The sequence below is a fragment of the Arvicola amphibius genome, chromosome 4 (genome assembly GCF_903992535.2).
Source record: "Arvicola amphibius chromosome 4, mArvAmp1.2, whole genome shotgun sequence".
Lineage (NCBI taxonomy): Eukaryota > Metazoa > Chordata > Mammalia > Rodentia > Cricetidae > Arvicola > Arvicola amphibius.
Window position 1 is genome coordinate 142081404 of NC_052050.1, and position 1153433 is coordinate 143234836.

The following is a 1153433-nucleotide window of genomic DNA, read 5'->3' on the forward strand; positions in this document are numbered from 1 at the left end:
TTCATTATTATTATTATTATTATTATTAGTGTGTGCAGTACTGGGAATTAAACCAGGGCTTTCCACTAATAAGGTAAACACTCTTCCACTTACCCACACTCCAGCCCTATTTATTATCACTTTGATGATGAAATATTTTAAATATGCCTGTTTTACTCATATATTCTTATATATAGTTAATATATATTTGATATGACTTTTCCTTTAATGTTCCCAAATGAAGGTAAAATTTTTTTCTATAATTCAAATGTGATTTGCTATTCCCCTGACAGCAGTTCAGAGAAAATATTGTAAAGTCTGTTTCATAATTCACTTTTGCATGCTCTTCTACTCATCTTTCAGCTACACATCTACACCACATGCTTTCTATGCTTGTGGAAGCAGTGTTCTTTATCATGAAATTCAAATACATTTCCAAACTCTACCGATATATCCATACCGGGCATTATAAGATAAATGCACCAAGTCTTCTTAAGTCTAAATCTCATTGTATGTGTTTTAATTGATTAGAGTAACCTAAAGTGATGGGCAGAGACAGAGTCTTCCTGTGTAATGGTACCAATAAAAGAAAGTAGTCATTTCTAGGATATATGGAATGACACCATGTGAGGAAAAAGCACCTCCAAACTCCAGGGGTTTATGGCTAAACACTCAGGGAATTGGGCAATGAGTCCAAAGTAAACACAAACATTCTCAAGTCAACTCCCAAAATGAAGACGATTCCACTCTAACCAGATATGAGTAGGAAGATGAGCTACATTTGTTTTCATTTTCTTGTCTGAATAATGAGGATCCTAACAGCCCTATTGTTAATGATCAGATGTGCTAATCCACATGAAACTAATAGAAAGAAGCTGGACCATAGCATATCTTAATTAATATAGGTTAATATTACATTACCCATTACCCAGGTGGAGAGAAGAGAAAAGTTGGATCCACATGAGCAAGCTGGTCTGACAATACTCAGAACTTAGCAAAAAAAGAAGGAAAGTGTGCAGAAATCTTTTGGAGAACAACACAATTTCCAAGATAACAGGATATAAATATTGTTATATTATTATTATTGTTATTATTGATGTTATTATTATTATAAAATGGGATGGAAAATTCAAGATAATCCACCAAAATGGAAGCTTTTGGAGTTATTCAGAAAAGCTAAAATGTAGGTCTGGGGATGTAGCTCAAGGACAGAGCATTTGCCAAGCATGCACGAGGTTCTGAGTTTGACCTCAAATACTGAACATATAAAAGACAACTAAATAGATAATGTTTAGAAAAGATGAAAGATTTTTACTTATGTATTCATGGTACAATGATAATAAATTAAATTTATAAGGACAATGGATTTGCCCTCAGCCTTCAAAGAAAACAAGCTTCAAGATAAACATCAAAGTTCCAAATGGATGGGTGGATAAAAATAGGAAAAATATTGTTAGGCATAAATTAGAATCATAAGGGACATATAAATATAAGATAAAAATCTGTTTTCTAGGAGATTGAGGTGTGAAAACTCCTGAATTAAATATAAGGAATTCGGGAAGTGTATGGAGATTGGGGAAGGTACCACACACACTTTTCAAGAAATAATGCATTCTATCTGAGCCAGGAACATCTAGAGAGTGAGATACTGTTTCAAAAGAAGAAAAAATGGAAAGAACTTACACATACCCCATCCCATTGTTATATTCATGAAAGATAACAAAAGAAAATGGAGGAGAGCAGGACAGGAACTCAAGCAGGAACAAAGGCAAGAACCATGGGAGAATGGTGCTTACTGGTTTGTTCTCCAAAACTTGCTCAGTCTGCTTTCTTATATAATTCAGGACCACCTACCCTGGGCAACACCATGGAAAGCAGTCAGATGTTCCACCTAAATCATCAATCAGGAAAATGATACACACACATGTCTACCGGCCAATCTGTTGGGAACAATTCCCAAGTGCTTAAAGTACCCGTGCCTGTGTGTAACATTGGATTCAACACCACTACTTCAGAAGGGAAAGCCATCCCTAGATATGATGTTGGATGCTCAATAGTGGCTTTCAGAGTTCTGCACAAATCGATTGAATCTGTAAGCAACAACAACAACTGGCATGCCTACCAAAAATGAGAGTTTAGGGCTCAAATGTAAAACTACATGGTACAACATTATAAAGTATACTGTGGTATGAAAACTAATCCCTGAATTTTAGAGAATAGGACACAGATAAGCAAGACGTTCTGTACCCATAAGCAGAACCGGTACAGCATACTTTGTCAGTGCTAAGTGGCTACAAAAATCCAAAAGAAATTAAACTGGACAAGAGCAGCAATAATAATATATTTGAAACTGTTTCCCCCTTTTATAATCTAGGAGGAACACCAGGGGGTCAATATCAAAAGACCAGTGTGACTTACAGACAGGGCAACACAATGACCTCAGGTTGGAAACCTTCAGATCCCTGTGTTCAAGTCTCAGGGGTACTAAATCCCTCAGCGTTCCTCTGTGTTCCCAATGAGGTACATAGCAACGAGGTCATGTCTGTCCTGTGACTTTGGGCTTTTCCCCCCTCCTCTCCCGTCTTAGTGGCATTTCAGTTGCCATGTCCAAGTCTCCAGAGACCTAACAAACAGCAGTCACAGCTGGCATGCGTGATTCTTTTTCTTTTACAGGGTTTCTGAGGAAAAGGTGCTTCATCTGCCCAGAGTGCTATCGTTATCAGTCACATCAGTCAAATCAGCACTGAGCCTCCTTCCAGGCTGACAGCAGCTGCACACTGTTGATATCCTCTTGATATGGATTTCTTGATTGTTAACCTAGAATCAAGTGTGCATTGCTTTGATTTAAAAACTGCAGGCACAAAAGCTTCTTATTTGAAGGATTAAAGGTAAAATCTGGTCTCATTATAATTTCTTTGTGTTCCATTTGAACAGCGGGAATGCATACTTACGTTTCCTGTACTCTTCGCTTAGAGCAATGTGATTTTGATATTAAACTAAAGAAGAGATTTACTTCTAATATTCATGGGCCCGTCGCATGAGAGTTGGAATTTGTCACATGACATGCAGTCCTAGATATTGTTTTCCTTAATTGACTCCATGACGGCAGAAAAGTTCATGTACTGTAATCAATATGACTTTACATTATGCCTCCATCAGAAAGTACTTTTCCGAGTTCAATAGCAATTAGACAGATGGACAGAAATCACAGCACCAATGGTGGAAGAACTTAAAATGTACACCTGATGCTCTTCTCAAAACAAAATAGGAGAAACAAGCAATTACATCATATTGCATTTGCAACATTGCAGGGAAGACACAAGACAACCCTGGAAATCACAGAAACAACAGATCTGAGGCGAAAACTCTCTTTTAAACTTTCTATCCCACATGGTCCTCTTAATCTCATGAATATTGGAAACGGAATCATGAAGGGCACAAATAGAATGCAAATTCCTGGTAGGAAATGAAACAAAATAATTCTATCTTGGGAAGATGGTTATTGACAGATGTAATTGAAGTTTCATCAAGCACTGTGGCCAGCGCCTAATGTAAAGATAAGAATAGGAAGAGCCAGATAGAGCAGGACGTAGCAGTAGCAAGAGAATGCGGGCAACAAGATACGCACGAGTGCCGGTGTGAAGAGAAAAGTGATTCACCAGCACAAACAACAAAGCTACCCTCAGCTGTGCTGCATGCTGCCTCAGCTAGCACTCCGGTGTCCCACCTCAGGTAAAGGCAGCTTTGGAACAAGTGTTCTTGCTTTTCTCTTTGATGCATTTGAAAATGAATATTGAATGGTGGGAGAAAGTATTTCTAATTGCAATGACAGGAGAGGAAAGCTAATTAAGTATTGTTAGACACAAGATGAGTGAGTTCAGTAACTCAAGGGCCAGGGTTGGCTGTGGAAGCCACCGGAGCAGGAGTGGCCATAGTGGCCCTCTGATGCAGAAAGAGATGCCAAATGAGGAGAGGGCTGCATTCGCATAAAAACATCAATGTTGGTCAAAGCAAAGGATCTATTGATGTTATCTGAACAAATTTAAAATGCACATAGACAACAAGGTCCCAGAATTAAGAACTATAAGATCCTTAAAACCCCAAGTGCTACAGGAACACAGTTCTTGGCAAATGTCAAAATGATGAAAGGATGTCCTAGCCTGAGCCAGCATCTTGACTTTCTTAAAGATATTAAGTCTCTGTCCAGCACCCTATTTCAGCTAAGGACAAGTGACTTAGAGATTCTGACCTCATATTATTGTCTGGAAAAACTGAAGAATTTTTCAAGATTTGTTAGACTTTCACAAATGCTCATATAATACTCCTGAACATTTTTTGATTGTTCTATCAATAAAATCTTTAATTTTCCCTTGATCGTCTGCCTTTTTGTCATCTCCTCCCATCCACTGCACTTACAAAGTTTTTTTTTTTTTTTTTTTTTTTTTTTTTGATTTTTCGAGACAGGGTTTCTCTGTAGCTTTGGAGCCTGTCCTGGAACTAGCTCTTGTAGACCAGGCTGGCCTCGAACTCACAGAGATCTGCCTGCCTCTGCCTCCCGAGTGCTGGGATTAAAGGCGTGCTCCACCACCGCCCTGCGCACTTACAAAGTTTTACAAGAATGCTAGGGATCCTAACTCAGGTACCCACGAAATCCTCTCTAGCCTTGGAAGACTTTCATACCAGTTTATCCAAGTAGATCCATCCTGGACAAAGGAAGAATAATTCAGGATTTCTGCTACTTTCCCCAAACTTCATTTGACATTATGGCCTTCATAGCATGCTTAGTCTTGTGCATAACAAATTCAGTTTTCAATTATGAGTGCCAAGCTGAAAAGGCAATGGTAGGAATCTACTTCAAGTGTGTGGAAAACTTTAAGATCTCCAGACAGAAATAATAAATTTGAAAGGTTAAAGAAAGAGACCATTGTCTATAGCATGAGAAAAATACAAAACAAAACAAAATATCGAACTATGAAATTCCAAAATTAGAGTAATCATGGATTTAAAAAGTCAGAGAAAGTATTATATTATTGTGTTACATATTCATCATGGAGAGCATGAATAGATGCAAAGGAACAAGAAGGTCAATGCAAGGGTTGTTTTTTGACCATTTTGAATTGACTTACTTATATAACAAAAATACAGGAGAAGGAGAATGCTGCCTTTGAATCCTATGAAGAACTTTAATTCCTAAAATTTTAGTTGCTTAAAGCACGAGTGTACAGACCAGCCTCTTGTCTGGAATAACACTCTTCTTCAGTACTTCAGTACTTCAGGCAAGTCTGCTTTCTTTAGACTGTGCTATTTTCTTTCTGACATGCTGCACCTTTCATAAGTGAACTTTTGTTAAATAAAAACACTGCTACATGTACGATGCACACACATACCAGTGAAAACAGGACAGGGCTGTCACTGTCCTGGCTCCATTCAAGCATTTGCTACAAGTTGCTTCTTATCTTAAGCTATATTGTGTCCCCACCTTCTCACTTAACAATGACTCAGGGACCCAGTTTATAAGTGTCCAGTTGAATGCAGGGACATTTATCTCTTGTGAGGACTTCCGCCAGTGTAGGAGGCACAGATGGCTTTACAGTGCTTGTCACAGTTCACTGGAACTCAAAGATGAATCAACAAGAAAGAGGACATTTGAAATTGTCGTTTTGATTTCAATTTACTCCTGCACCTATCAGTCTCTCTACGTAATCAGTCCCAAACAGGAAATACTCTGTCCTTTATGCAAACAAAAGGTGCTCTAAGAAATGGGGACTTCAATGGGACTGAATTTGAATTAAAAACTCAAACAAGCAGCACAAAGGCAGAGTTCACAACTGAATTTGTGGGGTTTTCATTTTATTTGACTTTATTTTTAGCTTTTCTACTGATCCATGAACCAAACCAAAGTTTGTTCTCTGTGTTCAACATCTTAGTGAAACCCCATGAGCAGTATGTAATCTGTAGTTTCTAAAGTAAATACTTGGAACAAAATTAGAAAGTGAAACCTTACTATAAAACAGCACTTCTTCATTCTAGTACTTTTCTGTATTTAAACCACTTAAAGGAAACACAATACTGTATGTACTGTCTCTCAAATGGCTGGTACATAGTGTAGCTGTAAACTAACCAATGTTATTGCCTTTGCTTTTCCATAATGATAAAGAAAACAGGGTTTATGCCAATTGTGGTGGCACTTCCCTTTAGTCCCAGCAGGGAATTAGGAAGCAAAGGCCGATAGAGCGCCATAACTTCAAGGTCATCCAAGGTCAAACCCAGTGGAAATTTGTGTTAAGAATGAGAAAACATTTGGGACCCTAGTCTATTTGGATGCAAAGCTTCCTAATCCTGAATGTAAGGCAGGGAGGGCCTTGGACTCTCCACAGGGCAGGGTTCCCTGCCTCTATTAAGGAGGGAGGGGGAGGGAGGAGGGTTAGTGGGAGAGCAGGAGGGGAATGGGAGGAGGGGAGGAACTGTAAATTTTTGAATGGAAAAAATAAAAAAAGGAAAAAATATGTAAAAAATAAAAAAAAAAAAAAGAATGAGAAAACAAGAAAAAATACAAGAAAAAATAATTTACAGAATATTTACTTGTGTTTACTAAATGTCTCAGTGGGTGAAAATGTTTGCAGTTCAAACCTGAAGGCTTTAGGTCAACCTCGTTATTCTATGGTGGAAAGAGAAGAGAACCTAACCCTGAAGCTGGTCTTCTGACTCTCACATATACACAATAAAAACAAATTAAATAATTTGAAGGGAGGTAATACTATGTAGATACTGAGGGACGACTTTAAAAAATCACTTGTTCTCAGTCTTGAGTTATTTGCCATTTTAGAATATGCTAGATAACAAATGACAGACAAATAATTGGATTCATTGGTGCTGTATAACAAACTTGTTAAATAATCATTGTAACCCTCAGTTTTAGAAGGAAGGATACTTCAATTAAAATGATCAGTTTGAGCAAGAGTTGGATGATGATGAGTGTGGTAGAGACCTAAATCTGTTCCCAAGCATTAACTTCTGCTCTGGTTGTATTTTGTTTCATCATAAAAAAATGATATATTGATGTCTCAGCCTGTACTACCAAAGAACATGTCATAGAAATAAGTGATTCTTCTAGATTAGGGCACATAAATGGGCTCATTCTGGATCTGGCTGAACCCCTGATTCAACATGAGCAAGGTCCTTCCAGAAAGATGGCGGAAGTAAAGGTACAAAGATAACAAGGTAATGAAAGAAGTGGTTCTGTTGTTTGAGGATGCTGGTGTCTCCCAAGCAACCATGAACCTTGCTAAAAAGAGGAGACCAGAGGAACTAGGAAGCACTGAAAATGAACTTCAAAATAAAGTTTTCTATGGCTTTCAAATGTTCGTCCTTACTCACATCTTCTCTTTGACTTTTGATCTCTTCTTGTTGCACTGCCAATATCCATTCAGTTTTAATCATGACCAGGCACTGATCTATATAATTTGCCAGAATTATTCCATTCCATTTTATCAGCAACATGAGGAAAGCTGAAGTTTTTACAATTTTCACTCTAGTGGTGAGAAAGCTCAAAGTCAGGCAAATTCTAACTTGACAAAGACAGCAAATAAAATAAGGTATAAGTCCAGGATTCATATCTGACTGACCATGAAACCCAAGCTTCAAAACTGTCGTGTACCATATTATTCTAGTCTAGCAGTGTGCGGATAACAAATTATTTACTCTTTGCACATAGAAAAAGATAAACAAGAGCAAATAAAAGATACATCTATAAGGAATGGCTAAGAAAAAACTATCCATAGTCAGCTTTATAGAATATCACAAAGAGAGAAAAAATGTTTCAGTGGTAGTTATACTGTCTTAGGCATAAGAGTACATCAAAATACATGTTTTAAAATTAAACTTTCAAATTATGTGTTGACCTTATTTTAAAGACAAAAAATTATGGTTCAAAGAGATTATGATTTCCTGAACTTACAGATTGTACTTAGGATTCAAGTTCAGAATATCTTATCTCTTATTTTCAGTTTTCACTCTGTTAAAAGTTAAAAAGAACTTAATCTTCATCCACATACCAGCTTTTTATCAAGAGCATTCCTATAGTTAAAATAATTGGCTATTATGGTTTGGGTATAAAATATTCACATAAGGTCAAGTACGAATGATCCCTTAGCCATCCAATAAAATTTCTGGAAGTGATTAATTAGATCATGAGAGCCGGGCGGTGGTGGCGCATGCCTTTAATCCCAGCACTCAGGAGGCAGAGGCAGGCGGATCTCTGAGTTCGAGGCCAGCGTGGTCTACAAGAGCTAGTTCCAGGACAGGCTCTAGAAACTACAGGGAAACCTTGTCTCGAAAAAACCAAAAAAAAAAAAAAAAATAGATCATGAGAACTCTTGCTTTGTCATTGGTTGAATCGTCCTTTGATGATTAGTTACTTGATGGCACTATTTGGAAGAGACAGCAACTAAGAGATATAGCCTTGGTTAGAGCAAGTATGTTACTGAGGGTGTTCTCTACAAGGGTTTGTCATGTCTCTGGTCCCTTTCTGGATCATCGTATACTTCCTGGAAGCCACTGAAAGCCTTTCTCTACAACAGCCTTGTGCTATGACATTTGTGCCTTGTCCCAGGCCTAAAAGCAATGAAGGAAGTAGACCATGGTTTAACCATGAGATTTTTGTTATGGTGACAAAAATATAAACTAATCCATTGCCATTTGAAAAGTTACTTTTATGTCTTCCTTAAGAACTTTCTTTTTTTTTTTTTTTTTGGGTTTTTTTTCGAGACAGGGTTTCCCTGTAGTTTCTAGAGCCTGTCCTGGAGCTAGCTCTTGTAGACCAGGCTGGCCTCGAACTCAGAGATCCGCCTGCCTCTGCCTCCCGAGTGCTGGGATTAAAGGCGTGTGCCACCACCACCCGGCCCTTAAGAACTTTCTAAAACTCCATCGAAAAGAGTCGAAGAGGATGTCCATAAGACTGAAAGCCGATCCGGAACAAAATTTCCAATGAAGGAAGAAGGCATGTTTGCACAAGACCAAGTCACAGACATTAGGATTCTTTCTCAAAATTCCAGTGTGAGACTCATAGCACTGTTTGCTTGATGAACTAATGATGTACTGGTTATAAATTCTGTGATTTTTTTTTCTTCTACCATAATTTCCTTTTGCAGGGAAAATGAATATTAAACCCATTTACTTATAAGGCATATTTGCATATCTCCTCTACAGCAAGATAACTAGTGCTATTTAATCAAGCATGTAATTATTCAGAGCATAAGAGATAATCCATAAAGGAAGCAACCAATGAATGTAGCCATAGTCTGGTTTAAATTGAGCTAGATTGAAAAGCTAGCCTTTAAGAATTCATTTCTCTTGTATCCAGGCATTGCCACTGTCTCCTGTAGAGTGTATGGTATCCTCCTTTATGACAATGCATTATACTGAAAATATCTTTTACATCTTAAGAGACTGAACATTATGCTAGCTCTCACAGCCAAAGTTAATAATGCAACCTAAAGTCACTTAAGACTTAAGACTGCTATCCTGCTGGGTCCTCAAACTGTTTGTTTTACATGTCTTTAAGAGAACAAATGAAAGAATCAACCTTACTTGCCTTGAATTTCCCAAGTAATCAGTTTTCCAACCTAAGCTAATGCATAGTTTTAAACATAAAATATGTACTCTTCTATGCCCTTGACCCAGAATAATGACTGTATCATTTGCTGAAAGCAGCAAATACAAAAGTTGAAAGCAACTTCCTAAAATCTACCATAAAGGTTAAAAACATGCATTCGCAGATATTGGTTGATAAACAATGCTGTTTGTTATCTGGGTCAGTTGGAATCAGTTGGAGCCAGTGACTTAATCCCTTATAAAACTCTGTTAAATGTTTCTGTAAAGTATCTCATTATTTCTCCATATGATGCTTTCTGTGCTGTTCAATAAATAGAGAGTAAAACCCTTTGTTGAGGACAAGCACACAAGCAAAAATCTTCCTTAGCAAAAGACACACAGATTGAGAGACACCGCCTACAGACAGACAGGCAGTCACACAACAGACAAACATCACTCTCACAAAAGCAGGCACAGCTCAAAGAACAGGCAGACATAGAGACTCGCAGAAAAAAAAGATAGACAAAGAAACAGGGCAGACAGATTTACAAGACAGCCTGCAGACAGGTACGGATTCAGACACAACTGACAGACAAAGCAGAAGACGCAGCGAGCATGAAGTAGAGAATTTAGATCTGGACTCCTCTTGCTTAAACAACTCCGTAGGGAAAGGAAAATGCTTTTACTTCTTTCTGTGCTTAATATGACACAAATGCATTATTGGTGACTTGGAGTTAATCACTAAGGCGTTATAATTCACGCACTTCTCACTAAAATTCATCTTAAAGCACTAGCAACCAATGTGAGAATGTTGAGATGGGACCTTCAGGAGGTAATTATGTTCATACGAGGTTAAGGGGGTAGGGCTCTAATGGTGTGCCTGCAAGAAGTTCCCCTTGCTCCGTGTAAAGTAAAAAAGACACTGTTTGCAAAAACAAAGCAAATTCTCAAAAATAACAGAAAGAAACCACTCTACCACCACTCCCCTTTCCTGAGACAGCGTTTCAGAGGCTTGTCTAGAACTCACAGCACAGTACAGGCTGACCTTGAACTCCCATTCCTTCCTTGTCAACCTGCCAGCATTCTGGAGTCGGCCAGACTGGGTTTTGCTGACCTCTTGAACTTAGGTTCTCCAAACGATTAAACTGTGAAAAATAATGTCATATTGTGCAGTTCCAAAGCGGCATTTTGCTATGATGCCCTAAGAAGATTAAGATGCTTATTGGTAGACATTTCTGTGATTATACGCATGTTCGAAAGTTTATGTTCAAGACGAAATGTAGTTGTTTTGCATGAAGTAGTGTGGCACTCAGAGGAATGCTTGACTTAGTAATACCTTGCCCTCAGCTATATTTGATTTTTTAAAAATCCTTTTACTTAATCTGCATAGACACATTCTTCTCTGATAGATCATAGTAATATGTATTTTATTTGTTGTTTGCTTGCTTGTTGAGACAAAACACTTCAGATGTGCCTCAAAATCATGATATTCCTGTCGTAGTTTCCTAAATGCTGGAATCACAGGTATATGCTCCAAAGCCAGGTCGTCGGTAACTAAACTGTTTTTCATATGTTTGGTTATGAGGCTCTAATAGAACAAGTTTTTCTTTTTCAAAAAATTGTGGGTTTGCCAGGCGGTGGTGGCGCACGTCTTTAATCCCAACACTCGGGAGGCAGAGGCAGGCAGATCTCTGAGTTTGAGGCCAGCCTGGTCTACAAGAGCTAGTTCCAGGACAGGCTCTAGAAACTACAGGGAAACCCTGTCTCGAAAAACCAAAAAATAATAATAATAATAATAATAATAATAATTGTGGGTTTTTTGTTTGTTTGTTCCTGGGATCTGACAGTGCCAGTCTTTTGATTTATGAAATATGTCTCTCCATAACACCACTGAATGTTTACTGCTAATTTAAGTTTATCCTCCAAAGCAAGCATTTATGGCACATATTATAAGGGCAAGGTGGTGCAGATGTCCCTCCATCTCATATTCCTGTGATGTCACTTCAGGTTTAATTAGAATTTGATTTGCTTGATGAAGAATTCCAATGAAATTTACCCAACTGTATTCTAGAAACCTGAGGTAAGATGCCCCGTCTAATATAGCTTCTGTTACACTACCTGCTTGTGTAGAAACCCCTCCAGCTAACCAGTTAACTGCTGGTGAACAGCTTACTGCTGTAACACACCGGAAACAGACACGCACACACACAGAGAGAGACAGACAGACAGACAACTGACAAGTGAGATGTTAGGATATGCTTTTTGCCTTTTAAAAAACCCTTGATCTGGACACTCAAGGGCTAGAGCTGGATGCCCAGAAGGCCTGAGGGTAGCCTCAGCTGGATGGAATAAAGATTTTCATTTGGCCAAAGACTGTATCTGAATGGTCATCTCTGGTGGACTTTCAATAACAATATAGAAAAAAATAAAGAAAAGAAATAAAAAAGAGAGAAAGAAAAAAAGTTCTGTTTTGTTTCTATAACTATTTTTAACCATCAAAACCAACACAGGATGCTCTCTGGCTGAGATTAAACACTGATCAAAACCAACCTGATGAAGGAAACGGTTTACTTCAGTTTATAGGTCACAATCAATCATCGAGTCGTGGCAGCAACTCAAGACAGGAACCTGGAAATGGGAACTGAAACCCAAACCGTGGAGGAATGCTGATTACTGGCTTGCTTCCCAGGGCTGCTCAGCTACCTTGCTAATACAACCCAGGGGTGGCACTTCTCACAGGGCTGTAGGTCTTCCCATATCAACTATTAATCAAGCAAATTCTCCCATAGGCCAGGGTTATGGACCTAATTCCTCACCTGAGGCTCCCTCTTTGCTGATGACTCCAGTTTGTGTCAATTAACAAGAACTAACTGGCATGATTCTCAACACCATTAGCTGTCAGGGAAACCAAAACGACGGTGAGATATTATCTCATTCTGGTCACAACGGATACTATAAAAACAACAACAAGAAAGCAACTACTGGTGACAATGCCCAGAAAAAGTAACTAATATGCTTTGGGTGTAACTATAAATTATACACCATTATAGAGTGTACTGACTAGTTTTGTCTGTACACAAGTTGGAGTCATCAGAGAAGAAGGAGCCTCAGTTGTGAAAATGCCTCCATGAGATTCGGCAGTAAGGTGTTTTCTCAATTAGTGATCAATGGGGAGAGGGCCAAGCCCACTGTGCTTATTTAGTGCCTTCCCTTGGCTGGTGGCCCTAGGTTCTATAAGAAAGCAGGCTGAGCAAGCCAAGAGGAGCAAGTCGTAAGCAGCCTCCATGGGCTCTACATCAGTCCTTTCCTCCAGGACCCTGCCTTGTCTGAGTTTTTGTCCTGACTTCCTTCGGTGATGAACAGCAACGGGGAAGTGTAAGCTGAATTAAGCACTTTCCCCCTCGACTTGCTTCTGGTCAATTGCAGCAATAGAAACCCTAAGATGTGGGGATTCCTCCAAAAAGTAAAAGCAGATCTCCCACATGATCAGCTATCCCACAGTTGGGTACGTATACAGGAGAAGTTTAACCAGGAAAGCAAAATTGAAGAGGTGCTTACTGACACACATTTATTTCAATGCTGCTTTTTAGAGTTAAGATTCAGGGTCAATCTAGGCCTCTCAGCAGTATGTAAAGAAAACATTGTCTATAGAAACAGTAGTATAGCTTTCAGTCCTGAGGAAGAATGGAAGCTTGTCACAGGCAACCGGAGATGAAGCTAAAAGCCTTTGTGTTAAGTGACTTAAGACAGACAGGGAGAGACAAGAACAACATTTTCATATGTGGAAAGTTAAAAATTGTTGATCAGAACGTAGAATATTGGTGATTAGAGTTTATGAGCTCTGATGGGTTTGTGTATGGTAGCTAGGGGAAGGCTGGACTTGTATAGTGAAAGCTAAAAACATACAGAGAAACATCATTAATATGTACAACTCAAGTAAATTAATAAAGAATTTTAGCACAAGCCCCCTGATGGCGATGGATACAGAAGTAAATAGATAAAACTTCAAATTCTTACTTTTTTTTTTTTTACCCACTATTCTGGCCAGTTTTGTATCAGCTTGACTCAAGTTGGAGTCCCTTGGAAAGCAGAAACTTTCATTAGGTAAATGCACCAACCAGATTGGACTGTGGGATAGTCTGTGGTGTGTTTTCTTAATCAGTGATTGATGTGAAAGGGCTAATCCCAATGTGGATGATGCTGTCCCTGGGCTGGTAGACCTGAGTTTGTTCGATAAGAAAACAGACTGAGTAACCAATGAGGAGCAAGCCAGTAAGCAATCTTCCTTCATAGCCTCTACTTCTGTTCCTGACTCCAGGCTCCTGCCTAGAGTTCCTGCCCTGTCTCCACCTCAGCGATGGGCTGTGCCCAGAGGATTTAACACTGAAACAAAGCCTTTCCTTTCCAAGTCGCTTTTGGTCATGGTGTTTTATCACAGAAACCCAATCTAAGATACCCATCGCTCATGCCTTGGAGATTTGATACAGAAAGCTATACAGTGGATCCCACAAACACATTTCCTGGGCCTCTCTGCCCTAAACTCGGCTGTTAGTCAGTGGTCCTCAGCACTCCTTCATCAACAGAAAGCAGGAGGTGGTAACATCGGGCTCAGTCGGGTGATACTCTGTGCCTCTGCAGCAGAGGTAAATCAACCCCAAATCCGGTCTTTCAACCTATGGCTCTCTCAGCTTGAGTTATAGAAATATAAATGTATTTTGCCACAGAAAGGCAAAGCATTAACCTCCACAATGGCTTTGGAATAAAGATTAAGAGAGCAAATCCATTCGGCCTTCGGCATTAAAGTACAAGAGAGCAGCACCTCTTTATTACTGTAGCAAAGCCTCCTGCTCTGCATTCGCTTTCTCTCCAATTAAGAGACAGCTTTGTTTTCATATTCCAAGTGTCATAATCATGTCACTCTCCAACCTTTCTAGAAAGAGAGGGAGACCTGGCAGGAGTCAATCGCAACAGCCTGTGCACGCTCAGTGGGCTCTATGCTGAGGACAACAGCCAGTAGCACTGGAATCTTTTCCAGCTTCTGCTCCAAACTGTCATTTTAAGGAAAAACATTACCTAGCAATAGTACGAGCAAAGTAGGTTGCTGGGATCTTGATTTTTGTGTTTTTTTATTTTTAAAAAATATCTACAGCATGGACGGGCTCACTGTGAGCCTTGTCAGTTTGGTTGCTCACCTTCCTGGACTTAGGGGGAGCTGGGAGGACCTTGGACTTAACATAGTGAAGGGAACCCTGATGGCTCTTTGGCTTGGAGAGGGAGGTAGTGGGGGTATGGGTGGAAGGGAGGGGAGGGAAGGGGGAGGAGATGGAAATTTTTAATAAAAAAATGAGGAAAAAAAAAACCAGAACACCAAAAAAAAAAAATGTTTGTTCTGCTTTCCATTGCTAAATGAATTCCTTCCTACTGCCTTTGACAGGAAACATATGTTTTCGGCTTCTAATCAAAAATCACTAAAAACCAGGCAGTCCACCCTCCTTTACCTGTATCTTCTCTCACCGCTGCCCCAGGAGATATTTATTTCTCCCTCAAAGGATATCAGTCAAGGCCACGACTAAGCGGGTGATATTTTATAATGAGTAATTGCAACATGTTCATTTCATTAACCCTATATTGCCCTCCAATCTGATTTCACTTTCCCCAAAAGAAAGCAAATGAAAATATAGGAAATCCATAGCAACAAATAACAGTCCTGGCAGAGAGAAGCTGGCGTGGCATGTGATGGAAAACGTACCTTAAAGGCCTTGATGTGACCTTTTCAAAAAAAAAAGCCAGCAGTCATAATTACGTACCAGAAGCACTCAGAGTTTCTACAGAGAGCGGGAGAAGAGGAGAGGACAGAATGTAACCATCCACTGCACTTAGCCTTCATCTACACAGGGCACTTTGTATAGTTGGTATAGACGCGGGATCGCCATCAGAGAAAAAGCCTACATTCAAAATCTGTCATTGAGCAGCTTCTTAGACTCCCATCTCTCTCTCTGTCTCTGTCTCTCTGTCTCTGTCTCTCTCTCTCTCTCTCTCTCTCTCACACACAATAAAGGCTGTGCTGGTTGCTAATCATAGAGAGCCATGGCAATGTTGTTTAGAAAGCTCTTGGCACAGACTCCGTCATGGAGCAGATATCTCAGACGTTAGATGTGCAAAATGAGCTTGACAAGCCATTGCCCTGCACTGGGGAACTGCCAGGCCGAAGGATGTCAGGATGTCACTCCAGTGAATTTGCTTAACTGATTTTGATCCTGGATAAATTTTAAGTGTCAGTTTCCTCAGTCTGTGTCTAATTTGTTGTGGTAGCACGCAACTGCTCTCTCCTCCACTGGCCCTATGGTGGGACTATTTCTGCTATAAAAAGCAGAGATGATGCAGCCTACCTAGTTTCAGAATTTCTAAAACTCGTGAAAGATATAGTAGTTCTCCAAAATTGGAAAACCATATCCGCAGTGGTTATATAGATGTGGATCTAATATCTCATTTGATTTGTGTACTGGCTAGTTTTATGTCAACTTAACACAAGCTAGAATAATCACAAAGAGCCTCAATTGAGAAAATGCCTCCATAAGATCTAGCTGTAAGGCATTTTCTTAATTAGTAATTAATGGGTGTGGGCCCAGTCCCTTCTGGGTGGTGCCACCCCTGAGTCCTGGGTTCTAAAGAAAGTAGGTTGAGCAAGCCATGTGTGTAAACCAGTAAGCAGCACCCCTTCATGGCCTCTGCATCAGCTCCTGCCTCTGGGTTCCTGCCCTGCTTGAGTTCTTCTCCTGACTTCCTTAGATGATGAACAGAAATACGGAAGTGTAAGCCAAATAAACCCTTTTCTCCTGTTTGATTATTGTAACAATAGGAACCCTAACTAAGGCAACTTGGAATCTAAATTTTGTATATTTTTTCCTTTTGAGTCTCAAAGGAGTAAATCTATATTTAATGTTTTAGAATAGTAGATTGTAAAATGGATGCAGGTTGTCTTCACTAACCTTCGCCTCCAGTTTACAGCTTCCATAGTCCATGTATCAATACCCAGAAACTCCCATGGGGTATATTCCGGTTCCAACACTATGGACTTACGCACATTTTATAGATATTTCTACTAGATTATTTCTCTGGTTGAGGATCCAGTCTTGGATTTAGCATTACCTAGGTTTTGAGTTTATTTAGTAATGTATAGTCTGTGGTGGTTTGGGGATTTTTTTCTCATTGATGTCTTTGAGAGTATTGAATAGCACTGACCAGTTTTGCTTAAAGACCCTTCATGTTTTCTCAGGATAAGACTGAGGTCACACATCTTTGGCAATAATACACCATGAGATGCATTCATCCAAATTCATTGAGGCATAAAATACGAGATTTGAGGTATCTCTTAATTTTCAGTTTTAAAATTCTTGATTTTTAATTTTTTATGGAATTGGATCTCAATCAAACTCAGGGCCTTCAACATGGTAAGCAAAGCACTCTACCACTGAACTACAACCTCACCCAAAGGACCCCGTATGGGTGATATTAATCAGATCACTTAATGTAGATGGGTCTGCCAGACTGTGTTATTGGAAAGTCAGCGGGTTCTCTTTACAGTGAATATCTTACAGCTATACATATTCTGTTTCAGTGTAAATCTTCTTCTTACCATACACATATAAATGTGTTCATTAATTATATTACCTACCAAAGAATCCAGCCTGCATAGTTTTTTACTGTGCTAGAAAATGGTGATTTTATGACAGCAATATAGATTATTAACTAAATTTCTACTATAAAATAGCTATCCTCTACTATTTATTATTTATTCAATTATTTACTTATATTATTACATATATATATTATTGCATGCTCATATAATATTATATTCCATGGCATTAAACTCACTCTTTTTTTCTCAAATTTTCTAGATGATGTCATGGAGAGTTATATCATGCAGTCCTCTGAGCTATTTGAGCTTAAGTACTTCTGGGGTACTTTCTTTTTCCCTAATACCTCAGGGTATTACTGTCTCAATTTTGTTACTTCTCCTTCAGCCCCAGGAGTGCTTACTCCTATTCTCCTGCTTACTTTCTTGGAGAATTATGTTTAACAAGTTTAACAACAGAGATATGGATGGTACATATGCTTCCTTTCCAAGTGATCATTACGTCCAGGTGCCTTCCACAGTCAGGCCCAGGAACTATGTATGCATGCACATGAATATATTTCAGCATTTTGTGTTGATTCTGCTTGTTCTCTACAGAAGGAATTACAGTCCAACCCCACATATTTCAATGCAACCTGTCTTTCCCTCATTGGATAGAATCACAGTACACTTTAGCTGTTGACTTTTTCTTAGTTCACAGGGAAAAAAAAAAAAACTCAGAATAGCTAATCCATACTCTTTGAAAATTAAATTCCCTAATGAGAGGATGATAGTATTTGCATCTGGCACATTTTTTTTGCAGTAGCCTGGTAGAACACATAATCAAATGGTTGTTTGTCAAAGCTTTTAAATTATCTATTTTTCCCTCTGACGTTCTAAATGCACTCCCATCGCTTATGTCTACTACAATTGCATGCATTTGTTACTGTTCCCATTCCATTTGGAATTTCCTTGGCAATTTGTTGTTGTTATATACTTCTTTATCCATTCATTTTGTGGCATCCTCGAGTCAGAACAAACAATCCTTGTTTTATGCAGGGAATCATTTTCATCCTGTCAACCCATTCTCATTCCCCATTTTATAGCCCCCAACTCTACCTCTCCCTTTAAGTAACAAATCTTTACTTCCTTCTCATATTTATGTCTTACACTAATTATATATTTTATATGGATCATTTTCATAAGATAATGAGAAACCTTATAGATATTTACATGCTTAGATTATTTAACAATTTTTTTTTTTTGCTTAGTCCTGATGAAAATATCTGAAAGAACTGTTACAAATGGACAATTATCTTTTGGACTCAGAGTTTCAAAGGGTCCTTGGTCACTTGATCCCATGCTCTTGAGCAGAAAGCATCATGGTGGTAGGGAGAGTGGAACCAAAACTGCTCTTCATTTCCTGGAGGACAGGAAGTAGAGGAAGGGATCACAAGATGGAGCCAGTGCAAGATACAGTCCCAAGGATATGATCCCAAGTGGCCTTCAGAGGTTTGAAAGAAGAAAAGAAGTGAGATGACAGAGCCAGAGGCCACAATGAGTGCCACCCTATTCCGTACCTAAAGAGAGCAAAGGAGCAAAATTCTTGCAGAGGAGACTACTGCCTTTCACTGCAGAAAGCCTTGTGAAAGAACTTCCTTTTTAATAAATGAAAAATTCTAGAAAACTATCATGGATAGAAATATAAAAAGTTTAGGCTCTAGGAAGTAAAATGATAGCTTATCCTTTCTGACCCTTTTCCCAAATATACCCAGGGCTTCCTGATTCACATCCTTCTATTTGATAATTCTTCAGCAAGATGACAACTGTCCAAAATGTTTAACATCAAATAGGCATACATTAAAAGAATAATTTCTGATTGTGTGAATATCCCTCTTACTTTTATCATGGTTTGCCATAAATCAAAATCAAAAAGTTATTGAGTCCATTAACATAACAAAAGGAAGGATAGAAAGAGAGAAAGAAAGAAAGAAAGAAAGAAAGAAAGAAAGAAAGAAAGAAAGAAAGAAAGAAAGGAAGGAAGGAAGGAAGCATTTAAAATCTGCATGTGTTGTAATGGCTGACCCAATGATCTGGTTAATGCATCATTGTCTCCACAAAAGAATCATAAACTTCCCTATGTCTGTCTACAAGAAAATAGAACCCGCCTGTGTACAAGATCAATGTACAAGAAGAGAGTGAAGGAGATGGACCAGAGCACTGATGGATACTCTACAAACTCCTCAGGCAGTGTTTGACTTCTTTTCCATGAGCAGGAATGATTGAAGACAGGGTAAGAGGCAGGGACAGTAAAATAGAAAAGCCCTTTCTGTGACATCATTACTTCCTCCAGGCACAGTCCCAAAACAGATTCAGGAGATCGACTTAAAAGCTCTGAGTGCACTGTTTGTTCTTCAAGACACATATTAAAGCCCCTGATATGGCACTATATATTTTGGTGGGACCTCAGAAAGCAGACTTGGTGACAACACTCCTAAGGCTCCTCACTCCTAACAATTCAACGCCTCTGATACCTACTGCTTCATTCGCTCTTGGTGTTCAGTGGTTGTTGTTTGGCTTGTTTTAGTGATTGGTTTTGTTCTTTTCCTTTAAAAAAATCTGAGGCTTCTTTTCCATTTGAATTAATTATTCTTCTAAAGCTCCTTGATTTGTTTGTCTCATGCAGGGGAGACAGGTATGAGCGTTAATTAAATATCTTCCTGTCAAACGCTGATGAGATCTTCAGTGCCACTGGGCTCTGTGTGTGTGTGTGTGTGTGTGTGTGTGTGTGTGTGTGTGTGTGTGTGTGTGTGTGTGTTTATGTGCTTAACTTGTTCTTTAGTATAGACACAAAAGGCAGTAATAGTCCCTTTATTTTAATAGCTGGGTGGACTTTGCTTTGGAAAAGATCACACTGAAGCAATACAGAAACAAAGGGGGAGTAGGAGGTCTAATGGCAGGACTCATCTAACAGAGCACATGAGTAAGTAGGGGTTTGCAACAGCCCACATTGCTGGACCTGCACTGACACTCTACTTCGGATCGTTTCCATTGCATCCCTTTGTGCTGATGGAGACGGACACAGCCCATTGCCTGCAAGGATATAGGAGGCTATTGGAGAGAATTGTGTTGCTACAAGAAGAACAAGATTATTACAGAAGCAAATAGCCGGGTGAGGGACAGGGAGTGAATGATTGAGATGCCAGCAGGGGCTAAATATCAACTGAGAGGAGGAAGTAAGTTTGTTTCTTGTAACTTTATGTGAAACAAAGAATAATTTCCAGGCCTTTTGTGTCTACAGTCAAAGTAAATGCTTGCTGATTTTGTTTAGTTATACAAACATATATACATATATTTTAAATATACATGGTATTGTTGGGGAGACAATATACAAAGAAGAAAAGTTTGATTTAAGATTCTTTGTGCCTATATCTAATATTCTTTAACAGTCCTTGTTCTGTCCTTGAAATGGTACCTGAACAATATTTTTCATAAGACATATGTAGCTATTTGAATTTATCCTTACACAGAAAAATATAGTTTAAGTTATTTCATGTTTTAAATCCCGGAGTAAGATAAACTGAATTTTTTCCTTTGAAAAATGAAGAGGAAGATTTTTGTCATTTTATGGAAAAGAAATGGAGTCCCTGAGAAGATATTGCTTCTTTCCCTGGTGTCTTTTTCTTCCTTCTGTGATTCTAGTTTCAGATTCATTGTCTCCACGTCCTGAAAAACATTTGCTTGAGGACAATTTTCTTCTAAAATTATACCTCAAATCTCTGACCTTTTATTAATTAACCAAAAGATTATCCTACCCACAGGTGATTTTTTTTCTTGAACTCATATAATCAATACTGTCATTTATACTTTTCACACATGGCCTTTGATAGTTATTTTGGTGGCCAGGTGTGCTAATGAACACTTGTAATCCAATCACTAAGAAATTAAAACACACTAGGGAATAATATCCCTGAACTACACAGAGAGATTCTGTCTCAAAACAGATAATTCTTGTTTCTTAATTTATTCATATTGCTCTTGTAGGATGGGACTGAATTAAAAGTGCACTATCACATAAGGACCAAGCTTGCCTCAAAAATTTGCCTCAAAAATTGTGGTAATAGTCATAATCACACCCGGTGAGATTAACAATAGATAATTTAGAAGGCGAGGGAGTTATTTTGCCTGCCGCTTCTTGAGATGTTACGCCAGAATTGGATGGCCTTGTTGCTTTGTACAACATATATACCATGGTATCCACACATAGAAGAAAAACCTCTTCCCTATGGCAAGGACAGGAAAGAGAGGGTGGGGAAGAGGCCTGGGTTCCAATGTCGCCGCCAATGTTACACCTGTTGTTCGTCACAGAGTTGCCTTGAAATGGTCTTTGTGTACCCTCACATACAGATTGAAGACTGGATGAAGACATCTTGACTAGAAAACCTCCAACTCTTTCTGTCAAGTGTGTAGCCCACTCTGCAGTATCATGGCAAATGCCCGGCCCTCCCCAATTCTCATACTGGCCTATTGATCTTATTTACATTGAGCTTTTTTGACATGACTTACCCAAGGGCACCAGCAGGTAGATATGCGAATAGCTGCCTCCTTCCTGTGTTTTCACGTTTCTTCATTGCTCAGAAGAAAGATGCCATGTCAGGGAAATGCATTTTTACATCTCCTGCATTATACGGTGAGAAAAGACGAGCCAAGCCACTTAACTGCCTCAAAGCTGAAATGCTCAGTGGCCCTGATTGCTCCTTCTGCCTGGGCTGAATGTGAACGGAGACCCTGAAGTGAATATTTTCATTGGCCCTTCCTAAATGCCTAACCCTCAATTCCCTGGGCTCTTCAGTGTTTTGCTTTGCAAATAGAAATGGTGAAAGGTTCATCACTAAATTTATATGTAGATATCTAGAAGAAATTTGAGGGTAAGAGTTTATTTACTTTCGGGAGCTTTGACTCAGCAGGTGAAGTTGTGAATATCTAAATAAAAGATGGCCTCATTTCCTAAAAGGCAGTGGCCTTTGCCCTCTGCCTCACCTTATTTAAGTGAGCTGAGCAGCATTGTGAGCTACAGCTGGTGCAGGCAGCCTCATGTACGCTGGGACAACAGGATGAGATCAGCCCAGAGACAGAGATTTTTTTTTTAAAAGATGTTTTATTAATGTGTCCCTTGACTGTTCATTTGCTAAGGGTTTACAAATGCTTTGTCAATTATTAATGGTCTTGATACCTAGCTTAAAAAAATACTTAAAGTTGGGAAGGATCTGGGCATTAAATAATTTACACTCAACTGTGGCTTCTCCTAAATGGATACCTTTTAACAGATAAAGCCGAGGTAATCTGGCTTAAATTTGTTTATCTCTGGTTTGTTTCCTTTTTATTCCTTTAAGAGTAGGGCTGCACACTGAAGTACAAGAAATATCCTCTTGTGAAAATTGGAAACAAAGAGCCAGAACTTGCCTGGTTTCAAACTAATGTTTCTCCTGACCTTGGGTAATGGTTGGAAAGTCATTTAACAGGGCTCTCTGCTTGACATTTTCAGATTCCTCTGGCTCTATTCTGCAACTCATTTCTAAATGAATTATTGGAGATGAATTTAACCAGCCATCCATTAGTTTGTACTTTCCTTGCTCTCAGTATATCACTTCTAGACGTTCTTTTCCCTTACACAGACTGAAAACTGACTCGATATTTCTACACTCAGATTGCTAGATACCACCACATTAATTGTGTTGCTGCTTAGCCAGATGCAGTTGGCTATTCTCTCTCTCTCTCTCTCTCTCTCTCTCTCTCTCTCTCTCTCTCTCTCTCTCTCTCTCTCTCTCTCTCCAAATGTTGTGTATATGTGTTTGTTGTTTTACAAGGCCACATACAGTACATTTTCAGATAAACCAATTTCAAAATAGAAAGTCAGGGGCACCTTTAGCATTGGCTGCATCCAGGGAGAAATCTGTCAATCAAAGCCCTTTATCTGCATTGTAATATATAATTCTAGGACAACTAGGCTGGCAGGAGAGGTTAGTCCAGGCAACCAGAGCCTAGAGGCAGTGGACTACTTGAAATGTCCTATAGCGTGGATTTGTTTCAAGAGGGCTCATTTGGGTGAAAGGGCATAGCAGTAATAGACCACAAGTAGAAATCATACTTTTGCAAGAGAAAATATGGTGGTAAATTCTAGGCTAATTCAATGGGACCATGGTGTGTCTGAATTAAGTATCATTTCTAATACTGTCCTCCTCAGAATTGGTGGTTCCCATTGATTCCCTTGAGGACTTGAAAAGAACAAAAGGCAGAAAAGGAGAAAACCGTTTCCTTTGATTCCCTCTTCTCTGTTTTGCCTGAGTCTTTTTCTGCCCTTTTAGAATTAACACCATTTGTATCTCTGCGCTGTGGGCTTCTGAGCTTAGAATAAAATTAAGCTGTATTTCCTGGTTTTCCAGATTGTCCAGGACAGTCTGCAGCATCCATTGCCTATTCATAGACATACTTAGAAATGATACTTAATTCAGACACACCATGGTCCCATTGAATTAGCCTAGAATTTACCACCATATTTTCTCTTGCAAAAAATATGTTTTCTACTTGTGGTCTATTACTGACCATAATGTAATGAGACTTTTTGCCCTGCTAATCACGTAAGTCAATTCCCTTTAGTTCTGAGAAACTGACCAGCAACATATGATAGTTACTGTCTACTCTTAAGCATTGGGATATGACAGCACTCCGGTGAACAGTTGAAAATATGAAGAATTACAATTTAGTATTGTAGATCAGATGTTCCAAAAGGGCTAGAAGAGTATATGATGGTATACATGATGATTTCAATATGGAATGTACCCAGAGGCCCACATTTATCTCTTGGTTCCCAGGTGCTAGTATTGTTTGGGGACATTTAGGAGATGGTACTTAGCTAATGAGTATAGGCTAGCAGATTTGACTTTAGAAAAGGGACCTAGTAGCAAGATGTGCCAACTTTCCAAAGTTCATTTGAAAGACTTTAATTTGAAAAGAGAATGCAGCTAAAGTGCTTCCTGCCTGAACAGGAGCAGGTAGGGGAATGTTTCCCCAATTCAGCAACGTGGGCACTCAGTCTACTGTAATTCTCGTTCAAAAGGTCCATCTACTTCTTGTTTGTTTGTTTATTTATTTATTTATTTATTTATTATTCATTTATGCTTGAGAAAGGATACCCTGTAATCTAGGTTGGTCTTGAACTTGCTATATATCCAATGAAGACCTTGAACAGCTTGTTTGGCTTACGCTTGTAACAGTTTATACCCTAAGGATGTCAAGGTAAGAACTCAAGGCAGAAACCTAGAGGCAGGAACTGAAGCAGTGGTCTTATACAACTCAGGACCACCTCTCCAGGCATGTTACCATCTACGGTGGACTGGACTTTCCTATGCCAATCTTAAGTCAAGAAAATGTCCTATAGACTTATTTATAGGCACTCTGATGGAGTCATTTTCTCAATTGAGATTCCTTTTGCCATATAACTCTAGGTTGTGTTAAGTTAGCACACACACACACACACACACAAATTTAATTATGACAGTGGCTAACAATATTAAGTACTAGCTCTTGAATAGCCTACCTCAAAAGAAGGGGTTCAGAATCATAGACTGAAGTTTAATCTACAGCCCAAATGTTTGAGGCAAACAAGAAGTTTCTGGAGCTAAAAGGAAAGAAGGCCAGAGTATTGCTGCCCATTTTGAATAAAATAGCACCTCTGTGTACAAACATAGCTTCCTTGGAGAATTTCAGACAGAATTAGTTGATGTAACTAGAAGATACACTGAACTCTAAGTCTTTTCTCCATTTATCTCTATCTCTGGCAATTTCATTGAAAAAAAAATACCCCCCCCCAAAATTCAGAGGATATAAGAATTCAGTCATATAATCCCCATAGGCAGCAATATCCAGGAGTCACCATTACTGTCACAATGCTAACGGACCAGATGAATAAAGCTATGGGGAATGGAGCAAGAGGGACAAAAGGAGAGAAGCCACAGAGGTCAGGCTTGGAGCACATGAATCAGATCCTGGACACACAGCCAAGAAATTGGAATCATGAAAAAGAAGAGTTTGATGCCAGTGTCTGGATAATTTGAGATAAGCCAAAATAAGTGCAGTGCTCAGGCTGGTGAGAATGGACTCGATACTAGCTATATGCCAGGAGCCCCTAAATTTGTCCAACATAACCCATAGGCCAATCACACCTTGCCTTTCCATTCCCACTGTTTATTCAGTGCTGGGATGGAGTCCAACGTTCCGGAAAGGTTAGGTCAACACTCTACCACAGAGCTACATCCCTTTTACATTTATACAAACAAAATTCATTGAAAAAAATACCACCCCTTTCAAAACTTATTTTTAGGGCTGCTTTTAGGATACATTGCCAACAAAGCTGAACACATAAATCCGATATTTTACATAAAATTCATGCTGACCTTTGCTATCAATTGATCTAAAAGGCAGAAAAGGAGAAGTTTCCTTCTTTGTCTGTAGAGATGCTGAGAAAACAACTGGTTCCAGCCCCTAGCATGGTCCAGTGAGGGAAAGCACATGCCACCAAGCCTGACAACCTGGATTTCAGGACCCACAGGGTGGATGGAGGAAGCTGATTGCTGCAAGCTGTCCTCTGATCTTCACGTGCTCGCGTCTCACTCACTCAAACATCAACCCACGGAAATAACTGATTCATATTTCTTCTCCCTGCATGTACTTCTAACATGAACAATCCATGGCCTAAAGATATGACTGTTTTATTTTCAGATAAACACAACACACTGTGCAGTGCCAGATCTAAGTGTGATTATTTTTACTCTGGTTCTCCGCTCTCTGTCTGAGGATTCTGTATGAATCTATAATAACAACAACATAAAAATAATACCAATAACAGAGGACACGTGCAGTTTCCTGCTAACTGAGCTTTAGTCTGAGAGCATGAAGTGCTCTGTTAAAGCCTTGAGATAATCTAACAGGCTAGCACTGTTATTATTGCTACTGCTGTGCACAGATGAGGACACAGTGATCCAATGAAACAGTGGGCCCAAGCTCAAGAAGCTAGTAATTCACCGAGCTGGGGTTCAAGGTCAGGTGACAGGATCCACTATATACACTGATAGCATCCATATACACTGCTATTTAGCTTGGGATGTACCCATCATCAAATGTTTTCAGAGATAGACATGCTTAATCAATGGAAAGAAAAATATACCAGCTGAACAGAACATTGTAATACAATATATCCTTCTAATGGATTTCCCACCAAAACGAGACCCAGTTATATTGGTATCTTCAGAGTTTATAGTACTGTATTATAAACCTCATGGACACATTTGAGCACATGGAATGTTAATGGAGATTCATGGAATGAAAAATTAGGGTCTTAAAAGAGAGAACGTGCTGAAAGTGATTATATTGCTCTAATGACAGTGTACCTGGGGTAGAAAAGGCAAAGGTCAAGTGTGTGGATAGTGATTACGTATGAAAAGGGAATGCAGAAATTTCCTCTGCAGCTTTGGGGCTCTTTCTCAAACGACAGCGCCGGGGCAGGGGAATGCCTCTGTTTATGCAACATTTTTGTCAGATGTCTTTTTCTCCCTCTTCAGTGTGAAACAAATGATTCCTCTATGCACGACGTTACCTGCATCCTCTCAGAAATGTCTGTCCGGACGCAATAGCTCAACGCTTCTTCCCAGTACCTGATTTTAGTTGGTTTACCTCTTGTCATTGAGGAATCACTTTGTTTGGAATTTCAAGATGTCTTTTATTCCTGCTCACATGATTATAATTAATGTGTTTTCTGCTAAGGCAGCTACATAAATTGTAACTTTTTTCTCACCATTCTGAAATTACAAGCTTGGGGCTCAGAATAGATGATGCACATTTAGTTTAAAAAGAAGATGTTTTCCAGATAAATTGAATTTTTATTTGTTTATACTCGGCTGATCTGGAATATTCCTCATTCCGATTTCAACACTAAACTATAAAACAGAGGTAGAGATGAATCCCCAAGTCATGTTCCAGGACCTGTCTCTGAATTTGGAAACTCCTTCACCTAAGTAATCTTAGAGAGCCTTTTTTCTTTTATTTTCTCAATAAACATTTATTGGGTGTTCACCATAAGCCAAGTCCCTTGTTCTGCCCGAGTGACACATTGAAAGGACATTGTTCCTTCTCTTGATGAACTCACCCTATAGAAGGAAAGACAGACAAAGCAAAAATATGAATTATGTAATAAATATTTGTGCAGATAGCTAAGATAACTCAAGAGCCAGGAGCTGACCATTGCCCTATGAAGAAACAACTGAATCCATCAGAGAACTCACGGAATAGATATTTCAAGATGTGTAAATAATGTCATTATATAACTTGATCTGAGTTTTAACTTTATATATATATATATATAAAGTTTTATATCTATAAAGTTATATATATATAATACATATAAAGTTATATATACAAATATATATTCAAATAAAGAAATAATTAAACATTTTAAAATTTAATTGAAATAGATATTGGCTAATTAAATGACATGTGTCCATGAAAAACAGGAGAATATAATTCCATCTGAACCAAGTCCAGTTTTCCCAGCCAAGTACTACCAAATTCTTTCAAATCTCATGTTTATTTTTTTTAATTATTTATTTTATTTTTTCACTCTAGGCTCCTCTCAGCCTCTCAACGTGGCTCCTCCCATCTGCCCCCATTCTAAACTTCTCCAGTCCAAGGACTTCTTCCCTCCCCAGTTCCTCATTTCAACCATGCTGTGCTGTTCTGATCCTCTCTCGCTTGACTCCCTCTTTGCCCTCCTGGCTCGCTCTCTCTCTCTCTCTCTCTCTCTCTCTCTCTCTCTCTCTCTCTCTCTCTCTCTCTCTCTCTCCCTCTCTCTCCTCCCTCTTGGCTTGGTCTTGGCTTCTTTTCTCTCTCTTCTTTTCCTCTCGCTCTTCACAACTCTCTCTCCTTTCATGGCCCAGTTCAATCTAGGCTCTTCCAGAAGTCTCGGTGTTCTCCCTCATCCACAATAAAATCCTTTTTTTTTCAGCCACACCTTATAGCCATCACAGCCTCGTTTTCATTCAGGTTCCACCTCCTAATGGTCAGCTCTGTGACAATACCCTAGTGGGCCACCAACTGGGGAAACAAGTCTTCAAATACCGGAGCTTATGCGAGGCTTTTCTTATTCAAACCACCACATTCCAGTCCCTGGCTGTCCATTGAGCTCGTAGGCGTATTACTACGTAAAATATTTAGTTCAACTTCAAAAGTCCCAGTACCCTTTAACAGTTCCAATGAATCAAAAGTCCAAAGTCTTTTCTGAGATTCAGTTGTCTGTCAACCCTTATGAAGTCAAAGAGCAAATGACAACAAACTTCCCAAGTGTCATAGCAGTGAACATACAGCCCTAGTCCAAAAAGAGCCAATGTGGGTATAGTGAAGTAATGCTAGACCCAAAGCAAGACCTAAATCCAGCAGAGTGAATACCCAATCCTGTAACTCCATGTCTAGTGTCTGGGACTTCAGTTTCAAGGCAGCTAAATTTGGCAGTGTCATCAACCTGCCACTCACTGACTTTGGAAAAATTAAAGAAAGAGGAAGTCATAAATTTTCCACCATGGAGTGGAAGCAGTCAACGGAGAGGCATATGTAGCAGACAGCAGTGCTGGAGGGGTAGAGTCATCCAAGCCCTTGAAAATCTGATGTTTAAAATCAAGATTTTTATTCCAAACTAGTCTTACATTCACCCTTCTAAGTGATCACAGAAAAATATGGATGAGTTCGCAACTGTTTGGTTTATCTTTACCATGTTTTCTCTGTTGTTGTCTGTGTGTTTTTATGCGTGTGATAGGCACTCATTGCCACACCAGAGGATGTTTTTGTGGAGAAACTGCTTCTCTCTTTTCATATCTAGATCAGTTCCTAGAATCAAACTCAGGTCACCAGATCCTCACCAGTCAATGGGACAATTTTTGTACCTCTATCTGGTTTGTCAAGGGACCTCCACCTTTTCCTCATCACATTCCAAAAATGTGCCAAGGTCTGCAGATAAGGAACCTTCTCCTCCTGCTTCAGTAAACATTGCTTATTCTTTTCCCTTGGCTATTCTAAATAAATCTTATAATCATATTATCAAATCTTTAAAGAAGAAAATGAAAGGGAAGCTGTTTGATTACACAAATATATTTGGGAACCATAGATTTCATATGGAGTGAATAGCCAAACGCATACAGCACTCATATGACGTATTAGTCAAAAAGTAATTGTAAACAGCCTGACAGGGTTGGTAATCTTTTCACAGCTCCAATGAGAAACCAGAGGCAATTAACTTGAAAAGAGAATCACTGTGTTGACTTGTAGCTCTGATTTTGAAGGTTCTAGTCCCAGATGTGGTGACCTCAACTTAGGTCCCTGTTGAGGACAGACACCTGAGTTAAGCATTCATCTGCTGGTACTAGAATCAGAACCAGAATGTGACAGGGTTGCAATCCACTTGAAGGTACATCCCAATTGACCTAAGGATCTACCCCAGCACTCACCAGTATTTTCTGAGATTTTTCTCATCTAATTTCACTTTCTTTGGGCTTTTTTTTTTTAAAAAAAAAAAAAAAAGAAAGAAAGAAAGAAAGAAAGAAAGAAAAAAACTCTTACTTAATTTTTACTTATATATTATTTTCTTTCTCTCCCTCTATCTCTCTCTGTCTGTCTCTCTCTCTCTCTCTCTGTGTGCATTTAATTATTTTAAATTATTATTCTGTGTTTCTTTTGTCCTCTGTTTGTTTTCTAGAGAGAGGGAGAGAGAGACAAAACATGGATTTGGACAGGTAGGAAGGACCTGTTATGAGATGGGAGAAGAGAAACTGTGATCAGAATATATCGTCCGAAAAACATTACTTTCAATAAGAATGAAAAGTCATGAAATATATATCATTTTTTTTATCTTTTTATTTGTTTGTTTATTTTACATCTGGACCACATTTTCCCCCAATCCTCTCTTCCCATTCCCCCCCTTCTTTCTGCCCTCCCTCAATCCACTCCTCTTCTGTTTCTATTCAGAAAGGGCCAGGACTCCTATGGTTATCAACAAAGCATGATATACGAAGCTGTAGTAAGACTAAGCACCTCCTCTTGTATTCAGGCTGGGAAAGGCAATCCAGTAGGAGGAACTAGTTCCCAAGAGCCAACAAAGAGTTAGGGACAACCTCTGCTCCCATTGTTAGGAGTTCCACAATTAGATCAAGCTACACAACTGTCACATATATATTGAGTGCCTAGGTCAGTCTCATGCAGTCTCCCTGGTTGTTGGTTCAGACTCTATGAGTTCCTATGAGCTGGGTTAGTTGTTTCTGTGAGTTTTCTTGTGATGTCCTTGACCCCTCTGGCTCCAACAATCCTTCCCCACTCTCTTCAGCAGGATTCCAGAGTTCAGCCTAATGTTTGGCTGTGGGTCTCTGCATCTATTTCTATCAATTAATGGATGAAAGTCCTCTGATGACATTTGGGGTAGTTATCAAGTCAGACAAAAAATAAAAAACAGTTTGGAATCTCACATCAATGGGCAAGCCCACAACTTTAAAACTCAAATATACAAAGAGAACAAAATTTTCATTTTCATTTACTCCAGGGATGATATATTGGAAGAAATGGGGAGAAGCAGATCATAGAAGAGAATGTAGCAAGTTTATAAGATGAAGAGGAATTCATGAATAGTAAGGTACAGAATGAGAGGCACAGGCAATATTCCTTATCCTGTACATGATCAACAAGTCTCAGGTATTTTCTCAATAGATGATTGATGTGGGAAGTCCAGCTCACTATGATTGTTGCCACCTTGGGCATGTGTCTTCCTGTAATATAAGAAAACAAACCAATGTGCACCGTTCTTTCCTCAGTGGTCTCTGTTTGAGGTTCCTGCCTGAGTCTTATGCTAAAGTTAAGTCAAATAAAGCCATCCCTCCCCAGTTCTTTTCCTTATGGTATTGATCACAGCAATAGAAAGTCCACTAGGAAAGCAGGTTAAATTCTGACCTTCTCATTCACAGTGGCTTAACATTAGTGCCCATTCATTAGGAGGCCTTTCTCTGCTCTTTAGTCATTTCCTGTAAGACACACCGTATTCTCAAAAGCACATAGAACCAGTTTCTACTGTTCTATTTTTTTCTACTGACTTTAGTAAAAGATTTGACATTAGATTAAGATGGCATGTAAACTGTTACTTCTAAAATGAATAAAAAGCTTCCAGGAAAGGATATTTTTTATTTTTCTTTTTACCTAAAAAATAAAATTCACTATTTTTTGAGTCAGTTTTGCTTCCGGTTAGGTCATAAGAACGAAATGTCCCTCGGCTGTTCATATGTCTTTCAGGCTAGCCAGCATGGTTTTCTTCATATAAAAGCAAAATAATCTATCATTGAATATCAATCTGTTTGCCTTTCAAAATGGATATATCAGAATAATAAATCATAAAGGAAAGGCCATGCATCAAAAAAAAAAATGCCATCCAAACACATCCTGTGTTGTTTTTCTCTCCGACATCTCCAAATGAGGACTGCATTCAAATGACTCACCAGATAATCATACAAAAGGCCTCATTTGAGTTCATTATTCATAGTGAAAGTCTGGCTGTGTGCCTTGATACACTTCAGGACTTTGCTTTATAGAGATAATAAAAACATCCAAAGACATGTCACTCTAACCTCAGTGTTCCCACTGTACAAAGAGAGGAGCCCCCCTTGAGCTGGCTTCAGCCTCCTGCTCAACATGTATCCACTAAACAGGCCACTCCCCTGGAGGGTGCTTGTTCTGTGTGATGGTTATGTGGCCCTCCTCCTCCACACTTACGTAATTTTATGAACCACTCTTGTCATGACAAACAACAAATTTTTTAAAATAGATTCTAATCTCACCGCATCCGAGGAAAAGGAATGATATATTTGCTGTATGCTTCTCCAGCAATGAATACAGAAGGTAGAAAGAATTCAGGGATAAACCAGACTAGATACAGGGCTCTAGAGGTTTCCGTGGCAGTGATCTGTAATACACGGGCATGATTAAATGGAGGTGTACCATCACAAAATTAACCAGAATGCTGTTCCTTTCCTGCTTTCAACAGACCTGTCTTAGGGTGACAGGAAATTCTGTGTATACTAGGGATGCTCACTGGACTTTCAGATTGGATATCTCTAACACAGCTTAGCTCCATTATTGATGGAAGGGCCCTACTCTGCTTCACACTTAGGCTTTCCCTCCAGAAACAGACTGTAAGTAAAGGTTCCTAACTTTATCTTCAGTTTTAACCACTCCTGGTTCTGAGAGATCATCAAAGTGTGAAAACCGGCAATGAGGGTACACTTGGATTATGTGTCACAACCATTGGTTTGTACTGTATTGTTCTATTAAGACTATCTCTCTGTGTAGATTAAGATGACCTCAAATTTGCAACAATCCTCCTGTCTCTGTCTCTTGATTGCTGGAATTATAGAAGTGTGTGTCCACAGATCCTGCTATCATTAACTTCATATTAAATAAATGTTTGTGAGATTGATGTGTGAGTATAAGACATACCCATGTGCTACAAAAAATTGAATAAATAACCAAAATTATAATGCAAAAAACCCTTAGATTAATTTTTGTCTTAAACAAAAATGCATTCTTTTTCACATATGTAATACAAATTATATAATGTTGTTCTGTTCTTTAAAAAGAAGAGCTCATTTAAAAATGAAAAAACAGTGATTCACAATTTTGTTTTATGCATGTTTGTATTTTATATCATAATTTTAGTTACCTTTTATGAGTGATGAGACACTGTAAGTTTGATTAATTTTTTTCGAATGAGTGTTTTGATACCTTGTCTAATGTACCAGTGAACTGATAGAAAGTGATGCCATCTAGCTCCCGGTAAGCAACCCGAGAGACTTCAGTGTACTTTACTTCCTCTTGTCTCTGAAAAATGTGGAATCTTTGACTTTGGTCCTCCGGCTCTGTCATCACCTCACCATGGTTACAATCCCACTGACCTCCAGAGTTCAGAGCACTTCTAAGTCAAGATGACAGTAGAAGAGCATGCACTGTATCCCCTTCCTGTAAGTACTCTCGCTCCTCCCATCAAACCTCTGCCAAGCCCATATTCATGTACGTCTTTTAAATCCACTTCATCCTGGCCTCTGCTCCCATCCTCCTCCCACAGATACCCCTCTCTGTAAAACTACCGCTCAGTATACCACACTTTTCTGTTTTTCATTTCTTGTTATCTTAGGTAGCACCCGGCCATCTTTTCAAGGCACTAATTCTCTTATATTCTGAAACCTAGGGCAGTTTGCTTTATCAAATCCCAGCTCTTCATACTAGACATGGTACAGAATCATCATTCATTCTCATTCCTGCATTCAGATTAACCCAGCAGTATCACTTTTTAAGCCCATTCATTAAAGGCTCTTGGTATTCACTAGTAGCGGCCTATTCCATTCCCTGCTGTAGTCATTTTAATGCTTCTGATAATCTTTCCAGTTCATCAAGAGCTTTGGTACCTGAAACAAGTTTCTTCCCTACTCCAAGCCCTACTGTCCTTAGGAACAACAGTAAGACCTATTTACCATATTTACCTCCGTTCTTAACTCATATCCAAAGACATTATCGCCCACACCTTGGTTACTTTATACTTTATAGTTGCTCTGCCTCCTGATGTCCAATGTAAACTTCCCCTAAAACCTTCGTTTTCATCCAGTTTGTATTTGTAACAACTACAAGCATGACCCATTATCAAATTTGTTCTTCCCCAGTTATCCTATGACCTCCATTATGATCTAATCTGGCATTCTTACTCAAACAACAGAGAATATGAATTACATATTTTTGTGTGACCACTGGAATAAGCAAATTTCTCAACATATTGGTCAGGTAATGGTGGCTGTACACTTGGTGTAGAGGAAAGTTACTTTGGAGAAAGAGGACATGTTATGCTTAGTCTCTCTCATTTTAGTCAATCAAATTGTGGACTAATGACTGGAATGCAGGGGAGGTCTTGTCTCAGGCAGTACATGAGGGAAGAAAGCAACACACAGAAGAGGAACAAGATGGGACTGAAAGCAAAGGCAAGCTGCACCCAAACCTTTGGATCATCACTGAGATTTGCTGATCTCAATTTTATTCATGGCTCGTGTTTGTTGTTTCTCGGGTTTTTTTATTATTTGTGATTGATTCTGATTATAGACAATATATCAATTATCCATATCCCTCAAGCCATCTCTGAACATCTCTGAAGTTATTCGGGCAAGAGTCAAGCAATGCAGAAGATGCCATCCACAGTAAATGTATGATACAAATACAGATCACTCTGCACTATCTGCCACGTCTCTCCTTAACTCAATGGGTTATTCTGTGGCTGCCTTTCCTGCATGGCCACTTTCAAGGTATTCTTGGGTATGAATGAAATGTAACACATTACAGAAGAATTAAGCATACTTGCTGATAGGTCATTTTTCTCCATCAAGGGAATCCATGCAATGCTCTTCTCAAGAGTGATTTCATTGTCAATTATTGCTTTTCTGTTGGGCACTGAATGTCTCCATCTCTGAGGGATTCTCTCCAGCATTCTGGGGTTTTTTATATGACTAATGTTGTTATTTTATACATTTAAAATCCTTCCCCTTTAAATAAAGAAAACATGCTTACTAAAATTCTCATCCCCATAACCACTTTCCTGTCTTCTCTTCTGTCTGTCTGCCTTTACCTTTGAATCATGTCTCAAATTAGCTGTCTAGTCCTCTATTCTCTTGTTTGTTTCTTTTCTTTCACATCTCTACACACTAAGATATAACCTAACAGAGCATACTTCTCAAAGAGTCCTTACTATTGTATTGACTCCATAGTGCTTCATTTGCTACAGCTTGGCTCTGAAATATCCCTCCAAGGCCCATGGTTCAGTGTTTGGTCTTCAGCTCAAGGTGCTATTTGGAGGTGGTAAAATCTTTAGAACTGGGGCAAAGGAAGAGAGGGATGAGGTCATCAGTGGCAGGCCACTTGAATGATCTGAACCCAGATCACTTGCTTTCTTTATTTTAGCTCCGTGGTTGCCATGAAGTAATCTTTTTCCTCTGCTGCATGCTCCCACTAGGATATAAAGTACTGCCACATTAGCCGAAATAATAGAGCAGAATGACTATGGCCAGAAACCTCAGCACCTGTGAATGAAAGCAAGCCTTTCTGCTTAAGGTTTATTATCGGGCAGGGGAGATAGGTTCTCCTTGTGTCAGTATGAGGAGATGAGTTACGTCAGCTAAGAAATCAGTACAACCAGATGTGGCAACACCTGTATCCTGGTTTGTTTTTTATATCAACGTGACACAAACTAGAATTAACTAGGAAGAAGAACCTCAATTAAACAAATGTGCCTGGATTAGATGGATCTGTTTATGAGTCTCCGAAGTACTTACTGCTTAATGATTGGTGTGGAGTGACCAGCCCATTGAGGGACATGCTACCTCTAGGCAGGTGGGCCTGAGTCCTATAAGAAAGCAATCTAAACAAGCTAAGAAAAGTAAATGTCACTCCCCCATGGCGTCCTCTGTGGCCTCTTCTTTAGTTCCTACTTTCACGTTCCAGCCTGAGTTCTTACGTTGGCTTCCCTTACTGATGGACGGTGACACATAGGGTAAACCAAATAAACCCTTCTCTCCCCGGGTAGCTTTAGCTGTGGTGTTTTGTTACAGCAATGGAAAAACACACTAACACAATGTGTTTCTATAATGCCAGGGCTCTTACCGCAAAATGCTGAGACAGGAGACTTCCTAGGAAGCCCCTATGCCAGCTATCCTCGCTATTGTAGTGGAAACCAAGAGATTCTCTCAGCAAAGACAACCAACACCTGACCTAGTCATCTGAAGGATTGTCATAAGTGCACACAAACACACGCACAGGGGTGGGGAGAGATTTTTAAAAGCCATTAAAGTATCAGGTATGTTGTCACAGTAGCATAACACTAACAAGATCATCTGAAACATTTCAATCCTGTTCTCAGTTACTGACGCCATTAACTATTCGCTTTGCCCTCAGTAATACATTAGTGCTATGTGATTTTACCAACAAGCATTATCCTGTTTTTTCCTCTACATTTTTAACACTTCCTTTTCTCTCCCTTTCCTTGTATCTACACAACACTGAATGCTAGAATTCCTCTAGAAGCATCCATAATTTGATTGCCTGTAAGAGAACACATTCTTTCTTAAGTAAATTCTCTCTTTGCATTTCTAGAATACCCTCAAGCTCAGATATTCACAACCCTAGGAAAATCCTGGACCATGTAAATACACCTAACATGTCTATTAAATGTCAAAGCTGTATTTGATTCTTCCCTGGAATGTGTCAGTTTTGTTTCAAATTCTCTATGTTCAAAACAAAATGCATAGGTTTCTCTTTAAACACAAATAGGCCTCCTCTTAAAAAAATGTACTTTTAGTGAGAGCTACAACCTACTATCTAACTCTATAATTGGAAACATGCACATCTTTTTTTATCACAATTTCTGCTTATAAAATTTTCCACCCAAAGATTCAAGTCCCTCTATTTATTACTTCATTAATCTTCACCATCTTCCCTGTCACTATCTTTTCCTGCCTCAACTGTGGAAATGGTGTGTTAATAATTCTTCCCTACTATGCTTGCTCATCTTGCAAGTGGAGAAAGAGTTTAAAAACAAAATTATACTGTGTCATTCTTGTCTATGGTTTATACTAATACAGATAACTCTGTGATCTGAAGACAGAGCATACCCCCTCTCAACAAGCAAGGCTTCTGATAGCACTGACTCTTCCTGTCCTGTGGGATGTCCTTCTGTATATGTGTTGCTTTATTGATTAATGAATAAAGCTGCTTTGGCCTGTAGCAGGGCAGAATAGAGGTAGGTGGAGAAAACGAAACTGAATGCTGGGAGAAAGAAGGCAGAGCTGGAGAGATACCATGTAGCTGCCAGAGGAGAAGGACACATGCTCCTGCACAGGTAAACTATGAGCTTCGTGGTAAAATATAAATAATCGAAATGACCTAATTTAAGATGAAAGAGTTAGTTAGAAACATGTTTAAGCTATTGGCCAAACAATTTTGCAATTAATACAGTTTCTGTGTGATTATTTCAGGTCTGGGAGGCTAGGAAATGGCGCCCATGCCTTACCTTCTGTCCACATTACTTCTTTCTCATGATAAATCACTGATCAAAGGCAGCCTGAAGAGGAAACTTCATTTGGCCTACATCTCCCTGTCCCAGTTCATCATCGAGGAAGTCAGGGCAGGAACTCAAGCAGGAGCAGAGGGAGGGACTATGGAAGAAAGCTCCTTACTGGCTTCAGTCCCCTGGCTTGCTCAGCTGATTTTCATATGCAACCCAGGCCTACCTGTCCAAGAGTGGCAATGCCTACAGTGGCCTGGGACGGCTCGCCTAAATAATTAATTATAATAACAATCAAGAAATTGATCCACAGACATGCCCACAGCCCAACCTGAAAGAGTTATTTTGCAACTAAGTTTTTCTCTTCCAAAGTGACTCTGGTTTGTGTTAAGTTGACAAAAGTTAAATAACAAAAGCAAAATGCTCATCCAAAGACACTTACCTTAGAATTTATAAGTTTTCATGTTCTGCTTGACCAGGATCCCATACAAAATCCATTTCTTCTGCCTGAAATATCTATTCTTGATCTTCTTGGTCATTTCTGCTTTCCATCTACCTGATGGAAAGCAACATTCTCTGTGCCCTTTTACAGTACAAAGTTCTGCCATTTGGGCCACCACAGCTTTATGTGCCTACTTTCCATAGATCTTGTTATCTCAATATCACATTAGAAAACAGCATGATCAATATGAATCTTTCCAAATATCCATAAGTAATAGTTTACTTATCTTTGCTCCTAGGTTAATGCAAATATATTTAGTACCTAGTAGCACTCCATCAATTTATTTTGAACATGCAAATGAATAAATACCTGAAATAACTCATCCTAAGGAAGATTATGAGGGAAATTGCAATGTTCTTCGGGTTTTTACTTGATTGTTTGTTTTGCTTTTGTTTGTATCCCATCATTAAATTTGCTATAGCAATCAGTTTTCAAAATCATTTTGTTTACCTAAGAGAGTTTAATATAGCATTCTTCATAATTTTTGTACAATATTTTTTAAATACTAAAATATTGGAATATGAAAATTGTGTTAGACAATAAATGAGAGATTCTCTTTTTTTCTTTCCTTCTCCTCTGTACCAAGAACACTTTCTTGAGGTATAGAATGATTTTCAAGGGTAGAATTGTAATGAAGAAAGTGAGAAAGGCCATCAGAACTCTTTATATATGGCTTGTCAGGTTATCTGACATGTGTGGAACTCTGTGAATATTTGATACATAAAACAAATACATGAAGTGCAGAAACTGCTGGATGCCTGTCCACACTCTTATCCAGAATTACCATAAGACTGCACAGCAGGGAGGGAAGTCCAACATAGTAAGTCAGAATTCCTACATATGTATTCCTAGAAGAACCAATAAATGGAAATAAAGGATTAACTACAAATATCACTAGACATCAAGCAAGTAGTCAAACATTAAAAGAAAATTTTGGAGGAGAAATATCCAAAGGAACTACAATTTCAAAACTCTGGTTTTGGGCCTAAAGGTACTTTGGCTGTTCCTTGAGAAATGGAGGGTTTTTTTTTTTTTTTTGATTGAGAAATTTGGGCATCTGAAGCAGGGGGAACAGAGGGGAACATGGGGAGAAGAACATTTTAAGGGACAATGAATAGATAGGATGACTGGCCCTGAGAATTTTTATGGAGTATGTTTAGATTTTAGTTCTAATATGTCTTATTAATAAAGGGGTCTAGCTCTCTCTCTCTCTCTCTCTCTCTCTCTCTCTATATATATATATATATATATATATATACATATATATGAATATTTGAAGAAATAAGCTCACCTAACCATACTAGAGAGAATGAAGGAGACAAAGGATATAGATGAAAACAGGGACATTTCACCATCTATTCCACTAATCAAGGCAGAATGCGTTTGAAAGAATTACCATTCATGGAGTCTCAGGGAAGGATTAGCCTACTCTGGATATTTTATACACATTATGAACCTCAAAGTAAAATACAAAATAATAGAAATGGGTTAATTTAAGATATAAGAGCTAGGCAGAAATTTCCTGAGTTGTCGGCCAAGCAGTGTTGTAATTAGTATAATTTCTGTGTGATTACTTGGGTCTGAGCAGCCAGAAAGCAAATGAGCAGTCTCCATTTACAGAATTTTTGTTAGATGATCTATGACTTTTGGAGCTAGTATTATCGTCCTAGAAGAGAAAATTTCATTTCAACTAGATATGTATATTTATACAGACTTAAGTATAATATAAGCTGTTTATTTTTTAGGTAATTAGCAGTACAGTTACTTATGCCTTTTTCAGGCATCCTTACTGGTACTTTACTCTTGGGTAGGCCCAAGTCTTTTTCTTTTAAATTGGAGAGTGAGCATAGCATTTACGTGGGATTGGAAGATTAAATTTAAATGCTTAGACACAATTAAATTTATAGTGCTTGACCATGAAAAAAAACTTTAGAGATTATAATATAATTACATCATTTCCCCTTCTTTTTCTTCCCTCCCAAATCTACCATGTGCCCTTGTTATCTTTTTAAATTTATAGTCTCTTTTACTTTGATTGGTGTGTGTGTGTGTGTGTGTGTGTGTGTGTGTAAGGTGTACAGAGTATATTAAGCAAACAATATATAATATATCATGTGGATTAAATTTAATACATATTCATCTATATAGGGTCTATATATGTGTGTGCACATATATATGCCTACACACACAAAATAACCTGCTTAGTCTGTATATGTTTCATCAAAGGACAATTTTAATCAGTCTGCTATTAGGTGACATACCAATCATTGCACATGCCCTGTAACTCTAGGCAGCCACGGGATCCAGAACAATACTTGTCAATATTTGAACAAGCATGGATCCTTGCTACTTGGAGACAAATTTCTGCCAGCACTTGGATGAATATGGATCAAAGAGCCCAACTCTTCAAACTACCAACATGAGAGTTGCAGTGGTCATTTCATTAACCTTAAAATCACAGCACTTCCCATTTTCTACAATTGAAGTCTTTGGACTCGGTGCATTGGATTACAGTTGAGTTTCCTGAATCCAGGCTGTTTCTATTACTCTCTGACCCTCTGTAATGTAGTTTTATTCTCTCCCACTTCAGCAGAACTGCTTCTGTCAAGGTCGCCTATGGTAACCATAGTGCTAAATCGAATGTACAAATTATTTGTCTTTATTTTACTTGACCCGCATTTGGTATACTTGACCATATCCTCTTTTTTTGCAACACAGCCCTGTCTTGGCTTTCATTCAACAGTTTACTTGTCTGCTTCTTACCTTTAGAGCTACTCTGTCTTAAATTTCTTTATTTTCTCAGGTTCTTTTATTTGGACTTTGGATAGAGGAAGCCTTCAGTAATCCATCCTAAATCCTAAATGTATAAGGATCTCATTCATCCCCATAAATATAAATAAAACACTTATGCTACATGTTACCAAATGTATATCTTTATTTTAGAATATTATTTCACATCTACATATCCATGAACCACCTGTACTTTACAGTCTTATAAGAACCTCAAGATTGACTAAAAGAGTTCTTTAATAGTTGTGTATTACCATTCTTGCCCCAGAAAGAAGCTCTATCTCTTAATTTTCCATCCAGCAGTTTCATGTATGTTAAATGGATTCTTTCCCTTTGCTTTCTTTTCATTTCACATTTATATTGCAATAATCCTGATAATTATATGTATTATATCAGTCATGTGTTTGTACTATTCATTCAGAATACCTCTCTCTCTCTCTCTCTCTCTCTATCTCTCTCTCTCTCTCTTCTCTCTCTCTCTCTGTGTGTGTGTGTGTGTGTGTGCTTAAAACAGAGAATGTAGCCCTAGCTGATCCAGAGTTCACGATGTAGATCCAGCTGGCCTAGAACTCATAGAGATCCACTCTCTCTGCCATAAGGGTACTGGAATTCAAGGAGTTCACTGCCCTGCTGCACCAGGATCATCTGTTATCTGGACACCACAGTTGCCTACTGGCTGCTGCGTCAGTAACCCTAATCCATCTCTTCATATATTGGCAAGTTGGTTTCTCCTAAGGTGGATTTTAATTAGTGTTACCATCCTGCACAAAACATTTAAATGACTAGTCTGTTAACTCAGAAACCATCAGAATTCTCTTTATCCTTTCAGACAGAAAGCTTTCTCAGGGCTGGCTTGTTCCTCCCTGAATACCAGCTCCTTGAGTCTTTTCTAAAGTTGTTTATGTGCAAAGTTTTTGCCATCTCAGAAACCTTGACCTGCTTTTCTTTCTCCATAGGGTTTCTTTTATACTCGCTTTCTGTAAGTCTCAGCATAAATGCCACCTCCCTAATGACAACTTCTCTGATCATACTAATTAAACTTGGTCATTCTGTGATTTCTTTTACAAAATCCCAAATCCTTGCATTTTCTTCTTAATATGTGGTATCATATGGCTGTCTTTCAACCGCTGTTTATTTTGAAGGCAGATGTGTAAATGCTGCCCCTGATTATTCCAGTAACATTATTGTTATAGTCGATGGTACCTACCAGATAGTTAATGAACATTTCCTGTGAATTTCTAAAAGCAACCTTCATCAAATGGAAAAATTAGAGAGGTGTGTCACAGCTGACAATAAAAAAGTAAGTGAAAGACAGCAAATTTCACTTACTTTTTTCTTTATAGCACATAAAAATCAGAGCTAAAGTTAATATATGATCTAAAAAAAGGCAGTTTTCAATGGATTATTGGATTACCTCCTCCTTCAGAAGGTTGCGCTATTTCCTCATTTGACTTACAAGGTCATAGATTGTACAGTCATGAGGCATGACCATAGACATAATTTTTCCTTTTTACTCATAAAATGTATTACAACAAATGAATCGATGGTCTTGTGAGTGAGAGTACAGTTGTTTTGTGACTTTATCTGTTAATTAACAACTTCAACCTTGAGAGTGTCCTTATTCATTGAGTAAGGTTGGCAAGGGTACTTGTATCGAATATCATAAAGAAAAGTGAAATAACATGCAAGAATACATTTAATGCAATGTACTGCAGATGTTAAAGTACTCAGTAAGTGCTGGCTGCAAGCCACAATTACTATATTTGTAATATAAGGCTCAATTATGAGTTCATCTGACTTTCTCTGGTTACTAACTAAATCTGGCTATGTCTACTTGCTCAGTCTCAACCCATAGCACCCTCAAGTGAAGGAAAGCCTCAGAGCACATGCTGATGTGCCTGAAGATGTTTTTTCATAAGCTGGTGCAGAACCTAGGAATATGTGCTAATAGTGAACACCCTGCAATTAATTGACAAAGAAAGGCTTCCACTCTCTCATTGGATGTAAAGGTGCATGCATGAAATTAATTAATCCCTTTAGATGCCTAGAATTGTGGCATTAAGGGAAAAAAGATACTATTTTGATGGTCATAGTTGAGAAAAATACAGAGGGTTTTTATTAAAGTCAATATTTGAATAAGTGTATTAAAAGACAGTTCCAGAGGGCCAAGAGATAGGGAAATCCACTTAGGAAAGCAGAAGAGCAGTGCTTTTAGGACTTTTAGAGTAAATATTAGTACTCTTTCTCTCTACCAAATTAGTTTATTAGTTATTTTTGCTCATTTTTGTGTAAGAAGTAACTGTATCAGTAGTGGCCTCATTGAGCACCAAGAATGATCCCTGGGTGTCCTAGAGGCATCTGACATTCTTTTGTTAATATCAAAGACCGAGCACATCTGTGGGTTTTTAACTATAGAACAGAAAGCAGTTTCTGAGTCATGAATATTCCATGTGCATGTGGACTTCTGTAACACTTAGATACCTGTTTGTTTCATTGGTTTATCTATATGTTCCCATTCCTTTTTCTATGATTTTTTCCTAGAGTCAGTGAGTAACAATGGAGGTTGTGTGGCAATCATGATGCTATACCTTACATTTTGTTAAAATGTGAAACATAACATCTTTTATAGGAGATGTGCTTAAAGCACCCATTGGTGCATTAAATCATCCAGGCCACTGACTGATATTAATCCATAGGAAGTTAGTTTTACCTCAAGCATTGTATGTCATCTAAGAGGACAAACTTTACTAAAATTATTTGATTTTGATAGCATTTATCCATATGTATTCAAGTGGCCAGTTTTCACATGCTCCATTTGAAACAAAATGATAAGGACCCATCTCTATTCACCAGATTTTCCTTAAGGATACACATGCTGACAGTCCTTTAGTAATCCATCAAATCCACATCTTCTGTTTCCAGTGTGAGATCTCTGCCATTTCTTGGGAGTTTGGCAGGAACAAATGCTTTCATTTTCAGTGCAATCAAATATGTATCTACAGTGCTTGTTTCCATCAATCTTTTCTCAAGTTTTGCTATTTAGGGGGCAATGTAATAGCAAATGATAAGCTATATCTGGGTGCCACCGATCAAAACAATTTCACTAAAGCAATCACTAGTTCCCTTTCTTAGCTTTCTAGGAGGCTGACCATGAACTAAAAGGGAGCAGTCTGCAGGAGTCTCTTGATTTCTCGGCTGTGTCTTCTCTATTGTTGATAGAAACTACCGTATGAGGCAAGATTCTTTAGTGTGCATGCCCAGATCATCTTCCCAACTTTCCTACAACACAGCCTACTGATTTTATGAGTTGAAATAAATCAATATGACCTCTCTGACACTTTACTGACTTCCATGTCCATTGCCACAAAAGTGATCAAACTTATTTTCATGTGATTGTTTACTTGCTGATTATGTCTTCCATTGAGTTCAAAATGTCAACCTATATACTAGAGATATAACATGATAGAGAAAACTTAACTACAATACCATGAATCTTGACGATTATGAGCATGGCAATTATTCATAAAGGTGTAATAAGTGGCACTAACCTTGGTAGCAACCAGCATCTAATTGAAGTTAAGTACTACTCAATAGGACATAAATCATGCCTTGAACTAGAAATCTAAGCAAGTTTCTGGGGCCAGTAAGGTCATGAACCTTTGAAAAGAGAGCAATAGATTGTAGGGACCCCAGCTCTAAAAGATACATATACATTTCTAAATCAGAGCCTACATCTATGGATTCGGAGAATGGTATGGAAGAAGGAGCAGAAAATTTGAAAGAGCCAAAATACCGCGGAGTCTGTTGTGAAGCAGTCTTTCATAGAAATGGCTACATAAATAAGACCAGAACAATAACAATAACATGCTAGTGTTGAAGTGGGAGGTTTTCATGGGACCCTACCTCTAGACAAAGAACTACAGACAGCTATGAACTGGTGGAAGGAGAATTGGCCTTCGCAGGAATGAGCCCTTCCAATGAAGTTTTCCAATGAAATCTGATCATCTTTAAGACCATATATACTCAAACAACAAGAATGGACTCAGTGTATTTCATTTCTATATCTCTATCATCTATCTATCTATCTATCCATCTATCTATCTGTATCTATAGATCTATCATCATTTATCTAAATTTGTGCATACTCATATGTGTGTATAACAAATATAATCAAAGAAGAAAGAGGTTATCAACTTATAGAGGGCATGGCAGGGGGTTGAAAAAGGATAGCTGGAAGGGGCAGTGGAGAAGAAAGGAAGGCTCAATATTGTATTTCAGTTTTAAAAAGAAAAGGTATGTACCTTAATGCATTCAATTTTATATTGCATAAATGAGACATAATTAACCAATTATACTGGTTCTTGATACATGTTATTTTAAATTATATACACAGCTATGGCAGGTAAAAAGATCACTTCCTTTATCTGCTAGATAAAAGATGTTTTGAAGTCATTGAGACTTAGATTGATGCTCACTTAAAGATTTGAGAAAAGGGCAGAGGATCAGAATTTCAAAAAGACTAAAATACAAGCCTTCAGATGACAGTATATAACATCTCTGAAAAATCAGAGAACTAAAACCAAGGTTAAGAAGAGAGTGCCAGACCATTTGGCTTTGAAAGAGATAATAAATGCAAGATAGGGGGCTTGAAGGGACAAAGAAAGGAGTCTTGGTTGTGTCCTGTGTACAAAGAAAAACTGTAAAAATCCTTTCTTCAAGAAGAGTAAAATCATCCTATTCTTAATGTTACCCTATAACAGCAACAGGAAAGACAGACTAGGAAGAGAACAAGGTTTAGTTTGGGAGTTTACTAAAAGGAAGTTGGCAACATCCTAACCAAGAGATCAGAGCAGCTTTACAAAGGACCTCTATAGGAAGCACCAGAGCAAATGAATGGATTTGAATATTATTTTTTATTTATGTCTTATTGAAGACAATAAAATGACAATTTCATGTGGGGGATTGTGCTGTATGTCTCATATATGAATGACTTAGTCAACCAAGTGCAAGTGATAATAGAATTCTTCTCAAACAATATGTGCTGGTGTCTGCAAGATGTACAACACCCCTAACACCTCCCTTATATCCACTAGTCAACCCTTCCCCATTATTACTAACTCACCTCTCTAGAATGATGCATGTACCATCTGCAGGAAGATATGTATATTAGTGATATTCAGTCCTGAAACCAATTCACAAGAAAAAGGGTTGAATTTAGGATACTTTAAATAGAGATGTTAAATAAACTTGAACCTGAACTAAACATCTAAAGAAGAAATAAGAGAAAAGATTGATAGGCAGTAAGAATTTGGTGAATTTGGAAATCCACTTTGGTTAAAAAAAAAAAAAATAAGTAGTCTATTGAGAAGAGTAACCTTAAGCAAGACTCATGCCTGTCTAAGGCTCAAGAACATTGAAGAAGGTGAGGTTAAAAGGTCCTAAGAACTAGAATACTGGGAGAATGGCAGCTCATCTTTGGAGCGAGACACAGTCATTTCATTATGAGCTCATAGCAGCTGAGACTCTCTTCAATGTGTCTTAGTAAGAATGGGCCCGTCAACAGTCAAGCATAGATAGAAAAATGGTTCAGGTGGCCTTTGCTTCTGAATTACTCACTACTGATGAATTTATGGAAAAGAAAAATCATTGCTTTTAGTTGTATACCCATTAATTACCTAAGTAGGTTGCAGGAGATGTATGCAATCTTATGATCATACATATGGCATTATTACAGTGAATTAAATGGATCACAGAGAAAAACAAAAGTCATCATTCTGGGGAATGGACAGTAGTGATAGGTGTAGGTTGATAAAGATCAAAGAAAAATAAGAGAGGGTAAAAGTTATCAGAATAGTTACACAATTATATAAAAAGACAGGCAGGCTGTAGAAAAGGAAGGAAGAGAGGGAAGAAAGGAGGGAGAGAGGAAGGGAGGGAGTAGAGGGAGGGAGGGAGGAAAAAGGAAGAAATGAAGGAAAGAAGAAAAGAAAGAACAAAGGAAGATAATCTACTGCTTCAGAGATTAGTTCTTCCTAGTCCCACAAGACCTTGAGGTCTAAATTACCTTTACAATGTTGAGGTATGTTGCTTGTATCCCTAATTTCTCTAGGACATTTATCATAAAGGGGTGGTGGATTTTGTCAAAAGGCTTTTCTGCATTTAGTAAGGTGATCATGTGGGTTTTGTGTGTGTGTGTGTGTGTGTGTGTGTGTGTGTGTGTGTGTGTGTGTGTCTTTAAGTCTGTTTATATAGTGGATTGCATTTATTGATTTACAGGAGTTGAACCATCCATGCATCTCTGGGATGAAGCCTATTTGATCATGGTGAATGATTTTTTTGGTGTGTTCTTGGATTGAGTTTTTAAGTATTTTATTGAGAAATTTTACATCTCTGCTCAAAAGCAACATTACTTCTATTGTAAGTCTCTCTTTGTTGGGTCCTTATGTGGTTTATGTATCAGGGTAATTGTGGCCTCATACAAAGAATTAGATAAATTCCTTGTGTTTCTATTTTATGAAATACTTTGAGGAATAGTTGAATTAATTCTTCTTTGAAAGTTTGGTAGAATTCTGCATTGAATCCATTTCTCCCTGAGCTTCTTGTATGCTTGTTTAGGCAAGTTTTAATTACTGTTTCTATCTCATTAGTGATTATAGGTCTATTTAGATTGCTTATCTGATCTTGGTATGACTTTGGTGTATGGTACATAGCAATAAATTTGTCCATTTCTTTTAGGTTTTCCAATTTGATGGAATACAGGTTTTTAAGTTTCTCCTTATGACTTCCTGGATTTCTTTGGTGTCTGTCATTATGTCCCCCTTTTCATCTTTAATTTTATTAATTTGAATCTTCTCTATTTGGCTTACTTAGTTTAGCTAAGGCTTTATCAATGTTATCGATTTTTCTTGAAACACTAACTCTTTGTTTCGTTGATTAATTTATTGTATTTTTGTTTGTTTCTATTTTATTGATTTCAGCCCTGATTTTGAGTGTTTCTTACAGTCTCTACTTTTTGGGTGTAATTTGTTGGTTTCCTTCTAGAGTTTTTTTTGTGTTATTAAGTTACAAATATAAAATCTCTCTGATATTTTTAGCATATCCAATTAGTGCTATGATCTTGCCTCGTAGAACCACCTTCATTGTGTCCCTTAGGTTGGGATATGCTATGTTTTCATTTTTATTCCATTTTAAAAGTTTTTAATTTCTTGCTTAATATCAGTCCTGATCCATTTATTACTCATTAGTGAGCTGTTCAGTTTTCCTGAGTTTCTAAACCTTCTGTTGCTTTTGTTGTTAATGGTATTCAGCTTTATCTGTGATTGTCAGATGCGATGCAGGGTGTTATTTCCCTTTTTTTTGTCTGTTGAGACTTGCTTTGTGTCCAAGTATGTGATCAATACCGGAGAAAGTTCCATGGCCTGCTGAGAAGAAGATATCCTCTTTTGTGCTACATTCTGTAAATATTCGCTAGGTCCATTTGATTTAGGATACCGTCTAACTACAGCATTTCTTTGTCTAGTTTTGGTCTGGATGACTAGCCGGTTCATGAGAAAAAGGTATTGAAGCCACCCAGGATTGCTGTGTGAAGTTCAAATTCTTATTTTAGCTGTAATAATGTTTCTTTTATGAACTTGAGTGCCTTGTGCTTTGGGTATAAATGTTTTAGAATTGCAATATCTGCTTGGTAGACTTCTTTCCTCGATACATATGGAGTGTCCTTCTCTAGTGGGGGCCAGCCCTGGCAGTGACCAGGTCCCAGACAGGAGGTTAGGAGTTGATGAGGGTAGGACAATACAGAACAAAAGGCAGAAACACCGAACCGCATCAGGAGGGGCATCCAGTGAACACTGAACTGCCCATGTTTATTTTCCACGTGCTTATATACTTCACTCCAAAATGGGGGGGGGGGAGCAACAGACTTCATTAACATGATAAAAGGAACAGACTTGAATTTTCTGACCCTTGGTCCAGGTGGAACTGATTCACCTCTACACCCAAAATACTATTTAACCACACCCTAGGTCAGGATTGCTTGTTTGTAGCCACACCTTAGCCACACGTGTTGTCAACAACTTTGAAATTAAGCTCCAACTCTCTGACCTCCAGTCAAGGTTGAGCAGGCTCACAACTGTGGGCCCTCCTACAAAATACTACAAACGTAAGAGGGGAATGTAAGAGAAGAGTAACAAAGGTAATGACAGCAGCAACAGCAATGAAAATTAAAGCAGAAGAAAGCAGTATAACTCAGTAATGGAGGGAAAGTATCAACAAAATGAGATGAAGGCATGATAGAGAATTAAAACTCAAAACACAAACTATACATATGATGGAGTAAATCCAAACCACTAAACGTGTTGAAAAGGAAGAGAGATGAACGGCAAGGATACAAAATGAAAACAAAGAAGGAAAGACAATGATGAGGTAATGGACAGTTTCTCTCTAGGTCTTTAAAATTTGAAAACTGAAATGAAATGCCTGGAGTCAATGGGTGTCAACTGATCTTCTGGACTCCTGTCTGTCTCTCCTATTTATGTTTATTAAGCCTATTTCAGATAAGTGCCTATTGCCTATTACAACTGCTTCCTGGAAGAAAATGTCCTTTTTATTACCAGAGGCTTCTGCTAGCCATACATGCTTTGTAATCTGAAGGCTGGGAATATTATCTCACCCTATTCCTCACAGATTGTCTCTACTGGAGGGGGGTGGTACCTGATTCTTTAGCCAAGGTGAAGGTATGTCTTTGAAGTATGTTGGGAGTGTGGGAAGCAACCATCACAGTGGCAGTACAGGCAAGCTGGCAGTAGGAAAGATGGCCGTTCTCAGGGAGGAACACACCAATAGGTTCCTCCCTGAGAACTCAGGATCTCAGATGATCTCAACAGGTTATATTGATATTTATATTCATATGCATGTATATATGCATGCATGCAATAACAATCGATGAAAATAAGCTATGAATTTGAAGAAGACTGAGTTGAGGTTTGGGGGAGGAAAAACAAGGAGAAATATTTTAGTTAAAACATGACCTCAGAAATATAAGCAAAGACAAAGAATGTAAGCTCTCAGCTACTGCTCTACTTCCAAAGCTATGCCTGCTTGCTGCCATGCTCCTTACTTACCTTCTGAAAGGAGCTTATTTTTCCTCTTTTCTGCCAGAACATTACAAGCTGATGTTTTGTTGGTCTTATTTCCTATCTGTACATAGTCTGTCTTTTTTCTCGGCAATATGCAAGTGCCTATCCTTTCATTTCCTTTATACATTACTGAAGTTCTTTCAATTTGTATTTGACATAAAGTCTTTTTTTTTCTCATATGCTGACTCTCTTTTACTGGATCATATAGAGAGACAGCTTCTAGTCCACTATCTTACATGGAAGTACCAATATCACTTTTCTCTTCTATTTATTTTTACAGGGACTCATAGTCAAGAATATTACTTGAGCTTTATAGGAGAATTTGAACTTGTGGTTTTGAACAACTCTAGAGATGTGGGGACCCTTGGAGATATATTAAATGCATTTGCTTTATGACACGAACACCAGGACGTGATGTTATGGTATGGTTCTTAGACTTAATTTCAAGAGATATATTGAATCCTTTCCAAGGGATATATTGAAGATTTGGTCACCAACCTGTGCTGAAAGCGGTGAGAAGTGATGCCTAAAGGAAGGAACAAAATTAGGTTATTAGGGAAATGTCACCAAAGTAATGTTAGGACCTCTGTCCTAATTTTTTTTCCTTCCTGTCTGCCTTCAAGTGGGCATCTTTGCTCTAAAGATGTGGTCCTTCCTTTGACCGTCTACATTGCCACAAGTCCCAAATCCATAGAACTTAAGTGATCTTGGCTAAAATATTTCAAATCATTAGCCAAAATAAATATATTTTCTTCATAAATTGGTCAAGTATTTTGTGGCATTACTTAAAATTGGACAAACATACTATAATAAATTTCAACTGATAAGTTGGCCTCAAGAAGAGTTTAACAACAGCTAATAATAAAACAAAGCAATTATAACAATACACTGTCATTAAAGTTATATGATTTAGGTCATTCTTTAAGTATCTTGCCTTCATCCTATTCTTCTTATGTTAACATGAGAGTGTACTATGTCTATATAAAGAAATGAAGTGAAGAGAATGGTATAAGCCTTGTGGCATAGTGTCCCACTATAAGGATCCTTCTAAACACACATGAAAAAGGATCATCAAAAAAAAAAAAAAAAAAAAAAAAAAAAAAAAAAAAAAAAAAAAGGATCATCAATTCACAACAATACCAGTTGACTTTGGGTAACCAAAGCCCAGAGAAAAAAATTTGCAAGTTAGAGTGTATTGATTTCCTTGGTGGTTTCCTTTTAAGAATGACCACCAAATGTGAGTTAAGTAAACTGTGACCCTTTGAAACTTCTCAAAGACATCTCATTTCTTTGCTTTCCTTACCAACTGATTGCATGAGAATTTTAAAAAATTTACTGTTTGATAACTTTGTATTTAAGTATACTCTGTTGTAATCAAATCCATCCCCATGCCCTGCCCTGAATTCCTCCTATACTCCCCATGAACATAGGGTGATCCACTGAAACACAGAAAACTTTTCAGGGACTACATCCCAAAACCCTGATTTTCTTTACTTACCAGAGTGCTAGAGTGTCCATGTATCCGTGTGTGTGTGTGTGTGTGTGTGTGTGTGTGTGTTGTGTGTGTGTCTGTGTGTGTGTGTGTGTTGTGTGTGTGTCTGTGTGTGTGTGTGTGAGAGAGAGAGAAAGAAACGGGGGTATGATACCGTGTAAAGCACAGATTTTTCTCCGATTTTGAGCAAATAAAAAAATAAATAAGGAGATGCTTATTGCTTGGCTTCATAGTTATTGTACTCTTCAATCACTGTGTTGTGGATGCATGGATTATGAGTGTGTGTGTGTGGGAGTATGCATGAGAGCGTGTGTTTATGAGTATAGGAGCGACACAATTCATATATGGTGGTCATAGGACAACTGCAATTGTCAGGCCTTCCCTATAGTTTGAGAAATGATTTCTTGTTATTTTCCATATGTCAAACTAGCTGGTCTACAAGCATTTATAATCCTGCCATCTCTGACTCCTACCTATCTATACTAGTACTGCTATTATAGACACATACTTCCATCGTATTTGCCTTTATATGGGTTCTGGGATATGAGCTCAGGTGGTCATGATTTGCATGACAAGTGGTTTAGCCACCAAGTCACCTCATCGTCTGGTTATTACTTTTTTAAGTGACTTCTCAGCTTGTGGACTTAAAGATATTATGAGTTTCTTTCTTTATTTATTTTGATTTCTTTTCTCTTTGTGGCCTAGAGAGGATTATTAATACTTCATGAGAGCTTATTTATATTTATAAAGTCTCAAACAGAATATAGCTTCAAAGCCAAAGAATTTGAGTTTTGGACTCTTGAACAATACAATTGATGCCAGAAATGCTGAAAAGTTAATTGTAGTCCCATCATTCATTAGAAATCAGATTTTATTTAAAATCAACAGATTACAAATTTAACAGGAGACATTTCCCATATAGTTCCTGACATCAGATTGAAAGCTAAATTCTGGAAAAGCTTTTGGATATTATAGAGCCCCTGGATATCCTCTGATACTACTCAGTCTGAGATCTGTACATTAACTGACAGGTAAAAGAAAAGGAAGCATTTCTGAATTGGTATAGGGTCACAGTGGTGTGTTACAGCCTGAAATAGATAAACTCTAGAAATACTGGCTGAATCAAAGCTGAGTGGCTCACTAAATTCCAATAGAGAACTACATGCCATACACACTGTGAAGGCAGAAAAATAGTAGGATCATTTAACAAACATTTGCTGATGGATGCTAAGTATTTTGTGGATATCAGATTGTACCTGGCCCAAGGTCACCCCAGAGTGTACCACAAAGTTCTTGTCTAGACTGTGTTGTACCCCAAGAGACTCCTTTTCATAACATTTTTATATCCCATGTTGAAGATTTCTGGTCTTTTCTGTCTAACAATACCCATACAATACAGATAGATCAATGGCTTGCTCCTGAGCATAGAAGGTTTCCACTCTATAAATTTATCAGGGGGAGTTTGGACTGTAGAGTGTGTTCAACTCCAATCAGGTAAAATAGGCCTGAGAATTTGTTGGTCATTCTATACCAAGGAAAAGGGGTAACCTGGACTCCATAGAGACAGGTATCTAACATTGTGATAGCAATGACTACAGAGAATTTTCAATTGACCACTCAGTATATGTAGAGTTTTATGTTTTATTTAAGACCTTTTATTTTATAGATTCTTCCTCTAGATATTGGGATCCAATGAAATTATGATTCCTTTCCCTGTGCCTAGAAGTTTCAGAATTTTTCTCAACACAGTCCTCCAGGGAATTAGAGACAAGTGATTGGAGTTGGCACCTGTTTAAATCTATACACATCTTTCATCTTGGTGGATGATGCCTGTCTAAAGCACTGGTTTTCAACCTGTGGTGCATGACCCCTTTGGGTTGCATATCAGATATTTTCGTTACAGGCGTCAATAGCCAGATGTAGCATTTTTTGCAACATTCCGCGCTTACATATACATGAACATGTCTCTGTTTTCTTTACTCTTTCTTCTATAAAATATCATCAAAGAGAATCTATTTCTCTCTTAAGAGTTTCAATTCCTGGTGGTCATTCATGATTTATTTGAAAATTTCAAGACTCTTGAGGGTTTTCACTCTGTGGAGTCATTAATTTTAGAAAAAAAAAACCGCATGCTTGGAATTTTGTGTTTGTTTTATAAAACCTAGAAAAGATAAATATTTTTTCACTGACCTTTTGTGTTTTTCACACCCTCCTCGGTATTTATATTTAATTGTTTTTGTCACAGACAAATCACTGCTCACATTAATCTGTTGCTTTCCCCCTCTTCACAGGCTCTTCTGTTTGGCTTACATTTCACACATTAAGAAGTCATACTGTTATCACCTGCATTTTGCTTGTGGGGTCACAGAAGCATACAGAAGGTAAGACACTGCAGTCCTCAAGCTGCTGGAATCAGTAACTGGGATTAAAGCGCAGGATCCCAATGTGTGTTTATAACTGTTCTGTTGCCAAGCCAATTCATAATTCATTCACACTTCTTTTAGAAGGCAGAGTAACATGCTGACTAAGAGCATGAATTTTAGGCACACACCTGTGATTCAGAATCTTAAGAAGCTAAGACAGAAAGATGGTGAGCCTGAGAAAGAACTACCTAGTTATGGGCCAGCCAGGAATATGTAAAGACCAGCAGGACAAATCCAAATAAACAAACAGAAAACCCATTTTTAGAATGAACACACCTCAATTAAAATTCCATTTCTGCTTTTTATTAACTCTATAAGCCTGGGTACTTTTCTTGACATCTTTAAAGCTCAATTCTTCCCTGGGTCAATGGGAGTTTATTTATTTGGAAGGGCTATTAATAATTAGAAACTAGACTTAGTAATGTATCGGCATAAAGAAAACTGAAATTATTAATACTGTTTAACCTATGCATCTAGGGAAATCAAATGCTTTGGTCACATCACTGGTAATGGAAAATCTAAGACTAGTTGATGGATTTCTTGATTCCAAGACCAAGACTGGATAATTTCACCCTGAAGGGGTTTCTTGCATTACATAGACAAATGAGTCCATACAGGAAGGAAACACAGCGTGGTTAGACGCCATAAAGTGAGCGACACTTCAGTAGTCTTGTCTGCTGTTGTTATTAGCACACCAGAACCACAAGTAAAATGACACACATAGCAAAGTCAGTTCTCTTTCGAAAAGAATCCAGCAGTGGAGTTCAGTTAGAATTGGAGAGCTCAGTTAAGTTTATATTAGCAATATTGACATCTTTTGGTAAATTTTCTTTAGTTTCCAACTCCAGTAACAGACATCTGTCATCAACCAAAATTGTGTGCCCTGACAGATGTCTGTACCTCAGCTTTTATCTGCCAGTTTTTTACTGAATATAATTTTTGCTGGGCATTTAAGCTACCTGTTTTCAAAGTTTTAAGTTAGATTTTCTTTTCTTAAGTTTAGCTGAGGTAAATATATGTGTAAAGGGCATAATCTAAAGCATTTGGGATACTTTACAAATAATGTGTAGGTTTTAGAGTACAAAAGCTATATCTTGCTTTTAAACATATATAGGTGTGTGCATACAAATATATACATATATTATCAATAAAATTACTCAATTTAATCTAATTTCTAGGACTCGAAGGCAATAACACTGAAAACACTGGAAGTAGTGTAAAAAATTCCCTATGGTCTCCCTGGGATAATTCCAGAAACACTACTCTTTTAAGTGACATTTTAGATGACCCTTTGAAGCTTGCTGCAAATATTTTTTTCTATATTCTCTAGGTTTGATTTGATTTAGCTTCAGCAGCTTTTATAAATGTCCCTGAAACAAGAGGGGTATAACTATAGTTCATGATTCAGCACATCTCCATCACAGAAAAATCCAATTTCCAGGGGCACCACTTACCTTTATTGTGCCGAGATCAATAGATTGAAGAACTCTTAACCCAGATGCATCCCCAGCTCACCAACATCCCCAACAGGTATTCATAATATCCATCCATAAATTCAATAGAAATATTAGGTTCTGGGGACATTCATGCTCAGAATAGCAAGATTTCTTCAGCTGTTACATGGTTTTCTCTTCTGACTATTTTAACACTTCCTGAGACACATGTAGGCTGTGATGCTCTACAGGCTAGATGTACTTGAAAAACCCTGAAACTCCACAGTTGTGAATATTAATGTTTCCTTTCTAGTTAGTTGAACATAATAACCAACATCTTCAGATACATCAACACCATCTATTTTATTCCAACCTTTTCCAATAACTTATTAATGACTCTCTTTTTTCTGGTTAGAATAAGATCCTCTGTCTGCCTTACAGAGAGCTATTCCTTGATGATAAACATGTAGACCTACCTACTCCTCACCTGGCTCTGCTTTCCCTATTGTATACTCAATTCTTATGGATCTTTCAGGGAATATTCTTCAGGTAACACATAAACTGTCCTTAACTGTAAGAAAATATTTAATTTCACAAAATATATTTAACACAATCTTTCAAAAATACAAATACTATAACATTGAATTGTTTGTTCTTAAAGCAAGAGCAAAGTACTTTTAGATACATTTCTCCAATAAATTATCTTGCTTCTGATTTGCACAGTTTAAAAAAAAACAAAACTAAACCCATGGATTGTTTGGCACATCTTTTATTTAGAGTAGCTTGCTCAAGTCTGATTTACGTCTAACTTGATGCCCTCCTCCCCATAAACTATGAATGTTGAAATTTGAAAGCAAACCAAAACAGCATTGTTATCTTTAGAACAGGAAATAGATTTTTTTATTTTTTTGTGTTGTTTTGTTTTACAAAAAAGATTTGGTGAACTATTTTGGCAATAGTGTGTGTGTGTGTGTGTGTGTGTGTGTGTGTATTACTTCAGAATTTGGCAAACAGAGGGAGTGATATGAACAGAAAGATGGTTTGTTTAATAAAATAAAGGGAAAATGGATTTCTAAATATGGCTTAGAAAAAATAGAATGGTAAAGCTCATGTCTTGGGTAGGGACCGGGGAATTAGGAAGACAATGTTAGAGGCAGCTATATGAGACAATGCATGTAGGAGCCGGAGGTGATGACGCCTGAGGTTGTAAGAAAAGTCATAGCAATACTCAATTGCATATCATTGACTCATGGAATCCCACTCACTACTCATGATCATCCAAATGTCTGTTACACAACTGTCTTTCATGCTTGAAAACTGTGTGGAGTTCCGAAATTTGAAACATCTATAAGCTTTGATAAGAACTGGTAGATTGTAAAAGAGACAACACATAAAATGCAATAATTTAACTAATGTAGGAAATGCAAAGAAACAAAAACAAGCAAAGGTATTATAAATCCCAAAGAAAACACCTGAATTCCCAAAGGCAATGAGGACTTCAACTTTCCCACCATAAACAGTAGAGGCCAAATCGACTCATCTGAATAGCTAAGCCCAGCCTATATCAGGGAAGAGTGCCCTCAGAACCCTGAGCTGACTGCTGAGTACACACAGCCTACTTAGAATGTGAGCCACAAAATGGTCCTTTCTTTTGTCTTTGCGTCTTCTTTCCCCACCCCACCAAATGGAAAAAGAGGAACTTTTCCCTCTTTTTTGGAGAAGGAACTGACCAGAGTGGATGAAACACTTCCACATTCACTCATCCTCATTTCCAAGTTGGACTTCTCCCACTGTGCACTTCTCCCATCATGCCCTTCTCTCATTGTGTACTTCTCTGTGATTTTTTACATACTACTATAGTCTCTTTCACAAAACTTCTTCTCTATTGAGAGAAAATAAAGCTATTGACTTTCTTGAGTTGAAAAAAGAGCCATGATTAAATAGCGTATAGTATCTATGCTGTGACCATCTCCCTATACATACATTTTAATAAACTCTCTGCAGCAAAATGGGTGATTGAGAAAAGACTATGATGCTGTTATACTTCAGTGGATGATACTATGACTTTCTGTCACCTCAAATTTGTGAAGTGATCAGTTTGCTAGCATATTGCCATAGAAAAGACAAAACGGCAGCTTACCGAATGGGAAAAGATCTTTACCAACCACACACCTGACAGAGGGCTAATCTTTAATTTAGATAAAAAACTCAAGAAACTAGACACCAAAATACCAAATAATACAACGAAAAAATGGGGTATAGATGTAAACAGAGAATTCTCAATAGCAGAAACTTAAATAGCCAAAAGACATTTAAGGAATTGCTCAACATCCTTAGTCATCAAAAAATGCAAATCAAAATGGCTGTGAAATACCATTTTACACCTATCACAATGGCTAAGATTAAAAACACTGATGATAGTTTATGCTGGAGAGGATGCTTATGCTGGAGAGGATGTGGAGTAAGGGGAACACTCCTCCATTGGTGGTGGGAGTGCCAACTTGTACAGCCATGTTGGAAATCATTATGGCAGTTTCTCAGAAAATCTACCTCAAGACACAATAATACCACCACAGCAAAACTGGAAAAAGAGATTAAAATTTCATTGATAGTATCTACTCTGGAGTCAGGTAGACTGAGAAGTGCTTATGGCCTTGGGAATGCTGCCAAAATTCTTTGTGTCTGTAAGTTAAAGAAACAGTCAATAAAGTCACAGCATTGACACCAGAACCTAACCCAGGTGCATGAACTGGCTTTTTGGAGCCTGTTCCCTATGATGGAATACCTTGCTCAGCATTGGTATGAGGAGGAGGGGCTTGGTCCTGCATCAAGTTGTTATGCCAGACCTTGTTGACTCTCCAAGGAGGGGATGGGGGATGCGAAGGAGGATGTGGGGAAGCAGGAGAAAAGGAGGGATGGAGATCTGGAATTGGTATGTAAATATGTAAAAGCAAATTTTTTAATAAAAAATATTTTTTAAAAAACATGAAAATATATACATCAGCTAAAAGATGTTCCCATACGGGCTTCTAAAACTGGCTCGAGAGAACAGTTTAAGTGAACAACATGCATTTTGGTTGATACATATCAGCTTGAAACTGATATTAAGTCTTCTTAAGCTGAGACTACACCTCCTCCTGTCATCTCAATAATCAACACCTAATGTAGCATGCAGTAGGGTATATGAGAGCATGAGCTGGATTGCACACAATCCAGTCAGTCTCTACTATCATTTTGCATTATTTATGAAACTTAGGCAAATTAGTTAAAGTGTTGAAGATTTTCCCTCACATCTGAAAACAATAGGATAATAATATGCACAAAGAGTAAACAAGATATCACCCACGTGAGTAAATGGCTGAGGGTAACGTTTCTTTTCCCAGATTTCCCTCTGGCTGGGTCCCTCATTCTGTTACATCATCCGCACTAGCTCACCACAGACTCTGCTATTTGAAATAAGCTTCTCTGCTAAGAAGCTTCAAGGGCTAAATGCATTTTTAATGGTCAGAGTCAGAAGTCTTGCTTCCAGCAGCACACAGAGAGATTTGGGCCTCTGGCTGATTTTAGAAATTACATTTAGGATAATGGAAAAACCGGAAGTGTGTGAGGCTGCCAATACAATACCTCTGAATACCTGTCTTTAAAAAATAGAAGCTTCTAGAGGTTCCATTTTCCACGCACAAACCTCCACCATCTAAGCACTACTCACAACCTTCTCAAAGCCAGGTGAAATATCCACATGCAATTCTTACTTCTTTTGTTTAGGGACAAGAAGTAAATACAAAACCTTTGTTTTCTTACTCCATACTGTTGCCCTCACATTCATAGTGGACCTCGTTATGGAGTGGGCTAAACTGCATGTTTTGCATCTCTCCATCCCCAAAGCTTTATTTACGTTAAAGACTTTATTGACTGTTTCTTTAACTTACAGACACAGAGAATTTAGGCAGCATTCCCAAGGCCATAAGCACTTCTCAGCCTGCCTGACTCCAGAGTAGATACTGTCAATGAAATTTTAATCTTGTTTCCCAATTTTGCTGTGGTGTGGACAGTGACCGTTAAAGGTCTACATCTTAACATACTTAACCATAAGCATGGCAGAATGGGTGGTCCTGCGGCTTCCGTTAGGTGGGATCTAAGGGAAGTTCTTGGGTCACTGGAAGTGAATTTTCAAATGTGATAATGGGACACCTGCACATACTTTATCTCTCTGATTCCCAGTTCTACATGTACTTGATAAGTCTATCATGCCTTCCTACCAAGATATGATGCCCCAACAAAGGTCCAGGTGATAGTACTTTCAACGTCTCATAAGGAGTAGCACTATTAGGTGGTGTGGCCTTATTGGAGGAAGTATGGTCTCGTTGGAGGAGGCTGGATGACACATGTCTTTTATCCAGACCTTGAGGCTAGAGGGAATACCTTTAATCTGGGCCACTTTTTATGTTGGAAGTCCGTCACTGGGAGGGGGGCAGGCTTTGAGGTCTTTCCTCCAGCTTCACTGACTGTGATGCTTGGCCAACTTCCTGTTGCCTCTGAGTCAAAATGTAGGGCTCTCAGCTCCAGTACCAAGTCTGCCTGCACAATGCCATGCTCCCCTTCATGATCTTATTGGACTGCACCTTTGAAACTGTAAGTAAGCCACTCTTAATTAAATGTTTTCTTATAATAGTTGTGGTTCTAGTGTCTCTTCACAGCAATAGGAAACCCTAAGCAAGACAGTCACCAAAACTTAAGTTGAAATTTTTTCTTCCTCCTAAAGAAAGTTGAGTAAGTTAGCATAATGTCTTTACCAACCATATTCTTAAACTGATGAGCCTGTCATTTAGTGGAAAGTACCACCTGCAGCAGACTTTTTTTTATAGTGAAGGCATTGAAAGAAATAGACTTTCTAACACAAAATCAGAACTCAGGAAAGAGATAAATAGGGCTATGAATTTACAATTGATGAAGAATGTGTGTCTTGAAATATTTGCGATTTTGTAATTGCAGCCAGACTTGAGAATTCTTGCCAGGTGTCTTCAAAGCCACAGTCATTGAAATAGTGTTGTGTTGGCAAAAATCAAGAACAGAACAGACCATTAACAAAATGGATAGACTGAGAAGTGGAGTGGACTGGGGCAAGGATGATGTATTCCACCTGCTTCTAGGGGCAGATTTTCACCATGTTATCAGTAGGGAGTTTTACCTTAGTGGACCATGATAGTTTTTTCTTACTGCTCATGCTTATTGAGTCACTCAATGTTTTCTTTCTCTGCGATCCTCTCCTCTCCTGCAGATTTCCTCTCTCTCCTCGTTCCTATTTTCTTCTCTTCCTTCTTTTATTGCCTTCTCTATCCTCTGAGCCCTGTCATAGACACCAGAGTTACATGCACAGTGTACTTTGCTTCTTTCCTTCATTCTCCTTCCTCACTTATGAAACACAAACCAGAAGGAGCCTTCTTGGGATGTTTCTGGCCAGAGCTCAGTATTTCCATGTGGAGATGAACCTCTCATCATTGAGATGATGGTCCATCCTCTTGAATGAGTTGGACACACACAGCAGCACTAAGATAACAGGAACCTAAGGCAGTGCTGTCTGGTGAACAGGCGTGAGGAGGCTGCAAAGGAGAAAGTTGAAAGGATTTTAAGGATCTACTGGAGTTGGGGAGGAAAGACTGACCACAGTGAGCTCCTGGGCAGGTCCCCGAGCCCATAGGTTTCTGGCGCTTAGAAATTAAAACCTAGCTGTGTTTGGGCTGAATGGGAGTTGATTGCATGGGGATTCTATACTAAGTACTTATGACTGAACTGTCTATAAATAGTAGTTAATACTGAAACCTTATATGATTGATTGTTTTTTTCCTTGAGGTAGAATGCTTTCCTATTGTTAAGCTCTACAAGCATAACTGGATCATGATTAAGTAGTTTCAAGCATAAAATGAAAAGTATTTTGTAAAGTAGCTAAAAAGAAAATTTCTACATTCGTTAATATTCTAAAATAAATGCACGCACCCAGGGCTTTGGAAGCATCAAGGCATTTCCTCGGACTAAAAAGTTCTTTAATTCCATTTCTAATTTGTCAGGTAAGATATTCTTGATACACCTGACCTTTGAACTTCACACACACAGAGACACAAATACACATACACACACACACACAAACACACCCCTACGCTGACCGACACACACATACTGTGCTCCAAGTGAAGATCAAAAATAGAAGAGCAGAATTTGTGATCAAGTATATTGTGAAATGCAGACAGAATGAGGCACTTCCTAAGCAATATGGAGTAGCAACTTTAGAGCAGGCCATTGTACAAAGAAAAAGAAAAAAAGGCCATCGGATATGCTGGCTCTAAGTGATGGCGACACAGAGTCTAGCCATTAGTTCTCAACAGTGGCCCATTTTCCATCCTAAAAATGCTGCAGCTGAAGGAACCACTTTAGAGAAGGGAAAAGCGATACATTGGAAGTCAAGATCATTACCACTGCACATTAATTTTTTATATAAATTCATTTCTTCAAGACTTTAAGAATTCAGTTTTCATAATGATTCAATAAATATAAACTGAAAGAAAAAAATTCAGAGAATCCTAGAAGGAGAAATAACATTACAATGCTAATACAGTCAGTAGGAGGCCGCAGTAATACAGATTATCATACATAACTGTCTCGTGGAAGCTAATTTGACTTTTATTGTGCTCCTAAATGAAATTATTACATGATCTATAGATTATTGAGCCCTGTGGCAATGCTGGAAAGTGAGGCACTGAGTTGCATCTTTTACTTTGATGGTTGCAAGGTTTTTAAAGCACTTTACACATTAGGAGTGAGTAAAGAAGACCATAGTCCTATCAAGCAACACAGCAGCTAAATAAATTACTTGCCAGAAACCATAACCATGGCAGGAGAAGCACAGCAAGCACAGCATTTCCTCATTAGCCATGTGCATGCAACAAAGACAAGGCATGGGAAAGCACTCACATGTGCTGGCTATACAATGATGGAGACAGGATTTTCTTCTGACAGTGTGTCCTGGATAGTGTCACCAGTTTCTATGCCAACCCAAATGGACTTGGATTATTTTTAGAACTTTGACATTTTTCATCAAGGTGTTGTGAATAGTACATGACCATTAAATGGTGAGATCTGCTCAAACACAGGCTAAAGAATGAGAGAAAGTATGTGTTTATAGACAATAAGGTCCTTTTGATATAAAACTTACATTTGAACAGTGTATGTGACATACTTATTGTGATGAGAATAGGTATTTGATTCTTTATTGATTTAACAGAAATGGCTCAAGTTTGTACCTGTAGCTAAGATCTGGCACTCATTTCCAGCTTCTGCTTAGACTTACCAACTAGCTCCCTTTGTCATATTCTAACGTGAAGTTTGCTTAAACTATCACTGGAGGATTGTCTCATTACAGACAAGACTCAATGTGCATACTATCAACTGTAATCAAATGCATCCACCATGGCCTCCCAAACACATCCCCCTCGTTCCAAATTCTTCACCTTTTTAAATCCGCTGTTCCATTAGTAATGCCCATGCGTGCATGGTTGTAGGGCAGGTCACTGAAACATATGAAACCTACTACTAATATTCACATCCTCCAAAAGTATGAAACTTTCTTCTTAAGCAACTATCAGCTACCAATAACCACTTAATAAGGGCAGAGGCTAGAGATCACTCACTCCATACTATTTCCGAGTATTCATTGGCTTGGTTGTGTGCTGGTCTTGTGTAGGTAACCATACTGCTATGAGTTGCATGTATAATAATGAGTTCGTGAACAACCCCAGAGTATACACCTCTCCTGGGGCTCCACATTAGGGCCCACAAGTGTACTCAGACTTTCCTTTGTGTTGCCAGCTCACAAAAGAAGATATGGAGACTTATTATTAATTATGAAAACTTGGTCTTAACTTAGGCATCTTCCAAACTGCTTCTTATAACTTAAATTAACCCGTATCTTTTAATCTAAATTTTGTGTGTGGCTTGGTTACTTTTACTCTGTACTCCCCCATGCTGGTTCCTGTCTGGCTGTCTGGTGACTCTGCCTTTCTTCTTCTCAGAGTCCTCTCTGTCTAGAAGTACCTGCTATAGCTTCTGCGTAGATATTTACCATTCATTTTTTAAAAAATTAAACCAATCACAGTGACATATCCTTACAGAGTTTAATTAAATATCTTACAATTCACAAACCCAGCAGCTTTACCAGAGGCAAAGTAGTCCTAGGGACCCCAGGGAAGACATCACCCACCACCTGCTTAAAACTCATCCAACAACAACAAAAAAAAAACCTCACCCAACAACCCAGACTGTCAAACCTCCTCTGGGCTCCCTATCCCAGACTACAACTTCAGAAGCTGACTTTGGATTTACTGTAGCAAAGCCTGGATCTAAGAATCCAAGCCCCAACAGCTGTACTGGAGGCCAACCTGGAAGTAGGGACCCCAGGCAAGATACCACCCACGGTCCATTCAACCCCTTTAAGCTTGTCCATCAAACCCAAACTGCAATAAGCCCCTGACTGCAACCTCCCAGCATCCTCCAACAATCCCCATATCCTGGTCTACAACTTCAGAAAACTTTTGCTCTACCAGAGGCCAAGTTGGATCTAGGCACTCCAAGTTGCTAAAACCCCAGAAGGAACACATTGCTGGAAAAAAAAAATACTCATCCAAGAAAGATAAGTTCAGTAAGTTTAGGAATCAACACCTAGACCTATAATCATTCCAAATTCATCTGAAAACTGAATCCCAGAACACATAAAAAAGATCATCCACCATGATCAAAGAGGCTTCACCCTACAAATGAAGGGACGGTTCAACATATGAAAATCTGTCAATGTAATCAACCGTATAAACAAATTTAAAAAAAACCACATGATCCTCTCATTAACGGTTGAAAACACCTACAAGGAAAAAAAACAGCCCTTCATGATAAAGGCCTTTGAGAGATTAGGGATACAAGGGACACACCTAAACATAATAAAAGCAATATACACCAAGCTGATTGCTAACCTAACATCAAATTAAATGGTGAGAAACTCAAAGTGATTCCTCTAAAATCAGGAACAAGTCAAGGTTATTCTCTTTCTTCATACCTGTACAATATAGTACTTAAAGTTCTAGCTAGAGCAATAAGACAATCAAAGGAAATCAGAGGACTACAAGTTGGTAAGAATGAAGTCAAAGTATTATTTTTCTCAGACTGCATGAACGTATACCTAAGCAACCCCAAAAGCTCTACCAGGAAACTCGTACCAGCTGATAAACATCTTTAGTCAAGTGGCTGGATACAAGATTAACTCAATCAGCAGCCTCTATATACAAATGATACATGGACTGAGAAAGAAACAGGGAATCAACACCCTTTACAATAGTTGTCATCACAGAGGGTTCTTCCAGAAACTCATAGAAACAGCTGCAGAATCCCAGCAAAACACTAGGCAGAGCTCAGGGAGTCCTGAAGAAGAAGGGGTAAAAAGATTGTACTAAACAGAGTGGGTCAAGGACACCAAAAGAAAACACACAGAATCAACTCACCTGGGCTCTTAGGGACTCACAATCAGGGAGCCTGCATGTGAACGACCTAAGCCCTAGGCATATATATTACAGTTTTGTAACTTGATCCTCTTGTGGGGCTCCTAACAGGGGGAAGAGGTAGTGTATATGACTCTTTTACTGGCTTTTGGAATCCTATTCCTCATATTGGGTCACCTTGCCCAGCATTCATAAATGGCAAGGTAACTTAGTCTTACTGCAACTTTTTTTTTTGGAAGGGGGGAACATATTTAATTGTCTTTTTCATCCCCAGAGAGAAAGAATAAGCATTCTGCAATAAGGACTTAGCCCAGGAACTTCCTGAATAAACAAACAACCTTGATTTAAAAGGTTGATGAACTTCTCAAGATCAGAAGTAAATTGTCAGAGAGAGTCTAGGTTGAGGTACATTTGCTGATGAGGACTGTTTTGGATTGTTCCATCTGGCCTTCACTTTTGTGGGATTTGTATCTTTGAAGTGGAGAACCTATGTCACAGTGCTCCTTAATTTAGGCCAATGCTGAAAAACAAAAGATTCATACTTCTTGTTTTCTGTAAACAAAATAGATTTTAAAAGAAGTTTGCCACAAATATTAGTAAATCAGAGTCTTAAAGTTCACATTGCAATTTTCTTATAAAGCATTTAGATTCTTTAAGGTATATATAAGGCCATCAGAACTCTTCAAGCATGCTACTCTATAATAGCAAAGGAATGCCATGTTTTGTTGATATGTATGTCCTTTTCTAAACAAAAATAGAGGGGGCATAGACTAGGGGTAGGAAGAGAAAAGGTTTGTGGGGAGGGATGGGGAAGTGCATCCAGGATGGAAAAATAAATATAGAGTTAAAGAAAACTAAATAAAAACCATCAGTTCATGACCAGAAGACAGAATTTCACAGCCCTGCTCCCCGAGCTTTGGCACTTATGCTCTTTCTGAGAATCTTCTGTGATATTCTATGAGCCTCAGCAGAAATGGGAGGATATTGATAAAAGTTTTCCACTTAGGGCTGAGTCCTCGCGGTCTATTTCTCTAAGCACTGTGAACAATTATGAATTTCTGCACTGGCTGTCAAAGAAAGAACCTTCTCCATCCAAACATGATGCCAGTCCAGGTATATTGGCATAGACATACATATTTAGAAGGCAGTTTAACAACATAACCATCTCACAAAGTAATAAGGGCAGGCTCTATCCTAGGGCCTAGGATCTTCCCAATCATCAGTTTTTGATCAGAATTATAGTGCTAAGCCCTTCGGTGAGGCATGCTTCAAATGTAGTCAAAATCAGCTAGCTACATCAAAGCAGTAAGCCTCTACTGCACCGGTGGACACATCTTGCTTGGAACAGTCCAGCACGGGATGAGACAATTGATGTCCTTCCTCCCCAGGAGGTTTTCTGTACCATACAGTGCTATGAAAGCTAGCCAGAGGGGAAGAATTTCCCAAAACAGTGTGAGGTTAATTTTTTTTTTGTTCTATAGCTTAAGGAGCTTCCTATAAAGATATGGTTGGTGGGTTCCCACGGACAAAGGAAATAGCCTAGGTGCTATTTCTCTGAGACAGCATCCCATGTGTCACAGGTAACTTTGAACTTGCTGTGAACCTGAGGATGACTCTGAATTTCTGACTGCCTGGCTTCATACAATTATTGAATTCTAGCTCTTAAACTTTGTGTAGATAAAAAATAGATTTTTTGTCTCTATAGACTATATTTTTATATTAATATAAGACCATAAATCATTTTTTTCAAGACAAATTATAATAAAAGGAAATGTGATATCCCAAAACATATAAGGTACTTTAATATTTAGTCTAATGGGAACAGTTTCCTTTTACTCAAATATCTAGTTGTCAATTATTTCCATCCTCTGAAAAGTAGAACTGAATTTTTTTCATTTAAATTTCCTTCAAGTAATATTTATTATACACCAGCCATTTGCCACAGTGTTTATTGAAAAAACTTGAAAGGAAGAAGAAAAAATAAAAGTTTTTACTCCATGAAGAGATTAACAGCAGTGGTAGTCTAAAACAGTAGCATTTGAGCTCATGATAATAATTAGAACACTTAATTAAGGTGTTACTTGAGTATCCAGGCTGTTTTAAAACAGTTAACACAGTACTTGATAGAAAGCAAAAGTGTCCTTTCAATGTGATTGTCTGCACTCAAAATAGTGACTTTAATAAGTCAGGGTGTATTCAATCAAAATAAACAACTAATCATATACCACTAGCGAAAGATAAACATGATTTTACTGAATATTTATAAAAGTTATTTTTCTTTACAATGAGTTTTAATTTAAGACATATATTAGAGATACAGAATAACATTAGAAAATAATATTAACAATAAAATAGAAATTAAAAATATTATTAATAATTGCACACAGGAAACTCATTGGGGACTGCAGACCCTTGGCCCCTTGACTTTCTTTGCCTGCCTCAGACCCTTTGCCTGCTGGAGTGAACTGAGCAAAACAACTTGTTTTCCTGTGCCTGCAGCTGCTATGAGTACGAGACCCTCATGAGTTCCTGATGGCAGGGGAGAGGTTTCTGGTGGGTTTCACAACTGAAAATCCCAAGAGCTGGAGAGTGGCTATCAGTTAAGGTTCCCTATATAAGCTTCCCCAGAGCACAATAAAGTTGGCATTCTTGTTTCAAGGATGACCTCTCTCTCTCTCTCTCTCTCTCTCTCTCTCTCTCTCTCTCTGTGTGTGTGTGTGTGTGTGTGTGTGTTTAAATCTCCAGCTTAGTTCCTGGCTCATGCCCTGTCCTGTAGTGCAGTGTTTTCCAGAGTCTGAGGTATGATGATCATAAATTCCAAGCTAGCCTGTACTATACTAGTTAGATCTTGTCTCAAAAATATGTAATAATAATAATAATAATAATAATATCATATTATTATTATTATTGCTCTGGGATAATGTAAAGATTTATCACTATAAAGTTTTATTACTCATATTGGTTTAATAAAATGCTAGTTTGTCAATAGCCAGGCAAGAAGTATAGGTGGGAAACCAAACTAGGAGAATTCTGGGAAGAGGAGAGGCTCAGTCTACAGTCATCACCTAGATGCATAGGAAGCAAGATGAGAATGCCTCACTGATAAAAGGTATCAAGAAAAACGTACATGGCTGAACATAGATAAGACTTATGGGTCAATTTAGATTATAGGAGCTAGTTAGTAATAAGGTTGAGCTAATAGTCCAAACAGTTTATAATTAATATAAGCCTCTGTGTGTTTATGTGGGACTGAACAGCTGAGTGACCAGCTAGACAGAACAGTTGAGGGACCAGGTGGGAAAGAAACTTCTGTTTACAAATAGTAATAAATCTAGGGAAGAAAACCAACAAAAAAGTACTCATGATATTATAGAGATACTAAATCAAGCTGCTTTCTAGAAAATATCTGGTTTTATTATTTTGGTGACCCCAGAGGAACCAACAGAAATATGTTTTAATGACTATCCATCCCGTATGTCCCAACTCTTTATCTTCCCCCATGTTACTACACCTATAGACTCAAAGTCTTTACCTGCTGCCTGACTAAAACTTTTCTATTCTTTAACTGAAGAATATATGTAAGGTCTTCAGTTACATAAGGTGGAATTCGTTTTGTGAACTACTCTTTATATAAAGTACTCACTTTAATCAGCATGCTTTTGGTTATTATGTTAGAGACTAAAAGTCCTTTCCAGTTGCCTGTTTTTTTTCCACAAAATTCTTCTATTGTTTACTGAAGATTTTATATAAGCTGTGTTAAAACTTTAAGCTTTGTGAACTACTCTATGTATAAAATATCCACTTTAATGATATTAAATGATTTTTTCACTTGCCAATCAGCTTTTTAAATATCACTACTTTTTTAGATATCACTAAGACCCTATGGGATTTTCACTTCTTCTATATACAGATACTCCACAACTCTAGAAGATTCCAGCTTTTGATCCTAGAGAGTTATTTGAGTTTTCACACTTATTAGAATATATCAATAGTCATACTAATTGTACTGAAGCATGACTGTGGGGTACCGTAGAGTATTTTCTTTTATATCTTATAAATGTTAATTGATTTCTGGTGTGTGTGTGTGTGTGTGTGTGTGTGTGTGTGTGTTCTGAACATGTTTGAATATGTTGTATTCGTGCCTTAGCATGCATATGGAGTGCAGAGGACAAATTCTGGAAGGCATTTTTCCTTCCACATTGTTTTGAAGCCATGGACTTTCTTGTTGTTTTTGCCCCACTGTTGTGTACTTCAAAGAGTTGGCCTTGTGACTTCAATGCAATTCTCCTGTCTCAATCTCCTATCTTACTATAACTTGCAGGGATTTAAGCAGGCACCATGACAACCAGCATTTTACATGGGTTCCAGAGATCAACTCAGGTTGTCAGCCTTGTACAGTGAGCTTTTATACCCAATGAGCTATCTCTCTGATCCCTCAGGGGACAAAACAATAAATTGGTATGTTGGAACATTTTTCACAGATGTGCACATAAGTAAAAGAAACTTAAAACTATTATTAAAAATAGAGCAGAGCAAAGATAAAAGAAGATAAGGGTTTTCATGGACCATAGCAGTCATATAGTTTTTAGAATTGACTATTTGCTATGGGATAGTCAATCAGTATGCTCTTCCCTAGAAAGGATGATATCTCCCACTTTCAGCATTCCTTAGTCGCCTGTAGCTCTTCACATAGGGATGATCCCTCATTGGCTCTACCCTCACATCCGCATTATGTCATCTATGGTCATTCTTGTTCAACTCATTTTAAGCAGCCATGCTATTGATACTTTCAGAAGGAAGTTTTAATATGTAAGACTTACTCATGGGAAGGTATGGACTGCACAAACTCCCAGGATCTCAGGCTGAGGGCAAGAGCAGGGAATGGGAACTGGCAAGTAGTTGGTAGCATCAGGAAAAACATTATTGAGGAATGATCAAAGAATTCTTGTCGATTGAACTCATGATGGCCCTTTAAGGCAAGTTCTCCTCTCTTACTACTAGTGCTAAGGCCAAATATTTCAGCAGGAGTAAGTACCACTCCCAAGAACACTGAGTCTAGTTTAGAAATTCCATGTGAGGAGAGAGGACACACAGCAACAATTTTCAAGAACCTTCATAATTCAGGTCCTAATGTTCAGCGAGAGTGCCCTAGTGCTGCATCAAGAAAGGTTTATCTTTCTATGGTTGGTCTTCAATTTTGCATATTTTAACATTGAATGTTAGATGTTTGAATCAAAATGTGAGCTTCAGACCCAACTCTGTGCCTCCAAGGACAGTGTTATCTACAAGCAATAAGCAAGGATGCAGCAGCCATCACTACAGAGTCAAGTCTACCTCAAGCTTATTTCAAAAGATGTGGTGCAGTACAGTTATTGGTACCTGCCTTTTTTTCCCCCCTGACAGATGTAAAGGTATAAAATAATGAGTAGATCATCAACCTTGCCTCAGAGAAACTACTTAGAAAATACTGAAATTATTTTTTTCGATTAAGATAAAAATAAATCAGGCGGCGGTGGCGCACGCCTTTAATCCCAGCACTCGGGAGGCAGAGGCAGGCGGATCTCTGTGAGTTCGAGGCCAACCTGGGCTACAAGAGCTAGTTCCGGGACAGTCTCCAAAAGCTACAGAAGAAACCCTGTCTCGAAAACAAAACAAAACAAAAAACAAAAAACAAAAAACAAAAAAAAAATAAAACGTTAGGGAATGAAAGGGCAAAAAAATATCTTTCAACTGGCAAGCTGTGTTTGTGTGGGGGTAAAGGAGAAGATGTTCTGTTGAGTGGCACAAGAGGGACTTTATTGGCATTTCACTCTACTCCACAGAAGGTGGCGTCAAGGCAGAGTGACTCAAGCAGATCCTAGACGCTTACCACTTTCTGCTGCCCCGCTAGCTTCCCAAAACTCAGCAAATTTCCTCAATTACCTCCATCTTCAACCCCAAAAAGTAAGCAGATGGTGAAATTGACTGACCGGGCTCTCCCCGACATATGGGAAAGAAATGCTACATGTCATTTTTGTTTTATGAAAGAGAGAAAAGGAAAAGGTAGCAAGAGAGTATTTTCTAGGCCTGGGTACTCACAGGGACAGGGAGAAGGTGATGAGTCAATAGTTTTCAACTTGCATTAGGAATTTGCAGTGGGCTCCTTGACTCCCTAGTGACATCATTCCCAAACCTACCTGAAACTTCAGATAATGCTTAATTAAATCACTTCCTGCAGCTTCCACCTTAAGTCTTGTATACCATGGACATGACTTTAATAGGACTACCCCCAAGCATAGATTTCTTATCCTTCTTCTCAATATCTACAACAAATTTTCCTTGCAGTAGACCTCAGAAACACCAGAATACCTTTCTTCATTTTCATTTTTCAGAAAACTTTCTTCCTTTTCTTTCAAAGAAGCGCTTCACAAATGACAACACTTCAGCAAGCACCAGAACTCCACGGCAAATTCCATCATTGTCTGAACAACTCAAGGCAACCCTACAATAGACACAGGTGTGCATAAATCGGTAGAACATACTGTTGTTTGCATTAGCTATGCCATGCCGTTTAATCCTTCATCTGCTCAATACTTACACACAGACACAATGCAATCAGATCTTACCCAGTAACTGGGTACACAGCAGCAAGCAGAACAGGCATCGTAATCTCTTTCTGAAGGTGCCTTAGGTCCAGTGTCAGAGCCCTAGGATAAAAACATGAGACAAGATGTTTTCAGATAAAATATCTGCAGCAAGTAAAACAAAGCAAAATAGTTATCTCGACATTGTGCACAGAGGCTCGGGCCCATAATCACAGCATGTGGGAAGTGGGGGACAGATGGTCATCATAAGCTCAAGGTAATCTTGAACTAGAGAGTGAAACAGCTTTAATAACAAAGAGAATAATTGTCTAGAAAACACTGGAAAGTGACTGGAGAGTACTGGATGCCACCAAAGACACTGCTCTTGATCCAATTTTAATCAAGACCTCAAAGGCCTCTTCATGACTAGGCCTTGACCTGGGCCATCTTTGTGAGGTAGCTCCCCACACTTGCTGATTACATTTTATATTGGATAGAATTCTGTATCCACTTGCATTATATCTGTATACCCTGGCATACATTTTGTAAAAAAAAAAAAAATCCATTAAGAAAGTTTAGTAAGAATCCCTACTACCATTGATGACCACTGAATAAAGTTCCTCCCAGTTGTCCTTTGGGATGCTCACTGATGGCAATCCCTTGTCTTGGGATTTCTCTTGCTACAAAGAAATGACATGACCATAAAGCAAGTTGGGGATGAAGGGTTTATTTGACTTATTTGGTTGTTCATCACCCAATCAAGTCTGCACAGGAACTCAAACAGGGCAGGATCCTGGCGGCAGGAGCAGAGACAGAGGCTATGGAGGGGAACAGCTTACAGGCTTGCTTCTTATGGCCTGCTCAGCCCAACTTCTATAGAAGCCAGGACCAGCAGCCCAGGGTTAGCAACACCCAACATGGGCTGGGTCCTTTCCTGTTAATCATTAATTGAGAAAATGCCTCGCGGCTGGATCTTATGGACGCATTTCTTCCACCGAGGCTCCTTTGTCTCTGATGACTCTAGCTTGTTTCAAGTTGACACACAAAACCAACCATATAGCCCTCACCTCTCTTTGTTGGCTATAGAGTAAGATTCATTCTTTCACCTCAATTATAATCTCAACACTTATCATAACACCTAGGAGTAGAGCTGTTTTGAACAAATATCTGAAATTTTTAACATTCTTTTAATGCCACGAGAAAAATCGTAACATAAGTTTGGGTCTTTTATTTATCACATTAAGTATGAATACTTGACATGATCATAGCTGTCATGAGTCCTAACTTTCACAGCTGCCCAGATGTAATTTTTTGTCCTGCAGTTTCCCAGACTATAAATAGGCAGAATCATTGTGGAACTTAAAGCTTTCAAGTCTATGCCTGTTCCAGGAATGCCCCATATTTAGGCAGGGCCTTAAAAGAAACATAAGCTGCTACTTGCCAGTTAATATGAAATCAGTCATTGTTGTCCTAACCTAACTCATAGATAGACCCTTCTTTCTGACCTCTACTGTGGGAATTCAACATGACTTGGTGCTTCCCAGGGCCAAATTTCTGTGTGTAAGTCCCCTACAGAACTGTATCCTGTACAAGCCTATGCCTAGTTTTTATTCTTTGAACTCAGGGCGTATATGGCTAGTCCTGTCACAAGAACTCGCAGAGCTACCGCTCCAAGAGTTTGGTTGTTTTAGGGGATGAAAAGTCATATCTATTACGTTGAAATATCAGAGTTTGGTTGTGGGCCGGTAACAAAAAGTGAAATGGCTCTTGGCCTTTCATCAGCTAAAGCAGACTGTACAAGCTGGTTGACCTTCCATGAAATAATAATTAGACCCTCAATCAAAGTGATTTCCCCTTTAAAACAATAAGGAAAGAACATGTCTCAGAAGACACAGAGACACGGAAGAAAATCTGAACAGATAACCTTAAGTACCCCAACTTCCAGTTTACTACTATTGGGTAATACTCTTTTTATAGTTAGTTATTTACAACTATCCTCTGGTTTATCAGCACTAACAGAAAATGTACACAGATTTGGATTCTCCTATTTATTTGGATATTCTTTTCACTATAAATATTTCTATATCATAAAATTTATTAAATAAATAATTTTTCTCTCATTTTTTGTGTCATTTTCTCTTCAACCCCCTACCCAACCCTCAGGAGTGTTAAGGAAAACTTCCATCCCTGTGTACCATGAAGAAACAAGCTGAGGTTCTGGGATTTTTTTAATGATGTTAAATTTTATTAAGAGGCGAAAATAAATCATCAGGTCTTTACACTAAGAGGTCGAATATAAGTAATTAATTAGACAAAAATCAACTGACCCAACCAGTACTCCAAGTGATAAGTAAGATCACAGAAAATATACCAAACAAAACTGGAGCCAGAGGGCCTTTGAGAAAGATGTGTTTCTCAGGCAAAAGGTCCAGCTTCACCTTCCCTGTTCCTTTCCACACACTAAACTTTGATTTATATGAACGGAGATCTAATACAGAGCTGCTGAATATTTATAAACCTTGAAAGGTTAATCATATAAGCTTCTGCATGTGCCTTCTCAGAACCATTGAGCTAATTATCAAAGAACCTTGGAGGTTTGTGGGGAGGCTAAGAAGTAGGAAGACAGAGAGTCTCTTGGTTGCATTAGAGATAAAAGTCTTGCAAATATGTATGATACAGGAGAAGGGAGTGATACCATTTAAGACTTGACATCCCAACATATCCATTCAGGATCTACTCAAGGACAGTTTGGGACTAGGTTTTCAAGCAAGGGCTAATGCAAGAGAGCTTAACATGCCTGGTTCACAACCTTTTGACAGAGCTAAAGTAACTCCCCCCAAAAGAAACATGTGATATGCACTGATGTCTATCTTGCACTTATACAAAATGATGCTGAATCTACCCTTTCTTGCCATTCAATCAACAAGCAACCCCTTCCTGTCTCCATCCTGAAAATCATACAAGTACCAATATTTGGAAAAGCAAAATTTTAATGCCATAGCTCTATCTTCTGTGTTTACTGAGCATGGAACCCTAGCTCCATACCAGCAGAAATAGAATAGAAAGTGGAATAACTTAATCTCAACCACATTGAGATGCCCAGCATCATCTTTTTATACAATAAATATTCAGTGACCGATTTTTTTCAATTAGGACATAAAAACAAGAGCAAGCAGAGAGTAACTTCAGAGGTTTTACAGAAAAAGTTATGTCTGCTGATTCCTTATTCAACCCCATATATTTTCTTTTTTTTTTTTTTGTTTTGTTTTTTGTTTTTTCGAGACAGGGTTTCTCTGTAGCTTTGGAGCCTGTCCTGGAACAAGCTCTTGTAGACCAGGCTGGTCTCGAACTCACAGAGATCCGCCTGTCTCTGCCTCCCGAGTGCTGGGATTAAAGGCGTGCGCCACCACCGCCCGGCTCTCAACCCCATATATTTTCACCCAGTCTTGCTTTCTGATTCTCACCCCTTTCCTCATTGGACCTTATCAGGTCTTGTTATATAGTCCCCTTCTAGATGGAAGACTAAAACCTACGTATATCTTTATTTCTGGGACTGTTGAGTTAGTGTCCATAAAATGTACCATTTCTATTTAAAGGAAGTTTAAAAACAAGATTATTGGGGGTGGAAATGAGTAAACGTGGCTCAGGAACACAGATTCAACTTTAAGTGATGAGCATGAACTTTTATAGCCAACAGAAAAAGAAGTCATGAATCAATGGATTCAACAACTCATCACTGGGGATAATATATAAGTGGGCCAGAGCAAAGGGAAATTCACAAGGTGAGTATTAGAAGCCAGCCATTTGCTCAGCTTACAGCACATTCCACAAGGTTCTAGAGAATGTTAGGTCACATACAAAGGTGACGAGTAAATAGCTAATTATTTTTCTATTTTTTGATCTGGACACACAGCATTGAATCTCTCTACCACCATGAAGGTCTACTGGCTTGAGGTCAGAATCTTCAGCCTCTTTAATAAAGATGAGATTTCTTTAAAGAACTTGAGTTTTGTAGTGAAATTAGGCCATTTATTTTTATAAAGACTGATAGAACAAGGAAAAGGGGAATGCGGTGATTTTACTGCTCATTGTTTAGCTGTCCTACTCCAGATATATAATTTCAAGGTGGTCTAAGTAATATTATTCCAAAAGAGCAAATTTATTTAAATTATGCCATCTATTTCAAGCTGAGTTAAACTTCATTCCATGAGTATCTAGTTGCTATATAGAGGCAAATCCTTTGTTGTTACTTAATCTTTTTGCTATATCTTCATGCAGTTGAAGAGATAGTTTATCATCTAATGGAATAATAGCATTGAAAAATAGATCCAGAGAAGTTTTGTCTTGTATTTAAGGAAAAGTAGAGCAGCATGTTAATGTTTTTCAACATTTTCAGCACCTGTCCTTTCTTGGAAATGTAGCCAATGTCCTAACTAGAGTTCTCACCCTGCCGTTTTGCCCTCCTCTAGAGCCCTTTGCCAAGTTCATTCTTTTTTTTTTTTAACATTCTTTTAGTTTGCTTTGTTTTCTAATATGGGGTTTCTCTCTGTCATCGTGGCTGTCCTGGAATAAGCTTGTTTTGACCTCAGAGAGAATGTGCTGCCTCTGTCTCTCAAGTGTTGTGATTAAAGGCATAGACCCCTCTGCTCATCCTCCAGCCCAGGAAGCAGCAGTTTTCTTTACCAGATTATTAAGAAAGCTGCATTGTCGTTTGGAAGCTGATTTCATTATATGCCTCAATATATTCAGAGACTGTCAGATTTATTTCTCTGGAAGTTGGCAAGCTGAAAGGACGCTCACCTTTGGGGAGTTTGCATATGTCATTTCTTTTTCTTGATCTCAGCAGCAATAATTGGTTCTGTTTTTGTTGTTGTTGTTGTTGTTGTTGGGTGTCCATAAAAGTATCCCCTCCAGTGGTAGCTATAAATAGCACTGACCCGAGAAGTCAAGAAAATGAAATTGTAATTAAAATGTAGATAGATTCACCAAGAGCCCTGTCACAGCACACATTTGCAGACTAATTTCTTAGTGGTGATACACTGAGAATTGTTAAGAAGTTTGAGTTCGTGGAGTCGAGTGGTTTAGATCTTTGATACTCTTATTGTAAGTATAACTGATCAGTAAAATGACATATGATAAATGTTATATGTGTATAATGAAATAAGTACACATGTGTAATAGCATATATCATGTATATATACATATACTACAGAAGATGTGAATATCTGTAATGTTGAAATTTTATAGAGTACAGTTGTGGGAAAATTGCCTAAAAGAAAATACCGCTTGTTGAGAAAACAGATTAAACAGATGTGGGGCACATACCCTTATTATGAAAAATTAGTAGAGGAGGTTGAGGAACAAGGATCTCAAGTTCTAAATCATCCTATACTTTAAAACAACACTGCTTAAAAATGAATGAAAGGAAACAAAAGAAGAACTTCTCTAGATAGAAGGCAAAGACAACCTATTCAAAATTTATAGAAGCAAACTCAAACTGGCAGAGGATAGAACTCACTACAGACAAATGAAGAACTAGTATTAGGTGAGGAAAATGCAAGACTCACTTACTTTGCAGGCATAGATGAGTATTAAATGATTAACTTCAAAAAGTGTGGTTAATGATGGACCCCACAATAGGCAGAAATAGAAGAAGGCTCATTTGTCAATGCAAGAACACAGATCTCTATGAGTACATTTGTGTAGCAGTCCACTGTATCTGGAAAACACTATTTCCTTGAAGTCGATGACCACCTCTGACTCATCATCTACTTGTATCCTCTTCCACATAGATCCCTATGTAGGGTAGGATTTTGATAAAGACTTCCCGCTTATGTCTTCGTACTCCAAAGCCTTCACTGTATGCACATTGTCTAGTTGTGAATCTCTGTGCTGATACCTATCTACAGCAAGAAGTTTTCCTGATGCGGGTTGAGTCACGTTCTATTACATAGAGAAATTAATACGTCATCAGTAGTCAATTTATTGCTGTGTTTCCTTAGCAGAATATTAGCAGGATGTTTCCCCCTAGACCCATGACGTATCCAGTCTCAGGTTCTTGTCTAATTCAGCAGTGCTATGTATGAATTCCACATAATGTAGTGGGCCTTAAATCCAGTAAAAGAGTGGGTGATTACTCCCATAACATTCTTGTCACCACTGTAAATTGTAACTTGCAAAGAGAGGGGTTTGTACCCAGATGCAATTGATGATTAATTTTCTCCTATGGTAATATGGAAAGTATCTTATAACACCATGAATTCTATTTAGTAAGTGCTGAAGGTTTTAATAGGCTTCCAACTTGATTTCGCCATGTTCAATAACTAAATAAGTAGTGTCTTCAGCAATAAGGCCTTAGTATTAATTTATGACATGTACCATAAGCCTTTCTTTTTTGGGGGGGAGCAAGGTAGATATGGGTATGTATCAACACCTCACTAGATGTAACCCATTTTACCACTGGGAGATTTTACTTGGTGTCCCAAGATGTGTACTCAAGTTATTGTCTCCCCCAATATATGGTGGCTCCATTTAAATTGCTTTCATGTTTGTATATATTTTCAGAATCTTTTATAGTAGTTTTCTTTGTGACTTTCAAAAGGTCTTTAGAGTGTATGTGTGTGTGTGTGTGTGTGTGTGTGTGTGTGTGTGTGTATAAATTCACAGAGGCTGTGACAACAAGCAATATACCTACACAGGTTCCAGACAAGAACCCCACTGTGGAGAAAGGACAATGGATACAAAGTCCTACCCCTAACCATGAAATTTTTACAATTGATCTGCTAAAGGTCGGAGAATCTGTTTTCTCCAACAGAATGATAAGGGGAATATCAGCCATATGCCAGTCAACACATAGTCAGTCAACACAAAGCCAGCTTCATATATTTTGTGTGTACTTTTGTTTTGTTTTGTCCTTTTTTCACTTGATTATTTTCTTTCTTTAGTTTGTTTCAAATTTCAATTTTTGTTTCTGCTTTTTGTTGCTTTCCCTATTTCTTTTAAGAGAGAAAGAACAAGAATTTGGTGGGTAGGGAGATAAGTTAGAGCTAGGAGTAGCTAGAGGGGGCAAGAGTATGATTGAAATTTATAAAATTATTAAGTAAAAATTAACACAAATAAACATACACCTCTCATGTCAAAGATAATAAGAAGGAGTTTATTCTGGAACTAAATTTGAGTGAGCATGGTCTAGATTAGCACAGATTTGGGTCACCCAAAGTTCCATTTTGCATAGTCTGTGTGAAAGCAATTTTATGAAGTCTTTATTATAAAGGAACCAAGATAACTACAAATCAAAGTATTTTAAAGTACATCAGTAGGAATACTGAGTTTGTAACTAGCACAGTGGAATAATCTTAGCTATGGGTCTTTGATAGATTTTTAACCCTCTAAATTGTTAAGAATAGGGGTTTGCTCAATGAATACATCCCAGAGGTTTTTATCTGTTTATCAGCATGTTAGACTCTGTTTTATCTCTGAGTTACAGGTCCCATACAGAGGTTCATGAGAAATGGCTCTTTAAAGATAGTTCAAGATAACTGTCATTAGGCTCTGGAAATACCATATTCTAATTTCTCCATGTCCCTGAAATTCTAATTAGGTAATCTGCCTTCTCAGATACACTCCCTTTCCAGGAATACTCCCTCAAAAGTTAATGAATTATGCCATTCTGAATAATCTGGATAACACAAAATTTTCTTACCAGGTTATGTTAGTTCTGGTAACCATGATGGCACATGCTTGTGATACCAGTACTAGGAAGCTGAGGCAGGAGAATTTTGAGTTCCAGATCTTGTCTAAAACCAATGTTTAAAAGAAGTAAAAATAAAATCAAAACATTTCTAAGAGATCTCTTTCTATTTATGAAAGAATATTGCCTATTTCAATGGACTGGAAGTGCAGACCTTCAGAGGATGTTGGGAAAGGGGATGGTGCTTAAAGAAATAGAGAGATCATATATTAAATCAAACAACATGCTAATCAACATTAATTTTGACATTTTAAAATTTCAAATGGCTGCACTTTTTTGATCAGAAGCAAATTCCATGAAAGTGGGCTATTCTCACAGTCACTCCTATCAGTTCTAAAATTATTTTGCAGGGCAGAGCAGGGGATGGATGGCTGTAATGGGTTTGCTTCAGCAAATGGGGGTGCTACATAGGAAGGGTGTGCTTTGATACTTCTCCTGCAAAGCTTTGAAAGCTGCAAGTTCAAGCTGGAGTAGCTAAGCTCCCTTCAGCTCGGGTGTTATAGCTAAGGAGCATTGACTGCTAAAAGTCTGGATGTGGCAATGCCAACAACAACTGCTCACAGAAAACGGTCCCTTCCAGGAGAACAAGACCCAGGGTCAAGACATCAGTCATTGGGTAGGAAGTCAGGAAAGAGTCACTCAGCAAGGATGGCTAACTCTCTGCAGGAGCAGTCACAGCTCCCAGGGATTAGTGAGAAGGTGTGATGCTTGCATTTAGTGAAAACCCTTCAAAGTTGGCATCTGGTTCTGAAAGACAAACTCTGCCAGGATTTCCCCTGGTGTTCGGTGTCTGGTTGGGTCATGAGGCTTCCTGTTCTCTTTTCCCATGAAATGACCATGAATAAATGGTTCAGTTCCACTCACCCAGAAGCAAGAAAGCCTGAGGGAGGAACCCACTGAAGGGCAAGAGACTCTTGACTGCTGGCTTCTACCATGCACAGCCTGTACCCTCTAATCAGGGAGCTATTCAATCAATCTGGTGAATCCTAACTGACCAGTTTAAAAACGAAAACAAAAACACACCAAAAATAAAGACTCCTGGAGAATTGCATTGCTGGAAATATTGATAAATTTAACTGTGCTTGTCACTCAAAATACAATATAAACTGTTCAAATGTTACTCTAGAATTGTTGCTTATTGGACCTTCAAAGAAAGCTCACCTTTCTTAAAATGAAGAACAGAAAACTGACACTCACAGGGCAGGGGTGAGAAGTGGCTTTCTCAGTCATTCCTAGGTCTTCCTCTGATTTCTGCTCTTGGGAAAGATTTCATGTTTCTAGTGGGGATGGAAGGGTTCATTGGAGGTGCTGTAGTCAGATATTTCCCCTCAAAACTCCATTGTGTACACACACACACACACACACACACACACACACACACACACACACACATACACACATAAATGTAAATATATACATAGGGGTTGCTTTGGTTCCAGAACTAATACAATGAAGAATGCTTCTTTGGTCATTGGCTATCTAATCTACATTGGTTTTCCTCTCTCCTTTTCTGTTTGATCCCTATCTACTTCACTGACCCCAAGACTTTCTAAAACAAGGGGATCAAATAAAAACATACAAGTAGGATACATACAGAAAGAACCTTGAGCTTAACACCTCTTGATTGAGGGAATGGCTGTGTGTGTTGAAATTGTGGCAGATGTTTGGGAAGAACTTCCTCTGGGGGTGCAGCCTGTAGCAGTTCCATTTGTATTTTCAAAAACTGTTGCTTTATATTTCATAAAAATCTTAAGTAAGCTAGTAAACTTTGATGTAAGAGATTCAAGAATAAATCTGTATTCCTGGGAGAGAACTAAAGATATGTATAATGATATTACTTCTTGAAAATTTACCAGTGACTTGAGCAAATTTAAAAAAAATAAAGAAAATGTATATGACCTAAGCCTTAAATTGTAAAACTGACTAAATCAAACAGGCATAGTGACAAGCATCTGTAGCTCCACTACTCCACAAGCTGAGGCAATATGACCACTAAACCCACAAGTTCAAGAACAGATGGTCAACATTACATTGCTCAATAAAGGAAGTCATCATTAGGGACATCTCCTATACATCTACACAATTAGATGGATGATTGTCAATCAGTAGAGTTTCTAGACCATAACCTCAACAAGATCATGAAAGAAGACTTTCCAGCAAGTGGCTCTTGAAATAAACTGAAATGTAAAAAAAAAAAAAAAAAAAAAAAATGCCCATGTATTAAATACTCCTTCATAGAGAAAATGAACACAAGTAAAAGATCCCCGCAATAACTGAACATAGCCATTTAATACTTAAAGATTCACTGGAGCGGTGTGGTGTGGGCAACATTGGTTTTGCCCTCCTCTGGCAAGCCTAGGACCAGAGTCTTGAGAAAGGCATCCATCACATGGAAAAGGATTCCACATGGCTTTACCATCAGCTCCATTATTTCCCAGCCCATTGCCAGGCCAGCCACTGTGCCCTGAAGCCCAAGGCTAGCACCCATAGACCCAGCCTCAAGGTCAGTTACCACAACAGCACACTCAACATACCCAAACACAACGTCACTCTACAAGAGCTGATCTTGTGGGATCAATCTTCAGGACTGTGTTAGTTATTTTTCCATCTCTGTCATCAAAATATCCCCACAGAGTAGCTAGAGAAAAGACATATTTGGGCTTAGAGAAATTAATTTTGGTTTTGGAGTATTTCATTCTCTCCTTGCGGGAAAGCATGTTGGAGTGGCCCAACCCATAGCAGTGGATTTGTGAGGCAATGGTTATTCACATGCCATGGACCAGGAAGCAAAGAAACCTGGCCAGGACCCCAGGTGGGTACAACCCATTCCTAGTGATCTACTTCTACCCAGCAGACCCCTTATCCTTAAGGTCGTCCAGATTTCCAGAGTAGTTCCATGAGCCAGGAAGTAAACTTCAAAACATTAACCAGTTGCGGGTGGGGCATTTTCAGTTCAAACCAAGTATCAATTTTCTGACTGAGACTCAAGAACAACCCGTTGCAGACTCAGATCTTAGTCACACTCAGAGATAGGTCAGCTCTGGGATCTACGTAGATTCCCCAATTGACTCAATGTTAATGAACCTAAACTGAGAACTCTTTCATCAGAACCAGTTTCTAGAGGCAACCTATTAGACCACAATTCTAAGCCAGCCCTCATGGATACAGTATATTGAGTTACTACTGACAAGTTTTAGCCTGGCACCTAAAGACTGAGAATATTGCCCAGCTTCGTGGACTCAGACACCAGGTCACTCTAATTCTAGACCAACATTCACACTATCAAGCTCCAGGATCCATATTCATGAATATATAAAATCCATCCCAGAACCAGGAACAATCTCATAGACACAGATTGTAGTCTGGTTTCTTCCACCACTAGGTAGATGTCCCTCAGAAAGTCAACTGTTTGCACATAAACCAAGTGAAGTGTTCCACTACCATGAACTCTAGCATCATGTTAGGGACCATGGATCCAAACTAGAGACCCACTGTAAAAGATTCATGATTTAGGCATGTATCAATGAATCAGACTCTAGAATTAAACATACAGACCCAGGAACCAGGTTACAGTCTGTGGAAATAGCCTTGAACATTGTGTCTCATCTGCTGACCTTGACAACCTCAAGGATTCATGTAGAAAGCTCATTTATGAACACTACCAGAAAACCTGCTCTGGATACCTCAAGGTATAGTTGAAACAGTATAGGAAATGATTTATCTTATTAACACCCCTACCACACACACACTAAAAGATCTACAAACTTCTTGATGAAGAACTCAATGCTTTAAGATAGATACAGTAGTAGTATGTGACAATATGTCTCAAAATCCAGAGATGAGCCAGGTAATCATGAGCTCTAGACAAACAGAGCTATATATGAAAATCATGTCTCAAGACATATTAATAATAATTATAGTAAATTTAAAGAAATTCAGTGGGCTAGACATCAGATTACTGAGTGGTATTAGAAATATACCACAAAGCTGAAAACATCAGCAAAAGTGTAGAAAAAAATGAACAATATCCTGCTGCTAAAGGATATAATTGCTAAACTGAAAAATTCTAGATGTAACCTTTGAGGCAAGTTCAATCAGCAGGAGGAAGATAGGTGATATGAAATTCTTCTGAGGAACAGAAATAAAAGGGGATGGAATAGCATAAAGAAACCCATGTAATCTATAAAAATATCAAGCGAGATAATCCCTGCATTATGGGGCAGGACACAGAAAATGAGAAAATGGTGAAAAAGTTTCTATAGAGGAATACAGAAAACCATAAATGTGGAAAATGAAAGAACCCAACACAAAGTTTGCCATAGAGGAATGTTCAAGAAAGGTCTTCCAGGAAAAGAGAAAGAATATTATCATCATGAAAACAGATGAAACATAAACCTCCATATAGAGGTGAGAATTTAGTCAAATTCAGACACTCTAACACTCCAAAGGTGTTACCTAAATACCTGAATTGCAGCAAGAGTAAAAAGAGTGTTATCCCAGCTGCAACCCAAAAGTTGTCAATGAATAACTGAGCTGTGTAAATGGGACATAGCATCAATAGCACACGGATGGCTGAGATGGCAAAGGACAGCATTTTATTGAAGATCGATACTAGTTGAGCATCAACAATATATATGTATACCAGGCTTTATGGGAGTCCTCGTGGTAACTAAAATGAAAAGAAAATAATCAGTGAACAAAGAAAAAAATCAAAGCCTGCTGTGGAAGAAAATCATCAAAACATAAAGGAAGATAACAAAGGGGAGAGTAAAGTGAAAAAGGCAACAAATAACAATAAAGGAGTCAACAAAATGAGCACCACGTTCTTTTCTACCAGTAGTTATTCAGTATTGAATTTAAATATACAAGAAAACAAAATCCTACTCTATGCTGCCCACAAGATAGTCCATCAGGACTTTTATTGCTGTTGCTTTTTGGGTTTTAGGTGATTATTATTTTTTTCATTTTTTATACATTTTTAATTAAAATGGAATTATATCAAGTGATTTTTCTTACCTTTCCTCTTTCTAACCCTTCCCTAGGACTCTCCCTCCAACATCATCCATGCCTTTCCTCATTCACAAATTGATAACTTCTTTTTCTTTGATTAGTATTGTTACACACACACACACATATACTGAAATATCTTGCTTCCTTCATCTATCCTGATGGATGTTTTTATTGATTCACTAGTCTGATCTGGCATCTACAGTTCTTTAGAGTCTGTAAGACATCAGTTCAAGTTCTTCTGTATTTTAGGGTCTCCATTGAGAAGTAGGGTATGATTCTGATATTTCTGCCTTTATGTGTTACTTGGCCCTTTTCTCTTGCCACTTTTAATATATGTATGTTCTGTAGGTTGAGTGTTTTGATTATTATGTGATGATTTTCTTTTCTGACCCAATCTATTTGGTGTTCTGTGTCCTTACTTAGGTTGGGAAATATTTTCTTTATGATTTTGTTAAATATATTTTCTGGGTTTCTTCTTCATCTTGTGTTCTTATTATTCTTATGCTTGATCTTATTTATGATATCTCAGATTTCCTGGATGTTTTGTGTTAGGAAATTGTTTAATTTAACATTTTCTTTGACTGATAAATTTATTTCCTCTATTGAGTCTTCAATGTCTGATATCTGTCTTCCATCTTTTATATTCTATTGGTGGTGCTTGCATCTGTAGTTCCTGTTTGCTTACCCAGATATTCCTTTTCCAGGAATACCCCATTTGTGTGTGTGTGTGTGTGTGTGTGTGTGTGTGTGTGTGTGTGTGTGTGTTTGAGGACAGGTTATAATCTCCTACTTATCTAGATACATTTCCTTCTATCTTCTTTCAGATATTTACTTTTGCCTGGAAGCCAAGAAGGATGAGGCTTAGTTAAGTTCTGAATGCTGAACATCATTACAGATACAATAACAAACACTTGCTTTAATTGTGGTGTGATTAAAAGAGATAGGCTCATACTTAACAAACTGTAACATTATGAATGGTTTTGTTTACTATAACATCATGTTTTAATTATTTTTTCAAAAGTGTGTGTGTGTGTGCATGCATCTGCATATATGTCTCTGTGTGTAAATATACGCTATCTTATTTAGGTTGCTTTTGCTGTGATAACACGCCATTACTCAAAAGCAGTTTGGTAACGAAAAGGTTCATTACATCTTTCAGCTTGTAGTCTATCATCTGAGAAAGTCACGGTGAGAACATAAGGCTGGAACCTGGAGGTAAGAACTGATGCAGAGGCCATGGAGGAGTGCTGCTTACTGACCTGCTCCTCATTATTTGCTCAGTCTGCTTTTTTATACCATCCAGAACCACCTGCCGAGGTGTGGCTCTGCCCAAATTGGGCTGGGCCCTCCTATGTCAATCAGTAATTAAGGAAACCCTCCACAGACTTGCCTATAGTTGAGTTATATGGAGGCATTTTCTCAATTGTGATTCTTTCTTTCAAATTGACTATTGCTTGTGTCAAGTTGACAAAACACTATCCAACACTTATGCCATGTGTGGACAGTTGCCCAGAGAGAACAGAAGATGGGTCAGAACTTGTGAAACTGGAGTTACAGGCAATTGTGAGCCACCAAACACAAATTCTGGAAACACTTTCATGTCTTCTGGAAGGGCAGGAAGTGCTCATAATTTCTGAGTTCTCTCTCTAGCCCCAGTTTCTAAATATTACGATTATACTGCTCCTTTCTTTCTGTGGAAGTGAGTGGGTTTCTGTTGATGGTCATGTCACAAGGATTGTTCCAGGCACGCATTTTTGTGTTATCCTCATTCTGGAGCACTTGTCCCACCAAACAATATGATGACCCATTCCACTGTAAAACACAGCATTAGTGTGGATAACAAAAAGGCAATGTGCCTAGAAGCTAATCACACTCAGTTTCTAAGAACAATTGTAATTATTACATTGTGTCTACTGAGTGCACTCTAAATGTTTAGAAAATGTGTGGGAGGTATATTGCCATAACTCCCACCTTCATGGGAAGTATAGCAGCCAATATAGTTATGGCAAAATTCTTTAGAAAGAAAAAAAACCAGCCCTGTAAGGATTAATGTGCACTGTTAGCCAGAATGGCTGTAATGTTCCTAATAACCAGACATAGTCAATGATATAGACTTATTCTTTCCATTAACTCCTTTATAATAAGGAAACGTAGGTACATTGCCATTAGGCTGAATTATCAGCTGTGAGCCTTGGTCATGAGTATGTGAAGCTGAGTGAGGTGAAAGACTTCAGATGAGAATGTCCACTTTCTGGACTGTCGAGCCAGGCCCTTCACTTGGATATCTCCACAACAAATGCTGTTTTCTACATGATTGTTTATTGGCGTAATAACAGTTTTGGTGATCTACGGTGCTGCCACAGAAAAACTAGGCATTTGGTTTTCTTCCTGATTTAGACACATACTCAAAAATGGGTCTGGGTAGGATATATGGTATGGATGCCAAGGAATCTGGTCTCTTCCACACAAATTCAATGTCCTCAATCCTCACATGCCATGTCATGTTCCCTAGATTGTTTAAGAAGATACTTCCCAATTTCAAATCACTTTGCAGTTGAGTCAGACGTCCCTTCTCAATCTGCCAACTGTCATTTTGCCTCTTTTTTTAATCATTTAAATAAATGACTTTTCTATTTCCCCTTTTCTGACAGTAAACTCTTTAGTCTCACCATAATAATTATTGTTATAACTGCTACTACATATATTACATGTGTATGTTTGTGTGTACACATATAAATTCCAAAAGCGATACACCCAAATGCCAGGCCATGGAATGTTCTATAATTTCATACAACTGAATTTTGTACCCTGTATTCCTTACTTCTGCCTTACTATGATGACTAAAATGCCCCCAATGAAAACACTCAGGGAGAAAAGATTTCCTTTGACTTTATAATTTTATAAAGTTTCAGTTCATAATGGTGAAGACATTGTGGAACAGTTCCTATCATGGTAACAAAAGATCATGGAGCACAATATTGCAGGAACCAGGCTCTAGGAATAGTTTTAAAATTCCCAATTATAGTTACCTACCTCTATCAGCTAGCCTCCACCTGCTAACGATTCCGCAGTCTCCCAACATAGTAACACTTCCGGGAGAACAAGTTTTCAAAATGTGTGCCTGTGGAGAATACTTAAAATTTAAACCATAACACTCTCACACCAACTTAGATTCACACTCAAAACTGTATATAAGGGAGATAAAAAAAATCTTGCAGTCAAACCTGATAATTTTTAACACAACACAGTCTGTTCATGTATTTAGTTAATATCACATAGAACTAATGTGAAAGTACATTTAAAAAAATATCACTACCATAGAGCAAATAAAAATGAATCACAAGCGCTTAAGTTCTGAAACAGTGCCTAAGGGGAAAACCGTATATGTAAAAACATATTGAACAATAGGCTTGGCTGAGGCAAGGTAGTATCAGTAACTTATAAGTTACTCAGTAAATTATAAGTCAAAGGAAATCTTTTCTCCCTGAGCGTTTTCTATGAGGCAAGATAATATCATAACTAATGGGAATAGGGAGGTCATTCTTCAGTGATCTCAATTATCATCTTCACCTGTTATTTTATGATCAAGTACATACACTTGATGTTAAACCCATTCAATTTACATATGGTGTAACTTCATGCTAGTTACTTTGAGAGTCAACATTGTGTCCTTACCTAGACATACAGAAAATCATAGAAATCACAATGTAGCCTTCAATGCATGTTTTAAAACCTGTCTTTGGCAGTACTGTAGGATTGAGAAATATCTTTATTTTAGAGTAGAGACCCTTTATTCTCATTGCAAGGGGTTTCTTTGGACGACTCTGAATTATTGTAGCTATAACTTCCCACTTGCATGAAGTTGAACAAGGCTTATAAAGCCTTCTTTAGTTTCAACTTCAAAGTAGAAAAATTGCTTTTTCCTACTTCTGAGGATGGTTATGAATGAATGAAATTTATAAGAAACATTCATTGTGAATGCCCAAGGTCCATATAAATGACCTTATACTCAGAAAAAAAAAAAAAACTTGAGCTAATTAGAAATCCACTACATTCCCTAAGCAAAATCTAATGCCTAGGTGGTTACCCAGTTAGATAATACTGTTTTACCTACCTCCTGCAATCTCAGATTCCTTCTGCTGCCTACTGAAAGTTACATAAAAGAGAAATAAGTTGACAAAACAGTGTATACCTATATTTCATGTATGGGTAATTGTGTAATGGGATGAAATATTCTTTCAAATTGATTGCTTTTAGGAAGCATGCAATGCATGATGGTAAAATTTGATGTAAGAGGGGAGGGGGTTGCATCTAAAGAATATTTCAAAATAGTCCTTCATGCTTTCCTTAAATCATTCCCCTAAATACATCTATTCCACACAGCACACTGAGTACAAAAATCATACTTGGGCCTTCCATCCAGGGTATGCACTGCCTGTTAGTATAGGACATCATACTCTAACCCTGGTTTAGCTAAAGAATCCAAGCTCTCAGTTATAAAACATTTTTCTCATTAAAATATTTTTATTTTGAGCAGTGCTATGAAAATGAATGAGATATGTTTCTTTTTTTAGTTAAATTTTGTCCACAGGTTTCATCTACTTCTGGCAGATTGAACACATCATGGAATTCTGTGGACTGACTTGAATGCTTCCTTCTTGCTTTTCTTGAAGGAGACATATCCTGAGACTTCATTCATGATACCTACATATACAAAAGGAAGAAGGTACTTGCAACACACCATTTGAATAGTTTCTCTTTGAAATTCTGAAGGCCTGAGTATTTATTAAATAATTCACAAGGCAAACTAGTAGAATGATGCCCATCTACTGACTTTTGCTTGGGACATTTCCATTATCAGGAAAACCTTCCTCCAAATGATTCTGCCTTTTCAATGGATTTGAAATGTCAGATTACTCAGACACACAGATGGCAGAGATGGGAATCTGAGAGAAAACACTGGTAAACTTGCTACTATTTCCAATTCTCCAAATATGCACCTATCTAATGACTTTTTCTTAACTTATCTAATGACATTTGATAATGACTTATCAAATGGCTATTTGTCTTTAGAAAGAGGGAAAGAAAGCTTTCTGTTTTGATTTAATCTGTGTTATCTTGCATTAAGTCAGCATGCCTATGTGAGGCCAAGAGAAGTAATCCTTTAATCCTTCATTAGAATCTTAATTCTCATCCTATTCTGCTTTTGCATCATAGTAAGGGAGATTGTAGGTGGAAGCTGCTTGTTCTTCCCAGCCACACTGACACCCAAAATCACACAGAAACTATATTAATTACAACACTCATTTGTCCTATTAGCTCAGGCTTTTTATTAACTAACACTTACATTTTAAATTAACCCATTCCTTTTCTTTTGTATTTTGCCACAAGGCTCATGGTTTATCAGTAAGGTTCTGGGGCATCCGTCTCCTTCGCCAGCTACATGAAATCCCACATCAGAAGATACTCTAGAAAAATGCATTGCTTCTTCTATTCCTGAGAGACCAGGTAGAATCATCTCCCTGTAATACTTTTCTGTGACCATTTTGTTTTCTTTCCAATTTTTATTTGCTTTTTTATGTTGTTTCACTCTATGAAACAAACATGTCTCTTTTTTAAACACTTAAACCATTTGATCAAAACTAAACTATCCTTACAAAGTGATAGAGTTGTTTACTTTTTAATATTCAGGAAGTCTATGTTGATAGGTTCATTCCTCATTACATGAATGAGAAGTCTGTTGTGGAATAATAGCTTAAGATATGTTACATCCATTTATGCTGTGGAATATTTATTTAATGGTGCAAAGATGCATTGCATTCATGCTGTGGGATGATGCTCTTGTACACTGTAAGGATTTGTCACTCATATTAGTCTAATAAAATGCTAATTGGCCAGTAGCCAAGTAGGAAGTATAGATAGGGAGAGCAGACTATGAGAATTCTGGGAATGGCAGAGACACAGTCACCAGCCAGAGGCAAAGGAAGCAAGATTGAATGCCTTATTGAGAAAAGGTACCAAGCCACATGGCTAAACATAGATAAGAACTATGGGTTAATTTAAGTTGTAAGAACTAGTTAGTAATAAGGCTGAGGAATCAGTCAAACAGCTTATAATTAATATAAGCCTTTGTGTGTATATTTGGGACTGAGTCGCTGCGGGACTAGGCGGGACAGAAACTTCTGTCTACACATTCTTTTATGTTGCATTTGTTTAACTCTGTAAAGCTTTGTTAATTTGCCTGCCTAAATCACCTAATTGTTCTCATGAAGAGCTAAATGATCAGTTGGGAGATAAATAGGCAAGGTTACCAGGCAGAGAGAATAAATAGAGAGGAGAAAGAAGCAGGAGAAGCAAGAAAAGGAGGAGAGGAGAATGCCAGGGCCTAGCCACCCAACCACACATCCAGGCACAGAGTAACAAGGAAAGCAAGCTATGTAGAATAAAGAAAGGGAAGGAGATGGAAATTTTTAAATATAAAAAAAAATAAACCATGAGAAAAAAAAAGAAAGGTAAAAAAAATAGAGGCAAAATGTAGAAGAAAAAAGGATAATTTAAGTAAGAAAAGATGGCTAGAAACAAGCCAAGCTAAAGCCAGGTGTTCATAAGTAAGAATAAGTCTCAGTGTACTTATTTGGGAGTTGGGTGGTAGGCCCCCAAATAGTAAAATTAACCAACTACAGACGTCCTCACTGTTTACTCAATTTTTGTCTGTGGCCCTGAGAGTAAAGCTTATTTAAGTTAGAAAACTCTAAGAAAGTACTATATACATTGATACAACTATAAAGAGATTGTGTGTCAAGTTTATATTTGAAATAAATTTATTATCCATGCGGAAATGCTACAACCAGGCACAGAAAGTATTTGTCAAAATCTCTTCTCCTCTTAAAATTATAGGTTAAAAGTAGAATTATCATATGAACAGCGCTCCATCTCTTGGTCATATATTCAAATAGAAAAAATGGAACTGTTCTCTGTAGTCAAGATGTGGAGTCACCTCTCAGTCATAAACTAATAAAGTGTGGTGTGTATATATACAAAATTGGCTGGAGCTGGAGACCTGTCTCAGTGTTTAAGAGAATAGCCTGTTCTTCCAAAGGTCCTGAGTTTAATTCCCAGCAACCACAACCATCTATATTAAGATCTGCTACCCTCTTAAGGAAGAGACCTGGTCAATAGCACTCATCAACTTGGACCATGAAACTCAATATGGGCAACTTCAACAGAACCACCATATATGGGCTGCCTATGAATGCTTCAGCATTGTCAGGGCACACATTTCATTCATCCATTTTCTTTTTTTTTCATGGTTTATTTTTTTATATTAAAAAATTTCCATCTCCTCCCTTCCTCCTCCCCCTTCCCTCCCCTTCCCTTCACCCATACCCCCCTTCCTCCCTCTCCAGGCCAAGGAGCCATCAGGGTTCCCTACTCTATGTTAAGACCTAGGTCCTCCCAACTCCCCCCAGGTCCAGGAAGGTGATCAAACAAGCTGAGAAGGCTCCCACAGAGCCCGTCCATGCAGAAGAATCAAAGCCCAGCATCATTGTCCTTGGCTTCTCAGTCAGCCCCCACCGTCGGCCATATTCAGAGAGTCCGGTTTGGTCGCATGTTTCATCAGTCCCATTCCAACTGGAGTTGGTGATCTCCCGTTAGTTCTGTCCCACCATCTCCACCGGGCCAAGGGAAGATGGGGAGAGAAAAGCGTGAAGGGGAGAATGGGAGGCGCTCGGAGGAATGGGATGCTTGGGATACAGGAAAGGTGGATATGGGAGCAGGGAAGCATATATCTTAATTAAGGGAGCCATCTGAGGGTTGTCAAGAGACTTGACTCTAGAGGGGTTCCCGGGCTTCCAGAGAGATGCCCCCAGCTAGTTCCTTGGGCAGCTGAGGAGAGGGAGCCTGAAAAGGCCAGTTCCTATAGCCATACTGATGAATTTCTTGCATATCACCATAGAACCTCCACCAGGCGATAGATGAAGAAAATGACTGAGCCCCACATTGGAGCACTGGACTGAGCTCCCAAGGTCCTAATGAGGAGCAGAAGAAGGGAGAACATGAGAAAGAAAGTCAGGACCGTGAGGGGTGTGTTCACCCATGGAGACGGTGGATCATTCATCCATTTTCATATATACACAACAGCACAGTATTAAGTACTTTAGAAAATGAACCCCTGTTTACTGTGGAAATAATACAATAAGTGAGATGATAAAGCTCAGAAAACTAAATACCTCATAATCTTGCAAATATGTAGAGGCATAGGAAGTCAAATAAAAGAAGTAGAGAGAACTATAAGAGGAATCAGAGCTAATAATGGCCAGGGGAACAAAAACATGTTAGTAATATGATACAAATTAAATAGGATAAGAAGTCCTACCCTTGATAAACATACATTTACTGATCTGAAAGGCAGATGCCAATGAATAGCCAATAAAAGCTAAGTAAATACATACACAGTATGAAATATAAACTCTAATGTTTAATATTGCTCAAGTAGGATATGTTGGCTACAAACTAATGGATTTGTCAAAAAATTATTTTTATTTGTGTTCAAAACAATAACTCCAAAATTCGTTCCTTCAGACATTAGACTGTATTTTTGTTGACAGAGGTTTCTGCCCTGCCCTGTTCTTCAGCTGGTCAGTCCCATAGTGTTGACCGAGCTTTCTATCCCACCCAGTCCTGCCCAGTCAAGCAACTGTTCAATCACAAAGAAATCACACAGAGGTCTACATTACTTATAAACTGATTGGCCTAGTATCTCAGCCTTCTTATTGATTAATTCTTACATTTTAAACTAACTCATTATTCTTGTCTATGTTGGCCATGTGGCTTGGTATCTTTTTGGTGAGGCAGTCATATCTTGCTTGCTCTGTATCTGGATCATGACTCCAGAATGAAACTTTCCTCTTCCCAGAATTCTTGTTGTTCTGCCTATACATCCTGTCTGGCTATGGGCCAATCAGTGTTTTATTAAAAATAATACAAGCAACAGGATAAAAGACCATTGTCCCACAGCACCAAAGAAACACACAAAGGTCTACATTAATTATAAACTTTTTGGTCTAGTAGCTCAGGCTTCTTATTAACTCTTATAATTTGTATTAGCCCATAATTCTTTTCCATGTTAGCCACATGTCTTGGTACCATTTATCAGTGAGACAGTCTCATCTTGCTTCCTCTATGTCTGGATGACAACTGTAGACTGAACCTTTGCTCTCCCCAGAATTCTCCTGTTCTGGTTGGCCTGCCTGTATTTCCTATCTGGCTACCAGCTAATCAGTGTTTCATTAAAGCAATATAATACCACTGTCACACAGCATATGTTTAATCATCACATGTAACAACATTCCACAACTTATAAAATACTAATTAAGAGTTACAATTGCCGGACCACTGTGTAATTCAAATTGTGATGTTTGATCTAGAGACATTATGCCTTATATGAGAGAATTTTGAGAAAATCTACACTCATATTCCTACATATGTACACTAACATATATGCAAATATGTCTATGAAATTGCACCGTATGCTGCATTAGGTACATATGGCAATGCAAAATATTGGCCCTTTTAAGGTAAATTGCCTGTGATTTGATCCGGAGCTCCACCTGCCTTCAACAAAATCTTTTCATCTCTATGACACTTCAGCTCAGCCTCAATTCCATTTTGTTGTTAGCTGAAAAATTTGTTTCCTTTCTCGTGATTATTTCCCACTTACAATGTTGCTTTTGTATTGGATTTTTGTTTGTTCTGTTCTGTTTGAGTTATGGTCTCCTGTAACCCAAACTGCTTTCGCACTCCTTATCCTCCTGCTCTGAGTCCCCAAGGACTGTGATTTCAGGTAGACGTTACCATGTCTTCCTCCCACTTCTCATCTTGTCCACTGAGTTTCTTGAAACTGAGAAAGAATGATTTCCCCTCCCATGTGTGGTTTGTGCACATTTTTGCTCATCAAGATATTTGTAATATAACTGAATTGTGATGAGCACCCAAGCAATGATCTTCCTTATTATTTAAAAGTTTTGTTTTTCATTTTACATATCAACCACAGCTCCCCCTCCCTCTTCCCTTCCCCCTCCCATGTCCTCTTTTCCTGACTCAACCCTCCATCCACTCCCCAGAAAGGGTAAGGCCTCCCATGGTGAGTTAACAAAGTCTGGCTCATCAATTTTAGGCAGGTTCAAGCTCCTCCCCCTCTATCAAGGCTGAGCTGCACAGCTAAGCACTGGGCCAACCTCCCAGAAAAAGGAGGGATTTTTATGAACAAAGGGGTCAAGAACATGATGGGAAAACACACAGAGACAACTGACCTGAGCTAGTGGGAGCTCACTGACTCTGGATCAAGCAATATTTAAAGGAGAGATGTGGTCATAATAAACATCAAATTGCTTTGTGACCCTTATTAGTACCTTCATTAATTTTATAAGTTCAAACTTATGTGATATTCTTTACATGAAGAAGAATGTGTTCTGTTGAAGGCGGTGCCCATGGCTTTCTTGAGCATCATCTCTGTGCTTTCCCTGTCCTGGCGTACTTGTCCTTTAGTCATTAAAATTATATGATAATTTTGACTAAGATAACAATTCAAAAAGCTCTTTGAACCCATTTTCCCATATGCCTTAACTTCAATTTATTGATCATAATGTTTTCTTAGAGTTCTAAATATCAGTATGCATCCTGACTTTAGAATAGTCTATGTATTATGACTTCAAATGGCCATAGAAAACTGTCAATAGTGAGTAAACTAATTCAGGATTCAGGGTGTTTTTGTTTCCATTTGAACAAGACCCAAGAGGTAATTGGTAAAAATAGAGAAATGACTGGCATCATTTGCTTTGGTGTATTATTATCTTGGTACATGGCTGTAATGAATGTCATTCAAGGAGGCCAGATGCATCAGCCTGGGAAAGAGCCTGAAGAGGTGCATTGTTATCATTGATATTCATTGCTGCTGTTGATGCGATCATTATGAGGAATAAGGATATCTGCCAAGTGTGTGGGGAAATCGCACACTGCCATCTACCACAATAGAAAATGTCTTAACAAAGAAAGAAATTAGGACATGTTCTTTGGTAGAGAACAGAATCTCATCCAAGAGCAGAACTAATAACAAAGAGTCAGTGTAGAAGAAACGAAAACATTGGTCACAGGCTCACTGACATGCTTGGAAAATGATGTACCCTAGGATTATAGAATAACAATGACTACTTAGAATATACATTTTTCTCTTGCTATGAATAATATCCAGACCCTCAGAGTCCAAACATACAGTTCAAAGAAGTTTTTACAATTATGAAAGAGGATCATCATTTGGATTAAATAAAAAATTCCAATTAAAACACTGAAAATAACTAAGATTTTCTGGCATGTGCGACTGGAAGGAATCTTTACTGTAATGAAGAAAATATTTTCATACTTCAATTTCTATTATTGTCTATATTAAAGGATATAGCATACATTTTCTGGAACATAGACAGTAATTTAAAAATAGTTATCTATGTAAAATTTAACCCTTGCTGATCTGTTTTCCCCTAACTACTTGGGTGTCCCTGAGATTTGAAATTGTTTTTGTTTTTTCTTCACAACTTCATGTCTTTTTGGAGATTCTTCTAATTTTCTCTATACTCAAGGACAAGTGCTAGGTCTTATGTTGACTTTGTTAGAGTCACCCAGTGAATTGAAAACTGGGGGACAGGATGAGAAGAACAAGAGAGCACTATTCGCTAATGAAGCACTTTTACGTGAAGAATTTTTTTCCCTAATCAGGCTGGAAAAACAAAGACATGTTCAGAAAGGTGTTGATACAGGGGAGAAGAGAGTCATCAATTTTGAAAGTGAGGAATAATCTAGTCTTCAGCCTGCTCAGTGGGGTACTTCTATTTGTTTAGATGTCTTTTTTTACCTTTAATTTAGTGTTTATTTGTCTTTTCTCCAACTTATTAAATTATGGACATAGATCATTTTTAAATAATAAAGTCACTACTTTGGAAAGTCTTTGGAGTGGTTGGTAGACTCGAACATGGCTATTGTCAGCCTGTAAGCAGGATGCTCAGGCCACTTATCCAGAGTGTTATGTAGAATCTTACCCAACCTGGATTTTGAAAAATCAACAGTTTAGAATCATGAAAAAAAAAAAAAGAAGAAAATTAAGGATTGGAACAGCCACCTGAATCTTAGGTCAGGTTTCCCCAAATTTTACCTTCAATAGTGTTAGCCATCTAACGGATGTCTGACATTCTGCCTCCCGGCCGCAGGCTTCCACTCAATCAGACTTCAAGCCCTTGGAGTAATTGTCCTGTAAGCTAAGTCTAATTCTGTCACCCATCTGTGGGAAACCCTTCACAGGCTACCATCTCTTTATGCTAAAGATGGCATAGACACAAGTGAGACAGAGAAGTCAGGGTTCATCCAGGATGGCATTGTGCTGCTCTTCGCCTTCTGCAAACCCTGCCCTTGGCCACACTGATCCTTTCTATCTGAGAATTCACTGCATTACGTTAGGTACCAGGCTGAAGCACACGCCATCTCCTTTCTGTAATGACCATGACTCCCTTGCTTCTCTACTGATGATCAATTACCATTCCTTCAAGATTTAGCCACACCTGTGTGTGGTAATGCACACCTCAAATCTCATCACTAGGGAGACTGAGGCAGGAGGATGATAAGCTTAGGAGCACATTAAAAAAATAAAAGAAGAGGCAGCTCCCATAGCACCTGCCCTCTTGATGTAAACATATGCACACAAGAAGCAATCCTCATTTTGTGCAGTAATCTAAAACCATAATCAGACAAACAAAGACCAAGCTCACTGATTTCTATCACCAATAGGAAAAGTTGTAATTGTTTTGTGACTTTAAAAAAAATTTCTATAAACACTGGAAACTCTGTTAGTACCAGTTACAATTGCCAAGGGAATATATAACCAAAATGATATCTGGATTGTTATAATTAAAACATTAGAAGCACCAAGAATGTGGGGTTTCTTGTAAAAATGGCTAAGAAATATCTTTTAAAGATCAGCATCCTTAGTAATTAGAGAACTGAATGTTTAAAATGACTTTTAGATTTCATCTTATCCCCACAAGCATTGCAAAACTCGAGAAAAAGATGGTCAACAAATGCTGTTGAAGATACAGGGAAAATGCCCACCAACAAATGAAGGGATATTGGATGTATAGTGCATATACACAATAGAATAATATTCAGCTGTAAAAAAATGAAATTAATAAATTTGCAGGTAAATGGATGGGATTAGAAAATATTATACCGAGGTAGCCTAGCCAAAAAAGAGAATTACCACATGTTCTCTAATTCTAGATCCTTGTTCTAAATCTTTATATATGAGTGTATAAATCACTACAAAAACAAGAAGAATAAAGTGGGACTTGGGAGGGCATGTGGAAGGTTTCTAGAGATGGGAACACAGGTGTTAGAGGAAATGACGAAAACAGGTAGGGATATAATTGGGAGGCAAAAGGGAGGGCAAAATACAGCAAAAGGGAAGACACACAACACCAAGGGTGTGTGGAAAAAGCCCATTAGGAAACACATTTATTAGTGTTTACTTAAGACACATGCATTCTGTATCTTATGTGTTTGTATATGAGTATATACTTATGTATATAGTTAATATGAAATTATGCCACTTGAGATGGATGATAATACCCTTTTTGAGAACTGCAAACAATCTAACAAAAATCCCAATCCAAAGCATAGGAAACCTCCTGTTGAGATGTTGGTTAGTTAAGGCTTAAGATTTAAGAACTTAAGGCTCACTCAATAGGAAAGAATTCATGCCTGTTATTTTAAATATAACCAACTACCTGTGGATGGTGAGGTCTGGGACCCTAGAGTGGAATCTACTACTTTAATATTCCTAAAACAGTAGAATTGCTAACTGCAAACTAAATATTTGTCTTTGTGCTCACAGATATTTGTAGCTCTCAATACTCATCAAAGAAGCTTTATATAACATATGGATTGCTACAACAACTCATTATTGGCCAAAATGTAGAGACTGACTGGCTGTGAGACACCCAACCCCAAATATTAAATTTGCAAGACAACCTCTCTGCTTGAGACTCAGAGAACATCATGGATAAGAACGTGGAAAGATCCAAGAACCAGATCACCAGAAAGCCAGCTTCAAGGTGTCTTCTACCTATAACAGGAGAGCAGCATCCAGAAAATCTCAACAATACAGTCACATAAACAAGATATGCACAATGACAAAACCAGTTGACATGCCATTGTGGATGAGGGAAATCTCACAGTCCCTACTAGAGGTGAAAAATCAGTCTTCTTTAGTAAGAACCTAAATAGGTTATCTCATCACAAGTATTCAGCCAGAAAACATGTTCATATGAGCACCTAAATGGACTCAGGAAGTTGTATGTATTTATGTGTGTGTATGTGTGTGCGCGCACGCACAATAGTATGCATGTATGTACATGTGTGTATACATACATGTGTGTACACATGCACACACATATATGTAAAACAGTAACAAAGAAGTCTTGAATTTGGGAGGAGTTGGGGGACATAGCAAGAGATGATTGGACGAGATATCAGGGTGGAAATGATATAAATACAGAATACAGTATTCATGTATGAAATTCTGAAAAATAGTTTTTGAATTGTAAAATTATACACACATACTCAGTGTTATGAACAAGACTGATTCTGAATTATGGGAAAGAGGAGAAAGGAGAATTTACATAGGATGATTTCATCTTTCTAGACTTAACAATGAATTATCAAATTCTCAAAATGAGCTTAATTTTTATAGCCTCAAATCTATCAGCAGAGTGTCTAGCACACAGCTGATACTTGTTCATTTCTAATCTTCTAAAATTAATATACACAGTTTGAGATATCTTTGTGGAATTTTAGAACAAAATATTTAGTAGATTCTTCTTTCCTTCTTATCTCCCTGAACAATGCTGACCTTAAACTCCCGTAGTAAACTCTCTCTCCAAATTTTTTTCATCTTGCATATCTCCAGTGTGTCTGTTTGCCTACCCTCTTCTTTCTCAGTTTCTAATCACCCATTTATACCTGCTCTTAGTCTCTTGTATAATTTTTAAGTTTATCAAACATTTCATGAATAAGTGTATATGTACACACATACACACACACACACACACACACCAAACATGCAAGGCAGAAATTGCATATGAGAGTCAATATTTTGTTTTAATTTTTTGTATTTGTGTTTGTGCATATGCAACACATACATTATCCCTTCATTCATGAGTATCTTGGTCCCATTGACAATGGCAAGAATACTTGTTCATTTTAAATTTTTCTAAGCTACTTAATTTTCTCTAGTATTGGTGTAGGAGGTCCTTCTGTCTTTGTGTTGCTTTCATTGGTTAATAAAAAAAAAACTGCTTTGGGCCCTTGATAGGGCAGAAGTTAGGTAGGTGGGGAAAATTAAAAAGAATGCTGGGAAGAAGAAGGCAGAATCAGAGAGACACCATGGAACCGCCAACAGAGATAGACGTGCTGAGACTTTGCTGGTAGGCCACAACCTCGTGGTGTTATACAAATTAATAGAAATGGGTTAAACTAAGATGTAATAGTTAGCCAATAGGAAGTTAGAGCCAATGGGCCAAGCAGTGATTTAATTAATACAGTTTCTATGTGATTATTTTGGGCTTAAGCTAGCCGGGCGGCTGGGATAAACAAGCCCCTCCTTGGAACATGGTATTTTTGCATACAGATTAACATTGAAAAAGCCTAGGATAGCCAAAACATGTGGGCTACGTAATTCACACAGCCATAGAAAGCATCATTTTGAGTGAGGTAACCCAGACACAGAAAGACAATTATCATATGTATTCACTCATAAGTGGTTTTTAACCATAAGGCAAAGAAAATAAGCCCCAAAATCACAATCTCAGAGAACCTAGATGACAATGAGGATCCTAAGAGAGACATATATAGATCTAAACTACATGGGAAGTAGAAAAAGACAGAATCTCCTGAGTAAATTGTGAGCATGGGGTCCTTGGGAGAGGGTTGAAGGAGAGGGGAGGAGACAGGCAGGGAGGGAAGCAGAAAAACATGTATCACTCAATAATAATCAATAAAAAACAAAACAAACAAACAAAAAGTCAGCATGAACTAGAATGGTTTTAAGGGATGAGCTGAATCTTTCTTTCTTGCCCGTGAGTAATAAAAATGCTTATCAGAGATTTGGTGATATACTCAGAATGCTGATGCAGGCATATTTGTATTCCTTGCCTCTAGATAAATAAATAAACCAATAAACATTCAGAAACAAATAAAATATCTTGTCTGATTTCAAGCCTTAGAATTTACTTGGCTATTGATATGAGTAGGCTGGTCAGTCCTGTGAAAAAGAATCCACTTGAGAATGAAGCTCCAATGGTGTTTCCCTCCAGATTAACTTGTTCAGTGGCCGAATAACAGATTTCTTTCCACTCCTCTATCCTGACAGCTTACTCTTTGCAGTTCACCTTTGCACATATTGGAGGAGAAATGTATCTTTCAGTGTGATTCCTGACAGCTGTATTATTTAAGATTCAAAGGGTTTTTCCCCTTGAGAAAATTCTGACTTAAATCCAACATTTGGTACTCCACTCATGAGTCTCACTTAACACACTTATTGAAACTCGGTTCTCAGCACCCAGGATGTAGAAAGAAAATGGTATTTCCAGCTACTTGGTGAGGGAATCACCACAGTGAATGTTTGGATCCCAACAGAGAGCAGAATGAATGACAGTAGGATGTCCTAGGATCTGGAAGAATCATAGTTCCAATTTCAGTAGATCATGTGCTCAAGTAGGAACTATGTTACAGATTTCTTGTATGTATCTAGGGATCAGTATATTATAATTATACAGTTTAAAAATCCATACCAAGGAACCAACATGTGCTAAAATCTTAGATCTCCAAACATTAAAGAAGTATTTAAATTAATGAAGTATCTTTTGTGTGATGAAGAAAAAGATGTTTTCAGTATATTGGCTAGGAAAATGCCTATTTTTCACCAGGTTAAGGTAAGAACCAAAGTGAAAAGGAATGAGATGTTTTAATTTCTCTGATAAGAATTGTAGAAGCATGAGGAGACAAGACTTCTATTACAAAGAAGGCAATGTTAGGAAGGTGGGCTTAACGCCAATTTGCAATGGACAGTCTAGTTTTTAACCACAGGGAAAAGGACAAGCAACGAGGAGGTAAACAAGAGCCAAAGTTTGAAATATAGAAATTGAATCTCATGCAGAAAAGGCTCAGAATTTCTCATCAGACATAGCTGCTAACATCACATGTCACTAAGAAGTTATTAGAATTCAATAGAAAATTTAAGATAAAGCCAATCAGCTTGACCCAGGACAACGCTCCCTTAGCCCTGAATGGAGTCCTAGCCACATGTTTAAAGAATTCAAAATCATATTTTATGAGCAGTTGATATAGATTTCTGTACACTGATTCATTTTCTCCACACTCTACTTGTATGACTATGGGTATTTGGACAATCTAAGTGGAATTAATTTAGGAAAATATATATATATATATATATGTATCATATAATTTTAGTCAATCACTAAGTAATTGACCATCATTTTTGAGTAGAAATAGCTCACTATCCACCTGTGTATACACCTGAACTCATGGTGTACAAACCACAGACTCATGTAGACCAACAGTAGGAAGCCATTTGTGTATCTGCCGTAAAATCTGTGAAATGTCTGAAGTCAAAAGCCTACTGGAATAGTTGGAAAATATTCTTTAAATTATATTTTTGATATATGAAAAACACTTTTAAATGGTCTCTAAATTTGATAATATTATTAAATTTTCTGACTTTATCAGTGTTGTAATACCAGGTGATTCCTTTTCAAAGTAGCAATCGTTACAAAATCTTATTTTATCATAACCAGTTCAGTTATCTGTGCTTCTATAGAGAATCATATCTATAATCTCTAAGATCATTTGTAATAAAAAAAAACCTAGGATGAAAAGAGGCTAAGAGATGTCTGACAGTTAATGGAAATTAGGCTGTTTTCTTGAAATATCTAGTGGTTGTGCTATTTATTACATTTAAAATACATGGTGCATTGTAGTTCCCTTAACTTTATGAACATCTCCTTTCATACTGAATCTTTGCTAGTGATTCTGTAGTGTTTATATCAAAACAGGCCCTCTGGATATTGTATATTAGATCCCACAGAACTTTGTATATGAAGTGCTAACCTGTAGGTATAACATGCCAATTGCTGTCTTGGACTCCCAGTATCTATGATTCCCAACAAGAGATTTTCATAAGATTGAGTTCACTGGCATTTTCTCATGGGGGAGAAAATGATTCCCCAACCCCCACTAGAGAATATATAGACAGCAGTTGGGGTGGGGAGGCCATGAGATCCTACTACCCACTGTAGATATGTAATAATTAATGATTTCTGTGAAGATTTTCTCTTCTTTGGTTTAGTCACCTATAAGTTCTCCACACTTCTGTAATTAGTCCCTCATCCAGGCCTCTGCAAGTAAAGCCAACTAAAATTACCGGTTCACTAGATTAGAGTTGGGAGAGGTATTTTGTTTTGTCTGTGGTCTAAACCATATCTAGGGTAAATAGACATTTTGCCTCACCAAGAAAGGTTCACCAAACACCAGGGCTAACATACTGTGCAGGTGAGTTTCTAGAAATAGTCAGTAGACTTCAACTTTGGTAAATGGAGTGATGAACGACAGGGAACCTGTATCTTCCATAAAGAAAATGCAACTTGCTGAATGCCCAAACTCAGAGAAACAGAACTGGGAAGGAAGACCTTGTGCATTGCAGTGAAGTCAGGAGAAGTTAATATTTAAAGCTCATATTAGCATCCCAGAAAATATGGCAGTACCCTGAGTAAGTTCAGTCATACAATGCTCCATGATCCACAGTTTTAGCCTTTGCTCTCTTACCACATGGCAAATAACTCTTCCAAACATTTTATAAACTTCAACTCATTAAATGTTCTAACAACTCTATAAATACTAGCAACATTGCCTACTTTACTGAAGGGGAACTGTGGAAGACATATAATTGGATAATAGAACCATGATTCACACAGATGTGTGAGCTTACCCCCAACTGATGGTTTGCCTGTGCCTCATTACATCATTAGTACATTCATTTTCTTTTGACAGATATTGGACCATCTAGATAATGTCTTCAGGATCTAATTCTTTCAGGAGAAGCTGACATTTCAAGCTTTGCTAAATGTCTAAAACCTGTGCCTTTTTCTGCTTTGTCAAACCACCAGTCATTGAGGCTGGTTACTGTCTTGATCTCATTGAGCCCACCCCCATATGGAAATGGAAGCTACCATACAACAGTTTCATAAAATGCATAAATGGAGACATTTTCTTGTCTATTAGTCTGTCCTTGACTTAAGCTCTAGATAAGCAGAGCATCCCAAGAGGCTTGGCTTCTGCCCAGCAAGGGTATGCTCTTGGCAAGTCACTGAAGACAGAGTCCTCAAGTCAAAAGACACACTGGAATGAGAAACACTGGGGCAAGTAGTCACTGCAGGTTATAGCTTCATGCTCCTGTGCTTTCCAAAATATTGTAATGCTTCAACTGTCAGAAAATAGAAAGAAAATGTTCTTGCCTCCTCTCTTCTCAAAATCAGTTTGTGTTTTGTTGTTGTTCAGCATGGTCCCTTTCATTATGCTTGTGCCAGGAATCACTTTGTAAATCATTAAATGCATATGACATGGCATAAAATGCAAAGTCACTCCTGGTTCATCACAAGTGGTTGTGCCACATAAGACAGGCAGCTACAGAAAAGGGGAGAAAGATCTTAAAGTCTCCTCAGTATTTGCATGCGTTTTTCTCTCCAGGTTTTACTTACCTACAATTGAGCATACTGAAAAGATTAAAAGAAAAATTCCAGAAATAAACAAGTCATGAGTTCTAAACTGCCCACCACTCTGAGCAGTGTGATAAAATATTACACTGTCCCGGTTTATCCTGCCTAGGACATGGACCTTCCTTTTGTTTATGATAGCCACAGTGTGTGCATTACCCACCCAGAAGTCATTTAGAAGTTGTCTGGGTTATCAAATCACTTGCTATAATGTGACCAGGTTTGTGTTCAAGAAATTTGTGCTTAAAAATGGTACCATACCAGGTTGGTAACTTGAAAATGCCAGAGAGAAGCCATGAGATGCCTGTAAGGGAAAAAGGGAGAGTACAACACTATGCTTTTAGAGCCAGTAAGCACAGCGCTACGTTATATTTGTTACAGTATATGGTGACTACTGTTCTGTTTCTAATCTTTTGTTCCCATGAGTAGCTTTCTCTGTCTTGGTTATAAGAGTTTTACTGTATGGGACTGGAGGAATGGCTCAGCAATTTAGACTACTGGCTCCTCTTCTAGAGGAACCAGGTTTGATTCCCAGCACCCACACAGTGAGTAAACGAGTTTGTCACTCCAGTTCCAGGGGATCCGATGCTTTCTTCTGGCTTCTATGGGCGCCAAGTGCTTACATGGTGCACAGACATCTATGCAGACTAAAGACTTACACAAAGAAAAGAAAAATGTAAAATCCCATCCTCAGTGTGTGTACAGTGTAATAGTGAAATTATATATATATGTGTGTGTGTATGTATGTGTGTGTGTGTGTGTGTGTGTGTGTGTGTGTATAAATAGTTTGTTACTATCTACACTTCATTTTTCTCCACTGATAAAGAAGGAAGCTGCAGTTCCAGTTCATGGGAAAAATAACTACCTCTTTATACAAGGTATATAAAAGACCATGGCTGTATAAATTATGTATCCTTCTTGTCTTCAGATTCCCAACTCTCTAAACCATCATTATCTCTCTTCTTCTGAACCAAAGTCACCAATCAAATTTCTGAGTATTTTGTTTCATCTGTGTTCATATATTTCACCCTGCTGGTCTTAAAACACATTCTCTTTTGTAAAGACAGGCTTTCCTACTAAGATCTAAGATTAGAAACTGTATTCCAGCTTATACCAGACATTCATAAATGCAAGTTAAGAATAAGTCTAAGGCCCAGAATACTGTATGCAGAGGTAAGAAAATTAAGCTATTGTGAGACTCATCCTATAGAAAGAGGAGAAGTAGGAAACAGATTGGTAAGGAAGCAGGTTTAATGGATGGAGCTTAATTTGAAGTGGAGAAGCTGAACGATATTTTCAATAGATAGGCTGCTTAGAGGTCATGCCATGCATCCTGAAAAGTTTGAACACTAAAACATGAAAAGCTTTTTAAAATCGAATGACGTCAGCCATGAGGTGAAGTCTACTGTTTTAGGAGGACTGATCAGGTATTGATATGTGGGGTCATTTGGTGGGTGTTAGAGGTCCATAAGAGAGATCAAAGTCAGGGAAATGCTTTAGGGTATAAAAATAAAGAAGGCATTATGTGTCAGGAAGGAGTTAGAGTATAAGTACTAGAGTCATATTGTGCAATAAAGGTACAAAACCCGTGACTGTGCCATCGTCACTGCCTGAAGATGTGTGAACTCACAACTGAGTAGTCACTGGCAAAATGAGATGCAGCTGATGGACGTGAGAGAAAGGCTTGCACTCAAACTGAAGAAGGGAGGTGCAGATGGAGACAATCCCCTTAGATTTAATGTGGTAAATTCCAGGTCCGCGGAAGACACCAACACTTTACAAAAGAAAACTGAGAGACTATGGCCATGTGAATTATGTAGCCCACATGTTTGGGGAGTTTCAGTTCTGCAAAACATTACCTCTCTGTTCTCTGATTCTAAATTCACTAATTAAATCTCTAAGTATTTTGCTTCATTTATATTCAGAATTTATATTCATACATATGATAATTCATCTATATTATGGCTATAATCTTAGGAAAGTTATTAGCTAGAAATCATAGATGGTATTAACTCCAGAATGTATCCCCCCTTTTGTAGATGAATACTTGGCATTCTTAGTAACACATATGCTCTCTGTAAATTTGATGAGCTCACTATGTCTCACTGGGTCCAATTAACTCTGGGGCTTGGATGTGTTAGAAGCTTTGAGACCATAACTGCACTGTGGCCAGTTAACCAAGTTAATGTTCTTGCTAGGCACTGTCTGGGTGCTGATTATGCTGGCTGTGCAGTCCTGTGTGGGCTGTATACTTCACAACATAGGCCATTCAAACAGTAATCCTCTGCGGAGAGGTACTGTCTCAGTGCTAAGATGTAACTTAACTCGTTTATCTTTGAAGGCTCGAACACAATAATAATTCAACCATTTTGGGAGATATAAAGGTACTACACTGATATATGCTCATACTTCAATTATGATACTAGATTCATGAAGAGATGTGACCTGTTCAAGTGAAGGTTCAAGAAATTTGTTGTGAAAATGTCTCTCATATCAGTCAAGTTAGACACACAGAGGCAACATGTTACCTTCATCTCCCATAGTATAAAATAGTGGTGAGAACCAATCACTGTGCTCCAGTTCTGCTTCCCATATGAAAGGTACTAGAAATACGGAAGTAAGTACTATAGATAGCAGCATATGACAGGGCAGGAAGATGACCAATTAATAAAGTACTCGACAGGCAAGTATGCGCAGCAGAGTTTAGATCCTAAGTAGCTACATTAAAAGCGGTGGCCCACCTGTGATCCCAGCTCATGAGAGGAACCCTAACTAGCTACTCCTGAGAAATCTGTGAGATCCAGCTTCATCAAGAGACCTAGCCTCACTCAATAAAGTGAAGTGGAATTCAAGAAGACACTTGATGCCAGCTTCTTGCCTCCATGTGAGCATCTACACACAAACACATATGTGTAGGCACACCATACTACAAGTACAAACTCACACAAGTAGTATATGAGTTCGGAGTTATAGTTGAGTGGCCTATAAGTTGAGAAATTACAGTATCCACCCTCCCTTTCTGTAGGATATACAATCTGAAATCCAGAGCAGATGTGTAAAACTTCAGATTGAACCAAAACCAATATTATTTTTATATACTCAAAGCTGTTCTAAAATTTATTTTATGTCTGAAATATCATAATGGGTTAGCAAAAAGTAATTATTAAATAAAACAGATACATTAACATACTGTAATGAAATACATGTAAATGTATTGAGATTCAAAATATCTTATTGTGCCTGCAACTGTTAATTTTCTTAAATTTATTTATTTTATTTTATTATGTGTATGAATATTTTGCCTGGAAGTATGTCTCTGCACTATATATTTGCCTGGTGCCCAAAAGAGGTTAGAAAAGGACATCAGATCCCCTGGAACTAACAGTATGGACTGTTGCAAGCCATCTCATGAGTGCTGAGAGTTGAACCTGAGTCCTCTATAAGAAGTAGCATGTGTTCATCTGTCACCCTGCCCTCACTTCTTTAATTAAAAGAAACATTTGACAATTCTCTTTGACATGTTTAGATTGCCAATATCAATGGTCTTATAGTTTGTGGTCACAATTAAGTAAAATAAGAATTTCTTGAACACAGGCCCTGTGGTGCTGCAATAGTCAATCTGATAGCAGAGATTACCAACAGGAGGGTAGCATATACAGTATAGTCATGCAAATTGATAACTTATTTGCCTCTTTGAGACAGAGAGCCAGGTGGCACACAATTTAAAGTTTATAATTTGAGCTGAGTGTGATGACATGCCTTTAATCCAGACATCTGGGATGCTGAAGCAGAAATAACTCCACCTCAAGATTAGCCTGGTGAACAAATCGATGCAGTCTCACCCCATTCAAAAAGAAAGTACTTTAAACAATCTGTAAACCGTTTATTTCTAAATTTCCCTATGCATTAGTCCTAGACCTTGAGTAAGCAAGTAACTAAAATTTGAAAAGAGAGACTGCAGGGAAAATGGAATGACTATAAAAAGCAAATGTGCAACCTATAGACTTTCATCCTATGTACAGCCAACCCTCACTCTATCTGCACATCGAAGAGACTCTGTCTTTCTCTTCATTTCTTCCTGTCTCCCTTTCTTTTCCTTCCATTTTCTCCTTTCTTTCTGTTGCGTTCTTCCTTTCTACCAGAACCCACAGAATACTGATTCATCATTGATACATCTTGCCTAGGTTTTAAAATGAGAGTTAGGACTGCAGTACACCGAGACATACTAAGAAATAGAAGATGGAATAGTCGGGGGTGTGAATGTGCACACATATCTGTGAGATTAAAAAGAAAACAAAATGTGTGTCTTAGGAAAGGAGGCAATATCTCAAAACCCTAAATGCAGATGTAATCAGATTTCAATTCAATCAAGCATCTTTTCAAATACTTTGCATCTAATAACAGCAGAAATGGAAGCACATTCTATCAAAATGACATATAGAAGGGGCTCATCCAGCCGGCAGACAGACTCTGAATGCTTGGGATGGTATTATTTAATATGTTTATGACTATTGCTTACGCATGTTCAGAATTTTATAACAGTAGCATAAATAGCTACTGTATCTCAGTGCAGGCACATCTCCATATGAGGCATATGGAAAATGATTTCCCCCACAGACCTCACCCCAAAAATGCAAGTGTTAATGGATACCTAGAAATTTTACTGGAATAAAAGATAAAGAAAAACAAATGTTAAAATGATAGGCAAGTTGTACTTGCGATGAAGGAAGTACAGTTGTCGGATTTATTAGTGAGCTCCTTGTCAATTTTGAAATGATAGGTTCATTATGAACTATGCTTTTAACATAACATTATTTTCCCCAAGCATCAAAGAGGTATAATTGTTCTCCCCCATGACATAAGGTATTGTAGGTCCTTTCGAAGAAGATATGGAAATCGTGTATTCTTTCTGTTCAATTTAGACAACAAAGACAGAAAGGTACCCATGTTGAGGATGAATTCTAGAGAAAGCCAGATGCTTATATACTTAATGCAGTAGCTCAGATATCGTCTGAGGTACATTATGAATGCAAATAAGACCTTCCCTCTGTAAATGGCTATGAAGGTTCTCTGCCTACAACCTTCCTGGAATACGTGGAATGCTTTTCATTTCTTCATCTTTCTTGACTTCTTGAATTTAGGAGGTTCCCTGTTTTGTTATGTCTTTTTTATGGCAGCAATTTTCATGTTTTTATAGCATTTTTATGACCCATTGAGAGGCCTCTTGGTGCAATATTTGGCAGTGTTTCACCTCAGAGGCTGTCACACAAGAATTCACAGCAATAGAGAGCAAAGATTCATCAGGAAATCCAACCTATAACAACCAGGTCAGACAGATGCCAGCCCACAAGTCTCCCAGATAATCCTACTCCTACCTTGGCTCTGCAGTTTTCAAAATACCTAGACCTGTACAGAATTCAGGAGGACCCTTCTTCAGTGGGTGAGCCTATAATTTTGAGCTTTTTATCTCTGGGAAATCATATGAAAACCAAATGTCTTCAGTTTGATTATTTCCAGTCTTCTGGGTCTGTATTACCTCATTCAGGATGACTTCTTACTAGTTCTATCCATTTGCCTTCAAATTTCCTGATGTCATTGTTTTTAACAGCTGGATAATACTTCATTGTATAAATGTATCACATTTTCTTTATCCATTCTTCAGTTGAGGGGCCAGAGGGTTAAAGGAAACCACCAGTAAACACAAAGGAAGCACTTTTCTGACTCATGGGTGCTCACAGAGTCTGAATCAACAACTGAGGAGCCTGCATGGTACTGATCTAGGACCTCTACTTGTATATGAGAGTCATGCAGCTTGGTCTCACTGTGGGACTCCCGACAGTAGGAGCAGGGGCTGTCCCTAACACTTTGGCTGGCACTTGGGAACCCAATACTCATACTGGATTGCCTTACTCAGCCCGAATACAGAGGTAGGTGCTTAGTCTCATGACGACTTGAATTTTGAAGTGAGATCCCACAAAATTCTACGTAGTAATTAATTAAGGGTGCAAGGAGAAACAGACTTATGACACAGAGCACGACAGATGCGTCTTCTCGTTCAGCTGCTGCAGTTCCGTCATTCTCCCAAGGATGATAAGGACCAACCCCAGAGTTCTCTGGCTCCGGCCACCCAAGAGAGAGCACACACAACCCTTCTCTTCCATTTTATCTGGTCACACCTCCAGAAAAAAACAAACAAACAAACAAACAAAAAAAAACCCAAAAAACAAAAAACAAACAAACAAAAAAAAAAAAAAAACATGCCCATGGCAAGTCACCACAAAAATCACTGGCTAAACAAATCAAGCTACCACAACAGATATGCCATGCTTTGCTGGTATCCATGGAAGGCATGTCCCTTCTGAAAAGAAACAGAAGAGGAGTGGATTGGGAGGAGAGGGAGATGGAAGGAAGAGGGGAGGGAGAGGAGAAAGGGGAAACTTCAGTCAGGATGTAAATTTAATAAATAATTTTTAAAAGAATAAAAGTAAATATAATTGAAGATTTATCATGTCCTTGCCATAGATCCAAAGGTTTAAATGAGAAGCGGTAGCTATGTCCTGCTGCGTTTACAGCTGTAGAAACAACATGCTGTCTGCTGTAGCTTGTAGACTTTCCAACAGAACACTTCAAATGGGCATGTCAGCCAAGGAAAAGCAAACTCATTCATAAAGAAACATAATTTAAGAAAATGGAGCACATGTGAGAAAAATTGGTAAGTATTTTGGGATTGAAATGTATTTAGCAATTTTTCAAACTGGCCAACTAAACAAAAACAGAAATAAAATAAACCCGTATTTGTTTCCTGTTTCCCAAAAGATGTTCAGCTTTTCAGTCATCAAAGCTTCTTGATTTTATCATTTTTTTTATTTTACCTTCTTTACAGTTGTCTAACCACATTCAAATAATGTTTAGGGCCTAGAAGAAAAATGAAAGGAACAACAACAACAATCTTTAATGTAAATTCCCGGTCTCCACTTTCAAATAGTGTCATCCACGAATATAAAACACACTTTCAACTCCACAGAGCCCTAGCATTAAGATTATTGCACATTTTATTGGCCTTTCCTAGGCTCTGATACTCGAAATTCATCTGCCTCTAACCTTTCCACCCAAGTCGACTTCATACATAAGTAAAGAGTAAGTTGAAATTACAGGGAGCTGTAAAGAAAGCGAAGTTCCTCAATTTCTTCTTTCAAAACCAATATTAAAATATATCAGCTGCAATTGTCAAACTAAAAAATGGCCAGATGATTCATATGGATGAGTAGCCGACAGGCTGGCCAGGGCGCTCCCTTGCATTACTGATTTTTCACGGGTCCTTGGGAAGGAAGAAGGCTATTTCCCAGCAGAGACAGGCGGCAGGGGAGGTGGGGGATTACTGAAGACAGGGGACGGTGAATGCTCAGGTGCTAAACACACAAGAGAATATAATCATCAGCTAAGCATAGAAGTTAGGTAAATAGCTTGTAAAAGCAACCCCACGGGACTCAGCTTCTTATCCCCTGCATCATGCTTCCCTCATCTCCCCAAGGAGGTACAGGCTTACCTGTCAAGCATCTTTTAAACTTGTCAGGGACTTAACTCTAGCTAAGGCAGCAAGAAATCACAGATAAATGGATTTAAAGTGAAATGAGGGTGAATATCTTCTTCTGTTCACGGAGCCCTGGCACTGATGACTAATTTGCCGTTCGCATGTCATGGCAACATTGATTCCTGCAGCCGGCCTGCAGAGGAGGTAGGGCCCTGCAGCAGTCACCTGCTCCTCCTCCTCCTCATTAGGTCATTCTAGCATCTCAGCATGTGTGACAACCTGACTAGCAGCTTTTCGCCTTAGGTGATTAGCAGTGTGGTACTGAGTGACCTTGAAAAGACAGCTGGGAGATAGAATATTGTTCCTGTCCTTTCACAATGATTGGCTTATGCTGGGCATTGTTCTCAGCTTTCATTCATTCATGAAAGATTCATTGGAATTTATGAAGGTCTGACTATTGTCCTTTTTAGTTTGATTCACAAGAACATGAAAACTTAAATGGACATATTCATGTTTTCTCCTGTAAATTCTCTGGAGAGGAGAAAGGATGCTATTCCACCGCAAGTGAGAAGGCCAGAGAAGACGGTTGAAAAGTATCCTCGTAAATCTAATCCAAAGGCAGCATTGTAATGGTCTGTGGTACATATAATGCCATCCTGGGAACAATGGAATCAGAAACAATGCAGATAGCAAAGGTTCCTTAAATGCTTGAGAAACAAATTGATAAATAAATTTACTTCCGGGAAAAGATAAAATTCATGTGATTGTTGTTATAGAAACATTCTTTGGGTGTCAGAATGATAGTTGATTGGAGAAGAGAGTTACATGCCACTAATAAAAAAATTATGTGACCTAGTCCTAAAGGGAAAACATGTCAACTGTAATCTAACAGATGAGACAAGTCACATTTCACAATGCAGCAACAATACCAAGAGCGATAAAAACACAAAAAAAGAATACTAAGCCCCCAATACTTGTGATTTCATAAGTTACCCTACTGCTGAATGAAAGAGCCCTTGTTCTGTCTTTGTTAACATTGTAGTCAGGCAAAATCAGAAACTTAGCTGCTCATGAAACAGTATCAACAAACCCAACAGAAAACAGGAATGGGCTTAAAGAGTTTTGATTTCCAAGAAATAGCCCCACTGAAGGGCCCAGCAAGGGGTTGATCAGCAGTAAAGTACTGTTGGCTGGAAGAAGAAGGTTTAAGACATGAAGTCAAACAAGAGGTTTTAAAGTCGTGGGTGGTTATGTCTAGGAAGCTCCTTCTCTTATGTACCCTTGATGTATTTATCTAATTATTCTTTATCAATAAAAAGTCGGGAGTCAGATATCAGTATAAGAACCCGAAAGACTAAAAAAGCAGCAAAAAAGCCATCCAGTGACTTTCTACCTCTTCTGTTCATCCATCTAAAAGGAGCCAAGGTCCTCTCTAAGACCCTCTTTACTACTTCCTCAGTCCTCCAAATCCTCTATGGTTGATTTTGGTCAGCTAATGGCTATCTCCACCTTATGATTCAAAACAAACTTTATTGTCAGAATTTAATCAAAATATAGATCTAGGGGAGTCGTTTACTCTACCCCACAGTCCCTTCATGATGGGCTACTGCTCCACAGGTCCAAAGCAGCAGGTCCAAATAAATCTGTTTTCTCTAAAACTTATCTCAAGTCTATATTATAAGTGAAAGAAATCTGACTAATGTGTAAGGATGCAGAGAATGGAAACCGTGGGCAGGGCAAGCCTCAGAACCAAGCATAAATGACCACAATAAACAGTATCAACTCTTTTGAAGGTTATTGGTACTGGATACACCATACAATCACGCCAAAGACCTTTTACAAACACCATTAGCACCACTTGATATCAGATTCGCCTAGCCTGATATCAACGATCTCAGCATGGTCCAAACCCTCAGGTGTGCCAATGAGCAATCCAGTTTGAGAAATACCCATTCAAATAAAAGGGGATATTGGAAACAGCCATTCATCCAGACAAGCCAAATGGCACAGAGTTCATTCAAGCTGTGGCTGCGCTCACACCTGTTGAAAGCATGCTTTGTCATTGTAGGGTTCGAAAGACACAGCACACAGAACAGACGTAACAGGCACAGGGCTATTTTTTTCTAGCCAAGGTATCAGTTAAAATCAAAGACTGAGTTCCAGGACAGGCTCCAAAGCTACAGAGAAACCCTGTCTCGAAAAACCAGAAAAAAAAAAATCAAAGACTGAATTGTCCTATGTTCTAAAGCAGATCTTGTTGTGCATGTCTTGCTTTGAGCATGAAAAGGGCACTGATATGTCTTGAGTAAATTGATCAAGAAATTACCTGAATGCTTCCAAGAAAATACATTCATGGTCAAGAAGGACTTTCAGACAACTATTGAAGAGAATTGGGGGAACTGTAAGGACAGGGCAGAAAGTTTAACAAAGAGAATTTGGATGAATAAATGGAATATTTAATAAGTGGCAGGAGCAGTAGTGTGCACCATTTGTGTGCAGGCACCCACAGAGACCACAAAAGGGTGACATATCTTTTGAAACTGGAGTTACATGGCAGCAATAAGCTTCTGGGTTGGTGTTGGGAACAGCAGAACCCAGGTCCTTTGTAAGAGCAACCAGTGCTCTTACCCACTGAGCCATTTCTTCAGCACCAATAGTATCATGTTCTACATTCTCTTGTTTGGGGGTTACCTGTTTTCTAGGGAAATTGTTTCCACTGTTTTCTTAGAGTCACTTGTCTTTTAAGGAGATGCCTTAACTATAAAGTGAAGACTTCATAACCATGAGCAAGTATGTTTGCGGATTTCCCTGCAAGATCAACCTGATCCTTTGTCTTTGTTTCCGCATTAGCTTGCTTTTTTAAAATTATTTTCACTTATAATTGAACTTAAAAAAAAGTATTATAGGATTACCCAAAAATATTTTGTGCTGTCTCTTTCCCATCAGTTTCCTCTCTAAATGTTTAAAATAGCATGGAATAATGGTGGCAGTCTACTATTGTTCAAGCTGAAGAGCAATGTGGTCACAAGGAATGCTAGAGAGAGAGAATCGGATTGCAATAAAGGAAATTAGAAAGTCCCCATCAGAGTCTGCTGAAGTCAAGTTTGTCCTTCATGTAAGACATTGTATCTTTTCTATGCCATTTCAGGAAGCTGAATATGAAAAGAGTCGAGTATGAAAACTTAATAACTGAGAATTTTTATTCATATTAATTATATATTTGACATTGGAAGTCTCCAATTTATGTCCAAATAGACTCCTGAGGCAGGAGAACCCAGCATCATTAAAGGTCAGCAAAAGAATTAAGCTCTGTAAAGGTAGTTACTGCAATTTTTGTTCTGAATGATAAATTCTATTGTAACATGTTACCACAATAATTCTTTCAATTCACATGCAAACTCTCCTGAGAGTTGAAATATGGGAGACAAATCTTCCTAAATTCTCTTTCTCGATTATTATGTCTGTGCCCTACAAATAAATAGAATGCATTGTGGAGTGGAATCACAGAGGTTCAGGCTAAAAAGATTCAGTACAAATATTTTTTAAACAAATGAATACTGTGATTATGCGCCAAAGGATGTACCATTGGTATTTCACACCACTGTTATTTCATAATGGAGAAGAGCCTGCAAGACAGATGCCTAGCTTCTCTGCCCTCCCAAATATTCTTGTATTGGACATTTTATGATAAAATCACAAAACTAAAGTTAATGAATACACTCTGTGTGCCTTACACTCAAAAACCATATAATTGCCTTTTGGACTTCTAGTTAGCATCAAGTCCAAAAGTGTGTACTTTGTCTGTCCTGTGAGAATTTGGAATTTCTTTGTGGAGGATGGCACAGGGAAGTCAACCAGTCACCAGAAAGTGCTCCAAGATAGAAAGCCAGCTTCACTGGAATTGTGACAGCTGACAGAAAAAAGAGAGAATCTCCAGTTGCTATGTGAGTCACAAATTGCAATGAAATTATATTATATCATTGTTGCAGAAAATAAACTTTAGAAAATAACTAGACAGGATATATATATATATATAATCATGTCTAATTATATATATACATATATATATATGTATATATATGTTATATATAGGTTTCAATACATGTTGTCACTGCCTGATATGAAGGCTATGAAAGAGTCATCTTATTATAAATATGTGAAGTAGGAGATGTGGGATTATATTTTGGGGGCTGAAGAGATGGCTCAGTGGTTAAGAGCGCTGCCTGCTCTTCCAAAGGTCCTGAGTTCAATTCCCAGCAACCACATGGCGGCTCACAACCATCTGTAATGGGGTCTGGTGCCCTCTTCTGGCCTGCAGGCACACGCACAGACAGAATATTGTATACATAATAATAAATAAATAAATATAAAAAAGAAACAATACATTTTAATATTGTTGATAGCTTACAAATTAATGTCCCACATCCTGGATTATATGTTTCGTGTATTATCTGTGATGGGAAATAATGTTTTAAACAGAGAAGTTCAGCAATTAATCTGGTTATCTGCTCCACATAAGTAATCCAGAAACAGATTCCCCCCTAAATTAACAGAAGACTAGCTATGACTCTCTCATCATTCCAAATGTCTTGAATTACTTAGCTGTCTGAGCCAGACCAAAAAAAAAATTTAAACTTAAGTATATGGAGGGCCTTGAAGTTTTATAGCAAAGAAAAGTTCTGTAATAAGTTCAACATAAACTACATAGACAAAATGCAGAAAGGAAACCGAAACAGGAGAGAGAATTTTGAAAGGTCAACTGGCTTTAGAGGGTAGTCAGGGAAAGCAGTCTCATGTTTTGTATGTTCTTGATAGATGGATCTAAACATGATTTCAAAAGACTTCCCTAATATCTTTCTGACCCAGCTTTGACCCAAATTCAGTTTAAATTTGGGAAAGAAGAAAATCTGAAGTTAAAGCTGTAGGGTTCTCAATTTTGTAGCCTATTTTAGGTGGAAACCATCAGCAAGGTATCCAGAGGAAGAATTAATGACCAAAAGTGATGTAAAACGCTACACAGGAATGTAAAAAAAAATGGTTGACTCTGTACAGATTATTTATGTTGAAAAAAAATCTGCATTTATTACTCACTTATGTGCATACATATGTATGGTCAACATACAAAGCCATTTTCCATTACTTCTTTTTATTTTTTTACATGTGTGATTGTTGGAGGATGCTTGTGAGTGTGGTGTGTGCGTGTGTGTGTTCATGTGAGTGTGTGTTAGCCTGAGGTGCATGTATGTGTATGTGAGTATACATTCACATTTGGACAACTGCATGTGAAGACCAGAGGACAATCTAAAGTGTCATTCCTCCGAAAGAAGCCATCTTTTATTGAAAGATGGACTCTCATTGGCCTGGAGATAATCAAGTAGGTGGGCTGGAACCACCTAACTCTGTCCCTTCAGCATAGAATTACAAGTGTGTAATTGCCTGACTTGTTTATTTGACATGGGCTCTGGAAGAAGGAGAGACTCGGACTCATGACTTTGAGCTTGTGAGGTAAGGGCTTTACAGACAGCTTACTCCACAGCCTTCTTCATTTCTTCTCATTCTCGTTCTTCTGTTTCTGCTCCCTCTTCTCCATGATATGCCAGAATTTATCTAGAGTTTAATTTAAACAATTACTAGAGTTTAATAAATGGATAGTGAAGAATGTTTGATATAAGTAAGATAACAACATGAAATATAACTACTGTTAGAATTCTTTCAAGGAAATCAACATATTTTCTTGTTATTTCCAAAAAAATCAGAAACAACAGATTTATTTTAAGAAATCAACTCATGCAGTGATGAATACTATAAAGTTCCTAGGCCTGCAGGGTGAATCAACCAACTGATACTCAGGAGAGCTACTTACTGTCTTGATCCAGAACTGTGTCTGAAGGCCTGAGAAAAGACATTCTTGGTGATAGCATTCTAATGTGAATGCTGGTAATATTTTTTGGAATATTTCTTCAATAAACACTCAGACAAGAGGAAAATGGGGGATATGTCACCAGTAGACCTAAGCTCCTAAAAGGCATTGCTGTTGGATTTAGTTTGTATTCTCATTTTGTACTCTAAAACTTTAAGGTAGGGAAGGACAAGCACACAAGATTTTCACAAGTGTACATGGACGTCAGAAGGTTGTAAGGGCGACAACCCATTGTTTCAGCTATTCTTTCAGGCCTTTCTCTTCCAGGTAGCAAGTGAAATCACAATTGGCAAACAGGCAGTATGAGCAATGATTTAAGTAAATCACTAAATCAATCACTATCTAATAGTTGGTCCTTTCTACCTTATTCTACTTCAGTAGTAAACCTTATTCTAAAGAAGAAACAGTATTGCACATGGCATACCAAAGGCAGGAGAAAGTCTATCATCTTATTGGAAGGAAATCAAGAGGATGTACAGAACAAAACATATATGAATTTCCAATGGCATTTTTAAAATCTGCTACATGTGTAGAAAATATGGTGAAAATATGAAAAGGACTTCCTTATTTAGATACAGGGAACAAAAAGATCTAGGAGGTGAACTAAAAACTGGATTAAATGTTATTGGCCATCAGATGCTCATCCAGCTCTTCTGACAAAGATTAAATGACAACCATCAAGTATGTGTGTGCATCCAGTTCTTCTAACCAAGAAAAGTACATTTTATCAATCATCAACTGGCTGTGTATCCATTTCTTCTGATCAAGAAGAAACTACAAGGAGCCTTCAAAATTGATAGGGCCTATAATAAACATGAGGGATATTTAAACAAGATAGTATAATGGATTATACAGAACTATTGCCTGAAAGATCATGTGTTAATCCCTGTTCTCTCAGAGCACTGTTTGGGGGAGGTTCTGGAGAGATTGGAGGTGAAGCCTAGTTGGGTTCTTGTGGGTATCTTGTCTCTTGCCCTTTTTGGTCTCAGTTGTTTTGGGCTAGCAATGAAGGTAAGAAGGTTTTTTTTTTTTCTGTATACTCCACCAATGTAGTGTTCTGCCCAAGTGTGTGAAATAAAAGAAATATAAGCCAAAATGAATATTTCTTCATTTAACTTTTTTCTAGTATTATGGGGAGAGCAAGAAAACTGCACTAGTACGCACAGAAATACAGGTGTGAATAAGGACCAACTTATTTCTTCTTGATGTTTCTCTCATTAGCAGGTGAGAAAACATATCTACTTTTAAGGGTTTTTTTTTTTTTTTTGTCAATTTCCACTTTCCTGGAGAAGGCTCCAAATTTTAAAACACCGGTAGACAAACTGTCTGATTTTCTGAAATATCATGTCCATAATTAACACTTTTTAAGAGAAGCTGCATACATAAAAATCAAAACAAACAAAACTGTGATGTGGATTTGAAAGTAGTTAGAAAAATGTGATTTCTGAGATTATTATTTTATCTTTTAAAAATATTAAACATAGCATACTAAATGATAGGCTGCTCTATGGCACATTCATAATACTTCATTCTTGCCCAATGCCCTTCTCGCCTCCTTGTATCTTCTTGCTCATCTTCTCCCTCAAGTCATACACTTTTTTATCTCCATGCCGCACATTTTCCATCAGTCTTTCTTTCTCCTCTCATTTGCCAACTTAGAGTTTTGCCTTCACCTCTCATAGACCCTTTCTAATGTTTAATCATCCCCTCCAGACATGCACATACATGAACATACCTAGAAATTAAACTTTACGTTCTTTGTATGAAGGAAAATACATTTTTATATGACTATAAGCTTAATTTCATTGGCAAAACTGTCTCCACTTGTAGGCATCTTTCTACCAAGGCTACAACTTCATTTTCCCTTATTACTGAAGAAAACTATGACATGTACATGTGCTACATTTTGTCTTTTAATGGGCATGCAGGTAGTTTCCATTTCTTAGCAACAGTGAATAGTATGGGAAGAAACATGGGTATGCAAATACTTCTGTGTAGAGCATGCAGTCATTGGGTTGCATACTCAGGGTTGGCATAACAGATAATGTGGTGGTTCTATTTTTAGGTGTGTTTAAAAACTCCTAAATTGATTTCAACAGTCTGCACAAGTTTATGTTCTTACAAATGATGTACAATGTTTCCTCTTACCAATCATTTTCACCAGCATCTGATTTCATTTTCTTTCTTTCTTCTTTTCAAAGTTTATTTCCATATACACATTTTACTCTCTCATTCCATAAAAACATTTTTAAAGTTTTGATTATATTTTTAGAATGTCATACATGAATACTAGAGTTGCATCATGAACATTTTATCCCACCCTCTTCCATCTCCAGCTCTTTTTATGTACCCCCCACTTCTCAAATGTGTGACCTCTTTTATACTTTGTTTTACACACATACACAAACACACACATACACACATGTACACAACACACACAATCTTATGAGTCCATTTAGTGTTGGCAATATGTATATTTGTTTAGAGTTATAAACTTATGGCTGGATAACCTATCTGGGAGCTCATCCCCAGGAAGATTGGTTCTCTCTCTCTCTCTCTCTCTCTCTCTCTCTCTCTCTCTCTCTCTCTCTCTCTCTCTCTCTCCCTCTCCCTCTCCCTCTCCCTCTCCCTCTCCCTCTCCCTCTCCCTCTCCCTCTCTCTCTCTCTCTCTCTCACTCTCTTCAAAATTTAATTAATTGCCTGTCGCTCTTCATGTAGAGGTGGCATCTAGTGAGATTTCCTTCGTCCATGTTGTGATGTCAATTGGTGGTATCATTGTGCTTGTTTTATGTGTCTTATTTAGGGAACCATTATGTTGAATTCTCACAGGTACAACTCCCTACTATATGCAAAGGAAACAATCCCACAGTAGATGCCCTGGTTCACTGTCTCTTAAATTTTTTCTTCCCACATTTCCATGATGTTCTATGTGTCTTAGGTGTACGGATTATATCATAGATGTATCAGTTAGGAGTGGGCATCTTGGGGTCATTTGTTTTCTGAATCCTGACCAGTTGTGGAATTCTTTACTGGTTTCTGATTGCTGGAGAAAAATGTATTTTGATGAGAAGTGAAAGCTATGCTTCTCTGTCAAAATAAGGATAAGTAGAATACAGCTGGGAATCATAATGGTTGGGAAAATTGGCAGAAGTGGATTATTTTCTAGGTTCTATGATCTGATCAGCCCAAGGTGGTTGTCTAGGTTTATAATACTCGGCATATATTCCCTCCTTTTGAGTGGGCCTTAAATCCAATTAAACATATGTAGGTTACCCTCAAAATATAAGTACTAAAGCCAACAAAGGAAAAAGATAACGATCAACCAATCGACAAGCCTATCATCCACAACTGTGGTTTTACAGCATGATATGCTGGTGCAAAAGAGGCATAAACATTATGAAAGAAAACAACCACTCTCTGATAGGATTTAAGGAACCCAAGTCCCAACACAGCTCTGATGGCCAGGAACCTCAGACTTGATAAACCATAGGCCTCTATTACTCTAATACTATTGTCTACTAAAGAACCTGGCAATAAAGTTACTCTTAACAACATTCTTCTATACCCATAGATCAGTGTCTTGCTTGACCATCATTAGGGGTGTCTTCTAGCAGTAGATGGGAACTAAAACAGAGACCCACAGATAGGCAATGTGCTGAGAATGAGAGACTTTGAAACTCACAGTCCTAAATGGGATGTCTTCATCAAACCCTTTGCAAGACTTAAGGAGCTATGCAAAGCAGAAGTCAGAAAGATTCTAAGAGTTGCATGAGTAGATAACATAAAGGAAATTGTGCCTTCCAGACACAACAGGACTAATGCACATATAAACTCTCAGAGATTATGGCTACATGTACAGGGCCTATACAAGGTCAAGTCATATAAGGTCCCAGTGTTGAAACCAGGAAGGGGACATGAGCTCCCATTACTAACCAAGAAGCTATCTCTAATTGACAACTACTTCCTAAGGAATAAACAGTTTCTTCCTTAGCCATGGAGTCTTACTGGGGACAATAACCACACTTAAGGGTAGACCTTATACCCAGTACTAGACGGCCAACACAATGAACTCAATAAAATTTTTGTAGACGTTTTGCCTCATATTGCTTTGCTTGGGAATTTTTTGTCTTATTTGTCTTTACTAGTATATAATGACTTCCAATTCTGTATTGTGATAGATTGTTTTCTTTTTTATTTTGGGGTGTGTGTGTGTGTGTGTGTGTGTTTCTTGTGCTTTCTCTTTGTTATCTTTCATTTTATTCTTGTTAGTTTTCCTTTTTGTTTGTTTTCCAAAAAAAGAAAGAAAAGACAAGGTGGTGGTGGTGCACACCTTTAATTCCAGCACTCATGAGGCAGAAGTAGGAAAATCATTGTGAGTTCAAGACCCTCCTGGTCTACAGAGTGAGTTCCAGGACAGCCAAGACTACATATAAAAATCCTGTCCCCAAAAAACAAAAATGAAAGAAAAGAAGGAAGAAAGGAAGGAAAATGACATGGAGATGGGTAGATGGGGAAGTTGGAAAGAGCTGGAAGAAATTGGGAGAAGTGAAATCATGATTAGAATATAATGCACAAAATATTATTTTCAGTGAAATATAATGTATTTCATAAGCTAAAAAATGATATAAGTGTCACTATCACGCCCTTGGATATGTAGCTTGCTGTGCTGGCCAGTGTGGTGGGCCACAGTCTTTACAACTGGATGTTTACTTACATGATTATTACTATTTTGTTGGTAGGGAGATGGAATCTCAAAGTTGTTTTAATTTATATTTCCCAGTTGTCAGGAGATGATGAGATTTGTCCTTTCTTTTTTTTACAAATATTTACTGTCCTTTGTAGTTTTTGTTTGTTTGTTTGAGAGTTTACTCTTAATTTTAAATTCCTAATGAGACAGAATTCGGGGCTACTTTTGTGCCTCCTCCGTACTTGTTATTTCTGCCATCAGATGCTGAATATGCCTCACTGGCAAACACGATCATCAATAGTCACATTTTACACATCTTCAGATCTGTGGGAGACTATACGTTTTACAAAATACCTATGCTGTTGATAACCTGGGTAGCTTCCCTTTGGTTTATTGATGGAAAACAGAGGCGCACTTCAGCGCAAAATCTTCCCTGATCTCACACGGAGTCATGTCAGACCAGGGAGGAGTCATGTCAGACCAGGGAAATGGCATGACTTCCTTTAAACTCCAACGCCATAAGTATCTCCTGTGCTTTCCTTATGATTTCTGTGCTCACTAAAGTTCTGAGATTTTAGAAAAACATTTTTTGGGGGAGATGAGGTAAATGTTATTTCCCCCTTTCTCTTTTCCCTAGATTAAATAACTCATTTAAATCTGGAGAGGGGAGGTGCCATTTAGTAGCTCTCCAGCATCATCCTGTCTCACCAGGCCTGAGATGAAAGCAGAATACATTTGCCTAGCTCCCCCTTTCTATCGCTTAAGCAATGAAGAAGCATTACCTTAATCACACGCGAAGTGTGCTATCTGCAGGCACAGCTGTTGTGCAGTCCCTTCCAAACCCAGTCGCTAAGGAGCCTTACCCATGGTGGAGTGAAAAGAGAGCCAGACATTTGCTTCCTAATAATATTTAATTTTGCTTTTCTAGCTAATTCCAGGAGAGATAGCCTGTCAACCAGGTTGTTCCAGTCTATAATTCTTCCTTTATTGTCACTTTCTTTCCTCCCTGGGAAGGCCAGCTTGTGAGCCAACTCCCAAACATAGTCCACAGAGCAAAACATGAACCATAACTTGAAATTATCCACCTTATCAAATGAGTCCACGGAGTTTGGACAAAAGCAATCCGCAAAAGTGACAGATCTGCTTTGGCAACTAGTCCACCAGGGAAGATGCCTGCAGGAAAAGCTGCTGCATCAGAGACTAGCAGTGGCTGAATGGTCTGGATGCTCCATGATGTGGTAGTTTAATGTTGTCTCCTATTTCTTAGTGTAGAAATCACAATTGCTTGTTATTAGGCTTTTGAAGTCAATGGCTCTGTGTGCATCAGCAGGGCTGGAATATTCTGGATTTTGGAATGGATAGTAAAAATGCCTGGTATTTATTATAAACAACCCTCACTCCTGTTAATGCAAAAATGGAAAGATACAGGGGTTTAGCTAAAGACCAGGCCCTGGTTCAAGCCACTTTTTTCTTTTTTTGGTAATATTGTGATCTATCACAAATTGTAATAGCCTCAAAAATCAAAATTATTTATGAACTTTGGGATAATCATGCATACCTCCCTTCATCATTGTTTATATTATAAACTATACTAGGGTTTAAAAGTCATAAATACATACATGCACACTGTAGAATATATAGCATTACTCGATAATTATTGGTTATCATGAGACATCATGACAGCTGTGTAACTTAAGTTAGCCATTATTGTATAAGGAGGGAAACTGAGGCTCAGATTTCATTGACTTGCCCAAGGTCACAGGACTGAAAGCAGAGCCAATACCCATGTATATCATGCCAACCTCAAAAGAGTTGTTCTTTCCACTCTAGACAAAGAACCTTGTCGCCTCCACTGTTTTTATTGTTTGTTTTTGTTTTTCTTCTCTGAATTGCATCAGTTTCTGCTCCTGGTTGTGTATGCTTAAAACTGAGAAAGAATGTACGACAAACAAGTGTGAGGTGGAGAAGCCTGGGCAACACATATGCCCTCATTCACGTGAATTACTTCATAGCATAAGACAGATAAATGAAGAGACCATTGTTAGCTGGAACGGAGATAACATAAAGAGACCAAGCACATCTGTTAACCAAGAGGAAATGGGCATGGTGGGAAGTTCACTTGTGCTATCAGCAGAAGGGAGGTGTCAGGCAAAGAAGAATTAAAATATGTAAATAGCTATATATTTGTATCTGCCCCTTAGACCAGGTATGCTTACAAATGACCTTTTTTTAAATCATCATTGACATGCCGATACAACAGACCATACACAACTATAAAACCCTGCCACTTCCTGGAGACTCGGATTCCTTCTGTATAGGAGACTTTCTAAGGAGGTTCACTGTGGGCCAAGGGAAACAGCTCCTTGGACTTTGCCATCCTGCACTGACACTAAGATTCTTCATCTGTGGACTTAGACCTGTATGGTCAAAAATAACAAAAGCCCTCACCTCATTCCAGCCTATGAGCCCTCGATGTATACTGCCACAATCATCAGACACTGATCTTAGTGCTGCCCATCCTGGAGAGTAGAACATAAAACATTTCATCTGTTTGCCCAGCATCCTACAGCTGGGAAGGCATGGTTCTGACACCTGCAGCCAGAAGTTCCTAGGCACAGCCTTACACCCGAAATGGTATATTCCTTGCCAATGACTTTCAAATCACTTGTTTCCCAAACATGTTGTGTTTTATATTTTGTTTTATATGTTGTGAGTAAATACTTCTGTAAAATACACTGGAAGTCAGTTAGGAGAAAGTTGAAATTAAAAAGCTATCTAATATACAACTCCAATCATTGAATTATTAGGCAAAATATACAGAATCTTGACCTGCAAAGCATTACAAAGTTTGTAAATGCTTTGTCTCACTTTCCTCTGTGTCTAGTTGCTCACAGTGACCCCCAGAGTTATGTTTAGAATTGCACTGTTCTAAGTATAGTACCTATTAACCAGCTTGGCCCCAGCTCGGTCACAAGGTTTGTCCTAGGGTCATGACCTTGACCAACTGAGGCAGTACCTTAACTAGGACATTTAACAGATAGAGAGGAAGTTTAACCAGTTTAGTCTGGCTTTATGCCATACCATGCTGTGAGGAATGGAATATGCACCAAGTCACAGAACTGATTTTGTGAAACTTCATTTTCTTCCTTCCCCCACTTATCTTTTACTTTTCTCTAATTACTAGTTTTTAATTAGCAGAAGATAATCCAATTGGCCTTTTATTGCTTTCCTCCTGGTTTTCTTGTGACTTGAAGATTTTGACACATTTCATAACACACACACACACATACACACACACACACACACACACACACACACACACACACTAAAGACTAGTTAACTTCATATATGCTTATGAAAGGCTTCTTGCATCTGTTATAGCAATTGCTTCCTGTTTTTCTTCTTCAGGTATGAACAATACAAATGGAAACTGCGTGAGCTCAAAACAACAATGGGATACATATCAGGAGGTTGGACCAGAGGAAAAATGTTGCAGGCAAAGAAGTTAAAAATACACCACTCTGGCATATTGATTACGTTAAAAGCACTTTAAAAAAATAACATGTGCAAAAAGATCCATCTGCCCTTCATGCCATTTCCTAAAAGCTGAAGATAAAATTCCCACATGAAGGATGCAGCATTGTTACTGTCAAGGACAGAAAACTGAGACAGAAGGATTGTGCACCAGTCTTACCCAGCTAGATTTTCTCTTTGTGGGCCAGTCTCTGCCGATTAAGTACCTACCTAGCCCAAGACCCTTCACCTTGTTGCAGATCTATAGTCTAGTACATTTTATTCAACACAGCATTTAAATAGTGGACACTTTGGGTCTTCATTTCCTTGTCTAGAATACTTGGCCATGCAAATCTTGTACTTAATCCATTTTCATGTGTTTCTTCTTTCAGTCTTTGCATTATCAATTTAATTATCAAATCCTACAGGACCGTAAGAGGACAGAAATAGAGTTTTGTCCCACCTATGCAGACAAACAAAGTGATAGCTTCTTCAGGTAAGGTAGAGAGATGGAGAAAGAAAAGAGTTAAGCTCAAAAGTATTTGCTACTTTGCTTTATTAAAAAAATTCAAATATTTTAATATCCTTGCTGTAAACTTGATGTTCTTGCTATTGTGACTTGGAGGCTTTTAGCAGTGCGTGACTGCTCCCACAGTAAAGGCTGTCTTCATAATAAAACTCTGTAGAAATATCTTTAAATCAAGAGTGCCAATAACTTTCACGTTATTTCTAAAAAATACAATTAGTCATTATTTTCCTAACAATTCACAAATACGAGACGTGAATAATGGGAGAGCACCATTTGTCCCATATGGAGATCAGGAAATCAATCTCAGCGCCTTTCAAATGCTGAGAGCTTTACTGGGTAAATGTGGGGAGGAATGGAAGGTATTAAAATAAATGTAAAATTGAGCTCTACACACTAACAGACTGTTCAGCTTGGAACATATGCAATAATGAAAGGGGAGAGAACCCCTTGTCTTTGTGTACCTGGGCTCTGCCCTCAGATCTGGATCAGCCGAGTCCATACACCTAAGGAAAGCTGGCCAGTGAGGAGAGATACCTCGACTTCACTAAAGCTGCATTGGATGCCCCACAGCTAATTTTTGTCTTCAAAGTTTTAGCCAAGAGTCTCATCATCAAACACCACCACCTCTTTATATTCCTCATATCTACATTACATTCCCTTTGCTCCCCATTTACAGTCATCTCACCATGCGTCCATCACCAGTAAAACAATGGTAAAGATTTACGATCTCTTGGAATCCCGCTTCTCAGTGACGAGTTCAGGCATCTTTCACTGGGTTTTTTCTTTCCCAGCCTTTTGGCCTACCTTTTGCTACCTGAAACAGATTTCCTCTCGTATTGTTTTTGTAGATTCTCTCTCCTTCAAGCCAGACTAAGAAATCCTGTCCTCCTATAGGATGATGAGCCGGTAAAGGAGCAGAGACAAAGAAAGTGTGTCTTCCTGTCGTGACACAGAACAAGACAGCTGTGGAGCATTTTATTTCACAGTATGCAGATTTTCAGGTGGCTGTCACTTAAGCAAGAGAGAAATGTTCTTTCTGGAAGACGTGGGGTACTAACTAGGATAGCCCAAGCTAAATGTACTAATAAACAAACTCTTAAACTGGAAACGTTCAGCCCTGTGGTAACTTGGGTATCCAGGTCCTTTCAAGGTTATAGAAAGAGTGCTTCCTACGGTGGTCTTGGAGGAATGCGGGAGAAACAAAAGTCCTAAGTAAGTGGAAGAAATATGCATCTTCCTTATGCACCTAGATACATCTGCTTGCTTTTAATGAGCTGTTCTTGGAAGACCTGAGCAGATGTCCCATAAGTCAATTGTTTTGGTCTTCCCTCAATCATAAAATCATACCTGTGGAAATGCTGTTTGGGATTCTCCTTGAAGCTTCCTAACACATCCATCTTCTGCATCCTTCCATACAAGCTGGAAATGGGGTGAAATTCTTCACTTGGCATCCATTGAGTAGGAACCTCTCACCTACTTTCAAGAAGACCAGAAAATATAAACTATCTATGTGTTCAGGAAGGAGAAATGGTCTTTTTTGAGAATTCATCCAATGCTATAGATGAAAATCTAAAGACTTTATCAAACATACTACTTCTTCCTGGCAGATCATCTAATCTAATTTATGTAATTCCTGGACAGAGTAAGCGGTATGAGCACCTTTGGTTTTTTTTTATTATCATGTTATTATGAATATTAGCATATCACCCTCAGCATTATAGCCAATACTTGCCATGGAGGATGCACTTAGAAAGGTTGTTCAGACGCCTTATTCTATGAAGAAAGGAAGTATTCCTTGGAATACCATGAAGCTGTCTTCAGTTAGCCTGTTGTTCAGCACTTTTCACCAGCTCTTCTTATCCTCAACCAGGAGCACGGAGAAGACCCATCTTTAGGTGAAGAGCATCATCCCGCCAAGAAAGATGCTGTGACAACATGTATATTGTTCCTCGGGTGACCCAATTCTGGCCCTTTAAATTGAACTCTGGCCTACTAGGGCAGGAGAAAGACAATCTCTCTCATAAGCAAACCGGAGTGAGACTTGCACTGACTAGAATAATTTCCCCATATCTTGATTTTTCACTTCTGTTACGACTCCCTAGGGCCTTTGCTTAAGTTTTTGGGTTTTTTTTTTTATTTTTTAAGTATTATTATTTTGTTTATCCCTCTCAGTCAATGAAATTTCATTGTCCCACTAAAATTTCTAATTCCCCAAGGGAGCCTTTTCTGTAAGCTTTAATGCATACTGGTTAACTCCCAACCTCTCAATCTCAAGTGTCACTCATGTGCTTCTAACTACTGAGCAGGGAGCTCCCAAGGTAACACAGAATAAGGTCTCATGGTTTATGGCTCTCAACAACTCCTGGTACTTCATCAAGAAACATACCAAAATTCACTTTTCCTGACACCTTTATTTTGCAAAGGTTAGTAAGGTTAGTCAGGGTAAGCATGAGAAAAGGAAGATCATCATAGAAGTGTGTGTGTGTGTGTGTGTGTGTGTGTTCACCAGTTGTTCCATAGCCAGGGGTTTGTTAACTCTTAAAGTTCATTCACTTGATTGGGAAAGGAAATGACTAAGAAAGGATGGCTAATAATCCTCCTTCCAAGGGGAAAAGGATTTGGGGAAGCAGTCACCCTTTGAGCAGCTAAGGTATGCTTCTGGAAGTAACTTTCATGTCTCAGTTCCTACTACATTAACGTTTTCTTCCACGCATTCTTCTCTCTCATAGCCTTTAAAATTTTTAACTCTGCTTCAGGTACCAAGAGAGAAGCCTCCTCCAACATTATCCTTCAGATCTCCTGCAAATTTTATGATGCCCACCTCTTTCCCAATACATTTCAACTCAATAACAGCATTAGGGAAGTCTTGAGAGCAAAATCTGGCCAAGCAGTCTTGGCCCATGCCTTTAATCCCATTGCTCGGGAGGCAGAGACAGATGGATCTCTGTGAGTTTGAGGCCAGCCTAGTCTATAAGAGCTAGTTCCAGGAAAGACTCCAAAACCTACAGAGAAATCTTGTCTTGAGAATAAATAAACAAACAAATAAGAGTAAAATCTAAGGTCAGTTTACGACTTTATTTATTTTTTTGAGCAGCAAAATTAACAGCTTAATAAATACTTTGGAATGAGTAAGAGTTCTCCCCTGAGAACACTATTGCCTAGAACAAGACTGAGCAATAAGGTTCACATACAGATGTATCACACAGTAAGAGGGGAACTTGTGGAAAAAATCCAGGACGCACCTGAAACATGGTGGAATTACATATATAACCTCATCTGTGCTACTGCGTTACCTCTCAAACAGCAAAGCTACACATTTCTATAGTAAATATTTACTTAAGTCTCAAAATGTATACAGGGGTGCTTATCTTATGTATAAGGTCTCCCTGTGTATAAGTTACCCAAAGAATTTTAGTGATCCATTTTTATCATTAGTGATAGCTGAAAGCCTTCACTACACCAAAAATTGACAAACATGGTTGTAGATAGATTGGAATACAGAAGTTGCAGGTATAGAACAAAACCTAATATGTTCATCTATATTCATAAATCTCACAACAAAACTGCACTTCTGTCTGACTGGAGAAGTTCTGTGTGCCAAACATTTCAGGAGAAGCGATAATGAGTAAGTTCCACCTGGAACAAACTCCTCTTCCCCTTCTGTGAAATGAGACAAATACTAAAACACCAAGTGAGCAGCATGGCCAGATAACTTTCGTAGAAACCATCTTAACACAGTGTGCAAGGTTTCAGGGAGTTTGCATCTATTTGAATGAATCAGACAAGATACGATATTACAGACACAGGCATGTTGAAAGAACCTTTGCGAAAAAGAGGCTGCAAGGGGGGGGGGGAGGGGAGTGATACACAGAGGGGAAAGATTATCCAAGGCAGAGACAGCAAAGATATCAGTCGAATGGGACAAGAGCTTCCTTCATCTGAGAGAGGTGATGTTTGTTTTGTTGACTTACTAGTTTTGGTTATGTACCTAGGAACTTTTGCATGCTAGAAAATGCTGTACTTTTGAGACATATTTTCAACCATTTTAAAAGCATTTTTTCCTGAAATTTATGTGAACTCAGTCTGCAGTCCAGGCTTTTCTTGAATATACAATCCTCCTGCCAGAGTCTCCTCTGAATACCTGGGATTACAAGTCTATACCACCAACCAGCGTCATTTTAAGAGGTTTTGATATAAAAATAAACTTATACCATGTTGTCTCATTTACTGGGACCTGTAGGAAGAGATTGCTCATTCATTTCCCATCCACCCAGGCCCGAAATAATCACACAGAAACTATATCAGTTATAACACTGTTTGATAAATAATTTATGCATATTTCTAGCTAACTCTTGCATCTTAAATTAACCAATTTCTATTAATCTGTGAATCACCATGAGGCTGTGACCTACCAGTAATATTTTGGTTGATGGCTGGTATTTTTCTCCTTTGGCAGTTACATGGTATCTCCCTGACTCTGCCTACTCTCTCTATATATCTCTGTTTGGATTTCATGCCTGCCTCTACTCTACTAAACATTTAACAAAACAGCTTCTTTATTAACCAATGGTAACAAAACTCATTTACAGCATACATAGGGGAATCCCACATCAATGATGTATATTGAAGAGGCTTCTTATGAAGTTTGCTAGCCATTTGGGCAAGAAACTGCTCTTGAGTGAATTGGTTGATATTACGCTATATAAGCTGGACATGCAGGACCCACCAAAAACGTGAGTTCTGGACATTCCAAAAGATGGGATGGTGCTTCAGGGTTCCAGCTTCACAGAAATAGAAATTCTGCAGGATACAGAATAAAGTGACTGACAAACTGCCAATATAGGCAGAACTGTCTTTGAAATTTCCTGCTTAATGGAAAAGTCTACCAGATACTATGGGCCTGTAGGCTGAAGATGGATGCTCCAATGATACAGAAGAACTCTGGGTGACTGACAAGGTAGAATGCAGCAAGGCAGAAATTCCAAGCAGAGATAGAAAAAAAGTACATGGAGCCGAAGAGATGCCATGTAGCTTCCAAAGGAGAAAGACGCCTGCCCCGGAACCTTACCAGTAAACCACAAGCCTTGAGATAAAATACAAAATAATAGGAATGAGTTAATTTAAGATGTAAGAGTTAGTCAATAAGAAGCCTGAGCTAATAGGCCAAGAAATGTTTTAATTAATACAATTTCTATGTGATTATTTCAGGTCTGGGTGACCCAGAAACAAGCAAGCAGCCTCTGTACATCATCCTATTGAAGTAGATTGGTGCTGCCAAGAGCAGATGTGTCTCATTGTCATGAAAAGTCTTAAGTTCTTAAAATATTTTAAATGCCATATTCTGTTAGTCTTTGAAAGGTTTGATAAATACCTATTCATCTGAAATATATCTCTGTACATCTAGAAAATGTAACTAACAGGAGTACAAGCTTGAATACTATAGATGACTGTATATTAACCTGTATTTCTTAATTATACATTACATTTTTAAATGGGCTGTACAAACACAATGCTCTAATCAAGAGCAAAAATATACACATAACAAAATTGATCTTAAATTTTTATTACTAAACCAAGATCCATACCCATGCAAAGTTTTCATCTCTATAGAATATCCCTTTAAATGTAAACAAACATTTATAAACAATTATTGAGGGACCTTACATCAATCCTTTGTCTTATATAGATATTATTTACTTAGAGTCATGTAGGTACATCTATTGTGTGAGTACATGTGTGTGCACGTGTTCATGTTTGTACTTGTGTGTACACAACTGTGTGTAGGTGTGTAGTTATGCATGTGTATGTATGCAGATGCTTTTAGCTTTGTTCTACATATGCTCGTGTCTCTATCTCCTCGCTTCTGAAATAGCAGTATCTTTGGCCCCATGGCCCATTTTCACCAACTCTGTGCTGATTGCACCATTACTGTAATTCTTGCTTTTGAATTAAGTGTAGCTTTAAAGATTAACACCCATTAGGCTTGATCTCAAAATGTATTTTCAGTTTTCCCTTTGGATTTTGCTTTTATAGCTATAATCCTTAGTCCATAGTCAGCCTAACCTATAATATGATTAGCATATGATTGTGCTATAGATATAAATAAATACAAGGAAGGATAGCCTTTGTGATATTGAGGACTACAATCCTGTGCTAAATTTAAACGTTCATTTAATACAAGTGGATGTGACTTCCACAAATAACCTAATCTTCCTATGCTAACCCTTTTGTATTCAGTATCTGGGATGAAAATGAACAGCAACATTCATTTGACATTATAAGTACAAAGAGAACTACACTTTATAATTATTTCCCAGCTTATTCCCAGTACCCCAGTGTCTGGCAGTATGAATACGGATGCCTCATGAATCCCTTCCTAATAAATTGTGTTAGGGTTTGAAATTCATGCCAAGCCTGCCTCTATCCCAGCTGTGTTTTGTAGCATGTCCAAATGAGAGGAAGTCAGTGTGGCCTTTGTGGCCCCCCCTTCACGACTTGAACTTAAATATTAATTAATCACGATGTAGAAGGTACTTTATAATTATTGCAAAACCTAGAAACATAGCAACCACTTAAAGAACTTTGTTTTTTTTTTCCCCACAAGCACTCCTTCCCTCCCGCTCTATAGCAAGCACCACGCCATCTGTTATCATCCTTTTTCTCTGTTGTCTCATCTCCTTGTCCCTTTTCCAGGTTTCTGTGCCTTCATTCTTTGCCAGACATGTAACGTGAGGCCCTCACAAAGAAAACAAGTTCAGAGAAGAAGATGATAAATCCTGTCATTTCATAAAGGTACTTGTTTTCCACAGTTAGCTAAAAAAAAAAAATTAATTTTCTCTTCGCACCCATGTCAGTGCTGTCTGTACTCGCAGATAAGCTCTTTGGGAGCAGGGCCTATGCTTTTCTTAATTAGGTACAGGCTTTGTAAAATGGTTTCATGCCGGACCAACGTCTCAAGGGCCCTATGGGCACTCAATAAATATTAACCACAGGCGATCATTGTCCAGTAGCATTTAGTAAGCATCTCCTTGCGCATACTGCTATTCCATGAAGAGTTCGCCCGTCGGTGTCTTGCTTGCCAGACGTGGACCCAGAAGGACACAGAGCACCGCTGCAGCATGGTGGCAGTGTGATGGCAGCGCCGTGGCCAAGTGACGAAATAGATGAAACACTTTGATTTGTGTTCAGAGATTTTACACAGTGCTCCTAAATTATTATTCACATTATTTATTGCCTTTCACCCATGCCAGGTATCATTGCTGAAGCCTCATGATGGGTCTGTGGAATCATGAAGATGCCCCTTACATAAGGGACATCTCAGACTACGTGTGTTCACCTACGTTCCTAATTTTACAGATAAGTTCATCCTTACAGTAATCAAGGTTTACATGAAGGAATGGTTTGAATGCAGTTGGTTTCTGAATGGCCCCGAGCAAACGATGAACAGAACCACGGCTTACTAAGTATATTTTAAAAACAATTTGTATTATCTGTAGCTGAAAAGATTAATGAGATCCCCGCTACCTGTTCTGCGCACTGTTAGTAGCACCATCTTAAGCTACAACTGCCAAATAAAATAATTGATCACTTTCTTTCAAAACAGAAAAGATAGTGCTACTGGATATGTAGGATGTCTTTCACAATTGCAGTGTGAAAAAAAATATTCTCACAGAATTTTAATCATAACACAATCATAAGGCTAGTAACTCGCAATTGACATCCAAGAACAGGTATTTCCTTTTGTAATATGATGATAATGACATGGATATGCTCATGTGTTCACATATAAGGTAAATGGGGGCACTTTATGTATTTCCAAAAGACTTTACTATGCTGGAGTATTTCTAGAAATTAACAAAAAGTATTCATTCCCTCATTCAATAATTATATTTTTTTATGGAAACAGAATAAGTGGCATGTAATTTCCTTAGTACTGTTTATCAGAAGGTAGAGATATATTCATTGAGAAAGTGGTATCCGAGCATTGATCAGAAGACAGGATAGCAGCCGATCACGTGGACAGTCAATAGAACAATGCTAAAGGGTTAGAAAGTTGTCTGTAGAAGGGAAGCTGATCTGAAAGGAAGCGATGACACCAGAGCAAAGCATACAAAATTAAAGTCAGAAGTTTAAAATATGTTAGGAAAAAGACTGGGTGGGGCTGAATGTGGAGAGAAAAAAACCAAAAGGAAATGCATGTGTGGGTTCTAAAGCCTATGAGCTCTTACTCTGAGTGCAAGTGAGGACCTATTCACTGAAGATTGGATAGTGCTGTGTCTAAAGTCTCCTTGGTCATAAAGACTCAGGAAAGCAAAATAAGATGTGGGAGACCTTAGAGGCTGTGAAAAGGTTTCTAAGACTGTATGCATAGCTGAAAGATGATGTCGACATGGACCAAAAAAAGGTAGAATCCGAGAAGGTGAGAAAAGTCGCAATTTTATGTATTATTTTGAAATTGAAGCCAACAGTATTAGAGAGAGACAGAGATTGATTGTAAACCATCAAAGATGATGCGAAGCCTTTGGTCCAAGAGGCTGGAAGAATCAATTGAATTCACTAAAATGAGCAAGACCGAAAGGAACAGGCTTTGGTGAAGATTTTATTAGATATAATCACCTGACATGCCTATTATATAACAGAAAAGATGCTAGGAAGTCAAGTAGGTAGTTGAGGCTGGAGCTGAAGGAAGAGATATGTGCTGCCAGTAGCAGAGTTGATAGTTAAAACTAAGTCACAAAGCAAATGACCTAAGGTGTGTCAGTGGAGCATGCAGACGCCAACATTAAGAACATATAGAACATACAGTATTCAATAACAAATTGTCTAGACTCTCTGAGCCACAATTTTCTCAGTGGAAAAAGACATTGATCAAGATAATTTATAAAAGTTAAATAAAATTCTATTTGACATGACTTTTTAAGAATTGATCATTTACTATCATTTTAAGGTATTTTCTTTGTGGAGAATATGAATTTTAAGGATTTTTTTAAAAAAGTGAAGTGTATCAGTGTTTTGCTTGCATTCTAGTCTTATACCATATGCATGTAGATGTTCAAGGAGGCCAGAAAAGGGCCTCAGATTCCCTTGACCTGGAGTTGTAGGTGGTTGTGAGCCATCATATAGGTTCTGGGAAGTAAATGTAGGTCCTCTGCAAGAGCAATATGTACTCTAAAGTGCTGAGCAAGCTCTACAGCCCATGTGTTTTTAGATAATAAAGGTAAGAGGCAGCTTTCAGATATAGTTTTATTCTATTCACAAGAGGAGAAATCACAATACCATTTCAGAAAGAGCAGAAACATTCCAAAGGGCCTGTGCTGCATCTGGAAGATTGGAGGAATTAACAGAAAAAAATTATAGCCCGAAAAATCACCCTGAATGGCTAAGATGACCCTGTGGAATTTTGTCTTTATTTAAATGAGGAAAGTCCCCATGTAGAGAGTCCCCCTAATTAAACTCTACTTTATGGAAGTGGCTGCTGAAAGATCCTGGGAATGAGCAGTACAATTCGAATTCTTTCACTACATGTGTGTTTCCACAGGCAAGGGCCTCTGCATCTCGACCTGCCTCATTTGCATATGCAGCCTCTTTTTCAGGCGCCATAGGAACCAGCATTGGTGAGTCACTCAAAGAAACGGAGCCTCACTGGCAAAATCCATGTTTCGGGTTGATTTTTCGAGGTTATTTAGATAAAAGTGTTTGCTTTCCAGAAACCCCACGTGCTTCGCTCACAGCAATCACTGCGTCGTGTTTCTCCTGGCTGTGTTTTCTGAAGCCAGGGCTGGGGTGGCATTTCTAGGGGAAGGTGCGAAGTGTCTGCGAGCACAGAATGTGAGAGTATTACGTTGATGATCGAGCTGTCTCTCTCAGGTTCCTCGCCCTTCTCCATTTCCAGGCTGAACACACACAAGATGTTTTTCTCAAGCCGGTACTGCTTTTCTAGGAAGGCAGCACAATCAGTACTATTATTGAGAAGTGGTACTGTATGGTATAATGAGTGTCATACTGGGGAAAGAAAAAAATCAATAAAAATCTTACTTGGCGGCTGTGGGAATGAGTGAGCTGCTTAGTTCCTGAGGATCAGGGGTCCTATCTGACCCAAAAGATATTGTCAGACTGGAACAAAGCAGTATGAAATCTCTCCTTACAGAATACTCAGCATAACATTTCCTTAATGCATAAGGTACTTCATTTTAAGTCCTGTAATGAAAATATCTTTAAATCTGTGTTGAAAAGTTGGTGATGATCTTTCTTATTTTCTAATCCAGAGACTCCTGTTCCAAAAAGGGCTCTATACCCCCAAAAAGAGACGTAAGGCTCTGAGAGCCTCAATGACATTGGTGTTCAGTGCAAAGAAAGGGAATCAGTTTCCTCTGCCTGAATCTCAGCAGCAAGGAAGGCTCTGTGTGTCACTAGCTGTGGTGCAGCAACTAGGCTAAGTTGCCTTCTGTCAAGACAGCCCAGGCATCTGCTCCTTGTCTGTGGAGTCCTCTTCCTCCCCAACACTCGACAGGTTTGGATTGTGGAATCAATACAATATGAACAAAATGATAGACTGCCACTTCTGTGCTTAGAAGCGATGCCATGAGCAGGTCCTTGGTTTGTTTTTTTGTTTGCCTCATCACTGAATCTAGAGGAATCTATAATATGCACAGTGCCATAGAAATACCTGTGTTTGGTTGAACTCAAAACTTTCTTCTCTGACAGGAAGGTGTGTAAAGATAAGCCATGTTTGTCGTGAGCTAACACAACTGTCCTGGTCACAGCAGGGCAGACAGATACACATACACAACATATGTATTGAGCCCTTTATTCAGACAGTTGAGAGTTCATCACCGGAAGCTAAAAGATCTTGAGTTATTTTATTTTATTTTTTGACCTCTACTTTTTATGTGTTTGTTTGTATTAGCTGACAATCCTTTACATCAAGTGTGAAAAACTCACCTATAGTTTCCCTGAAGTAATTCACACCATGCAAGGCTCTATATGTACAAGAAAGCCAGATGAGGTTCAGAATGTTTCAGCAAGTGTGCAGTGCTAGCATATGGATAACAAATGGCTCATCTTCCAGAATGGAGGCAAAGATGCCCAAGACAACATCATAGAACTATGTGCATGAAAGACGCTTGCTATGTGGGTTGGCAGAAGTCCATTGCTAGCTTATGATTTTATTAGCTCCGAGCCATAACACCCAGGAAAAATTTCTGGTGGACAGTTTCCTAATCAGAGAAGAAGCTGTCAGAATAATATGAATATCTATAACTTGGAGAAAGAGGTACCAGAAGTATTTGCTATTGGAAAAAAAAGAAGCAGTGTATTTATAGGGTTCTTAATGGCATGGAGTTTAAAGCCAGAAAGAAATTCTGCTCCTCTAAACCGCAGGGCTCCCTGGAGACTGTCTTTCTGGCTCCTGCTCCTCCTGGCGTATCTTTGCCTCCATTTTCTCAGAATCAATTTTCCAAGGATATATCATTTATATCTTAAATTATTTCACCACTTTTCCGAGGCAACAGAAGCACACCAGTGTGCTCACAGGGAGGTAGTGCCCATTATGTTGGGCTAGAATTGGTCTCATCAACTGCACCAAGTCACTTGGGCTTGGAGTATCTCACTGAGAAACCTCTTTGCTGGCATCCTGTGCAGATGAGATTATTAGTGGGCCCTTACATCCCCTGAACAACATGTGCATTCTACCAGTAGGGTTATTTTTTTAGTGTTATCTGCCCCTACCCCAATGGATATACCACTATAGAAATAATTAAATACCATCACACAAACAATATGTTTCCACAGATAATTAACAAAGCTCCTTATGGTTGTGTATTTAAATATCATGGGGTTAAATAGAGTCTAATCAAAATTGCCTAGCTAGTGTCAGATTTGATACACAATAACTTCCGGAGTTTCATTTTTTTAGGTCAAGAATCAGGACACCTTCACCCAGACTTCTAATCTTTGATGTGGGAGAGTCTTCTGTTTGAGTTGATTTCATTGGCTAATAAAGAAACTGCCTGGCCCATTTGATAGACTGCCCCTTAGGTGGGTGGAGTAGACAGAACAGGAAGAGGAAGTGAGGTAGAAGGATCAGTAAGATGCCACGCCTCTCCTAAGTTAGGCAGACTACCGTGCCTCTCCTCAGAGAGAGATGCCAGATGCGATGAAGCTCCAGCCCAAGATGGACGTATGCTAGAAACTAAACGGTAAGGCACCACTTCGTGGTGCTACACAGATTATTAGATATGGGTTAATCAAGATGTGAGTAAGAGGCTGAAAATAATGGGCCAGGCAGTCTTTAAAAGAATACAATCTGTGTGTTGTTATTTCGGGGCATAAGCTAGCCAGGCAGCCAGGAGCTGGGCAGGATGAAAAGCAGGCCTGCCCACATCTCATCACTACAAATCTTAGGTGCTACTTATTTATTCCTATGTGAAATGGCCCACCAATGGGATAGAAAGCAAAAGTTTCATTTCCTGTGAGTAACTCTGGCCCATTCTGTTTAGTGTGAGTTTCAGAACAGCACTGCTATTCTGGTTTTTGTCTGTTTGTTTGCTGTTTGCTGTTGCTGTTCTTGTTTCTTTTTGTCTTTCAAAAATTGAGTATCTATGATGGTTAATATTTGTAAGACTTATTTGATTTTTTTGATTGTCATTGGGGTGTGCACGCATGTGCACACATTTGTGTGAGTATCTTAGGAGACCAGATCAGGGTATTAGATCCCCTGGAGCTAGAACTACAGGTGTTTGCATGCTCTCTAATGTGGGAGCTGTGAACCCAACCCAGATTGTAAGCATGAACAATAATCACTTTAACCATTGAACCATTTCTCCAGCTTCAAATTTGATTGTCAAATAGACATATTTTTGAATAATAAGGGAGACACACCCTAGGAGGGCAAGTGAGTTTCCAAAGAGCTTTGACTGAAAAGGAAAGATCTAGTCTGAATATGGCCAGTATCGTCCCATGGGCTCTAATCCAGAATTGAATAAAAAGAACAAATCGAAAGGAGAAGCAGGATTCATAATTAATTGCTTCCTATCTGAGGTCACCATGTGATCACTTGTCTCGCTTGCCTAAAGCCACAGCTGTAGCTTATCTTGCTGCCCATCATGATGGACTACATCCTCAAACTGTAAACCAAGATGAATCCTTCCTGCCTTACCTCGCTTTTATCTGTATTTTGACACAGGAATGAGAAGTAACTAATCAGGTCTCATGGTCACTTCATATTCCCAAAGAGACGTAGACATGCTTTTAGTGCAAGTTGTGAGTACATTTGTCAATAACTTTGTTTTTCATTTTTGTTTATTTTTTATATTTTATTCTACCACTTCCATTGATATGGCTTTGAGCTTTTTGAGCGCATGAGGAAACAGCCTCTTAAGAGTCATCCTGGTCAGGTGAAATCATAAGACAGATTAATGCAATCAGAAGAGAAGATACCACGCCTGGTTTTATGCTGGTACAGTCCTTTTCCCGAGGTCACCCTTACATTAAAGTTATTAGGTGTTTCTTCCTCAAAGATATTCTTAAATTTATCTTTGGTTAGCAAGGAAGTGGGAAGGCATTATTAAACTCTGATTGCCAACATTCATGGATTGTTTCGTCCCCTTCATCCTTATTTTTAACATAAAATAATATTATCTTTTCTTCCCTGGGTTACTATTTTACCCTTATGAAATATTCCCTCACATACTCAAGAGCAATTAACTCGGCTACCACCCCCTTTCTTTCTATTGTGCTAAGCACATATCCTGAAGTAATAAAGGAATCAATTTGATCAGCTGTTGACGTGCTATCTACTGTCATACCCTAAAGGTGATGGCCTACGCCCTAGGTTAGGGTGCTGTTTTGTAGCATTATGAACATCACTGCTCCATTTCTAACAACAAATGTTGTATTGTTCAGCCTTGCTCCAGCAACAAATGTCAAAGCCTCAGTGCTTCCAAGAAGGTGCATTTACATAATATTTCCCAATTTGCAGCTGCTCTACTCTGGTCTTTTATAAATACTTATTTCTAGAGTATAAGCCAGGACGAAACCATTATGTGGGGCAGGCTATTATAAGCAAATGAAGATAAGCATGAGGCAGAAGTACATTTCCAAGGTCTCTTTCTACATGCACTATGTGTCTCCACAATGGCTAAGACTTACCGCCAAGTGCAGCATCATTGGGGTAGGAATAATCCTGACACAAACAGGGGTAAAGCAGGAATGATTGCATGATAAATAGTAAGGCAACTTGCCATGCCAAGGTAGTAATTAATAATTGCTCCTGAAAATTGGTGCCTCCTGCATTTTCATATCGGTAGGCAGCAGTATTTGCCCTCAGGACAAATCTACAAATCAAGTTTACTTCTCAAAAAATAATTAGGAATTCTGACTCAGGGGACATTCAAAGCAGGTCCCACTGCTGCAAAAGCAGGGCAGTGTCCTACATAAAGAGTTTCAGCCGGAGGGAAATTGCTAACATCAAGATAACCTCCACACACGCACATCATGAAAGAACATTCATTAATTGGACAAGTAGAGGCAGGATCACGCCTCATTAAGGCAGAAGATTTATTTGCTAAACATAAAAAAATAGACATGGTTCAACCTCCAGTTTTGTAGTAGCCAACAGTCCTTTCTGTTTTAAACATAAGCCTTAAATATTTTGTTTCATCTACTTGGACTCTAAAGAGAAGGCAGTTTTTGCAATTTTTGCATGATACCCTGCCTGGCCAGAGACCACCTAACACCACTCCTTGCTTGGTCAGGGTCCAAAATTTAAAATCCTTGTTTCTTGTCAGGCAAACAAAAATTTTCTTCAAAGCTTAAGAAACATCCATGTCTAAAAATTTGAACAAATTGTAGTTCCTTACAGAGAAACTGAGAAAACCTGAAAATAAAACCTAGAAGACAACATAGAAAGATCATTATGGAACCAGGGTTAGTACCAGAAACATGCATACCTTTAGTATGGCTGCAATTTTTACTATGAAATACTGTAGAAGGATGGATGATGAAGAATAGAAATTAAAAAGGAAGGGGGATGGGATGAGAAAGGAAGGATAAGGATGAAGGATAGAGCATTAAGAAAGGTTTTAGAAATTATGGTTCCAAAAATAAATCAAAGGAACAAAAAAGCAGAGTGTTTATAGATTATATATTAAATATGGAAATTTAGATTAGTATGCAGGAAGATCAAATGAAAATATTCTTCCCGTTAGATTGTCAAGATAAAAGCAAAAATGATAAAAAAAATTCTGAGATTAAATAAAAACCCCAAAATGTTGTAAAAAAAAAAAAGTGTTGTGTTGAACATTTAGTCACTCACTGAGCAGGGTGATAGACTGAATATTTACCCAAGTTCTCTGGGAATGGTGCCAGGCTTTGGTAATTGATTAATTGATTCAGGCCAATCAGAGCAGGTGCCTCCTTGTACCTCATACAACCATCAATACGTATATGATGGTGACTCTAGAGTGGAAAACCAGAAGAGCAGAGCGAGGCAGAGAGAAATGGGGGGAGTGGGAGAAAGAGAGAGAGAGAGAGAGAGAGAGAGAGAGAGAGAGAGAACTGTTGGAAAAGTAAGACCAATTTAGTGAGTCATTTTTTGCTCCATAAGTACAATATTCCTCATCTCCAGTGAAGGCTTTACCTCTGTCATGTTCCTCATCTTCAATGAAGGCCTTACCCTCAGTCTTTGAAGAAAAGAAATTTCCTTCTCCTGTGGCTACTCTTCCTAGTAGATTCTTCCAAACCCATGCAAATCTCCCTGCTTTTGGATCATCCACCACACCCAAATCTCTTACTCTTCAATTTGTCTGTACTTAACCCCCACAGAAAATGCTTAGAGAAATGAGAACGAGGGGGCAAAAACTCCTGAAGCTTTTTCAAGGCAGTGCTGATATCTCTCTTTCTCTCTCTCCTCTCTCTCTCTCTCTCTCTCTCTCTCTCTCTCTCTCTCTCTCTCTCTCTCTCTCTCTCTCTCTCCTCTCCTCTCCTCTCCTCTCCTCTCCCTTCCAACAGCAGTTTCCTATTGCTATCACAACACACTGTGGTTTCCTGGCTTTCTCTTCCTTGCTCTGTGGTTCTGTCTGTGCTTCCAGCTCTACCTTACACCTAATCTCTTCCTATTCCCAGCTCTGCCCACTGAAGGTTCTCAGTTTGTTAAAGAACTGAAAAGTGAATTACAGATATACCTAAGCTGAAACAATAAGAATTTGCTGAGCTTCTTTGAGCTCAGAGTGTTAAGACATGTTTTTCTTTGAGACGCAGTGTCAAGTGATCAGATAATTCATGTTCATAAAAACAGAAATTAAATAAACCATTAAACAAGTCCTCCCATCGTAGAATCCAGCAGTAGGGTTTATTAAAATTCAAGGTTTTCCTAACTTTGCTCTCACACCAGAACATAAAGGACCACATACCTCAGAAATGAAGCTAGAGTTTTATACAACAAAGAAATAAAAAATCTAAAAGACTCACATAAACCTGAACACAGCTTTATCTACTTATTTATTAGCACACAAAATGGTGTGTTTCATTATGACGCCCACATTTGCATATCTTGTAATTTCTTATTCCCATTATCCTCTCTGGCCCTTCCCCCACTCCCTTTAAATTGAATATAGCTTTCTTAATTGATCACTAGTGTAACTGGGAAACTGTATTAACGTCTCAGAAGTCCATTCCATTTCATACATAATGGGAGTAGCTTCCCCTAACAAGCCCAATTGTTAGAAGACAGACACTCTATAAAAAAAATGCCTTGTGTTTGGAAATCCCCCTCATACATTTATTATCTTCATTATTTTATTCTCACGGGGAACTGGGTTTTCCTTGCCAGTAACATGGTTGAGAGGAAAATTTGCAAAAGGAAGCAGTCTTCTTGTGCTGGCATCCTGCTCAACAGAGATTGGTGAGCTGAGTGATGAGCCAATTTGTTGCCTGGATGAATTATTTCCAAGTAACTTCACCTCCTTGCTCCAGAGAACAGTTCACAGTGTTACTAACCCATCAAGATCCCTTGCTGTGGGACAGAAGCTGATTGGTTTACAAGCATGACATTTTGAAGCAACATCCAGACTGCCAAGAATCTTGCAGGGCTGATTGGAGTGGCCTAAGGACCTTTGTTTTGACAACTCAGGGTAGTAGAGAATATGCCGGATCAGCATATTCTCTACTGTGAGTTTTTTTTTTTATCAAAAAAAAACCTGTGAGTTTTTTTTTTTTTTTTATCAATTCTAAAAAGAAAAAAGCAACAATAACAAAAAGAGACAAATTTCTCAACGGACAAGTTCCTCTACCTTCCTTGCTCCTGTGTCCTCCCCCAACACCATTTCAGATATTCACCAAAAGGTCACATCATTTTGTGATGTTCCTAAACTTGGGTTTCAACATAGAAGTTGAGTAAGATACATAATATAATAATTGCTCATTGTGTTCGTAAGTGAATGCACGTTAATAAAATATCGCTGAGAAAATAATGTATTACAGTAAACAAATATATAAAGTTTCGTAAATACTTCCTCTTAAGCTGCTTAGCAGTGAGTGATGCTATTTGAACATATTAGGAGGTATGGCCTTGTGGGTGGAAGTGTGTCACCGGGGGTGGGCTTTAAGGATTCAGAAGCCCAAGCCAGCCCCTGTGGCTCTCTCTTTCCTGCTGCCTGTGGACCCTGATATAGAACTCTCAGATCCCTCTCCAGCAACTTGTCTACCTGCATGTCACCATGTTTCCCACCATAATGATAATGAACTTAATCTCTAAAACTCTAAGTCAGCACCAATTAAATGTTTTACTGCCATTGTGTCTCTTCACAGCAACAGAGCACTAAGACAGAGTCTGTACATTTCTTCTTGCTCTTTGTCACTCTCTCCACATGGGCCATCTCCTCTTTGACAGGAATCTCTGGTCTGCCTTCCTACACTACGTTAAGCAGAACAAAGATAGATTCTAGACATTTTCACCATGCAGGATTTGTCTCATTCAGCTTTGATATTCCAAAGAATTGTTCTCCTATTCACATCTATCTTCAGTAAAGGCTCTAATCAGCTCTTAATCTCTCTTCTTCCTCTGACAGAGGACCTCACATTCCACACAAGAGAAGGCCATCCTTAGGAAGTCTGCAGTATGGGATTCTGGGGAAACCAGAGCCCTTGGGACATAGTTAGTGGGCCCAACACCAGGCTGGATTGCTTGTACTGACACTGGTACCTAGCTTGTTCCATCTGTAGATGATGATGTGCATAAGTTCTTTCTTGCAGTTTATGGAGATTGGTAAGAAGCAGACAAAGGCTGCCAATTATTCTTGGTCATAAGAACAAGCTGCAAACAATCATAGGTGTCCCCAACCTGAAGGACTTAATGTCACCCACTTTGTCCACAGGCTGTGCATACAGTGGACTCCTCTGAACTTTCTTCTATGGAGAATGATGTCTTTGCCTAATAACCTAGTTATACCTTTATTAATTTTCTTCTTTATACTATTTGTTAATTTTACATAATTCTTCAATATTTTTTGTTTGGTTTTTTTGTTTTTTGTTTTTCAAGTTAGGGTTTCTCTGTAGCTTTGGAGTTTGTCCTGGAACTAGCTCTTGTAAACCAGGCTGATCTTGAACTCACAGAAATCCACTTTGTTATGGTTTAAGTAAAATGGCGTTGTTCTCCAAGTGGCAGCAGTGGGCATTGGGCCAAAAGGAGCTGTGAGTCCCAGGCAGGGAGCCACGTGGCAGGTAAGAGACAGACGAATAGGCATGCCATGCAGAGTGAGGTTGGATATTTATTGAGTCAGTCGGTAATGGAAGGAAAATGGGAGAAGGAGAGGAGGGGAAAGAGCAGAGAGAGGTAGAGAGAGTGGGAAGGAGAATGTGGGGGGAGAAGAGAATGAGGCAGAAGTTGCCTCTTTGGGAGAAAGATGAAAAGGAAGAGACTTGCAGGCTGGAAGCAGAAGGATATCTGTTTGCCTCAGCAGATGGGAGAGGGAGTGGGTGGGGCTTGTCTCTTAAAGGGACAAGACCATTACATTCCTTTTTTTTTATAATAAAATGGTGGGAGGTTAGGCACAACAGGTTAAAGGAATTGCGATGGTAGATTCTCAAGACTGCTTTCTGCTTATTTGTGGGCATCATCTTGAAGAGGGGGCACCTGAGAAAACTGGGTACTGGTTGCATCCTGGCTTAGCTGGTCTCTTTGCTCCTGTCTGGGTATTTGTGGTATGGAAATGTCTGGTGTTTCTTACACCTGTTCAAGGTATTGGCAGAACAGAGAACAAAGTTAAGTTTAGGGAAAAAAATTAGGGCCAGGGAATTGAGAGGGGTGTATCTGACCTGTTTAAGGTGGATCCTTCAATTCAGCTCCCTGGAACTCACAAGAATTTTTTTGGTTTGTAAAAGCATAAGTTTTAAACAGCAGTATATTTTTTATCAGAATGACTGTGACAGATATTTTTGAATATTGAAAAGTATTTTTAAGACTATGGAAGGCAGCATGAGAGAAAGATTTAATTAACTTGTATGTCCTTACACTTTTATAACTTGCAGGTATACACGTTAACAAGTTGTATTTGTATTTTACTGAAATTTGTTTTGTGAGGCTGTTCCTTTAAACTGACAGAACCTCTCAGCTGTCAAACTGTATCAGAAATCTTTGAGAAGAATTCAATTTTACTTAGGTTATTGATTAAAAAAATGTCAGAGAACTTACTTGGTTGGCACCTAAAGCTACTCCTCAGGGTCCACCATGGTTACTGGGGGTCATATTTGCCTTTTGCTGTTTAATGCATTCCCAATCAGGCTCCAGAAGATCCTTTGGGCCAAGAAATCTGTAGGAAGACAGCTTACTTTGACCTGAGCAGCTAGGCTGTAGATTCTAGCTATTCTTTCCACTGTCTGGAGATCTTTAGTTTAGATGAAAAGCAGTTTTGCCCAGTGGTCAGTGATTGGCAGTTGAAATGAAGTGTGGATGGATGTAGTTTTGTGCCCATTTATCTTCTGTCTTCTTGGGAGGAAATAGAGTGCTGCTGCTAGGAGCGAGCCTGTCTCTTCTTGTTATGAAAAGTTTTTAATAATTAAGTATTTAAATGCCATATTCCCCAGATCTCTGAGCAGTTGAGGGCTGCTTATCAGGTAAAACTACAGTACAGAATCTGCCTGGAGAGCTGGGTCTGAGCTTGACTGTACTGGCTTTCAACAGGTAAAACTTATACTCATAAAAAGACAGAAAGAAGAAAAAACTGCTTGCAATAGAAGGTTAAAGGCAGAATTAACAATAGTAGAGAACAGCTTAATATATTTTAAATCAGGGCTGGATTAAATATACCATATTTTTGTAAGAGACTTAAAAATACATACCAGTTTAAAACATGAGACATTGTTTTGTTAGTCTAGAATGAGAATGAACAGACAATTATAGCATTTAACAGTAAGCATAGGTGTACTTAAGTTACATGTATGCACAGACACAGTAAACAAAAATTGGGTAAAGTGGATGCTCTTGGTGGGCCCTAACAAACGCATGCCACAGCACAAAGCACACATGTAACAGAGTCAACACTGGGGAACCAGGCAGGGAATACCTCAGTAAAGGTGGCAGAACTTGGTCACCTGATATGGCTCTCAGTTAAGATGTCAGTGAAGTCATTTGATCTCAGTTAAGATGGTGGTAAGGTCACCTGACCTCAGTCAAAATGGCAGCAGTCACATGCTATGTGGAGAAGACACAGTTTTTGAGCCATGAAAGCTTTACCTAGAAGCATGATCTGCCCTGTTGCTGAGCCCCCATGCCACAAGCTGTGGCATGGGGAACAAAGGCTAGAATTGAAAACAGTTGCCTTGTGGATCTGACCAATCTTGTCAGCAGCAGTGGCAGGGACAGTCTGAGGAAAAAGGAAGCTGGCAGGACACCAGTAGAGCATAGTTTGAGGGTGTATACCACAGCTGAAAACGTGAATACCCACAAAAACAGCAAATGAACACCACAGGGCCTAGAGAAGGATGTCTCCTCTCTTCAGGTAGGGTATTAAAGCCTGACTGACTCTGATTTGGGCAATTTGGAAGCCAGAGAGGCTGGAGGCTGATCTGAGTGGTCTCTCATGGCAGGGGCTACTGATGAGTGGTCCAAAAGAAAAGAAAAAGAAAAGAGAGAGAAAAGTTCAAGGGTCCCTAGGCCCTCAGTCAAATGCACTTCACAGCATGTGCAGTGCTAGCATGGGGGGATTGACCCTAGGTCGTCCAGTCACATTTTTAGCTATGAGAAGCAGTTCAGAAATGAATGTCAGCAAAGGATTCAACTGTAGTCATGAAAGTCATGGTTGGGGTTGCTCCCTCATTTCTAGGAACACCAGAATATCTCTGGCATCTCAATGTCAAATCTTCGGGTTAGGAGAAATGGTTAAACTGACCAGAATGGGGAAACTCACCTACTAAAGCTGGTGGTATGCTTAGAGGTAACACTCAGGCAGATGGAACACGTAGTTGTTGTGGAAAAAATACCTGGTTCTGGATCCTGACCCCGGGAGAAGAACAGAAGAGCTTCCCGTACCTCAGGCACCAATGTTATGGTTTAAGTAAAATGCTGCAGGTTCCCTGAGGGGCACAGCAGCAGAAACGCTGCAGGTTCCCAAGTGGCAGCAGTGAGCAGCAGGCCATGAGATCATGCTGCATGTCCCTGAGCAGCAGCAGTGGGCAGTGAGTCCCAAGACCACAGTGGGCCTTGAAGGCAGCCAATCCCAGGCAGGGAGCCACACGGTTGGTAAGAGACCAAGACAGGTAGACACGCCATGCAGAGTGAGGTTGGATATTTATTTGGTGGGTTATGGAAAAGAAAGGGGAAAGGGGGAAAGAACAGAGAGAGGCAGAGAGAGAGAGAGAGAGAGAGAGAGAGAGAGAGAGAGAGAGAGAGAGAGAGAGAGAGAGAGAGAGAGAGAGGGAGGGAGGGAGGGAGAACTGGGGGTGGGGGAAGAAGTGGGGAGAAGGTGGGGAGAAGGGAGTGAGGCAAAAGCTGTCTTTTTGAGAGAGAGGGACACAGAAAAGGAAGAGACTTGCAGGCTGGAAGCAAAAGGAAGTCAGCTTGCCTAAGTGGATGAGGGAGGGCGTGAGTAGGGCTTGTCTCTTAAAGGGACAGGACGGACCATTACGCCCCTCCCTCTCCGAGTGTTGGGATTAAACACATGTGCCACCACCACCTGGCTAATTCTTCAAGAATTTTTATAGGTTGAATTTCCCCCCAAAACAAACAAAAACATGGCTTGTTAATTCTGATAAGAATGTATCAGCTGTGTTTATTCTTTCAAAAAGCATCTCCCATGTCCTAGGCAGTAAGGACTCATAGGAAAGATCTTGTTCACTGAGCTTGTACCTCACAATGAAAAAGACAGAACTCTTGTCTACGGACATGGACTGTATCTGCCCTAGTCCATTAAGATAGCCACTAATTCACGTGGCCTTTGAACATTTGTTGGATAGTTGGCATGACTGGAGAATAAAATGCCTAATTTTACCTTAATTAGTTTTAGTAGTGCATTATTCCCTAACAGTTTCAAATACTCCCATTAGTCTCCAAAGTTAAAGTGTTACAAAGTACAGTCTAATTTGCAAATAAAAAAGAGGTCTCTGTTTTTCTGTTTGTTATTGTTATCTATAATGTGAACAGCAAGGCTTCCTGAAGACAAGAGCTCTGCTGCCAGAGGAGCCGCCGCGCTTGCTGGCAGAAGAGAACCTGAGAGCCAGCCGAAGAGCTGAGCCAGGAAACTAATGTCGGAGAGAAGGGAAGATACAAGTTCACTGACTGAACTCTCAGTGATGTGGAGGATCTGTCTAAAAGTAATTTAACCTTTGATAACTCACTGTGAGGAGTAGCAAAGGAACGTTGTCTTCTAATGAATCCCCACGTAGAAATAGAAAAACTAGCTGGTACCTTTTAGCTAGATTGCAGATATATGGAAATGATTATAGAAAGCCAATCAAAAGAGGCAGTAACTGTGGCATCCCAACTCCCCACAGACACCTCAAGAAAGGCGTCAGGCAACTGTCATTACAGCCATATTGCTTGTGTTCTTTTCTTCTTAATGATGTCACACGGGATGCTCATAGTAAAACATAGGAGGCAAGCCCGCAAGGAGAAGTGTTCCATTTTGAGTGTGAATTTATTAGTGACCAAAACTTGCACTCGGGTGCACTTTCGCAAGCTGTTGAATCACCTTACACTCACATTGTCTCTGTTTACCTAACTTCATGTGAAGACATAATTTGAAATCAATGTGGTTAAATGCTGCATGCTAACCATTAGGAAAAGAAAAGTCAAACAGACACATTAAAGTACCGAAAACCCCTCTATAATCGCCTCTGGCATTAATAGGTCATGAGAAAGCTTCCGGGGGTCACAGAAGCGCTTCCGGGAAAGTAAGCCAGGGCATCTGATCTCCAAATACTGGCAGACTGTTCTGTGTTGAGCACCTAAAGGCATCGCAGCATAATTAGAGCTCTTTAGAGCTTAGGGAACAGCTAGTCTCTCAATTCTTCCCGATTTCATGTTTAATTTGACTCAGGAGCCAAAGAGCTTCCTCAGAGCCTATGTAAATAGAGGCAGCCATACCCATGGAGGAGTGTAAATATCCCTGCAAGGTAAAGTAAGGCTGCATCAAGCTGCTGAGATATTTACCACCTGGTTTAAGCTCCCGTGTTTGAGGAAGGGTACTCTGTGGGGAGATCATTTTGCATCTCGTAATCATCTAATAATATCTCTCTGTTCCTGAACATGTTCTCAGTTCTGTTACTTCTAAACTTAAATAACTTGGGTGTTTATGAATGAACATTATAAACTTGTATTTTCCCTGTATGCATTTTCATGTAAGCATCATCTCAGTCCAGCCCAAATATAAGCCAGCAGTGAAACCGATTAACAAAGTGCTTCTCATTGATGCAATAAAATATTATACAATTATGAGTGTGAAGCATTACTAGACACTAGCTAATGAATAGTCCTAATAGAATGTATATCAAATAAATATAAAATTATATATAAAATACCTATATTTCATAAAGTTCAAAACAAAGAAATTTTCAAAGCTGCTAGTTAGAATTATGATAACAGTAAAATGAGGCACAAGGAGCTGTTCCAAGTCCTGGGAGTGTTTTATATCATGGTCCAGATTTATATTGGTGTGTGCAGCTTAGAACAATAACTGGAACCACTTTCTGTTGGCGTTTGCAGTGCAAGGCTTGCTATCACACCAGATGTAAAGTGCCCACTGAAGCAAAGCTGCTCTACACTTCCTTTTATTACCAAAGGAAAAAATAAAATAAAATTTCATGTTTCTGTAGTTTTACTAAAGGTTAAACTAAACCAAATAAGAAAGAGTTGTTTTGCAATGTTTTTGTTTATTTTATTAATATGTAATATAAACTTAAACAAATCATAAGCCTATTGGTTGATGGCTAATTTAATAATTCAATTATTCAAGCATGGAACCAGAATTTAAATTTAAAATGGATCCAAAACAACTATGTGCCTTCAACAATCAAAAGGACCACTGAGAGATCTGCTCTTCTCAGATGTTTCCAGTGATAACCCAATCAAAGGTCATACACAGTACTTATAATGCACACGGCCTCTGCTCTTGCATTTGGGTGATAAAACTGATTTCTATAGGAAAGGGTATTCGGAATCCTAAAAAAGTAAAGTATAAAGTTAGCATTGCTTTTTGTAGTTTAGTGCACATGGATGACTACCTTAGTGATATGGATCAGTTACCCCTCAACTGAAATGTGTGGTACTGTGTTTCAGATGTCAGATGTTTCCCAGCCTATGAAGTTTTGCACATACGTAATTAGATACCTTTGAGAAAGGCTCAGTGTCTTAACATCAGAGTCACCTATTTCATATGCACCTTGTCAAACAGCCCAAAGGCATTTTTATACAATACTTTCAGTGCAATTTCATTTTGATCATGACCCATTGAATGTCAAGTGGGCACATCTCTGCTGAGGTCCTGGAATACCAACACCCAAGAAGTTTCAGACTTTGGAGGTCTCCAGATTTCAGATTGCCAGGGAAGAAGGATTCTCATGCAACATTTAATTCAAATTAATGATTAAAAATCATAACGCGTCAAAACGAGAAACTGCTCTTATGTTAACTTTGACATAGACATTTAAGTGAGCTTGGTCATTTTAGTTTTCTATGACAAGGACTTCCACTTATGTTTATTTCTTAATATACTGATGCTGCTGTGAGCTTCTGGACACTGCCGTTTATTTCCTAGATACAGGATTTAGCAAACAGTCTTTTCCAGGTGGTGGTGGGGCTGGGAAATCACTGACTTTGAACACTGAGTCTCGTTAATGTTTCCTACCTTTGTTTAAGTGGTAAGCACTGTTTTTGCCTCCTTCTCGATGTGGTCCCGCTGATTGATTCATATGATGTCTTTATTCCCAATACAATGACAATGTAAAGAAATAAAAACCATGAGAGTTTCTCACCCAGAGATTAAATGAGGGGGAAAATAGATGAGGCAAATATTAATAACTAAATTCACGGCAGAATTCACAAGGGACAAATGAACGAGTTTTGCTGTCACAGTGTTAAAGCAAAGATCAGCGTCCTCCATGAACTTAAGATCCTCCATTTCCTTTGATATGATGAACTTGGGTTTTTCAGTATAGAAATTATTTTAAAATAAAATTCTCGACCCAAGCAATTACAAATGAAGCCAACTTTAATTGTTCTTTTCTTAACCGTGTTTCTTATGCTCTTGCCCTTAGTTTCTTGATTTAGTTGTTGTGTTTACAGTAGAAATCAAATAGTAGAAATAGTAGAAAAATATTAGAAATATATCGAAATAATATAGAAATTAGAAATATATAGAAATAATAGAAATCAAATAGTAGAAAAAGAGTTTTCTGAGAGATAATAAATGGTTCAGAGAAACTTCTCCAGGCTACTTATTGGCTTGAAAGTTCAAGGAGGATGAAAAGGAAAGAAAGAGAAAGAGAGTGTGCTTTATGAACTCAGATCTGCAGGCGTAACTCTCATCTTTAGCAGGGCTCTCCCATTGCCTGCATGCTGGTGGCACTGGAGGGAGCTCTATAATGCCATGGCAGAACCTCTGCTGTCCGTAGTGTGCTGCGCCACCAAGTCCATTAACGTTTACCCTGCTTGCTGGAGGCTCAGAGTCCTGGATGGAGTATCAGATCAGAGTTCAACTACCCAGTGTTTGATGATAGAGAGAAAGAAAGAGCATTGTTCCTTGTGCACTCATAAGAACACTGTCTGCCACCAAATTAATTCAGAAAGGTGAGAGACATACTAACACTAACTTGGAAAGACATGATATACACTTGAAAGTAAAATGTGCCATTTTGATAATTGCTTTTTTTCTTTCTTTTCCTTTCTGTCTTTCTTTTTATATTTTCTTTTTATTTGTTCTTTCATTTTTTTTGATCCGTTATTGGTCTGAGATCTACTGGACAGTAGAAGCAGCATCTCACCACTGACGTTTCTAGCACATCCATGAATGTTTAAATTTGTCCACCAATGAAGCTAGTGAGTTTTTGAGGAGTTAAGATCCTGAGCCAGTAGAAATCAGGACCAACACTCACAGTAGCTTGTCAAGCCATTAAAAAGTATCCCCTCCTCCTGTGGGAGTGGGGGAGAGCTGTGGATGGAATGTAAAATAAAATTACAAAAAAATGAATTAAAATGAAAAAAAAGAACTTCTGTACTTGAATCTGGACCAAAACAGCATTTGATTTGGCCTTAGGGATCAATAAAAAAGACAAACATTTCAAAATATGACCAAATAAAATAAACAGAAACTTCACAAAAGAAAATAGAAATGATTAGTCCACATGTGAAAATTAACTGTTCTTAAAATATAAAATAAAGCCATACATTGTTGAACTTTTCTAGAGCCCATGTGGAAACTTTGTTTATGATGTCTGTTCACTTATCTATTATTTATTTTTTGACTGACAGTTAATGGAAGGTATCATTCTATTCTCAACCATGAATTATAGAAATTGAATTAATTACAATAGGTCATAATTTCTATCATGTTTAGGAAAGTAAATATGTATTTTTTTCTGGAATACCATTTGGAAAAATTGCTAAAATCATTGAAGGAACTTCACTCTTTCTACAACTACCTTCTCTATGAAATGTATGATTAAAAATATATGCAGATGTTCCTCAAGTTTTATAGATGGGATTTATATTTTAGTGTTCATGGCTAAAGTTATAAATCAATTAATTTAAGAGCTGAAAATACTAATATTATACAATTCCTTAAATACACCCAGAGTGGAATGCCATCATACATGATGACATGGTATTTTTCACAATGTAACACTTTATATAATGTTTTGAGTAAAAAGTCCACCGGAATACAACTTTAATATACAGTATTAATGTTGTATGATAACATGCATATGGCCACGTACTCAAAAGTTACGAGAAAATATAGAAATATTGAATGCTGGTCATTTACAGATAGGGAGACATAGCTGCTGGTTATCTTCCAGTTTGCTGTTTTGTATGTTTCCCATGATTTCAACAATAAGCCCTTGTCAAATAAAAGTGAATGTCCTGCGTCTTTTCACTCCGTCTCTCAAACACGGCATCTCAAGAGGATTTCCTAATGTTTTCTGCATCCCAACCTTTTCCTGCTGGAGGAGTGGCCTCTTCTGCTCTGTCTTTCATAGAGAGATGGTGCTGAAGTGCTCTCATTCCAAGACACAAAGCAAGCCAGGTTTACGTCTGTCCCATTCTGTCTCTGCTCTTTCCCATGCCTGAACTGTGCCTTGGACCACTCACTGACTTTTCTAGTGGCAAATGCCTGCCTCACCTGGTCTCAATGGCTTGGCAGTTGAACTGTGTGACACTTTGGCCTTCCCTTCATCACTAACACAGCCTCATCCTGCTGATGACAAGAAGTGCTCTCATCCATTTAGAGCCCCCCTGAGGCCATCTGAAACCATGCCTGAGACCAACTCTTGTGCATATGACACATTTTTTCAGGTTGTCCCATCCTGCTGTGAGACCAAAACAATAGGTGAAGGTGTTTTAAAATATGAAAAGGCTCCTAAAAGTCACAATTGCTATTATGAAATTCAAGAATAAGAGACATCTTTCTCTCTGGGTAAGTTATCATTAACTAAATCAATGTGTTCCATGAGCCTTTTAAGGGTAGTGGAAGAACTCGACCTCGGGATTCAGAACACTTAGGTTAGTATCTGAGCTCTGCCATTTGCTATTTAAATACTCTGTTTTCAATTAACTTAATCGGGTGTCTCCATTTCCCCACTCTTAATATGAATATAATTATCATTTAATCTTCAGTTTGCTATGAAGATAACAGGAATTTTTACAGCAAAGAGCTAGAACAATACCTGGGATACAACGAGGACTATATATGTCTCCTCTGGAGACAGAATCACACAGCATGGTTCCATGAGATTATCTTCTGAGGAACCGGGGAATACAGGATCTTTCTGTATAACCTCAGGTATAGGGTACAAGAGACAAGCGAGATGCTTAGGACAGCCTGGATCCTTTGGATAAGGTAGTCCGGAAGCAGCTTTCGGAAAGAGTAGACAGCCATCCAGGTGGACTACATAGTCAATGAGCATATTTTCCTGATCCACAACACAGTCTCAACTCTGATGAAACAGACGCCTTCTTTATAATTGCTCTTTCAAGCCAGGATGCGGGAGATGGGCAGATTTGGAGCTGTAGCTCCAGGATGAGAAAGGAGAACATCGAAAATGATGAATCACTTCTGTTTGTCTTTCAAGTATTGCTTCTTTAAGACAAAGAGTTATTATCAAGACTAATTCCTTCTTCCTCTGGAGGTCCTCTTTCCCACTGCCTGTCCCATTACCTATGAGTGATTCGCTTCTCCATTGCTGCCTTTCATTAGCTCTGTCAACCTTTCATTCCATTTGTTTTGCTCAGCACCCACTGCAACACCCTGAAGACTCGTTGATAATTTAAAGAGATGTCACATCATTCCTGGTGCATGTTTGATGGAGGACTCTCATTGGCTAATAAAGAAACTGCCTGGCCCATTTGATTGGCCAGCCCTTAGGTGGGCGGAGTAGACAGAACAGGAAGAAGGAAGTGAGGTAGATGGCTCAGTCAGATGCCACGCCTCTCCTAAGTTAGTCAGACTGCCTTGCCTCTCCTCAGAGAGAGAGATGCGATGAAGCCAGCCACCAGGTCAAACATGCTGGATCTTTCCCGGTAAGACACCACTTTGTGGTGTTGCACAGATTATTCGATATGGTTTAGTCAAGATGTAAGAGGCTGAAAATAATGGGCCAGGCAGTATTTAAAAGAATATAGTTTGTGTGTTGTTATTTCGGGGCATAAGCTAACCATGTGGGATCCAGGCAGGACGAAAAGCCCCCGCAGCTCCACACTACAGAATGGTGCCCACGTGGATAACTGAATCCACAGAAAGCTTGAGAAAGCTTGGGAAAGAATAGAGTATAGCATGTTTTCTCGGTAGCAGCAATTTCTCGGGTCTGGCTCTGCTTGCTAGAGGCTAGCAAGCGCTCTCATCTAAGAGAGGCTTCCTGACTCAGCTTTAGCTGCAAAACCCTGCAGCTCTTTTAAGAGGTCCTGCCACAAAACACTTAAACGGTGTTGATGAAAAGTCGACCGCATGCTTTTCAGTTTTCAGCTGTAGCAGGAAAAAAGTTGTGCTGTTTTAAAATGCCAGCTTTCTGGGCCATCCTGCCAGGGCAAACTCTGACTCTTTCAAGCAGGCAGTCCTGACTATGGAGCTTTTGATTGTTGTTTAACACTGTTGCAGCTTGCTTGCTGGCAGGGACCTTGAACCTCCACAGAGTTGTGGTGATAAACACGGCTACGGCCGGTACCTCCGCCACGAGGCTGGAAAGCTAAGGAATGGGCTGGATCTAGCTGAGAAAGCCACGGCTTTAGTCCTACCGATATTGTTTGGTAAATTAAAGACTCATGTGGTCAGAAAGAGAGAGATATACAGTAAAAGAAAGATTCAAGGTAGAAGAAAACGTCTAAATTGTTTACACTGTGTTAAAAATTTATGCTGGCTAAAGGTTAAAGTTCTTAAAAGTAAAAAAGAAAAAGAGAAAGAGAGTAGTTTGGGTGTGGTGGTACACACCTTTAATCCCAACGCTTGGGAGGCAGAGGTAGATTGACCTCTGTGACTTCAAGGTGTGGCAGATATTCTAGACCTCAGTTCCTGACACTGTCTTTCAACCCCAATAAATTTCCATAACCTTTACTTTGTAGTAAAGAGATTTATTTCGTTTCTGCCTACACATTTTTTTAAAAACTAATATGTTGGCTTCTGATTTGAATATCTCTTTTTCCTACATTTTATTCTCAGTCCCTGGCAAGGTAACAAAAATGCCAGCAGCTAGTACTATATACTTGCCAGCAAATGGCTTTAAAAATATTTTTCTTATAAAAGTTGTCTGTGATTCTGGGATTAAATCAACACCTCTTTTTCCTTTATTTAGAATATAGATGTTCAAGAATATGGAAAATTATATTAAAAATAAAAAGCAGTTTTGTGCTGCTGATAACATGTTATAACTGAAATACAGTCACACCTACAAGGACACTGGGGAAAAATTCTCACACACCATTCTTGAAAGCATTTTGAATAGTGGCTTTACTTGTAACGTTTAATTCTCTTTCAATATGCAGATACTCTTTCGATATGCATTTGAAGTTGCATCCCAGTGGTAGGGTGTTTGCCTAGCTTATAAAAGGGTCAGTCCAGTAGTAGGGTATTTATTTATCCAGCATGTATAAGGATAAGTCTTGTGGTAGAATATCTGCCTAGCATGTATAAGGTTCAGTCCAGTGGTAGAGTATTTGCCTAACATATATAAGGGTCAGGGTTTCATCTACAGTACCAGAAAAAAATTATAAAACTGCCCATTTGAATAAAGAGACAGGAGAACCGAAAGCTCTCAGACACACAAGAGGTCGAGGACTCTCACTGTAGACGTGAACTGTCATGGCCACAGAAGATGAAAATGAAGAATAGAAATGACCTGGTCACTGTACCACAGTGTCCTTATTGGAAGATGGTTTGGTCAGTTCCTAGCCTGTGATTGGATGAAGTCCAACTGCTGTTACAAAATACACTGTTAATTTAAACTTCTCTTTCATATATCTGTGAGTTTCTGTTTGTTCTATAGATATCAGGCAAAATCAGCATATATTTAAATAGACATAGAGAAACTTTCTCTCACACACACACACAGACATATTGTATAATCAACCTTTTCACATATGACTGTATATGTGGCGTGCATATGGCATATGTGTGTGCATGCAGGTATGCATGCACAAATAAGAACATATATTTGTGGGGTCATACATTGACTGCAGAATTATCATGTGTTACTATCCACTCTATGTATTGAATTAGGGTCACTCAGTTGACCCCCCCAAATTTACTAATTGAGCTATTCTAGCCAACTAGCTTACGCCATGCCATCCTTATCTCCATATTGCATGCACTAGAATTACAGCTGCTCTACTAAGCCCATTTGGCATGTACATGGGTGCTGAGGATCCAAATTCCAGACTGAGCCATCTCCCCACCCCTATAATTGACTTATTCTTTGTAGATTGAAAAATGCAGTTTTCCTCTCCTTTTGTTTAGCCTCCATAGGATAATTAGCAAGTTAGAAAGCACTTTTTCACAATTTCCCTCAATCTTTACAATAGTCCTTTGAATGAATATCATTATCTTTGTTTGGAGAGTTCTTAAATTTACACTGAATTTTATGGCATACGCAGTTGGATGTTTTGACACATGTGTGCATTGTAGAAAGAGTAAATTGAGCAATGGAACACTCCTGTTCCCTTACGGATGTCTTTGGACTTGGATTTTTTGATACTTCTACATTGGGGCCTTTGTCATAAATTTTAGTCTGATATTCTTCTGTATAAATAAAATGATTGATATTCAGAAATACCCACCATAAAATGTGAAGAAGACAAGACAAGTCTAACCCTAGACCGCTGGTAACTCCTCCCCACAGGCTTGCTCTTTCTTCCAGAAGCTGCAGTTCCTTGCTTTTTTTCAATGTATTTCCTGCCAGTCCCTTCTGAGATTGTCACTTTGTCCAAAGTGACATCTCAGTACCATTGCTGTCCTTCCATCTTATACCAGAACCCAGGCCCACCCATGAGTCCCATAGCTCTGAATTTCAGCTGCATTCCACAGTAGATAAGAGCAGAATACAAAAAGCTGGCTCCAGTGCCTTAAAAAAAAGTGTCTGAAACTTCCAGAATTGGAGGTATACTACTTGTCAGATAAGAATTATGGACCTACTCCCATTATTTTTGTGAGGCTTTATAGGCACTTTACTAGAAAACCCTAAATAATTGAGGAACACCTTGTTAATTCTATATTAAAGGAGCTATGAAAAAAATAACTTTAAGTATATATTATCTTATATTTTATTTAAGAGCAATAAGACATTTAAGTCAACTAGGGAGAAATAGCTACTTCAAATTCATGCTGTTTTGAATAAAACTATATCAATTTAACAAGAGTTCATTGCACAAAGAAATGCAGTTATTACATTGTTGCATGCATTATGGGAAAGTGTATGAAATTATGATTGCACCGGCCAAATTTTCATCTTTGTGTCAAGGGTTCTAAGCAATTTCCATCCTCATTTGATCAGTTTGGAGAGTGTTTTCTCTACTAACTACACGTTTCCACTTTCTCTGTAGGCCATTAGCCCTATGACTCTTAAACCAGTCCAATTCATGCACAGACTGAATGGTTTGAATCCCACAGCCCATAAAGCAAGCTAAAAACACCTGCAAGTACTCATTGCAATTTCCTTGCCAATAGCAGTGTTTGGGAGCCCCCCCCCAACCTGAGCCTCTGTACTCCCTGTCTTCATCTGCTATCTCAAATCAGAGCGGTGACTGGTTTGACCTTCTCCTCGACTTTAAGTGGCATATATCCCTAATTCCATCTTGTCCTGCACTGTCACAGAGTGGATCTTCCCACTCAAATTTCACTCAGTGTTCATTCCTCTCTCCCTAAGTGATCAGCACTCCCTCCGTATCCAGTCCACCTCCAGGAACAGAGATATCTGTGTTTTAGATTAGGGCAATAGAGTCAAATATTGAAATTCTACAAGAAGTTCTTCTGCAAATGCCTCATGTTTTCCTACTGTTTTACATTGGTAGCAAGAGAACAACAGATCAATTGTTGGTACTTTGGGGACCTTTTAGAAGACTCCACAGCCCTGTGTGTTCTGTAGATTTAGATATTTGCCTCCATCTAAACACAGAATGTAGGAAACTGTTGTTGTTTTTTTTTTCCCACAAGGCAAAGGAACAGCATTTTTTAAATCTAGGGTCTGGGTGTATGTGAACATCCTACCTGCTTATCTTCTGGTGAAGGTATGAGCAGTCATATCCAGTGGTTGATGGAAAATTGGAATGAGAAGTTTAATTTAAAAAGGCTGTGAAAAATGGAGAGTTGATTAAGTTCACATCACTAAAAGATGTGAAATAAAGTCCACTCATCTGGATGCACACTTCTCATGATTTTAGACAATATCCCACAAAGAGCAGGCACAGTGTTTGCTCTTTCTTCCCCTTTTGGGTCACTGTGGTCCATGGCTTGGGTGGTTCTTATCACAGCCATGTGTACTCAAGTGTCCACTGATGTGTCTACAGCTCTGATGTTTGCTTCACCTTACCCTTTGCTATGGAAACCTCCCAAAGGTGCTGCAGGGATTAGGTTTTCTCTTTCTCACCTTTTGTTTCTTTACTTTGCCCACTATGTTCAGTCGAGTTGGAGCTGGCAGCTGCTTTGCCCATTCCCAGGAGGAAATCCTGCAAAGCTAATGATGCTGGTAGGGGTTCCATTCATTGCAGGAAAATGTCAAACAAAGTACTTAGGAAGTGCAATTGGCTGGAGAATGAGGCTGCACATTATTATTTATGGGGGAGGGGGAAGGTAGGCCTTTCCGTTCCATGCATTTAAATGTCATTTTTGTCTGTTTCATGGAGTTTTATGTCAGGTTCAATATGACAGATTCCGCTAGTATGAGTTAATACAGCTACTTCTGTTGCTAAACATGTATTCACTTATTTATTTTTCCATACACATATTTCCAGAGGCAATCTGAGAAACTGGGCAGTCTAGCAAGAAATGAGAGTGTGTTTGTGACTTAGACACACAACATGTATACAACACACATCACACACACATCACACACACACACACACACACACACACACTCCTGTATATTCTTACTATTGATATTGCATTCAAACTAAGACTCCTTAGGTAAAAGCTTGCATTTTTCTTCCATGGCACACAGTGGTCTCTGCTTCCCTGTGCTCTTCCTATGCTCCTGGGTCCTCTTCTATAGGAAATTTACTGCACTATTTACTGCCCATTAACATATGAACAAAAGGAATATAGTTGGTGTGTTTGTTACATTTGCATTATTGCAACCAAACACCTGACGAAAAACAAATGAAGAGATTTTGACTTGTAGTTTCAAGTGATTTAAAGTCCTCACTGTGAAAGAACCAAAGCAGCTGCTGTTCAAGAGCCATCAAGAGAAAGCAGAGGAGTCAGGATAGGGATATACACCAAAAGACCTGCCTTTAGAGACCTACTTTGTTCCGAAAGTTCCTTCTTCTTTGTAAAAAGAGCCACAAACTGGAGACTGCATTCGAAGTATGAACCTGTGGGGGGACATTTCAGTTTCAAACCATAACAGTTGGTGATTGTCATAGATTGAATTGTTTTCTCTTGAAATATATAAATTAGAGATCTAAATCACTACAAGATTTTTTTTATTGAGTCTTTGAAAGGTATAATTAAAATAAGTCATGCCATTGGGGTGGAGCCCTGTTCTGTCTAATAGGACTCTTCAGAAGAATACTCTCTCTCTCTCTCTCTCTCTCTCTCTCTCTCTCTCTCTCTCTCTCTCCTTATTTACACAAGAAAACCCACCTGCAAACACAAGTAAAAGCAGCCATTTGCAAACCTAAGAGGGCTCTCATCAGAATTCAAGTATTCTGTACCCAGACACAGACTTCAGTCCTCCCAAAGTAAAACCCCACGGTCTACTGAAGCAATGACATCCCACTGTTTCAATGACTTCATAGGCCCTTCTGTGGAGAGAATCTAAGTAAACAAATCCAGTGCCCAGTGAACGCATCTTGTGGAAACTTATTTCATTCTCTTCATGCTCTTCGGATTATTTTCCTGTTTTTTTTTTTTTTTTATATTTTTCAATCTTCTTTTCAAAACAGTGGATTTGCAAAAAATTTTAGAAGTGGACACCGAGTTCACAACCTCTTTGAATTCGTCTGTCTCTGATATTCACACTGGTCATGGTCTTAGTAACATCTCTGAAAACAGAAAATAACGGTTGATCTCTTCTATGACATCATCTACTGACTGGGCTTCATGGTCAGCGGTGTCAGCAATGATGCTTTTTGAAGAAGCAAGTCATGTAGCAGATGCTAAGGTAAGCCTTTAGCTGGAGTGGGTTCTGCTCAAGCAGGCAGTTTACCAGAAGCTAAGTTAGCTGGGGCATCTTGACCTCAGTTTCCTAGAATTCGGCTGGGTAATTTTCCATAAGATTCTCCATCAAGGAAATCAAAAGCTACTTAAAACTGAAATGGCCTCAGCATAAAAACAAGAGGAGAAACCACTGCACTGTCTTGCCATGCCACACCAGGAACTGTGTGATTGGTAACAGAATTGTGTTTTCTGTAGCTCTAAAAACTGGGAGACCAATGCTATCATGCTCAAGTATTTGTTTTCTAATAAAGGCATTTCCTGGACCTTAGAGAACATCTTCTCTCTCATATGGTATAAGATGCAAGAGAGCCCTCTGGGGTCTTCCGTAAGGACACTAATCCCTGTTGTGGATTTGGTACATATGGTTTAACCACATCCTGAGAAATCTTGCCTCTTGAAACCATCAATCAGGAGTTAAGATATCAGTATGAAAATTGAGATGGGTACATTCATACTGAGAACCAGGGTCTCATTATTTCTATATATACTCTTATTTTCTCAATTCTAAGTTCAGAATTCCTAACTAGATCCTTGGGAAAGCCTTTTTTTTTGTAATCAAATGCTGTATCTGTATACTATCCAAGAGTTTAGGTGTGAATATACAAGTCTGTATGCACATACATGGTGTATATGTTTGGTGTGTTTACAGGAGCATTTAGGTACATGTTCATGAGTATATTACACGTCAGAGATGGACTCAGATGTCTCCTTTAGTTGCTCTGTGACACAGCTTTAGAAACAATGCCTCTCATTGAACCTAAAGCTCATCAATTAGCTAGATTGGCTGGCCAGCTGCTGCACTGACTTTTATATGGGTACTAAAGATGCAAACTCAGGTCTTGAAGCTCCTGTGTCACTTTACCCACTTGCCATCTGACCAGACACTAATGCTATTTCCTGCCATCCTTATGCTACGATATCAAAGTCATTCTTTTTCTCCACTCCCCTTGTCTATTCAACTTACATAAATCCTAGAGTCAAAATTATTTCTTATGGTTCTATTTGCATTAGTCCTGAGCATGTAAAATTTTAGTAGCACCAAGCACAAAGGCCACTAAATATCTTTTGCTCTAATAATGATATTTAGTTTTATTTTACTTTTGTTTTCAGTACTCAAAGCCAATGCCTTACCCTTGCTAAGCAACTGCTATATTTTGAAACTACTTTGCCAGCCAAAGGAGCGTATCAGGACCGGTCTCAGTCTTACCTGGACCTTTCTCCATTTCAGCATGTTCCTAGTTTTCCAACCCACTCCTGTTTAGAAGCCAACGCATTCATTTCTGCCTCATGTTTCTCACAATTTCTCTGTAGGAATGAAATATTTGTATCCTTTCTTATTCCTACAAGGAATAGCATGCACTAAATAATTTTTTATTGTTGACTTGTAGGTATTTTGATTAAAAGACAAAAACAAATATCTAACTTCCCCATGTCATAGTCATTATTCCATTGCTGAAAAAAACAATCAAACAAAACAAAACAACAACAACAACAAAATAAAACATGATGACCACAGTGACTCTTCTAAAGAAAAGCATTCAGTTGGGGCATTTCTTAGAGTTTTGGAAATTTGGTCCATGATTATCACAGCAGGAAGCATGGCAGAAGGCACGGCAGGCAGACATAATGTGGAAGAAGTAGCTGAAAGTTACATCCTTATCAACAGGCACAGGGGCAGCCTATGACTGGTATAAGTTTATAAAGCCTCGAAGCCCACCTGCAGAGATGCACTCCCTCGAACAAGGCCACACCTCCTAATTTTTTTCAAATAGTGCCATTCCCTGGTGGCTAAGTATTCAAATATAAGAGCCTATCAGAACCATTGAAACCACTACACCTTAAAACAAATGATTGCTCCGTGAACTGGAGATGACTGCGTAGAGTGGGAAACCAGAAGGACTCAAATCTGAATCTAGATTTAGCCAAGGGGAAACTTTGCTGTCTTAGGAAACTAACATTTCTAAAGTTGTGGTTTCTTGTCTATAAACTAGAAATATTAGTGTCCATGTTTCCTCCAGGATTAAGGGAAGCTTACATTGAAAGTGCTCAAGGTAGTGTGCACCATTTGGGTAAGTTCTCAAGAAGTCTCCAAAGCCATGGTGACATTGAGGGTATTAGCACGACAGCTATGACTTTGCAGTTCACTAAGTGAAGATGCCACCATTTTTTTTCTATTATGATAGTAAGATTGACTGGCCAGAGAATTGTATGAAAGCTGCAACTCTCCTTACTGTTAATTTGGAAGGAAGCCTCTGTCTCTGTCAGACAGAGATTGCAATAAAAATGCATGTGACTGAAAAGTCTCAAATATTCTTTTATTCATCTTAGACTTTTCTAGTTTCTTCACAAGATTTCTAAAGCCTCCCTTTGCACGGCTCATTTGATAGCGGTGGCAAGTGAGGCTGTACAAGGCCAGATCACTGGGAGTTAATAAAACTTTTATACCAGAAAAGTTATTGGAGAAACATGTTTGTTCCTCTAACAGCAGAATTTTTTTCCAATAAGTTTGGATAGCTAAATATGAATTTAAAGTGGGTAAATCATATGCAAACTGATCATAATTGCTTTGATACATTTTAGCTTGGTAGTTTTTGACATTTATTAAAATGGTTATGCATATGACAGATGATGGGAGAAAAAAACACAAAAGAGAAATGGCTTTCTGCAAGAATATTTCAGTCTAGTCATAGCCTAGAAATCACTTGAGTCAGTGAAACACAGTATGAAAACAAAATTTCATGGCTTGGATCTTCTGAAACACAGCCAGAGTCGGCCTGGACCATTCATAATTCATTGTGGACATTCAGAATACATTTAAACCTCATTGTAATACATTAGCATATTTCTCCATTCCCCCTTCACTCTGTGTATTGATTGACTGTAAGATAGCAGGTAGTGCCATAAATGGAGACAACGACAGTGAGCATCCTCACTTGAGTGAGTCTACATCGAAAGTAGGCCAAAATTTATTAATCAATAAAATCAAATAATTTGGCTGGTGGTAAATGTTATGAGCAAAGTTAATGGATTGAAGAAATGGAGACGTTTGATATACTGTTAAGACTAGGTTAAGAAGTCCTTTCAAAAAGTGGAATATCTAAAAACTTAATTGAAAAATTAAGGGCAAGAACTATATGGAAATCTGGAGAAAAAGGAATTTTGGCGGAAAATTCAGAAGAACAGAACGGAGGTAACAGAGACCAACAGATGGGTAGAGAGGATGGTGAAGGTTAATTTCCTAGCTATAGTGTTTGGGGTGATTTCGGGAAGATAAATGTCAGGCCTGGTCCAGAATGTAGATGGGTCTCTTTGGCCACAGCGCTGACTCAGGTGATAAGGAATCAGGAAGACATCAAGCAATAGGTAATGCATTCTTACATGGGGACAGATGTAGAAAAGCACTGAGCTGGCAATTTTGTGGAGATGTTTTGAATGCAGAACCTACTGAAAAGATGTATGGGTGCACAGAAAGAGGAGGGGTGGAAACTTCCATAAAAATCATGTTTCAGGTTTCTAATATCATTAACAGTCCCAATAAGGAAGTTAAACTCACATTCTAAATGAAGAAGCTGCATTCCATTTCTGGAGAAAAATCACAGAAATGCAATGGATGAAACAGGATGTTCTCCCACCACCAGGATTTCCGTTGCTTAGATTTATCCAGTTTCCAAGAAAATTATTAAGCCTGACTTGGTGAAAAAATTTATGTTGGCTTGGCCCCTGCTTCACTGCCATATACATTTTAAATGACTCAAAGGAATTATCTGTATTAATAAAAATGAATTATTAATCGTATCTTAACGTTTAATAGTTGAAGGCTGATTTCTTATGGTTTATTTTTAGAAAGAGGAGCCTCATTATAATTATAATGGACACACTGGATACTCCATTCCCTGTTTCCAAGCCTCCTTTTGATGGAAGCCTTACCACAGAAGCAAAAGAAGGGGCAATAGATTCAGCAGAGAAGGGGTCCATGCATCTGAACAAGATATTTAGATTCTTGAAGTAAAAAGCAAGTCAGATTTTGACTCACAGACACTGGCAACACACACAAGCCTGTAAAGATTGCCAAGGCTGGTGCTTGTTTATATATGGGCCCCATCTATTCACTGAAATTTATAGAGAAGCATGCATCCATGAGGCCTTGGGGCAAGAATCACTAGAGATTTGTCAGTGTCAGTTTTCCAGGCATGATTTTAGGTAATTCAACACAGTTGAACCCAGCAATGTTTCAGGAAAATGCAATAGAAAAAGCGTTGGCCCTGGCGTGAGGGATAATAAGCCAAATGGTCTGAGAAGTGGCAAGGCACAAAAGCTTTCTGAGCTGATGAGAGACACCAATGAGGTTCAGTCAGGTAAATATCTTCAACTTGCAAATCTGAAGTTGACTTTTAACATCATTGTGCTCAGCAATGCTGAGTGAGATCTTTTGATGGCAAAAAGCAGTCATCTGTGAAGCAATGATTCTATGTATACCCATGACCACTTGCTCCCTTCAGCATCAAGCCAGGAAGATACTGTACAGTATTCAGGACCAACATGAAATGCCAGCCACATCTGACTTTGCAGTTGTGGTCTTTGCCATTTAGATTGCAAAGGACTTGGACATTTGTTTCTTTAATCCCTATACTGTCTAAGATATTCAGAGGTATTATTTACTTACTTACTCACTCGCTTATTTACTTATCAAGTGATTTTCTGCATATCTAAAAGATGGAGTCTTGCTATGTTGCCCAGGCTGGGCTCTGTTCCAGCTTTCCAGGTATTGTTCTTTCTAACTCCTTTTCAAGGACTATAGGCACACACCATTGTATCTAGCTCAATCTGGTTTTAAGATGAGAAAACTAATTATAAACATTAAGTAACTTATATAAGGCTCCATGAACAGTCAGTAGCTCTGGCAGCTCTACTATATAAAAAATATTGAATAAGATAAATTGTTTGTATTTATCCCCAAAATTTGATAGCTCTGATTCCAGGACATGCCATTCTAAATACAGTTTCAGAGAGGAGCTAAATTAAAGTGATAAAATTCTTAGCCAGTAAAACACAGCATAAAAATGAGAAATTTCAAGATCTGCAGAGATTCTTAACTGATTCTAATCCAGGACCAAAAGTCAAATAGATTTTCTATGGGCTATCAGGCTAACCACTTACTAGACGTTCCAATTTGTTCCACCTTCAATTATCTTTACAATTTAAGTGCTAGAAGCCACTCAGCACCTATACTCACTAAGTGCATCAGCCATTTTTTCAAATATTTAATTCGATTTTTATGTAATTATTTATTTTGTGTGTACCTCTGGGGAGGGTGCTAAAGTTGTATGTGGAGGTCAGAGGTTGTGTGAGCCAGAGTTGGTTCTCTCCTTCCACCATGTGGGTAATGTCAACAGGCTTAGTGGTAAGCATCTACCTTCTGAGTCATCTAGCTGGCCTATGAAAAACTATTTGAGTTTTGATTCTGGACAGTAAGTTGAGAAGGTCTTCTGATTCTGAGGTTATTTATAGTTGGCCAAGTTAGTATTTCTGGAACCCAGAAAACCGACCTCAATTTATGAGAATAAGAAGACAAAGTAAGGGGTTTGCCTTTAATTCATATGAGAAAATCTGGTAACACAGCTTGAGTAAAAATGGGAAAGAATCTAGTTGACTACAGATCTGAGCCATCTTGGGATTTTACCTCCCATGAATCATGTCTGGCACTGAGAACATCGGATGTTCCTCCGATGCGTTCAAGATTGACCATGCTCTGAAAAGGGAAGGGCACAACTTTGAGAAATAGGAGACTATGGAGAGAACCTCTTGTCAAGTGCTATAGAAAAGAGGAAGATGTGGGTCGATTAGCTTTTGAGTGATGAGCAGGAACACTAGACTTCATGGTTTCCTTCTCAGCTTGCCAAGACATTTTCCAGATTTGAAAACTAAGATTGGTAAATGCCTCCCAATTTTCTGTCATGAAAAGGACTGATTTTTTTTCATAATTCTCCTCAAAAGCCTTCATCATCTTAAGAACCATCTAACTGCTGGCTATGCATATGTTTTCTCACCGGGATGTATTTTCAAATTCTGTAACCAGATTAGTTAAGGTTGGTGTCAATCACAAAACAATGCACTAGTTATAGCCCTGCTTTTACTGTGAAGTTACTTTGAAGACCTATTATTTTAATTCAGCTAAAATCCTCAACTCCCTGAAAGTTCTATATAAACATTGGTGAAGCTAGGTCAACACGAACAACAAAGAAGAGCTAATTCTCATTATTAACACATTTAGAATATGTCATAATGTCCAGGAAAAATAACAACTTCATCAATAAATAACAAATCTATATTCAATCTATAATCAGAATCTATAAAAAAAATCCATAACCAAATCACTGGTTAGAAAAGGGAAGTGTCCCACTAGAGAATGTGTTCATAACTGAAGGCTCCAAACTCAAGGCTGAAGAAGGTAAGTTTTCTCCTTTCCTAACTTCCTCTAAGAAGGAAAAGGCCAATTGTGATTGTCCAAGAGAGATCACGCCACTAAACATATAGCCATCGCTCTTTTTCTATTCTCCTCTGAAGTTTTAGTGCTACTTGCCCAAAGCATGTAGAACGAAATGCAGGTGCATGCCCGTCACGTTACCACACATGAGGCATGTAGAAACTTGGGGAGAACCGCTCACCCACACAGCACGAGAGCTAGAGTGCGCAGAAGCAATGAGACTCAACCGGATCCACTGTTTACTGGGAACAGAGGCCGACTCGACGTGAGTGCAACGTAGATTAACATAGTCAGTGTTGCGGGTTAATTAAATTCTTCCACATCACATGTAAGTATAATGTGTTAATAAAAAAGTAATCGCACCTCCATTGTTTCTGCAGGTTCAGCTTAATTACATGGCAGTTAGAACCCTCTCTCTCTCTTTATTCATACTCAGCAAGGACTCCCTTTACCATCTGCTGATATTTAATTAATGTACATTAAACGCCCCACTCTATTATTAAATGTAATTTAACAACTTACTCTGTGCTCTAAATTCAGGGCAACATGAATGGGAGCAGTAATGAAGGGAAACAGAATATAGTCGCCTTATTAAAATATTACATACACACGTATCTGCATGTCACTCCATTCAACGCTGATCTGGAAAGTTATTTCTCACCTCTTAAGTGTGGAGCGATTCCTGGAAGCTTCGTGATTTACTGAAAGCCAAGAAAGAATTTTGGTTAGTTAAATTAGCTGAATAGAATGAATTTCCCTGCTGAACCTTTTTAAAAAGCCTGGTACCTTGAAAAATTAATAAATGATTAGAAGAAAAACAGTATAAATTTTTTTTTCTCATTTGCCATTTTCAAGAAATTCCTAGTACTTAAAAGTTTTCATATATAAATCTCAAAAGTAAAGGAGAATGGGATAAAAGGAACAAAGATCCCTGGTTATGGAATTCAGGTGGCATCAATTTTTCCAGTTTAATTTGTGTGGACTTAGCTTTGCCAACTGATAATTGTTGAATCTGCAGGGCTAGGCATTTGTGAGTGAGAAAGCAGACTCAGATGCCCAGGGACTGGCATGCCCAGGGGCTCTATTCTAGTGAGTTATCCTTGTGACAAAATACCCAAGAAATCCAACTTAAAAGAGGGAGATTAGCTTTGGCTTGTAGACTGTCCCATCATCATTTGGCTCTGTGGTTTCTGGAGCTGGAGGGAAGCAGAAAATTGAAGCCAGAAGGTATCTTGAGGAAAGCCACTCACCTTGTGGCAGTCAGAGAGATTAGAGGAATCAGAAAGAAGAATTCCTAATTATACAGCATGAAGAGAACTACAAATTAGTTCCCGGTAGCCTATTCCACCAACTAAGCCCCACCTCCTGGTTTCTATCACCTCCCACACACCATTCTTATGAATCTGTTCATAGATAAACACATTGATGCAGTTAGAGCCCTAGATATATACGGGTTTCCTTAAAGTCCCAGCTCCGAACAGCCTTTCACACACTGGAAAGAAAGACCCAGTCAATTAACATTTAGAGGAAATTTGATATTTCAATCATAACAATTACATTGCTAGTTATGGAATGACCAAAAACAACTTTATGCCAATGGCTAAAGTAAGGTTGGTTAACCAGATTGCTTTGCTCCCTTTCCGAGTTCAAACAATAAAGAAGTAATGTGATATCTAAAGAGAAATTTTAAAACAATTATAAGACAAATTAACAATCTTCCCTCATTACTATGAAAGAACAACTACCATGATTGAATACTTCTCCCCAAGGGGTAAATTGTTTCTCTCAAAGATCCCAGAATTTGTCATTTAATATTATTATCACGTTTTATAATACCACACCATTGAATCTCAACTCTTTTCTACCCATCACTTTCTCTGTCTCTGCATAGAAAAGATATAGATAGATATATAACATATATTTATACATACATATGAGTTTAGTTGTTTCTATGTTATATAATATATTTGTATGTATGCATATATGTTATAAATGTTTGAATAGTATACCTCTATATAGATTTATAAAATCTGTAGCATATCTGAGACAGTGAATGTCATATAGATTCCTGAGATTTTGAATATCTTCAGTGTGATAAGCCATGAGATTGGAAGTTTGGAGAAGGGACTGTCTCAGAAATCCTCCACTGTCAACTTTATGTTTGTCGAAACTTGTGGAACAAAACACCAACTTTGTCTGACTACAACATCCATTCTGAACCAATATATGGAAGAGTGTAAATTATGAATTATGAACATTGCTCCAAAATTCCAGTGTTGGCTAGGCAAACCACAACAGGTTTTTGATTGTCCAGCATTAAGTAGCAAAAAATTCTACAAAATACTGGAGGCAGGCATATATCAGAGATTTCCCTGTGAGTCAGAGAAAACCTTCTAAGATTAGATTACAGAATGCCATTGGGGAATGAGCCCAGAGGCACTAACCTCCACTCCATTACACTAGTAGGAGGAAGCTGGATCTGGTGACCCATCCCTTTGCCTCCTGAGTTTCTTGTACTTTCTCTCCTGGGTTGCTGTGTTGGAAAGTGGTGTAGCACAGAGAACAGCAATGCGTATTTCACATGTGAAAAGGCTGTTTCCTTGCATCTATGTGTTTAACTTAGGTTGATAAACAGGGGGTGAACTGTGAATCTGAGACTGGCCTCAGGTAGCACAACCCAGTGTCCTTTCTATGTTTTTCAGCTCAGATTTCTGTTTCTGAATGACATATTAATCATATTCCTTCTCCATCTAAATTACCCATATCAACTCTGTTCTATCTGTTGAAGTTTCTTTAAGCAAAGAGCTGTGTGTGTGTGTGTGTGTGTGTGTGTGTGTATGCGTGTGTGTATGTCTGTGTACATGTGGTTATGCAGGTTGAATATCTTTTGTCCAACATAATTAGGACCAGAAGTACTGTAGACTTTGCTTCGTGATTATTAGTGGAGTTTGATAATATTTGTATATACATACTGGTAAATTCAAGACAAGATGCAAAATTATTTATGATTCATGTGCATCATACATATGTAGTCTAAAGATAATTTTCATAGCATTTTCATAATGTTTTTGTGTTAGATAAGTTCCTTTTAGTAGAACCTTTCTGCATGACATCCTGTCCTCTTCAGAATTTTTGGACCATTTTCAGAGTCAAAATTTTGAATTTTAAGATTAAGGGCATTCAAGATCTCTCTCTCTCTCTTCCTCTCTCTCTCCCTCTCTCTCTCCCTCCCTCCCTCCCCCTCTCTCTGTCGTGTGTGTGTGTGTGTGTGTGTGTATGTGTGTATGTATGTGTGTGTGTGTGTGTGTGTGTGTGTGTGTGTGTATTCAAGCATCTTGTTGATGTCAGAGAATGTAGTAGTAAACTCACAAAAACTCATAAAAGATGTGGCTGGGGAAATCATTAAACTCAAAATTAATTTTACGGTGAGTGTACTGAGGGGGAGATTGGAGTACAGATACTTCATTAACACATAGCCTAAAACTAAATTAAATCTCAGGTCAAAAACTAACCGCTCTTAGAAAGCAGATGTAAACTAAGAACTTGTGGAGGAGTAGAAGCCGTTCAAGTCAAGAGTTGAGAAAAATAAACCAACTAACTAATGAACAAAAATTTGTATGGTTGTCCTTGAGCCAAAATATGTGGTCTACTTTAAGAACTAAAATGAAAAACAATTGGAGCCTGGAGCTAGAGTCCATGAGAGATGTTGATGATTCCCTGCCAAGGTTTTGTGGCTGTGGAGATTAGAAGGTTGCTTTGTACGAGTCACAGTAAGATACAGTCCCTGTCAACATTAGGTGGGAAAGAAGGCTATGGGTGAGCCCGGGGGTTGGCCTGGTCTTCAGTCCAGGTCAATATTCCTCATTGATCCCACTCTCTTCAGTGGTAGCAATGACCTCTAAAATGTCTTGTGTCAAAGGTGGGAAGAAGCCTGGTATTCTGCCTCCTTTTAGGCCTCCTCTTCGTTTTGTGTCAGTAAATATAAATTAATGTTTATTAACCTGAAATTACTTACTAGAGTCTGTGTTTTATAGATATCACAGGAAAAGTTAATTGTCATTAGATTGTTTGGTTATGGTCAAAAGAAACAATAGTTATCTTAATTTCTACCTCTGCAAGCTTCAAATAGTGTCTCACTATCTACTTAGGAGGAATTAAAAGTTCACCTTCAGTTTTTCAGGGCCTGTTTCTCTAACCACTCCTTTCTCTCATCCTCAGTAAAATCAAAAGTCCTTTAGGATAAGTAATTTAAAATGCATGAATGCCTGAAAGTTTCAGTTGCCATTGCAGAAACGGCAAGAAGAAAATGTTCTCATCATCGTAGCTGAAGTAGCCTGTCAATCATTACTGACAGAAAGAGCTAGCAAAAGTCATCCATAGAAGCAACCCTCCCCCACTGTCACTGCTGAGTGCTCCCTAGGAAATATCCAGGAAACTCTCAGTGCCTGACATAGTACTCATTCCCAGAAGCTGTAAAAATACATCAGTTCATGCTACCTCTGCCATTCAGGGTTGGGTGTGTTATTTTTAATTCAATTATTTTGTAGGATAGGCGAGAAATATATAAAAGGAGAGAAACACCAAGGGAAGCATTATCCTGTCATTTCTGATGGTAGATAACATCCCTGGGCTGGCCCACTTCAGTGTTTGATTTTGCAAGTGTGAAATGGAATGCATTAGCTTGTCTCTTTCCCAAGACCCATCATCAGATTCGTCTTGCAAACGGCACTGTGTGGGGCTGTGCAGCCAGATGGAAAGTAGGCACCACTGATGTGGTCCAGCTCTAAGATGTTCTCCCTGTGATAAAGCAAGGGCATCAAGCTAATCTGGGTAGAACTACTGTGCATTTCTCATATCTAAAGAGAGTGCCTCACTGACTTCTGATTGTTTTCTTTTTAACATTTGGTTTTTCTGATTTTCTTATTGTTTTAATTTGATGATGTCACACATGAATGCAGTACATTTTTGTTATATTTATATATAACATATATGTTTATAATATAGCTTATTAATATATACAAACTAATATATGCAAGTTGTGTTATCATATATAATTGTTATATATTAGCGGAATATCTATACTATCCATACACACACACATATATATACACATACACACACACACAAACACACACACACAAATGCACACACACACATACACACACACACATGCAGGCCAGAGAGCTGCTTGTTCGTCCTGGCCACCCAGAACTGAAATAACCACACAGAAACTGTATTGCTTGGCCCATCCCATTAGCTCTAGCTTCTTATTGGCTAATTCTTACATCTTAATTTAACCCATTTCTATTAATCTCTATATCACCATGAGGTCGTGGCCTACCAGCAAAGTTTTAGCATGTCTATCTCCGGTGGCAGCTCCATGGTACCCCTCTGACTCTGCCTTCTTCCTCCCAGCATTCTATTTAGTTTTTCCCACCTACCCAAGTTCTGCCCTACCAACAGACCAAGGCAGCTTGTTTATTCATTAACCAAGAAAAACAACACAGACAGAAGGACCTCCACACCAATGTGTGATTATTAAATGTAAACAAACATTTATAAACAATATTTGGAAATATGGGCATAGTTTTGTCCATACTGTTTCCTGCTGATTTGGGGTGCTGTTAATCAGGTCTTTTATGGGGTATCCTGTGTGAAAGTTTCATCTCAGTCAGCAGATGAGGGGTGTTCAAGGTGACCTTTCGGGGGTCTAATTCTATCAAATCACACCACTCTAGAAGCAATCCACAGGTTCTCATCCTCTGTGGAAACAAGAGAAGAACCTCCTTTCCAAAGAAACATATCATTAGACCCAAATTTAGAAGTCCTGAACCTTTATAATACACATGCTGGTTTAGCTTAGCAGCCCATACAATGAAATGTCTCTCTGTATTTAGCTCATTTACAGTCAAAAATTTCAAAGAAAACACAATAATATACATAATCCAGACTCTGTAATTTTCGATTTTTCCATTGTTTATTTTTCTTTACTCCTTTTATTCTATGACTATCTGTACTCTTGTCTCTTTTAAGACTTTACCCCCTTTTTAAAAAGCATTATATGTATGGATCCAAATCTTAACTGCATTCTGGTCATATTACCCTCCAAATATTCCCCAACAGAAATTTTAATGCATAGGAAAGATATTATCTTAGAATTGATCTCATAAACAGCAAAAATTAAAAACTTATGTGAAAAATGTCTGAGTTAATTTTAAAAGGAAAATTGAGACTTTGTCAATTAGCAGAAATAAACCCAGCAGAAATTATAGTACCTTTTAATAATGATGAAATTGACAAATTATGGGAAGAAAGTAAAACCTGGCAAAGAGCTTTAGTTATTTTGGGGGGGAAAGGTTAACAGCAGCTATTCCAAGATACAAGATACAAGCATACAAGAGCATTATCCCACAGCATTTATATTTGCACATGTGCACACGCGCACGTGTGTGTGTGTGTGTGTGTATGTGTGTGTGTGGTGTCATTTTGTGCTGAACTGTTATTGTCCTAAATATTTGCATGTGTTTAGGCTGACACTTAGAATTGAGGCTTTAATCTTAAACAAAAACAAACAAACAAAAACAAAAACGGTTCTCTACCTCAGCAGCCACTGGATGCCCATAGCACCTTTGAAGGTTTCCTCTAAGTTAGACTTGTTGACTAAAACTGTTTTCCTGGTTTTTTCTTTTTTTATAACTTTAAGCATAACTCAGGGAAGGAAAATCATTGTACATCATAATCCTGTAAGCATGAAACATATTCTGTGCTTTTATCTAAATATAGTTACAATAAATATTTTAAAGAATTCTGGACCATATTGTGATAACCACTCAGTTCTCATTTGTTTTCTGTTTCTTTTATTTTCTACTATTTTCTTAACTATTAGGTTCTTTGTCTGTTTGTTTTAATAACATAAGGGGATAGAAAAATGCTTTGTGGTTAAAAGTATTTGTTGCTTTTACAGAGGAACTTGGTTCAGTTCTAAGCACCTACACAGTATCTCACAACAATCTACAACTAGTTTCAGTGGATCCAATGTGTGCTTCTGAACTCTGTGGACATAGGTCACCTTTGAGGTATAGATAGATACACACAGGCAAAATATTCATACCTACAAAATTTAAATAGTATTTAAAAATTTAAATATATAACATAATTGACTTTTGAGTGGCCTTTCTCAGTTTGTAAACTACCAGTTTATGTCATATCAGCAAATTTTATTACCTGATATAAAAATCTGTCTTATAATCAAGACCCATCATCTTTTCTATAAAGAAAATAAATGTAGGCATCATTTTAGATAGCTTCCTGGTGACTCTGGTTAAATATCCACTGTGTCCAAATTATAGGGGGTCTTTAAGGTTTTTGCCTTTATGACTCCCTTTCAGGGTTCAGTTAAAGACACAGATACTAAAGGGGGCTTAGAAATCTGAGGGTAAAAATCTGAAAGGTAAGAAATCGACTCACAACAGGAATCATTCTTCTTCCTTCTCTTTTTTCTCATTTCTATCAATTCTCCCTTGCTCTTTCTTCTACATCATTCTACACAGTTCTTCATTCTCAGCCATATATACTCTTAAAACCAGTAATTCCCCAGCCCTAGCAGGTTTCAGGGTCAGAATCCTTTAACCCCATAGAAAATCAGATAAGGGTTTTTACACACACACAAACATACACACACACAGAGAGAGAGAGACAGAGAGAGAGAGAGATCTATGAGAATGGCTATTACACATCTGTTGTTCTCCTTGATGTAGAAGGTTAGTTGATAAAGAGAATTAAATCATTAGGAAATTCTAGAGGGAAGGTTAGTGTGCTATGCTACATTTTTAGGTGGTTAGTAAAGAGCTAAGGAGTTTATTTTCAGTAAAATCATGAATAGGTCACAGATTGTATTTTAAATCGGTGTGCCATTTCTTTTCTCCCAGTATGCATAGAGACTGCGAGATAACTGGGCAACCTAGGGGAAGCTGATGGCTCTTGATCAGATAGCACATACACTGGATTCTGCAGTTTCTACGGCCCTAGGTCTGGAGCTAGACTTGTTGATCTAGGCTATAGAAACCAGGAAAGGACCCAGGTTTCTAAATTGTTAATTCCAGCTCTTGCTGTTATCAGCCATTTTGGCCGTGGGGTAAAACTAGAGCAGCCGCTTGGGCAGGTAATAATTCTATGCCCTTGGAGATGTGTGAATATCTTAGATGGGATGCTCTTTGCCTGGACCCTAAATTCTGACCAAATACCTGCTGATAAAGATAATTGTAAGAAGGCAGATCTATGTGCTTACCTAGGAGAGAGGTATAAGGCCTAGCAGTGAAAGACTGTTTCTACACATAGCCCAAAGGCATAGGAAACAGTTCTGAAATAGGGAATTCATTCCCAAATTTGTAACTTTTAGCTACAGCAAAAAATCTACAGCAAAGGCCAGGCACTTTATTCATAAAGCAATAATGCCAAGAAGCCTTGCCTTTTGGTTTAGCCTTGACCAAATCTCTTGGTTTTGATAAGTCACTAGTGAAAAGATGGCTGAGCAATTACTGTATAATGTTGTGACTTGCAACAATAAATCAAGAATAAAATATTTATACAAAGTACTAGTTTGTTAACCCAATGCCACTGTGTGGGATTCTAGTGAATTCGTGCCAAGAAAGAGAAAATAAATGGGAGAGACAGCCCAGAGCTCACAGCCTGTCCTGAAGTCACCTTGAATTCAGGGAATGGAAGTGTGAGGACATGGGGTCCCAGTTGCATGTGCCTCGTGATTCCAACATACTTTTCTCTTCTCTTTTCATCCTGCAGTGAGTCTCAAGTTCTTCTAATTGGATTTCCTGAGATGGACATCAGAGACCTCATTTGGAAATGAGTGAGTTTACTTTAGCGTTTGCCTAAGTGTTATAAGCGTATGTCTTCACTGTACCAAAAACGATGATAACGATGACTGGTGTTTCTGAGCAACAAACCCTGTGTCAATCAGCAAAGTTCTGGATAAGGGTCAAGGGCATTGAGGTCAAGGACCAAGACTCTTCTCAATAGTTTTGCTGGGGAATACTGTTCTTTGGCTTGCTGTCACGAGTGAACCAGCCTCATACAGAGGTGTGTTCCATGTTTTATTAATGAAACACCTTAATTTCCTTGGGAGGAAGGCAAAAGCAGATCTGTTCTTTAGAAATACTATTTCTAAGCCATTGGCAACTTTGGAGGTAACTAACCCTTTTATTTTCTGTGATGTACTTTGGTGTGCCGACTAAATCAGGTCAAGAGTGAAACTCAAGTTCAGTTTGGCTGATAGGTAAACTCATTTGGTTTTTATTTAATTTCAGTTGTATTTTATATTACATTACTGTACCTGAAAGCTCAGCCGTAATAATGGGATTTATTTAAGGGGAATACTCTCATAGTTTTAACTATCACTGGGAGAGGAGAATAAGTCGTCTCATTCTCCACAGACTGTTTTCGTTGCTTTGCCTCTTTCTATACGCTAAGGGTAATCAGTAGAGCCAGCCTTCAGCAAATGACACACCCACGTTATAGAACCAGCCCCCTATGTCACTGCTCCACACAGACAGACATAGTAACTCAGGAAGAGATTTTATCTGAGATCTTTTGTCATCTACTATTGGCATAATAATTCCAGGCCAGAGCAATTATTTGCATCAAGGTAATTGCCTGGAGAATTTATTAATTGCACTGGCTAATGGCTAATTATCAGATCACACCCAGATATTTTCACCTTTCTCTTTCTTCCCAATGGTACACATAATACTGCAACAAATTTTCCATTTAATATACTAGTAGATTGGCCTTATCTTGTGCTCTGCTGGGAATTTGTTTAACTGAGACTTCACTGATAGGAGCAGTTGTTTAAATTGAAAAACTGCCTTGCCTTCCCCAGCAACCTTGATACTAGTCTTATCTGGGTGTGAAAGTGACAAGAACACGTCTTTTAGTTGGGACATTTCCTGATCAGTGAAGCTCCATAGGGGTGTTATTTTATATCTAGGGTTAGAAATAAAAGAAAAGTGTTTGCTGGTTCTTGGGGTCTCCTTAGTCATTTACACAAGCCTGGCACACATGTGTTGACTCTGTCAGGACCTGAGGGGGTTCTATAGCAGGAAGGTCCTTGCATTTGTGTGGGGAAAGGTGTGAGTTTTGGTAGTCAGGCTTAAAATAGGAGGGAATAATAGAATTTGGTCATCAAAACTTTACAAGGGCATCTCTCAGATATTTGGGGGGGGCATAGTTATGTATTAACATAAGGAATGATGTATGTCAAACATCTAAGTGCTCAAATAAATAGAAATGTTAAGCATCAGCCTTCTTAGTAGTAACCAACAAAGTATTTTAGGCCAAAGCATACCACAGGCTGACTATGTTATCCTCAGCATGAGACAATTACTTAAGTTTAAGGTACAGTCTGGACATAGAACAACACGTTATGGTCTTATATAACTTTTGGGTTGCTTTGGTTTGGGGTTTTTTGTTTGTTTGTTTCGAGACAGGGTTTCTCTGTGTAACAATCCTGGCTTTCCTGGAACTAGTTCTGTAAACCAGGCTGACCTCACAATCACTAAGATCTAGCTGCCTCTGCCTCCCTAGTGCTGGGATTAAAGGTGCATCACCGAGGCCCAGATTTTGCATAACATTTATAATTCATGACAATTTAGAAATGTGAGGACCCAAAGCTCAGGGGAAGAAAAAATGGTTTTACATGTGGATACTCATACGCAAGCGTGTCTGCACATTGTGGCGGGGGGAATTAGGACAGAGGAAGGTTACAGTTAGAGAAGAAGGATAAAACAATCAGATTCCTCCACCTTGGGCTATTTAAAGTTGATGAGAGAAGCACTGCTCAGGGTTTTACACCTGAGGCACCAGGTGATTCTTGCTTCTCTGCTGCAGAAGCGCGTTCTACAGATGGACTTAGACGGGACAGTTACTAGGTTAGAAAAGCAAAGAACCATGGAGCAATTGTACCATTATGTGCTCGTGTCTCTTAAAGAGTACCTAAACCTCAGAGAGATTTCAAAATAACATTTCATCTCTCTAACTGGCACAATATATGGAAACCTCAAATATTTTTCTATATTTACAAGCCCATACTCTGGCCAAGTAGGAATAAATTCATTACTAGGACACACATTGAGATATCTTTAATCTAGCTTGATAGATGATAGACAGATGGATAGATATAAATATGTTTACTCATACATACATATAAACTCTTTATATGCATATATATGCATAAAATCGGTGTTTGATAATATTAATTTTAGAAGGCAAAGCTGGCCCCAAAGAGTTGGTTCTCTATTGATTTCTGTGTAGGTAAACTGAATTGATCTAGGTAGAAGAAATCCTAGTCACTGAACTTTAATGAATGAGGAACAACTTCCAGATTCTCCCTTCCTAACCATTCTGTACAAATCTTTGACCAGCAAGGCACCTAGAAGCAGCTGATGCAAGAGCATGGGGCATTTAAGAACCTGGGAAGGGAATGCCTATAGATGAAGCTGAGGAATTTCTCATGGTGGTCTGAGTCTCTCATGGAGGCTGGAACTCTCTGACTTTTAAATCCCTGTCTTTGCTCAATGTCCTACTTTTTGTACGCTGGAGTTCCATTCATAACCTGCCAGCACATTATTGTCTTTCTGTTATATTGAGAAATGCGTATGCTCCTTTGAAGGGCTGAGTGAGTATGTAAAAAGAAAATTCTGATGTGGGATGCCCCTCTGCGTGCTGTGAATATGTTTTATTACCACTGGTTAATAAAGAATCTGCTTTGGTCTATGGCAGGGCGGAATATAACTAGGCAGGAAGGCCAAACTGAACACAGGGAGGAATAAATAAGGCTATTGATTGAGGTTTCTGTCCTGCCCAGTTCCTTAATCGTGAAGTCCCAAAGAAATCACACAGAGATCTACATTTGTTATAAACTGATTGGCCTATTAGCTCAGGCTTCTTATTAACTCTTATAACTTATATTACCTCATTATTCTTGTCTATGTTAGCCATGTGGCTCGGTACCTTATTCAGCAAGGCAGTCACATCTTGCTTCTTCCGTGGCAGGGTAACAACTGCAGAGGAGTGGGCTTCGTTTTTCCCAAAATTCTCCTCATTGACCGGCTTCTATTTCCTGTCTGGTTGTTCTGCTTATACTTCCTGACTGGCTACTGGCCAATCAGCGTTTATTTAGAATATAATTAACAGAATACAGACCATTTTTCCACACCAGATGTCAGAGTTACAAAATCCTGCTTCAGATGTGAAGAAGAAGGGTGTGTAGATTGTACACCTCTCCGGGACAGGCTTCAAGCAGATGGGAGGTGATACTCAGTGCTAGAGAATCTCCCAGTCTTAGCAGCAGGGAGAAAGAGGAAGGAATGCAGCTGCACAGAGCCAGCATGTAATTCTCACTTCACCCACACTGTCTTCTGTTCTTAGAATATTCTCAAGAGGTCAGTGTGCTACTCATTTGTCAGCTTACCAAACTGAGGTTTCAAGGTCATTTTTTAAAGGTTACCTCACTCATTTAATGGGAATATTGGTATTTGGTAACTGACTTACTCATGGCCTACTTTTGAATAACTTCCCAAGGCCTCTCAAGTGTCCGTTTTGATGGAGAATACTATTTTATTCTATATCAGTATTAGTACCGGTACTAATTAGTACCGGTACTAATACTGGTACAATCACTCAGTTTAAGAATATCGGATGAGAATTATGATGTGTATGGAGCCACATAGGCGAGCATCCTGCTAAAGAAACAAGAGGAACAGAAACAAAGAAAATTATGAACAAACTCATAATCAACATGCACACACACATACACACACACACACAAATGATCTTATATAGGTAGGCTCAGAAAGAAACTAACTGATAGGGTGCTCAAGAAAACAGAAAGATTTTGTTATGCCTTGAGTAATAACTATAGAGGTATGAAAAATGGCAACAGGCCTGCTAAGATAGAAGGATGCCCTTAGGTCTGTACCAAATCCTTGTGCCAGAATTTTGTAGTTTCAGGACTGAGCGGGATTAAAAGCACTTGTGAGTCGAAGTAGAACTAGAAAACCCAGGTTTGGTTTGGTTTGAAATAAAGGAGACATTGAAGCTTTCTGAAAATGGGAGTGTAATTTGTTTTACACACTTTGGTTTTTTTTCTCATTTTTTTTTATTAAAGATTTCCATCTCCTCCCCCTTCCCTCCCCTCCCTTCCATCCATACCCCCACTCCACCCCTCTCCAAGACAAAGAGCCATCAGGGTTCCTTTCACTATGTTAAGTCCAAGGTCCTCCCAGCTCCCCCTAAGTCCAGGAAGGTGAGCAACCAAACTGACAAGGCTCACAGTGAGCCCGTCCATGCTGTAGAGTTCATGTTCATTGCCGTTGTCCTTGGTTTCTCAGTCCTCCTCCACCGTCAGCCACATTCAGAGAGTCCGGTTTGGTCCCCTGTTCCATCAGTTCCATTCCAACTAGACTTGGTGGTCTCCCATTAGATCTGTCCCACCATCTCAATGGGTACACGCACTCCTCATGGTCCTGACTTCCTTGCTCATGATCTCCCTCCTTTTGCTCCTCATCGGGACCTTGGGATCTCAGTCCGGTGCTCCTATGTGGGGCTCTGTCATTTTCTCCATCCAATGCCAGGTGAAGGTTCTATGGTGATATGCAAGATATTCATAAGTATGGCAATAGGATCTGTACATTTCTGGCACCCTCTCCTCAGCTGCCCAAGGACCTAGCTGGGAGAGTCTTCCTGGACACCTGGGAACCCCTCTAGAGTCAAGTCTCTGCCAACCCTAGAATGGCTCCCTTAATTAAGATATATAATTCCGTGTTCCCATATCCACTTTTCCTATATCCCAACCATCCTATTCCCCCAAGCTCTTCCCATCCTCCACTTCACACTTTTCTCTCCCCATCCCCCCATCCCCCCATCCCACCCCACCCCCATGTTCCCATTTTTTGTCCAGCAATCTTGTCTACTTCCAGTATTCAGGAGGATAACTATATGTTTTTCTTTGGGTTCACCTTCTTATATAGCTTCTCTAGGATTTTTTTTTACGAGCAAAAGGAGGGAGATCATGAGCAAGGAAGCCAGGACCGCGAGGAGTGCGTTTACCCATTGAGATGGTGGGACAGATCTAACGGGAGACCACCAAGTCCAGTTGGAATGGAACTGATGGAACAGGGGACCAAACCGGACTCTCTGAATGTGGCTGACGGTGGAGGAGGACTGAGAAACCAAGGACAACGGCAATGAACATGAACTCTACAGCATGGACGGGCTCACTGTGAGCCTTGTCAGTTTGGTTGCTCACCTTCCTGGACTTAGGGGGAGCTGGGAGGACCTTGGACTTAACATAGTGAAGGGAACACTGATGGCTCTTTGTCTTGGAGAGGGGTGGAGTGGGGGTATGGGTGGAAGGGAGGGGAGGGAAGGGAGAGGAGGAAGGGAGGAGATGGAAATCTTTAATAAAAAAATGAGAAAAAAAACAAAAACAAAACAAACAAACAAACAAAAAAAAAACCCAAAAAACTGCAGGCACAAGTGTGAATGTCTATTTACCTGAGAAGAAAATATCACTACAAACTTCAAATCAGACTTGCAAGCCAACAGGCATCAGACTCGAGGAATTTTCTAATTTTTATTTTTGATCCTTTTTGTAACCTTATTAGGACTCTACATATCAGCAATGCTGAGTGGATGCCTCACTGGGACTCATGGAAAGGCTACTTTGGTGTCCTCAGGAGCTTTCCTGATAACTAGTGATGACAATGAACAGAGAGCTCCGATCTGCCTCTTTAAATGTTCCTATGTTTAAATGACTGTAGTCACAAGATCCAGAGGCCATGTGTGATTTGGTATTTGATTGCAGCAAATGAACATTACATTTCTAAGGTGTTCTGACCTTTATACCTTGTATAGTCAGGCTACCTCTGTAGGGAAAGAGAGATGAGAGAGTGAGGGGGGAAGAAGTAGAAGGGAGGGAAATGGAGAGAGAGAGAGAGAGAGAGAGAGAGAGAGAGAGAGAGAGAGAGAGAGAGAGAGAGAGAGAGAGAGAGAGAGAGCCTTAGTGCACAAATGTGTCCTTTCCAGATTGTCAAGTTTTATAAAAGGATGTCACCCGGAGATTACCTTAGCTTGCAACAAAGAGATAAGGCTGCACACTCAACTGCTCTTAGACACTTGTCAGAGAGTGTGTGGTTTTAAACTCACTGCCCTTGACACTTATCCAAAGCTTGGCTGGTGGACAGTGTTTACTGCTCATTCTGGAGAATGCTTGCTCAAGCCATTTCTTTGGAAACAAGTGTCATTTTGGTACTACTAACGGTTCCCAGACACGATGATAATCATTGATTTGATTGAATCTGGTGTTATTATCATCAGGACCTTGAGAGCTCAGTCCGGTGCTCCTATGTGGGGCTCTGGCATTTTCTCCATCCAATGCCAGAGGTAACCCAGGCCCAAAAAGATGAACATGGGATGTACTCACTCATAATTGGTTTCTAGCCATAAATAAAGGACACAGAGCCTATAATTCATAAAAAATCCTAGAGAAGCTATATAAGAAGGTTAACCCAAAGAAAAACATATAGTTATCCTCCTGGATATTGGAAGTAGACAAGATTGCCGGACAAAAAATGGGAACATGGGGGTGGGATGGGGGGTGGGGAGATGGGGAGAGAAAAGTACCTGCGGTTTTTATTTTATTTTGATTATTTATTTACTGCGGGTGGTGGGTGGATCCCAGGCCTCTTCTATGCTGGCTAAGTGTCTACCGTTGAACTACACCCTTAGCACTGTTCTGTTTTAAAAACGGGCTCTTCTGAGTCTTTTGTGTTTCCTTTCTGTGATGCTTTGATTTGGGCCCCTTTATATTTCTTATGTACTGTCTTAGGCAAATTCATAGAGAGAGGGAGAAAAAGAAACTCAATTAACTAAATGAGCTGCCTGAATATATTTATAGCTCTTAAATATCAGGGCTCACAAGCCAATCATTTATGTAGGCTGAATAGCCATAGCCATACATGTTGTCAGCTGGTAAAATAGCTTCTTTTCTCTTCAAGCCCAGTCCTTTCCCACAATACTTGTGCAATCTTCATTTCATTGAAGGCATCATCTTGTAGCTTCCTCTGACAGAAGACGTAAGGTTTTCTTTGTCCAAGCATGATTTCAAGCTAGCAACGAACAAATTACAGAGGGGAAACATTGGATAGAGCTCAATTTTGAGTTGCTGATATTACAAATGTTATTTGAAACATTGTCCCTAATGTTATGATGGAAGTTGTACATGGCAGCCCAGCAACCAGAGGTTCTATTGCACTATAGCCCTTATCTTTTAATTCACTCATGTCTGCAAAATAAGAGCGTGGCAGTGGCAAGGTCAATAATGGCTTCTATATTTAACTAAGTTTGGCGTAAGAATGCTTCTGTGTTAGAATAGTTTATAACAAAATGTTGTCTAGCTTGTCTTGCAGATTAACTGAAGGTCTAACCCAGAGGAATGTATTTGTCACAGACAAATAAATCACAATCAACCAGCGTAGTTAGTGTCTGCCAGTCATAGGTGGCCACATAATAAAGCTATGTTCAAATGAACAAAATACCAGATTATGGGAAGTTCTTCCTATGCAGAACTTGCGTCACTGAAGCCATAATTACCATTGGCCTCTGTTATGAGCAGGGCTCTCCAGACTCATGAGAGTCACTAGGCTTCCATACACAAACATTATTGTCAAACATGTTGAACAGTTTGACATTAGGCATGGGATCTAAGACAGAAAGCAACTGAACCCCAGAAACACTAATTGGCAATCTGAAGTACCCTGCCTAGAAGACTGTGCCTAAAGTCTCTCAATGAAATAAGGTGAGACCTCTGCTTAAGTCAAATTCCTCTTAGAATTTGCAGTCTATTCAACGTTTTTTTTTTTCTTGAGCAATTTTGGATTGCTATAGGTTTAAATTTGTATCTAAGCCATTAATTAATTAGGTTGGACCCAATTACAGGTCATGGGTATCTGACTGCATCATTAGAAACTGGACTGATTTTAATAAAGAGAAATGAAGTTCCCTGGAAGAACCACATGTGAGTTAGTTTCTTTGAATGGATGAATAATTAGAACTTTGTAATCGTAGACAGTTGGAATGCTGCAAATTGCCAATCAAGGCAACATTGGGCTATATTTTTGCTTCTCATAATACACAATTATCACCCACTTATATGAGGCCTAGCATCCTTCTTTCTTTCAGGGGAAATTTTTATAATATATTAGCTCAAAAGACCACTATCTGCCACTAGTCCCCAAACTAAGAATATTATATATAAAACACATATAAGTGAATTTCTAACTTTTGGCATAATTCAACTATTTCCTATTCTTATAAGTGAAATGTGCAAATTCATTGATTTATGACTTTTTTGTAATCTGGCTATAAAAGTTTTTTCAACCACTTTGGGACAAATTGAGTCTCCCATCTGTGATCCTGATCACTCATAATTGGTTGAAAATATTTGGCTCATCCTTTGGGAAGAAGGTCTGTATTTTGTTCAGACAGTAAGTAGGCAAGATTACAGGAAGCTGAGGAATCTTTCTTCTTAGAAAGTATGAATTTCTACAGAAATGGTTGAACATTAGCAAAAACAGCCTGAGAGGAACATTGATGACAGTAGACAATAATTAACCTCAATAAAATTGCTCATCTGTAGACACTTTGGTAGGAAATGTGACTTTGAATGTGTGTGTGTGTGTGTGTATGTTTATGTGTCTGCGTGTGTTTGTGTACACATGTGTGTGGGCACATGTGCAAGTGTGCTTGTGTTTACATGCATCAGGCACACACATACACATGCTTGTGGAGAAGAGAGTTATCATAAATGCCTCATAGATGATGGTGTATTTTAAGATACTTTCATAAGTTTCCAAAAATCTATAAACTTGAGCAACTAATTATTAAGAGAAAATATTTTATGTTTACTGACAAATCAGACTGTATTGTTCTAGTCCTCCTCAGTCTAAAATGAACTGATAAATTTTGCTTATTCTTTTACCTTGATTATGAAGAAGCAGGTATTCATTGAGTTGAGGGTCCTTTTAACAATGGGGTCTGTTACTTTAGCTACCTTTGTACCATGATCAAAATCTTAAGCACAAAATGGTTGACAAAAGAAGAATTACCATCTAGAAAGGTTCTTCCTACTCTTTCATTAGCAGATTCCACTCAGTACTCAGCAATCTACTTAAAAAAATAAGTTGAAGACTAGAAGCTGTCTACTTTTTGTAAAATGAATTTACACATATAAAGGATACCTCCATTCAAGACTGTGTCCATGGCCTCAAACCTAAGTCACTAGAAATATGTATAGTGGAGAAGGCAAAGACAAAGTCACTCAGTAAGCCTTGGCTCTGGCAATTCTCTCAACTAAGTTTTCTTTCTTACACATTGGTAATATTACATTGTCCTGATATCAGAGTGTTGTGCCCTTTGTTTGTACATTTTCTGCTATGTCTTCTCCATCGCACTTTAACTATAAGAAATATCAGTTTAGGATAAAATAATCAGGTGGTTGTTGAAATTGTAATAAATCAACTGACCTTGGTGGGGTTAAAATAAGGTCTTGTGCAAAAGTTGTATTGAGTCAGGTGGACAGAACACAGCCCAAGTGGTCCTGGAACACCAGAAGATCTGAAACCACTTTTTTAAAGAAATGTATATGAACCTACAGAAAAGTTAAAAACAAAAAAACCCCTGAGATTACAAGGAACACTTTAGTGAAAAATGAAGTCAATAATTAGATCGATACAAAATAGGATACGGCTCTTCACTACCTGCTAGAATGATGAAAAAGAGAAAAAGCCAGAGGCTTAAGAAGAGCTACTTCAATGTGAAGCATTTGTTAGAAAGATAAATAGGCCCTTTACAGGAACACATGACGATCTCTGAGCAGTTTTCTCTGGGTGCAGTGACTCCAGATTAACTCCTGAAATAAACATTGATGTTGATTTCTTTCTGTTGGCTCTTGGCTTATACCAACGGAGGAGAATTCTGAAAGCTGGGCTCTGCATTATACATATTTTTTCAGGTGCCTTCATCAGTATGAAGATGCCATGTTTCAGGGTGAATTAGTCCAAGAATAATTTTTATGAATGAGCAAATTGGATGAATGTCAATGGCATAAAAGTTTGTTCATAGATGCATCATAACTTTTAAAAATCTTTTTCAGTGTTTTGAGATCTTGATAATTATGTTCCACAAAGTAGTAGATCATCATAAATGTTATGAACAATCTGTAAGTTACATTGCTGAAGCCCTGTCGCTGAACAGAAGTTTATAGTACTTTTTTTTTTAATATGGTGTGGAGAAGCTAAATATAATTTAGTCTGTTAGTAAACACATACACACACACACACAAAACCTGTACTCCAAGCGAGCATATGCTTCCAGAAATTATGAAATGTATATTCATGAGATCATAGTTCCTGGCAGACAGCTCAGCATTGCTTATCTCCTGAGCTTTTGGTAGAAATCAGGCTTCTAAGAGCGAAAACTCTAATTAATATGTATTAATTAAAACTTGAAGTAAAATAGTAACAACTCCATATGCAAGACCTGTTCATCATAAGTAAAGTTACAAATTATGGAAGATAAATTTCCAAGGGAAATTGTAAAGATGTTTTTGTAGTGAAGTTAAATGGTTATTTATTCTGATTGAATATGAAGCAAAGATTAACACATATCACAAGAGAGATAAGGAAATTGATTTAAACTTCTACAAGAAGAATCTTGTAAAGGGAGCCTTATGTCTGGTCAGGCTGGTTAAAGATTAAATATGAAATATTTATGTGTGGTTTTCTAAAAGTTGAGCATTCATATCAAAACTGCACTGCTGGCCGGGCGGCGGTGGCGCACGCCTTTAATCCCAGCACTCGGGAGGCAGAGGCAGGCGGATCTCTGTGAGTTCGAGACCAGCCTGGTCTACAAGAGCTAGTTCCAGGACAGGCTCCAAAGCTACAGAGAAACCCTGTCTCGAAAAACCAAAAAAAAAAAAAAAAAAAAAAAAAAAAAAAAAAAAAAAAACAAAACTGCACTGCTGCAAAACTAGAATTTAGCCTCTTCCATTAAAACCACATTTTGTTTAGTGTTGATCTTCTCTTAATGAGAATTCTTTGGTTTTTCTTCATAGTTTATAAAGGTGTCTGCCCTAGGAACCAAAGTCTGTGTGCCACCAAGATGAACCCCTTCACTGGGTCTTTGGGGTCTTAGGACTGAGTGGCAACTTTGGAACTTTCCGTTTTCACCTTTGTTAACAGACCACTTACCACTTGGTAGCCAATGATATTAAAAGGTTTATTCAGGGGTGAGAACTTGGAGACAATGGCAGAATTACAAGACCCATCCCCACCCGCAAGAGCCTTGAGTAAATCAACACACAGCAGAGCTTTTCCTGAGACGAAAAGGGATTCTGGCTGAGAGGGAGCATGGAGGCTGTAGGCTAAGCCAACATTTGACTTTTTTTTCTTGAGGCAGAGCTTCATCAGCAACATTGGCCACATAAGGCTATACCCTCTACTTCTTTAGACAAGTTCCTTTCTGCGAGATAAGCACTTTCTTAGAACTTGAGGTTTAATGTGAAGATCGACAGATGTTCTAGGATCTAAAACTACGGGGACAGAGTATTTGGCAGTTAGCATCCTAATCATTTAGGTGTTGTTTTTTGTTGTTTTTTATTGTTTTTGTTTGTTTGTCTGTTTTGTTTTGTTTTACAACTTCAAATGCTTGACAATGGGAGGGGAGAGTAACATCATAAAGATCAACTCGAAACAGCAGGTTCATCTGGTTACATGAAGATCTAAAATTTCACCTATGACAAATATGGCATATGATCTCATTTCAATCAGGTATTTAAAACTTTGGAATCTTTGATCAGCTTCCTGAAGTTGTCTTTTTTTTTTTTTTTTTTTTTTTTGAGTATTATTGTATAACTCAGGCTGGCTTCAAAATCAATGGTCTTCCTGCTCCCACCTCCCAAGGGCTGGGACAGTAGGCATTTGTTACCTGCCTCTACCTCCCAGGTGTGGGATTCTGGGTAATTGTCACCACACAGGCAAAGTCTTTTCTGTGATCTTTAATGAATTGATATTTCTAGGTCTAATCATGGAAATTTTCATAGATACACATCTCTTTATAAAACATAGGTACTAATAGTTGGTTTTGATATGCTGTTATATGAGAAGCATTGGCAAATAAAGAATTACTAAATCTTCTTTGAGTTAGATTTGTATGGATATGTTATTAATATGAGCCCCTGAAAATATATGAAATTCTTAGAAATCTAATCTGGGTAAGAAGTGTTGGAACTTTAGTTAGAAACTGACTGGTTTTATGTCGGTGCTATATAAATAACAAACACAGCAAGAACACTGAGGAAATGCTTTGGCAGGTTTCTGGACAAAGTCAGTCAGTGGTGCATAAACCGCCAGTACACCCATTTTGGTTCTTCATTGCTGTACTCCAGAGAAAACAATTGAAACCTCAGGTGATATATTTCTTTACCTAATGTGCCGCTGCAATCTTTAAAGAAGAATTGTATTCAATCTCCTTCACTGAGATATGAAGTATATACACATGCCATTGCATTTCTTGCCACTGCTATAGGATTAATTCAGAAGGACTAATATTGCAACAGTAGATGAAAGCATATTTAATCATGTTTTTTTCTGTTTCTTTTTACATCTGTGTGTATGGTGTATATACATGTTCACTTTGCTATATACTCATGTGAATGCAGGTTCCTTTGCAGGTGGGAGCCAGAGACCAATGTCAAGAGTCTTCCTTGATCGCTCTTCATCTTATTATTTTGAGACACTCTCTCACTTAACCTGGAATTTGTTGGTTCTCATGGAGTCACGGGCCAAGCAGCTTCATGAATCTGACTGTCACCACCCTCACATAACAGGGACAAAATATGGAAAGTGCCACACCCAGCTATGAACACTGTGGCCTTACCATCAGCCTTATCAACGTCATAGCTTTTCTAGAGAAAGGATCATTGACATTTAAAGAAATTAATTTTGGCAAAAGCAGTTTAATCAGTTTGATGTTCATACCTAAAGGCCTCATCCCTGACCTTGACTATGTATGGATGAAAAGCCCTCCTTCAACCCTCTGATATTTTGATAACTGGATCTATGAAATCAGCAGGAGAAAGATTTACAGTTAGATTACATGTGCAAAGATGTTGTATAAAAGAATAGCGATTATCTATAAATCCAGTGAGCTTTAGCTTTTATTCCCTTTTAATGGAAGGTAGGCGATGAGGTATGGTGGCAAATGAGAACAGAGTCAATGATTTGAGGAAAAAATTTAAAAGATTAATGGGACCTCAAAGCATAGGTGATAGCCTGCGACTGTTGTCACCACGCGTCATCTTCTTCCAGTTTCTTCCCTGTGATCTTAGCTAATCTTTCCTGTTAGCTAAGATTCCTGGGGAGATGACTCATGGCAGCTGAGTTCCTTTGGGAGCAGCTATCTTCCAGTAACTAATGAGAGATCAGAGAGAGCTCTGTTCCCACTGTGTTGCACATACCCAAATCTGTAGCTCCTTAACTTGGGCTTATTTTTTTTAGCTACCGTCTCTGCTTGTTGGGGTTTCCATCCTTTGGTAAGCTCCTAATACCAGTACTTCCAGTGTACCATTTTCTCCTGTTTTCAATACATGTGGGTGGGCCGTCATTGAACATCAAATACTCTCATTTTAACTTTCCAGCAAGAACTCAAGGCATAACTCATAATGGCTGTAACATTTGACTTGCTAATTTTAGTGAGGAGGCTGCTTAACCCCAAAATAATCACACAAAAATTATATTAATTACATCACTGCTTGACCCATTAGCTCTAAGTTCTCACTGGCTTACTCTTATGTATTAATTTAACCCATTTCTATTAATCTGTGTATCACTATGTGGAGGTGGCTTACTGGTATCTGGTAAACTTTACTGGTAAAGTTCAGGTATCTGTCTCTGGCAGGGCTATATGGCATCTCTTTGCCTCTGCCTCCTTTCTTCCAGCATTCCATTTAGATTTACCTGCCTAGATCTGTTCCCTTATAGCTCTTCTATAGGCCCAAATCAGTTTCTTTATTCATTAATAGTAATCACAGCATACAGAGGGAAATCCCACATCAGCTAATTCAACCAGGCATAAGAGCTTGTTATGATAGTGATGGAGATGGGCATCAGTGTCCAAGGTTTGGGTCAATCTCAAGTTCCAAAGACCACAAGTTGGCAACTTCTAAATATATCTAAACTTGCCCAGTGATTTCTTTGCAATTCCAGTCAATGACATAAAACACAGCTTGATGCAAAAGAAGCTGAAGACCTATTTTTCATAGTTATTTTTACTTATTTTTTTCATATGATGTACTTTGATCACAGTCTTTTCCTTCCCTAGCTCCTCCCAGAACCTTCCCACCTTCCTACCAACCCACCTTCATGTTCTTTCTCTCTACTCTGCCTCCCTGTTCTTCTTTTTTAAAAAAAGAAAACTTATCACTGGATCTCAGTCAAATATTACAGCCAATCTGTAGTCAACCACAGGCAGTCGACCTAGCAGGTTATATTTTAATACCAAACCCTAACTGATCAAATTGTGTTTGTGCCTCACTTCTATGTTCTGTCCAGAAAAGCTCTCTGAGCACCTGCTGCTTCTCCTGTATGCTTGTTTCTCATGTCACTCCTTGATCACTTGAACTCTGTTAAATTTACTGGACCTAAAGTTTTACTTTGGCACAGTCATAAACTTCTATTCTTCCTGATGCATTCTCTACACGGTAACAAATGCCGCAGTTTGATAGGATAAAAAGCAAAGCAAATACAATTCTTAGTTTGTTTTTTCTCACATAAAATATCAGCCTTAGAGTAAACAGCATTATTATCAATAAGACAACCATCAAAGATTTTATTTGGAATAATTAAAGAATTAATAGCAACTAATGAAGAACAAAGATTTTTTTAAAACATAGACTCTTTAATGGATTGTGCAAAGATTAGCATTTTCATTGGCTTAATAAAGGTAAAAAAGTGAGGATGTATGTTGGCAAAGACTGCTTGTTTGTTTCCCAGCTGTTCAGATGCAAAATAATCACACAGAAACTATATTATTACATCACTGCTTGACCTTATGCATATTTCTAGCTAACTCTTACATCTTAAATCAACCCATTTCTATTCATCTGTGCATGACCATAAGGTCATGACCTACCAGCAAGTTTCTGGCTGGGAGCTCGCATCTTTCTCCTCTGGCAACTTCATGGCGTCTCACTGACTCTGCCTACTTTCTCCCAGCATTCAGTTTAGTTTTACTGCCTAGCTTTATTCTGCCCTATCACAGGCCAAAGTAGCTTCTTCATTCATTAACTAATAAAAGCAACACATATACAGAAGGACTTCCCACACCAGATGTATGCCCAATCACCCATAAAGACTGGTATTTGGAACTATAAAAGAGCAGAAAATAAACCTAATTCTTTATTCGTCTTGGTCTCCTGCCACCTATGTAAATAAAAAACATCAACAGTCAATCAGACTCTATGAACTCTATAGCAGGAAGCAGTCTTTATAAGCTCTGAAAACCAGCTCTTCATGTGCCATGTGATCTTTGCTTTCATGTCTTGCTCCCCTCCCGGATGTCTCAGCCAACCAGGTTTCTGTTGTTTCTGTTTGTTTGTTTCCTAAATATTAGTCTTAAGTTTGAGATTTTCTTTTTGAGATTTCTAGAAGATTTAAGTAGAATAAAATTCCTAGAGGAATTCTTCGTAATTTTGTCAATGGTATTTTATACTTGTTACATGCCGCCCTTATTATACTTTCTTCTGTCTTAAAGTGAATCTTCTTTGACGTGGCCTGAGACATGGATGATGTCAGAGTAACTGTAATCTGTTGACGCAGAATAGAGGAAGGATAAGCCTTAGCCTTGAGACAATTTAACAACCAGTATTTCAATTTCCTTAATTATGAAAGCTAAATAACCCCTTGAAAGAAAACATAATTTTTAAGTATAATTGGGCATATTTCAACTTTAGATGTCACTTCATATTTTGACTCAACAGATCAATGATAGGACCATGACAACTGTAATATTAAGAAAATCCACAGGTGATCTGAGTTACAATAATATCGTGTATGGATTTTAAATTATATATTAAATAATATCCACTTTCTTGTTATAGATTTTATAATAAACGACAAAAGCAGGAATGAAATGAAAAAGCACCACAACATAAAGCCTATCCATGAAAAACCTATAGCAAACATTATACTGAATAAGGAAAACTCAAAGCAATTCCACTAAACTCAGGAACAAGACAAGAGTCCACTTTCTCTGCTCTTGGTCATGATAATTCTTGGTCTTAGCCTTGAAATTGTGGAACTACTTCAGGACTCAATACTTCATTGCTGGGGTCACCTACAGTCTACCAGACTTTTTTCTATTAACTCTTACTCTAATCATGAGGACCTGTGTTTCTTTCAATAGCATCAATTGTGAAGCTTCCTAGGCTTCACTTTTCATACAGTTCATTTCTCTTCCAATAACATTTCTCTAGCCCTATCCATAGCTACTTTTTAGAATTGTCTTTAATATTAACTTTTTATCAATAATCATACTCCTTTTGTATCCTGTTTCCATATCATTTTCTAGTTTTCTTTCATGTGGTATAGAGAAGGCCAGTGAAACAAGCATTAAAAAATTAATTCATTAGGTCTTAAAAAGACAAAATAGAACTTATTGAAATACCCTGCAAAGAGCAGCTGGCAAGCCCACAGAATGGACTGTGAAGCTAAGGGCAGGTAGGAAGTATTCATAGCTGCTAAAATCGAAATTTTTTTTATCACATCTCATGGACAAATTGTGCAAGGTCCATAACTGGATAGATATGCAAACATCCCATTATTTTGTTATGTTGTAAATTTGATAATACATGTTGTTTATTTAGAAACTGATCATTTATGTAGGATGATATGGGTCATTAGAAATGAAGCTCCCATGGCATATAAAAGGTACCAGAAGTCTTAAAGGGGCCAGACTCCAAGTAAGCATTGGTCTGCTTAGGATTTATTGATTGTTTTTTCTTTTTGTCTGTACAACTTCCACCATTAATCTTCCTACCTTTCCCCAAGAACATCCTGACTATAATCATTTTTACCTTACTGAACTTTATAACCTATATAAACTATTGCAACTTTACAGGAATGTGTAATCCCTTGATGTCATTGCTCCCATCATTACTCAGCATGATAGTATGTATGTTCAACAATGAAAGCTGTGTGTACTTCCAGGACAACTGTATAAATAGTTCTCATCAATACCAATCCCAGAAATAAAATTTGATTACTTTATACACAGCATTATTATGTCTGTGGTCCCCTGATACCATACATACCCCATTTATACACATACTCTGTCTTCCAATAACACCTTTATATTAACAGCTGTCAACCAGGATTTTATTAACAATAGAATCATTTACATGATTGACTTGTGGTTTTATACTTTATATTATTTGGGTTTTTGTAGCACTAGAGAACAACCCCAGGCTTATGTTATGCTAAGAACACACCTTTGTATACAACCATCAATAGAAGCTCCTGGTCTCAGACACGGGTAGAGATGTGATGTTCAGAGTCATAGATTCTACCTTTCACCTATTGTTAATATAGCTTGTCATTGTAATTTACATGGCTCCAGCTAATGAACCTAAGACTGTACAGAGCTCATCCATTAGATTTTACTTCAACCCTACCTAGCTACCTTTTTAAATTGCCTTGTACTCCTTCCCTCATCCCATCTACTTTGAATGTTCTAATGCTCAGAATCTGATCTGCTTCTATAATCTCATCTACAGAACATATAATATATATTCTATATTCTTTTGTAAGCATAAAAACAATATAAAATGAAGATACATACTAGAAACTGTAACATTTTGCTTTTCATTATTTAAAAATACACTATGGCGAACAGTTAACTATAAAACACTGAGAGTAGAAAGTGGAGAGGAAAACTTAGATTTAAATAAAAGTTTAAAATAAAATATTAGAAAGCCAGTAAAATTAAAAGGTTAGGAGTTAAAATTGAAAAGATGAGAGAAACGAGATTTAAAGTAAGAGATAAAGAGCATGAAGCCAATGAGATAAAAAGGTTAAGCACATTAAAGATGAGAAAATACAAAATTAAGATAAAAGGCTAAAGCTCATGCACGAAAAAAAGTTAAATATGCAAAAGAAAAATGGATTAAGGATTAAAAATAGAAGAAGAAACTTAAAATGTAAGGTTGAAAAATGTTCAACTCCAAAGGTAAAGAACATTAGGAGAAAAACGTTTTCCAGTCAAAGCAAAGGTCTAAGCCTTGAGCACCAAAGCAAGTAGTCCTGAAGACACAGGGTCCCTCATGGCCATCCGGGAAGAGGGAGTTTGCTGTGATGCCTACTGCCTGACCTGAGCGTCTAAGTGCTCCTAAGGGTTGTATCCCTCCTCGCTGGCAATAGTAGTTACATTTTAAAGGGCCAGCTTCATCGGGAGACTGGAAATCTTCCCCACAGGCAGCATTTACCTCAAATTTTCAAAGTCACAGTGGGGATGAGTTCTGAGTCCTCACAGGCAGCATGCAGTGTGACTTCTGCAACTCTAGCAGGAAAAGAAAACTAATATATAGAGTCAATATTCATAACATACATTCGCCTCTGTGTTAGCGTGGAAATCCCGTTCCCGCTGTTTTCATTTGACCTTTCTTTATATTCAAGGAAGGCAAAGAAAATTTGCACCTTAGAGAGGACAGAGGCTCCCAGGCCTCAGAGGCTGTTATCCCTAGAAAGTATTGACTCTGGGAGCAACACCGTGATGAGAGAGAACTAATTGAGAGCCTTGTCCTTGTGAAGCCGAGACGCACGAAGACGTGTGCTAACATTCCTGAGAGAGCAGGCAGAGCGCAGCATGGATAAGAGGAAGGCTTTTCAAATTTTTACAGCAAAGCCCGTGTGTACCACCTGTAAGGGAAGATGAAAAACCGAATTGCCTTAGAAAAGGAGGAAGTCAGTAAGGACCTCCGTGCCATGGCAGTGCAATCCCTTCCCTATTTTCTGCTTGCCCTGCCATATGCAATCTGTCCCATAGCCATTTGTGCAGCCACCTGCTGACCTTGCCACTGCAAGTAAGAAATGAGAAATTTTGAGGGCGACCGCCCTCTCTGGATTTTCATGGCCTTGGCATAAAAATATTTAGTGCAGGTGCTTTGTGAGCAGTGAACTAGTGAGGAAGGTTCATGAGCGCTGCGCGCCACAAAATCACCCTTCTGCCTACAAGAGGCTGTTCTAGCCTCGGGGCCACTGTGCACTGTAAATACCAAGGCCAGCTTTCGCTAGGAAATAATGGCTTCCCGTGGCCTCATTAAAGAATTACCCCTCTAGGTTTTCTCGGCACTTGCAATAGAAAAAAAAAATCTCTTGTTGACTACTACCCTATGAAAGGTGTATTCTTGAGCAAGGATTAATTAGGAAAGCCCTGTGAGTTTGAATGGAGTATCGGTGTTAATTGTCAAACTGGAGAATTTGGTGTTCAAAGGATTCTGGGGAGAGTGAATGAGCTCATCACCCAGGCTTCAGCCTCTCCTTTTTGCAATATCAAATTTCCATAGTATCGAGACTGATTTTCCTTGCTCTGAAAGTATCCTAAGAGAGAAGGTGCTGGGCACATGGGAAGAGGTGAAAGCAAGCACCAAGAAGGTAAAGTTCTGTCAGTAAAACAGAGACGCATGAGGCATCACTATAGAGTTAAAAAAGAAAACAGAATAACAGGCAAGATTTGAATGTCACAGAAGATTCTAGAATGGCTCCTCTTTATCTCCTAGATGATGGGCTTCTCTTCCTTCTAACCTACACTTCTATTTCTATCCATTATTTTCCTCTAGCATCTTTACCTCCAGGCAGAAGCCATGTAAGTAATTTTTAAATTTTATTTATTTCTTCATCTTTTGGCAATACTGGGGATTGAAACCAGAGCCTCACATATGATACCTATCATACTATCTAAACAAACTCTATCTTTCAACTTGTTTTTTACTTTTATTTTCTTAATGCTGAGACTCACTAAATTGCCCAAGCTATACTTGAACCTGATCTTCAGCATAGGGTGACCATGACCTATAATTCCCTGTACCCATCTCCCAAGTAAATGTATGATTTGTACATGTCACATGTCAGAGACTGCTCTAAATATGAAGGTTGATAATTATCACAAATATTTCTATTGAAAGTATATTGTGTAACAAATTTAGCGGTCATAGAGAATAGTGTAGAATTTTTAGTATGTCACACAGTCTATGGTAACTTCATGCACTAAGATACTCGAACATTCATTTGCTGGTACATTCTCTTGTCTACCACTAGTCTGATCTCTGTAGGACAAAAAATGTAGGCAATGGTTCCTGTCCAGCATTCTTTGTTGAGTTCTAATCCACCTAATTATTAGTTTGTTTGGAAGGAAAGATTGAACCAGAATTCTTCATATATCCAATATCAACATTTGAATAACCCCACAAGTAAAGAAGAAGGCAACATAAACGAAATAGCTGCCATACAGATATCAGAAAGTGTGTGTGTGTGTGTGTGTGTGTGTGTGTGTGTGTGTGTTGACATTCTTTTTTTTTTCTTTCTGAGACTTGGGAACTGAGCTTAGATGTCACATATGCTTGATGAGGACTCTAGAACTAATCTATGCCTCAGTGCCCTCCACATTTTTGAAAGATAAAATTCATCCTACTTTGCAGACTTAGTAGAGAGGTTTGGGTTGCCAACTAGACGTTGTTAGAGACTTTTATGCCAAAATAGTACCATGGATGTTTGATCCTTATAATTGGAGACAAAGTGTTGGTTTCCCAGCCACCTGGACCCAGATAATCACACAAAATACATTAATTGCAGCATTCAGGCATATTTTAGCTAGCTTTTAGATCTTAAATTAACCCATTTCTATTAATGTATGTATCACCACGAGGCTGTGGCCTACCAGTAAGTTTCTGACATCTTTTTCCCTTGGCAGTTACATGGTATCTCTCTGACTCCACCTTCTTTTTCCCTGAACTAAGTTTAGATTTTCTACCTAGCTGTATTCTGCTCTGCCATAGGACAAAGCTGTTTCTTTACTAACCAACTGTAATAAAACATATTCATAGCATCCAGAGGGGAATCCCACCATCAGGTGCTAGAGGAAGCATCAGATCCTATCAAGAACCCCCAGTGAAAGAGACTGAACCATCATCCCAGAACATATCGGCACAGAATGCTGAGATACAGAAACATTAAAGATGAAGGGAGAAAAAAGTATGTGTAGTCAGAAGAGTCAGAAGACAGCAGACGGCTCTCTCCATGACATCCCCAATATCTACACATCTCCAATCTATAGATAAACCATCCTGGTGGGAAATCAGAACTCCACTTGTCTCTCAGGAACCTCAACTGCTAAGTTCCAGAATTAGATGAGATCAGCAAATTACACAGGATGTTTCAAAACTATTTGAACATAAAAGTTATGCTGTAAATGACTCTATGATGTAGGTATGGATATAGTTGGCTAGAAGTAAAATCTATGTTTAGAAAAGGAAGTTAAAGAGAAGTGATCAACATCAATAGAAGCCCGATTTTGTCCTTTAGTAGGATGTACAGCCCATGACTTCTTGTTGAGAACTTGGGTACTTGGACTGGTAAACATGCAAAACAAAAGCCAGTCTCAAGAGATAAGATATTTGGTTTTTCACCGTTATCCAAGGCAAACCACTATTTGATCAAACATTTTCAAATGCCTAATATACTTTGTCATCTGCTACCAACCTCAGCAAATCAAGAAGTAAAGAACCAATCAAGTAAGCAAATTAGTTCTAATGAGTCTACCACCTCATTTACACCCTACTTTGATGCAAAAGTAACTGACATGTCACACAAGAATTAAAAGGAAAGAGAAAGGTTCATAACAGTATTTGGCTTTTTGCTGATTTTATGTATTTTTGTAATGACATTGGAAACAGAGGCTGTCCTAATCAAGAGACTCTTGTTCCTTTGTGGTCTTTATCGGAACATTATGAGGACAGGTTTTAGATGTTTAATTAGAGGAGGGACACAGCATGACATATTTGCGTCTTGGTTGGATGCAAAGTCTCACCTAATTTTCAGCATTGTTCCATGATAAATATTTAACAGGAAGCCATGCAGAGATGGAAAGTACTCAACGTGGAGGAAGATGTAGCATGCCAGGGCAACAGTGAGCCAAATGACTGCATTTTGCAACTGGAAGCAACAGATGCATAAACGAACTGACAGAAACACTGGAACTACCACACAAAGAGCACTGTGGCTGAGAAATGGCCATCTGCAGGCTCATTTTCATTCAAACAAATGTGCCATAGATTTTCCCCTAGTGACACAGTTTCATTTAAACATGCATAAATGCATTGATTTAAGCATATCTCATACTCGAACACATATATGAGATTAAAAGAGAGAATTGCAGGCAATGGAGATCAGAGTCTATAAATGGATTGGAGACTGGAGACTTTAATCAGTGATTAAGAACACTTTTTCTTCTTGCAGAAGAGCCAGGTTTGGTTCCTAGCACCCATATGGTGACTTACAACCAACCATAACTCCAGTTCTAGGGAATCCAACCCCTTCTTCTGAGTTATGTGGCTATTTTCGTGGTGTATATGAATCCCACTGAAACACTGATACACATAAAATAAATAAATCTGAAGTATATTTTTTAAGTAAAATAAAAGGTGTTCCTGTCACATTCTACTACAGGTGAAATGTCCTGAAATTTGCCCATCTATGCTGTCACAGAAGATGAACCCCTATTGGCGACTCTAATCCTCCTGTTGTTCATAATCTTCTCAACTGTGGGCCTCATCCGTCTCTGTCTTATTACTATGGTTCATTCAGAAATTTAAAGGCACTGAGCTAGCATTCTATAAAAGTTTCAGAAGTTCTATTTACCATTAGTCAAAAGATAAATGTTAAAGTAAAATAACATATCAGAGAACTCTTTAAAAAAAAAAAAAAACTATCCTCACCAACATGGCTACCTAAAGAGGATCCAAAGAAGGGCAAAATTAATAGGTATCCTGATGTGGACTTGGGAAAGCTCAAGAGGCCTTAACATTCCACAAAGAACTGCCGGTAGCTAAGGATCGCTGAGAGTGGGGAAGTCTTCTCCAGGGAAAACATACCAATTGGTTACCCAATACCAAATGGTAATACATACATATGTAGAACGTATGGCCATGTACATTGTATTAATGTACTCAGGTGTTTGTGTGTAATACAAAGGTTAGAGAAAAGGGTTTTGAATTTAAAAGAGACAATAGGTAGTGGTGCATGGAATGATTAGAAAAAGAAAAGGAAATGGTGCAATGAGGAAGTTGTATTATAATTCAAAAAACAAATTTTAAAATAGCTATTGCTATGTGATTTTTCTTTCATTTGGAAATCCCTTTGGTATACCCCAAAAGAGATTCAAGCTTCTAGGCAGCCTTGTCTACAATCTTTAAAAAGCAGTGAGAGTCTTATATTTGTTTGATATGTGAGTTTTCCAGCCAGTGAAAAGCAAGGAAATAAACTGGAACTCTAGGAGCATCACAAGGTATTCAGCAATCTGAGTTGCTCTGGTTCCTTCTGGCTTGCTTATTCAACCCTTTGCCATTTTTCCTTTTTGCCTTTCTCATAAAAGCAGGAGTCAGATACCTTGTTTCATTATCTTTTTTAATAAAAAAGGCAGTGGAGATCTATCCAGTCTCCTTCTCCCCTCTCTGCTACCTTCTTTATGTTTCGTCCCCACAAGGGACATAATTGTTTCATATTGGTGGACTATGAAAATAGGAGGGATGATTTTTGGATAGGTTTCCCTTGTAAATAAAATTCCCAAGCATCACACACTTGCTGTTAGAACAGAAAGAGAAAAGCTCTAGTTCATGGTCAACTCTCTCTCCCTCCCTTCCTACCTACCTATCTACCTACCTTCCTCCCTCCCTCCCTCTCTCTCTCATAAAAAGAGTCGCTTAATACAAGCACTGTTTATCTAATATTTATGCCTTCTAGAATATAGTACCTTTTGTGAGCTTCTTGCATTATACTTTGTAGTGAAAACCAGTTTACTGAGCAGTTTGAACATCCAATTTACCCTTTAAATGACTTAATAATTTTGGAAGCACCTAAATAAAAAGAAAGAATAACAATAATAATAGGAACAAACTTTTTTTTTTGAAAGAACACGAGGTCAGGTGTTTTTTGTCTGTAATTAACTTATACACATCCAGTCTGTTTCCTGAGTCACTTTAACCACATATAACAGAGGAGAAAATGGATAAAAGTTTATACACTTGCCTTGATACCCACAAACTGAATATGATGGGCCCAGAATCTGAAATCTGGGAAGTTTATCTCAGAGGCTCTTTCCTTTATGAAATGAGGAAATGAAGAAAGAGAAAACACTTTTGAGGAAACAGGAAATTTATGTAACAGCTGGGGAAGTCATTGAACAATTGGGAAATATAGTTTCCTGGATTTGATTACTAGAGAAGAGGCACAGTGACATGAATATCACTCAAGATGCAGGTTCTTTCCGTTCATATGCGTTGGTGTGGGGAGAAGACTCTCTGATGCTAGGATGGGAAAACCCAGCACTCAAAGATGTATAAAGAAAAGAAGGCATGAAATAGGAATCTTCTTTTTTTTTAACTGAATTTTATTGAGCTCTACATTTTTCTCTTTGTTCCCCTCCCTGCCTCTCCCCTCCCCCCTTCTTGGGGTAGAGGAGAGCTAAAAAAAAAAAAAAAAAAAAAAAAAAAAAAAAAAAAAGTAGAGTATAAATAGAGTATAATCCAACAGGAGAGTCAAATCCAAAGACAGTCTAGAAAAACAAAAGAAAAGAAAGATTTGGGGAGCTGGAGAGATGGCTCAGAGGTTAAGAGCACTGGCTGTTCTCCCGGAGGTCCTGAGTTCAATTCGCAGCAACCACATGGTGGCTCACAACCATCTGGACTGAGATCTGGCACCCTCCTCTGGCGTGCGGGCATATATCGGGGCAGAATGCTGTATACATACTACATAAATAAATCTTTAAAGAAAAGAAAAGAAAGATTTGGTACTTAGAAGAGTCTAGAAATAAAAATAAAACACCAAGTCTGTAGATTTCCTCAATAAGACTTATTCTGTTGGGAATTTGTGCCTGAACTAGGGAGTGTGAGAAAGGCAAAAATGGCCAGGATGGTTCCAGCTGTGTTCACAGTTGCTCACTGCCGAAACTCTACTTTCTTCTCCAGGTGTCCCTACTCCCTAGCATCTCTACTATCCACTTTCAACAGAAGTTAGCATAATGCTATTCTATAATCCAGTTAGTTCATAGTCATCCAATGGTATCCACTTTGGTCTCCATTCATGTGATCCTGGGTACTCTAAAAAATATACAAAGTGGTTGAACCTTGGGGCCTTTATACCTCTGTAGTACTTGCCCTGAATTCTATTCTCAAAATTCCACCAATACTCATTTTTATTCTTTATATGGTCTGTGCTTCAATCTTTCTTATTTTAAAAACATCCCTAACTGATTCATTTGTTGCTGTCCATAATCATATCACCACCTGGTATGTCATTTCTGTGTGTCTTCCCACCTGATTACAAGCACCATAATTAGGCAATACTGTGCTCTCCGTTGTTATAGTTTAAACAGATTAGCAACAAAAGCACAGTAAGCACCCTATACCAACTGAAGAATGAGCAAACACATTCTAAATTGCTGGACTGTTTGAACAGGGGAGCAAACCAACTGAACAGATGTAAGGGACTGAGAGCGATTGGACTGAATTCAGCCCTTAACAATGTTTGTTTGGTTTTAAATCTGCATATCAATTTATCAACAATGAAAACCAATATTTAAATATCAGGGAAGTTCACATTAAAAACTCGAAATCCAGGCATTCTTTTGGAAACTTAAAAAAAAATTGGCATCCACTTGGTGCATATTCCCATGCTTCAATAGTTGTCTGAATATGAGTATCAGCTGTCTCTCCCAAGCAGCCCTGTCCTCTCCAGCTGGCGTGCTCGCCACAGCTCCTTTCCAAACTTCAAGGCCAAGTGTCAGTTGCCTTGCATCATTGCTGTTACATTGTTGTATAAATTAAGGCAGAGAGCTCTCCCTCTGCAGTGATGGCTCTAAAAACAGCAAGAAAACAAAGACTCAGGCGCCACATGATTAAGGAGCAACACGAGAGACTGTATTGCTTTGTGCAAGTGAAGACAAGTCGTTCATCTAAAATGCCAACATCAGGGCACTTGTGGCATATATAATATCTACCTGGCCTCCGAAATCATTTCAGTTTGCCACATGTATGCCCTCCCAACCCAAGCTAGGAGAAATGGTGAGCCTTCTCGGGCTTACCCCACAAAGACTGAACTTAGACAGCAGCCTTAAGACAAAGGTAGTGGTTCTATCCCGTGTCTTTTATTTCGAATTACATATTATTTATTTTGTCCCTTTGAGTTTTCTGGAAAAACAGCTTTGGAAAGAGCTCTGTATTGCTGATCTTATTTGTAAATTATTATAAAACACTTTGTCTGCCAGACAGGAAAATTACACCTGACTGTAGTCTTCGGGTTTATTTTAAGACCCACCAACAAAGGATATTGCTTGTACTGCCCTGGACTAAGATTTATAAGAATTGTGTAATGTAAATTCTCTCCAACAAACAAACAAAAAAAAAACCAACCAGTTGTCTATGACAGCCAAAAATTCAGAGAACTCTTTTCTCTCTTTCTGTAATAATAATTGACAATAATAAAAAACAAAACTGGAACAACAACAAAAAGAAGGTGGGACACTCTTAAACCATGTGCCAAATATCCACCTTTGCTATTGCTTTTCTGTGTTTGGCTCAAGTCTTCATTTGTGACAAAAAAGAAGGTAGACACTTAGACATTGTATTGCAAGATCTCTAAGACCTCCCCCAGTATCAGCTGAAGGAAAGCTAAATCATTTAGTGTACCAGCCACAGTCAATCTGTGAAGCATGCCTACACAATAATGACAGCTGTTGCTCCCCTTAATAGATAGGAATATTGAAGGACCAACAGAAGAAATAGCTCACCAACATCATCAGTGCTTAGTAAGTGACAGAGGCAGATAAATTCAGGATAGTTCAGCTTCAAACAGGATTCATAAAACCATCTCCTTGAATTGCCTTCTCAGCAACATTACAGCAGTTTTCTGTATTGATGCCTATGGGACTTGGATAGAGGATGGGGTGGTTGACCTGTGGTGGGTGGGTGGATTAGGAATGGCCCACCAAGAGTAAAAAGTTAAGTCCCAGTCTTGTCCCTACCCACTGGATTCCAATAGCCTCCATCTTACATCTGAATGATGCAATCAAAATTTCTCCAGACATGGACAAATGTTGCCTAGAAGAAGAGGTGGCTCTTGGTAGAAAACTATTGTACTAAGAGAAAACTCAGGCAGTTAGCCTGCCGCTGCAGACGATACACAGAATCGGAGGCCTGAAAATAAAGGTGCCAGAATCATTTTGAAAAAAAATTTGTACATAAAGAAACAAATACTTCAGAAGAGGAGAATTAGATCTGCCCAACCATGAGCTGAAAAAGAATTGGAAGAGGGGACAGTGGAGATGATCAATCCACATCAAGTAGTGACTCTTTCTGAACAGTCATGATATGCTTTAACACATAGGCACTCACGGTACTAATATTGGATGATTTCAGCATAAACTACCAGGAAATATGACAGTTAAATATGAAAGTTAATAAAACAACAAAGGCAAAAAAGTGTTGGAAATATGAAAATAGCCTAGCAAAGCTCCAGCCACCTCATTGACCACCAAATAATAATAGTAAAAGTGTTAATTAGGGAAATAGTTAGTTTGGTCCTTAAATAGAGTTAAAACATGCTTTAAAAACTTTTTTCTTTACATGGTAAACATGTTTTTCTGACTTCAAAACACTCATAAGCAAGAGAGTACAGAAGCAGAATTTCAACTGTTCCTTCCTGCCTCCCTTCGGTATTATTGCTACTCCAACTAAGTGCTTCTGCTAGCAGCCATAATTATGATGGCCTGTGCTCTGAAGTAAGTGCATCCTGTTGGGGAAGGCTTGACTCAGTACGACGTCAAGGTAATAAGTGTTATTTCAGTTTGATCGATCACTGCTGAGTTCCAGATTTAGGATTAGTCATATGATTTAGATTCAGCAGTATATTTCACAAGATAAATATTTACTGAAATACTGAAAGTAGATTTCTAGCTATACAAGGTGCAAATGATCATAAGAACACAGTGACAGTAGCTAGAGAGCCCTGTGTGTATATTTGAGTACGTTTTGCTTTTCCTGAGGAAAGAATTATGGCATATATGTGATTTAGCAAAATAATATTTATTATTTCATAGCTGTTAGACAGGTCGCTTGTGTGCAATGGTGCTAATGGGAGACGCGACGGCTTAGATAGAATGCTTGCCTACAAATAATAGAGAACATCCCAAACTGCCTTAGTCATAAAGGAAATTGATCAGAACACTTCTTAGATGCTGCACAAAATCCAAGGGAATTATTAATAATCAGGCTAGGAATGATGCATGGCAAATCTTGCAAGCAGGACCAAATATCTGTCTCTCTCTCTCTGGAAGCTCTCAGTTTTCACATCTGATAATCCAGTTGGTCCTTTCAGAATCAGATCCAAATACTTGGGAAATCAACTGTGTCGATTAGGTCAGGATCTCTGTAGAGAGGTCATCTACCTGAGCTTGATGTTCGGTAGAGAGAGGCACAATTGCACATGCATGAAGTCCAAGCTATCACATCCATTTCTGGGTTATGATTTTGAAAAAAAGAAAAATATAAATGCAATATTCTTTTAAAAATAGGATTTCAAAAACCATGGCAGTACAGCCAGTGTGGTAAGAGTGCCATCTCGAAAATACACCTGCTGCATTCAAATTCTAACTCCGCTACAGTCTATGTGTGACCGAAAGTGAGTCTCTATACTTCAGTTTACCCCATTTGCAAAAGTAAGTCATGTCTATGACCCTACTACCCTGAACACCTGATCTTGTCTGCGAAAGTTAGTCAGTAAGATTGATCAGTGGCCGTTATGAGACCTTACATTGTTAGTATATCAAAAATACTTATTTTAAACACAGTGTTTGCTAGTGCTTAGATGTTGGAGAGATAACCTTGTGGCTTCATGCCTGTTCTATTTTGTCTTTTGTTGTGATAAAATACTGTTGTAGCTAGACAACATGTTAAAGAAGGATTTACTTGGCTTACCCTTCCACTTATCAGTCATGGAAGTTTGTACAAAAACTTAAGCAGAACCTGGAGGTCATACAAGAATGCTAATAATTATTTCTTCAACTTGCTCTTTTATACAGTGTAGACTGCCTGCTGAAGAGCGGCACTACACACAGTGGCTGCTCTCTTATATGTCAGTCAGCAGTCAGCAAAATCCCCCCACAGGGTAATCTGATAGAGGGGAATCTTCAATAAAGTTTCCCTCTTCCCAGGTGAGTCCAGTTTGTATTAAACAAACAAAAAAGTGGGCCAGCGCACCACCAACATCTATACTTAGATCGCAACCCTTGCCAGGCTTTACCTCATACTGAGCACAGATTTTCAGTGTCCTCCCCAAGTCTGAGTGTATTAGCAAGAGGATGGATGGACAGATGGCTCCACAAATCCATGGTAGTGAGTGGTAGATAGATGGAATAAAAACTAGATAAATAGATGCATAGATATAGATAGGTAGGAAAATCAATAGATAGATAGATAGATAGATAGATAGATAGATAGATGATGATAGATAGATAGATAGATGATAGATAGATAGATAGATAGATAGATAGATAGATAGATAGATAGATAATAGATTTTTCTTAGTATTGAATTTATATTTTCCTCTTTTCAAAATTGTAGCCCAGATATGGATGTGACAGAATGGACTTCATTCATGTACAATTGTGTGTGCTTGTGTATGCACATATGTGCATGTGCATGTGTTCATATGTGTATGCCATCTATTACATTCCTCAGTTTCTTTACAGGCAGTAACTTTATCTTTCCTTCCTTTTCAGTTTTCAAACACTTTCTCCTTCCTTCTTTTTTTCTTCCTTTCCTGTCTTTTTTTCTTCCTTTTTCAGATTTTCAAGAATGGGTTTCTCTGTGTAGTCCAGGCTGTCCTAGAACTCTCTTTGTAGACCAGGCTGGCTTCAGACTCACAGAGATCCACTTTCTAATGGCTCTAGCAATTCAAGTTGAGTCCACATTTTGACTTTGTTAAGACACTTTCAAAACCAAACAAAAGGAGCGGTTACAAAATCACACACCTCCCACTCCAGTCCTGTGCAAGTATCCAGACATCAATCAAACAGGTTCCAGGCATGTTCTGGGTGCAAAGAATGACATGGGCACAAGGCAGGGGAGGTGGAGAAGAGAATTTGTCATTAGAGATCTAAATATATCTCAATATTATTTTAGTTTAGTGAATATATATAAACCTGCATAGGGAACCTTAGTGGACTTGTTTGAGAATCTAGGTTAGCATTAGGGTGAGGGTTAGTGTCAGGGAAGTCTTTTATGACATGATCCCCCATGCTGACTGAAGGGCAGAATATAAAAGATTACTCAGCCCCTTTCAACACCAGTTTCATCTGTAGAGCCCAGATAATGTGCACCCCCATAGCAAGGCTTAGACACTAAATAATGACATACACGGTGATTACAAAAAATTGTACACATCCTCAAACAAGCAATTATTATAATAATTATGGTCCGTTATGATTGTGCTCACTGAAATTAGAATGTGTAAGAAATGCTGGGTATGGGTAATGGGAAACTTGGATTGAAGGCATGCTTAAATTCTAAACTAGTCCAAGCAGTAGACCTTTTTATCTGCTGTGTACAGTTATTAAATTGTAAGCCTATATATAGTTTCTTGTGATTGCAATAAGCTGTAACAAGGTAATTTTCTCGTTCTAATGAAATAGATCACAGTCTTGTGAATGTGTTTTTAGAATGGCCCCAGCATTTTTCTTCCTAATGGTCTCACAGTGTTGGGACTCAGGGCCTGAGATTCTGCTCACAAATCTGATTGAAAACCTGAGACAGGGAGTAATAAGTTAAAGCAGTACATGATGCTCTCAAGATGCCTCCAGTCTCATCTTCATCATCATCTTGTCCATCTGCCAATTAAGTCTTCAATGTATGCTGAGTATTGCCTTGTGCATTAATTCAATAAAGCCAGAGGCTGGGGCTAGCATTTTCTCTTCTCGGCCCTCTGAGGGATGGGTGACTATCCACATGTACTTATAATAGAACTGAATCTCCAAGAGGCACTGTGATCCTCCAAGACCTCTCAAGTACCAAAAAAATCACAATTTGAATTCTAATCTGTTTCATCATAATAATTTGATATATGTTTGAAATAAAAGCAAACAATACAGCATACTATCTATGCTTCAGTTAAAGAATTACTTATTTAATGATAAAATAAAAAATATGGAAATTGTATTTGCTTCTAAGCTTTCGTAGGAAAAAAAATTAAATCTTATACATTTACCCAATGCTTAAAGCATACGGTTCTAAGAGGTATGAATAGAGGACCAGTCAGTTTCCACTGACTGCAAGAATACGTATAGGTCATTTTCAGAGGCTGTCTAACAGAAGAGTGGAAGGCATTTCTGAAAACTAAATCAGGTTGGAATGCACTCACAAGATAGGGGATGTGCTTCAGTAGTACAACACGGAACTGAGTCTCTGGGGACTTCTCAATACCTCATTTCTCACAGAAAGTGCTAGATAGCAACTATAACATAACATGCAAGCAAAACCAGAACACAGACTTGTAGTAGAAGGAGCAGTGGGCTGTAGATGAGGCAATCAGGCCGAGTCCCACCGCCCAACTAGCTTAACCTGAAATAATTACGTTGAGCGCCACTCTGTTGTAATGAGAAGGGGCTGCATTCCTGGCACCCGGCTAGCTTAACCCCCGAAATAACCACACGGAAATTGTATTAATTAAACACTGCCTCGTCCATTATCTCCAGCCCCTTTTTGGCTAACTCTCACATATTAGTTTAACCCATCTGCATTAATGTGTATTGCCACTTGACTGTGACTTACAGGCATGTGTCTAACCAGCATCCATCTCAGAGAGGAGAGCCATGGCATCTGCCACACTTCCCTTCTCCCCAGCATTCTGTTCTGTCTACTCCGCCCACCTAAGGGTTACCCTATCAAAAGGCCAAGGCAGTCTCTTTATTAAACCAATGAAAGCAACAGAAATATAGAAAGACACTACAGACTCACAGGGCAAGGGTGTGTGTGTGTGTGTGTGTGTGTGTGTGTGTGTGTGTGTGTGTGTTGCTGTCAAAGGTGCTGACTGAGATTCAGGGAATGAGATGGACAAAGGATGAAGAAATGCTAAGCTGCAGTTATCCATTCCAGAGAAGTTGGGAAAATGAGACCTGGATTACTTAATCATATTAATTTGAATCTCTATGTATAATGTATGTGCACAGATATTTCATTTTCATTCTCCAACTCAGTTCCCATATGAAGTAGATTTATTCGCCATAGATAACTCTACAACTCAGATTTACATTGAAGGATATGAAAACTTGTAAATAAAAAATTTGTAAGTGGCAAGTAAGTGGAAATGTGTAAGTGACAAACATAAAAACATCACACAAATCGAACACAATACATACACAGCATGGTGTCTCCACTTTATTAGAAGAAAAGATATGTGTGATTGTATTTGGGACAGCGGCATCTTATTAGACACATGTTGTTCTAAAACGAAACAAATTATGCTTTAAAGAGTGGGATGTATGCTGAATTAACAAAAGAGAAGACTTGTTGATTGCTGGATGAAAATCTTTCACTAGATCCTTGCACTGTAGCTGTGAGAATGTGCCCTAGAGACCTACAACTACAGGGTGAAAGCCATCACCACATTGGCTGAGCTCCCACAGGAGGCCTCTAGACACTGTCTCAATCGGAACAAGAAGCAGAGGTCATTCTGAGATAATTGAATCCTGTTGTTACCAACTTTGCCTTGAAGACTCCTGGCAAACTTTCTCTGGGTAGAAAGGTGACCCACCTTGCTTCCTCTAATCTTGCTTCCATTTTCCTACAAAATTGGTTAGAACAGTGATAGATCAACCAGTTCTCTCAGTTTTCTTTGATCACCTTCTATTTTTCTTTTCTTTTTTTTGAGTTTTTTTTATTAAAACAATCTTTTTATCTTACATACCAATTCCAGCGCCCTCTCTCCCCTTCTACCATTCCCTCAGCTCCACTCCTCATTGATTCCTTGGAAAAGGTGAGGCCTCCCCTGGGGAAATTTTATCTTGCAATTAATTTCTTCCCAGTTTCTTCCCATTCTAAGATTCCTATAATGCTGGATGGAAGCCACTAGCTGTATATCTGAGATGTGACCTAACCTTTTTGGCCCTGGATTTGAGTTCACTTATCGAGGATAAATGGCATTCCAATAGCTGCAAAGATAAGACATCACTGTACACTGGAGGTCATAATAAACAAAGGATTCACAGATTTCTCTGTGAACTGTTTTAGTAAACTGGGAAGTGGTGAACTATCACTCAAACACTTACAATTTATAGTGGCTTTCCAGGTGGTTCTTGAAAACCAGCTAATTCTATGTTCCCAAGATTATAAAGAGAGGTTTCAAATACCTCATTTTCATTTTTCCAGGAAAGGTAATAACTTATTGACATATGAAGAGTAGAGATCATGTGGCGTGCTAAGGGAAGGAATGACAAGGAAAATTAAACATGTTCAGAGCCTTAGGGAATTTAAACTCATGTTACATAAAAGAAAATAAAAACACACCCATGAAAGCAAATAAAGTTTAAAGTTTAAAGGGAAAAACCTGTAGTCTGCTTAGAACTGGTCACAGAATGTCAGAAAAACTGTGTATACCCTGGTGGAATAATTAACCCAGATCAATGTGTCTTGGAGCAGCAGGTAGAACAATTGGACAAAGGAAGCTGACCCTGTCCATACAGCTTTTCATATGCCCCCTGCCTCTTTTCAAAGATTTGTAAATTAAATCCAACATGCCCATCCTTTCATGTGAAATTCTTATACTTAACATTTTGAAATGAATCATTTTGTTCAATGCTGAAGAAAAGTACAATGTCTACTCCATTACTATTTTCAGAAACAGACATGTACTTAAGAAAAGAACAATACTTTCATCTGTGCTGAAAACCTGCACAAGCAAAATGTCACCTTTGGAAAACTTCTTTGCTGGGAAAGTTACTATATTCATGTTCTGTGATTTATTGTTTTTCTCCTAGGTGAAACTTTTTTAAAAGTTTCCAAAATAGTCTGCCCTATTTGTCTAACACGCTAATGGTTTATATGCCATTATTTGGACAATGATCTCACATAAATATTTCCCTTTTTCCCCTTCAATGTTTTACTTCACAATGTACAAATATCACCACAAACAAATCCAGTCAAACTTTAAAAGTTAACATTCAACAAACATAGTCAACCTTTCTAAATACATTCTTATTTATTATTATTATTATTATTAAAAATTTCTGCCTCCTCCCCACCTCCCCCTCCCTCCACTCCCCTCCCCCTCCCTCTACAGGCAAAGGAGCAGTCTGGGTTCTCTGCCCTGCGGGAAGTCCAAGGTCCTCCCCGCTCCATCCAGGTCCACACTTAAGTAAATGAGCAGATAAAAGAAGTTGTATGTGTGTGTGTATGAGAGAGAGAGAGAGAGAGAGAGAGAGAGAGAGAGAGAGAGAGAGAGAAAGAGAGAGAGAGAGAGAGAGTTTGCAATTGACTAAAAAGTTTATTTCAGGAGCATTACTGGGGTATCCAAAGAATAAAGGGTCAAATGTTGATTGTAAATCTTTCCTGTGCTTAGTGTCAGAAATAAAATCAGAAGAAAAGATGCTTCAGAAAGGAAGTTATTATGATGAAGGAGGAGGAGAGGAAGAAGAAGAAGAAAAAAGACAACATTCAAACTAGTAACCAAGCTGCTCTTATGAGATAAGCAAAAACTCTTGTAAGACCCTGGGTGAAAGTAACAAAGAGCAAGGCTGGACAATCCAAGGTCACAGTTAATAGGGTGGTGCTTGGGCCTGTGGTAAGGCACCTGAACACATGACTTAAGAAGAATGAGGGAGAAGGGGACTGGATGGTATATATAGTGCAAGCCATTTTTCTCTTTGCTTCAAAGAAACACCAGCAGCTAAAATGTGGGGACACAATTGACAAGAAGGAATTGAGTGTGCTGCTCTGCCTTCAGAAGGTTCTGTGAGTACCAGTGTGTGACAATCACTACTAAGGTCTCCTGCTGAAAACGTTCAACCTCAGGCTGTGGGCAGAAAAGGACTCTTGGTGCAGACATTGACAAATGGATCCCATGTGGTCTGCTCTGCTACACTTCTTAGAGCCTCTGCTCGAGTACTGAAAAGGACTTCTCACAAGGAGTTAGAAGTTAGAAACTCAGTGTTGAAGGGAATGAGAAAGATGGATTGGATACTCTTTGGTGCCATTGTAGTTAGAAACTCCAGCTTGCCTTTGGAGGCAGGACTGCCAGATAAAGAAGAGGTGGAGCTGACTCTTTTAATCTGAGTCTATTCCCTTACTGGAGTTTTCATTGGAAAATAGCAAGATGTGTTGAAATACTGCTGATATTTAGCCTGAACTTCTCTTCTTTAATCTGCTCATTTACTTAAGTGTGGAAGAGTTCAAACATAAAAGACCATAAGACAGTCACCAAGTTTACCTACATAAAGACACAAGTAGGAATTGGTTAAACTTTGGGGAAATCTTGGAGGCATTTGTAGAGACTCAAATGGTCATTGTCACCCAAAGACATGGCATTTCATATCTTTCTCTCCATGTCTCCTTACCTCTCCTGGGCTGTTTAAGGAAGCCTCTAGCATGGCATCATTTTGTCATAAGTAAGTCTGTCTTTGTAAAGATTAACTAACTTTAGTTCTTAAAGTTAGGGTGCACATAGATGACATGCGTAACTTATCTGCTGTTTTGGAGGTGCATATGTTGTATTCTCAGACAAAACACTCTCTTCTGTGTGCACAGAATTCTGTACTCTGTTCATGCAAACATGTCTAGGGGCTTCTGATTGGTAAGTTCAACAACACAGTTAAATACAGGAGTATAGAACAAGTGATCCCCTACCCGCTCCACCCCTGCCCCGCGAATCTTTGGACTTAGCTGATATTTCCTTGGTTTTAGTAAGAGAAGGAAGTTGTTAGGACCATCTTCATATCCCATTCTGTCTTCATATGGAATTGAGATCAGTGGCCAGAGCAGTTGTTCTGGGCATAGTAAGAACACTGGTCAAGAGCACTACACTCATCCCATGGTATCATCTCTACCTGACTTATAATAGCATGATATAAGTATGATATGTGATATGATAATAGCACAAAAATAGTCATCATACTGTTCAGTTAGGAGATAATGATAAGAAATGCATGTTCATCACAGACAAATTTTTCTGATATTTTTAAAATCTGTGATTGGTTGAGTCTATGGACAGAGGACTTAAAGATACAGAGAACCAAACTTTTCTGTTCAGCGGTGAATTAGGATATGAAGCTTGGTAACGCTTTATGCTTCATACTTCTGCACGCAACTTTTAAAAAACGACACTGAGATTTACACGTTGCCAAGAAATAACTTCAGTGGCATGTTTTAGGAACTTCAGCATGTTCTTTCAGCTCAAGCAAAGGCAAATGTCTGCCACTTGTTAGCTAGCATTTTTCAATCTATAAGGAACTCCGTCAAGCCCTACTATGTACCATCTCCTACTCCCATTATTGGTATCATTGCAGAGATCAAGTATAACAAAATTTTGCTATTACTGTAGGAGGAAAAAGAGACAATAAGCCATAAACATGTAGAATGAAGTTAGGAAGATAAAGGTTAAAAAAAAAAAGCAAGACAAATAGCAAAGAACAAATTACAGGTTTTTGTTCGGCGCATGCACGGAAGACCTCTGTAAAGAAATAACTCTTGAGAAAAGGCCTGCATTTAGTGCTAGGAGACTCATGAACCTTTGAGTAAGGAACAGCTGGATTAAGGAGTAACAAATGTGAACACCCAGAGATTCCATTGGAGGTATGCCCTTAAGTGGACTGTACGACCCTGGATTCTTTCTCTTTTTTCTTCTGGTCATGAGGTGAGCACTTTGCTTCACATCGCTGCTGCCGTTGGCATTTAGTGTCTCCACCAGAGGACTAAGCAGTGAGTTCCCTTGACTCTTAAGAGCCCCAAAATAGCGTGTTACAATAAACCTTTATTCCTTATATGTTAATTGTCTTAAGGATTTCATTTTAATGATGAAACAATGACTAGCACAGTATAAATCATCTCACAATTTTTCAAAATGCTAGTGCTCAGATGATTGCCTCTAATTATATTATCATTAATAAAAATGAGAAGTACAATATTTTAAAAAGTTACCAAAAAAGTACAGGCAGGTTTGAGAAGAATGGCTCAAAATATTTGCATTGTAAAACAATAGTATATTCCTCTCACATACCCTCCTGGACTGCTTGAACCCAGAACTAAGATATCTATCATAACAACAAATGGTGAAAGAAAGCCCCAAGCCTGCCAACCATACTGGATTAATTTCTGTAATGAATTAGGCTTCCTGCAAGTTCTTTCCCTTTAATTCTGTCTTGAGGTTATGAAAGCAAAAAAATAAAAAATGAAAAACCTGGAAGCAAGAGACTGTGTTTCCTTTCACTGAAAATGGAGTAATTAAGTGGTACAGTTAGTCACATGGCATTCAGGGCATGTTTTCTAGAATGCTGTAATGATGACTGACCAAAGCAGAGGAACTGCATGCTGGGTGCTAGGGTGAAGGATTGCATTCAATCACTTTCCAAACCATTGAAAAATCTCCCGGAGTAGCTCCTGCCTGCTCTTCTCTAGTTGAGACTGAACTGTGCACCTCATAATTAGAGATTGTCCCTTTCTTAGAGCCTGAAACATTTGTCACTTTTAGGGAATCAGAATTCTGAGTCTGTGGATCAGAAGTAAGCTTCTGGTCTTTCTCCGAGAATCCTGCATTTCAGTTAAGTAATTTCTCAAAGCAGCTGGGATTTAGTCAGTGTTCTTAGTTATAATTAAATGATAAATCTTCATGTGGAAGGCATCCAACACCAAATATGTCAGTTCCACAGAAGCAGAATAGAGCACAAGATACATTTATCTAGGAAAACGATTCCACTTTGGAAAACTATATTCTCCTGTCAAAAGCCAGATGACAAGATTTACTCTACCAACATTCAATGAAAAAAAAAAAAAAAGCAAAGCTTTTTAGTAGCTTATCATGCATCTTCACACCCAAATCAAAATCGTGTAGTTCTCTGGGAATATGATTGGTTCTACGCCTAACATCTCTTACTGACATCCGCATCTCTGATGTCCAAGTAGGCTCAGCCCCCAACATTCAGTTAGGGACAACTTTCCCACAGTGGCAAGCAGAAAGGAGAAAACACTTCCTATAAAACATTCTGCCAGTCATGACTAACACTCCTGGTGGTACCAAACACTTACTAAACATCTAGTATGGGCTGGATAACCTGGGAATCACAATACTGACTGTGACCCTCTCGTTTCATGTGTCTCACAGGGTGCTCAATGCCAGTGAACTGCCTTCTCAATACCTTTAAATAGACCCATGAACAAAAGCAGGTCCCACCCTTAATCAGAGCAGCCTCTTCTTGAATGAAGTAAACCATAATGAGAGATTGTTGCTGCCAAAGATGCAGAGAAATAAATGAATGGAAGCTCACCTGACCCTAAACAAATCTCCTATACTATCCCTTCTAAGGCTTAAAAATCCACTGGGGAAGAGAGGGTGGAAAGTGTGTAAGAGCCAGATATATATAATACAGGGTGAAAATCTGCAAAATGTCGCTCCTAGACTGGATACATCTACAGTCATCAATAACTCGCATTGGCTGCAGTGAGCGCACACAAGTTCTTCCATATCAACAATCCATCAAGGATGTGGAAGGAGCTCATGGGGCCTAGCCTTTGCCTCCTAATGATCAGCTGTACATAGACTTGGGAAGATCAGGAATCATTGTCTTTAATTATGCACCATCTGCTGGGCCCACAAGGCTGCAACAGATTGCTCGGAACACAGGATCACACAATCACACGAATGGCCCTGGTTAATCCTGATGGGTCTCAAAACAGAAAGATTGGATGAGAATACATATGAGAGATTTGTGGGGAGGAGGGAAAATAGACAGGGGTAGTAGGAAGGCAGGAGGTGAGAGTTCTTAGGATTGGAAGTACGTATATGTGAAAATGCAAAATAAAAGTCTATTTTCTCTTTAGAGAATACAAATACATCATTTCTTCCTTCTCTTTTCTCCCTTCTCCCAATTTCTCCCATAAACCCATACATAATTTTTTTAATGACAGGGGAGTGGAAAAGTTGAGGTTAATATTTAAAGGTTCTTTCTAGTTGGAAAACAATATGATTGTTCTGTTCTGTTTGGCCTACCTCTGTTACCCCATGTGTCCTAGAATGAGGTACTAGGATTATATATGTTTCTCATTGTGATAGGTTTACAACATGAGAAACCCATCAAACAGTGAAAATCCTTTATTCTGAAAATGTATTTCACATACCTAGCCTGTGAATCATCCTAACAACTTAACCTACGCAAGTCACCCTCAAATGCATATAAGGGGATTACTGGAGACTAGGCTTTCTGCTGATACCCAGCAACATGGGAGTGGCTCGTGACATAATACTAAAAAAGAAATAAAAGTTCAAACTTTGAAATTGCTTTTAACCCATTAACTATCATAAGGTAGGAAAGTCTCAAGTTTAAATACTGTAAGCAGAACATTTTTGTAGGAGGACTCGCCAATCCTCTGGAAATGCATCCTATCAATGTAACAACTGCTGAATTAGAACCATTATAAATACATGACCAAAAGATTTTTTTAAGAAATGCTAACACATGATCTTTTTACTATGCTCAGAGCACGACTATGCATAATTTAATCTCCCCAAATAGCTGGAAGTAGTCTTATTTCCATTTTTCAAATAAAAAATTAAAGGCGCATAGAGATCAAGAAACTCACTGACGTACTCAGAGCTAATAAGAAACAGATCTTCCTAATTCAGTATTATTCCAAAGAAAACTCTCTGTCTAGATGGATATGATAAACACATTGTGATATGTTCTGCTGTCGTTCTTATAATTAATGCAGCATAAGTCCCTGAAAATACATTTGCCTTTGTGGTCAGTATATCAAGTTTTTCTTTCATTTGGTTTGGTTTTGGTCTGGTTTGGTTTTATCTAATTTAATAACGTTACTTATTTTCGGATCTTCCTATATGAATACTGTATCTACATCCAATTAGACAAATATTAGGTGCTCCCAAGTTCAAGTACCATCACTGCACCATTGTGAATATCTTGCCTGTCCAGTTATTGTGGCTCACAGGTTTTACATCTGCGCTGGACTACTGATTTCCTCTCCTTTGCACAGGACCTGATGATATGATAAATGAGGAAACTTCCAGACCAGTTACAGCTTTATTTCTCCAAGTCTTATGGCCCAGTTTCACAGTGTCTTTAGCAATAGAGTCTTCCCGTCAAGTTCTTGGAGGAAACCAATGGCAAGGGCAATAACCTATATTGTTTTGCAGAGTCTCTTGGACTCCCCTGACCAGGAACCTGGATGGACATTCCCAAACTTGTTATCAGGTTTTCTTTTAATTAGTCCATGACCCTGTATGGGTGCATTATCACCAAATATGCCTAAACATGTACATGTCGTGTATTTTAAAGGAAATATAAAATAATGTTTACTTTGTGGCTTTCTCAAACATTTTTGATATTCTTTATGTCTCCTTTCTCTCTCTTCTTCAGTGTTTCCCACCCATTCTGTCTGGTGTAAGATGAAATCTCAAAGTATTTTTAATTTTTATTTCCCTAACGGCTGAGAATGTTGAACATCTTTAAAATAATATAAAACTATGTATTGATCACTGTTTACCATTATGAACATTTTTGAGGCATTTATTACCCATTTTATTTCTTCTTTTGAAAAATCTATATTCAGAACCATTATCCATTTTTCTCAGTCGTGTCATTTTTTTGTGTGTCATTTGTTTAGATGTTCAGAATATTAATTCTCTAGTTTGTACAAAGCTGGAAAAAAGATTCTCTCCCATTCTGCAGGCTTACTCTTTGCTCATTAATGTTTCCATTGATATAATAAATATTTTAGTTTTAAGATGTCCATTTTTTTCATATTGACCTAAAGTCCTGAGAAAATGAAATACCCTTCAGAAAGCCCTTTCCTACACTAAAATACAATAAGGTACTGCCTGTATTTTCTTCTAGCTTTTGAGGTCTCTGATATATTTAGAGTTGATTTTTTTTTACAGGCTGATAAATATAAGTAATGTGGGATTCTCCTTGTATGCTGTGAATACCATTGGATAATACAGAAGCTGCTTCAGCCAGTAGTTTAGCAGATTAGAGCTAGGCAGGGAAAACTAAACTGAATGCTTGGAGAAAGAAGGTGGAGTAATGGAGAAGCCATGTATCCCCTCTGGAGACAAGATACCATAACTTTACCTGGTAAGCTACAGCCCCATGGTGACACACAGATTAATAGAATTGGGTTAAATTAATATGTAAGAGTTAGTCAAAAAGAAGCTAGAGCTAATGGGTGAAGCAGTGGTTCAATTGATATGGCTGCTTTAAGAGAGGTGCAGTAAAAATGTGCAGCTTCTTTCAAAACAGCAGCTTTCTGATTTGCCAGCACAAACAGCTCTGAATCATTCAGAAGGTCTGGCTGTGGAGCATTTAAATGGGGTTTGTCAGCAGAGTGCTTCAAATTGCTTAATGTCAACACACACATGCTGTGTGCCTGAAAATGGGGCTATAAGCATGGCTCATGCTAAAAAGACCTCTGCCCCAACATGTTGGCCTGGGCCGAGCCAAAAGACAAAGCAGCCTTAGTTTATGCTTAGCATTTTAATAAGTGCTTATGGACAGAAAAGAATTACAGATACACAAAATCTTCGTGGTTACCATAAGGGTTACAGTTCATATGCAAAAGTTGCAATGATCTGATTGTTATTTTTATTAACTTAACTCCAACTCTACTTGATGAGCCCTGTCCTCAATCATTTCAATAACAAATGTCAGAAAATTACAGCTTTATTCATTATGAAACAACTGTAAATTAATCATTATTTTTATATACTATTAATCTCTTCACTAGTAAAAATGTACATTTATAAGCCAATATTGCAATAATACTTACTATGGGGCTAATTTTTTCAGTATATCAATTTTTAGATAAATAGAAAAAATGGCTTTGTAAATATTATAGTATAAATATTACAGTAAACCTAGCTTTAAATACTACTGTCATTATTATCTTTTCTGAGACTTATTTCCTTGTATCTCTTTGAATCTAGTATAATTTTCAGTTTACACCCCCAGGAATCTTTTTAAATTCTAGACCATACCTCAGCTTTTATTATCTAGAATTTAATTTCTCTCTCAATTTTGAAGGAAGGATTTTATTAGATACAGAATTTACAGCTGACTTGTTTGTTTGTGCCTAGTTTATTTATTTATTTTACTTATTGTAACTATCTTGAATGTGCAGTTCATTGCCTTATAGCCTCAAAAGTTTCTGATGCTAAGTATTGGCCCATCTTATCACCTTGTTTTTACAGAGACAAATCACTCCAACAGTTTGAATATCATGTGACTGACTAAGTTTATCCTATAAAATTTCTTGGACTTGATGAATATTTACATTCATGCCTTTCATCAAATCTTTAATGAGACAATATTTTTTCAAATAATATCTCTACCCCCTAGTATTTAACTCACACTGTGTTACTGTGGCTTTTTATAACAGTCCTGTGATCTCTACTCATTTCTCTTCAACCTTTTTTCTTTCTTTTCCCCAGACTCAATAATTTCCAATGCCTTGGGATTGGCACTAACTTTTCTACTTAGGCCTGTCTTTGTGTCCATCTGCTGAAACTGTTATTTCACTTATTGTAATTTTGATCTCAAGAATGTCCTCTTGGGCTCTTTCTTAGTGGTTGTTTTCCATCTGTTCATTCAGTTTTGTTCAGCACATTATTTTCTTGAATTTCTTTAAGTCTTCCCTCAGTTCTTTGAGCATCTCACAGTCAATTATTTGGAAGTGCTTTTCTAGTGAACAAGTTTTTCTCAGGGAAATATTTTATTGATTTAATCTGTTCCTTTGGATGAATTGTGGTTTATTTTTCCTTTGTATACCTGTTATTTTGTTGTTGAAAACTGAACAATTTAGAGATCCCTGGTTATTTTTCTCTTACTGAGGGTGCTTTGCTTTTTCTTTTGTTTTCTACCTTCTATGACCTTGATCCATCTCCAAACCAAATACAATACTCATGTAAGACTTAGGAATCCTTCAGTATTTTCTGTGCCATTCCTTGAACATAGGGATCAACTTACTAAATAAATATAACCACACTGATGTTTTGGAATATTTCACTCTTTTTATCTAATTCCTAGAAAAAAATGTTTTAGCAGCTGACAAAAGCAGAGCTCCTGAAGTCCCCTGGCTTGGTCACACTACTTTAAAAGGAAAGTCTTATTATTATAAGAGAGAGTGTACCAGTGTCTTCTGTCTACATGTCTAAATTCCAATCGAAATGTATATTCCAATTGTTAGGAGAGCCAATGATTTCTACTATAACTACTTACAAGCATCTCCAGTTACATATGGACAACTACCACCATTCAGCGGGTGATGAGGAAAAGAAGCTTTAAAGAACATAGGAAAGAATGAAAGAAACAAAGCAACTGAAGAGTTCCAGATGCCCCTTCACCTGCAAGGGCAAAGTATTCAGTAGACCCATGGTTTGAAAACCATACACATTCTGCTGGGGCCACTTTTGCCTCCATTTGTTCCATTAAAAAGTAGGCTCATTTTTTTTTTTTTAGCAATTTTCTACTGTGAGTTGAAAAATTCAAAAACTTTAACACACACCTCATTGCAAAAACCAACATGGAAGGGCATTTTGCCAGCCCGAAAGTTCCATGGGTAGTTATAGTCAGTGTTCATGCTAGTTCCTGATCCTACAGAAACTCTGAACATTTATGAGCCCTATTAATTTTATCTTCTTTAATAAAACTTTTGTCTGATTTCTTCTACTTAAAATAATAATACAAGATTGCCAGTTAATTACATACTATAATAACCTATAAGAAAGTGGCACATGTTGATCCATTTACTAATAAATATTTGGATTGTTTTATCTTGAAACAATTAAGAGTAATGCCACAAATATCTCTGATCCCAGTGATATTATGTGGACAGGAGATCTAACTCTCTCTCTCTCTCTCTCTCTCTCTCTCGCTCGCTCGCTCGCTCTCTCTCTTTCTCTCTTACTCTCTCTCTCTCTCATGATTAGACTTGGGTTTGGTGAGTAACAAGCTAAGTATTTTATGAATATTATAGGACACTGTAAATTTTCTTCACTCGGGTGCTGTTCTATACTGTAAATCCAACTAGGATGCATAAAGGTGACAGTTACTTTATGAAAAAATCTATTTTAAGATGAAAGAAACATAATTATCTTGTGCTTTAAATATATATTTCTTGGTGATTAAATATATGAAGCATCTTTCATGTGTTTATTTTCCTTTCACATATTTATTAAAGTAAAATGTCCATTCCAATCCTTTGCTCATTTCTCATTGGACTATCAGTTCCTTGTTAAACTGAGAGGCAAAGTACTTCTTGTTGTTGTTTTGTTGTTGTTGTCGTTTGTGGTGGTGGTGTTTTTCTGGGTGAGAAGGTACTATGAACTTACAGCAATTAGGACATAGAATAAATTCTCTGTTTTCTTCAAGAATATTTTTGTGTTAAAACTGTATGCTTAAAACAATGATACATCTACAGTTGAGTAGCTTCGTGTCACTCTAAAATTATACCTTCTAGTACCTTTCTCAGAATGTAGCTATAAGTTTGAGTAAACTTTTGAATCTATTGTGTTCCAATAATTTATGTCTGTATGCTTTAGCCAAATGCATACCAAGTATTGAGACATTCTTACTATCAAGTAGCATGTTAGCTCTCCAGATGCTTTCTTTAAAAAAAAATGTTGTTTCAACCCAAGAGTACTCGGAAAACACAAATTCAGATCAGATCAATATATTTAAAAAAAAAATGGTCCCGCTGCCAGTGGCCCCACAGATTGCCCAAGCCACAAAAAGTCAATGACATTCAGAGGGCCTAGTTTGATCCTGTACAGGTTCCCCAGCTATCATACCAGAGTTAGTAAAGTTCCACTAACTCGGATAAGCTCTTTCTGTGCATTTCCCCATCATCATCTTGACCCATTTGCTCATATAATCCCTCTTCCTTCTCTTTGACTGACCTCCCAGAGCTTGGCTCAGTGATTAGCTGTGGATCTCTGCATCTGCTTTCATCAGTTACTGGATAAAGGTTTATGGTGACACTTAGGGTGGTCATCAATCTGATTATCGCTAGTGCATGAACTTGCTTTTTGGGGCCCATTCCCTGTAGAAGGATACCTTGCTCAGCTGTGATACAGTGGGGAGAGATTTGGTCCTGTCTCAATTTGATATGTCAGACTTTGCAAACTCCCCATGGGAGGCCTTCCCTTCCCCTTTCTGAGGAATGGATGAGAGGTTGGGCAAGGAGAACGTGTAGGGGAAGAGTGGGAGAAGAGGAAGGAAAGGGAACTGTGGTTGGTATGTAAAAATGATTAAAAAAACGCTTTTAAATAAAAACAAACAAAGCAGGTAGAATATAAAGTTGGACTGGTAGGATGGGTGATGGCAGAGGGAACTGGAAGGGAAGGAGTTAGTACAATAAAAATAGATTGCATGAAATTCTTATATAAATAATAAAATATTAGTATTTATCTGGAACCATGCTCAGGAGTATTTGACCAGCACAGAACATATTCTGTTTTGTTTTCGCATATGCTGTTTTGTTTTGGTATTTGTTTGTTGGTTTGTTTTTTTTCTTTTAGTTTGTTTGTTCTGATTTTCTTTAGGCTTTGTGTTGTTGTTGTGGCTCCTGCTGCTGCTGCTGCTGCTGCTGCTGTTTGTTGGGGTATATGTATAAAGCAAGAAGGAAATCCAGATCAACAGAAACTAGTTAGCCAATGTTGATTCAAACGTCTGGAATCTGACCCTGGGCAGTTTGATGTATGCATGTTTAGGCACAGGAAAATTTGGGGGGATAAGTTTCCTGGTATAACACAATCCTCTGTGCATAAGGAGGCATAATTATATCAAAACTTTTCTCAAAGTACTTGTCACTTCTTCCACTTATGAGATTTAGAGATAGGATAAACATGTTATCTTAAGGGTCTAGGGAAGGATATGATGTGGTCTTAGTCGTAGAGGCAGTGTAGAGTTCATCCTGTCCTGGTTATGGGAGCTTGGAGACCCCCTAGCCATATAGATAATGCAAATGTCACCTGTATTATCAGCTATTTCTGCTCCTGCTTCTGGAAACTTTGTATGGACTGGTGCTGCAGGTAATGCAGACCCCTGGGCTATATTAGTCACCTCCAGTCCCAATTTCAAGGTGTAAAAATATGTTGTACATCTTTTTCTCTGGAAAGACAACGCTGTGTGTTTAACATTCCTGGTTTCCCTAATGTCACCTGTGAGCTAAAGGTCCTTTATGCCCAAACTATTATTTGGGGGATTAAGAGTACGTAGTTACCATGAAGTTGGGAAGTAGTGAGAAGATAGACATTGAGAGGGACTGTGGGAGTATAAAATTATGATCAAAATACATGCTAGGAAAAAAAATTAAATAAAAAAGGTTGTGTAGGTATACACATTAATTTTGGGATGCTGACATGCTAATGCTATTGATTTTTCCAAACCATTATCTCTGCATTGGTTTAGCTCTCATTGATTTTCTCTCAACAATTTTGTAGTTTCCAGTATGCATGTCCAGATTTTATTTGAGGTGTTCTATAACTCTAGTGGGCTTTTGTAGCATCGTGAAAGACATCTCTGAAACTTCTAATTTTATGGGTAATATATGAGATGGCAAACAACATGGAATCCTACAAAAGAGTAAAACTCATTGTTCTGCCTCAGGTGGGTTCTTGTCCTTTCTGTGCAATTTCTTACATAGACAATGGTGTATCTTGAACAGATATTGTTTTATATTTTTCATTTGCTGTCAGGATGTCCTTATTTCTTTTTCCTGGTAGTATTTCACTGTAAATACCCACTTGTGTTGAGGCAGAATAGTGTTGCTAAAGACACACATTCTTTTATTATGTACAAAGTTAAATACAAGGCATTAAACCTGACATCTACAGATTTTAATAAGAAATTTTTGTAAATTCAAAATTTCATGAGAGTTTTTGTCATGAATAAATGTTAGTTTTGCTACAATTTTTGTTACTTTTGCATGAGTTGACATTGAATAGGTTCATTTTTTTCCCATCAGGATTTGAAAAGACAACAATCTTTGTTTTTATTATTAAAATAAACACATGACTGTAGATGCTCAACTCTCAATGCATTTTAATCCTGACAATCTTATCAAACACTGAAAATAAACCTAAATCAAAAGCACATTTAATTCACCCACTCTACTAAGCAACATAGTAAATGATACAACATACCACAGTGGTTTGTTCTCTTGACTTGTAAGGGTGCAGTGTCCTGCAACTCCCCAGTATCAGTAGAGCATAGTGTATCACATCTCCCACATAGTGCCAGCCCAGGATAAAACAAAAATTGGACCATTTACTCCAGAGAAATGAAAATGTATACAGACCCAGAAAGTCTGTACAAAATGATTCAAGAAGTTTGATTCAGGATATACAGACTTTGAAGTCTCCCATTTTCCATCAACAGAGAATAATACACTAGTCAGCTGGTGGCTCATATAAGATGGGCTACCATCTACACATGAGAAGAAATAAGCTACTTCTACACACCCCATAGATTAGTTTCAGAACATTATGCTGAAAGAAGGAAGTATTTCAGTAAAAAGCCAGATCAGATCAGATTCAATTTCTAAAGGTTCTCTCAAGCAAAACTAATTCCTAGCATGAAAAAAAATCAAACCAGGGTTTGCAAGTGGAGGGAGATACGTAGACATTGGTTATGAAAAGACATTTCAGTGGGATGGGAATAGTTGTGTTTCAGAGACATATGCAGTTGCTAACTCCATTAAATAATTCCTTCAATTTTATACATTCTATTATATAAATGGTTTACTTTAAAAATTGCACACAAATATCAAACATTTGAGCACAATAACTATGCCAACTATTCAGAAGTACCTAAGTATTGCAGTCAGCTTTATGACTAGAGTTTACTACTTGTTAGTGGTATATAACCAACAGCAAGAAATTTAGATAGATGTGCAAATAAACAATGGGACAGTGGATGGATGGCTATATTAACAAGCAAATATATGCAGTTAATTATGGAAATTACGTAATGGGTATGTAGGCATTTGCTGTGCACTTCTACATTTTGTTACTCTTAAAGTTTTTTATAATAAAATGGGTAAAGAAAATATAAATAACACAATTACCTTTAAAAGCTTCTCCCCATGCATTCAGCTTATTGGTAAAACTGGGAGTTTATTTTTATTCTTAATTTATATTAAAATGGGTAAAATCTACAAGGAACTATTGCAATAATAGTTCACATATAACTTTTGCTTAGCGTTCCTTCTATAAAGTGGAACCACACCATAAAATATATCCAGCAATTATTCCCTTCATCTGGGCATGAACACAACCATCATAAAAGAGTCCACACAAGGCTCTTATGTGGTGTTATTGTTTCTTTCTCTATTAGGACTCTAGACCTAGAAGCCAGGGAACCTTGTATAGAAATGCTGATAACGAAGGAGCATTCATAGCCTGGAATTCTCCAGTTAAAGCCATCTGTGTTCTTCAAATAGAAGGGGGTGATGCCAATCAACATTCTAGCCTGATCCCTGATTGCAAAATGAAGGGCTGACTTTGTACAACAAGACTGATTGCAATTTGTACAAAGTGATCAGTGATTTTTTTTCTTACTAAGTAAGTCCTAAGAGAAAAAAAAATGGCAAAATTTCTTTTAACTTTCCAGAAATGAAATGAAAACATCACCTATGTCAGGGTGACTTTTGCGAATGACTACTGTGCTAATTATGAACTTAACAATGGCTACACACTATTATCGTCTAAGAAGGCATCATGACTTGTTGCAATCAGAAACACTATAGAATCTTTTCTCTCTTTTTATACCTGAATATCCTACGGTATGTCTAATTTACACTTAGTGTGTATGTTGTTGGGCAGGCAGTTTGGTTCTACTTTTTGATTTCTTGAAACATTTTTTAAAAGATTATTTATTTATTTATTTACTTATTTATTTATTCTGTTTACAATGTTCTGCCTGCATGCATGCCTGCAGGCCAGAAGAGGGCAACAGATCTCATTACAGATGGTTGTGTGCCATCACATGGTTGCTGGGAATATGAACTCAGAACCTTTGGAAGAACAGCCAGAGCTCTTAACTGCTGAGCCATCTCTCTAACCCCTCTTCCCACTTTCAATGTGTTCATTACTCCACTGTAAAAATGTCCTTTGTGCAATATTCATAGAGAGGAATGTATACATACATGGACTAGTAATATGAAAAGGTTTTTTTCCCAAAAATAATATATAAAAGCCCCATCATTTGCATGAAGCCTTAACATTCCATGTGCATTTGAAATATGCAGCTGGCTAAAACTTGGTGAAGGGACCCTGCTTATAATGATAGTTCTCTAGTTATTCAAGTACACATGTATGGAAATAACTCACTTCATATTTTAAATGTACACTTGATCTATGCACCTATGGTCAAAATAAACCTGCAAAATGGAGTTCTGAATCAATTATCAATCAGTCGATTTGCATGTCATAACCAGAAATACCTAAAGACAGATTACATACAAACACATACATACACACATATGCATGCATTTTGCAGTTATCTCCCTCAGTAAAGTTAGGATCTACAGGATTGTCATTCTCACTATTCTTTTTTTTTTTAGGTTATAAACTGATTGGCCCATTAGCTCAGGCTTTGTATTAGCTCTTATAACATATTATTACCCCATTATCCTTAACTATGATAGCCACATGGCTCAGTACCTTTCTCAGCCGGGCAGGTTACATCTTGCTTCTCGGTGGTCTGGGCAGGAATGGGCAAGGGAGCTTCCTGCTTCCCAGAATTCTCCTATTCTTATTGTTCCACCTGTCTGGTTTTCCCGCCAATACTTCCTGCCTGGCTATCAGCCAATCAGCGTTTATTTAAAATACGATTGACAGAATACAGACAATTCTCCTGCACCAAGCTCACAAATGGCAGCCTTTGTTTACCCGCTGCCGGCTGTGTTCAGACTTGATCTCCAGCTAATGTTGTTCATGTGTGCTTTGATAGCGTCTTGCTGGCCACAGCTCTGCTGGTTCTTGAACATATTTAATATTTTTATTCTCTGAGAAATTCATATATGCATATGATATATTTTGATCATATTCATCCCTCACCCCTAATTCTTACCACCCCCTCCTCCCTCCCACCTTTATCTCCTCTTTTAAATAAGCCACTAGGTCCAGTTTGTGCTACCCTATACCCCTGGTTATGGAGCCATCCACTGGAATGTGGTCTCCCTTCCAGAAGCCACATCCTTAAATAAAACTGACTCTCCCTCGTCCAGAAGCTGCCACGTGTTGGTGGCATCTCAGTTAGGGGCTGTCTCACTATTCTTGACATGGAAATCTTGATGGCACTTGTCACTCAGGATTCATCCTTTTGAATCTGCTACTTATAATTGCAGGAAAATTTGAGACTTGGAATTGATAAGAAGCAACATGGATGACATCTTAAGACCATGATACGATACGATGTGTCTGTTAGAGTATGTGCATATGAAAGGAGAGAGAACAGAAACCTAAGAGATAGATAGACAATAACTAGAGTACCATCTAGCAAGTTTCTGCTTGTTTACAAGCTCAAAAGTCTTCCTAGAAATTGGTAACAACACTAACCACATGATGCTAAAATAGATATGGTTTGATCAGGTGCTTCCTGGCTGTCTTTGTCACTAGTCACTGTTATCACAGATGCTCCATAGAATAAGGATTTGCTGTGTCTGAAACTACACATTGGGAGGCAGATCTGCAGTTACCCAGTGTGTCTATAATCCTTACAGCAGGACCAGTTTTTTGTTTCTAAGAACTTCTTGTAAGAAGGAGCCTTTGACACAATGATCTTAAAAGACAGAGACTGTCTTCTTCAAGAGCAAAAAGTAGGGTTGTATGTTCTCTGAATGAAAGATTTTGGTTTTCAAGCATAAGGTCTATGTCCAGTAAGATGACCTTAAGGGGTCTAGATAAGTGTCACCTGGTCTTCCTCATATCCCCTCTAAGAATGGGGGATAAGTTTCTCAATAAGGCTGCCTCTGTCTACATCTAGCACTGTGAGTAATCAACTGCCTTCATAGCTGGCCCAGGTCACATGTTTCCAGGCAACAAACTTGACTATGTGGCTGGGTAACATACGGCTCAAAGGGTGGGTGAAATCTTAGATGCCTTGCACTTCGGGGAGTCAATTGCAAAACATTCCAAAGATTCCTTCTACCTATAAAATGTTCAAGAACAAGTAGAAAATCCTTAAGAACTTGATTATAAAATGCAGTTATCATTGTTGGTAATGTGGAATTGCTGGAGCGAACTTGGTGCAAAACAGCAGCAGCATGCTGAGCATCCCTTCCCATGTAATTTGGAATATCCGGACTGGCACCTCTCTAATCACGGGGTCTACACAGTCGCGCGAGAATGGGTGCTGAGCGGAACAGCACTTCATTTCAAAATAGGCAGCAGCTTCCAGACAGAGTCTGAGCTACAGCATAAAGTCCCCTTGATTTTTGGACTGGATTCCTCACTGTCTAGTAAGTCAGAATAGTATTTAGTTGGAGTAGATAGAGGAAGTGGGGGTTCTTTCAGGATTTCACTGGAGGTCTCTGCTTAGAAATTCCAGATACATTGTACACCTATTTACATCATTGCCCTCCTTGTCCTATTTAAGTCTAGTATTATCTACTTCTCAGCAAGTTTAACATCATAAAACATTTTATAAGTCACTTCTTCAACCTGCCACACAAAGCAAACATTTGTGTTACATAACTGTGAAAAACCCTCAGTCAAGAGCCTAGAGCAATGGGAGCTTGTGCAGATCACACTAAAGGGTACTGAATCCAGCCGGACTTTAAGATGTTAAACAATATCCGCTCATGATAAGCATGAACCAAGTATCCAAAGCATCTTTGGCCATTAGTCTCAAGTTTGTCCTCAAAGTCCAGCCTAAATTCACTCCCTTTTGGATCATTTAAGTAATGACTCCTTGCACTGAACATATGTTTCAAATGGCATAGCTTCAAAATGTTTGGCTATTCTGGCAAATCCTTACTCAGGTGCACATTATAAGTGATCAGCCCACAGTTACCCAAACAGCGCAGCTTACTGCTGCATTGGCCTTTTCGTGCAGGTGTGTCATAGAGTTGATTTGTATTGTGTTCACAGCCAGCTGGAAATGTCAACTCTTTTCCACATGAATTTCTAACAGCCAGGCTCATTACATTCTAAATTCATGCAATTGATTTTTGTCTCTTATCCAAAGCAATCTAAACGCATTGTGCTGAGTTTGTTGATGCAGTTTAATCCTTTTTGCTACCTTCTTGAATTTTGTGAAAGTTCCTTCTGCAGTCAAATCTAACGATACATTTTTCCAAGTTTTATCATTTAAAGATCTGAAACAAATGGCTTTACCCAGTTATTGATTAAAAAATCACAAAGTACAAAGCAAGTAAAAACATTCCTTTGATGGTCACCTTTTACCTTCTCTCACATTTGATGGTACAGTGAAGAGTCTGTCATCTACATATGATTATTTTAAAGGCTTCAAATATCATTTACTATGTTGCCAGCTTGGATCCATTTATTTACCTCTTTGGGGAAGCTGCAATGCCTTGGGATAATTTAATCAGAGTATTTCTAAGGTTTGTAATAATATTTTTTAAATTGTATTATAAAATTTGCAAATGTGTATTATAGAAAATTCTAAATATGAACAGTACATAGCTCCAGTAGGCAATGGCACAAAGGTGGCTAATTAAGAATTAGCACAGTCTACACAATACCCTGAAGTGAAAGAAGGGCAGATAAAGCCACACAAAACACACAGTTTCTGTTTTGTCATAGACAACAACGAAGCTCCTAATCCATAAAGGAATCAATCTTGAATGCAAACAAGGCGGCTACTAGCTGCCGCATGACTTCCAGCACGTTGTATGTGGTATGCGAACGTGGCTCCGTTGGCGAGATGATCACCACACAGGCATTAGGATCCGAGTTCAGATCCCAAGGCCCCACCTAAAAGCTGGGCACAGAAGCACATGCTTCTAACCCCAGAAGTGGGGAAGGGGAAGAGAAAGGCAGACTTCAAGAACTCACTGGTCGGCCCATCTAGCAGAATCAGTCTCTGTTCTGTCTCAAACATAAAATGGATAGAGGCAAAGGAAGACACCAAAATTGACCTTTAACCTCCACACTCGCAAACACATACATATGGAAATATACACATACAACATTGATTGGGAAGAGCAGGGACAACTATACAAAGATTACATGTGGGGAAAAGATGAAAAATAAAAGACAAATGCTATCAGTACAGAAAGAAAATTCTAGCCTCGAACCCAGATCTGAAATCTGAGAGTAGAAGGACCCAGGTGGGTATAAAGGGTGGTACTCATGGTACTGACTGGTACAGCCTTTGCTTGACATATATATGTAAGCCACTGGGTTTGACCTTCAGACCCATGTAAAAAGTTATTATATCACTAAATGGGAAATTAGAGCAGGGTACTTATGGAGGAGGAAGGGAGGTAAATTCAGAAGAAAGGATAAGGGAAGAATAATATTATATTAAGGATGCATAAAAATTTACAAAGAATCATATTATTAATACCTACTTGAAATGCTATAATACATGTAATTTTATATATGCATATGTATAATGTGCATATATAGTTTAAATAAAATTATCCCAGCTTGGCTCCTTTATAATCAGAATAAAATACCCTAAAAGCAAACACTTAAATGATAATGCTTATATAACACATCCAACATTTAAAAACGAAAATCAATCAAACAGCACGAAAAGAAACAAATTAATTGAAATCAATGATGAAATTAATGAAAAAGGCATACTTGAAAATTAAGTAAGATAATTAAGCAAGAATGGAATTAAATGGAAATTTCACAAGGAAATTAAATAGGAACAGGTTACAAAGAAAATAAAAGGAGTCAGAAAGAAAGTGATTCAAATGAAGTACAGGTAAAGCTCTAACACAAACATTGTTGAATTCCCTGAAGGAGATGATTTCACAGTACGATATCCAGAGAGTTCCAATCCAGAGTCCTACTTAAGGCCATATTGCAGTAAGAAAGGCCAGACGTACAATCCTGCTGTGCCAACCAGAAAACTGGAGAAAATGGATACAGCAGCTGGTCAAAGAATCCTAAGATGCTCTTCATGCTGCTCAGCAACCTTCTCCATCTAGTAGGTTCACCTGGAGAGAGCACGTACCTACTTTCCCAGCAAACACTACGGGTGATAAGAAAACCTGACTTGAAAGCATGAGATGAAAATCTTAACAGAAAAAAAAAATACCACTTTTGGTTCCAGATCTAGAGTCTAGGCTGACTTCGGCAAATAGGCCAGGATGACCTTGAACTTATGCCCTTCTTGTTACAGTTTCTTGAGTACTAGAATTACAGGCACATGCTACCATATGCCCAGTAAGAGATCAGTATTATATAATTTGAGCGAGACATTATTTTCAGCTTGAGTTCAGGTATAATAACTGATTTTGAGTAGAAAATATATAATTCCTTTGAAGAAAACAATGGAGCTCATCATCATTATAACATGTTATCTACAATGTCCATTTACTGTTGACAATTGGGAGGCACACAAGAATAAATTTGAAAGGAAGCATAACCCACACATCTGGAAAGGGCAGTCAGTTAAAACGTTCTGAATAGATGCAGATGCTGAAAACAGGAGAGACTTCAAAGCTTCTATTTAAATGCATTCAAAGAATTAAAACAAGACATTCAAATAATCAGAGGGAAATGATGAACGTGGGTAAACTAAGAAATACGAGCAAATGACTTGTAACACAATACAAGGCATATAATTACAAAACCCAGTGACAGGAAGTTAAAACCCATTAAATGGCTGCTAATAGCGGATTGGCAGACTGACACCCCCTTGATTGTGAGATAGAAATAAACAGCAAGGTTTCGCTAAAGTTAATGCATCCAGGTCACTGAAACAAAGATGAAAGCAGTAACTTCCACACTGCTGTATGGTTAGCAAAGCTGGTCTGATCGAGAAGGTAGCAATGTAGCTCGAAAATAGTGCTTGCCTAACAAGTAGGAGGGCCTGGGTTCAACTCACAAATCTGCAAGACACAGCACATGGGTTTGCTGAGCTGATTCAAATGTTAGTCCACAAAAGGACCAGATCCTGTGGCAAAGCATAGGAGCTGCCAGTGGCAGGGCTGGGGACAGTGAACATCATGTTTGACAGCTCTGAGAAACAAGAGCATTTATAGAACACGATTGTGCAGATGAATACATATTCGTAAGTTGATGTTGGTTGTAGATGAGGGATTGGGTAAAATGAGGTGAAGTTTTTAACCTTAGACACTCCCAGGAGCAAGACTTGTTATGTTACTTCTGCATTGGTTGACACAAAGTGTGAAAAAAAAAATATTTCGCAAACCAGTTTTTAGTAAAATGGAACTAGAGGCCAAATTTTAACACATATTGGTAGAGAGGAGCAATAATTGTATTTTGTCTTGTTTTGTTTCGTCTTGCCTTCTTTCATTTCAGGTCATACTGTTTGTGATGCTTAGTCTTCCTTGTCATACTGACTGACTTTAGAATTAACAAGGACCACACCTCTGGGTGTTTCCACCAAACTTAATAGAGGAGGAAAAACTCACACTGGATGTGGGCGGTACCATCCGCTGAGCTAACGTTCTCAACTGAATAAAAAGCAGAAAGTGTACTGAGCACCAGTCTTCAACTCTCTAAACCCTTCTTCCTTTAGGGGCTTTTGTTAGGTAGCTAACACAGTGCTTTACTGGTTACCTCTTCCTATTGACTGCTCTGACACACCAGGGCAATTTGAAAGAGAAAGAATGAACTCAGTCAAGAGTGTGTGGCTAACTGGATAGTCATCTGAAAAATATAGAGACCTCAGTTTCGTATCCTGAACAAAGTTAATTCAAAATAATTCTCAAACTGCTTTCAAAAACAAAAATCAAGAGCATGAAACTACTATAAGCTAACACAGGATATAACCTCGGTAGCCTTGAAGCCAACTTCACTCTGATTCCTCAGACACAACCTAGAACACAGAAGGATAATATTAAAAATGCATGAAGGGGATTTCATCAAACTTTAAAATGCCCACTTTTCACCTAAGAAAATTAATAGGTTATCACAGTAGGGAAAATTCACAGTACATTTACCTGAGAGAGAATTTGCATTAAGATTTCTTTTAATTTTACAGCTCAATACTAGAAAGATAATAACTACACTAAAATTTGACAACAGATTTGAATAAAGACGGCAGGGTGGGAGAAAGCTGCATCAAAGGTGTTCAACATCATCAGTCATCAGAGAAATTCCGAACCGAATCACAGCTGATACCACCACACAAGCACTATGATTGCAAAAGCAAAGACAGCTGGAAAGGCAAGTGTTTGCAGGCTCCACACCCAGTTGGAGATAGCATAAAATTCAAGACCTTTGTAACATGAGAGGGTTTCTTATACAATCAAATGTAAACTCACCACGTGATCCAGTAATTTGCCTCTAGCACCCCAATTATCCTAATGATCTCATTCTAATATCTCGACACAGAAACATGTCAATGGATATTGATAGAAGATATACTAAGTTAAAATATGAACCAACATAAATGTCTACCATTTAATTCTCAAGCACAAAAATATACATACAGTAAAATAGTACTTTTTCAATGAGAAGGAATAAACTGTTGACTCATGAAACAGCCTGGATAAATTTCAAATCCACACCGACAAAGAAAGTCAAATTACGCTAACGAGAAGCCGGACACGATGTTGTCCATTTATCATTACTTATTGCTGCTATTATTATTGTGTGTGCATGTGTATGCTTGTGATGCGCGAGCAGAGATGAATGTACACCACGGCACACATCTGGCGATCAGCAGATAGCTTTGTGGAGTCAGTTCTCTCCTTCTGTTGTTGGTTCCAGAGGTTGAAAGCAGGTCACTGGCTTTGTCCAGCAAGTGATTTTGCCCTCTGAGCCATCTCTCTCACCCCATACACACAATGCGGTTCATGTTGTATCACTTAGTTTATATGAGCTCCCACGTTTAAACTATAATGATAGAAATCAAATCAGTGATTGGCTAGAGGTAGAGGTAGGGAGTAGGACTAGTGGGTGTTGAAAGCGAATAAAAGAAGGGAGACTGATAATTTAAGAATGAATGTTCTGGAGTCCTATGTCATGATAGTGGCTGTTAACACCTGAGTTAGACACTATATCACTTTATCAACAACCATCATTTAACTCTAGTGTTTATTTATTTTTTAACTAAATGACCTGTCTATTGGTGAGAGTCAGGTATCAAAGTCAACCACTATCACTGGCTGTCGATACCCTGGCTTCACACCTACTACTACTTGTTTTAACAAACTGAGCATGCCTGTATTTAGTGCATACATGTTTAAAATTATGACCTCTTCTTGGTGGTTTGTTTAATGGGAGAGAATGAACTAGCCTTCTTTACTTCTTATGTCTGTTTTTGGTTTATTCCATTTTTCTCAGATATTTGTAAGATATCTATATTGTCATATTTGCTTGGTTCTCAGTTCCATTTACCTGGGTGACTTCCTAAAGGCAGAACAAAGATGGAACCAGTTTTCTGATCAACGCTGCTAGCTTGTATTCTTTTATTGAGAAATTAAGAGAGTGAATATTCAGGTCATTACTGTCATTTTTGCTTTTTAAAATTTGTCATGTTTTCTTAGACCTCTTTTGAATTGTTGTTTTGGTATTGTTTATTTATTCCTAAGGCTTCCTTGATGTGTGTTCCCCCTCAGGCCAAGTATTCCTTCTAGTAATCTCCCCTCTGCGGGTTAACTTGATAATCATAAATTTCTTTAATTTATTTTTTCTTTATTGTGAAGAGTTACTTTCCTTACAATTTATTTTATTATATGTTTCTAGGTATTTGACCTTCATATATGTCTTTGTGCCATTTGTATGTCTGGTACCCTCACAGGTCAGAGGGGTCATCAGATTCCCTTGAACTGAATGATCGTAAGCTACCATGTGGGCCTTGGGAATCACCTCTGAATCCTCTGGAAGAGCAGCCAGTGCTTTTAACTACTGAGCCATCTGACCCTTCTTCAAATTAAGTAACAGGACTATTGTACAATGGTCTAGGAAGGTAGTTATGATCTTTCTGATCTGGGATACTAGGCAATTCTAGATTTCAATTTTTTTCATGAAACAATCAGGAGTTGTCCTGATAGGTCTGCTTTTATCAATGAATTCACCTTTCTCACTTACTTCCTTCTATATCATCCATTTGTCTGTGCTTTGGTGTTTTCACAAATATATCAAGGAAAGTTCCTTTTCCCTTCCCACTCGCTGTTCTTTGAGCTTCTCGTACCAAGTGAGACATCTTTTTCTCTACAGTTGGGAAATCATCCCCTACAACTTTTTGGAAAATATTTTCCATGCCTTTAGTGGAGTGTTCTTCCCCATCTTCTCTACCCATTGTTATGTTTGTTTGTTTGTTTCCCAGCTTGACACAAGCTAGAATCATTTAGGAAAACAGAACCATTATTGAAGATTTGTTTTCATAAGATTGGCCTGTGGTCTTGTCATGGGGCATTTTCTTGATTGATGACTGAAGGGGAAGGGCACAGCCCACTGCGGACAGGTAAGTCATATAAATATACAAATGAAAATAGCCCATATCAGGCAATAGGTCAAGCAAGTCATGGAGAAAAAGCTAGTAAGCAGTTTTCCCTCTATGGCTTCTGATTCAGTTCCTATCTTCAGGTTCCTTCAGAAGCTCCAGTCAGGAGTTCCTGATCTGACGTCCATCAGTTATGGACTTCTGTATACTGTAAGCTGAAATAAACCCTTGTTATCTCATGGTACTTTTGGTCATGGTGTATTGTCCCAGCAACAGAAAGCCACTGAGGACACTCATGACTTGACGTTTTTGCCTTTTCATGGTGTCCCAGAGCTCTCCCATTCGTTACTGCTTTATTTGTAATAGCTAAGAAATTGAATCAACCTAGATGTCACCAACAGGTAATGGATAAGAAAAATGTGATACAGACACAAAGCAAAACATTGCTCAGCTACAGAGAAAATGATATCATTAAATTTGCCAGTAAACAGATGGAACAGAAGAAATTGTTTTGAGTACGGTAACTCAGACCTGAAAAGACAAATGCTGTATGCTGTGTCTTACATGGAGATCTCTGCTTCAATCTTTTCTTTTGTTTGTTCAACATGGAGCACAATTTGAAGTCAAAAAGTTAGAAAAGGAATTTTAAGGATGAAGGGTAGTGGATTGTATAGAAGAGAAAGGAGGAGAGGTGGAATAGCAGGACATGTGAAATTAAGAGAGAGGAATAGCGAAAGTTAAACATTTAAGTGAGGACCAGGGGAAGGAAACCAAGAAGAAGAGAAGTTAGTTGGGTAGTTAGCCTAAACCAAGGACTACTAAAAAAATGCATTATGAAAATCCCATAGGTAGTAAATTAATTACAAAACAGCATTTTAAAATAAAACAAAAGACTTTCAATGGAAGAACTCTACATGGGTTGACAAAATCACTCCCAGAATGGGTTAGAGTATTAAGTAAGAATTAATTAAATTAATATATAAAGCCAACCAGGAAACTTCCGTCCTGCTGGCCAGCTTTCCTACTTCCATAAAGTCATGTGGATTCAGCTAGAGAAGAAAGGACATCAGTGGTCTTACCCAGCTGTCTTAGTTAGGGTTTCTATTGATGTGAAGAGACACCATGACCACAGAAACTCATAAATATGAAAAAATTAATTGAGGTGGAGGCTTACAGTTTCAGAATTTTAGTGCGTTAATTGAGGTGGAGGCTTACAGTTTCAGAGGTTTAGTGCATTACGACCATGGTAAGGAACACTGCGGCATGCAGGCAGACATGGTGCTGGAGAATTCTACATCTTGATCTAAAGGCAACAGGAAAATGAACTGGAGCACTGGCAGGGCTTGAGCACACATGAGACCTCAAAGCCTGCCTCCTCAATGACACTTTTCCTCCAACAAGGCCACAGCTTCTAACAGTGTCACTCCCTTTGGGGCCTATTCTCCTTCAAATCATATCACCAGCTCTGAACTACATATGTCTCATTGTCAGCCTGCCAGGTATGTCCACTAGTATAATCATGGCTTGACTATTGTGGGGAAACTAACCACTTTCTGAGTAGATTGGAATCTCGGTCCAGAGAAAGGAATTTAATGACTCAAACTAAAATCCTGGTCAAAAGCCCTTAACTAATGAAGTCATAGACTTTGTAGGAAACCCTGATTTTGTTATTTTTGCTAAGCAGTCATGCCATCAAACTGTCTTCTGAATATTTATGTTTATACCCATGGACTTGAGCTGCTTTCCCTCTTGGTCAAAGCAGCTTCTTTTATGTAATCACCAGAGAGACACACAACCAGCCAAAGTACTAAGAATAACAGACTGAATGGTTAACCCTAAATGAGACCCCTATGCAAACTCCTTACCCCTATATGATTGAGAGAACATCTTAGAACAGAAGGTAGAAAGAATGTAAGAACCAGAGGATTTGGAGGAGAACTGTGACATGCTGTCTTCCAAACAATGCATCAGTACTACACGCATGAACTCACTGCATTTATGGGTACCAACACAAGGTGAAACTAGCAAAAATTCCTGCATAGACGGGGTCAATGATCCCTAGACCCTACCCTCTACCTCTCTACCTTCCGTTTACTGAGGCACTATTAGAAGTTAATACTTTCTCAGAAAGGGTAAGTCTTTATTTCTTGAGAATTTGGCCACAGATATGTTCCAGTGTATGGCCCCACACCCATACACACATAGATAGGACTAATTGGATTTAGTGACTTATTAAAAAAATAGAATGAAGTCAGGAGGAAACATGTCATGGGGATTATTGGAAGGATTTGGAGTTAGTTAAAGGGAAATGAGAGTAGATATCATATTTCATAGTATGCATATATAAAATTCTCAAAATAAGGAATTTTTAAAAATATCAAATTATAAAATTTTAATGGTTGAGTCATAACATATGTAAATTATACTTCAGTGCATTTAAGTTCTGTAAAAAATCACCCATAATCAAAATAATGCCTTCTTTAAGTTAAAGTTTTACACATTCGTGTTGACAGAGCTCATAACATCTTTACAATAACCAACTCTGAATTTTCTAAACTCCATACTCTGGTAATGTTAGTACAGTATAAAAACAGATAAAGAATTCTCAGAGTTTACACACTAAACAATCCAAAGAGAAAATAATATAAAATCGGACTTCTACGAATCAATATAAAGAAGAAGGCAATAGTGGGACAACTCTTTCAGAATATTAGACAAGAGTGAACCAATGATGCTAGAACCAACTAAGCCACTGTGTACATGCCAAGGCCACATGAAGAAGTTTATTCGAGGGAAAAAAATCAAGATGTTTTAGGGCCTGCCTGGAGGAAACCACCAGGTAATGGTCTTCAGTAATCTGATAAACAACAGAAAGTTTTGTCGAAAGAATTGATGCCAACAATCTTATGGGTCAAATCATAGATGCCTGAAAAGCAAGGTCCAGCAAAAGGACGAAAGAAGAGCACAGAAAGATGGTTTTACAAAGAATAAATAGCTCAGCTCAAAAGATAGAAAAAGGTAGTAAAACTGGACAAAGTAACAAGACTTCACTCACAATTAAGGTGGGTATCAAAACATAATCACTTAAAACTGATAACTGAGTTATTAAAAAAGCAGAGTAAGGTTAAGATTAAAGGGGGGAAAGTAATTACAAAAACATACAGTTGGAAAAAAAGCAATTTATACTATAAACAATAACCTCGAATATAATAAAGAATATTTTTAAAAAAATTGTACAAATTAGCACTTAGGACGTGACTTTCCCAAAATAAGCTGTGGATTGATTAGGAGTCTTTCTGTCCTCTTTCTCTCTCTCACTCCTCTTCCCTTACCTCCTGCATCTCATCTCCCACATTTACTCTTCTGTCAGTTCACTCCCTCTATGGCCCTCATCACTGTATATGTGGATTGTTTGATTGTATTCTAATCTGAATTCATCTAGATACAATCCGTGCCGCCCAATGTTCACTAAGAATTTGAATTTTAATAATAGCTTTCCTTTGTAATGAGTCCAAAGCACAAGCTGATGTATTGATACAGAAACCCTGCTGGCTCACACTGCTTGCAGCTTTTATTCACTATCAAGTCTTTATAAGATGCCGATTGCCAACAATCTACCTATAAGCAGAGATCTATTCCTGCTGGGGAATAGGTAAGCTAATAATTGCATGTTTGCATTTTAAGATATATATTAGTTTTTAGGTAAAGTCTGGGCATGGTTTGAGTAACCCTAAAGAAGTTAGTCAAGTGTGTAATGAAGCATGAATAGACTGAGCTACTCCTGAGAACAGGAAATGGGAACCACACAGTTACCCTTCTGAAGTCTACCTTTTCTACCACTTCTCAAGGTATTCTTTTTCATCACCTTTTTTTTCTTCCTCTACGTGAGACTTTGTAGTTAGTTTTAATTTTATGGATTTTGGAGCTTTTAAAGTAGCACGCCAAGCCATTTTTCCCTGGGAGGGTTAATCGTAGTTTCTCACATATTTTTTATGGTAAGGTAAGATGTTCTCTTGTTTTAAGCTTGACTGCCCATCTTTATTATTGTGTGTGTGTGTGTGTGCGTGCGTGCGTGCGTGCGTGTGTGTGTGTGTGTGTGTGTGTGTGTGTGTGAATTGAAGATGTAGAGTTGTTCCTTATCAAATAAAATTTAGTTTTGGTCACACAAGTCCTTTAAAGTATTGTTGCAGTCATTTCCTTCCTGACAAATAATAACTGTACCATTAGCATTGCTCATGCCTCAGATGCTTTTGCTAGTTTGCCACTTTTGAGTTTTGTATATTGGCAAAAGGTTTTATTTATCTAGAGTTCTTTATTTCCCAAAAATTCATATCCTTGCACGTATATTATTATAACATACAATTTATTCTAAATAACATTTTAAAGAGATATTGTTGTAATTTAAGCAACAAAAAAGTCACTGTGTGCGAGAAGAAAGTCACTTTATTTAAGAATCCTCTTAACTTTCTGTTATTATGCTATGCCCCAACAGGCTAATTTAACCAGGTGGTAGTGATCCTTTAATCCCAACACTTGGGAGGCAGAGGCAGGAGAATTCCTGTATGTTTGAGGCCAGCCTGGTCTACAGAATGAGTTCCAGGACATCCAGGGCTGTTACAAAGAGAAAGTCTTCCTCTAAACTGCCTCCCTGCAAAAAAAAAGAAAAAAGAAAAAAAGAAAAGAAAAAAAACAAGAAAAACAGAATTAGTGGTCTCCTGCAGCCTCGGCACTAAAGTGATGAGGGGTGGGATCAAGAGAGATGGTACCAGCTTTCTTCCTGAGATGATGGATGCACTGAGGTGGTCCTGAACCTATATAGATAAACAAGAAGCCACTGCAGTATATATTTTGAGTGAATTGTGTGGCTTGCAATATTATCACATAATGCACTAAAGGAAGAATCTGTTCATCACGTTCACTGTTCGGTAATCAATTTGCCAAAATTGTCCTTTCCCAGAAGCCTGGAATGTCTTTTCCCTTCTCTCCAGGATTTGGCATTATTTTATTTTCATCATAGTTTCCAACTCAAAGTATAACCTAAATCAAAATCACATCACTAGTAATCATTTCACTCATTTGCAGCTGGATATAACAATATGGTTTTTAAAAATCTTCTCTGGTGTTTACTCTAACCTGCATTTCTGCTGTCTAATGTTAGGTTCTTCCCCACACTTTCATCCCTCAGCCAAACAAGATCTTTAGGATGTAGCTGATCCACTGACTCCTGTATTTTGTAAAGGTCCACACACACTGGGGCCCATAGAAAAAGCCACAGTCCACAGAAACTTAACAACTATTGCCAAAGCTTTCAATCAGTCAAACAAATGAAAACATTCAATGGAATTTAAGAAAGAAAGGGGCTGGAGGAGGAGAAGGATTCACTGGGGACTACAAACAGATTTTCAAATGTCCTGAAATCAAGACACACTGGTGACTGCTAGGCTTGCCTCTTGCTTGTTCTGGCTCTCGTGTGCCCTGGTTTGTACTTTCCCCCATCTGCATTCTGATTCCGGAGGCTGGTATTTCTTCACAGTGCTCCTCTGACCAAATCTCAGTAGCTAAATGGCACCTTTGTATTGAGTTTGTTTTTTCTTCTCTTCCCCATGGCCCGCTCTGCTGCGAATTACACATGAATGTTGTTGAAGGCCAGCGGTAAAAGGAATATATGTTCAAATAATTCCTTTTTTCATTGCTATTACATTGGAACCTTTTATGAACTTTGGTATTTTACTTCTCTTTGTCTAAAAGAATGCTAAAAATACTTAAAATTTCAGACAAGGCAGAAGACTTAGAAAGAAAAATAAACTAGAACCGAAGGAAACTTGCTGTCAAAATCCAATCATCTGTATTCTTCTGGAGAATCTACAACCGAAGGACACTTGCTTTAACAAATTTCATCTTCCATATTCTTCTGGGAAATATTAGTGGTATTTGTAAGACTTATTTTTATTTATGCATGCACATGTGTATGTACATGTGAGCACAGTTGTCCACAAAAGCCAGAAAGATATATCAGATCCCATGAAAGCTGACTGTTTCTGAGCTCCCCAAGTGGGTGTTCTTTGGGCTTCTGCATCATCAGTAGCCCCTCTGATGGGCTAAGCCATTATTCCAACCCCATTTGGAGCTTTTCTTAATACGCAAGAGAAAACAATACATACCAAACATATGTGAGGATACCTTTAAGTGAACCCATCATCAGCACTCATCAGAAGTCTGTGGGAATGAAATTAATGGGACGACACCTACAGTCAGCAACAACCACGACATTAAGCTCCACCTCTATGGGAGCTGATAAAAGTGAAAAGGGGGCCTGATGCGTTGAAGGAGTTTCTAGAGGCAATGCCACTTAACTGCCCACTTTCCCCAAATCCAGCATTAGGGCCCTAGGGCTGTAGCAGAAAAAGCCCCACAAGGGATAGTGTAATCATCCTTTGGGGGGAAGAAATGGTACTACCCAGAAATCTGTTGATGTGTGACAAACCAGTTTTTAATCTACACCTATATTTGGCCTGTGTGAATACTCATTTGCCTCCAAATGGATGCCATTCTGTTTTTCTGGTTAGAGTAGAAATGAGTGGATAGCATCATTGTAGGTATCAAGCCTGTTTGCTCTGATATCTCAAGTTCAGTGGTAATCTTCCTCCTCTTTCATCATTCTTTGTTATTTTTAGATGAGTCATCAGCAAATTCTCTAAAAATCTTCAGCCCCCAAATCCAGCCCTGAAGTCAAGAACCGAGCATCCTGTCCTAGTGCAGAATACCCGTCATGGGCCCTGTCCCCCTACCTGCTATGATGCCATAGCACCCAGTCACGCTTTTGTGTGGACTTTGGGTTAGCTTGTGGCCAACATGCCCTGCGTCTTGCTCAGTTTCGTTTGAACATAACTTTTTATGCATGTACAAACTTTAGCTTGACTTCTTAAGAATGACCTCAGCTGCCCTTCTGCAGCTTTTCGGTGAGGCACAAGTGTCAGCTGTTTAGGTGATTTTTAATCACTGACCGATCAGGCTTGTCCTTCCCTGGGGAAAGAAAGTTTGCCTTTTCATGTTTGTACTACTAAGGACGATGTCTAAGAGATGATAAATAAGTAACAGCCCATGATGAATGTCTGATCCTGTCTGGGGCACAGGAAACAACCTCGGTCAAAGCAACTGTCTCTTCTAACAAGACATTGTCCCTACAGAGATTACGTGGAGCAATAAGCAAGGACTTGAACACCCATTTTTTTTCTACTTTTGAAAGAAGATTGTGGCAGGCTTAATAAATCGTACATTGTGGGGCATGTCTGCTTCCATCCATTTTCTGGTCTGTTTTAATGATGAGAGCAAAAGTGAGAATTCCTCTTGGGAGCCCTAGATGCCTGATCTTGCTTTGTCATTGCAGGGCTCCTGGCAACCCCTGCCCCTCTGTTCTTCCAGTCTCTTTAACTTTACAATAGATATTTTCAGGATAGATATACTGTCTTTTCTATATCACATTATTCTAGCTAAGAGCTCAAAGCATTTGAAAGGTAAAAAAGTAAACATTGGTTACTATTCTTTAAATAGATACTTTAACTGCTTTAACTGTTGTTTGTCTGTGTGGTGTTATTAACTGCTAAGAGAGCTGGGAACATTTGGGAGCAAAGTATTATATAACATTCCTTGAGTGTGTTCTTTCCTTGTGTCGTGAAACTTTATGACCTTGAGAAAGCTGGGCATGCCCAGCGTTGGTGTTGTTACAGATTTCAGCTTTCAACCATGTGCTCTGTAATTTTGAGTTCAATGAACCCAAATATCTCTCTCTCTCTCTCTCTCTCTCTCTCTCTCTCTCTCTCTCTCTCTCTCTCTCTCTCTCTCTCTTTCTCTTTCCCTCTCTTTCTCTCTCTTTCTCTCTCCTCTCTCTCTTTCTCTCTCCTTCCTTCCTTCCTTTACATGAAACTTTAAACTCACTAACATCCTCCCTAATTTAGCACATTCAAATAAACACTACACCTCAGGGTATTTTCTTATATAAATACAAAGAAACTCAGTTCAATTACTGTCTTTGCTTCCTTTATTCACAGAGCATTTTATCAGAAATAATCCTATCCGAAATAATTCCTGGAATCCCCCCACTTGTTACAAGTAAAGTCTTCCCTCCTCTATGCCTAAATTATGTTTGTTTTGGCCTTGCACTAACCCAGAAGCAAACCCACTGCATCTGGTTATAATGCTACAATAATTGACCAGAATTCTCGATTAGAGGGTGCATGCCCACTAAAATGAATCCTCTTCTTTTATTTGATCTTTATTTCATGCTTTATAAATGCTGAAACTCCATTCTGCTCACTTCCTTACACCTCCAACATCAAAACAATGTCTGTGCCATAGTAAATAATTACAAAATGCTTAAGGAACAAATGATGAAGAACCATCAGCCCTGACGTTGCTGTGGTTTAAACTGAGTAACATACAAATGAATAATCTAGGCCTACCTACTGTGATTCACAGTTTCTTCAGAAATATAGACTATGTTGAGCACAGATACGAAGTTACTCTAATGTGAGACAGAATAAGAAGACACAGAGAAGAAGGAAGGAAACCAACACAACCACTATTCGAAACAAAGTTTGCACCCTTTGGGTTTCAGCATCCCTCCTCTCCAAAGCCTCATCCTCCCCCTGCTTTTTATCTACAGTTGCCCATCACTGGACCCAATGGCCACTTCTAATTTTTTTTCCTATTTATAAACTCGGGAATACATTGGTGATTAGTGAGTATCTCAGGCTTGCCTTCTGTGAGATGTCAGTGTATTTTTCAAGGAAAGCAGACTTTTTTGGTGTTTTGTAAGGTTACAAAACACTCTGATTAATATTAAATTACGTGACATGTAATATTGAATGATGATACCATTTCCATGAATATAGACCTCCACTTACTTTAGATTTCTTAATTTTACCCAGTAATATTTGTAGTTTTAAACTCAATTTGATATCTCATTGGCTAAAGATTTAAGTATATATTTTATGCCCTTAAAACATTATAATTTACATTTTAACAGTTTGTTAACCATATATAGAAACATCATTCATTTTGTGTATTATCATAATTAGTTCTGCATTTTAACAAATTCAGTTATTAATTATTGCCAAGAAATTTACTCTGTAGAAGATTATGGCATATGAAAATGAAAGAAATTTAATTCATTCTTTCTAATAAATGTCTCTTCATTTCTGTTTTTTTTTTTCTGATTTTATTGGCTCAAGCACCAGTACAATGGATTCCTTTGATTTTTACAGGTTAGGGAGTTTTCTCTGAAAGTATACTACACTGTGATAATGTCTGTCCTGCCTATAATGAAGCAAATATATGCTTTGTCATATTGTTTTAATATGTGGAACTTTCTCTTTTTTCCACAACATTCCAATTGCTGAAATTACAGACATGCGTCATTACATCTGTCCCAATAAGTTCCTAATTACAAGGAATTCTGTTATTCAAATTACCAGATTATCTGGCATATGTTCATAATAATTTCCTCATGATATCCATACATCTATTCTGATTGATCATATGCCAGGAAAATACAATAATCATCATTTGTGTTTCTTCTCTCTCCCTCATCCTCATCAGCTGAGCTCAGGATATTTCAGTTCTGTAAACATTTTCAGGATTTTGATTTCCTCTTTTGTTTTCATTTCGCCGGTGCCTACTCTGACCTTTATTACATCCATGCTTCATATTACTTTATATTTACTTGGTCTTTTTCCAGATCCCTGGTAAGATTTTATTGGTCTTGACATCAAACTTTTTTATATTTTCAGATACACACATTTGGTGCTTCAAAAATTTATCTAAACTTCTTCATTTATTTGGATGTTTTATCTTTGCATTGTAATACAGTAAAACTAATTCTCTTGTGACTTATTCTTTGGTCTATTGTGAATTTTCAGGAAGTTTGGTATTTCTAATTTGTAATCCAACTGCCATTTCGGGACAGAGACTATCAAACTTCCAACTTTCAGTCATTTTAAATACCCAATACTCTTGTTATTTCGAAATGTCATGTTTTTAACAAAATGAAACTTCTTGTGTAATCCAAAATATAATTTATGCTGGTTAATATAAGGATCGAGCATATACTTTTCTACCATCCTCTAAGCAAGCAATTCAAGCAACACATGACATTGTTCAGAGCATTTGATGGTTTGCTAATTCTTTTTTTTTTTAATTGATTTTGTTAGCTCTACATTTTTCTCCTCTCCCCTCCCTGCTGTTCTTGGGGTTTCTGTCCTGGCTGGTTCCTGCAGTTGTTAGGTCCCAAAGAAATCACACAGAGGTCTACATTAGTTATAAACTGATTGGCCCATTAGCTCAGGCTTCTTATTAACTCTTATAACTTATATTAGCCCATTATTCTTGTCTATGTTAGCCACATGTCTCGGTACCTTATTCAGTGAGGCAGTCACATCTTTCATCTTTTGTGGCTGGGTCAGGACTGCAGAAAGCTGAATCCTCTTCTCAAAATTCTCCTGTTCTTATCACCCTGCCCCTACTTCCTGCCTGGTTGTCCCGACTATACTTCCTGCCTGGCTTCTGGCCAAACAGCCTTTATTTAAAATATAATTGACAGAATACAGACAATTGTCCCACACCACCCTGCCTCTCCCCTTCCCCCTTCAATCCTCCTACAAGGACCCATGCTCTCAAGTTACTCGGGAGATCTTGTCTTTTTCTATTCCCCATGTAGATTAGATCTATGTAAATCTCTCTTAGTATCCGTTTTGTTGTCTAAATTCTCTGGGATTATGGTTTGTAGGCTGTTTTTTTTGTCTGTTTGCTTTTTAACCAATTATAACAGCTAAAGTGATATAGGAACTAAAATTTCTTACTAACTAAATAAGTAACTACGTTTGTTTCTTTCTGTAAATTCTGTCAGCATTCAGAGTATATTTCAAGTCTCCATTAATTAGCTCTATACATATTTATGATTGGTTTGTCTTTCTGGAGAACTGGTATACTCGTCATAAGGAAACATCCTTTTCTCCTCTTGAAATCATCTTTTTCTTAACCTAGATGATTTGATGTTTAGACAGCCTCTCCAACTTCTTTCTGTTTACTAGTCTGGTGAGCTTTGGATTTAACATAGCCTCTGCCCCATCCTTTACTTAGGATTATTCCTGATACTGCAGAGATTTTCCTATCTTTGTGTTAACCACTCATTTTCCTCAATTCTAAGTGTGATGGGTATTGCTGGTAGGTTAGAGCAGAGACATGATTACTTCTCAGGTTTGACAATATCCTTGAAGTGGAAATATACTCTATCTCTTCGCAGTTTAATCACACACTCTATGGAGTTGTGGGTGCCATTTCCTCATTCTCCTCTCTTCAGTTTGTCTACTTGCTGGCCCTAATTCCCACTTCTTTAGTTAATTTATTATATTTTAGAATTCCCCTTTAATATTCCTACTCCTTTTAATTCTATATTTTTCACTCATTTTCTTAATAATTATGTCTTAGATATCAGAATCCAAACCCTCAAATTTTTTTAGGCTGCTCAAAGTATAACTTTCGCTTTGTCAATTAATTACATGAAAACTGGGCAAAAACTGTCCGATATTTACATATATATTTTAAGGTCATTCTTCATTTTTGTATTAAGCTTGCTTTGATTTATAATAATGTCCATCAATCTAAGTACTTGTTTGACATGACTGTTTTCCTTTATTTTTAATTTTGGGAGTTGGCATTATAGTTGCATTCATTTTTAAAGTTGAACTTTACATTTAGATATGTGTTCATAATATATATAATAAAACAAGCAATTAACATGTCCTTCCAATCAGGGGTTATCATTTCTATATACTGGAAACTTTCCAATTATCTTTATGCTCTAACTAGCAGTGGGACCTAGCAGACTGAAGCATAAAAAATGAGGCAGATTAAAGTTTCATGCAGCAGACAATTTTATTCAGAACTTGAGACAATTGATACTCTGAGAATTAAGAGAAATCACATGAGTAAAGTGTACAATTATAAGAACAAGTCACATATTTTCCATAAAGGCATATAAGCAAATAAGAATAGCTACTTGGAATAAATAATCTAGGTAGCTCACATTCCAAGAACAATTCTCTACCTTTGGAGGAACTGAAGTCACATAATTCTTGTTTTTTAGGATTACTCTTTCAAGCACTCAGAATTTCCATTGCATGAATTCCTTCTTGGACTGTGTTCTGACAAAACCATTCTTTTCTAGTTATACAAAAACTTTTAATTAATAGCCATAAAATATACTGTGTAACTTATTCCTCCTAGCTAATGGTTTTTGTACACATTATCAATTCTCCATTTAATCTCACCTAGCCCATTAATGAAGTTAATCTACTTCTATGGGATCAACCCTTTTAGTTTCTGAAAGTAGAGAGAATATGAAGTGTTTATCTTTTTGTTCCTGATTTATCTGGCTAACATAATGCCTTCCACATCCAACCAAGGTATCTCAGGTGACAGTATTTTATCCTTATTCAAATGGATTATATTCCACTGTACGTACTATATTTGTAAATAATATAATTCTGTAAAATATCCAGAAATATTCTATCAGAAAAATCTGGTACTCATACTCACATTTAATAAAGTGTTAAATTACAAAATTAACACCCAAAACTTAGCAGCCTCTGATATACAGATGAAACATTCTGAGAAAGAAATCACATAGCAAGGAAACAAAACATGTTTTGGAATAAATATAACCAACAATTTGAAAGATATGTACAATTAGAACCTTAATACACTGAAAACAGTCATTGAAGAAGACACTAGAATACAGAAAGTCCCACCCCCCCCCCCATGTTAATGGACTGGTAGAATTACTGTTTTGATAATAGCCCTGTCACAAAAAGTGTTCTATAGATTCAACATACTAGCCATGAAAATCTCAATGCAATTCTTCACAGGAGTTTTTTAACAACAAAATAAAGCTTCTTGTAAAAATATAAAACACCCATCCAGGATAGCCAAAATATTCCTGAATAATAACAGAAATTAATGGTAGTATTGTCTTACCAGAAATGAAGAGCAATATATATAGGCCCTAATTCCTACTGCTACCTGATTTTTGACAAAGGGGATAACAATACAAATTAAGGAAAAGAACACATTTTCAATAAAAAAGGGCTAGTTAAACTGGATTGATAAATATAGAAGAATGAAACCTTTTTTTTATCCTGCACCCTGTAGAAAACCTCACTCCTTCTCTTCAAGTAGATCAAAGACTTCAACATTAGATTTGATGTCCTTATTCTAGCAAAAGACAGTGTGGGAAATACTGAAGAGGATCATAGTAGCATAGGCACTGAGATCAACAAACAGTAAATGAGACCCTGTGAAACAAGAAAAGTTTCCATACAGCAAAGGATGCTATAATTTGAGAGAAGAGACATCCAACAGAATGGAAGAAAATCTCGAGAATCTAAACATCAAGAGAAAGAACGGTTTAAATTGGAGCGTGAAAATAAACAATTTCTCAAAAGATTAAATATTTTCAAAAAATTGAAAAATATTAAAATGTTCGACATCTCTAGCTATCAGGGAAATGCAAATTAAAACAAACTTAAGATTTTACATTACCCAAGTAAGAAGATTTTTAAAAACTGACAATATCTATCACAGAAACTGATGAGAGTACAAATTGGTGCAGCCACTAGAGAAATTAGTGTAGAGGCTCCTCATAAAGCTAGAAATGTATCTACCACATGAGCCATTTCTGGAGACATATCCCTATGACCTCTATAATCCAGTATCCATGTTGACTGCTCCCATATAAACTTCTTTAAATATATATTTACATATATAGATAGATTACATATATTTAAACATTTTTACCTTTATATGTACATATTTTAAGTATATGTATGTGTGTGTGTGTGTGTCTGTGTGTACTGTTTAAATGAAGTTACCCTAAGAATGGAATGGCAAATGCCTCTTCTAGACACCGCAAGATCACAAACAAAAAGGCAAAAGTCTGGAATAGATTACTTCTTTTAGAGTTGTTGGCCAGTTAAACCTCCAAAATCACAGCTATTGCCAGAGCTCTTGATATTCCTTCAGAACTTGATGGCACCCAATTGCTGAAGAAACAAACACCTTAGAGTAGAGTCATAAGATGTAGTGAAATCAATGTTATTGTTTTTAAATACTTACAATCTAATTGCATTAAGTAGGTGGCCTCAAGATAATTTATTATTAATTATTTTTTTCTCTTGATCATGGCTCAAAACAATGCTAATAAGTCAAAATGTAGTCTTATACTTAACTTTGGAGAAAATGCTTTGCAGAAACTCTCCATTTGCTCATCACCCTCTGAGCAGCAGTAAAATTTATTCTAGAAGATGTTGAGATTACTGGTGTATCGCCTGCTTCTGGAAGCTTGGTTTGTATCTTGGATCAGGGATTTATTTCAACTTTGCATTTCATCTTAGGTATATTCGAAGCCCTGTGATATAATGTTCCCTCTTAAGGCATACCTATAATAGGTAGCTATAAAACTAGAAGATCATTATCAAAGTACTTCAAGTGGACAAGTGTTCTGCAAGGATATCAGCGGAATATCTCTGTTTTCCAGCTGTGGAACTCCTGAGAGCCTCACACATCTTTAAAGGTCAAGTAAATATTTGAGGAGAGTTTAGGTAAAATTTGGAGATTCACTGATCTGTGGATCCCCTTTCTCAGAGATCCCCATACTCAATTTTCAGCCTCTTTGACACCTCTAAAGTCAGTTCTATCACATCCCATGGTGATAACACTAAAGCTACCAGCTTAGGGTCTAGTGTAGGGCAATCCTACTGCAGGGTAAGCAATAAACTTAGGTGGAAAACAGCATAGAACCACTGTGGTTCGCTTTTGTCAAGGGTTGAACACTTTCTATTTCATATATAAAAAAATACATGAGTGTAAGTATAGGAACATGGGTGTGAATACATGTTTGTGTAGTAGCAGCTGGTGTCATATTCTTTCTAAAAGACTTGATGATTTCTGAGATTAGAATTTGGACATGGTATTTCTTGAAACTTTGCTCTGTCTTCTTTAGATACCCTCTCCCTAGCATCTCCATCTCTTCAGAAAGCACTTCAACCTTGCTATCACAACAACAGCCTATACTCATTTTACACTTTGAAAATGTACAATTTGGTATGGTAAAGGGATATTTATTAGGATAATGAATTCAGCAAATATGTCTTAAAATTATGGCTGAATATAGAACTATTTGGTTAGCCTCTAATATAAAACATGAGCATATATAAATATGAATATAAAGTAGAAATAATTGTATTCTTTATATTTTTAGTAGTACATGGAATTTGTAGAATTTACTTACCAAATATTATCATCACAAGTATTAAAATATAGTCATGTGGTGATCTCCTCTCCCATGCACTTTCATATTTTCTTCTTATAAAAAGATATTATTCAATAAACATTTACTCAATTCATACATCTACTTATTAGATATTAAATATTTTTGTTAGAAGTCCATTAGAAGTTATAAAGTAAGTCAGAAAGGAAAGCATTCTGTCTTACCTGTATTATGCCTCATAACATCTGCCTAATTTTTCTCTTGCCAAATAAAATATTCCAGAATGGCTTGGGGGCCAGCTGGAATGATTTGTACAGAGACTGCTTAATTATCACACAGCACAAGTACATGATTCAGTTCAGTTATGGCCTCTTAATATAAGGCACTTGAAATCGGTAAAACGGGGCGAAGGCACCATATTGGGAAGAGTAGAGTGAAGCAACAGTTGGAAGCAATCTCCTGCCCCCGAATCAAGTACAATTATATCACAGCGTCGACATCTTATGAAGTATGGAGCGTAGAGCAGATGGGTTTCAGATGGTTTGGGCATGTTCAGAGGCTGCGTCTTCAAAGCGGCTTTTCAGCAGGAAGCAATTGATGGAAATAATTTGTTCCAATATGTAACTTTTATTGTTTTGCAACAATGATCCTGCAAGCATCCCCCCCCCCCCACAACAGCTATTCTCTGTTAAAGGCACACTGGGTGTTTTCCTCTACAATACCTAAAAATGGATTCGTATTCTCACTGACTTTTGCCCTTGGAAATGAGAACTAAAATCATACTAAGAATTAAGTATGCTTGAGGGATCGAATTATTTTTCTCGGGATAAATCTATTTAATCAGTAGGAATTTACTCTCAGAATGAACAACATACCATTTGATATACCTGTTGATTCCAATAAAAAATTCATTGAGATATATTAGTATATTCTGTTATCATCAAGGTTAAAATAGTAAACAATATTTGATATCAATATTTGATATCAATTTATATTATATCAATATACAATGATAAATTATATCACAGTTTTTAGAGTTTATTAATCATATGAAACAATCTTGGGTTATGGTAGACTTACAATAGTAACTAAAAACATAAATTCTAATAAATAATAAAATTCCATGTTTTATTAATTCCATATTAAAATAGGGAAATAATTATATTGTTAACAAAGTGATAAACATTAACCAAAATAATTTTTCTGTATGTCTTTTTTAAAATGCCATAGCACCTTTCTGAGAGTTTTATAAAGGAGAGGTTCTAGGTTCATGATGAATCTCATGCTATAGGACCTATTCTCAAAAGGAGATACACTTCCTTTCTGTTGGAGATACATTTGAGGAGGAGGGGTCAAAGGAAGATGGTGGTAAAGTACTTCTGATGATCATCAGCTCACAGACATTCTAGCTGGACAGCTGCTCATGGACCAAAATACCTTAAAAGGAGTTAGCCAAACCAGATGAGATTCCAGAAAGCTAGTAGTGTCCATGTGTCCATGTTTATATAACAAAATTAAAAAATGACACATTAAAGAAGAGAAAGAAATGTTGTTAAATCTCCCTTTCTCTGACTGTAACCAGTCCAACCAAGAAAGAGAAACATTCTTCAAAATGAGGAATGAGACACCGGAAAGAAGAAAATGCAGAATGGTTTAAAACTCACTAGTAAAGGTGATTTGCAAGGAAACACTGAATGTTCTAATTTTGCAACCGTGATGCATAAGCCATTCATATGTCTGTCATGAAGACTGAAATTACAACTACTAAAACCAGTAGTTTTTATTATATTAACACAGAGTAAATATTGTAGATGAAATATAGAATATTAAAAATTCAAAATATGGAGACAAATCAGTGCATTGGAGAATTTTCTGAGGGTACTTTCTTGTTCTTTTGTGTCCTTCATATTTTTATGGCTAATATTCCAAAATAACATTTTATAAAAAACAGAGATGCATTTGCAAGGATCATGTTAACCAGAAAGCAAAAATAAAACTAATTAAACAAAGTCAATCAAAGAATCAAAACAAACTACTAAAGTAATTTGTTTAATCACAAAAGAATGCTGTAAGAGAAAGAAAGAGAAAAGAAAGACAGAGAGAGAGAAAGAGAGAGAGAGAGAGAGAGAGAGAGAGAGAGAGAGAGAGAGAGAGAAATTGTAAGACTGTGTTCAATAGTTGCCTTGGATCTTAATAGATTTAATTCTGTAATTCAAAGACAAAAACTAACTGAGTGGATAACCATGCTCTACCCAACGACATATTGCTTACAAGAAATTCACATTACCTCTAAAGATTCATGTGGGACCAAAATAAAGTGATATAATTAGACAGTTCATGCATATAATAATGGTCATAAAGATAGTCTTTGTATATATTAGATAAAATATTCTTTAAATAGCAGTGCAAAGAAACATTATATAACACAGAAAAGTCATAAGAAGTGAATTACAGCAAACAATTGTAAATCATTAGTAACAACTAGATGCCCACTAATTTGATAACCTAGAGAAAATAGACAAACTCCTTGTCATCTTCATATTATAAACACTCATCAAGAAGCAGAAGATTTGATACACCATTAACAATTAATGATTTTGAATCCATAATTCAACCTACACTGGTCAGATTTCCATTACTGCAACAAACTACATGGTATGAATAACTTAAGGAAAATAATTTGTTGGGTTTGGTTTTTGTTTGTTTGATTTTTTTTCCCTTTTGGATCATCATTTCAGAGATTTCAACATATCTTTTAGGAGTCACAACAAAATATAATAATTCACATTACGGTGGGCAGGGAGCATTGTTTACTTTTGTTCTTTTTCGCCGTGTGTTTCATCCGGACTCCCGGGATTGTGCCATCCATATTCAAGGAATATCTTCCAGTTTACTTTATCCTCTGTGGTATGGGAAAATTCCTCACAGACACACTTGCGGTGTACTTTGCTGATTTAGGCTTTCCTAAATCCAACCAAGCTGATAAAAACTATCACACATCTCATTTTTAGAAAGCCCAAATCTACACATATTAGCTGTCTACTTCTACAAAACATTTAAAGAGGAACTATGACCAGTTTTCTGAAGTTACTTTAAAAAGAGAACAGGATGTGATCTTTGAATCATGTTCTGTGAAGTAAGCTTTACTATAATAACTATCCAAAATAAGATACAGCACTACAAGAAGTTATGCTGATAACCATGCATGCAAAGTCCTCAAGTGGTAGTAAAACATGCAACCCCACAGCATATGAAGAAGCAGATTTATCTAGTGATAAAAGGATGGGTCAAATATTCTTATCAGTAAATATATGACATATTAAAAGAATGAAGAACAAATACAATCATCAAAATTCATACAAAAATATTCAGTGAATTTTATATTCCTGTATGATAAAATGTTGGACAAAGAACAAATCAGACATACAAAGAACATATCTCAACATAATAAAGGCGACATATAGTAAACCTAAGTTAGCATTATACCACATAGATCCAAACAGAAAGCTCTCTAAGATCTGGAGCAGCATGGGGATGCCCATTCCTACTTTTATTCAGCATAACTCTGGAAGCCTTGAAAAGAGCAATCAGGCAAAACGAAGAAATAAGGGCATCCAAATTTGAAAAAGAGTTCAGATTGTCCACATTTGCAGATGACCCAATGTTGCAAGGAGGGGGGCCTGCTTGTTCATCTCAGCCACCCGGCTAGCTTAACCCCGAAATAATCACACAGAAACTGCATTAATTAAATTACTGCTTGACCTATTAGCTCTAACATGTTATTGACGAACTCTTACACCTTGATTTAACCCATTTCTATTAATCTGTATATCGCCACATGTCAGTGGATTACTGGGAAAGATTCAGCATGTCTTACTCTGGCAGCTCCATGGAGGCTCTCCTCACTCTGCTTTTTTCCTCCCAGAATTCAGTTCTGTCTTCTCTGCCTACCTACATTCTGCCCTATCAAGGACCCAAAGCAGTTTCTTTTTTTTTTCTTTTTTGTGACTATTTGTTTATTTATTTATTAAAAATTTCCACCTCCTCCCATCCTCCCATTTCCCTCCAACTCCTCCAACTGCCCCTCCCCCTCACTCTCCAGTCCTAAGAGAAGTCAGGGTGCCATGCCCTGTGGGAAGTCCAAGACTCTCCCCCCTCCATCCAGGTCTAGGAAGGTGTGCATCCAAACAGACTAGGCTCCCAATAAGCCAGTACATGCAGTAGAATCAAAATCCGGTGTTATTATTATTAGCTTCTCAGTCAGCCCCCATTGTCAGCCATGTTCAGAGAGTCCGGTTTCTCTATGGAAACCATGAAAGCCAGAAGGTCCTGGATAGATGTACTGCAGAAACTAAGAGACAATGGATGCAAGCCCATATTACTATACCCAGCCAAGCTTTCATTCACTATAAATGGAGAAAACAAAATATTCCAAGATAAAAACAAATTTAAACAATACGTAGCCACAAATCCAGCCTTACAGAAAGTAATAGAAGGAAATTCACAAACAAAGGAGTCCAGCATTGCCCAAAATAACTCAGACATCTAGCGACCCTTCACCAGCACATCTCAAAGAAGGGAAACACACAATCTCTACTACCAAATAAAAAATGACAACCGGAGTTAACAACCACTGGTCATTAATATCACTTACTATCAATGGACTCAATTCACCTATAAAAAGGCACAGGCTAAGAGATTGGATACCAAAGCAGTTTCTTTATTAACCAATGAAAGACAGAAGGACCTCCTACACCAACCCAATTTTACATATGTAAAACACAAAAATAATTCCTTTAAAACACTGGAATCTGAGGGCATCTCTGGAATGAGCTAGAAACTTAGTGCAATGGAAACTTCCAGCATCTATGAGGATTACCAAGGCTGAGACTCCTAGCAATGGGTGATACACAGCCTGAACCTATCATCTCCATTAACCAGGCAAGACCTTGAGTGAAGGAATTGGGAAAACAATCAGTCATAAAACTTTCAACCTACAATTTGTCCTGCCTACAAGATGTGCTGGGGCAGAGGAAGGATAGGCCAGATACCTGGGATAGAACAAACAAGACTAACAAAAAAAAAGAAAGAAAAAGTCAATATCATGTAATGACACCTAACGATATTCTCCTACACTAATAGAATGGTTCCTAGCCCAACGACATCAGAGAGCCTTTACCCAGCAACTGATGGAAACAGATGCCAAAACCCACAGCCAAACATTAGGCAGAGCTCAGAGAATCCTGTGGAAGAAAGGAAGGAAGAATTGTAAGACACAGTAAAGTCAGGAACCACAAGAAAACCCACAGAATCAACTAACCTGGGATCATGGGAGCTCACAGAGACTGAATCAACAACCTGGGAGCCTTCATGGGATTGATCTAGGTCTGTTGCATATATGTTACAGTTATATAACTTGGTCATCTCGTGAGGCTCCTAACAGTAGGAGCAGGGGCTTTCTTTGACTCTGTTGCCTGGTTTTGGGACCTTTCCTCCTACCAGGTTGTCTCTTCCAGCCTTAACAAGAGAGGAGGTGCCTAGTCACTCCTAAACTTGATATTCCATGACTGGCTAATATACATGGGAGGCCTGCCCTTTTCTGAAAAGAAACAGAGGAGTGGATGGTGGGGTGTGGGAAAAACCTGGGAGGAGAAGAGGGAGGGGAAACTGACACTGGGATGTAAAATCATAGATAAATAGAAAGATAGATGAGAGAGAGAGAGAGAGAGAGAGAGAGAGAGAGAGGATAGAAGATAGATAGATAGATAGATAGATAGATAGATAGATAGATAGATAGATGATAGATGGATGGATAGATAGATAGATAGATAGATAGATAGATAGATAGATAGATTATGGATGGATAGATAGATGATAGATAGATATATAGAAGATAGATGATAGATAGATAGATAGATAGATAGATAGATAGATAGATAGATAGATAGATAGATAGATAGATAGATAGATGATAGATAGATAGATAGATGGATGGATGGATGGATGGATAGATAGATAGATAGATGATGGATAGATAGATAGATAGATGATAGATGGATGGATGGATAGATAGATAGATAGATAGATAGATAGATAGATAGATAGATAGATAGATAGATGCAGGAAGGAGCCCATGTGTGACTCATTTTCCATTTGGAGTCATTTTGACTTAAAGAAGTCCTTTGAGTCTAAGCTTGCCTGCTCTGCTTTTTTAAATAACCTTGAGGGCTGTGAGAGACCTTTGATTTAGCCCATGAGAAAACATTCTATCTAGTAGACAGTATACTGCTGACAACAAACCCCAGGAACATTGAGACAGAAAGTAGGGCTGCTTCCGAGCAGCAAGCACATGTTGGAGAGGAGGCTGCTCACTAAAGGACAGGAATGGACTTATGGTTAGATACTGACTGAATGTCTGTGCTGTGCTTTGTTTTGCTTTTGTATATAAGCAAGTTCTGAAATAAACTCTGGGCTGTTTGGCTGCTTCGGCATAACCATACAGAACTCCCAATTCTATTCTGTCTTCTGTTTCTTTTATCTGAGGATCCCCTATCCAGGAACCCTTGATGGCTTTGTAGAAGCAGACTCCTACATATAGGTAGATAGATATACAGACAGACAGACAGACAGACAAAAAACAACAAAAACAATAGTAGAATCAATAAATGAATTTAGCAATTTCATGATTTAAAAAAATCAATATATAAAACTCAGTTGTGTTGATATCTGCCAATTGTAAATTATTTGAAGTTTTTTTTCAATAAAGCAACTATAAATTAATCTATGGCAGCCATACAAAATTCATATAAGTTTAGCTCATAAAAAATCCCTACAATTAAATTGCAACACATCAATGAAATAAATTAAACAGAAAACACAAATTGTCAAAAGATGTTTCATGTCATAGATTGGAATAATAATAATAGTTAAAATGTCTATGCATTAACAGGCATGAACTCCCTCTCATGAAATGGGTCTCAAGTTGAAACAGTAATAAACTGTTAACAACAGTAATGACCTTGAAGAATCCTGCAGAAGACTGCGAGGAGGGATTGGAGGAGTCACAGGAATCAAGAATACCACAAGAAAACAGCTCACAGAATCAGATAACCAGGGTTTATAGGTGTTTACAAAGACCGAACCAACAATCAAGGACTCTGTATGGATCTGATCTAGATCCTCTGCATATATGCTATGGTTGTATAATTTGGTATTCTTGTGGGACTCCTAAAGGTGGGAGAAGGACTGTCTCTGACTCTTTTGCCTGCTTTTGGAACTCTTTTATTCCTACTTCGTTGCCTTAGCATGAGGGGTAGTGCCTCGTCTTATTCCAACTTGATAAGTCATGTTTAGTTGATATCCCTGAGAGCTTGCCCTTTTCTGAAGAGAAGGGAAGAGGAGTTGATTTCAGTGAGAGGAGAGATGGAAAGGGTTTGGGAGGTGAAACTGTATTCAGGATGTAATATATGCGCAAAGAATCAATTTTTAAAATTTAAACATCTATGCATATTGAAGCATTTATAGATTCAATGTCATCTCCACCAAACTACCACTGATAGTCTTCACAAAATTACATAAGCAATCAAAAAACTTATATGGAACCCAACACACACACACACACACACACACACACACACCAACACACACACAGTGAGTGAGTGAGAGAGACAGAGACAAAGAGAACTATTCTGAAGAATCAAGCAATCTTGAGCAAGAACTAGGCAGGAGGCTTTAAATTCATTGGAGTCAACAAAACCACATCATATTGTCATAAAAATAGATTCATAGACCAATGATCATAGAATGGAGACTATACATAAGCCCACAAATCTACAGCAAAGTGAGTTTCAACAACACTCATGGGAGAACATGCATGGAAGGAAGGGCAATATGTTCTAAGTGATGCTGGAGAAATCAGATACCCACAATGGAGGAATGAAACAAGACCTCTCTCACACCATCAACAAAAGGGAAACTAAAAACTATGTTAAAGACTTAAATTTCATATTTGAAACTATGAGACTACTGAAATATAGTACAGGGACTATACATCAAATCCCTGAAATTGACAAAGATAGTTTGGAAAAGATCTTAAGACCTCAGAGAAGAAACAATAACAAATACCCCGATGTTATTTTCATCAAAAAGCTTCAAGGAAGGACTATGAAAGTTTTCGTGACATATACATATTGAGTGTTAAAGGAGATAAGTATATTTAACATATTTAAACATGCAAATACGCATAATAATTTGTGTGTACAAATTAGTATGTGAAACAAATTATTATGGGTATTTGCATGTTTGAATATGTTAATTAAACTTATCTCCTTTATTACATAGTGCAAAGTGCCATATTGATATGTGGTTTATTGTGCATAATGTACTAATTGAAGAACAGGTTTAAAAACATTGAGGATAACCTAAAATGGTTTTGAAATGTTGATAAACTTGCCAAGTAAGGAAGGACAGGAAGAGAAGATCAATTAGAACACAGTTTGAGTCCAAAGGGCACATGGTAAAAAAAAGCAAAGGTGGTATTTATTTCAATCAAAACAAAACCACTGATACAGGTAAACATCCAGACTCCTGGTCCTGATGATCACTGGAAAGGTCCTGACTCCTTTAGTAAGCAGAACTTAAACTGGCAAAGCATGTTATGATTTTGATTCCAGTTTTGTAGCCAGGAAGCAGCCATCCTTCAACTCCCTTTTTAGACAGGATCTCACTGGTCCGTTTTCCAAGACGTTGACACATGTTTAAACACCCTTTAACTCATTCCACTTCATTAGGCATCCAAGGCAATCAGAAGGTTAAATTACACAGAACAAACACCAATAACTGATGCACATGCAACCAGGGACAAGGGAGGGATCTCTGGAGGGCAGAGAGTGGCAGGACTGGTAATTTTGTGAATTGTATCATTAATAAAATATATTTTATTCTTTTTGATGCTGACTTTAGGAAGGTTCCTCCGTGATGATTACATTTTTAAGCAGGTCATTTTTTTTTATGGCTTTACCCAAGGCTAAAGGAAAATCTAATGCAAAATTCAAAAAGACTTTGCTGAATTACACATTAAATTTTCAGTTGTGTCCTTTTAGGGGTTTTTAAGATCTGTGTAAACTCAAAGCTGCCTGGGGGGTGGGTGAGAGTGGAACAAACTATGGTGTAATCTACAACGGGAAACTGAGCAAAGCAAGTATGAAGGCTCTCTTCATATTTATGCAAAAATAATTTCTAGAAACCCTGTTTTCCTAATTGACAAAATATTAAGTTTGTGTTTTGAAAGACAACCACTCTATTATTAGTAACTAGAATTTTTAAGTTAACTGGCAAAGGTTTATATTATCTTTTTATGTAAACATACACAAGGGCTTTGCCATAAATTAATTACAAAACACTAATCTACATAATTATAGATTTGTTAACATCAGTACCTTCTATTTTGAGAGGGATTCAGAAAACTGTATACTATAAACATTTGGAAGAAGGTAAACTTGACATCATTCTGAAGAATATTGTCTCTAACTCCAAGCAAGCAATGGAGTCTAGAGATGCACTGAGAGGAACGGGGTAGAATTTGGAAAGCCATTCTGCTCTCCTAGAACAAGCCTTCTAAAATGCAAAAATGATATTTTAATTCCAGTTACCAAACTATGACAATTTTTTCATAGTTCATAATCCAGCATTTACTGAGCTCCTTCCATGTACAAGGTCCCATTGTAGACTTAAAGTATTATATATTCAAAGATAATGAAGCCAGACTCTGTCCCTGTGCTTTAATATATGGGGTAAACGAATAATATTGATGCACAAGTGTTGTCTAACATTGCATGGAGTGGAATGTGATTCACTCAAAAGGCAGAATTGAGACCTATGATAAACATGAATGCAGTAGTAAGAAAATGCCCTGTGAAGACTGAGCTGGAGAAAAGGTCCAGTCAGTAAAGTAACTCATATATAAGTATGGGGAACTGAGGTGAGATCACTGACAATATATATATATATATATATATATATATATATATATACACATACATATATATATGTGTGTGTATATATATATGGTTTTCTTTTGTGACGTGTGTGTGTGTGTGTGTGTGTGTGTGTGTGTGTGTGACCCTACAGAGTGGACTCTCAGGGATCCCCAAATCTCACTGACAAGCCTGTCCAACAACCTGAGAGCTCCAGGTTTATTGAGAGAACCTGACTCAAAGAAATAAGGCCAGCTGGCTGTGGTGGTGATGCACACCTTTAATCCTAGGACTCAGGAGGCAGAGGCAAGCAGATCTCTGTGAGGTCAAGGCCCATTTGGTTTACAGACTGAGTTCCAAGACAATCAGCATTACATAGTGAGATCCTGTCTCAAAAGGAAAAAAATGATAAGGTAGAAAACATTCAAAGAAGACATTCAGTGTTTACATTTGAGTTTTACATGCATATCACACACAAACAAACATGTATACATGAACACATACATGTACAAATATTTTTTTAAAAAGTTTGGATAAAAAATCTCTTGTCTTTTGGATAACATAATTGTTTTGGCTTCAGTGTAAAAATAATTTAAAAGATATGGATTGTAATAAGGATTAAAGAAAACATATAAATGAAATATATATGGTCTCAACCATGACTTATTTTAAATATTTAATAAGCAATGGATATTTTAATTATCAAATGAAAATTATATCATTGTTCACAATTCAGACTCATTTTCCTGTGGGTTAAAAAATTGACATCGATAATATGTATTTACACTATGAAATTCTAAAAGAAGCGTGTTAAGAAGAGGTAGAAGATTCCAATTATAAAAATCGTCGAGGAGCTCCCTCTGTTGATGTGGTAAAATAAAGATCTGGAAGGAGGAAAAGAGGTGGCCTGGACAACTGTGTGGGAAAGCAGCAAGAAGTTGGGGAGAATTTATCCAATAAAAAAAATCACCAAGAAAGCAAGTGAAACTAGAGGATATGAGAATAAGAGGTTTAGGTTACTTGTCTGGGCGTCCCCCGCCCCCCCCCCCAAGCTTCTGAGTTAGATGAGAAGCCACTTCAGGAGCAGCAATTTGACAGGGTATGAACTGCGTCATAGTGAGATCACTGTGGTTGCAGGTTGAGAATAGAATCAGGTTTGTCTCAAGCAGAAACCGAAAAGCAAGTTGTAAGAATCAAGATATAGGATGAGATGATAGACGGAGTCTTACTTCTGAATTCTACTGAGGCTGCTGGAATCTCCAGGGAATCAATCTTCAGTAGTTGGAGTGAAGTCTCTTTCCATGTGGGTGATAGCAGAGAGAATATGCAATTTCAGTAGAAAGGAAAATTTCTTAGACTGTGAAAGGGATTGAGAGAATCCGTTGGGGAGGACAAGGAGAGCTCAGCTCCAAGTGCCGAGTTAATGTTATTGCCGAAAATGGAAACTTCTGGAAAGACTCACTATGCTTTCAGTACCAGATTCTCTGGAGTTCAGAAATGGGAGTGGGATGTAACCTAAGAGACAAAAGCCATTCAGCAGATGAAAGGGTAAAGACCAGAGTGGGAAGAAGTCAAACAAACTGCAAAGCTCAATTGTCAAAGGAACCATGATTGAGTAGAAGGGCATTCAAAACAGGCCTGAAGGAAGTGGGGAAAGTCCTCTACCCACAACTGATCCAGAACTGTGTGGCATGATATAAAGACAAAAATCACATGATCATCTAAGATGTAGAAAACAATATTTGTCAAAGTTTAACATTCTTCGTGATAAAAAAAAAAAGTCCCGTAGAATTTAGAAATATAAAAACAAGGAAAACATACTAAACACATCCATTCCTTGCCACTATACTAAGTAGAGAAAAGTTAAGCAAATTTGCTCTAAAATTGGGGAAATATAAATGAAAGACTTCTATTCACTCTACTATAACTCAATACAGTGTGTTGTGCTAGCTAGAGCAATACAAAATGAAGAACTGGAAAGAGATCTAGGGAGATACTTCAGTCATTAGGAACACTTCCTGCTCTTCCAGAGTATCTGAGTTCTGTTCCCAAACCCTCATGGGGAGACTTACAACCAACCATAACTCCAGTTTTAGGGATCCAGGCCCCTCTTCTTGCCTTGGCAAGCATCTGCACTCACCCGCATAAGCCCACACATAAACACTCACACATACACAATTAAAATAAAATGAAATTAAAAGCTAAAAGGAACACGAATGGGGAATGAAGAAGTCCCATGATCCTATGTACAGATGACATGATTTTATACTTGAGTCCATCAGTGTTCTGTCAGAAAACTCATTGAACTGATATTGTTTCAGCAATTTATTAGAATCTACATGTACAATAATGAAACTAGCTCATTATATCCCACACTGTACATATCAACTCAAAATTAATTAATGACATCAATGTAAGACCTGAAATTATTAAGGAAAGACTTCACAATATAAACATAGGGAAGAAATTTCTGAAAAGAACCCTGTTTGCTCATGAAATAACAGCAAGAATTCCCAAATGATATTTCATAAAATTAAATGATTTCTATACAACCAAAGATATCATTAAACAAAGAGATGGCTATAAATTGGGAGGTTATATAATCAAAATACCATAAACCTTAAAAACTAATCACTAAGTGAGTAAATCAACTAACAGTTCTCAAAATATGACACAAAAATTGTCATACACAGAGACATAAAATATGTCCAACCTCAGCTATCAGGGAAGTGCAAAGTAAAACTCTATAGAAATTCCACTGCACTACAACCAGAGTAGCTTTCAGGAAGGAAACAAATAACTACTAATACTGGAGAGGATGCAGGAAAAACGAACATTTACACAGTGCTGGCAAGAATGTCAAGTAGTAAATCCACTAGAGAATAATTATGTCAGTTCCTCAAAAGTCTGAACATAGACTATAGCACAATGCAGTGTGACACCCCTGGGGACATTCCCAAAGGAATCTAATCAATGTTCTACTGCATATCATGTTTGTTACTGTACTGTCCAAAACAGATGTTACAGAATAAGACTTAGTGAACATCATCAGATGAATAGATAATGAAAACAATGCACACACACACACACACCACACACACACACACACAAAGAGAGAGAGAGAGAGAGAGAGAGAGAGAGAGAGAGAGAGTGGATTTTCTCATTCATAAAATTAAAATGGAATTGTGTCATTTGCAGGAAAATAGATGCAACTGGAGGTCATTATAGAAAGATAAATAAACTGGACATAGACAAAAATATCATATGTTCTCTCACATACAGACCCACTAATATATGTGTAGGCAGAAATTAATATTGGGGTATTGTGTATGTGCACATACATATATATGCAACATGAAAATAAAAAATGTTATTATCTGGGAAAAGGAAGAGAACCAGCAGTTTGGTAGGGAAATGGGAACATAAGTATGGTTAATATGCTGGAGTACTTTCTAGTTGGACTAAAATGTCTTCATGAAGGCTAGCACTGTATACATGCCAATATAAAAATAAGAATATGGTACTAGCTCAGGAAAGAGAAATGGTGTAATGGAGGAACTTGTAGTAGGGACTCAATGACTTCTTGGATAGGAGATTTTAATGAGGATTCTAATAGTTAAAGATCTTGAATACATTCTACAGCAGAGCCACTAAGCTTTCCAATAAAAGATTTTCATAAGCAAATGGATGCATGCTGTTCTCATTGACGAGAAGACCGTGGAGAAAGCATGTCTGCTTTGAGGCGGGTCAGGATGCCTACTACTTCTTACCAAATAGAGATCTTGAGGTTAACAGAATAAGAAGTTAGATATAGAAGGCTAGTGTTCATAGACATATATCATCTTGATATACAGGTTTGGAAGTCATCTGCTTTAAGATCTTACTTAAAGTCAAGCCACTAGATAAGAACGTTAAATAATAAGGGTGGGTGCAAGAGAACAGATGTCCAAAAGACAAGAAGAAAGGAGCATAACTGCCTGGAAGAAAAAGAAAGGAAACGTTTTCTACAGCAAAGAGTGAGCAAGAGTTTACATAGCGCTGTTATACCAAGTTAGAACACTGAGAAGTATCTAAAAATGCAGCATTAGATACAACCGTGAAGGAATCTGATAGAGGCAACTCGAATTAAGTACTACAGGCAATCAGCCACTGGATTAGATCTGCAGACACAGGGGACATTGACTCAAAGGCAGAAAACAGGCCTCATTCAACCAGTTCTTTCTCACAAAAAGAGACAGAGCACAATTGAAATCGTTTTTTTTTGGGGGGGGGGGAAGGCTGAGTCAAGAAAATGAAAACTTATGCATGTGGATAGAAAGGGAACCTTAAAAAATATTCATGATGGAGGTGAGGGCAGACTTCTTTAGTAGTGTTCTTTAGGTAGAAACAGTGAGTTCTAATTCTAGGAGCACAGAGTGAGGTGGAGGAGTTCGCAGTACACAGTGGAAGTCTTATTCCGATTATGTCTCTTTTCCCAAATAAGAAAATAAGCTATAATCCGAGAGTATTTAAGGGATTGGAAAGGCTATAAGGCCTCTTCGAGAAGAGGACCACTTTGTCCTAATCTTTAGCTATAATGAGCTGTCTAGTCTTTGGAGCCGCCTGCAACGCTAGCTTGTTATCTAGTTATCTCGGGCTGACATTTTCTCTGCTCAGATAGCTCCAAATCTGTTTCACAATTTCACTGCTTGCTGAGAACAAGGGCCATGGCCCTGCATCCCTAGTTCCTATCTCTGTCACTGGTCCACAATGGACATTTAATCAATATTTAATAAATTAACCAATGCTTGAGGGCTTTGTGGTTTTTAAGAATTTTTACAATGTGTGTGTTGGGGCTCTGTGTGTAATTCAAGTTCTTAGCTCCTCCCAACATTGATTTGTCAGTTCTATCCAAACACTCAGCTTTACTCCTAAATTTATAAAAATAAGCATGCTGCCCTTCAGGGATATTTTAACAACCCAGACTCTGACTGTTTACATTCAGCAATCGTTTCCATTGCTCTGTAATCCAGGCCAGGGATTTCAGCAGCTCCTTGTCTACCATTAGTGTGAAGCCTTCTGAGTCAAAAAAAGATAAAATGAAAAAAAAGAAAGAAAGAATAAAAGACCAGGCTGTTAAGTAGGTGAGGTTGTACTTGGGAACTCCAGTGTAGTATAGGGTGTTTTCCTATTTACCTAGCCTGTGTCTACAGACTTGGACTGCACATTAAATAAGATGCACAGTCCAATCTGGGTTAAGATGTGGAAAGAATGCAATCAGTTGCAGCTAAGTGTCCCAGAGTTTTGAAATTACAGTCCTGTGTTGAAGATAAGATGTCATTAAAAGCTGTCAAATTGGAGACCCCAAGTTGCTAGATAAACTGTGTTTTGAACAGGGAGGTAGGACAAGGGTAGACGTGGAAGTCCACTTCTATAAGGCAGATAAGCAACCAGTGACCCATAAGAAAAGTTTGTTACCAGCTTGGTCTGCACATACTAGCTGAACAAGGCTAATCACCTTCCACTGGATAACTGTGGAGGAGAAGGCTTCACAGGCACATTAATTTTCACTTTGGTCAAATACCTGGCAGGAATACTTAAAGTGGAAACATTTATTCCAGCTTATGGTTTCACAGGGTTCTGCCTTGGCTGCTTGACTTCATGTCCTTAGGGTTTGTGTTATGGCAATGGGAGCCTGGATAGAAATCTGTTCTGCCCTTCCTGGCAGACAGGAGCAGAGGTAGCAGGAAAAGGGACTCTCTAACCTCTGCAGACTCATCCTTTAATGACTTAACCTCTTTTTTACAGCTAGGCTCCACCTTCTAAAGTTTCCATACCCCCCACCCACGCCTCACACACACACACACAAACACACACACACACACACACTATAGTGCAGGGCAATGCATGGGAGGGTGGCCTTTCATGCTCAAGTCATGCAGAAACAAACTAAAGAATCTCAGTAAGGGATGGATCTTCACGATCAAACACCACAGAAACTTCTGTATGTCAATGAAAAAGGAGACAGCCATAGACCGTATGAGCCAATGTTTGGCTGATTGGCAACAGGACAAAAAGCAACAGGACCAACTGTCTACCGACAGAATCATTTCTCTCCTTTAGAGATTGTATCTTAGAGCAGAATGAGCTACCTTGGTTTCTCAGTCTATTTGCCAATTGTCAAGTAAAGACTTAACGTTAGGTTTAACTTTAAAACTATGTAAAGATGCAGCTTTAGTTAATGTAGATGGCAAATTACATCAAGAAAAATATATAGGGTTACCCATGTTCACAGAGTAAGGGTAAGAGAACAGCACATGGACTGATTCTGAAGCTCTTTCATCTTGGGCTGCCAGGGCAGATCAAGCTCCTGAAGCAAATCCTTACTAGTCAGTTACCAGTTAGCTTTTCTACCATGCTCTCAAAGCATGGCCCATGCAGGATAATAATGGTTTTTCCCATCTTGGGAGAAATTGCAGATACTAACTTCTTAGCTTCCACACCAACTCTTTGGAAAAGACTTGAACCTTTGGAGGTAAGGGCGAAGTATTCCGATTTCTGTTGTTCTATTTTTTTGGGGAAAAAAAAAAAGATCGTACAATATATTTTTATGTTTTTACTTACCCATTTCCTTCCAGATTCTCCCTACCGCCAATGTGGGATTCCCCTCTGTATGCTGTGAATATCATTGATTAATAAGGGAACTGCTTTGGGCCTACAGCTGAGCTATACAGAAACAGAGCTAGGTAGGGAAAACTAAACTCAGTGCTGGGAGAAAGGAGGCAGAGTCAGGGAGAAGCCATGGAGCTGCCACCGGAGACAGACGCCCTGAAACTTTGCTGGTAGGCCACGACCTTGTGGTGATGCACAGATTAATGGAGATGGGTTAAAATAAATTGTAAGAGCTAGCCAATAAGAAGCTAGAGCTAATGGGCCAAGGAGTGATTTAATTAATACAGTTTCTGTACGATTATTTCGGGGTAAGCGGCAGGAAACCAGCAGCAGCCTTACTTCAACAACCACCTCATCCCCCATTTCTGTTTCTTTCTCTCTCCCCTCTCTCTCTTTCTCCCAATCTCTCTCTCTCTCTCTCTCTCTCTCTCTCTCTCTCTCTCTCTCTCTCTCTCTCTCTCTCTCTCTCTCTCCTTCTCTGACCTCTTTAACACACAACACAGTGAGCAGATTTATTATGGAAGGATAGATTTGTTGAAAAAGTCAGTTTTTATGGTGAGTACGGAAGCAAAGAATGAATTCCCAGGCTTGCTGTAGTACAGAGCTCCACTGTCCTATTTCTTTACTCATTTATTAAAAAATAAATGTTTATTTCTCAACAGCTGTTATAGAGTCTTTCTGTGCATGTTTCATTATCTTGGATACAGAATTTCTTTTCCCTGTTCTCTTCCAAGAAACACTGAGAATAGTTTTAATTTTAACTTTTATAGAAATGCCAAAACTGAACTTTTGAAATTGAAGTGCTTACCAAAAAAAAAAAAAAAAAAGAGGGTGACATTAAAATCTTCTTTCTTTCATTAGCTCCACCTCTTTGAGTCCTTTGGTCTCATTTCTTTAACTCTGTTCTCTGACAGCAACTCTACTTAAGACTTAGGAGTCCCTTTTTTTAAAAGGGAAGAATATGTTAATTGTGTCAAAGGTTAAGAATCATTTAATTATACTTTTAAAGAAAAGCTGTAGGAATCGGAAATATTTAACTGTCAGGTAAACTTCAGGCGAGCAGCAAGATTACACGGCACAGTGTTCCAGTTCAATGAGCAGCAGCCTGCATTTAAAGAACGTAAGTGAATAGAAGAGAAAATGTGATTAAAATGTCAGCCCTGCCAATGGTCAATTACTTCTCCCAAAAATATACTAATAGAGTTCCTCCGGCAGTTTATTGTGTCTTTTATCTCCGCCATCAGCCACCTTTTAGGACTCGTATGGTCTTCAATACAGTTTCCCAAATAGCTATTACTACTGAAGCAGAGGTAAGCCTGCAAAAATAATGTAATTATTATTTAATAACCAACAGCTTGAATCTGCTTCTCTGGTTTTTATCCCTAATGGGAATTTAAGTCCATTTAAGTCCTAACCCTTTCCACATGCAACTCTCTGCCTTCGACACTTCTATGACTGAAATAAGAAAATACAATGGTACTCTAATATGTATATATTCCACACTTTCTTCATCCATTCTTCCACTGAAGGGCATCTAGGTTGTTTCCAGGTTCTGGCTATTAGAAATAATGCTGCTATAAACATAGTTGAACAGATGCTTTTGTAATATGATTGGGCATCTCTTGGGTAAATTCCCAATAGTGGGATTGCTGGGTCCTGGGGTAGGTGGATCCCAAATTTCCTGAGAAACCTCCACACTGCTTTCCAAAGCAGTTGCACAAGTTTGCATTCCCACCAGCAATGGATGAGTGTACCCCTTACTCCACATCCTCTCCAGCAAAGGCTATCATTGGTGTTTTAGATTTTAGCCATTCTGACAGGTGTAAGATGGTATCTCAACGTTGTTTTGATTTGCATTTCCCTGATTGTTAAGGAGGTTGAGCATGCCCTTAAGTGTCTTTTGGCCATTCGAACTTCTTTTGTTGAGAATTCTCTGTTCAGTTAAGTGCCCCATTTTTTAATTGGGTTCATTAGCATTTTAAAGTCTAGTTTCTTGAGTTCCTTATATATTTTGGAGATCAGACCTTTGTCTGTTGCGGGGTTGGTGAAGATCTTTTCCCAGTCAGTAGGCTGCCTTTTTGTCTTAGTGACAGTGTCCTTTGCTTTACAGAAGCTGCTCAGCTTCAGGAGGTCCTATTTATTCGATGTTGCCCTTAATGTCTGTGCTGCTGGGGCTATACGTAGGAAGCGGTCTCCTGTGCCCAAATGTTGTAGAGTACTTCCCACTTTCTCCTCTAACAGGTTCAGTGTGTTCAGATTGATATTGAGGTCTTTAATCCATTTGGACTTAAGTTTTGTGCATGGTGATAGACACGGATCTACTTTCATTCTTCTACAGGTTGACATCCAGTTATGCCAGCACCATTTGTTGAAGATGCTTTCTTTCTTCCATTGTGTGCTTTTAGCTCCTTTATCAAAAATCAGGTGTCCATAGGTTTGTGGGTTAAGATCTGGGTCTTCTATTCAATTCCATTGGTCGACTTCTCTATTTTTATGCCAATACCAAGCTGTTTTCAATACTGTAGCTCTGTAATAGAGCTTGAAGTCAGGGATGGTAATGCCTCCAGAAGTTCCTTTATTGTATAAGATTGTTTTGGCTATCCTGGGTTTCTTGTTCTTCCATATAAAGTTGATTATTGTCCTCTCAAGATCTGTGAAGAATTTTGATGGGATCTTTAAGGGGATTGCATTAAATCTATAGATTGCCTTTGGTAGTATTGCCATTTTTACTATGTTGATCCTCCCAATCCAAGAGCAAGGGAGATCCTTCCATTTTCTGGTATCCTCTTCAATTTCTTTCTTCAAAGACTTAAAGTTCTTGTCAAATAGGTCTTTCACTTCCTTGGTTAGAGTTACCCCAAGATATTTTATGCTATTTGTGGCTATCGTGAAAGGTGAAGCTTCTCTGATTTCTTTCTCTGCTTCCTTATCCTTTGTATATAGGAGGGCGACTGATTTTTTGGAGTTGATCTTGTATCCTGCCATGATACTAAAGGAGTTTATCAGCTGTAGGAGTTCTTTGGTGGAATTTTTCGGGTCGCTTATGTACACTATCATATCATCTGCAAATAACGAAAGTTTAACTTCTTCCTTTCCAATATACATATTAGAGTACTACTCGGCGGTAAAAAACAATGACATCTTGAATTTTGCATACAAATGGAGGGAAATAGAAAACACCATCCTGAGTGAGGTAACCCAGGCCCAAAAAGATGAACATGGGATGTACTCACTCATAATTGGGTTCTAGCCATAAATAAAGGACATCGAGCCTATAATTCGTAAAAAAATCCTAGAGAAGCTATATAAGAAGGTGAACCCAAAGAAAAACATATAGTTATCCTCCTGGATACTGGAAGTAGGCAAGATTGCCGGACAAAAAATGGGAACATGAGGGTGGGGTGGGATGGGGGGAGGGGGGGTTGGAGAGAGAAAAGTGTGAAGTGGAGGATGGGAAGAGCCTGGGGGAATAGGATGGTTGGGATATAGGAAGGGTGGATATGGGAACAAGGAATTATATATCTTACTTAAGGGAGCCATTCTAGGGTTGGCAGAGACTTGACTCTAGAGGGGTTCCCAGGTGTCCAGGAAGACGCCCCCAGCTAGGTCCTTGGGCAGCTGAGGAGAGGGTGCCAGAAATGTCCAGATCCTATTGCCATACTCATGAATATCTTGCATATCACCATAGAACCTTCACCTGGCATTGGATGGAGAAAATGACAGAGCCCCACATAGGTGCACCGGACTGAGCTCCCAAGGTCCCGATGAGGAGCAAAAGGAGGGAGATCATGAGCAAGGAAGTCAGGACCGTGAGGAGTGCATTTACCCATTGAGACGGTGGGACAGATCTAATGGGAGACCACCAAGTCCAGTTGGAATGGGACTGATGGAACAGGGGACCAAACCAGACTCTCTGAATGTGGCTGACAGTGGAGGAGGACTAAGAAACCAAGGACAACGGCAATGAACGTGAACTCTACAGCATGGACGGGCTCACTGTGAGCCTTGTCAGTTTGGTTGCTCACCTTCCTGGACTTAGGGGGAGCTGGGAGGACCTTGAACTTAACATAGTGAAGGGAACCCTGATGGCTCTTTGTCTTGGAGAGGGGTGGAGTGGGGGTATGGGTGGAAGGGAGGGGAGGGAAGGGGGAGGAGGAGAGAAGGAGATGGAAATCTTTAATAAAAAGAAAAAAAGAAAAAAGAAGAAAATACAATGGAAAATTGGACTATTGGGTAGAAATGATTTAAGTCTGTTGCAATTTTATCTTGAGTGAGATAAAATTTTATGTACAAATTAATTCTCAGCTCTGAAGAACAGATGCTGGAGGCTACATTCTTCCATTGGGTAAATATTTTTGACACCAGACTCCCCATCACTACCTTACCCACTGCCATGGTCCACCTCCAAGTAGGAAAGTTTTAAGACTTTGGTTTTGTTAACTGCAAATATTCAGAATTTAAAAATACATATCCTTCCCACTGCCTGTTGCTCAGGTGTTAGGGGAAACAAACAGAGAAATGGAAAAACCTGTGCTACCTTTCCAAAAGGAATCAATAAGATTTCCTGGGGCATCTTTGTATAAATAGATAAAGCCCTATACCAAGGGCAATGGGGCTTTGAAGAAAGACCAGAAATGTCCTCAGAGAAGCCAACAAAAGGTATCACAGGTGAAGAGGCTCTAGCTGCTACATGACAGGTCAGGGAGGCCAGACCATTAAAAGCAACACGTGCAACCCTTGAAAGAAATATCCTATGTGCACAGAAAGGTTTTTGTTTGGAGGGCAACAGTATAGAATCACAGAGGAATATCAGAGATTATAGCATTTAAGAAGTGTGAGGTGGGCACTACCAGGAAAAAATGTTATAAGTGCATGGGGAGAAATTAGAGAAGAATTTGTGGGGGAAACATGAATATTTAGTTGAAGGGCAAATATAAGGAAGAGTCATGTCAAGGAATGAGAAGGCCATTGCTGTTTCTGAGTAGAAAGGTAAAAACTGGGATGGGCAAAGATACTGAGATAGGAGTAAAAATTACAGAAAGGAATTTACTGGAATAATCTAAAAGACAGCAAAGAGAAAATTACAGGAATCCACCTTCTTTCTTAGAATCAGGTGAAATTACCACTAATAAAATCAAGAAAATAGGAGGAAGAAAAAAGTTGACTGCAAAGACTATTACTGAAATCGAACTGCGATTATTTTGAGTTGTTCCTATGATCTCTCAGGCATTAACATCCCACAGGTACCTAAATCCTAGTACCTGTCATTCAAGGAAAAATGGGTCTAAAAACCCGAATAGGAAGCAATTGCTCTCAGGTACTGATAGAAGCTAGGTGGAGATTTTCTGTTGCTTTTGTTTTTGCTGTTCTTGTTGTAGCAGTTTGTTTTGTGAGAGGCGTTTAAGGCCTGCTATCCTCTGGACCCTGAATGTCTCCCCATGACCCTTCCTGTAAAAGGCTTGGTTACCCTCAGGGTGGTGACTTTGGGAGGTGGTGAACTTAGTACCACCTGGAAGTCCCACAGGATTCCAACACCTTCTCCACTCTCAGTTGCGATTTTGCTCTACCATCTTTTTTCCAGCCAAGGTGTACTTCTTCATCACGTGCATGCCAGTCACAGTTGGGACCTCTAAAGCTATGAGACAAAATGTACATTTTCCACCAATAGGTTCATCACATCAGTTTTGTAATTTTGACAAAAAGCTAACACAAGGTCATTACCAATGCTCTCCAGTCTATAGAATTCTAGCACGATCTAGAATCCCTGCTCACTGCTTCAATCGATTTCTTTGCTATAAAGCACAGTCTTTTTGCCGTATCAGAGCCAAAATGTTTGCATTTACCCCATGTTCTTGTCCATAGTACTGTTGGCTCTTAAAAGTACCCTTCCTTCAGGAATCACCAGCAAAAGGATAATGAGTTTGAGAACAATCTTGGCCAGCCTAGCCACATAATGAGACTGTCTCAAAAAACAAAATGAAACAAAAGACAAACAAAAAGACATAACTTTCCTCTTTTGTGGTACTCAACACAATATTGTTCTCCATGAAATAATTCTTAGCGAAACTTAGTTTGTAGAGTCTTTTTGAGGCAACGTAAGCACCAAACACTTGTCATTTGTTTTATATATGAAATATATGTTATTATCTCAACATTCTTTACTAGTATCAATTTACTTATATCAAATTACATTGTAACAATTTTTACTTATATCAATTTACATTGTAACAATTCTTTACTAGTAAATAACAACTAGTTTATATGGATAAATGATTTTACTTAATGCCATTTTTAATGATTTAATACACAAGTACTGTGTTTTCAGTATTCCCACCACCTCTCTTTCCATTACCAACTGCTTCTAGTGCCTCTCTCAAATCCATAGCTCTTCTTTATTTATTGTTGTTACACATATATATACATATATATATTACTTGAGTCCATCAGTATATAATTTTAATGCCTATTTCAACAGGTATTTTATTGTCTTTATTTCTATTGTTACTATTCTTATAGTTCTCCTATATATAATACATTAATTATAATACCATACTCAATAACTATAGTTATAGTTATATATAGTTATATTCAACATATACATGAATAGGTTTGAGAAAATATGTGCTGCCTATTTGTAAATGCACATTATAAAAATTATAATACTAATGGCACTTCTGTGTGCTATCTAAAAGCTATTGTGGGGTTCACATTAAATTATTTATGATACAAAAATGCTTAATCAGTATCTAAAAAATTATTATATTATTAATTGTATGATAGCTGTATGATAATTGTGTGTTATCAAGTTTATTAAAACGTGTTGTATCACCAGATATAACAGCAGGAGACAGGTCCTGTGAGACATTTCTTTACAGGTGGCACATTGCTTGGTAAGAGCAGGGTGGCAATTTTCTGAAGTGATGGAAACCTTTTTGTACTGAACTATCAAATTAGGGGAAAAATGTCAGGACCACAGTCATTGTAGAGAATGTCATGTCAATTATTTCTTCTTTAGAATTATGTTTTTGAAAAATATGTATCTACTTTCAGACAGGTTTTACACTATTAAAATGTCTGTAGAAAATAACTTGGAAATTACCAAGACAATTGTCTGTACTTCTTGGCATCTAGATAAATTATATAATTTTAGCAATGAGTTTATTGATGGTATTTCCATGTCATAGTAATAGATAGAACAATGAAATTTAATAAAATGTCCAAAAATATACTTCTGTGGTCTCTTCATTTTTATTAATTTGTAGCACAGATTTTTGGAAATAGTTTTCCATAACTGTTTTACATCAGAGATATGCATCATGTGAGAAATCCTTACATCCCAGGTATTCAAAAGTTAGATACAAATTAGTCCATGACAAGTTGATATGTTACATTAAATTCTGAACTTTTACAAGAAACAGATGAGAAAAATCATAGTAATTCCAAGCATGAAGCCATTTTAAGTGAGGTAAAAAATATTGTCAGCTATAGATGCAAAAAATCAAAAAAGTTGCAAATATTCAAATGCAGGAAAATTAAAACAAATTTTGACAAAGCACGAAGAGAAATAACCACGGTCAGAGCGAGTATGTGAAAAACACAGATCTGACATAAAATGATTAATTCTTTAAAATTATTAAGAACATAACAATAGACCATGTTAATGTGGATGGGTTAAAGACCAAAAGACCTCAACCCTACAAAAGAGCTACAGACAATTAAGGGATTCTGAGAGTGGGAGAAATAATCTTCCTCAGGGAAGAGCACAGCAATTTGTTATAATACCAGAGTCAGCCCTGGTAGCACACATATGGGTAACATTATACCGACTGGAGAGGTTGTGTTTAGGAATATACAAGAATACATATATACACATACAGCATTAGTGAAAAAAAGAGGCCATGAGTTTGTAAGAGAGCAAGGAGAGATATATGGGAGGGTTTGGAGAGACAAAAGGGAATGGAAAAGTGATGTAATTACACTACACTCTCAAAATTAACCTTATTCAGAACACAGAATGCAGAGCCTGCAAAGTTGGTTCATCAGTTAAAAGCCCACACTGATCTTTGAGAGAATGAATCTATAGAGATGTGTCATATACGCCATAATAAGTCTGGCAGTATGTTACAAAAATACAGTTGTTTCCAGTATCTCAATTCAATTGAGGATGGAAGCTTCTATATCTAAGGATAAAGAATCCAGTCTTCTGAGGAGGCAAATGGGAGTGTACTTTGCCCTCCCACCTTCAACGGAAGATCTTGTCCTGAGCATTGCGGGATTCACCTGCATCCTCAGCGAGTGTCAATCCTGGCCACAAACAGCAGTGTATTAAGAGACACCTCACCAGGAGGGAACTGTTCATCTTAGACTTTCCTTTCAAATTTGAGCTAGATGCCTATATTAGGTACCTGGGCTCAAGCTCCACCATTGTGGATTATCTGGTTTTATTTAGATCCCCAACAGGGAGCAGACACTAAACTTTACTCTATGCCTTAATGATCAAAGGATTAGCACACATTGAACATTTTCAAGTCATGTAAACAACCACATAAAAAACACATGTGGCTTTGGCCTCAAAAAATGCATTTCTAAAGTGGAGCACTGATCACCATTTTCTTACTAACAATGGCCACACCCCTAGTCCACTGCATGCTCCAGGCAACTCCTTCAGGGACTGATTTCGCTCACTGTTCTCAGTCTTCTATCACACTAAAGAATGGTTTCTCATCCCTCTTATCCTCCCTCTCGGATTGCTACCAATAATTCATATACCTTTGCATCTAATCACTGATAGCATTTAATCGTTATTACCTATAAAATGTTTTGGACGTAAAGTTTTGAGAAAATTAAATATATGTTTGCACACTGGCACAGAGAAGATATTATAGAAAGGGAACGTTAAACGATGCTAAAGACAGAGGCAGGGTTCTAAGAGAGTGCATAGGGAGAAAGAAGACACAGATGGGAGATACTGTGACTCTGGTACAAACAGAATATACCAGGAAGAACGTTTGAACACTCTGAAATGTTAAAGAAAGGCAGACTCAGGAAGAGCTGGTATGATGTCACTCTAAGTACATTTAGAACCCTCAGTGACCTGTGTGGGAGTGGAGAGCTGAGTAAAATGATAATAAGGAGCAGTACATTCCAGGTGCCATGGGAGATGTTTCCCCATCCCTCATAGACACATATACACACACATAAACACACACACACATACACACACACACACAGAGAGAGAGAGAGAGAGAGAGAAAGAGAGAGAGAGAGAGATTGTCTGTTTAAACCCAACGTCACTTTGAAGGTTCAGATAGTCACAGCTAATCCTTCTTTAAAGCTATTAATGAAAAATCCCAGAAACATATAATGCACAGGTTTTCATGTGGATGTGTGTTTCTCTACATCTATGTCTCTTTTTATCATGTGTGTGTCTGGAGCCCGTAGAGTCCAAAAGAAACTATCAAACCCCCTGAGATTGGAATTAAGAATGGTTGTGAGCTACCATGTGGGAGCAGGGAATAAGATTTGGGTTCTCTTTCTCTGGGCCATTTACACAGCCCTTGGGCATAAGCTGTAAATGGCATACAACTCTAAGCAGCATGGTGAAATCACCGCCACCTTCCCCCTTTGCCCAGAGTATCCTTGGTGTACACAATATCGGCCCCTTATCCACGTGGTAAGCATCTTGGTTATCAGAGTGGCTATAGCAGCATGTCAGCTCTGAGCACAAATAACCTTTCCTGCAATTGCTAATACTCTCAAGGTTCAAGAAAAGTGATGCTGGCAATTCAGATATGCTTCCTTTAAGTACGAAGGTCAGCATAGCTCAGTGGAAAATGCAAAAAAAAAAAAAAATGCCTGCTGAGGTTAGTAAGATCTACAGTATCATATTTTTAAATCGAGAGACCATATTTATGTGCCTTATAATGATATGTTATTATAATTATTGTTATTATTAGTCTCTTACTGTGGTTAATTTAAAAATTAAACTTTCTCTTAGGTACCTTTGAATAGGAAAAGCACCGTCTATACAGGACTCACTACTATCTGAAGTTTCGGGCATTCACTGGGGGGCTTGGATTGTATCATCCAGGCACAAAGGGGGACTACGGCAAATAGATAAATCAAAGGATTGCTGCGCAGCAGGGAAGATCTGTCTGTGTTTGCTTAGCATGAAATTGCAGTGGACCCAATTATCTTGGCTTTGCGACTTTCTTTAGTTACTGCTGACAGCCCAGTTGGAGGAAAGGAGACAGGGCTTGATGGGGTTATCCAAGGTTGGGGGTCTATAGTGGAGACTTGGCTGAAGGTTGAGAGTGGTAGTGGGGCATTCTCAGATGCTAATGAGATGTTACTGAATTGCTAGGCCAAGGTTGCCATGTTTTGTCGTAAGACAAGTGACTTTAGTAAGAGTTCAGAATATAACTAATGAGAGAATATTAGGGATTCAAATTTATGAAGACAGTGAGAGCTGTCAGCAAAAGTAAGAGCCTAGAATATGGACATAGTAAGAAGGTAGTAGAAAAATTTTAAAAGGGACTTCTAAGACCCCAGCCTAAAGGATAAGAAGGTTCTTTGGAAACTGTTATATTTTTTTGACTAAAATGCAAGAAATTAAAAAAATTACAAAAGCCAAAATGGTGCAGTGTAGATTCTGTTTGTTTTGCAGTTTGAGACAGTCTCGCTATATAGTGGAGGCTGGACTCAAGGTTGCTGTGTATCCTTATTCTTCCCACTAATCCCTTCTGAATGCTAAAATTACAGGCGTGCATCGGTGTGTCTTGATAAACTCTTGAGGTATTACAATCATTTAAGAAAATGGAGAAATGCCTTTCCCCATGGAGATAAGCAAAGTCAGCCACCTAAAGATACCAAAGCTCCTGGAATAAGCCTCAAAAGACAAACAAGCCCTACGAAATCATAGCCTAGAAGCAGCCGTAGTATGACACACTTGTTCCATTTTGCTTTGTGTTTTTAAATTTTGATCCCCTCAGCTTGCCTGAGGAGTTGTCAAGCAGAAAGTTCAAACATGTCTTTCACAGAAGAGAATTTGGGGTGGGGGCAGGGCCGGATGTCACTGGAGAAGGCTGTTTTGCAATTAAAGGAAAACAAAGGAGCCATAGTGGGAAAGCTCCCAGCCAAGATGAAATCTTTGCCTCAAACACAGCAGTTTCCACACAACGCCCATTAAAGAGCTGATAGACGACACGAAAAAGGTCAAAGGAACTAACGCTGGAAGAATATAACTTGCAAATAATGAGAACATGGAAGGCAGGAGGAGAAGATTTGCTTCAAGAACAATAGGTGGGTGGTAGGTGACATGAAAGATCTGGAGAACAAAAGAGTCTGTAGGACAATATAGGCTTCAGGTAGAAGAATAAGAGTTTAGCCAAGCTGCTTGGTGGTAAGTACCTATTGTCAGCTACCAGAGAAGCTGAGGCAAGAGAATTCTTTGGTCTGGGTGTTCATGTCAACAAGCCAAGACCCCACCTGTTGGGGAGAGGGGCAGAAATACTTAAAGTCTGCTTAATGTTCATTCACTAATTTTATGACTGGAATTAGTAATGACAGATAAGATCAAGGGATTGAAAATTCAAAGAAATCCTTGTGGTTAGTAGAAAAAGAAGAGGTTTAACCTTCTATCAAAGAAAGAAAGTGAGAATCAAATTTAGAACCCAATCACTTTTTGCAGTAAGGTCACCGAATCTAATGAAATCAAGTAGCATGGTCAAGATGTCTTGGACTTAGAAATGGAATTCATGCCACTTAGCTACATTTCTCTTAGTTAACTATCAATCAGATGACTCACTTTTAAACCATTCTCTGCTTGGAGCTGTCTTTATCACCATTTGCTTGCCTTCATTCAATAATATATCATCTACCAGCCACAAGGCAGGATGTGTGCACCACTTGGAGAAAGGCAAACTTGGAACTGGGTGCTGGCGATATTCCATGAGTCTTCATTCCCCTTTCACCAAGAAGAACAGCATGTGAAACTTGAACTTGAATTGAGAACTCCCACATCTCCACTGGCACCTTAGATCAAAGTATTATTTTATGATAATGGCAAATAAACGTGCAGTCCCTTTCTCCGCTGCTCTTTTATTTTTTTCGTACCAATTATGGCAATGACAACATGTCTGAACTTGATTCAACCAGCTTTTCCCTGCTGGGTTGTTAAGTCCTTTACATGTGCAACTCTTCATCTTTCCTATTCTTTTTCCCCCACAGGTTCAACGTTTAAGAATTACATAGCCAGTGTGAGTCCAGAAGTCTGTGTCTTCTGCAATTTGTTGCCTATAGAATCTCCTCTAAAGTCATGACCCTAAATCCCAGTTTTATCTGACAAGTGTCAGTTTGGGCTATTCTCTGTTTCAATGGCCTTAAGTGCTGTCTTACTTAGTGTTCTCTTGCTGTGAAGAGACATCATGACCATGCCAACTCTTATAAAAGAACGCATTTAACTGGAACTGGCTTACAGTTTCAGAGATTCAGTCCATTCCCATCATAGCAGGAGCACTGTAGCAGGCACGCAGGCAGACATAGTACTGGGAAAGCAGTTGAGAGTTCCACATCTGGGTCTGCAGGCAGCAGAGAGAACAAGACACTGGGATTGGCTTACAGTTCTGAAACCCCAAAGCCCAACTCTAGTGATACACTTCTTCCAAGAAGGCCACCCCGACTCCAACAAAGCCAAACCTCCTAATTCATTCCAAGAGAAATGCTACTCCCTAAGCATTGAAATATATGAGCCTATAGGGGCCATTCTTATACAAACCAGCACAAGTGCCTTCCTCCATAGGAAAGCTCAGCAGCATTCTAGGCTTTTCTGGTACTCATCTATCTTTACACCAGTAAGGGGGATCAAAATCTGGACAGACTGGGGGTAAGCCACTGGAAATGAAATATGTCACAGAAAGTGGCATACAGTATTTCCATTTGGATCATGTATAATAAATACATTTCCCAGACCTGTAGACTTTAAGGGGGTGGAAAAGTGGCATCCCACTACATTTCCTGATGAGAGAATGAGTTAATGGCACTAGTTGGAACACTCATGATGAATGGAAATATAACATATTCTACTTTTTCCATGTTGAGTGCTTATAATAGGTGGTAATAATTCAATCAGCCAGCCATTCTTATATTAATGTGCTATTAAAGTGTTTACAGTAATATATAGTTGCTCTTAAATGTACTACGTTTGTGAATAGTTGTAAACAAGGAATATGTAAAATTCATGAATGCTAATATATGCCCATAGATTTAATTCTCTCTCTCTCTCTCTCTCTCTCTATATATATATATATATATATATATATATGTCTATATCTATATATATATATAGATATATATATTGCAAATTCTGAACATTGTACTCTTTGCAAGGCTGAATTTTCCAGTTTATACTATTGAATTGATTATTATTGTTTATAAACATATGGAGTATCTAAAGTCAACTATCCAATATGGAAATTATTATGTTAAGCTATACATTATACTAATATACACATGTAGTGTTTATCTGGCCTGTTGCTCCATCTATATTTAGTAAAGGCTCTTAGCAGTGTTATTTCAAAACAGAAACCAGAAAAGTACTTGGAAAATAAAAATCATATGCTAAATATTTTGATTTTTCATCATGTATTTGACAAAAATTACCCAAAATTAGTAAGGCTGAGATCGGATGTTGACATTAGTGTTTTGGGATTTCGCTGAAGAGATAACTTCTTCTTGCCTCTTGATTTTTTTCTTTATTTACATTTTTATCTTTCGGAAGATTGATACAGTAGATATACCAGTAACTTGCCAAGCAATTTGGAGGGCTTTCAAAAAGCTTCAGGCTAACGTTAGCAGGTAAATCATCACTCTGTATATGCTACCAGCCCTTTATCATGCAGCACACCCCTGAATAAATGGACAAGGGGGACCTTTGGTTACAGCTGATGAGATCAGGAATAGGGGCCAAGAGAACTTGAAGAAAGCAAGAGATGTGTATTTTCTGTCCTAGAAATCCAGAGGGTTTTCCAAGTTCTGGTTCAAAGCATTCTGAAGATCACCTGTGAAACTCGTCTTTATTAATTATGGTAGTTTAACTATTTATTAACTCTTTTGAAAGTTAAAGCTTCCCAATTTTAACTTTCAAAACAAACAATAAATTTTTCATATGGTTATTTTGCTTATAGTATTTATATTCTCTAGAGTCTTTTATAATCAACTATCCCTGATAGAGACTCTAGGATAAATTTGCATAAAACCATAATTGCAATAGTAAGTAATGATTATGAACACTAGTCATAGTCTAGACTATTTTAAGCACTCTTTATGTACTTCTATACATACTTTTTCAATTGTTATCCCTCCTTAATATAACTGAATATCACCACCAATTTTCAAATAAGTAAACCAAGGCACAGAAAGATTCAAACGCCCACCAAAACATTCAAAGCTTATAGGTAGTGCAAACAAACATCAAAGCTATGAAGGCTGACTGTGGAGAGAGCATTGGAGCCTCTGTAGTTGAATTCTTAGGCAGCAGTGGTACATAGAACCCCTCTGCTTCAATTTATTCATGAAGGTGAAACAATGAAAATGGTAAGTTAGAGAAATTCTCAAATGAAAAACAACCCCAATAGTAATACTGTTAAAGTGGTGTTATGGGATGAATATGAAGTGTGTCCTCTCTGGAGTATAGATTAAAATGAGGACCTCAGATTGTGGCACTATTTGAAGAGAGGGATTCTGAAGACTTCAGAAGACTGCCTGAAAGTAATAAGACCCTGTAAGTGGATTCTTTAGTATATCCTGTCCCTAGCCATTTTCTATTGCCCTCTCTGCTTCCTATACAATATGAAGTGAATGACTTCTTCCACCACATACTTCTATTACCATGACTTTCTGGCCATGCAAAAGGTGCCAGTTAGTAATTACTAACTGATGTGTGAGCCAAAGCCAATTTTTCCTTGCCAACCTTGTTCTCTCTGCTATTGTGTTAGTATCAGTGCAAAAGCAGCTAATATTATTGGAAAATAAAAGTAGCATCAAGGTCTGGAGATGCTAGACTCTGTAGGCTGGAATAACATTTTCCATGTAGGGCCTGTGGAGGTTATCAAAATCCTTTTTGAATGGTAAAGAAATATGGGAAATATTTAAAGGGCAGTCAGTGGAATGGTTTTACTCCTACCTTTTTTTTCTTTAGCTTTTTGCATTAAGGCATTTACTGAGTAACCCCAACTCAGTAAGCTTCCTAGTAGATGCAAACATTCAGAACTATGTCCTTCATACTGTTGGAACTCTTAACTGTCAGACTAGCAAACACTGAAGGAATGAATTAATGAGTGAGAAGACTCCTATAATCTTATCATAAATAGAGTCTGGCAATTAAATTAGATGCTAGCCATTCATTACGGAACCTGACACAGGTAGGATCTTTTTACTTGAACAATATCTACCAAGATGGTGCCACAAGTTATGCTCCTAATTCTTCCTCTTTGTCCGGAGACATCCAGCAGACAGACTGTGCTGCGTGTTGATCTCTCTCGGCTGAGATAAACACAGCACCTTATATTACCTTTTGTTACCTAGATTGTTTGCAAACCTCAGTTATCACAGTTTTCTCCTTTTAGAGAAATATTTGGCGTGGTTCATGGTACCAGATAGTGCTTATTCCCTTGGACTGTAGAGGAGGTAAAACTGAAATAGTCAGATTTATAGGGTCGGAAGGAATAGGAATGCAGGAAGATGATCATCTGGAATAAATGATGATACAACACCATGGAAAGTATCTCGTGACAACATGGTAGGTTTTGGCTGCACGTACAGGGCAGCATAACCTGTGAAAGTAAAAGACAATGTCAGAGACTTGAAGCATTAGAGAACACATGAGTGAGCTATAGGAGCCATAATCATGACTGGTGCCTGATAAGCCACATTCATTGTATGTGCATACAGTCTAGTATCCAGGTTGGAGTGAAAGAGATGGTGTTGTCAACATCAAAGCCACAGCTCTCCCCTTAAAGGAAATAAGAGATAGTTAATTCTGGAACATTTTTTTGAAGGACCATGTCCTGGGAACACAGATTTAGCTTGCCCCAAACTCTGTGTTCCAGTGTGGAATCAGTTTCATGGATTTTGATAGTTTTGCAAAAAAAAAAAGAACAGCATACGTTAAGGCAACTTTAAAATACATTGGTGGATGCAACAAAGGGATGTGGTCAATGAGATGAGGGAACTATTTCACGGGTCCGAGATGCAATCTTATTTCTCGGATTGGTGGAAGCTAGTGCTCTACTAAGTCATTAGCTCCTAAAACGATTTCATCTGTTATCACAAGGCTAATCCAGGGTAGGGCAAGGAATGGCTGTTCCCAGAAGATGACGACTAGACCAAGATAAAGTCATTAGACTTTGGACCAACAAAATTCCAGTCTCTCCACAGTACTGTAATTCCAGTTGGTCCACCAGTCTCTGCAGACACTGACTCCTTCTAGGACTCTGTTTGTTCACAGCCAGACACAGCTTCTTTTCAGGAATCTTCTTTCAGATGTTACACAATGTGTCTGTACAATGTTTTCACACATTGAAGTTACTAAGAAACATTCACTCATTCTTTTCCTTATTATAGGTGAATTAAAAAATGCTTAAAAATAGTAGAGACTAGAATCAGAGGCAGTTGCCTGCACAACTCTCATTCCTATGACTTTAGGGCTCCAGTTCCAGGTCTCTATGTGCTCTGTACTGTAACTTGAAATATCCTAACTGCTAGAACCCTATTTGACTTTTTACTCCAATTGGGGCTCCTCTTCATCAAAAAATTATTGGATCATACAACATTACGGGATAGTCTGTCGATATCATTGGAAGGGGAGCAGGTATATTAGACAACTCCAAAATGTACAGTTGATATTTCTATCAGATTCTTTCATCATTGATCTAGTCTATGCATTCTAAGTGATATGTATGTAGCAATCACTTGGAGAGAGAAAAACTTCACACAAACTTGTAAGACAGTCTCCCACAGTTCTGAGTGGTAGCTAGGAATATGATTCATCTTATTTCTTGGAAAATTTTTCAAAGACCTCATGTTAGGAAACTCTCTCTTTAGTCATCTCCCATTGCTTGGAATAACCATAGACCAATTTTTGCCTTTTGTGAATGTGAACTTAGGTTCAGGGAGAAGTTTGACAACCAACCACAGATTCACAGGAGAGTAACATGTTAGACCTATCTGTCCTCCCACACATCTGGGCTGTCCTACAGTGAGAAGTGACCCTCTTCAATGAGGGAGGAGCTAAGAACATGTTCCTAGGAAAATATGCTTTTATAACATCTTAAGTAAGCCCATCATGGTGTCTAAAATACCATATATTTATAAATAGAGATTCTCTAAGGAGGCAAGTGATTGATACAGACAATTGGTGTACAAAGTTTTAAAACAGAATCTCTGGTCTTCTGTGTGCTTAAAGATACTAGCTGTACCAACACTTTTGCTATATTTTTGTTTTACTTTTTGAGACCCCTACTATTCTATGTTAGGAGATTGTATGATCTACATCCCAAGAAGAAACTTGTATAGCACATCACATGGATGAAATCATGTCCTATGTTCCATACTCTATTTGAAATCAGACCCTTTAGTTTCAGTACATACTAAAATTTCATCTACTAAAGAGAATAACAAAATTAGTTTTGTAGAAATATTTTATGATAAAATGAATGAGAAGAACTAATGCATAGCATTTTATTTATCAATTCCTTTTTTTCAAAAAATTAATGAAACCCTCAATTTAAGCACCCAGCTAAGGAAAACTCTCCAATGCTGGCATTTAATGAAACCAAACAGCATATGAAACTCCAGCTACCCCAGTGGGAGTAGAAGATCTAAGAAAACATAAACCATATATTTAGCTAAGCTTTCAACCCCAGACTGCCTCTGAACATTAAGACACATTTTCTTTTACCATTAACCACTAACTCCATGCATATATATACACCTTTCCCTAGAATTTAAAATAAATCAAATGGTGAAATAGTTTTGCCCTTGAATTGATTAACTGTTTGGTCAAAATTAGTAGAAGGCTCCCATTAGGACTTCTGAGAGCACTTAAAGTAGTAAGTACTTACAATGTGCCTGCTGTTTGCCTAAAGCAATGTTTCACCCCAATGTGTCATGGATTGTGTGAACATCTATGCTATTTCCTTGATGGCCTGCAACTAACCTTGCACTTAGGAGAGAGCCTTGTCTATCCTCAGTAGCATTCCTTGGCAATGCTTCTTGTCTGACATTTACACCTTGGTGGAAATATGGGGCAATAGGAAAACCAAATATGCAGGAGGATTCAGTCTCCTGGTTCAGTAAGTCTGAGTCAGGACCACTAACTCAGTTTGTAACCCTCTTAGCTAGTCCTGCCTTGCATCTTGCTTACTCAGAAACAGTAGACAAGAAGCCTTTGTGAGTTACACAGTTCCTTTATCAGAATACATAGGGAGGGTGCAAAGCTTTGAAAAGACTCAGCCAGATGTGCATCTTTTTTAATGACTCTGGATCACATCTTTATATAAAAGATTACAAGGGTTTGGATTTAAACAGCATAGGATTAAAGTGCATATTCTGCCTGTCTGCCACTGGCATTTCTAAGTCTATCAGACTGTATTCCCACAAAATGTTCCTATAAACACTTAAATTACGTTTGTAAGAGCTGATCTGACAGGAAGCAGTTTTGGGGGTGATCTCTATTATTTCACCTGTGTCTTTAAACTTCATAATTTACACATTTGTGGGGGTGGGGGGTCAGGACAGGGTTTCTCTGTAGTTTTGGAGCCTGTTCTAAACTAGCTCTTATAGACCAGGCTGGCCTTGAACTTGTAGAGATCTGCCTGCTTTTTCCTCCCAAGTGCTGGGATGAGAAGTGTGCACCACCACTGCCTAGCTCAATTCCAGATTTTTAAACACATTGTATGAGTCTTGATACAGTTCAGTTTTATGGACAAAAGGGATATCCTGTAATTATAAACAAAAGAAAATGTTATGTTTAAGGCCTATTTCTCCAAAAGTAAAATCTAGCATTTTATGCACTTAACAATACATTATCTACTGAGTGCCAGTAATTAATGCTAGATAGCAACATGTGGTAAATAAAGTATGAAATAAACACAGGCACCCCCAATTTTGGTTCGTTGAAATTCTTAGCAGGGAAAGTCTCAGGAAGTCTAAGATAAAGCATGGTGAATTCTCACAGAAAAACCCCACCCAGTTTAACAAGGAGCAATTTGAGTTATATCTTTTAGAATGTGAATCAATGTAACTTGATAATAAAAATGCAATTTATTGATATTAATCAAACAGGAAGGTTGCATTCATTAGTTTACAAATGAGATGTACTAAAAGCCCTACTGCATTCCCCTTGGGCACGTCAGGACATAGGTGGTGATTATTTATCTAGGTGACCCTATCTAAATAATACTCTCTATTTCACCTGTGTCTCCAAAAGCATTTAAAGAGCTGCTACAGCACACTGAGCAGAAGAAATTAATCCAAGTGAGGAGCAACACAGTCTTTCCGAATGATTGTCCGTGCGAGCCTGAATCATGTGGGGAGAACTGCACTCCACTTAGGACAAGACACGAAATTAGGAAGTGACCACAGATCTTCATGGCAGCTGTTGCAATGAAAGGAGAGTTTGAATAAATATATATTTAACTATATCTTAGTGAGGAGAGGGCATTCCATAAACCAGTTTCTACCTACCCATGAAGCAGAGGTGCTGTCCTGCGGTCTGGGGCTGGGGAACCTCAATCAGCAGCTGTAGTTTAGGTGTGGCTGGTAGGCACCTGAATGCGATTTCACAGGTGTCTATCAGTGCTGGCACTTTGCTGGCCAAGCAGGGATTTATGGGCTGCCTGTGAAGCCCCATCCAAAGATGATATAATAACTATTTTCTTGGCTTTAAGACAGTTCAAAAGAAAACGAGGACAGTAGAATCTGTTCACTTTCAAACAGGTAGTTAGGCTTCTTTCTTAAGCCCTTTGTTCTCTCTCTATTCTTTAACTTAGCCCAATTTATACAACATTGTCATAGGGCAACAACTACCAGGTCCTGCCTGGGCTTATTTGTCTATGCTTGGAGGGAAGCATGAGGATTAAGAAAGAAATAGACACGAGACAACTGATAGAGTTGGAAAAGGCATACAGTAAATACCGAGATTCGCAACTCATTTATTTCCAATAGGCTTTAGATATCACAATCCAAAGACGAGGGGGAAGGAAAGATACTTCTTTACCATGATACAAGGAACAAACAATGTAATCACCTTCTCAATACCCAAAACACCAAGTAACCAGACCCTAGATCAACCCTGTTAGTAGCCACACCAAGGTGTCGGCCTTAACTCTTTGAACTTTAGTCAAAGTAGAATGAGTCCACTTCTGTAGGCTCCCACATAAGGTGATACAGTTCTTCCTGAGCCATGGGTGAAAATGCAAATGGTGTTGAAGAATAAGGAGGAATTTTGTGTTGGAGAGGCATGGTAGCACTTTGAAGACAACTGGGAACTCCAGCATCTTCATGGGATGTTCAGTTTCATAAGGACAGGGGCGGTACAATCCTCTGTCATTACCATTCCGGACCTGTTATAGTCCAGGTCTCTGTACATCTGGAGGCAAGAAGAGTAGATACAAGAGCAAAGAGCAGATACAACATCCGTATTACACCTATTATCAGTTCCCCATGTCCTGTCTATCTTAGTATAGAGAAGATAGATAGAGAAGAGAAGATACAACATCTGTATTACACCTGTTACCAACCTCTACCCCAATGTTCTGTCCATCTGGAGAGAAGAGTAGATAGGACAGCAATGGGCTCCCAGGAGCTGTTGGTTATCAGCCCACGATATCCAGTATTTAGAAAATAATCGTCAATAAAGTTCACCACTATGCATGAGTTCTTCATGTATGTTTTAAAAGTAAACTTTTTATTTTACAATAAATTTTGAATTGACAAGAAATTGCACAGACAATTCCCTGAATTTCTGTACATCATAGACAGTTGCCTTCTCACATTGGTATTTCACATTTGCCAGCTAGCAAACTAATGTGGATGCATTAATAAATATGAATATCAAGTAAATCAACATACATTGATATTAATATAAAATAAACATTATTAAAGTCTATATTTGATTCAAAGGTCTTCAGTTTTTTTTTCCCTGGGATCTTTTTCTGCTTCAAGATCTCATTTGAAAGTCTGTACTACAGTAATAATCCCCTCTCCTCGGGCTGCTGTAGCCTGCGCATGCTCTCACACTCCTCTAAGCTTTGTGTCACCTTTCGCTGTTTTGAGGCTGGTGTTTTGTAGTATAGCCTTGGCTGAGATTTATCCGATGTTGTTCTCATCGGGTTACAGGTCTTAAGGAAGACGACCAGAGAGGTAAACTGACATGTTTATCTCATCATGTCAAGGGCAATGCTATGCCTGTACTTCATCCCTGCTGAGTGTGCTTGCTCACCTCATTGTCAAGTGGATTGCCAGGTTTCCTATTTTAAAATCACTTCTTTTGTGCTTTGGACAGGCTGCGCTCAGGAAATGGAGAGGCATGACACATCTCCTTGAAGTCAAAGTCCATACAAAATTTTTCTTTGGAATACTGCATGTCAAATATGTCTTTTAGTTTACTGTTTTAATTCTTTATAACTTAGAATTTATGAGACTTTTGCATTTTTTCAGTATTATTTTATTCTGAATTTCAGACTGTTACTGTTTTGGCCATGTCTCATACTCTAATAAAGTTTTTAGTAAACAATTATGGAATATCTGTTGTGTATAAAATTATGCTAAAATCAAAGATATATAAATTGAGCATAGTATTAATATTATGTTCAAGGACCAGAGATTCCATCTGAGCCTTTCAGGTAAGACAGGCAGTGCAAACCTGAATTCAGATGCACTATTAAATACATCTGTAACCCTGGGTTGATCACTAATTTTGACTCTATATTCTAGAAGACTGAGATATAGCTCAGTGGAAGAGTGCTTGCCTAGTAATAGGTTTAGTCCCTAGTAACACAGAGAAATAAGGAGAGAGAAACAGAGGGGCCAGAAAGAGGGAGGCAGAGAGAAAGAGGGAAAGGAAGAAAGGAAGCAAGGAAGGAGCAAGGGCAAAATGGAGGGAGGGAGGAAGAAAAGAAGAAAGGAAGGAAGGAAGGAAAGAAGGAAGGAAGGAAGGAAGGAAGGAAGGAAGGAAAAAGAAAGGAAAATACTTCATATGAATGTTAATATGAAGTTAAAATCAATTTAAATATAACCAGGGTCATAAGAACTCGGACTTCTGAGCCAAACTTCTTTGTCTCATTTCCCTGCACTTACCGGCTCTGTAAAGTTAGCAGCCTGCTAGTCCTAAACTTTCATTGCCTATCACATACGAAAATGTGTAGCTCATGGCTGGCTTGTAGAGGTAAACTTAAAGAAGGCTGATATTTACACCAAGCTTATTATATATTTTGAGAGGTGGGATGAGTTGTTGCAGGGAGGATTTTCAGTTGGAAAAAAAAATGAATCATGGGCATCTTTCATGACCTCGAGATTCATTATTAATGGTTAGACAGAAAGTGTCTTGAAGAAGTGAGTCCTTACCAGGACCAAGTAGCTTCAGGATCTGTAGCAAAGACCCACTGAGTGACTGCCTGAGCCCCCAGGAACTATATCATACATGTAACATGAAAATGTTTGTTCTGAGCCTCTAGAAAGTGTAGAAACAGCATACAGATTATGGGACATTTCTGTCTCAGCTGCTGAATGCACTATATTGTATAAATTAATTGTTGATGTAAATATCAGCCTCTCTTTTGACTATGGCTTTCTGTTTGATCAGAGTTCTACCTCATGAAATCAAGTAGAGTAGATGCTGAATAAATATTTGCCTTAAAGATGAATAATAGATAACATGTTTTGTTAGTGTTTATTAAAAGTTAATATCCACTAAAGTCCTTAACAATGAAACAACCATCAAGTATGGTTGATATCAAGTGAGTTCCATTCATTATTGAAGACTCAGAGGTGCAACAAGGAATAACTAAAGAAAACTGGCTTAGGAATGAGACGATCTTCCTGCCTTGCTTTATTCCAGTCACACCAGCTTTGTGCCGTGCAACAACTGGAGCCATTTGATCCTTAGTCAAGCACATCTCTGTCTGGCCTTCAACAGACATGCAATTCAACGAAGATTATTCTCCATCTGGTAACTAGACTTTTATGCATGATTCTTTTATTTTTAATTTTCTCTTAGACCTTGAGACAGCTAGCTTCTTGGACTGGAAAACTACAGATTCTTAGACTTTCTGTGGGGAGAGTCATTTTTGGACTACCTGGACTCTAGCCTATAAGCAGTTATACTAAATTCCATATTATTTTTTTCAATTACATTTTTCTACAGAAACCTGACTAATACAAAATCCTTTTTTTCTAATTTTTGTTTGTTTTATCATCTTTATGTGTATGCACTTTTCTGAGCCCAATAAAGATTGGGAAAAGAAAATGTGGAATGTAGCCAAGGTTCACTGTACAAGAAAACACTTATTTCCTTCAATCCTATCTCAGTAGCTCTCAGCTAAAATATAGGATGGATCAATTGGACAATTCAATTCCCCAAAATGTGCAGTGATGTTTGCTTTTATGATAAAATATTAAATGCCATGTTGCCATTTGGCTATATACAGGCATAACATTAAAATGCCTTTCTGTGTAAGTTTCCTACAAAATAGAAAATTTGAATGTGCAAGTGTGGCTGGGTATCTTTTGAATGAGATCAAATGGAATACAACTCGATTATTCTTTGCTGGACTTTGCCAAGGCATAGAACTATTTTGAGATAAGGCAGCAGGAAAAAAAAATAGCGTAAACTCAAACATTTACTTCCAATGCATTTAATCTCTTTGGTTTTGGAATTATAAATGGAGATTAAATGTGACCACTTAGCTCAAGAGTGTGTTCTATTAGAGGATGCAATCAGATCTAAAAGAGATTGGAGTTCGAAGAAGGTGTATATTTTCTATGTTCTTGGATACCACCAAATGCAGTGATAAGCTTAGAAGTGAGCATCGAGAGAAGGAACACACTTCAGTTAAGAACAAGAGCTGATGTTATTCTAAGGTACCTACTCCTAGGTGCTAAAGACCTATAAACAAGTTAATGGAAAATAGCAATATTCATGCACATGAGGTTTGCAGTTGGTGACTCACACTTTAGCATGTGAGAATTACTGTTAATTTGATTCTTACTTTCTCTTGAACATTATTTTTCTTTATCTTTTTTTCTTTTTACTTTATTTTTTTTTTTTTTTTGGTTTTTCGAGACAGGGTTTCCCTGTAGTTTCTAGAGCCTGTCCTGGAACTAGCTCTTGTAGACCAGGCTGGCCTTGAACTCAGAGATCCGCCTGCCTCTGCCTCCCGAGTGCTGGGATTAAAGGCATGCGCCACCACCGCCCAGCCCTTTTTACTTTATTTTATTTTTGGTTTTTGAGGCAGGGTTTCTCTGTGGCTTTGGAGATTGTCCTGGAATTAGCTCTTGTCGACTACACTGGCCTAGAACTCAGAGATCCATCTGCCTCTGCCTCCTGAGTGTTGGGTTAAAGGCGTGTACCACTACTGCCCTGCTCTCTTGGACTTTTTTCCTCATTTTTTTATTAAAGATTTCCATATCTTCCCCTTCTCCTCCCCCTTCCCTCCCCTCCCTTCCATCCATACCCCCACTCCCTCCCTCTCCAGGTCAAAGAGCCATCAGGGTTCCCTTCACTATGTTAAGTCCAAGGTCCTCCCAACTCCCCCTAAGTCCAGGAAGGTGAGCAACCAAGCTGACAAGGCTCACAGTGAGCCCATCCATGCTGAAGAGTCCAAGCCCATCGCCGTTGTCCTTGATTTCTCAGTCCTCCTCCACCGTCAGCCACATTTAGAGAGTCTGGTTTGGTCGCCTGTTCCATCAGTCCCATTCCAACTGGACTTGGTGGTCTCCCGTTAGATCTGTCCCACTGTCTCAATGGGTAAACGCACTCCTCACGGTCCTGACTTCCTTGCTCATGATCTCCCTCCTTTTGCTCCTCATCAGGACCTTGGGAGCTCAGTCCGGTGCTCCAATGTGGGGCTCTGTCATTTTCTCCATCCAACGCCAGGTGAAGGTTCTATGGTGATATGCAAGATATTCATGAGTATGGCAATAGGATCTGGGCATTTATGGCTCCCTCTCCTCAGCTGCTGCTGAGAACACCTGGAGAATCTTTCCCCATGGACTCTTGACTCGGCACAGTACCTGGTTTATCCAAGGAAAAGGAGCATCACAGTCTGTTTTAAAACACAGGAGGCAGGTAAGCCACACTATCACAACCTCCATCTGAACAAGTGTATCCTTAGACAGCATGTTGAAGCTGATCTAGCTGTGCTAGCTGAATCATTGTTCACAGTAATTTTACTAATGCATGCTCTCCTGAATTTAAAATGTGCGGCAAGGCATTCCTTATGGCCAATTGCTTACATTATCTAGTAGAATGAAAATGTATTCACATATATTGGTGCCAACCATTGCTGGTTCCACCAAATTAGCCCTTACTTTTACAATCCTTTAAAATTTGCATTGACAAAAATTAATGAACACTTAGCCAACATATCTAGCATAAGATATCAAATCAAATGTTGATAGTTCTAGCTCATAGTTTCTGTTATTATTTCAGGAATGTAGCTAAATAACACATATAAACCAAGGACCAGGCTATATTGTGCCTTACTGTGATGCAATTCATATGTGGATATATTTATTTGAATGACTGACAAAAATTATGCTCCCATTTACTTACAAAAGGTGCAGAAGTAAATTCTTTCTCTGTAGAGTACACTGAGTCTAAAGTTTTCATAAGAGCCACATTCATACGTGGCACAAAACACCTTTCTATAGAAGCATCAATGTTATTGATTTAGAGAATAGTGAGTAAGTTTTCCAAGGAGCAATAGCACCTTGTTCCTGTTCTAAAGCATCACATTGATGCACCACTTACAGCACATGGTACTCCCGACCTTCAGAACATTAGGTGCAGTCTGTTTGATTTCCCACATGTCACCTGGAGACAATGGCCTGTAACATCCTGTCTGTCATACAGGCCTTTTGAGAAGTACTTTGGGATTTTATTTGATAAGTCATCCATGACAGGAACAAAACATTCCTGTTGATCATCAGTTCTATAAACAAGCAGAATCAGCTATTTGACCAATGCCTAAAAGCATTTGCTTATTATAAGTTCCGGGGACAGAGATGACTGTTTCTCATGTCCTTATTCTTTGAGCATGTAGTATATTCTCTTGATGATTTTTATATGCTCTCTCTGTTCCTGTAGCTTATTTTTCTCATGAGGTATGGTGGCTGAGCCTCTCATTGCCATGTCAATAAGGAGATTATCTTGTATAAGCAACACTGGCTGATATGGAGGATTCCCAGCATTTTCTCTGTAACAGACAGTCTCAGAGATGGATGGAGCTTGAAAAGCAACATCATATTGCAAAAAGGCCAGCAGCACTTATAAAACTAATGATCATACATTCTTCAAAAGAGCCAGTGCCCTTTAAAAGTTTCTATTCATCATTATACAAGATTTTGAAACATAATTAATGATCATAAAAGCCTCCTGGCTTATGGGCCATCCACATACAATGACTTACTATCTAGCCCTGCAAATCACTTTCCTGCATGCCAGAAGTTTGTTTCTATATGGTTTGGTTTACCTTTTTAATTTTTGTTTGCTATTTTATAACCCAGCATTATTCTTTTCTAATTGATTTTTACTGCTTTAATCAGAGAAGTGTGTAAGGCTCACTGAGGTAATTCAATAGCTGTATATATAGTATATACTGATCAAGTCAGGGTAATTACATTTCCATCTCAATAATTCAAATATACCTTGTAGTTGGAGACTGTCTTTAATTCATTGGTAAAATACACAATAGGTTATTACAACTGCACTGGTCATATGCTAACAACCTGATATCAATTCCCAGGTCCCACATTCTCAGATAAAAGAATCACTCTCAGCAAACTGTCCTCTGATATTCACACTCACTCTATGGTGTATATTCCTCACACATATGATAGATAAATAAGCCCAAAAATAACTAAAACTATAGACACCCCCTAGACTCTAGAGTACTAAAAGCTATTGTTTTTACGCAGTTACAGTTCAACACACATCATACAAGCTCCTTTCCTACCTTCTCCCTTCCTAGTCTCCAGTAATTTCTGTTGAGGAGTTTTCAATAGCCAATAAGAGGGAGCATGCCAGTTTCTGATCTTTCTGTCCCTAACATACTTAGTTTACTATCCTCTAGCAGCATCCATTTTGCTGCAAACCATTGTTTCATGGATAAATAATATTCATAAACCACATTTCCTTATTTCTAAGTATGCATCTAAGTTGATTCTCAGTTATTGTTAACGATGAGGCAACACGCACAAATTTGCAGGTGTCTCCTTGACATGATGACTTCCTTTGCTTTGAATATATCGCCAGAGGTAGGACAGCTGGATCATATAGTACATCTATTTTTAGGGGTTCTGGGGATTTTCTACAGTGTTTTTCTAAAAGTAGCTTTTATCTTTCTGTCAATAATCAATAGGATGCCCTCTTTCTCCACTTCTTCATTGATGTTTTTTTTTCTTTGCAATGTATTTTTTGTTTTGTTGATAATAATGAGATCATATTTCTTTTTGGTTTTGATTCTTTACCAGGTAATGATATTTGCTATTTCTTCATAAACGTGTTTTCTATGTAGATTTCTTCTGTTAAGAAGTATCTATTGATATCATCTAGGATTTTGATATAACTGTTGGGTTTCTAATGCATATTCTAGATGTTAGTCCTCTAGAGGATGAGCACTTTGTAGGTTTGACTGCTCTGTAGCTAGATTTTTTTTTTCACTCTGTCTGTTATTTGTAAGTGCTGTACAAAGCCTTTGGTTTGATAGAGTCTCATTTGGACTTTTCGCTGCTATTGCTTGTGGTAGCATAAACAATGCCTTGAAGTGTCTTCTCCATTGTGTTCTTCTGACACCTTCACAGTTTTTTTTTTTTTGATCCATTTTGAGATTTGCATTGGGTGAGAGATCGAGGTCAAGGGTCAGTCTTCCTCGAGAGAACATTCACTTTTTGCAAGTCAGCTTATTCTTCAAAGATGGTTTTAGCACATTGAGGAAGTTCAGTCAGCAGCAAATACATAGAATTCTTTTATTTTATTGTCCTGTTCTTTGCATCCGCCTTTATGGAAACACTTTGCAATGTATCTTCAAGTCAAGAAGTCGGATGGCTCCAGTTTTGTTCTTTTTTGTTCAAAAATCATTTGGGTTGGTCTTAGTCTCATGTGTTGCCTTTGATACGTGGATTGTTTTCTTTCTGGGGAGAATACCATTGGTGGTTTAGTACTAAAGACATTGAATTTGTAATTCATTTTGTGAATGTGTAACAATGTAACTTGTTTTACTCACTGTTCTATTGTTGTGAAGAGACACCATGATCAAATCAACTCTTATAAATAAAAAGAAAGCATTTAATTGAGGTTAGAGGCTAGCTTAGAGTTTGAGAGGTTTAATCCATTATCATCACAGCAGGGAGCATGATGGCAGACAGACATAGTGCTGTTGAAGTATGTAGAAGGCATACTGCTGAGAGCTGCATCCTGATCTGCAAGCAGAAAGAGAGAGACTGAAACTAACGAGGCTTTTGAGAATTGTCTTCTGTTTGGTTTGAAGGCAAAGTCTCACCATGTTGAACATATTGGCCTCAGTCTTTGCAGTAGCTGGAATTACAGATATGCTCTAACACATCCATATCCATGGAACATATTAGCGACGATGAACGGAATTGTCTTCAGGATCTCTTTCTTAAATCCTTATTGGTGTAAAATGTTAATTTCCAAGTGTCTTAGAGTTTCTGTCATTATGATAAGAAAGCATAGCCGAAGTAACTTGGGAAGGAAGCAGTTTATTTAGCACATGTTTCCGTATTACTGTTCATCCTGAAGGAAGTCAGGACAGGCAGTCAAAGAGGTCAAGAACCTGGAGGCAGGGGCTGATGCAGAGGCCATGGAAGAACACTGTTTACTGGCTTGATCTTTAATGGCTGCTTCAGCCTGCTTTCTTATAGAACCTAGGACCACTAGCCTAGAGAATGGCACCACCTTCCGTAGGCTAAGGGCACCCCTATCAATCAGTAATGAGGGAAATGTCCTACAACCTTATCTTAGGAGGGTATATTTTCAATTTTGTTTTCCTCATTTGGGATGACTCTAGTTTGTGTAATGCTGGCATAAAACTAGTCATCAAACTATGTGTAGATGCTGTAACCTACACCTCTACTAAATTGGTTCTAATAACCTCATATTGGAGCCTTGGGTTCCTTACATAGAGTTTTGCCATCATTTTCACATAAATATCTTGGTTTCCTTCATGCACACATGCTTCCTGTTTTGTTTTATCATACCTAGTTGCTCCAGTTAATGTTTCCAGTTCTGAAAAGACTGCTGAGTATAGAGATCTTTTTTTCATATTCTATTTTAGAGGATAATTTTTAAGTGTCTTTGGGCGTGGTATTAGTTGATTGGTTGTGCCTTTGCTGTGTTGAGGTGTGTGGTTTTGTTTTTGTTTTTGCTTTTGTTTTTTTTTTAACCTAAATTCTTTGGACTTTTATCAGGAAGAGATGTTGAAATTCATTAAGTTTTCTGCATCTTTGAGCTGATCTATTGCTTTTATTCTTTGATTTGTTGGTATGCTATACGCCACTTATTTATTTGCATATGTTGAAAAACTGTCTTCCATCCCTGGAATTATTAAGGTATCAGTTTCATAAAATGTGTATACTGAATACTAAAGCACATGCAATGCTATAAAAACATAAATTATTACATATAACCAGACCTTAACCAGTTACAACAGTAAAAGTCACCAATAACCCATGTGCAGAAGCAGAAAGGATTACCCAGAAAAGAGTGCTAACAAACAAACACAACTGTTAAATTATAACCTGGGTGTAATAGAATGTTTACAGAGTATTTTATCCAACAGCTGTAAAATGCATCTTTGGATTATCCGCACATGATATATGAAATCAATCTTATACCAGTTCACAAACCAAGAATCAACAAATTTCGATTCTGATCACAATCACACAAATGCAAAGTGAAACAAACACATTTTCGTCATTATATGAATCTGCAAAGACTGAAAACCATGCCTTTTATTATTTTATTATTTATTATTTATGGGTCAGTGAAGAAACAAATAGCGTTACAAGTTTCTTGAAACAAATGAAAACAGAAACTCTGTAAGGCAAACCCCATGGGAAACAGGCAAAGCCCCGCTGAAAGGGAGGTTTAAACCAGCAACAGCGAACTTCTTACACTGGAAAAGTAAATAATAGTCAGAGAGGATATTGTGTGGCAAATGCAGAAATAAGTTAAAATCGAATTGTGTCATTTATGAGACATTCAAAGCAGAGACGATAGACCATCCTTCAGTACCAATGACTTCTCCAGGAATAAAAGATGTACATTGATAATCTCGGTAACTAGGAAGAGAATATCCCAGTTGTTAGGACAGAAGACTGAGATAAGCCCTAATGAGTTAAACAAAGACTGACCGATTGTCACAAATATCAGTTAAATAGAAAAACAATCCAATAATTAGCTGGCTGTTTGAATATCAATAATACAAGCAAAAATCTAAGAATATTGTCAAAGGAAAAATAGCAGGAAGAAACGAATTTCCAATTTGGAGAATAAAACAGAAAACAACAGATACAGATGTTTCAGATATTAAAAGCCTAATTCCGTATCACTGTGAAAGAATTCCTGATGGGACCAATTACTGATGAGAGAGGGTTTCATTTGGCTTCTGGTTTCAGAGGGATTCAGTCCATCACAGCAGCATAAAGAGTAATAAAATGGGTCAGAACATGGTGACCCGGTCATGCAGCATCAGCTTGTTCACACGGCTATGTGCCAGGAGGCAGATCAAGTAGTCTCAGATGAACGAAGGGTAAAACTTCCAAAAGTCAGCTCGTCCTCACCTACCTTTGTCTGTTAGTCACTACTCCCAAAGGTCAGAGGCTGAGCTTGATTCTCAACACTGCCAAAAATATTAACAAACAAATTTGAACAATGAATGAAAATAACTGTATAACTAAGTTGGACATTTAAACCATTTTTAATATTTAATCAATTTAGTTTATCAAATTGACAAACTAAATGGATAACATAAATTCACAAGTTCATGGCATCAACTAACATTAAAAGCTTTCAGTTTAGTAAACACTATATCTTTAAAAACAATATGCAAAAACCACATTATACTTAAAATATAAAACTGAGTCATATTATTCGAGATTGAGAATATGGAAGAGTATATAATTTCATCATTGCTACTCAACATTTTATGCAAGTTCTTCATTAAGCCTACAAGGAATGACATGTATATAAAAAATAAAGTGATCAAATATTAAAAGTTAAAACCATTTTCATATAATGCAAACTTTTTGTTATTCATATTGAGAAATCTACAATAAAACATATAAATCTAAAAAATAAAACTAATTGGATTATTTGGTATTTGATGTCTAGTTTCTTGAGGTCTTTTTGAGAAAGTTGAAAATGTAGCATATCTTATCATTACAGTGGAATTGTCTAGCCTGCATTTGAACCTAAAATTAATACACAGTAATAAAAAATAACATCCAAAGTACAAAAGTAGTTGAAATGCCAAAGAATTCAAAAATCTACTTGTAAAAATGATCAAAATTTCAAGGGTTAAACAATCAAGGAATTGAATATAGCAAGACAATAAAATTCAAACTTAGAGTACAAAAAAAAAAAAAAAGCCAGCAACACGGATGAGAAAGTAAGCAACAAATACTGCATAAGAAATTCAGAAAGGAATTTTATATTTTGAACAACAGATATTTGAAAATATAAAATTAATTTAATTATGTCAAAGCACAGTGGAAAGCACCATCAATTCTGCTAGATTAAGCAGAATGAAGAAAAAAATGGAAGACCATTTCAAGAAAATACTTAACAGATGTCAATTAAAAAACAAAGTATGGCCATTATTATTTTCAGGAGCTCTTAAGAATAATTATAAAAAATAATTCTGAGAATAAATAAAGTAGAAGGATAAGATAAAAGATAAAAGATTAGGAAAATTATGTAATACAATTATAGCCAGATGGGGGGATGCTTGACTTTAATCCCTGTACTTGGAAGGCAGAGGTAGGAGTATCTTTGTGAATTTGAAGCCAGCATGTTCTAAATAGTGAGGTCTAGACAAGCCAAGAATTCCTAACAGTATTTATCTCAAAAAGTTAAACTTACAGGAGAATTACCTAAATCTGAATTTGATATCCATGCACCAGAAGCATTTAGGGCCCAAATTCACTTGACTATAAATGAATTTCTCCACAACAAATTATAGTTCACACATAAAAAGCACAAGACAAAACAATAATGTGAGGAGATCAGATCACTAGCAAAGGCAGACCTGTCAGAAGAGCATTGACTAAGGACCACACCCTGAACGACTCTACCAGTGCAGCATCAGAGATAGTAAATAAGTTCACCCAATAACCTGAGACCTTTCAGGTAAAACCTGAAATTCAGGAACCCTTAAGTAATATATTTCAAGTCCTGAAAGCAAATACATGCCAATAAGGATTACTATATTTACAAAAGTTAATCTTTTTAAATTGATGGAGAAAGATCTCACAAGACAAGTATGAACAAAAGCAGTTCTTGACCACCAGTAACATTGCAGAGAATGCTTAAAGCAATCCTAAGCAAATATAAGAACAGAAAATTTTAATCACAAGAGCAAGAAGAATGAAACTCATAAAAGGAGTAGCTGAACAAATAAGATATAGAAAAACACCAATCATATCCATTTATTCAAACATATAAACCCCCCAGTGGGAATAGATGAGAAATATAAGGATAAATGGTATTCAAACAAACATACAAAATTATAGGAAACAGAAAATCAGTATTAATACGAACTCTAAATATAAATGGTCCTCCACTCTCCAATTAAAATGACAGACTAGCAGAATTTATTTTTTTAAAGATTTATTTATTTATTATATATACAACATTCTGCCTCAATGTATGCCTGCACGCCAGAGGAGGGCACCAGATCTCAGTACAGATGGTTGTGAGCCACCATGTGGTTGCTGGGAATTGAACTCATGACCTTCAGAAGAGTAGCCAGTGCTCTTAACCTCTGAGCCATCTCTAGCTGAATTTATTAAAACAAACAAAATGCAACTGTTTTCTTTCTACAGTAAATGTGTTTGACCTAAAATTGAAAATATGGCTTCATAAACAAGCAAATAGAACTCAAACTCAAGCAGATTAGTTATATCTGACAAAACAAATTAAAATTATAGGAGATAAAGAAGAGAACTATAGGTAACCCAAGGGAAAATGCACAAAGATTATTACTAAGGTAATAAATATTTATACTGAACACTAGAATGTCCAGTTTTTTTAAACAAACAATACTGGACAAAACAGTGGATGATTTAAATATCATATTCTTACCAACAGATAAATTCTTCAGACAAAAAACGAACTTCAAAAGTAAACTGTTTGATAGATCAAGTAGTCTAGGCATCCACAGACAATTCTATCTCACAGTTATAGAATACAAATTCTTCTTAGCAGTCTATAGCGATTTCTCCAATAAAATTTACACACTAGCTCATTAAGCACATAAAAAAGAAACACCACAGATAAAAAAATTCCTGTATCCTATCAGATTATAATGGACTAAAAAACCAGAACTAAACAGCAAGAGAAACTTCAGTCACTATGCAAGTATATAAACATTAAGCAATATATTCTTAATGATCAATGAATCAGTGAAGAAATCATAGAAATGTTTTACAAATTTCAAAAACTAAATCAAAATGAAAGCATAACTTATCAGACTCCGAGATTAACCAAAGGCAGTCCTGATAGGAAAATGTATAGCTAAGGATTCTTACATAAAAAATCAGAGAAGCAGGATGTGCTTATGCATGCTTGTTATTCTAACACCTAGAGCATGAAAGTAAAAGAATCAGGCATTCAAGTACATCCCCAGCTGTGTAGTATGTTTAAAGTACCCCTGAGATACACAAGACATGTTATAGAAACAAAATAATAATGATTTTAATTATTAAGAAACAACAAAAACTCAACTAAATAGCTTATTGATAAACCACGAGGTTTTTAAAAAAAGCAAGAAGCCAAACTCAGAAACAATATATAAATATAAATAATAATTATCAGAACATAAATCAACAAATGAAGATATACTCATATATAGGTACAACAAAGCAAAAAGTTGGTTATTTAAAAGAGTAAGCAAGACCATTGTGCTGTCATTCAAGCTAGACAATAGATGGAGTGAAGATTTAAAAGAATACTTAGAGAAATAAAGGGCAGGAGTACAATTCATATCAATGAATTCCAGTGAAATATTAGGGCATGCTTTTTAAACGTCATATCAAAAAGCTAGAAAAATGGATGTTTCTGTATGTATATGACCTATCCTAATTAAATCAAGAGACCATAAGCAACTTAAACATATCTACACTAGTCTATGACTGAATCACTTATAGAGTCTACTTATAAAGGAAAGCCAAGTACTGCATGAACATGCTGGTGAATTCCACAAGATCTTCAAAAAAAAGATACCATCAGCATTCCTTAAAACTATTTCATAAAATATGAAGTGAAGGAACATATGAAAACTAACTTATAAAGCCAAATTACCCTTCATAACAAAAGCATAGAAGGAAAGAAAACTGTAGATCAATTGGTCTGATTAGCATTGACTCTAAACTTCTTAATGAATATCTGAATGTAGATTCAGTAACACATTGAAAAAGATCACACATCGTGGCTGACTTGGTTTTACTTCAGAAATATGAGCAGTGCAACATGAAAACATCAGTTTATTGTTCTAGCATGTATGTATATTTGGGAATAAAACCACATGCTCATCTCAATAGATTCAAAAAGACTTTTGGCAAACTTCAGCATACCTTCATGACAAAGGCCCCAAATAAACTAATAATAGGTTCATACTTCTAAATAAAGACTATATAGGACAAACCTAAACCAACATATTAAATGGAGTAAACTAGAAAGCATTTACTCTAAATTAGAAGACAAAGATGTCCATTCTCTCCAATCTTATTCTAAATTCGAAAGCACTGATCCAAGAGGGAGGAAAATAGGAGAGGAAACAAAGTAATCCTGCATCCAAATATGAGCTCATACTTCAAAGACCTGAAGAGTCCTCCAGAAAACACTAAGACTTGATACACACTTTCAGCACATATAAATTATTGCTTGATGTTTACTAATAAAAGATACAATGAAAAAGAAATCAGAAAACTGCATTCACAATAGCCTGCAAAAATACTAAAAATAAACTTAGCAAAAGAGGTAAAGGAACTCTATAATGGAAAATTTAAAACACTACAGAGAGAAGATGAATAAGACACTCAAAGATTAAAAGCTGACCATGCCTATGGCTAGGAAGAATGGATGTGAACATTGCTACATACCCAAATTCAAAGCCACCCCTTCCAAATGTCTAAGGATATGCTTCACAGAACAACTGGGAGAGGCATCCTAAAATTCTTTTCTTTAATTTATTAGATTTTTTTAAAAATACCAATTCAAATTTCCATTCCCTCCATGCACCCTCCCACCCCCATATAATCCTAAGAGAGGGTAAGGCACATTGCTTTGGGGAAGGTCCAAGGCCCTCCCTACTATATCTAGGCTGAGCAAGGTATACATCTAAAGAGAACAGGATCCCAAAAAGTCAGTACATGTAGTAGAGATAAATCCTGGTGCCACTGCCAGTGGCCCCTCAGTCTGCCCCGTGTAACTGTCAACCACATTTAGAGGGACTAGTATGGTCTTATGTTTGTTCCATCCCAGTCCAGCTGGAGTTGGTGAGTTCCCATTAGCTCAGGTAAACTGTCTCAGTGGATGAACCCCTCATGGTCTTGACCTCTTTGCTCATATTCTCATTTCTTCCACTCTTCAACTGGACTTTGGGAGCTCAGTGCTCAGATGTGGATATCTGACTCTGTTTCCATCTGTTGTTCGATGAAGGTTCTGTGGTGATATTTAAGATAATCATCAGTCTGACTACAGGCAAGTCAGTATCGGGCCCCCTCTTCTCTATTGCTTAGGGTCTTAGGCAGGGTCATCCTTGTGGATTCCTGGGAATATCTCTAGAGCCAGGTTTCTGCTAACCCCATAATGGCTCTCCCAATCAAGATATTTCTTTCCTTGCTCTCATCTCTGTCCTTCCTCCATCTTGACTATACCATACCCTCAAGTTTTCCTCAACCCTCCCCTTCTCCCCTTCTCTTCCCCTTCTACCCTTCCTTCTTCCCCACCCACATGCTCCCAATTTTGTTAGGCGATCTTGTCTGTTTCCAGTTTCCAGGTGGGTCTATACAGGTTTGTCTTTGGGTTCACCTTATTACTTATCTTCTCTAGGATCATGAACTATAGACTCAGTGTCCTTTGTTTATAGCTAGTATCCACTTATGAGTGAGTACATACCATATTCATCTTTTGGGGCCTGGGCTACCTCACTCAAAGTGTATCAAAGACTTTAAACAATGAGAGTGTTAAAGAAAACCATAAAGAAAAATTTAAGGACATAAATGTACACGGTCAAGAACTTTGTAAGAGGGCTCCAAAAGCTTAGAAAATAATGCACTTGACTGATGTGATTGTGACAAATTAAAAGGTTCTGCCCAGCAAAGGAAATGAACAGGGTGAAGAGTCACTCCAAAGGACTGAAGAAAATCTGCCAGGTAGCTATTAAGGGAATTATTTTACATGTTAGGTCTCAAGTCTCATCTAATTGTTTATTTGTGGTGTTTATTACCCGTTGTGCTTTTTTAAAAGTGTTTCCTGATCAATTAACTGAATTTTCTTTGAATTCTGTTTTCATTAACTTATAGTATTTATCTCTATGCATCTCATCATGTTTTACATTAAATTATATGCACATAACTTGTTGGACAACAAATATGGCTATTTTACTAGTTAGAGTAGAATGTTGGGCTCAAATATCAGCATGCCTTTTCTTTCTTATATAGTTGTCAAGCCTATCTTCTCCATCTGTTTTGATCCGCATTAAGCAGAGCATCTAACAGGTTATTCACCATAAGAAGGGGAGCGTATTGAAATCGCAAATCGTGCTTCCCATTATTGTTTCCTTGATGTTAATGACTTTTCCTTTGTCATTTTCTTTCTGTTTAGAAGACTTCCTAAAGTTTCTCAGAGTAGGATTACAGGCAAAACATTCTCTTAATTTCCCTTCATCTGAGAATGTTTTGATTCCTACCTTGCTCCTAAAGAATGCTTTTGCTGAATACAGAATTTGCCATTGATGTTTCTTTTGTTTTCACACTTGAAAACATTGTGCCACATATTTCTAGTTCCTGTGGTTTCTGAGGAGAAAGCGATATTGAACTGATTCTCTGTGAGGACAGGTAAGGCATTTTCTTCCTTTTGCTGCTTTTAAAATGTATCCTTTTCCTCCAGGTTTCAAGACCTTGATCATCATATGTTTTGTGAAAATCTATTTTGTTTTCACTTGATAAGTAAGTGGGGTAAAATATGACTTCTTTTATTTTGATTTATCTTAGTTTATACAGTGGGATTCTTTCCTAAAAGTTCTTGGGGTTTGTTTTGAAGTTCTCAACCACTGCTTCTTCAATTATTATTTTAGCTTCATTTTTTTCTTCTCCCTGATTGAAATTCTAAGGTGCAAATGTAAAATCTATTGTCATAGTCCCACAGACTCTTGGAAGTTTACTTCTCTCTGTCTTCCTTTATGCCTCTCTTCCTTTCTTTCTTTATTCTTGTTTCCCTTTTCTCTGACTTTAAAAGTATTTAATATCTGTGCTCAGGTTTTCTGGCCTCTGTTGTACTGCTTTTAGATGCCCTACTATTTCTTCCTTCTTTCTCAGTTTGTGATTAAGATTATTGAAATTCACATTCTAGTGATTACAATTATAGCTCCCCATCTTTCTATTTTGTTACTTTATGGCTTCTATTTGAGACTTTCTTGTTCTTTGCTCTTACATAACTGTCTGTGTTTCTATCTGTGTTAAGCATTTTGATAACTGATTATTAAGCTCATTGGTAAAAGCTTTATCATTTTAAGACTAGTCAGCTCTACCATTTCAATATCGTTGCCTGTTGATGCTCTTTTTTATTGAAGCTGAAGTTTTAATTAAGGAATGTCAACTGAAAACTGAAGTATATGTTGATATTATGTTATGATTTTTGTGCTCTTGTTTAAACCTTTATCTGACTTCCTAACTTTATCTGACAAAGCATTGCAATTGACAAAAAAATAACATTATAGCATTGACTTGCCAAAACCATGAGAAGGGAGTCACATTTTTACTGTTAAATGGTATTATGGGAATTAGTTTCTGCACCCTCTCCATTGGTACACAAGTAGGACATGTGTCTCCTTTTTGCTACTGGGCAGCGGTAAAAGTTCTAGCTCACTACAGGACTTCACAGATGTGACTCTGAAGTGTCATGGTCTTTCTTGTAGTCTAGGATGACAGGGCAAGTGTCTTTGCAATTTTAGATGGTGATGAAAGCAGTTTCTCTACTAGGATACTTCTGATGTCATCAAGTCAGGACAACATCACAGGGGGATTTCTCACTGTTTCCACTTGTGCAATAGAAGTAATTATCCAATAACCCCCATTAATGGCTTTAATGTTCATTAAAGTCTCAGAGAGTTTACTAGCAAAGAGGGGGTAACAGTTTTATTTCCTGATCAACACTTTCTAACCCCGCAGTGATAAAGGTTTAGTATGCCATGCTTCAGCCTGTTGCTGATAAAGTTTAGGATTGTCATTCAAACTCTGTTGGCATGGATTGCAAAGAATCCATAGCTCTACTGTGATGGTTGAATGAAGGAGAGTGATTAATGAATAAAGTTATTCTATCTTTATAGTATTACCTAAAGTCAATGACTAAACATAAGCAAAGGCTGAGTGATAGTTCAATCACTAAAGTGTTTCCTTTGCAAGCAGGAGTATCTGAGTCCTATCTCTGGAACACCTAAGAAAAAGCTATGCATGCACCTAATTGTAATCCCAGTACTGGGGAAGCCAAGGCAAGCAGAAAGCTGGGGCTCACTGACCAGTGAGATTCACCTACTAGTCGAGTATCAGGCCAATGAAAGAGTCTATCTTAAAACACCAGGGAGATCGTACCTGAGAAACAAATGACATCAAAGGCTAAACTAAGGTTTCCACATGCACGCACACCCCTATCCACATATATGCACTTATATATCCATACATGTGCATCTCAGTATATATGAATGCACACATATACATGTAAAAATAACAAATAAGAGCGAAATTGTTAGCCTGATGAAGAAGCAATTCAAGTACGGCTTTTGTTTTGTTTGGTTTTTTTTATTTTATTTTTCGAGACAGAGTTTCTCTGTAGCTTTGGAGCCTGTCCTGGAAATAGCTGTGAAGACCAGGCTGGCCTTGATCTCACAGAGTTCTGCCTGTCTCTGCCTCTGCCTCCCAAATACTGGGATGAAAGGCGTATGCTAGCACCGCCCGGCTTCAGGTACAACTTCCTAAACCATAGCGTGAATTCTAATTGGTATTAAAAATAAAAACCTGGGAGTAAACTAGCATGGGATCATACTAGTCCCTCTGAATATGATTGACAGTTGGGGCAGACTGATGGGCCACTAACCGTGGCACTGGAATTTGTCTCTACTGCATGTACTGGATTTTGGGGATCCTATTCTCTTTGGATGTATACCTTGCTCAACCTAGATGTAGTAGAGAGGGCCTTGGACCTGCCACAGGGCAGGGTGCCTTGTCCTCTCTTAGAATTGGAAGAGGTAGAGGTGGGAGGGTGTGAGGAGGGAGTAGGAGGAGGGAAGGGAGTGGGAATTTGGATTGGTATTTTTTAAGTAATAAAATAATAATAAATAAAAACCCGGAGTCAGATACCAGGGTAAATGCTGCAAGATCAGAGAAGTAAAGAAGCTAGTCACTAGAGAGACTTGTTACCTCTACTGAATCCTTAGACCCAAGGGGCAAGATCCTGTCTTTGTGAATCCTCAGACTTAATCCTGTCTCTACCCACCTTATATTCCTGTCTCCTCTTCCCTGGTGCTGGGATTAAAGGTGTAAACCTCCCAAATCCTGGGATCAAATGCATGAGATTCCAAGTGATGGGGTCAAAGATGTGTGCCACCACTTCCTGGATTTTATGGTTAATTAGTAGCTGGCTCTGCCCTCTGATCTTCAGGCAAGCTTTATTTGTTAAAGCACGAATATTACCACACCAAATTAGATCACACAGATGAAGGTGGGGCCATGAAAAATTTGGTAACAGTAGAGGTTTCTGAATTCACAATGACCAAAAAAACAAGTCAAAATAAAATATGTAATGAATCTTTGCTATTTCTGCCAGAGCTCAGCTATTCTGCATGTTAACAGACAACATACACAATTTGTCCTGAGAGCTGAGACTATTGTGTGTTCTGAATTTCAGTATATTTACTATGCACACACAGCTTTCTGCTCTTATAGAAACATGATGGTTTAATTACAGAAAACAAAGACTTTTATATTTCCCCGCTGTAATTACTCAGCATGTAAGTGTCAGATTAGTATGTCTTTGGATTTTATTATGTTTTAGAATGTTTGATTTTCAAAATTGCCATTTGAGTTTCTGACTTGTGTTTCATTTCAAAAATGCTGAGTGAGTTTAACTTCAGCTCAAGGAAGAATTCCAAATATTTCCAAAATGTCCTGCCATTTTATGAGTGAAATGATCCTTCTGTACACTGTGAATATATATTGCTCTCATTGGTTAATAAAGAACTGATTTGCCAGTAGCCAGGCATGAGTATAGGCAGGAGAGCCAAACTGAGAATGCTGAGAGGAAGAGGGGTAGAGTCAGTAGAGTTGCCAGGAGACACAGAGGGAGCACGACATGCTGGAGGACAGGTAAAGCCATGATCTATGTGGCAATACATAGATTAATAAAAATGGATTTAATTTATGTTGTAAGAACTAGTTAGTAATAAACCTGAGCTATCAGCCAAGCAGTTGTAATTAATTTTAGCTTCTGTGTAGTTACTTGGGATTGGCAGACAGGAAATTCTCCAACTACAATTTTATACTATGCAAAGTGACATTCTCAGTATTGACATTCATAAAATCAAAGCATTAATCAGTTTCAAAAAATTGTGGATAGTTACCAATCTGATTGCAGGGGAAGGCCAGTTCAGGCACCCTCTCTACTATTGCTAGGAGTCTTAGCTGGACTCACCCTTGTAGGTTCCTGGGAGTTTTCCTGGCACCAGGTTTCTCCCTAAACCCACAATGGTCCTGTCTATCAAGATACCTCTTTGGTTGCTCTCCCCATCCATCCCGGCTCCAACTCAACCATCCTGATCCCCTGTGTACCCATTCACCATCCCCTACCCTCTACTCCCCCACTCCTAGTTTATCCAGGACATCTATCTCATCTATTTACTCTTCTCAGGGAGATCCATGTGTCCCTCATAGGGGTCTCCTTGTTACCTAGCTTCTCTGGGGGCTCAGGGTTGTAGCCTTGTTCTTGTCATCCTAGAGACTTCATTCAGTACTTGATGGATGTAGATGCAGAGATCCAGAGCCAAGCACTGGGCTGAGTTCTGGGAGTCCATTTGAACAGCCAGTGGAAGAATGTTATGAGCAGAGGGATGTGGTCAAGATCATGATAGGGAAACCTACAGAGACAACTGACCTGAGCTTGTGGGAACTCATGGACTCTAGACAGACAGCTAGGGAGCTGTCTAAGGGACTGAACTAAGTCCTCAGCACCTGGACGACAGTTGTGTTACTTAGTCTTTTGTGGAGCCCCTAGCAATGGGACCAGAACATATTCCTGAAGCATAAGCTGACTCTTTCTTCCTCTGGTGGGATGCCTTGTTTATCCTTGACACAGGGTGGAGTAGCTTGGTCCTGGCTCAACTTGATATGCCATAATTTGCTGATTCCCATGGGATACCTTATACCATCTAAATAGAGATGGAAAAGGAGTGGATGGGGGCAGGTAGAAGGGAGGCGGGGGAAGGAACAGAGGAGAGGAGGGAAGGGAAACTGTGGTTGGTATGTAAAATGAGTTCAAAAACTGATGAATAAAAATTGTGGGAAATATTCTATATCTTATAGAATTAAATATTTAGCCAAAATTTACAATGATAAAGTAACATCATTTTTACCATTTTTTTCATCCTTAGGAAATAGTAAAGTTATATGGATACTAAAAGTTGTTTTAAAATCAATTTATTTATAATTTATTGCCAGTTAATGTTTGACTGTATGCTTACTTATATACCTTAGAGCCAGGATTACATAAAATTTTCTTGGATGAAATGAAAACAAAATGGAAAAGTTTGAAGAAGCCCAAACTGAGAAATTTTTTAGGCAATTAAGGACAAGAGAAAGGGGGGATCTGTTGTAAACCGAGGCTGAGATGTAGTAACAGGATGGCCTCCCTTCAGCGACTACCTTTTGCCTATATAAGGCCTTGCCCTACCCTTCTATTCTATCAGCTCAGGCAGGAGGTGGCTAGGCTGTGAGTGATGTGACCAACCCACTTTCCTTGCAGTGACCCATGGCTACCCATGGAAAGCAGTAAAGTCTCCTAGTTGACTGTGTCTCCAAAGCACAAAGCTCCAAGAAAGAAAAGTAGAGCAAAGGAAGAGAGAGACTGTCATGGGACAGAAATCAAAGGCCAAGACTGCCAGTCAATTCTGGCATCTTTCAGTAACCCCATGTATATAAACCTTTGTCTTTATTGAGGAAAGCATGTTTCCCCTCTGGAAAGAAAAACCTTGAGAGATTAGAGAAAAAATTAAACTAGGAAGGTCTTAGAAATTCACCATGCTGCTTTCTTAACACAGCAAAGTGAATTCATCCTAACTTCCTGACCCTGAGTTTCTACACCTCACAACACTTCCACGTGGTATCCACCATGTCGTAGCCACCTGAATTTCAACCAGAGCAAATGGTCAGTATCCTACACATATGTCCATAACATTCATAAGCAAAGCTTGAACTGCTAAAGGCGCAAGCATAAGTATTACATCTAAACAGTTGGCTTTGACTTTCTCAGAAAGTTATTCATATGAAAAGAAATGCAGTGTTTTGTAAATTGGATCCCGGTGATTACAAGTTTTCTACCTCAACATGTCTCTCCACATTTGCTGATGACAGAGTGTTAACTAGAATTTACCTCCAGAAAGTCAGACACATGACAAGCGCGTTCCTCTTCAGGTAATGCTGAACCTCTTTCCAGAGAATGAGATTTGACAAGAGGAAGGCATGGAAGAGACTTGTTTTTAAATAATCCAAACACCAACTGTCAGCCTCAAAGAAAAATAATATGGATGACAGAAATAGAAACGAATGGTGACTTAATCAGGACATTATTAGAAAGGGCACTGAGAATTTTAACGACACTATTTACACTTTTTTCTCCTTCTTTCCAGAATCAGTAGAGAATCTGTCGTCAAATATGCAAATCTTATAAGAATTCAGAGAAACTTTTAAAAATTATTCATAATTTTCCTTCTTTGATCAGAAATGACTTTAAAATATTATGTGGTCCCAGGGACATTTCCTATATTCTTAGCTTCTCAGTTGTGCGGTAAGGCCCTCCCTTGCTTTCCCCCTACCTCCTTTTTCTCCTTTCCTATCTCTCGCTCCCTGCTCTCCTCTCCACCCCCCTTCCCTAATGGATTCTATGTATGCCATGTGAGTTGCATAAAAAGTTAGGCATTTATCTCTGAGAAAGAAGATTCCAGGTTAAGTTGAATTAGAAGGATATTGAAGGAAACAATGCCCCTTGAAGCTCCTAACAACATCAACTGCATTCTCTGGCTGACTGGAGTGAAGATCACCTTGACACATCAGTTTCAAAGTCAAACAGCATTCACAGAATATTATTTATCCTTTCCTGCTACAAAAAAAATGCTCAGCAAAATATGAGTGTAACAGGTTCTGCCGGGAGAGTTCCCAACTGAATGCTCATAACTTACAGAGGCAAAGACTACCTATCTCATCCTCCTGCGACACCACGGTTGGTGTCCTAGAAGCAAATCATCTGACCCAGATTTTGCTTAGCCTAAAGGGCAAGTTAGGTATCTCAACTTCAGTATTCTTCCTCATCTTTCCCTTTTATTAAACGCCATCCATCTTTTCCTAGCAACAAATACGTTGTAATGCTGTTAATATGTAAGCAAATATTAGCCAAAAAGTATAAGTTAAATATTCAAATATCTGACTTGATATTCTATAAAAACACCATCAAGTTCATGTGATATACTAAATGATTAATGGTGGCCTACAAAGCCAGGGAAGATTAGGATGGGTTCAAAGAACATGTAAGAAATTGCCTTACGAGATGAAATAATTGAAATTCCACTAATAAAGTGCTCCAAGTGAAAAGTAAAATGCTTCCCTCTATCATATCATATAAAACTCTTAATATATTATATTCTTCATTTCTATGAGAAATAATAAAATCCTTAACAGAAAATCTAGGAGCTTACATGTTTCAATTCTAAGGCATGGGAAAGACTTTTATCCAAATCAAGAATGCAAAATCAGCTAAGAAGTAAATGTTTGAATATATATCATCATATATATACCAAAATCTAAAAATAAAAAGATAAGTATGCAAATGGGAAATGTCTAACCTTGAACTAGTACAGATGACAGTGTTTATGTGTTTACTACACAAAGTTCTTAAAACCTAAAATAAAAGTCTGAGCAAACCAGTAAAAATAGGAAAACACAACTCACAGGATAGAAAAATTTTAGAGCAAGTCATAGGAGTAGTGAAAACATGCTTATAATCCCAGAGTTCAAGAAACAGAAACTAACATGTGCTGCATAGCCAACTTGGGGCATAGAGCAAGTAGCCTGTCTCAAAAAGCAGGGAACACTATTTAAAGTTGCCAAGAATCTAGAGGTGAATTCCACTGAAAAGGTTGCTTTATAAAAGGCTTTACTGATATTACCATTGGGAAAAGTCTATCCAGAAATTTCCTGAACCACTGACCAAAGATGGATGACAGATAAAACATGCGGACTAACTTCTGTAGTCAGGGCTAGGGGAAATTCACCACCCAAATTGAAAGAAATGAAATAAATCAGAATTTCATGAAATTGCTGAAAAAAATATGTGTTTCCACTCTTATAAGAATACGACGCATAAGATGAACAATTAGCAGGCTTTTTCCCATAGAATCTCACCTGATACTAAAAACAAGGATAGCTGTTAGGAGAGGAGCCGGGAGGACCACCCTAAGCTCAACAGTAAGACACTACAGTGCCCTCTCTTAGCACACCATAAGAGCAGGATAACACTACAAGATTGACTTCATAATGAGTTCTCTTAGCTACAGCTCAACAGTGTACAACTATCCTGCTTCACATGAACATGTAGTACTCAGGGCTGTGTAGCCTTCCTTCCATAATCTATTTAGGGCCTTGTGGTCGGCCATAAAGAAACTGACATTTTGATATAAGCAACAGTCCATTTTGTCCCATCTTTCTACCCAACTTTTGATCTTCTTTCAGACTATGTATTCACTACAATGGACACTTTATTAAAAATGAAAGCATGTATCACTTTGATGACTGCTTTTTTTCATTCATCATATTATTTTCAAGGTCCATACACATGCCCTAGTGAATCAGTTCTTTATTTTTATTTATGATTGAGTAACTTCACATTCTGTCCAACTCTTAGTAAGGTGGGTATGGCAGATAATCCCATTTGTAAATGATCACAAATAATATTTCTATGACCACTCATATCTCTCACAGATTCCTGTTGTGTCTTGTCTATCTGTATGCTCAAGTATAATTACTAGGTCAAGTGGTAAATCAGTCTAACTTTTGAGTAACAACCATTTTTCCAAAGTAGCTGCATCATTTCTTGACAGCCGGGAATGAGGGTTCTGGTTTATCTATCATTTTATCATCAACTAGTAATTTATATCTTGGATTACAGCCCTCCAAAAAGTGAAAAATAACCTTTCATTGTGCCTTAAATATGCATTCCTAATTACTCATGATGCTGATATCTCTTCTTGTGGTCATTGCTCTTTTCTACAACTTCTTGGGAAAATGTCTGAAGATACCTTTTGGCTTAGTATTTATTTTATGTGTTTGGGTGTTTTGCACACACACACACACACACACACACACACACACACACACACTGTAGTAATGGTACTCCAAGGCCACAAGAGGTTGTTGGATCCTCCACAACTGGAGTTACAGAGTTACAGACGGTTGTGAGATGCCATGTGGTGCTGGGCATCAAACTCAGGTCCTCCGGAAGAGCAGCAACTACTTTTAACTAGTGAGCTTTCTCTCCAGACCATTTGATTATTTTTAAATTATTTATTCATAAATATTAATATATATTTATATATTTATATTATATATTTAAATATATAGTTAATGTTGAGCTTTAAGCTATTCTATGTATTTTATATTCAAGTGACTTGAATATATATATATATATCGTATATTCAAGATATGTGATTTAAATACTTTTGTGAGTCATTGCTTCATTTTCCTGGTGGTGTCCTTTGACAAGCAAAACATTAAACTTTAAGTAAAACACGAATTTCTTCTCTTCTTTGTGCTTTTGGTGTCCACTCTAATTAACAAGTGAGAGACCCAATACCTTATGTACCTTCTTCTCAATTGTATCATTTAGCTCTCACACGTGTGACTTCATGCTTTCAGCTTAACTGTTGTGTACGATCTGAAGAAAGGTGTCTGATAGTATTTTTTGATAGTATTTGTGTTTACATTTGGCCCAAAGCATTTGCTGATGAACTGACTTTACCCCTTTTGAGTTCAAGAGCAGTCTTGTTGGATTGATTGGAAGTTTGTAGACTTCTTTATGGACACTCAATTTACCACTCGGGTCAGAGCTATTCATCAATACATCACTGTCTCTAGCTCTATAGTCCTCAGTGAGTTTTAAACTCTGAACATTTCATTCCTAAAGCACTGTTCTTGTAAATCGTTGTGGCCATCCTGAAGTTCTGAATTTGCAAATGAAATTTAGGCTTATTCTGTAAACTAACAGTGAGTACATAAGATTCCTCATAAGTCAGTTCAACAGTCATGTTGAACCATTTGGCCATCCTAACATTTTTAAGTCTCTCAATGCACAAATATGGAACTTTTTATTTTATTTAGACCTATTTTAATTACCACTATTAATGCTAAGTAGTTCAGAGCCCAAATATATTTGATATACATTTTATGAAGTTCATTCCTGAATATTTTTGTTCATTTTGATACCTTAATGGATGTAATTGCTTTCATTTTCACATTGATTATTGTTAGTAATAAAGACACAATTACTTTTGTATCTCTCTAAACTTCATTAGTTCTAATAGGTTTCAGTTAGTTTTTTAAAGGCATTTTTACTAGTTCTTTGAGGATTTCATTCATATTTTGATCGTGTTGAATCCAACTCTCCCCGAACCTAATTCCCCTTCCTTACCTATCCAACTTTTTTCTTTTTTTTTTTTTAACATAAAACTCATTAAGACAAATTTGTGCTGTTAAATAATGTTGCATGTGTGGACTTCCACTGGAGTATGCTCAACTTACCAGGCCATACTTTTTGAGAAAACTGTCTCTACCTCTCTAGTAGCTATCGATTACCAACAACTCCTCAGTGAGATATGGGACTTGGTCCCCAATTCCACTCTCCATGCTAGATTGGATCTGCCTTTAGCTTGCACAGGTCTTGTGTACAGTGTCACAACCACTGTGAATTCACATGTACAGCTACTCTGTTGTGTCCAGAAGTCACTGATCCCTTGTAGCCATCCCCCACCATAATTACATGCCTTTGCCCACTTTTCTGCAACAATCCTCATGCCTTAAGAGAATGGAATTTTGTTGTCTATGTTCAGTAAAATAACACACACATGCGTGCGCGCACACGTAATTAAAAACCTGAGTCTTTCTAACCAGGTATCTCTGGTGCAAGCTTTATCCCGGAACACACTGCCCACAGTGAGGTGCTCTCAGAACGTAAAACCTCTGACCTAAACATGTATTTCTTTCTTTTTTTCTTTATGTCTTTTTTTGGACACCAGCCAAAAGGCTATGTAAGCAGGCTTCTGACACTGCGCACTCCTGCTGTTTCCCTGACCTCCATGCCTAACTTAAAAGATCTGACTTCTCTGTCTTCCCTTCTCCTGACAGCTGCAGAGTTTCTAGCTTGCCTGGTTTGTTGGTTTTTTATTTAACACTTTTGTAAACTTGTCCTTGAGCTTCCTTCCAAGTCTGTTTTCAAATTCTTTTATTGATGAGACTAAGAACCCAAAAGGAAGCTTTGGTTTCCTTGGTAACACATCAAACTACCCTCAGGCTCAGTAATTTGCCACAATTTACAGAACACATAAAGCCCATTATTCTCATGGTTAGTTTATTGCAGTATAAATCTGGAAATTAAAATTGGCCGAAAGAAAAAAACATCAGAGTAGAGTTCAGGACCAGCAAAGAATGACATTCCCCCCATGTCCTTCCTCAGTCAAATTAGGCAGGCCACCCATCTCTCCCACTAATTACCTGTGAGAATACACAACAAATAACAGTCTTAGAAATCTCATTGCAAGTTAGTCCCAAGCTTTTTGGTTATAGATATGATTAATCATTCATGTAAATGATCTTTGTCTAGAGCCCCTCCAGGGTTCTGACTAATACTTGGCTGGTTCAAGACTCCATTATAGATCACACTATTAACAATATTGGGCTACCTGACATGCATCAAAGTCCCCAGGCAGATACACTGATTATCGAACAAGACATTCCCAGCATTGGAAGGTGACTCTTTAGGGTTCATGTAAAGGCTAAATATTTCTTTGAGCAAGAATAGTCTTTTACTGTACTCTGTAATAAAGAGAAAAATAATATAAGCCCACCAAGGCACTTAGAGTATTTTTAAAAAACATCAATAAAGTAAAAAAATAGAACCATAAAATATACACAAAATAAGACAGAAAAGACTTAAACAAAAGAACATAAAAAACAACTGGAGAACAACTAGCAAGGTGTTAGATTTAAATCCAATCTTATTATCATTTTAACCTAAATACCATAATAAAAAGTCATCATCATCTGGATGTGAACGGGAGACCTAACAAGAAATTCAGTAAGTAGAAAGACACATATCTGTTAACATTTAGAGAATGTGTGTGTGTGTGTTGTGTAGCACTAATCAAAGGAGAGCTAGAAAGTCTAAATTCCAGACAAACTCGACTTTAGAACAAGGATGCTATTGTGGATAAATGGTATAATATACCCAAAATACATAGTAACATTCTTAAAATTGTAGTAATTATGAATCAATTGATTGATGGGACAAATAAACCATGAATGCTGTTCTAGTTAGCTTTAATTATCAACACAACCTAGAGTTAGAGGAAAGTTTTGATTGAAAAATTGCCTAGATAAGATTGAACCGTGAGCATATTTTGGGGTATTTTCTTAAATACCAGTTTATGGAGGAAGGCTCTGTCCACTATGTGCAGTACAATCCCTAAATAGGCTGCTCTGGGTTATGTAGGAAGCTTAACTAACCATGAGCGTGTGAATGAGTCAAAGAGAAGCCTTCCTCCATGGATGCGCCATCACGTTCATACTCTGGGTTCCTCCACTGACTCCTCTCAATGGCGGACAGTGACCTGGAAATGGAAGACATAGAAAACTTTTCCACCACTCGGTTGTTTCGATCACAGTGTGTTATCACAGCAGCAGAAAGGAAGCTAGAACAACTGCCTCACAGTCCCGAGTGCATTCACAACCATAAAGCATTTCAAAATACACGAGGCAGGGCTAGGGAGATGGCTCAGGAAGTCAAGACTTTCACCAAGCCTGATGACCTGAGTTTGAAGCCCAGGACACACCTGATGGAAGCAGAAAACTGAGTTGTCCTCTCACACCGGAAGGCACAATAAGTAAATGAAGTGTAATTTTATATTTTAAAAATTTCCTGAACCATCAGACAGTGGTGGCACACACTTTTAATCCCAGAACTTCTCCAGAGGCAGTGGCAGGTGGATCTGTGTGAGTTCGAGGCCAGCCTGGTCTACAGAGCAAGTTCATTCCTGGCTCTATAGCTACTGGGAAACCCTAAGCATATTTTGGGGGATTTTCTTAAAAAAATACACGAAGCTAAATTAGATAAAACTTAAAATTAGAAGTAGAAAAATGCACAGGTATAGAAGGAAATTTTGTGTTTCTCTGTTGAGTCAATAGAATGAACTGAAATTCAGTCAGTAAATCAAAGATCTGAGCAACATGCTCTATCAGGATGATTTAGCATACTTGAAGCCAAAAAGAATTTATTAAGTATGCTATCTTCAAGTGTAAATATGGAAATTAATATTTGGTTTTTTATTAACTTATTGACATTGTGCAAAATAACAACTTTTATTGTACCATTTTCATACATATATCTTCTTAGATTAGGTACTCTAATCATGTCTAAACACCTCAAGGGATCAAAATAGCTGTTGGCTGAAGACTGAGCTAAGGAAATCATTTAAGCTAGTGGACAGTAAACCAAGGCACAATAGGAAACCAAGTTGACAAAAGCTAGTTTCATTCTCTGCCAATATCGGATCAACTGAGGGGGAAATAGTTGCAAATTTCCAAATTAGATAAACTATTAATTAGACAGGGTGAATATAAATTAAACTCTATTTTTGAATGCTCATGAAATGTTCACAAAATTGATCTTATATTTTAAAGAACCATCAAGTGCTTTCCATTGTGTGCAGTTAAACCATTTGTTTGATTGACATATTCCAGGATGCCAGCTCAGTGGTACTTTATACATCCTAACCTCCATTGCCTGATGCCTGCTCTCCAGTTCCTTGCTAATAGACATCTCAACTTCAGCCATCAATATTTGAAATCCAGACCATTTCCACCAGGGTAGACTTTCCTTAGCCTGGTCCAGATTAACTTTCAGTTCCATCTTTTCAATTCTACAAATAAAGGCACTTTGAGTCATCCCTGACTATTCGCTAAACTGATCTTTTGAGCCAGAAAATGCTGTCCGTTCTACATCTCAATTATTACATGTCCAGAACGCCACCCCACCACTGTCTCGTTCCCTCACCTTAGAATGAGCTCTCTCCCTGTCTCCTCTGGGTACTTGCAGCACCACCTCGTTCTCCCCATTTCTACTTTTGCTCTCTAGAATCTATTCTCCACTGGGCAGCGGTCATCATTGGTCAAAATGTTTTAGATCATTTCACTTTTCCCCTTAACTGCTGGTAGTTCCCCCTGTCTCTCAAAGCATGAGACAGTTTCAATGCATAATCTTCAGCACTCTGCAAGCTTGAATTGCTCCCACTTCAGTTCTCCCGGGATTCCACAGGGGTGCAGTAGAGAACCTAGGCACACACTTCAAATCCTCTCTCAAATGTCACCTTCCCATGAGGCACACCTGAGCAACCACCCACCTCCCAACCCACCAGGTCTTTCTCGGTCTTTGCAGTTCCTCGGAATTCCTTAATTCTGATAGAGATATTTATCTTCTGAAACACAGTCGAGTTGTTACTTTAATCATAGCCATGGCTTATTTTTCATCTACTTCTATGTGAAAACAAGATCCACATTTCTCCCACTTAGCTTATTACTGTAACCTAAGGAGCAAGCATGTGGGACACAATGTAAACAGATAATGGGAAAATTTGGTTAATAGCATAAATATACTTATTCTTTTATTTTCTTGCCAGTTTGGTTGCTCACCTTCCTGGACTTAGGGGGAGCTGGGAGGACCTTGGACTTAACATAGTGAAGGGAACCCTGATGGCTCTTTGGCTTGGAGAGGGGCGGAGTGGGGGTATGGGTGGAAGGGAGGGGAGGGAAGGGGGAAGAGGAGGGGAGGAGATGGAAATTTTTAATAAAAAAATGAGAAAAAAAAAGCTAAGTGAATAATCAAAGAATCCATCCACTTTTACATCCTGGGATACATGAGCACTATCTTTCATATCAAACTAGTACAGGTTGTGCCTGGAGCTATAGTTCAATGATAAAGCACCTGGCTAGCATGTATAAAGCTCATGATCATTTCTCAGTATTTCAAAATAACAATTATTGCAATTATGTTCCTTCAACTAATAATGCCAGCGTGCTTTGACCTTACTCTAGGGATGGTCCTCACTTCCGTATGTCACTGTCTATTCAACTGTGGAAAATTTAACCTTGTATTATCATTGCCATCACCATTTTGTTTGCTTGAGATAAGACTTTCCCATGCTGCTAAGACTGGTCTGAGACTCTCCATGTAGCCCAGGCTGAACTTAAATTTGAGATCTTTCTTAGCCTCCAGCTTTGCATCAATTGTATTGATATCTACAACTAAACTCAAATACCACGATGTAAATTTACACTAATAACCTGTTTCACTAAGCCTGCTTCTAGCCATTATGAAGTTTTTTAAACTTTTTCTCTCCTGAAACTTTTTCTAGCTGACACACTAAGTTGATACAAGTCATGTGATTTTTCTAGAATATGAATCTGCCATCCATCTTTCTATATCTCAATTCAATGTGTCAGCTGAATTCATTTTCAAAAGCCCTGCAGCGCCACAAAAATAAAGCGTTTTTTAAAGCCACATAAAAATAATCACAGGTTGCAGGTTGGATTGTAACTATCTAGACACCACATGCAAAAGGACAGACTGCCCCTCACTGTAAGTACATCACTCTACAGTGGTGTTCAAAGCGTGGTCCCTTATCCTGTACATTCTATGAGTGCAATTGCTATAAGAATCAAAGCAATCTTCATTATTAAATGCCTTCAGAGAGCCAGCTAACACAGATGAAGACCTCAAATCTGACACTAAAATGTAGCATCTGTGTATGGAGGGGAAACTCCTTCTTTTCTACTTTAGAACATAGCACTAAGCGAGATGTGTAGAACTGGAGGGTAAACTTTTTTTTAATCAAAATAGAAATACACGAGAAACCAGATATTGTATCTGAAGTGGTCACCTACTCATTCCAGATTTAGGCACAAAAAAAGGCAATCCTTTGCAAAAAAGACTCTTTGCAACAACAAAAATAGGCTTTAAGGAATTTTTTAATAATGTGATGACTAACTTTGTGTTAACCTGGTTGTCGTAGTTGGTGCTTTATTGTTTTGAAGATACACTATGGTCACAGTGACTCTAATTTTTAAAAAAAGTGTTTAATTGGGGCTTGCTTATAGTTTGAGAGGGTTGGTCCATTATCATCATGGTGTGGAGCATGGCAGCACACAGCAGACATGGTGCTGGAGAAGTAGCTGAGAGTTCTACATCCAGATCCTCAAGTTGCAGGAAAAGAGAAATCCTCTGGCCTTGTGAGAGCTTCTAAAACCACAAAGGCCACTCCTCCAAAAAGTCCACACTACCTATTCCTTCTCAAGTAGTGCCAATCCCCAATGACTATGCATTTAAATATGCAAATGTATAGGAGGCATTCTTATTCAAACTACCATATTGTCTATGTTATGGTACCCAGAAATTTGCTCAATCAAATATTAATACACCTTTTGCAGTGAAAGTATTTTCAAGATAAGATTAACATTTGAATTCTGTGGAACCAGAGTAAACAAGTACCCTTCAAGGTGTGAGGAGGCTTGAATCAATCAGATGAATATTCTCAAAGAAGAGGAAATTCTACCTATCATCTGCCTTTGGGTTCAGCCTACACATCAGATGTTTCTACATCTCTAGTTGGCCAGCCTACTGATAGCTTCTTCAATCAGATACACTAATGCCAAATTAAATCAATCTCTCTCTCTCTCTCTCTCTCTCTCTCTCTCTCTCTCTCTCTCTCTCTCTCTCTCTCTCTCTCTCTCTCCCAATCAGTCCTGCATGATCATCAAGACAAAGATCAGAAATTAATACTAGAGGATAAAATTTGCTTTCCATCCTCCTCTCTTTTTAGAATGAAGAAATGTGCATATGCAACATGCTTTGAGGTGACTGCTGTTTTTGCTTGTGTATTTGTGGCACTTTTATAATAACTTCTTAGAGAACACCAATGTCAAATGCTTACTTTCTCTTTCCTTCGATCCCTTTTCAATTTTTCATTCTGTTGTATTGTTTTCTTTGTAATTCTTTTGTTCAATAAGAGTGAAGAAACCTAAATCTAAAGTCAGATGCTGTAATATAAGTACATAAAACACTCAGTAAATAATTTCCTCCTTATTAACTACATCTTGTTTTTTATCCCATATTTGTATATTTTTCCTTCAATGCATAAAAGTAAACTACATTTGTATCCTGCTCCAAATAACAGAAATATATCCTTACCTTCTCCCTCTCTGGTCTTGTTTTAATATAAGGTAGTTGCCATATGGACATGCTAGAAATCACATCTAAAATTATATGCATGCAGATGCTGCACAAACACTGGTTTAGAGAAAAACATTTTTAAAAATCTCAACATCAGATATATTCCATCTTTGTTTAATGGAACAGTCTAAACCTTGCTAAAATTATGACTTTCATGATTGATTACATCGTTGATCAAGCCCAAGCTATTCTGGCATTAACATCTGTTAATCAACCAGATGTTCACTATGGTGTCACTGATGGATGATGACTCTTTCCTTGCTGGTTATAGGCTGACTGGAAGTGGGGTGGTGGCATTTCTGTTACTCTTGTTGGTTCTCAGTAAAGAAGAGGGGACAATGCACATTTATAGATGGAAGTTTCTGTCCTGCCAAGTTCCACAGCTGTTTAGTCCCAACAAAACACACAAAGACTTATATTAATTATAAACTGACTGGCCTATTTGCTCAGGATTATTATTAAGTAACTCTTACAACTTAAATTAACCCATAATTTTTATCTATGTTGGCCATATGGCTTGGTACCTTTTATTAGTGAGACATTCTCATTTTGCTTTCTCTATATCTGACTGGTGACTGCAGGATGCACCTTTCCTCTTCCCAGAATTCCCCTAGCCTGGTTTCCCTGCCTATACTTCCTGCCTAACTACTGGCTAATCAGCATTTTATTAAACTAATACAAGCAACAAATCTTTACAGGGTACAGGAACATTCTCCCAGTATACATTAGGAAAACCAAAAAGTAGATAATGATTCTGTTTGTATCTCTATGGTGACTTACTAGAGTTTAACACCTGCAATCCATTGTCCTCCTTTGGATTAATATGAGTCATTGTGTGACAGCAGTTCTGGTCTTATTTTCGGGAAGGATATTCTGACTCTGTCAGAGACACACCTGTATCCACAAAAATAAATAAACAAATAAGCCACTTGTAAGCCACAGCTCCTTATCTAGTTTATAAGACTCAATGCCTTACTGACTCTTGGTTTATCAGAGTAAAATGTCAATACGTAATTTTGTCTACTAAGATTAACGTCAAACACTCAATGAAGGAGTCATAACCAAATCCCCACTCTTCTCAACAAATTTAAAAAAAAATGTAACTTTACACCTTTCACCTGTAAAATAAAAGAGAAAAGGAAAAGAAGCGAAAGAAAAGAAATAGTGTAAGTGGAATCAGAGAAGGAAGAATGGTAGGAAGGAATGGAGGGAGAGGAGAGAGAGTGTGTTATAGTCTTTTATATAGCTGCGTCCTTAATGATGTCTCAAACTAATGCATGAGCAAAAGTTTGTGGTCAGAAAATGTGGTCCCTAAGTGTGTGGTCAGAAAATGTGGTAGTTTGAATGTAATTGGCCTCCATAATCTCATAGGAGGTGACACTATTAGGAGATCTGACTTTGTTGGAGCAAGTATGGCCTTGTTGGAGGAAGTGTATCACTGTGGGGCTGGCTTAAAGGTTTCCTGTGCTCAGGATACCACCACATGTCTCAGTCAACTTCCTGTGGCCTGCATACCAAGATGTAGCTAGTACCACATCTGCCACTATGCCTCCGTGCTCCTTACCATGATGATAATGGACTGAATCTCAAAAACTGTAAGCAAGCCATCCCAATTAAATGTTTTCTTTATGCAAGGTGCAGTGGTCATCTTGTCTTTTCACAACAATAAAAACCCTAACTAAGACAGAAAACAATTTAAATTTTTGAACTCTACTTATACATTATTCTATCCCTAATATGCTCTAAATATACCCAAAACTGAACTAGAGAGATAACTCAGTTGTTAAGAGCACTTGCTGTTCTTACAGAAGACCTGGATGTGGTTCCAGGCTTCCATAAGGTGACTCACAACCACCTATAATTCTGATTTCTAGGGTATCTAATGCCTCTTCTGGCCTCTGCAGGCTTCTACACATATATGATACTCATAAACTAACACAGGTCTATACAAAAAAACAAAAATGATTGATAAATAAATATTTTTATAAAAGAAAAAATAAATACACATAGGAAAACATTATTAGTTATCACAGGTCCACCCATTTTTTTCTCTGAGTATCTAGAGAAAACAGGACAATGGACACTGGCAAGGAACAGTCCAGCAATAAAAACAACTGAAAAATCATTGAGTATTCTTGATTCTCAAGAAGCATTATAAGAGAGACGTGCCAACTTGTACTTAAAGCCCCCCTTCCTCTCCTGTTCTTGATCAGGTCAGGAATCCAAGACCTCGTCAAAGGCAGCCTGACTTTCCACCCCACAAGTGGTACTTGTGACACCAATTGGAGTTGTGTGGATCTTGACGCTCTGTTCTTGTCTCGGATCATCTTATCTTCATCTTTTTACAACTCTGAGCTAAGCAATATCCTCCAGATTTCACAGCCATGGGAGTGGAGGCTCCGAACAAGCCAGCAGCCACCCAGAGAGCAGATAATTTATAGAGAAGCTATGATTCCAAGTTGGAACTTCAAGTCTCAAATTAGAATCATCTCTATTCTCCAGAGTAAAAGAAGTGTTTCACAGGAGCAACGAAGAAAAGCGAGAAAGGATCAGGGACAAGGAAGCTGCCCTACTTCCTCTGTGTCAAAGACTCAAATCACAGACCCACTCAATTATGCTACAAAGCCCTAGGTGCTTGATCCTTACTTTAGGGGAAGGATAGATGTTTCTTTCAAGGTAGCTGCCTAACCACTCGACAATTATGTCCTGAGTATCAGGGAGAATGATGGAGGAGTGATGGATTTTCACTCACAAACAACCATTGAAATAATAGAGTCCAAATTGTTCCTATTTCTGGATGATTCTTGGCAGCTGGGACAATTACTGGCCTTTTGAAAAGCCATCCCCGATGTCTGTGCACTCTGCACCTGTGCTTCACCTTAGAGCATCGCCATGAAGACTAAGAACAGAGTTTCTGGCAGCAGGAACCCTTGGGGAGTTCTGGTGCTGCCCCAGGGATCTGGCAGGCCTTTTCCGCTCACCCTAGCTTCTCGGGCCTGAGCCACTGGCACGGCATCCTAGTGCAAGGAAAGCTGGCTTGCCAGGTAAGCTCCTGGTGAGAAATCTCATTTTCCAGAAAAGTGTTTCCAGGTGCAGTCACACCCACCTGGGCTCATTTTGCCCTTTCCTTTCCATGTGATTATCATAGACTGAGGTAGTAACAAAAGAGAAAGGGGTTAGGGCCATAATCCCCAAAGACATGCTCCCCAAATGGCATTAGCCAAAAGCTTAAATCCAAAGCCTTACGTCTAAAATCCCTAGTTTCTAAATCCTGAAACATCAGCATCTCAGGAGCATAGTACCAGAAATAATAATTCTCTAAAAGAGACCATTTTAAAGTGGATTTATTTAAGGTGTATAAACACACATTCTGCGGCCTGTTTTACATCATGATATAGACAAGAATAACAGGCACATGTTTGTGAACCTAAACACTCAGGTATACAAGATCACTGCCAGCTGTGCAGTAGCACAGGAAGATGGACTTTTATGATAAAGAGCTAGCCAAACGCAAAGGATGAAACTGTGGCATTTGTAGGAAAATGTATAGAGCCACAAATTGTCATGTTAAAGCCAAGTGAGCCAACCTCACAGATATTGCATTTTTCCCTCAAAGAATCTATATTTAAATAGGTGAGTTTCTTACAGGGGAGAAGAAATAGGAAAGGGGCAATCAGGAGTAAAAAGAAATAAAGGCATAAATGTGAGAAGAGTACTTAATATAAACATATGAAATATTGTGATGAAAACTATAATTTTTTACATATGAGTATATGCTGATAAAAACAACAACTTAATACATCAAGAAGTGAAACACTAAAATAAATATCAGCGTGACTGATAATTGTGTGCAGTCTGCTAAGTCTTTTGGTGACATCCATTAAATACAATGATGGACCACTACCTTATATCAGCCATAAGAAAGTTTATCTTTCACAAATGCAGATGTCCAAAATAAGATCTCTCATTGACTAAAGGTGTTTCACCATTTTGCGTATTCCACAACGCACACAGACTAAAAAGGTCCTTTCAGAGTCAAGCTTGGAAAAGACAAATTAGAGTTCTTTAGAATTCTTTTCACAATTTATATCTCCCATAATGGAAGTGAAATATATTAGTTTATTTTCTATTGCTGTGATAAAACATCATGACCAAGGCAGCATATAAAAGAAAGCTTTTGCCATGCCCTAGTGACTTGTGTCTTTAATCCCAGCACTCAGGGAAGCAGAATTTCTGTGAGTTCAAAGCCAGCCTGGTCTACAAAGCGAGTTCCAGGGCAGGTTCCAAAACCTGTCTCGAAAAACAAAACCAAACAAACAACAAGAAAAAGTTGAATTGGACCTAGAGTTCCAGAGGTATAGAGTTTACGATGGCAGAGCGAAGGCAGGGCACCTCGATCAGCAACTGAGAGCTCACATCTCTATCCACAAGCAGGGGCAGAGGGAGAGCCCATGAGGAATGGCCAGGATAATGTTTAAGCCTCAAATGCCACCCTTGTGGCACACCACCTCCAGAGCCTCCAAAAGACCACACCTCCTAATCATTCCCAATAGTTCCACCAACTGGGGACAAAGTACTCAAACATCTGCATCTATGGGGGTTACTCTCATTCAAACCATCACATGGTAAAAAGACGAATTATCGTAAAAGTTCATTTAAAGTAGTGGGAGAAACTGAAATGGGGGGCTAGAGACATCTCAGCCTAGGAAAAGTGCATCACAGGTTTTAGTTATAGGCGATTCTCAGAGGTCATCCTAGGGAGACTGACAGCCATCCCAGTCAAGTCTGCCATAGTCGTCCTTATGGGGGCATACTTCTCAAAACTGTATCTTTTCTCTGAGATGCATTTGCCTCCATTTCTTTCCTCCATGGGAAACCTCTCCATCCAGCCTGCTCACACACTCACCTCTAGACACACACAAACACAGACACTCCCAAACTAAGGCTAGCCCAGCACAACTTCCTTGAGTGAACCTGAAAACCCAGTAAAATCTCCCTCACAACTCACCATCCCACTTTCGTGTTCTGGCTCTTTTTGGTGAAGATGTGTTTTCTCCAGATTTCAGAAGTTAGTTCAGTATTCACAGGACATTAACTTTTCATGGTTATAATGTTCAGGATTTTAAGCTTTGGAGATTTGATGTTTTGGAATTCTACATTCAACAAGTCAGCATCAACAATTGAGCCAGGCAATGGTGGCAAATACCTTTGATCCCAGCACTCAGGAACCAGAGGCAGATGGATCTCTCTGAGTTCAAGGCCAGCCTGGTCAGTGAGTTCCAGGACAGCCAGGGCTGTTACACAGAGAAACCCTGTCTCAAAAAAGAATTACGTTTTTGACTGTGATTGACATTTGGGAGAAAAGTGTTCTAGAGGTTATCACACCTAAATAAGCTTTGATTCCAACCCAAGGTCTGATCTCTAACCTCTTCCTGTCAGCTACTTACATGGAAGAGAATTCTTCATCCAAGTTACCGCACAAAAGAACTTTTTCCCTTTTCCAGCCTCCTGAAAGCATTAGAACTTCCAGACAAATGCTATAGAAATTGCCAAAAGCAATCTCAGCTGGCAGTTAGTAAAAGACTCAGCCCAGCTTTAGCCTCAGTCCCTCTGAGGATAATACACTTTGGCTCCTTTTACCTTATGCATCCCAATGGTTACCAACAGGCTCCTGGAGCTTGGCAGTTTTGAAGGTGGCTCGTTAACTTTTTGTTCAGATGGCTCGTTAACTTTTTGTTCAGACAGCAACTTTATGACTTATTTATGAATCATAGCTTTTCATCCGTCTGGTACAGATAATTACAACTAAATTTTAGGGTGCTTGTGAAGATGACAAAAGTCATATAGGCAAAGCACTTGGAACCTTGGAAGAATCATATATGGAAGTCACTTAACCCATAGCCTATCACATTACAAGTCCTCAATAAAGGTGAGCTGCACAGATAATATACGAATATCATATGAATATGTGTGTGTGTTTTGCACAGAAAAAAATTAGATGATGTTCCATATACTTAAAAATGAAAAAGAACAAATATAAAAATAATTTTACTGCTCAACTCTGATTTTCAAAATACTTCCTAAGAACTGAAATAGATACTAATTTGACCAGAACCTCAATGGATCTACACAAACATTGACCAGAACCTCAATGGGTCTACAAAACCATTGACCAGAACCTCAATGGGTCTACTCAACCATTGGCCAGAACCTCTATGGGACCCACTGACAAGTATCTCTATGGGTCTACACAACCACTGGCCAGAATCTATGTGGGTCCAAACAACCATTGACTAGAACATTTGAAACCATGTGCTGAAAAAGATCTTTACTTTTTCCAAATTCATTACGTATAAATTTTTACAGACTGCTGACTGATATAATAAAATTGGGTTGGGGTAGAAAAACAACAAAACAAAACAAAGTAGTAGCAAATCGGGACATAGAAAGCAAAACTCTCCTCACTCACACTGAATGGCATAATTTCAACTCAATGGACAACTCAGAGCAATGCCAGGTTGATTTCCAAAAAGGCAGAATTCAGTGTTTTCGTCACAAATGTGAAGAGCAGACTCATGCACTTGAAAAAGAGCAGCTCTGGAAAAGAGTCTTTGTCTGAAGTTAATTAAAGTAGTAGAGAAATAGCTTGTTAAACGCTGTCTGCAGTCAGCTAATTCTTCAGGAGCAAGCATGTTGATTTATCTTGCTTCAGGTACATATATTTTTTTTCCAAGTGTAGTTTTCTCCATGAGTTAAGAAAGAAAACACTTCTACTCCTTAAATACGACTATTCTTTGTGAAAACTTATTAGGAAGACTTAAAATTGAAAGTTTTGAGTATTGAACACCTGTCCTTCCATTATACCCATTTCAAGCTATACAAAAATGAAAATATTTATCCTATATTATCTACCTATACATTCAAATAAGGCTTTACCCATGAAATGCTCACACAATGATTTTTCTATAAATCACTCTGCACTTACGGCATTTTAAAACACAAACTAAATTCAAGGCATTTAAACCAGTTTGCATACATAATCAAAACTTTCTGTTAACTGCTCCTTCTTCCTGCCCCACAGTCTGATTGGCAATGTGTCATCATGAATGCATGCAGAATGAAGATGCGTTCTTGTCTTCTAAGCTGTTGGTGCCTGAGTGTGTTTCCTTCCATAATTGGTAAAAGTCAACCAACAATCAGATAATCCTGGCTGATTTTTTTTCTTTTTCCAAAGTTTTCTCATCAAATCCCTTTCTACACTGGCACTTTGTGTGAGTCATCTTCAAGGCTTAGAAGCTTGTTATCCACTGGCACTCACCCATAGATCATTTACTACACATTCTGTAGTCTACAGTTTGCTTTATAATCAATGCTTTTTAAATTGTAAAGCTTGTGAGATGTAAATAGCCTTGCCCTAGTTTGTGGGTAAGGAGATGAAGGTTGAAGCTCTTCAATTATTTGACTGGAGTTACACTGTAGGAAGGAAAGTAAGATGGATTTTATTCCCTTTTAATATGTTGTTCTTATATTACATTTATTGATTTTGTGCACATGTGTGCAGGTGTGTGTGTGTGTGTGTGTTTGCACTCACGCACACATCACAGTATTGTGAGATGGTGAGAGGACAATTTGTATAACAGTTCTCTCCTTTTATCATGGTGGTCTCAGGGAGGCAAGCACATTCACCCACTGAGTCATTTCACTAAACAGGAACTCATTTCCTGTGGGTTATTTTCAACTTTATTGAAGTATGATCGATAAACACATATCATATATAGTTCGGGCCCAAAGCATGTTTGGAAATACATCCATGTATAAGGATGGTTACAAGCGTGAGAGTGGGTAAACAGTCTATCACCTTATGTAGCTGCCCTATCTCTAGCCTGGTGGAATATATTCTCCTAGCAAAATTCAAATTGCAGTGGGTAATCCCTAGTGATCAGCAGGGGATGGTGTTCCAAGCCACACTGAATGCCCGAAAGTGCAGAAAGCATGAAGCTATATCATTCAGTGCCTCCCCTCCAGTTCCTGCACATTTGCTTCCCAAACGGGCTGCAACCTCCCCATTGGAGACACAAAGTAGCAAATATACCAGAAATCTCTTTATTCACAATTTCATGGGTAGTAATATGATCATCATTGGCTGGAAAGATTCTTCAGTGATTATGAGTGGATATTGCTCTTGTAGTGAATCCAAGCTTGATTCCTGGCACTCATGTTGGGCTGCTCATACCTGCCTGTAACTCCAACTCCAGGGAATCTAATGCTTCTGGACTCTCAGATCACTGCACTTGTGTGTGTATAAACCCACACACAGACATACACATATACATAATTAAAATAAAATAAATCCTAAAACCGAAATAAAATAATTTTTATTGTACATCTTAGGAATCTGGGTATATTTTATCCTTCCTTATATTGAGGTTTTTTTTTTTAATTTTCACCCAAAAGTAGCCCTCAGGACTCTCTCTGACATACCCGGATTGTCAGGATAATTGCTACTGCTTTCCCCAAATAAGATAAGGGACACTTGAGCATAGGCACCATCATGCTTCAAAAATTGACCTCATCTTTTTGGGTCTGGGTTACCTCACTTAGAATAGTGTTTTCTATTTCCATCCATTTGCCTGCAAAATTCAAGATGTCATTGCTTTTTATTGCTGAGTAGTATTCTAATATGTATATATTCCACAGTTTCTTCATCCATTCTTCCACTGAAGGGCATCTGGGTTGTTTCCAGGTTCTAGCTATTACAAATAATGCTGCTATGAACATAGTTGAACAAATGCTTTTGAGTATGATTGGATGAACATGGGATGTACTCACTCATAATCGGTTTCTAGCCATAACTAAAGGACATCGAGCCTATAATTCGTGATCCTTGAGAAGATAATAAGAAGGTAAACCCAAAGAAAAACATATAGTTATCCTCCTGGATATTGGAAGTAGACAAGATTGCCAGGCAAAAATTGGGAACTTGGGGATGGGGTGGGATGGGGGCAAGGGGAGATGGGGAGAAAAAAGTGAGAAGGGGAGGATGGGGAGAGCTTGGGGGAATGGGATGCTTGGGATATAGGAAGGGTAGATATGGGAGCAGGGAAGCATATATCTTAATTAAGGGACCCATATTAGAATTGTCAAGAGACTTGACTCTAGAGGGGTTCCCAGGTATCCAGGGAGATGCCCCCAGCTAGTTCCTTGGGCAGCTGAGGAGAGGGAGCCTGAAAAGGCCAGATCCTATAACTATACTCATGAATATCTTGCATATCACCATAGAATCTTCACCTGGCGATGGATGGAGATAGAGACAGAGCTCCACATTGGAGCACCGAACTGAGCTTCCAAGGTCCTGATGAGGAGCAGAAGGAGAGAGATCATGAGAAAGAAAATCAGTACCATGAGGGGTGCGTTCACCCACTGAGACGGTGGGACAGAACTAATGGGAGACCACCAAGTCCAGTTGGAATGGGACTGATGGAACATGTGACCAAACCGGACTCTCTGAATGTGGCCGACAGTGGAAGCTGACTGAGAAACCAAGGACAGTGGCGATGGGCTTGGACTACATGGCATGGATGGGATCTGTGTGAGCCTTGTCAGTTTGGTTGATTGCCTTCCTGGACCTGGGGGAAGTTGGGAGGACCTTGGACTTAACATAGTGTAGGGAACCCTGATGGCTCTTTGACCTGGCGAGGGAGGGAGTGGGGGTACGGGTGGAAGGGAGGGGAAGAAAGGAGAAAAAGGAGGGGAGAAGATGGAAATTTTAAAAATATTAATATATATATATTATATAATATATTAATATATTATATTAATGTATATATATATACACCTCACAACAAAGGTAGCAGTGTGGACACTCCTACACAGCTGTCATGGTCAACAGTTGACCTTACAACAAAGGTAGCAGTGTGGACAGTCTTACACAACTCTTGTTTCATTAGAGTGACACAAGACTAGTACTTTATGTTCTCTCTCTTGAGCTGACGATAACTTCACTTCTCTCACGTGCTACAGCCCTTCACTGTTACTCCCTTATCACATCTGAATTTCCTCTTAACTTTATGGATTTTTATAACATTTCTAAATATTTTATTCTAAAAGTAATTACAGTTAATACTTCTGTCTCTTAACCTTTGTACTGGAGTTACATACATCTCCATTATAGTGTTAATATATTCTGAACTTACATGATTTTTTTATCAGTAAATTTTATACCTGTACATTTTAACATTTAATAGGCCAAAGTTATGAAGTCCTCTTAGCATTGTGTGTAAGCCAGCTCTCATGATGACTTCCCTTGACTGTTCCATATCAGGGAAGTCTTGGCATCACCCTCATTTCTGAGTGACAGACTTGCTGGGAGAGTACTAAATTATTCAGGGTTCTCTAGAGGAACAGAACTGGTAGAAAAAAAGTGTGTGTATGTATGTGTGCATATGTATACATGCACACATACATACACACACACATATGATTTATTAGAGTGACTTCCAGGCTGTGGTCCAGCTAGTCCAACAATGGCTGCCAGTTTCCAAGGATGGATGTCTCAGTGGGTCTTCTGTCTACACTGAAATCCCAAAGAAGTACATTCTAAGGCCAATGAAGGAGTGCCTCAGTCACAGGACAGATGAACTTGTCAGTGAGCGTGAAGGCAATTGGGCAAATAACGAAAGCTTCCTTCTTCCATATCCTTTTATATGGGCTGCTACTATAAGCTATGGCTCATATTTAGGTAGGTTTTTCCACCTCTGAAGACACAATCAAGGAAACTCCTCTTAGGCATACTCAGCTGCTTGGGTTTGAGTCGATTTCAGATGTGGTCAAGTTGACAGGCAAGATGAGCCATCACAAGTACTCTTGGTTGGTTTTGTAGTTGCTACTGGAGGGGCAGGAGCCACAGGGCAGTGATCCAAGTGACAAAGATGCACAAAGTGGGAACATGAAGTGGCGCAGAGTCCAGAAGTGTACAGTGTCTCAGTGCCATAGACACTGACTTGAGAGTACAACGTTCAGCAGCGAGACCCCACCACCACCACCACCACAGCACTAAGTGCATGGTCCTTTGTGACAGGAAACTCTGCTAGTCGGTGGTAGGTTTGAGGATGATTGGGGCATAGTAGCACCTTTGGTTCCAGCATCCAGGGAACAAAGCCCCAGAAATAAAGATATGGTACTTTAGTGAGATCCTGGATGTGCCACTCAGCTGTAGCAGACTTTTGTTAAGGCCTGAACAGGAGGCAACGGCAGGCTTCTTCAGGTGGGAGGATATTGGGGTGTATGTCCACATAGTTACAGGAGTTAGGACTTGGCACTCTCATGTAGAGCTGAGTGCAGGGACCAACGGTTGTAAACAGGCACAATGACTGGAACAGCTCACAGAAGACAGGATCAGCTGGAGTCAGCTTCGGGAGTCTGCAGTTACAAAGCTATGGAGTCCTTCGTGGTCCAGCTGCAGGAGAACACAGTTGTCGGAGATGACTCCGTGACTCTGTACTGCAGAGGCACCCTGTAGGGGTTCTCTCCTTTCTTCAATCACAACCTTGCTTTTACTGCCACCCACACAACAGTGACTTTCAGATTCATAAGGTCACCTTCATACACCACCCCAGATTCCCAGCTACACACAGAACATTACAATCAGGGCAGACTTCTGCATTTAATATTAACTCAACATGGCAAACTTTGAATTCATTTTCTTTCTAATGAGGTTTTTTTTTTCCAGTTCCCCCTTTTTATGTAGAGGGTTTCAGGGCATCCACCTCTACTGAAAATTATAACAGAAACTGATTACTGGCTTTCCCATATCTGCTGTCATGATAACTGCCCTGCTGCTTGGTACTATTGCCTAATTCCCCTGAAGATAAGTGGGCCATGAGCCAAACATGTCTGTCTAGTAGAAAATGAAGAGGGTGATACATTCCCCTTCTGAAATGGATTCCATAGCTTTGGAACGTTCTGCTCTGTGTTACCCTCTTCTCATGACTCCTGCCCAAGTGTGCAGGTTCCAGGCTAGCAACTGAAGATCCTATGATACCGTAGAACCCAGGGAGGGAGCCAGTTTCCTTGGCAACTGTGGAACAAAGATGATTACTCTTCTGCCAGCCCTTATTAAAGCATGATTGAACGAAAGTAGATTCTTGCGGTGTTCAGTGGCTGAGATTTTGTGGGTTAATCATCGCAGAAATCCCTGTGTCCTGCCCGACATCTCAAACAGCATTAGCAGTTATTGTCTCTGATGTCTTGTTTCTTCAGCCTGCACCATCCACAAGTCCCAGTGGCTCTGCCTCACCGTTCGTTTCTAAATCTCGCTGTATTGAGCACCAATTTCCCCAGAGTATTTATTCTCATTTAATCTCAGACTTTCACAACTAAACCAGTACAAATTATTTTGATCTGTTTGGGTTTCAAATATATTGTCTGTTTTAACTCTTTCGTGTCCTTACTTTCTAAGCACGAGCCAACATCTTAAACGTCTCTGTTTAAATCTCTTTGTGGCCTTATGCCATTGTTCTAAAGATAAAATCTAAGTGATCCTGTGCAACACTCAAGAACTTCCCAAATATTCCCTGTTATAACATGTTTACAAATTTATTCGCACTATTCCCTTTTCACTCTTGGGACTTTATAATTAGAATGTATATGATTTAATTGCAAGCATGTATTACTCTATATTTTAAATTTTCAGGTTTGCTATTCATAATTACATGTGGCCAGAGGAACTCCTGCAGCTGGAGTCACATGGAACTGTGAGCCACCCGACGTGGGTACTGAACACAGGTCCTATGAAAAGAGCATACAGCCTAAGTGCTGAGCCCTATCTCAAGGCCCATGGGCATATATTTTAAAGAATTATGATTTTTTTTTCTGCTGTCAGAATTCTTATTTCTCAAGGCTCAAATTCATATATATATATATGAATTCATATAAATATATATATATATATTTAAAAGTCAGAGTTTATTCTGGCACATATTATGTATGCATTTTCTCTCTTATTTTATTAACCTAAATATAATGGTTGTTCTACTATTTTCACTTTGGGTTTTTGTTGTTTTTTGGTTTGGGTTCTTTTCAGTCCTAGGGATTGAACTCAGCTTTTTTTCCACATTAGACAACATTGATTATCCTCTCATACATTACTCCCCCAACCACAGTTTTCTCTCCATCCATTACTCACACCTCCTCCTCTTCCCCAGACCCACCCCTCCTCTATTTCTCTTCAGAAAAGAGCAGACTTCACACCAAGGATACCATCCAAACACAGCCTGCCCCTTCCTTACAAGACAAGGCAGGCTTTTGAAGCTAGCCATCAAGGCCTTTCTCCATGCAGCTTCCTGTGATTAGATCAGTGTTTCTCCTTAGAGGAACGGCCCATGAAATATTTGCTGAGAAGAAGAGGAATGCAGGAAGCACAAGTATGCCACTAGGCACAGCTTACAGTGAGACATGCTCACTGCTGTCTACGCAGATGGCTCAAGTTGTGGCTTCTCCTTCCAAAGTAATGCCTGATGGTCTTCTACGTACATTTCAACTCAATTCAAAGATGTGCTTTTGTTTCTACTTAGTTGGCCATTTATCTCAACTCTTTGAAGAGGTTAGAGTTGAAAGCGGCCTTGAACGTCTGGCAATGTTTCTGATGTATTTTCAGGCTTTCTTGAATTAAAATATCTAAAACCACTTGCTTTTGAAAATGCAGAACAGATCAAAGGGAAATAACGCTGAAGAATAAACTTAATGATGCAGAAAGGGCGGTGACGTCACCACTGCAATTGCCTCTGTCCTTAAAGCCCAAGAACTGTCTTTGCTTGTCTAGGTTCTTAGTGTCCACTCCTCACTACACGGGATGTGGTAGCTCTCCCCCGTGTCAGTTATCTCTGCCTCCTTTTATGTTCCGTGCTGTTGTCTGCACTGTTATTTCTCCTTCGGTTGTTAATTTCAATACACTTCTCTTTTCTCTATATGCATAAACTCTCCCTCCAAGGTTCACTGCCTGCTCCATACATTATTCAAATAATGATTCAATTTTTAGCCTTGTTTTAAATTTTAGAATATACAATAAAATATGTGAGTTTGTGGTGAATTGGGTTGTTTTTTCTTTCCAAATTCGGTTGGTTTACCTCGATTTTCTGCTTGTCTTTTGCTGTCACTTACTCTTTTGACACAGGCACGTGATGGCGTCAAACCACAGGAGACATTCTGATGGAGCCAACGCTGTACGGAGGTTCAGTGCGAAGGGGACTCATCCTGTGAGCAATAACATTTTGCTCATGATATGAGGGATCAAGCATACTTGATTCTGGAATGTGTTCTGAGGAATACGTAGAGCAGATTCACCATATGAGGAAGGACTGGGCGTGCATACCAGGTGCTCTCACATCCCAGTGTTAGTGGTCAACACTGTGATGCAGTGGCTGTCACCTCATCTATTTCGTTGATGGTTTCCTAGCTCTACAGTAAGAAGTTACTTGACTTCCATCATGTCTGTCTAGTTTCCTTGGATTCCTGGGTATAAAATGATTTCAACGATTTAGATGAGAGACTAGTATTGGCTGCTTGGAGCTTTTTAGTTATAGACCAACAGCTGCTCATGATAATCCCCACAGTGGCAAGCAACCTGTTCCTCCTTGAGGTATGAGCACACAATAAGTGAATGAGAAACACTCTCTCTTCTCCTCACCATCCATCCTCCCTTGATCCTCGCTGGAAATCCAAAATTATCCATTCATATTCCTTCCAAATCATTTTGAACCTGAGGAAGAGAACTGGTCGATTCCAGGTGAAACATAATTATATATCTTTTAAAGAAAGATTAGGACACGAATTTTATTAATGTCTATTACTCTGTCTCATAAACAAATAAATAACTAAATAAATAGATGCAAGTGACTCCAATTACATTCAGAATGAAATATTAAGGAAACATTCACATTCGTTCTTTTTTTATTATTTATTACTAGTATTTTATGAGTCCGTTACATTCCCACTGCGATAATGCCTTCCAGATATCCTTAGAATATCAGCCACCCAGTTTGTGTCGTTCTACCTAAGACATTGTAGAGAGTATTTCAGAACGTACCATCAGGACCTCTGAAATGCCCGAGCTAGGAAGCGCTTACAGAACACAGCTCCCAGCGATGCTCAGAGATCATTGCCTTCAAGGGGTCCTTCTCTATCACCAGAATGGGTGGAAAAAGAAGGGACTGCTGGCAGGGATTCAGCAGGTCGAAATATTTGTTAGTACCATGTAGCTTGAAAGCCACAAACATCACTTCATTTAGCCTGAAGATCCTCTCGCTGTCTTTTCGCGTGTGTGAGTTCCTTCCCAGAGCCGATAATAAGTTAACGAGCAATGACATCCTCTCCCTCAGCTCCACGTGAGGGAACACGCCATGTCAGATCCAAAATCCCATTGCCTTTCTGCAAAGGACAGTACCGGCCAAACTCTGAAATCGAAGTCAAATTGCGTTGGTCCTCCCTGTTGCTCGTTACCGATAGGTGGCGCTGCTGCAAAGCAGATAAACGTGCAGAGCGGCAGGCCGGGTCCACACAGGCGCTGCTGCGACAGCTGTCAGGGAGCCCAGCTTCATTTCATCTCCAGAAATGAATCTCTTCACTTAGCAGGTGATTCGTCCACAAATTAAGACAGTGTACTGTCTCAGGACCCAAACTCTGACCTATATTTGAATAAATCTAGGCTTTTCTCTAATTTGTTTTTAATTCGTTTCCTTAAATGAGCTTAAAGATACACTCTACTCATTAAACTATTTTAAATATTCATTACATTACAATTCCCTCAGCAGGTCCTCCCGTTAGCCGTTGTTGCGTGTTTTATTATGAAAAATAATACCTCCTCGTTTCCTCCTCTTCCTCCCCTTCGCCAATATTATTCTTGGTTGCTTGGAGAACAATACCATCTAATGTGGTCATGGCCAAGAATAGAGAGGCATATCTATACATACATATGTATGTGTGTATTTATCTCATGGAGACTATTCAAACTTCATTCATCATATGCCTTTTTAACTAGACAGGAAAACAGTCATCTTACTGAGATTGTGGGCAGAAAAGCAGTGTGAAGTTAGATGGACAGCAGCAAATTGAAAGGCATGCAAATTCTTCTGAATGACTGTTGATAAGCTGGAGGGAGTGAGGAAGTCTGAGGTAAATAAGCCCTCTGCACAGCTCTCTCCTCCACAGTGATAGGATCTGGATCTCTAAATGACTGTCACCCAGTCCTGAAATCCTGGGAAGAGGACAAGGAGCTAGACGGTCTTCTAAACTCTTGCTCTGGTTTTTATTCTGTAGTAAAACAACCCAAAGCCTTCTAAAATTGGCCCTGAATATTTTTGCTTATAATTCTGAGAAGACATGAATTTTGAAAGACATTCAACACAGCTTTCTCCCAAATCATTCCCTTCCCCGGAAGCCATCAATCTGAACTGTGTCCAGAAGCCAGCAATAAACAGTTACATGATTAAACAAACGCAAGCAAGTGTTGATACCATAGCTGGGCAGGACAGGGAGGCCGGCAGCCATCCCGGCACTGCCCATAGAACTGTAGCCACACTGCCGGCAACCCCAGGTTCAAAGCCAGTGGAACTTTGGTGCTGCTGAGCAGTCTTCATAAGGAACACTCTCCTGGGAGCAAGTGTCACACCTGAGCTTGAAGTCCTCGAACCCAAGGCCTTAGTTAGGCATTATGAATGCATTCCATTAACCAGGGTTCCCTGTGGGATATTTTTAGGCACCTGTCTTTTTCCTATGGCAGGAAAAAAAAATGCATCTCCACGAAAGGAAATGCAAATGCTACCAGGGAAAGGGCTCTGAAACAATGGATTCCAATCCAATGGAAAAGGATTGAACCATGAGTCCAATTTATAAAAACCAATTCCTGAAGCCCCTAGTTGTGCATTACAATCTTTCCCCTGCACGATGCTATATGGTCTCCAAATACTGCATTATTATTGGATAAAAAATTATCCTCCATATCTAAAGATGAATACATGAAAACCAACTAAAGTTTTTGATGCTATAAACATGTTTAAGTCATATTTCAGTCTAGTTTCCACAGTCACTGCAAACCCTCCCCCCATTTTGTGTCGTCTTTTTCTCCTCTCTGTCCCTCCACTCTTCGTTAGCTGCATTAGGTTGAGGATGGTCAAGAACAGACCTGGAGGATGCTCAAGCGAGCCTTGCTCATCTCTCACTGGGCGGCAGGAGACTCCAGGGATAACGTGCAGTAAGATGGCAGCCTTCTGTGTGTTCTCTAACTAACGCTTTTCCAAAGCATCATTGCAGCGGACCCGCGACATGTTCACTGACCCCATGGATTTCCATTTTGTCCTTAATAGGATCTATTAGATTTTAGACAGTGATTGCCATACTCTGCTCCTTCACAGCCCTTCACCTCTATCCCACCCACCCTCTTTGAACATCTCCATCATCTACATCATCCTTAGTTCCTTGTATCATGTACTGTATTTTTCCACCAACAAAGAGAATGTGTACTTTTAAAAACACTCAAATGCCCCTTACATCATAAGGACTTAAAAGGTAGTCATGATGAATAAATAAAGTGAATAAACATGGTTAGGATCAAAAGGGAAATTGGGGGTACATGAAGAGGGAAAGGAAGCCCTCACCCCAAAGTGTAAGTGATGCTTCTCATTGGCTGAAAAAAAAGAGTCCAGTACAGTTAACATTTATTACAAAAGTCACCAAGAAGATAATAGTTATTTTATGCATTGTTTTAAAATAAAAATGTTGAAATAACAATGTGAACCTTAAACTCTGAGGGTATACTACCACAAGAATGGCCTCACCTTTTGCCCCCCCCCCGTATTCTCACAAATAAGAGGATTTGCATTTGTTTACAGAAAACACATCTCCTCTCCCTGTATCCCCATGACCTAGAGTTTTACCTGATTGAATGTAATCCTGTCTGTCAGGCACAACTCAGGAATGAGGATGGGGTTTTATTAAATTCCTTACCACCTGTCTGACGATAAAACTTCAGAAGTCAGCAAAGCTGCCCATGTGGCCACTGTAAAGACAATGGAGTTCTATGTCCCTCACCTTTCAGAGGGATTCTCTGGAAGGCCTGATTCCCCAACTGTTGCTCTGTTAACCATGGTGCCTTAAACCTATGTTTAAAATATCTTTGCCTTATAAGACTCGTTTGCTTACCATTTATTTATGTGTGAGTGTATATGTCTGTGTATACATGTATTCAAAACTATGTGTGAAGGTGTGTGTCCTGTACACAAGTCCCTCTCTTTCGTTCAATATTTTTTTGAGGCAGGGTCTCTCCCTAAACCTACAACTGAAGTTTTCTCATCAAGTCTGGAAGCAAGCAAGCCCCCAGTAATCCCCCTTTGACTGTACACCTTAGAGTCGGGGTAACAGATGTGCACCAGACACCTGTTTGTTATGCCCAAATTACTTGTCCCCAAATAAATTCACAGAGCCCCGATTTCCCATGCAAATTACATGAGGGTCTTTAATATACAAACTCAAGTTTGGACTGCACTTCTGGCACACTATCACAGTGGGTGACCGATGTACAATGCCCACCGGGAAAGGGAGAGCTTTTCAAGGGAAAGCCATAATCAGAAGAGTTCACGTCCTGTTGTCTAGGGATTGGGTAAAGAGTGCATAGAGTCAGGTAGTTTTTGAAACCGCTGGTCAGTTTTTGGGCAGGAAACACTAACAAAGAGCCATTAATAACTGGCAAGGTATCTTCAAGGACAGGATGCCTCCCAGGAAGTTCTGCACCTCGTTAAATTTTATGGACGTGTCCCCTAGCTCCTTAATTGGCTATTTTGAGGGTATCCGTTCTAACTCTGCTATGGCAGTACATTTCTGGGGCTGAGATCAGGCCTGTGCTCATTATATGGCTTAAGATAAAGCCCCTTCTTTAAAACGGAGTTTGCAAAGTCAGGTCCCCACAGTTTCTTCCATGAATGGTGGGATCCAAACCCTAGACCTTATGGTTTCATAGCAAGAGCTGTTACCCACTGAGCTATGGCTCTAGTCTTTTACAAGGTCTTTTAACAAATTCCAACTCAACTTTAAACTGTCTTCTTTTGAAATTCTTTTATGCCGTAAAATGAAGGATACCTGAGTCCTGAGTAGAGACACCTGCAGGAAAGAGACCCTGTCTGGCTGAATTACTGCTGACAAAATTTTCTCATTGATATTGTCATTGTAAGAAGAAATAATAATAAAATATTAGTTAACTATTCTTTATTTACTGTTTGAAAAGCTAAGTAATGCAGCCAACTTGAAAACTGGCTCATCAATACTTGTAAGGTTACTATATCCATATATATGTAAGACTTAGCAATCTTTCTGAGTGTCTGTCTCACTGGTGGACTCTTTGTGGGGGATTCTATTCAACTTTATTATGACAGTTGTATTTACAGTTGCACAAAACCAGAAACAACCAAGAAGTCCTTCAATTCTTCTTGGTGTGAAAGAGAATGCTGAAGTCTTGGCACATGGAGGCAGGAGCAGGCAGATCTGTCTGAGGTGGTGGCTAGCCTGGTCTACATAGCACATTCTAGACTTGCCAAGGGTACATGGTAAGACCATATCTCAAAAAGGGAAGGGTTTTAGTTACATGGATAAGTAAACTGAGACAGACAAACAATAGAGTACTATGAGCTACTGTTGAGACTTCATTTCATAATAAGTGAACAAAACAAAACTCAAACGGCTATATGTGCATATGTAATTTATATAACGTTCATGGGAAGACAAACTGTAAAACTGAGAAACAAAATTTCTTAAAGGTGTGTGTTTATATGCATATATACATGTGTGTATGTATGTAATTACACATGTATATGTGTTTGTATGTGTGTCTGGGCATTCATGTGTGGGGGCATATATATGTGTGCATGTGTGTGCGTGTCTGTGTATGTGTGTCTGTGTGTATGCACATATGTATGTATGTGTGTTTGGATATATGTATGCTCATTCATGTGTGTGTATGCACATATGTATGTATGTGTGTTTGGATATATGTATGCTCATTCATGTGTGTGTATGGACATATGTATGTGTGTGTGTGTTTAAAGATGTGTATGTGCATTCGTGGTGTGTGTGTGTGTGTGTGTGAGCGCACACATGTGTGTGTATAAGTGTGAATGTAGTGCCTTGTGGATGCTAGGTAACCACACTACAACTGATCTATATCTCCAGCTGTTTGAAGGATTTGAGGAAGAGAAGAAGTTGACCATTATGATGTATACAGGGAAGTTTTAGTTGATAAAACATATGCTGTGCAATATTGTGTCGAAGTCTATGATACTATACATGACAAAGAGAAAACTTCACCACATGACAATAAAAACAACTATGAGCATAAAAATTGGATATTCCAGGTGGAATGCAGACTAAGCAGTGAGTTTAACTATAGGACAAGTCTCTAGGAAAGCCTCACTGAACAGGTAAGGGCAAAAGAGATGCCCAAAATCAGAAAGTATAACAGTAAAGAGAAAAATAACGAGCTATAGTTATCAGTGTAGTGTAAAGTACATTCCTCAGGGCATAGATTAACAATTCTGAAAATATATGTGCTGCTAACAGCATTTGGTCATGGATGGACCACAATGTATTGGTCTCAAGAACTGTGATGTGGCATCATCTACTTTAGTCTGTGTAAGTTCACGCTAGGATATTTACACAATGAAAAGTTGCTTAGCAATGCATTTATTAGAACGTTTCTTCATTAGTAAGAAAGGCAAGACTGTATTGAGACACAGTAGTAAAATAAGTAAATGAACTAGAAATAATGGAATCCAGGTTTCACATTACCAGACAGAAGAGGTACAAATAATCAAATGAAAGGTGGCAGAGAGCAATCGATGTGTGAACCCATGCTTGCAGGTTGCAGAATAAATAGATAATTAGCAGATAAACCAACAGACAAAAGATGATATAGTTGATAAAGATAGATGATATGTAAACAGATGACAGAGATATACAGGTAGTAGATATATTGATAGAAGATTGATAGATTTTAGGTAAATAAAGATAGGTGATAGGTATAGTTAGATGATAGATAAACAGGCAGATAATAGATAAAATGAATAAATTTATAGGTAGATGATAGATAGAAAAAGAGATGGCCATTCAATTATGATAGATAGATAGATAGATAGATAGATAGATAGATAGATAGATAGATAGATAGATAGGAGATGATAGATAGATAGATAGATAGATAGATGATAGATAGATAGATAGATAGATAGATAGATAGATAGATAGATAGATAGATAAATGTCATGTATTCTTGTCAGCATAGTGTACACACACATACACTTCTTACTTTACACTGAGACTGTCACATAGCAGGGGTCAGGCTGTCCTAACAGACACAAGAGTACCCAGGACTGATGTTCTCCAACAACAAGGATGCAGACAGACCCTGTGCAGGTTAGGTAGGGTTCATAATAATACAATATGATCCTAGAGCACAATGAAGTACCAGAAATTTAAAAAAAAATGAAAATAAGCAGAAATAAAAAACAGTGCTGTAATGATCAATGCTGAAATAAAATATTGGGTTACAGTACAAATGATAAATGCTTACATATGTAAATAAATTGGAAAAGCCTAGTTTCATTCTTACAGGGGAATCTTTAAAAGTGAGAACCAAGAAATGAAGTAAAAAGCCCTGTTAATAAGAACTGCCTTGCAGTGACCGCAGCTAGCTGCTGCAGCTCATTCACAGAGCATAAAGATAGAGTTTCAGGAGCTTCAGCAATCCCTATCAGAACACACATAGGGGATTCCAGTAACTGCCCACAGACTCCTTGTTCTTCCTTCCTTCAAGAAGACCACTCTAATTCCCCTCACCTGAAATGCAGTTGGACTTGGGGATTCCTCTCAAATGCACAAACTTCAAAAAGTAGTTACTCAAAAGTTGTAACTCGATTGGAGAAATAAAGGGGTCTATGAGATCTTTCCCACTAGGGCTACTGTGAAGCCATTCCCAGATACAAATTGAAAAGAAAAGGCAGGAAGGTTAATAAATGATCCATGGCAATCGGGTGTTAAAGACCCAGATAACGGATCACCAGGATGAGCATGATGCCATCAGCAGGCTGAGGAGTGAGACCCTGAGCACTGGATAGTGAGCAGAATGTGGAGATTCACACAAAGAAATGACAGGAGCAGAGACAAAATGGTGGGAAGCCACACGCTGTTCGGAGAACAGAGTGACAGCCAGCGAAGACTGAAGACAGACCTAACAAGAAGCAGGGCAAAGATGCAGTGCAGGCAGTTAAGCTTATATGATATAACAAACATCATATCTATTAACTGTACTCCTCAAGGAAGGGATGACATCATGCCATCAAAGCATAAGATTACTAAAGAAATGGATGCTCCCATCTGACTTGAGTTAGATTTGCTCCCCACTCAAGCATTCGGTAAAGCATGCTCGTAACTCAGTGTTGAAGGCGGTTTTATCGGTAAGTCTGGCTAAACTTAAGGTACAACAGTCAGGACACTAAGTGGCACAGGCGTCCTTGATCAGCTCTTGTTATTACTGCCAAAGACCCTTTCAAGACTCCTGGATCACCATCGTCAGCTTCATGATTTCTTCTCTTAAACTGGTGCCTCAGCTGAAGACTCTCCTTTGTCTTACCGTCCTCCTGTGTAAGGAATTTGAGACATTATTTGATTATGTGGTACAAGCTGGTTCTGTATGATTTTTTGAGTTCTTTTGGATGCAATGTCTGCTGGAACAACCAAGGCATTGTCTATTTTCCTCCCCTCATCTTCATCTAGAGGTTGCCTGCAGCATTCAAAAGCCCTCTACAGAGCTTTCTTTAGAACTAGCTTGCTTTTCCCTTCCTCTTGTCATGGTAAAATTATAAAACTCGTCTAGAGGGGGATTGGCTGGCTGGTTAAAGTTACACTAATGTCAGGAACTACAGATGATGCAAGAATGGTCACTGATTCCCTTCACAATCTTTGTTTCGCTGACAATCATTAAATGCTTCTAGCAAAGTATCCTGTGCATCAGTCCCGCCATCCAGACTCAGCCACTAGCCCTGCTGGCTGCCATGGGTCCTGAGGCACAAATACTTGCACGTGCACACATAGCCAGATGCACTTCACCCTCATTACCAGGTTATCAAGCCTAGAAACAACCGTCTGCTCTTGGAGAGAAAAATGATTTCTTTCCTGCAGGTTATAAAAATGTATGAAAATATGCCCATAACCTCTGTCTCCTAGCGACTCGCTGCAGCTACGCCAGAATTGCTACCGGCTTCGAGCTGGAAGGTGAGGAGTAGTGTGGGACTTCCCATATCCGGGGGTGAATCCTGGAAGGAGCTTTCCAGATTGCACTACATCTATCCAGAGGTAGCCCTAGCAGATTTCTATGTTGTCAATACCATATTTCAGTGTGACCAAATATGGGTAGCTAAATGTTTGTAGTTCTGTTCTTGAAATTAACTGTGACCAGTCTGGTCAGAGCAGTAAAGACTGTCTCTAACAATTCAGGTTCCCATGGGGGAAAATACCAAGAACAAGGACTAAGTTAAAGTCATAGATAATACAGAACATTAAGGTTAAAACTTAAGGTTAAGACCAGTGCACCTTGATCCATTGAGGACACAGATGCTTGAATCTGATGTAGTAAATTACAGGTAAGATGTCAAGTTAGTACCCAAGTGTGATCCTTGCCTGAGTCCCTGAGTTACAGAGCAAGGGGACACCCAGGTTTATTTGATCAAGAATTCTTAGCACACCCTCCCAGCTCCTGCCAAGTAACAGGGTTACAGGAAACCTGTGCTAGAGGCCTGCCCTGTTCCTGAAGCATCAGGAAGCCCCTTTCCTCACTTGGCCATGGAGGGTTGAAGACCTGTCTGCAGCCTGGACATACTCCTCTATTCTGAGGAAAAGGAACTGTGCCTGCTGTTGATCTCCAGTGTCTCATAGTACTGATAAATTTGCCTGTGTGAATTCTTTCATCTCATCCATGCGCCTAAATTCTTTCTCCCTGGCACACACAAACACGCACACACTCACATACACACACTCACATACACACACACACACACACACACACACACACCACCCAAATTCACTAAAACTCGTTCTTGTTCAGATACGGGCCTCTTTCTTATGCACAGTGCCAAGCAAGAGCAAACACTGTCTGCTCCTCATAAATTCTGTTTCATTTCCACAAGAAAGTACACTCTTTCTCTATTCTTGCAGGCATTCACCAGCAGACTCTTTCTTCCTTTCTGCCCATGATCAATAAGATGACACTCTCCTTAAGAACATTGCAGAGTGGGCCTCCTGAAACCAGCATGCTCAGAAACTTGGGGAGATTTTCCTAGAAGAGACAGCAGGATGATCAGCATGAAGCCTGGCTTCAACCAGGGAGAGAGGAAGCAAGCCAGCCCAGAGTGTGGGGAACCCACGGTCACTGAACTCAGTACAGGGTGTCCTGACAAGATAGCTTGGCATTAGATAAATAGATCACCAAGATGACAAATCAACAGGGAAAATAATTGCAGTTGGCAGAGAAGAATACTGTGACATTTCTGGATTCCCCCAAATGCTTTTTCCAAGAATTCATTCTCAGCCACGAGAGATTCTCACATTTAAAAGGCTGATAAGGTTAGGGGATCCTATTATATCTGGGGAAAAAAGAAGAAGAGAAACAAAACAGTCAGACACAATATTTAAGAGGAAAACAGTATCATTGGCTTCTTTAACACCTCAAATGAGACACCCCAAGATCAATTTACAAAGAAAGTCTTGTTTTTGTGTGCGAAGCAGGAAGTGTGCAGGTGAAAACAATCAGATCTCTTCTATATCCTCAGTTTTTGAAAACATACACACACACACAGAGGGAGAGAGAGCATAAGCCCTCAGGTCATGTTCTCGACAGCTGCTTCCTTTGGGGACTTGGGATGTCCAGGTGTTTGTGATAAAGTGACCTTTTCCATCCCGTGCGGAGCTTTTCTGTTTTTGCTCCCTTAATGCTTCAACCAGAAGCAGCCCTCTTGCTTCAATCAGATTCTTGTCACCCAGATGTCCCCGGGCTTGCTGTCCAGTCCTAAGATGAACCATTTAGAATATTATGGATTGAAAAACTTGTCTTTGCTCTTAAAAAAAAGAAATCAAGTTTTTGAAATATGGCCTAATCTATCTCTTCAGTGTGTTACACATGTCCTTGAATAGCTCAGTGGCAGATCCCTGCCAGTCTCACATGCTTCCTGAGGTAAAACTAAAGCATTCCAGGAAGTCAGACAGTGGATGCTCCCATCTTTCAAGAGGCAATGCACTCTTGACGGGTTCTTTCATGGTGACTGGACTCATCCCTCCTATCTCTCTTCCTGCATTTCAATGCCCTTTTCTTCCCTGACACTTAACGATTAAAAAAAAAAAAATTGTCCTCAATGAAAAGATGGTTTCCAAGCTCAAAATGAGATCAGCTGGTAGAAGGACAAGAGGAGCCCCATCCCACACCTGAGCTCTCTAAGACATTCTTCTGTCTCATAAGCATATGACAGCCACCAGTGATCTCACATCATTTAAGAAAACCTGAAGGAAGTCATGGGAAAACCTGAAGGAAGTCATGGAGACGCTGTTCCCACTCATGTTCCTCTTACCGTCAAGTATCTTCTCTGTTATATCCATTACCTATTATTATCACAAAACAAGCCAAAGAACCAGATTGAACCATCTAGGAAGCTTGACATTAGGAATTCCTGTTGCCTTCTTAAAGAAATATGTAAAATCCTTAAAAGCAGTGTTTATATTCCCAAATTTAAATTCCAAAAAATAGTCAGTATTTAACAGCAGTGCCGAGATATTTTCATGGGTAATAATAGAAGTCAGTTAATGTAAAACAATCTTTGGAAACTACTAAGTGCATTCATGTTCTTCCTAAGGCAAACGGAAGGAACTTTGTTATTCTTCAAGCATCATCAGAATCTTTTTGGGAAAATGCCAAGATAAAGAAAAACAGCAATGCTGAACGTCAGAGCCTGAAATGAGCGTGACGCTGGCCCTTAATCACCCAGCTGAATGGAGTTTAAAAGCATACCATAAATGATGAAAAGTCTTCCCTTTGCTGCTGGCAGTTTTGCCATATATTAGCAACAAGAGCAGGAAATACATCTTAACTCTTCACTCCATCTTTGTGTAAGCCTCCTACAAATACACACAGCTCAAATGGCAAAGATGCACCAACCCCACACTGTGCCTGACTTCGCAGTATAGGTCCTTAATCCCAGTACTGCTGAGGCAAGATGGGAGCCAGAGCAGAAGAAAACCAGAAAGCCCAAAAGCCATCCATCCAGACAAGAGACCCTGTCTCAATCAAGAGGAAGTTAAGGACAGACATCTCTAGTTGCATGTTATGGCACACACATGCCCATATTCACACACAGAAGCTCACATACATACACATATATCATATATTCACACAAATACACACATCTCTCATATACACACACGATATACTCAAACACACTTATGTTATAGACTGAACCACACATCATCTATATAGATATACACACATCATCTGCACACACACACACCCCACACACTCAGTTAAACACACACATAGTGGGAACAAAACAGTGATTGTTCGTATGTGTGTATATGTACACACATACACACACATATATATAGCCATATACATACCTTTAAGAAAACCATATAAAGCTATGTTTATATATGTATATGTGTACACACACACACATATATATGGTTTTCTTAAAAATGTGTTCATTGTTATTTTATTTTTCTGCATGTTTTGCCTGCATGTATGTCTGTGTATCATGTATATACAGAGCCCACAGAGGCCACAAAGGAGCACTGACTCCCCAGAAATTGGAATTAGTGATGGATTGCTAAGCATGTGGGTGCTGGGTATGGAACAGGGGTGTTCTAGCAAAGCTACCAGTGCCCTACGACTAGCCATTGCTCTGGGTCCGAACCATGCATAGTTTTAAGGTGAGAAGTGCTATGTGTATATCTCTCTGCACAGTACTTCTGTCTCAGGGATTGCAGAAACCCAATCCACTGCCTATTTTTTAAAGTACTTTCCGAACACAGCCGCACTTATTTGTTTCCGTGTCTCTGACTCCCTCATGCACAGTCAAAATTCTAGGCTCTCTGGCTCTTTTCAGAGAGTACTTCTAACCCCTGACCTACCTATGCCATGGAACCATCCATTTCTGTAGGACTAAAATTCATTAAGGATTTTTTTTTCCTGAATTTATTACAGCGACAAATTCTGGAGATGATTCTGCAAGTTGGTCATCGGGTAAATTTATAGACGAGTCACTTGTGACTATATTTCTGTTGAGGGTAGCGTAGCCGAGAAATTAGTACATATATAATATGCGCTATAAGCACTACCCTGTGTCTGAGAAAGGCTGTGATGACCTTTGACACCGGAAAAACCTGAAACATTCATCAAGAGATCACCCTTGTCATCCAAACAATGACTATTGACCCATATGCTGTACCCACAGGCCCAGTCCCCAAGCTTCAGATTCTCGTGAGAATGTAATGTGAAGTGCTTAGGCGATAGACTTTGCCTGCCTGTTAGGCATGCAAGGCATGTTCATGAAGGCTCTCTCCAGTTTATTGGGCATCAGAGTGCTCCTTAGACAGCAGAAAGGTTGAGGCTGTGTTTGTTTGGCATCCCATCCAGTTCACAGTCACCAGAGAAGCCTTGGGCATCGCAAAACTGCTGCAGCCCTTTGGAAAATGGTCTGGATTGAGGGCTTTGTCCACCCCGTGACCCTTGGGTCTGCTTTTTATTAACCCGTTTCCCTTATCGCTCTACGTGGTTCCCTGACGGAGGCTTCCTGCCTCTAGCTCTGCCGTCGCGCCTACAGCTCCGTCTTCTCCTCTGCATTTCATTATTGCGGCGCTCAACTCTGCTTTAATCTCACCACAGGGGCTGAATAAGATTAATTCTCGTGGCTTCTCCAGAGAGGCAGCTCACCGCCAGCTCCCGCGCCCTCCACTCCTTGGCCGGTATTCACGCTAGACATAGTAAACCGCTTGCGGTGAATTAAAATTTAACACGAAGTGTCTATTTTTACTCAGGGTCACTGGAAGAAATACCGTCATGAAACAAGGGGTTTTTGTTTTTGTTTTTGTTTTTTTTTTCCTAAAATTTATTTGAAAGGTTGTTTTTTGAAGGAGTTGTCCATTCTTTTGTGCGTGCGTGCGTGCGTGCGTGCGTGCGTGCGTGCGTGCGTGCGTGCGTGTGTGTGTGTGTGTGTGTGTGTGTGTGACAGGGTTTCTCTGTGTAACAGCCCTAACTGTCCTGGAACTAGCTGCTGTAGACCAGGCTGGCCTTAAACTCACAAAGATCTGTCTGCCTCTGCCTCCCAGTGCTGGGATTAAAGGCGTGTGCCACCACCACCTGGCTGAGAGTCCATTCTTATCTCTAACCTCTGATAACAAGATTTTCATTGGGTGGCTGTTTAAGGAAATGAGGGCCAACAACAGCCTCATTTAAATAACAAAGAAGTGTTGTTTCAGAGTATCCAATGAATACAATCTTCCATACTTGTTTGCCTCAGCTTGGTTCCTTTTCTGAAAGCCCAACTTCAGATAAAACATTTGTACACAATTTCTCCAGAACGTCTATACCTGTGTGTCCTCTCCCTGACTCCGTGTGTCTGTCATTGACATCGCGCCCAGGAGGAAAACATTATGATCCAGCACTCTCTGGCCCCCAGAACAGGGACTTCTTACAGGTTTTGAGCTTTCTTGGTCAGAGTCTTTTTTTCATCGTGGCTGTAATTTTTGTGTTTTGCCCGGCACAGGTTCTACTCGTCTTCCTCTCCTCACTCGAGTGCTGCACAGCGCCCCCAAACGGTGTGTTTTCAGTGAAAAGACCCCTAGGTCCCTTCGGAGGGTAAGTGTTGGAAACCCATTCCTTTCCTTCATGTTGTCAGTCATGTTTGTTCATTTGGTTAGGAAGGCATGTTTTTGGTTTTTTTTTTTTTTTTGCCCAGCATCTCCATATAAGCACTGACACCCAAGAAGGTGGAGTGGAACCAAGACTCGGCTTCTGTATGCCATGCTTAAGTGTAAGCCATGCTTAAGTGTGGAGTTTTATGGAGAGGGAGGGGGGAGAGGGAAGGAGGGAGGGAGGGAGGGAAGGAGAGAGAGAGAGAGAGAGAGAGAGAGAGAGAGAGAGCTGCTTGCTTCTTCAGCAAAAAGAGAACAGGAATGGGCAGAGCTTGTCTCTTTTTTTTTTTTTTTTTTTTTTTTTTTTTTTTTTTTTTTTTTTCGAGACAGGGTTTCCCTGTAGTTTCTAGAGCCTGTCCTGGAGCTAGCTCTTGTAGACCAGGCTGGCCTCGAACTCAGAGATCCGCCTGCCTCTACAGAGCTTGTCTCTTAAAGGGACCTTTTATATCTGCATATAGACTACATAATGACATAGCAGTTATAGGTCCCTGGGATGTCCAGGGTACTCCTTGAGTGCATTCTGCCAGGTGACAGGCCTTCATAATGCCTGACTACAAAAATACTACTGATTGAGAAACATACATACAAGATTTTAAAAAGTGGTCTTCCCACCTGTGCAGTCTGACTATACATAATGCAGAGGGAATTTGAAAGGGTGCAATAAATAACACTGGTTCATAGGAAACTATAGCTTTTCTTATTTATAATATAACACTTCATTATTTTCTTCAGGATTGTAGGAGTTGTTTGGGTTTACCCATGTGCTCTGGGTAGAGGTAGGGAGTGGTCTGGTGTGAAGTATAGGTAGATATAATCAAACTGGAGACAATGAAAGATGTTTGTCCTCTGTATGGGGTGCCCAGGAAAATATGGCTGTAATAGCTAGGGTTGCTTGGGTATGTTTCTTCTCTTTCTCACTTAGTCTCCTGCTTGCAAGGTCTCCTTTTTGCATTCTAAATTGCAATTTTCAAAAGCCAGAGATTCAATAAGTACTCATCTAGCATCTGGGTCTATTACTCCTGTTTGTACAGCATTAGTTAATCTTTGTAAAAAGTCACTAAAGGGTTCTCTCTGGCCCTGTTTAACCCTGGTATATGATTCAATTAATTTCCTTGGTTCTTGAATCCTGGCCCAAGCATTTAAGGCTCCTTTGTAGCATAGGGACAAAATTTTTTCATCGTAAAGAGCTTGAGCCTGTGGGTAAGCATAAGTTCCCTTAGCAAGAATTGATCTTGGAAAGCCTCAAGTTCTTTTGCTTCTCTTTGTTGTTCTATAATTTTAGCCTCTTCCCTGAAATAACATTGAAGCATCAGTTGAGGCCTGTCATCCAGGACTGCTGGAACTAAATGAAGCCAGTTGTGTGGTGTAGCTTTAATGCTAGAAGCCCATGTCTTTACCATCTCCCTAACAAATGCAGAATGCAAGCCATAAGTTACAACAGCTTGCTTAATTTTTTTAAGATCATTCAGTCCTATAGGTATCTATCTACCTTTTTTTTTTTTTTTTGGATCCTTTTGGGCCTTTAGAACTTTATGCTTTAATCAGAGTAGATTGCAGGGTAGGAAGCTAAAACCCTGGGTAAGTCATCTCTGACAGCTACTGGTGATGTTAAATCCTATCCTTGTACCTTCTTTCCCTGCTCATCAGCTCCAGTAATTTCCTCAATCATTTCAAATCTTTTTAAAGCCTTTTTCAAGTCTTTTGTAAAGCCTGAATCTCCTGGCCTTTATATATTTCTAGTGATTTCATTGAGGCACCTAGCCTCTGGTCCTCATTCTACACATATAATTCTAAGGTCTGAAATTTTTTCTTTAAAGATAACACCTCATCCTTGGACAGTATTTGGGTAGCGTGCAGATTGCCTTCCCAGAGAGATACTTTATCTGCTAACCTATGATAACTTTTTAGCAAATTTTGATTGTCAAATTCAACAGTATGGATTCTTTCAGAACATTTTTCAGTATCCTTTGACATAGATTCAATTTTGTCTCTCAAATTAATGTTATCTTTTTCAATAGTATTAATTTTTTCAAGTAACTTTTGACTTTCAATGGTATTAATCCTGTCAGCTAGCTGTTCATTATTAGTCTATAAAGAATGTATCATTTCTAAAAGTGTCTCGTTCTTGGTTTTGGTATCAAATCAATTTCTTAAGGATATAACATGATGGAAAAAAATTGAGTCCCAATATCTAATAAATGGATGTATCACAATAACCATACAAGCCTTGCAGAAGACAACCCATAGTATTAGCAAAAAAGTAACTAAATTTTTCCATGGTAATGTTGCCTGCAATTATGTAACTTTCAAGTTTATTGATTTATTAATTACCTGTTATGAGGTCTGGTAAATTGTTTTAGATATAATAATGTTTATTGTCCACCAAGTGTTGTGGTTGCAGAGTTGTGACTAGCAGTGGCACAACTTGTGGCACCAGGCACAGTCCAGCACCACTTTGGTTTCCTGCCTTGGTACTGGTTAAATACTGAGGAATGTGCTTTGTTTGACAAATTAAAAGCAATCCCATACACAAAACAAGAAGCCCAGAACTCATGGGCATGGAGCACACACTGAAAGCTCCACAAGTCACCATGAAGCAGGGAGCATGGCAGTGTGGAGGGTGGAAAATTGTGCATGAGCTTGGGAAATTTCCAAGTCGCCACACACAGTTAGCTCTGCCCTGGTGGGGGTTTTAAAAAAAAAAACAACAACAACAACAACAACAAAAAAAAAACCACTTAGTAGGTAAAAGCAAGCCAAGCAGGCAGGTATGAAAGACTTTTTGGACTGTGGACCAGTTAAGGCCTCCAAGCAGGTCCACCCAGTAGGAGTGGAGCTCAGCCACATGTGGGCGCCATATGAAGACGAAGGCTAAAAAGGAATCCCACGCTAGCTTATAATTGAGTATAATAAAAGGTTATTTACTTAGGGGTAGATTCACAGATCACTGTCCTCTGCACAAATGGGAAACAGGAACAGAATCACACCACTGGAAGAGAGGATGGAGGACTATGCACTTTACATCATCATTTACAGTATAAGAGGCCATGCCCAAGCCGGTGGGTAACTTAAAGGCTACTGGTGGTAGGAATTACTACAGCACTTAATTACTTGCTTTGCTGTGATAAAATACCCTGAAAAAAACAACCCAAAGCAAAAATGGAATATTTTGTCTTGTCATTCCAGAGGAATAATTCCATCATGGCGAGGAAGACAGTGCAATGTGCCAACAAGGCCCGGTGCAGAGACAGGAGTCTGGGTAGTCACAATGCATCCACATTCATGATTCAGAAGGTGAATTGGAAGTAGGTCAAGGCTCTGAAGCCTCAAAGCCTGACTCAGAGACTCACTTCTCGAGATGCTCCACAGCCTTTCCAAAGAGTGACGCCTGCTGGGGACCAAATTATTCAAGATCTATGGTGGAGATTTCACATTCAAACCACACTATGTGTTATTAGTGAAATATTATAAAATTACTCACTGTATTTCTTTTTTCACAATAGCAATAACATCCTGTAAAATAGATACTACAACTCCTTTTTGGCAGATAAAAGCAACCATCATTGAGAAGAGTGGGCTCATTGCACCCATTTTTCATAGCTTCTTTGTTGTCATAGGTATGAGATGAACAGTGAATTGTTCTCTCCCTAAGTTCATATACTTCTCTTATGCCATGCAAGCTGTCTCACAACCAAAAAAAGAAGAGTTAAAAGGCAATTAAGAAACAACATCCTGCAGAGAAACCCTGTCTCGAAAAACCAAAAAAAAAAAAAAAAAAAAAAAGAAACAACATCAACTAATAACAGAACAGCTATATGTTGTAACCCATGTGGTTAATATCCAAATTAGAATATAATCTAGTATTCCAGGAATAGGGCAGAGAGAAAATTCTCCATGAGCTGATATTTCTGACCATCCGTCTCCTAAGAAAGTGTCTTAAGTTCTATGAGGTTGTTGTTTCCCTTGACACACAGGAACTTAAGATAGTTCAGCAAGGCATACACTTTATTTATCAGGTTTTTTTTTTTTGGCTAACTTCAAAATTTCATCTAGTATGTTTCACTGAATATACATATTAAAATTCCAGATCTGTGTAAGGCAGAGCAGAAAGAAAATTATGCAGTGGTTTGAGTAATAACTCTTCATTATCTAGATACATTACTGATTTCCTTTTTGCCATATTAGATTATATGACCATTATTATTTAATCCTAGAAGAGAGTCCAATCAGCTGATTATAGCAGGAAGAAAGGATTATTTCATTAGAAGAGGCTGTTATACTTTCCTGCATGGGGATCGTAATGCTAAATTGACTGAGGGTTTGCCCTGTTGAGAGCACAGAATGACAGATGGGTCTTGTGGAGCTCTGAAATGCTCTTCAAAAGTCTGCCCTCTGCTTGCTAGGTGTGATGTTACAAAGTTTAGATATTCATCTTTTGTGGATGTTGTTTCCCACTGTACCTTAATCTTTCGTGAGAGACCAATGAGAGACTGTTCTAGCAAGCACAGATCGTGCACGCGCATGCGCGCGCACACACACACACGAGGAGAGAGAGAGACAGAGGCAGAGACAGAGACAGAGAGAGACAGAGAGAGACAGAGACAGAGAGAGACAGAGAGAGAAGATGATGAGGATGGTGCAGGCTCCTTTGGGACTCACAGTGGGCAGTGGATTCATCTTAATGCTGGCCAAATCAAGTGAAGTAGACCCATGACCAATTAGGCAGTGTAGATTTGTGAACTGGAGCTTCACAGGCCCCTCAGTTGTTCCCAGAACTAGAGCAGATATCCTTTGCCAAAGCTGAAGGCAGCCTTGCCTAGAAAAATGTGTACAATTAGTTCCCAGACGTATGTTTCCTTGGGATACCTGTATTATTAGGGCTATGATTTTCTGAAGTTTTCTGTGACACCGACCAGAGACATCGAGAGTAATTCAGTGGTACCACCAGGCTCCTGACTCTAAGTTCCCGGGCACAAGAACATATTGAAGCTCACAGCATCCTTCTTGGTTTCTGAAGAAGCGACACTCAGTGCTGGTCCATTCATAACACACACTGAGCACCCTTCTGCTGCCCACTTTATCCTCTACTAATAACACTCTCTTGGAATTGACATCACTCAAGTTCATTCTCTATAATGTACTCTGTTTGTTTGTTTGTTCTGCTAATATTCCCCTTTGCTTTACTTCCATGGGCAAAGCCAGTGTTTCTCCAAAAACTGTTCCTTCCCAAATCCCCTCTGCATTCCATGCAAACTTGACTTTCTCAATGAAACAATCTATTGAAAGTGCCTAAAGGTTACACTTAACCCCAGAAGATCAATGAGAACCAAGATAATGTCATGTTTTTCTTTGACACTCTAGAGTTGCCATATTCTTTGCACTTAGCAATATCTGTTGAGTTGGAGCTGTACAAAATAAAAGAAATGGTGTCAAAGATAAGCTACCCATAAGAAAATGCAGGTATTAGATGCCTGAGAGTCTGCAGTGGGTGCTGTATCTCTCAGGATTGCACAAACAGAAATTTTGTTCTCATCACCTTCATCCTGCCTCACCAAAGCATAACTACATTCCTTTATAGTTTCTATGTTTCCAGCTGACTATAAGACCACAGTGGGGGTTTCTAGTAAATACCTGAATCAATCTAATTTCCTGTAGGAAGCACGGGATGAACAAAGAGAAAACTGAAATATCAAACTGATTCAGCCAGAAGGTTCTGTCATCTCTATAGGGATTTCTTACTATCAGAAAGCAAGCATCAAACCCATGGAAGCCAATAGAATGAACTAATACCAAACTAAAGTGATGTGCAGGGCAAAGAGAGCAAGCCAAGGGGTTTCAGTACATACCTAGGCCAATTTCCTAGAATAACTGACACTGTCAGACTTGCCTGAATGGCCAGACTTGAATGGCTCCTGACAGAATAAAGAAAGAGATAAAGACCTTGATGTAACTTCCAGGGATGAACAGTATACCCAGGCCTGGTCCATGACAGCTCAGAAACAAGAAAACCCAGGATGCTAGCTGCTCCTATGAATGATCTCAACTCTGATCAGTAGATCACAAGTCTACAGAAGACCAGCAGGAAATGGAGTCAATATCATTCCTCCCCAACAAGGTTGTTTGATCAACTGAGAAGACAGGGAGGCAAAGGGGTGCAGGAGACAGTCCTTCCGCACCACCAAGCCTTTATTTGCTTCTCCCCGAGGAGTAGGAGATGGTGTCAGCATGAAAGGATGAGCAGGCATTTCCTTCACTGTCAAGCTGTGAGGCCATAAGGGGCTCAGCAGCAGCCTTGCTACTCAGTGCTATTGGCATTAGATCTGCACAGTGTTGATTCTACAATAGAAGGCACCAATGCTTCCTGTTCAGTTTAAATCAACTAGGTCAAATGATTCCTCATTTTCCTTGGGCTCATCACCAGCCAAGAGGGTTCATGACTCTAGACTGGGCGAGGTTTGGCTTTCAGCAAGTTACATCCATACCTATGAGAATAAGGCTCCAGAGAGATAGACCTGAAAAACAGAGGGGAAGAGTAAATTGCAGTCCCCAACAGCGTAATGACTTTGAGCTCACTATCCTTTGCAGTAAATCAACTTACTCTCCGTTACAATAGATGGCAACATTGCAACATGCATTACTTGTCAGCGGCATGCTGCAATAATAAAACTTTTTTAGACAGCCTCTCACACGCAGACAACGTCTGTGCAGGCACAGCACAGCCTTTATAAAGAATATGAGTAATCATGCCATAATAAGGCCAGACCCCGTATTTCAACACGAGAGTCCCCAAGTATGCCTTCACTGTGGTAAGTGGTATATTGCAGAAGGCATGATAAGAATTCAGAGTCTAATTAAAACCCTTTAAAGAAATTGGGATACTATCAACTCAGCGGGAAAACGAAAGAAAGAAAAAAAAGAAAAAAATCCAATTTCTGCAATGTTTGAGGCCTGCAGACATTGCAAAGAGCCTGAGAGTGTATATAGCCAGCCAGAATACCTAATTTCAAAATTCTCTCCACTGTTTGCCACTTTCATGTCCTAGAGACTTAGTTGAAGCTCTACAAATGTGTAACGGACACAATTATAGCACTTTATACACAACTGCTAATGAGACAACACATGTAATGTCCTTACAATAAATGCAAAACTATCTGATGCTTGTTTATTATTAAGACACCCGAACTTCTAAATTGCCAATCGTGTAGGGCCAGATTCTTCATTTAATTAGAATTACCCAAGGTGATGCTGTTCTTTAGCCTTTGCCCTTCCCCTCATGCCAACGGATATTTAAAAAAAAAAAAAAATCTCAGAAAATATTCCAGGGGGACTGATATTTGAGCTTTCCAGAGGAAGAAATAAAGAGACCACAGTCAGCTTGTCCCTACTGGGCTGGCATATGACAAAGATCAGAAGTGGCTCCGAGGCGTCATGGAGAAGAGCCGAAAATCACATTGTCAGCCCGAAATGCATCAAAGCTCTTTACTGGGTTGAGACCCCCTAGGGAGAGTTTCCACTCATCTCCGTCTGTGCCAAATCACATTTGGCCCTGGCAGGATGGGGGGGTGGGGCTCAGTCACTACTCCAAATGACAGCTTGTAGTAAGCCTTTGATGAGGAAGAAATGATGACAGTGATAGTCCCTCCTCACCCACAAATAGTGCTCACTCGGGAACATGTGTCATCATTATCACCGCTGAGACAAATCCTCATGGTTTTTGTGCTGTGGCACACTCAACAGGGCCCTACCCTTTGCAGATAATAAGGCCAATATCTCACTTAAGCCCTGAGCACTGAGGAAAGCTACCAATATTAACAAGCAGCTCTGCCCTGCTGCCTCTGTGTATTGCTAAACACGAAGATCTAAGACACGGTCTTCAAGGTATTTTTCTTGGGTTTAATTCTTCATTAGGCAGAATCACCCCTCTACCTCAGGATAATCCAGACTCATGGACACATTTAGTTTTCCTCTTGGGTGAGTGATTTACGTGCCGTCTACTACCACAAATGACCCTGCAAGCTTTGGGAGAAAGAATTATCTTCATTGTCTACACAGCCACTCCCCGATGCATGCACATCGCTTGAGCTTTGCATAATAGAGCTAGTTGCGGGGAGTGAGGGTTGATATTGATTGTCACATTGACAGGATCTAGGATCGCCTGGGAGACAAAGGTGTAGGTTAATTGAGATGGAAAGACTCAGCTGTCATGTACAAGTAGCACTTGGTTCCTAGCTCCTGCCTGGTATTTGTGTTTTGTATACTTTTCTCATAACCTCCTCATCCTATGGAGAATATTGGGTGAAGGTAAAATGTGGTTTGAGGGCTTGTTTGATTTCTACATTATCATTTTATTTGCATATATAAATATGTTCCATATAAATTGTATAACATAGTGGTCTTTACTCTGACATTTTCTCATGTACATATAAGATTTTTTTGCCAGTCCTTCACTTGTATATACTCGGCCGTGTTATCCACTTATCCATTACTTTCCCTTTCCTTTCTCTCTCTCTCTCTCTCTCTCTCTCTCTCTCTCTCTCTCTCTCTCATTCTGTATGTGAGAGAAAATGTCATGATTCTCTTTCTGAGTCTAGTTTAGCTTCCTAAAAAGGTAATCTCAGTCTCATCCATCCATTTTCCTGTTACCAACCATTCTATTCTTCATCAGATTGAATAATGCCTGGCGGATACATCTGCCGCGTTTTATTTTTTTATTCTTTCATCCACTAGTGGGCACATAAGCTGGTTTCATTACATGGTTATTGTGGATGGTGTCAAAAGAAACGTGGTAAAATGCTTTGAACCATAAAACAGCCTCAAAGGTTTCAAATTAGATCTTCCTATTTAATAGCCTAATATTAGTGTATAAAATAAGTTCCATAAAAACTCTCTGATACATAGATAGGACATGTATATGTGTTGTTTGGTATAAAGCCACTTACTGAGAGGTTCCTCTTCTAAACGCCTGTAAAAGGAGACTTCGATGAAGAAGATGCGATTTGCTGGCTAGTTACAGCTTGGTTTCTGTGTTCTGTGTCCCGTCTGCCTGCGTTCAGATGAGCGTCACTACCTTCCCACTTCTCCTCTCCAAGTTTCCACCCATTGCCTTAGAATGGTGATCATAGTATTCCTACCTCGTAGGACCATGTTAGTAACCCACAGGGACATTCAGCCCAGTGTCATTGACAGTAAGCCCTCCATGAGCACAACTCCTGGTGATGTGGGGTCCTGTTTTACTGAGCTTTTCTGTCGATGTGTGCACACAAGACTTTAATCTCCATCTCATTCCTCTTGTTCCTCATTTATAAAAGCAGTATTTTGGAAATAGTATCAGGAAGAGAAAGGGTTTCCTTTGCCTCTTAAAGGATCCACATGAGGGGAGGGAGACATCCAGCGCAAGAGACAAGATTTTCTTGTACAGACTTAGAAGAAATCAATGAACTAAAGTTATTCTGAAAAGAGGTATGGAAGGAGAGGGGCTGTCTGGCCCAGGGCAGAGGACAGCCTGGGCAGAAGCCAGCAGCCTGTCTCTGAGTCTGTGGGGGATGGATGTGTCACTGCATGAATACTCAATGGAAAAGGCCAAAAGCACATTCAACCCACATCCTGGTGACAATTTATTCCTACTTGGCTTTCAGTTGACAACCCCCACACCCAATCCACTCTAATTCTCCCCTGCAAAACAATTCCAGGGCAGTGTGGCAAGGCAATACTTTTTAAATTTGGAGGGCCCAGGGTTATATGAGAAGTACCCCAGCTAATCATCACTGTCACCTCATGAGATAGCTAACAGTGTTTGCTACACAAGTAAGAAAGTAGTTGACTCACACCCTTTTATGGGGGAGTGGTTCACATTCATTTTCTAGAGACTCTAATCAAGACTTCAGTCATTTCCACGGTAAAATTATCATGCATGAAAATGCCAGTTATGACTCCTGCCACCACATGAGGCCCATTCATAAAATTCCTTTCCAAATAGTGCAAAGTCTTGGGATTTCTCCACAGCATAGAGAATTTGCTCCCTGTGTTCATAGAATATGTAGTTTTTATTCATCTTTCTGATCGATGCATTAGAGGTGGTTTCTCGCAAATGAATGAATGAATATCTGCACTGGGCCAGGTGTTTCACAAACAGTATCTCAGTTAACGTTTGTAATATTCTACATGGAAAGAGCATATTCTACATTTTACGGACAAACAGAGCTCATAGAACTATATACCTTTGCCAGGGTCATACAGCTGGTAATTACAAACCTTGAGTTCACACTGTCTGTTCTGGCACCCGTGTGTTCCCTACACTGCCAGCGTAGGATTCCATAAATAACAGAAACTCATGTTAAAGATCTTGTGGCTAATAAGTCCAACAAGGTGCTGGCTGATTCTACTTCTGCCTAGCAGAGAAGCTTTGCTTTCAGAGTCCTCCCATGGTGGGAAGGGACTTGAGTGTTATCAGCTCTCTGTAGAAGGACCCCAAGATGAGTAAATTCAGAACCTTCTTTTCAGACATCTTTTTTTAACATGCATTATCTCCTCATTTGACCAAATGCAGTCATGTTGGGAAATAGAGTTGAGCATATGAATTTGGCTGAACTCAAATGGTCAGCCCAGAACATGTACCATTGTGCATCCAAAGAAAATTCGTGGGATTGGTAGATGTGGCAAAGGCAGGCCATGCCATTCAATTCCTGATATGCATTTGACTTGTGTAATCTTATGAGTCTGAATGGTTCATTTTGGATCAAAAGAAACCCCATACTAAGCTAGTGTCATGTTCTATATCTTCAAGAGTGACTAGCTTCTTCCAGTCAGTATGTGGTTTCTGTAGGCTGGGGCTCCTCACACACTTTTAACCTGCCACAGATAGGAGTTCACCGTATCTGCAAAGCCATGGCTGTAATTCCCACAGAACTGATGATTAGATTTTTATAGGTTGATGAATGAGAACTCATGTTTTGGGGACTTTTGTGTAATTTTTGATTGTCTTAAGAATCAGTTGCATCGGAAACAGAAAATAGAAACAGCCAGACAAGATCCCCAATCTGTCACTGTATAGACACCTGCATTTGGTAGTTTTATATCAACTTGACACAAGCTAAAGTCACCAGAGAGTAGAGGAGTTCAATTCAGAAAATGCCTGTATAAGATCAAGTTGTAGGCTAGGGGTAGGATATTTTCTTAATTAGGGATTGATGGCTGGTGGCCCTGGGTGCTATAAGAAAGCAGGCTGAGCAAACCACGGGGAGCAAGCCTGTAAGCAGCACTCCTTCGTGGCCTCTGCATCAGCTCCAGTCTCTAGGTTCCTGCACTGTTTGAGTTCCTGTTCTGACTTCCTTCAGTGATGAAGTAAAACGTGAAAGTTCTTTCTCAACTTGCTTTTTGGTCATGGTGTTCAATCACAGCAATAGAAACCTTAACTAGGATGCCCCCCTTCCACCTTCATTCACCCAAATAGGCCTTTCCTTCTCTCTTTCATACATGCTTCCTGACATGTGACCAGGCTAACATGTCAAGAGATTCTCCTCACCAGTTCCAGGTGTTACTTTCGGGTGAATCACTTGCCTTATCCTGTGGGTTCAGAAACATTGACTCAGGTTTCTTTTTTCTGTGAAGAGGAATGAGACACTCAAATTCTTACTGCAAATGTATAAAATGTGAATATATTAAATAATAAAATAATTTAAGGCAATGAAACATAACAACCAAGAAAAAAACAGTGATTACTTGCATGTGTTAATTATTAAAATATGTAGTATAGTCATATATTTTAGTTAGTCATTTACTACTAATTAACATGTATTTTAGTAGTTATTTTGCTAACTTAGGTTTTTATTATGTTACCTGTCAGAGACAAAATTGCTAGCTCCTTGCAGCTTCCTGCAATTTAGAAACAGTAAATTGGGGCTGAACCACTTGTTCATTAGGCTTATCCCACCGTGGCGTTTGTTGGTAACACCATGACAATGAGAACAAATATTTTCTTCGTCTTTATTTATGTACTTAGCATAGCTTGTACATTTCACCCTTATGATAGCCGAATAAAGTAGGTACTATTGGCATTTCCTTTTTATGGACAAAGAAAACGGATTAAAATATTTGCCCTGCCTTGCCATTGATAGAAAAGGTGGCAGGATCAGGATTCAGAAATGTGGCTCCAGAATCTATGCTGGAAGCCCAGGCTCACAAGACAAGTGACTTCTCTGCATTGCCTTTCTTTTCTCTTTCTTGTTTTCCATAATCTACATTTTTCATAACGTAGGTGGTGGCGCTTTAATATGCCACTAAAGCTTTTATTTATTGAATAAATATTTTCCATGACTCACAAATGCACAAAACCTGTTTCAAGTGGTGGAGATAATGTATGTATGCAAATAGTGAATAATGGCATCCTAAAAGCTCCCAAACTATTTCTCGCTGCACATCTCGTGTATTGCACGTAATCTCCCTACTTTGCTTTTTTCCATGGAGGATATGAAAACTTCTCTCTCTCTCTCTCTTTTAAATCAACCTGTTTTTAACAACACAAGTGCTGTGCAAAACAGTATATAAGATGTTTTGAGGACTACCTTGGGTAACTTCCTGGTAATGTATGAATCTGAAATATTTCCCTGTAAACCCACAATTTCCCATACAGTCAAGCTGTTAAATTGCCTCTCTGAGAGGCAGAAATTACTTTGATTTGATTTCCATTGTTTTCTTAAGCAAGAGTAAAATGCTACGCATTTCTTAAAATCCTGCCTCTGTTGCCATTATCTCCTCACTTTTAAAACTCTACATAACTTTCGATGTCAGGTACTTGTAGAAATAATAATGTACGGAGTGTGGGAAAAGATATGTGGTCCAATAAGTACATCAGTATGCTTACCGTTTTCCTGTGTTTTCTAGACGGGTATATAAAAAGCAACAGCAATAAACAAATAGTCACAAGATCCAGGAGCCAACCTCTCTCTCTCTCTCTCTCTCTCTCTCTCTCTCTCTCTCTCTCTCTCTCTCTCTCTCTCTCTCTCTCTCTCTCTCTCTCTCTCTCTCTCTCTCTCTCTCTGTTTGTGTGTGTGTGCTTGTTTGTATGCACACGAATGTACACACAGAAGCCAGAGTACAACCTCAAGTGTCATTCTTAGGAGCTTTCATTGCTCTTGGTACCCACCTGCTCAGCACTGGAGTTAAAGTGACTTTTCATGGTCATATATTTGTTGTTCATGAAGCAATATTACACCATGACATTAACTATTAGCATAAGATGCCAATCTTTTACAATTTTTACATGTTTGATTAATGCAAGAGAGAGAAGAAGCAGAGCTTTGCCTTCTAAAAAATTGTCATCAAAGTGATGCTATTTGGAAGACCGTGGATTTGGACTTTTACTTTTTGTATTATGCCAGAGTTATTTGAAGCTAAGAGTGAACAGTTGTTAATAATGAATCTTTTCTCTTGAACCTGGGTCAAGACATGATTAAGACAAAGGAACGTCAAGTAGGTGAAATGTTTATCTGTTACACTTATAAGGGTTTACATCACTTCTTTAAGTAATTGAATCCTTCATTTAAGAGTTTAATTAGAATTGTTCTTAGCACCAGATCCTAGTTTTTCTTTTTCTGACAAAGATGCAGTGCCCTTCTAAATCTTTCTCTTGTCAGCACTTTCTCTATGTGCGTTGCTCAGTTTTTGAGTGCATTAGCTTTTTTGTGAACAGTTTTTATTTATTTTGTATTTTTGTAACCATGGGTGTATGTGGATGTGCATGTACTTGAGTAACCCTGTAGAGGTCAGAGGACAGACAGCTCGAGTCTGTTTTCTTCTTTTATGTGTGGGTTCTGGGAATCGAATTCTGGTTGTATGGCTTGGCAGCAAGTGCCCTACTCACAGAAGCCTACGAGCCCTATGATTAGGTGGATTGGTTTTTGTTTCAGTGGAGGTGGTGGTGGTGTGGTGGTGATGGTGGTGGTGGTGTGGTGTTGGTGGTAGGGTGGGGTGGTGAAGGTAGTGGTGGTGGTTGTGGTGGTGATGGTGGTGGTTGTTGTGGTAGAGATAGCATAGATGATGGCCCTGGTGGTTTGAGAGCTTGTGCTGCTGTTGTGTGGGAGTTATTTTTCTACAGAATATTCTTCTTCTCTCTGAGTTGGTTTATGGTTCAGACATGCTGGCACTGTTTCACTTTGTACTGCCTGATTTGGGCTATTTTAGGAATGCAAAGCTCACAATTTCATTACAGTGTATATGAAATATATATTATTGAATGAAAACTTGTACAATTTCAGAATGAAAAGCCGAAACATACTTTAGAAACTGTGGTATCCCTAGATGTCTGTGTCCCTGATGTTATTTTGATATTGAAATACATCTGATCTCTCAACTAAGTAGTGAATTCAACATCATGTGCCATAATATTTTATGGATAACTTAGAACTTTCTGCTAATAGTTACGTGGACATTCTAACCATGAAGGTTGCAGGGTAGTTAATTTGCCCCTACACTTGGTGACATGCATTAATGTGTGCTCTGGTTGAATCAAATGTGAATGACTAAATGTTCATGGCAAAAGCTGGAGTTACAGATAGATTCATAAGACACTGGCAAGCCCTGTGATGTCATTTCAAATTAGCATCCTTATATACTGTGCACTCTGTCTTCTTCCCATGAGCACTATCTCATTTTCTTCTTTTTTGTTACACCATCTTTTAAAAATATAACTTATTCATTTGTATTTTATGTATAAGCATGTTTGCCAGCATAGAAGAGCACCAGGTGCATGCTGTGCCCATAAGGCCAAAGAGAACATCTTGTCCCTGGGCCTGGAGTTGTATAGTTGGGAGCTGTCATATGGGTGCTGGAAACCAAACCCAGGTTCCCTGCAAGAGCTACAAGCACTTTTAAGAGTTGAGCCATCTCTCCAATCCTCTGCTGTTACAGTAACTTAATTCTTACCCTTTGATACTGCTTTGCCCTCAGGTTTTCTCCTTTAGTCTGATTTATAATTAGTTAAAGTCCTTACTTATCCCAAGGCAGCTGATTCCAAATCTTTGTTGCAACACCTATTGCCAGTCACCTCCGTTAACTTTAGCCCCAAAGGAGTGAATTTTCCATACTTTGTAATGAAATTCTAGCTATTTTGACATTACATCTTTTTGTGTGTTTTTATTTATTTTTTGAAACAATCTTTTTTCATTTTACATATCAATCCCAGTTTCCCCTTCCTCTCCCCTACTCCCTCCACCTTCCTCCCACCCCCACTCCCACCCAATCCTCAGAGAGGATAAAGCTTCCCATGGGGAGTCAATAAAGTCTGGCACATCACTTTGAGGCAGCACTAAGGCTCTCCCCCTATATCTAGGTTGAGCAAGGTTTCCCTCTAAAGAGAATGGGCTCCAAAAAGCCAATTTAAGCAATAAGGATAAATCCTGGTCTCACTACCACTGTCCCCATGGGTTGCCCCAGTCATACAACTGTCACCCACATTTAGAGGACCTAGTTTGAGTCTATACAGGCTCCCTAACTGTCAGTCTGGAGTCAGTGAGCTCCCACTAGCTCAGGTCAGTTGTTTCTGTGGGTATTCCCATCATGGTCTTGACCATCTTCCCTCTCTTTGACTGGACTCTTGAAGCTCAGCCCAGTGCTAGCTGTGGATCCCTGCATTAGCTTCCATCATTTGCTGGATGACGTTTCTATGATGACAATTAAGGTAGTCATCAAACCCTCTCCCTGGTAAAACCACACCTCCTGTCTTCTCAGAGCAGCCCTGGGGCTACCTTAGATCTTCCCCACTCCCATCTTAAAGGGTAGGTACTATTGACACAACAGTCTTGAATCTCTCAGGAATCTATTTTTATTGCTGCATAAATGACAATAAAGTTTCATATATCTATAACTTGTGGCATGATGTGAAATAAGAACTGCAATATGCCAAATTAATGTATACATCAATGTACATAGCTTTCAGTTTGGGTGTACACAAGAAAGCAGATTTCAAATACACAACACAGTGTGATGCTCACCAGAGCTCCAGAACTTGACATCCAGCCTAAATGATTAGTGTCTTTGGCCTAATTCCTCATTACCCTCATCTGTAGTCCCAGGCAGGGATGCCTGTCCTCTGTGCTTCTCAGAGTTCTGCTTTATAAGATTATATACATGGAAGATTACATAGTTTTGTCTTTTTGTACCTAGTTCATTTCATTTCTTACAGCATCCTCCAGTTTCATCCATTTAAACCAATGTTCTAGATTTACTTCTCTCTTCAAAACTAAATATTATGTGTATGTGTCCATGTGTGTTTCCATGTGTGTGTATGCATGTGATTTTGTAGCATTTTTGTCTTCCATCAAGGGTCATTTTGAACATTTGATCATTTATCTTCATTGTTGTTATAACGACATGAATGTGGGACTGAACATTTATATCCAATGTCTGAAATCAAGTTTTTATATTCACATCTAAAAGTGGTATCACTGGATCAAATGGTAATTACATACTCAATTTTTCAAGGCCACTCGATACTGTTTGTCATAACGACTGTACCAACTTGCATGAATAGTTTACAGGCCTCCACTTTTATCTAGTTATATAATACCTGTTTAGTTTTGCCTTTTTCATGATCCTTCATAACATGCATAGGGTAATGTCTCCATCATATCTCTCTTTTTTATTTCTCTGATTACTACGGATATTGGCCATCTTTTTATCTAGCTGTTGGAGTTTGAAAATCTTCGCTCCAGAAATATGCTTTCTGATATTTTGCCTGTTTTTAATTGAGTTGTTTATTTTCTGGCCTCTTAGTTGTTTGAGTAGATAATAAGTTCTTATCAAATTATATTTTGCAAACATTTCCTTCAATTCCATAGGCTGTGTCTTCCCTCTGCTGGTCGTTTTGCTTGGCACTGTCTTACTCTGTTCCATTCTTGTTGCCTTTAGATTGGAGATCATAGCTAAAGGGAAATTTTTTTAAAAAAAGCACTGTCCAGACAGATTTTTCCTGTTTTCTATTAATATTTTTAAATTTTCAGTTTTAAATATTTAAAAATCCATTTTAAATTGACTTTGGTAAATAATTTACAGATAAAATATACTTTCTTCTTGAAACTGTTATGGATGTAGAACTCAGAGAAAATTCCAATAGAGGTCCTCTGAAATTTTGGATCATCTGGATCATCTGCTCCTATCAAAGATTCTTCAGGGTGTCTTCCTTAATCAAAGCTGATTCTTCTTAACCCAGAATGAATCCACAGCCTCTCATTTCCTGTGGAAACAAAAACAAAATGTCTTCTCCAAAGTAACATATCTTTTGTCTTAAATTATTAAGTCAAAGCATTTTTAAAATATATATGTTGTATTAATTCAGCAGCATTTGTAATCAAATGTTTTTTTAGCAGCTGTTGCTCCTTTCTCAGCCATTATTAAACCATGCAAAAACAACACAATAACATACAGTATCCAGACTTTCTGTGCATTTTTCATCTTTATGTGGCTTTATTTTAAACTCCATTTCTTTTATGTTTATTTTTAATTTTTTGCTTTTTGAGACTAGGTTTCTCTGTGGCTGTCCTAGTACTCATTCTGTAGATCAGGCTATCCTTGAACTCACAGAGATCTACCTGACTCTGCCTGCCAAGTGTTGAGATTAAAGATGTGTGCCACCACTACCTCCAACTACTCTTTCTTTCTTTCTTTCTTTCTTTCTTTCTTTCTTTCTTTCTTTCTTTCTTTCTTTCTTTCTTTCTTTCTTATCTTAATGACTTTATCCTTTTCTTTTCCATCTCAGTCCTACATATATTTTAAAACACACTGTAAATCATTTATAGGTTTTCTTCGTCTTTTTCTGATCACATAAGTCTTTTATTTGCTAAGCAATATGTCTAAGATTAAAGCTGTGGCTTTGACGGCTGGATCCACCCCATTTCTTAGCTTTCTGAGAGTCTAGACTCATGGTGGAGGTACTGGCCGGAGCCATTTTTATTGCAACATTGCTATGGAGTTTCAAGGTTCCTGCCACCACCAGGAAGCATGCTATTGGCTATTCACCAACAACATTTAAGTGTTTGGTGGTGAGGCTTCTTATAAGAGCTTAAAGGTTTTCGCAGCCAAAGCTGAGTCAGGAAGCCTCTCTTAAATGAGATGCATGTGCCTCTAGCAAACAGAGACCACCTGAGAAAATGCTGCTAAAAATAAGCCATGCTTAACTCTGTTGTTTCCTTCCCAAACTCTCTCAGGTTTTAAGTGGATTTAGTTGTCAACACTGCATCCATTTTGTCAACAGATAGTTATAATTATAGTTTTCCTTAGTTAAGATAAAAGATAAAGTAAATAACCAGGCAGTGGTGGCGCATACCTTTAATCCCAGCACTCGGAGGTGGATCTCTGTGAGTTCAAGGCCAGCCTGGTCTATAAGAGCTAGTTCCAGAACAGACTCCAAAGCCACAGAGAAACCCTGTCTCAACCCCCCCCCCCAAATAAAGTAAATATAAATATTATAACTATATTTCTTGCTTGATAACTGTTTTTTTTTAAAGTAATCTTGCCATGCCAAAGTTAAAACCTTCCTTTTTATTTAGACAGAAAAGGGGATTTCCCTCTGTATACTGTGAATGCCACTGATTAATAAAGAAGCTCCTTTGAGGCTATTTCAGCACAGAATAGGGCAAAGCAGGAAATCCAAGCAGATAGAGGAGGAGAGAGTAGGTGAAGTAAAAGGGAGACACCATGTAGCCACCAGAGGAGAAAGATGCCTGCATGTCATACCAGTAAACCATGAGTCTTGTGGTAAAACATAAAATAATAGAAATGGGTTAATTTAAGATTTAAGAACTAGCTAGCAATACACTTAAGTGATTGGCCAACCGGTGTTTTAATTAATACAGTTTATGTGTGATTACTTTGAGTCAGGGTGTCCGGGAAACGAAAGAGCAGCCTCCGGTTACACTATATTGCTTTGATTACTAAAGATATACAGTATATTTTTAAATGAGATAGCGTATTCTTTTTAGTTAGCTCCTTTTACCTATTATTTCTTTGTTTAATTGGTGTCTTGGGTTACATATGAGTTGCTTTACAATGACTGTGATAAAACACCATGACCACAGCAACTTATAGAAAGGATGTTTATATTGGACTTTCAGAGGGTTAGAGTCCAAGATGGCAGAGCAGGTAGCAGGCAGCAAGTGGCTGCAACAGAAGTTGAGAACTCATATCAAGGCACCATAATGGGTAGTACTGTTGATTGCCTCATTCTCTTGGAAGCTTTTGTGGTGCTTTCTGGTACAATGAAAGCTAGTCTCAGGGAAGAGGTATTCACGTAAGTTCTAGCTCAGTTGTCTCTTCTAGGACTATACTGAATAGAAACAACAAAGGAGGCATTCTGGTCTTGTTAGCGGTATTAGAAGAAAAAATGCTAAATCTGAATTTTACTATGTATGCATATGGACTTCATTGTGCTCTGGTTCATTCCCTCAGGACCTAGGTTTTAGTTTTGCAGCTGCTATTGTTAATTGTGAAGGATGTTTAGTTTGTCAAGTACTGCATCTTTTGAGCTGAACAGAGAGTTTTCTTCGGGTTAAGGTGATGCAATCTTGATGCTCAGAGATGAATTCCATGTGTGGCTGTGCATGGCTTTTAATGTGTTCTTCAGCTCTCGCATTGGCACACTGTTGAGGGATCCTGCATCTATTTTCATCTCCCCTATAGCCTATAACTTTTCTACTAGAGTCCTCATCTGCCTTTAGAATCAGGATAAGGTTAACTCATGCTTAAATTTGGACAATAACCAAAGTGATGACAAACTGTCTCAGGAAACAAAACCCCTGGAAGAAATGACAAAAAGGAACTTCCTGAAACAACTGGATTTACCCTAAGATACAAAAACTGAAATGAGAATTGCTAAAGTCAAAGCCAGCAGAATTCAGAGGCAGAGATGGATGGAGCATCCAAGAATAGTAGCAGGAGATGCCAGAGGGCTGCCGATCTGAGAAGGCTTTTATGGAATAGATCCCACGGAATCCTCTACTGTGAGTCTGTGCTGGGGAATTCTCTGGCATCAGTAAATAGAAATGTAAGTGGGACATACTTTTTCTTGCCTCACACTTTGCCAGCTCCACCTGCCAGGGAAAACTGTGAAGAGCTGGTCCTGAGAAACTTAATCCATTTAACCTTGAGTCATACAAGAACAGTGGCATAGCATTCGCACAAAAGTACTATTAAAAATGTGTGGAACAGCCGTCAAACTTTCCAACAGTAAAGAAGTCCAGGAAAAATATTGTCAAGTTGTAGCTGAAAATTTTGCCCCAAATCCCACCGTTAAAATGAGTTATGAAACAATCAACACAAGAAGGAAGACTGCAAAGCCGAAAAATAAGAGCTCAGGGGGAAATGGTCACTCAGCAGTCAAGACTGAAACATGAGCTGACAGAACACGGAGGGAGGAGGAAAGAAGCAATGGATTGGAGAAATGAAGACCACTGGAGAGAATATAAGAGCAGCTGTTGTTACCGCCAACAGCGTCCCGAGCAGATTTAAAAACAATCCACGGGACCCAGCAAAGATGGTCACTGTCTTTGGGCTCAGAGATGGCCGCTTTCATAGAACATCTTCACATCTGGACTCCTTAAAAATAAAAAAGTAACTAAGCAAATCAATATTTTAAAGTAATATGGAATATTTTTAAGATAATTAAGCACTGAATCTATGTTTTTCTCCATAAGAAAATTAAAAACGGGACCATAAAGTTTGTGGTATATACTTACTGAAATTATTTGGATGATAAAGATTGCCAAAGAGTCCCCAAATGGACAACAACAGAAACACATACAAGCAAAGACAGACCTGTGATGGTTGGAATGAGAAATGTCTCCCGTGGATTCAGGTATTTAAATGCTTGGTCCCCTGTTGCTGGCACTGTTTAATGGGGTTATGGAATCTTCAGGAACTACAGCCTTGCTAGACAGGCACATCACTGGGAATGGGTTTTGGGAGTTTATAGACCAGCCCTCTTACGGCTCTTCCTTTCTCTGTTTCTTGTGTGCAGAGATGTGATCTGTCTGCTTCCTGCTTCTGACACCATACCATGCCTTCCTCCCCACGAGGGACTCTATTCCTCTGGAACCATATACTAAAATATGTTTTTTTCTTCAAGTTGCTTTTGGTCATGGTATTTATCATAAAAATAACTACTATACATTCCCATTGTATAATATGACCATATTTCTCTTTCTATCCTAGTACCAAATAGCAAAAGACAGTGAAGCACCATTACATTAATAAATAGTAAAAATAAAAAGAATGCAAGTCGTGAACTTTCTATCTGGTAAAAAAAATATACAAAAAGGCATGCATAAAAGCTACATGCAAATAATTAAAAAAAACAAAACAACAACAAAAAACCTGAGAAAATACTTTTTTCCATGAATTCTTCTTTTATAAAATTGGTTATCAAGAATTTTATTCATGCACAAATAATTGGGGAAAGGTTAGCAAAAGACTGCTCATGATCAGTTAGCATATTTTTTTTCTACAACTGATAACAAAGTAACTATGAAAGCAGAATAAATTGGAATTACAGAGTGGTTTGATATCGCGTGAAGTTGTCAATGTCTCATCGATATGCAAGAAGCATAGGATAACTAATGATAGCAAGTCAAATAGAAAACATTGGTTAAGATGACAGTAGCGGAATGGAGTGGTGCTCAGGTGTACTGAGGTCTGCTCCAGTACAGGGCTGGAGATCGGCCTATGTCAGAAGAGTCACAGCTGCCTGTAACTTCAGTTGCAGGGGATCTGACACCCTCTTCTGGCCTCTCCAGGCACCTCACTCACATGATCACACCAAAGGTCTATTCACACATATGGTCATCACTAAAAATAATAGAAAAAATGTTTTTAAAACTTTAAAAAATTCAACAGCAAAAACTTAGGAAAATATAAGAAGGAAGTTCAACTAGAGGGGAGAAATAAAGAATAAAAAGGAAGATGGATAAGAACATATTAATAAATTAATTGATTTTTAAATTATAGGAGATAACTAGGCACAATTATGATGGAATGACCTCCTAATGCAATACCAGAGATGAAAAAATTGAACAGTAGATATAATGCACAGCATGCCTACATCTTTTCATTAAGAAATACTCAAGAAATCAATGGATAGAGACCTCCCCCAAAATCATTGAGGATGGTTCTGCTAAAGGGGACAGGACTTCATCTTCACATTCATTTTAATGCAATTATGACTACTAGACACAATATATATCTGTAAGATTAAAGAAAAAAGTCAAACACTTGAAAATGAATTACATTCCAATTCCATATCCTCTCCTAGATCTGCTCTTGGTCTTTCTATATCTTCACACTACCATTCTGTTTCTTTCCCACACACTTAAACTTCTTAAAAGAGTAATAAATATTGCATGAGGAAGGGCATGAGATAAATTACATAAGCCCTTTCTGCTTCCTCACCATTTCTACTTCCCACATAAATATTTGCAGTTGATCGCAAGGTCACCAATGATCTCATGAGGACAAAACTATGAAGATTAATGTTATTAATATAACAACTTTTACTTGATAACTGGGTAAAATGCTTTGGCTAAATCAAATGCTGATGAACTCATTGCATGCACACACACTCACATTAGAATCTATCTATATAGCTCAAGGTGGCCTTGAATTCATAATCCTCCTGCCTCAGTCTCCCAAGTCCAAGGATTGCAAGCATAGGCCACCACACCTGTCTCTAATGGACTTGACTGATGTTTAGAGAAAGCAAAAGGACTTTTTTAGCAAATGATTATTATATTCTATTTTTGTTACTTGAATTTAGTAGTATGTAATATGATGTTAAATTGAAATCTTTTGACTTTTGGAGAGACTTTTTATTGTTATTTTTAAATATTTTTAAAAGTTCCCTGACAATTCATGCAATGTATTTTGATCATATTTACCTCCCTCCAGTTCCCTAGTTCTTCCTGCCCACCCACACACCCAAATTTCATGTCTTTGTTTTTCTGTTTTATAACCCACTGATTCTAATTTGTCCTGCTCAAATGCTCCTGGGAATAAGGCCATTCTCTGGAGCACTTTAAAGATATCAGGAGCCACACCCTTAAAGAAAACTGACTTCTCTTCAACCAGAAGCCATTAACTTTCCATAGAGCTCAGGTAAGAGAGGAAGCTGATGGACCCCTTCCTCTGCCCCACTAGAATGTTCACTAGTTTGATCTTGTGCAAGTGTTCTGTAGGCAACCGCAGCTACTGCCAACTCATGGGTGCAGCACTCAGTCCTGTTAGGTCCAGAAGACAGTGTTCCACTCTGGTACCCTTGACTTTTGACTCTTACTACCTTTTCTAAATGGTCCCTGAACCTTGAGGCAAGGGTATGCTAGTGATAACCCATCTGAGACTGAGCTCTCCATGATCACCTTTGAAAAGCTGTGAGTCTCTGCATTCACCATAGTCCACTTCATGAAGTAAGTTAATGGAAACTTACTAATTTATAGATGGAGAGACAGAGATTTAGAGGGAAGTTTGATTGTATGTCCACATCGCAGAATAATAGTAGTAGGCTTACCCCTTGGGCCGGGGAGCTCCTCAGCTGTGAGTTATTAGACAGATTTACTGACTTACGTGTGCAAATGAGATGCTTGTTTCCACAGGGCTTTCTCTAGCTTCTGTGCTCACTCCACGCCCTGTGATTCAGCCAGACTTGTGCCTGCTAGCACAGTATCACTCCTGGAAAGACCTCCTCCTTCTCTCCCAGGTTCTCTTCTCACATCCTCAAGACTCAAACACCTGCCAGATTAACAAATGCTCACTGCTGAACGAATGAGCAAATTCATTAGTATGTATTAGCTTCGTTCGCTTAAAGCCAACTCCGTTCCTCAGACTTAGTGTGATCAAAAAGAACCCAAAATTGTATTTTGTCTAAAGTGAAAGGGAAGCATTAATTTTCATGACAGAATTGAAAGATAATATATTTTTTTAAATAAAAAGGATTGCATAACATAGAAAATGGCCATAGTTTTCCCTTCAGGGACAGATCTGGCTTCATTTTGCTAATTCCAGAACACAGGCAACAGAAAACTGGCTTAACATGAACACTAATTCACAGTGAAAAGGAGTAATCTAGTTTTACAAATACTGAGTCTGTTAACTGCAAAATCTGTACATTAAATTGAAAATAGCAAAAGAGCTAACTGTGTTTCTAAACTTCTGTATTAGAAAACCAGGGTCCTCTTGTACAAGGTATGTGTGTAGTGTAGATGTTTGTATGAGTGGCACTTTTGCAGTATGTTTGCTCAACAACTTGAATGAAACTCTACCACAATTCCAAAATGAAGCCTTTAATTCAACTCAGGAAAAATCAAAGAACCATTTTTAGTGTGGCAAAAGCAGTCAACAAAGGAAGAAGTGAGTAAATAGAAGCTAAGCAGCTCACCAATGAGGGGATGTAGAACAACACAGTCATTGCTTTGTGTGTTGAACTTCAGCTTTGTGTTCTCCGGAAACATCTTGTCAGTACAAGGCCTGGATGCTACCCTAGGCAACAGGGCCTGGATGCTACCCTAGGCAGGGCCTAGATGCTACCCTAGGCAGGGCCTGGATGCTACCCCAAGCAACATGGCCTGAATGCTACCCTAGGTGACAGGTCCTGCATGCTACCCTAGGGAGATAGCCTCCTCTGAGATAGTAGTCTTCTTAGATATTTTATGACCATAAATAAGAAAAAGCTTTCTCACGAGAGCTATCTGTTATCTAAGGGGAAAAATACATACATGTATGTGGCATGCATGAATGTCTATGTATATGTGTGCACATTCGTGTGTATAGAGATTCATTTACTTACATTTTTAAGATAGGCCAAAGAGAAATAAAGCTAAAAGAAAATGACCAAGTCTAATTTCTTCGAATACATTTGATATAAATGGATTTCAAAAAATCACATGCATATAATACATAATTATAAAGCAAAATTAAATTTTATAAAAAGATCTTAAAAATGAAATACAGGGAAATAACCATAATTATTTAATTGATAGGAAGTTGGGTCCTGGAAATCAAACCCTGGGTCTTACTTCTGACAAGCACGTTGTCAATTGCTGAGTGACAACCCAAGCCCTGTAATTCAGTCTTTGGCATAACCATTTGGAAAGGAAATGCTGCAAGAGACTTCAAAACCTAGTAATTTGCTACATAGTCATAGTGGAATAGGTCCTAAGAGAAACAAACCATGAAATTAAAAATTATCTATTTTCAGTAGTCATGTTATTGCTGATACTATATTGTTATTATGAGGCCATAGTGTGTGCTAAGAAATAAATCTAATGAAAGATTGTAATAGTGTTACTAAACACTAAGACCTTGGCATAGGATGCAAGGAATTCTGGTGTGAGACCAACACTGCTCAACACCAGACAGAGAGTACCAGAGTGAACTCATCAAGCGTTTCTCTAAAGATGCATATGTGCATTTTCTTTCAGGTCTTAACTCTGTTTTATTTATTTATTTATTTTTTATTAAAGATTTCCATCTCCCCCCCTCCTCCTCCCCCTTCCCTCCCCTCCCTTCCACCCATACCCCCACTCCACCCCTCTCCAAAGACAAAGAGCCATCAGGGTTCCCTTCACTATGTTAAGTCCAAGGTCCTCACAGCTCCCCCTAAGTCCAGGAAGGTGAGCAACCAAACTGACAAGGCTCACAGTGAGCCTGTCCAAGCTGTAGAGTTCATGTTCATTGCCGTTGTCCTTGGTTTCTCAGTCCTCCTCCACTGTCAGCCACATTCACAGGGTCCGGTTTGGTCCTCTGTTCCATCAGTCCCATTCCAACTGGACTTGGTGGTCACCCGTTAGATCTGTCCCACCGTCTCAATGGGTAAACGCACTCCTCACGGTCCTGACTTCCTTGCTCATGATCTCCCTCCTTTTGCTCCTCATCGGGACCTTGGGAGCTCAGTCCGGTTCTCCTATGTGGGGCTCTGTCATTTTCTCCATCCAATGCCAGGTGAAGGTTCTATGGTGATATGCAAGATATTCATGAGTATGGCAATAGGATCTGGACATTTCTGGCACCCTCTCCTCAGCTGCCCAAGGAACTAGCTGGGGGCGTCTTCCTGGACACCTGGGAACCCCTCTAGAGTCAAGTCTCTGCCAACCCTAGAATGGCTCCCTTAACTAAGATATATAATTCCTTGTTCCCATATCCACCCTTCCTATATCCCAACCATCCTATTCCCCCAAGCTCTTCCCATCCTCCACTTCACACTTTTCTCTCCCCATTCCCCCAATCCCCCATCCCACCCCACCCCCATGTTCCCATTTTTTGTCCGGCAAACTTGTCTACTTCCAATATCCAGGAGGATAACTATATGTTTTTCTTTGGGTTCACCTTCTTATATAGCTTCTCTAGGATTTTTTTACGAATTATAGCCTCGATGTCCTTTATTTATGGCTAGAAACCAATTATGAGTGAGTACATCCCATGTTCATCTTTTTGGGCCTGGGTTACCTCTATTTGCTGATGATATGATAGTGTACATAAGCGACCCAAAAAACTCCACCAAAGAACTCCTACAGCTGATAAACTCCATTAGTATCGTGGCAGGATACAAGATCAACTCCAAAAAATCAGTCGCCCTCCTATATACAAAGGATAAGGAAGCAGAGAAAGAAATCAGAGAAGCATCACCTTTCACGATAGCCACAAATAGCATAAAATATCTTGGGGTAACTCTAACCAAGGAAGTGAAAGACCTATTTGACAAGAACTTTAAGTCTTTGAAGAAAGAAATTGAAGAGGATACCAGAAAATGGAAGGATCTCCCTTGCTCTTGGATTGGGAGGATCAACATAGTAAAAATGGCAATACTACCAAAGGCAATCTATAGATTTAATGCAATCCCCTTAAAGATCCCATCAAAATTCTTCACAGATCTTGAGAGGACAATAATCAACTTTATATGGAAGAACAAGAAACCCAGGATAGCCAAAACAATCTTATACAATAAAGGAACTTCTGGAGGCATTACCATCCCTGACTTCAAACTCTATTACAGAGCTACAGTATTGAAAACAGCTTGGTATTGGCATAAAAATAGAGAAGTCGACCAATGGAATCGAATAGAAGACCCAGATCTTAACCCACAAATCTATGAACACCTGATTTTTGATAAAGGAGCTAAAAGCACACAATGGAAGAAAGAAAGCATCTTCAACAAATGGTGCTGGCATAACTGGATGTCAACCTGTAGAAGAATGAAAGTAGATCCGTGTTTAACTCTGTTTTAAACAGATCATCACGGAGCAAGCTTTGTGCCAGAGAGTTTTTGGGTTTGGTTTCAAACGTGCTCAGCCCACCCACCTCTTTCTTTCCTCAAAACCTTTACCCAAACAACTCCCCCTTCCTTTGGGAAGCCTTCTTTTTGACCAAACTAAGTTCTCATTTCGTGTATACTTCTGCATTCCGTGTACCCCATGTCATCGATGATCATAATCATGATCTCATTGATGTTTTGGTTATGAACAGCAGCTGTAACATTAGTCTACCCATGCTGTGGATGGAAGCAAACCTTCCATTAATGACTTTCTTCCTGAATACAATTCCATCCTAATGCGATGAGCCCATCAGATTTGCTTTGAGAACTCCAGCATGGTAGGTGTTCATCTGATCTTTATTTGATGGAGCACATTGTGTGGATAGAGGCAGATAGACAGGTGGGGTGGATGAGTGAATGGATGGGTACAAGGTTAGAACAAACCAGAAAATAAATGGTTATAACGATGATCAGAACATCATTTATAATTTGTTTATAATTCTGGCCATCTAGTGCTTTTCTCAAGTGAATACTTGAGTTAATATTTTTATGAGCACTGGAAATGATAGAAGGTATGTGAGAGCTTTGCAAACAACAAAGCTCTGTAAAATATTAGACAGTCCGCGTGTCAAGTCAGGCTACAGTAAAAATAAATATTGAAGCTATCCTTCATGAGGAAAGACCCTGTGGACTGTGGAATGGGCACCATGTTGACTTTGGAGATCCAGTGTGATTCACTGAGCCAGTCCTCACCCCATCAGTCTGTCCACTTGAAATGTAACTTTGCCCAGGTTAAAGATGAGAGAGCTAGCTTTTGGATCACCCCATCACCTCATGTCAGCACTTCCTCTACTCTGTAAGCCTCTAACCTCAGAACTATGTTCAGGAATTTGAATCATTCTGATAGCTGATAGCACTACTACAGCTTTCAGAGGAATTCTGTGTGCCTGAAGAGTCACTTAACTTATATCTAAAATGAGGATTTTTTTTTTAAATAAATAGGGCTTTACTTTGTAGCCCAGGCTGGTCTTGAATTGAAGACTCTCTGTCTTAGCCTCCTGTGCTAACATTTTTTGTATACCTAACCATGTCTATCAGGAAGTAAAAATTGTTGGCTATGAGCATTAAACAACTTTATCGGTGTATAACCACACATGTATACACTGTATGCAAGACGTGACTCATTTTACCAGGATGAGGCAGTTAGAAGAAAATCAGTAATGGGGTTCCCACTGATATCTTCTACAATCAAAATTTCAGGCAAGACACTCTATGTAGACCACCATTTCCAAGGGGCAGCTTCTTTGTACATGACTTCCCTTCTACATATCAAGCAAATAAACAGCATTTTCAGTGACAGCTTGCATTTCAAGTGCATTGGGAACTGAGAAGGCCCAGAGTGAAAGTGTGTTTTAAGCAAGGTCACTAAAGCCTAAGACCCATGGAAATTGGCAAAGCCTTCCTCTGAATAGGCTGGGAACTGGCTGTGTGTGGATGTTGGCAGGGTGTGCAAAAAAAAAAAAAAAAAAAAAAAAAAAAAAAAAAAAGCAACTGCAGCTTTTTCCTTCTGGATGATTACAGCCTCAGCTTGCTCCCTTATAGACATCTTATACTGAGACTAGATAGCTCCTCATCCCTCTACTGTAGCAATGAACTCAAAAAGGTTTCCAGTTGTCGTGCAGTTGGTGTACCCCATCAGTATGAGCCTAGTCCACATAAAATCAACTTTTCTGTATGGATGTCGCAGTGTCTGTCCTTTCCTCATTTCCTTCCACTTCTCTCAGGTTTCCAGGAACAAACCTTGCTGGACCCAGCTTAAAACACACATAAGGGTACTAGTACTTTGCAGGATTTGCCTGGAAATGCCTACTGTTCAGTCCCAGAGACTCAAGAAGTTATGTTGCCCATGAAGGAATTCCATGAATACCACAGGGAGCTGACCTTAAATGAAATCCTCTAGCTTGAAGAAAGACTCCCACTCCTACCTGTCCCAGCTGGTCCTTTGTCTAAACCATTGGAAAGATGTGGAAGGATGCTGTGTGGGTTATTTTTTAAAAAGCTAGTTCTTTGTATCTTGCAAAGCAACACAGAAAACACAGAATGAGGCTGCTTGTGCTAGCCATTAATTAAAAAGCACAAATAGATTGAAAAACTATTCTTGCTTATGTACTTTTCTGAAACATTTCCTCTCTGTGGATTTCAGTTAAAGATAATTTTTTTCTCATACTTACATAGCCCAGTTAGATACACACACACACACACACACACACACACTCACACACAATTGGCCATGAAATACTCCCTCATTTCTTAATGAAAAAAAAAATGAAACAGTTCATATTATACTAGACAGGAGAGGGAACAGAAAGTCTTCTCATTTCTGAGAAAGTCATGAAGTAAAACTGTAAATGCACCAAAATATAATAAGCACTTATAAAAGCTATTTCTTTCTAATAGACAACTTATCTACTTTGAGAATATTAATTGTCATATTCAAAGTTGTATTTTTAAGATTATTATAAGGAAAACAAAATGATTTCCTGGTGAGATGAAATCTGTTAGCTCCCCTCTTGGCTAAACATAGAGCTTCTGAATCATTCTTCATTATTCCTAGGACTAAACTGTACACTTAGCTCACAGATACCTGTGCCAGCCATCCGCCACACTGAACTCCACTTTCAGACATGATATGTGAAGGCTCCGGGAAGTCCCGTTCTCACGTTGCTTTGTAGTGCTTAAACCCAGAACCCATCGTATGCTTCCACTGTCTTGATGCTTATAATTACCTACTTACACTCTTTTAAACAAATAAGTGTATCCATAACTGCTAATCAAAGAACCTTTGGGAGGAGGATAAAAACATAAATCTCAGCCGGGCGGCGGTGGCGCACGCCTTTAATCCCAGCACTCAGGAGGCAGAGGCAGGCGGATCTCTGTGAGTTCGAGACCAGCCTGGTCTACAAGAGCTAGTTCCAGGACAGGCTCCAAAGCTACAGAGAAACCCTGTCTCGAAAAACAAAAAAAACAAAAAAAACAAAAAAAAAAAAATCTCATTTAAAATGAAGGCTTTTAAAATTATTACATTTGTGTATGTGTGTGTGCATGTGTACATGTGTGTAGGTATATGCATATGCATGCAGGCATGCATGCGTGTGCACTTGCGCACGTGTGTGTGTGTGTGTGTGTGTGTGTAGGGCAAAGGACAACTAGCAGGAGTAAGTTCACTACTTCCACTGTGTGAGTCTTGCTTGGATCCTGCTTGGTAGAATCTTTACACTCTGAACCATCTTGACAGCCCCCAAACAAAGATTTCTTTAACACTGACTGTAGTAGGAGGCCGCTTGTTTGTTCCTGGTTGCTCAGCCCCAAAATAACCACACAGAAACTATATTATCTGCATTACTATTTGGCCAATAACTTAAGTATATTTCTGCTTAACTCCTATATCCTAAACTAACCCATCTCCTTTAATCTGTGTATCGCTACGAGGCTGTGGCTTACAAGATAAAGTTCCAGTGGGGCTACATGGCTTCTCATGACACTGCCTTCTTTCTCCCGGCATTCAGTTTAGTTTTCCCTGCCTACCTCTCTCTGTTTTGCCCTACGCAGGCCTAAGACAGTTTCTTTATTCCTTAACCAATAAAAAAAAAAACACATAGACAGAAGGACCTCCTATACCACCTGACATGTCAATTTCACATCTAAATCTACAGATTCCTTCTTATCCACCAAAATAATTAGTTTTGGGCCACAAGCCTAGTGCATGCTCTGTATGTCTACCTCCATACTATGTCAGCACCTCTTGGTAGCTTAAATACTCCACTTTATACCTTCGCAGAACAAAGGACTCTGTCAGATACTAATAATTGTTTTAAAATCATTTGAGAATTTCTTGCTAATGAATCCTTCCCCATCCCAATTAGGATGTAAATTTTTATATTGAACAGTGACTTCCATAGGTACTTCACATAAAATAAATATTTAATAAGTACTTTTCAATAAGAAAAATTGAACTATACAAACTCCAACTTTCCAAGTGTTTGATCTCTTTAAGCTTCTCGTGGTCACTTTGTGTCTGTTTTAATTGCTTGTCTTTTACTCAGCAGTTCAGGACACCGGAAGTGCTGTGAGGTTGGCGTTTCAAAAGGAAGATGTGCATGGTGTCTGTTGTCATTGCATTCCACTCCCCCTATTACATGCAGGCATCAGCAGAGCTTCCCCATGCTGCAGTTGTTTCCAGCACTGTTCAGATATGGAGACATGTTTCTATGCAGAAACTTACATCCAAAGTGTGAGCAGGGGACTGTTACCTGAACTCAACCAAAGCCCATCTCTACTCCTATCATTAGGAACCTCCAGTGGAGTACTCCCCCCCCCCCCCCCAACAGCCAAAGGGAAATCTCAGCAGGGATCCACTCATTCTTCCCCGCTCTTCCCTCCCGCGGGTCATTCATCATTTTGACAGGCCTTACACCAGCATTTGTGTCTGCTCACCAGAGACTCATGCACACTCATGAATTATTTTGTCAGAACTTTGCCCTCATGTCTTATTTGAATCCCGATAATGAGATCCTGAAGGGAAATATACAAAATATATCAGTTGGGACCAATACAAAAAGGCAGTGTTAAGTGATGATTTGACTCAAAGTAGGCATTTATGACCCTGGTTACTTTGAGGTCCTAACTCAAGTTTTTACCAACAAAGCTTACCAGTTCCTCTCTCTCTAAAGTGAGAAAAGAAGAGTCTAGGCACAGACTTGACCTTCACTCACATCTATACATTACACATACATAGAAATACTAATGCATACACACACATCTCTATATACACTGGGTGAATTTCTAATAGGCAGTCAGTAGACTGAGATTTTGCTGTATTATTCAGTTCTTTGAGTACCTTGGAATGCTTTACATCATTTAATTACATGCTGGGAATTCAATAGCTGTATTCAGAGGGAAAATATCACCAAACAGATGTCTTCTACTCAAGGAATGTCATATTTGTTCTGCAGGTTAAAAGCAACTGTGTTAGTTTAACTGGAAGATGCACAGTTAGTAGGAGTGTGCAGCCTCTATGCTGTTGCTCAGACAATGCTTTGTCTACACCACAAATAATATTCTATTTCATTCCTGAAGTCATTTCCAATTTGTCAGTACCAAAGCTTTTCTTTCTGCATAGCTAGCATGCTAGCTGCACAGCAGAAATGCGCAGGTCACTCGCCTAGCCACCTTGTCTCCTTGCCCTTCCTTCTCTTATTTCTTGATGTGGAGTTCACACTTTTCAGAAGTGGAATCTTCTTACCCAAAGAATCACACATAAAATGACTTATTTAAATTAGTTTTACCAGTTGGCTCTGCTCTGACTTGTTTCTTTGCATTTGAAGTTCTGTCCTTGTATTTATTTCTGTGAACATGTCTTATTTGTGTCATTGTTATTGAGAAGACACCTAGATAATTGTGCTGCCGCCTCTACTGTGCTTTTACAAAATGAAAACAAACTGGTTAAATTTTCAAAATTGTTTTTTTTGTACTTTATCAACTGCAGTATTGGAAAGTAAAAAAAAAAAAAAAGATGGAGCCAAGTTAAGTGCAATAATGCACAATCGCGTTCATTCTTTGACACTGTTCCAACAATTAAGAACTCAATCGCTTCAGGCTGAGAAATCATAACCACACTGGCCTAACATACAAAATAAGAACACGCAAGTAGTTTATGCTTGTTCTAAAATTATAAATAATGTCATTGTAGTGTAAAGTGCTTTTATAGAAACATACTTATGTTCTATATTAATGGACATAATTGATATAAGTATACTTTTATGCAGAATGATGATTATCTTTGAGATCATGTAAAAGAAAATCCCATGACCCCTTAGGAATTATTACCAAGTTAGAAAGTACTATTTCACTACTTTCATCAGAAGGATAACAGATTTTTGATTTTAAGAAATGTTTTTTAATAACAGTACAACAGCCAGGCAGTGGTGGCGCATGCCTTTAATCCCAGCACTCGGGAGGCAGAGGCAGGCGGATCTCTGTGAGTTCGAGACCAGCATGGTCTACAAGAGCTAGTTCCAGGACAGGCTCTAAAGCTGCAGAGAAACCCTGTCTCGACAAACCAAAAAGAAAAAAAAAATAATAATAATAAAAAAAAATAAAAAATAGTACAACTATTTTAAATTTCAGGATTATTATATGCTTGCATTTATTGGTGGTTTACTAAAACCAGAATTTTTCAAGGAAAGGGAGTCCGTGAAATGAAGAACTTGTCCATGGATTGTCAAGTTCCAAAATGACCATGATAGAGGATTCTATTAGACAACCCTGGCTGCACAGAGGAAACCCCCTAGCATGAAGAGTGCCATTGTTTTGTGTTGGTAATGTGTAGTATGAATCCCAGAAGGTCCCCTTCCTCTCCCCATCTCTGACATCATATCAAACCCTGCCTGTAAATTGGCATCTCCCAATCAGCAGTCTGCCATGAGTACTGGGTATCGTTCTTACAGCAATGGATAAATTTATTGTTTTAGCTATTTTTAATCATTTTATTGGAGCAGTTGAGTTTTCTTGTCTGTTTCCTAATGGCTTGATATTACAAGGCAGCTAATTCCATTCAGTCAAGATGCTAGTAATAAACTCTTATATCTGGGTAAGAAGTTGCTTTGAGACAATGGTTTTACCATGTCAAGATTTGTTTCTTATACATGTTTAATAAAATGCTGATTGGCCGGTGGCCAGACAGGAAGTATAGGTGGTGTGACCAGGTAAAAAGTAGAGGCAGGGTAATGAGAACAGGGAATTCTGGGAAGAGGAAAGATTCAGTCTGCAGTCATCACCCAGATGCGGAGGACACAGATGAGAATGTCTTGCTGATGAAGGTACCAAGCCACAGGGCTGGCACAGGCAAGAATTATGGGTTAAATGTAGAATGTAAAAATTAGTTAATAAGAAGCCTGAGCTACTAGGCCAACCAGTTTATAATTAATGCCAACCAGTTTATAATTATAAATCTGTGTGTTTATTTAGGACTGAACTGCTGTGGTACTGGGTGGGACAGAAACCTCTGTTAACAAGAAGTAACTTTATTTAAACCTGACAGCAAAGGAGCAGAGATCATCTCTGTAGTCATGCCACAAATTAAATATCAGCTTCTTCCTGACAAATTTGCCAAAATTGTTATTTCTCCTCATGCTAGGTAGTAAGAATTGAATCTAAGCATTTTTTGTTTTTAATGCATCATACTATTTTCAATAGCTTTTTAACTCAAATCCTATGTGGTATAATATAAGTATAGTTGTCCCTATGTCTTCTGGTTAGTTTGCTGCACAAAAACCATTCTCTGCTTTGCACTTGCAACTTAAGTGTACATTTAATTCCAAAGGGGTGCATTGTAGGTTATTTTAAGTTACATACCTTTGAGTCTGGGGTTGAATTCCTTCACATGTACACACTTACTAAAAGACATCCACTGTCTCATTGTGCTGTTTTATCCATGACAGCTTTATATTCTTAGCTATATTTCTAGCCGTTTTTTAACATACGAATTTGTAGTTTTGTTTCTTCCATGGAATTCAATTTCCCCTTTACAAAGCTGAACAATCCTACATCATTTACTTGTTTTTTTGTTTTGTTTTGTTTTTGTTTTTCAAGACATGGTTTCTCAGTAGCTTTGGAGGCTGTCCTGGAACTAGCTGTTGTAGACCAGGCTGGCTTTGAACTTCTAAGATCCGCCTGCCTCTGCCTCCCGAGTGCTGGGATTAAAAGTGTGTGCCACCACACCGCCCTGTCATCATTTACTTTTCTTTTTAAATGGTAAATTTCATCTTATATATCTTTTTAAAAATTTTTTATTGGGCTCCACATTTTTCTCTGCTCCCCTCCCTGCTTTTCTTTTGTTCTTTGAATAAATTCACAATTTTCATTGATAGCCTCTTCTGCTAAGTAAAGCCTGAGCGCCGACAGTCCCCACTGACTTGTTTTTAGTGCTGTAGATCATGGTTTTCTGTTTGTTTTCAGATCTCGAGAGCTTGTGTTAAACTGGAGAATTTTACAACACTAATATTTCTTCTAGATCCTGGGTTTTCCACCAGGTTTTGTTTTGTTCGATATCTTGCCTTGAATTAAGCTCTGGTATCTGTCCTCTACCAGCACAGGTGAGGCTTGTACTACGGTAGTAGTCAATACGGTTCCCTGGGGTCTGCTGTTGGTCTGCATTCCCATCCGTTCCTGTCAAGTTTACCGCTTCACAGATGATAAGGCTCCAGGATTTCACTGTCCGAACAAAGCTGTCAAGATTTTCGATGGCTCTGGTGCAGACAAAATTATTATCCTCACCAATAAAGCAGGCAGTGGATATAGGACCAGTGTCAGGCAAGGACACACTTTCTAGCTCTTATCCTTATTCTCTCCTCAATTTGCCTTCTTCTGTTATCACTCTTTCCCCATTGCAGTCCCCTGAAATGGCGCATCTTATCTAATTTTCAGCCCTGCTTTCTTTACCCAGGACTCACAGACACCTGGTGGCCACAAAGGCAGATGTTAGCCTTCGGCAGCAGTGGGAGACTTCTCTGAAGTACGTTCTGCTCCTTACAGCACACCACGTTAAGTTAGATAAGACATCCCTGATGCACATGGTATTCTATTTTATTTCTTAGTTCCACTCACAGAAGTGATGCCATGCTTCTGTCTCCATTTGCTTTGGACAGCTGTGTCAACTACACATGTTTTCTGAATAGCACCAGTGTGCTGGTTTGAATAAGACAGCCTGTCTGTTAAATTTGTTCTGGATCCTGAGACCACTGAAGAGTGCAGGGCATGCTTCATGGGAAAGAAAGTTGTGCAGCCTCCCTGGGTGACGTGGTCTATATAACGCCTCTGCTTATGTATTTTTGTTCACCTGTCTTTTTTAATGCTTCATGTTTTCAATTATTTTATGTAAATACATTTGAAAGGTTTGTTTTTGGTGAGAAAAAGGTTTATTTAGCTTATACTTCCATATCACTGATAATCATCTTTTTAAAAAATCTTTCTTATTTTGTTTGGATAGGAATGTACAAAGCATTTTCCCACTCTTCTCACTCCTCTTCCTTCCTCCCCCTTTCCCTTCTGCCCTCTCCGCTACCCTCTACACTCCCAATTTACTCAGGAGATCTTGTCTCTTTTCCCCCTTCCTAGATGGATCCACTTGTGTCTGTCTTAGGGTCCTCTTTGTTACCTAGGTTCTCTGTGGTTGTGTCCTGTAGGCTAGTTGTCCTTTGTTTTATGTCTGTTATCTACTTATGAATGAGTGCATATTATATTTGTCTTTTTGGGTCTGGGTTACTTTACTCAGGATTGCTTTTTCTAGTTTAATCTATTTGCTTGCAGATTTCAAGATACCATTGTTTTTTACTGCTGAGTAGTACTCCATTGTGTACATGTACCACATTTTCCTTATCTATTCTTCGGTTGAGGGGCATCTAGGTTGTTTATAGGTTATGGATATTATGAATAATGCTGCTATGAACATAGCTGAATAAACGTCCTTGTGGTGTGAGTGTGCATCATTTGGGTATATGCTCAAGAGTGGTATTGTTGGGTCTCGAGGTAGACTGATTCCCAATTTTCTGAAAAACCACCATATTGATTTCCAAAGCAATTGTATAAGATTACACTCCCCAAATAATAGAGGCATGTTCCCATTACTCCACATCCTCTTCAGAATAAGCAGTCGCTGGAGTTTTGATCTTGACTATTGTAACAGGTGTAAGATGGTACCTCAGAGGTGTTTTGATTTGCATTTCTTTGACAACTAAGGATGTTGAGCATTTCCTTTTGACCATTTGTGATTTCTCTGTTGAAGGCTCTCTATGTAGATCTGTACCCAATTTTTTATTGGATTATTTGGTCTTTTGATGTCTAGTTTCTTGAGGTTTTGTATAATTTGGAGATCAATCCTGTGTCTGATGTGAAGTTGATGAAGATTTTTTTTCCTTTCTGTAGACTGCCATTTTGTCTTGTTGACATGTCCTTTGCTTTACAGAAGTTTTCAGTTTCAGGAGGTCCGATTTGATTTACAAATCTATTCCATTATCATTATCTTCAATGCCTAAGATTCTCACTTCCATCTCCTGTATTCTGTTGTTTATGCTTGCCTCTGTAGTTACTGATCATTTACCCAGATTTTCCATTACCAGAGTTCTCTTGGTTTGTGTTTTCTTTATTGACTTTTTTTTTTTATTTTTAAGTCTTGAACCATTTCCTTCACCTATTTGATTGCTTTTCTTGGTTTCCTTTAAGAGATTTGGTCTGTTCCAATTTTCTGTTTGCCTTCTCTTCCATTTCTTTAAGGGAATTTTTCATTTCCTCTTTATGAGCCTCAATCATCTTCATAAAGTTACTTTTAGTGTTGCCTTCTTCTGCTTCATCTGCATTGGAATGTTCAGGTCTTTCTATAGAACCATTAGTTTCTAGTGGTGCTGTATTGGTTTTTGTATTGTTTAATGTATTATTACCTTGTTGTCTACCCATCTCTTCCTCTAATCGGTATGAGTGGAGTCTGTGCTTCAGGGGTCCCTGATCCTTCAATTGGGGTGACTGGGAGCTATTGCTCTGTTGAATTCTCCTTCATGTGCAGGAGGGGCTGAGCCTTAGATGATCACACCTGCAGGTGTAGATGGGCCCAAGGCCCCATCAGATGGTCTCTCCTCTTGGTACAGGCATGGCCACACGTCTTGTGGTCACTCCTTCAGGTGCAGATGGTGTCGTGACTCCGGTGATCACTGATCTAGGTGCAGGAAAAGCTGAGTTTGAGGCTCCAGTGATCAGATAGTTTCTATAGGCCTCTGTTGTGGCACTAGCCCGTGACACGGTTTCCCAGGGAATCCTGGGCCAGTGGCCATTGTTCATCAACTTATCATCAGAGGAAGTCAGGACTCAATCAGGGCAGGAACCTGGAGACAAGAGCTGATGCAATGGCCATAGAGGTGGCACTTCTTCCTGGGATGTTCATCATGGCTCACTCAGTCTGCTCTCTTTATTTCTTTTTTTAATTAAAGCATATACTTTTCATCTCATGTATTCTGATTGCAGCTTTTCCTCTCCATATCCTCCCAGATCCATCCCATTTCCCTATGTACCCCAAATCCACCCCCTTCCTCTCTTTATCTCAAAAGATACAAATCGATACCTTAAAATAATAAAAATAAGATAAAATAAAAACAAACAAAACATCATGGAACAAAGGGGAATGCTAACACTACACATGTATGAAAGAAATCTAAGTGGAATCACCAAAGAACTTGATAGACAAATCCCCAAGTAGACATTTCTCAGCACCAAATGAAACCTCCTGTGCTGGGAATTATATCCAATGAAGTTATTAACAAAAGAGATACAATGGAAACCTCCAAATAACCCAGGCTATTACTAAGACTCTTGGCTGCTCTTCATAAACTGATGGTAAGTCACAATTGTTGCAGACAATGCTTACACAACCATTGAACATGGCGAAGTGTCTCCCAGGAGTGTCACCCCTTTTAACTAGTGTTCATAGTACTGTGAGGCAACTTTGCATACTACCAGAAAAGAAAGGTCACCAACCCATCTATAAGTCCTTTTTCCTTTTTGGCTGCTTTCTCTGTGTAGCCCTGGCTGTCCTGAAACTCACTCTGTAGACCAGGTTGGCCTGAAACTCACAGAGATCCACCTGCCTCTACCTCCTGAGTGCTGGGATTAAAGGCATGAGCCACCACTGACCAGCTTCCTAGTTACAAATTCTGAGATCTACAATGGTGGCATGCCTGCAGCATATGCTGGCACAACTGTGACACAAAAGTTGTGGAAGTAACCAACCATTATGTGATTGGAAGTAAGACTCAGTCCCTGAAATAGAACCAATGCTTGACTAGGTATCTTGAAACTTGAGACTAGATAGGTCATGGACCTAGGAGAAAACCAAATACTACTGCTTGGCTAAAAAAAGGTACAAATAAAATGACTCCCTAAGACATTCTGCTATACCCATAGATCAATTCCTTGCTTGGTCATCTGCAGAGAATTAATTAATAGCAATAAAACAACAATAATAACAACAAATGGAACAAATACACTGACCCACAATTGCACAATGTACAGAGAACAAGAGACCATGGAATACTCAGTCCTAAATGAAATGTCTCCATCTAACACCTTCCCTCAGGGCTCTGGGAACTCTGTGGAAGAGTGGATGGAAGGATTGTAAGAGGCATGGAGGTCATCAAGGCAACAGTGTCTTTCAGACACAACAGGATCTGAATTCCCAAAGACGGTGGCAGCACACACAGGACCAGCGTAGGTCTAAGTCAGGTGGGGACCCAGCACTGAGTGAGGAAGAAGACATAAGCCCCTATCCCTAGTCCAGAAGCTATCTTCGATTGGCAGCTGTTTGCAAAGGAAAAAAAAATGTTTTCTCCAATAGAGACTCACTGGGTATACAAACCACCCCTGAAAGGCTTATTTAAAATGTGTAGTAAAATCTGGCTCTCTGAAACTCTCATTTCTGTCATTGTTTATTTTGTTGATCTATTGATTACTAATTACAGCCGATTTCCTGTCATTTGTCACAAGATTGTAAACTTGTGTCTTATTTTATGTGAGAAATCTTCCAGTGAGAGTATCAGCTCTCTAGACAAGACACGCGGCTCCTGCCACACATCCTTGAACTCTGCACAGCAAGCACCAGGTAATTTCATGGGTAATGATTTTTTCTGTAACTTTATGGGTAATAAAATATTGACTCCGAAAATATTTATTCAAGTGATATTGCTTTAAAATTCCTAGAAATATTTTAAAATTATATTTATTTGTGTGTGTGTGTGTGTGTGTGTGTGTGTGTGTGTGTGTGTGATATCTGCCACTAACATGTCTGGAGTTGAGAGGACAATTCTCAGAATTCGATTCTCTCTTACTATCATGTGGGTCCCAGGGATCAAGAGAACTCAGGTTATCAGGTTTAGTGGCAACTGCCTTTGCCCACTGTACCGTCTTGCTGACCTCTTAAACATCTTTTAAATTTAAATCCAAGGCCAAACCCGAATGGTTTCCATCCCATGATTCTTCACTGAGAAGTAAAAATACCTAGTTCTTAACTGTATTCATTCCATTTCATTTCATTATGTTATTATCTCTCTTATTTGTTTGTTTATTTTCATGAGTATGCGGGTACATGCCATGGCATGACAAATGTGTGTGTGACATCCTGTGGCAGTCTGTTCTTTCATTCCACCATGTGGGACCAAGGGATGGAGCTTAGGTCCTCAGACTTGCAGGACAGCAACGATTTTTCCCATGGAATTATCTTCACTGCTCTTGCTGTTTACATATTTTATAAGTCTCAGGTTAACATGCAGATCTAAAAGAAATTGTTTTTTGGATACTCCCCATATTTGTCCAGCTATATAGAGGTAGCAATAAAGCACACACCTGTTGGTTATAGATTTTGTCAAATTTTCTAGGACATTCATAGCTTCACAGTAAGCTTGCGCTTCTTAGGTTTTTATTTTTGGCCCTTTGCATTCTTTCATTAAATTTAAAGAACATTGGCAGTACACTGAAAAAAAAAAACTTTGTTAATATTTTATATGATTTTCCTAGGGTTTTTTTCTTCAGCTGCTATAAAGAAGGGTCCTTAGAGATACATTTTGTAATATCCTCCCTCTCTCTGTTTTCCCCTCCCTCCCTCCTTTTCCCTCTCCTTTTCCTCACCTTCTATTCTTCCTTCCTCTCTCCTTTCCTCTCCTTCTCTCTCTCCTTTCCTCCCTCCCTCCCTCCCTCCCTCCCTCCCTCCTTCCCTCACTCCCTCCCTCCCTCTCTCTTTTCTTTCTTTCTCTGTCCTTCTTTCTTGACAGGGTCTCACTCTGTAACCAAAGCTGCCTGGAACTCACTATTCAGCTCAATCTGACCTCAAACCTTTGGCTTATTTTTTTGCTTTGGTTCCCTAAATGCTGGTAATTACAAGCATGAGCCACCATGCCTTGGAAAGTTCTGGAATTTTCTAAGTAGAAAAACTATACATTCATAACATATTTATTCACTGGTCTCATTTTTGCTAACTATAATTTTCTAAACAATGCATTACACTGGTTGAGTCATCTGGAATCTTGTTAAATAATTAGAGTATTGCACTCTAACCCATTCACAGTTCTAATGAGAATGATGTGTATTTCTTTATTTGGCTTTGACTCTGTGTTTGGAATAGCTGTCAGTCATAAGAATGTCCTACTTTTATAGAAGAGTAATTTTTAGTCGTAAATATATGAAACATTTTGCATTTACTTATATATTTACTCTTGAGATGATTGAAAGATTATAGAAATTAAACTGCTTTACTTTTTATTGATCAGGTGGCACATGTTTTATGCCAAAAGTTGTTGTCTCCTTCTGCCAGAAGCACTGGTCATAGAATGTCATCTCATGTCATACTTTCTCGTTACAAGAGAAGCAAAACTCTTTACTCTGTGGAGCAAGATTATTTTTTTCTCAAAGAGAGGAGAAAGAGAGTAGGATCATTCAGTAGTGGATTTCAGTACCCAAAGCCTGCTAGGGTTTTGTCTTACAGTTGATTCAGGGTGATGACCTGTCTGTATCACTTTCATAATGCAAATGGAATTTCTTAGCCCTCAAAAGATGAGTCTGTGACCAAAGATCTATGAGAGCTTAGTCTAATCACAATTCAAAAGCACAAATAAAGTACGGAATGATATTGTCAAATAAGGCAAGACAGTAGAGCGGTTATGAGTGTGTCATTTCTTTTTGCAAAGATATGTCTTAAATCTGAGGACTCACTCTTATGGTTCAAGAATTAGAGGATGGTACATATAAATTTTTTTAATCAGTGTTAAGTATTGAACTATTTTGTATTCTGAATATTCAAGTGTTGATATAATGGACTAAATGCTGTGCCCCCTGCTCGCCCATCCATATGCTGCAATCCATACTCTGTAATATGAAAGGATGGAGAGATGGGGTCTTATGCAGGCAATTAGTACTGAATGATATGAAGGTGGAGCTCTCAGTGAGCGGGATTTGAACTGTGTTAAGAGTCCCGAGACAACGTGCTCCTCCTTCACTTTGTGAGAACACAGTAAGAGGAGCTATTTGTATCAGATAAGCACAAGATCATCAACTCACCGTCATCTTGTGAGATCGATGCCTTGATCTTGCTCTTGCTCTTCCCATTCTCTAAAAATGTAAGAGATAAATTTTGGTTGCATATATAAAACTTGTAACAAATGATATTCTGTTATATAGTCAGGACTAATGCATACACAAATGCTCTCATGTACATAGATCTATATTTGATCTATTTACTTCAATTAAAGTTTTATTTCTGTATTCATGTAGGGCTTTGGTATATGTTATATATCTAAGTATTTAAATTTTACTGATTTTATCAATTAATCTTTTCTTAGGATTATTTGGAACTTAGATTTGAAAGCCAATAGTGCTCTATTTTCTGAAAGAATCATGAAAATAGAGTTGTTAATCTTGTTCCATTCAAATTTTTGCCTACTCTTTCTATTTTTTTCAAAAATGTACAAATATATATATATATATATTAAATTTGATTTTATTAAAGGAGACAATTCCACATTATGATATAATATATATATGAAATAATCTTTTCACTAGTTACATAATATTCCACAATATGCATGAAGTACAACTTATTTTAATTTCTTCAATCAAATTAATAGTCATGTGAGATAAAAATTTTTCATTTTTTGTCATTTTAATTTACTTTAGAGACAGTGAATATCTATCTAGAAGTTTTGATACATACTTTTAATAACAAAACTCAGGAGTCAAAGGCAGGTGGATTCTTGTGAGTTCAAAACCCACCTGGTGTGCTAAGTGAGTTCCAGGACAGCCAAAACTACATAATGAGACCCTTTTTCAAAAACAAACAAACAAACAAACAATAATAATCTTCCCCCAAACCAAAGTAAAAACCCTCAGTGAAAACCTTGTATAAATTATATTGATGCATTTGTTTTTAGGCTTATAAATAACCTTCTCAAAGGTCAGAGACAGTACAATATATATGATCAAAATTTTTGTACAAATTTGTAGTAGCTCCCATCAGTAAATATGAGAGCTACCATTTCCTTATATTACCTTTATTACTGAATTGTATTACATTATGAATAAAAGATAGTATAACATTTTAGTATAATTGTTATTCTCAGCTGTAATTATGGACTGTTATTTAATCAACTAAATTGGTCACTTTTATGTGTTATTTCTTGAGTGTTTTGATAATTAAAAAACAATTTTGCAAAATTACTTCACTTTTCTATTAATATGCAGAAACATATTATTGTTCAAAAAGCAACTTTTTACTGTATGCATTACCAAAATTTCCTCATGTGAACATTATTTCATGATATTATTGCATAAATTCTAAAAGAGATTCATTGTACTGATATAATTTATATATGGAAAGCAAAGCAACATTGCACAGCAGAGTAATTTCTCATGATTTAAACAGATCCATAAATTCATGACACAAACTAATACCTTTCTCACTGCTTTCTTTTATTCCCTGTGTTCTCCATGACCAAACATGAGCTCTACTTCACACCAAGAGTACTTTAGCTATTCTTAAAAGTTCATGCATTTATCTGCAATTGGGTCATACAATTTTTGTTGTACAGAATCAGCCTTCATAATAATAAATATTGAACATACTGATTTTCTATTGCTTTTCTTCCTTTCCTGCTTTATCTTTCCATTTTACACAATGCCACTCTGCTTAGACACTCCTTATGAACAGTGTGAAGTAGTTTGGAATCTTGGAGTCTTTATCATCACTTCTCTTTTGTCTACCTGGCACTTTCTACTTGCCATATGGTGAAGACAGTATCTCTTGGCACATCACCCTCTTCCATTGTCCTACGGTTGTCATCATTTAGTTGAGATGTCAGTAGTATGTCTATTTTTGCCATTCCTTTGCTTTTGCCATTTCCTTAAAAATGTTTTTTGTTGGTTATTTTTTCTCAGCAGCCTTACTTGATGTCATAGATATGTTTTCTTTTTCTTTTTCTTTTTTTTTTAATACTGCCCCATGTTTACAGCAGTCTTTGAATGTTCAGAGTTAGGTCGATTGGTTATTGAACATTTCAGTCATCATCTCTTTAATCATGACACATTTAATTCCTACATTTAACTTATATTAAAATTCTAAATTTAGAGTTCTCAAAATGTAATGGGTATCTTTTTTTCTCTTTTTCTGTTGGCTTTTCTCATGTATTCATTCTTATTTCCAAAGATCTAACATTCATATCCCTTTACCTGCCCATGGCAATCCTTGCCATTAAACCAATTCATAATTTCAATTATTTTATATTTGTAAGCCTTGAATCTAGACATATAACAGTTTTGACTTTTCTAGTCAATTGTTAAAGCTTGCCACAATTATATTAGTAATGTGTTTATTTATATTCAATAAAGATTCTTAACCTTTCATGAGTGAAAAGTACTTTAACATTTTTTTCACTTTTTTATTTTATTTTTTAAACTATCTTTTTTCATTTTAAATAACAACCCCAGTTCCCATTCCCTCCCCTTCTCCTATTCTGTCCACCTTTCCCCACACCACCACCCATCCATTCCCCAGAGAGGGCAAGGCACATTGCTCCGAGGAAGGACTAAGGCCCTTTACACTACATTCAGGCTGAACAAGGTATCTATCCAAAGATAACGGGTTTCAAAAAGTTAGCACAAGCAGCAGGGACAAGACCTGGTACCACTGCAAGTGGCCCTGCAGTCTGCTCCAGCCATATAACTGTCACCCACCTTCAGAGGGTCTAGCTTGTTCCTCAGCTGGTTTGTTCCCTGCCCAGCAGAAAATGTTGTACATTTACACAATGGAGTGCTACTTAGCTGTAAAAAACTTAGACAACAATGAGAGGACATTAAGAGAGACCCACATAGATCTAATCTACATGGGAAGTAGAAAAAGACAAGATCACCTAAGTAAATTGGGAGCATAGGGACCTTGGGGGAGAGTTGAAGTGGGGAGGGGAGAGGCAGGAAGGAGAGCAGAGAAAAATGTAGAGCTCAATAAAAATCAATAAAACAAAACAAAAAACAATGACATCTTGAAATTTGCATGAAAATGGATGGAACTAGAAAAAACCATCCTGAATGAAGTAATCCAGACCCAGAAAGATGAACATGGTATGTACTCACTCATAAGTGGATACTAGCTCTAAAACAATGGAAAATGAGCCTATAGTCCATGACCCTAGAGAAGCTAAGCAACAAGTTGAACCCTAATAGAACAGAAACATATATAGATATGTTTTCCCTTCCCTTCCACTGGGAATGGAAAATAGACAAGATCTGACAAAATTGGGTGCATGAGGGTGGGAGGAGAAGGAAGGGCTAAAGAGGAGGAAGGGGAAAAGGGAGGTGGAGGAGAACTTGAGGGAATAGGATAGTCAAGATGGGGGAATATCAGAGATGGAGAGCAAAGAAAGAGGTATTTTGATTAAGGGAGCCATTGGATGGCTAACAAGAAACCTGGCACTAGAGAAATTACCAGGAATCCACAAGGATGACCCTAGCTAAGACCCTAAGCAATAGTGGAGAAAGTGCCTAAACTGGCCTTATCCTGTAGTCAGATTGATGACTATGTTAAATGTTTCCATAGAACCTTCATCCAGCACCTGATGGAGACAGGGCCAGAGATCCACAGTGGGCACTGGGATGAGATCCCAGTGTCCAGTTGAAGAGTGGGAGGAGTGACAATATGAGCAAAGAGGTCAAGACCATGATAGGGACACCCACTTAAATAGCTTACCTGAGCTAATGGGAGCTCTCCAACTCTGACTGGACAGTGTTTTAACATTTTTACATTAGGTTTAGTTGCATAAATTAATATTGGTAGTTGTAATTTGATGACATCACTTCCTAGGCTTTAGACATATATGTAAGGACAATGAAAAGAATCTATAGCCATCTCTTATTTTCAAAGTAACTTGTATTTTGCAAAGAACGTGATAATTATTATATTTATATTGTCCTTTATATTGTTATATTACTCTGTTGTGCCAATATGTGACTCTTAGCTACATGCTGTATCTAGTAATTTGAGCACACTCTTAGCAGCACGTATATCTCAGCTTTAATATTGACATTTTCTCACTTCTACACTGTAATATTGATTTCTCTAAAATTTCCTTCTCTTTAGCTCTTTGGATGTGTTTCACAGTATCTTAATATTTTATTTTCAAAGATTCTTAGTTCTTATATGGTTGAAACTGTACTTGCATTTTCATGTATTCTAATGTCTTATCACTATTAAGTATTTCTTTCTTCATTTCTGTTAGTTTTGAGCCCTGTGCTATTTGTTTCAATGATCACATTATTAATTCTCAAGATTTCTGCATTTTTATAATGTTAATTTTTTCATTTCAGGTTATTTATCTCGTCCTATTTAGAGCATCCCAAGTAAATCTCCTAAGATCTGTTTTCTCCTATGCTGTGACTTGACCTTCAAATACTGTTTTTATTTTGTTCTATTTTTAAGTCATATTAGAGTGTTCTAGGATATTGATTAGTATGGTTATTTTGAGGTCTGGGGTGGCTCCTTTTCTATGCCCCCACTTCTATTATCTCCATTCTTAATGTGACTACCTTTCTCCTTTGTGTAGATTAGCAGAGATCTCAAGATAATATTTGGGGTAATAGAGCCCCAAGTGTAAAACGAGGCCTTATATGGGTCTTTCAGGACTGCTATACTGTTCTATGGTTGTAGGAAATGGTACTCAGACCTCAAAGAAGTTTGTGGTGAGTTTCACCTTCCAGTGATGAAGTGGTAACTTTCTGATCTGTGCTTCTCTAACTAGCAGGGTCCACTCTTGACTTGGATCATCTCACCCCAGTCTCTGTTTAGAGTTAGAGAACTGGCTTGGATTTGTTCTCTGGTAAAGGGGCAATTATTCCAAGGGTATTGCATAATTCATATTTTCACCTTCTGCTGACAAGAATCCAAAAAATCTATAGATTATCCACTACCTAGAAGCTGTTTTCTTGATGATGCACAGTCATAGTCATCTTGGTTTTAAGTCAGATAACAAGTGTTAAACATTCCTTTTGTACGTATTGTCTATCATTCCTCATTGTTAACAGTAGAGCACTCTGTGCACTAAGGAGCAGAGTTAATGCATCATGTTGGCCAAATGTCAGATCCTTCTACCCCGAGTGTTAAAGGATACATTCAAATATCTCAGTTCTCTTGGTTTACGCACACAAATGCACACACCGCTTATGAACATACATCCATGTCTGTATCTACAACTTTTCTATTTATATAAAATAAAATGATGATTCATCTAGCCAGTGGATATGTATATATATGCATGTGTAAGGTAAGAGGTTTCTCATTTCAGCACAGGATACACTGTCATTGACTGAAGTTCATGAGAATCAAAGGAATTTCATTGAGAATTATTTTCTCACTAGACACCAATGACCACAGCTTTGTAGTGATCCCTATCACCTCTAATCTAGGGCCAAACTACCTGTCTCTGAAGCTGGTACTTAAAATGGCATTAAGTAGCCCTCATATCTGACAAGATGATCAGAATATAGGGTTGAATTAAACTGCAATGAAAGCCTCTTAATTTTTATTTTCAGCAAAATGCTACTTAACATGTAAAGTAGATCTTTTTTCTTTCAAAATGTATGCCAGCCATTTACCGATGAATGCTTTTAAGTCGATTGCCTTAACCTTAAAACATAAAAAATAGCTTTTTTCTACTATACCTATGGAGAAAGAGGAACAGGCATAGGTTAAAGGCCAGAAAAGTAAATGCTTTATTTAAAAACTGAAAAAAAGATTCTGTTCGTTAAATTAACATTTTCTGCTTATAAAACTTCAACTATTAATCATGTAACAGTATTAAGAACTACTTTTAAGGGTCTGTGAAGAATGTCATTCTTTTCAGAATTCTAGTGGGTATTGTTTTGTCTTAATTCAGAATAGAAATCAACCGAAAGGAAGATAAAATGGAAAAGAAAAAACAACCCAAATGGGAAGGGACATATATGTAAAGGGTTGTAAATGGGAAGGGATGTGTATGGAAAGGTTTGTAATGGGAAGAATGCATATTGAAAGGGTTGTAATGGGAAGGATGCATATAGAAAGGGTTGTAATGGGAAGGATGTGTATAGAAAGAGTTGTAACAGGAAGGATGTGTACAGAAAGGGTTGTCGATGGAAAGGGTGTGTACGGATAGGGTTGTAATGGGAAGGATGCATATAGAGAGGGTTGTAATGGGAAGGATGCATACAGAAAGGGTTGTAATGGGAAGGATGCGTACAGAAAGGGTTGAAATGGGAAGGATGTGTACAGAAAGGGTTGTCAATGGGAAGGCTACAGATAGGGTTGTACTGGGAAGGAAAGGGATATAACGGGAAAGGACATATATGGCCTGTTCCCTTGACTTTATTTCCTCAGGACCCTGTTCTGTTCTTCTCTTGGTACTTTCCAGATGACATTTTTACAAGAACATGTAATGAAGTAAGCATCATACATTCTAATGATGGTAGAGGCTGCTGTATGAATCACACTCACACTGTTTTCTATGTTTTAGACCAAAGTTCCAAATTATTTATTTACTTATTTATACTGCTCTTTTTCTTACTCTCTCTTTTAATCTTAAACAAGCCATACATTCTGCTCTCTTCAAATTTGATGTTCAAATACTCTCTGGTACACATTAATGTTTCATCCCTGGTGTATCGTCAGGCAGGCAGTTTCACTATTCATTCATTGGGAATTTCCATGTTCATATGCTAGAAACTGAACACGTGACCTTACCTTTCTGTGAACAACTTGCTTTGATTGGCTGGCTTCATGTAATGATCCTTGGATTGCATGATATTAATGAAGGGGTGGGGACTTTGGAATTGATTAGATGTTCACATCTTTAGCATATTAGCATTTAGCATTCCAGAGCAGAGTCTACAGGGCCATCATCTCCCTAGACCTTCCTTCTTGTACCTGAAGATAACTGTGGAGCTAGGGGAGGATTCATGAAGACATGTAATGTCTAATTCATGTTCTGTTTAATTTTCTTTGAATTATTAGTTAAAATGCAATAATTTTTTTATTAATTATCCTCCCTTATCCTGACTATTCATTCACCAGCTGATTCCGTGTTAGCAGAGCAGATCCAGAGAGACTGGTAAAAGAGGGAATAAGGGAGTGGATGATACAATAAAGAAGGAGAAGAGAGAGAGAACTGAGGAGTAAGAGCTCAGCAGAAACACACGTCAAACATTTAACAGTAAGAATCCTACTCATTTTCCTCCCAGTAAGGAATGATATCAGGCTCTTTCTTCTGAGCTGCCACAAAGGCCACCAAGTGATGAGATGAAGAAATTGTTGCATTTTTGATCCCAAAGGCCAAAGTCATATGGTTCAAAGGTTGCCCATTCCTCTTACATCAAAGGCTGCATCTTGATGAGCTAACACATATTGTTTCTTCTCATTCAAGTGTATTATTTTGAAAGCACTAATGCATTAATTTTACTGCCAAAGACTTGTGTTCTTGTTATTATTTTTAAGTTCTCTTCATTCGTCTGGACCAGGGACTGGAGCCGCATCTCTGGGAAGCTGGTGCTCAGAGAGGATTCCCAGGGTACAAGAAAGAAAGCACACTTGTGGTTTCAGGAAATATCTGTTTAGTTGGAGTCTTATCTTGGTGCCCTGCTGCCCTTTTTAAACAAATGTATTGGATTTTTGCACTTTATTGCTGCTTCATAGGCCGACCTCTAAAATAGACTTGTCTAATTTTGTCTGTATGTGTGAGAGAGTTTACTTAACAAACTACCCCATATTGCCTTTTACAGGGAAGGTTGTTAACCTGGATTATGGTACACAGAAAGAACATCCAATGTGAAAAACTCACAGATTTTTAACACCTGTATTATTCCTCTGCTTTCCAGCATGTTCATGAATCAGGTGTCCCTGTGTGAGCACTCAGCCCTGAGTAAATGACAGCACTCTCACCATAAGATGCATGCATTTCTGAATTGTGCTGCCCTGATTGAACAAGACTATACTGGGAAATGAGTGGCATGCAGCATTCCTGGGGGAAATGTGTAAAATATCTCATTCAATTGTGTGGCCAAATTCATCAATTGAAGTCGCCAGCTGTTGCCCTTTTGTCCAGTTCATTTTTAGTCTTCCCACATGTATTAGCATAATTGTATGATTAATAGAGACAGTGGCTTCTATCACAAACATCCAGCAGTAGCAGAGCTAGAAATAGATATTAGTTGGGTCTTCAGAAACACTGGACAAGTTCAACGGGGAAGAAGCTGCAATATTTTATCATAAATGTAGAGAGATAACTGGTCCTTGACCCATGCCCAAGAGAAAAAAACTTATTTTAAGCCCCTATAAAGAATAATTCTAACATGCATTACATCTCAGATTGCCCACTCAGCCCATAGGTTAGGCACATCCTGGCACAGATGTACATTGCATGGTATTTTCAGCTCTTCTCCCAGAAAGTCTTTAGTGGTCCTCAGCCTCTTTCTTCTATTCAGCTATAGCTGTGTTCTGTTCGCAAAGGTTGTCATCTCACTGTCTTCAGCATCTTGCCTTTGCGTATGTGTTAAATGAGTCATGCGTTGCTCTCATGGGAATCTAATCCACAGTAATCAAAGCAGGGGGCGGGGGGAGAGACAAAAAAATCTGCCGCTTCATTTTGAATGCTTTCATGTCCAAAGTGATTTTTTTCTTTTTTGAGTGTTACTGTTATTTTTCAGTAATCTTCTTTAAAAATACAATCCCTATACCCATTGTCATAAAGAATGATGTCATCTCCACAATTATAATGATTTCCTGGGATTCCAAGAAGAAAGGCCACATCTTTGGTGAGCCTTCCCATAACTGTAAAGCTCCCAATGTTCTTCTGCATTGCCCAGAAGATGCCTAGAAGCGAACTCAAGTTGACCACTTCTGCCTTAGTCACTTTGCCCAGAGTTCTGCTCCTTGTACCAAGAAGATGGGCTAAGTACTCTTTTTCTCAAACACACAGAGAACTCTTCCCAAATGCGCTGAGATGGGTTTGTCAACTCGATACAAACTTCACCAGAGAAGGAATGTCAGTTGAAGCATTGCTTCCAGTAGTTTGGCCTTTGGGCCAGACCGAGAGGGATTTTAGTCATTAGTGGTTGACATGGGAGGTCTCAGTTCACTGTGGATAGTGCCACCTCTGGTCAGGTTGTCCTGAGCTTTATAGTAAAGAAGACTGAACAAGCCATGAGGGGCAAGTCAGGAAGCAGCCTTCCTTCATGACTCTGCTTCCATTCCTAACACCTAGTTCCTGCTGAGTTCCTGGTTTGGTTTCTCTCAGGGAAGGAGTATAAATGACCTAGAAGGCAAATAAGGTCTTTCCTCCCTCAAGTCACATTTGCTCAATGTTTTATATCCCATCAACAGGGAAACAAAATAAGACATTAGAGAAGGCTAATACAAGGCCTATGAAAACTACATATATTTGAACGCATATCTCTCCGGATTCAGTAGTTATCTCCTCTCCTCTTATTGTGAGTCACTTCATTTTTTTTTCCTTTTCCTTTTTGAAAGTAGAGATGATCCAAAACTGATAGAAGTCAAAATTTCATACCTGATTTCTTTGTGGATGAATTATTAGAAAACTAGCATCATCAATTCAAAGAACAATATTATAAAAATATAACACTTCACCAATTCTCTTCCTTGAATTAATATTAGCTTTGCTCTGAATGTTTGTGCTTTCACGCCCCTCCCTATGCTGATATCTAGTTACCAAGATGGTGGTCACGGGAGACAGGACTTTTAGTAGGCGATGAAGTTGAGTCTTCATGAATGGCATCAATGCCTTTATATAAGAAGCCCAACCTCACCTTTCCACTGTGAGATAGTGTGGGTGACAGGGCACCATCAGGAAATGGGTCCTCAGGAGATACTGAATTCACCAGCACTTAGGTCTTGGGTTGTCTAGCATTCATAGCTGTGAGAAATAAATTTCTAGTATTTGAAAGCTAATCACCCTTCAGTTTTTTTGTTACAGCAACCTGATCCTATTAATACATACTGGGTTATAGTTAATGTTATAGCTTAGTTATAATCCAAAATAATCTCTCTGGAACACAAGGTGTTTGTTAAACAATTATTTCAATTCCAGAAGACAGAGCTTAATTTACAACGCAGTTAAGTAACTCGTATTCCAAATCATGATAGGCAGAGTTAAAAATTGATGGTTTTTAAATGGAACTGATTGTAAAATTGAATTGGTTGCCAGTGATCAGTTTGTGGTTGAGGAAATGGGGAGGGAGGCTTGATTGGCCAGTCCTAAACCAGCCAGTCAGCCAGCTCTTGGCAGGGAGGGTTTGAGTCCCTTTGTATCTAGATTCTTAGGGTATTTAGCACCTTCCTTCTCCCTCCCCTTTTTCTTCATTATCGTGCACGCGCAAGCTCGCGTGCCTCTCTCGTGTGTGTGTGTGTGTGTGTGTGTGTGTGTGTGTGTGTGTGTGTGTGTGCGCGCGCATGCAGGTGCAAGGGTGTTTATGTCACACTTGTCGTTGTCAGAGAGCACCTTTTCAGAAAAGTTGCTCTCCTTTTCTACTGGATCCCTGGATGAAGCTCAAGTGGACCAGCTCATGCTGCAAGCGCGTTTACCCATGATCCATCTCATCAGCCCCAGTGCTCACATTCTATGCTCTTGCTGCTCTGGATAGAGGAACTAATCATGAATGACAACTGCTCAACTGTCTTGTCCAAAAATATATGGTTATTTATACAAATGGAACAGTTGTCCGTGTTTTAAAATATCTGAAGTCAGATAACACAGGAAATTTGGATATATGTCATAATTAATATGTAGTGTCTAATACAGGTTAGGCAACACTTCAGGTAGTACTTCTGTTCATCTAAAAACTAAATAAACCTCATTGGCCAGACAAGCCTGTGGCTTTCACTGTGGGTTTAAATTACACAAAACGGACATTGTTCTTCTTGTTCTTTCTTGCCATTCAACAACCACTTACTTACATTGGCCTTGGGAAATTTATGCTGGAGAGTCAACTTCACTATTCTTCTCTTCAGATAGTGATAATACATCTGCCTTGTTCACTCCTTTTTTAAAAAAAAAAACATGTGTGAAGACCTGCTCATGAGACTGGGGAATCTGCTGGAATTATTAATATAAAATGCTTATCTGTTTGTCAGACTCTTTCCCCAAATAAACTGATTTTACTTCTGCGCCCTGTGGGGACAATAGTTAGGAATTAACTACAGCCATAGATTCTTGGAAATTTAACTATTTTTCTTAAAAAAAAATAAATAACCACACAAATAACACAAGTAACAGGGCTTCCACATAGTCTTGAGGAATACGGAAAGGCAAGCCATGAATGATTGGTTTCTGGGAGACAGGTGAAGCATATTTGGTAGATTAATTTTCAATTCACCTTCCCAGAAGAAAAGGACAAACCCCTCATTTACCAAGATTCTAAAGAGATTTCCAGGCGAGTCCCTTGCCAGCCCCACATCAGTCTTTGCTTTGAAGTATCCATTCCCCAGAGCTTGGTTCTTGCCCAGGACCCAAATCTGTTATTGAGCTGCGAGAACTCTGTAGGAAAAAAATCAGCTCCTTCCACTGACATTCACAAGCCTGGTGTCCTCAGAGGGGGATGGTCTCTGTGCTTATCAGGTAATCAATCTTTCTGTCTTGCATCTTCTTTGTCTTTAGGACAAAGTAAGTGAGTGCAATTACCTCATTCTCAGCAATCACCTTACTTTAAACTGTTTATTCTCCATAGAGAGGTGTTTGGGAGCAGGTAGCACTTTGGCAAGATATGTTTGTTTGCTTTGTGCATCTATCAATACTGCCCTTGATTGACGTGAGGAACCGTTGGCAATGCTGTCTTTCAAGCCAAGTTTTCTTTCTCTATGGAGACTCCCAGGGAAGGGAGGACATAGGTTTCTGACCGGCTGAGTCTTGGACACATTTTGAAGGCTTCAGACAGAAAGTCATGATCTCATTGTGGAGCCCTGGACAGGAAATAAACTGTCTTGGAGAAGGAGGTTGTTTGCCTAAAACCAGTAGCCTACTGCAGAGGATAAAAAACAACTTTGAGGCCCTTCCGGGTCCAAGTTCAGTTAAAGAAAGATCTAACCACCTAAAAAAAGACGAAACAAGAAAACAATTTAAACAAGTGGGCTTTTTTTTTTTTTTAAATCTTTTTCTTCTCTCAAGGCTTTGAGCATCTCTCTCTTTCTCTCCCACCCTCTCTCCCTCTTTCTGTCTCTCTCTCTCCCTCCCTCTCTCTCGTTTTTAACTTTCTTTTTACTTACTAGAAAAGCAATTTCCAGAGCCCAGATTGAAATTAACAAATATATAAGGGACCAGCAATGAGACAACTTCTGAGAACCTTTGAGAATTCCGGAGCGACACCTATAACAGAAAAGAAAAAATGGGGAGTTTCTGCTTCCTTAAAACAAAAGCAAAGTAAAACTTGATCCCATACATCCACAAGCACCCTCAATTCACTTCTTTGGCCATAGTTAGGAATGGTTTATGATTTTTTTTTTTTCTTGTTTCATCCGTCTGCTGGCTAGAAAGTGGAAATAGAAAGTTGAGTAAAACCTTGGTTTCCTGGAAGCCTCAGAGTTAGCAAGCAAGACGCCTCCATCCCGCCGCTGGGCGCTCGCCTCCAAAAGGCTTCTCCTTACAGCTCGTTGCTGGCGGGCGCCCGTCCTCGCCTCAGGCCGCTGGGCTCCGGAGCGCTGCCTTCCCGCACGCGCGGGGCGTCCGCGACGGGGAGGCGGCGTCCGCACGTGCGCCTGCTGCGGGCTCACCTGCGTCGCCCGCTTTCGGCCCCGCCCTCCGTCCCGCCCCGGCGCGGCTCATTGGTCGGCGCTGCGAGGGGCGGAGCAGGGGCGGCCCGGGGGCTCATTAGCGATGCGGTCTCCTGGCTCAGCTTGGTAGTCCCGGACCCTGAGAGGAGCTGGGGCTGCGGTCCGCGCAGCGGGCACGGCGGGCGGCGCCTCAGGAGGCAATGGGGACGGGCGCTCTGTCCCGCGGCCCATCCGGTGTCTCCGCTCCGTAGGGAACGGCGGTGGAGAAGCTCGACTCACCACAGACCACCATCCCCCGTGGGAACCTACTGGCGGTGGTCTCCCCCGCCGTCGTGCCTTGCGGACTCCCAGGGTGTGGAAGAGGAGTGTAGCCAGAGCGGAGCTCAGAGCATGGGGACAGCGGCTGCAGGCGGCGGCTGCGGAGCGCGCCGTTGGCTCCCGTGGCTAGGACTCTGCTTCTGGGCGGCGGGGGCCGCGGCTGCCCGAGGTAAGCGCTGGGTGGACGGCGGTGCGCAGAGGAGCGGACGGAGGAGGAGCGGGACCCGCGCCTTCGGCGTGGGCTTCCCAAGTTGTGCTTGCTTCTCTCCGCGTGCGGAGCGCGACTCGGTGGGAACCGGGTGGAGGAGCTCCAGGGGACCACTGCCTTCCCATCCAAGTTTGCTATCTGCCTCAATCCTACAGGTTGCTGTGACCCGGGCCCCTACCCTTGAGTCTCAGTACCTGTTCGGTTTTCTGAACCCTCCCTATTTGCTGCAGGCTGGATAGCTTGTCTTTACTACATCCTCGCTCTCCTCGGTCGTCTCCACTTTTCCTTCTTGGGCGAGCTCGTTCCTGGGTGGGCGCCCACGATGATCTTAGGGAGTACATAGGGAAAGAGGCAAGCGAGTAGACTCTAATAGAGACTGCGCCTTTTTTTTTTTCCCTTCAGGGGAAGCAGCGGAGCTGGTCACTTAGCTCTGCGCCAAGCCCAGTACCCCTCGGGCGACCCTAGCTCTGGCTCTAAACCAGCACTGGCTTTGCTTCTCAGAGGCCGCGTGGATGCGGGAGCTCTGGGGAGCTGTGTGTAACCCCAGGGTTTAACAGCGCCTGCAGTGCCCAGCCGGATAAGCAGTTAGCCAGAGGCTCCACTCCCGGCGCATCCTCTCCCTACTCGGTGCTTACTCCAGCTAGGAAGCGCGGCCTCCCTGAGCAGCAGGGACATCTCCGCTTCTCTTAAGCTCAGGACCACCCCCCCCCCCCTTCCCCACCACCACCCGGATCCGCTGCACTCCAGCAGAGCATCAACTTAAAGATACACCCCCACGGACCTGTTTTGAAGCTGATCACAGGCAGTTTCAGACAGCCCTGGTGCCCGTGGCTACCTTTGAAATAATCCAGGAGCTTTTCATTCCCTGGCCTTCCTTACCTTACCTTCTTTGCTGCGTGCCATCCAGGGGGCTTAGAATATGCGATTGCATTAAACATTTTACCTAACGCTTGCCTAGCAAGAGGTGGCACCGAGCTAAGCACCTCACCTCCTCCTCTATCTCCTCAGCATATTCCTGGTAGCGGTGAGGCTTTTGGAAGGGTTGACAACGATCCCAAGAATTGGTATAATCTCATTTTTATAGCAGCTAGCGGTGTTAAGGGCAGTTGTATTGCCTGGAAAGAAGAATTTTAGAGGATGGATAGAGGTTTTCCGTTGTATGATCTGTGCTTATTTGCATTTCATTTCCTGAACTTTTTTTTTTTTTTTTTAACGGAGCAGGTTTATAAAAAAAAAAGCAGGAAAGGCTGAAAAAAAAACGAGCTTCAGTGATTCCCACATACTGTTACAGCGAGGCATGTTTCTTTCTCTGGCTGGAAGAAAGCACGCGCTTCAGCCATTTAATTTACTACGGAGAACTGGAGACTGCCTTACAGCGCAGTCAACTCTGAGTGTTTTTTATACTGTCAGGGTGAAAGTGGGGTGCCTCCCTTCCCCCATTTTTTCCTCCACAGTTTGAGTTTATACTTGCTGTTCCCAATGTGGGGGATAGCTCACGGTGACTGACTCCAGATACTGGCCCTTGGAATCTGGTTTGGGGAGTTGTCTTTAAGCCAGCTCAAAACAAGAGGTGGGAACATGCCAACAGCCTCTTGGATGGAGTTTTTCTGGCTGTGAAACCAAGGCTAGCACCTCTTGTCTGCAAGCTGTTCTGTAAAGGTCTCCTGGAAAACATACTGTACACTCTGCAGGCTTATTTACAGCAAATGTTTTGCACAGATCATAGAGATGCCCGAGACACATGGAGCAGTAAATCTGAGTGGCGTTTCTCTTGTCACATTTCCATTCACCTTTAGCTGCTTTAGGAGCTAGTTCATGAAACGCACATTACAAAGGCTACACAGCCAGTGGATTCGCTTGTACCTGGCTTTGGACAGGTGGGTACAAATTGAAGTTTTCAAATCAAAGATGTTTTCCATATTAAGTCCTGTCATCTCCGCAAGGTATGGTGCATTAAAACCAGGATGCTGTGGATTTGTGCAGCATCGTTGACTAGTGGTTTCACTGTGCTGTGTTTGGTTAATGGGTTCTATAGGTAGATTTTATATTTGCAAGTCAAAAGTTTATAATTCTGAGGACGTTTTCCTTTGGGGGTGCTGGGGGATTGGGCCCTGTGCCTTGTGCATGTCCAGCAAGTACTCTCCCATTGACACATAACTGTAGCCCATCAACAGTTTCTCTTGTGGGTTCGATCCAAGATGTTATAGCTTAGTGAACAGCATACTCTATATGCTTTGGTGGTATGGTGTGTATGAGATTCTGTAGCATTGTTCTTACAATATTTACCATATATCTATTTCCATGATAGCGGTACCACCATCTCTTTTCCTTCTAACTTCTCTTTGCTTCTCGACCTAATATAAAAAAAAAATCTGAAAATCTGAGGATAATTTTTGGATGATTGGTTTCAAAAATATACTAAGCGAGGAATCCACTTGGGACAAGACACCACATAAAAGAAACAGCCCTGATACAGAATGCCATTTGGTTTTCTGCCTTTCTAACCAAAGCTCATGCCTTCAGAGAGTGAGTTTTATTCCTGCTGGTAAAGTATAAGGATAGCGCCCCGATATCGTAATTAATGTACGTTTTGACACTTTACAACTTAGATAAAGGATGTTTCAAAGTTACTTGTGACCTGCCGAGTGGTAATTGAATCCACACCATATCATACTGATTTGGTTTATTCTTAGAAGAGAGTGCTGCTGGGGGACTTGTGATTTCCACTAGATCATGTGCAGAAGAGACCATGTCATTAAGCAGGCTAGATGATGACATTGCTTCTGATAACTAGAGGGGTACACTTACAGCAAAGAACGTACACATTTAACGTTATAGGCACTGAGGGTCATATGACTTACATGCATTCCCATCTTCTCTCCATTTCTTATAGCTGTTGGCACTTTCTTAATGTTATTTGAGAACACTTTCTTTTTCCCTCTCCCCTCTCTCTCCTTGTGTTCCTGTGTTTCAAAAAAATATAATCTGCTCATAAAACTAAAGGTAAAGTGCCCTCTACGCTCCCAGCTTCCTGCCAGACCTTTTCTGATTCAAAGGTTGTAATTCCTGGCTTGAGCAGCCCTGTGGCACCTTCTCTTCCTGCCTGAAAAAAAAAAAAACAAAACAAAACAAAAAAAAAACACTTTCTACTCAAGAGATCTTTTAAGTATTTCAGTTCTAAAGAGGAGACTAATTGCTTTGATTTGTTTAATGAAAGTGTGAGAACACATGAACCCTTTATATACTTCCTCACTCTGTGAACCACCCATGTATAAGTCTCATTCTTGAGGTAGTGCTTGCTCTGAAGTCCAGGAAACCCAGCCCGTCCCAAGGGTTCTCCCTGGGCGCTCTCAGAACTGACAGGATTGGTCAGGGAGCTCCAGAGCAGCCTTTCTGGTGCATGGAGGACTCAGTTTTCTCTTCTTTCCTAGGTGACTTGCAAACTTGTGTTTTGTTTATTTATTTTTCTTTCCCAGAATACAGTACTCACCTTAAGATGTTGCCAACATGGAGTTTTGTGAAGGAATTGGTTCCTTGGGAGATAGTGGCTATTTGATATCCTTCTCTACTGCCTATTTTGTTTTGTTTTTAAACATTAGAATGTAGATACAAGCCATATGTATGAAAATTGATTCCAAACATTGAGACCTTTAAGGAAGCTGTAGTAGTGGTGTGGGGTGGCCTCGTCACGGGAAGGTTCACATGCATGCTCGCTCGCTCTCTCTCTCTCTCTTTCTCTCTCTCTCTCTCTCTCTCTCTCTCTCTCTCTCTCTCTCTCTCTCTCTCTCTCTCTTCTCTCTCTCTCTGGAGAATACCTTTGTCATTAAACCTTTTAGTCTTTACTCCAGGCAGTGCCTCCCTCCTGAGTGACACTCTCCCTGTCATCTTCCTTCTGCCTATTCTGATGCTGTCATAACCCAGCTGTGAAACAGAACAATGATGGAAACTCGCCCTGTCCGCCTTAAGTCACTTAGGTCGTGTAAAAGCCAAACACTTATTCTTCACTTTGTGTATGTGAGTGTTCATGTGTTAGAGACCAGAGGTTGACATGGTGTTTTCCTTTAATCACTCTGTCTTTTTATTTTTAATTTTGTAATTACATGAATTCATTCACACACACACACACACACACACACACACACACACACACACACTTACCATAGAGGGCATGTGTGTGCCATGGTGTCTATTTGGACGTCAGAGGAAACTTGCAGAAGTATTCTTCCATTTCTTTTCTGTGAGACCCAGGGATTGAATTTAGGTCATCAGGCTGGGTGGCAAGCACCTTTACCAATTGAGTCATCTTACTGGCTCATCCTGTTTTGTTACAGGGTCTTCCGCTGAACTTGGAGCTCATTAATTGGCTAGAATGGCTAGCTACCAAGCACCAGTGATGTCTTGTCTCTGTCTCCCCAATGCTGGGGTTATAGAGTGTTCCACTTTTTTTTTTTTTTTTTTTTTTAAAATGTTTTATTTATTTATCATGTATACAATATTCTGTCCGTGTGTATGCCTGTAGGCCAGAAGAGGGCACCAGACCCCATTACAGATGGTTGTGAGCCACCATGTGGTATCTGGGAATTGAACTCAGGACCTTTGGAAGAGCAGGCAGTGCTCTTAACCTCTGAGCCATCTCTCCAGCCCCCTAGAGTGTTCCACTTTTGGAACCCCATTTTTAAGTGAGCCATCTCTGCCCTTTACCTTTCATTTTCTACATTGTTGGCCTGAGAACATCATTCTTACTCTATTCTGGTTATTCTTTGAAAGAAGGCATTTTTGCATATTGAATATGAACTCATTTTGATATTACTCATTAATTATTCTGAATATGTTACCCACATTAGTTCGTTTATTCCTTAAAATGGTTCAGGATGTTAAGTGTTACAATTTGTAAGCTAGGAAGAGAGGAGCATGAGGGTTAAATAAAATCGCAAGCCCATGGAGGAGTTAGGATATGCAAGATCTTAAACCCAGTCAGTCTGACTTAAGAGTTTGCAATGTACAGTGTAGCTCGGCTATGCTGAAAATAAGTGGTGCCTTGCATTTTGTTGACTAAAGTGCTAAAATGGTATCTTCATAACTATCAAGAATTATAGAGGAATTTGAAGTAGCTTAAATATATCTGCGAATCTATTCAGATAAATCTAAGAGATTTATGTTGTATGAAAACAACATTCTTACAGCATTCAGTTTAATATACTTTGGGATTGGAGTCACGCTTAAAATGCTGAATGCCACTTTCTAATATGATAGCTCGCTTTTTTTTTTCTCTCCAGTCTTGAGTGTCAACAGAAAATATTACTCTGATTGAATACACCATCCATGGAATGGCAGATCCCAAAAGACTATTTGTTGCATGTCTTGTATTTTTAGCCTTGTTTGCCGGGAAAATGTGGAGCATGAGATTTGAGAATAGATTGTTAACACGAGAGGCTGCTGTTTCTGCTGTTTTGGGTACTCCTGCTGCTGCTGCTTTTGCAAGGCAGATGGCTAGATTCATTTATAGAAAATAGATATTCATTCTATTTTGCATTTCCACTTTGAAAGGAACTTTTAATTGTTTGTGCCACATTGCGTTGAATAGCCTTATTGTGTGCACACGCGCCGCACGTAGATAATTTTGCGAATTAGGCGGATGTTCATATATTCAGTTTGGGTGGTTCTATCTGCACTGCACTGCTAACTCTGTTTTGGTTTAAAAATTCTCTTTTAGAAGTGGGTAAGTCTGTGGTGTTATGTGCACCAAGACTTTTCAGCTCAGCTCACTGCTGCTGTCTGCCTTGCTCCCACTACAGGGAGCTAGAACTCAGAGATAGAAATAGTCGGGCTGTGCTTATGGGACTGATATAGAATCTGGCAAGAATGTTGGGTATCCCTTAGCAGACATGCTTGGGATCATTTTGATTTAGTAATTGCTCAAATTTTGTATAAATAAGGTATATTGGAAATGGACTCGAGTCTATGAGGGTTCATTTATGTTTCACATACAGACTATCTGGTGGCCTGACGGCAATTTATACATCACTTTTAGGGTACCTTGACCTTCACTAGACCCACACAGTCAAGTTTAAAATTTTGCAATGTAATATATGGTAGGTGATCCTAAACTTCCTAATGTTGGAGTTTTATAGATTTAGAATTTTGGAGTACAGATGACCAAACCTGTGCTTTGTCTTACAGATTACATTTTAGCTACCCCACAGGTGTGTGTGTGTGTGTGTGTGTGTGTGTGTGTGTGTGTTAGGTATATTACATGTGTGTATATGCAGCGCTACATATGTGTAGACCAGAGGACAAGATTGTTGTCCTTTCTTTCCTTACTCCTTTATGTGGAGTTGAACTCAGATCACCAGGTGTGCACTTATCTATTGAGCCATCTTATAGGCTCAGAGTTTATTTTTATTACCAGCTTTTGCCATAGATTCATGAATAACGGCCCTAGCAAGCTGAGACCTATTTTCAAGGGAGGTTCAATGATGCCCTTTAGTTAGTGCACATGCAATCATCCCCAGTGTCTGAACCAAAACATGCTATATGGTTCCTTATTAAAAACTGGCGTAGCAGTCATGTGTAACCTATGCATGTCTTCCTGCATTCATGATCTCTAGATTTCTATAATTCCTAAGAGAATGCAGCACTATGTGGATACTTAGGGTACTGTTGTAAAAGTTGCGTTTGAAGAGTTGGTTTGGCAATAATAAAATACAATCTTTTTGCTCAATGGAAAATAGTATTTTTTTCTAATGTGTTGATGTACAACTTGTTGAGCAACTGATACAGAATAGATGTTTGTGGCGTGCCAATTGTATTGATTTTATGACCCCAAATTCTGTTTTATAAGCTTCAAATGAATCTTCATCTCCTGGAAGAGACCTCTGTATATTTGTCACATGACTGCAATACTCCATCATAAGGATAGGAGGGAGCAGGTAGGAACTGTCATGGTGGCCTGTGGGAACTAAGGGTGAACTTTCTGGATGCTGTGCTGTCACCTGAATTGAATGCTGTGGTGTCTTAGCCAGAGAAGTCAGAAAAAGTGACATTCATCTCAGATAGCCCTGAAGGTAGGTTACTGGCAGACAGGTATAAAAAAAATAGGAGGATCCAGAGGCCATATTGAGAAAACCATGTTGACTAGCTCAAGGGCCCAACCAACAGGAGAATAGCTACATCCCTGCAACATCATTCACAGATTTTGGGGACATATTAAACAATAAGTTAATTAGCTAAATAGTAGGTACAATTTGCCTCTAAATACATTTGTGATAGCTTCTTGGAGTTGCCTGGATGTCTTTGGTGGCTAGGACAGTATTTACTGCATGGTTACGCTCTTCATTTAAATTTAGTTCAGTAACTCTACCAGGGAAGGACGGGGAGTCTTAAGATCAGGGGTTATGAAAGCTGCAGGGTGATGTTTGGAACTTACAAATTGGTGCTTTTCCAGTGATAATGTTCATTTGAATAGCAACAACTCCCATTAAAATGCAGGTTCTGATGTTGTAATCTGGAAGGGGCTGAGACTATGTTTCCGGCAAGCTCCTAGGTGATCCATCCACAGGCCATAGGCAATCTTCCTTTTTGGTGCTGGCTTTGTTTTTCATTTGCAAGTCAGTGTGAAGTGTGAAGTAGGTTTCAATACAAGACTGAAAAATCAGACCATTAGGAGGGTAGAGGCACACAAATGTCAGTGTTCTTCAGGTAGACGTACAGCTACTTCTAAACGAGTAGACATTCATGGACAACATCCTATGTCTTGGATTTCATTTTGAAATAATTAGGGGTCTTATTTCTGAATCTCATTAATTTCTTGTAATAAAGACGAAATTGACTTTCCCGGAATTTGCACAGTGTTCTCAGTGTCGTGTTTGTTAAGAAGCCTTTCTAGCCCTCTTCATCGCTGCTTCAATTTATTGTGTTCTCTTGACTTAATTTCTCTATACTTCAGAGTGATCTGGAATCCTAGGTAATTAGAGAAGTAAGAGGTAGAAGAAAAACAATGTCTTTCAAAAATTGCAGCCAAGTCCACTTGGGTTCCTGAGGTCCTCCAGAGGCTCAGGTTGCTGTTGTTACACCGTGGTGCAGGTCAAAGGCTTGGGTCCATCTGGTTCTGCTTCTGGCTGATGCTGCTCGATGCTGCTCGATGCTGCTGTCTCTCAGCAGGCAGAGGACGGTCCTGTAGCATGGCGGCCTGTGTCACTGTAAGCATTCTGTGCTAAGATATGAACCACACTAGGGAAAAACTTGTGCAATCTACTCAGTATTGTACGAACCCCCCTCACAAACTATACTTGCACAGTGGTATTTACCCGCACAACTGATTATAAAATCTGCATTCTTAGACTGCAAGAAGGATAATTAACAGTAATCCATGTCATCATGAGCATCTCTTCTGAATTATAATGTATTTATATGGGAGTTGAAAGTTTTAGTTTGATTAACTGGTCGTTGTGGTATGCATTCGTGGGGTGAGGTGATATTTCAGTGTATATCAAATTAGGGCAGTTGGCATTTCCATCTTTTTATCATGTCTTTGTGTTTTGGTACCTATAAATTTATATCCTCTGCTTCTTCAAGAAATATATAATAGGTTGTTGTGAAGTATAGCTACCCACTGTTGTTAGAATTCTACATTTCTTTCTGTGCTCTGATACCCAATTTACAGGAACTCTAGTGTTATTTTTATGTTCTTCTCTATCTTCATACTGAACAGATCACCCACCCCCACCATCAACACCCCAGTGCCATGCTGATTACCAGCACTAGAAAGAGAATTTGGGTCTTCAACTGGTGCCCTAGCTTTTTCAACTACATTATCATATAATTCTATTTTATTGCCAGATAGATGGATTGGACTAAACTTGAATGACAGAGTACTGCTGCTCATATGATAGCTCATTGGTATGTGTGGGGCTGTGTGAACATGGAGAGAGAATGAAAATCCAATGAATGGAAATTCTCCCAAGTGTCTACCTTACCTTCCTACTCTGTAGCACTAGTTTTCTCGTGGTTTTCAGCAGAAATGGCTTCTTCCAGGGAAAGAGCAATAAGAAATGTGTTGGGAGGCTGGGGGAAAGTATAGAAGTGACTGCATTAAAAATAGCACACTGAAACGTGGAGTAAGTGGTAAGTAAAATCATTTTAGGAGCTTGCTAAGAAACCTCATCATCTTAAATTTCAGAAGATTAGGCCTGGGGATATGGATCAGAGGTGGAGGGCTTGAGTCAAAGCCCTCAGTTCTACTTCTAAAACACACACACACACACACACACACACACACACACACACACAGAGGAGAGATACACATAGATACCCGCACACCTGCACACATATGCGTGCACATATACACACAACGTATATGCACACATATTTAGAATTGAGGTAGGTTCATCAATCTGTCTTTATTATTAATTCTGAGTGAATGTGCTCCCCCTTGCATTTTGTCGTCTAATGAGGTCAAAGTCTCCTATCTTGTATTTGAAAGGAGTTTAGTGGCACAGTGTAATTAGCCTTCCAGTAACATTTTTCCATAAAGTCTTAATAATTATTTAACCCATCTTTAGGAAGAGAAGGAAGATTATAAATTTTCCAAAGTAAATTTTTATTCTAGAGAAAGAATGAGTTCATTGTAATCTCTTGGAGGGAGTCGTGTGCAGTACCTGTAAAGTACATGTGTTCGTCATTTGAGGAGTAGACTTTAGTATTCTGAAGGTTGCATATGGACTTTTCCAAAGTTGTTTCCCTTAAAGATATATATATATATATATATATGTATATATATATATATATAGAGAGAGAGAGAGAGAGAAAGAAAGAGGAAGAAAAAGCAGTCAGGAGGTTCACAAATTTTGCTGGTGTGAGGTACGTGGGTGGGATGGAAAGTGCTTGGGATTTGCTCTAAAGAAACACGTCAACTTAAAGATCTGTCATTAATTAATTTTTTTTAACTTTGGAGCAAAAAATAAATCCACCTGATGTGTTTTGAAGTTTAGCAGTTAGCCTGAGCTGCATGCTAGCCTCTGGATGTCAGTATGGAAGGACAACGCCATCATTTCACATGTGTCAGAGGAGACAGCTGTACAGCCAATTATTAATAATTGTCAAGGTGCTAAGTGCTGCAGTGCATGGATATATCCGCGTGTATTAGACGTTAGTGGACTGTCATATATCATCATTATTCCAAACGTATATCATTTAAGTTCTATTCCATTAGTTTAAATGGCATTAATAACACTTAAGGAGATACAGTCACATTTTTGACTTGAAAGTCATTGTCTACATGATGGTACTCTCAATTTCACATCTAGCCCTCATCTCTAGTTTTTCTTGCCTTTTTACTATTTCTAAAGCCTAGGCTTCCTTCATGTTCTTCTAATTGAGGAGACTGGCAGGTCGAGACTATAGGTACCTTATTTAAGTTTGTATATAAAATATTCTTCCACAAGGCTTGTGTTTTTGATGCTTGATTTCAAACTGTGCCTTAAGAGGTGGCACTTCTGAAGTGATTGGATGATGAGGACTTTGACCTAATCAATGCTCTAATCGATTGGTGTATTCAAAATTGAGAGGCTCAGGGGAAGGAATTTGAAAGTGTGTAAGGTGGGTACTGATTGGAGGAATGTTGGGGTGTGCCGTTGAAGGATATCCTTCACACATACACACAAGCACACACACACGCATACACACACTCCACTCATATTCATTCTCTGTCACTTTCTGCTTTCTGGTTGCCTCACTTTCTTGCCATTGTGGTGTTCTGCCTCCCTACAGTCTGTAGCAGTGGAGGCAGTAGACCGCGGGCTGAAAACCTCTAAACATGTGAGCTGAGATGGTTTGTTTACTTGATCTTTGCAGGATGCATGGCAGGGAAGAGCCAGTCTTTTCTAAGTTGATCTGTCAGGTATCTTGTTGTAACAAAGATGGCCAAAGGCACAGTTCCATGCAACACTTTATCCCTCTCATTTTTCAAACTGAGAAGAATTGACTCAATTATCTTTTAGGTTTTTTCCTGCCCCACCATTCCATGATGATACCTTTTGTTTCCAGGACCGCTTCTTCACAGTAATGTGATTATTTCTTATGCCGTTCCTTGATATTTTAAGTGTATATCAAAACTGTCAATGAATTAATCTGGGAATATAATTTGTGAGACAAGTTAATGGGGCTTTGGGAGGATGATATAGGTTTTGGGCTTATGGGATTCTTCAGGAATGTACCAAGGATAAAAGAAATTTATGTTTTGATTCTCTTAAATCAGTGTTTGTTAATGAATATGTCTACAGGTTGAATATACCAGTCCCAAAGTCTGAATCAGAAATGTTCCCATGTCTAAAGCATTAATTTTTTTGAATTAGGGAGGCTTAGTCAGTAATGGTTTTGCAAATGTCCCTAGATGTGAACAACTCCGAAACCTGAAGCACTTCTTGTGTCAAACATGGTAGTTAGCAGGTGCTTAGTCTCTGCGGACTGAGCAGAAGTAGGCCCATTGGAAACAACATAAAGAGGTGAGGCTCCTTCACTCAAACACTTGGTTGTTCCATCGAGTGTGCGGGCTGAGCCCTGCCTGTTGATTTTCCTTGAAGAAGAAATCAGATATATGGAATTTTATATTAATTTTCCATAATTGAAAACTCAAATTAGCTTATGAAACATCGACTCAAAGGTCAAAGCATATGATTTTTCTCAGTTTTCCAGATCATCTGAAATCAATGGGGAGGACCCGAGTGGACATGTAACACCTTTTCTCTGTGTGTGAAGGAGCTTTGTTTCCTGGAAGGCATAAAGCTTAGAGATGACCTTTTAGTTTGTGTTTTACTTGGCTGAATATATAACCCACGGCCTCCTACTTGATAGACAAGTGCTCCACCACTGAGTGCATTCCGGCCCTGAGTGACCTTTAATTAATAATTGATAAGCACTGATTTGTACGCTAGGTTTGTATGTCTTCTCATAACATTTCAAAACAGTCACAAAATTTCAGTGTGGAAAGTGTCTCTCTAGGGCAAAGCCTGCGTTTACGTATGAGCAAGCAGGATCTTGTCTGGGTTTGTGTACCTTTCCTGCCATGAACCCAGACCTTCATTTTTTTGCTGTTGTCCTTGCTTCTTTTCTTTTCTGACTCAAATAAGGAAAGTAATCAATAAAAGCACAAAGGAATTCAAAAGAATGACACCAGAAGACTAAAGACTATTGATTATTTTCCCTCTTTGTCAAAGGAAGTTTTCCTTTTCTTTAATGTTTATATTTTTCTAAAATTTCTTTGAAGTAAGCTATACGTCTTCTTCATTCTGAGTCACTGAATGCTGGCACCACGATTGAAGGACGTGGGTTAGCTCAGTGTTAGGAGAACTGATATTTGTAAAGATGTTTGCTTGACAGATTGTTTTGTGTTTGGATGAAATTTAGAGCTAGTCTTAAGCTTCTGTATCCTTACTAATACATTTGTTGAATATGAATCCAGTAAGTGGAGTCTAAATATCTTCTGTATATAATTATTTTGAAAAGAATCTATTCATAGGAAAGAGAACATTTTCACCTCATTTCCATTAAGCTACATGACATTGATTCTGTGAGTTGGAACAACTCACTGTGTAGCTTATCCAAAGGAAATCATTTTAGAAAGTGTTTTGCTACTAACTAACTAAGCCTCTAACTCCTACTAACTCCTGATTGTTCCTTGTTTAAGTCTGGGTTTTCACATGTGAAAGGCCAGAATCATCTGTTTGAATGGCCTCTGAGCCTAGGGCCTCTGAGCCTAGATGACCCTGGGTTCAGTAAGTGTTTATGTTGCTCACCTGAGAGGACACTAGGTGGTGCTTTGATTGTGCAACTTGCTTTATGCACTCTTGAAGACTGCTTCTGATGTTAGCAGTGACATAATAATGAGGCCCCTTAAAAAGCCACAGATCAGCCTCCAGAGGGACTGGCTAGGTATCATATTAAAAGCTTCAGTTGTCTTCGTTCTCCCCCTGCGGTCCTGTTGTCTTGTTTTAATGTCGGATGCTGCATCTCTTAAGGGCACAATAACTTGTCGAGTGCCACCATCCGTTGTCCTGGAGCTTCTGATCCTCATGACGATTATTCATGTGGATGCCACCTTGCCGAGAAGGTGTTAGACACAGGGGGTGATGGAAACTTCGGATTCTTGGAGATTAGGTGTCAGAATATTCAGCTCGGCTATATTTAGCAGTTATCAGGGAAGGATCTCGCTTCTGGAAATGGCAGGCAGGTTTTAACTAAGCAAATTCCTTCTATCACCCAGAGCAGTGCTTTCAGACTTCTAAAGGAGCACACATGTGCAGTAGTGCCACCCAGGGTTAGGTTGGAGCATCACAGACAGATGCCTGCTGTGTGGGTGCTGTTCATTTTTGTTCAGATGAGCTAAACACTGAGCTGTTTAAAGGATACTTATTATCCGTTTCATGGAATATACTAGATTGAAAGCTGAGCTGTTTATAGTGTAGTATCGTCTAATAGAAAAATATACGCTAGTGATTTTAAATTCTAAAGAGCAACAACTTGACTCCAGTGTTAGCAGTCAGCTGATTACACTGCCTGGATCTCAGCAATGCAGTCAGCAGTTCAGCAGGGCCAAGACCACTCTCTATTAAGGTACTTAGCTGATTCCTGGTTTGGGAGCCTAAGATCAAAAGCCACCGACTTGATGTTTATAAACGTGTGTAAATGTAGAAGTGGATCAACTTTGAGGTTGGGAAGAAAACCAGTGAGACTCTGAAGGGATGCAGGGGACTGCCCCTAATTACTGTCAGCTTGCTCTTGATCACCTAGTTCTTTCTGGATGCAGGGGGCTGCTCCTGATCACTGTCCACCTGCTCCACTAGCTAGTTCTTTCTGCTCCCAATTTCAGATGACCTAGGTGAATGCAACTGATTGTTTGCATTCAAAGGGGGACTTGGGCCTTTCTTGTTAGGCTGCGAAAACTGAGGTATTTTGTTAAAGGGGCAAGGCTATGTGAGAGTGATTATATAATAAGTCAGGAGGCTTAAGAACAAAGGATTAGGGATAGACTGTAGTGTAGGGCCCACAAGTGGAGACCCCCTCATACACACACACACACACACACACACACACACACACACACACACACACCCTAGCTAAAAACTTTTTGCACATGTGTTACATTTCTGTTGCTACAGTGGAATTCCTGAAGTAAGTCCCTTACAAAGAGGAGCCTTTTGACTTACAGGTTTAAAAGTTGTGTCGTATGATGGGAAATGCCTGTGGTGAGGTAGCTAACCCCAACAGAATCAGAGTCGCTCATCTTACAATCTTACAAAGAGCAAAGAAAGATGAACTCTTCTGAGGGCCAAGAACAGTGGCCTAAGGACCTCACAAATGGTTCCACAGCTTAAAGATTCCAGAACCTCCCAACAGTGCCACCATGGGGACAGAGACATTAACACACACCCAGGATTTAGACTAGAGCAGCCAGCATGTAAATACTAAGGAATCATACTTAGGAGTGGGTGAATGTATTTGCACTAGTTTAATTGTCCAAGGCATATATATGGAATCTGGAAAACATTTTGTGATTTGATTTTGCATTTGAATGATGGGTTTTAAAATGTATTAGATTTGGCAAGTGTCTAAGAAGTTAACACTACACTTAAAATTAGACTCTAATCAGTGTCTTTCACTGCTCCTTTAACCTATCCACTGTGTTCTTAGTGGGGTCAAGTTTGAAGTTCATGCTTGATCTTAATATTTGCAAGCAGGGCTATACACTTAGTTGATTCTGTCTCCTTTTAAAATCCCCTTATGTTGTGTTACAAAATACAGTCTCTGTGTTTTCCAGCAATTAACTTCTTCATCCAGGATTATGTCTTGTCTGTGTCCCTGTATGTAATGTAGCTGGCTTGCTTCCCTGGAGCACAGTGCTCAGCTAAGTGCCAGGAATACTTATGATGCGAACACAGTATATATCTAATTGTTTCTTTTATATCTGAAAGTAGATTATTTGGATTTAGGGCTTCATTAGGTTAATTTTCACACACAGTGCTTAGTCATTTGTTTCTTTGTATGTATGCACTTAACTTTCTTCCCCATACTTGCTGATGAAGTTAAACCTTTTCCATCGTATTTAGGTCGCCAAGCATGTATTGAGTGAAAAATACACACTTTTGTGTATATTTTGCTTGTCTCTGAGTCGGGGAAGTTTTAAGTGTGTGTTCCCATGTGGATGTACCTGCACCAATGATGGGTAAATGCAGATGAAATCATCCTAAGTTGAAAGCACCTCATCTTTAAAGTGCAATGGATGCACATAGCCTTCCTAACCACCAGAGCCTAGAAAAACCGTATGCTAGGAAGTCCTCTACACTCTCTTGGTCACATGGGAAACTAGCATCATGGGAAAACATTGTACCATGCATCACAGCCCACAGGAAAACCAGCATTCAGAATCCAAAGTGACAGTGTTTATTGAACATGTCATACCATATGGTTGCAAAGTAGAAATGTCCTATTAGGGATTGCCTGTGATCCTCTCCTGGATGTGTTGTATGTGACTACAATTTACCCTCCCAGCCTGTTTTAGATATCTTCTGATGCATTTTTGAGACAGACTTTTACTTTGTAACTTAGTCTGGCATAGTACTGCCCAAGTAGGCCAGACTGGCCTCAAACTTGTGTTCCTATTTCAGCCTCTCAGGTGCTAAATAAAATGAAATTATCTGTTGTCTTTTTGTGAACTGGAATTTTGAATATAACCAGTGTTGTAACTAACTCACTTTCTGTTTAGCTGTTTTGTGCTGTGCTTAGGAAATAATTCCTAAATTGCATTAATGATACCTATGACCTTATTGCTATGATCCTTACATTTTGATCATTCATCTTTATGCATTTCTCTAGTGATTACAATGCCACATATGTAGTTTATGAAGGTTTCATGTATTCATAGGAGTTTAATCTGGCTTGACATGTTTCTCAGTAGCCTCTTGGTTTGATAACTACCGCCCTCCAAATGCCCCCTTCAGGTGACTTTATGCCACGCCTCATGACTCTTCAGGGCTTTCTTTGTCATATGCAGTTTGTGCTTTGTTCTGTTTTCTGTAGTTTGTGTTATTATTCATGCATCTTTCTTTGGTTTTCTTCTTATTGCACTGTAAACTATCGAAAGTGGTCATCGTGTTTTGTTTATTGTTGAGCCTCTCAATAATAATATAGAATATTGTGTCTTCTAGCCAGAGAGTATATCATAAATCATTGCAATAAAATTGAAATGATTTTGAAATTACACAGCTCATCATATCGGCCCACCCATACTTGCTATAATTTATAGGCTTTAAAGGTAATGTTCAAGGGGCACAGCTTAGTAGAAACCTGGCTGCTCCCCTCCCCCAGCTCCACCCTGCCCCACACCTTTGAGCTACCTCCAGAAAGCCCTTCACTGGACATTTAATGAGCAAATGACTGACTTATTAGACCTCTGCCCAGAAATGCGAAGCACTGGGAATAAGACACTGGAAAACCAAAAGAAGAGACACATAGGCAATAGGTCCAAGACCCTTCATCATGCCTCTCAAGCAAGAATGAAGATCATTTGACATCTCAGAGGCTGGCATCATACAACCATTGCATGGACTTGCACGTCTGTTCCCTGATTTCTTCAACAGAGCCGTCGCCATGTGACACTGTCCCTATGTCTACCCAGCAGTAGATTTTAAATTCTATGGACTATTGTATCTGCTATGTCTCCTATCTAGATAGCAGTTCTTTCTGCTGCTGTACAAGGCTGGCCCTGTCTAAGTTTATTTGCTATAAGTCAGATTTCCAAGATATTCTAAATTATAAACCCATACTAGCAAAGAACCAAAAAACTCCAAGCAAGCTTATAAGTTTAAGCATACTGCTTAAATGTGTGTTCATTTGGGTAAAATGATGGTGCTGTCTTTTTCTAATAAAACAAACCTATGGGAGAAGTATACTTGAAAAATTAGCCCTTGTCACAGTAGTCTAATTGAGCTAAAGGACTTGAGGGATGTATTCAGAGGCCCTAGTTAGGGAAGTTTCGCAGAATAAAAATGGTGCACTGGGACACACATGGTTGGGAATGCCAGGTTTGGAATGTCCGGAGCTGAGCCGGTCAAACAGCCCTGCTTGCAGGAACATTCGCACGAGCTAGAGGTTTGCAGCTCATGAACTATGAGCAGGCTCATGACTTTCCTTTCTACTCCAGTAGCTTCATTCTAGGTGAAATATTCTGAATTCTAATATCTTGTCCACTTATTCTTATAAATTCTAAAATAAAGGTAAGTAAGTGAACAGAGGTCCTCAGGAGGTTTTCCAAATGTAGCCATGCCGGGGAGCCACCCAGGGGCACACTACCCCCTTCCCAGGTCCTCCGATCGATCACATACAGGACGTATGGTCTACTCTTTCACTGCTGAGAAGAAAAGCAACTGGTTATCTCAGCGCAGAAGGGAATACTGGTGTCTGCAGTTCTTGTTGGGGCAGAGTGTTCATGTCTTTGTACCAAGAACTTAGAATCCTGCACATTTTGTACCTTTAGAGCTGTGGATGTGAAAGTACAGAATATTTGTTTGCAGCATTTGCCCTGGGTGAGTGGCCATGCCTACCATAGTGCCCAAGATCACAGCAGCCAGCTAGGGCAAGCAGTAGGTGGTGTTTCCTATGAAGTGAGGCAGTAAGAGACACACACTCACAGCTTTGTTGTTGTTTGCTGAGATGAAGGTGTGTGTGGTACCTGGACTGAAGTTTTCTTTGTTAATTTTAAACGTTTCCAAGGCACCTTTGAGACATAGATTTATTCATGATTAATAAAATTGCAGAGATTGATATTGGGGTTCAACCTGAAGGTCTGAATAAGAAAGCAGCCAGCCCCTGGCTCTTACCTTGACTTCAGTTCGAAATAATAATTCTGCCTCCAGGAATCTCAGAATGAGACTGTGTGTGAGAACTGTCTCCTCCTGTCTTTCGTTCCTCTCTAGGCTGGGATTAAAGGCGTGCCCTGCCCTGTTTCTACAGCAAACTAGTGTGGCTCCTGGGCTGTTTTCCTCTCTGCTCTTCAGGCAAACGTTATTTATTAAAATTGAAATGAAATGCCACTCTAGAAGTTCTTCATTTCTGGTGTGCCATGTGTGGTTGTTGTGCCAGCATCACAGTGACTGTGAGATCCAGAAGTATGAATGCCTGTGGCTCTTGTAGACATTGGTTAGCTGGCAAACATGTGTTAAGAAAATTTAGTATTCTCATGTGCAAGAACATTGGCTCAGTTGTGGTGGAACATAATCTTGTATTAGCTATAACATCATATGTATCACTTACTTTTCTTGGACTGAGTTGGAAATTACCAATTAACAAATTTGATAGGCAAATTTCATTAAGGTTATACCTAGTAGTCTTTGCCAAGTCCCTTTCTACATTTAAAAAATGATTTAATAAAATGAAATTGAAATAATTAAGAAATAGAAAATAAAATTTAGGAACAACACACACATATTTTAGCAAGCTGGCAAAGCTGTGACTTAATATGATGAAGGGCTCAATTCTTCCCTCTCTCTAGCTCTGAGTTGAAGACTTCTACAATTTTATCCTCAACCTCTTTTTCCTAACTTATTTCATGTGCATGTGTATAATACATGTATATATACATACGTACAAAATAATTGAAGCTACTCACCTATGTTGACAATTGAATATGGTTTCATTTTCTTTAAAGTACCTGTATGACATAAACTTGTTTTTGAATTTTTATTGCTTTGAACACTTTACAAAATTAATGCATTCTTGTTTCATATTGTGATTATCTGTCATGTACCTCTCGTTGTGTTGTCTCTGGTATAGCCACTATAAAATCTATAATAAGCTCTCTTTTCCCCTTTGGTGTCTTGAATCACAGAAATCATAGATAATGGATTTCTGAGCATTGGTTGACTAGCAAGCCTTTTGGTCTCAGCAGGCTGGATCCCAGCTCTCACAGTCTCTGAAGTTACAGCACTTAAGAGTTCTGTGTATCCAGATGAGTTAAGTTTGAAATAGCAATAGTAAGATTTCTTCCATGAAGTATGTGTTATGTATGATATGACCTTGCTGTGGGCAAAGTTTTGGGCATGCGTTGACCGGAATGAACTAATAATAGGTGGTAGTGGGAATTATAGGCCAAGTTATGACCCTGAGTAAAATTAGTAACCTGCATTTCTAACTGCAATTATGGCCAGTGTTATAACCCATTGGTTGCTACTGGAACAAGGGAACTAAAATGTGTTTAATATACACTTATGCCCTGTGGTAGCAAGGTCAGAGCCTACTTTATTTCATTACAAAGGAGAGAAAAATAACGTTGCAGAGAAGAAAGCAAAATTGAAAATAACTGTTTAAATAGTGTAAAATTGCTTAAGATCTATTTAAATTAAAAAAGAAGTCTAAAAAGCATTTGTTGAAAAGCTTCTTGTCTGCATATATGTTTCAATCTATCCCGCCACTGTTAACAGCTGTGGTTTGTTTAATTGTCCCCGCAAAATCCACCTATTAAAATTTTGGCCCTTAGCTTGGGGCCACATGTAAGTGTTGGAGCCTTTAGGAGGTGGTGGCATGGTAAGAATTTGAAGTGTGCCCCACAGGTTTGTGAGTTGGAGCAACTGATCCCAGGTGGTAACATTGTTTGGAAGGTTGTGGGGCCTGACTGGCAGGATGGGTCATTTGAGACTGGCCTTTGAGGATTGTAGCCTATTTCCTCTTCCCATTGTCTACTTCCTGTCTGCCAAGACAGGAGAACCTGCAGCCACTGTCCTGCTGTTAAGAATTAAGTCAGTGTGCTGTGATAGTTTGAGTCTTCTGAAATGATGAGCCAAATAAATCCTCATTCTTATTTTTGCTGGGTGTGTTTAAAGATTTGGACAGTAGCTAATAATATGGGATCTATTGGGAGTGCTTTCTGTCATTGAGGGCACAGCCCTAAAGAGTATTGTGAGGCTTTGTTTTCTGGCTACCATACCATGAGTATACTCTCTGTCCAGGTATGTTGCCTCACGCTAGGATCAAAAGCAATGGAGCTGACTAACTATAGAGATCCCTAAAACCATGAGCCCAAATAAACTTTGCCTATTTTAAGGCTTACTCTCTCAGATGTGTGGTTATAGAAACAATAACTAAACCATTCCAATAACAAAGACTGGATAACTGAATAAGAATTACATCTTGTAGTTGTGGAGACTGGTCAGTTTGAGGTTGAGGTACTAGTCATGGGGAGGGCTTGCTATCTGCCCATGCCGCCTGCCCGGCAGGATGAAATATGGTAAAAATACTTCTGTAATCCTTTATAGGGGACTCACCACAGCTGTCAGGACAATGGTCTCAAGGCCCAATCATCCCTTACACCTCTTTTAATACTGTTGTGTTGAGGGTTACATTTCAACCTAAATTCTAGAGTGACCCAAGATATTGAAACTATAGTAATATGTTAATTTGAAAGAGGTAGTGATAAAGGGTTTTAAAGTAGATAGACCACTTGGGTAATTGTTGCCCCCGAGGCTATAGGAAAATTACCTAATCTCTGTATCTCCTTTTCTAAAGAATCTGGATTACTAAAACTGTTTTCTGCATTGATAAGCCATGTAGAAAAATTTGATTGATATGTGTAAAATCCCTAAAAGTTTTCCTACTACTGTGTTGAAGCACTGTGTAGAAAGTGGGAGCTAGAAATAAGAGCATCCACAGAGATATCAAAGATCCAAGGAGTGAGCAGGATATTAGCATAGACTTAGTGCGATGCAATGGGAAAAGGAGAGTGTACAGTATTTCTGGGAAATAATGACAGAGTAGCCAAGAGCCCCTCCCCAAACTTGAAATTGAGTTTACCAAAGGAATTGCTGACTGAGTCAAGTGATGACTTTGGGAGGGAATCATTCAGGGACAAATGGAGATGGAGGACATTCAAAGGCTGCAGATCAAAGGATGTCCCATTAAGGAATACTCTTACCCTGGTTGTCTTTGTATCTAGTAGTCATTGTTGTTTTCTAATTGCCCGGGGATAACCATTTATTCCACAGCACAGGGTAAGCAGGGGCATCTCCAAGAGATATCATTGGCCCAAATGCTTTCTGTACAGCCATTCCTGATGGGGTGGGCAGACAGGAAAGCCAATGCTTTGAGGAAAAATTGTGACCCAGACGGGGGAGAGAATCCTATCCAAAGAACACATCTTTAGTGCAGGCAGGACACTTGGCTGGCCCTTGGTTAGAGAGCAGGGATGGGGAGCAGAGGACCAGTTTTACCTACATCACCACATTGTCCGGAGTAGTAGTGAAAGATGGCCAGGTCTTCCTCCTCAGGACCATTCTTTGCAAAATAATTGGTTGCTTCAGGAGCCTACACCTTGCAGTGTGGTGTACAGGCAAGTGCCTGGTGTTATTTTTCAGGCACGGACTCCAAAGTGCTCTATATATTATTGTAGGTAACTCCTCACACCCGTAGTTCATTTTTACCTTTTCCGAGTGAACACTTTAGGCCGGCTGATTTCCGTTCTTTCCTCCTCTCTGAAATAGAGGAGTGCTCTTTAGCACTTTTACCCTTTGAAAATACAAAATCATTCAAGGGCTTTCATATTTTCAAAGGGCAGAGGCAACCTTAGTGCTCCAGAGGAGTGCAAAAAGCTGACTGATCTTTTTCCCCCCCTCTCTCTGAGTGCTGTAATGAAAGCATGCATGAGACACATCCTCCAGGCCCATGTGTGTGGACGCCAGTGAGCAGGTGGGTGAGGGTACAAGGGCAAGAAGTCAAGGCTGGGTGCATATGCACAAAGCCAGGCAGCTCCTCGGCAGATACAATCTTATTTTTCCTCTTTTAACTTGCTGGCAAGGAAATAGTTTATACCATTTTCTCTAGGCCCCTGATAAACTACAAATGAGAAAGTGCCCCCTCACAATTTTAATTGCGAAAACAAATGCTCCCTACCTTGTACACTGATTGGCCGCATCTCAGACTTCTGAGAATAAAACCATCACCATCAGAAACTTGCTGGTGTTATTCCTGAGTGAGTTTTGCCTTTCAAGTGACAGGTATAGTTATGTCTCCTTGGAAATGCAGACAGAATGGCTCAGCTGTCAGGTGGGAAACAAATAACTGAGCCACCGCCAGGCACATCATCTCAGCCCTCACCATACCTACCTGTGTAGCAGACGCCTCTGCCGCAGTCCATCATTCAGGAGGACCATATTTTACCCAATGAGGTGCTCACTCCAAGCAGCTGTAGAGATGATCTACTAACTTGGACTTCGTCAGCAGCACTAGACGCTGGCGTTCTTTGGGAGATGGGCTGTTTGCCTCCTCTGCAAAGCACACAGCTATTATGTGTAAGAGATTGTTGTTTATGCTTATTATTAAATATAAAAATGAACAACAGCCTGTATGGTCTTTGGCGGCTCTGACTCTAAAATGGCATCGGGCATGCGTGTTGTCTTCTTCTGGGGACCCCAGTGGGTATAGCTTAAGCTGTAAACTGAGGATTGTTTCAGACCTTATTCCAGGAGACACTAGAGGCACTGTTGACTCTTTTTTGGGGTTTCTTAGGATTTACCAGCCTCTACTTCGAATAAGAAGTGGGTTTTGCCCTTTCTGTGACTCAGTAACAACATAATCTCTCTCTCTTTCTCTTCCCCCTCCCCTCCCTCTGTCCTTCTTGTCTTTCCAGCATGGCCATGGTCAGGAGCCAGGGGCAGTCTTCTGACTGGTTGAGTCATTGGATTCTATCCCTTGAGTTTATGGCAGAGAAGTGATTAATTGTGAAACTATCCATGAGTTTATGGTGCTTCTTCAGATGAGCTCCCCCGCCCCATCAAAGGGCACTTAAAATTCATGCACAGTAGCAACTGTGAAGAAATACCTAAGACTCATAAATAAGGCAAACCTATCTTAATTTATTGCCGGTACCTTCTATACCCACATTGAGCTATTCAGAACCTTGCACAATTGATGTTTCTTTCCTCCAGTTATTTCAGTAAAAAATGAACTCTATTTTATGCCACACAAGCATACTAATAAACCAGTGTTTTGCTGCTTATAAAGGCAAACTGTCACCTGTTAAAATATGTAACTGTCATAGAAAGATAAAAAAGGATCATTTAATAATGATGAACAATGTGCATGTGGCATAAATAGAATCCAAAAGGTAAACAGCGGTTTATTATGCCAGAGTCAGCCTTGCCGGTCCCCAGTGGAGCCCTCAGTGCTCGTCTTTGTAGTTCCTTTCCTTTATGGGAGGTAGGATCAGGACTAAACCTGGAGTTTATGTGAGTGCCAGACACGCACATAGCTGGTTCTGAGTATGGCCTCTTGCGCTCTAAGGGAGGGAAAAGGTTTTCCAGGCTTGTTTTTTTTTTGTTGTTGTTTTTTGTTTTTCTAATGAGAACACTCTTAAGTGCTTTCCATTGTTGGGTATTCAGTTGTATTTTAATAATATGGAGCATTTGGAAGTTTCATTGTCCCAGCAAGCCTGGGAGGGAAATAATTTGCAGTTACATTCTTGAGCTAATTTTGAAGGCCAATACATCTCTAGCAGGGATATATCTGTTGCTATTCAGTACATCTGGGGCTGGGGAGCTATAGCTGTGGTTGTAATGGTCTTTTGTGTTTCACGATCTCTTTTTATTGACTTGTGTGAATAAGACCACCAAGGGACAGCATTGAAAATGGCCCCTTCACAGTGCTTCTGATCAGTGGGACAATGTTGAGAACATTTTCATAACAGCTATAAATTATTCCTTGGTGATAATGAAGTGTTCATCATTAGTAGGTTCTCCAGTTGTCATGTTAACTTTAGGGCATTAAACTCTGGAACCCATCTCCAAGTGACAGCTTCATCTCTTCCAGTGTTGTTTCTCCTCGTTTCCACTTGGCACAAATTTATATTGTTGAACATCTAGGAACTACGGTCATGCTTGACTGACTATGTGTTGAATGATTAAAGATTATCGAATTATTTTCCCAGTGGAGAGTTTTGACTTCTTAAATATTTGACATTTTATAGTCCATTCAATTTGAAATGGTTTTAAAATTAACCTAACTACTGAACTTGTCCATATCAACTTATAACAGCGATGACAATAAATTTCCCAAACATCCTCAAAGCTCTGTATTAAATCTGAAGTAGATGTTGCCCCAGAGTAGGGGCTGTATTGACATAATGAGGAGGACTCCATCAAGGGAGAGAGGCAGCAGCTCTGGGAATGGGTGTGGATCAGCTTAGATCCCAGTTCCATTTCTCGGTGATGTGGCCTCATCATAGTGAGGTTTTTTATCATCTATAAATTCTTCCTTAAGATACTTATACATGGAGAAGTATTTTAAAACATACTCTTACCATACTTAAATAAGCTTTGGCTGCTTATCATCAGTTGATTTCTATCACAATGACAAAATAGCAGAAATCTTAACTGTGGGAGTGTTTTGAATCATTGTTTTAGTGGTATTGGTCAATAGTTGATCACCTGATCTTATGGGTTGGACCTGTTGCTTTGAGTAAAATACAACAGGAGCCCTTTCACCTCATGATAGTTGGGAAGAAAAGGGAGGAGGGCCTGATGTCCTTTTAACCTCTTCAGGGAGTACCCACAGTGTCCTAACTTCCTGCACTAGATTCCACACAAACAAAAAGGTCCATTACCTCACGTTGCACACACCTGGGGAACAAACCTTCAATACATTCTGGCTTGTTCTATATTACATTCAAGATACAGGCTTAATACTCACATATCCCATAGTTCAGATCATCTTCAGATGATGCTGTTTATAGCTTATGAAAATCAAGTGTTTCTCTGATGCCTTTAACATTAAGTACATATTCACTGACAATACAATTTTACCCTAGTCTACCATCCCACTTCTATTCTTTTAAGAAAACCTATGTTAATCTTGTGTATCCATGAGGGGGTTCCTAGTACACATAAGGGGCGGGAGCCAGAGAACAACTTGTAATATTTCGTTCTCTTCTCCGACCGTGTGGGGCCCTGGGGATGGTACTTAGGTAGACAGACTTGATGTCAAGCACCTTTTCCCACTGAACCATCTCATTGACTCCCATTATCAACTCTTGACTGCTCTTTATTCTTTACATGAGCTATAAAAACTCAAACTTCACAGCTCAGTGTTTTTGCGCATGCTTTTGTCTAAGACACAAGCTTATGCCACCTGCTAGGCTGATGAACAAACTCCTCCTCAATCTTCTTAGTCCCTTGCAGAAGTATCCAGCACTGTAAATGTCTCTAGCAATTCTAATAAGTAAAAGGAGTCCCTCTTCTCTGAAGCTATTTCTTCAAATATAATAAACATATTTTATTGAATTATAATCAAAATATTGCCTGTTTTTTCCATTTTAACTAATTGGGGGGGAGGGGGAGGACAGTCATTCACTGCTATATTGCCCATAAAACTTTCAAAGAAGAATAATGAAGTTTTTTATTTAGAGTAGTTGCAATGAATTATGTTTATATTTTAAGATAGTGTTGGAATAGTAAGTATGGGTAATGGTGCAGAAGATACGAGGATGCACACTAACTGACCTGACTGTAGGAACCAGAATCAGGTGGTTACATTGCTTTCTTTTTTACTTAATTTTCCTTATTTCACTTCGGACTTACCTTGTGGTTTTAGGAAGATTCCACATCTGCAGCATTTCTTATCCAGCAAATGAGAGTATAAATATCTACATATACTGTATTGGATATAAACTCCAGTGTGACAAAATTGTTATCATTTAATAGTCACAGGTTTTGTTCTTGTTGATGCTATTATTTATTTTTGGTGAATTCATTTCCCCCTACAAAATATATTCCCCAAACACCCAGCCTTTTCATGAGACTAAACTTTCATGAGTCGGTTTGGTTGAGGTCAAGACAGAATCGTAGAAGCCAGGTAATTTCAAAGAATCAAGAGATGTGTGGGGGGTGAGAACCAGGTCTTAGATGTCTAGCTGTAGAAATCAAAGACCACATTGACAGCCCAAGCTGGAGCTTATCAGTCATTGATCTGTTTGCTTGGGCACTGCTGATGTTGTATATACAACAAATAGGGTTTGAGTAACTGCCGTCCTTCAGAGTGAGCCTTGCAATAAATCTCTTGTGAATTCAGGTGCAATAGACTCTTCCGCGTGAAATATTTTAAGTATTTAAAAAAAATCTGAAGACTAATTTTCAGTGATTATCCATATGTGCACCAAGCTTTGTTGAGTATCCAGTTTTTATTCTAAAAGATAGTAAAAGCATTATTGTTTTTTATGTTAATTGCCCGGTGACTCTTCTGCTTACCAAGGTTATTGGCAGGACCATCTGTGGTGCATGAGGTCTCTCACGTGAGGAGTGGGGCCAGTGCTGCAAGAGAGTGTACAGTGAGCAGCTAGGTGTTAGCTGCTTGGTACTGGATAATGTAAAATGAGTAGAAAGATTATATATGTATATAAATACATATCTATATACAAGGATATATATATATATATATATATATATATATATATATATATATATATATATATTCTTGTAGACACAGCCCCTTGAAAATAGTTCTAATAAGATAAACACGTGAAAACACAAGAACATGGAAGAGACTATGTTTCAGGTCTGAATGCATACTCTTCCATATTGGGAGGAGAACAATAACTAGGTCAGGTTTGACATCATATCAACTCTGTCATTTCAAAATGATCTTGTTTCCTCTGTAGGTAAAAATAAATGTTAGTCATAGTTATAGCAGCACTTAGTAATATGGGACTCTTAACTAATCTAGATTATTGCCCAATTTAGATATGGACCATTTTGCAAGGGATGTAATACAACCTCCTCACCAAAGATTCTGGATATTTAGAACAGGAATTGCAAGGTTTTATTGAGTCTCTTTATTTGTTTAGTAAAACACTTGAACACTACGAACATTAGACTTTTCAGGCTATGTGTTCTCTGTTATAGCTGTCCAAAATACTGATGGCGGTAGTGGTCATGACAATCCCTCAGAGAGTCAGTATCAGTGGATTTACAATAAAACTTTATTATCAAATCCAGCAGCAGGCTGGATTTGACCTGTAGGTTGTGATCTGTTGATCCTTTTGCTAGACAGACAGACATAGAAATGGTATGCTCTCTGGGAATAGCATCAACATTCTGTGGTTTTTTTGGAAGATGTTGCTAAAAACAGGCAACATTCTGATAATTACTGAAGTTAGTTTATGGGTACATGAGGATTAATTTTATATTTTTGACTGTGAATATTTAAATTTTCCATAATAAAACAAGCCTCCAGAACATTAAGACACCCCTTTAGAGGTTGTACTTGCCTCAAAAAGTTGAAATCACCATTCATAATTTCACAAAATTTGATGATAAATTCTGAGAAGCTTGTATGAAGTCTCTTATACCAAAAGATAATTAGTTGTATTCAACTGGAAGAAAAGCTCACTCCCTTTTCTTGGAAAAATGACTGTGAAACCATATGCCTCAATCATGGTATTCAAGTGTTTTCCTTTGTTGACAAATATCAGTGGAAAACATACGGTAAATACTGTTGAGATTTGAAGGATGCAGTTTTTATTCTGCATGGAGTTGGTCCAATGGTTAAATTGAAGCCCAGAAATTTTAGTCTGCCCAGGCCCATGCTCTTGGTTAGACTGTGTTCCCCTAGGGAAGTACATAATGGTTACAATTACTGCTATATCAAACAATCACGAGCTTAGTGGTCCCACTGCTTTATTCTGCTCGTGGGTTCTGTGGAACAGGAGTTGAGCATAATGTATTACTGATGACTGTTCGTGGTGTCTGGGCCCTTAGCAGGAAGGGCCTGAAAGTCTGGAAGTGACTGGAATGGCACCTGTTGGGGTCAGCGAGGGCAGGTATCACTCATATATGGTACATAGAGAGGCTCACTCGGGGTGGACAACACTGAACCTGCAAGGGACTCGTTGATATAGGCTCCCTTCTCACCTAGGTTCTGAAAAAGCATCCTCCAAAGGAGACAAAGGATGGTGAGTGTCACAGGAGAACTAGATGGTTAAAGGACCCAGTGTTGGGTTCCAAGCTTCCCTGGGGGTGGGAGAAAGAGTTATGCGAACCATGTGTAGAATGGTCACAAGAACGGAATGTTCATTTGTTGAACTATGGTGGCAAAGGAGGATCATTAAATTCTAATTGACAATTATTTTTTAAAGTATACCTCATGATTTTAGTTACAGCAACAAACCGAAAACAGTGACCTTTGAGCTTTTTAAACATAGAACACGTTTTAAAGTGCTGGTCTACACTGAAAACTGCATTTTTGGTACAGGTTGCTGCCAGCTTGATACTACTGAAGTCTGAGGGGTCTTAGGTGGTACGGAATATAATGATGAGTGTGCACCGCAGTGATTCTGCTATTTATCAAAACATGTGATGCCCTCCTGGTGATGGAGAAGAATCTCTCTCTCTCTCTCTCTCTCTCTCTCTCTCTCTCTCTCTCTCTCTCTCTCTCTCTCTCTCTCTCTCTCTCTCTCTCTCTCTCTCTCTCGGTTTTTGTCGTGAGACAGATCTCACTATGTAGATCCAACTGGTTTGGAACTCTGTGTAGACCAAGCTGACCATGAACCTCTCGAAATTTGCCCGTCTCTGCATCTGCTTCTGCCTCCTAAGTGCTGGGATCAAAACCTTGTGCACCCATACCCAGCCAGAAAAAGTTTTTGTTTTTTTTTTTTTAAATCTCACAGTTGGGCAGGCTCACGGGCATGGCACCATCTGGCAATATCACATGTGCTATTTATTTTGCATTGTGGTTGCAGTCTGTGTGAGATGGAAAGATTACATGGTGAGACAAGAAACCAGGAGACATCTGAGGTTGCCGATGCCGAATGTGTGCTTCCTAACACTTCCTAACATCTCATTCTGTGCTTACAAATCTAGTCCCATGACCTGGATTATTCCTTCTGCCTCCTGGCAAAATCACCTCCCATTGGGCTCTACTTCTTAAAGCTTTCAGCACTTCTCAGTGTTGACAGTTTAGAGAACAAGCTTTAAGCATATAAGGACTTGGGCGATGCACACAAACCATGTCCACATCATCACAGCTGGTGGACACACTTTAAGTTTCCTTGTGGATAAAATTGGGACACTGAGGAAGAAGAGAAAGAAATGGAGGAATCAGAGAGAGAATCCTTTACTGCACTTCTGAGAGTTAGCCCAGCTTTCTTCCATCTGAAATTCCTCATAGTTTGCTCGTGTATTCATCCTCTTCCATTCTAAGCAGACATCTACTGTTTATGACTGTGGCTGGGTAACCCCATTCTGTGGTTTTCAGCCTGAGTCTCTGGTTTCAGAAATAAAGTTGAATGCAGTTGTAGCTGAGGTTCACAGAAGCGGGTGCTAGATGGCTACCCCACTTACTTTCACTCAAATCAATCATTTCACTTGGCCGATGACCATCTGTTTTGAAGGGGAGTCACTCGAATGCCACAAAAAGCTCCTTTTCTGAATCCGCTTGCTCTAAGTCCTTAAGAAGCCCCATTTACCAAGCTCTTGCCTTTTGAGGGGGTTATAGCTTTGAAAACAAAAGTAATAATACAACACACTGTCTTTGTTAGTCATTATGGCAAATTGATAGACTGCACAATTATCTTTATAGTAGTGGGTAATGCATTCCAGCCTATTACTCAAATTAAAAGTAAAGCCTTGTGTTCTGTTGGATCTTAAATTATAAGATCTAAGATAGAGCTTCACTGTTCATTTATATTTTTATGGACCTCTTTGCTTTGTACAAGTCTCTAGCAGACACCTGCTTCATGGCCATTTAAAACAGTGCTCATAGCATACAGTAAATTTACAGGCAGTCATTTCTTTCAGTTGCCAACTTATGGCACTATACTTGTGACTGCAATAAAAAAATCACTATTTATTTCTTTAACTTTAAACATTGAAATGTGCCTCTCTGGTACATTATGGATATATTGCAGTAGTGCTGGGCACGGACTCCTAGCATTTCTCATCAGCATAGCACAACTCTTTAAGTGAGTTCTGTTATTAAAATTCATATATGTCATCATCCTGACTACTGTTTCAAGGGGATTGATGGGATTCTGTCGTCTAATTACACTGCAGGGTAATAACCATCCTTAAAGGGGCCATAGACGCTGAGCTCCACAGAAACTTTGTTTTGTTCAACAAATACTACGTGTCAGTAGTTTTCTGGGCACTCTGGTAGGCACTGGGACAAGGAAGAGTTTCTACCACGGCGATTCCATTTGGATTGATATATTTAAAAGGAGTCTCCTGTCACTGTCGCAGATGAGAACATCTTTGCAAATGCAATAAGGCTGGAAGCTGTTCTTCGCTGAGCCTGCAGTATAGCCTCTGTTAGGTATATGCCATATGGTCAGTCTGCCCACCCCCAGCATAAACTCCAGAGAGCACAGCAGCTGTGCAATGGAAATAATGCTGTGCTGGTCTTAAAATTGTCAGCTTTTCACACACAACACTTGTGGGGTTGAATTGCCGGGTGTTTATGCAGTCCCAAACGAAGCTGCAAGATGATGTTTAAGAAATAAATATCACCCAAAATACATATTTGTTTGAATAATTGGGGTATTTAAATTTTTTAATTTTTTTTTGTTTTTCATTTAAAGTGGCTTGCACTCATTGGGTTTCCTGGGATATAGACTCTGAGATGCAAACTAGTATAGGATGTTTACATGGATTCACCCGGGGCATCAGCTCTCTGGGGGAAGGGAAGGCAGGACCACAGACAGGGAAGTTGACCTGCAAAGAGCTTGCAGCTGAGTCCTCAGTTCATTATGTAGGCAGCACTGCTACAACTAAAGTGGCCTTTTGGGCTTGTCTCATATTGTCATAAGTGCCATGGAATCAAAACATGCAACTTTGTTCTACTTCCATGCCCCTAAATTACGTGACCTGGCCCATCCACTGGAACAACATGATTTGGAGTGTGATCATTTTTTTTTTTTTCAGTCTAGGACTGGTTTCTATATTGTGTCCTGGATGTACTGGGACTTTTCAGTGGACTCAGGGGCTCCACAGAACTCTGCCAAAGCTGCTAGTTTAAGGTCATTCACATCTCCATGTTATATCACTGTTTCCCCCTTCAAACCATATTTCAGTCCTTAGCATGAGAAAAAACCGGTGCTTGCACAGATCGGTATGAACAGAGAGTGCCCATGAAGTCTGCAGAACTGAGTAGAGTACATTGTTAGGACATGGATGCTTATTGTGTGACCCACTAACTGTATTTAGACCGAGTAGCCTTTTTATCTAAAGAACATTGGGAAAGAATCCCAAAGTTAATACAGTTTGAGGATCTCGGTCATAGCTACAGTCCTAAAAGGGGAGGTGCCAAAATTGGGGAAGACAGCTGAGTACCATCAGTCCCAACATTCCTGTTGGTGAGGAAACGGGTTCTGTCTGAAAAATGGAGCTGCCTCCGTCTGAGCACATGACATTCATTCATGACATTAATTAAATTTGGAGTAACCTTGTTTTCCTGTCAGCCTTAAGTTTTCAAAGTTTAAGGACAGAAAACCAAACAGGTTATTTCCTAAATTAGTCAAATAGAGGCAGCTATAAACAAATTCTGGGCGTGGGATAATGTATGTGGTTTTGGATTTTTTTTTGTTGTTGTTGTTGCACTTATTATAACGCTATAGAATTGCGGGGAAATGGGTGAATGCTTCAGGTTGGCGTCGGGGTGTGTGATTTCAGTCCTGAAGCCTCTTACTCTCACCACAGCTGCTAGTACAGTCTGATCCAAAAGTGGCCTAGGCAGGCTCCTCTTCAGAGTCTTCCTCTCTTGATTAGTCGTGCTATTCTGCACGACTGAAACCTTTAGGAGGTAAGGGCTGGTGACTGAGGATGGTTTGTAGTTCCAGGTGGGCCCTGCATTCCTGATGCTATCTGCTTTCTAAATGGCTGCAATGTGAATAGCTCCTGACATATGCTCCCCTAAGGTCTGCTCGGGCAAATGAGCCAAGCAACCAAGCATCGACCTTTCTGAAACCATGAGCCAATATCTATAGCCTCCTCCCACTAGGTAATTATGTTGGGTGTTCTGTCTGAAAGTAACTAATACTTGTCTTTACAGTGGATCTTGGTGTGATGGAAAAGCTTAAAACAAGGCCTCTTCAGGACTTACGCTGTTAAACCACCCTGTTGCGAGCCTGTCTGAATTCCGCCATGCTGCAGTAGTAAATACCTCCTGAAACATGTGTTTTTAGGGGATCCCCAGAAGAGGAATTTCTGAAATAGTCTCTCTCAGTGAGATTAGAGAACATTAATGGCTGAAACACAGAAAACATTCAGATTTAATTTCAGTACTTTGCTTCTGTTTACAACCATTTCAGGATGGGTGTTTATTGTCTTACATAAAGTTGTTGCTTTTCCAATGTAAACTTGGGTCTAAAAACTCTCAGCATGTGTCTAGATAGCTTGGATAAGTTCATTAAGTATAAATTTAATATCTTTGTCCATTAATTGAGTATGCAACCCAGAAAAAAAAAAGACAGGCTTTACAACACATAGCATTTAGTTTTTCTCATAGGTATCCTAGAATAATTTTTATGCCTTTTGTGGAATTTTTATATTAATGTCAATTCAGTTTTTTCTCGTTGCTTCTATGAAAAAACGTTCTCAGGAATGAGGACTCATTTGTCTACTTCCACTGACTGTGCATAATTATGTTTTGAATGGAGCTCATTTTAACATTTGAGAATCTCAAATCTTGTCTTTGTAAAGTTCAAAAGAGCTGGCTGGTTACCGGGTGGCATTTAAGGAGTAGAATTTTTCTAGACATCATAATGTATGGTTCCTCCCGTTACAGTGTGAATGCAAGTGTTTAAAGACATCACAGTGGGAAAGAACTGTCAGGGTGAAAAGCCAAGAGTGAAATGGTTTCTTCAGATGATTTAGCAAATCTCTAGAGAAGGATTTGTCTTAAGAACTTTTTGCAGAAGTTAAGCACAGTGGCGATCAAGTCCTAAGAAGCTAAACTCTCTCAGAAGGGTGAGAAAATGATCCTGGACCGAGTCTGCGACCTGTTTGCCCTGCAAATATTTGTTGAGGATTGACACTCCTGATTTGCAGAACATGATTGTGTGCGTGTGTACGTGTGTGTGTGTGTGTGTGTGTGTGTGCGTGCGCGCACACATGTATGCATATATTCAACGTGGAAGTCAGTGAACATGTATATTCATACCAGACATTTATAACAGCTGAAGACAGTCTGCAGATCCCACTGTGGTAATGCTCCATCTTGTTTGAAGATACCATTGCAGTGTGGTAATACTCCATCTTGTCATTTGCTGGCAGAGTTTGATTTCATTAACTCATTGCCTTATGCAACATCTTCCCACCCTAACACAGGTGTGCTTACTGTCAAACTTACTTAAAAACTACTGTCTGCATCTGAAGTTCTTAATATAGATTTTTAATATAGACACTCATAGCCAGAGGATATTAGTAGGCAATGTGACTTAGTGTACTATTAAGAGTGTTTTAAATGTCATTAGTCTGAGAATGTGCTTGTAACTGATGAAAGGGACCACACATCTCCCTTTTCTTGACCATCCTGTTTGGACTGCATCTATCTATATCCTGTTCTATTGCCTACTGGCTTTCTGTTCACTCCCCCTCTAAAAGTCAGAGGCTAGAATAAATCTAACACCCAGGATCAAAAGTTCCGACAGATGTCAAAAGCTGTTATGCATTAGTCTGTCCCAATTTCAGACGAAGTGTTAGAAAATCTAGTTCATAAATATGAATCAGGATCAACACTTCCAACCACGGGGACAATAAGACTTTCTTCTACACAGTACATTTTTTTTTTCTGGGCAATATATCTAAATTTTTCTATTTGTTTTCCTAGCTGTGTTTTTTCTTTGTTTACATTTATTTCAGTTCCACGTAATTACACATATTTAATTAATCTTCATTCCTAGAAGCTGACTGGGCGGGATTTTTATCATGATGAATGGAGATCCTGAGCCCACCTTCCTTGTTTGCTGCTGGGGTGATGTGTGGGTAAATACAGAATTTTCAGTTTCCTTATCGGTAAAGTGGGAATTATGACACTTCCCTCTTGGAACTTAAAATAGCACAGGTAAAGTGGTTCTCACAGGCCACTTGCTATGATTGGCCTTAATTTGATACATCTGTAGTCTAAATAGGTTTTCATTTATAGCTTAGATTTGTCTTGTTTTGTTTTTCTAACTGTGTCAATCCCTTTTAATAAACAAAATAGTTTGACATTTCTAAAGGGTTTGGGACATTTCATATAAATAGGAGATGGGTCTTTGTTCTGATCCTAGATTTTGGAAGAAAGGAAGTAGAGATATAAGATTTCCTTGGTGGATCAATTTCTTGTTAATGATTCATGGAAATTGAAGATAAAATGTGTATGTTTTATTGACAGGCTTGTGAAGGTTTCAATCTACATCTGCTTAATTACCCTTTTAATAAATTTTTCAGATCCTCTGAGGAAGTTCTCATGACAGGGAGTTATGCAGATTTGCCTCTCAATAACAGCACTCTAAAGCAATACTTGCCCTTCAAGTGTTAAGTTGCATATTGACATACAGTGGATCAAAGCTTAGATAGGTGAAAACTTCATTGTTCTTTCCTCTACACCCTCTGTCCACACATGCCTCCAAAGTCAGAATTGCTTCGGGGCCATCAAGGTTTGGCTGGAAGCTAATTGATTACATTAGCATAACTAATAAATAAACCATCTCTGTGTCAGCTGGATTCCCAATGTATAGACAACAGAAGGGAGTGGGCCCCATGTGACCTTGCCAATATAGGTCTTCTCCAGGTTAGTGGAGCTTCAGCCACACGAGCTCAGGGACTTCTCTGTGGGTGCTGAGGATCCAAACTTGGGCTCTCATTCTTGAGTGGCAAGGTTTTTACCAACGAATACATCACCCAAGCCAGGCATTTCTGATAATGACTGTACATATTGTGTTGTGATACCAGGATTCTAACTCAGAACTGATCCCATATTTGATTTCCAGCTCTTTCCATTGTTTTGGCTTCACATTCATTAAGCAATCTTCTAAATAACGATAGCGTCGCTCATAGATTTGTAAAATCGCATAATCTAGGTGTGTGAGATTTGCATAATGGTGTTTGGGGCACTTATCTTTTGCTTCAAATTAATAAATTAACACTGAAGTGATTGGCTTGCTGAAGGACAATTTTCTTTTTTTCTTAAAAGTACGCCGATTTTGCTTCATTTAAAAGACTATAATTAATTAATTGATAATTTTGGGGGGATAGGCTCCTTAGTGTGACTGGCTTGAAACTTACTTTGTAGACCAGAATGGTCTTGAATTCACAGATTTCCTCCTGCCTCAGCCTCTCAAGTGCTAGGATTAAATGTGTATGCCACCATGCCTGGCTTCCTAAGGGAACTTTTAAATAGAATTCTTTAACAACTCTTCGCCATGGCCTCTCCTTTACTCCGGTGTTGTGTAGCCACTGCCCTGTGGCTGTCTCCATTCTTGTTTTTCCTTTCTAGTCTTCTTGTCTTTAAGCTGGGCCCTGTGTCTTGGGACAGTTTTCTGAAGTTTTTCCTGAGTAGCATCTTCCACAATGCCAACCACGTCCCCGTGCCGTCATTTGTGGACTCTTATGTAGGCTGGCCATCCTGTCTTTCCCTTGCAGCGCACACTGCCTGTCTCCGCTCTATGCACTATCATACAGTTCATGAGCTTCTGGCAAGGGGTTGGAGGTTGAAATACACAAAGACATATAGACAGAGACACGGACCTCTGGTCACTGGTAAGAAGCTCTTTCTTCAGTAGCACTGTGGAGGCTCATATACCCAACAGTCAAGTGGGCCAACAGGTGAAAATCTTACCCTCTGATCCTCAAGGCCAAGGCAACACATGCTTGTGAAGCAGAGCTGGTAAACAACTTTGACACAGCTTTTAGTAACTCAAATCAGAAGGAAAGTAAAGATCTCTAGCAGGGAAGAGCTGCTGGAGGCCAGGGCTCCAAATGGTCCCGACATTCCCTGTCTTCCTCTCATGTCCTCTGATTAATTTAGGGTATGTGGTGTCCATTGGAGGTCTATTAAAATAATACACTCTGAATAACTTCTCCCATGTATGACTCTCTTAGGAAGATACCTGTTTTGCTCTTGCAAACTTTTGCTCATGTACGGGAGAAAATGACTATGTCTTTCTCCTTTTAGAGATACTATTGCATGCTCACCAAATGGGTGTCTTTAGCGAAAGAAGAAAAGTGTTAAGAAGGTCAGGTGCTTAGGCTATAGTGATGGAACGAAAGGAAGGACTCAGGCTGCTTGACTTGTTTACTGGTTGTCTTCCTATGTTTAGTGTGAAAAAGTTAGTCTCTTCCAAGTGGTTGCCATTAATGATGTCAGTGAAAGCCAGGCTTACTCTAACAATGAGTTCTGTATGTGCTCCCTGCTCAGGACTTGCCTCACGTGTGGCCAGATGTCCTTGGGTTCAGGGTGTGGTGAAAAATATAAACAGATTCATTTTATTTTATTCATGACCTCTTTTTCATTAGTTGTTGTTACACACACACACACACACACACACACACACACACACACAGCAATCTGCTTAGTCATACTGTTGCTCATATGTATATATGTTTATGGCTGGCCACTTGAATTGGGTAACATACCAGGGACCTGTCTATGGAGAGGACTGAAATCTCCCTCTCTGAGCAACAATTGCCTCTGAGACTTCCCCATATATGTTGACCTATCAACTCATATTGTCATTGTGCTGGTCTTGTTTAGGTGACTATATTGTTGCAATTTCACAGATATGACTTCCCTGTTGAGAAGACACTGACTTGTCGGGTTCCTGATCCCCTGTCTTCTACAGTCTTTCCTCTCTCTTCATAGCTGTCCCCCAAGCTTTAAGTGTAGCAGATACATTGGAGATGTAGCAGCTGGGGTTGTCCATTCAATGGTAAGTTTTTCTCTGGATCCTACCAGTTGTGAATTTCTGGTCTCTGAGTACTATAAATGACACTTTTTTGAGGATGGCTCAGAGCTACACTTGTATGTGCGTATCAGGCTAAGTATGACAGATACAGGTAAGCATCATACCAGTTTAGTGTCCCCTTTAGGCTCCATAGCCACACCAGTCATGGACAACTGGCAAAGTCTACAATACTAGGCATTAATTCTCTCCTATTAGGTGGACCGTAAGTCCAGTTTGATGACTGTTTGTTATCCCTAAAATGTGAGTACTCTTGGAGATATCTTGCTATGCTGGGCATTCCTGTGGTTGGAAAGCTTTAGAGTAGTGCAGAACTTTTGATTACTCCTTTTTTTTTTTTTGACTTGCATAGCACCTCAGGAAACTTTGAAAACTTGTGCTCAGAGAGGATCCTTCTATACCAGTTCTAGCTCCGTTCTTGCAGGTCTGTGTCCGGTGGTATCTTCAGCACCTTACCTTCAAGTAATGGGAAACAACTGAGGGCAGCAACAATAGCCTGTATTGTGTTTGGAGTCTCCTAGGCTCTTTTGACCAACAACTTGAAGGGAGGTTTCTGAAGACTACTACTGGGGATTTTGTTAGAAAGGCTGTGGCTTTTAGGAAGCATTATTGCCCATATGGTATCATTTAAAATGTAGTATATATTAAGTGTAATATATAAAACATATTAATATTATATTAATGTAATTATATTTATAATATAATGCAGTTACATTTTAATATAAATATGATTATTCTTAATAGACTATGCTTCATAAATGTTAAATTATATTAATATACTAAATATATGTACCCATGCATTTATATATGTATTTTTAGGTAAACATGACCTATTATGTTTCCCTATAGCTTTTTGAAATATCCTCATTATCCTTCCTTCATCCTTCTCCCTCAGTATTGCCCTCCTCCATTTTCAGTTAACAAATCCCCTGCCATTTTTCCCATTTCCCTTTTTAGACTACTGAATATAGTCGTTAGCCATTTCAGTAGACTTTAGAATGAAGTTTAGAATGTTAAGGCTGAAGTTTGTGTTTCACACAGAATCAAATATTTCAAAGGTTATGAAATTGCTTCTGATAAAATGAAAACTGTATATATTTCAAGCACACTGCATGCTGATTTGATTGATGTGTATACAGTAAAGATGCTCACTGCTGTCCAGCTGATGACTATAGCCACCTCCTCACAGTTATTTTTTGTGTATGGTCTCACTTGAAACACATTTCCTTATAGCATTTCAGGATACAGGGCAGTGTTATCAGCTATAGCTGCTGTGCTGTGCGTTTGGTCTCCAGGTGTCTTCATCCTATAGTCATTTAATATTATGTTATCATTCTGATAGATACCTACCATATCTTCTTTTTTTTGTCCCATAATGCAAAATATGTTTTTAAATAGGGGGTATTTTATAAACACATATTTAAATACCTGACTGTACTTAGTAAATATGTGGAATTTCTGAGGCATTTAAAAATAAGCATATACTTACAGGGAAAAAATACACAAAATGTTAAAAAGAATGTTTAATGTGATGTTTTCCAGTTACTGCTACTAGTAGTTGAATGCTTATCTATCCCGATAAAGATCTAGGATTCACAGTCTGGACGAAATCAAGTTTTTGCTGTGCTTGAGGCTCTGATTTCTGGCCCAAGAGGTAGGAGTGTCCCATCAGGTTCTCGCTTGCAGAGTTGCAATGAGAAGGATTAGGGTATCCGGAAACACGGTGATGCTATATGTGTTTAGTGCCTGTGTACTCGGTCATTTTGCAGGTAGTGTCTAAAGTGGCAGAGTTGAGGTGTTTTTTACAAGAAGAAGGTTAATTCGAAAAGGCTAGGTAGGACTTCACTCATTGTTCCACCCTTTTCTTGGCATATTTTTATTTGAAGTAGGAAGAGATGATGTTGAGAATATGTGCCAGCTGTTCCTAAGAAATAATAATGAACTTGTGCAATGATCAGGGAAACATAAAATAATATCAATTTTATGTGGTGGCAGATTACTCCCAAGTGTCCCGATTGACCCTTTGCAATGAGAGAGTGCTTGTTAGCATGTGTTCTCTGTAGGAGGTCACTGTGGTGATTAATGAACATGGGCTCCAATTATCCCCTCATGACCAACTGATGGCCAGGACACTACTACAGTGAGCCTCAAGGAACCCTGTGACATCCTTCCTTCTCTTCTTCATCCCAGCTACCACCATATGCACACATCATGCTTTGGTAATTAAGAAGGGTAAAATCCCTGTGCTTTGCTCCAGAGAAACACAGGAAAAGGGAAGCTCAGACTGAAGTTGCCAGTGGGTCTCCCCTAGACAGAAGCGTTCTTACTTCTAATCAGCAGAGAAAAATTAAGCCCAAAGAATACGGATTTGGATATGAAGAAAAATTCTGGTTGCATGGCAGAAAAGGTAATATTTCAACCATGCCTTTGAAGAATAAACATATATCAATATGCTTAAAAACTTGTCTTCCCAGGAGTGGTGGTGCACACCTTTAATACCAGCACTTGCCCTTACTGCCAGGACTCAATAGGAGGAGGCAGGAGATCTCTGTGTGTTTGGTGCCAGCCTAGTCTACATAGGAAATTTTTGGTCAACTATGTCTGCAGACTATGACCTTGTAGAAAAACAACAAAATCGTCTCCATGAAGGTTTACTTTCAGTATCTCCATTCTTTAAAATACCTGTGAAAGAGTAATTTTCTAAAAGTTTTTAGTGATGTCTGACTGTTTAAAAGTTTGACATTTCATGAAAATGTCCATCTTATCCCATGGGATAGAGTAGACCTGGAGGTAAGCTTGTTCCTCTTGTTCCATGTTCCTACATGGGATTCATGAAATTGTGGTTTCCGGCCATGATTGTCTATTTGTGGTGACGGGGATGTGTTATATAACAACACAGGGCAAAGTGAAGGTGAAGCTGTCCTCCATTTGGAGGGTGGAGCTCATGCAGGTTTGGGAATACCTGGAGGAGCGTTTGGTTCCTCCTCAAACAAATGATATGCAAATTACAAATAAGCTAATTTCAAGTTAGTGTCTTTTCCTTCTCAAAAGTTAATTTCTTTTCCTTCTCAGTACCATCAGTTTCGTCTTGATTTTTCTTCTGCCTGCTACATTTATGCAGCCGCTCTGATACTTTCCCCTCGATCAGTTTGCTCCACAGTGCTCTACCCTGATAATGCCCATCTTCTGCCCCTGTTCTTTCTGTTTTCCCATTGCCCACAAGGTAAAGTTTCCAATGCTGTTTGTTTAAAGTCTACCGGGGTGGGCCTGCCTCCCAGCTCATTACAGCTCTCAGCTTGAGTCATTCTACTCATCATGCCTGGCCCGGAATCTTCTTGTTCTGATCCCCTCCCCAGGACTCGCGTGGATCATCACCACCTCACCCAGTCTGGCTGTGCCTCAGATGTGTGCTGTGATCCTCACTCTGTGTACTCTTCTTGCTGCGGGCAAGCTCTTCTCTCTTCCCTCTGCTGCCCCTCCCCGCGGCCCCCCTAATTCTCTGCCGTGATGAAAGCTCAGGTACTCCGTATGAACAATTTATTTTCTCCTAATGTGTGTGCTCTCAACACTCTGTCCACAGTGCGGTCATTTGGATGGCCATCTCCCTGTTGCATGAGCTTTAAATTGGTGAGAGGACCCTGTCAAAGATCCATGCCTGTGAATTTAGAATGAAAAACTTGTTCCTAAATCGAAAATAACTGGTCATAGTTTCTCTCACTTGGATATTCCCTAGGCTGAGAAGCCACCCCCTGGATACTGCTGTTGAGGCTCCACATGAAAACATGCTCCAGGCTGACTGGCATGTTTAGGCAACTTTGCAAGTTATCCTGTCTTTGTAAATTTTTATTGCTAAGTCTAGCTGGAAATGAGATAGATATAATAAAGAAGCTTCTCTAATGGGGAAATTACAAACCAAACTTATGCTAGATAATTTTTTTATTATTCTTGATATCGAGTGAAGTCACTTCTAGGGTTATCAGGAAAATTTTATGTTCCTGTAAGGCCTCTTTAACAATGGGTGAAGGCTGCAGGAGAGAGGTTAGACGTTTTAAGTTTTTGTATTGTTTCTCACTTTGTTTAAAGACTGCTGTGCTATTATTGAAGTTGACATGGAATCCAGGTCCTAACTCTTGATTTGACATAGTGATCCTCAAGGTAAGGCTGTCTTCCATTGTTTTCACCCTTGCTCTTTATGATGTGTTTTAAATATATTTATTTCTTGAAAATTTCATGTTTGCAATGTCTTAATCATATCTATTATGCACCTTGTCCTCCAATTTCCTCCAAGAATCCACCCCCCCCCAGCCCTCAGTTTTTCTCTTAACTTCATGTCAGACAAAGAATGCATTGCATCCAGCTAGTGGTGCCCATATGCGCACTGGTGAGATCACCTCTGTTTTTGTTTTCCCAGTATGAAGTCAGAACAGACATGAACCGATGTTCCTTGATTCCAGTATTGAAGCAATGGTATTCACAAGTCAGGTGCCATAAGTAACCTTCATGGAACTCTTGAAATACATTAATCCTGGTGTTTCATTTTCTGGCTGAGTTAAGTCCCCACATAAGATTCCTTGTTGGGACAAGATTTCACACATGGAAGCATTAGCATGCTTTTCACAGTAGAGTGAACATGGACTACCATTTTAATTTTAAAAATTGATCTTGAAAACTATGCATACATAGTTTATTGGATGAATTTGTACCCTTCTATACTACTTTGATTAGAAGATTTAAAATTATGTCATGAGAGCTAATGAAAGGCTTCGAAGTGAAAAGTGACCTGGGTGGGGGTAGCTCAGTAGCTAGAGTATGCAGAACCAGCTATCTTGAATGGCTGGGGACCCCGCCCAGCAGTTCTCACCTGTTGGGCAGTTGATGAAGAATACAAAAGTACCGTTTCTGAGCAGATGGACAGTGTGCAGTTCGCAAGTGACTGGGAAATGGGGGATGAAGGCAATCTGAATTTAACAAAGCTGAACTGAGTCAGTGCTCAGCATTTGAGGAAAGTGCACATGGTTTTAACACATTAAAGCAAAAGTTACACAATGTACAAGGGAAAATTCTTTTTTTCATTTTAAAATTATTTTTATATCTTTGAAAGAAAGTGTTACAATGTATTCCTAGCTGGCCTGGACCTGGATATATAGACCAGGCTGGCTTCAAACACACAGAGGTTCTCTTTACTTTCTCTCTGATCCTCCCTACTGCCACCTTCCAAAGGCTGGGATAGAAGGCAGGTGCAGCCATGTCTGGCTCCCACCTGATTTGGATGTCAACCTAAGTCCCACGTGTGCTACTGACAACTGACTATACATTTGGATTCCCAACTTAACTGGTCTTTGATCAATTTGGTCTGCATTCTGAGTGCTGGGATTAAAAGTGTGAGCCCCTATGCCTAGTTGAAAACATTTTTTTAATTTTAAAACAATTGCTCTTATGTAAGCCCTTTCTTTTTTTCACAGATTGTTATTGTCTGTTAGGTCCCTTGGTTCATTTTCTGCTAGCATACAGGTCCAAGGGTTGGTTTCTCAGCTGTGCAATAGAGACAGGATGTGTCAGTTTGTGCTCCCAGTGACACCTGCATTATGAGGGACTGCATTCAGTAGCTCTGTAGGTGAGTTGGTGAGGTGAAGTCATGTGAGCCCACAGCAGAAACTTCACAATTCTGATTCCTTGGCCCCAGCATCAGAGGTTTTCTTTCCGATGACTAGAATGGGAATATAAAGCTAGTATTTCTTAAGAGTTCTCAAGATAATTCTATCCAGCCAAGTTCAAAGCCTTTTTGTGTGGAGTCACTGGGTACCAGGACTAGTAAAACCAGAAATATAAATGCTTTAGTAGCAATAGTTTCTAATGGCAGTGCTTTTAGGATGGAATCATGTTAAATCGAGAGAAGATTTAAAGGAGAATTCCAACAGAAACCCCAGTGCTGGCTATTTTTGTGAATAAATAGAAAAAGATAAAAAACGCAATGCATAAAACTATATTAAACCATATTATACTATTATGCTCATGTATATTTTGCTGAAATAATCATACAGATTAGAAATTATGCACACAAAACAATTACAGACTCCTAGAGCCTATATAAGTGGCTTTTATTAAACATATAACAAATGTGTATCTTTAAAAACATACAGGTTACAAAGCATCCTTTTAATTAAATGTTTAAGCAATTTGCTGCTTTTGTAGATGGCACATATTTTTGCAAAAGAATGGCAACAATATCCCCTTTCTTCTCCCCACCAGCTCCACTGGTCTATAGCCCAGGCTTAACAAAATGGGCTAGAGATGCACTAGCTAGAGATGTGCTACCCACTGAATTGTTAATCTTATCTGTGTCAGTCGTCACTGCCAAGTAAACCACATTTTCTGTCAGTAGAAAAAATATTTCAGAATACAATGAGGAAGTAAAAGAATTTTCTCTCCGAGTTACGTGAAGTTATTTTAGCCTGTTTGCTTTTTTAAACTTAGAGTATGTTGCTATCCTTTAAGGTCAATTCCTGATTGGAGATCACAAAATACATTGTTCTAGATGACTTAGAGATAACATACTAGTAGCTAACATATGCACTCACTAAGCAGTGACACCCATGTTTCTTCTTTTTGTTGCTGTTGTCCCTTTCCTTTCCTTTCCTTTCCTTTCCTTTCCTTTCCTTTCCTTTCCTTTCCTTTCCTTTCCTTTCCTTTCCTTTCCTTTCCTTTCCTTTCCTTTCCTTTTTTTCTTCTTTTTTAGTTTATAATGAAATACAATAGCACTGTATGTGTGATCATAAGACCTTTGCTTTTGTAAAACCCAACACCAGAATTTAACTTCACAGATATAAAATTGCTTGGGGATCCTGCTGTTTTTATTGTTGGGTTCACAGATGAAGAAAAAGCCCATGGATTCCTCCTGCCCATTCCTTACAGGACAGGGTCAGTTATCTCTGGGAAAACACCTGTCACTGCGTTTCCCTGGGAGAATTACACCATTTGTGGTAGGATGCCCCGCGCCATAGGGAAGATGATGGCTGCTCTGAATGCCTTGCTCCAGGTTTGTTTGGATGCAGTAATTGGTTTCAGACGGAGCTCCATGTAATTTCCATTTCCAGGGTTCTAGGAATCTGTAAATAAAATGTTCTCTACAGTAGATGATAGACAAATCTGGGAACATTCACCTCATTGTCCTTTGTAGCATGCACTTTGCTACTATGGGGAAAAATGAAGTAATCAACTTGGTAGATTAATTTTATTTACTCATGGATTTGGATTAAGTATACCCAAAGCACAGAATGGCAAGAGAAAAAAAATCCTGGCTTTTTAAAAAGGCTTCTAACTGAAGTCCAGGGAAGATGTCTGATGGGCAGAGGAGAAAAGACACCTTTAACCTTGCCAGGGGCTAGGAACTCACACATCCATGCCCTCCTCTGGGAATCTAAAATTGCTCTAAGCAGTTTCATTCCTGTCTAGGGTAACCTGGAGGCCACGGAGGTGACAGTCCTGGGATGACACATATGGGAACTTTTCTATGATGGTATACATTTGAAAAAGTAAAAGCTCAAGCAAAATTGTAAGTCACAGTTTAGGGATTCTGTCATTTTTAGGGAAGAAAAAAATAAATATAATTATTATTCATGATGTCCCAAAGTTTTATATAAAGATGAGAAATCCGCTGGGGTACATGCATTGCTATAGCCTCCTGTTAAATCAGTTTTGACAACTGTTAAAAGGCATTATCATCAGAAATAGGTTTGTATTTCACTCTCTGCCAAATATATGAAACACTCAAGACTTTAAGAAAGTCTGACTGGATGGTGTTTCAGAGCAGTTATTGAAAGAGACAACCAGGTAAGAATACTTGCTATGAAAGCCTTAGGATAGGAATTCAAATCCTAGCATCCACCACCCCCACACACACACCAAAAAAAGCTAGGCATGGCAACAGGTACCCTTAACCCCAGCATTGTAGGACGTATACAGATAGATCCCAGGAACAGGCTGGTAGGCCAGCCAAGCAGAAATACGGAATTCCAGTTCAGCAACAGACCCTGTCTCTGATGGTGATGGGCAGTGATAGAGAAGAGGCTCAACTTTTCCTCTAACCTCTTCATGCATGCACGTGGGTCTGTGCCCTTCCTCATATGAGTGCATCATAAACACATATGCATGCACATTCACACACTATGCAAATAAATGAATACATACATAAAAGAGATATAGCCAATGGTTAGCTCCTGGCCATCCTTGGGGAGAGGGCTTTGGGCTTTGGTCTTAAACCCAGAACTCCAGTGAGAACTGAGCTGATGTAATTGTTCATAAGCTAGGGAACAAATAGACAAAGGAGTTTGTTGTATAAAGACTCCACATTAAAGCAACCAGCTATTTTAAGAGAAAATGTCATTGAGGAACTGTCTCCACCAAGTTCTTGAGATGTCCTTGGTATTTTGAGAATCGGTTATGTTTAACTTAGGATCTGTGTGGTCGTCTAGAGCTTGTTATGGGAAGCCCAGCCATACTCAACAGGGGGACACTACAAAATCTTTGAGCTGGGAATCTGAAGATTTGCTTTGGGTCTCACCAGTGCTTAGCTGTGATGGATGGTTTTATGGACTCACTTACTTTGGGGTTCTTTGTAATTTGAGACAGGGTATGAGTTGTGACTTTTAAGATGATTCTGCTTCTCATAAACTTGTCCCCCCCCCCCCCCAACTCAACCAGTTTTAATGAAATCATGGTAAAAGGTCAAAGCTCATGGTCATAGAATGGCCTATATTTTACATGCCAAGGTTGGTTTTCCTTGTCTCTTCTTTGGAGGCGTTGAAAGTGAGAGGTATGCCTGAATATTGTGTCCGTGGTGAAGTATGGCACCAGGCTCTGGAGTGCCACATGTATTGAATGTATGGTTTTACCATGTACATTTTGAGCCATGGGGATTTCTGATGGATCTTCAACCCTATAGCAAAGAGGACATGCTGAGGAGATAGCGTGCTTCCGGAGATACCACAAAGGGTGGTTTCACTATTGAAGTCTGTGACCTATAAAACTCAGTTTCAGGGCCTAGTTATGTCCATTTCCACATTCTCCTCCCCATCTAATGAACCATTCTTCACATCATTTGCCATAAAAAATGCAGTTTCTAGCTTCAGAAGCTTCACCTCCTTCCCAGGACCCAAGGACTATTGAAGTCTGTCTTTAGCCATCAACCCCAAGGTTCATTTCTTCTGTTTCTGCCTCTGCATTGTTGAGTTTCCATTGACAAGCTAAAAGAGTGCTCCAGATTGTCACATTTACTCTAAAGACGAGGTAGAGTTTGAAGGCTAACTGGCCACCTACTTTGTATGTAAACCAGATTTATTCCTTGGAGACTGCAAAGAAGCTGTGCTTCCCAAAATGGATTTCCATGAGATAAATGGAATGATATGTGTGGCTCTGCTTTCACAGGTACATTTTCCCTAAGACATGTTCCTACAGGTCCTCCTAATTCCTGGCTGTCAATTGCCTCTAGGTGTTGGTAATACAAACTGATGTTAGACACTTTCTAAAGGTACAGACTTGATGGTAAGGAGGCTGCTTTCATGGGGGAAATTTCAGAAAATCCCAGTAGGTAGAGGGAATTATTGTACTGTCCAAGTCCCAGATCCCTTTGGGTTGCTGTTGCAAGGTTATCTCTTAGTTTTTAGCATTTCTCCCCTTCACCAATTTCCCCATTTCTGAAGAAGGAACTAAAGGGTCCAAATTACATGCAGGGCATTTAAAAGGAATTGGTTCTGCATCTCTAATTACCTTTATCTATTATGTGAGGATTTTACTCACTTTGCCAAATTGCACTGCTACAAAGCCCATTAGGGATTTTAAAAAGCAGGATTAGTGTATGCTGCACATTCAGAACTTTAGTTATTAATTCATTTCTAGTGGAAAAATTCTGTTCTAATTGTGGAAGCTGTGTGATTTTGGAACTCGGTCAAAGCTCTTAGCTGGTAATAAAGCAACTTGAAATCATTGCTTTTCTACTCTATTTTATCCTTTCTCTAACTTCATTGAAATAAAATTGACACATCAAACAGTATATGTGTAAGGAGTACTAAATAATTTGACACAAGCATGGAAACACCTCCATGTGAAATATATGTTTATCACATTCAGGCTCAGTAATATCCATCAGTCCTTCACACACACACACACACACACACACACACACACACACACGTATGTATGTATTCTGAGTCCACAATGGGATCTGCTTTCTTAATAACTTTTAAGTATGTAGTACAGTATGGCTAGCTATAGCCAAGTGAGGTATATTGAATATCATAAATGCATGCATCATATAACTGATAATTTGGCCTTTGCCCTGCCATGGTTTTTCTCATCTAGATATTTTTTTCAGTAGCATGATGTAGAAGGAAGTGGCGGGGCTGCGTTCCGCTACCCGCCCGCCGGCTAGCTTTACACCAGAAATAATTACAAGGAAACTGTATTCTTTTAAACACTGCCTGGCCCCTGGCCCGTTATCTGTAGCTTCTTATTGGTTAATTCTCGTATCTTGCTTTAACCCATATTTAGTAATCTGTGTAGCACCATGAGGTGGATCGCTTACCAGGAGAGATCTTAACCTGCGTCCATCTCGGAGAGGAGAAGCATGGCGACTGCATACAGCAACTGCCTGAAGCCTCTCCCCACTGCCTGCTACCCAGCATTCTGTTCTGTCTACTCCACCTACCTAATTTTCTGTTCTCTTAAAGGGCCAAGGCAGTTTTCTTTATTAATAATGAAAGTAACACATAGACACTCCTCCATCATTTCCCCTTTTTCTGTTTAAACAAAAAAGAAAGGCTTTAACATAGTAAAATTACATGTAACAAAACAGTTATCAAGCAAGAATTACAGTTACAATATTTAAATATATTTTATCTTTTATCATAACTAAGGAAAGCTATAACTATTCTTCAACTCCATCAAAGACTCCAGAAGGATATAATATTACCTAAGTAAACAAGTCATATGCAACTTTCAAACTCTAGAAATGACAGAGACAACTCGCTGCCTGGACAGTCACCCAAATTTCCTCTGTACTGTTGGGGCATCCATCTTCAGCCTTCAGGCCCATAGTGTCCAGCAGACATTTCCATGAAGCAGGAAATTCCAAAGACAGTTCAGTCACTTTCTGCTGTGTCCTGCAGAACGTCTCTCAGACTCTTTCATGAATCAGGAACCCCGAAGGACCATCTCACCTTTAGGCAAGTTCAGCAGTCCTCTCTTTGTGGGTTCTTTGTGTCCAGTTTATGTAACAGTCCAGGCAAGAGCAGTTTCTTGCCCAAATGGCTAACAAACTCCATAAGTAGCTTCTTCGATGCCCATCTTCCTCTCGAAGTAGATTGGTGCTGCCAGGAGCAGACGTGTCTCATTGTCATGAAAAGCCCTAAGTTATTAAAACATTAAATGCCATATTCTGCAGTCTTTGAAAGATATGAAGAATGCCTATCTGAAATATATCTATGCACATCTAGAAAATCTAACTAACATGACTACAAGTTTGACTATTGAAAGATATGAAGAATGCCTATTTAAAGTATATCTCTATATATCTAGAAAATCTAACTAACATGACTACAAGCTTGACTATTATGGATGATTATTCATTAACAACCTATATTTCCTAATTATACATTACAGTTTTTAAAATGAACTACACAATCAAAATAGCTTAATCAAGATCAGAAATACATATACATATAACAAATTGACCTTAAAATCCATACCATTGCAAATTATTCATCTCTATATCATATCCCCCTTTAAATGTAAAAGAACATTTATAAACAATATTTGGGAAAATGGGTGCAGTTATTTCTCTCCAAACTGCTTCCTGCTGAATGGGGGCGCTGTTATTTAGGTCTTTCATGGTGTAACCTGTGTGCTAGGTTCCTCTCAGTTGGCAGTTGAGTGAAGTAATTTTTTGAAGATGTTCACAGCAACCTTTCAGGAGGGCGTGGTCTATCATACCATATTGGGATAGAAGCAATCAACAGAGTCTCGTCCTCTGTGAAAACAAAAGAAGAAACTCTTTTCCAAAGCATCATGTTCTTAGATCCAAATCCTGAAGTCATACCATTAAGATGTCCATTCTGGTCTAGACTGGCAGCCCATATAATGAAATGTCTTTCTGTACTTAGCTCCTTTACAGTCAAAAATTTCAAAGAAAACATAATAAAATACATCATCCAGACTCTCTGTGAATTTTCCATTTTTACGTGGCTTATTTTTACTCTATCACTTACTTCTTTTAATCGATAACTATCTGTACTCTGTCTCTTTAAAGACTTTACCCTTTTTTAAGGCATCAACTTTATTTTTTATATTTTTTTCTTCTCCCTCAAACCTACATACATTCATATGTCTGAATCTGTCCTATTGTGAATCTGTAATTCTTTACTATCCAGGAGCACTTCTTAAAAGGTTAACTACTTCTTAAAAACTTAAGTTGCGCCATGTAGAGGTAATACGGTACTGCTTGTTTCCAGCCAAGTCTAAAACTTAACTGTGCTGTTATCATGGTAATTACAATAGATCCTGCCTGAGATCAGTACAGTTCAGCATGACGGAGCAGAGCCAAAGCCGCTCCTGCCTCAGTCATTTGATGCCCCTGAGCCGCACACAGTTCCAGGCACACAGCAGTCCACATTGGAGCCACACTCAGCAGTTTAATTCTGAGACTGAGCATGCAGCACAGAAACTCTTTTCATCCAAGTTACAGCCAAATCAGATGCGCAGAGCACTGCGCAGCCTGGAAACATCTCTCTGTATGGCGGCAGAAATCCGCCATGCTCTTCTGCTTGCCTAAGCTTGATTCTGCCATCTGCCCAGGTGCAGTCAGGGAGCAGGGAGCCATCGGCATGGTCTCAGAGTACTTTCTTTCCGATCCCAAGCGGGCACACAAACATCCAGTCCATAAAAGTCACTGAAATGCTTTATAGCCAGAGTTTGCACTGGCGGCACAGCACCAGGAAGCCACGTTTTAAAATGACTCAGCTTTTCTCTGCCGCTATTGCCGAAACAGGAAATCTCTCTACAGCACGCCCAGGCAAAAAGCTGTGTTAAACTCTCTCTCTCTCCTTTATTTAAAGCCCTCTCAGGTTTTTAAGTGGATTTAGTCACCACGTTGGAGCGCCAATCTGTAGAAGGAGCGGCGGGCTGCGTCCCGCCACCCGGCTAGCTTTACCCATAATAATTACACGGAAACTGTATTCTTTTAAACACTGCCTGGCCCCTGGCCCGTTATCTGTAGCTTCTTATTGGTTGATTCTCGTATCTTGCTTTAACCCATATTTAGTAATCTGTGTAGCACCACAAGGTGGATCGCTTACCAGGAGAGATCTTAACCTGCGTCCATCTCGGAGAGGAGAAGCATGGCGACTGCATACAGCAACTGCCTGAAGCCTCTCCCCATTGCCTGCTACCCAGCATTCTGTTCTGTCTACTCCGCCTACCTAATTTTCTGTTCTCTTAAAGGGCCAAGGCAGTTTTCTTTATTAATAATGAAAGTAACACATAGACACTCCTCCATCAGCATGATAATCTGTAGACTAGCTTGTCTTGTCATAAATGGCAGGCTCCTCCTCGTTTTATGGTTGAAATGTTCTTTCTTGTGTGTGTCATGGTTTCTTTCTGTTTTGATCTGCTGATGGCCCTGTAGGTTACTCTCGTACTTTGGCTATTGTGAATAATGTGAGGTGACCATGGAGCACAGATATTTCGAGACATGAATTTCAGTTCTTTAGTATGCATACACAGAAAAGGGATTGCAACATAACATGGAGTAGTTTGGTTTTTGTTATTTTTTGTTGATGGACTTCTGTAACTCTCTTCTACAGTGATTGAGTTAGTGCACATTCTTATCCACTGTGCCTAGGGTTTCCTTTTTCTCCACATGCTTATCAACATTAGTCTTGATTTATATTGGTGACAGATAATGCCCATGTGTGCCTTTGTGTTGCTCTAATTATTGGTGATCATAAGCATCTTTCCACGTACTTGTTAGTCATCTGTGTTTATTCATTATAGGTTTTAATTTTTAGAGAATTTCATACATGTGTACAATGAAATATAATCCTACCTACCCCACCTCTCCCTCCAATATATCCCCTAAATTGAAAATATTTTTGCTGATAGATAACTGAAAATTGTCTTCTGATTCCATGCCTCTGAGATGACATATAGTCACACATGTATGTACAAACATACACAATAAATACATGTATTTTTGAAAAGTCATTTCATGACACTTGTGCAAAGAACCCTTTTATAGAGCTAAGACATGGTTCTGTGTATAAAGTGCCAACTTATGGAAGGTTAAGAATCTTGAATGCCTAGGACCCAAATAAAGCTGGAGGTGGTAGTATATGTCTGCGAGTCCTTCGTTCTTAAGTTCTTAAGTTGAGATTCCAAGTAGAGACTAGGGACTCCAAAAGCATGAAACACAGCTACCTTAGCATGCACAGTAACTAATAACAGCAGGCACAACAGCCACAACAGAGACCTTGTCTAAAGGTAGAAGGTGAGGATTGACATCTATGTTGTCCTCTGACTTCCGTAACCACACTGTGGCACTTGTATGTTTGTCTTCAGTCAGACTTAAAGAACACGTGCATAATTGATGGAGCTAGAATACTTCATTTTGAGGGAGGTAAGCCAAACCCAGAAAGACAATCATCAAATGTACTCACTCCTAAGTGGTTTTTAAACATAAAGCAAAGAAAACCAGTCCACAAACCACAATCCCAGAGACCCTAGACAACAATGAGAACCCTAAGAGAGACATACATGGATCTAATCAACATGGGACATAGAAAAAGACAAGATCTCCTGAGTAAATTGGGAGCATGGGGACCTTGGGAGAGGGTTGAAGGAGAGGAGAGAGGCAGAGAGGGAACAGAGAAAAATGTAGAACTCAATAAAAATCAATAAAAAAAGAACAGATGCACGTGAAGCTGCACACACACATACATGAGTGTTTTCTTTTTTTCTAAAAGGACTTTTTTCAGTCATGAAGAAGCAAATGTATATATAAAGTCTGTCAGGAAGACAATAATATTTGTCTACATTCTGGTGAATATAGCTAGGATCACATAGCTATTATAGCAAAGTGTATCCACAGGTGCTTATCTATTCAAGTCTTTCTCATGCTTGTTCCAAATGTAAGTAGTGTAGAGCACTTTCTTTTTCTACATTGAAAAGTCCTCATAGATGCTCATAAAGTACTTCTTGCCTATTGGCTTCATTTACAATAAAGGAGCCTATTCTGAATCATCACCTTCAACAACTCTCTCAGACTCAAAGAATTCTAGTCACCTAGATATCAAAATTTACCTGAGTGGGAGGATAGAGACCCTGTAATGGTGATATATATATATATATATATATATATATATATATATATATATATATATATATATAAAATTTTAAGTGATGTGAACCACTCAAGACAGAGGTAGAATCACATCCCTTTGGGAGATTGTTTGATTGGCTGAGAACTTTCCAAGCCTTGAATTCACATCAGAAGGTCTTTGGTCCTTCCATAGTGGTCTAGGCCCAGTCTGTCCCACTGATACTAAGCTGAATTTCTTTCTTGCCTGTGTCAGTTGGACCCATCAGTGGGGATGCAGCTATGGTGAATGTTCTTGCTTTGGCATGATTAAATTGCAAACTGAGGATTGCTTTGGGCCCTGATAGTCATCTTTTAGGTGCTGCATCCTCCACTTTTTAAATTTATCAAATTAGACACTTGTCAACAACCACATTGAACAAAATGTTAGTAATATTGAAGTCTCCGACTCACTGAAGCTTGCAAGGGTCCCATGACCTTTCATTGGTGGGGTCATAGAGTGGAAGGATTCTTCATTATCTCTTAGTTGAATTTTTGGAGCCTAAAATGGAGATCAGGAATCTGGTCTTCAGTTCGTGGCCTCTGTCCCTCTACAGTCATCACTTTTAACTCTTTCTGGCCAGTCTCAGTGATGCTGCCCCTCAGAGTAGTACTGTTGCTGACCATGAGCTCCACAGGAAAGCATTTCTGCCCAGATCTAGGCTCTGCATATAAGTAGGACTCTCCTACTTATAAATACCTCACTGCCTTGGTTCCTACCTAGTGTCTGAGCAGCCAAGTGTGATCCACTCGGGTATTTCTTGCCCAGTTTGATTAATGGGGAGCTAAAGATAAAGGTCTCGGGAGGGAGAGTTTGGGACAAATCTTCTGTGGTATTTGGGTAAGGTCTGCCCCTACAGAGAGCATAGGTCACCCAGGTCATAATAATATCCACTCCTAGCCTTCTGGACAGGATTCAGGTATTTCCAACTTTGAGGAGACAACCCTGTGTGATTAACGTTCCTGGTTTCCCTAGTGTTCTGTGGGTACAAGGTCCTTCATGCCCCAACCCTTACTAAGAACAGTTAGGTCTGTCTGAATCCAAGAACACAGTGGGTTTTGTGTCAGTGAGGAACTTTCACAGCATCAAGGAGTGGGCAAAGTCTATACCTGATCTGAAGAAGCAAGGTTGACATTTGAGCTTGACTGATGGCTGGAGTTCAGATAGACAGGGTGAGGTATGAAGGGCCGGGGCATGGAATGACAAGCAAAACAAGCCTGTGAGCACAGCCGTAGCTTGTGACCCGAATGCAGACCCTCCAGGAGGAGCAGTGTCCAGAGAAATGTTGCTGTAGATGAGACTGGCCCCAAGCTATCTTAAGACAGCCGCTAGTGAGCTTACAAAAACATGGATGCTCCTTTTATAGGCAGTAGGAAATTACTTGTTAAAGTTGGAGAACAATGTGTTTGGTTCCTGGGTCAATTCTTCTTTTCTTCTAGGAGACTTCTGTGATTTAGGGAGGGTGTGTGTGTGTGTGTGTGTGTGTGTGTGTGTGTGTGTGTATACGTATATCCTCCAAGAGTATATATTCATATAAATACATATATATGTGCATACATACATACAAACACCTATGGAGAGAGAGTGTCAGAGAGAAACTGACGCATCAAGAAATGAAGATGGTATAAGTCAAAAGTTTAATTACTTGGAGAAAAGCTACATAATGGCCCCAGGGTTCAAAGGAACTAGTCAGTGTGAATCCTTTGATTATCATAGGTTTAGCCAAGAAAACAATACCAAATGCATGGGACATCACATATTGTTGATTGGGGAGAAACATGGTGGTGAGTTACCAAGGAAGAGTTGTCAAGATACATAACAAAGCTTCATCTGGGGACTTAACATTTCACTAAAGCTTTCTCCCTTCAAGAATCCATTCAAAAGATCTTGCTTCAACCACTTGAAGCCATGAGCAAGGTTATTCACTGCACTATTGTTTATAATTGCAATTTATTGGGAACAATTTAAAGCGAGATGAGTTGAATGACTTGTAGATCCTCTACTCAGTTGGTGTTCTCTGCAGTTGCACATAGAGTAACAAGATGGAGGGAGAGCAACCTGAGCTCCTTGCTATTGAGTCATTATCAGGAAGTAGAAAATTGTGTTCGTTTAATGAAAGAGAGAAGATATATGAAAATATGTATGTATAGGGTAATTTGGAAAAAAGAAACACACGAAGAACCAATAAGCCAGAAGTCTGTGCGCTAACTTACTTCTGAAGGAGAGGAAGGGAGAATGAAGCAGACTGAAGTGGTAGAGATGAGAACAGCGCATCGTCGCAGTTATTACTGCAGCAGTAGAAATCTTCACTCTCTGTTAGGATTATGATATGAGCTGTTGAATATTGCTTAGAATCCTCTGCAATAGGTTATATGGTATTAGTAGAAAGGACGACTTGGGCTGTGAATGTTGCTCTGTTGGTGTCCATCTGTGGAGGAATGGTGCTGTAAAATTAGGACTTAGGAGGTAGACAGGAGGACCAGAAGTCCAGGGTTGTCATTGGCAATGTAGTAAGGGCTCAGGCTGGGATACATGACAGCTTTTCTCTAAAAGGTCACTGACTAAGTGGCCTAGAAGACACTGGAAGAAATGACTGATAATATCTGTATTTTATTTCAGAATCCTCTGCAACATAGTGATTATCCTCACATTTTATATATGAAGAAGCCAAGATTCAGATAAGCATTGTCTGAAGGAAATATAATATAAGCCACAAATATGATTCATAAATATAATTAAAAATTTTCCTTATATATATCTGAATAATAATATATATTTCAATAATAATATCTGAAATATTATTTCAAACTACAATCAATGTAAAGCATTTAATTCTTTTTTGTTAATAAGTCTTTGAAGTCAGTGCCTGTTTTATTCAAAAGCAGCTCACTTTAGATGTTGTTGTTGTCTGTTGCTGTGTTAAAACACCCCAAAGTTAAAGGAAAGTGAAATTTTTTGGCTTACTGTTCAGAGCAGGTGCACTCTGGGACCTTTAAAACCTCAAAGGCCACAGGCTGCACCTCCTGATGTTTCCACAACTGCCCCAAATAGCACCACCCTCTGGGGACCAAGATTCAAATGCATGAGCCTAGGTGGCCTTTCTCATTCAACCCACAACAAATGCTAGCCCCTCATTGGAAACCACCTATTCTTTCTGTGTTTGCAGTTGATTGAAAATAATCAAATAACATGCTCCATTTGATTCAACATGGTTGAGAAATTTTCCAAATAACCAAGGAGAATATCTCCTTCTAAATTTAAATTTTAATTATTTTCAGTAATATTAAATGTGAAGTTTTACTCCTCAACTACATTTGCTGCATTTGACATGCTCAGTGACCATGGGTGGCTGAGGCCAGACGATTTGAGTTTAGAAATCAAAGTGAATGATCCAAGTCCGCAGAGGTGAGCAGTGCTGAAACTGGTTTCTCAACTCTGCTCATACCACAAACCCTTCATGAGTTAAACTATGACTCCTTGTGTGACCGTTCTGTTTCTTAGCAGGTTTTTGGTGACGAGAGTTCATGCCACTGAGCTTCCAATAATTATCCATAAGTTGCTGGGAGAAATGCCTCCACTCAGTGACCACCACCATGCAGCTAGCTTCTGGGCCTGGATGAAGAGGCTGACCTCAGAGAGCAGTGAGCCCAGTGTTTCTCAGGCTGAGATGCTAATCTTCATCTTCCCCATAGTGAGAGGGAGCTAAAATGCAAAGGGTCAGCTCAAATCCTTTCCTCTGGAGGCTCTTTGAGTTTCACCAGGGCTCCCTGGCTTCCTCATTAACAGTCTGATTTGTGTGTCTTCTTCATAGTGCTTTTAATTTTGTTTTTACATCTGGGGCTTTTCCTTGTTAAAAATACAAAGGCTATTAGACTGCATTTCTCATGGGACTCAGATTGATCTCCCCACCAACAAGTCTAACTTTTAAAACAAAGAGTCTTCTGGATAAAATCCTTTGGGTGTCAGGGGGATTGCTACGGACTTGGTTCTTTTGTTCCTTCATCTTGAAAAACATTTTGATGCTTCATATTTTTCTTTAATAATAATTTACAAAATACAAATATATTGGCCTTACTTTTTGGTACGGTTGTCCTCTGTTATAGACAGCTGCTTGGGTGCAGACTGTCTCCACACCGTTTGCATTTTTTGATAGCAGGTTTTTTTTTTCTCTACTTAACTAAAAAATATCTTTAGAGAATAGCTCTATTTCTTAAGTTAGAGCATTTTTTTTTTTGGTGATGGCAGATTGTTTTATTGCAGAGAGGAAAGGAAAAGAGGCAAAGAAGGAAAATTGAATGACATTCAGCAATTTTAGTTAATTTGATAATAACTTAATCTGTGTCAGACAAAGTAAAATGAATAACAATGTGAAAGGAAATGAATTCTTAATGAAAATTGTTCATGCATGCCATTTGTGTGTGTGTGTGTGTATGCACGCACGCATGTGTGTATGTGCACGTGTGTCTTCCTGTTTCTTAGAGAAAATCTGTTTAACATAAATTAAAAAAATAAGAAGAGTGATTATTAAAAGGCTGAAGTAATTTTCTAAGCCAGTGTTGTTTTTCTCTTTAGTGTCCCGTATGAAGTGTTGGATGCAAATTATACAGGGTAAAATAATTGTTCTCTCCCTGAACTATAGTCGCAGTGTGACCTATTGCGTTTGCTCTATTTACTGTGTCTGCAGCATAATTATGAAGACTTAGCTGCTCTCCCAAATAGTTATAGATGTGGGAGAAAAATAAATTACTTTTGCATGCTAGCCCTGGAAGTCGTGCTGCTGTAATATAATGTAATCGGCCACGAACAAAAGGAAGTTATTATGTTCATTTATATTAGTTTGAAAGCCACAGAAATGTATTCTGTTATTTTAGGCAGAAGAACTGAAGTGGGGCCAGTGATGGTTGCTTCTCCATGACCGTCCAGTTTTGCTCTGAAGGTCATCTTAAGAAGTGGGACACTTCAGCCTGTTCATTTGCATTACTCAAGCTTTGGTGCACGTCATCACACATTTGAGGATGGGAGAGTGTGGTCGTACTTGTCCTGTATGACTCCGAGTGCGAGGAATAGGGATGTTAGAAGCAGGTGACATACTGGTTTTAATTGAATGTAAAGATATGATCTCTCAGGACTACCACTTCAAGGTATGCAGTTGTGGCTGGGAGCTTCAGAGAGCTAAGTAGATTTCCTGTTATCTGCACGTCTTTCCTGGAAGAACACCTTTCCCTTCTACTCCACATGCACAAGCTCAGCCTTTGGGAGGGAGGCTGGGCTTAGAGAATTGTGAACGAGCCACTTGAATGCCACAACTCTCGAAATGTTCTCTGTGCTTCTAACTCACACACTCACACTCATTCTCGTCTCTCTCTCCCCCTCCTTCCCCCCCCCTCTCTCTCTCTCTCTCTGTGTGTGTGTGTGTGTGTACACTTACATGTATATGCACAGATAGGATAATAATGCTTCCCCTTTCAACTCAGAGATGTTTACCACAGTTTTCTGTATTGTTTCATTTGATAAATTTGCCAGAACTAACAGTTCTTCTGTACAACGCCAGTTAAATATGTAGTTCTTTGCTTAACCCGCAAAGAGTACAAGTTGATTTCAGTGACAGAGATGTAACTGAATGACTCATTTGGATGAAAATACAAAGTTATCAATTTTGGAAACTGTGATAAATTTTAAAGTGTTTGTTTTTATTTGTAAGATTGCATAACTATATTCTCCCCTAAAGGCACTTGTTTGAAAATACCCACTGGGTGTTTTCAGTTTCTCAAGGTTACCAATTATGTTTTCAGACTTCAAACATAACGTTACAAATTTAATTTTAGTGACTCGGTATAGTTTATCAGTGCTCTCATTGCACATGCGTGTGTGGAGGCTAGAAGATGATCTAGGTGTAATCTCCTATTGTTCTCCACTTTCATTCTTGAAGTGTGAACTTTGACCCAACATAGACTTTATTGGGTAACTGGAGACAAAAGCATCATAGAAACTCATCTCTACAGTGAATCATCTCTGAAATCTGACCCTCATTTTCACAACGTCCAAGGAAGTTGAACTGCACTTTGGGCATGGCTGAACCTTGTGTAAAGTCTGTGTTTCCACTCCATGTGGATTTGAGACCCCATTGATGGATTAGCATCATTCTGTTTGGTTGCTGTTTTGGTGGTTGCATTTAGTTTGCCATTTGAGATTTCTAGTGGAATGCAATTTGGCAAATCTCAGATTTTGTTATTTACAGATGCATTCACAGTTGGGGAAATAAAAATAATAGTGAATCCCATGGGTTCATTTAGAATCCAAGCACAGGACTGGTTTGAGGTAAATAATGTGCTTCTTGTTTATTCGTTATCATTGTGACCAAGTACAAGGCAAGGGGATGGGGATCCTCCTCTGACTGATGTCCTGCATTTTAGATATTGGGTTTTCACCAGCAGCTCAAGGGAAGGGGCCTCAATTAATCTAAGCAGCGGGTATCATCACTATAGGACGATATAACAGGATTCCATGAGCTGGTGACAAGGCTGTCTCTTGATTGGGTCTAGTTACTGATGCCACTGTGAGGAAGATGAAGGTAATTCTTTGGTTAGAGAAGATGGCTTCTAGACAGTGAGAAGTGGTGGATAAGGCAAAAGAAGTCCGAATGAGTGTAAAATCATTTAAATTACCTCCGATGTAAATGATAGAGTTTGAAGTAGAAAGGAAAGGCAGGCGATGCATCATCATTTGCAGTGTACCTGGTTTAATTAACCTTGCGTCTCCACTTGCATAGTCTTTTGGGTAGATGAGGAAAAAATACTGTGGGATAAAATTGACCTTGCCTTCCTCCACATGCATATGGAAATGCCATACAGGGACTTTGCAATTAATATTGATTCAATGTCAGAAGGGCAACATTGATTGCAATGGAAGAGACTGGGCAGGGGGTTTCTGCAATTTTCATTTGAAATGTATGAAAGTGCAAGCTCTAGTTATTGATCTATGTCAAGATATTGAAGGTATGTGCTGAGGCCTGTGGTAATCTACTTCTAATTTGTTACACAGGCATCTTTCTCAGACTGCTTTGATGATGATGCTTTCTATATTTTTTACCTAAGGAGAAGGAAATGTGTTTGATGTAAGCAGCTGAGGAACCTATTTTAAGCTGCATTCATACATGGATATACATGGATGCACACGTGTATAGATAGATAACTTGGATAACGCAGGCTTTTCTGATAGTGGACTTTTGCATACCATGGGTCTGTCAGAAGTAATTCTGTCAGCAAGTAATTCAACATCAAATAGGTACAACCTCGTTCTTATTGGCCACTATAAAGCTATTCTCACTTGGCACAACATTTTGTTATATGAATCCAAGGACATTCCTGCAGGGACACTGCAGGCACGTGGACAGGTTTTATGACCACAGTTCTGAGTTAACAACCACTACAGGAAAGTTGAATTAATAAATTTTTTCATCAGGGTGCTATTTACACTTCTGCTGTCAATTCCAATTACTTATTTTTTGAAATAAAAACTTTGGCCTTCACGATATTCTTTAGGGTCTGTCACTGAATGATAATGTGTTTGACTTTCTTCAGCTATGATACAATTCTCAGGTCTGCCATCTGCTAGGAGGAAGGAGAGAGCTCAATCAGTATTTATATATACTAAATGACAATTCTAAAAAGGGGAGCCTCAGCTTCAGTGAACACATAGTTGATGTTTACACTAGTGTCACTAACAGAGCTATGATTTATAAATTGCTAGTGATGCTTTTATGCCATTGGCTGTTTGGATGTTTTACAGGAAGAGTAACAACTTGAAGGCCTCCACGACATGGAACCTGTGCTTTTAGTGGTTGAAGGCAGGAGAGAAATAATACTGGTAGCTGGATGATGATTTAGGCAGAGTTTTAGAGTTGTACTAACATGCCATGACCAAAGGTGTCTTGGAGAGGAAAGGGTTCTTTTTGTTTATTTCACATCACAGTTCATCTTTGAAAAAAATCATGGAGCAATGCAAGGCAGAAATTTAGGCAGAGGTCACGGAGGTATGCTGCTTGTTGGTTTTGCTCCTTGTGGCTTACTTTCTTGTACAACTCAGGACCACTCACCCAAGAGTGTCCCCAACCCCTGCTATGGGATAGGCCAACCCACAACAATCATTCATCATTCAAAGGCACTGTGGACTTGCCAAAAGGTAATCTGATAGAAGGACTTTCTCAACTGAAGTTCCTTCTACTAGAACCTCTGGCTTGTGTCACAGATGCCCCAAACTGAGTCAGGATAGCCTGTATCCTAAAAGAGAAGCCCACAATAAAACACAGCTGAAGTGTTTAAAAATAGAATTCTCAGGTGTGCACCCCAGATATTCTGCTGTTGTAGGGCAAGGTATTGAAATGTAAATCATACATTTTTATGTGTATATGTATGCACCTGTTCATGTGTGCATATGCATTTTGTGTTCATGTTTGTAGGCTAGAAGAACCTTTGATCTCTTTTCTTAGGCACCATCCTTCACATTTTGGGACAGTACTTTTCACAACCCAGAACTCAGTAAGTAGGCTAGACTGGCTAAAGTGAGCCTCAAGGGTCACCCATTTCTGCCTCCTCAGTGCTGAGATTACAAGCATACAATACCACAGCTAGGTGTGTGTGTGTGTGTGTGTGTGTGTGTGTGTGTGTGTGCATGTGTGTATGTTTGGGGCCTTTCCTTTGACTAAACACAGGACCTCATGTTTATGCAGCAAGCATTTTACTAATGGAGATATTCCCCAGTCTTAAATATGTACTATTGAACCTTGAAATAATTTCAAATAATTTTTATAGTATTTTGTGAATTTCATACATGATCACATTTATATTATGCCTTTTCCCGAATCCTTTCTATTTCCCCAATCTCACTTCCCAATTTGTGACTTCATGTTCTTTATTACACACACACATAAACATATACATCCTACTGAGTCCATTTAGTACATTTGTCCAAGACTGATAATTGGGATTGTATTCAGGAACTTATCCTTGGAGGAAACTGACTCTCTCAGTAGCAACTGACCTCCTATAGCTCTTCGGGGTAGTACGTTGTGGAATTTTCAGTCCTTGTGGGTGGGCGTGTAAACTGATGTTTCCCTTATGTCTGTCCTGTTCAGACACCATATTGTTGAGATTTCGTGGGTGCAGTTTCCCAGTCAAATCTAGTCGACACTGCTTAGCAGCAGGCATCCTGGTCTTCTTGATCTCACAAATTTCCCCGAGCCTTAGAAAAAAGAGTTGCATTTCAGACCATTAGCTGGTGTTGAGTATTTCACAGTTATTTCTCTTCTATATTTTGACCAGTTATGAATCTCTAAAATAGTCTTTATCTGCTGCAAATAAGGGTCACTAATGCTAAGGGGTCACCCTTCTCTGATGAAGGTTGAGAGCCACACTTATCTGTGGTTCTCCACATAAATATTTCAAACATATTTAGAGATTACATAAGTTTTGGAAATTGAAGTATGTTGTTCTCCTCTCCAGACTGTGACTTCCTTGACCATGGGTACTAACTAGGTTTACAGTTCCAGTCCAGTCATGACTTCTCTTCCAATGAGCATGCCTTAAGGCTAATTTAAAAGGTTTTTGTTACAACAAAACGTCAACAGCCACTTTTTAAGCATTGAGGATATATCTTTTTTTTCCCAAGAAATTATTTCTCTTTGTACCAAAACTCACTTTGTAGACCAGGCTGGCCTCCACCTCAGTGAGATTCTTCTGCTTCTGGCTTTCAAGTATGGGGATTAAAGACATGCACCACTGAAGGCATAAGTCACAAAACAATTCTACACCAGTTCAGAATTATGGATAATAAAAGTGTTATTTATTTAAGGGGAAAAACTTACAGATCATTGTCCTAGACAACAGCCCTCTGAGTAAACAGAAACAGAGTCTAGAAGCCAGAGGTGGGAGCTGGAAGCAAGAGAGTAAGCACACGGCTACCGCTGCTTTTTAAAGCAAAAGAGACCATGCCCAAGTGGGCTGGCATCGTAAAGGCCACTGGCTGAAGGAGCAGAATGTGCTCCCACAGCACCTCCCACCTTTGTCTAAACAAAAGTGTTCTAAACCCAACACAAAACCACATACACTAGGAACAGACATCAAGCATTATTAGAACTACAACCAGCATAAACAATATTAAGCAAGGAACACATACTAAATGTTTCAATAAACATTCTATCCTATCAAGTCTAAGTCTTGTACAGGAAATGGCCTGGCTAGATCATAAGAATACAGTAACTACGACTATCTAATCTTCAACCCCATCGAAGGCCTGAGAAGGGAGATAATAATATTACTTGAGCAGGCAGAAAGTACAACCAAGCATGGAGTCACTGCCAGAGTCAGACATGCTATGTCCTCTTCACAATTTTCCTATTTGTGGTGGGCATGCCTTTATCTACGTCTTACTTTTACAATTAACTTTTAATTAGCAAGAAAAGAAAGGGGTCTGCATGTGAAATTTTCCTACGTGTGTGTCAAGTCAATTGTTTGTGTTCATTCCTCCTGAACACTCCTCCTCTTCCTAGACCAGGACTCTTATGGGATTAGATCACCATCCTTATGAGGATTTTTTTTTCTGCCATGAGCTCCCTTACATGTGTGTTGCCTCACCTCAGGCCCCAAACTAACAAGATTAAACAATGGACCAAGGCTTCCAAAATGAGGAAGCCAACATGACCATTTTGCTTTAGAAGATGATTATCTCAAGCAGTTGCCATAGAAATAGAAGGCTGACTAGAACACCTGGCATAACAAAATAGATTAAAGTTATACTTGGGTGGTGAACTGGCTGCATTTATAGAGCTATTGTTGGCCAAATTACTGAACTCCAGAAAACCTTTTATTCTTCAGCTTTAAAGTAGGAGAAAAAAAGAAAACCCCTCCTTCACAGGAGTGTTATGAAGCCTGATCAGATGATGTATGTAAGTGCTTTCCGCAGAATAAGCTGATAGATTTGAGCAGTGATCGGTGTTTCCTTCAATGAACAATGCAAGTACACTCTGGCTCTGATGCTTGAGCAATGGTTTGATTCAGATATGCAAACTGGATAGAATTTAAAACACACTAGGGGTTATCTCCAACACAAACCTGCAAGACAAGCGGTCTCGAGATTGGGTGCAGTAAGGAGGAGAAAAAAAGCAGATCAAACCATTTCTAAGCAGTGAAGAAGCCAACCTATGTCAGGTCTCCGAGAGCACTGATGCAGTGTATTTTAATTTTTCATTTCTGAAATCTGTGTATGGATGCTCCTGGACTTCATGATGGCATAATATATATTTCCATCTATTTCCTAGTGTAACAAGGGGAAAGAACTCCCACATTAAAGAAAAACAATTCCTTTATTGTTTTATTCTGAGCTTTTATGCTGGTGCTGTACTCCATTCAATCAGGATTTCATCCTCAGCGGTAAAGTCATGTTTCCCAAACTAACACTGTTTTCCAATTAATTAAAATCAGTTTAGAACAATTTAATTGAATGCTGTCACAAGCACCATAAATCACTGTGATGCCTCACTGTCGTCACCTAGCTCTGGAAAAAACACCTCTTGTGGCAGGATCCAGTGCAGAGTAATACTCAAAACGTTTATCTAGGCTGACATAATTGTCAAATCTGTAATTGTGCTTCTGTTGCCTGTAGCCTGCTCTATTATTTGAAAATGTTGGAAATTACCACTGTACTTGAGCCAGCCCTTTGACTATAAGTTGCAAGATTTATTGTTTGCCAAGGTTTTAAGAAAAGCATCATTTTTTTTTTCTTGATGATTGTAGGCTTTACTGCCCTGGGTATCAGGAATTACCTTCCTGTAAGCTCTCACTACTAGATAAGGGAAGAATACAGAGTAGTCTGGCTTCCATACCCAAGGATCATTAGATATGGAAATTGGCTACAGAGGTGCCTTGATAGGAATGAGGATGGGTTCATCACACTGGATAGTATTTCAAAATGAATTTTGACATATTGAATAGGCTTCATAACAACCGATTAGGATCTCAAAATACTTGGCCCCTCCAGTGGCACCAACTGCCTGGTGAAGAATATCAGAGCCTAGCATGAATTCACCCAAACTGAAGCAAATGTTCAGTTTGTGTTGAATTTTGCCCTCTGTTTGGCACTTAATTTTTAACACAGGATAATAATCTACAATAGACTCTCCAAGCCTACGGCGACTCTCCAACACAAAGTTGCCATAAATTATAACTGTTGTTTTGTATTTATTCATTGCTTTATAAACTGAACTGTCACATTAATCTCTTGCTTGTGTCCTCCTCCACTTAGGGTCCCCATCGCTGTCAGTATGTCTGTTTCTTGATAGCTCTGCATTACAGCTGGCTGGAACTCAGACAGCTGAGTGACCACATTGCCAAACAATCCAACAGGTTGATGGAATGCCACAATCAGTTCAGATCATTGGGTATGTCTACATAAAGGGAAATACCCATGTCCTAACTATGGGAATAACCCACAGTTATCTTATTAGAGTTCACCTGGGTTATGTGTTCAATGTGGACTGCCTATCTTAGGACAAAGAGTGAATGGGCATTCCAATCCTCCATACACAGAAACAAAAATAAAAATGGTGTCATTTCAATTATCCAGAAGGGCATAGTTCATGGCCATCTTTCTTTTGGCATTTATTATAATTATGTTCTTTAATATGTTGATTTATTTTAGTGGTCCTGTACTTGAGTGCTGAGCTGCCTCAAGGAAATTAAATATACTGTGCACAATGCTCATCAAGTTTTCTCTTCCATGAAATGAAACAGAACATGTCCCAGCTGATAGAAAATTATTATAATTATTGCATTCCATGTGGAAGTTTGTGATTACCTGAAGAATGAAAATCCAGCAACCTCTCAAGCTGGCAATAGACAACTGTTTATGACCTTCTGTGGGCATCATGGCAGAAAACCAATTGTACTAGTTTATCAGAGATGACTTAGGTTTTATCTAGATAGTTAATAGTGTGAACATAGTTTGGGGCTGCCAAGGTCCAAATCCTAACTCTATAACTTAAACACTATGCAACTTGACACCTTTTTGTTCTAGTTTCTTCATGAGTTACTGGAAAATAATATTTTAGTCCTAACAGGATTATTTCTAACATTGAATATGTTTATCTTATACCTAGAACAGTACTCAGCACACAGGAAGAGATCAGGCAAGTCAGAGTTAGCATTTTAAACTCTGGTTAATAGGAATGGACACACTGAAATTATGTATGGTTACGTTTATCTTAATGCTTCATTGGACACAAAAAAGGTGTTAGGAAATTGGAAATGCTGTTCTAATTTTGTAAATTGATGGAACATTTGGATTCTGAAAATAATAGATTATGATTGCTCTTTTCAAAAAAATTTAGTAAAAATTGGTAAGCAGATAGCTTTTGGCCACTGAGAAAAAAAAATGCAGGGTGCTCACTAGCCATCATAATGTGTTAAATTTTTTTAAATATTTATTTATTTATTTATTAATTATGTATACAATATTCTGTCTGTGTGTATTTCTGCAGGCCAGAAGAGGGCACCAGACTCCATTACAGATGGTTGTGAGCCACCATGTGGTTGCTGGGAGTTGAACTCAGGACCTTTGGAAGAGCAGGCAATGCTCTTAACCTCTGAGCCATCTCTCCAGCCCGATAATGTGTTAATTAAAAGTCAGTCATTTCAAAGTAGACTCCTCTAGTTTGTGGAAAGCACTGGGTGGCTTGGCTAACTTTTCAGGGTATATGAATTCTTCCATCATGATTTTGAGCAGAATGAGGCAACATGACCTTGATCAGGTAGAGTTACAGTTTCCCACGTACAGCCACGATTGTTGCTGTGGGGTGCTAGAGCAACAAACACAAATGCACTTATTTTTCCAATTCTCTTCAATATTCACACACCACATGAGCATATGGCAAACATGCCTACTGTGTAAGTGACCCACATTTTAGAAGAGGTGGCTAAAGTTAAGCATGGATATGTGAAAAAAAAAAAACTAACCAAACAAAACAACTAACCACACAACAAAATAAAAGAACCCCAAGCCAGGCAATTAAGTGAAACAGTGATTGAAATGAATGAAGCTATTTATTAAACACACGTGTGCACATGTGCATGTGCGCATGCACACAAACACGCACAGTCTTTTAGTTTATTAAAAAATAAAAACAACTCAAATAACCAGATGGTCTAGGCTTAACAGAAATGTAGTTATAAACATTTCAAACCTTGAGACGTACTAGTTTTGTTTTGATTGATCAATGCTGGTTGATTGGATGGGGTTGACTTAGACAGTAAAGAGCGGTAGAAGTAACACAGCTGGTGTCATAATGGCGTGTTGATTCCCAGAAAGTGATGTGGAAAAGCCGTCTTCGGGGAAGATGGCGGGGCAGTGCAGAAATGCTTCTGTGTGGTAAACAAATTTCTTGTGCATTCACAGCAGGGACATTGAACAGCATCCAAGAGTGTCAAGAAATAACTACAGAAGAGGATGTAAGAGCATCAGGTAAACTCCTACTGAGATCAAGGACAATTTTATTCTATCTTGATCCACTTTAAGGTTGTTTCACGTTACAATTTTGTATTTTTTACGTATGAGTGCACATATGCCAGGATTCCCATGTGAGGGTCAGAGGGAAACTCGCAGGAGTAGGAGGTTTCCTTCCATCATGTCATTCCCCGTTCTCGAGGGCAGAGCTTGGTTCATCAGTCTTGGTGGCAAGTCCCTTTATCTGCAGAGTCATGTGCTCATGCCCAGGTCTGCTCTCAGCAGTGGAACACTATTTGCCTTGGACCAGTGTAGGCGCTGTGCCTGCTGCCATATTCTCTGCGAGGTCATATATGTGCCCGTCCTGTGTGTCTGTAAGGCATTGTTTCTTTGGTATCCTCCATCCCTACTGGCTCTTATAAGATTTACTGCCTCTTCTTCTGCATACTTCCCTGAAACCTGAGGATAGGGGTTGGATAAATACCTCTCATTTAGGACTGAGTGTTCCAAGATCTCTTACTCTGTACATTCTCCCGTTGTAGGTCTCCATATTGGTTCCCACCTACTGCATGAGGAAATTTCTCTGGTGACTGATGACAGCTGAGCGAGACTTGAACTGTGGGTGTTGCAGAATACTGTTAGGGGTCTTTCCATTGCTGTGCTCCTTTAGTAGAACAGTAGTAGTTGGTTTTCTCCTAGGTCTGTGGCCTGTCTAGTCTCAGGTTCTTGCTGTTGCCCAGGGAAGTGGAGATAGCTGGATCATGTGACTGTGGAAATCCTGGAATGTTTAGCTGACAGTCAGGACTTGAAGATTGTAAGAGGAGAAATTTCAGTGTTTAACTATTGTTCCTGGTCTCTTTGGCATAATTAAGGCACATGGTCAAGCCAGATTGAAGTACATGCAAATGAGCCTCATGTTAAGGAGTCAAAATGTATACAGCCAATTTTGATAATATTATATTTTAAAGGTTCCCATTAGGGCAGGTGATGTTATTGTCAATCCTGGTTACCTCTCAGAGGTCTGTTAACTTGTTGATCTCACATAGTTAGTAAGTGACAGGCCTAGGTCTTTGTACTCAGGTAATCTGATTCAGAAGTCTGGTTTTTGACTACCATAGGGCAGATGAATAGATAAGGATGAACAGTGTTTATTAAAATAAGAAGTCTCTGCCTTTTCATTTGCTATGTTGATGCTTTTAGTCTGATAGGTTTCTTTAATATAATTTTCATGGCTGTCTTATTCAAAGTTTTATTGCTGTGAAGAGGCACCATGACCATGGCAATTATTATAAAGGAAACAATTTAATTGGGGTTTAGTTCATTATCATGGTGGGAAAACTGGTGGCACGCAGGCAGACGTGCTGCTGGTGAGGTAGCTGAGAGTTGTACATCCGAATTAGCAGGCAGCAAAATGAGAGTGAGACAATAGCCAAGTTAGGTGAATCTGCATACAGAGCATTAATAGATGAGCGGAGGAAGAAAACGCGGTACTTATTTATCTATATGCACACACATTTAAATTGTCCATATTTGCACACATTTATGTTTATACACACATCTATATCTAGATATTAACATACACTCATACATACAATAGCTTATTATTTAGCCACAGAAGTATAATTTCTGTTACAAAAAAATGAATGGAAATATAGATTTTGCTGTTTACTAAGAAAGGCAGACTTAGAAAGATAAGAACTGTAAATTCTCTTTGACATGGAATGTTGACAAGGAGAAGGCAAGAGAAAGGGATTTCATGGAAGAGAGAACATGAAACTAAAAGAACGAACTATTTATGAAAACAAATAGGTGAGGCAGAAGCTAGTAGGACCATAATGAGAGCTGGACGGAGTATATTAAGGAATATACCATGTTTATATACCACTCATGTATATGAAAGTCACAGTGAAATCTATTAATATGTACTAATGAGGGAAGAAGTGTGTGTGTCAGCGAGAGAGGGAGAGAGAAAGTGGGAGGGAGGGGGAGAGAGCAAGAGAGAGAGAGCAAGAGAAAGAGAGAGCAAGATAGAGAGAGAGCAAGAGAGAGAGGGGGGGAGGAGGGAGGGAGAGAGAGAATATGTATGCTACAGTGATTCAGAGGGAGAGTAGGGATGGGTATATTTTCCTGGGGCTCTAGAGGCTTCCTGAAGTGCAATGATCAGAAGATTGACATTATCAGCTTGACAGCCTAGAAAGATCAGTTGAGCTGCATGGTGAAAAATGGATTATAGCAGAGAAGGACTGGAAATACACTGTCCAGTCAACCAGTCAGCACATGAGCTGAGGGGATTACCAAAGGAAGCCTGATCTGAGGCAGTGACAATTGAATTAAAAGATGGTTTCATTTCAATTAAAAAAAAATACCATGATAAAATTTTCCACATAAACACAACAGTATTGATATGATGTTCTTAAGGAACACTAGGTGTTAAGGAAAACTAGAATTGTGCATATATAACACATTTAGGAAAATGTTATCACCTTACTATTTTTCAATAAAGGACAAGTGATAAAGAAAAATGATTTTTCTGTGATGTAATAAATGGTAGGAGTTGACAGTGTGGGTATACAAGAGACTTAAGAATATACTTGCTGTATTCCTCATTCTGTTTCTGGAAGTGAGAACGCAAAATCCATGGTAATTGTCCATCTGTAAAACTACCTGAAAAGGTGAGAAAGTTTATTTTGTAGAATGTTAACTGGTCAGCATCTTAGAAAAATCAGTCAGCCTGGTCTACAAGAGCTAGTTCCAGGACAGGCTCTAAAAAAAAGAAAAATCAGAAACATTGTCCTAAAGTGTTCAGAAACAAAAGGGGGCTTTGGTTAATGAGATTTAGTGATTCTGAAGCTCTGGCTTGCTGGGAGGGCTGGGGAGAGCCTGAATGAAGGTGATTAGGGCTTCCGTGGAGAATGTAATTGTTCAGGCTAAGTAAGGTTTTATCCAGCCTCATTCTGGGTGGTGAGTGAGGTCGGGCAGAATGCAGGCACTGCAGGCAGTGCTTCCCTTCCATGCTTATATCACTTTGCATTTTCAAGAAATGTTCTGTCAGGTGGGTTGGCAATCCTAGAGCCACAAGAGGACTTCCATTTAATCACGGAGAGCAACCGTGACAGCCAAGAGCCAATATTTGAAAGAAATGAAGTCATTTTGGCACAAAATAAATGGACTGACTTTTAGAGTATAAGCTAACATCTCAGCTTAGAGTAAGAGGCTGCTAGGGCCGTCGCAGGAACCCAGACAGCATATATTTCAAGTTCTCCATTTTATGGATAAAGATATTGAGGCTAGGGATAGTTAAATGATCTTTTTCCAAGGTTGTATAGCTAATTAGCGTAGAGTTATGGAAATAGCCCAACTTTGTAGTTCCCATTCAATGCATCTTCCATCATGTGCTGTTCAATAGCCCACAATAGTTATGATTAATTTACCATCAAATATTATGTGTCACAGGAAGATTGGCATACCTTTTACTGCTAAAATAAAAAAAAATCTATTTGCTGATATATACCATTATTTTTTTGTAAAGAATTAAAGGGGTTCTATAAATATCTGAAGGAAGGCCATTTGGATCATTCTGGTCACCAGTTATTAATCAGATGACATCCCTGGCCACAGAGTTTATTAAGACACCATTTTGTAAATTTGTTGTGGTCAAAGGTATAACTTTTAGCTTAGCCAACCCAAAATTAAATTATGCCAGTATATCAGGATGTGTTCAACCAGGGTTGCTGAATCACATTTACTGAACTTGAAAGAGACCAGCGGAAAGCAGAATGCCTGTTTATAATGGGACGTGTCACCATCAGTCAAAGCAGGTCGATGGGAATCGACCTATTTCACACACTCTCTTTTGCGTCCACCAACCTGAGAAGCTAGGTTTCTGGGTAAAATCAGAGTTCAGTGGAGGTTAGGTGTATTAATTAATGTTTTGGAGAGAGAGAGAGAGAGAGAGAGAGAGAGAGAGAGAGAGAGAGAGAGAGAGAACTTACTGACTATGAGTCTGTAGAGAGACTCCAGAAGGCATTTGTTAAGGGAATATGATTATGGATGCTACATTGTCTTATGGAAGATTTTCTTCAGACCTTGAGACAGAAGTATATGTTAGCTCTGTCTAGTCTCAAAACTTCAGACCCATGAAAACCACCACTGTAGACCTCAGCAGTTTCAGAGTGAGCCACCTGAAATGGGTTCTGGGAACCAAATTTGCGTCCTTGTTTGGGCAGTACATACTCTTAATCTCTGAGCTTTCTCTGCAGCCCCAATTTATAAATTTTTGATGATACCTCATTTTATTTAAGATTTAAAATTTTCCTTTTTATTTTATGTAGGAGTATATGCATGTGTGTATGTGGACATGAGTATAGGTGTCCTGGAACCTCAGGTACCCTGGAAATGGAACTACAGTCACTTGTGAGCTACCCAGTGTAGGTGCTGGGACCTGAGCTGTGGCCCTCTGGAAGATATATATGCACCTAACAGCTGAGACATCGCTCCATCACAGTTTTCAGAGTTGCTTGAGTATTAGAAACAGTTTTAAGCTAGGTGTGGTAGTGCAAGCCTTTAGTCCCAATATTCAGAGGTATAAGCATGCAGACCTCTCTTGAGTTAAAGGTCAGCCTAGTCTATATAGAGAGTTTTAGGACAGCAAGTTTGTTGCAGCATTATAAAAATTAACATGCCTTCTCAGTAAGAAATCACTTCAAGCACTTAGAGATAAATAACAGATAATATTATTTTAATTTTTGAGAACATAATTTTATTATAGCATTTCTCCCTTCTGTTTCATCCCTCTAAACCTTCCCACATCCTTCTACTCTCTTTTCTCACTTTGAAATCATGGCCTCTTTTCTCAATTATTGTTTTTGAATGCATATATGTATATGCCTATACATATTCCTAAGTATCAGTCCACATGATATTACTTGTATGTTTGTTTTCAGAGTGGATCATTTGGCACTGGACAACCAATTAGTGTTCTCTTCTTTGGGGAAAACCACCTGTTTGATTCCCTGACCCGTCCAGCAGGCCAGGTTATTCATGGGTCTCGAGGAGGCATCACCTAGGAATAATGGGGGGAAAGGGAAAGGGAGCCAGGCGCGTAAAGAAAGACAGAGTCAGTCTGAGATGCGTCAAGGTTCCGTTTATTGCAAGCAGGGTTTTGTTTTTTATAGGGTAGATCTGGTAGGGAGGGGTAAAGTTAGAGGAGAATGGAAAACTACTGAGCCCTAGGTCAAAGGGGGTAGGCTGTAAATACCATTAGAGGGAGGATCCGGCAGTTGCATGGCTGACCACAAGGTATGCTTAAGGTAAATATATGCTATTCCAGGAGATCAGTCCTGAAAAAAACTAACTCATGCAAGCTATCCCAAATGGAAAGGCGCGGGGGATGGGTCAGCCTGCTTAGCCCGAGGGTCCTTTTTTGGTCCCTCACAATATTCCCAACATTCCTTAGTTGCCTATAGTTCTTTGTGTGGGCTCCTCCACAAGCTCTTTGGATGCTCATTGGTGTCATCCTTGTTCAGCTCTCCTTTGGGCAGTCATGGTGAAACTTGATGGCTGTTGCTTCTGCTGTTACCAGAGACGCAACCACCCAGCAAACTCCCTGATCCTCTGGTTCTTAATTTCTTTCCATCCCCATTCCTGCAATGTTCCCTGAGCCTTAGTTGTGAGTCGTTTTTGTAGATGTATCCATTGCGACAGGACTTCTTCCTGTGCATTTGTTTAGTTGAATTCTACTTTGTGCATCTTAGTTTAGTAGACCCTTTATGAACCAACTTATTATTTCCAGTTTCTCCTATATCAGCAGAAGGGACTATCTAGGTCCAGGACTTTCTCTTTTAACGCTGACATGTGTTTATTATAAGCATTCCTCAGATATGCTAAACCTAAGACTTAATAATTTATTCCTTATGTTTAAAAAGGAATCAAAACCAAGGTGGGCTTTAAAAAACTTGCCTCCACCCCTGTTAAGTTAGGAAATAATTTCTTTCACTTCCCTCCTAGGCTTCCTGCGAGCAGCCTAGGCTTTGGATATACTTTTGTTTCTAGCTGTCTGTCCTTGCCTGTGTGGAGTTACTGCTCTCACATAATACATTTTTTGATTGCCCCAGGGGAAAGTGCTTTCAACCCCCACTTTCTGAAGAGGATTTCATTATGTGTATGCGAATGGCCCTCATTTGCAATGCATGTTGTGACTGCCTCTTTAAATAAAGTAAAGGTTAATATGTTGATTTCCTATTTATAGGTAACTTAATGCTTCTAATTTTTCCTAATCATGGCATAAGGTTTTGGCTCAGTACCTCCGATTTCTTTAATGATCTTTCTAAATCGTTATAATGATTTGATGAGTTTACTATCCTCCAAAGAGGGAAGAAGCAGGATTGACAGGTTTAAAGAGACAAATCACATACTCTCTTTCTTACCATATAGTTTGTAATTATACTAGCAAGCATTAAGTAAGATGTAATTCTTGATGATATATCTGTTGACAATTTTTTAAACCCTGGGTTCTGCTCTGACTTTCCCTTTTAATAGTAGGGCTAATATGACCTCATCAGAAAAGAGTCAGATGCTACTTATGGGGAAGGTGAGCTAACTACCTATCAGAAAGGGTGGATATCAGTTGAATAAAATATATCATTTCCATTTCTGATATGCGGAAAATAGTTGATGTTTATGGTTTGATTCTTCCACTTTGCTTTCTTACACACATAAAACGAAGAGTCTATCTCATTGGTTCCTTTAAAACCTGGAGGTAATGAAGTCACCTCTGTGACTCCTTAGAATGGCCTTTATCTTCCACAGAGTCCTTCTGGATCTGCCTTTGTTTCTGTTATGCAGAGGAAAGTTCCTGAAAAGAAGCCCTGTCTTCAAAAGACCATTAACTGCTTAGAATGTCAGTGATTTTTTGGAGAGGTTGGGATGTTGTAGGGTCAGAGGTTAATTACAAACCACCATGGCATCATTATCTTCCTTAAATGGCTGTTTGGGCCCACTTCCACATGATCTAACATCGGTGGATTTCTTTTCAATGATTTCAAGTTTCATTTATCTCTTTAGCAAATATCTATACGTGCACATTTTGTTAGATGATAGAAATACTGATTTTACTAAGTTTAAACACATACATGAGATTTACATTATATCCATTAATATTATTAAATTAATACAAGTTTGCTAGGAACCACCAATGTAGATGGAATTCTTTTCTTCACCTCACCACCAAGGACATCCCACATCACACCACTTGTGGGTGGGTCCTCTTATCTCTGTTAGTGATAAACTGAATGGCAGCTAGGTAAGTACACAACATTCTGCTAAATGATGGCTGTGATTCATTGTCCAAGCAGTATTTCCTCATAATTCAGTCAGTTAGACTCTGAATACATTTAACCACTGTAAAAAGATGACGGATGGCAAAATCATCACCCTCATTTTGCTGCCTGGCTCGGTTTTCATCTTCATTCATGGGTTGAGAACATGCTTCCTGCATATAGGTTCTGAGCAAGCATACGCATAAGATGAGTCTTTCTGTAATCAATTAATTAGCTGAGTGTTCATTGAGAATTTAACTTTATTCTTTTTTTTTTTTTTTGGTTTTTCGAGACAGGGTTTCTCTGCAGCTTTTTTGGAGCCTGTCCTGGAACTAGCTCTTGTAGACCAGGCTGGCCTCGAACTCACAGAGATCCGCCTGCCTCTGCCTCCCGAGTGCTGGGATTAAAGGCGTGCGCCACCACCGCCCGGCGAGAATTTAACTTTATTCCAGGTGTAATGCAACTGCTGTTTTCGGTGACTGTCTTAATAGGGTCTTAACCTGACAGGGTTTCTTGAATGGTTCTTTGGTAAAATCTTGGATACCAATAAAAAGGTAAAGCGATCTGTAATATTTCTTTGTGAGAACGGTAGACAGATGCAAGTACCGGGACACAAATGTTTCATAAGTCTTAAAACACTGGACAAATAGTAATTCCTATTGCTTGTCTTATTGGGCCCTTTTTTGTGTGTGCTTCTCATAGGTTCTCTCAGCCAGTTGCTAATTTCATTTATACCCCTTTATACTGATTAAATTTGGTTATAACGGTGGTTACTGAGTAATTGACATTTTGTCAATCAAAATTTAAAACTAATATTCAATGTGAGCTGAGCATTGCTAAATGAAAATGATTCTCACACAATAAAGGGAAGCTTCAAAATCACTTCAATTTTCCTATCAAATTAGCAACTTGCTTGTTAGAGAAAATAAAACCTAATTAGCTCTCTGTGCTCTTCAAGGCAGCCTACACCTGTCCCAAGACAGTGTTTGTAAAACAGCATTCTACCTCTGAAGACTATTCTTGGCCTGTGGTTTTTTTTTCTTCCTGGCATTGACATTGGGAAAAAGAGGAGTAAGATAGGATACTTACACATCACCGGCCTGTGCCAGGGCCCATCAACAACCCTGTCTCCTCCTGCAGCACAGCTGTGTACCAGGTAGTCATGTCTCGCAACATCGAAACAAACTTTGGCAGATGAAGTAAATTGCTCTCAACCGTCAGACAGTTGAAAGTGGGAATGGTCTCTGAGGTACCCTTCGAACCATTTGGGAAAACGGCAAAGCTGTTTTTATCCATAAATAAAGAAGCCAGCGCTTGGTGGTTAATGATGAACCTGTTAACTTTAATAACTAATCTTTAAATCACTTACTAAGAGACTGACGGTTAGGAATGGAAGAAAAAAATTCTGGTGATTAATTTAAAAGAGGCTTAACTCCGTAATGCTGCTTAAGCATTTCTAGGATAAATGTTGAGAACATCGGTGAAACTTGAAGAGGGTCAATGAATGGTTTTGAAGCAAAGATAGATTGAAGTTCCGGGGCCAGAACTAAGAACTGTCAGGGAGGATAGAACGAAAAGACCTGAAATTATGTTTCAGCCAGAAGCAGACCTGGGCAGATGTGTTTTTCGTCCAGCTTAGGCTGCAAGAATCCATGAGGACAGCATGAAGTGTATTTCCCAAAACAGAGTTTGGTGTTGCATGGTGGCCTGGACCCAAAGGGCACGTTGTATTTTGAATAGCGTGCTCTCATAACCTCTGGTGGTGCTGGGAAAATTTAGGATTGGGGCCTGGATGGAGGGGTTACAGGTTGTAGCCTGTCCCTGTAAATACCACTTATGGTCTGTTGTGGCGCTAACACCCTTGCTGTTTTGTTGCGAATTGCCACCATGGCTCCCTTGCTGTGAAGGAGTGTACCCTTGAACTGTGAACCAGAATAAATCCTTCCTTCAATAACTGTTTCTCCTTGGGTCAACAGAAAGGCAACTAATCCATGAAGTAGTGTATGCCCTTCTGAGAAGCATGCCAAGAATAGTCTGTTAGAACATGTTCAGTAGGGTCTCCAGGAGCTTTAAGGAATTTGAGTCCAGGAGACTTTATGGGTCACAGCATAGCTCAGCATGTAGCTGAGACTGATCTCCTGGGAAAAAAGGGGAAACGGGAAAGGAAGAATATTTAACTGATGTCTCTCATGTCCTAGGCCCTGTAGTTTTTGAATACTCTGTTTATACTACAAAGAATCATATCTTGTAATTTAGAAAATGACGCTCTTAAGACCTGGGTATTATACATATGTCTGGTCAGCAAATACCATGATATCAAAATTGGATTTTTGACCTTAGAAGTCTGTATTGCTTGTGTTCTCCTTTGATCTATCCTGAAGAGTTAGAAATGGGACTAGCACATCAAAACCTTAAGAATTTAGGTTCAGTATATAAATATAAGTATTTAGATTTAGAGTGCATTTGTACCTGATTTTCACACTGGAAGAACAGGAGACAACGCATCATGGAACTGTTTAGGCCTCCGCAGGATGTCCTCTTGATGGGTATGCTGCAGAAGGCGATTGTGCGTGTGCCTCAGGTTACAATCCACCCTCAAAGCATGTTTCTCTGACCTTATGAATAAACCTTTATTGAGCACCACAGCGCAGGAGCACACCAGAAACCGAACAGGGAAAACGACAACAGGCATGGAAGGGAGAGGTCAAAGAAGAATGTCAGAACTCAGAAGTCACATTTTGAAAGGCCAAGTGAGGATGGTTCAGTTTGTCCTAAAGAAGCAGAAGAACCCAGAGAACAGGGTTTCCATTGGGGGAAGAAATAAGATCTAACACATTATTAGCACAAACTTATTGATCTAAAGGTAAAGTCCTCCATTGCTAAGAGTTCCTGTGCACAGCCCTGGGGTGAGGGCCAGTGCCTACCTGTGTTTGGCTGGAAAGGACGGGATGGATCCCTGCTGCAGCATCACCTTTCATTTGATGTGAGATTTAGCTGCAGTGGAGCTATAATGAGCATTGCCCCCAGCTGGACTGACTTCTTGGGGAGAGATTTATCTGCATTAGTGGAGATGGCCAGCAATGTATCGTAAGAAGGGCAAGGCACGCAGGGTGCATTACCTCAGCGCCTTGGCAGAGAGATGAACAGAAGGGATCTGTTAGAATTAGACGCCCACTGAGCTCTGCCACAGCTAAACATAATAATATTTTCTAAACCATGTTTCCCGAAGGAGGCTTCAGCAGAGATGAACACACAGCTCACTCACTTGCAACTATGGAGATCAGATCAGTTCGTTTTTCCATGGACCGAGTGGCCTTTGCAAATGATTATTATAGCCGTGTTGTTTGTTCAAGCATGTTCTTCTTTTTACTTCATGTCTGATTCTCAAATTATGTGTTTACTTAATCATGTATGTATATATACCCAGTATCAATTTGACACCCCGAGATTTAAGAGAAAATCCCCAGTCTAGAAGTTCTGTCATGTAGTCTGTATTTGACCAGAGGACCATGTCCCTGGCCCTAACTTCTGTGACCACATGAGGTGCTGAGCAGAATTTTTCTGCCAAGCCAGTCTCCTTCATGTGTTCATTTCTGTAAAGGTGTCTCTTTTGAATGAGGTCTCTTGTAGCTAGAGCTTGGTCGGGTGATCCTAGCCCGCTTAATTGACTGCTGCTGCTCTTTCTTCCCCTGGTTCAGGCTGTGGTTGAATAGCCGAGGCTCTTCTGGAGCAAGGTGATGGATGGAAGGTGACAGCCTGAGTTACAGTTCTAAGCACCCAGCTGGTCAGTTGCTTTCACAAGTACAATGTTGCAAGAATCCTGTATCGAAAGTGTGAACTCAGAGATTTGGAAGCCCGAGGTGACAGCTGCTAGATATGGGCCTTAGAGAAATACCCAGCAAAAGATGAGACGGTGGGGGCTCACTTGTTAACTGTGAGACTGGGGTAAGCAAGGGTCTCCATTGACATTTGCATGTTTAAATGCCAGCACGCTTTTCTTCTTTTGACTGCAGTAATAGCAGCAAATGTCTGGGAGGCTCCTTTGAAGAAAAAAAAAAAAAAATGGTTGATGAAATCCTTATGGAATATATGTATTGTTTGTTTAATTTTTTATGTCTTTCAGAGATAGGGTCTCAGGATGTCGCCTTGGGTTGGCTTTGAACTCATGGTTGAACTGCCTGTCTCACCCCCTTTTAGTGGGAGAATTAGACAAATTCTGGAATTCAAGGTCTACCACCTTGCCGGGCCTGTGTATGGGGATGTCTACAAACAAATTATAGAGCTTGAGTAAATAGTATCTTAAATATGTCTTTGGATAATGGACTTTTTTCTTCTTTTTTGAAATGGAGTCCCTGTAACTCAAAGTCTCCACATAAATGAAGATGACCTTAAATTCTGATCCACCTTCTGAATGCGGGGAAGGCAGACAAACACCACCACTGCCAGTTTTGGTCTAATTGTTTTGTCTGTGTTGTTTGCTAGTCCCTTTGCGGAACCACAGAGTGTTGGGTTCCATCATTTCAATTGCAAACTTCAAAGCCAATGGCAGTTCCATTCTTCAGACAGTGCACTTGTGTCTTGTAGTGGGAAACGAAGTGGAATGTCCATTAATGGCAGTGTTTGGGTTTTGACTGAGAAGACTGTTAGTATTCACTTCCAGACGGAAACATGGGCCCAATATGCTTTGCAAACGAATCATTCCAATCACCAACGCTCACACTCATTTTTTTCCTTCCCACTATAATTATTATTGAAATTACACTTCCAAAATACACCCGCAGATCTTCTTTCTCAGAAACTTTAGTTAGTATCAGGTCTCTTGATGTTACCTAGCAGTCCACAACGCAGGTAAGACTTGAATTTGAGAGAGAATTTTAATACACTGGCTCAGCCATCATATATATGTGTGTGTGTGTGTGTGTGTGTGTGTGTGTGTGTGTGTGTATATATATATATATATAAACTTAATAAAGTCAGATTGGTCCAAAGTGTAAGTTTGCTCTTCGGAGGCATCAGCCTGGATCATGAGCTGCACTTGGTCTTCAGGCCACAGGAGTGTCATTCAGCATATTATTGCTGAGGTGAGCTGTTTCTTTCATAATACATTTTGGAAGCTATTTTTGTTTCTTCCTGGAACACACATATATATCCGTTCTGCTACCCTCAACCCAGTTTAGAACAATACAGACTCAAATTTGTGTCTAATCCAGTCATGCTTTCTGAGATACTAGGGTGTGTGTGTGTGTTTGCTTTGTCTTTTCCTCTATGAAAAAAATGTAGACAGTCTTTTTTCTTTAGTCTGCTTAATCTTTGGCAGGTGTAACGTTTACTAATCATCATTTTATGGCATCTATGATGTCAGTTTTGATTATTTTGCCTGTGTGCAGGAAATTGTACTCGGAGGTTAAACCCTGTTCTCTGAGTCAGTGCCAGGATTTGATTTAGAAATTGTTTAAGTGTCAAGTCTGATTTTGGTCCACCTTCCTGTGGTGTCTAGAGCTTTTGTGACTTTCCCACTGGATAGGAATACTGTATCCTTGTGATTTCGAAAGATGGACATTTTTAATTACGTGTGTGGGTATGCACATGTCATGTATGTGCAGATGCCTGCCGAGGCCAGCAACTGTGGATCTGGAACCTGAGTTGCAGGCACTTGCCAGCCTCCTGACGCTGGTTGCTGGGAATCAAATTTGGGGTCTCTGGCAAGGGATTGCGTGTGCTTCACCACTGAAACATCTCTCTAGCTTCTGTGATTTTTTTTTAAAATTTATTTATTACATATACAATATTCTGTCTGTGAGTATGCCTGTAGACCAGAAGAGGGCACCAGACCCCATTACAGATGGTTGTGAGCCACCATGCGGTTGCTGGGAACTGAACTCATGATCTTTGGAAGAGCAGGCAATGCTCTTAACCTCTGAGCCATCTCTCCAGCCCCTAGCTTCTGTGATTTTGTTTGATTTTTCCACTTGAAGTAGTGGCTTACTATGCTGCTCTGTCTGACCCGGAAAATGCGTTGTGGTGCAGATTTGCCTGGAACTCACAGACATCCACCTGCCTCTTCCTCTGAAATGCTAGATTGATAGGCAGGGGCTACCACACCTATCCATATTTGTAATTAGCCAGAAAAAAAGAACTTTTAGCATATGATATCAGTGTAGGGACAACATATTTCCAACTTTCCATTTCTTCTAATCGGGCTGGCTTCTGTTCAGAGAGATGTGAATAAAGGAATTCCACATCAGTCTGGGCAGCCAAAGGAGGAATGAGCACAGTCATCCCTGTTCTAGACCAAGGTGTCACCACCATTGCCGTCGTCTCATTCCTCCTAAATTTGCTATAAAATTAATTTACTAAAAAGTCTTAAAAATAAATTTAAAAAAAGCAACCCAAACTGAAAACCATAGAAGTCCATCATTGTACCCAGTCAGTTTTCCCTGGGGATCCCTTCTCCTCAGTCTAGTTCAGGGCTGCACAGAATTCTCAGCCCTAGCCTGATCCTGTATTGAACTAATTCTGTTGTTATTCATGGCTTCTCATCTTGTTCCTAGACTGGGAGCTTCTAGCCCCTGAGAAAGTAGGGACCTTATTGTACTCAGCTGTTGTGGTCCTAACTGCCCTCGACTGCATTCCTACAAATGTAAGTACTAAGTGCTTCAAGTGCAGTATCTCATTTAAGCCACAGAGTGGCCTGTGGGTGGAGATCTGTGGATTAATCACACATCACACATGGAAGTGAGAAAACTAATAGCAACTTCTCCATAGTTTTAGTCACTAAGAAGTGGGCAGACATCACCTAGCTCCCAGGGGGCAAAACTGGGTAACAAGTCTTGATTCCTCTGACTTCCAAGCCCTTTTCCTTCACCCAAAATTGTAGTATGCTTCCACTGCCTAAGGCTTGTCACCAATTAAGTGCTCCGTAAATTCTTACCGAGTTAAAGAAAAAGATTATTTTGTGGAAATAAATGACTTACAGTGAACAGACAAAGGTTTGAGTGACTCCATTTTCTTCCTCTGTAAATCGAAGGAGGGTTAATTGTCTCTAAGAGCTCACCTAAGTGGGAGAATAGGAGTGGAGGCTGGAAGGAGAAACCTGAGCTGGTAGCTGATGCTCTGCCTTCCCCGGCAAATAGCTACTGCATTATTCCGGTTGATCTTCAGTCCTGCAGTACTGGCGTAATTCCATTTAGATCCAATCTAGATAGGCTTTTGCGGAGCCTCTATCATTTTTCAGAATGTTTGAAAAACAAAATGCATTTAGGCTTCTAACCCCAGAGTTTGGAAATCTGAAATATACATAAGATGATAGGAAGGAGCCTGGCTTTGATTACCATACGGCAGCATAGCTGGGGGCTGCCATAAAAACCTATAAAATTGAACTGGGCCTGAACCATGACAGGCCTCCTTAATGCACGGTGCTTTGCTTTTCAAAGCGCATTCTTCCCTATATTATATGAAATGTGGATGAAGTGATAAGTGAGTTTAAAATGATTGTGTAAGTGAAGTGCACTGTCACACTGTGAAGTGTTTGCCCCAGGGGGCCAGAAACGGAATGCAGCCTCATTTCCTTTTAAGTGTTTTCTCGGGCTGCTGAGGGTTTCTGATGATACATTTGTTTGTTTGTTGTTTACTAAATTGAGATAACCTTCGGCCAATTTTTATTGTTCTTGTGCTATGAGTATTTTTTTTCAATCCAAGGGGGAATTTTTCAAGATTCAAAATTAAAGGCAGAGATACTTAGAAAGAAGAGAAAGGTGAAGGAAGAGAGACAGAGAGGGTGTTGGGGGAGGGACTCAGAGAAAGTGGGAGGAGAGAGCCCAATGGAGAGATGTATAAGTCACTGTAGACTTTGGAAATACTTGAAAGGCTACTGGGCATGCTTTAATTCCAGTGAGCCAGTGAAAATTAAATACACAATTCAGTCCCCAAGAGCGTGAAAATAAAGAAACCTCTAAGCTGATGGCAGCACTGGCTGCCTCCTGAGGGAAGAGTCTGGCCTGAGCTTGTCCCTATAGGGCGAGTGTCAGGGCTGAACAGCTCTCTGCTCAGGGATGCTATGGATAGGACCACAGAGCATCAGAAGGATTTCCTGAAGACCAAAGGACAAGACAAGAAATGCATCCTAGTATTGTACCCTCCTGTGTGACACCATTTACCCTGCTTGCAGGGTTGGTGGTTAATGAGAGAGCAAGCAGTTAGAGTCTACATTATCAGTCAATGTAGGTGTTAGCTTTCTGTCTGCTCAGATGGTAGCTAAAAGCAAAAGGCAGACAAGAAGGAGTCATGCCTGATATCGACTCCAAGGACACACCTCCAATGACCTGACTTCTTCTCACTAAGTCCCACATGCTCAAGGTTTTGCCTCCTTTCATTTGCACTGTTAGCTACCCCCCTCACTTAGCACGTGGGTATTTAAGGTACACATCAAATACAATACTAGTAAAACTAGTATAAATACTAGTAACCTTGGTTCATCCTTTGAGGACTTCTTTACTCATAATCTTTTTAATGTTTCTGGGGTGTGTGTGTGTGTGTGTGTGTGTGTGTGTACCAGTTCTCAAAAGGAAGTGAAAGTGAACTGAAGAGTCAGAGCACCAGATAGACGGAAGGAAGGGCTGACATGAGTCAGGTGTGCAGTTGGCTGCACTATTGCTAACTGTGGGACGCTCACCTTACTTCATTGTTTCTCTCTTGAACAATGGAAAGGGTTCCCTTTGCCCACTGCCAAAGGAGTGGCAATGCTTATACTGCAGGGTCCAGGCTGTGGTGTGGGTGTGAGAGCTGAGGGTATGGAGAATACAGCTTGAGACTTGGTCTTAAAATCTGAGGTCTGTAGTGTGCATTCCCACCCCATTTTCTTTCTTCCTGCTCAAATAGGATGCACTGCCTTGCACTTTCTAATCTTCAGGTATCAGAATGCCTTGGCAAGGGAATTATATTGAGGGATAACTGTAAATGTTCAGATTTGGGCTTAAACATACTAAAAGGAGGCTGATGTAATGATAGATTCAGTGACGAGACCCTGTTTAACAAACAAAAAATCAAACAAATAATAGTAGCTGAAGGAAGATTGAGGAAGGTATTAGTATTGACATTGGCCTCCACAGGCACAAGTATGTATGCCTGCACAGATGTATATAATACAAAAGAATTTCACTAATATATGTGACTGATTGATTCCTAGTCTAAGAAAATTCAAATACTAATAATGATCAAATATTGTTATAAAAATAAGCTCTAAATATAGTACAGCACAGTCATAATTAAGACAAAGTTTATCTTGGGTTATGAATTTGGGTAGCTGGATTACAGCCTTTGCCAACTTATACAAAAAGTACGGTGCATTTGAAAGGAGAAAGGAAGCAGACCTAGTTGGAGTTCTAAATGTATGGGGACTGGAGAAGAAGACACAAGTTTCAGGTCATCAACTGTATTATTTTTCCAAATAACTGGAAAATTACCTAGAAAAAGAAAAACTTAAGAGGGGGAAAGGTTTGTTTTTTTTTCTCTCAGTTAAAAGAGATGCAGTCCATCATGGTGAGAGGAAGGCATGGGGAGGAAAGTGGAGCAGCTGCTCACATTGGATCCTGTATCAGGAGGCAAAGAGTGATGAATGTTGGTGTTTAGCCCACTCTGTTTTTTTCTTGTCATTCAGTCCGGGACACCTGTGCCAGGGTGGTGTTCCAGCATTCAGGGCATCTCTTACCTCTTTAGTTCTTCTCTGTTGTAAAAGGCCCCTTGTTCATTCCTGGCTGCTCAGTCCAGAAATAATCACACAGAAACTATGTTATTTGCAATACTGTTTGGCCAATAGCTTAAGCGTATTTTTGGCTAATTCATATCTTAAAATAACCCATCTCCATTAATCTGTGTATCTCCACAAGGCTGTGGCTTACTGTGTAAAGTTCCGGTGTCTGTCCCTGGCAGGGCTACATGGCTTCTCTTTGATTCCGCCTTTTTTCTCCCAGCATTCAGTTTAGTTTTACCCACCTAGATCTGTTCATCCCTGCTCTGCAATAGGCTCAAAGCAGTTTCTTTATTCATTAAAAAAAATCACATATACAGAAGGACTTCCTATATCATACCTCTGCAAATTCTCACAGATGCAAGTCTCCACGTGTGTTTCCAAATCCAGTTGGGTTGATCATGAAGAATAACCATCATGTCACCCTGATATTAACTGCGTGGTAGGTAAACCCCAAGTATCATGGAATATGGATAAGCATAAAATTCTTACTGAGGACTAACAGTTACAATTTTGAGCCACTTTTGGATGGGTCTAGTCTAATGTCATCATGAATAATGTAGTATGAGATCCAAGGTGGATTTTAGCTTTGTATATATATTTGTGGGTGCACATGGAAGTGTTTTCTCATGTGTGGACCCGAGTCTGATGTCAGATGTCTTTTTAAGCCACTTTGCACCTAATTTTATGAGTCCAGAGCCTCTATTGAACCAGGAGTTTCCTAGTTTGTCTAAACTGCATGGGCATCAATGCCCTGGTCAGGGGAGGGAGTTCTCTTTTTCTCTACCTCCTTGGAGCCAGGGACACAGGCAGTAGCTATTATTGCACCAGGTCTTTTTATATGGGCACTGTGAATCTGAACTTAGATGCTCGTGTGTGTGTACAGAAAGTACTGTACACACCAATCTGTCTCCCCAGCTCCTATTTTAGCATCGGATGCCTTTCTTCTATGGGCATTTTCTGAATCCATATTTGATTTTGATTTGCTGTTTCATGGATGTTTCCCACAACTGTTTCATCTTTGGTTTTTATCAAAAGTTCAAAACTTTATATAAGTTTAAATCATGATTTGGGAATTAATCTGTTACTATCAATTATGTTTAGAATGTAAAATGCTTTTTAATAGTAAAAAGAAGCCCAGATATTAATACTGTAACACATGTACAGTATTGCATATTGTTTAGATCCTGGAAATTTTGAAAAGTTCTAAATTTACCCTTATGTACTCTAAGTGATCTAGGTATCATTGTTAACAACACAATTCCATCAGAGTGATTTGCTGTCTACGGTGATGGGTTAAAACTTTCCTTCTGCACACATCATTTTTGACAATAAGTCTGTTGTATTTTGCATACTGTATATGCTTATTGTCTTTATTTAACTTCACAACCAAAGGCACTAATGTAGGAGACAGCGAAGAAAATACATGAAATGGATAGATTAAAAACAGACCCATTTAGGTGAGAGCAAAGGTAATTTCAGTGATCAGAGCTAGCTGACGAAGGCTGAGAAGCTTCAATGAATGCCCTGCAGTTCTGTAGGGCCATTCTGTGCCAAGGTAAATTGATCATAAGTTAAGTGGTCCCTAAGAAGCTAGCAGTCACTAATTAGAATTGTTTCATTTGAACCTTTATATATTATAGAGTAAAAATAGTTTAGAGAGTTAAAACAGGATTCCTTGTCTCTTGATATCTTGTGTAGTAAAGTGAATGATGTAACATTAAAGCAACATTAAATTAAAACCAGTACGCTGTGCTTTCTAGGTAGGACTTTTTATTATACCAGAGGCTGTGTGCTCTTGGTGGTGAAGGGCAGAAGCTTTCGGTTTGAATTGCACAGACCTATAAAACCTAGATATAATTAATGTGTAATAAAGTGCACAACTTAACAGTGCTCAATTTGATGAATTTTGACCAATATAGTCACCTGTGAAATTAATATTGTAATTAAATTAATGAACTAGCCCTCATGTCCAAAGTTTCTTCTGGATCCATTTGAATCCACTTCACCTATATTCTCCAGCTTTTCCTAGAGCAGTCTTTGACTGATTTTGTGTCAGTATGGATGAGCTTGCGTTTTGTTGAAAATTATTTAAGTGAAATCATGTGACACCAATTTTTACTGTGTAGGTTAGCTTTTATGAGTTAGTTTTTTTTAAAAAAAAACTATCATTCATGTTGCTTACATAGCAGTTTGCTTGTACTCTTTTATTAATGCGTAGGAGGTATCAATTATCCCTTATCAAGGACTGATGGGCACTTGGATTATTTCCACATTTTTATTTATTTATTTTTCCTATTTACCAGTAAAATGGCTCTGAACCTCTGTGAAAGTCTTTGTGTGGACATGTTTTCATGTGTGTGGAGAAATGGCCAGGGGTAGAAGGATTGGGTCATATGCTGTCAATATGTGATTCCCTGGATTTAAGCTGTATGTATGTTGTACTACCTATTAGCCTATGACACAGTCACTCAACCACTTATGCATAGGCAGCTACAGTTTGGAACAATTAAATGGTCTGACTCATGGAAAGCAGGGCACTGTCACTCTACCTTGTTTATGGTAACCGCTCATCTCAATTGCAATTACTTTTTAATGCCAACTTTAAAACTTTTGAGAATTTCATGATTGAATTGTCTAAACACTACTTCATTTAAAAAAGAATATTATTATTATTGTATGCATTTATGTTCTCTCTGTGTATATTTGTGTGTCTGTGTGTATGTGTGGGTGTGTGTGCATGCATGTGTGTATGAGCATCCACACCGTGGCACATATGTGTTACAGAACAACTTTTGGTAGTATATTCTCTCATTTCACTGTAGGATCCAGGGATCAAACTCAGGTCCCAAGACTTTCATGGCTAGCACTTTTACCTACCAGGGCATCTTGACAACATCTGATCTTTAGTTGTGAGGGAAATCCAATCCTATGAAAACTAATTATTTCATTGTACTGCAAAACAGTGGGACATGCAAAATTCCACATTAATTGTAACACTGTTACATAAAAAGAAACTGTTAGAAGAGAAAATAAAAGTATTGGTGACTTATATTGTCCCAAACAGTAATAAAAATGAGCCTAGGAGTTTTTTTTTCTTCATTTTGCACCTGTCTCCTTTATTTGGAGCCTGTGTGATGCTTAGTGTTAATTGTGAATCTTGGCAGTCTCTTGGATGAGTCACTAGGGCAATCCTCCTGATACACCTCTGGGATGATTCATCTTCTGGGCATGTCTGTAGGAGTTTCTATTTGTTAGGCTAACAGAGCTGGGAAGACCCATCCTAAAAAAAGGTGACAATCTACTCTGGACTTAAATCCTGAAATTCATTAAAAGGAGGAAGCCATCAGAGCGCCAACATTCACGCCAGCATTTACGCCAGCATTCATGCCCTCCTCTCCGGATTGTCGATACAATGTGAACAGTTATGCTAATCTCCTGTGGCTCGACTTTCTCTGCCATGGTTCACTGCACCTGTTATTTGTGAGCCAAGAGAAACCGTTTCTTGCTTAAACTTTATCAGAGTAACAACAAAGAAACAAGCAACTGCTTTATCAAAGAATGTTTACAAATATGGATAGCTGACCTTTCTAATTCTCCTCCAGTGAAGAAGGCACAAGGATAAGTCATTGTCCTAAAGCCTGCAGTCACCTTGAATTCTAAAACCGGTAAGGTTCATGGGTGAGACAGACCACTCACTCCCAAGAGGAGAACAACATTGAAACTGTAACCTGGAGTGCATTGTAGGTAAGAAGTTAGTCCTTCCGTTGATGACTGGGGCAACCTGCTTTTATGGAACACCCTGCAGATCTACCGCTAGTGACAGGCAGAACTGTTTAATTATGCAAGTCCTTCATCTCTGCCATAATTTCTACTGTATTTACATTAAAATTCCATCATGTTATTCCTAAAGAACAGACCTGGGGTTACTGGATTCCCTTCCTAGCTTCTCTTCTTTACTTGCACTGATGACTTCTCCTTTCTTGACTTTTAAATGTTCCTTGTCTCTTTACTTGGTCTACTGAGGTAAGAATCTGAGTTAGCCTAGGATAGGTAGCCAAAGTTAACCTACTGGACTGTTAGAATCAGGGCTTTCGCCTTAAAATTTGGGTTAAAGGTTCTCTGCATGGCTGTTAGCTAATAAGTATGTAGAGTGGCGGGTACCCAGCCTTTGAAATGACAGATTGAGGTGAGGGGTTTTAATTTCTATTACTTCATATGTTAAAACACTGCAGTGCATATAATCAATTTAAAATGAAAGTGACTGATAGTCCTTTCTTACATGGAGAGTCAATGGAAGAAGAAGGTAGTAAAGAAAATGCAGTTTTGTGGTTTGGTGTGTAGTAGTAATTGCAGAATGATGTCCAGAGAGAAAGTTAACCTGTCCGCTGCTTAGAACATTTGCACTGGGGCTCAGAAGTCCTGCGGTTCTATAATATGTTAGGTGATAAGATGCTTAACCATTCTAGCGCTTCACAAAATCTGAACATTATGCTGAGATCATGGGAATTGTGACCACAGAGAATTCTTATGATTGTGTAAGGAGAGATAGAGTGTCCTAAGTCCTCTGTGTAGAAAGAAGTCTTAATGGGTGTCTGGGAGTCCTGCTGCCATTTTGATATCCCAGGGAACAGCGCAGGCTGTCACCATTAGAGGGTCGAAGGTGGACCTCCTTCAGTTGGTATTGCAGTAGCTGGGATCTGGGTGGACACCACTCCCCCTCTTTCCCACTGTGGAACGGTGCTTGGAGACAGGACCATCTCCAAAAGAGATGAATTTTTTCAAACTCGCAACCTGGACAGACCCAAGACAGGATGAAAGATGCCCCTGCCATTGAGCTCTACTGTTTAGCTTTCCCCTTAGTGCTGGCCTGCATAGAGAAGTCTACGTCGCACTTCGTTTTCATTGGCCCTTTGGCTGCAGCTGAATGAGCGGATGTCAGTTGAGTGATGCTTCCCGCTCACACCCCCATATTCTTTTATGTTTTCATATTTATTTCTTCACATAACCACTCTCCCCGGAGTACCATTTAGAATGCTGACCCCAACAGAGGGGTAATGATTTAGAAACCCTGCAGTGCTGATAAATTCTGATGATGTAATACATCACAGACCTCAGCTGCTGAGTGATCTTAATTTTGTGGATTTTTTTTTTTTTTAAAGATATACACTTGAAGAGACTTTACTGTCCTCGCTAAATTCATCTTTGGTCTTCTAACCCTCTTACCTAGTAGGGTTCAATTAAAACATGGCTATTAGGGTTTTTAGGAGGCAGAGGGAATGGAACCCTTGTGTCAAATCCTTCTTTAGATCTTGCCTTTTAATACAACATTTTCTTTCCCTTCTAGGGAGGGAAAGAACTTTGGGCAGGTGCTGGCAGTTTACTTTTGCATTTAGCCTATTCAGCCGGTCCATCGGGACAGTGTTCATGTATTGACTTCAGTTGCAGCCCTCAGGAAAGCAATCAACTTTTCTTTAGAGTTAAAAGAGTATGCCCTATCCATGGGCAATGCCTCTTAGCATTCTGTGTCGGTACAAAGCATGCATTGAATTTTGCTCCCTTTGGTAAGTTGCTGGAATGCTTTTGCTCAAACAAACCCAACTTCTAGTCATCTTTCTTAGAAAAACTATAAGCCTCATTTTGCACAAATATATTTATTTGAGACTCTAATTTTGCCTTTTCAAAGGAAAGAACAAAGAAAAACAAAAACCAAATCCGATAGCCAAAGAAAGTCTGTTGTTGATTTAATTTCAAAATTTGCAAATTGGTAATTATATTTAAGTTATTACTGTCAGGGGTATAAATTATTCATCATTTGTGTTTGGGATATTATTTCACTTCTCCATTATCCAAATTGATTGGCACACAGTAAAAAAATTAATTTGCCTTTGCTTCTCATTGCTTTACAATATTTACTGAATGCAAACGACATTAAAGTGATAGTATAGTGTTGATGGTGGCAGCACACTTTTAAGGTAGTTAAGTGTGACGGCACATGTATGCACTCTCAAGACTGAGAAGACTGAGGTAAGGATCATGCGTTAGAGATCAACCAGGGCTCCACAGAAAAATTGTGAACCACCCAGTGTCATACAAAGCATAACTGCAACAATTAAAAATAAAAACGTGATACTGTGATGTTTTAAACTCAAACTAGATTCCCCCCAATTTTTTTTATCCACGGAGTCATTTAGTTTTGCCATTTCCTATGTTAACTCACATGATTCTCTAACTAGGAATGTGTTTCCACTGCGGCACAGACGTTCCGATAGAACTGATTCTCTCAGGCCAGGCTGTGAGTTGCTAGTTTAAAGGCAGCTTCCCTCAAATTGTAAATTCTATAACTGGTAGGCTACGGTTTAAAGTGTTGTATTTGTGAGTCAGAATTGACAAGGGATATAATGTCATAGGTAGCTTCAGCTGTCAACTCAGTATGAACTTAGAGTCACCTGGAAAGAGGGAACTTCAACAGAAGAAATGTCCATGTCTGGTTGGCCTATGGTCATTTGTCTGCAAGGCATTTTCTTCATTCCTAATTGATACAGGGCACACTGTTGATGGTGTTGTCTCTAGGCAGGTGAGCTTGGATGTAGGAGAAAGACAGCTGAGCCAACCAGCCAGGAGCAAACTAGTAAGCAGTGTTCCTCCATTTGTTCTAGGTTGGCTTTCCTTGATGCTCTGCAACATCTGAGCCAAATAAATCTTTTCTTCTCCAAGTTGCTTTTTATTATGGTGTCTTAGTCCCTTGGACAGGCACTAAAACTTAAAATGCACATTAGGTAGGTGTGAAGTATTTTGTCCAAAAAATTTATTTGATTCTCCCTACTTGAGATTAGAAACTATATTTAGGAAAATATGAATATGAATATATATGGTCCTAATCATCCTGAATTTACAAGTTGATCTCTTAACATGGAGAAAGATAGTGACCAATGAATGTTGCAATAGAGATTACTTATGATATCTCCCTACTATGATTAATGTTGCTGCTTCTTAGTCACAATGTTTTTCTTCCATTTTCAGTAGATATAGCACTCAAAGCAAAGCTATTTTGTGAAATATAAACCATTTTTGGATAATTCGAAATGATCATCTAGAATTCTGTTTATAAACATTCAAAACTGTGAAATATAAGAAAATGTGTAAGCATACACACTAGGAGGAATGAATGGCAAAAATTAATTAAAATAATTGTCTTTTGCTATAATTATATGAATTCTAATTTTTAACCTTTTCCCTTTCTATTTCTTGTGCTGGGGATTGAACCTAGAACCCTGGGCAATCCATGTGAACACTCTACCTCTGAGCCATACTCATATGCCTTATTTCTTTGTTGTCTTGCCACTCAGTTGTCTCTGCAAGTAATAGCATATTTAGCAGGAAAACTTAAATAGGGGACAGGGAAGAGCTTTTGCCTTTCGAGAAGCTGAATTTAAGGAATAAACTGGTCATTTACTATGCTGGCAGTCATAGACCCTACTTCCTCTTCTCTTTGAACATCTTGAAACATCTTTAGTTTGTTATCTTGATATAACCTTTGTACAAGTACTCAGAAAACCAAGATGCTTAATAATTATGTAAATTAGGCAGCAGAGACACATCCTTGACAGGAGAAATAACTAATAGCAAATATCTTATTAACTGGTGGCCATAGAAGTGACACATACTTTGTGTAAATGAAATTGATACTGAAGCAAGCAGCAGCCAGCTAATATATTTTAGAAATGGGACATTCTTAATTAATTCAGCTTTGTTAGTCAAAAGCATTATAATTTTATAGAGATGCTTTATGCAATAGCTAGGTTTTTCTTTTTTCAATACCTTTGTATTTTGTAGAGCAGGGAAACATATCAATTACTAAATGGCATCCTTTGTAGCATTGAAACTCTCGGATATAGTTTTTCTTTTCCTGTCCTCAGTGCTGTTTGCTGTCAATCTTGTAACACACAGAAAAGTTTAACTTAACACTAATTCACTGAATTGATTCTCCACGGCTTATTTCCTGTCTGAACATACTCTTCATGGAATTTGTAGGTCCCACTAGAGCTCACAGGCAGGAACCATATAAATAATTTAAAATTTAGTAAGCCAGGTCGGAATTCAGACCTTTTGCTCTGATCCTAGAGTCCAAAGCAGTTCTGAACTTGCTCTGAGAACAAATATAGCAATAATTTTCTGATTTTGTTTGTTTCCAGATTTACTTTTGTTTGTGTATTCGTGTATATGCTACATGTATGCAGGTGCCCACAGAAACCAGAAAAAGGCACCCCATCCCCTGAAGCTGGAGAAACAGGCAGTACTTGATATTGGGACCTATGCAAGAGCTTAATTGCTGAACCATCATTCCAGCCTGCATTTTTTTAAAAGCCTTCTTGCCGGAATCGCCCCCCTCCATTGAGTTATTTCATAATGAGCCTTGTGCTTTATTTCCCTCTCCTGGGATCATATGAAAAAATGTCTTTTCTTTCTAGGTAGGGCACTGACAACACATCAAAGCAACCATCCCACCCAAGTCGAGCTGAGTAAAGCAGTGGATTTGGAGGTACTCGCAAGGGGTTGAGTGAGAGGTTGCTTAGAGCAACAAGGATGATGAGTCACAAAAGCTGCATCCGTGGGCTACCTGCACAGCTTTCAGACAGCTTAACTGATGGAGAGTCTCTTCCCTCACTCATTATCTCTGCTTATCTAACTTTGGAACCACAGAGGAATCTTCTGCCTACCAAGGTTTTCAGAGTCTTGCAAGTTTTGTGTTTATTTCTTTAAACGTAAGGAGCTTCCCTCTAAGAAGGGAGTATCTGTAGGAAGTAGTCATGCAATATGTGTTTTTGAAATTGTCGGCCATGTTGCCTTCTTGTTAGCAAGATGATGTAAATGCCATCTGTGGTGGTGTAGGGAAACAGCAATCATCAAATAAAATGCTGTGGAGAGCTCAGTTTTCAGATAACTGGAATGGACTTGGAACTGTCATAGGTGTCGCACATACAAATAGTTATCCATACTTGTGAAGCCAGTTTCTAAGAAATAAGGATGACTTCTAGAACTGAGTTGCTTGGTGTGATGCTAATGTTCAGCCTATGAAAATGCCAAGGCTCTCAGTCAACACTCTGATTCCTGGACCTTGACCCATTGGCACTAACCCTCTAATTATGATTATCATTGTTCTGGATTTCTGTCTTTGCATGGGTGGGATATAGAAAGCTGTTGTTTCCTTTTCTGTTTCAAAGTAAGCTTCAGATGCTATGATAGTTTAGCATCACCTCTAAGCTACATTTATGCCAACTGTGGTCTGACACCAGCATTCTGAGAATGTGCTCCATTCTTCATTGTGTACCAGAATCCCGCTGAGCTTCAGATTAGTTCCATTCCAGGCCCACATTCAGAGTTTCTTGTTCAGTGGGTGTAGGGTGAGGCAGAATGATGCTGCTGTCTGGAGACCATGGCTAGAGGATCTTTGCTGTGGCAAACTTAGATGCAAACTGTTTCTAGTAAGAGGCCACAGTAGATGTAGTCTAGTATGTCTGTCTCTAGTGCTTTTCTTTCCTGCCTCCTTTCTCTACAGTCGAAGGAGAAGGGGTCATGCTTTGTATTCCATAACCAGCAAGGGTTTTTATTACCCCCAGTTGTGTTCTTTTTGATTGCTAAGTTCAGAATCAAGTAACAAATATTCCAGATGAGATCACCTTCAAACCCGGTGTAAGACTGAAACCCTAAAGGCATTACATATGATACCCAGACATACTGGATGATGTTAGTGTTATTTTCCTCCAATAGATTTGATATGTATGGTTACATTGGCAGGTAGAATGGGTCTTTTAGAATGATATATGGTTTCATCACTATGTAGCTGCCACTACATTATTTGCAAAAAAATAAATTTGCAAAGCAATAAAGCCGATATGGCTGTCTTTGAGCATACCAGACTTGAGGTAGAGGCATGCCAAAATATCTAGAGCAGTGAGTCAAGGGAAGTGTATGTTTTTCCTAAACACGGATAGTACAAAGAAAATAGAACAACATCTTATAGAAGTCACCTGCAGGAATAGTTCCTATGGTCCACAGTCCCCGGTTTTTTTCCCTTCTCCATTTTTTGTTCTGCACCTATGGTGTCTTGTAGTGTTTCTTAATAATATAGACAAGAAAACTATATTAGCCTATGTAACTATAATAAAATATCTGATATTGGCTATATTTAAAAAAAGAGATTGACTTATACTGATCAGAATTCCAGATTGAAAGACAATATTGTATTTCAGGAAAATGTCCCCTTGAGTTACAGCATAACATGTCAAGAGTATGTCTCTCTGTGTGTCTGTGTCTGTGTGTTTTCCTTGAAAAACTAACAGGATTTAATTATTGTTGTTCAACCATAAAGATCTAATCTAATAACTTCCTCAAAGCCTCACATCTTAACTCCATAATCATATTAAGTTTCCATGGTCTTAGTACCATTAATATAAGACTTTGTGAATTGTTTTTGTCTGGGTTCTCTAGATGAACTCATCTAATAACCGAATATGTGCTGTAAATGTGATGTATTAGATTGGCTTCTATGACAGCATCTGGGTGGTACAACAATGGCTATCTCACACTGGAGAGACCGAGAACCTGGTAGTTGTTCAGTTCATGATCCTGGGTGCCTCTATCTTGTGTGTGTTTGTGTGCGTGTGCGTGTGCGTGTGCGTGCGTGCGTGCGTGCGTGTGTGTGTGTGTGTGTGTGTGTGTGTGTACTGAGGCCCTGGTGTGTTGCTGAACAGCCACCAACTTTTAGACCATGTTGAAAGTTCAAAGAAGCTGGACTCTAATATCAGTGATGAAAAGCAGCAGTAGCAGCAACAGGATAGATGAATGTGTCAGTGAGAGTAAAAACAAGTGGGCAAAGAAAAAAAAATGTCTCTTCGTCCATCACCTTTTGTCTGGGGCACCAGTAGAAGGTGCTGCTCATTTTTAAGGTAGATCTTCCTACTTCAAATAATGTGATCATGTGCAGGAGTGCCCCAGTGCTTTGCCTTTTAGTTGATTCCAAAGCCATTCAACTTGACACAATTAACTCTCACTGTGATTAAAGCCCTATAGGAGTTTGGGGGACAAGTCATAGTCCAGTCGTGTAAATCTGAGTCATGGGTTTCTCTAGTGAATGGAAAAGAATGATTGATTATTTGCCCTACTAAAGTCTTGCATACCACTGGTAAAAGTAAGTGTGCAGGCATGTGTGTGTGTGTGTGTGTGTGTGTGTGTGTGTGTGTGTGTGTTCTGTGTTTGTATGTTATAAGGTCAGATTTTTATATTTCTTTGTGAAGTATACTTATATTTGTAAGCATTAGGTGCTCATGATAGAAGAATCACACGATTCCAGTATGCAAACACTGTAGGCTAGTATCATGAAACATCTAGTGATAAAATTACATAACAGTATATGTCTCCTGTAACCCACAGCAGTATTGTGTTAAGGAAATTCTAGCTGCTGTATAGCATCTTTCTCAGGTTCCATCATGGTGGAAATCTCCTTAAGAAGACAGTGTATCCTACAGGAGTTGAAACATCTTGTAATGCCAGGAAGTTCCACTAAACTCAGGAAGTCCACAACTCGGTAGATTCAGCAAGTCCATGAAAATGTAGCCACTCTGTCCTCAACAAATGGAAAAATAAAAACCACATGATTATCTCATTAGATGGTCAAAAAGCCTTCAACAAAATACAACATCCCTTCATGATAAAGGTATTGGAGAGAGCAGGGATAAAAGGAATATACCTAAACATAATTAAGGCAATATATGGCAAGTCAACAGGAAACATCAAACTAAATTGAGAGAAACTCACAGCGATCCCAATGAAATCAGGACCAAGACAGGGTTGTCCACTCCATATCTATTCAACATAGATCTTGAGGTTCTAGCTAGGGCAATAAGACAACAAAAGGAGATCAAAGGAATACAAACTGAAAAAGAAGAAATCAAACTCTTACTATTTGCTGATAACATGATAGTTTACATAAGTGACCCTAAAAATTCTATCAAGGAACTTTTATTTTATAACTCATAACCACTTTCAGTAATGTAGCAGGATACAAGCTTAACTAAAAAAAAAAATCAATAGTCCTCCTTACACAGATGATAAATTGACTGAGAAAGAAATCATAGAAACATCACCCTTTACAATAGCCACAAATAGCATAAAATATCTTGGAGTAACTCTCTAACCAAACAAGTGGAAGACCTGTATGACAAGAACTTTAAATCTTTGAAGAAAAAAAAAATGGAAAGATTTCCTATGCTCTTGGGTAGGTAGAATTAACATAGTAAAAATGGCAATCATACCAAAAGCAACCTACAGATTTCATGCAATGCCTATCAAAATTATTCACAGACCTCCAAAGAACGGTACTCAACTTCATATGGAAGGGGAAAAAAACAGGATAGCCCAAACAATCCTGTACAGTAAAGGAACTTCTGGAGGCATCACAATCCCTGACTTCAAACTCTACTACAGAGTACAGTATTGAAAACAGCTTAGTATTTGGCATAAAAACAAACAGAAGGACTAATGGAACCAAATCAAAGACCCAGATATTAATCCACCTACCTATAAACACTTGATTTTTGACAAAAGAAGCAAAAGATATAAAATGGAAAAAAGCATATTCAACAAATGGTGTTGGCATACTTGTATATCAACATGTAGAAGAAAGAAAATAGACCCATATCTATCATCATGCATGAAACTCAAGGTCAAATGGATCAAAGACCTCAATGCAAAGCCAGCCACACTGAACCTCCTAGAAAAGAAAGTGGGAGGTACATTTGAACACATTGGCACAGAAGACCACTTCCTAAATAATTACCTCAGTAGCACAGACACTGAGAGCAACAATTAATAAATGTGACTTCCTGAATCTGAGAGACTTCTGTAAAGCAAAGGACCCAGTCAACAAGACAAAACAGCAACCTACAGAATGGGAAAAGATCTTCACCAACCCACATCAGAAAGAGTACTGTTCTCCAAAATATACTATGTATTCAAGAAACTGGTCATCAAAGGAAAAGTAATCCAGTAAAGAAAAATGGGGAACAGACCTAAACAGAGAACTCTCAACAGAGGAATCTAAAATGGCTGAAAGACGCTTAAGGGAATATTTAACATCCTCAGCCATCAGAGAAATGCAAATCAAAACAACTCTGAGATTCCATCTTTCACCTGTAAGAATGGCCAAGATCAAAAACACTGATGACAACTTATGCTGCAGAGGTTGTGGGGTAAAGAGAACACTTCTGCATTGCTGGTGGGAGTGCAAGCTGGTATAGCTCCTTTGGATATCAGTATGGCGATTTCTCAGAAAATAAGAAAACAACCTACCTCAAGACCCAGCAATACCACTTTGGGGTATATACCCAAAAGATGCTAAATCGTACAAGTACTTGTGCTCAACCATGTTCATAGCAGCATTGTTTGTCATAGCCAGAACCTGGAAACAACCTAAATGCCCCTTGACTGAAGAATGGATAAAGAAAATGTGGTACATTTATACAATAGAGTATTACACACAGAAAAAATAATGACATCTTGAGATTCGCAGGCAAATGGATGGATCTAGAAAACATGTTGAGTGAGGTAACTCAGACCCAGAAAGACAAATATCATATGCACTAACTCATAAGTGGCTTTTAGACATAAATCAAAGAAAACCAGCCTACAATTCACAATCCCAGAGAACCTAGACAACAACAAGGACCCTAAGAGAGATTTAATACATGGATCTAATCTACATGGGAGATAGAAAACAACAAGATCTCCTGAGTATATTGGGAGCATGGGACCATGCGAGAGGATAGAAAGGGATGGGAGAGGTAGGGAGGGGAGCAGAGAAAAATGTATAGCTCAATAAAATCAATTCAAAATTCAAAAAAAAGATCGTGTGAGATATAAGCACTGCTTAGAGACATCTCAGAACAGCCAGCTGGGCTGCGAGGAAAAGACTCAGAGCCATAGAGCTTCCTGGAAAGAATTGCCAACCTTTTGTGTGATGCCTGCAGGCCATGCAGAATGCTTCAGATTTCCAGTTTTCATGAGCTGTCACCCATGCTGGGGTGTGCTTTGGTGATAAAGCTGTCTGAGTCGTTTCTTCTCCTACAAGTAAGTAACCACTGACCCTCAGTCCTATAAATAAACACAGTAAACCTTATTGGTTCATCCAGTTGGACTCGGGTGGTGTCCTTGCTTTGGTCTTTTGTTGGTCCCTCCCTATGATGAGGAGACCTTTATTCTTTTTTGGTTTTTCGAGACAGGGTTTCTCTGCGGCTTTGGAGCCTGTCCTGGATCTAGCTCTTGTAGACCAGGCTGGTCTCGAACTCACAGAGATCCGCCTGCCTCTGCCTCCCGAGTGCTGGGATTAAAGGCGTGCGCCACCACCGCCCGGCTGAGACCTTTATTCTTATCTTCCTAGGAAGTAAGTTACATAACATGTCACAAAAGATCTTTTGTTTCTTCGTGTATGAAAAGAGTGTGGGTGAGAAGTGGTAGTTCACCCCTGAGATGTCCTGGTTTCTTCTCTCTGCATCCGTTACATACTGGGGTGACCTCTGAGTATTTTTTATCAATTTCTCCTAAAAATTCACATCAACTGGAGTAGTCTGACCTGATTCTCTAATCATTATCATTTTACCTCTATGTTTACATGAGATAAAAAAAAAGTTAATGCATGACAAGCTGGTGCACTCCTCACAAGGCATGAGAGAGGAAGACACCACAGAGATCCATGTCTAGGAGCCTAGAACCCAGAAGAAGGTGGGCTGAGGAGAGGAAAATGAAATCCATCCGTACATCGCGTGTGCTCCAGCGAGTGCTCACAATATACCTTAGTTTTTGTGGCTGTTTGAGAGCATTGCAACACATGATGTCCTTTCCCCTAAATTGATTCTGTATGCCTGGTCATCATCATCATTAAATGTGTAGGTTCAATTAAAATTATAATCTATTTGTTCAGGGTTCTATAACTTGATATGTGTAACATTTCCATATTTTTTTCTACTCTACAGTGTTCAGCCTGCCTGCTTTTCATTGCCAAATAGATGGGTTTCTCGGAACAGCCCTTAGAAGTATGATTACTAGGTGAGAGGTTGCACTTGTGAAGGATTTTGATGCTGGACCCCAGGTTACCTTCTACAAGTATAACAGTTGTTGTTAGCTAGTGCCTCCAAATTTCTTGAGGTCACCATATTATCTCAATCTTTGTTCATCTGGGTAGGCCAATGATGGCTTCCTTTATACCCCAATGTTTCAGAGCATGTCTCATGAACACTCTCTTTGCACTCTTCAGTCCCCTTTGAATTTCTTGAATGATTTTTGGCTTATTTTTAAGGATTAAAACAGTGTATCCCCTTTTTAAGAGCCATGTCCCTTCTTGCCATTTTATTCTTTAATATATTAAGCTTTGACATGTATGGTGCTTGGAGAATTGTGTTTTCTGTGGACAAATTAAAAAAATCTTCTTTGCCGGAAGAGTCCCCTTTCCCCTGTGGCTCAGTGCGTTCCACGCTTCCAAGCATAACAACTGCGGTCTTGGTTCCATCATTTTTTAATTCCTCAGTAATAAGGAGATGAATCTGGATGAGTCTTTGTTTTCGATGCACAGAAATTTGTATTTGTTTTATAATTTTACTGAATGGACAGGCTTTTATAATTTTTCCACCTGAAAGTTATTAAAGTATACATGGAATTCAGTAAGGTTTCATCTTAACCTTATGTCAAATTTTCAGACCAGCACTGAGGATTTCACAGAAGACCTTGGCCAGTGTCTACTAGCGCCCTTGATTCTGGTGACGTGTCCCTGTTGGGATCAGAACAGGTGGAAAAAATAAAATGATAGTTGTAAGTTAGGTTGTCTGTAGGAATTGAAGAGGCCTCTTCCATTGTAAAACAGCCAAAGGAGAATAAATGGCAGTGCCAGGCCATGGGTCACCTGCTTATACTAAATAGTTGCATGGCAACAAGATGCTACTTTGCCCAGGAGTCCCAGCTTGCTCCCTGACCTGTTTGCTACATCCTAGGTAACACAGTAGCTTTGAGTATTGAGTCAAATATGTTGCTAAGGTGGCCTGGTTTTGCTTCTGCCTGGAGACGTTCTTGCCCCTTGTCCATCATTATTCCCGGTTCATGCAGTTTGGTTCAGACAATCATACTGTTGTTACCTATAGTACCGAGTTGCTGTGCAGGCATATAAACGTTATTTATGAGGACGTTGGGAGTGCTTTAAATATTGTGAAAATGCTGACTGTGACACACTGAAGATAATGATGCAGAAACAGTAGGCGCTTTGTAAACTGTTTAATGGTACCAATTTTCTAAATCAAAGCAATCTACACTTCCCCACTTAGAATTCATCTCCAAGTACCACAGTCTCATAAAGAGGTTTACTATGCACTGACTTTTGCTTTTCTGAATGGTTATTTCACACTCTGAAGTTTCAAAACCATTTATATTTTATCTTTCAGTAGCATAAAGGTGTGAAATGGGGAGCGAAGAGGTGTATGCCATTTGGGGCAAATCATGATATCATTAGCATGTAGAAAATGTTGTTTAACAAAAGCAAAGTTTAGGAAATGTGAACTGATCCCCTCGTTCTGTGAGTGTCTGACATGCTAGGAAAGAATGGATGCCTCTGTAAGTGCACTTGTGTGCAGAAAATGGTAATCTGTGTATGCTCTTAGTCTATTGTTTAATGGGTTTGTAGTGGTAAATGCCAAGAAGATTAAGGAGCCAACTCAATTACCTTTAATGTTTCAGAGATGGCAGAGCTTAATCTATATATTAACTTTTCTGTTTTGTAAATCATAGATATTTACTGAAAAATAAACATTTCCCCCCCCTATGTGTAAGCTGAAAAGAGGGTTTGTAATCTAATCACATTTGATTGTAACGGCCAATGCTCTTTGCATTTCATGTCTGCGTTTGTTCCTGACCTGCTGTGGCTTCACTTAATGAGTTTCTTCAGGAATTTTCCATGACCTCCTCTGCTTGCATCGAAAGAGAAAGTGGCAAACACAATAATAGCAGAAATATGAGCAAGGAATGCCTGATGGGAAAACGGGATGCTTTTCCAAAGGACCCAGGAAAAAAGCTCCTGGTAGAAAGTCCTTTCTTGCCATGCAAATCTTTTCAACAAGTGAGAATTCTGCTGCATTTGGCTTTGAGAACTTTCAGATACCATTCTCAAGGCCAGCAGGCTGGTTGTCATGTCATTTCTAGTTCATTTTCCAGAATGAATTTCATTCAGGAAAGTAAGCATCATCTTCACCAGACTCGCTGTGGAGGAAGAGGTCTCACGCCTGTGTGCTCAGAAGTATAATATGCCACTGTTACATCTTTGAGACTTGGCTATAAAGTTTTATTTTAAATGTTGAGCATGCTCACAAAAATTTAGAGGATATGAAATACATTAGATTTTTTGAAACCTCAGACACTGAATAAGATCTCAAGCATGAAAGTGCCTAATAAAATGGATAATGTCCAAAGTAAGGAATGGGAATTTTATGATTCTAATAGAAACCTGATGGGGGAAGAAAGTTAAAAATTGAAAGGTAGAGGCATCTTTTTGTGAGGAGCATCTCCCACCAGTCAGAACACAAAGATCTGCATGATTCTTTGCTGGTGGTCCCAGGTGACCCTTATCTTCCGGGTCATGTGTGTTTTCTCTGGATGGATCCTAAGCCATGTTTTGCTGATGAAATCTCTGAGGGTGAAACTGTATGCTTCCCCCAAATCCCCATGCTTGGATTTCAAAGACACTCTGCTTTACCTGAGGCTTGGTTTCTGTTCTGTATATTTCCCTGGGCAAAGAGAAAGGAACTCCAGTTTAGGGGAAGTAGGCCACTCTGTGAGAAGAAACCAAGGTATTGTGGTTGAGAAATGCAAGGCTTTACCCCAGAGTTCTGTGCAAATAGCCTTCTCTTTGTTAGATTGGAGACTAGAATGGGACTAATTAAACAAAAGTGTAAAAGTAAAGGAAACAAGTTAGGACTGCCTAAATTTCCCCAGGAACGTTTAGAAGAGCTAGTGTAAACCATTGGTGGTATATGATATATCAGTATGGATTTCCATATTTAAAGGCTTGGGCTATTATTTTATTTTGGTTTCCTTATATATAGCTGCATAGTCAATACATGGACCATAGTTGGAACAGGTTTAATTTTCAGAACAAAATGGAAAAATAATGTTAAAGAGACTTCCCAATGGACATTTTCAGAGAAGAAACTATAAAATGAAAACAGTGCTCCATATACAAAATATCCTACATACATATATATGTAATATGTATGTACTCATGCATATAGGGTATATGCACATATATCTGTTCATAGTTTTTTAGATATTTGACATATACCATGTATTATTAATCAATAATTTTTAAGCTTAAAATATAGGATTTGATACAACTGAAAATTAGAAATTTTGTAGCATGTCTTTGAATATACAGTATAGTCAGTCTTTCACATCTGCTGAACATAGAATGCTATTACTCTAAATATTAATCTTTGTTATGGCAATAATCCATTGATTCTTTTGACTATGTAGTACACCTTTATTGCTCTTTAACATATACATCTTACTGTGTTCCTTCTGATGCCCTTGCGTTAGAAGTTGGTATCCAGGGCAGTGCTTTTCTCTTTTTGTGTGTGCTTCTGTAAAAATCATATTGAACCTTGTTAGGAAAGCACAATGCAACTATGCAGACAAGAGGATGTGTCTGTTAGCTCACAATGGCTACTATTCTTTAGGATCACTGAAGCTTAGCAAACATTGGAATAAAATTAAACAAGTATGAAAGAGAAATACTTATCACTATTAAAAGGAAAGCAGAAAACAACCAGCATTTTGTAAAATGACCTTGGAGTCTTCTAATGTGAATGTGGTCAAGAGACCATATCGATTAATGGGCTCAAATAGTTGATTTATTTGGAGCAGAATTAGGTTCCTTGTGGCACAGTGCCAAACCAGACTCCAACCTCATGAACAGCAGCTATTGCAGGTCATGAATTGGTAGTCATTATATCCATGTAGTGGGGCTTATAAGACATATATACCTATCCATTCTTCTTTAAAAGTTTGACTTCTAATGCAGACTTCATTGTTATTTTGAAAAGGTCATTGTTTGCATGCTTAATGCACACATGTTCTTTACCAAATATTTTAGTGGGTGCTTAAAACACATTCATGTGTCACTTGTCATTGGGACATGTTTGAAGAGTACATCATCAGATGTCTGTGTTATAGGATATCTCTTAGTGCTCTTACACCTTGTGAAACAGCCTATCACAAACTTATTCTGTATTGTATAGTTTATTGCTTATGGATTACACCTTATAGCAATTAATTGTCTTTAATATTATAAGCAGTTATGACTATTGCGACTAAAAGGTTGCTGACTTGATAAGAGTTTTGGTGTTCTATCAGTATATATTGGGACCCTTACTATGTGTGCTATATTCTTGATCATAGTATCATTGTTGGATGCATATTTCTAAATGCCTCATTACAGCTGTCTCAGATCCTTTATGAGTTCCTAAGAACATACTGGTTTCAACTTATCCTTACTATGCTTAGAGCTCATCCTTTACAGCATGGCATAGAATTATCCCAAGATTAGAACTGATTGAAAATATTTGAATACTATCATACAAAGTCAATAAAACTCCAAAAAATCCTTTTTAATAAGCCCACTCCTGGGAGTCTTTTTATGGTAATATGTAGGGATGATAGAAAGTGATTTGAACTCCCAGATCAGTGTGCCTTAGACTTTATGATAATATTATTAATTAAATAATTCTTGGATAATGACTACAGGTCTCTGTAATGTTCCATTGAAGTAAAATTGACCTCTGTAGAATTTGGTTGCAATTTATTTATTCAATATGACTAATAATGTTGCATAAATCAGACTAAGGAAGTTTGCTTAGGTCTATAGAACACATAACAGAACTTGTAATTAGTAACTAAGTGCAAAGGAGAGATGCAAAGCTTCATTTCATGTTTCTGTCTTTGGATTTTCTTAGATTACAAAGTGATTCTCTCTTATCAATTGAAACACAGTAAGATAAAGAGGTTAAAAGGCAAAGCTGTCTATTTTTTTCCCATCCTCCTTTGTAGCCACCTTCCTAACGATACAGCCACCATTGACATTTTATTGTTCATTTTTCTGTCTTGTGCAAATATTTAAATTGATTTAAATTCCCATGTCATTGGCGAGATTTTAGCTGAACAAAAATCATTCTGAGTATATGTCTTTAATGTTCTGTTTAGGAAAAAACAGTGTGTATGTGTGTGTGTGTTTGTGTGTGTGTGTCTACAATTAGAATATATGTGTACCTCTATATATTGCAAAAAGAGCAAGTTGTGCAAATTGTGCAAAGATGCCAAAAGAGAGCAAATATGAGTGTGTATTATGTTGCCAGGGACAGGTGGGAGAAACTTGTCCAGTGCTTTTGAATGCTAGTGAGCTGTGCTGATTGAGTTGGGGACGTTAAGATGCTGTGGGATAATGCTCATGTACACTGTAAATATTTGTCACTCATATTGGTTTAATAAAACACTGATTGTCCAGTAGCCAGGCAGAGCAATGAGACTAGTAGAATTCTGGAAAGTGGAAAGGCAGAGACATAGTCGCAAGCAGTCACAGGAAGCAAGATGAGAATGCCTTACTGAGATAAGGTACCACAGCATGTGGCTAGACATAGACAAGAATTATGGGTTAATTTACGTTGTAAGAGCTAGTTAGTAATATGCTTTAGCAGTAGACCAAACAGTTTATAATTCATATAAGCCCCTGTGGGTTTATTTGGATCTGAAAAGCTGTGGGACTGGGTGGGACAGAAACCTCCATCTACATTAAGAAGCAATTTTGTGTCCACAGAGGAATTTAAAATGGCTGAAAGAAACTTAAGGAAATCCTCAACATCCTTAGCCATAGATAAATGCAAATCAAAACAACTCTGAGATTCCATCTGACACCTGTAAGAATGGCAAAGTCAAAAACACTGATGACAACTTATGGAGCAGAGGTTGTGGGGTAAAGGGAACCCTCCTGCATTGCTGGTGGGAATGCAAGCTGGTGCAACTCCTTTGGATATCAGTATGGAGATTTCTCAGAAAATTAGGATCCTCAAGACCCAGCAATACCACTTTGGGTATATATCCAAAGGATGCTCAATCTTACCAAAGGGACATGTCCTCAACTATGTGCATAGCAGCATTGTTTGTCATATCTGTAGCCTAAAAACAACCTAAATGCCCCTTGATTGAAGAGTGGATAAGGAAAATGTGGTACATTTACAAAATGAAGTACTACATAATGCCATTTTGAAATTTGCAGGCAAATGGATGAATCGAGAAAACATCATATTGAGTGAGGTAATCCAGACCCAGAAAGACAAATACCATATGTACTCACTTATAAGTGGTTTTTAGACATAAAGCAAAGAAAATCAGCTTACAAATCACAATCCCAAAGAACCTACATAGCAGTGAGGACCCTAAGAGAGAGACATACATGGATCTAATCTACATGGGAAGTAGAAAAAGACAAGATCTCTTGAGTAAATTGGGAGCATGGGAGAGGGTAGAAAGGGAGAGGAGAGGAAGGGAGGGGAGCAGAGAAAAATGTATAGCTCAATAAAATCAGTTTACCAAAAGAAAAAAAAAAGAGAGCAACTTTTACTTCCCTGTCTTCACAGAAGAAAGATATTTAAATGTTATCTGGGACTTTGTGTCTATATAGAAGAATCAGCGGAGGCTGCAGTGAGCTAGAGTATGGATTTAAGGCCTTAGAAATGCTTCTTGGCCATCAGAACATTTAAAATTCCGGTTTCCAGAAATTGAAGGCTCTCTCGAAAAGAAACATTTTCTGTCACTGCTTAAAGTGAACTATCTAGGAATTTTCCTTCCTTCCTTCCTTCCTTCCTTCCTTCCTTCCTTCCTTCCTTCCTTCCTTCCTTCCTTCCTCCCTCCCTCCCTCCCTCCCTCCCTCCCTTCCTCCCTCCCTCCCTCCTTCTCTCTTTCCCTTTCTCTCCTCCCTCTCTCTCTTTCTTTCTTCCCTTTCTTCTTTTTTCTATTTTATAATTTAAACGTTGAAGATGTATCCATCCTAAACCTCGAGTTCCATGTTCAAGCTGGAATGCACTGGAATGTACTTTATACCTGAGCTATTTGGATCATTTCAGAACTTCAGAATCTGAAAAATTGGAAAGAACTCCCAAGAACCTTTGCTGACACCAGTTTCATACTTTGCTGTTGGCTAGCATCACACACTAGATTTGAGGCAGTTTGAAAATAGTTACTGTGTCTAGAAAGAATGAAATAAACTTTTTAATGCAGTCATAAATGCCTCTTTATGAGAAGGAGCGATTATTCTGAAGCAAAAGTTTACTAAAAAAAGCACCTGATATTATTTCTATTTTGCAGAATCTCTTAAAATTTACCTTAAATTGAAACATTTAGTTCTCACATCTGCTAGCTCATCCAGTTTGCCATGATGTGTCTCCTCTAGCATGTGTGCCCATCTAGCATGAGAATCTGGTCCCACTCTGCTGTGTTCCTGACAGAAAAAGAAGTATCTTAATAATCTTCTCAGATATTTATGATTATTTTGGGGACTGTACTGAAGCTTCACAGATGGTAGCTTTTTCACGTGCAGTGGCAATGTGGAACATGTCACATGTGAAGGAATGGTGACAACATGTGGAGCATGAAACCATGTGAAGGAATGCCGGCAACTTTCGTCTTCTGTGAAGCTGCATTTTTATGCATCTTTACCCATGCGTATTTCTGTAATATCAGGAAAGAGCAAGTTAGAAACTTTTCCATAATTTATAATTTCTATATTTTTAGGCATTTTGACAGAAAATATTTTTCTTGAAAAAAAAAAAACCCACGCTTACTGTGTAGCTTTATCTTTCAATTGCTTTTCTTCAAAATCACCATTGCTTATTCAGCATCCAGCCAAGTGACTTTGTTCCTAAATTTTGGAACAAAAATGATGTGCTCAAAGGTGCAGGTATAGAAGTTTATGTATTTTTAATTACTGTACATTATTTTTTGAGTATTTTAAATGTGAGCACTTTATTAACATCGTTTTCCTTTCCCTCTTTTCTTTCTGCCTGCCCTCATGTCCAGATTCCCCTCCTTTTCATTTTCATTGCTTTTTATTCTTTAACTATTATTGTTCCATGTTTGTGTGTGCATTTACCACACACATACACATATGCATATTTATAAATACCACTTGCTAAGCACCTTCAGTCTCTCTCATATGTGTGTTTAGAGATGAATACTTGGAATTAAACAACCTCTCAGGGATGGTCATAATTGCCTGTAGCACTTCATCAATTGGTGGGTCTTTGTGATATTTTTTCTGTCCCTGTTGGTGTATTAGTTGTTGGTGTTATTTCTTAGATTTTGCTCATGAAAGCATGTTCTTGAGACTTCATGGTTACAGCAGACATCCTGTTCATCTGATTCTTACAACCTTTCTGCCTCCTCTTCCATGATGCTCCCTGAGCCTTTGGTACAGAGGTTTTTTTTTATAGATGGTGTGTTCTTGAGAGCTACAATTATTTCAATTAATAATAAATCTGATACTTTTGTTTACCGTGACTGTGCGGCAGCAATGCATGTAAGATCCCTGTCGAACAATGTTCTGTATTCTTATTTCTTTTGCACGGGGAGTTTGGGGGCCATTGGTTTCATACCATCAGGATAAGCAAAATTTATGTTTCTTTTTTTTAGTATCAAGAAATTAGTGTTTATTGCTTGAATATCAGAGAGTCTGGGAGTCCACATTTTAACAATTGTCTTAGAAAGACATGTGTATGTGCACCAGATGATATGTACAGAATGTTACAGGTTCATTATATGTAACAGGAAGACACTTGGATGAAATTCAGATGTTGTTTTTCCCTGAAGATGTATCCATTGTAGTCCCGTGTTCTAATGGAATTCAGGACCCTTTTTATGGTAGATGGATAGGAAGAGTATAAACGATCACTCATCTGATGGCCCTATTAACTCATTTCTTCACGAGGTGTTGTCTTTGTTCTATTTACATGTGTGTTTAAAGCACCTGACATAAAGGTGGTACTAAGTATATGTTTAATACATTGACTATATCTTTTAATAAGTTAAAATATACAAAGCAATATCAGTGAGATGGCTCTGTGATTAAAGGTGCCTGCCACCGAGTGTGTTGACTTCAGTTTGATTATGGCGTCTTCTTACACAGGGAAAGCAGAAAACCTACTCCTGTAAGTTCCCCCTTGGCCTCCCAATCCATGCTGTGGTGTGAGTCTCCCTCAACCCCCTCAACTACAATAATTTTTTAAATGTAAAATGTGCCAAACTCAAATGCTCAGGGAATACTGAAGGAATAAGGTCTGCCAATCCTTTCCCTGTTCAAATTTCAAAACCTGTTTCTAGTTTTGATATTAACCTAGTAATTTGTTTAAACTAAATAAAATAATCCGATGATTGGTTTGTGCATAATTATCTAGAAACAGCCAAATATCCTATTCTTGGTCCCTGCTAAATCTCAGTAGAAGTGTACTCTCAAATTCATTCAGTGCGGACATGGGAAGCATCCTGTTTAAGAAGCTGTGTGCAAACATGCTGTCTCTATGTTTTTGCGTTCAATTTGATTTCCAATCTGTGCACTGTCTTCTTCCGTGGCCATCAAGTGCTGCAGATTGTTTCAGTTTTTATTGTGTTCAGCCCGATCCCTTACTTCATTCAGTGGGTGCTGTTTAGATTACATCTAGTGGGAAATATCCTGAAAATAAAACTTATTTCAAACTGCACATCTTGAGAGGTACCTGTAAGGCTATCTTTGCTGTGTGTGCGTGTGTGTGTGCGTGTGTGTGTGTGCATGCATTTGTATGAGGGAGCAAGAGAGAGAATGTGTGCACACACGCACATCATGCATGCATGTGTTTAAGCTTTATAAACTACAAAGTTTAGAGCATTATCACAGATATACCTACTTATGCTAGGTATGATAGCTTTGATGACTGAAAATTAGATGTAGGATTCTCCAGCGTATGTCAATACTTTTTATCTATTAGGTCCTTATTTCTTTTCCAATTTTGTTTAAAAACATTTTTTTGCATTCATATGTTTAGGTATTTATTTGCAGGGAGGTGTGTGTTTATAGGCACGTATATATGTGTGTGTCATATGTGCCATGATGCTTGTGAATCATGGTGCATATGTGGACCTCACCACACAGCTAGCTAATTTAGCTGAAAGTAGTTCTCTCTTTCCATCATGTGGGTTCCATGGGTCAAACTCTGGTTGTCATGCTTGGCATCAAGTCCCTTTGCCCACTAGGTCACCTCAAAAACCCTGGTGATTCTGCTTTGAAATCTTTGTGACTGACTCTTTTTTATCTTGAATACCACTAGTAATCTTTTCCCTGACCCTTTGCCTATCTGGTCCCCCACCTGCCATAAACCTTTAACACACTTGATTCTTTTAAAGTTGGAGGTAAATTTATAGAGGGAAATCTGTAATATTTGCAATAATGGCATATAAAGCAACCAAACTCAGAATATGAAATACACATTGGAGTTGTGCCTTTTAGAGTTGGGCAAATTGATGGCAGTATATGTTTAACTGTCATGGGTTATTGGGAGTGCAGCCAGCACTATACTTGCCTCTTTGTTAATTGTATTCCATGCTGTGCTATCCAATGTGTTCTTCAAGACCTTAGGAATGCAGAGTGGTTATTCTGCACATTAACACTTGAGTATTCTTATCCCTAAGGAAGAAAGAATGTCATAGTGTGAATTTTACTAATTTTGCTGTCTCAAAAAACCAAGTAGACAGTGATTAGGTTCTTTCCTACTATGAACCTATCCATATCCATGTTCATAGTTATGTGTTTACAGAATTTCAAACAATCAAGGTTTTAGTTAATTTTTAAAATTATTGACAGTAATGTAAACATGCAAATTATAATGTCTTTTTTGAGAGTAGCAGAGCTACGAGTTTGATAATACTAATGGAGTCGGCGTGGCTGTGGCAGATGAGCATGTGTTGTTCTCTGGTTCGTTCATACCAATTACTTCAAGAGCAGTTTATCAATAAGCATTAATTCATCTCTTAAATTGACACACATTAAAAAATTCCTAAGAAATCAGAGAAAACAATGCAAAAACACAACTGTATTTTTTTCCCCTTTTTTTTTTTTTTTGTTTTGTATTTCAAGACAGGGTTTCTCTGCAGCTTTTTTAGAGCCTGTCCTGGACCTAGCTCTTGTAGACCAGGCTGGCCTCGAACTCACAGAGATCCGCCTGCCTCTGCCTCCCGAGTGCTGGGATTAAAGGCGTGCGCCACCACAGCCCGGCACAACTGTATATTTTATAAGAACATTTTGAAATAATTTTAATTGTTATGAAAATTAAAACCATCAATATTATTATAAGCATTAGGTGACTAGGAATATTAATGGATACAGAAAAAGAGTATTGGCTCGAATCATTGTTCCCAGACGTATAGTCATTGGCAGTTATCTTAACCCTTTGTTAGTTTTAGAAAGGAAGTGAGATGGAAATGTAATTGGTCGTGCATGTTTGTATCATCAATAATTTAGAAAATTAGACACATCATTTTTCTTGTACAGTGCATTTGCCATGGAAGGCAGAAGTCTAATAACGCTAAGGTTAAGGACAATGGAATTAGGCAAGCTTCCTTTTTTCAGGTGTTTGAATGTTGTCAACCCTTTTTTTCATTTTTCTAATTATGTTTTCACTATGGTTCATCCACATAGAGGAGTTTATTTTCATATGATGAATGTTAGATGTGAAGTTTGCAGAATCAAATGCAAGTTTTGATGAAATGTTGCACATAAATACATAAGAATACAATACTGAAAAGATACACATAGTAAAGAATTGTGGCCAGGATGTCTAATGATTTTAAGTTGATTCAATCAATCTTAATTTCAGGTTTTCATACCAACTATTTATTGCATATATGATTATAAAGCAATGGAAATGCTGTCAAAATAAAAAATGTTCCAGAAATTTCAGTCATCTAGTGGAAAGAAAGAAATAATGTTTGTCTTTATTGAAGTATAGAAATGATAAATGATCCAAATATTGTTGGTAATAAATTAGTCATTAATGAGATAAAGATTTTCTCCATGGTTCTGCTTCTTAATAATGTCACATGTCTAATATTGTTTTTCCTTGGATGGATCACAAAGTGTGCACTTAAAACCAAGTTGTTCATCATACTCTGGGCCTTACAACTGTGACTAGAAATTTAGGAACTCTTGAAAATTTTTTTATTGATTTTTATTGAGCTCTACATTTCTCTCTGCTTCCCTCCCTGCCTCTCCCCCTCATCAACTCTCTCCTAAGGTCCCCATGCTCCCAATTTTCTCAGGATATCTTATCTTTTTCTACTTTCCGTGTAGATTTGATATATGTAAGTCTCTCTTACTGTCTTGATTGTTGCCTAAGTTCTCTGGGATTGTGTTTTGTAGGCTGGTTTTCTTGCTTTATGTTTAAAAAACCACCTATGAGTGAGTATATGTGATAATTGTCTTTCTGTGTCTGGGTTACCTCACTCAAAATAATGTTTTCTAGTTCCATCCATTTTCCTGCAAAATTCAAGATGTTATTTTTTCTGCTATGTAGTACTCCATTGTGTAAATGTAACACATTTTCCTCATCAATTCTTTGGTCAAAGGTCATTTAGGTTGTTTCCAGGTTCTGGCTATGACAACATGCTGCTATGAACATAGTTGAGCACATGTCCTTGTGGCACGATTGAGCATCCTTTGGATATATACCCCAAAGTGGTATTACTGGGAAGGTTGTTTCCTAATTTTCTGAGAAATCGTCACACTGACATCCAACGGCGCTGTACCAGCTTGCATTCCCACCAGCAGTGAGAAGTGTTCCCTTTTCCCCACAACCTCTTCAGCATAAGTTGACATCAGTGTTTTTGATCTTGGCCATTCTTACAGGTATAAGATGGGATCTCAGAGTTATTTTAATTTGCATTTCTCTGATGACAAAGGATGTTGAACATTTCCTTAAGTTTCTTTCAGTAATTTTAGATTCCTCTGTTGAGAGTTCTCTATTTAGGTCTGTACTCCATTTTTTTTATTTGGATTATGTGCTCTTTTGATGACCAATTTTTTGAGTTCTTTGTATATTTTGGAGATTAGACCTCTGTCTGATGTGGGTTTAGTGAAGATCTTTTCTCATTCTGTAGGCTGTCGTTTTGTGGATGAGTTCAAGTGCCTTTAAAAATTTCTCATAGCAAAAGTAACCAATCAACAAGTTCCTATTACAGAGAGAGGACCTTCATCTATAAAAATAAATAATTCATAAGAAAACCGAGAAGACAGACAAAGACCAACAGCTCAGGAAAGAAGTAGAGAAAAGATTTGATTTGATTTCCACAATACAGTCATCATGAGTCACTCTTACACATGGATAGTGAACAGTAAAGATTATGAAATAAAACACACACAAGCCCCCTTTGCTGACAAAAGTGTATATACTTAATATAACTGTTACCATTTCTAAGGATAAATCAGTTATTGCCTTTGGGAATATAACTTTAGTTCTGTGATTAGCTCAAGCATGACCTATATACCCTTTGATGTGGAAATCGTACATTTGTGTAAATGCTTTCTGTATTGCATAGTTGAGTTTGGTAGAGAATGAGTTTCCTTAGCCAATCCCTATTATTAAAGGACAAGGATTTCAGGTGTCCTGGTATTTGTCAGGAGGTACAGGTTCAATGGAGAACTCTATGGTGCATATTATTAGTCTAAATGTAATATGTGTCTATATGCATAACTATTAATAAAAATACAAAAATATGTTGAAAAGGGAAACATATAATAATTGTTCATGGAAAAATGACACCCATGTGCATAAGCACTCAACTTTATAAATAAAATGTAGTTATATTTAGACAGATAGGACCTAGATTTTTGAATAGTATGCTCATGAAAGCCCAATGTGCATTCATTTTGCTTTTATTGGAGAAAATGTTGCTAGGAAGATACACAGGAAATTGATAGTAGTTGCTGCCTTCTGGGGCGGGGAGGGGGAGTGCTGAGTGGATGGAGATGAGGCCCAGAGGTTGACTTTTCATTCTGCTCTTTACAAAGCTTAGAGTTTGAATAATGTGAACACATTACTAAGCCTGAAAGTCAATTGACTCTACATTTAAAATGCAATTGCACAACATCTTAATATGACTGCCTGTAGGAGTTTGTCTGGGGTAATATTTGGTAAGAGATTTTTGTATTGAACATAAGGAAATTTATTGGAATTACAGAGTTCTATTGTTTTGTTTCTATTGACTTAAAGTATTTATCTGGTGTTACACTGCAAAGAAAGATATGATGGCATACAGGTCATTTCCTTAAATAGCTGTATGGTACCCTCAGTCCCCTCTTGTACTATTTGATCTTTTAAGCAAAGGAGAAACAGTGTTCAAGTGTGAGGGATACATAGTTCCTGAAATAGTTCATGTGGAAATTTTTATGTTTACAGCATTCTTGTTAATAAGCACTTATGGTTTGCATCTTATGAGAGGTTAACAGACAGGTCTTATGAATTCCAAAGTCTCTGGGACACTTTCATGTGGATGTGTCTTCATGGCAACTGAGCTGTGCTTTTTTGTTACCCCTACATGATTCCATTTTGCTTAATATGCATATTATCTACCTATACTCTCACTTGGGTATTGTAGAGATGTTCTCCCCAAACCATTAATGTAATTAAACACTTAAGTCTCTCAAAAACTGACCTTGTCTTCTTAGTTCACTTAAAATTTTATTCAAACTACCCTCATTCCATAACTCCACTCATTAGCTTAAAAGAGCCATTGTATACAGCGGGATGATGTCAGGCTCATCCCACATCTTCCACTGGACTTTGTTGTCGTGCCATGAGAAAATGAGAGCTGCTTAGTGACTTGGGACTCCAATGTGACACAAGCAAAGAGCCTCTTCTGCCATCATCTAAGGGTCATGTATCCAGAATCTGTTCAGCCTCAAAGGGGAAGACACAAACCCAACCTCTAGATGGGGAGTAGACCAACTAATTTGTAGTTATTTTCAGCACACCCTAACCCATCTCTATGAAAGGACTTACACAATGTCCTATGAATGTGCTTGGAAGATTTTAATCTCAGCACTTTGTAGAGACCCCACAGTGTTCATTTCTCTGATAGTAATTGACTTCCCTCCTGCATGTAAGTCACCGGACTCCATCTTGTTTATCTTGTGAGGAAACAGCTGCCAAGAAAGGAATGCTTTCCCTGCTTTGTCATGGCAGACCCCATAGCCCTCACTTTTTCTACTTATTCTTTATTTCATAAAACCCCTATAAATGTAGCACTCTTGACCTTCATTCTTGCTATGGCCTTCATTCAGATATCCTGATGGAACCTGAGGAAGTTGGGCAACCAAAGGCTGAGAGTTCTGTAGCCAAAATAATTTCAACTAAAACAGATTCAAATTTCAGTTTTGGTTTATGGAGGGGTCTCGCATACTTCCCGTTAAATTCCCCTCAACACCAATTAAAATGATAAAATTCTCCCAAGTCTAAGCTCTTCCACACTCAGAGCTTAGTATTTTGGAACATTTATTTTTGCATTAGACCTATCAAGTACATATTACCAATGAGACGTGGGATTTACCTTCCTTTCTCCAGTTGCCTTTCCTCTGAAATAGTCCCCTATTAAGCAGCTGACAGCCTGACAGTGCTGAGAGGCAGAAAGTGACTCAGTCATCAAGGTGACTAGACTGTGACTTTATCTGTGTTGCAAGATAACTAGCCCATCTTGGTTGGCTCTCTCCCTGATATGCCACATGGAGAATGGGCCTGGGGCATGCATCTCTGTATGTCAGGCACTTGGAAAGGAGAGATTATGCCCTCACCAGGCAAGAAAGTTATTTACCCAGAAAGTACCCAGGTCTGGCATGGCCTGGCCTCCGCAGTGCTAAGAAACAAATGTGTCCTCTTTATGTCTTATCTAGTCTCAGGTATTTTATTATTCTGGCACAATGCAGAGAAACCTGCGCAGTCAACAGTGTGTGAGGCTAAGTCTGCATTTTGCTGGCTCTTATTTCTTAGAACAAGGAGCTTCGGGAATAGGATGTGTAGTGAGTGTGTTACCGATATGAATGAGTAATGATTCGAAGGGGCTCTCCTTAACCTCTTGTGAGCTTAGCCAGCTTCAGTCTGTGCCTGCCCCTACAGTATCTGCATTGATGCTTACTAGTTCCTGCCTTGTATGCTCACAACCTCCTCCTGGAGTTTTTGGCAATGTTTGTTCTTGTTCATTTTTCACATTACAATTGAAATTAGTATTGTAAATTTTAAAAATCCAGTGAAGTGATTTCCTTGCTGAAATTTTTTTATATTGATGGGTTTGTTACCAGCAGAGTGAAGTCATACAGCTCATAGCACTGTTCAGGGTGGCTGCTGCTTATTTTGTCCTCTCGTTGAGCTTGTTCCTCTTCCTGTGTGCTATTTCAACTATGTCCCCTACTTTTATTCCCCTAATAAACTTACATTATTGTCATTTTTCTTGAAGTATTTCTTCATAATGAACTGTCTGCCTGCATAAGTCTCTTATCCCCTCTTTACAATTAGGTTTACTTAGTGTGTGTGTGCATGTGTGTGTATATGTATGTGTGTATGTATGTGCACATGCACACATGTACCTGTGTGTACCATTGCATGCATGTGTGTGCCATGGCACACTTATAAATGCCAGAGGAAAACTTAGTCAGTTCTTTCCTCCCACCATGTGAATCCTGGGGATCAAACTCAGATTCTAAGGTCTGCCCTTTGATCAAAAGGCTGTGTGGCCTTTTCCCACCATCTTCTTTCCTCCATAATAAATGATACTGGGTCTTCCTATGTTGGGTTTGAATGTTTCCTGGTGTATTTCTTTTTTAGACTTGAACCATGAACAGAAGAGTCTGGGGTTGAGTATTAAGCAGCCTCTTCCTAAAACAGTACTTGATGCTTCCTGAGTATGTGAAGCTCACTAGGTAAATAATACAGTTCATAGGAAATTCACCTTAGCTAGTGGTTCTCCGACTCAGGCAGTTTTACCTGTTCTCATTTACAGCTTGCTTTTTGCTAACCAGTGAGTAGGCTCTTCTGCGTCCTTTCTTTCCTTCTGTCTCAGTTGTCTTTTAATCTAGAAAGTGAGGGTTCTACACGAGTCATTCCAGATGGATGACTACTACAATATATAACATCTTGTCATTTTTGCATGCAGTTTGGAATAGGAGACAATTTCCCCCTCCATCCTAGACTTTTGTGTACTAACTCAGAGTTTTAGAACAAGTGTCCTGTTCCTCTATTTCACTTGTTTAAGTCACAGTCCAATGTCTGTCTCTCTCAAGAAAGTCTATACCTACTGACACTGGCAGCTTAGGCCTGTCATCTCAGCTGCATGGGATCCCAAAGCAGGTAAATCACCTTCAAAACCTCCTTGGGCAACTTGTTGAGAATCGGTCTTAAAGAGGTTCCTGGAACATGACTTAGTTGGTAAAGTGCTTGCTATACATGCACGAAAATTTGGATTTGGTCTACAGAAATTATATAAATGTCAAGTCTAGTGGAGCCTGCTCATATCTCCAGCTCTGTGAAGGCAGAGATAGGCAGATTGAAGTTCATTGGTCACCCTGCCTAACCTTGCCTAACCAGTAAACTCCAGGTTCCAGTTAACACTCCCTATGATGGTTTGAGTGAGTATGTCCCCCTATAGGCTCATATACACACACACACACACACACACACACACACACACACACACACACACACACACACACACACACATATATATATATATATATATTAGAACTATTTGGGAAGAATTGAGGTTTCAAAAGTCCACACCATTCCCTGTTCCCACTTCACCTTTCTCCAACTTTCAGATAAGGTGTAGGTTCTCAACTACTTCCCCAGGTGCCAAAACCAGGCTGCCTGCTGCCGTGCTCTCTACTACTCTCCAGCTGAAATAGCAAGACCTCAGCTGAATTCTGTCTTTCATAAGTTGCAGTGGTCCTGGTGTCACTTTACACTAATAGAAAAGTAGCTAAGAGAGTCCCTGTTTCAATAAAACAAGGTGGGTGGTTCCTCAAGAACAGCATCTGTGGCTGTCCTCTGGCACATACACAAGTACTCAAACACATCAGCAGAATGTATAACTTCCTCACCAACCCCACACTGGAGAAAGACACAGACAGACAAGAGAACTGGGAATGTAGCTGATGGTAGAATATTTGCTTAGGTGCTCAATTCTGTGGGAAAATGGTACTCTTACCCTCCAGCCATCTTATTCTTACCTTCTCTTCTATGAAATGTTTTCATATCTGCATTACTGTTCCCATCGCTAGCCATTTATGCTTTTCTGTTATAAGATTTTTTATTATAAGGTGTTAGGAGCTGGTACAATGTCTATATTGTGGTTTTCTCATGCAGTCAATATTAGAGGAAGCTTTTATTTATTTTAGTGGAACAAATGATGTTTCTATAAATGAAAAAAAGCATTCATTTATTCACCCTATTTAAAATTACCCGTGCTATGAGCAGATTAGGTAGGATTGGGAAATGGCCTTACACAGTCTAAGCCTCCTTAAGTAATTGGGTGTCTGTGTTCATTTGAATATGTGTTCTCACAGCTAGCATGAAATCAGAAATATATGTATCTTTAAACCATAAGTTACAACTACTTACAGTGTGTAGTTTAAAATCCCCTACTGTGTTTGGTGATTATATAATTTTTCATAATAGTCTGGATTACATTCTGGTTTTTGTTGTTATTTGAGGTTTCTCTCCTCTCTTTCTCTCTGTCACTCTTCTTTTTTTCTGTATGGCCCAAGCAGCTCAAGTGTATAATCCTCCTGTCTTACCCTCTGAATGCTAGGATTGCAGGCATCTTTGACTTGTTATACATTCTCATTTAGGAAAATCTGAGTCTTGTGGTTTCTTTGACATTTGTGCATGTGGGCTTTCAAATCTCTTAAGACAAAAATCCTTTACAAAGTCCTACTTTTAATGTGCTTGCCAAACCAATGATGAGAACTGTTTACATCCTGGAATATAAATCACATCCTGTGTGTGTATGTTTGTGGATAGTTATAGCATGATTGAAATCTCAGCGAGGACTGTGGATTTTGTGACAGTCACTTGTGGAAACACTGTGATTCCTTGGCATGTGACAAATTTTTGTCAATTTAATGTCCTGGTCGCTAAAGATAGCACATGGTGATTAAAATATGCAGTTACATCTAAATTATGAGCATAAATTATCATGGTATTGTAAAAGCTTGCGTGTAACGGTTGGCAGAGTGCTTCTGTCCATTAGTTGGCTTGCAACTATTTTCTTCTTTACCCTGAATTGGTCGAAATTATTCTACTTAGTGTGCAAAAATCAAATAATGATGCACTAGGGATATGGTCTGTCCTAGAGGGTGTTTTCATGTCTTTGTGCTATGAGCAGTCTCCCTCCCTATCCTGGATGCCTTTGTCTAATGCCACTGTATTCCCCTCCGGGTGAGTACATGGTTTCTTGCCATTCTTAGCTTTGTCCTGCCTAGTTTCTAGGTCACCTGGACACAGGCTAAAGTCATCTGAGAGGAACAAACCTCAGTTGAGAAAATGCCCCCATAAAATCAGGCTGTAGGTAAACCTGTTGTGTGTTTTCTCAATTCGTGACTGATGTGGGAAGGCTCAGCCCATTGTGGGTGTGGCCACCCCTGAGCTGATGGTCCTAGGTGCTATAGGAAAGCAGGGTGAGCAAGGTCCCTTCCTCTATGGCCCCTGCATTAGCTCCAGGTTCCCGCCTTATTTCAGTTTTTACCCTGACTTCCTTCAAGGATGGAATTTTATATGGAAGTATAAGTGAAATAAACCCTTTTCTCCCCAGACTGCTTTGGGTGATGGTGTTTCATCACAATAGCCATGACCCTAATTCAGTCACCCATCCCCATTGTTGGCTCCTGTTCCTTTCACATGCAAATGTGAATAGCCTTCCCAGAATTCCATGACTTATTGCATTCTTGTAACTTATCTCGGGAAGTCTCATAGGGTGCTTTAATTAGAGCATCTCAGTCCTGATCTCGCCCCAACACTTCTTTTCTTTCAAGCACCTTTCCTTCTTAGAATGAGAGTCATTGAAGTCATGGAGCCTGACCTGAGGCTTTGTAGAACCAATGGTTGGCTTAATGTGGAGCTAGGCACATCTCCTTCGGTGGGGAGTGTGCTCCAGAATTCTGAGATCTGTCTTGTCAAGAGTTCTGTGGATCAGTTACATGCATTACTGGTAAGAACAGTATCTTCCCTGTTCCATGTGGCTCAACCTTCACTCTCACCATGTGACAAGTCAGGTGTGTGCGTGTCTCAATGTCATAGGTTCATTTGTGCTCAGCGAGGACAAATTTCATGATTGTGGAGAACGATATGGATATAGTGGGAGATGCAAGCACTCCCTGTCTTCATCTGAAAGTGTATTCAAGGGCTGACATAAAGTTGGAAATATATCCTTTAAAAAAATTCAAGCTGCAGCTACAGCTACTGAAAGCATCCAGTTTAAGACGCCTACTGTGTTTACTGCTTGTTCCCCCAGATGGAAAGAGCCATGCATGGCTGAAACACCGTGGCAGAGCTGCTGTTACTTTATATAGGTTTATTTTTATTCAACTTGCTTTTAAAATAATTTAAAAAATATATACCCTCAAAAACAAGAAACATACTTAGGCTCATTTTTTAAGAAAGAAAATAAATTTAATTTATGCCAAGTTATCCACAAACTAGCATGTCTGTGAAGGCTGTATAATGGTTTATGAGTGAGACAGGGGTTGATGGGTGATTGCAGATACTAAGTAAGATTTAATGTTCCATGACTTAATCAATAGCATTTTATTTGGGATTTAATTAGTGCTCTGCTCCATATATCGTCTTAAAAGAACTTATTTGCATACACTATTTTTACAAAATGATGGGTGTTATCATGATGTTTTCTTATAAGCATGCAATGAACTCTGACTCTGTCTATGCCCTTCACCTCCTTTAGTCTACATCCCCTCTTCCATCCTTCTGCCCCGCCCCTCAATTTATTCCCTTTTGATTTTAGGTCATTATTCTAAATATAGAGGCCGAATTTGCAAGAAAACATGTTATTAGCCTTTCTAAGTTTGGCTCATTTGACTTAACATGATCTCTAGTTCCATTCATTTTCCTTCAAATGATATAGGTTTCTCTTACAGTTAAATAAAATTTCAGTGTGTGTATGCACCACATTTTCTTTATCTATTATGTGTTAGTGGGTATCTAGGCAATTATGAAAGGCAAAGCAATAAACATGGATGTGCATTTTGGTATGTTGACTTAGAGTGCTTTAGGTATGTACTCAGGATTTATATAGCTATTCTATAATCCAGTATTTTTGTTGTGCATTTTCTTAGTTAGTGGTTGATGTGGGAAGCCTCAGTCCATTGTGGTTGGGGACACCCCTGGGCTGATGGTCCTAGGTGCCATAAGAAAGCAGTCTGGGCAAGCTATTAGCAGCAAAGCAGCAAGCAGGCCTCCTCTATGGCCTTTGCATCTGCCCCTGCCTCTCGGTTCCTGCCCTATTTGAGTTTTTCTTTCTTGTGCAAGGGTCATTTGTAGCAAAATTGCTCCTCATCTAATGTGTGAACTAAATTAATGGTGGCTATTTTTGTTTAACTTGGGCTGGCTTGGACCACACAGCAATCCTTCTCTGTCAGGCTCCTGTGTACTAGAATTGCATGCACAAGTCCACCATATCCTGCTTTATCTAGAAATTCTAGTGCTACTTTTGTCAGGAACCTCTATCCATTTCTATTGATGCTGTACCAGTTACTGATTATGTTCACATCAGCATTGTTTCTTCTCACTGTGCTGTGTTGATAGTCTCACCTCTCTGTGTTCTGTCTCCCCATCTGTAGAAGTAAGGAGGTGGCCTGGAAGAAATCTAAGTGTAGATATGCGATCTTAGATTGTCCATGATTCTGATATGTACACTACACAAGGGAATAAGTAGGGCATGTCTCTGAGACACCATGTCCTCTACAGAACAACAAAAGCTCAATAAGGTGGGCCACTGTGCTCAGTGTCTTCACGATCTTAGCTCTGAATGCTAAGATGGTTTATTGGTAGATCACTTTCTTCCTGGTGGATGCTTATTATTATTATTATTAGTGCCACAACAGAGCACTAGTGGCCCTGCAGATGTGTGTGGCAGGTGATTGGCTGCTGGCCAATTCCCAGGATCACTTGCATAGCTTTAATGACATTCTTTAGAGCTGAGATTTTCCAGTTCTGACCAGCAGCGTGAGCCTTAGCGACAGTTCTGCTTGGCCCTCTGCTTCAGTTTGTGTTTTCTTGGTTAATGTTGACCTTGATGGAGTATCATTCTAGACAGAACATCTTCAATTAGTGAGTTAGTTAATAAAACATGCTACCAAGACTGCATACTGTCCACACACTGAGCAAGTTCTATGTATTTCATGTCAAAGGCATGTGTTTTCCATTTTGATGTTGTTTATAAAGAATGCCACGCAATTAAACAGTGTCATCCAACTAAAATAGCACCCTCTTTCAGTAGTAAAAGAAATATTATTGCATTTGATGTGTGACATCTTTGATTTGATAGATAATAGTTTTAATATTTGCCACCAAAAGTTAAGTCTCAGTTTTCTCCAAACAGTATTCATAGTGGAGGCAAAGGCACCATTAACTTAGTTCATATGTTAGACAAGGCGGGGGTGGGATTTTGCAGGGATGAGCCACCTCATGTGGCTTTTTGGAATTGAACTTGGGTTCTTTGAAAGGGAAAGACTCACTCTCAGCCTGTGGGACATCTCTCTAGCTCCGAGCTAGCGAGCTAGCATTCTTTTTTTCCCATGGTTTATTTTTTTTATATTTAAAATTTCCATCTCTTCCCCTCCTCCTCCCCCTTCCCTCCCCTCCCCTCCACCCATACCCGCCCTCCCTCCCTCTCCAGGCCAAGTAGCCATCAGGGTTCCCTACTCTATGTTAAGATCAAGGTCCTTCCAACTCCCCCCAGGTCCAGGAAGGTGATCGACCAAGCTGAGAAGGCTCCCAGAGAGCCCGTCCATGCAGAAGAATCAGAGCCCAGCAAAAACACTATTCTGAGTGAGGTAACCCAGACAAAAAGATGAACACGAGCTAGCATTCTTAAGACTACAGCAGTTTCAAAGTTTTCGCACTGACTGTGATGTAATATCCATTTCTGGATCCAGAAATGAGCACGCTCTTTTTGTAGCAGGCTGGAAAATAAGTATTTTGTCACTCTTGGTTGTAAGATCTGTATAATGATGACTGTTGCTGTCCTTGTGGCATAAGAGGATCTGTGGAAGATGCTTAAATGAACAGTAATGGCTGGGTCAAAAGGGGGGTGATCAGACAGCCTGGGTTTGCCAAACAATGACACCCACAGCTTTTCTCCGTCCTGTTTTCCTGTCCCAGACCACATGCTGAATACTCTTGTCGTATGCTCTTAATATCTAATTTGGAACACTTTCTCAAAAGTTGAAAATCACGTTATGCTGTTATTTTGTCGGCTCTCTGCCAGTTTGGGCTTTTCTGATGTTTCTTTATGGATGTATTTACACTGCATTTTCATTAAACACAGGGCAGGGACAGTGTCACAACTTGCTTTATGTATCACCTTAGGAATCGCGTCGTTAATGCGCCTATTTGTGTATGTCATCTGTCCTGTAAACCTCTCCTTGCATGTGTAACTGGAGTGTTCCCTCTCCTCTCTAAGTCTCCTGTGATGAGGTATCTGAGGACACAGACGCAGGATCTCCTCCATACTTTCTCACGCTACTTTAGCATCGTGACGTGATTCTTTCTGGGATCTCAGTACCGTGACTGTTGCCAAATGATCATGGCTTAGTTCCTATCTCATTTCACAGTTATCACTTGAGGGATATTATCTGTAAATGCCTTTTCCCATTCCTTATTTGTTTAAATGAGTCTGAACTTACAGCTTCTGATTTCATACTGTTGGTTAAATGCTGCTGCTGTCAGTGTATTTCTCACTTCTCAATGCTGTCTCATCCTTGGCTCCTGGGAGACCTCTGCACTTAGCCGCTTTCTTCCTTCGAGTGTTCTCATCATTTTAATAACATTTCCCCCACAGTTTGTGCCACCACCACATATGCTAGGCTTATCTGCAGCTTGGCTTTCCCTGGCCTTGAATTTAGGGCATTTTGCAATAGAGTCTTCCTTTCTTTTGTCATAGACTAAAGAGTGTGGAGAATCCAGGAGCAGGGGCTCTAAGTTTGTTGTTACTGCTGCTCTGCCGTTATTCCAGTAAACAACAGTAGAATAAATTTGCACTAACTTACATGGAAACCCATGTGTACACTGTATAGTTCTGCTTTCTATCAGGGTAAACCCATGGAATCCGTAAATTCATAGCAACACCTCTTTTTCAGTTGTATCTCATGGCAATCTCTCTGTCTCTCTCTCTCTGTCTCTCTCTCGTCTCTGTCTCTCTCTCTCTCTCTGTTTCTCCCTCCCTCCCTCCCTCCCTCCCTCCCTCCCTCCCTCCCTCCCTCCCTCCCTCCCTCTCTCTCTCTCTCTCTCTCTCTCTCTCTCTATCTCTCTCTCTCTCTCTCTCTCTCTCTCTCTCTCTCTCTCTCTCTCTCTCTCAATCTCTCTCTCTCTCTCTCTCTCTCTCTCTCTCTCTCTCTCTCTCTCTCTCTCTCTCCTGTTCTGTGGTTCTGAAGGCAAGCTGGCTTCTATTTCATGCATACTCTCTTGGTCAGTCAAGGAACTAGAAAAGTATTGTTGAGCTATATGAAAGCAAGCCTATTGTGATTCTTTTTGTCTTTAGCCTTCAACCGTGTAACAATATTTCTAAGGTTAGGGTAGACAGATTTCCATCACTGTGATAAACCCTTGAGCAATGAAGCCTAAGGAGGAAAGGCTTGTTCGGTTTCTGTTTCAGAGGTTTCAGTCCATGATGGCTTTTGCCCTGTGGCCTTGTGGCTTGTAGCAGCACATTTGTCCCAGCAGGAACATGTGAGGAAGGGGCCTCTTGATCCTCATAGTAGCTTCAACCTCTGTCTCTCAACCAGGGTTGATACGGAGGGGATTAGGCGTCCTATTACCTATTTTGGAGCATGCTTCTGCTATCATGGACTAAACCCTACCTTCTAAAGTTCTAATACCTTTCAGTAGTAGCACAAGCTGACAGCCAAGATTTTGGCAAAAACATTTGGAGGGCATGCGGTTTCTAAGATTTAGCGGTTAGCTAGGTTGCCTCTGTATTTGATGTGGTCTGGATGCTCATTTATAATGCAGTGTTTTCATTTTTGTGTGGCTGAAAACCAAGATCCTACCCTAATTTTAATTATATATGACCCAGTACACCAAACATTACCGTAGGCCTAAACTCAGAAATGTATGAAGAAGTTGTATTCAGAGAAAGGCGGTTCCCCGGGTTCTTTCTCCTAGATCCCCACTTCTTCATTTTCATTTTTTTTCTCAGTTCTCATTTTCTTTAGTCTTATAAAGCAGTCTTACTATTGCCTTATACAGGTTTCCTATGTTTCATTTTAAATAACTGAGCTAATATGTGAGGCTTCTAATTCTTTCTATAGAACCCAGAGCCTCCTACATGTCGAGCACATAGTTTACTTCTGAGCTTTGCCCTAGTGAGGGGTATTTGTATGTACTCTTCTCTCTCTACAGTAGGAAATGAATGTGCACAAATGTTTTTGCATAGCAACATGGTGGTAATGGTAATACATGGACGTTATTTCAGTGCTTATAGGGGTAGTGTTGGATTGACTATTGTCCATCCAAAATGACACACTGTGTTGCTGTAAAAGAAGGAATAAGAGAAATCCTCAGAAGGAGATAATTCCAGCACACTGGTTTGTGGAACAGCGGAGAAGTGTATGACGCATGTGTGGCTTTGGAGAAAGGCTTCAACTGTAATGTGCCTCTCACTCTCCTGCCATTGTTTTTGTCTTGAATTCTCTCCCTAGAGTTCAGATTCTGAGTTTGCAGTCTAATCCTATCACTGAAGAAAGTGCAGGTGCGGGGAATAGCATGCTTACAATTTACAAGTGCAGGTTTGGGGAGACAGAGGGATCTGGAACTTTATAGCCAAGGATGACAGGGACTATTTCTCCAATCACCAGACACTGGGAAACATGGACAAGAATGTCATGAAGCAATGAAGAATTCCTGGTACGTAGAACTGATAGTCGTCACTTCTGGAGCACAGCCTGGGTTAGGTACAGACAGTTCTGAGTGTCCATTTCTGGGGAAAATAGAACCAAGTGGACAGGTGGCAGTGCAGGAACCCTGATTCCTATGATAATCACTCCAGGAAAGAACCTGTACTTTGGGGTAAAGAAATGGAATACCAAGTAGTAACAGGAACTAAATCTCCAGCTATAACAAACAAATAATCAATATGTCAAACCCAATTCCTGTCTTACATTGTTTCTTCAATGTCTTAGGAATTTGGATGGAATGTGAAGGAAATGGGGGACAGAGACAGTGGCGTCATGGACTCTTGGGAAGCTTGACCAAGCTGTAGGCATACTTGGAATTAAGTTCCATTTAAAGTAGCAAACTATATATTGCCATTTTCTAAACCAGAAACACAAGGGTACCAGCAGGCACACAGGTGCACATTATTTTCTCAGGTTTTCCTTTATCCTTCCCAGAAGAGGTGCTCTGAGATTCTTCTATTTCTCCCGAATCCCAACTCTATTGCCACATGGTTTTGTCCTCACACTTCACTTGAACACACTGTTTCTTAACCTTCAAAACACACATACACACATGCGTGCACATGCACACAAACACACACACACACACTCACGCATGCACGCACGCACGCACGCACGCACCTCCTCTTATTTTGTTAAGTATACTCAATCCTCTGGTCTCAACCAAGATGTACTTTACCAGAAATGTTTTCTCTTGGTCATCAGAATTGGTTACACTTTCATTTCGCATGTATTTTGTCAGTGCATTCTAGAAAACTGTACTTCATCTGCCTCTGGATCTCCCCACATCCTTATTCTGTGAGGGCTTTGGCATGCAAAAGCTGTGACTATCGGTCTATCATCTCATGTAACTAGCCCACTATTAACAACCCAAGGACATCAATTCACCAACGACTCAATGATTTTGGATACTAGAAACATTGTGAAACCCTGGGTCCTTTTTCCCCATAGGAATTTCAAGCCTATGAGTATAATTGGAAATATATTTAAAAATGATGAAAGGAAAAACAGTATGAGACACCATTACCGCCATCTTTTAAGATTCATTGCACATTTTCGTCATATGATAGACAACTTGATGAAAAGCCCAATTACCTAACATTAGTGGAAATTATTTTCTTACCTCATGTCATAATAGAGATTATTAGTGTAGTGGAGTCTTCTTTTGTATAACTCCAAGTAGGAAAAGATTAATAAAATAATTTCAAGTGTGTAGCGGTTTGACATGACTGGAGTGGTTATAATTTGGCAAAGTGATAACAGCCTGTAGATCGCTTGACTTCAGATGGTACAGCAGTCTCTCGAAGAAGCTCTGGCAAGGCCCATTACGCTCTCCTCGTGGCAGGTCCCAGAGGATTTGGTGAGCAGTGCTTCTAAAGTGATCAGCAACCCTTTGGTCTTCTCCAAAGTCTGGTCTTCCACAGCATGCCCAGTTACTCTCTTCTCCTACAGAGAAGAGCTGTGCAGGTCTCTTCCTATCCTTTCCTCTCGGGTCTGTGTCCTTCCTTTCAGTTTCTTCTTTCCTCTAGGGTGTAAAGAATGGGAGGAAGGGAGGAAAGCAAGGAGGTTTCAGACATTCCTGTGACCAAACCAGGAGGCCTAGTCCTTGCTGGGAATCAGTGTATAGACATTGAGAGTTTGCCCTTCAGTTTTCTCCAAGGGGGATTATTTGTAATTATTGAAAACATAATTGAACAGCGTATCTCAACTCTGTAAACTCTAAAACGCTTATTTTTTTGCTTGTGTAACAGCTGCAAACAGGAAATATAAAAAAGAGTGGTGTCAAAAGTGAAATAAAATCTTTCATTAATCAGAGACATTCATAAAACAAAGGAGGCAGGAAGAGCGGATATACGATGACAGTCCTTTGGGAAGCGGGGACTTGAAGTTTGCCTCTACAGGCATGACTTAGCTTTAGCTTGTTCTACTAAATAAGCCAAGCCAGTTCATCATTCTGTCATGTGGAGTGGGACAGAACCAAAGGTTGCTAGTACATAAGTCATTTGCCGTGCCTTTAGAGCCACCCTCTCTCTGCCTTGTTTCTCTCCAGCCTCCAAGTCTTTCTCCTCCTTTCCCTTTTATATTGATCAGCAAGCTGATTCCTCATGGACTCCGCCCACAAGCACAGGCGTAGTCAGTCCTGCCTTATTTTTATCTTGAGCTTTCAAAATATTTAAAAATACTTTTTTCAAGGTAGCATACAAACAGATAGGTTTTGTTCTAGTTGGCTTTCGGTTTGCAATTTAGGGAAGAAAAGGCTTTGTTTCCTCTTCCAGTTCCAGGTAACAGGTAATCCAACGCCAATGGAAGTCAGGGAAAGCCCTGAAGCAGAAACCATGGAGGGATACTGCCTGTCTGCATGCTCACACGTTCATGTTCAGGTTGGTTTCTCATATAGCACAGACCTAGGGATAGCTCCACCCATAGTGGGCTGGGCCTCCTTGCATCAACCGTCAAAATAATTCCTCTCAGAAATGGCCATAGGGCAGTCTGATCTCGGAAGTTCTTCGTTTGATGCTTTATCTTCCCAGGTGAGTCTAGGCTGTATCAAACTGACATTGGAAACTAAGCAGCACTGGTTTCATTATGACATTTTCGAACCTTCTATCACTATCCTTGTGATTTGTCTGTCTCCCGCTGCTGCCCTCCCATCTCCACTGCCCCTTTATTTTTAAAGGATATATCTATATCTATATCTATATATATATAGATAGATATAGGTAGATAGTGATTTATTTATGCATATGCATGTGTGTTTTTCTGCGTTCATGTCACAGAGTATTTCCTGAGTACTTGCAAGGGTAAGTTCTCTCCTTCCACTATATCAGTTCCAGGGAGCAAATTCTGGCTGGCAGGCTTAAAGGCAAGCATCTTTATTACCTGTTAAGCCGTCTATCCAGCCCAGATCTCTGTGACTTTCCCACTGGTTTCCTTCCATCAAAATAGTTCCCCCTTTGCTTTCTTGCCACACATATTCTATTACTCTCACTTCCGCACATTATTTTCTCTCTTCTCTACCCCTCATTGTCCCGTTTCTTATCATACATGCACACATGCGTGCACATGTGCACAGGCACCTGAGTACACACACAAAATTTCATTCTGTGTATGAGAGAAAATGTAGCATTTGTCTTTCTGACTCTGGCCTATTTTGCTTAGCATAATCACCTTCGGCTGCATCTGTCTTTCTGTAAATGTCATAACTTCATTGTTCTTTATGGCTGAGGAAAATTTCATTGTGTGTAGGTACCACAATTTCTTTATCAATTCATGGAACAAACAGGGGACATTATGTCCATTAAATATCAATCCAAATATCTGTTGAGACAAAAAAAAAGTGACACAATTATTCAAACAGTGTCATTTAGATTTAAAACATCACTGTGGTAAAATTATTATTTTTTCAATTAGAGATACTAAAGAAAGAGATAAAAGAGCATTTTTATCCAAGTCCCTCATCCAGTTTCCAGGTGTCAAGTTCTGCAGTATTCTGTCTGGACTCTGATAAATTTAGTTCCTTGCCAAGAACTGCAACATGTGCTCCCTGCTAAAGACAAAGTCCTGAAGATTTCAAAATCACCCTGTCATACCACACATCTGAAATTCCAAAGTCCTTTTATATGATGTTATCAAAAATGAAGATATTTAATGTGATGCAAGACAATAGTAATACTTACAGGTAATCATGTAATGTAAAACATGCATAACAATTTTAATGAACTAAGGTTTTTTTTTTTTTTTTTTTGGTCACATACTCTGATGTTTAAATGTTGAACTCATGCCCTCCTGATGAGCTGGTGTGTAGTCAGAATCCTGATCATGGACTACTAACTTCCAGACCCATAGCAACATTGTTTTTTGATGTAGGTGTGTCTTCTATCTATCTGTTGATTTCATTTGTTAATAAAGAAACTGCCTTGGCCAGCCCTTAGGTGGGTGGAGTAGACAGAACAAGAAGAAGGAAGTGAGGTAGATGGCTCAGACAATTGCCACGCCTCTCCTAAGTGAGGCAGACCACCGTGCCTCTCCTCAGAGAGAGGCCAGATGCAATGGAGCAAGCCACCAGGTCAGACATGCTGAATCTTCCCCGGTAAGACACCACTCATGGTGTTACAAAGATTATTAGATATGGGTTAGTCAAGATGTGAGAAAGAGGCTGAAAATAATGGGCCAGGCAGTATTTAAAAGAATACAGTTTCCGTGTAATTATTTTGGGGCATAAGCTAGCCGGCGGCCGGGAGCCAGGCGGTGGGAAGGCGCCCGCAGCTCCACACTACAGTTTTTAATTGTTAAAGCTATCCATTCTGTAGTATCTTGTTAGAGTAGACTCAGATCTCAGATAAATATATATGTATTATAATACAGAAAATATTGAAGATGATGCATTTTTATCCTATTTTACTTCTACTTTATTAATAAGTTTCCAAGTTCAGAATGCCACTCTTGGTGTTAGCATGCCCTCTTTTTCTTTCTCAGTTCCTCCTCTTCTTTTGTTTGTTTGTTTGTTTGGTTTCAGACAGAGTCTTATTTAACCATCGCTAACTTTCTGTTGACTATGAACTCAAGGCAACCCCAAACTCATGGTAGTCCTAGCACTGGGATTGCAGGCATAAGCCACCAAGCTCAGCACGTGTACAGTTGAAAACAATTCAGGCTTCATCTCATAATATTTTTGCATTATCCGCCTCAGCACAATGCTGAGTGGAATGATCAAAACAAAGGAAATGAACCTCTCCTCTGAATTATTTCACTGAAATTAACAAAATGATGCTGGAAATAACCATATTTTGGTGTCTTTGGAATAAGATGGTTTACACTCACACCACTCACAACAAGGATTGTGTTTGTAAGTATTGGGGAAAACAGTGATGGTTAGAGGGTGTATTAGTCAATGGCCCTTGCGTGAATGCTTCTTGTCCCCATGTTCTCTAGTACCTATCAATCCCAGAACTGTAGCTTATATAGTTGTCTGTGTCCACCCACAAATATGTCCTTTGGAGGTTTCTTTGTACTGCTGTGTTTATTTTTTCTGCTTACAACTTCTTCAGAGGTAACACTAAAGACAGGCTGAAATGTGGATAGGTTTTGTCTTTGTTTCTGCATACATTTTCTTCTTGACTTTTCTTCAGAGCAGACTATAGCCAGAAGACCTATGTCTCCTGAGCTATTGGTTGGCAAAGATTTCATGAGCGTCTCTCTTGTGCTTCCCTGTGCTTCAGTTAGTTTCCTCTTCCTGTAACTGGATGTGAAAACCAGGCAATTTATGAAGGACACTGGTTCACTGAGCTCATAGTTCTGGAGGCTCATAAGCTCTTGTCTCCTCAGCCTCTTGTGAGAACCTCATGCTACATTATCGCATGATAGATGCCCCATGTGATGAGGCAAAGCAAGTGTGCTCACACTGGGCTTTCTAACTCATTTTGTCAAGCTGCTGAGACAATCCTGAAGTTCTCTTTCTCAGAAACTCTTTAATACCAACGGTCGCCCAAGCGTCTTCGGGAAGGTGACTTTGAGGACAAATGTCAATATGAATCTTGGAGAAGACACAATCTGATCATAGTGCCTTTTGTATGACCCATCAGAATGTCAGCAGAATAAGGAGAATTTAACCTCTCATACCTGTATCAGGGTGCAATTTTTTTTTTCTGTTTGAATTTCTGTGTTTCTGCCCTCCTTATATCCTTCAAATCTGGGGAGTATTAGAAATGAGGTTCCCTTTCTGCTCATATTTCTTTGTATTTCTTACCACTCCAGTCTAGATCATCCAGGAACCTTCCACATGTCATTTCTAAGAATTCTAACATATGTTTTGGGGAAATGACTTTGTCTCCTTAAATTACACCTGGGGTCGTCGTACCTTGAATCAGTGAACTACGCCAGTGATATTATTACAGAGCAGGATGAGTGCCATGTGTTAACTGTGGCTACTCATTTCCAAGGAAGGCTTCCAAATAGGAGATCAGAAAAAGGCATGTGTGCTGTGCCCAGCATATGGCAATGCAAAAGAAAGAAAAAAAATACAGTTTGTAGTGACAGATGGATTTGAACCACATTTGGATCTGTTGAATGCTTTTTAATATTTAATTTACAATGAATCTTTAATATAACATTTAACTAAGTCTTCTGTCATATCCCTTTGAAATGTATAAAGCCTTGTCAATGTAATTGTGTCTAGGCGATTTAATGGGAATATTGAGTACTTAGAATTAAAACTGTTGTTGAAAAAAATGGTAATTCCCTCAACATTTTTATGGTGCACTTATATTTATTTGTGCTGTGTAGAGTGGTGTATATATTTTTAACCGTCTGTCAGCTTTTTTATTTCCCGCTAGAAAAAAAATGGAATCAAATAATGAAAGTAACTTTCAGCTATGGAAATGAAATGCACATGGCAGCTGCATATGGCACCAGACCCGGCCTGCTGCTGAAGGAACAATTTCCAATACTTAGTCACAGTATAAGGGATCGTGATTGTAGGGCGGTGGTGGCCACTGTGTTGTTGGAATAGATGAGGTAAACGAGGTCACCAATTGCTAAAGCACCCTCTGGTCCTGTCCAATGAAACCTGGGACTGCGTTTTATGCAATGATTTATAAAGCACCAGTTGAGACATTCGAGGCAAAGTTCATTTTTAATTTCTTTAAGTGTAGGATGGGGAGCATTGCAGTGAAGATGGGCCTGATTTCTGCCTCCCGCTGTTTTGCCATGGTCTTCATCACCACTGCGGCCCCTGGTATACCAGTAACCTCGATCAGAAAAATGTCAGGCTTCACACTTCTTACTGAGACTTATTAAGCATTTCCTTTCCTCACATGTCATGATAATCTGTATTTTGGCATATGGTTGGGCTGACTTGCTGCTTTTCAAACATTCCAAGGGGAGTGAAGGGGTTGTTGAAGACATGCGAAACTCATCAAGGCTTATGGATCAAAAGCAAGTCTTTGTCTAGTCAACACCTGCTGTCGGAGACAGTGACATTGACGGAGGTCTGTTATTCAGGCCTGGTAAGAGAAATTTGATCTGTGCCCTGTGATTATGCATGCTTAGCTGTCATCACTACAGAAGTTTCATTGGGAAAGCTATTATCAGGTCTTTATTCTGCTCCTCCACACCCCTGTTGATTTATGATGTCTTGTTTCATATTGTTCCTATAGGTATTTTGTTGGTTTTAGTCTTATTTCCTTTATTTATTTTGTATAGTGGTAGTTCCAAAGCAGGATGTTTGGAGTTAAAGATAATTCTACAATCTTTTAAAATGATAATCCAAGAGTGGTCATTCTGAAAAAAATGAATATGAATAAAGAAGAGTTTTCTGATTGGCTGCGTTGTGATGAATTATGGCATTCTAATCTTATCGTCTCTTTGGATCTTTAATATTAGCTTGGAGCTGAGGCTAGCTATTTTATTTCATTTTATCTCTCATTTTCATCTTTTGGTAATGACCTGGCAACTTTCTGATTTAGCTCATCATGACTTTTGGACACTTTTATCCTAGATTAAACATCTACATTTTTAGAGATTACAATACAGTTGGTTTATATACCGTGAACTATTTCTTCATATCAGAAGCTGAAGCTTAAGAGTAGAAACATAGTTGTGCATGCCTGTCATCCCACAACTCAGGAGTGTGAGGCAGGAACATGGTGTGTTTCAGAAAATATGTGTTGCACTTCATAGTAAGTTCAAGGTGTTATGTATATTCTGTGCCATGTATTAAAACCCTGGCTCAAAATAAAAACCATAATAAAAAAGAATGAAATCACAGTTCCCTAATGGGTCAAATCATTTGACTACTCACAGTTATTTGAATGATGGCCTCATTGTGCAACCTAGTGTGTGCCACAAGCCTACTTTGTCCTGCCATGGGGCTTGTTTGATTGACAGTTCATGTAGATAGAATCGTTACTGATGCCCATTCGACTCCATTCCTACACACTGATTTTCCTTTTTCTTTGGTGTCCTCCACATTTAAAATAGAATAAATCCACTGGTGCTCAGCCAATCCTCATGGAAGGACATTGAGGGGGAGTGCTACATCTCAATACAGTTTAGCTTTTTAAAAAATAAGTATGAAAGGAAAGAGATTGTGAGTTATTGGTGCCCCACTGCTGGGTGACATTACTGCACCATGTGGTGCTTACTAAATGATTTCAGACACACTGGGAGAAGTTACCCCTGCCACATACAGTAGAGATTCCTTTTAAAAATACATGTAGCAATAAAGCAAGACTCATTTATCCTTCCCGTCAGGCCTCTTCTCTCAACACAGCGAATAGCTAATAAGCATCACATAATAGGCTTTGTGCTTCTGCACTGGGGCATGTGCGTGAACTGGTAAAGGTTTAATTACTATCTCTGGAGCAATAACCTAGACAGTTCATGCTTCCAGAGAGTCCCTTGTTAAGGCGAATGATATTGTCATTTTGATATCAGCAATGTACTTAGGGTCGATTTCATGGGAAAGGCACAGGGAACTGAGATGAGTATCTGAGTCAGCGGTGTGTGGTTGTACCTAATTTGAAAGTTCAAACCTTAGAGTTACCTCACAACTCAGTACTGTAAACTTATCTTCACATTTTTGTGTGATTGCTTTTTCTGAAATGGCTTGGGGACCATTTTGTTTCTTGGGGATGTATAAGTGGGTAAGGGAATGTGTGGATTTAAAGAGCTTAAAGAAAAACCAGATGTATTTGCTTTAAAGAAAAATACCAGAAGCTTTTCAGAGAGTCAGGTGGGTTTAGGGGTGACATCCTAGTAGTTTTATGTGCATCCTAAATGTGTGTATTTATGATACTGCATTTCAGTTGGAGAAATTACTACTGCATCTTGGCTTTGCTTTTTTACCAGAAATGGTTCCTTAGCCGTTTAGTGCCAGAAGTAATTCACTGCAATGATGACAGAAAGTACATGTTTTCTAATAGAGTTTGTCCGGGGCTCCTCGTCTGATGTCCAAAGACGATGATGTGATGTTGGGCACCTAAAGTTGTACTGGTTAAATGAAGGTGAAAGGAAGGAAGTGGAGGATGTTTTTCAAATATTCACAACAAAGAAAGAAAATTAATATAAAAATGTCTTCAGAGGGATCATTTGGATGTGGTGTTCACATTAGAGAATACTCAGGTTTTGTTTGCAAAGAAGGGGTTATGTGTGTTGGTCTGAATTGAACTCATAGAGACCAATTGAATGGAGGTTTTCAGGACTTAATATCTTGTTAACCATTTTAATGTTAACTATCACTGTGGCTCAAAATGCTTATTCGTTTCTGTCTCATAACGATACAATAAATTCTTGTTTTGTTTATGATTAGCCTTCTTCCATTTTCTTGAAGAGTTGCAATATACATGTGTGTCTCCATTGATTCAAACCACATAGGAGTGAAGCCAAATTGATGGCAATTTAAAAATCTTTAGGTGTATTTTGACTTTCTGTGTATAATTATTCTGCCTGCATATATATTATCTGTACCATATACCTTCCTAGAGCTGATTAAGATCAAAAGAGGGCCTTGGAGACCCAGTAAGTTGACTTTTTAGATAGTTATGACCCAAGTCAAGTGATCTTGATCTCTGAGCCATCTCTCTAGCGCTACTTGTGATACTTTTAAACAATCAACTTTTAATAACAACAGGCATTATGGAGCTTGTATAGTAGATTGGAAATTAAAAGCTTAAGTTTTGACTGCAAGTTTTGAGTCTCCTTCAACCCCAAGTGATTGGGATCAAAACTAGAATCTTGTGATTGACAAGCAAGTGTTCTGGCACTAACCTGATTTACAACCCAAATACTTGTTTTATTGAGTAAGGCTGTTAATTTTAAGGGGCTGGAGAGATGGCTTAGCTGTTACTAGCACTGGCTTTGCATTGAGAGAACCATAGTTCAATTCCAAGCAACACACAGAAGCTCAAAACCATCTAGGTTCAGGGACTCCAATACCCGCTGAGGGCCTCTGTGAGCAAAAGCATTATATTGGTTCAAAGATGTACTTGCAGTCAAAACATCCATATACTTAAAATAAAAATTAAAATATTTAACTGGCATCTATTTTTTACATACATGAACCTTCAAAAAATTGAAAACATGATATTATAAGGAACTAAGTATTAACTTTACATCACTTTTGTTTTACATGCTTTTGTTTACTTTTGTATTTATTGTTTCTTTTATTGTGCTAGAGATAGCATGAAGGGTCTTACACACATTACAGCAAGCTGCATCTCCAGTCCTTTATAGCTGTTATTTTCACTCAGGCAGAGTGAAATGGTGATTTCCAAGAATTATTTTCAGATTAGCATACTAAAGCTGGTAACAAAAAGTTGAAATTAATGAGATTGTTTTATAAGGGAAATACTTATACTATAATGTGGAGTTGAAAAAAATTCTCTAATCTAGTTCATTTCATCTCTTCCCCATAGAGAAAAGAGGTGAAATGCTTTGGGGGTTTGTTGTCTATCTGAGTCTCTGTACACAGGAATTACAAAATATTTGAAGTCAAAGTTATGTTAGCAGTACTCTGCTAAAGGAACTTATGTAGTAGGAGAACCGCTTGTTTGTCCTGGCCACCCAGAACTGAAATAACCACACAAAAATTGTATTAATTAAATCACTTCATGGCCCATTAGCTCTAACTTCTTATTGGCTAACTCTTACATCTTAATTTAACCCATTTCTATTAATCTGTGTATCACCACGAGGTCATGGTCTACCAGCAAAGTTCCAGCACTTCTATTTCTGGCATTGGATCCATGGTTTCCCATCTCTGCCCTGCTTCTCTTAGCATTCAGTTCAGTTTTTCCCGCCTACCTTAGTTCTGCCCTATCAACAGGCCAAGACAGTTCCTTTATTCATTAATGATAATCATAACACACAGAGGGGACTCCCACATCAAACTAAGGTAATTACTAGGACAATAAAATATATCTTTCTAATGTTGCACACCTTGTAAATGTCACACTTGCTGGTACTGGAGCAGAAGTAGGGGGAGAGGGAGAACTGTTATGACAAAATCCACAGGTGAAAATAAAAAGTGGTTAACGCATTTAACTAACAAAGCAGAAAACGTGTGCACCGAAAGCAAGAATGAATTATATGCAATGATGGCAGACCGATCCTCATATAGCAAGAATAAGAACAAATAAGATTAATGACATTGACTTTACAATCTATACTTAATTTTAGCAGTAGAATTCTATTTGGGAGAAATCACCAACATTTTAGAGAAAGCAGCAGAATAAATAAAGGTCATTGAGAATTTTCTTCTGTAATCCAAACTATTGGTTCAGCTGAATTTCATGGAGTCGGCAGTTCTTAAAGCTGTAGAGGAATTGCTGGGCAAGGGGACTTATTCCATTAGTTCATTTGTGGCTTTGAAGAGAAAAATTATACTTTTAATCCTTGTAGAGCAGGAGCCCAAGGCAATATGCGGGGAGCCCAAATGCAGATCCTTTCTAGATTTGCCTTCAGTCGTGCAAGTGCAGGTCCAATCTAAGAACCTCATTGTGCTTTCTTACCTCCCGACTCAAGAGAGAAATCTGAGATGTTTCATGAAGATGGTTTGGGCTGATTATACTCTGTATCTCTCCATGCTGGAAAAAAAAATATGTCATTGTGTATTTTTAATCACACACAGTAGTTTCTCATTTTCTATCTAAAGTAAAGTGGAAGTTTTAAAATGAAATAAAATATGCTTTCCTGGAGATCTTCTGTGGATAATGTAAGCATACCGAATGTTGCCCTTTACAGGAAGCATCTGCATCAGCTGCAGCCTTGTGTGTTGCCTTTCTTTGCCCATGTTATCACGTGAACACTGGCAACAGAAGTGTAGAGGGGCGTGCATGAGTTCTAAGCAACCCCCCGAAAGATATTGACCTAAAATGTGAGTATATACCTACAATAATGGCATGGAGAGTATTCCTACAGAATAAAATATAGATCCCGGAGTATCCTTTACATCAGAGAATTGGTTTGACACAAAAATCTGCAGTGGTCAAGTCCCTCATGCAGATATAGTATAACATTTGCAAATACCCACTTGAGCTCACTGGGATGCACAAAGAACAATGCAAATGCCATGTGTAGTTGTAATACTGTCTTGTGTGTGGAATAACCACAGGAAAAGCATCTGCATGTGAAATACAAATGCATTCTTTGAGTATTGCTCTTCCGCCCTTGCTTTAATCTTTGGCTGCAGAGCACATGGAGAACTAACTAGATTTAGTGAAGATGATATAGTTATGTCATCAGTCAGGATAACCTTTCCGACTTAGCTTCAGTTCACAAAACCATCCTTTGAGGACAATTTTATATTTTACCTTCTTGGACATACATCCTTGGCCAGCTTATACTGGGTGGCATTTCTTTTCTATTTGCCTTGGTTAATCTTGGGTATCCCTTTGGTTTTACTTTCTCCCATGTGTTTATTTTGTGTTTAGGTGTCATCCGTGGTATTCCCACAACCTCTCTAGGTAGCATATCACTCTCTCTTGTCCTCAGATGTTCATAGCACCGTGATGCCCAGCTGTTCTTTATGTGGGACTGTATGGAACACTGCAGACCTTCATCACAAAAGCACTCCAAGCATGCCTCATGCTCTTGGATGCAGCAGCCCCTCACCTGGGTGGAGTGTCTGTCTAGGCGTGTTCTGTGCTGTGGCATTACAAGTCTCTGATCTCCATTTGTAAGTTTCCTTCCAGAAGCCCAGCCCTGGCTGAGCAAGGCTTCCAGTAGGGCACAGCAGGTGGCCCAAGGGCAGAGTGAGGACTGTTTCTCTGCAGGTTCCAGGTTTGTGGTTATTAAAGCCCAGTGCCTCCGTAATTGCAGCTCAGAGGGAAAGCTCACCATGCCACGTTCCAGTCGGCTGACCCAAGCTTCCTACTGAGCAACCTGGGAATATATTAGTAACCAGCTACAAGACTGCAGGGCCAGCATGAATTCCTTTGATTCATCTGCCCTTGTTCCTCTGCTTTAGCTGTGTTTACATAGAAAGGTGATGCTAGGTATTAGAGGAATCTCTGGGTGAAGCAGAGAAAGCCTATTATTTATGTTCATACAGCTGGGATCCTGTGACATCCTAAGTCACTTTCTGAAGACCTGAGTAAGGCTGCTGTATGTGGACGTTTAAAATGGGCTCTTTTGAATTTGTCAATGGCCTTTGAGCTCACAGTCTCCCTCCTGAGAAAAGAGGGGTCCATTCCAGTTGCATGCACATCTTTTGCTTTTGTATTCAGGGGTTTGCCTTTTATCCTCCCTGCATCATAAACATTACAAGTCTTCTGTTGCCTTTGCTGACTTTGAGCTTTTCTGTTTGGTACCCAGTGACTGGCTCATAACACATCACTCTTCGATACTTTGTGATGGTCCTGTACTTCCTGCCTTCCTGTAAACCCAAAACCTTTTGTTTTCAAAACTGGACTGAGAGGGTATGCATGTGAACTTTCTCACATCTTTCCATATCTGCTTGCCTACAGTGTTTCCTGACAGCCCTACTGATAGTATAATGTGTATATATGATCCTTAATGAAGTTTTGATTCAAAGATCTATATGCAGTCCGTATCCTAAATGAGTCCCAAGCAAAGCAGAAGAATCTTATAGGAAGTTGGTCTTGCCAGAAGAGTTAGGCACACTGAGGCATCTCAGTCCTGATTGCTTTGCATGATGCTGAATCCCGGGCATTCCACCTAGGTTGTAAAGAACAGCGATTTCCACGGCACTCCCAGGCATTGCCTTCTCATTGTCCTTTGCCATCACTAGCCAAGTCTTCAGATGCCATGTATCATAGGGGTGATTTGCTCATCACTAGCCAAGTCTTCAGATGCCATGTATCATAGGGGTGATTTGCTCATCACTAGCCAAGTCTTCAGATGCCATGTATCATAGGGGTAATTTGCTCATCACTAGCCAAGTCTTCAGATGCCATGTATCATAGGGGTGATTTGCTCATCAGTTGCGGTGATAAAAGACTGTTGCCTGGTCTTTCTGATGGAGACCAACTTGAACACATGACCCTGAATATTAATTTAGGTTGGTACCCTGATAGCCTATATTTTTCCTATAGCTTTTCCTGACTGACCCCATGAGTTTTTCATATTCCCCCATATAGAATATTTCCTATTATAAATGTAAATGGTCTCATCTTCAAGCTGTTTTGACTACAGTGCACAGGGTCCATTCTCTGGCTGTACTGGCGTAATCCAGGCATGGCATCTGATTTCCAGCTCTTCTGGAGAGTATGTGAATAGCCAGGACATGGTTCCTGTACCATGTATCCATCTGTTCATTTCTTATCTCAATCTGCCATATCGTGGAAGGAGGCACTAGAGACGACACCTGGGCTGTAAAGGTGCTGGGAGGTGACAGGGTACTGAGGCAGACAGAACAAGGCATGGAGCAGGTGTGTTCTGGAATTATCACACGGGGCAGCGCTTTCTACAGCACTCCCAGTCATTGCCTGCTCATTGCACCTCACTGACACGGGTGGAAAACAAAAGGTCCTGTCTGGTTTTTGCAGGTGCAGGTTTGGGCATGGTTCAATGGCTGCTCTTGATTATCTGTGGAGTACCAGTAAGAGTTTTAGCAGGAAATCCTCTTATTCTACTTTTAGAACTCTTCCCTAGTTCCCAGGCCATGATTTATGTTGATTTCCTATACTGTTGATGGGATAAATGGGAATATAACTGTAGAGGTGTCATCCCCTGATGTGAGAAAGGACTAAAAGTCATCTCATTTGAGCCTACGTGTTTGATGAGTGATCAGGGATGATATTTGTCCTTGAGTAATCACAGAGTGACATAGAGTGAGGGCCCTCCCCCACCAGCATGCTTTATATTCATTTTAACTCTGAAAAGTATTTAGAGATAATTCTGCTAGGTTCCCACCTGTCCAATGGGTCCACCACCATGGTCTTTTCTCTCTCTGTGTAAATGGCATGGAAACTTCACTTCTGTCTCCTAAGGCAGAGGCCTTCATTTTGTACTCTTCCTTCCCACCTTAAACTGAAGTTACTAAATCTAATTGGTCTGATCGAATCTACAACGATCACATTCCGTCTCCCTTCCATGATCTTCATATTCTTTGCATTCGGCCCTTGGGTCTTCATGGTCCATTCACCACAAGAACAAATGCATTTGCACTTCCCCACCCCTCATGCGGCTGGCTCGGAATTCCCCAGCCAGACCCACCTGTTGGACGCATCTCTGATTCAAAGACCCTCATCTCAAGTCTCCCAGGATTATGATGCCTGAGATGAGAGTGCTGAATAAGTTTTTTTTTTACTAAGAAAAATGTAAAATATCAGTTCACATTTACATGAAGTTCACATGGAGAACAACAAAGAGAATATTGAAACACTCTGCAGTTTGGCACCCCTGACTATTTGAATAATTTGTCCATTCTAATATAAGGCTTGCTTTACACACACACACACACACACACACAACTTTATATTACCTACTACAGCCATACACTCTCGTATGACATTTCATGAGGCTGCAGACTGCACACAGAGCAGTGGTCCTATAGCATCATTTTGCTTGGTGAGATTTTAGCCATCTTTGTGTGTCTAACCGTATTCTGTGGCACTGGCACAGTGATGATTATGTATTTAATTAATGATGTATTTCTCCGAAGGAATCAGTTAAATCAATCATGTTATTTAGTTTCTCAGTTCGATGTAGTCAATTCTGTAGAAGGGACTCTGAAGAATAGTACTTTACTTCCCATATATTTTGAGGGGGCCTGGAATGCCTGGAAATAAAAAGGTGCTGTCCACAAATGTTAGGTTTCTTCCAAGGCCACTTCTCTTGTAATTGCCCCCATGATGCTCTGTGTGCCCATGGCCTCCACTTTGTGTGAGTGAAAGTATAGGAAATGGGGAAAAAAGGTAAAAGGGGTGGAAAAGGTGAAAGAAAGAGGAGACAAGGGAAAGGGAGGAATAGAGGTAGGCAGGAGAGAATGCAAGACTGTTTGTGTCTTAAAACAATACAAACCCTGTCCTAAGGACCTAAGCTCCATGTCTTCATAAACCCAATGGCTCCAAGGTTCCAAATGCTCATCCTATTCCATGGAATATGAATACTTGAACACAGACATTGAGTCATTGACATGTGCTGCCATATATAGCAAGAATACATTTTGTGTGTGGTGGTGGTGGTGGTGGTGGTGGTGGTGGTGTGTGTGTTTGGACTGGTTACATATGGAACGTGAATTTTTCTTCAGATTTGAAGAAATAGCTTTCCTTTATGAGACATAGTCATTCAAAGAAGTTGACATTTCACAAGAAAGGTTCTTTAGTTGTGACTTCTAGTATGTATTATACTTTTATTGTAATTTTGTGCTAATTAAACCCTAGATTCTAAATACAAAGTTGAGAATAATTCTTAGTTGAACTTGTACTCTTAAAGCATAAGGAAGAAAGCTTAAAGCAGAGGGAAGTATAGAAGTATGAATTAGGCAGCAGAAGATATTGGGTTTTAGAGTTGGGAATGGTATGTGCTGAGAAGGAAAGCAGTGTGTAATTCATCAGTGTGCAGTATTCCTGGGTCATGCACTGGAGTCATGGTTCTTAAGTGCACAGCAGATTTAATGTCCATTTTAGAAAGACACTCTAAACATAAGGTGATTCTTCTTACATCACGTATCTCAGGGTCTGACTTCTCTTCTCTGGCTCTTGACTCTAAATGTTACATTTTCAACAACAGGAAATGTTCATTGAATTGTGAGAAGAAGGAAGAAATTGTACTAAATATTGTGGATAGATTCAGAGGTGTGTGTGTGTGTGTGTGTGTGTGTGTAATAGTTTGCCAGGAAAAAGTATTGATGCAGTCAAATCATGCAGTCAAATGTGTGTGTGACATGGCATTAAAAATCAGTCTTTTAAATGTTCCAAATGAATTGAAGTGAAAATGCCTAGGAATTTGAACGAGATCCATGTGGGTCGACTGGGCCAATCTAGAAAGATCTTATGGAGCAAAAGACACTTAAATTTTTGCATTTAGAGTCCAAATAATTTATCCTGTTCTTTTTACCCCATCTCTTCTGGGACCTGGGTTCTAGATATTTTATAACGAGACTTTTTCTTGGGAAGGCATGCACTAGTTTTGTTAACAGAACCCTTCCAGCGACTGCATCACCCAAGTCATTTTCCTCAGTGACTCGGCTTCCCTGACAGACAGATATAATCACCAACTCCACTGCGCAACCTCTGCAGGACTCAGCTGTGGGCTGTGATTATGTATTTTAACTATTCTTACTTAGTAATTTAATTCAATGGAAGATGATCTATATTCTTTTAGTTTCATTAAGTAGTCATTAGAAGGCTTAATCTCATGCATCTTTGTTTTTCCAATCTGAAGCACTGCCATTAGTTTAGATGGCACTTATTAAATTTTGAGCCCTGCCAAGCCACTACAGCAGCATGAGTTATGAAGTTTTGCTTCCTTAGCTTGTAAACATAAGGTCTCTCTCATGACACATATGTGGCCCCATGCTTTGCACATCTGGCTGTGTGGACATCCCAAATAAGTGCTTCACTCTCATTGTTTTGTGTTGTCTGGAGTTTTTAATTATCATTGTCTTCATCATTTCAATGGTGAGTGGACGTGGTCTGGCAATGGTGCCAGCAAAACCTACTTGAACTGGCAGGTTATACCCGAAGTGAGTTTTGTGATATTTTGAGAGAGTTCATTTGCTTTGGGGGCTGCAAAAATCCTTGCTCTTATGGACTAATTCAGTGCCAATACATCCTTAAGGATCAAGTATCCCCAAATGGTAATACAATAGACAGAGCACAAGTAATCTCAAATTATCTTGATCGGTTCTTTATGGTTGTGTGAAGATGGAGATAGAATCTAAAAGGCATCTCAAATGCTAGAATTGGAGGTTCTGTATTTTCCCCTGCAGCACTTGGTGACAGGCTGTGATATGTAACTCAAGCCAGACAGCAGTATTTCTTATCCTCCTTGGTATCCTTAGCTGAAGAAGAAAACAATGCTGAAGAGACGTGAAGGCTTACCTCCAGTTCCCTTTCCTTAGTGAATAACTCAACTCCTTCAGGGTCCTCAGCTTATCCAGTCATGAATAGCAATGTCCCTTTTATATTTTTTATATTTAAAATAATATATGTTTTCCTTTGGGTGATTTGGGATTTTAAAAATATATTATTTATTGAAAATACAGTTTTTCATTCCCCTTAAAGTTTACTGACTAAAGAACGTTGTCTTTTGTATTCTCTGGAGGCTCCGCATTAATATTTCACTGGCAATGTGTTCTGGAGGCTGAGTAAGAGTTGCAAAGGCAGCATTTGCTTGGTAGATGTCGGGTGAAAGGTCTAGACTCAGCTCCAATTGTCAGACCTAGGAAGAGAGTCCTCAGCCCCCAGCTTGCCTTCAGCTAGTTTATGGAGCCTGTTTGGTTGGCAGGTTCCTGGTGACTTCTGACTGAAATTGCTGTTTTGATGCTTTTGTAAAAATTGTGTTTTGCTTTGTATTCTTTATCACAGTTATTTCTCTACCTTATAAATGTTGCCAGGATTTTGAAAAAAACTGTTATCTACTTTTAACTCGAAGTTCCAAGAATTCTATGTAGAGACGTAGAGACCTGGCGAATGTCAGGTGTTGAAGTTTGTCTTTCTTAAGACACTCCTGTATACACTGTAGAAGAGAGGACTATGTGGCTAGTAATGGCTGGAGAGCCTGTAGCATTTCATTGAAGGTGTTTGTGTCGGCATCACATGTGAACGTATCATTGCGTTCACACTGATTTTTGGATCAGGAAACTTTATTGCAGTGGTGATAAATGTTAAACAATGTATAGCACACCATGGATGAGAGAACAGCTCAGGCCATGCACACACCTGTGTGTGTGTGTGTGTGTGTGTGTGTGTGTGTGTTAGTGTTAGATGGTTATTGTGGTGCTGGAGCACAGGTTAGCTAAGTGTGTTACACTGTTTTTTATCCTCGGCCCCTATTCTTTTATTTTGTGGACAGTGTTGATTTTACTTTACTATGCCATATTTTTCTTCAATATATGTCTCAGACAAGTGTTCCAGTTAGATACCCTTGAGAAAAGGTCATATAGTATGGTAATTTGATCACTTCATGCCCTTAAGGTGCCAGGGTTACAGGGATGGAATAAAAATGAGATGTGTTACTATACTCAGATAGTTAAATATTCATTCCTTTCATTTAATAAATAAACAACTGACTGATGTCTGCGAGTCTTCCAGGGAAAACGATCATTCAGTAGAGGCTAAAAAGATGACTTGGGAGGGAAAGCCCCACAGTTAAATAACGTGGAACACAAAATAAACCAGCATGAACGAGTGTGTTCTGTGCTTGTGCAGGGGAAGAGGTGATGGAAGAGGAGGTAGGGTGGGTGTCGCTGTAAGTCAGCTACAGATGAACACTTTGCTTCGTTTGTGAAATTTTGTCTTGCATTGAAATGTTCTGGTTTCCTTATTAACTAAGGCATGCCTGTCACATACGTGTTACATGTGATGATGAGAAAATAACTACAACATCATAGTAATATGGTCTTAGAAAATGATTGATTGATTAGCTTTGTTTCACTGGATTTGAAGAGGTTGTGCCCACAAAACAATGGCTCAATGAATACCGGGCTTGACGTTATAAACGTGGATGTCTATAACTGTGTACATGCAGACACGTCATGTCACACATTTCTTTTTCTCCTTATTCAAGTTTAAGTGGGATGTCAGTTATGATTTCAATGTCCACTTCGACACAGTCAACTTCTGGAAGAAACTTTCTGGTGTTTGTCCGTGTGGTGTAGAACATTTCTGCTCGTCCCCAGCACTTTCTGCTAGCTCATGTAATGCAAAGCTCTTAATCAGAGTCATACATGGTGGGAGCTGTGCAAACCTGAACTGGGACATGGAACAGAAAGAAGAGAGCTCCTGAATCATGTTTACACTGGGTCCTCAGTGATGGTCAGGTGAGGGTTTCGGTGTATTTTTTTTTTTCATCTTTACCTTGGCAAGGTGAAGGACAATGATTTCCCTGAAAAAAGAAGTTAAGGTACCTATTGTTATGGTCCCTGGCTTAGTATGACTCAAGTTTGGCCTTTTTAGAACCAATGAGGACAGCCTGGCAGCAGTGTGGGAGGGTGTACATGGGAAGTCTTTGGAAAGATTAGTATGTTGCAAGGTGGGAGCACTTAGGAAGTACTGGTCAGGTGGAGGTAGGAAAGGAAGAGCAGATCTTCCCCCTGGTGTGTTGAAGACACACCCTAAGTGATGTTCAGGGGATGCTGGTACTCAGGGGAAGGAGAACATGAGAGAAAGCTCCTGCCCTGCAGATATTCTGCACTGAACTGCTTATAGCTTTCCTCTGAAGCTTTAGAAACTTCATGTTTGTCCATCTGTTTATTCTCCAAACCCCCAAGGGCATGGGAATAAGTTCTCATGGTTTAAATTTTTTTGTTCTTTTTTTTTTAAAAAAAATCTGGCCTACCTTTCAATGATCCAAGTGATAAATGCTTTACTTTCCCCAGCTCAGAATTCCTTTCCATTTCTTCAAGATGTCATTCCAGATTCAAATTGTTGTAGCAACCTGTTATATTGGTGCACCGCATGAAGCCTATGTGCCTCCACTCTGTCCATGTTTGTGGTTGATCTGGAAGATAGGCCTTTACATGTTGTTTTGTCTTCCCATCCCTCTTGCTGCTGCTTTCCAACAGATAGTAGCAAAGATGCTACTATCTGAAATGAAGAAATGTCATCTTCCCAGTTAGAAAGTCTATTGTTTTACAATGCCCTGCTTCCCTTCTGGTAGTTCCAAGATCTTCCACAAGAGTTTTTTTAAAGCTATGGCTAGTTAGGCAAGTGCTTTTCAACTGAAGCTAGATTTTCTGCTTTCCTTTTGCATTTTTATCTTGAAACAGGGTCTCCCTAAGTTAACCAGGATAGTCTTGAACACTTAATACTCCTGTGTTAGTCTCCCGAGTAGTTGGATTACAGATCATGACATCTATTTCACAATAACTTCTGGCAGAGTCACACGCAGCAACAATTTTAGATTTGATTGTCTTTGATTGCCTGGGCATCTCTTCTAGGATATCTAATCCATGTGGTGTACTAATTTAACATGCATAAAATACTTGTATGTGATCAAAATTACAAAGATAATTCTCCATTGAAATCCTAACCTTCATGTCTAAACAATTATCTTTAATTTTTTCCTTTCTCATGACTTTTTCTTCAATAAAAGTTCCAAAAGGGAAAAAATATAAGGGTCAGTTGTCATAGATTTTTGAGCCAGTTAACCCAAACTCTATCAAAGCAGCAAGTTCTTAATTTTAAAGATGATTTTCCAATAAGTGATTATTCACAATGTCATCTAAGAACAGAAATATGATACATATCGTTTCTAGAAGCACAAGTGCATATGTAGGCACACAGACACACATGCATATACATGCACACACATGCACACGCACCTGTACAATCACAGGTGAATGCATGTATCACAATTTGCATAAGGAAATCACTCATCCCCGAGAGCCTGCCAATCAATGGCTTGCCTTTGTACCACTAACTCATTGTTTTTTAACTGGAGGATTGAATGATTTCTTCTGCTATTTTTTTTTTTTTTTAAAGTGAGTTTCACTGCTGTGAAAGAGAAATCGACTAAAAGCCTGAGAAGGGGAAAAAAACTGCCGAGGTTGTATTTTCTGCAAAGCTATCACTAGATTGTTAAACAAACTCCATCTGGACCAGGTGCACCAAAGCTCTGACCTATGAAAAATTGTTTGGATTTCCCCCATTTATCTTGTTGGAGCAGTGAAGAAAATATAATTGAAGAAATGGCATTGAAGAGTTTCCTGGGTTATTTGTTATCAAAAGTGGCATGCAGGAGGCTTTCCACATTAAATTTAAACATAAGAAATGACTAAATCTGAGACTACAGGAAAGGCTGACTGGAGCTGACCTGGTTTTGTTTTTTTTTTCCAAAGACTTGATAGAAAATTATATAGATAGAGCTACTCTGCACACCGCATGCTTTCTCCTTCTCCATTTCTCCCTCTCTCCCACCTCCTCTGTCCTCCTTTCCTCCCTTCTTTTGTCTGGTGTCAGTCTCTGAGTCTGTTTCCATCTCCCCACCTCTGTTTTCCCTTTAACCTTGGATCTGAAGGTGACGGTGAGGGAATTGAAACTTGAACACAAGCAGAGACTTGTATTCAGTGGTGACTGAAGCATGATTCTTGCAGTTTGTAGATGACGGACGGTGAGAAGGCGAGACTTTCCCCTCTGTTGGGGTGGGGCATCCCATCTTTCAGTACTTATTAGAAATTCAAATTTTAGGTCTTCTAAACCTTTCTGATGTACAGTGTCAGAATGCTGTAGCCTGAGCCCATTTTCTCTAAAGGAATTTCTTTCCTAGACAAAAGTCCTTCCTTACTGGTCAATGCTCCAAAGTTCGTTTCAGTTGCATTAATGATTTTTTTTATCAGCTGCAAAGAGCAGAGAACATAGAGAGTGGAGATTCAGTCTGAGGAGCCTTTAACTGCTTGTTTGCTGTGTTACTGGTGTTTGTTTAACACTGGATAACTCCTTACCTGGCGGATGTACACTTCTCTCTGTGTAGGACAAGGGTGGCTACAATGATTGCATTACCCCTGTTAGTGAGTACATGGACTTAGAAACACTGCCTAAGGTCTAGTAAGTATGCATCAAGAATTGAATAGTATTTTAATTATGACCCTATGAGCTTCCCAGCTGGTTGTTCCTGCCTCATAACCAACACTGTTGGTGGTAAGGATCTTCAGCCATCTTACTTCAGTGAAGGCATCTGTTCTCCGTCTTGCGTGCTTATACAGATGTGTGAAAGCTAGCGCAAGCTATCGCAATTCTAGCCTGCAGTTTCCCTAACTAGTCATTATCTTTTGTTTGTTTGATTTTGAATTGACTGAAGATTTGTTCCAGATTGTATTTGAACTAAATATGTTCAGAGGTAAAATTTGGGCAACAGCAAGGGAGTTCGTTAGCTTTTAAGAGATGGAAAATTGTGTTTTCAACCAGGACACTGAGGGTCCTTAGCTTAGTAAATTAATGCAACTTTCCTTCTCTGGCTGTAGTCTCTTAGCTCAGTTTTTCATGCTGAACCCCTTTTTAAGATCACTGTGGTTTCCATGTTTCATGGACTTTTGAGGAGAAGTGACTTGAGAATCATTGTAGGGAGTCGTGTCCTAGTAATTTTGAACTGGATAGACAAAAGATGCTTACTCTTCCATACTGACTTTTAAATTAGAACAGTTTAAACATGGAAGTTTAAAAATGTATAGACACTTGGGGCCTACTTTAAGGCTTTAGACTGAAGGTCCCAGTCTATTTCGTTGTCTACTGGACTTGTAGGGTTGTGAAGCTCAACATTGTTCTTAATTGCTACCCATAAATAGCCTTTTCCTACTGAGAGCAAAAAGCTGGGTCATGGATCTTCAGGTTTTAAGGATCATAGACGTCACCCAGGGGTCTTGATAAAGTGAAGTAGGGATGGGGACTCTGTGTCTTGGAAGTTCAAGACATAAGCTTTGAGTAGTAAAGACCCCGTCTTGCTTTGCACTTGTGAAAAGAACACCACAGTGTAATGGGAATTCTGCTGCCCACTGCTTAACCTCTTCCTTTCCACATCGTCCTCCTTTCCGTTTTATGATGCCTAGAAAATAATACTACGAATTAACTAAGCAACTCACCTTCCCTTTCTCGGCATGATGAAATATATGTATGCCACCGACACTGAAAGCTACTTTGCCGTGCTAAAAGGATTCTGTGACCATGTTTCCCCTCCTTAATGGAATTCTAGAAGTTAATGTTCTGACTGATAAAATAGTCAATCTTGTGATAAAATATAAAGAAACAGCGAGAAGCAAAAGGAATGAGAAAGAATGTGCATGTGACCCTCCAGACGCACTTGTGCCCGCCTGGTCATTGCCTCCTAAGAGCGTGCCTGATGCAGCTATGTGTCACGAGAATGAGAAGATGACTGAGGACTCGTGGACATCCACACAGTCTCCAGGAGACTGTCTTCAACCTCATGTCTTCCTGTTCGTGTTGTCATATGTGACATGATTATTGTTTCCTTACAGATCGAAGAGAGCATTCTCAGTGTTGGTTCCAGTGTAATAAAAACATAAACAGAGACTGAAATTCAAGAGCGAAAGCTTTAACAAAAAGAACAAGAACTGCACAATAGCATTTTAAAGTATACACTTACATATTTGTTCGTTTAGCTGCTCATGTGCACATGTATGGCACAGTTTACATATAGAGGTCAAAGGACATTTCAGGGCAGTCAGCTCTCTGCTTCCAGATTTTTGTAGGTTCAAAGATTTGAACTCAAGTCATGAAGCTTGTCGGCAAGTGTCTTTGTCTGCCGAGTCATCGGACCAGCCCTCTTAAAAGTATTTTTTTAAAGCAAAATTGTTCTTTGTGTTGAGTGAACTGATCTAAAAGAAAGAATTTTCCTGTCAGACTAAATACTCTGATATTTTCATTAGTTCTTGCAAGCTGTTTCTAAACTAACTGATGCATGCATTCCATTAAAAACTTCCCATTCATTTCTCTTTATGACTTAAAAGCCTGTACTCACTAACAAAAACCCCATTTGAAATGATGGCTATAATTTGAGGTAATGGATTAAATTCTTCCTCGTTGTCACCTGAACTGGTTAAGCTAATGCAACAATGTACTATCTTTAGCAGCCTGACTCCAGAGCGAAAACAGTAAAGGTGAGAAAGAACACTGAGTTACCCAGGTGGCAATGCTGTTGACATTGTGAGACCTTTTGAGGCCCTGGGAGGCTGTGCCCTGTGCTTTCGTCTGTGACCTGTGAGCAGACTTTTCTGAGGAGCGTTATGCATAGAGACTGCTCTCTGCCCTGTGGTACAGGTGGGGTGTCCGGTTGACGACATATGGGAAGAAACCAGAAGTGGCTCTTGCTGTGGTTTGTCATTAGTTTAGCCTTAAGCTGTGAAGCACAAGGTCACCCGGTAGAAGAAAGTCCTGCTGTGTACTGTCCCTAGGAGAGTCTCAGGATTTCTCCTTCTTATCACCTTTTACTTCTGTGTAGTGTAAGCCCACCAGACTGTTATTGGAGACTGTCTTAGCCTGCCCCTGCCAAAGGATGCCCACATGTTGGAGCATATATTCATCTGCATGTTCAACCCAGTAATGCAATGTGGTGTTTAGAAAAAATATGCTCTTTTTTTCTGGCAGTGTGTGTGTGTGTGTGTGTGTGTGTGTGTGTGTGTGTGTGTGTATGCATGTAGTGGTCAGATGTGTCAATCCTTGGTATCATTTTTTAGGCATAGTCTACAGTTATTTATTTTGAATTATTCTTGATAAATTCATTGATGTATACAATACATCATGATTGTGTTCATTGACCCCTCTTACCATTTCCTAATCTCTTCCCACTCTTGCTGGCCCTGCACCGCCCCACCCCCAACACATTGATGCAGTTTGTCACAGTTGCTTTGTGGCAATTAGAACAACTATCCACTTTCTGTTTGTTTTGTTCGGTTTATTTTATTTTTTGAGATGAATTCCTTTACTGGCCTGGAGCTCACCAAATGAGCTAACTTAGGTGACCAGGGAACTCTAGGATCTGCCCATCTCTACCTGTCTTGCACAGAGTGTGATTACAAGTGTGCATCATGAGGCCCAGTACTTTTCGCATGGGATCTGGGACCTGAACTCAGGTCCTATGTTTCAGTACAACCACTCTCCTGACTCAGCTGTTTTCTGAGATTTTAAGGTACTTTCTTATTCTTATAATTCCTTTGTTTATTTTTTCCTTCTCAGATTAACCAGTCTAAAGTGTAGTCTGAGCTCCATTTCAGGTGCTTTGTGAAGACATTTGCAGTTATGCAGTAGAATGAATGCATGTCCAATGTCATGTGTGACTTCCCATGAAAAAGGGAAACTATAGACAGAACAGAGAGCAGACATCAATTAATTAGACATTTTAAAAGCAGAGTATTTATTTACAGAATCTTAGGAGTAATCAAAGGAAGGAAATGATAAGAATATATTTAAAAAAGAAACTTGACCTGGATGATATGGGTGCAGGCTCAACAAGATGATGGGCTGCTTAGGATGAGTTCCTACCATGAAATCTGTGTTTGATGGGCATAGGTACATGCAGGATGAGAAACGAATATTAGACTTGCCAGTAAATTACCTATTATACTTGTTCTTAAATCTTTGTAAACTAAATATTTATTTTTACTACCCCGATTATTTTTTTAACATAGAGTTTAAAAAAAAGCTGCTCATTTAAATTTTAAGCTTAGTAATGAAGGAATGGACTATACAGGGTCCTGTTGCTGCCACAATTTGTCACTATACTAGTATTTCCAATCAGCGTGGATTCCTTTCATGGGTTTAGAGGTAAAATGCCCAGCATAGGTTTTCACTCTGCAAAGTTCTGTGTGTCAGACTTTCTTCTGTTCTGAATGGTGACTTGGGGGAATCCCTCCCTCCCTCCCTTCCTCCCTCCCTCCCTTCCTCCCTCCCTCCCTCCCTCCCTCCCTCCCTCTCTCTCTCTCTCTCTCTCTCTCTCTCTCTCTCTCTCTCTCTCTGTTGCTCCTAGAAGTTGGCAGCATTCTTTGGCTCATGTCTCTCCATTCTAAAGCCAGAGACGTTACATTTCTCTGAGAGTTATTCAGAAAGTCACAGTTCTGTCTTTCACTTCAAAGCAGCCTTGGGATTTTCTTGGCCATTTGGAGAACATAAGATATTCTGCCCACTGCAAGGTCATGAGTGAAAAATCCTGTGACCTGTAAAGAAACATATTCACAGGTTCTGGGGATTAAGTCATGAAATCGGAAAGTAAGACAGGGCTGGGGTGGGCTGGGGTGTTGACGTTTGACTTTGCATGTAAAAGATGAATTCACACAAACAGGAAAAGCCTTTTGGTTCTTTCAAGTTCTAACAGTATCACCTTGTGGTGCAAATGACTCATTAATATTTATTTTAGTCAGTGCATATGAAATAACAAGAATTGGAAAAAGAATAGATGATAATGGGAACAATTGACCGCACTCTGGCATTTGGTTCTTTCTTTAAATGATCCTTTTTGGAAGTCCTACTCTGTTCATTGTGGGCTAGTTAGACCCAAGAACCCATGCGACACCAGTAGTGGGTGACTATTTAAAAGGGACTGATAGCAGAGGATAAATTTGTTTGGTTTTCTGTAATAGCATGTCTCACTCAACATAGCACTGCTTTGGTTGTCTTGGGTGAGCAGTGTCTTGAGTTCATCTCATTCCTCTCATACTGTCACAGGATAATCTCCAGGGATGTTTTACAGACACTAGCAATCCCCCTCCTCTTCATCATGCCATGGGAAGGGCTCATCAAGTACATCGGTCAGCAGGACAGTCTAGGAAATTGGGAAGTACGCAGTAGCAGCATGCATGACTGAGTGTCCTGCTCAGCACCTGAGGATGAAGGACATTTGGAATTCAGAAGTGAGTACTCCATCCTCCTTTGTTACCTGGAGGTCTTTCAGCTATGTAGATCTGAAGCCACTCAACACTTTATCACTAATTTTTGGCCACTGGGAGGAGGAAAACAGTTGCTTTGTAGGGGTTAAACCATGTTTTCTATGGACGTTTTCAGAGATTTGGATAACTGGCTTACAGTTGGTCCTAAGGATGATTGACTTTAATTTGTTCTGCTTTGAGAGACAGTCTTAGTCTGTACATAGCCTGGACTTAAAAGTAATTGATGATGCCTCCTACCTCAGCCTCTAGAATGTGTGCTGGAGTTAGAGTCATGAACTTCCATTCCTGGCTCTAAAGGATGATTTTAGTTGAAAATCTTTTTTTCTGAAAGACAAAGGGGATGGATCTATCTACCTGAAATAGAAATTTTATATTCTTTACTTCTTTCTCCTATCTTGTTGACTTTCTATTTCTTCTTGTTCCCTTTCTCATCTTCTTTTGATTTTTTTCATTTTCTCTTCTATGCCCCAACATTTGGAGTTTAAATGCCTTTTTTTTTTTTTTTTTTTTTTTTGCAAATCACTTAACTACCAATAGTACATGGGATCTGGAAATAGGACTGGAGTGGAGTGGTATTGTTTGGCTTAGCACATAGAAGATAGATTCATAGAAATTGGAAGAGGCTATAAGGTGTGTGTTTCATAAGCAATTATGGTGAAGGAAATTACATATACAATCATATTTGTTACGAAATAATTTATATGACCAGAATTAGAAACTATGTAAATATATATCAAACAAATTAAGTTAAATATTTTACAAAAGCTGTACATTTCTAGTGAACATATGCTGTTGTGGGAAGTTGCAAAATGGCAAAGCTCAATTTGTAATATATTTATATTTCTTGATTTGGACACTAGCTACTGGGGTCTGAAAGTGCAGACTCCGTGCTAACACTATGCTCTTTGGTTGTGTGTACATTATTTTACGTACCATTTGAAGACACTGTTATATTTCCACTATGAAGAGGAACGGGGGAGAATCCACTAATTCAAGGAATGGTCGAAGTGGGGTGTCTGGTACTTCTGCTTTTTTCCTTAAAAAAATTAGTGTTAGCTAATTAACACTTTTGATCAGTGATCAACATCTACCATGTTAATGAGCAAGGGCCATTTCTATTTTCAGAGATTTCTGCTATTATCTAACTCTAAGCAAGGAATAATTGTATATCTGCTGATGATAATAAATCATAAGACAAAGAAGAGATAGCTGTTATTGTTTCCTGAAGACGTGGCTAGCAGAGGCAGAGGACTTAGGCCAACCCGAATGAGAACTGAGACTGAGAGGACAGTAATGTCTCAACTGCATAGACAGTAGCATTTTAACCGCCCTTCCAGGTCAAATGGGAAAGAAATCCAGCCGGGAGATGACGCGGAAGGCCTGTGCTAGGATTATTTAAGTTTGTCTTGGATTCTCGCGTTCCTCTTCTGCTAAAATTTGTTATTTCGTAGTTAAACTTTTTTTCCTAAAAAAGCTTATTTTAATTCAGTATTAGAGCATAAATCATCTGAGATATTAGAGAGGTCACAGGATATCCACATATTTACATATTATCACACCACGCTGTTAAAATCCATGTCTCTGTGTTTTATGTGTACTCATGCCCACCAAGAATTTAGTACACAGTGGCTGACATTTCCTTTTCACCAGCGGGTCGGGGGGGGGGGGGGGGACACCTTTTACTTCAACAAAATATATGCAAGCCATTGTTCAGCCTCTGACAGTTTCTTCAGCTGTTAGTTGATCTCAGTGTACCCTCTTGTCATAACCCTGTGTGGTCTGTGTATCACACAGCTGTGGCATTCAGCCTTGATTGTTTAGTCGACTGCGGAGCCAGGGCACAGGAATGCATGGAAACTTAATAGAATATCAAGGAAATACTATCCCCAGTAATTTCTTTCACTGTTATGTCTCTATCTTCTTGGGGACAGGAACTAAGAAACACTCCCTATAGCAGGACTCCTGTAAAGAAATAGAGGAGGTAGTAGTTGGTGTGACTGGACTGAAGATGTTGTGTAGTCAGCTTCCACAGGCTCTATGCTCTGCAGTCTTTCCTTCTTGCCTTTGCTATCGTATTTCCAGTTGGAAGCCTTCACATCCCAGCGTGATCACTGTGCCATGAGCTCCCTGGACTTCCAGAATCAGAATAGAGTTGCATCCATTCTCAAGATCTATTATACCAAAAGTCAACGAAGAGAAATTCGCTAGGGTAAGATGCACATGCGCAAAGCCAGGGGAAGCCAAGTACTGCCAAGATTCCAGTCCCACCAGATTCCCATTCAATCTTTATGGCAGAATATGCGAAGTGTTGCCAACTCAAGAAGCTTGGCAGAGATTCGGAGCCCAGAGATCCAACTGGAGCTGGTACCAAAATCCCAGAGCCCATATGAAAAGTCTCGGTTCAAGTGACGCTGTTCTGCATGTATGCCAGCTTAGCCATGGAGGTATTGTCAGTTCTGGCAATGGTGGAAGCCCTCATGAAACAGGAGTTCAAGACACCAATCAAGGACAGACCTTATAAAGAGACTTTTAAAGGGGTAACCTCTGGCCAGTATTAACCCCAATCTGCACAGCTGTGTGTAATCCACACTTTCACATGTTGGTCAGGGAGACATGCACCTTATTTCCCAGACATTTTTCCCATGGCAGGTGTTGTGCTCACATGTACTAAATGTTGTACCTCTTTTTGTCCCTCATTTCAGCATGCAGTACTGGACATAGTCTAGTTCATTTGTCTGAACTGTGCCATGATGCTGGCCAGATTCTTTCTGTCCCCTGTGGCACCCTAATTCAAGTCCTGCTCTTCTAAGTTCTGGGGATGTCCTCTGTGGTGTTTAAGCTTGTTTCTGTGATTCTCAAAAGCTGTGTTCTTGTGCTACTCTATGTTGAGAACCAAAACAACATGGCTGCACTGCTGTCATGCTTCTGTCCTGCATTGTTCAAAGAGTGTGCACATCAACCCCCAAGCAAGGCATTTTCCCCTGCCATTAAGTCAGTCTCTGCATCTGGGCACGGCAGGATTGTCTGCAGGTGTATGTCAAAGCTTAGTTTGTTGGACACCTCTGTCTCTTTAATGGAAAAGAAAACAGGTGAGAATTCGAATCAGAGGCATTGGAATTCTGCCTCAGAACCCTGTTGCTTTTTCTCCTATTGCTCCAAGATGTAGTGTAATCTTGGCTACTCTGAGTCTTGAGAGACAGTGGGCAGTGTCTTGCACCATCCATTACTCGATCCTGTGTTTATGTCACCCACAGTTTCTGTGCAACTGTCCTCGCCTCAGAATCCGATGGTCCAATGTCCTCTCCTCGTGTGACTCCAGCCTTGGAAAGGCCCAGTCATGTGATCACCTGTTTTGCCACATAGACCCGTCTTTCTTACTTTTCAGTGTTGCTCTCAGATCTTGCTAAGTTATTGCTGGACACACATAGCTGGGTTTGAGAGGTGAGAAGGCGTATGATAAGTTCTACTAGATTTTAGACTCCCCACGTTTATTAAGTCAGGCAATAGCATGCTGTCTTTCTCTAGTCCCTGGGGTGAGTTATCCACTAGTCCCACACCAAAGCTACATTTATATCATATTTGTAATGTTTTATTTATGCTTTCTCCTCTGTAAATAATTGTGTGCTCACACCTTGGTAGAGCTGCTTTTCTGTCCAGGCAGGAAGCTGGATGGGGTTAGCTCTCTATCCAATCCAAACCCTGCCATCACTTCACACCTGCCAGTTATATATAGGACACTACCTGGGACACTGAACACATGAGGAAATGACCGAGTGTCATAGCCTGGAGTTCACCTACAACAGGACAATATGGAGTATTATTAAAAGGAAAGGAACATGCTTGTCATCTTCTCTCCTGAGATCTGGATCCAGTCAGTTAGTTTTCCCAGTCTGTCCATGAGCACTGTCTTGGTCCTCCAAGGAATCCCTCATCTGCCATTCCTTGGGTGGCTGTGTAGGGAAGACAATATGACAGTGTAGGCGTTGGCATGTTCTGCCTGTACCCCTTCTGCCAGCCTGAGGTCCTGCAGATGGTGTTCCTGTCTCGAGCCTTGACTCCCGGTGGCCAGAGACAGCCTGTAATAGGACATGGAGTCTCTGTACCTTCGTGTACTGAAAATTATCATCCTTATAGATGCTAACTGCTAGGAGGTCTGTTAGAAAAGAGGAAAATGTGGGGTGATGGTTAAAGAGAGCATTGCTCAGCACCATCAAACAGTTTGGGATAAAGAGACATCTTCTTGGGCTGTGAAGAGGCCGAGAAGACTTCATTCCCTTTGAGCAGCATGTCTGAGGAGAACGAGCAGGTGCAGGAACTAGCTTTAAGGAACCTACCTGGACGTGAAGACACTCGCGCTTCCATGCCGCTCTACTTCTGCTAATCATTGTGAACTGAGACCAGCAGGGTTGACATTAAGAAGTTATGAGAAATAAATGATTTCAAGATGCCTCAAGAACCATGCTAAACTAGAATCTTCAGGTTAACAACATTTTCAAGTGATTTTTGCCCACATTCACCTTTAATAAGCTTGGGCTTACCAATTGTGGTCAAGGTGCACTAGGCTCTTAGTGCCTAATTATCTTTGTCTACAAATACAAATATTTATTGCAACCCTAGGACTATTTTATTACCTTAATAATAAAATATACATTTATAAACAGTTAGGAAAGCATTAAACATTATAAAGCAATATGCAAAAGCTATTGAAGCTAAAACTAAAAAGCTCTTTTTTGTATAAGGAGACAATAGCAGAAATCTTAGCCCAGGTTATGGTGGCTGTGCCAGTAGGGAAACATGGAGCAACCAGCATCCTTCTGTTGAGAGTCAGAGGAGGGTACTGGTAGTGTGAATTACAGATACCAGATGGTTTAGAAGAAGGGTGTATTGGCTTCCAATGAAAACAAGCTTGATACCCCCAATTAATATATTTCTTGCTCTGTAATTCTCTAGGTAGGTCAAATCGGAGAAGTACAGATTCAGTGTGAGCTCATCGGTTTACACATCACTTCATGTGTAGCTGCATCAACTGGCTTTCAACCCTCTAGAAAGCTAACCTGGTGGTGGAAGCATGAGTTTGGTAATTGGAGTAGCTAAACCAATGTTAAGTGGGAAGGAAGTGTAAGGAGAAAATCCCCAGCACCCTTTGTTTTCATCAAGATGTATGTGCATTTAGAAATGAGCGTTCCCTCATGCACAACTGTTTTTAGGGGTTGATATTTTATATTCAAAGCTATTTTTAACAAGCTTTGAAATTACATTATCATGGTTGATTGATTTTTATCACACTCATCATTATCTCCAGTTCCAACTCTGACCAACTTTTAGAATTCTCTTCTGTAGAAAATTATTATGACTATCTGTTAAATTTTCAAAATTGTGTGTGTGTGTGTGTGTGTGTGTGTGTGTGTGTATATACTTGCCTATAACTGTACTCCACATGCATAGAAGTGCCTATGAATAAGAGGGTGCTGGATCCCCTGATTTGGAGTTAAAGTTGGTTGAATGCCATCCAATTCAGGTGCAGGGAAGGGGCTCCTTGGCCCGAGCAGCAAGCACTCTGAACTACCCAGGCATTTCTCCACTCTGTATGTTTCCTTTTGATGGGCTGGCCTAGAATATAGAAAAGAACATCTACAGCTTGCTGACGTTAGAACCCTGACACATGTAACTCAAAGATTTATCTCTGTTTTAGGCTGTATATTTAACTGATCTACAAGGAAGGACAATGTAAAATTAAATGAGTCTGAGAACTCTCAACATTAATAATGAAATTTTTTGATAGTAACTGGAGTACAAAGATTTGATGTATTGAACAAAATTTTGTTCTTTCATTTCTGCCACTTACATCACATTTCAGGTTGTAATGCTAGGCTAGATCTCATTTCTGTTTAATCCTTTGGAATGGAAATGTTTACACTGTGCCATTGCATTATGGAATCTTTTTTAGAGGGTCTCACATTTAATGGATTGCCTTGACCCTCAGAAGAGACTTTGGCCTTTTGACAGCCAAAGGTCAAGGGTACTTTTAGAGATGGAATGCATGTATTTTTGATTCTGAGATGGAAATGAGACTTAATGTTTAGAAGAAACTGTTGTGGTTTAAATTGATGTATTTGAGCATCAAGTTCACAGACAGTGGGGTCATAATGGTTAGAATCACCAGGGACACATACTTGAGGGTGTTTTTATGATGGTGTTTCCAAAGGAAGGAGGCAGGGAAGACCCACCATGCAGTGTGGATAGCACCATGACACAGACTGAGGTCCTACACTGAATAAAACATAAAGTGTGAGGTGAGCTTCACATTCACCTCCTTGCTTCCTGACTGGAGGTGAAATTTGGCTAGCAGTCCATCACCAGGATGGCCTATGTCTTCAAAGTATGAGCTGAAACAAGGCCTCCCTTTCTGAATTTCGTTAGGTATTTCATGGGTGTTTTGTCATAGCCCTGAGAATAATGATTAATGTGTTCTTTTAAGAAAATGATTAACTGAAAATTCTTCAATATATATATATATATATATGTATATATATATATAATTTCATGCTGAACCCACAAATGACTATTATTATTGTTCAATCTTCATTATTTTTACTATTTATATAGAGAGACATTGATAAATTATGCATATTTTTATAAAGCATAAATATTACTTTTGTAGGAACCACGTTATTCCGCAAGTTAGTTTCAGCAGAATGGATTTTTCTATGATTTATCACATTACTTAGGGTTAGAAAATGCTGCCCTGTTCTCAGTGACGGACTTAGTTATTTCATCTTCTTGGGTTGTGCTTTATCCAATTGTGTTTTTGCCTTTGCAAAATTGGTGTTAAGCAAATCGATATTACAAAAAAATCCTTTAGGACTGAGAAACCAAGGACAACGGCAATGAACATGAACTCTACAGCATGGACAGGCTCACTGTGAACCTTGTCAGTTTGGTTGCTCACCTTCCTGGACTTAGGGGGAGCTGGGAGGACCTTGGACTTAACATAGTGAAGGGAACCCTGATGGCTCTTTGTCTTGGAGAGGGAGGGAGTGGGGGTATGGGTGGAAGGGAGGGGAGGGAAGGGGGAGGAGATGGAAATCTTTAATAAAAAAAAATGAGAAGAAAAAAAAAGAATGAAAGATAAGTTTTGCCTTAAAAATCATTATATATTTTGCAGAGAAAATCTGGTACAGAGGGAGAGAGGTATGGAAGCCAAAAAGGGAAAAATTAGTAAGGAGGTCTCACGTTCTTTCTTTGTGAGACAGGGTCTTGCTATATAACTCAAACATTGCTTCCCTCTGATTTCCAGAGTGAGGGCTTAGTTTACAGATATGCACCACTATACCCTGTAAGGCTTAGGTTCCTTTGAAAAATTTCCTCTAGACTGACAGACTGACTGAGATTTGAGAATTGAAGATTAAAAAAATACAAATGGTGCAACTAACATCTCATTGCTAGGGAAATAGGTTCTCCCTTTATATTCCAGTAATTTTATGAAGTTCTGAGTTTCCATTGTTTTATATATATACCACATTTTCTAGAGTCGTGTCATTACATCTTGAGGCTTGGTGTGTACATGCCTTCCAGTGTTACACTTCTGAATTCTTGACTATTTCGAGCCTTTGATGTTACATGAAATGTTGTAACCAGCTTAAGGATGTTGCAAAAATTACTCAGATTGTGATTTTTATCTTCAGTTGATATACAGATATAATTGAACAGAAGTGACCTCTGAAACTAACAAGTGAGGGTCAGGTCACATAGTCCAGTAGTAAAGGATTACTTAACACTTAATGAGGCTCCGGTTTCATCCTCAGCCTTTGGGGGCAAGGGCAACATTAGGGTGCAGTTCAGTGGTAGAATACTGGCTCAGTATTTGAGAGTTCAATCCCCAGCACTGCAGAACACAAACAAGAACTGCTGATGAAATAATGAGCCTTTTAAGCCACAAGTATAGTAAGCAACAGTCTGTTTGATTTTGAGTTTGCCTATAATTGATGCTTTTTTCTTTTTCTAGAATTTGAGAAAAAATTTACTAATGCCAATAGCAAATGGCACCTGCAATGTCGTAAGCACTCACTAAATATTTACTGGATAATAGAGTTGATTAGTGATAATACCATTGATTTTTTTCCTAATATGCTTTTAGACTAAGGAAACGTTGATGGGTAAAGGGAATATATAAATTTCCTATGGGGGGAACAAAAACAGAGGATGCTAGTGGAGGAACTTATTGGTCCACTCATTACTGAGCTAAACTGCCCATAGGACACTCTCATCTACCACGCAGGGGTCTTTTCTTCTTCCAATGGTGGAAAGATCAAGTGTTCATGTGAAGCAGAGCCTGGCACAGTTGGTTTTCAGTAAAGCTCTGCCCTTCCTCCAGCTCCCACCCCAGTCGTAAAGTCTGAGAGTGATTGTTTGTTTCTTATGCAATCTGAGTGTTATAGCATAAAAAGATTCGCACACTATCTTCCCATGCCTATGAAAAGCAGCCTTATGTTTTTAAGTCAGGGTACCTGTTTTTCAAAGGACATCTCACCCAGAACAGTTAAAACAGACAAAAAGTAGAGCCACTCCGGTTGAACTGAACTCTGCAGAGATATTTGAAAACCTCGTATCATGACCACAATGAGGAGAAACGGCCTCAAAGAGATTATGTAACTTGCCTGAGGTTGCACAACAAATTGGTGCTGAAGCAAAATTAGAGTCTCCATCTTCTGATTCTTAGGACGGGACTCCCTGTGACCGTCTCTTCAGATCCCTTTCAAGCTGGATTACATGTTTCTATGGGAACTGTGTTTTCATTTCTTCTGTATGCTACAGTGAGCAATGTGCCTGGACTTTATCTGAGCTTCAATATTTGATTTGTGGGGAAGATATCTCAAAGCCCTTTCCCCAAATGAGAAACCCTCAACAGTTCTGCCTCTACTGCCAGCATTTTATTTTATGTTATTCTTAGAATCCAGGCAGAAAACATTGGCAGGCAGGCAAAAAAAAAAAAAAAAAAATATATGAACTGAAAACTTTGGTGTGGGACTGCACATTTCCAGCTGTTTCCCCATACTAATAGGGGCATCTGTTGAGATGCTTCAGGGCTTCATGTTTGCTTTTATCTTAGAGTAAAGTGTGTATTGCTTCTCTGGATGGTTAGTAGGCCATTCTAAGAGGAGGTTAAGTTATTTGGGCTGCAGGTTTTCTAACTAACTCCTTCAGTGTGTGAATCAAACATACCTTGAAATAAAACAAAATATAACAAACAAACAACAATTCCAAACATAATTGTGTGAGTTTTCCTCAAGGCTACAAATTGCAAACTCAACTTGGGCATCACAGTAGTGTTTCTCTCCTAGCTCTGACAATCACAGAGCAGGGACTCTGTGTGTGGTATTCACGGTGCTTTCTGAGCACCCAAAGATGAGCAAGTCACACTCGAGACTGCCCGGGGCAAGCGTTGGAATGCTCTGGGCCAGTGCATGGTCAGTTTTCTCTTCTCACAGTCACATTGTTAGGGGTGGGGCGAGCAAGACTTCCACAGTGAATAGCATGTTATTCCTTGAAAAGAATTTCTTAGCTGGGCGGTGGTGGCACACGCCCTTAATCCCAGCCTTCCCAAGGCAGAGGCAGGCAGGTCTCTGATATCAAGGCCAGCCTGGTCTACTGAATGAGTTTCTGGATGACCAGGGCTACAGAGAAAAACCCCTGTCTCAAAGAACAAAAGAAAAAAGAAGAAAAACAATCTATTATGTGTTGTTATTTATTGCCTGTATGCCCACTTTCCTTTAGTTCTCTGGCAATTTGAGACAAGTATATAATTTATTCCACCTTATTCTCAAACTTTTGTTTCCCTTCCACTTCTATCAACCTCCTTCGTCTTTATTTGTGTTTTGCCACATTCATAACCTTTGTTGTGGGAGCTGTTTAATCTAAATCGGTCCATCTGTGTGGCCATTGGATTGGGACTGTGCATTGGAGCCTGGTGGAATCACTGCTGGGTATCTAGCTGAAAAAAGACAGTGAGTCCTCGTTTTCCTGAGTCTAATAGGAAACAGTACAGCAGTAAGGGGTTGGACTTCTGAGTGCCTTCTCTTTTCTTGCCTGACTGGATGAATCTAGTCTTGAGCAGACCCAGTATAGTCCTCTGATTTTATCCTTAATCACTCTTTGGCTTTGGCTGATGTCTTGGCTATCTCTGGTTCGTTCACATGTTCAACTTCAATTCTCCTTCACTGCAAATGCTGCAGGTATTTCTTCAGAGTTTTTTTTTTTTTTTTTTTTTTTGGTTGGAGGGAGGGGGTTAGCAGTAAGCTTCCTGGAACCCCTAGCATTTGTCTTATTTTTAGCATCCTCAGTTGGGCATCATTTAAGAACACGTTTAAGTCACCCACACTGACAGTAATAGGGATAACATTCTCTGTGCAGATGGGTGGTATTAACTCTTCTGATCGGATCTTATGCTAAAAATATAAGCACTGTTGCACTGAGTAAAATCAAATGGTTTGACAGCAACTCGAGAGCTGCCCCCGGTGGGCTGTGGATGCTTACTGCTCCTATTGCCTGACTTTTCACTTAAGCACAGAAAAACGTCATTGAGCTACGAGTCAAAATCATCACACTCTGATAGCAAATGTCCACAGGTTGTTTAAGGCTTTAGGGAGAATACTCTACCCCTGCCAGGGCATTGTTATTTTTACTATGACAAAAATAGTATCTTTGTTTTTGGAATGGAGATCTTGACAGAGGTGCACCTGCACATGGAGATAGCCTCGTTGAGCCTTAGCAAGAAGGTCTCCCAAAGCACAAGAAGACATTGTATTCAGCTCCCTATGCAGCTGAGTTGTTCCTGTTAGAATGCCATTCTGGGGTGGGGACCGCCATGGCATTTTGCTATTTGTCATGCACAGCTAGTTGTAGGGTTGCTTCAGCTCCCCAAAAAACCAAAGGACACTCTGACTCCATTTGAAGCCTGTGGATGGGTGGGGGAACTCCTTTGGAAGGAAGACAGATAGGTAGGTCATCTAGAGAGAGAGAGAGAGAGAGAGAGAGAGAGAGAGAGAGAGAGAGAGAGAGAGAGAGAGAGAGAGAGAGAGAGAGAGAGAGTTGTGTTGTTCATGCATGGGTCTACTGCATTCTTTCTCAGGATCTGAAATGCGCTAGTTGTATTGAATGCCACTGTCAAGGTAGTTTCTTGTTTACAGTGAGTGGCTTCAAATGCACCCTGTATTGGATTAGCGTCAGAAGCTGCACACAAAGATCACCATTCCTGGTTTGCTTATCCCGAGGAGCAACCACAAATTTTACTGTCAAGGCAACATGAATGTGTATGAGTTAGCTCCTATGCCCTGGCAGCTTCAGTCTCTGACAATACCCCTGTCAGGATTCCCGATTAGATGTTTTCTGTGTTTGTTGGTGTGTGTGTTCTTTCTTTGCAGTCTTGAACAAATTGGAGATAGACATCTTGAGGCCAAGGTTTGAATAGATTTTGGATAAAAAATGTAAAACATGCAGCTGTTTGTTCGCTGCCCTCCTAAACTCATTAAGAATATAGCCAGGGGCCAGATGCTACCCGGATCCTTTCATGGAACTATTCTGAATATAAAAATAGCAGCCATCACCATGCCTCCGACAGGCTCTTATTAAATGGGCTGGTGATGAGGACGACAGTCAATGATGGTGATGATGATTGCCCTTTGACTTCCTGTCACCAAGTTCAATGACAAAATGTGCAAGTAGACAATTCCATCTTGATGAAGGGCATCTTATATCCAGGGAACTTGGATGCATGTTCAAAGCCCCACATCCTTATTCTGAATTCCTCAAATCATCCATTCAGCTTCAGGAACGGCTGTGCTCTTTGTGAATGCCTTTGAGAGGTGGAGGCTGGCCTAAGAAATCATGGCCACTTTAGTCTCTCTCTTCAATTGACAGCACAGGGGTTTCTTTCATTTTTAGGAGAATAGGTCTACAGATTTTCTGCACAACAGAATTGTATAGAGCATCAGTGTTGCTGGAGTGTGTCTTGATGCAGGATGCACATTAGGAAGAAAGGAAGGGAAGGAAAGATGGAGGGAAGGAGAAGAGAAGAAAAACAGACCCTAAACCCTAGGCGCACCAGAAGTGCAATCTACTTCGTCACTGGAATGTGAGCTAATGTTCATGTGCCATCTGGTTCTTTTCTTTCTCATGCTCTGTAGGTCATTTTGAAGGGTTGCCAAGGTTGAGAATTTTTAATTTTTAATTGATCCTGCTATCTAGGCCCATTTCTCCAGAAAAACCTCTGCTCAAAATTTGGGCACTCTTGACATCCATGAATCCAAAATCCTTTGAAGAAGTTGGAATGATAAGTCATTCAAAAACAGGAACAGTAGGTTTTATCTTTTTTTGTGTGTACTCTGAGATTCTTCTGTTTTTCCCTGTGCAAGTCTTTGGCTGTCATAAGATTTTAAATGTATAGTGACACTTTGTTGTTATGTAGCTTTCTCATAGTCTGTCCTTGGAGTGTAGTTTTCACTTTATGTATTTTATATGTCCTTGTTACCAATTTTCTAATTAAGAAATTAGTCAAATTATAAGTCTTCAGGTTCTTGTTTTTAAGTCTAAAATTTGAAGAAAACACAACGATGATGCCCGTTCTCTTACTAAGCCCACATACCTGGTACCTGAGTTTGATACCATGGCTCTATGACAGAAAGAGAGGAGGAGTTCCCAAAGTTGTGCTCTCACCTCCACATTTGCACTCCACAAGTGTGTACCCTGCCCCCTCCCCGATAAATAGTGAACAAATGAAAATTTAAAAAGAAAACCCAAATCTGTGGTCTATGATACGCTTCTCTTCATTTTTCTGTTTAAACAGAAGCTTGCTGATCCTGCCGCCTCTGTCTCTTGTGTGTTGGGATTACAGGCATGCTCCACCGTGCTAGGTTTGTATGGTACTGGGATTTAGCACAGGGTTTTATGCATACTCAGCAAGGAGTCTACCAACTGTGCTATATCCCCAGCCTCCAACACTTGAGCTTTTTAAAAAGGGTATTTTAGCACCAAACATTAGAAGACAAGAATTTCAATGAAAATTGAGCTTCTTGAAAACTACCGTGTTCTTGCCATTTTGTTACATTTTCCCAGGGACTGAAGCCTCTTTCACCTGGACTGAGGTTTCATAACTGGGAAGAACTTGTTCTGCACAGTCACACCGCCAGCTCTCTTATTTTTAGTTAGATTATCTTCAGTTCCTCAAGTGTTCTTAATTGTAACAAACTTAACCCCTTTTTAACTTGCAGCATTGAGAGTAGAAATATCTGTGCAGCCCTGAAAATATTCTCTGCTGTTTGTTTTACTCTCCTTCTCTGTGGGAGACAGTGTCCATCTGTCTGTCTGACTAATGGCCTGAATCTATCTATGCCCATCTTTTTCTCATCATTGGTAGAAAATATGATGCAGTATGTTCCCGGACCACTTCGAGACATAAGGTTTCCCTGGGAATTCTTTAGTTTATCTGTAGTTGACTTTACTGAAAATCATGTCAGAATTGCTTTGAAGGGAAAATCTAGCACCTAACTGAACATATTATGATAAAAAAAAAACTAGGCATTCCAATTAAATTTTGCTTTCTTTGGGTTATTACAAAGAATAATTACAGATTCTCTAGTAACACTACATATCTTATATATGAATTTGTAGTAAATAAAAACAACTTTGTGAGTTTAGGGTCTGACAGTCCTCAAGATGTAGCATTTTAATTTAAATTTTATTTTTATTTACCTGTATGTGTATGTGCCTGCCTATCTGTATGTGCACTGCATGTGTGCAGTCCCTGCAGAGACCAGAAGAGGTTGCCATATACCCTGGAATTGAACATATATGAGCTTTGGAGCTGCCTTATATGAGTACTCCAAAAAGGACAGAATTCTTCTGCAGGAGCTGTGAGAGCTCTCAACCCCTGAGCTATCTCTCCAGTCTCAAGATACAGATTTGCTTACTTTTTTCCTAAATGGTTAGTCAAATGGCAATTTGAGCAGGTGATTCTAATGTGGATTTGCAGCTGCATATACAATTTCAGACCCTCTGGCTGGACAGTCCATCTCTATAGCTTGGCTTTTTGTTTAACTTGGTTTAAGGAAGAACCAGTCAATGAATATTATGTGTTACTCAGTAGAAGATAGGAAAGGGAAATGCCTCTGTCTCTCCCTGTCTCCCAAAGATGGATTTTCCTTTTCTTCTCAACGTAACCACTTTTCCATATTATGCCCATATCAGAGTCCTTTCTACTAGGGAGCAGTGTGCTTCTCTTCCAGGCTAACTGTGGAGGACACACAGTGTTCCTGGCAGGTCTAATGGGAAACTATTCAGGTAACTTCTTTGAGTTGCCATTCCTGTTTATGCAGTTTTTCCCGGTTTTTAATTCAAAAGTCATTGCGCCTTGTTTTAGTATGTAAGTTATAAAGGCCATGCTGCTTCCTTTTCTAGGTCTCTGGTTTCCTTTTAAGGAATTTACCTAAAATCTTAAAACTATTTTATAGTGCATAAAAGTGAAATACTATGGAATAACCAAGGACAACGGCAATGAACATGAACTCTACAGCATGGACGGGCTCACTGTGAGCCTTGTCAGTTTGGTTGCTCACCTTCTTGGACTTAGGGGGAGCTGGGAGGACCTTGGACTTAACATAGTGAAGGGAACCCTGATGGCTCTTTGTCTTGGAGAGGGGTGGAGTGGGGGTATGGATGGAAGGGAGGGGAGGGAAAGGGGAGGAGATGGAAATCTTTAATAAAAAAAATAAGAAAAAAAAATTTGGAAATAGTTTGTCTCTTCCAAAAGCCACGTTGAGATTTATTCTTCATTATGAAAGCATACTTAGAAGTGTGGGCAAGTGGGATCTTTAAGACATGGCAAGGAAGTAGCCTCTCCTGCGAACATTTAAGTCATTAATAAGATTACCCTAAGGGGCTTAATGGGACAGTGGTCTCCTTCCCCTTTACCTTTGCAGCCTGATCATGCAGTGAATTATCCAGTCCTTCTGTGTGGCGGTTTGAAAAAAAGAAATGCTCCCTAAAGGGCGTGGCACTATTAGTAGGTATGACTTTGAGTAGGTGTGGTCTTTTGAAGAAGTGTGTCATTGTGGAGGCAGGCTTTGAGGTCTCATATATGCTCAGGATAGTGCCCAGTATGACAGTCCACTTCCTGTTGCCTACAAAATGTAGAACTCTCAGCTGCTTCTCCAGTAGCATGTCTGCCTGCACACCACCATGTCCAACTCTGGCTATAGTAGACTAAATCTCTAAAGTGTAAGTCATAATTCCTTTTAATTTATTAATTAACCTATCTATTTATTTTGTGTGTGGGAGAGGGTGGCAAAGATGTGGAGATCAGAGTACAGCCTGCAACATGCTGGAGTAGGTTTGCTTTTTCCACCATGTAAGCCCCGGGATTATCGCAGGTCATCAGGCTTAATGTCAAGAATCCTTACTGGCTGAGTCTCTTCACAGGCCCTGAAATGATTGTCTCAAAACTTAAAATGAATACTTGAGAGCTTATTTACATCTGGCATTTGTTTTGGTCACACATCTGTATGTGTTTAGGCAATGTCAGGATAAAGGCGTTGTTAAGTCATGAGATAAGTCTAAGGATGACCCTTCCAAAGCCTAATTGAGTGAATGTGTGAAGAAAAAGACATGGCTTTTCTTTCTTTAATTTTGATGTGTTTAAATAAGCATTTGACTTCTGGAGAGAGAGAGTCAGAGGTATTCCTCTGAGATTTCCCATCTGGAAGAGATAAAAATGGGCCCAGCCTTGGATTACTAATGTAGCATTTCACATGCAGCTCAGCTTATGTTGCTGACAAACAGCATCTAAGGAGCAGGATATAAACATATCACAGCATGGGCAATACTGACCATCCATTATTAAGTCACAGGCACAATTACCATTGAGATAGTACTTGGTATCTGCAAGTTCTTTGCTGTAAACCTTTGGGTAGAGGATCAGCCCAAACACACGCCAGATGTCTTGTTTGCAGAAAGATGTACAGAGCAGTTTTCACATCAAATCTAGTTCGAAAGGATGAGTTGGGGTATTTGGATTAGGCTGGATATATATTTTAAATAGGATTGATGTGGCCTAGAAGCAGGCTGTACAGATGATTTATTTTCTCCAACAGAGCCATCTGAAAAAGGCTAGCGTGCACAAAAGCAATATAACATGGGCTGAATCAACCAGCGCAGCACTTCATTCTGATTTGCTGGAAGTCACAGGTTAAACACACAGAATTTTAAAAAATGACAGGCGTCTAAGTGCCACTCAAATAATTCTTCTCTTTTAAACATGCTAATGTCTCTGCATACACTTATTTATTATGACATCTATTCACCTTTCGGGTTATTAAACTTTCCTGTTGAAATGGAAACTGGCTCTTTCCTTTTGAAAGGGTTTGCCAAAGAGAAGTCCTGGCCGTGGGATATTTTTGCATCCATACTTTTAAGCAGACCGAAGAAAGAATCCTTATTGTAGATTCACAGATGTGGGGACAACGGAGATATGGCGTATGTGCCACATCATAGAGCAGTGGTCCATAGACGATGGGACTGCTGACTCCTATTCCCAGATTCTAACTATGCTCATTTTCAAGTTGGCTGAGCAGTGCTTAGATGAGCAGGTTTAAGCAGGTGAATGCATTCATTTCCCTTTGAAAGCACAAGGAATCCTCATTCACACCCAGTCTCTTGCAGGGTAAGAGCCCACAGTGGGAGAGGGGGGGGAAGGATATGCTGATAAAGCTACCTTGTAGCTACTTGGCTTTTTAAAAATGTGCTTTATTTTTGGCCTCTTGCCTCTCAGAAATCTTCATTATAGTATTCAGATACAACCTCAGTTGTTTTAGCCTCCTTCATGGTTTTCATACCCATCTTCCAGCCCCCAGGGAGTGGTTGATATTAAAGTCTAGCCCCGTTCTCTGATGGATCTAAAGGATTTCTTCCAGCATTTCACTACATGAGCCGGTGCCAGAAGCTTGCTTCATACCTGATATGTAAAGGTAGTTTTCGCATATTATTGCCATCCAATTGTCTGTTATCGATGGTTTCAAAGTCTTTTATGCACCCCATCTTTTCCTTAAGATATAGATTCTGGGTACAAACTCACTGAATAAAAAAGTGTTTCAATAGAAATAGACTTTTCAGCTTGTGCTTCACGGTCTTTAAATGATAGATCAATACTAAAGGTGTAGTCCATTGGGAGAACACGCTGTGCCCATGAAAGTCTTTAGCTCTGAAATGTTGCTCAAAACGCCATTTCAGTATGACTTGGTGTTGTTCCCCTGTAATAGTAGTATTTGGGAAGCTGATAGAGGAGGATTGTGTATCAGAGGCTAGCGTGGGCTACATAGCCAGTTCCCGTAAAGCATAGAATACCTAGCTAGACTGTTTAAGGAAACTATATTAAAGGTCTTGTTGGGAATCTAGATTACATTGTGAAAACAAGAAACATTAGGCATTAGAAATTAATTGGGAAGCTCTTATCCAGGAGAGCCCCAATGTCATGTCCACCATGTATCATCAGTAATGTCATTTTAGACCCAATATTAACGAGGTAGGGGTTTATTCTCTAATGTAGGCTCTGGCACATCCTACTCTTCTCTTTGTTCCTATGGTATATTATGTATGATTTAGTATAAGCCCCTATAATCCTTATCGAGTCAACCACGTGCCTTCATGTTCGAACAATGTGGTGTTAGAGGAGATGTGTTTATAACTGGAGATTTGATTATGTATACAGGTAGCTAGAGAATCTATGGGAGACTCGCTCCCTTCTACAAGCCATTGAGACTGAAAGTCTCAGTCGTCGAAGCAGATAGAAATCTTCATGAAACCTTTTAATAGAAGCGTTCTCAGCTCTCCATGGTTTCCGAAACACAGCCCCTAGTATCACAATAAATCAGCTCATTAGCATCCCCCTTAAACCACTGCACTTCCTAAATAGCCTAGCCACCTAGCAGTGAGCATGGCAAGGATCATACGTGGGCTTCTCAGCAGCCAGAGGCTCTGGTATCACAAGTGATGCCAATTAAGCCGCCGAATGGACTTCCCACAGGGAGGCACTCTTCCCATCTTCGTGATCATAATGAAGAAGAATCATTTGAGTCACTTTTTTTTTCTTTCTTTAACAAGACGATAAGAAATTAAAGAAGCCTCCTGGAGGAGCTGCAGAAGTTTTAATAATATGTATATAATTCAGAACACTCCCAAACCTCATACATATCTGCCTGATTGGAGATTAAAGCACAAGATCTTGTATCCTAAGAATCTTCTCATTTGAGTAAGCAGTACACCATTGTCTCTTTCCACCCATTTCTCCTCTGAGGTGTCCTTCCTGCTGGTTTCTGAACGTAGTCTACCATGTAGCTTTATCTGAGCTGCCTTATGTATGTCTTGAAGGAAGACATGAAAGCGAAACTCGGGATAAAGCATCTGCTACCTGTATTCGTTTGAATCTAATTTGGACTCTGCTCGCCACAGCTGAAGAATAGACCAGAATATACATCTCAGACGATGCTGATTCCTCCAGGGAGCAGAGCTTCTGCTTGCCTTCTCTCTTTCCCTGCATAGCCTACAGTTTAACATTTGAGTGCACAGAGAAGTCTTTCAGATGCGCTATGGATTAAGCTATATTAGTGCCATGAGTTTTTCTCAAAGATTGTAACTTCAGTAAATTTGAAGATATTACATTGCCCTCCAGCCACAGTAGAAGAGTAGACCCTAGAGATCTAAAATGAGTGAATGAATAAATAAATAAAAATTTACAAAGTACCTGATAAATCAGATAAGAGGCAGGTCATAAATGCTGTGTGAGGATTGTGTTCCGGCATTTCTGGAGGCTCTAACTAAAATGATGGGGGAGGGGAATGACCCCTTTCTTCTCTTCATTAATTCCCCTTCTCTCATCTCTAGTTAGGGACTCGTCACCAATTACTACCTCTTACACAGCCCTCTGCTCTCTGGAAAGGTTATGCCATTAATCTTCATCTGAATGTGCTTCACTGTTTTATTCTCTCAAAAGCAGAAAGAGGTGAGAAAATTGTGCCATGTTGGAACCAGTGATGTCTCCTTGGCGCATCTGCTGTGGCACAGACTGAGGGTAAATGGCCCTCCTCTATCAGGGTTGCCTGGGTATCATGCCAGCTTACTTGTCTCTAGAAGTTCCTCAGCTTCTGAAAGTGTAGCAGGACAGAGCGTACCCCTCAGTTTTGGGGAATAAACACAGTTCAGGAAGGAATGCTCTGGTGTTTTGGTCAAACATACCAGAGCTTCACTGGAGAGATCAGAACGTAAGTATAACTTATTTGTAGAAACGTCTAAATCATTCTTTAGTGGTTGAGATTGTTTGTGATTTATCCATTTATTACTTGATACTGATATTGTATGTACCTGGTATTCAGATGTGATGTGTAGCAATTCAATATTCTCTACTTCCCATGAACATGTCTTTTAATAGTCATAAATGTCATACACACATATATATTTGTGTATATAGGTATATGAACCCATATTTGTATATATGTTTGTCTACAAACATACAATATAAACATTTGGAAGAAACAAAAGCAGTTTGCCACAGAAGTCCTATACTCCAGGCTTAGGTTGCTCTCAAATACTTTATTTTATCTTCTTTTGAGTATTTGTTTGAGAATTTTATACATTTATACAGTATATTTTTAAAATTACATCCATTCCTCACTCCTTGACATCATCCTATCATACGTTTCCGACTGTGTCTCCTTCTGCCAAATTCATTAACTTTTTTTTTCAGTTACACATTGAGTACAATTAGTTCTACCCATCTGAACACGGGTAAAGAGTAGACCATTCCCTTAAATGTAGGTACCTTTTCTGGGCCACATCCTTGGAGAAGAAGGACTATCCCTCCTCCATCATCCATTAACTGCCAGTTGCTCCTCAGGTAAGAATGGGGGCTGGTGAGCCCTTTTCTCCGCCCACACTGGAATATCAACTAGTTTCTTCTTGTGCAAGTAACCATAGGTGCTGTGAACTCAAGGGTAAAGCCCCATCATGCCCATAAGACATTGCTTTACTGCAGTCTGTCCTGACCTAAGGCTGTTAAAACTTTTTCTTCCCTATTCCATAAGGTTCAATGAGTCTTATGGGAAGAGGATGTGACATAGTTATCCTTTTTAGGAAGTTAGTTTGACACTATATCTGTTTAGCAAAGTAATAGATACTTTCCTAGGTCTTATAACCTTGCTAACCCTGGGTTCTTGACCATGATTTTGGTATCAAGTATAAATAACTTCTTGTTGAGTCCTTCTACAATCAGTAAGTGATTGGTTACTCCCATAACATTTATGCCCCTGTTGTACTCATGAGTAATGACAGGCACTTGTTAGAGCTTTCAGGACTCAGCAGTGTGATAAAACTATTGATGACTATTATCTGCAGCAGCCAGCTAAGATTTTTCTAGAACTATAAAAGCTTATCCTCAAAAATATAGCTTCCAGGTAGGTAACAGCTTGATTTCTCCATGTCCTGCAATCAAAGTATGTGGTGTCTTCAGCAATAAGGTCTTATGAGTAAGCAAGAACAAAGATATCTTAGCTAGGGTTTCTGTTGCTGCAACAGAACACCAAGACAAAAAACAGGTTGGGGAGAAAGGGTTTATTTGGCTTACAGTTCAGCATTGCTGTTCATCACTAAAGGAAGTCAGGATAGGAACTGAAACAGGGCAGCATCCCAGAGGCAGGAGGAGATGCACAGACCATGTGTGTAGCTAGTAGCTTGCATTCCCTGGCTGGCTTATCCTGCTTTCTCATAGAACTCAGGACCTTCAGCCCAAGGATGGCACCACCCACCATGGGCTGGGTTCTCTCCCATTGATCACTAAATGAGAAAATGCCTGACAGTCAGATCTTGTGGAGGCATTTTCCTTAGCTGAGGTTCCTTCCTCTCTGATGACTCTAGTCTGAGTCAAGTTGACACTCAAAACCAGCCAGTACAAATTGCAATAGTCTGTGCTTGGAGGGGAGGAGGCCTTGACCCCTCTGCCCAACAATTTTAAGGAAACTGTCCCACTTTTGACAGTAGGGTTTTGTTTGATAACCTCTATCTTCTGGGAGGAGCATTACCTCCTTCTATAGAATAACTCCAATTAAACTCTTTTAAAAATATAGTTTTATGATGCAAATGAAACAGGTTTACATATAAATTTATGATGGGGTAGCTGACCAATCCCTTGTCTGAGGGGCGTGACCCCTCTGGAGCACAAAATACCTTTAAAAGATCCGTGTTTTGGTGGTTTGCTCTCTTGGTTCCCTGCTCTTCGCTGGAACTCTGACTCTTAAGTTTCTCCCATTTTCTCCTTTTAGTAAAGCTGAGTATTTCATATAAGGCTAATTTGGTTATTTCCCATTGCCGGCCGACCACGCCCGCTACAGGTTTAAAAACATTCTTAGTGTTAGTTATTTCCTCTTTATCTCTCTCCTATGTCCCACTGATCCCACTGATCCCCTCTACAATCAAGCCCCATCTCCCCCTTATCCCTCCTTCTTGCTTCTTGCTACTATCTCCTCCTTTAAGATGTTTCTCTCATTCACAGATCCATCCAGTTTTCTCATTTCTATAAGTAGTCTAAGTTAAACCACTAATGTAAAGGTTGAAGGTAGGCTCTGCATTGTGTTTACCTCTCAGCCTGTGTTACTGCACTCAGTCTATTTCTCTCCATTCCATCTGTTTACTCTCATGTTTCAGCACCGTTTTCTTTACAGCAGAATAAACAGTCTATTGTGTATTGTGTATTTTCATTTTCTGTTCATCAGTTGATAGAAAGCTAGAGTGATTCCATTTCATAGCTATTGTGAATGCAGTAGCATCAACGAACGTGTTTGAACAAGCAGCTCTGTGGTTGGATGCTGTATGTCGGTGTGTGACCAGGTGTAGTAAAGATTGGTTATAGGGCATCATTGGAATGACAAAATTCTTTTAAAACAAAGTTTAAAGGTGTTTTATCTATCCGTATTCCATAGTGGGTATTATTTATGAATAAAGGTATTTTCAGGGTGGACAGAAGTTACCTGATATTTTTCTCATTATATCAAGAAAACAATTTTCCAACAAATGGCTTTGGTTGTTTGCAGATATGAAGTCTGCAGGAATGTGTGTGTGTTTGTGTGTGTGTGTGTGTGTGTGTGTGTGTGAATTGTTTTGTACTCGAATAGAGAGGTCCCTCCGTGCATTCCAGTAACCAATTGTTGCAGGCTGTAGTCCAGCCCCTTCATGGGAGCCTTTTTGCAGGAAGTGACTGCTCGTGATGGTAACTTTCTACAAATGGAGAAGGGGAGGATGCGCTTCAGAAAAATGTGGCACACTTAGGAATCAGTTGCAGGGGACTGATTCCATTGTGGTTTTTTGTTTGTTGTTAAGTGTTTGTCTTCAGGGGTGTGAGGGTTTGACTGTACTTTAAAGAACATTACTTTTTATTTTTCATTATAAGTCTAGATAAATAGTTGCCATTTTTCACAAATTAGTGAATTCAGTCACAAATACACAGAACTGCCTGCACAATGCAAAATGGCCAAGGGTGGCCTTTCTTCGATTACCCCACTGATTTTCAATATCATACACACAGAACTGTTTTCACCTTCACCCAGAACTAATGCAGATTTTAAATGAGGGAAAGGAGGATGTAGTTTGTTATTACTTCAAATAATGGGAAGGAAATAAACGCCTATGGAGTACTCCTTTATATACCAGTTATGTTAGAGATATAATCTCATTTAATTGTCATGACAAATTTATGAGTTACATATTTTGTCTCTTGTAATTTGAAAAACATGATTTAAATACGCAATTTAAATACTCTAAATCTCATGGTCCTATTAGTCTGTCATACTGCAGTCCACATTGTCCTGTCATCCCTGAATTGGTCATTAGAAGCATGATTTTAACCGACACCATATTTGGAGATGGGGGGAGAAGTCTTTGGAAAATATCTCAAAGAATAAAAGAAGGTAGCGTTGTTTCCAAAGCATTATGGAGGGTGACTGCATTTAACCTGTACTGAAGCTGCAAGGTTTAAAATGAGATGGAATGAGTTAAGGTATAAATGAGCCATAGGGGGCTCACGTGCTATAAGGAGTTTATACGGAAGACTCAAGTCTGAGGGAACCTGGACAACGTTACCTTCTTTTATTCTTTGAGATACGTGAGAAAATGTGTGGGCATCCCAGACATTTATAGGATGAGTGATATGACACCCATGACCCATCATTTAGAATCTTAAAATTTTTAGTCATATTAAAACATTATAAGAAAATAGAAAATGTATTGTAATAATGCATATTGCTCAATTTGATCTATCTAAATTGCCATTTCAACATCTGACAAATATTTGACATTCTTTCTTTTGAACTGTGGTACTTAGGAAACCCAGTGTGTATTTGATATAGTGAATGTCTCTTTGGGCTAGCCACATTTCAAATGCTCAGTGATGCATGTGGCTATAGAGGCTGCTGTACTGGATGAATACTAACTGGGGCTTGCAATTGAGGAATGAGTAGCAAAACCTGTGGTTTTTGTGTGAGCTTACAAATAATATTAAAGATTAAAAACAAAAAGAGACGGATCTTTAACTCTGTTCTAAGAGGGCTTGACTTCCTTATTGTGGCCTGGAGTTTTAGTGTCTTCGTTTAGTACTCTCGGTGATTTGAGGGCAGGTCATTGAGGACTAATTTCCTATTTTAGCCTCTAGAACTAACACTCTTATGGGTGGGATAAAACGTAAGGTAACCCAAAGGCCTTCTCTGAGCCTAGCATCCTCCAATTTAGACTGTTCTGCCTTTCTCGGGGCAACTTAACATGAGACAGATTTATAGAAGCAAGGGCTGAGACGAAAAACGGCAAATTCTTCAGGACTTCCTAGTTGGTCTTGGGAACCCGTGAGCAGCCAAGTACAGAGGTGAAATCACTTCTTTGGCAGAGGTGACTTTGGGGAAGTAATACTTTTAGTTGTACTTCTTTCTAAATCCTGTCACTGGAAAATTCTCTCTGGAGAAACCGAGTCAGGAAAAAAAGCAGAAACTTAGGAAGGCTCTGTGTCTGCCGATGGCTAAATTCTCTTAGCTTCCTTTTCGTTTCTTGATGCTTCTGTTTATTCATCCACAAAGTGTGGTAAATGCTGATGTGTGCACCCTCTGAGATCCCCAGGTTAAAACATTGCTGTGCTCCATGTACTGTGTCACCTCAGCATCATGGTAACATCCACAGTGTGCCGATGAGTTAATGTCAGTGTTTCTAGAAGGCAGTCAGAACTGTAGTACAGGGTAGATGAACTTGCTCAAGGACAACATGTCTCTAATTCTCCTCCCTCAGAAGCCATTGACTTTCTTCTGTATAGTAGTTCACATATCCTCTGCCATCAATACCCCTGCCCACTGCCACCACCACCATCCTTATGTCTTCTCTGCCCTGAAGAGGAAATACATCAACATCCTTTGGGTTGGGTTTATTGTTTTGATCAGATACCAATGGCTTCTTTCATGACCTTCTCAAAATGAGAGGGGCCTAAACACCATACAGCTTCAGCCCTACTATGGTTGTGACTGATGTTTTGGTAGCTTGACATGTAACCCTGCAGTCTATTTTGCAATGCCACCAACAAGTCTTTGCCACAGTTCCTGCAGCAGCCAGCTTCAGGTTTAAATGGCTCCTTCTCTCTGTAATTTCCTCCCATGTTTATTCTCATGTCTCTAGTGCTTTGAGGCAGTGGATGATTTCTAAGCTAGCAATCTGCCACTGTTTAAAAATCATACTCTGGTGTACGTCTTCCCTAAACCATGCACTCCACCAGCATTCTCTCTTTCAAGCTGAAGACTCAGAATTCTGTTCCTTGTTCCTCCTGAAAGAGGGTTCTAATCCTCTTTACTTCATTTCATTGACATAACGGACAAATCACTAAATGCATGAGTATAAATATATTCTGATCAGCATGAATTTATATGAGTTCTTAGAGAAAAGGAATATAAATACGTGAGCAAACACCACTGGGGAGATTTCCTGTCCTGATCTATGTAATAATCACAAGCCAGCCTAAAACTTGCTAAGTAGACCAGTCTGACCTTGACTTCACAGAGATTACCAGCCTCTGCTTCCTGAATGTGGGGTTAAAGGTATGTAGCACTAGGCCCAGCTTCTTTTTGGTGAAACCAAAGTATAGGGGTGCTTTTTTCTAGATGGTGTTTTCTAGAGTGACACTAGGAGACTTACTCTGAGGTTAGCCAATAGAATTAGGGACAGCTTTATGTTTCTTTTTTAAAAAATATAAACACACACACACACACACACACATATAAAATATGTTATTTGTTCAGTTAGTACCTTAAAACTATTTTAAAAGGTAGTATTTTTAACTCCAAGTTATGTTGCCCCCACATGCCCCTTTTTAAATGTTTGAAATTAAACAGCAGGGTGATTTGGGCTGAATGTTCCATGGCCATTATAGTTTAGCTAGACCTCTGTGATGCATTCAGTTCTGCAGTGCCACAGAGTGCTTAATCCACGTCATTGCTTGAACTCTAGGGTACATGCCCAGTGGAAGGCATTTATTTACCAAATTAAAAGCACAGCAAGTACGAGCCAAGGTATTATTTAAACACATTTATCGACCCCTGTTCAGCTACTATTTACTAAATTTCTCGGTGATGGAAGATGATGAACGAGTTGATTGTTGTAATCACTTGGCTCCACTAAAGGTGAAATACATCTTGCTTGATTTATTCCTCTTGCTTTGACAAGACATCTTTTGCTAGGATTGGAGGGTATCCAGTTTTAAACTGGATGCAGTATATAGAGTTCAGTTTTGTTTTACCACTTATGAATTGTTCTGTCCAGTCTGCTAGGTGAAGTCACCTGCTGAAGAGATGCTGACATGATGGAGATATAAAGCCCATTCTTGGCTTTGTTCCCCTGAGCCCCTTCTTTTGCATTTAGTCTACTGCACAACTGGGCTTGCTAAGAACACATGCACAGGTCCTTCCACAGGTACAGGCAGTGTCAGACAACCGCAGCTGGTTGGGTGGGACAGAAACCTCTGTCAACAATCTACCAACTATTTCTAATGACAGCTGTTTATTTTTTCCACTTCAAACTGATGTTTAGGGAAGCCCAATATTTGATGAAGATGAAAAAGGTGAATGTCATATTGGATGGTGGATGTATTTCTCAGACTCCCAAGGCATATGTAAGCTAGGAAGCTGGCTTAAGTGTTTAATACCTCATTCACTGGCACAAGTCTGAAATACTCCAGGGCAGAGCAGATCACACTGCTAATCCTACTTTGCTAAGAATTAATAGATTCTACTCTTCTATCTAGAGGTCTTCTGTACTCCTATTACTCTGAGTGATTTCCATTCATAAATCTTGACATATATAGATAATCTATTATGGTTTTGTAACATGGTTTGAATGGAGCCAAGCAAGCAAAATGTCTGTATTAGTAAAAACAATAATTTGGAAATGAAATATAGCAGCAGCAACAACAACACAGCAAGACCCAACAACTGCGCTCCAGTGATGGCTTCCTAGACCATTTTTACTCAAAGATTCATACCTTCAAATACACTGCAATATGTCCACAGAGAATGATGTCAGCAGTTTGCAAAGAAATCTAGTATGTTAATTGATTAGTTAGTGGGAGAAATCAGAAGTGCTGCTAAACAGAAACCAGTCCATTCCTTAAAAGCCTTTGCCTTAGTTTTCTGGTTAAATGGAAAGTACAGTGGCAGTGAACACAAAATCTGTTGCCTATTTTCTGCCTCATTTGCATTGTATAAAATACATATTGTCGTTGACTGTCAGATGGAAAATGGACTTTCCCCCCTCAAGGCTGTTGTCCATTACCTTTTCATGGTTAACTCGTAAGTGATGGGCAGTGAAGGTTAGGGGCGCCAAGAAATCAGGAAGCCTGATTGTGCTAGGATTCTGAGCTGGAGGGAATAAAACATGAACTGAGGTTATCCCTCCAGAAACCTGTCATGCTTATATCCAGATTTTGGTGTATAATCAGAGTACCACTAGATTAGAATTTTATCTATACAGTTGAGATCAGTGTGTCTTCATTCAACCCTAAGTTTCTTATATAGTGTCAGTCTCAATATCTTACGTAAGTATGTCAGAATCTTCTAACATTCTGAATCCTTGCCATACTACATTTATGGTATATCACCATTTCAAGATGTTAATGTTCATTGGAAAATGAGTGTCATAAGCTTTTTCTACAAGGCATAAATTGGCACTTTGTATTCTGTTCTATTAATATTAATTAATACTAATGTTATATATTAATATGGGCATACTATCATTTTTATATAATGGCATGCATTTAAAGGGTATTCTTGGACATATGTTGACACTACAACATTGAAGCATCTGACTCTCTTTATGAATTATGAACCTTTCTGGCACCCTTGTGGTCTTTCTTTGCCCCAACACTTAGACCATTCCAACCACTGCTTTTAGTAAGTTCGTTTTACATCCCATTATAGAGTCTAGTTTTTTTTAACTTGGGCAACATTTTCAAAATGCTAGAATTAAATTTTGCAATTGATGCACACCTGTTTTTCAGTTCTGTCTCCTTAGTTGTTGTGAGTACTTTTTTAGTAATTTCTTTCAGTGCTTGTCTTCTAAAGAGATGTATGCTTTTCCTCTGGAAATAGCTACTTCATGACCAGTCCTACAGGTATATTCTCTAAGGGACAACAGTCTTGGCTTATACATAAGTATATAATGTGTGCTCATATAATGTAAATGTGTATAAATATCTTGAGTATCACAATGAGTATAAATAGGTAAAAGTTAGAGAGTGGACTTTGCTTGTACCCGATGCTACCTGTGTAGTTATCTATATCCCCTTACAGTAGATGAAATGTTACAATAAAATTATCTAATAATCAGGTTTTTTTGCTTTATTTATTTATTTATTTTTATTTTTGAAAACTGGTAGTTAAAGATAAAACCCAGGAAACTACTATAGATTTTGTTTTTATTTCTTAGCCTTAGTTACTGGCCTATGTCCATAAAACATAAGACTGGTACCTATGATATTTAGAGACTACATTTGTGGATGCCCTGACAGGGTTACTCTGTCCATTAATCATTCATTTGAACACCAACACTGGCGGTGGCAGTTTTGAATTATGCACAACTTTATATTAAAGTTTAGATTTTACTATTGCTTGTTTAATTCATATTAGAAAGAGAAGAAAATGAAGATCAGAACTAAAAATGTATCTCAGCAGGTTTGCAACATATGTTTTTAAATATTTGGTCTTCGGGGTGGTACTAAATGGGAACTGGTGACCTTTAAGAGTGGTTACCATTTGGGGTGTATTTAAGCCATTGGGCCGTGTTATGGAAGAGGTTTGTGACATCTTGACCTTCTCTTTACTTTTTTGTATCGGGACCATCTCCGCACAATTTTATTTATGCTTACACTATAACATGCATTGACATCACGTGTACATTCTCTGAATAAATCAATGACCTTCAGATATTAAGCTACAGTGGTTGAAAATCAGAGTCATGAAATCATCAGCATTTTTCAAGATCAATTAGTTGTACAAAATGAATATTTCTCAGACTTCAAAAATACAATTATAGGAAGAATAATGGAGAAAATATATTCCATTGACTTTTATTTAAACACAATTAATTATTTGCAGATAATGTGAAAAGAAAATTCTGAATTATCTATTAATTAGAAACTAATCACAAATGGTAGTAAATATATACCAAAATATTTTACTATAAAGTTAAGCAATTTAAAATTTCAGGTTATAAAATATGTTCTGTGCCTTTTTTTATACCATAGTTCAAAATTCAGTTTCTGTTGTTATTGTGATAATGTTTACTTTGTTTCCAAATGTAATTAAACATACCATCTAACAAAATAAATTGTGCTGTATTTCAGAGTGGCATTAAATTAGCCTTAATAATAATAATGCTTGTTAAGAGAAAGTAAATGGTTTTATTTTATAAGCTCATTAAGATCAACTTTGAATCAAAGATTAAAATGATACTTATGTTATAATCTTTGAAAGCATTGGAACTTTTTATTGTCACAGAGATATGATTAAAACTAGGGACTCAGCAGTCAGAAGGCTGGACTTAGGGTACTCTGTTTACAATGTATTAATGGTTTAGACCAGACAAATTATTTAATCTGTCTACTTTTTGTAAAACAGCAAGTAATAATAAATTGCATCATAGAATATATGAAATGCAACAAGACTGAAAGTAGGAAAATAGGTGAAAGAGAGGCTGGAGAGATAACTCAGCAGTCAAGAATGCTCACTCCTTATGTTAAGAACTCCTTAACAGAAGAGTTCTCTTCCTGTTATCCATGTCAGGTGCGTTGCAGCCACCATCTGCCACTCAGTACCAAGGGCTACACTTCTGGACTTTATGGGGGAAAGCACTCAAGAGCACACAACACCAACGTGTGTAAACAGAAACTAAAAATATAAGATGAAAGTGAAAATAATAACTGCTTTTATCACCCCAAATGTTTGTTCAACTCTCCAAGTTTTATTGATGCAATGCATTATTTTGTCAGAATTCTGTAAATCATGGAATCTGGGAAGGGCTCTTTTTCTATTGACTAAATGCTTAGTCTTTTGTGCTGTCCAAGGTGCTGAAAAATTTCAACAACTATTTATACAGAGTCAGAAACCATTGATTAGAGGATATTGTGGTTGAATCGCAGGTTTTTGTCTGTTTGGTTTTTTTCTTTTTCTTTTTTTGTTTGTTTTTTGGCTTTTTGTGACAGAGTTTCTCTATAGCTTTGAAGCCTGTCCTGGAACTCATTCTTTAGACAAGACTGGCCTCAAACTCACAGAGATCCTGAGTGCTAAGATTAAAGGTGTGTGCTGCGATTGTCTGGCAAGTCATGCTTCTTTAAAATTGATATATCAGTTTAATGGTAGTGGCCTGAATGAAAATGTTTGATGGTGGGATGTCTTGAAGATGTAGTTCTTTCTGCACACAAGTATGAAAACTCCTTATCTCACTTGCATTGAAATTATGTTAATTACCCCGATTACATATAAAGAAGGATTCTAAAATCTCAATTAGTTTTGCCAGCCAGATGGCTGCCCTGTCTGATCTCTTTTGATCTTCAGCTACTTTCAAGGCCAATGCAAGTTTTCCAGGGCTAAGAAGAATTAATTTTTGAGACTTGAGATTCTCAAGAATTTTTCACCTTATTCAAGCACAGGTAAAAAGTTTGAAACAAACCGGCAAGCACTGGATGCTCACAAATTATATGTGAGATATCTAGAGATAAATGTTCATGCCTCCCATATCATGACAATCAATAATTTCATAATGTATTATGAAGTTCTTGTATTATGGGATTGGATACTTACCTAGTTTCTGGTATCCACTCTCAAAGCTAACCGATTTATCCTCCTTGGCTGTATTCTTTCACAAAGACTTAGATGACAAACTCCATTTGATAGGACATATTTCTCTAAAAGAATTGAAGTTCTGCATTGGTTGATCTGATTCAGTAGAGAGATTCTAACACAAATGGGTTAGTGATGCTGAAGGCTTAGGAAAAGGATCTCTGATTTTGTTAAAGAATGTTTGTCTGTCCTTAGGTTACTGCAGGGCATGTATAACATTCCATTTTTTTTACCTTCTTAATGTTCCTTCTTAGTCTATGATGGGACCATATGAGAAGAAAATTTGAACTACTGAACTTGCAAAAGAAGGCATGGTAGTTTATATATCAGTCAGTCCTCCCACTCAGCTGAAACCATCACATCAACAAACTCAACTCTATTGTAAAAGGACTATTAAAAATAATTAAGCAGAGTTAAGGACATTGTTTGTTGGGGAATGTAAGTAAAGGAAGAGACTATTCTTAAAGTGTTGTTTGTATTTTAGTTTTGGTTCCTTCATTTATTATTATTGTTGTTGGAGACAGGTTCTAACTATATAGTCTTGGGGGGCCCATGTAGGTTCCCCAGCTATCAGTCCAGAGTCTGTAAACTCCCATTAGCTCAGGTCAGCTATCTCTTTGGTTTTCCCCAAAATGATCTTGACACCCTTCCCCTACCTTGCTCATATGATTCCTCCTCCCTCTCTTCAACTGAACTCCAGGAGTTCAGCCCAGTGCTTGGCTGTGGGTCACTGTTTCCATCAATTACTGGATGTATGTTCTATGATGACAATTGATCTGGTCACTAATCTGATTATAGGGGAAGGACCATTCAGGCACCCTCTCTACCATTGCTAGGAGTTTAGCTGGGGTCATCTAGCTGCTTCTTTCTTTCATTTCTGTGGGATACTGCAAATAAAAGCACGGGCTAAAATGTGGCTCACTTTATAATGCAAATGATGTCTCACCCCAACTTCTAAGAAGAGAGATGGACCTGTATTGATCAGCTTCATATTATGAAGTAAATCACAATGAAAGCCAACTCAAAAGAAGCAAAATTCATTTAACCCATGGTTTCAGAGGATTTAGTCTGTGGCCACGCCTACCTGCCTGAGGATAGACCAAATCATAATAGTAAGGTGTGGAACCAAGCAGCTCACCCCATGGAGGGTAGGAAGCAGAGAGAAAGACAAGAAAAAGCCAGGGACTACAACATATCTTTAGGGAACAAGCAGCCCCTTCTCTCCAATAACTCATTCAATATGAGCTCATAAATGATGACACCAGCGGGGGACTTAGTCTTTGACACATGAGACTTTTAAGTGACTGTATCTAAAGGACAGCAGGTAGATGGTCTTGGAAGTTGTATACAAATAGTACCATGGAGTCACTTGTGATCACCATAATCCTCTGGATATGGCATATTTTAAGAATTTAAAATAATGAGACAATGCATGCGAGTTGTTTTCATGGATATAGAATGGAAATACAGGCTGAGGGCCAAAGAAATGTGGAAGCAGATGGGGGAGAGTAACAATAAACATAGACTTTCAGGTACTGGACATTAAATTCATAGAATGATGGCATGTTTGACAAGAAAACTATAGTCTTTAGGGTTTTCTCTGAAGACCACTGTAAAGAGGGCAGACAAACTCTTAGCTGAATTTCTGACCCTTTGTGAATTATATAGTGCAGGAAAACTACCTCTAAGATTGAGAGAGGGTTACATATGATCAAAAGTAAAGATTTTATGAGCAAGCAATCTCTCAGAAAGTTTTATCACAAAACACAAAAAACTTTGAATTCATTGCACTAATATTTGTAGCACCAGAAATTTAAGATGCTTGTAATTGCCATGTTTTAGAACATTTGACTCATAGAGAATAGATAATGCTATGATTCCATTTTGATTCAGTAATTTGAATAATTAAGTTAGAACTGTGATTATCGGCTGAGTTTGAATACTCCTGTGTTGGAGGAGGCCAGTTGTTCTTCCCAGCTGCCCAGCTAGTTTAGACCCAAAATAATCACACAGAAACTGTAATGTAAACATTATCAGAACCCATCATTTATAAATTTTGCATTTCTTCACATCACAGTTTAAATGTATTTGATTCTGGGATACCTTGATTATATTAAAGTCTCCCAGTGCACCTATTAAAGTATTAAAATATCAGATGCTTGAATGTAGTTTAAAATGTTTCAAGGTTTCTAGGGTGCATGATCTTACAGCAGACCATTCCTGAGGATCTCACAATCTTTCTGTCCCCTCTAAAATGATCCCTGGTCTTTAGGGGGAAGGAATTGTTTTTATAAGTATCACTGGGATTGGCTGCCACACAATTTCCTGTTCTCTGCAGTTTGATCAGTTGTAGTTTTCTGTAATGATCTCCATCCATTGCAGAGAGAAATTTTTCCCATCAAGTCTCATCACTATGACACCTGAGTAAGGATGACACCAGTGGATTTTCCCTTTCACTGCTGATGTGGAAGGGACAAAGCTCAGGAGGCCTCAACCCTAGAAATGGAGCTGTCGGCAACTGAGGGATACTGAGAACTTGAGAAATATTCTTCCTCTGGGAATAGCCCTCAATTGGTTTTCCAATACCAAGCAGTCATCCCTGAAATCATATATGTGTATCAAATATTATACAGACAGAACAAGTTGATTTTATATATTTAAGAATAAAGAAAAGGTGGCTATGGATTTGTAAGATGGCAAGGGTTGGGGGTCAAGTGATGGAGGAAGGAAAAAGAATGGGGGATTACAATTATATTATAACTTCAGAAATATTCAGGATATTTTGAATTGTATGTAGATGTCCCAAAAGGCATATGCATCTGAACTACTTCCTAATCTGTAGCACTGCATTAGAAGATTGTGAGAACTTTGCCTCAGGAAGCATTGCTGTTGGAGATGGTTCACTGTGAACCTTTAAAATCTTGTATAGGCCCTGCTATCTAATTCTGACATTCCAAAGTGTAGCAAGCATGATCCACATGATTCAGTAACCCTACTGTCACTGCCATGACAGACGGTTCTCCTGACAACGTGAGCCAAATAAACATCTCTGTCAGGTGTTTTGTTACAGTAATGAGAAAGATAATGACTACAGATGATATTTAAAGTCATAGGGAACACTGTCAATGGAAAGAAAACGTGCTGTGTAAAGTAAGTTCTTATGTATGTAAATAGGTGCAAGGCTTTCTGAGCCTCCTTATTCCCCAGGGAAAGATGAGTGCACTCTCTGCCCATTCCCACAACCCCACAATGCAGGACAATCTGACGTAATAGGGAGTTGAGTCAAAGCAGGAACTCATATTACTGTGATGGTCCGCTTATAAAGGTTGTGAAACCCTGTGATGTGTCTCTAGCCAATGAGAGGCAGCCAAACCCTCCCCCTGGCTGGAGGGGCATCTACCTAGATATTTGCTGTGTCATCCTATAGACCTCGAGGTACAAGCCCTGAGATAATTTTGGCCCAACAAATAGGGTGATATGATTTAAGTTTTAAGAATAAGAAAAATCTATGTTTGGGAATATAAAAATCCTTTTAAAAATTGACTACTGTAAAAGATAAACTTAAGTTTCATAAAAGTATTCCTGCATATTTAGTGCCAGGTCATGGTGGTACACACCTTTAATTCTGTCCTTTGGGAGGCAGAGGCAGGCAGATCTCGGTGAGTTCAAGGCCAACCTGGTCTATAAGAGCTTCTTCCAGGACAGGCTCCAAAGCTACACAGAGAAACCATGTCTCAAAAAACAAAAAAAACGAAAAGGAGGAGGAGGAGGAGGAGGAGGAGGAGGAGGAGGAGGAGGAGGAGGAGGAGGAGGAGGAGAAAAAGATTCAAAAATGCCTTCATATTTGAATCCCTATCATGGGAGCAACCAAGGATGTTGCTCATGGTAGGTGCCATACTTAGCGTTCATGTCATCTTCACACACCTGGGAAGAGGGAACCACAACTGAGGATTCACCTCCATCACATTGGCCTGGGAGCCTGTCTGTGAGGCATTTTCATGACTACAAATTAATGTAGGAGTCAACTGTGTGTGACAACATCCCTAGGCAGGGAGAACTGGATATTATGAGAAAAGTAGCTGAACAAACCAGCAAGCAGACTTCCCTCCATTGGTTTCTGCTTCTGTTCCTGCCTCTAGGTTCCTCCCTTGGCTTCCACTGATGATAGACTATAATCTCTAAGTCATATAGTTTTATAATCTATAAGTCATATAGTCTATAAATCACATGTTTTCTCACAGCCACAGAGAAACAACCAAGGCAGTTGACAAATATTTCAAATAATTCACCCTAACACCCAAGTACTCAAAACTGTCATTTTTTTTTTTACTCTGTTTTTAGTCAAGGTCTCAGATATGTGTCACAGCCCAGTCTCAAATTCATCACCTTTCTGCTGTATTCTCTCAGGTTGCTGAGATTCGAGTTCTTTTCCGTCATAGCCAGGTCCCTTAAAATAACCGCTAAGGGCATAAGACATAGTTACTTAATTAAGGTTCTGTTCTATGGTACCATCTAACCCATGTACACACAGGCAACACTAATTCATCTTTGGGAATTATCTGTTTTAAAGGACATGAAGTTGGGAGTGAGTTGTGTGGGCAGTTTGGGGGAGCTGTATGTTGTATGTGGTGAGTGGGAGTGTTTCTGACTTGTGTGGGCAATCTGGGGGAGTTGTATATTATATGTGGGGAACGGGAGTGACTGTGAGTTGTGTGGGCAATCTGGGAGAGTTGTATGTTGTATGTGGTGAGTGGTTTTGAGTTGCTTGGGTGATCTGGGGGAGTTATATGTTGTTTGTGGGGAGTGGGTGTGGTTCTGAGTTGTGTGGGTGATCTGGGGGAGTTGTATGTTGCATATGGGGAGCAGGAGTGGTTCTGAGTTGTGTGGGTGATCTAGCGGAGTTGTATGTTGCATATGGGGAGTAGTTCACTATGTACATATGTGAAATTTTCAGAGAATGTTTTACGTTTCTTGTATTTTCAAACACTGTCACTCTGTTTAGATGATTGATGGTCTCATCCAGACAGTCTTAAGATTATGTCTTTTTATAAATCTGAATAAACACTTCCAAATAAATTATAATAAGGCAAAATAGGATCCATCGATTTTGAGTCAGAAGTACCAGACCCTGTCAAAGGCTTGAGGCACTGTGCCCTGAAAATTGCAACTGAACTGCAACACTACATTGCTTAACTAGAAGACAGACAGTATATAGTGCCAGAACCCTAGAGAGAATCAAATCCTTCTCCAGTTGGATAAAAGAAGGAGCAATTATTTTGAATATGTATTCAATAGTGATTTTAAAAACACTAAATCTATTGCTTTTTTTTTTCTTTTTCTTTCTTTCTTTCTTTTTTTTTTGGCTTTTCAAGACAGGGCTTCTCTGTAGCTTTGGAGCCTATCTACCAATGCTTGGAATATTGTCAATTTCTTTTTTTTTTTTTTTTCTTTTTTGGATGGAAACTCATTCTCATGCTTGGTTACTCTAATGGGTAAATCGTGGTATCTTTAGGTTGGGTATTATGTATCACATCCCCATTATGCAAATCTAAACACATGGCACGATGGTAGGTGTTTTCCTGAAAGCCATCATGGTTTTGTGTAACCCAAGCTAATGTGATGTTTAACATCAACCTCTTTGGATTTGGGATAATGGAGGAGACAGAACTCTGAATGTTTTTTGAGAGCAGTGATTGAAGATGGAAGACCCACCTTGAGTGTGTTTGGCCCCATGGCATGGGCTGGGGTCCTGAGTGTGGCATACTGCTCCACGTTTCTGCCACCACAACTGGATCACTCTTACCAATGCACCTTCCCACCACTGTGGCTTTTACCCCTTCACAAGCTGTGAACCAGAGCCAACCCTTCCTTAAGTCACTTGTGCCCTGTGTTCTTTCATAGGGAAGAAAAAATAAATAGTGTAACATCGACTATGTAAGTGGAATATCTATAAAATAATCCAAAAAGAACAAAAATGGAATTATTTTGGTCTCAAATGTTAGATAACTTTGAGGTCAAGCTTGGTTTTCTGGACAGTGAGGCTAAGCCTGTAAGTGGGATAAAAGTGTCTTTGTTCTGGAAGAGGTAGATTCTGGGACTGGAAATATGACCTGATAAATCGGACAACTCTGGCTCAAGTATTGATTTTGCAAGCTTGCGTGATCTTGGGCAAGTTATTTAAACTATCTCAGCCCTCTGTCCAGGACTTATAATGTGGACAATAATGGCAACCTCACAGAGCGCCTGATAGGTTTGAACAGTACTTAAAACAATGTCAGGTACCAGCTGAGCTGTCAATAAGTAGCCATCACCCTCCTGGGTCAGCACATAAGCTGATTTTGTGTGTATCTTTGTGTCTGTGAGTGCTATGTGTGTCTGTGAGTGCTGTGTGCATGTCTGTGAGTGCTGTGTGTATGTATGTCCGTGAGTGCTGTGTGTGTGTGTCTGTGAGTGCTGTGTGTGTGTGTGTGTGAGTGCTGTGTGCGTGTCTGTGAGTGTTGTATGTGTATGTATGTATGCTTGTGTGTGTGTCTGTGTTACTGCAGTTTTTGTGCTGTGTGTATATGTGTCCCTTGTGTGTGTGTATCTATGAGAATGCAGTGTGTGCCTGAGTGTGTGTGCTGTGTGAGTATATGTATGCCTTGTGTGAGTATGTGTGTGCTGTGTGTCTGTGTGAGTGATGTGTATGTATGTATGCTGTGTGTGCATGTGCGTGTGTGTTAGTCATGTATATCTAAAATGTTTGTGGATGATTGACTCTGAGCCCTTTGTGTGTGGAGACCAGAGGTCAACCTGGTCCTCAATTTCTCGGAAACTTTTTGAGATAGTCACTCCTGTAGCAGGAGCTCACTGATTTGGTATTCAAACTGTGAGCTCCTGGGATCCATGTCTGCAACTCCAGCACTAGGATTACAAGATTACACCACCACGCCCAGTATTTCATATGTGTGCTGGGGAATCAAACTCAAGCCCCCACACTTGCACTTTTCTGATGGGGGCATGTCCCCAGACCCAATGTATGCCATTCTCAAAAAAATCCAATGTAAAATATTCTCATTCTTATCTTGTGAAAATAAATTCATGAGGCTAGGCATAGCTGACAGTTTGCACTCATTGGTGTTTACTGTGGCCTGCCTTCCCGTGAACAGCAGCAACAGATGCCAACCCGAGGGATTGCATGGTATCAATATTTCATGCTTTCCTTCCCAAAGCAACAGATTCTAAGTGTTTAACTATTTGGGCAAGTTTGGAATTCAGTGTCTGGTATAGAACACTCTGTCACATAACAGATGCTTGTTTTCCAGAAGTTTCTGGCAGCCAGCGGACATCACCATTCTAATTTTTTCTTCGGCTTCATTTTTCCTTCCTGGGGAATGTGTGATTAGAATATACCTTTCTGCATAACATGTACTCCCATCCATCCATAGTAAAGTCTTTCTCGGGCACACTATCATTTTGTAGCTATAGATTTCTTTCCCTAGCAGTTTGCCGTATGTAGTGATGTGCTGTGGGCTGGCTTCCTGCCGCCCGTTCCCAACCACCGGCTAGCTTTACCTGAAATAATTACACGGAAACTGTATTCTTTTAAACACTGCCTAACCCATTATTTTCAGCCTCTTACTCACATCTTGACTAACGCATATCGAATAATCTGTGTAACAACACAAAGTGGTGTCTTACCAGGAAAGATTCAGCATGTCTGTCCTGGTGGCTGGCTTCATGGCATCTGTCCCAGAGAGGAGAGGCAGGGCAATTGTCTGAGCCATCTACCTCACTTCCTTTTTCCTGTTCTGTCTACTCCACCCATCTAAATCTTGCCCTATCAAAAAGCCAAGGCAGTTTGTTTATTAGCCAATAAGAATCTTCCATCAGCCGTACATGTGCTACTGTACTGCATTCCTAGCCCAACAGTGTCACACACCTCCTCCCCAACATCATTCCAATTTTAAAGGGTAACTAAAGGAGATCAGAAAATTGTTTACATTTGTAAGAAGGCCTATGCAGAGGTGCTACCCAAAAATACCCAGGTCAGAAAGTGAACATTTTCAGAGCCAGTGCCCTCCAGCTGGCCTAAATGTTTCTTTCCAAAGTTGTCCTCAAGTTCAACTCTATCACTCTGGTGACCTGTGCTGCTGAGCCTTAGAAGTGAGCCCGGGGGGGGGGGGGGGGGCTCTAACTACATCCTTGTGTTGTGGAGAAAGGCTTCTTTGCTGGTAAGAAACTCCCTCTGGATCTGGACTTATCTGAGATCCTAAAAGCCCTCTGGATGTGTGTTGATGTTCTCATTTGGAAGTCCCCAGTGCATTGTCTGAGCACATCACAGGAACACAAATCACTGTTAGTAAGTGCAGGCTTCCAAAGCCAGTCGGCCTGTGTCTTTCAGAGAATACATCTACTTTGGCAGCTTTTCAGGAAGACTGCTTTATAGGGACGGGGCAGGGATTTTAACGGTCTCTCTCTCTCTCTCTCTCTCTCTCTCTCTCTGTGTGTGTGTGTGTGTGTGTGTGTTGTCTCTTTGTCTCTATTGGAATCTCATTGAAACTTTGAGTACCAATTCAATAGGAGAAATAATTCCTGAATCTAGACATGCTTTCCTTATAGATTTGCTCCCTTTGTGTATCAGAAATCTGCCTAACTTAGATGCAAACCCTTTTACTTTAGTGCCGTTTCCAAGCTCTCCCTGCTCTCTCTTTCCTTTGTTTTTAGATAAGGAATATTAATGCACATGGACACGGACAGGCTGTGTGAATGCCAGTGGCTCTGGGCAACTTATGTCTTCCCCGCAGAGCTCTAGAGAGAAAACATTTGTCACAAATTAATTTGTGGACTTTCATTGATTAATGGGGGCTATTTTTATCCAACTAATATTGTTTCTGATTCCTGTATTTTATATGTATCGATTGACGATGTCTGTGGTGATCTTACCTTCATGACTAGAGTGTAAAGTTCTAGAATTGAGTGGGGCTCGGATTTTACAGGCCTCCTTCAGGGATATTTAACAAGATGTTCCCTTTTAATGAAGTCTGGCTTTTATAGAAGATTGCAGATCTTTGGGGCTTGAAATCTCCTTTGGTGTCATGCTTGCTTTGTCTGTGGTCATTTGGGTTTTTCTGTGAGTAGATTTTGACTTAAAATTCATAAGTCTGGATCCAAGTCTTAACATTGGTTTTTAGTATTGTCACATTACATAGAGTAGCTGAGTTTTTCCTCAACACTTTCTTGGGGATTCCTTGAGTTGTGAAATTTGCTTTGAGGATGGATGCTGATGAATGACATCTACTTAGTCTAATAGAATGAAGGCATGGAATGTGGCGGCCATTTGAGTTTACTGGAACATGAACAGATCAGTGAGAAGATGCTGGCCGAAGGCTCTGCACTGAACCTGATTTGTGAAGAAACAGGAATTTAATTCCATGTCCTGTGTAGCTTATCATGTCCATCTAAGGGAAAGGAAGCTGGTACTCAAAAAGAATCAGAAATGATTGGCGAGATTAGATGAGATATCCTGCCTTTTGCCAATATGGTTCTGATCTTGGGACTGATATGCTTATATACAGATGAGTAATTTTACTACTGTCTATGCACAAGGTCCAAATAACATGAATTGTTATAAAACACTACATGTCTTTTATGTTCTTATGAAATATAATGATGTTTATTTATTAGAAACTAACTTAATTAACACCAAGTTCTACTATTCATGTTTACTAGATTTCTCAGTAGTAGGGCTTTCGTTGTTGTTTTCCTTGATTCTTGCTCGGAACCCACAATTTTTGAAGTCTGTATGTCTTTTGCATAACCTCCCTTTCATATATATTTGTATACTCCCTAGAGTATATTTTGCATCTAATTTTGCTGCATACACAAATATTTACTACAGAAAGGTACCAAGTCTTAAACAATACTAGGGACCAATGGCATGCAGAGGTAGTCTTGAAATATTCCATTCCTGGCATATATCAAGATTGACTTTATATAGGTTAACAGTTACCCTCAAGACAAAAGCAGTTTCACTGGACATAGTGGTATCTGCCATTAATTTCAGCATTGTGGAAGGAGAGGCAGACAGATCTCAGAGTTTGAGACCAACCTAGTCTACATACTGAGTTTTAGACCAGCCAGAACTACATAGAGAAACCCCTATCTCACAAATAAAACTAAAGAACAACAACAAAATCACTTTATTACCAGCATTTATATCCAGCATCTTTTGGAGTCATGAATCTAAAATCTAAAACAAGGCCCATCTCGAAGTGTTGTTTTTGTGTAGATTATATAGTTCATATTGATCTTCTGTCAGTCAGTCTCTTTATATATCTTTATCCTGAGAGAGTATATGCAAACATTTATTTTCTGAAAATCTTAAATCCCAAATGATTTGGAATCCAAACATTTTCTAGTGCTGATAAAATATTTACAGGTTTCATATTATAGAACATGTTAGATTTTTGGATTAGGAATGTTGTACAGATATTATGAAACCTGAAAAGGCCTAGCATCTAGAGCTGTTCATTGCCATGCATTCTGGGTAAGGGATACTCAAGCCTTGGTTGTATGTATCATATTTCTCATGGGTCTCTAGAATTTGAGTATCACAAACTTCATCAAGGAAAAATAAGTTCACCAATCTCTCATATTGGTAAAACTTCTCTTGCTGATCCAAAGAAGAGATAGTAGAAGTATTTGTTGTAGATGCTGTCAATTTTAGATGACCTAAGAATCAACACATTCCAGGCAAGGAATTACCAACATTTACAGATTGAAACTCTTATGACCACATGTTAACACACACATATCCATGTCATACACACCCTGCTGCCTCAAGGAAGATAGATGACAAGTTACAAATACCATCATACTCTTTAAAGCTGAGAACCAATGGGTATGTGGAGGACAATGCCCTTCCTCCAGCTTTACAGGTAGCAATTAGAGAGGAAGGAACAGCATCCTGGTTTGAATTCTGTATGCATGCATCTGTGGCTATTCTTTAAACTGTGCCTCCTGAGGTCGTTCTGGATGATTCCAGTACACCTGTTTAAATAGCATGATATTCTTACCAAAAAAAATTAAATATGTGCTACCCTGTATTCTGTATTAGGGAACACATATATGTCTGTATTAGTGAGCTAGTTTGATGTGTGTTAACTGTGAGTTCCTTGTCTGGGAATGAAGCATCAAGCTTATTGCAGGGAGAGTCCGAGTCTCCCCTTCATCTTTGTAGGCAGATATAAACCAGCTATAGAAGCTAATGTGGTTAGAGAGGAAGAAATGAGAACTGGTAAAAGGGATAAGAATGGAAATGCACACAGTAGGCACTGAACACAAGACACTGAGTGGACTTCATCTTGATGCAGCTAAGGTCCAAGTGATGTTGATGAATTTGGTTCTGTCTTGATTATCCAAGGGTAGATTCTCACTTCCAGCCAGAACTGAATAAGTATTTGGATTTGCTCTGTCTGATTTCCATTTCAGGTATCTGCCAGCTCACGGTAGCTATTTCACCCTACAAAGAATTCTCATTTAAAATAGATGGGATTATGAGTGTAAGGTTTTAATTTTGAATAAATGAACTTTCATATTTCTTGGAGGCCTGATTCATCATAAAATAAATGGCTGAGATGTAATGTATAATTTGATTAGCATATAAAACTTAACATGTAACTATATCTGAATGCAGTATGTTATAAAAGAATTAGCTTATCTTATAACAGTAGTAAAACTAGAAGTTGTCTCCTATATGTAAGCTTTCTTAACAGTACAATATAAAAATCATTTTCTTATTGGTTGATTGGTTGAGACAGTGTCTTTAGCCTGTTCTAGTTTCATATTTCCTATGTCACTAAGGATAATCTTAAATTTGTAATCCTCCTGATGACCTCCCAAATGCTGGTATTATAGATCTGTGCTATTATAGCCAATTTAAATAGTGCTAGGGACTGAGCCTCGACCAACAGTTCTCAATCTCGGGGTCATGATTCCTTTGGGGGTTGCATATTAGATATCCTGCATATCAGATATTTACATTATGATTCATAACAGTATCAAAATCACAGTTATGGAGTAGCAATAAAATGATTTCATGATTGGGAGTCATCACAACATGAGAAACTATATTAAAGAGCCGCAGAGTTAGGAAGGTTGAGAACCACTGTTTGAGACTTTTGTTCTGCCCTCTTTCTACTGAGCTACATCCCTGGTCTACTGAAATATATTTTCTTATTATTCTTGTCCTTGCTGATAATTCATTTTATAAATATATATGTATGTGTGGATTTGTGTGTGCATGATTATGTAAACTCTAATCTTACATCTACTTTCTTTAAATTCATTAACCTTCAGAATCAAAATAGGAGCAAGAAACTCTTGCCTTAAACCTTCCTGACCTGAGGAAGTGGAATGATAACAGAAACGTAAAAACATTTGCACACAGGCTGTTGATTTCTATTCAGTCTGTTAGGAACTCTAGGGGGACACTGACAGTCAAGTCTTTTTTCTTTGACCTATAGTTTGTCCTTGCATAACAGTACCAACAGATGAAGGTTGTCATAAGACTTGCCTCTTTTGACTAGTGGAGAAGGAAATTATTTAATTTCTTTGATTTTTCAAAGGAGGAACACTGCAAATATAACCTCATCCATTTTGCCCTTTGACCTGTTGTAATTGCTTCTAGCACCTTCTGTGCTCTATCTTTAATGTGTTTCAGTTTAGATAAATTGCAGCATCCCCTTGCATGTGGGCTATATTGTTTCTTCAACCCAAAGTCAACTTTCTTCACTTACATGTAAAATACTTCATTTGACCAGGCGGTGTGTACCTCGATCCTTATTGTTTCTTCAGTTTGCTGCTATCGGCACCCCCACTCCCTTCTGTCTCTCATGTTATCCCTAATTATTACTAGGAAACCCTTTCTGGCCACATTCCTTAGGCTTCCCTGATCACAGAATTCTATTTTGAGTTTGTAAAGACTTCAGGATAAATAATTACCAAAGAATTGAGCAGGACTTAACAAATTAACAGTTATAAATTTAAAAATGTCATAAAAATAATCTTCCCACTATAATGGGATATTTTTAATGAAATATGAAAGTGTTAACTTCTTGCTCTTGCCAAAATAACTCTGTATATTTACTATAAAATAAATAATTTCCTGAGCTCTTAATTAATGTTAATTCTTGTACATATTGTCTTGATATGTATATAGTATTGTGTGCCTTTATTATTTTTACTTTGCAGATTGAGAAAGTAAAGTTTAGTAGCAGACTAATTTACACACTTGAAAAAGTGGGAAGGTTGGAGCCCATAGTTCTACCTATTGCCTAGTAGTTTAAAGTGTGCACCCAATGAACTCACAAAAAATTTCTAGATCTCAAAAGTTTCTATGAACTAACTACTGAAACACTCTTTAATTCTAAATTTTAGGGTGGAGTCTTATTTTGTATTGGACTGTAAACACTTCACCCCAGAGAGAAAATCCCATTTGGTCTTATATAGTCACCCAGAAACCAGTTCAATGGAACCAGAAAGTCCTAGGAGGGACCCAGCAGCAGATCCTGAGGAATTTGATGCACAAGCATGCATGAGAGCCTAATTCCACCTTTCCTTAGTTTTATCTGGTTCAAGTTATTAATTTTGATAAAACTTATGTAATAAATTCTTATTTAATAAATCACTTCAAAGTAGTCAAAGGCTAGTTTAGAAAGTTTGGAAAATACATGAAACTATATAAATAAAAGTCTAGTTTGCAATAGCCATTGTGATTGCTCTTTTATAATTTGCTAGTATTTAGTTTTAATGTTGTGGATAGTTTTTGGTTTCTTTTCCTTGATTCCTATAAACTTTTCCCTGTATCCAATTCATAGACATTCTAGTTGTCTGTAGTCTTTATTATATTTGAAAGGGCCTTGTTTTATGTAAAACATTGAGATGTAATTCACATAATACAGTGTATTTACTTTAAAAGAGCCTACTACTCAAGGTCAAATACAAATTCATTTAACACTTCATGTAGCTTTTTCATGAATTTAATTTTTATACTTTTATAAACACTGGTAAATTTATTAAATCTTATACTAGACATAGATTCAATTTTTCAGTATTAAAGAAAATTTCACTTATAACATTAACCCATTTCTTTGTCACTTATTCACAAATTCCATCATTCCTTTCAAGACTTTGAAAGATCTTAATGGAATAATTGAGTATGATCCAATCTGTTATGGAGGATCTGTTACATGGTTGTCAATAAACTTGTTTTGACTTCCAGAATTTCTTGACTTCTTAATAGTTTCTGATTCTTGGATTGTCTTCTCACATTGTACATTCCAAGGACATTAGTCTTGCTATTGAGTGTTTAAACTTGTTATTTCATATTGGAAACCAATTGCTTCTGTCTATAAGATGCTTATTGCCTAAAATAATTACTGCAGTGGTCCATTTAACTCTGGTCCTACCCCCCACTGATCCCTGTGGCCTGTGAGCTTCTCCTTCAGAAGAAACTGGAACCCATCTCTATCCAGGCTGCTTTTTATGATTTCACGAGCAGGTATCTCTTCTACGTTCACATGGGTACTCTTTGATGCTCGTGTGAGTTACACTGAGCACAGCATCTCTCATGGCTGCATCCTCCTCCTTGCCTCTATCCACAGAGCTAAAAACAAACATGATGGTCCAGATGCTTTGTGCCACTGTTGTGCTTTCTGTAGGAGCTCATTTAATTTGAATAAACTCTATGGTGTAGGTCGACTTACTTTTCTCAGTAGCACAGAAATGAAGCAACTTGCTTGAGGCCACACAGCAAAGAACTGGAAAGGTTATTTAGTAGATATAAATATATAGTCAATAGTTATCACCAACTTTATGAATACCTACTAAAAACCTACTGGAATCCATGTTCATTAAATGCGTGTCTGTCTTATGTCCATGTTTACGTCTGAAGAACAGGCCATCCACTGGGGCCATCACTTTCTTAAGAGAAGACCACTAGCTGGTAAGAGACCTGCAATTCTACCTGAGAGTTTGTGATAGCCAAATTATTACCAGTTTATCACGGGCACTGTCTCTGATGAGGGCCCGTATTGAATTCTTGCTCCTGTCTCTCCATAGATAAGCATTATCTTTCTGTCCTTCAAGTCATTAAAATTGACCACGTCTGTTACCTCTCCTATCAAAGGGTGGTGAGGTTGACATTTCCTAGGACAGAGTTTTAGATTTAAAAGACATTTGACGTGCTTAAGTGCGTATCACATAAGCAACCATACCATCAATTCCCATTTATATTACAACCATACACAGTGAGAAGACTTGTGGATCTCATGGGAAGATGGATTGCAGGTAGAGAGTAATTACTTTAGGACATTTATTATCCATCAATACAGCCATTGAATGTAGAAGATTCTTAGAAAAATTTAGCATTGTTTTCCCCCCTTTCTTTTCTTTTGACACTACCTGCTACAGTCTTACTGAGGAGCATGTTATAGGAGAACTGTAAGAATGTATCGGGTAATGAGGGCTGCTGAGAAGCCAAGAACAATGACACTGGATTTGGATCCTACTATGCATACTGGCTTTGGGGGGGGGGGGCTGGCCTGTTTGGATGCTCACCTTCCTGGACCTGGATGGAGTGGGGGAGGAACTTGGACTTCCCACAGGGTGGGGAACCCTTACTGCTCTCTGGACAGGAGAGAGGGGGGGAGTGGAGGGGGGAGGGGGGTAAATGGGAGGCGGGGAGGAGGCGGAAATTTTTAATAAAAGAAAAGATTCAGGGTAGATTTGACAATGTGAAAAAAAAATGTATCGTACTACCAGGAAGTAATGTTTTCCTCTTCTGAATGCTCTGAAATTTTCCTTGAAACTGTTCTCTGGTGTTTCTGTCTTCCACAAGAGCCTAGAACCTCCTATACTTCTAAATCCTTGTTTGTCTCTGGCATAACTGTTGACCCATCACAGCAAAATATTTTGTATCTATTAGAACACAAAGTATTTTAATGACCATGGTGGTATGAAGTTAAAATTTATATTTAAAAAGGAAGGGGTTTAGGTAAAACTGTTAGCTGTCAGCAACACCCTGTTGTCATCCCTGAAGTGTCCAGGCTAATAATTGACAAACCTATTTTTAAACCAATAGAACTAGGGGGGAAAAGTGTGTTGATTTCTTATTGCTATGAAATATAAAGCACATTTTGGTTTATGTGCATTGATCAAACCTAGAGTTTGCAACATGCTGGGAGAAAAGTGCTTTTAAGTTTGTCTTGAAGAAAATATTTATCCGAGGAGGAGTTATTCCAGTTGCCTTAAAAACTGATGATGGCAAATGTACCTACAGAAATGCTGAATGATCCTAGCTTACTATTATTACATATGGTCTGTAGTCTAATGCTATGAAGGAACCCTGGTGTTAAACTCCTTTAAGTCACTGGTACTCTAGGTTAGTGCCTCTCGATGTCCAGCTCCTTCAGAGAACCTGGGAGTGGTTGATAGTTTAATTCTGTGCTTCCTGAAGCCTTCCAGCATACCTCAGTGGTGCCCAGTAGCTCTTCTCATGTTCAGTATAGGGTTCATATGAAGTCACAAGGTTGTCATCTTCCAGGTTGCTGTGTACTCAGTTGAACTGCTCCGAGTTCCTTTACCAAGTCTTTCATTTATATGTAATTCTACTTTTTTCCCCATCTTAGACTACTTCTCTGGTTAGAAATCTTCTATCCACTCTTCTCTGTAACTGGAATTATCTAGGACTCAGTACAACTCATTTATGAAATAATTGGAGCCTCTCAGGCTCTCTGGCCCATGGCCCATGAGCCTAGAGAATCTTTAAGCCTATATATTTTGTGTTCATTAACTTCAAAGAATTTGTTTTGTTCAAATTTGGAAAAGCCAGCGAGCAAAACAGGCTTTGTACCTGTTCTCATACATTCTCTAAGTTAGGAGCTTAGACATTCTTTTGGGTAATGCGAATCATGTTATGGAAATATGTGTCATTTTTGCTTTTTTGGGGTACTACATTATGTAGAAATCTCCAGGATCCATTACAGTCTTTCTTCTACCCTGCCAACCTTGGCTTCAGGCCTTTGTATGCTCACACATATGTTTGGGTTTCAAGAGCCTCTCTCCTCTGAATGAGCTGGCTTGTTTCCCTGACAAAGATGTACTACTGACCCTGATGTCAGTAGATGCCCTACACTACTTACCTTGTTGTCACTTTGGGCTCCACTACACAAGTACAGAACTGTAATCTGTAACTTCTTTCCTTCTCGGTTCTCCAAGAACCCATTATTCCCTTTGTTCTCTGCAGTGCCCCTTCTGATCACATTAGGCAGTACCAGTTTCTTCCTTATGAAACTCTCAAGCCTGGTAGTACTTTGAATTATTCTGGAACCTTTCTCATCTATTGCATGTCATTTTTATCATCAAAGAGCTGAATGATAACAGTGTTCCTATCTAATTTTGGAGCTGAAAGCTTCTCGTTGCTTAGGGTTTTGGTGTTTTTGTTGTGTTTCTGACTAGTAATTTTCTAGGTTTAGCTCTGTGTAGATACTCAAGTCATTTCCAACATGTTACTCTAGTATATGGCCTTTGGTTTAGCAAGGTGATAGAGTTCTGTAGGCTAGAAACAATAAACCTAGTGGTGTAATAAGGAGGTTTTGGGGATACAAAAGGTGATGTTGGGAGCAGTGAGACCCCAGATTCTGAATTTCTTGTAATCCCCTGATCTGAGTGCCTACAGCTGCTGTGAGCACGAGCCCTTCAGGAGTTCCTGATGGCAGGAGAGTGGTTTCTGGTGGGTTTGGCTGGGGCGTGGCTATCTCTATATAATCTGCCCCTGAACACAATAAAGGGGGCATTCTTGGGGAATTCAAGGATGACCCGTGTCGCTGTCTCTCTGTGTGTGTCTTGTGTATTTTAACCTCCAGCCCCATTGCCCAAAGCTCAGTAACTGGGTAATAGTGCACAGAGCACAGACACGGGGTGCGGTACGTGGCAATTGGAGGTCCCCACCGAAATATCGGGGCAATTGGAGGTCCCAGCCAAGATTTGGAACTAGGGAACCCTGAGAGGTCGCCCTCAGAAGGTGAGGGTGGATTGGGGTATGTGTTAATCCTGACATCCTTCTCTAGGTTTCGGTTCCAGGAAGTCCGACCAAGAAAGAGGGGTAAGTGAACAGGGTTGTCCCAGCCGGAGGGGACGTATGCATTGGGAAAAGATAGAATGTATATAGCTTAAAAAGATAAATGTGTACAGATGTATGATATGTTGATTGTGTTGTCTTTTGTGTCTTGGACTAGAACCTGTCTGCAGTGCTGTCCTAGGACTGCATCCCCAACAGCCGCACCTCACTGTTCCCCAAGGAAAAGCCAATCAGGATGGTGTCTTTGCTCCCTCTTCAGACCTGAGAAAGGGAGAGCAGATTCCCCATGGAAGATTTAGAGGGATCTGAAAGAGGCAGGAATTGATGCTTTTATGGTCTGGAAGAATCTCTGCGCTAAGTTGGAAAGCTCTTGGCTGATACGGGTCACAGTGATTCACAAGAGGTTGAAATTTTCATTACCAGGTCCAGGTTTTTTGGGAGGGGGTTGTTTTATTGTTATTCGTTTGCTTGTTTTTGAGACAGGGTTTCTCTGTATTAGCTCTGGCTGTCCTGGAACTTACTCTGTAGACCAGACTAACAACGCACTCAAGAGATCCACTTGCCTCTGCCTCCTGAGTGCTGAGATGGGAATAGCGTGCCTGGAGGACAGAGCTCCACTACAAATGCGAGAAAAAAAGAGGGGAATCAGATGAAGGCTCTCATGGTCTCCAGCATTGCTTGCTGATCCTGTGTGATGGCTCTGAGACAGCTGGTCCTTCTGGCTGGGCACAGGAATTTTGCCCCACATCAGAGGAAACGTCTGGAAGCTGCCTGAGCTCCTCTAAGACCTCCAGGCAATCTTCCAGAGTAGACTTCAAAATGAATCTGTCGACCTGCACCTGAGGTATGATACATGTGATGCCAGGTCTCAGAGAATCCTCCATTACCTCTGAGACAGCTGGTCCTTCTGGCAGGGCACGGAAATTTCGCCCCACATCAGAGGAAACATCTGGAAGCTGCCTGAGCTCCTCAATGATCTCCAGGCCATTTTCCTCAACAATCTTCAAAATGGCAATGTCGAACTGGTCCTGTGGTGTCGTAGGCTTGATGGTATAGCTCTGAGAATTCTTTATTACAGATATTTCTTCACATGCTTCTCGAAACTCTCCAAACTCCATGGTGAAGATCCAATATAGTCTGTGTCTCATTCCGAATGTTGGGCATATGGGCCATGGTCACAGAATCCGGTCAGCGTCCAAGGGCCAGCTCTCAGGGGTCCCCTACTTCCCGACCTCACTGATGGGCATCCAACTGTAAGGGTTATGTTTCTCTCGGTACAGTTTACAAGCCGCTGTCCCAAACGTGAGCTGGGCAAGGGCAGATCACCATCCTAGACAACAGCTGCCTGCAATACCAGGAAAAGAGTCTGACAGCCTGAAGCAGAGTCCTAAGCAAGACAGTCCTTAGCAAATCCTTCTGACCCTGTTGGCCAGTAAGGTTTGGTTGCAAATACTGCACCAACAATGAAGATTCCTCCGTAGACAGGCAACTTCTACAGAAGAAGGCCCGACTAAGACAGGGAAGGGGCCTCCCAAAGATGAGTAAGGGTTTTATCTTCTGAGATGAACTAAGACCAGGAGGGTCTTCTGTTTTATAAAAAATTTAGGGGGGAAGATATTGGGAGCAGTGAGACCCCAGATTCTGAATTTCTTATAATCCCCTGATCTGAGTGCCTACAGCTGCTCTGAGCACAAGACCTTCAGGAGTTCCTGATGGCAGGAGAGTGGTTTCTGGTGGGTTTGCCTGGGGCATGGCTATCTCTATATAATCTGCCCCTGAACACAATAAAGGGGGGCATTCTTGGGGAATTCAAGGATGACCCGTGTCGCTGTCTATGTGTGACTGTGTTTTTTAACCTCCAGCCCCTAGCCCGAAGCTCGGTAACTGGGTAATAGCGCACAGAGGGCAGACACGGAGGGCGTGGTGTGCGACAATTGGTGATCCCAGCCACGATCTGGAACTAGGGAACGCTGAGAGGTCACCCTCAGAAGGGGAGGGTGGATTGGGGTATGTGTTATTCCTGACTTCCTTAGCTAGGTTTTGGTTCCAGGAAGTCCAACTGAGAAAGAGGGGTAAGTGAACAGGGTTGTCCCAGCCGGAGGGGACGAATGTATTGGGAAAAGATAGAATGTATATAGCTTAAAAAGATAAATGTGTACAGATGTATATGTTGATGTGTTGTCTTTTGTGTTCTGGACTGAAGACATTTGATTCTAGGAACTGCTAAGAAAGGTATCTTGACTTTAAAATATGGGCTTAAGAATTTGATGTTTTGAGCCAGGCGGTGGTGGCGCACGCCTTTAATCCCAGCACTCGGGAGGCAGAGGCAGGCGGATCTCTGTGAGTTCGAGGCCAGCCTGGTCTACAAGAGCTAGTTCCAGGACAGGCTCTAAAAAAGCTGCAGAGAAACCCTGCCTCGAAAAAAAAAAAAAAAAAAAACAAAAAAACAAAAAAACAATTTGATGTTTTGGAAAGGAGGTTCTGTTTTTGTCTCAACAGACAATGAGACCCTAAGGATTTATTCGATATTCATGTGGTTTGAATCCCCGAGACCTCCTGAAATGTTGCAGTGGAGTGTGAGCAGCTGAGGCTCCAAGGCCAAGGGGCTCCAGGCACGGGCGCTGAGGGGCTGCGATGTGTGCAAACCCTGGGACTTGCCTCCAGTACCGATGAGGCAAGAATGCTAGGCCCGCTTTCAGTGTGGGCCTCAGGGTGCAGAAGCACAGCACAACCGCGACAAGGCCCATTGGCCTGGACCTCTGTCCCAGCCCGGGGCAACCGGCTAGAAGGGGATCTGCCCCACCCCAAAGGGGTTGGGGCCAGCTGCTCTGCCCCACCGCACCTCCACCTTTCTGCTTGGTGGGGAGGTGGAGCCTCTGCCTCTTCCCAGCCACTGCGACTTGTGTCTGAGCCTATCTGGAAAACGGCAGTAAATTGTAGTAAATACCCCTAAGAATGCAGAGTCCCCTGTCAGCAGGAAGTAGCCAGACAGATTGACAACTCCCAATCTAAGTGAGGCCCCTTCAGTGGTTGCAGTGCAGCCTGCTTCCCTGAGTTCCACTCCACTTCCTGCACCAGTTTGGACCCAGAAGGAATGCAGCTGGGGATAGAAGGCAGCTGGAGCAGAGCTTTGCTAGGTGGCTGTGGTGGAAGGCACATTGCCTCAACCCAGTCAGTGCCTAGCCTGACGGATGCCAGAGCAGTGCCAGAAGTATCAGCAAACGCAACAAGTGCTGGAGCTGAGACAAGCTGGAGCACAGACCCCACTGGGCTGCCCGAGAACGCAGCAGTGGGGCAAGGAAAAGGCAGTGGCAGTTCTAGGCTATGCACGCCGAAGAGTCTCTGGCAGAGCAAATTTAAATAGACTGCCCTATTGTAGGAGCAGGTGGACTTATGGCTAGTACAACAAATGTCTTGTCCATTATTCTATTTGTGTGACATCTGTTAATATTGCGAATGCCTCTTATGTGGTGAAACAACTCAATGGTTACTTGAATAACTGTTGAAATGTTACAATTAGCACACCAGATTGTACTGTTTAGCCAAAGGGATGGTTGAATACCATAGCCCAAATGGGAGGTTGGGTCCAGTGGTGACTGGGGACCCTACTGCTGGCAGTCTTAATGCCTGTTGCCATGGGCATTCATCTTTAAATCCTGTGTAAGATCAGACAACCCATGAGAATGCAGCATATTGTCACTTAGCAGAAGCAGGATCCACTGGGCTGCTAGGGAAGCCAAAGAGGTGCACGAGCGAGGTGTCTTCCATGCACTCAGCTGACAAGAATGAATGTGCCACAGGGGTATGGCAGCTGGGATATATTTAGGGGACTGCTGAAGGAGCAGTGGTTTCTGACTGCTCCTGGGGTCATGGCAAAGCCACTCTAAAAGTCCCAAGTTTGATATGGTCACACTATAAAAAATTTAGGGGGGGAGATGTTGGGAGCAGTGAGACCCCAGATCCTGAATTTCTTGTAATCCCCTGATCTGAGTGCCTACAGCTGCTCTGAGCACGAGCCCTTTAGGAGTTCCTGATGGCAGGAGAGTGGTTTCTGGTGGGTTTGGCTGGGGCGTGGCTATCTCTATATAATCTGCCCCTGAACACAATAAAGGGGGCATTCTTGGGGAATTCAAGGATGACCCGTGTCGCTGTCTGTGTGACTGTGTATTTTAACCTCCAGCCCCTTGCCTGAAGCTCGGTAACTGGGTTCTAGCACACCGAGCGCAGACAGGGGGGGCGCAGTGTGCAGCAATTCAAGTCATTTCCAACATGTTACTCTAGTATATGGCCTTTGGTTTAGCAAGGTCATATAGTTCTGTAGCCTAGAAATAAACCTAGTGGTGTAGTTAGGTTTTGGGGATACAATTTGATGCTCACACCACAGGGAAGTTGGCCAACAATATATTCCTTAGAACATTTACCCATTGTTGGCACACACACACACACACACTGAATAGTGAAACATTTCGTTTGTTTCTATTGGTAAACCATGATACTTGACCAAATGCTAAACCCCTCAAAAAATACAAAATATGTAACTTGCTTAGTAAATTATCCTTTACCTTTCTCAAGGTGTATTTTATATTATCTTCAAGTCAGAATGTAATTCTTAGTGATATAACCAGCTACATGCTTACCCATGCTTTCCTGCTATGGAGAGTAAAATGTTTATTCTGAACATTTCATACTATTAATATGGGTGTAATCTGGATTGAATTTGTGGGTAGAGTATGCAAGTATGCACCTGTGTTTGTGTAGGATTGATGCCCATGTCTGAGCATCCAGGGTCCAGAGGTTGGTGTCAAGTGAGACTTCCACCAATTATTCATTTTATGTTTTGAGATATAGTCTTTCTGTGAACCTGGAGTTCATTGGTTCAACAAGACTGCCTGGCCAGTGAGCTCCTGGAATCTGCCTGTCTCTACACATCACTCTCTAGTTCTGGGCTTACAGATGCAGGCCACCATGGCTGCTTTTATGTGGGTGATGGAAATCTGAACTCATGTCTGATCCTTGCACTGGAAGAGATCCATGGGACATCTCCAGTCTTGAACTGAGTGTTTTTTAATCACAGAATTTGAGAAAAGCAAGATTGTTTTTGAACATGTCTCATAATAAAGTAATTTATTTCCTGTGTCTTATAACACAGGTACTGTTATCTTCCTTTCCCGGAGGTTATGTGGTGTTCACAGGATACACTTTAGCCTCAGCACTTTCGGGAAATCCTACAACAAACCTGGTTTTCATGAATAAGAAACTAATAACCTTTTCTATAATTTACCTAGTTAGACTGCAGGACTAGTTCATGTAAACTTCATCAAATTGTGACTGCATATCAGTCATGTTTTGAGCTTTTTTAAAATTTAAGACATTTAGTCCATAAAATAATTCAAACTTGTGGGAACTATTCTCAATGTTATAACTGAATAAACAAATACCAAGAAGTAAAATGACTTGCCCAAGGTCACAGAGCAAGTAATCATTGTGCTAAGAACTTCAGCTTAATCATTAAGGAGTTATAATATGTAAATATACCCGATGCCAAACTTCTGGTTTTGTATTATTGTTCTAAGAGGTCATAGGCCTCATCAGATAAAGTTGTCCCCTTACTGACTAGAGATGGTTTTAGCTTGTACCTCTTCCTGATAGTCTCCATCTCCTTAGGGTTTTTGTCTTTGCTCTCTCTGGGTAGGCTTCTCATCTTAACCTCATGTTCCTCTGTACACTGGGTATTTGGAGAGGGAAACTAAAGTCCGCTGTTTTGGCAGTTTTCTTCGTGGAACATTAAAGTATGTCTTTGTTTTGTGAGGTCCCTATACCTCTTACCTTGCAGCCCACCCCCAGTAAGGAAGGGTAGTTTATACCATTTGCTTAATTAAAGAGAATATAAATGGACTTTCTGGATATGGTGAGCTCTCTATCAAGAGGGCAAAATCTTTGGATGCACAGTACAGTGTTCTTGTGTCTAGTTCATCATGGTCAATAAGCATTTGATGGATTGGTATATGACTCAACGTCTCAGGAAGCATGCACACTAGTTAAGTTTGTGTGGCAGTGTGTGCATGTACAGGAAAGAAAATTCTAGTGTCTGTCATTACCAAGCACTCAGCCACACTTGCTGCTCTCCTAGTTATCATAATGGGGCCACAAAGGGACAGAGATTTAAAGGCTTTCTCTGAATCCATCGACATAAAGCATGAAGCCAGTGTTGCTGATGAATTTGCACAACACATGCAGACAAAGAGGGACATCACATCACAACGTAAATGGATATTGCTGTCTCTTCCTGATCTACAGGTATTTATTGTCCAAATGGACTGGTGTGAAAGGTTCCTGATGGGAAGATAACAGGCTTATGGCCTCTTAGATGGAGGCATTAGTATTCCAGTCCGGGAGCATCAGGATGCATTACTGTACTTTGAATATTTTCATATCTTTTTACTGCAGGGGCCCTTAGTATTAGAACAAATTGATGTGTAGAGTTCAAAAAAAGCTGTTTAGTGTGTGATAGTGGTAAATTAACTAATGCATTTATCCTTCAGGCTTCTGATTTGAACATGAATGCAAAACTCAGTAGAAAATCCACAATCTCCTTTTTTTAAAAAAAAAAATTCAACATCTTCATTGGAAAGTAGGGAAATCTGTTTGTTATCTGGCCTCAAATGACACAAAGATATTTTTCTTTCCTCCTAACCTCAGGCTTTCTGTTCCTGGTCCCAGTAGCTCTGAAGATAGTGAATTATCATCCAGAGCCCCACAGTTCCTTTTTAGTCTTTGTGAGTTTGCCCATCTGTATACCAAATTCCTTCAAATGGAGACTTGGGATTTATGAACAAATGCATGGTGTTTTAAGGAGTTTCAAAAGTAGCTTTGCTAAAAAGGAAATCTAAGGCAAATTTAATTTGAAAGTCTGCGGCATTTCCCAGGAAACTTTAAACTGGTGCTATCTCTTGGTGATAGCAATCTAAATAGTGGCAATTTGCAGCACATATTGGGGCCAGTCTGACTACATAGTCTGGAAAGTAGGCAAGACATGAACCAATCACAGAATAATTTTGTTTCTTTGACATTTATTTCTAAATATATTATCAAGAAAACAGGGGAAAAGATGGTAAAATCCTTTGGCATTTTCTGTTAATTTCTTCTAATTGTGTTTGGCCCAGTTCTGTGTTTATCTGCGTTCACTCCTCACAGGCCTCTTGGCTGCCTTGCACCTCGAGGGGGTAGAGATTCAGGACTCTACTCTGAAACACGTGTTTCTAAAAGGCAGAGTAAGACATCTGCCACCCTCCCACTCTCCTGCCTACCAGGACATCCCTCATCTTCCTTTAGCTCTGGTGTAAAATTATCCTTCTGCCCACACTTGGTAAAAATGACTGGCTTGGATTTTTCTGAGCTATCATCTTTACTTTTCCTGTGACTTCTAATGGCAATATGGCTTCAGAAGGCTAAAAACGGCAGGATGGTCACCAGGCTTTGCTTTAGTTGCATGGTACACCTTACTACCAAGTGAACTGGGCTCCTGGAGTCCCTCACTTTGTAACTTCCCTTCTGAACTTCCATTTGAACACTCTTCCCCTCTTTATCCTCTGTTACTTCATGCAGGAATTGCAAGACAGAGTTAAACTGCAGCTAGTAAGGTGGTTGCCCTCAAAGTGCTCAGTTGGTGGTGGGGGCAGGGCACGGGATTGCAGACCTTCATGCACGGGAACACATTACACAGCACCACATCTGAAGAAAACGTCTGTCTAGAAACTGGATGAGTGTTGCATGGAGGGCCGGCCAGCTAGCTTACACCCAAAATAACCATACTGAAACTGTATTAATTAAAGCATTGCTTAGCCCATTAGCTCTAACTTCTTATTGGCTAACTCTTACATCTCAGTTTAACCCATTTCTATTAATCTGTGTATTGCCACATGCCAGGGGCTTACTGGGAAAGATTCAGTGTGCTGTCCCTGGCAGCTCCGTGGTGTCTCTCCCCTACTCTGCCTTGTACTGCTTCTTCAGTGTAAGGATTCTTTTGAGCTGAAGGTGACTTAGAAAAAGGAAGCAGAGAACTAGCTCCCTGCCCTCTTTTGCTGTAAGACACTTATATTCCACTTTGTGAAGGTGCCCCCTTCCTTTTTTTACATTAGAAGAAAAAGTCCCATCACAGGAGATGGGCACCAGGTCTTGGGTGGAACCTGTGCTAATGGTCTCTGTGATGATATCCTATCACTTGTTGGTTTCTTATATATACTTATTTTCCTATACATTGCTGCCCCTAGAAGGCCAACCCCATTATATCTTTGTCTACTCAGCTTTGCACCGAGCACTGCCCTGTGTTAAAATGGTATATCAAACTCTCAAACTTAACTGCTTCTCTGAGCTTTCTTTTATCCCCACAGTGCACATAAAAGTTGAAACAGTAAATATCTTGTGGTTTTCCTCCTGCTGATCTGCGAGTTATATTTGCAGGCCCCATTCAAATACCCTAAGATGGCAGAGGAAAATGCTGTGTGTCTCTCACTGGGAGAGACTTCTGGTTCGTTTATATTCGCTTCCTGACCCAGGAAAATGTCTCTAGACACCATTTGTATGTTCATATCTGGATCTAAGACGAAAGTATCCCTTTCTGTGTGTATCTTCCTTTTATACAACAAGCATCTTTTTTTTAGCATCCCCGCTAATAAGGCTTGCTCCTTGTACACAGGTTGTTGACAGTCCAGCAGAAGGACATTTTTATGCTCTGTGGATACTTTTGGTTTGTTCCAGGATAAAAAAAAAAATCACTGCAGAAGTAGGACACCACGTGTGCTGTACCAGCCTGTCTGTCTGCTGTATGCGCTGTGTCCTGTCACTTCCAGATATGAGATTATTATTTTATATTATATATATATATTTATGAATTCACTTAGAAGTGGATATTGTAACATCATGTATATATACACTATGGCTGATATAAAATAATTACACAAAATAAAAGGTACTTTGCCCTTTGTAACTTTTGTCATGCTTTGGTTTTCTGTTTTTGTTTTGCACTTTTTAACACTAAAGTTAGACTTAATGTCTTTAATTTAAAAGGACATTTTATTTTATCTTATACAAGTGTATCTATATATTAAAAGAAACTGGCATGCTTCTAATTCTCCAGTCTAGCATGGATTTCATTAGAACATTGCCTGGAATTTCAGTACCTTGTAACTTCTCATTCTTATGCTGTACCTGAGTTGCTAAATGCTCTCTTTCAGCGGATGTGTCTCAAATTTGAAAGCGATATCACAGTTATCTGAAAATACAGATAACAGCATCTCACCTGCAGAATGCCTAACTTAAAATGTAAGATATAATCAAGAAGTGGCATTTATGGGGGATGCTGTTCCTGGCTATTAGGAAGTGGGCCCACCCTCTACGACCCACAGTACAGTTGCATAGGAAGCCCCAAGCTGTACATGGATTTGGATAGAATGGGCTCCTCATTGTGGAAGCAGTTCTTACCTTTTATCTCTATACTGACACTGTCTGTTCAAATCCCTGAGAGGAAGGGGGCTCTCCCCTGAGTCTATCAGGAAGATTTTCTTTCAATATGTTTTATCTTGGCGTCACTTTGCCTGGAAAGGCCAATGGGACTAGATGAGGCAGGGCTGCCTGACCATGATGATGGATGGAAGTAGAAATTGTAGATGTAACTGACCTATCTGCCAGACTATGAATTAAAGGTCACAAGCTAATGAATGTTGATGTCCCTTGCACATTAGCACATAGGATTGTGTGCCTTACAGTATGCTCCTTTGGTGATGTTTTCTGCTTCGTTAGGACAAGATTGGGTATTTTCGCCATCCTCCTTGGAAATGAGAAATGATGTGTTGACAAATCCATGCTAGGTACAGACAGATCATGCCTATGGCCACTGTGTTAGCCTCATCACTCAGAAGGACCATTTGAGCAATTGCTAAGGAGTAACTTACATTAAGGGATGGATGTTGGACCACTTTCTGAGTAACTCTAAGATCATACCCACTATAGAGACATATCCCCTTTAAATAATGTGTGGAATGTCTCTGGCTATATTGCTTGTAAAAAATTTACACAACCCTTTGATCTATTTTTAATATATAACATAATTCTCGATTTTTAGGAATTTCACATCATGTGCTCCAATTCCCCTTACCTCCTAACCCCTCCATATCTTCCCCTAGCCCCCCAAAGAAACCCCTCAAATGAATTAAAAACAAAACAAATGAAACACCCACCTCACTCCTTCGTATTTCCAACACTCTTCATTCATAGTGGCATAGGGTGCTGCAGTTTTTCACATGGTACCTTTTTGTGCAATCAGCCTCACCCACAAAATGTTCCTTGCAGTGAAGTCACTGGTCTGGTTCAAGGCCTCTGGCACTCCGTCATCACTCTTTTTAGATATCCTGCTGTTGCCTAGAGTCATGGAGATCCTATGATTAACTTCCTGTAGGACAAGTCCCTTCATGAACTATCAGAGGTCACAGATGGGCAAACGTTAGGGTGGGCCAACCCAAGGTCCACGATGTAAGTCTGGGTGTTAGCTGAGGGGGTCAGTCTGGGTCACTGGGACCACCCCACTCAGGCAAGGAGCAGAGCCAGCTCTTTTAGGCCCATGACATCAGGGACAACTCTCCCATGCCCATGGTGAGGGGCTGGGGCCATCTATTCTGAGTACAGGGGAGGAAGTGGCAGCTCTAACATGGGAAGGAGGTCACTGCCCAAACCAGTGCCATCTGCACATCTCTCAGTGCTAACAGGAGCCGTGGGCAAGGCTAGTCAACTCAGATCTTGATTGCTGCTGGGCCACAGACACAGACATGGTCCTAGGCAGCAGCCCAGGCCCAGAAAACACCATGGACCCGTGTTGTAGAGCCGGCCATCTAGACGCCTTGATCTTGACTTGGATACTTATTAAGGTGTGTCCTTGAGAAAGCTCCTTTTTTGTTCCAGTGGGGCTCATTTTCTTACTCTGTTGTTGGGATAACAACATTAATAGGTCTGCAGGAAAACGTCCTGCGAACCTCTCATAAGGACCCTTTAACACCTGCCATTTATTGGGGGTTGATTTGAAAATTAATTTAGCCTGTAAAATGACTGGCATGTGGTTCTTACCTTTTTCTTTCCGTTTCATTTGCTTAGCATTAAAAATGATTAGTTGACATTTTCTAATGCTAAATATGATTTGAATCATTCTTTGGTATCATGATATGTGGATATTTTTTTCATTATTATAATAGAGGCTTAAAATCTAAAGTTTAACATCTAATAAATTCAAATGTGAACAGTTTGTCACTTAATTAATTTTCCCTCTCCATCTTAACATAGTGGCAGTAGACAAGAGTTGTCTGTATCCAGCATGAATTTTTAGGTATAGTATTTGGCATTTCCAAGTACCTTGATAGTTCTGTCTAGTTCTAAGTATTTACCAAGTTCCATTATGATTGAACCTGAGTCATTCATGATATTGGGATACAACTGCCTATTTAGCTTGGGTAGAACTTGATTGCATATACGTGGTGCCTCATTCAGAGTTGTTTAAGAAGAATTGAGAATAGTGCCCTACCATCTCCTATTTCCAAGGAAGGCATACAAACTGAGCATAGTTCTCTGCTGTTATTGTAAGCTACCAGATTCTTATCACCTGATATCTTAGGAGAAGATACCGACTGGGCCTTCTTTAGTCCCCCCAGTCCTCATTCCTCATAGTGAGCCATTGCCTACGTTGTAATTGCTCAGTGGTTACTTCGGAATGACAAAGCTCATAACACCATGATATTCTGCAGGATCTCAGCTCATCCAGAAACCTTCTGTAAGATTCTCAGAAAGTGCCCTGCAAGACCTATTCAAGTCCATGTTATGCGGTAGGCCACACCTACATGGAACAAACTAATCTGTAGTGAACTGAGAACAATCTATAGGGTGGTTGTTGCAGAACAGTGTTCACCTTCTAAGCAATGGCAATACAGACCTGGACTTTGATCCAAACACTTTTCTTATCCTATTGATGTAGAAGCCCACTTGCTATATAATTGTGCTGTACTTTCTGGCCACAGAAAACCCACCAGTATCTTTCTCAAACTTGTAGTAGGCCCAGGGGCACCTTCCATACGTCAGTACAATTGTAAAGCTGGCCATGTTTTACACAGGAACCTCACTGACGTCTCTGTTACTTCTTCTCTGCTAAGGGCTCACAATTCTTGGTTGTTGGAGTAGTGCTATAATTTCCCCTAGCCACTAGCTCTGACCTCGCGGCTATAGGACTTAGTGTTAAGTTTTATTCTTTTTACTTTTTGGAGGCCTGCAACGCACAATGCCTGCCTGCGCTCTATGTGCTACCATACAGTTCCCAAGCTTCGGGCAAGGGGCTGGAGGTTGAAACACAAAGACACAAACTCACAGAGACAGACCTCTAGTCACTAAAAAGAAGCCCCTTATTCAATAGCACCATGGAGGCTTATATACCCAACAGTCAAGTGGGCCAACTGGTGAAAACTTTATCCTCTGATCCTCAAGGCCAAGGCAACACGTGCTCATGAAGCAGAGCTGGTAAACAACTTTGACACAGCTTTTAGTAACTCAAATCAGAAGGAAAGTAAAGATCTCTAGCAGGGAAGAGCAGCTGGAGGCTAGGATTCCAAATGGTCCCAACAGAGGCCCATCACCCAGTTCCCAAATAAACAATCACAGAGTCTTATTTTTTCTTCTAAATGCCTGGCCTTAGCTTGGCTTGTTTCTTTACTGTTTCCTTAGCCCAAATTATCACATCTATCTTTGGAATCTCTATTTCTGTATACCTTTTCTTTCCATCTTCCTCCATGTCTGGCTGGCTGGGTGGCTGACCCCTGATGTCCTCCTCTCCTGGTTCTCTTTCTCCTTTTCTTCGTGTCTCTTCTTACTTATCCTCTCTGCCTGCCAGCCATGTCTATCCTTGTTCCTGCCTCACTATTGGCCGTTCAGCTCTTTATTAGCCCATCAGGTGTTTTAGACAGGCAAAGAATCACAGCTTCAGAGTTAAACAAATGCAGCATAAACAAAAGCAACACGTCTTTACATCATTAAACAAATGTTCCACAGCAGAAACAAAAGTACCACAACTTAAAATAATATTCCCCAACACTCAGTCCCTGTTCCCCCAATGCAGAATCTTTAGTTAGTACCATCTAAAGGAAAACAAGTAACAGAAGAAGGCTAGCATGGAGAGAGCTTAGTTATGTCAGTAAGAAAATGCACGGAGCTGCTCTTCATGAGACAGCCTTTCAGAGGGTTGGGAACAGGTACACCAGGAGCTGAGCCCACGGACATGAGAAATACATGGTGCACATCTAAAGTCAGAGAGGTGGGCCAAGGTTAGCAGTGAAGTACAGTGGTGGCAGAAGTCTCTTCAAGACCAGTGTAGCTGTGTATACCTCATTGTCAGATTTCATGCTACCTCTTATCTGAATAAATAACATGGTAATGTTTTTAAATTTGTTTAAATTTTCTGTGTTTGACTATTTTGCCTGCTTGTATGTCTGTGAAATATGTGTGTCACTGTGGAGGTCACAAGAGCAAGAGAGTCCTGAAATGGGAGTTGCAGAGGGTTGTAAGTTGACAAGTGGGCGCTGGGAACTGAACATCGGTCCTCTGCAAGAGAAACTGATGTGGAAAGTCCTTCTATATATGTGTTGCTTCTATTGATTAATGAATAAAGAAGCTGTTTTAGTCTGTAATAGGGCAGAATTGTGCTAGGCAGGAAAACTGAACTGAATACTGGAAGAATGAAGGCATAATTGGTGAGACACCATGTAGTCACTGCCAAAGGAGACAGACACCCGAGAACTTTACTGGTAAGCCACAAGCCTTGTGGTAAAATATAAAATAATGGAAATGGGTTAATTTAAGATATAAGAGCTAGCTAGCAGTATACTTAAGCTGTTGGCCAAGTGGTGTTTTAAATCATATAGTTTCTGTGATCTGGGCAGTTGGGAATGAATGAGCAGCCTCCACTTACAAGAAGCCACTGTTCTTATATGTTGACCCATCTCAGCTCAATTTTTATAATTGTTTATGTTTACCAACTTTACTGCAACTTCATAGGCCATGTTTAGTTGATAATCATGGGAGACCTGCTCTTTCTTAAACAGAAATGAAGAAGAAATGGATGGGGGATGGGGCACAGACAAAGAGTTGGGGAGGGACAGGGAGGAGAGGAGGAAGTGGAAACCGTGGCTGGGATGTAAAATAAATGAATAAATAAATTTATGATTTTTTAATTTATTTTAATTGGCACAAAAGATTGAAAGTTACACAGATTACTGGCATCCGTTGTGATTTTTTTAATATATGAATATAAGTTGTATAATGAGCTTAAACCTGTCAGTCAAATATCACTACTTATGGCAAAATCGTTCTTAATTCTAGCTGTTGTTAAGTACTTTGTATTCATTTGTGTAGTTACTAGACTGAGCAAGAGCATACCAGAAATTCTTTCTTCTCTGTTGGCACCTAATAGTGACTTTCCATTACAGAAATATAAACCCAGCTCCCTTCCTCCCATTTTTGTGGCTCTTTCCTCTCTTCCCATTTTTGCCTCCAACTTCCATATCCAAGTGGAGGGGGTTGTTTTGATGATTTTGAGTTGCTGTATTAGTTCAGTTAAAGTTATCAGCCAATGTGTTAATAACTGATCTATCTTGCCTTTGCAGGGTATAGGAGGAGACAAGGCCTTTGTAGAGTAACTAATTTTGTTTGATTCCATTTCCCAGCTACATGGCAAGTTTGAGGTCAGCCTTTGCTACTTGAAACCCTACTTCAGGAGAGACATGTAACCTTAAACCTCTAACTATAAATGATAGTATTGCCAATAAAAAGAAAAAGCGGGCTAATAATTTTTCAATTTTTAAATTTCTGGCCCCATTTTTCTTTCATGTGGAAATGTTATTGAAGTATAACTGCCTGCTGAACACACATTAATTCTGGAATATGTGCTGAATCCAATCACACACAACTGAATTGGTTGGGCCAAATGCACAGGGCTTTTGACATTTGAGGCCAAATGTTCAAATCAGAAAGCTGAAGGTCGTGGCATGTATCAGACAAGAAGGAATTAACAAGATATACAGCCCCCACAATCTTCTACACAGTCCTTACAAACCTGTCACCATTCCAATACATTATTCATCGTATTAGGAGAAGGGCATGTTTGTTTATTTCTTTGTTTTTAAACCACAGCTTTGTTACGGGGCAAGGTGATGGCAGCTTGTGCTACCTGTCAAGTAGGGAAATATCTTATTTCAAATCTGGACCCTTGCTCTGTTCTAATGAGCCTCCTGTTTTGATTTCTAACATGCTGTTGATTATATTTTTAGCTTGGGTTTCTGCCATCGGACAACCCTTCTATAACTAAAAATCATGTGTATGAACATGGCTCATTATGTATTTTTAGATCTGATATGGCCTTTACATGAGTACAATTTAACCGCGGGGTTCCATCCTGACATCTCCTCACTATTGGACAAGGAAAACACTCATGAGTACCAGCCAGTGCATTAGAACAGAAGAGCCAATCCCTAAATAATCTGGAAATCTGCAATAAAAGTAAATAAAATAAGCTGAATCTTACATGCATAGAACTCACCTTCATCAACTTCGATTATCTCCTTTTATTTATTCACAGAAAAATTAATCAGATTAATTGGGCTGTAACATGCCAGCTCTTGGCTCTGTTGCTTGCTGAGCTGTACAGAGGAAGGATTCTCTTTGTCATAAAGTTCCCCAGGCTCACTTTCCCCACAAGAGGTTATCATCTCCTTAGGGACACTCTCTTGACAGCTTGTGAGATACCAGAATAGAGCTTAACATCAGGATTCCACACGGAAATGTAGGCTAAAGCAAACTCCCCATCAGGAATCAGTCCAGAGTCTGGAAAATGAAATGCAAAACCTGGACTTGTTCACTTGAAATCACACCAGGACCACAAAACCCCCACAACACACAAGTCTTCATCAAATTACTCCAGATGCCCTGGGTAGGCAGGTTTTAAACTGAGGGAGTTCGGTGGTGTTCAGTGGCTACCTTCCTAACCACAGCTCCAATTAATTTTTATTCATCGATTTTTGAGGACATGTTTTATTTATTAGGCCGGCGTCTTCCCCCCTTTTGTTTAGAATGTGATGCTGACTTCTCCAAGGATCTGCTAGCTGCCTGGAGCCTTTGCCTGTGGAGCCTGAGGAGACAGAGTTTCTTGTCTGTACCTTTCTGGCTTCTTTTTCCTGTTTCTGTTCCCCATTCTATGCATTTGCCCCTTCTCTGCCCTTCACTGAATTTAGATGCTCATTTGTCTTCTCCATCACCAACAATTTCCGGCTTTTTTTCTTTTCATCCATTTGTCTATTTATTTGAAAAACAAAACAGGAAAAACAGTCTAGATGGTTTTATGAGCTCGTAAATGGAGCCCTGGTTATTTTTGTATTATTTTATGTTTACATTTAGGAAAATCAAGATCGTATTTTTTATAGGGACTGTTTATGTGGCACTGAAGTTTGAAGAATAAAAAGTGGGGGGGTTGGAGGGTCCATACTTTTCGATGTAGGCTGGAATGCTATTAACAGTGGGGGTCTTCAGAAAGCCCCCTTATACTATGGCCTTCAGTGGGGACGGTGGTAGGCGATGAGTTCAGCAAAGCTATCTGAAACGCATCACTTTTTGAAAAGTGCATGTCCATTGTTTCTACAGGTACACCCAGAACCTCTCCTCCCAGAATTTTCTATCTGGATTTAGATCCCACAGTCCTGCATTGTGATTGTTGACACTCTCCTACTTTGATGTTCTCATCTGATGAGCAGAAGGCTTAGGGTCATATCTGGCAAGATTCTGGGAGCAGAAACCAGGGAGCTTGTGTACAGTTGATGAGAAAAGGTGAAAAAAAAAAAAAGGTGTTGGGAAACACATCACAGTAGCAATACCAGTCCAGCTGAGGAAGAGATGTTTCCATCCCACTCCTTGAACATTGTTCCTGCATCCCATTTAACATCACAGGAGCAAGCAAGAGATACTGTTCTTTAAGTCCTCTTGTAGACATGAGATACCTTGACACTGCTTCATTAGTGTCCCCAACATCTCAGCATCCACATTTAGTGTGGGGGAGTCAACCACTCCAGGAGAAGGATGAATAACACTTTAGGAAAGTAATGTGCCTAAGGTCATAGCCATTGTTCTATGATAAGAAGCAAAATTAGACTGGGTTACCCTATGTACAAGGTGGTGTATAAAGGCACAAATACCCAGCTGGTGAGGCCAAGCCTTCAGAAGACAAGAACTGGAAGCGTTTGGGAGGCCCTTTAATCCAGGCCTTTCATAATACATGAGGAGACATACACCCTGGGCAGCTGCATGCTATCTGTGTGAGCTTCTTGATGTCCTTAAAAGTGGCTTTGGTCCTTAGAAAAGATTATTTAAAGGGTATTTTCATTTTGAATATTAATATTCAATTTATTAAAGTTGCAAATTCAAATACCCAGTTCGTTCTTAAGCCTTTAAATTCAATTTACAACTCTAATTATTCTTTTACTAAACCTAGCAGCTTTAGCAATCACTTTAAAGAGGTTTTTCTCCTTTTTAATCAACCTAGTTAATTAAATTGCTTCAGTATTTTTAAGTGAACTTATAAATTTGATATACTCTGTTTTCTTTTTAAATTCTTAAAATTGTTCAACAAATACAAATGCTCATGTACTTAAGAAATATTTGTAACTTTCTTGCAATAAATTGTGGTCAATCTTATAATTTATACAATCACACCGTTATTTACAAGTTTAGAAAAAAATTCAGCAAATTTAAACTAGTTTTAAAGATACCAAATGATGAGTGATTTTTATGTTACAATACTAAAGAATATATCCTAAACTCTCTAAAACAAAACAAATGTTATATTTAAAATAGTAATTATAATCAGAATATTTTACATCTGAAAAAGATAAAATTCCAAAACTTATTTACTCCATTACTTCTGTAATTTGTCCTGCAGTTTTCCACAATTGACTAACATCTTCAGCAAACAAGATAAAGGGACGTCATTCCAAGGTAGACAAGTTGAGTTTTCTAGCACAGGATAGTCAATCGTCACAGAAGAATAGATGGAACAAACAACTGGAGATTTGCAGCCATTTCCCCAGATGTGGGTACCATGGTGTGGATTTCAAAACTTCACAAGGAAGAGCTCGTCTATTTCCACCTCTAGATTCCAGTCCTCTGGAACTCAGCTTCTTATTCTCTTCTAGAGTAGCAGCCGCCTCTAACTCACACTTCAAAAAGCTTTTGCATTATCTGTGTTTACTTAGAGAAGTAGGATGCTAACTGCTCTTATGTAATTCTTGGATAATCTGTCTATTGGATGCAGCTTAGATCTGTGTTACTGACACATGTTTCATTCCTAAAAGCACCGTGCTTGCATACTGATTAATAGTGGCTCTAGATGGATTTGTGTCTGTTCCCTGTTACCAGACTGATTCCCACAGACTGAACTTATGCTCCACTTTTGCCAAACAGATCATATCTTTTCTGTGTTGCTTGCTGAGCTCTGGGATGTATCTCATTTGTTGGTATAGATATAGACTTCTGAGAAATTCATTACAGGAGAGAAAGATTGAAGGTAAATATGAGCATTTATCTAAATCTACTAGTGGGGAAATCCAACTAATTAAAAAGACAGCACTTTTTCATATTAGATGGGATGCATGCGGGATGGCATGACCATAGACAGTCATTGTTTTAACAAATAGTGATTATTATGTAGCCCGAGAAAAACACAAGACCTAAAGCTAGGATACCTGGTTTGCCCCCTGCTCTTATGTTTTATGGCTATGTGGGCTTCCAGAAGTTAGTGACATCTGCTTCTTGAAATTCATCTTTAGAAATATCATAATCATAGCTGGATGCATTACATCCTCTCACTGGAAATCTGTAAGGATAACTCCATGTGTGTGGCTCTAGGGGGGTCTCCAGCACCTTGAAGACTGTTTGAGTATTGTATATGTTCAAAACACATTTGATTATGTAGCTAAATATAAAGATCTTAGACAAAGATGACAATTACAGTGCTTTGGTAACTACTTGGTCAGTCACTTACAAATTCCTGTCTTGTACCATTCATTTGACAATAGATGAGTAGTAGTTCCTATGCTATTAGTTTCATCTCTGTATGATAAAAGTGTATGGTATTACTGAATATATAATAAACCTTTATAGGGCTGAATTTCTGTAGTATTTGGTGCCAAGTATATTTGAAATTTATGTGGGGTGTGATTGTAGACCTCCTGTGGCTTTATTTGAACTTCTTCACTCCTTTCTTTTCTCATGTCCCTAGTCATCTCTGATATTTGTAGCCTTTTATCATTGTCCCATTCCTACATTTTATTGCCCTTTAAATGTAGGCAGCCTTTGAAGGTCAGTCCTTCACTGTTTACTTTCATATTTCATTTAACCTTCCTAGTTGATCTTGTTGACTTCTATAACTTTAAGTAAACCTACTTTTATTTTTATGTTTGACCATTTCCCTCCATCTGAGTAATAGTCATTGTGTTCTGAAATGCTGATAACAGAAGTTGATTGAGATTTCCCATAATTGAAATCTGAGTATATTAAAATCTTCTGTATCCTCTAGAATCCTAAGCAGCTAAGATCTTGCCTACTCCACCTCAGTAAGCTTTTCCACACTTGGCTTTTCCTTAGGAGAATTGCCAAATGAACTGGACATACCAATAAACACATGGTTGGTGATATTCTTCTAATTGACCACCTACTTTAAAGATATCTCCTCCTATCTACCCTAATAATTGCTGCCAGTATTATATGCTTTATAACAGTGGTTCTCAACCTATCTGATGCAGCAATCTTCAATGTAGTTCCTCATGTCATAGTGACCCCCAGCCATCATATTATTTTGTTGCTATTCCATAACTGTAATTTCTCAACTGTTATGAATTGTTATGTAAATATATGATATAGAGAATATCTGATACGTGACCCTGTTGGGATTCTCTTTGTTTGAAAACTGCTGTGTTGTAGCAAAGTCAACTAATCTTTCTCGATTTTGAAAAGACATGGTTAGGTCTCAGATATCACATAACTAATTTTATTTCCCCTTAAGTGCTCCCCATGTGATTTTGCAATATTGGGGCATTGATCTTTGATGTAGGGTCTAGAATATATGATAGAGTTTTCTGTAAAGCAGGAATTTTGAAGGGATGTCTTACCTTGTCTTGGCAAATTTCAGCAGTCACTTTCTTTCGTATCCTGCTTCCCAGTTTGGACGACATAGTATCAGTGGTTGAGGGCTAGGGGAGTTTCTTGATCAAATGACTAGCTTTGCCACATAGAAAGCAAACTACAAATAGAGGTTCTCAATGGTCATCATCCTTTTTTGAAGTAAATTGGTGCTGCCAGATACAGACATGTCTCTATTAAAATATTTTAAATATCTGTATGTCTTTGAAGTGTTTGGATACCATTTATCTATTTAAAATATATCTGTTTGACCTTGAAAACCTACCTAACATGACTATAAGTTTGATAATTATGCGGGACTAACTACTAATCTTCATTGTCCTAAATAACTTTTAAGGACTAGAACTTTACATAACATTTTTAAATGAACTGTGTAAATACAATAGCTTAAATAAGAGTAGAAACATGTAAATCCTGACTGGCATAGTGTATGTTGCTGGACCATCTCAAATAGTAGCTTTGATATTGTTCTGGATGGATACAGAATTTTGAGGAAACTACAACAGAGGCATTCTTGAAGCTGGATCACCTAGAATATCTGTCATTATTGCTTTCTGGTTCTTTTGTTGTTTCTGAAAACACACAAACTTTTAATGATAACATAATATCTGCATTAACACTAGTATGGAATATGCTGTGTGCACGTTAAAGGTGATTGTTTTTGCTTTATGTTTGAGAGGGTAAAAGGCATCTGTCAACCTTATAAGTCCATTTGAACTCTATAACCAAACGTCTATCCATGCCATATGAAAGGATGGCATGTAATAATATGTCAAGAGGACTCTAGCCAACAAGATTGATCATCTCTTATTCAGTCTCAGAGCTGTTCTCATGTCAAAAATCAGCTTATATATCTTATAGATCTTCTTAGCTTTCTCTTTTATGTCTGCAACCAATCAAAGCTGATCTTTATTAATTTTGATGAGAGGCACAACTTTTTGTTTCCTGTAGAAACAAAGGCATAACCTCTTCCCTAACACAACATATTTTCTGACTTCCGTTTTGAATTTAAGACATTCCTAAGATATATAGATTGGTTTAATTTAGCCGTTTCAATAATCCAATGTCTCTCAGAAGCTGTTGTTTTATTCTGTACATTATCATTTAAATAGTTCAAAGTCAGCAAAGTACCACATAGGTTACAGACATCCTGTGTATTTTTCATCTTTACATTACTTATTCATCTCTCTCTGTATTGCTTTATTCTTTCTTTAAAGACATTATTTTAAAACATTTTTTCTATCACTATATCTTTTTTTTTCTTTAACATCTAAGCACATTTTTAAGCATGCTGTATCTGTTGAGATGTTTTCTTGGTCTGGACCTAAGCACCTAGGACTGCATACTTAAAGCAAGCTGACACATCTTAAACTGCTAAGTGGCCACTGTTTGCCTCTGGTAACTGGCTCCTCCCCTTTGGTGCCCTGGGGTCTAGCATTAGGTCAGCATTACTGGGTGTTGGAGAGATTCACTGACAACTCCAGCTTTGAGAATTTGCTGAGTCTGATCAGCAGGCATTTTTCTCTAGAATGCTGGATGCTCAAGTGATTTTCTACAAAACAGGGCCTCTTAAAAGAGTCATGCCTCTGTATACTGCAAGCAGTGGGCTTTGTATATTGGGTGCCTTTTATAGAGTCTATTTCTGTTCCTCCATCTCCCAAATATTGACATTATTGAGATTTATTATTAATTATGAAACTTACCCTTAGCCTAGACTTGTACAACTAGCTTTAATAACTTAACTCATATTTTTATTAATCTCTGTCCTGTCATGTATCACCCATCCTGCTTTTCCATGCATCCTGGCATTTTTCACACACCTAGATTCATCTCCTACTTCCTCTCTCTCTCTCTCTGCCTGGAAGTCCTGCCTATATCTCCTGTATGGCTATTGACTGTTCAGCTTTTTATTACACCAATCATAGCAATACATTTTCACACAGTATATAAATATTCCACAACAGTATGCTAAGGCATTAAATTTGTTACATCACTAATAGGAGACTAAGTTGTCTATTCTTCATATTTGTTCATGCTAATTGCAACATTTAGAATATTTGTCCTACTCATATTAACTTGCTAAAGTCTTAAAAGGACTTCAAGGTCCAGAATCTTATCTTCTCTAAGACTTTTCAGCTTCCTTTGGGCAAGGTTCATCTCATAATACTCTACCATTCTTAGCTAAATCTTATGTCAACTATTGACACTTCGTATCTCATTTAGGTTCTTGTATGTACATGCGGGTCAACCATTGCATTATACGTGTCCAGTAAATAGAACTCATATACCACTTATCCTTGCATCCTCCAACAAAAGTTAACATAGGATCCTGCCCTTCAGACCAATGTCATTTGAACCAGAACCATTAAAATGCAACACAATAGAACCAAAGTGAAATACATGAGTTCTAAATGCCCACAAGATGGAGATGTTTCCTTTGAAAAGTAAGGTCTATTATTATTCCCTGGGGACCTGTTCTTTGACCTCCTTTCCAAGATGGAAATTCAATTTTTAATTGAAAATTAGAGATTGTTGCTTTCAATAAGCCTGTTTACAATCATAATTTAGATTTTTAAATTTTTTGCAGTTTACTTTTTATACACGAAATGTTGATCATGAACAATAGAAATTTACACACATAATTTTTTGAACTAAAGCAAAGTATTGATCTCCCAGGTCTTTTAGTATGTTTGTTTCAGAAAAGCTTTTGATATGTAGCTCATACTAGTCTTAAACTCATGATCCTCCACCTAGGAAGTTTTGTCACGTGTGTCACCAGGTACAGCTTCTCAAAGGACTTTACTAAACATAATGACTATTTCTACAGACTGTTTCCAGCTTTGGCTGGAAATATGATGGTGTTGCTGCCTTGAGCATTGGCCACAGGTATGATGGTATTGTTGCCTTGAGCACTGGCCAAGAGTATGATGGTGATTGTGTGTTGTCTGGGGATATGATAGTGTTGTTGCCTTGAGCATTGGCTGGGGATATGATGGTGTTGTTGCCTTGAGCACTGGCCAAGTGTATGATGGTGTTTTTGCCTTGAGCATTGGCCAGGGGTATAATAGTGCAGTTCCCTGTGCATTGGCTGAGGATATGATGGTGTTGTTGCCTTGAACACTGGACAGGGATATGATGATGTTGTTGCCTTGTGCACTGGCCAGGGATTTGATGGTGTTCCCTTAACTGTAACTTCACAGTGCATTACATTTTCTGAATTCAGAGTAGGGAGAAGTGGGAAACACTGTCTTGCTGCAAATGAATTTTACTCTTTTTGTTAGATTAGCAATTCTCAATCTGTGTGTCATGATGCCTTTGCGTGTCAAACAATCCTTTCACAAGGGTCACCTAAGAACATTGGGAAAAACACAGATGCTTACATTACGATTCATAAAAGCAAAATTACAGTTATGAAGTAGCAACAAAAATAATTTTATGGTTGGAGGTCACTGTAAAATGAGGAACTGTGTTAAAGGGTCATAGCATTAGGGATGTTGAGAACCATTATGTTAGATTAAAAATTTACAATCAAGGATGCTGTCTGATAAGAGGTGAAATTAAAAAATGTGTTAAAATGGATGGATATGAAGTTAGCATTTGAAGACACTGATGTCTTCCTAAGCTTCATCATACCAGTCAGTTTTAAATGTTTAAATCAAACAGGACCCTGAAAAGGGTACCCCTTGTCTTTATATCAGCTAAAAAGCTCCCATAATTTCCAGTGCCTTCTGAGAACCCAGATTAAGCTACCTGTGTGCTTTTCTGAGCTACATTCAACATACACTTTGGGAAAATGAGAAGAAGTAGTGGGAGGTGTGTGGACATACTGAGTTAGTTGGTTTCAAAGTAGGTGGATTGACAGTTTGAAAGCACAAATTAAGCTCTGAAGTCAGGGTGGAAGATAATTTAAATTCAGCCGAAATACGTGAAATTGTCAGATCCATCCTCTTAACTATGCAGCATTAATGTTCAGAGTTACCCAGGACCATTATTTTAAATCTGAAGCATCCATACCATGGGAAAAGTATGACAGGCACATAAAAACACCACAGTAGTTTGAAGAACCTGTCAGTATCTGTCTCCACATATTTTAAGAACTTGTAGGTATAAGGGAAAAATCGACTCATTAAGTGAACATGACAGGGCAAAGCTTGAATGTCTGAATGGTCAGATGTTAGAGGAGGGAACTTAAGTTAATTCATGTCATAAATGTTACTGTGTATGAGCTATGTCATTGTTGTCCATATCTGATAACAAAAGCTTTATTCTAGAAGCCTGTTGATTATCATTGCTTGGTAGTAAAATGTTGTTGCTATATTATAGTTAGTCATTGTTGTAATTCTTTTCTTGCAAATTTTTGTACTGTATGATATAATAAGGATATATACAAAGTCAGGCAGGGGTGGTGACATACACCTGTAATTCTAGCACTGGAGAGCCTGAGGCAGGAGGATCATGGGTTCTAGGTTAACCTGGCCTATCCAAACTGTGTCTAAATAAACAAATGAGTAAATAAAAACGGAATGTACACATGCTTCCTTTATGAAAGCTTTAAATTTCCCTTAAGAAAATTTAAATTGAGCCCCATTATTACTCCTGAAAGACATATAAGTTTTATGTTATTAGAACAGATGTTTTTCTTCTGTTGCCTTTAATTGGATTAATCCCTCATATCAAGCCAGGTTAGCACTAAGAATGTGAGAGTAACAAAACCTTACTTGTATGAGTGTTTGTGGTATTGGACTTGTCAAATAGTGATGTGGTAAACACCACTGTGACATGTGACACAGAAGACTCAGACTTGGGAGAATAGAAAAGTAACAAGACCAAGTTCTATGTCTTGTCTTTTTGGGTTAATTAGGGATTTGTTTTACCAGAACTCCAACAATGTCAGTTATCATTTATGTTGGTGTATTTTGGTCCTTTTTATCTTATTCTTTTTTTTAACCCCATAAAGGAGAAATGTTTATGTTGTGTTAGCTTCTTATTTCTATGGTAATAAAAAACAAAAACAAAAAATGAGATAAAAAACATAAATAGAACAACTTAATTTCTTTGTGTTTCTGTGGTTTCCATCCTATGATTTGATAACATCATTTGTTTTGGGATTCTGAAGCCCAGTGGCAGAAGAAAAGAGAGATGAAGTCCTTACTGTCACCTTTGAGATGTGTCTGTGTTCCGAAGATGGCCTGAAGTCCCAAAATCTTAAGATTCTCAGTACCTTCCAATAGTGCCACTCAAAGGACCAAGTGTTTAACACATGACCTACGAGGAGTCTCTTCTGCACAAAGCAGATAGGCAGCCCCCACACAGCTGCGAGGCCACGTTAGTAGTACCATCGTCTGTGGCCTCTGTCACCTTCCATTATCATATTTATGCATAATTATTGAGGTCAAGATTCTCCATTCTGTAAAGTTATGTCAAAACCCAGAATGGTTTCCAGTATTAAGTGGCTTATCATCTAGCCAGTGTCAGCAAATTACTCTGGAACCTTTAATCTTGCAATGTGATTGGAGTCACCTTTTGCTGACCCTCCTGAATTACAGTGTGTGGTGTCACTGCATACAGCTCCTGATGAAGAAAGTGCTCGATGTTCTTCTAGATTCGATTCCTACACCCACATGGCACCTCACAACTCTCTGTAAGTCTGCTTCCCAGCAATCCCATGTCCTCTTCAGCATCTCCATGATCTTTTCCTACTTCCTCGGACACTGCATGCAGCAGGCGCATAGACGTGCATGCAGCAAAGCACTCATACACAAAAAAAGAAAACCAGATATTTTTTAAAAAGGAAACATTGATTGTGCGTCTTCACTTTCCTGTGTCTGCTGTTGTTACCTTCGGGGCATGGGTGAATGAGCTCGTAGACTGACTAGTGAGGGATGTCAAACACACACTTGCTTAGTGCAGAGAGGCCCATACTGGAATGGTGCTGACTTCCAGTAAGGCACACCTCGGTGTGACCCCGCAGAGGCATGGTACTTTTAGTGTGTCTGTGGTGAAAACATGCTCACACAGACACGGCTGCTAAGCTTGTTTGTGAATACTTCCCTCCTGGGGAAGGAGAGTTTTATGACTTTGTACTATACCAGTTAGTGGAGAATGAGCATTCCAGGAGACTTCATAAGAGAGATCTCAGTTCATTGATAGCACAGTAGGTTTAATTGAAAGATCCCACAAAAGTAGAGAATTAAGGAATCAGCCACAGTATAGCCACATTCCTGCAAGTAGAAAGTGCTACAGAAAGCTCAGAAAACATTGAATCAAACGTCTTATTACTGAAATGAATGTAATGCCTTACAAATCAACATGGGTAAAAGTAGAGAAGAAATAAACTTTAGAAGTTTTTTTTCTATATTAACTGCCCCGTGGGTCTTAATGAAGTTCATATCAAAGGAAAAGTAGTATAAACATGTAACTTTTGTTTTATCATTTTTCTAGGGTTTTGCATCTTTCCCTTGTTAGTGTCTTTGCTTGTTCTTTTAATCCTCAGTAGTTAAGATAATTAATATTCTAAGATCTGGCGGTGTTATTGTGATGCAGCAGCCCATGACCACTTGTGAATGTTTTTCTTAATGAATTAAACTAAAGTCATATGGGTAAAGACATCTTTTGCCTGGTGGCTATTGTAGAATGTGGTAGTTATCTAAGTATCTAAAGACCCACAGAGTTATTAAAAGAGGAAGCTATCATTGCAATGAGATGGATTGATGCATATTGTGCTTTATAATAAGCCATACAATAGCAACATAAATTAACAGAAAACAAGGGTTCTTTTTGGAATTCTCTTATGGACAGGTAAAACTGTTGGTGTGAATGAAGATCTCAAGATTTAGATTTTAAATGAACTTTCTAGTTACATAGATTTCAAAAGTCAAATCCAGTGTAGTACTACAAAAGATCTGAGATTTGTATATTTAGATTGGAAAAGTTTCTAGAAGTCTGTTATTCCCAAAGGTGGGAGAAGGCTGCATGTGCAGGTTTGTGGGGGCTTTAACACGAGCCTGTCTTGAATGGAGTGTGTATGGGGTGGGGTGAGGATGTGGAATGAGAAGACAAAAGAACATAACTGTGATGAATCCTGAGATGTGAGTCGGTTGCAAAGTGGGGACATTAATAAATGATCTTAATCTGGGAAGAATGGGAGAGTAGAAGACATCAGAACAGGGACTTGTTTTGAAAAGTGGGGGGTGATAACAGACTCTGCCAAGCATTGTTCTTAGTGCAAAATGCCCTGAAATCTTGCCAACCACATGAACTCTGGCCATGAGGTTTTACTGGAAACTGAGATTCAGTCTGACAAGGGGGAGAGAATACTTACAGCAAGGTATTGGTTAATAGGTGACTTTTTTGTCAGGGGAGGTGATACAGTGGGGTAAAGAGACTCTACCATGATACAGTTCTTTGGTATAGAACCAGGGATAGTGCTTTTGGCTAATTATATCTGAATTGGAAACTTTCTGGAAGTACAAAGGATATAAAATGACTTTCATTAAGATAGGAGAATACTCGTTTTCTTTGATTGATACAGACCCAGGTTTCCAAGACATGTTACTAGCCCTGGCATGGAGACTGCTGCGTAGAAAATGGAAAAGAATTTGAGATGCAATATTGTGATTCTGGGAAGGAAGGCAGTGATTATATGGAAGGCAGATTTTCCATGTGTGTTCAACGTATGTAACAAGCATGTCACAGGGGCAAACCAGACTGAAGGAGCAGTGAACCAAGTAAAATAGGAAGTGAAAATAATACTCACGCTGTCAATTGGAGAACATGCTTTTTCTTTAAATGTGATTACCCTGACAGTAGGTGACAGAACTTTCAAGAAATGAATAAGCTGATAACCTCGATTTAGTGAAGGTGCCAACTTTAGTTGACAGTGTGGAATTAGTGAAAGAGGGCATAGTAATTGGAAACAGGAAAATTAAGGTCATCGTGAGATGATGGGATAGAGAAGACCCTGGGAAACAACCAAATTATTACCTAGTGAAGAATCCAGGCATAACTTGTCTATGGGACAAGTTCAAAATACTGAAGGGCTTTGTTAGCTTCATTTTCTGTTGCAATAACAACATTACCAAGGTGTTCTCAATGTTGAATCAGTTCCCTCCCAAAACCCTTCAAATTAGTAAGCACTTGTCCAGAACCAAGAGTACTTTTTCTTTCAACTGAAATAATTTTCTTTATAAGCATAGTAGCTCCACAGCTCCAAGAAACAACCATCACAGGCTACCAGTTGATACTTCTTGCTTGGAAAGATGGAATGGAAACCTATCCGTGTACACAGAGTTGGTCACATAAGAATGCTGTGTATGTGTGTATATGTGTGTGTGTATAAATGCACATGGATGTGCATGTGTGTGTGTGTCCATGTGAATGTGTGTGCGCACAAATGCACTATAGGGCATCTGCCTTCAGAAGCTGTATGTTTGTAGGTACAGAATCTATGACAATGGTATTCTATTTGCAACTTTCCCATCTACCAATTCTTCCTTAATCTTATCTACTTCCTAGTCTTCAAATGCATGAAGCTAATAGAATAATATTGTTTTTGTTGACATTCTGTTTACTTTTCATAATTAATTTATTATCAGTTCCTCAAGAATTCTGTACCATGTATTTTTATCATATTCACCTTCTCAATTACTTCCAGATCTACCCCTTCTGGTCCATTCTAATTTGTGTTCTCATATTTGTAAAGCCCTTGAGTCCAATGTGTGCCACTCTTACAATCTGGGTGTGGGAGCATTCACTGTTGCATTGTTCACTTACCAGGGGCCACACCCTTGAAGAAAACTAACTCTCCTTCTCCAAGTAGTTATCAATTGCCAATGGCTCCTGAGTAGGGTTGGTGATTCATGTCCACCTGCCATCTCCATGCTGACACTGTTTCTGGATTGAGCTTATAGGGGTCTTTTAAATGCTGTCACTACCACTGTGAGTTCAAACATACAACTACGTTGTATCTCTAAGCGCTGCTTTGTTGTTGTCGATATCGTCATCATCATTGTCGTATACTACCTCTGGCTCTTATAGTCTTGTTTTCTCCCTATTCTACAATGACCCCTGAGCTTTGGGGGAAGGGTGTGATATGGATGCCCCATTTAGAGCAGAGCATTTCAGAGTCTCATTCTTTTCACCTTGATCACTTCCAGGTCTGTGCTAATTGACATCTACTTTATAAAGAATTTTCCCTGATGTGTGTTAATAGATGTCCTGATCTATGGGTATAATGATAAGTCATCAAGAATCAGTTTAATATTGTGTCTGTTTACAGGTTAGCAGTAGTAAGCTTGTCCCTAGGGACTGTTAGCTGTATAGCCACAGGGTCTTGGTCCCAATAACAGTGCCAGGTATTGGTTTCATCTTGTGGAGAGGCCCATAGTTACTCCCATAATATTTGTGCTACTACTGTACCAGTGGACATGTCTTTTAAGGAAAGTTATTTATAACACAAAGGGCTCATGGTTGGATAAAACAGATGATTAATTATCTCCTCTTCAGGAACAATAAAAGCTAACCAGTAGGGCTCCTGCTTTTAGGTGAGTACAAGCTTGGTTTCATTTCCCCATATTCTATGACTCAAGTTTATGGGTGTCTTGACAATGGGCTGTTATCATCAAGTTCTGGACAGTACCAACATCGTTGAGAATAGCATGTGTGAAATTCTTCAGTATCTTAGACTTTATTGGCAGTTACTCCAATGAAGATAACCCATCTCTGGTACTGGGATTTTTGTTTACTTATGTTATCTAATAGTGGCATTGTTCCCATTACAGGGTAATTTCATTTAAATTCTTTTTTATATGTGTGTATGTATATATTTTAGGGGAACTTCTGCAGTAATTGGTTTCCAAATGACTTTTTCAGTATACCTATAGTGTTAATTATCCTTCCCTTAATCCCTCCTCTACTCTACTGTCCATCCTACTGGGTTTAACTCTTTTCCTTTAGCTGCCTTAAGTCCACTGTGTCTGTCCCCCTCCCTTGAAAGCTAGTGTCCAGTTTGTCCCTGTACTTGGAGAAAATGAGAAAAGAATATGCTCTAATTCTTAAAACCAAATGAAGACTATTGAAAAGTAGACTACGGAAGGCAGAAAAATAAAGTGGAGATACAACATGTGTACTAATTACTATTAAACAAAAGTCACTGTTATTCCTCTCAGAGCAAAGCAGCTCTTCTTTGCTTACGGCTGCCCTATATTTATTTATTTGTTTGTTTGTTTGTTTAATAGGCTGAAGTTGTAAACTCTGTTTTGGTTTCAAGTTTAGTATGTTGTTTCTGAGTGAGGTGGGTAGATACTAGGCTAGCATGATTTTTCACACCTTTGTATAAGTGGCAGAGAGAAAAATCTACCAGAGGAGTAAATTATAAAGGGCTCCTTCGATGAGTGAAGTCAATAAAAATCAGAGTCTCATTGGGGGAGGTTATTCCTGGTATGAGCTAAGCAACCGGGGAGATAGGGATGGGATTCAATTCAAGAAGGAGTGGGAGTGTTAAATATGGGCTTTTGGCACTGGGAATTCCTGAGTAGGAGGGAATATTGGGAAGAAAGGAAAAGAGTATTTCTATTTATTTGGCCTTAGGTTTCTGATTTTTATATTCTATATACTTTAATAAAGTTGTAAAATAACCAAGGAGCTTTAGCATATAAGCTCAGACTTGGACTCTTTATAACAGTTAGTCAGATTTGAGGAACATACTGAAACCTGTGAGATGAATGGGGCATGTTGCTAAATATCATGAGCATGTGGATCTGCCATGGTGTGCTGGGCATCCATGCACTGAGTGATTCAAGAGAACCCACAGCAACCATGATGAGCCTCTCTTTACCATCTGTTTGGCCATACCAACTCTGTGTTCCTAGCTAGACTTCTGGTTTCGCTGTGTTTCTCTATGGCGAATGCAGCAACCTAAGACATTGAACCCAGCCATCTGGAAGAAATGCACACTGAATTCAGTGTCTTCCCAGGAGAGTTAAGGGTTGCTTATTCTGGGCTTCTGGATACCAGGTAGGTGAAGAGGGGGATATTTAGAGGAAAGGAAAAGATGTTTCTATTCATTGAGCTGTTTGTTCTGGCTTTGTACTTGTGTTTGAGGTGTACATGGACTTCGGTCCTGCATGTTATCTTTTACGCTACCTTTGTGCCTTTCTCTCTCAGGTGATCCTCCAAAGAATTCCATCCATCACACAGCTATTTTGGCCAAATCTCACCTCTTCAAACAAGTGTGTAGAGGCGTATAGGGTTTGATGCAAATTTTGGTCCTTTCTTCCAGTATCCATATCGCAAGCCTTCTGACATTTTTGTATTATTTTTAACAAGGGGGTGGGAGAAATTGACACAGATCCAAATTTCTTGTTTTAGTGCAGCTTGTAGCATAGATACAGATTATTGATGATTTAGCACCAGAATGTCCTACTATGTCTGTTCTATGTGTCTCTGAGGATAATTTGATATCACAGATCATTTTGTTCGTGGAGTTAGGATTTCTCTCCACTACTGAAAACCTGAGATGTAACAGGCATCAGATCCAAGCATCACTTTTACACCCGTTTCCAGAGTGCCCAGTGGGTGCATGGCCTAATCTAAGTGATGTAGCTTCTGGATTCTTAGTTGCTTTAAGCCAGTGATTTTATAGTCACTGGCTCTGAGTCATGCTGTTGCGTGCATTCAAAGACCTCGGTGTGTGTTGCCTTAATGTAAGGCAGTGCTGTGTGGGATTCGGAGTGGCCATTTTGTCTGGCTCACAGCTGCTTGGCATCTTGCTAGTGCTTTAGGATCACTCTTTCTGGGATTGTCTTTCAAAAGCCTCCAAATGACTCTGGAACAAACCTGTTTTGGGGCCATACACTCTCATACATATTCAGAATAAGCCAAGGGCCACTCTTGATGTCTGCATTTTACTCCCAGCCTCTGCAGCTCTCTTGGTTTCCCTTTATCTAACAGTACAGATAGATATCTAGAACTTCTTGCAAATATTTCATATCTAAAATTTGGCAGATTTCTCTTTTGGGGGAGACTTTTAAAATTGATTTTATTGAGCTATACATTTTTCTCTGTTCCCCTCCTTTCTTTCCCCTCCCCCTCAACCCTCTCCCAAGGTCCCCAAACTCCCAATTTACTAAGGAGATCTTGTCTTCTTCTACTTCCCATATACATGAGATCCATGTATGTCTCTCTTAGTGTCCTCTTTGTTGTCTAGGTTCTCTGGGATTTGATTTGTGGGCTGGTGTTCTTTGCTTTATGTCTAAAAACCCCTTACGAGTGAGGAAATATGATATTTGTCTTTCTGGGTCTGGGTTACCTCACCCAATATGATATTTTGTAGATCCATCCATTTGGCTACAAATTTCAAGATGTCATTATTTTTTTCCTGTTGTGTAGTATTCTGGTGTGTAAATGTACCATATTTCCTTATCCATTCTTCAGTCGAGGGGCATTAGGTTGTTTCCAGGTTCTGGCTATGACAAATAATGCTGCTATGAACATAGTTGAGCACATGTCCCTGTGGTACAATAGAGCATCCTTTGGCAGATTTCTGATCCTTCTCTTTTCAGAGTGTTTTTCACAGGCAGATAAGGAGAAAGATGGCTGTCTTCTACAATATAGGTAAAGAACCCCTCTGGCTTGACTATGAACCACCTCATTAACCTTGAATCACAATGGTCAGGTTCTCAGTACCTAATGACAGGAACCTTTACCTTGCTTGTTTACAGGCTGTTTTTCCTTTATTGCCCTGCATTTTCACCTCTTTTCTCTGCCGTGACTGTATTAGCCTCCAGTGACACTCTGAAAAATACAGCAGCTCTTCCTTGTTTTCTTGGAGAACTTGGGCTGGGAAGGTAAAGGAGGGATTATGTGTAAATGTGCCTTTTCATTTCTTTCCTGCCCCTGAGCATGGATTCTGGATATTGAGCTGTAATGGCTTTGATTACCCAGTCTTGCATTAATATCGATTTCCATTCTGCCTTTTCCCCCCACCCCACCCCACCCCACTCCATGCTCTTGGAATGGCATCTGTACCTCTCTTTCTCTGATCATTTCGGCAGGGTGTTCAATTTGAATGCTCTGCGATGTCCAGTGTATGTTCTAGGCAGCCACATTTGTGGGTCTTTTGTGTGTATCTGATGTTAGTGCCCTTAGAAAGACTCCACTGGGATCTGTGCGGGTCATTTTCTTTGTGCTTTAAAAAACAAAAACCAGTGGCCTGTTTTCATAATTCATTTCACTTAATGCTGGAATTATTTCACGATCTTATTTTTAATGCACTCAAAATTCAGAGTGTGGCTTTTATCTATCTTGGATTAGCTTAAGAATTTCCTTTCCATTTTCTATAGCTGTTCATAGAATTACCTGCTTAACACCTGAGTGTTTTCTCTTTTCCGTTAACTCTTCTCTTGCTCTTCCCCTGGTCCTCCATCACAGGTCATCTGAGAACTGGCCTGTGGAATTCCTGTCTCTGCCACACAAGCTTGGCTTCAGCCTCCTCTCTGTTTCATCACAGACGGCATCTCGTGATGCATGTTATTTAAAGAGGCATCTGCTAGTGATGCAATTTTTCGCTGTGAAAAGAAATTCTTGACTGTGTATTCTGTTTAAAGGAAATGTGCATGGAACAACATACAGAATGCTCTGTGTATCTGTATAAAGGAAATGTGCATGGAACAAAAGAGAGAATGCTCTCACCCTTGGGGTACATTTAATAGGCAGTGTGAAATGGAAGGAAATAGTATAAGTTGCGACTTTCTCTGGAGTCTAAGAGCCACATATTATACCAGTGGTTTTTTTTTTTTATTCTGAGCTTTTTATTTATCATAACAATTAATTAGCATTCTGTTTATATCTGGATTCAAAGCAAAACTTTTAACAATCATGTGGCTTTCATAGTGTCTCGAATGCTTGCCGGTGATATCAACATACCAAAGTAATTGCTACTTTTGTTGCGTTTTATTTTTAACCCTTGGTCCTAAATGGTAATCATTTGTGCAGGAAGTTATCACTGGACAGGATCCTCATAAGTTAAAGGAAATACTTATAAGGAATTTTGGATTTTATGCTAGGGACCTGGCACAAGTCATAAAAATCAATAAAGGGCTTTTTATCAGTCACGAGGTAATTTCGTTTTAAGCAAGGAAATCATCTGCAGATTCATAATCCATGCATCTCCAGGTGTTGTACTGTCTTTACTACTTTCAAGGCTGGGGGGTATGTAGCCTTTACCTCACTTTGAAACATTTTCCTGGGAAAATGTAACACATATAAAAAGTGAGCCTCTTATTGTATAGTGCATATTAGTATTCTGAAAAAGATGTTCAAGCAAATTTAGCTGTCCACATGTGCTCTCGCTAACATTCCTATTTCCTATTTCAAAAACCATGTGTTGACCTAGACCTCACTGACTTGGTGATGATTACTTGTTTAAAGGAAACCCAGTTTTAAGCATTTGTCTGTGTTTTTTTTTTTATTCCAGTAATGAAAAAGCTGCCCCGTGTTCTCGTCCTTAATTTGGATTTTACTTTGTATTTTAAATATTTTTGAATATCATATCTAATGTGGTGGTAAGAAAATGTGTTAATAGCATTAAACTTCCTACACTTTTTGATCAAGTGTGAGGTATCTGAGGATGTAAATACTCATGTGTAACATTCTTTAACTTTTAATTAGATCATGAGGGATTCTAAGCACTGTTGGTTGAATTACACCCATTGCACCTGTCCCTTAGATATTGAATTTATTTAAATTACATTTCAAACCGGGCATTAGAGAAGAAGATTTCAGAAAAATTCCTAAGTGGAATAAAGGGCAAGCCTTTAGACGATGTCTTCTTTCGAGTGGAAGACTTAAATAAATGTCGCATTTGATGTTACCTCAGGTGCTAGATGTATGATGTGATTTATAGAATCCAGTTCTAGACTTGGCTGATGTGTGTTGTGTGTGTATTTCTTCCTGCCTTTCTGAGTCTTCACGGAGCTCCAGTGCAGTCTTTGTGAACATCCACGGTAGTGGGAAGCCCACGTTTTGCAAACATGGAAAAAAGTTACCTGGAGTTTGGCATGCATTAACCTGTATCAGGCTTGCTTCTTTAGCTTCTTCATGGTGATATTCTCTTTCCTTTTATTTTTGTGTGTATGTGTGTGTTTGTGTGTGCACATGTACCACAGAACACATGTCAAGATCAGAGAACATCTAGTAGGAGCTGGTTCATTCCTTCTACTATGTGAGTCTTAGAGATCAGTTTCAGATTGCCAAGCTTAAAGACAAGCACCTTTACCCATTGAGCCATCTTATTGGCTCTAATTTTCTTTTATTAGAGAAGGATTGTAAAGGAATCAGAAATCATTGATTGCTATTATTTATATTTATTTACTGGGACAAAGATATCAACTCTAGGGCTGTGTGCCTCCATCAACCAAATGTGCATGGATGCATCCCTCAGTCCTATAGATAGGATGCTCCCTTTTGGCATGTGCTCTTGACAGTGATACCACATCTACTTTGCTCTCTTCTGAACCACCAATGATACAACAAAAAGAACATATTGGAAGTAATTTAATTCCCCACAATGTTATTGTGCTGTGAGTAGTATGTTGGTGATGATTTAGAAATAGAATGTTAAGCATAGCTTTATTTGTAGATAATAAATTTCCTATACTCAAACTTAAAAATATATGATTACAATTATAATCCCTTTGTTCTGAAGAAAGACGAGTAAATTTATAAGTAGTAATACATAATCACTTAAAGTGCATGAAAATTCAAGTTATGTCAAGACTCTAAATGTAAATGAAATATAAACAACCAAAAAATTTGACTTTTTAAAAAGAGAGTCTGCTTTGTTAGACTCATTGTCAGCAAGATTAGGAACTCTGGATCCTGAGAATTACTTTGTTTCAGTGTGGTGGTTGATCTAATCCTTTTCTTGGGGGACTTCTAAAGTGTTTTCCTAGTAGAAGAGAAAGTCAATTATTTCCTTAGTTCAAGACTCTTTCGTATATGAAAACAAAAAAGAAGAAATGTGTACCAATAGTTATCAAAAGGTCCGTTATGTATGTGGTTCTGTCCTTGGCTGATGGGTTATGTCTGTGATTGGACTTGATCAGAATCTCTAATCCTTTGGCATATACATCCAGGCAGAGCTTTTGGGCAACAGGAAAAACAAAGCAGAATGTCTGCCTTGGAGAAACCAATAGGGTTGTAGACACTGAATATGCCATTGAAAGGAGCAAGATACATGAACAAAAAGTCACTAAAGGGGTCTGAGCAAAGAAAATACATCAGTTATTGTATCCATCATCCTTTTTGTGCTAACTATCTTCAGGGACTTAAAACATTTGGGGTGAGCTTGTTGGTAGAAATGGGTATAGAGATATGGGCTTTAACCTGACAATTAAGACTTATAATAGAGAGTGGAGTATAGGGATGCATCTAAACATCACCATTCAGCAAATGAGACGCTAATGGACTCTCATAAATGTTTCTGCAGATAAAGCAATGTTTGTTGAAGCCAAATGGTTTTTTGGCTTTTAACATGAAAAGCTGAGCACATGTATCACTGGGCAAACATACTGCACCAGAGAAGGGAGTCACTGAACTATTACAGAATGGATGTTCAGCTTGCCTGGTGGGCTTCCCAGAGAACCAGGGAGCAGAGACCATGAGCCAATGCTTTTCTTCTTATCAGAGAGAGGTAGTAAGGATCTATATGCTGGAAAATGACTACCAAATAAATTAACAAATAAAAGATCAAATAAACCCCAAATGCCATCTTATGCAGTGAGTTCTCTCTCTAATTTCATATGCTTTGGCCTATCCATTTGCCTTTGATACTGTGTGTTATTAATCTTGCAATAAATATTCTAAAGTTCATGCTAGCTATACATGCTTACTGAGTTCAGGTATTAAACAGTCTTTTGATATGTCTAATATTGAAAAATGGTTAAAACAATGGCCACAGAAGACCACAGTGCTTCTCAATCCCATCATCCCTTTCTGTCAAAGATAGCTGCAAAAACAACTGCCATTAATTTTATTTCCAATAAGCAGATTGTCTTATTGGATTTTGTTTTAATACTATGGTCATAATTTTATATTCTTTATTTTCACTTAGCTGTATAATATCTTGGTATTCCTTTTAGTTGAGTTTCATTTTGGTTGGTTTTTTACTATCCTACTTCAGTGCTTTCTGCTTCCCAATATAACCAGTGATAGCACCCTGCTCCTTTAGCTCTCCACACCATTGTTTATGGCATTGGATATATATCACAGAGAAAGTCAAGACAATTTCCTGAAATGTTCAATGTGAATTGTGAGGGAACCATATAGATAAATTATAGATGTGTGGTACATAAGTAAAATTTGTGATCCTTTTAGAATTTTCTTAGGAAATTTTACTGAATTTCTTCTACAGTTAGAGTGACTGGAAATGACCCCTCCAGGCTTCTGGAGTGCATAAGAATAAGAAGCTAAAGGAAGTGCATGTTGCTTTAGGGTGGGGAATTAAGGGGAGGGATTTGTGAACGGGACTACCTGACTGGCTGCCTCCAGAGACCCAGCTTCCATTTATAATTTAATCATATCTAGAAAATGACTCTTCAGGGGAAGCTGAAATCTTTCTTCACTGCCTGTAATGAATTGTGCATATTTACATCTATCAGGCAGACATCAGTGTCAAGCTCATTGTCAAAAGCCTGTTAAATTGGAGAAGGCAATGAATAAATAAGTAAGCTAACAGCTGCACCCCAATCACCCCCTGTTACATTCCTGACCCAAGGACCCAGTGCTTAGCTTCCACTTCCTTCTATCCCGTGGTGTCTCTGGCATGATTAGCTGGCTGCTCAAGCCTGAATCTAACCTTCAACAGACCCCTGTTTCCTTCCCGTCCCCTGTAGTAAGGAGGCTGCTAGTTAGTTCCTAGTCACTTAGCCCCAAAATAATCATACAGAAACTGTATTATTTAAATCACTGCTTGGCCCATTCGCTCTAGCTTCTTATTGGCTAACTCTCACATCTTAATTTAACCCATTTTCATTAATCTGTGTATCGCTACATTGCAGTGGCTTCCTGGGGAATGTACTAGCATCTGTGTCCGGCAGGGCTACATGACTTCTCTCTAACTCTGCCCTTTTTTCTCCCAGCATTCAGCTTAGTTTTCCCCACTTACTTCTATTCTGCCCTCCTCTGCTATAGGCTCAAAGCGATCTTTATTAATCAATGATCATCACAGCATACAAAGGAGAATTCCATATCAGTCTCCTTTCCCCTCAACTTTCCCTTGCATGGCTGGCTTACATTTGCTACAGTAGCCTCCTCTGGAAGAATTCTTTGTTGGCTAGCTCCTTAGTTTCTTCATGTCTTGAACACTTAGCTTTCTCTTGCCTTAGGACCACAGTGAATGCTCAGTTTTCCTTGAGTAGGCCCAGTGATCTCCATCTTGTCTTTCAGATCTTGGATTAAATGCCAGTTTGTGAGACAAGCCTCACAAACCTCAAATACCCATTCTTACCATGGGTCTTTCTTATTTTCAGCTTGCTTTCTTGTTTCTTCATGCCACTTACTGTACACTGATGACTTACAAGCCTTTGTTCATTCTGTATCTTCTCTCACAGCAGAATGTATTTTTTGTAAGACCAGAGGCCATCTTATTCAAGTTTCCCTACCAGTGAATCTAGTGTCTGAGATGAGCATTGTTGATATATAAGCATTGTTTCTCAATAATTAAATATTTATGGAAATACTAATATAACAGTCAGTATTTTCTACTCTGATAGCTATAAGTGCTGCTATAAAGACAGCATGTGGAATTTGATGTCCTTCTTGAATAGCTCACAGATTTGTTTCCTCCTGCTAGGAGAAATGATTTCTAGTGCTTTCTTAAGTAAATGTTTTGTTCCCCACATTGGACTTTGACCTGTCTTATGGAAAATTAGTATGAACGTGTTGTGATTTTTCAGAAAGAACAATCCAGTGCTCACAAAGCCTCTCTGACTTAATGGCATGGGTTAAGATTCCTGCTCCAAGAATTAAATCAAATGTGTATACCATGAGTTAGCTCTGTGCTTATCACATTTTCTTTTTATTTAAAGCAATAATAATTGATGGATGGCCTGGGCTAGCTCTGTGGGAGGAATCAAGGCAGACCCAAGTAATGAAAAACTTTAAAAAATTCCAACACTCCTTCCTAATAAAAGTCTCGGAGAGAGCAGGAATGCAAGAACATACCTAGGCATAATGAAGGCAATATACAGCAAACCAACAGCCAACATCAAACTAAATGGAGAGAAATGCAAAGCAATCCCACTGAAATCAGGAACAAGACAAGGGTGTCTACTCTCTTGTATCTATTCAATATAGCTCTTGAGGTTCTAGCTAGAGCAAAAAGACAACAAAGAGAGATCAAGGGGATAAAATTGGAAAAGAAGATGTAAACTTCTCATTATTTCCTGATGATATGATAGTGTACATACGTGACCCCAAAAGTTCTACAAGGAAACTCCTACAACTAATAAACACCTTCAGTAATGTAGCAGGATATAAGATTAACTGAAAAAAAAAAAAAAACAGTAGCCCTCCTTTATACAGATGACAAATGGGCTGAGAAGGAAATCAGATAAGCATCACCCTTCAAAATAGCCTCAAGTAACATAAACTATGTTTGGGTAACTACCCAAACAAGTGAAAGACATGTATGACAAGAACTTTAAATCTTTGAAAAAAAGAAATTGAAGAATATACCAGAAAATGGAAAGAACTTCCATACTCTTGGGAAGATAGTGTTAACATAGTAAAAATGGCAATCTTACCAAAAGCAATCTACAAATTCAATGCAATGCCCATCAAAATCCCTGCAAAATTCTTCACAGATCTCTAAAGAACAGTACTCAGATTCATATGGAAAAACAACTCAAGATAGCCAAAACAATTCTGTACAATAAAGTAACTTCTGGAGGCATCAAAATCCCTGACTTCAAACTCTACTATAAAGATACAGTAATGAAAACAGCCTGGTATTGGCATAAAAAAAGACAGGTGGACCAATGGAATTGAATTGAAGATCCAGATATCTACACATGTACGAACACCTGATTTTTTTTTTACTAAAAAGCTAAAAATATTAATAGAGAAAAGAAAACATCTTCAACAAATGGTATTGGCATAGCTGGATATCAACATGTAGAAAAATGCAAAGACCCATATCTATCATCATGTACAAAGCTCAAGTCCAAATCGATTAAAGACCTCAACATGAAACCAACCACACTGAAACTCATAGAAGAGAAAGAGGGAAGTACACTTGAACGCATTGGCACAGAAAACCACTTCCTAAATATAACCCCAGTAGCACAGACACTGAGAGAAATAATTAATAAATGGAACCTCCTGAAACTGAGAGGCTTATGTAAAGCAAAGGGCACGGTCAATAAGAAAAAATGATAGCCTACAGAATGAGAAAGTCTTCACCAACCCCACTGATCTCCAAAATATACAAAGAAATCAAGAATTTGACATCAAAAGAACAAATAATCCAATAAAAAATGGAGTACAGACCTAAACAAAAAACTTTGAACAGACGAATCTCAAAAAGCTGAGGAAATCCTTAACATTTAAGGAAACACTTAAGGAAATCCTTAACATTCTTAGCCATTAGAGAAATGTAAATCAAAACAACTCTGAGATTCCATCTGTCAGAATGACCAAGTTCAAAAACACTGATGACAACTTATGCTGGAGAGGATGTGGGGTAAAGAGAACACTCCTCCATTGCTGTGGGAGTGCAAACTGGTACAGCCCCTTTGGATATCAGTATGACAATTTCTCAGAAAATTTGGAAACAACGTTCCTTAAGACCCAGCAATAGCACTTTTGGGTATATACCCAAAGGATGTTCAATCATCCCACAAGGACATGTGCTCAGCTATGCTCATAGCAGCATTTTCATAATAACCAGAACCTGGAAACAGCCCAAATGCCTCTCAGTGATAAAATGGATAAAGAAAAATGTGGTATAATTTACACAATGGAGCACTGCACGGTAGTGAAAAAAAATAATGACATCTTAAAATTTGCAGTTAAATGGATGGATCTATAAAAAAATATGTTGAATGAGATAACCCAGACCCAGAAATACAACTATAATATGTACTCACTTACAAGTGTGTTTTAGACATAAAACACAGAAATAAGGAGCCTACAGTCTACAACTCCAGAGAACCTAGACAACAAAGAGGACCTTAAGAGAAACATACAGGGATCTACACAGAAAGGAGAAAAAGACTAGATCTCCTGAGAAAATTGGAACATGTGAGACATGGGTGAAAGTAGAAAGGGAGAGGGGGAAAAAGGAGGGGAACAGAGAAAAATGTATAGCTTGATAAAAATAAATAAAAAAGAAAATAGAGTAATAAAAATTATAATAATCCACATAAAAATGTGAAAAATGAATTTGATTTCAAGCAAAAAAGCAGGTTGATGGAGGGTACTGTTAGCATTAGCATCTTCAATGCATAAAGATTAAGTTTACAGAGGATACACAGGTGGCTGACATTGATATACAAGCAGCATTGAAAAAAAACTTTCTATCTTACTATATCTTTATGATGTTTTATATTCTCAGACTTTTGTGGTGTATATCTCATTTAATCTTTATTATGGTGTTCCATAGGATGGATACTGCTTCACTGTATGATGGGAAAAATACAGAGGCATGGGGGGCTTTATGCGACTAACATGTCATATCCATGATGTTAACACACACGGCTATTGTCTACAGTAGTAACTCCAGGCTACCAAGCAGCTTACATAGAGTGGAGACACTGAAAGTGACCTAGACTTGGATGTCAGGTAGACCTTGCTTTGTGATTTTTATTCCCCACTTAATTAACATTGACCCTCTGAGCTCCGTGTTACATTTGCTGAGGTTAAGTTGTCTATGCTTTTATACAGACCTGGTCAGATCATCAACCTGTTATATGCATCAAACAAAATAATGCATGTAGAAGTACAGCAGACATGGGGTGGAATGTTTCCTTAGCAGGGCTCTTTGTTAGCACTGGTATTTTAGACTTAAGTGGCATATGACTCCCCTTCCACACTTCCCCTCTGTGGGGCTGATTCCGTGTATCCTTTTCTCTAACTTGATGATTGCACAGGGGACTAGCTGACTGTTTCTCAACGCTTTAAATGTCATGGTGCTTTTTTCTTCCTAGGCAGTAATTTACCTTTGACAATGATGGATTATTATTCATCTTTGATTCATAGCTGGGGTGCCATATAAGGAGAGAGTGGCATATCAATGAGGAGGGTTGCTGTTTTAAATATGGGAAATATTTTCAGTAATTTCCTAATTAGCCTGAGTGGATGTAAAAGCCGTTTCTGGGCTGCATGAGGAGTGCATGCTTATTGCTGCTATGTGTCCATATGGCTGATGCCTTCTGCGGTGGATTCAGCCAGCTTATGCTCTCCGATGGGATCTCTCGCTGGAACATGTATGCGGGGCCCTGTGTGATAACTTTGAGCTAAGGAAGGTCAATGACAGTGCTGATACTGACTCAGATGGTCCTCAGGAAGGAGCTGAAATCTGCCCAAGCTTCCCCTTCTGATAATTGTAAACATCATCTTTGATCTCTTTTCCTCCATGGAAAACATAAGAAGATTAAATCTGAAAAAAAAGAATTAAAACTTAGAGTCAAAGTAAAATATAAAAAACTTATTGCTAGCATTTTACTTGATTTTATTTTAATCGTAGGGCCTTACTGGTTTACTCCATAAGATCAAAGTCTTGCCAATCAGAATGCCTGTGATATGTCCTAAGAGAATTGGGAAAGGAAGTAGGATTAAAGAATATGTTTCTCTTTAAAGCTGGGGGAGGGGACCAGACACAATGAATACATACTTCAGTGAATTAAGTAGCACGGTTGTTCATATAAAAGCATCACATTTTAAATTTTCTGCTTAAGGAAGATTCCAGAAAATAGCAGAAGGGTACTTTCATTTTGGAACCAGAGAAACCTCCCCTTGCAATGTTCCTGGTGTGTAGATGGAGCGGCAGGGCTGCATCCCGCCACCTGGCTAGCTTTACACCCGAAATAATTACACGGAAACTGTATTCATTTAAACACTGCCCGGCTCATCAGCCTCAGCCTCCCATTGGCTAACCCTCACATCCTACTTCAACCCATATTTAGTAATCTGTGTAGCACCACGAGGTTGTCGCTCACCAGGAGAGATCTCAACCTGCGTCCATCTCGGAGAGGAGATGCATGGCGACTGCCTAAATTCCCTTCTTCCCAGCATTCTGTTCTGTCTATTCCGCCTACGTAATTTTATATCCCATTAAAGGGCCAAGGCAGTTTCTTTATTAACCAATGAAAGTAACCTCCTCCATCACTGGTGGTTGAGTCTCAAGGGAGACTTGGATAAGAGTCATGACACATGCTTTAAAATTATTTATGTGTGTGTGATATGCATGTGTATTTGTGTATGTATATGGGCATCTATGTATATGTATTTGTCTATAGTGTTTAATTGTCAGTGTTGAATATTGTTTTAGTCAATGTTCTATTCTTATGAAGGAACAGTGTAGATGGAGCAGCGGACCATTGCAACACTTATAACTGGCTTACAGTTTCAGAAGATTAGTTAATTGTCATCCTAACTGGGAGTATGTTAGCATGCAGGCAGACATGGTGCTGGAGAAGTAGCTGAGAGTTCTACATCCAGATACACAGGTGGCAGGAAGAGAAAGAGCCACTGGGCATGACTTGGGCTTCTGAAATCTCAAAGTGCATCCAGAGTGACATAGACTTTCAACAAGGCTAGGCCTACTCCCACAAGGTTGCATATCCTAATCTCTCCCAGATGACTAAGCATTCAAACATTTGGGCCCATTGGGCCATTCTTATTTAATCCATCACTGATGTTTTCTCTGATCACTATCCACATTATATTTTGAGGTGCCGTCTTTCACTTAATTCTGGAAGTTACTAGTCCAGCTCACCAGTTTGTAGATCCCTTGCTGCTTTCCTGTGTGGGCCTTACTGACAGGCTCTCCTGCCTACCTAATGTATATGCAGGTGCTGAGGATCTGAACTCTGGCCCTTATGCTTGCGTGGCAAGTGTTTTAACCAAAGAGTAATCTCCCCAGCGCAAGAAATATTTCCTGCTTTGAAGAGTCTATGAAGTTCAGAAAATGAAAGGATTAAACTAAACAGTAGCAGAATTCCAGGCTGTCCTCTCTGAGCCCAGGTCATGGTGTTATAATAAAGATATGGTGGACGAGCTTATTGTAGTAATTTGATTCTGTTTCTCTTCCTTGAAGGCAAAGATCAGTCTTTAGTACTCGCTCCATTACTGGTGACATAGAAGCTCATTGGATCCACCTGATAAGACAAAAATTCCTTACATTAGAAATAGTTTATGTATAAAACTAACCGTAAGGTGGTACTCAGATATTTGGTAAAGCATTCTGGCTTGTCTGAGAAGGTAATTCTTTGGATGAGATTGACACTTAAGTCAGATGACTTAGTAAAGATTTTCTTTTATTTTGTAAGTTCACCTCATCCATTGGACATTGGTTAGGGCAATAACTAGGATGTCCTAAGTTCCAAGGAATTGTTCCAGGAATCTGCCTTTGGACTTAAATTAGATCTCAACTTTGCCTGGTTCCTTATGGATGTGGGAATGTTAAGCCTCCAAAGATTGCATCCCCCAAAGATTGCAAACAAGATGACTTTCTAGAATCAGTGGTCCAGGGACCCAGATGATAGAGCATCAAGGTCTGAAAGAACTTCCCTGTTGGTAACAGACTCTCTTGACTTTACTTTGCCTTCTTCTTTCTCCCTCTTGAAAATGGAATGTATCTTGTGTCTTCTTTGGAAGCAGTTAACTTGTCAGGTTTTCATAGACACACAGCTGGAGAGGAATTTGACTACTGAATGAATCATACCTCAGTTCCTACCCACGCTTGACTTAGATATTTTGAAGAGAGCTAACATTCAGATCCAATGCTGGAATTTTCTAAGACACTGGGGTTTGTGGATGAACACATTTTGCAGGTGATAGAAATATGGATTTGGGGAGCGTGCAGAGTATAGGGTCTTGGGCTCAGTCATGTCTGCCCCGAAATTGCCTGTTTTATTTACAATATTCAGTACCTCAGAATGTGATTATGTCCTTAGACAAAGCTTCTAAAATGTATTCTAAAGTTAAGCGTGAGTCTGTTGGACATTACCTGATCGACTCTAACTCCGACAGCTGCTACCTTGGTTGGTAAAGAAATAAAAACTTTGCCACATGGAAGAATGTTAGGGATGACTATGCACATATCTGTGATCCAGGGAGCTTCCCAAAAATCTACACTGGTCCAGGCTTGGATGGTGGTTTCCCACACACCAAACTGAGAGAGAGAGAAAAAATCTAAGTTACCCAGTTTCTAAGATTTTTCAGTTTCACTCAGCACTAACAAACTAGTAAATGGGACCAATTTTTTCAATTGGTTCTCTCTAAACTTGTATTTTATTAGAGTTTACAGTGTCCTTGCTGTCTACTTCTGTAAACATGATCCTCTGGGGTAACCGCAATTTGTAAATTCTACAGTCGAGATCATTCTGGCACAATTGCAATAATGAACCAACACTCCAGAGAGATTCACCCAAAGTTTTATGGATAGTTCCATGAATACCCACAGATGACTGAAGCATTTTTATTGCTAGTGTTTTTTGTTTCCAGAGTTAATAAACACACACACACACACACACACACACACACAAACATGCACATGGGGCGGGAGGTGATGATAGAGAACTGGAGAGAGACAGAGATAGAGAATATGGATATCATTCACATACAAACTGTAGATTTGTTGAAATATAACTCAATGGAAAAGATTATACTATAAATGCAGAAGCATGTTATTCCAATGCTTTTTTAATTTATTAATTTTTTTTAAAAAAATACCAATCCAAGTTCCCACTCCCTCCCCTCCCCTCAATCCATCCACACACTCTCCCACTCCACCCTCTCCACTCCTCAGAGAGGGTAAGGCACATTCCTTTGTGGAAGGTTCAAGGCCCTCCCTACTGTATCTAGGATGAGCAAGGTATACATCCAAAGAGAATAGCTAGTGTTTTATTTTTTAAATTCTTAACTTGATTTTTCTTTAAATAACCTATTAGTTCCTTATTTAGCAATTTCATGTTATATCTTTTGGTAAGTACCAGAAACATGAATTAAATATGCTCCATTTATTTTGATTTGTTAAGAATTATAAAATTTATGCCACAATGTGTAGCCATTGATACAGGAATATGAAGCAATGCTGGGTTAATCCACAATTGCTTCCCCCTATTGCCTCAGGTTATTTTCTCTCTTGGATTCTTGGGAATAGTTTTGCAATATTTTTATTAAATTTTTCTCAGTGTTATGACTTTTGGTTTTGGTTTCTCACCTGTGGCATTCCTTTATTCTATTTTTGACTTGTTTTTTTCCTTGTTTTAATTGACTTCTGTTTAAATAATTCACTTGGTAACAGCCATGAGTAGGTATCCATAGGATGTGGTTTTAAGCCTAATTCTTAGCACATGGATTATAGCAATATACTATCAAAAGGTGGTAAGTACATCTGGATTTTAGACATTTATTGAGGACATAATGCAAAAGAAGCATTTCTATAATAACTGTCATTCAAGACCCTCCTTCTAAGTGATCTCCCATCACCATCTTTGAAGACTTTGGAAAGTGAAATGTACATGCTTCATTTGAGACGATGTGTGCTCATGTACTTACTGTCTATAATAAAGCTTCAATACAAGCCTTATGGAAGAGAGAGATGTGGATCTTTAGCACAACTGTTAATGTGTGAAGATTTGCATCACATGGCAGGCGGAGGTGGCACACACCTTTAATCGCAGCACTCTGGAAGCAGAGGCAGGTGACTTTCTGTGAGTTTGAGGCCAGCCTTATCTACAGAGAGAGTTCAAGGACAGTCTCCAAAGCTACAGAGAAACCCTATCTCTGGAGGAAAAAAAAAAAGCATCACACAGTATTCCCTCATTTGGACAATGATATGCAACTTTAAGAGAGATTCCCCTCGCCAAAAAAAAAAAAAAAAAAAAAAACCTTTCTTTGGTTTTACCCATGTGAAAAGCTGTGGTTCAATGTGTTTCATGTCACGGAAGCCCTGGTGATATTTTCCCTCATTTCTGTTAATATAACACTTGAAAATACACTCCAGAAAGTAGACACAGCAGATCTTTAGAAATGAATTTTTTTTTCCTGTGAGAAAAGGTCCGCAGCTCAAAATGTTCCTGACTGCATTTGCAGCCTTCTCGAGTGCTCTTATGGAGTTGACACAATGGTGCTGTGTGACGTACACGTCCTCCAGGCAGGCTCTGCCCCAGATTGCCCTGTGCTGCTTCCGTTTTCAGCAGTGTTTTCTTATATGCCCCGTACCCAGCCCTTTGTATGCCTGTGACTGGTTTAGGCTATATAGAAATATTTATTTACATACCTCGTCATCCCCAGCTTTTTCTCCCTATCCAGATCCTTTTTGTCACTTCTATAGTTCTGTAAGAAGACAGGAGCATAGTTTGACTCATGTTTGCTGGATAGCTTAGCATCCCAAATGTTGGAGAATAGTCTCAAGCAGGTCATTATCCATTCATGTTTCCTTGTTTCCCGAACACTGAACTTTTAAAAACTGTTTCTGCCTTTTCTCAGGCTGACGTTCATTCAGTATTCCCTCATCATTTCTTCTTTAAGCACGGGATGAGCTTTAGTTTCGGGTGAATGAACAGCCCTTCCCAGGGATGCATGTCTGTCATCCCAGCATTTTGCCTCAGAGACCAGAAGAGCCCTACAAGTCTGATGCGAGCCTGGACAGCAAAGATGGTTTAAAACCATTACAGCCACAGAATCTTGCCCATTCTCTAGAAACTGAAACAACAGAACATAGGCACGTTAGCCTCCGAGCTTGTGTTCTAGCTGAGACAGGGTGTAAATCAGGAGTACTAAGTGTCGCTGAAGCGTGCTGCTTCTGACAGCTCTGGGGAAGGGACATGCATATGCAGGGGACAGAAGCTCGCTCACATTTGCATTTCTAACGGAGTAAAAGCTGGAGTTGGTCATTAGTGATTGAGATCATGGGTCCCTCAAGCTGTTGGCTTCATAATGGCACTTTAAATTTTCTCCTATCCATACTTTAATTTCATTAACAATTAAGATTTGCTTCAGCGAAGCCAGCCCAGAAAACAGTTTGCTTTGTGCTTAAGCATCTGCTCCTAGTCCTGGGAGCAGAAGCATGTGATCCATCTCCCTGGGAGGAAGTGCGTGTTGTGTGTATGTTCGGAAATGTTGTGGCAAGAGGGCTTGGCAACCGGCTGCTTTAAAATTCGATAGTAATTTCTTATGTCATGGGTCCTGTCATTTTTTCAATGATTGAATTTGCTTTTCCAGTTGGCAACTAGTTTAAAGGTGACTTTAGGCTATTTGAATCACAAGACAAAATATAGCAAACAAACAAAAACTTCGAGTCCTCAATGAGGATTTAAAAAATCATTGGTTTTCAAATATGAAAGAAAGTAATTCATGCTGAGCATTTGGCAAGTATTAAAACTTAAATATGCATCATCATTTGGTCTGTGGAAGTCTTTAAAATGGCTTACATGGGTACTGTTTCTTATTACTTGATAAATTGTCTGCATTGTAATAGGGACCCAACAGTTCTCGTTTTTTTCTAGACGATATCAGAAATGAAAATTACGGAGAATGATTGATCTTTTTAAAATGGAACCATGAAAATATTTTGAAGCGAATTTGAACTTGATCCATTCTGCTTTCAAACAACTCACATTGGGGTAGAGCCAAACTGGATTTAATAACTTTCTGCTTGAGTAGTCAGATGCTGTAGTGATGGATGCCACTTACGTAACCAAGTTCCCAGAAGATCTCTCCTGTCCTTCCCATCCTTCCCAGCTCTCACCGTTTCATCATGCTTTCCTCTCTAACTCTCAATAAATATGCAATGTACTTGCCTTATTAGATGACTGACAGTGTCATAGTTAAAACTTAAATAAATGATGTTATTCTGAGTAGCTCATTAAACCTTCGACATTTCTTCAGATCAGCCTCAAGACTTCAATTCGTAATGCTTCTAAAGAAAATAAGATACTGTATTATATATGCTGATATTCTCAAGTCAATAGCACTTTCTCATGTTTATTCTATCTTATTTATATTATATTAGGGTTATTGACATGGTACTATGTTCCTAGACTCCTTAGTGACTTTTTTTACTATAAAATGTTTTTGGTATTTTACTTCAAAGTAGCCTATAATTAATGCTCAGCATTTTATGCTCATTTTACAGATATAACGTTGAAAATTTCTGCACAAAATTGATTTCATAAAAATGACATAGTATGCCAGGAGTCTCCACTGAAAAACTTTCTTTTTAAGATTAGTTATCCAGAATAATCTGACAGAGCAAAAAAATCCTTTCCTTTACTGTTTCCATTTGCCAGTTACAATCTTTCAGGAGTTTATTTCTTTGCCTGTCACAGGCATTGCCATTCTGTTTTGTGAGAAGGCCCCTCCTGTACCTACCCCAAATACTGCTCATGTTACGCATCAGTGATAGAAGACATTCCCAAACATGGCTTTGGCATCTCTTCTGTCTGCTCCTTCAGATTTCTTCCTGTGTGTGTGTGTTCTATGAATGCTATGGACTTGGTCCCTGAGGATGCCCAGGCTTCTCTCACAATACAGAGCCTTTGGGGCTCTGCCTGAGACAAGAAGTTTGACATGCGGTGGCCTCATTGCCAAGTGATGGCTGGAGCTTCTTTCTAATCACAGGAGGAAGGGAGAGTATGGACTTTAGACCTGCCAGAGGTGCTGGCAGGCCCCAGAAAGTCAACACTGGGAAACCCAATGTAGGCAGAGATCAAAAAGTATGTCGAAAATATCTATTTATCAGCAGGATTGTAGAGGAATAGGAACCTTTTTATTTGGCTGTCAGAAACTATTAAATAAGAGGGCCATAAATTACGGCAATTTCTGTAGGTAATTTCTTTTCAAGGTTTGTGTGTTTGTATGTGTATGTGATGTGTGTGGTATGAAACTTGCCCTGTTCCATTCTGATGCCGTTCACTGGCTCTCCCAGGGAATAGCTATCATTCATTTATACCCTCAGTTCATCTGTTTAAGACAGGTGTATGTATGAATGAGCATTTCATAGAACTACAGATTAGTACCAGCAAATGCCATAGACTTAGACTCTTCCTTTAAGAAAGGAATTTATTTCCTTATTTATTCATTATCATTTCTCTGTTTGTTGCTGTAGGTCCTTGTGTATGGTAATTAATTTTTCTACACTCCCAGCCAAAGAAAGGAATAGTTTTATTTACTAATAAAAGATATACATATTAAAATTTAGAGATATAGAAGTTTTTACTAGCAGAATATCCGTTCTTTAAACACTAATTTGTGATCAGGCCCAGGTACTGAATATACAAACATACTAAAAAGGAACAGGATAGTGACTGTCTGACCTCAGTACCTATGTGATAGGAAATATCCATAAGATCCTCCATGTCCTCAAAGCAGGGCATGCTTAGAAGCAAAATGAAGCTTGTTTACTACGTACAATAACTGTGCTTTTCTGAGAGCAATCACCAGTCTGACTTTGGCTGAAGCACATGATTAATTTTTTTCTGAGAAATTACTGGAGTATATCCTGTAAATGTAGAGTCAGAATGAAAAGGGTCAAGATAGTTCTGAGGAACATCACAGACAAAGAGTCGGAGGGTTGATGGGCCCTTTAGATCTTTAAGGAGTGTGTTCTCCCTTCAACAAAGAATTTTACCAGCAAATACCTCTCTGGCTGTGGTAGGAGTTGTTTGTGAAAAGTGCCGGAGACAATGGAGAGGTCATTGAAAAGAAGGCATTATTAAAGCCATTGCTTTGTATAGTGACAATTAACTAATTTTGAAAAAATTTTAAAGGACTTTAAAATAGGAGAGAACAATGTCGTTTTCGCTAAAGAGGAGGAAGAGGAGGAAAATGAGATACTTGCAAACTGTCTTGACAGTCTGATGTGGACCTCAGGAATGGGTTGAGATGGAGGGTGAGGATAAGAGGGGAGGAATCAAGGCTGTCTTCACTTAAGCATGATAAAGCAATTTTATTTAGGTATAATCTGTATGTCATAACTCTCTCCATTCACTGTATAGCTCAAAATTTAGTAGAGCTTAGAGTTATGTGTTCTGCCATCTCCACAGTCCTGTTTCAAAGTATCCAAAACCAAAAAGTAAAATAGCCTTTCACGGGCTATTTTACAGACTCTAGCAAGTAGCCAGCTCACTAATGTGCCTTTTCTCCAGATTTCAAACAAATGATAGCATGTGCTTTATTTGCCTGGCTTCTTTCTTTCAGTGCAGTATTTCATGTTCACCTATACTGGAGGAAAATACACTTGCCTCAGATGTCCTTTCTTGTGGTTGAGGCCCCTGTAACAGAGGATAGATTAGCACTTAGGAAAAAATTAATATATATACTCCTTGTAGTTTTACATATTTAATATGTTAACTTATGTTCCTTCCACCCTATTCTCTCTAGAACATTTATCATAAAAGGTTGTTAGATTTTTGTCAAAGTCTTTTCATCTGTTGAGATAATTGTATAATTTCTTCCCATAAGTCCATCTATATAAATTTATTACAATGTATTAATTTGTATCTGTTAAAGCTGCATCTCTGGAATAAAGCCAACTTGATTAAAGTGAATGTTTTTTATTGTGCATTTGGTTTGCAATATTTTTGAATATTTTTCATTTATTTTCATCAAGAATATTGATCTGTAGTTATGATTTCCCCTGGTTTGGGTATTATAGTAATACTGACTTTGAAGAAGAAGGTGGGAAATGGTACTTCTGCTTCTGTTTTGTGGCATATTTGTGGAAGCATTGCTTGTTAGTGCTTTATATGTTTGGTAGAACCCTTCTGGGAATCTATTGGGAGCTGAACTGTTTTTATTTGGGAGATTCTTTTATAACCACTTCAATATCTTGCTTGTTATTGGTCTGTATAAATTATTGATTTTATCTTGATTTAACTTTAGTGAAATATGTGTGTGTGTGTGTGTGTGTGTGTGTGTGTTCTTTTTTTAGGTTTTTCAACTTAGTGAAATATAAGCTTTTAAACTATGCACTTACAATACTCTGGACTTCTTGGTACCCATTGTGATGCTGTACTTTTCATCTCCAATTTTGTACTTGGATCTTCTATTTTTTTAGGTAATTTGTCAAATATGTTCTTAATTTCTTTTATGTTTACAAAGAAACAAACTCTTGTACCATTGGATTTTTTATGTGTGGTTTCGAATAATTATTTCCATTTCATCCTTTTTTTCTAATCCAATCATCAAGTGTGTCTTGTGGGAAGATGAGTCCATTATTAAAAGATCTGTATTAACTGCTTTGATTTATTTTTTTGAACAAACTTGGTGTTGATTTTTCTTTTTCTTTTTTTGCACAACAATATGATTCATTTCCTCTTCCTTAAGTAGTTTCTTGGGATAAAGGAGACATATTTCTTCCAGTCTTGTCTGAAGGGGCTTATTTGGTGGTCATGAATTTCTTGGCCTGTTGTTATCATGGGAAGCTTTTCTTTCTATTTCAGTTATGATAGATAATTTTGCTGACTAAAGTAGTCTAGGTTGGCAACTGTGTTGTTTCAGAACTTGAAGCCAATTGCTTCAAGCTCTTCTGCCTTTTAGTTTCCATTAAGAAATGTGTTGTTATTATGATAGATAAGCCTTCATGTGATGTGTACGCTTTCTCTCTTACAGCTTTCAGCAACTTCTTCATACCCCACTCCTTGGTGTTCTGTATGCCTATTGTACCTTTATTTCAATTATAGAAGATATATTCTGTGCTTTTGGTCTGAAATTTCTTTCTTTCTTCTATGTCATTGATTCATAGATGTATCGTTCTCATGGTATGACCCAGTACTTGAATATTGTGTGTGTGAAGTTTTGTATAATTTTGCATTTTCTCTAACTGAGTGATCAAGTTCCTCTTTCTTCATGACACGACATTCTATCCTGTATAGGATTCATCCTGTTGATGAAGTTTTTTAAATTACACTTTTCTGGATTTTGTCTTTTCAGCCTTTGTATTCTCCAATATTTTGTATTTCTTTACTGAATTCAGCTTTCATGATCTCTGCTCCTTTCAGTGTTTCATGTAGCCTTTTGTGCCTTCTCTGACTTTAATGGTTCCTGCTCTCCTGAAGTTCATGCAGGTGTTTATACAAGACCTCTTTGAATTCTTTCAACTCCTTGAGCATGCTTAAAACTGTTCTTTTAAATTCATGTCCTGAGTTTCATGTAAGATTTTTCTTTAAGTTGTTTGGCACCATGACTATGGAGTTGATAGTTAGTTTTTGTTTGTTTGTTTTTATTTCTTAGAGTTTTTTGGTAGCACCGTGGCATCTTAAGCCATTGGTTATATGTGTTGAATTTAATTTTTAGTCTACTCGTCAGTAGTCAATCAACAGACTTTAAGGTTTGGAGGATCTCCTAAGGAAATGGACGTGAAGGGAGGAGATGACTTCACGGGACACATGGGCAGCTAGAGACAACCATAAGACATTCTAGAGAAGTGACCATCTTGAGAGGTCCAAAAGGGTGGAACTAAAGAGGCAGATCCTAAGTGGTAAAAACTAGTCTTGCTGGGTTCTGGAGGCCCAGTAGACTGGACATGTAAAGCAGGTTTTAGGGGCAGTGTGGTCATGACCGTAGTAGTAGAAGCCATATGTCTCAAAAGTTATTGAAGGCTTCGTTGACTGGATGCTTAGTAAAGGTTCTCAGGGTGGCATGGGTATGGCCAAATTTAGGTTTCTCAATGGATCCTAGGTGCCCATTTCACAAATCTATGCTGGGACTTGAAGCCTAGCACAATGCATCCATTGTGATAGGCTTTGGTTCAAAAAAACAGAGGAATGTGGAAATTTCCCTTGAACAGAATGTCTTCTGAAAAAGGGTTCCCACAGGAAAAGGCAGTTCCTTGTCCCAGAAACATGTTGGGAGCCTGACATGGCCATGTTTTTCGTAGAACAGCCGAAAAATCACAGGAGGCCCTTAGCCTCTAAGGCAATGCCTTGGAAATGACACTTTATGCAGTCAAAGCTGATCTTAGCCTAATGGAGAGCAGGTGCAGAGGGGCAAATTCTTTTTCCAACACATGGCCCTAGGCCAGTGGGAGAAAAAAAATCCCTCAGTGGAGCCTCCTGATGAAAAGTTTTGCACCCAAATAAACCTCCCCACCAATGCAATAATCCAAATCAGACCAAATCAAACCGAATTAGAAAAAGCCCAGGTGTAATGGATAAAAAACGCTTCCAGATAGCTTTCCAGCCCCTCCCCATGAGAGGATATGGGAAAAAGGCAGTGAAAAAAAAAAGAAAAAAAGAAAGAAGACTGGAAAAACCATGTGTTTATGCTCTGGGGGATGGGAGCAGTTTAAATAGCCTGTGGGAGTAGTCTTGAGCATCTCTGAGGAGGGTTCATCATTTAATGGGCTTTCTCAGAGATGGAGTCTGGACTGAAGCAAGACCTAGGTGATAGGGTTTGGGGTTGCACTTCTACCCAAACATTCTAGACTCTTTGGATATATAGATGCCAAGGCCTGAGGTGAAGTTTCCACCCGAACAGTTTCCACTTCCCTAAACAAGTTTGCTTGATTCAGCTGCATCAGATGCTCTTGATCAGTTAGTTGGGAGGTTCTTAGGCAGGAAGCTTGTCAGGATGTATGCTTGCCCCTATTGGACAAAGGAAGAAAGTCTTTAGCCTTGTGGGTTTGGCTTTATGTGCATCTGGCCAATGTAACTTGTTTCCATTCTCTGGGAATCCTGGAATGGACCTGGCAGAGTCTGTCATCCTGACCACTATTTAATTAAAGCCTGCATTAAATTTGACTCAGAATTGTGGTAGTGGTCTTATTCTCCTATGGTGGGATAAATAAGATACGCTTGGGAGTTGCCCCTGATGGATTCATAACCTGATATAGTAAAATCAAGAGCTGCTAGGGTTATGTCCTTTGCCCATAACTGAGGGTTTCTGATGAGATTCCCAGAGGAAACTGCTCAATGGATAGTTATACAGCCCAGGGAATAAGACTACGGAGACAATCAAAAGAAACCTATTTATAGAGAAAGGCCTAGTGTCAGAGATAAATTCTCCTTAAGAAGTTCTTCACCTCAGGCCCTGTGTGGTGGAGGTCAACCACAGAAGCGCCCTTTGGGTTGCCTTCTCTAAGCCCCTCTCCCCTCAGGTTTTGCTTCTGTGGTTTTCTTCTGTATTGAAACAGTAGAAATGCTAAAGAGAGAGAGGCTTTCAAATGCAGGCATGTCCAGAAGTGAAGGAAGCCACTGCCTTAAGACAGCTAGAAATAAGCTCACTTCAAGGGGAAGTCCCTGTGGCCACCTGGTGCCAAGGCTTAGCAGTGCCCTTCTCGGTTGAAATCTCCGTGCAAGGGCAGGGCAGCACTTGTCATGAAATAAAGCCCACCTGGGACCTCCCTGGACTGAACAGTGCATACCTTTAACAACACAAAGAGGCAGAATGAAGCCGGAGGGAAAAGGAAGTTCAAACATCTGGACTCATCTTTGGCAATGACAATAAAGGGTTTCGAGGAAAGGGCGTCATTCTTAGCATCTAATGAGAGGGGGATTCCCATGAGCCTCCCAGACACCTTGCTTTGGGATTTCACTCAAAACCAAATTAATTTAATTTGCATGATGTGATAGCAAACAGAACTGTCTGTGTATCTGGGAACTGTTTGCTGTTGGTCCAATGTAGTTTCTCTCTGTTGTCACAAAACATATAACCCTCAAATCAAAGGGGACAAAGATAGTTTATTCTATTCTGAAGTGCATTATGGATAACTATAGTGGAAATACATATTTAGTTTATGGCACATATCATGCTCCAGCATGTAGTAGTTTTATGAAGTTTTCATCCTAACAATGGAAAGGAATTCCTGATCAATGTCCCTTTGAAAACACATGGGTTGGTTATGTGGGTTTCAGCCAAAGCAGGTTATATATGTGCTGTAGGTCTTAGTTGCTACCAGATGACACTTTTAGCCTCTGGATTGGTGGAAAGTAGTTAATACCCTCCAAAGGATTTACCATGCCATCACAAAAGTGTGAGGTCAAACTGGGAGTGGCTTGTGGGAAGTGAGATGTTAGTACAGGATCATTGGCTGTGTGCTGTAGAATAGAGCTGGTAGGAGGGACAGAAAAATCTGCCTACAGCCGAGCGGTGGTGGCGCACGCCTTTAATCCCAGCACTCAAGAGGCAGAGGCAGGCGGATCTCTGTGAGTTCGAGGCCAACCTGGGCTACAAGAGCTAGTTCCGGGACAGTCTTAAAAAAAAAAAAAAAAAAAAATCTGCCTACAACTGTGGACCTGCAGCATTGTCGGCCTTGCAGAGCCCCCAAAAGTTGGAATCAGTCAATAAACTACACAGAATATTTAACATGGATACATCTTTTCTGACCCCCTGGGAACTTGAGTTCATACTTTGTTTACTTCACCGTTAACAACTGTGATCTGGATGGTTGTTCACGACAACTTGCATTGTGTGTAATACATAAAATCAGAGTGTTTTTATAAATATATACAAATCAAATATGTGTCTCCATGGAGTGATAGATGACCCAGTCGTCTCAAGCAGTGGCAAATGAGACCTCTGCTACTGGAGTTTTATGAACATGTGGATGTAAAATGTGTTAGTTGCTTAGAGCCATTTATTCTCGTAATTTACCAAATGTAATCCTCTTCATTTCCACGGCTTCTCACTGAGGTGAGAATCTCCTGGCATTTTCTAAGCACAGAGCACAGGGACTCTGTTGAGAGTCTCAGTGTCATGTGTCTTAGAACAGAGGGCTCAGATAAAACGGCCCTTCCTTCCTTCCTTCCTTCCTTCCTTCCTTCCTTCCTTCCTTCCTTCCTTCCTTCCTTCCTTCCATCCAAAGACTGTCTCCATCCCACATTCCCTGTGTTTTTCCCCTCCCGGCCTCCATCTTTCCCTTTTCCTCCTTGTCCCTTTCGTCCTCAGATCTCTGTATTTATCCCATCTCCAGAGGGGCCTAATCAACTTGTGGGGCTGCCCTTACCACTAATAGATGTTGGGCGGTGGGAGAATTTTCCTGAGTCTTGGCACCCCTGACACCACATAACTGACTTACACTGTGGACTTCCTCCGGGGACTCTGTAGTAGGCACTTCACAGACACCCCGTGGTACCTACAGAAACCTGCTTTCAGTCAGTGTATGTGTCGTGTACTCCTTCATATGTGCTTTCAAAAGATCTCTAGATTATGTGAAGACACCAAGTGTGAAGCAGATGCTGTGGGAATCTTTGGTGCATTGTGGTCTGTGGGGAGAAATTAAAAAGAAGTCTGCACATGCTGAGGACAGATACCATTTTCTCTCTGTGACTCTTCCCAGGGCCTGGTACAGGGAGATTACAGTTCTCTGAACTGTGGGTGGAGGACTGACTGTGCATGCTTCTCTCAGCTCATTTCAGACGCTGTACAGTCCGGATCCTACTACGTTCAGCTCTGTAACAGACAAGAAAACTGTGCTTAAGCTAGTTGCCATTCCCCGTGCAGCCTGCCAACTATTAGTGTCAGGATTGCTCTGGAATTAACAAGAAATCTAAAATACCATATTCCATGCCACCATTGAGTTAAAAAAATCTTCAACAGGGTCCTAGGGGACATGAGGCATTCCTTGCCATGGTTGGATTAGAATATGTACTGGACACGAGAACTCCCATCCAGGAGATCTCCTGGCCCAGTATCACAGAGCTGGCAATGTTCCTCAGTGGATTTGACCCTGTGCCAGCACAGGACTGAGAGACTGAACCTGTTAGGCATACATTTGTATTCTTTCCTGGAGAGGCAAAGAGTAATTAGTAGCATAAATTTTTGCTAATTGCCAGGGTTAAACACTGTGTGGGAAGTTTACTTAATGGGAAGGGAGTTAGAATGCTAATCCCTACTCCTATTGTTGTTCCCCCTTTCCGGTATCACTCTGCAATGATGAGGATTCAGAGTGGTTTCTTCTATGTAGCGAGATAGAAATCTACCGAAATTGGGTTGCACAAAGACACAGAGCTCAACAGCCGCCTTTCTGTGCTAGCTGCTGACATTTAATGTGCAAGATTTCGATTAGAAGAAAGAAATCTGTGCAGCAAGGAAGATGATCTCCCATGCTTTTGTCCTTGAGCTGACTGCTGGGTCTGGGTGATATGAATAAGCTATAAGGCCTTGGTGGATGGAGAGGATGCAGAAAAGCAAGTGGATATAAGAATATTTCTGTCAGGAGATAGCATTGGATATCATTCTTGGGGTACTAATAGTCACTGCCTATCTGAATGGAGGCTCTCACTTCCTCCTGGTGCTATAGCAGTATTGCCAAGACATCAATTCTAGACCAAATCCTGGCTCAAACCTTGAATTAGTATGGACCAACTATGTTACCTAACCTTCCCATTTTGTTTTTGTAACAGGGAAATAAAAATAGTACTTAGTACCAGAATTTTGGGGGCCTGATAGCAGGTCTTCATGGACCTAGCATTTCTTCTGAAGCCACTCTGGAAATACCAGAAAGTATTAGATACTCACACTAGAGTTGCACAGTACTGTGTCAAGTCTGAGAACTCTGTCCTCTGATGAATTGTGTCTCTGCTGTGGCTTATCTTCTGTCATGGTGACACAAATTCTACTTTCCCTTCCTAGTACTCAGTTTCCATCCTAAAGTTCCCTCTGCAAATTAAGGAAAAACTCTACCAATTGCCCAGTTGTACTCAAGAGAAAAAGTCATTATCCTAGATCGTGTAGACTTACAAACCATGAGAGCATGTCAAGACTTGGATCAAATCCCACAGAAATGATGACAAGGTCAGGAAGTTACAGGTCTGTTTTAAGAACAGAGTAAAGTGGGTCATATTGTGACTCACTGGCCAGAAGCTGCTCTGTTAGGTAGGCTTGCGGAAATGTGCCTCAGAGAATCTGAGGATTGGCTAGAAAACACTGCCACCTAAGGCAGAATGGCTGTCACTGGAGTCAGGGCTATGGTAGGGTGGGCATGATGAAGACCCTATTGGAAGGTTGTGCTGAGAATTAGTATACCTGAGAAACTCACATTTGAGGGTTACCAATGTCTTGGGTGAAAAGATACCTGTATTGTGGGAAGCAGTGGGAAAACTTGACCACTGATGTAAAATCACTACCATTTTCTGCTCCAACTTCTTTTTCTAAACTATGGAGATGGCTTATTTTGAAACCAAAGCACAGTCCCCATATTCTACAGTTTGTATATATGAAGAAGCAACCCTGTCTGGTAGATATCTGGTGATAGGACCATGTGAGAGGCATTTAAGATCCAAACAGTAGAAACTAGATGCTGTCATTATTTTCTATTATCGTGTCTTTCAGCTTTGGGGATGGGGGTAGGGGCTCTAGTTGAAATAGCCTAAACAATAAAAATGTTTATCATTTTCTGAGATACAGATGACTAATTTTACACTTCAGTTGAGGTTATAGAAGCTCAAATACTTTTGACTTTTATGCTCCGACTCTCAGCATGTTAAATATTTTCTTAGGATGACTTTCCTTAGGGTAGCAAAATTTCAATAGTGGTCCCTGCCATGACAGTCAGGCACAGAATTAACTGTCCAGCCTTTCTTGTTGAGTGCATCTTTTTATTTCTTTTCAGTATCATACATTTGCCAGTAACATATTCTCATTCATCTCACAATGGCTAATGATGTCTTCTCTTTCTACTCAGTAGGTGGCAAATGGAAAGAGAGTTAGTCTCATTGGCAGATCAATTGCAGGGTCTCTTAAAAGAAAATATTAGAGAAGTGTTGTCTCCCAAAGGGGCAGAGATGCTGTAAAAAAAATGTTTACCAGAGTTTCAGGATTGCCCTTAGCACCAGAGATAAGGACCCTGAAGTTCAAAGGCTTAAACAGCCTAGAGTTTCTATCAGAAAATTAGGAGCAAAGTTTTGAGCTGTTTGGCCTCTAAAGCTCATTAATTTTAAATTCGTGCTCTGCCACATGATTCATAGACTTGCTTGTCTTGGGTAGGGCACACATCTGTTGAGGAGCCTGGGACTACTGATTGCATCATTGTATAGATTATGATTTGAAGAGGGATTTGGAAACTTGAAGCCTTGGTGAATTGTTTCCACAAGGCAGATTCATATGCAAGGGGACAATTTCTTTCCAAGACAGGAAGCCAGGCTCCAGCAGAGGGTACAGCCCTACTCTTTCCAAGAATGTCCTCACTCCATGTGATAGTTCTGGTCTCATCCAGGGCACTCCTCTCCCATCTGATATCCTCCTCCAAAGTCTAAACTATTGAAGGGTTACCACCTCTTAATGACATTCTGAAGACCAGCCCTCTGGTATATACTCTTGGAGGATGACTCAGTTCTGGCTCCTTTAAGGAACTGAACACCAATGGCAGCCTAACTTGGCAAGTGGAAAAATATTTGTGGGTTTCAGTCATTGACAGAAGATCCCAAGAGCAAAGAAGGTCAGAGCCCAGAATTTAGGACTGAGTAAGTTGTAAAAGCTGTGCTTTCCTGGGGCGTGGCAAGACCTGAAAGCCTACAGTGCAGTTGTGGCGTTTCAGTGTGCTTCCTTGTTGAAGATGTATAGTGACAGTCTCAGGGTTGGTACAGCTGTGGACACTTTCACATATGTTCATATGATTTGGAAATTCTGGGATCTTCATGACAGTGATGCTCAGTTCACACTGTTTGGACTTTGTCTGCAACCTATTCTGGTTGGTTGGTTTGTTTGGTTGGTTGGTTGGTTGGTGTGTGTGTGTGTGTGTGTGTGTGTGTGTGTGTGTGTGTGTGTTTTAAGCAACATCTCACATACTAGTCCAGACTGCCCTTGGATTTAAAATGTAGCATAGTTACCTCTAGCTCTTAGCAATCTTTCTGCCTCAGTTTCCTGAATGCTGTGATTACAGGCTTGAATAACCCCACCTGGTTTAGTGAATTCTTAAATGACTGCCTGAAGGAGGGGGTATTTTTGTTTGTTTCATTTAAACTTAATGTTATTTTCAGTTACAGCTGAGGAAAAAAAATTAAGAATGACTGAGGAGTTTATTATTTATAGCCTTACTTTTTAATGATCCATTTGATCGTTAGATTTTATAAAAAGGGAACCAGATAGTGGACAGAGCAGGATTTGGAGCTGGACGCTCTTATCTGGGAGTCTTCTCTCCTGATTTCTAAATAGGTATTCATGGACGTGCCCTCCACAGATCCAACATGGAGTACCGTGGGAAGATTAAACTGGTTTTCTGTTGAAGCTTTCTGAGAAGAAAGTGGAAGAGAGCATGTTAGGGCAGCACTGAGAGACCTGCCTGAGAGATCTTGGGATGTGGGCTCAGCAGTGAGTTATTCAAAACATGCGTACACACACACACACACACACACACACACACACACACACACACTGGCTATGAGCTTCTGCACCTGTGGAAAGAACAGGGCAGTGAAGCTGTGGGGTGTTCTTCACAATCTAGAAATAGTCTGGAGATATTTCTAGGATTCTGGTATGTACAGAAAATGAAGTTTAATGTGATCCACACCAGGAGTTTGATTTAGTGATCACATCTTCAAAACTCAAGACATGGTACAAATCAATTAATGATAGCCAGTATCAAATGAAGATGGAAATTTAAAAGATTTTTGTTTCCTCTTTTTTAAGTACAACATAAGAAACTTTCTATTAACAGATAAGACAATATCAGGTAGGGTGTAGCATTTAGAGATCCATGTCCAGGTATGTCTGATTTGGAAATGTTCAAGTATGCCTGGCTTGAGACTATTCTCTTCCTCTTTATAATTTACTATGTAAGTTGGAGAGAAGTTATTCAGAAGATGCAAGGATGTAAAGTTGCAAAAATGCAAAGATGAGATGATTCACCATCATCATACCCTTGACGGAACCAGTGTGCCAGATTTGAAAGGGAGCACTTCTCCATCTCCTGAGTGTTACTCAAGGAAACTATGTGTGTTACTGTACCCAAGTAGTAGGGATGGGGGCAGCAGGGCCTCATCCCTTCCTGGGATAGTTGGAGATACAGGACAGGAATAGGAAGGAAGGAATACTGAGAGCATGTTAAGGATTCCTGAGAAGATGTTTCTGGCTTATTGCTGCTCTAGGGAAATGAATATTGTTTGGTTATGCTTTTAGGACTGTAGAACACTCTACAGGCTCAGCTATTCAATGTGTATTCTTTTCCTTTTCTGAGTACTGAGCCCAACCTTTCTCATGTAAACAATAAAAGAAAATGACAAAATAAACTTTTTTCCCATTCTCAGTACAACAGAACACTTCTGTGACTGCCATTTCATTATGTAGGAATTCTTCATATATTCTTTAGTAGATCCCACTTAATTCAATTCAAAATGAATAGTCTACTTAGATATATTACCAGATGCCAAAAGTCAAGGGCTCAGTTCTAAAAGACAACCCACATCAATGTCTATCAAAAGACTTTTCATTAATAATTTCACACCATATATTAGGTTTTTTTGAGACAGAGTTTCTCTGTGTAGCTTTGGAGCCTGTCCTGGAACTTGCTCTGTATACCAGAATTACCCCAAGCTCATAGAGATCCACCTGCCTCTGCCTCCCAAGTGCTGAGATTAAAGGCATGTGCCATCACCATTGACTTCTTATCTTGCTTATCTGCAATATTAAAAAATTCAGCCTTCATCCCCCCCTCTTTTATCTGGAGGAGTAATGAGGTCTCAAATGGCTCAACATTCTCAGGATGCCCTTGGCTTTCTGTTGACTATTCTCCATTCTGAAGTTATCTATGGGTTGTTGCTCTCCTCCCATATGTCTGTCTTTCTTTCCTTCCATTTTTCTTCCTTCTTTGCTTTCTTATTCCTTCCTACCTTTATTAAGTAAATCTTTATCACTGATATTGACACAAATATCATTCTACAGCCTCTGCTATGTGATTTTGCCCAAAGCCACAGAAACATGAAACTCACGATCACTATACATTTGCCAGTTAGTTCAGGGCAGATTTGCTCAGTGTAGGACATTTTACTGTCATGAGCATAGTACTTAACAAAACAAATGAGGAGAAAAGCTGATTGTACCTGCCTATCAGTGGTTTGCTGTCCATCTCTGTGTGGAAGGTGTGTGATGGTGAGAACAGCCCATCCCAATGCGGAAGGTATGATGGTATGAATAGGAGATAGAAACTGGACATAGAGGGCAGCGACCCCAGAGCAGCAGCCTGAGTGTGCTTGCTGAAGACCAGGAATGCCAGAGAGAGTTCTGGGTCCTGGTTCCTTGTTATCTCTTACTTCAGTTAGATGTGAGGATGTGATGAAGCTGAGAGAAGGCATGGGATGTCTTGTGGTTGGTCCAGTTAGACTGACTAGATAACTCTCCTCCCTGTAACTCTCCCAAGTTTGTGCCATTGCTCCTAAAAGGCCTCCGGACTATCACCTCTACGACATTCACTCCCAGGGACAGGGCATGTACTCCTGCTGTGGAGGAGCTCTGACTTCTTCTTTCTCTTAAGCTCCCTATAATAAAATATACCTTTCTACAATTTACTGTCTGTGGTCTGTGGATTTCATTCTTTCTATTTGTGAGACAAGAACCTGAAAGCCTCCAGCCTTGGGTGTCTTTAGTGGCTGTCCAGTTTTGCCAGAACCTAGCATCCCCCTCCCTCCCCTGCCCTTCAACTAAACCCATCAAGAGCGGAGAAGGATCTTGCCATTCTCCAAACCACCTCTAAAGTGGCAAAATGTCTTTTGCGATATCAGTAGCAAAAAGCTGAGGCTTCTTCTCATAGCTGTGACCCAGGAAGCAGGGAGCACAGAACTTGAATCAGAAGCAAGTACAGCCGTCAGAAGCCCACTGCTAGTGACTCACTTTTCCCAGCCAGGCCACCTTCTGAAGAGTTCTGCTTTTCAAGGTAGAGTTTCCAGGTAGAGACTGTATGTTTAATGCATGAAACTGTGGAGGAATTTCAGATTCAAACCACAAGACTCAGCAATTCATCTTTGCCAGACATAGGAAGCGAACAGTCAGTCATTAAGCTGGGATCAATTGAAAGACTGGCTCACCCACATGAAGCGAAATTCCTCTAGACCCCTTTTCCTGCTGCTCTGTGCTCTTGCCACCATCAAGGCCTTAGGAGGAAAATTGATGTTACTAAAGATGACACACATAAATCAATGTCTGGTATTTATATAATGTCACATGTAAATTATTAATTTTCTCTTGACAGGAACAAATGTACAGTAACATTTACTAATTTTATCTAATTAAAGGAGAGGGCAATTATGTACCAAAGCCTCCATTTACTGGAATCTAAGTAACAAGACTTTTTGTTCTTCCCTGGTCAGAAAGATGTTAATAACTCTTAGGACCCTCAGATTTCTGGGACTTTCCCTCTCAAAAGAGATTTATAGATTCTACTGCAGAATCAGACGAACACAGTTCCTAGTTCAAGGATTCTTCCAAATACCTAGCACTATGACATGCTATAAAGTCTCAAGGCAAGTCCTGTATAGGTTTTGGATGAACATGTTTGTTGGCCAAATCTGTGCCCTAGCCATGTAACTAGAATTCTCTGTGTAAGGGCAGTTAGGTAACTTTTAAAAAATTTTGAAACCATAAATTTGACAACCTCAATATAAACATGCTATGCCAATGCCTATCTTAAGTGTAAGAGAATGCAGGTCTAGTGGGGTACAGAAGGTTGCTGTAGGATTCATCCTTCAGCAGGCAGTGTGGGAATCTAAACCCCAGATTTCAATCCCTGATTAGTTTATACAGTACTAAAACTTGCTGAGTTTCCTCCAATTTGGTGGAAGATGAGGCATTCATTAGAGGTGATACAAAGTACTGTCAGGACGGGTTCAGGAAGAAGATTGGTGGCATGTTGACAGGGCTCAAAAAATCCAACTGTTTTTATAATACTTAAATTGTATTTGAAGTCTGAGATACAGTTATTCTAAATGCATATCATACTCATCAAACACATCAACAGATTGCACTATTAGAATATAAACCACTTTAGGTTATACTTTGGTAAACATCCTCAAAAACTGTACAGATATGCTTACTTTTTCATGTCACAGGGCCATCCCAAGAAAACAGCACTATTAAATAAATTGTACCTGGAGATCCATGGAATCCAGATGGAATGGAATCTTTTGAAATCTCAGAAAAGCAGGCTTTTGTACCTAGCTATAAAAGCCTCTTCTTCATGAGTTTTATTTATATTCTAACTTACTTTCACATGCGCGCGCTTGCGCGCGCGCGCACACACACACACACACACACACACACACACAGACAGACACTTGACTAAATAAATAAATTAGAAGGTTTTAAAGTATTTTCCTTCCCTTAGAGATTATTAGGTCCCTCTCTGGTGTTTAGGCTTTCATCATATTTATGCACATATGTATTCACATTACAGACTAGGATCTGCACATGAGAAAGAAAATGTGAGGGCTTTTTTTGAGATTACATCACCTTGCTTAATAGTTTTCAGATCCATGAATTTTCTTGCAGATTTCATAATTTCATTTTTCTTTATTGCCGAATAAAGCTTCCTCATATGTAGGCATAATATTTTTCTTATGCATTTATCTACTTATTGGTAGAGTTTGGGTTTTGTTCCTTTTCCTTGCTATTGCAAATGGAACAGCAGTAAGCCTGGGTTTGCAAGTATCTCTGTCATAGAATAGCCATTTGGATAGGTGCTGAGGAATGGTCACTCAGATTTCTGTCATGGCTTTACTTGTTTGCCCTCCCACTAGCAGTGAATAAGGGCTTCTTTTCCCCCACATACTCACCAGTATTATTTTTTTTGCTCAGGTTTCTTGATGATAGCCATTGTGACTAGGGTGCATGGTAGCTCTAAAGGGTTGAACTTGCATTTCCCTGATGACTAGAGTTTTACGAATATGTATTGGCCACTGTATTTTTTCTTTAGAGAACTCTCTTCATTTTTTTTCAGTGCACTTGGGATTTTTTTCTTTCCTATTTTCATCCTATCATGTCTTTGTCTTTTGGTTTTCTGTAATCTTATAATTCTCGGGAACTGTAGTAAGAGAGTGGTGAGATGAGCATCCTTTCCTTGTTTCAAATGTGAGAGGGAATTCTTTCAGTCTCTCCCCTTTTGCTATAATGTTGGCTTTCACGTCTGACTTTAATATTTTCATCCTTTCTTTTTTTCTGACTTACAAACCTGGTGGCCTACAACCTACTGTGTCTTCCCAGTATCCCTCATTGAAGATTTCCCTTCATCATCCAAATCATAGATACTGCCTGGAACTCTCTGCTTTGGGGGCCTTTTCCAGATTGGCTGTGGTAACTTGGAAAATAACAACCTGACAAGGAATACCCTCTGTTGTTTATTTGTGTCTTACTTTGTATTTTCTATTGGTGTCAAGAGACACCATGACCATGACAACACTTCAAAGGGAAAACATTTAATTGAGGTGAGTTACATTTTCAGAGGTTTAGTCCATTATCATCATGGTGGGTAGCATGGAGGCATGCATGAAGACATGGTGTTGCACAGAGGAGTAACTGAGAGTTCTTCACTTTGCAGGCAACAGGAAGTCAACTGAAAGTCACACAGAGGGAAGCTTGTGCAAAAGAGATCTCTAAGCATGCCCACATAGTGACACACTTCCTTAAACAAGGCCACACCTTCTAATAGTGCCTACATGGTTGCAGTCTTTGGGCTTTGATTTTGTCTTTCCTTGTCTAGTCTGTTCGGTTATTTAAGATAGGAGTACTTGTCACTTTCTTTAAAGATTGCCAGCTACTTAAATGGCAGGGTCAGTGTTTATTATGGTTGTTTTCCTTTGTTAATTTTTCTCAACTATCACCTGTCCTTACACAAGGAACCCAGCACACTGTACAATGTGAATTCTGTGTGAGTGTGTGTGTGTGTGTGTGTGTGTGTGTGTGTGCTTTATGTCAACTTAACACAAGATAAAGTCATTTGAGAGGAGAGAGCCTCCACTGAGAAAATGCCTCCATCAGATCGGACACTAGGCAAGCCTGGAAGGCATTTTCTTAATTGGGGCCCAGCCCATAGTGGTTGTTGCCAACTCTGGGCTAGTGGTCCTGGGTTCTAAGGGAAAGCAGATTGAGCAAGTCAAGTGGTGGGCAGGCCAGTAAACAACACCGATTCGTGGCCTCTGCATCAGTGCCTACCTACAGGTTCCTACCTTGTTTGGATTCCTGTCCTCACCTCCTTCAGTGATGAACAGTCAAATGGAAGTATATGTCATATAAACTCTTAACCCCCAACTTGCTTTGGTCATGGTGCTTCATCCTAGCAATGGTAACCCAAACTAAGATAGTGTACAATAAGCATTCCTATTAAATGACTTATAAAGTATAAAAGATAGAGACTTCTAAAAAATCAAATGATTCACTGAGCTATCAATTTTGATTATATTGTTTATTTGCTTAGCATTTTATGACTGTTATAAAAATAAACTTCACTGAATTTTTTTGGAGGAGGGTGGTTTCCAAACAAAGTTTCTCTGTGAAACAATCCTGACTCTCCTAGAACTCACTCTGTAGATCAGGTGGACCAGGATGGCCTTGAACTGACAGAAATCTGCCTGCCTCTGCCTCCCAATCGCTGGGAATAAAGTCATGTGCCACCATCTCCTGGCTTCATTGATGGATTTTAAAAGAAACTTAACTAAGGAATTGAGAAGCAATTGGTTATTGTTGTACATATAAGCCACTTGAGAAACCTGGTCATAGACATGAAAGAACGTATCCTCTGAATAAAGACAGTAGATTTAATTAAACTGTGTTGTGTGATGTTTCAGTAGAGCCCTGTTCCCCTCTAGTCTTACAGTGGGGTCCATTATCTGTCTCAGCAACCATGCATACTCTGTTGTGCAGGCTCCCGTACAGGAATGAATGGGTGAGCAGTTCACAAGCTAGATGCAGATCCAGCCTGCTAGGGTACAGCCTTCTCTCCATCATTGATTTGCAGCAGATCCTTGAAGCCTCCCATGTCACCACCTACCCATCTGTCAGGCTTCTAGTATCGTAAATGAGTGAGCAAATGAGAGGTTTTGAGAGAATCTTTTATTAAAACACCTCCAGGAATGTCAGAATATTCCATCCCTGCTTTAGAAAGAACGTGGAAGTTGCTGTTTCCATCTAAGAATAATCCAGGCCTCCACACAGATTTGCACGCAGGTCTGTGTGCAACTTCCTAGTCCAAGGATATGTCCCCGTTCAAAGGATTCTTTGTTCACGTATCCTGACCTGAAGGATGCTGCTACCCAGCTCTAGCCTTCAGCACTGCTCCTTGTCAGAACTGCGTGTCTTTCTCTGGTATTGTATATCTTGAAATATTTTCCCATCCCTTAGTGGCATTTTAAACATAAAGAGAAATCAACATTTTAAAATTCAGATGGGTAGGAGTTAGCTTACAGTTGGAGATTTTTGAGCGCACTGCTTTTGTGTGATAATATTTGAAATTTATTTCCACAAGTTATTGCACATTCATTTCTGGAGTTTTCATTGCAGAAAATTGCCAGAAGGAATGGATTTTGTCTTCTTCAGCTGGCAGAACAATTTCCCACCTGTCGCCCAAATATTTGATGAGAAGGATTATTGATGCCGCCTCTGAGAGTTTATGCTCTGGATCCTTCCGAAGTGGGAGAGGCTAATGAAACTACTAGTCCAGTATCAGAGTCCAACGTTCTAAAGGGTTGAAACAGGGGATGGATTTCCCGTGGGTAGGGCAATTTCTGACAGACGAGTTTCCATCACGCAAATAAACAGGCACTTGGTTGTGAATCTGCAGCCTGGCAAATGATGGCTTTCATCTGTTATGCTGTGACTGTGTTCTTGTGTCCAACAAGACTCAAGCAGCCTTGCTCAGGATCTCAGTTAATTGTTTGAAATTATATCTGTTGATGTTGGTAAATGGGAGAGAGAGAGAGAGAGAGAGAGAGAGAGAGAGAGAGAGAGAGAGAGAGAGAGAGAGAGAGGAGCTTGTACATGGGTATAGATGAAACTGTTATTTGATTCAGGTTCTAGTAATTGACTACCCCCTCTTGAGTTTTCTATTTCCTGTGTAGTTTGTTACCACAGGGCCGCCCTATTCACTGCAATCAACAAATAACATTTCAAAAATCCATGCATAATGGCAGCAACCTTTTAAACTGTCAGAGTAAATATAAAACTGTTTTTCTCCCTTGTTTCTTTGAACGCTTTATGGACATCATAAGTAATAATAATATTGCTGCTGTCAGAAGAATGTTCCTGAAGCATGGATTTCACCAGGCGCATTAGGATCCTTCAGCTGGCTCAGAGCAAGGGTGGGGCTGCTTGTGCTCCCAGTCACATCCCTGGGTAATGACGCCCGCTTATGGCCTTTCTCCCTTTCTCCTACCCATGTATATTCTACGCAGTCCATCTCTCTCCCCCAAAGAGTCCTTGAAAGTCATCCCATCTCATGTTTTTTTTACATGCCACTTTCCATCCTTTGTGTGGGTTGTTTAAAATTCGCTTGAACATCAGGACCCCGTGCAGAAATGAATAAGCTCCTGCTACGACCATCCATGAAACACACCCCAGGAAACAGGGCCTTCCTTCCTGAACTGATACCACTCTGTCACTTTTGTTCACGGAATTTTTTATTTTATTTTTGTTATTAGTTGAATACAAATCTTAAACAAGACTCTGTCATGAAGAGCAATGTTGTTATGGTCTCTTTAATGTGGAAATAATAGCCTTGTTTCAAACTCATTTGTCTATTTTTCTCATGAAAATCTGCTCTGCTTCCATTAGCCTTTTGTGTTGCTGCGGTTCCTGACACCTGGCTTCTCATTTAATTCATCCATACCAAAGGCTTGCGTCTCTGCTGAGGCTTTTAGTAGTCATGCCGAAGTTTTTATCATAATTTGTGCTGCTTTGTGTCATTAACCCACGGAAGGCGAGCAGCTCCCACCTTCGCGTTGCCTGCCTTAGAGAGAGGAAAGAACAGGAGAGTAGGCAAATCCATTCCTCACAGTCCCTCTCCTCTCTGCCTGGGCCTGGTCCTTTAGCCTCTGGCTTCCTCCTCTCTCAGCACAGACATATCATAAAACGGTGAAATTCACCTGGATTCTAAACCTAAAGCTAGGGTTAAATACCAGTACTGTATTCACAGCTGCACGGTCCTTCTCCCGCACACACCCCCATCCTCCCGCCACTCTTTTAAAAAGTCTGCATTCATTGTTCTCTGCCTAAAAATAACTTACTCAAGGTTCTGCTCTTTTCTAGCCTTTTCCACTTTCTAGATTTTCTTCCCTTTCTTTGCCTTCCTTTCTGAGATCTGCCTTTTAGGACTCTTCTCTCCAACACCGAGCATGCTAAGTCATGTTTGAAAAAAACAATGTATTTCTCTTGGATGTCTGTCCTAGGCAGTGGGGAGGATTAGGAGGACCTGCACAACAGGGGGCTTCTCACCTATAGATTTAGACAACTTCAGGGAAAACTTATTCTCAGAAAACTCTATCTGTTCCAAACATGCACAGACATCTTCCCTTTGTCGTTATTCTTAAGTCTAATGACTATTGGCATGACATTAACACTGATTTTTAAAAAAAACATGGGGATGATTAACATATGCATCTGCAAAGGTTATATACAAATTATACATCATTTTCTATAAGGAATTTGAACATTTGGATTTCGGTATTCTAGTGGGCCCTTGTATCAGATCTGAGGAACAACTGTCTATGTCCTATAGACTCTAACGAAATGCTGGTTCAGAAAGGTGGGGGCAGACACGTAAGAACAAAAGAACGGAAGAGGTAGGAATGGTGTCTTCCTGTGAGATGGCAGCTCTGAGGCCAGATAAATGCTAATGTGGTACAGCTGAGATCCGGTGTTATTTTCTTTGCTGTTTCCTGTGCTCTAAGTGAGGGAAATGAAATTGAAAGTGTACCCACAGTCGGGAGATGCCTCTCCTGATTCATGTGTAGACCTGTGCTGCACTAAAGCTGGAGAGTATGTTAACTGGGTTTGACTTTGGGTCCTGCAGCTCCTTAGACTTGTGAACAGTTGGGGTGCACCTTGGACTTGTAGACAGTTGGGGGGGAGGTGTATTGTGATCTGCAGAACAGTGTGATGTACCAGGTACATTGTCTCATAGTGCTGTAATTCAGTTTTGACTGGAGCTCTTGCAGTTCTGTAGATTACATTGGCAGTGATGAACGACTTGGTTGATTACACTGACATAAAATATAATTTTCCAGCTGTTAAAACAACAGAACTTTATGTTGTATAGCAGTGCAGAGGCTGGAAATCTAAGCTCAAGGAACAAGAAGATCCCATGTCTGTTGAAAACTGACTGTGTCCTCAATGTTCTCAGTGCAATCCCCTGCAGAAGGGACTTCAGACTCTCACTTCATTAAGTTTCCACTCTTTGTTCCTGAAGTCCCTGACCCAGTCAACTTCTCAAGGCCCTATCTCCCTACATCACCATATCAGGATCTGCTTTTGTCTTTTCTCAGTTTGGAGAAACAGTATATCATAGTAGACCATGCCATCTTGGAACTCAGTGTCTCAGGCTGGCCTCTAACTTAGGTTTTTCCTGCCTCAGCCTTCTTTAACTTTTCTATGTTTTTATTTTATTTTTTAATTTAATTTAATTTTTAAAAAGTTTTTTATTGCTGTTATTGAGCTGTATATTTTTTCTCTCCTCCCCTTCCTTCTTCTCCCCTCACCTCCTTTCTACCCTCTCCCATGGCCCCCATGTTCCCAATTTACTCAGAAGTTTGGGGTAGAGGCCTTAACAGAGAACTCTCAACAGACAAATCTAAAATGGCTGAAACACACTTAAGGAAATGCTCAACACCCTTAGCCATCAGAGAAATGCAAATCAAAACAACTCTGAGATTCCATCTTACACCTGTAAGAATGGGCAAGATCAAAAACACTGATGACAACTTATGCTGGAAAGGATGTGGGGTAAAGGGAACACTCTTGCATTGCTGGTGGGAGTGCAAACTCGTGCAGCCCCTTTGGATATCAGTATGGCGATTTCTCAGAAAATTAGGAAACAACCTTCCTCAAGACCCAGTAATACCACTTCTGGGTACATACCCAAAGGATGCTCAGTTATACCAAAAGGACAAGTGCTCAGCTATGTTCATAGCAGCATTGTTTGTCATAGCCAGAACCTGGAAACAACCCAAACACTCCTTAACTGGAGAATGGATAAGGAAAATGTGGTACATTTACACAATGGAGTACTACACAGCAGAAAAAATTACCATAGTAGAATCTGCTGCCCTCTTCTGGCATGCAGAGCACTTACCCATAAAACATAAAATTTAAAAACAGATATCCTTGTACAAAGCTGTCAGGATCGCTGCATAGATTTTATATGTGAGTTTCTATATTTATGCTTCTATAAAAACATGAATATATCTATTCTTTATTCATGAAGCTGTATTGGATCTTGTGTTTAACTGTTTTCATGAATTTTATGACAAGCTCACACGTGCATAGGCAATACTAGCTGGGTAGAATAGTATAGAGCACACTATGATGGATACTTTTGCTTTTTTAAATGTTGTACAAGGTCAGTGTTTGCTGCTTAGAGGTTTGTTTAGTTGATAGTAAATGAGAGGATTCATTTAAAATTTACTAGTACTAGAAGACATGAAAAGAATGTTCAAATCATGGTTTCTAGTTAAAGAACAAAAAGGTAAGCAAACTGAAAGTCCATTAATAGAAAAAAATGTAAGTCATGATATGTACACAGACCTGCTACAGAAATGTTTGGACTCTAAGCCCATGCTTTGGCAAAGATGAATTTCAGAATCACCACTGAATTTATAAACAAATCAAAAGAATATAAATGGTCCACATGCCATTCTTGACTCCTAAGGAAATATTAGTCAAAGCCAAACTAAGTTCTCAGATACCCAGCTGGCTGGAACAACCAGTGATGTCAAGGATGCTGTGCATTGCTGGTAGAAATGGGAAAAGGGCTATCCACTTTAGGAAAAATAAAGAGTTGTTCCTCAAAATTAACATACAACTACACTATGACTTATCAATTTCCCTCCTGTGTTATATGATAAAAATGAAGACACATACTCACGCAAAAATATGTTCATGGGTGTTCATAGCACCATCATGTCTTAACTATTTTGTGACACCAAAGAAAGAATTCAGAGGATTCCATGGCATTTTGGAAGACTATAATGTGCTGTGAATCCCTCCTAGGAGAAAGCAGTTCATTCCGTGTTTACAAGCAGAACCATTGTCTACACGTGTACATAATAACGAGAAGCCCGGTCTTGGCATTTAGGGTTCTATTTACTTCTCGTGGGAACATTCCACTTGTTGTTGCCCAGACCTCAATTGTTTCTCCTGTCCCACCATCTAGAAAGGAGGAAAATGACCAGTGGTCCTCCTCCCACATCAGGACACATTTTTACAGTCTGCCTGCAAGGACAGGGTCACTGTGACTCTGTGAAACAGTGTCTCCCACACTTCTAATAGAACATGGTCCCAAATTCCATCATCACGAATGGATAAACTGTGTCACACCTACACAATGGAAAACTACTTTGCAATAAATGGGGAGAAAGCATCAAGGCATGCCATAAATTAGACAAAGCTTGAAAGCGTTACACTAAGTGAAAGTAGTTATCACAAATGATCACATTTTATAGGATTCCATTTATATGAAAAGTCCAGAATGAGTGAATCCTTATAGAAAATGTAGATTAATGGTTTGCAAGAGCTGTCATAGCCTAGCAGCTGATAATGGGCTAGGGATTTCTTTGTGTGAGGGGAAGAGAAAGTTCAAAACTTGTACTGTGATGGGAGCTGATCACTCTGGCTATTATAAGACTATTTAATTATATACTTTAAATTGAATAAATTTAATGGCATTTGAGTTATCTTTGTGTTTTTCCAAAGGGAGGCAGGCTGGGAAGAGGGAGTGAAAGATAAAGGAAGGTAGGTATTCTGCAACAGTTTTTTGAAAATTCAATACACATTGTCCAGGGTTACTAATGTGTAGGTTACATGATAAATGTTAAGGAGGAAATTGGTGTTATGTAAATAGGATAAAGCAGCAACAGTATGCATTTGTGAGCCTGCCATGGAGGTTCTAAGAAGGTATCCCATCTAACTTAAGAGATGAAAGGCTCTGGGAATGACTGTTTTCTCTTATTCTGATGTTCCATCTTCAACAGTTACAGTATGTATACTGGTCTCGGGAATGGTTATGAAAGTAGCAGGAACCCAACACTTTGCAATGACTCCTGAATGTAGCCCTCTTTACTTGTGTGCTTTGCATTAGAGGACCCCTCTGTGTTGATGCCTTTTGTTGATTGCTAGGGAGAGACAAAGAATGACACCACCGAGTGACAGCATGTGGCTCATCTAGTGCATGAATGGCTGGAGAATCCTTAAGTGCTTCATTTTAGAAAAGAAAGATCATGCAGTTTTGTTCTCTGAAAATAAAGTTTTTTCCCCTTCTTTGAGAGAAAATAAATAGAATACAGTTAAAATGTCGGAGAAAGGGAAAAACATAGTGCAGTAGAGCAAAGACTTTTTAAAAATGAATAATGGACTCCCAGTGTTAACCAGGCTTTCCTACACTGGAAATGCCCACTGATTCTGTGGACCTTACGTCTCCTAATCAATGAAGACTTTTATATTAGCAAGATGTTTCTTTATTAGTTTGAAAATGCATGAAAAGTTCTGATGTTACCGGGAGAATGGCAAGTTATAAATGTATAAATGAGTTATAAAAGTATAACTCCACATCTTAGCCAGTGCCATAATAATATAAAAATGACTCAATATGACTCAGTAGCCTTCCCAGTCACAGGAATAATCTAAGTGTGTGACTCAACAACTGACCCAATGGCAGGAGAACAATTGTTGTAGATGTCCATCTTCTCGTCTTCCATTCCATAATCATTCCCATGGCATGGGATTACCAGCTCCCTGGATGTTTTAGTTGGTGTGAATTCCGTGAAACCCACTAGAATGTGGTTTCATATTAATTCTATTATTCTATTAATATTAACATTGATTCTAAAGTAAATATTTGAAACATTCTGCACTGAGAAAGTTCTCAGGATGAATTACTGATGAGGCATAAGAATCCTCCCATCATACCTTGAGGTGTGTAATGGCATTTGAGGAATGGCGTTTCTTCTAAGGTGTGTTCCCAGTTGGCAGCAGTTTGGTCCAAATATAATTCCCCAGTTCCTGATAAACTGTCCTGTGGGGCCAGACCCTTAATTCTCTTGAGGAGAGATGCTTCTATTGCCCTGTGATCAGCAGCCTTCACCAAGCTCCAGGAGCCTGTGAAGATGCCCACAATGACCTTGGCATCTCAACCCTTCTGGGAATGTCCTGAGATATTATTTTCCCATGAGCTGTTTGTGTAGAGAGTAAATTTCACAATGAAAGAAATAGTTTCAGGAGACTTTGAGTTTAAATGTGTGACATTTAAATATCTTTTATTTGGGTTTTTTTTCTGTTTTGTTTTGTTTTTCCACTTGAATCTTGGTATTATGTGGTAGACGGAATTCTGTTAGGTGATATGTTTCTAATCAGCTAACTTAAACTCTACAATTAACCACAAAATCTACATGGATCCAGATAGACGCATACCCTGTCTACACAATATTCATTGGTTCCAAAGATAGGACGGCAGTACAGAGCCCCTATCTGCTTATCTATGGCAGATGCCTTGCGGCTCTGAAAACCTTATCATAGCAAGCCCTGTACAGTCTAACTTTGAATTGCACCCCTTCTCTGAAGGCTTTCTTAAACAAACTTGATTGATAATGCTCACCAACTTACGATGGACTTTGGCACCTGCCAATCTGGCATAGTCAGCAAACTAATTTGATCTGCACGAGTATTTCTTCAGGCATTTCTGTGTTTTAAGCCCATTTTCATTCAAAATTGCAGTACAGACGACTCACCTGGAGCTCACCAAGTCTGTCTCTAAAAAGACCCTGCTTTCTAAGGAACTAGGTTTTAAACAATGAAAGGTGTGTCTATTCAAGAGAGGAGCGCCTGGATCAGGTACAGCTAGAGCAATTAAATCCCTTGGAACCTCTGAAACCAAGAGAGTATTCTGCCGACTTTTTAACTTTTTAAAAATTGGGTAGAATAGGAATATGTTGCTTCAAAGATATTTAGTTATAGTGAAATCAGTTCAGCTATTTAAAAAAAAAGAATATCTCCTTTTTCTCTCTCTGCCCTGGAGTGTTCATAAAGTCTGCAAACACTGTCTGTTATTATGCAGGTTTCCCAAATATAACTTGGATAATTATCCTCATATTTGGCTCATTAAGCATCACACGCTTTTGTGAATCGCTGAAGTATGACAGCAGCCCAGCATTTGAATGCTTTCCTAAAGCCGGGAGAACGCGTGCTTGACTGTGTTCTAGTAATTTTACCTTCGAGTCTAGAGTTGACAATTGAGGATATGCTGACATGTAATTAATCTAACTGAAGTCTGGTATATTCTGCCCGCTAATAGAAAAAAAGAATCACAGTCTCATTTGCAACAAGCTCAGACCTTCAACCAAGTCCAGGGTCTACATTTATCTTTGAGGTTGGTGGTGTCTCCTGCAGTCACAGGCAAAGCAGAACGTTCTTCAGAAAGTGGCTCCTGAGTCCTTGGATGCAGGAGTTATAATACGTTAGGGGACTACCTCATCAATCTCTCCTGGTTCCCCAATACGGACTCTGGCCCCAAGCAGGCAGTGCGAAGCTAAATGGATCCCTACTTCTGCCAGAATGGCAATTGTTTCCACCAGGATTAGTGTGAGGAAGGACTACATAATTTGGGGTTTTTTTGTGGCCTTTACCTTTCAATCTCTGAAAAATCATCTACCATAATTTTAATTTCAAAAGAAATGCTTTTCCTTGCACGAAGAAAATTTCTTGTTATCTAATAAAATAGAATTAATAAAGAGGGACAACTGTTTTTATTTTTATTTACAATGGCTTCTTGTGAGTATTCGGCTCTCTCCACCCTTCCCCACCAAGTCAAAATGTAGCATATAATGGCAAACTGGCTTCAGTGCTATTGCGTATTGATGTTGCTCACCTGCTGATGTCCAGCCACTTCCTCTGCTTCAGGTTCTGTCTGTCTTTCTCTGCCCCTCTTGAATGAATGCATATGAGGTTATCTGTATCAGTCATTGTTGGTCTGCTTCCACTTCTGCTTTGGTCGCATCTTTTACTAGCTTTTACTATGTATTGGAGTATCACCTGGAAAATTAATTAGTAAAAAAAACGGAGGCTGGTGATATGGTTCATTGGTTAATAATTCTTGCTGCTCTTCTGGAGAACCTGTGTTTGGTTCCTAGCACTTAAACTGTGGCTCACAGTTTTGTGTAGCTCCAGTTCAAAAGGTTCTGATGGCTTCCTGTGGTCTTCATGAGCATCAGGCACATATGGTATGCAGATATATATGTGCATATGTGTGTGTTCGTATATATAGAGAGAGATGCAAAAAAATCATCCATACACATGAAATAAAACTAAAACCAGAATTAGAAGATAGCTTGTAAGTTGTACTCTGATATATTGCATAGCCAAAACTGTACACTAATTCCCGATCCCTTCGTTACACTGCCCCCCTTTTCAAATTGCTCCTCCTAGGGTCCTCCAGAAGCACCCTTTGCTTGTTGGTAACTTTTATGGCATATAAGCAAGTGATATTACTGCCCTTTGGATTCTCTACATGTGATGAAAATTGCATCTAGCCATATAAAACAAATGACTTTTATGTTTAGATATGTAAAGTTCTTTTCCCGAACATGGATGCAATCTCCTTAGCCAGCTTGAGCTTAAACAGCAGTATATCTCCTCCCTTCTGAGAGCTGGGTTGTTCAACAATGCGTCAGAAGGCTCACTAACAGGCCCTGCTTGCTGCCTTGCAGGCTGGCATCTTCTTGTGTCCTCAGTGGCCGAGAGTACAGACAGTTAGGAAACTCCTTTGCATCTTCCAGTGACAACACTATCTCCATTGCTGAGAGAGTCACCCTCCTGACCTAGTCCTGTTCTAGAGATCATACCTCTGGATGTTGGTCCTTCGAGAGAGAAAGCTCAGTTCAGATTATTCAATAATATCTTTGCAGAACACAGAAAGTCTAAGCCTCAACTTGTCCTCCCTCTTTTTCATCCCAGAATTTGTTTCACAGGTATGAAGCAGTTAGATAGTGTATCTCTGTATGTGCTTTCTCCATGGTGATCTACTTATTTGTTTTCTCTGTCTCCGAGGCTGTTGGGTAGCCTGCACAGCTAGGGGCATGACAGGGACCTGGGAAGGAGGGGAATGATAGACAGACACACAAGACTCTGGATTCATTTTAAGAATGAACCAATTTTAATTTCCCCACTGCTGTTTACATATTGCTTAGCTGGCTACGAGATTTGGCATTTCAAGCAAAGCTTTACCAAAGGTATCTTTGACTACCTCTTCTGAATTCCTCCTTCAGCACTTCCCTAGAAACAGGATTTTTACTCCCTTATTTGAGAGCCCTGGAGGCATTGCTCCTAGGATTCACTAGCTCCTGTAGTTTTCTGTAGCCCCATCAGGGTCAAGATTTTGCTTTGGAAAGGAATTGCAGGCCATCTGGACCCCAATACTTATCAGGGACCTATGAGTGCCAGCCTCAGTGTCCCCTCAATGTCCAGAAGAAGACTTAAAAGAAGCACAGGACTTAGATCTAAGGGAGGAATGAATGCTCCACTACGTACTGTTCTGTGTCAGTATCTTTATTCTTCTCTGTTCTGTAAAGTTTCCAGTTTATATGCACATGCAAACAAAGGCAATTCTCTGAGCTTGGATGTCCCTTTATCTGTGAAGGTCCCATATGTGATCTATATGAAAGACTCCTTTCCTGACTGCATGTACTACCAAATAGAAGATAGTTGCAGGAAGGTGACTTCTAATATATCTCAGGGAACAAAGCTGAGATTAGACTGTGGGAACCAAGTTTATTGAGAGTGTGAATAAATTTCCCGCTGGAAGTCCCACAGAACGGGGGATGTACCAGTACATGGGGAAAAGTGGTACCCACTTGTTCATACTCTGCTGAATCTTGCACCAAGGGAGAGTGCTTATGGCATCACAAGAGATCCATTGTGAGAAACAGTCAATATGCAAAAGGTGGTGGACCCAGCACCTTATAAACTGGGTTTGCCTCCATCAGAACGTATTTGTTCTGGTGGGTCAGCCTTCTGCCTTATCAGCTGAAATCTCACTGCATAATTTTGCTGTGGACTGCAGCAAAGACTGTTGTACACTGTTGTATCATTGCACACTATTAACTTTGAGTGTTGTCTAAACAGTGGTTCTTAGGGTCTGCCTTCTTTCTTTCAGTCTCCATATGTAGGTACTAAACACACTAATTTCTGATTCTTGATTAAATCAGATACATCCTCTGAGGTCAACCATTTATTCTGTCATTGGTCTTCCCTTTGGTATCTAGTTCTATATTATTTGAAAATAAAGACCAAGTAAATAAGCTTACATATTTATGTAGACTCATGTTTGAATGGACACTATCCAGTCTCATTTTTAAATAATTATATCTGAGTCTTTTGTACTGTTTTTGTTTCTCTAATTTAATATTAAGCATGATCACAAGAACTTCATCTGACAAGTAGAGCATTGGGTCACAATCAAAAACAAATTTGAGATGCAAAATAATGCAATCATACCAACATCCATTATTTTGTCTCCCTTCCTGCTTACAGAGCGAGTGCACACAGGAAATCTGAGGGTTCTCTGGCCTTACCACACACTTGTTCCGAAAGTCACCTCTAGATGTTAGCAAACATTTCATTCCTCCTGGGGCACATTGACCCATTTGATTGATGGTTTAATATCTTTCCCTCAAAGTAACAACTCGTGCTGGCTGTTTCTTTTAATTTCAAAAACTGTTCAGTAGTAACACAGGTCATTACTGATCTCCTGACCCAGACCCTGAATGCCAACAAAATTAAGCGCTTGCTCTGAGTTAGAGATAACCTGCAGGCGATCAACCTACTGGTGATAAATGGCAAACTGTAATGGCCCAGCAATATGCACATGATTGTCTGATTCATATTCATTTGTACATGAAGGAAGGGTGCTGAGATAGCTAAATAATTAAATCACATAATGCAATTAAACTTACTCTATTAGAGTGCTCTTTTACCTCCATTCTTCTTGCTGACACGATGCACAGCAGACCTTGCCCCAGTGCAATTAAACTCATTAGCTTATACTAAGCTACTGGAGTATGTAGGAGGCCCCTTGTTGTTGTTGCTCTTACAACTTTTTATTTGAATGCTCTGTAAGTCAAATGTCACATTCTCAAGGTACAAGTGCAAAGCTTCAAATGATGTACATAAAGCTCTTAACCGAACACATTACAGCAGACACAAATAGCCTTAATTGTCTATGAGCCTGAGGGCCCCAGAATTGACCATTGGGTTATCAGGCTAGATATTACTTCTTAAGGAACAAGTAGCATTTTAATACATGCAGAGTGCTCCTGAGTGCACTGGGTTTTTAGCAGTTTCTTTCCCACAAACAAAACAATAATGTGCAGAAAGCAACTCTACCTGTGATCCTCTATTTACCAATCTCTTCATTTATCTTTAATGATTAATATGCTAATGCTAATTCCTATTAGAGATGAATGGCTATAAGGCACACCTTATAGCCTACAGTATATGAGTTCTTTTCTAGTGACATACACAAAATTACACAGCAGTCTACAACATAGATGATTCCTTTTCTTTTTTTTTTCCAGGCTGTCCTCGAACTCACAAAGATCTGCCCGCCTGTGCCTCCCAAGTGTTGGGATTAAAGACGTGAACCACCACCACTTGGCCCAGATGATTCCTTTTATCTAGGAGAACATAGAGGTTAAGTTTGGTTAGGAATCTTATCCAAGATCACAAAACTAGTAAGAAAGTCTGAATTTAATAACTTTTAACTCCAAAGCCTACATTCCTCTGTAACCTGGCTACATCTTGATAAAAGATTTTAGAAGGAACAGTATTCATTTTTTTCCCATACCAGTTGGTGTAAATCTGTTTCTGAGGGCAGCTAGCATATTTTATAAAGAAAAGTCAAGAAATTAAGCCTCTTCTATTGTACAAGTTTCCCATCCCAATCATATAGCTGTCAAATCAGGACACAGCTTCTATTATGGGATGCCATGCGGTATTGTCAGTTCTTAAAGAATACCACATCCCAGAAGGTTCAACTGTATCTGTGTTTTCAGAAAATAACAAAGGAATTAAAGGATTTCTTACGAGCTTCAAATCTCCATTGTCATAGAGAAATCTTAGGTGACTTTTTAGAAGTGACTTTGCTGTGCTAAGAAGGACATCTCATTAAGGAATGATAGGCAGACACTGCTTTTTTTTTTTTTTTTTTTTTTTTTTTTTTTTTTTTTTTTTTTTTTTTTTTTTTTTTTTTTTTTTTTTTACAAAATGCCCATATAAAACATTGATTTCTTTTTTAAGAAATTTATAATGTTCTTTTTGTCTAGAACTAGCAATCTGTTAAAAAAAAATTCTGTGACAGTGCACCTGAATGCCTAATTGTGATAATGTGATAACATAGATTTTCTTTTCTATTGTTAACTATGGTAACAGATGGATTAATGGATGAGATAATATAGCTAGGTGTTACTGCAGTCAAGTGCCAAGTCTCATTCTCACTGTTATTAGGTTATATAAAATAGAACATTTAAAGGTAAAAATGTTTCAACATCCAAAAGAAAGTAAATGATTGTTGTTGATAGATATTTTTTTCTTTAATGTATCATGTAGTCAAGAGTTTATTAAATGATTAATAATGCTTTTACTTATTAACTATTATATATCGCAAAGGATCACGATTAAAGCTAGTGAGAATGAAGAAACTTTGGAACTACTGTTCTGTTGGGGGGTCTATGAAATCTTATTGTCTTCTTGGAAATAAAGTGAACAGTGTGTCCTTCGTTCTTACTATCTTATGTTGCAATGATGATGGTCTCATGGCTTCCTCACATTTTCATTGATTTTTTTACTTATAATTTTAAAAATTTATTCAACAAGTTTGTGTTGAGTCTCAGAACTGTTTGGTCACTTGGGATATAAATAATGAACACCATTCTTGCATTCTTGGTTTTCACAGAGCCTGTTGTCTAGACGGGAAAAAGATGGAGCCGCACACATGAATAATTAAAGAGTAGTGTAAAGTATAGCAGAAGGAAAGATATGAGAGATGTAGCCCATACCAAATTTTTTGAAATTCAGGTAGAGCATCACATAAAGATGTTCAGTTAAGCTGAACTTGACATACGTGAATAAGAAATGATCAAAATAAGGCAAATTAATATTATGGGCAGAAGCAAAAGCATATATACATGGTAGAGGTTAAGTGTGCTTAAATCCTGAAGAGCTGAAACAGTCTCTATAGTTTTCATTTAGTGAAAACTGATTTAGCACAAACTTGAGAACCTTTGGGCACAATGCAGGACATACCCGCAAGAAGCCATTCCTGAAAGGCTTGGTCAGTTATGTTGGAAAACAAGAATATTAACCAAAAGGTGGTAGTGTTTAATGAAAGAGGGGTGTGTCTGAGTTACACTTTTGCACAGTTCGGGCTGCTTTGCATTTTGTAGGAGGATTAACAGGGGGTCAACAGGAACAATGAGAGGAGATAATTACTCCAATTAGAGTAGCTGAAGACAATGATGGTGGTAAGCAGGGAGAGAAGAGAAGGGGATGGAGAGCTGATGCTAAGTCTGAATGATGCTTGGAAAGGGGAATCACTAGAGTTAGGGATGAATAAAGGGAGGAGCAAAGTAGACAGTGATAACCATTTTTCTGGAAGCAGCCACATAAATATTGCAAACTACTCGTGTGTAGCCGGGCGGTGGTGGCGCATGCCTTTAATCCCAGCACTCGGGAGGCAGAGGCAGGCGGATCTCTGTGAGTTCGAGACCAGCCTGGTCTACAAGAGCTAGTTCCAGGACAGGCTCCAAAGCCACAGAGAAACCCTGTCTCGAAAACCCCCCCCAAAAAAAGAAAAAAAAAACTACTCGTGTGTAATTGAGTATCTTCTAGTAGGTCATAATTTTCAGTACAAACCATATCATCAAATATTAACTACTGTACTTGATTTTGCTAAAATGTTTTAGATGATCATTTTCTGGGAAAATTTTCTCAATATCTGCTACAACTCTACTTTGTATCACACCATCAGAGTTGGCTCTGTGAAGTACAGAAATTTCTATTTCTGTTGTTTGTAGAGAGATTTTTGCGATGGCTCTGCATCGTGGAAGTCTTTGACAAATGACCTCAGCCCTGGGATTTAGATGGCTTCTAAAATAAATCAGGTGTTCCAGGTTTTATCTAAGGGCACCCGCTAGTTTATTTTTCCCCATCTAGGTGGCATTCGAAACATTCTGTTGAACCGGGTTGCAGTCACCTCATCCTAGAGTTCATTCATTTCCAAACTCTGGGACTCAGTGGTCACAATCTGAGTTTGTATGATGGGACCTGACCTCTGATGGAAGCAGGTTTATTTCAATAGGAATTTAGTATTTGTTCCTTACACTTCAGCTTTCTCCCGTTTGTTCCTTTTCGTCATTATAAGATTGAAAGTCCCTGCTGTATTACTGCACAGAACATAAAACATGAAGCTCTCCTTGAAAGGTAATTTTCCAAGAACAACAACAAAAAAATGTAAGCATGCTGTTGATTGTTTGGTTTTCTGTCACTCAATGTTGCATTAAAACAGCATTTTTTCCATAACTATGAATAGCCTTTCCCTTGAAAACTGGCAGATATAAATGCAACACAGGAATGCTTTGAAAGCTTCCCTCCAAGCCCACTAGGTTTCCAGATGAAGCTGCGTACTAGTCAACCGCACACAGGACTGCACAAACAGTATTCATTGTTGGAGAGGGGAGTAACCAGTTATTATATTCTCCTGCCTTTCTTCTGTTTACTCATCTGAAGTGATGATGATTCTTACAAACCACTTGATCTGATTACTTTTCTGTATTTCATTAAGGCAGATTTATTTACTTCATTCTTGATTCATGGAATGTACAACTCTAAATACTGTTAGCATTCTTATTGTTCTTCCGCAATTCTTTCTTATTCCTCTACTCCCCTCAATGAGATCATTATAAAAAATTACTGTCTTAATTTGAATGCTCACAACCTAGACCCCTGATTGATCTTGATAGGAATGTCGATAGTTATCTTTTGAGGAATCAGAGTTTTTTAATAGTTTAAGGGATAGTGGGTCATTTAGGAAATTGTGAGTATACCTTAATCAACTCTGAATTTGAGTTTCTTTATTTCAGAAACTGATAAATGGCCTTGGTGATCTCCTTTCCCTCTGCAGAGTTGAAGATTAGTTCAATCAGCAATATTGGCTTGGCAGGGTATAAGATGAGCTACAATGCCATGCAGAAACCACACAGATACACACATTCACATCATTTCCATTTTTATGAGACCCTGAGAAGCAGGCAGACTGGTTTGTGAATTAAAAACAAAGTTAGGAGCAACAGCCTGTGACTAGAGAGTTGGCTCAGTGGTGAGAGTCCTAGCTGCTCTTCAGAGAAACTGGGGACACTCAGAACCATCTGCAACTCCAGTTCCCAGGGATCTGATGCTGTCTTCTGACCTCCACATGCATCAGGCACACACATGGTAGACTTTCATACATGCAAACAAAACACACACACACACATACACAGACACGCATACATACACACTAATCCTTTAAAATTAATCTTGGATTTGAGCCTAGGAGAAATCCATTTCATAATTTGCATTAAATATTTGCTATGTAAAATTCTGGTTGTCCCTATCTGATTAACTATATGAGAACAAGACACATTTATATAAACAAAATAGAAAACCTAACCCTACTCTGTCATCTTTTGAATTATGTAGCCTGGTATCCCTAGTATGGCCTTCTGGTCTGGTTTGCATATTGCCAAGGTCCAATATACTTGCAAACCATGAAGAGAATTTAAAGTTAATTCTAAGATAGTTTCCTCCATTTGAGATAAAAGGGTTCTTGATTTTATAAAAATCTCTTATTTACTTTTTTGCCTAGGGAAGCCAATAGTTTTGGAATCTGACCAACAGGATACTCTTTGTGCTTACCAAGAATTTGCAGGACCTGCATGAGCCTGGTGTGTTGTAACACTGTGTTTATTAAATGTTTTACAGTGTTTTCAGAGTTTTTTATTTAAAATAAAATATTGATATGTTTACGTATAAGTAGGAAAGGGTAGGAAAATTAAATAAGCAATAAGCAATCTTAAGCTTATTGTATAAACAATCTTATGAGGACTAAGATGAAAACTGTTATAGTGTCTACAAAGAAAACTAAAATACTGTTTAAAAATGAAAGCATAAGCATCCAGATGCATTCAGGAATTGACATCAAGGGCCAATAATTTTAATTCTCTTTCCTTTTTCTGATGATGATTATGATGGAAGCAATTGAAGTGGGGCTGGAGAGATGGCTCAGTTGATGAGAGCACTGGCTGCTTTTTCAGAGGACCTGGGTTTGGGTCCCCGCACCCATGTGGTGACTCACAACCATCTATAATTCCAGGGTATCCTATGGCTTCTTCTGGCCTTCTCAGGCACCAAAGATGCACATGGTGCACAAACATACATGCAGACAAAGAACCTACACACATAAAATAAACATTTTATATTTTACAAGTGATAGAACTGACACATAATATTTATGAAACATTTAATTATATATATATTTGCATATATATATATATATATGCCTTCAAAGAACATGTTTAAGAATGAGAAAGCAGAATCTCAGCCAGATGACACATGGAACGTCAGAGTTACCCAGATCTGATTGGGTGGTTTCATCCTAAAATCCTTTTGATGGTATGATTGCTCATTGTGCCTCGAAACTAATACCAATATGGTGTAAAAACAAGCATGTTTTTGATGAAGACAATAAAAATAGGAAATATATTTAAATGTAATACTGTTTCAGAGAAAGTGAATAATACTAGTTTAGAGTTTCTCCAACTTTGCAAAGCTCTGTGTGATGTATAATCTATAAACAGTGGTCCAATACTTCATCAGTCCTTGTTGGTGATATCTGTGTCCTGGGGTGTGTATATATTTTTTTGGTTTTTTGAGACAGGGTTTCTTCTGTAGCTTTTGGAGACTATCCCGGAACTAGCTCTTGTAGCCCAGGTTGGCCTCGAACTCACAGAGATCCGCCTGCCTCTGCCTCCCAAGTGCTGGGATTAAAGGCGTGTGCCACCACCGCCCGGCCCTAATTTACTTTATATTTTAAGACAGATGTCATGTAGCTCAGGCTGGCTTTAAACTCATTATTTTTCTAAGGATGGTTTTAAACATTTGACCTTCCAGACTCTCTCTCCCCAGGGTTTGGATAACAGATGTGGGCTAATACATGCATTAGTCTATGTAGTACCAGGGATCAAGACCAGGGCTTCATGCTTCATGCATGCTAGGCAAGCATTACAAAGTGACTATATCTCAGGGCCCCAATTCCATTAATAATGATACAACACATGAAAGGGTCAAACCGTGTAGTGAGGAGCTGTGGGCTGCTTTCCCACCCGGCTCCCAGCCGCCTGGCTAGCGCAGCTCCTCACTACAAAACCGTTACTAGGATGATAATGCTGTTGTCCCCACCCTTTTCTGAGATTCATCAGCTTTAAAAAAAACTCATGTTTTAATTGAAACTTGATGATTAAATATTACTGCTTAAAAAGGAATATTTGTTTCCAAATGATAAGTTGGAAATCTTTCCCTAATATTGTTCTCATAGGGTGGGTGTGTCTGTGTATGCAAATATGTGTGATGATGGGGATGGAACCCAAGGCCCTGCCTGTGTTGAGTGAGTGAGTGCTCTGTCATTTAGCTGCACCCCAACTCCTGACTGCTTCATCTCTTGGTTTGGTGAGGACAACTCATAAATTGAATACATGTTGGTGATTACTTGATTTTCTCTTGATTTTTTTTCTTATAACCTTCACTCAACTGCATCCATAACAGCCATCCTGACTTTCACCCCGTGATCAACTGACAGGATAAGTGTCATCGTTGAAGGCAATGGTGATGGACATACAGATGATGTCTGCTTTCATATCAACTTCTATAGATTCTGTAAATTGTATAAAAGTCCCCCTAGGGCTGGCAAACACTAAATGACAATATGAGAATTGAACTGAAATGGAATTATTATTGGTTAGAGCTGGATTCCCAAGTTCAAATTCTGAGTCCAACATTTTCTGACTGTATGACCTCAGATAAGACATTCATGCCAAGAGTTCTTTCTTGCAAATGCAAATTGGAGTATCTGTTGTGAGATATTTGGTTACACTGTGATTGGTTTAATAAAAACCTAAGCAGCCAATAGCTAGGCAAGAGGTATAGCAAGGACTTCTGGACAGAGAGAGCTCTAGAAAAAGGAAAGGCAGAGTTGCTGACCAGATGGAGAAGAAGCAAGATGGGCAATACAGAGTAAAGCTAACTGAGCCACGTGAAAGAATGGAGATTAATAAAAATGAGTTAATTTGAATTAGGCTAAAAACAAGCCTAAGCTATCGGTTCAGCTTTCATAATTAATAATAAGTTGCTGTGTTGTGATTTAGAAACTGGCTGGCAGGACAGAAAAAGACTCACTACAGTAAACTTATCCCACTTGGGAGATCTGTCATGAAGAAACCATCACCTAAGATCACTGTAAACAGACCTTATTTTTGCTTCCTGCTCATAGTATTTAAGTTTCTTAGCTTATCATAAAGATAACAAAATATGACTCCATACCTTTTAAAATGCTGTCTTTTGTTTCTGGGGGTGATGCCTGCTGGTATTGAATGAGCTGTTTGCCACTTCTGGTCAGATATCTGTGTTCCTCTTTGATTTTCCTTGTGGCCTTCCCCACAGGGAGCACAGGGAGAAGGGCTGGTAGGAACCACAGCTTTTGTCAGAGAAAAGAAGGGTTTTTCAGAAGTTTCTGTTTGTGGCTCTGGCTAGACCAGTCCTTACCATGCAAGTGTTCCCAAGTGTCAACAAAGCGGCATGACTTCCAGCATTTACCATACCTCGGATGTTGAAGTTAGCAATTGGTTGGCATTCGTTACTGGTATTTGACATGTCGGATCTTAACATTTTTCTCTTATACACATACCAAAAAAAATGGTAGAAGATACACCAAGATCGCAAGTAGATTTGCTCTGAAGCAGAAATGCATTGTTTCAGTTTCTATAGAATCATTTCCTAAAGTAAATGACCTATCCCACTCTCTCTCAGAACACAGTCAATAAACTTCTGAGACCCTAAAAATAATTTACACTTCCTTTTAGTTCCTAATCATTTTCTCCCCTAGTTTGATGTTTACGTATGTGTATGGTTGTGTGCATGAGTATGAAAGCTTGCATATATGTAAGTACGAGTGCGTTGCATTTATGCCTGCGTGTAGAGGCCGTCAGTCAATCACGTATTATCCAGAAATAGCTGTCCAGTTTGTTTCTTGAGACAGGCTTTCTCAGGGGACTCTGGAGCTCACTGATTTAAGGGCAGCTAGCCAGAGATCTGCCAGACGCTGCCTCCCAAACACATTGTAAGTGTGCGGCACTCCTCAGTGCATTCTAGGCAGTTGCATAGCAGACATCTTATCAGTTGAGCCATCTTCCCAGCCCCTTCCCTTTTCCTTAAAGAATCCCTGGGTAAATTCCTAAGGAATTTTTCCCAAACTTCTAGTAATGCTGATCAGGAGGGTCCAGTGGGTCTAAGAAGGCAGAGACAGCTAGGACACCACGCCATCTGCTGGAAGATATTAACAGGCGGATTCTTCTTGTCTTGGGAACAGGACCTGGTCAAATGAGGAAAAGAGAAATGGAGAGGGCTGGGAGTCATTCAAAGGGCAGGCAAGATCAAACAGCAGTCCCAGCTCTCGCTATACAAAGCAAGGGAAGAGGATATAGCTTATACTCCACTCTCATTTGCTCCTGTTATTTGTTGATGAATGCTGGTAATTGGTAAAAATACACAAATCTATACTTGTGATCTCTCAAGGATAGATCTATTAACTGTTGCTTTGACAGTTGTTCTGTGTATTCAAGGATCCTTGCTTTTTTTTTCTTTTCCAATGTAGGGCATGAATTGCACAGTGCTGTGGTAATAGCTGAGATTAAATATTACAGTCTACCTCCCTTTTCTGTCTCCTCTAAACATTAGATCTACTGACTCTTAAAGGAGATCTGTGCAGAGACAGAACATTTACCCTCAGGCTCCTTCATGTACTCCCTCACTCCTTACCTCTGATGCAGGCTCAACTGGTTTCTTTATCTAGAGGGCCTCGATTAAAATGGAAGGAGGGAAACCTAATAGTTTTTAGATCACCCTATGTCTTGTGAGTTGGATGGTTAAAGCGTGATTTATTGTCTAATCCCCTGCCTCTTTGTTTTTTGACATTTTACAAATGTTTTCTTAGTATTTGTTTAGAGTTTGTAACATTTCCAGCAACACCCCTTGCAGTCCCTTCAAATATTCATACACTGTTATCAGGCAAAAATGCGCTGGTACAAATGTATCTCTTTGTCTGTTCTTTCATGCTGCCACCCGAGGTGGGGGAATGCTGTGTGTTCTTATCAATTACCCTTTCATGAGCAATGAATTATTTCCAAAAGAGCTCAAGCCCCTTGTGGGCATTTGATGTCCATATAAAACCTTTTAATACCTTTATCATTTCCTCTAATGTATAGATTTACAAAAGCCTGCAGGGACTTGGTATTTATTGAGGATGGAAATTGGCATGAACAGTCAGTAATAAAATAAATTAATATATGATCTACTTTATGAAGACCATTGTAAATATAATTTAATATAACACACAGGCACACATACACACACCCTCTGATATTCTATTCTAGGAAGGCTCTCTCCACCTGTGATATGATATGATATATGTGTATATGTGTAATTTATAGATATAAATATAAAATCAATGACTTTATTTTAATTTAATGAAATAAAATGCTTGTTCCCTTTTGGAATACTTGCTTTATTATTTTATTACTTCTAATTGCTTATGTAGAAATTAGCCCCTCTTTTTTAATTACATTACAAAGCTTTTAGTACCCTAAACTCTTTGTTTAAGGCTGCCCCCCTTAAGTGGACATATTTAGCAAAAAACAGTCATGTTTAGGAGAATTGAGCTATTATTAACTTTGACTTATTTCAGTGACAAACTTTGTTTATATGTTACCATGGCAAGGAGTCATTTTCATAACTCACAGTCCTTTGTTTGGATCCTTACATAAAAGAATTCCTGAAGTACAGGCCTTTCTTTACATTTTTAAATGTGTGTGCATATTTGGTAATTTATATATGTTCTTAAAACAGAACATTAGTCTGTATACAACATTCTGCCTCCATGTATGCTTGCATGCCAGAGGAGGGCGCCAGATTTTATTACAGATGGTTGTGAGCCACCATGTGGTTGCTGGGAATTGAACTCAGGACCTCTGGAAGAGCAGCCAGTGCTCTTAACCCGGGGGCTGACTGAGAAGCAAAGGACAATGGCTCTGGGCTCTGATTGTTCTTCATGGACGGGCTCTGTGGGAGCCTTCTCAGCTTGGTCGATCACCTTCCTGGACCTGGGGGGAGTTGGGAGAACCTTGGTCTTAGCATAGAGTGGGGAACCCTGATGGCTCCTTGGCCTTGAGAGGGAGGAAGGGGAGGTATGGGTGGAGGGGAGGGGAGGTAAGGGGGAGAAGGAGGGGAGAGAAAGGGGAGAAGGAGGGGAGGGAGGGGGGAGGAGGAGGGAAGGAGATGGAAATTTTTAAATATAAAAAAAAATAAACCATGAGAAAAAAAAAAAAAAAAAAAAAAAAAAACAGAACATTAGTTATGTTTATGTCTAACAATGCTTCCTGATTTTGGTTTTGACTTCAGTGTGAGTAATGATATGTAGCGATGTTCAAACCTGATGACATGGGGGAAAAACAGGCTAGACTGTGAGAGGCTCATCCATCACTTGATGCTCTCCTAGGCATTGGATCTGATGAAAGAGACGCTCTAAAGACCCTGCTGGCCTCCATCCTCTTCCAACCAAGACTTGCCCTTGAGATTGAAACAGTTGCCTCTTTGTTCTTCTGCTGGACTGCCCTTTGAAAGCCAGGAGATCATCTTTTCCTTCCATCTCCTCTTGAATGGCACCCATACCTGACCTTCGTCTTGTAGTGCTTGCCTGAGACGTCAGTCCACCCTACATGTAGCAATGAAGGCGGTCTATCCTGTGGCTTTTCCTTTCCCAGGACCTGCAAGAGCACTCCCTACAGTTAGTGAGGAGCCTTATCTATTCGCTCTCAGAGTAGATGTCATTATCACTGTTTATCACAGATGTTATTATCACAGTTAGTTTGATGACTTGTTTCTTCTGTCAGCCTTGTTAGTATAATACATACTTCTCGGACAGAGCATTATGGTGGGGGGGGCATAGAGTGAGTAGAAAGGAGTGCCCTCTTTTCTAAACGTGCTAAGTTGGTAAGTTACCAAAAAGTAATATACAAATCGGCAGTTTCATAAGTAAACCAAGCAGGGAATTGGAACTTTGAGAAATTAGGAAGCTCCACTCTCATTCACATATGCCGGGAAACCACGTATTCGCTCTGCATTTCTTCCCAAGGTTTAACGCAGTTTGCCATCCTCATTGACTATGAAGTAGCCATTTAACAAAATAAGTTAGAGTTGCTCATCTCAGTTCTTTCCTCAGACGCTCAGTTTCTAATTGAATCTGGGAGTTCTCACATTCATGGTTTCCATTCGTTGGGCAATATGTAGGTGCATCCCCCTGAAGGTTCCATTTTTGCGAGGCCAGCTTTTATTGGATAACCCCTTAAGCAGATCGTCCAATCATGCTATATTGACAGTGTTTCAGCTCAGTTTTTTTTTTAAGCTGGTGTGGAGTCATCACTGTGATCTGACTTGTGAGCCCTTGCTGCAGGCTGTGTACTGATGTCCTCTTCATTTTTCCAGGAGCCGACAACAGTGAAGTTCTTCCCGACTCCATCCCATCTGCCCCAGGAACACTGCCGCATTTCGTAGAGGAGCCTGAAGATGCCTACATCATCAAGAGCAACCCTATTGCGCTCCGATGCAAAGCCAGGCCAGCCATGCAGATATTCTTCAAGTGCAATGGCGAGTGGGTCCATCAGAATGAGCACGTGTCAGAGGAAAGTCTGGATGAGAGCTCAGGTAAGAGGAGCAGCAGACAGAGGAAAGGCCCCAGAGAGACCCCCTCAGACCCTCGCCTTGTGACTTAAGTCGGGGGAGGGGGAGGTGGCGCTCAAGGCACACAGCATCCCCTTATGTGAAGCTAACATTGCATCATTTTAGACCCATAAGACAAATGATCTCATCTTTTGGCGACCTGACAGCCCCCTTTGTTGTTTATTCCAGTACAGTTCAGAGCCATTTTTCAGGCTCTGTATAACTTCAAACATTCTATGAAGTTAATATTCCCATTAGAAATAAAAGCAGACAGTTGCTGTTTCCATTTTGCAAATTCTAAATAATTTTGGGACAAATATTAAATCTTTCATCAAAGCCATTTTAAGCAGCCTAATTTCGATCACTTTTATCTTTCCTCCTGAATGTTACTTTAATGTCTTTATTCTCCACAGCTGGTGGTTTCTGATTTTTTTTCCTCTGAAGTTGTTTTGATTATTCAATAGTGATATATCCAGAACTAGAGTGTCTTGTTCAAGTGGGATTTCAATAGGAACAGGGTTTAGAATTGTCTTTATTAGTATGGCTAAATTTTGCTGATTAATGATGAGATTATGAACACACTCAGCTAAGGTTTGCTGAGTGCTCAAGCTATGGAGGCCTTATCTAGACCGGCATTATTTCTGTATTTACAATCATTTATTGGGGTACAAAAGATTATTGACTTCAACAGTTAGGAAATTTTAAACTCAAAGAGATTTTAAACATACTTGAAGTGTTTGTGCTAGGTCTCAATATAATATTTTGATGAAAACATTCAAATATTTTTAAAAGTTTAGATTTACTATTTTATTTCATTTCAATGTTTTGCTTACAAGTATGTAGGCATATTGTGTGTGTGCCTAGTACATCAGAAAAGGGCATCAGATCCTCTGAAACTGGAGTTGAGGATGGTTTTGAATGTTGTGATGAGACCCAAAGCAGGCTCCTCTGCAAGAGTAATACGTAATCACAACCACTAGTCATTACTCCACACTCTGAGAGATTTGTTTTGCCGGTCTTGAGACTCTTTTCCATCTATTGGATGGCCTTGTCCAGCCTCTGTAAAAGAGCTTTTCTTATTTTATCCTGTTTTTTTTTGTTGTTGTTGTTGCCTCTTGGAGACTTGCTCTTTTCTGAAGGGAAATGGAGTGAAATTAGATCCAGAAGTGAGGAGACATGGAGGGGAGCTAGAAAGAGGAGAGGGAATGGAAACTGAGGTTAAGATGTAGTGTATGAGAGAAGAATCTATTTCAATATTAATAAAAAAGAAATCAATAATGAATAAAAATTAAGCTTGCTTTTTTAAAAATAAGTTTTTATATATCTGCATATAACAGAATATCATATATGCTTTTGAATCTTATTTCCTCCTCAAACAAATTTCAATTTCTACCCACCTTAGATTATTCTTTTTTATGGGTCCTGATTTGGTCAGTTAACCACATACTAGATTTTAAGTAAGTCAGAAGGCTTCAGTATAGTTAGAAAACTTCGAATGAGCTCATTGTGTTAAATGTAACACTGGTACTCGGGACATGTTAGACCTTTCAGAATATTTAATGACAGGAACCATATAGCTCAGATAGATGTGTTGTAAACATACGGAATGGACAACACAATATTTTAACAAATATGATATAAATAAAGTTTAAATGTTTTAAGAGAGGTAGGTGACATTGTTGGTTCACAGAATCTGCCCTGGGAATTTTATAGAAGAGACATTGCTCATCCAAATAGGCATCCCAGATGATGTACTCTGTAGAGGTGTGAAGTTTCTTTATGTTGTAAAGGTCATTGTCATTAGCCAATGAACAAAAGCTTCATGTGTGCACAGTAAAAAAAAATTAGTTTGTTTAAGATGTAATGCTGCTAGTGTAAGAGAATGGCGTTGATCAAGAATGCAACCAGTGATGGAGAAGACCTCAAAGGAATTTGGGATGAGATCTGCACTTGGAGAGATGTGTTAGTGGTCATGATTGTGTTACATTGCAGAAGTGCTGTAGCTAGAACAGGCTTTCCAGCACTAATCCTGCAGAAAGGTTGGCAGTGGCCAGGAAAAGCAAAAAAGCAGAATTTTGGATATATGGACATCCATGGTTTAGGCAAGGCAAGTCAGATGCTCGGGTAGGAAGTGGATGCCCAGTTTAACAAGCACTGTAGTAGCTATGAGTTTAGGACTATTTAATAACATAGGACTTGAGGAGTGATTGGATAAATAAATGGTGACAGATTAATATCAATTAACCTTTGCTAGGAGGGTGGTATAATTAATCCAAATTCCATTGACAAGGAGACTTGTCCAACCCAAGATGGTTGTTGGGACGAGCACAATTTGAAAAGCTAATGTGTTCCAGTAAAGAGATAGAGGTCTGAGTGTCACCATAGTTCAGAGGCACATGAGTACATTAGGCAATTATCAATGAAGAATGAAGGTATAGAGATGGAGGAGTTGTCAAGGCAAAAGGCTGTGTGAACAAGAAAAGCGTCTAGGAACTTGTCATCTGAAGCCAGAGGAAGGGAGCGCCTTATCTGGCAGAGAATTGACTCGAGTATGAAGAGTTCAAAAGGAAAAGAGAGTTTGCTCAAAATGATCTTCAGCTAATATTCTGTCAATACCTGTCAAAGGACAAAAATGAAAATATGCATACACACACACACACACACACAAATGAATGAGGAACTGAAGGAGGAAGGGTAATTATCTTTATGCAATTAACCTAATTAACTTGGGACAGAGGAACTAAAAATACAAAATTCTGGCTAATAGATAAGTACCAGAAGCACATTCCTATTCTTTTGGGATTCAATGAGAGGAGAAGGAAGAAACTGCCTGTCTTGGATGAATATTTCTCAAGAGCCTATTCCCAGTTAGCAGGCTTTGGGGAAATACTGCATGCCAGTTTAATATGTGCCCTTTCGTAGTTTCACAACATTCTGTTTTGTTACTATTCACCCCTTCCCTAGCATTGCTAGTCACTCCTCTCATTCTTTTTTTAAGCCCACAAAAGTCATATATTTCAAAGTTAACTTGTAGAGCAAAAATTCATAAATGACAAAACTAGGAGAGATTATACATACTAGTTTTCTTAAAATGCCAATGGAAAATAATTTAAATCTTAACAGTTGCTTCTTTGAAAGAAATTTAATAAGCACAACCTTTTTTTGTCCAAGTCATTTTGGTTGAATCAATAGGAAATACTTATCTCTCTTTAAATATTTTTCACATGTTGTTAATGAAAATTGTCATTTTCCACATCCTGCGATTATGTTTCCTTAGCTCTGTATTAATACTAGAATGGTGTGAAGAGCAGCAAGAAACTTGTAGATATTTATCCCAAATCAATACGTGAGTACAATTAAGCTTAGAAACAAAATAGCCATAGGTATTGAAAAGCAGAAGACGCACTATCTCCACGGGGTTCTCCATTAAGAAGGAGATGCTGCGACTGGATTATCCTTACAGACTTAATGGCTTTTGATGAGATCTGTAAAATATCCCTTACAATTCAGCAAGACTGAACGGTATTGAAAGGACAAGGACAAGAGACACCATTTGACCAGAGGCACAACAGAAATGGTCCATGTTCTGTTAAATCCATGTAAGAAGTCACTCTTGACCCATCTTTGAACATGTTAGTTACCCAGTTCCTGACTACTAGAATTGATACACGTTTTTGGCATATGGGCCTTATTTCTTCAACAATATGATGGGAATGCATAGGACCTGATAGCACTGCGAGTCACCCCATCTTTTGTGTTTCTGAATTGGAAGCAATAAGTCGTCCTTTCGGTTGTTAAAAGCTGCAAACTGCGTTTGGTCTTTCTGGTAATTTGGACCTGTCATCAACTGTTCAAATAAGAAGAAAAAGGATTGTGTGTTTTCACGCAATTTAGCTCGGAGAACCCTGAGCCGGAGTTCTTTCCTGCAAAAAATAGCATTTGTTTGACATGAGTTACTGTGTTCTCCCAGACATGGCTATACCTCTCCGTAATGTACACTCTCGGTTCTCTGCACGAGCCCAGGGATCCTCGCTCATTTGTTCTGCCTCATTTCATCTGGAAATATGGGACTCCTCCTCCTTGTGTTTTGCTTCTGTTAACATCTGGAAGCTTCGAAAAGGAGTAATCCCAACCCAGGAATCACGCCTTGTGAAATGGGAGGTAGATTCAAGTAATACAAGAATTAAGGGTCTTAGTATATCTGGTGCACATGTGCCGCACACCTCAAACCCCAAACAAATAAGCAACACATATCATCTTCAACATAATGTTGTTTGCAGGAAATGTCTGCTATCAATAAGTTAAATCATTTCTTTATTGCTCAGCAAAAAAACAAGGACTTTTTGTTATCGTCTAATTTTTTTTAATAATGTTTTATGCTTCTTCTTTGGCCCTAGCGGCATCGAACTTGACTGTGTGGATTGCTTTGTATTCTAGTGTGTCTGGAAAAAAGTCTCAACTTGGCAAACTTTTTTTTTTAAAGAATATCATTTCAGGCATTCCTCTCTATGTTATTCCTTTTTGCACAACTGAAGCCTTTCTCTTGGGATAAAAAGTTAATGGATTGCATTGAGAAAATGCCGAGGAGTAGAAATAAAAGTGTATTAAATCTTTGAGTTTGAATCTCAGAACTTTACTGCACTGGTGATGAGGATTTGAATATAGTATCTTCCAGGAAAACCATCAATGTGCAGTTGCCTCCAATGAGTCACAAATCACCGAGGCACCTTAGGGAAACATACGTTTTAGCCAACAGAACAGAGAACTAATCAATCTCCGGAGTGTTTTGCTGACATCTGTGGGTTTAGAGCTCAGGTTTATAGAAACGCCCTTACTCACCACTCTACTTCATCTTGTTCACCATTGCTTCTCAGGGAAGACTGACACATTCTTAAAAGGTTTGTAGACAATCATTATTAATTCCATCCATAACATGTAGCAGACTCTGAAGGACTTGTCTCCAGGGTCTAGTTTAACCTTGCCTACAAAAGCAAAGTTTGGACACCATTTCCCTCCAATCTATCTTTGACAGGGCTAGAAGCAGGCCCTTACTTCCTGACACTGGCCAAAAACTACTTAGGACAGGGTCTCCCTATGTAGCCTAGTAGCCCAAGCTTGTTCTGTAGCCTTTGATCATCTTGACCTTGTAATATCCCATCTCTACCTTCTTTTAGAAGCTAAAATCTTGAACAATGATTTTTGGATAATTTTTCAGTTTTTTCTGTTCACATAACATTAAGTTTATTTTTTTGAGAAAAATGAAGATTGAATTATAAAGATCTCAAGCAACATGAAACAAACAGCGAAGATATCCTTATGGTCAATAATGTGGGTGCGGATGTTAGGTGACGCCCAGATGTGTTTGGAATGTAGCTCTCCATTCACAAAGATCTCCATTAGGCGGTGAGCCTCAGAGCTCTCATGGCTACTCTTCATGTTTCTCTTGATGTTTAAGCAGAGTAACAAATACATTCATCATCACTTCTTTGAAGGTTAAAGAACATAATACATATGACTTGTCTTTAGCCTAGTACTTGATATATAGCAAAATTAGCTTAAAATAATGAAAATTTGGTATTTTAAAACATTTTAAAAATGTAACAAGTCTCTGATGATTCAAAAATCTATTGTCACCCATTGACAAATCAAAAAAAAGGTTAATTTATTTATTATTTGACTTCATTGGATAATAGTTTACTCTTTGCATATTGACATGACTAACACATATCAAATAACATGTGTTCTGAACTTAGGCTACAAAGAAGTGATTTACATGGATGTGGGAAAGGAAAATCATTGACTAGGACATTGGAATCATGATCGTATTTGTCAGAATGTAATATGGCATAGAAGTAAGTCATGTATGAGATGGAGTCCTTTAAGTGACCCCACCTAGTCCATTTCTGTCTCTGAAAGTTTCTCCTTCTTGCTATTATCAAACAACACTATCAAGTTAATTTGCTTGCCTGTGCCAGATACCTCTGAGCTGATTGATTCTACTCTCTGGTGTAGAAGAAACAAGAGCCTAGGTATAGTCTTCGTTTCTGTACTTAAGTCTGAATTTGGGGTACTTCAACAGAACATGTGAAGTGCTTATTATCATGGGGAAACTAAAGAGTATTCATTAAGCATACTGCACATACACATTCAAAGGACGGAGGTGTGTAAGTGCACGTGTGTGTGTGTGTGTGTGTGTGTGTGTGTGTGTGTGTGTGTGTCAGACTATATTTTAATCTTGTTGCTAGGCTGAGGAGGCAAAAGACATTTAGCACTAATTAATCATCTGCCAGTAAAATGAAATATGGTTCTACCTTTTAATTATCTATATTTAATTTATTATTTTTAAGTAGCAAATTCTCCTGAAGACAGCTAAGTCCACCCAAGATATGGAATTACATTTTCATGACATTTCCCAAGAGATTTGTAATTTAAAATACAAAGAGGTACCATGCATTCTTAGTGAGCAGTAGAGTCCTGCCATAAAAACTAAGCTTTAGCCGGGCGGTGGTGGCGCACGCCTTTAATCCCAGCACTCGGGAGGCAGAGGCAGGCGGATCTCTGTGAGTTCGAGACCAGCCTGGTCTACAAGAGCTAGTTCCAGGACAGGCTCCAAAGCCACAGAGAAACCCTGTCTCGAAAAACCAAAAAAAAAAAAACAAAAAACTAAGCTTTACAATGAGCATATTTGGCGCTTGCGCTTTGGAGACTGAGGGAGCAGAGTATTCAGACCCTCAAGAAGCCTTTTCTTCCCCAACATGTGATCTGGTAATATTCTGCATGTCTCATGTCATAGGAGATGCCACATTGAATTATAGACGGGATGGCTTAAAAGTCTGATCTTCTTTCACCTGGCAGCACATTAATGGCAGCAGTCTTTATAGGCTGCTTGCCATGATACTCACAGCACCTGTGACAAGGACAGACTTGGATGAGGCATTCCATATGTTTGTTTTTCAAGTCAATATCTGTCACTGACTCTATAGCATCTTTGGTGCTTAAAACAAAATTATTTTCAAAGCCTTGTTATAATAGTAAATAGTAATATAATAATAAAATGGCAAAGGGAATGGGCATAGCACCATTATCATAACTAAAAATGGGAATAAGTGATTATTCAAAATACATAGAAACGTTCTATGGCTCATGAACATTTTGATACTCCAAACTTGGACCCATACGAGATAAAAAGAGAGTGTTGCCTTATGTAAGTGATGAAGACAATTCTTCCAGGAGAGTGGATGATTTTCTGACTGCTCAGAATATGGAGGAAGGAAATGAGGCCACCTCAGAGCAAAGATTGTCTGTCTGAAGAACTGAGTTCCCTAAGGGCTTGAGGATCAGAAGAGAAAGCTCATGGATGGCAAAAGATGGCCTTTAGTGAAGAACTGGGTCCTCTCCTCTCTCTAAGAGCTGAGCCAAGGCCTTATTACTCATGAAATTGTTTTGTTATGAACCTTTGGAATTTTTCCTACAGAAAGCAAAATAATCATTCACCTGGTTAGTCATTCCATATACTTGTGAAATATCACCATCTGGAAAAGAAAGCATACAGTATGTGGAATGTGGCTAAAAAGACCCAAGAAAACAGGTCCAGAGTTCCCCATAAGGAGAAAAGGTACCACTCAAATCAAGGTTACTAGGCAGTCACCAGATGCATGTGGTTTGGAAAACTGGAAACATATTAAAGAACAGAGAAGGATTCTGGCTTCCTTCTGGGAGGTGCTTAGCCTGTATAATAAAAGCTGAGCATCCTACCCCAGAAAGCATCAAGTGAGAGAGGGAAAGCTGCGAGGGTGGCGAGCCCATGGGAACTGCTTGGCATCCCTCCCCCAGTGCCCATCACCAGGTGCATCCCAGCCCTGGCCGCAACAATAACCATGGCAGGAGGCTAGTGATGAGCTTTGTGCAAGTGTGATAATGAGCTGTAGATAAAAGGCAGGAGGACAGCTGTTAGTAGGCGCCAGGCTGTCGTTGGCATGGCTCTGAATGTTAAGTACAACTCCGAGGTGCTTTATGTTCTCCTCACCAAGTTTGGGTCTTACAGTATGGCTGTGTGACCTGCCTGTTTATTGAAATTTTGCCAAATATAAATCATTGTGATTCTTTCCTCTTCACTGTTTCCCCCCTCCCTCTTCACTTGTATATTTCTCTGCCTTGAATTCGGAAACATCTACCTTCAATTAGTTTGAAATGCTCTAACTTTGCGTCTCGCAGCAGGATTAAACCTGTTAAAAGTAACTAGTATTTTCCTACCTGATAAATAAGGGGATTAGAGCGGGAACTGCTGTCAGCATTTTTCTCATTTAAACAAATAAAGCTGACAGATGATGAGGTTCTGTGCTGCTGTGTTATGTTTAGAACATGCAGAGTGATTATTCATTTGCTACCAGCATTAGTCTATCTGCAACTAAGCCGCCATCCCAGAGCTTGGAAAGCTTATTAGCATATCAGTACCGTAGTTATATGTTTATATTCTGTGAGACTCTCCTCTATAGCGGAGGCTGATGGGCATAATTTGCACAATAACTTTAAAGTATTGGACTTTTCCATACTTAAGAGTTATGCAAGTTATTAGGCACAATGCTAGTCTTCTTTGTGGGATGCCATCTTTTATTAGCGTAGAACTTTTGTACTACTGCAACTTTCCTAGGCTCTTGTGAGCTGCCATATCTGGGGATAAAATAAAGTAGATAGCTGTGTCTGCTTGCAACACAGGTGGGTGAACTTCGGTGGAGACGGTAGGAGCAGTTCCCTTAAACAGAGACGCTTTGCTGAGACGTTTCTCAAGTGTGGATGCAGCTTCGCATACATGTATGTTGATATATGTGTGTGTGTGTGTGTGTGTGTGTGTGTAAATGTGCACATATGTGTGTGTATCATAAAAGAACTGAAAATTTGAGAATGAATGTTCTACTTTTTGAGAAAGAGGCCGTATTAAAGTACCATTATTTTGTTATTATGGGGAAAACACCATAGATATAAAGAAATCATGACTTTTTTTTAAAGATTCTGTTAGAAGGAATGGTCTGATCAACCAAAAACCTCATGTTAGAAGGAGGACTCATCAAGACAATTCATATACATTTGTATGTATGTGGGGTGGGGTGTGTGTGTGTGTGTGTGTGTGTGTGTGTGTGTATGTGTGTGTGTCATTTGCGACCTGCCACCTTGATGATGCTGATTGGGAGACTACTACACTGTGTTCAGGAGCAGTTGATTTATGTTTGCTTTGCTCTGTGGCCCCTGAAAGAGGGTACAAAGTGGAGCAGTGGCTGAACTGTGCTGATGTTGAATTCACAACTTAAGGTTTTTCCTCTCAATATTGAATGGAAGTTGGCAGAGAACGAAAGAAATAGTAGGGCAACGTAAGTCTGCTCTCCGTGGTGATGAGGACTGCTTTTCTCTTTGTTCTCCCCAAAGAATCCTGTAAGTGTCTCTGTGTGTAATAGTAACACAGGTTGCAGGACTTGTTGATCCTATGGGTACCGCTCTGGTGATTGTGCCTGCGTTTGCAAACTAATGCAGACTTTGTGCACATCCTTGATACAGCTCCTGTGCTCCAGGCCACTGTTCTCTGTCCTAACCCCAGGACTATGTAACAGCTAGAGATAAGATAGGTAACCATTGTGTCACCAGGACCCACTGTCATTACTCAAATTAGTCAATCCAAGGTTTCTCCACTCTGCCTTATCAATTTCTTTTCATGGGAACCAAAGTAGGAAATGTCTTGTCCAGTTTCCCGTACTCTTCTGCCTTCTGTTTGCCCTGGTGCTTGCTTCTCTGTGTGGCTGAGTGTGGCATGCTGTGCCCGTTTCTTGCTAGCTCTGTACATTTCTTCCTTCCTGACAGTCATTTCCATGTCTGCATTTCTAACCACACAGATTTGGGGTGCCCTTGGTTGAGGGGATAGCAAACAGGTGGTCTGGATGTATGCTCTCCATGTTCTCGGACTTGCAGGTGTGACCCTTCTGAGCCATTCTGAGGTGATTAAAGAGACTCACAAGATGAAGAATGGGAGAATGGAAGAGAGGCTGGACCACATGTTTACATTTCAAGCTTATCACATGCTGCTTTAAAAATGTTAGATATAGTTTTGTACAAAATAATGGGGCTTTGTGGCATTGTTTTGTAGGCACATAGTGTCATTTGACCCTATCCACCCACCTTCACCCCCTCATCACCCTTCTTCCGTTTATATCCCTCGCCCAATATAGCCCCGCTCCTACTTTGCTATTTGTCTTTGTTGTGTTTGGCAGTTTGTTTAATATGATGATCTCCGGTTCCATCCATTCTCTTATAAATAAATAACATAATTCTGTTCTTAATGGCTAGGTAATAACCTATTGTGAATATATAGCACGTGTTATTTATCCATTCATCTGTTGACGGTTCCCTGAGCTAATTTCATGACAGCTATTATAAGTGAGCAGTGCCACAGTGAACACGAGGTATAGCTGTCTCTGTTGCATGCTGAGTTTAATTCCTTCGTGTATATACCCAGGAATGGTATTCGCTGGTTCATATATCAGTTCTGTGTTTTGCAAAACCTGCATACCAATTTCCATATTAGCTGCACAAATTCACATTCCCACCAGCAGTGAGGGGCCTGTTTCACAAAGTGTGATGTATTCTGTATCAGTAAGTGTCCCGGAAGCAGGGCCATCGCACACTACCACTGCTCCATCTCTCATCGGTGCCATTGGTACGATCCTTTCTTCTCTACTTAATGTTCAAAACAGGTTATCCATTTGTGTGACATGAAGAACAAGATGTCAGCGAGCCCTCTTCTGTGACCTTACACCTCTCAACTCCTCCACTTCCTGTAACAGTCGGTGTGCCCACTCTGCCAATTTCTAAGGAAGCAGTTGGGGGTTTTTGTTTGTTTGTTTTGGTTCTCAATATGCTTTATTTTTCATCACTGTTCTCTCTTTTCCCCTTTGCTAAGCAACGCTTCCATTTCTATGCCCTGGCCCTTACCATGTTTTCTTTTTTTCACTGCTGGAATGAGACGTGGATTTGTCACATAGCTGAAAGGCCACAGTGTTAGTTTGTAAGGCTGAAGCAGGGACAACCGCAATCTCCTCCATCTATAAGCCGTGAATGTAGACAGATGACCGTCTCTCTAAGTCTTGGGGGTGGGATTGTCTACATCTCTGGGCTTGAAGAGCATCTTCCATACTTCGGTGATGTGCAGGTATAGTGAGGGAAGATGCAGAGCTTCCTGTGGTGCTGGGCCTTCATACTCAAGCTCTGACTAAGTCTTCCTATAATGACGCCCAGCGTCAGCAAAGTGTCTGTGGACAGAAGGGCATGCAACCTCAAAAGATTGCCCTCTTGTTCATCCTTAGTTAACTCATGTTAACTAAGTTGTCTAGAAGAAATATCCTCTTCATCTCTGACACTCCATGAAGATTGGATAAGCCTCCCAAAGAAGGGGCCCAGTGGTCCCTGCTCAGAAGCATGAAGATACTTTTACTCCCAAGTTAGAAGTACCAAACATATTTCTAATGACTAGAAGGAAAATGAAAATCCGTAAGAATCTCATTGAAAGATTAAAAGTCTTCAGCTTTATCTCAGCTCGCAGGTGTACCTTTCTTGTTGTTTCAACATCTGCCCCATACCCACTACTACTACTGCTCTGAGAATTTTCCTTGCTTCCTTGCCAGGGTTGTCAGACGTCTGTCAACTTGTCTGCTTCTGATAAGTCCTTTCCATTTGCCTTGAGTCCCATCGACTCCATTGTCCTCAGCCTTTAATACCACCGTTTGGGCCATTTCTCAGAATCTTGGCCTGTTTATACCATCTCTCACCACACTGTGTTTTGCCTTCAAGCCACACTATTACAGCGACCCTTCCTTGGCTACAAAACCCTGTAACCCCTCTAAGAATGACCTGTGACTTGGTATGTGGAGATGATTAAGTTCTAGACATTACCTGTGGTAATACATTTCTCATAATGTGTTTTGTACAGAGACTGAGAGCACCAGGTTAATGTAAGAGGAATGCTGTTCTATTGCATGGCACGTGTTGGCTGATAATACTTTGTGTATGCACTTTACAGCCTACTCAGTTCATGGAATTTAATTAGCAGTAATGTATTACTGTCGCGGTAATTAAAACCTTGCCTTGATTAAAAACAGAATTGTTTAATTAAAAAGAAAAGGTTTGACTAACCTTAACTTTGTGATTGAGCAATACAGTGGCCTTACCTAATGTTCTCTGTCTCCGCAACAGGCTTGAAGGTCCGGGAAGTGTTCATCAATGTCACCAGGCAGCAGGTGGAGGATTTCCACGGGCCAGAGGACTATTGGTGCCAGTGTGTGGCATGGAGCCACCTGGGAACATCCAAGAGTAGGAAAGCTTCTGTACGCATAGCCTGTAAGTACCTTTGGGCATGACCTTGGAGCATAGGAATATGGACAAGCGGTAAATAAATTGATGAGGCCATTGGAGATGCCCTGGGCTTCTGCAGAATGTAGATGAGAGAGAAGCAAGATGAACCTTCCTATCTCCAGCCAATTTAGTGTTTAAAATATCATTTGAAATGCTTGATCATTTTCTCCAGACAACAATCAGCACATCAGTTTGCCTAAGAGATTCCGCATGAATTTTCAGGGCTTCAGTGTCTTAACAATGCCAGGAGAACATGTTCCAGAGAATAAGAAGCCCACACAAATGAACTCTCCTCCTCCCCATTCATGAAGAAGCTCAGGGGGTGTACACGGGGAGAGCTCAGCAATGACTGTTTATTCTACTTTCCAGCCAGTCTGCAAAAATAAGGCATTAAAGACATTTAGGGATTTTTATAGCCTGCTGTTAAATCTTTTCTTGGCATATCTTAAAACATGGAAATGGGATTTAGAGCTGCATTTCTTTGACCCATGTTTTTTTTTTTATTTTTTTAAAAAAAAAGCATAGTTGAAAAATGATGAGGAAACAAGAAAGAAGAAAACCACTTGTCTGGGGAATTCCAAGATTTCTCTCTCATATTTCAGCATCAATGTCTTTATAATCTAAGCATGATTTACAAATACAAAAACCTGTCCCCCTTTAAGAGTCCTTATCCCACCCATTCCCATTACTCTACCTCTAGGAGCAAGCTGGGAGGAGCAGGACACAGATGCAGACATTGCTATTGTTGTTTTAATCAAATACTCTCTTTAGAGTGCCATAAAGAACATAGGACAAGAGGGATTGATGTAAGGATTGAAGGAATTCTTCATAGCAGATGTTGATGCTTTGGGGAATAAGAGTAAGAGCGAACTGCTACTTGCAGAGACATTTATGTTTCCTCAGAACTGAAATCTTCCCTTAAGATATGCATTTCACCTTCACAATCCTGGTGATTTGGGAGGCCACTCCTGGATGCCATGTGGGTCCTCATCGACCAAGAAGAGGTCACCTCATAAGCCATCTTCAGTTGAGGGGCTTGGGAAATATTTTCCCATAGTTATTTAGTTAATTAAAATTAGCCAACCTATATTTTAGGACTTTTAATAGCAGATCAACCGAGAATGGGAGTATGAGGGAGTCTGTGTGCATTCATTTGCCCCAGAATAAGTCCAGGTCTTTGTTCCCTGTGTGGCCTGAATCAGGCCAACCAGAGCATTCAACCCTAGTCAAGGCAAGGTATATATCTATAGTGCTCAATCCAAAGAGAGTACAAGAGACAGCACGGAAGATTGCAACACTGGCTCACTCAGTTTCTTTCTTCTGAGCTTCATTTTTCTCCCTCATCTTACCTTCCTTCTCCAAAGTAGATGCCACCTATTCTTTAAACTATTACAAATATAGTTACTCTGCTCTATCCTCCTCCGGTGTCTGTCTCCATTCTTCCTCAGTTAATTCCTGGTTGCCTTGTGCCTCTTAAAACTCCATGTTTTTGTTTATCAACTTCATCAAAAATGGTTCAAAACCCCCTATTCTAATTCCCCACCACCTTAACTGTATCCATAACACATCATTCTTCCAAATACCTTGTTGTTGCATGTGTCATCATTGCCTTTCTGACTCATGCAGTCTACAGTTCTGCGTGTTTATTCGAGCAGGAAAGAAGAGCCTAGACTCAGCATCCCTGCTCCATGTCAATTTCTTTTCTGCTTCATCTTTGGTTTGTACAGGCAGACAGCATAGCTCATTGTCCTGGATCTCAGTTTCCCCATATGTGAATCGGTGCCTATTTCATGGTACTCATGAGTACTAATTATTTAAACTAGCTGGTCCAGAGAACAGTCTTCGACCATCATCTTCTGCCTACTGGCATACCTGATCCTCTCCAGGTGTTCTGATCTTTGAAGAATTTAATTGAATGAGTGTTCTAAGTTAGCCTTTACTATGCTGCTCTTCTAAGCAGGACAGAAGCAGAGAATAGAGAATATTAATAATGGAAAAGCCACGTCATATTCTGTCACTTTCTTTTTAATCATTTGACCTTTGAAGACTTCTGAGATCCTTTTCTAATAATAATCTTGGGATTCTCCCTGGAGATTTAGAAAAAAAAAGTGTGTCCTTTTCATATGACAGTCTCATTTGTATATAAAATAATTCTTCAGGCAAAAATTGCCAGAATATCATTATAGCCCATATTATACAACTTATTTAATGTGTTCCCTAAGAGTGTTTGTAATATATTTTTAATTTCTTCCTATGTAGCAAGTTAGAGGCTCTTTAATTTATTTAAAATTATTTATGCAAGCCAAGACATGATTTGTCATTAAATATTGCATTTGACTTGGGGACCAATGTGCATTAAAATGTAAATTGAAATTTAACTAGTGTAGTGGCATCAAATGTGTATGTGGAGGTGCCTTCAGGATCTTCCTTGGATGTTTTATTTGCTACCAGGAAAAACACTTTAAAAATAATTTACCTTTTTTATTAGACTCAGAGAGAAGAGTTCTGACTTTTATGTGTAAGTACTTCTTAGCAAATAGCACATTGCACATGAGAATCATCTTCATTCTCAATAAATGAATAGGCAAATTAAATACAATTGTTACCATGTTTCTTCTTTTTAAGATTTTTTTTTTAAGTAATAGAGGCATCTTAATGTGCTAAATAATCATTGATGGATGAATGGAGTTTATGAGCGTGAGAACCATCATCCGAAGGGACTTTACAATTTACTGTCATTTTCATAATACTCAGTAAACACTTCTATTTCAACATCTGAGCTCCTTAGGCTTCCTGCATTGAGCCAATGAGCCATTAAGGGTTTAACAAATTTTAAATTGCACTGGGCAAAAGCTTCAAGGCAACTGGGATGTTGAGCTGAGGGACATATTGACAGGAGCATCTTGATGTGATCATGGTTACTAATCTCTTGGAAAACATCAGGAGGCTCTCTGGATGATGTTGCTTAGAGATTGATAGATTTTACAAGGAAGCAATGGGAAGAAAAATCTTCCCTTGTTTTTTATGACTCATATGTTCTTCAAAACGGACCCTCTTGGGGGTAAAACTTACAAATGCAGAGCAGTGTCTTCTCCAATAGATCTTCTGGATCAGGCTATGGAAGAAGACCCAGGCAACTGTACATATTGTTATGGATTTTGTGATTCAATGCACAGGTATCATTGGGATGTCTTGCCTAGAACAATAGTCCCAAAGCATCAACATACACCATCATGCCAATCAGTAACCAACGTAGTCCTTATATAATACTGGAATTTCAGTTCAAATAATACAGGAATCCCATAAGGTATGTAATTGAGAATTTCTAATAATCTTCCTAGACTTGAGTTCTGCTGGTCAGTTTCTGCCCTGTAGTTTGAATACAAAGCCGAGAATGCCATTATTTAACATTGTTTGAGGAGTTTTTATTTACCCATTTGGCATGGTATACACCTTCTTCGTTCAACTTGTTGCAAAACATTAGAAATATTGACTAAAGGGGATGTCACTTAGCGTAGTGCAAGAGAGATCTTTCTGTCCATCCATTGCTTGGGTATTCTTATTGTTAAGCCCTCTGAGTTCTCTTCTGCTGAAGAGCATCTTGAGAATCATAATAGAAAATGTGATGAGCACTTGAGTGTTTCCTTGAGGAACCTGACATTGTTTCCCCCTCTCTTTCATTTATGAGTCAGTTGTGAGCATCCTCATGGTCATGTTCTAGCGTGCACACTTGGTATTGGGAGCCAGTGTGCCTGACATCCCTCTGAACTGTTTTCCCATAGTCGTTCTATGTTATATCAGGGAGAAGTTGGCCGGCCATCAACTACTGGGGGCTGGAAATAGCTGAGACCTAGTTACCAAAGTGAGTTTCAGAAGGTAAAAATAGATAAATAAAGCCAGCCTACATTGACCACCACCAAGCTGGCAGAAGTCTGTCTCTAGGGAACAACTCCCACAGGCCCTCCCTCATCCATCTGGTTCAGCTGGACTGGAGAAGACAGCACGCTGTGGCATCTGCTGCTGGACCTTTGTCAAAACCAGGAATACTCAATTATTCGTAGTTGTTTATTTTCATGGGTGAACATTTGGCAGTTTAGTGTTATCTTTTTTTTTCCTTGTTTTTCTTTCTCTCCTTCAGCTGCTTTTGAGATGTTGTGCCTGTGACATTAAATCCTTGGTCAAGCAAACCCTTCTTGACACTTGGGTACTTTTCCTAATTTGGGACTGGGAACTAAAAGAAATATTTCTATGTTTTACTTGAGTCTTTTCTAGCAAGTTGGTCACTTGGAAGAATACGCAGTAGGAAACCACTATTTTGTTGATTTAAAAAAAAACATAATTTGATCCATGCTGAAAAAATATAAATACAATGTTTTTTGAGATGCCTCTAAAATATCTATGCAATTGTGCCAAGAATGAATGAAGAAATTAGGAAAATCTCATTTGCAGCCATGGGGCGCTCTATACTTACAGGCTGTAGTGAAAACAGGATTGTTTCCCCTTGCTTTTGGGGGGTGGCTTCCTTGAGAAAAATGAAGGAAAGTAAAAAACATTAAGTTGTCTCAATTGTGCATCTCAGCTTCCTAGCTTAAATAAGTAGTTTCATATGCTGAGAACTGCCAGTGCCTCCTGCTTCCTGCCTGAAAAAAAATAAATATGGGGAGAAATAAATGCTCATACACTTTTCACATGTATCTTCTTATATCTGTCTTTTCCCATGACATCCTTACAGGTATACTGCCACCTGTGTGAGTGATACTACTTAGAATAGTGGTTCTCAACCTGTGTAAGTTGTGACCCCTTTGGGAAATTGAATAACCTTTCACAAGGGTCGTGTATTAGATGTCCTGCATATCAGATATTTGCATTATGGTTCATAATAGTAGTAATGTTACAGTTATGAAGTAGCAACAAAAATAATTTTATGGTTGGTACTCATCACAACATAAGGAACCATATTACAGGGTCACAGTATTATGAGGGTTGAGAACCACTGGCTTAGATGCTTGGAAGCAAATGCTTAGGTTCAGAGCTGTGAGGCTTGCTTTCCTTGTCCTTGCTTTGCTTGTGTTCATTGTTCTCCCTGGAGCATATGTGTAGCTGCATCTCTCCATCTTTATCCGAGAACTATCGTACTTGCTGCTCTATTCATAGAAGCCAGCTTAACTAGTCTCTGAACCCTGGTGACCTCACCAGCCTCATAAGCCAATTTGGACATCAAAAACCCTTTTCTCTACTGTTCACAGCTTCCAAATTTCACAAATTCAAGTGTCCATCTCTATCTTCCCTGTCTTTCTCTCTTCCTACAGCAGTTTTTGAACTGTTTTCATGATATCTACAATCGAAGTTACTTTTATTTGTGAATTCATTTCCCTTTTTAGATTATGAACTGCCTCAAGATTCCAACATTATTACCTGCCTCTTTTTTTTCCTTCTGAGTCTCTTGCAGACCATATAGATCACCTTTGTAGTAGATACCTCTTTGGATAGCGATGCCATTCACGCAAAGCCTGAATCCTCTTCATGAAAGGGCACCTGTTGGTTGTTTTTGATGATGATGCCCAGCTGTCTGGCTTCCTTGTGAGCCTAGAGCTAATGAGAACATGGAAGACTCATCTTTGGCTTCCCTTGCCTGGAACTGACTACTAATCATGAGCACTGTAGTAAAGCAGAGGTCAACGGGGAAAGGAAATGATGAAGCATCATAACCGTGTTAGCCTATGACTTACATATGTGACCTCAGCAGCTTACACTACCTTCTCTGCTCCAACACTCTCTGGCAACACACACCTCCGTTGTGGAATCAAGTCTTTAATACCTAGTATAAACTGCAAAAAAGCTTGAAACCTTATTTTCTCTTTCCATGGAAAAATGTCCATAAGTTTAGAGAGACAATATTATATTTTTCTTCCAAAGGTCAATCATTTCCTATAGCCTCATATTAACTTAAAGGCTATTATTGAAGGATGTGAGAGTCTTAGCCTCTGGATAATGTTGTAAAGTATGTAAAAATCATCTAGTCATGGGAAGAATGATTGCTGAAATACAGCTGCAGTCCTGTAGCTAGGCTGCACACCAAGGGATGGAGCTGTATCCACCTGAGGCTATGCAGATGCCATTTTCTTGCCAAGTCCTACACTAATGAGTAGCAGGGTTGCAAAAAGGTATGACATGGACCTACAGAAGCAGAGCTGCGAGCATACTTTCTGAGCCCCAGTGCACAAAGTACAAAGTTCCATGTTTAAAAGTCAAGAGTTTGGACCATGAAAGCAGTCTACTAAACCATGCATGGAGCCCTGTGCAATTACATGGAACATAACCTCCGTGAATACAGCGCTGAAACATTAGGTCATATATGTAGCAGTTGTGTAAGAAAGGAAATAACTGGTCCTGGAAACCTAGAGAAACCCTGAAATTGTATCATACAATATTTTGGAGAGGACATTTTTTCCTACAAAGCCAGCAGCAGTATTACTGGGTCTAGGTACTAAGGCAACAAGTTTTGAGTAGGGCTGGGAAATAGACAGGACCAATACTGAATCAGTGTTCCTGCTATAGCAGCGCCCTGTGCAGTACACATGGAGAAGAAAGGTGCATGTGTCTGGCGGTGACATTTGAGAATATATAGTTATGTTAAATGTCTAGATAAGATGGATAGTAGCGTTTATGCATTTTGAGATATCAAGAGTGAAGGGTTTTGCTCTATTGATAGAGTGCTGGTCTAGCATTCAAGAGGTTCTAAATTCAATCTCCTGTACTCCACAATCTCAGTGCTCTCAAGGTAAATACAGGTTCTAGGTCATCAAGCTAAATGGAGAGACAGGCCAACATTAAAACCTATCTCAAACCAATTTTGACATAATAGACTCTAACAAACTTTACAGCCGGCTACGTGCAATTTCCTTAAGCCATTTACTGAGAATCTTAATGTTGACAGTGATGCTGCGATTAAAGGCATGCACTGCCTGGTTTCTACGGCAACAAGTGTGGCTACTGGAATTAAAGGTGTGTGTATCACCACTTCCTCGCCTGCAAGGCTGACCAGTGAGGCTGTTTTACCTTCTGATCTTCAGGCAAACTTCATTTATTAAAATGAAAATGAAGTGTCACTACATTTATTCTGTCGTTTTTCCATATCTGCTTATTAATCATAAAGATTATACTAGTAAATTTGTATGGGAAAATCTTGCTATACTCTACCTCACCTAAGTAATTAGTCTAATATCACCAGCATGGGACAGTCAGTGAGATGTCTCCTCATATGATGAACTGATACTAATTGCTTCAACATTGTTATTTCTAGACATGTACAATCTGCACATACTTGAAGGAAAACACTGGAATAATTACAGTAAAGAACTTTTGACATGATAGATCATTTTAAACCATTTCCTCAAATGCTATCTGAATGACAGGCACTACTGAAGCCACAAGATCAGCGTGGTCCGTCTGTATGAAGCCCTCATTATCCATAGGATTTTAGGGTCCTGCAGTACAAACCCTTGGTGGCTCAAGTGGCTTATGATAAATTCATTGTACTGGCACCTCCTACCATATTCTGTATATCCCTTCTGGATTGCTTATAGTTCTGTGTATATATTGAACAAATGTATTCTGAAAAGCTTGGGGCCAGAAATTTTCAGGTTTCAGAGTCTATTGGATATTAGGGTAACTGCATCTACATTATTCATTGAGCATTTCCAACCCATACATTCAAAATCAGAAAGGCTCCAAATCACAATTTTTTTGGATCAGCAGATTTAAGATCATTTTGTATTGGAAATTCTTTTGTTGTTGTTGGAGTTGTTCAAACTTTCTTATGTGAGTCTCTATAAATTATTGTATTCTACTTTATTGTTTAAACTTTAGGGAATAATAATGAAAATGTATTCTAGACAGATACAATTTGTTTTTAATAATTTCAAACCTACTTAGATTTACTTTGAAAATCTGAAGCCCATGGATATATACTTCTCTTAGGCAATATAAATAATCAGTTATGGGACAGGATGCTAAATTTGCAAGAATTTTTAGGCTAGAATTGTAAAGATCAAAGGCAGTTAGTGTGACACATCTTAGATGCCTCCAATGGTTGGGTCTGTCTCCCTTACCAGTAGTTACTCTTGAGCATGGAAAACTGAAACCTCTGCTGAGTTTCTGTGAACAAAGAGCAACGCTTTCTATGATATTAATAGAAATTGGTCTACTTTTGCTAAACACATGCATGTTTATGAAAGACAACCTTAAAGATGGGGTCTACTGAAAAGAAATGTGTTAGAGAGAAATGAAATTTCCTCAGATAATGTTCTTCCATGATATTTATTGCTAGTTATTATTTTACTGAAAAAGAATTTGCAGAAACGTAGTCACTGACATTCAATGAAATCACAGGTTAATTCTCTCTGATATTCCTTTAGTGAAATTCACCTTGAATTTCTCAAAGATGGCCATTTATATAAAACTTGAGTAAAGCCTTATTGGCAATGAGAATATAGATTTTAGTTCAGTCTATTTTCGATCTTTCCACTAAGTAAATCTTCTAGCAAACCAGCAGTTAGAAAACAAAACAACCAAACAATAACAACACAAAGAAATGAAGTCTCTTCATCTTTGCATACTTTTTGTGACTAGTGATTCTTCTTAGGTCAGTATCACATCTTTCTACCTAAGGAGGGAAATCCAAGATTGTATTCCAGAAATTTCCTAAATAGCAATTTAGGTTGCTGACTTAAGGAAGGAATTGAGCATTTGTGAATAGTTCAGGAACTGAATGTTCTAGGTATCCCAAGAACAAAATATTTTTTCTTTCTTTGAAGAGTTTGTAGTATAAATTTGAGAGAGATAAACTTATAAATAAGAATTTTTGATGGTGCCTGGCTACTGCTATATTCAGTGTGCATGAGGAGTCCGCCAGGACAGCTGCTGATCTCAGGGGCCCAAGAACAGTTCTTAAGTTACTAAGAAACATAAATCTTGAAGAAGAACATAATTCTTGAGGAAGACTGAAAATTTATCTGAAAAGGAATTAACATGAGCATGTGGCTACTGAAATATGAAACTGAGGAGGTAAAGTAGGAAATTTTAGGTACATTCCAGGCATGGGATGTTTTCTGATTAGGTTTCTGGATTAAGTAGCTGAATTTCTAGCTATTCTATTAAGTATAATTATGAATATAGCAGAACAATATTTTCAGGAACAAAGTATGAAGTTTAGTGTTTGATTATAGTGTGTGAAGATGCGCATGACCCATGTGATAGCCAATGGACTATATTTAACTATGCAGTTTACTTTTGAGTCTGAAGCCCATGATATAAGATAAACATCAAAGCCCTAAGTTGGAGACCTTGGAACATGAGTAATTTGGATAATTTCTTTCTGGAAATATAGGAGGAACCGTTTTCAGTAGGAATACCTAAGGTACTTTTAATTCTATGTGTTCTCCAGCTCTCAAACTGCTGGTGAGAAGAGAAAGGATGGTGAGCTGTGAGTGAAATTCCTTAAGAGGAGAGGGGAGAAACAGAGAAGCCATGAGGAAGGTAAAGATAAAATCAGAAGAGAAGATAAGTGGTCCATGGCAAAGTAGAGATGGTTATGAGGAAAAAATGGTCAAGATCAGTGTTATCTAAAGATTATGGGAAGATGTATCCATTAGTTTTGACATGAGAGCTGCCATTGAGGACAACCAATGAGAGAAGTGATGTGAGATGTGTAGACTTAGGAATTAGCACAAAGATGTGAAGTTCATAGGATAGAGATGGATGACTCTCCAAGAAGTTGGACTATGTAGGGTAGAGTTAGAGTGTGGCTAGAGGTAACCATTTCAGGGCTAGATGATGCTCTAAGGCAAAAGTGAAGACCGTCTTTGTAAATGTTTGCAGAGAAGGAAGAGGAACAAAAGAGGAATGAAGAAATCAAATCAGAAAACCTGAACTAGACGTCTGGGCTCAGCCAACCAGCTTCAACTCTACTGATTGCTGAGACCCACCATAGATGATACTTACAGTCAAACTCAGAAGCACATTAATGCCCCAGTTTTCTTGCTTCAGTAATAGCTTCTCATGTGCTTTTAATAAGACATGAAAACTATCTTTGACTCTTCTTTCCTCCCATCACATAGCATTTAGCATCAAGTTTGGATAAATATGCCTCCAAAACATACTGTAGAGCTGTCTATCTTATAATCACTGTTGCTCTAGTCGACTTCCTCTTCTTCCCACTTCCACTCTATTGCTTTAAGGTCCATTTCCTACACAGAAATCTGAATGTGTTCTTTTAAACTCCAGTTAGTCATCTGTATCAACCCTCACCAAGGTCAGGGGCCATTACAGAAGGAGGAACAGAAAGATTTTAAGGGCCAGAGTTTGGTGAGGACCAAAGTAAAACAGCATGTTTTTAACATGACTAGATTATTGCTCTCAAGACCTCACAGAAGCTGTGATTGCCTGCCTAAGAACTGCACAAGATCAAACCAATTGACAGTCTAGCATGGAGGCAGGAAGAACTTAGTCTCCACCCCAACCGAGAAGCTTTGCACAGATGATAACTTTGGAGAAATGGAGAGTCTGTTTTCTCTAAGAGCATAGTTTCTGGTAGGTCCACCATACTCCAGTGGATGGCCCCATCCATGAGTACATGAGTCGCACAAATTGTCCTCATCAATTTATTGTCAAAAAAGATATAAAGTTGAGAAAGAGGGTGTAGGGGTGGAGTTAGGGGCAATAGTGCACATGAATGTGATCAAATTACATTCTATAAAATTCTTAAAAAATTACTATACCTTTTTTAATTTCTCAAAAAAATATAAAGGACTGGATTATGCTATTCCCACATCTCAACTCCCCCAAATGATTCTCCAAATGTACCACTGACTCTTTAAGAATTAACTCCACTTCTATACTTCAGCATTTTCTCTCTCTATGTGGATTTTTTTCTTCTTCAGCTTTCCACAGTTGATCCTGGTTCAGAGCCCTTTTGATTCTCTTTTCTTGGAAGTTATCCACAAGAGCAAGTAGTTGGCTTTCTCTGTAGCTTTTATTTTATGTGTAATATTTACTATGTCTTCTTTTTTTTTCTCATGGTTTATTTTTTTTTATATTTAAAAATTTCCATCTCCTTCCCTCCTCCTCCCACCTCCCTCCCCTCCTTCTCCCCCTTCCCTCCCCTCCTTCTCCCCCTTCCCTCCCCTCCCCTCCACACATACCTCCCCTCCCTCCCTCTCAAGGCCAAGTCTTCTTATAATATTTAGCAGCAACTGTAGGTTTGGCTCTAACAAGTTTTGGTCTAAATGATTACTTGGATCTGCCATGATGTGGCACGATAGGGTTAAGGAAAGCAAATGGGTTTCCTTCATTCTACAGAGATGTATAATGGGGCCAAGTCTAGTGCTAGAAACTCAGTGGATATTCTGTTGTTTCAATACTCATGACACTTGCCAAATGTTGTCTTAGCTGACCTTCCTCGCCTCAGAGAGATTCAGGGTGAGTGAAAAATCAAAGATCGAACAATGCAGTTAAAATATATTTCTTCTTGCTGCAGGGTTGACTTTTCCTTTTTTGCCTCTTTCTTCCTTTTTTTTATTCCCACTCTCTGCAGTCATGGTACTGAATCATAATGAGGAGGTGAACATTGAATGCTTGGGGTTATTTTTAGGTCATTTCTTCTGAAACTCATCGCAAGTTCATAGCTCTCTAATTTCCTGTGGAGGGCTATGGAGGTCATGGAGGAAAGTCAGAGATGATTCTTCACTTCTGTGTCATTCTTAAAACTTGGTTCCATCAGCCATGGAGTTCATTGTGTATTGGAATGCTCATCAGGATGCCAGGCTGCAAGCCAGTGCTTGTAGGTGTGAATAAAGCACCTTCAAGTTAGGAATTCTAACAGGAGAAAGATGAACTGTGCATGGACTGCTTGGGAATTGAGCAGCCCAGAAAAGCTGACGATTTTGCCACTGTATCTGGTTTTTTTCTTTTTTCATCAAAAGTACTTTGATTTGGTGGTTATCTGTATTCACCTAGAACTCAATTTTTCTCATTAGCGTTGCAAAAAGAGCAGTCATGCTAACATGTGGAATATGGGTTTTATAGACAAGTTCTCCCTGTAATATCCCATGAGGCATGATAAAAGAATATATAAAATATTCCATTACATTTACCTATTTTATTTAAAACCCTAAAACATGCTATATTTTTACCTAGTAATTTCCGAAGATTTTTTTATATTTTTCTGTCAACGATTGTTGGTAAGTTTTAATATAATTCAGTGAAGATTCAAGTATCCTTCATGTATTCACCCAAATAGTCAATATAACCAAGACTCAGAAATTCATTCCTTGTCACTTGGAGACAAAGCAAACACAAGAAATCCTTAACCTGTGTTTTCTTTGTGTAGTTCTCCTACTTGAAGCTTCTTCCTGGGGGAAAATAGTGCTAAGTGTTTTTTCAGTCACATTGGTCATGTTGTACACAACATGTATACCACATAAACCCACTAGACCAAGAATATGTACCTATAAGCAGCTCCATACAGTGACCATTATGGAGTCTCATTCATAAGAATAAAAGACCCTGAACTCATGTCTTATTGTTTGTCTGGGTAAGACCTGATGTTAAAAAGAAGTAATCAGTACTGATAAGAAGTAATCAGTACTGATAAGAAGTAATCAGTACTGATAAGAGACAGGGAAAAGGCACAAGAGAAGCAGGCACTCAGGGCTATGGACAGGCTGAGTTCACCCTGGCAGAGTGCTGAGAGGAGACTGGCAGAGACAGCGCATGTGCTGGAAGGACTTAGTAGCCACCCAGATGATAGAGTTATGCTGCATCTCTTCTCTGCCTTGAGTGGCCATTTTACATGTGGTCATTATCTCATTCTCTTTCTTGAGATTTGGTTCACTGAAGACAGATTCGTTCATTGAAGTCACAATGTGAGGCGTATTTGATTTCCACCTTTCTTAGATTCATAATTAATTTTTCTAGTTTCCCACTTGTCATCCCATTCTCAGGATTTGATGACTTCCGCATGCACTTCTATTATTTATTTATTTATTCTTTTGCCCTTGTAAATGAGAGAAGCCAAACATATGTGCCAAACGATGTGCTTTGCTGGGAGCAGCTCAGTCAAAAGCAGGCTAAATTTTCAAAGTGCTTTCACAAACTGGCGACTCTTTCCAGCTACCACCAGGATCCCTACCGCTGGCAAAGCCAGACCTATTCTCCTGCATTGTCATTGCTACCTATTAATCTGTGCTACTGCAGGGGAAAGTAATGACAGACAATGCTAGTGATAAAATGTTTTATGAATGACAGCCACCTCCCAGAAGGATGACTGGGCACAGAGTTTCTCATGGCCCTGAAATTATTTTACGATCATGGCATCATCCTTGAGGAGCCTCTGTGGCCCGGGACTTCTTGCATTGGCCAAGCATCCCAGGGTGTCAATAGGCAGAGTCAGCAGAATGTCGTACTCTGGGGAGGAAGTCACATGGGGAATATGGAGAGTACCATGTTGACTCATGTGAGGCAGATATGCTCTTCTTCTATGGCTGCTACTGAGTTTTCTATCAGAAGTCAGTTATAACTGTAGTACTCAGGGGGTTTCAGACAGACGGGGGAATGCCTCATCTATGCTGCTGGCATGCAAGAATCTCTGTGTGGAAGTCTGTCTTATGAGCAGCTGTTACTTGAGGCCTCCTAAGAGCAGTAATTAGACTGGAAGAGCCAAGACAAGGTGTCCTGAGTGGTGTGAATAGCCTGTTATCGATATGAGTCATCAGAACCTAAAGCAAAACAGAAAGGTCTTAGCCAAGCTGGCCAGAGAGGCACAGAGAGTGTGCTGTCACCTGGCAGGGCACTTGTCATATGCTTCTCTGGGGACCTGGAGTCAGTAACAGACTTCTCAGGCCATTAGTGTTTAGGGTCCGAAGACTGAAGCAGAATCAGATAGAGCCACTGGGCCCTGACTTCCATTTTTACCGGGCATTTGCTATGCGTCTGAATCAGGCCTTTTATTACAAAACAAGTCCTGCATTTGGCTGGGTTGCAAATTCCCTTTATGTATGACAAATGTGGTTTGTTGTTCCTTCTGAAAAAACAGGGTGGGAAAGATTCAAAACCGATTTGAAACCAGTGTAGTTGGACAACTAATGGGACACAGTGTCATCCTCCTGCGTCTTAACAAATGGCTTCGGCTATGACCATTAAAAAATGGCTATGATTTTTCACTGGCTGATTTGGTTTGAATGTGTAAATTATTTTTATTTCATTGCATTAACTGCCAGAACATTGAATGAGCCGATAAGTCCCTGGTGTTGCTGAGCAGCAGAGAACTATTATTCGGAATTGAATTTTTATTGATTTTCGTGTGCTACAATGACTTTTCTAACATAGTAGCATGAAAGGAAAATGAGAAAAAGGCCAAATAGGGCATGGGGTGAGGAAGAGGTGGCTGTTGTGTCCTATGGTCCAGCCTAAAATATGCCACTTTGGGGCAGGTGCAACTGACTCTGGATGACTCATTGCTGATTTATATGATTTATAAACAAGACACGTACCTGGCTTCCTCACCTCCTGCTTCTCTTCCCTACCCCTCTTACTGTGGTTCTAGTCATCTTGAGACTTGTTGACATTCAGCTATAGAAATGGACAGGGTAACAGAGTGCAGGGTAAAGTCACAGGGACAGAAAATGCAGTGACTTGGTTTATACTGATGGTGTCACACATGGGAATGCCACTCACACACACGCATGCACATATATGTGAAAAAGACAGTGGATAGATAAGTACATCATTTTAATAACAGTCTTGTTATTAAAGGTGTGTTATTAAACACATCTGCCCATGTTTTCTTCATCCTCTTCACTTCTGAGAACGTTATCAAGTGTCAAGTGCTGAAATGGAAACTTATAAATAACTTAATTAATTAGTCCTGTCATTTAACAGACATTCATCAGGAGACAGTAAATGCCATTCCAGGTACCAAGGTGTATTGCCTTTCTTACTGGAACAAAATGCCTACAGATAGATTTATTTTAGCTCTATTTTAAGGCAAGGAAGGAATGGTGACTGAGGCCCAATTGTGTCTGGGAATTAGGAAGCACAGAGAGACTTGAACTATTACTCTCACACTCCACCTTTAGGACTTCTGCCCAAAAGATCTCACATCCTTTCTAGACAGTACCACCAGCTAGAGTCTATGTGTTCAAAGACATGAACCTGGGGGATGGGGCGTCCTGCATCTATAGCAAAAGAGAGATGCAACAGTAAGTGAAAACAGTTTTCCCCCAGCCCCACCACTAAAATAAAATTGGAGGAGTGCTTGAATTCATGGGTCACTGAGTCTTGAAGGCTATGTAATCTTAGATTCTCTCTTTGATAGATGTGGTGAGAGTGAACCTAGATGCAATAACATAAAAACAGGGAGCTCTTCTGCCCTGAGTCCTGGCTCAGTGTACAGTCCAGACAAGATGTGGGAACGCTGCAAACAGTGGGCTTGTTTTTTCTGGTGTTTGGTGTTTGCAGGTATGAATGGATCTGATCATCCCATAAATATTGCCAAATGCAGAGACACTAAAAGTAATTAATGGCAGCCATAATCACTGAGAAGTAAAGGTTTGAAATGTTAAATAATTTTGTTTTAGGGCTTCTTCTATAACAGAGATTCGTCTCAAACAATTTACTGTTTACAACTGATAGTTTTATCTTTTTTAACCACATCTAAAATATTTAAGGTTGTACATCATATATGTAGTTCAGTTAATTTTATTTGCATATAATAACATAATTATTATCTGATACACAACTAATGATGAAATCAAAGCGTAGAAATATATTCAGACTCTGCCTCATCAATAAATACTGATAGAAGAAATGTCAGAAGAATATCCTTCTCCAATTCAAGAGAGGTAGCAATGAAAACATTCTTTTCAGAGATTAGAAATAAAAACATAAAAACAGAATGCTAAAATGGAGGCAATAGTGAAAGTGAGTGAGTGAGTGTGTGTGTATACCCATGTGATTGTGTGTGTGTGTGTGTGTGTGTGTTTATATCCATGCATGTAAGGGTTGTCAGTATAGCCACAGATCATGTCCCCTCTGTGTCTTCTGACTTTGATTGAAAACAGGCTCTCTAGATGACCTGGGACTTTGCCAAACAGTGTAGGCTAGTTTGCTGGCTTCCCTTCTGTCTCACTGTCCCTGGGGTTATAAGATCATGCCCCATGCCTGGCATTTCCTGTGGGTTCTGCAGATCAGCAGTCAGGCCCTCTCACTTTCAGTGCCAAGCACTTGATGACTGAGACATCTCTCCAACCCCGGAGAACCACGATTTAAATCAGTGAAAACCAGACACTATCAATTCAGCCTAGAGTGTATTCTGTAAGATGGTGAGATCCTCCCTTTCTACTTGATTCTTTCTCAATGAAACATCCCTCCAGGCACTCAGTTGAGTCACTGGGCTGCCCCTGAGGACCCTCTTCCTTCTTTGCCTCTTTCTCATCATCCTACCTCTTAATTGCTTGTGTACTGTCTACCTTTGCTGTGAGAGCATTGCAGTAGGTGGGCCAGGATGCTGTATGGCACTTCCACTAAAATAACTTCACTGTTCGACAGGGTCCAGTCCCTCAACAGTGTGAAGGAAAGTGGCTGGGGCACATTTCTCTGAACACTGATGTCACACAAAGGGAAGGGCTACCCAAGAAAGAGTTTAAATTTTCAATTTTGTACTGTCATATGGAAGTAGTTATATTCTGTAACAAGTACATATTTACCTAGTGACTTTTCTCCAATATTAATAAATATATATCTTATAATATATGTATATATATATATATTATTGAGATACTGTGCTATATTGTTTAGCATTTCATTATCTATAAATTAAATCTTAAATACCATGACCTTTGAATCTTTCATTTCTGCATAATATTCCATCGTATGAATGCATTAAATGATACTAACTATTCCCACATTATTAAAGATTCCAGTTTTTACCTGTGTTTCAGTGAGGGTTTGAGGCACTATTAGGCTACACACATTTTTCTCCACATAGTTCTCTAATCATTTTCATAGCTGTACTTGTAGGATTATAGAGTTGTATCAGTGAAACTTTAAAAATTATAGTGTTACTGCAATATCCATAGAACATGCGATTCTCTTAAATATAGAAATCAATAGTCGTGAGTACAGTAACAGATCTATAACCATCATCTAGGGCAATTTTAGGTGTTTTTTATATTAACCAAATGGTTATTATTAGTCTTCTTCCCTCACTCAAATTCAGCCCCAGCTGACTCTTAACCTATTTGTTTACTTTCCAACGTTATCAACTATTGTGGCTATTTCAAATAAATGGAATCATACAATATATAGCCTTTGGTGAATAGCTTTATTTAGTTAATATGGATTATGCATTTAAATTGTAGCCATGTTATATCATGCATTTAGTATTTTGCTTTTATTGAAAAATAATATTCTATTATAGGCCACATATTATATATCTGTTTATCAGATAATTTCCATATAATTGGACCTTGAAAAATAATTTGATACATTTACAACTTGTTCTTCATATATAGCTGGTCTTTTCTTCTAGTAATATTCAAGACGATTGCAGCCAGATTTTATTTCTAACCAGGGAATTGAAATAAAGAAACAAATAAAACTGTTTCACTTAGAAGAGGAAAGAGATGTGCTGATAGTTGCTACGCTAGCATTTCTGAAATAACTGTTGATTCTGCCCCATTGCTTATCTTTAGCCATTTGTATCTTCTCTTTTATAAATGGTTTCCTACCCCTTTGTCATTTTATCTTAGCATATCTCTAATTTTCATTGTGCTTCATAAGAAATTGTTTAACTTATTAAAGCCATTAACTTCACAGTGTTCTGTTTACAATGCTTTAGGAAAAATGATTTTATTTTTAACTAAATACCTGTCAATCATTTTCTTGATGGCTTGTTCTTCAAGTTAAAAGAAATCCCCCTTTTCTTAAGGTTCTGGAGATATTTTATTACTGCTGCTAAAATGTTTTTATTACTATGGCATTTATTTTAGTATAAAGCAAGACATAGACCTACAGTTTTTTCTTCAGAAAGGTAGTGACTCATTTTAATACCTTTTCCCACTTAATTTATCATGTACTAAATTATACTTTTTATTTGAGTGTCTCTGAAAAATGCTCCACTTTATAATTAATTTGTATCTGATTTATGATAAAATCATCGCATATTAATCATCATAACTTTATCACATGATATAGTAATACATAAGACCTTAACCTTGTTGCATAGCCATTGTGCTTGAGAAGCGTTTTTATGTATTAATATTTAATCTTTATAAAAGATATTTGTAGCCAGGTTTGGTTATACATGACTTTAGTCTCAGAAAGCAGAAGACAGAGGCAGCTGGGTCTCTGTGAGTTCAAGGTTGTCCAGGTCCATGAAGAGAATGACAGACCATACAGGGCTACATAGTGAGACCCTGACTCTAAAAATAAAAAGATATGTTGGGCAGTGATGGCACCTGCCTTTAATCCCAGCATTCAGGAGGCAGAGACAGGTGGATCTCTATGAGTTTGAGCCCAGCCTTGTCTATAGAGTGAGTCCCATGGCAGGCTCCAAAGTTACAGAGAAAATCTGTCTCAAAAAGAAGGAAGGAAGGAAGGAAGGAAGGAAGGAAAGAAGGAAAGAAAGGAAGAAACAAAGAAACAAACAAAGAAACAAACAAAGAAAGAAACAAAGAAAAACAAAGAAAGAAAGAGAAAAGAAAAAAGAAAAGGCTGTATGTAGTATGAATTATTATCCTGTTACAGGTGCAGAGACTAAGGCAAAGAGAATTTAAGGTATTTGTTGAATGAAGGTGTTCATAGTGTCATGCTAGATTCGAACACAATTGCTCGATCTCAAATTTTAATGTATCCTCAATGCCCTATTTTAGCTTCTTAGTTGTTATTTCCTTTTGATGTCACAGAACTTGAATTAGAAATTCTTAAAGATGAATGTTGCTTCTGGACCTTCTGGTCCGTCAGTTCTACAGTTCCCTTATTTTTTGCAGCAATCTATTTGTTTTACATGTCTGGAGATAGTTTGCCCATTATTAGAACTTGTGTGGGTCCCTGTGTGTATCTTTCTAGATCTAGAGAAACTGCTGTTACTTAGATTGTCTATTCAGAAACTAATTAGTTTGCATGGCCTGGAGTGAGAGTCCTTAGATAGAACAGGAGACATTGGCTGCTGTATCAAAGAGTCTATTTCTGTAATTTTGAATATGTTCAGGGACTAGTTGGGATCTATATGTGGATTCCCCTTTTTTTAATATTCACAGATGCAACCTCCTTGGGAGGACAGGCCAATCCCCAGACTTGGGTTTGAATCAGAAAAACCTGAAGTCAGGGATTTTCTTATGTGTAGTGATATCTGGCTCTTGATGGGGTACGTGTTATTACTGATGGATTCATCCTTGTAGACTTTATCTGCCCTTCCCCCGTGTTCCTCTGTCTTTAGTTTTATATCTGCACCTTGGAGAGTGATAATGCATTTCCTGATGGACTTTTCAAATGATTCCAAGTATTAGTGGGATATGAAAGCAGGATAACTTGGTCCTCACTTGGATCTGATTCTCCCATATGAAATCTACTAGAGATCCCCCAATACCGTCATTATAAGAAATAAACAGATCCCAGTGTCAATAAAGGGTATTCCATTGGAAGAAAAATGATCTTTCTGCCTGCTGATGCAAGGCATATATAAAATAAAGTAAGGGTAACCACTTATTACTGTCATAGTTAGCATTTTATTGCTGTAAAGAACCACCATGAACAGGCAAATCTTACAAAGGCAAACATTTTAATGGGGCTGGCTTACAGCTTCACAGGTTTAGATTATTATCCTTATGGCAGCGTGCAGGCAGACATGGTGCTGGAGAAAGAGCTGAGAGTTCTACATCTAGATCTGCCATCCTACCTAATAGTGCCACTCACTATGGGCCAAGTGTTCAAACACATGCATCAATGGGAGCCATTCCTGTTCAGACACCACAATTACCATTTTTATTTGTGCTGGGTAGAGACAAGAAGCATTATCAGAAGAATGTGTTGAAATTCCTGCTGTTATATTTGTGGTTTACTTGGTTAAACACAGAGAATTAACAATAGCAAAACTCAGATGTTAATTTGCTAGCACTGGATAAGATGCCTGTCAGCAGATAAATTGACCAAGGAGATGGGAAGCAATGGGGAGGACAACACAGTAATCATGCCATCCACCTGACAGCCAGTACCACCCTGGCATCTTGGCTGTTGAACTCCCTTTCGTTCCTGTAGATGAGTTTTGAAATAATTCTGAGCAGTGAGGCCCTTCTTGAGCAAGAGTTTGAGCTCTGCAATCTCTTGAATGACAGAAAAACCTGTCCTGCAGTGGGATTGTGCTTCAAACAGACTTCCAACTCTGGACTTACTCCCTCTGTGCCTTGCTTTTGTTGGCAGTTTTGTGAGTCCATTACACAGAGAGTTGGGAGATCTGAGCCATTAGGGCAATTTAAAGACCTTGGACAAAAGGAAGCTGCCTCTAGAACTCAATTCTGGACAGCAAAGAATGAGAAGGCAGATTTCCATTCCAGAGACGTGAAAAGCCCTCTGAATATACAGATGCCATTCATCTCTGGGAGCAAAAGCATTCAGAGAGAAGTGAATATGTGCATGGCTGACCTAGTTATTCATCGAGTGTTTTTTGACTTGCTAAAAGCAAGTTTAATGTATTTATACAATTTATAAAGATGTAACTGTTTCTGGAGCTCTGCTCTTTACAGGGGACATATTTCATGTGATTGTAAGCACCGAAGAAAATTAAATCAATAAATCCACAGCCTATAATTTGAGATACTCCATTTGAAGAAAGAATACATTGTCGAGGAGGGAGGAGACAATGCTTTTCATGGAGGAGGGATTGTAGACAACCCTCCCTGGCTTGGCTGTCCTGCGCATCCAGGTGACAGGAGAATTACCTTGTTCAGGATGAGCATCAGAGGGTTGTGCTGACACCTCCCAAGGAGCCAGGGCCAGCTGCCTACCCTTTACAAAGGCAGAGGAGAAAGCTATGCAAATGAAGCTGGCTCTCTCCCGGCTGCACTGGCCTCTTCTCCTAGCAGGCCGCGCTGGTTGGCAGTCCAGGCTGAGTGTCAGGAAGCAGATGAGTTTTCCCTCTCGCTGGCACTGATGCATTCTGTGACCACTGGCAAGCCAATTAACCTCCGCAAGTGTCACCTCTCCATGTGTAAAAGGTTAATAGTGCAGCTTGTTTGCAAAGTGCCCGGAGCCCTGTGTGAAGGGCACTGCCCGGCGTACCCAGCATGGCTGCTTGACTAGAGGGCCTTGCGTTTCTTAATTATATGTCCGGTTGGGTAGGTTATGGATTTTTGTTGTGACTGGCGATGGCCCTTTCTCCCTTGTTACAAATAAAAAGACTAATAGGTGATCTCACTCTATTACTGTCTTCTACAACTCCCCAGAGGGTTAAAGGAATGACAGAGGTTACAGATTAATAATGTATTCTTCGGTGAACAAAAAAAAAAAAAAAAAAAAAAAATCATGTGCATCTCAACTTCATAATGGCTGAGGACAGTAATTTATTGGGCCAAGTGTTTCATTGGATGCTGAACAGATAAAGCTGGCAAACACTCATGAAATTATGAGGATTTTTTTTTCTTGTCTCCTAATAGTTTTTCTTCCTTCACAACCATATGGTGGTGAAACTGTTTTGTTAAGGTATGATTCGGATGCATTCATGAGTATTGGAAAAGTGAGACTCTGAAGTGTCAGAGAGTGACATATTTGTGTGTGTCTAACTTTTTGACACGAAGCTCGCTGTTTTATTGTATTGGGGCCGTGTGTGAGTAACACCAGTCCTAGCTCAAAGTGGCATACGCATTGTCTTGTGCTTCTTTGCAGATCTGCGGAAAAACTTTGAACAGGATCCACAAGGCAGGGAGGTGCCTATTGAAGGCATGATCGTGTTGCATTGCCGCCCGCCAGAGGGAGTCCCTGCAGCAGAGGTAAGAAGGGCTCCACCATGAGGAGACAGGCCTGTCCTCAGTGAGAGGACAGAAACCCATGTGGCCAAGAGGAATGAAAGAACCTAGGCCTGCCGTTCTTGCTGTCTGCTCTCCCTTGCAAGACATAGTGAAGAAGTCATGGTGGGGAAAGCTGGGGATGAAACTTGCTTATTGGCAACATTCTGATTGACATACAGTTCTTGATAGGCTGTGCTCTTGATTCTGAGTGATTCCTAGGACCAACTTTGGTTAGGACTGCCTGTTTTGTGCAGTGCCTGTGGGACCCCTCTGTTCATTAACAAGGAGCACTGCCTGGAAATGTGCCTGGAGAGGAGATGGTTAGTGTCTGTTCATTCTTCACTTGCTTACAGACCAAGCATCTTCTGAACTTCTGGTATGCCACAGTCTCTGTGTGGCTATGGTATGCAGTACAGCCACTGTGAGCACCTAGAATCCAGAGTCACCATGGCTTTGGAGTCCAGACATGTTTCCTAGAAGACCCCCCTCCCCGTGCTTACTAGGAAACATGTTTGACCAGGAGTGGCCTGGCTTTCTAAATCCTTGATCACTCTTAACACAGGTTCTAATTGACTAGTAATTTAATTACTGGGAGCAAACCTAAGAGTGAGCAGGAAGGATATTGTTCACGGGATTTTAGAAAATAATTGTATACCATTATCCTGTATTCAGCAATAACTGTTCCAGCCATGGCTCTTCAGTGTGAATCTAGGAACTTGTAGTTCCTTTGCTTAGAAGCAGAAAGACTTTAAAGAAGAAAAACAGATACAAAGAAAAAAATCAGAAACATCTGTCGTCTGTCTTTGCTAAAATACCTGTATTATTTGTACTGGGAAAGAACAAAGGAAGAGAGGAAATGAACACACATGCGCAAACGCACACATACCCACACACACACTTGCATATTTAGGCAGAAATCCTGCTGGATGGATGCTACCCAGGCTCAGATGGTTTGCAGAAATGAAGTAAACGGACTTGAAAATTGAAGTGAGTGCACTATGCATGATATGAAATAATTAGAAATGAAAATGCTTATTTTTAAATTTTTACTTAATGTAGAACAAAAAGTTATTAATCTTCTGCCACTTTCTTACATCGAGCAATGTTGTGTGTCCCATCTTGTAAGCAGGGCACTCCGTTCATAAGAGACTGTGTCATGTTGTTTAGGGCTTCCTGTGTTCCCATGGGTCTGCCCGCCATGCATATCATCCTCTGCAGCTCCCTTGCCCACCTTTGGGAATCCCACCTTACAAATAGCTCAGCACAGATGCATGCAGCTTCTGCAGGCCCTGCAAACGGAAGGTAGGCCCAGGTGGGAAAGAGGCTGATGCCCACGGTTAGCAATCTACCTGCAAGAAGTTGTATATTTAGATGTCTAGGAGTCGATTTTCATGGCTGGAGGAAGCTTAGTCGTTTCCCTGGTACAGCCTTGGCCTTTGAGAGGCAGGAAAACCAATATCAGATCAATGACCCTACAAAGGCCTCACAGCCATATATGGTCTCTCTTCCACATCTCTTAGGGGGTCTCTGAAGTACTTGTGGGAAATGCACATGCTTCTGCCTTACAGGGTCCAGCAAATGGTCCTTCTGCTATCACAGCCACTGTTCTGTATGTACTGCTCTGCAGCCGCACCTTCTTCTCTCGTTTTCCCAGATGCACCAGCCACGCTTCTACCTCAGGTCCCTTGCACGTGCTGGGTCCAGCAGCCACCGTCTTAGTAATTCTCCCTTTAGGGCCTATGCAAATATCACCCGCTTAATGTGGATGGCTGTGAACACTCTGGAAAATGTCACCCTCACCCTCCACACGTACCCTTCTCAGTCTCTTCCCCTTCCTTTTGTCTCTTTATCTCTTGTCACTCATGCTGTATCAGCTTTGTTTGTTCTCTGTTGTCCTACTGGAACTTGAATAAGGAGATCCTTTGTGTGTGTTACCCATCCCTGTGTCACCAGATAATGAAATGGGCTCACGTGCCTGTTCCCAAAAGGAAGGAAGTGACAGATAATGGAAAGCTGTAAAGAAAATGGATTCCTTGCATACTGGTGGTAAAGAGGTAAATTTAGTCCAGCCACTGGGGAAAACACTAAAGAAGTTACTCAAAAACAGAAAGATAGATAGATAGATAGATAGATAGATAGATAGATAGATAGATAGATAGATAGATGATAGAGATAGATAGATAGATAGATAGATAGATAGATAGATAGATAGATAGATAGATAGATAGATAGATAGATAGATAATAGATGATAGATAGATATAGATAGATGATAGATAGATAGATGATAGATAGATAGACGATAGATAGATAGATAGATAGATAGATAGATAGATAGATAGATAGATGATAGATAGATGATAGATAGATAGATAGAGACATAGACATAGAGAGAGAGAGAGGGAGAGATAGAGAGAGAGATACGACTGCTGTGTGACGCAGGATTTTGCTATGGGACATATATCTAAACAGTTGAAGTCAGGATACCTACAAGGCATCTACACCTCTTCATTTTCTGAACTCCAGTCATAGTCGCAATATACGGAGTCAGCCCATGTCTGTCGGCAGACGGACAAAGAAAGGTAACACGGTTCATATAATGTGGCATCAGTATACTTCAGCCTTTACAAAGGATGTCATTCTATTCCTGACAAACATGCATGGGCCTCTCTGACATGTCACATGAAGTGAACAGGGGATAAGATGATTAGTTGCTGTATGATTTTGTTTCCCTGTAGAGACTGAGAGCATAAAGCTCACTGTAGAGTAGTGGCTATCAAGAGTTGGTGGAAAGTCAAAGGATACAGGATTCCATTTGAGAGGAATAGGTTCAAAAAGCCCTGTTGAGCAGCATGGCTACTGCAGTTAATAACGATGATTGTGCTCTTGAAAATTAATATGATAGACTTTAAGTTTTCTCATAAGAACATAATAAGCATGTCAGCTAATGGACATATTAGCTCGGTTTAGCCATGCCACTATAAATACACATTTCTTAACAACATGTACACGTGCATATGTATATGCAATTGTACATATATACATTTTATTCGTCAAGAAAGAAGTTAATCCTTAAAGACCCAAAAGGGCTTCTCCCACCAAAATGCTCAATATTTGTTGAATAGGAGTGACCTAGCTTCTTGTCTCTGTCAATGGGAATTGGAGTGCCTGTAGGACTCGTGAGTAGATTGTTGTTCGTTTCTGTTTTTGTTTGGTACTAGGTACTAGCAGCCAATGACTAGACATTCCCCATCTTTATTTGGAAGGCATGGATCAAAACAGAAAGAGAAATGGAACCAAACAGGGTAAATAATCTAATAAGGTTACATCCCCAGGCAGAGTCTAGCAGGCTGTGAAAGTCTCCACATACACCCTCACACATGGTTGAAGCACCTTCATAGACAAGGCGGGCTCCTATGCTGTGCAGGCTTGGTGGAGGATTCCTGTGCAGGAGGCTGCCATTTAGAAGCAAGCAGCTCCCCTGTCTGGTTGTATGCTTAAAAATATTAGGCAGGGAACCCTTACTGCTCTCTGGACAGGAGAGGGAGGGGGAGTGGAGGGGAGTAGGGGGCAAATGGGAGGTGGGGAGGAGGCGGAAATTTTTAATAAAAATAAATCTGTCACTATACCAAACAAATTATTAAACTGGACTCAATGCTGCAGTGCATACCCCTCCATCTTCCTGACCCAAGCTCCTGTCCTGCAAGTGAAATAAGGCGTATCCTGTAGTCAGTCCTCAGTCCATTCTCTCCCTTCATTTGCTTCAGATGGTGCTTTCAGCTGCAACCCCAATGAGCATAGCAGAGCTACTCAAGGTCAATGAAAAGAGTGTTTGGAAGAGGTAGAAAGGAAGACTATGTAGTTTATTACCTTCCTATTTATTTGAAAACCAGAGGCATTCACTCCCTTAATTCCTTTCTGCTCTTCTGCTCACAAATAACCACAACCCAGAAAGCTTAGAATGATAGTGTTTTGAGGTAGGAGTGGGAAGTCCACATTGGCAGGTCGTTTTCTCCTGGAATGCTAAAAGGGAATCTGTCTTCGGTTTGTCTTCTAACTTCCGTGGCTTGAGAACAATCCCTGGTTTCTTTGGCTTGTGGACACATCACTTCAGTCTCTGCTTCTACCTCTATGTGACCTCCTTTCTGTATCACTGGGATCTGAATCCTCCTGTCTTTATAAAAACACCACCCAGTAGACTGTGTTCTGCTCCAAATCCACTATTGCCTTATGTTCATTTTATGGGTCACAAGCATTTGTAAAGACTCAACTTTCAAATGAAGATAGAAATGGAATCCTTATTCAGCCCAGTATGCTTTCCACTTTTTGTGTGAATAATACAGAGTTTGTAAAGTATATTTTAGAGTCAAGGCAGCTGAAACTAGTTACAAGTCTGTTCTAAGAAGCAGTGTGGACTGGAGGATGGTTACAAACTGATTCTGGAGTAAGAGGGGCCAGAGCTTTTGTTTCCTTGGTGTTGTATTGGAGGTGGCTATGGGGAAGTTTCTCTTGTGGGCAAGTGGGCTGATGCACCGCCCAGGCCATTATTCCTAGCTTCACCTTGATGCAGGGAGGCATCCCCCTTGACTTGCGGAAATGGCAGTTGAACTCCAGGATTCTCAGCCCAGCACTCGCGGCTCCTTTGATTTTCATTAGTAACACAGGTAGATGTTATTGTCTCATATGTCTGTATTTTTTGTGTGTGGAAGTCTAGAAGAAGAAAGACGGCAAAGGGAAAGAATGGCGACTATATCTGTCCATCTGCATTACTCCTGTCTCCCAGAGTGGACATCTCTGCCAATGTCTGTTGAGTGGTCTTCAGATCAGAGAGCGTACTTGTTGACCACATCGTGAAAAGAGGGTCCTATAGTGAACGCTAGGGTACTGTGCTTGGAAACTGGCCAGTCATGTGATTAACATTGTGAAATATTGTCTTAGTATTCTGTGGTGGTGAATAAACACCATGACCACAGTAACTTTCCTAAAAGGAAAACATTTAATTGGGGCTTTTCATAGTTTCAGAGGTTTAAGTCCATTATTGTCATGTGGGAGGCAAGGCAGCATGCAGATGGATATCATCTAGAAAAGTAACTGAGAATTCTACATCCACAGGCAGCAGGAAGAGAGAGACTCTGGGCTTGGAATGGACTATTTTGGAACCTCAAAGCCCACCCTCAGGGACACACTTCCTCCAACAAAGCCACACCTCTTAATCCTTTCAAATAGTTTCACTTTTGGTGACCAAGTATTCCAATCTATGAGGCTATGGGGGCCATTCTCATTCAAACCACCACAGTTTTTGACCCACAGCAGGCCAGGTGCTATCTCACACCAACTGTTGGTTCCTGTCCTGAGCCTGCTGCAGGACATGTGATGTCTTCACTGAAGGGAAATGTGCTTTCTGGGACACTGGTCCATCATGGGGATTTGTCAGTGGCCTAAGTAATCTCCCACTGAGTTTACTGCGAGCCACTCTGGGGCATGGCTAATTCCCGTTTGCAGAAGACATGTATTAATACAGTGACCTTTCTTGAGAAAGTCTTTGCAGTCAACTCATCTACTTCATCAAAATATGTAGTTTGTTTTAGACTAACTGGATCAGATCTTTCAGATTATTAGTCAAGACGTGACACTAACGCCGAAGTTCAGACCTGAGCTGTCCTTCCTGAAGTTTTTTTTTGCTGTTCTAGTTTTCTGTGGGTTTCTTTTGTTGTTGTTGTTGTTGTTTGGTTCTTGGGGTTATATACTTAGGAGGTTTCCCTAAGCCTTTCTGAAGCCTGAGAGCCCTGTGTCGGTGAGAGCAAATCTACCCACTGTGTTTCTGGACATTCTACCCATGACTCTGGATCTTCTGTGCATGTGCTGTGTCTCTGAAACAGTAACCCAGTAGTGAAACAAAGACCAGAGTACAGAGAGGTAGAGGGTCCAGAACTGAGGGTTGAGGAGCCTGGGACATCACACAGTAGGAAGGAGACAGCATGATGCTATCATAGGCTGTAGGAAGGAATAGAATGCCCATGGTGAGCTTGAACAGGCATCGAAGGAGAAGAAGAAGAAGAATCTGTAGAGTGCCTTCCATACTCATTGTTATTCTTCCTGTTGGGTCATGCCCTCAACAAAAGGAGTTGTCAGAAAAGACTGGCATTTGCTCTAAGGGGCACAATGTGAAGTCTGGATCAGAGGGTTCTAGCCCTGGTGTTTGTAGATGTGCTGTGGAACTGGGAGGACAGGTCAAAGACTCTCAGCGTGGTACAGCAGTGGGGGGCATCATGGCCCTTGGAATCGAATGCTCACTTGATTCTGTCATGCAGACCGACTGCTATGACAGGTCACCAGCTACCCTCAAGCTCAGAATCCTCACTGGGAAAAAACGAAACAAAACAATATTTCTTTGTAGGATTGCTAGGAGTCAAAAGAGAAAAAAAATTGCAAAAATATTTATTGCAATTTCTAAAACTAAATTAACAGCAGACATTGTTGTTTGTGGTTCTTTTTTATTTATGTTTTATAATTGATTTGTTCTTATGTGCATGTGTTTATATGTGTATGCAAATATGCATAAATGAAGAGGACAGGGATGTTGTTTCTCAGGTACTCTCTATTTTTTGAGACAGGGTCTCTCATTGGCCTCTTCCTGCCTGGGTAGTCTGATTGTCAGCAAGCTCCAAAGAGCTCCCCATTTCTACCTCCATAAACTCTGGAAAGACAAGTGTTGTGCCACCACAAACAGATTATTTTTACACACATTCTGTGGATGAAACTCAGCTCCCCACCCTAATTATAGACATAATGCTTGTGTGGCAAGCATTATGTCTATAATCTTTCTCCTCAGTCCCCACTTCATTGCTTTTAAAACTTAAGGAATCCTTGAACCTCAGAAAGGGAAGTAGAGTCCTGCTGTAATCAGGGAACTAGATCAAAGTTGCAGTCTCCTGCAATGCATTGCTTTGAGCATTAATGAGGGTTGCTGAGAAAGTCCTCATTCTAAGCCATCACAGAGTTGACATTTCCCAATAGAAGGGCACATTGAAAAGTTTCCCTTCTTCCTTGTTTTATTATGTAGCTCATGGAGAAATTAAATGTTTACTATCGAAGGCCACTTTGTTTACTACCCCTCCCCTGAAATGTATTAGGGGTAGTGATTTACTGTTAGTAAAACGCTGTTCAGCAAATGCTTATTGTAAACTTGAATGCCTTCACCAGAATTATTTAGACCTGACTTGAATGAAATTATTACATTGACCACACATAGTTCTTAGGAAATACCTGAACAGTGAACTGATGATACCTCTTGCTGTCCCAAATTTTAGGATATCATCCTAATTGCTGCATGGATTAGAACATATATAACCATCACAATTACTCCTAACATTAACCTTGGGACAGTTGTGACTAAAGATAGCAACTTTAGTGGTGGACACTTGTTGTTTTCTTCTTTTTAAAAACAATTCATTATCACACACTGCACTTTTTTTATACTGCCCAATTAAATGAAAAAAATCTATCTTTCATAAAAGTAAGAAATTATGTCCAATGAAAATCCGACATTTTAATGGTTTTCTACAGATTAAAATTGTAGAGTTCTCAATAAACCCTGATTTACTGATGCTGGCTATAAAATGGTTATTGCTGTTAATAAAGCCTATAAATCTTAACAGGTTATATTTGCCTTGGACAATAAAACTTGCCATAAAGGCTTAGTGTCTGGGGCTAATTCTGTTCACATCAAGGTAAACAGCCTCAAAATAATTCAATGTCTTTGAGAATTAAGTCTCTAAAGGTAAGGAGCAGACAGATTTTAGCCCTGAGGCATTGCCTGCCAGGAACTATTTTTGATTTTTAATCTCACCATGGGGTCAAAAATGATATTGGGATTAGAAAAGTCAAGGTCAAGAGGCCTTTTGAAGCCTTGACATCAATGCAATGTTGAGGAGGAGGATTTGTAATTTGGGCCCAGCACCAAGCGGGGTCTGCCATTGACTGGTGGCTGTGAACAAAATGAACTGCTTCTCTTTAATAAAATCCTGTTGAACTAGGTAGGAGAGAAGACACCAGACTAAGCTGTGATGGGGTAGAAAGGGGTTAAAGAAAGGAAACTGTTTTCGAACTGCCTTTCTAGAAATCAAGGATGGCTTATGTAGCCTTGTTAAGCACAATCTCCTCGGACATTTGCCAAGTTTTGCTGGTGGTTGGGATTTCATTTTAAGTTTCACTTATCTGAAATAAAACTCAAGAAAGTGGTCATCTAGTCACGTTTGTGGTCAGCTCTCCATCTTGGGAGGATGAGCTGGAGAGGTGACAAGTGGGGAGTGGAATTTCTCACTGGAGTATGTGGTCTACGTTCAAAGCTTTTCAGAGATCCAGATGAATGCACCTCTTCCAAGTTTCCTGGTGGTGTTATATGCCATGTATTCAAACTCCATGCTGTTGCTAACTGTCCTTACCCCATGGTGTGTTCACTTGTTGCTTCTGTCTACATAGCAACCTAACCTGGCTCTTTAGCCCTCCTGAAGGTTCTGGGCAGGATTGACATTCTTAGGTCATGTCCTTTTTAGAAGAATTGACGAGCATAACAAAGAATCTGAGCATTTCACTGTGTGTCTTGTCTTATTACTTTAAGGATGCCATCAGAAGGACAAGTTTGGAGAAACACAAGTATCTGAATCTAAAGTTAATTGCTGGATATCTCTTACTTCGTTAAAAAAAACTTAGGGGGTGAGGTACTGAAAACTCATAATGTCCCTTTTCATATTACTCATTATTCCTGATGCACACTTGTGAAGATCTGTGCAATATCTGTGGCTTCCCATTGTCTTGATAATGCTACTCAGATTGGTACCCAGCCAGTTATTAGTGAGGAGCCCCTTGCTCTTCTCCCCTGTGACAATATTCTGATTGAATGGGTCCTTTGTTACTAATGTGCTCGCCAGCGTAAAACCCAGAGGAGAAGCTATGATATTGGGCTTTTTAAGACAAGAGTTGTCAGACTTGTGTTTAACCTCAATCAAACAGACTATGAAATGAGGATTTTATTTTTAAAAAGAGAGAGAGAGAGAAATAAGACTCTTAATAATTGACTAGAGAAGTGTGAAGTGAGGTGCGCACATGCTGAAGCAGTAAGCCTCAGGTATAAATAATTAATCTAATTTGGTGCAACCAGAGCACGGAGAATGTCTCATAGTCCAGATAAACTTTGCTTTGAGGAGACTGACAATGAGGACCTTTGCAGAAAACCACAATTGATTAAAATGTATAATATTTTAATAGAAGCCTAATGGCCATTAAAGGAAAAAAACTGTTGAATTGGTTAAATATTAGTAATTAAGTGCCAAGAAATTACTCCTCTAAAAATATTCCTGGAAAAGAGAGAGAGAGAGAGAGAGAGTGAGAGAGAGAGAGAGAGAGACAGAGAGAGACAGAGAGAGACAGAGAGAGACAGAGAGACAGAGAGACATGAGGTTAATATAAGTTGTTTTAAAAGTGAATGTCTGCAGCTTAGATACCCTCAGCATTAGACAAATACTCATGCAAACCTTGTTGCTGCACTGACTTACACCTCCTGGACTCTGAATCTCCCTTCTCTTACTGAAGAAAACACCCGACTCCTGTTTTTTATTTTGTTTTCTGTTTTGTTTTGTTTTGTTTTTCTGGTTTATAGCTGTCCTTTGTGTTTTAGATGCCTTGGGGAAGGGGCTTAAACATGGTCATTATGATGACCGCAGTCATAGACAAAGAGTGAAGCAAAGATTGCTGGTCTGCCTCCATTTCTTTGAGCTCTCCAGGAGCCACAGTGAGATCTACCCAAAATGCTTTCTTTGTTCTCAAGTGTTGCTTTCTACTGGGCTGCTGTCCCTGTGTCCCATGTGTGTCTCGTTACTTCCTGTACCCTTGTCCTCCTGCCCATCTCTGACTTCCACAATCTTGGGTGGATTCTTACCTATGGCCTCCTAGTTCTTCTCCACCCATCCCAGGGAACAGCCTGTGGGTCATTCATTAGTTGCTGGGACAGAAACCAGATGCAAACGATATAAAGGGGAAAGGATTTGACTTGGTTTTGGCTCCTAGTCAGCTGTCAGCTAGCCTCATCACCATGATCTTGCCTTGAGGCAGACCAGTGTGGCAGCTGGAATATGGAGTAGACGAGGCTACTCGCCTATGGGGGCTGGAAACAGGGACTAGGAGAAAGATTTCAAAGGCCTGCTCTCCGTGACTCTCTTCCTAAGTCAGACTCCAACTTCCACAGTTCCACAACCTCAAGATGCTCTGCTCAATCCTGACTCTGACAATGCATTAACCCATCTATATAATGCAGTATGCTTCAATATAATCATTTTCCCAAAGCCCCACCTAAACATTCTGTCAATCAAGGCTTCGGCACATCAGCCTTTGGAGGATACTTTCAATCAGTATAATACCCCCGATTGGTCTTTCATAGACATATGTAATTTAGCTGGTGTGAACCACTCAAGCAGTTTCTTCTTCCCTCTATAGGTTTTTATGACATATTGATTTGAATGCTTTTTCATTATATTTCTCACTGTTGTATTTAATTTTTCATCCCAATGTGTCATGGTTGCTCAAAGTAATGTCATTTGGGGATAGGAAATAAAAATCACTGTTTTCAGGAACGCCTCCCACCCACTCCAGAGATAATGCAAACAGCAGGCATGTGGGGTAGATGAGGTCAAGCAGATGAATTACTGCCAGATTGTGCAGACAGCAATAAATGTTTAAATCTGAGCAGAACTTTACAGTTTATGTTTTCCTTCTATCAGCTCATTCGATCCTTAAAGCTCGGCAAAAAAATAGTGATATCTCTGCTTTGTGGAATAATAAATTTAGTTTGGACAACAGGAGATCCCTTTATTCAAAATACTTGAAACGAAAATGGTTTCTGATTTTAAAGGTTTGGGTGTATTTATGTATTATTGTTATTATTATTGAACTATGTAATGAGAGATCATGGAGATGGGAACCTAGTTAAATATGAAAATCACTTATGTTTCCTATTTATCTTATAGCCTAAGATAATTTGGTACATTATTTAATGTTTTTGTATGAACTTTTGCTTACCATGTCAGTGTTCATAAAGTCCTCTACTGTAGTGTCTGGAGAGAGCTCAGTAGATCATTTACACAGCAAGTGTGGCCCTGGTTTCAGTTCCCAGTCCACAAAGATGGTTTGTAGTTTGGATCATCTTGATTTTTAGAGTTGGAGATTAGGGCGCTTGTAGTGTGGAGCTGCGGGCAGGCCTGTTTCTCATCCCACCCAGCTCTGGCAGAGGTGCCATTCTGTAGTGAGGGGCTATGGGCTGCTTTCCTGCAGCCCTGCTCCTGATCGCCGGGCTAGCTTGTGCCCCGAAATAATTACACGGAAACTGTATTCTTTTAAACACTGCCTGGCCCATTATTTTCAGGCTTTTACTCACATCTTGACTAACCCATATCTAATAATCTGTGTAACACCACAAATGGTGTCTTACCAGGAAAAGATTCAGCACATCTGGCCTGGTGGCTGGCTTCATGGCATCTCGTTGTAGAGGCAGGGCAATTGTCTGAGCCATCTACCTCACTTCCTTCTTCCTGTTCTGTCTACTCCGCCCACCTATTTTCTATCCTATTAGGGCAAGCAGTTTTCTTTATTAATTAACCAATGAAATCAACAGATTGATAGAAGACCCGCCTCCATCAGGCGCTGACTGTATGTTCTCACTGGGAACCTGCAATGCGGCTAGCCAGTATTTCTCACGTAGGCTAATCTTCCCAACAGTTCTCCGAGGGAGGCAGAGCCGTTTTATAGATAAGGAAACTTACAAGTTCACAAGGTATTAGGGCCATTACTCAAACACATGGTTACTGAGTGAGCCAGGATTGGACAGCCTGACTTCAGAGCCTCTACCTAGAAGAGCCTCTTTGTTGGACAGACATTCCATTCTGTGCGTCAGCTAGATAGCCCGTTTGCCAGTCCTTGCCTGGCTCAAAGTCTCATTAAAGGTACATAGCTAAGCACCGTGGTGGTTGCTTGAAGGCATGTGTTTCTAAGCCCTGTATACAATTTATTTTCCTATAACTAAGAGAAACCTTAATTTATAAATTAGACCTGGTAAGAGGTTAACAAAAACTGCTAAAAATAAATTAGAACAATTTTAACAATATGCAGTTGTAAAAATTATATATATATGGTCTTGTTCTCTTTCCCAATAAAAGAAACCCCACTTATTTGACAATAGATCTAGTGACATCATTATTCATCTATTTTCTTTTTCTATTTAGTTGAGCGCTTCCTTCCTTTCCACTTGAGGAAGTGTGCCTTATGGGTTCTCTTTGGCACATCCGAATTGTCAACATCAGTATCCCTGTGCTTTGAGTCCGTTGCTAATGGTCAACTTAAGCGGTAGCTCCACACTTTTGTGATGGTTGATCTGATAACTAAGATACCTGCTGGGTAAGGAATGGACAGGTGGCGTATACAGCATGGACACCCTAGACTCAGTGCTTCACTCTCTCCTAGGGACACAGCTGGAACACCAAGCTTTCATCACTCAGTTTGAAACTCAAGGAATATTTATTTCGGGAGTTGTTCATTTAATATTTTTGTGCCACCTTGGAGCATGAGTAATGAAAGCTATGGAAAGCAAAAACACTGGCCACGAGAGGACTATTAGATACGAATATCTATGCATATGTAAACTATCTGCATTCCCTCTGTCTTATTGGGCTGGGGTGCAGCTCAGGGGTAGAACCCTTGCTTAGCATTGCCAGATTCTTCATTTGATCTCTAGTACCACAAAAGAAGCAAAATATTAAATACCTAAATTCTCTTGCTCATACTCATGATTCAAGGTGTAACCCTAATTGCTCCATTAACAATTATTTCTTCAGTTTATGGCACTGAATTGTGCCTGCCTTGGGATGTTAGGGATGGCAGGCAACGACTGCTTAGTTCCAGGGGTGGGCATGGAACCAGCTTTAGTAGCAATGCAGACAACTCACCACCAACTATTCACTACTACAATATTTTTTAAAGCCATTCATTAAGAAAGCAAATGTCCTTTTTTTTGTCTTTTTTTGAGATTTTCATAATGAAGGTATAGAACTATTTCTCCATCCTAGGTCTTCTTACACAGTTTAGCAGCAATAAAATGTCTTTATATCTTGAATTATGCAGAAGTAAGGACAGCCCAGGAGGCCTCCCCACACACAGCCACAGATCTGTAACTCAGCAGTAATGTTCCATGGGTGTGAATCAAGAGCTGCATTCCGGTCCTGCTGAGACAGCACGGGTTTTAATGTTTCTGGTCAGCACACCCCACACCACCCTGATTCTCTTTGCAAATGCAGACTGCCTGTGTTTTTCAGCTCATTAAAATGGAAATACGCAATCTCATCCACATCAGCAGCTTCTCCTGGCAGTCCTTTGCCATGAGGTCCTCGGGTCCTCACTGTTCTCTACAGTCTGCTCTGGAAGACATGGGACCTGCAGCTACCTCCTTTTGCTTTTAGTTAATTGTGGGCGACAATAATGAGAACCAGCCCTGTGAACATTTTTTTCACATAACTGCCAGTAAAATAAAGTATGCCCATTTGTCCTTCATGGGTGGTTTAGACACCTGCAGAATAAGCACCTGCCTACAGGTGCGATTGAGATGCATCCAGCTGATCTTATTACAGGTAGGCTATAATTCTAGAACCTGCTGCTGAAGGAACCCTAGGTGGCCGCTCATTATACCACAAGTTCTCAAGTTTTCTTAGCTCTGTAAAATCTTACGGAGTCATGGTGATCGTCCCTGGGAGCCACCTAGATTCAGCACCACAGTAAGCACATCAAGTGATAAAGTGACTTCCTGCAAGTCCCTAGGCTTTGGTTTGCACAAATTGCAATAGCTTCCACCCCACAGATGACAGGCGAACCATCCCAGCCTTGCAACTGCACAGCTCACTTCCCATATAACTCAGGCTCACTTGGCTCTCTCAGTTAACTTTCCAAGAAAAACATCCAACACTCAAAGCCAAACAGCTGATAATCCCCGCTGTGGTGAATTTTGATTCAAATATAACCCAGTCTCTGTTGGCTCTGTTTTAACTGAGTTGGAACTGTTCTTTTCATTGCTGATTCAGTATTGGCTTGCAGCTCTGGCTTCCTATTCCCCTGCCTGATTCTCTATGGATGTATTTATTAGTTGTATGCGGTATCCCTGAGCCTCTATGGACCACCAGCAGTGACCCTTGCTAGTCATAGTGACAGCTTCAACCATCTATCTACAGGATGTTGAGCTGATGGTTGACTTGCTGGCTCAAATGGTTCACTTGGAGCTCACTCTTAGAGGCAAGAATGGTAGGTACCGTAGGGGAGCAAGAACCTATCTACATTGTACCATCATTGACAGGAGCTGGCACTGCACTATGGGAATTATATACTGAGCTAGATGACTAGCCTAGTCCTGCTCTGCAATATTATTATCATCTCTGTGCTGTCAAAAATACCTCAGTTAGAGTCTCTGGGTCCATTTAGAAGGGACAGGGTGCTATTATATATTTATGTAGAAAAACATTTGTCACCCTTTAGAACTCACATTCTCATGAACATGGTCCAAGAATAGGAATCATGGAATGGTGCTGGAGGCATATATTGGGAATGAAAGAGAAGGAAATTAATACATCTAGTAGGGAGAAGAGGCTTCAGTATAGATATGGATGCCAACAAAGGCTAAGCTTGCTTATGTAATATTTTCTTTGGTACTACGATCCACCAAAGTGATGCAGTCCTCACTAATGTTGGTTCTCATTGCTCGCAGTAGTTTAAGGACTACATGCCAGGTTTTCTGCAAGGTTTTTAATGAGCAAAGTTCTATTTAGCTCTTTCTACCCACTTACTGTTTTTTTATTTTATAGATAGAGTAATTGAGACTGAGGATAAGGAACATTGGAATGAGTCCCCCAGAATGTAAGATCCCCAGCTCCCTTTGACCTCAGGTGTCATTTTTTGGTGCAGTCCTGTACTGTCTTTGGTCATTTCCTATAGGCCAGGAAGTTGCCAAGTAAGAGAAGAGGTTGTACAGACATATAAACGCCACCCGTGGATTCTTGGCACCATACACCTCAGCATTTCTCACCCATGTGAGTCTGTTCTCCATTTGCAGTATCAGAGCTTGGATTAATGACTATCCATGGCCAGTTATGTGGTTCATTCCTAAAACTGTAATTCTTATCACCACAGATTTCAATTTATTTAATAAATGAGTTCTTTGCCTCCAAGTATTTGGCAATGAATGAGATACTTTCTCTGTCCTTAATCAGATCAAGTATCAAATGAATGAGATAAATATGTAAATAAGAATCTAACAGAGGGCTGGAGAGATGGCCTAGTGGATAAAGTGTGTTCTGCTTTTGCAGAGGATCTGAATTCTTTTCCTAGCACCCACTAGAGGCAGCCTGTGAAGGGACATACATGCACATACCCATGTACAAACACAAACACATGCACATAATTAAAAATAAATTCTTAAGAAATGAATCTGACAAGGAATGTTAACTATAAAGATAACAACAGTAAGATGAAAGGGATATGTCAATTTCTACTGGTCAAGACTTCTCAGAATAGCATTCTCATGCATGTTTTGGAGGACTGATTATAAGCCTCTTGGGTAGTGGGATTCTTTGTAATGAGAGGTGAAATTATATAACTGTGAAGTGACGTGATTGTTTAGGAAGTACTGTTTTGGCATGGCCTAAAGAGCTAGCACATTGAAATGTTAAGGGAGTAGACAGGGGAAAGATCAGAGAATCTGCTGTGCTAAAAGCCTAGATTGCCCTCCAAGGGCTAACAAGATATTGAAGGATATGCATCAGAGAAGTGACTGCCTCTTGTACTTTTTGTCCCTTAGTGTGCTTCAAGGACAATGATGTTTCTCACTTCCAGAACCTGAAGAGAGTTAGACTAAGTAGCAAGCTGGTACGAGGATTTAAATTGGTATAAAGGTCTCAATGCCACTGATGGAAGTTTCATTTAAAAAAAATGATTTATTTTTAAATAACCTCACATTTGCCTTAAACGCTCAAAAATGAGAGGGAAAGTGAGTACAGCACTTCTAGGAGTACCCTAGGAAGTCCCACACAAATGCTGTGACAGTTGACTTCCCTCTCAAACCACAGCAAGTAGTAGATCTGTCTTTTGAAGCCCTTTAGTTAGGTCTGTCGCCCCCGCCCTGTGGAGCAGATGGAAGGCTAGGTAGACCTGTGGCTGCTTTGTACTCCTGACCTAGGGCAGCATGTCCCAGTCCCAGCCCCAGCCCCAGCCCCGCTGCAACTGCCTCTGAACATCATTGTTTAGACTTCACTTTATCCATTATGCACCGCTAATGGGCATGCTCCTGTCCTCTGCCTCAGAACAAACATTGCAGCTGGTGAGAGGGTCACCAATCTTTATATCCTCTGATGCCCTTGAACGAGCTCTTCGCCTCCGCATTCAGTGCAGACTCCCAGAACTCTCTGACAGAGCCTTTGAAGGTGTCTCTTTCTTCTCTGCACTTGCTCCACATTCTGCTCTGAGGACACAGGGAGCCTCCCATTTCCCAGTGCCTTTGATCCCATTAGAGCCTTGTAGGAGACCCGGGCTTTGCGAGCTACACTGAGTTGTTTGAGTATTTCACTAAAACCTGTGCCCAGGGCAGCCCAAGGCTGGTGGAGTGCTGTCATGATTGCTTCTGTGTAGCAGGACACTTTCAGCCACACAGTGATGCTATCCGCTCAATGTTCCTTTGGTCCAACAGCATGGCAGATCACTCCCGTGCCTTCGAGTGTGAAGAGAGCTTCTGCCCACCTCAGAGCCTCACCCTGTTGTCTGAGCTACCTTGTGCATCTGCTTTCTCCTGTATGCATTGCTCTCTCGGGTTTTACTCTGCCAGGCTCTCTCACACCCTTAGGACTGGTTAACCTCACTACCTACAGCCAAAGTTCCTGTGTTACAGTTTCTTTCACTTGCCTTCATTAAAGCTTGAAATTTAGCTCAGACTCACTTCTCTACCTATTCAACTTATGTTCTTGTTGTTCAGTTTTTGTGCCTCAGTTTCCTGCTCTCCGTTAATTACTTAGCCATTGTAGCGATTATGGATTCCTGAGGCAACCAAGGACAGCTTCTGTAAAAGCTAGACTCCGTTCCCTGCCTGACACTCACCAGTTCATCCTTGACCCTGACTCATATGAAAAAAAATGTAAGAAAAAAAGATCTCAACCTTAATAATACTGATATATTTAGTGAGCTACTTCTTGATTTAAAGGGATGCCTTGGTCAGTGTAAGCCATTGCCCAACATCCTTGGCCCCTATCTACTGTTTAATGTTAAGCCAGCAACACCCTAGCCAACACAAGTGTAATTATTCAAAACTGTGTCCAGGCATTGCCAAACATCTGTTGCTGAAACTCTGGCAAAGTTATTGGCTTTCAGAGAGTTTAGAGTTTTATTCTGATGCTGTAATGATGGGAATGTAGCTCAGTTAGAGAATTCTAGCTTCGGAGAGAGAGAGGTGAGAGAGAGGAGAGAGAGGAGAGAGAGAGAGAGAGAGAGAGAGAGAGAGAGAGAGAGAGAGAGAGAGAGAGAGAGAGAGAGAGAGAGAGGAGAGAGAGAGAGAGAGCTTGGATAGAGAATGTCTAGGGTTTTAGCTTATTGTGACGTATACTCGCCTCTCATCCACAGAACCCTGGGTTTTGCCCCTAGCATCACATGAACCCAGGCTTAATGGCACATGGGGAGATTAAGGCAAGAGGTACACAGGTTCGAAGTCACCCTAGCTACACAGCATAATTGAGGACAGCCTAAACTACATTAGACTATTTCTGTCACAAACAAAGAATAATGAGAGGAAGCTTCACATGACAAAAACAAGCAAGCAAAGCCCACACTGGACAACTATGAACTGCAGCTCTGTCCTTGAACTGCTGCTTAAAGCTGTTCTGGAACAGAAGGCTGGAGTGAATGCTTGTCATGTCTGGTGGCCCTGCAGAGCAAATGACCACAGCTTCCCCATAGACAGTCAGTTTTCCACAGACAGAAACCAGTAGTTGCACAGTGAAAAACAGAGCATTCAACCAAAGCATATGCCTCAGTCTTCAATAAAATCTCTACGAAAAAAAAAAAAAAACAATATCTGAGTGGGATCAATGAATCCAATGGCTGTACTTGATTAGATTTCAAAGAATGTGTGACATGTGTTCAGGAGACCTGGGTGGAGGGTCTAGTCTTCATTGTTAAGAAAAATTACAATTCCTTAAATGGAGACACTACAAGCTTTCCTGTATAAAAGTCAGAGGCACCAGAAGACAACTGGGGGGCTCTTAAAATCATTCAGACGGTGTAATTATTATATAACCTATTATATAACTGCCCTTTGAAAAACTTAAATCTTGAGTCAAAGAAGTGGCACATACCCAAAGTCTCACTGTGGAGGCTGAGGGGGACAGAGCACTTGAGCCCAGGGACGTGAGACCAACTTAGGCAACATGGTGACAGGCATCTCATTAAAAGAGGCAAGGTGTGAACTCAACAAGTTGTATGTGTGTATGTGTGTGTGTGTTAAGGTGTATAATAATAATAGTCAAAGAGAAAAAGGTTATCAACTTGATTGTGGGAGGCTGGGATGGGATAAAGAAAAGAAAAAGGGGAGAAAATGATGTAATTCCATTTCAATGTAAAAAAAACATATTTTTTAAGAGGCAGGGTAAGGTAGAGAGAGAGAGGGCCTGTGGAGCCAGCCAGGTGCAGTCCAAACTCCTCCTAGCAATCTTATAGTCTTAATGCCGTCCTCTCTGAACTAGTTTCCTCATATGAAAAAGGAGATAATGCTGCAAAAATGATGTTGTGAGTGAAAGTAAAATAGGAATATCACTAGGGTATTTCCTTTTCTCCATGGTGCATCAAATGTTTATGGTTAGAAGTAGTAGTAGATAATAAATCCATTAGGGATTTCAGAGAGGAGCCAGGGCTAGGGTTCTAATTCAATGCCTGGTGCCTGCCATTGGTCACGGGAAAAAAGCTCTGCCCAGGTGCTATGCTTACCTGGCACCTGGTTGTTGAGGCTCAGTGCGTTCTACTTTGCATTCATTATTCCTTCTTTCTCAAACAACTTTTGCCCACCTTCATATCTGCCTTTATTAACCTGGAATAGTTTAGCACATTCTAGGCAGGGCATATGCATTCTTCACCTGCGAGCATAATCTCTCAGCTTTGGGGACTGAGCCACTCCTGGGGGCATGTTTTCTCTGTGACAAATCCATTTACTTTCAGAGTCATACAATGAAGAATGCGAACAACTTGATTTTGTCATTGGAAGTGCTCGGTACGAGTCAGGGTAGAAGATCTAGGATCAATATGACTAATGGATCCCAAGTCCAAGTGATAGACTCAGCAAAAAGGATAAATTATCACTTTGCCGTGTCTCTCAGATGGTAATTTCTTCTTGCTGTCTGATCCGATAGCCATGGCTGTGTTCCCATAGCGGCCGTCAGCCCCGTCATAAGCCAAGCCGGGAGCACGTGGTCAGTACATCAGAGTGTAGGGCTCTGACTCATTTTTATGTTTGTTTGTCCTTATTACTTTCTTTGCCTGAGTAAAATCTCTATTACTTTGGGCGCAGGAGCAGAGAATGTGCTCTGAACACCCGAGGCGTACATTTTATTTTATTTTTATTATTTTTTGTGATGACTTCATTATTCCCTCACGCCAAAGTTTTTGCCAAAATTGTTTCTCTGCCTCCTCTTTCTTTAGGGCCCTCTTTTTTGCCTTCTCCATTTATTTACTCCAGCTGCATATCTGTAAACGTATACTAGTTCTCTTCCCTTTTTTGCCTTCTATGTGGTAAATGGTCTCCGGACTTCTGGATTTCGTAATCCAGTAAGACTTCCTTCTCCGTAAGACAAGGAACTAGCCAAGTGTTGCAAGTTCTCATTCCTTTCCCGGGAAAGGACTTCATGACAAAGATTGCTTTGCTCAACAACCATTATTCATTTAGGATAGGACCACTAATGATGCCATACAGTCTCATAATGAGAAATTTTAGGTAAATTTACATTTATAATGAATTCATTATGTTGTTCATTTTTTCCTATTTCTCTGCAAAGCTTAAATAAAGGTCATTGTAGATCATGTATATTCTGGAAGAATACCAAGTTCAAAGGTCCAGCATCCTCATGCATGTGATGCTCATGCATTAGAGAGACGTGTTTTCTAATCACTGTAATAGGACAGCACTCTCTTTAACCCATTCCTGTGTGTATTTCGAACATTCAGGAAGAGCTTTCATTGTGCTCTGTTCATGTGTTTGCAGCGTCATCAGCATGATGGGGAGAGATCATCCCCTATTTCTCCTCAAAGCTGCAATAGGAAATGAAGTGTCTGAGGATGTGCAGACAGCCGTAGAACATGGTGGGGAGCCCGCTCAAGGGCCAACCCTATGTGTGACAGGAGGGCCATGAATAAAGAGGGCTGGCCTTTAAGATGGAAGCTGTTCATCACTTAATCATAGGGTGCACAGCCTCTGGTCAGGGTTGTAGTTTTGCGTTCCCCTTGCACATTCATCCCCACAAGGCTTGAGCTCTGGTATCAACAGACAGGAGTTCAGGCTCCGCATTTGGTGGCCATTGATCTTGGACAGATTCCTCTCTGCCTTCAAAGCTCGTGTCCTCACTTACAGAAATGAAAGTGATAACGAAACCCCATCTCTATTTGGTTCAAATATCCATGAAAGGAGGAATGCACTAATAGCATGTATTCTCGTGGGGTTCGACACACTTTCCCTTCTTTCTTTTCATTTAACTGTATCTTCCAGAGGATAATCTAAGTGAGCATCTCCAAATCATTCACAGTGTTTCCATAAATTAACAAATTGCTATGGTTTTCCCCTCTCTACAGCAAGCCAGCCACCGTGAGTCACATCACATAGATGTCTCTGCCTATAAACCACCTTGCTAATTCAGTCTTTAAAAGAGAGCCCCGTTCAGTTCTGGGGATGTTAATTATTATTTATCACTTCTTAATTATTGTAATCTACTCCATGTCTATTTTGTGTGTATGTGTGTGTGTGTGTGTGTGTGTATGTGTGTGTGTGTAAACTGTGTGTTTGCTTACCCAGCAGTCTATGTGAACGGCGGTCTCCAGTCTTTTATCTACTTGCCAATCTCACCATTTCATGTGAGGTGAGCTCTGGCAGGGTGTTCTGTAGTGATGGGCTGCGTAGCTGCTTTACTGACAAACATAAACTTCACTTTACTTTTGACTGTTCTGCAGAGGTTGGTACAGCATTATAAAATCTCTTTAAAACTCTATCACTTGAAAAAATCCTAGAAATGCACCTTATAGGTGGTCTTTTATCAAACGCTTAACACAGGGTTTGGCACTTTAATGGGCTTCCCTCAATGTTTTCGTGGGTATCTACATAAACTCTGTGGCTTATTTACTACTGTGGCTTTTAATGGAAATGTAAAATAATTTTTCTTCTGGGCAGTAGTGACTTCATTGCAAACACATCAACCAAATGTGAAATTCACATAAAACGCCAACTTGTAACTATCGCTGAAGCCGGAGTTGTTCTTTCGTATTTTAGATGGGTGGTGTATTTACAGGTCTCATACACATACTGTAAAATGTAAGGTGGCAGGATTGTTGTATTCTAATAAAACAATGTGCTGCTTGCTGAAGAAAAAAAGGGGCTGGTGAATTATTGTAGTCATTGTACCTTGTTTCCCGTTATTGAAAATGGAATATGATTATTAAATGCGTGCAGTGCGCATTTTACACACTTAGCTATATAGATCTTGGTTTTTATGTGTGCCTAGAATATCAATATTTGCTTTACTTTTAGGGAACATTAGTTACAAATACAATAAGTGTGTTTCATTTTTCATTTAGGACACCCTGACTTCAGTGCTCAAGTCAGAGTATACAATATATGTCTCAGTGATTATTGATCTGAAAACCCACTGAAAGTAACCAAGGCTGCTTTTGTAATAAGCAAACACGGCGGCAGCGGCTGCTCTTGGAAACCTATGAAACTGGAGGGAATAGCAATAAATAAGAGTTTAATTAAATTGCTCCTTGACAGATAGCAGGGCTGTCTTTCAACTGTGGTTTAGAACCTGTGGGGTCTTTTTTCCCTCTTGATATATGTGTAGCATTCTCATTAATGCTAATGAGAAGTGTATGCAGTAGAGGGGCAGCTGACCTCCTGTTTCATTGTGTCTGCAAAGTACCACATGGATTTTCTTTTTTTTTTCTTCCCTGAGGCTCTTCAGATTATTTTTGTTTTAATGCAACGAAAGAAAGCTCTCAGTGTATAAGGACGTTTCAGTCGCTAAGTTCTACATCATTTTCAAAGCACCTTAAAATTTCAAGTGTAATAATCATGGTATCTTAGAAAGTCAGAAAGATTAGCCATCTATGTTTTGTTTCAGTCTTAGTTTCAAATTGTAATTATAACCAAAAGATTAAAATATAGCCTCCCCTTAGAATTTAGCTCTCTGATTAGCTATGTGCATATATGTGATTATCGTGCTTGGTAAACCATGGAAACCATGCTCCCAGGCTAAAAAAAAAATGAATGAAAATTATTAATTAGATTCTGTAAGGTGTTGCGTTTATAGCTGGGCACATGTAGCCTTCAGCTCATTTGGGTTCAAAGCTGTCTGCAAGATACGAGTGCTTGAAAATGATTAAAGCAGACCTAGCAAGGTACAATTTCCACTTGCTGTGTTGCTATTCCTTTCCCTGGAGCACAGGCTGGGAATATGTATTACCCAGGCCTCCTCAGCACTCCAGCAAAAGAGCTCTTTCATTATTTCTTTGTATAAGTTCAAACCTTTTCCCGGTAATACTACCCAGCAAAGCTCCGTATACATGTGCAATCCAAGTCTTCTCTGTGAAGCTGCCCTGCTGGGTTGTGCTTGCTTCTGTTTTCTCTTGTCGACATTTGACTTGTCGGCAGTTAGAGGAGTGGTGTGTCTGTTTTTTAAGAGTCTATAATGCTGTGGTGATGCTAGTAGTTTGGGAAATAGTTACTACTGGAAAGAGAAAAGTGATTCTTAAACTACACTTTGGTGAATATTCAGTACCCATAACTTGGGACATGCTAACTCAAAATTCATAGAAACTCTTACTGCTCACACCCGACTATGAAGAAGTAGTTAAAAGGCAGGTTCCTTAATCTTGCTACATTAAGCACAGTTACAAACAAAACTGCTACCTAGTTTTTTTGAACTTCTACAGGACCAAGAGAAGCAGCCCCCCACCTTCCCATCCCAGGCGCTGCAGCTCCCGCCTTTCTCATGTGGTTCATGCACACCTTCCAGGACAACCCAGCGACCTTTAAAGCAGCCTCACATATTTTGACCAATGATGTTCAAACATAATGGCCAGACCTAATGAATCATACAATTTATGCTCAGATCTGTTTGATTCAGCTCCTTGTGGGGACAGGGAACAGGGCTTGTGGAGTCTGAGTCCATTCAGGCATCTTTACTGTATTAATCTGTCACAATTCCCTTCAGAGCAGTCATGCGGTCTTTTGCTCTGGTAAATAATTTATACTACATGGGTCTTCTCTGTCTGAGAATGCAGACATATTAGCAAAATTCAGCCTTTTGTTTCTATGGAAAAATGACCCAAGATTTTCAAATATTCATCAGCGCAGAAGACTCCAAATGCCATCCTCTCTCATAGCGTGCCATTGGTGCATTATTTAAAAGGGGCTAACGCTCTTCCTTCTGTGCTCACGTTCACTATCCACGGGCTGTTGTTTCAATGTTTCATTGCGTTCTTGTGTATGCGACAGATAAAACCATATTTCACAGACTTAAAGACCTCATCTCTCCTAGAAACCTGACTTTGTACGCCACTTTCAAAGGGTGCTTTTGCATTTTAAGGTGTCATTCACTAAGAAAAGAAACCCTGATTTAAATTATGTTAACAAGGAAAATCATTTGTACATCAGAATCTTTAAAAAAAAAAAGCTCTCTACTGCTTTCTCAGTGATGTTACCAAAGAGTCATAACTTGAAAATGCAACTCAGCGAGTAATTGTCTTTCAAAAATAATCTGATATTAATGTTTTCCAGATATTAATTACATGTACTGTGTTAGGGATAAGATAATCCAAGGAGAGTTTTATAATTTCTTCTAAAAGAAGGCAGAGGGAGATAAAGTAAAGTTTACTCTCAGAGACACTGTAGGGAGCTAGCTCCTCCTTGGTAAAGTAATCCAAGATTTCCTAGTGTATTTCCCTGTTGAGAAGACTTGTGCCTTTTCCTTTCCCACTTTTGTTATTTTATGTCTCCTACCTGGAAACTTATTTTTATTTTACCTTAAAATATTTCATAGATACTTACATATACAATAGGGCTTTATTTGAGTCATTTGGGGAACTAAAATGGACAGATCCAGTGAAATAAGTTCATGAGGTTTCCTGACAGCAGCTAAGTTCTGTGATGTTAGCATTAGACTTTACCTAGTTTTATAGGCAATGTTATTGGGGTGGAATTTTCTGGCATCCTGCTTAATTTTGTTGTCAAGATAACATACCTGGGAAGAGGGAAGCACAATTGAAGAATTGCCTCCAGGTGGCCTCTAAGGATGTCTGTGTGACATTTTCTTAATTGTTGATTGATATAAGAGGATTCATTCCACTGTGGGTGGCACTAGTCCTAGGCAGGTAGGCCTAGGCTATATAAGAAGGGGAACTGAACACGGGTTTGGGACTCAGCCAGCAGGCAACAGTCCTCTTAATTTTCTGCTTTGAGCTCCTGCCTTGAGTTCCTACACTGGGTATCTTCCTGTTAGATAGTAACCTATCAGATAGAAAAAAAAAACTTTAACCTCCCCAAGTTGCTTTTGGTTAAAGCTGTTTATCACACAAAGGAAATTCTCACTAAAACACCTCTTACAGGTTCTGTTTCAAGATCACAACACACTAAAATTCAACTTAGTTTTTTTTTTTTTTTTCCTGCAGAATTTCTTAGGTCCTTGTTTGAACTTGTGAGTATTTTGATCCTGGAAGACTGACTGCCTGGGTATTTTAATGTCTCTGCCATGGGTTGAATTTCCCACTGTATGCTGTGTCTAGAGTAGGGAAGAGAGAAACCTGAATCTCACCTCACAGCAGAGGTGCTGTGCTTTCTTTTAATGTGCATCAGGCCAAGAATGAACAGGGAAGCATATAGGACAATGGTCTGTCTCTCTCTCTCTCTCTACAAGCTACATTGCAAATTCTTCTCTTGAAATAAAGTTCCATTATTTCTCAACAAACTTAGAACCACATCATCTCATCATTTCCCCTCTATCTAGTGATTCCTAGAGAGGAGCAAATCTTCACTGATCTAATGAGTCTCTCTAGTTAAGATATTACCAAAGTAGATTGGGTAGACTTTTATCATAGGGATACACATAGTGAAGACAAACTGAAGGATGCAGGATTTGTTTGGGGGATTTCAGCTTTCAGAAGTTTAGGTCCATGCTGGTTCACTCCAACATTTCTGGATCTCTTATGAGGCAAGGGCATCATAGCAGAAGAACATGATGAGGATAAATTCATTTCACTGCTGCCCAGAAGCAGAAAGAGGAACCAATTCTAAAACAGGTGTTAATACTCAATCACCCTCCCCTGCTTCCTCCCGAAATTTCCAAAACATTCTTCAGATAGCATTGCAACAGGGGATCAAGCATTCAAAACTTCAGTTGATCGGAGACATCCAAACTGTAACACAAAGATATCCATTGAGAACTAGAATAACTATGGGAAGGAAAACAAATCTGTTCTTAGACACCACAGCTCATCCTCACTGTAAGCTAGACTGCCAACACACATGGGCATAATTTGGAGCTTTAAGGATTCAAAACAATGTACACTGATGCCTCTGTGTGGGGGCCATCATCACTTGAAAACCGTCTCTAGGTGCTGGGTTTCTTCTACACCATGAACATACAGTTCCTGAGCTAGAAGTCTTAGAAATCATTTGCTCTGGGGCTTAGAGAGATGGCTCACTGGTTAATTGACACTGGTTAAGTAACAGAGGACCAAAGTTTACTTGTAAATAATCACAAATGTTAGCTTGTAGCTGCTAGTGGTAACTCCAGCTGTAGAAAGATCCAATACAATACACATCTGGCTTCAGCAGGCTCATACACATGCATAGACATAATTAAAAATTAATCCTTAAAAAGTAATTTTGCCCAGATATATTAGCATTTTGAAGGTTATATGAGACTTGGAGAGGCCTTTAAATTTACCCAAACTAACATAGCTCCTCAGACTCCTGTTCGAAATTTCCTTCAGCTGTAGCATGTGTTACTGGACATCTCTAAAAGGCTGTTTTTAGAAAGATGTTGACTCAGTTCTCTCAGTTTGATGGATGTCAAGTCTCTTGTCTTGTCACTGAACAACATGAATGGAAAAAGGAGATACAGATTTATTGAAGCAGAAAAAGACCTAAGGTGTTCACTTCTGTGGCAGATAGTATGAACAGAGCAAGTAAATAAAGAGCTTATTTTTGTTTAGACTTCTTAGGAAACATGCATATTTGCCTGTTGGTACATAGGTTCCTTGCCAGTAATATGAGGACATGGACTTTGATAATACATGGGGCTGGTGTGTGGTCACATGTAAGAATTAGTGACTGGTCCTGAGATGATGGTGCACACCATTAATTCCAGTATTTCGGAGGCAAAGTTGGCGAATCTTTGAGTTCAAGGCTAGCCTGATCTACAGAGCAAGTTCCAGGACAATTAGAGCTACACAAAGAAACCCTGTCTCCAAAAAATAATACTAATAAAATAAAAAAGAATTATTGGCAAATACTAGAGAGCTAATCTGCATCCTAAAGCCTACTTCTGCATCCCACAGTAACTACCCTCTCTCAAAGCCTATTGTAGCGTTACTTTGGCCTGGACTTTTATTATTAATTTTGATCTCATATTAGTCAGAAAAACCTGTACATCATTTATCCAAGACCCAAATATCTAGATAGATTTCTAACTGGGATCTGCATAAACATCTGTAGTGTGTGTGCGTGTGTGCGTGCGTGCATGCGTGCGTGCGTGTGTGCGTGTGTGTGTGTGTGTATATGTTTGTTGCACTATCCTCCAGGCTTCTGGAAAAAGCCATGTCATGCTTTACAGCTCCAGCACAAAAGTCAACAGAATTCCCATAGGGCAATCAAAACCCCCTTCCACTTAAGACCAAGAAGCAGCCATAATTGAACTATTACACATGCATGTGAGATGAAACCAGTGTCAGATTTGTAACTGGACTTGCATTCATTTTGGGCAGCAAAGTCTCTGTTCTCTCTATTCAGGATGAGTTTAGGTCTCTTTTCTACTCAGGTTTCCTTGTTGAGGCTGAAGTGCAAAAATCCTGCAGTATTTAGAAAATGAATCTTCTTAACAAGGCATTGATTCTTTCTCTAACCTGGAGCTGAAATAGCTACTTTTATTTTGCCCATTACATGGAATGACATAAAAATCTTTTCTTTGTGACTGGCAGTGATTAGCATTGTTAGAAAGGCTCAGGAAGGGTGCCTAGGATTCCTGAAGCGCCAGTGGTATTTGACCTCAAATCCATCTGATTACCCTCCAATCCATCTCTTTCCTCAAGAAATCAAAGAACATTCAGTCAGCAAGTCTCCATCCCTTGTTGTTGTAGATATATTCAGGGGTAAGGAGGGAAATGAGAGTCTGTCTGGAAGAACACATCTCTGAAGCCAAGGCATCTCTATCATTGCTCTTTCTTCTGCATTGCTGGAAAGTGTCCATGATAAAGTCAAGGTCAGTCTTTGAACTTGCTTTGGTTACCCAGATCCGTGAGAGTACTGCCCTTATTTCAACTTTGTTGTTGTTTGTCTGTTTGTTTACTTTTCAGACCAATGGGGCTAAGGTAAAGAGGGACGATTTGGATAACACATGGGAATATGTATATATGGATTAGCCTCATCCAGCCATCTCAGCTCGTACACTTGACGGTAGATTGTTAGGGCATGTCTTAGTTTCTGTTCTATTGCTGTGAAGATATACCGTAACTAAGACAACTTATAGAAGGAAATGTTCATGAAGACTTGTTGTAAGAGGGTTGCTAGTTAATTTCCTGACCGCCCTGCAGCTCAGACCTGAAATAAGCACACAGAAACTATATTATTTAAAACACTGCCTGGCCAGTGACTCTAGCATATTTCTAGAAAGCTCTTACATATTAAATTAACCCACTTCTATTTTATATTTTACCATGAGGCTCGTGGCTTGCAAACAAGGTTCCAGCTGGCAGCTTGCATCATTCTTCTCTGGAGGGTCCATGGTGTCTCACTGATACTGTCTGCTTTCTCCCAGGATTCAGTTTAGTTTTCTCTGCCTAACTCTCTACTACCATGCTACAGGCTTAAAGTAGTTTCTTTATTCATTAACCAATAAAAGCAACACATATACAGAAGGACCTCCCACACCAGAAACTGCTTGTTCATTTCCCTGCCACCGAGACCCAAAATAATTACACAGAAATTATATTAATTACAATACTGCTTGACCTATAGCTTAGGCTTCTTATTAACTAACTCTTACATCTTAAATTAGCCCGTTCCTATTATTTTGTATTTTGCCACAAAGATCGTGATTTACTGGTAAAGTTCTGGTGTCTGTCTCCTTCAGCAATTACATGGTGTCTCTCTGACTCCACCTTCTTTTATCCTCTTTTTCTCTGCTTAGAATTCCTGCCTTACCCTATTCTGCACAGCAGACAGAGGAGAATCCCACATCAAGAAAGTCTTCCACTGGGAGCTGCCTTGGGGGTTTAGTGACAGTTTCAGGGGGTTAATTCATGATCATTATGGAGGGAAGCTTGGTGGCAGGCAGGCATGGCACTAGAGCATAGTTGAGAAGACAGAGTAAGAATGAGAGTGGGCCTGGTAAAGCCTTTTGAAAACTCAAATTCCACTCCACAATGACACATCTCCTCCAATAACGCCACACCTTCTAATCCTCCTTAAACAGCACCAACCAAGGATCAAAAATTCAAACATATGAGCCTATGAGGAGCAACTTCATTTAGATAACTATGGGGCCTGTTTTCTCATGCACTTTCCTTGCCATCCAACATTTCTAACAAATGGCCTATCCACATGGTACCATCTTCTTTGGACTATAGACATATTATTTAGTCACTATTTTATATAAGAGTTGTGCTAACTCATGCCTCCATCTTTCTAGGTCCCAAGTAGTTCCCTTCAATTTTTGTGGAGGATTGATTCTTGAACCCCTATTGCCAAACTCCTAAAACCTATAGAAACTCGACTTGCTTACGTAAAATAGTAGATTTTGCCTATAATACATACACAACCCCACCTACTTTAAACCTCTCTATTTATTTGTTTGTTTGTTTGTTTGTTTATTATGTATACACTGTTCTGACTGCATGTATGCCTGCAGGCCCGAAGATGGCACCAGATCTCATTGCAGATGGTTGTGAGCCACCATGTGATTGCTGGGAATTGAACTCAGGACCTCTGGAAGAGCAGTCAGTGCTCTTAACCGCTGAGCCATCTCTCCAGCCCCACATCTCTATTTTTTAATGATGTCCATAGAATATAATGATTACACTACTAACTAAGACAGTGTTTGGAGAATAACATGGAGAATGCTTCTCCATGTTCAGTAAATGTGAAGTTTTGTCTTGAGTATTTTCAATTCATAATTGGTCAAATCTATAAATTTTATGCCTACCAAGAGAGAAGACCAGCTATAACTTTCTCTCAGTTGGTGTGCTGGAGACCACTTCTGTTTTTGCTTTCCCTCAATAATCAGGATTGACTGTAGATCCTGTACCCTGCTGTGTGTGGTATTTTTAATTAATTTTTTAATTTACCTGTATGTGATAAACAGAAACTTAGCCCTGACAGCCCATTCATGCAAGTTTGGCAAAAGGTACAGAAACTTGCTAGTCAGATCAAATAATACCCCCTATAAACCTGGCAATTGATTTGTAGCTGGGACACGCTGGCTCATGCGATTTATTTATTTATTTATTTATTTATTCATTTATTTATTCATTTATTTGTCTACATACAAATCCCAGTTCCCTTTCCCTCTTTGCCTCCCACTCCCCCCACCTTCCTTTCACCCCACCTCTAGCCTCCTCCTCAGAGTGTAAGGGCCTCCCCTGGGAAGTCAATTAAGTCTGTCCCATCACCTCATTGAAGCAGAAACAAGCCCCTAGTGCCCCTCCCCCCGTGCCTACATTGAATAAGGTGTCTCTCTATAGACAAAGTCAGTTTATGCATCAGCATTAGATCCTGGTCCCACTGCCAGTGGCTCCACATACTGCCCACGCGCCACACACACCATTGTCACCTGCATTGAGATGGTCTAGTTCAGTCCTATTCAGGTTACCCAGATGTCAGTCCAGAGTCAGAGATCTCCCATTAGCTCAGGTCAGCTGATTCTGTGGGTTTCCCCATCATGATTTTTACCCCTTTATTCATATTATTGCTATTTCCTCTCTTCAATTGTACTCCAAAAGTTGCCCCAGTGGTTAATTGTGGATCTCTGCATCTGCTTCTGTCTGTTTTTGGATGAGGGTTCTAGCTTCTCTGGGGTTGTTGACTGTAGGCTGGTTATCCTTTTCTTTGTGTCTGGTATCCACCTATGAGTGATTACATGCTATATTTGTCTTTCTGGCTCTGGGTTACCTCACTCATGATGCTTTTATTCTAGTTCCATCCATTTGCCTGCAAATTTTAAGATGTCATTTTTTTTACATACCACAGGGCCTGTTTATTCATGCAAATGCTCCTTGCCAGCCAACATTTCTACAATTGGCCTGTCCGTGTGGTGTACTTCATTGTCCAAATGTACCAAAGTTTCTTTAGCCATTTTTGGTTGAAGGGCATCGTGTCACCTCATGGAGCTCGGGTCACAGATGCCCACTGCCCACCATGGAGTCGTTGCCTAGGAGATGTGGCTGCCGAACTCCTGGGTCTCTCCAATCTTAAGATTGTTTAAACATCAATTGAGATAATAAATGTCTCTATTTGTTAAAATTTTAAATCAGGTGTCTGTAGAAAACATGTTGTTAACTCCTAAATAATATGAAACTTTGGTCATTTTGTTTGCATTGCGTTCCTAAGCATTTTCTGGAATCTATAAAATTGCTGTTCAATCAAGACAACTGAACATGGCAGTCACTTTCCCAGAAAACTAGGAAGCTAGCACATTTCCAGTCCAGGGGTAAACTGTAAAATACACAAGGCAATATGCACAGGAGAAGCAAGCAAAGGTCGCACAATGGGAACACTGGAGTGAAACCTATCTTCCAATGGGAGCAGAAGTGGGGAGGGGAGGGTTGTAGGCAGTATGCACGGCCTCTCACTGTCTCTCTAGGTAGCTCCAGTTAGAGCTTTGTGAATTCATTTACCAGGCCTCTGGTGACCTAAGTGCATCCAGTTGATAGACTTAAGAACATTTAGCAGCATTACACTGAGTTCTCAGGAACAGAGAAGCAAGTTATTTAGTTTTGAAAGGTTACGAACACTGATGCACAGGGAAAACCAGACAATGCCGGTGCACATATTGATTTTCCAGTACTTTCTGTGCAATTAGAAGGTAAGTAAGGGACCAATTTGTATGGTTGTTTTCCTCTCTCGTGGTTTGCCTACAAAGTTGTACAAATTGCATACTAACTTTCTTAGAAGATTTCATTAATATTTCTCTCAGTTCGCTCTTCAACACCATCATCTGCCTCCGGTTTGGGGAACAAACTATGATGGATTCTTTCCTCCCTGACTTACACTTCATCTCTTCTCAGTTCAGGGGTAAAGTGATACCTCTGTCACTGTCACCCTCCCACTGTGCGTGAGGAATCTGAAGATGCCGGAAGGGGTACACATTTTCCCCTTAACTCATTGCATGTTTGTCCCCTATCCTTCCCTGTCATTCGGCCAAGGTCTCTTTCTTCTGCAGAAAAAAAGCAGCCCTGGCTCTGAGGAGGTTCCACTGTTAATAAGAAGTTGAGCAGAAGTTATAATAACTCATTTGCCTTGCCTGCTTGGAAAGCATGATAATGCTCCTTAGTTGTAAGAAATCATTTTAACAACATTGACTGTGGCAGTTCATTGATGAGGCCTCTGTGAAACCCGCTAGAAATAGCACGGGATGCATGGAGGAAAGGCTTCTTCGGGGTGGCTTTTATTTATTTGTAATTTATACTCTGCCTCCTTTCCCCAAAAAGATTTGAGCCGGCTAACAATAAAAGACACATACACAATAAGGTTGTTATGTATGTAGAAATTGAAGATCAAAAATCATATGGAACGGAGAAGGGGAGAGAGTTATGTTCGCCATTTGCTCTTGTTCCTCCTCATCAAGGCAATAGAATGTTATGCTGCACCCAACCCTCTCTCGGGCTCACCGTGGCATGCTTAGCAGGGATATGCAATTTTTCCCTCGTTGATATCAAATCATTCAAACCATGGTGGGCACAAAGCAGGAAACTCAGTTTTGGAAGAATCAGAAGCCTTGAAAACTCTTGTTTGGGGGCAGGAGGTGTAGGATAAAAGCCCTAAAGCAAGCAAAACTACAGACTGATTAAATTTCTCTAATCACTTAGAGCCCTCATTACCTATTGCCCAATTCTTCATTGTGCCTGCTTGGAATTATACAGGAACTATTGATTTGTTCTAAACATGTTTGTGCAAATCAATTTCATAGAGAGGAAGAAAGAGTAGACAGAGTCGAACAATGGTTTTTGCGCCTGGCTGTAATAGTTTTAGTAACTGAGCATTAGTCACAGAGCTGATGGTGAATGACATCAAATTAAATCAGTGTGTGTTACCTGCTTTTAATTTAGTCCAGGTTCTCTGGACCTCGGCACAGATGGCAATCAGGACCCAACATTCTTGTGTTGTGACACTGTGATTTGCATTGTGCTTTGTAAGAAACTTAGTTCTTCATAGACTTTACAAGGAGAGGTGCCCCGACAATTGTTTTTCCAGATGCTGATGGGCAGACTCCCGTCACCTCACTGGATGTAGTGTGGCTTTCTGGAGAAGCCACTAACTGACATAGAGTAAGAGGAAGTTTGCCTACAGAACAAAAGACATCATGGATCTGTTAAAGCTTGAATCTAATGTTCAAAAGCTTCTGTATTCAAGGTTTGCTTGCCAACTGATAGGCTTTGAGGAGTAGTTGGATAGTGAAGACTTGGACCTAATCTACTGATGAATTCACTGGTGGATTTGTCCTTTTAAACCATAGGAGATATTGGCACAGGGTAGGAACTGGGAAGAGGGAAATAAAGAGAAATGGGTCCTTTGGGGCACATTTTGAAGAGTATATCTTTGAAAATTAAAAGAATAAAAACATTTGCAAGCAATATCTTTTGATAATGCCCTCTTCCCTCCACAAAACTCATCTGAGAACCTTCCTACCCACTCAACTTCCTTCTGTCTTTTCATCCCTTCAAAAGTGACCTATAAAATAAGAAACAAAGGTCAAAACAAACACACAAGAAAACAATAAGGCATAAAAGTAAAGAGTGTGTGCATACACACACATACACAACCATGGAGTGCATTTTCTGTTTTGCACAAACCTAACCATGGAGCCCATTTTCTATTGCCCAGTTATTCCAGGACCTAGACCCTTCCCTGGAGTGTGTTTGAGATACAAAGTGATTGAATAAAACTAGTGTTCCCTTTCCCAGTAGGTACCAATTGCTAATAGCAAGAGGTTAGGGGAGGGACCTATGTCTATTTCACCTACTCCATGCTGGGATTTGTCTGGTCTGAAATTGGATAGGTCTTGTGAATGCTGTCACAGTCTCTGTGAGTTTATATGTGTATCAGCCTGCTGTGTCTGAAAGACTCTGGTGCTTTGGAGTTATCCACCACCTCTTCCTTTTATAATCCTTTCACCTTTCGTTTCCATAAATTCCTAACCCTTGGTGGGAGGAGTTTGATAATGAAATTCCATTTAGAGCCAAATGCTCCAATCTCTTGCTCTCTGCCCATTGTCCAGTTGTAGGTCTCTGCGCTAATTACCATCACAGTGACAGAAATGAGATAAGTATACTGTAATCTCCAAGGAGGCAAAACTATCTGCCAACAGAGAGCTCCATCAGAGCTCCAGGGCATGTCCTTCCTACCCATGCCCATGGAAGCTCTCTTGCCATCCAAAAATGTTGGAGAATCTGGCTGCATTCCTTGCCACTCAATGGATGAAAGTCACCCTAGTAACACTGAGAAAGACTCCAGCAATGATCTTGTATATTGAACCAGCAGATTAAAAAGTAAAAGCTTACTTTTACTTAGAGAAACTGATCGTTCATTCCTATCTGAAGTCTGTCCTGCAGGCATCTCAACTTCTGCTGTGTAACACTGATCATCTCTTCCTTTCTCAGTCTGTGAAGAAGAAATGGCTGAAATGTGGCAAGCGGAATCTCCGCTTGCTTATGGTAAAGCATGTGGTGGTTTGAAAGAGAACTGTCCCCCATCGAGTCATATATTTGAACACTTAGTTCCCAGTTGGTGGTGCTGTGTTAGGAGGGTATGGAGCCTGGCAGGATAATGCAAGTCACCGGGGGTGGGCTTTGAGAATTTATAGCCTCACCCCCACTTCCATTTCACTCTTTCTGCTTCATGTATTTGGATAAAAATGTAAACTCTCAATCTCCTGGTTTGGTTGCCTGATGCACAGCTCCCTGCTATCAATATGGACTCTCCTTCTGCAACAATAAGCAAAAAATAAACTTATATTTCTTTTATTAGTTTCTTATATTAGTACTCTTGACTGTGGTGTTTTATCACAAGAGCAGAAAGTAATGAGTACAGAAGATATTCATTGCTGTTGCTTCTCCGTGTTCAGATTCGTGTATACATGATAGTCTGGAAAGGATAAAGCTCATGGGGCCTCAACCCTAGACAAGCTGCAGGTAACTAAGGAATGTTACAATTAGGAGAAATAGTCTTTCCCAGGAAAGAGCATAATAATTGGTTTTCCAATACCAAATGGTCAACTCTAAAAGTTCATGTATACAAATGACATTATACAACTGAACAGGTTGTATTTATATGTTCAGGAATACATATGTGTGCGTATATATATGTATATATATATATATGTGTATATATATGTTCATGTATATGTATACACATATATATAATTCACGTGGGAATTAATAAACAATTAAAGAAAAAAAGGCCATGAATTTGAAATAAAACAAGAAAGTAAACATGAGCTTAAATGGAAGAAAGTGAAGGGAGAAATGATGTATTAATAATCTCAAAAATAAGAAAGCTTATAATAAAATAATAAATTATTGGCCTGGTATTTCCTCAGAGGTAGCTCACTTGCTTACCATGTACACTTACAGGCCTGGGTTAGACCCCCAACACTGAAAAATAGTTACAATAATAGTCATAATAATGTTAATCTTATTTGGGTGTCAAATGGAAGCTAAAGTTCCCAGTGCTTGGAATAAATTGGCTTATTTCTGCTTTTACTTAAAAGTTTCCAATGTAACTGTGGAGTATCTCTTTAGTCTTTATTATACTTCTGTCATATCGAAAGGAAGCCAGTGGTAATGAGCCCATTTTAGGGAAGGCTATGAGTTATGGCCTCTCTAATTGGTCTGGGGTAGTCTAGAATTGGATAGTATCAGTATATTAACTCTAGCGATAAAATAAACACGGAGTGAAGAAAATCTTAACAAGCAAATCCAGCCTGCTGTATTGGTACTGGCATCTCCTGTTGTTAATTGGATTTTTTTTCCACATTTAAATCAAAGGGGAAATGCTGTGCTCCATTTTCAAGGAGAGGGCTTCTTCATGCTTGCCTCGTAATGAGGCAAGATGCTTTTGGGAGATGCTCGGCCTCTGATATTATTCAAGAGCTGCTTTTTGAACTTGATTTTTGCTGACCCTGCCTTATAATCCCCATCACCAGTTGAGGAGTGGCACAAGGGACCGGCACAGCCTATTGTGCTTCTGACTCCAGACTGGCTGTCACTCTCAGGCCTCACCACAGATCAGCAGTCCCCCAAAAGGTCCTCTCTGTCTCAAGAAGAACAGAGAGCAAATCAGTGAAAAAACCCTGTGATTTTAGCATGTATTTTTATTCCAGGAGCAACACATACTTCAGTTACCTCATTTTTCGTCTCCATGAAAACATGCATATTTATAAGTACTTTTTTCTTCATTCACAGCCAAGACAGAAGACGTTTTACCTGCATTTTCTACATTGTTGCAGAATGCTTTTCTCATAGCAATGAATCATAATATATAGTAGCTTAAATGCGGTGCTCTCACAGAGATGCTAATGGAATCAACTAGAATTGATGGAGTGGATGATGTGAAATCTTGTTAGGTCAGAAATCGTTACTTGAATAAGAATCCAATTCCTATTCCAGTATCTTCTACTTAGAGGTTCCCTTTGGCTACAACAGTGGCAACCAGAAGAACCTTCCGTATCTTTCTTAATCTTTGTGTGTGGTTGGTTGACGTCTATCAGGTAAGGAATAAAGGTTAATCCTGATACAAGCCTTAGGCACAGACTCAATAAGAGGTGCAGGGACTAGGGAGATGGCTTACTGGATTGAATACCTGCTCTATAATTAGGAGGATGTGAGTTCCCAGCAGCCAAGTAAGAAGCCTGGGCTGATGGTCCATGCCTGTAACACCGTGCTGAGGAGTCAGAGCATCCACGGAGTCTATTCTCCATCCAGTGTAGCACAGTCGCTGGGGTTAGTTAGAGACTCTGTCTGAAATTCGGGGTGGAGAACAAGACAGGAAAACACTGAATATAGACCCAAAGCCTCCAAATGCACATGTACACATACATATATACTCTCATGAACACATGCATTTTTATTTCACAGCATACATGAATACATAAAATTAAAAATAGACACTCGTAAAATGAGACTGCACTTTGGTTTCCCAGCTGCCCAGGCCCGAATAATCATACAGAAACTATATGAATTACAACACTGTTTGGCCTATTAGCTTAGGCTTCTGATTAACTAACTTACATCTTAAATTAACCCATTTCTATCAATCTGTGTATTATCACGAGGCTGTGGCTTACTGGTAAGTTCCTACATTTTTCTCCATTGGCAGCTGCATGACATCTTCCTGACTCCACCTTCTTTCTATCTGCATTCAGTTTAGTTTTCCTCCCTAGCTCTATTCTTCCCCGTGATAGGACAAAGAAGCTTCTTTATTAACCAATGGTAATAAAACATATTCATAGCATACAAAAAGGCACTTAATTAATATTGATATGTAGTTAAGACTCCAGTAAAAGCAATAGAAGTAAGATCAGTTTTGCTATCTATGATTCATTTCATTTGTCTTCTACTCAGAAAGCCTCCTGGAAGTCTGTTTAGATAAATAACTCTTTCCCGCATTGAATTGCCCAAAGCAAACCTCAAGTGCGATGGAAAATATAAGATTTTCAAAGATACATTGAACTCAACATAAGAAGAAAATGAATAAAATTCTGAGAATGAAGGCCAATAAGACACTAAATACCATGGCTACTTAAATAGGCCTGAAGAGCAGGTATTCCTGATGGGAAGAGAGGTACAATGAAATCCAGAAGAGGTATTTCAGAGAAAAGAGTAAGCTGATAAGATATCTAAAGTACTTGCAAATATATATACACCCTGACAGTTCTTTTGGGGGTTTGGGAGAAAAATTACATTTATCAAAAATGAATACAAGTATTAACTACAGGAACATAAAAAGCTAAGAAGGCAGAAAAGTGAGAACAAAAATAACTATTATAAATGTTAATGATACCAGGTTGAAATAACACTATAAATTCCAAATATTGATTTAACTAAATGTAAAATGTATCATGTGGGGTGATAATATGAAATTGTTTTGCCGAGGGAAATAAAATGCTAGTTCTTTATCTTCCATATGAGGAATAGATAGTAGTTGACTGTTTCATTTTACTCTTTGCTATTTGGGGGCCCACCACCCAGCTCCCCCCAAAATAGTTATGAATGCCTGGCCTTAGCTTGGCTTGTTTCTAGCCAGTTTTTTTAGCTTAAATTTATCCTGTTTGTCTTTTTCCTCTAGACTTTTATCTTTCTCTATTCAGCACGTCTTTCTTTACTTCTTACTTCATTGCTGGCTGGGTGACTTGGTGACTCTGTAGTTGGCCTTGCTCCTCCTCTTCTCTCTCCCTCCCTCCCTCCCTCTCCCTCCCTCCCTCTCCCTCCCTTTTTTTCCCTCCCTCCCTCCTTCCCTCCCTCCCTCTCTCTCCCTCTCTCCCCCCCCCTCTCTCTCTCTCTCTCTCTCTCTCTCTCTCTCTCTCTCTCTCTCTCTCTGTCTCTCTCTCTGTCTCCCTGTCTCTGTCTCTCTGTCTCTCTCTGTCTCTCTGTCTGTCTCTCTCTCTCTCTCTCTCTCTCTCTCTCTCTCTCTCTCTCTCTCTCTCTCTCTCTCTCTCTCTCTCTCTCTCTTCTTATTTATTCTCTCTGTATGCCAGCCCTGCCTATCCTTTATCCTGCCTTGCTATTGGCCATTCAGCTCTTTACTAGACCATCAAGTGTTTTAGACAGGCAAGTAACATAACCTCGTAGAGTTAAATAATTCAAACATAAAAGAATGCAACATATCTTTGCATCATAAAACAAATATTGTACAGTATAAATGAATGTAATACATCTTCAACTAATATTCCACAACAGTAGATATTTAATAATCTAATTAATAGGATGTATTGTTCTAGAATATTAATATAAGTTCTGAAAGAAAAAACTCAAAGAGAGAATTAGAGTGTCAAACTATTTTTTCTCAATATAAGTCACATTTTCATGTTCTTAGTTTTATTAAGGTTAAAAATAATGGCTCTTAATATGTTTTCATATGCACACATACTATATGTTTATTTTACATAGGCATAGTAGTATATGCCTGTAATTCCAAGATTTGGGAGGCTGAGCCAGCAAGATGGTGTTCAAGGCTATTCTAGTCACAGGACCTTGTATTAGAAAACAATTCAATATTTTCCCTTTAATTTTTTAATGGGCATGGCTTATTTTTCATTTTAGGAATATTTAAATTTTTCCTTTGAGTCTTCATAAATTGACAAAGTAAAAATAGTGATTTTACCAATGATGAAGCTCAATTTGGGGTCTTAGGTAATTGGTCAATCGTCAGACTACTTACCTAGTATTCATAGGCCCTGGGTTCAGGCGCACACACACACACACACACACACTGGGAGAGGGGGAGATCATGAGCTCATGTTTAGTTTTATTAACTACCAATGCATTATTCATAACAAGATTAAAACCAGAACAGTTACATTAATTCCTTGTCCTTAGACTTCTTATAACCTAGCAGTTATAATGGGCCACACTCAGTATAAGAAAAAAAATACATATACTCCTTTAAGTAGTCATGTATCCACAGAATGAAACACAGAATTACAATATGGTCAAAACTACTCTTTATTACCAAGATATAATAGTTTATGAAGTGGAATAGCTTAAATTTAGAGTCTGGAGGTTGACTTTTGGGGTATGTCATAAGCTTTCATGAGTGACTCCCTGTGATCAGGACTCTCTGGGGTTATGAATCAGAGGCATCGCCCATTGTCAGCGGTCTACCATGGGGATGGCAGGCCAGGAAGAGTTTGGAGCTGAAGGTTAAGACTGCCCTGATTCCAAAAATTATATGTTCTAAAAGCTAACATCCCTGAAAACCCAGAGAGGCTTTTCACATTTCTGATCTTAACTATTTTGTCATTTGAATTTCTATCTGCTGTAAAGTTCCTATTTAATGGACTGTTAATTTTTAATGTGTCCAGATCTGTCTATAGGAGGAAGAAAGTACTCCCTGTGAAGTACATTCTTGAGAAAAATTCTTCCTCTTTGTATCTTCCATCCTTGGATTGATTGCTTTATTCCATCTCTGGTACAAAATACCCAAACTATTGAAAGAGGAAGGGTTTGTTTGGGTTCTCTTTAAGAGATTTTGGTTCCTGGTTGCTTGGCTCCATGAACTTGGGCAGAACATCACATCAGTAGCAGAGCAAAGCTCTTCACCTTTTATTGGAGAAGAAGTAGAAAACAGGACTGCAGGGAGCCAGGAATAACATACCCCAGAATTCTATCCCAGTGACCTATGACCTCCCGCAAGGATCCACCTTCTAGAGCTCCCAGAAATTCCTAAAATGCCATCTTCAGTAGTGGACTAAGTATTCAATGAACTTGTGGGGGTTATTTCATATTTAGAGAATAGTAGTACCTGATAACTCAATCTACTTCTGTCCTATTGCCTCCACTTCTTATTTCTTAACTTTCACAACCTAGAACATGTCTTTTTTCTTTTTTGGTGATTTATTTCCACTTTTAAGACAGTATTTTTTTTTGAGATATGAAGTTGGATTAGATTTGAGTCCAACCAAAGCCCAGAACTGCAAATAGGTTAATGGAAACAAGGTTAATGGAAACATTAATGAATTCTAAGTAGGTTTGGTTTATAATGTTTTCCAATGAGAAAAGTATCTCTCACTGCTGGAAATGATAGCAATGGAAATAAGATTATTCCTGTGTTCCCATGCATTCCCTTACATGAAAATGAGGCAAACTTAGTATGCAATATTAGACTTTCCTTCCAGTTTTAAACCAGAATTGTGGTTTATGCCAAACAGGAAAAAGGGACAAAAACCTAGGCTATGATACTTGGGAAGTCAGGGATCTCTGAAATGAGGGATCTGATCAGGTCTGTGTTGTTTTCTTTGATGCCCTTGTAAGAAATCATTACACTCTCTTAGAGGGAATGTGTATGGCCTTAACTATAAAAGCAGTGTTAACCTACTTTAGAGACTGAGTAATATTCCACAATTTTTATAAATATTTTCCAACAGCCACGGATATACCTATGCTAAGCACCAGTCAAAAAACTACAAAATGATTCTAATCCTATGTCATTTCACAAGTGGAAAAAAAAAAAGAAACTAAAAGCTGAGGTTCAAGCCTTGGGCTCCATTGATAAATCCTATACAAAAAAATATGTTTCTATTCCAATATGTCAAATTAAAATTTGAATAATTAAAATTAAATATATGAAAATTAAAATATGAATTCTTAAGTAGATGGACTTTTGTTGACTGAGAGTCTTTATCTCAGGGTCATGGGTTTGAGCCCTATGTTGGATGCCATTTTGTTGATAAAGGTTTCTGTCTTACCTGAACCCCCAGCCATTCAGTCCCAAAGAAACACACAGAGGCCTATATTAATTATATACTAGACAGAAACCACTGTCAACAAAATGGTGCCCACATGGACAACTGAATCCACTTAAAATCTGAGCGAGCTTGGGAAGTAATGCTAGACATAAAAGAACAGAGTTAAGCATGGTTTCTTTTTAGCAGCGTTTTTCTCAGGTGGGCTCTGTTTGCAAGAGGCAAGTGCATCTTGTTTAAGAGAGGCTTCTTGACTCAGCTTTAGCTGCAAACACTTGCAGCTCTTTTAAGAGGTCCTAACACCATACACTTAAATGGTGTTTATGAAGAGTCAACAGCATGCTTTTTTGTGGTGGCAGGGAACTTGAAACTCCATAGAGTTGTGGCAATAACATGGTTCTGGCTGGTACCTCTGCCATGAGGCCATACTCTCAGAAAGTGAAGGAATGGGCTGGATCCAGCCATCAAAACCACAGCTTTAATCTTGCCATATCGTTTAGCAAATTAAAGACTCATGTGATCAGAAAAAGAGATATACAGTAAAGATAGATTCAATGACAAAGAAAACCTCTAAGTAGTTTACAGTGTGTTTAAGAATATATGTAGATGGGCTGGAGAGATGGCTCAGAGGTTAAGAGCACTGACTGCTCCTCCAGAGGTCCTGAGTTCAATTCCCAGCAACCACATGATGGCTCACAGCCATCTATGATGAGATCTGTGTGTGCCCTCTTCTGGCCTGCTGGCATACATGGAAGGAATGTTGTATGCATAATAAATAAATAAATCTAAATAAAATTAATATATATATGTAGACTTGAGAGAGAAAAGAAAAAGGATAAAGTCCTTAAAATAAAAAGAAAGAAAGAGAGTAGTTGTGGTGGTGGCACACACCTTTAATCCCAACACTTGGGAGGCAGAGACAGGCAGCTCTCTGTGAATTCCAGGACAGCCGGGTCTACAGAGTGAGTTTCAGGACAACCAAAAATACACAAAAAAATGCTTGCTCAAACAGCCAAAAATTAAAAATAAAAATAAAAGAAATAGAGTTTAAAAATAAAGCCACATAAAGATGAAAAATAGACATACAGTCTGGATACTGTGTTAATTGTGTTGTCTTTAAATTGTTTGATGGCTAAGTAAGGAGGAAAAGCTGCTAAAAGATATTTGATCATAAATGCTGCTGGATTAATCCAACATATATATTTTGAAAATGCCTCGACTTCAAAATTTAAGTGAAAAGTTATATTAATTTAGAGAAGAGGTTTTGTTTGCTTTTGTTTCCATTGGAAATGAGAGGCTGTGGATTCATTCTGGGCTAAGAAAAATCAGGTTTGATCAAGGAAGACACCCTGAAGAATCTCCAATAGAAGCAGATGGTCCAGATGGTCCAACATTTCAGAGTACCTCTATTGAAGTTTCCTCTGAGTTCTGCATCCAGAACAGTTTCACGACTGCTTGCTGAGATGATCAAGCCTCACAGAATATTCCACTTAGGACCTGACCATAATTCAAAATTTTCTTTAGGTCCCCATAAGATTATCAGTGCCCTCAGTCAGCAGGAAGTAGCCCAGTAAACTATGCCCATATTCCCAAAAATTGGATTATGGATGTTTTCCTTTGTTTAGAGTGTTGGTTACAAGGTGTATGGGTAGTGGTCAGGAAGAAAGCTAAACAAGTGAGGTTCAATTCACAGTTCTTGTTTTGAAAAAAAGCAGAGGGAAGTGCTATGGGACAATGGTCTTAGCTTGTAAAGATTTGTCTCTTGTACTTGTCTAATAAAATGCTGATTGGCCAGTAGCCAGGCAGGAAATATAGGTGGGGCAATGAGAACAGGAGAATTCTGGGAAGAGGAAAACTCAGTCTGCAGTTGTGACCCAGCTGCAGAGGAAGCAAGATGAGAATGCCTCACTGATAAAAGGTACCAAGCCACATATCTAACACAGACAAGAAATATGGGCTAATTTAAGATGCCAGAATTAGTTAATAAAAAGCCTGAGCTAATAGGACAACAAGTTTATAATTAATGTAGGCCTCAGTGTGTTTCTTTGGGACTAAATGGCTGCAGGATTGGGCAGGACAAAAACCTCTGTCAATATGCTTTTCCATCTTCAGGTTCATAAATCCTAACTGGAAATTGTTCCCCCTCCCTTCAGGATGTAAAAAGATCTGAGTATAACAGGTTGGAATAGGAACAGGGTTTTCTCAGAATCTTAGTCTTGGTCTTGCAGTAACACTTTTCCAACCAGATACCCTCCCCCCAAATTTCTCTAACGAGCCCTAGACAGGCTGCCAGAAAGAAGATGCTGAGATACAGGTCTGCGGTGCAACACCACCAATCAGCTTACAATCTCTGTCAGAGATCCACCAAGTTCCGATAGTCGCTGAGTTGCTTCAGTGAGCAAGGCGTCACTTCTCCTAGATCTGCAGTTATGATCAAGAAAGATGGGGAGTCATGAAGCACCATTCTTACGTTAATGTGAGACGCATCAGCACGATCATGGAAGACTACCTTCTTTACCTCATTCTATAGATATACAATTAAATTGGTCACAGTGTGGGTGGGCCAGATGTTAATGCAAAGAGCATCTAGGTCTCAGTTCCTAAAATCAAGAGATTTTGGTTGTTGGTTTCTGTTTTTTTCCACTGTATGCTTTGTCTTTGCACATGTTTTACCAAGATGGCATTCTGTATCAGATTTCTGATCTCTATAAAATATAAAATCCAGAGGAATAATTCAATGCAATGTTTTAGGAGGTACTTTTGTTTGGTTGGGTTTTTTTTTTAAATTTCTCTCCTACTCATCTAGATAACAGACAAGCTGTACTTTGTTCATCCAGCTTTAAACTCAGGCTTTGACTAGTAGTAAGTATAAACCTTTTGTGGTAAACTATATGGTACTGGTTAATGGTGCTGTCTCAACCCTCTAAGTTCAAATCAGTTTATGATACTTTTATAATTAATTCAGGGAGGTAGCATATCAACAGACTGCTTTCCTTGCTGGGTTCTTACCTAATCTTAAGGTGTTTGCTAAATTTCATTAGCCAATACACTGAAGATTACTGGGAAGTACTTCTTTTTGACAGATACAAATTTAATTTTAATGAGACATTAAAGACCTATAAGACATTTTAATGATGCACTAAACCCACTGTAGTCACATTTTTTAAATAAATGCTTTTTTTTTCTTCTCTTTGGTTACAAGGCATGTTTTTACCTTTTCTGTCCGATTCATATCTAGCAGAGTATTGATCTTGCCTTGAACAGTGTTAGCTCAACATCCCGGTGACAGCTCACAACCATCTATAATTCCAGTTCCAGAGGCTCTGATACCTTTTTCTGACCTCCAAGGGCACCAGTAAAAGAAATGCTACACATGCATGCAGATACAAAAGGCATAACAATTTTTGAACTTAGGAAAAAAATTAAGTAGAAATAAAGAGCAAAATACTAACATCAGTCAATAACACCAGACCTTCATCTTTCCCTAAATTGAGAAAGATCTCCTGTCCTACCTGAAATAAAGAAGCAAGGAGTAATGGTGTTTGAGTGTTGAGCAACCAACCATTTCCTACCAGCTTGGTCATCTGCTCACAGCTTCCCTGTGCACATTCCAAGTTTGCCGCTCCACAAAATAATGTAGGGCATCATACCATCAGCATTTAAATTGTCGTCTAGCAGTCACAATTCTAAGCTTTGTTTGGTGAAAGTAAGACTTGCACTGGGTCAAGATTTCTGATCGCCTGATAGTTTAAATAAGTGCAGAAAGGACAGAGATATACTAGCTAACGAAGGAATGGAAAATAGAAATTTCCAAAAGACAGTTGGATCTATGATAATGCTTGAGACATTTAATATAAACTCTGGGTTTTCATTCCTAAAGCTCATGTTACAGAGTAGGAAATCAAGTTTATACTCCCTGTGGTTGATTGGTACAGATTCTATAGCTGCCCTGTTTCTCTATTACCCCCAGATGTTTATAAGCCCTTGCCATCTAACACAAGAAAGAGAAGCTAGGTGTCTGTTTTCTGAGCTGCTTGAGACCAAAGGACTTGGGAATAATTGGATAAACATTACCTGGTTGTACATCCTTAAACTGCAAAATCGAGATGTTCTAAGATCCAAGCCTTTGGAGCATTGGCTTTTAAAATATACCAATATAACGATTTTCAGATTTGGGGCACTCAACTTTTACTCAGTATTGTAAAACCATATCATGCTTAATATTTGTATGTAATGTCCTAGAGGGGAAACTTTGAATGATAGTTTTATATTCTTAAAGACTTGTATTGGGAGATCCACCTCTATCATTGGTATACATATTTCTAATTAGTCTTCATTTATAAGTAACCAGGAAGTAGCTACACATTGTCAGGAAACAATGTATTCAAAGAGCAATTGTAGATAAGAATGCAAGTGGTTATATTTTATATTATCTGCTAAGATGTCATTAGTCCCTAGAGCATTCATTTCAAACATTAGAGTCTAGAAAATAATCCCCAAAACTAATGACAATCACAGTTTTATGTGTACAATCAAGGGAGCAAGCTATGAAGTATAGTCACCAAAATGATAACACTGTTTACTCTTGAGTTATGAGATCATTGCTGATAATTTGTTCTTTAATATTCCTTACAGTAAACAAGTTATCAGTGGGAAATAACAGTGTTAATTTTCAAAGAATTGTGATTTGATAGGTCTAGTATAACAATACAAATGTGTGTTTGCTTTCACAACAATAGAATGTTGCCAGTGATATACTGTGTTTTCCAGCATAACAGATTCAATACTTGTTTACCTGCTTCTAGTTAGTATTCATACAGCACTACCACCTGAATGTAACACGTTTGTTCACCAATAATTGTATTGCCTCAAATACAGAAGCAGCATTGAGTTCAAACACTGGTTCTCAGTGCAAGTAAGAGGATGATTCATTAGCACATCTTAATGATGCTTCTATCTGTTTGACTTCACCTGAACCTTATAAACAAACAAAAACCACACTCTATGATAGTAACTGTTCATCAAAAGAAAATGCCTTCTATGTGAGGCTTCCTGCTTAACTATAACTCTGAACATAATCACATATAAACTCCATTACTTTTAGACACAGTGCAGAAATATTCAAGTTGCTGCTGTAATCAAGAATAAGCACCACACAAGCCAGAGTGGAAAACAATTTATTACTTTGGGACATGGTACATTTATCAAGATGCTTTGTTACTATTAAGAATCCTGGCCTTGAGACTCTCCAAATTGTGTGTGTGTGTGTGTGTCTTTATGCGTAAGAGAAAGTGTGTGTTTATATATAATTATGTGTCAGCATTATACAAGTATTTCATGTATTTCTTATGTGTAATCATTCTTTTTAATGCTTATTCTTTGTACTAGAGAATAGGAGATATTCAAGGGGGAGTTTATTGGCTCATGGCATTAGTTTTCTGTGATTATTTTCTAGATTCTAATCTTTGAAATTAATGCTCTAGGGACCGATGGCATCTTAGCAGATAATATAAAAGTACAACCACCCACATTGTTATCTACTATTGCTCTTTGAACAGTTTTATCTATTGACAATGTGCACACTTCCTGGTTAATTATAAATGAAGACAAATTTATACACAATGGTTTGGACTCTATCTTTTGGTCTAAATCCATGGAATCTGCTCCAAGAGCATTTCAGATAACAAGCCTATGCAATTTTGGCATTTACTTCCAAAATCAGCAATCAAAAATAATGTAGTATTCCATATAATTGTGCAGTTTGCTGCCCATTCCAAAGACTATGGTCAAGAGAAACAATTAAGGAACAGGTCACATCAATGTCAAAAGATACCTGTGCTGTGCCTCTGTAAAAAAGGAATGGTATACCCTGGACAACTAATTCTTCTTCAAACAGTGATCACAGCATAATATCTACAGGAAGGGAAGAATATATGAGTTTTTCTCTCAAAGCAGCAACAGTCACTCTTCTTTACATAAAACCATCTTCCATTGTGAATTTTTACTCAGTTTTCAGGCACAAAGTGACTATGTAATTATGTGGCCTATCTTTATTTCCAGAATGTCGTACCTTTCAATGATGATCTTCTTACATTATTGACATCATTAGCAATTAGGACAAATGTACCAGCTTTCACAATTTCCTCCCAGGTCCAATTAAAAAATTTTGAATATCCTCAACTATCTCTGCAGCCAATAGTGAGACAAGTTAAAGTATGAACTCTTCATAATATTCAGATTGGGATCTGATAATGTAGTCATGGCACTGATAAATGGAGTTCGTTGGCTTTGGCATGATGTTATAGCAAGGAAGTGCACTGGGCAAGTTAAATATTCACTCTACAGCCTAAACAATATAATCTAAAATGCACAACACTGACTTATCCATCCATAAAAATTACAAGCAACTGCACAGGGCCTACTGAGGCAATATAACGTCAAGAACAAAAGCAATCAGGAGGAGATGAAATTGCATTTCTGTCATGTACTAAGATTTAGGATGTCTTTGAGCTTAGGTTCCTAGTGAAAGAGCTTTGTCATGTTGCCTTGATCACATTTGCAAATCAGATTTCAACAATTGTTAGATGACGATATTTCTAAGATGGGAAAAATTTCTCAAAGTAATGTGTACAGGAATTGTTGTACTGAGTGACAGGGATATCGCAAAGCTTCCATTCAGACCAAGACAACCATGTAAAGAAAAGCAACGTTGAAGCCACATCTGAAAATTTACTTCACAGTACCAAGAACTTGGCATAGACTGTTACAACTAACAGCGATGGCTGAGTCTTTGGCTTCTGTTCCCCACTGCCACTATCTTTGTGTGTATCATCTAAGCATCTTGCATCTAATATAGTTGTGTTTTGTTGCTGTCATTGTTGTTTGTAATGATATTTCATTTGTGTTTTAATAAATAAAGCTTGCCTGAAGATCTGAAAGTAAAACAGTCGACCTGGTCAGTCATGCAGACCAGGCAGTGGTGGTACACACCTTTAATCCCGGTAGCCACACTAGTTTGCCATATTACCTGGGTGGTAGTGGTGCACACCTTTAATCCCAACACTAGAGAGGAATATAAGACAGGAGGAGACAGTTCTCACAGTCTCATTCTGAGATTCCAGGAGGCAGGATCACCATTTCGGACTGAGGTAGAGGTAAGAGCCAGTGGCTGGCTGTTTTTCTTTTTGGTTCTTCAGGTTGAACCCCAGTATCTGTCTCTGGGTTTATATTAATCATGCTACAGTTGTTGTTATTGTTCTTTCTGGAGCACTTATGTGCCATGTGAAGCCATACTAATATGGCAGATAGTACTGAACAGAACATGGGCACACTGTAGAGAAGAATAACTACCCTATCCACAGAGGTCTGGGCCAGCAATCACTTGAAAGGAATCAACAAGCTACAATTTCCCTTGCTCTGACTAAGAAACTCTGGCCACCAATCATGATTTTCAACAAAATATCTTGTTAAGAAACATTCATATTTATATTTGATCTGTTAGTCGCCTTCTGCATCTAATATTATCATCTGATTGTGTGATGGACTCTGCTTCTATAATGTCCTTTATGTATTTATCAGGATTCATGTAGTCTTTTGCATCTATTCGGTTACATAATAGAACTGAGTAAAGATGAGGTCAAGGAGATGTCCCTAGTGAGGAGTAAAGATAAGAAACATTACATTTTCCAGTATATAAATATAATCAGCTCTGGCTGACTAAGAGAGTATATGCATGTACTCATGTTTGTGCACACACACACACACACACACACAGAAGATTGTTGGAGGAGGCTGCTTAGCCCAAAAATATTCACACAGAAACTGTATTAATTAAATCACTGCTTGGCCCATTAGCTCTAGCTTCTTATTGGCTAGCTCTTACATCTTAATTTAACCCATCTCCATTAGTCTGTGCATCACCTCGAGGTTGTAAGCCACCAATAAACTTTTAGCACTTCTGTCTCCAATGATGGCCCCATTATTTTTTCCTGACTCTGCCTCCTTTCTCCCAGCATTTAGTTTGGTTTTTCCAGCCTAGCTCTGTTCCCCTATAGCTCTGCTATCGGCCCAAAGCAGTTCCTTTATTAACCAATGATATTCCCAGCACACAGAGGGAAATCCCACATCAGAGGATACCAAGACTAAGACTGCTCAGGTATCTTATTTAAAGTCCTACACATGTGTTTTATATAGAGCTACTTATGATGTTACTATAGTATATATGCTGCATATATACTTATTATACTGTTTCCTTCAAAATGATGGCCAAAATAATCAGTGTACCTATTCAGTATACACAGTTATTAGAGTAGTTTATAGCACTTTATTGTGTGTTTTATAAAGAAATGGTAGATGGGACTTTGACACACCCAGTGTATAGAGATGATAAAATGTTTAAGAATGAAAATCTTACCCTGGAGAGATCATTGCATATTTTACATATTTATCCACTTAACATGCTTATCCCTATGAATATGTACAATACTTATGTCTTCATTAAAATGTAAAACAAAATAATTTTCAAAGAGATATTACAAATAAACATAATGAGTCAAATGGGTAAAGTAATAAAAATCAAAACAGTCATAATGTTCTGTTTTCCAGTAGTGATGGATGAGCTCATAAAATAACACTTATAGATAGTAATGATAAAATATGGCTGAAACATAATATACAGTTATATAGAAACACCCCTAAAGAGAGTTAGAGAGATGGCTCATTGGGTAAGAGCATTTGCAACTCTTCTAGAGGATGCAGATTCAATACCTAGATCTACATGGTGTTCACAACCATCTATAACTCCAGTTCCATGGGTTTCAGTGCTCTCTCCTGGCCTCAAAGGGTACCAGACATGCATTTAGTATATAAACATATATTCAGGCATAATACAGGTACTTATAAAATGAAAATTAAAAAAATTTACAGAAGCACACCTGAATACACAATAGCTATGTGACATGTATATAAGACCTAAATTAGAATTTCTGTTCAACCCTCTCACGGAGCGACAATTATTACAGGTTTAATTTCGTTCTAGAATCTCTTTAAGAAATAATACTCTTTAATGGCATATGATGGAACTCAGTCTCCTTGTCATTTGCACATTTGAGTACCCCCAACTTTATATTCAAGAGATGGGCAAAGTGTACTGAGAGTGTGATTCATACACATACTCAAATTAACTATCCCCCAAATATCCAGGATATTTTAGTCAGCAGGTAGGCATTAAAATCAGTGTAATTTTTTAAAGTTTTTTTTCCCAATGGATAATGAACTAGGGCCAGGATATAGAACCCATGTATACAGAAGACAGAGTATATAAGCTGGCTCACTTAATAAAGCTTGTGAAAAGAATTCCCAAGTTCTGGGAACTGTATATGCCAGGATTCCAAAAACAAGACATATGTGGCTGGAAGGAGGCAGAACCCAGAGCCTGGCATCATCCCAGAGAAGAAAGGCTGGAGGTGGAGAGAAAGCGCAGCAATAGTGGGTATGGTTGGGAGAGCACCGGGTTGCCATAGGATCTAGGGGCAGAGATGTGACAGTTTGCAAAGTCTCAGATTCTGTGCATGTGGCCTATCTCAGGCCATGGTTTCCCTTTTTGTTCGTTTTGTTTTGAAACTGGAAGTCTGAACAGAAGAGTATGGATAGCGTCTATTGTCAGCTTCAAGGTAACAAAACAGCAAATGGCTTAAGAAAGAAAACTCTGCTATGTGACTCTCAGGATGTGGTTCGTCTTCACTGAAATTGTCTCCAACTGAAAACCTAGAAGAGCGCTTCTTTGCTGTAATTTTTTTATTTCTGTTTTTATTATAAATTTTTTGAGAATTTTATAGATGAATACTAGCTTTATATCATTTCCATCTAACCTCATAGAACTTACAACTCTGACAACTTACAACTCAGTCTCATTTCCCATACTCCTCATTGTTTATATTTATTATTGTTACGTTGTCATTGTTACATATATATGCATATTACACATACAACCTACAGAGTCCATCTAGTGTTATTTGTATATGCTTATGTTTAAGTCTGATCACATGGAATTGGATACCATATCAGAGGACTCATCCCTAATTCTCTGATTCTCCCTCTCTCATATAAACTGATTACCTGTGGTTATTCCTGTAGGAGTGGGGTCTTTTTTAAAACATATTTATTTACTCATTATGTATACAGTATTCTATCTGTGTGTATGCCTGCAGGCCAGAAGAGGGCACCAGACCTCATTACAGATGGTTGTGAGCCACCATGTGGTTTCTGGGAATTGAACTCAGTACCTCTGAAGGAGCAGGCAATGCTCTTAACCACTGAGCCATCTCTCCATCCCCTAGGAATTGGGTCTTATGAAATTTCTTCTCTCCGAGGGTGGCAACTGGTGTTGTTATTGCTTACATCTTATTTAGACAACCAGATTGTTAAGATTTCATGGGTGTAGCAAGCCTGCCATTTTCTAGAAGACATTACTTAGCAGCAGGTATTCTGGTCATCTGGCTCCTACAGTCTTCCTGTCCTCCCTTCAATGGTATCCCTTGAGACTAGGTGTAGGGTTTGCAATATTGAGATAAAGCTTGGTACTGGATGGTCACCTATACTTGGCCTTTTGACCATTGTCGATCTCCATAGTAGACTCTGCTAAAATAAGTAAAGAAATACCGTTTCTTGGAAAGCATCTTTTATAAGGGTTGAGAGTTACACTTCTCTGTGAGTGTAAGGATAAGTATTTATAAAACAGAAATTAAGAATGACTTGAATCCTGAGACTCCTGCCTTTATCTGCATAAAAGGCACTGGCATACTGGTGATAAAAGTCTCTCAAATTGCTATTTTAAAAAAAAAAAAACAGAAAAAAAGGAAACAAATTATAGCAGTTTAGGAAAATGACAGTAATGGGTTCTCTTCTATGATCTCTGGCCTCTCTGTCCACAGGTAGTTGCCTAGGTTTCAATACCAGACATGAATTCCCTTATCCTGAGCAGGCTGTAAGTCTAATTAGACAGCTGCTAGTTATCCCCGAGATAATAGTGTCACTACAGCACAATCGTATTCTCTTGTCTGGATAATCATTGTTGGGATTCATAGGCTTCCAGCAAGGTGGGAATATTGATTGCTGTTATTCCTTGGTAACTTCCATAGTAACTTCCAGTATTGTTAGAGCTGCTCTCCAGGAAGAGATTTCCTGGCCAGATCTAGATTCATTCTTCCAAGCCTGTGTCCAAATATGTGCTGTCTTCAGCGATAACAGCTTAGCTTCGAGTTCCAGAAGGCAAGCAAAGGCAATGGCAGTAACCTATATTATTTTGAGAGTCTCTTGTACTCACTACACCCAATGATAACTCAAAGGGAAGTTTTCCATGCCTGCCTCTGAGCTTTGTTATGTAGTCTATGGTTCTTGGGGGAAAATTATCACCTCACATGGTGTAATTATTCTTAATCCATCTACACACACACACACACACACACACACACACATTCATGCGCGCACTAACAAACTTATAAAATAATGTTACCCAATGATATTTTCAAACATTCTTATTGTTATCTCTTCCTTCTTTCTTCCTTCATCTCTTCTGTATTATCCCCCCTGTTCCCTTCCTTGTTAGAAACCATCCACCCATTTTGTTCTTTCCTCCTCCATAACACCTGTGTCTTATCCTCCTCTCTGGGATTCCTTCTTTCCCGTTCCTTATAGTCCTTTACTACTCTCCTGGCTTCTGATGTTACCTCGGGTTACATACTCAAATCTAAAGACCCTGAGTTGGGATTCATAAATAAGAGAGATCATGTGGTGTTTGTCTTTCTGGGTATACGTTACCTCACTCTGTATAATATTTTTCAGTACTATCCAATAATAAAGATAATTTCAGTTATTTTTATGGAAAACTACAAAAAAACTACACTTTTATCAAAGTGGCAGAAGACAGAATCAACTTCTAAAACTTAATACCTTTCTATGTACCAAAGCCAAGCATGCTCAGAAAGAGACCACGGAAGCATTCACATTTACAGTGATTTCAAAGGCCATGAAATAGTGATGAAAACCAAACCAACAGGTGAAAAACCTACAATGAAAACTTTAATCTCTGAACAAAGAAATTGAGGACCCTAGATGATGGAAATACCTCTCGTGCTCTTTGGTAGATGGACTTGATATGAAAGGAGTAGCCTACTTTACATATTCATGAATTCCCAATCCAAACCTTATGACATTCTTCAGAGAAATAGAGAAAGAATCCTATACTTCATATGGAAGCACAAAAGAATCCTATATACCAAAGAAATCTTGTACAAAAAAAAAAGAAAAATTCTTTTTTTGTGCTTGCTATCCTGGATGGTTTAACATACCAGATTAGCATACTAGCTATATTAGCATACTAGCTATATTAGCATACTAGCTATATTAGCATACTAGCTATATTGCAGGCCTGTAGTGAATTCAACTTTAAAGAAAGCATGGAACTGAAACTGGTGCTACAATGCCACCATTGTTGACAGAGGTTTCTGTCCTGCCCGGTCCCAAAGCTGTTCAGCCCCAAAGAAACACACAGAGGCTTACATTTATTATAAACTGGTTGGCCTATTCGCTCAGGCTTCTTATTAACTCTTATATTTAGCATTAACCAATAATTCTTGTCTGAGTTAGCCACATGGCCTTAGCTAATAGGCAAACCAGTATTTTATTAAGCCAATACAAATGTCAATCTTTACAGGGTACAAGACGATAATCCCACAGCATGCAGCCTAAGTTCAGGTCCTGAGACAGTAAGGGGTGTAGGCAAGAAAAAATGAACTGTCCTACAACCAGATAAGTTTACATAAGTGGCCGTCCCCAAATAGCTCCTGCTATCTTTCTGTATACATCAAAAACAAGCATGTTTTCCATACTAACAAACAAGATCTTACCATCCCCTAATGTTAACCTCTGTCAAAAATGAACATGTCAAATATGTTTTTTTCCCCAACTTTTACATCAAAACATCTTTAAATAACACTTATCATTTTGCTACCTTGGCCAAAAATCAAGCCAGGTACATTCTGTCTTTACAAAACTAAAAGATGATTGACAACAATTCCATTCAAAACATATTTACAGAAATAGGGATGATCTGCATCTCATCCTGTCAGCTCTGATTCAGGACAGCTCCCAGGATCTGAAGTGACAGCTGGCATCTCCAGACCAAAAAAAAAAACCTGAGAAGCATCATCAGCTCCCAAAGAAATTTAGAGGAGAGTATTTGAGAAAAAAGTGGGGTTTCTAGAAATGATCACATCTGTCCCATGCATGATTGATAAAATGACACCAACAACACCACGAGCATCATCAGTGTCATGAGAGAGAAGACAGTCCCAGCAGTATTTTCCTCTTTCCTGAAGTCCACTGGTCATTGCCAAGTAAGACTGCCACCGTGGGCTTTTGTCTTATCTGGAGACCCATTGGACAAGCATTCATTTACTGGTCCAAAACTAGGGTGCATGACTCCCAACAAACTGGCACAAAAACAGACAGAAGACCTAATCATAAATTCATGGAACTACAGCCATCTGATATTTGATAAAGATGCCAAAAACTCACACTGGAGAAAAGACAGCATCTTCAACAAATGGTACTGGAAAAATATAGTTTTTCTTATGGAAGAATAAAATAACAACTGTATTCATCATCCTGCACAAAATTTAACTCCCAGTGTATCAAAGGCTTCACTCTGAAAACTGAAATGCTAAAACCATTAGCAAAAAACTGTGTGTTACAGAATGCAGATGGAGGGAAGGCCTCTTGGGATAGGCTTTCATTTGTTCCAGAATTAAAGCCAATGGCTGACAAACGGGACCTCAAAAAGCAAACGAGTTTCCATACAGCAAAGGAAACAGTCAGTCAAGTAGAGGAATCCCACACAGTGAGAGAGAACCTTTGCCAGCTGCCTCAAACAGAGGATTACTATCCAGAACATACAGAGAACAAAGAATCAAGTTAAAAAACAACCCAACTTAAAAATTGGGCTGTGGGTCTGAACAAAGAGTTCCCAAAAGTGGCAACAAAATGACTAAGAAAAATCTCAAAAAAATGCTCAACAAACTTATAAATCTATCTAAGGGAAATGAGAATTGAAACAGCTTTCTCTTTTCACCCAGTCTGAATGATGAAGGTACAATCAGTACTGGCGAGGGCATGGGGAAAAGGGAGCCCTCATTCACTGTTGGCATGTACATAAACTGGTATAGCCACTATGGGAATAAGTGTGGAGAATTCTGAAAAGGTTAAAAATTAACATATGAATCCAGCTATCCATCCCATTTCTTAGCACATAATTGTTTTTTTTTCAAAGAACTTCATAGCCTACTATAGAGACAATTGCTCAACAATGTTCAGTACTGTCCATCTTCAATAGCTAGTTTTCTACTCTTATACTTCATAAAACCTCCCTAAACAATATGTTGTTCAGTTTTGGATACTATGCTTGCATATTCTCTACAACTGTATATGTTAGAAACTCAACCAAGTTTGATGTGCATTATTTTAATTGGGTATGCCCCTGCTATATGCTCTCTTAATATGTGCCTCTTTTCAATCAGTGTTTGTAGCCATTCTTTTGTTCAGTAATCTTTGGCTAGGTTCAGTCCCTAGCATTTGAAGGTTCTTTGATTGGTTTCCAGACTTTGGACATGTACACACAATGGCATGCTCCATTTCCATCTCTGTTTACTGGTGTAGAGTGTAGGGATTTCCCCAGAGCATGCTCACAAAGATGGCATAGGTGACAGACCTTGTGCATACTTGTATTTTCTAAGAGACATCAAATTGAGTTAGAAGTATAGTCTCCAGTACTGATAGCAATTGACCAAAGGGATTGAATGATGTTTTATGCAGATGAAATACGCCTAAATATAAATGGTCAACAGGGTCATAAAATCTTGCTAAAACATTAAACCACTCACCCACTTCTCAGAACCAAGTTTTAAAAGTTGTTTTAGCAAAAGAACAGAAAGGCACTTCCATCTGTGCTGCTCGGTTTTGGAGTCCCTGTATTAACACAGTACTAACTGTACTACTCAGGGAAAATGAAGATTCCTCTTCCTCTGTGTCTATCACTTAGCATCCAGTTTTTCAAATCCGTTGAGACGTTCTGATGAAATGATTATTGGTACTCACATGGCCATATACAAACTATTTCCTGATTGGTAACTTGTTCTCCCTGGTGATTAATAATTAGATTTAAATTGTTTTCCTAATTTTCTATCTGGTTCCCATTCAGTGAAGCCCTACAGTTTTTCAAAGTATGTAGATCTTTGTTTTGTATAAGGAGGCCAGCTTGGTGTGAACTGTCAGTTTAAATCTTCGCATGCTCTGAACTGAACTGACGTCTCTCTAGGCTACATTCTTATTAACTCTATTGACTATGGCCTGAATTTCCCTTTGTGTCTTTTATGATCTTATTGTTGTCCTTGTGTTCTTTACCATCTGTATAAATGACCTTTTCCTTTTATTCATCCACTTGAGAGCTATCCATAGCTTCCTAAATCTGAAGTTAAGTATTAATTGTAGCAATTGTAAACTATTTTTTCATTGTTACAATTCTAATCATTTACATATTCTGTGTCAGAACCCAGACTGGAGTTAAATGAGACTAATACTTCTCAAAGTACAGACTAAAAGATTCAGCAGGAGGGTTGGTGATTAATGCAGCTTGCTGTAGTGTGGTCAGTCTCCATTGTACTCTAGGTAATTATGATGTTGCTTGTTGCTGGTCCATACCAGGATAAACTATGTTACACCTTCATACACTGCTTCTTCTTGGTTCTCACCCCTTTGTCTTATAGGTCATCTTTTTCTGCCTAAGTACTACTCCACCTCAGTGCTACTCTTGACAATTCTTAAGCTCACCAACTTTGCAACAGTGGCTTTTAAATTTTGAGTTTTATTCATTAATATTTTAATCATTATGCTTTTGCTTCTAGAAGTTCTGAAGTTTTATACCTTTTATAGGCCAATTTTAATGCATTAAACTGTGCCGTCTAAGGTATTCTTGAACTCATTACATAGCCCAAACTAGCCTTGAAATCTCCGTACTCCTGCTTCAGTCTCTCGAATGCTGCAATTATGGATGTGTGCTGCCATACTTAGCATGGGCTATAATTTCATACATTCTTGTTTTAAAACTATTTTATATTCTGCTACAGTTCATTATAATGTCATCAGTCTCTGAAAATCAGATCCTTTGTCTGCCTTTTACGAGAACATTTAAAGCATTTGTTTCTTTATGTACTTGGCAAGTTTCTTTTGTGTGTAGCAAGCTTGTGTTTATTGAAATCCATCTGCCAGAAATCTTTTAGTCAATTATGATAGTTAATAATTATCATTGGCTTGACAAGATGGAGAAGTGCCTAGGAGATAAAACTTAGAGGAATATCTTTGAGGGACTGTCTAGATTGGGTTCATTGAATTGAAAAAATCTGCTCTAAATGTGGGGCAGCATCATCCCATTAGATGAAGTCCCAGGCTGCTTAAACAAAAGAAAGGAAGCTGACAACCAGCATTCACTTCTCTGTTTCTTTTCTGCAGATACACTTTGACCTCATGCCACAAGGTTATCTCCCATGCTCCCACACAGTGATGGGCTGTATCTTCCAACTATGAGGCCAAAAAAAAAATCCCTCCTTTCTTTTCGATGCTTCTTGTCTATATGTGGTCTCATTGATGGGGAAAGTAACTAAAATACTTAGGCTTCTAGAAATGCTTTCTCTAGAACTAACTTGTAAATTACTTTTGTTAGGTATTCTGATACTTCCGTTTTTTTCTCTCAGTTTCCCTACTGTATGAATTCTTTTTTTAAATGGACTATGTGTAGGGTAATATCAAGATAAACTTGGGTTTGGGGTTTTTTTTGGAGGGGGTGGTGTTTTTTTTCACTTTTCCACTTAATGTGGACTTTAAGTAAAACCAATTTTTTCTGAGGACTGTTTATTCCTCTTCCACCACTGAGCAGTTGCCTGTCTTTCATCTTTTGTGAGGTTCTGGCCTTTGTTGTTACTGGCTTTTTGTAGGGTTACCTGGAGCTGATCTTGTATCAAACTTGGGGGGAAGGGTTTTATCTCCTATTTTATGTTCAGGACTTATTCTCCTGAAGATTTGAGAATACCGAGTGGGAAGTTCTGGCTCTTAGACAACCTCTAGAGATTCCAGATCTCTTGTTGAATGTTTTTTTTTTTTTTTTTTGCCACGATCCTGAGGTTTTATATGTTTCGTCTAGGATACAGTCACTGCCTCTGCTCATCCATGCCTTCACATATCTACAAACAACACTCCCGTGTATTATTTTTCTATTTTCTTTCTTGTAGTCAGTACATGGAAGCTCTTTCCATAGTGTGAGTGGTTAACCAGTTTGTCAGCTCAGAAACTACAAATTAGTTGTGTGATTTCATGTGATCCACGTCACTCCTCCACCACAATTTCCTTAGAGAAAAAAAATAGGCATTGAGGTAGACAGATCCCAAATTCCTGATATATGTACACTCCTGTGACCTGAGAGCTGTAAAGGTAGTGCATGTACCAAGACATGCAATGGAAATTTGTGGACATGTATAATATACATGTGTAAATAGAGACTGTTCTTTCGTTCCCAACTGCTCAGACCCCAATAATCACACGGAAATTATATTAATTGTGACACTGTTTGGCCAATATCTTGGGCATATTCCTAGCTTGCTCTTACATCTTAAATCACCACATTTCTATTAATCTTTATATCACCATGAGACTGTGGCTTACCAGTAAAGTTCCAGTGCCCTTCTCCTTAGGCAGGTACATGACATCACTCTGACTCCACCTACTATCACTCTATATATTTTCTAGTCTGACTATATTTTGCCCTACCATAGGCCAATGCAGCGTATTTATTAACCAATGGTAATAAAACATATTTATAGCGTACAGAGGCGAATTACACATCATATGTGCCCATCATACGTGAAAGTCAACCATTCAGTTTTTCTTTCTCCTAACAAGATCATAATAATATTACAGAACTAATTTTTTCCCAGCCTGTTTGAGAGGGGATGTTTTGGGGATTTTATTGGATTGTAACTTGTTTTACACAGGTCCTAAAAATGCTCAAGACATGTTTCTTTCTATAATTAAGTTTTTCAGTGTCATCTGGTTTTAGCCAATTATTACATGGATGGTAGCCAAAAAGTATTATCATCTTTTTTTTCCCTGAGATGAAATTCTCCTGTTACAAATAACAAGCATTTGTACACATTGTCTCCTCAGATGATGACATTGGGCAAGTGCCCATTTCTTTAAATTATTTAATTGGCATTTAAGGAGCATATATGGACCCAAGGGACTTTATAACTATCTGTAGCTCCTCTTTTTCAGTAACATATTAAAATAGGATTTATCATGTCTGCTGGTATTCATCAGAAAAATCTCTGCTCATCATTTCAATAGTGACTTTTTCATGACAAATATAAGTAGACATTAGAGACAACAAAGACAGATTGTGCTCCTTTAAGGGGGTTCCAGTTTAACTGAGAGAACAAATTTTGTGAAAAGTTATTTTAAACTAGTAGATGGATAAATGGCTCACCGATGAGCAATGCATAATGCTCTTGAAGAGGAACTGAGTTCAGTTCCCAATGCCATGGCAGGTGCTTGATTACTGCCTATAACCCTAGCTCCAGGGGGTATAATACTTCCGGCTTCCATAGGCACCTCCACACACATTCACAAACCCACAGTCATAGGAACAATAAGAAAATAACTATAACCATATTAACCATATGTATGTAGTAAAAGGTTGTAATAGAAGGTTGGGAATATCAAGTCCTAGTTTTTTAGACTGGGAAAGAAAACATAATGCCAATGACCAAATTATGGAAGAAACCTATAAGGTTCAGATTTATGTCTGGAATTCACCATCTTACTTGATGTGACTTCATATTCAAAATTAGAGTAGTGCATTTTTCAGTCACATACTTATAGGAAACATTATCTGAGTTTGCACTTGGTGATACTTTCTTTGTATCACCAAGGTTCTTTGCTATCTTTCTTTGTCCAGCAAAGAGCACGTTGGTTTCTGGCTACTTTTGTGTGACCTAGGCATCACACAAAAACCTCCTCCCTCCACAGTCGCAGGTTTCTTGGTTTGAGGAAAGATGGCCTGGCTCGCGTCCATACCTCAGCCATCTGTCACTCAGTTGATTGGCACTGGCTTGTGCCTCTGTGCAGAGCTGACGAGCTTTGCTCTTGGCCTCTTGTCACGGCCGCCATGCAGGTGCCTTCGTCACATAGGCTGTCAGGTTGGCAAGACACTTCATGCCCTCCTCTCTTGTCTCTATTCCTGCAGTATGACGGTTAGAGGACCATGAACTTTTGCAAGTTCTTACTTAGTCTTGTGACTTTAAAAAGTAATAATAAATTCAGAAACTCAAGGAAAATGGTATTGGTGTTTGAGAGAAAAATTGTAGGGCAGGCAGGCGGCTGCCTGGAGGGGAGAGATGGACAGGAGGAAGAGAAAAAGGCATGCTTTCTGAGTTGGAAGTCAAGGAGAAAGGCAGACTCAGCAATACAATGTCTGTGAGCCGGTCCATGGGGAGTTGTGTTTTTACATATACACACACACTCACACACAGCGAGAGGGGGAAGAGAAAAGGGACATAGAAAGAAAGAAAAAAGAAGTTATGCTTTGTGAGTTAGAATTTAGAAAGATAGCTTAGTAGTATAGAACAGTGAACAGCCATTCTACCATACTGATAGATAGGCTAATGGAGTATGTAAATGTGTTATCATTTAAAAGGCATAGTTATTTCTTTTATGTAGATAGGAATATTGGGGTGTCTTTAAGAATGGCAGTCTTTCTTGGGGAGCTGGAAGTATGGGAAACATGACAGGCACCAAAGCCACTCTGAGCTCATATCAGGTTGTGGTCTTGAGAATTCAAAGAATAAAGTTCATATACCACAGGGAGCAAATGTTAGAGGGAATTTCATTATATATTCCTAAGTGACAGGGAAAAGTAAACTTGGAAAGAGAGAGCATAAGTCTTGTATAACAAAGCAGATCCCAGAAAACTGGTACCCACAAGCTGCTAATCTGGGGCTCTGTAAAAGAACTTATGGGAGAAGCTGGGTAGGACATGGGGCGAGGCATGAACTGTCAGTCGGTCCAATTGCTCTTCCCTGGTGTCCAGGAGAATCTTCTCAGTCTCCTGGGCTCAGACAGCCTTTAGGTAGAGGGACTCATTTAGGAGCTATCAAAGAAGCAGGAACCAGAACTCCCTTCTAGCATTTTAGCTTCCAGGACATTCTGAAAACTGCTGTTCTGGGGTCCCAGACCTACTTGACCGCTTTCTAGTTCCTCTTCTCATTATCGTATAGCTATTGGGGAATCAGCTTTCCTGGGGTGGTCTCCCGGCCAGGTGACTGACAGCCTCACTCGGACTAATGCTTAAAGGAGGAGATACTAGTATTTTTGTGATCTTTCTTATAAGCTTTTGGACAGTTCAAAATGTTATGTCGCCACCAACTGAAGCTTCTTTTTTTGCTGTTTCAATCAAAAATCATCAGTCACATAATGGGTTAGATTAAAATGAATTCAAAAAGCAAAAGGTAAAAGCTGAGGGATATGGATCAGTCTGTAACATGTTTATGTGTCTTGCAAGAGTGAGAATCTGAGTTTGAACCTCTGTACCCATGTAAAACACAAAAGTTGGGAGTGGGGCACACACTTGTATTCTCAGCATGTTGGGTCAGTAGACACAGGCAAATCTCTGGGACTTGCTAAGTGCCAGGTGCATGAGAGACCATATCTCAGAGAAAAAAGTGGGCAGATCTCGAGGAAACACACCTAAGCTTGTCCCCTGGCTGCCACACACCTGCATGCACACCCGCCCACATATATGCATGTCCCCTTATGCACATACAAAATAAAAATTTTAAGTATTTTAAAATTTAAAAATAAGTAAGTTGGTCATTTTAGATTTCCTTACCATGAGAAATTCCATTAATGGACTTCAACAAAACCTTGAAAACTCCACCTTCTTCTTCTGTATCATTTTCAATTATAAGGACGATTCTAGTGCTTCCTCCTGCTTTTCACAGGGTGGAACACACACACACACACACACACACACACACACACACACACAGAGGTATGAATAGAAGAAAAGTAGTGTATTGCCAAGAATACTGATGTTGGACTCCAGAGCTTTTTTTACAGGAGTTGGGAGTCTGACTTCAGTGACCTTCAAACCCCCTCTCTGATGCTGCTAGCGTAGCCCCACTAGGCCCTGCCACCCATCAAGTTTACTATGAAGCTGACAGTCAATGAAGGGAGACTTCTATCACAGAAGACAAAACATCAAAGCTCTGGGTTAAGTGTCATCTCCCTCGTGAGTCAAGAAATTGGATGTAAGATGTCTTCTAGTTGAAACATTTATTACATGACTTCAATATATTAATGTTTCTTTGAATGTAAAAATTTGAAATCGACAAACATCTTCTATGTTGAGATTACTACCTTTGAAAGTGTTTTAAATACTAAAGTAGATGCATAATATATAGGCACACAGATATTACCTGAGAAGGGCCTTTTAACTGTATATTTAGTATAGTGGGGTTTTTTTGAATTACAAAAAAAAAAACAGTCTTCTCTCTCCCAAAGCATTGTACTATCTTTGAACCTAAGAGATGTGTCTATTGTTCTTTCTTATCCTATCTAAAGCCAGAAAAGTACAAGTTATGTTATAAATGCTTCCTAAATACATAGCTATGTGGGTAGTCTATGAATATCCTGATGTTGCATGATGCTAAGTGGAAGGAAGGAAAGAAGGAAGAAAAGAAAGGGAGCAAGGGAGGGAGGGAGGGAGAGAGAGAAGGAGGAAAGGAACCGCCTATATAATTAGGTGGGTAAAAGGAAGTAATCTTTGGGAGTGATTCATGACTTACATGCATTTCAGATGGCTGACTACATATGACAGTAGAAGCCAACACAATAGCCCACATGGAAACATTACTGGGGAAAATCAATGATGCAGATGAGATATGAATGGCAGGATAACACTTCTGAATGGCTGGCATAATGTGCTATACATTTTTACCACACTTTGTCCCTGGGTTTTTTTTTTTTTTTTCATTTTTGGGTCTCAGAAACCATAAGTAGAAGCTGATTTATGAGTTGAGAGTTAGTGCGGAGTGTCATATTTCTGTAATGAGATTATATATTAAATCTAATGAAGGGAAAATATGCTTACCCAAACCAAATGACAGCACTATGATTAAACGACTCAGGATCCCTCGATGGATTCGTTTAGACAACACAGCAGGTAGAGTGACCTCCTCTTTGCTTAGGTATGTGATCAGTTCTCTGAAATGAAGATTTATGGCTGCTGTTATTCTGATGACACAACAGTCTGATCACGACAAACTTAAACAAGATAGAACTGGGAGAGCAGGTGACTGCATACGGAGTGCTGGACTTTCCGATCCATCTCTGTTACCATTTATGCTGGCGGCTGCCTGCATTGCAACAGCTCAGCTTCTCTGTCCCTTCTTTAATTTGAATCTTCACGATCCTGCTGCCAGCACATGGACGTGTATGCCCTCATGGTGACAGAGGCAGGGTCATGTGCCCCATATGGAGAGTGATAGGGGCGTATCCAGATTTTGTCCCCATAGCAAGTATATAGTGGATATGAATGACTTCTAAATGGTATCGCCATATGATGAGAGTACACGGCATCAGGTTAAAGCTTTGATGCACCCGAGCTGTCAGGAACTTCCTCCAGCCCTCCACTACCACCCACTCTTAGAAGGGAAAGGAATCAGCAGAGCCATTAGCCATTGATACAGAGGAAAAGAACTAGCAGGCATCAAGAAACCTGCTTACATTATCTGAACAAATTGCCAAACTTTACCTAACCTCCATTTGCCTGGTTTTGCCCAAAGTTCCACTATTAGAGAGTTACGCTTTAGATTCAGTGCCACCCCCCCCGCAATTAAACTTCAAATATCCAGTGGCAGTATCAGATACATGTTCTCCAAATGTTATTTTTAGCTCTGATCCTTGTTGGCAGAACATGCTAGAAAGAGATCAAGGAGCATAGGGATAATGCAGCAAGGGTGGATGAATGGATTTAGGAGGAAAGATTCTGTCTGTTCTGTTTTGCCTAGAGCTGGTCCTATGAAAGGCAGGGGAACTATAAATGGAATTTCCTTTTGGAAGCTCCTTCTACTGGCGCCTGTTCACATCTCTGCTGTTTTCTTCTTTAATATTCATGCATTAACGGCGTGTGATCTGTAACAGGGACCACAGCATTTAGAGTTGCCACATGCAGATTCTTCTAAGAGCAACTCCATTAAAGATCATTTCCTCCTGGTGCAGTCTATGCTCTGATGGTGTTTATCACCCAGCATTTAGCTGCTGATCCCTGTAATGTATGCAGAATCAAAGATCCCCCTTCATCATTCTGAGTCTGCTGGGAGTTCGTTTACATTGTAAAACAGGAGAAGTGGAAAAGAAGGGAGCCAGAGGGGAGCAAAGCTGTATGCATACTGTGATCCATCTAGATAGAATAATACCAGGGGACTAGTCAGCTGGGGGAGGTATGGGAATAGATGGATGCCCTCCCCTGGGGATATCTGTTTACAGCAAACTGCAGCTAATAACAACCAACTCCTTAATGCCCAACTTTGCTTGGCTTCTAATTTCTCTTCTTCAATGAACTGAGTTTAGCACAAGCCACCGTCCTCCAGGCTGAGGTGTTTGTGTAGGACTTTGGATCATAATTTGAGAGTCTGCAGTGAATAAGAACATTAAACACTAACTTGTAAAGCCAACTGTATCGGCACATGTCTGTAATCCTGGTACTCATGAGGCAGAGACAGGAAGGCAGCGAGTTCAAGGCCAACCTAGATGACAAAAGACCCAGTTTCAAAACATGAGCATCCAGGAGTAATGACGTGTAAATTCTGCCATTCATTTCTACTTAACTGGGAGGCAATGCTATCCACCCTGAGTTGCTTCAGCTAGAAAAGGTTTCCAGACTGCCTTGATGTTGAGGAGATTTGGGGTAAATACTAGTTCAGAGTGTTGGTTGCCCATTTCCAACAATTGGACGAAAGAACTTCCTGTGGGGCAAACAGAGAACCCTTGGACTGCTTCTTAACTCTGTCTTGGGTTGGGCGACTCAGTTACAGTACTTCACGTGTTCTTGATGTCATTAGGGATTAGTTTTCTCGGGAAGAATTTCTGTGTTTGTCAAGTTTGCTAGGAAATGAAAATGAAACGCACTGCTGAGAGTCCCGTGTTGGTGCTAGCTTTCCTTCTGGCAGACAGTGCTGTGTGCTCCTCAGGTTCCTCACTCTCTCCCGGGGGTTGGCCCTAGAGTCAGATTCCTGGGTCAGTTCCTCTCAGGACTGCCGATAGATGGGGCACCCTGGAGGACTCCTAATGCCATGAGTGGTAAGGATAGCAGCCCCTGTCAGCCAGGAGACCCGGTGTGTGTCTAGATCTTGCAGCATGTTTCCACCTCCCTGAAACCATCAGTCTCAGATGAAGCAAGTATCATTTAATAAACAAATAACTGAAAGTGTGTCTACTAGGTTGATTTCTAATTTCTCACTCTGCAGGTTTCTTGTCTGGGATCCATTAAAGAAAACTGCATCTCTCCTAGTCTAAAAAATGCATTCTGTCTCCTCTTGCCCACTGGAGCTTCCCCGCCATCACCCCAGCTTTCCTGGCCAAGGGTCTGGTGTCATCAAGCCAACATTATCTCCTCACAGTCTCAGACAGCGGATTTGGTTACCGGGACTGATTGATCTCCTGGATGAATGTCAAATTCAGCATTTCCCTTGTATGAACCATATAGGAACTATGCTTCCTTCCACCTCTTGTGTTTCTTCATATCAAAGGGACACAGGCCATGTTTATGCTTACAAAAATCATACATGATATTTTTAGAGTCATTTTGGTGCAACTGAGTTCTCTGTAAGATGTGAGTTGGCAGACCATCCGTAGTTCATCTTACAGGCCAGTCTGGAGTGGTGCAGGCAAACCCCATTTCTTCCTGACTTTACAGCAGTTCCTGAAACAGCTGATGCCCTCTGGTGATATCGCACTGTTGCCAGGGCTGGTCAGGATTGCAGGCACATGGATCCAAAAGTGCTGAGCATACCCAGCCTATGATTTGTATCAAAATAAGAGCTTTAAGGGGTGAGTCTTGGTTTAAGCCAAAATAGACACTTAGAGGAAAAGAGAAAATGCAGTGTATTGCAGCTCCTTGTCAGAAGGGAGGGAGCAAAATGCAGAACTCAGAGCAGGTAATGCCAGGCCTCGCTACATACATTCATCACACTTCCACCAATGCTTCGGCCCTAACAAGAGCAGGAGAAAAATAACAGCTCTAAAATGGAAAAGAAACCATGACTGTTAAACCTGTAGATGCAAGCTTGCTGGAGAGGCAAGGCTTCTCTTCTCATGCATTCCTAAGTGAATCGTTAGGGGAACTGCTTAGGACCAGCAGCGAGCGCAATCCACTAAGAGCAGATGCAGGTGGCAGCTTATGCTCAGTACGAGACTCATCATTCAAACTGGAGAACAACCGACCCCTTTGTCACCCTAGACAGTCCAATGCCAGGTAGAAAATCATTACCCAATCTTTCAGCACTTCCTGGCCAAGATTCCTTTCTGCCCTTCTTTCCATTAGTAGGACTCTGAAAGCAGATCCAATCAACTCACATTTCTGCAGGAGTAGGGTACTAGACCGATTGGCATATTGATTGTAATGGCCACATGGTCTATTTGATGGTCTGATCCTTTTGTCCTCCAGGTAATGTGAGTGTAACCGGCAACCTAAAGCTCCTCTGGGAAACAAAGAGGGTGTTCATTCTCCTTGTTGTTCTGGTCTGCAAGGGTGGCACACTCCGGTGTTGAGGGTGGTGCAGGAGAGATGTGAGCGCTATAGCAGATGTCTGTAAAAGGTAAGGGAGAGAGGGGAAAGGCAGAAAAGGGAGTGGATTGTGTCTAAAAGGCAGAACAAATTCAAGCATAATTATTCTACAATGCAAAGCACTTCTTATTATCCCTGGTACCAGGCATTTAGTTATTTGACTAAAAGAAACCTTGAGCGGACATTGATATAGATGTGTCTTGTTTACATCAGAAAATGCAGGTGAAAAAGAAGATAGTTAGTTTGAAAATATTAGGTAGGACGCCTCCCGGTAATTTCTGTTTCTTGAAGAAGAGTGTGACTTTTGCGTGGAAAAGAATAGGCCGTAAGTAAATGCATAGTGAGCACCAGCAGCATGCTGACCTTCCTTATGTGAAACCAGCCCCAGCGTTATCTCACATCTAGAGGGATGGATTGAACGTCAGTCTGGGGTGCCGGCATTCCCGATGCGGTACCTCTGGCGCCTCTGCACACTCCACTTATTGACCACAATGGAAAATCAGATACAGTCAAAGGGCAAAATGGCCTCATGCTAACTCAAGAGCTGCGAGATTATTTCATAGTTTGACCTGTAAGATTGTTGCTTCTCACCCGAAGTATGCAAACAAGCGCTGTTCTCATGGGCAACTTCCATAATCCTAATATATGTGCTTTACTCTCAAACCAAGAGCACCCCCACCCCCGCTCACTATGAATTTTCTCCTCCAAAATCTAAATTAAAAAGAAAGGAGGGGTTGTGGAGTGAAGGCTGTTGAGCAATCTAATTTTCAGGAACTCTTTTTTTTTTTTTTTAAGAAAGAAAATCACGAAGCCAATTTAGTTTATTTTTTAAACATTCCCAGTAGTGCTGTGAAGGCTGAATAGCAGCTCTGAGATAGTTCATAAAAAGCAAAATGCAAAGAGGAGGGGGGTAAACTGCATGAAAACAAATAGGAAACCATCCACTTTAATTGACCAGGCTGATTAACGTGAGAAATGGAAGAACCCCCCCTCCCGAGTGAAAACAGGTTGCATATGCAAAGTCACCACTCTCCAGTTCCCGCTTGGAATGTTTCTAACCCAAGGAACAACCTATGTTATTTAAACAATAAAACCAGAAATGAAGAGCTCAGTCCTGTTAATGAAATTGCATGGTCAACTGAAGGGTGGATGGCCTGTCAGAGCAATGTAGGCTCATTGCATTGCCCTCCACAGATGCAGAGCCCATTGTTCTGATACAGGCTCATTGTGCCTGATTGATTTTGCAAAACTCAGGGAGTTCTCTGAAACAGCCATGCAAGGAAGGATACCTGTGAATTTAAAATGCAGCCTGGGACAGTCGCTTAGCCGCTAGTCATCTGCCAATGGATTGTTTTCTAGCTTATGTATTAGTTGAAGGAACAAATGTATAAGCAATATAAGATAATCTGTTCACTATTTTTAAAGCCTAGGAATAAATGAAATCTTTTTCCAAACTTGGGACCATCTATTTGGTTGTATAATGAAAGTGGCCTTTTATGTGTTTTGAATATCACATAGGTTGTAGAAAATAGGACAGTCTAGATTCTGACAAAGGAACCAAGAGCCTAGAAATCTTACTGCCTTAAAGCAATCAATATGTATTTCCTATGCTGCGTGTCCATTAGGTGCCAGCTGAGCATCCTGTTTCAGTGATGCTGGCAGTGTGGTTCTAAGGGCGACAGTCAGTCTTGGAGAGCCTATGTGTAAGATGTTATGACAGAATGGTGAGTCTGGGAGAATACAGACACACAAAACTAAGTACCCAGACCTAGAACCAAGAACTCACTTCTGTTGACAGTGTGTGCCAACCTACAAAGAGGCCTAGAAGCAAGTAGCCATTCCTGTAATTCTAAAAGCCAGAGATATTTTAATGAAAACCCCATGCAGAAAAATAACTGTGATCTGTGACCGTAGAAGAAGGAAACTGAATCCATAAAAATCTAAAGCAACATGCGATAAACTGACTTTCTGATATTTTCCTGAGTGTACTCAAGAAAATATTGTACTTGAATTCAAGGACAATAAAATACAAGCTTTCTGTTCTGCTTTTCCACTCAGTATTGTCTCATTAAGATGTCCCACTTAATTAAAATGGGCATTGTTCTTTTTGAAGGCAACTTTCCATTCTATTGATTGAGCATGACAGAAGTGAACTAAATGATGGACAAAACATAGGCTGTTTTCACTCGCTTCAGTATGATAAACAAAGTTGTGATTAACATCATAGTATACGTATAACATCTCTTGATAGCAATGATTATTCTACTGGAAATAATGGGGTTCTACAGATTTTCAAAGTGGGTTCATTTCCTGTAAAACTTGCAAGGCCATTTAATACGTGAAATATACTAATACAGACTCTCTGAGTTGCATTCCTTGCTGTTATAACATCCCTGACCATAGTGTCTAAAAGAAGGAAGGGTGTAGTTTGGCTCACAGTTCAAGGGGAAGTCAGTTGGGCATGCCAGGCAATGATACGGTAGAAGTGTGAGGCAGCTGGTCATGCAGTCTTGACAATCAGCAAGTAAAGCGAGAAGAATGCTTCATCGTGGCTGGTTTTCTAGTTCTGTTCAGTTCGGGACCCCAGACCCCAGAAGAGTATGACCCAAAAATGAAGGAAGGAGCTCCGATCACCTTAATTAACTTAATCTAAATAATCCATTATGGGCATGTCCAGAGTCTAACGCAATCTGAATAATCCTTCTCAGGCATATCCAGAGGCTCTAGAACCTGTCTAGTTGCCAGTATTAACAATCACATAGAATACTATCAGAGAAGAATGAAACTTTTATTTCTTTATACCTTTCCTGACTTGAATGGATTAATTCAATTTTCACAATTTTATGAACTAACAATTTGTAATTTTGTATTCATTATTGCTAGGATGACTTCTCGCACTTTGCCATTTGACAAATATTCTCTCCAAGTACATAGATCAATTCAAATATCAATTTCTTATTGATTTTAGGAAGCTTTTTGTATGTTACAGATAAGCATGGTAAATTCAAGCAGTTTTTATTAGTACAGCGCAACTTTTGGCTCTCGGCTTCTGAAATTCCAAAGCAAATGAAACATGTTTCTATCAATTCTGTTTGAGCAGCTAAATTCTGATCTAGGTTTTCTACTGTGCATAGATCCTTAGTCCATCACTAAGGATCTAAGGAGGGGGAGGGGGAGGGGGGAAGAAGAAGAAAAGAAGGAGGAGGAGGAGGAGGAGGAGGAAGAGGAGGAGGAGGAGGAGGAGGAGGAGAAGAAGAAGAAGAAGAAGAAGAAGAAGAAGAAGAAGAAGAAGAAGAAGAAGAAGAAGAAGAAGAAGAAGAAGAAGAAGAGGATATTCTAACATGTAGCAGCCCATCAAACTTAAGTGAACTATCAATCTCCTTCATTTTCCTTTTCCTCTTCCCCCTCTGATACCCACCATCACAGTTCCACTGAGTCTGTCATAACTTTCAATAATAAGATAATCATGTTAGTTTCAAAAGAAATACTCTTGTGTCATTAATCTGTGATCTTGGAAATTTCTCTCCAGTTTTCTTTTCTCTTTAGTTGTTGTGCACATTAGATAGTGGAATGAAATTGCTACACAATTTGGATACATGATCTGTTGCCTCCTGTACAAGGCACATCTCAGTCCACCTTGGCCTTATCTCAGCATGAATGATTGGCAGGCCTGTGGGTTCATCTGTCCTAGGAATGCTCATGATACAAGTGCTGGGAGCCAAGAGTTCCACCACTTCAAGACAGCAGGACAGGGCTTCACCGGTCATTTCTGTTTGGAGCCTGTAACAACAGGCTGAGGCAGAGGCTTGTAGAACTGTTTGGAATCTATTTCTGGAGAGATCACCAGAGGTGACATGGACTCCAGTCTAAACTTTAATAGCTCTCTCTGAACCACTACTGCTGTGTACAAGCTATTCATGCAGCACTTGAGAGTCTGAATCCGGTTGTTTTGAAGCTGTGTTATTATAGTAGGCATGATCTTTTTTTTCTGACAATGTTTATTTTCTTCTTTAGTAGTATCTGCATGTACTGGCTGAAAGCAAACTTGTCTGGAATATATAATCATCAAAAGAACAGAAAATGGATGAGTATTGTGCCTTTTCCTTTTTAGGTGTTATTAACTCAGAGTCACATCTGCGCAGGGGTACTCTGCTGGTTTCATTGTGGTACTGCCGTGAGCTGGCCTCTGATCATTGCCTTATGTTATTGGAAAATACTCAAAACTGGGCTAATTTATCCTCTTGCCATGCAATGCATGGACCTGAGCTAATCGGTACCTGTCCATGCATTTCCCACACAGCTCATTCCCGGATTTGCCCTGCACTGTGGCTGAACGGAAGATTTTGGTGTGCCTCTGTGTGTCTGGGGTGCTTGTCTGCATGTGTATCATTATCTAGTTGTATATAACTTTGTGTCAGCTTTACAACCTAGTTCATGTATGAGCACTTAGGATCTCCCTGCTTTAATCTGTAATAAGCTGGGAATTTTTTTGAGCCCTTGGGGATGTACTATATAATAAGGAGGAACAGAAAAAGGGAGCTCTTAGTTAATATCCTGTCACCTGAAAGGCCTCTGAAAACCTGAGGTGATGGAGGGAGGGAGGTATGAGTGTAGACACAGGTCTCCCTCCTTCTGAGTGGCAGCTCTGTATCCATGCTAGTTCTGTCCAGCCCCAAGTAATGTTTTCCAGGGAATGGTACACCATACTGCAAGCCAGTGACTCTTTTCTTGACACTGTGACAAAGCGCCTAAGAGAAGCTAGCTGAAAGTTGTCTTTTATAGCTGGGCAGCGTAGCTGCAAGAATGCTTTGGCCTGAGGCAATGGGAGCTTGTAGGGTGGTTTGTTCATACCTTGGCAGAAGCTGAAGCAGAAGGCTTAACTGGAAGGCCAGCTTGTAACCCCCAAAGGCTGGCTCCTACCTCACTATGTCCACCAGCAAGGTACCATAGTTAAACGATTCCACAATCTCAGCCAGGGACTGAGTATTCAAATCCACAATTCTGTGGAGGCTATCCCACATTCAAACTAGACCATTGCTTAGAGCACTGGGGAGATGGAGCTTGGCAGTTCTTGAGTGGGGGAGGAGTAACAAGGACTAGAGACACAAAATGTATCTGTATAGATGACACCAAGCACAAATAGAATTAGTGAAGACAAGATTCGCCACACTAGACAATGTGGAAGTAAAGCAATGGCGGCCCTGGCAGCATTTAGAAGTATCCTTTGATTCCATGTCTTCCCTGATCTTCTATGTATAGTGCATCTGTATGATGCTCTCCTTTTATCTGACCACTTTTCTTGTGAGCTCTACATGTTTCATTACTCACTCGTGACAATTAATCATCCAAGTCAGCAGGACATGAGGACAGGCCCTTTCCCAGAGACCATTTGCTTATTTAATAACTTTTTGAAATAGCACAAAGCCATGCCCAGTGTTGTGCTTGAGGCTGGGAAGCAAAAGAATAATGGCTATGACGGGTGTCACAGCCCACAAGAACACAGTGTTTCAGTGGCTTCTGTGACGCCTGCCCATCATCTTCCTGAGCATCGATGAGTGTGCTCTGGCTGAGCTCCTGAAATCTCTGTCACTTGTCTGGGGCTGTTTCTGAGGGTTGACAGTAATGCCACATTCCTATTTCCTTTTGTGATGCATAATCAGGTAAGTGGAGCTAAAAGGAAGGAACTGCTGTGTAGGTAGCTATCAAATCAATCTGTCCAGCCCCTAAGGAAAAACATACACAGAAGGAACCAGTAGCACTATGAGAAATCACTTGCAGGACAGCCAAGGTCTAACTCACAAGAAACAGAGCAAGTGATGGTTTCAACCAACCTTAGAGGATGGTGTGTTCCATCATGAGCTCAGGCTTGTCCCTCCAGAGATTGCTGAGTCCCAGATAAGATGTATGACACGATATCAGATTACAGGAAATATTAGAAAGCAGTGCTTCACGTGACAACTAAGAAGCCTAAGAAAATGGTAAATGCCTCGCGGTAGACAAAACGTTTGAAGACTCCTAATTCCATACATGTAGCCTTTGACAGACCATAAAGAATACAAAATAGAAAGATTTGTGTTGCCTCCTTTCCAGTTGTAAGAAACAGACAAGATAATGCATCAGATTGTGAAGACAAGGACCCCAGGGAGCTGCAGTGTCTTCTCCCTTCTTTAATGGTCACAAGACAGCTCCCTCTGCTTCAGAACCATGTTCCTGTCTGGTACAATGGAAAGAGCAGAGTGTATTCTCATAGGTCACCCATTGGCTTAGCTACAGTTGGTCTACATAAATATATTAAGATTCTGAATTAGATAATTGTAGCAAAATTTCAGGGGCTGTATGCTTCATTCATGTCTACTTATTGCCAGGGAGGAAAATAAAACTCCAGATAGCTTAGAGAGGGAAGATATGGCTATTGTTGACACATAGTAGATTTCAGTAATGTCCCCATGTCACAATTCAGGTCACTTTCTCAGCAGCCTGACAATGTTGGTGTAGCATAGGTTGAACATGTGCATTTGACCCTTTTTTTATTTTTTCCATTCCTTTTTTACCTTTCTTTTAATTTTGACATTTGCATGCATACATGTATGTCTTGTGATTATAATCACTCTTGTTAGACTCTGGTAACTCCTTCCTTCTCTCAGAACCCTTTCTTTATAACTAGTTCTTAGTGGCCACATGACTGAGTCAATGACATCCCTCCACCCCACATCAATCATTAATAGTCAATAGCTCCTCATAAGAGCAGGGGGTCCCATGATACCTCCTCTATCCATGCTGGAGTGTTGAAGGGCTCAATCTTATATGTGTTCACTTGCTTCTGTATACTCATGATGACAACGACAAAGCTATATCTGGGTAAGCACAGTGTTTCATAGCACTCTTTCCTATCTTCCAGGTCATTCGTGTGTGTGTGTGTGTGTGTGTGTGTGTGTGTGCATGTGTGTGTGTGTTTGTATACAAGACAGGGTTTCTCTGTAGCTTTGGAGCCTGTCCTGGAACTAGCTCTTGTAGACTAAGCTGACCTTGAACTCACCGAAATCTCCAGGACCTGGAAGACAGATAAGAGGTTTCAGAGTTCAAAACCAGTGTGGGCTATATAATGAAACAGTAGTGATTTGAAGGAAAAATGTCCCCCTAACGGGAGTGGCACTATTAGGAAGGAGGTGTGGCCTTGTTAGAGTAGGTGTGATTTTGTTGGAGAAAGTGTGTCACTTTGAAGGTGGGCTTTGAGGTCTCATATATGTTCAAGCCACACGCAGTGAGGCAGTTCACTTCCTGTTGCTTTTGGATCAAGATGTAGAATTCTCCAGCACCATGCATGCATGCATACACCATACTCCCAGCTGCCATGCTGTGCTCCTTGATGATAACGGACTAAACCTCTGAAACTGTAAGCTACCACCTCAGTTACATGTTTTCCTTTATAAGAGTTGTCATCATGGTGTCTCCACAGGTATAGAAACTCTAAGACATAGACCTTATGTCAAAACACAAAACACAAGTGGTAGGAATGTAACTCTACAGTGGAGCACTTGCCCAGTATATACCAAGCCCTTGACTAGATCCTCCACTCCACCCACAACTACAACCCCCTACACCCCTACACACAGACACATACATACAAGTGTATATGCACACCGATACCCATATACACATGCATGCTCACACATACATGGAATTATACATGCACATACATATGTATGGGTCCATGTGCATGCACACACACACACACACACACACACACACACAATGAAGTGTGAGTAAAAGAGTAGCACATGGTCATTGCCCAAGCAAGACCTGATCTTATTGGCATCCGGCTAGAAATACGTTAGACCAAACTTCACAGTGTGAATTAATGTATATGTATTGGCTTCACTAGGCCAATGTCCTGTGGTGGAAAAGTGCAGTAGCTCCCTCTTTGAACCTATAACCCCTGCCTTTACATCTGCTGGCCTCATCACTCTACGCATTTCAGGTGGTGAGATGCTTTCTCCTTCCTCCTCTCCGTTGTTGAAGGAAACCATGGTGAATTCACAGATAAGTTGAAGGCCTCATTGTATACACATCTCAGCTGTGCAGGAGGTGAGACACTTTCTCCTTCCTCTTCTCTGTTGTTGAAAGGGAGATCAGTCATAGTTGTTTCTGGTGACATGGTGAGCTCACAGAAAAGTTGGAAGGTTAATAGGGCAGGAAAGGACAATACTGTGAGCTGCTTTGTCCTTTCGGTCTTTTCCTGTTTCTACCCCACATATTCTGGTATACCCTTGTCTCTATTCTTCAGCACTCTTCTGTTTTGCCTTCCTCTGTCATTTCAAAGCATAGTTGAAAGACCCATTCATTATTCTTACATAGATTATACCTAGAATAAATAAATGAAATATAATATGAAGGAACATGTAGTCATTTAAAATTCCAGTGACTCCCCAAATATATTTAGGAATAACTAAAACACACCCCTTCAGCACATATCTGTGCACCTGACAGATACCTACATTATTCCTTTCTCTTGGACTGATGGAAGATTTTAAAATTGTTTATGAAGGAGCTGGGCAGTGAATAGGGCAAAAAGAAAACAGTCGCAAATGATTAGCAGAAGAGATTTTCAAGCTTCTTAAGTTATATCTACTAAATATACGAGCAATTCTGCATGACCCTGAGGGTAACCAGTTTCAAGAAAGGACCTGGGTTTGAGGGAAAGTGGTCCTGGTAGAGGGCATCAAGGAATGGTCCCTATTGGCATTTTCTGAGCAAGGCACATGAAACATTCCCAGGTTGGTACCACCTAGAGTTTAAAGGTTACAGGGATTGGGGTTCTTCATGGAAACAGCTATCCTGTGCCAGTGGCTCTCCCTTCACTAGACTGGGTGTCTTTTGGATTTGGAAGCAAACCAACACCACTCCCATGCTCGCATGAGAATCTGATGTGCTACTGAATGATGGTGAACATGATGCTTTGCATATGTCCATACATAGCTGTGCTTAGTAAAAGGGCAGAATGAGTGGAAGTTAATGATGCAGTGTGACCAAATATCACAGGTTACCCTCATTTTAGACAAAGCATCCTTCCTCCCCTCTTTCAAAGGAATAGTCCTCCACATCTGGCTGTATATTTTGGCATCTACCAGTGAGGAAAGCCCATCCACTCCCCAGGTACATACCAATGGCAAATCAGGAGCTAGCTCTCTGGAAAGAAATTGAATTGTCTGCGTTTCCAGATTTGTTTACAAACTGGAAGAATCGACAAATTGCAAACCATCTGTACATAACACTATGCTAATGAATGCAGGCATCCTGCAGGCCCATGGGCTCATTACCTCCAAGTAACTAGTTTCTTCACATGTTCCTAAGCAAAGCTGTCCATCAAAAGCAAGGAAGTAGATTTCAAATGAAGAATTATGTCTCTTCATGGTTAAGATCCAGACACCAACAACCTTTAAACACGTTAAGCCTCTCTTGAAAATATGACCTGCCAGCATGAACTCAACTGATGTAAATGTTTGTGAGCCTCAGATGTCAATGTATCAATCCCCCAACACTAGCAAAAAAAATTGTATTCTTTTGTCGAGAGCATAAGTAGCTATTTCTAGCTCTAGCAACCTCTCATAAAGGGATTTCTAGAATCACAGTGCTGTATAACAGTTCCTTGCTCTACAGTGCTCTCTGGTCACTTACATGAGAAAGCACAGCAAACATCAAGACACCTGTGTAGCAGGACACATATGGAGTCCAGGGAGACCAATGCACAGGGAAACTGCCATCCGAGGACCCTGAGCTCCTCTGTGGTGGTGCTGACTACAGAGCCCAGGTTCGGCATTGCACTGTAATCCTGTGGAGATGATGGTCTAACCTACATCTAGTGAGGGTATACACTTTGTCACACGGTTCTTGAGAGAAATCCTTAGCTCTGTGCTTTCTCATGGTAGTGATCATTGGACCCTAACTATCAAAGGTTTATTTGCCCAGGGTCTCTTGGTCTGTATTTCTCCTCAGATTCTTATCATGGAGTGTAATACCCTGCACATCTGAAGAGTTCTGTGTAATATATTAAAAGCAAAAGATTTTAGGCAAAATGAAATCATTTTAATATTTAATTCTACTAACACTTTTTAAAAGAAAGGCCAATATTTCTAGCAAAAGTGGGAAAATGGGGAACTAAAAGAAAAATGGAAGTTGGCTCATCTCTGTGGAAATGGAGTAGTCTCCTAATACACAAGCAATGTATCTGTGTCTTGCTTTCAGAACCATCGCAGTAATTTCTGTTGCCTCCTAGGATAGTGGAGTTTGCAGCTAATGACTATGGACACTTGTGTGCATGTGGTGTGTGTGCGTATGTGTGTGCCATTTTTCTACATTAGAAGAACTTAGCTCATCAAAAATGTTTTAAAGTTTCTCTAAGTGACAAAACCATAAATCTAAATACAACATGTCAACTTAATAATCCCAGGAAACAACAAACTGATTTCCTCATAAAGATCCTGCCATCGGTTAAATGGATAAACTATTAGGTTGCTAATGAAAGGCTCTACTGTTAGGAATGTACCAATGTGTGGATTGTTTATAGACACAGTTTGATGGAGTTCAGTCTTAGCAATTAACAACTAGTGCAAAAGAAAAGTGTACAAACACCTAGAGCACACACACACAAGTGTGTGTGGCTAAGTTGGTGGAACACTTAGCAGGACCAGAGTCTATGATGACTCATATAATGCATGGAACATCTCTAGGGCTTTTATTGCCTCACACAAATACCCTCCCATGGGGCACAAAGACAGTGGGCCTGGACATGGCTTCATTCTTGTAGTTCCGTGGCTACGAATCTGCTGCTGAGAATCCCACACCCCTCTCTCAGTCTCATGATCTTTCCTCCTTTATCCATTCTTCATTTTGCATTTTCAGAGAAGCTTAGAATTGAAGCAACAGTCTATTGGTAAATATAAAGCAGAAAATTACTGTGGCCCATGCTAACTCAAGGAAATGTTTCAAAGCCAAGGTGTTTTATTTTTGTTTCTGTGTTTTCACATTACAAATGCTTTTCCACAAATGTGTCACAAGTCTCAGTAGGAACAGAACATAACCACTATGATCTTAAATATGCATAGTCTACATGTCTGGTATTTTTAAGCATGTGTATGTTTGTGCCTGGGTTTTCAATTTACAAATCTATAACACTAAATATATATAGTTTTGTATTTTAGTTTTCATGTTTGTTTTAATGCCTATATAATGCTGAGCTTAGTTTCTGAGCCATGATTAGTTTTCAAGTTCTGCTGTTTAGAATGATTTCCCTCCCTTCCTTTCCCCTTTCTTATCTTCTCTCTTCCTCTAACAAAAGATACCTTACTATTATCAAGGTTTCACCCTCTTTCCTGGTTAGTTTTAGATCTAGTTGACATAAACGAGAGTTATTTGGGAAGCGGGCCTCTCAGTTGAGAAAGTGCCTCCATCAGACTGACCTGTAGGGTAGGTATTATGGGCTTTTGATTGATTGACCGATGTGAGAAAACCACGTCAGTTGTGGCTGGTGTTGACCCTGGACAAGCCATCCTGAGTTGTATAAGGAAGCAGGCTGAAAGCTGGGCATCATGGCACGCACCTTTAATCCCAGCATTCACAAGGCAGAAACAGGAGAATCTCTGAGAGTCCAAGGTCTACAATGTGAGTTCCATGACAACCAAGGCTATGTAGAGAGACCCTGTCTCAAGGAAAGAAAAAGAAAAGAAAGGGAGGGAGAGAGGGGCTGAATAGGCCATAGAAGCAAGTAAGCTGCATTTCTACACATAGCTTCTACTTTGGTTTCTGCCTTGACTTTTCTCAGTGACGGTGTGACCTGAGAATTGGAAACTGAACTAAATTCTTTCCTCTCTGACTTGCTTTAGGTCTTGGTGTTTTATGACAGTAATAGCAAGCCTAAATAAGGCAATCTTTAATGCTTTATTCTGGAAAATTCCTAGATGTCTACTGACAAAAGGATATGGTAGATAGCAGCATTACTACTTTCAGGACAACCCAATGTAGATACATTTAGGGGTGCGTTATAGCACAGTAGAGTGATGGGGATTTATTTAGAAAACATTGATCGGTAAGACATCTCAAAGAATATCACATGTGATATGAGTCCAAGATAGCAAAGGGGTCATGGGTGCTTCAGGGATTGGCCTCTAGGCCAGTAATCAGCAGCAGAAGGGACTCGGCTTGAATTTCTAGAAGAAGTTGAAGTCTTAGTCTGACTGAACAGGAGTAGGTGAGCTGAGGTGAGCTGAGATGTAACTTGACCATCTTATACTGGGAGCAGAGAGAATCACACAAGGGGTTCCTTCATCTGTCACAGTCATCAGGCTGCTACAACAATTCCAGAGGCAGCGAGGAAGGAGTAAGTAGAAGGTAAGCTGCCCTGTGGTACAGTCCCAGTGAAAACTAAGGAAACTGCAAAATAAAGACTATATGTCAATGTTTGCTTTTAAAGAGAAAGTGTGTGTGTGTGTGTGTGTGTGTGTGTGTGTGTGTGTGTGTGTTGCATGTGTGTTGGGGTTGGTGCATGTGTGGGAACAACTGGCAGTGGACAGTCTTAGGTGTCATGCCGCAGGAACCATTCATAGTCTCTGGATACAGAATCACTTATAGGCTTGGAACTAGGGCTTGTCTGGCTGGCAAGGGAATTTAGGAAACCCCATATCATCACAGTCCTAACACTGAAATTACAAGCATGCACCCCAACACTGAATTTTTTTTTTTGGTTTTTTCGAGACAGGGTTTCCCTGTAGTTTCTAGAGCCTGTCCTGGAACTAGCTCTTGTAGACCAGGCTGGCCTCGAACTCAGAGATCCGCCTGCCTCTGCCTCCCAAGTGCTAGGATTAAAGGCGTGCCCCACCACCGCCTGGCATTCAACACTGGATTTTTAAAGTGGGTTCTGGTGGTGGTCCTCAAGCTTACAAGGCAAATGATGTACCAACTGAGCTATATCCATAGTCTTAGAAAATTATATTATCCTTTGACTTATTACTAGTGATGTATAATAGATACTATTTAATTATCATATACATCTTAATGTTATTTCTCTAATGAACTATGTATTTATCTTCATGTCATGTTCCTAAGTGAATTCTCACCAAGTTAAAAGAGGGTTGAGCTTATTTATATTATCTTCCTCATATTATCCATATTGACCATTTTTCCCATTGAATTCATAATACAGTTTGCCTAGTTTATTTCATTTGTGTTTGTTTTTCTCTGTAGATTTTAAATCTTCACGTAGGTCTCTACTTGGAGACTATGTTTTGAATTCCTCTGGGCCACTTATTCAGGGAAGATGTCTTTGGCTCCCGGACACTGAGGATCTTAGGTTCTGTCTCCAAGACCTCTGCCTACAAGGTTCTGTACTGTAGAATAGAGTTGCTTATGTGCAGTCACAGGGCATCCCTGCCTCTCCACCATCTGTGTAAGAAGAATATGGAAACAGGGACAACACACAGAAAAGGCTTCCCAAGCACGACCAAAGGCAAAGTTCAGGAATTAACATTCTAACAGGCACTTTCCAGCAGAATCTCTGAGCCAGGCGAGTGGAGGCAGAGCAGGAGCTCTCAGACATGCTTTGATGACCATTTTGTTGTATGCAATGAGTTAGGGGTGGGCGTGATTTAAAACTCACTAATTCTGTTTACCCCGAAGGAAGCATTTGTCTCAGAGGTTGCTGACTATGTTTCTTGGTCTCATCTTTTGTTGAGGATATGGATTACTTTCCTTGTTTATGTCTTGCCATTCAAAGTAAGACCTTGGAGGGAAGTTGCCCTCTTGGTTTGGGAAAATGGATTTGCCTAGCCCTCAATACAATCTCTGATACTCAGTCTGTGCTTGCATTACTTGCTGTATGGATAATCAAATGACTGTGAAATCAACTATGTCGGTGGGAAATTAAAGACATTGTGTCATAGACTGAAATCCAGATGAGCTATAAAGCGGATTTCTCTACACTGTGTTGTTTAATTGAGCCATACTCCTCGGCTCTGCATGATTAATAACTGGTGACTGTCCAGGATAGATCATGGTGGTGCCTGGAGGGATTCATGGGGTTGCTACTGCAATGTGCTTCTTATCTCATGTTCTGGGTAACTGGGATGTTGCAGCTCTCTATTTAGTCTTCTGAAGCTCCAAGGTCTCTACTTTTGCCATTTGGTATTGTTTTCTTCTCAGATTGCCTCCTTGTTGGGTTGATTTTAGATGATGATAATTTTTGATATCCGAACATTCATGAATTGGCAATACATGGCAAAAATATCAGAGGACCATGATTAAGTTTTTATCTGGTAAATAACTCCCCTTTTGTAGAGACTGGTACATCTTTGCTGTGCCAAACTATTATATGACAGATACAACTTATTGATGATAAATTTGAAATCTTTAGGTTTAAAAACAAAATTAAATGATGCATCTTAGGCCAATACCAACTCTCAATTAGCTTCGCTAATAGTGAGCTATGCATGGCAGGATGTTTCCTGTTATACATGCTCTCTGTGTTCTTGTTAGCATAATTACTACCATTGGAAGAGTAACCCAAATCTCTCTCTCTCTCTCTCTCTCTCTCTCTCTCTCTCTCTCTCTCTCTCTCTCTCTCTCTCTCACACACACACACACACACACACACACACTACTCAAATCTTGGGAATCCTGATTCTGTGATAAATTATACTTTCCATACATTCATTAGGTTATTTTGCTTTACATATGCTGATATCCTGATCTAAATGTCATGTTTGGCCATGGTATCACAAGACAGTAAAGATGTTTTAGTGTAGAGCAAAGGACAAAGGGGGAAGGGACACAATTAAACCATAGCAAACCTACCATGCTCATGGACCCAAGAACAAAGTATTGTGCACCTACATAGGGGAAGAATAAGGAAAGGAAACAGAATGCTTCCACCATCATACTAGATGACCTAGGAATGAAGTGTGGTGGACCTCCATTGGGGAAAAATTAGTAATGGGGAACCTGCATATATGTCTTCCTCATGTGGTCCAGGAATAAAAGCTGAGTAGCTGTAGGACCCAAGTGGAATTAGTGCTCCAGATTCTAAAACCCAGATGGGTTCTGTTGAACCTTTGGAGAAATAACCCAGAAAGATAACTCTCCAACTCCGGCAAATTTCGAACTTTAGATTTCTCACACAGCATTTCTTCAGTTTGACTGTATCATCAGGTTTCTATTTTAACTTACATGGAAATATATTGACTTCAAACTTTGTCCAATAAGTATTCTCTTAGCAATAAGTACAAGTCCAACAATTTATGTGTCGATTTTTCTAAGTTACATTGACCAGCTTTGAAATAACATCATCATCATTGACATCATCTTCATCACCATCACCAACATCATCATGACTATCTTCATTATCTTCATCATCATCATTATCAGCAGCAGCAGCAGCATCACTGGGTTTCTAAAAAAAAAAGAAAGAAAGAAAGAATGAAATGACCTACAGTAGTCATTGCTTTTCTGTTACAATTTTATAAAATGGGTCAAAGTCATTAGAGTATTTAAGGTTTTTTTCCCTACACTCAGTTTGTTAACTTAAGTGTCTGTTTCCCAAATAGAACCAGATTTACTCAGTGGACGGGAATGCAAATCACAGTGGTCACCGCACCTCTGTGTATTATCTCCATTTCTCTCCTAGCGTATCACAAATGCACACCTTCTACTCTTGGAAGAAAGTTTGTTCTTGTGATGACTTATAAACATATTTTTTATGCCTGTAGGTGGAATGGCTGAAAAATGAGGAGCCCATTGACTCCGAACAGGATGAGAACATTGACACCAGGGCTGACCATAACCTGATCATCAGGCAGGCCCGGCTCTCAGATTCAGGGAATTACACCTGTATGGCAGCCAACATCGTGGCCAAGAGGAGGAGCCTGTCAGCAACTGTGGTGGTTTACGGTAAGACCAGCCCAAAGGCTAGGACGGGCTAGGGAGGGCTAAACACAGAGATGTAGAGAGCTGTGTACTGCGTTAAAAATCTCTAGTCCAAGAGCTTAGAGGCCCCTGGGTCATTCACCACAGTGCAGTCCTGCCTCGCTCCTTTGTCAGGTGAGAAAACATCCCTAACACTATTAATGTGTTTGCTGGTCCATTCAGTCTTGGACTGTTGTGAGACAGTCAGTGGTATTTTCAATCTTTCTTTCTCTCTAAAATAATAAAATGGTGGGTTTTTTTCTCCTCCATGGTGTTTATGTTTTGAAAACATCATAGTGGGCAACTTTAACTCCCCACCCTTCCCAAATTCAGATGCCCGCCACACCCAAATTTTCGCAGACATTCCGGCAGTCAGTTCCTCTCCTACCAGATGAAATGCACTGAAAACAAATAGCGTTGTTTGCTGATGATCTCAGGCATTGTATTAAAACATTTCCTAGTTATTTAAGTAAAGGCATTTTATTCCACAATAGAGGAGCTCAGGGAATTGTTTTCAAAGCACTTAAAAGTAATAGAAATTCAAATGCTGATATTTTCTTCTTATACTCTGGATGGTCAAGTGCCTTCGAGAGTTCCCGTTTTTAATAGTTCTCTGCAAAGCCAACTCTCTAGGTTCCTCTTACAGACGGGTAGAAGCATGAGGACCATGGTTGCCTCACAGCAGGGCAGCAAGAGGGATGGACTCGGCACCATCTCTTCTTCCCCAGATCCCCGACTCACAGCACCTGGCTCAGTGACTAGCACATAGTAGGCAATCAGTACAAACCTCTCTCCTCTTTTTCTCCCCTCCCCACTTTTGTCTCTCAGTGAATGGAGGCTGGTCTTCCTGGACAGAGTGGTCAGCCTGCAATGTTCGCTGTGGTAGAGGATGGCAGAAACGTTCCCGGACCTGCACCAACCCCGCTCCTCTCAATGGTGGGGCCTTTTGTGAGGGAATGTCAGTGCAGAAAATAACGTGCACTGCTCTTTGTCCTGGTGAGATATACACAGATTCCCTTCTCCTTCTAATCTGCCAATGCTACTAAGTTGTGGTGCAAGCAATGTGCCCTGTCTTCCAAAGTCACCCTGGTCTAAGGTCCTAGGCGCTTGCCTCTGTTTAAAGTGCTGATACTGAATTCATTGTAACAGTGAGAACATGGGTAAAACTCTTCTGTGCAAGGCTTGTGGTAGCAATGTTTGGTTGGACTAAGCCACCAGCTTCTACCCTTGATATTCCCACTTGATGGCATGTATTTGAGTAAAGTAGCCAGGGATTGGGTGACCTGCCTTCAAGCACCAAAAAAAAAAAAAAAAAAAAAAATCAACTACCCAAAACTTGACTTTTTATCAGTTTCTGCTTGGCATTTATTAGCAATATAATTGGCAGAGATTGTTCACTACACAGGTGTGTATTTGCACCTGGCCTGCACTTGTATTTATTCCCAAACAGTAGACGATCTCATTTATAGAATGTGTCTCCTATCAGTTCCTTTGCTGTCTCTTCCTGGCTGTAACCCAGCAATCCAAAGAGAACTGCATGAGGTGGAAGGCGGCCTTCTTTGCTGAAAGCTTGTCCTCCCACGGAGAACGTAACTGCTCCCGAGTTTCACATGCACCACATCACTTTAATCTGAAGGACCTGGGACCAGAGCCTCGTGTCTTTGAATTTTCAATTTGAGTTTCTCGAGAAGCTGAGGTGGAACTCTGCCCCACAGCGTGTGTGCAGAGTACAATTTGTCCTTGTATTTCATATACATTTATTGAGTGCTTACTATGTGCCAGGTACTGTGCAGGACACGTTCATACCTGCCATACCATCTGTCTCTCCATTGTGACCTTATTCTTCCCAGATGACAGACATGGAAAACGGAAACAATGTGCCTTACTTTCTATGCTGACACGTTTGCCAAACCAAGACTGAGACTCAGAAATTTTGGGGCCACATGCAATCCTTTTTTAAAAAAAAAAAATCTCTATTTTTTTTTACTAATTGGTTTAGATTAAAACTTGCAAGATCTTAACCTACATAGGCATGGTGAGAACTATTCCTAGGAGGTAATGGGGCAATTGCCTCGAACATCTGTCCTAGTCTCCTGGGCTGATATTTAATGGAATTAAGTTCAGTCTGCTCATTTCAATGTGCAGCAGCGATCTATGACCCAAGAAATTCTATTTCTGGAGGTTCTGCCATCTTGGGGTTTCACTGACCTGTTTTCCATTTAACACTATCAGTTCATGTGGGTTTAGCTTTTTATTGTTTAGGGGATTTGGGGACTTAAAGTCAGTCTACTCTATTACCACCCTAAACTATAAGCCCAGACTACATCAACAGATATCCCGTGGTACCGCACATAGCTACCTGTCCACCAGTGATGCTCTTGGGTAGGAAAAGCTGGGAAAGAATGAATAATGCCATTATTAGCCAACCCAAAGATACCAGTCACTCAACTGTTTGCCTAAATTCAATCATGGGTTTTATCTTAATATAGCTTTAATTAGAAAAGACACTGGAGAATAAAGATACCCTGATCTCTCCTCAGTTTGGTTTTCTTGAGTTGGTGGTCTGTTTAATGTGTGAGGCAAGTTTCACAATAGTTGCTGATTGCTGCTAACGGTGGCCTCTGATATTTTCCTTTGAAGTGGATGGCAGCTGGGAAGTGTGGAGCGAATGGTCGGTCTGCAGCCCAGAGTGCGAGCATCTCCGTATCCGTGAGTGCACAGCTCCACCCCCAAGAAATGGGGGCAAGTTCTGTGAAGGTCTCAGCCAGGAATCTGAAAACTGCACAGATGGCCTCTGCATTCTAGGTAACACTGTCTATTTGATGTCTTTAGTGTTTGTGGGTGATAAACATATTTATATGTTTCCAGAAGAATGTCCCAATCATTAGCTTGGTTTAGTAAAACGCCAGAAAGCCACTCACCAGAAATGAAAATGAATATGTATAAATAACTGAAAATTGCATGGGTACATTTTTGGTACAGGCAAAGTAACACTATTGTTTTTTTAATTTTTTGATGTGTTGGAGGTAGAAGCTGGAACCTTGTGTATGCTAGACAAATTCTCTATTGCTGGACTACATCATTAGGTCAAGATAGAGTGATTGCAAATATTACTAAGATAATATTTCCAAAGAAAGAATTTTCAAAATCTGAAACTTCTAGAAGCAACCACTTTTAAGTTTAGTAAAGCCCTTATACTAATTGCTATGAATTTGCCTCTCTGAATTACTTTACAAAACTTTAAAACTCTTAAGATATCTTTGGAGTTCAAGGTTTTCTGTCAAGGAAAACACATTGCAATTGAACCTGGCCAGTGGTGGGAGGGGAGGTTTGTGGGATAGGAAAGGGAAGGATTGACAGGAATGAAAAAGAAGTAAAAGAGGAAAAGGTAATTGAAGTTTTGAAGGCTGACATGCCAAGATATCTCAATCCGCGTCCCAGTTTCAAGTCCTGTGGCTGGCTGACTGCTACAGAGCCAATAAGATACCATGTCCCAGGTCAAAGGCCAAAGGGTAGGAAGAGCTAGCATTTCAGTTCAGAAACTATCTGAAAGAGGACAGTTGTATATCTCTTCTGCTAGGGTCAGCCTTCCCTTTTGTTTTGTTTTGTTTCTCTCTGTAATTCTTTAACTGATTGGATGAGGACTATTTGTGCTAAAACATTTCATGTGCTTTAATCAGTCTCCAGACTGAAAGGTTACATCATCACCAACACTCTTACACAAGTGTCCAGAATAGCACAAACCCAGAGAGCAACAAATTCATGTTAGTTCAAGTCAAGTGGACACATAAAATTACTCATCATAAGTGTGTATATACTTGCTAATTTTTAAGGGGTAGGCTTTCATCTCCTAGGGAGTTGTTGGCCATCATTCAGACAGTGGCTTTGGGTGATTTACTGATTGAAGAAACCCTTTCCCTGGGCACTGGCCATGTGTAGGTTTAATTACATAGAGGCAGCTTCCTGATTACCCAATTATCATCTTGCTATAACAAAAATAAAATAACCAGAAAGATATCAAGACACCGAGGCTTGCACTGTTCTCTGCTTTTGAGGAAGGCAACTCCGTTAAATCCCCCATAATCTGAAAATGCAAATGAGCTTTCCTCCTGTTATTCAGTCTCCTCACTCCACCGAGGCATGGCTGTTTCAAGCCTCTCATGTGTTCACATATGTGTATTAGGAGATCTGAAATATCAGGACTGTAAGGAACTCAGTGAGCAATATTTTTCGTGTAAAAACAAAATGGGGGAGTGCGTGACCTTAGAGCAGAATGAGTGGTATCTGCCATCTGCATATCAGTTGGAAAGGGTTGACGATTCAGAACAGCAGGACCGGTTCTGTCTTTCTAGACAGAAGGTGAAGCCCACTATTCACAGAATGAGCACCATTTCACTGTCTTTGTGAGAAGCAGGGAGAAGCAGTCCAGTTAGATGATCCCGTTACTTCTACATGCTACTCTTTCATACTGATTTTCATGAAATAGCTGGGCTCCCAGGGTTGTGCCAAACAAGGTTGCCTTTGATTAAGATAGCATTTGGCAACATCTTTGCAAAAACAGCACCTTTGTTGAAGGATCTTGGTCATGTAGCAATGTGGGAATTTCTTTCATATTCTTTTCCCTATGTGCCAAACATGACCCCGTGGCACCTACTTTTGGAAGGCTGACAATGACATTGTTCAGCTCTTGGATGACCTTCAATGATTTGATTTTACTTAGCCTTCAACAATGTATCTGAAACTCCTCTGTTATCCCGCGGGCTCTGTTTCTCCTCCAGATGGAGCTGCCAACTCTGAATGATCACTTTAATATTTGGGTATGATTGTTGCTTGGTCACTTGTGGCTGAATCACAGCAACTTAAAGTGATGCTCTCATAGATGGCCACACCTAAGTGCTCTCAACAAGAGGATAAATGCCTCAAGACAAGTGAAAATGGGACTGGACAGCTTTTGCCAAGTAGAGGTGAATCCATGGACTTAAGTTGCTAACACAAACTGGACATCCAAACCCTTTATGTTTGAAAATTGCCATTTCAAAGAAAGAAGATCATTATGGGCATGATTGGCAAGAAAGGAAGACTTGTGTGGCATGCTTTCTTAGCTTAGACAGAACCTTGTAGCTGTCTGACCATCATCGTTTTCTTCTATTCAGCACATCCTCTGTGTGTTGAGAATCACAGTCAGGACTAAGTAACCTGTGTATGCCTCATGGACAGGAACAGAAAGATTAGATGGTGGCTGTTTCGCTTGATCCCATGGGATGGAAGCCACCTTCTCTGTGGCTTTTTTTCTTTCAGTAGAAAGAGAAGGGAGGGCTTTGGCTTGAGAAGATTAAATGGATCTGCTTCAGAAGAAGGGATTAGCCTCTAAGTGTATGGTGTGACTAAAGCCAGAGAAATGCCACCAGGGACTTAAAGAGAGAAGAAATGTCTGAGGCAGTGCTACCTGTAAACTGATCTGTCCTTCCTATGAAGACAGGGCACAGGTCACCTCAATATTGACAGCTTAGAAAAGGACAATTGGGTTAAATGGTGTTTGTTTTCATTTCTGATAGGCACATTGATAAAAAAGTTTGAATGGATACGTTGGAAGCCACATAATGGCACCTGTACAACAATGGTTCAAATCAACATTCCCAAGTCCCAGCTAATAATATAACCACGTTGTTTATTGAGCCGTCCACTTAGCCAACCTGAGGAAACTCCTGAAAAGGTGATGCTTCAATTACCTGAAAATAATAGTTGCTTTGTTAACAATTTTCTCTGGCCTCATTGTTATCTATTACAGTAATTGCCAGCCCTTCCCCTTATTTTGTAGGCACTGAGTGAGAGACATTTCATTTTGGAATAGCTCAGAGCATCTGAAGTAACTACAACTATTTTTAAAACCTCCTATTTTTGCCAGTGGTTTATATGGAACACCTATTTTTTTATATAAGATTATAACAGACATGTGTCCCATTACAAACACCAAACTCATCTATTTCTTTCTGTGGGCAAAGGCTGTGGAATAATAGAGGAATTACAGTTGTTGTTAGCTGATCTGAAATTTCAGAATGGGGTGCACTGCATAACTGCTTAGTTCAAGCATAAGGTCTACATAACAAAGACATGAAAATGACATCGCCGAGTTAACGTCCTAACACAATGTATTCTTAGGTGGTCATCCAGTAGCCTACTGCTTACAGATTCTTCGCAAGTGGTTTGAAAATGGAAAGAAACAACCTCCATTCCGTGTAGAGTACAAAGGTACTAGGTCTCCGTGATGAAATGCTCGCTGCCATGCATGGCAGGAGGCTTTAGATTCCATCTCCCGTGCTACAAACAACTCAAAATCCAGCAGTGACTCACATTAATAGCGCTGTTCCTTTTGAAGGAAGTCATGGTAGCTTGCCTTTCTGCATAGAAAATGATTGATTAATTGATGGTTGCCTTTGTGTGTGCTGTACGGTAACTGTGGGTAATGTTGCAGACATGCGGGAGTCATAAGAATGAAGATTTGGGCACATGGGCAGTCATTGGGCAGATTAGTCACAACATCTCCCATACACCCCAGGAAACATGGCCTTATTGTGGGAAACCACCCTCCCATAAGAAGATTGGTATTTAGCAAACTTTCAGGAGAGAGTGGATCAACTCCAGGCTCAGGTTCCTATTGGGTATAATTTAAAAAGAAAACACAACAGAAGCATTGCACTCCTCATGTGTCATAATGGAAATATTCCTTTAAATTCTACGAAGCTGAAACTTTTTAAAAAACCTTCACTCATGTGCTATATTCTGGGTTGAATTGGGCATTTAATAGGATGGATAGATAGGCAGATAGATAAATAGATAGATAGATAGATAGATAGATAGATACATACATACATACATACATACATACATACATATATACATACATACATAGATACATACATACATACATAGACCATATACAATGAATGAAAGATAGATAGATACATACATACATAAATACAAAGACCATATGCAATGAATGAAAGATAGATACATACATACATACATACATACACCATATGCAATGAATGATAGACAGACAATATGCAATAAATGGCAATAGAACTTCCTCCCTTTGTTATCTACCCACAATATACTTTTTTGATTTTGCCTTTTTCATAAATAAAAAGATGTGCTTTGTTTTAGAATGCAATCCCCTTTCCAAATAAGGATTGGCCTTCATCCACTGGGCCATGGTTGATGTGTGTTTTTAAAAGTCTCTCCCCTTATTATCAGCTAGCTCTAAAACAGTTAAAAGGCCTTTTGTCACCAGGGAATTTTCCGCGGGTCAACTGCTTTCTTTAGTTCCCCATGGATCTATGCTGCCTGTAACATATCCTGACACATTAGCTCAGCTGAGAATTGCTTTTCCTGGTTTCTCTTTCTCTCCCTTTATCTACTTTCACCTATTCCTATCCACTCCTCCCAATGATCTTGTGATGCCTTTTTCCACTCTGCCTAAAAACTGGCCAAGGGATTAGGCAGGACATGAGATGCAGTACTTTAGCAAGAATGTATGGAAGTTTCTTTGCCTTGGGCTCATCTCGTTAAATTGCTTCCTGTCATGAGAAGAAGGAAAGTAAAACCTTAAATATAAAGAAAATGGACCCTGAAAATAATTTGGGGCAACTGGAGAGTAAGGTGACTGTTCACAAACAGGGTTTCTTATAGAAAATCAACAAAAATGAGAAAATGCAACACAACAGTAGCACACACACACACACAAAACCCCTAAAGAAACAAGAACAGGTCTGTGACAATGCATAATGTTGAAATACAATCCTGATAAGGATTTAAAATGTTTTTCATAGAACCTAGGAGTAGATTGAATGTAAATCCACTGGAAAGAAAAGAGAAAACTTCTGTTTCAGCCCCAATGGGTAGTATCAGCGCAGTGACTCTGAACTTGAGATTGTGGGAAGGAGAAAAGGGCAAGCTTCCCGAAGTGAGGCAGCAAGAAGGGAACTGGCTGAAGGCATCCAAAAACACAGCTAAAGAGCCTTCCAAGGTCCTCTGTGATTATGAGTCAAAACTGGTCATTCTTTTTCCAAATGACTAGAAATGGGTGTGAATGTAAGACTGAGGTCAATAAAAGAATGGACCCTCCCCACAGCTTCAATATCCATCCCAAGGCTAAGAGCAGGTTGAAGAATCCAGGCTCTTTGGCCAGATTGCTTGAGTTCTAATTATGATTGAATTTTCTGAATAGAGCTCCCCGAGCCAATTTCTTAGTTTTCCTAAATCTAAATATGTTAATCTATAAACAGAAATTATTCTATTATTAGCTGTCTCTTGAGAAGATGCAACCTATGGAAGGCACATACTACCCATATTAAACACTCCATTTATGCTAATTGTAAAACAACTGCACCCTGTGTACATGATTTTTAATAAAGGGAATTTTGTGGCAAGAATATATATACATGTATATATATATATATATAACATTGTTCATCTTCTTAAAAACTATCAATAGTGTGTCATTTAAATATTTTCTAATGTATCTGGTTAGCGTGTTTCTAATAAAATGAGGTGTACATATCATTAAAGTGTGTGAGAGAACATGCATATGTCCTTTACTTAAACTATTTTTGAGTCATAATTTGGGGAATAATTTTGGTTCAGCAAAGCAGTGTTTAGGAGAATGTATGTAGTTCGTGACAAATCTTAAAATGCATCCTTCCTCAGCACTTCTGGCAAGCCACTAAATGAATACCTCTCAGTTCTCTTACCTGAACTTGTCCTAAGAATGTGGTCCCTAAGGCCACAACCAGCTCTATCATTTTGTGATGTTGACAGTCACAAAGCATAGGAAGACTCAGAAGAGAGAAGAAGGCATGCCACCTGCCTGGCTGACTGATAGGCAAGACTGACAGTCCCCACCACACCACGAGAGAGATGCCCAGGTTTGCAGACTCATCAGAAGCACCTGCTGTCTAGTGGCTTGACAGCAAAGACAATGTATGAAGCAATCCCAAAGTCAAACTCCACACTCTCTCCTTGTGGGAGGAGGGGTCAAATAAAGCAGTGTGCACTTGTGAGGCTGCTGAACTTGAGGGTTTTGCAGGTCTCGGCTGTTTCTGTCCACAGGCATTCCAAAGCATCTCTCTTTCCACAATACAATACCTTTACATTACCATTCATGATGTTTTTATTTGTTTGTTTGCGTATTTGTTTTTCTTTGCTTCTTTGTTTGTTTTATGGCTTTCAGTAGATGCTGATAACCATGGGCCTTTTCTATTAGGGAGATTTCCAGAATCTAGACTTGTCATATAAAGGATTGGGTCTATTAATTACAAATTCTAAATTTATAATGCAATTAGTTCAAGATTCAACAGCACAAAACCCTGGGTTAAGAAATATTCATCTGGACTAAAGAAAGATTTAATAACTGAGTTCATAGACTTGTTGGGCTATAAAAGAAATGGCAAGAACCCAATCACGGAGGTGATTTAAAACTGAGCAGTCTACTCTGGTACAAAATTCAGTGGCCTCCAGGGTGTGCTAAAAGAGGGAATTAATCAACATAGAGGACACCTTGTGTCTTGGTTCCACCTTTCCTCCTGAATTACATATTAAATACATGTGTGTCTTTAAGAGAACTGAGACCAATGAGCCATGAACTGCAGATATCAGTATTAAGACTAGTTTCCTTCACCCTGGCCTCTCACTTCCCCTAGAATGATGACATCATCACACAAAAAAAGCAAATGCCCGCAGTCTCACATGTCCAGTCATAACAATGCTACTGTTAGATGGAATGGAAAATTACCAGCAACACTTAGAAAAACACAATAGATAGTAAACAACCTGAGCTAGGAGTCAAGGTTCCATTGTAGCAGTTCAGATACTTTGTTAACCAACTGTGACCATGGGCAAAAATCGTAATATTATACCCTGAAAAACAACCGTCAAAGCTCTGAGAATTGAAATCATTATAATTTTAGACCTTTGATATTGATCTCACATATGTGGGTGTGTATACAAACGCATATGTAATGTGGAACTGAGTAAGATATCATTGAATTTTCAGTTTTCTGGCAGGGCTTTCATGTTATTTTGAACACTTTATCTAATTCTACCACACAAAGTTAACCATTTGAGAGGCAGTTGCGCAGGATACAGGACAACTTTTAACTAAGAAATAAATTGCCCCGTCCCAGTGAAAGAGGACACCAGACTCACTTGGTGCCAAATGGTGTAATTCAGTTTTCTTCGCACCCCCCATACACCCATCATTAGAAAGCTACCATGCCCTGAGAATGCATAAAATGTGGGAAATGTGTGGGCTCTCACATTCTTGTGTTTGTGATGTAACTAAGATGAAAGACTTAGCATTAAGTCAGTCTGCAAATGTTTACAGAGTACATGTTCTATTCACTTCCTGTCCTTGGTGATGAACTAGGAGGAATGGCAGTTTGATTTATAGCAGTAAGTGAATTTGTGGCTAACAGGAGGACTGAAGTAGCTTCAAGAACAAGATGGACTGGTCTTGCTGGAACAGGCCTGTAATCTTACCCCATAGGGAAATAGAGGCCAAATGAATAGCTCAGGAAATCGCAAAAGAAGCTGGGCGGTGGTGGCACCTGCCTTTAATTCTTTAATTCTGCACTTAGGAGGCAGAGGCAGCAGATCTCTGTGAGTCGAGGCCAGCCTGGTCTACAAGCTAGTTCCAGGACAGAGAAACCCTGTCTCAAAAAACAAACAAACAAACAAAGTCAAAAGAGAAGGGAGTGAGGGAGGAAGGGAGGATGCTTGGAACACAGATCTTCAGATTATAGTTTCTCTTACAGAAGGTCTTTGTGCTCCAGGTTCTATCACCCACACATAGCTAGCACCAGATATTTTCTACATAATTGATCAGTCATTATAGTTTTTCATAACTGTCTACTTCATTCCAGACTTCCCCTGGCCAACAACTAAAGAATATTCCTTAAAACAGTAGGCCACTGCCATAAGCCTACATTTAGGTCAAAAGTCCCAGATAGGATTTTTTTCTATCCAACATTACTGAGATGAAGTTGACAATTACAAGTTGTTTACAGTTACATTATACAACTTGACTGTTCGATACATGACTACGTGTGAAATAACACCACTAATTACTTAGCACACTTAGCACCTCTCAGAAGATCTGCCCTCTGAGCAAATCTCAAGTGCACAGGATAGTATTGACCCGTAGTCATGCAGCTGGACATTTATTTCCAAAACTTCCTGATTGAGCTGCAATGAAACTTTGCATTTGTCAAGTATCCCTTGTAGCCCTTGCCTCACACTAAGGCCAGCAGCAACGCTTTACTCTCAGGTTCTGAGTTTGGCACTTTTAGATTCCACATGGACACGAGGCCGTGCAGTATTTGTCTTCCTGTGTCTGGCTTATATCTCTTAGCATAGTGTCCCCAAGTCTTTACATGCATTATGAATGGCAGGAACTCTTCTCCAAATCTGAGCAATATTTTGTATGATATACTACATGTATGTATACAAATATCATATCCCATCAGCTGTCCACCGTATTTTCTGTACCCCTTTAATAGTGGGCATTTAATTGTTTCTGTATCTTTATTATCGTGAGCAACCCTGAAGTGAACCTGGGAATATAGTTAATCGTCTTTTCAATGTGCTAATTTTGCTATGATGTTGAAAAATTAAGTATCTAGATATTACATCTGTCTTAAATGAGCACTTGCTTGGGACATCTTGTCCCATTTCTGGTGATTTGATTGGTCTTTTGCAGTACCGAGGGTAGAATACAAGGTATCTTGCATGCCAGCACAGTCTTCCCTCACTGAGCTCTGGATCAGCCTGTGTGTACTTTTGAATGTGTGTAGACGTTTGCTGCAGACAAATGCAAGGGTAGCAAGGCAAAAACCTCCCTGGCCCAGACAGGAGAGTTCAGTCTGCATCTTCCTTGAGGACAGAGGTGGAAACCTGCATGTTGTCACTTTGAAACCAGTTTTGAGCGGAGAGGTTTGTGGAAATTCTGGAAAGGCTTTGCAGCAGCCCCAGAATGTAAATGCCAACACAGAAAACAAAGCAAAGCACAGACTCACTGGGAATGTAGAGAGCATTGTGGAAGCTCATCTGTTTCCTCATGAATGAGGTCATGGACCACCCGCCTTTCTGTTTCTGGATTTGTTGAGTAAACACAGTGATCATCAGGCCCATCTCTTGCTGCAAGTGACAATATTGCATCCTTTCTTGCTGTTTTTATTGCACTATACATTTTTCTCTGCTCCCCTCCCTTCCTGCCCTCTCCCCTTCTACCAGCCAAATAGTATTTGATTGTGTGTATATACCATAAGATAGTTACCACAAGCTGTGGGGAGTTGGGAGCTGTATAGTTTGTCTACATACACCATGTTATAGTTAGAAAGGGAGTAGAGGGTCAGACACTAAAGTTGCCATGACCTGCAGAAATGTGCTATTTCAAAATAGCTAAAAGGGAGTATTTTGAATCTTCTCCTATCAAAGAAATGGTGAATGCATCCCGTAATGGACATCCTGATTACCCTGCACAAGGCAGGGACACATTGAAACTTATTATACCACATAACTAAGTAAAGTTATATGTCAGTAAAAATTAAAACTTAGGTTGACATTAAATCCGGAAATTTGAATGATTTAGCTCAAATTGAAACATAGAAGCACCACCTGTAAGAATAGTCATTAACGATACTTATTTGTCTTAGACACGATATTTTGTAAAAAGGAAGGGAAGAAACGCTCCTCCTAAATGAACACTAATCAAGAGCCATAGCAGAGGGCAGTGCTGGAGCCATTGTCATCAGATGTGACATGCATGTGGCGGTGCCCTCAAACACCACCTAATTAGCTGATGGGATCGGGAACAAATCTTAGCTGGAAGATGTCAACAGTACTGTTTCTCACTTCCTAATGTGTACACGTGGTCAACCAGGTAGGTTTTTTTGCCACTTGTTCCCAGAATTCCAATATCCAGGCATTGGGAAGTCAGTCGTTGTCCAGGGGACATCAGTCAGAAGATGCTAGGTGGTTTTGTTCTCTCTGTGTGTGTATTTACTGGACATGTACAGACGGTATTTCAAAGGGACAGTAGATTCTCATGATGCAATATGGGCTGGGAAGCTGGCAGAAGTCACAAAGAGAGCAGAAGACTTTGACCCAGCTTGTGATAGCGTAAACATATGACCTTCCCTGGGTCCCCTCTGGCTTATCAGGAAAGCATGAGAGATGCATACATGCACACACATACACAGATACACACATACGTAAGTAAGAAGCGCTCTGCCTTCCACTCTTCTATTGTGCGTTCTGTTCACTGCTCAGGTTTAGAGTGCATACAAACACTGACCGGCAGCTGTATTTCTGTGTGTGTGAACACTCAGGAGGGCAGAATCCTGACACATCAAGTCAGTGTCTGCCTGACACTCAGGCACCCTGGAGTGGTCAGTGTGAAGCAGGCCTCCTGTTTGAATGATTATTTTTTTTTCAGTGCTAACTCAGGGCATCAAGAAGGCCCTGGGACCTCCTGCAGGCTTTGGTAGCATTCTGTCTGGTTTAAAACTAGCTGGTAATTATTTCTAGCTATGGGGAAAGAGGTAATGAATGAATAAGTGAAACTCTCTGATAATTAAAACTTTAGCCTGTTTTCCCCATCTGCAAATAATAAAGCAACTTTTAATTAGCCTCTGAGTGGCTGTTTTGCATTTGTGTATATGTGGTATAATATATATCACATATATATGTGTGTGTGCGCGCACATGTATGTATATATACATATATATGTGTATGTATATGTATATATATATATGAGTGTGTGTGTGTGTGTGTGTGTAGGACCAATATTAACTGTCATCCTGGATCACTCCCCATTTTAATTTATTGAGGCAGGGTCTCTCACTTGAACCTGAAGTCCATCCATTTGGCTAATCTATCTATTCCCCCAGCTCCAGGGATCCCCTCCCACATTCTGGGATAGCAGGTGGGCCTCCATGCCCATCCAGTATACATGTGGTGCTGGGGTGCAAAGCTCAGTCCTCGCTTGGGGGTGATTTCCCCGCTGAGTCATTTTCCCTGCTCTCCCCATATTATTCATGCTGTGGGTCTACAGCTGCAAAGCCCCACAGACCTAGTAGTCTCTTCACCTGAAGGGATTACAGGAGTTTATAATGTATAAAATCAAAACCTATAAAATAATTAGTTTTTGTGAGAGAGGGGAATGCCACGTGCTAATGAAGGAATCACCAGAGATCTCACGGACTGCGTCTCCGAGGCAGGCGGCTTTTCTGGGAGACTGGAGTGGGAAGGGGTGTCCCAGAGAGAAGCAATGCCATGAACCAAATCTTAAAATGGGGCTGGGAGTTCATAGATGTATCCGGCAGTTGCATGAGTTTAGTTGACGATCTTTAGGCATGAACTCATATTCGGAGTGGTGCGACCATGAAAGCACAATTGGCTATGGTCTGAGCAGCAGAGGATCAGGGTAAAATATTGCGTGCTGAGGTTAGAACTATTGTAACAAATAAGGAAACAGCCAAAGTATGGATGTAAAAAAAAAATTAAAAATCAAAACAGATTATCCCACATTTGTGTCACCCTAACAATGTGAGTCTGAAAAATGGGTAAATTACAATAAAAGAGTTAGTATGCACACTTTAGGGACAGAAAAGATTTCAAAGAATGAAATCTACAAAGAAGGAAATGAAAGCAGTCTTTAGAAATGAAAGAAAAGAAGGTTAAATGTTGACTACGGTGGCATCCTTGGTTTTCATTCTGCGGAAAGAGCTATGTCTTGCATATTGTGTACCTTGGTGGCCCTGTGGGTCTCAGAAGCCATACAGACACAGGGGAAAGAAAACACTGATTTATTCACCATTTGAAAACAAGGGCACAGGTGTCAAGGAATTACAGTCCATCGCCTCCAAAGAAATGTGGAGTTAGAGATGCAGTCCCTCTGTCCTCAGGCCTGCTCTCTGAAGTCCCCAGCGTGTGAGTAGCTTGAGCCTGGCCACATTTGGTTCCAATAGGACTGAGTGCCAGTGGGTGGCTTTATGAATCTTTCAAGAACAGTGGAGCCCACGGAAATGCTTTTGGGAACCTAGATGGAAGGAAAGAAACAAGGGTTAAAGTAAGGTAGAAGAGAAAGAAACATCATCAAAGGTAAAAAGTAAAGTGCTTCCTCTCTCCCTCCCCCTTCCTTTCCTCCCTCCCCTCCCCCTTCCTTCCCTCCTGCCCCTGTTGGACTCTAGCGTCCAAACACCAAGGAGGAGTCGCCCCCAGAGACCACCTCACACACCACAGCCGATTCAAAAGCATGAAGATTTTATTAATTCTGTCATGACAGGGTCCCTCAGCATTCTGGAAGCCAAGAGACCTCGAATAGCTGGCACAGGCTACTTTTAAAGGAGAAGGCCACAGAAGCAAGGGGGGTTGTGATTGGCTTATTCGAAAGGGCTATTGCCAATAATTGGCTGGAGAGCTGTTGCCAGATCAGATGAGTTAAGAGGTCATTTTGACCCCTGTTTCCCAGGGGACTGAATCAAAACATACGTATATGGGTAATTGTTCAGGAACTGAGTACGTGCATGTGTAGCTGTTAGGTCCTTGGTTCCCAAGGGAGGAGAGGAAGCACTAAGGCACAGAGACTGAGGGGGTTCAGAATGGTCAGAAATGGCTTCAGAATTGTTTTAAAGTCTTACACCCCACCATCCTCCCATTCCCCACCCCTCCCTCTCCTTCCCCTCCTTCTCCCACCCCATCCTCTCTCCCATCCTCCACGTCCATTTCATCCCTCCCTCACCTCCCTTTCTCTCAAGCAGATGCACACTTTTACATACACATGTCCTGGGGGCAGGGAATCACAAAACCTTATTTGCATTACAGTAAATAGTAATAACAACAAAGGCAGAAAGCAACACATTAAACTATAATTTTCCTACGTGAAAATGATAATGTAATTGGTAATTTCCTATGTTTTCATACTACCACGTATGCAAGCATACATATTTTTATCTACTGGCGTATACATAAAAATCAGAGAAAAACCTAAACTTGCTTATCTGGTTTACCATTAGCAGTGTTTAATTCTCTGCGGTGAATTTTTCCCTCCCCTCGGTGCCTGTCTAGGCTGCTTAGGAAGTTAACAGCAAACATGATCTTCCAAGATACAACACCTTAAGACTCTGTTAAAAATTCCTTTGATTCATTCACTTGTAAATAAGGTAGAGTTACAGTCGCTTATCACCCATTTCCTTCCATCCTTTTGACCTCCCAGGGCTCAAGGCAGACCTTAAGAAGTGGCTGTGATTTCCCAGAACTACTACTGCTTAGCTGCCACGGGCTCAAAATTGCACTAATTCAGTGCTTGTCAAATAGAAAACTGGCTTTCCTAGGCCTGTCTGTATGCTCCCCCCTCACTGCCCCTTAGGGAAGCAGAGACTAACTGGAGTTGACCACACACAGCCCCTGATTTCTTGCCAGGAAGTAGTAGTAATCACAAAAAACACAAACTCCAATTAATCAGGACCTCTTGGAGTAGGGCCCAGGCCTGGGTGTTTATTCTAAAAGCTCCCAGGTGATTTCAACGTGCAGCCAACATTAAGAACCTTGGCCCTAATGGATTAATTTACTAGGGGGGCATTTGAATGCGGCCCTTTGGAGAGGGAGAAATTAAAGTGGAGAGGCGTTGGTTGACCAAGGCCAAGTTGTTTCATGGCCTTAAGCTTTGTGAGAGAATGATTATGCGAACAGAATAAAACAGTGTGGTGTGGGCCAAGCCTGCAAAGTTAGAGAGGACGCTAGATGGCCTTCTCTAGCACATGCAGAGGGCCTATGTCAAATTCAGTGTTTAACTGAGGAAAATGCTGTTCTCTGGCCGCTTCCTTTCCAGGTACTCTTATTTCACAAAGCACAGCAGAACCCAATTTGGATGCTAATGCCAGGGGACTAATTCCTTGGGGCTCCAGAGCTTTCCAGCTTTTTCTAAAAGGTGGCTGTTGAAACAGAAGACATGCTGGCCAGGAGAACAGTAGCCTTTTGGGGCATTTTATACTGCAGCAGGAAACCATTATGAATGGCTTTTCTTCCATATCATCGGTTGCCCCCATGAAGGCTAACAATGGTGGATTCGGGCAAAGGGTTCCTAGAGCATTTCTGGATCCCTCTCTTCTTCTGCACAAGAGACTAAGCTGTGACTTAGTTTGGTCTCACTATGGCAGAGACATTAGTTTAAGTGTCATTCAAGCACCCCGTCCCAAATCCGTGCAGTTCCTGACCTGGCATTGTGATCTGTTTCCCAGCAGGAACACAGATAAGCATCAGGAGTTACTGGGCTCGCAACCATCTTCATTTGTTAAAATTACTTCATTGACCACCATTTATTGCAATTATTAAGCCAACCCTGTGTCATGATCCTGTATCTTCCTGCTTAATCCTGAATATCAAACTCTAAGGGTATTACTTTGCCCGGTTCACTGTAAGAACCTTCAAGGCACACCAACAGGATATGGAACCCCTAAAGATCAAGTCCAGTTGAGCCCCCAAGTCTGTGTTATTTGTACATTGCCACATTGCCAAACACCTTGGCTCCAGAACTGGGTCAGAGGGAAACTCAGGGTTTCCCTGTGGGCCCTTGTAACAGTGTCTCTGTCTCCAGACCTTAACCCTTGGCTTCTAGACCCCATTTCCTCTTATTTCAAAGCTGTTCCCGGTAGAATCCAACCACCCCATTTTTTCTCACAGCTTGGCTGTCAGTATTTTTCTCTGAAGGCTCCATCTTGCATCTCACCTGTTCTTAATGGCATTTCATTTTGTTCCCTGGTTTAATTCCCAGTCCCCGTGGTTCAGAAGAGAAAATACGGTTGCGCTCAGCCAGAGTTCTAAACAGATGTTCCCCCATCTCCTCTCGTGGGTATGACGATGCATCACTTTCAGGCATCTTAGCCCTGGCCCGCCAGCCTCTTGGTGCCTGTGCCAAATGCATCCAGAGCCTCGCAGTAAGCAAACCGGAAGCTCCGCTGAACCCACCAAAGCCGCCGCCTTCTAATTGTTGAGAGTAGTAGCATCTGGATGTCTCAGCTGCCACCTGCTCTCGGGGAAATGTGTCGAGTCTGTGTGAGGGGCATGCAAGTGTTCTCAGAAATGTGAATGAAAAATCCTACATGAGCATGTCAACATAAATACTATACTGTCGTCCCAGAAAGCATTCGTTTTGAAGACAGTACCTGCTGCTGTCTCGTTCTCCCCTACCATTAAATGATCCATATACAGGAGTATGGTTTGCATCCAACTTGTAAAATCTTCTTCCATCACAGGTCAGACTGCAAAACACACAAAAGCCATATGCCAAGCACCCTATATTTATGTACTATGAGAACTTTCTGTAAAGATCAATATAAAATTCAGAAGTGGGTTTAGCTGGCCGAAATTCCTAGGCAAACTGACCGTAGCAGCCTATCTGCCTGGGAGGAGTTATTATGCCGTCAATAAGATACTGTTTATGAAGTTCTAAAATATATAGCATGCTGGGTTTGATTCTGTTAAAACTGTAATCCACAATGAAAGCCTCACTCTATGTGGCCATCTTCAGGCTCATAGAGAACAGTCTGTAGAAGGTAACCTCGCATGGCCCCAGCTCTGTGACTCGGTGAGTGGCCAGTGACCTTGACCTGTGTAGTCTGGAAGCCTAGAAGAGGACTATGAGAGACACAGACACCCCCGTGAATTCAGGAGGCTCTGCAAAATGTTAAATCCTGGCATCTTAACCTGGCATCTGTAAAGTACTCAATCTGTCTTCTGCAGTGGTGTTTAGCCTGAAATGGAACCAAGAACAGGAGGAAAGAGGGAGACTCTGGGCAAAATAAAGTAAAGCCACAGGCTCCAAAATCAGTGTGAGATTTAGAATTAGATGCTGGTGGGGAGTAGGACCGGATGGTGCTTGGTGCTCAGAGAGCCTTGGGAAGAACTGTCACAAACGCCTCAGCTGACTCTGACTGCTGTGAGGTCCCGATGACCTTTGCCTTTCACTGCTACATCCCACCAGCTTGCTGCACATACAACGACATCTTCTTCACTGAGAGAGACAACACTCATTTAAACAGATTGGGGGCAGAGGGGACAAAAACCCAAACCGAAAATGCTCCCAACACCACATCCATTCCACAGGGAATGGCTCAACAGGCAGTTTGGAAGTTTGCATCCAGACCATGATTACTGCAAACCACTGCAGGCTCTCTTTACATATTTATTCCCTGGCTCATTTTTCTGTCTTCATGTATACTGAAATGGCATCTATTGCCTGAACAGGCTGCTCCCTGGGCATTAAAAGGAGCAGGCAGCAAGCTCCTTGCACTTATCATGCAGATAAGAATCGAGCAGAATCAACAGAGGAAAAAATATGCTAGAAAACTGGAGAGAAAATATATTCTTAAATAAAATAATCATCATATGGAAATATTTCAAAAAGAGGCAAATAAAAAGTTAGAATGCAAAAGAAAAAAATGTGGGCCCCATAATCCATATTGCCTGCAAATTGGAGAAAATGTATCATTTATAGAAGGCCATACAAAGTAATACAGGGAATATATCTGCTCCATGTAAATTTATTAAATGCAACTTTCTTTTTCTCTTTCTTTCTTTTAGATAAAAAACCTCTTCATGAAATAAAACCCCAAAGTAAGTTATTTTTCCTCTTGTGAATATAATTTATTCTCATATTTGCTGCCTTGCTGTTGTATTTGTTCAGGAGCCAAACAGAAGTGAAGTCCTCTGACAGATCCAGGGCTTTTGGGGCCTCTCCTCATTGAGTTTGGAGTCGCATATCAGAGGTTTAAATCAAAAAGAAATATGCACGCCCTTCCCCTCCCTCAAAGCAAAAGTAAATCTCTCTTCTTGATTCTTTCTGCCTCTAAGTCCATTTCTCTGCAGATGTCATCTAGGATTCTTATTTCTGGAGAGATTTATAGCATTAAAATTAATAAATATTTGTCAGTATACACATGCATGAGAGCAGCTTTGTGGGCAAACGCCTGGCTCCTAGCCCTTCCAGGAAAAGGCAGGGAAGGAAGGGTTCTGGAGAATGCCAGCCCAGAGTCTCACCTGCTGTGGCATCCATGGTAACTAGGTAGATTAGAGCCAGCACTCCACAGTGAAATAGGTCCAAGCTGAGTGTTGGTGTTGGCTTCAGTACCCTAGCTACAGGCTTGCTTTCTGAAGATGCCTTTGCATTATTTCTGTTTTGCTTCCAGGGGATTTAGAGAAAGGAGCATGGCTTAAATGGTTGGAAGCCTGGCATTTGACCCCATGGCTCTCAGCTGATGCAATTATAGTAACCTGGAGGCCTTTGAAAAATTGGGAGTTGGGGAGCAGGGATTAGAATCCAGAAATCTTTAGTTTTCAGGGCTCCTCATGTGATTCCATTATGCACTCAGATTGCAAACCATAGCCATAGAATTTGTGAATGGGAGACCAAACAGATCAGAATCTTTGAGTATGATGGGAATTTAATAAACATATTCTACTTTTGGAAAAAAACAAGTAAATTAGAATCTATGATGGGGGATAATCCTCGGATTGACATATTATTGTGTCTAAGTAATTGCATGGACCTAGAGATAGGTAAAGCATACTTAGGAATCTCAGGCTATGAGACAAGAACCACACAGCTGACATCATTAGCAGAAGTAAACAGCTGCCCAGCTGCTTCGAAATGTAAAGCTTGAGAAACCTGTCTCTGTCCAGTTTCTCTTATTTAATGCAAGATGAATGCCTTCTGATAATTTAAATTCACAACAGTAGAATTCAAAGCTCTTAGGAGAGTTAACAGCTCATATTAGCTAACTTCTTTGACAAAAATCAAGACCTTAGAGAACAGACAGAAATAGGTACCCAGGGGTGGGCATCAGAAAACATGATGGGACAATCCAGGCATTTTGTCCCTGTTCTACTCTGTTGCTATGGGCAGCCTGTAGCACATGGAGGCCACTAACTTAAAATCTGAGAATTCTGCAAGACAAAACCTTCCTTAGTGTCTTTATCTGCTGCTTCTATGTATAAAGGAACCATTGGTGACCAAGTGGTGTACTTTTGTTCCGTGCACATTTGCTTTGGAAGACTGAGTTGGGAAGAACTCAGCACTATGTGTATGTGTGTATGTGTGTTGACATGAGCACATGCTGAGGGAGGGAAACTTAATATTTAATATTGAGCCCATACTTGTGTCCTGACTCTCAGGGAGGTAGCTAAGATGGCTGGACTCTCTGATTTCTCTTAGTCTCATGTGCATGCCATCCCGCAGTTTGGGTATAGAGAGTATGACAAGATCATGGGTGTCCATGTGGTAACCAATATGAGGATTATTAATAAATGCATATGTGTGTTTTAAAAAATTAATTTCATGCTTGGTCTGTGAGTCCTGTGACTTTCTAATTTGGTTACATCTGTACTTTCAGGCATAAACCCCACAGAAGCTATTCCTTGTCTGTAGGGACTACAGAATTCATTTGTGCTTGGGGTTCTCGCTCCTAAGCACCATGCTTAATTGCTGGATATGGCAACAGAATCGCTTAAACTGTTTGAATTTGTGATTTCCCTAAGAATAAAACCATACCAGAATCAATGTGATTGCAAAAAGCTCCCAGAGGAATCCAGTCAGGGCTCTGTGAGCTGCATGGTTGGAAGTGCATTACACAAATTCAGGTTTGTCGTTCAGTGGAAGTGGGGGCTGGGTTTAAGACTACATGAATCATCACTGATGCAAAATCAAAGTCAATTATGAAGATAATTGAGAACCTGTTCCTATATATAGCAGTACACATCATCTTCCACACGCCCTGGTGGGTAGACTACATCATTCGGAGGGAGTTTTCTACACCGTTCTCCAGAACAGACAGGCAAAGGAGCTGGCTTTGCGTTGCAGGGAAGTACAAAGAGAAAGTGAAGTCTTAAGATATGTGTTGGCAAATCATAATGACAAACTGGGGAAAATATGCGCACTGCATAGCTCATGAAAGCACTTATTGTAAATGAGATAATTTAATCAATTACGTTTCCTAATGTACTAAACCGAATGTTTCATTTTCTGCTTCTGCACATCTTAAATTATCTTCAGGTGCTTTATGAGATTTAATCATAGTTAATAGAAACTTCATTACCATCAAATGTGCTTTCAATAAATGTTGTGTAACAATGTCAGGAGGTGCAGTGAAATATAGTAGGTTCTGAATGGCAAGCATGAACCCCCAGAGTCAAACTGAAAAATGGTTGCATTCTGACAGTGAGACTCCTTGGAGGCTTGGAGAATGGGGTTTTCAGAGTGGCTGTAAACTCTTGAGGGGTTGCTGGCTCAGCAATTTCAACAAAGAACGGCACTGACAAGATTCAGCCTTACCCCAGAAAATGGTACTGCGCTCTAATCTCTTTCCAGCACCCTTCTACACAGTTGTCTTTATAGGAATGAGTGCCTACAAGACTGGAGACATGGCCCAGAGGTTAAGAGCACTGACTGCTCTTCCAGAGGACCCAGGTTCAGTTCCCAGCATCCACATGGTGGCTCATAGCCACCTGTAACTCCTGTTCCTAGGCATCCAAGGCCATCTTATAGCCCCTGCAGGCAGTCACTGAATTCATATGGGGCATACACATATATGCAAGGAAAAACTTTCACATGTAAAATAAAAATAAATTAATCTTGAGAAAGAGATAGAGGAGGGAGGGAGGGAGGGAGGGAGGGAGGGAGGGAAGGAAGGAAGGAAGGAAAGAAGAACAGGAAGGAAGGAAGGAAGAAAGAAAGGAAGAAAGAAGTGTTTCCATCAATGAAATTAATGGTTCCAGCTCCTTGGAGACATCTTCAATTGAATATCTCCAAGGAACTAGTTCCAACCTCACAATTCAATTTGTTCTTCTCTACCTCCATCTTTAGCCCATCCCACCTGTTATCTTCTCCATTTTAGTAAACAGTTGATCACCAAGTCAGTGGTCTGGGTTAAAATCTTAGTCTCACCTATTTCCTTCTCTATAGCCAACAAACCATCTGTGACTGCCTCTTCTATGCTCAAACCAATCTCTGCTTCACTGACTCCATCATTTACATCCATTTGCTCAAAAGTTCCTTTTGCATCCTTACTATGTGCTAAGATATGTTCTGCTGATTGGAAAATCTGCCCTAAGCCCAACATATTGTGGGCTTCATAAAGTTCACAGTTTGGGTGAAGAGGGAGTAAATATGAATGTCAGAAAATGCACCAAGTATGGGGCAATGATGTGACATGTTATGAAGAGAAATTAAGTAGGATGAGGACCTGGGGCAGGCTTTGAGGGAGGATTGCATATCTGAATAAAGTATTCAGAGAAAGACTAATAAAGTTGCATTTCAGAAAACACTGAATAATCAAGGCAGCACAGATCTGGAGTCCCTGGGAGTGAGTGCTCAGGTTAGTGGACCATCAGAAGGTGAAGGCTCTGAGGTGAGAACTTGCTTCCAGGCTCTGGAGGAGATATACAAAGGTAAGGTTATACATAGCCAAGTTACAGAAAGGGTGGTGTTAGTTAAGGTCACAGAAGTGAGGTGAGAGGGGAAACTCCATTGCATCTTAGGCTGTCATAAAGATGGTGACCTTGACTCTAAAGGAAGCGGAAAGTCATAGAGGGCTTTCATTCAGAAAGATATGGCCTAATATTTTCAAAGACATACTATAATTGCAGTGTCAAGTGTAAACCCATAGGGAACCAGAGCAGAAGCAATCTATTACAATGACCCATTACAAAAATAATCTGTTAATATGGTTAAACTGTTAGAGTAATCTAGGCTCAAGATGACTGTGGCTTTGGCTGGATGGACAATGGTAACATTTGAAAAAGAAAGTCCTATTTGATGATAGATTGATATGAAAAAAGAAAGATGTTTTGGGTAATTACAAATTGGGGGCTATGCATAGGAAGGATGGAGTTGGCATTACTAATACTGGGAAGACTTGGTGAATAATTTTGAAAGGAGAGCCCAGAGTTCAGATTGAGTGTCCTATTAGGTGCCAAATGGAGATTGGAATGGGAGGATGAATACAATTGCTCACAGGGCAGAGAAATGCATATTTGGGACTCATTAGTGCTAGTATGATATTTAAAGCCATCAGGTAGGTTGAGGTCAAGGCTTTAAGAATGTAAGTAAAGAATTGCTGAGGATCAGGCTAGGGAAGATAGCAATACTTAGATGTAAAGGAGGTCAGCGTCACTGCAGAGAAGAAAAAGCATGACCACATTAGGAAGAGAAGATCCAAAGGAAAAGGAGATGATCCCACAGTCCCAGGCAGTATAATAAAACCATGCATACACTGATGACAGGAAATGAGAAGCAAAACTGTCTGAGAGACAAATGGAACAAGTGGGAAGGAGGAAGAGTGAAGTGTAGTCTGAGGGAAGTATGTTCAAAATATACTATATCCCTGCAAGAAAATGGCCTTATAAAGCCCCAAATAATGAATATAAAAAAGCCAGGGACCTGGGTGACAAAGTCAAGCTGTCTTCCTAGCAGAGATCTTCAGTCATCTTCCCCTGCCTAATGTTTCCTTAAGTCAGCTTAGCTGAGCTTTTTGCAACTTAAGTTCTAGGCAGATCTCCTGCCTGTTGAAGCCTCTTTGGGAGCTCACTAGCATCCCCTGAAGCACAGCACCTTCTTCTGATTAGTTTAACGATCTGCGGCTGGACTTCCTGGCTCACATCACAGCCTTTCCCCCCACAAAATCAAAGCCCTGAGTATACCCTGGCATTTGGGCTTATTGTCATTTGTACCTAAGAACTTGGCCTCCACTTAACTCTTAGTGTGCTTAATTGATCTTCCCTTAATTTTCAACCTAAGCATCACTTCTGCAAGACCTGTAATGTCTGGGTTAGGTACTCTGTCATTCAGAATTTAACTATTCCCCTCTTTCTACTGCATTTTGATTACCTTGATGCTGTTCCACATCCCATAGTATGTCTTATACTTGAAATATAGTTTATGCTTCATTCTGGGTATTGTTATTGTTTGTGTCTAGCCCACCCAAGGGTTTCTTTTTAAATTAAGATTTTTTTTTTTTTACTTTAAAATATATTTTGAAGCCGGGCGGTGGTGGCGCACACTTTTAATCCCAGCACTCGGGAGGCAGAGGCAGGCGGATCTCTGTGAGTTCGAGGCCAGCCTGGTCTACAAGAGCTAGTTCCAGGACAGGCTCCAAAGCTACAGAGAAACCCTGCCTCGAATGAATATATATATATATATATATATATATATATATATATATATATATATATATTTGTTTATATACCTATAGTCTGATCATATCTATCTCGTGAGTTCTGTCTATAAGCTCATGAGTATGGGGTACCCACTGGGTCATGGGCAACCTAGCAGCAGCCACGTCCTCAAAGGAGAATGGCTATCCCTCCCTCAGCTGCCACCAAATGCAGTAGCTTTTCCACTGAGTGTGGGGCCTCAGGGACTCCTCCCCAACCCATGCTGGAATTTTGAATTTTAATCCTAGGCAGGTCTTGCATAGGTAACCACAGCTGTTGTAAGATGGTATGTGCAAAATCCATTTCATATTTAGAAATCAGAAGTTCCCAGCTCTCCTCCTTGTCTGCCAGCTCTTAACGGTTTTTTCTAGCCTTTCTTCTGCCATATTCCTGAGCCTTGGAGGGGGGGGGGGGTAATGTCTATTATTGAACGGCTTGGCACTTTGAATTGTTATGAGTCTTTTTATTAATGACAACACACTACAAAAAGAAAAAAAATCCCTGATTGTATTTGAGAGCAACACAAATCTAATGGTTTAATAACATGATTGTTTAGCAAAATATCAATAATAGGTTCCCTCCTAGGGCTGAGAGTTTCCCCAGTCATGAGTCTTTGACCAGGTTTATAGTAATAAACCCATAATCCCTCCTATGGTGTAGACCTTTGTCCGATTGGAAAGCAATTTGTTACCTTCATAACCATCCTGACACTGTTGTGCCACTGGGCCTATCTTGCCTGGTTGGCAAGAGTCTAGTGCCGTGTAAGACCATTGATATCTTTTTCCTACAGCAGCTTATACAGAACCTTCTGGATCTATATAGGTGAACTCTCAGGGAGCAAGTTTTCTAGTCAATGAAGGCTAATTCCTTTATATCCTGCATCTATAGAAAATAGTGTCTTGAGCAATAGGGTTTTGCTACCTTGTCTAAGTGGGCACCTAAGAACAATAGCAATGGTTTGGGTTATTTCGGGTGCCCATGAGGTCTTCTTGAGCAGTAACAAGTAGGGAGGTATCCTGTCAATGACACTGAGATTTTCATGTAGAAAATCCATGTCTTTTGGGAGTAGCACACTCAAGCAGGGGACTTTTATGCAAACACATACATGCACACACACACACACACATACACACATACACACACACATACATCTCCATAGTATTTTAACTATCTTACACACTAGTGGATTTGTATACAGCTTCTTCAAATATCCTTAGTTTTGGTGAATCTACTCCTTAATTTTTATTTTTTAAATCTTGAGACCTAGTCTCACTATGTAGCCCAAGCTTTCCTAGAGCTCAGGAAGATTGCCATAGCTTCCTGGTTGGCAGGATTACAACTGAGTGCCATTATACCTGGCCAGGACAGCGTCTCATACACCATCTTAGTTGTTGAATTTAGAGTATTACCAAGATCAAAAATATTTATTGAGTTATTGTTCTGAGTCTTCCTTTTAATTCTTTACTGAGTACAGTTTTGTTAAAGTACAAAATCCAGAATTTTGTTTCTTGGTAGCCAAAGTTATTCTTTTATGAAGAAGGTATTTATAATATACGGTTAGTTGTGACTCAATGAAGTGTGAAGGAAAAACCAGAACTGTCTTCTCTTTACAATGTAATACAAGATGGAACCTGAGTGGTTAGAGAAAAAGGAAGTGAAGAAATTTGAAGACTCACCTACTGTGTGGTAGGATATAACCACACATTGGCATCCTGAAATAATTTCCACCTGGATGTACGACCAAGGCCTGGCAACTAGAATGCTCTTCTTTTCACTCAAGAACTTTGCATCCCATGGGTCTGTCTGCAGCACATTGACTTGCAGAGGAGACTAATGTTTCCCAGGTAGGCAACTCTCAGAAGATGGAAGCTCAGTACCCGCCCATGTGGGCTTAATATGTGGTCATTCTGCCTTGGGCTATAGACATGAACAGCATTTTCAACCGGCAGGATTGTCTTTGGCTAATTCCTTTCAATCCTCCTCAGATTTCTAGGCCCCTCTGAGCTAGCATGAGGCTAGCAGCACTGGTACTATTCTTCCAGCCACACTCTAAAACATTTTCTCCCTTATTTTGTCCGTCATTTTTCTTCATCCCGTGCTGATTATTTTCAATTACATAAGTACAGCACTTTCCACAAATTGCATGATTTGCTTTGTCCTTCACAATCATTCTTCCTCTAAATCAATTCAGCACATATATGTGTGCAACATTTGTAATTTTCTTAGCGTTTCCGACTTTTTTTTTGCTATCTGATTTCTAGCGCTTCATAAGTATATGCTTTTTCCTACTACCATTTTCAGTGATTTCACTGGCTCTGTCCTTAATGGAAATAATGGGATTTGTTCATTAAACGCCTCAGAACCAAGCAAAGACACAAAGAACAGGGGCTAGACTGGTGTGTTCTTTAGTGCCAGTAGAGCACCAGGGTACTTGCTAAGACTGTGCATTCACAATCACTCTCTCCTCAGTGTGCTGAAATTTATAGATGTGTTGTCTTCAGTGGTCAGAAGAAAGTAACTAAGGTGAAGAAATTTGCTCAAAAGCTAGAATTCAAATCCCACTCTTTAGCTCTTTTACCTTGTGCCTCTCCCATTAGTAAAAGTGCAGTACTTTTGCAGTTGAAAGATGAGAATTTCCAGTTAAACTACTGGACCCTTCACTTAAATTTTGGGTAAATACATAATAATTTCTGTATTGGCCCTAGATACTACATGGAAGTTATTTTATGCTAATATTGTTAATTATTGAACTGAAAAATTAGATTTAGTCCTATATTTTTTTGAGGCAGGGTCTCAAACTTACAGTCCCGATTAGCCTAGAACTAGAATTCATTATGTAGAGTAAGCTGTCCTTGAACTCACAGAGATCCATCTGCTTCAGCCTCCTGGGTGCTAGGATTAAGGATTTACGCCATTACTCCCAGCTAGTTCTATATTTTTATTCAATACATCTAGCATCCGTGCTAAAAGGAAAACTTGTGAAATAGTCTAGTAGGCCTGTGTGCCACCTACACTGGCCGCACTGAAGCTGCTTCCTGGATTGACCTTAGGTTGCCTTGCTGTGGGATTCTGGCTCAGTAGTTGGCTTTTGTGGCTTCCATTTGTTTTGCTTCTTCCTGGCTTCCCTTTCTGGAGATTTTCTTAATGTGGATTCCTTAGCAGTTCACTGCCACTTATATTAGCATTTCAAGTTTGTTTGCCTGGTTTTCTACAATGGCAGGAATGGTTGCTTCAGGACGCCCACTAGGAGATCAGGCAGAGTAGTATAGATGTAGTAGAAAAGTCCTCCCCATGTCCCCATACCAGGCCTAGGTAGCTCGAGGCCTGACGATAGGTTCCAGTCTGCTGTATGTTAAATGTGATGTATGTTCAATTTGTAACGTGTGAATTGAGTTAATATTTCATTAGCAAGAAAACTTAATATGTCTTTTACATTAGAGTCTGGGAAACATGGGACAGATGAACTAAACAGCCCTGGCTTGAGTTATCAGGCCATTGGTTACCACAGATGACTATAGAGGGCTGTCATTCAAATTTATTTCTAAGAAGGGGCCTTGAAAGGTCAATTATTCCCCCAGCCAACTCTGATAAATAGTAATAATGAAAAAATAGACTGTTACAGAGTCCTGCTGATTTTTTTTAAGAGACTTTCTGAAAGGAGATTTCACAATCTACCTTAGAAATATAGATGTTTTAAACAACCCTCATTGTAGGAAAGGTCATTTTAATATCAAACCAGACACCTGATTGCTTTAATAAAATGCCATATCCTCCCTTTCTATTCCTGGTAGAGATGGCAAGAGACTTTACTAGTTTCTTCTAAACAGATGGTCACTGAGTGCCTACTGTGGGCCTAGTCTCTTCTTGGAACAGCCCCTTATGCATCCCATCCCCAGGAAGCAAATGCTTCTTCTTTCTTTTTTCCTTTTTTCCTTTTCAAGGCCCACCCTCTGTTTCTCTTCAGGCATTCCTCTGTGGGCACTTTTTACTGCATCCATGATCCTTCCTTGCTTTGCAACTTGGAAATAATAGGTTTCTCAATCAGGTGTTTTGGTTGTTTTTGAGTTGTCTATAGATGTAGGTTATACTTAACTTTTTCCCCTATCGGATATGCTGAAGCCTTCCATGCTCTACCTAAAGCTTTTGTGACTTTTAGTAAAAGAAAAGTAGGAATAATGGAAAAGGAAAAACAACAGTAACACAATGGTATGCAAAGCCTCGCTTATGAAATTGAAAGGTCCAGCACCCTGTGCCCACAAAGGCAGAGTATCCCTGCTCAACCAATGCTTTCATTCAGAATCTCATTGAAACAACGAATCAGCAATTTGTTATGTGTGTCTGTGACAATTCTGTGTTTGTGAGAAGACTGGTAGTTATAAATGCATATGTACAAATGGAAATGGAAAGGAAATTCTTTTGTTTTGTTTTGTTTGTTTGTTTGAGACAGGGTTTCTTGTATAGCAGGCCTGGCTGTTCTGCAACTAGCTCTGTAGACCAGTCTGACCTCAAACTCATGAAGGTCCACCTGTCTCTGCCTCCCAAGTGCTGAGCAGCCCAGCAGAAAAGGAATTCTTGAAGCACAGATTCTAAAAATCACCCCCAGACTCTGGTTTCCTCAGTACTGTGCTCCTTCAGTTTGAGACCAGGCAAGCAAGCAATAAACAGTTGTGCACAATGATTAGCAAGGTTCTCTGGGAAATTAGAGAGAGAGTACTGCTTGTGAGAAGTTGAAAGCATTTGAGAAGAGCAAACCAACCATCATCCAGATAACCATTAGTAAAATGTGCAGTCCAAAGTGCATTTTAGGAACCCTAAGCCCTGTAAGTTTTAACGCTCATAGTCAAGCACAGTTAACTACACCACCCAGGATAGAGTCATGCCAGACAGGGGACCACTTGGGCTGGCACTAGGCAAGTAGGTAGATAAAGATGGGCAGATACTGCTGGAGGCATGTATATTACACTGACCTCTACGCAGGGTCTTTTATTAGCAGTACCCTCCTGACAGGTCAGTCAAGTACAGTTGAATGTGGGAGAGCAGTGCAGTGATGGGTCAGGAGGACACAGGAGCACATGTGGAGGCAGCTACATGTCCTAGGAAGTCACTGTGATATGCTATATGCTATGCAGTCATGTGTCCCCACAGCTCCCCTCAAAGGAATAGCCACTTCCCCATAGCCAAGTCAGTGCCTTCTGCATGCACATCCACTTGACAGAATATACTTGCATGTGGTGATTCTGCATGCCACCGTGGGAGTGTAGCTGTAACACATGCACACATGCATGTGCACACATGCACATAACTTTCTCCTTCTATTAGGAAGCTAGTAGAGAAAACATGGAGCTAAATCTTTGGTCTTTGTGAGCTTAGTCCTGAGCACACACATACACACAAAAAACCTCTATTAGCTACCCAGAAATCTATAGGGAAAACCACTCTCTATCTACTCTATGCTCTTGAAATCTTAGAAAGAAGTTAGCAAAGGAGAAGGAACAGTGCACATCACAAGCAGGCAGATAAAAGAGAGAAGATGGCAGTCAGGAGAAAAAGTATGGAAGTTCACAAACTTGGGCTGCAGTTAAGGATATCGGGTTAAAACTCTTGAGATATAAAATGGGGCCTGGAGTATTTGTATATGCCATCCAGGCTGAAGCTGAAATACCAGGAGTCTATAACCATCTGGCTTTTGGACAATAACTGACTAAGAATGTGGGCTGTGTGTAAACTCCACGCAAACACATGACAAAGTTGGCTCTCAAATATTTTTTTGAACTGATGGAACTATTGCATACTGAACTTGTGACTTCTAGATTATTCTTGTGAAATCAGCACCAGTTTGCTCTTCTTTCTGTAGTAATCCCTCCCTGGTGGCTAATAGCTTCCCCAAGTGTCAGGGGTATAAACTCCACCAGGGCCAATGCTCACCTGCAAGTCTAGCTGCCTTTTCTCCCCAGCCTAGCCAAAGTTCCCCTAGTCAGTGTTTGTTTGTTTGTTTGTTTTTGTTTTGAGACAGGGTTTCCTTGTGGCTTTGGAGCCTGTCCTGGAACTAGCTCTTGTGGACTAGGCTGGCCTTGAACCCACAGAGATCTGCCTGCCTCCGCCTCCCAAGTGCTAGGATTAAAGGCGTGCGCCACCACTGCCTGGCTCCTAGTCAGTATTTTTAAGAATTTATTTTTATTTTTAATTATGCTTACATGTGTGCCTTTGCATTGGTTTGTGCTCATGTGTGCAGATGCACACAGGCCAGAAAATGGGATTAGATGACGTGGAACTGGAGTTCTCAGCTGCCTTATATGGATGCTGAGAACTAAACTCTCAGGTTCCCTGCAGCAGTGTTCTTAAGCATTGAGCTGTTTCTCTGTTCCCTTTACTCAGGTGAAATATATATATATATATATATATATATATATATATATATATATATATATATATATTGGTTTTTCGAGACAGGGTTTCCCTGTAGTTTCTAGAGCCTGTCCTGGAACTAGCTCTTGTAGACCAGGCTGGCCTCGAACTCAGAGATCCGCCTGCCTCTGCCTCCCGAGTGCTGGGATTAAAGGCGTGTGCCACCACCGCCCGGCTCAGGTGAAATATTTTTAATGTAATATTTTGTTCTTGTAACTTAAGTCAGATGATTCAGTAATATTCCTGGGAAAGGAAACATGATAAACAATACATACCCTTAGTCTAAAGGGAAAGGATTGGAATGATGGTGATAATTCGGCCCCCTCATGTATCAAAGACCAAAATGGGAATCTGGAAGGGAAAGGCAGCTTTCCCTTGTCTCCCTGTTTTATCTCACCGGGTTCATATCCAGTGATTTCCATTTTGAGCTCTTGAATTTTACCTTGGTAATCTCCCTGGCTCCCGGCTCCAGTCTTCCTGTTTCAGTGCCTGGAACTCTAAGAATGCCTTTATCTCAACTTTACAAGCTCAGCAGCAAAGCAGCTGCAGCCAGTACACAGCCAGACTGCTCCCCTGCATGTGCGCCTTTGTTAAGGAGGTGTATGCTCCCCAGAAGTATCTTTTCAATGGTTTTCTCATCACTCAGCATTATACAAGGAAGGGAAAGAGCTAACTGGTCTCAATTCCAAGTCCGCTCACTGTGCCCAGTGTCCTGGTGTGATGTGTCTGCTGTGTCAGTGTGCTCTCTGCCCTGAGTGTCATTCTGCCCTCCAAGGAAACACGGGGATGGGAGCATGACCAGGTTGGTGGATGCCTCCTTGTTCCTCCAAAAGAAAGGCAGGCGTAGCATGGAAATTCTGCAGCAGAGGTGTGGTTCCTGTTGTTCGCAGTTCTGGGGAATGAGAGCAGCACGTCTGCCCGTCCCCATGCTGGACTTAGAATCAAGCTCTGCATCTTACCCTGTTGCATGGCACAGCTTCACGATGCTTTGCTTATTAAACGTGTCTGTGGACCTCCTGACCTTTCAGGCCTGACTCCTTCTGACGGCTGTGCTCCTCTTTGCCCGATATTTTCATGTGTTTCCTGCACTACTGCTGATTTGGTTCCACTTGGTCTCCACGTTCACTCTTTAATTTGGTAACACCTTATTTTATGGCCCACTAACTTCGTTGAAAATAAATCCACTTTATACTTGTGTGACTAGCATTACCCATTTGATAAGTACCATTTTAGGGTGCGAGGAATGCATAGTAAGTGTGATGCAATTACAAGGTAAATATATGATGTGTTTCTTTTATCCCCTCAGCCCAACCCTGGATGACAGAATAATTATTTCGGACCCATTACGTGTACTTGCTGCATAATCTGTTGGGAACTTAATTATGTAGTTATTTCTTGCCACCTTCCATTTCCGTACACTCTGGGATGTCACCTCTTTTAGAATTGCCTTGTTTTAGATAATTCTTCTATGTTGAGTTAAAATAGCCATTATCAATCTGCTTCTGGGATGAGCCACAACCAATATGTATCTGGAAAAGAATGGGAATTCAGCTGTAGCTTCTCCTGGGGATTGGGGAGACATCCACATCCTAAAATTAAACTAACATTTTTATTTTTGCTTTGCCCATGCATTCAATAGGATGGAGTAGGCGAGGTATGGGAGAATCAGCATGTGACCCCTAACGAAGTGTCAGAGTCTAACAGTGGCTTGGTATCAGAAAACAGTTCCCATAGACATAAGAGCCTATGGTAAAAAAAAAAAAAAAAAACATTTACCATGGACATAAGAGCCCTCAACAATCAAAATATTCTTGTCTCACATAAAAACTGCTCTCGTGGCGATTACATATGCAAAACTAAGGTTATTGCTGTACTCTGATAGAGTATATCAAAGTTGACATGCTCATAAACTCTAATCTCTTCTAACTCTCATACTGTGTTAGCACCCTACCCTAGACAGCTTTATGCTAATGCATGTGCCCCAAGCTCCCAATAAGGGGAGAACCCCCTCTTTTCTTTGTCATTTGTGTGAGTCTGTTTTCCCTCAAATAAAAATAAAAATGTAAGAACACTTTTCAGGTAACTATGACTTCCTTAAATAAGTTAAGGAGTTGTCTATTTTTACTAGAAAAAAAATGTTATATTCTTTGCAAAATTGATTCTCTCCAAGTCCATTACATGGTAAGCTACCTTCACACAGTTAAGATATTTGACTAGCCCTGCTCGGATTTATACAAGGAGCTTTAGAAACATGACTAGTATGTGAAAGAGAGTCTAACTTGAAGCTAGCTTCCTGTGTGATCTGAGCAGTAGGCTCCAGACTCCAAGAGCATACCATGTTCTGTCCTGGGGTGGTTCTATGGCCCGAGCCCATGTTAGCCACTTAGGACTTCTCTTGTGTCTTTCAGGCATAGAAAATGCCAGCGACATTGCCTTGTACTCAGGCTTGGGTGCAGCTGTCGTGGCCGTGGCAGTCCTGGTCATTGGTGTCACCCTCTACAGACGGAGTCACAGTGACTACGGCGTGGATGTCATTGACTCTTCTGCATTGACAGGTGGCTTCCAGACCTTCAACTTCAAAACAGTTCGTCAAGGTCAGCGGCAAAGGTCCCCCAACACCTTATCCTCAGGACCATGGGCCTCACTCACACAGGGGTCCCCATGTTCTTGACCCTGTGTGAAGGTAGCTCTTGGTCCTGGGAGCCGCTACCAAAGTGTTTCCATTCATAACAACACCAAATTTGATAAAATTATTTTCTTGGTCCTCAGCGACTGTTAGGATGCATGGATCTCATATTTTTATTAGCAACATTCCAGTGAAGTAGTTCAACCTTTGATATTTAGAATGCTTAATGAGTTACAGTTCTCAAATTATCCAACTCTTATCTTTAAAGAAACCTGAAATACTTTATATCTTTAAGAAATACTTTATATGTTTAATTTCATTAACTAAAATACTCAGCACTAAAGGCCGAGGAAACAGCTGTAGATCACAACTTCCCAAGCACCTTTATTATATAGATTTTATAATTTACTTATTTTGAATAAGTAAAAAGGATTTAAAGGATATCTGAGGGGTCAGTTAGACAATGACAAAATGAAATTCCAGGCTAAAGGACTTTCAGCTACTGTCGAGTCCAACCAACCTTTTGTTGTAGGGCAAGAAACATTTTTCATGTCAACTCACAGCCATGCTCTTTCTCAAAAAAGAGAGAGTCATTTAATGCTCTATTATGAGCCAAATCTATTCCTGAAGCCAAGGTGGGGATAGAACATATTTGGTTTCAATTTAAGACAAACAGAAACTGTTTCTCTTCAAAGGAAGAAGTTTTCTACCTTGAGCCTCATTACCCATGCCATGCCTTTTATTTCCCTGCATAGTATAGGTATTGCCTCTCCTAGATGTTGAACAGTTTCTGTGCCCACCATCTGTTGGGTGGACAGGCTACTGAAGTGCAAACCCAAACCTGATACAACAGCAACTGAGACATGACTGGGAGAGATGGGCTTCTCCCCTTGGCTTTTATTTCTGGGCACCTCTGTGTTAAGCTGTTATTGTTGAGCCAGTATTGTGTACAAGTCCCCATGTTTTAAAGCCAGTTGTATTAGCGTATGAAACAGCTATGAGGCAAAGCAGTTATTCTGAGTCACCGCTTCACAGCTATAAAATGAGAATGCTAACATCCTCCTCACAGTGTTCTTGTGAAATCGAGTTTGCCTAGAATAACACGGGGAAGCCCTTGGCATTTGGGAAGAGCTCATATTCTGAATATAGCACTAGATGGTCACATGTCCTCTGGTCAAGGGATATCAGCATGTTCTGTGGAACAGCAAGTAACAGATACAGGATGTCGGCAGTGGCCTTTTCTGAATATGCTTGGGGAACAGTGATTTACATAAGTTGGACATGTCTCCTTTTGGAGGAGTGCGTCAGAATGTTGGTGTATTATGAATCTCAAAGAATCACTTCATCAGAGCATCTGACCATCCTGTTTATTTTTGTCTAAGAATTTCATAAATATCATGATAGAAGATAAAATATCTTTCTATAACTGTTACTCTCCCTATATCCATTGACAATGAACTTCATTTTTATAGACTGTAACTTTAACCTCCTCTGTCCTGAAGATGATAGCTTCATGAACACAACTAGTACCCCAGGCAGGGGAACATCAAGAATGTTAGGCAGAGTGGTGTCCCAGTCTCATTTCTGCAATGAAATTGTAATAAAATACCTCAAAGAAAAGAAACTAAAGGGAAAGAGGGTTTATTCAGCTGGCAATTGCAGATGACAATTCCATCATTGCTGGGAAGTCAAGGTTAGAATCGAAAGCAGCTAGTTATGTCCACAGTTTATAGCAGAGAGAAATGAATGCTTATGTTCTTACTTGTGCTCAGCCCACTCTCTCCACTCTTATAGGGTCCAAGACCTGAACCCAAGGAATGATGCTGCCACAGTGAACATGTTATTTCCACATTAGTTAACATAATCCAGACAGTTACCCACAGACATTCCCACAGGTCAATCTGATCTTGATAGTCCTTCATTGCGACTCTCTTTTCAGGCAATTCTATGTGTGTCAAGTTGCCAGTTAAATTAAAACTAACCTTTACAAGTATAATCTGCTATGGTGTGGTCAAATACAGCCTCAGGAGGTGTAAAGCCCTGGGTTCAATGCCTAGCACTGCAAAATAAATAGACAGATAAGAAGATAGAAAGGAGCCAGACAGAATAGCATGCTTATATTAAAAGAAGAAATAGGCTTCTAAAGAGAAGATAGGGGTAACCAGAAATGTGTGTGTATCTGTTTGTGTGTGTGTTGGTGGGGGGAGCAGGTAACTGGCCCTAATCAGGCTTAAATTAAGTTGCCAGTCAACATTTTCTTTTGTAGATTTGTGCATGTGAGTGTGTGTTTTGTTTGTCAATGTTCTCTCATTCTATTTATCTAGTTCTCTCTCTCTGTCTCTCTGTCTCTCTGTTTCTCTGTGTGTGTGTGTGTGTGTGTGTCTGTGTGTCTGTGTGTCTGTGTGTGTGTCTGTGTCTGTGTGTTTCTGGTGATGGGACCCAGGACTTCACATATGCAAGGCAAGTTTTCTACCACTGCGCCACGCCCCTAGCCTTGTACATACATCTATACCCAGCTACGTTCCTTGTCTGTGCTGTCTACATTTCAGAAATAATTTCCCCCATATGCTAGGCAAGTCTTTTAAGAGTAGTCAAAGAGTCAAAAAATTAAGCTTCGGAAGGTGGGAGTTTGTGATCAAATAGCCAGGAGATTTAGGGCTATGAGATTTTGGAGTCTCCATGGAAACTGCTGTTTCATACTGTTTTCAAATGTGTTACGTTCTTCAGTCCCTCTTTTTCTTGGGAAGACCACAGACAAGAGCAAGGTTATCATCTGTTGAACTCAGTGTGGTTCTGTTCAAAAGGACTGCTTGATGGTGGCTGCATCTCAACACGACAGCCCAAAGATGGAGAAAGGGCATCGTCAAAGGGCCATTAGCACTGCATTCTCATGTCTTATTTATTTTCTCTGTGACTCTTGGTTCTTAGCGCATCACGACACACCGTGCAAAAAATCAAGGTGATAGATCCTCTCTTGGTGCTTGTACAACTTAGGAAAATAGAAAAACAATAGAGACTAATGCAGTACTGCCTAGAACTGAAACATTTTCAAAAATATCATATTTGAAACAATGTTTTTTTGCTCAGGTCCCAAAGGGAAATTTTTTAATATGATTTGGGTTTCAGTTTGAGCTGTCGTATTGATGAACTGACACGGGTGGGAGGCTCGGGAGGGAGGGATGTCCGCTTAGTTACTAATAAATGCGATTACTTCATCACGAGGAAACAGGCTTCTGGTAACACTTGGCTTGGGAGAAAAAAAATAGTGAACCCAACAGATGATTAAAACCCCAGTCCAATTTCTTCTGTTTTTATGAAGATCGTTTTGTTCACTTGTTTTAAGCCAGAAAGGCTACCTTTCTGACATGCCTCCCACATACAATCCAAACCAATCTCCGCTGGAGCGTTCATTCCCTGCCAGAGTGAGGCATGTGATGTTCAAGGACATTGGCTCCTCAGACAGCGATTGGTAAAGTCCCCTGAACTATTTTCTCTGAGCATCTCCCCGACCCAGCTCCAGGAACCACTCAGAATCCCACAAGGGATTTCCCACAGCCTCTATGGTCATATAAGCAGCACTAAGAGTCACCACACTGTGGCATCTCTTGCTATTTAAAAAGAACAGATGTTATTTTGCTTCAAACTGGATTACAAAACATCTTCCTCATTTCTTCTTCTTCTTTTTTTAATACCTTTTCTTTGCCAGTTAAAATAATCACACAAACACTACCTGATACAGCCGCCCAATCTAGTGTCCGAATTCCTTATCTTGAAAAGAAGGCATGCAAAGAGTCCTGGGTATGAAGGGGTGGGGCCCATGGCACTCAAAAAGCAATCTGGAAGGCCAGAGGTTCCCCATTCATTCCCCAGACACTGGTGTGTGACTCCATCTGGGTGAGTAGAGCCAACTGCTGCCAATCAGAACACCCAACCCCCATGCATATTCTCCGTTAATAGAAGCAGCAGCAAAAGAGGAACGGGGTGTCTTTTAGTGTCTGAGTGACAGATCGATCTTGTCTTAACCAGGAAACTCGCTACTCCTGAATCCGGCTATGCAGCCGGACCTGACGGTGAGCCGGACATACAGTGGGCCCATCTGTCTGCAGGATCCGCTCGACAAGGAGCTCATGACGGAGTCCTCGCTCTTCAACCCTCTCTCTGACATCAAGGTTAAAGTCCAGAGCTCATTCATGGTTTCCCTAGGAGTGTCGGAGAGGGCCGAGTACCACGGCAAGAGTCACTCTGGGACTTTTCCCCATGGAAACAACCGCGGCTTTAGTACAATACATTCCAGAAACAAAACACCGTACATCCAAAATCTGTCGTCACTGCCCACAAGGACAGAGCTGAGAACAACTGGTGTCTTTGGCCATTTAGGGGGGCGCTTAGTGATGCCAAATACAGGTGGGTGGTAAATGTGTGTTTCTACCTTTTCCTTGTTTGTGTAAAGGCTTTTTTAAAAATAAGTATGCAGTAAGGTCCCGCAGATTCATGTGGGAAAGCGTCAAATGTTTGGCTGTACTTGGTGTACACACAGCTCAAAAGTGCTCCTGGAATAGGCGGAGCCTTCTCTGTGCCTGCAGGGACAGAACAACATGTGTGATGCTGCTGATAGCCATCTTTTCTCAGGCAGTATGGGTGCGCTGCCGGCTCTGAGACCCTTTGTAGTATGTTACCTAAAGGATGATAAGGAGGAAGCAAACACAATCCTTTGTTACAATCTACAAGTGACATACCTATCCAACATGTGTGTGGTGTGTGTGTGTGTGTGTGTGTGTGTGTGTGTACATAAACTCACAATTTAGTGCAAGAACAGTCACATGACTCATTTTCTGGCCTACGAGCCCTCTCTATGGCAGTGACCCTTGATAATCACATTGGTTCTTTTAAAATTATTATTTCATTGGTTCTTGGCAAACAATGAGGATGAATCTTTGGATTACCATTTTTGAAATTCAAGCATCAGTTGTAGACCTATGTCATAAGCACAGCTAGTTTCTAAATATGTGCTTCCCTTCTTTGAGTTTTAAGAGAGGAGATTTTCTGGATATTTGGACTGGATATATTGGAACCCTGGCATAGATCACTTTCAAAATGGTATCCTAGCTATAGATTGATCTTCAGGGTTGCTGCCTGAGACCCGAGTAAAGGAAAAAGCAACTGGTTTCTCTTCTGAGTCCTAAGCCATGAGAACTAGACAGTGTGATGAACCCCAGGTGGACATTGATGGCTGAGAGGGACATTGAATCTGGCCATGTTCTTACACAGAAATTAAATATAAAGCCAAGGTTTTTTTTTTTACTTATTTATTTATTATGTATACAATGTTCTGTCTGTGTGTATGCCTGCAGGCCAGACCTCATTACAGATGGTTGTGAGCCACCATATGGTTGCTGGGACTTGAACTCAGGACCTTTGGAAGAGCAGGCAATGCTCTTAACCGCTGAGCCATCTCTCCAGCCCTAAAGCCAAGGTTTTAAAGAGTGGAAATGGCCACCATTTTATTTTATAAAATGAATTCTGGGGCAGGGCCAGTCTCACAGTATGAGACCCTGTCTGGTGACTTTCTGAATTGAAACTGAACTTCTCTTAACCTGACAGATGTTGCTTTGCTCTGCCCCAGATTACTTGTGTCCTCTCATACACCGTTTCAAGATATACTTTATTTCTGAAAAATTACGTCTCCTGCAGCCCTAATAATGATGATGTTCTCCAAATCTTCCTTGCCTGTGTTTTAGGGCACACTAGGACTCTTGATTCCAATATGTTTGAGTTCACATCTGAGTGTCAATCTATAATGTCACTCTAACTTGTGGCTCTGGAGGATAACTGGCCAATAGGAGACTCCTTGTAGAAGGAGGGAGCCAGACATATTTATTATATGTTCTCACAGAGAAAAGTGAACATATAACCCTTGTCCCACCACAGACTAGAATGTGAAATCAGAGTTATATATGAAAGCCATTTAGTCATTATGCCTTTATCTTAGTTCCTCCCCCACATTCTCATCTTTTTATTAGAGAGTATGTTTACAGGGCACACAGGTGTCTATATTTACATATATCGAGTGAGTGCCAAGACCAAAACATTCATTGCCCATATTTGCTTAATTTTCATTAAAGAAACACAGAAATAAAAACCAGGAGAAACAAAAGATGTTTCTTTCCTCTTGTCTCTCTTTGAGGAACATTCATATTATATAAAATAAAACTCAGTTCGCTTGTCAGTCATAACCATGAGCGGGAAGTTTTCAATTCTGCTGACAAGAACCACTGGACAAGATTGCAGGTGTACAGTGCAAATGAGGTTTAGGAAAAAGAAGTGTAGGGAATTGAAACATGCTCCTTGTTATTTGCGGGGCATAAATGCAAACTATGCCCTGGGGAACTGGAGAGCACAGAAAGCATGGCAAGGAAATTAGATTGCTCTAATGCCATCCATCCCAAATTGCCAGCCAGTGCACTCTGGAGATCATTTATTATGCAAAATATGAAAGAAGAAACTCAGACAGGTGGTTCTGTTGTTATACCAAATTTAAAAAGAAAAAAAAAACACCTGTCAGAGTAGCTGGTATCATTGGGGAGCTGCAATTTTTTTAAAATCAAAGGGAATTGGAGAATGGCATGTCGCAAATGGAGACTTCTTGAAGGGACCATACGCATAAAACATCCCCACTGCGTTTGCTTTTTCATAATCTGCAACGTGCCACCAACACACTAATGTCCTCTGCCATCCTTGTTCCTGTGATGAGCTGTCTTCAACCTCCATGTTTGAGGGCTAATATAATTTATGATCGAAGGAGAATAAAAAAGAAAGAAAATAAAAGAGCCAATGAACGAGCTTCTTGATTCAGGCTGAATTTAGGAAGAACCTGAATAAGGCTTCAATCTAAACAAAGGGAGTTCAGCTTACTTGAAAGAAATGAGATATGATAGGATCCACAAACAGCCCCAGGCAATGACAGTTGACACAAGACAGCATAACTCAGAGCCTGGTTTTATGCTAAAAAGTTTGAATCCTTTGCATACGTTTTCATACTGGTGATATGTTTATTCTGTGTCGGGGAATGTGCTAAGTGTTGTTAATGTAATGTGACACAGTTGTCTGCTAGTCTGCTGAGCTTCTACAGATAAATCTTCATATTTCTGTGTAATCACAGTATAGAGATCCTGAAGAAGAGACAATAGAGAGAAAAAGGCCAAACTAAGATAAGGTTGAATGACTAGGACATAGGTTCTAGGTGACTTATGAACATCCAGAATATCCCAAGTTACAGTCCGTCTTCAATACCAGGAAAAGATACCTTCAATGGAGACCATGCCATTCAGTAGTTGCAATTAAGGAAGAATAGCAAATGGAAGGAACATCTGATTGGAGGTCCCCAGCATGTCAATTATAGTTATCCCACTATTGATGTAAAGATGCGGAATAGAAATGCATCTTCTTACTGAAAAGCTGTGCTCAGGATTTCAATGTGCCCCATTCTTACTTCTAGTGAAGGATATTGACAGTCACGAGCGTGTTACTGAATAATGATGTAAATGTGAATCACAAATGACTTGATTCACAATAAGTCTCGCACTCCTTGACTCTGTAGCTGCTGCACACACAGAGAGAAGAACAGGAAAAGCTTGTCAACAGCAACCTGTAAGCTTTCTCTGCCATTATCTCTAACAAAAGGAATAAGGGTGAAAGCGGCATTGCTCAAAGCTTAGGAGGATGCCCAGAGGTTTTTATTTTGTGTGGCGTTCTTACTGTTTCTCTAGTTCATTTCTGTTTATAAAGAGAAAGTCACACTCAAGAGAATCCCAGTTTTTTCCAGTTGTCTCTCTTTGTCCAAAGTAAAAAATTTTCTTCATAGTCATAAATAGGAAATTGGAGACATTTCACACGCGGTAGTATAGCTTCACAATGACATGACGTGTGTGGTTAAGTCACTGTCTCTCCTTTGACACTTTCTGACTGCTGTTTGCATATTTAAAGTCACATTGATTACACAATGACACAGAATACTCTAAAACTACTCAGACTCGTGCTATTCTTCCTAATTCCTTTGAAAAAGATGTGATAATTCACATAGCCCATTCCTCAATTTACTTTCATATGTTGCTCATAAGACTATCTTATTCCAGGTTCAAGGAAAATATTAATTTACCCATTATCCCAGACACCCTCTCTGGAATTGAGAACAAGACATAGAACTACAATTTTTTTTTAATTTGGAAGAAAGTTAGTTGATGGACTGATAAAGTCTTATGTTGTCAGGTATATTTGGTAGTTTCTGGCCTTGGGATAGGCATTCTTTTAAGGGAACTGAATGATGCTGGCAAAATTTAAGATAAAAATGAACATTGAATGTTCTCTCTTTTGGTCACTGATATACAGCAAGGTTTTCCTCATGTTTTTAAAAGGTCTTCAAGGTTTGTTATTTATAAATCATAAATCAGCAGGGTAAACTCTTTTGTGTGGGCATCAATAGCATGCTTCAGATTAATTGGGCTATCTTTGTATGACCTCTTGGCTTTTTTTTCCTTCTTTTTTTATTGTCTTAGGGGTGAGTCTTCTCATACCTCATGGCGCCATCCCAGAGGAAAATTCTTGGGAGATTTATATGTCAATCAACCAAGGTGAACCAAGGTGAGAGACTGAGAAGGCCAGCATATTAATCGTTCCTTGATTATCCAGTGAGACTTCTGCAGAAAATCTGAGTTTATTGTTCAAATGAGGGAAAGAGGTCTCAGGCTGAAGCAGTGACTATTATAAAGGAAATATATATACAGTTCTGCATTGCATCTTAAGGTTACTGGCGTCTAAACAGGAGGCACCAAGTGGGAAACAGTGAACTGGTAGACAGATACACTACCAATAACTGTACTTAAACTTCCCCACAGTGTCGCCTGCAAACAGAATTGAATGAGCTTTGCAGGTGCTGCTTGGTGCACAGCACCGTGTGGGGTCCTCAAATGATGCAATCCTGACTCTTCAGGTTCATCAGAAGGCCCACTCCTTACAAGCTGGGAGACAGTTTCTTAGACGATTTTCCTAAGTGTTGAGAAAAATAAATGTGCTCTTCCACAGCTTTCAAGTCTGACAGATTTCAACAGCATTAAATTCAATTACATGAACAAATACAAATCTTGTCACATACTCTTTTTAATGAAAGTAGTTGGTTATTTTCTTACTGCAACTCTAATATTTCTAGAAGTGTTGCCTTCTTCCTTACAAGATAAAGCTAGCTACTCTTTAGAAAGCATATTTGTCTCATAAACTGGATACATACCTCTGGCATTTTTAGTCATAACATCTTGGTTACTTTAAAATAGATTTTCTGTTGTTGTTGTTGGTATGGAATACATGAAAGAAAAATACTGGAAAGAAAAAGAGCCAGAGAAACAGATGGTTGAAACATAATTTTTATAGTGATTTATACAGAAGGATTTGTGGGTACCCAGTGGTTCTACATAGCTGTTCTATGGGGTTTAAATAGAATGCACGACAATATTCTGCAAGCTGGTTATTAGTGAATCTCTCAGGAGATTTAGCGTGTAGCTGTGCTAATGTGTACTTGAACTATGTCTTTGGTTGTGTAGAAATCAGTCTACCTGTATCCACCTTCCTAGACAGCATAATAGTCTAGATACAGATGGACAAGCCCAGTTGGTTAGCATGGACCTTAAAAGGCAAAAGGTGGCCTTTGTAGATGATGGCTTAAGGAACCGCAGCTGGCAGATTTTGGAAACAGACTCAGAGATTAGCTTTTTTTTTTTTGGCATGCAGTACCAGGCATTGAGCCCAGGCACTCAAGAAAACTAGGCAAGTGTTGAACCAGTGAGTTGCATCCTCAGCGCAAGGGACAGAGAGAGCTGTGGAGAGTTTCACACAGTCTTAGGGAAGTTAGTTACTTGATTGAGGTTGCTGTCTCATCTGTATTGTAGTGTGGAGCTGCAGGCCGGCTTTTCGTCCTGCCTGGATCCCACATGGTTAGCTTATGCCCCGAAATAACAACACACAAATTGTATTCTTTTAAATACTGCCTGGCCCATTATTTTCAGCCTCTTATTCACATCTTTACTAACCCATATCTAATAATATATGTAACACCATGAGCGGTGTCTTACCGGGAAGTTTCTAGCGTACGTCCACCTTGGGCTGGAGCTTCATCTCGTCTGGCTTCTCTCTCAGGAGAGGCACGGTGGTCTGCCTAACTTAAGAGAGGCGTGGCATCTGACTGAGCCATCTACCTCACTTCCTTCTTCCTGTTCTGCCTACTCCACCCACCTAAGGGCCGGTCTATCAGATGGGCCAGGCAGTTTCTTTATTAATTATCCAATGAAATCATCAGATATATAGAAGACACACCTACATCACTGTATGTTTTTAAACTCATCGTCCCCCCAAATGTCAAGTGGAGTCATTCCCTCAGCATCCACGGAGGTTTGCTTCCAGGACCCTACAAAGACACCAAAACCCTAAGATGCCCAAGCACCTTATATAACGTGCCACAGGATATATCCCATCATGCTCTCTGTCACCTGTAGATTACTGAAAATGCCTGATACCATATTGTGCTGAGATTAAAACTCTGCCTATTTTCAGCACAGATAAGATACCTTGATTTGAGGTTTATTGTCTACAAATGTGGAAGCAGAGGATACCAGGCACTTACTGACTAAGGGGAACCAGTCAAGCCTCCCTGAGTCATGACCTTCTGCCAGTTCTGACTTCCATACCCTTTCCCTTCATTGTAATCGATCTTCTGGGTCTGTGCTCAGCTCCTTCCATTCAAACCCATCCCCAATGGCTTCCACCTCATTATGAGAGCCTGCCTAGGGCTACTTCACATTTTTCTGAGACACCTAATTTACAGCGCACCTCCATCCCTATCTCTTTCTGGAAGCTTCCCCGTCCTAAGAGGTCAGAAAACAAAATGTGCCAACAGGCATCAAGTATATGAGGAATTAAAATGCTCAAAAATATTGGCAAGGTATGATTGCATAGGGCACCCTGCAATTTTAAGGTAAGACAGAATATTGCCTATGAACTCACAGAGTCTAATAACCTTGAAAGACAGGTTGGCCTAATGAGGTCACTCCATGGGTCACCCTTTGCCTTTTAAGTTCCATGCTAACCAATTGGGGTTTTCCGTCTGTATCTAGACTATTACTGCTGTCTAGGGAGGTGGATACAGATAGGAATGGTTTCCCTAAGATTTTACATCAGTGATGTGTGTGTTTTCCTTCCTATTTTACTGTGGAAATATAGAATGGTAAAAAGCACATGTTTTCTATTGTAACCTGTCAATGTGTCTTGTATCCTGATGGAATGGTCACTCTGGGCTGCAGACTAGCCTACTTCCTTTGCAATCCTCACCCCCCCTTTGAGTGACACCAAACTATTTGCAAACTGCTAAAAATATAAAATGCCTTTCTGTTCCCATTTTTTTGTTTGTTTGTTAAGCTGAGATAAATTTTTCCGTCTAAGCCAAGAAGCTGCTTTAGATCTGTGTACTTTAGCTTTTAATCTTCTGACTAATCAGGAAAAGGCATTGTGGTGTCTTCCTTTGTAATATCACTTGAAAACCCATTTTCATTTTATTTCATCCATCTGTCCGCATAAACTTGCCTCTAAATCTGGCACAGAACAAAAATCTGCTGCCCCATTTCATCCCATCGCTTTGTGTCAGGGGTGTGAGAACTGGCTTTGTTGGTACTGACAATGTCGCCACACAGAATACAGCGGATCTTACAAATATCTTTACGCTATATTTAGATTCAGACCTACCATGCCTTGCTCCTTACCCCATTTCCGTTATCCCACTCTGTGTTCCCCCCCCCCCAGTGTAGAACTCTGTATGATCACTCTAGGCTTTCTGCCTGATTTTTATGGCTGTGGATAGGGAATTAAAGACAGAAAACAGCCCTGCTATTAAAGGAATCTCACCTGGCTCTATTTTCAGGCTTCAAAGTGTGTGTGTGTGTGAATGTGTGTGGTGTTCACGTGTGTATTGGTACATGGATGTGTGATTCATGTGCAGATTTCCCGGACATGATGGCTTGAGGGGTAGCAGGTGGCAGAGGGCTATAGCAACAGCTAAGAGTTCACATATTAAACTGTAAGCTGAGACAGAAAGAGCACTGTGGAGAGCAGGAGGATTTTGAAGCCCCTAACCTTGCCAGCTTGCGGGCCTCTGCTGCCCCTACTGCCTGATGATACAAGGAGATAAACCTCCTCCACCAAGGTCACGTCTCCCCAGCAATTCCATCAGCTGGGGAACAAGTATTTCAAACCTGTGTCTATGGTGGGGGCATTCTCATTCAAACTGCCACAGCTCTCAAAATGACCACCACAGCTCTCAAAATGTTTTAGGGTTGGAGCATTTCTGATTTGGGGTTTTCAGGTTAAGGTATTCACTAGGTACCATTGCAGTAGAAAGAGTCATGGGAGTAATGAAAATAGAGTAGGTTCTGAATGCACCATACGGGCAGACTTAAGACAAGGAGGCAGGAGGGGGCTGCTCTCTGTAGATGTCATCTGAGTCCTGTCTGAAAAGATGAGAAAGGGGTCTTAGTGGTATCGTTCTCTCTAGGGAAATTTTGTGATGGCTGTAAGTCGAGGGGTGTGGGAGGGGGTCTTAAAGAGTGACCAGACCTAAAGGTTTGTCCCTGGTTAGAGTCACTCTGGTGTCACAACACTGCTTTAATTGTCTTTCTTCCAGCCACATCTCAGCCTTGCTACAGACAGGAGAACTAGCTTCATGCTATAAACATACTGGGATAGGATGACCTCCGGGATGGGGAGTGGACTGGACCCTAGAAAGTGACTGGTAATAGTATCAGGGCCTTCAGGGGAGATTTGCAGATGAGAAGCCTCTGGTTTCCCGATGGAGGCTGCACATCATCTAGGCCACAGGCTCCTGACCTAGGGGCTCCATACACACGGTGACTCAAGCAGTAGCTCTCAGTGAAGTTCATCTCAGCTTCTGCATTCTCATTCAAAACATCTGGGTTAAAGTTTTTGTTCTTTGGTTTTTGTTTTATGTTTTCTGAGATATCATGGGTGGGTGGGGGATTTCATCCTTTATAGATTAAACAATTTCTAAACATTTTATAAAAGTCAAATTCGGGTATTTAAGTAAAAGGATTTTATGCTGTGGCCCTTTCTAGCTATCCTACAATAAGAACATTGTATGTCACATTAGATAGCCCACTCCTCCTTGCCCAGCTTTCTGCAGCCCACCCTACCAACGGCTGGAGAGTAGATAACTGGACCAGAAAATTATTATGGGGAGCTTTCTTCTGAGAAGCAATAAAATGAAACCAAAGGCAAACATTCATTTCTTTTTCCAATTACACTGTCATGTGGATATCCCAGACCAAATGCTTAGACCAGCATCGGAAATGTAAGTGATCTTGCTGACTCCTTGACAAAAGGACACATATTTTGGCATTTGGGTGCAGTAAGGATGGGATATTTCAACTATTTTGTCTCCTAGATTTGTGTGTGTGTGTGTGTGTGTGTGTGTGTGTGTGTGTGTGGAATGATATAGTCTACCTAATGGGTACCAATTTTGGAAAGGTAGAAGTAGGTCATTTTAAACACCTTTTTAAAAGATGCATATATAGTGGGTGTTGCTTTTAATAGCAGAGTGTGAAATAACATCAAATGCTAAGAAGGCAGCAGGAACTCTGGAATTCTGAGAAAAGAAGATAGACTTTCTTTCCCAAGATGAGTTTCTATCAAACTATCAACAGCTTCATGTGGGTTTGATTTCACAGTAGCCACACATACACACACACACACACACACACACACACACACACATAAATGGAAACACACACATATAAATATACACACATATACTTCCTCTTAAACCTTGCTTATACAGAGCATGTGCAGAAAAATGTCCTTGGCTTTGTTTGGAATAACCTTATTTTTAGAAGGATAAGAGGAAAACATGAATACATACATTTTTTATCAATAAGATTAAAAGAGAGACCAGCTGGCCATTATAGCAGATATGGAGGTTTACGAGAAGATATGTTTGCAGTGATGTATGTTTATATAAAACTAATATTTGAAGCCCTTGTCCTAGAAGAGCCTCCCACCCTAGTTCAAGACTAAACAATACATTACTCAAAAGCCTCGGCTTCTTAGGAGATAAGGCATTCTTGATCCCAGATTACTAGAACTATGCAATAACCCCCATCTGATCCTAGCCACTTGAGCCAGGCTAAGAGCACTTGCCATTCACTGACCCTGACAGCAGGCGGCTGGGCAGGATGCTGCTGGTGCTGCTACTGCTGCTGGTGCGGGTGGTACTGATGTTGCTGGTGCTGGTGCTGGTGCTGGTTCTGGTGCTGCTGGTGCTGCTGGTGCTGCTGGTGCTGCTGGTGCTGATGCTACTGGTACTGGTGGTGCTGTTGCTGTTGGTGTTGCAGATGCTGGTGCTTCAGGTGCTTCTGCTGCTCCTGCTTCAGAGACAGTTTGGCCTACCCAACACTATTCACCATCCAAACGTGGCAACTCATTTCCAGTTGAAGCTACCGCTCTCTCTGTAGGAGAAAAATAAAGAAGAAATATCTCATAGTAAATGTTGTGGACATGTAGAAGAATTTCCATGATTGGTGTTGTGAGTGCAGTTCAGTCAAAAACTGTGACATGTCAGTTGTGTTCAGTCCTATGGACCAAGGAGAATATGATACCATAGACAGGAGGTGGAAGAGAAATGGTTGATTTATGCAACACAGAAGTGTTTGGGACCCAGTGGGTTTGTTGTTGGTATTGTCTGTTTGTTTTATCTGTATTTGTGGAATTGACAGGACTCAGAAGCTGATTAGAAAATTGTTGTAAACTACCCCATTTGATTTCAGAGATTAGCCAGTCACAACGCAAGGCCAGTTTCCAACTGCCCTTTGTACCTGTTGAGAGAGACCATCTCATCTAGAGGACCCCAGCATCCCTCCCATGCATCTCGTCTAGAGGACCCCAGCATCCCTCCCATGCATCTCATCTAGTGGACCCCAGCACCGCCCCCATGCATGCACATCGCTCCCTTCCTTCCTGATTAAACAAGAATGTGACTGAAAAGAAACAGAAAAAAGAAATCACATTTTAGAGGGCCATAACCTCATAGATTTTTTTTTCTTGCCCTCTCCAAAGACCTAAGAGAATTGGCTATAAAATTAGAATTACTTATAAGAAAATGACATTGAAAGCTATTCTCTTTACATACCAATTTATTTACCAGCTCCATGTTAACAGGTTCCAGGGGAAAACCTTTGGGGATGGGGGCATGATGGCTGTCCTAGTTTGCTCCCTGTTGGTATGACAAAGACCATATCCGAAAGCATCTTGAGGAGGAAAGGTTTCTGCTCATCTGAGAGCTCTCGGGTCACTGTCCATCAGTGAGGGAAGTCAGGGCAGGGACTAAGACAGGAACTGAAACAGCATGGTGGGATGCTGCTTACTGACTTTCTACCCCTGACTTGCTCAGCTTGCTTTCCATCCAGGACCCCCGCCCAGGTTTGGCACTACCCCAACCCACCCACTCAGTAAGCCAGGGCCTCCCACATCAATGATTAATCAAGACTTGCCTATAGGCAATTTAATGGAGACATTTTCTTAATTGAGATTCCTCTTCTCAGATAATTATAGCTTATGTCAATTTGAAAAAAAAAAAAAAAAAAAGTAACCGGGACAGTGGCAAAAGCAAGGGAAGAGAGATAATTTCCAGGCCCCATATTCCCAAGAAGTGAGATGAGCCTGAGATGTGGGCCACAGCTTTTCCAGGCCAGTGCAGTGTTCCCCGGGGAGCTGTTGCCAGTAGTGGCCACAGGGGACTGCTGGGGCTTACAGACAACTGTTGGCCAGCTGCTCACACACATCCACTGCCACTGGGAAGTTTTAGAACTGCTGCTCATCTGGTTCATCTACAATGAGCCCACTAAGGATTCTTATCTTTAAAGTCATTCTAAGTCAGCTAAGAAAACCATCGCTACCTTGCATCCGATGATTAAGTAAAAAGATGTATGTCCTCTCTTTGTTTCCTAGGAGAACATCTAGGGCATACATTTGTAGAAAACCATTGGGAAACTGACAGTGTCTCCCTTCCTGGGCAGACTAGGTGTCCGAGGTCTCCTGCGTGCGTGCGCTCATTGTTGAATTGTCCCTGAAAATGCTCTCACAGACAGACCCAAGATGATAGTGGGCGCAGACTCAAGTTTTTCACTAATTGCCTAGGTGTTTCTTAATGCCATCAAGTTGACAATCAAAATTGACCATCACACCGGTCAAGCTGTATGTATGTACACACGCAGAGAGGGAGACATTATTGCTGTGCATCTGAAAAGCAAAGCAAAATCCTAAAGGAGGAAGGATGGGGAGGGAGACAGAAATGTGAATTCTGCCTCTGGTTGATTTGATGGTGAGGACCTGAAGCTTCAGATTTGGGAGACCTGGTATGGGTCACTTTCAGAGGCGTTATCTACTGACTCATCTTCATAAGTGCAAGCCTGCATAGATCTATGTGCCCTTCTTGTGGAGCTATTGAGTGTCCTTGTCTCTAATCGTGAACATTTTAGATCCCTTCACTAATCTCCACATTGGAGTCAAGGGAGAGGGGATAAGAGAGACTAGGGAGAGAGAGAGAGAGAGAGAGAGAGAGAGAGAGAGAGAGAGAGAGAGAGAGAGAGAGAGAGAGAGAGAGAGAGAGAATGTGTGAGTGTGTGTGTATGTGTGTGAGCATGTGCATGCTGTGTGTGTGTGAACATGTGCGTGCTGTGTGTGTGTGTGTGTGTATGTGTGAGTGTGTATGTGTGTGTGTTGAAAGAGATGAAAGGGTTGAAGATATTGCCCAGATCTCTGACTTGGGACCTGATGATTAATTAGCAGAGAGAGATTTGCTGGCTGAAGGTCACCTGAGAGTTTCTGATAACAGTTGCTCTAGGAACAACTTTGGATTTCTTTCCAGGGAATTGATTTACAAGAGGCAGAGGCAGAGGGATAAGGAGAGAAGGTGGGAGAGAGAATCGATAAAGGAGAGAGAATGGAAGTATATTCATAACATAATCATGGCAGGGCAAGGTGTGGCCTAGTGAAATGAAATTTTGGTTCATACTCAGACCAGAAGGTATGGCGGTATCCTGAGTTACTGGCATGAGGTAATGATATAGGGCACAGTCTCTGCTTCCCTGCTCCATTCCTCATGAAATATCTTGCTTTTTTAGGTGAGACTCTACCTGCCATCTTGGGGCTAATTGAAGTGTGCTGATGACATGCAACACTTGTCAAGGTTTTATTGCCAACTTAGGCATTGAGATTTCACGAAAAATAAAGAACTGTCAGAAATGAAGTGGCATGGCCCACTGAGGAGAGCACAGAAATTCACACTGCTTGGGTTCCAGTTAGTCCTGTCAAGAGCCAAGAAAACCTTGGGCAAATCATTCTTTTTCTCTAGACCTAAAAGTTTACATATTGTTAGGTATTTTGTGATTTGGGTAGAGATAATACAGTGACTTCCTATATAAGAAGTTCGGTGAAAAGGATAAAAATACCATTTCCTTTTCATTCACTTCCATTCTCATCATTATGTGGCAATGAGTTCAAATCTAGGGCCTAGAACATGCTAGAGAAGTGCTCTCCCACTGAGCTACAACTCAAACCCTCTTTTTCTTATTTTTTTTTTTATTTTGAGATAGGATCTCACTAATGATCCAGATTGACCTTGAATTTCTTTTGTCGACTTTGATTTTAGATCATCTTGCCTTAGCCTCAATAGCAGCTAGGATTACATGTCTGTACTGCCAGGAAGACCCAGTACTGATTTATGTGTATGTGTTGAGCTCATATGTATACATGTTCCTGTATATGTGTGCATATGTACCCATAGATGTCTCTGCTTGTAGTGGCCAGATGTCAATACCTGTTGTCTTTCTCTATTGCTCGTTTTTTTGGGTTTTGGAAACAGCATCTCTCACTGAACCTGGAGCTCACTAATTCCGCTAGACTGCCTGGCCCAGAAGCTGTGGCATCATCCTCTCTAACTCCTTAGCTTTGAGCTTAGAAGTTCATGCCGTTATCCCTAGTTTTTAACGTGGGTGCTGTGGGTCTGACTTCAAATCCTCATGCTTGCACAGTCAGCGCTTAACTGACCACAGCCTCCGCCTACAGCCCTAATTTTTTTTTTTATTACATAAGCAACAGATGTTCTCTGGTTGATTTAGTTGTCACCACGAAGCCACCACACTTCCGGGCTTAAAAGCTAGTCTTCTTTTTTACTTCAGTTACAATGAAAATATTAGTGGTTTGTTCTCAAGACCCTTATAAAAATCAAGCAAAAAAAAAAATACCCCCATTTCTAATGATTCTCTGATCTGTCCTTTATACCTCAAAGTGTATTGTCTGATTCCAAGCAGTGGGATCCTGGCGGGCTGGCACTATAATTGGAAGATAAGTGACCAGTCCAGGAAGACAGGTAGCTTAGGTCACCTTGAACATGTTGGGTCACCATCCACTCCCAGGCTCTCTTTGCTTGCTAGTGATGGATGAAAATGCATAACTGTCCTTGTTCCTCCTTGCTCAGGGCTCAATCCAGGGTTTGATTTTACTGGATTGCTTTAAGCGAGTTTCAGAACAATGTTATTGAAAGCATCAGATGCATGGCATGTCCCTATTCTGGAGATTTGGCATTAATTGACTCTACCATGTGACCAGGGAACTCCTGGGTAAAGGTGATTCCTAAGTAACACAACAAAGCAGGGCTCTGCCAGTACCAGGGGAGTAAGTCGCTGCCATTTGGGAGCTACATTCATTCTTTCATGCTACCTTGCCATGCGTTGTAATAAAAAAAGATATTTATCAAATAGTCTCCTAATGGACTAGAGGGGTTAATGCGCCTTTAGTGGAAGAGTATACTCTTTCCCCCAGTAAAAAAGATGATTTTTTTTCACAAAGTCATTTACGTTGGAATATAATGCCAAAACGAAATACAGGAAAAGGTGAAAAAAGGAGAAAAGAATTCATACATCAATTGTCATTTTGAGACTTGCTTCTTTTCAGAAAAGGCTTTCCCCCAAAAAAACCGGCCCTGCTTTCTTTTCTCCCTCACACCCCTCAGTCCACAAGCACACCTCGATACAAATTGCCATCATTTTAATCAAAGTGCATTTGAAGCCCAAGTGAGCTCACAATGGGAAGTGATTAGAGTGGTCCAGGGGAGTCTTTAATTAAAGATACCATTGACAAGATAACAATGGTTCTGAATGCTGTTAACAGAGCGAAGTGGAAAGCACACCTTAACTCAATGAGGGGAAAGCCCCTGGTTCATGGGTTTGATTGCACATTGTGAGCAGGCACCACATACTGTAATTATTTTTATTTGTGTGGCCATCTCTTTTATTGCCCATGCTGGAAGTAGAAATAACCTGTCCTATTAAGATATTTAATATATATCATCCTTTCCACTCCACGTAGTTATAGTCTAATAAAAATGCCAGAAGACACTAGCCCTCGGTAAGGCTACCTCCATGCTGCGAAGACAATCCACACAGCCCTGGGAAGACATGAACCATCCACTTCCTAGCCCCCTGGGTACAATCTAAGTTAAACCAGCATACCCTCCCAGGTGCCCATAAGGTTACGTGCAAACAGGAGCACCTCTCTGGATAATGGAGCAGCGCCTCCAGCAGCTGCAGCAGCTGCAGCATTGAAACCCTAATAATGAGCAGCACCTTGATTAGTTCTGCCATACCTGGGAGATAATACAGGACAAGGAGCAGGAACACAGGATGCCAACATACAAAATGGTTCAACAGTAACAGAACAGCTCCCTACAGACTCACCATGCTGCTCCTGGGAGTTGTGCCTGTTCTTCCCTTATGCCAAGGGATTCCCCAGGTATGACTAATGTGCATGACCTTGAGGAGCAGACACTGCAAACGTTCCAGAAGGAACTCAATGAAGGGTCTTAAGAAGGCAGGAATGACAGAGTCAGGAAACCTGAGACTGTTGTTCTATTGGCTAATGTATGGAAGGAGGAACCTTGCCTCAAGCACCCTGCAGCTGAAAAATACCAAGAAATCCTTTTAGCTTAGTGGGATCTCTGCTACTGAGAACTGTAAGAAAACGCTCGTTTTAAGCCAATTTGTTTGTGCTGTAGTAATAATAGGACAGAAACTCAGGTCTCCACTTGACCGCTGTACAAATCCTAATATTCTGTCTTCCCAAGGCTTCCTCTGCTAGAACAACTCTCATGCCAGAAGTTGCTTACAACTCCAGCTTTGGGGATAAGGTGTTTAGTTCAAACATTCAGCACTTGCCTGGCATGCCTGAAGCCCTGGTATCTAATCACTAGATAAAATTCCACGCTTGAAAAGTATGCCCCACGGAACAACTCTGCCCCCTCTACCCCGTGCTCAGAATTAACATACATACAGTCATACTCACACACATCCACTCACTCATACACACACACACACACACACACTCACATACAGACACACACATTTACACACATGCACGCGTGCACGCACGCGCGCGCGCACACACACACGCAGTCAGCACTAATAAGGTAGTAGATCCCTTTTCCAATTCTGCCTCAGAGTGGACATGTGACATTGGCTTGGTCTTATCCCGCTACGCAGCAGCATCCCTGCCACTAAGCACACCAGACCCTGGGCCTGATTTCTCCCTAGGTCTTCCTGACTCAAAGGAAATAAGATTCACATTTCCTCCAGAGAAAGCTGTTTCCCCATTCAAAATGTAAATGAATAAACAACTTACTAGATATTAAAACTGTCACCGGCGGCATGATGCATAGGTCCGTTCCTCTCCCTCTCCCCTCTTTCACAGCGAGGCATCATTTCGCTTCTAAAAAGCCCAACACTGCATGAAAGATGAGCCTTAAATCGTGTCTAGGAACTGGTGATTTGCACATGATTTGTGCTTCCTTAGTATATAATTGGTAAACACCCTACGAATGTGGTGGTAAACTAAAGCCTTTTAACATATGCAAACAGTTTTAATCTCTCTCACTCGGTTGGCTGCTCGTTTCAACAAGCTCAGACAGTCATTCCCGGTGTGCGGCTCCTTCTCCTCCCACCACCTTCCCCTTTGTGCTGTCTTCTTCCCGGGATCCTGTTTTAGATAATACCATGTGGGTGATCCAAATCTTTAAATCCTTGAATGGCTGAGATGCACTTTAGTCCCCCGTGAGTTGTAAACGGGGGCTGTTTTAATCCAGTGTTCTCATCTGTGCTCCCTGACTAATGGAATACAGGAGCTTAGATGAGTTCTGGCATTATTTCCAATCATTGCTAATCAACCTATAACCTGAAATCCCTGCCTACGAATAGATGCTGCTTACAAATCGGAGACAGAAGGGGTCGGCTACAGAGGGACATTGCTAACAATAGTAGCATCAAAGACCTGAACACTGAGCATTAAACTTGACCAGCATCGGATTCCATTTTGCAAAGCCTCTTCCCCGTAATTTTCAGAAGACTAAGTCCCTCTTATGTGCCAGGTTCCTTTGAATATTTTCTTAAGAACAGCACAGTTTTCAAATATTAGTGCCAGGGACAGCTTGTAAGTTAAAGAAATTTTCCTGTCCCTAGTCCACAAACACGGAATAGAACCTTTACTGGAGGTATCCAGGAATGTAGAATTAACTTTGCCGCCTGAGGAATCCTGAGCCACATTCCTGTTTGAGACCTCTTGGAGACAAAAAGTGCGGACTCTGCTGTAACGAATGGGGGACGTCGCCCACTTTCTCCTCTCTTCAGCTCCTCACTACCTATAATTTCTGTTTGGGTGCTTGTTTTTCTCAACCTGCGTGGGAGTCGTGAGAAAAAGTTTTCAGCACATGTGTTCATGATCTGAGATAAATTCGTGAGGAAGGCTAGCTTTAAAGAGCCCGGCTCACTTGCAGGTCTAGAGTGTTGCTTTCCTGGGGGACGGTTGGTAATCTGTCGTCAGAGCAGCACAACAACCAAACAAAAACAAACAAAGCAGCAAACTTGAAACCTGAGGGGTTTTGCCCCCACCATAGTGATTTTAGTACCCTAGGTCAGAACGTGGCTTTTAATGAAAGAGGAAGCAACTAGAGAGTCGGTGAGGACAGTGTGTCTGCTCAGCTGAAGACTCTGAAAGGCTAACACAGCCTTGCTTTCAGGGGTCTAGTTTTAGTGCTACAGCCAGCGCCTATCTGCCTTTTATGCCTGTCCCACTAAAGTATGATTTAATTATGTATTGACCAACGGTCTGACATAGCAAAACTATCATCACTCTCCTGTCTGGATTCCAGAATGACACCTGTGGGGTAAAGGTGATCAAACCTCTATTCAATCTATAGTCTAGGCCGTAAGGAGGAGCAGTGGATGGTGATACCAAGCAGGGCAGGCAGCAACCAGGAAAACCTATCTCCAAATTTAAACTGGCTGTTTGGGTTTGAATAAAAATGACCCTTTACAAGTTTAATATCGGATCAGCAACGTTGGGTTAAAAAAAAAAAAACAGTATCTTAGCCACCTACCCGTCCTCTGTCAAAGGTCATCAATGTTGGCAGTGGTGCACAGATGGGTGAGGGAATGCATCTCTATCGGGCAGACAACACTACCTGCAGCTCGTGTTTCATGCAACAGAATTCTGAAAAAAGATTCTACTGAGTATCCTATTTCCATTCAATCATTCAATTTCAACATCTTAAAATTTGAATAATGAAAATTGGAGACTGGTAACAGAATTTTTGTCTCCTGTGATCAGATTGTAAGGGCCAATGTATATTGCCTTTGCTGTATTTCTCTCCCTGTATGTTTATACAAGTGAGTAAAATACATGCATGTACACATGAATGAAAGGTTTGTAATCTTTGTGGACAAGATGCCCCTTTATCCCAAATATTTCAGCATATATAACTCCAAAGCTGGAGTTATCTTTTGTGACTGCAGCATGTTTATCAGAGACAGACAATTAGCACTGGTAAAATGCTATGACCTACTAAACAAACCTACTATTTATTTCACCTTTTATCAGAAGAAGGCTCTTCATAGCAAATGAGCACCCAAGATAGTTCCTTGTATTTGATTGCCATGTATCTTTAGTCTACGTGAAGCTGGAGTTATTCTGTCTTGGAGTCTCATGTCAGTGAAAATTAAGCCTGCAGAATGACTGTGTTGTACATTTTCTAGCAAACGGGCCCCTTCTCATGTTTCTCGGTGCTGAGATATAAGTTGTGCACTTTGGGAATGGTCAAGAAGGGATGTCAAGCTCTCTGCACTATACCCCATCTCAGGATGCGTCCTGTCTGTTCCTTTACTACTGGCAACATTAAGGTGACAATCTGTGTCAAGTTGTACATGACAAATCACCCATGTAACGTAATAGTTGCGTTTTGTAATTAGCAAGTACCTCATGGTAAGTGCTTTGGATCTATGTGGCTCTTTAGAACTCCCACACACATCCCTCCAGGAGGTTTATATTATTTCTAAATCTCAGGTAGATCAAGAATTACTCTGGCTAATGGCTAAGTGATGGTTTCCTACCTTTATCCCTTAGTCTTTCGTTGTTCCTAACTTTTCCTTCTTGTTCATTAGTCTATATCAGTAGTTCCTATGCATTCTTATGTAGCTTGGTGTGTCCTTGTCCTTTGTACTTTTATTTACCTTGAGTCTCAAAATGTTTCAGATTTGATCATTGGTCGCCCCTTCAAACTGGCTTCTGTGTTCTTTTGAGCAAAGTTTGGAGGGTTTACAATCAGTCCGGTTGGACAGTAAGAATACCATAATGAACAAAACATTATTTTAAATCTCCAGCCTCATGGAGAGTAAGTATGTCTCAGGGTGACACAAGAACAAATGAGCAAAAGGGACAGTCAATGAGAAGGCACTGAGCAAAAGGAAAGCTGCAGCCAGCCCTTGGGGTGGGGGATGTTCCAGTTCCCAGGGCATGGGGAAGGAGCACCTCATTAGTGGATGCCTTTTCCACAAAGACCTGAATGGGACAAGGGAGTCCGATGGCTGTCTGGAGGACATGCCTTTCAGGCAATGCCTAGCACTGCAGTGCAGCAAAAATAATCCCAACTCCTTGAGGTGAGAGCAAACTGGCATGTGACTGAGTTGAGAGTAGACTGGAAGGCAATGACAGAGCAAGAAGACCAGCCTTGTGGCCAGAGTTCTTTAACTGCTGGTGATGTACATTCCTAAAGCTGTGAGCCTTTTATTAAAGCTTGTATTGATTGACACATTGATAAGTTACCAAATAAATGTGTTACCTCAGCTGATCAAGTTCCTCTAGAGATTAGACTTGGATCTCAAATTATCTTTACATAAAGAAGATCTAAATTATATGCATATATGCATGTGCCTATAAATGTACATTTGTGTATATATATATAGATGGAGAACAATATACACGTTATGTAACAAAGGTCCCAGGCAACAAGGTTTTTCAATCCAGAAAGCAGAATAGGGTGTGTGATGTGATGAACTAGTTCATATTATGGTTCTGAAGTCACGGCTGTTATTAGTTGCAGTTATTATTAGCTTACAGCAATTCTAGAAAAAAAAATGTGTTGCCTTTTCTCCTAGCAAGGACATGAGTCCTGCCTTGTCATACATTATATAATGTGAGAAAATGCAAATGCCATCCAAGCTTTCCTTATAAAACATCCTCTCTGTCCACACTCAATTAAAGGTTTCTCTCTCTAATCCTGTCCTTAAGTGTCCTGAATCATTACCCGTGACTCAACTCGGATCATGCTCTCCATCTCCATCTTTCCCGGGGACGTCACAAACGCCAGAAATTTGGCCAGCAATCTCTTGATAGCAATAGAGACGAAAGAAACAGTCGGCTCACAGACCACAGGAGCTCTGAGTCAGAGATTTAGGGCGGTTCATCTGCATCCCTTTGACTGACATTTCCGTGACCTTATACAACAATTGCATGCCTTCTCAGGTGTGCCGAGGGTTTTAATTAATATTTGTAAGTCTCCCTGATTGCCAAGGATAGACAGTGACAGAGAAGGGCAAATTATTATTACCGATAGAGAGAAAAAAGGAGAGATTAAGTTTTGTTCCACCACCAGAGAGATACCATGATCTACAGGCACTGTTTTCAGAGAAGGAGGATTACATATAAACTTTGATTTATTGGCTTTACACTTACGGTGGGGTCCAAAGCCCGTTAAATGCAAAGTCCCAGCACTCGAATGAATACTCAGAATACTGTGGCTGCGATTGCTGGTCCTGGTTCCATTAAGATTGAGAGGAGTCTTGCTATTCACAGTGAGTGTCCGGGTTCCTCTAATTAGCTGATTTCAGTCCATTTGGCATTAAATAATTCCCCCAGTTCCCATATGTTTGAACAATATGTTCAATGAGGGGGATGATTCTCTGAAAGCAATTAAATAGTTCTTTTAGGAGAGATTGTTGTCGGTCACTCATAAGCATCCCTGCTTTTCCTGTCCATGATGAATGTAGATGGCAATTATAAGAAAGTGCTTAACCCTCTCTAATAGCCATTGGCGGCCATTCACACACAGGGCACCACTGTGTGCTGAGAGCACGCACTTGAGTTTCACATGTTTTTCAAACCTTGAGTATATTGTTCTAGGCTTTCCAAAGCGTGTTGCTACTGCTAATGCAGCTTTATAATCTCCCTTGCTGCTCCAATGTAAAGGCAGGGGGTCTCTCGGCTTAACATATACTCTATTTGTAGTGAAAGAGCTGTCCTATTTGGACATTTTGGAATAATAATCTTTTTAAAAGCATTATTAGGGCTTCTTGAGGAGGGAAGGTGACCAAATGATCATGTTCAGTTCTGTCTAGGATACAGCGGATGTGGATGTAGGGAAATCCTGCTCTGCTATGTGACCTAGGGCTAGTGCAACAGAAAACTACAGGCAATGAGCCCAGGTGTGGCCATGAAGAATTCGAGGCAGGGTCAGCGAATGGGAACAAAAGGGATCCAGAAATTAATAGCATCTAGGTGATCTCCTAAAAAATGATTTGCCTCCCCAAGACCATGAACCAATTTTATCTCTGAGAACCAAACTTCAACTTTACGCTTCCAGGGCTTTCTCTGGGGATCCAGGATGACACATTTAGATGTCTTTCTGAATGGAGAGAATAGAAGCATTGGTAGTATCTGTCTGACCTATATCTCAACATGCATTGCTTACCTGTGAGTCCACAATGACGTTATTGGCTCTATCATATTAGTTCTAAATGAACACCCACAACACAAGTGAGAGAGTTGGGAGAAATGAAGTGGGCTTCCTGTTATGTTATTTTTGCTCTTTCTGGGGATAACTGAGTAAAACTGAGGGGTGGAAGAAGCCTTAATGGCCCAGTATTCCATTCCCAATATGGGTGGTGTGAAGGGAGCTAGTAACAAAACAGAGGGAGTCAATGAGGTATGACCCCTTTACTGAACTTTCACGTGGGTTTGTCTGTGCTCCACTAGCGTTTTCATTGTAAGTAATTCACAACATAGGAAAACTTGAACTCTAGATTTGGGTGAAATGACTTTAAATTAGGATTGGAAATAGAGTTGAAAATTAGATGTAGTGTACATGATTATATACACTTATAGCTCTCCACTGAGCGATCAGTGTGAAAATATTATAAAACTGATATGTTTGTACATTGCAGAAATAAATGTTTGTAAACCAGAATCATCGTGTCTAATTTGTATATACTCAAGGTAGTGTTTTGATGCATAATAGCTTTTTTCCTCATGTATGAGCACTAAAATATTATTGAATATGTTATTTTGAGAAAGGGATCTGGATTTATCACCAATAGGAATATGCTAATGAGAATGATAATTGAGGAGTTTGTTAACGAGAATGATAATTTGTTAGCTGGTATTGGCTCTGCAGGTGCCTTTTAGGATTCTTTTATTCTTTCCTTCATTTGCAAAGGACTGTTTGTCACTTATTTGTTGATTTGTTGAAGAGATCAGTTGAGATCTAACTATAAGTAGTCTTAGGCTATGCCCCATCCTCCCTGTCATTCTACAGAGGGATCTCTCTCTACTTATAGAATCTCCCCATCTGTAACTAAGTTCTCATTCAGAGTCCCTCATCTTTTACATGCTTCCCTGTTGCATTCTTTCTCCTTTCTAAAGCCTGCAGTCAGATGGATCTGAGGTACTCCTGAGTCCTGAAGTCACCTGTGGCCCTCCGGATATGCTCGTCACAACTCCCTTCGCGCTGACCATCCCGCACTGTGCAGACGTTAGTGCAGAGCACTGGAACATCCACTTGAAGAAGAGGACCCAGCAGGGGAAGTGGGAGGTGAGATGCTGCGTGGGTTTTGTATTTTTTTAAATGGAATTTGGGTTCTATGGATGGTTCAGATTTTATCTTCACCATTCTTATTACATTGGATCAGCTGTGAAATAGTGAATGTTTGCTAGTTGCCAAGCAGTTGTGGTATGCATTTTATACAGTCCTCTAGGTGTTTGCTAGCTAGACTTTTCATGTAATAATGAAAAAGAGTGGTGAGCTATAATCTAGAGTTATTTTTTGGTTTGAGAACTCAGTTGTAATTACCTGTAGAAATGCATATACTATGTACCTACTTGACGAGTTTTCAGAAGTCCTCCTCGGCCATGTCCTTTTCTGAGATGACATTACTCTGTGCCAATAAGGATGTAGCTCAAGGAAGACAAGCTAGGTGCCTAATATATGTTTATGGCATTAGCAAATACATAGAGGATGATCACTACTGATTGTCTGTAGAAATCAGTCCATGTAAGGAAATATATTTCAATCTGAGAGAGACAAGGGAAAAGAATGAGAATACATAATAGGAGGCTCACAGTCAAAGAGACAGTCACCCCCAAGGAAGATGGAAGCTGAATTACTACCTTAAGTTAAAGCACTGATTTGCCTGTCCGATAGGGAATTCTTTGTCTCTCTGAAGTCAGTTTGCATGAAAGCAGGTGAAATCACAGGGACCTGCATTTCCCAGTCCTGGAATCTTGCCTCCCAGGTGGTACTTCAGGCAAAAGAAGTAAAAGAAAGTCATAGTTCTCTAGGGGAAAACATATAGTTGCTGTAATAGATTACATATGCTGGGCCCCCGCTATGTCTTGAGATAGTCCATTTTCTGTGTTCTATAATGTATTCTGCTATATATTGGGTCCTGGTGGTATGGCTGAAGAACATTTGGGGCTCTACGGTTTGTAGAGGGGTCATGTTGTAGTCTCCTTCCCCTTGTGTTTTGTTTTGCCTTGATTTTTACCACTTTATTTCTCAGCTTTTCCTCACAATCTTCTCCATCCAGATGGTGTTATATTTATGCTCCACCAAACTGGTTCCACATGCCTAAGTTCTTATCAGAGAGGGTGAAATATTCTAGTGCATCTTCTCCAAGTCATTTATTTAATGGTCCTCTGTGAATGATTGCAGGGAAATGAAGAGGATAAAGTGTTGGTGTGAAAATAAACATCAACTTAAGGATATTTTAGAAGGTTTTCAGAAATAGATCTTTGAAAAAAAACAGTAATAATAACGTAAGTTTGCTTATTGAGGTTAAGGCTCAACTTTTTAAAATCTGCTATTGAACAATTAACTAGAAATGGAAATTCCAAAGCAGTGTTTTGTTATTGTCCCTATTAAAATGGACACGACACTGTACACAACAATTTCATGCATTCTTGCCTTCGGCAGTTATTTTAATAGAAAACAACAATTTAACATTGATATTTAAGGCAATAAAATATTCAGGAAAAGCTTATTTATATCTCTGTAACCTGTTGGGCCCTGTGGTATTTCCAAACTGAAAGAATTTAACACATCTTTCTCTATAACAGGAAGTGATGTCAGTGGAGGATGAATCGACATCCTGCTACTGCCTTTTGGATCCTTTTGCCTGCCATGTGCTACTTGATAGCTTTGGAACATATGCCCTCACAGGAGAGCCAATCACAGACTGTGCCGTAAAGCAGCTCAAGGTGGCCGTGTTTGGCTGCATGTCCTGTAACTCCTTGGATTACAACCTGAGAGTTTACTGCGTAGACAATACTCCTTGTGCATTTCAGGTCAGTTTTTTTTTGTTGTTGTTGTTACAGTTTTGTGTGTGTGTGCTTTGAGGATTATGACTGTCTATATTAGTTTCTTTTATGTTACTGTGGTAAATTACCATGACCAAAAGCAACTTATGGTGAAAAGGGGATTTTTTTGGCTTATGGTTCCAAAGGGAAAGAGTCTGTCATCTTAGGGACCACATGTTATGGCAGCAGAAGCAGGAAGCTGGCTGATTATATTTCCATCTACATCTAGGAAGAAGAAAATGGGAATGAGAAATGAGGCAAAGCTATCAGCCCCCAAAGCCTGCTCTTAGTGATATATCTATTTTAGCAAACCCAACATTGGTTCTATATCTTCCTCAAACAGTGCCACCAACTGGGGAAAAGTGGTCCAATACATGAGCCTATGGGGGACATTTGTCATTCAAGCCATACCAGCTTCCTAAACACCACTAGAGGGTTCTTCAGTGAAAACTTGGGAGAAAAACCCACACACTTTGAACAAGAGCTATGTTACTGTGCGCCCTTATGCAGAGGAGATGAGACAATTGGCCCTCAAGAAGGGACACAGATTAAATTCATGAACACTGAAAATACTGTCTACTAAATAATGAAACTATCTGAAAGTACATTCATAATTCAGGAAAAATGTAAATGTGATACAAATGGTGGAAAAGACTTTTTGAGACCATTTTGCAAATCTTTATGAAAGGATAATATTTAAGAGTAAAAGACCGAGATGCCTGGTCAAGAAAGGAAACATCACAAAGCACAGAACAGAGAATTGGTTGGTATGGAAAAAGCAATAAGAAAATTGCCTGAGTCCACTGAAGGATGGAAAGGAAACAACAATGAGAAATCATGCCTATCTATCACCAGGCAGTTATAGACTATCCTGGACACAGTCTAATAATGGGCTATTAGGGCAGAGGTAGTTCAATGTCCTTTTCCATTTTTTGGTGCTTTTAATCATGTAAGATTCATCTTAAATTAGATACTCCTGAAGAGTGTGGTTTATTAATAGCAGCAAGGATAATGTAGAACACTCTGAGGAAGCTTTGCTCATATATGAATTGCATAGTTCTTCTGACACACCTTATTCCAGATCCCTACGATTCCAGTCCTGGGTCAGGTCATTAAGTCCATTATGCAGAGCGTTCTCTCAGTAACTAGGTTTTAAGACACTGAGCTGGAAAACTCATGTTTACCAATAGAGGAGATGCAGGGACCTGAATCCTGAACATAAGCCAGGAGGTGACACTATGACAAACTGCATCCCCAAACCTTCTTCTCTATCTGTCTTGTAAGGAACACAAGTCATTGTAAAGGTTGTGCTTAATTTTAACTCCCCAAAGGGGCTTTTGGTTTAGTATGTGTGGAATTTTGTGTCGAGTTCCAATGAAGCATTAATACTTGTTATTTTATATTCTTCAATTACCCTCCCTCCAGTCCCTCAAAGGAGAATGATTTATAAGAGAAAATACATTTGGGATTCAAAAACAAAGAATGGATGACTAACTAGAGAAGTACATGTGGGGATTACTACATACACTAAACAGTTGTCTAAATGCACAAATAATTCCAACTACATAATGTTCAGTAACTCATCTAGGTGTTAAAGATGAAGCTCCAGTCTCTTGTGGATAATCTACTGTGGATTGCATTCAATCATTGCCATCTAAGTCAGTGCTCAACCAGCTTGGACATTCCGTGGAAGGGTAGTCTCACTACTTATGTATGCACTAGTAAGACAGATATTTTCCTAGAGAGCTTATCCTTAATACTTTTTAACAGTCTGTTTTCATTCCCTTTGATGCAACCAGATTTTACAGCAACTCAACTGTTTGGACTGATGTGCATTGCAAGGGAAGTCTTAAAAACATGCTAAGAAAGCCCAGCTGTACTTGACTATCTATTCCTGCTGGTCATCCTGCCTTCTTAGTGCTAGGGAAAATGCTCTTCTCTCCCTGTGGAATCCAGGTATCCTCCTGCATTATTCAGGAGTATGCCGATGTCAGTAAAACTTTACTTTCACTTTAGAGATATGTTTTTCAGTAGATATACCTTTGAACCCCACTCATTAAATCTTTTTACCCTAGTGGTCCTTCATCCCTCTAATTACCTGAGATAAAGAAGGTTTTCAAGTAGTAGTTGGTGGCACTTGTTATTGGAAGGTGTTTGTGATAGCTGTCATGAGCAGCAGAGGCCACCTGTCCCTCCTGGGTTTCTGAGAAATCCTCAACCTGGAATAAATAACTGTTTTGAATTTAGGAGAGATTAAAACATAACTTTAAGCCTATTTGAAGAGACTTCTTCATCCAGAATATACCATCTAGTTTTGTCTTTTTTCTTTCTTTTCTTCCTTCCCTCCCTCCCTCTTTCCTTCCTTTCTTTCTTTTTTGGTTATTTACTCATGTTCTGTGTTTTCACCTTGCTACATAATGTGTTCAGAACTTTCCACGCAGAATAATTGCCATCACTTTAATATCTAAAATCATCTGGGTTGTATTTTCATGGTTTTATATGTGATATTCATTAATACTTAACTAACCCATTAAAACTGTTCCATTTTAAGAAAGCTTCAACAATTCACTGTTTGAGCCTCTAAAACACTTCCTGGCTATAATCAGCTAAAGTAGTGTGAGCTAAAAATACTGTGAACATTGTTGGCTTTCTTTCTGTCACCCTCACAGTAATCCCTCCACATACACAGAAACATACTTCATTTGTACCATGTCCAAGACTATTAATAACCAAGGAAAGTAAAAATAAAACAATAACATTCTGGATTTTGCTAATTACCAGTTTAGTTCCTGACTTTAAGTATGTAGTAAAAGCTGTTATATAAATATATACAGTGCTGGAAAATATTCACATATTCATGTATTCATGATAATAGACATTAACTGTTAGTAAAACATTTATTATTTCCATTGCATATATTCATTGTACATAGAACTGTTTAACATGAGGGCATGTTCATACAAGTATATAGTGTATATTGAATACATCACGAACCCACAGAGTCCCCTGATCTTCCCGATCTCACAACTCCACCTACTTCTATTAGACCCTCAGTTTATTTTCTGTAGCTGTAATAAAAATGTCCCAACAAAAGCAATTTAGAACCCACAAATGAAACAGAATACTGTACTTGTCTTTCTGAGAGTGTTTTAATTCACTTAAAATATTCTCCAGTTGAATCTTTTTTTTTGTAAACAACATCACTTTGTTCCTTACAGCTAAAAAAGGGTTCATTGTGTATGCATACATTTTTTTCATCATTCCTCTGTGTTAGACACTTAAGTTGCTCCTGTAGTTCAATATTGTGAATAGTACTGCAGCAAACATTGATGTATCACTGGGATATGTTGGCTCGGAACCCTTTGAGTGAATACCCAAAAGTAGCACAGGTGGGTTGTATGACAGATCTACTGTTAGGTATTTTTGAGAAATCTCCATACTGATTCTGACTGTGGCTGGACTCGTTTTCATTCCTACCAACAGAATGTGAGATTTCTCTTTGTCCACACATTTGTGGAATTTCTTGTTGTTTATTTTCTTAATGACTGTCATTCTGACTGGGGTGATATGGGATCTCAACCTGTTTTTAACTTTCCTTTCTAGATGGCTAGTGAGGTTGAACTTGTTTTGATGTTTATGGGCTATTTCGACTTCCTTTTTAAGAATAATTTGTTCAGTTCTTTAGCCCATATATTGATCGATTGATTGATTTTTTTCTCCTTGCTTAAATGTTTTTCTTTTGAGTTTTTAATTAGATATTAATCTTCTGTCAAACATATAACTGGTAAAGATTTTCTCACATTCTGTAGACTGTCTCTTCATCCAACGAACTCTTCCCTTCAACCATGCAGAAGGTGGCAGTTGTTAGCATTGCTTCCTGATTGGCTAGAGTCCTGTTCAAGAAATCTTTGCTTATCCCTGTGTCCTAAAGTGTTTTCTTTACTTTTCCCTGTAACAGTTTCTAAGTTTTAAGTCTTAGTCTTAAATTTATTCGGAGTTGGTATTTCATCACATTGTTTATTTAGTAGCAGTGGCGGTAGGGGTTAGGTTGACTTTGCCATCTGCGTGCCACAGTATGCGTGTGGACATGAAAGGACATGTGACAGTTGGTTCTCTTCTTCCACCATATGGGTCCTGGGGATCAAATTCACATCATCAGGCTTGATGGCAAACACCTTTACTCACTAGGCCAACTTGCCCATCCTAAGTAGCTGTTTATTTCACAGGGAAAGGGATAGGGATAGGGATAGTTTCACTCTTCTTCATGTGACTATCTGAGTTTCTCAACAACAGTGGTTGAAAGGCTGTCTTTTCTCCGATGTATATTTTTGGCACTTTTAATAGAATTTATGTTTATCAAAATTAGTATAGAATTTTTTTTCAAGGAGCATTTTGGCAGATATTGCCCATCTTAGAATTTTCTTCAACTATCACTATAATGAAATGTTTACCATAGTTAGGACACACTCGTGACAACTGTTGTATTTATTGTATCTCAAAGAAACGATAACAAATATGTGCTCAGCTTGAGCTTGGCTCTCCACCAAGAAGGAAGGCTGCTGCTAGGGCACGGTTATGTGTCTTCTTCTCATTCATATCTCACTGGGAAGTTCTGTCCCTAAAACACTTAAAAGCTAGATGACTTTGCAAGAAGGTGAGCCTCCAGACCAACTCCTCCTGTCTGATAACACCTAATTATGGCCAAGCCATTCAGTAGTTTCATCAAAGAATATTCGACTTGAGGAAGTCGAGTAAACAGACATCTGTTCCCACCTGTCGGCCTTCCTTCATCCTGATTGCAGGGCGGCACTGGGTGGAAACAGTAATGTCTTCAAATGACACAAACAAAACAGTCCTCTCGCTGCCTAAGATGTGTTTTAATGTAAGCTTAAATGCTTTAAGATCTGTTCTAATAAAGACATCTGCAACGGACTTCATAGAGTGTTAAGTCAGCTGCCTAGAGGTGAGAGAGGGGTGAGCTGAGAAACGCCACAGGGGGTCTGTCCTCTCCATGCCTCCTCTGCAATGGCAGAACCAGCCATTTTGTGCCTTCTTGCTGAGGCTCTGCCTCAAGACTGAGGATTCAAGATACGTTTTCACGGCAGTAACCTTTTAAGACTTGATTTTGTTATTGTATTTTATGACACAGTGACATATACAACATGCACAGACAAGCACACACACAAGCACACACACAAGCACACACACACACGGTCATAATTTTAACATGAGGAAAACAAAGAATTAAGATCTCATATTCTCATCTCAGGATGTAAAGAAGAAAAAAAAAAACTCATTTTTCCCCTTCATGGCACTCGGCACTTCTATTCAGTACCTCTCGGTACTCATTACTTATTTGGCATTAATGTGGATTTAGAACCTAATTTCAAAGGATTTCCTCCAGATGTAGTTCTTATGTTTATCAATAATGTAACCTGGGGAAATATTGTTCATGTAAAGCATTGAAAAGAAACCACCCCAGCAACACAATGTGTATATGTGTGTATGTATGTGTAAGTTCAAACAGTTTTGTCTCATAAATATGTAAATTCAGCCTGCCTCTGTTAGTATCCCTGAAGCATACCTGAATATTGCTGGCTGTCTCATTAAATCAACATAAAGAGCTCAGTGAGCCACAATGTGCAGGTTTCTCCTGGCTGCAGCTTTAAGAGCTGCAAGGTTTACAGGCCTGAGTATGAAAGGAAGAAGTTGAAGGCCCAGTAAAACCACTGTCCAGAGCACTTCAAGTACATTTTAGATATACACACAACCCAGCCTTTTTGTTTCAGTAACAGAATTGTTTCAACAGGAGGAGATTTAACAAGAGGCAAACAGGAGTGACTAGGAGGCCACATTGTCCATGTAGACAAACCAAAATGAGTTCAGCAGCGGTGTGTGCATGACTGCTTCACCAATCCAGATGCACTTGGTTTCAGTGATTTACGTTTACAATACCCATCATCACTCTATAGGCTGAGACAGGAGAATCCTTAGTTCAAAGTCCTCCTGGGCTAAATATCAAAACCATATGAAAAAATGAACAAACAGCAACAGCAAAACCCCACGGCTCTTGAGCTCTTAAGAATATCACAGTGCACTCCACCCAAGATTGCAATTCTCTGACAAGGTCAAGATCTCCTATTGTAAAGTTCTTTGTACTTGGGAGTTTATTTCTATGGCCAGCTATACATTTTTGAATATGAAATATTGTGACTAGTTTATGATTGGGTCTTTTTATTTAATAATTACCTTGGTTCAGAATTAATGTAACTGTTTAATCTTGTGCCGAAGACTAGGCAATAATGTTAAAATCACATAGTTGGTCTTTGTAAATCAATAAGCTAAAAGACAAAACATAATTGCACACACACATATGTGTGTGTGTGTGTGTGTTTACATTCATTAAAAATCAAGTGTTGCAGTCACAACTGCCACATTTCAAGTGGTTCATGTTCATAGTTAGAATACTGTATTGGACAGTAAAGAAGGAGAACATCTCCATGTTCGTAGCAAGTGTGCCTTCCACTGGTGTATAAGCCCCAAGGACGCTCTTCCCATAAGCAGGAGCTGCAGAGCATGCCATACCACAGGAGCAACCCCTCCACAACCTACTTGTCTTATTTTGCTTTCTATTGCTCTGATGAAAAACAACATCATAACCAAAAGCTCTTCAGAGAGAAAAGGGCTGGGCTGGAGAGATGGCTCAGCAGTTAAGAGCACTGCCTGTTCTTCCAAAGGTCCTGAGTTCAATTCCCAGCAACCACATGGTGGCTCACAGCCATCTGTAATGAGACCTGGTGCCCATTTGAGGAAGAGACCTGGTCAGTCATCTTCATCAACTTAACCATGAACGGGCTGCCCATTTCAGCATTGCAACGGCATAAATTTCATTAATTTTTTTCAGTTGTCTCAGTGATAGTCAATCATGAACAGAAATCATCAAGCCTAAGCAGGAGCCTGGAGTCAGAAACTGAAGTTGAGTCCCCAAAGGAATGCTGCTTGCTGACCTGGTCCCCACGAATAGCTTAGTTTTCTTTTATATGTACCCAGGACCACATACCCAGGGACAGTATTGCCCACAGTGTAATGGACACTTCCACATCATTCATTAATTAAGAAAATGTCCAACAATCTTCCCTACCCGTCGATGTGATTAAGTAATTTTCTCAATTGAGGGTCCCTCTTCCAGGTGACCCTAGCTTATGCCAAATTGACAAAAATAATAGCCAGCAAACTACTTAGAAACATTGATATAATTGTCATTATATAGTCAGGTGTGCAGATCACATGGGAGATTGAGGCAGGAGAATTATGAATTCAGGTAAGCCTGTAAAACTTAGTAATACCCTATTTCAAAATAAAACATTTTTAAAGACAAGGATGTAAGTCGGTATTAGAATCATTACCTAATAATATGAACTTCTGATACCTCAAATTCCTAGAACCTTCAAAACCTCAAGGCAGAAGATAGACACACCATGGGGCTGCTTTTAGCCTCTAATAACCGAAAGGCAAGTTGTGTTTATCCATCAGCTTGCTTCTCTTATTCCAACTGATTCCAGCATCTTGGAGACTATAATGCACAAAGGCTGTGTGGCCTGGCATTTCTCTTAGCTCTACAAGGAGACTGTAAGTCAAGGGTGATTTACAGACGGACCTGGGGAGGGCTCCCATCTCTAGTCACTGAAAACCTGACTTCTGCAGTAATTTAATATTTTTCGGAATGCATATTTATCTAGCTGTTCCACTTGCCCTATCAATGTAATTCTGGTCACAACAAATTCAGAAGCAATTAAGTGTTTGCTCAGTAGAACCTGTGTGGGCTTTGTTTGTCATGAGTGTAATTATAACGATCTCTCAGTGAAACATACAGAGTGTTTACCTTGGAAATTTGATTTCTTGTTTCTGAAGTCAGGCTAACTTGATAAAGAACTTGCTTTGTTTCGTTTTATTTTTTTTCCCTGGCCTTTTGGCTTAAAAACTCTTATGAACGCTACTGCAAATAAACACACACTCTACAACATTTATTTTGAGCCAAAAAAAAAAAATGAATGTTAGATAATGCCTGTCTTAGTGAAGAATTGCAGTAGAACAGAGAGCACTTTGTTTGCCTGTATTGTGAAGGTACATCCCTGTGTGTGCTGCTGCCGCCTGGGTAATGTCACATTTAAATGAAATCCATATACTCCTAGAAACTCAGTGGTATTGGAATCAGTGTGGGGGCAAAGAGTTTTAGTTTAAGGAAAGTTCCAGTTAGTTGAAAAGCAGTCAGAAGGAGTACCATCAAGAAAATAAATACCACATGCTGGTTCAAGTGGATGGAGGCAGAGGGAGCCCTGCTACACACTGCTGGAGGAAACGTAAGTTAATACGGCCATTATGAAAATCAGTATGGAGGCTCCTCAAAAAATTAAAAATACTCTGTTTGATTCAAGAGTAGCACTCATGAAGAACTCGAGGCCAGCATAACACAAAGATACCTATATGGCCTTGTTCAGTGTAACACAGTTCACAATAACCAACTTAGAGAATCAGCCTAGACATTAATCAGTGGCTGAATAGATGAAGTAAATGTGGCATATGTACACAGAGGAGGCGTATTCAGCCATAATGATTAATGAAATTTCCTTTACAAGAAATGGATGAAACTGATGAGTATCCCATTAGTGAAATAATAGAGACTCTGAAAAAATCATGGATTCTCACACAATTTCTAGATTTTGAAAATTAAGATATAAGAGTAGCAAAAGGGCCCTTTTGGGAAGAGGGGACCTTTGAAGGGAGGAAAGAAAGCAGGGGAATGGGGTTGTTATGATTAAAGTAGAGGGTGTACATGCAGAAAATGTTATGACGAGGCCCATTATTTTCCAGCAGCTTCCAATCCCAAGTGTGGGGTTCTCTCCGGCAATGGAAGTGTGTGTGTATGTCACAAGTGTGCACAGTAGTGTTCAAGAAATCGTATGCTTCAGCGTGGTTCTTCCTTTTCTTTTCTGCTCCCACAGGAAGTGGTTTCTGATGAAAGGCACCAAGGCGGCCAGCTCCTGGAAGAACCCAAGCTGTTGCATTTTAAAGGGAATACCTTCAGTCTGCAGATATCCGTCCTTGACATCCCTCCTTTCCTCTGGAGGATCAAGCCGTTCACTGCATGCCAGGTACCCACCAAGGGAACTTCTTACAGATGCAGCTTGGCTGTGACCAGTACACCTGGGAGAGGCCTTCCTGTATGGATCGCACCTCCAAACTCTGAGCGATATAATGGTTTGAGTGGAAGGTATTGCCCTAAATTCCCAGGTGCCTTGCAAGTGGGAGAAAAAGTTCCTGCCTCTCAGGTTATGCGCCACTTCCTTCCTCTTTTTGAATTGATCAGTATAGGTCTGAGGTGGAAAAAATCAAACCGCTTAAGAGTAAGGATTGTGTGTTGTTTTTATTAAAATCAATCATTGTGAGACCTTGTCTTAATCACAGTCAGCAGTGAAAAAGCATAATGTCTCAGGGTGATGATTTTGAATGATAGCTGTGGCTGAGAACAGAGATGTTCCCCTTCATATGTGAAGTGCTTGCTGCCAAATGCAATGAGAAAGATGAGAAAAGCAAAAGCAAGAGTCTCTCTCTCTCTCTCTCTCTCTATATATATATATATATATATACGTATATATATATACATATATACATATATATATATATATACACGTATATATATACGTATATATATATACATATATACATATATATATATATACACGTATATATATACATATATATATATATACATATGTCTCTCAATAAAGATATTTTTAACATCTCGGGGTGATTCAGTTATGCTTATCATAAGAAGATGCGTGTGAAGTTTATGATCCTGACATTGATGTCTGAGACATCTCTTCATTGTCATAAGTAGGTCACTTTTGCTTCAAATGACAGGACATTTTCTTAACCCTGGAATAGTTTCTGGGAGACCTATGCTGATCTGCAGTTACAGGGCATTTTCACCCCTGTATTTCAACATAGGTGCATGGGGATTTTTAACCTTTCCATTCTTGTAGTACACACACTCATACACACCCACTTATACTTCACACATACACACTCACTCAAACACACTCGTTACACTGATAAATAGTCATTGAGAATGGGAACCAACAAAATAGCAAAGAGAAAACACAGACATTCCATGACAGAGAAAGCTGGGCCACCAATATTTCTAACTTATAAAATGCAAAAATCCAAAATTGGATATAAGTCTCTATTTTCCCACTTAAGTCTCATGAGTCTTACTTTTGGAAGCTACTCCTCCCTATACAGTTTTAAATCATTCAAACGTCCAAAGTAACAGGAACATCTCTCTAGGCCCCAATTTTTCCCCCTCTGATTTGGCACAGTCAACAGATTTCCTGATAGAAGATTCTTGAATCAACATAGTGCCTATGATAAAGACCTAAATGTCTTTGCCTTCCAGGAGGCAGATTCAAAGTTTCCCCTCCAGATTGAGTTTCAGAGTATTGTTAAGACAAATCTTTCTAGCCATGTGAATACCTGTATATTAATCTTTATAGGTTGTTGGGGCCTCTTTGCACTGTGCCTGATACAAGTCACTAAGTCCCAAGTCTCTATTACATTTAAGGCTTAAAATACTGGGGGGGAAAAAGATGGATGAAAAGGCCATCCACTTGTAGGCTCTTCAACAATAATTCCAGAACCAGGGACATAGAAGGAATACCCTGAAGAGAACAGGACTGGGGATAGGGGTCAGGGGGTGGAGATTGGGAGGTGGGACAGGTACCTGAAGACTTCCCAGAATGCAACAGCACTGACCAGAGCCAAAGGGCACTGGAATGCAAGGAATCCAACACACTTTACTACTAGTGTGGAGTGGAATCCATGAAGGTTGTGAACATGTATAAATATTTGCCTCTGTAATTAAGCCTAGTATAAGAAGGGTCTTGGAAGGCTGAAAAACAGCTTCATTTTCCCAATGACTGGAGGCTTCCCACCGAGTCTTCATTTCTACTTCATTATTCTAACCCAAAATTACTTTCCACTCCGCTCTTCCTTTCTTTCCACCACTCTTACCCACTAATCTCTGCCCGTGCCATTACTAAGTCCCTCAGACTGTATGAGTGAGTATTATGCCGGGCTTAATGGCTAAGCTGTATTTGTTCCAGACATTATTAGATCAAAGCACTTTGGGTTGGGTTTGTGGTCAGCCTACTTGGACCTGAGTGGATCATTGTGTATACTGACAAACTTGGTATAGAGAGCAGAGAAATGGTATTCAGCAGGGATTCGTGGTTAGGAAATAACAGGACACCCTCACCCCTGTTTCTCTCTCGGGTTTTCTCAGGGAAATGATGTAGAAACAGAAAATCATGCTAGTCCTGAGATGTGGTCTCTTCTTCAACCACTAAGTCTCCCTATCATCTTCCAGCCCGAAGCATGGGAAGCTGGAGGTGATATTACTATCTTTTTCTGACCACAAATTGACAGTCTTGGAATTGATATATTACAATTGGCACACATTCCAAGATGGTATCCTGTATTTTTTTTTTCCTGGAAGATGGAATTTCCAAGGAACTACAAGCCTAAGAGAGGGGTTCAAAAAATATCTGCCTGTCAAGATAGCCACAGCTGCATGACAGGCTGTTTTGAAACAGCATGAGTTAGGTCTGTGTCCTGAGCTCTGAGGAGAGAGGCCTGTGTTTAGGAGGATGGCTTTGATTTCTAACCAGGTACTGGAGCCATCCGTCATGCAGAATGTCACACAAGTTCTGCACAAGAGAAGGGAGGGGCTGTCGGCAGCACCCACTGACCTTGATTTAAAGAAAAATCTCTATCCATAATGTTAGCATCCCCAAATGACTCATTCTTTCATGCTTCCTTCCCAAGATTCAAGACGACCGTAATTGAGAATCCACTGCAGCTGCCATCTACCCCCATTTTGCCCTACCTGGGAGATAACTAAATAGCCCGGCTCTCAACAGGTCATGGGACCTGATGCTTCTTTGCTATAATTTCCCTCTGTCTTTACTGGAGTCTGTATTGGAAAACTTTGATAAGCTTTATGGTGGCATTTATTTATTTAGAACCGATAAAGCCCAAAGTCAGGTTGTCATGTCCCTGGGATAAAGACAGCTGTCTTTGCAACATGCTACAAGTCTTCCAAAAGTCAGTGTCTGTCTCCTTCTAGGCTATGATTTACATTCTCTCCATCTGCTCGGAACGTAATTATAATGGGGACCAGAATGAAAACATTTCTGGAATTCTTTAGCCACACATAACTTTGCTATACTTTGTCCTCTGCACAATTTCTGCGCAGTTTCTCTCAGCTCAGTGAGCATTGTTGGTGATCTGTTTTTGTTTTGTTTGGGGGACAGGGTGGGTTTTTCTCCCCCTCCCCTCTGCTTTCTTTTTTGGGATAAATGAAAGCAAAAACAATTGCCTTGAAAATACACTTATCGCCTGCCTTCCAGTTCTATCATTTTTAAATGTTTTGTTGAACACTATTGGCAGCTGCTATTCAAGTCAGCAATGAAAAACTATCCCTTCAGTACTGTCTTAAAAGCAGATTTCAGAGTGTTTTGATTGTGTACAGTGGCACAGAGAGATAGGAGAGAAGACATTCTTATGCCGAGTCTCATGTCTTTCTACAAGGAAAGACTATCTGCAGAGAGCATTAATCTCCTATGTTCCAGTGTTTGGGGAAAAAATACAGGAAACTTAGCAAGTGATATGAGAGAAGGCACTTGCAAAGAAGTGGTCAGGACCATTGTGAAAGAAAATGTGAGCATTACCAAGGATCCCAATACATAGAAGAAAATGTAGATTTTCTTGAGGGATAGGCTTTGAACTGGGCTCTGTCTAACCCTGAAAGCCAAGTGCTTACTTTGTGCTGTACTGACTGGATGTAATTTGTCCTAGCAAAAAAATCCTACTGGTTGATCTGACAGCTCTGTGTTGTAGTTGGTTTTTCTGAAGGAGACTTACAAAGTAGCTCTACAAAACCAACTGGTGAAGAGGAGATTTCATTTGAGACAGAGAACGTAGAGAGTAGGGGCAGGTCATGAAATGGTTGACACCTGAGAAGGCCAGGCAGGAGGCTGGATTTATAATGTGAGGCACTGAGGTCTTTTGTGAGCTATCAAGCAAAGGAATCATGGGGTAAAGGCCAAGTTGCTAGGTAACAGTCACATCAGTGTCTCTCATGGCTAGAGATGATAGACCGTGATGCTGTTCCTGATGGATGCCAATCAACTGACTTCCCATTGATTCTCCTGTGAGTCCCCACACCCTGCCAAGCTTGTCTATTATAATAGAGACTAGAGGCAGAAATGTGTGAGACAGGATTCATTCAGCTCCAGTGAGGTGTAAGGGGGTTAGGAAAGTTTGCTAAATGACCATGGAAGAGAGATGGTAAAAATGGCCTAAGGAGTAAATGCCAAATAGCATTTGTAGAGTGCCTCGGGACTACAGTGCCAGAGACTGATGCTGAGATAAATGCCACGACGTAGTTATTAGAGCCTTGCAAAGGGAGATGACAGTTGGTCTTGTGCAAGCAGATGGGACCAAGTTCAATGGGCAGAAGGAGATGTGTAGGAGGCTGGAGCAGTAAGCAAGAGTAACCCATGAATTGCAGAATGGGAGAAGGCTCAGGAGAAGGGACTGTGAATGCTGCAAAGCACAGTCATCCTTGAGGTCTCCTCTGCTCTCTCTGTACATCTTCGGAAGAAAGTCTACTGACTTTTCTTTGACTCAGGATTAAGAGCAAACACAAGAAAAGCCCTACACAGTTGTTATGTTCTTGCTAAAATGGATGGTAATTGTGAACACTTCAGTTTGTTCTCTCTTCTCCAAAGCTTTCTGGTGTATTCTATTTAAGCGTAGCACAATCTCAAAATTTTAAAATCCATCTATGATTGATGCATTCTCCAGAAAGGATCTTTTGCTAAAATCCCTTCCCAAAGGGAGACATAAGCAAAATCTCCTGTTCCTAAAGTCCCAATGACAGGCAGAGGCACTGTTCCACCAAAGTTCACTCTTTGGGACCAGTGAGTATATATCGGGTTTCATTATAAAACATAGATTAGATGCTTCTTATGGAATCTGGGGTGCTCCACACTCCAACAGGTTGCACCGAGAAAGCCCTAACCCAGCAATCATGAGGGTTTCCCCATAGCTAAATCAATGGAGCCTCCTTCCCCTAGTCTCCCTTGGCCTATATGTATGCTTGCTCCTCCCTGAGGCCACACACATCTAAGGCAGAGCTGTATACAACTATGTCAGGAAGCCATTGGGTATGTAGGTGAGGCTTCCCCTGAGACTTCTATCCATAATGAGGAGATGGAAACAGTCAACAAACCATCTGCAGAGCTGAACAGCACAGTACTATCCAAAATTTAGATTTATATCTGCATCGCTTTTATAGAAAATTGGGAAGCAGATTGTACAAATAAATGTGAACACTAGAGCTCGGGAATAAACACTTCCTCGAAGTGAATAATTACAACTGTGGCCGTGGTCTTCTAACACATTACAGGCCTATCACCAGCCATACTTGAGTTTCCAGCTTCCAGTCCTCATACATCTCCTGCCACCTTTCAGCTGCAGCATTGCAGAAAATTATATTTTTAGCAATGAAGGAGCAAATTAATGAGGTGATAAACGGAGGAAATAAAAGTGATGATGAGGGCTCTTAGAAGCTGGGCTCCCATGGTCATTGCCAAGTCCCCAGCCGCATTTGACTAAGGAAGGAGATACGTTTTAACACATCAAAACAAATCAACAACAACAAAAACAGAGTAAAAGCAAAATGCCTTTGTTAGCATACTCCAGCAAGTATTGAGGAAAAGGAATAATTTCCATTATAGTTTAGTAAAACCTACATTTGCCACGGAGTTATATCAGTCACTGAGCATATGACAGAACCAAAATTGTTATTATTTCTCATTTCTGTTGTGCAGGACCAATCGTAGGTGATTAGATAGTTATGTCAGTATGGGTTCCAAGCATGTCTGTGGCCCTTTCTGGGTTGTGTACAGTCGTATCAGATACAGTGACAGTGTTTGTCCCTATACAAGCCATAAGTCTACATGAGTCTGTGGTGTGGGCCAGAACTAACTTTATCACTTAAATGAGAAAATTGCATTCTACTCCTGGCTTATATAGAAGGATGAAGTGCAAGAATCTTTCTAAAAAAGAAAAATTTTAGTGAGAAAAGGTTAAATTTTAGTGGTATTCATTCTAATTTGTGTGTGTGTGTGTGTGTGTGTGTGTGTGTGTGTGTGTGTAGGAGTGAAATCTGAGCTCTTGCAGCATGGCTTGGGAATTCAAATGTTATCAATTGGAATTGACATTAATTACTTCTGTGCTGCCTGGCGTATGTTGAAACATTATTTCTATAATTCCACCAAAGTCACTTAGGCAATTATCTTTTCTATGATCACCATCATCATCATAATTGTTGTGACTAAGTCTCTCCCGTTCTGGTTCCTTGAAGCAGGGCTCTGCTCTTCACCCCCCTTTTCCACCCTTCCCCACTGCAGGAGGTCCCCTTCTCCCGAGTGTGGAGCAGCAACCGGCAGCCCTTGCACTGTGCCTTCTCCCTGGAGCGCTACACGCCCACCACCACCCAGCTGTCCTGCAAAATCTGCATCCGGCAGCTCAAAGGCCATGAACAGATCCTCCAAGTGCAGACATCCATTCTAGAGGTAAGTCTGGGATGTGGGTCCTTTGAGTACCTTCCTAAGGGACAGTAGGAATAAAGAGCGCATATATGTCATGGCTGTGCTATTGTTAGAAACTTCAAAATGTAGGCTCTTGACTCTCGTTTCCAATGAGGAAAACCACACTTTCTCAGGCTCAGAACTGAACTGAGCATCCCACTGAACAGGGAACCTCAACCTTTCTGAGATCCTAATCAAGGCTCTGTAGAGAGACTTTTGGGGAAGGAGCGAGTACAGGGATTCTTCTACAACAAACAAACAGTTTCCTAATTCATAGCAGACCTGGGATACTTGCTGGCATGTGTCCATGGTGGGTCAACACAGTAGCTGAGCATCAGGTGGTCTCTGGGCTATTGTTCACCTGATTCTTAATAACGCTTTAGAAGACAGTTGCCATCCCTCATCACCAAGTCCCTTTCTCACGTCCATGTCTTTTTGTTTGTTTTGTGAGCCACTGATTTTAACATGTAAATTTGTCAGCATAAAAACTCAGTTTCAAGTTCTCTTCCTTCCAGTGTGTATCACTGTAATGCATCTTCACTTCTTTGCATTTTTATTTCAACTCATTATTTATGCAAAGTGAGTATTGCTAATTCCCCAAATAGTTTTTCTGAGGCCTGGATAGCTTTCCCAAGGATCGTGTCTTACAATTGATAGCTGTCTTAACTGATGTGTATGTGCACCATTTGCATTCATTATTGACAATTAGCATTTAGTACTAAAGCAGCTTTGATGGGGAAAGTACATCCAGAAATCTGGGCAGGGTATTTTTAGAAACTCTTTCGTGAACAGTCCTGGCATATTTAATGCAATACATTTCCCAGATAAAATACAAACAAATGCTATAGGAAACTTTTTTTTTCTTAGATTGTAACCTCTTTTAGTCATAGTTCATCCTGAAGTTAGATGACTTATTTTATTTCTAGTTTTTTTTTTTAATTTGTAAAATTTGCTGACAGTTGCAAACATGTATATAATGTACTGGTTCTCAACCTTCCTAATGCTGAGACCCTTTAATACAGTGCCTCATGTTATAGTGACCCCCTCAGCCATAAAATTATTTCCTTGCTACTTCCTAACTGTAATTTTGATACTGTTATGAATTATAATGTAAATATCTAATATGGAGGATATCTGATATGTGGTCTTTTTGTTGGTTGTGACCCACAGGTTGAGAATCGCTGGCGCAATGCATGCTGGTTACTCTCATTTCCCATTTTTTATTTCCCTCTCACTCCTGTCATCGACTCCCCACCAAATCCCTCTCCCATATCCATGTCTTTTTGTTTGTTCATCTTGTGACCCACTGATTTTAGCTAGGACCATCTGTTTGACCAACGGCTTGGAACTTCCCATTCGTGTGTGATGGGTTCATCAGTACATACACAACTCAAAATAGTTACATCTCTTGCCCAGAACCCATCAGTAACCAAAAGTTCAGCAAGCAGGGGTAGGACTCTCTGAGTCCCTGCCCAATCCATGATTGGCAGTTGACAGCCCCAGTCTTGGGCAGGCTCTGCACAGGCAGACAGCTGCAGCTGATGTGAGATATGTTTGCAGTGGCTGTATCATGTTATAGCCCTTCTTTCTGTTTTCCAGCCCTTACATTCTTTCAGTTCCCTCTGTGATACCCCTGCACCTTAGAGGGAGCAGTACAAATGTCCCGTCTAGGGCTGATCACTGCTCCATCACGCATCCTCACCATCTTGAGCAGTCATGAGTCGGTGTTGACTACCGTTCACTGCAAAGAGAAGCTTTTCTGATTAAGTAGCATTTGTCTATGGTTAGAAGCATAAATATTTAGAATGCAGTTTGTCACCATGACAACTTGGCTAAGCAACAGTAATAAGTTCCCCTCTGGGGCCTATGCCTCCCCAGCCATGGACTTTAAAAATGAGAAACAAAAGAGAAACCCCCACCACCAAAAAAACCCAAAAACACCTAATTTTCGAGTGCACCCATCAAAAGGCAGAAGAAAGAGGCATCCGACCTGGATTGACTGACATGTCTATTAATAGGTCAACCAAAGAATTCTAGGTTTGAAAACCTTGTTTTTAATAAGACACCTGGATGCTGGGGCTCAACTTCTGCTATTGAGGAAATTTACAGAAGGACAAAATAGGAGGATTGGTACACCCTACTTCTTTTTTTATTGCTTTACTAAATTCATGAACCACATCAAAGGCAAATCAGCCAAGAAACCCAATCCTTCCCACCTTTTGTTGTTGATCTCTTTCCTAATGATTCAAAGTTAATCGTGACATTGAGCCATCAAGAAGACAAGCATCATAGTATCTCTGGACACTTGTAAACAAGTATCAAAATAGCATCAGATATGTTGTTGACTGATAATAATTGGTTCACAGCCTTCTGATTTTAGATGCGTTACTGCTCTTTTCATTCTGTCAAGGATTGGTTTATTAATTGCTTAAAGTATTTACTGCAGGAATTTGGCCCAGTCCTCGAGCATCTTAGGCACGTCTAATTTGATAGCATTTTCTGTGTTAGAGCACAACTAATAACTTTTGAAAGCCCCTGTATTTTCGTCTCTGTTTTATTTGTTTCATATTTGTCACATAACCATTATGGCCATGTGGATTAAGTATTACTGCATTCCCAATTGTACGTGATATAAAATATCAAGAAGGTTACCCTTCTTGACTAAAGATACTGAGCTAATGAGATGTGCAACCACAGTGCCAACTGAGAGACTTGACTTCAGGCTCAAAGTCTCTACTTACTTACTACATTATTTCAGAACCCCAAAATGAGCCTCATTATGACCAACCATCATGCAAGTGTTCAACTTGGGAGCCCAGGCACTGGTGGCAAACATCCCAACACCAGTAATTTTGTTCTTAAAGACATAAATGGAGTGATGTGACAATTGAGAGATTCTTTTGTCAAAAAAGAAATCAGAACTATGGAAGTATCTTGGTCCTTAAAGAGCTTACGGTGCAAGCATGTTGCCCTGAGATCACTCCCCAGAGCAAGTGTGCGGCTGCGTGATTCTAAGCCAAGTTCTGGGGAGACAGAGATATACAGATTTGTAGAACTTGCTACCACCCTACCCTAGTAGGTAAGCACTAGATCCAATTAGAGATCCTATGCAACAAAACATAAGGCAGATAGTTCCTGAGAAGAAACAATACTCAGGTTGTCCTCTGGCCTCAACACACAGACACACCCACAAAAGTCAGAGCACACCTCTGCCTCCCGACTTGGGAGGCAGAGGCAGGCGGATCTCTGTGAGTTCGAGACCAGCCTGGTCTACAAGAGCTAGCTCCAGGACAGGCTCTAAAGCTGCAGAGAAACCCTGTCTCGAAAAACCAAAAAAAAAAAAAAAAAAAAAAAAAAAAGAAGTCAGAGCACATGCACGTATGCCAACACAAGAGAAGAAAACATAGACTGCCAGTATTTGGGTGATGAAGTATGTCAGTGTTCATTTTATAGGTGGTTAAGAAAAGAATGCATATCCTGAATGTGCTATCATTGAACTGTCTCTCAGTCTCCTTCCAATGTCTAGGGAAAGGACACATCCAGTGGTCAATAACAACTGTTGCCTTTTCCTAAAATTGACTTTCATCGTAAATGGTTTAAGCAAAGGGCTAAAGATGGACAGTGCTCAGAAACTGATTGCTGGGGCTTCCCAGGAAGGTGACATTCTAGACATGAATGACTTGGAATAGTAGACCAGTTTCGAAGGGAGGTCACACTTCCTGGTCACCAGGCTTGAAACACTGACTTTAGGGGTTTAGGAAGTTTCATAAGTTAGCTTCTAGGGCTTATTGAGTAAACCCCATCACAATAATATGGAACTTTTGTAGATTTTTACAGATGTCATTGATTTTTTTTCTTAATCTTGCTCCCCTAGTCCCTATGCTTTTCATCTCAGGATCTTCATTCTTTGTCTTACTTGAGTGGGTTCTCTTAGTGTCACAACTTTCTATATTTGACAGTAACCATGGGAGAAGCATTGCGTTCATGGGTATGTATGTGTATTACATGTCTAAGTCAATGCAGTGATCATACTCATTGAGACATTGATTCTATGCACTATTACATCTGTCATTTCCCATCATGTGTCTGCCTGCTCTAAATGATTTTCCAAATAAGTACCATCTTTGCAATGACACTTAAATAAAAGGTTTTAGCCAAAATAATATACCTTTTTAAAATTTATGTGGCTAAAATTGTGTCAGTCTTTTGTAGCACTGAATTCCTTCCTCTTAGATGCAATCCTGTCGAATTACATAATGACTGCTGGCAACTGAGGCTCTCTCAAATCAACACTGGCATCCGTCTAAACCTGTAGCCTGGAACACTCTAAGGAACAGGAAAGAACCCTCACATAATTTATCCCATCATTTTTTTTCCTAATATAATATTATTGAAGACAGTTTGGGTAGAAATGACTTAAATGAGAATCTTGGATGTTACAATTTCCCCTTTAAGCAATTCTCTTATCTTTCCTCCAAAAGTAGTGGAAGTTGGGGGATAATTTGTCTGCTATAAAATAGAGCACTTGGAATCTCCTGGTGATTTACAACTCCCTATGCAAGCCAGGTAGCAGCCGCTTATCTCAGATGTACAGAGCATGAAAATCTACTGTTCCTCTGCATATTTAATTTAAACACTCAGAGAATGGGATGTACCTACAGCATTCTTATTACTTGGTTCAGATGTGTTTTAGAATGCATCATAAATGTTTCATAAAGTGCCACCCTGGTAGAGGGGAAATATTTAAGTTTGGAAATTTTAAGAGTGAAATGGATCCACTTATTAAAGTGTAATAAATGTGAAAGTGCTTAGTTTTAAATTCAACCTTGTATGTTCTAGTCATATATTCTATTCTTCAAAGGAAAGCCACTTTCTCCTACTTCGTTTTCTGTTTTCAAAGTGGTTTCTCTCCTGCCAAGAGGTTCTTGGGGGTTAAACTATCCTAACTTGTCTCAATGCAGTCTGAGATCCAGTCTGATTATTTTGATTTTGAAGAGTACAGTTTGTAGGTGACTGCTCAGTTGGTCACATGCTTTCTGTGAAGCATGAGGAACCAACCTCAGATCCCCAGCATGCATGGAGTCGGAAGCCAGGTGAAGTGGTGCACATCTCTAAGTCCTTTACTGTGGAGGCAGAGACAGGAGGATCACTGGGGCTTGCTGTTCAACTGGTAGAACCACGGTGCATCAAGTACAGTGAAAGACCCTTTGTCAATGAATAAGATGGGAAGCAACTGAGGGAAATTCCCAAAGGGACCCTTTTCCCCAAGCCTCATGAACACACACACACACACACATACACACACACATACACACACACATACACACACACATACACACACATACACACACACACACATACACACGCACATACACAACACATACACACACACACATACACACACACATACACATACACACACACACATACACACACACATACACACACACACACATACACACACACACATACACACACACACATACACACACACACATACACACACACACACACACACACACACACACACTTATTTTTTTAGAATATAAGGCCTTACCCTTTTTAGCCAAGTGCTCTACCAACCAAGATATATTCCCAGCCCAAGATTCTATTAGTCTAAACAATTCAAGATAGCATGTGGTTGTCGAAAGCTAATTTTCCATGTTGTAATTATTTATCTTGGATCTTTATTCATTTATTTTTCACGTTCAAGCCATCTTCCCTTAGGTTAATACCTTTGGTACCATTTCACACAGGAGACGCTAGTGTTAACCTGAGGAAAATTCATTTTTTCCCCTTTCCTCTTTGGGCTCCTCTCGCTCCTCTCTTCCTTTCTGCTCTAGTCTTCAAGTCAGAGAAATATGTAAGGAGGCTGTCCCCACTTGATTTGCATTTTTAGAGGCTAAAAGAAATTTTACAAACCATGATAAAATATAATGTCTACTTGTAACTTGTTTTATACAGTAAGAAGCTGAGTTGGTTTATTTTATAACCACCCAATATATCAGAACAGAACTGTCCACTCTGTCTGGGATAAGTACCTATCAGCCCTAAGTCTATTCAGCCTATGCCTACCAATCCTTCAAGGCCAACTTCAACACCTCTTCCATGAAGACTCTCCTTCATATAAATTTCCAAGGCATAGTGTGACTAACACCTGCACAGAATCGTTCATAACCCCTCTGCTCTGTGAATTTCCAGTTTGTTTTGAAGCAGTAAAATGGAGGCTGGTGTAGTTACTAGGATGTCCAGCTTGCAGTTTCAGGTGTGTCAAAAATTATGTGGGTGGCTTTTTACAAGCTCTTATACTGTCTCCCGAGTCTGTAGACATTGCAGGAAGTCTCATTAGGGAGCTGAGAATAAAGGTTATATAGTATCCAGAGTTACAAGCCAGGGAAGATAGAGTCCTACTGCAGAGCCATTTTAAAAGACTGATTTTAAAACTGCTTTTGTTATTAGACCAGACCAAACACCAACACTGAAAAAATCTGTATAAGATTGTTCTGTAATGTAGTATGTAAGAGAACGGAAAGCAGTCAGTAGAACTTAAATGATAACGGGAATTTGGGATGCAGTACCTTACACAAACGTCTGACCGTGAAGCTGTTCTTTCTTCGAATATCTTAGATATGCTTTGGGGCATCCTGGGTTTTCAACACCCAAGACATGCAACCATGTCCAATGATAATGGAAAAATTAAGAAACACTGCCAAACATTTATAAAGCCTCTCCATCAGCCAGACTCTTTAGCTGACAGACTTTGAAGGAAACTTGCCACACCCAAGTTCTTAGAGTTGCACAAGCCTGACACTCTCTGAAGAGGGTCACGATGGCTGCAGTGCCCACAGTAGAAAGACATTAAAAGGTCAGGAGTCATGAAGAAATCAGTACAGGACTGAAAGCAGTGACGAGCCATGTTCTGACATGAAGAAGGATGCAATGTGCCATACAAATGCTAGCTGAGTGGGGTTTAAAGCCTCGTCATCAATCCCTCAGCCCTCCTTGCCCTTCCTTTTCTCTTTCAACATAACAAATTATCATCAATTTAGCACCCTAAAGAAATCCTATTATTATAAGTCAGAAGTTCAAACTTGGCATAGCTGTGTTCTATGGTCAGGATCTCACTAGCTGAACCACAAGTGAAGATTGGCTAGGGAAATATTCTTAATGAGGCTCAGAGTCCACGCTTGTCCAAGTTGTTGCTACAACTCAGTTCCTTATCCTGTGGAATGCTGGTCCCCACTTCATATGATGGCCATAGACCGCAGGTTATTTTGAGCTCCTAGTTACACATCTCCTTTACAGGCAATTAATTCTCAGCATGGTCATTGCCATCTTCCTCCAAATCTGGGGGTGCATCTCAGTCGTAGTGTATTTGCCTTCTTGCACAAGGCCCTGAATTAAATACCCAGTACAGGCTAAAGAGTGATGGGAAAGGAGGGAGAAAGACATAGACACAGAGGAGACAGACAGACACACACACACACACACACACACACACACACGGGGGGGCGGGAGGGGGGGAGAGGAGAGAGAGAATACATTCCAAGAGACTTACCCTTTTCTCCTTTTCAAGGCTACCTAGTTAAGTTTGACCCACAGGGGAAAAGGAGAATAATTAAATCAAAGCCACCTGATTAGGTACTTTAATTATGTCAGCAGTATCTCTTTTATTTTACGGCACATAATAGTCATGGGCTTCATTCCACCAGATACTTGTGACATCTTCAGATTCTATTAGTCCACACGAGCCCATCAGCTACTGCTGCAACCTGACAGATACCCTTGTGACTTTATTTTGGATGTGGTGACCTGACAGTTGTGTTGCACTAACATAGCAAATCCTGACTGGACAGCTGTCCATTAGAAGCAGGTGGGCAGACGGCACGCAGAGAAGCTTCCAGCCAGCACACAGTACACAGCTCACAGAAGTGTGGTCTCTGGCAGAATCTGTCTCACTGAGGGGACTTAAATCAAAACCAAGATTTATCACAGTGCCACACAGCTTCAGGACTGGGAATAGAACAAACTTCTGTAGCATTAACATGCAGTCTCCCCTTACAGCTTCCCAGTCTGCTGCTTTGATCAGCCCATTCATCTTTGGCCTCAATGAATATCAGAGGGTCATTCCTCATACTGAACCCAAATCTGTCACCAGGTGGCTTCTTCATAGTAATCCTCATCTATCTCCGAGAGCCTTAAAAAATAAAACAAAATAAAAATAAAATAAGAAACACTCAATTCTGCCTTTACCAGGCAAGGCAATATAGTAGGATCTGGTGGCTTATGATATCCCTGTGGAAAAGGCGCCTGTAAATCTTTAGGACATGACAGATGGGCCATTAAAGAGGGTCCTTACTATTTTGAAAACTAAGGAACCTGTCAGTGTGTTTTATGTATGCATTTTGAGCACGTATCTTAACACAGATTTTCAAAAACAATAATAATAAAAAAATGTCAGCAGTATTTTCCTTTGGATCTGACCATGCAATGTTTATCTTGTTTATAGAGTGAACGAGAAACCATCACTTTCTTCGCCCAAGAGGACAGCACTTTCCCTGCACAAACTGGCCCGAAAGCCTTCAAAATTCCCTATTCCATCCGACAGAGGATCTGTGCTACGTTTGATACCCCCAACGCCAAAGGCAAGGACTGGCAGATGTTAGCACAGAAAAACAGCATCAATAGGTAATTGGGGGCACCTTTTGAAAATGCTTTGACTTAGCAAACCCTGAGAAATAAAGTGAGCTTGGGTAGCCACGTGGGATGGTTATCTTGCTGGATTCTCTTGTCCACTTTTGGAAGGAGTTCAACTCTGGTATCCATGTGTCTGTCAAGTGTCTACTGCCATCTCACTCTGCCTCAGAGCACATTACCCAAATGTCCTACATTGGTTTTGGCTCTCTGTCCAGGTTTGTAATTTGGATTATTCAATCAGAAGCCTACACTGTGTTGTCCTGGTGAATGATTAGGACATAGCTTACACTGGTACATAAACCCAGGGCAACAAATATCTTGCACGTCCTCTGCCCATCAGGAAATGTTATGCACTGCTTAGCCCTAATGCGTACATACTCAGTCTGCAAAAGTGGATACCTGCATACAAATTAGAGGGCATTTTAGGACAACTTTAGATCTGCCACTAAGTGAACAAAAGTTATCTTCACACCACCACCTAAACAGTGTGCTCCTTACTGTGTGGGTTAGTTGCTGTCCGGTCCTAGAGTTGACTAGAATAGAGAAACCCTTCATAAGCTCCATTACCTCAGAGGAGCAGAGGCACAGGCGAGCTCCACAGAGCAACACCCGTGGGTGGTAGAAGCCAGCATTATGCTGGTTTTGGTATGGCTCGTGTGGATAAAGCCTTGGCAAATCAAAACTCTTCATTTCATAATTTCCATTCATCCCAAAGTAGCTGATAAGAGTGGGTTCTACCAGCATTATTTTTATTTTCCTTGCCTTTGGTACTATTGCTTTGTTTTGTTATTTTGTTTTCAGGAAGAAAAAAAAACCTCTTATCTTCTTAATGCTTGGCCTCCTCTTGCCTTCTCACTTCTTCTCCCTATTTTCACAGACATTGTGCCTGACTCTTTTTCAATCTGAAAGGGGGGGTTATGTGTCTGCCAAGAAAAGATGGAATATGACTCCCTGCCTCAGAACGGATTCAGACTCCACAAATGAAGGCTCCAACCAGAAGTCAGGAGGAGGCACTGTTGCCAGAGAAAAATGAATTTACAGAGAATAGGCAGCTCCCAAGAGAATAGATACCTCTTTGAAAAGGCAAAGGCTTATACTGAAAATGGAAGCATCAAACAATATGAATATGCAGGAAAGACAATAACTTAGAGAGGTTTCAAACTTAGCAAGTTTGACAGAGGAGAGAATTCTTGGTTGTCATCCGTGAAAACAACTGTTTCAAGTTTATTTTCTGATCAAAATGAACATAGAATGATAAATAAACCCAAAAAAATGAATTTTATTGAGGGATGGGGAGGAAAAGAAAGGGGGAGGAGAGGAAGGGAGATGGGAGGGCAGGGGAAGGAAGAAAGGAGAGGAGACGACAGGAGAGGAGAGGGGAGAGGAGGGGAGGGGAGAAGAGAGGAGAAGAGAGGAGAGGAAGATGCTTCCTCAGCAGGGACACAAGTTTGCCCAGCAACCCAGGTGCTGCTGCTAATTCCAATCTATGTAAACATGTTACTTACATGCTGGAGTTTTTCTTTCTAGCCATAGCTCATATAGAATAGACAGTATAGTAAGTCTCTATTCTAATTATAAAAGCTATGATTTTTAAATTGTCGTTTAGCAAACAGATACTTTCCCTGCCCCACAGTGCACAGGCACTCCTGCGCACTCCATTGATTTACAGAGTGAGCATGGGGGAGCTCCAGCTCTGTTCTTTTGACTCTCCATTTACAGTAGACAGAGTCACATATTTCTGACCTCACACTGTAGGGAAACTGCAAATCAAGCAGAGGACTCCATTTAGCATCTTTTATGTCCAGACACTAATGAACAGCAATTGTCCATTCTGGAGCTAGCTCCCCTTCTAGTGTCTAGGGTTATGAGCCAGTTGACTTGCTGCTTGCTTATTTTCCCCTAACACCTCTTCTCGGGGACAGCCTAAGCTCCCTTGACATAAGTAATTCAAATGCCTATTGTGTTGAAATTTTTCCAGCATAGTGCCCAGACACGTTCAACAAATGTTAGTTGTTCACCTTGACATTGCCGCGATGAATGCCAGATTAAAATAGCGTGGATGTGTATAATCTGCTTCTCTCTTGAAATCTTACCCAGATAACATATTCAGTTCAGTGGGCAGCATTTCCTCCCTCGCTCTTTGTTCTCCAGCTTTGATCTTCAAAAGCTGTGAAGTGAATGATTTCAGCTGGGGTCAGCACACTTTCTGTAAAGGGCCAGATAGGAATTAGTCAGGACATGGAGGATCTGCTTCCAACAACTCAACAACTGCTCAACTTCCTAGGAGAAAGTAAACTTTCAATTAAGAGACCAACAAAGTAAATTACTTTTAAAGCATGGTTTAAAAAAAATCTTATACCTTATTAATCACTAAAAATGGCTGAAATGCTTTTTAAAGAAGATTTATATCATAATACACTAGACTTGGGCCCAAAGAGTTGGTTTGGTTGGTGAAGTGCCTCCCATACAAGTGTGAAGACCAGGGTTTGATTCCCAGCACCTACATATGAGCCCCAGGCCCCTGAGAGACTCTCTCTCAAAAACAAAGTGGATGGCTACTAAGGAACAACACTCAAAGTTGTCCACTGGATTCAACACATATGTACATACACTTACATGTATGTCTGTATACACACACATTAGTTAGGCCATGTAGGATCTGTTGCCAACAACTTAACAACTGCTCAGCTTCCTATCTCTGCAATGTGAACCTGCCAGGAAGGAAAAAGGCCCACCCTGAGCAGGCTTGACTGATCTGGCGAACTGTACTTATAAAAGCAGGCAGCGCCCTGTATTTCCCTCAGTCTGCCATCCCCAGAGCCCCGACTTAGCTGCAGTCCATCCTCATTGAGTAGAGCTTCCTTAGGACTTTGTTGCTCTCGTCAGGACATTACCGGGAACAGAGGATTCTCGTTAGGCTCTATGTTCAGCCTCCTTCAAGGAGGAGAATGCTGTTGAGTCTAGGGCTGACATGGGTACTAAAACATCTGGAGGAGCAGAGTAAGAAGAGTGCTTACAGCCACCTGATATCTGTTGGCTCAACTCAATCTCACTTGGAAGAAATGTCCAAGTTCCTTTTTTATCTTCACATAGAGTCCTATATTAGTTACTGTTCTATTGCACTAGAAAGAGACACCAAAACCAAGGCAACTTTCAAATGAAAGCATGTAGTTAGGGTTTCACTGTAGTTCCAGAGGGTCAGTCCGTCATCATCCTGGCACAGAGCATGGCAGCAGGTAGACGTACATGGTGTTGCAGCAGGAGGTGAGAGCTCGTATCTGATCTGGAAGTTGTAGACAGAGAGAGCAAGTCTGGGCCTAGAGTGTGCTTTTGAAATGTGCTTTGAAGCCCATCCCTCAGTCACACACCTTGTCAAGCAATGCCACACCCACTCCAATAAGATCATCCTTCCCAGTCCTTCTCAAACAGTTCTACAAAGTGGGGACCGAGAATTTAAACATATGAGCCTATTGGGGCCATTCTCAATAAGATCACCCCAAGTACCAGAGATACGCATCATCCTTCTCTCAAAGAAGCATGTATAACAGAGGTGGAATAAAATCCTCCTTCATTTCCTACTGTGCAATACCAGATTAATGATTTAACTCTCATGATTAGGAATAACATAGTATAAATTTTATTAATCTGGAATATAGGAAATGTACAATTGCCAATATACAGGTTCAGCACTCCAGAGGCAGAGACAGGTGGATCTCCTGTGAGTTTAAGGCCAGCCTGGTCTACAAGAGCTAGTTCCAGGACAGAAGTAAAGAGAAACTCTGTCTTGATAAAACAAAAAACAAAAAAGAAAAAGATAAAAAGAACACTATGTCAGAGGCCTAGAATTCCATCAGCTCTGGAGTCAGGAAAGAAAGATGAGCACAGAGGTCCACACATGCTTTCTACTCAGAGAATCCACTCGCTCTAATCACATAATAAACTTTTACCTGACTTTCCTCTTTCTTCCATCTTCTCAAAAGCATTGAACATATATCAATAACAGCCATCAAATCCCAAAGAAAGGATTTCCAAGAGAAATGAGAATATTTGCTCTATTTTTTTTCTGACAGTCCTAAAGATATTCTTTACTCTTCTTTGGCAAATGTAAATGCCAGTGTCCCTTATGATGATTTGCCTTTACACACACACACACACACACACACACACACAAGCACTCATACAAACACATACAAAAAACACACATTCACACACAAACACACACATTCACACACAAAAAACACACTCACTCACTCACACATTCTCTCTCTCATACACACACATTATATATATATATATATATATATATATATATATATATATATATATATATATATCTGAACAATGGGCAGTCTTGCAACTAGTCTGCTATATAAATCACATTGCAGCGCCCAGTGAAGATGCCAGAGATGAAAGTTGCAGTTATGGGTGCTGTGAACAGGGCTGACTCTAACTAAGCACCCATACTAAACTTACAAGGTTACATGTTTAGTCTGTAGTCTCAGCTGTAGTAACTATATGTATTGCTCTGACCCTGTGTGATTAGTAGGAGATGGTGGAGACCATTGCTGAGGACTAATTCAATACCTGCTTCTAGGATTGAAGAGATGGTTCAGTGGTTAAGAGCATTTGCTGTCCTTGCAGAGAACCTGGCTTCAGTTTCCAGCTCCTACAGAGTGGCTCACAACTGGCTGTAACTCCTTTCCTAAGAGATTGAATGCCCTCCTTCATGGGCACCAGGCAGGCACATACCCAGATACGTATACAGAAAAATATTCATACACATAAAATACCTGCTTCAGTCAGCAGTATCCCACCATATCTAAACTGACATATTGCTTTATATTTTTATGATGCTTGTTTCTAAATTGCATTTTACATGTATAGATAAGACTGCCAACCTAGGAGAAATTCAATAACTAATCCCTGAATAAGTGATCTGAATTACTGCACAGGACATTATCTTGACCGTGGCATTCTGCTTCCTTGGATGTACAGCTGACACAAACAGGGATCAAGGGGTGTTTGAGAATAAGTCTTAACAAGGAAACAAGCCCCCAAACCAAGCTGTCTTTTCCTGGATGCCTAAGTGTGTGAAGCTTTGACTAGCTGTTTCAAAGTCTGTAAGGCCTTGTGATTTCTGCATTCAAGAATCCCTTGTGAGACCAAAGCTTGACTGTGTTGCTATGGGAACAGATGCATGCGATATGGCTGCATGAATAGAAGGGAAACAGCCAAAGTAGAAGAAAATTACATCTTATTAACTGTCTTTCCCAAGACCTTCCCTAATAGTAGACTTATTTGAAAATTTGGCAGCATTGCCAAAGAAACATATTTCTTGTTAGTCATCTAGTTCAAACAGATCAAATGTGTCTCAGGTGTTGGGTCCATGGGTGATGCTGTAAAAGTTGAGAAATAATGAAAGTCCTCCAGCCTTGTGGCTGATAAAGGACATGGTGACATCTTGTTTTCATGCCTGCACATCTTTCAGTAGGACCTCTAATGAGAAGGAGAGTCTCCTCATATTGAGGTCAGATCTTTTCGTCCCCTCTGTCCACCTTCTTAATTGGAAGCATCAGAGTAGTAAAATAGCCAGAAGGCAGAGGGGGAAGGACCCATGGAATCACACAGCAGCCAACTCATGTGGGCAGAGGAGCTGCTGAGAATTCTCAAATGTAGCAAAGTTCCAGAGCAGGCCTTGGGGCGAAGAAGGAAGGGAAAGGGAGAAGCACAATACTGAGTCCAGATTGCATCCCCAACAGCGCCTCCCATCTCATTCATGCTTGGAAATTTCCTGTGCTCACACCAGACAGAGCTTGCTTGGCTCTGCAGGCTTAGAAGCCAGAAAGCACCCCCTTACCTTTTAAGGCTGACATTTCCAAATTAAAACAGCAAAAACAAACAAACAAACAAAAAAACCCTTCATGGCATCTAGGAGAATTAAGGCACAGGGCAATAGCATTATGTAGGTCCCTGGAGGTGAAATACAATGAAGCTTAAATCAGATTTGCTGGTTATAGTCCAGTAGACTTACTGACTTATTCAGGGTCTGAAATCTGAAAAGCCCGGGAGGCCAGAGGGTTCTAACACAGCAGAGTGGTGGGTGTTTGGGCTTCATTCTGCTGAAGTTAACGACTCATGAAACTGCCTGCTGATATGAAACAGAAAAGAGGCAGCCCTGGGACAGGTTTAGCCATGAACAAGCTGTATATGGATTGTAAGTGGCAGGTGTCCATCCTGAAGGCAATATGTAAAAGAAGCTTTTCATGATCTTGTGTTCACACTGTTAGGGCCAAGGGGTGATCACAGGAGATGGTGCCAAGTTTGGGGGAAGGGATTGTTTGTTTGTTTGTTTGTCTTTTGTTTTTCCTTAGGCACTGGTAAGCCAATCTTGGAAGCAATAAGCTCCCCCCTTTAAACATGGCCCTCTTCTGAAAAGATGGACATAGCAGAGCCCCACGGACTAAAGGATGCCCCGAACAAACAGCATTGAAATCTATACTGAAAATGCCAACAATGTCCGTATGTCTGGAGCTGATGTCTTTCAGATAGTAGAAAGTAAAAGGACAGTGATCTCGCCTTACTTATCTAAGTGCCCCTTAGGTGGCTTTTCCTTCCAGTGAGTTTGAAGCCTTGTGAAGTTCACACCAAAGAGCTTGCAAAGTCTAACTAGTTCGCCCTTCCTCCAGTGAGGATTGGCACTGCATGCTTTTCTCTTGGAATTAACCAGAGTCCTACTTTGCCCTCAGGGTTCTCAAAAATGCTTCATGGTGATTAATGAAGAAAGTTGACTTGAATTCAGATTATTTTTTTCCCCCACACGGATATATTCCAATTCAAAGCAACATCCGGACTTTTATTTGGTAGGCTTTGTCGTTGTTTCCTTTCCAAGAGATAGAAATCATCGCGTGTGTCCCGGGAAGAATAGAACTGGAGCTTTGAGAAGAGACTGCAACTAGTTAGGTTCTCATTTGGCAGCTAGAAACTTCTAGGCCCAGAGGCTTCCATACATTACCCGGAGAGTGAAGGGCCCTTATGGTTTTCTCTCCAGGAGCAGATGACAGAATAGACAGAAAGGAGCTCAGGGAAGGATCAGGATGTTCAGACTAGCGTGGTGGATCTGAGCATGTCTTCAGCTGTCCTCACCCTTCCCTTCTGTGTCCTCTGGTCATCTCCCCTTCCCAGGAAGCCATAGGGTTCTTATAGAGCTTGCCTCTTGCCCCCTCAGTAGCAGTAGATGAACGCTCACTTGCCTTACCACTACAGGGGCTTTGCTCTTTGGAGTTTGGAGATGAAAGCTTGATGAGCCGAGCACATGAGTATGATATGTCCAATTACCGTGATTCAGTAAGAATGGCTCTGCTCTTCTGTTTGCATTTAAAGAACTGTGTGGAGGGTTGCTGTGGGTCCCATAAGAGGTTTTCATTAAATGAGACAATTAGGATGATAGCAGCGATACTAATATTGTTTCATTAGGACTGTGATTCAGTTCCCTATCCCACACTGTACAGTAGGATTATGCACTTCTCTAGAAACAATGTTTTCTAATTTATTATAGATAGCTCAACTTGCTTTTTACTGTTTTAAAAAACTGATAAACCCTTCAGAAAGAAGCTTTTAAGGGGGGGAAAGAAAGAGGCTGACTTCAATATACATTTTTTAAGGAATGTAAACACACTTGCTGCCCTTGGGGTTACAGATGCAATTGGTTGACAATGTTGGGTAGAAGCCCAAATCCTTAATGAAATTACAGCCTGCACCTAGTAGAGGAGTCTCCAGTGCTGAGGCTATTTGGCTGCAACTGAAAGTGGATCCCTGCTGTACGTTGGAATAAAATTTATTGGCACACTTATCATAGGGATAGCTGACCCTTTTGAGGAAGGAGGTATATTGGTTTCTTGGAGTCCCCATCCCCAGCCTACACTCGAAGTAAATAAAGGAAAAGCTTTGCTGTCTGCAGGTTAGGGTAAAAAAAAAAAAAAAAAGGTTCCTAGGAAGTACAGCTGTCTTTGAGAGTTCTTCCATACAGTCCCTAGAGTTTAGATTGCTTCAGATAGAGCCCTGACTCCTAGGCCACAATTACCCTAGCCTCTGATGGCTAATTGAGAATGTAAACAAAGGTAAATGACCACAGAAGGCATTTGTATTTGAATACTGTGGGGATTGCAGGGGAAAACCCAAAACCTTTCACTGCCCCAGCTGGAAGCAGGTTCGCTTTTTGTAGAGCCAATTGTGAGTGTCACTAATTATGATGGCCCTGTGTGGTGGAATTTTATCATAACCTCCCAAACTTCACTGCCCTCAATTTACGTACCCCAGATAAAAAAGAAGTCTCATCTCAATAAATCTTGCCAAAATCTTAGAACCTAATCTAAGTTCCACTTTCCCTCTAACACAGTTTTCAATTTGAAGGTGTATTTTGAAAATAAAAGGTTTAAGTGTGGTGTTTTAGTCAGAGTTTCCCAAAGTCAGATCTCTCTCTCTCTCCCTCCCTCCCCCCCCTCTCTCTCGCTCATTTAAATGATAATTTAAATCATTGCTTGTCCCATTAGCTCTAACTTCTTATTGACTAACATTTTAATTTAACCCATTTCTATTAATCTGTGTGTCACCACGTGACTGTGGCTTACCAGGTAAAGTTTCCGTGTCTATCTCTGGTGGAGGCTACATGGCTTCTCTCTGACTCCTCCTTCTTTCTCCCAGCATTCTGTTTAGTTTTCCCCGCCTAGCTAAGTTCTGCCCTGCAATAGGTCCAAAGCAGTTTCTTTATTCATTAATGGTATTCACAGCATACAGAGGGGATTCCCACATCAATAAGCTTGAGAATTTTCATTATTTAGTTGTTAAGCTTTTATCTTGAAGTGCCAAGGATCCCTAAACATGTGAATGGATAAATGTCTTAGAGTTCTGCAGCCAGATTGTCCAGCTTGGGGCTCAGCAACCTTGGACATCTAGATACTTTTATCAAAGGAAACACAAAGCAGGAGGTTCAGTCTAAGTTTCTTCTCAGCTTTAGACATCTAATTAAGTCATGAGAGCTCCGGACAGAGGCAGCATAATGGCTCCAGGGCAAATCTGGCCTTTTCCCTGTCTGTCACAAACTAAGAATAGTTGTTTCATTTATAAATGTATCAAAGGGGAAAGCGCCACAAGAGTAAGAAAGGTGGAATGGACATGACAATCAAATTTCAGCTTTCCTACATACAGTGTAGGATCACATTGTCTCTTGCTGCTCTCACAGTGCCATGGTAGAGTGCAGCAGATTCAGAGAGGCCATTCGAGAACCACAAAGCCAGAACTATTTGCTATCTAGCCTTTTGAAGGTTTGTCAATGTCTGAAATACGTTGTGGTCTACCATTAAGATCTTTATGAGCCCAGTCACAGGACAAAAGTCTAATATCATTTAATAGAAAATGCAAAATAAAGCATTCTGCAGTAAAACGGAACTGCTCTTTTAGTTGTATTTTGTGTGTAGGAAAAGGAATCCTGGGAAACCAGTCCAAGGCTAGACTAGACCTCTACCACTGAGCCATAGCCCAGCTTGCAGTTTTTGCCTTTTTAACAAGAGTGGGGATCACAAAGACCTTTTATTCCTTCCAAAAGCTGTTAACTGATATGGAAAAGCATGACCACACCAGCTAGCCTGAATGTACTGAAGTCTGACCTCTAGGTGTGCCTATTTTTCCCACTATCTTTTCTAGTTCTGTATTGCCTGAGACTTAGGAAAGGGGATAGGTATAGTAAGATCCAGAAACTTCTAGAAACATCTCCCCCAAAATATGAGAAAGTGTCAGTGTTCAAATCCAAGTTTTTAAATAACAGGAACCAGAAGCCCTCCAGGTACTCCTGCAGGATTTGCTGTTTCTGTTAGCATGGAAGGGGTGCATGGGGCTGGTGAATGTGAGGGAAGGTGGGGGCGGGCAGGCAGAAGAAGGTGAGAAAACAATGAAAGAAACTAGAGACTAGTGTCAATATTCCTAAACTGGCATTCTCCCCTTCTTGATTAAAAAATTATGTTTGGTCAATGTTATATCTAATAACCTTGGTACTTATGCTGTAATGTGTATGTGTGTGTCATATAAGTAGTCATATATAGTTGAAAGCTCCTCTGCTCTCGTTCAGTGCTATTTACGGGATTCCACTTTGTGATCATCTGCTGGGAAGACTGGCAGAAAAGGCAACTATCTTCAAAATAGGAACAGCTTTTTAAAATCTTTTCAAAACACTAAATTTTCATCAGGCATGACATTTCTGTCCTTACTGTAAAAGTCCCCATGAAAAACAGTGACCTTTAATCCTTTGTGTTGTCTTTGTCCTCATCAGAGCAAAGTTATTGTCCAAAAGGTTGAGGTTCGCTTTTTTCTCTTTCACTGAGGATGCTATATCACCTAGAAAAGACATCTAAGAATCAATTACTCAGTTAATGTCAGCTAATGGATGTTGAATAAATACCTGTCATAGTATTATGATAAATGCTATGGCAGATTCAGGAAATGATTCAATATGATCTTTAGCTTTCAGCGTTTTGTAGTCAAGAAAGAAGACAGTAGCAGTGAAAGGGAAATGTGTGTGTGTGTGTGTGTGTGTGTGTGTGTGTGTGTGTGTGTGATGATCTACATAGCTTCAATGAGGTCAGACCAGATAGGCATGAAAACAAACTTTTTCTGACTTGATAGACAGAATGTAGGAATGCAGCATGTGTTCAGAGTTTAGACACAGAGTTCCAAGTCTATATGATAGAAATTCTGAGGTGCTAAGATAAAAATAATGTCTGTTCCCAAAATAGAAGGGAGATACTGCTGATTTTTACCAAAGGAAGAAACAACAAAGGGAAAGGTCAAAATCGAACGTTTTAATGTAAGGAATTAGAAAAAGAACCATAAATACTGGTGCTTATAGCTACTAATTCCAAGGCATTCAGATGAGAATTGATGCGCTGCGCTTGTAGTGGTAGATAGATTTGTAATTGCAACAATGCCTAAGGCTATAATAAACCCTATAAATAGTTTAATTAGCCAAGAAAATGGGAGGTACATATTTAGCACCAAAGAACACGGGGGTCAAAAACTGAAGACAAAACCTTGGTAGCCCTTATATTTGCAGAAGAGGTAGGGAGTCAAATATTTGGAAAAGGGGGGGGGTGATGATTTACCTTATCATACAAACCAATGTAAAAGAACACTTCAAGAGAACAATTAGAAGGGAATCATACATACATTTTCATACATGCAACTTAAGAAAGGGAAGGACCAAGGCAAGACTCAAAAGAGAAAGCCACTGGGATCGTTCTGAAGCATAGCTGTGGTTGAGTGTTGGTATACAAACCGGACTGCCTCGGGCCTATGTTTCTGGAACTTTCTACCGCTATTTTATTGCTGTCTTTTAAATTTCATTTTAGGGACTAGTGAGATGGCTTAGCAGCTAGAGGCACGTAGTTGCTGCGGCAGATGACTTTGGTCCGGTTCCCAGCACCTAGCTGGCTGCACCCAGCTACAGTCCCAGGAGTTCAGACGTCCTCGTCTGGCTTGTTAGGGTACGCTCGTGCTACGTAAGTGAAAGTGGCACACATATAAATATAAATAAGCAAACCTCGGAAGTTCCTTTTGATTCCTTTACAGCGATTCCTTGTTTCATCGTTCCCACTTATTCACCTTTTGTTTCATTTTACCTAGGAATTTGTCGTATTTTGCTACACAAAGTAGCCCCTCTGCTGTCATTTTGAACCTCTGGGAAGCTCGTCACCAGCAGGATGGGGATCTTGACTCACTCGCCTGTGCCCTTGAAGAGATTGGGAGGACACACACGAAACTGTCAAACATCACAGAGTCCCAGCTCGAGGAAGCTGACTTCAACTACAGCAGGCAAAATGGACTCTAATCTGTTTCCTCTCTTGAGGAAGCACTAGTGATGGCCAGCTTCAGGGCAAGTGGCTTCAACTGGGGAAGAAGAGGCAGATTTCTACCCAGTGGCATTTGGGGCATTAATGCAGCCTTTATTGAGAGTCAGTGAAAAATCCCTGGTTGACGAAAATGAATTTGATAATAGGTAAAACATGTTAATAATGGGGGGACATAAAAGAAGAGAATATCTCCTCTGGGTCTACACACGGGTAAACATTGGATATCCTCCTCAGATTTGGACTGCTGAGGGGAGAGGTGAAGGTAACTGGAAACAAGAGTAGTTATGAAAAGTAGAAACAGTACAATAAAGCTGGGAAGGCAGAGAGGAAGTGCATGCTTGGAAACGGGTTTGGAATGACTTGCCCCCCAGGACCACCTGATTCTGAAACCTGATTTTCAGTTTCCAACCAACTAGCACCTAGGATGTTGGAAATCATGGGGAGACTAGTTTTCAGAAGCAAATCCACTTGGCCAACTTATTAGTATGATGTCACCAGTGTTGGGGGAGAGCATTTAGAATTCAGAATCTGAGTACTTCACACCAGCACTTATTATATGGGTCACTTGATTGAGACAAGATCGAAAAGCGAGATAGACCTCAAACTAGTTATTGGTACTTCGACTTCATCCCCCCCCCCGCCCCGCCCCGAAACAAAACTCATTTCTTTTCCCATCCTAACAGATTGCAGTACAGAGATAGTAAAGAACATGACTTCAACTCACCTGAGCAGGACAACCTCTGTTGTGAGCCAAAACTACCCAAATCTCAGTGTTGTTAGAACACAGTTCACTCTGTGGAATGGAGACAGATACGCTAGCCCAGGTCCAGGAAAATATATAGACTGCAGATGTCCCAGGCTTTGAGTAAGCTCTGATTCTAGGAGATAGGTAGACCCCCTCTACTCCCATTCCAGGAGACTGGATAACCCATGTTGTCCAATATTTTTTTCCTCTAAGAAATGTGTTTTACTGTGCTTTTCCATCCAGATTCTGGAATTCTTCTAACTTTTTATACTATGCCATCACAGTATGTCTTGATGGAACTTTAGAACACGACATCCTGCTGTCACCTTTTGGAAACTTACCTGATAGCCTTTCTGAGTAGGATCTGAGTAAATGCACCCAAGAAACAGAATACTCTATGACATTGTCCTAAGAACCACATACATCATTCAGAGAGGCTTTGTGCTCTGACTGCCTGGCCTTCTTGTGTATACATTCTGCTTAGCACTGGTCACTCATGGCTCTCATCTTATGACTTTTATTAATATAAGGCAGTGACATTGTAGGGAATTGGAATCTGTGGGTTACTTGTGAGCTGCATCATATGCTTTGCTACACATTTATATCTGATTACATCATTTTGACCCATACCCTGAGAGACTAGCAATGAACGGATATGTTCATCTTGTGGCGGATCCTTTCGGTAACTGTCCACAATGAGGACAACATAACTCAGACACCTACATTAAATCCCAGGCAACTACATAGCTACTTTGAGGCTGGCTACATTTGAAAAGCGATGTTCAGAAATAGGAGAAATGAGACTCCTTGGTAATCAGGATATGATTATGCTTTTGTTTTTAGGGGCCATTTGTTTGAAAACAAATGTTTGCAATCTCTTTCCAAGTGCAAAAGACCTAAAGACAGGTTGAAGTTATAATCCTATGGTCAAAGCATTGAAGAACTCTTTAATGTGTTAGCCATTTTATCTAACTAATATGTGATATATCTGGCCACCTATATTACATAGAAGACTTGCCATATGCAAATTATAAAAGACCCATGATGCTTTGCTCAGGAACCAAAGGTTTATTTTAGTGAACAAACAAATCATCTTAGAACTGTCAGACCTACACAGAATCCCATGCTGGACCAGGAGGACACCTTTTTCCTAGTATTCTCAACCTATTTATTCATCCTTAAGAAAACGAAAGAGAAAGAGCATAAAAATGTAAAACTGCTTGGCATCACTATAAGTTTTTTGATGATGAGCCACAAACTGGATAGGTGATAAGTGGCAGGACCGGATGCAGATTGGAATCTGCATCCCCTGTTAGGTGATAAACTCTTTGCAACACATTCTAGAGAGATCTTATACTAATGTCCATTTGGAAGATTTTTGCTTTAAATTTCCTACCCTATCCATTTCTCTTCTTTCCTTCCCAATTGGCCTTATAATTGTTTATCTGTTGTGTGAGCCTGCACATGCTCTTTGTAGATTTTTAAAACTTTTTATAGTAGTATAAACAGATAAAATGCGTGAGCAACCTTCCTGGCATCTATGTAGGTTATTTTAAGGTAAGGTAACACGAACAACAGAAACGTTGATCCTCAAGTGTCTGCAGTTCCCCCATTAGCTTCAGGTTTTGTGTTTTGTTTCTTTTCTGACTGTGTTTAGAAGTGCCCTTGAGCATAGTATTCCATGCAGTGATAAGGGGGATGTTACACGAGGCATCTCATATCCCAGTCCATGGTTCTGTGCGATTCACCTTGACTCTTTGTGTCCTTCTTCACCTCTCTCTTATTTCTGCTAGGATGCTACACAGGATTTTGAAATAAATGTTAACTTCTGCAGCCTTTGCATGTCAGGGTTTGTGTAATATTTTACAATGAAATTGCAAAGAGAACCCTGGTCTGTTTACAGACCAAGGGATTTTTGTGTGTTGGGGAGGGTCTGCAGGTCACACAGTCCTTAGCTCACACTTGAAAGTGTGACGTTTCAGTGTGACCACAAGCTTTTCCATCCTCTCCCCCCGCCGCGACACAAATGGCCCTCTTGGAAGACGCTTACTCATCACTCCAGGCACTGAATTTCAGAGTGTCACTGTCCTAGTACAAGATGAAGCAAAAACTAAAAGTGGCCTTAAATACTTGGTAGGTTATGTAAAATTTTTTGCAAAGCTGTCCTACTTAATGCCAAATCTCTCAGTGCTCGGAGACTTTAAGTCTAATAGTTATACTTCAAACTTGAGTTAAAATTATGCCACCCAAACGGTGTGATCCACAGTTTTGCCAGACTACAGCATCATAAAGTTAATTTATGGTCTTTACAACATCACATATATAGTCTTAGCATTTTGCATTAACATCCTTTAAGCTGAATGGAAGCTTGTTCCATGGATTTAAATGCAAACTTCACTTACCAGTGCAGCAGACTCTTAAAACTCAAATGTACTCCCACAAAAATGTTATTGGCCTTTTTGTAGGAGATGAAAAGGAATTGATACAGCTCTCTTTAAAGAGAGGAACTTTTCTCTTATTTTTTCTTACTTTTATCTCAAACTGTTATGGTCCTGGTAGTTTTTCTTTCATTTAGCTGGGAGAAGGACTTTTAAGTCAAATCACACAGGGTTCTCTTTGGAGTAAACTATCTGGATGTATTGCCGTAGTTTTTCCTCAAGGAAACCTACAAATATTAAACATGAGAAGCAAAGGTAGAAAATTGATATGGCATGAATGGTTTTATTCACTTTCACCAAATTTACCTATGAACTTCAGAGTGTTAACAAAATCTTTGGGATATGCTTCTGTTTATTATTATTATTATTATTATTATTATTATTATTTGTTTTTTGTTTCCTTGTTTTGTTTTCCTTTCAGACGTTTTGAATTTCTTGGTCTAGCCTCTGTAAGTGTATTGAATGACAGAGCTATCAGACATGCTAAAGGCAACACTCTCTGATGTCTTCATTCCAGCAGAATTGAGGAAGGAGCTGAGAAACGTGCCTCGCTGGCCCACTGCGTGGCCCATGTTCATTCTGTCTCTCATGAAGCATTGCAAAGTTTGAACCCTTAGTAACTCCCATTGCCTGGGCTCCAGGTGACAGCCACAGCACCTGGGAGCGCAAAAGTGTGGGTTTGCCAATGGTGACAACATTTTATTAGCCCTTTGGTGTCCGTTGTCATAGCACCGTATTGAACACTGATGCTTTTTGCCAGCAGCTGAATGGCCATCGTTTCCGTAGTTGCCACTGTTCTGTCCGCATAGTTTTCCTAAACTACAAGCAGAAACGTGATTTGTCAAACGTCACAAAAGTGAAACTGTTACTAATCTTAGACGTGTTGCATATTTTTGTGTTTTTTTTTTTTTTTCAAACTCTTTCAAAAGCTGAGGTGACAAAGCTGTTTGGCTGTATTGACAGCATGTGGTGTCTTTTGCAGAAGCAACTCTAGGAGAGCCAGTGTCTACCATGGACTCTTCACATCCCCACTACAGGGTCACCAACAACGCTGCAATGGCGATTTGTAGACTGTAATTATTTCCTGCCGATGAAAGGGGATGGCGCCAGGCCTGGCTATTAGTCACTAGTGTGTAGTACTGTGATCTGCAGTAGGAAGTTTATCTCGCATAGAATAATTGTGGTTTTTGAAGCAGCTACTCATTGCTTTTTCCTTTTGCTGTGAAAATCATGGATTTGGAGTGTCCTCATGAAGTGGGCCCAAGACAGTAACATTTCAACTTCATGTCTTTGAACCTACCATGTATCTGAATCCAAAGATTAAAAAAAAGGCAGTATGCATCCGACCTAGGCCTAAGCTTAAAATTCTCCCTGCCCTGACCAGTATTAAGTTCAAGAGGAATTGTATCATTTTTCCACAGAGTTATACCTTAGTTTCTGTTATATATAAGTGAATTTGGTAATGTCTTTCTTTACCTAGCTGGGAATATGTGTCAAATACTTTCACAGAAGGCATGGATATAATGAATATGCCCTTTGTCTCAAATTTGGCTATCTCTTTAAAAAATCCACATAATTCAAGTACGATTCACACCCAAATTCCAGTATTGAAAAAAGTTCTTCAATAACCTTAAAATCTGATACATTTCTAGTGGGTGGTGATCTAATCGGGGTTCTGATGAAAGCATGATATTTAAGGAGACTATGTAAGCCGAATGTCATGCCACGAGACCCCTTTCCTGAAACACAGGCATTCCGCTCAAATGTGGAAACAGCAATTCTAATCTTTTGCTAGCAACCATGGGGAGTGGTAAGAGGGGGAGGCATCAGGCTGGATCCCTCAGGACCTCCTGGGAGAAAAGCTGAACATGGAAACTCCCCTGAGGTCTCCCACAGATGCGTCCTGCTCCCAGAGAAAACTTCTCAATAAAGGAGAAAATACCCAAGCGTCAACATTCCCCTGTCAGGAAAACAGCTGTCTCCTCCCCTATACTGGATGAACAAAATTTCCATTCTTCATAATTAGGTCTGCTTGATATCTACACTCCAATAAATCCTGACCTAGAAGTATTGTAAACACAGGCAGCTAGAGGAATGCTGGCTCATTTTTCCTAGCCTAGCCCAAACTTGGAAACGTGAGCGATATTTCCCCCTCCTTCTATATGGAAGAATTTAAGCATATTTCATTTTGTTCTTTTGATTTTGGGAAGGTACATGGGGGGTGTTCTTTCAAATGATTCATTTTTTTAAAAAACTCATACCACCCTCAACAATTATTTGGTATGTTCAAAGCCAAAAATTATGAAAATATTTCAAACTGAACACTAACTCGGACATGAAGCTGAAGGAGCGAGTAAGCCAGAGGAGAGGGTCTAAGGAAAGCATGGCCTTGGCTTCATACACACTTTTTGTGCCTTGTATTATCAGTGTAAATTCTGAATGTTGTACAGTCAATACTTGGATGGACTCCTTAGAGAAGGATGCAGTGGCTTCTTTTTCAGCAATGTACATATCTATAAATATATATACATATATATTTGGTAATGCCAAACAGCTATGTTATATTGTACTGAACAAAAAAAAATGGCCCGTTTGGATGTTTTATGTAGAGTTTGCAAAAAAAAAAAAAAATGGATGGTTATCGACTTTTCAAGATAAATGTGCAGGCATAAATTGCTGCGTATCAGTTATTTATGAATAAAGAGTCTTTTATTGACATTTTAGGATATGTTCCACGAGTGGGACTTTGAAATCTCCGTGAGGACACGGTCATATCCTAGCAAGTGTTGCGATGCTCTCCTTAAGGGCAGTTGTCAAATCATCAAAACTTGGTGAAACTCCCTTCTCCCCCTGGCCTCAGAAAATAGTACGAGCCATTTGAACCAAATACATTATCTTCTAAGAATCAAAGGCCACCTAAATACACGCTTGCGCACATATGGTTGTGCACACACACCCCTTTCTTGGAGATGTAGGTTTAGATACTCCAAGGTAATCATAGCCATACCATCACAGACATGCCTTTTTCACATCCCTCAAATGTAATACTTTTATACACTGTATAACACGCTCTACAAGTTGAAGAAATGGCTCCAAGCTGAAGTACTTGCTCTTGTTCCAGAGGACCCGAATTCTGTCCCCAGCATCTACTATATGTGATGACTCACAACCATCTGTAACCCTAGCTCTAGGGAACCTAGCCCCCTGTCCTGGCTTGGATGGGTACCCTTATGCATGTGCACATACAGACACCCGTGCATAAATACACAGATTTTTTTTAATCTTCAAAATATATATAGAACATTCTCTGCTTGCCATGGTAAAATAGTAAGAATATGTAGAATATTTGTGGAAAGGTAATAGGGAGATATGTAATGTTAGGCATTCCAACACATTTAATTCTCTCTGCAGTAACATTTAGGATATGGAAATTTACTTAGGCATTTAAACATGAGAGCTTAGAGAGTTAATCTAAGCTGAAATAATATGATTGATTCAAAAATATTTTCTAACTTATTTAAAGTAATTGGTGAGTATCTAAAAGAAGATTTAAAAAAAAGATTTAAACCAGTAGCTTCCCCAAAGCTATTAACACACACACACACACACACACACACACACACACACACACCAGGAAAAAAAACAACTACAGCAAAACTGTTTTCATAGAAATCTGATAGTTTCTGCTGTCCTAATAGTTAAATTTTGGAAGCTACAATGTGCAAAGAACCACCTGATCTACTTCCTAACAACTTAATACACAGGTCATTTTAATGTGTATGGTGAATCTTGGAAATAGAAACCTATATCTAACCTTTTTGGACCATGTAGTTCTCCCTCCTACATCATCTGAGGGGACTATTGGGTAGCATAGGGATGAATTTTTACACTGTTTCTGTAAGTGGCTCCAAAGGTTGTTTTTGATTACTGTGAAACTTGGGTGAAGCTATAATGATGCTTTTAAATATTTAAGCTACAAGAAAAAGGGGAGGTGATTTCAACTAACTCAAAAGTGGGTGAGTCTGTGATTTAAAAAAAAAAGCAAAACAAATCCAAATTTTCAGTATTTTCTGGACAGTTAAAAGAAAGCAATCTAACCTGAGTTAGCCAAACAAATTTGCACTTGAAGAACGGTGTGAATGACACAGGGATCCAGATAAGATGAATCCCCACCAGGTTAAACCTACAGTAAAGTATTCAGAAGAATGAATTAGAATCTTTGCATAAAATTTGTCGTTAGCAGCTAGGGATGTTGGCACATACTTCTAATTCCCAGCACTTGGAAAACTGAAGCAGGAAGATTGCCCACAACTTCAGAGCCAACTTGGACTTTGTCAAAGAAAAAAAAAAAAAAGGAGGGGATGCTGAAAAGAAAAGGGAAAAGGAAGGAAAAAAAAGAAAAATGTGTGTGCATGTATGTGTGTGAAACAATTCTAATTCTGAATGGATTCCGTTAGTATGGATTTGCCTATAGAGCCAATACATGTGAAGATTTGATTATGATAAAAGCTTACCCATTCACTCAAATGAATACAGTTTACAGCCTGTGGCATTGATGATAAGCAGGATACTTGACATTTCTGTTTCATGGAGAGGAGAAGTCATTGTAGAATTTTTCATCCTTCACAATTGGATATGTGAAAGAAAAGTAACAGGTTAAGCTCCTAGCCCTACGCGCCATTTACAGAGGAGGAAGGCACGTTCACCTCCATCTTGCTTTAGAGACACTTTAAAGAAGAAGCTGAAAGAGTCTGAAACCAGACAGGTTTGGACAGTAATTGAGTCTACCATCCTCAGTATATGGGACCTTGGCCACTGAATCTGCCATTCTCTGGATCCATGACATTCGACAAGGAATTCCTCGCTTTTAAAAAGGGATAGTTCTATTAAGTTCATTGAGTGTGAAGTAACTGATGGAGACTGACAAGTAAGGCCTGTGTTGATGACTTGGTTGGTAAAATGCTTGACTTGCAAGCGTGAGAACCCGAGTTCAATTTCCAGGTGCCACAGAGAAAGATGTGTAGTACATTTATTATCCCAGTTGATGGCTGAGAAGCCACATCCACAGTCCTACAACACACACACACACACACACACACACACACACACACACACATACACACCTGGACTTACCCAAACATGCAATCAGGCGTGGAAATCTGGGTTGCTGTTCTTGTCTAGTTCAGACTGTGGAAGCATACATCATGTAGCATAGAATAAATGGAAGGGAATGTGGAGAGGTCACTACTGAGACAAATACTTATTCAAAGCATATCTATAACCAAGACAAATTTGAACATTTAAAATACAGCATTCTTGCATATACCCAGTACTCTGCCAATTAGCTGACTGCTTTGTGGCTTTCAGGTAACTGAAGACCCCAAAATTGAATTTGTGTATAAATCCAACAATGAGCTGACTGAGCACCATCACCTTCCAGACTTCTCCACTGTAAGTAGGACATCCATAAAAGATGCCCTTGAAGGTTATTGAATGATATTGACTCAGCCTCTATTGACTCACTGACTCTCAAGTCAGAGATTACATAGCATCAAAAACTAAATGCCACAAAACTGGTGAGTGCGGAATATTGAGAGAGAAAAACACTGTAGGTTGCATGGAGAAAAGTTACAGAAGTTATCTATATAAGTTACCATTGAACTAAGATTTAGATGTCGTTTATTACTATAGTTCAGTCTGTAACATTGTATAACAAATCTCGCTGTTTGTAGCTGGAAATAGCCACCATTTATTATTTTTATGCATTTTTGGATCTTTAAGATCTGAGCCAAGTGCACCAAGTCTTTTGAAATTCACACATTTCTGCAATGGCCCTCACAAAATCAGCATACACACATGGCAGGAAAGTAGAATCCGCCCCTTGATGTGAATGGCTATAAAATCAGGTCACAACCAATAAAACAGTGACAGGAAGTGTCGTCAAATTTGTGTCATAGCTTCTATTTCTCCATCAGAAAGAATTTGTCAGACAAAACCAAGGAGGAACAGCGCTCCAACAGAAAACGGTGCTGACAAACATATTAATAAGAATTTCATTCAAGAGAGACAGCCATAGTTTTTGTGCCTCTGATTCTTAACAACCTACCAATACCACATTTCTTACAGTAGCGCGTCCCGAACATCATGTTGTGTCAGTAGGAGGTGATTCTGTGCATTGGGATTGGGGAAAAGCCAACTGACAGAGGCCTTTTCCTGGTGACTCCTCTTTTAGTACAATAAGTAGTTGAGTCGGTTTATTCCACGTGCTTGGTCTTTCACATGGATTTCTTTTAGTTCTCTGGTGATCACATGAAGCCTCCACTATTATCTGAACTAGTTTACACACAGGGAAACTAAGAAAAATGAAGTTATGCTAACATACTCCTCCAAGGCTACTAGTTTCCACACCTTTTGAATATTTATCAACTACCACCTACTTAATGCCCTTTCCTTCCTGGGAATGTCGGAAATCCAGCTGAAAATGCAATGCTGCCCAGGCAAATGGGGGTGTTCTGGTTTTGGGTCTCCGAGACCTCATTTATATTTTGAGTTGTGGTTTCCCCATCTGCAAAATCAGAATCATCAATTTCCTGGGACAAGAACTGAGTTGGAAAAGTACTTTTTATTCTAGCAAGAGCTATTTTAATTTATAATAAAATGAAAATAGCACATTGGCTGTTGATGCATGAATAAGAAGTCAGAATTTAATTTTCGACCAGCTTTTAAGAAATATACATACAGCTGGAGAGATGGTTCAGTGGTTAAGAACCCTGGCTGCTCTTCCCCAGGTCCTGGTTTCAATTCTCAGACCCCACAAGGTGGCTCACAACTGTCTGTAATGAGACCTGGTGCCCCCTTCTGGCAAGCAGGCATATAGGTAAGCAGAACAGTGTATGCATAATAAATAAATCTTTAAAAAATATACATACAAACTTCTAAGTGATGAGCACTTGCTCCTTCATCTCCTTCTATCCCACAGGTAAATGACTTTGCTAAAATGCACAGGACTAGAAACCACGTCTCCCAACATCATTAATCTAAAATTCCAAATACTTTGGGAAAGATTATCAATATGCATATGTTCTTAGCAATGTCATAAGTAAAATTATACAAAACTCCAAATCAGTGGCATATTTATAATTACTGAAAACTATGCAAGCTCTTGAGTCTATTCACAGCTCGCAGGGACCTCTGCAGTATTTCCTCTTTCTGTCCTTTCAAGCCTAAGCAAACAAGGAAACTCATTTCGCCATTTAATTGTATCTTCGATTTTATTAATGCTTTGCCCTACCTTTAAGTTTATTTTAAAATAATATTTATGTACACAATAAATATTAAAGTGTAGCAATGGAAATACAGCAGTGAACTAAACATCCTAGTTTTGCAATTATTTCTGTTTTATAAATAAAGAATAAGTAAGAGAAATACAGGGTAAGGGAAAAATGGGCTTGGAGGAAAAATCAAACTTCCCAAGTGTGACTCCAATGTTATCTTAAAAACAGGAGTATCAGGCAAGGTTTCACTAAGAAGATTTTGACTAAATAGATAAACAGGCTAAGAAAGTAATCTTAAGAAGAGGATGCAGTGCAGAGGTAAAGACCTCTGCAAGGCCTTGAGAAGATGGCCATATGCTGGACATACTCAAGGAATCGTCGTGAAATCGGCACTGATGGAGCGATGTTACTGAGAGCAGAAGATGGGCTTGGTGAAGAGGAGGAGAACAGACTACATGTGCTATGACTGCGGCTTCTGCTGTGTCATGTGGGAAGACACTGCTGGAATTGGAATGACATTAGCAGCGTAGCTAATGCACATGCTAAGTGAGGGAAGGATGTTTCGTATGAGGCACTAGACTATTGGGAATGACAGGGACAGTAATCCGATGTGAATCGTCTGTATACTCTGTATGGCAGGGCCGACAGAACTTTCTGATGAAATAGGCAGACTCTGTGAAAGGGAGAGCAAACACTAAGGATGGCTCTGAGACGTTGGTATAAGCAACTGAAAATACAGAGGTGACAGTTTCATGGTAGAATTTGGCAAATGGATAGTTACAGAAAGGTAAGAACCACGAGTTTGGTTTCTTGTCCAGTTCAAAATAGAGATCTAATAGGAACTTTGAAGGTCACAGCTAGGTATGTGAGTGTGGAGCACAAACAACAAGAGATGGCATTAAAAGCATGGTAGGTACCATGTTGGTAGCAGTCCCTCGGGTGCTTGAAAATCATGACTATCACCTGATTAGAAGAAACCTAAAGAGACTGGGAAGAGTGGCCACTCCGTGAGAGGATTGTGAGGATGGTGGGAGCCAAGCAACGGAAGGCGGATGAGAAGGAATACATGATGAGCTCTGACAGGCCATGCTAAAACATCCATCTCTGAACCTTCATGATGGGCCTCAGGTTCAGCAGTGCTTAGTTCTTAAGTTTTTTAAAATTAAAGATCAGGTTAGAAGGAGTACTAGAGGAGAAAGCATATTTAAATTTTATTCAAGATTAAATGGGGAAATAAAAGGGAAGCTATGTCCAGCCCATTCTTTTGAGGGGTTTATTGTATGAGGAAGACAGATTTGTTGGGTTGGGTTCGTTTTCATTCCTTTGGGAGGGGGGTATTCAGAAATTAAGAATGAGACGCCTGATACTAAAATTGTGTAGGTACTGTTTGTTGTAAACACAAAAGATTTTAGAATTCCTCAGTCGAGAAGAACTGTCCTGAGATCTGAAGGGACTTCAACAGCTTCCCTGAACTTGTCCTCTATATGCTGGCATCTACTAACTGTAGTATTTGAAAACACTCTTAAACATTCCCAAATATGCTTTAGAGAACAAAATTGCCTACAGGTGAGAGCCACTGATTTATTAGTTTTTGATGGGAAATAGCTTGTGTGGAATGAAGACCAAGGCACTGCAGAGTCAAAATTCAAAGGTAGGAGGAGGAATCAAAGAGACATCTATATGCACATCGAAATTTCCAAATATTAAAAAAATAAATACATGTCTGGGGATATAACTAACTCTCAGAACCCACAACTTTAAGAAAGCCACCATAGTTCCATGAAATTGTAACCCCAGTGCTGGAGAGTGAGAGGCGGTTGGATGGATGAGAGCCACTGACCTTCAGCGACCAACTAGTCAAGACTGCGTGTGACAAAACTGTCTCGCTAAACAAGCTAACAGCTCTATAGGGAAAACACCCACGGTGCCCCACATCCATCTGCAAGCCCAGAGACACATGTACACACACATATTTAAACAAAAGAGCAATGTGTTGACTAGAATGAAGGGGAAGAAGAAACTCCCTGTGAATAAGGAGAACCAAGGTATCAGCAGATGGCTGCACCTGGAACAGGTGGTGGGCGGAGTCCTTCAAAATAGAAGCATCGGGGATGAAAAGTATTAGGGTGGAGGAGAACGGATAGATAGTCTGGAAGTAGCAACTAGAAGGCAGAACGCGTACCCCACCTCCAGGGACAGGAAAAAAAAAAAAAAACCAGAGGTAATCACAGCTAGGAAATCTCCCTACAGCTAGGAAGAGATTAAGGAAAAGAGAGAGCGATTCAGAAAACAGCAAGAAGGAACCCCAAACAATACGATTGAGCATATACGGCATTTAAGGCATTTTACTGATCCTTGAGGTGCCACAGGAGAGCTTCTCAGGTGTCGCAGATGGGAGACGGGTGCCCTTACAGACTTCTATGAGGGTTATCATCCCGGAGGTAAGGAGGGCCTGGAAACAGAGACAGCAGCTGGTGGTTGGCTTCAGCTGTGAAAGAAGACACAATAGAAAACAGGATAAATTAATCAGGGAAGTGCTTGAGTAAAAATTTATTAAGTTTATCCACTATTCTAAGCATTTGTCTGTGTCATGCCTGGAATCTTTCTGCAAGGCCATGGGGTATGGAACATAATATGCTTAGGAAAAATAACTAAAATGGAACAGGGCAGAACTTAGCGATTACAAATCTGGTTGGCAGTGGCACCTAAAACACACCTTCCTAGGTAATACTATCTTTTTTTCAAAAAGATAACAGCAGGTATGACAATAAATACTGATAAACAAAGCCCTGAGAGGCTGAGGCAGGAGAGTCACAAATTTGATCCTAGCCTGGGTTTCATAAAAAAGCCTACATCAGAAAGTCACATCAAAGCAAATTCAAACAAAGCATTGCCTTGATGGTTTTCATTAGTAATATGCATAAAGCAGAAAAACTTCCTAACCCCAAAGTCTAAATTGGAAGGTTTTTGACAGGCAAATTGCAAAAAGAGTGTAACTGATTGAGCTCTCAAAGCTGTTGAGGCCTCCTGGTAACAGAAGATACATTTGGCCCAGGAATGTTAACCTCTTCTCCAGACTCCTTTCTGCCTTAAGCAGAGGAGGTGAATGCCTAGAGAGAATGCTTTGGAAGGAAACACATATTCTTGCATCTAATAATTTTGTAGTGTAAATATTGCTCCACTTTTTACATTTATTTGTTATCCTCCCTCTCTCCTTCTCTCTCTCTCTCCTCTCTGTCTGTCTCTCTCTCTCTCACACTCGCTCTCTCTCGCTCTGTCTCGCTCTCTCTCGCTCCCTCTCTCTTGCTCTCTCTCTCTTTTGCTCTCTCTCTGAGAGTGTATGTTTATGATATGTGGGTGAGGGCATGCTGCGCCTATACCACAGTGTGTGCTCATGTGAAAGTCAAAGGACAACCTTCAACCTTGTTGAGCCCGGGTCCCATGTTTCTGTCACTTCTCAGTATCTCCAGGATCACTGACCTGGGAGCCTCCAGCTGATTCTCTTGCCTCTTCTAGTCAACTTGCGGGGGTCACAGATGTGTACCACCACATCTGGCCTTTTCTCTGGGAACCCAGGGATCAAGCTTAGGCTGTCAGACTTCTACAGTTCTTCTCTGCTGAACCATCCTCCCAGGGCACACTGCCCCCTTTCGTATTTTTAAAAGAATAAATTTCAGAGAGTTAAGAATATAACTTACGTGCAAGTACATAACAGACAGACCATCAATACTTTTATTTGTCTTTTCTAAAAGTTGAGGAGATGTTAAAATTCATTCAGAGAAAAATCTGTAAAATAGATCATGTTTGTGAGAACACATACATACAGATATATATTCACTTGAGACCTCTGCAATGGCTTTGTGATTACAGAAAACAACATATATTCTACAAGCTAACAATAGACATAAAATTAGTTAAAAATTTTTAGGGCAATGCTAATCTACCTGGTAATATTTCATAGAGTCATACAAATGTAATATTTTGGTCTGTTTTTTCTTAAGAGTGGAAATCAGTTACATCTAGTAAAAAATTCATTTGCATTGCTGTGGACTGGAATCATTCCGAATTCCTTCTAAGTTTCTATAGCTTAACTTCTACTTCACAACAGTGTAACCAAGTCAGTAGAGGTCAGTCAATGGAGCACAGACACACGGGATGAGAGAAGATCAAAAGGAAAACTAGACACACCTGTTACTCCACTGGCAAGTTACCTGGCACTGCTTTTGCTCACGTTCAGTTACTTTTTCTTGATGGAACAGCGCCTTAGAAATCTGCTGGAATCCTCCTCTTTGGCATCATATCTCAACTCTCCAAGACACTTCTATACTGTTTTGCATTTACATTCCCCCAAGCAGTTTTCCCTTCCCCCCTTTGCTATCTGTGATTCCATGGTGGTGAAAGCTACAAAAGGAGCTAGAAGTCACATGGTCTCTTTCACACCCTCCATCCTTGTCTCTGCATCAATCCTTGTCAATGCTGAAGTTACAAGAGGATTGCTTTACATAGCTGTGGTGCAGTGGTTAGCCTGTAGAAGGAAGGAAAAAAAAAATCCTTCAAATTCCAGTGTGGGAGGTTTCATCCATCACTGACAAGTACCAATTCCCCTATTTTCCTTTCTTTTCTATTTTTCCCACTTTCGGTATAATTAGACTCAGGAGGGCTTGATATTTGTCTTCAAATATTTGAAAGTCTGTCACATGGAAGACAAATTAGACCAGTCCTGTCTTGTTCCCTGTGGTAGAACTAAGACCAATTCTGTAGAAACTGTAGGAAGGCATTTTCTCCTTTACAAAGGAGTGTAGTTTTCATAAACATTACCAAAATTGGCATAAGCTTTTAGGGAAGCTTAAGGGCTTTTGGAAATGTTTATCTATGATCTATCTAGCTAGCTAGCTAGCTATCTAGCTATCTAGCTATATATATATGTGTGTATACACATATATGTATGTATACATATATGGTCAGACTTTCTTTTTGACCTTTTATTTTCAGTTTCTGATATCCTTCTCTCCTGAATGTGCATCAGAGTTCTCCTCTCTTTTGAGACTAAGATTCTTAGTTCCTCACACTTGATGGGTCTTCATCACTCAGTCTAGGGTTGAGTGCAGTGGTTTAGAAAAGATAAGAAAGAAAGAGATTGGGTTTAGTGAGCTAGAACTCAGTGAAACTGCACTGTGATGCCCAGCAAAGAGCCCCAGACCACCCGCAGACCAGCAAGCATGGTTGTGTGGCAATAATATGTTATTGTGGTAAAAGAAAATTGAGTTTAATATGATTTTATACAAATTATTACTACACACACACACACACACACACACACACACACACACACACACCGCCCCTGAAAAATGGAAGTGCTATCCTTAGTTTGTGAGCTATCCAAGAGAAAAATCTGGCCCGAGGATACGGGTTCTCTAATACCAACCCTAGTCTCCCATTACAGACCCTAAGGAGGAATGACTTGTCGAGATCTCATAATAAGAAGATTCACTGAGTCCGTCCTGGTTTGGCCGAGGTTCCGCTCCGCCGGCCGAGGGCGGGGGGTACGGAGGTGGCAGCTGAGGCAGGAGGCGGTGCGGGAGGCGAGAAGCTCCCGCGCGGACCAATCCCTGCGTCCTGGGCCGCGACCCTGCTCCTGCAATGCCCGGAGAAATGGGCCGCTGAGCCCGAGTCGGGGACCGCGTGGAGCCCGCTGGAGCTGAGATCAGGATGTTCCGCTTCGTGAGGGACGTGGAGCCTGAAGATCCCATGTTCTTGATGGACCCCTTCGCCATTCACCGCCAGCACATGAGCCGCATGTTGTCAGGTGGCTTTGGCTACAGCCCCTTTCTTAGCATCACAGATGGTAATATGCCAGCAACCAGGCCCGCCAGCCGCAGGATGCACGCTGGGGCTGTCTCTCCCTTTGGGATGTTGGGAATGTCTGGTGGCTTCATGGACATGTTTGGGATGATGAACGACATGATTGGGAACATGGAACACACGGCCGCGGGAGGCAACTGCCAGACCTTTTCTTCCTCCACCGTCATCTCCTACTCCAACACTGGGGACGGAACCCCGAAAGTTTACCAGGAGACATCTGAGATGCGCTCTGCTCCAGGCGGGATCCGGGAGACAAGGAGGACTGTCCGGGACTCAGGCAGTGGTGTAGAGCAGATGTCCATCGGCCATCACATTCGGGACAGGGCTCACATCCTCCAGCGCTCCCGAAATCACCGCACAGGGGACCAGGAAGAACGGCAGGACTACATCAACCTGGATGAAAGTGAGGCCGCGGCCTTTGATGATGAATGGCGAAGGGAGACATCCCGATTCAGGCAGCAGCGTCCTCTGGAGTTTCGACGGCTTGAGGCATCTGCGGGTGGAGGACGAAGGGGCGAGGGGCCTCCCCGCCTGGTTATCCAGGGACCCGAGGACTCCCCCTCCCGACAGTCCCGTCGCTATGACTGGTGAAGGCCCCAGGCTCTCAGTCTCTCTTGTACAGGCTGAGAGGCTGAGAGATCATCCCATGAAATAACGTCCTTCCCAACTTCATCCCAATTTAATATTAAATTAACAGGCAAGCTGGTCCCCACCTCTCCCTGGGGGTCTCAGGGAGAACCTTTTACTGCCCCCACCTCCTTTTTCCGTCTTTTCTCCCCTCACCATGATGATCCCACCCACCTTGACTCCACTAACTTGAGTTTTCATTTTACTGCTCCATCTCCAAGCCGCCTCATCTTCCTTGAGCCCCTGCCACACATTGAAGGTTTTGGGGTGCAAGCTCTGGGTTTAGGGATCACCATCCCTCAGCTCCCCTGGACGCTTGCCCACCTCTTCTTCAGAGCCCCACTGCAGATGCCATAGTCCTATGAGGGCTGTGGAGGGAGCAGACTAGTTCCCAACTCTTCCTCCCTTCTCCCACCCCACATCACAAAAAGACACTATCCTATACCCTTCTCTGCCTTTATAAAAATAAATGATTTGTGCAACTTGTAACTAGGTGTTTATGGAATAAAGGAGAATGAAAAAATAAGAAAAAAGAAGATTCACTGAAATTGTGAAGGAGATCAGAAGACTTGGTGTCTGCAAAAATTGAGAAGGAAGATGACTTAATCAAGTGTCTCAGGTCTTTGCGATTTTATTTCAATGAGAAAAGCAATATGCCACTGTTTCTCTCTCTCTCTCTCTCTCTCTCTCTCTCTCTCTCTCTCTCTCTCTCTCTCTCTCTCTCTCTCCCTCCCTCCCTCCACTCTCTCTCTCCCTCCCTGAAGCTACCCAGACTTGTTTTAAATGCCTGAACTCAAGTGATCCATCAGTCTCTGCTCCCCAGTAGCAGAGAATGCATGTGACCAACACTATACTTAGCCATTGGGCAGTTTTAGAAAATTATTTTAGGGGTCTGGTAGTACACTCCAATGGTAGAACGTTTGCTTAGCATGTGTGAAGTCCTGGGCTCAATCTTAACCGATACAAAAATGAAAGTAAAGAAGTTTGATTGAACATCTGAACAAAATGGTGGAAGTCAGGGTCATTCACACACTCGAGAGAGAAGGATGCAGAAGTCCACATGTTAGCATGCCTGGTAGCAGTTTCACAGTTGTTGGAGAGAGGTTCCCTGGGATAAATTCTGCACACTCTGCCTCTCAGTAAAGTTTGACTACTCAGTCACTACATTATTGCCTTGTAAAACCAGAGCATCCGCTTCGATTATTAGCCATTTCGGGCTTAAAGTACAATAGATTACAATAAAGACTCTCTTTATAAGATATGTTTAAAGATTATTTCCCAGTCCGTTTGGTAGCACTTATGTTAATACCATCAAGGCAGGTCCCTAAAAGGCAGTAAGAGAAAATTCTGCTGCACTTACAAAATCTCCCCAAAAGGAGGTCCCAGCAGCAGCTGTTCATTTTGTAGGAAAGGGTAGAGAGAGGAGTTCTCAGGTACTTGTCTCTGCCTTTCCTCTCTTGTTTCAGCATTGAGGCCTCATCCATCACTGACATGTGCAAGTCCCTTCCTTCCCTTTCGATACTATCTTTTTTCAATTTTTTAAATATAATTAGACTCATGGGGACTAGGTATTTGTCTTCAAATATTTGAAAGTCTGTCATATGGAAGAGGGATTAGACTTGTTCTGTCTGGTCCCAAGTGCTAGCTCAAACTAGGGCCAATTTTGCAAAATCGACAGGGAGTTTTTTTATTCCTCCTTTTATAGTAAGCATAATTTTCACAGAGCTGTCCAAAACTGGGACAGACATTCTTAGAATTGCAAGTCACCGGAGATGGTCAGGCAGAAGGCAGATGACTATTTGGAGAGGATTTTGCAAATAAAATTCACGCATCCTAAGAGAGAGTTCAACTACTAATTCTATGGCCTAAGAGAGTTCAACTACTAATTGTATGGCTCTGTGGGCTGTTGAACCATTGGCCATTGTGTGACATAATAATCGTCATGGCTCTATTATTTGATGATCTGCTATTGTCAAGTGCTAACTGTGGCCTGTATGTATATCTAAATTAACCCTCACAACAGAATTAAGTCTGTACTGCTAATATATATGTAGTGTAATTGATAACAAATTCTGAGAAACTAACCTGCTAAATTGCAGTCACAAAGCCAGTAAAGAAAAGAGTGTGGACACAACCCCTTAAAATTGTTGCTTTAATGAACTTTTAAGACCTCACTGGTATTCATCAGTGACTTTTAAACAAAAGTAGATAAAGGCAACGAATATGGAATAGGCACAGAATGCCTTACAGCAGTAACACTGAATCCATCAACATGTAAATACATACAAAGTGTGTTGAGCAAAACAGGTTTTCAGGAGCTCCTGCCCAGTGTGTCACTGCTTATGGAAAATCCCAATAATCCACAATGGAATCACATAGTTAGGGTTGCATGCATGTGCAATAAAAAATAAGCACAGACTGTTATCATATATAATAACACAATAAGAAAAATTGCCTTTGAGGATTAAAATGAGTTAAGCTGAACTTGAAAGAGGCTTCACCTATATTTTTGTGATATTTTAATTTTAAAAAATAAGGTAACTGGGGAAAGGAAATAATGGGCAGAGGGGAGTGGAAAAGGGAAAAATGAGAACAAATTATAATGACACATGCATAAAATTGCTATGATAAAATCCATTACTTCATAAAAAAATAAACAGAAAATCATAAGCTATAGAGAGGAGCTGGGGATGCAGGTCAGTAGCGAGAGTACTCACTTAGCCTTTATGAAGCACCAAGTTTTGTTCTTCAGTAGCACATAATCCTACACCTATAATCTCAGTATTCAGGAAGTAGAGGCAGAAGGATCAGAATTTCTAGAAATCCTTAGATACATATTGAGTGCAAGGTCAAAGTGGACTTCATACGTTCCTGTCTCAAAGGAAAAAAAAAGAAGAAAAATACAATTAGAGAGGAAAAGACAGAGATGGCTGAAATAGTCAAAGCAGTAGAGTATACAATTTTACTGTATGTTTTTTTGATGTCTGAAATAGTTTCTTTAAATATTTATCATATAGTTAGGACAAAAATAAAACAGGAGATCTCTGTGCCAGTTTAAATACGTCTTCAACTTTGTAGCTCCTGATCCCAATGATAACAAAAGGACAAACAGACTGTTAGCCTACAAAGATAGGAGCAGGGAAAACAGCATAGAATGGGAAGAAGTAGAAACAGCAGAGAGGACAGTGCCCTGGACCTGAAGGGGAGGCCACACACTTCATGTTGCTGGTGCCCTTCAGGAGGGGCAAGCCTGCATTCAAGAACCTTGCTTAAGTCAACAAGTAGAGAGGGAGTTTATGTACAGCTTCACAAAGGAGTGTGTTTCACGCTCCGACCCAGTGAGAATAACAACGGACGTCTACGGCAATGAGACCGGCCCTACCCCTCCCCTGCTGGTCTCCTGCAGTCTTATGGAAATCCACTGTGAGAAAATAAAAAAGTCCAAGGGAAATATCTTTCAGTTGTGATTTTTGGATTCTTTATGGGAAAAAAGAAGCAAAGATAATCTGAGCTCCCCCATGAGGATTCCTGTTGGCAAGCTGGGTTCATCAAGGCCTTGGCATTTGTGTTTGTGTTCTGTTTTCTAATCACTCATCTTCAAATGGAAAGTCCGTGGTAACCAGACATTTGAGGAAAGCCTCAATTATGAAAAGATACCTGAATTCCAAAATGGCAAGTAGAAGAAAGCAAAGAGGTAAAAATCACGTGAGAAGAAGAAATTAAGAGTAACAGTAAATAGCCAAGGAGACAGCTAGATCCTGCATGTAGGAAGCACTAGATTCCCCCTCCAGCACAGCATACACCATGTGTGCTAGCACACCTGAAATCCTAGCACCTAGGAGGTAGAAACAAGAGGCTCCAAAGTTCAAAGTATTCCTGGGCTATCCAGCAAATTTGGAACAGCCTGGGCCACATGAGACACTATCAGGGAGCCCTACCACATGAGTGACTGATTTCTTACTTGGATACAAAATGCACCAACAAAACAACAAAAGAGTTTCCATTAGTTTATTTTTTTTTCTTTTTTTCTTTTTTCTTTTTTTGATTTTTGATTATTGTCATTGCTTAGAGAAGAAAAAAAGAGTTTCAAGAATATAAAAATCAAATTGACACTTCAGAATAATTGTGTGAATATATGTGTGGTATCAATTAAATGATTGAGAAAATCTCCCTCAAATTGAACAAAAATAAGAAAATTGATGAGATAATATAAAAATGTAAATGACATGGTTACTTTTCTATTACTATGATATAAATCATGACCAGGCAACTTCTAGAAGATGAGTTTCTTAAGGTTCCAGAGGGATAAGGGTCCATCACCGCAGGGAAGCATGGCAGCAAGCAGGAACTGGATGCTGAGAACTCACATCGTGAACCACACACATAAGGGAGAAAGAGTTGAGAAAGTCGCAGGTTTTTAAACCTCAAACAAGACCAAATCTTCCAGTGCAGGAGACTGTGAGGGATGTCTCTCCCAACCCACCATGTTAAGGAAGCAAATCTAGACAAAACTTTTTCAGAAGAAATAGATAGATAAACGTATTCTAATACAATAAAAAGAGCAACAAGAAAAGAAACAAAAAACCAAATCTCAAATGGAAAGACATTGGGGTTACTCAGGAACTTGAGCTGCGTTATTCGAGTTCTTAGGCTTATTAGAAGAAATATAGAATATGAGTCTTTTCTATCAGATACTATAAAACATGTTTTGGGCGAGGAATTAGAATATTTTTGTTTTCTTCATTTTGTAAGACTTTTGTGCAAATATTTTAATCCTCCCTACCCAGTAAAACCTCTGTTTACACAAAGGACCACTGCTCTGTGGTCGGAGTTTGATGACCTGGAACACTGACCCTTTTCTCCTTGGAGCACTGGCCCCTTCCCCTTCTTCCACTTCCTTTTAGACTAGTCAATTTGACAAAATATGGAATAGACCAATACCTAAAAATATGAAGAACTTAAAAAAGCACCAAGAAAATAAACGATTGAGTTTAAAAAGGAGTCAATGAAACATACATACAGTTCTCCAAAGACAAAGTACTGGTAGTTAATAGATGCATGGAGAAACACTAAGTCCTTAGCCACCAGGGAAATGAGAGGAAAAGCTACAGTGAAATTTCATCTCACTTCTCTCAGAAGAGCTATCATTCTAACAAGTGCTAAACCTTCAGACTAGAGCTACTTAATTTTTCGTATTTGTTACAGTAGCATCATAGTAGCCAACTTATGGAATCCTACTGAGTGTACACCAGTAGCTAAATGAATAAATAAAGGGTATATACATACAATGAAATTTTTCTGTCATTAAGAGAAGTGAAATTATCTCATGGAAGGGAATGGATGGAGTGAAGGTCATCATATTGGTAAAAATAAACCAAACCCAGAAAGACAAATATCAAACATTTTTTTCTCATATGTAGAATGTCAGACATGTATCTCTGTCAATGATGTCCACAGGGGTTATACTGGTTTACAGAACCACTAACAGTGTGTAAGGATTCTGTTCCCTCATATCCAAGCATATGTATATCACATCAAATCATATCACATCACCTGAAAATAAAAGTGGAATCACATAAGAAGAGGAAGTGAGGAGTAGCAATAGGTGGTACAGAAGGGGTGATGAAAATGTAGTCAAAGTGTGTGATATACACAAAAAAAGAATGAAACCCTTGCTTCTAACAATGCACACACACACACACACACACACACACATTTCCTTTTTAAAAGAGAAAGAGTTTAAAATAAATGAAAACCAAAGGGAACCCCAAAATAGTGGATTAAGATAGTTCTAGAAAATCTGTGGATCTCTGAGCTTAGGGAGCTATTAAAGTTAGAACATGAAGACTACAGTTCAGCTAGTAGTGTTTCCAATATGGAAATAAAACTGGAGAAGTAAATAAAGACGGATGTGCTTGAGGCTACTTAGAGGGTATTTTTATTCCTATTAAAGCATGTAGAGATCAGTTTGTAATTGATACAGAAATAACAAAGGTAAGTAAAAATTGAGAAACTGGGGTTTTTAATGAGCATATATAGCAGTGTTTTATGTATGTATTTATGTATGTGAGATGTTTGTGTTAAGAATCTAAAGGTACTGAATTATTATTTTATGTTTTTCTGCATATATGTGCAAATATGTTAGACATAAGCAGACATTATAGAGGCTAGAGGTCAGCCTTAGGTGTGTGGTTCCTTAAGAGACAACCACCTTGGATTTTGTTTTTGTTTTTATTGTTGTTGTTGCTGCTGCTGTTGCTATTTGTTTTTCTTTGTTTGTTTTTGAGATAGTGTCTCTCCTTAGGTTCTGACATTGCTTTTTAGACTAGGCTAACTGGCCAATGAACACAGGGAGTCTCCTGATTTTAACTCTCCAGAGCTTAAATGAGAAATGTGTGGCACCTTACCCAGGCACACATTAAACTTCTTAAAAAGTTTAAGTTTTTACTTATTGTGATGTGTTTGGATGTTTTGCCTACATTATACATGCAGTGCCCGCAGAGACCAGAAGAGGGCATTAGATCTACTTTGTGGGTGCTGGGAATTGAACCAAGGTCCTTTGAAAGAGCACTTAGTGCTCTTAATTGCTAAGTTCTTTCTTTAGGCCTCCTTAATATAGTTGCTAGGCATGAAACTCAGGTCCTCAGACTTCTCGGGCAAGCACTTATACCAACTTAGTTATTCCCTCAGCCCTCAATTCTCATTCATGTAGAAAGAATTCAATGCAGGAAAAATGTCTAAGAAAATGTATAAAGGTAGAAGAGAGAGAGAAGGAGGGAGGATGCTGAAACTGATTTCCATAAAGATTTAAGAAAAGGTAAAACTAGGGTAGATTCTCAAAGGAGCAACCATAATTAAGCTCAGTGTGTCATACCCAAAAGACATCAAAGCAGGAGAGTGTGGGAAGAAGATGAATTTCAGCTGGGGAAGAAAGAGGGTGACAGGTGGGAGAAGTGTGGGATTGTTCAAGTTTTCAAAAACCAATAAGACAGAGAAGAAATAGTCCTCTTTTAGTTTAATCACTGACATTTAGGTCCTGTACCTTTTAAGACTTTATAAAAATATATTGTACCTTGACAATTAAAAGGTATTAGAAGAAAAGGCGGTACTGCAGTGTACGCGACAGAGCATGGTCTGGAAAGAAGAACAAATACAAGGCACGGATAATTCCTGCTAGAACATCATGGTGATCTGAATGAGAAGTATCTCCGATTGGCTCGTGTATTTCAATATTTGGTCCCCAGTTGATGGCACTGTTTGAGGATGTTATGGGACCTCTAGAGGGAAGTGAATCACTAAATTTAGAGGTGGGGCTTTGTGAGTTTATAGCTCTGCTTCACTCCCTGTTCTCTCCCTTTCTGCTTCTTGTCTGTGGATGAAGGCATGATCAGCAGTCAGCTTCTTGATCTTGTCAACATCCCTCCATTGATTATGGCCATGCCTTACTCACTGCTGTAGACTCTGTCTCTTGAAACCTTAACAATAAATAATAAACCTTTCTCCCCTAAGTGCTTTTATTGTGTTATTGTATCCCAGGAACAGAACTGCACCTGCTACAAACATCTAACTGAAATGCAACGCCCTTAGCAACACCCATTTGTTCACTTTAAACTGCAGAACAGAAGATGGAGGACACATCACCAATCATAAACATCCATATAGCTATACAAATTCTGAGTGTGTAGAAGGAACGGCGGGGCTGCGTCCCGCCACCCGGCTAGCTTTACCTGAAATAATTACACGGAAACTGTATTCTTTTAAATACTGCCTGGCCCATTATTTTCAGCCTCTTACTCACATCTTGACTAACCCATATCTAATAATCTGTGTAACACCACGAGCGGTGTCTTACCGGGAAATATTCAGCATGTCTGACCTGGCGGCTGGCTTCATCGCATCTGTCTCACTGAGCAGAGGCACGGCGGGCTGTCCCAGAGAGGAGAGGCGGGGCAATTGTCTGAGCCATCTACCTCACTTTCTTTTTCCTGTTCTGTCTACTCCACCTATCTAAATCTTGCTCTATCAAAAAGTCAAGGCAGTTTGTTTATTAGCCAATAAGAATCCTCCATCATGAGTGAGTCTAAAAGGTGGCTGCATTGTGCTCTTTGATATTTCTACAGTTTCCCCACAGGATTCAATGCTGTAGTTTCATGAATACAATTAAAATTATTATCATCCTCAACTTACATCTTATACTTTGGGATTATAACAAGTTTTAAACTTGATTGAAAACATATTATGAGTTGGTACTTTCGTCTGGCACTTAGGAGATTCAATCTAAGTCAGATCAATGATGTAGCATTACTTCTAGCTGTGGAAGATGAGACAGGTCACAGTGGAAGAAGCAGCAAGAAAGATAGATTGTCTAAAAATTACATGAAACCACAAAGCAGAAGCACAAGCAAGTGAGTATCAAATCATCTATCATAAATCTCTGGTCTGAATTAAAACAAATAAACAAAAGACACCTATCAAGGCCTAGATAGTGAACATACAAGAGACATGCAAATAATCATATCTTTCAATAAAATCTCCTCATTCTTTGCACAGTTGTATTTTTGGCATTACAGATGAAATATGGAACAAGTTTCCTGATTTCAATGAGCAAGTAGCATAGTTGGTGAGAAAAAAATAATGAGCATGAAAAACAAAGGATTTGTAAACTATAATGGTTGGATGTCTGCTTTGGGTAAGGTTGGCTGTTAATTCAATTGCAATGACTACAAGACTTGTCTCTAGCTGGGCCTGTCAGGGTATTTGCTGAGAAGTCAATTGAATGTAAAAAATCCTCTCTAGGTGTGGGTGGCAGTTTCCAGCAGAGACCCACAAGAAAGACAGCACAGAGCAAAAGGTATTGCTTTTAGCCTATCTGCCTTTGCAGACGGCTGATGAGTACATCTACTCTGCTGTTTCTGCTGTTGTAACTGTCATCCTTCCTGAATGCCAGGGTCCAGTTTCCTCAGCTTTCCAACATGGATAGAATCTTGGAGTCTACAATGAATTCTCTAGGCTTTCAGTATCAGATTGGAAATAATTTTAAAATTTTTCTAATGTGGGATTTCCCTCTGTTTGCTATGATTACCATTGATAAATAAAGGAACTGCTTTAGGCCTATAGCAGAACTATAGGGGAACAGAACTAGGCAGGGAAAACTAAGCTGAATGCTGGGAGAAAGGAGATGGAGTCAGGGAGAAGCTATGGTGCTGCCGCTGGAGACAGACATGCTAAAACTTTGCTGGTAGGTCATTACCTCATGGTGATGCACAGATTAATGGAGATGAGTTAAATTAATATGTAAGAGTTAGCAAATAAGAAGTTAGAGCTAATGGGCCAAGCAGTGATTTAAATAAAACAGTTTCTGTGTTATTATTTCAGGGCTAAGCGGCCGGGAACTAACTAGTGGCCTCCTTCAACATTTTTCCATTATTATCTTTTATTACATGTATATAAGTGTGTGTGTGTGTGTGTGTTGCTTGTGTATGAAGTGTATGCATGCATGGCATGAAGCACAGGTGAGAGGAATTTGAGGAGTTTGGTTTCGCCCTTCTACCATAAGTTCAAGGCCTCACCAGGTGACCGGGTGATCAAGCGCTTTTAACCCATCCCGCCTTCCCTCCAGAGGGGCTGAGACTACAGCCTCATAGACCGAACAGTATTTGGGGTCTCAGCCTCTTCGGTGGAATGATGGCCATTGTTGAACTACTTTGAACATAATATGTAAGCCAGTCTAGGATTCTACCAGCTCTGTTTCTGCAGAGAACTCTAACTAATATATTATCTAAACTTATAAGCGTCTGTGATAAGAGTTCAGAGGTGAGAAACTGGACATAACAGGACCCATAGAGAGGAAGACATTGTAAGTCCTAGATCTGGTGTCTGGGAGTGGTCTGAACCATTCTTAGGTCAGAAATTTGAGACACCTCATGCTAGCAAATAAAATACCTTCTACTAGGAATGGGTAGCTCTGTTTTTGAGTTGTTGGCTAATGTGGTCACATTAACCCACAAACACTACTGGTTATTGCCAGTATTCTTGGTTACCTTCCAGAACATGGTGGTAATACCGATTGCAGAAGAAACCGCACAAGTCACATAACATGGAGAAACCAAGCTAGTACTCACTTGGGAGCTTCATTTCTATAGAATAACTTTAATGGTTCTGGAAGATGCTGTGCTTGTGCCAGAGGAGAAAAGTAATCATCTAATCTCATTTATCTGATAACATACATGCTACAATATTGATTGACTTACCTGGTGTGCTGGCTACTGTAATGTGAACTTGATACAGACTAGAATCATTGAGCAATGGGAGCCTTAATAGAGAAAAATGCTTCCATAAGATCCAGCTATAGGCAAGTTTGTAGGGTATTTTCTTAATTCGTGATGATGAGGAGGAACCCAAACCACTGGGGGGGTGGGGTGCCATCCTTGCCAAGGTGGTCCTAGATTCTATAAGAAAGCAGGATGATCAAGCCATGATGAGCAATCCAGTCAGCAGCACTTACCAATGGCCTTTGCATAAGTGCTTGTCTCCAGGTTCCTGCATGGCTTGGGTTCCTGCTCTGACTTCCTTCAAAGATAAACCATGATATGGAAGTGTAAGCCAAATAAATACTTTCCTCTTCATTTTGCTTTAGGTCATGGTGCTTTATCACAGCAATGGTAACCCTAAGACACATGGCAAGGCATAACTACCAACACAATAATGCCATGGATGTCATGGGAGTAACCAATTACTTTCTGATGCAATCTAAATCTCACTCTATGACATAGAACCCATACCTGACACCAAGGGACCAAGAATCGGTGGCTACAAAGATCATAGGTCAAAAGAAGAAACCAATACTATGATTCTGCTAAGGGGTAATAGAATTAGAATATCTCTTAATAACTTCCTTTTTACACCCATAGGTAGATCAGAACATCTCTCAACCCTCTTCAGAGAAATGTAACCTTGTGAGTTAATGAGAATTACCTCGAGACCCATGACGGAGAATGTGCAGAGAATAAGAAACTGTGAGTGATCGGTCTGAAATAGGACACGCATATTACATTTCTCCCATCAATGGTCAGGGATGCTCAAAGAAGAGAGGTTTAGAAAGATTGCAGGAGCAAGAAGTAGTTGATATGTTCAAGGACACGGTTTTCCAGATACAACAGGACAGTTGTATATATGAACTCATGGTGATTGTGACAGCCTACACAAGACCTACATAAGCTTCAGCCAGACTAACTCCAAACATGGGTGGCAGTAAGGGGGTTGGGCATGAAATTCCATCAGTAATTTAGGAGCTGCTGGCATTTGATACCTTCTGGGAAAGAAAGAGTCAGTTTTCTTTAGTAATGTGGCCCCAGATAGGTCAGCCACATGGCAGTCTAGGCCCTGCTCCCAGGACCAGCTGGGCAACAGAAACTGAACTTAGTATAGAAAGAAAAAGAAGACAAAGAAATCCCAAAGATGGATGGAAAGGGACTAAGTATGTTTCAAATATGCTGTATAAAATCAAGGAAAGGGTACTCAGGAAGGTGGAAGGAGGGAAAGGGAAGGGAGAAATTATGGAATTATAATTTTCAAAAATAAAAATTATAATAAAAATAATTAATGAAAATATTGTTCAAAATGTAAAATGAGGCAACCACCACCAACAACAAACTGAGGTGGCAACATCACAGTGCATTGTGGGAAAGGTTCCTCCAGGTTTTGTATCCTGTCCTGTCAGCCGTTTCCTGAAAGGCTATAGCCATGTTACTCCTCACATCCTCAGCTGTCACACAGTACACGCCTATGTCAATATTGTCTTACTTCTCAGTTTACTTAATGAGAACAGAGGGTTTTTAACGTGAAAATCATCTGCTTATATAATTATTCCCCACTGTGACTACAGCTGGGGTCAGGAGGAATGAAGTAGGGAACAGAAGGAGAAGTGATGGACCATTAATTTAAACAGTGAGGGAGAGAGAGAAACAGGATTACTAATGAGTGCCACTTCTGCAGGACCCTGGGGTCTTTCTCCCGGCCATGCCACCGCTTCCCTTAGATGAATGGCTAGAAGAAATCATGGAGACCCAAGGAAGTCAATTTTTGGGTAGCTCCAACCTCAGAATCAAACATGGTGGTAGAAAGGGAGGAGAGAGACTTTCTTCTGACCATTTATCTTGTTCTTTGTCCACCTACAAAACTGCCTTTACTTAGCTAAGAATGGATTGAAGCAAAAATTCGATCAAACCAAAAAAAAAAGCTCTCAAATCTGAAGCCAAGCTAAACAAAAGTCCAACTAGATTAGCTTTAATTTTTATTCATTTGCACATGTATTGGTTGTGTGTGTGTGTGTGTGTGTGTGTGCAGTTGTGTGTATGTGTGCACTCACCAGTATATGCACATGTGTGTGAAGTGATCCCAGATATGGTATAGAGCATACCTGGACACCAAATTTGGCGCGAAGAGTGGGGAGCTGTCTCTGGTTTGGGCAGAGACAGCAATGGCAGACTGGCAAACATTTTAAGGGTGCTAGCACAGGAAAGGAAGAAAGAGGGTGTCCCTCCCCACTGAGTGGCTGTCTCTGGTTGGCCAGGAGAAGAACAAAGATGATGAGGTAGTAGGTTTTCCATCCTGTAGCTGCTTGCTGTTTTATGAGGTAATGTGTCTTTGGTTCTACAGCCTGGTAGGTCTGTGAGACAGTATCAGGACCAAGAATGTGGAGGCTGGAGGATGAGGCAGAGAATCCTCCCCAGTTGTTCTTTACCTTATTTTCTGAGACAGAGTCTCTCGCTGAATCTGGTGCTTACTTTTGAGTGAGGCTGGCTGGCCAGTGAGCCCACAGCATCATCCCCCTCCATCTTTTCAGAGCTAGGATGACAGGCATGCACTATCATGCCCGACTTGCGTGCGTGCGCTGGGCATCCTGACTCAGAGCCTCACGGTCACAGAACAGTCTCTTACCCACTGAGCTCTCTCTCCAGCCCAAAGATGAATTTTCATTAATCAGACGCTAGTCTATAAATAAAGTAGATTCAGATTGCTGTCCTGTCACATCAATTATCATGAGGTATTTTCAAAGATTAGTCAAGTGATAATTAGTCAAGTGGTGAAGTTAAGTGGGTTCGTGTAGTTCTCGAGCTGACGGAAGATAATTGGCACTGACGAAGGCGCCCTTAGTAAGCCAGATGTGTGGTGTGGTGCGCGTACCTAAGATTTGTTGTTATTTCTCTAAGATTCACTTTACCTTCAGATACCCACTTCCAGATTTCCTCCCCCATCATTTCCTAGGAAAGGAAACTTATTGGAAATAACCCTTCAAGGCCTGCTTCGTGTTTTTGTCCCATTTATATGATCATCGGGGGCATCAAATGTAAGGAAGATTCTGGTTCAAAATGTGCAAGCTGTGTGCAAGCAGTTTCGTCCGGGGTAAACCTATCATTCCTGGGACTCTTATTGGAGGCCAATTAATGTTGTAATCCTGCATTATAGGTGTCAAAAGGGAAATAAGGCAGCAGAATGAACTGTTCTCTAAGCATTTTGACTGCCTAACAGATGGTTAGAATCCGACATACAAACTATCTGAACGGAATAAGCCTCAGAGGAGGTCAATATTAAGGCAAGGATGACAAGCCACAGACAAAATCCCCAGACGGAGAAGGGAGTAGGCTGATTCCCATTTACCTTTGTGACAGCTCAGTAGGACTAGATTAGAGCAGGGAACTGGGAGGTCACATCAATGTAAAGGAGGATATATTAGGGCGATGTGAGTCCCAAAAAGATAAAAGGGACAATGTGACAGACGAAAATCACCAGCATTTAATATAAGCAAGGAAAAGGGGAAATTCAGTAGTAAGAAAATAACTAACCTGACACACTCAAAATAAAGTCTAAATTAAAAATTTCCATACTTCCATTCAGTATAGCTACCATAAAAATAAAACAAAGATGTGGAATTTAAAATTATACAATGCCAAGAAAAATTTTGTTTTTTTGGGGGGGGGGTTGTTTGTTTTTGTTTTGCTTTTTTTTACATTACTACCAATGTTTTCCCTCTCCTCCCAGTTCCCCTCACACACATGCCATCCCCCCACCCATTCCTCCTCCTGAGTTTCTCTTCAGAAAAGGGTGGGCCTCCTATGAATATCAGCCAGCTGTGGAATATCAAGTCGCAGTGAAACTAGGCACCTTCTCTTCTATTAAGGCTGGACAAGGCAACCTGGTAGGAGGCAAGGGTCCCAAAGGCAAGCAACAGAGTCAGAGACAGCCTCTGCTCCCTCTGTTATGAGTCCCACAAGAAGACCAAGTTACACAACTGTAACATTTATGCACAGTGCCTAGGTCAGTCCCAAGCAGACTCTGTGGTTGTCAGTTCAGTCACTGAACACCTATGAGTCCAGGTTAGTAGGATCCATGGGTTTTCTGGTGGTACCCTTGACCTCTCTGTCCCCTACAATATTTACTCTCCTCTTCCACAGGTTTCCTGAGCTCAGCCTAATGTTTGGCTGTGGGTCTGTATCTGTTTCATCTGTTGCTGGTTGAAGCCTCTCTGATGACAGTTGGCAACAGTCTATGAGTATAGCAGAATATCATTAGGAATAGTTACTTCTTTTTTCTTTTTCTTGTTTTATTTGGTTCTATCCAGGGTCTCTCAGCTATCCTGCTTGTAGGTCCTGGCCCTCAGGGGTGAACTCCTTCTCATGGTATGGGTCTCTAGCTGGGCCAATCATTGATTGGTTTTTCCTACAATTTCTGTGCCACCTTTACCCCAACAAATCTTGTAAGCAAGACAAATTGTAGACTGAAAGTTTTGTGGATGGGTTGGTATTACAATCCATCCACTGGAAGTCTTTCCTAGCTATAGGAGATGGATGGTTCAGGTTCCCCTTGTTAGGAGTCTTAACTAGGGTCATCCTCATAGAAAATGTTGAGCTAATATTGTGAAAATGTCCAAAGCATTACACAAATGTGTTGTATTGCTTTTGGGGGGAGATACAAAGAAATGTCTATTTGTTAGGTATTGAGAAGAGATAGATGAAAGTGTGGTTTGAGAGGACACTGAGTTGAATTCTCTATCAGTAAGGTATTTATTAAGACAGTAGGGAGCGAGTATCATGGGGTCTGGAGAGAAGTTTTATACTGCTAGATAAAGTGAGGTTTCTACTTTTGAAGATTCCAGGGGAAGGAGAAGTACTGTGTAGGTGGAGTGTAGTTTTCTTTCCCAGCTGTAGTCCCTAGTAACCACACAGAGGCTTATATTAATTGCAAATACTTGGTCGATAGATCAGGCTTATTACTAAGTAGCTCTTACAACTTAAATTAACCAATTTTTATTAATCTATGTATCTCCACATGCCTTGTGGCATTTCATGTCTTCCAGCATGTCTTGTATCCTCTCTGTCTCCTGTCAACTTCTAAGACTCTACTCTTTTTCTTCCCAGCCTCCTCCTAGTCTGGTTCTCCCACTTGATCTCTTCCTGACAAGCTATAGGCCAATCAATTCTTTATTAACCAATGAAAGTAATACATATTTACATTGCACACTGTTTGTTTCTCAGAAGTACTGTACTGAAAGTAGTAGGCTTTGTTACCATGAGACCTCTGCTATATATATATATATATATATATATATATATATATATATATATATCAGGGAGCAGGAAATCGGAGCATATATAGCAGGTTAAGTGACAAAGTCACTCTTTCTCTGAGTTTGGAGTGGGGCTAAGTGAGTCTGTGACCTAGAGTCAGGCTGCCCTGGACCCAAGGCAGTGATGGCCTAAGTGTTATGTCCACATCCACTTATAGTCTTTTCTTCTTAGGGCTTAGATGGCCTGTATGTTTGAACACTATTCACAGAAGATAAAATAGAGCACCAGAAAAAAATAGAAAAAAATAAAAAGAAAAGAAAAACAAAGAAAAAGAAAAGATTCTTTTCAGTTCAGTGTGGCAAACTAATGAATTTCTTAGTATTATATACAGAAACAGTGAGTGAAGGGTTATTAACAGGAGTATAGCTTACTCAAAGGCAATGGAGCATCAACAAAAGTCCCACCCAAGCATGGGTGATGACTCAAGAAAGCCAATCCCTAAAGAGTCCTCACTCCTAGAAAATCCTCTACCAATGTAAGAATACCTACTTTTGTGGGGTTGTGGGGTATGGGGAGCAGGAGAATAGTAGTTGCATTCTAGTGACATTGGCATATTTATATGCAGGAAATTTTAATAACATCATTATTATAAATATATACCTAGTCGCCACTATATTTTTCTATTTTGTTGCTATGACTACAAGCCATAAAAAACGAAAGTAAAGTCACAAAGACCTTGAAGAGCTAAAGAAGATTTGAACATTAAGTTGTAGGTGATACACTCTCTAATTTCAAAATACAGTACAAAACTGAACTCACCAAAACAGTTTAAGAAAGAGAGATGGAGGAGGAGGACCCACTTGTTTGTACCGGCCACCTGGCTAGCTTAGACCCAAAATAATCACACAGAAAATGTATTAATTAGATCACTTATTGGCCCATTAGCTCTAGCTTCTTATTGGCTAACTCTTACATCTTATTTTAACCCATCTCCATTAATCTGTGCATCACCACAAGGTCATGGCCTAACAGCAAAGTTTCAGCATGTCTATTTCCGGCAGTGGCTCCATGGTATCCCTCTCTTACAGATAGATGGATGCATGGTCAGAAAACGAAGATGTTCGAGACTAAATCCATGACTCACTCCCTTGGTTTTTCCCCCAAAGATTCCAAAACAACAAAACAAAGAAAAGGACAGTCTCTTTAATAAATAGTGTTAGGGAAATGATACCCATAGCAATGAAATTTGACCTTATCTCATACCACATAAAAATAAACAAAATAAATTGAGGAGCTGAATATAAGACTAGTAACAGTAATGGTGCTGTTAGTTAGTTTGATATTAACATGCTTGAAGGTCATTACAAATGGATTCTTCTTTTATATTAAGCAGCTTATAAAACCAGGAATTGAGACTACAGGACTCTCATTAGTGATCAAAGGGTAGGATCTAAGTTCAGGCTATGGACTGAGAGATAACATTTTGAACTTCTGAGAAACTAAATACTACAGACAAGAAGCCTTCTAGTTGAAAAATAAAGACATATCATGTTCTTCCTATGTGTAAGAAATAATCCAAATGGCCTGTCAATCACCTTAGCAGGAAAATGTCCCTCAGGGAAAACTGTCTTTTAGGAATAGTTTCTTTTTCTGAAAATACATCTTGCCTTCAGAAATGAACCTTTTGCCTAACCTTGCAACCAAGTTAATAATATGCCTTGAGCCTATTTAAAACTATTTATCCAATGACGTTCCCTATTGTATTTTCAGTCTGTTTAATTTCAAACCATCTTTAGGAAAACAATGCAACCAGCCTTGCTAAGTCTTGGATTTCCCTTGAAGTAAGCTTTTACAACCTAAGCTAAATACACAGCTTTAAATTTTACTTGTGTACTCCTCCATGGTCCAGACCCAGAATAATGCATGTGCTGTGGCAATCATTTATTGGAAGCAGCCAATAGGTTGAAAGCAACCTTAAAGAAAACAAATATCCACCATAAATGTTGAAAGTAACATATATATAGGTTTATAACATCTATTTGTGGTTTTGAGTGGTATTCTGGGCTAGCTAGGGTCAGTTAAGTAATTTCTTTCCTTGTAAAACTCTGTTATAAATTTCTGTGAAAAATAATTCCTCATTCTTTTCCTACACCATGTTTGCTGTGCTATTTGGGTTTGGTAAGTACAGTGATGTAGAATGTCCTTCTGTATATGCGTTGCTTTTACTGGTTGATGAATACAACTATTTTGGCCAATGCCTTAGCAGAGCAAAGCTAGGCGGGAAATCTGTAAAGAGATATAGGGAGAGAGTAGGTGGAGTCAGAGAGACACCATGTAGCTGCTGAAGGAGATAGATGCCCAGAACCTTACCTGTAAGCCACAGCCTTGTGGCAATATGCAGATGAATAAAAATGGGTTAATTTAAGATGTAAGAGCTAGCCAGAAATATGCCTGAATCATTGGCCAAGCAGTTTTGTAATTAATATAGTTTATATGTGATTACTTGGGTCTGGGCAGCCAGGAAACAAAAGCGCAGTCCCCATCTACATTACAGAATACAACTTTTGGTTGGGACAGACAGACATCAGTCACTCACAATAGACAGACAGCAGACAGTCTTGATATAGCAAATCACAGACAATAGGGACAGATGGAAGACACAGAGCATGGAGATAATTCATAATTGTGCTTGTTCTTCCATCTATCTATCTATCTATCTATCTATCTATCTATCTATCTATCTACCTACCTATCCATACATCTATCTATCTATCTATCTATCTATCTATCTATCTATCTATCTATCATCTTTTTATTTATTTATTTTACATACTGACACACTTCACTTTCTGTTCTAGAGACTTTAGAAATAACATAAACCTCCCTAAAGCATAAGTCTGCACTGGGGCATCTTCAGCTATCATATCATCTTCCTCCTTAAACATTTCCCCTTTACTCTGGAATAAATCACCCGTTAGATTCACCATGCCCGTAGAGATCATGTGGAGGCCCAAAATGTGAGCTTATTTTCACCTTGTCTGTTGGTCAGAGAGTTTTGAGGTTCCTCAAAATTGTTAACAACAAGTATAGCTCCACATCCTGACTCAGAATGAGATATCTTGGTTCTTTTGACATTAAGATAGCTCATACAAGTAGATCCTCTCCATCCTGACAGATGGTCCAGATATACAAGTGTACATCTGCTCCTTCTTTTGTAATATGAGGTTACCTGGGAAGTGGCTGCCTTCAGGATACTTGGTCTGGAGTGGCTTCATTGCCTAAACAACAGAATGCTAATGACTTGATGGCTCAAAATGTTAAAGCAATTAACTCTTCAGTTGTCCTTTGTATCATGTTAATAAAGTCTTTTCTTGCCTTATTCCCCCCCTTTGCTTTGGGGTATAAAAGAGTATAAGCGATTTAAGTATTCACTGGAACTCCCCCCTAATACTTATCTATGGTTTCAGTTTTATTATTTTTAAATGCAACTTTGTATTCTTTATTTTATATTTCTAAGTCCCCACATCCCTACCCTGGAAAGAGGTGTTTTTGTCTAAGCTAGTCCTCGGCAAAATCACAGAAACTAAAGAGTCACAAAAGTCATCCTGCCCCATTTTAAGAGTTACTTTTGGAGCTTATCAAAAAGCCACGGATTCATGAAAAACCTAAAAAAAAAAAAGTAGCAGAGAAGAAGGTACCCTAGGTACCAGGGTGATGCAGGGTGGTGGCTGATGCTTGGTTATCTCAGAACTCAGAGAGTTGGGAAGTTGCAGGCAGTCTGCTACCTGACCAAGGCCAAAATCAGAAAAGCAGAGAATCTCAGACCTCAAAATATTCATCAGATAAAGCTTTCTATCCCAAAATAATAAGGACATTTTAGGAAGGAAACTGTGCTAAAAGAGTAGGAAGATTCTTTCTCTGCAGGACCAGTTTATAGAAAAAAGAAGGAAGGGGATTCTTACTATCAGGGACTTTCTTTAAAGACCACACAGTCTTGGCCAAGTCAACACATCAGCTTTTGTTTGTTTGTTCTTGTTTTCTTTGGTGGGGGTTCTTTTGCATACTGGGTTTTTTTTTGTTGTTGTTGTTTTGTTTTGTTTTGTTTTAGAATGGCATACTAAAAACTACCTTTCCTTCTCTGGTCTTCTTAATTTACTTCCTGTTGATGGTCTTGTTTTCCACACCGAAGAGACTCTAGAGATCCAGAAGATACTGCTGAATGCAAACAACAGTGGGGACGCCGTGTGGTTTTGATGTAGATAGTGATGTCTGGTATATGGTCCCCAAAACATAAACAATAAAACAAAACAAAAAATGATATATAATATTACCAAAAAGTTTCCATAAAGAAAGCAAGAGAACAAAGAGACATTTCACAAAGTAAAAGTATTGGCAATCCACATGTCAGTCAAGGGTTAATATGCAATCACACACGGAACTAAAACTAAACAGGAAGAGAATACATAATCCAGCTTCAAATGTCCAAGACTTCTAAATATCTATTCTTTATAAATGACACACAAATTACCAATTGTTCTGAGAAGAATAAAATAAAAAACAACTCAACAACGCTGATGGAAGAAATACAAATTAAAACCACAATGAAATATCGCCTCATACCAGTTACGATCACTATAATCATACCAACAAAAGATAACAAATGTTGGCCAAAATGAGGAGGGAAGATGACACTTGTACACCATTATTAGAAATTTAAATTAATGCATGTGTTAAAAATTGCAAAATTTACTAAAAAATGAAAATAGTACTGCCATTTGATCTAGTTGCTACTATCAAAAAGAAATGAAAAGGGCATGTCAAGAAGTAGCTACACCTTATGTTTATTGCAGTTCTATAAACAATAATCAAGAAATGTAGACAAAGTAAGTGCCCATCAACTGATAAAATACTAAAGTATAAATGCACAATAGAGTACTACCCAGCCATTAACACAAATGAGATTCTGTCATTCGTGACAGCATGGAAGGAACCGAACAACTTTATGCTAAATTAAATAAAACAGGTTCAGGATTACAAATGTCACATGCCCACCTATGTGCGATACTTCCAACACTGATCTCATAGCATCTGAGAGTAGAATAACCCTTATCATAACGTAGGGGAGTGTGGAGAGTTGGTGATTAGGAAGAGAGTATGTAGTCAAAGGAATCAATGGCTTATGAAAAATATAAGAATAAGACATTAAACTGGGAAGAAGTATATGTGGGAGCTGGGAAACTGAAAGGAGTTAGAGAAGATGCATGGGGGTGGGATAGATATGATTTAAACCTTAACTAAATACTTGTAGCCTTCTCACTCCGTCACTGTTTTTTAAAGAAATTTTAACTTTTCAGTAAATAAGAAACTTGCAGGACCAAAAGGCCAAGTGCTGAGAGATTCAAAGACGAAGGAGAAACTCAGCATATAAAGATGGCAGAATCAAGCCCTGGAGACTGCTTCAAACAGAATCATTGACAGGACATTCTGTATTTCATTTCCTTGGATTCTTCCTTGTAGGAAAACACTATTCTTCTGCTATAGTTGGCTGATGCTTCCTGGAATCTGATTTTTGATGTGTAGGGCTTGACTCTGGGGATTATAACCAGTATTGTCATCAAATGAGGGCATGGAAAATGAGTTGGATTTCTTACTTCTCCTCCAGTTAAATTTAATAGTTGATATTTATATTTATATCCAACCCATCAGGCTGTCCTTTGGGGAAAATGAAGTGAACCCCTAGGATAGCATTGCAAGTCCCAATTTTGTTAAGCCTCATTTCTCCATTCTAAGAAGAAAAATATTTGAAACGAAAACCCACACCTCTTATGCATGTTTATTGGGCATGAAAGGGTACATCTGTTACTTGGCACCCCAGGAACAGAGGCCTTTCTAACAACAGCAGTTGAGAAGTTGGGTGCAAGGCAGAGTACCAAGGGATGTAGCATCCTTCACCCAATGCTAGCTGTAAGTAAAACTCACGTGAAGTGTGCATGTGTGTGTGTTTGGGGTGGGATCTGTTCTCCAGCAGCATACTGCACACCATAGATGTAAAATTTCACTCATTCCTGGGAGTACTTCTTAATAATGCGGGGTGGTAATTAGATGTGAGGTGTTCTGAAACCATGTTACATAAATTGTATAATTTAGTCTTCACCATGGTTCTGTAAGAGTGGACTGATTATCACTTATACTTTCATTCCCCACAAATGAGAAAACTGGTGTCTCTACATTATTCAATAGCACTGGAATGATGGAGCTCTGATGTTTCTCAAGCATTTCGTGCCAAGTATGAAGAAGGGTCTTCTCAATCTAGTCATAGCCCATCTCTTCCACTGCCAGCTCTCAATATCTTACTGTTGGAAAATGAGATGGGAGCTTCTACAATTGAATATGAAGGCAAAGCAACCTCTTTCTTGACTCCGCTCAAAGTATCTTCCCAGGTCTGTATTGACAATATGGTGCATTTTAATACTGTGTTTTCTTCTATCAGCAATTAAATTCTCATTATGGTTTTTGAAATTACATGCAGTGCTGGGTGGTTGGTAGCACACGTCTTTAATTCCAACACTTGGGAGGCAGAGGCAGGTGGATCTCTGAAGTTTGAGGCCAACCTGGTCTACAAGAGTTAGTTCCAGGACAGGCTCCAAAGCTACAGAGAAACCCTGTCTTAGCCGGGCGCTGGTGGCGCACACCTTTAATCCCAGCACTCGGAAGGCAGAGGCAGGCAGATCTCTGAGTTCGAGGCCAGCCTGGTCTACAAGAGCCAGTTCCAGGACAGGCTCTAGAAACTACAGGGAAACCCTGTCTCGAAAACCAAAAAAAAAAAAAAAGAAAGAAAGAAAAGAAAGAAAGAAACCCTGTCTTGAAAAAGCCAAAAAACAAAAAAGAAAGAAATTACATGGAGAGCAACAGAGCAACATAGGCTCTGATCCTAGGTCTCTAGAAACTGAGGAAAGAGGACGGTGAGTTTGAAGTTACTCTGGGATATATAATCAGAAGTGTCAAGGAGGGAAAGGAAGGGAAGAGGAAGGAGAAGGAAAGGGGAATAAGGAAGAAAGAGGAAGAACTAAGACTGGTGAAATGTGCCAACTTTTGACAGCTAGTACATGTTGAATTTCAGCAGGAGAATGCGACCAGATATCCTCTAAGGCACCTGGAGGGTATGGTGCAGAAGAGCTAAGAAAGGGATTTTCTTTCTGCACTGACCTTGCAGAAGCTGACTCTTGTCTTCCAGATCCACTCTGTTCAGTGAACTGCTGAGCCACCAAGCAAAACAGACAGTATTGCTTAGGTGTGAAAAAGTAACCAGCCTCTTATCTCTTGAAACGCACAATAAATGTGTGTTACCTTTAAAGGCCATTACTATTAACTTAGCTTCCCTAGGAAGACTTTTCCCACAGGTGGAAGGCAATAATGATCGACAAATGCGAATCTGTGCCAGCACACAGAAAGGCACCCAGAGAGGAAGCCGAAACAGATCGAGAGACTTTGTTTGAACCTGCTGAGTAAGAACTCAAGAAGCATCCTGCTGTCTCCTTCTAAAGCTCTCTTATTTTCAGTGGTGAGTAAATAGAACAAAAAAATCTAAAAGAGACTAATATTAAAATGGTCTTGCTTTCCGGCCATCTGTGTAGGAGCCTTCAGATGAATACTGATTTGAATGGAAGGGAATGAACAGAACCAACAGCAAGATTTCTCACAGTCTCATTTCATGTCTGTTCATGTGGATATATGTGCATGTGTGAGCACATGCATATGGAGGCCAGAGGGGCCCCTCTGAGTCATCCTCAGGAGTCATCCACCTTTTCACCTAATTACAATTTTTCTTTGTTCTTGAAAATTTCATGCAAGGATACAATGAAATATGATCATATCCACGTTATAACTCTCTCCTCCAGCTTCCCCATATCCTGTCTAAGATGCCCCTTTTCCATTTCCATCACATCTTCCTTCCTTCCTTCCTTCCTTCCTTTCTTTCTTTCTTTCTTTCTTTCTTTCTTTCTTTCTTTCTTTCTTTCTTTCTTTCTTTCTTTCTTCCTTGTTCCTGTTTTTAATAACCTACTGGCTCAGTTACTTTTCTATTGCTGTGAGGGAGAGGGGGAACCACCATGACCAAGCAAATTACTTTAAAAAGCAATTAACTGGGCTTATGGCTTTAGAGAGCTGGAGTGTGTCAGGTGGCAGAGCAAAGGTTTGGTGGTGGCGGGAACTGCTGCGAAATCACATCTTAGTCCTCAAGCAGGAATCAGAAAGAGACCTGGGAAGCAGTAGCACTTTATTGAACATCAAAGCCTGCCTCTATCACATACCTTCTTTTAAAAATCCATCTCTTTTAATCCTTCACAAAGAGTTCTGTCAATGGAGACCATGTATTCAAACATATGAATCTATGGGGACCATTTTCATTAGAGCCATGACACTCTCTAAGTTCTATTAGTGAGGTCCATATATGCACTGGAGTATAAGAAACTTACCAGTGGGGATACCTACAAAAACAGAATGATTCTCCTTCCTTCAGCAGCTATCAAATATCAGTAGGTCTTCATTAATTGGTGAGAACATGATTTATTTATCAAAATTATTATATTATTAATAAAAAACTTGGGAGTCAGAAACTGGGATAAAAGCCTGATCAATCCAAAGCATGATAGAGGAATGAACAAATAACTCTTCCCAGATCAAAAGCTTTCCCAGATCCATGCTTCCCAGATCAAAAAGGTGGAGAATCTCTAAACCCCTCCCTATTACTTCCTGTACACCACTCTATGCTGCTCCTTGGGTCCTCCAACTTCTCTATTGTTAATTCTGGTTGGCTAAATGTTGGCTACACCCTCTTACTCAAGGTTTAACTTTATTGACAGTCTTGGCGTGACAGTGTGAACAAATATTCCACAACAGAACATCAAGAACTTGAGATCACTTCATCCATCCAAGATGGAAGGTCTGCTTGCTTGATCTTGTGCAGGTAATTAAAATGTTAAGGGTTTATGAGTGTAGTAGAACAGAACAGAGCACCACAGAGTGTTCCTCTCCACTCCCAGCTCTACGATTATTTTTGCTTCTTCTTCTACAGTGTTCCCTGAGCCTTGAGAGGTGTGTGGAGGTTGATAAAGACATTCTACTTGAAGCTGAGCAATCACCTCCTCTTTCCAGCACTTTGATCGATCATGCGTCTCTGCATTGACTGATGCCCTCTACAAAAAGAAGCTCCAATGACTAAACCTCTCTGACAAAGGTTAGAGCAGCCCAGATCTATGGATAATTGTTGTTATTGTTGTTTTTGAGACAGGGTCTCTCTATATAGTGTTGGGACTAATTGAGTCCTGGCCTTCAGCTGCTCTTCCCTGTCTAGAGCCTTCTAATTGAAGTGACTAAAAGCTGTGCTTTGCCTAGAGGATCAGAGGATGGGATTTTCACCTGTTGGCCATTGACTGCAGGGTATTTAAGCCTCCATGGTGCTGTTAAAGGGGGCTTTTGGTACCAGTGATGGGAGGTCCGTGTGTCGGTCTGTCTCTGAGTGTGTTTCCTAAACCTCCAGCCCCTTGCCCAAAGCTCACGAACTGGGTTCTAGCACATAGAGAGCAGACAGGGGAGGGGGCGTGGCACGCGACAATATAGTCATGGATGTCTTGCTGTCTTAGAACTTACGGGCCTTGGTTGCCTTAACTCATCAAGTTCCTTCAGCCTCTGTCTTCTAAGTGCTGGTACCACCATGCCTAGACCTATGGGTGCGTTACTTAATTTTCTGTTGTTGAAATAAAACACCATGACCTAAAGCAAATTATGAAAGAATTTATCATGGTTTACGGTTATAGAGGAGGGTGACCCACAATGGTGGGGGAGATATGGAAGCAGACATTCAGAGTAGGAAACTGTGAGAGATCACTGTTATGCCCAGATCACAGAATCCCCCCCCGCCAAACCAACTAGGAGACAAAGTCCTGTTTGTTAAAGCAAAGAACCTTTATTCTTATTCAAGTTTGCAAACTCAGACTCTCTGTGTATCCAACATATTGGTGTGATTGGAAAGTCACGAGTTCAGTGGAGTGGGGTTTTTATAATAGCAGAAGGTGGAGTGAGGGATTTCTAAGGTTCGGGACCCATGACATTTGTATAGGAATGTCCTGGTGGAAAGTGATGGGTATGTGCTGGCAGGTGATCCTATCCACAATAGCTGGAAACATTAGGAATTTCCTTTGGATGGTGTTTTTCTGTCTGGGTGGTGCCTGGTGGTCTCAGTTTGTGGTATTTCTTGAAACCAGGTATTGCTTTAGGGTAAACTACTGAAACTCAGGCCTCTATTGAGCTTGTCATAGTTGGGTCCTAGAATCACATCTTCAGCTGTAACCATGAAGCAGAGAAAGTGAACAGGAAGTGAGGCAATGCTATAAATTCTCAGAGCTCACCCCTAGTATCATGCTTCTGCCAGAAAAGTCAAACATCTTAAAGCATCCATAAACAACTTCAAACAGCATCACTGACTGGGAACCGAGTGTTCAATTACATGAGCTTGTAGGGGACATTTCTCATTCAAGCTACCACAGTGGGCACAGGCATAAATAGTTAGAAGACATTTAACAACATGATTGTTTAGGAAAATAGCAATACCGATTTCTATAGCAGTAGCTGCCTCTCTAGTTGTGGGTTCTTGATCAGGATTAAAGTACAAGAAGTTGATTCTCTTTTGTGCAGCAAGCCTTAGATCCAAGCAGAAAGTGGTTAGTTACCACATTGCAGTTATGCTATTATTGCATCAGTGGATACATCTTGCTTGTCAGGTTAGTGATGCAGCATTTGGAGTCCAGTGTTAACGTAAGACCATCCTGATGTCTTTTCTCTCCCAGCATCCCACACACCACCTTCTGGTACTGTGAGAGTTAGCCATCAGGGAGGAAGCTTCTTGATCAATTTGAAATGGATTTATCTGTATCAAAGACATAAAATGTTTAGTATTTTCAGCAATAGGGTCTTATCCTGTAATATGGCAGGTAATGAAGGACACCTAATTTTTGACAATGTTTATCTTTGTGTAGGGTAGGTTTGCTGATCAGTGATGTCTAGGCATCTATATATCTCCACCTCCCCAGTGCTGGGATTACAGGTGTGGGATACCACACTCAGTTCTTTATGGGTGGTTTTGCAGGCACTTTACCAACTGGGATATCTCCCCAGCCTTTGCTGTTTTACTTTTCTTTTCTTCTTTCTTTGATAAATATATAACAAATGTGAGAATATAGCCTCTCCATGATCAATATTGACTTGATCATTAGACCAACATTATCAGTTAGACTCATAACATTTCCCTTGTTGGCTTGGATTTTAGTATATTATTTAGCAAGTGTCTAGATGAGTCAGTTAATCTTCAGGGCTAGTAGTTCCAGACTCATTTGCTTCTGCTAATTTGTTTTCAACTAATCCCCATGCCCATCGGGTTGAGTTTCCAGCTGTGTACAGTGCAATCTAGTATGTGAAGGGCAAAATAAACACACATTTATTTTAAACCATCTCCACAAAGAATAGGCACATTCCATTGTAGGGGGAAGGGTTGTTTGTTCGTCTTGGCTGCCCAGCCATGAAATAACAACTCAGAAAACCATATTTTTTTGCAATACTGTTTGTTTAATAGCTTAAGCGTATTTTTTGGCTAAACTCATATCCTAAACTCACCCATCTTGATTATTCTGTATATTGCCACATGGCTGTGGCTTACCAGCTAAAGTTCCCAGCATCTGTCTCAGGCAGTGGATCCATGGCTTCTTTCTGACCCCACCTCCTTTCTCCCAGCATTCACATAAGTTTTTCCCACCTAGCTCTGTTCTTTTGCCCTATCACAAGCCAAGATAGTTTCCTTATTTATTAACTAATAAAAGCAACACATAGACAGCAGGACCTCCTACATTCCATGATTGGTTGGATCGAAGAAGTCAGTGGTGAAATATAATCTTGTTCCACCTCTGGGATTCATAGATATGTGTAAGGACCTGAATAGACCAATGGCCCTGAGGAAAAACATTGGCAAAAAGAAGAAAGCATATCAGTCCAATAATAGAAATGCTCTTTCCTTCCACTAAGCCCTTCAGTGCACTGAAGTTGTGCCCGAGTGTACTCCATTTTAGCCACTGAGGGTTGTTCTGGTGAAAGCTTCACCTGAGCCCCTGATATCCATATAACCAAAGATTCTGGAATATTCTGGAGGAAGCTTCAACCCCAGCTCCTGGCATCCATCTGTCTCCAAGCCCTGCTGCCTCTCAGATATCTCACCAAACGATGACCTCTCTCCCAGAGAAACTCGAGACCACATGCACAGAATACTTAAACTGCCCCCTGAAAACACATATTTAAACTGACATGTGGTTTTCTGGTCTCTCTTTCCCTTCTCTGTTATGAGCAGATCACGGAGTTCCCCCCAAACCAAGTAGGAGATAGAGTCCTATATGTAAAAGCAAAGAGCCTTTATTCTTATTTAAGTTTGAACTCGGACTCTCTATGTGTCCAATGCATTGGCACGATCAGAGAGTCTTGAGCTCACTTGGTGTGGGGTTTTATTTATTTATTTATTTATTTATTTTGGTTTTTCAAGACAGAGTTTCTCTGTGGCTTTGGAACCTGTCCTGGAACTATCTCTTGTAGACCAGACTGGCCTCGAACTCACAGAGATCCGTCTGCCTCTGCCTCCCGAGTGCTGGGATTAAAAGCGTGTGCCACCACCGCCCGGCTGGTGTGGGGTTTTATAATAGCAGAGTTAGGGAGAGGGATTTCTATGGTTCAGGACCTCTGACTGACTGACATTTGTCTAGAGGTGTCCTGGTGAAAAGATTTGGGGATGTGCTGGTAGGTGATCCTATCTATAATGGTTGGAACATTAGAAATTTCCTTTGGATGGTGTGTTCCTAGGTGTTGCCTGAGTGGTCTTGGTTTGTGGTCTTTCTTAGAACCAGGTATTACCTTAGGGTAAACTACTGAGACTCAGGCCTCTATTGAGTTTATCAAGACTGGGTCCTACAGTCTCTTCTCTGGGAAGCTGGAAAATCATCCGGGAGCATTGTTTCCATTAAACCTGGACCTTCTCTAATTCAGTTTGATTTGGTCTGATTTGTATTGCTGCATTGGCAGGGATGTTTATTCGGGTACAGAAAGTTTTTGAGGGTGACTCTTGGGAGGAAAGATGTGGGTATTATACCTTAACAACTGTATTCTTCAGAGCAGTGGAGATCCCTTTTTCTGAGAAACACTTACTATAACAATGGCTTCACACATGCAGTAAAACCTGAGATGTTGCGGAAGAGGGTGGAAGCAGCTGATGTACAAGTCAGAGATAGATAAACAAGAAACACCTGCAGAGAAGATACAGGGGTTTCGGAACAAAGATATGAGCAAAGCTATCCGGAGTTCTCTGAAGGAAGAGTGTAGAGGGTTAGAGAATGCAAGATGAGAGGGTCTTCAGGTATCTATTGCTGTGAAGAGACACCATGATCATGGCAACTCTTAGAAAGACAAACAATTTATTGGTGGTGGCTTACAGTTTTGAGGTTTAGTCTATTATCATCATTGTGGGAAACATGGTGGCACACAAGAAGACCTGGTGTTGGAGAGCTAACTGAGAATTCTACATTGGGACCTGAAGGCAGCAGGAAGAAACTGCAGGACACTCGGGCTAGCCTGAATATCTGAAACTTCAAAACCCACCCCCACAGTGACACATATCCTCCAACAAAGTCACAGCAGCACCAGCAAGACCATACCTCCGAACAGTGCCACTCCCTATGGGTCTATTTTTATTCAAACCACAACAGTCAGCAGCACGTACCTGGAGCAGGTGTAAAAGCCATCTACTGGGGTGTGCCCAGGCTAATGCATTGGCAAGTATAGCTGAGGAACAGCTTGGTGCCCCAGTGAAATGTAAGAAAAATTCTATCTCCTTTGTAGACTTCTTTTGAGAGTTCCAGGAAAATTCCACAATTCCCTGTCATTCTGCAAGGGGTTAGGCATTATCAGTACTGTGGACATAGGGTCTCACAATCACAGGAATCTGACATAGGACTCATTAACTATGGAGCTTGGGTGGACATTGAGAGAATAGCTGTATATAAATATACACACATAACAAATTATGTATGACATTTCGTGTGCAATACAAATGACTTCATTTAATATGAGCTTCAGCTAAAACAAAGGCTAATGTTTTCTCTACAACCGAAACACAGATATTTGAGAAAAATTCATATATATGCATAAATATAAAATAGAACCATTTTCTTCTGCAAATATATCATGCACATGAGGAAAGCAAACACATGTATTTATTAAATAGAAAATGACAGAGGTATTTTTTCCTCTGAAGGCATTCATAGAGTGATTCTCAGAGCCAGTATTAAATACCAATGCTGAGATGGAGAATTGTGCTTTCGGTACTGCCACACCAACACTCAGGTGACATGGCTTTAGGTTCTTCTGTCAAATAGCTCCCACCAAATGGTGCTAGCAAAATAGAGTTATTTCCATTTCAATGACAAGGACCCAAAAACTGACAAGCACGTTTGCGGTCTAACTGGCCGACAGTTCCTTGGCTTGAGTCCTATCTGAGGCAGAAACATGAACTCCCGTGTTTGTTTCTAGTTACAGGCTTGGAGACCCAAGGGATGCTAATTGCTCCCCGAGGGCTACTCCCTGGCTACACTGTTGTTCTATATAGTGAAAGTTTGGGAGCTTCCTCTACCGTCTAGGCTTGTCTCCCATTTGTGATTGGGCGGTGTCTTGAGAAAAGCTGGGAAGTTGAACCCTAGTGTTGCCTGCCCCTGTGGTGATATAACCACCTCATTAAATCTAAGCTCGAAGGGCATTTTATTATGAGGAGTCAGATCCAAAGATTTACCTGCCCATTTCTCACCTGCTTTCCCGCTGCTTATGACTTTGTATTCACTAATGGCCTTTCTCCGTGTTATATAATCCTGTCATGGGTATAAAAATATCACCCCTCGGCTGCTCACGTGGCCTAAATCATTCAGCTGTTAGCTATGACAGAGCAGCTCTATGAACCACACGGGCGGCAGGAGGACAGCTGTCCCCCTCTCCACTCATTGTCGCTGAGCTAAGAAATGCTGAGATTTTAATAAGATCATAAAGTAGAGTGGCATGGTCCAGCATGGAAGGTAGCTGTCATTAGCATTCAGAATGCCCAGGATAATAAATTAGAGCAATTGAGCAGAAATGGGCAATTTGATAATTCAACATTTTTCAACACCAGCCTAAGCAGCTGGACCTGGAGCACTGCTCCCCGCGTGTGTAGCTCAGGCTCGCAGGGCACCAGTGGAATCGCAGCAATCACTTTCTCCCACTTGGGCTCTTGGGATGAGAGGTTTGGACGGTGTTATCCATGATTGGTGAGTGTGAACTGATTCAGGTCTGGAGGAGGAAGTCTTCAAACGTCTTTTCATTAGAAAGTTTGACTAGCTGGCTCTCTCTTACCCTGACTGTAGCATGCTTATTGCCAATACTGGGTCAGAGCTACAGGAAGGGAGACCTCCCATGAACGGCAACTTGCACTGTGGGTGTGGGTTGCCCATTTGGTTTTCTGTGGAACCTGGAACAGCATGAGACTAAACTTCAATTTGTTTACGCTGGCTAAGGGTACAATTTTCCCAGACTGTTGTCAAATTTTATTTTATATACATGCACATCCATACACATGTAAAAATGGGTTAGATAAGAAGGCTAAGCATTCATGGGATTTTGTGTCTTACATAGGATTATTTGAACTACTATGGAATTTTTAATGACTATTGTATTTTGAGCTTCCTGCGTCTTTTTATTATTGTCGCAGAGGAAACCTGAAATTCAAAATAATTCCAGAACTCAGTCACTCCCTGGTCTCCCCCACTAATATACATCTGAACACATGACATCTATAGAAAGTTTCACAACAACATTAGAGCACACGTGCTTTGCAGTCACTCTGAAATATTTGCCGAGATAGAATGTGTGCTGAGCTGAAAACTACCCATGACCTCATCACCTCATATCACCTCATGCCTGGTGACAGCTTCCATTTGCTCCACCTTCCCTGCTGTCCTTTATACTTCTTTACCATATCCCCTGACACAAACTAAGGTGTTATGCCACAGGCCAGTAAAGGAATAGTACTGGATATTTAAATCTTTACGGGCAAACAGGCTGCTGTCACAACAATGTAGCTTTAGCACTGGAGTGTGACATTAGTTGATGATGGGAACGAGGATGGGTGTGTTTCAGTGACAGTTGTTCTACAGACACAAACTGTAAGCCACGTGCCAACATGTGGAGCATGGCAAGGATTTTCCTTTCATTTCACAGTGGTTCAGTCAACAGGGAGGATTAGCAAAGCATGAATGGGAGTGAGCGAAGGCTGGGGTATGTGTTCCCATATACCTCCAAGGTCCTCTTGCTAGGATGTCAAAGGATTCATCCCTGAACAGATCCACTTCATGAAGCATTTGCTGCTTCTGGATCCCTCTAGCTACTTTCTCCTACATCTTTTGAGGCTTAAAAGTAGATTAAAAATTTTGAAATTTAAGCCCTGGCAATGCTGAAGCATGCATGGGCAGACCATATACCACGGTTCTTTTGAACTTGTCCATATTGGGTTTCATGGTCTAAGTTGATGGAGGGCGAATGACCAGATCTTTTTGTCAAGAGGGCACCAGATCTCATTACGGATGGTTGTGAGCCACCATGTGGTTGATGGGAATTGTACTCAGGACCTTTGGAAGAGCAGCCAGTGCTCTTTACCATTGAGCCATCTCTCAAGCCTAACAAATAATAAAATCTTTTTCTGTTCAAATTTCCAAAGACGATAGATTTTTGTATCTTCTTGGTTCCCTGTGATATACTTGAATTAGAACATCCTGTACCAACCAGACATTTCTCATACCACATTATCACAGAAGCTAGAACTATTGTGCTAAAGCTGGTGACTGCACATTACTGCTCCCAGCAGCAGAGCCCGGCCTTTTCTCTTGTAACCAATGGTCAAATTTTAACAGTGGCCTATAAGAATTCACCAATTGCTCTGTAGGAGCCATTCCTTTTCAATTTCTTTTTCTGCACTTACCCCATACCTTCTGCTGGAACACATCAGGAATGGTCCTACCGTAGAGTCTAGGCACCATCAGGAAACACCCCCTCCTCCACTCCCCAAATCCTCCTCCTACTCCTTCCAACATTTACCTTCTCTGTTTGCCTTTGCTCACAAGTGAGTGAGTCCTCTTTGAGTGTCCAATTGTACTTAAGCACTCTCTTCTTCTTCATTCCTGATCCTTCCCCCTGACTCAATTCTGTTTTATAAAGATAAAAGCATGGTGTACTTTATGCAAAATGCATGGGGTCAGAAGGCCTTTGGACTGCGGGTGAAGACTATGTGAATGTGTATGCTAAGAAGCCTTGGGGGATGGGCCCTGAATCTAAATATGAAATTTATTTAGTTTTCTCATACAGTTTTGCCCAGATCACAGAGTCCCCCCACTCCAAACCAACTAGGAGACCAGACCAAGTACTGTATGTAAAAGTAAAAAGCCTTCGTTCAAGATTAAGCTTGGACACTCTGTCAGACACAGCAGTTGAGAGCAGAAAGCAATTGGGGCAGGGTTCTTTTTTTTTTTTTTTTTTTTTTTTTTTTTTTTTTTTTTTTAATCATAGTAGAGGTTGGGGTGAGGGGAATTTCCAGGTTTCAGGACGCTGATTGGCTGATGTTTGTCAGGGACATCTGGTGACCTTACCCAATCTTATCTAATGTTTGTAATGCCAATTACTTCCCTTTGGCTGTTGGCCATTCCTAGGTGACTTCAGCTTGGGACTTTTCCTGGAACCCAGTGCGACACACCCAGGCAGCTGTGCAGCCTGGGTGCAGCCTGGACCCCAGGTGTGGCCAGGCTTCCCTGGGCCCCACACATACAGCTTGAAGTAATTCTATCCAGGGTCTTCAATGTACCTACACGTTCACCACAATGCATAGGGTAAGTTCTAGTTGTGGCTTGGAATTTTCCACTGATCCTTCAACAGTTCTGGGCTTGGGGATCCATCAACCCCTGGATAGGAGATGCTTCACCCGTTCTTACTCTAGTCTAACCTGCCTGTTTATGGATCATCGTCTCCCTCTCTACTACAGTTAAGTTCCTTGATGAAAGGGAGGGTTGGCACTCATGTGCTGTGGCATATCCTCAGGCCCTGACACCTGTCCCTATAGGAGAGGTCCCCCAGACCTCCGTATTAAAAGAACATTAGTAATTTGGGGAAGGCACTTCACACTTGAGAAGCTGATCTGGAATACAGGTTCTAGGCCCATTTTCTCCATCCTTTCTTCCTCCTCTCCCTCCCATTTTCTTTCTGATAGCCCTTAAAATGAATGTTTTCATGGTAGCTTAAGAAATATTACTGAAGCTGGGCCGTGGTGGCGCACGCCTTTAATCCCAGCACTCGGGAGGCAGAGGGAGGCAGATCTCTGTGAGTTCAAGACCAGCCTGGTCTACAAGAGCTAGTTCCAGGACAGGCTCTAAAGCTGCAGAGAAACCCTGTCTCGAAAAACAAACAAACAAACAAAAAAAAAAAAAAAAAAGAAAAGAAAAGAAATATTATTGAAATGTAAAATTGAAAAGTAAATCTCCCTAGTTTTCTAAAGTGATTTTGGCATCCAATGACCCTTTCTGACCATCGTCCACATACAGATAAGATCTTAATTTATAAACACGAGATGAGAACTATTTTTGAACCTTATATTGCTTATTGTTTCTTCACGGTAGAAATGGCTTACTAAAAATAAATGAGCAGTGAATAACATTTCAAAAATGCAATACAAAATTCATGTGTTTGTCAAAACTATTATCATCAACATTTTGAAAATCAACCTTTTTATTTACATTTCTTATCTGTCTGCCTAAGCATATCTTTTTTTTCTTTTTCTTTTTTTCTTTTTGAGATAGTTTCTCTGCGGCTTTGGAGCCTGTTTTGGAACTCACTCTGTAGACCAGGCTGGCCTTGAACACACAGAGATCTGCCTGTCTCTGCCTCCTGAGTGCTGAGATTAAAGATGTGTGCCACCACTGTCCAGCCTAAGCATGTCTTCTATTGAACACTCTGTTTCTAGCTCCTGATAAGTTCTGTTCCTATCATTGGAATACTTAAAACTGTATAAAAATGCAGCATCTCTAACCAGGAGATTAACCTGGTCCATTATACCTATTTAATTACAACTTTCTTAACCTGCATTTTCTTTCAAAGCTGACGTGTAATGATAAGTTTAAAGCAATAAAAGTGTTGTTTTTTTTTTTTTTTTTATGTTTTTTTTTTTTTTTTTTTTTTTTTGGTTTTTCGAGACAGGGTTTCCCTGTAGTTTCTAGAGCCTATCCTGGATCTAGCTCTTGTAGACCAGGCTGGCCTCGAACTCAGAGATCTGCCTGCCTCTGCCTCCCGAGTGCTGGGATTAAAGGCGTGCGCCACCACCGCCCGGCCTAAAAGTGTTCTAAACTCTGAACGTTTGCTTTCGTTATTTTGTCAAAAAATTACTAATATTTACTAGTATGTAATTTAATATAGATCTTATGTTTATAACTCATGAAAACCCAAAGTAAGTTTATAAATTAAATATAAAAACACTGCAAAATCAGTAAAACTCAAAAGAATACCATTAATTTAAATAATATACACAACACTATTTTGAGTGATTGTAATTTGTAATGTTTGGTTTAATGATTAAACAATGCAGCCAGCCTCAAGTCTGGATCTGTATTTAATCTTTTTCAATATTTTGACTCCAGTAATACAGAAAATATTAATTTTTAATAATGTTTTATAAATCAGTATTAATAACTTTAAGGCCATGTCAACCAGTTCCGGCTAATTGGACCACAACACTTAATCAAAACTGCTACCAATCAATTCCTGATTGCAAGTTTTAATGAACTTTCATGCCGTAAAGTTGTCTTACTTAATTAAAGAGTTCAGTAATCTTAGCATTTGCTACAGCATCCACATCTATTTACAAACAAATTTTGCCAGAATTAGTTACCACTTTGTCTCTGTTCTGTTACTGCCACGGCACCAGGTACAGAGAATGACTCAGCTGAGCACCAAATGGCAATCTGTCTGTGGCTACAACAGACTGTGTGGCTTTCATTGTATGAGGTGACAGGTGATCTGAGGGCTCCAGTTTTGTAACCCCACCTACTTCTTAAAATAAGGAACTACTTTTTGAGGTGCTTTGTGACATCATTTGGTTACCACCGGGATTGAATGTCCTTATACATACCTAGACTATTTTTTTTCTTTTTAAAACAATCTTATTTTACATACCCATCCAGGTTCCCTCTTCCTTCTATCCTCCCCTCCTCCCACTTCTCCCCATACTACCCCAATCCACTCTTCAGAGAGGGTAAGGCCTCCCATGAAGAGTCAACAAAGTCTCACATCACTTGATGCAGGATCCCTGTATCTAGGCTGAGCAAGTTATCCCTTCCTAGGGAATGGGCTCCAAAAAGCCAGTTCATGCCCTAGGGAAACCACAAGGGTGACCCCAGCTAGGAATCTAAGCAATAGTGGAGATGGTGCCTAAATGGCCCTTCCCCTGTAATCAGATTGATGGCTACTTTAATTGTCATCATAGAACCTTCATCCAGTAACTGATGGAAGCAGATGCACAAATTCACAGCTAAGCACTGGGCCACATTACAGAGTCCAGTTGAAGAGAGGAAGGATGGAGTATAGGGAAAAAGGGGGTCCAGATTATGAGAGGTGACCCACAGAAACAGCTGACTCAAGCTAGTGTGAGCTCACTGATCCTGGACTGGTAGCTGGGGAACCAGCATAAGACTGAACTAGGTCCTCTGAATGTGAGTGGCAGTTGTGTTGCGTACCTGGACTTTTAAAGCTACACTATTATCATGCAGTCAAATTTGGACAAATAGTGAAGGTGCCTCTGTTTGTCATGGAACTTTGAATTAGGTCACAACAATTATCATATTTTCCTAGTTATCTCTCTTGCCCCAGGGATGGGAATCCTGTCTTCTGATCAGAAGCTCACATAAAATAAGTTTTAGGATCCAGTGGATATTGGCCTCACGCAATAACTATATTGTTGAAAGGAGGCCTCTAGTTAGTTTCTGGCTGCTTAGCCCTGAAATAATCACACAGAAACTGTATTAATTAAATCACTGTTTGGCCCATTAGCTCTAGCTTTTTTATTGGCTAACTCTTACATATTAATTTAACCCATCTCCATTAATCTGTGTATTGCCAAGAAGTAGTGGCCTACCAGCAAAGCTTCTGCATGTCTGTCTCCAGCGGAGGCTTCTCCCTGACTCTGCCTCCTTTCTCCCAGCATTCAGTTTTGTTATCCCTGCCTAGCTCTGTTCCCCTATAGCTCTGCTATAGGCCCAAAGCCGTTCCTTTATTAACCACTGGAATTTACAGCATACAGAGGGGAATTCCACATCACTATATAATTTTGTGACTGGGTCAACTTGAGCAACTCACTTCACCTCTGCTAATGTCTGTAGTGGGAACACCTTCCCACATCTCCCTGTTACAAGCATATCCCCTAGTGTGGATCTATTTGGAGGTGATGGAACCTGTAGGAGATGAGACATAATGCAAAGCCTTCTTGTGACTTAGAACATGCCCTCGAAGAGGACTGTGGGACTCCATTCCCTTTCTCTCCACCCCATCTTTCCTCTCTGCTGCAGGAGATCACCTTTCCTATGCCACATGCTGCCTCACAACAGACGCAGATAAATATGCTAGTTAGGAGCTGGAGCTTCCAAAACTTCCAGCTGAAGTACTTTGTCTCTTGGTAAGTTGATTATCTTGAATATTTTATATACGGACAGAAATCTAACACACTTTTTGAAAACCTCATTTCCCTTTATTTTTAAGAAAAAAAAAACAACAACAAAAAACCCCAAATGACTATTATCCCAATTGTTTACATGAGGAGATCAGCATCATAGAGCTGGGGGGAGGGCATGACGAACTGCTCCATGCCAAGGGCCTGGTCATATCTGCCTGGTACCCAACTTGTATGCCATTATAGACCGCACAGCTGGTGGAGTCTCTAGAGCCAGAGGAAAACCCTCTATGGCATCAACAGTTCATTTACCAAGTCCCTAAATCACTCCACAGAGTAGCTGATTACAGACACAATTGCCAGCTGGATATTAAGCCCCAATTCCATAAGCACAACATTATGTAAACTTTCCAACAATCGAGGGGCTAATCTTTTTGCACATGACCAGTCTCTAATCTAACAGAAGCGTTTTTCTTTACTAAGGTTAAGAACCAAAGTCAGTCCGGAGATAGGTGACCAGCTAAACAAGCATTTGAATAAGTTGCAACCGTAATTTCAGGAGGAGAGTTTGGGGCAGAGAAGGAGAGGAGGCCATTTAAACAAGTTTGGGGACGATTAAGTGTTCGAACACATGCTGTGGATGGCTTTCCATGTCTGAGAGCAGGATAACTTAAAAGGCAGTTTGACTAGGATAGCTCCCTTCTACAGAGTAGCTTTTAATTTATTTAGTGGACATTTATTTAGACCTGTGGGTTTTGTATATTTTCCAGCACTTGAAACTGCCTGGATGAGAGGAAGCTCAATACTTTGGAAGGACAGACATGGGCATATGAACTCAACACTCTGAGACAAACTGCATACTGATGTCTATTGAATGCACTGTAGGTATCATCTGTGTGTTTATAGTAAATCTTCATAGGTAAAATCAGATTTCATTCATTGGTTTGTCCATACAGCTTCCCAAAGCACACTGCACTGCCATACCTTCTCATTCCTCTGGCCTTGTCTTTAGAGTGAAAAGTTAGATGCATAATGGCGGTGTATTGTTTTGAATAGGTATGGCCCCCCAGTAAGACTCACGTGTTGGAATGCTTGGCCAATCGGGAGTGGCACTATTAGGAGGTGTGGCCTTGTTGAAGTAGGTGAGGCTTATTGGAGGAAGTGTGTCACTGTGGAGACAAGCTTTGAGCTCTTGCATGCTCAAGTTAGGCCTAGGGTTATAGTCTATTTCTCCTTCCTGTAGATCAAGACGTAGAACTCTCAGCTCCTTCTCCAGGACCACATCTGCCTGCATGCTGCCATGCTTCTCTCCATGAAGATAATGTATAAATTTCTGAAACTTTAAGCCAGCCTTCATGAGATGTTTTCCATCATAAGAGTTGCCATGGTCATGGTGTCTCTTCACAGCAATGGAAACCCTAACTAAGAGAGGTGCCGTGCAGGACAGTGTTCAGTATGAGTTCCATGTACATGAGCACCCACGCTGCCCTAAACGTGCACATTGCCCGGGACCCAACACTGGGCTAGGGAGGAAGCTACATGCCTTCCAGCACGACAAGCCAAAGTTTGCTTTTGTTTCAGAGTGCTCACTTCCGCAGTGAAGGCAGGAGGAGAGGAGCTGGCTAAAGAGGGAGGTGGAGGGAACTAAATATAAATGCCCAGAGAGTGAAGAACTATCATTCACTTTATTATCCATGTACCAATTTTGGCACCAACCATCAACACTGTGCTCTAAACTGGGGATTAGCACCACTGCTAAGCAAAGACAGTCCTCCCTCCCACCTTCAACACCCAGCCCAGGTTACCCACAGTCATTATTTCTATGAGCTTTTCTACCACGAGGCCACCTGACTACTGCCCAGTTTCTCTCCTGCAAAGCTGAGCCCTTTGCAGGCGTTTTCTCCAAGTCCTCTGGTGTGGGAAGTCCTTCTGTATATGTGTTGCTTTTATTGTTAATGAATAAATCTGTTTCGGGCCAGGGCTTAGCAGGATAGAGAAAGCCGGGAATTCCAAACAGATAGAGGAAGGAAAGGAAGGCGTCGGGGAGAAGCCATGTAACTGCCAGCATGAGACAGACACACTGGAACCTTGCCGGCAAGGTACAGCCAGGTGGCGATACACAGATTAATAGAAATGGGCTAATTTAAGATATAAGAGTTAGCCAGAAATAGGCTTAGGCTATTGGCCAAGCAGTATTGCAATTAATACAGATTTCTGTGTGATTATTTTGGGAGTCTGGGCAGCTGGGAAACGGAGCAAGCAGCCTCCCCAGCAGTCCTCTGTGTGACTCTCTCTGCCTTTGCTTTCCCGGCCATGGGCCCCGAAGAGCTGTGGTACTCTGTAACTTTCTGTTCAACAGCTGGCAGCTACAAATTAACTTTTTGACTTCATTAGGCTAATCTGCTGAATTATTCCTAATTTGGAGCACCTGCAATCCTCCCTCCCGCGCGCCACTCTCTCCTGGAGCCACCTCCTCTCATCAATCAAAAGCTGAGTGGCAGGGAAGCAGCATATGGAGCCACAGGCAGTGCCTGGTCAGGACTCTGGGTTTGTTTTTCCATCCCTCTGAATCACCGGTCTCAGACTGCTTCAATCAACACGTGGCTTCCCCACAGGCAGGGCTGCTGTGAATCCGAGATGCCAAGGGCGTTTACAAGGGTGACGATGAGCAGAGGCCAATCATATCTTTTGCCCTTGGACACGGGTAAGTTCCACTCTTGTGAGTCTGATACAGAGTCACACTCGGGCACTGCCACTCGTGATCTCCTTCTGGCTGCAGGAAGTGGGGGAAGATTTCCTTTTCATCTGCCCAGAAACCAGGAGCAGATGCTTCCCCTTCCCTCACACAATCAGTAAGAAATAAAAGGAGAAAGTTGCAGCTGCCTTCTCTGAACCCCACCTGCATCTACTGATGGGGGTTCCTGGCCTGCTCTGCTCCAGCTGGAGTCCTTAAAGTCCCCAAATAGTCTCACACAAATCTGTAAAGTGGCAGAAATATCTTGATGCTCTCCTTCCAGGCACAGGTGCCGGTGTTTCTGCTGGAGCATTTTCCTCAGAGTGTACAGCGGGCAAACCAGCCTGGACACAGCCCTTAAGATGATTCTCAGTCTCGGAGGCACTACTCCCTGCAGTTTTAGTGGGGAAGCTCTTCTCACTAGATAGCTCTCTCGGAACCTTCCCTACCCAGGAGCTTGGCTGTGAGAATAAGGCTGTGGAGCAGGAAAAAAAAGCAGATAAGCAAGATGTCTTGTAAGAAAGAAGCCCAAACACTCCGGAACCTAAATCTTACAAGGGAGTTTATAAAGGCAATCTAGGTGGAGTAAAAGGAGCAATAGTGGAGCACACAAAGTGAATGCAGATACCAGAACCTTAAGTGAAGATGGCTTGCTTTTGTTCCCACTGGGTATCGTCTTTCATGCGCTATTATTTCCCTGGCTTACAGTCCAAGTAGCCATAGTACTCATTTCCCTAGGACAAGCCATGTTTATATTTCTTGTCAAGCATAAGTTTGAAGTGTGTCTTTTTCCAGTTTAAAAATTATTCCCATTTGGGGACAGGAGATATGGCTCAGTGTTTAAGAGTGCCAACTGTTTTTCCAGAGGCTGGGGTTCAGATCCCGGCACCCAAGTATGATCCTCATCACTCCCTGTAACTCCAATTCCAGGGGAATCTACAGCATCTTCTGGCTTTTGAGGGCCCCTGTGGGCACAATCAGGCACACACACACACACACACACACACACACACACGCATACATGTATACACTCACTAATTAATTAAATCTTTAAAAGTAGATTTCCATTAGGACTCTAAGGTCTGCTTATGTGGTATTTAGTCCCAAATCACCATTTATCTCATCTTTCAGTCTCCAGATGAGAGGTAAATTCAGGGGCTTGCTTTTTTGAGAATTTATATTAACTTCATAATTGGGAAGAGTATTGTGGTTTGAGTAGGAATGGCCCCCATAGACTCATGTGCTGCTTGGCCCATAGTGAATGCCCTTTTTAGAGTACGTGTGGCCTTGTTGGAGGAAATGTTTCATTGTGGAGTTGTGCTTTGAGATTTCCTATGCTCAAGCGAGGTCTAGGGTCACAGTCTCCTGCTGCTGCCTACAGATCAAGATATAGAACTCTCAGCTCCTTCTCCAACACCATGTCTACTTGGATACCACCATGCTTCTCACCATGAAGTTAATGGACTAAACCTCTGAAACTGTAAGCCAGCCTCAATTAAATGTTTTCCTTTATAAGAGTTGGTCAGCTGGGCGGTGGTGGCGCACGCCTTTAATCCCAGCACTCAGGAGGCAGAGGCAGGCGGATCTCTGTGAGTTCGAGCGAGGCCAGCCTGGTCTACAAGAGCTAGTTCCAGGACAGGCTCTAAAAAAGCTGCAGAGAAACCCTGTCTCGAAAAACAAAAAAAAAAAAAAAAAAAAAAAAAAAAAAAAAAAAAGAAAAGAAAAAAGAAAAAAAAAAAAAAGAGTTGGTCAAGGCGTCTCTTCACAGCAATAGAAACCCTAACTAAGACAAACATCGATTTTGATCTTATTTTTCTTTGCTACTTTCCCCACCCTCACTAGGGGTAAAATAGACAGAGGACAGAGAAGAACTCCGCTGGAAAGAGGGGAGTTACGGGCTTACAGGCTTGGTTCTCAACCCTCCAGGTGAGAACTATTCTCGCCTTGGTCCTGCCGATTGTGTTTCTCCTTCTCATAGATCTTTTTCTGGGAATAAAAAAATGAAGCTGTGGCCCTAGTGCAAAATTAGTAAAGCCAAGATCCCTTACTCCCCACCCCCAGGGTCTTGCTGAAATTGCAGTGTCTTTCCTTTGATGTTAAAATAATTACTGCATTAGAAACTTTGTAAGTAATAATGCATATATGGAGATGAGTTAAGGAACAGTCATTTCCGGGATGTTTTGTAGTGCCATTTAGGGAAGTGTTTCTGCACCTGGTGAGCAGTAGTTGATATTTTACTCTAAGCATATGTCTTTTCTGGTGAACTCAGAACAGAAAGTTTGGGGGTCAAAGCATCAAGATCCTCTAGGAGTACACTGTGGGCTATAGATATGAGTTGAGGTTACTGGGAGCCAGTTCAGTTACTTAGTGGCAAAAAGAACTTGCTTATAGCCTCGGTGCTAGAATCGCTGAGTGCCTACCTCTGTAAGGCTGACATGATGAATTGCCTCATTAAAAATCCACCTTATGTTCTCTCTGATAACTGGTTCCCAATTTTTGAAGCACAAAAAGACTTTATCTCAATGAAGCTACTTTATCTCATGTGAAAGTAGTTGGTAGCCCTATTACAATCAGGGATCACAGAATGAGGAGGAGAGCCAGAGTGGTAACGTTGTTGCCCTTGACACTGTTGAACTAATGAACAGTCCAGGGGTATCCATCTCTGGCCCAGTTAACAGACACAAAATCTGTATATATCATCTAGTCTCTCTCTCTCTCTCTCTCTCTCTCTCTCTCTCTCTCTCTCTCTCTCTCTCTCTCTCTCTCTTCCTTTTCTTTTGTATTGTTTTAATTTTTTTAAACAAATATCCTAGACAGTCCTCAAACTCACGACCCTCCTATATCAGGTGGTGGGATTATGCGTGGCTACAACTCTGATCCCAACAATTAATTTATAATTTTTTGCTACTATTCCCTTTCAACTGTCTCTGATAATTGTATTTTAATTGACTAGATATCGGCTGAGGGTAGCACGCCTCTCTTTCCGCTTGTTTACAGAGATAAGCGTGGGCATTAGGGATGTAAATACATTGCTCTCAGAAAGAATGACTCTCCCTCAGTGGATGCAGGAGAGCCTGCTGTGCTGAAACCTTGGGATGAACTGTTCCAAACGTTTTTTTAATTTGCATCTCCAGAATCTGTTGGCATGCCTTTTGTCGCTAGACCACATAGCATGCATATAAAAATTAAAAATTCAAATAATAAAAATAAGATTTCGGCAAACACACTGGGCATCCCTATTAGTAGTGGTTCCATTTTTATGTGTCAAGATTAATATTTCACCCACAGCAGCTCATTATAAAAGTAACCTTGGAACAACTAATGTCAGGTGAGATATTTTTTTAAGATGTTCTGGAAATTATGCAGCCATAAAGAGCATCCCCACTAATTGTTTTGGCACTCATGTTATGCTAACCGGTTTGTCTCCAAGTTGGGGGTAGCAGAGGAAAGAACCCCCTCACTGCTGTCTCATGCATTACTTTGCTCTATTTCTCTCTCTAACTCATTTATTCAGTGTTCATATTTATGCAAAAGAGGGTAATGAGTTAGCCAGAGGTTACAGGGGGTGCGGAGGGCTTTTGGATGACGAGAGCATTGGTAGCTTGCGAGGCTAGCCTCAGGCTGTCTGAAATTGAAATTTGGGGCTAAATTAATAAGTCAATGTGAGCACATGCAGCTTTGCATTAAGACTTCTCTGGGCTTGAAACTATGTAGCTTGACATAAAAGAACCTTTAGATACAATTTTTTAAAAAGTTCAAGCATGCTTGGGATGGAGGAGGTAAACAGAAGGAGGACTGTTATTGGTGAGGCGCCATTATTAAAACTCTCCCTGAAATGGCTTTTATGTTTTGCTTTGTAGGATGTGTGACCCTCTGTGTAGTCATTAATTATTGTAAGGAATATCAAACAAGGGCTGGAGAGATGGCTCAGTTGTTAAGAACCCTGGTTGCTCTTGAAGATGATGGAGATCAATTCCTAGCACACACATGGTGGTTCACAACCATCTGTAACTCTAGCTCCAGGGAAGTCAACATCTTCTGAATTCCATAGGCACTGGTGTACATACATATACGTAAGCATTCATTCAAATAAAATAAATAATAAATCTTTAAAAATATCAAATATGATTCTTCTATCAAATACTTTAAAACTTGTATTTAGGACAAAGAATTAAAATCTCTTTATCTTCTCCAACTTGTTAGACTTTTATGTAAATGTTTTAATCCTCTCCACCCAGTAACCTTTGTTTTCAGGAGGGTTCCCTGCTCTATTTAGGAATTTGATGGCCTGGAGCCTTTTCTCCTTGGAGTGATGACCCTTTTCCCCTTCCTTCTCCATTTCTGGTGTGCCATTTCTTGTCAGACTAGCCAGTTAAGTAAGATTGTAAAGTTGGACCCAAGCCAATGGGGAAAAGGCACAGTCAGCACCTGAATTAGAATAGAAACCAAATGGACTCCCTTTCTTTGTGAGCTCATTCTTTGGAGTGCACCCTTTTGGTCACGAGTCAAGTTTGACTGTCCAAATACTCCAGTTGGAGTGCTGATCTCTTTCTTTGCAGTCCTGAGCTTATTTCTAATATGATCCTGCACACAATCCTCCCAGAAGCAGATGGTTTACTTGCTCTCCCTGCCATTCCTCCAGAGCAACTGTCAACTTAGGCCAAGGACAACTTGGGAACAAAATGCTAATTGGGATTGCGGCTGCTTTTCCTTTATTCGCATTTTAGGAACAAGGACATTAGAATAATTTCACAAAGTCTGCTTAAAGAAGTGGTGGTATACTGCTTTGTGTATCGAGGATAGATGTGCCCGAGGGAAGTACACCAAAATGAAAGCATAGCTGGAGAATGGCGGCAAAATAAGAGACACCTAGGAATGGATCACAGATTGGCCCATAAACATTAGACACTAGCCTATTGCTACTGTTAACTAGAGCTTGATTAATATGAGAACACAAAACAACCAGTCCCGCCTTCATTCAAGCCAGGGTTTCCCATCCAATAGTAAACCGCTGGCATGAATGCGCTTCACAGTCGATGAGAAGAATGACAAGATGAGAAGAATGAGAAGATGACAGCAAATTGAGGAGGATGAATGCTAACTAGCATTCTTTTTCCTGGATAGTATGGAAGGCTGCACTGGAGGTGCAAGTAATGCTCTCGTAATATTCACAATTTCAAATAAACACTGGGCCAATCAAATGATTCCTTTGTACAAATGCAAAGAGACAGGACCTAGGAGCTGCTTTGAGTGCCAGACTGCAGTAGTATGCAAGCGAGCAAGGCCTGGTCTTGTGCATATTCTGCAGAGGATTTCTCTCCCATCTGAGCTCCTGGGACCCATGTCAGAAAGTGACTGAATGAAATGTTCTCTCCCTTCTGTCTCAGCCATCTGTGTTAGGGGCCTCACAGATCCTAGGTGATGGACTGCTGATAAGGGTCAGTCTGTCCGTTGTTAATGCAGATGCTCTATTGCTTCTGTAAGACATATATAGTCTAGAATTTTCTTTCTTATAAGAATTTATGCTCTCATCAGTAGAGAAATGCTGTAATGACTAAGTGCATTTCCCTCTTCCCAGCACAACAGAAATGAATAAATGTATTCATAAGAAAAAAAAAAAAGAATCTCTTCCATTTGAGTTTTTCTCAGGAAGTATCTATCTAATTTTTTTGCCCTGCATCTCCAACATGGCAGCCAGATGCCAAGGAGCCAACACGCTGAGACTTTATGACCAATGCTGACTACATTTTGGCCTCAATTTTCACTTCTGACATAATTTCCTATGACTCAAACCCAAAGTCAAAAGGAGCTCTCTTTTTCTTTCCACAAATGCTCCTTGCTCTTCAACCTCTGGCAGCAATCTTTTTCTTGAACTTCCTTCCTTTCTTTATTCAGGGAAATTTATCCGGCCTCCAATTTTACAGGGAAATAAAATTATACGTGTAGCCCCATGTTACCATTACCGAACTACTGCCCTATACTGAGGTCTGTCTTTTCTGCATTCTTTGAGGGTGATTATTGTTTGTGTTCTCCAGCCTCCTCCCCATCCTGCCTTATACGTTACGGGAGATTCTTCTCTTTAGGTTTCCGCTGTCAGGATGGCAGAAAGTTCACCCCACCACTCTTACCTATTATTGATATAGGACCTTACAATGGTTAGGAAATAACCATTGTACAGCTAGCTCTGTAGTTTTTTTCTCTCCCTTGAATAAAATTGTTAAAATGCAGGGAGTTACTTTGTTTATCTAATGTTTATCTAGTATCCACCACAATGTCTGACCCATAGTAGGAAGTAGCCAATACATTTCTGTAGAGTATTTCATAAGCAAACAAGCATGCAGAAAATCTTTCTTCAGACAGTTGCTCAGATCTGCCTCTCCTATTGTTAGAGTTCTCATGCCATCTCCTTTATTTTTTATCCAAATCCCATATACCATCTACTGATGTTTAAATGTATGGACTTATGGAATTCAAGCATACCAGAATGTCTGATGAATCCAAATCAATACAGTTTTCCTCAAAACCCTTGTTATTAGAGCCCTTGGTGACCTACTTCATCAACATGAGTCCCTGACTGTCCCCTAGTAAAATATTGAATTGACAACTGAGGATAGGCTCTATCAGGATGTCATTCTGTCCTGCAAAAGAGCGTGCTTGCTTTTTTAGCTCATAGATTACATTCTCTTGTTCTGTCTCATAAGAACTAGTTATTAATTATTTTCCTACCAAGGTCTTGACCAGGAATGAAATGAGATATAAACTGTCATCTTATGTTAGAGATCTAGTTCAGGGTGAATCACTTGTCTAGTTTGAGATCACAGCAACCAACTGAAATTAAAGAAGACTTAGTCTCTGTCTATCCCACTTAAAATAGGCAATGGAGACAAATGAGCAGATGGCCATGCCAATATGTCATCTGAGGAGCATCAGTTGGGGGTAGGCACCTTATCTGTGTCGGGAATGGCTTTCCAGAGGAAAGAATACATGACTTCTGAAAGATGAGCAAAAATTAGACTGGGCTGAGGAAGACCAGAAGAAGCCATTGAACATCACCAACAGTGAGTCAAAGCTAGTCAAAGAAGGCTAGAATCTTCAGGTGTATGGGTTGGTTAAGGAGAAGTTGCAGAAAGATTCTCAGGGGAATTACTTAAACATGAATCAGCACCACCAAAGAGGGGCCTCATGTGGCTGTTGTGTTTCAGGAAATCCTTACCTGCTACAAAGCTGCAGGGCAAATAAATAGTTAACTACTAACATAAGTGCTTATTTGAGATGTATTATACATGGAAAGAAAAATAAGAACTTCCATGGGGGAATGTGGAAGAATGTAAACTTTGTGCTTGGTTTCCATACATTTTGTCAGCTGCATGTACTTTGAGGTAATATGTATTGTGCATTTTGTCTGGTCTTTTTTTTTTATTTTCTCTGTAAGACTTTAATAGTCTTCTCAGGTTGTTTAGAATTAATGAGGCAAATGGTCCTCAATCAAGAAGCAATTTAAGAACATGCTGCTAATTTCCAATGAGTTCTGTAAATGAACTAATTTAATACCAGTTGACCTTTTATTTGGGGAGAAATGATTTGTGGCAGCATTTTCCTGATTTGTGCCTACAAGGCTTGGCAATCTGATTGGGCATTTTGAGCCCAAGGGTAAGCATTAATCATGGTACAAAGATGGAGCATAGCTAGAGGGACTTAGAATATTCACCCCAAGCAGGCAAGCGGAGGCTAGCGTTTAGCAGGAAACCCTTAAGCAGGTTTATTAAAACCAAAGCCATAGAATTAAGCGCAGTCTACTTGTTTAGTGGCAGAGACCATGCAGAGAGATGCTGAATGGTGTGATATTTCCATGATGTGCCAGCGATTTTGCCACCCTAGTTTTATTTTTTTTAACCTTTTTATGACTTAAATGTAATTACACATGTTTTTAATTGCTAGATTAAAGCGGAATGTTTCGACTTCCTGAAATAAAGTTCAATAACACTTTAAGGGCAACCATTACAACCTGTCACTTTTGTGCTTTATCACTTTAAGCAAGGGAGAAGCCAGGATTCTGCACTGTGTCTTTAATCAGTCAGGAGAAATGAATCTTTTACTGGGTGGCTTTCCATTGGAGGGTTTGCCTCAACCTGCAAGCGACACGTTTCAAGCAATGAGAACACGCTGCAATGCCATCATAGCAATAAAAGGGTGGGATACTTCTGCCCCCAGAGCTGGTTCCGTGTGATGGGAAACCCTGTTCTAAGCATGATTTCCATGCTTGAATTAGGACTGACTCAGCAGCCTCCACCTGCCTGGCTAACTCAGTCTTCTCTGAAGCAGAGGGAGGGAGAAGGAACTGGTAACACCAGGAAGGAGGAGAATTTCATTTAAGAGAGACAAAACAAACAAACAAATAAAGCCCCAAATTAGCCATGAAAGAATTATTAATAAAATGATTTCTTTAAAGTGAAAATACCTATTCATGAAAAGATATTCTCCTAAACAGAAAAAAAGTAGACAAGTCAGAGGGGAATGACAAAGTAGCATTGCCATGTGGGCACCAGGGGACTTCTGTCAAAAGTGTAACAGACTTTCTCTCCAGCCCAGAGACAATGGCCAAAGGGCTGGTACGTGGCACATGGGAAAAGAGGAATGTCAATGGTCAAGGAGTATCTGAACCACACATTTCAGCAAGCATCAGATAGCCATTATATAACCACGCGATACTCGGCCAGCTGTATAACAGGTAGGAAGTGAGCTGTAACAATGCCTCCCCGCTCAGCTTTGAATCAAAGAAAGAATGAGGGCCCTGACCGCTGCTGGACAGAAAAAATGTGTGGCAGCTGGCCAGAAGTGATCTGATCTTACCATACCCAAAATTGCAGACGATACAGGAAACTTGGTTATCCATATTTCCTCTGCAGAGTGGAAAGTCAGGCACTTGGTTATTCATAGCTGTGCTTCAAACATTTCCAGAGAGGGCACACTTGTTGTTTTGATTAGAAAAGAGACTCTGGAGCAGCCATGGGGTGATAGACAGCTCAGAAGCAAATCAAAGCTCCTCATTTTCATTTTACTTTGCGGCTTTGTGCACGCCGTGCAGGGCTCTCCCACTGAGCCACAAGTACAGATGTAAGGAGAACGAAGAACAGAAGGATGGAAGGAAGTGTGGTCTGGGAGAAGGCACTGCTAAGTTTTTAAAATTATTTCTAAAAAATAGTGAGGTAGAAATTGAGTTGAGGGCGCGGGCAGCGGGCGGGGGCCACACCTTTATTCCCAGCACTTGGGAGGCAGAGGCAGGTGATCTCGGGTGTGACAGATTCCAAAGCTATAGAGAAACCCTGTCACAAAAAAAAACCAAAATAAATAATAAATAAACATTTTTAAAAAAAGAAAGAAAGAAATTGATCTCTCTCTTTTGGTTTTTGGAGACAACTCTGAGACCTCCTGCCTCTGCCTGCAGAGTGCTGGATTGAAGGTGTGGCTCATTATACCTGGCTTAGTTTAATCTATTTTTAAAGTGAAATTTATCATTCAAACTCTGTCACTGACAGAACGCCAGTAGGGACATTGTTTTTAACTGTATACTACAACGGGAGCAAACATCTGGAATACCTAGGTCCTAACAACGTCCCCCATCAACGAGGAAACACGCATCTCGTGGGGTTCTGCGAGGCTTGAATCTTTGTTCCGCACTGCAGCATAATTGGTAATTTTGCAGAGGGAAATTCACCCAGTCTCTCTGTCTTAATGTGGCTTTGATTATTTGTGCTGTTTTGAGTGACAGCTATACAAACAGCTATTACATACGCTTTCCACCTCGAGTGAACTATTACAAGTGAATACACCCCAGAGGATGTGACTAGTAAACAGGGAGAGCACTAAAGAAATACAATCTCTAAGAAGTTGGGCTGGAGCTGTGGCTCAGTGGGGAGCACTGATCCAGCATGCACAAGGCCCTGGTTCTTTGCCCAACACTGACAAAAAAAAAAAAAAAAAAAAAAAAAAAAAAAAAAAAAAAAAAAAAAAAAAAAACCCAAAATCCAGAAAGTATATGGGTCATTTGGATATTTTGAGGTCTGAGTAATCCCTATTGCCTCAAAATACTTTTGGGCCCTTTTCATTGTCCTATATTAATCATGAACTTATGCTACCTCCTCGACCTGCATGACTCAAGCTAAAAGAGTGACATCCATTTTTCCTGTTTCCTATAGAAATTATGATTATCAGTGGTATAACAGTATCCTCCCGTGCTCATATGCTGCGCTGTTCAAAGAGCTTAAGCAGGCAGTCCGCTTCTCTGTACCTTTAACGTGGCTGACATGATTATCTAAGAATGCATGGAATCCACCCACGTGCAATATGTTTTCCCAACATTCTGAATATTTGTCACTTTCTTTAATGTGGCAAGGAAAAGATTAAAAACCAAAACCCTCAGGGGAATGCTTGGCTCAGGAAGGCCATCTGGTGTTAGTAAAGAATACCTACAGCTGTCTGGATGTTTAGGCGGTCTGCTGGTTGTGAGCAAGGGCCAGTCTCCATGGTGGGCTGTTGAGCTCAAGAAAACTGCATCAGCTGATACGTTCTGAACCGTTTGTATGTGATGGGTAATCCTGAGGTGGCTTCCACTTGACTTGAGGATGTCTTTGAACTGCTGTGGCCACCGCCATAATGCTGATAATTTAAGATTTAAGATTTCGTATTTCTGTAATATTGTAAGCAGCTCCATCTTGGGAGATGCTGGTGTGCTGTTGTTTATTTTCCTGTTGGATCTTCTTGGTCATGGTGCCTCTAATGCTCCACTTCACAGAGTGGCGGAAACAGACCTCTGAATTTCTACAAGTTCATCCTCTATTCTTGTCTACGGTACCTTCCATTTTCAGGTTCATGGATTCATAATTATGTCATTTGGGACATAGACCCCTTTTAATTTGGGGGAGGTCTGGAGAGGTGGTTCGGTGGTTAAAAGTACTTGTGGCTTTTCCGGAGGACCAGAATTTGGCTCCCAGCATCCATACCAGGTGGTTCACAACTGCCTCTATCTGTAGCTCCAGGGAATTTGACTCTCTCTTCCGGCCTCTGTAGCCATTCACATGTGTACATGGTAGACTATGCACACAGAGATATACATGAGCAAAAATAAATGTAAAAAAAACCAAAACAGTTTATAATTTTATAACACTGGCGACCTTAAGTATGCCAATTGTAGATGGCAAATTTGGGAGATAATGTAATGACTATTTTAAATGTCTTCACTCTGGTCAATCCAGTTGCATAGAGCATACAAAAGTCTTCCTTAGCTGGGCGGTGGTGGTGCACGCCTTTAATCCCAGCACTCGGGAGGCAGAGGCAGGTGGATCTCTGTGAGTTCGAGGTCAGACTGGTCTACAAGATTTAGTTCCAAACAGCTGGACTGTTACAGAGAAACCCTGTCTCAAACAAACAAACAAACAAAGTCTTCCTTTACCCTGTGTGAAAAGCCTCAAAAATAAAATTCTAGAAATGACAAATTAAAGTATTTTATATGCTCTTTGATTGTTAAAAGTGGGACAAAGTGGACTCACTCAATTCCTCTCATTCCTTTTGTGCTTATCACCCCAAGAGAACATATTCAGGATGGGATTCTCTAGACAGGGCAAGTGGAATTTAAACACACTGGAAGCTCTGCTCTTCTGCTTGGCCATTGCTTTTTCTTACAGCTTAGTGGGTGATACTTCTGGGGAGGTAGTCAGTTTGGAGAAGTGACTTTCGCCTCTTAACTTGTTCTTTTTTTAGGGGTTTGCTTCATGAGTTCATGACTGAAGAAAGGATAAAGGAGATACCTCCTGGTAGGAGACTGGCTGGGGCGGGGAGGGGGTCATCTCTCCATTTTTTCTTTGTCTTCCAGTTGAGGGTCTCTGAAACTCTGGATAGATTTTCTGTCAATAATTTCAGAAGGTGGACACAAGGAAGCAGTATAGCTTTGAGCCTGATGGTGTGGGGGATTACATTAAGCTTCTTAATGCCCCAGATTTTCCTGTGAAGAAAGAGACCAACTCAGAAGTTCTCAAATGATGAAATACGTTCTTAAACACTCGTGGCTACTCTTTAATGGTTTGTGCTGCCAGACATGAAACATTTCACTGTGAAAATGGGTAGGATGCCTTCTGCGTAGCTGCAAAGTCAGGAAGGCTAATTCATTAGTGGTTTGAAAAGCGCTTTGAGCTAATGGAATAAAAGGCACTGGATAAGTTTGAACTAATATTATTAAAAATGAAAAATTGTAACAGAGAAACTTATTTCCCTTAGAACACAGACATCAATATTGAGACTGATTAATAAAGCATAAACAACCAGTTTGAGGATGGAAAACACCAGCCATTCATCAGGATATTTCCTCGATGTGTTTCCAAATTACCATTTGGGTTGTTCCATTTTCCGTTGGATTATATTCAGTGAGAGCCTGGGTTCCTATTTACACATGGGCCTCACTAGACTTAAGTAGATATTACATGAGCTAAAATTTCAGCACACCACTTTGGTTTATTTATTTATTTTGTTTTTGCTTTATCTTGACTTATAATAGTCATGTGTATATTTTCTCCATTTTTCCACATGTAGCCCCCCCCAAATCCTGCTCCAAGTCAACATGTTTCTTCATCATCTTTAGGGCCTTGTATTCATCATATTGGAGAGTAATTAAGACAGGCTGTTTTGAAGTAAAGGTAATGGATAGCAAGCATTTGCGAAGGCTTCTGAGGATATGGGGTAGATTATTGCTTTGCTCACATTTAGTTTTCCCACAATAACGTTGAGCTGGAAATTAATGAACACAATTAGGGCTTTTTGATATGGTAAACCTTTGAAACCATCCATTATTCTGTTAACAGAACCTGGCTAATTTTCTTCTAAATTAATGTTCTCCTGTTGTGATGTAGATTATATTTTATAATGCAACTCTGTTGGCTTTCTCTCTCTCTCCCTTCCTCTGCTCATTGGCTTCAGTGTCTTTGTACTTCATGACATTCGTGTGACTAATAAGCTAGAGCAGCTGTCAATAATATTTTCAGGGAGTAATATACTTACTTCCCTCTGAGGGTAATTGTTTATCACTGTGCTGCTTTTAATGTTATCATCCAAACACAAAGAACAAAGAATATACATATATCAATGTGTATTGCACCCCTATTCACAATAGCTAAGTTATAGAACAAATCTAGATGCTCAACTGAAACAGGAATAGAGAAAATGTGACATAAATACACAAATCAATGGAACTTTTTTCAGGCATAAAGAAGAATGAACTTATGTTGTACAGGAAAATGGATTCAAGTAGAGATAATTATATTAAGTAAATTAAGCCATTCTCAGAGAGACAAATGTATTTTCTCTCATTTGTGAGTCTTAAATTTTATGCACATCTGTAAAATCATGCGCCTTTGAAAGCACAAGTCAAATTGTATGGTAGTACAAGAGGATTAAACAAGGGTGCAGGGTATAGGGGAATGTTCTAAGCAATAAGAAATAAGAATAAACATATAATTTATTGGACCGACTTTATGAAATAAAGCAGAAGGGCTTAACTCTTGTCCTTCTTTAAAAAGTCATACTGCATGTCCTCTGCTTAGGCTCCATCCACAAGTCATACACTGTCATTTCCTCTGTAATGCGATGCAAAGTGCCAACTGCAGCCACAGAAATTACACGTGAAGAGTCTAAACATGCTTTGTATTGATGCTGCGCATCCAATTACTAAACAAGTTTATGTGGGTCAGAGAAGGGAGCAAAGGTTAAGTGTTTGACTTTCAATAAATTCTAAACCTGAATGAGCTACTCTGAGCCTTGATGCAAAAGCAGAGCTGGCACATACTAATTCGCAAATGCAGTGTTAGCAATGCTGCACACTTTATGAGTTTGTCAGCTGTGGGCAAAGAACAGGACTGAAAAGCAAACTTGCCGTAAACTCAGGACACCGCTTTAGCTGTTCTTGGAGATGGAGCGACGTTCGACTTTGTTAGATGCATTTTGCTAATTACTCTCGTTTCACTCTTCTGAATACATTTTATCATTTACTCCTGGGTCATTTTTTCCCCTTTATTTCTCACCTTGCTTTGTGTTCTTTCTTCCTATTGGTTTTTTAAGCAGCTAAGCTCTGTGTTTATCCATCCACTTTAGGCACCCTTAATGTTATGCTTCCTCCTATGCCCAACTGAATCTGAGTTCAGCCTCACAGAGAAGTCCACAGAGGATTCAGCTAATGTACTATATCATCAGTAACTAAGCAAGCTTTTGGTGGTGCACACTTTATACATATGGACCTCAGAAAGGTCTCAGAAAATCAGGCTTGCAAGAGGCATCTTGGAATATTTCCTTATGGCCTTGCACTTTTGTCTCATGTGGTGACTGCCAAAGGGATCAGATGACTGCTGAAAATACCAAGCAAAGAGAGAAGTCAGGGAGGGAACGCGACTTTGAAGTCTGGTGTTTTGAGGCTCGCTTCAAGAGGCTGATGGTGAGCTGAAATTGAATAGATTTACACACAAAAATTGGATAGAGTACCAAGTAAAATGTCAAATTCAAGAAAAGAATTACAAAACCTGTAAACACAATAATTATACAAAAGAATAGTAATGGTTTTCACAGCAAGGGGCTAAGTGTGTCTCATTTCGGCTTCTTCACTTCTGCAAAGGAACAGAAATGAAAGTCCCGTGAAGGAAGTGTGTCCCTGTGAGTCTTCATCTGTCAGCCTGGAAAACCTGGCACTTGCAGAAGTATGTGGAGCATAGATGCCTTCAAGACACATAGGAAGAATTATCAGGACGAAATGCATGCCTTCAGAGATTTACACTTCTCAGGGGCCATTCATTTCCGTGTTTTTGTTTTACGTTTCCTGGGGTCCTGAGATGTGCAGCTCTCCCATTCCAACAGATGAAATATTAACAGAAAATAATTTACAGGGACAAATGAAGTGGGGGTTTTGTTAGTTTTTGTTTTGTTTTTCTGTTTTTTTTTTCTTTTTCTTTTTCTTTCCAGTGCAATAGTAAAACCACGTTCCTCAGCCAGAGTTCACTCACCAGTCAGTAAGGAATATGTAAGCCTCTGGAACCACTAAAAATTTCTTACTGGATAAAAGTCATGATAACAGTCCCAGGGCTGTGGAGAATATTCAGCATGGTGTATAAGGGTGGGCATAATGGTTCCTAGGCGGGATGGGAGGTCATAGTAATAGCATATGGGTTGGAAGAAAATAAAGATGATTTAAAAAAATTCTAAAAGGGAAACCTCTGAAAAAGGTAAATGAAATTTCTGGGGGGAGGACTTGAGACCTGGGAAAGGTGGGTAATACCCAGAGGAATGTGCTGTAGGCATCTTGGGGTTTGCATGTGCCCAAATTCCCAAACTTTGTCTTCACCAGTGCAAGAGTTCACACTACCAAGTTATTAGGTTTTTTCTTGATACAATTTGATCTGTAATTCTCTGGAAACCAATCACCTCGGAGATGACACATATATAATTTAATAAATTCTAGCTGTACTAATTTAAATCTGTGAGCTCTTGAATGGGACTATTAGTTAGACATTCTGCACCATCTGTAGAAAATAATGAACCTTTCTGAAAATTGCTAATAAGACCAGACCAATCATTGTCCTCAAAATCTCAAGGCAACTAATTGTTTTCATGTGTTCAGAAATCACTTGAATAAGGATTAGTGGAATGTGATTACCATTAAAAGTATACAGTTCTATTAATTTTACAAATACAGTATTTTATGGTTTCTTGTTGGAAAGTTTAATTATATACTATGTTATATATACATATATATGCTTAGGAAAACATTGATGCTTTTATATTTTCTATATCTTGCTTCTGCCTAACTAGTCTAAATTAACATGAACTTAGTGACACTATTAATCTAAATATCAAATCATATAAAATTTAATTTCTCCTAACATTCCAGTCAAGCAATCATGCTGGTAAACATTGTGAAACAGTCTCTAACAAGTTTAGACTGACTTCAAATCATAACTGGCTCCCAGATGCATTTACATATTCGCTCATAGGGGCCGAAGTAAATAGATCTGTTTCTCCCTGAACACTAAGGCCTCATTGATTTGATCTTTTGTGGTAGGATCTGTAGAGGCAGGGGTTTTGTTGGCATCAGCAGCAAATCACACTGAGAGTTCACACCAGGTAGAAATGATTTCTTCCTGGATCTCTGCTTGTATGCCCATGAGTCTAGGTTATGAAAAATATCAAGTCATGCAGAGGCTGCTTGACTAAGCCCACTTTTGTGCTCAGCAGTGCTGGCAGAACACATGGGCTAATTTTATACAACAGATTCTGTAGAAAGCAGTTTGGAAAGCAATTCCCAAGGTAGTGGCCTCAACTCAATAAATTCTTTTTGAGCACATCCTTAATTTAACCATCTAGGGTCTCTGCTGTGGTTGCATTGAATAGCACACCAGAGTCAGTTGGCGTTACAGCTCTTTGATTACAGGAGGATTAGAACTTTCTGTATTTAAAAAAAGCAAAATGATAAGTTGAGCATGGTGATGCACACCTGTAACTCCAGCACGCCAGAGGGTGAGGCAGGAAGATTGTAAAGCCAGCCTTAGAAACAGTGAGACCTGCCTCCAAAAACCAAAATGCTGACTTGATTGTTTCTACGTGTATCCACTATTCTGATGGTCATTCTTACATCAGAGAAACACCTAGGCACCTGCATAGAAAATAGCTATGTTTTCTTAAATGTTTATGTCTCATAGTTTTCTTGCATCTTCTGATTTGATATAAAGTATTGTATATACAGTTATGCGAGGTTCACTATATATAGTTATGTGAGGGTCACCATATACAGTTATGTGAGGGTCACCATATGCAGTTATGTGAGGGTCACCATATACAGTTATGTGAGGGTCACATTGAATGTTTTGTTCTGTGGAGAGGTTGAAGGAGAGCTATGCATTTCTCCTTACTTGGCCTTCTACCTTATCATAACTTTACCTAGGAAATTTTAGGGAACCATGTCATATTGTCAGAAACAGCCTCCACATTGACCTTGGCCTTGTCAAAATAGTTTTATCATTCATAAATATTTCATTGAAAGAAACCAAAGACTGCTTATGAATGATTGATTTTGTAGGGTTCCTTGACCTTTCCTGTGAAGGCTTTTTATTAGCATTAGAGTATTCCATCCTAAATCTGACCATTAATCATTAATAATTTGCCAATGTAAACTTAGGTTTCTCTAAAATATGAGCAATCAAAATGGTAGTCACTCATAAGTGGATATTAAACTTAAAGCAAAGGATAATCAGCCTATAGTCCACGACCCCAGAGAAGCTAGGTAACAAGGGAAACCCTAAGAGAAACATACATAAATTCACCCCTGGGAAGGGAAATTGACAAAATCTTCTGAGAAAATTGTGAGCATGGGAGAGGGGAGGAGAAGGGAGGGTAAAAGGAGAGGAGGAGAGGAGAGGGAGAACAGGGAGAAGCACTTGAAGAACACGGGGGAATGGGGTGGCTGAGACTGAAGAAGGACAGAGAGGGAGAGCAAGGAAAGAGATATCTTGATTGAAGGAGCCATTATAGGGCTAGCAAAAAACCCGGCACTAGAAAAGTTTTCAGGAACCCACAAGGATGACCCCAACTAAGACCCTAAGCAATTGTGGAGAGGGTGCCTGAACTGGCCTTGCTTTGTTGACAGATTGATGACTATCTTAAATGTCATCATAGAACCTTCATCCAGCAACTGAGGGAAGCAGATACAGAGATCCACAGCAGAGCACTGGGCTGATCTCCTAAGTGCAGTCTCAGAGAGGGAGGAGCAAGAATATGAGCAAAGGGGTCAAGACCATGATGGGGATACCCACTAAAATAGCTTACTTGAGCTAATGGGAGCCTACCAACTCCAGTCTGAGAGAGGGGGAACCAGCATAGGACCAAGCTAGGTCCTCTGAATGTGGGTGACAGTTGTATGGCTGGGGCAGACTGTGGGGCCACTGGCAGTGGCTCTAGGATTTGTCTCTGCTGCTTGTACTGACTTTTTGGAACCCAGCCTCTTTGAAGAGATACCTTACTCAGCCAAGATAGAATGAGGAGGGCCTTGGTCTTACCTCAAAGCAATGTGGTAGACTTTGTTGACTTCCCATGTGAAGCCTTAACCTCTGTGAGGAGTGGATAGGGGTGGGAGGTGGGGAAGGTGGAAGGAGCAGGAGGAGGGGAGGAAGTGGAAACTGGGATTAGTATGCAAAATGAGAAAAGATAGCTTAAAAAAACTAATTTTTTTTTAAAAAAAGATAGTTCAAACCAAAACCCCATTTCAAGCTTTTAGCACTAGCACATAGTTTTCGCTTCTGTATGAAGCCAGGCAAACTTTTACCTGAAGGCGCTCTGTGCTGACTGCAGATGTCCAGAAGCAACAGGTAAGGCAGAACTGTGGGGAGGGGGGCTGGATGCTGTCCTAGTTATTTTTTTCTGTTGCTGAGATAACCATCTGACAAGAGCAATTTCAGGAAGGAAGGAAGGGTATATTTTCCCTGTGCCTCTTTTGATGGTGCAATTCTTTTTTTTTTCTATTTTTTTTTAGTTTTTTCTTTCTTAATTTATTAGATTTTTAAGAAATACTAATCCGAGTTCCCACTCCCTCCTCTCCTCCCATTCCCTCCACACACCATCCCACCCCACCCCTATCCACTCCTCAGAGAGGGTAAGGCACATTGTTTGGGGAAGGTCCAAGGCCCTCCTGCTATATCTTGGCTGAGCAAGGTATCCATCCAAAGAAAACATGATCCCAAAAAGCCAGGACATGCGGTAGGAATAACTCTTGCCCAGTGGCCCCTCAGTCTGCCCCAGCCACACAAAACTGTCAACCACATTGAAAGAAATTTTAGTTTGGTCTTATGCTTGTTTCTTTCCAGTCTGGCTGGAGTTGGTGAGCTCCTATTATCTCAGGTAGACTGTTTCAGTGGCTATACCCATCATGGTCTTGACCTCTTTGCTCATATTCTCATTCCTCCCACTCTTCAACTGGACTTTGGAAGCTCAGTCCAGTGCTTCGATGTGGGTCTCTGACTCTGTTCCCATCAGTTGCTGGATGAAAATTCTGTGGTGATACTTAAGATATTCATCAGTCTGACTTCAGGGCAAGTCAAGATTGGGCCCTCTCTCCTCTATTGCTTAGGATCTTAGCTGGGGTCATCCTTGTGGATTTCTGGGAATTTCTCTAGAGCCAGGTTTCTGCTAACTCTATAATGGCTCCCTCAATCAAGATATCTCTTTCCTTGCTCTCATCTCTGTCCTTCCTCTTATTCCCCCAAGTTCTCCTCAACCCTCCCCTTCTCTCTTCCTCTTCTCCTTCCACCCTTGCTTTAATTTTTAAAAACAATCTTTATTTTACATACCAATCACAGTTCTCTCTCCCTCCCTTCCTCCTGCTCCTCCCACCCCTCGCCCATTCACTCCTCAGAGAGGGTGAGGTCTCCCATGGGGAGCCAACCAAGTCTGTCACATCACTTGAGAACCAAGGCCTGCCCCCCTGTATCTAGACTGAGCACGGTATCCATCCATAGGGAATGAGCTCCAAAAATCCAGTTCTTGCACTAGGAATAAATACTGTCTTCACCACCAGTGGCCCCACAGACTGCTCAAGCCACACAACTGTCACCCACATTCAGAAGGTCTAGTTCGGTCCTATGCAGGTTTCCCCGCTGTCAACTTAGTAGGAAGGGTGTATTTTAGCTCACAGTTCCGGATAAAGTCCATCATAGTGGAGAGGTCAAGGCTGTGGGAGCTTGAAGCAGCGGACGTGAGTCTACAGTCAAAGAGACGAGAGCTGGAAATGTGCTTGCTTTGTTCTGCTAGCTTCCTCTCTTTGATACCAGGATGCAAACCCAGGGAATAGTGCCACTTCCCTGTAGGGTGGATCTTCCCAGGGCAGTCAATCTGATCCAGATAATCCCCCACCCCACCCAGTCAGGCCAAGAGGCTTGATCGTAGATCCTGTCAATAATCAATATTAACCTTTACAGGTGGGTTATGCGTGCAACTTGTAAACCATACCATTTCTCTTTATTCTTTGAAGTATGACAGTGTTGCTGTAGGGGGGATATATAAAGCAATTGCCACAGAAATAACCAATTGCTAGCGTTGTCTCAAAGTTGAAACCTCACAGAGATGGAACTAAATTTGAATTTAAAAAGTCACCTTTGCAATTGGATGAAGATTAGATTGAAAAAAAATCACTTTTTTAATACTCTCAAAACTCTTCCCAAGGGCATATATTCACTTGCAGGAAAATGCTAAAGATGAAAGAAAAAAAAACCTAAAATGTAGAAAACAGTTCTACTAACCACAGACACCATTTTTTAAAGGAAACATTTCTATATTATTTTATACTTTAAGCAAAGCCTATGCAGGCACATTTTGTTTTACTATACTTTGCTTTTTTTTTTTGCCCTTTGTAGGCATTGTATTTTCATACAAGTTGCAAGTTCAAGGCAACTTGCCTCAAGCTGGTTTATCAGGAACACTTTCCCAATAGCTCAGATGAGTGTCCGCTTTTTAGCGATAAAGCATTCTTGAAATTAAGGAATGCATTACTTTTGGAAGACTGTTATTGCGTACCTTATAGACTGCAGCCTAAGCATTGTGTAAACATAACTTGTACGTGCACTGAGAAACAAATCAGATTACAGAGCTCACTTTATTAGAATATTTGACCCCAAAGCTCTCCTAGCTGACTTTATTAGGATATCTGTCCTCAATGTTTTCCTAACTATCAGAGCAGTCTACAGCTGAGCCTGCGGTATTACCGTGGCTGGCTGTGTTGGTGGAGTAGGGCTGTGGGCTGGGTATTGAAAGGAGAATAGGATGGTGAGACAGAGGACCTGGTTCTAAGAGAACTACAGGACTGCGAGAAAAGAAGCCAGCCAGTTGCCATCGTCACGTTTCTACTGCTATGAAGAGATGTCATGATTAAGGAACCTTATAAAAGACAACCTTTACTGGGCCTCAAGGTTTCAGAAGTTTTCAGTCTATGATCATTATGTCAGAGAGCACGGCAGCAGGAAGTTATGTCCTGGAGTAGTGGCTGAGAGCTCACACTGGATCCATAAGAATAAGGAGGATAGGGGAGAGAGGGGAAGAAGGGGAAAGAGAAAGGGAGAAAGGGAGAGAGAGAGAGAAAGAAAATGGTAGGCTTTTGAAACTTCAAAGCCCATCCCCAATGATACCCCTCCTCCTACTAGGCCACATGTCCTCCAATAAGGCCACTTCTTCTAATCTTTCCCAAACAATTCATCAACTGGGGACCAAGCACTCAAACCTATGAATCTCTGGGGCAGGGGCATTCTTAAACTGCTCACAGCCATTGTCTTTCAGAACAGTAAAGCTACAACAAGCTCTGAGAAAAATGTGAAGAAACTCAGGTACCGTGACTAGCACAGCCCAGGAGGAAACAGCAGGCCTGCTTTGACTTTAGGTTTTAGTGACTCTTGATGCAGTGGTTCCAGAGATGAACGTGATCTATAGGGTGCATGTACAATGCACTATAGGACTCTTAGATATTCTGTATGCTTCCTAAGGGCTTCATTGTGATGCTCTCGGTGTTCCATGCATACTGTGTCCTCAGTGAACGAACATTGCTTTCCCTTACTCCCACACAGCTATTTCTGAAGCTTGATCTTCTTATATACTTCTCTAAAGTGTTGAGGGTGAATTGATTCACAGCAGTAACAGATATCCCACACCATTTCCTGGATTTACCCTGTATTCCTCTCACTTCCCAAACCTTCTATGATTTTTTTTTCTTATGAGGTCATGAATATTCTCCTAGGCAAGCATCTTGCCACTAACCAAGGATCAGTGCTTGAGAATGAAAAAGAAATCCTAATTTTATCTTCTTAACACCTACCATTGTGCCCACCAAATGCTTGCTCTAGAAATGTCGGCAGATGTAAGGCACAGTCATTCAGCATCTTCCCCATCTGCCAAATCAGTTTCCAGGCATTGAAGGCATGCTAGAAGTCATCAAATCCAATCTCCCTCAAGCGTATTCTGTTTGCTCTTTGCCAAGATCCCTTGGTCTACCTGGAGGCAGTTCTATGCCCTGATGGGTTTCAGCAGCTCTCTGCCTCAGGGTGCACTCTGGCTGTCAAAGCACACTCAGTTCTCCTGGGATAGGCCTATATGTCATGTCTCCGTGTCAATGGGCAAACAGCGGGAGAGTGCTAATCAACCAAACCTATGGTGGACATCTCTTCCAAGTGATCAACTCAGAGGGTCTCTGGCATGATATATGTCCACTTTGTCACAGGCCTAGCTCCTCAGTTTATAACCTCATTATTTCCCTTCTTGCTCCCCTGCTCATCACTGTGCCTGGAGTAGTCATTATGCTAATAACTTCTCATATCCTGAGCCTTCATCAATGTGTTTGCTGGATGACACAGATTTTCTTAGAATAGATGCAGATATCGTGGAACACATATGAGTTGCATCGAGTGCTTGTCACTGCCACATCTTTCAAAGTCCTTGAGTTAAAAACGATTTCAAAATAGCTATTAACACCAAAAGTAATAATTCCGTGAGTAAGCCCCTAGTTCTGGCCCTTTGAGTTGGCCCATCTATCAAGGGAATCTTGTAAACTCACTGAAGGAGAAACTTTTACCCAAAGAAACTCCTGATTTCACCTGCACTGTGGCTATCTTTCCAGGGCATTTATAACCATTGAATCCTACCCTCCTCTGCCCATACTCATGAATACCAGATGGGCTCTTTTAGAATGATAGCGCAGTAATATAATAGCGAACCATTAAGGTTATTAAGGGAAGACTGTGGAATTTATGATCAGTGGGCTGCCATTCCTACCTCCAACCAGGACCCATAAACTACAACATAATGTGACAGCAATTGGATCTCTGATCTGAGCGAGTGCCTGGGACCCTCCACATCTGTAAACATGGACTACTTCCCAAGCTTTTCCAATATTCCTCATTTTTATTCCATCGATTATCATTTGCACGGCATTATTCAGGTATAAAATTAATTTCTAACTCTAAGGTTTTCTTGCTGCAGTCAGTTAATGCAGGTCCTGTTTACCACCAGCCAGATGGCTCCACAGTTACTTAGAAAGAGAAAGATATTGACAAAACATTGTCTCCTGTGCACACCAGGACACTAAACAGTCCTGTATAACAGACTTCTGAAGTGGGAGATTTAGAGGGAAAAAAAGCGAGCCTCCCAAGTATTTGCAGATTATTTCTTAGAAAAAAAAATCACCAGGCCTGCAAATGCCAGCCCTAAATCTCTGCACTTTAACAAGGAGAGAAAGAGGGTTTTTTTCAATATCTTTAAAATGGTTCTTATTTATTTATTTATTTATTTATTTATTTATCTATTTATTTATTTATTTATTTTAGAACTGAGAGAATGAAGAAGAAAAACAGCTGGCACTGGAAAGCCTGCAATTGAGATATAGTCCCTGGAGAAGTTTCTAACCCTTGCCATTGCAATATTTTAGTCAGGAAACTTAAGGGCGCACACTCTTTTGTGTCCTCTTGTTTTAAATCCGTGTTTTCTAATGATGCCTTTTCACATTTGGGCTGGTATGTCTGCACCATTCATAGGGGCCTTCTCACCTGTCAGTGTAGTTAAAGCGAAAACCACATCTGGACTTCTGCCAATTGTGCTAGCAGGGTCTGACGTGTTTGTTCAAGGGCTGCCACCTGAGCAGTGTACCTGGGCTTCTCAGCGTAGAAGAACTGTGGCAGAATAATTTAGAGGAGCCATCATTGATTTTTCATGTTTCAGGAAAGGGAAGGTAGGAAGACACTGCGCTTCCTGAAAGTGGCTGAGATGGTGAATGAGCTCTGAGTTCTGGTAACTGCAGGAGACAACATCATAGAGCCTTAGGTATCTCTCCTGACTTAAAGCCCCAGAAGCTCCTGCACAAAGGGACGTATGGAAGTGTGCTGCCTAGGAGGGGGAACACATTAAACTTCAGAAACCATTAGCAACGAATATATACATGCAAAAATTAGATTATCGCAACCACTTTAGCATCGTAGCAACATGTGTTGGGAATGTCGAGGAAGGGAAGCCGAATGCTTCAGTGGCAAAGGGCTCTGTGGAGTGGCAGGAGGAGAGCCTGCTCACATGGGGGAAAGCACTAAACCTGGAATGGGAATTGGATGTTCTTGATGGCGTATTTTACTTCCTACATAATACTTCCCTTACAAGACCTCTCTTTCTCTCCTCACCAGCAGGGTTTTGTTCAGTGTCGTAAGAATTACAGATAGATCTATAAATGTGGATGGATGAGGATGGAGCAGGTATGAAATGTTATAGAGTCTCTGGAGAGGCTCCAAGAGCCATTTCTTGATCAGATTAAGAAACAGAATGCCTATTAATATTGCCTCTTTGGAATTACCTTGTAGACAAAGCATTAGCATTTAGCTAAGATCTAGGTGATATTTCTGAATTTATCATTTGAATCCCCCCTTTAACTCAGGAGCTGAAAGAAAAGTTGTCATACTTCTGCTACAAATCAAAGAAATGCTGATAGGTGAAACTTACAACACCCTAACTTTCTTCCCAACAGTTCTGCTGAACTCGGCACCGGAAATCCATCTGCATTCAAAGGATTGATTGCACGGTATTAGTTTTATCAATACAAGCCCAGTGCTTTAAGCAAATGTTTGAGCTCAGTGATACACAGGGCTTGACAGTCTTGACATGGGAAAACCAGAAAGAATTCTATCCTCCTTGTCCCTTCTCCCCCCTTCTTCTTTCCCCATCTCTCCCTCCCTCTCTCTCTCTCTCTCTCTCCTCTCTCTCTCTCTCTCTCTCTCTCTCTCTCATTTCTAATGGAGTTGTTCTATAATTGAGGAATGATTTCTTTCCTAAACATCATACACTATTAAATATGAAGTTACACAGGTTACCTCTTTTGGAGCTATTGGTTAACAGTGTCCCATAGACCCCCAAACATTACAAACTATTGCTAGTGTTGTTGGTTTCTGTTTCTAACTTAATGGTGAGTCCTTATTGCTGAAGACAAAATGTACCTGTGTCATGGAACATAAATAAATCAAACTGAGATTGACATAGAAGCTTCATCTTACAGACTCGAGTTCTTAGTGCTTATTGGTGCAATGCCTACCAGCTGAGAAACAAGGCAGTCATCAGTTCTACCCAGTTGTGAACTATGTGAGCTACAACAATGACTGACCAAGCAGGATTAGTGCAGTAGTGGAACAGATGTAACTAGTTACTTTCTGATTGGACTTATGCCCATTCTACAGGATAGAATCTATCAGATCTAGCAACACTTTTAAGGCCAAGAACTCTTTGCTAGGTAAGTCCTAGACCCTAAGGAAGAATGGGTTACTATTATTTTTACTAGATAAAACATTATTAAACACATTGCTAATAATTATCTTTAAACTCATAGATTAATGCATCTTTCAACCCTTACCAGGCAATGAAGATGGAGGCCCACAATTGGTTTAGGTTCAAAAAATAAGATATTGAGAAATGCTCGGCTCTGAATGGGACATCTATATCCCAACTCCTCCTCTGGAGGCTCAGTGATCATCACAGAAGGGGTCCACCTTTAAGATCCAGAAGGGGCATCTGACTATAATGAAATTCCTATGTGATGACTGCACAAATGAACTCACAGTGCTTGTGAAAATCTGCACCGGACAAAATTCTAACATGGAGTAGGGAGGTATGTGAGAAGTTCTCCTCAACTGAGGAGTGATTGATAATTGCTGGCTAATGGGAGGATGGAGAGTCAATTTTCTCCTAGAATATTGCCCCTAATCTGCTGCCCATGCTCCAGATCATGACCCAACACCCATGTACACATGGCAACATTGAGTGGTCTCTGTGGGCAATCAACAGAAGGAATACATGAAGTTGGAAGGGAATGATGTTGTCATGAGCAGGAATCTGAGCAAATACAATGGGGAGTGGACTTGGTCAAAATACTATGCACCCAAATTATTCTTGGAAAATAAATATATTTTAATTAACTTACTATCCAATGGAATTTTATAAGGCTTTTTAATACATCTTTAATTTAATTAACACGTCCCATATTTTTTTCTTTTCCTCCACCTCCCTGTCTTCCTTATGACTTAAACCAGTAAAGGTTTAAATATTCTCCCTAGTTTTTCATTTCACATATATTCTACTTTATCCTCTCCTCTTATATTTTCTTACTTGGAATTACAAAATCAAAGGTTTCTAAGGAGCTGCTTCGTGCACACACCTTGTTTTGCTTATGCCGTTGCCTTGCCCCTTGTTTCTCCATCCTTATCACTCTACCACCTGTTTTTACCCCAGTATTTTCCATCTCTGCTTTCATTTATCCTGGGTTCAACCATCTTCCTCCCCTGGGTGCACCCTGCACACCAATGACTTGTCTCTAGTTTCCTAACTCCCACATGTACACTAGGTTAAGCACACAGAATAAAATATGTAACATATCCTAAGATGACTAATCTTGGTTGTCAACTTGATAACACCTGGAATCTATTAAGACCCAAGTATCGGAGCACACAAGAGAAGAATTTTCTTGATTGGATCATTTGAAGTGGGAAGACCCACCCTAAATCTGAGCCACACCTTCTGGTGGCAGCCTACATAAAGGACATGTTAGAAGGAAGCTTTTGTTTTTTGCCTGCTGGTCCTCACTCTTATGGACAACGTTATTATTATCAAGGTCATCTACCCTACTGCTGAGGCATGCTTTTGTCAATATTAGAACTTATTTCCTTGGGATTCCAATGTAGACTGGAAAACAGTAGAGACATCCAGTCTCATAGACTGAACAACTATCAGATCTTTGGCTTTTCTCTTGGGAGACAGCCACTGTTGGAGTATCCTGGTGTGTGAGCCACTTTAGTAAGTCTTACATGTGCGCACAGCCACACACACATACACATGTACACATACTGCATATACACCCACACACATGCACACTCACATGATATCTTCCCTCCACACACATATTCTATCAGTTCTGCTCCTCTAAGAAACTTTACTACTACAGACCCTCATCTAAGAGAGAAATATGCTGTGTTTGTCTTGGGGGCCAGGATTAAGAAGATGCTATTTAAAAGTGTGGTATTTTCTAATTCTAATGAGTGAAGATGTTTGCTGTCTTTATGATTTGTGTGTGTGTGTGTGTGTGTGTGTGTGTGTGTGTATGTGTGTATGTGTGTGATCCCTGAAAATCCACCAGCTCTTCTTAGGGGCTAATGATGGCTGAGAAAGAGGTAGGAGGGTCAGGCTAGAAATAATTCTGTAAGTCCCCTTTCATGCCGTTTTATTAGAGAGGCTGGATTGTTATAGAGATGAAAGTTTGTGAAATCAATCACTTCCCAATGTGCCAGAGTGTCTAAATTTCACATAAGCTCACCAATTCAAGTGAAAGCAATAACACAGTAGGATATCGGATCAAACTGAGAAACATCAAATCAATAGATTATATCAAAGAACTAGAATAATATTTTAAATCCCAATAAGTACTAATATTTGCTGTTTCTGAGAAACAGGGTCTTAATTGGTCTATAGTTTCAGGCTCCTCCAACTAAACAAATGTCAAAGGTGGGCAAGGAGGCAACACTAATGATGTTTAACTCTGATAGCTGGGCAGGTCCTCATGATATTGTTGACCCTGATTAGATGTAGACATGCGTGCATATGTGCAGCCGACTAGACAGGTACTTGGAGGAGAGGACTAGTTTTGACACAGAACAATGGCAAATATTTCTACAAGTAATTGGTCAACAGTCTAGGGATTAAAATGTATTTTGACGAGTTCAATCTTTGCTCAATAAACATTTTTAACGTATCTAATGCCTTTAAGAGCTTTCATTTTAGTAATATATGTTTTTTTACATCCATTGCAAAGGTGACTACAGCGTAAGAGATGTGAGTTGTCAAGTCACATAGTACTCTCGTCAGTATTTCCCTCGACGGCACAGTCTTAGGTTTGGAGGTAGTAAGAAGCTTAAGTTGATTGGCAGGTTTGGTGACGAGTGGAGTTGATTCATCTTAAAGTCATTTTTGTCAAGGAGGTGTGGAAAGACCTGAGAAGGGAAATGAATTATTTCTTTCAAAAGTTCTAAGATTACAAGAGGTTAGCCTTAAGGTACTGTTCACTTCCTTGAGATCTGAAATTCTGTGAAAATGTTCAAAACTAAAAGTCTCCCTGGGGAAACAAACTCTGTTAAGGGTAGGCTACATGCTCAGTAGATGGCCAACATAAAAAGAACTCAATGGCAGTGTTTAGGATTTCTTGTCTTACAATGTCATGTTGGGGCTTTTTACTTTTAAATCCTATTGTTTTGATATATATTCTCTCTTTTTGGTCTATTGGCCTTTAGATGTATATTATAACTTACAGTTTTGTGTTTTTAGGGGGTTCCCGAGTGTGTGAAAAAGTGGTCACTGCATCTATTATCTGTTCGTTGTTCCCTTTCTTGGGCTCTTTTCCTTTGGCTTGTTTGTTTGTCATAGTCCAATATGTTAGTTTTGTTTTTATCTTAATGTATTTAAAATTTTTATTCTGTTTTATTTTAATATTATCCCTTATAATTCAGCTTGTCTTCTAACGAGAGGGAAAGGAGGTGGATCTGGATGGGAGGGTGAGCGGTGAGGTACTGCCGTGAGTAGAGGGGTGGCTAACTGTAATCAGGATATATTGTGTGAATAAAAAAATTATCTTCAATAAAAGTAAAAAATATTCCAAGTCTTAAGTATATTTATGAGCGACATGAGTTGGGGGAGAGGAGAAATGGAGAGAGTTATGTATTTCATGCTGCTGGGCCCTTTCAATATAATGAATGAACCATTAGAACGGTACATGTATTATCACCATTACTTGGCAAAGAAAGAGAAGCAAAGGTTGAAACAGGTTCAGGAAGTCTCCATGCTGCAGAGAAAGGATGTGAAGCCATGAGTCTCCTCATTCCATTCCAGTGAGTGACCCCCAGCACCCCTCCCTGTTCAGGTCCTCCCTGGCATCCTCATTGCTTGTGTGTGTGTGGCAAATGAAATATGAGAAGACAACAGAAACAAGGAGAATGAGAAGCAGATTTAGTGGAGGAATACTCCTTAGCAACCCATGAAACCATTAGAACCATAGCACAGCATAGACAGACAACCTGAGAGGTGGCCAGAGGACACGTGACTCATCTTGGAAGGCAACAGGTTACTATTGTGTTGGTGCCACTGTTACTCAGTAAGTGAGCCTCTTCAGTGTCTCAGTGCAGTCAAGACCGTTTAGAACCTTCACATGGATATCATCTCATTTTTTCCAGCAGGACGAAAGAAACTATCCTGGAATGCTTCTACTCTTATTCTTTGCCTCTCAAAGGGTGTGGGTCCGGAAAGAAATTAAAATATTCATAGGATATTTCAGATATATAAAATAACAAGGCACAAAGCTAGAATTAGATTTGAGGCACTATAATATTTCAATTAGGAGTAGCAGACAGGTTTGATAGCTAAGTAGGGAAGTTCTAATAAAAGGATTTCAAATACAAACCACTTTCCATTTCATCATCATTAAAATGTTTTAACTAGTTGCGTTAGAGGGAAAACCAAATTATTTAAATATTACCATCTTTCTCTACTAGCGTAATGTAAAATACAAATGTGTCTTTCCAGGTTTATGTAACAGTAGGAGTGAATTAATAGAATACCACTTTATTGTGAGGTTGTAATCTTAGGGCATGGGAAATGATCATCTGAAGCAGCCATCTTGAATCTATCCGTGTCTCCTGGGCTGCACTGTGAGAAGGAGGCCAACAGTCCAAATATTTGTGATAAGTGGCAGAATCTTTCTCTTTACCCTTAGCAAAAATAAGGGAAAGAAAGGAGACAGCGGTGCCCCTTAGCACAGTGCAGATAGTGGTGGCTGTAAGGGATGCAGTCAGTCCTGCAGCAAGTGCAGCAAGTGCTGGGATTAGAAGCAAGGCTCATATATCCCCACGACAGCTGAGTTCAGACGGAGCATCACCACGTTCCCTTAAAACACAGAACAGTTGGCAGACGAGGCAAGTTTGCCTGGAGCTCTCGTGGTAATCTTGTCAACAGGTGGCACTTGCTTATTGCTGCTCTTTTCTAAAGGTAGGTTAAGGTGTGTAACTTGAGGTCCGTCCTCGCTTTCTCCCTCAACCTCAAACCTCTTCTGTGTAGTTCTTAGATCAAAGTACATAGAAAAGGACCAACGCCTTGCAAAGTGTTCTGGCAAAAAAACTGGGTTTCCCAGAAGACCACAGTAGTATAAGCAAAACAAAGAGCAGAGAAAATATGAATTGATATTCATTTCGATGGGCAAAGTGACTCAGAACAGAAGTTTGCTTTTATTTGCCTTGCCTTTGAAGTGTGGTGAGTATGTGTTTTATTTATTTTATGTATGTATGTATGTATGTATGTATTATTGTGTATTTTATGTATTATTATGTATGTGTTCATGTGTTGGTGCTGCAACCTGAACATCATGTTTAATTGAATGCTCCCCAAAGGAATTAACTCTGACTTTACCCTCTGCTGTGAAAGACTTGGTCAGGTTCAAACAATTCAGTCCCTCTTTGCAAGATCAGGTTAACTAGCTGTTGACCCGCACAAGATCCAATAGACACATAATGGGAAGAAAACTAAATTAAGAAGAAAGCAGGAGGCAGGGACATTTAAATTAGTCAGCCAGAAGCATTTGAAAAAGGCTGGAATTAAGTTCGAGAAAGAAACAATGTGTGGGAACATAGCTATGAGGTGGTTGGAATAAGTTATTTCCAATATGGGAAATATGCTTCCACACCACACCCTCCCCACCCGATTCCACTCTCATGAGTGCAAGAGGACCTTCCTAACCAGATAGACAGCTCCTGGGTGGCTTTGAGAAACAATATCACCCATTCTAGTTTGGTGTGGTTTCTTCCCTTGTGTTCAACAATACTAGTTTTGGAGAGGGAAGAAATGAGAGGAAATCTGTGTGAAGGTTCTAGATGATCTTGCCCACTTTGGGACACTGAAGAGGACACTCTTACTCATTGAGTAATGAAGTCCGCCTGCCTACAGAAGCAACTCAAGTGTGTGTGGGAGAGAATGTGAAAGGCCTTACGAAGACTTTGGAGAAGGCCGGGTGGTTGGAGATGTGTGACTGGAAAATGCCTTCCAAGCACTGCTTGATGAATTTTCTGTCTCCGCTGAGGAAGGAGTGCTTGTTAATTTTCAAATCAGAAGTGTGAGACTCCTGAAGATTCTAAAGAAGATTCTGAAGTCGCAAGTTGCCTGCTTGGTGCTTTCAACTCAAGTCTGGGAGCTGCATTTCTCTTTTACGGATGGAGTTACATTTTATTCAATAGATAGATGAAATGCCAAAAAAAAAAACAATAAAAGAGATAAAGTTCAAAGCAAATGTTCTTGATATGGGGCCATGAGAGGGCTCAGCAGGCAAAGATGCCTACTGTCAAGCTGGAAGATCCAAGTTCCATCCCTGGGTCGGACATGTTGAAAGGAAAGAACCAACTCCCACAAGTTTTCCTCTGACCTCCACACATGTGTTACGGCACATACACAAGCATATAAAAGTTAATAAAAAGTGTTCTCTTCTTTAAAACAATTCTGAAAAGAAAGTACAATAGAATTTTTAGAAGAGATCTTAAAAATTAATTGGCTAGATACATGAGTCTAATAGAAAGAAACTCAAATGTAATGTGATTTTCTTTCCTTCGTCTATAATCACTTTATTAGCTTGGATATTTTCCTACTCATCAGGAGTATTGCTTAAAGATAATGGATCAGCTTTTCCAGTGAGTTCATCTCACATTACGCTTGCCACAGCATAAGACCAATAACCGGTGTCACATTCGAATAAGGACAACAATAACACCTAAAATGGAGTTGTAGAAGAAAGGCAAATCATAGCGATTTATGTCAAGAAATGTGTAAATTTCTCATTTCCTCACATAATTGCCTTGTAATCATGCAACCATAGTGAAGACGGGCATCCTATGGGATTTGGGTTCACATGTTCCAGTGGCTAATGGTGCTGTCATCCCATGTGCATAGTGATTACTTAAACATCTTATGCAGAGAAATGCCCACTTAGATCTTTAGCCATTCTTTTACGTATGTTCATTATCATTTTGAAGAACTTAAAGGGTTCTTTATATATCCTAGATATAGTTCCATTATCAGATATACAATTTGCGTACATTTCTCCCATCCTGCCAAATTGTCTTTTTTTAAAAAAAACTTTCTTTGAATTACAAATATTTTATTTTGGTACACTCCAATTGATCAAGATTTTGCTTTGCCATTTTGACTTTGATGCTGTGTCTAAGAAGGCTTCACTGAGATCAAGACCACAACATCTTTTTTTTCTGTGTTTTTTTTTTTTTTAAAAAAGTTTCAAAGTTCTATATCTTATATTTAAGTTTAGAACCACTTTTGAGTTATTATCTCTTGAATAGCATAAAGACCTTCATCTTTTTCTATGTGGTTCTGTAGATAGTCTGCCACATTTAAATAATTAATTTAACAAACTGATTAATTAGTTGGTGGTGAAATCTGTGGCCTCATAGGTTTTTAGCACGCCCTATAACCCTGAGCACCAGCGGTCACATTTTTTGGATTTTGAGCGAGGGACTAAGTATGTATCCCTGGCTGTTCTATAACTTTCTATGTAGAACAGAGTATCCTGGAATTTTAAAAGATCTGCCTGCCTCTGCCTCTCAAACACTGAGATTAAAGGTATGCACGACCACACCAGGCTTCCAGCACATTTTCTGAAAACATTAAACTCCTAAACTTGGGCAAGCTTCTTATCTTTTGAAGACTTTCCAAAGTGGAATGGAAAGTTTCACTGTGTAAAGCAAAAGTCACTACAGACCCATGGTAGGGAGAAAAGCGAACATTTATAGACCCTGTTATGAAACAGAGACTAATGACTGTCAGTTCCGTGGAGAAAAATAATAAGAAAAGAAGAGGTAGGGGTCGTTAACTACCAGCAGTTCTTCCCTGGTTTAGTTTTGGACTTAGAATGGGTGTTAGTATACTTAAACAGATCTAGAGTTGCTACATTGACTTCTTTTCTACATTTTGTGGAGGTTTAATTGCTTAATTGCTTTCCAAAGAAAAGAGCAGGTGGTAGGTTAGGAGCCGGTTCAGGGCTGCTCCCTGAGAAATCAAGGACTGACATCTGACATCCACTCATGTCTCATGTTTCTTTCTTTATATATTTAATCTCTCTCTCTCTCTCTCTCTCTCTCTCTCTCTCTCTCTCTCTCTCTCTCTCTCTCTCTCTCTCTCTTTCTCTTAGAAATTTGAACATTCTTTATGTTTGTCATTCTGAGGACCTGGTTCTTGTGCTCATCTTTCCACTTTGATGATACTTTCTGCAAGGAAGACTCAGAAATTTAAAACTGAGTAGTCTCCATTGTCTATAGACTTTTGGAAACCCTTAAATGCTTGTCAAAAATACAAAGGAATAGCACCCCCTATTTTTAAAATACTCAAAGGTTTTTGGTTCAGGTTCAAAGGTCTGGGTTGAGGCTTTTGGAGACCACATTTCTGACATTCTTTCCACATAATATTTTAATAGTGTTACCTTGGAAACTATACACCCAAATCCTCTTTGCCTCTGTGAAGCAAGACACTGGGAAAATGAAGTCACAGGAATTTATTGTCTCGCATTATACTGGTGTGTGTATCTGACCCACACTGAGATGAAAATTTAGCCAATTGTTTGCATCCAAGAATGCTTTAAAAAATATGGTCAATCAAGCTGTCTCATGGACTTAACTATGGAGTAACAGCAGGAAAGACCAGCTAATGTGACTAGCAATGGAGTCATGGTTATGAGGGCAAAAGACCATACAATAATCACAATGAGAAAATGCAAGTTACAGAACTGAAGGCAAGTGGTAGAGTTGGATGGGTGGATCATAAGCAGACCACGTGGTCATAAAAATAGAAACAGGTTTTTCTGAAGAGATGATATTTGAGTTTATTGAACAGTAGTTAGCTGAGTAAACCATTTTAGAACTGAGCCCACACAGAACTCTAACTGTGGATGCCAAAAAGGGAAATGGGAATTGTAAAAAACGTTAGCATTTGATCTATATGATTAAAGGTTCATTGACCTTCTGCCTACTGGGTCATATCTGAAAAATTGTTTGAGTGTCTCAATGTGATTTTCACTATACCAGTTATGGGTGTAGCTAAGACTTAAAGCACTATACTGAATCTAAGTGGGTATATGGATATCCTTGTATTGTTCCTGATCTTAGCAGGGAATGTGTCAACTTTTCCCCTATTTTGAATGATGACTATAGGTTTATTTTGTAGATATGTTCCCCCATCCATAATCTCTCCAGAGCTTGTACTGGGATGAAACCCTGTGTCAAAACAAAACAAAACAAAACAAAACAAAAGAAAAAACCCAACCAAACAAAAAAACATCTTGTTATCTTTGTTTACTAGGGAACTTGCTCTATAATTTTATTTTCTTATGTGTTTATTTGATTTAAGTATCAGGATAATGATGGCTTCATAAAAAAAGAGTATGGGAGCCTTCTTTTCTGTTTTACAGAATAATTTAATAAGTATTGTTGTTACTTTTTTGAAGGTGTGGTAATTTTAAGATAGGTCCTATGGTTTTTCAACTTTTATCAGTATCTGATGTACTGTCTCATTTTTCATCTCTGGTTGTATTAATTTAGACCTCCCTTTGGTTAATGGTTGTCAATCTTGGTTTCATTTTTAAATAACCAATTATTCATTTCATTAATTCATAATATTAGATTTTTTCTATTTCTTTAATTACTACTCTAGTTTTAATTATATCCAACTGTGTACTGCTTTAGAGTTTGGTTTTTTTTTTTTTTATGGCCTTAAGAATTATTGAGTTAGATATTTGAGTTTTCTGATTTTTTTTAAATGTAGGTACTTAAAACTACAAATACCCTTTTAAGATTGTCTTCATCACATCCAGAAAGATGTTGGTAAGTTTGTTTTCATGTTTATTCAGTTTTAGAAGTGCAGTGGTTAAATAGGAATGACCCTCATAGACTCATATGCTTGAATGCTTAGTCCATAGGGAGTGTCACTGTTAGGAGGTGTGGCCTTATTGGGGTAGGTGTGACTTTGTTGGAGAAAATGTGTCACTGTGTCTTGGGCTTTGAGGTCTCAGAAATTCAAGTCAGTCCTCTTCCGGCTGTCTGCAGTTCCATATGTAAAACTCTCAGCTCCACTCCAGCACCATGTCTGACTATAGGCCACCAAGCTTCCTGCCGTGATGATAATGGACTAAACCTCTGAAACTAAAAGCCAACCCCAATTACATGTTTCCCTTTATAAGAGTTGCTGTGGTCATGGTGTCTCTTCACAACAATAAAACTGTAACTAACACATGAAGTGTTAAAATTTTGTTTCTTAGTTTTTCAGATTATTGAGTCTTCAGGAGTTTGTTTACTTTTTGTAGTTTCTCTTACTGATGTCTATTGTAAGAGTCTGCTTGTGTGTTCCCGGCTGCCCAGACTCCCAAAATAATCACACAGAAACCATATTATTTGCAATATGGTTTGACCAATATCTTAAGTGTACTTCTGGCTAACTCATATCTTAAATTAACCCATCTCCACTAATCTGTGTATCGCTGTGGCTTACTGGATAAAGTTCTGGCATCTGTCTCTGGCGGGGCTACATGGCTTCACACTGACTCCACCTCCTTTCTCCCAGAATTCAGTTTAGTTTTTCCCTCCTAGCTCTGTTCTACCCTATCAGGCCAAGTCAGTTTCTTTATTAACCAATGGTATTCACAGCATACAGAGGGGACTTCCACATGAGATTTCCACTTGTAATCCTTTGTGATCAGATAGATATAAGAAGTTATCTAATTTTCCTGTGTTTAAGATTTGTTTTCTATCCTAATATATAATCCTTTTTATCCCCTCCACAAATTCATAGAAGCTGAAAAATGTATATTCCTTAGTGTTTGGATGGAATGCTTTTGTAAATGTCTATTAGGTTCATTTGATTTATGATGTCATAAATATTTCTGAGTATTGTTTGTTGAAATGTTCTACCAGTGTATTGGTAAAAATGAAATATTAAATTCTCCCACTATTACTGTGTTGGAATTAATCTGTGACTTTATATGTATTAGTATTTGATTTATGAAATTGGGTTAACCTATACCCAAGGAAATTGGTGCATATGTGTTTAGAATTACAATGACCCCTCAAACAACCATTCTTTTAATTGACACGAAGTGACTTTGTCTCTTTTGAGTGATTCTGTATTGGTCTATTTGTCTGGTGTTAAATTACACCTGTTGCTTGTGTCCTCATTCTGATTGCTTAGGACTCCTTTGTTTACCTTATCTATGATTGTCTGTATATTTGATGACCAGATTGTGTTTCTTGGCATCAGCAAAAAAGGCAATCCTTATGTTTTGATCCAATCTGCTAGTCTTGAGTCTTTTTATTGGGAAATTGAAGACCAATAATATTCAAGATTATTATTGAAGCATTAATATTATTGTGTAATAATTTCTGTCATTTTGTTGATATTTAAAAAATTCCTAAAAAAATTCCTTATATGCTTAGCTGCCCCTGACCCCTGTGTTCTTTTGGTGGTTTTTCTTCTCTTCACTCTGAACAGAATACCTCAGCAGAGTAGGCAATTCATTAAACAAAAGAAAAGAAACTTATTTGCTCATAGATTGAAAGGCTGAAAGTATAAAAACAAGACACTAGCAGGTTCTATTATATGATGAAGACTGTTTGGGGAATGAAGGAACATGTTGGAGGGAGGCTACTCCTCTGTTCCTGGGGGCTTCGTAGCTCAGACCCGAAATAGTCACACAGAAACTATATTATTTAAATCACTGTTTGAAAAATTAGCTCTAGCTTCTTATTGTCTAACTCTTACATATTAACCCATCTCCATTAATCTGTGTATCACCAAGTGGTTGTGGCCTACCAGCAAAGTTTCAGGGTGTCTGTCTCCAGTGGAGGCTTCATGGCTTCTCCCTGACTCTGCCTCCTTTCTCCCAGCATTCAGTTTAGTTTTCCCTGCTTAGTTCTGTTCCCCTATAGCTCTGCCCAAAGCAGTTCCTTTATTAACCAATGATATTCACAGCATACAGAGGGGAGTCCCACATCCCCTCCTCTTTTCTGTTTAAATAAAAAAGAAAGGTTTTTAACTTTAACATAGTAAAATTACATGTCTAAAATGAGTATCAGGCAAGAATTAAAGTTATAATATTTATATCTACTTTATCTTTTAGCCTAGCCTAACTAAGAAAGCTGTAACTATCAATTATTCAGCTCTATCAAAGACCACAGAAGGATATAATATTACCTAAGTAAAAATTAGTTCATTGTAAGCAACTTACAAAATTAGCTAGACCTCATGGGTCAAGCAGTAATTTAAATAATATAGTTTCTATGTGATTATTCGGGTCTGAGCTACCAAGCTGCCAGGGACCAACAAGTAGCCTCCCTCCAACAAATTGGCACACCAATGTTGTGGACTAAATCCAAGTAAAACCTGAGAGGGCTTGGAAAGGGATTCAAGACACTAAAATACAAGCCACATTTATTTTCCCAAATGGGCTTTGCTTGCTGGTGGCATACTGCAGCTCCTTTAAGATAGGTTTTCTTGATTCAGCTGTAGCAGAAAAAAAAAGCCTGGTTTTGAAATGCTATCTTTCTGGGCCATGCTGTCAGCAGTTTCAAAATGGCAGCTTCCTGGTTCACCAGCACGAATAGCTCTGACTCTGTCGGGAGGTTTGACTATGGAGCACTCGCATGGGGTTTGTGGGCCCTGGGTGCTTGTATATCCACTTAGGAAAGTAGTTGAGACCATGGCCACAGCTCAGTGCCCCTAGCCTGGGCAGGTAGCAGGATCTGGACTGCTAGGAATGCACAGGCAGGAAAGCATGGTGAATTCCTGCTACCATACACAGAGATATTTCCAGGCCATGCAATGCTCTGCATGGCATATTTAGCTATTACTCAGATAAAAAGGGTTTATGTGCTGTATGCTCATTCTCAGAGTTAAAGTGCTGAGCATGGCTCCTACCTGGCAGTCCCAGAGCTGGCAGTAATGTTATCTCCACCATTTTAAAAGTAGAGAGATGCGGAGCCGGTATCCAGAGCCACTGTAACCAAGCTGCTTACCATTTTAAAAGCTCTTCAAGACAGTAAATAAAGTATTTCAGGTACACAATAGGACAGATTCAGACATAAAAGACCTCTAAATGGGTCGCAATGTTGGATAAATGTGCATAGGCTTGGGAGAGGGATGAAAAAGAATATAGAGAGTTGAAAAAGAAGTTAATCATTTTAAAAAATGAAAAAGTCTTTAAAGAGAAAGAGTACAGATAATCATAGATTAAAAGAAGTAAAAAAAAAAATAAGCCACGTAAAGAATGGAAATTTCAGAGTCTGGATTATGTATATTATTGTGTTTTCTTTGAATTTTTTGACTGTGAAGGAGTTAATTACAGAGAGACATTTCATTGTATGGGCTCCTAAGCTAAACCAACATATATATTTTAAAGGTATCTTGAATTCAAAATATGGGCCTAAGGATATGTTGCTATGGAGAAGAGTTTCTTCTTTTGTTTTCACAGAGGATAAGAACCTGTGGATTGCTTCCAGACTAAGGTGGTTTGATGGATCAAGAGCCCCTGAAAGATTGCTGTAAACACCCCTAAAAATTACATCACTCAACAAAAGGCAGGAAGCAGTATGGAGATAACTATGCCCATATTCCCAAATATTGTCTATAAATGTTTGTTTACACTTAAAGGGGTATATGCTAAAGATATGCTATAGAGATTTGCATTGGCATGGATCTTGGTTTATTGATACAAATTTAAGGTCAATTTTTGCTATACTGTGTATATATATTTCTGCTCTTGATTAAGGTATTATGATTGTGCATCTCATGTAAAAATATAATGTATAATTAAGAAATATAAGTTAATAGATAATCACATACAATAGTCAAGTATGTAGTCATGTTAGGTTTTCTAGATATAGAGATATATTTCAGTTAATAGGTATTCTTCAAATCTTTTAGAGACCTTCAGAATGTGGCATTTAAAATGTTTTAATGGGGTGCGTTCACTCATGGAGACGGTGGGACAGAACTAATGGGAGATCACCAACTCCAGTTGGAATGGGACTGATGGATCATGCGACCAAACCCGTCTCTCTGAATGTGGCCAACAGCGGGGGCTGACTGAGAAGCAAAGGACAATGGCTCTGGGCTCTGATTCTTCTGCATGGATGGGCTCTGTGGGAGCCTTCTCAGCTTGATCGATCACCTTCCTGGACCTGGGGGGAGTTGGGAGGACATTGGTCTTAGCATAGAGTGGGGAACCCTGATGGCTCCTTGGCCTTGAGAAGGAGGGAGGGGAGGTATGGGTGGAGGGGAGGGGAGGGAAGGGGGAGAAGGAGGGGAAGGAGGGGGGAGGAGGAGGGAAGGAGATGGAAATTTTTAAATATAAAAAAAATAAACCATGGGAAAAAAAAAGAAAAAAAAATAAAATGTTTTAAAAGCTTAAGACTTTTCATGAAAGTGATACACATCTGCTCCTGGAAACACCAAGCTACTTCAAGAGGAAGATGGACATTGAAGAGGCTCCTCATGGAGTTTGTTAGCCATTTGAGCAAGAAACTGCTCTTGCCTGGACTGCTTGATGAACTGGACATGCAGGACCCACAGAAAAATGACTGCTGAACTTGCCTAAAGGTAGGATGGTCCTTTAGGGTTCCTGCTTCATGAAAGAGTGCCAGAAATTCTGCAGGACACAGAAAAATGTGAGTGACAAACTGCCAATATAGGCAGAACTGCCTTTGAAATTTCCTGCTTCACTGAAAAGTCTACCAGATACTATGGGCTAGTAGACTGAAGATGAGTGCCCCAATGATACTAAAGAACTTTGGGTAACTGTCCAGGCAGCGAGATGTCTCTGTCAATTTTAGAGTTTTGTAAGTTGTTTACAATGTACTTCTTGTTTACTTCAGTAATATTATATCCTTCTAGAGTCTTTGATGGAGTTGAAGAATTTATAGTTATAGCTTTCCTTAGTTATGATAAAAGATAAAGTAGATATAAATATTGTAATTGTAATTATTGTTTGATAACTGTTTTGTTATATGTAAGTTTACTATGTTAAAGTTAAAACCTTTTTTATTTAAACAGAAAAGTAGAGGTGATGTGGGATTTCCCTCTGTATGATGTGATTACCATTAATGAACAGAGAAACTGCTTTGGACCTATAGCAGGGCAGAACTTAGCTAGGCAGGGAAAACTAAACTGAATACTGGGAGGAAGAAAATGGAGTCAGGGAGAAGTCATGGAGCCAGAGACAGACATGGTGAAACTTTGCTGGCAGGCCACGACTTCATGGTGATGCACAGATTAATAGAGATGGGTTAAATTAAGATATAAAAGTTAGCAAATAAGAAGCTAGAGCTAATGGGCCATGCAGTGATTTAAGTAATATAGTTTTTCTGTGATTATTTTCGGAGTTTGGGCAGCCAGGAAAATAACAAGCAGCCTCCTTACAACATTAACACACTGCTCAGAGTTATAAAAAAAACAAGCTAATCAAATGCCAGGAATAGCCTTCTGTGTATAGCCTTCATTCTATTCTTTTTTTTTTTTTTTTTTTTTTTTACTTTTTTTTTTTTTCTATTTTTAAGGGAACAGGGGCTTTCATGTGTCAATCATCTCTTACAGGCTGCACCCTCCCATCTTTTTAGTCTTAAAAATGTTGCCTCCGTCCTTGAAGACAAGATCTCATGTAGTTCAGGCAGACCTAGAACTTACTATGTAGCCAAGAATGACCCCAGATATTATTCCTTCTGCCGGTAACTCCTGAGTGTGGGGATCGCACATATGTACCACAATGTCTGGCTTTCATGCAGTGCTATGGATTAAACCAGTCTTATTGCTCTATTGCTGTGAAGAGAAACCATGACTTTAGCAACTCTTATAAAGGAAAGCATTTGATAGGAGCTGGCTTACAGTTTCAGAGTATTGAGTCCATTGTCATCACAGCGGGGAACATGACCGCATGTAGGCAGACAGGGTGCTGGAGGAGTAGCTGAGAGTATTATGTCTGGATCCATAGGCAGCAGGAATGGAGACTCTAGACTTGGCATGGACTTCCGAAACCTCAAAGCCCACCCCCAGTGACACAGTTCCTCCAACAAGGCTATACCTCCTATTCTTTTGCAAGTACTGCCACTTGCAAAACTTTCAAATCTATGAGTCTATGGGGGCCATTTTATTCAAACTACCATAGAACTTATGGATTCATTCATGGCAGGCAGGAGCTTCACCTACTGAGCTGTAACCTGAGCCACTATGTTGTCCATACTTCAGTAATCCCAAAATTAAGGATGTTGAGGTAGAAGGATAGATTGGAAGATATAGCAAAACCATGTTTAGCATAAATTAGTCCATAGGCTCAAGCCTCAGTCTTGTTATATAATTTAAAACAAAGCTTGAGGAACCCCCCCCCCCCAAAAAAATAAAATACAAGAAAGAAAAGGGGAAAAGCTCCAGGGAACCAGGAAATTTGCTGTGGTGTGCTATCTTATATCTACAACAGGAAGCTACACCAATGAAATCTCAACAAGATGACTACCTATTCAATACCCAAACAATTCTAGCAAAAATTGACATCCTATAATACAGGGGGGACTCTCAACGGGCCTGTTTTGGTTAGGTTTCCATCGAGAACTATATGTGGACTTTGTTAGAATGGTTTATGGGCTTGGTCCAGCTAGTCTAACAATAGCTGTTTACCAACTGGAGGTCCAAAATTTCACTATTAATTGAGTCCACGAGGTGGGATGTCTCAGCTATTCTTTAGCATATACTGGAATCCTGAAGAAGAGGCTCTAATACCAGTGAAGGAAGTCCACTGAGAGTGAGAACAAACAGACAAAGAGAGCAAGCATCCTTCTTCCATGTCCTTTATATAGGCTTCCAGCTGAAGGTGTGGCCCAGATTAAAGGTAGATCATCCCACATCAAAAGATGCAGATTAAAAGTGGCTCTTCCCACTTCAAATGTTTTACTTAAGAAAAAATACCCCTCATAGGTATACCCAGCTACTTGGATTGTAGTAAGTTCTGCATGTAGTCAAGTGAAAAGCAAGAAGAGCCATCACAAGACCAGATCCCTAGATAAACAAGCTCAACAGCTGCCAAGCAAGAAAGAATTGAACTTTCCCAGAGATACGCCCCTTGATTGGTTGGTTATCCAATATCAAGTTGTCAGTCCTAGAAACATGTACATGCCCAATAAGTGTCCTATAAATGTTTGATAGACTCACAAGCAAAAAAAAAAAAAAAAACCCTACACATAAACAGATATTCTTATATTATGGTCTCTTTTATTTTAAATAGTACACAGTCTCACAGTCTCGTCTCCATGGCTTAGGATTTGAGAAATGGAAGCTTCTTGCATTTCTGGACACATTGCTGGACACATTTCTGGACACATTGCTTCTTTTAAGGGAAACAGCTGTAAGTTAGCTAGAGAGTTCTCATGGATATGAAAATTCAATTAAGAACATTTTGTCAGTGGCAGATGGACATATTTTATCTCAGAGCTCAGTTTACATTCATAGACAAGGTGAGAGGGACAGCAAAGACTCCCTTCCACTGGAAATGGCATGACGTGAGTGTAACTGACTTCAGCCAGAGCTCTGTTTCCCAGCAAAACAATGCCTGCCGTTCCACGTGGAGGAACTTCACTCTGAAATCCACTACCTACTGCAGAGACACAAGAGCTCACTGCATAGCTGGGCTTGGTGATGTGACAATGAGCGCAGCTCGGGCCTGATGGTGCCATCCCCCTCCACATCTGGTGGGCCATATACAAAGCTATTCTCACACTTGTGGCCCCTGCCTGCCATCATTAAAAACATTGTGTTTTCACAGCTCCTCCGCTGTTTCCAAGCAGTCTGGCCATTTGCTCTGCTATTTGAATAACTATAGACCTGCCAACTAAGCAGACTCTTTAAAGAAATCTGTGCATCCTTTGGAAAGGATGGAAAGCCCTGTTTGGTGCTTGTTGAACTCTGCATGCTATGTATGTGGGTGCCTATGGTCAGTGCTTCCTGTTAAGACAATGTTGCTCATGAACTTTCAGTACAGGGATAGACACTAAGACCCAGCAAACGTCAACTACCTCAGACTAGGCACGAAAGATTTGTTTGCTGACACCAGTTTGATCTGTGGCTATACCATTCTAGCCTGGGAAGCTAATCATGTCAAGTTTTCAATTTTTCAGGCCATTTTCAGACTGGAAATGTGGCACAATTCTATAGATTTCATTGCAACAAACACTCAACAGACTGCGAGTTCAGGCATTGATGGACGGTCTACATTTCTACAATCTATGCCTGTCTGCTTTAATGAGGCTGAAATGGTCTCCTCAAGATTGGTTCAGGAAGATTTCGATCTGCTTCTCTCTCTAGTTTCATGCCTTCATAAGCAGTTGAGTTTGGTTACTTCATAACTCTTCCTACATAGAGTCCATCTCTCAGATACTGAAGGCATACCATTATGATTATAATATAAAAACCAAGTTATATGGCACTCTAGAAAACTTGGAATTCTTCTCTAATTTTAACCACGATGATATGGTATTTCTTTTCCTTAGTGACAACCTCAGTCTTACCTATATGATACATCTCTGGATGACACTGTAGCCAAAAGGGAACTTAGGAGATTTAAATTTAATTCTGTCTCTGTCCTAGAATATCCTGACTGATTGATAGGGTCAAAGACTTCAATATACTGCTTGCAGAGTCCTCTAGGGAACCCCATATGGGTCAAGGTTAGAAGGCACAGTGGGCCTCTGCTAAATTTATGAAAAAAAATTCCTTCTCTCTTTAACATTTAATCTTTTTACACAAAGGTCCTGAGTATATATGGGAGACGGGTGACATCTTATGGCATTGGGATGAAAAGAGCAAGGGCATTGCTATGTGTGTCTGGTGCCTTAGGGATGCCAGAGAATAGGGACAGTGGATATTTGCCATCTCTTTTCCCAGACATACTCCTTGGCCATTTTTATAATGAAGGAAAACTCCAGTCTTGGATCTCCCAAATGATGTATCTTTAATTAAGTACTGGACGTGTCCTACTGACCTTGACTTCTGATAGGCAATACCCTTATCAGATATTTAGTACCAGGTTTAATCAGTTACCTCATAAAGTTTTGTTTCACCGACTTGCTGGCAAATCTATCAGAAGCATGAGAGGATGGCTTTTACTCCTCTTCCTGCCTGCTCCATCAGTTCTCAGTGATTTTATAGGGCAAAAGAATGGCACCCAGAATGTGGTGTGGATACACATGAAAGGCCAGACTGACTTCTCTGGGCATCCAGTCACAAATAATTGTTCCCACTGACCTGGAGAGTAGAAATCTGCCACAAAGCTGAGATGCCTTGCTGGGGGCATTGTCAGTCTCCCTGCCATACTGATGTTAGTTTTACTTTGTGGGCTTTAACAACTGGAAGCTTTTTCCCGTAGCTCTTTTTTTTTTTTTTTTCAGAGTGCGTGAGCTCCCAGGATTACTTCTTGTCAGAAAACCACATTTTCATTCATTTGTCGGATTCCCAAAATTTTGTGGCTTGCAACTTCCTGGTGATTTTAAGACCCTTAGAACCTTAGGGAGATACCAACAACTTATTGTGTGATTACTGAAGTGCCTAAGTCGGCAATTTTGAATATTTAGGAGATGTCTTAGTCACTGTTTTTTACCTATGATGAGACACCGTGACCAGGAGCTATATCTTGATCTGCAGATGAGAGACAGAGAGAGACAGAGACACAGACAGATAGACAGAAACAGAGAGAGACAGTAGAGAAACACAGAGATACACACACACACATACACACACACACATACACACACACACACACACACACACACACAGAGAGAGAGAGAGAGAGAGAGAGAGAGAGAGAGAGAGAGAGAGAGAGAGACCTGGCCTGAGCTTCTAAAACTTTAAAGTTCACCCCCAGTGACTCACTTCACTTCCCCCAACAAGACCACACTTCTTAATCTTTATAATCCCTTCAAAGAGTTCCACTCCCTAGTGACTAAGGGTTCAAATGCATGAGCCTGTGAGGGCCATTCTTATTTTAACCTCCGCAGGGGGGAGCCTCCTGAGGAGATAATTGTCTCATCTTACTTGCTCATTCAATATATAGCTATTTGTACAATAAACAGTTTTGTATATAATGTCCAAACAGAAAATAACAACGTAAAATTTGCCTCAGCATGAGCTGAAGTCATCAGCAACACTCACTTTACACTAAATGGAATTCTTTATAGCCTTGATTCATTGGTAAGCAGTATGGAAGACTTCTGACTTCTTCCTCAATAGGAAAGCAGGGTCTATCCATATGCTAATACATTCTGCTGATCGGGGTTGGTACCTCAGGTAAAGTGGGAAAGACATTAAAAAAGAAAGATGTTGGACTACTAAAGTAGACCTAGATGCTTTTCCAGCTTCCTGAAACTATTACTGTAGGCTGACCTCACCCAATTTGCTCTGCAGATTCTGGTATCAGCTGGTTCTCACTTTAGTTGGTCTGGTTGATTAAAGTAGATATGGGTATGGCAAACTCATGGGAAAATTTTCCAGAAGCAGGGACCTAGAAATAAGCTATTGTTGGAAACAATTCTTGATGCTTTCTTGCATTTATTCCCAATGTGTTTTAGATTTTTGTGGAAAACATCCTTGATTGGTTTGTGTCTCGGGAAGATACACTGTCTGCCTTTGGGTCAAAGGACAGACCTGTTCTGTGACCATTATGAAGGACTTCATTTGCTTATGCTAAGGATTTCTCTGTTGAAGACGAGTAGGGGCTCACAAGGCCTTCTTAGTGTTACTATTTTGTAGAACTAGAATAAATATTAGTGACAATGTGAGTTGAGATTGTGATAACATCCTTTGACTCTGTCATAGGAATTTTAGCTTTCCATAGTAGGCTAACTATCTTACAATTACAAAAGATTTTATGCATAATAATGATGTCCAGAAAAGTTACACCCGTCAACTAGAAACAATGACATTCATACTAAGAACCACATGGCATGTAGAGATTTTGGCACCAGTCTTTCTTATTTGGTTCAAAGGAAAAAAATGTTGTGGAGCATCCTGGAGCAAATTCCTAGAGAAAAGAGGATGTCTATTATCCATACCAGGTAAGCAATAAAGGGACTAATAAGAGTTAACAATATGGAGCTCATGAAGATCCTCATATCTGAAGAAGTTAATGAAAGCAGTTCATTAGTGACATTTTATAAGTGGCCAGATGCTGACCCTAGCAGGGAGCAGAACTGGCCAGTTTTGATCTTGTGATTCCTGGCTTTATCAAGAAAGATATAGGAGTAAAGGGCCTGTGGAATCTTCCTCAGTAAAGGGCCAAGCATGGGGCATGGGATTCCTTGAATGGAGGCCTAGAGAGGCAGTTGCATGAAGTTGTACAGGTGAAGCCTGGTTTGTGGTAGAAACCCCAAGATGTTGGAAATGTTAGAACCATGGGATACATGCCAAGGAGAGATTCAGACAGGGTATATGGATCCAGCCCAAAAGACAGAAATGTGTTTTAGTCAGCATAGCTGGAAGGAGTAGATATGAAGAGCCATCCAATAAGTTCTTTGACATCTGGCAAAGATGCACAAAATTTGGAGTTTGCCTTACTGGATTTTGGTCTTGCTTTGATCTAGTATTTCTTCATTCTGACTATGCCTTCTTCCCATGTTGGAAGTATGCAATTTGCTTTTTGATTTTATATAGAATTACAGCTAAGAGATTGCCTTTAGTCGCTTAAGAGATTTTGTACTTTTAAACAGTGTTCAGAGTGTGAAAGGCTATGGGGAGTTTTGAAGTTGTACTAAATGAATTTTGCATCATGGTATGGCTGCAAGCCTATGGGGCCAGAAACTGGAATACAGCTATTTGATGGTAAATAGTCTCTATAGGGTCATATGTTGGAATGGTTGGTTCCTAGTTGGTGGACTGTTTCTTTTTTTTTTTTTTTTTCCTTTGGTTTTTCGAGACAGGGTTTCTCTGCAGCTTTTTTAGAGCCTGTCCTGGAACTAGCTCTTGTAGACCAGGCTGGCCTCGAGCTCACAGAGATCCGCCTGCCTCTGCCTCCCGAGTGCTGGGATTAAAGGCGTGCGCCACCACCGCCCAGCAGGTGGTAGACTGTTTATAAAGGATTAAGAGGTGTGGCTTGTTGGTGAAGATGTGTTACTAGGTGTGAGGTTTCAATAGCCCATGCTAGGCCCAGATTTATTCTCTGCCTGCAAGTTATAGATCAATGAGAGCTCTTAGCTCTTCAATGCCATGCTTGCCTGCGGCCATACTCCCCACCGCGATGATCATGAAACTGTAAGCAAGCCTCCAATCAAATGCTTCTTATATAAATTGCCTCTGAGTGGTATTTTGTCATGGCAGTAAAACAGTAACTAAGAATCTTGGTTTTGAAAATATATGGTATCATGATATAGGTTTGAACAAAGCAAGTAAAACAGACTATATGAATGCTAGGAAAATGGAAGTAGGGGAAAAAGGTAGATGTTTGGGAAGAAGGCAGGTGGCTGGTTTGATTATTGACTGCTGTGTGAATTCCACAGCTGTGATTAGTCATCCATGTTCTACTGGGAAGGCTATTTATGAACCTTTGGTTAAAAGAGGGGCAGAGCAGGAACCTAAGAACTATTGCAGGGTTGAAACACATTTCTAGACCTTGGTGGCACCACCTTGAAAATCTTAGGTCTCAGAGGGAGCCCATTTTTTCACTCATTGAAGAAATTCTCTACGGCAGTTGGGCCAGAGTAGAAGTCAGTGGCCTTAAGGAAGAAAGGAGCTGCATCAAAACAAACATTCCTCATCTTTTAAAGTATAGACAAACAAGAACTCAGACACTCTCCTGCTCATGACCCTGTGGTTGCTCATGGTAGCCCAAATGCCTATGGGAACAATGCCTTCCCGGCATGAATCGGCAAAGCATTCTCCTTAAGCACCTGTCTGCACAGAATGTGTGAAGTGAGCTAGTGCGACAAGAAATAATCTAAATCAAACACATGATGGAATAGCATCTTCTGGGAATTTTGTTTTCCACTTCGATTTTTTTTGACATTTTTCGAGATTACAATAACCCTCCATCCTTTTCTTCCCAGAAACAGTCCTGTATAGCGCTTCCTTGCTTTCTTTCAAATTCACAGTGTCTGTTTTCTCTAATTGTTACATGCATATATTCCTAAATACATAAATACACCCTTCTCTATCTGTATGATGTTACTTGTATGTTTGTTTCCGGGCTGACTGTTTGGTATGTGATAAACAATTGGCATGTGCTTCCCTGGGGAAATCTATTCCTCCACTCTCACTGTTCTTTAGTTGCCTGTAGTTTATTGTGTATAGTTGAAGCCTCATGGGAACCAAAAATTGTATTTATTTATTTTTCTATTTACTTTTTAAACTATTATACAAAGGCTTAGGTTCCATGAAGCATCTTAAAACATATTTTTGATCTTGCTTCTCTCATATCCAAGGTTCCCCTCCTATGCCCTTCCAGCTTCATTAATTACCTCTGCTTTCATGTCACGCATGTCCTATTTCTCCCCCACAACCTTATAAGCTCCCTTGTCCCTCTTCTAGTTTCATGACCCATGACAGCCCATCATAAAAAGCTAGAATATAATCTGCATAAGAGAAAGAACATGTGCTATTTGATTTTCTGAGTTTGGGTTATCTTGTTTAATGTAATACTTTTCTGATCCATCCTTTTTTCAGTAAATTCCATAATTTCTTTTTTCCTTTTTACTGGATTTCCCATTCTGTAAGTTGCTGTTTTGTCTTGCTGACCATGTCCTTTGCTTTACAGAAGCTTCTTAGTTTCAGGAGGTCCCATTTATTAATTGTTTCTCTCAGTGTCTGGGCTGCTGGGGTTATATTTAGGAAGTGGTTCCCTGTGCCACTGCGTTCAGGTGTTCTTTCCACTTTCTCTTCTGTAAGGTTCAGTGTGGCTGGCTTTATGTTGAGGTCTTTGATCTGTTTGGACTTAAGTTTTGGGCATGGTGATAGATATGGGTCTATTTTCGTTCTTCAGTTTCTCAAAAGTTTAAAAACATGGTCCAGGGAGCTGGTTCCATGGTTATGGACTCATACTGACTGCTATGGTAGAGGATGAAAGTTTGGTTGCCATCACATTGGGCAGCGGACAACTACTTGTAACTCCAGAGGATTCAACATTCTCTAGACTCCATTAGTACTGTACTCACATGCACAAACCTACAGACATATACACACAATTAAAAATAAAAATAAACTCCTGACCATGTTTTTAAACTTTTGAGAAACTGAGTTTGAGGGTTTCTATTACTAGTATAAAAAAAAAAAAACCATCATGGGGAGGTAAAAATGTCAGCTTCCAGTTCCTTCTCACAGTCCATCAGAGAGTAAAACCAGGGCAAGACTCAAACAAAGCAGAAACCCGGAGGCAGAAGCTGAGGCAAGGCCATCAACCGGGCTGCTTACAAGATTGCTCTAAGGGTTTTCTCCGTCTGCTTTCTTATAGCACCCATGACCACCAGCCCTATGTGGAACGCCCACAGTATGGGCCCTCCCACATCAATCACCAATCAAGAAAATGTATCATAGGTTTGTACCCAGGACCATCTGGTAGGTGCATTTTCTTCATTGAGCTTCCCTCTTCTCAATTGAAAGGCTCCCTCTTCTAGCTTGGATCCAGTTGATACATCACGAACCAGAGCCAGACTTCATGTGGGTTTCCATAGCTACTGTACCAGTTTGCATTCCTGTGAGCAATGAATGCTTAAGGGTCTCTCTTTTACTTGTATCCCCAGCACCATTAGTCACCACTGTGTTTTTCTCGATGCCAGCCCTTCTGACTGGGATGAAATAGAATCTCAAAGTAGCTTTGATTTGCATTTCCCGGATGCTTAACGATATTGAACACTTTAAAAATATTTATTGGCTATTGTGTTTTTTATTTTGGAACCTGATTGTTCAGTTCATTGGCTTATATGTTGATCGGCAGTTTTGTGGGGTTTGTGTTTAATTTTTGCACTTCTTTATGCATTCTAGACAGTAACCCCCCCCCCATCTGAAGAGCAGCTGGCAAGAGTTTTCTCCTATGCAGTGGGCTGTCTGTTTACTCTTGTGATAACCTTCTTGGTCTGACAGAAGGTTCTTAATACCATTCCGTCTCACATTGATGTTATATTTTGTACTATTGGAGTATATCTCAGAGCCTTATTTCCCATGTTATATCTTGGAGTGTTGTTCTGGTACTTTATTGTAACAGTCTCAGTTTTAAATATGGTCATTAATCCGTTTTAAATTGACCTGTGCACATTGTGGGAAATACGGATCAAATCTCGTCCCTCTGAAGGTGAAAATCCAGTTTGACAATACCATTAGTTGAAAAAGCTGTCTTAAACTTCAGTGTATGCTTTGAACTGCTTTTCCACTATTAGGTATTCATATCCATGTAGGATTATATCGGGGCCCACTGTTATGTCAGTCTGCGTGTTTGTTTGTGTGTCATTTCTTTGTCATGATGCTTCTGAAGTTATCACTTGAGTTTAGTTGTTGCCCTGCCTAGAATTGCTTTGGCAATTACTCATTCTTAGTGTTTCCATGTAAATTTTAGGATTTTAATTTTAAGTTTTGTACATTGAAATTTGATAGTGTGACATTGAATCTATGGATTACATCAGGTGATACAGACATATTTATAACATTAATCCTTCCAATCCAGGAGCATGAAAGACAGAACTCCTTTGTCTAGTGTCTCCTTCACTAATTTTTTTTCAGTGTCCTGAAATTTTTATTGTAGATTTTTAACTTCTTGGTGAAGTTTATTCCTAGGTACTTTCTATTTTTAAGCTGTGGTGAAAGGTCTACATTTCCCCATTTCTCTCTCAGCAAGTTCATTATTGGTCTATAGAAAAGTCACTGGTTTATCTTTATGTTGACTTTATATCTACAGCTTTGTTGGACATTTTCTGGTGGAGCCCATAAGGCCTTTTAAGTATAAGGTGATGTGTTATGTGAATAGGGGGTCATTTGACTTATTCCATTTGTATGTCTTTTATAAATTTCTTTTTCCTATGGTTTTAGCTACAGCCTCAGGCAGTGCACTGAGTAATAATCGAAAGAGTGGGCACATTTGTTTCATTCCAGATTTTAGAGGGTGTTTTGTTTCATCCCACTTAGAGCAATGTTGATTACAAATTTTTTCATTTACAGGCGTTTTATTTATTGATTTTTATTGAGCTCTACATTTTTCTCTGCTCCCTTCCCTCATTTACAGGCTTTTAAATTTTGAGTTAGATTCTATCAATTCCTAATTGGTTTAGGTCTTTTATCATGAAGTCATGTTAACTGCATCAAAATCCTCAGAATCAACATTTTTAGGATAAATAATATTACACAGTGTCTCATTTGGAGACAGCATTTTTGGTTCATTTATTATTACTTATTGAGGTAGTTAGAATTTCATCTAATGAGTTAAATATACTTACTATTTGTTACATCTAAAATTCTGCTTAGGTATTTTCTAAAGAGAGAGGAAATATCACTCCAAAGAAATTTTAGTATATAAATATTTATTGCAGTTTTTTTTACAATATAAACTAAAAGAAAACCAAATATTTATTAGCAATAAAACTAGCAAGCAAGACATTGCATTTCCTTACAATTCAGAACTATTCAGCAATTAAAAAGAAACCCAATGTAGATATAAGCTTCATGAACAAATCTCAAAATTACAAAATGTACACAAAGTGATATGTAGTATACAATTCTAGTTACAGAAAATCTTATATAATACAAAGTACTTTGTTTATGTTTATGCTTCCATATGTTCATTATTATCATCATTAGAGTATATGTGTGTGTGTAATACATTTGTGTGTCCCAGCGTACATGTGGAAGTGAGAGGACAACTTTCAGAAATCAATTATTTCCTTCTGCCATGGCTTCTGGGATCAAACTGAGGTCACTGAGCTTGTTCAGCAAGCTCTTTGACCCACAGAGACATCTTGCATCTCAGTAAGTACTTTAAAGTGATAGCAGTTGCTTGTTGACAGAGAAAGGTGGAGGATGAATTCCAAAAGTCATGAAAAAGCTTAGGGGTGACGGAATTATTTTGCTTTTTGATTTTTCTGATGGTGCTACAGGTAGAAACATAAATCAAACCTAAGTAAGTTATGTACTTTAAATATGTGTTATTCAAAGTCTATAAGTGACATTTCAATAATTCAAAACCTCTACAGTTTGGTATAAAGCTATACGTTGATATGTGACTTAACTGAGTTCATAAATCTATTTGTACAATACTGTTTCCCATAATGTTTTCCTAGAGGGCATATTGCTGAGGAAAATAAAAACATGAACTTTAAGACTCTGGGCACATCTTGTAAAATTGCTCTTCCATAGATCTTAATATTTCTGGTCTCGCTGAAGTGAGTGTATGCATATTTTCTAAAACTGGGAACTACTTTTACTCCTGTATTGTTTCACACGGAGAGAGGTTATGCTCACTTTGGAACCCAAACTGTTCCTTTCTAGATAGACCAGTAGGTGGAGAAAAATCAACACATCCTTAAACTCGACAGTGTCTGGTTCTAGAAATTATTGCCTGTAGAAGCAAAGACAAGAGAAATGACTTATGCCCAGTTCTACCAAGTGAGTCTTCACTGCCTGCAAGCCAGAAAAGTAAACCTTTGTGGAGCATTCTAAATGGTTATCCAACTGCATCTACGGATGGAGCAGGAACTGGAGCCCATTTCCATAGCACAGGAAGCCAGCCGTAAAGACCTAGACAGGATTTGCTTTACAGCTGGGCACACAATTGAGGCTGAGAATCAGAATCTGGGCCAAGAGTTCAGCAGATTCCCCTGGTTCATAAAGTTCTGCCTGCTCTTCCTATTGTCCACCTCACTAACCACTATGCGGTGAGCCCTGGTTCTCAAGGTTTTTTTTTTTTTTTATCATAAATCTAGTTTTTGTTTTTTTTTTGTTTTCACGGGTGAGATTTGTTAGAAGCTATGCATTATGTCACTTCAAAGAAAAGGGCAGAGGGGAAACTGGTTTTGGGTATGTGACAGTACAGGCTATTTCATTTCTAAGACTCCAGTGAAGCAATGCATGTTGCCTCGATGCCCAGTAAAGTAGTAGGTAAATACTAGTTCCTCAGCTGGAAACAAAAGGTGAACACGGTCAAGTGTGTCTCCTTAAACAGATGGTCAGCATTCTTTGTACTTATGTATCCTATAGTTGAGAAGAATGTACGCCACACAGGAAAATAGTTTGCAAAGTTTAGAGTGCTATCCAGAGCTAAGACACCACTGTTAAAATGAATTGTGTCCCCCACAAGAGCTGCATTGAAGTTTTCACCTTCAGATGATGAAAGAATCAGATGGATATTCTGTAATAAAGAAGAGTGAGTGAGGGGTATACATGACCATATCATGTATAGTCATGTATAGGAAGGTCATAGCGAAGCACAGTGATAAGTACAATTAATATTACTGAATGATAAAGAATACAAATAAGGAATATAAGTTCTGAAAACTTCAGGTGATACCAGGATGCCAGCTCTTCTACGTGCTAAAGGGACCAGAGCCAGGAGCTGGAGGCATCCACTGTACAATGACTGCTGCTGCCTCCCTTGGCAGGGGTGTACAGCAGGCTGGAAAGTAGCCAGGCAATTTTATTTAAGGAGGAAATGTTGCTAGATGAAATGTTTTCCTAAAGCAGTAATGACTTCTAATAATGGGGATGTTTCAAGAAAACCAGGACACCCCCAAAACTTATTTTCTCTTTCTGGGTTACAAGGTTTATGTTGACTACTGAACTTAGAACTCCCATCTTTCTGTTAACAACATGCTTACGTGGGCTGCCAAGCCTGGAAGGAAACCAGATAGTCTTGCATCCTTAGGGGCAGAGAACATACCAACTTGTTCTCCCCAACCCTTCTAACAGCTTGGGAAATCTTTGAAGTTACCTTGTATTTTTGGAAAGTAGAAATCTTAAAAAAAAAGTCCTGGGAAACTATCCAAGTTTTACAATCATCTCTTCTCTTCATGGTCCTCCTGCTGTGATTTCAACTCGCAGCAAAGGACAATGGATGGTTATTTTTAGATATTTAACACACCATGAGATTGGTAATTAAGCAAGGCAATATCTCTGCATATAGTTTGTTTTTATAGAATAAGCCCACAGTGTTGGTGTAAGGCTCCTCTTCCTCTCAGAGCAAGCCCTTGCTCCTCCCTGCAGGCCAGGTCCAGAGGTCATGGTCATCTGTCATGTTTAGGGTCTTTCCCTCTCATATACCCAACCCCAACTGACAGAAGAAAAGAAAAAGGCACAGAATATCTGAGCTAGCTGCATGGCTAAGAGGCGTTGGCAGCATTAGATCATTGTTTTCCTTTCTTGGAATAAAAAGCAAAAAGATGCAGCAAAGCATGAAAGGCTGAGAAACTCACAGTGGAAAAAGGATAATGGTGGGTAAGCTGTTTTGATAGAAGGTGAGAGAAAAATCAGAAAAGGTCATTGGTTATCACATTTGGGAACACAATAGCAGGTGGAGGCTTTTAAGCACTCTTATTTTAAACAAGTGTATAGGAGACAGGATGCCTATTCTGGGAGTAATAAGCAGCAAGCTCATTCTTTGTTTCCATCCCTCTGGAAGGGGGAAATCTTTTGAAACTCCATTTTCATTTTCTCGTGGAGGATGGGTGGCAGAATCTCCACAGGTCTTGTGTTCTTCTCCAGAAGTAGCTGCAAGGTCCACTTCAGAGGATGCCCTGACGTTAACACATTGTGAGTGTCTGATCCCTGACTTGGGGAAATGATGAAAAATTAATGGATGCAGATGTGCTCTGCTTGCCGCGGACAGATGCTCACTTCACACATCATTTGGAATTCTCCGAAGTGATTGCCTAGGCGACGGTGATACAGCAACCAAATGAGAAGAGAAGATGAGGGAAAGTAGGAGACTAGAGAGAGGGTAAAGGGGGAGAAGAGAGAGGGTGTGGGGAGCACATGATTAAAGCACGTGATAGTTTTGGCATTGTCTCTGTGAAAAGAGAAGAGAGAAAACGGAATGATCCCTCTGATATCATCAGTATACATTGTGCACATGTAATGAATTATCACTGCCTTCCAGACATATGTAACGTTGTAGGCACTAATTAAAAATAAGAAGGCTTGAGGGAAAACTTTGCATGTCATAGTACCTGTATATTATAAATGCTCAATAGATGTTGGATTCTTTTCAAAGTACATAAACATTCAAACAAAGACCATGACATTATGCTTATGATTAAGTAAAATAGTCAACGGGGAAATGCAAGGCCCAAATTTTCTTCTGTGTGACAAACAAAGCCAAAGAAAGGGGAAAAATTGAGTCTAAATTATAAGCAACATTTCATGCCCAGTATAAAGCTACATATTATTTTGATGGTTTTAATTTTATAATTTAATGCATTATAATTTATACTTCTCAGTGGTATGTTTGGTGTAGAAAAACCTGAAATATATGTACTTTATAATAAACAAAAACACAATGTGAAAAAATGCAAAATCAGCTAGAGATGCAGGGATCAACAAATGCACTAAAAAGTAGTTTGTTCTGCACCATGGCAACACTTCCATCAGCTGGTACCAGTGTGATTGCCCCCACATTGGGCAGAGATGGATTCAGTGTGGGTGGATGTCACACTCACACTGTCTGGCAATATCAAGACCCACATACTGTTTCAGAGAAGGATGGATCACCCTACATGTCTAATTGGGTTTGAGGGCAGGTGAAAGCTACGTATTTAATTTGGTGATCATATTTGTCATGTGAATAGGACAACCCAGCAAGGCTGTACTTCTGACACAATGCCTCCTGGAGGTGTTCAGAGTGGGCTGTTATTATGTCACCCATAATAAACTTGAAGTAACCAAATGTTTTTTATTTAAACACTGATTAATTTATGCTAAAATTTCCAAGCGGGAAAAAAGTCTTTTATGAGACTCTTTTACCTCATTTACTTAAGATCAACATAATTAAAATAGAAAGGTACGTCATATAATACTTGGAGAATATTTACTCCATGGCAAGAAAGGCAATAAAGAAATTAGTAGGGATACATATTGGACCTGTAATATAAGACACAAAGTAATATATAAAGTAAGTTACATATTATTATCCAAAATGATTTTTACATTTCAAATGTACCTACTTGAGATCTTTATGGATGACCTTATACATTAGCTGGGTCTTTGATCATGAGGTACATATTAGAATTCATATAGCTATATATGATTGTGCTAAAAAGAAATTTGGAACACCATGAACATATTTCAGAAAGCCCAAGGTCCTGAGTTTTAGCTCCAACACTCAGAGTATACGTGCACTTACACACATATGAGAGAGAGATAGAGAGAGACAGAGAGACAGAGAGAGACAGATAAACACACACAGAGAATGATAGACAGAGAAAGAGAAAGACAAGCACAGAGAGACTGAGAAACACACACACATTCAGATAATAAAACAATAATGCTAATAGCATATCAGGAGAAACTACATAGTTTGTAACAAGCACAGAGGGCTTAATGGAAAAGGAATGTCACAGAGAGACTAGAGATGTAAGTTCAGCCACGCTGCTGTTCGGTGGTTGGAGAACCAGTTTCCAAGGCAATTAGAGGTCAGTTAATATTGTAGGATTAAATTTCTGAAGTAAAATTATAAAGGCAAGTTCTGAGGAATCAGTTGTCCAATGTCTTTCTTTTAAAAACATTTCACTGATTTTATTGAGCTATACATTTTTCTTTGCTCCCCTTCCTTCCTCTCCCCTCCCCTCCCCTTCAACCTTCTCCCATGGTCCCCATGCTTCCAATTTACTCAGGAGATCTTGTCTTTTACTATTTTCCATGTAGATTAGATCCATGTATGTCTCTCTTAGGGTCCTCACTGTTGTCTAGGTTCTCTGGGTTGTGAATTGTAGGCTGATTTTCTTTGTTTTATGTCTAAAAGCCACTTATGAGTAAGTACATACGATATTTGTCTTTCTGTTTCTGAGTTACCTCACTTAATATGATGTTTTCTAGATCAGTACTGAAAACAGCCTGATATTGGCATAAAAATTAACAGAAGGACCAATGGAACCGAATTGAAGACCCAGATATTAATTCACACACCTACAAACACCTGATTTTTGACAAAGAAACAAAAAATATAAAATGGAAAAAAGAAAACATATTCAACAAATGGTGCTGGCATAACTGGATATCAACATGTAGAAGAATGAAAATAGACCCATATCTATCACCATGCCCAAAACTCAAGTCCAAATGAATCAAAGACCTCACCATAAAGTCAATCACACTAAACCTCATAGAATAGAAAGTGGGAAGTACACTTGAATGCATTGTCACAGGAGACCACTTTCTCCATGGTGTTATTGATAGTTGGATAGTTGCTGTGGCAGAATAGCTGACACAAGGAACTTAGGGAAGAAGGACTTACTTTGGCTCAGCTAGATCCACTCTTTTGAGACAGAAGCAAAGCAGAATAATTCAGTCAGCCGTGGGTGCATGGCAGCCAGGAAGTAAAGAATAGTAACAGGAAAGAACCAGGTATCCAAGCCAGCTATAAAAAGCTAAGATATACAATCCCAAGCTATTTCCCTACTGATCTACTTCTTCCAACTATGCCCCACCTTTTAGCTCCACCATCTCACAACTATTCTACTTCAAAATTGAAACTATTAGCAGATTAAACTATTGATTAGGTAAACCCTCATGATCAAATTGTTTCTCGAAATACTGCCACAGATATACACATGGGTTGTGCATTCCTAATCCCATGCTCATTTCTAAATTTAATTGAACCTAAAAAAAACCAAAATGAGGCAAACAAACAAACAAAAAACTCACAGCCAGGCAGTGGTGGTGCACGCTTTTAATCCCAGCACTTGGGAGACAGAGACAACAGAAAGATCTCTGTGAGTTCGAGGCCAGCCTGGTCTACAAGAGCCTGTTCTGGGACAGTGAGGACTGTTACACAGAGAACCCCTGTCTCAACAAACAAACAAACAAACAAACAAACAAAATCATATAAATCTCATGTGTCAAATGAGGCAGTACAAGACTTAATGCAGTATACAACAATTCTCTTACTGGCAGTCCCAAATATGATATTATCTTTCCATGGACTGTTGTCTGCTTGAGTTTTTGTTAAAGGGTGCATGTTCTTGCTTTATCTAGAACAGAGAGGCTTTGCATAGTCAAGGAGAAGACTGGAGAACATCCAAAGCAAGGGCAAAGATACCCAGGGCTCAAAGATGAAATGAGGATAATAAAGTGATCTGAGGAACAGAAGGCTTGCTGAGGTAATAATCAGTTTTTCAGATCTTTTACTAAAGCTGGAAAAAGAATGGGTGTTTGAATTAAGCAATGCAGGAAGTTGGATGAACTCAGAAGCAGTACCAATAAAGGCTAGAGCCCCACAATGTAATAGAAGCACTTGGAATGCATTTCTGTTAAAGTAGGGCAAGCATCACTCTAACTGGAGCAGTTTCTAAACCAAATCACCTAAAGAGAGAAGCAAAGTAACTCAAACAGTGGGAATTCCGTCTAGATTTGAGACGTGGAGATGACGACAGAGCCTGAGCCTTTGTGTGAGCTGTGTCCTCCTACTTCTTAAGACACTTTCCTAGGGTCACCCAATCCAAAGAGTCCTTTCCCTTCTCCCTCCCTCCCGCCGAAGTATCAAAACACACAGGTTTGAGGGTGGACCTCCAAGCACAGGGCCTTGCTTTGTAGCCACTCAGGAAGGGTGCATAGGAACCTTCGTTGCTGCCACAGTGATGGCAATAAGATAGGATGAGCTGAGAAAGAAGACCTCTTTTTTTTTTCCTTGTAGTATCTAAACTTTTACTTCAGAAAAGTCTTCATGGAGTTGCTTTATTTTCTTTCTTACAGCTTCTGCAATGAAATGGAAGGCAAGGTAGCAGCAAGATGTCCCAATTGGAAGCTCAGGAACACACAGGCCAGGCCTCTCCTCAGAGCTCTTGGAGATCATTAGGTATCTCTTGGTCTGAGCCTTTCCACTCGAGGAGTGGGCTGCTGTTCCTGAAATTACTATTTTTCCCTTCTATTATGCTTGTCTGATGTGGCACTTTAATGCCTTATAGATAAAATGGTTTCTGTCAGCCTGCACTTCTCATGCCTGGAGAAAGTTTTACTGCTTCATAAAACCCTGTAATGCCCCAGTGTTTAAAGAAGATCTATCACTCTATCAGCGGGTCTTTATGGGCTCTGTGTACGCTTCTCTTTTTTATTCTTTTTTCTTTGCAATGCAAGGTTGGTTCCTGAAGCAAGAAAGGGACAAAGATGAATGGATATGTGTGTGTTAATGAATGTCAGGAATGCAGCTCAATTTATACTGAGGTGGAATTAAATAACTAAAGCAAATTGTGGGATACCTCTCAGGCAACGGCAGTCAGCACGGTGAAGGAAGTCTAACGTACAAATGTTCTTTTGTAAGCGATCACTGGAGGCTTGCTGTTTCATTCACTGGTTTGGTTAGAGAACATTGGTGGTTGTTCCATTTCAATTTTCTCTCACTTTACAAATGCTTAGAGGCTTGCTACCCTTTTACCTAATGGACAGACGACATTAGGCACAACCTGTTCCACAACAATGTCTCTGTGTGGGTTCTAAAATCTTTAAAAGGCATCCTTTCCGAGGTTGTAAGCCGAGAGGAGAGTTGCCAGGTTTCAGGCAGCATGCATGTTCCTCATATGTTATCTTAGAATTTGAACTCTGTTAGCTGTAAGTAGCATATTGCTGTCAAGTTGTTGTTATTGATGTGTGTGTGTGTGTGTGTGTGTGTGTGTGTGTTCATGCACACAGACCTATATGCCTTGGGGCTGTGTCTATACATGTGTATGTGACCTAGAGTGGCGAGTGTGGAGTTGTGATGGAGGAAGTCTCGGGTTTCTGCTTCTCTCTGCAGTGTTGCTGGGTTACCATGTGCTATACTTACCATATGGACAGTACTTCTGTCTTCCCCATCACAGGCATCACATCATCATCACCTGTCCAGATGGATGGAAATGACCTCATTGGCTGTCAGCCGGTACCTTTTTGCCCCTCTGCTCACACTCTCTAGGATGGTGCACTAAAACCTTATTTTTAGGAGCTTTCAATAGGCAAATGAGCATCTGTTTCCACAGTGCTGAAGGATTTGCTTTGTTTGGTTCAGGAAGGATTTCCCGGCTAGTTCATCTACACTCTGTGCTTTTGGTGATACCTATGATGGGTAAACAGAAAACAACGGTAACAAGAAAAGGCGGGGACCTGAGGCAAGGAGACTTAGGTAATTTAAGTCAAGTAATATGAACAAATAACAATGAAATGCTGGATGATAAGAATGCCTTTGAACTCTGATGCACAGCACACAGTTTTTACTTCTGTACTTGGCCAAAGCAAATGCATATGAAGTGATCATTCTGTGTCTTTCTTAGGAAGAGCTACACCAAAACAAAATACAGAACACAGTTTTTTTGTCCGTCAGCAAAATATTTATTTTTTAACCTTCAAAGACGTGTTTATTATTTTTTTCTCTAAAATTTCTTTTATCTGTTCCTCTACAATTTCGTACGTGTATAGAGTATATCTTGATATGGTCTGTCGCTGTCGAAATGAGGAGGAAAGACTTGCTTCCTTTTGGCTTCCATTTTGCCAAAGAATGCCTTCTTGGAAGGGTTGTTGATTGGGAAGGTTAAAGCACTAGCAAGAAGGAAGAGAGGTTACATGCCATATAGACATAATCTAGCCAAGCATCTTCCATATATTGTATTGTGTGATGATACTCTTGAGGTTTTAGTTCCCACTTCAGAGCAAAAAGTAGTATGTGTGGGCTTAGGTGAAGTATTCACCAAGCTATCTTTAGTACTTTCAGGGTTATTACAACATGGATGCTAAGGGTTCAAAGGCTTTGGAATTACATTGTGCTTGTAAGGCATTATTCATTAGGTATGAAGGGTCAGGGTCCATTAGACAAGTGGAGAGCAGGCTCTGGTGAAAGTCATGTGTACAAGAAGTGAGCTAAGGAGGAAATTTTTCACAGAAGCTTCTACAGCTCAATATTGATGTACTTCATCTCATGTTCTTTCCACTCCTCAAACACCATGAACTGACTAACATAGAATAAAACCTAACCTTTATTACTCTCTTTCACATCATCAACATTGAGCTTCTTATCAATACCTTGCAATTTCTACAAAGTGTAGCAAAATCTGAGCTTATGGTCACTCCAAGAAGTTAGAACAAATGCTAAAAATTATGCAGGCACAGATCATAATTTAACAGGGAACGGCACTATAGTCCAAAAATATATGACCAAGTTGTGAGAATCAATTTGACACAGTCTTGAACTGTCTAAGGAATTGCCTATGTCAGAGTGACCTGTGGTTAACTCGATGAGGGATGTCTTGATTGTGAATGGATGTAAGAGGACCCAGCCCACTATTGGGTGGCACATACAAGAAAACCACACAAGAAAACTAGCTAAACACAAGCTTACTCAAGCCACCAAGCAGTGTTCCTCCATGGTTTCTGCTTCAAGCTCTTCCTTAGGTTCCTGACCTGACTTCCCTCAATGACAGACTGTAGCATGTAAAGTGTAACAAGCCTTCCCTTCCCTGGGTGTGGGGGAGTCATGCTCTTTGTCACAGCACCAGAATAAAACAAGGACAGAAAATCCTGCAATACTGAATCAACACCAAACTATTCAGGTGTGGGCAGGCATTCTCCTTACTAGGGATCATAGTTAACATTCTCATTGCTGCTTTTCCAGGATGTCATGACACAAGTATCAAACCTTGTCTAAGGTCTGACTGTAAAAAGATGAGAATTCTCCATCTGTACACATGAGTCAGTAAGTGGCCCCTGCCATTCCTTTACAATGTGGACTGGTTAATCTGTTTCCAAGGCACAGCTGATTTTCTCTACTTCTCAGAGTAGAAACTGAGCTCATCCAATTCCTGTTCCCGACCTACTCTTCCCCCATCTTTGCAAAGGACAGACCCTCTTCATAGTATGTTCTGATCATTTTGAGACCCATTTCCACTTAAAGATTTCTTTAGGCAACTACATGATCAAGTCTGGATTGTAATATTTCTCTTGAATCCATGATGAAGATTTTGCTACTTAAGAGCTTCCAGAGAATGTTCTGCTTCTTCAAGTGGGGAGATTTGAAATTTTATTTTTGGTGTAAATAAAGAGATTTATCTAGTATAACCATAGATCAGAAACTTTGTAAAAGCTGCAGTGTTTGAGAACCCTAATCCTAAAAGAGAGATACAAGACTGACATCTAAGAGAGAGCATGTCTTTCTGGAATGCTTTGGATATGGTGAAGGATACGAAATATTTACCTCACTCCCGTTCTTTTTCTGGTCTGCTGGACTGGGATAGGAGATCAATGACTTAGAGATTACGTGTTCTTGCTGGAACAAGTATGAAAACGTTAGTGGAACTGTTTTTTTTAACACAAAGCTGCCCACCATGAAAGATAGAGCTAGAAAGACAGATATCTTTCTTGTTCATGCAGAGAACCCAGCTCTGCCTTGGCTTTTTGAGGAACTGCAGCTCTGGGATGGACTGTCAGAGCCTATGTTTCTGCCTCAGGTGTTGAGGTGCTGTTGTCTTGGTCACTCTGAAAAGAGGCAGAGGTGAAATTTCACAAGGTGTGACCATTGGAATACAAACCACAGGAGGGAAATGATGCACACTGTATGAAGCTTGGCCTCTGGACCTCTGCAAGGGGCACCTTGAAAACCACTGAAAAAAGAAAACAAGACAACCTGATAATGTTTGCAAAAGAGGATGCTATAATGAATTTGGATAAAATGGGGCCCCGAGAACTTGAGTTGTGCCTGCAGCCACAGTTCTACTCCCTATATAATGAACAGGGTTGCTGCTGTTGAGAGAATCCAGCTCCTCACTAAATAGATTATCAGGGATAATTTGTATCTGACCTGAGCATACACTGGGCATCAGTAGACTCTGTAGCTTAAAACTTTTACAATATTAATTCCTTGAGCTCCAGGCCTAACTTGGTTCCTTTTTCTGAAGCTACAGCTTATAAATGGATAATATAAGGAAATTTGTTAAACAACTCTGACATATTTAATAGCTGTAGGTTTGGGACCTACCACCTAAAGGAGGCACAGTCTTTAAGGTGATACCTTAGTGAGAAAGAAACTAGTCAGTCAAAATGAACTTTAATAATATACCCATGAAAGCAAAAAAAAAAAAATGGCAGATATCACCAAAAACAGGTTAAAAGGATTGAGGAATTTCAGTCAAAGTGAAGATAAGGCAAGTAATAGTAATGACCAAATGCTTCACCAACACTGTAACAGAGGGAGATTTGTGATCATCTAAACTTTGTCTAAAGCATTTAGGCATGAGTCTGTTGGGAGCAGTGAGACCCCAGATCCTGAATTTCTTGTAATCCCCTGATCTGAGTGCCCACAGCTGCTCTGAGCAGGAGACCTTCAGGAATTCCTGATGGCAGGAGAGTGGTTTCTGGTGGGTTTGGCTGGGGCATGGCTATCTCTATATAATCTGCCCCTGAACACAATAAAGGGGGCATTCTTGGGGAATTCAAGGATGATCCGTGTCTTTGTCTCTCTGTCTGTGTGTGTGTCTCTGTATTTCAACCTACAGCCCCTTGCCCAAAGCTCAGTAACTGGGTAATAGCGTACAGAGCGCAGGCACGGGGGCGCGGTGCATGGCATGAGTCTTTGTGACAATATATTTAAAATTTTTTGCTCTAATGAGAGGGATATGACTTGGAAATGACAGACAACAGTCGTTTTCCCTAGGCATTGTTCCTCTGCCATCAAACAGGACACATGAACCATTGGTGGGAGACGATTTGGCATTTATAAGTGCTTGATTTTCCAGCATCATGCTACCAACTCTTACTCTCCTGAGCAGCAAATAAATTATTTCTGCATGAGTTTAATCTTTCACAACAGACTTAGGCTCCATGGAGTTACGTGAAAATATACAGGCCACATTAATTCAATAGGTTATTTACTGAAATATTCTTAAAAATGTCCAAAAATAAGTGTATTAATGATGTTGGATTTTATATTAATGATGTTGGAATTTTATTTATCGCTTGCTTGTTTTGGTGATTGCTGTTGTTCTAGTCTGTTCTGTTTTGTTTTCATACATGGTTTCTCTTTGGATGTCTGGCTTCCCAGGACCTCTCTCTATAGACCAGGTTGGCATCACCACCTGCCTCTGTTTCTTAAATGCTGGGATTAAAGGCATGTGCCACCACAACCTGGGTTGATGTTGAAATTTTAATCTTACAAGATGGATTGATTCTTGTCTTATATCAGATATAAAACTCTGAGCTGAATACTATGAAAACCTGATTATAGCCTTTAAGTTTAGAGGAAAGTTCAGAAATATCTTGAATGAAATTTCTAATTTTCTCTTCAGGAATACAGAAGAATCAACTTAATAATACTGCTACCTAGGGAAATTTTACTAATGCGTCAGCTCCATCACCCGTTAACCCAAGGCAGTATTTCCAGCTCTAGATTTTGAAATGCGAGCTGTTTCTTACAGCACTCCTGTCTGGACAGATGCAGAGAACGGTGGGTCTGAGTAGCCTGAAAAGGAAAGGCATAAAAAGATCTGTTCTCTTCCACAAACAAAGGATGGAAGAGAAAAAAGAAAGGAAGAAAGGAAGAGTGGGGAGAGAGGGAAGGAGAATGAAGGGAAAGAAAAAAAACAAAGACTTGAAGGGAAGGAAAAAAAGGAGAGAGTAAAAAAGGTAAAAGACAGAGGAAAGGAAGGAGAAAGGGAAGAAAGGCAGGCAGGCAGGAAGGAAGAACCCGACAAAAGGAGGAGGAAGAGAGACCAAAATGCCAGATATCTTATACACTGAAAGAATTTTGTAAGCAGTCATGTTTAATGAGGTCAACCTTTCGACCTTTCTATGTTCTTAACAAGCTAGTGTAGATAACCTTGAAGGCAAGTAGTCTTAAATTCTAAAAAGTGCTCTGATGTCATGAAATACAAATAATATTTGTGCATTGGAATTAGCATACACACAGACACACAGACACACACAGACACACACACACACACACACACACACACATATTTAACAGGAACAAGGATTCATAAAGGAGAGATCTGCCAATCTTTAGCCAAAATCATAAAAATACATTCAGTGTCAATTCTCAGGAAAATGGTTATTAGGATGTAGAAAATGATACTTAACTCGATAGGCTCTATTAGTCAATCCTGTACTAACAAGTACATGAGAGGACAACAGTGACCTTGGAAATTGGTCACAGTCAGGACTGCGAATCAGCCATTCTTGTTATCTTCGTCTTAGTTCCAATATGTGAACTGTTAGTGACACAGTAGCTATGACACTTACAAGGGCCAAGATAACTTAGTTAAGGGAGGGAGAAGGTAAATTTCTACAGTGATTATTATGCATCGTTCTTAGAAGGAAATAGCATAACCTTAGAAAATATTTTCTAACCAAAGGGTAGCATGACGTAATCCCTTAAAGTGGTTCCCAGAGCGTCTTGCCAGCTTTGAACATTTCAGTGGTAAGATGTGCTTGCATCTGTTCTAGGCTCAAAACAGGTCCTGCCCTGGGTTCACAGCCAGACTGTCAAAGAGTTTTAGCCCCTGGGCAATGCTTTTACCCCTACTCACTTCTGTCCCTTTACCACCCAGTCTGAGGTCACAAGACTTACCTGCATGCATTGGTAGTTATTTCTTGAGAAACAGTATAAAATTTAGATACAGCTCCTGAAAAAGTCAGCAAAGGGCCAAGCATATTTCAGCAAAGGGAGTGGATTAAAAGCATCCTTCCATTTCATCTGTATCAGCAGAAGGATGGGGCTGGAGTCTATGCAAAGCAAGAGACCGGTCTGTTCTGCCCTCCTCGATGGGCAGTCATGAAGTCTCTGATTTAGTTTCCAGAACAATGACAGAGGATTGGAGGCTGCCTGGGTAGATGTGTGGATGTCTTGACTCTTGATCTCATTACAGATTTCAGTTCCAAACAATACAAATCTAAACATTTTATTTAAATTTCCAAGGTCTCAATTTTATATCTCAAAAATAAGGTCCACATTCCCAATAGCATTAAGCCACTCAGATTAACTGGATTAGGACATGCGAAATACCAGGATTAATGACTGATCTATTGAGTAACTATCCAATGAATGATAGGCCCTTGTCTCATTTTCTATGTGAAACCAATATTAATTGCCTGCAGGATAGTTTCTGAAACAAATGGATGATCTTATTTTTGGTTTAACGCAAAGCTTATCACAAACAGAATGCAGTTTTCACACAAATGTTCTTTTGCGTATGTCTTTCGTGCCACCGATTATTCAAAGAGAACAGGGACTTGGTCTTGTGATGTTATCATCAACATTGTCATGAATTATAGTGTGAACCCAGCTGTGCTTCACCAAGCAGGAACCCAGATTCAGCACCCAAAAAAGTGCCAGGATTGGAACATTCTGCTGAAAGGGTCAACATTCAGTTTTGAATATTATTTATAGTTTGTGGAGGGTGTGATTAATCCACACGAAAGGGAAAAGTAACCCTTCTTCTCAACTGAGGGAGAAAAGTCCTTTGAAGCATAAACAGATTGCACTATTTATACATGAAATATTTTCTGCATCTATAAACTTACCATGCTCAAGTATTCTAATTAATCACAGTGGTTGCCAGGGAAACTAAAGTAACTCAATTATAGGTCTGCAGGAAGGTGCAGTGTATTTATGACTAGGAAGCAGGTAGTTTTCCGTGCAAAACTGAAGATGGAGCAGATGCCAGGGATTTTTAAATGTCCTACAGAGTGATGCTATTTCCATAGACTTCCTAAAGAACATCTTGATTTCATTTTTTTTTTTTTGAGCTGCTTCATTTGAAAGCAGAGACAATGAATGTGATAGATTATGGAATATGTTGACAAACACCTCATAAGAAATGGCAGAATTAAAGGGGCTGATCAGGCCACCAGAAAGAGAAATGATTGTAGAAACACTTTCTGTTTGGCCACCATCTTCTTGGAACATCTCAGGCCTAAGCAACAGAAGAACTAAGAAGTTACAATCAGGGAAACTGTAGAAACAGAATTAGTTATGTTTAGCCCAAGTAACTATTTGAAGATTTTGTGAGAAACAGATGACATCTTGTTGTCAGAGGACCCAGAGATTTTCATCCTGACCCTTCCAACTACCCGTGTTCCTATGACGAGCTTAATGATGTATATAATATAAATCAGCGGATTTACATTTTGAGGCGCCGGTCTCCTAAAATTAGCCACATTCCGAAAATAGTAAATGAAAACACTTAAAAAGTTGCTAAGATTTAATGTCATAGTGAGTTCTTCCGTCATTTTCTTCCTTTTGACCTGGAACATGATTCATCCCTCTGTCCAGTGTGTCTGTCCTGTATCCTTACCCACTTGTTACTAATTCAGCTCTCAGTTATCATCTGACTGTCAAGTATAACAGTCATTTTGTTCAAGTAACTCTACTATTAAGTAACAGTGGCTCCACAGTACAGGGATAATGATGCTATAAACTTTATTACACCGTAAAATATTCTTCTATTTTACCAGTAGCATTATTATTCTCTTATTGTGCCTGAATTATTAATTAGGCCTTATCACAAGCATATATGTGCATAGAAAGGACACAGTAAACATAGGGTTCAATATTACCTGAGATGCTAAGAATCCACAGGGTGCTGAAATGTATCAAAGCAGGAGCAGATGAAGTTAGTGGAGAGTCAGGATAGCTGGGTCAGGCATATGACAATTTCTAACAGAGAGTAACTGTAATTATTACAACTTGCTGTTTTCCTTTTATAATTTGGATGACCCTGATAGTTCTTCCTTATACTTTAAAAATGCATTACCATATTAAAAACCCCTGAGTAGTGTAGTCATTGCTCAGAATTAAGATACTCTTAGTTATCTTGTATAGAAAACATACTACTTTTCTGAAGACCCAAGTTACTCATCTATTTTAATCAAAAGGAAGGATTGAATTCCTGTGCATCCTTGTTCCTGTGCAGAGCACAGCTACATAATAGCAAATAGAGATTTTGCCCTTGGTGAATTTATCGGGAAGTTGAAACATAAGATGATAGTTATAAAAACCAATGTTACTAAGTCATAACTTGGTGACTGGGTCTTGGAGTAACCTGACAGTAGCCCAAAGCTCAGTCTATCCTATCTCCATAAGATAACACATCCTGAAGGTGAACCGGACATTTCCACCCTTCATTTCCTTACCTAAAGTATGTTCATTTCTTTGAAGTCTACCTTTTATAATATTTATACACACTATTAATTTTTAATAAACAAATTTAAGGCTTCACTCTTACAAGTATCATATAACTGAATGCATTTTAAAATCTTGTTTGGCAATATACTTATTTGGTTTTTTTGGATATTTGTTATGTGTATGTCTTGTATATTGAGAGTATAGGTTTGTGTGTGTGTGTCTCTGTGTGTGTGTGTCTGTGATAATGCACAAATGAATGTGTAAAGTACAGAGGCTTACATCAGGTATCTGTGATTAATCTCTCTCCACATTCATATTTTGAGACAGGACTGCTCACTGCATGTGGAAAGGATGCTTAAGAGAAATCCCACACTAGCTCAGAATTGAGAAATAGATGGTTATTTATTTAGGGGTAAACTCACAAATCAGAATTCTCTGGTTAAATGGAGAACAGAGACCAAATCCAGCAATCTGAAAGAGCAGCCTGAAAAGAAGGGGCAGATGCAGGCTCTGCATCAGCATATATAGTACAAGAGGCCACACCCCAGTAGGCAGGTGACCACAAGCTGTAAGATTTCCCATAGCACCTCCCCATTTTGTTTAAATAAGAGAGTTCTAAGCCTAATATAAAATTATATACAATAAGAACAAATATATTCAATAATTATCCTATCTTAACTAGTTTAAGTCTTGTAAGATAAATAACTTAGCCAAGTCATGAGAGGAAAGTAACTACAACTTTCTAGTCTTCAATCCCATCGAAGATCCGAGAAGGGAAATAATATTACTTGAGTATGCAGGAAGTGCAATCAAGCAACTTCCAAAATGTGCAACAAATGACAGAGACAACTGGCTATCTGGGCAATCACCCAAAGTCTCATTTGCAACGTTGAAGCAACCAACTTTGGCTAAGGCCTAGAATAACTGAAAGACCATTTTTAGAGGTAGGAATTTTTTCAAAACCATCTTACCCTGTCGTGGCAAGATTTGACAGCCCTGCTTATTCATTTCCAGATACTATGTATCTTGTTAGTGGTTGACACATGGGCATTTCTTTGCCCAAAGGTCAGTTTTGCCAAAAAGAAAACAAGCTCCAAGTGGAGTGTTTTCCGTGCTCAACATTCTCTAGGGAATAGATTGGTGCTGCCAGGAGCAATTGTGTCTCATTTCAACAGCACCTGAAACCCATTGGATGGACCAAACTAACTTGCCAGTGAACCTTAGTTTTGGCTGTCCTTACACTGACATGGAGCCTCCTTGGTCTTAACAAGCCACCTGAGGTGTTGACATTACTCCCAGACTTTGTGGATCCTGAAGAGTAAGTGCTTTTGTTACTCCATTTCTACAAAGCTGCCTAAAGTTCTGGTAAACATCCTAACTACTAAACTACTGACATCTGCTTTGGGCTTTCTGCTCCTCTGGACCTCTGAAAAATATCTTCAAGGAAAAAAAATGCTCATTTAATTGTTTCCTCTATGGAATCTTAAACCTCCAAATCCTGGAGTCTTTAATTTTAACATGCTTTCAAACACAATTTAAGCTTTCCATTTCTCCTCCTTCCCTTACTTCCCCCTTTGTGTGTGTGTGTGTGTGTGTGTGTGTGTGTGTGTTGTGTGAGTGTACACATACCATGCATGGTGCGCATATGGAGGACAGAGAATGGGTTGGTTCTCCTGATCCATCTCGTCTCCTTTCTTACTGTTTCTGTACCTTTACTGCATATTCTAGATTAGCTGGCCAGTGAGCTTCTAGATAATTTTCTTCTCTTGGTCTTCTCTCTTACCATGGGGATGCTGGCATTACAGATGTGTGGTACTGGTTCTGACTTTTTACCTGTATCTTGGAGATCTGAACTCACGTCATCAAGCTTGCATGACATCTCTTTTTCCACTGAGCCATTTCTCCTTATTTCTCAAACACAATTAAAACACAACAAAACAAAATAAAATGTTCCTGTTTTATTTCTTATCAAACAAACAACTGGCTTTCTGTGAACACCTCTATTATCAGAAGGAAAATTTCTTCATTATTTTCATTTTCCCAAATGTTCACACTTATTTAAGCTGTACTGACAAGTCAACCAAATGCAGGGTTTTCTTTTTCAGTTGCTTCTCTCTCTTAGTTGGGTTTATAATCGCTGTGAAGAAACACCATGATTTAAGCAAGTTGGGGAGGAAAGGGTTTATTTGGTTGACACTTCCATGTGACTGCTCGTCATTGAAGGAAGTCAGAGCAGGACCTCAAACAGGGCGGGAACCTGGAGACAGGAGCTGATGCAGAGGCCATGGAGGAGTACTGCTTACTGGCCTGCTCATAGTGGTTTGCTCAGCCTACTTTCTTTCCAACAGAGGAGCACCAGCCTAGGGATTGCATCACCCATAGTAGACTAGGCCTTCCCACATCAATCACAAATTAAGAAAATTTCCCAACACTTGCTTACAGCCTGATCTTATGGAGGCATTTGTTTAATGACCTCTCCTCTTCTCAGATGAATATAGATTGTGTCAGGCTGATATGACTAGCCAGCATACCTCCTCCCCCAAGAAATTTATATTATTATTTCCTTTGTAAGAAACTATAACTTCGTTTGTGTTCTGTTTAATGTGTATTTAACATTCATTAATTTACTGGCAAAATATTATTGCCATCCCTTATTAATTCTCTTATTGGCAGCTTTTTGATAGTATTCACAATGAGAAAATCCATTGAATTGAACAATAATTTTTATTACAATTTCCATGTGGCCTGTTTTGGGGCCATGGTCTTGCTTGTCATCCATGCTGACCTGAAACTTATTAGGGACCTCAAGTGAAGATGGATGCTATAAAATAATCCCACAGTAGCTCAGAATTGAGTATAATAAAGGGTTGTTTTTTTAGGGGTAGACTCACAAATCACAGTCCTCTGCACAAACAGGGAACAGGAGCCGAATCAAGCAGCCAGGAGAGAGAGATCCCAAGCTTTACAGCTGCATTTTTAGTATAAGAGACCACGCCCAAGTGAACTGGTATCTTAAAGGCTATTGGCTGAAGGAGTCCCCACAGCACTCAGACTGTCTTTGAACTCCTGCCTTAGCCCCTTGAGTACTGGGATTACAGAAATATGTCACCATGCTTGGTCACGGACATGTTTATGCAAAGTCACCTGTTAACTATTTCTGCCTCTCGTGAGTCCCTCAGATAACTTTATTCTGCATTTCTCAGCTTCACAGTGTTCCCACCCAAGCAGACTATTGTAGATCATGGAAAGTCAGTCTTTACACATGTCCCATCCTACCTAGCTGTATGACAATTCTCCATTGAGCCAAAAGATGTCTGCTTTACTTAAAAATCAGATGAACTACAATGCAAAACGAGTTTGAGCAACTTCTGTGTTGCACGTCTCTCTGCAGCCTCTGGAGAATTCTCTGGTGATGTAAATTACTAGAGATGAATCCTCAGCTTTGCTGGTCCCAGGGCTGTGAGGCAGGAAGTAGCTAAATGATATTCCTCATTCTAAGAATAATATCCGAAAAGGAGGTTGGAGCCCATGCAGTTTGGCCAACTTGGCTTGACAGCATATTACAGAGTGCTTTTTGACAGCACCAGGGATTCTAAAATGGAATTGCAACTATCAGGCTCGAGTTATGTTCTAACATTTAGTTATAAAGGCCATGTCATGCCCTCAGAGATGCACAGGGAGTATTAGGCCTGACATTTTGAATTTGAAATGCAAATTGGAAAGTCCAGCCTAAACCGGGAAAGAACAATGTGTGTAGATTGGCTAAGTTCAGTATTCAGAAATAGCCCTTGGGTTAGGGTAATCAACTCTCCCATAAGTGCTTGCTTTCCTCTATTATCCATATAAAGGAAGACCAGTTCGTTTAGTTCATGAAGCAGCATCTGGAGATTACTGTGCGTGTTCGGCCTGTCAGTGAGTTTGTTGGTAAAATGTATCTACATGGCACATCCGATCGTGCTGCGCCAATATAATTTGTTTCTGCAAGTGGAATTTTTTTTAGATGTTTTGTCTTTTATTATTGTTATTGAAACCCTCCCAGAAACACCTTTGATAATAAATAGATTTATATTTCTAAAGCTGTTTGGCTGTTACAACAGTGCTTTTCAGAGAAGCTAAATGATTGTCCCAATTTGTATTTTGAAGAAAACATGATTTTTTTTAATGCAGTGGTCTTTCTTTAAATTCAGTGTAGTTTTTGAATACAGGCCATGTATGATGAGAAATAATGAAAACTCCATTTAGTTAACATAGGAGTTTTTTTTTTTTTTAATTAAGCACAGCTGTATGGGATGGCACAGGTAAGAATTAACCAGTCAACTCAGGGTTTTAACTGTAGATCAAAGCATCTAGTAATAAACACTGTCCCTAGGGATCTTCCTAAAACATATTTAATGAAGCTCTCTTCTACTTAAAACCTCTATTTATTGGAACATTATTAATTTTTAAGATTATAATATAATTACACCATTTCCCCCCTTCTCTGTCCTTCCTCCAACTTCTCCCATATTGTCCCTTCTCCCCTGCTCTCTTTTAAATTCATGGTCTCTTTTTCTTTAACTGCTGCTGCATGTTTACACCTGCATAAATACCTAGCACAGGATCAATTGTAATTCAATGATTTGTATGAATATGTTTTTCAGGGTGTCTCTTCCCATCCTGGGATACAACTGCACTTTCTTACTACACCTTAGAACTCCCTTACGCCCTTCCCACCTTTTCCCTTCTTGTAGTTCCTTGAATGTTTCTTGCCTTTTGTGGCTGGATCTTCAGATTTGCTGGCCCTCTGTTCATATAACTCTCTTTTCTCTCTGCCATTTGCCTGGCTACATCTTTCTCATTTGTTTGCCTTCAATCAGTACCACTCTCCGCAGGAAATACTGTACCTCTCCCATTCTTATAAGCACCCAGTGTCTTTTCTGTCTCAAGCATCAACACAGACATTATCATCATCCATTTGTTGGTCTTTCTCATCCATTTTTCTCTATGTACCCCTATTTGCAGTATCTACATCTGTCTTGGTTTTATCTTTATTTCTGGACCCTTCCTGGTATATAGCAGTCATTCTGTGTATCCAGAAGAATGAATGAAGTCAGTACTTTGCAAAAGCTTTCGAAGGGCAAAGGCCTTATTTAAGGACACAAATCACACTGAGTTAAAAATCTATTTTGGACCAATGTTTCTACTTCACCATGTTAATTTTATCTCATCTGTTCTTATCCATTCATCTGTCCTGGTTCATCCTGTTTTTGTAGCATGAATTCTAATTGGTTTTAATAATTAAAAAAATATGGAATCAGATATCAGGGGTGAAAGGTGAAAGATCAGAGAAGCAGAGCAGAAGCAACCAGCTACTAAAATTCTTACTTCTCCGAGTGCTCAGACCAAAGTGTCAATCCTGTCCTCAGACTGAATGAGGTATCCTGTCTTCATTCTAAATGCCCTAAGCTCCTGTTGCCTCCTGCCTTATATTCTTATCTCTGCCCAGCTATATCACTTCTGTCTCCATCTTCCTAGTGCTGGGAATAAAGGCATGTAACTCCTAAATACTGGGATTAAACGTATGAGCCACCACTGCCTGTCTCTTTAGACTGGATCAATCCCTTGTAGCCCAGGATGGCCTTAAACTCACAGAGATGCATCTACCTCTGACTCCCAAGTACTACGATTAAAGGTGTGTCACCACTGCCTGGCCTCTATGGCTAAGTAGTGGCTTAGCCATACACTCTGATCTTCAGGCAAGCTTTGTTTGTTACAACACAAACAAAATATTACCACAGGTTATATTTATAATCTTCAGGAAGTTACATTCTGCCTTTTCAGTATGACCTTTTCCTTCAGTGTGTACTGTTCAATATTTGTTATAATTAGAAGAAAATTATATACATCGAAATGCAATAATTTAAGTGTTCTATCTGGTCTATTTTTTTCCTAATTTCCAGCCCTGTCAAAAGAAAATTACCATCAAGCAGAAAATTCCCTTGTGCCCTTTCCAAGATTTATATTGCATCTACGCTTCCACCCTATATGGCAGAGTGACCTGGCCAGGTCCACAGCTTTGTGCAAATGGAGCAGTGCCAAGGCCCATACTTCATAATGGTGCATAACATTAGAAAAACCACTTAAAACATTTATTTCTTTGTATGTTTGTACGTGTATATTTGTTAACTTATGTGTAGTCAGGGAGCAACTTGCAGGGACCAGTTCTCTCCTTTCACCATGTAGACTCTGGAGAACTGAGACCATCAAGCTTGGCAGCAAGAATTCTCACCTTCTGAGAAGTATTTCCAATCAATGTCTGTCTGTCTGTCTGTCTGTCTGTCTGTCTGTCTGTCTGTCTGTCTGTCTGTCTGTGTGTGTGTGTGTGTGCCTGCATGCCTATCTATTTTATAATCTCTCTCTCTCTCTCTCTCTCTCTCTCTCTCTCTCTCTCTCTTTCTCTCTCTCTCTCTCACACACACACACACATACTTCATTAACTGTTGCCTACTACAAACAGAATCTTCCCTGACCAAGACTGAGAGAAAGACCAATCAGTGAGTATAAGCATACAAATTTAGAAGGCAGGTTGGCAACATGCCTGTTTTAGCAGAACAGCAGTAATGGGTTCCACCTTAGAGCCTTTTATCCCCAGCCAGGGGCTGTGACTAGGTTTTCAGTACCAGGTGTGTGTTCCTTTAATGGTGTGGGCTTAAAATCTATTTCGAATGCTGCCAGCTCTCTGTATAATACTCAGGCCACTATTGTACTGAAGGTATATCTTGGCTCACAGGTTGGTATTGTAGTTTGTAGGGCTGACAATTGGGTAAGAGTTTGATAACTTTGTTTTCTCTCTGAAGCGTACATGGTGCCTCTAGCAGAAAAACAACTGGAAGCTCTCAGCTCAGTTCCAGCTTGATTTCTTTTTTTTCCTCTCTAGTAATGTGGTACTCTCTATGGATATTGGGCAACACTGATCCAGAGACACCAGTTAGCCATATGACCGCCAGGACAGACATCCTATGAACTACAATGAGCAAGTTGAGGAACTGTGATGTTTTAGGGTTAATAACATTCCCTGAATTTTGGGCTTGAAGGACCCAATAGCACCATAAGCCAAAAGTATATTCTTTCTGTGCAAGCTCTCTTTACTTGCTTATTTTGCTTTGTTCATTTTTTTGCTTCTATTTATTTACTTACTTATTTTATCTCTTTGTGGAGCTGAAACACAACCTTTCTTGCACATGCTTCATGCACGTTTTTATAGGGCAACTTTCTTGATTTTTATTTTGTAATCTATAAAATTTTTTTTTTAGTTTTGAGACTAATTAGATCTTCTATTAGTAGTTTAATTGAATTTTTTTAATTGAGTAAGATGCTTGGGAGCAGTAAGTTAGAAAAATGCCTTCCTCTATGCGTGTCTTACACAGTGGTGTGTCCTTGAACAAACACTTACTTGAGTGTTAGTCATGTGCACATGGAAAACACTGTAGTGTGGGTGCTTGGTATCTATGTGCACAGTTATCATGCCCTACTGCATCTGTTTGGGTTTCTTCATATCCCAGAAGATAGATATATAGGATGTTCTCTATAAAGTCATTAGAAACACAGCTTCACCTTGTTCTCGTTCAGGCTGATGATAAGCGTCAATGGTTGAGCACATGACCTTACATTGTTTTAGATCCAGCACTGCAAAAATCTGTGCATGTTCTTTTGTGGGTGTGCATTTCATTTTCATTTTTCTTTGGTAAAAATCCAGGAGTGAAATTACTGTCATACGTTGGGCGGATGTTTAGTCCTATATGCTGTTGCCAGGCTTTCCCCAGAGTAATTGTAACATTTTGGAGCCTCACAAATATACATGTGAATCCCAAGTTTTCTACATTCTTACTGACATTTGGTGTTTTCAGTCAATTTAATTTTAGCTGGCTTGGTGGGTGTGTGTTGCTATGCCATTGAGGCTTCCATTTTTATCTCTCTGATGACAAATGGAGCTGGAGACTTTTCCCCTGGGCTTTTTAGCCTTTTGTATGTCTTCCCCTGTAAATGTTATAGTTGTGTCTTTTTAAGTAGGATGTTAGCCTTTCTGTTATGTTGTAGTACAGGATATGTCCTGGGTATTAAATGTCTATTTTGCTAATACCTTCTCTTGGTCTGTGGTCTGATCATTCCTTTTCTAAATGATACCTTTCTATGAAAAACTTCACATTTTTGATGAAAGTTGATTTATTGTATTTTATTCTATATGTATTGCTTTTCCTGATTTAAGAGCATTTTGCCTAGTCAAACTCATCATGATATTTTCCTTCATCATATTCTAGAAGCTTTATAGCATTAAATCTCCTTTATTTACTTATTTATATTTGTGTATAGTCGTGTCTGTGTGTGTGTGTGTGTGTGTGTGTGTGTGTGCATGCGTGTATGATTGCATGTATACCAACAAATCAGAAGAAGTTGTCAGGTTCTGTGTAAAATTTGAATGAAATTTATGTTTTGACAATGCTGAAGCATGTATGGGCAGACCATTTATGGCTGTTCTGTTGAACTTGTCCATTTTGGGTTTCATGGTCTAAGTTGATGAGGACAACTGACCAGGTCTCTTCCTCAAGAGGGCACCAGATCTCATTACAGATGGTTGTAAGCCACCAAGTGGTTGCTAGGAATTGAACTCAGGACATCTGGAAGAGCAGGCAGTGCTCCTAACTGCAGAGTTATTTCTCCAGCCTCCATCAGTGTGTGTAGCTATCTATCATTACCTACCTATTACTTTGAGACAGAGTCTCTCTTTAAATCTGGGATTCACATTTTCTTAACAGCAAACCCCAGGAATCCTTTTTTCCCACCCTCCTGGTTCATGGGTTACAGGCATGTGCAGGACACCTGACTAGTTATAGTGGTGTGGTATGGGAGGCACTGTATATTTGTTGCTTTTATTGGTTAGTGACTAATGAAGCTGCTTTGGCCTGTGATAGGGCAGAATAGAACTAAGCAGAAAAACTAAAATGAATGCTTGGAGAAAGAAGGCAGAGTCAGTGAGACACCAACCTGATCCTTATTGTTAGGCCACAAGCCTTATGGTAAAATATAAAATAATGGAAATGGGTTAAATTAAGATGTGAGAGTTAGCCAATAAGAAGCTAGAGGTAATAAGCCAAGCAGTAATTTAATTAATACTGTTTCTGTGTGGTTATTTAGAGTCTGGGCAGTAGGGAATGAATGAATGGCTTCCACCAACAGAGGTGTTTTAAACTCTGGTCCTCATGATTGCATTTCAGATGTTCTTAATCATTTAACCACTTATCTGGTCCAACTTATAGGTGTGGGTATTGTGTCTAGGTCCATCCAGAATTTGGCTCATTAGATTATAGTATAGAATGTGAGACAGGGATTTTACTTTCTCTAGATGAAATGTCTACAGCATCGTTTGCTGAAAATTCTTTTCCTTTTCTATTAGGTTGCTTTGACTTTTTTGTTTTGTTTTGTAAAAACTCAAATAGCCCTGGATATGCAGGTCTATTGTTGGGCTCTGCTTTCCTCCACAGGTTTGCCAGTCTTTAAGGAAGGGTTTCCCTCACTACCTTCATTGCATGTCATTTTGGAAAGATCTCCCGAGTAAACTGGGAGCACGGAGACCTTGGGAGAGGGTTGAAGGGGAAGGGGGAGGCAGGAAGGGGAGCAGAGAAAAATGTAGAGCTCAATAAAAATCAATAAAAAAGAAAGAAAAGTACTGAAGTTAAATCATCTGTCCCCTGTGACTTTGATCTTTTTATTCAAAACTGTTCATGATTTTTAAATTCTTCTTTATCCTTGTACTCACACTCTGGCTGCAATGGAATACCGTGTCCCATTCCTGAGACTTCTGGATGTTACTTTACTCACAGAAAGAGTCATGGAAGATCTGACTAAAGTAGGGATTTCCTATTGTGAACGCATGCCAAAGCACAGAAGCAGAACCATGTTCATTCAATACTTGCAAGCTACAGAATATTTTAGACATATTGTCCAATCCTAACATGTTATCCCCCCTGGATCTGTAGAAATTTTGCTTCCAGAACTGGATCCTTCCGAAGATTGGGTCCTCTTCTATAGTCTTGTGTTGATCCATTAATTACCTTTCCCTTTTAGATTTGTATTTTCATTAAAGTCCCTCTTCAATTGGTCTTTTGGTTAGCAGACAGAGCAAAGGGCTTCAACAAGGCATTTCCTATCTCATATCTCACTTTCTTCTTTTAACCCTCTCTTCCATCCCTTTAAAAGGAAAGTCTCAAGGAAGGGAGAGAAAGCCCCTTTGACAAGTACAGAAGTACCAGTCTTAGAAGTTGTACAGCCAGTCTGTCCATTCACATTTCACTCTGAACAGTATAAGCAATATTCCCTGCCAGTTTTTTCATTTTACCTTCTTAGGGGCTGGCACTGTCACGGTGTCATAAATGCTTCAGGCCCCTTCTCCGCAGCATCACCTGATAAATCCATTCTCTGTACCAGATGTGCTTCCTTCTCATCAGCAGTTATGGATGCTATTTTTAACCAGAGCTGAGCTTTATCTTTCCACAGCAGGGATGTTGCTTCAGCTCCTTTGATTTTACTTTGCTTCCATTTGTTTAAAAAAATGACTCATTTCAAAAAAATTTCCAAAGACGCCTTTAGCAAATTTCAATGCTATTTCTTCTAGTCACCTAAGTAGAACAGGCCAAAGAATGTAGCCTTTAGACATTCTCTTAAAGGTTAGCATTTGATTTGAGGAAAACAATCTGAACTGTAGTGATTCAAAGTAAAAAAAAAAATCTGAACCTTCCAAAGAGTGGATATTTCTATTTTAAAAGGCAAGAGATAAGTGCTAAAAAGACAATGGGAAATGGAAGTTACAGACACAGTTTCTAGCATAAATGGAATTTGTCTTTTACAGCAAATATATGCTGATGTTAGAACAGGTCTTTTGATCTTCTTGGTCAATAATAAGCTGTGAGAGACAAACAGAAAACCAAATGTACCCAATATTCTCTACCTTCCTGTATGGTTGACTTCTGGTCACAAGGGACTGTCTGGAAGGCTTTCCTGCCTTTAACTTGAGGTTGGTCTTGGCCAGCAGAAGTATCTTTAGTAAGAGATGGATACTTCTTCCCCTACGGGCTGCTTTTGATTGGCAGATTTCTTTTACTGAACAGCTTTCGTTGAGTTGTTTCATCAACCGGACACTCCACGTACTGGCGTTCAGTTTCCACCTCGATCCTTCCGGTATAGGGACAGCTCCCACTGTCCTTGTACCCTCTTTATCTCACCATTCTTATTGATCTACTGAATTCTTCTCTGTTCATTTCCCATTCGCCTTTTCTGATTGGTGACTCAAGAGACGGAAGAAATTTACTTTTGTTAAGTTACTAATTCATCCACTCACTCGTTTATGGAACTCACATCAGCTGTGGTGACTTGCACACGATCAAGCCAGCCAATAATCCAATATGATTGGATTGGAAAAGGGCTCATGAAGCCCCATTCCTAACTGAGGAACTATTCGTAGTTGATGGCAGCTGGAGGAGGAAAGAGCCATTATTTTGGGAGGAGGGTGCTGTGGCTGTTAGTAGATGATCCACGTTGCAGTGGATGACCCTACTCTCATGCACACACAGACATTACTAATTAGATAAGGTAGGCTAAAAATGATGGCATGAGGTTTTGGGATAGACATGTTGTTGGAAAGTCTGTGAGGAGCTGTGGAAGGGAAATGGGGGTGGATATGTTCAAAACAAATTGTATATGCATAAAAATTTCCAAAGAACAAGTAAAACTCTTATTTAAAACCTAAAGATGTTGCGAATACAGTTTTATATTCAAGTCTGTGGTTAAGAGGAAAACTGTGGATAAAATATATGTGCAACAGCCATTAACATTTGTGTAGCTTTGGGAGCCACATGGAAGCATGGATTTATGATGAGAAAGAAGTCTCAATGGATCAGAAAAATAAAGAGGCAAAAGGATAAAACCCTGGTGTCCAATTACAACCAATATGGTAGGGGGTGGATCGATGAGATGGAGGCAGAATTCACTGAAACACGACATCCATGGTCATATGTGTCATGGCTAAATCCTGATCTTCAACTTAATTGTATCTAAAACCAACTAAAATGCAAACTGCTGGACACTCCTCTGATGGGTTCTCTTGATGAGGTTAGAATAAACAGGAAGACCCACCTGAGATGTGGTATCCCAGATTAGTAGTAAGAAAGTTTTCTCCTTGTCTGCTTTTTTTTTCTCTCTCTTTCTGGCAAATTCATCTCTCCCATTGCTACTGCCTTCCTTCATATCAGAACAAACTTTATCAAGCTTTCAATGTGGACTGAATGAGAAACAGCTCACCAAGAGTTCTTAGGCCTTCCGATTGGCCGTTCTGGGACTTCCAGCCCAGTAGATTGAGTCACTACTGGATTCTTTTCCTCTCCAGGATGAGACAGCCATTGTGGGGCTATCCATACCCTCTTATGTAAACTAAACTTATAAATTCCCCCATTTATAGAAACATATTTATATATCCATTATGTCAGTTCCATCCCTTTATAATAGAACAATATCTTTGACTGCTACAATACAAAAGCTTGAAAGCAAGTTAAATAAAAGGTTTCAAGAGAGAGATGGCTGTCTGTTTCAGTGGTTTTCAACCTTTCTAATGCTGCCACCCTTTAGTACAGTTCCTCATGTCATGGTGACCCCCAGCCATAAAATTATTTTATTGTGGCAAAACTGTAGTATTGCTACTGTTATGAATTGTCATGTACATATCTGATATACGGCCCCTGTATGGTGGTGACTCTCAGGTTGTGAATCACTGGCCTTTACCCAAAGCGTGGGCCAGTTAAGACTTAAATTTCTGTTGGATTCAGTAAAAGGACTGCTGGTGATGAACCCCTCCCCCAGTGATATTTTCTACAGCACAGATAAGACAGGATTCTTACTTTAGTGAGTGCAAGAAAGAAAATAAAGGGAAAACGAGGAGCAAATATAGAAAAAGAAGGTCCAAAGAAGAGTCTCCTTTATTTCTTACTCACTTCTTCCCTCTATGTTCTTTTATAGGTCAATACAATAAGGTTATTGCTTACATTATGCTTTAGAATTTATCAATTTGAAAGGGTGCCTTAAGAGTAGAAAGCAAAGCAGCGACTGGGTAATAACGTGATGTCAAGAAGGACAAGGAAGCACAGTGCATCATATATGCATGAGAAGGGAGGAAACCTAGCAGAGAGGCAAAGAGTATTATGCACGGGAGTGAAGCAGAATGTCTGTAGTAAGGTCCTTGAGGAGTCAGTACCTACATAAGATTTCCCTTGTGTAGGAAATAGCCCTTTACAGGGGTGCAAATGCAATAAATTCTAACAGGCGCAAAAATGGGCTGGTGCCTAGGTGAGATGGTGGGAGTACGTGCAAGTTCTATTCTCAGTTCTCGCATTTTCTCATTAAAGTAAAAGGCAATGGCCTCACACGAAAGTGAGAATGAAGAGGAGGGTGTTGAAAAACAAGGAGGGAAGGTAGGATGTCGCATACAAGTGTGAACTGAACACGTGCCCAAAGTCAGTATCATGAGATTTCTGGGCAGCACTAAGGTTTGCGATCATGAATTTTAAAACAGTAAGCATTGCTGTCTGAGGAAATCTATGGAGAAGGGAACAGACAGCATGAGGTAAGTTCCAAAGATAAACTCTGTGGGGAGAGACTGACAGCCCCTGACTTGGGCTATTCCGTCCTCCGTCTTTCAAGTGCTGGGATTATGGGGTCTGTGGCACCACACCTGATCCTGCAGAGAGTACACTTGGGAAATTATTGCTGGTCTTGACAGGCCAGGCTTCCATACTGAACACCAAATTTGGACACATGGATGTCCTCTCGCAGTGAAGAGCAGCGTGTAGCTAATTTAAAAAAAATAAATCATTGAGCCCCATGTTTACAAGGAAATAAATTCTGCCAACAATATTGGTCAGCCTGGAAGGTGTTTCTTTTCAAGTGAACCAAGAATAACAACTTTTGACAGAGATGATAAGGCCACCCTAGTAAACCAGAATGTTCATGGAAAATCTTTACATTCCAAAATTTAAAAGTCCTATGTGTTCTCAAGTCTCAAAATCACATTACTTATCATTCAGTGTCCTAATCACAGTGTAGCAGGCTCTCCAAGTTTTCAGAATTCTGACACTGAAGTCCTGGGCCTGATAACCAGCTCTCTTTGATCTCCAGCTGCTTTAGATTAAAGACTCTTTGCAAGTGGCGGAGGAAGTTTTCATCATTTGCCTAAAACTTAGAATTAATCCAGCTAGACCTTCTATTATCTTTCTAGGATGCTTTAAACATATGTAGCACCAAGTCTTATATTTTTAATAATCTGTATTTTCCTGCATCTCTCAATGACTGTTTGTGTACTCTCTTTCATGGATAACCCATCTCAGTTTGCAAGCAGCAGGAATTTTAAAAGTATACCATTGCTACCTGTCAGAGTTACAAGTCTGAGTACCACCAATGGAGTTGTTCTCATTGCCAACTTAGAGATATATAATCTACATTCAAAATCTGACTTCAGAGTTTGCTTTGGGCAGAACTCCATAGGTCACCCTCTTAGTTCCCATTCTCTGCTCTAGACTCTGATAAGTGTGTGTGTGTGTGTGTGTGTGTGTGTGTGTGTGCGTGCACACACATGCATGTGTAAGCATTTTATAAAACAAAAATCTTGGCAAATAAATTTGTGAGAAGCTATTGAAGATAGAAGCATGAGGCTGGAAGAAAGGAAACATGCCATGTGATTTATAACACAATCCTCTAACGTCTCAGTAGAAGCACAAGCTAGCATTAGTCTACAGAGATGTCCTTATCAGTGGATAAATGTTTGGAGTTTTGAATGATCATATCACAAGTCGTTGGAAGTAACTGATTCTTGAACAGGGGTATGACTGTAAGCAAATCCATTTTCTTTAGTGGAGGAGCACTTCCAAGGAAAGAGAAGCAGTTGGGAGTCAATGACAGCCTTACTGACTCAGTAGATGAGTGTGTCGGTCCTGAAATGTTGGTCTGGGTTATGCTAAAGAAAAATATTTCATCTGTAGAGGGATAAATCACCATGAGAGACCATCAGATTTAGATAGGTGAGAAGGAAGGAACAGTACAGGTGGAAAAGAGGTAGCAGAGTCAAGGTGTTATGAATACTAGTGATGTCAGTGGTATAAGTCACAGTGAGCCAGAGGCAACACAAGAAAAACATCACTTGGTTTCTGGAGAATGATATCATTTTGACTCAGCTTTTTGAAGCTTCATTGTCAATCCCTTACTTATGACAATTTATTCTTAGACTAACCCACTGGATCACAAAGTCTTTCTCTCTAATCACTTGCCAAATGAAAGCTTTCTACCTCTGCCAAGGTACAATTCATTTGCAATTGTGTGCACTGAAACACCCACATACAAAATCTTAAAAGAGCAAAGGAAAGTCATAATCCTTTCTGTTCTAAAAATTATTCTGACAAAGACAACACATCAAAGATTGGTGATACCCATTAGGCTAGTTTCAGATCATCTTAGCATTTTGTAGAAAATATTGTTTCCCCCTTCCCCATCTAGTTAAAAAGTGGACATTTGAGCACAAGTAGTTATCTATCCTGCTTTGTCTAGTCATACTTCAAAAGCCAATTCTCTTACTTTCTGACTTTGAAATTGTTTTACTCATGATGGAAATTTGAACATTTTTGACAAGGAAATCATTGAAAAAAGAATCAAGTTCATAGACCTTAAATGCAAAGTAAAAGTCTGAAGGTTTTAAAATTTTGTGTAGACTACTCTTCTTCCATTTCCAGAAAAAAAAAAAAAGCTTTCTAACTATTCCTCCAGGACACTTTTAAGGCTGTCAGAATAATTCAGAGTGAAATGGATACTTGTACAGATGAAAGAAATCTGGGAACTTTAATCATGATTAGACCAAGAAACAAACATTTGACTCATTCATTTACCAGGGATAGATATTACTTAAAGTTATGTAGTATAAATGAAGTTTTCCTACCTGGGCTGACAATGCTCCCCCCCCCCCCCCCCCCCGCAAGAACCAAACATCATATGAAAAAGCTCAACAGTAGTCATCAGACACCCTCTTTTCAGCTGTTGGTCAGAGTTCAAAAAAAAAAAAAACTCTCCAAACATTACAGGTGATTGCTGTTGCATTAGAGAGATTGAAGGTAAGACCATATTGCCAAAGATGGCATGCGTTTAAAATGCAGGGCTCAGAGTCTCCTGAGCTAAAAGAGACCTAAAAGCTTTCTCATTGAGGGCTACCTTTCATGGTACCAGTAGGCATCAGGAAACTTCCAGAGTGAAGCAACTGACAGTCCATCTAGTCAAGATTCCTGTGAACTCCAAGGAACTTTACAAACAGTAGATATAACATTAGAACCCAAAGGCTGTGGCAGTGGCCTGCAAACCCTGTGTCACTAACTGCTCTCTATTGAACTTAAGACCAGCTCAATAAAAGGGAAATCATGCCTAGTACTGGAAATCTAGACAACTCCACAGGGTTAGGGAAGTCATGGGTCTTGGAAGAGAGCCTACAACCACCACTTTACTGAACCAGCAGAATCCCTAACTACATTCTAAACATTCATGTTGATATCCACAGATAAGTGTAATCCCCACCCATGAACTAGAATTTTTTTTTTTTTTTAGCAGGCTGAGACCATTACAGAAAACCACAGCCAATGAAAATACAGAACTGTGGAGCCCAGTCCAAACAGATATATCTAATCCACAATTCCTGCAGCTAAGGCTCAAGAATCATGGTGGAAGAGGAAGTGGAAAGATCTTAAGAGCCAGAAGAACATGGAGTTTTCTGTGATATTTTGCTCTTAATAATGTTAGAAGCTGCATCCACAAAATCTCACCAATACAACTGCTTCAGTATGCTCTGAAGAAGGACTACTTCAACAGACACACTAGTGTGGGCAATGGAAAGCGCATGAGGCCTCAACCCAACATGAAAAACTGCAGTCTCCAAAGGAATGTTGAAAGAGGAAGAAATAGTTTTCTCCAGAGAAGAGCACACCGACTGGTTATCTAATACTGAATGGTTAGCCCCGAGAACATGTAGATACAGGTAACATTAAACAGACTGAGAAAGTTTTATTTATGTATTTAGAGACATACACACATATGCATAAGTAACAAGGAAAAAGATGCCATAAATTTGAAGAAGAGCAAGAAAGGGTACATGGGAGAGCTTGAAGGGAGGAAAGGGAATAGAGAAATGAGATATTGTAATTTCAATACATACATCATACATGTATATTTAAAATACACACTTAAATGTTTGGAACCTCTGCCTGTTCTCTGCTGGTATTTATGACAGTTCACATTTTTCTGTGTTAATAGCTCTACTTTATAGCTACTGACCAACCTAACTGCTTGACTTTTTTTTACAACCTTGTGAATGATTTTTTTCTTAATTTTCATGCTGATTTTTCTATTTGTATGAAATGAGTAATTGTGCATTATATAGGATTATAAAAGTCATAGCCAAGTAGGGTTGTCAGAGTTGGGAAGAAGAAGAAAGAAAATGACAAGATTGGGAAGGGGGCAAGAAAGGGTAACTAACAGGATAAATATGCAAAGCACATTATATACATGTATAAGGATATCATGATCATATTCATTATATATGACTAACACACACTAATTAAAACCCCCAAAGATGTAATCAGTTTCACAAATGCATGTTGTAGACTGAATAGGAAGGAGAGATAAAAGAGATTAAGACTAAGCAAGCTAACTACGCCACATCACTTGTACAAGCCCATGTGAGCTGATTTGATCCTTTGTCTTGGAATGTGAAGTGTTTTTTTCTTAATGTGAGAAACGGATTGGTCACTAACAAGCCTCTAAGATTAGTTTTGTTTTATCTCCTCACCTTAAAGAGAAAATGTTCAAAGGTTTTTTGGACTTTTGAATAGAATCGAATTAAACTACCACATGGGATATATTTTAATAGAAAAACAGCTCAGTGGAACAATGGACCACCCCCCCCCCCCCCGCATATTGATTTTGTTTGCCTAGGTAAAGGCAAATTTGTATTCCATTAACACGCACTAAAATCTACAGAAAATAATTTCTGAAGCTTCCCAGGTGACACTGACATTGAGAGAAAAATGTTCATGAGCCCCGACATACTTCTGTACTTATCTTAAAAATATCAGAGAAGCAGATTTCATCACTAATATAACATTCTACAAGCTAAGAGATAGCTATAATTATTTTTTGTCTTTGTTTTTCTGAGACAGGGTTTCTCTGCGTAGCCCCGACTTTCCTGAAACGCACTATGTAGACCAGGCTAGCCTCGAACTCAGAGATCAGCCTGCTTCTGCCTCTTGAGTGCTGGGATTAAAGGAATGCACCACCACCGCCCAGTCGTAACAATGTGTATTGTAACATCCCTGTTTCTGCGTGTTTGCAACATGTCATAATAATAATACATATAAAATGCTATAATAATGTTATATTTAATTATGAAGCTAATTGTATGACTAATGAATAACTGATCTCATATTGTTAAAGTTAATACCATAAACGCTGGATGTGCCCGTTTCCTTGGATGTGTCATTTCTGTAACATTTGTTTTATGTTCTCCAGTCTTTTGGTTAGTGTGTTCCACAGATTGGAAGGATGTCTAGGTTCCCATTTCAGTAGTCTTTTATAAACCCAGCTTCTCCCTTATGATCTAACCTCCTCCCCTTGTTCATGTGATCCCTCCTCCCTGTCTTCAACTGAACTCCAGGAACTCAGCCCAGTGCTTGACTGTGAATCACTGCATCTGCTTCCATCAGTTCCTGGGTGGGCGACAGTTATGCAGCTTGATCTGTTGGTGGCGGGGGGGCGGGGAGCCCTGGCAGTGGGACCAGAACTTATTCCAGGTGCATGAACTGGCTTTTTGGAGCCCATTGCCTATGAAGGTGGCACCTTGCTCAGCCTTGATGGGGGGAGGACTGGGTCCTGTCTCTTGGTGTGCCAGATTTTGTTGACTCCCCAAGGGAGACCTTACCCCCTCTGAAGAGTGGGGGGGGGCAAGAAAGGGGGATGAGGAGGAATGTGAAAAGGGAAGGGAGAACTGGGCCTGGTATGGAAAATGAAAAGAATTTAAATAAAAAACAACAGCTTTTCTGCTGTCATAGGTATTTTGTAGGCAGTAATTACAATGAGTCTGTATTTCTTTACATGGTAGAAGCTTACATTTGTAAGTCTGTTCCTTAACATAGGTCCTAAACACAGAGTGGGCTAAACATTGTTTTCTTGGGGACACAATAATTTTCAAACTAGTCTAATCCAGATAGATCAAGTTACAAGCAATTTTTTGCAGTGTAGGACAAACTGAATGGAATGACCCTCTCAAAGTATATGATGTTTGATGTTTCCTTGTTACGTTTTCTGTCTCTTTCATTAAATGTGGAGAACTCACCTTAGCACTGATCAAGGTCAGGCCTGGTTGTGATCAATACAGTTTTTGTTCATCTGAGAATGCTTGGACCCCCCCTTTTATTTTCAGAGGATAATTTTGTTGGGTAAAAAAGTCTGTTTTTCAGACTACGCCACCCTGTACCTTCAGCACTGTAACTCTCTCTCTTTACTCTCCTGGCTTCCAAGGTTTGTGTTGAGAACTATGCTATCAGGGAACTGAGACAACCTTGTGTGTGTGTGTGTGTGTGTGTGTGTGTGTGTGTGTGTGTTTTCTGACTGTTTGTCAGGAAACTGAGACAACCGTGTGTGTGTGTGTCTGTGTGTGTGTGTTTTCTGGCTGTTTGACAGGGAACTGAGACAACCTTGTGTGTGTGTGCGTTTTCTGACTGCAGAAGAATCATAATTTGTGTTTATCCTTTGGGTAATTACAATACATTTTGCTGTCAGTTTGGTTGGGTAAAATCTAAATGGTGGCTGTTGCCCTTCGTATACCTGGATTGCTGTTTCCTCTAAAGCATAAAGATAGAAATTTTTGGCATCATCTCTGAGTAAGATTTCTACACCTTTGGCATTCCCAACTTCCTCTGGAACCTCCACCATGTGATCATTTTATCTGTTAGTGCCTCCCCTGTGGTCCAACCAGTGTTCCCCAATATCTGGATCCATTCCTCTTCATCCCCTTGTATTCTTCCAACTGTGCATGTGCAGTGGTTGGCCCCAAAGGTTCTTCTGTGGTAGCTTATGTTCTGTTACAGATGCCTTTGAGGTCAGTTTTCATCTCGTGTAGTGTACTTTTTTAGCACATGGGTTTCTGATTTGTTTAAGAACTACCTCATTCTCCTTATTAACTTTCTCTAATATAATATTTGATTGTCTCTTTATTTTCTTCTTACTAATGTTTTCTTTAAACAGCTACTTAAAATTATTGACTCACAGGTTCTCACTTATCATTTGTTTTACGTCAGCTTCCAGTGCCTTATTCTGGAGGAAGAATTCTTATCCTGAGCATAGCTGGGTGTTGGAAGGGTGACACGGGAAGTTCTATCTTTCCTGCTTTCTTTAATCCATCGTCTCTTATTCTTTTTTTTTTTTTTTTTTTCTTCTCTCTTTTTTTCTTTTTGGTTTTTCAGAGACAGGGTTTCTCTGTGTAGCTCTGGCTGTTCTGGAACTTGCTTTGTAGACCAGGCTAACCTTGAACTCACAGAGATTCTCCTGCCTACCATGTTCTGTGCCTTCTCATGGAGTTCTTTAGCTCTTGGAAGGGAGGTCCATTTGTGAATACCTGTTCACAACCATATTTGTACCTGTTCACAAGCATGGCTTCAGTTGGGTGGATGATTCCTGGAAGGTCTTATTCTGCTACCATCATTGTCTTCTTCCCAGTGTGTTCTGTCAACACTTCTGGAAATGGAAATGGAAGAAATGCTTTCTCTGTAGAGTTCACCGATTGACGTCCTTCCAGAACCTGCTTCTAGCACTCCCAAAAGCTACCGACAGATATTAGAAGCTGCTCTTCACTCTCCCCTCTCCCTTCCATGAAACGACACCAATGTCAAATGTATTTTCTGCTTAAGCAATTAGAGAAGAAAACAGCTAAAAAATACTAAGGACATCTTCACATAACTGCCAACTCAACCAATCTGTTCATTGTCTCTTTCCAGTGAAACTAATTTTCAGGCTGACAATCTGACCTTAGGGCTAACTGTGGTACTTAGAAGAAGCAGGACTGGGAGAGTTCAAGCCATACACAAAATCCCCAGTGCTTGTTCATAGTAGAGGAGGTAGTGTTCAACAACTGGTTTGTTTCTTCCTTTTTTCGTTATAAAGAAGAATTAAATAAGTAAAGAAATGTCAATATTTATGCTTTTGATGAAGAGGTAATGATAAAAATTGCAGTTGGCCTCTTTCATGAAATAATAGAAAATGTGAGCAAAACCTGTGCAAAGATAACTTTCTCCTAGTAGAACTTGCAGGCTTAAGGCATTAAAGAAAAAGTGAGGGGAAGACTGGGAAATTCCAGAATTGAAGAGACAGACATTCAAGTCTGATATAATAAAGGAAATTAGAGAACAAAACAGGGTACCAGAAAGGAGAAAACTACATTATGGAAAAGCATGTACTGAAAACAAGTCAAGTTTGGAAAGATCCATGGGAAATGATAGAAAATACTAGCTCTGCAGTAATAGATAGGCAGTGGCCAATCCAGCCAGAGTAGGAAATCTCACAGTGCACAATGGCAGCAAAGAGAATATGCAAAACAGTTTATCTTCAACAGTGGAACACATTGAGCACTGCTTTGGTTCAGTTTTAAAAATCTTAATACAAAAAATAATTATACTTATTTAAAACAGACTTTGTACTTTAGAGAAAAGCTTGGCTTTATTTCTAGTAACAACACCAACAAATATCTAGCATGAAAAATATGCAAGTAATAGTTCCTTTCCAATAAAATATTGCAAAGCATGCAAAAAGTAAGAACAAAGGCATCATATTAAAAGAGAAGTCTGTCAATCAAAACCAAACCAGAACACATGTTCTAAGTTTCAGAATTAATTCAACCAGCATTAAGACAGTCATAATAATTATATCACACAAGTTCAAGAATAAGTAGTGTCATAGAAGACAAAAAACCAGTGTACATATTGAATTTATAGACTAAAAAATTTAAAGTGTTGAAGGAAAAGGATACAGGACAGGATTAGTAGTTAGCTTGACATCAAAGAAGAAGTTATTAAAATCTCTAAAGATACAATGAAAGAACTCTCAAAACTGAAGTACTGTTAAATCTGTGAATTGTGTCCAGGTGAGGTTTCCTGTAATAGCCTCACGTGCTGTAAGAGAGGCTTGGAAAAAGGATAATTCGCCTCTCCCAAGGATGAGCCCACTTATCGATTGTGCAGTGCAGGGTATTCATCCCTTAAATGATATAAACACAACAAAAAACAGACTCAGCAGGACATATATATTTGTATATATATACATATATATATGTATATGTGTGTGTGTGTGTGTGTACATGACACATACCAATATATGTGTGTGTCAAACAATAATAATCAAAGAAAAAAGAGGCTATTACCTTAAGAATTGGGGTTTGTGATGGGCTTGAGGAAGGGTAGATTGGAGATACTGTATGGAGGAAGGTAGGGGGAAGTGATGCAACTTTATTTCAGTTAAAAACATAAGATATACCTGAAGCACTGAGGGAAGGGGAATAGTAAAAAAAAGTATAAGAGTATCTTTTCACTCTGAAAACATTTTAGGCAGCCTGATATAAATATGATTAAGGCCTTTCAAAAAGAGAAAGGTTAGTGGGTAGACAAGAAAAAGAGAATAATGGCTGAAATTTTCAAGCTTTTTGTTAAAACTATACAACCTATCAATCTAAGAAGTTTAATGAGCATTAAGTATAAAAAACATGAATTAAATATACAGACTGATCATAATCAAATACCACAAAGGTGGGGCCAAGAACAAATCTTAAAAGAATCCAGAAGGGAAAAAAATGACACTGACTGCTGAGTAATAACCCTGAGAATGACCACAGGCATTGGACTTTTTGTTTGTTAACCTCTGGTGTCCAGTAAGAACATTGCTGCATCATTGCAAGGTAACTCCATTTATACACATTTTGTACACATGGATGTATTTGTTAAAAGTGGGCTTAAATAGAAACTTATTCAAAGGGTCTTGAGTACTATTTTCCTCTCTTCAATTTTTCTTTTTATATTCTGCCTTCTGACCCCTCATCTCATTTAGTGTCTCTTTTTGCATTATTACACCTTACCCCTTAATTCCACTGTGTTCTTTCTAGTTCCTCCCTTCTGAAAATCTTCTCATCCCTTACTAATTTCCTGACTTCCACTAGTATTCCAAAAGCAAGCAACCAAACCAAACCAAACCAAAACAAAACAAACCAAACCAAAACAAACCAAAACAAACTAAAATAAAACCAACCATATTTGTCTTTGTGTGTGGTTATATCTTGCTGTACCCATTTAATGGCAAATTCATAATTTCAGTTTTCTTAATAAAGACTGTTCCATTTCATAAATGTACCACATTTTTTTTATCTATTCATGAAATGACAGATCTAGGCCATTTCCATTTCCTGGTTATCATGAGCAATGCAACAATGGGTGTGTAGAGCATGCATTGCTTTAGGATATATATATGTGTGTGTGCGTGTGTGTGTGTGTAGTCCTTTGGCTATACGTCCCAGGTGGTATAGCTAAATCATTTTGTAGATCTACAGCCTCTTGAAGAACCTCCACACTGATTTCCACACTGCCAGCACCTGTAGTATTCATACCAGCAGTGGGTAAGTGAGCCCCTTTCACCACATCTGTGTCATCATAAGTTATCATACTGTAAAAAAATATTAGCCAGTTTGACCGAGGTAAGATGAAGTCTCAGAGAATTTTTAATTTGTATTTTCCCGATGACTCAGAATGTTGAACATTATAACATATCTCAGCTATGTGTATGTTATCTATTAAGAATTCTCGTTAATTTCAAGCCCCATATTTAAATTGGTTGGCTTTTTTCTTGGTGTTATTATTTTATTCCTTTGTGTACTCCAAATATAAATCCTTTGTCAGATGTGTAGCTGCCCAATATTTTTACCCTTTCTGTAGACCAATTGTTTATGTATTAGTGGTGTCCTTTTCTTCTCAGAAGCATTTAGTTTTATGAGATCCCATTTATTGACTATTGGTCTTAATATCTGCACTACTGGGGTCCTCCTCAGAAAGTCCTTCCCTGTACCAATAAACTCAAGCATATTCCCATATTCCCTACATTCTGTTGTATTATTCTCAGGGTCAAAAGTTTTATGTTGATGTCCTCGATTCCTTTGGAGTTGGATTTTGAGCAAGATATGAGCTAAAGGTTTAGTTTGATATGGTGACATCTTCTCAATTAATATGGAGATCCCTCCTCTCCACCAACTTTAGCTTATATCAAGTGGACATCAAACTAGCCATTACAGACTTTCACTTCCTTGGATAGAGTTATTCCAAGGTACAGTTTTTTAGTTTATTATGAATGGCATTGCTTCCCTGATTTCTTTTTGTGTATGTCTATCACTTGTATATAGGAAGACTACTGTTTTTTTAATATTAAGTTTATATCCTGCTAATTTGTTGAAAGTATTATCAGATGTACTTATCATGCACAGGCTTTAGGGTTTCTTATATAGAGAAATGAATCATCTGTAAATAAAGTTACTTTGACTTCTTTCTTTCCTATTTATATCCACTTTATCTCTATCCCTATGTAGGTTGTTCAGAAATCCAAACATCAATGGTCTTATCCTGAACTAGACTCTTTATGCTACAATACTAATCCACATTTGCACCTTTCTGATTGGATATGGCATTTGCACCACAGGAGGAACTTTATGCCTGGTTCTGTAAGTGTGACCCAAAGCCAATGACTGGGGGGATGATATTCTCCAGGGAAGATGTGCTGTTGTTATTTTGTTTAGGGTTCATTTTGCCAAAGTGCATCCTAAATTTTTCTGCTCACACCAATAGATTTGTGCTGCTGTAGATTTTGGTCAGAGGAGTTTCCTTTTTATAGTGAGTGTGCTCAGTTGTAGATAAAGTCATCCGTATCAATCTCCCACCATATAGGCTTAGAGAATGTTGTAAAAGTGGCAGGGGGTGGAACGGAATGGTGAATGGAAGAATGTAAGAGCTAACAGTCAGAGAGGAGAACTATGAAATACTGTCTTCTAGACGTGACATGGCTGTTGCACACATCAACCCACAGCAACTATAGCTAGTTACCTGTGCATGACCAGCACAAGATCAAGCTAGTAAAAATTCAGTCTGAATGCAGGAGAGTGCCCCTAAGCACCACCTGTAGTGGAGGAGTTGTTGGCAATAGATGGCTATGAGGCAAGTGCTGGCACTCTCTTTGGGGGATATGGGTGATAGGTTGCTCATCCCTAAGTAGCTAACCTCACATCCATGTGACTATAAGCAACAGTATTCGGACTCAAGGTTTTTAATAATAATAAAAAAACAGAAGACATGAAGTGGAGAGGGAAATGGGATGTGGCACTAAGGGAAGCTGGAAAGCAGTAGTGGTGGCGGGATGTGAACAGCATACATTGTAAAAATGCATAAAGGCTTTCAAAGTGTAAAGAATATAAAATTATATAAATATATTTAAAGGGTAGTTTAATCTTTTAAAAGTAAAGACAATATATTATTTAGTTTATAATTGATATAAAATTAAAATATGCTGTTATAATAGTGTAATAGGAGAGGGGAAATGAAATTATGTAATTATGTGATTATTATATTCTTTGTAGGACTATTACACCATTTAAGTAAAATATATCACCTGAAGGTAGACAGAGATATATCAGATATATATTAAGTCCTATGCAAATACTAAAATAAGATATAGATTGTAAGCAAAATAAGTGGATAAAGTAAAAAAAATATGTTTTATCTAAAAGTGGAGGGGAAGGGAACAAAAATTAGATGGGCTAAGTAGGATACAGAAACACATTGCATTTGATTCATTCATATGATTAATCACATTGAACATGGGAGGTCTACATACACAATTTAAAATGCAGTAGATGTCAGGATCATCAAAAGAAAAAGAACAAGATTCAGTGATTTTCTACCTAAAAGGAATGTAATAAAATTCTACATACACAAAGCATAAAATACAGGATCCAAGAATAAAGATATTGGAGTGAAGAAGATTGCTATGGGCAAAGATTATATTAAATGACAAAGGGATCAATTCATCAAGATAATGTAATATCCCTGAATGTCTATTGAATAGCTAAGCTATGAGAAGCATGAACCCAAAGCTACTATTTCTACAAAATGTTAAAGTACAACCCACAGTTCTCATGAGGGATTCAATAGCCCACTGGGTAGTTTATGGAATGAGTACATTGGAAACATCAGTATAGATGTAGATTTGAATAATCTCGCAGACAACTTTATTGAATTGCATTTCACCAAGCATTTCATTCAGGATAATGTATGTATTTTCCAATAAACAGAATGTATTTATCAAGGCAGACAATATCCTGGACAATAAAATAAGTCTCAAAAAATTAAAACCATTCAATTCACACAAAATATGTTCTATAACCAAAATAGAATGACTACAAGTCAATCAGAAAATTAATGTCTAGCTGCAGAAAGTCATGCAGAGATTTATAATTTACCAAACAGCTTTTCCAGAAACCAAATATAAGAGAGTAGCCATACCTGATTGTAAAAATCAGAAAGCCATGGTCATCAAAGCAAGGTAGCAATGCTAGGAACGCAGACACACTGACCAAGAAAGCACATTGCAGAACTGATGGTCAAGCACACATGCGGATAGTTCCTTTTCAGCCAAACTACAGACGTAATTTAGTGAAGAAATGAAGCCGTTCATTATTGAATGGCTACATGGGAAAAAAAAAGAAGAAGAAATGGCAATTTGACAGGTACACGTCATGTCCCTTTAGCAAAACAGCAAATTGTCTTCTAAATAACTGTGTTTAAGGCAGTGGAATAAAGCTGCTGTCAGCTGTGACCAGGGAAGCTTCTTCCTGTACTGGTCAGCTGTGTCTGCAGAGTAGCCTAAGTGGTCAAAGTAGAGAAAGTGAACGACTACAGAATTCCCAGCCATAAACAGGACATCTATGATGACACTCCATTTAAGCTCATGGAACAGCATAGGAAAAAGGGCAGAAAGAAGGTCAGAGCCAGGGGAAGAAAAAGAAGTGTTATGGAATGTGAGCTCTGGGAATGTTTTAACTGTTATGCTATTGAACTCATGGAAGCAGTGATTACTGGCATGAGAGGCACACAAAATTGTGCCTCTCACCACATTGTAATGGAAGGTGGAAAGCTTGTAGAAACTCACCTTTTCTAAGGACTTACATGGTGCTAAATGTTCATGAGTTAGATATTTTCTTTAGTGATGTAGTCACCGCTAAGTTGCCCTTTTTTCCTGTGACCAAACAATCAACCTTACCCACACATACTATTGTAAAGAGGGCTAATGAAACTCATTTGGACTTGGACACACACACACACACACACAAACACATAAAAGTCGAAAGAAGAATAGCTAGAAACAGAGAGGACTAATGGGAATGAAAGGGTAATAGGGCTTAATATGATCAAAATAAATATGAACAGATGTGAAAAATTCATAATGAAACATTATAGATAATTAACATGTATAATTATATATTAATAAAAGCACTAAAGAAAAAAGATAAAAATAAAGGACAAAAAGGAAGTGAAAAAATGACATTGACTTATATTTTACACATATACAAAAGTTAATTGAATTGATATTAAACAAAGATATAAGACCCACAACCATGATATCTATGGAAGAGTTCACAGCAGAAAAAGCCTTAATTAAATAAGAATTTTAGATATGAGCAGAATAATTATCCATTAAAACAATAAATTTGCATACTATATTTTGTTGAATGTGACTGAATGTTTTCAAATCATGTATCTAAATTACTTAAAGAACTCAACACACAGCAATAAAAAAATAGAGCCCAATTTCAAGATTAAAGATACAAATACATGCAACTTCCAAGCAATATAGAGTAAATATTTAATTATAAGGGGGATAGTGTTAATATTTAGGGGAAAAAACAATGAGGTATCTCTACCTATGTGTAGGAATAGATAAACTCATAGGCTGGTCATGCTAAATTGTAGCAATGACTCTCAGTAACTAGACTCTTTACCGTCTGCTGGTGACTTTCGAAAAGTCAAGCACTTTCATAAAACTCGTAGGCAGATTTCTTAAATATCATCTGCTATCCTGGATAATTTACCTAAGAATGTGAAAGCTTACAGGAGAACAGATTTTTCATTACAGACAAAAACTGAAAGTATTCCAAATATAGATCAACAAGCAAACAAACTATTATATGCACTTGCAAATGTGTGCTACTCACTTAACAACACAAGAAGGTCCATACCATAATAAAGTTGAATCCGAAGATAATTGTACTGTGTGTAAGAAGCTGCCCCCAAATCAGTGCATACAGCATGATTATTCTATATAAAATACTAAGGAATTAGTCACCAAAGAAAGATCATTAGTTAGGTAAGTCATTGAAGGTTACTAGAAAACAGGGTATTGGTGGATATATGATCCTGTATCTGAGTGTCTCACTCTCTCTTCCTGCTGCCTACAGATCCAGATGGAGAACTCTCAACTTCACACCCAGCGCCATGTCTGCCTGCTTGCCACCATGCTTCCTGGCATGCTGACAATGGACTCTAAACTATAAGGAAGCCCCAATTAAATGGTTTCCTTTAGAAGAAGCCACAGTCATGGCATCTATTCACAGCGATAAAACTCTAAGACATACACAAATTTTGAAACCCCTATTTCCCTGAGAGGTGCCTTTTCATTTGGCATGTACAATCTAAACAAAGCTGTGTGTGGCCCACATTAAGAGTATGGGATATTTCCAGGTTTCAACCATTGTCTGAAATGTAAAGCTACTAATGTGTTTGCATTTGATAAGGAAAGAAAACTAGCTATTTAGATTAGTCTTTAGAAGAGAGAGCACTGAGGCTGTCTTTATCACTGACTCATAGAACTACCCAGAAAACTTCACAATGACTTTGCCCAGTTGCTTGTTTCTTGAAGCGTTTGTATTCGTGCATCTTTGCTATGAGGATGGGGTCTCAGATCCAAGTGTGTGGTACTCATGGGTTTCAAATCAGATAATTTTCTACTATGTGAATTTCGAAAGCATCCTTAAATAATAATGAGGCTTCCCACTGATCGTCGGAGTGAGCATGCTGGTCAGGTGACACTGTACTACTTGGTAATTCTGCATTTCATCCAAACCCGAGACTAGGTCTTCTGGAGTGAGGCCACAGTTTCTGTAGGAATGGATACTGGGTAGCCTCACTTCTGTCCAGGTGGTCCTTTTAGTTGATAGATCATGTTGCCATGGTGATAGAGAGCCAGGCTTGTAACCATACAGGTCTGGGTCACAGCCAGGTCTGTGAGCTTTTTGTAGATACTGGCGGAATAAATAAGAGGTGGCGACTGGATGGGAGAAAGTAAGGAGAGAAGATAATAGCCCTCAGACCATATCCACCAAATACAATGAAGATACCTTTTGTTTCAAGTTGTCGGCTTAAATCCCTCTAACCCCGTATAAACATCCATTGTTCAGCTCAGCCTCATGGCATTCATCCACTCATTTATACGTAAGTGACTCTCCACTGAGACCAGGAATAATACACGTGCATGTGCTCCATGTCCACAGGTGAGGGTGACAGGTGAGGGTACATGAGTCTCTTTAGACATTGGCGGTAATAGAAGATGATTTTCCGACAGCAGCAAATGGTGAACTGGGATCCCAGTAGAATTACCACTCCACGCCTCACCAGCGCTGGGAGCCTCAAGGGCTGGGATTATCAGGCTTAGTTTAGCAGCTAGATCCATTACAGTTCATTGTACGTGACTGGGTGTCTCCGGGGGGCCTGAGAGCCCTGCTAAGGCATTGAGGAGTTGTCAGCCTGGATGGTTTCTGTGTGCATGAAGCGAGAGGCTCGTCTTCCTTGCAGTGGAGCTGAGATCATTAAAAGTGGTGCAGCTAATCTGTTGCTGGGATCAGCCTGGCGGACGTTATTTCTGCACACTCAGGGGCTCACCCTGGGCTGCCTTCTTCCCAACAGAAGATCCACAGTCACCAGTTTTGCTGAATGAACTGTTCTGCATAGACCTACAGTCAGCTCACTATCTACAAGAGGAGATAGTGATAGCTTGAGAGAAGCCCACGTTTTGTAAGGAAAAAGCAGTTCTATTATAGAAGTTTTAAAATGAAATCAAACCGGGAAGCCTCCTTATCTAATTGACATTTACAGTGAAATTAGGTTTTAACCTTCAGGGAACAATGTATATACTTTTCACTTGCGGGCTTGAGAAATATTTGTAATATTTCGCTAGGGTATAATTCCAAGCTGTAGTCAACTGTAGAATGGAGCGGCGGGGCTGTGTCCTGCCACCCGGCTAGCTTTACCCAAAATAATTACACGGAAACTGTATTCATTTAAACACTGCCTGGCCCCTGGCCTGTTATCTGTAGCTTCTTATTGGTTGATTCTCATATCTTGCTTTAACCCATATTTAGTAATTTATATAGCACCACGAGGTGTGGCTTACCAGGAGAGATCTTAACCTGCGTCCATCTCGGAGAGGAGAAGCATGGAGACTGCATATGGCAACTGCCTGAAGCGTCTCCCCATTCCTGCTACCCAGCATTCTGTTCTGTCTACTCTGCCTACCTAATTTTCTGTTCTCTTACAGGGCCAAGGCAGTTTTCTTTATTAATTAACCAATGAAAGTAACATAGACAGATAACTCTCCTCCATCAGTCAACCCATAACTTAGGAATTTCAAAAACGTATTTCATAGTCTGGTTAGCTGCCTGAGTTAAAGGCACCTGCTGCCAAGTCTGATGATTCCTCAAACCCTCATGGCAGAAATAAAGAAGTGATCCCTACAGGCTGTCCTGTGACCTACACACACACACACACACACACACACATACACACACACACACTGGCATGCAGGTATGTTTATACACACACGAACACACAATATAGAAATATGAATGCAAGACAAAATTTGAAAATATATTTACTAAAGTATATTTCACACTGGCTACTCCTGCCGCAGCGAACATCAGTATTTATAGGTTCTTGTACCTATTATAGCAGGCTTGTTCCCGGCGACTATGGTTTACCATTTGCACATATTCATTTTCACTATAGTTTTTTAAGAAACATTTATTAAGCTATAAATTCATCTATGTACCTACAGACTAATGTATGCATATTCACATTTCTCATCTTAGAGGGCAAAGAGTGAGATTATACAAATGAAAGAAAGAATCTGTTCCCGGAAGACTGTTTCTGGTAGGAGTGAACTTCTCGCTTGTTAGTAAGATCGGGGGAGGGGCAGTTGTCACGAGTTCACCAGATTAGTTTTATGACATTAAGATCATACCGCTGTGGACCTAGGCTTGGGCTGTATTTTAAAATTTTGTAAGATGAAAAATAGAGGTTTGACTCCCTTTTTACTATTTAACTTTGGTACTGAATGTCATCGTTTTTCTCAGTAATTTGTTATTCTTATATACCATATTCACATCATTTTAGCATCATACTTAAAGTGGTATTTCAAAAATAAAAACATAAGGCAAGTTGTTTTGCCTGAATATTCATTATAGTATGTTCTTATGATCATGCATTGATTATTACTGTTAATTATAACTATGTACTTTTAAATTATGTGTACAATTATATGTAATCTATGCGATCCTAAATGTATTTTGTTTAGCTTTATTTTGAGGAAGAATCTCTCTATGTAGCCCAGACTGCCTTAAATTCACACTGCTACTCTCTCAGCCTCCTGAGTGCTGGATTAAAGGTATGCACCATGAGGCATAGCCACTTGTCTTAGTTATTGTTCTATTTCTGTGAAGAGATACCATAACCAAGGCAATTTATTTAAAAAAACATTTAATTGGGGGCTTGCTTATTGTTTCAGAGTGTTGGTTTATGACCGTCATGGTAAGAGCGTGGCCACAGACAGGCATGGTGCTGAAGTGGTAGCTGAGACTTCATATCTGATCTGTAAGTATCAGGCAGAGAGAGACAGGTACACACACACACACACACACACACACACACACACGAGAGAGAGAGAGAGAGAGAGAGAGAGAGAGAGAGAGAGAGAGAGAGAGAGAGCATGATGCTGGGTCTGACAATGCCTTTTGAAACCTTAAAACTCATCTCTAGTACATACTTCCTTTGGCAAAGCCACATCTCCTAATCCTTCCTTAAGAGTTTCATCAACTGGGGACCAAGCATTCAAACATATGAGCCTTTAGGAACCATTCTCATTCAAACCATCAAACCATCAGATTTTTGTTACATTTAGTGTTTATGAAGTACTGCTTTAAATAATGATCATATTAGAATATATATAACCATGTGTATTGGAATGTATATATAATTCATATTTAAACATATCCAAAGTCTACTTTAAAAAATGATCAAAGAAATTAATGATTTGAGAATTACCACAAGGTGTTGAATTATAGGATTCCTGGGACATAGAATTCTTTTTAGAGAGTCAAGTATTTTATAAATCAATTTCTTATTTTTACGAGACTTCAGAAAGAAAAAAGGCAAATAATTTTTTTCTGTGCTTGCTGATAGCTAATGCATTTGGACATTTAATTTTGTATTGTTAAAACAAAATATGTGTATCAAGTGTCCCTCTGCTATATTTTCCACTGGAAACAATACCATTTCTTCAAACAATGTGCTCTCTATGCACGGTAGCCACATTATGTAGTTGGCATAGGTGGTAAGTGGATAAGGAAAACCTGTTAATATACAAAAGGCTTTTACTCAGCCATAAGAATGAAATTATGTTTCTTTCAGAAAATGGATACAACTGCACATCACAATATTATGCAAACTACGTCAGGCAGGAAGAAACACTTTGTTCTCATTGGTGGATCCTAGATTTTATACAGTCAAAAACATGTCTGTATCTATGTCACAAAGTTAGAGGCAAAATTGCTAGGGCACTGGAGAGAAAAGAGAGGGTATAGGATAAATATGAGTAAAATACTTGACATGATAAGATGAAAATATCTGTATGGCATCCATCACCATGTAAAATGAGTAAATTACAATAAAGGATATAAAAATAACATGGTAAGGATTGCAAAACATTTTCTGAATTAATCCATCAATAATTCATTTATGAAACACCAATTATATACAAAAACCACAGGGATAAGCAGAAAACAAAATAACAACAAAGTGCACACTATCTGCTCTTAGTTTATTGTTTATTTGAGAATTTATGGGTATACAACAGACATTTTTATACAAGGTAGAAAAGGTAGAAGGAATGGTGGCAGGTGTTACCATAGCTATAATAAAGACCAAAATACAGATCTCTACTTAAGATGCTTATTGTTTAGTAGGAGGAAGAAAATACACATATAATGTGTTGAGTAATGGAGCACTGCATGAAACATTATGAAAATAGCAAAATATAGTATTATTAAATTCAAAAGGCTGGGAGACCACCGCAATGTCAAGGGCTTCACTGAGCATGTGGCCTTTTGAATAAAATTTGACAGACAGAAAATTCCAATTGGTTTCCTGTCATCCTTAATATTTCTAAGACACCAAAGAGGGTTTGACACTCTTCCCATTTCTCTTAATAGTTGTAATATCAGTTGTCTGGACACTCATGATTGACTATAATATGTGTGCACAGCTGTGTGGCAGGAAGAAATGTTACCCATTAGGCTGCCTGTGGGTGTCTACATTTGTAGCCTCTTCCACAGCCATGAATTCAGATAAGCACTCCAGAGTGTCACTGACTCTTAGAGTGTTTCTTGGGCCCATATTCCTCTAAGCTCCTTCCTCCTCAGAGCCAGCATCTTGCTTACCACCTTCCTTGGGTATTTAAGTAGGTATTGTGAGCTCAGCATGCACACACCTGAGCCCTTCCTCCTTTCCTGGGTCTGGCAACAGTGATCTATACTATACCTGGCTTTATTCTTACAAGATTGTTCTATAAACCTTGGAATTTTTCAGTGCCTTCCTTCTAAAAAATTTGCACTCACCTCCTAAAAACTCAGAAACTCAGGGTCTGGTCTTGCTGTTCTTCTCTGTGCCGATCCCAAGGTGTCTGCAGTTCCCATGGCTCATTTTCTGTATATTTCTTGTATTTCAGTATCTTTTGGTACTAAGTTAACATCTCTAAGTTCCCATTCTTCTGCCAGTGTTCCCAAATTGGGCAGTAATCTTCTGGATTTGAAAAAAAGAAATCTGAATACTTGCTACTTCTTCAGAAATTCTGAAAACCTCTTGTCTTTTATAATCTTCTATTTATGTACTTCATGAAGGGCACTGACATTTTAATAATACTTATATATTTAATGAGTTGTCACCATCTTATGTAGTGTATAATTTTCTGAGATGGAAAATATTAAGTTTATAAGTGTTCTGTAAAATTAAGATAATTAATGGTGACAAGATTTTAAATTTTAGTTGATAAAAAAAGTGATTGCTGTCTGGTAAAGACATGTGTTAATAGAAGAGAGTGAAAACAGACACCCAGGACACAAAACAAAGGCCAAAGAAGGAGCCTTTAAAATTTAAAATCTGTGGGTGGAGATGTGGCTGTGTGGTTAAGAGTTCTTGCAGCCTTTCCAGAGTTTGGTTCCTAGCACCCATACTGGGAGGCTCCCACACAACTGTAACTCCAGCTTCAGAAGATCCACTGACCTCTTCTGTGGGTATTTGAACTCATGAGACATGTATACACAGTACACATACATAAAAAGAAATAAATATAAAACTTGAAATATGAAAATCAACCATTTAACAATTAAAAGCTATCCACAAAGTCAACATTTTAAAAGCTAAAGCCCCACTTAGACATTCATTAGCTTTGGCTCTTCTCTTAGGGCAAATCTTGCAGAGGCAGAAATATCTCTTCCACTATTCCTCAATATTCAAATTTCTAAGAAGTTGCCCAGAATTATTTCAAAGCTGTAGCTAAGGTATAATATGCTTCATATAAATTCAATTTATTTATTGTTTTGCTAATGGTAGGAGTCTACTCAATTTTTCTGATGGTGGTTTTCCAATGAAATCCATGCTGTTTTCATGAATTCTGTTTCTCTATGGTTTTTGACTTCCTGTTGCCAAAGTGTCCATATCCCTCAGCTCTGGTCTTTGCACATCTTCTGTTTATTGCAACCCACAGCAAATATTCACACAGTGCAAGATGCAGGTAAATAGTTCGTTAGAAAGTATTTGAATAGAAGGACTTGCATCTCCTAGCAAGCTTACTAGTCCTGTTCATGGCCATGTGTCACTCACAATTTTACTTAATGGACACAGTACCTAGATTTGGGAAAAGCACATGGAGGATTCTTCACAAATCTGTCTGTTTATATTTTTATTGGTAGGGAGAAATCATTCTGAGAGCCAGAAGACCACTTTCAATGTGATTTTTCATATGAAAATCAGCTGATTAAACTTGGCCCCTTTTTTTCTGGGCTCCCATACTAGCTCCCAAGTCAGGATGCTGTGTCCCTGCTGTCATCCTGATGCCAGACATTTCTGTGGTGCTTGCTAGTGGATTATGGGACTTTTATTGTTTGACTGAACTCTTTACTAATTCATTTTATCCCATGGGATTTCAATTTTGTTTTTCCTGAGAAGTTCCATAAGCCATCCCCATATGGAAGCATATTAACCATGTGTAACTATATGATTAGGTTCCCATGAACTTATAATAGTGTTCCCACATACAGTCAGGTTTCCCTTCTCATACCATATTCTGAATCCACTTTCCCAGAATATAAACTGGTAGTTCTTCTTCCTGCTTAAGTAATGAGAGTGCCCCCATTCTTAGGATGAACACCAAGTCCTTAAAATGTTCTGTAAGGCTTCTGGCCTCTTACTGCAGTATTTTTGCCTCCCAGATTCTATGTGCCCATTGAGCCACATGAATCTCTGTCTTGTTGCATTGCCTTCCCTCCCGCAAGACTCTGCATACTTCCTTTTTCTTACATCTGAAATGACTTCAGTAGTCATCCTTTTGGTCTCAGTTCAGATAATTTTTTTAAAATATTAGGAACATATGAAGCATTTCAGAATATTTTAGGTGATTTTAGCATTCTCTAAAACCTATCATTGCTTCTACAATACACATGGGTCACACTTGTACAATAATTTCTATGGCTTAAATCATTAATGTCTGTCTCTCTAGGCATTCTATAAGAAAATAAAAGAACGTGGCCTTATATTTACAAATATCCGTGATATCTTGCAGTACATAGTATAGAATAGATAATTAAAAACATGTGCCAAGTGTTCAGTGGGAAAAAAAATCATGGTCAACACAAACACTCAACACCTGACCATATACAAAATTTATAGACCTCATCAGCCATGTTTGAAAATAGACATCCTATAACCAATATCTAATAATCTAATTAATGTTTAATAATCTAATTAAGATGATGTTCAGGGCACTGTGCTGATTGCTGGAATATAAAAGCGAACGAACAATGAAAACCTCTGTCTCCACTGGAGCATGCACACACTCATGGGAGGAGAAAACCATATGCAAATTCAGCTAAGGGTTTTCAATGTGCTGGGTGGAGAGAAATATAGTGCAGGTGTGCACTGTGTGCACTATGGGAGAAATAAAGCAGGCAGGTGTGATGTGGGATTCCCCACTGCATGCTATGAATATACTTTATTACCATTGGTTAATAAAGGAGCTTCTTTGACCTATGGCAGGGCAGAATATAAGTAGGCAGGAAAACAGCTGAATGCAAGTAAGAGGGGCTGAGTCAGGCAGGCACCGTGTAGCTGCCGAAGGAGAAAGATGCCAGAACTCTACTGGTAAACCATGAGCCTCATGGTAAAATATAAAATACCAGAAATGGGTTAATTCAAGATGTAAGAGCTAGTTAATCAAAAGCCTGAGCTAATAGGCCAAAGAGTATGTAATTAATATTAAACCTCAGAATGCTTATTTCATAAGCCGCTGCAGGAGCTAGTGAGTGGGACTGGGCGGGTGGAGAGAAACCAATTCAGGGGACCAGCAGAATGGAGAATATTTTTGCCACACAGGTGGCACAGCAAAGTAAGTGTGTGTGTGTGTGTGTGTGCGTGTGCGTGTGCGTGTGTGTGCACATGCACGTACAGAGGTCACACATTTATATAGGGTGCCAGGAAAACCACACTGTACGTTGAGCAGAATGTACAGACCAAGAAGAGATGAGGAGGTGTGCTGTGTGACACTGGGAGGAATATTTCAGGCAGGGCCATAAAGAGACTGGTGCCTAGAATGTTTAAGCTTACCGAGAAAACTCCTGTGGCCAGAGAGCACTGATGAGAAGTGTGGGATGAGGTGAGTTTAAAATTAACAGGGAGAGGGGAGGCACATCAGCTCTAGCCCATTCTTTTGCTTTGAGATATGAAAGGACCGGATGATTTGGAGCAGCTGTGACCTTACCTGAGTTATACTTTAACAGGATGATCTGGCTACTTTCTTGATGATAGATACTGGCGGATTCCAAACAGAAGCATTGGGGTTTAGGAAGCTCTTAGAGTAATCTCAGGAAGTGTTCCTGGTCAATAGTATGGTGATTAGATAATAGCAGAGGAAGAGGGGAATAGATTCTGGATACACGTTGAAGATGCGCCAATGTGTATTTGCATGGGATCGACTGTGTGCTGTAAGAGAAATGGAAGGATGAAGGAGCCCTCCACATTTGTAGGTAGACATCAGTGATGGTTGAACATCTCAGTACACTGAGTATGGGTGGCGGGGCACATGGTGACACAGAACATGTAGACTAGGAGGAGATCAGGAATTTCAGTTAAGATTCCTTAAGAATGACATAACCAGAGTCAATACAAGGGAATATGGTGAGTGGGTAAAAGAACAAGTGTACTGTTCAGGGACTAGTCTCTGTGTGGAGAGAGTAGTTTGGGAGTTACCAATGTCCCAGTGGGCTTTATAACCATGATCTGGGAAAATGCATCTAAGGGCTTGACTCATATTTGAAGGCAGCCGTGTCTGGGCATTATAATAACACGAAGGATGATGAAGACAGGGGGACCAGCAGAAAAGGGTAAGTCATGACCAAAGAAGTAGGAGGAAGCTGGAGAAAGTGACTGCAGGTCTTGTCCACATGCGAGTTTTTGGTTTTTTTTTTTTTGTCTTAGATGGCAAAAAAGCTGTCTTAAGGCAGTTCACAGATGCTCACGTTGCTCCTGATGGAAGTTTCTGTGCTAACGCTTTAATAGATGAAGTCACTCGGTGACTGCTAACACTGGAATCAGGGAAACCACCGATCTCAGACCTCTTAATGGCCCAGCTATCTCTCCAGTCTCAAATGTCACTCTCTTAGTTTCCCCTTTCGGCTAGGGGTTTAAGAAAGTAATTAGGATACTGGATTCTGAGCACAGTCTCTTATTATTGATTCTGGCTGGTAAAAATCACATTGTAGGATTGGTTTTCTCCTTTTAGCTGCCTTCTTCTAAAGCACCGGATGAGATCATGCATAGTGACTGTTTTCTGTGACTTTTGCAATTTATTCTGTGGATGCTTTTTAAAACTGTAAACAGTTGATAATCTGTTTGACCACATCTTGAATGAGAATGAGGTACAGACACTAGATTTATTTGTTTTTTCGTTTGTTTGTTTTTTCATTAGTAATAAAGCCATGGATTGTTTCAGAAGAATCATGATATTAACCTCTATCTATCAAAATGAGGCCAAATATGACTTAAAGTGTTGTTTCTCTCAGAGTCCTTATCCTGGACTGAAATCCTAGTCTTCCAAATATTCTGAGGAACTTAGTGGCATGCTAGGTTCAAGTCCTGACACAGACACTTCCATTGAATTACTTTAGACAACTTCCTTAATATTGCTGGACCCCGGTAATCATTGAAATAGCGAGGTAGCATCTTCTTCATAGCATTAGTTGAGAACGATGAGACACTCTCTGAAATCCCCTATGCCAAAGCAGGCACTCAGAAGTACTAAGTTTAGGGCATCTCTTATGTTTAAGAGGAAAGATAAAAATAGCCAAAATTTTCAAAGTCTTGCAACACAGAGGTATAGAAAAATATAAAAGAATATTTGCTTCATAGTCGGTCACTTGTTGAAGGACTAGACAAGTGTATAGTCAGCAAGAAGTCATCAGAGTGTGGGATGCCATTCCAAAGCAGATCTTCCTAACCGGTAATTAGAGCTAACATTCTGACAAATTAACAGTTGCAGGCAAGGCTTACCATTATTTTGCAATGACTATTTTTATCTGTGTTATTGTCCTCTTTTTATATAGGTTGGAGGCAAAGACAATATTCTAATGGTTTATCCAGCGCCTCACAGAAACACAATAGTAGAGAGAGTTATAGGAAGAGCATTCATTTTATTTTCTTTCAAAACTGATGTTTGAAAAAAAATATGTCACTCAATGGAGAAAATCACAAAGTTGAAGCTTGACGATGTAATAAGCAGGGCCATGCATACTCTTCCTGTAGAATAGCCATTGAAACCATGCTAAGATCCCAAGGTCATCTACCTATGTCGACAACTGAGAACACAATTGATTTGAAGGAAGGATGCAGTAGCCATCAAGGCCTGCCTGATGACAAACATTTGTTTGCATTTTCCTGAAGACTTTAACATTGAAAGCAAAGAGTTTAGAGTAGTTGAATTTGTGTTGAATTTTCAATGAAATATTCTGGGTCTACAACAAAACAAGCTAGCAAACAAAACTTGGTGAATTATTTTCAGGATCCTAAAGTTACATTAACTACATGAACTAATTACATTACATGAGTTTATTACATTTGCTTATTTAAAATGTCCCTTTTGGTTTATTAGACAGCATTAAAAATGAAAACTTTTGCTCAAATCGTCTCAGTGTTTCTTTTTAGTTCTTCAACTTCATAACTATATTCTTTTTTTTAAGCTGATGAAAGAGGGAGGTATTAGCTTTTAACAGGAAATCTTAATTTCACCAGAAAGACACAGAAACAAAACCTTGACCGAGGGAGTCTCCAAATAGCATAGTTTTCTCTTGGCACTGGTGTTTGTCATATCAGCAAAAATTTTTTGACAAAAATTCACTAGGGGCTAGGGAGAGGCAGAATGATCATAGTCATAGATGATAAATTCATACTTGTATAATTCTGGTCCTGGATTGGGATGATTTATAAGTGTATTCTAAAATCGGGACACAGCAAAATCTTTCTCATAATCAAAACCATCAGGTCTTGGATTCTTAAAGGTTTCATTTAATGTGATCATTCTAATGGCCATCTGATAAGAAAATGAAGAGCTTGCCTAGGGAATAAATCAACCCATTAGTGACACCAAACCTGTCAGTAAGTGAAAATTTTGAGGGCATTTATATTAGAGACTTAAAGTTATGCTATCCTTTAAATAGTGGCATACATGTTTACCTGGACCTGAAGCCCAGGACCAATCTACTCGCCCATGTGTTTGGTATCTAAGTTTCCTCAAACTTTGTGACCCTGCCAAAACATTTGTCCTTTGCAGAATATTTTCTGAACCGATCAAGCTATAACATGTTCAGAGAAGGACAAAACTATGTTCACAGGATTCCTGTCACTAAAACAAGAATGCTGTTAGCAGTTGAGAGGATTGTCAAGATACTTAATTATTCTCACCATTAAGAAAAGAGATGGGTTTACATTCTGAAGCCGCAGAAGACAGTTTTACTAGATGTTGGTTCAATGATATAGAAAAATCTGAATTTGATGAGGTTTGAATTATGCTACTTGGGCAAATTATTATGTTTATCAGTAAAGCAAGTCTGGATTGAATTAAGCCTCCTCAGATAATGAGGACTATAAATAACAATAAATATAGGAATTATTCTGGGGGCCTTCACATTCGTGCATTTAGTAAGTCTTCAAAGTAATAGGGAGAATGAGTTCCTAATGTTTCTGTTTTAACAGGTTGAAAAACGATGAGGAGCAGAGTTAGAATAATTTGTTCAGTATTCTATAGCAATTAACTACTGCAATTTAAATTTGACATTCAGTAACCTGGCACCAGAGTCCAAGATCTTAAATACAGGCACTACTACTTTTTAAAAAAGTTCTTCATTAGCCGGGCGGTGGTGGCGCACGCCTTTAATCCCAGCACTCGGGAGGCAGAGGCAGACAGATCTCTGTGAGTTCGAGGCCAGCCTGGTCTACAAGAGCTAGTTCCAGGACAGCCTCCAAAGCCACAGAGAAACTCTGTCTCGAAAAACCAAAAAAAAAAAAAAAAAAAAAAAAAAAAAAAGAAAAAAAAAAGTTCTTCATTGTTCTCTTGCATCCCCTCTTACCTGAGAACATTACCAGTGGTAGGCAGAATAATGCCTTTACCCCATTGTTTCAAATCTGGGCATATACATGCTTCATTAGATGGCCAGAGGAACTATGTGATGGGGTTAGAAATGGTCAAATGAGCACATTAACCTGAGCAGCCTAAGTTGGCCCAGCAGTAGCAGAATCCTGAAAGAGGCATCAGTGACATCATTACTAGAAAGAGCCACAGGTCAAGGAACACGGGTGTGGAAGCATCTAGAAGCTGTAAAGGCACGGAACAATTCTCCCATAGTCTTCACAAGAAATGCTGCACTGCCAAACTTTGATCTGAGGTCCGTAAGGTTCATTCAGACTCTTGACTCACAGATCTACAATACGTTAAAGCACTGAACTTTCAGTAATGTGTTACAGCAGCAAGAAGAGCGATGTCCTTTCCACCAAGGGATCTGTTGGTGAGGAGCACACAGGAAGGTAATGTCATAGACACATGGGTCAGACTGCTCTTGAAGCCCCGCTGGTCTGAGACCATATGCTTATGTATGGTGTGGATTTTCTAGTTCAGGAGATGAATAATATGGCTTACCAAAAGCCTTTAGGACACTGGTTCTCAACTTATGGGTCACGACCCCCACGTTATCAGCTAGCTTGCATACCAAATATTTGCATTATAACTCCTAACAGTAACAAATTACAGTTATGGAGTAGCAATGAGAATAATTTTATGGTTGGGGTCACCGTGACATGAGGAACTGACCTAAACAGTCACAATGTTAGGAAGTTTGAGAACCACTGCATTACGATGATGCTTTAGAAATGGAACCAATAAAAACCAAAGTGAAGCTGCAGATTCTCTTTTCCCTCAGAGATAATACCAAGATTAAGAGAAAAGGTCAGTATGACTTAAATGAGAGATATCTTTTATATTGTACATATATTCTTGAAAATGTTTAAAATCGAAAATAAACAAAGATTTTAAATAAAGAATCGTGTAAGCAATAGTTTCCTAGGGGTCAGAAATCACAAATCAAGTTCTACTTGAGTTTATTTATAAATTTCCTCTTAGATTTAGACACTACATGATAGCAGTGTTAATTCAGTGTGAGTATATTTGGGGGGAATATTCTGCTTTGTTTAAATACTAATTTTCTTGTTCTAAGAAAAAAATTATTGTTGTGAACACAGATACTTTGACTCTGTGTTTAGAATTTGTGTGTACAAGTATGCTTTTAACAACATAAGAAGATGGATTTGAACCCAAAAGACATAAATGGCATGTCTTAAAAATGAGAGGACAGAGACATGGGTGAGCTAATTGCGGCAGCTACAATCTATGTCACCCTTAAGGAAAATATGAGTCACGATATGTTAAACGGATTAATTCAGAAAAAAAATGGAGAGGATTAAGTTAAATTTGCATAAGTACTAAATCTATGTGCATAATTCTTTATATAATAACTTGATGAAATCACAAACATTTCAAAATATCAGACGATATAGGAATGTGATATAGAAATGTCACATTTACTTGACATGACTGATTGTGATATTGTCTTACATCCAGCTTTGTAGATAAAAGTATTTCTTTCTTACCTTCAGGGATATGAGAAAGAGTCTCAGAAATGAACTAATTGGCAAATGCTTTGAGAGACACTTGCAGAAGCAGATAAATTGCAGTGTTTTATAATGCCTTCCATGTTCTGAAATAATTTAGAATATCATGGCAAGTTGCTAGGTCTCAGTGGAGCTCTTTAAAATTTTTTTAACATCTTAGGATTTCCTTCCCATGTGGAAAAGTGGATTTCATTTTCTAAAGAGAATATAATAACTGTGTGAGCATCAGAACAGAGTTCCTTATGTAGCTCAGCTGTTTCTTCCAGAACTTATTACTGTATAAATCGAAAGCAATCATATTCCCTTTACAAAAACATTGTGTTTCTCTGAAGTAGAAGCTTTTGTCAGATGTGTAGGGCTAGGAAGTTTATTTCCATGGGTTAATAGTTGTTCATGAATTAACAATGTAGGAACCACATGTTGTGGAAGTGCAGAGGGTCAAAGGCATAGTTCAGAGAAGAGAAAGTTAATACAGTCTTGGAAGGGTTTTTTTAAAAAGCAAAGTGTGAGCACATGAAGGAGATTGATCCCGGTATAGCAATAGCACCTGGGCTAAAACCAGGAGAGGTGGGAACTCAAAGTAAGGAAGATCAACACAAGGCTGAGCTGGTAAAAAGGGGATTCTGAGTAGCCAAGTCTTGATTAGTGAAGGTAAGACAGTTCGTGCAAGATTCCTACAGTCTGGGGAGAGAGAGGAGAAATCATTCCAGAAAGATAAAAGGGAAGATGTGAAAGGCTGTTCATTGGATTCCTGCTGTGTTAGTGGTGGTGCTGGGTACCAACAATGGAGGATTAGACATAATGACAGAAAGTCTTTGGATATTGCATCCTATTGAAATAAATAGAGTGGATAGTTTTTTTTAGATGATATTGCAGCACAAGAAAGATGATTTAAGGCTATCAGTGAGACCCATAAGGTAAATTAAGTATGGGAATGGGAATATAACACTGAAAAGAGAAAAAAACTCACATAGGGATCTAAGAATATAGTATTTGTTGGCAGAATGTGGTGCTGAGGACAGGCATGTTTGGTGCATGAGCCTCTGTGCCTGTGTGTGTGCCTGTGAGTGCATGTGTGCATGCATATGTGTGTGTGGTTCATGTGCGTGTGTGTGTGTGTGTGTGTGTGTGTGTAAGAGCTGCAGAAAATACCTGCATCTGGAACATACTGCATAGAATAGAGAACTGTAAGGAATGAGGTCATAGAAGAGACAAAATCAGACTACACAGAGCCCTCTGAGTCGCTTACAGATACTGAATTTTCCTCTGAATAAAATAAAAGTAGACAAAACTGAAGAATGGGATACACTCACGCATAGGAAACAGGAACACAGTGCATTGTGTACTGAGAATAGACTTCATGGGGGGGCTAAAGTAGGAGAGAAGCACAGGTGGGCAGGTGGAAAGCTGCAGCCATGTCAGGGGACTGAAAGTGGTAGTTTTCAGATCTCAGTGGTAGTTGTTGAGCTTGTAAAAAAAAGTGGTCAATGAATTTAAATTTGTATTTCAGATGAAACCGAAACTTTTCCGAGATTTGAGATTTTATAAACTCAAGGGAATGTTTGGAAAGGCCACATAGAAACCTTGAGTAGAATTACACTTCATAGTTCTTTATGTTCTTCTCAGAAAATGCAGGAAGACAAACAAGAGGTCAGTACCATGTATGGGATACCTTGATTAAGCTTTTGGTTAGGGGAAGACACCATAAGTTCCTCTGGTTCTGTGGGTCAGGAGGTTAGTGGTAGACACATGGGCATGGGTAGTAAGTACGAGCACGGAACTGTCTCTGTGCTTCCACTTAACCCTTACTTTTAAGATCCATCTCTTTTTTTTTTTTCTGGCCCCATCCCAATGATCCATCTCTTAATAGTCATTGACTCATAGTTCTTTGTCCTGGTAGGACTTGTAGAATTTCCTCTGTCCCTGTTGATACATTAACTGGTATTGTAATTACATTCATTTTATTCAGGCAATGTGAATTTTCACTACCATGTGTAGGGGACTCTCTTTCTCTCCATATATATGGAGAGATATGCATAATTTATATACATATGTATATATTAATTATATATTTTGCGTGTATGTTTGTGTACATGTTTTTGTAAATCTCTCTCTTTCTTTTGTACATGTGTGTGTAAACCATAGGGAACCTTTGGTTTTGCTCCTCCATGTTTACAGAAAATATTTACACACTTAGTTTCAGTAGTTCTCTGAGGCTGTCACTGTTATTGCCTGCTTTAGGTTTCAACACCTTTGTAGGATGGTAATACTGGGTCGAAAAGGAAAACCTGGTAGACAGTTTGAGATAACACACCCTGAGGCATTTGGGCTCCTGTCTGCCCTGATTTCCTACCACCAGAGATGAGGTGCTTACACACTGTGTCTTCTCAGCAGCCCATCTTATGCATGGAATGTCCATGCAATGCAACCACAATGGTGAGGACAGAATCTTAAAACTTAAGAACTTAATAAACTGGCTGCTGGGATGTAAAATACCTTATTCAGTGACTTCTTTGAAACATAGATGAAGTTTAGCATTTCATAAAATTGTTAATAGTGATATAAAATGTACTTCCTTAATAGAAACTGTACTGAAGGGACCAGTAGGCCCACAGGCATGCAAAAGTTCGTGAATGTCTTTAATACACTTCAGAAGCAGCAGGAGCAAACTAATGATGCTTTCATTTTCCCAAGTGAAACAGATCAAAGTGATTCTCTACAGATGATGCTGCACTTTGGGCCCTTTGACTTGCCTGTTCTAGCCACCAAAGTTTATCCTAGGGAATGAAATCAACTACAAACAATTCAAAGGGCCTACCCAAGAGATGTGCGAGCCTTAGATTACAACCATGTTGATGGTTTGCACTGGGCTAGGGCAATACATTCTAAGGCAGATTTAATGACATAACTCAATTCTAAAATAGAGAGAAAGAAGACAATGTTAGATTTAGGAAAAAAAAAAAAACCTTAAGAGCATTACACAGCACAGCGCTTGGCAACTTGAATGAAAAGCAGAAGTCCGTAGGGAGCAGGGCTGCTCAGTGCCTCATGACACTTGCTGGCAACACTCATGAGATCCATTTCCCTCTTTTGTCTCATTTTTGCTACCGCTGTTGACCTGGGCATTCCATTGTTCTAGATGAATAATCCAAGCACAAGAATGTTGGTTCTTACTTGAGAACAGTCACTAAACTCACTATGTGTAACTGCTTTCTCGTATGTTCCCTCAATCTAAAAATCTGACTCATACTGGGGCAACATTATCTCAAGCTCCTAGTACAGAGGACCCCAAATCTGTGATGAGATTATGCTCTTACATACCTTTTGCAAATCGAAAATACCATTTATCAAAATTGCATTGTCTCTACCTACCTCAGTAACATCGTAACTCAGCTCTGCCTGCCTTAAGGATGCTCAGAACACTCCTGCACTAGCCACAGCTGGGCAGTGTGCACTAGAGCATCACACTGTGTATCACTAGTGTAAAAAAAGTAACTACCCAATGCATAATAGTCTCATGTCAGTTTCTAGGAAAGGCAACCATTAAGTTAAACTGTCGTAAATTAGAGATTGTCTTCAGTAACACTAAGGCTACTTATTGGAGGAAGTTCTAACTTTAACTCATAGTACCAAAATGGACTGGATACGTTCATTCACCAAGCTAACCAATAGTTATTTTAAGACTTGCGGTCCCCATTTGAAACATGAAGAAATTTACTTTCCAAATGACCTTGGACTGGCCCAAGGTCACATAACTAGCAATTTTCAGAATTGCAATCCAAATCAAGCTTTATCTCTGAACCTGCATCCACTACAGCAGTATTTTCCAGTGCACAAAAACGAGAGTTGGTTCACGCTACTGGAAAGTTCTAAGTAGTCAGGATACAGCAGTCTTGTCTTCACATAGAGGACTGAGCAGAAAATCATTCCTAACTTCTCAGATCCAATGTTCAGTTTGATTTTGATTGCTGTAAATTAAACACTGACCCGAAACTATGTGGGGAGGAAAGGTTTACATTCCCTGGGTCATAGTCCACTGCTGGAAGCTGAGGCAGGAAACTGGAGGCAGGAGCTGATGCAGAGGCCACGAAGAAGTGCTGCTTAGTGGTTTGCTCTTCATGGCTTGCGCAGCCTGCCTGCTTTCTTTTTTTCCTTCCTTCTTTCCTTTCCTTTCTTTCTTTTTCTTTTTGTTTTGTTTTGTAAGACAGTGTTTCTCTAGAGCCTGTCCTGGAACTAGCTTTTGTAGACCAAGCCTCTGCCTCCCAAGTGCTGAGATTAAAGGCATGTGCCACCACTTCCAGGCTCAGCCTGCTTTCTTATGCAACTCAAGACCACTTGCCCAGGAGTCCCCCCACCCTTGCTGTGGGATAGCTCCATCAATACCAACCATTAATCATAAAAATGCACTACAGACTTGGCTACACATAAGCTGGCAGACACATTTCCTCTACTGAGGTTCTTCTAGATCTCCACTAGTCTCAGAATGAGCTGGAGGTATTCAAATATGCTCAGTGTATTCTAATGATGGCTTACTGCAAAGGCAACCACAGTGAGATATTTGACATAAGGCCAGTGCCATGGGAAGAATATTCTCAAGTCCAGACACTAACGGATGAATTGCCTTTCTCTTTGTTTCTCCTTCCTGCAGCCAGCACTCTGGAGTATATGTTGGATAATAACTATGCAAGAATAACCAGCAAGTGTCAACCTTATTACAGATGAGCAGTTCATTGCTAATGTATTTAACTCAAGTTCTTGTTCTAATGAATTAACTGCACTTGAGTGGCCTGCAGCTGAGAACTTGTTTGGGGGAAAGGGCTCAGCTACAAATCCCATCTGTAATCATCCTTGGAAAAATGCTAATACTCAGCAATACTTCAATCAAGGATTCTTTGCACCTCCACCGCCTGACAATGGAATCTTAAAGGAATGTAAACAACTTGGGTTGTGTTTTGTTTTTAACCAGCACAATAAGCAATGCATGCAGAAAGCCATTAGAGAGGACTGAAAAAATAAATGGTAAAGCCCTCTGTAATTGGGATCCTTTCCCCCCCCTTAGGCTGGAATGCTGTACTCCTGTGCACCTTAATTGCTTTCCTTGAGAAAACTCCAGCTGATGACTGTATCTACCAGGAGCAAAACCAAACTGTAGACCAGCTCTAACGTCAAATTCCCATTATTTGATTTATCTACAGTTTGGAAGAAGCAGGTACACATGTCTGAAGTGACTCTTTGGAGCTCATATCAGAATGAGAAGTGCCATAGGCTCATCTAACTTGCAGTTCATTGTGTCGCGATTGGAGCGGACTTTGAGAGCCCGTGTCACTTTCTTGAAGGACAGTCTATAAATAAACACTCTGCTTAAAGAGCTTTTTCTAGGAGCTAACCCTGTCAGAGGCGGCTAGAGAGTTAACGATGTTCTAGGAATCGTCAGCAGCTTCTTCTGGCCAGCATGCAGAGCTCACTGTCCCTTATCTCCTTTATAAAGGGCTCACCAGGCTGCACTTGAGCTACTCTTGGGCTTAAAAGGACTCACTGTCAATGACTCTAGTTTTAATAAGACCCAGGAACTATGCTATTCAAAACTAGCCAAGACCTTCAGAGCACATTGCACCAATTTTAACTCGGCATGCCAAAATAGATGCTGCAAATTGGAGGGAGTCCAAACGGAAAGAGATGATTAAGGGTATGGAAAACAATAGCTCCCACAAAAATCGAAAATGATTGGTTTTTCTTTTTTGACAAAGACAGGAGTTGTAGAGTTACTGGCAAGTCATTTTCCTTTTGGTAACAATGAATTCTAAAATCATATTGAAATATTGCTAGTAATTCCGCTTACCTCACATGAGTCCTTACCTGGGTAAAAACCTTTTAATAAAGCCGTTCCTATGACATAATCAGTCAAGTAGCATTTATAAGTGGAGAAGGTAAAAGACTGATGTTTGAGTGAAAAATATGTCAAGATCACTTTAAATGAAAGTTTCAAGGTATGTATACATATATACATATGTGTATATATCCATAAAATATTTGTTGAATGGATAAGTTAATTATATTTTTATTATGCATTTTATATATGTAAATCACCCTCAAGCTATAATATAACGGTAAAATGTCATATTGACCATTTGCTGGATTCCTGCTTTGCTGAGTGGGCCACCTGGGTACTTGGAATTTTAATAAAGACATTTCATTGGCAATCAGTTCCACCTTCTTTCTTCTCATAACCATGAGCCCCAAAAGAAAAGAGACAATCTCTGTAACTGAAAAATCCCTTTATTTCAGAAGCTCAAGTATAAATAATAAATCAAAAGCTCCACCACATTCCTGTGGCTTACTGAATCGCGGCATACTTTAAAATGCTCTATGGTATGTTTAACTAATCGTTAACAATGTTCCAAAGTATTATGCATAGTTTAGCCTTAGATACTTAGGAATTTCATGAAGTTTTGAATTCTGGTACTGATGTTAACTTTTAGAGGAGAAGGGAAATATTAAGTGTTTTATGTAAGTAGAAGTGATAGAAATTTGCACATTACAGAATAGCATTATTTTGTTTTCTTTTCTTCATGTCTCTTGTTTTTTCTTCGTGTTTCATTTGTTTTTGTTCATTTATAATTACGTCCACAGATATGATAAAATTATAGATGAGTCATTTATGTAGACATATTTGGTGTGTTGGAATGTTAAATGCTCCTTGCTGGGCCAGAATTCAAGATGAAAGGATTTTGCACTATCATTGTTTGCTGGTTGGACACACTCTCCTATACTTGTTGGCAAGAGATGTTATTTTAAGAAGGTGAATACCCCAAAACTATGATGTGTGTCACTAAAGCAGCCAGAGAGCTGATTGTCCCTTCTTCGGTTGCCATTTCTTATTCTCCCATGCTCATTTGCATTCATACTCTGCTTCTTCAAGCTCTTCATATTTTTTTTATGCTTCCCTAGCCCAGCCTCCTTCCTGAGGTATTGATAGTCGGCATATCCAGCCCTTCTGGCTGGACACACCTGCTTCCCTTGTTTCTGTTCCATGCAGAGAGGTTGACTAAGGGGAGTAGGAGTGATGAAAATTAGACTGAGTTCCATCCCATTGTTCTTTTTTTTTTGGGGGGGGTTTTCGAGACAGGGTTTCCCCGTACTTTCTAGAGCCTGACCTGGAACTAGCTCTTGTAGACCAGGCTGGCCTCGAACTCACAGAGATCCGCCTGCCTCTGCCTCCCGAGTGCTGGGTTTAAAGGCGTGCGCCACCACCGCCCGGCCATCCCATTGTTCTATGTTCATCTACTTCACAGCCTGCTGCTCTCATTCTAATCCACAGTCCTAAATTAGAAACCATCTCATATTTGTACCTGGGAATACAACTTCAAAGCAGAACGGAAAAAATGGAAAACTTTGCAAGTAGAATTCTGTACAAGATTTACAACAACACTTTCGTCTTTTAAACTAAGGTGATAGGCTCAATGAAGTCTGTTGGTTTCCCATTGTGACACAGCTGTTTGCACTTGTTGCTTCACGATTTTCATGGGTCATCAGCCTGGACACAGCCTAGCTGGAGCCCTGTCCAGGATCACACAAGGCTTCAATCAAGACATCAGCCAGAGTTGGTGTCTTCTTATGTTGGCTTGGAATTCTTTTCCCTCTTTTTCTTATTGATTTTTATTGAGCTCTACATTTTTCTCTGTTCCCTTCCCTGTCCCTCCCCTCCTGTTAAACCCTCTCCCAAGGTCCCTATGCTCCCAATTCACTCAGAAGATCTTGTCTTTTTCTAGTACCCATATAGATCCATGTATGTGTCTCTTAGGGTCTTCATTGTGCCTAAGTTCTCTGGGATTGTCAATTGTGGTCTGGTGTACTTTGCATTATGTTCAAAAACCACTTATGAGTGAGTACATGTGATAATTATCTTTCTGGGTTTTGGTTACCTCACTCAAAATGATGTTTTATAGCTCCATCCATTTGCCTGCAAAATTCAAGTTGTCGTTATTTTTTTCTGTTGTGTAGTACTCCATTGTGTAGATGTACGACATTTTCCTTATCCATTCTTAGGTCAAAGGGCATTTAGGTTGTTTCCAAGTTTTGGCTATGACAAACAATGCCGCTGTAAACATAATTGAGCACATGTCCTTGTGGTACGATTGAGCATCCTTTGGATATATACCCCAAAGTGGTATTACTGGGTCTTGAGGAAGGTTGTTTCCTAATTTTCTGAGAAATTGCCACATTGGTATCCAAAGGAGCCATATGAGCCTGCATTCCCACCAGCAATGCAGAAGTCTTCCCTTTTCTCCACAACCTCTACAGTGTAAGTTGTCATCAGTGTTTTTGATCTTGGCCATTCTTACAGGTGTCAGAGTTGTTTTTATTTGCATTTCTCTGATGACTAAGGATGTTGAATATTTTCTTAAGTTTCTTTCAGCTATTTTAGATTTCTCTGTTGAGAATTCTCTGTCTAGGTCTATACCCCACTTTTTATTGAATTATTTGTTCTTTTGATGACCAATTTCTTGAGTTCTTTGTATATTTTGGAGATGAGACCTCTGTCTGAAGGGACCCTTTTCTGATGCCACATGGTGGTTTGCAAAATTCATTTCTTCTCAATTAATAATTCAACATGGCTCTTGGGTGTGTATAGACCAACAGAAGGACATTTTTATGACTTTTTTTCTGGTGACTAATCTTGTCAACTTGATTAGATTGTGCTGTGCTCTGGAGATGTAAAGGACATCCCTGGATAAGGTCATTTCTTGAGCAGATGAAGTAAAGCAGGAGAAAAACTTAGTCTGAATGTGCAAAGCACCATTCCATAGACTAGGGATGAAAGTGGAATAAAGGAGAAAAAAAAAGAGAAGGCCTTCAGGAACAATCATTTTTCTGTTGTGCTTCCATGATGTGAAATATTCTATTCCTCTACATCCTCCCTACCACTATGGACTGAGGCCTCTACAAACATGACCTCAAATTAATAACTTTCTTTTAAGTGGCTTTTCTCAAGTATCTTCACATAGGCAGAAGATTGACTAATACCTCTTGTCAACAACCAGGTCTTCTTCTGATGGCCCACCTAATAAGTTGGAGCAACACATTTTAGGTTCCCTCTGAAATTCTTAAGTTAACTGATTAACTTAGGTGCATCTTTAGAATCCCTCGTCTAATCCACGTCACCTAACATAGTCAAGTAGATAATGTACCATCACTTCTATATATTCTGTTAGTCAGAAAGCAAGTTTCACGTCTCTCCCACATTCAAAGGCATGACATACTCTCAAAGGTATGGATTCAAAGGTATGCACTCCTTGCAGCCATGGGCTGCTATCCACAACCCAGAATAAAAAAACCTCACTTATTTCTTAGCCTTTGCTAGCTCTCTTTGTAAAAACTCCCCCCAAAGGCACACCAATTAATTCTATCTTGGACATAATCACAAATGACTTCGGTGTGTAATTTTGATCATCCAAACATGATATTCTCAACTTTATTTGTTTGACTCTGAAGAGTTTACCCTCAGGCAGTACACGTTTCCCATCTCAATCCTCATCACTACCCAGAAATCAGAACTATATTGAATCAGAGGCCTGCAACCGAATCCCATGCTGTCTAAGCATAGCTCTGATTCGTCGTGTCCACACTTCAAGGACTCTGGCTACAGAGAGTGAAGGTCCCTTTGATTGTTCCACTGCCTTCCAGATCATCAGAACCTCTGGACTCCCCGATTCTTCTACCCAGCCTACACCGTATCCATCATGTCTGTCATATGCTTGTCAATGTTCTTAATGACCTGGAATTCCAGCATTTTCACTGTTCCTTTCCTTTATCAACCCACTGTTGGGTTCTTCTTTAACCTTACTAGCTGCTTGGTATTGGTGGAGCTCAATTAGCCAAACAGACCTTTTAATGTCCTTACAAATCCACAGTAGGTGAAGCTTGTAATTACCTTAAGGTGTTTATTTCTTCTCATCCGTATTCCTCCCAAACAATCTGTCTCCTTGGCATTTCCTTCAAGGCTTCTACCTCACGTCTCTGTCCTTCAAGTTAAGGGAACCTCTCATATCTATCACAAAGAGTTAAAGCATTCACAGGTAAGAACGGTGATTAAAGTTTCCACAGATTTCTCTTTAATTACACTTATTGCCTGTCATGCAGTCTAAGAGAAGTAACTGTCATTACCTCCGTGTAGTCTTGTTCCTTTCGTCTTTGATTTCCCTTCTACCTAAAGGCCCATTATCTGCTCACGGAGCACAGAACACCCCCATTCCCCATCCCCACCAACATGGCTCAGGATCATGCTGTCACACTCATTCATTGAGTCTATCGAAAGAGCTCCCCAACTGGTCACCTCACACTAGTCAAATATTACATATAAACTGTAAGGTAGGAACCCCTGAGCTTCTATAGAAAATTTGTGATTCACCATAGGCATGATGCTTTAGCACCAAATGTGCTTTCCTATACGTCTGCCATCTGCTGGAGTGCAAGGATTTTGTTATTCATTTCTGTCTTCTAAAAATGCCTAATAGCTTCTTTTATGCATCAAGGCTGTTCAACACACTTGGAATGTTCAGTTGGTTCCCATTATAGTATGTTTCAAGTTGTGTATTTGTCTTCAGCTACTTATCTCTATATTCATTAGTGATCTTCCACAAAGACAGGAGAAGTCCCATGAGTGAAAGGGTCTGGTGGCCTTGTATACTATTTTTTTCATTAGTACGCTAAACAGTATCTGGCACTTAATAGATAATTTGTTCCTACAGGAGTGAATAACATATATAAAATATCTGACTTTTAATAGGTGCTTAATACATCTAAAAATACATTTGGGCACATAAGGTGCTTCAGAGTGAGAACAAACTCTATTTGTTTTCAAATCAGGTTCTATTTCTATTCTTAGAGGACAAAATTCTAAGCAGGAATTGCATATCTGGGGCCTTGAGAACCATCCATTAGAATACGTCTACAGGCACTGTGGCCGCTCTAGGCTTTTGTTTCTTCTTATTTTTAAAGCATCTAATGGAGAATAAAAGCATGTCTTGTTGAGTGACACGAAGCATTATCCAAAGCACAGGGAGTGTCTGAACAGGTGGGTTTAGTTGTATCGTAATGTAATTTCATTGTTTTGAAGTTTCATTAGTTTTTCATGTGAATGAACATAAGCTCTGGAATATTAATACAATGAAGATTGGCAGTTGATGACCCTACAGAGGCTGCCCCATGCTGCTGATAAAACACTCACTGTGCTTCCTCCGAATCCGAGTCATTTGTAGGTGTCCGGACTGTAATCAAGATTTGCAACTGATTGCATATGAGCTATTCTTGAGTCATTGTTATTCTGCATCATCGCCTGTCATTGTCTGCAGTCTGAAAGGGGCCGTCTCATCAATCAAACCTGCCTTTCTCATACCCACACTATCCGCAGGATCAACAAAGCCTGAGGAACCTGCACTTCACCAAGAGCTTAAAGAGACAGGCGTGAGCAGCCCTCCCTCAGCTCCCCTGACAATTTGTGGCTCACTCCACCGTCCACTTTTGCTAAAGCCTCCCCACAGATATAAGGAGGTCCCCGAGTCCCTGATGAATGCCATTTCTCTTTTGGCTGCCTTACTTTCTGAGTGCCATGTGGAAGATTTAATACTAACTCTGTTCCTTTGATGCATGTGACAATATAATATCCTCTAATTGCATCTGTTATGTCTTTGTACAAAGAGGGAAATATTCTTTCCAGTGGGACTACAAAATTACACACATTACAACAGAATATTCAGGTATGAAAATAGGTTTTCTTGCTTGTTAGGGAAGAAAGACACTGGAAATTGTTTGGGTTATTTTTTTACTTTGTGTTTCATATCACACAGGGCTGAAAGAGTGGGGCCGGGGAATTTTATGGGTGTTTTGAAATACGTGGCTCATGGAAACTTGACAGAACAGCGTGGTGACACAAATGTTTATGCAAGCGAATAAAAGGTGAATCCATGCCACATCACTTTTTGTGATGTTAGAGGGAAAGATTTGCTTTGTCTCCGTTGAAGAATGCTTGCTTCCCTTCCCCGTCCCATGCTCAGTCTTCCATAGTTGATGAGAGCTCTGATTAATCCATGTGAGATTTGATGAAGTTCATTTTCTTTTTTTATTATATTATTATTATTACTACACATTTTCACCTCCTCCCCTCCTCCCATTTCCCTCCCCTTCCCCATTCCCCCTTCCCCTCCCTCTCCAGTCCAAAGAGCAGTCAGGGTTCCCTTCCCTGTGGGAAGTCCAAGGTCCTCCCCACTCCATCCAGGTCTAGGAAGGTGAGGATCCAAACAGACTAGGTTCCCACAAAGCCAGTACATGCAGTAGAATCAAAGCCCAGTGCCATTGTCCTTGGCTTCTCAGTCAGCCCTCCTTGTCAGCCACGTTCAGAGAGTCCTTTTTGATCACATGCTTGTTCAGTCCCAGTACAGCTGGCCTTGGTGAGCTCCCATTAGACCAGTCCCACCGTCACAGTGGGTGGGCGCACCCCTCGTGGCCCTGACTTCCTTGCTCATGTTCTCTCTCCTTCTGCTCCTCATTTGGACCTTGGGAGCTCAGTCCAATGCTCTAATGTGGGTCTCTGTCTCTATCCATTCTTCGCCAGATGAAGGTTCTATGGTGATATGCAAGATATTCATCAGTGTGCCTATAATATAGGGCCAGTTCAGGCGCCCTCTCCTCAGCTGCTCAAGGAACAAGCTGGGGACATCTCCTTGGACACCTGGGAACCCCTCTAGAGTCCAGTCTCTTGCCAAACCTTAAATGGCTCCCTTAATTAAGATATATACTTCCCTGCTCCCATATCCACTCTTCCTCCATCCCAACTGTCCCATTCCCCCAAGCTCTCCCCATCCTCCCCTTCTCACTTCTCTCTCCCCTTCTTCCCTTACCACTATCCCACCCCCACCCCCACCCCCAAGCTCTCAATTTTTGCATGGCAATCTTCTCTACTTCCAATATCCAGGAGGATAACTACATGTTTTTCTTTGGTTTCACCTTCCTATTTAGCTTCTCTAGGATCATGAATTATAGGCTCAATGTCCTTTATTTATGGCTAGAATCCACTAATGAGTGAGTACATACCATATTCATCTCTTTGGGTCTGGGTTACCTCACTTAGAATAGTGTTTTCTATTTCCATTCATTTGCATGCAAAATTCAAGATGTCATTGTTTTTTACCACCGAGTAGTACTCTAATGTGTATATATTCCACACTTTCTTTATCTATTCTTCCATCGAGAGGCATCTAGGTTGTTTCCAGGTTCTGGCTATTACAAATAATGCTGCTATGAACACAGTTGAACAAATTCTTTTGTAGTATGATAGGGCATCTCTTGGGTATATTCCCAGGAGTGGTATTGCTTGATCCTGGGGTAGGTTGATCCCGAATTTCCTGAGTGGTTGCACAAGTTCGCATTCCCACCAGCAATGGATGAATGAAGTTCATTTTCTAAATTTTATGGAACTACCTGCTCCGTGCTTGTCCAAGTTTGGCCATTTCTCCACTAAGGAAGGTAGCTCTGCCATTGGCAAAGCACAGAAACTCCATGTCCACTAAGCCGATATGAGCTAAATGATGACACTGGTAGTCGCTCTAAATCATTCAAAAGGTCATCGACTAGGCCTCTACCTGTCTTTCCTCTGTGATGCTACTCATTTATTCTGTCTCTATGTTTAAACAATCGGTTTTTTAGTAAGCAGCCCAGTTGACAAATGGCGAGTAGACAGTCATTTTTGTCTGATGTCTATAGGATATTGATACACCTTTGCTTCCTGTGTCGAGAGACCAATCCATTCTCATCCTACTTTTCTTAGGACTTCTAGACACCCCAAAGAGTAAGAGTACTATATCCTTCTATGACAGCATGCCACATGAGACTGGAACTGCCCCTCCTGATTGTGTAAAGTATTCTGAATCCACAGACCCAGTGTTGTTCTGCCTCTTGGTCCTTTTTCTTTACGCACTAAAGGGCTTTTCATTTTGCATTGCATTGTACGGAAGGTCTGCTGAGTTGTGTTTGTGATTCAAGATGATAACACAGAATATAAATGCATTGTAAATAATTTTTTGTCAAAAATAGCTACTTTCTCATCTACTTTGCCATTAAATCCATTACCAACCTTAGAATGTGTTGAAGGTCACAACATCCATGAGGAAGAAGCAAAGATGTTTATTTGTGCCCTTCTGCTAGCTAATGTCAGAGCTCTTCAGGAATAACACACGAAACACTCTGTTTCTCCAGGGCTTAATATGAAGCATCAGCATAGACAAAGTGACAGAAAGAAATGCAACAAGTTTTACAAGTAATAATTAAAATCAAATTTTCAGTCTGTGGTGGGTGGGAACAGCAATTAATACTCTCAGAGAATTAGAAGACAGTGACTTTGCCCCTCCTCAGCTCTTTCCTTCATGTTCCTTGGCTGCAATTAAAAAGTGATTAACTATAGTGAATTAAGAACTTTAGTATTCAAAATAAATAATTCATACTGTTATGCAGTTCATTGTAAATTATTGGAAAACTCAGTGGTTTCCCTGTATTTACTATTGTCAAACTACTGGCACTACCTAAGGGAAATGGCATGTCACTATGTTAAACCCTCTTTGTGTTTTCGCTTGACCCAAAACATAAAAGTACATCTTTTATAGGAGTCACATGAACTGGGAGGTGGTGGTGCACGCCGTTAATCCCAGCACCTGGGAGACAGAGGCAGGAGGATCTCTGTGAGTTCGAGGCCAGCCTGGTCTACGGAGTGAGTTCCAGGACAGCCAGGACTGTTACAAAGGGAAACGCTGTCTCAAAGCACCAAAAAGTACATCTTTTATAGGAGTCACATATTCTTCCTAATACATATATTTGTCTAAATCCATTTTGCTACTAATGACCTTGAAGAAAAAAAAGTACATAAAATGAGGTCTAGACCTCAAGTTGCCATGCGTCCCATTATAACTAGGCTCAGACAAATGATATAAACTGTGTCATGCCAGGGCATCCTTAGTAGTGTCTTCCTTTCTAGAGTCCCCATGTAGATATTTTGTTCCATCATTAAATTCACATGCTCTATAACAAAATCCTCAGTTTTAGCTTTCAATCTGTTACAGTGACAAGGGAATAAAAGAATTGCATTTTTAGAGCTAGAGAAATTAGAGACCATCAGAGCCCTCATTTTCAGAAGGAATTATTGAAGGCTAGAGAGCCAATGATAGACAGTAGCAGAGTCAAGATTAGAAAAGTGTGTCTCATGCAGCCATAAATGACTCAATGTGACAGTAAGCTAAATGCTCCTCCTATCTTACAATGTCAAAAGGATTTAGTGTTTAGCTTTGCTCTCTTCTTAAGTATTGCAGGAGGCTGCTTGTTGGTTCTTGGCTGCTCAGGCCCGAAATAATCACACAGAAGCTATATTATTTAAATCACTGCTTGGCCCATTAGCTCTAGCTTCGTATTTGCTACCTCTTACATCTTAATTTAACGCATCTCCATTAATCTGTGCATCACCACGGGGTCCTGGCCTACCAGCAAAGTTTCAACAGGTCTGTCTCTGGCAACGGCTCCATGGCTTCTTTACAGAGGGGAATCTCACATCACTTAAGTGTAACTGCAGCGGATATTTGTGAGTCTTTGTGATATGAAAACATCCTATTACATTTGCACTACTATGCCTTTAATTACTCATTGGCTGTTTCACTTAGTCAATGAATTAAAAATCCAACTGGAAAGTGTCATAGGAATTGAAAATAAACAAAGTTCTGTCCAAAGAGATGGCATGGAAGAAAATGGGATGCCAAACGCTTTGGATCACTTCCTAGCTAAAGGATGGTAAATTGGAAGAGGCTGTAACTGTTAGAAGCTAGTAACATTGCTTTTGTTCTGTGCAGAAGAGGAGAAATGATTTCTGTCTTTTGCACAAGGCTGGTAAGATATGCTAATACTTTCAAGGAAAAGAAGAATTGCTTCAAAGAAAGAGCAAGCACATATTAGGTATTTGATGTGAATTAAGTGGTTGCCAAGGAGAACTGAGAGTCTAGCTGTACTCTCAGCCCTGGACAACACAGACATATGCTCAGGATGTTATGAACACAAATGACTGTAAGTATGATTTTCCAGCTCGGAGGGTATAAAAGGAAATATTTATTACTATTTGTGTATCAGGTACTGTCTGAGCACTGAAATGTGAGATGAATAAGAGCTTAAATCCCCCCAAACAAACACAATATATGAACAAATTATCTTAGGTGATGATGACTTCTATCAAATGCAAAGGAAAGGGTCACAGGCAAACTATGGGTAGACCTACTGAAAGACCTTATGGAGGGTATCTGAACTCAGGCCCTTTGAGAAGACTGCTGTGTCAAGATCCATGCAAACATTTCAGGCAAAAGTAGATACATGCAAGATCCCTGAGGCAGGGGAGCATTTGCAGTGCTTTGGAGACAAAAGGTTTAGCTCGGGTGGAATGTGATGTGCCACATCATGATGGTGGATGGGTAAAGTAAGAGAGGAGGTGAAAGTCACGTTTCTAGGCACTCCTGTCTATCAGAAAAAATTTAAATGCCATTATAGGGACAACAGAAAGGCAGTGATGTCTTCTAGCAGACAAACTTAATTCAACGTGACAGAGATTATTAAAATGAAGTGTAGGTTATATTTTCAAAACGAAAGGGGAAAGCCAAAATGGTGCTATGCCTTCAACAGGTCTCATGATATGAAGGGAAGAGGAAAGGGGGAGGAATGAAGGAGACATAGGAAGAGTAAGAATTGATATTTCTTCCCCATAAATCATCTTTGATCAACCAGGTGTGGTCCAGGGAGGCAAATGAAGGCACCGCACTGAACTTAAAGTAAGTGCCACACCTTTTTTCATTTTATGCAATATTGCAAGCAAAGGTCAAACAGGAAGAGAAATGAAGAAGAAAGTAGTTCCAGACTAGCCTCAAGAATCAGGTGGATACAGTAGGCAAGGAATCTCCTCCTTAGGAACAACCTTACACAAACGGCTCTAGACTCTTCATACAGGCTGCACAACAGGAAAAGCAGAGGCCTGGGAATGAACTATTACTGACTCTGAATAAAGAAAATTCCTTGACCCAGGCTGGAAGCCAGGTGACCTTTATACAGAGTCCCTTGGTTATGACAGATACATATGCAGATATGTTTGTGATTGTGGTTGTTCCAGAGCATCGAGTGTGCTATCGATAACAAGAATCCCCAGTAAACTGTGAGGTACAGGTAGTGAGCCAAGTCTGCACTGGGGATCATTCTCTTCTCTCTACGGGGTCTGATAGATAAAGACAGCTAACCTGATAGACAAAGAGCCCACAACAAGACACGGGAGACTCTGGCTACTGTAAGAATCCCCAGAAAGAAACCAACTATTTAGTTAAAATAAAAAGACAGGAAGAATCCAAGATGTGAGGTGAAAAAAGGAAGAACAGGATAGGGTATGTTGACACAACTCTATCTCTGAAAGATGTTATTCCTGGGAAGAAAAGACAGTCTCGTTATATCTATCAGTTCCCTGCAGGTAGAACTTTCTGTAAGGTAAGACTTTTTGTAAGGTCTCATGAAATTTAGCCCTCTTTTAAAGAAAGAGGCTTCATCTTTGATTCTCAGGCATTAACGTAGTTAATAAAAAAAATGCTCATGTTAATTAAAGAATTCCATGAATTATGAGAAGCTTCTGTAATATTATGCTACAGTAGAGTTCTTAATGTGATATCAGCAAATGTCTTCAAGAACCAGGTGGCAGAGAAGGTAGGTGATTCAGTGACCAAGGGAAAGACATGGGGGTGGGAATAACATATCAACACTAACAATGGTGATTCAATTAGAGTCAGACTGTAAATCCACTGTGATGAGAGCAGACGTTCTGCTGACATTGGAGGGTCTGGGTGAAGCAGAAAGAAGATAAGATTTAGCATCTTTAGTATTTGAGCATTCCTTTGGCCTCGTGTGAAAGGATGCACCCGTGGTAATGTCATGTCTCTTCAGTTCTGCTAGCATGTAGCAGCCTAACATAGGAGGCAGTGCTATTGACTGTGACATATGTTATTATACTGCAGAGATCTATATCTACCTACTTATCAATAACAAAGTTTACAGCATTTCACATGCGTCTCTATGACTGAGTAGAAATGTTGTCATCACCCCAAATCCAGTGTTTAGGCTTATATTTTTGGTGATGCAAATCTTTCTAGGATCTTAAGGAATTATGGAATCTCTATACTTATGGTTGTTTTCTAATATGCTAATATGTACTATTATGCTAATTTTATGAATGACTGCTGTGTCCCTTACCTCTCTTCCAACCCACTCTCCCTCCAAAATGAAGCTACATAAAGTGGCACATTCTGTCTTCTATGGTATAGGTGGTATTTTGGCATTTGTAGGCTCAGAAATACTATTTTCAAGGGAAATGTGAACAAAATGAATTTTTATTGTTCCCTGTATATCAGAAAATTACTCATTCATGGATAGTAGAAAGTGTGCTGTGGCAATAGGAATTCTCAAAGGAATTCAAAAGATCTAGATTCTTCTGGAGACACCCTGAAAATAAACATAAGTTTTTATTTGGGCCTCATAAATAAAATGTAGGAGAAAAAAAGAATTAAATAATCCATTAGGTCCTTTAATCTTAGTAAACTGAGCTATGACAACAGTTTGATTCTTACAAAGGGTGTGAATGCCTTCTGATAAGAGAGGTACACAGCCAAAGTGCTTGCTTATTAGTAGAAGCTCAGGACATGTCTGTGCAGGCATACAGAGTTAGATGGACATGTTTGATTTCTTCCAATTAAATCCCAGAGGTTTCTACTTCGTCCTCCAAAGTCTGGCTAATCTGTTGCACGTGAAGCCACGTTTCCTGTCTGTCTTTTGCTTCTTATCTGTATTGATCTGGCTGTTTTCCCTCCTCTCTTCGAAACAGAAAATCAAAACAGCAAGCCACGAGGAGGGAAGAAGCGTGGTGAGTTCCTACTTAGGTCTCCTGAAAAAAGACTAGGTAGAAACTCCTTTCTCCTGACTATGGAGAGGATCTGACTGACTCCACTCTGACGAAGAAGTTAGATGGGAGCTGGAACGTATTTTGCTGGCAGATGAGAGAGGGAGGCTTGGGATATTGGAGACTTGTGCTAGAACTCATCAATGTTAAAGTGTCAGTATCTGATGCCAACTCTGGAGGTTTCGGATCCTTGATTACTTATATATAAATAATATATTAGGTAAATAATATTTATCCCAAAGCTGCTGAAGGGAATTAGACACAGATAGCAGCTACCTCCTGCCCCATTTTATAGGTGAAACTGCTGATGCCATGAGGTTCAACCTATCTAAGAGTTCTCAAACTACCCAGGCTGTATACGAGGACCTCTTCTGACAACTCCTAAACCTACATAGGTGAACAATTTTTCACATCTATTGTTTAAGTACATATGCTTGTGATAAGTGGGGAGAAGGGTGACACTCTCTATAACCCTTCAGGTCCCAGTACCTTCTAGGGGATTCCACATTGTTGGCTGCCACTGGCCAGTATCTAGGGAACAAGATAGCTCAGTTTTATGGGCCAGGCTTCACAGTGAAAAAAAAAAATGTCTCATTTAGGCCCAGTCCATTGGCCAGCACTCAGGAGCGTGTGTACACTTAACCTACAAATGTAACAAATCTTGTTTTCTTTATTAACCCTGGCAAGACTGAGATCAATTTTGGAACTTACCTAGTTGTCAATGGCACAATCACAGGGCAAACTAATCATTCTGTTGTCAGGTTAATTTTATTTATGTATTACTTATTTATTTATGCATTTATTTATTTTAGTCAGGGTCTTGTTCTGTTGTCCAGCAGTGTTTTGATCTCATCAGCCTAGGAAACTCATAAACACTCAGTGATCATCCTGCCTCAGACACCCAAATGCAAAAGTTCCAGGCACCGGCCACACCACCCAGCTCTCCACTACTTCATTTTAGCTAGCAGCCTTACCTAACCCTGAGTTTAGATTTAATTTGTTCAGTTTCTTAGGATTGGGAGTATTCCTCAAAGATAGGGTATATTCATAAATTCTGTTTATTTCACCATCCACCAAGTTATTCTAAAAGTCACTGCTGCTCTCAAAAGGATTTAGGAAACAGCCAGATAACAGCAAAGCAAAATGAGTTTTGATTGTATCTGGGAATTTGAGTGCTGACGGGGACATCTCAATGCCATGTGAGTTTGTCATTACTCTATTAAATTTGGTGATGACGACTTAACCCAAATTCTAGCAAGGTATTTTACTCAGTCTGCTGATTCTAGATATAAGGTCTATCAGTGAAGGAAAAAGCATTCCCTTTGACAGTTCAGCCCCCACTCACTCTGCCAGGGACAACTCGGAATCCTATAAAAGCCATCACTTGCCAGTCCTCACCTTCTCCATATTTCCTGGATTTCCACATGCCCTGTACTCTCTAGATTTACACTATTTCCTCCTTGGGGTCTTTCTTGGGTGTAGGGCCTCTGGGACTGCCACAGCCAGCAGAATACCAGTCCATGGGAGGCAAGAAGATAGTTCTTTCAACACAACTTAGTAGTCGATGTAAGCTCAAACTTCAAAAGTCTGATCCTCAGCCCTTTATTTTAGGCACATCTAAGCACAATTTGGTGATTTTTTTTCTGGTAATAAATAGCTAAATCCTGTGTGCATAAGAAGCTTAAGACATGATTATATTGAAACTCTTTGTAAAGTACATGTGACACCTTCAATAAAGATAAGTTCTATAGATTGACTGAGGAAAACAAGCTCATGATAAGGGCCTTGGGGAGGATATGATATGTTCTCAGCCACACAGATATTACAAAAATCACCAGGCTATTAACCACATTGACTCCCAGCCTTCTGGGCAGAAAACAGGTTTTACATCTCTCCCTTTGTCTGATTCAAAAGACAAGGAGGATGGTTTCTAAGGAATGGCACACAAAGTTGATCTCTAAACACACACACACACACACACACATACATACATACACACACACACACACACACACACACTTACACACACACTTCTCCCCCATACAAAACAAAAAAGAAGAACTTCTGCTTTGAGGATTTTACTTTTTTTTTTTTTCCTTTTTCTCATGGTTTATTTTTTTTATATTTAAAAATTTCCATCTCCTTCCCTCCTCCTCCCCCTCCCTCCCCTCCTTCTCCCCCTTCTCTCCCCTCCTTCACTGTTCGACCATTTCCATGTAGATTGACTTCAATGACAACATGCCTTATCATTACCATCATCAAGAACACAAATTATTTCAGAACATTTTAGTTATTTTTCTGTAACTTCTATGGCTTAAGTTTCATGTTACTGTGGTCATGGATGATAACGAAATGTTTGCCCAGAAGCTTTCATCATTTTCCCAACAGTATTATTATTTAGAGCCTCTTGCTAGTGCCCTGCCATGCTTGCCAGGCTAATCATAGACCACAGGAAGCCTTAGTACTTCCACATGTGGTCCAGTTTTACTGTCTGAGTACTCAGCAAAATAAACTAGACAGCCTCCTAGACACTGAAAAATTCAAGTGATTCCATATGACATGTTTTATTTGATCTTGGGACATGACGATGGTGAGTCATCAACCCCCAACTATGAAGCTCAAAGTCCTGTAAGAAGAGAAGCAATTTTGTTGGAATGATTATGAGCCAAGCATCAAGAGAAAATGCTGAGGTGCTACGAGAACACATTGGAAAACTAGAAAACTGACCTGGCCTTGCAGGCATAGTGGAAGCAACTGAGGCAGAGCCTAAATTTGTGTATGAAAATGGGAAAGGGCATTTGGGATGAGGGATTTACTTGAATAAGGATAAATGGGTAGAACATAAGGTCCGTAAAGAAGAAAACAAAAACCTTACCTTCGAAGAAGCCCCATGCAGCCCAACAAGTTTTCTTTAACATAGAGCAGTGGTTAGCAATATAACTTTATAGCCCGTTTCCACCTGAGAGACAGAATGGGGCTCCCTGGTAATACTGACTCCACGATTTGTGACACACCAGACTCTATCTGAATCTCTGCGGAAAGATACATCATAGCTTTTAGTTTAGACAATGCAGGTACAGATGCTGCCAGGGCACACTGACCATTATATCTTCCCTTTCCTGTTAGTTTATAATAACACTACAGTGTAAGAAAAGAGAAACACACGTTTCAGAGCAGTAAACCTTTGCAGGAGAGAAGTACTAGAGATAAGTTGCTATTGCACACCATTTAAAATATATGCTTATGCATAAACAACGATTCCATTTGCTGTCTCGTGTGGAATTAAATAAAATTTCTCTGAAAAATTCATTCTTTTGGAAATAATATCTTTAAAATGCTATAACCAGGAACAACAGGGATTAGACATTTTGTAAGGTATTATATTCTTAATAAAGTAATTGATAATGATGAAGTAATATTCTTGAAGATTCATTCTCAGTTGAAATGAGGATTTTTTTTCTTTCATTCGTTTTGACTTTGAATTTAAAAAAAGCATCTGTACCTTTCTCAGGAGATTCATTACCACATGGGAGAGTTGGGACAGAGGGAAATAGCGAGAACTGGATATATAAAGATGTCCCACAGCGCGAAGGTCTCTGGAACAGTTCTTGTTTTATGTTGTCTCACGACAGGGTGAGTATAGAAGCTGCAAAGTGATCAGATGGTAAATTTAGAGCCAATAAAAAGAAGCACTTTGCAGTGCAGGTAGCTTGCTTCTGGGAATCTCTGACATGGAAGGTCAAGGAATTAAATACTGGTGTTGGATTTATACTTGGGCTGCCTGATTTTTATGGGCAATGCAACATTTATTGGTTTGTGAGGATAAAGTTAATCAAGTCTTGGGCTTCATGGTGGGGAAGCAACGTTCCCCAGAGTTAGGGAAGGATCCCTCCCACACCACTGAGGCACCCTCTGCCACCCAATTACTTAGCTTTCTCTCCTTTCTAGAGGTTGTTGAAAGAGCAGGTTATAGTTGATGAATACATGGGCTCATAAGAATAACTTAGCATTACTCTCCAGTTGTCATGGGAGTACATGATCAAAGCCTTTTTCAGTTTTTAACAATCCCCTACAAGGTAGAATTTCGGCCTTAATTCTGTACCTGATTCTTTGTGTAGTCAGAGGTGGTGTCTCTAATTATCTTATTGAATTTCATTTTCATCTTTCAAAGCAGGTGCCATGCACTTCAGGAGTGGCTGGCTATGAGAGTGTGTTATTTGAGGGAGGTATAATCAAAATTTCATTTAGGACAGCATCTCCATTTGATTTAACTGGGCTAGAGACAGTGGTGCAGGTGAAGAGCTTTGTGCACAACTCTAAGGACCAGCTTAATGTCATGAGACCATAACTAGGTTTCAATTCAGTCAGCCCTTCAACCTTTCTTCACTACTGCAACTTCCTTTACAGAGCGGTGATAATGAAAGTTATCCTGAAATACTCGGACTAACATTACACTTAATCAATGTTTCTCAGTCGGGAAGTTCTGTTCCTTAAGGGGAGTGTGGGTGTGTGACAACGGCTTCTGACAGTTTCCCTTGCCATCCCTGGGAACAGGTATTTCCGTCCTCTAACAGGCAAAAGACAGGAATGACATCAAACATATTAATCACATGAGATGGTTTCGGATTGACAGTTTCCCCCTTTCCCAAGGAATTACCTGGTACAAATGCCCATAGTGATGAGCTTGAGAAATCTTGAACTGAATTTATATTAAGTAATTAGTGTCACGTGTGGCAGAAGTGAAGCATGGTGATTGTTATGGACTGAACTGTGTCCCCAGTACCACATAATGTAACTACATTAGGAGATGTCTTTAAAGGGGATGTTTATGTTAAAATGAGATTTGGAGGATGGCTGAATGACTGCAACTGAATGGGAGATTGTGACATCTGTAGAGACAGGAGTCGCATTTGCTTGTGAAGGAAAGACTATATGGCAAAGATACAACAAAGGCCAGTCAAGACAGAGAGACAACCATAAATGCAATCAAATCTCAGACACCCTGATTTTCAAAATCTAGATTTCTTATAGGAGATTTAGCAAAATAGTACAGTAATAATTATTATAATTATTGTCATTGACAACTAAGCATTTGTCTTTGGACAGCATTGTCACAGAACTTAGAACGAGCATTCCAACTTTTGTCAGTATGTTGATAGCCTAATGTCTCATTAGAAAGAAAGTACCGGATGGCAGAAGTAAGTTGTATATTTGAAATACTTGGTCCATAGATGGTAGAAAGCTTGGCATTAGTAGTGATTGGAGGAGTAAGAAGTCAATGAGACAGTCCTGACAAATGCTCTTTGAACATTCCTTCATATTCCTTGGAACACTGAATGATCTAAGAGTCCGCTAATGCACTCATTCCTGCTCAATATCTGCTCCAAGTACAAATCCAGCAGACAGATATTACACAATTTCTGGCCCTGAGCACTGTGTACAACCTCAATGATCTGGTGCCTTGATCAGTATCTTCTGAGCATGGCTATTCTTTGTGCCCTGCACCTTGCAAAGCAGCTCACCAAACATAGCCTCTTTGTGCCCTTACCCTGGGCTCACAAATTTATCTGGGATGCTCAGACTTCGCCCTTCTTAGAAAAGGTGGCAAGAAAATCTATGCAAAGGTATGAAGTATTTGTCTTGAAACCTAGCCCAAAGCTGTTGACTCAATGTCTTTTTAATGCAACCCCCAAACCAGGACATCTTTGACTTTTTCCCTTGTGCTATCAGATACAGGGAGAGAATGTGGTGAACGTCAGGTGATGGTTTCATGAGGCTGAGAAAAGCTTCTGTCTCCAAGAACTTTAACTCAATTAAAAGAAATGATGATCTTGGCAATCAGGAAAAGAGTGGAACACCTATGCAGGTCTCTCCTACGTGTTACTAGAGAAAAGGACAGACCATTACAGAAAATGGCAAGGCTGCTCTTAAGGGAATTCAGGAGCATGGAGAAAAGCATTCCCTTTTGCAGTCAAATGAAGTGTTCATATTGTTATTAAAGGCTAGCAGGTTGAGAAAAAAATGGAAAGACTATTAATTTTGTAGCAACAGGGAGGACCCAGCTCCATGAGCTGCTGAAATCTCCGTCCTAGACCTCTGCTTCAGATGTCATTGTGAATTAATTAAAAGCTTTAAACTCCAGCATTCTTAGCTTATAAGTGCAGAACTCTTGGACTGGAACAATGAAATGATGATTCAACAGGAAACTAGTCAACTATCTATGGACCACAGGACACAGATGTTCTTATTTCCAGGACCCTGCACGATCTTCTCCACAAGAATTAAGGTTCAAGAAGCCAAAGAAATCATGCCTTGATTCTAACACATTCACCATCTTTGCTTTCTTCTTGTTGTTTGTGGATTTTTGTCTTTGAATACCACTATTTCTCCCGACCTCCTCCCACATTATACATAACAATTAAACGTGTTGTTTTATTTTTATTTTGTTTGTTTATTTTCACTTGATTGTGCACATGCTTATGTGTGAACATTCATTTGCATACATGTGGGCTTCCATGTGGAAGCCAGAGGTCAGTGTTGAGTGTTATACCCAATTGGCTCCACTTTATTTTTTAAATATGTATTCTTACTCTCTCTCTCTCTCTCTCTCTCTCTCTCTCTCTCTCTCTCTGTCTGTCTCTCTCTCTGCGTGTGTGTGTGTGTGTGTGTGTATGTATGTGTTTGTGTGTAAATGTGTGCCGTATGTGTATGAGTATCTGCAGAAGTCAGTGAGGGGCGGCATTCACTCCCCCTGGAGCTTGAGTTTCAAGTGGTTGGGAGGCATTCAACAAGGGCTCTAAGTACTGAATTTGTGCCTCCAGAAGACAGCAGGAAGTGCTCTCACCCTCTGAGTCATGGCTGCAGCTTCTCTAGCCCAGGTTTTGAGACAGAGTCTCTTACTAAACCTGGACCGTGTGGATATGCTAGACAGCATGGGCAGGAAGCCCAGGGATCTTCCTGCCTCCACACACATGTGCTAGAATATAGGTGTTCACTGCTATGCACAGGATTTTGCAGGGGGTACAGGAGATTCAAAGTCAAGACCTCCTGCTTGCGCATCAAACACTTTACCTACTGAATTATCTCCAGAGGCCACTTATTTTGTTTTATGGAGGTGATACTCAGTGTCAAAGTCCTCAGTGAAGAATGGGTTTCTGACAGTAGCTCCTACTGCATCCCAATAAATGTCTTTAATATTACGTAAATCAAGAATAGAGACTATTTGGCTTTAACTTTAGAAAGATAAAGTGTGTCTTATTCTTAAAAAGAAAATATCCAGCCATCTCAGTTTCTTTTTATTTGTAAAACTGAAATAAATTGAAAAGATTGGGGTATAATAAAATCTTAAGAGGCTTTGAAATAAGAGGAAAAGAAATACTATTGCTTAATAAAATAATTGGAAAGTATGAAAATAGAAAAGCATGAAGTAAAACATTTAAATGAAACGATTTAGGTCACACAAATCCTGGTTCAAGGCAAGCTGGTCATTTTAATACCTGATTGTGGAAAAGTCACTAAGGTCCCTAAGCTTCAGTATTATCAACTTTGAAACAAGAACACAATGGTTCAGTTGTTAAAATTGGTGATACGTGTACAAGTAATCAAACATGTGGTCTCTATCATGATTAGTGGGTGGATTCCAAAATGACTCCCATTTGTAGGAGGCCTGTATGTAGTCCCTCTGATGGAATCATAGGGTGAGATTTCTTACCTTATGAATTGAACCCTGGCTGTTTAGACTAAGCCAAGGTCAACTACTGAATTTCTTAGACTTTTGGACGCACATGCACAAATTTGGACAATTTTGCTGGAAGATGAAAGAAAAGAAGCCCATTCTCACAATCACTATAGGTGACAGACAGGTGACGCTCCTTAGTTAATCTTATCTGACATGACTTTGACTATATGTGGTATTCAACCATGGCCAAAAGACCTAATGAGATCCACCCTCATTTCCACCCTTCAGAAATATAAACTAAATCAGCAGATATTATTTTAATAACTTAGTTGGAGATAATCAAAATATTAACATGTTGATTTAAATAATTCTTTCACTACAGTGTTTTAACTTTTAACTTTTAACCTTAAAATTTAAGCAGAGGCTTGATAATTTCTTCAAAATACACAGGGAATAGCTGTAGATTTTCTTTTTGAGTTACAGAAGCATCCTTACTCAATATTTCTAATTTAGCACCAAGAGTATTGATTTTACTCAAAAGGTCAGGAAGTAGCTTCAATAAATGACTGTAGCAAAGAGCAGGTACAAATGATAGTCAAATAGACTGGAGGTCCATGTTGTTTGTTGGATTTCTCAGTTTAAAAGATACTAAAAAGGAGATGAAAGAGCATAGGAGTCTTTGAAGAATAATGGTAAGAATAGTGACAGTATCATTTGAGGTATTAATTGCATGCTCGCCTACCCCTCCTATCTTCGTACAATCATACACAACAACGCTCACCCCTTACAATGCTCTTACAAAGACAACCAACATACTACTGTACTTTTTCCCTTTCTCCAGAAAACTGAATCAGCCTCAGGCCACCCACCATCCCCCAAACATTTTCTGTTTAGTTCTAGTGTCAAAAACAAGTCCATTTATCCCACACTGCTGACCTCTGTATCTTCAGATGAATTCTGACAAAAGACAGTTTTTTTTCTGCCTCAGATCGAAGGTCCAGGAGGATGCTGTGCGGTGGTCTCCATACCAGATGTCCGCCTAATGGGCATACTGGGTATGGTTTGCAAACAGAACTAGAAGGAGCCTCATGAAAGCGGAGTTAGTTATGGCTCTTGCTGGGAAACAAGGGTCCAGGCATCACAGAGATTTGGAAAACCAGGTCACATGTGATAGGAACTTGGACAAGGGCAGCTGTTTCTTTTTATATCTGCCTTTATAGAGCATTTTTTTCTCCCTCCAAGAGCAGCAGTCATAAGAAAGTTTGGCAGAAGAAAAATTTCCTCGTTTCTTACAGCAAATTGCTCTTGGCTCTGTCTTTGCTGGGTACAGGACAAAGGCCACTTGACAATTTCAGGTTTAGGCAAAGTAATCGAGTTTTAAAAGGCAGTGTGGTACTAGATCTCATCCAAAATACATATTTATGTGATGCGCAGTGGGGTCTTTTTTCTCCAATTGATTCTACCTGGCCCTGAGAACTTCACTACAAATGGAATCCTATTTACTTTAAAGAAGTAAGATATGCAAAGAAATTACAAAAAGTAAAGCATTCATAACATTCATTCAGTTCTATTCAAACAATTTAAAGATTAAGGAACTGGATTACAGGTAGTATAAGGTGAAAGTATGCAGTTGCCTCAAAGAGGCTGGTAAACATAGCAATTTGGTGTTGACTGAGGTTTCTAACAGAATTGACAGTGACTTGCTTTGTTCGAATATACTTACTCCTGAAAAAGATCACCTCTGCCATGCCTAAGTAGCAGCAGAGACACTGGAATCCTCTCCCTTCCTCAGTGTTTTATTTCTAGTAATAACACACACATACACACACACACAGACATATAGACACACACAGACACACAGAGATACACACACACATTTTAAAGACATCAGGATGAAATTATAAAAGTAATTAATGATCTAGTTACAGTACAAACCAAATCTTTGCTCTATAAATTTTTATACATTAAATGGCATTGTAACTACATTGAAATTATCAGATTATTTGAAAAAAAAACTCACTCAGGATTTCTGCCTATTATATCCTCAAACACCGTACAAAATTTACTTTCAAATTTCATGACTTTATTTTTCCTTAAAAATTGAATACTATTCCAAAGTGTGTGTGTGTGTGTGTGTGTGTGTGTGTGTGAATGTCGAATGAGAAAGATACCAGAACTTTACTGGTAAACCACAGCCTTGTGGCAATACACAGATTAATGGAAATGAATTAATTTAAGATATAAAAAGCTAGCTAGGAATACACCTAAGTCATTAGCCAAAACAGCTTTATTCAAAAGCAACACATATACAGAAGGACATCCCACATCATGTGATATTTTCATTATCCTATGAATCATTTTGGGCATATGCCAAGGAACGTTATAGCTGGGTTATATAGAACTAATTTGAGCTTTGGGGGAATTATCCACAGTGATTTCCATAGAGGCTGTATGAGTTGTCTATCTCACCAACAACTTTCCCTCACCAGCATCTGTTGTTGGTGTCTTTGGTTGGCCTTAGCTGCTGCGAATGGGGTAGGATCTAAATGTCAAAGTAGTTTCAATTTACCTTTCTCCAGTTACTAAGAGAGTTGAAGTTTGAGAGATTTCTTAGCCATTTTTGTTTCTTCTTTTAGGGATTCTCTCTTCAGACCTACAATCTATTTTAAAAATTGTTTTTGACTCTATTTTTTGAGCTCTTTATATATTTTGAATATTAACCCTCTATCAGAGAACATATTGTACTGAGTGAGGCAGCTGAGACCCAGAACGCAAGCACAGCATGTTCTCAATAAGTTTTGGCTTCCAGATCTAAAACTTGAGTGAGCATAATAACTGGAATAACAGCGGATACCATGAAGTAAGAGGGGACACCAAGAGGAATAGAAGAACTCAAGAGAGGGGAGTAGGTGGACACAGGTACTAAGAAGGGGAAGTGGAAACAATGGGGGAGCAATTTACCTGTGGGGAGAGGAGGAGAGAGTCACACGGAAGGAGAACAAGGAAACTGGGATAAGAAACACTAGAATTGCTTGAAAAAGTCATAGGAAATCATGTTATTTCATGTCTACTTGAAATTACACACACATATATATATTTGATATATGTGTGTATATATGATATACATGTACACATCATATGCACATACACATGTATACATATACATGCATGTACCATATGTATGTATGCATATACATGTTAATATATGACATGTGTGTGTGTTATAAAACTTGGGAGCAATAATTCCCTACTAAGAGCCATAGATTTTCTATCAAAACTCGTAGTGCCAAACATGGGGAAACCTCTTTTTAGTTGCTGAACAGGTTCTAAGAGACACCCAAATCAACCTAGGTTATTGCTGCTGCCTTTGCTGTCTTCCAAGAAACTTAAGGTTAAGACCCTTGGAGGAAATGACCTGGCACTGACCTAGAAGCCTCCTCCTCAAGGACTAGCTTTCACAGTACCAGAAAGAACTATGCAAGCTTCTAAGAGAGAAGAGCAGTTGTCGTACCTATGAACACCAACAACGAACAGAATGTCAAGATGTTCCAAAAGATGAAACAGTGGCACTGTATCCTGGGAGTAAGCAATAGCTGTGTAGTTGGACTTAAGGACCACTCCAACTAGGAACTGTAAACCTAGCCAGCTGCCCGTGGGCGATGAGTGGAGTCCTGGACCCTTGAGGGAGTATCCCTGCACTTCTCTCACATTTCTACTTCTGACTGTATTTTAAACACCTATCCTTATAAGCAGAGAGGTGGGGCTTTCACCCCTCATCCCTGACGCCCTCCTTCAGCAGACAGAGACCAGAACATAAAGCTACAGCCGATAAAAACAACTCGGATGACAACTGATCTGGAAGTTCCCAGCTGTATTTGACACGGTTGTTAGGCTTTTAAAGTTAAAGAAGCCCTATAGAGAAATGTCATATTGCAAATTTAACAGAAAGGATTAATCAGTGAGTTGCTTATGAAATGCTGTTTTTCATTAAAAATCCAGCATTTCCCCTTCAGATTTGATACATTATTTGCTTTTTTCAAAGATAAGAGGACAAAGCAACAGGAAGATCAATACTGACTAGAGGGATAAATGCATCCATATGACTGTGTGTGCCTGTGTGTAGCCAGTTGGACCTGGATGGTCTTCAAACCTAAACAGGAAGCATGACTTCAAGATGCATCCTCAAAACTTTCTGATCGTTGACACCATCATGTACTTAAGTATGTGGCTCACTCAAATACACACATATTATACACATAAACAAGGTATTAGGTAATACAATAAGAATCAAAAACATTTAGGGTGAAGTTCAATAGAGAGCACAATTTATATTAATTAAGAATAAATTGACACACATTCCAAAATACTGTAAATGCAATTTCTGCAAATTCTAGTATTGCTTGTAAGAGCCCTTACCTTGCACTTGTTGACCCTTGTAAAGCTTGCAGAAAAGGGGCAGGAGGGGATCTTGTCAACTCTATCAGATACGTCTTGTTTATTTGGTGCACTGTTGTCTTTAATTAGTGCTGATTTTGTTCAGGAATCTATTAAGGTAGCCCAATTTTGAGGGTTAGTTGAATTTAGATACATAGCTTATAAATATACTAATGCGAGCAAATGTGAGATGTTTTACACTGTAGCAGCCCTGAGGATGTCACAGTTAATGTGAGGTAAACTCCTGCCTCCCTTCTCGCCACTTACACACACACATACGAGCGTGCGTGCACACACACACATACACACATACACATGCGTGCATGCACACACTCACACACACAGTGATTTCTGGAAAGTAAGATAGAAATGAGAATGTCCAAATACCACCTTATTTATAATCTTTTTTCCTTTCTGTAAAAAAATATAAAAGAAGTCTAATATTTTTTTTCTCTCTTTCAAAGGACTGTTGCTCATAGTCCAGGTTTCTGCACCTCTCAGTCAGACAGCTCTAACATTGAGGCCAGGCAGAATTATTGGTGCGTCCTAGGATCAATATTTGAAGGTTAAAGGTAATGAGACTCAGAGAAAGTACGGTCCGGTGTTGATGTGCAATATTTTGTATTATGAAGGTGATCTATTTGAGATCTCTGATAGTAAGGAACATTACCTCTTCCTTTCTGAGCACAGGGAACTGCTCCCAAGGGAACCCAGGCAATGCTTCCTAAGTAAATAGTCACATGTCCACACTGAGATAAAAGGTATAAAGCAGCCCCAGCAAAACTGGAAACAGAACACGAATACAATGGAACAACAGTACCTCCATAGTGTGATTATTAACACCTTACGTGGAAGGAAAAGAAATGGCCACCAGTACATCAGTCTCCAGGAAACACACACTTTTCCAAGCAACACAGAGGGTCATCCTGGGAAGAGTTGGTTCTAGTTCACCCTGACTGTTGCCCACCCTCAAGCCTCTTGCCTCGTAAGAGCCTACTATGAAGATTACTCGTGTGGCTGGTCAATAGTGACAAAAACGGAAGCAAAGTAGTGAACACCCTCAATCTTCTTACTAACTCAAGGCCATTTGGGATACTGTGTGCATTGCTAATGACTCAAACCAGGCCTCTTTTTCTTCTGTTTTTAGACAATTCACTTATGATGTTTCCCAGGCATTAAGGTGAAAAACTACTTGGTATAATTTAGGGCTTAATTTCTCTGTAGTAAATTGAGAACTTGGACCCACTATGGGAAGATTCTGTGCTGATGCCCATACATGCATGGCTGCAACATTGTAATTTTGACAGAAGAACTTGCTGTGCAGAGCCTATCATGGGACTCGCTAAGCCCCTCGGTGTGTACTTAAATAAAGGAGTTGCTGAGCATCTACATGGTTATCAGCCCCATTGCCATCACTTGCAATGACTTAGTCTTGGTTAACAAAAGATTCACAGATGCTCTACAGTTCTGTCTCCAGGAAATGGTTTTCGCTGTCCCCTAAGTAGAAATCGTCATGCATAATATCATTAAAATTATGAAAGATTTGATTTAGTGAATTATAATCCAGAGCGATCAGAGTGTGGGTGTGGGTACGAGCAAGGAGAGTGAGTATAAGGTAGACACTCTCAAATATTAGAAAATGACAGGAATTCTTGTCTTACCCTCTTCAGCTCTGGTTGCTAAGTTACCATGACACACCACTGGGTGTACTTCTCAGTTTTTGGTCTTGGATCTGACAGTTTGATTAATTCTCTGGAGTGCAGAAAACTTCATGTTGAATATTTAAAAATTACACATGCATGCACACACACACCCCCACACCCGCTCATCCAGTACCCCATTATTGCTTCTGATGTACAAAATCTGTTTTATAATTAAATTGACATATGTAGGAGGAAACCCAAGATGACACTTCATTTTAGTGACAGAAAAATCCTCTCCCATGTGATGCCTCTTGAAATTTTCCTTAAATATAACACAGTTCACTCTTTCCTCGTGGCAGATACTTCCTGCCTTTAGCGTGCTCACCTAATTCCTGGCTTTATGGCGAAGAAATATGGAAACAGAGGGTGTTATTTCACAGCTGAGACTGCTTTGCCTTCTCCGTGGTGTCTTGCTTACTGTGTGGCCGTGTTCAAAGATGTTCATAAATACTACTTTAAGCGGATGGCTGGTGGGCTATGGCTGTCAGATGTATCTAGGGCGATATGTCAATGTCAGCCAGCTTGGCCAGCTTGACTTAAATCCAAGGAACTACTCTGAAAATAACATAAAATGGATATTTAAAAAAAATATACCAAAATATGGCGCCCCAAGCCACACTGTTTTCTTGCTCTTTGGCATTTATGGACAATTGTTCTGTATTATCCTGTATTCAAAATGACACTGTATTCTTCTTCCATGCTGTGTATTGGTGGGGGATTTCCTTTCTTTTAATCATTTAAAACAGAAGAATGACAACCTGAAATTCGTATGGATAAAAAAATGGACTTCTATAATAGTTATAAGAAATGATAAGAAATGGCGCTGCAGCAGGTGCATTCTCTGTGGGTGATCAGAGATAAATAGAATCCAGCTGCTGACTGGGGCCTCCTGCTTACTACCCTGACATCTGTCCTCCAGGAAAAGTTGCAATCCATTGTCTTGCCAGCCAAGTAGCAGGGGTAAATCTGACCATTTTCGTCATTCTATGACTTTATTTCATTTTTATAACATTAGGGTAGTTCTCATGGCTGACCTGAGCATGTCATCATCTTTATTCCAGTGGCCAACTGGGAAAGATGAGTTGGTGGTCTGAAATCTCTCGGTAAGGCTATGAACACACACATACTCATTGTCTTCTTCAGTCTTCCTTAGCAGTAGCTTATAAAATCGAATCCCCTGTTTCTACTCTGGATCCCGTTTCTTCTCACTTTCCCAAGAAGGTCACATTCACAGACTTTCTCTCTTATGCATTCCCTGCTATTCTCTTTCACCTTGCCCATTCTCACGAGGCCGTCAGGATCAGTGGGTGAACTGTTCAAAGCAGCTCACCCCTTTCCCCAACTTCATATTCTTTAGCCTCCAGGAGAACCAAAGCTTTTTGAAGTTTTACTTTATTTTTAACTGACAAATACAAGCTGTATGTACTTAAGTGATATGACATGATGTTCTAAAACATGGATATGTTGTAGAATGACTAAAACAAGATATTTAGCATATCCAGTATCCTGAGTATTATGAACATCTTCATGGTGTGAATTAAAAAGTCCATTTTTAACCATCATCACATAAAAAAGTAAATTCATATTCACAATAGCTACCGTTATGGAGAACAAAACATTAGAACCCATTCTCTTCCTGCCTGGCTATAACTTACTACCTGTTTAGCAGCTTCTCTTTACCAGTCTGCCTTCCTCCCAAACTGTGAAATCACTGCCTACAAATGCTATCTCTACTTAGTCAATTTATCCTCATCTTTCTTCATTTTAAATTAACTTTGACATTTTCTTCAATGTTTTCTCACTCTTCTTCAAACCTATGACTTAATGAAATTAAATTGTCAAGAATACAATGACTTGTGTGGTCACAAGTTTCCGACTCATCGTTTCCCTTAGCCTCTCAGTGGCCCCAACACACATACTGCTCCCTCCTTTCTGAAATGTTTCTTTTCTTGAATTCCATATAGCTAGATTAATTTTCCTTTTGCTTCACAATTCCCTTACTTCTAACTCCTTTGCAGACTCTTTCTCTTCCTTCTGAAGTCTAAACACTGAGCCTGTTGAGGGTTTTCTATTTTTTTACTATTTCTTTTTAGAGAGCGTGTTTTTTTTTTTTTTTCTCCTGCCTTTAATTCTATGTATTCACCATGAACTTTAGAAGCCCAAAGATCTAGAGTAAATTCAGGCACATCTATTTAACTACACATTAGAATCTAAGAGGTCTAAAAGTGCCATGTCCGAATAGAACTATTTGATCTTTTCTTTCATCTATAAAATTTGTCATTCCTAATCTCCCGTATCTTAGTAAACGGCACTGTCACGTGCTTGAGTCTATAAGAACACCAAGATTATTTCTGCTGATTCTCGTGCTGTATACACTATAAGCAAATAGTCCTACATTTGAAACTCTCAATGCTCCCCCTGAAAGGTAGTCATATGTGTCACGTTTTGCTATTACAAAAACCTCAACTATCTTTCTGTTTCCACTCTTGCTACACATCTCCAAACCAGTCTTCATTTTAGTATCATACTTTACATTCCACATTATCCCCTATTTAAAGTACTTTAGTAGGAAAAATGCTGTTTAGGATAAATTTCAAAATCTTGCCTTCAAAATATGTATTTTATAATTCCAAGTCTAAGGAGGTTGAAGTAACAGGGTCACAAATTTGAGACCAACTTGGGATACATTGTATCCTCTCTAAAAGGAAAGGAACGTTGGGTGCTGTGGCTTGTGCTTAACTCTCCACACCTCAGGCCCTGATTCTGTTTCCTTCAACTTCTTTCCCAATTTCCACATCAAAGTCTTCCTAGCAGCAGAAGCCTGAGAGGAAGTCTGTCATTCTTGTACCACTCTGAAACTGGCTTCATTCTTAGTGTGTACAGAGTGGGTCTCAGGCACCTTTAAATCATTCCAAAATGCATTCTGAAACATAGCCCATACTTTATTATCCTCATAGAGGCTTTCACCAACATTTTTTCTATTCTTCATTTACTGGTTTGCTAGTTGTCCTCTCATAAGACTATAAGCATATCATAGGAGTGAGGACCACACCATAGTGATAAAGTTGTCCTCTCATTAGACTATATGATGTGGGAGAGTCTTCTGTTTGAGTTGATTTCATTGGCTAATAAAGAAACTGCCTGGCCCATTTGATTGGCCAGCCCTTAGGTGGGAGGAGTAGACAGAATAGGAAGAAGGAAGTGAGGTAGATGGCTCAGTCAGATGCTACGCCTCTCCTAAGTTAGACAGACTGCCGTGCCTCTCCTCAGAGAGATGCCAGATGCGATGAAGCTCCAGCCCAAGATGGACGTACGCTAGAATCTACCTGGTAAGGCACCACTTTGTGGTGCTACACAGATTATTAGATATGGGTTAGTCAAGATGTGAGTAAGAGGCTAAAATAATGGGCCAGGCAGTGTTTAAAAGAATACAATTTGTGTGTTGTTATTTCGGGTGCAAAGCTAGCCCTGCCGGAGCCGGGTGGGATGAGAAACAGGCCTGCCCGCAGCACCTCACTACAGAATGGCACCCAACATGGATAATTGAATCCACAGAAAGCCTGAGAAAGCTTGGGAAAGATTAGAGTAAAGCATGGCTTCTTGGTAGCAGCAATTTCTCGGGTCTGAACATGTGTTTTTTGGTTTTCAGCCATAGTAGGAAAAAAGCTGTGCCGTTTAAAAATGCTGGCTTTCTAGGCCGTCCTGCCAGGACAAACTCTCTTTCAAGCAGGCGGTCCTGACTATAGAGCTTTTGACTGTTGTTTAACACTGTTGCAGCTTGCCTGCTGGCAGGGACCTTGAACCACCAAAGAGTTGTGGTACCTCTGCCATGAGGCTGGAAAGCTAAGGAATGGGCTGGATCCAGCCACCAAAGTCACGGCTCTAGTCCTACCGATATTGTTTGGTAAATTAAAGACTCATATAATCAGAAAAAGAGAGATATACAATAAAAGAAAGATTCAAAGTCGAAGAAAAGTCAAAATGGTTTACAATGTGTTGGAAATATATGCAGACTAAAAGTTAAAGTTCTTAAGAAAAAAAGGAAGCAGTTGGGTGTGATAGCACACACCTTTAATCCCAATGCCTGGGAGGCAGTGACAGACAAATCTCTGTGAGTTCAAGGTGTGGTTGCATACACCTTTAATCCCAGCATTGGGGAAGCAGAGGCAAGTAGATCTCTGAGAGTTCAAGGACAGCCTGGTCTACAGAGTTATTCCAGGACAAAGATGTACAGAGAACCTGTCTCAAAAAATAAAAGTAAAAATAAATGAAATAGAGGTTAAAATAAAGCTGGACAAAGATGGAAAATACGCAGAGAATCTTGATACTGTATACTATTATGCTCTCTTTGAATTATCTGAATGCTGAGGAAGGAGCAACAGCTGTTAAAAGATATTTGTTTATAAATGCTGCTGAACTAATCCAAGAAAGATATCTTGAGAATACCTTGACTTCAGAATTTGGATTTAAGGATATGATACTTTGGAAAAGAGATTCTTTTGTTTTTACAGAGACCCTATGGATTGCATCTATCCCAATATGGTATGATAGACCACGCCCTCCTGAAAGATTGCAGCTCTGAACACCTTCAGAAAATTACTTCACCCAACTGATGACCGAGATGAACCTGGCACACAGGTCACACCATGAAAGATCTGATTAACAGTGCCCCCATTCAGCAGGAAGCAGTTTGGAGAGAAATAACTGCGCCCATGTTCCCAAATATTGTTTATAAATGTTCTTTTACATTTAAAGGGGGATATGATATAGATATGAATAATTTGTATTGGTATAGATTTTAAGGTCAATTTTTTATATGTATATGTATTTCTAATAATGATTAAGGTATTGTGATTGTGTAGTTCATTTTAAAAATGTAATGTATATAGGTTGTTAATGGATAGTCATCAATAATAGTAAAGCTTGTAGTCATGTTAGTTAGATTTTCTAGATATATAGAGATATATTTAAGTTAAATATGCATTCTTCATATCTTTCAAAGACTATAGAATATGGCATTTTAAATGTTTTAATAACTTAGGGCTTTTCATGACAATGAGACACATCTGCTCCTGGCAGCACCAGCTACTTCAAGAGGAAGATGGGCATCGAAGAGGCTACTTATGGAGTTTGATAGCCATTTGGGCAAGAAATTGCTCTTGCCTGGACTATTGCATAAACTGGACACAGAGAACCCTCAGAGAGAGGACTGCTGAACTTGCCTATAGGTGAGATGATCTCTCTGGGTTCCTGATTCATGAAAGAGTCTGCGAGACATTCTGCAGGACACAGCAGATAGTGACTGAACTGTCTTTGAAATTTACTGCTTCATGGGAAAGTCTGCTGGATACTGTGGGCCTATAGGCCGAAGATAGATGCCCCAACAATACAAAAGAACTTTGGGTGACTGTCCAGGCAGCGAGATGTCTCTATCATTTCTAGAATTTGGAAATTGCATATTTCTTATTTACTTAGGTAATATTGTGTCCTTCTGGAGTCTTTGATGGAGCTGAAGAAGAATAGATAGATAGTTATAGTTGTTTTCCTTTGTTATGATAAAAGATAAAGTAGATATAAATATTGTAACTGTAATTCTTACTTGATAACTGTTTTGTTATATGTAATTTTACTATGTTAAAGTTAAAGCCTTTCTTTTATTGTTTAAACAGAAAAAGGGGAAATGATGTGGGAGAGTCTTCTGTTTGAGTTGATTTCATTGGCTAATAAAGAAACTGCCTGGCCCATTTGATTGGCCAGCCCTTAGGTGGGAGGAGTAGACAGAATAGGAAGAAGGAAGTGAGGTAGATGGCTCAGTCAGATGCTACGCCTCTCCTAAGTTAGACAGACCACCGTGCCTCTCCTCAGAGAGAAGCCAGACGCAATGAAGCTCCAGCCCAAGATGGATGTACGCTAGAAACTTCCCGGTAAGGCACCACTTTGTGGTGCTACACAGATTATTAGATATGGGTTAATCAAGATGTGAGTAAGAGGCAGAAAATAATGAGCCAGGCAGTATTTAAAAGAATACAGTTTCTGTGTAATTATTTTGGGGCATAAGCTAGTCAGGAGGCCGAAAGCAGGGCGGCGGGAATGCAGCCCACAGCTCATCACTACAACTATATGCATACCACGAGAATGAGGACCATGCAGTAGTGATTATAGTAGCTTCAGGACCTAACACAGAGCTTTAGAAAAAAACACTGTACTAAACTGTTATTACCAAAAGACAAAACTTAAGGAAACAAACCTGTCAGGTGATGAGATGAGCCCCGCTACTATACAGAGAGCCTTTCTTTGAGTTCCTCAGAGCCACTGACGCAAAGCTCAACTGCTATTCACAATTAAGAATATAGGCCTGGTTCCTTCTGAAAAGAGGGCAAGGTTCTAGGGTAAGAAAAATCTTCCAACTGCACTTGCTTGACCAGATTTCTGGCTTCTATCAGTACAGTAAAGCCAGTGAGATTCGGAGTGTGAAATTTGCTCCCTCATGTCATGTGTTTGTGAACTTGCTTCGTAGCTGCAGTAGGGTGTTAGGAGTGGAGTTCTAGACAGAGGAAGGGACTCGCTAAAGACAAGTCTTATTGGTGACAGGTGGAACCATCTTTGGCTCAGGCTCTCTGCTTCCTGAGACTCCTGCTTCAACCACCAGGGATTCTTTGTTGTAATGAATGACAGTCTCTCAAACCATGAGACAGAAGAAACCGTTTTTCCCCAAGATGATTACTTTTATGCATGTTATTCCAATGCAAAGAAGAGTAACTCCAGCTACTTGTATAATCTGTCTACTATTTTACTATATCATTGAACACACTATAAAGAACACACTATGCGGAATTCCAAGACAACATTTTAGGTCTTTAACTCTAGGGCACATATCATTTGCTGTACATTTCTATGTAGGGCAGTTCAGGTACATTTCTTAAGGCAGATGACAGGGCCATGTAGAGGAAATGTTCATGGGGATTCGGTCAACCAAATCCTTCCATATACACTTCTCACAGAAGGGAAACCTTCCATTTCATTCCTTTAAGGGGGAAATCTCACTTTTATCAGTTTTAGGTCAACAATCTGTTTTCTCATCATTTGATATGATTACACCAAATACTATCAAATATATAACATGATTGATAGAGTTAATGAAAAGAGGTTCTTTTTTTCCAAGTTAAACCTCAGATTTTTCTAAAGAAAAGGCTGAAAGTTTTATGAGAATTCCACATAGAGAATTTTCCTCTTATAGCCAGTAAATGAAGGACTATATATTGCTTCAAATCATACACATTAAAATGCTCTTAATAGTAAGGTAACCAAGTCAAGTAGGAAAGACTATTCAAAACAGCTATGCTAAATAGAAAGGTATATCACACTGGATGTTGAATATAGGCTTATGCATTAGCTTTCCAACTTGTATTTGCAATGAAGCAAAAAGTATTCAATACCTTAAAATGACCAATATATACTCTTGTGTTTACGTGAATGGATCTGATCTACTTTTCCTGAAAGAAGGTAGCAAATATCAAAGGAACAAAGGAAAATAAAACAAATACAAGGATGGGGGTCTATGACAATATTCTATAAAATAATAAAAGTCTAAGAAGTGAAAGATAAATAAAGTATTTTTTAAATGATTCCTAATGGTAACTGGAGGGAAGGTTCAGTGGTTAGAAGTGCTTTCTGTAGAACCATGAGGACCAGATCTCAGCAACCAAATAAGAAGCTGGGCAGCCATAGTCTCTTAAGTATGCCAATACTGCCAAAATTTCAGAAGAAAGCCAAGCTTGCTAGCAATCAACTAAATGAAAACTACAAAACCCAGAATATTGGAGAGAACCTCCCTCAAAAGAATAAAGGGGAAAGTGGCAGAGAGGGACAGCAGATACCTTTCCTTTGTCTTTCTGTGCATGCCCACCAACACACAAATTCACATATACTAAATACAGTGTTCTCATGCAAATATAAAATATCAGAAAATAATTTTATGTGTGTGCACTCACACATACATAAAAGAATCAAGAAGTAAAATATTAAGAAAAGGATACTTGTGAGTATAGTTATATGGACAAAGGAGTACATAGCATTACTCATGGTAAACTGTAACTTCCATGACAAGATTTTTAAGTTTTTCCCTTTCATTTTATTTTAATTTTTATTTCATTTTTTCTTAATTTTTGTTTTATTTGGCAGTCTGTGTGCAGGAGCAAAAGATGGATGACAAGGGATGGAGAAATGAATGTAAAAGACACATGTAATAAATAAAATTAAAAAAGAAAAGGATACAGGTGTAAGTAAAGAAAAGGATGCAGGTGTAAGTTTATCAAGGCATAATGTTTATATTCTGAAAAAAATTCCACAAAATGGGGTTTAAAATCAGAGATATATTAGACCAAAGTAGGAAAACATGGGCACTTAGAAGGCAGCAAGTCAGCATACATATAAACAAAGAACTGAACATGATAAATAAAAGTTGCTTTACCCATAGATGCGTCAGGTGGAAGTCATGCTATCAGAGATGGAAAACATGACAGTAGACACTTAGGTGCCAACAAAGATAAAAATTAAGAAAATATGAACAACACATGTGAGTTCACTGGGATACTATTAAAAGACAATCACAAATCCTGAAGATAGAAGAATACTAGGCTAAAAGAATAAACACTCTTGCTGGGCGGTGGTGGAGCACACCTTTAATCCCAGCACTCCAGAGGAAGAGACAGGCGGATCTCTGTGAGTTCAAGGCCAGCCTGGTCTACAAGAACTAGTTCCAGGACAGGCTCCAAAGCTAAAAGCTACAGAGAAACCCTGTCTCAAGAGGGGAAAAAAAGAAAAAAGAATAAACACTCTTTAATAGTCTTATACTAGAAAAGCTCCCAACCCTAGGGAGAGAGATGAATCTACATATCCAAGAGGCACATAGAGCTTTAAATGGAAAAGATAAAAAAGAACCTCCTAATGTTATAGTATTATTAAAAGACTAGTAATAGAAAACAAAGAAAAGTATTTTAAACTTCAAGATAAGTACACCTCACATGAAAGAGATCCTATTAAAATTACAGCAGATTTTTTTTTAAAAGAAACCTAGCTAAGAACATGGAAGATCTCTATAATGATAATTTTAAAACATTAAAGAAATAAATCAAAGGTCCTAAAAGATGGACTTTCCATGCTTATGGAGTGGGAAAAAAATCAATATTGTACAAATGCTAGCAAAAGAAATCTTTGAATTCAATGTAACACCCATCAAAAATTTAATGTCATTGTTTATAGAATTAGGAAAAAATCCCCCAAATTCTTATGGGAGCATTAAAGACTCCAAATAGTTTAAGGAATCTTGGGCAAAAAGAGCACTCCTTGGAATACCACCACACATGATTTAAGTTGCACATCAGAGAAATATTAGCAAAACAGCATGTATGGTACTAGTATAGAAACATACCAGTGCAACAGAGAGAACACAGAAATAAACTCATGCAACCACAAATACCTGAATTTTACAAAGGCTCTAAAAATAGATATACAAGAAAAGGCAGCTCTTTCGACAAATGATGCTGGCACAACTGGATATCTGTATGCTAAAGAGGAAGTTAGATCTCTATTTTTGGAGCTGTGTGAAAATTAATTTCAACTGGATCAAAGAACTGAATGTAAGATCTAAAACTATACAGTTGGTTGAGGGAAATAAGGAAGATACTTCACAGTATCACCATAGGCAAGGACTTTTGAAATAGTGGCTCTTTCAGTCACTTTGGAAATAGTTTTAATTGACAAATGTGGCCTCGTAAAATTAGGAAGCTTTCAGAAAAGCAAGAAAATCAGGCAGTTGGCTAAAAAGACAGCTTACAGAATGGGGGAAATGTCTTTGTTAACCATTTATATGATAGAGAATTATTATGCAGAATATACGGAGGGGGAAAACACAAGAAAAGTTAAATAAACGTAATCAATAGGTGGGTGAATGAAATGAATTGACAGTTCTCAAATGATAGAACACAAGTAGCCAATAAACATGAAAACAGGTTCAACCTTTCTAGACATCAGAGAAATATAAATTAAAACTACATTGGGATTCTGTCTTAAGCCAGCCAGAATGGCAGTCATTAAGAAAACTAATAAATGACTCTGAAATCCCATATTACACCAGTTAGAATAGCTAAGATAAAAAATACCAATGATAGCTTATGCTGGAGAGGATACAGACTAAGGGGAACTCTTCTGGTGGGAATGCAAACTTGTACAACCACTTTGGAAATCAGTATGACAGTTTTTTAGAAAACTGGGAATCAACCTACCTCAAGACCAGCAATATTACCTTTGGGCATATACCCAAAAGATGGTCAAACATACTACAAGGAATTTGTTCAACTATGTTCATAGTAGCATTATTTGTAATAGCCAGACCCTGGAAACAACCTAGATGCCCCTCAACTGAAAAATGGATAAATAAAATGTGGTACATTTACACAATGGAGTATTACTCAGCTGTAAAAAACAGTGACATCTTGAATTTTTATGCAAATAAATGGAACTAGAAAAAAACATCCTTATGTGAAGTAACTCAGACACAGAAAGATGAATATGATATGTACTCACTCATAAGTGGATACTGGCTGTAAAGCAAAGAATAATGAGCCTATGGTCCATGACCTCAGAGAAGCTAAGTAACAAGAACCCTAAGAGAGACATATATAGACCCCCTGGGAAGGGGAAATAGACAAGATCTCCTAAGAAAATTGGGAACATGGGGTTGGGGGGAGAAGGGAAGGTGGAAGCAGCGGAGGAGGAGGGAAAAAGGAGAGGGAAGAGAAAAAACTTGAGTGATCAAGATGGGGGAAGAACAGAGATGGAGAGCAAGGACAGAGATATCTTGATTTATGGTGCTGGCAAGAACCCTGGCACTAGAAAAATTTCCAGGAATCCACAAGGATGACTCCAGCTCAGACCCTGAGCAATAGTGAAGAGCATGCTTGAACTGGCCTTGCCCTGTAGTCAGATTGATGACTACTTAATGTTACCATAGAACCGTCATCCAGCAACTGATGGAAGCAGAAGCAGAGATCCACAGCAAAACAGTGTGCTGAGTTCCCAATGTTCAATCTAAGAGTGAGAGGAGTGAGAATGTGAGCAATGAGGTCAAGATTATGATGGGATACCCACTGAAACAAACCATTTCTTTACAGATATAAGCTGAAGAACAAAGCTAAGCACCATGATCACACACACACACACACACACACACACACACACACACATCTACAGGGTAATTCCTATAACTCTTGCAGAATTCCATCTATAGTAGAAACAAAAAGGTTGGTTGTCAAATTCCTGGACTGTGATATTGTTTGCCATTTCTTGGGAGTTTTGTTTGCAATTTTAAAATTTATTTCCTTATTAATCAAATGAACTTACCTTGTTACAGTTTTCAGAAAGTTGTTGTAGCTGTAATAATCATCATTGGCCAGAAGGTGTCACAGTTGCGGGCAAAGGGTAGGGAGACATGCCCAGTGGTGGCACGAACACAGTCCTGATGCAGTTCTCTGGTAGTTGCAGCTAAAATAATAACAAATGCACTAACAAATTAAGCAATTAAATTAATTCCATATACAGAGATGGTTTGAGTAGAATTTATAGCTTGCAGGCAGTCGTGAGCTACAAGGTTATTGGCTGGAGATTGAGCCAGGTATTTGTAAATCTGAACTGGGAATAAAACCTGGAAGTCCTTGACCCCAGAGACAGAGCATAGGCCTGATTAAAGCAGGCCTGGTAGAAACCAGGGGAGCCATGGAGGGATTTTGGCAAAACAAACAAACAAACAAAAGCTTAATAGGTAGGATCAAGTCATGCAGGTAGGGTGGGAGAAAAGGCCACAGACCTTCTGGGCATGTCCTGGCAATGGTGTGGACTCAGTTCCCATGTCGGATGCCAATTTGTTGAATTTATAGTAAAATAGTCTTACACTAGCCCAGAATGGAGTATAATAAAGGTTTATTGAGTTAGGGGTAGAACCACAGAAAAAGCAGTGATCAGCAATCCTCTGCATGAGCAGGGAGCTGGAACTGAATCCAGCAGCTAAGGGGCTTGTGCATGATCCTATGTCTGCATATATAGTAACCAAGGCCATGCCCAAAGTGGGCCTGCATCCCAAATACCATTGGCTGAAGAAGTTCCCACAGCACTACAATTTGTACACTGTTTCATGAGCCACTCAGAGCCTATCAGGCACAGCCTATGACTGACTTGCCAGGGTGTCCTTTCATTTATGTGCCCTCTCATGAGTCCTGCCTTTCCCATAATGGAATGTTAGTGAGCCCAATCTTTTGGGGACTGATAATTCACATCAGAATGAAGAAATTGCTATACTCTTTCGAGCTTTTCTTGTCAATGTGAGCTTCAACTGTCTTGAAAAAAAAAAAAAACAACTGTTCTGAGACTGTGTGTACAAGCATTAACTTGACAGGTAAGGAACCAGAAGTATAAACATCACTAAGGAAAGGAGGAGTGACGTCAGCGTCTGATGGTGTAGCCAAATCAGGCAGGTTGCTGTGATGAAGATCTCACGTTGGTAGAGTATAAAACACATATCTTTTTTAAAGTGCCTACTGTTCTGGAACAAGAACTTCAGAGTAAACAAGGCTCTAACCCTTCCCTCACTCAGTTTGTGAATAGCAGTGGCAGAGAAATAGCTCTTGTCTTACATTGTGAGAAAGGAGCAGCTAGAAAGAAGAAGACAAAGAGTAAAACAAAATGTGGAATTCTACTAGTGATCCAAGGGGAGGGGAGGGACAATCAACAGCTGCCGAAAGGAATCCAAGAGGAAAAGTAGCCACAAATCATCGAGATTCCAAATTTGTAAAGCTAAACGAAAAGCAATTTTTGAGGCCATATTTTAAGTGACCAATCATGACTGGAACTACCACAGTGGGTAGCATAGACGAAGTATATTCCCTGATCACATATGTCTTACTGAAGATTCTGTTTCTAGACCTTCTCCTCTTCATGCATACAGACACTACATGTGAGCACAGAGAAACAAAGTCCACCTTGGTCTTCCAAATCTGAATATCAGATGTGCTAGGTATAGGCTCCTAAAAACCCAGGAGAAAGGGAATATTTGAACCTACTGAGAACATATGCCACATATACATATTATGATCATGTACAGAAAGATCTTCAAACACATCTTCTGAATAGCTTAAAAATAAGTTTAAACAAAGAACTAAAAATAAAATATGAGAAAGCTACATTTTTTCCAGTATAAGTTCTAGAAAAAACTTGAAACCAATAAAAAGCGAGAGTTAATTCTAGAGAATTTGTAAATCAAATGACATTATAATTAAATATAAAAAGTAATTTCTGATAAAGAAGGTTTATGGATTAAATTATATTATTACCTAATTCTACACCAGATTAACTCAAAGTATGGGTAAGAAGAAGACCTCCAGAGTACACAGGTTGTAAAATAATGCTTTTTTCTTACTTTCTTCTGGGGAGTAGACTATTTTATTTCCTTTATTATACTGGTTTGTTGAATAAATATGATTTTTGAATATATAATATTTGAAAGTATTCACTGTTAATCCAATGTGCCTACTACCAACTTATTAGGAAAAGGAAAAATAATGAAAATAAAGGAAATTTAAAAATAGGTACTTTATAATAAAGGAAATAGAAACACGAAAATCCAAAGCTTAATAAATATTTATGATATGTCACCCTGTATAGTGGAAAAATCTCAAATGAGTTATAATAACCAAAACACAGAAGTCATTCGTTTTCACAAGAAACAACTGTAAAGGAATTTCAATAAAAACTTAAAAATTCAGACAAAGATTAATCATGCAATGCTAACAGCAAAGAACGGGAAAGTGGCCACTTGCATCAAAATAAAATCAATTTCCCAAAGAAGTAAATGGACAAAGATGGTAATTTCATTTTGATGAAAAAGTTCTCAATGAAGACATAACAGTTATGAATGTCCATACACCAGTTAAAGTAGAATAAACATTCCCTCAAAAATGCTTTTAAATGTGTTCAGAAAATTGGACAGAACAATAGTAATGGGGATATTTAACACATCTTTTTGTTTTGACAGTGCATTGAGAAAAGTGATAAACGAAGGTAATGCTTCAATCGACTACAATTCATTTTTGAGTATGCTTGGCGTTGTATGGATATAGTAGAAATGCTTGTGCGTTTAGGGCTTAGTCTACACAGATAAGCACATCTGTAATAATTTATAGGTGTTAAAAAGTTTGAAGGTTGGAGAGATGGCTCAGTGATTAAGACCATGTATGGCGCCTGCAGAAGATATGGACTGGATTCCCAACACCCACATGGAGACTCATAGCCACCCATAACCCTAATTACAGGGATTTACCACCCTGTTCTGCAAAACAGTCATACACATGAAGTTAAAAAAAAGAGAATGTATGCATAAAAAAGAGAATGCATACATGCATACATTAGAGAACTTTGGAGAATGTACTGATTTTAAGAAGCTTAGTGAAATTATTTAAAATAAAAAATGAGAAAAATCGTCATTGCCGCGCAACGTGGCCCCGGTCTGCACTCTATGCGCTAGACCCCAGTTCGCGAGCTTCGGGCAAGGGGCTGGAGGTTGAGAACACACACACAGAGACAGACTGACACACAGACCATCAAACACTGATACCAAAAGTCCCTCTTTATTAGCACCATGTAGGCTTAAATACACTGCAGTCAATGGCCAACAGGTGAAAATCCCATCCTCTGATCCTCTAAGCTAGGCACAGCTTCTAGTAACTTCAATTAGAAGGTTCTAGAAGGGAAGAACCGCTGAAGGCCAGGACTCATTAGTCCCAACACATCATCACATAAGATATTTTTATTACATGCTCTAAAATAAGTAGATTATAAGAGAAAGCCTTATTTACTTGGAAGAAAAACTTTAATAAACAACTAGAAAAAAACAAAATAGCTGCAAGCTTATGCTCCTTAGGTAGTAAGGATGGGAGAGTTATATTCTATATGACAATTTACAGTGTGGTCACATATTTATGCCCATGTTCTAAAATGCTCACTAGAAAAAGATCCATTTGTTTGTTCTAAGTATGAGAATGAAATCATTAAAATAAGAGGAATGTAAGCCATAGATTTCTGTAAAATAGGAGACATCCCTCCTTTATTTTCCAGTGTCTAGCCTGATGAGTCTCTCTGACTTTCCCATTCACAACTTCTCGGTAGCCCGCCAAATCTAACCTGCATCCCAGCTCCAATGAATGGTGTGATTCTCATGAGGCTACAGCTCTACAAACAAAACAAAACGACAATAACAACAACAAAACCACTCCAAAAGCCCTGCAGATAACCAAGGAATATAGATGTTGAGAGAGTGGGAAAAAGAGTCTTCTCCAAGAAAGAGTGGACCAACTGGCCACCCAGTATCTAATAGTCAGCCCTGAAAACAGACATACAAATAGCATTATATGGACTGAATAGGTTTTAGTTAGGATATATATATATATATATATATATGTGTGTGTGTGTGTGTGTGTGTGTGTGTGTGTATCCATATATGCATGTAGGTACGATTAGTGAAAAAAAGTCATGAATTTAAAGGAGAGCAAGGATGGGTATATGGGAGAGTTTGGAGGCAGGAAAGGGAATGGAAAAATAATGTAATTACATGATAACCTCAAAAAGAAAAGAAAAAGTTAAAAAAATAGTGAATTATACACAAAAATGAATAGTTGTGCATATTAGCACAACATACATTAATATGTTATTAGATTTTAAATGCACATATGAAAACTAAATGTACATGCTTATACATAGATAGGCCCTTATATACACATAGATACCTACATAAAATCTTATCTATAATAAATATTAATTTAAAATATATACTAAGGAATAACTTCTTGTGTTAATACATAGAAATAAACCTAACAAGCTGTGTGCTCATCAATATGAAAAAAAATACTAAATTTTGTAACTATGGTGTGTGGGAAAGGACAGAGGCATCACATTTATGAGAGAGGATGCTTGGTCACCCTTGGAAATCCTTATTAGAGCACTATACACTTTTGAGAAAAATGGAAACACCAGGAATTATGAGGAATTGGGTTTTGTGAGGCCATTTTTAAACCTGATCCATGAACAAGTTGATGGGAAAGTGAGCTAATTCTATTTCAATTTCTGTGATTCTGGAAGTCAGTGCTCTCAGACAACAGTGGACCATCAAGCAGGTGCACCTTGGGGACTGGGGTACACCTTGGTAGGTGACTGCATTAAGGACCTATTATTAGATTCATGTTTCTCCTGGGGAGATTTTAAGGATGGAGGCTTGTTTCAGATGCAGTGGTGTGAGAAAATTGATCTTTTAATAACTAAATATTTGGCAAATGGTAGCCTTACTAAGGACAGTAAAGTAAAATAAAGACTATGACTGGTCAAAATCTTAGAGTTGGCATTCCATCCTTTGTGCCTGGGGTGGAGGCTGATTGATATTTATTTATTTGTCTGATTTCTCTAGCTCATTTTTATGGCTCACAGTGATCATGCCCAATGCTTGCTTTCTGTGAGATTATTTCTGTCCAACATGAAACCATCAGATCCTTACTTTGGGCCAGATCTACTTTATCAATATGGCTGGCTAGTGACTGTCTCATCAACTCCTGGGTCTTAGTGGGTGTTTTTTTTCCCCCCTCACAATCATATTTGAATTTCATGTAATTAAGTCATTTTTTTTAATTTTCACTTTAAAATTTTAATCTCGATTTTATTTTCCCCCATCTTCTTGAAATAATTCCCATTTTATTTTCTACTATAGGTCTTCACTTAGTTTCTTTGAACAGAATGTAAAGTTCACTTCTATTATCAATGCCTGGGCTATTGTGGTTTCTTCTTGTTTTTAGATATGATGAAGAGCATCATTATCAGGATTGAGATTAGCCAACCCTCACCTAGATTCTAATAATGTAGCTGTCACTCCTGCATTCATCTTTATAAATTCCTGTTCACTTGTGCTTCCATTTTCTTTCCCAGTAAATGAAATAGAGCCCTTTCTAAAGTCCTTCTACTGAGGGTGTTTGTAAATGTGCTGCTTACCATGTGTTTACCAATTGTTTCTGCTGTTGTTTGTTTTGTTTTGTGTCCTGTGTCCCCCCTGTTCCTTCGTGACAACCAGTCTACATTCAGAATTTCAGATTGAGGGTAGTTATCTTCTTAGGTGTCTGCATTCTTCTGTCTTTGTGATTCTGTCAATATTATTCGCTATTCTTTCAAGTTTAGCTCATTTGTTGATGAGTTTCACGTACTTTTCTGTCACTAATTAAACTTCTGTGAACCCTGGCAAATAAAATCACATGCTACCAAAGCTAAGTGACCCCAAGTATATTTATTTCTTCAACAGAACTTGTACTGCAACATTGTAATTGCCTTCTGCATAATTTGGAGGGTATCCTGGTTAGTTTCATTGTCAACGTGTGTAAGTAAAAATCACTCAGGAAGAAACAGTCTCAACTGAGAGTTTGCCCAGATTGGATTGGCCTGTTGAGATGATATAATCTTGGTTGTGGTTTTTGGAGTTCCCATATCACTGTGCCGTAGTGCCACCCTTGAGCGAATAGGTCAGGGCTTTATAAGAAAACCTCAGGGAAGCAAGCTACTAAGCAACTTTCTTGTGTGGTTCTTCTTCAGTTCCTATTTCCAGGTTCCTTCCTCGAGTTTCTTCTCTGAATTTCCCCAGTGCCACACTGTTATCCAGAAGTATAAACTAAAGTAAACCCTTTCCTTCCCAAGATGCCTTGATCAGAATACTTTATTACAGAAACAGAGAGTAAACCAGAGAAAGGGAGAAACTAACACTTGTTCTATGTGTGAAACACGTTTGAAACAAATAGGTGAATTACATTTTCAGCTGTCTGGGTGTCAGGGCTTAAAATGGACTAAGTCCATGATTACAGGATGGCCTGTGCGGAATGCATGAAGGCTTTGAGAGACTGGTTTTCTAACTTCCGGCTTATCACTTCTAAGTTTCACAAAACAAACTCACTATTGAAGATTAGCACATAGTATATTCACAGAAAACTGTCGATTTTAAGATGGGTAAAAGTGAGAGAAGTTGATATGTCTATGGAATTTGGGGATTCAGAAACTAATGGAGCACACTTGTGATGCTTCAAAGTTAGCAACAAGCTGGTGTGCATGCTCCCTACATAGTATGAAGACGGAGCTTCCAAAAGGATCTCTGAAGAGATAGATTACTGTGTTTGAAGGACGCATGGTGAATCTGTGTTCAGCTACACTTCATCCTCAAGTCCATGTCTTCTTTCTACCTTATAGTGCAGGAAAGGCCTCACGGCTTGCTGCCAAGTCCAAAGCCATTCCCTAACAATATTGACAATCTTCAAGATAACATAGAAGTCTCCTCTTTCTTCTGACTGCAATGGAATACAGCCACTGGAGTTACTTTCTTTCCGGAAACAATTAAATGCTAGGTAAAAAGAAGAAAATTATAGGTCAAAAAGATACAAGATATTAAATGACCATAACTATTCACTGAGAAAAAAATGACGTGAACTTTGTAACTGGGAAACATCTAGAGACTCAAGTCCTAGTTGTCACATCAATTATTTTGCCATTTAGGCTCCAGGCTATGAAGCTCAATGGAATTGTCTGTCAGTAGCATAGAACCTTTCGGATTCTGGAACAAAGTCCTCCTACCCTTTGTAGACAACTACTTTCCATTTGAGAAGCAGATTTGAATTGCTACTGACCTTACTAGAGATCACTGTTAAGGCACAAATCATCAAATTACCTACCTCCTGAGGTTGTCCATCATTAGCAAGATGTAGTTTGCTCATCTAGAGCTAAAATTTGGGCAGGCATAACAATGCTGCATTATCCAATAGGAATGGTATATACAAAAGAGGGTTCTGCTGCTCCTGAGGATACAGGAAGTTATAGAGAAAATTGGTTCGCTTGTACAGGACTCTTTTCTTGCTATAGCTTATTCTCTCTCTCTCTCTCTCTCTCTCTCTCTCTCTCTCTCTCTCTCTCTCTCTCTCTCCCTCTCTCTCTCTCTCCTTCCCCCCTCGCAAACATACACACGTACACACACACACACACACACTCACACACACATACACCTTATATTTATAACCCCACAGGATGTCTTAATTAACCCTCAGTGTCTCCAAGCTCATCACACTCCCATATACCCCCTTTCCCATTTCTTAATCCTGTGCATTCTTAATCGATATCCTTAATTAAATAACCGCAAGTCTGAGGGCCTGGGAGTTCAGTTGGTGTTGTAACGATGTGTTTCAACTGTGTGTATGATGAAATTATGCTTTTTTGTTTGTTTTTGTTTTGTTTTGCTTTGCAAGCTCAACCCCAGTGGTTACAGATCTGAGTCTCTCTGCAGGAAAGGCAAATATAGTTTCAAATCATTTCTAGAACACTTGGCCAGGAATATGAGTCCTTGAGCTCATTCCAATCTCTCTCCAGTTTGTTCAGCGAAACTGAGGATAACCGGTCTGTTTCACTTTACACTACTTAGTTTGACAAATACATTCGAAGCTATCATGTCTATAGACACCTAGAACCTCCTTAATAAATTTGTACATCGTCGAATAGAAGTATCTAATGATTACATACCATATCCCTCTTGCTACATCTTAAAATAGACTATATACACTTCCTTTACTGTTGGAAAGAATAACTGGTGCATTTAAATCTAATTAGATCAGAGAATCAATGTATTCTACTTCCACTGGGATCCTAGAAACCCCAGAACCAATTTACACGACCCATCATTAACATTTTGTTTCTCTAAAATCCCCCTGACTGCCAAGTTCTATTACTAAATCTCAACATGAAAATCTCCATTCCAGAGAAAGAACCATTTTTGTTTGTACATGCACATGAGTGTATATGTGTGCAGTCATGCATACATAGTAATGTCTCTGTCAGTTATGCATTGGGTATATGATGGCAGTCCCAGAATATTGTGATAGAACTAGCAGGGCAGCCATCACGATGCTGTCATTTATGTGTTTAGAGATGCTGAGCTGCCAGCTAAAAATCAGTCATGTGCAGTCCGTGATACTTTGTTTCCCTCTGACTGTATTGTGTTTTAGTTCTGTGAACTCTGATTGGTCTGACTGATATTTATTTTCACGTTCTTTGTCAATTGTAAAATTGAACTGGTGCTTATATCTTTGAAAGTAAAATCATTTGTGGTAGACTATCACCAATTTTCTATGTATTGGATTGTTTCTACTAACACAGAATAAGTGACTAAAGTTCATTTTGTTTCATGTGTGTAGTCTAAAGGAGCCATATCCAGTAGGAGCTTGCTACTGGAAGAGTTCCAAAATGTTCACTGACTCTCTTGAGCTTTGTGCATAGTGGGTGCCCGTCCAAGCTTTGCTGATAGGCTTTATCTTCTAACAATATTATTGCTGTACCTATGTTTAGAGATTATGGTGGCTTGAAAGAAAGTAGCCCCCAATGGCAGGCACTATTAGGAAGTGTGGCCTTGTTGCAGGAAGTCTTTCATTATTGAGGCAGGTTTTGAGGTCTCATCAACCATGCCCAATGAAACAATTCACTTCCTTTTTGCCTGCAAGATGCAGAACTCTCAGCTACATCTCCAGTCCCTTCTCCAGCCTGCAAACTACCATGTCCCACCATGATGAAAATAAACTAAAACTCTGAAACTGTAAGCCAGCTCCAATTAAATGTTTCCCTTAATAACAGTTGCTGTGGTCATGGTGATTCTTCCCAGCAATAGAGACCCTAAGTAAAACAGAAGTGTTGTCAAGGTATGATGTTGTTTCCTGTACAGATGTATGTTATAGAGGTTGGTAACCAGGTGTGTGATGGGCTGTACCACCTGGGGTTGTGGAAAAGTACCTGCTGTTGTTTACACAATAATGGGATTGGTAAATGATGCATTTCTCAGAACATACCTCACTGTTACTCAATGCATGATTCACATACAGGACAGGCCAGCAGGTTGGAATCAGGGAGGACCTGATGTTGCTTGAGTCTAGAGGAAGGACAGGAACAAAACTTCCCTGTCCATGGGGGAGGTGATTTTTCTATTGCTTGACTCACAGTTTTAATTGGTTGGCTGAGGCTCACCTATATAATGGATAATAATCTTCTTTGCTCAAAATATATTGATTCAAATATTAATTTGTGTACAAATATCTTCACAGAAATATCCAGAATAATGCTTGACCAAATATCTGTGTCCTGTGACTCTGCCAAGTTGGTACCTAATACTGAACATCCAAGAGGTCCCCTCTCTCTCTGTAAGAGAGCAAGGCACTCTGATTACGGTATTCTGGTCAGAAAATGCCAAGACATGATGCAAAAATAAACCAGTTTTCTAAATATATAGTGTTAGTTTCCACAGAGGCACTTGGTGTGTACTTAGAATCAAATTACCCTCCTTGTAAAAAAGAAGACGATGTGATGTGAGTTTCTGTTCCATTTGTTTCTTTTTAAGTGGTGCTTTCTACATGAGGTCTAAATTCGTGCTCCAGGAGTCTAAAATAGAAACTTTATTTCTGCTCAGATTTTGCAGTGACGTTTCAGGGAAATAGTTAGAGTTGCACCAGCCTTTAGTTTTTATTCTTAGCCACACCACATGCTGAATCTTGTTACCTCCTCACTGAGGCACTTTGTTGAATTTTTCCATTTACAGAGAGTAATGGTGGTGCATGCTTTCAATTCTAGATTATGCCAAATCTCATTTCCCCAAATCTCAGCAATAAGTTGAATTAAAAAAACAATAATATTTTCTGCCTTTTGCCTCGGGTCTGTTCAGTAAGGGAAATACTCCAGTCACTGTAGCGGAGGTGACATGGCTTTGCTGATTTGAGATAGCCGTTTGAAGTCTGCCCTCCCTCCTTTCTCGTTCACTTTGTTCCTCCTCTTATCCTTGCCTGCATCCTTTCAGCTTTCGCTTCGGTTCCCTAACTCTGCCTTTTGTGTTTCTCATCCCCAACCTAGGCAGCGATTTTGAAACTTATGTGATTTTGCTGTTTTGTCCATCGAGGAGCTTGCCCTGAGTGGGTGTCAGTGATTTGTATCCTTCCTTTTAAAACTACGCTACTTATCTAAGAAAATTATAAAGTACATTTGTGAGAAATATGAAGAAATTCCCCCATGTATCCTTTATCTAGTTGTTGCTTCTCCCCACTAATAATTTACTTAAAAGCATTAGGAAATGACAACCAAGACACAGACTTCCACTCAGTCAAGATCCAGAACAACATTGCGAACCTCAGCTCTGCTGGTGTGCTGGCAACCACTGACCTGTTCTTCATCTCTACAATTCTGTCACTTTAGACTGATATGATAGACTCAGAGATCGTGTAATTATTTGAAATTGGATTATTTTCGGGTCTGCATAATCCTGTGAATATTTATATAGGTCATTGTACTACCAAGTTGTTTCCTTTTATTTATGAGAAGTGGGTTTTTTGTTTGTTTTCCTTTTTTCTTTTTCTTTTTTGGTACAGCTGTCTCATAATTTGTTCACTCACGGAAGGGCTTTTTTGTTGTTACAATTAAAGAGGCTTTCAAAGCTTTTGTATAAGTTCATATAATGATGCATTTTTATTCTTCTAGGTAAATGCTCAGGAGTTTACCAGCTGATTTTTAAGTAGATAAGAATCTTTCCCCCCTTATTTCACAAGCATATTGTATTAGCCTTTAAGAGAAAACAATACAATTATAGAAAGGACGCTTTGAGAAAACATAACTTTGCATTATGTCTGAATTTTGTTCTCAAAGTCATAATTGAAATTCTAACCCCAAGTACCTTAGAAATTGCCTACACCTGATGTGCTAAATAAGTTAAAAATGGAGCCCAAGGGTGAATAGGATCAATGGTTTTTGAGATGAGAACATACACACTCCAGACAGAGGAAGACACGTGAATGTCAAGAATGGCAGGAGCTAAAAGCCAATCAAACCAGCTGATATATTGATCTCCGAATTTCAGTCTCGTGGCTGTGAGAAAGTGAATTCTGTGGCTTAGCTACCCGGCCTGTGGTGTTGACACAGCAGCTCCACTGAACTAAGAGGAGCCATCAGCCATGCAAGATAACAAAGCTGAAAAAACAAAGAATTTAAAGAAACTGCTAGCTGTTTCCAGAATGTCCAAAATGCTTAGCACCGAGAGTCAGACTGTGCAAGTGAGCCATTTTCTCAGCACCTGCTCCAACACTTGGTGGAGTCACTACATTTTGTTTTGGTCTTCGGAAAGGTGTGTGATGTTATCTCTTTTCATTTGAGTTCTCTGATAGCTAAATGATTTAGAACACATCTTTATGTTTGTTTTTTTATATATCTACATTATTGGAATATATCTCCATCTTTTGCTTATTTTCTGAATGGAATATTTATTTTGTCACATTAATATTTTAATTTTAAAACAAATTCTAGATGCTAGTTGTTTGTCACGTAATACGGTCTGAGTATGTTCTGCCAGTCTGTAATTTGTTGTTTCCTCCTCCTAACAGCTTTTCAAAAAATAAGGATCATTAACAAAGAAATCCACCATGTTGTTATTTCCTTGTTTGGTTTGTTCTTTCACCGTGAAGGTCAAGGTCATTTTGTCTAGCTGAGCTACTGAGGCTCTCGTACATACTCTTTGTAAGAGGGTTGTAGTTCTACCTTTATCCACGCAATCTATTTCAAATGAATTGTGTTCAGTAATGTGTGGGTTGAATATAGGGCTTCATATCTACAAGGCATAGGAATTTTCAACCACTGAGCTACTGCTCCATTAACTTAAGTTTTGGCGGAAGTCTCAGTTTGCTTTCTAGTCTGTGATAAACACCATGATCAAACGCAACTTCCGTAAGAAAAGGATTATTTCAGTTCATAGCTGTAGTCCTTCATGAAGGGATATCAGTGTAGGAACTGAAATGTCAAACATAATTTGTTGCCAAGGCTCTTCTTGCAACATTAGTTACTTTAGTACCTTTGTGAGTGTGAGCATGCCATACATTGGGGTGCTCTTTCTAGATTATTCAGTTCCATTGTCTGTGATACATAGCACACTATTTTTTCTGACATCTTGCAATTGATAATTTATTTCATGAATTACATTGACACTAAATTAAAGAAAACAATAGAGTTTAAAGAGAGCCAGTGAACTGGGAGCCTTCATTGGCGGATAGACTTCTGTTTTGTTACCACGCACTTGGGCAATCATTCTCAATATAGACATGTCTATGCGCTGCTTATTAATATTTACCGCAGTATCTACAATAAAGCCATTCAATACACTGAATGAAATCAATAAATGATGCATTAGAGATCTTAGAAAAGTAGACTTTTCTTTTAAATATGTGGAGTTGATTAAATAAAATTTATCTTTGTGCTGTTATACAATATACCCCTAATTGTTAACACTTCTAATTTATCTATGATGCTTACAAAAACATACAAAAAAGTCCACTCAGAGTAAAAATTCAGTATTCTGGCTGTATTTAATAATTTACTGCGGATCTTTATTCAAATGTACTCATTCTGGATAAGGTTCTGATACTAGATTGATGTCAGAAAATGTATCATCCTAAGAGCAATTCCCATTTAGAATGTGGCACATGGTCTTTAATACTAGCAGTCTTTAGGCAGAGGCAGGCAGATCTCCATGAGGTCAGGCCAACGTGGTCTTCATATTGAGTTTTAGGGCAGACAGAGTTACACAGTGAGACCATATCTCGCAAAAACAGCAAAAAGAAAACTTTGTCATGTCAAATAAATATGATCTGTGTCTTAGGGTTTTCATTGCTGTGAAGACACACCATGACCACAGCAACTCTTAGAAAGAAACATTTAATTGGGATGGCTCACTCACAGTTTCATAAGTCCAGTCTGTTATCCTCATGATGGGGAGCATGGTGGCATGCAGGCAGATGTAGTGGTGCTGGAGCTGAGAGTGCTACGTCTCGCAGCCAACAGAAAGTCAACTGATTGTCACACAGAGGGAAGCTTGAGAAAAGAGCCCTCTCAGCCTGCTCACAAAGTGACACACCTCCTCCAACAAGGCCACACCTCCTAATCGTGCCTGGGGGGCATTTTCTTTCAAACAACTGCAATCTGGTACTTATATAATAAGCCTTGAGACCAGATCGTTCCCACTTTAATTTTTCTTTTAAAAACTGCTTTAGCTATTCTAGTTTCTCTGCTTTTCCATTTAAAGTTCAGACTAGCCTCTGCATGTAAAAAAAAAGTGCTGCCAAGATTTTGATAGAATTGCATCAAACCTGTGTATAATAGCTGGAGGGAAATAATATCTTCATCAGGTAGATTACTCAATAAACTTGTACATACTTCTACTTACTTCTTTTTGTTTCTCAGTTAGCATTGTGAAATTCTTACATGAGTTCATCTTCACACAACTATGTGTTTAATTTTTTACAAGCAATTATAAATGGTGTTATATTTTAATTTTTGTTCCCCACGTATTTTACTTATGACAAAAATGCAATTATATTTTATGTTTATCTCCTATCTTGTAATATCAATGCTCTTGGACTTTTTAATAGATTCTGTAGGATTTGCTAAGTAGCAAATTGTATTTTCTAAAATACACCCCAGCTAAGTTTAGCATTCAGTGCCGTTTGTTGACCACCTCTGTGTGTGATGTGATAGCCTTGTGACTATCAGATAAAATCTGTTTGGGGATGGACAAATGAGCCTCCAATTTCCATCACCCCAAAGGCTAAGAATATCACCAGGTATCAGTTAAAAACCATGAGAGAGAACTTCCTACTTTGCCATCATCTTGTCCCCATTCCTGATATTTCCAACCGTTTATCTTTTTAAGTGCCTTGCTTTGTGACTTTAATTGTTCTATTACTGTTAAAAACTTTGCAAAACTACTACCTAGTCGGGATGTGGTATTTTGGGTAAGCTGAATCTATGTGCCTATGCCATGGACACTTATGTTTGGCTTCTTAATAAACTCTCTCCCTCTCATTCCTGTTGAGGTGAGAGATTTAATTTCTTCTCAACAGAATGAAAATGTTCAACAGTATGTACGTAGTTATGGTGGTTTGAAAGAAATCACCCCCAAAGGGAGTGATATTATTAAAAGGTGTGGCCTTGTTGGGGTAGGTGTGGGCTTGTTGGAAAAATTGTGTCTATGTAGAGGTGGGCTTTGGGCTCTCATATATGCTCAAGTCATGTTCACTGTGGCAGACCACATCCTATTTTCTGCAAGATGTAGAACACTCAGCTGCTTTCCCAGTACTCTGCCTGCCTGCACATTACTGTACTGCACCATGATGACAGTGGACTAAACCTCTGAAAATGTGAGCCACGCTAACTAAATGGTTTCCCCTATAAGAGTTGCTGTGGTCATGTGTCTCTTCACAACAACAGAAACCCTACAATAGAAGTTAATGCTATAGTACTTTGCATTAAAAATAGGTAAAAATAAAAAATAAAAAAATAAGTAAAAATCACACTTTCTATACGGGGATTTCAGCCTAGATATGGGGGGAAGGCCTTGATCTTGCCTCAGAGTGAAGTGTCAGACTTTGTTGAATCTCCATGGGATGCCTTACCCTTTCTGAGAAGCAGATGGGGAGGTATGGTTAGGGGAAGAGTGGGGAGGGAGGAGGGGAGGGAGTGGGAATGGGGATAGCTATGTAAAATGAGAGAAGATTGTATTTTAAAAATTCTTAAACTAACAAACAGACAAAAACCCCAGATACTAAATAGTTCATTTACCAAAGCCTTGTCAAGTTGAGGGCAGTTATTATTAATATTGCTAATACCATCTAAATGGATGAAAATGCTAAGCCACAGACAGGTTAAATATCTTGCACAACAGTACATAGTTAATGAGTATGGGGACTAAGTTTCAAACCACAGCTTCTAATAAAAAATCAGTTTATTTTCTAGAAATACAAAACATCTTATAAATCCACCCCAGGGCACAGAATAATCCTAGATTTATCATTCTTAAGGTCACTGAAAAAGAGAGCTGATGGTTAGATGAAATAAATAAAATTCAGTCCATGAATATGTAATATGTTTTTCAAGAACTTTCTAATTGGTAAAATCCATAATTCTCAAAGGTAACTATTAAAGATTTGATGCATGATACATGTTTCTCATTAAACTGTGATGTTAGTTTTCTGCTAAATAATTGATATTGTTTTAGTATTAGAATCTGCAGCTCCAAATGTCTTCTCATTCACTGTACAAATTACAGGTATAATATATGTGTGTGTTTGTGTATATATACGCATATATACATATATTATATGAATGTAATATATATGAGGGTGTGTAATTTGTATTATGTATTACACTTGGTTGGTTTTTATTTGTGAATTTTCTTACATAGGCCATAGTCTGTAAAATGACAAGAAAAACGCTGACAAATACTCATAGCAAGGAATAAAACCAAGGAAATGAGTGGCGCTTACGTTTCAGTTAAGCAGGAACACCTTTTCTCAGTTTAACTGTAATTTGTGTACTGTTAATCAGGAAAAACAAAAATCCTGCACCGTGTTACTGGGCTACTGAGTAAAACCGAGCCATTTGAACAGCTCTATGATAACCCTCAAATTTTCACTTAGCAAAGGCATGGCACAACTCAAAGTAGAATATTCTAATTGAAATAAAGAACTATCCTAGGGACCAGAGAGATGGTGCAGGGTAAAGTGTCTTCTACCAAGCATGAACACCTGCGGTTTGTATTTCTAGCACTCACGTCAAAAGGCAGGCATGCCAGCACAGTCAGTAACTTAGCTCACTTTTCAGCCCATCTTGCTAACTGGTGAGCAACCATGGCACAGGAGGCCACTTTGAATTTGATCACTTTCCCTTGCCCCTCAGATGGGTTTTACCTAACGAGCAAGGTTGCTTGATGCTCTCAGACACACAGACCATGCAATCAGCCAGTAACCTACGGGTTCTTATATTACGAATTTGAAGAAAAAACTCCTTGGAAAGAGAGGGTGAGGTTTTGAAGGAAGTTTACTATGGATTCGTAAGTAGGAGCTTAAAAAAAAAAGCAAGAACTCAGCCTCCTTTAGGGATGTATAAATGGACCCTTAGCTTCCACAAACACAAAGGCTAAGAATATCATCAGTTATCTTTTGAGGTCTATGACAGATTTCCCTACTTAGTAGCAAATTCCCCTGCCCAATGTTTCCAACAGTAAATTTTTTAAGTGTCTTGATTTATGAATTTCATCGTTCTATTACTATAAAAACATTGTGAAAATATGTCTTCGGGTTATATTGCTGTAAAGAGACACCATGGCCACTCAACTCTTATAAAAGAAAGCATTTAATTGAGGATGGCTTGCTGCTTCAGAGGTTTAGTCCATTATTGTCATGGTGGGAAGCATGGCAGTGTGCAGGCAGACATGGTGCTGGAGAGTTCTACATATTGATCTGCAGGCAACAGAAAGCAAACTGACCCATTGGGTGTGGCTTGAACATCACTCCACAGTGACACGCTTCCTCCAACAAGGTCACATCTCCTAATAGTGCCACTCCTTATAGGCCAAGCATTCAGACATACGAGTCTATGGGAACTATACCTAGGCAAACCACCATAAACTACTACCTAGTTGGGATGTGGTATTTGGGATAATTTAAATCTGTATTCCTAGGCCATGGACACTTAGGTTTGGCTTTTTAATAAACTCTCGTTCTCTCATTCTGTTGAGGTGAGAGGTTTGGTTTCTCTTCAACAGGATGAAAGCTGCAAAATAGTATATATGTAGACACTATTGATGAGTCCCTGGAAAGGGGATGCCATTTTATCTCACTGGAGTTAATAAGGTCTTAGTGAATGGAGGCAGGGAGGAGGATAAACTGTTTAGTACAGTTGGCCAACTTGCAGGTGCCTCTTAGCTTTGGTCCCCATGTAGCTTCCAGGAAGGAATCTCACACAGGGGAGAAGAGAAGAGAGATAAGGAGAAATCACACCCTTCTCGGTCATCTCTGACCTCTGGCTGGGGCATAACCAAAAGGCTTAAATACTTCTGGCATCTCTGGCCTCTGAAGAGGGAGAAACGACTAATAAGGCCAAGGACATTTCCCACTGTTTCATAGCCAAACTGTTTCGCTTTCAGCATCTTCTCTCCTTCATGACTGGGCATTTTCTATCTTCTGTTCTCATCAGGTTCAGCGAGGGACCCTGTTCCGTCAAACAAGATGGTGGGGAACACTGGAGAAAGACGCTTCAACACTTTCACAGACATTCCCCTCCACACACACACACACACACACACACTTTTGAGGTCAAGTGTAAGCATCCATTACCATAATAATGAGCAGTGTTCCTTATGTAGATGTCAACAGAAGAATGAAGTGCTAGCCCTGCTGTTGCAAAACTAACCAATTAAGGACACATCCACCGGCAATGCAGACACCACTAGGCATAACAGCCTGTTACATGGTGGGCTTCAGCTTTCAGTGGTCTATTTTGTATCTCTGTAGTCTCAGCCTTGGTTCCTTTGAGCTCAATAGGCAGTTAGAGACTGAAACGAGATCTGGGGAAATAACGGGTTAATTAGGGAGGAATTCTATTTTTATTCAAATGTGAACTCCTCGGGGTCCATCCTGATAGGTGCTCAGTGAGTGTTTGAAAGGAAAGGACAAAAATATCAATAAAAAGCAAGAACATTAAGATTGAGAAGAAAAACCTTCAGAGGTCAAATCACACAGAGCATAAATAGATATCACATAATATTTACAAATTGGCATAGGTAGAAATTTAAGATAAATATTGGAGAAATAAAAGCTCAGAGGCAGAAATCAAGCCATTTTATACAGGTGTTCAATGTGCCAGTTCAATGATTACAAGTAGGGAACACAAGGAGAATCAGATATTGAACTTATTAATAAGGTTAAAAAAAGACTCAGTAGTAAGCTGGGAGTAGTAGCCTCTCTAGAATACAGCCTTGAGAAGGCTGAGGCAGGAGGATCCTGAGTTTGACGGGACACCCTGGGCTATAGAGGGATACTGTGACTCATATAGCAACAACATGAAAAAAGTAGTAAGAATGACCTTGCTGTTGAACTAGTGATTTATTACTTCATTGAGTATTCATATGTGTCCCTAAAGTAGGGTAAAGATGTGCCCTAGAGTCTGGGCAGCAATCACATTAAGTTTATAGTTGTAGAAATGGAAAGCTACGTGAATACTGCAAATGCAAGAGAGAAGGAAACTCATTTACATTTTATCTCAGCTGCATTTTGGTGCTTTATTCTAACACACACACACACACACACACACACAATTTTTTTGGAGACCAGTTCTCACTTTATAGGCCAGGCTGGTGTGGCACTCACTTTGAAGCCTAGGCTGGCCTCACTTGGCTGCTCTTCTTTCACAAACACCGAAGTGCCGTGATTGCCAACACAGGGACCGTACCCGGCTTCTATATTTTACATTCTGGATTTTCAAGTATGATTTTGCTGTGCTTGCTTCTTTTGGAGTTTAGGGGAGGTTTCAGTCATAGAGACTCAGGGAGCACATTTATCTGGGAAAATAAATTCCAATGCTAATTTAAAAGATTGAAAGTGTCTGGTTGCATATTTTCTTGAGTGACTATTAATTTTCCTTGGCTTCCTTTGAACATCTATCCAGTTCCACTGCAATTTCCTGTGCTCGCCCCATTACAGCAGCCAGCATGAACCACTGACTTCCTGGTGTGTGAACCAGTTTGATGTGTGAACCATCAATCTGCTCACTGAAACATTCCTTCCTGGACATTGATTTGGGGCTGGACACACAGAATATCAGTTATCTTGAGGACAGAGATACCAAGATGAGGATGACAAAAGATTTGCTACAGAGCATTGTGCAATCACTGAGCTGTTTTTTTTTATGGAATTATTATAGCTTTCCCCACTGGGATACAATGATTTATTACCTACTGATAGAGAAGAGTGTTTAACTGTGTTCTCATTAATTGAACAATTTGCTTTTTGCTTTGTGCTCACACCTGTTCTTGATCAAAACTGGTTGTTATTCTGCTCTTGGCTACTGCATGATGCTCTATTAAGGCTTTATTGGTTCCGCTGTGCCTATAACACAGCAGTTTGTGATGTTTAATAAAATGACATGTCTAAATACTCTCTTGGCTTTGAATTGTCTTTTTATCAAATTAATATCATGATGTAGCTTTTTTATGTGAGGTTTACAAATTTCTGTAGTCATCAGCAACACAAACGTTTAGATATTCTAGTAGGTTTTTTGCAATAAATGAGAAGGAAAAATTGCTTTCTGGCTAATTGATGTTCTTACTCTCTTATGCTTCAGATGGTTAAGGAACCATCCTAGAATTCTATAGGAAGTGTGGGTTTAGATGAATGAAAAAAATTTTAGGTTTACCTTGTACTTCCCTTTCTTTGTACTTAGACTCATCAATGAGATTATGAAGAATATTTCATTCTAAAGAATAAGGGAACATGAAGACTTCTTTCTACAATCAAGAAGGTGAGTAACCTGTGCAAACAAGTACAGTGGAGTACACCGTGCCGCCGAAAGGCTGGAATACTTCCTCTTAGTACTGTTAAGGGCACCCGGGAATGGGAATCTCCACTTAACCAATTCTATCATCTCCACACCATTCTGGTTCTCACACAGAGAACATTTCCTAAAGCCTGTCTATGGATATATGTGTCACTAAATATCGAGTATAGTGTTTGGAGCCTGAATACTTGAATTGAAACTCAAACTCTTAAATATGTATACCAATTATGTTTCTGTTGCTGTGACAAAACACCATGACCAAAAGCAACTTGGGAAAGAGATGATTTAATTGATTTATATATTGTAGTCCACCAGGGAGAGCCAAGGCAGGAACCTAAAAGCAGAAACTGAAGCAGAGGCCATGAAAGAATGTTGCTTACTGGATTACTCTGCTTGCTTTCTCATACAACTCAGGATCCAAGGATAGTACTTCCCACAGTAGACTGGGCCCCATCACATAAATAATCAAGAAAATGCCTTACAGATTTGCAATCTGAGGTGACTTTTTCTCTCTCCTCCCAGATGTTTCTATTTATGTCAAGTTGAGAAAAACAACACAACACAGTATACTAAGTTTCAGCTTTTTCTATAAATTGAGTAAAATACCTGGTCTAGATTAATGTAAAGTTTAAGCAGCTGAGGTTATAAAATCTCTTCACATAGTTCTTGGCATTTTAATCAATATTTGAAAATGTTAGTACTCATTATTGTCATAATGGCATTAATAATAAGGGGAAGCCAATTCTGTTTGATAGTTGAATGTATAGTACCTGCTGTGCAGGAAATAGGAGAGAAGGGATGAATATACCAAGTGGTGGTTCTCTTATTGACCTACTTAGGTCAAAGGGCAAGATACTCAGGCCATCTTGTTGATAAAGTTAGTCAATTCGATTACTACAGCCCAAGATTACATTACCAACCTTGATGAAAACCACTATAATTGTGTGCTGGAGGGGAAGGGGCGATTATGTCTTCATTAGAGGGAACAAAATGTGTTCAAAGAACAAAGTGCTGAAGGAAGTCATCTTCCTTTGTGAAGAGCATCATGATTTGTCACCATTAGAATACAATGCCATGCAACAAAACAGGAGAGAGGCTGCAGTGTTCTTACTCATTCTCCAGATGACCAGCTGATCCATTCTCAATTGACATGTTGCTCCATGCAAGTGGTCTCACCTGGCAGGTGTATAAAAGTTTACTTCGGCTACACAAGACCTTCATTAGTTCCTATGGTGCCTTGGGCAAATTGCGGGGAAAACATCATCTCTTAAGACTCTGCTCTTCCATCTTTCAGAAAGGAGCCTTAGTATAAAGTTTGTTTGAAAAAGACTTTCCCTGCTAACTGCCAGAATTTGCGGTAATTCTGCAGCATCCGTAACATGAGTAGCTCTCCCTGAAGCTCGTTGTACAAATCACACCTGATATACACAACATTCTTTTACTTTACATTCTCCACACCATCTCATTGGTTTCATTTATCATATTTACTGCAGGTATTTTTGTCAGTTATTTATGCCTTATCTATGTCTATGCTATATCTCATATATGACTTCCATGTGTGGCATAAAGTACCTAGGAAACTGGGAACACAGCTTTCTTGTCCATTGCTCTATCACTCACCCACAAACTGTAATATCATTGAGAATTCTCAAAGTGTATTTGTTAAGTGGCTGAATAAATGATAGCAGTAAATGAGCGTGCCTTCATAAACATTAGGTCCAGTTTATCTGTTCATATAGCTGACTACAAGCTGCAGAAGAAAGCATGATTTAAGGCTGAGCTGCTTACAAGTGTTGACTGAGAATGAATGCATTTATTTTTGACTGATCTATGAGGTTTTTGAGCCAGGTGACCCATAGGTGTTCCATTATGAAAT

General features: G+C 39.6%; 2 protein-coding genes across 7 annotated transcripts; both read left to right on the forward strand.

Annotated features, from left to right (window-relative positions):
* The first annotated feature begins 407361 nt into the window (after positions 1-407361).
* Positions 407362-918713, forward strand: Unc5d (unc-5 netrin receptor D). 6 transcript variants are annotated; one of them, XM_038327783.1, is made up of 18 exons: positions 407362-407458; positions 701290-701508; positions 713758-713901; positions 735853-735956; positions 818881-819061; positions 819905-820072; positions 821717-821881; positions 838715-838747; positions 852384-852398; positions 853153-853338; positions 857397-857774; positions 861923-862007; positions 880494-880662; positions 882186-882413; positions 891428-891577; positions 897962-898126; positions 906651-906829; positions 918509-918713. In XM_038327783.1, the coding sequence occupies exons 1-18, from the start codon at positions 407362-407364 to the stop codon at positions 918711-918713; spliced, it is 2871 nt and encodes a 956-aa protein (XP_038183711.1). The 6 variants fall into 6 exon arrangements, with proteins under 6 accessions (XP_038183711.1, XP_038183712.1, XP_038183713.1 ...); XM_038327784.1 differs by lacking the exon at positions 852384-852398; XM_038327785.1 differs by lacking the exon at positions 852384-852398 and having other exon boundaries at positions 853153-853299.
* Positions 918714-934901: 16188 nt separating this feature from the next.
* On the forward strand, positions 934902-936005 carry LOC119813250 (myeloid leukemia factor 2-like). The gene has a single exon (XM_038328466.1). The coding sequence runs from the start codon at positions 934902-934904 to the stop codon at positions 935643-935645; it is 744 nt and encodes a 247-aa protein (XP_038184394.1). The 3' UTR covers positions 935646-936005.
* Positions 936006-1153433: the final 217428 nt, after the last annotated feature.

Bases quoted from the DNA above. Each gene is read 5' to 3' on its own strand.
- Unc5d (XM_038327783.1), top strand. From the start codon at position 407,362: ATGGGGACAGCGGCTGCAGGCGGCGGCTGCGGAGCGCGCCGTTGGCTC. The intron at 713,902-735,852 runs GTAAGTACCTTT...GCTTCTTTGCAG, and splicing joins AGCTTCTGTACGCATAGCCT to ATCTGCGGAAAAACTTTGAA. The intron at 819,062-819,904 runs GTAAGACCAGCC...TTTGTCTCTCAG, and splicing joins AGCAACTGTGGTGGTTTACG to TGAATGGAGGCTGGTCTTCC.
- LOC119813250 (XM_038328466.1), top strand. From the start codon at position 934,902: ATGTTCCGCTTCGTGAGGGACGTGGAGCCTGAAGATCCCATGTTCTTG.